The 1,024,324-nt window shown below is 40.2% G+C and overlaps 20 protein-coding genes, 6 long non-coding RNA genes and 5 pseudogenes across 34 annotated transcripts; 14 read left to right on the top strand and 17 right to left on the bottom strand.

The window, feature by feature from the left end:
- The first annotated feature begins 3,341 nt into the window (after positions 1 to 3,341).
- Positions 3,342 to 35,129, top strand: tnfrsf21 (tumor necrosis factor receptor superfamily, member 21). The gene is made up of 6 exons (XM_034162104.1): positions 3,342 to 3,700; positions 13,196 to 13,898; positions 14,400 to 14,981; positions 21,057 to 21,322; positions 32,064 to 32,313; positions 34,380 to 35,129. The coding sequence occupies exons 1-6, from the start codon at positions 3,683 to 3,685 to the stop codon at positions 34,607 to 34,609; spliced, it is 2,049 nt and encodes a 682-aa protein (XP_034017995.1). The 5' UTR covers positions 3,342 to 3,682; the 3' UTR covers positions 34,610 to 35,129.
- A 10,627-nt stretch (positions 35,130 to 45,756) lies between these two features.
- LOC117502798 (uncharacterized threonine-rich GPI-anchored glycoprotein PJ4664.02-like) lies at positions 45,757 to 87,611 on the top strand. Its single transcript, XM_034161908.1, has 58 exons — positions 45,757 to 45,763; positions 46,534 to 46,637; positions 46,752 to 46,803; positions 49,723 to 49,875; positions 52,661 to 52,804; positions 52,998 to 53,220; positions 53,265 to 53,306; positions 62,655 to 62,726; positions 64,131 to 64,202; positions 64,349 to 64,420; positions 65,018 to 65,089; positions 65,322 to 65,393; positions 66,365 to 66,436; positions 66,576 to 66,650; positions 66,802 to 66,873; positions 67,106 to 67,177; positions 67,342 to 67,389; positions 67,541 to 67,612; positions 67,845 to 67,916; positions 68,082 to 68,129; positions 68,281 to 68,352; positions 68,582 to 68,653; positions 70,716 to 70,787; positions 71,020 to 71,091; positions 71,324 to 71,395; positions 71,563 to 71,610; positions 71,762 to 71,833; positions 72,066 to 72,137; positions 72,302 to 72,349; positions 72,501 to 72,572; positions 72,804 to 72,875; positions 73,041 to 73,088; positions 73,240 to 73,311; positions 73,542 to 73,606; positions 73,846 to 73,917; positions 74,069 to 74,140; positions 74,373 to 74,444; positions 74,585 to 74,656; positions 74,808 to 74,879; positions 75,112 to 75,183; positions 75,333 to 75,404; positions 75,555 to 75,626; positions 75,839 to 75,910; positions 76,082 to 76,153; positions 76,567 to 76,620; positions 77,225 to 77,331; positions 77,425 to 77,483; positions 77,560 to 77,699; positions 77,812 to 78,024; positions 78,656 to 78,868; positions 78,955 to 79,098; positions 79,174 to 79,352; positions 80,093 to 80,257; positions 80,377 to 81,774; positions 84,957 to 84,998; positions 85,092 to 85,151; positions 85,304 to 85,370; positions 85,456 to 87,611. Exons 1-58 carry the CDS (start codon positions 45,757 to 45,759, stop codon positions 85,524 to 85,526), a joined length of 6,177 nt encoding a protein of 2,058 aa, XP_034017799.1. The 3' UTR covers positions 85,527 to 87,611.
- A 16,798-nt stretch (positions 87,612 to 104,409) lies between these two features.
- On the top strand, positions 104,410 to 132,680 carry LOC117502975 (adhesion G protein-coupled receptor F5-like). Of its 7 annotated transcripts, XM_034162118.1 has the most exons (39): positions 104,410 to 104,465; positions 106,284 to 106,344; positions 107,073 to 107,145; positions 108,579 to 108,682; positions 108,798 to 108,849; positions 110,624 to 110,767; positions 110,992 to 111,024; positions 111,117 to 111,260; positions 111,963 to 112,037; positions 112,841 to 112,900; positions 113,035 to 113,109; positions 113,233 to 113,295; positions 113,375 to 113,446; positions 113,601 to 113,654; positions 113,769 to 113,834; positions 114,498 to 114,572; positions 115,237 to 115,311; positions 115,975 to 116,049; positions 116,713 to 116,787; positions 117,449 to 117,523; positions 118,184 to 118,258; positions 118,572 to 118,646; positions 119,308 to 119,382; positions 119,527 to 119,580; positions 121,378 to 121,422; positions 123,080 to 123,186; positions 123,282 to 123,340; positions 123,418 to 123,554; positions 123,663 to 123,878; positions 124,404 to 124,616; positions 124,703 to 124,846; positions 124,922 to 125,100; positions 127,879 to 128,043; positions 128,655 to 130,052; positions 130,749 to 130,790; positions 130,884 to 130,943; positions 131,096 to 131,162; positions 131,459 to 131,479; positions 132,470 to 132,534. In XM_034162118.1, the coding sequence occupies exons 4-38, from the start codon at positions 108,581 to 108,583 to the stop codon at positions 131,467 to 131,469; spliced, it is 4,437 nt and encodes a 1,478-aa protein (XP_034018009.1). In that variant the 5' UTR covers positions 104,410 to 104,465; positions 106,284 to 106,344; positions 107,073 to 107,145; positions 108,579 to 108,580; the 3' UTR covers positions 131,470 to 131,479; positions 132,470 to 132,534. The 7 variants fall into 7 exon arrangements, with proteins under 7 accessions (XP_034018009.1, XP_034018007.1, XP_034018010.1 ...); XM_034162116.1 differs by lacking the exon at positions 131,459 to 131,479 and having other exon boundaries at positions 132,470 to 132,680; XM_034162119.1 differs by lacking the exons at positions 115,975 to 116,049; positions 131,459 to 131,479 and having other exon boundaries at positions 132,470 to 132,680.
- A 16,835-nt stretch (positions 132,681 to 149,515) lies between these two features.
- LOC117502797 lies at positions 149,516 to 152,431 on the bottom strand (annotated as a pseudogene).
- Positions 152,432 to 156,127: 3,696 nt separating this feature from the next.
- On the bottom strand, positions 156,128 to 156,930 carry LOC117502796 (annotated as a pseudogene).
- Positions 156,931 to 163,070: 6,140 nt separating this feature from the next.
- Positions 163,071 to 164,057, bottom strand: LOC117502795 (trace amine-associated receptor 1-like). The gene has a single exon (XM_034161907.1). The coding sequence runs from the start codon at positions 164,055 to 164,057 to the stop codon at positions 163,071 to 163,073; it is 987 nt and encodes a 328-aa protein (XP_034017798.1).
- Positions 164,058 to 168,829: 4,772 nt separating this feature from the next.
- Positions 168,830 to 169,816, bottom strand: LOC117502793 (trace amine-associated receptor 1-like). Its single transcript, XM_034161906.1, has one exon. It carries the CDS (start codon positions 169,814 to 169,816, stop codon positions 168,830 to 168,832), a length of 987 nt encoding a protein of 328 aa, XP_034017797.1.
- Positions 169,817 to 173,496: 3,680 nt separating this feature from the next.
- LOC117502792 (trace amine-associated receptor 1-like) lies at positions 173,497 to 174,483 on the bottom strand. Its single transcript, XM_034161905.1, has one exon. The coding sequence runs from the start codon at positions 174,481 to 174,483 to the stop codon at positions 173,497 to 173,499; it is 987 nt and encodes a 328-aa protein (XP_034017796.1).
- Positions 174,484 to 177,806: 3,323 nt separating this feature from the next.
- On the bottom strand, positions 177,807 to 178,793 carry LOC117502791 (trace amine-associated receptor 1-like). The gene has a single exon (XM_034161904.1). The coding sequence runs from the start codon at positions 178,791 to 178,793 to the stop codon at positions 177,807 to 177,809; it is 987 nt and encodes a 328-aa protein (XP_034017795.1).
- A 9,313-nt stretch (positions 178,794 to 188,106) lies between these two features.
- Positions 188,107 to 189,091, bottom strand: LOC117502790 (annotated as a pseudogene).
- A 3,868-nt stretch (positions 189,092 to 192,959) lies between these two features.
- Positions 192,960 to 193,739, bottom strand: LOC117503564 (trace amine-associated receptor 1-like). Its single transcript, XM_034162824.1, has one exon. It carries the CDS (start codon positions 193,737 to 193,739, stop codon positions 192,960 to 192,962), a length of 780 nt encoding a protein of 259 aa, XP_034018715.1.
- Positions 193,740 to 198,629: 4,890 nt separating this feature from the next.
- On the bottom strand, positions 198,630 to 201,608 carry LOC117502789 (trace amine-associated receptor 1-like). The gene is made up of 2 exons (XM_034161903.1): positions 201,587 to 201,608; positions 198,630 to 199,309 (listed from the first exon to the last, which is right to left on the bottom strand). Exons 1-2 carry the CDS (start codon positions 201,606 to 201,608, stop codon positions 198,630 to 198,632), a joined length of 702 nt encoding a protein of 233 aa, XP_034017794.1.
- Positions 201,609 to 201,765: 157 nt separating this feature from the next.
- On the bottom strand, positions 201,766 to 202,749 carry LOC117502788 (trace amine-associated receptor 1-like). Its single transcript, XM_034161902.1, has one exon. The coding sequence runs from the start codon at positions 202,747 to 202,749 to the stop codon at positions 201,766 to 201,768; it is 984 nt and encodes a 327-aa protein (XP_034017793.1).
- A 6,441-nt stretch (positions 202,750 to 209,190) lies between these two features.
- LOC117502787 (trace amine-associated receptor 1-like) lies at positions 209,191 to 210,168 on the bottom strand. The gene has a single exon (XM_034161901.1). The coding sequence runs from the start codon at positions 210,166 to 210,168 to the stop codon at positions 209,191 to 209,193; it is 978 nt and encodes a 325-aa protein (XP_034017792.1).
- Positions 210,169 to 223,540: 13,372 nt separating this feature from the next.
- Positions 223,541 to 225,149, top strand: LOC117503297. The gene is made up of 3 exons (XR_004558539.1): positions 223,541 to 223,840; positions 224,972 to 225,023; positions 225,118 to 225,149. It is a non-coding gene; the product is annotated as an uncharacterized LOC117503297 (long non-coding RNA).
- Positions 225,150 to 225,156: 7 nt separating this feature from the next.
- On the top strand, positions 225,157 to 231,505 carry LOC117502786. The gene is made up of 8 exons (XM_034161899.1): positions 225,157 to 225,252; positions 225,339 to 225,503; positions 227,390 to 227,481; positions 227,596 to 227,657; positions 229,847 to 229,968; positions 230,097 to 230,327; positions 230,986 to 231,219; positions 231,459 to 231,505. The coding sequence occupies exons 3-8, from the start codon at positions 227,413 to 227,415 to the stop codon at positions 231,503 to 231,505; spliced, it is 765 nt and encodes a 254-aa protein (XP_034017790.1). The 5' UTR covers positions 225,157 to 225,252; positions 225,339 to 225,503; positions 227,390 to 227,412.
- A 6,134-nt stretch (positions 231,506 to 237,639) lies between these two features.
- LOC117503296 lies at positions 237,640 to 240,890 on the bottom strand. Its single transcript, XR_004558538.1, has 2 exons — positions 240,861 to 240,890; positions 237,640 to 238,334 (listed from the first exon to the last, which is right to left on the bottom strand). It is a non-coding gene; the product is annotated as an uncharacterized LOC117503296 (long non-coding RNA).
- A 15,442-nt stretch (positions 240,891 to 256,332) lies between these two features.
- LOC117503475 (adhesion G protein-coupled receptor F5) lies at positions 256,333 to 265,945 on the top strand. Of its 2 annotated transcripts, XM_034162710.1 has the most exons (13): positions 256,333 to 256,632; positions 257,764 to 257,815; positions 257,910 to 258,044; positions 258,131 to 258,295; positions 260,172 to 260,263; positions 260,378 to 260,439; positions 262,624 to 262,745; positions 262,874 to 263,104; positions 263,761 to 263,994; positions 264,234 to 264,356; positions 264,440 to 264,620; positions 265,021 to 265,197; positions 265,299 to 265,945. In XM_034162710.1, the coding sequence occupies exons 1-11, from the start codon at positions 256,546 to 256,548 to the stop codon at positions 264,529 to 264,531; spliced, it is 1,395 nt and encodes a 464-aa protein (XP_034018601.1). In that variant the 5' UTR covers positions 256,333 to 256,545; the 3' UTR covers positions 264,532 to 264,620; positions 265,021 to 265,197; positions 265,299 to 265,945. The 2 variants fall into 2 exon arrangements, with proteins under 2 accessions (XP_034018601.1, XP_034018602.1); XM_034162711.1 differs by lacking the exons at positions 265,021 to 265,197; positions 265,299 to 265,945 and having other exon boundaries at positions 264,301 to 264,356; positions 264,440 to 264,513.
- Positions 265,946 to 283,678: 17,733 nt separating this feature from the next.
- Positions 283,679 to 292,095, top strand: adgrf3b (adhesion G protein-coupled receptor F3b). The gene is made up of 8 exons (XM_034161898.1): positions 283,679 to 283,904; positions 284,033 to 284,278; positions 287,009 to 287,205; positions 287,285 to 287,470; positions 288,743 to 290,044; positions 291,752 to 291,793; positions 291,914 to 291,943; positions 292,042 to 292,095. The coding sequence occupies exons 1-8, from the start codon at positions 283,679 to 283,681 to the stop codon at positions 292,093 to 292,095; spliced, it is 2,283 nt and encodes a 760-aa protein (XP_034017789.1).
- A 5,152-nt stretch (positions 292,096 to 297,247) lies between these two features.
- Positions 297,248 to 305,584, bottom strand: mep1a.2 (meprin A, alpha (PABA peptide hydrolase), tandem duplicate 2). The gene is made up of 15 exons (XM_034161714.1): positions 305,500 to 305,584; positions 303,403 to 303,517; positions 303,298 to 303,322; positions 303,161 to 303,214; positions 303,036 to 303,073; positions 302,880 to 302,955; positions 302,679 to 302,796; positions 301,597 to 301,772; positions 301,105 to 301,326; positions 300,866 to 301,012; positions 300,455 to 300,670; positions 299,895 to 300,341; positions 298,688 to 298,861; positions 297,865 to 298,066; positions 297,248 to 297,479 (listed from the first exon to the last, which is right to left on the bottom strand). The coding sequence occupies exons 2-15, from the start codon at positions 303,463 to 303,465 to the stop codon at positions 297,329 to 297,331; spliced, it is 2,109 nt and encodes a 702-aa protein (XP_034017605.1). The 5' UTR covers positions 303,466 to 303,517; positions 305,500 to 305,584; the 3' UTR covers positions 297,248 to 297,328.
- On the bottom strand, positions 305,333 to 309,150 carry LOC117502651 (annotated as a pseudogene).
- A 1,035-nt stretch (positions 309,151 to 310,185) lies between these two features.
- On the bottom strand, positions 310,186 to 319,858 carry LOC117502784 (meprin A subunit alpha-like). The gene is given in 17 exon segments (XM_034161897.1): positions 310,186 to 310,228; positions 310,331 to 310,375; positions 312,576 to 312,745; positions 312,822 to 312,995; positions 313,648 to 313,679; positions 313,681 to 314,107; positions 314,230 to 314,374; positions 314,720 to 314,865; positions 314,948 to 315,039; positions 315,041 to 315,104; positions 315,338 to 315,513; positions 315,713 to 315,830; positions 315,990 to 316,065; positions 317,456 to 317,496; positions 317,590 to 317,634; positions 317,823 to 317,877; positions 319,805 to 319,858. Coding segments are annotated over 15 exon segments (1,722 nt in total). The 3' UTR covers positions 310,186 to 310,228; positions 310,331 to 310,375; positions 312,576 to 312,668.
- On the bottom strand, positions 319,850 to 322,807 carry LOC117502654 (protein FAM177B). Its single transcript, XM_034161717.1, has 5 exons — positions 322,647 to 322,807; positions 322,378 to 322,524; positions 322,255 to 322,309; positions 322,083 to 322,171; positions 319,850 to 321,037 (listed from the first exon to the last, which is right to left on the bottom strand). Exons 1-5 carry the CDS (start codon positions 322,665 to 322,667, stop codon positions 320,840 to 320,842), a joined length of 510 nt encoding a protein of 169 aa, XP_034017608.1. The 5' UTR covers positions 322,668 to 322,807; the 3' UTR covers positions 319,850 to 320,839.
- Positions 322,808 to 325,137: 2,330 nt separating this feature from the next.
- Positions 325,138 to 334,826, bottom strand: brox (BRO1 domain and CAAX motif containing). Of its 2 annotated transcripts, none has more exons than XM_034161715.1 (13): positions 333,942 to 334,066; positions 332,563 to 332,669; positions 332,209 to 332,305; positions 331,340 to 331,435; positions 330,036 to 330,108; positions 329,477 to 329,582; positions 329,194 to 329,283; positions 328,578 to 328,663; positions 328,359 to 328,440; positions 328,015 to 328,165; positions 327,702 to 327,861; positions 327,534 to 327,620; positions 325,138 to 325,150 (listed from the first exon to the last, which is right to left on the bottom strand). In XM_034161715.1, the coding sequence occupies exons 1-12, from the start codon at positions 334,040 to 334,042 to the stop codon at positions 327,537 to 327,539; spliced, it is 1,233 nt and encodes a 410-aa protein (XP_034017606.1). In that variant the 5' UTR covers positions 334,043 to 334,066; the 3' UTR covers positions 325,138 to 325,150; positions 327,534 to 327,536. The 2 variants fall into 2 exon arrangements, with proteins under 2 accessions (XP_034017606.1, XP_034017607.1); XM_034161716.1 differs by lacking the exon at positions 325,138 to 325,150 and adding an exon at positions 334,757 to 334,826 and having other exon boundaries at positions 326,268 to 327,620.
- A 110,709-nt stretch (positions 334,827 to 445,535) lies between these two features.
- LOC117503284 lies at positions 445,536 to 456,502 on the top strand. Its single transcript, XR_004558535.1, has 3 exons — positions 445,536 to 445,563; positions 448,137 to 448,142; positions 456,295 to 456,502. It is a non-coding gene; the product is annotated as an uncharacterized LOC117503284 (long non-coding RNA).
- Positions 456,503 to 488,840: 32,338 nt separating this feature from the next.
- LOC117502970 lies at positions 488,841 to 495,828 on the top strand. The gene is made up of 2 exons (XR_004558444.1): positions 488,841 to 489,107; positions 495,555 to 495,828. It is a non-coding gene; the product is annotated as an uncharacterized LOC117502970 (long non-coding RNA).
- A 144-nt stretch (positions 495,829 to 495,972) lies between these two features.
- On the top strand, positions 495,973 to 502,985 carry LOC117502782 (annotated as a pseudogene).
- An 8,856-nt stretch (positions 502,986 to 511,841) lies between these two features.
- On the top strand, positions 511,842 to 971,841 carry LOC117502739 (neurexin-3b-like). Its single transcript, XM_034161843.1, is given in 28 exon segments — positions 511,842 to 511,969; positions 518,433 to 519,522; positions 530,701 to 530,718; positions 532,565 to 532,591; positions 534,439 to 534,450; positions 612,767 to 613,068; positions 615,040 to 615,063; positions 618,011 to 618,172; positions 635,081 to 635,327; positions 635,330 to 635,518; positions 639,073 to 639,330; positions 639,333 to 639,407; positions 639,410 to 639,454; positions 666,866 to 667,069; positions 670,040 to 670,066; positions 671,955 to 672,074; positions 672,673 to 672,785; positions 673,766 to 674,034; positions 674,670 to 674,860; positions 675,020 to 675,193; positions 676,168 to 676,194; positions 681,801 to 681,920; positions 826,303 to 826,484; positions 912,539 to 912,710; positions 927,126 to 927,215; positions 931,209 to 931,519; positions 953,030 to 953,108; positions 970,285 to 971,841. Coding segments are annotated over 27 exon segments (5,145 nt in total). The 5' UTR covers positions 511,842 to 511,969; positions 518,433 to 518,825; the 3' UTR covers positions 971,295 to 971,841.
- LOC117502740 lies at positions 570,665 to 594,907 on the top strand. The gene is made up of 3 exons (XR_004558394.1): positions 570,665 to 570,677; positions 584,829 to 584,832; positions 594,776 to 594,907. It is a non-coding gene; the product is annotated as an uncharacterized LOC117502740 (long non-coding RNA).
- Positions 971,842 to 997,452: 25,611 nt separating the features above from the next.
- LOC117503017 lies at positions 997,453 to 1,001,975 on the top strand. Its single transcript, XR_004558455.1, has 3 exons — positions 997,453 to 997,560; positions 1,000,499 to 1,000,663; positions 1,001,920 to 1,001,975. It is a non-coding gene; the product is annotated as an uncharacterized LOC117503017 (long non-coding RNA).
- Positions 1,001,976 to 1,004,484: 2,509 nt separating this feature from the next.
- LOC117502781 (adhesion G-protein coupled receptor F1-like) lies at positions 1,004,485 to 1,019,987 on the top strand. Its single transcript, XM_034161896.1, is given in 14 exon segments — positions 1,004,485 to 1,004,497; positions 1,006,160 to 1,006,266; positions 1,006,370 to 1,006,428; positions 1,006,506 to 1,006,642; positions 1,006,749 to 1,006,940; positions 1,009,067 to 1,009,090; positions 1,010,206 to 1,010,289; positions 1,010,292 to 1,010,414; positions 1,010,505 to 1,010,651; positions 1,010,732 to 1,010,910; positions 1,015,160 to 1,015,324; positions 1,015,416 to 1,016,813; positions 1,019,733 to 1,019,802; positions 1,019,884 to 1,019,987. Coding segments are annotated over 14 exon segments (2,769 nt in total). The 3' UTR covers positions 1,019,955 to 1,019,987.
- The last annotated feature ends 4,337 nt before the right edge of the window (positions 1,019,988 to 1,024,324 follow it).

The raw sequence follows: 1,024,324 nt of genomic DNA, 5'->3' as shown, positions 1-1,024,324 counted from the left end.
TTGGATGTGGGGGGAAGCCGGAGCACCTGGAGGGAACCCACGCAAACTCCACACAGGCGGGCCCCAGGTGGGAAGCCATCCCAAACCTTTCTTGCTGTCAGGCAGCATCGCTCTCCACTAATCCACCATGCTGCCCTCGTTTGGTCCATTATGGGTCATTGTTTAGAAGTTCTGAATATAAGGAAAAATCTCTGAACTTGGATAAAAGAAAAAACTTTGAATTCTAAGTGGACACCTGTGGCTGTTTATGACTAAACTCAAAATGGGGAAAATCCCTGGAGATTTTTTTTTAAACTTTTGCATTTGGAGTCCATACTGCACTGTTCATCTATGGAATTAACAGGTTGCCCATCTAGCCTCAGTGTACCGTGACAACACAAAAATTTGTGATCACTATGCCAGGGTGGTAACCATAACCAGGTAGGGATCAATGAAGTGTTACACAGGTCAAAATTGATAAAAGCTCCAGTTATATTGAAAGTATATTGCATTATTGGTCTGATGTACGTTATGTAACCACCCACTATCAATTGCACAATTAGTATATCGCCCACAAAACTGTCTCCACCCCAACGTGCAAACTTTTGGATTGCCCATGCCTTTTAGCACACGTCATCTTGGCCTTAGGTGTAGCCTGGTCTGGTTTATTGAAGGCCAGTTCAACTCCTACCCCACTGAACCACCTGCTCTGCAAACCCCTTGTCAATGGTCACTCTAACAGTTAAGACAGTTTTAGGCAATTCAGCTATCTAGTGTAACAACTTAGAAAATTTAGGCTTTGAAACCTTTCCAACATTTGTCTTATAGTTAGATTTTTACCTTGTTCTAGTCACTCTTCATCAACCATAGCAATGGGTTCTTTTAAATAGATTTATTGACAAAACACATTTAGTACAGTTTATGCGTTAAATATTGAGGATTTTTCTGTAATGAACACTTTTTGCCCATAGAGGTCACAATAACCAAAGTATACTTGTATCAACTTCAGCAAAGTTTTATCTGTGACATGACTCAGCAAATTCTGGATCAGTATCTAGATAAAATATGCCAGACAGAATTCTGAGTCTGTCAAACAAATGTATGTATGTATAGTTTGATTGTTTTAGAGGATTAACAAGCTTTTCATGGTTGAAGAAATGCAACAACTGTGTTCAGAGGCTTGCGTCTGTGTTGCTGACAGATATATTTTGTTAGTCAGAGTTTGCAGAAGGGAAGTGGAATCAGCTTCATTTGCAGATTCATAGCAGTTTGTACATTGCAGCAGATAACAGGATATTTACAGAGGAATCTTTCAAATGGTGGTACAAGCACCAAATTTGGCCACAAATACTCCTTTGACATTACTCTTTTGTAAAAGCAGACTATCCACTTGATTTTTTTAATAGGCATCCAAATAGGGGCCAATGAAGGATTATACAGGGGTTGAAAATTTACAAATGCTCAGTCATTGAAAAGTATACCACATTATCCATCTGATCATAAAGATTCCAAAATGTATAGTTTGGACTATCTGTGATGAATGTTATGAAGTTATGGTGTTATGAAGTAAAAACAGCAAGAATGGTGACAAAGGTCAATTTCAGTTTGTACAGGGGGCCAAAGTTAAAATTGCTCCAATTTTGGTAAAAAGTGGTATTGGTTGAGCTAATAGGATTAATAAATGGAATAGTTTTGACCATGTTGAATGTTTTCTGTCCAAAGTAAAGGTCAACAAAATGTTGATGTCCATTGGATTCGATGATGTGACATATGTTACCCTGTAACATAACTAAACATGAGACATGGTTCAAATGATTCATTTTAAAAACCCTATTGACCAATAATTTGCATCACTTTTTACCAAAACTGCAGAAACTTTAACTTTTGACCCTTGTATGAACTGAAATTGACCTTTGCCACTGTTTTTGTTGTTTTTACCTCATAACTTTAAAACATTCAGTCTAAGATAGTCCAAACTATACGTTTTTGGAATCTTTATGATCAGATGAATAATGTGGTATACTTTTCAATATGATTGGAACATTTGTAAATTTTGACCCTTGTGTAATTCTACATTGACCCCTACTTGGTCACCAATTGAAAAATCAAGTGGATAGTCTGCTTTTTCATGTCATGTGTATTTGTGCTGAATTTGGTGCTTGTACCACTATTTAAAAGCTTGTTTTTGCTTCACTATCAGGCACCAACTGTGATAACGGGACTGCCGCTGACCATGTGTCAGTCAGACAAACATGGCGAGTGGATCCAGCCAGTCATCTGTTGTAAGCAGCTGACCTGTCATCCATCCAGTTACTCTGCTGTGCACCATTTGGCCAGTCAGGCAACAGTCAGCAAGTACACACAGTCTGCGATCTGCTTATAGACTCAGACGTTACTGCAAATAGTTGCAGCCACCAAAAGACTGGAGCGCCATCTGTCCAGCACGTGGCGAAGAAATGAGGAAGACTCACAGATAAAGACATAAAACTGCATTTTGTGAATCAGTCAAAGATAAAATCCTCAACAATTTAACAAATGAGGTGATTCTGAAGATCTTTGCAAAGATGAACAGGTTGCTGGAAGGATTGTGTGTGTATAGAACAGGTGCACCGTACATGTCGGAGTCTTACAAATGAATTATTTTTAAGTCATACGCTGCAGCTGTATGTGTTCTTATTCATTTAAAGACTAAGATGTCATTATCTTAGTACATTTGGCATGAAAGGATCCTTTCGCAAAAATGCATTATAAATAGAAGGACTTATGTCACAGAAGTGGAAAAGGAAGCATTTCCGGTCTGAATTTTACTAGCAGCAAGGTGCGTTTCTACATACAAAACATAAAATAATTTGACTTTGTATGATTTGAAATCGCAGTCATATTTAACTGTAAACAGTGAAAAAAATCTTGCAGTCAGTTTATTAAAGTGAAAGAAACACAGTTGGTGACTTTATTATAATAAATTAAACAAATAAGGCATAGAAATAATGGATTTTACGACCCATAAACAGAACTGTTTATGTTACCAGCAATTTATTGTGCGGCGTTATAATCAGCTGCTTGTACTTTATTTCAGAATCTGAATTTTGTTTTTTAAACAGAGCTTTTTTTTTTTTAAGTAATTATTTTAAAATTCCATAGCACATTTTAAATGTGTGTTGTTGTTTAAAAAAATAATAATAAAGAATACGGAGAAATTTCAGTTTTAGAAGAATATAATGTTTTTTTTTATTATTTATTTTTTTTTTATTTGCTGCTCGAGCCTCTGTGATCCAGTGCGTAGTAACCTGCCTGCGACACGTGCGTGGCGTTTACCGGATTGTAATTGGCTGCGACGCTCGGAGTCCCGCCTCCTGCCCCTCTACGTCACCGCGTATCTGGCAGGAGGGCGCTGAAGCCGCACTGAGAGAAGCCCGGCGGAGTGAGGCGGCCATCCGATCCGATCCGAGTGTGTCCCGCATCCATCATCGCTATGGGAGTCAACACAGCGTCCTTTGTGAACCAGAGTCCGATCCAGGACTGTCAGGATGCGGTCCACCTGGAGACACAGACTATAAAAGAGTGCAGTTGAGACGGCACCAGAGCCCGGCTCGGCTCCTTCAGACTGCCTCAGGATGAGGAGGACAAACATCTAGAGATGACAAGTGCTCTTCATGTTCCAGACAACTCAACTCTCTTTTGAGTCTCTCCTAGATTTGGGAAGATGTTTGTGTCCTTGCTGGTGAGTACATTTACATTTTTTTTTTTTTTATTATTTTGAAGACTCTCCCAGCAGGTTCTCCATTTAAAGGCGCAGCACCTGTTTTTAACATCCAGCTTGTCCTGCATGGAGTGTGAAAAGTGCCAAAATGAGGACAAAAACAAAAATGGGCAGAGTGGCAACAACACTGCAAAGGTTAAGTTAAAGACAGCGGCTGGCCTGTTTTAAGCTTTTAACACTGATATTAACACGTGGGATGGGTTGAAGCAGACTTTACCCGAGCGCCCTCTGGTGGCCATTTTTGGCCGATGAAAACATCGCCGAGCTCAATACAAATACATGTAATATGGTCATTTTCCAAGGGGTCAGACTCATCAATAAAGTCAAATGCTTGGTGTATAAATCTCATGTTCCAGGCAGTGAGAGCCGTCAACTGGCTGATCGAAACAAATTAGTAAGGATGTCCTGATCAGGTTTTTTTGGCCCCGATGCAATTCCGAGTCATCTGATTTTGAGTATCTGCCGATACCGAGTCCCGATCCGATACTTAAAAAACCGATATGAACAATGAACAAATGCTAAATATATAATATTTTCATTTTAATCACCTTATTTTATTATTTATCACTTAAACAGTGCACTTCTCTTTGAGGTAGCTTGAACAATCAAGTAATAATCTACCAGACTTAAAAAATGTACAAATTTCTGTGTTATTTTATTTGTCTAAAAATAAATGTCTGAGGTTCCTTATGTTAAACAAGAAATTATCTAATCTGAAATAACAGGTGGTTTTAATTTACAGATGAAAGGTTTCTAAAGAACCATTTATTGATTTAGCTGTTTTAATTACAAGTTTTCTAAACGTTTTTAAAACGGTAATCAGAAATTTTGAGGTAACAAACAACAGCAACAAAAAAAACGTTTCCAAGGATTTTTCTTCAGAAAACTGCTCCTGTTTTGTACAGATCAGTGGTTTCTGCATCGATCCGTTTTGTACAGATCAGTGGTTTCTGCCACTAGTCTTCCATGTTTTGGCCCGACGCGTTGTTCCTATTGGACAGCGTGAAGCTACATCACAGCTCAGAGCGTCGAAAGTTGGATTGGGTTGAACTTATGTTTTTTCTTTTGTTCAATTAAAAAAAAAAGAAGAAGAAGAAATAAATAAAAGATTGGGTTGAACTTTGACCGCGTCAGCCTGCCTACAAGCGGCAATGCGCGCTCCCGTCAGAAGTGTCACTTCAGTTCGGCTTTTGATGCGACACTTCTGACGCCTCTAAAAAGCAACGCGTCTCATTAAAAATAATGCTTTTTAGACCGATTCTTGACACCTGTGACGCTTCCAACGCGTTAAAGGCCCATTAATCTGTAATAATGAGCTTGAAATAGCGCTGATCAAAATAATGAGGATAAAATCTATATTGGATTCCTGCTCGGGATGCAACGTCCAATTTCGATCAAGTCTGAAACCACATGATCGGGCCCGATTTCTGATCACGTGATCGGATCGGGACATCCCTACAAATTAGAGACAAAACACATTCAATGCACACTTAGCGAGTTTTCAGTGGGCGGCCAGTCACAGAAGTACGAATTCTCGCCTTCGGATTCGCCACTTCGCCGGAAGTACTGTGGCTCCGCAGCAACCCATACCAAAGGAAGGATGGAGAAGAAAAAGGCCACACAGTCTGTGTCCCTCATGCCACTTTGGCCAAGAGGCTGGAAATATGACCCGTTGACAGCATTTCACAGCGGTTTGCTTCCACACCTTAAAAAAAAAATCTTTTTGTTTTCTTGGGGTCACCGTAGCCGTATGAATCCACGTTGTGAGTTTTTTTTTTTTTTAACACTCGGTGCAACTCCACAATGGGGCTTAGATGGCCTTGAACCGGGAGGCAAATGTGTTTGATTTGTAGTTTGAATCTGTTGCTGTTGTGGCTCAAAAACCTGTCACTGCTGGTTTAAAAACTAGTTTCAAAACCAGTTAGTCAACAAAAAGATGATGTGACTAAAGCCACCATGTGGTGCATTCTGGAAAAGAGGAACACCAAAAACCACATAAGTGCTGATAAGGATTGTGTGTGAAGAATCTTCCCCACAGTGAAGAAACCTGTTAAAACAGTTTCCTACGTCAAAAACGCCCTCTGTAGGCACCAACATGTAAACCATATGCTTTAAAAACAGGAAAGCCCAATTTAAGTTTACCACAGACCGTAGCTGGGCAATATCACAAAAAATATGATCCCCCATCCTCCCATATTTGTCGTGATATATATAATACTGCCAATTTGAAGATATAATGACATAAGATATAATACACAGAGCACATTAAAGTCAATCCAGTCTGTATGCTTGATTTTAAAAAAGAATCTACCTTCAGTCAAAACTGCTCCCGAATGTTTTATTAATTTTTAAAAATTGAAGGAAAGACTTTATAAAAGCTTTTAAGATTGCTTATCAGTTGCATTTCGTGCAGCATTGCAGTAGTAAAACAAGAGCAATCTGAGATTTCTGAAGTTCGCCAATCCGGATCACCTCCAAAATTCAATGGAGTCTTCCATGCCCTAATATATGTCTGTGGTGCAAATTTGGTGAGAATCTGTGAAGTAGTATTGACATAATCCTTCAAAGCCTATATAAAGTGAAATCATGCAGTAGTTTTGACGTAATCCTGCTAACAGACAAATAAATAAATGTTGATGATTTTATTACATCCTTGGCAGATGTAACTGGGAAACTGAGTAATATTGATTGATAACGTTTTAATCATTATTATTTTTTTAATTTAAGGAATTTTTTTATTACTCCTGCTCCAGTAAGCGCAGCATTGCAACTTGTGCACCACATCACTCACAAAACATCAAATCAGCAAAAATATAATTGTGATAATGGTTTGTGATTGTTTAATTTTCATTTCCTGTGACTGGAAAACTGCATATGGACAAATGAGAGAACAATCGGGATGGAAAGGAACTCGACATGATCCATTCCTCTCATCTGTGTTGCGGAGGAGACAAATATCACTGCTTTGAGTGAGATGAAAAGTGTTTTGGCCCAGAAGCCTCAGCTGATTCATTGTGCAGATGGGCAGTGACCTGTAGCATGCAACCAAAGACACTTTTTAGAGTGAAGCCAAACCAAAAGACAGGCCACTTAAAGAACAAGGAGGAAGTGAAGACTGCTGGAGGGTGGGGCCTGGAAGACCACCACCAAAGACCAAAACCCTGCATCTGCTGACACCTGTGACATCAAGCGGGCTGCAAAGGATTCAAAAATGTCCAGTTACATTTGATCCACACCGCATGCAGAGGGCACAAACAGAATGTCTCAATCTTTCCAGGAATTGCACATGAAAATAATTTCTTCAAGTCACATGACCTGTGAATGTTTACTGCCTTTGTTCTGAATCACATGTGCTTCATTTGCATTCTAGAGGCGAAGTTCAGAGGGGAAGAAAAAAAAAATCAATGTTCTTGTCCACACTTTGGAGTTGCACAGTGTTGCAAGAGAGACGACTGGACGGGAATAAATACTGCAAAGGAATACAAATGTTTCTCGAGGGAACACAAAAAAGGCTTGTAGGAAAACAAACCCCCTGTGACCTGTGACGAGGTCAACAAGCTAATATACTGAAAGCCACCCGGTGTCTTAAACATGGACATTAATAACACATTTTCAGTGAAACGGTGCATTTCTGTGACTGTAGCTTGAAATTTGGATGATAGATTTGTCGTTTTGTGGAATTCCTAACCAGTCTGACCCCATTAAAGCATGCCGTATGGTTGGGACACTGACACGCTTCCTGATCTTTCCAGATGGAGTGTGAGACACAGCAGCAGGTGCTGCTGCACTGTTTACCAACGTGTGGGCCAACACGTGTGCACGTTTTTATGCACAGCTTCTGCCGCTGATTCATCCCTGAAAATATTGTCTTGATAAATCTGGATGTAAATTTTACAATGTGCAGTAAATAAAATGCTCAAAGCAGTTTTGGGATGCAAAAACCAATTTTGAGAAAATTGGTTTTAAAAAAAAGTTTTTAAATGCATCACAGCCAGTGTGAGAGATGGTTGGTTTCTTTTGGCTTGTCAAGTTGACAGCTATGTCCATATTGGATCTGCTGTGGTGACAACAAATGGAAAAACGGGGAGAAGCTGAAAAGCTGACTTGAAAATTGTTCAAGCATAAGATGGTGTTACCAAATGCAGCTTTGAGCTCCATGGCATCTGTGCGGTGACAGTAAAGGCACGAGTCATGCTTGTGGGAAACTTAAAACGCTGCAGTGACGTTAGAACCTGAAAGCTGTCAGAGTGGGTCATCATAGTGTTGAGGTCATGGGAGCATGACCCCTTGTTACTTGTTTGATTGCACTTCAACGGGGTAAAAATTTGAAACAAAAGCAGCATTTGTTGCGGTTTTCTGGCTGATAACGCAGCTGGGCGCAGCTTTACTTTTGCTTTTGAGCGGGTTGCCAGGTATGTGCTTTATAAGTCAGTTAGATAGGAGGAATGCAGGAGTAAGCTGTTGCATCCTGTTTTTGCGCTTTTCTGAATCATGGGGGGTTGTAACAGAACAGTGCTCTGTGCAATGGTGGTGTAACTTTTACAAAATATGAGAAACAGATTTATACAGGAATAAGCTGTTTATTAAATTTGAGCAATCAGCCAGCTGATGTCCCGCTGCTTTTCTTAACTCTGATTGGCAGTTGCCTTGTGCTTCCCAGCATCCCTTGTGGAGCTTGGGGAAAGCCTCCACATGGTCTTTGATGTCGCTACCAAATGTAGACCATGCTGTCACATCGATTGAATTTCTACCCCTCAGGAGTCAAAATCCTAAATTGTTTCCAAACTGTGCAAATTGTGATCCTATTGGCAATATTATATTATGAATCCCTTATTTAAATGCTAAGGACTATAGCAAGTCAATTTCATCTCAACTTCTTTTGATTTCTGTGTTGTACAATAACACCCAACAAATTATCTGTGCTGTTACGTTTCCACTAGCACGTGTGGGAGAAAAAGTGCAGACAGTCCGCCACTGATACTCAGATGCTTTAAAAAAAAAAAAGGAAGTGAAAATAGATCGAGGCTTGACTCATCTTGTAGCTGTTACTCATTCTCCTAAAAACATATTCGATGTGTCGCTGTCTGCAGGCGAGCTGGCTGCAGGGTGTGGCTCTAACTGCACAGGCCTGCAGTTTTCTGTTGGACAGGGAATCACCGAGTATTTATTCTTTTCACTCTGACAAGCAAACACATAAGGAATCCAGCCAGATGGGGGTTGAGGTGTGGCGGGTAGAAACGTGCTCTGCAGTGGTGCATTTGCTGTAAACAAGCGCGCTGTTCCCAGCCGATGACACCCTCCCAAATCTGCTCTGCTCCTTGTTTCACTCCGTCAGTGAGTCACGGCTGAAATCCCAGAAGACTGCACGATGACAATCACTATCAATCAATCAATCAATCAATTTTTTTATATAGCGCCAAATCACAACAAACAGTTGCCCCAAGGCGCTTTATATTGTAAGGCAAAGCCATACAATAATTATGTAAAACCCCAACGGTCAAAACGACCCCCTGTGAGCAAGCACTTGGCTACAGTGGGAAGGAAAAACTCCCTTTTAACAGGAAGAAACCTCCAGCAGAACCAGGCTCAGGGAGGGGCAGTCTTCTGCTGGTACTGGTTGGGGCTGAGGGAGAGAACCAGGAAAAAGACATGCTGTGGAGGGGAGCAGAGATCGATCACTAATGATTAAATGCAGAGTGGTGCATACAGAGCAAAAGGAGAAAGAAACAGTGCATCATGGGAACCCCCCAGCAGTCTACGTCTATAGCAGCATAACTAAGGGATGGTTCAGGGTCACCTGATCCAGCCCTAACTATAAGCTTTAGCAAAAAGGAAAGTTTTAAGCCTAATCTTAAAAGTAGAGAGGGTGTCTGTCTCCCTGATCTGAATTGGGAGCTGGTTCCACAGGAGAGGAGCCTGAAAGCTGAAGGCTCTGCCTCCCATTCTACTCTTACAAACCCTAGGAACTACAAGTAAGCCTGCAGTCTGAGAGCGAAGCGCTCTATTGGGGTGATATGGTACTACGAGGTCCCTAAGATAAGATGGGACCTGATTATTCAAAACCTTATAAGTAAGAAGAAGAATTTTAAATTATATTCTAGAATTAACAGGAAGCCAATGAAGAGAGGCCAATATGGGTGAGATATGCTCTCTCCTTCTAGTCCCCGTTAGTACTCTAGCTGCAGCATTTTGAATTAACTGAAGGCTTTTTAGGGAACTTTTAGGACAACCTGATAATAATGAGTTACAATAGTCCAGCCTAGAGGAAATAAATGCATGAATTAGTTTTTCAGCATCACTCTGAGACAAGACCTTTCTGATTTTAGAGATATTGCGTAAATGCAAAAAAGCAGTCCTACATATTTGTTTAATATGCGCTTTGAATGACATATCCTGATCAAAAAAATGACCGTAAAGTCATTAAAGCAGGATAGCTGTGCTGTGTGAGCACTTCAAAAACTACTTAAATAAACTAATCATTTATGATTAACATGATTTTTTATTTTATGATTATAACTAATAAGCAATTTTTTTTATTAACCTTGTATTTTTAAATATTGCACATACAGCAATATTTTCTGTCTGATTTTAACTATGCTGTGGTGCCATCTAGTGGCTTGAAATGGTGTAGACACTTGTCTGATTTAGTTTAGACCTCCTTTACATCATCATGGAGGAGGACCAGGTCACAGTGACACCTTAACGTGTGTCAAAATAACTTTCAAGAAGCAGAAGTTTAAATAAGACTACATTGGGGGGTGTCAACCTCAAGCATGTCTGTCTGAGAAGATGCCCCAGATGACACCCGTCGTGAATGGGGGCTGAGTCTTTGAGTTTCCCAGTGAATTGTGGCATTGTGAAGGATGTGACTGTGTTATGCTGTTCGTTGCTCTCGTGGACTGGGTGTTGTGTAGCGTTGTGGAGTCCTTGCCTTTGTTGACTAAGAAAGGTTTGCTAATCTTGACGTGGTGGACAGTGCTGTGATCTTGTGAGTCCAGGCAGTGTGCCTGATTATAACTGGGACTTCTTATTGTTCCCTTTACCTGGGATATACGTAATCTGTATAAAATTGGACGTGTGTAGATCGTCCTTCCCATAAATTGTTTTTGCTGTTGGCTTTCCAGCAGAATTGAGAGATGAGGTTGACAGAAAAGAAATCCTGAGTCATGTCTGACACGTTCCCGGTGGTTGTGGTTGGGAAGTGGAGGCAATCCATTAGACACTCAGGTTGAAATTTGGTTGGGGCAGGAAGAGTGGGTAAGTGAAATGACTTTTAAATTACATTTCTGAAAGATTAAATGTTCTACAAGGAGCAATGACGTTCGGAAGTATATGATGTCAAATAAATTGTACAAATTAGCTCCATTATCCGGAATCTAACCTGATATTGCTAAATTGTAGAGACCACTAATGTGGACCAGCCTGCTCAATAATTGGTATTGATCCACCCAGCAGACATTACCATCAAGATGGAAATGAGGAACATTAACAATTATCAAATTGTTTTTTACATTTATTCCTGTACTCATGCTCTCATGTTGAGACCATTAATGTTTTAATTCAATAAATGTTGCTGAAATATCACCATTACATAAAAATTGAGTGTTTTTTCACAAAGTAACTAATGGCCAATTTTGTTGGAAGTTGGTTCTGATATTTATGCTTCTACATGTAAATCAGTCTGTCTTTGGTGTACGACAAACAAAATCAATAAAATCTGGATTTTATTTTCTGACTTCTCCATTAGTTGTATTGAAATAATTCATTTCAGCTCTTGCAGTAATGGTCTTTGGCGTCAGCTATGACTTTATGGCCATATGGCTCATTTCTCTGTGCACGATCCAGCTTGTAGGTCACCCAGCGTTTGAGTGCCAGTAGAAGACCAAGGAGATGCCCATGCATCACCTGGCTGTGGTAGATGGGTGGTTACTGTGGAAAGGTGGAGATGGATCAGTTGTCTGCTTGGGTGGTTGCCATTCCAAACCAAAGGTGGTTCCATGGTGTGGTAGCTGTAGCAATGCCAACTCATGCTCCTAAACTTGACCTGGCTACCAAAATTTAGGTTTAATTCCTGGTCATGCTACCTGGATTCCTCGGACAAGACATTCTGCATTGTCGCAGTCCACCCAGCTGTAAATGGTTCCTGGCTTTGGCTGAGACTGTAAACTGCATCAGACTTGTCCCATCCAGAAGGAGCAGATTGTCATACACTTTGTGCAACAGAATCTAGGGATAAGCACCAGCATCAGTGGCTCTGATCGGTCTAATACTACCATAATGACTGAAAGGCAGTAAACATATGAACATTTCAAGATATAAGACGAATGTTGGGAATATCAAGGAATTCACTTTTTCAGAGTATCCTCACATCATTTCACAATGTTTTTGATGACGTCTTCACTTACACCACATAATACACGATTAGCTGATCAGTATAAGTTTTGGATCTTCTATCTAGTTCTGTTGGTTGCAGAGATATTCTGACAGATATGTTTTTCAGATGATATTTTTGATGGCCTTGACCTCTGACGGACCTGCTCCAAAGATTAAACTCAAGACACTCACGTAAGGAATAATTCTATGAGGTTTGCTAAAAATGTTCTCACCTGTTTTCCAGTTATTTTGTGGACAGATGTGTGTGTGTGTGTGCGTGCGCCCATCTGTTGGAATGTATATTCCAGCTATTGTCCAGAAAATTTCTTTCATATTTGGCTTGTTATTGGTCAGTAACTTTGTCATAACACTTTAAAGTTTTTATGGACATTTTGTGCCCCCTACTGAGTGTATAGGGACCAGATTTGTTCATTATGCTCGATGTGACATACCCTTGATTCTACTGAAGGCATTTCAAGTTCAGTCAACAGAGATATAAACACAAAATGCTTTAAAACCACTCTTAAAATATTCTGCTTTTATTTTTTTGTATTCCTGTTTTTCTTTCTTTTACCCCTCGGCTGAAAGCTGAAGGGCATTGATATCATCTTGTCATCTGTCTGTCTGTGTGTCTTTGTGTCCATTTGATGACATAAATGCATTATCCCTTGAACGGGCAGTTTAAAGTTTGTTATTTTGATGTCAGTAATGCATGTTGGAATGGAACAGAGGCCCTTTGAAGATTGGTCACAGTGAAATACTTTTTGTAGATGAAATGGGTCAACTTAAATGCCATATCTGCTGACCAGGTCAAGAGATGTTTATCATTTTGCTGTCAGTGCTGCATGTTGGGATGGACCAGAAGCCCATTGAAGATTGGTAACTTTGACTTACTTTTTATGAGAAAGTTGGCCAACTTGGTCATTAAGTACATAAACATATTATCACCTGAACAAGCTATGGGATGTTCTATGACTTATGTTCTCTGTGAACATAGGTCTTATTCATTCACTGTTTGTGTTGTGCTTCACATCAGCTGAGGGGTTCTAAGTGCTAAAGTGAGTTGTTTATGATTATTTTCAGGTCCTGTGTGCAGTTATGGCTGACATCTCAGCCCGCTTCTTAACCACTCTGACCCCACCTGACCAGCTCCTCCTCCTTTCTCCTCACCACTATCAACACACTGACCCCGACTCTGGCACCAAGTTGCTCTGCCACAAGTGTCCGGCTGGTACTTATGTGTCAGTCCACTGCTCCCAAACAGCTGTGAGGGAATGCAGCCCCTGCCCAAAGGGCACCTTCACACGAGGTGAGAATGGAGTGCAGCAATGTCATCGTTGTCGGGCTCCATGTCCTGTTGGCTTAATTGAGAAAACGCCCTGCACGTCCAGCCAGGACCGCATCTGTGTTTGTCCCCCTAAGAGTTTTATGTTGGGGAAGACAGACACCGAATGCAAGCCCCACTCACTCTGCCCTCCTGGCACCAGGGTGAAACATTGGGGCAGTGAAACAGAGGATGTCCTTTGCAAGCCCTGCATGAAGGGGACTTTCTCACCTGTGGAGTCAAATGCAATGAAGTGTCAAGCTCACAAGGACTGCCAAGCTCAGGGGTTGGTACTGCTCACAGCAGGCACCAGAGAAATGGACAACATCTGTGGACCTTCTTCTGTGGTTCCTTCCTCCTCATCTCTGTCTATTGCCAGTCCACAGAGTCTGACTCAGTCTGTGTTTGTGCAGGAGTCCAACACTTCTTCATCCTCATTACCGACTGGACCTGTACCTCAAGGTAACAACAAAACACCATCATCAGATATACTGAGGGCCACTGGATGGAATACACACAAAACACTAAAGAGATAACAATTTATATTGCAGTGGGGTGATTTATGAGGATATTTTGGAAAAAAAATGACATGGAATGTTGCAGCCTACCATGATAACTACAATGCCAATGTAAAATTAAAAACCTCAACAGTACTTCCAGAGAAGTCAACCACTCAAACAGTATGTCAAGTCAGCACAGGATAAGCTGTCCTTTTTACAGTTGTACAAGGAATTAGTCAGGTTGCTAGGAGACAGACTGACTGTCTATCTCGGTAAAGGTTATGTGTTGGACTAAGAGTCCAGCTTGTTTAGAGCCCTCAGTGACGTCTTCATGGTAGATTGGCACAGACGATGACTTTGTAAAGTGTGTGATGTTGATTGTATATGCTTGTACCGGCTTTTCTGTTTCTCTTCTTTTACTGATGAATATTCTCTTTTCCTGTCCTGTATCTCTTGTTTACAGTCACTCACAGCCGATCTGCAGGCATTCAGTTGAGGGAAAGCTCTGGCAAGAAAGGCCACTTTGTAGAAGGCCTCCTTCTTCTTCGAGCCACAATTCCAAACTCAGACAAAGGTGATCCTCTACAGATTTCGCCTCCACCAGCTCATAAACACACTGTAGACCAGGAGCACCAATGGGCACAACCAAGTTCCAACCCTGTACCCGGGTTGAATACGTGGCTGAAGGATGAGTTGAAGGCTGTGGAAGCTGTCAGGGTTGGGACAGGGAGAAAAACCACTGGGCAGACAAATGGTGGTGGCGATGCAATCTCTGGTTACTCCAGGACCCATCGCCGTGGGTCGCCACGGCCAAACACCCAAAAACACTTTGATATCAATGAGCACCTGCCCTGGATGATTGTGCTGCTGCTGTTGCTAATGCTGGTGGTGATTGTGGTGTGCAGTGTGAAGCGCAGCTCTCGGGTGCTGAAGAAGGGCCCCATGCAGGATCCGTGCAGCATTATGGAGAAGGCGATTCAGAAGAAACCATCCGTGCCGCCAACGCACGCCAAAGAGAAGTGGATCTACTACTCTAATGGACAAGGTGAGTCTATGAGTGGTAGTGTTGGCGTCTAGCGAACAGCTTCAACATGTCTGTATTACAAATTCCTTTTGAAGGTTTTTAGTGGAGTGACATGCAGTGTGAAGGAATTCAAAGTTTTCAGTGAAACACTTGAAAGGCTACTTGAACTTTAACAAAACATACATGCTCCTTCTTTGGTATTTAAAGGGATTATTTTCACGATCCACTGTATGTGAGCCATTTACAGGCTTGAAGATTCTTGACTTTTTTAATCACAGAAGCGCTACTTTAAGTCTTTATCAGCTCTGATGTCTGAGGAAACCTGATCTTTGTTGGAATTCTTGGACTACTTTGTGGACACTCATACACCAAATGTCATTGAACCCTGTCAGCTACTTTTTGAGTTATCTTGTCCACAAATAGACAGTCTATTTATAGTGATGGGAACCTCCTTTTGCCCTCTCCAGTTTTAAGTGTTGTCAGTATTACTCAAACATTACTGAAGTGATTTTTGTGAAACTTGCTGAAGAGGTTCAGTCTGGGGTGGCTTATCCATCCATGTAATTTTCGAAACCCGCCTATTTCATTTAAAGGTTACAAGGGGGGCTGGAACCTATCCCAGCAGTCATTGGGCAAGAGGCAGGTTACAACCTGGACAGCTTGTCGGTCTGTCACAGGGCTGAGAGAGAGGTCAATTTAAAGTCTCCAGTTGACCTAACCTGCATGTCTTTGGAAATGGGAGAAAACCGGAAGACCCAAGCCTAAGGGTTGGAACCAGTCCTCAGTCCTTCTTACTGTGAGCCATTTATTTCTTTATTTTAAACAAGCATTTATAGATGGAGTTCTGATGATCGTATGCCTCGGGGGCGGGGGTGTTGTATGCTTGGTCATGAGCGTTGTTCTAGTTGTTCACACTCTTGACTTCTTCACTCTCGCCTCTCTGTGTCACCTTCCCGTGCACTTGTCTTTTGTCTTATCTGTTGACACTGGAGTTATCAGTGAGAGTACACTGTGTCCCACGGCGGAGCACTTGATTTTGTTATGAAACATGGAAAACGACTGACGCCTCCTGCTATGACACTGGACTCCACACTTTGTGTACTGTGGCAAAGCTGAGCCACCCTCCTCGCTCTCTCTCTTTTCTCTCATGCCTTCCTCCATCAGTGAGTGACCACAGAAAACTGGAATAATCTGGTTTCAGCTGCATCAGGGTTGCTGCTTGGTTGGCATGGCACATTAGTGGGTCAGTCGGGTTTCTTTAGAGGATGGCAAAGAGATAGAGGGAGAAATGGTGGTGCAGGAGTTGTGTGTTTGCTGAGTCTGACCTTGACCTTGGGAGTGGTGTGTTCTCCAAGTTGTTATCTTGCAGCACTTAGTATCTTTAAAAGGAGATATGAAGTTGGAGAGATGAGCAAATTTTTGGGACCTTTTTTGAAGCCAGAAAGGGTAGAGAGTAGGTTTTGTCATAAATGACCCAATCAGTACATTAAAAAAAATCAACAATATTATTCTGAATGTTGAGCTTATTCCATCAGAACATCATTATTATTATTGTCCTTCTCGATGTTGAGCCACTGGCTATTTTTATATCTGACACTCACTCAGGAAAATCTTAGTGTTTGCTGATGTCTGTTCGACATTTATGTGTTTACACGATATGCGTGTGTTTTCTTCTATAAGTCAGTATCCGGGTGTTTGCATTTATGTTTGATGTATGCGCACGTGTAACTCGAAAAAGTCGTTTACGCCACAATTTCTTCTCTTGAACATAAAACATAACGGCTTCTTAATTCTTCCAAGGTGTGTAGTTGGCTCTCCATGAAAGTTGTTATACTTCTTTACTAGAACTGTTAAAACATTTGGGCAATAAAGGAAAAAAGGAAGGCAAACGTCAAAGAAAAGATCACACACATACAAAGCCTGGCATTTTCTCAGACCCCACCAGGAAGTTAAAGTTGGTACTCCTGCACAGCAGGGCTGAATGGGGCAAACAAGGGCCACTGGTCATGTTTTTGTTTAAAAAAAAAAAAAAAGTATCTGAAAAGCTTGTTTTTCTGAAGATTATTTGTTTGCTAGCAAGGTACTGTTGGCTAGTTAACGTCTAAATTAACGGTAGTTATTCTGGTTTATAGTTAGCCTACTTTTGTGATTTACACTTTTATTTTACATGGTGTAGATTTTTAATGGTTCTTCAGTTTATGGGTTCTTTAATAGATATCAGTAGATAGTATCTAAGTTTGGGGTTTTCATTAGAAAGCATGTATAATATGGATTTTGTCTTCCTATAGTAAGACAGCAGGATGAACTTTAGATAGAAACCTAAAACGTATTACATCAGCTTCTTTTTCTATAATAACAGTAATAATAATAATTTAGTTTTACAACGTCTACAGACTAGGTAGATGTATACTACAGTCTTCTCCTGTATGAATATTTAGGTTTTAGAAGCTAACTCCTATAATATTTTATAGTAACTATATTTTTTGTATATGTTGTTTATTACCCTGATTGTGTAAATATCACTTATATACATGCTGTCCATATTCTCGAGCAGCTTAGGTGGGTAGGGAGAGTTCCCATGGGATAAAAAAGCTTTTCAACCTACCATCCCTGGTTCTCAAGACCAGGCTCCTAAGTGGCTCTACTCTTCTTTTTTTTAGATATTTAGATATACTTCAGTATACACTAGTAGAGTTCTACCTTAGATTTGGAATGTATAATAGAAAATATACCTTACTGAATTTTCATGTGGTGAAGCAGAAAGAACCTTTACATAATAAGATGCCAATTTCCATGAGATGTTTTACTTTTATGTCACCTGTCTTCCAAAGACATGCAGGTTAGGTAAATTTGAAACTTTAAATTGACCGTAGGTGTGAATGTGCCCCTATGATGGACCGGCGTCCTGTCCAGGGTGTACCCCACCTCTCAACCAGTGATCACTGGGATAGGCTTGGTAGTGCTGTTTTTAGGAGGGATTATTTTGGAGACCTTTGCTGTTGTTGTTGTTTTCAAAGACACTTGGAAGCCAACAGTGTTGTAGTGGAATCCACCTCCCTCTAGTCCAAGACAGAGTCCGGGTCCTGCATCTCTGAGGCCAAGACAGAATCACAACTTGTGTGAGAGGTCAAGGCTGAGTATAATACAGAGTAAAATCTATTGTACTGGATGTTCCATAGACTCTCCATAGTTTCACGCTGGTAATTTCATGTTAGTACATGTTGACGTAGCATGTGTCTGTGTGTAGTACTGTGGTGATTAGAAAACAATGCATTTGAGCATTACTTGGATAGACCATCATATGTGTAAAGTTAATGTGACACACTTTCTTTGTTTAGCGGGAAGTAAACAGCTGGATGATGTCAAGACAAAGACATAACATAAAAAAGAGCCTTGAGGTCTCCACCACTCGAAGCCAGAAATGCTGTCAAAGTCACGAAGCTTTGTTGTCATAATGGGAATTCCAGATTTGATGTAAAAGGGCAACCAACAAAAGACAGACCTCAGATTTCAGAACACCTTTGAGTTCTCTAGGGCAATAACATTTTTGGCAATAATACCTACCTCATGAAAGTTTAAATTGTTCTACAGGCTGATATTCACAGTACTTAAAAAAAAAAAAAAAAAAAACCCTGGCAGGAGGGCTGGAAGGAAGCAAACCAACCAAATCCTATGGTATCATTTGGGGGGAAAGCAGTAATATAAAGTGCATGCACTCTGTAATTATAGGGCTTAAATGTGGAAAAAAAGGTGGTCTGTAAAGCAAACATCACGTAGAAGCAGGTGATCTAAATGAGGTAATGTGGAGATCATAGAGGAAAACAACATTCTACCTGCCTGCTATCCTTATTAAAACATCCACACCGTTAATAATGCCAAATTCCACATAGCAGCACAGCAGGGAGCCATGTGTTATAGAATATACTGCGCTCTGCAGTATCAGGGTGGGCTGCTCATGCTCAGCCTGCGTTTGATTGTGGAAGTTGTCTGGTTGGTGGAACGGCGCCTGTTTTCCTTGCATTTTCACTAATTCAGTGCTGTGTGTTTTCTATGTGGGATGAACGTAAGAAGAGTATGTGATGTGATTAACTCACAAGAACCGTACTTGTAATTGCTTTTATATACTCAACAAAAATATAAACGCAACACTTTTGGTTTTGCTCCCATTTTGTATGAGATGAACTCAAAGATCTAAAACTTTTTCCACATACACAATATCACCATTTCCCTCAAATATTGTTCACAAACCAGACGAAATCTGTGATAGTGAGCACTTCTCCTTTGCTGAGATAATCCATCCCACCTCACAGGTGTGCCATACCAAGATGCTGATTAGACACCATGATTAGTGCACAGGCGTGCCTTAGACTGCCCACAACAAAAGGCCACTCTGAAAGGTGCAGTTTTGTTTTATTGGGGGGGGATACCAGTCAGTATCTGGTGTGACCACCATTTGCCTCATGCAGTGCAACACATCTCCTTCGCATCATCCGTGAAGAGAACACCTCTCCAACGTGCCAAACGCCAGCGAATGTGAGCATTTGACCACTCAAGTTGGTTATGACGACGAACCGGAGTCAGGTCGAGATCCCGATGAGGACGACGAGCATGCAGATGAGCTTCCCTGAGACAGTTTCTGACAGTTTGTGCAGAAATTCTTTGGTTATGCAAACTGATTGTTCCAGCAGCTGTCCGAGTGGCTGGTCTCAGACGATCTTGGAGGTGAACATGCTGGATGTGGAGGTCCTGGGCTGGTGTGGTTACACGTGGTCTGCGGTTGTGAGGCTGGTTGGATGTACTGCCAAATTCTCTGAAACGCCTTTGGAGACGGCTTATGGTAGAGAAATGAACATTCAATACACAAGCAACAGCTCTGGTTGACATTCCTGCTGTCAGCATGCCAATTGCACGCTCCCTCAAATCTTGCGACATCTGTGGCATTGTGCTGTGTGATAAAACTGCACCTTTCAGAGTGGCCTTTTATTGTGGGCAGTCTAAGGCACGCCTGTGCACTAATCATGGTGTCTAATCAGCATCTTGATATGGCACACCTGTGAGGTGGGATGGATTATCTCAGCAAAGGAGAAGTGCTCACTATCACAGATTTCGTCTGGTTTGTGAACAATATTTGAGGGAAATGGTGATATTGTGTATGTGGAAAAAGTTTTAGATCTTTGAGTTCATCTCATACAAAATGGGAGCAAAACCAAAAGTGTTGCGTTTATATTTTTGTTGAGTGTATATACACAGCAACCTTTTTCACATTATAGTACACAGAATAATCAACTAAATAAGCTGCCTTCTGACACTTTAGCTATGTAAATATTAAGTACCTGTCATTAAACAGCCTGCACACAAATACACAAAGATAATCCTCCTCCTGGGAAAACACATCAACAAATGTGTAGTCACGCATACTGAGTCACCACATATATAGGTCATTTAAACACAGCAGTGTCAGGATTTCTGCAGAAGGAGGTGGATGAGAGGCGACGGTGTGTGAGCACAGATGATCACCACGTGAGGTCTGCTAAGTACCTCGAATAGTCACGTGCTACTTCATTGGCCTTCAGCTGGGTTGTTGGACTGACTGTGTGCACGTGTGTCCTTGATCTTGTGACTCCTTGACAGGGGCAGCACCAGGGATTTTTGGCCCCATGAAAAGAAATCTTACTGGGCCACCCCGCATATTATTTTGACTGAGGTGATGGTCTAATGGTTAAGTGTTGGGCTTGAGACCAGAAGATTCTTGATTCAAATTCCCAGCCTGACTGGAAAATCACTAAGGGCCCTTGGGCAATGTCCTTAATCCCCTAGTTGCTCCCTGTGCATAGTGAGTACCTTGTATGGCAGCACCCTCACATTGGGGTGAATATGAGGCATTATTGTAAAGCACTTTGAGCATCTGATGCAGATGGAAAAGCGCTATATAAATGCAGTCCATTTACCATTAGTCTGTATTATAGTGAATACTATAATGAAAACTATTAAACCTTTTATTAACTATCATATAATATTGCTTAAATTTTGTCTTTCTTTCACCACCTGGTTTAAGCTTAATTTTTAAAAAAAATTTATTTATTGCTGTGTTGTCAGGTGTGGATATCCTGAGGCTGGTGTCGGCCCAGATCGGCACCCAGTGGATTGACATCTATCAGTCACTGGCCAACATTACCGAGCGAGAAGTGGCTGCTTTCTCCAACGGCTACTCATCAGATCACGAACGGGCCTATGCTGCACTGCAGCACTGGACTATTCGGGATAAAGATGCCAATTTAGCCAAGCTGATCAACGCGCTACACAGACAGCGCCGCATCGATGTGGTGGAGAAGATCCGCTGTGTCATGGAGGACAGTCCACAGGTACTCTGGATGGAAGTAGACTGAGAACATGGGAGAGAATGAAGAGAGACGCTGTGGTTTTCGACTGATGCAAGAATGGAAGTGTGTGTGTGTGTGTGTGTGTATATATATATATGGGTGATTCTTAGACTACGGGTACTTATTATGTCCTTTGATCATATTGTATGAAAACCAGAAAAAAGGGGAAATTTCACACTTTTATAGTTATCTTTACAATGAAAGTGTGTTAAGAACTTTGTTCTAGTAGTCTGTGATGACTTTTTCACCTTTTTTCAGCATCATTATATGCAAATATTGCTGTTTTGTGCTTGTCCCGCACCCAGACTTTTGATCTTCAATGATAAAAATGAATGGTAAAGAAACGTTTTTTCTAATGTTTTAAAATATCTCTGAATAAAATATCAGTAAAATAATCAAAACATAATTGGGGTATTCAATGTCATACAACTGTTGTGATTTTTTTTAAACAAAATGTAGTTGTCCTACACTATTGCTGTAATTTCCACCACAACACTGTAATGTGCCTTTAAACAGTTTGTATGAAAGATTGTTTGGGTAGTTTCTATGGAGATAAACAGTGACATCAGAGCACATGTATATAGCGCTTTATATTGTAAGGCAATGGTGTGGTGGAAATTACATTTACAAGGCTAATAATAGTGCCCGTAGTTAAAGAATCACCCAAATATATATATATATATACATATATATATATAAAATACTCTCCTATCATTTTGACTTGTCTCAAGTGGCTTCATTCTGCTTGGAAAATATCTTTGTATCATTTTGTTTCATCATCGGCTCCGTCGTTATCTCTGGCACAAACTGTCACACAAACTGTTGTTCTCACGCTGTCACACTCGAGTCGTTTCTCTGAGGACACAATTGTGGAATTGTGTGAAAAAGGATGTTGGTGCTGCTGCTGATGATAACGTGATGATTTTGAGGAAGATTTGATGCCTCGCTCACTGGCTCAGCTTCCGTTGACCAGCTGCACAATTGTATTGATTGCTGAGAAATCTGTGAAGAGGAGCTGTGATTCTGTCACTGCCAGCAACGGCAGGTGCCCATAAATTATGATAATTACATGTATGATGTGAATACACCTCCTTGTATTTAAAGATCTTCTCACATGAAAACATGGGAGCTCCAGAGTAAATGATAACGGTATGGCCTGGATCCTTCAACTTGTGTCCAGCAGAGTGTGAGAACTTGATGATGCTCCAAACTGAAAGTTATGATTAGTGACTTTAGTTTACAAATGAATTTGTGCAGATGTCTGCTATTGCATTACACAGTGTCACAATGAACAACTCTTCATACTTTTGTTTTATGATGTGTTTAAATTGGTATGTTATTTTGACTCTATCAAACCTGCACACATTTGCAAGAGTGCAGCATTTGATGTATCGTTACACGCTTTGTCCCCTGTTTACAATGGGGTACACAGATCAAAGCAGTTTCAGTCTTTTGTTCATGGTAATGAGTCATTCAAGCCATCAGGAGAGGCGTCAGTCCCATCGTTAGGAGGGACAGCTACCCTGTCATTAGGAGGGTGCTAACTAGAACACAATAGGTGCTAATTAAAGCAATTGTTTAGTCACTAGCCAATAGCAGTCTGCCTCTCAGTAGGAGGCGTCTGGTTAGGTTTAAAACTCCAGCTTTTGTGGCTTCTGTTTGTTCTTCTCGACAAGGGTCAGACAGAAGTCAGACTACCAGAGCAAGAATTTTAGCTGAGGAAGCTTCTGCGATTTGAAGCAAAACGTCTTCGCGTCAAGCAACCCAGTCCAGTCAAAGATTCAAGCTTCTCTACTATGGAAACACCTGGACAACTGAGAGCCAACACAGAAACAAGACTACAATAACTCAGACTAATTTGAAACATCCCTCAATTCCCCAATAATCCCAAGATAAAAAGAAAAAAAACCCCTTAAAATTAGAACCCCATGAATATAAGCCTGTTGTGACAGTGAGTTGTTCATCACCTTTCACTTTCCTTGAAATTTGCTGTGTTTGTATCTTGTTTGTGCCCTTGAATGCGCTGTCCGAGGTCACTTCAGCACAATTGCCGTCTTGTTTTATTTTTATTTTTTTTACCATGCAGCCTCCTGAGTGTAGCGTCTGTGTGCTGCTGACAGTAATTTGGCCTTTCACCACTGTTTAATATAATAATAATCAGAAAATCTTCTTGTGATTGTTTTGCTCTTAGCTTGAATTGATACATTTTTTAGTGAGGGACGGGTCGTTATGGAGAATTCAGTGTTCCACAGAGAGCAGAGGATGTGGGTACAACACTTTACACAAGCTCGTTTTATCCTATGTATTATATGTAAAAATGTGCTTTATATGAAAATATTTTTATGAGGGACAGAAATGACAAAAAGGAAGATGCACATTGGACCGAATCTTATACCTAATGCGCCATGCACAAATGTCATTGTTGGTTGACAATGGACACGTTGTCATTTTCACACCAAACAAACTTGAGTGCAGTTTGCACGGTGCAATATTCAAATCCATGACAGAAGTGAGTTCATGAGTCTCGTGCACTCTGCGTCAACACACAGACATGCACATTAGTACGTCAAACTACAGTGAAACTGCATTTTAAGCAGGAATTCAAAATAAAAGGAAAAGCTAGGAGGAGGAAGTGTTGCAGAAGCGAGACGCTCACCTGCTTCTCCTCAGGGAGCCGTGGTGGAGAGCCTTCATTGAACACATTCTTTATTCACTGATGCAAAAGTGTGAAATAAGGGTGGTGGAGCTGTAACAAATGTCAGGTCAGTTGATGTGTGATTCCCAACAGGGCAGTGTGACTCACTTGTGGAAGGATGTCACGGTGTTTGATTGACAGTGAGGCATTGAACACAGTGAAAAATGCACAGTATCAGTGCATTCCCATCTGAACAGCAGAGCGTCAGCTATCTGAAGGATGTTTCTATTTTTATCTCAGTTGTCCAAGCGACGCTGACAGAAGAGTAACTGATGTGGTGCTGTTTACTTTCACGGTCTTTCCTGGTCCTGGCTGCTCTCCAGGGGGCACCTGTAGAATTGCACTTGTATATGACAGACAACTGGATCCAAAGTCTGTGTGATCACGACAACTGCAAGATTCTGATGTGCAACAGAGATGGAAGTGAAACATGATCCATGACAAAAACGCAAAACATGAGATCTCAAACACTGCGAGAGCCAGTTGTACCAAAAGATTAATTCATAAATCGTCTGCAAGAGTGAAGCATGAGAACTTCCTGCATTCACCACTATTCTTATATATACTGTTAAGTACTAAAATTTACAAGTGGTCCTGTAGTAGGAGTCATACAATCATCGATAGATTCATTGCTTTGAATAAGTTCTTTGTGCTCTTCTGTACTGATATGAAAGAGGGAAAAAAAAAGCTGATATTACTTGATGATTACAGCATATCAAAGAAATTGTCTTCTTACCAGAATGAAATCAAATACAGTTTGTCCGCAAACTGTTTTGGACCTTGATTCCGTTCAGTACCTTTCAGTCACAATGGGATGTTAAATCAAACCCACATTCAGTACGTTATAGAGGAAATGCAGTTTCCCAGAAACTTGTTCATTTGAATATATTTCAGAGTGAGTGTGTTTGGGAGAAATTATTCTTTACTGTGACCTTGAAGCCGTCCTACTGTTGAAAGTACCGTGACAATTGATTCTATGTCCTTCACGTTGCAGACTGTTGGGCCAAGATCTCATCTTATCTGCATCTTGGATAATCACTCATCAGCTCTGGGAGTAATTACAGCTGCATGAAAGTCTTTGCTTGAACATTTTTGGTCTAATTAATCAGAATGTCCCCAGTGTGCATGGCAGCCCCACGTGCCCTTCCTGCTGGAGCAGTCTCCTGTCTCTGCCAATGAGGCCAGCTGGCTGAAGGTTGTGAACGTTTACATCTCAGCTCCTAGTTTCAGTCAGACCTTATGGTCTGCTTTTTCTGCTGTCAACTGGGATCTTTTATTTCAAACTGGTTTTACCCAAAGGCACGTTTAGAGGTTGATTCTAAGATCCTTTTAAAGGACAGTTTGCGTCACCCTCTATGTCAGAAGGAGTTCAACCACCCCATGAAAGAAAGTGTCAGATGTTGATGCCAGTTCTAAGATTTTGCTTTGGTAATTTTCTCAAGCAAAATAAGGGCTTGAAAACTTGTTTAGAAGAAGTTCCAAAAACTGACTTGTATGTCTGCGTGCTAAAGTTGCAGTCTGATTTTGTCTACCCCAATTTGTATTTATTTATTTTGTCCACAAATGACAATTAAAATAAACCTGCAGATGCGTCTGTAGCTGTGTGAAGTTTGTCATGTTGCAATGGTTGGCATGTTTTCTGTGTCTGTGTGTCTTTGTGAGAGACAGAGTGCATTTGTTCCATATGTCATACACTGTGTCACACTGCAGGTCACTGACCCACACGTTACTGAATAGACAAATAAAACAAGAGAAAGAACAGTGCTCATGTTTGTGGGCGTTCTGCCCGAACCCATTCATCAGGTCCGATACTGTTCTGAGCTCAAATCCGTCATGACTCATTAACTAATTCCTCCGCTGGTACGTCCTCAGGAAGTTTGTGAAGCGAGTATTATTTTTGTGTTTTTTGCAAATAGACAGAGCTGATATTTTGTTCAGGGTCCCTGCTAATATGTAGCATTTGCTAATCGCATACTGTAATATCGCAACAAGGGTTTGAGTAAAGTCGCTTTCTGGGGAGTAGTGCAAGTCAATAAGTGATTACTCAGTGAACACAAGTCAACAGAAAATATTTGCTTTAAAGGAACCTACGATCTAACTTGATTACAAGCCATTGTCATGACTAGGCTTGCTAAATAGTTATTCAGCGAGAACTGTGTTTGACTTAAAACGATCAAACAGATGAAACATGGATGCTGAAGTTGGGTGGAATAATTACACCCTCCTTTGTAAAGTGCATTTATTAATTTTTTTCTGTAGTTGCTTCAAAGATCAGCAGGCAACACCATTTGTAAATTTGTGACTCAAATTTCACCAAGGATGAACCTCAGTACAGAGGTTACACAACTGAATATTTAATCTGTTTCAGCATTTTCAAACAAATCTAACCGTGGACTGTTGGGGAAAAAATAGTTTTCCCCATGTCTGGAGAGCAGGACGGCTCTGCTCAGGGTCATCCCCCTCCTTGTTGACATAACACTTTGTTTCTCCAATTTATAACTAAACATCTAATCATGGGTCTGACTAGCTAAATGCCATATTTCTAATATAATTTTATTTTGTTATGGCAGAGGTCCTTAAGACAGACCTCTGAGAATGGAAAGGCTGAAGGCTCTGGTGGTACACTGCATGCTGTATCGTTGTGGGACTTCTCCAAATGCATCTGTTTCTGCTTCAACCAAAAAATAAATCTCTCTGCATTGATATTTCTGATTGCTCCTTCACTGCTGTTCTCAATTTAAGCTGAATACCATCACAGAAATTCCACAACATGGACAATTTCTTGGAAATTAGTGGCTAATATATTATCATGTGCAAGGAGGACTGCATTTCTATCTAGCAAATGCTCACAGCGCTTTATGACCATGCTGCACATTTACTTCCCCAGTCAATACCAGCACCTATTTTTACAGCTGGGTGCAGTGAGACAGGGAAGATTGTCTTGTCTAAGGACACAAACAGGTAGCATTAGTGGGATTCAAACTTCGGTCTACATATTGACAGGTCGGCTTCTTATCATCTCAGCTACCTGCTGTTTTGACGAAGAAATGGGTTCTCACTCTTGCTTGCCTCTACTGGTGGCTGGCTCTCACTGCGGTATTGTATCACTTCCTGTTCCGGAGCACAGCGGTGTTTTGCTGTATCTGTTAGCTGTTTAATCTGCGCAGTTAGATTGATCTAGTTAACTAGATAACGATTTGTTTCACAGTGTAATCTTCACGTGGCTTAACTAAAGCACTCCCTCTGCTGAATCACCTCTATTTACACATTATTCACTTTGTGTGTTTTTAGGAATCTGCTAGCTTAGCGCAGCTACTAGCCCTTAGCCGATTTAGCATGGCGGCTTCTCCTGTCTCTCCTGCACGTTTCTGCTCTGGGTGTGAAATGTTTAGTTATTCCTCGGCCTCCTTTAGCAGTAATGGTACTTGTAATAAGTGTAGCTTATTCGTAGCTTTGGAGGCCAGGCTGGGCGAATTGGAGACTCGGCTCCGCACCGTGGAAAATTCTACAGCTAGCCAGGCCCCTGTAGTCGGTGCGGACCAAGGTAGCTTAGCTGCTGTTAGTTCCCTTCCAGCAGATCCCGAGCAGCCGGGAAAGCAGGCTGACTGGGTGACTGTGAGGAGGAAGCGTAGCCCTAAACAGAAGCCCCGTGTACACCGCCAACCCGTTCACATTTTTAACCGTTTTTCCCCACTCGGCGACACACCCACCAAGGATCAAACTCTGGTTATTAGCGACTCTGTTTTGAGAAATGTGAAGGTAGCGACACCAGCAACCATAGTCAGTTGTCTTCCAGGGGCCAGAGCAGGCGACATTGAAGGAAATTTGAAACTGCTGGCTAAGGCTAAGCGTAAATTTGGTAAGATTGTAATTCACGTCGGCAGTAATGACACCCGGTTACGCCAATCGGAGGTCACTAAAATTAACATTGAATCGGTGTGTAACTTTGCAAAAACAATGTCGGACTCTGTAGTTTTCTCTGGGCCCCTCCCCAGTCGGACCGGGAGTGACATGTTTAGCCGCATGTTCTCCTTGAATTGCTGGCTGTCTGAGTGGTGTCCAAAAAATGAGGTGGGCTTCATAGATAATTGGCAAAGCTTCTGGGGAAAACCTGGTCTTGTTAGGAGAGACGGCATCCATCCCACTTTGGATGGAGCAGCTCTCATTTCAGGAAATCTGGCCAATTTTCTTAAATCCTCCAAACCGTGACTATCCAGGGTTGGGACCAGGAAGCAGAGTTGTAATCTTACACACCTCTCTGCAGCTTCTCTCCCCCTGCCATCCCCTCATTACCCCATCGCCGTAGAGACGGTGCCTGCTCCCAGACCACCAATAACTAGCAAAAATCTATTTAAGCATAAAAATTCAAAAAGAAAAAATAATATAGCACCTTCAACTGCACCACAGACTAAAACAGTTAAATGTGGTCTATTAAACATACTTGGTTACAGCAGGATGAATATGTTAGTTTAAATAAGTCAACACCCCCGAGTCACACTAACTGCCAGAATGCTCGTAGCACGATACGAGGCAGAGGATTAGCAGCAATCTTCCATTCCAGCTTATTAATTAATCAAAAACCCAGACAGAGCTTTAATTAATTTGAAAGCTTGACTCTTAGTCTTGTCCATCCAAATTGGAAGTCCCAAAAACCAGTTTTATTTGTTATTATCTATCGTCCACTTGGTCGTTACTGTGAGTTTCTCTGTGAATTTTCAGACCTTTTGTCTGACTTAGTGCTTAGCTCAGATAAGATAATTATAGTGGGCGATTTTAACATCCACACAGATGCTGAGAATGACAGCCTTAACACTGCATTTAATCTATTATTAGACTCAATTGGCTTTGCTCAAAATGTAAATGAGTCCACCCACCACTTTAATCATATCTTAGATCTTGTTCTGACTTATGGTATGGAAATTGAAGACTTAACAGTATTCCCTGAAAACTCCCTTCTCTCTGATCATTTCTTAATAACATTTACATTTACTCTGATGGACTACCCAGCAGTGGGGAATAAGTTTCATTACACTAGACGTCTTTCAGAAAGCGCTGTAACTAGGTTTAAGGATATGATTCCTTCTTTATGTTCTCTACTGCCATATACCAACACAGTGCAGAGTAGCTACCTAAACTCTGTAAGTGAGATAGAGTATCTCGTCAATAGTTTTACATCCTCATTGAAGACAACTTTGGATGCTGTAGCTCCTCTGAAAAAGAGAGCTTTAAATCAGAAGTGCCTGATTCCGTGGTATAACTCACAAACTCGCAGCTTAAAGCAGATAACCCGTAAGTTGGAGAGGAAATGGCGTCTCACTAATTTAGAAGATCTTCACTTAGCCTGGAAAAAGAGTCTGTTGCTCTATAAAAAAGCCCTCTGTAAAGCTAGGACATCTTACTACTCATCACTAATTGAAGAAAATAAGAACAACCCCAGGTTTCTTTTCAACACTGTAGCCAGGCTGACAAAGAGTCAGAGCTCTATTGAGCCGAGTATTCCTTTAACTTGAACTAGTAATGACTTCATGACTTTCTTTGCTAATAAAATTTTAACTATTAGAGAAAAAATTACTCATAACCATCCCAAAGACGTATCGTTATCTTTGGCTGCTTTCAGTGATGCCGGTATTTGTTTAGACTCTTTCTCTCCGATTGTTCTGTCTGAGTTATTTTCATTAGTTACTTCCTCCAAACCATCAACGTCTATTAAACCCCATTCCTACCAGGCTGCTCAAGGAAGCCCTACCATTAATTAATGCTTCGATCTTAAATATGATCAATCTATCTTTATTAGTTGGCTATGTACCACAGGCTTTTAAGGTGGCAGTAATTAAACCATTACTTAAAAAGCCATCACTTGACACAGCTATCTTAGCTAATTATAGGCCAATCTCCAACCTTCCTTCTTTCTCAAAAATTCTTGAAAGGGTAGTTGTAAAACAGCTAACTGATCATCTGCAGAGGAATGGTCTATTTGAAGAGTTTCATTCAGGTTTTAGAATTCATCATAGTACAGAAACAGCATTAGTGAAGGTTACGAATGATCTTCTTATGGCCTCAGACAGTGGACTCATCTCTGTGCTTGTTTTGTTAGACCTCAGTCCTGCTTTTGATACTGTGGACCATAAAATTTTATTACAGAGATTAGAGCATGCCATAGGTATTAAAGGCACTGCGCTGCGGTGGTTTGAATCACATTTATCTAATAGATTACAATTTGTTCATGTAAATGGGGAATCTTCTTCACAGACTAAGGTTAATTATGGAGTTCCACAAGGTTCTGTGCTAGGACCAATTTTATTCACTTTATACATGTTTCCCTTAGGCAGTATTATTAGATGGCATTGCTTAAATTTTCATTGTTACGCAGATGATACCCAGCTTTATCTATCCATGAAGCCAGAGGACACACACCAATTAGCTAAACTGCAGGATTGTCTTACAGACATAAAGACATGGATGACCTCTAATTTCCTGCTTTTAAACCCAGATAAAACTGAAGTTATTGTACTTGGCCCCACAAATCTTAGAAACATGGTGTCTAACCAGATCCTTACTCTGGATGGCATTACCCTGACCTCTAATAATACTGTGAGAAATCTTGGAGTCATTTTTGATCAGGATATGTCATTCAGTGCGCATATTAAACAAATATGTAGGACTGCTTTTTTGCATTTGCGCAATATCTCTAAAATTAGAAAGGTCTTGTCTCAGAGTGATGCTGAAAAACTAATTCATGCATTTATTTTCTCTAGGCTGGACTATTGTAATTCATTATTCTCAGGTTGTCCTAAAAGTTCCCTGAAAAGCCTTCAGTTAATTCAAAATGCTGCAGCTAGAGTGCTGACAGGGACTAGAAGGAGAGAGCATATCTCACCCATATTGGCCTCTCTTCATTGGCTTCCTGTTAATTCTAGAATAGAATTTAAAATTCTTCTTCTTACTTATAAGGTTTTGAATAATCAGGTCCCATCTTATCTTAGGGACCTCATAGTACCATATCACCCCAATAGAGCGCTTCGCTCTCAGACTGCAGGCTTACTTGTAGTTCCTAGGGTTTGTAAGAGTAGAATGGGAGGCAGAGCCTTCAGCTTTCAGGCTCCTCTCCTGTGGAACCAGCTCCCAATTCAGATCAGGGAGACAGACACTCTCTCTACTTTTAAGATTAGGCTTAAAACTTTCCTTTTTGCTAAAGCTTATAGTTAGGGCTGGATCAGGTGACCCTGAACCATCCCTTAGTTATGCTGCTATAGACTTAGACTGCTGGGGGGTTCCCATGATGCACTGAGTGTTTCTTTCTCTTTTTGCTCTGTATGCACCACTCTGCATTTAATCATTAGTGATTGATCTCTGCTCCCCTCCACAGCATGTCTTTTTCCTGGTTCTCTCCCTCAGCCCCATCCAGTCCCAGCAGAAGACTGCCCCTCCCTGAGCCTGGTTCTGCTGGAGGTTTCTTCCTGTTAAAAGGGAGTTTTTCCTTCCCACTGTTGCCAAGTGCTTGCTCACAGGGGGTCGTTTTGACCGTTGGGGTTTTTCCGTAATTATTGTATGGCCTTGCCTTACAATATAAGGCGCCTTGGGGCAACTGTTTGTTGTGATTTGGTGCTATATAAATAAAATTGATTTGATTTAAAATTGGGTTCTTTTTTTATTACTGGAAGATCTCAGCCACGCTTTCCATTTCCAGTCACCACAGTGAATCTGTAACCTCTGTGCTGTGACCTTTAGGGTTGTCTTTGCTTAAATTGTGACAAAACAAGATGACCTTGTCAACAAACCAGTTCCTGCTGGTTCAAACCACGGGTCCATTGCTGCACCAATGAGAATGGGGAGCAAGGAAGGAGATGAAGATGAAGGAAGAACTTTGGGGACAAGAAGGGAAATGAAAAAAAAAAAAAACAAGCAAAGCTGACAAGATGAACAGCAACCTCATATCTTTTCCTTCCTCTTCAAACTTTGTGTCCTGTCCCTTTCAAATTCTATTCTTTTAATCCACCGTCCATCTGTCCACTTTCTTCTCTTGTGCAGTTCGACATCAACCAGCTGACGACCTCAGTGAATGTAAGCCAAAGCCTCAGTCCCACCCACAAATCGCTGGAGTCCCCGAGCACCGTCGGCGTCAGTGGTGGAGGTGCGGGTGGAACCGGTGGTGTGGAACCGTCACCAGTGGACCGCACCAGGGTCTTCTTTCCTGATGAATCAGAGCCACTTCTTCGCTGTGACTCCACCTCCAGTAAAGACTCAGCCCTCAGCAGGAATGGCTCGTTTATCACCAAAGGTGAGTGATAAACCACAGTAGGGGTCCAGTGCCTTGCCAAAGGGCATTTCAGCAGGTGACAGGCTCACTGACAGTATCAAGCATAACGTCTAATCTGGTTGTGAGCTTGAAAAGTACAGCCCAGAAACAAATGGCACTCTGCTGAAGAGACTGTAGATATTAACGATTTCTGATGAGGTTTAGTTGACACTAGCCAATAAATACAACTTTAATAAGTTAAAAAAACACACACGTTATGATTCTTGAATATTACATATACAGTGGTCCCTCGCTATAACGCTGTTCACCTTTCGCGGCCTCGCAGTTTTGCAGATTTTTTTAGTGCAATTTTGCATGCTTTTTTTTTTTTTTTTTTAACAGCGCATTGTGTTCTGCATCCTTATCAGGCGGGCCAGTCGTGGCACCGGTCGACATCACTGCGATTGCTCTCACTGCCTCCGATGCGCTTTCTGCAGGCTCAGTAAATGCAGCAGCGGGCCACTCACCTCCTCTCTGCTGTGCGGAACTGCACCAAATCTGGCAACAGTTCCAGAGACTACGCTCGCTGTTTTGATGCGGATGTTGACCGCATCCGTAGAGCTCCGTGGCCACCGAGAGAGGACTTGGATTCTTTGCAGGTCCTGCATCCGTACCCCCGGAGGCAGTGAGCAAAGGGACAGCACGTGCATTGTGTTCTGCGTGTGTCTGTTTATAATCTTCTCGCCCAAAAGAAAAAAGAGAGTGTTTACACAGGAGAGAAAAGTGAGAAAATGTTAATGCCTGTTTCAGAAACATGTATAAAGTGTGTATTGAAGGGTTTTACATTCTTAAAACATCTATAATAATTGCAAAAAATAGCGCTGACTACTTCGCAGATTTCGCTTATCGCGGCTTATTTTTAGAACGTAACTTCTGCGATAAACAAGGTAGCACTGTATTGGAAAATCTAAAATGAAAAAACTAGCAACTTTAGACTGAGACTTTAATATCATGAACAAAAAAATCAATTAAATTCAGTCAGTTTTGGAGAATTGGTTTAAAACACACACCAGATTTGAACCAAACTTTGTGAGGTTGGGTGTGACCAACAGAAATAGTTGCATTTTGTAGCAAACCTGTAAAGTGTTGCAGACAGAAAATGTAAAACTGACATTGGGGTGTTAATAAAACTGGCTTTCAGGAAACCTTATCAAAACCTTGGGCCTATCGTGGAATAGTATACAAATAATGAATGTTTTCCATTTCTTCAATGGAAGAGTATTTTCATGAGCTGAAAAGCTGGAATGCTCCATTTGTCGAAGCCTTGTTTTCAACTTACTCAAATATTATTTTCATTGCAAAAATGGAAAATTTTCATTATTTCTTTTGTATGACACCTAAATACATTTTTATCATGTTTTATTTAAATTTAGACAGGGGGAAAATACTGATCTGAAAAATTGTGATAGGAACTTGCCAAGTTCTTGATCTGACAGTACTTCCAAGGCTACTGGAGATGTTCCAGAGAACACTGCATAAGCTTCTAATGGGCTTATGGCGTATTGGAATTAGCTTCATCGTATCATTGCAAAAATGCACTCTGGTCACTTAATGGAGCAAAATTTAGTGAACCAAAATGCACTGAAAATTATGAAACTCACATTTTTCTATACAACAGGACAAAGAATCAGTGCCATATGGCACACAATCCACCAATCAAATGGCTATATCTACTTTAGTTTTTATATCAAATAGATTGACAGGGGATTCAGTTTTTTTTTTTTTTGTATAAATTGCACAGTAAGGTGTGTTCATACTTATTTCCACAGTGAAAAGTCACTGTAGAAATAACTCTGGAAACTCTTAATCATGTCAAGAATTTTAAGTTTGGAACCATATTTATTGAAAAAGATGAGAATGCTCAAACATGTGTTGTGACTACCCCCATGTGGTCATTCTGGGCAGTGCTTTAATTATTTTTTTTTGTACACATTTCTTTTAGGATCACTTGAAAATGTATTTATTTATTTTTCAGTTTTTTGGACTGTTTTGTTTTTTTTTTGCTTTGTTTTCTTAAATACTTAGCTGTTTGTTGGGATCCTCCACAGAAAAAAAAGACACGGTGCTCCGGCAAGTCCGCCTGGACCCGTGCGACCTGCAGCCCATCTTCGATGACATGCTCCACATCTTGAACCCAGAAGAGCTACTTGTCATCGAGGAGATCCCAGCTGCAGAGGACAAGTTGGACCAGCTGTTTGAGATCGCAGGAGTTAAGAGTCAGGAGGCCAGTCAGACTCTGCTGGACTCCGTCTACTGCCACCTCCCCGACCTGTTGTAGTCGACCACAGTCAGCTGGGCTGTCGACACAGGAAACACCACATCGAAGTAGAACGGAAGGAGACTTGGTGATGGTTTGGTTCTTAGGTTGATGTTGGAGCTGACAAAATCTCGTTTATTTTTACATGAATATTACTTATAGAAAAAAAGCAGAAACCTTACATCATCCTCTCAGTCTTTCAGAATATTTGAGTGCTTTTTGCCCTGGAATTTCCTCTTATGTTGTCTTGCTCATGCACATTGTTTGTCTCAGTATTCATCTTGAATAGGGGTCTCAGATTGGTGGCCTCGGGGCCATGTAAGACTGACAGAAAGTGACCAAACTTAATGTAAGAATAAAACAGTATTGCACTTACAACACTTATGCTATAACAAATAATATAGATAATGGAGAAAAATACTCATTAATAAAAGGTTGTTAGGCAGAAAGTTGCTAGACACTTGCTTCCCAAACAGAAGGTTGACCAGTAGAGGCTGCCTGTGCGTCACTTTCCAAGTACATCTGGAGCTGTGTCAGGAAGGGCAACTGGAGTAAAACTTGTCAAATCAATACTGGATTTATCAACCCTGAACAAAAGAGAAGCTGAGAGAGGTTTTTTGTGAGATAGGTGATATGAAAACACATACTGGCTTAACTTGCTTCTAACTTTGGTCTAATTGATTTGCAAAACTCATTTGTTCCACCTTTTAAAACTTCCAGATCATCCTGCATACAGCTCATTTGGTTTGAAAATGCGCCCGCTGGTGGATAGAACCTGGCTGTGTTCTGTCAAACTTATTCTCTGTGGTCTTAAACCTTCTGCTGTCAAACGTGACAGAGGGTCAAACCATGACTGCACCCCTCCCTCCCCATTTCGTCATAGCATCATAGTTGTAAATGCTTTGTCACACTATCAGGGGGCAGCAGTCGAATAAGTCTGGAGCTGCTGCTGTGCAGCCAGACATTTACATCTAACCAATCAGAAGTAGACAGGTTTCACCTTTATTACATTTTTTTAAATATACATAAGTTCTTAATTATCTATATTAAGAATAAATAGACAATAATGGTTTTCAAAAGTGTATGAAACATTAATGTAACTCACATCATCATTGTTGGAACCACTTTAGACAGGTTGGGATGGAAACAAGAACACATCCAAATAGTGGTAGATCAGCTCTGAAATTCAGCTAAATTGATGATTAAGGTTTTTTAAACAACTTTGCACAATTCTGTGAATCTGCTTAGAGCACGCCATCCTCAAAAGAGTGTGTGTGTGTGCGTGCCATTTACAGGCATGGTAAAAGGCTGACTTAATAAATTAATTAATTAATTTAGCATTATAACACTGCAGTAACCTAACCTTTTTTATTTTTTTGGGCAGGTGGGAGGTCAACACCTCCAAACTAGAGCATCATGTGAACAGCAGGGCTCAGTGTTAACTGTCAGTGCTTGAATCAAACCTGTTTCAACAAGGAACTTTCCATGCACCAGTTCCATCTCACCAGCCTTCATTCTTGATGCATTTTATAGCCTTGTGTCTATTAAGAGTGTTTCAGCACATTCTGCTCATTCAGGATGCATTCATTCATTTTCTGTATTTGCTTGTTCCATAAGTTTTTTTATGCAGATATATGCTGCTACTTTATAAATGTAGTTGATATTAAAATGTATTAATGATGCACAAGTTATTTTTGTATGAAAGGAGCAGATGTTCTTTTTTAATCCTCGTCACTTTTATCCTGAAATATTGATGACTAACACTTGTTTTTGTTGTAATGTTTTATACATTCAGTTTAAAAATTTTTTGTTGCAGTCTATTATTATTATTCAGGGTTTTTTTTTCTTAGTTGCACCAGCATATGTTGTATTTTCACAGGCATTGAAATGCATTTCCCCCTGTGTGATCTGACCATGTGGCTGGGATGGAAACGCTTAGTGCTCCATACTCTACTTGAAATCTGTAAACTTTTTTTATTCCCCTTTATTCTGACAAGAAGGAAATCATGTACGCTCTTCTAATTGCCTCCAAACTCAACATAGGGAAATGTGTCTCCAAAAAATATTCAGCAGACTTCACAGCAGTGACTGAATGAAGCTGTTTGTGATCAGAGCTTCTGTGGTGCTCTGTGTGAATGATATCACCACTGGGCCTGACAGAGGACACTTTAACCGCAGACGACTGAGAATTTGAAATATTCCAGACTGAACGGAGACTGTTGTGCACAGACATGATGATGAGGAGGAGGAGGAGGTGGAGAATGTGTGAGCTTTTCTAGGAGTCTGAAATGATAGAAAAGAGATGGCATGCACCTGTGTAACCACAATCATATATCCTCTTAAAAAATAAATTAAAGGTATATTAAAAAAAACAAAACATTTATTACGTTTTCTGTGACTTTTTGTGTTTTCTTCATCATTACAAGAGACTGATGTATTAGAAACTTACATTTTTGAAGATTAGCTGTTGTTGATTGGAGGAGGAATAACAGGAAGACAGTGGACGGGAAGGAGAGGAACAGTAGTAGCCAGTAAACCAGTAGCGGGCATTTCTGGTATTTATATCTGCAAATTGTTTTTATACTTTCAATTTTGATACTTCTTACTTTATGTGCTGCTATAATCCTGCTGGAACCTCAATTTCCCTGAGGGAGTCTTCCCAAGGGATTAATAAAGTTCTATCTAATCTAATATTAATCAGCTCACACAGCTGCTAATTGGACTTGTAAGTAACTTACAAGGGACCCAAAGCAACCTGGACGTAATGATGACTGTGTTTGTTGGAACCTGTGTGAAATCAAAAACATTTTAACTTCCTCATTGGTAACCGTGGCTCTGTTCTGTGTCCCACAGCGTTCAGGAGCAGTGGAACCTGTGCCAAAGCATCCCATAGAAACTAGTCCGTAATCACTCAGAACTGCTGTACAAAACCACTTGGGTGTAGTTTGACACAAACAGTTCTGTACACGAATTGTTCACACTCATTTATTCTGAGGATTTTGAGCTGTTGAAAAAAAAAACAACCAGTGGAGTATGTGGAGAGGTATCAAAACCATCACAGTCTATTCACAACCCAAAGTGCATGATCATAGGTGAGGATGGATGGGTAGATGGACTTGTGAATCGAAAAGTCTCGCATTCTGGCTCAGCTCTTTCTACACAACTCTGTGGTACCACATCTGCAGAACAGAGTGTGCACAGGTAGGTTGGAGATAATTTACCACCACATGTGAGCACAAGACTGAGATACTACAATTCTTAACTTGGGCCAATAACTCGTTGAATCAGAGGGGACAATCCTACCTTTTCCAACAGAGGACCATGGTTTCAGATTTGGAGATGCTGATCTTTATCCCAATCATTTCAAACCTACCCGTTGTACTTTGAATAATATGCATATTATCATGAACTTCTGGTATTTTTGAGTTTAAATTTTGCCCCACTGTTGAGTATGGGCCAATTTCTTTCTTTCATGTATCTACAAGACTTCATTTGTGTGGCCAGGATTGTTTTGGTCTCACAAACATCTTGTAGACTGCAAGGCTTCATTATGGTTGCTGCTTTCAATGCACATGATGGCATAAATCCATCAAAATGTACAATAAATATCTTAACACTGATGAAATGGCACAAATTTAATAATTTTGTGCCTTACTGCTTGAATGTTATTGCTGGTGTTTAAGGAATTATTTCCCTGGGAAACCTTTGTTTCTTTGTTCTGTAAAAAGGTCAAGACAAAGTAATTCTGAACCACTCCATTCTGTTCATTGTTGTGAATCTCACCCTTCTTTCAGCAAAGAACGTTGGCTCCAGTTACACCGAGATCACTGCACTATTTCTATAAGACTTTTGTGGTATGTGAGATCGCACACATAATTCTGATCATTGTTAATTCATGTGGGAGGCTTTATTTCACAGCAGCAGAGATGGTGAGCAGATGATGTAACCTGAACTCTGACAGCCACGGTGGAAGACGTGCAGCAGATAAGTGTAAGAATGTTGTTGATACAAGCAAGATTTAGTATAAATACAATGGAGAAGTCCCTTTCTTCAAAAAAGCCTTTAACCACATGAAATTTAATTTGTGGGGGGTATAATTTTGAATTCATTGTTTCATCTGTTCAACAGTCCGTTCTGGAGGTTTCCAGTCTTCATGCAAGCCAATTCGATTTACTTGAGTTGTGGCCATTGTCCTCCACAAGCAGCTACTTGGACACATAGGTAAGAGTTGTGTAAGCAGTGGAGACTAGTCTTCATCCAGAGGACATGGTTGACTTTACCTCAATTACTAAACCCTGACACACCATACATTATGTTCTGCAGCATGTATGCCCCAACTATCTAAAAAGCATAGAAATATTGCCTGAAGTTAATTTCAAATCCCTTCTCATTCGCAGAACAATATTTAACAGGTACAATGTTGTAATAAATCAAGACTGCAAATATGACAAAATATGTACATTTCCAGGTGGCATCTTGAAGAAATGGCTACCACTTTGAAAATTGACATGGCTAACAGGTTTTTTGTTGTTGCAAAAAGTAGACCAAGAAGTACCATTGTGCTAAATTTGGTGCTTGTATCACAAAATGAAAGATTCTCATGATAAATGCATTCATCTGCTACACTATAACTGTTACACACCCTTGTAACATAATGCTTTGAACCATGGAAGGGTTTATGCAGTAGGACAATACTGAGTCTGCCACCCAAATAGCACACAAAAGATAAGTATCAGTGGTGTGAAACTTGCAGTACAATTTTTTTTTTTTTTAATGTTGCTTCCTGGTTGTGTTGCTACTGCACCAGTGCACCAAAGCACCCCAGACTGACTGGTGAGACTGCAGAAAGAGAATACTGGATCCTGTTTAACTATTTTTTATATTACAGTCCCTTCATTGTTTTAGACTCTTAAGATCCCAGGCAACCTTGGAATCGACAACATTTGAAGCACATTAATACACTTAAGAGGTCATTTGAAATAATATTCCTTTTAGTTGCTCAGCTTAAATGTAAATGTTGCCATTGTGTCATGTACTGACACAACAAATAAAATAAAAAATTGATAGGTGTTGTTATGTTGGTGTGGTGGAACTGTGCCGCTTTGCAGACTTATATACATTTCAAGATGCCAAGATTATGTACATAATAGATTCCACCTGTTAATCTTTTACGAAAACTGAGGGAAAACCTTGTACTGTATTTCAGGAAGTTTTTCATTGTTTTTTTTTTGTTTGTGGGTGTGACTGAAACAGCCTACATACACACTGTGAGGTTTAGCAATGAAATCAGATTCCTGAAATGTAAAAGCAGCAGCAGGAGAGATGCAAGTTGAGCTCAGGTAAGGCCAGTTTACATTCCTGTGATAGAAGGTGTTTATATTGTGTTTAGTTTGGATTCAGTCACTGATGGCGCTGTTTGCTCAGTGTGTAGTTATTTGCCACTTCTGACCGAACCTGTATAATAAATTAAATCTTTGCAAATGTCTGGAAAAGACCAGAAATGATTAAAAAAGTAACAGCAAACTATTTTCTAGTAGTTGTTGCTCTATGGATCCTCTTTGTTCAAACCATCTGTGAAATGCATGCATGGACAGAAAAATGTAAAATAACCAAAAAAACACAAACAAACCAAAACTAAATAAATAAATAAATAAAAGAACACACGCACACAAAAACAAACAAAACAAAAATCTCCAACCTTAGTTAATTTGCAAATTTACTAATTTGATTTTAGAAAGAGACCTGCAACAGAGTGATGTGATATTTTACAAAAATTTGATAGATATGAGGTGTTTTTAGGATGACATATAAACTGTAATTATCTTGACACAGGTGGCGTCTTATCTTGGTGCTTCAGTTGCACCTATAATGATAAATTTTTATAGTTTTAATTTTGTTCTCCTGCATACTTTTTTGCTTTTTGGTAATGACTATGTAAATTTGCAAATATGGTAGATACAGAGGTCCCTGTCACTATGTGGACTTGTCTCTATAGAGACGTGTTGGGAGATCTGTGAATATGCTGAAATATTTTTATTTTCCTAATAAATTCCACTATAATTCATTGCAGTAAAGTTTACAGTTAGGCAAGTAATGAGAATTAAGATAAGATAAGATAAACTTTATGCAAGTGCAAGTAGAGGAAAATGTTCATCAAACAGCTTGTGTGAGATAAGCAACAATAATAATACTTGTAACAGTACAAGACATAAGAAATGAGGTAGAAATAGAAAATATAGACTCTGGCATGCATTTCTGTTGATGCTGAAATTGCCCACGTCTCTGTACAGACACTGATGGTCATATCTTCAATTAAATGTCAAGTAGCTACCGCTTAGTGTGTCACGGTACACAGAAGTCACGGTTTGGTTTTTGTTTGTGGTTAGACTTCATGGTTCGGTACGAGTTTGATTTGTACATACAGCAGCCTTTAATCTGAAAGCAGTTTAGAGCTGTTGTTGGATACCAACACCATGAGACAAAGTGTAAATGTAAACTTTTTTCATTAAGGGTCCCTTCACACATAGTGCAAAGTTTGGACGAAAACAGCGAAACAGTTGGAAGTTAGCGCACGAAACATCGCGCCAACAGGAAGGCATGCCCAACCCAAGTGTGAGAGTTTGTGCACGTGCCAGTGTCCGTTGAGCAGGAACAGTACCAGGTGCAGCACATGGCGCCGCCACTTATGTGGAAGAAATAAAAACCAGCTGGTACATGTGGAACCACATCATACCGCTCATGTGGAATAAATAAAAAAAAAAAAACAGCCAGTACCTGTGGGACCACATCGCGCCGCTTATGTGGAATAATAAAAAAAAGAAGAAGAAAAAACATCACCCGGGATGTGAACTTGCACCTTTCAAAACCTCTGATTCCCAATCAGAAACTTTACCACTGAACTACAGAGCTGTTCTTTGAAAGCTGCGGGAAGCTGCCTCATATCAGGAAGGACATGGAAATATTACAAAAAAAAAATTAAAATCCAACACCATATAAAACACCGCATTTATCAAGTGGGCAATACAAATATGATCCATTTGTTCCTCTGGTAATGACCCATGGTCACAGACATACAGTCATGAAATGACATGAATGAGAAGCAGTGTGCTCTGACATCCACATCTACTGTTAAGGTGCATCCAGTCGGCTGCGTGCGGGTTCTGCCCGACACGCGTCTTGTGGATGGCGCACCACAGCACAGACACCACATCATGTGGAACAGAGCTCATGTGGGTGGCGTGACGGTCAGATCGCCCACTGCGTGTTCTGATCTGATGGCCCGTTTCAACCTGGGAGGCTGCCAGTGTCCGCTTTGTTTATGCGCTCGCTCGCTGCAGCTTGTCACCACCACGCCAATATATGTTTTTATTTATGCCCACATAAATACAGCAATCAGACACACATGCCTCACAGTGTACAGTTGTTAGTCCATGACTGTCCAAACACAGTAGGTGTTGTGTAGCTGGAATGTGCAGAATGACAGATCACCACAGCCGCTTCTGTCATAGCCACACCTGTCTGTGAGTGGAGCGCACACACCCACGTGTCAGTGTGTGTTTGCAAAGCCACACTCGTGTGGAACTTAGACAAATTTTACAGCAGTACCACAGTGATTGTCTGCAGTGTGTTGTCCTGCCAAGAGTGTAACTGGCCACACATTTTCCAAGTGCCATGCGAGCGGTGTTAAATGTTCGTGTGTCACCTGGAATTTGGCCGGCACCTGCCACGAGAGGGTGCGATGGGTTTGCACAGCACACTCTTTGTCTTTCAGGCACTTGTGTGCACAAATAGTTGTAGCAACAGGTGTACGAGGTGTTGGCGACAGGGACGACATTACACGGTTTGCACACAATTCCTGCATCATGTGGACTAAGTGTGCACTTCCTGCAAACTTCGTCCTATGTGTGAAGGGGCCCTAAACGTTTACAAATTAGGTTACATCTCTTCATTTGCATTGGGACGAATTACTGTGCAGCACGTTCAATGTTTTGTTTTATGTCACGTGACATGTGGAACCAGACTCCCTTCAATATTTGGTCAATTTTAGGTTAGTTTTATTTTTGCATATATGACGACATCTCATAAAACCTCACTCTGTACAGATTTGAAATCTTAGTATGAAGTGTGGCTATTCGACGACCACCTCATCCGTGAAATTTTACACTAATTCAACAAAACGTCAACTTTTGTCATAAGTTGGTGCCATTTTCTGTTTCAACTTGAACCTTGAACGTGAACTGACTTCATACAGTACAGTGGCTGGGAAGTGCAAATCAAAATCACAACACGCAAAATAGTTTTACAAATGGCAGAACACTTTTACAAGTCCTGAAACAAATTTACAAACAAATTGGAAGTATCTATCTATCTATCTATCTATCTATCTATCTATCTATCTATCTATCTATCTATCTATCTATCTATCTATCTATCTATCTATCTATCTATCTATCTATCTATCTATCTATCTATCTATCTATCTATCTATCTATCTATCTATCTATCTATCTATCTATCTATCTATCTATCTATCTATCTATCTATCTATCTATCTATCTATCTATCTATCTATCTATCTATCTATCTATCTATCTATCTATCTATCTATCTATCTATCTATCTATCTATCTATCTATCTATCTATCTATCTATCTATCTATCTATCTATCTATCTATCTATCTATCTATCTATCTATCTATCTATCTATCTATCTATCTATCTATCTATCTATCTATCTATCTATCTATCTATCTATCTATCTATCTATCTATCTATCTATCTATCTATCTATCTATCTATCTATCTATCTATCTATCTATCTATCTATCTATCTATCTATCTATCTATCTATCTATCTATCTATCTATCTATCTATCTATCTATCTATCTATCTATCTATCTATCTATCTATCTATCTATCTATCTATCTATCTATCTATCTATCTATCTATCTATCTATCTATCTATCTATCTATCTATCTATCTATCTATCTATCTATCTATCTATCTATCTATCTATCTATCTATCTATCTATCTATCTATCTATCTATCTATCTATCTATCTATCTATCTATCTATCTATCTATCTATCTATCTATCTATCTATCTATCTATGTTTACTGTAAATCTGACAAAGTGGCAAAAAACAGAAATATAGCTATCTTGTATCTATTTTAAACTTGATATGGAAATAAAGTAGACATTCTAATGGATTTACACATATATTATTTGATGAAATGGAATATTCTGAGTTGAAAAATCTTTTGACAAGGTGTATGTAAAGTTATGTCCACAGTTGTTTGTAATGTTTGCTTTTGGTTGGCACAACACTCAGTTGCATTAATGTACCAGTGCTGGGTGCTTATATATATATATATATATATATATATATACATATACAGTACACTAATAAAATGATCCAGTGTCCACATCTGGATCCTATAATGGATTTGTCTGTTTGATAAGGTTGGACATCTCAGTAAGTATCACTGGCTGAAAACATACTGAGTCATCCTGCAAACAGACAAACAGCTCAGTGGTAGACATCAAAAATGACATGTCCTCAGAATTGGTAGATATTCAACATTACGGAAACATTTATGCATTTGTGCAGATGTGTGGACTGATTGCTGGTTGACTCAGGGCTAAATACTGGATGAGTCCAACAGACAGAGACCCCTACTTTTAAAAACTGGGTCGCTCCATGAGGACAAATGAAAGATTTCCTTTCCTTTAGTAAGCATTGCACCTTTTATGTATTGCTGCTCCACAATCAAACCACACTGAGTCATCTTCAAGTTTCTCATTTTGCTTTTATTCTCATTCTCTTCAGGTCTTGGTTCAGGCAGACTGAAAGATTTGCCGATGTGCCTTCCAGAAACAATGGAACTTGTTGAATGGCATCCAGCATTAAACAGGTGCTTTCCTGTCTATTACAGTTGAAGTTACTTGAGAGCAGTGACGTGCGGTGAGGTTGATGGCTGGTGAAGAGGCACTGACTTCATCACGATCAGATTTAAATATGAAGCCCACAGAGTAGCTTATTCACTGTTCGAATGGGAGCAGTTAAAGGGGTTATGTTTAAAATCTCATATCAGCATTCTTTACACATACAAACGGTAGCACACAAAAAACCTACCTTTAATAAAAAAAATGTTATTATGGTCTTACCTTTACTTATAAATGAAGTCCATGTACCGCTCCTTCTGAACAAAAGCATCAATCACTTGCTTGTGGAAGCTTTCCTTATCGTCCTTCAGTTTTAAAAGTTTCTCTGTCTCAGTGGAGATCACTGCCAGGGAAGAAAGTCATCCTTCATCAGTCCTGTTCCGACTGTATGTTTGGAGACTTTTCTGGCTTTGAATGTGAGTGGTCGACCACTCATCTGTATGAAATTCTTCAGGTCACAATATTCCATCTGAGTCCAGACATTGTCACAAGTTGAGAAAATAAGGCAGGGAAAGCAGAAAAGGCAGTTTCAGCCAAACTTTACATGTGTCCCTCTCCGTTTGAAAAGAGCGGCTCTTCTGCTGTCTGAAGCGAACTGTTCGGTCTTCCTAATTATTACCTCCTGCTTCGATTGAAAGTGCAGTTTAGAAAATTGTTTCAGTTTGGATATGTAATCCTCCATTCTAAAAGTAAAGTCTAAGCGAAAGGAAAAAATAAATGAACGGCTGCTCTCGCTGGTTGCTGTCACTTATTCTGCAGCTGAAGAGTTGCTGCAAGAAGAACCTCTGGGATCACTAGTGCCCCCTAACATGAGGCAGGAGAACTGTGTGCCTCACCGAGTGCCTTTTTGCAGCCGTTTTCTGATCGCTCAGCACACGAAACACGTTACACACACATAGCTGTTGACCAAAACACTGTACATTATGTACATCTGCTAAACTATGGAATTTAAGTTCATATAACCAAAGTGTTTGGCTATTTTAATAGCGACATACAGAGAGATAGCATGCCAGCAGTTAGCCCAATGAGTGTGCAATACACGGTGAGGCGCAGCACTTGTCTTCTCTGTATTTGAACGGCAAATGTGAAAATTCAGCAATTTTGAATAAAAATAATCTAAAACTGGTGAAGTTAAAAGGAAAATAACTTTATAGTGCAAATCACTGGATAAATACAACCATTTAATTTATTTTTCATTTTACATTTTTTCTTTCCGTGATGGCAGGTGAGGCAGGTGACCGCACATCACCGCTTGAGAGAAACCATTTGAGATTTGGCTAACTTTATTCTGCTTTTATTGGCACCTTTAAAAGTACTCAAGCATTCAGGTCCTGAGCCAACTGTGGAATCAAAGTTTCCCGTGACACATGTCTGTGAAAAAGTGGTAAGTGAGCAGCGTGGTTGGAATGAGGAACAGTCAGTGTGACTTTACAAAGAATCTTGTTTTTGTTCAAGAGATAGTTGACACATCACAATAAATATGAGAAGTTCTATGTTCTATTTATGTAATAACAGAAGTGCATTGTTACAGTGCATCTGGAAAGTATTCACAGCGCTTCAATTTTTCCACATTTTGTTATGTTACAGTCTTATTCCAAAATGGAGTAAATTCATTTTTTTTCTCTCAAAATTCTACTCACAACACCCCATAATAACAACATGAAATGTTTTTTTTTATTTTTGCAAGTTAATTACAAATAAAAAACTAACAAATCACATGTTCAGAAGTATCCTCACCCTTTGCGCAATACTTTGTTGATGCACCTTTCCCAGCAGTTACAATACTTTCTGGATGCACTGAAACAATGCATTATATTATGTAAAATTAAATAATAATAAAAAAATTCTCTTCTGACAACAACTGCATTTAACTGCTTGGCCACCACCCCTCCTTTACAGTATATAATAATAGAATAATAATAAAACTAATACATAAAAATAAATGATAACAATGGATATAAAGTGTCTGTCTCTCCCTGTGTGTGTTTGTTTTAGGAATGGCAATATTAAGGATTGGATCAGCTATTGTTGCTCTTCTGGTGATTCTCTGCATTTTGAAAATGGAAAAATTAATTGACTTTACACGTGAGGTTCTGCAGGTGGGTCCACTCGCCACAATCAGCCGAATATTTGAATGACTATTGTACGATGTGGTTGGCAACAATTTACATAAATCAAAGCAACCTCTTTTTGAATTGTCACCCTTTTTTAAGGCTCACCATGACAAAGAACTCTTTGGAACTCACGCCCGAGAAAAAAGGAGTGGTGAGTGAGAAGAATAAATTCTGTTTTTAATGAATTATAATTTGAGTGCACACAATACAAGATTTAGGGTTTTTGTTTTTATCTGGATGTGAAATGTGTGTTTGGTACATTTGGTACAGGTCAAATGAGTTATACTTTTTCAAACTGGAAATGTCATGAACCTACCATCCCTGGTTCTCAAGACCAGGCACCTAAGTGGTTCTACTTTTTTTTTTTTTTTAGATATTTAGATATACTTTAGCATACACTAGTAGAGTTCTACCTTAGATTTGGAATGTATAATAGAAGATATACCTTACTGAATTTTCATGAAGTCAGACTGTTTCTTCTTAATGTAATTATTACAGTGTGTGTGTGTGTGTGTGTGTGTGTGCAGCTGGATGAATTATGTCGTTGGTGTTATAATGAACCAGTCTAACTTTGAACCACTTGAGTAATTTCAGTTCATTTTGAATACCTCGTCTTCCCAGTCAACATAAGTCAATATGTTTGCAATTGAATACCGAGTTGAATTGTTTTTTTGATTTAGTACACACAAATAAACATTTCTTAGACAGTTCAATAAAAAATATTTTAATAGTGCCAAATCACAGCATAGGTCACTCCAAGGTGCTTCACAAAGGTACAGTCCTTACCCACCCCCTGACCAAACACACTGGCAACAGTGGTAAGGAAAAACTCCCTCATTTGGCACATGATTGTATGAACAAAACTCAAGCAGAACAGACTCAGAGGGGTGACCATCTGCTCTGGTGGTACTATCAATAACAAATTGACAAATAAAACAAAATACAACAAAGAACTGTCAAACATGGAAGACAGAGAAGATGCTGCTAAGCACCCTGTAACTCACAAAGATCAGTGGTCATATGAACCAATTGTCCAAACAATCAAGCAGTGAAGATCAAGGGCCTGTGGAGTAGAACAAAAACTGAATCATCAGTGAGTTCACAGTTTTGGTCCTTGGAACCTCAATGAGCTCCCAATCCCCAAGAGTCAGTCTCGGTCTCCCAGGCCCTGCCAATCTCCAATGAAGGTTTGGCCAGATCATCTCATCCTGGCAGTCTTTGGTTTTTGCACATCTCCTGGGCAGCCAGTGGTGGTTGTCAGAAGACTCAATTAGTTGGAACAAACAAACAATGCACAGCAACACCATTCCGAGACAGCGAAATTACAGACAGGATGCAAACATGTTTGCCGACAACATAATCCTATGTAGGGAGACCAGTAGGAACATAAATATGAGATGGAGGGGAAAAAGTAATTCAGTAATTCAGCCAACCAGCAGGCAAGAGAAGAGATAAATCTTTAATCTGTGTTTGAATGATTCCATGGAATCTGAGTGTTTTATCTCAGCAGGTAGATAATTCCACAGAGCAGTGCCAGGTACAAGGAAGCTCTGTGACCTGAAGCTTTCTCCTTCACTTAAAAGATTAGTTCTTCGAGATTTGTTCATAGATTTAACAGCATTCACAATCCTGATGTGGAAAATTTCATTCCTGACTTGAAGTTCCACTTGGAATTCGAACACAAAGACTATGACAGTCGCAAGTACATAAATTTAGAATACCCTGAATATTCTAAATTTCCAGAACACACTGAATACAGAACAAGAAAAGGATGCCAATTGGTTTGGAACAAACATAGCTGCATCCCCGAGGGAAAGTTTGACGCTCAGATTAAAACTCATCCTCATTCCATGACTTCAGGAAGTTCCATCGACTTTCACATGATCCGTGTCACCCAACCAAGAAATGAGCTTTACTGTCATGAACAAAAATAAAATGCAATGAAATGAAACACTGAAATGAAGTGTTGGGACACAAATAAATGCATACTGATTGGCAAATGCATACTCTGACTCTGAGCAAACCAAATTTCTTATTGTAGATTTTGAGAGGGTGATGCCCCAGCGCCTGTGACAGACTGGCGTCCTGTCCATAGTATACCCCGCCCCTCATGCTCTATGACTGCTGGGATAGGCTCCAGCCCCCCGCGACCCTTAATTGGAGTAAGCGGTTGAAGATGAGTGTGTGTGTGTGTGTGTGTGTGTGTGTGTGTGTGTGTGTGTGTGTGTGCCCTAGCGCTCTCTAGTGAACAGCCCCCCCCCACCTGCTGATAATAGATACTGTAGATATAATTTTCTCTCCAGAAGTATCACTTTACCGAAACTAAAGATGTTCAAACGTGTTTCAATAAGTTTTAAAATAAGGTATATTGATGGCTTTGGGGTTTGGGTGTTCCAGGAGGGACTTCTATATCGGTTCAGTTTACTTCAGTCTGCTCCTGCACAAATGGATTATTAACTTGGCAGTAAATGCATCATAGGTTAGAAAATCAATTAAACAAGTCAATAAAACAAAAACAAAAAGCATTATACAATTATAATTTGAGTGCACACAATAAAGATTTGTTTTTTTTAAATCTGGATATGAAATGTGTGTTTAGTACTTCTGGTACAGGTCCTGTATATGAAGCTGGGGAGCTTCAGTAGAAACTGTCCTCTGGTCTGCTTCAGCAATAAAAAACATGAAACACCACTCATATAAAAGGCAGGATCCCTTTTTGTTTGGAAAATGGAAAACAAACAAACAAAAAACCCCTTAACAGTAATAATGCTACATTATGTGAAAACAGAAAGCTCTGGTTCTGATTGTAGCTTAAAAAAGTCAACTTTTTGAAATGCCCACCTTAATTTTTCTTTATGTAAATCATTTCTGTTCATGTCATATAAAACTAGGTGTTTCTGCATTAAAACATTTATTCATTTTGATCAGCTTTTGAGTGTGCTGCTGTGCCCATGCCGCTGTTCCACACTCTCACTGAAAACAGGGGTCATCTTCTTATGTGCAGACATGTCTTCACAGATCGTGATGCTTAAAACAGGTTTTCTTTTTTTTTTCTTTTTTCCATCTGCAGTGTCCCATAATGTAATTGAATATGAAGTGGATGTTGAACTCATTGCAACAGATGTCCACACAGTGGAGGACTTCAGGAGGTCCCTGGACAGTGGGAATTTTCTTCTGACTCTTAATTCATCTGTCAACATCACAAACATTGAGATCACAACAGGTAAAACAAAAAAAAAATAAGAGCTACTCATCCGTGGGTGATATTGCCATTCAGCAGTGTTAATGGTAGTAATTTGTGCTATGATATAGGACTGCTACCTTTTCAAAAGTAAACATTTGGACCTTTTATCATATAGAATGATGCGTTTGGGGTGACACCATTTCCTGTAACAGTTTTTAAAAACATTGCCATGACCATTTAGTTGAAGAAATGTTGGAAGCATTTGCAGTTCTCATTTAATCTGATTTAAAATAAGGTTGTTGTTTCTTTTTCACTCATTAAATTAAAATCACTTCCAGGTGAGCCTTTGAAAACATTTTGTAATACATTCACCTGTAGTGGGTGTTGTCCTTCACAGGAATTTAGCACAAAGGAATGATTATATAATTTTCCACTTATCAACGTTAGCAATCAGAAGGAAGTGACACAGAATCTGTTTCAGAGCAGCCTTTCTTTGTGTCTTAAACAACAGCATTCTTATTATCCATATCATTTTATACTGTGTCCTTTCTTCTCTGAAGCAAAACAACCCAAAATCCTTTGATTCCTTAATTCTTCCACACACAGATGTATCCAAACACATTGAAACGGTGGCCCTGAAAGCGTTCTATAAGTATTTTTTGCATGGACAAATAACTGAATTTGTACCTTTCAGACTACAGAACTACATGAAACTTACTTACTTCAACTTTGATGAGAATGGAATTATACTTCACAATACGTTTAATTATTCTCTTTAATTCCATTGATGAATTTCTAGCAGCATGTCACCATTATTTTGTTCTATGATAATTTCTTCAACAACATTTTCAAAACAATACAAGCAAATGAAGCATTAATTGCTTAATGCCCAACTGCGTACAACAATTCTTGATTTGTGATAAAGCAAATGACATGAAATAAAAAATTAATCTGGTTAATTTGGAAACAAGACGGGGAGACAATTTCAACAAAATGTAACAGCATTGTTCTCTAAACTAAAGTTATTTTATTCACTTTATTAGTCACAAAAGGCAAAGAATATATTTTATCACTGTTTTTTGTGACATATTCAGTCTGATGTATGTCATATTGGAGAAACATTAACCCTCTGTTTCTCAAACACTGACAATCTTCATCTTTTACAGTGTGCTCTTTAAATGGTTCCAGCTTCCAGTGCAGATGTGAGGAGCAGTTTTCCTGGTCATATAACACTTGTATAACATTCGGAGCCTGTGACCAGATCACGAACAACACGTGTGGATGCATCAATAATATTCCACCTGATGGCCAATACTGCCAGCCAAAGAAAGGTGATAGAAACTTTTTTAATGCTTACTTTACACGTACAAGCAGAAATACCTGTTGGTTAGAACACCAAATGAAAAAAATAAAAATACATTGACCATTATATATTAGTCAGAGAATGAAATGTTCGAAAAGGACTGTAAATACTGGCCATGGATCCTGTCATTTGTTTATGGGAATCAATGGTTATTCTCATTTTTGCAAGTACTATTGTTCAATGCTCTGCTCAAGCTGAAGAAAAGAAAACAAATTAGATCAAAATACATGTAAAATGAAAGCATGTGGTGTCAGTTAAACATGAAGTTATTGTCTTTCAGATGTCGTCATCATCACGTTCACGAAAGCTGAGCTATCCTAACACATAAGGGCCGTGGCCGCTTTGAGTGACAGCTCCTAGCTGTTTTGTTGCTGCACTTTGGGTTTTTTGAGCATTTCATGACAAATATTTGTAATAATATGGCTTGTTGTGTGGTTAATTCACCAAGCAAATCATGAAACATACACACATATGCACACGTGTTCACTCACTGTCAGTAAAGTTAAATTTCACCTGCATCTTTTTTTAGTGCATTATAATGAAATCTTGCCGTATCTCTTCACTGTAGTTCTTCAAGTGTATGAAATAGTTGAAATTGAAATCAGTGTCAGTGACAGAACAGCGACACGACGACTGAGGGACGTCGTGGGAAACCTCAGCTTTCCCATTGAGCTCAACAACACAATCAACATCACAAATATTACGATCACCTTCATAAATAAGAAAACCGACTTTGGTTATCATGATACAAAAACTCATTATTTATTAAACATTTCATTCTTGGATATGAAACAGCCAAAGGATCACTATCAGCTTTCACGTGATATTGTTTATAAGTCTGGTCATCTGAATATGAATACATCAAAGTTGTGTAGTTAATGTTGGAGTGTATGATTGGATCTATATATGGGTTTAATGATATCCTTTTATTTTAACAGAGTCTCCAGTTCTTTGTGAATATGTGATTTGTGTTGAGGCCAACGCTACAGACACACAACAATTGACCAACACCCTAAAAAATACCACTTTCCCTGTCCACGTGGGACCACAAATAAATATCACAGATGCTGTTATGGCGACTGGCGAGAACAAATATTTTAATAATATTACACATCTTTCTTAAAATGAAAAAATATCTATTTTCAGCGACGATGGCACAAAGGTCCAGCTTTTCCTCTGCAATGTGTATTAATCTGACCAAACAAAATGCAGTTTTACCACCAATTTGTCATTTTAAATGCTGAAATTTCAAATATATTATGCAACCAGTATGTGTGTAAAATAACTAACATTATGTTCTCTGCTTTTCCATCTACTCTGTCAACATATTTCACAGCTTTTCCTCTAACGACACCCTCTCCACCAACAAGTAAGACTGACAGGATGCTTCTCAAAGGGCAACCTGGTAAACAGGGCAAACATTAAAAACACACAGATAAAGATTCTTTTGTTTCTTTGCAGCTCCTTTTCTTTTTGAATATCTGGTTTCGATTGAGTTGAACATCTCAAATGGAATTGATGGACTGAGGACCATTCTGATCAACACCAGTTACCCCATCACCATCAACAACCAAATACAAATCCATGAGATCAACATGTCAACGGGTAGGACTTGTTTGGAAGATTACCAGGATCTTAATCATCTCTCTGAAGAATGAACAGACACATTTCAAATACTCTAAGAAGTTACTTGTACTGCTGCTCTGCTTGAGTTTGTTCAAACCACTGCTGCCGCTGTCACAAAGTCAGTATGGATGTTATCTGAAAACCTGAAGACATTGTCTTGGTTTCTTATCAGTTTGTTCTCCAAGCGATGCTGGTTTCCAGTGTAGATGTGAAGATGGGTATCGTTGGTCATGTGATCAATGTCTCCTGTATGGTTCCTGTGACAACATCACTGATGACACATGTGGATGCATCGGTGCCTTTCCCACTGATGGAACATACTGCCAGGCTGCTGATCAGAACAGTAAGCACTTTGAAGTCTTCATCGTACCTGTCAGCAGACCGTGGTGGTTACTGTACCTTCACAGTGTCTGCTTGTTCTTCATTATTCAACTTACAGATTTTACGGCTTGTCTGGTTTCAACCGCTCCATCACCATCAAGTGAGTAACGAGGCTTGTGAGTGTGTCAAATGTAACACACGAAAATAAGTTTTTATATAGACAACAAAAAACAAAAATAAATAATATGGAGACCAGAAAACAAGGAGCAGAAAACAGATCAATACTGAATCATAATAGATGCATTGTGATGTGTATCATATTGTGGGGCTGGATCAGTTTGAGCTGAATCATAATGTTTTCCAGATTCAACCCCTGTTACAACATCAGATGTGAACATGACAACACCAGCAATAACTGCAACAACAAGTAAGTGCTGAACAAAAAACTGTTAACCTTGTTTATTGTAAAAACAAAAGCAATAATTGTTGATTACTGTATTGAAACAAACCACTTTTCTTTAGATCTTAATATTTAAAAAATGTAAATAGTCATTAATAACACATGATTAATATGTGATCTTGACAGTCATGACTGATGCAACATCACCCACAGCTGCACTGACAACTGCATTGACCTGTAAGTAAATGAGAGTAAGGGTAAAATTTGTTATTGTATGTCTGAAGAAGCTCAGTAATTCACCTTATCAATACTCATTGTATTTATGGAATCATTCCTGTTTTCACATTCAACCTTTGGAGACTTAACATCTGTTGCTACAACACTCACATCGACACCGACAACTGCACTTATCAGTAAGTGCTGAGAAATTAAATTAAATTGCTGTATGTTTGAAATAGTTGAATAATTCATCATAGTGTGCACACTATATATGTTGAATTATTGTATCTTTCAGACTCAACCAGCCTTCTGACACCAAACGTGAACATGACAACAGCTAAAACAACTCCAACAATAACTGAAATAACAAGTGAGTGATAAAGCGATCACTGCACTTACTACAATCTGCCTAACAATCCTGGCTGATTGACATAAAGAAGTTTCAACTAGATTCAAAGTTTGTTGCATGGATTTTAGACTTCCTTACACATGGGTCTTTTCAGATTCAACATCCATTGCTGCAACAGATTTGGACACTAAACAACCCACAACTATTCCACCAACTGTAATTATTACAAGTTAGTTTTTTTATGCTAAAGACCTGGCAAATACGATTCCCTGCTCTGGTTAAAATTGGTTTAAAATTTTGCTATATTTCAATTAAATTTTACTGTATCCAATGAAGTGTGCCATTTATTATACTCAGACAATACTTTCATTTCAGATTCAACATCTGTTTCTCCAACCAATGTGGACACTACATCTCCCTCAACTGACCTACCCACTGGAGTTACAAGTAAATTTTGATGATGATGAACTGGCAATTGAAATTGAAATTGATTTTAAATTTTAATATATTTCAGTTTAGTTTTGCTTTGTCCAGGGAAGTTTGCTCTTTATTATTTTATTCTATTTTATTTCATGCTATTTTATAGCACTGTGTTGTGTATTTTAGTACTATTTATTTATTGTAATTACTACATTTTAATTTTTAACTTGTTTTGAATTTGTACAGCACTTAGGTCAACCCCGGTTGTTTTAAATGTGCTCTATAGATAAAGTTTGAGTTGAGTTGAGTTTATTACACTCAGAATATACTGATAAATTTTTCATTTCAGATTCAACATCCATTCTGCCAACATTAGGCACAAGGCCTCCCACAAATGAGCTACCCACTTTAGTTCCAAGTAAGTTTTGATAACAAAGAACTGGAAAACCTGCTGCCTGCTGTAGTTAAAATTTGGTTGAAATTTGAATTAAATCAGATTTGCTTTGGAGCCACCCAGTTGAGTTTATCATTAATGTTGGTGGAAAAAAAATTAATAAAAATTGCTTTTCAGATACAACATCCTTTGCAACAACAGAACTGGACACATCACCTCTCACAACTGATCTGCCCACTGTAGTTATGAGTACGTATTTATGGTAAAGAATGGGCAAACACGATTCCCAGCTCTGGTTAAAACTGGTTTGAAATTTTACTGTATTTCAATTGAATTTTGCTCTGTCTAGTAAAATTTGCTGTTTATTACACTCAGAAAATACTGACTTTTTTAAAATTTCAGATTCAACATCTGTTTCTCCAACGGATCTGGCCACTGGAGTTACAAGTATGTTTTGATTCTGGAAACTGGAAAACCTGCTACCTGTGGTGGTTAAAAATAGTTTTAAATTGGAATGCAATCTATTTTAGTTTTCAGACACTCAGTGTAGTTTATCAATAATGTTAGTGGAAATTGTTTAATAAAATGTTATTTTCAGATACAACATCCATTACAACAGATTTGGACACAACACTTCCCACGTTTACACACACATATATATATATTTTTTATAAGCAAGTAGTGGCTAACATGATTCCCTGCATCCATTAAAATAGTTATTGTTTATTTCAGATTCAACATCGATGGCTACAACAGATTTGGGCCCTACATCTCCCACAACTGACTTACTCACTGGAGTTACAAGTAAATTTTGATGATTAAGAACTGGCAAATGAAAGTGATTTTAAATTTTCCTATATTTCAATTGAATTTTGCTGTATCCAGTGGAAGTGTGCCATTTATTATACTCAGACAATACTTTCATTTCAGATTCAACATCTGTTTCTTCAACCAATATGAACACTACATCTCCTTCAACTGACCTACCCACTGGAGTTACAAGTAAATCTTGATTATTAAGAACTGGCAAATGAAAGTGATTTTAAATTTTACTCTATTTCAATTGAATTTTGCTGTATCCAATGAAGTGTGCCATTTATTATACTCAGACAATACTTTCATTTCAGATTCAACAGCTGTTTCTTCAACCAATATGAACACTACATCTCCCTCAACTGACCTGCCCACTGGAGTTACAAGTAAATTTTGATGATGAACTGGCAATTGAAATTGAAATTGATTTTAAATTTTAATATATTTGAATTGAATTTTGCTTTGTCCAGGGAAGTTTGCTCTTTATTATTTTATTCTATTTTATTTTATGCTATTTTATAGCACTGTGTTGTGTATTTTAGTACTATTTATTTATTGTAATTCATACATTTTATTTTTTATGTTGTTTTGAATTTGTACAGCACTTTGGTCAACTCCGGTTGTTTTAAATGTGCTCTATAGATAAAGTTTGAGTTGAGTTGAGTTTATTACACTCAGAAAATACTAATAAATTTTTCATTTCAGATTCAACATCCATTCTGCCAACATTGGCCACAAAGCCTCCCACAACTGACCTACCCACTGGAGTTACAAGTAAATTTTGATGATTAAGAACTGGCAAATGAAATTGATTTTAAATTTTACTATATTTCAGTTTACCTTTGCTCTGTCCAGTGACGTTTGCCATTTATTACACCCAGAAAATACTGATAGATATTTCATTTCAGGTTCGACATCCATTGCAACAACAGAATTGGACACTACTCCCACAACTTATCTGGCCACCGGAGTTCCAAGTAAGTTTCGCAAATGAAAACCTAGAAAACTTGCTACCTGCTGTGGTTAAAATTCCGTTTAAATTTGATTGAAATAAAGTTTAGTTTTGAGCCATCCAGTAGAGTTTATCATTCATGTTGCTTCAGTCATTGGAGTTTACCATTAATTTATCTCAAGAAACACTGATAAATTGTTTATTTCAGATTCAACATCGATGGCTACAACAGATTTGGGCCCTACATCTCCCACAACTGACTTACTCACTGGAGTTACAAGTAAATTTTGATGATTAAGAACTGGCAAATGAAAGTGATTTTAAATTTTCCTATATTTCAATTGAATTTTGCTGTATCCAGTGGAAGTGTGCCATTTATTATACTCAGACAATACTTTCATTTCAGATTCAACATCTGTTTCTTCAACCAATATGAACACTACATCTCCTTCAACTGACCTACCCACTGGAGTTACAAGTAAATCTTGATTATTAAGAACTGGCAAATGAAATTGATTTTAAATTTTACTCTATTTCAATTGAATTTTGCTGTATCCAATGAAGTGTGCAATTTATTATACTCAGACAATACTTTCATTTCAGATTCAACATCTGTTTCTTCAACCAATATGAACACTACATCTCCCTCAACTGACCTACCCACTGGAGTTACAAGTAAATTTTGATGATGAACTGGCAATTGAAATTGAAATTGATTTTAAATTTTAATATATTTGAATTGAATTTTGCTTTGTCCAGGGAAGTTTGCTCTTTATTATTTTATTCTATTTTATTTTATGCTATTTTATAGCACTGTGTTGTGTATTTTAGTACTATTTATTTATTGTAATTCATACATTTTATTTTTTATGTTGTTTTGAATTTGTACAGCACTTTGGTCAACTCCGGTTGTTTTAAATGTGCTCTATAGATAAAGTTTGAGTTGAGTTGAGTTTATTACACTCAGAAAATACTAATAAATTTTTCATTTCAGATTCAACATCCATTCTGCCAACATTGGCCACAAAGCCTCCCACAACTGACCTACCCACTGGAGTTACAAGTAAATTTTGATGATTAAGAACTGGCAAATGAAATTGATTTTAAATTTTACTATATTTCAGTTTACCTTTGCTCTGTCCAGTGACGTTTGCCATTTATTACACCCAGAAAATACTGATAAATTTTTCATTTCAGGTTCGACATCCATTGCAACAACAGAATTGGACACTACTCCCACAACTTATCTGGCCACCGGAGTTCCAAGTAAGTTTCGCAAATGAAAACCTAGAAAACTTGCTACCTGCTGTGGTTAAAATTCCGTTTAAATTTGATTGAAATAAAGTTTAGTTTTGAGCCATCCAGTAGAGTTTATCATTCATGTTGCTTCAGTCATTGGAGTTTACCATTAATTTATCTCAAGAAACACTGATAAATTGTTTATTTCAGATTCAACATCGATGGCTACAACAGATTTGGGCCCTACATCTCCCACAACTGATCTGGCCACTGGAGGTACAAGTAAGTTTAATAATAAAAAAAAACTGGAAAAACTGCTACCTGCTGTGGTTAAAATTACATTGAAATTTGATTGAAATCAAGTTTAATTTTGAGCCATCCAGTAGAGTTTATCATTTATGTTGGTGTAAAAAATTTAATAAAAAGTGCTTTTCAGATACAACATCCATTGCAACAACAGAATTGGACACAATGCCTGTCATAACTGATCTACCCACTGTAGTTACAAGTAAGTTTTTATGGTAAAGAATTGGCAACATGATTCTCTGTTGTGGTTAAAACTGGTTTAGTTTATTTCAATTTAATTTTGCTCTGTCCAGTGAAGTTTACTTTTATTACACTCAATCAGATAGATAATTTTTTTTTCACTTTAGATTCAACATCCGTTACTCCAACTGATTTGGACACTACATCTCCCGCAACTGATCTGCCCACTGGAGTTACAAGTAAGTTTTGATAACAAAGAACTGGAAAACCTGCTGCCTGCAGTGGTTAAAATTAGTTTGAAATTTGAATGAAATCCGTTTTAATTTGGAGCCATCCAGTAGAGTTTATCATTAATGTTAGTGGAAACAAAAACCTGATAATATGTTCTTTTCAGATTCAACATCCATTGCAACAACAGATTTGGGTACAACACCTCTCACATTTGCAAGTCATTCTTTTTATAATAAAGTAGCTGCAAACATGATTTCCTGCTGTAAACATGATTCCCTGCTCAAATTTAAATTGGTTTAAAATGTTACAATATTTCAATTTCACATTACTTCAATCATTGGAGTTTACCATTAATTTTACTCAAGAAACACTAATAAATTGTTTATTTCAGATTCAACAACAGATTTGGATACAACACCTCTCACATTTACAAGTAATTTATTTTACAATAAAGTAGCTGCAAACATGATTCCCTGCTCAAGTTAAAATTGGTTTAAAATGTCACAATATTTCAATTTCACATTGCTTCAGTCATTGGAGTCTACCATTAATTTTACTCAAGAAATGCTGATAAATTGTTTTTTTCAGATTCAACATCGACATCAACAGATTTGGCTCCTACATCTCCCACAGCTGATCTGGCCACTGGAGTTACAAGTAAGTTTTGATAATAAAAAAAAACTGGAAAACCTGCCACCTGCTGTGGTTAAAATTATGTTGAAATTTGATTTAAATCAAGTTTAATTTTGAGGCATCCAGTAGAGTTTATCATTTATGTTAGTGTAAAAAATAAAAAAAAAGTGCTTTTCAGATACAACATCCATTCCAGCGACAGAATTGGACTCAACGCCTCTCACATCTGATCTACCCACTGTTGTTACGAGTAAGTTTTTATGGTAAAGAATTGGCAACACAATTCTCTGCAGTGGTTAAAATTGGTTTGAAAGTTTTACTATATTTCAGTTTAATTTTGCTCTGTCCAGTGAAGTTTACTTTTATTACACTCAATCAATACAGATACATTTTTTTTCACTTTAGATTCAACATCTGTTACTCCAACCGATTTGGATACTACATCTCCTGCAACTGATCTACCCACTGGAGTTACAAGTAAGTTTTGATAACAAAGAACTGGAAAACCTGCTGCCTGCAGTGGTTAAAATTAGTTTGAAATTTGAATGAATTTCATTTTAATTTGGAGCCATCTAGTAGAGTTTATCATTAATGTTAGTGGGAAAAAAAACCTGATAATATGTTCTTTTCAGATTCAACATCCATTGCAACAACAGATTTGGATACAACACCTCTCACATTTACAAGTAATTTATTTTCTAATAAAGTAACTGCAGACATGATTCCCTGCTCAAATTAAAATTGGTTTAAAATGTTACAATATTTCCAATTCTTGTTGCTTCATTCATTGGAGTTTACCATTAATTTATCTCAAGAAACACTGATAAATTGTTTATTTCAGATTCAACATCGATTGCTACAACAGATTTGGGCCCTACATCTCCCACAGCTCATCTGGCCACTGGCGTTACAAGTAAGCTTTAATAATAAAAAAAACTGGAAAAACTGCAACCTGCTGTGGTTAACATTAGTTTGGAATTTGAATGAATTCCATTTTAATTTGGAGCCATCCAGTAGAGTTTATCATTGTTAGTGGAAAAAAAAAACCTGATAATATTATGTTCTTTTCAGATTCATCCATTGCTACAACAGATTTGGATACAACACACCTCACATTTACAAGTAATTTCTTTTTATAATAAACTAGCTGCAAACATGATTCCCTGCTCAAATTAAAATTGGTTTAAAATGTTACAATAATTCAATTTTGTGTTGCTTCAGTCATTGGAGTTTACTATTAATTATCCTCAAGAAACACTGACTAATTCTTTATTTCAGATTCTACATCGATTGCTACATCAGATTTGGCCCCTACATCTCCCACAACTGATCTGGCCACTGGAGTAACAAGTAAGTTTGGATAAACTGGAAAATTGTTTAAAATTACATTGAAATTTGATTGAAATCAAGTTTAATTTTGAGCCATCCAGTAGAGTTTATCATTTATGTTAGTGGAAAAAAATTTAATAAAAAGTGCTTTTCAGATACAACATCCACTGCAACAACAGAATTGGACACAAGCCCTCTCACAACTGATCTACCCACTGGAGTTACAAGTAAGTTTTGAAAACAAAGAACTGGAAAACCTGGTGCCTGCAGTGGTTAAAATTAATTTGAAATTTGAATGAATTCCATTTTAATTTGGAGCCATCCAGTAGAGTTTATCATTAACGTTAGTGGGGAAAAAAAAAAACTGATATGTTCTTTTTGAGCCATCCAGTAGAGTTTATCATTTATGTTAGTGGAACAAAATTTAATAAAAAGTGCTTTTCAGATACAACATCCATTGCAACAACAGATTTGGATACAACACCTCTCACATTTGCAAGTAATTTCTTTTTATAATAAAGTAGCTGCAAACATGATTCCCTGCTCAAATTAAAATTGGTTTAAAATGTTACAATATTTCAATTTCATGTTGCTTCAGTCACTGGAGTTTACCATTAATTTTCCTCAAGAAACATTGATAAATTGTTTATTTCAGATTCAACATCGATTGCTACAACAGATTTGAACCCGACATCTCCCACAACTGATCTGGCCACTGGAGTTACAAGTAAGTTTTGATAATGAAGAACTGGAAAACCTGATACCTGTTGTGGTTAAAATTAGTTTGATATTTGAATGAAAACAATTTTGATTTTAAGCCTTTCAGTGGAGTTTATCAGTGATGTTAATGGAAAAATTTAATAAATTGTTCTTTTCAGATTCAACACCCATTGCAACAACAGAATTCGACACAACACCTCTCACAACTGATCAACCCACTGTAGTTACAAGTACGTTAAAAAATGGCAAACATGATTCCCTGCTCTGGTTAAAATTGGTTTGAAATGTTACTATTTTTCAATTTCATTTCAAGTGTGTTGTTTATTACCCTCAGACAATACTGATCATTTTCCATTTCAGATTCGACATCCGTTGCTCCAACAGATTTGAACACTACATCACCAACAACTGATCTATTCACTGGATTTACAAGTAATGTTTGATAATATAGAACTGGAAAACCTGCTATCCTGCTGTGATTATAATTAATTTAAAATTTCATCATCAATTTTCATTTGGAGCATCCAGTGGAGTTTATGAATAATGTTAATGGAAAAAAAGAATAAAATGTTCTTTTCAGATTCAACATCCAGTGCCACAGCAGATTTGGACACAACACTTCTCACAACTGGTCTACCCACTATAGTTACAAGTAAGATTTTATCATAAAGAATTGGCAAACATGATTCTCTTCTGTGGTTAAAAATGGTTTGAAATGTTATGGTATTTCAGTTTCATTTTGCTTCCTCCATTGGAGATTACTATTCATTTTCCTCAAAATACTGATAAATTGTTATTTTCAGATTCAACATCTATTCCCAGAACAGATTTGGACACGCCTCTCACAACTGTTCTACCCACTATAGTTACAAGTAAGATTTTATCATAAAGAATTGGCAAACATGATTCTCTTCTGTGGTTAAAAATGGTTTGAAATTTTATGGTATTTCAGTTTCATTTTGCTTCCTCCATTGGAGATTACCATTCATTTTCCTCAAAATACTGATAAATTGTTATTTTCAGATTCAACATCTATTCCCAGAACAGATTTGGACACGCCTCTCACAACTGTTCTACCCACTATAGTTACAAGTAAGATTTTATCATAAAGAATTGGCAAACATGATTCTCTTCTGTGGTTAAAATGGTTTGAAATTTTATGGTGTTTCAGTTTCATTTTGCTTCCTCCATTGGAAATTACCATTCATTTTCCTCAAACTACTTATATATTGTACTGTATTTATACTGTATGCTGTATTTTAGTTTATCATACATTTTACCGTTAATTTTCTATGAATAATGATGATAAATTGTTAATTTCAGATTCAACATCCATTCCAACACCAGATTTGGACACAACGCCTCTCACAACTGGTCTACCCACTGTAGTTACGAGTAAGTTTTCATAAGAAAGAAATGGCAAACATGACTCTCTGCTTGAGTTAACACTGTTTCGAAATTTTACTGTATTTCAGTTTATCATACATTTTACCGTTAATTTTTGATGAATAATGATGATAAATTGTTAATTTCAGATTCAACATCCATTCCCACAACAGATTTGGACACAACGCCTCTCACAACTGTTCTACCCACTATAGTTACAAGTAAGATTTTATCATAAAGAATTGGCAAACATGATTCTCTTCTATGATTAAAAATGGTTTGAAATTTTATGGTGTTTCAGTGTCATTTTGCTTCCTCCATTGGAAATTACCATTCATTTTCCTCAAACTACTGATATATTGTACTGTATTTATACTATATACTGTATTTTAGTTTATCATACATTTTACCGTTAATTTTGTATGAATAATGATGATAAATTGTTAATTTCAGATTCAACATCCATTCCAACACCAGATTTGGACACAACGCCTCTCACAACTGGTCTACCCGCTGTAGTTACAAGTAAGATTTTATCATAAAGAATTGGCAAACATGATTCTCTGCTTGAGTTAACACTGGTTCGAAATTTTACTGTATTTCAGTTTATCATACATTTTACCGTTAATTTTTGATGAATAATGATGATAAATTGTTTATCAGTTTCAACATCCATTCCCACAACAGATTTGGACACAACGCCTCTCACAACTGTTCTACCCACTATAGTTACAAGTAAGATTTTGTCATAAAGAATTGGCAAACATGATTCTCTTCTATGATTAAAAATGGTTTGAGATTTTATGGTATTTCAGTTTCATTTTGCTTCCTCCATTGGAGATTACTATTCATTTTCCTCAAAATACTGATAAATTGTTATTTTCAGATTCAACATCTATTCCCACAACAGATTTGGACACAACGCCTCTCACAACTGTTCTACCCACTATAGTTACAAGTAAGATTTTGTCATAAAGAATTGGCAAACATGATTCTCTTCTATGATTAAAAATGGTTTGAAATTTTATGGTGTTTCAGTTTCATTTTGCTTCCTCCATTGGAAATTACCATTCATTTTCCTCAAACTACTGATATATTGTACTGTATTTATACTGTATACTGTATTTTAGTTTATCATACATTTTACCGTTAATTTTCTATGAATAATGATGATAAATTGTTCATTTCAGATTCAACATCCATTCCAACAACAGATTTGGACACAACGCCTCTCACAACTGGTCTACCCGCTGTAGTTACAAGTAAGATTTTATCATAAAGAATTGGCAAAGATGATTCTCTTCTGTGGTTAAAATTGGTTTGAGATTTTATGGTATTTCAGTTTAATTTTGCTTCCTCCACTGGAGATTACTATTCATTTTCCTCAAAATACTGATAAATTGTTCTTTTCAGATTCAACATCCATTCCCACAACAGATTTGGACACAACGCCTCTCACAACTGGTCTATCCACTGTAGTTACGAGTAAGTTTTCATAAGAAAGAAATGGCAAACATGACTATGACTCTCTGCTTGAGTTAACACTGGTTCGAAATTTTACTGTATTTCAGTTTATCATACATTTTACCGTGAATTTTTGATGAATAATGATGATAAATTGTTAATTTCAGATTCAACATCCATTCCCACAACAGATTTGGACACAACGCCTCTCACAACTGGTCTACCCGCTGTAGTTACAAGTAAGATTTTATCATAAAGAATTGGCAAACATGATTCTCTTCTGTGGTTAAAAATGGTTTGAAATTTTATGGTATTTCAGTTTCATTTTGCTTCCTCCATTGGAGATTACTATTCATTTTCCTCAAAATACTGATAAATTGTTATTTTCAGATTCAACATCTATTCCCACAACAGATTTGGACACAATGCCTCTCACAACTGGTCTACCCACTGTAGTTACAAGTAAGATTTTATCATAAAGAATTGGCAAACATGATTCTCTTCTGTGGTTAAAAATGGTTTGAGATTTTATGGTATTTCAGTTTTATTTTGCTTCCTCCATTGGAGATTACTATTCATTTTCCTCAAAATACTGATAAATTGTTATTTTCAGATTCAACATCCATTCCAACACCAGATTTGGACACAACGCCTCTCACAACTGGTCTACCCACTGTAGTTACAAGTAAGATTTTATCATAAAGAATTGGCAAACATGATTCTCTTCTGTGGTTAAAAATGGTTTGAGATTTTATGGTATTTCAGTTTCATTTTGCTTCCTCCATTGGAGATTACTATTCATTTTCCTCAAAATACTGATAAATTGTTATTTTCAGATTCAACATCTATTCCCACAACAGATTTGGACACAACGCCTCTCACAACTGTTCTACCCACTATAGTTACAAGTAAGATTTTATCATAAAGAATTGGCAAACATGATTCTCTTCTATGATTAAAAATGGTTTGAAATTTTATGGTGTTTCAGTGTCATTTTGCTTCCTCCATTGGAAATTACCATTCATTTTCCTCAAACTACTGATATATTGTACTGTATTTATACTGTACACTGTATTTTAGTTTATCATACATTTTACCGTTAATTTTCTATGAATAATGATGATAAATTGTTCATTTCAGATTCAACATCCATTCCAACACCAGATTTGGACACAACGCCTCTCACAACTGGTCTACCCACTGTAGTTACGAGTAAGTTTTCATAAGAAAGAAATGGCAAACATGACTCTCTGCTTGAGTTAACACTGGTTCGAAATTTTACTGTATTTCAGTTTATCATACATTTTACCGTTAATTTTTGATGAATAATGATGATAAATTGTTAATATCAGTTTCAACATCCATTCCCACAACAGATTTGGACACAACACCTCTCACAACTGGTCTACCCACTATAGTTACAAGTAAGATTTTATCATAAAGAATTGGCAAAGATGATTCTCTTCTGTGGTTAAAAATGGTTTGAGATTTTGTGGTATTTCAGTTTCATTTTGCTTCCTCCATTGGAGATTACTATTCATTTTCCTCAAAATACTGATAAATTGTTCTTTTCAGATTCAACATCTATTCCCACAACAGATTTGGACACAACGCCTCTCACAACTGTTCTACCCACTATAGTTACAAGTAAGATTTTGTCATAAAGAATTGGCAAACATGATTCTCTTCTATGATTAAAAATGGTTTGAAATTTTATGGTGTTTCAGTTTCATTTTGCTTCCTCCATTGGAAATTACCATTCATTTTCCTCAAACTACTGATATATTGTACTGTGTTTATACTATATATTGTATTTTAGTTTATCATACATTTTACCGTTAATTTTCTATGAATAATGATGATAAATTGTTCATTTCAGATTCAACATCCATTCCAACACCAGATTTGGACACAACGCCTCTCACAACTGTTCTACCCACTATAGTTACAAGTAAGATTTTATCATAAGGAATTGGCAAACATGATTCTCTTCTATGATTAAAAATGGTTTGAAATTTTATGGTGTTTCAGTGTCATTTTGCTTCCTCCATTGGAAATTACCATTCATTTTCCTCAAACTACTGATATATTGTACTGTATTTATACTGTACACTGTATTTTAGTTTATCATACATTTTACCGTTAATTTTCTATGAATAATGATGATAAATTGTTCATTTCAGATTCAACATCCATTCCAACAACAGATTTGGACACAACGCCTCTCACAACTGGTCTACCCACTGTAGTTACGAGTAAGTTTCATAAGAAAGAAATGGCAAACATGACTCTCTGCTTGAGTTAACACTGGTTCGAAATTTTACTGTATTTCAGTTTATCATACATTTTACCGTTAATTTTTGATGAATAATGATGATAAATTGTTAATATCAGTTTCAACATCATCCATTCCCACAACAGATTTGGACACAACGCCTCTCACAACTGGTCTACCCGCTGTAGTTACAAGTAAGATTTTATCATAAAGAATTGGCAAAGATGATTCTCTTCTGTGGTTAAAAATGGTTTGAGATTTTGTGGTATTTCAGTTTCATTTTGCTTCCTCCATTGGAGATTACTATTCATTTTCCTCAAAATACTGATAAATTGTTCTTTTCAGATTCAACATCTATTCCCACAACAGATTTGGACACAACGCCTCTCACAACTGTTCTACCCACTATAGTTACAAGTAAGATTTTGTCATAAAGAATTGGCAAACATGATTCTCTTCTATGATTAAAAATGGTTTGAAATTTTATGGTGTTTCAGTTTCATTTTGCTTCCTCCATTGGAAATCACCATTCATTTTCCTCAAACTACTGATATATTGTACTGTATTTATACTATATACTGTATTTTAGTTTATCATACATTTTACCGTTAATTTTCTATGAATAATGATGATAAATTGTTCATTTCAGATTCAACATCCATTCCAACACCAGATTTGGACACAACGCCTCTCACAACTGGTCTACCCACTGTAGTTACGAGTAAGTTTTCATAAGAAAGAAATGGCAAACATGACTCTCTGCTTGAGTTAACACTGGTTCTAAATTTTACTGTATTTCAGTTTATCATACATTTTACCGTTAATTTTTGATGAATAATGATGATAAATTGTTAATATCAGTTTCAACATCCATTCCCACAACAGATTTGGACACAACGCCTCTCACAACTGGTCTACCCGCTGTAGTTACAAGTAAGATTTTATCATAAAGAATTGGCAAAGATGATTCTCTTCTGTGGTTAAAATTGGTTTGAGATTTTGTAGTATTTCAGTTTCATTTTGCTTCCTCCATTGGAGATTACTATTCATTTTCCTCAAAATACTGATAAATTGTTCTTTTCAGATTCAACATCTATTCCCACAACAGATTTGGACACAACGCCTCTCACAACTGTTCTACCCACTATAGTTACAAGTAAGATTTTGTCATAAAGAATTGGCAAACATGATTCTCTTCTATGATTAAAAATGGTTTGAAATTTTATGGTGTTTCAGTTTCATTTTGCTTCCTCCATTGGAAATTACCATTCATTTTCCTCAAACTACTGATATATTGTACTGTATTTATACTATATACTGTATTTTAGTTTATCATACATTTTACCGTTAATTTTCTATGAATAATGATGATAAATTGTTCATTTCAGATTCAACATCCATTCCAACACCAGATTTGGACACAACGCCTCTCACAACTGGTCTACCCACTGTAGTTACGAGTAAGTTTTCATAAGAAAGAAATGGCAAACATGACTCTCTGCTTGAGTTAACACTTGTTTGAAATTTTACTATATTTCAGTTTATCATACATTTTACCGTTAATTTTGTGATGAATAATGATGATAAATTGTTAATTTCAGTTTCAAAATCCATTCCCACAACAGATTTGGACACAACGCCTCTCACAACTGGTCTACCCGCTGTAGTTACAAGTAAGATTTTATCATAAAGAATTGGCAAACATGATTCTCTTCTGTGGTTAAAAATGGTTTGAGATTTTATGGTATTTCAGTTTCATTTTGCTTCCTCCATTGGAGATTACTATTCATTTTCCTCAAAATACTGATAAATTGTTCTTTTCAGATTCAACATCTATTCCCACAACAGATTTGGACACAACGCCTCTCACAACTGTTCTACCCACTATAGTTACAAGTAAGATTTTATCATAAAGAATTGGCAAACATGATTCTCTTCTATGATTAAAAATGGTTTGAAATTTTATGGTGTTTCAGTTTCATTTTGCTTCCTCCATTGGAAATTACCATTCATTTTCCTCAAACTACTGATATATTGTACTGTATTTATACTATATATTGTATTTTAGTTTATCATACATTTTACCGTTAATTTTCTATGAATAATGATAAATTGTTCATTTCAGATTCAACATCCATTCCAACACCAGATTTGGACACAACGCCTCTCACAACTGGTCTACCCACTGTAGTTACGAGTAAGTTTTCATAAGAAAGAAATGGCAAACATGACTCTCTGCTTGAGTTAACACTGGTTCGAAAGTTTACTGTATTTCAGTTTATCATACATTTTACCGTTAATTTTTGATGAATAATGATGATAAATTGTTAATATCAGTTTCAACATCCATTCCCACAACAGATTTGGACACAACGCCTCTCACAACTGGTCTACCCGCTGTAGTTACAAGTAAGATTTTATCATAAAGAATTGGCAAAGATGATTCTCTTCTGTTGTTAAAAATGGTTTGAGATTTTGTGGTATTTCAGTTTCATTTTGCTTCCTCCATTGGAGATTACTATTAATTTTCCTCAAAATACTGATAAATTGTTCTTTTCAGATTCAACATCTATTCCCACAACAGATTTGGACACAATGCCTCTCACAACTGGTCTACCCACTATAGTTACAAGTAAGATTTTATCATAAAGAATTGGCAAACATGATTCTCTTCTGTGGTTAAAAATGGTTTGAGATTTTATGGTATTTCAGTTTCATTTTGCTTCCTCCATTGGAGATTACTATTCATTTTCCTCAAAATACTGATAAATTGTTCTTTTCAGATTCAAAATCTATTCCCACAACAGATTTGGACACAATGCCTCTCACAACTGGTCTACCCGCTGTAGTTACAAGTAAGATTTTATCATAAAGAATGGGCAAACATGATTCTCTTCTGTGGTTAAAAATGGTTTGAGATTTTATGGTATTTCAGTTTCATTTTGCTTCCTCCATTGGAAATTACCATTCATTTTCCTCAAACTACTGATATATTGTACTGTATTTATACTATATACTGTATTTTAGTTTATCATACATTTTACCGTTAATTTTCTATGAATAATGATGATAAATTGTTCATTTCAGATTCAACATCCATTCCAACAACAGATTTGGACGCAACGCCTCTCACAACTGGTCTATCCACTGTAGTTACGAGTAAGTTTTCATAAGAAAGAAATGGCAAACATGACTCTCTGCTTGAGTTAACACTGGTTCGAAATTTTACTGTATTTCAGTTTATCATACATTTTACCGTTAATTTTTGATGAATAATGATGATAAATTGTTAATTTCAGTTTCAACATCCATTCCCACAACAGATTTGGACACAACGCCTCTCACAACTGGTCTACCCGCTGTAGTTACAAGTAAGATTTTATCATAAAGAATTGGCAAAGATGATTCTCTTCTGTTGTTAAAAATGGTTTGAGATTTTGTGGTATTTGTTTCATTTTGCTTCCTCCATTGGAGATTACTATTAATTTTCCTCAAAATACTGATAAATTGTTCTTTTCAGATTCAACATCTATTCCCACAACAGATTTGGACACAATGCCTCTCACAACTGGTCTACCCGCTGTAGTTACAAGTAAGATTTTATCATAAAGAATTGGCAAACATGATTCTCTTCTGTGGTTAAAAATGGTTTGAAATTTTATGGTGTTTCAGTGTCATTTTGCTTCCTCCATTGGAAATTACCATTCATTTTCCTCAAACTACTGATATATTGTACTGTATTTATACTGTACACTGTATTTTAGTTTATCATACATTTTACCGTTAATTTTCTATGAATAATGATGATAAATTGTTCATTTCAGATTCAACATCCATTCCAACACCAGATTTGGACGCAACGCCTCTCACAACTGGTCTATCCACTGTAGTTACGAGTAAGTTTTCATAAGAAAGAAATGGCAAACATGACTCTCTGCTTGAGTTAACACTGGTTCGAAATTTTACTGTATTTCAGTTTATCATACATTTTACCGTTAATTTTTGATGAATAATAATGATAAATTGTTAATATCAGTTTCAACATCCATTCCCACAACAGATTTGGACACAACACCTCTCACAACTGGTCTACCCACTATAGTTACAAGTAAGATTTTATCATAAAGAATTGGCAAAGATGATTCTCTTCTGTGGTTAAAAATGGTTTGAGATTTTGTGGTATTTCAGTTTCATTTTGCTTCCTCCATTGGAGATTACTATTCATTTTCCTCAAAATACTGATAAATTGTTCTTTTCAGATTCAACATCTATTCCCACAACAGATTTGGACACAACGCCTCTCACAACTGTTCTACCCACTATAGTTACAAGTAAGATTTTGTCATAAAGAATTGGCAAACATGATTCTCTTCTATGATTAAAAATGGTTTGAAATTTTATGGTGTTTCAGTTTCATTTTGCTTCCTCCATTGGAAATTACCATTCATTTTCCTCAAACTACTGATATATTGTACTGTATTTATACTATATATTGTATTTTAGTTTATCATACATTTTACCGTTAATTTTCTATGAATAATGATGATAAATTGTTCATTTCAGATTCAACATCCATTCCAACACCAGATTTGGACACAACGCCTCTCACAACTGTTCTACCCACTATAGTTACAAGTAAGATTTTATCATAAAGAATTGGCAAACATGATTCTCTTCTATGATTAAAAATGGTTTGAAATTTTATGGTGTTTCAGTGTCATTTTGCTTCCTCCATTGGAAATTACCATTCATTTTCCTCAAACTACTGATATATTGTACTGTATTTATACTGTACACTGTATTTTAGTTTATCATACATTTTACCGTTAATTTTCTATGAATAATGATGATAAATTGTTCATTTCAGATTCAACATCCATTCCAACACCAGATTTGGACACAACGCCTCTCACAACTGGTCTACCCACTGTAGTTACGAGTAAGTTTTCATAAGAAAGAAATGGCAAACATGACTCTCTGCTTGAGTTAACACTGGTTCGAAATTTTACTGTATTTCAGTTTATCATACATTTTACCGTTAATTTTTGATGAATAATGATGATAAATTGTTAATATCAGTTTCAACATCATCCATTCCCACAACAGATTTGGACACAACGCCTCTCACAACTGGTCTACCCGCTGTAGTTACAAGTAAGATTTTATCATAAAGAATTGGCAAAGATGATTCTCTTCTGTGGTTAAAAATGGTTTGAGATTTTGTGGTATTTCAGTTTCATTTTGCTTCCTCCATTGGAGATTACTATTCATTTTCCTCAAAATACTGATAAATTGTTCTTTTCAGATTCAACATCTATTCCCACAACAGATTTGGACACAACGCCTCTCACAACTGTTCTACCCACTATAGTTACAAGTAAGATTTTGTCATAAAGAATTGGCAAACATGATTCTCTTCTATGATTAAAAATGGTTTGAAATTTTATGGTGTTTCAGTTTCATTTTGCTTCCTCCATTGGAAATCACCATTCATTTTCCTCAAACTACTGATATATTGTACTGTATTTATACTATATACTGTATTTTAGTTTATCATACATTTTACCGTTAATTTTCTATGAATAATGATGATAAATTGTTCATTTCAGATTCAACATCCATTCCAACACCAGATTTGGACACAACGCCTCTCACAACTGGTCTACCCACTGTAGTTACGAGTAAGTTTTCATAAGAAAGAAATGGCAAACATGACTCTCTGCTTGAGTTAACACTGGTTCTAAATTTTACTGTATTTCAGTTTATCATACATTTTACCGTTAATTTTTGATGAATAATGATGATAAATTGTTAATATCAGTTTCAACATCCATTCCCACAACAGATTTGGACACAACGCCTCTCACAACTGGTCTACCCGCTGTAGTTACAAGTAAGATTTTATCATAAAGAATTGGCAAAGATGATTCTCTTCTGTGGTTAAAATTGGTTTGAGATTTTGTAGTATTTCAGTTTCATTTTGCTTCCTCCATTGGAGATTACTATTCATTTTCCTCAAAATACTGATAAATTGTTCTTTTCAGATTCAACATCTATTCCCACAACAGATTTGGACACAACGCCTCTCACAACTGTTCTACCCACTATAGTTACAAGTAAGATTTTGTCATAAAGAATTGGCAAACATGATTCTCTTCTATGATTAAAAATGGTTTGAAATTTATGGTGTTTCAGTTTCATTTTGCTTCCTCCATTGGAAATTACCATTCATTTTCCTCAAACTACTGATATATTGTACTGTATTTATACTATATACTGTATTTTAGTTTATCATACATTTTACCGTTAATTTTCTATGAATAATGATGATAAATTGTTCATTTCAGATTCAACATCCATTCCAACACCAGATTTGGACACAACGCCTCTCACAACTGGTCTACCCACTGTAGTTACGAGTAAGTTTTCATAAGAAAGAAATGGCAAACATGACTCTCTGCTTGAGTTAACACTTGTTTGAAATTTTACTATATTTCAGTTTATCATACATTTTACCGTTAATTTTGTGATGAATAATGATGATAAATTGTTAATTTCAGTTTCAAAATCCATTCCCACAACAGATTTGGACACAACGCCTCTCACAACTGGTCTACCCGCTGTAGTTACAAGTAAGATTTTATCATAAAGAATTGGCAAACATGATTCTCTTCTGTGGTTAAAAATGGTTTGAGATTTTATGGTATTTCAGTTTCATTTTGCTTCCTCCATTGGAGATTACTATTCATTTTCCTCAAAATACTGATAAATTGTTCTTTTCAGATTCAACATCTATTCCCACAACAGATTTGGACACAACGCCTCTCACAACTGTTCTACCCACTATAGTTACAAGTAAGATTTATCATAAAGAATTGGCAAACATGATTCTCTTCTATGATTAAAATGGTTTGAAATTTTATGGTGTTTCAGTGTCATTTTGCTTCCTCCATTGGAAATTACCATTCATTTTCCTCAAACTACTGATATATTGTACTGTATTTATACTGTATACTGTATTTTAGTTTATCATACATTTTACCGTTAATTTTCTATGAATAATGATGATAAATTGTTCATTTCAGATTCAACATCTATTCCAACAACAGATTTGGACACAACGCCTCTCACAACTGGTCTACCCACTATAGTTACAAGTAAGATTTTATCATAAAGAATTGGCAAACATGATTCTCTTCTATGATTAAAAATGGTTTGAAATTTTATGGTGTTTCAGTGTCATTTTGCTTCCTCCATTGGAAATTACCATTCATTTTCCTCAAACTACTGATATATTGTACTGTATTTATACTGTATACTGTATTTTAGTTTATCATACATTTTACCGTTAATTTTCTATGAATAATGATGATAAATTGTTCATTTCAGATTCAACATCTATTCCAACAACAGATTTGGACACAACGCCTCTCACAACTGGTCTACCCGCTGTAGTTACAAGTAAGATTTTATCATAAAGAATTGGCAAAGATGATTCTCTTCTGTGGTTAAAATTGGTTTGAGATTTTATGGTATTTCAGTTTAATTTTGCTTCCTCCACTGGAGATTACTATTCATTTTCCTCAAAATACTGATAAATTGTTATTTTCAGATTCAACATCTATTCCCACAACAGATTTGGACACAACGCCTCTCACAACTGTTCTACCCGCTATAGTTACAAGTAAGATTTTATCATAAAGAATTGGCAAACATGATTTTCTTCTGTGGTTAAAAATGGTTTGAAATTTTATGGTGTTTCAGTTTCATTTTGCTTCCTCCATTGGAAATCACCATTCATTTTCCTCAAACTACTGATATATTGTACTGTATTTATAATGTATACTGTATTTTAGTTTATCATACATTTTACCGTTAATTTTCTATGAATAATGATGATAAATTGTTCATTTCAGATTCAACATCCATTCCAACAACAGATTTGGACGCAACGCCTCTCACAACTGGTCTATCCACTGTAGTTACGAGTAAGTTTTCATAAGAAAGAAATGGCAAACACGACTCTCTGCTTGAGTTAACACTGGTTCGAAATTTTACTGTATTTCAGTTTATCATACATTTTACCGTGAATTTGTGATGAATAATGATGATAAATTGTTAATTTCAGATTCAACATCCATTCCCACAACAGATTTGGACACAACGCCTCTCACAACTGGTCTACCCGCTGTAGTTACAAGTAAGATTTTATCATAAAGAATTGGCAAAGATGATTCTCTTCTGTGGTTAAAATTGGTTTGAGATTTTATGGTATTTCAGTTTAATTTTGCTTCCTCCACTGGAGATTACTATTCATTTTCCTCAAAATACTGATAAATTGTTCTTTTCAGATTCAACATCTATTCCCACAACAGATTTGGACACAACGCCTCTCACAACTGTTCTACCCACTATAGTTACAAGTAAGATTTTGTCATAAAGAATTGGCAAACATGATTCTCTTCTATGATTAAAAATGGTTTGAAATTTTATGGTGTTTCAGTTTCATTTTGCTTCCTCCATTGGAAATTACCATTCATTTTCCTCAAACTACTGATATATTGTACTGTATTTATACTGTATACTGTATTTCAGTTTATCATACATTTTACCATTAATTTTCTATGAATAATGATGATAAATTGTTCATTTCAGATTCAACATCCATTCCAACAACAGATTTGGACACAACGCCTTCCACAACTGTTCTACCCCCTACAATCACGAGTAAGTGTTTATGATAAAGAAATGGCAAACATGATTCCCTGCTCTAAATGGTTTGAAATGTTAGTACATTTCAGGGTTCATTTGAGTACATCTACTGGAGCTTATCAATGACATTAATGTAAAAAAATGTAACAAAATGTATTTTTCAGATTCAACATCCATTGCTACAATGGTTGTGGGTACTACACCTCCAACAACTGTTCAACCCACTGTAGTTACAAGTAGGTTTTTATCATAAAGAACTAACAGCCATGATTCCCTGCTCTCATTGAAACTGTTCTGAAATTTTACTATTCATTTTCATTTTGCTCCATCCATTGATATTTATTGTTAGTTATCCTTGAACAATACTGATAAACTGTCTATTTCAGGTTTAACATCCATAGCGACAACAGATTTGTACAGTACATCTCCTTCATCTGGTCTACCCACTGTAGTTACAAGTATGTTTTTATAATAAAATACGGGAAAAGCTGTTCACATTAATTTAAATTTTAATGAAATCAGTTTTAATTTGGAAGAACTAGCAAACACAATTCCCTGCTTTAACTTAAACTGGTTTGAAATTTTTCTATGTTTCAGTTTCATTTTGCTCCATCCAGTGAATTTTACCATGTATGAAACTTGCACAATGCGACTAAATTGATCTTTTCAGATTCAACATCCATTACGACAACAGATTTGAACACAACACCTCTCACAACTGGTCTACCCACTACAGTTACTAGTAAGTGTTTATGAGTAAGTAAGTGTTTATATAGAGAAATGGCAAACATGATTCCCTGCTCTGATTCGAAGTGGTTTGAAATTTTATTACATTTCAATTTCATTTGAGTACAACTACTGGACCTTATCAATGGCATTAATGTAAAAAAAATTAACAAAATATCCTTTTCAGATTCAACACCCATTGCTACAACAGATGTGGGTACTACACCTCCAGCAACTGTTCAGCCCACTGTAGCTACAAGTAGGTTTTTATTATAAAAACCTGACAGACATGATTCCCTACTCTCATTAAAACTGTTTTGAAATTTTACGATATTTCAGTTTCATTTTGCTCCATCCATTGACGTTTACACAACACAACCCCTTCTGTCCTTCTGCATACTCTGAGTGCAAACACTGCATCTGTAGTGCTCTTTCTTGATGTGAAACCATATTGCTACTTGCTGATCTTCACATCTCTTCTAAGATCAGCTTCCACTACTCGTTCTTGTAATGTTATGCTATCGCTGATCAACTTTATTTCTTTGTCATGGCTCCAGAGTGATATGCAGCCCTTCAGATTCTCAAAAAAAAAAAAATCAGCACCAGTGCACTAAAATTCCACTCCATGGGTATCCACTAATTAATCAAGTGATTAATATGTGTTCTTTGTAGGCCCAGCAACTGTTCCTCCTCCAGATCTAACCACACCCACAGTTATTGTAACCAGTAAGTGTTTTTGGCATCTGTCATGGGAAAGTCACGTGTACAGTATATTATCTTCATATTGAAGATATGATATTGATATTGAAGATATATGCTACAATATTTGACTCAAATATGCAACATACCAAATTGACCAGTATGCCTGTTGTCGCAAATTTGCAACATACCATTATTATTATTATAACATTATAACATAAAGTCATTACCAAAATACCAAAATTGCTATTTATTTTTTGTGCAAAAGTGAAATTAATAATCTCAACATTATTTACCATCTACGTAAAGGCAAAAACACACACAAAACATTTTTTTATATACAGCTATATCAATTCAGGCGTTAAGGGGTTAAATTTGACACAGTAAACATAAACTTTACCTGAAAACATGGATTTCTGTCCATGTGGCTGACTTGTTTACTTTTAGATTCAAATATTCCACACAATGTTCTTTCTTGTGACAACTCTTAATCCTTCTTCAGCCACTCTGTCATATTATTATATTTTACAATATTACTCTGTGGATGTTCACTGTCAAAATAATTCTCACAAAAATAGAAAATTACAACCAAGTCCTCTGTAATTTATTTTCATTTTCATCTGTTAAATAGGATTCCAGCTGGAAATGTCAGTCACATTACATGAAACTTACACAGCAGAACTGGGTGACCCTACAAGTGCTGAATACAAGGCACTTACTTCAAAGATTGAGCCAGTGGTACGTACACTGATGAAAACATAATGAATGGTTTTGTTCATGACATCAATATTATAATGTCAGTATATCAATATATCATGATCTATTCCACAGTTAAATGATGTGTACAGTGGACTAACAGGATTCATCAAGTTGTTTGTACAGAAATACAGGTATAGGATTTTCTGCCGAAGGCAAAATTAGCAGAGATTTGACAGTAAGTTAACTTGGATTATTTTTATTTTCCAGCCCAGGAAGCATAATTGCTTCATTTGCCGTGGAGACAACAACAGTTAATTCTGGTCAAATTATTACAGCAAATGAAAAACTTGAAGAAGAAATAAAAGTTGTTGCTCCAGTCAATGGAAGCGTTTCTGCATTTTACAACAGTAAGTAATAAACAAACAAACAAACAAAAAAAACTCAAATCCGATCATCAGTTTTTTAAATTCTTCTTAAATTGACTCAAGTGTTTATTGCTCCTTTTAATTTTGTTTAAAGGTTCTGAGCCACTCAGCTTTCCAAGCATCACCTACACCGGCAGCAAACTAAAAGTGACATGTAGTCAACCTGACAACTTGGATGTGGGACAGTTGTCTGATTCTGTGTGGAAAATAAACGGAAACAAACTCAAAGATAATTCCAGGGTGGAAATAATTACATCTAATCGGGCATCGACACTAAACATCAACAACGTTATTCTCGCTGACAGCGGTAAGTCACCACATGCTTGATTATAAAACTAATAATATTAACTATCTGTGCACCTTAAAGCAGGCAATTTCACTGATTAGTTCATCTACCTGCGTGAAGATATGAAAGATATGGTGGGAGCTTTACTTTCTCAAGCCTGGATTTTCCACAGTTTTCCGTTACCCAGGTGTCACGACGCAGGTGAAGGATTTGATTTTTACACCGGTTTGGAAATCTTTTGTGATTAAATATCTCAATTAACAAATCGGTCCATATTTTAGACCACAGTTTTTGCCATTTTATGGCGCATTGTGTCCTCACAGCTTTTTGTTTGTGCTCCCGTCATGAAATGAGTCCTTTTCTTGACGTTTTTTTTTATTTTACTTTTTCTAACCCTCTCCCTTCTCCCTAACCGTAATCCTAATCCCCATAGCGCCCCCCCCCCCCCCCCGTCCCAAAATTAATTTGCTTTTCATGATCCCATGACTAAATGGGATGAGAGTGAGTTGCATGTGTCACACAGCAACACAGTAAACACTGTCTCAAGTAAAATTCAGCCAGACGAGGAGAACGTTTGTCAGTTAAGTTATTTAGAGGTCTGTTTCCCAAAATTCCACCAGCACTGTTTGATATTTATTTCTTTGTCTCACAGGGAGATATGAATGTACTCTGGTGGGAAAAGCATTGAATTTCTTACAACAAGGTGATCTTCAAAAAGGAGTGGCGATCAGACAAGCTCCAAATGTGCGAGTGCCGAGTCGAGTTAATGTTGGATGCATTGAAGGACCAAGAGAACCTCTCGTGTGCTGTGTTCAGTCCAACTACAGAGTCAAACTGTTTAGAGATGCAACGGTTTTAGACACAAGTTAGTCCAAATTGATGCTGTAAATGCCTGAGATACAGTTTTTTTTTCTTTTTGCAATGAATCTCAACATTATTAAATGTCTGCAGAGGTGGTTCCTGATAAAAGTGGAGACTATTGCATCCAGCATAATTACACCCTGAATAACTGCGACACACCTTTAAGTTTTGTATGCAGGGTTGATGACCCAAAAGGCTACGAAATAACAACAACAATTACAATTTTCAAAGGGGGTAAGATTAATGTTGCTAACAACGATTATCTCTGTCTTCTCTTTGTAACACTAATTGTAATTTTTAATTTTTCAGGTGCTGTATGTAAGGATACTGAGTATGGAATTGGACAAGCAGGTGACATCTCCACAATAGAATGTGACCCGGATCAGGAGGGAAGCAAGACCGCTGTCTGTGAGAGCAATGGGAAGTGGAAACTGAAGGAGGACACTTGTATCCTAATAGAAGTCAACGAGTTGTTGATTGAGTCACAGGTAGGCGACCTTCTACAGTTTGCAACTAATTCTTTATGAAAAATACAATTCACTACTGCAGAGCCTGCTCACTATTGTACTGTGCTCATCCAGGGAAGTTGGAGCAACTTTGGTTTTTGTGACGTGACAAATTTACAGCTGTTTGAATAAAACCAAAAGGGAGAGAGCAGCAAATATAGCCAGCTTCTCATGTACTATCCATGAGATGTGAACCACCTCCTGTCCTTACAGCACAGGGAAGTGCCACAATGATGTCACATTCTGGGGAATTCCCAGTGACATGTTCCTTTCATTGTGTTTGCCTGAGATCCTTAAAGTTTAGGTGATTTCTGCAACGGACGCAGAACGGACTCTGATGCAGGAACAGATCCACTGAGTGGCTCGATGACACCCCCCCCCACCGACGGTGGACTGGACGCCTGCATGGACTCTCGTCAATTGTTATACCTTTTTGGTAGAATCGTCTAAGCAGTGGGTCACCCGTTTGACTCTGGTCTGCTTGAGGTTTCTTTCTCAGTATCAGAGGGAGTTTTTCCTTACGACTGATGCCTGTGTTCTTGCACTAGGGGTTAGTAAGGTTAGACCTTACTTGTGTGAGGCGCCTTGAGGCAGCTTTGTTGTGATTTGGTGCTATATAAACTAAAAAAAAAAAAATAAATGGAAAAATAAAATGAATTGAGATTGGAAAATCGCAAGCATTTGTTGCACTTTTGTTTTCCTAATAACATCACTTCTTTCAGAATGTGGCTGAGAAAGAAGTACCAGAACTTGTTGAGAAACTAAATGCTGTTGTCCAGAACAACACAGCAGAAATTACAAATTCATCTGCAACCATCCTGGCTGTTGTTAACATTCTAAACAACATTGCCAGTGTTACAACTTCTGCAAACGAGACAGTCGTGCAGGTAAGTTCAGCCGTCCGCTGCAAATCCACTTTTGAGATGGATATATGTATTTTATCAGTGTATTTTTTTCCTGCAGAGATGTGAGATCATTTATGGCTCTGTTTTTTTTTTGTCTATAGAATATACTAGAAACAGTGGAAATCATCATTGGTGATGATGCAAGGGGGTCTTGGGACATTCTTAATGCAAATGAAACCCTGAATGCCAGCTCCACTTTGCTGGCTTCCTTGGAGAGACTGTCTGAAGTGCTGGTTGGAGAATTTACCATTCAAACTCAAAACATCCTCCTTAACAGAACCACCTTTGACAACTACTTCAGTGCAAACCTGAACTCCACTGTCACCATTGACATTCCAAACACAAATACCGTTGACATTTTTATCACCACCATTGTCTTTGCCACCTTGCGTAATGCCCTACCACCACGGAACGCTAGCTTCAATGTCAGCAGCTTCAGTGTTACCACCAACAAAACTCTCAATGACACCATCAACGCTGCTGTGATGCTTGTCTCAACAAATGCAACGATTCATAATGTCACCATGAGGTTTACCAAAGTGAACAACTCCCTGACGCAAAATGCACAGTGCGTCTTCTGGAACTTCAGACTTCTTGATGATCTTGGTGCATGGGACCATGAAGGATGCACATTTGTCTCTGACATAGACAATATCATAACATGCAACTGCAGCCATCTCACCTCCTTCTCAGTTCTGATGGGAACCGGCATCCCTGAGTCGCTCAGACTGATTTTGGATATCATCACTTATATTGGAGTGGGGATATCGTTGGCAAGCCTACTTATTTGTCTCATTATTGAAGGATATGTTTGGAAAACGGTGACCAGGAACAGCACTGCTTTCATGCGCCATGTTTCAATTGTTAATATTGCACTGGCGCTGTTGATTGCGGACATCTGCTTCATCATTGGCACTGCGATTGCTAAAAATCCTGGCGAAAACCCAGGAGAAGACTATCATACTCCAGTTGGACCATGTAGCACTGCGACATTTTTTATGCACTTCTTTTACCTTGCCCTGTTCTTTTGGATGCTTGTGTCAGCACTTCTCCTGCTTTACCGCACACTCCTGGTCTTCTCCCACATGTCCAAGAAAGCCATGTTGGCTGTCGGATTCAGCTTGGGCTACGGTTGCCCTTTAATTATAGCTGTTGTTACAGTTGCTGTCACTGCACCAGGAAACATGTACATCAGGAGGTCTGAGGCCTGTTGGCTCAACTGGCACGAGTCCATGGCCCTGTTGGCCTTTGTAGTTCCTGCCTTAGTCATAGTCTTAATCAACTTCATAATCCTAATCGTGGTTTTAATTAAAATGCTGAGAAGAGGTGCTGGAGATGCTTCCCAGCCAGGTGAAAAGAATGCACTGATAGTCATTCTTCGATGTGTGGCCTTTTTGGCTCCTTTGTTTGGACTGACTTGGGGTTTGGGAGTCGGAACCATGACGTCGCCAACAAATAAAGGAATCCATATTGCCTTTGCCTTCCTCAATTCACTGCAGGTACTTTCTTATTGAGAAATACACTGATTGAGCTGAAATGTACTGTTGCCATATACACTGAACAAAAATATAAATGCAGCACTTTTGTTTTTGCTCTCATTTGTCATTAGCTGAACTCACAGATCTAAAACATTTTCTATATACACAAAATACCTATTTCTCTCAAATATTGTTCACAAATCTGTCTAAATCTGTGTTAGTGAGCACTTCTCCTTTGCTGAGAGAATCCATCCCACCTCACAGGTGTGGCATATCAAGATGGTGATTAGACAGCATGATTATTGCATAGGTGTGCCTTAGGCTGGCCACAATAAAAGGCCCCTCTGAAATGTGCAGTTTTATCGCACAGCACAATGCCACAGTTGTCACCAGTTTTGAAGGAGCATGCAATTGGGCATGCTGACTGCTGGAATGTCCACCAGAGCGCTTGTCCGTGAATTGAATGTTCATTTCTCTACCATAAGCCGTCCAAAGGCGTGTCAGACAATTTGGCAGTATATCCAACTGGCCTCCACCAGCCTACGACCTCCACATCCAGCATGTTCATCTCCAAGATCATCTGAGACCAGCCACCTGGACAGCTGCTGCATCAACAGGTTTGCAGAACCAAAGAATTTTTGCAAAAACTGTCAGAAACCATCTCAGGGAATCTCGTCTGCATGCTTGTCATCCTCATCGGAGTCTCGACCTGACTGCGGTCCATCATCGTAACCAACTTGAGTGGGCAAATGCTCACATTCAATGGCGTCTGGCTGATGATCAACTATATGTGAAGGAGATGTGTTGCACTGTGTGAGGCAAATGGTGGTCACGCTAGATACTGGCTGGTTTTCTGACCCCCCCAGACCCCCCCAAAAAAGCAAAACTGCACATTTCAGAGTGGCCTTTTATTGTGGCCAGCCTAAGGCACACCTATGAGGTGGGATGATTATCTTGGCAAAAGAGAAGTGCTCATTAACACAGATTTAGGCAGATTTGTGAGCAATATTTGAAAGAAATAGGTATTTTGTGTATATAGAAAACATTTTAGATCTTTGAATTCAACTCATGAAAAATGGGAGTGAACACAAACGTGCGGCATTTAATATTTGTTCAGTGTATTTGGTTATGTGGTGTGTGCAGTTTTGGTGAACTCTGTAAAATAATACTGTTTCGGTTTTAATGATAACAGCATTCTTAAAAGTCTGGCCTGTTTATACAGATTTTGTGTTTGTTCATTTATCTTTAAAATGATAAGTTTTAATCTCAAAGTGAAAACAAATGTCAACATGAGCTACGTAATAATTTGGATCCAACACTGCTCCTTCAAAATACTTTTAAAATACTGCATTCAGTCCTATTCATTGATTGACATGAATTCCAAGGGACATGCACTCACTTAGAAATATTCATGTCCATCCTGACTTGTTTAATGTCTGTTGAATGGAAAGGTGTTGGTGTTATGTTAAAGGGTGAATATACTTTATCTCAAATTATTTTGTTTTTTTACACAACATTTGAGATATTTGATCTTGGGTGAGAGAGTTGGGGAGAGTTGGGAAGAGTTATTGTTATGTGTCGACGCGGGTTGAGGAGCGGACCTGCGTCTGACGGAACCCAGCGCTAAAATAACCAGAAAGCGGTTCCAATAACAAAACAATTTATTTTTTCCACCCTCTGGTGCATAACAAAGTGTATGAACAAAAGATGCGTCAGTCTGGTGGAGTGAAGGCTGGCACGCTCTCCAGCGCCTAAAAGGATCGAAGCCCGACGCTTCTGGACTCACTTTACCGCCAAAACCCCCCCAGGTGGACACGACAAACCGACTCTCTGCGAAGGATAGAAAAGGTGAGGTAAGTCAGCAGCTACAACCAATATCCTTCAAAAGGCACACACTATCAGCAACACATTCAGGTCTGTATTTAAGCTTTATGTAAATGAGCAGCTTCTCACAACAGGTGGAGGATTACCATTCCACACGCCACGGCAGTGAGAAGCGAGCTGCACAATTCTCATCACAATTCAAATCTACTGCGTAACAAAATACCAAGTTACTATCAACAATTAGTCAAACAATTAATCACCTCAGATGTGTGCTGACAGCATGTGTCCCTCACCCTTCCTTCCTTCACAGGCACGATGTGTCAAACCCAGGCGCGGTCCTCAGTGTCTCACAAACGAACATCACAAGGTCGAGTTCCCGGCAATTCTGCTTGAATCACACATGGATTAAATGCAGAACGCCATCTCATTATCTGCTTCAGCTGAAAGTCTTTAAGGTTGCCCTTGAGCACCATCCACAGGTGCTGCACATAATGTTGATGAGGGTGAAGGACTCTTCAGCCAGCACCTTCTCCACAGACAAATCAGTTTTCATACCACCTGGAGAGCAAAGAAAAGAAAAGAACAACAAAATGTCCAGCCACACCCCCCAACACACAACAAGTTATTGGCCTAAGTGAAGGAGTTCAAGTATCTCAGTCTTGTTCAAGAGTGGGGATATGTTGGAGTGTGGGATCGATACTGGAGCTGCCTCTGAGGTCCTGTACTGGACCGTCGTGTTGAAGAAAGAGCTGAGCCAGAAGACAAGACTCTCGATTTCTGTTTCTATCCTCACATATGATCATGTACTTGGGGTAATGATGGAAAGAACGAGGCCACAGATACAAACGGTGAAATTGAGATTCCTTTGTTGGGTATTTGGGCTTACACTCAGGGGTACGGTGAGAATGCTGAAGATGTCCCCTGGTTTTCTCACTCAAGAGGTTTTCCATGTACGTTTAACTGGAGGGAGGCCCGGGAAGACCCAGGATACGCTGGAGGGATTGTGTCTCCCAGCTGGATTGGGATCTCCCAGGAGGAGGTAGAGGACTTGGCTGAGGATAGGGAAATGTCGGACGAGCTGCTTGGTCTGCTGCCATTGTGGACCTGGATAAGCGGCAGAAAATGAATGAAAGAATGAATGCTTGAGAGATTTGATTTCACTTTGAAATTTAAGTGCATCATTTAAAAAAATGATTTTGCACAATGAGGCCAGACTTAAAAACAAAAAATTGTCATGATATGTAATTTTTCAAGGAGTGCCAAAAGTTTGAATGCAATTGTTTATTTATTATTTCATAGTTTTGTGTGTGTGTGTGTGTGTGTAAAACCAAACATTTTATTCTGTGTTGTATTTATTAAGCCATTTTTTCTCTCTTCAGGGTTTTTTTATTTTACTATTTGGAACAATTTTTGATTCAAAGGTATCTGCATATTAAACACATAACATTATTAAATATAACACAATGTTATGTGATCGTTGACTGACATTGATGTAAATTTAATTGGTTTTGTAGATCCGAGCTGTCCTTGCACGGACGTTACCAACATTAAGCACACGCTCCAATCCAACACAAGTAAAGACTGTTTTTATTTCATCCTCCAACCTATGACACGTTCCGTACTTACAACTTGGCACATTTGATTTGCACGATGCTGTGATATAATCTGGAAATGTAGCTGCACCAAATTAATTTAATATTTTTGAAATGATTGGTTTTTGTTCCAGAGTACAAGTGGTGGTGTTTCCTCTTCCAGTACACTAAACTTTATCTGGAGATTACCTGGAAGAAGAAGTAAGCAGATTTTTTTTACTTTACAGTCTTTTCTGCTGATTTCAATCAACTATTTTAATCAATAATGTACTTTTTGTCTTTTTAGATGTCTACCGTCTGTCACAAGCTGCAAACTCAAGCACTGCTGGTACATCGGAGTCTTTCATTAATGTCTGAGTCATCAACCAGCAGGCCAACTATTTTTAATGTGATTGTGAATCTTACTTTTGTTGCCAGTGAAGTAGAGAAAATGTATTTTTCCTCCTGATACTTGCTTTTCTGCTAAAGTGCAACATCTGGTGTCACTTTTTTTGAACACTTAACAAGTAAGGGCACTTCTCAAAGAATGAATACTGATCAAATAACACAACCTGCATGATTTAAGATGAAAAATTCACACAATTCTGACTCGATGCAGCAAATCTTCTGTTGTGCCCTACATACTGAGGAAAAAGAAACACATTTTAATCCATTGTAATATCACATAGAATGTTAGAACAGTCTTTGGTGGAAGTCACTGTCACGATAGGGATAAGTAAATCTCTGTGGTGTGGGCATCAGACAGGGACTGACTGGTGGCATTGGGGTGGAGGAGGAAGTGTTTTAGGTCAGTGACTGTAAGCAGTAGAGATGTGAGTTAGGACTAACATTTTTAAATCATGTGCAGGTTTCCAGCTGCTTCCTATTCGACACACAGCTCTTACTGATGAGCTGAATCTGAAAGAAAGCTTTGAAATCTGAGTCTTCCTGGCAGAACTTATGCCAGGTGCATTTCCTCTCATGCAACCGCCTTCATTGACTAAATGTTATTACTTTTTCAACTATTTAGCTGTTCAACTGTACTTTTATAGGCAACCAAGAAAGACAAGGAATGACTCAATTTTTGGGCAGGGTTGAAACCTGTTCATACAACGGCATTAAAAAGCTGATTAACAAATGTAAGAAACAAAACAAAAACACCACAATGGACCTTTAATTTCACAAAGACAACGTTACACCACCTTTGTGGCAGTTAGAACATTGTTTCAGTTACTTTGTCCCAAAACAGGAGCTGCTTACTGAAACCGGTGATTTCAATTTGATTTAATTTTATTAAATGTTATTTATTAGGGTCCAAGCACCAGTGAAGCTGAACGAAGGACCCTGTTTTTGTGCTGATTTTTTTCTTCTTCTAGGCACAAAAAAGTATTTGGGCAGCCTAAACTAGACGGAGCTGAAATGTGAATTTGACAGGGTTGGTAGATGTCAGGAAAAACTTGCCATATAAAAAAAATGGCTAGTGAAAAGCTCTAGGTGGCACTATAATTAATAAAAGCATGTTACCACCAATAACTTTTGATCCATGGGATCAACCATGGGAAAACTTTATGAGCTCGTTCTAACGGTGCACGCCATGCTCATTTGTGCTTGGAATTTTTTTCCGCAATATTGCAACATATGCAGGATTGGCCCGAATGAACTTGTTTCTGGATTTTTGACATAGCACATCCCGATTGGTGTCAAAATGTTCTTTAGGTTGTGAATCTCAATAACTGGGCCGGAAACCTTAAACTTTGTTGCTCTGTTTGCAAATGTCATGGCTTTGAGTTTGACCATGTATGATGCTCTTTATTTCATGATGCAATTTCTCAGTAATTGAATCACTGAACAGCATGAAATCAAGCAGGTGGAACTATGTCACTAGATGGCACTGTAAAGCACGTTTTCTTTGAATTTCAAAGGTACAAATTGCTCAAAATTTCATGTAGATTTTCCCTGAGTGTCCTACAAAGTGCTGTTTTACTGTTAGACCAAAAAGGATGATAAAGCACCTCTTAGAAAAAGTATTTCATATCTTTAAATTTATTTTAGAATAGCCAAAACAACTCAAAATGCGCTATCATTAATGGATGGACCAAATGCTGCCAAATTTGCCAGCTTCAATCAAAATACTGTTTATGGTGTGTAGAACACAGAGCAAATGGTCTGTATATAAAAAATGGCCAATGCATTTATTTGTACTGCAGAAGGCGTATATCCCCAACTACAATAATCCATAACTCCCCAAATTTTTTACCTGATTTTCCCACGGTTTGGTTTGTTAGAAACAGCAGAGATTCAGTTACATTACAGGATGATGTCGCACATTAAAAATGCGTACTTTCATGTGAAAGACTTTGTCTTATTCTCTTTAACAAAGACATATGCTGTGGCATATAGATAAATGTATAAATTAATTTTATAATTTAGTAAAGAAACAAGTTTGGATTGTTCAATTGAATTTATTTCTCTCTCTCTCTCTCTCTCTCTCTCTCTCTCTCTCTCTCTCTCTCTCACACTCACTCACTCACTCTCTCTCTCACACACACACACACACACACACACACACACACACACACACACACACACACACACACACACACACACACACACACACACACACACACACACACACACACACACGGACATCACTTTAATTTCCTTTGCTTCACTCACCAGGTTTTGGTACAAAGATGAACTTTTTTTCGAGGCCAGGAAAAGAAGGTTCCAGGTCATTCCAAGGTCTTAAACCACCTTGTTTGGCTTGCAACTGGGGCTGGAGAGCTAAAACCTTTAAATCTAATATATCAGTCACAACACTTTCCATTTAGAATCTACACAGTTTTTAATACTGCATAAATAGAGGAGGTGATCATGATAATAACAGGAATAGTATTATTATAGTATAAGTTTGAGGGGGATACTGAGGAAACATCACTTCCATGAATGTACAACAGCAAATCAGGACAAGTTGGGAAGACTTTGCAATGCCACGTCCGCAACACTTGGTATCTTCAACTCCAAAACATCTTTTTTAAGTATTGCGAGGAGGACTGGCAGTGTTACAAAGTGGTAAATGCTTTCGTGTTCCAACTTTGTTTGGAACGTGTTGCCAAGCTTAAATGCCAATCTTGGTGGTAGTAATAATAATGATAGTATTTAGCATTTATTTTTGTTTATTTGTGTAGCATTTTGTAACCACGTAGAGTGCTTTCCAAAATACAACAAAGACACTAAAACACCAAATGTACAAAACACAACACTGCAAAAAAAAAAAAAAAAAAAAAAAAAAAAAAAAAAAAAAAATAGTAGTAATAAAATGGAAATTTCATAAAAGTTGAATTTCAAACATTAAGGTAAAAATTACAAACAGCACTGATTGTAGGCAGCTGAGAGAAGGAAAGATCTGTTCTGGATGTTCAGTTCGTGGTTTGCATCTTTGTATTGGCCAAATTTATGTTGGATATCCATCAGCCAGATGTGGTCCATTTATCTGGACTTCGGACCGGCACTCAGAATGCTCCGTCATGTGCTCCCTTATTGACTGAAATGTTAAAAACTTACCATATTATTAGGAAGACGGTGACTTATCAGAGCTATTAATATTTAAGGATGTAATTGTGCCGTGTTCACTTTGACAGGAAAATTGATCTGTGTTGTGCACAAAGTTTACATAATTTATGAAAAGTAAGAAGAAGCCATTTGTGCTTTTTTCCCAGATTTCCAGCTGTGTGAATGTATAAATTCTAAAGTAGCCTTTTCCAGGTACCCTCCAAACATGTCTTCAGAAATTGTATGAAATGTTTTGATTGCTTTCTCGTACACATATTTCACACGTATATTGAAACATACGTTGCTATATTTCTGCTATGTTTAACATTTTGTCAAGCCTTAAACTAATATAAAATACTACACAAAGTAACAACTGCCTAATATCTTTCTGCATTCATGAAAACACATGTTCTTTAATAATGTGTTCAGAGGTTGATGTTCTGCAGTATTCAAACTTTACAAGATTCTGTTGGCTTTGGACAAAATTTCCTGCATTTCATTTGTAATTTATTTAATGTGTATCTTGTCTTTTCAGTTTTGTTTGAAAAACTAAAATTACTTCAGAACACTTTCTTTAATGTTCTGTAATAATGTGAGTGTAAAATAAAACATGGCTTTAATATCTATTGTTTAGTGCTAATATGTTTGATCAGTGATCACCTCAGATTATTAATGAACCAGAATAATGAATAAAACATAGTTTTATAAACCAGCTGTAGGAAACAAAGACTGTTTGGACAATAATTATTACCCTGCAGATGTTAAATGTTTTATGGGGAGTTTAAGTTTACATTCTACAAGCTGTCAGGAGTTACGTACTTGTTAACCTGTGATGTTTTATTTGGCCCAAAGTCTGTTTTTATTCGAAAAGGGGTCATTTTGGGAAATCCCGTCTTTGATTTGCTCTGTGAGTATATAATTATGGGAACAAATTGTTTTTATTTATGAACAGCAAAGCCCCAAGACTTGATCTATGAGGAACCCCGCATATGTTAATTCATATGTGTAGTTCGACACACAATCATTGCTAGGAGGAGTTAATTCAGTGTCCGGCTGAGCAAAAGAAAACCAACTAAGTTCTCAGTGTGTCACAGAGACTGTGGTAAATATAGAACAGTGATTCCACGATGTCAGCAAGTTTGTTCTTGGTAATGCAAAAGAGGGAAAAACAGAGAATAAGGAAGTCAAACATGAGTAATGTCAGGAAGCTGGGGCATTATGTGTGATGCTGAAGTGTAAGAATGAGCCCCAAAAAAGTGAAGACAGTCAGAGGAATGCTTGTTTAGTTCAGATGAAATAAAATGTTTTACTTTCTGGCCCTGCTGCTTCACTTTACAGGTAAGAGGTCAGAAATACATCAACTGGACTCAAACTGACCAACTTATTGATCACTTAGTTCTCATTAAAAATTCAAGTAAAAAAAAAAAAAGTAACATTTATTTTTTTGAGTCTGAGGATAAATATGTATTTTTATTCTACAAGATCATCTTATCATAAAGTTGGGACATGCCCAGCTCTCCACAAGTTCTCTTATACTCACTCGACTGGTAAGCACTGAAAGCCGAGATAGGCATGTCCAAACTTGTCCTCTAACACTCCGAAACAGAGGTGTTCCTTTGTCTCACTTCATCAGCGAATCGGTCGTGACGCGCGAAGCCTCCGCGTGGCTTTCCATGACAAAATCTCTCGTTAAAAGTGAAATCTGCCAGAAAATGGCTGATGTCCAGCTCTTGTGATAACCAGAGAAAGAGCACACGATGGTCTCGTATCCACAGAGCCATCAGCTTAGAAATGATCCAGTGGTTTGTGCCGCGACGTCGCAGCTCGGAGCGCGGCGCGTCCTTAAAGGGGTCCTTAAATATGTAGTTAAAGTCCTTATTCTCTGTGAAGCCTGTAAAACTTTCACAGAAAGACAGAAAACTTTTTCAAATGGTTTCCAGGTGCCAGTCTCTAACAGCTTCTGAAAAAATTCTGATGGAGAAAAAGTCCTTTTCATTCCGCCATTTCCAGACAATGAAACTCCGACGAGGGGGCGGGACCACTCCTTCCACAAGGCGTGCTCACAGGCTAATGACGTCACCGACAGGCGTGGAAAAACTCATGCATCCGCACGAGGGTTCAAGCATTTCTGACGTAAAAACATATGAATGAAATCCATATAGTTTAAAAAAAAAATAAAAAGGGCCGTTACTTTATGGACAGACCTCGTAGATCGAGAGCTTTGCCTTTTGGGTCAGCTCCCTTTTCGTCACAATAGCACGGTAGAACGAATGCAATACAGCCCCTGCAGCACCGATTCTCCGGCCAATCTCACGCTCCATCGTCCCCTCACTCGTGAACAAGACCCCGAGGTACTTGAACTCCTTCACTTGGGGCAAGGCCGTATTCCCTACCCGGAGTAGGCAATCCATCGGTTTCCTGCTGAGAACCATGGCCTCAGATTTAGAGGGGCTGATCCTCATCCCAGCCACTTCACACTCGGCTGCAAACCAATCCAGTGAGTCTTGGAGGTCACCGGCCAATGAAGCCAGCAGGACCACATCATCTGCAAAAAGCAGTGATGAGACCCAGAGCCCACCAAAAAGGGAAACCCTCCTCCCCCCGACTACGCCTCGATATCCTGTCCATGAATATCACAAACAGGTGCAGCCCTCGCGGAGGCCAACCTCTGACTTACTGCCGAGCACCCGAACACAGCTCTCGCTTTGAAGTAGCAGCTATAACAACAATACAACTAAGACATTCTTTCATGTTCATAATCATGGCAGAGCTACCAAAAACAAAACTGAAACAATGCTGTTGGAGGAAGAGAGAAGGAGAAAAACAGTGTGACAGAGTGAGAGGTCACTCAACCGCGGTCGGGCTTTCTTGAAATAGCAGAGCTGAAAGATAAAGTAGTGTGAAAAACAGCAAGACAGACCAGCATTCCTGCTGCTGGGGGAAGCATTAGCATGGAGCGCGGCGAGGGCCGGCACCATAGAGTTATATTATAGAAAGGTTTTCTATGGCCTTTTTATTATATAACGCCACGCCCGGCAGTGAATTTTTACAAGTTTACTGACATATGTACTCCAGAGCTGTAGAGGGAGCTCTGTAGAGAAGAATGGGACCAAAACACACAGACAAAATAGCAAAAAATTGACCAAACTTAGTTCTCCTTTAATACTGACCCTGCACTAAGATAATGATATACAGCCTGCCTTCTGGTTCCCTCCGGGGCCTCTGGGTGCATGTAGAACAGTGGTTCAACTATTTTCGACAGCAAAAATGTACTTTGACGATGCAAAAGAGGAAAAAGACAGAATAAGGAAGTCAAAAGTGACTAATAACAGGAAGCTGGTCCATTTTTTTCTGATACTGAAGTGTGAGAATCAGACAGGAAAAAGCTGAAGACAGTCAGAGGAACATTTGTTGAGTTCAGATGCATTAAAATGTTTTACTTTCTGATGCTGCTGCTTCATGTTACAGGTAAGAACTCAGAAATACATCAACTCAAAATGACCAACTTATTGATCACTAAGATGTGATGATGATGATTTTTTGACACGCTTTTGAGTTTTTAAAGATAACATGGAGCTGATGTATTTTAGTGCCACAAGTTTTTAAGACATCTTTTCATTCATTCGTTTTCTTAACATGTTCATCCCACTACAGGGTTTTAAAATGTTTTGCTTGACAAATAAGGAAATAGTAATTTGACACACTTGTTGTATTTAATGTTATATAAATAAATAAAATCTCCTTCTCACCCCCTGGGGAGGATGGTGTACATGTCCCTCAAGCTTGAGTTTGAGGGTTCTGCACAGTATCTTAGCTGTTTCTTGGACTGCACTCTTCTGGACACAGACCTCTGATGTTGTGTCCGGAATCTGCTGGAGACAGTATTTCAATTTGGGGATTACAGCTCCTAGTGTGGGCAGCACAGTGGATTAGTGGTTAGCACTGTTACTTCACAGCAAGAAGATCATGGGTTCGATTCCCACCTGTGGCCTTTCTGTGTGGAGTTTGCAAGTTCTCCCCGTGTTTGCGTGGGTTCTCTCCGGGTGCTCCGGCTTCGTCCCACATCCAAAGACATGCAGTTTAGGTGGATTGGAAACTTTAAATTGTCTGTAGGTGTGCATGCGGGTGTGAATGTGTTTGTTTGTCTTTATGTGGCCCTGTGACAGACTGGCGTCCTGTCCAGGGTGAACCCCAACTCACACCCTATGACTACTGGGATAGGCTCCAGCCCCCCGCCACCCTCAATTGAAGTAACCGGTTGAAGATGAGTGAGCGAGAGAGCTCCTAGTGCTGTTATTATTAGTAGTCCACCTATTTTGTGCTGCCAGCTGCACATGGAGTGCTGTTAGCTTCTTCAGCCAGTAGGTGTGGATCATATCAGGTCCTGGTGATGTCCAGGTCTACATCACTGAGACTCATTATTGGGTGTCTGCCTTTATGATGTTTACTGGTTGTTCTGGGAGGTGGCTGTGGTGTGTTCTTAGGTCCACCAGCCACTTGGCATTAGTGCTGTGTGATGCCTCTTTCTCCCAGATGTTATTTCAGTACTTCTCAGTTCTGGGTGGGTGTATATATATATATATATCATCTTACCATAAAACTGTTGAAATCCATCCAGTATTGATGGAGTGATCTTATAATTTCTCTCTTTTATCTCCACAGTTTGTGCTGAACGACGTTTTCCCCCCTTAACTGTCACAGATGGATGTGATGTTGTTTTGTCGTGTGGCTCTGTGCTCCTTGATGAGGATCAGTGTGAACGTACCACCTGGACGTTCAGTCATTCACACATTTTCGAATATCTGTATCAACATGGAAAAATTAATGTTCATGTTCCAAAATCTAAATCAGACAGACTGAGTGTTTCAGAGAATTGTTCTCTGGTTATAAAGAACATCACAGCTGATAATGCGGGTAGTTACTCCTGCCGAAAACACAACAAATTAGGACAAGAAGAAAATCAAACTGTTAGATATGATCTGTTTGTTGTAAACGGTGCGTAAACATCTAATTTAAATATCATTCTGTAACATGATCAAAATAATTGATTCTGAGGATTAATTTAACTCTCAGCTTGTTCACTTTTTCAGTGACCAAACATCAGGATGGTGACCAGGTGAAAGTGATCTGTTCACTCTGGACTTCTGGCATCTGTTCTCACTCAGTAAAGTGGCAGTGTGAGGGTAAAGACTTCAAAGAGAAAAACATCACACGATACAACAGTTCAGTCAGCGTGTCGATTCAGACGTCTGAGTCTAACTTCACATCAGACTATGAATTATGGAAGTGTTTGGTGACCAATGACTGTCGAGAACAGCAGACGTTTTCCTTCAGCTCTCGTTCCTCTTGTAAGAAGTCAGGTAAGAACACAAGCTCTTCAAAATCACTTCAACAAGAGAGAAATACTCATATTTACTGATATTTAATAAAAACCCAGATGGCTGTAATCACATGAACATTTTGGAATTAAAATTTCACAGCAAATCTAAAAGAAATTCATCAAAATTCACCAGAACCTGATGATCTGTGTGGACACACAAACAAAAACTTTCCCTCAGTATTCTAGGAAGTTGAGTTTAACATCAGTGATTTTTTACATGAAGGTATTTGTTTTTTGCTCCACCAAAGGATCAACTATTCCAAAAACAGATTGATTCAATTTGCAGTTATAACACAAAAACTCACACAAAAATACATTTATTTCAAATAATTGACATGTCCAGGTTAGGTTAAGGTCACTTAGTTAGTAGTTGTAGGAGTCTGGGTTACTGTAGGTCAGGTGTTAGTGCTGGTTGTCTGTTTTGTAAAAGGTTGGTGATTCGATCCCTGACTGCTGAGGCTCAGCTAAGGCTGAGGTCTGGTGGCCACTAAGGCGGAAGGTCTGTTGGCCTCTAAGGCAGAAGGTCTGGTGGCCACTAAGGCGGAATGTCTGGTGGCCACTAAGGCGGAAGATGTGGTGGCCACTAAGGCGGAAGGTCTGTTGGCCTCTAAGGCAGAAGGTCTGGTGGCCACTAAGGCTGAGGTCTGGTGGCCACTAAGGCGGAAGATGTGGTGGCCACTAAGGCGGAAGGTCTGTTGGCCTCTAAGGCGGAAGGTCTGTTGGCCTCTAAGGCAGAAGGTCTGGTGGCCACTAAGGCAGAAGGTCTGGAGGCCACTAAGGCTGAGGTCTGGTGGCCACTAAGGCGGAATGTCTGGTGGCCACTAAGGCGGAAGATGTGGTGGCCACTAAGGCGGAAGGTCTGTTGGCCTCTAAGGCAGAAGGTCTGGTGGCCACTAAGGCTGAGGTCTGGTGGCCGCTAAGGCGGAAGATGTGGTGGCCACTAAGGTGGAAGGTCTGTTGGCCTCTAAGGCGGAAGGTCTGTTGGCCTCTAAGGCAGAAGGTCTGGTGGCCACTAAGGCAGAAGGTCTGGAGGCCACTAAAGCTGAGGTCTGGTGGCCACTAAGGCGGAATGTCTGGTGGCCACTAAGGCGGAAGATGTGGTGGCCACTAAGGCGGAAGGTCTGTTGGCCTCTAAGGCAGAAGGTCTGGTGGCCACTAAGGCTGAGGTCTGGTGGCCACTAAGGCGGAAGATGTGGTGGCCACTAAGGCGGAAGGTCTGTTGGCCTCTAAGGCAGAAGGTCTGTTGGCCTCTAAGGCGGAAGGTCTGGTGGCCACTAAGACAGAAGGTCTGGAGGCCACTAAGGCTGAGGTCTGGTGGCCACTAAGGCAGGAGGTCTGGTGGCCACTAAGGCAGGAGGTCTGGTGGCCACTAAGGCTGAGGTCTGGTGGCCACTAAGGCAGAAGGTCTGGTGGCCGCTAAGGCGGAAGATGTGGTGGCCACTAAGGCATAAGGTCTGGTGACTGATAAAGCGTTCTGATATCTTGTGTGTGATGTTTGTAATTACATCATGGAAACATTAAACAGCAGGTTCTTTATTACTAAATAATTTATTTTTTTTGTTTGTTTTCAGGAGGAAAAGAAAAAGAAAAAGGAACAACTGATGGTGACTCGCCAAAAACACCAGGTTAAAGCAAAAAGGTTTCAGTGTCTTTAGAAGATTGGCTGGTTTCTTTTACTTTGAAAGTCTAGTTCTGGTGGCTAGTCATGTGTAGGTCCAGTGGCCACACAGGCCTAATTCTGGATTCGTACTGAAATTTAATGTTTGGGTAAATAACAGAAAATGTTTTTAAATCATGAAGTCAACTGCATGATTAAAATAAAACGTTTTACTCCATGATTCTGATCAGAACATTCAGGATTTAGATGTTGAGATATTTTCAGGTTTTCCTGAGTGGGGGTGGTACTTCATTGCAGCCATGTGTGTGACAGCGACTTTTGCTACGCTGATTCTGACTTTAGTCTTCTGCAGACGGAAAGGTGAACGTGTTCCGATTAAAAACAACTTCTTGTTTTTTTGTGGATTTTCATTGTAACTAATTGCAACTTGTTCTTATTTTTACAGGGAAACAAACACAAACAGCTGACCACACTGTGAGTGTCAAAACTTAAATAATTACAAAATGAATGCGTCATAGCCGGTGCATCTTAGTGTGAAAGGGGCAGGACAGGAAGTGACATCACACCTGTTGACATCGTTTATGCTGGAAATGTGATTATTTTGGGATGCAGTGAAAAATGGCTTCTTTTTGCACTTTTGGTGTGAGAAGTTGGAACTGTGCTACAGTTTAAAACGTTATTATGACTCAGTTTCATGAGACTGTGTTTGTCCAAGAACTGAAACCTGAATCGGATTCTGGTCCGGAATTTAAGTCTGTACATGGTAACACCACAACTCACACCACAGGATCAATGAGACTTCCTGTGATCTGCTCGAGTAGTGTGACGTCTTGCCATGTGTCAAAGAGAAAAGGGAAGTTGGGTGATGCAAGTGGACTTGACCAGAATAGAAGGTGTTTACATTACAGCTGTGATGAGTCTCACAAGGGTTTTCCAGGAAACCAGCTTCTTAATAAACTGGAACCATCATGACAGATATTTACGGCATAACCTGTCCAGACGTTCTACAACTGAACATCTGAACAGTTTTTGATGTTGTCTTCACTGTGCAGGATGAACCCAGTGATGGTGTTTCCTACACCTCCATCAGCTACAGCAAGAAGCCCAAGAACAAAGCCCAGGTCAGGTGTTTTTAGTTTGTTTACTGTGTAAATACAGTATCACAATCTACGGACGGGATTCCAACTTTTGTGCTGAGATCCCATGTACCTGGTCACCTTTGTCTGACATGCGGCGGGTTCGTTGTCACGAGAATCACGTCAGAGCTCAGGGAATTCTGGGATACCCTCAAAAACCATTTCATAGTTATTTTGATTTTACTTCATGCAAAACCCAAGTAAATGGTGATTTCAATTTGAAACACGCTTGCGCTTGACTTGCTGGAACCACTTCAGCCGCAAGGGATTGTGGGGAATGCTGAAAAACTCTATACTACTCTGTGATTTTTATTGTGGCATATTCATTTCCCAACATTGTGTGTTTTTTTACATTCAATAAGTGTTTCCTGTTTCATTGTTATTCGTTATCTTTAATTGGTGTGTTTTGTTGAGTTATATCATGTGCTGTTTTTGATTTGTTTCGTATTTTCAGGGTCATAAAGATGATGACAATGAAGCAGTGGCATACGCCGTTGTTAAAGCGCCGCCTTCTTCTGTTGGATCCTCTGCTGATCCGAGCCACCTGTACAACATGCTCAGCGAAACAAACTGAGGAAACGCCACGGCCGAGTTCCACTCAGCATCATCACCTTGATTTCGGTTTAAATAACTCTAATGGTTTATTTTATTTCCTGAGCAGACACGTCACCAGGATGATCTGGTGGAACTTGTTAAGCCTCATGTTCCAGCTCGTGCTTTGCGGCCTCAGGAGGCAGATTTACGCTGCGTTCCTCCAGATTTTTCTTATCGTGCTCCATATTACTTGGATAACTAGAGGTGTCTAGATTTGGGAGTAGTTTGAACAAAGGGTCAAGGTCATGGAAAACATGGTCTGAAAGACATCTATTTGTGTGTGTGTGTGTGTATATATGTATATGTATGTGTGTATATGTATGTATGTATGTGTATATATGTATATATATGTATATATATATATGTATGTATGTGTGTATATGTATGTATGTGTGTATATGTATGTATGTGTGTATATGTATGTATGTATGTGTATATATGTATATATGTATATATATATATGTATGTATGTGTGTATATGTATGTATGTATGTGTATATATGTATATATGTATATATATATATATGTATGTATGTGTATATGTGTATGTATGTGTATATGTATATGTATGTGTATATGTATATGTATATATGTATATGTATATATGTGTATATGTATACGTATATATATGTATGTATGTGTATATATATGTATGTGTATATGTGTGTATATGTATGTGTGTGTGTATATGTATGTGTGTGTGTATATGTATGTGTGTGTGTATATATATATGTATGTATGTGTATATGTATATATGTGTGTATGTGTATATGTATATGTATGTATATATATATGTATGTATATATGTATATGTATGTGTATATATGTATATGTATATGTGTGTATATGTATGTGTATATATGTGTGTATATATATATATATATATATATATATATATATATATATGTATGTGTATGTGTGTATATGTATGTGTATGTGTGTATATGTATGTGTATATGTATATATATGTATGTATGTGTGTATATGTATGTGTATGTGTGTATATATATATACGAGGTCTCTTAGAAAATAAACCGACCCTTTTATTTTTTTTTAACTATATGGATTTGAATGACATGCGATTACACCAATCATGCTTGAACCCTCGTGCGCATGCGTGAATTTTTTCCACGCGTGTCGGTGACGTCATTTCCCTGTGGGCAGGCCTTGAGTGAGATGTGGTCCCGCCCTCTCGGCTGAATTCCTTTGTTTCACACGCTGCTCGAGACGGCGCGCGTTGCTTTATCAAAATTTTTTCTGGACCTGTGAGGAATATCCGAGTGGACACTATTCGAGAAATTAAGCTGGTTTTCTGTGAAAAGTTTAACGGCTGATGAGAGATTATGGAGTGTTTCTGTCGATGTAAGGACTTCCCACGGAGCGGGACGTCCTGCAGCGCTTCCAGGCGCTGTCGTCGGCCTGTTTCGAGCTGAAAACATCCTAATTTAAGGCTTAATTCACCCAGGATATCGTGAGAGAACAGAGAAGATTCAGAAGAGGCCGGCATGAGGAATTTATGCGGACATTCCACTGTTTAAGGATATTTTTTTAATGAAAGACGTGCGCGCAAATTCGTCGAGTCGTTTCCGTGATGACTCGGCAAATCTGTGTGCGCCGCGACAGGAAAAACACCTCCGTGTTGAAAACCATTTGTAGAATTCAGGCGGCTTTTAATGGCTTTCAACAAGTGAGTAACTGAGAAATTGTTTAACAGCTTGGGCATGTTCCAACTTGCCCGTTAAGATTTCCAACACGGAGGTGTTTTTCCTGCCGCGACCCCCCGCGGTTGGGTCCGGCCCGACATGCGACTCTGCCCGCACGTTCTTTCATTACAAAATGACCGTTAACAATGGAATGTCCGAATAAACTCCTCATGCCGACTTCTTCTGAAAGTTCTCTGTTCTCTGACGACTTACTGCGTCAACAGAGCCTGAAATGTGAAAGTTTTCAACTTGAAACGGTGAGACGCTGCCGCCTCGAAGTGCAGATCGCCGTCAGGCGCCGTGGACCGTCCTTAAAGCGACACTACCAGACCAAAATATCTCATCAGCCGTTAAAATTTTTACCGAAAACCAGCTGAATTTATTGAATGGTGTCCACTCAGTTGTGCCTTACAGTTTTGAAAAAATTTTTATCAAACAAAGCAACAGTCTCTGAGCCATTCCTAAACAATGAAAAAAATCGACGAGCGGGTGGACGACTCCTCACTCAAAGACTGCCCACAGGCGAATGACGTAACCGACAGGCGTGAAAAAACTCTCGCATGCCCACGAGGGTTCAAGCATGTCTGATGTAATCACACGTGATTCAAATCCATATGGTTTTTGAAAAAATAATAAGGTCGGATACTTTTCTAATAGACCTCGTATATATATATATATATATATATATATATATATGTATATATATATATATATATATATATATATATATATATATATATATATATATATATGTATATGTATGTATATATATATATATATATATATATATATATATATATATATATATATATGTATGTATGTATGTATGTATACATGTATGTCTGAAGGGATGAATAAAAAAAATTAAGGAATAAAAAAGAAAATCACCCTCCCCACCCTTCCAGCTCAATCGTGGCTGCATTTGCTTTGTTGTACCAGCAGAGGGCAGACGTGAAACAAGTCTGATCTGCTGCTGCTGCATCAAAGCAAACATCTGCAGACACTCAAAAGAACACAGGTTTCGCCTTTTTCAAGTTTTTATTCTTCGTCACGTTTTTTCTGAAAGTCATACATACATAAAGTCTTTAAAACATGATCTAAATTAAAAATAAACACATAATGGTTTTCAAAACCAAATGAAACTTTAATATCAGTCAAATCAACATTGTCACAGCCACTTTTAGACGGGTTGGCATGGAAACAAGAACATCACCTTTGAAATTCAGCTAAATTAATATTAAGTTTAAACAGCTTTGCACAGATTGGCAGGCCACCCTAAAAACTGAGTGCGTGCTGTTCACAGTTACGGCAAAATGCTGTTTAAATAACTGAATTCATTTAACATTTAAACATTAATTTGCCTTACCAGCTTATTCCTATTAAGCGTCACAGGTTGCTGGAGCCAGTGCCAGTGGTCACTGGGTGAAAAGTGGGGTCCATCCTGGTCAGGCTGCCAGTTTATTGCAGGGTCACATTGACAAAGACATTCGGTCAATTAAAAATTTTCAATTCACCCAACTAACTTCATTTCTTCCCTCAAAATTCTACACAAAACATCCCACAATAACAACATGAAAAAAGTTTTTTGAAATACCAGGATGTCTCTGTACATTGCTGCATTCATTTTCCCCTCAATCCTAACTAGTCTCCCAGTTCCTGCTGCTGAAAAACATCCCCACAGCATGATGCTGCCACCACCATGCTTCACTGTAGGGATGGTACCTGGTTTCCTCCAAACATGATGCCTGGCATTCACACCAAAGAGTTCAATCTTTGTCTTATCAGACCAGAGAATTTTGTTTCTCATGGTCTGAGAGTCCTTCAGGTGCCTTTTGTCAAACTCCAGGTGGGCTGCCATGTGCCTTTTTACTTAGGAGTGGCTTCCAAGTGGCCACTCTACCATACAGGCCTGATTGGTGGATTGCTGCAGAGATGGTTGTCCTTCTGGAAAGTAATTAATTTATTAAGGTTAATAAATTTGCAAAAAAAAAAAACAAAAAACAACAACAACAACAACAAAAAACAAATAAAAAAAAACTTTTTCACATTGTCATTATGGGGTATTGTGTGTACAAGTTTGAGAGGAAAAAACAAAGAATTTCCTCCTGTTTGGAATAAGGCTGTAACAAGTGAAGTGCTGTGAATACTTTCCAGATCATTGTAAATAAAGCACAAAATGTTTTAAGAAGCTACGATTTGGTCTCTTTGGAAGATACTTGGGCACAGCTGGAATGACTTTGTCTCAAACAAGTGGCTACTTAGGGATCCTCAGAAGAGGAGTATCCATTACATTGTGTGGATGAGTCATCTTGGACATTTTAGCCCACTTGGTGTTTTTTCTCTGTGCATGATCCAGCACAGAGGTGTCTGAGTGTTGAGGTCCTCAGTGGTTGGAGAAAGCCCATGCTTCACCTGGCTGTGGCAAATCCATGGCTGATTTGAAGATGTGGGAATGGACCGGCTGTGTGTGTGGGTGTTTGCCATCTGTGGCCCAGGCAGTTCATATACAACCCCTGGCAAAAATTATGGAATCACCGGCCTCGGAGGATGTTCATTCAGTTGTTTAATTTTGTAGAAAAAAAGCAGATCACAGACATGACACAAAACTAAAGTCATTTCAAATGGCAACTTTCTGGATTTAAGAAACACTATAAGAAATCAAGAAAAAAAAGATTGCGGCAGTCAGTAACGGTTACTTTTTTAGACCAAGCAGAGGAACAAAATATGGAATCTGTTATGTGTGGGCCGCTGAAGAGGAGGTACTGCTGGCCCACCACCACCAGAGGGCGTCGCCACCTGGTGAGAGCAGCCAAGGTGACAGCTGTCACCCATTATGGGACACAGCTGTTTCAACTCAGCACCAGGGTATATCAGGAAGACGGCGTCTCCACCTCAGTGCCGAGATATCGTCTACGACTGAGGTAGTAATCTCCGCATGCACATTTAGTGTAAACTGACTAATCATTTGTAAAGCCTTTTCAGGAGTGTTGACTACTAGGAGCTTATTGCTTGGATAAGTACTCACCTTCCTGTTGTACATTGACAAGAGGTGGAGGCGGCTTCTCCCCTCTCCATTATCGGGTGCTCGCATCCCACCTGTGTGTGTGCTCTCTCCTGCCAGCAGTACCGGATCCGACGAGCGGAGGCAGTGGCCACCTGGGAATTCGGGACTTGGCGGTTCCAGCATCTCCAGGGTTCGGTGGCAGAGGAGATCTGGGTGGTTCCGGTTCTACTGAGACGGGCGTCTCCTACCTTCGAGCCTGCCCACACGACACCAGCGGATTCGGCCCCAAATTGTGATTGTTGTAATTATTGTGCTTGTTTCACAATAGTAAAACTTGTTATTTATCTTCCTCCATTGTCCGTTCATTGCGCCCCTGTTGTGGGTCCGTGTTCCTACACTTCCACAACAGGATCACTCAATTCTGAGGAAAAAATTATGGAATCACCCTGTAAATTTTCATCCCCAAAACTAACACCTGCATCAAATCAGATCTGCTCGTTAGTCTGCATCTAAAAAGGAGTGATCACACCTTGGAGAGCTGTTGCACCAAGTGGACTGACATGAATCATGGCTCCAACATGAGAGATGTCACTTGAAATAAAGGAGAGGATTATCAAACTCTTAAAAGAGGGTAAATCATCATGCAATGTTGCAAAAGATGTTGGTTGTTCACAGTCAGCTGTGTCTAAACTCTGGACCAAATACAAACAACACGAGAAGGTTGTTAAAGGCAAACATACTGGTAGACCAAGGAAGACATCAAAGCGTCAAGACAGAAAACTTAAAGCAATATGTCTCAAAAATCGAAAAATGCACAACAAAACAAATGAGGAACGAATGGGAGGAAACTGGAGTCAACGTCTGTGACCGAACTGTAAGAAACCGCCTAAAGGAAATGGGATTTACATACAGAAAAGCTAAACGAAAGCCATCATTAACACCTAAACAGAAAAAAACAAGGTTACAATGGACTAAGGAAAAGCAATCGTGGACTGTGGATGACTGGATGAAAGTCATATTCAGTGATGAATCTCGAATCTGCATTGGGCAAGGTGATGATGCTGGAACTTTTGTTTGGTGCCGTTCCAATGAGATTTATAAAGATGACTGCCTGAAGAGAACATGTAAATTTCCACAGTCATTGATGATATGGGGCTACATGTCAGGTAAAGGCACTGGGGAGATGGCTGTCATTACACCATCAATAAATGCACAAGTTTACATTGATATTTTGGACAATTGAAAGGATGTTTGAGGATGATGAAATCATTTTTCAAGATGATAAAGCATCTTGCCATAGAGCAAAAACTGCGAAAACATTCCTTGCAAAAAGACACATAGGGTCAATGTCATGGCACAGGGTCAATGTCAACGAGCAGATCTGATTTGATGCAGGTGTTAGTTTTGGGGATAAAAATTTACAGGGTGATTCCATAATTTTTTCCTCAGAATTGAATAATTCCATATTTTTTTCCTCTGCTTGGTCTAAAAAAGTAACCGTTACTGACTGCCATAATATTTTTTTCTTGATTTCTTATAGTGTTTCTTAAAGCCTGAAAGTTGCCATTTGAAATGACTTTAGTTTTGTGTCATGTCTGTGATCTGCTTTTTTTCTACAAAATTAAACAACTGAATGAACATCTTCCGAGGCCGGTGATTCCATAATTTTTGCCAGGGGTTGTACTGCTGGACTTGACTCAGTACAAGAATAACTATTTACAAGTGTGGTTTAACCTGCAGTGCAAGAAATATTTGATACTGCTTCCTGGTTGTAGTGCTGTATGGTGTGTGTGTGTGTGTGTGTGTGTGTGTGTGTGTGTGTGTGTGTGTGTGTGTGTGTGTGTGTGTGTCAAAGCAATGACAGACTTGATTGGTGCGATTATAAGCAGGTAATGTTGTAACCTGTTTCACTGCAGTCTATACTCCAGTCCTTTTTATTATTTACGAGGTTTTATTGGTGACTCTGGTATTTGAATCACATTAATAATACACTTGAAATGCCCTTTGAAATATTTTCCTTTTACTTCTAATTCTTGCATCAAAATGTTGTCATTGCCTCATGCATTGATACAACTGTGCAGCTCTGCAGAGTTGTAGTCATCTGCAGAGCTGAAGGTGTAAAAATGGGAATGTAATTGATTTCACCCGTTAATCTATTTAGAAAACTGAGCGACAGAGAAACTGTTCCCTTTCCTGTATTTCAGGAAGTTTATCTGCTGCTCAGTTTATTGTTTGTGGGTGTGACAACCTCGAACCCGTGTGACGTTAAGCAATGAAACGAGATTCCTGAAAGTAAAACACAGCAAGACAGACGCCAAAGAAGTGCTCTGGTAAGACCCGTCTACATTTGAGATAGAATTTGTGATAGAACCTGATCATATTGTGTTCATGTGGGACTGATGGGACTGTTTGCTGAGTGTGGAGTTGTTTATCACTTTAACTCAACTTGTACAATAAACCAAATCTTTGCAAATGACAATAGGACACCCAACTATTCTCTGATGGATGTTGCTGTGTGTATTCCCTTTGTTCAAACCATCTGTGAAATTATTGTACGGACTGAAAAATGGAAATGAGAAATAAATAAATATAATAGGTATATGTTGCTGACATGAACAAGCGAAGCTCTTTCAGACTTTTTTTGAGTAAATGTTTCAGGGGAGCATTAGCATGGCTAAAACCTTTCAGCCTCCCCCCCACAGACCCCCGCCTTTTTAAGCATTTTTCCTTATTTGCCTTTCACATGCCTGGAAGCTCCTCACCATCTACCCATGTCATTTAGGTCCTTCAGACTTTTTTCAGTAAAATGGTTCTTGGGAGCATGAACATGGCTAAAACCTTTCAGCTCCAGGGAGGGCTCTGTCCCCCCCATACCCCCTACCTTTTTAAGCTTTTTTCTTTTTTTGCCTTTCAGCTTCTGGAGGGTGCTCCACCCCACAGACCACCCTCTTAACCCCCTGCCACTTTAAGCATTTTTTAAAATGTAGAAATAAATTAATATTACGTTTTCAGCTAGTTGACAGTAGGGCTGTACAATATGGCCAAATTATCGTATCTCCATATTGTCATATCAGTATGATATACGATATGACTATGATTTGACACAAAATGCAGCAACAGTCAAAATTAAACATTTTTAAACAAAACAGTAATAATACCACAATCATTTTGCACTCATCATGAGATTCGGATGCAGTGCCCTCCAAAAGTATTGGAACACTTGGAATTTCCAACATTTTAATTTTGTTTATGCCATTTCAAGTTCAAGAAAAACAAAAAATAAAAAGACTAAAATTTTCTAAGATTATCTTCCTCAAACTCAAACTGAAAGAAAATGTCTCAAAAATACCTGTAAATAATAATCAGTTTTTTTTTGCCAGTTTTCACTGAATATGTCTTGGACTTTATTTGCATCAATTATGAATAAATGCAATTTAAGAAAATCTTCCTCTACACTACTTCATCAGGAAGCTGGATTTTATATTTTCAATTAATTTATATCAAGTTGTAGACATTTGCTTTCAGTTTGCACCAAGCTTGTGGAATCATATTCAAGAAGACTAGATGCTGTAATTGCTGCCAAAGGTACATCAACTAAATATTGAGCAAAGTACATGTGATTTCTTAGTTTTTTTTTTATTACTTTTAATAAATTCGCAAAAAACACACCTTTTATCATTATGTTATTATGGGGTGTTGTGAGTAGAATTTTGAAGGAAAAAATAATTTACTCCATTTTGGAATAAGGCTGTAACATAAAATGTGAAAAAAAGTGCTGTGAATACTTTCTGGATGCACTGTATTTTGGGATATAAATTATATGAAAAAAATTGTAGTATGTAATTTGAAGCTACGTGGACATAATTACACAGAACATTTAGTATATTTAAAAGTTTAAAATTCAGTCCAAAGTTTTGTCAGTCCAAGGTTTTTAGAATACAAGTCCTCATCATAATGCTGGTCATGCTTTTTCATTCAAACACTCTTCTTGTGAAGTGCCTTCAGCAACATGAGTCATCTGAGATGTGATGTATGCCAGCAGCATCAGAGCCAAAACAGTGCTGACATCAAACATGGAGAAGGGAGAACATGTTGACCTGACTGCTGTTCTCAAAACTCACATTTTCTTCCTCCTTTTGTCTTTTCAGCGATAATGAAACACTGAAACGTGTGCTGCGTGGACAGAAGGATGCATTACTATTTCGTATGGTAAGTGTGTGTGTGTGTGTGTGTGTGTGTGTGTGTGAGAGAGAGAGGTCCAAAGTAATATTTTTTTAAAGTGCAAAGGCATTTTAAGATGACACTGCACACATGACACATGAAGGCACTGCTGTTGTGTGTCCACAAAAGTGATTTATATTTTACTTGAGTGATGCTTCAGTTAAGTGGCTGTAATTACTCCTTTCTATGGTTTGAGTTTTTTTGCCTACCTTGTCCATGTGCCTCCTTGTGTACTCTGCATACAATTCTCTACAGAGGCATGCCACCAAATTTGTGAACACAATGATGCAAATTCCATGATTATCATTGTGGCCAATTTTAAATGGCATTTTAACATCCTTAATTGTACAACTTACTGTCATGATTTATTCTGCATACACACTTCCTGTTTTTTTGTTTGTTTGTTTTTTGAGCTGGTGGCTGTAATTATCAAAATTACACAAACAAACCTTTAGTGTGTGTGCACACTCTCACACATTAATGTACCAGTGCCAGGTGCTCATGTACTGTATATACAGTCATAAAATGTATGTAATGTATAAAATGAAGTGTATATAAAGTCATAAAATGATCCAGAGTGCACATCTGGATCCTTTTATGCATTTGTCTGTTTGATAAAGTTGATCATCTCAGTGCGTTTCAGTAGCACTTTTTATCGCTGCTGCACAATCAAACCACACTGAGGCATCTTCATGTTTCTCATTTTCTTGGTTCAGGCAGACTGAAAGATTTGTGGACGTGCCGTCCAGAAACAATGGAACTTGTTGACTGGCATCCAGCATTAAACAGGTGCCTCCCTGTCAATTACTTGAGAGAAACTGTTTGACATTTGGATGGTAACAACTATATTCTACTTGTATTGGCGCCTTTAAAAGTACTCAACCATTCAGGTCCTGAGCTAAAAGTGAAATCATCATTTGTCCTCAGACCTCTGTCACATGTCTGTGGAAAACTGGTAATTGAACAGTGTGACTGGAATGAGGTAGTTATAGGTAGACCAAGCTTGTGGCATCATATTCAAGAAGATTTGACGGTGAAATTGCTGCCAATGGTGTATCAACAAAGTATTGAGCAAATACTTGTGTACATGTGATTTCTTAGTTTTTAAATTTTTTTAATAAATTTGCAAAAAAATTCAAAAAGCCTTTTTTCATGTTGTCATTATGGGGTGTTGTGAGTAGAATTTTGGTGGTGGTGGGGGGAGGGGAATGAATTTACTCTACTTACTTAATTTTCAAGTCCAGACTTAAGATGCACTTATTTTCCCTTTCGTATGGCTAGCATACTGGCATAGTATGTTACTATGCTTCCTACTATTTTAAATCAGTTTATTAGTAAAGAGAGCGTGCTGCGGCCTCAACTTTATGTCAAGTCTGGGTCTTTTAATGAAGCTTAGGGTTACTGGCTGGTGATCACCTTTGTATTTCTTTTGCTTTTCTTGTTGCTTAATGCTGACAAATTATACTGTATTTGTGGTCTTTCTGATGCTTGATTCAGTTTTTTTTCTCTCTGTTAGAGGTGCAACTCCATGCAGAGATGGAGTGGTGTCGACTTCTGCAGCCTCCCTGTCCTGTTCACCAGCATAGACTCCCAAAATTTCCACAAATTTCCTGTATATTCGTATTGTAAATTGTGTCGGTAGCATGGCCCAAGCAGAGGGTCCCCCCCTTTGTGTCTGGTCTGCTTGAGGTTTTTTCTCAAATCATCAGAGGGAGTTTTTCTTACCACTGTCACCGGTGTGTTTGCTCTGGGGGTTGGTAAGGTTAGACCTTACTTGTGTGAAGCGCCTTGAGGCAACTGTGAATTGGTGCTATATAAATGAAAATAAATTAAATGAATTAATTTAATTAATTACTCCATTTTGGAAGAAGACTGTACTATAACAAAATGAGGCAAAAGTGAAGTATTGTGAATACTTTCTGGATGCACTACAATGTTCCATTCTTCAAGGTGTAGTTGACAAATCACAAGAAATTTGATTGGAGACATTCTGTGTACACAGTCATGATTCATGTACTTGCAGCACTGCATTCTACCTCTGCTTTACTGTGTTAATGATAATAATAATGAATACAAAAATTACATCAACAGCTTCATATCCTTTTTGTTGACATAATTTCACAGAATACTGAACAGATTTCAAAGCAGATAGATGAAAAAAAAAATCATTAATGGAGATCATTTCCTCTTTGCATTTCTTTTCTTTTGTGTGTGTGTTTTAGGAATGGCAATATTAAGGAATGGGTTGACTATCGTTGCTGTCCTGGTGATTTTTTACTTTTTGGAAAAAGAAAAATTCATTGACTTTACCTGTTTGGTTCCATGGGTGGGTCCACTCACCACAATCTCAATATTTGAATAACTATCATACAACAGTATGTGCTTGGTAACAGTCAGAATAAATCAAAGTAACCTCTTTTTGAATTGCACCCTTTTTTCAGGCTCACCATGACAACGAACACTTTGGAGCTCACACCAGGGAAAAAAGGAGTGGTGAGTGAGAAGAATTTTTTTTTTTAATGAATTATAATGTGAGTGGACACAATACAAGATTTAGTTTGTTTCTGGATATGAAACGTGTGTTTTGCTGCAAACTCAAAAAATGGTACGGGTCAATGTGCTACAAAACACAAAAACTGGAAACATCATGAAGTCAGTCTGTTTTTTTGTGTAATTACTGCAGTGTGCACATCGAATCTAACTCTGAACCAGTTGAGCAATTTCAGTTCAGTCTGACTGCAGCTTGTCTTTCCATTCAACATGAGTCGTGTCAACATGACGGCGTCTTCATGACTGAACACCAAACTGAATGCTTTGTTTTATGTAGTACACACTTTGAAAACGCTGGGAAATAAAGTCAGTCTGACGAACAAACAAAATCCATCTTCGATGGAAGTCTTTTCCTTTGTTCGAGATTTGTTCAAGGACAGATTTAGCAGCATACTTTATGTGCATTGTATATGCTAATATGGAAAATATTATTTCCTACATGATGTTTCACATCTTTAGCAATAAAATGTCAAATGATTTACAATGTAGACACCCAGGATGAGGCAGAAGGGAGTTCTACATCAGTTCAGCTAACTTCAGTTTGCTTCTCCACAAAAAATCATTAACCTGGCAGCAAATGCATGAAAGGGCAGAGAAATCAACAAACAAACAAACACGTCAACAAAAGAAACAAAAGTAACTGTTTCCTGTTGACGAAGCTGGAAAACTATGGTAGAAACTGTCCTCTGGTCTGCTTGAGCAACTAAAACAAACAAACAAACAAAAAAACGCATGATGCTCGACCAAATGTCTATGCTACTGGTGAAAACAATTATTCCCAAAATGTTTTTCTGTTACAATCCTGTTTGGAAAAGGGGAGGGGGGGGGAGATCCCAAACCAAACAAACAAACAACAGAACAATATCAGATTATATCAAAAAGTCAACTTTGTAATGTTACATCTTAATTTTTCTCTGTTACATCATGTAAATCATTGTATTTATCTCAGAGTATGAAACTGGGTGTTTCAGCACTAAAACAATTACCCTGTCTCCATCTTTCACCATCTTTAAAGATAATAATCATCATTATTATTTTGAAAGTGACTGTGTGCCCTGTGCAGATGTCCCTCAGTCTGTCTGCAACATATGCTAACATTTGATAGAAATGATACGTCAAGAACTATCTTTGCAGATTGTCTTCTTCTTTTGGCTGCTCCCATTAGGGAGCGCCACAGCAGATCAATCGTTTCCATCTCATCCTGTCCTCTGTATCTTCCTCTATCACACCAACCACCTGCATGTCCTCCCTCAGCACATTCATAAACCTCCTCTTTGGCCTCCCTCTTCCCCTCCTGCCTGGTGGCTCCATCCTCAACATCCTTCTCTGTGGACTCCGTGAGTCCCTCCTCTGCACACGTCCAAACCATCTCAACCTCACCTCTCTGACTTTGTCTCCAAACCGTCCCACCTGACTTCTTCATTTATCAGCTCCTCAAAATATTCCCTCCACCTTCTCAACGCACTCTCCTTACTTGTCAGCACATTGCCATCTGTATCCTTTATCACCCTAACCTGCTGCAAATTCTTTTCAGGTTTGTCTCTTTGCCTGGCCAATAGGTACACGTGGTGCTGTGTGTCAGTGCCAGAGTGGTTCTATAGTGTCATGGATGCAGAAAAACACAGCAACAGTGCATACTCCCAGACCACACTTGGAAATGTATTACTGATGTTGGACTTGATGAATAATCTGCAATTATGTCCTTTTATTTTAACAGAGTCTCCAGTTCTTTATGAATATGTGATTTGTGTTGAGGTCAACGCTGCAGACACACGACAACTGACCAACATTCTGGAATATACCACTTTCCCTGTTCACGTGGGAACACAAATAAATATCACAGATGCTCTTACAGTGACAGGTGAGAAAAAATATTTTCAGGATGTTTTACATCTTTCTTAAAAGAACGACTTCCTGAGTAAATATCTAATTTCCGTGACAGTGGCACTTGAGTCCAGTGTGACATAATCCAGCATTACATTGACAATGTATGTCAGTTTGTTCCTAACAAAATGCAACCAGTATGTGTGGAAAATAACAGAAAGTTCTTTTCTTGTCCATGTACTCTGTCAACATATTTCACAGCTTGTTCTGTAACACCAACCTCTCCACCAACAAGTAAGACTGACAGGATGCTTCTCAAAGGACAACCTGGTAAACAGGGCAAACATTAAAAACACACAGATAGAATTTCTTTTGTTTCTTTGCAGCTCCTTTTCTTTTTGAATATGTGGTTTCTATTGAATTGAACATCTCAAATGGAATTGATGGACTGAGGACCATTCTGATCAACATCAGTTACCCCATCACCATCAACAACCAAATAGAAATCCATGAGATCAACATTTTTACAGGTAGGACACATTTCAAATATTCTAAAAAGTTAACTGTACTGCTGTGTGCTTGAGTTTCTTCTAACCACTGCTGACAATGTTCTTACTCATTGAGTAAGGTTTACTGCTTACTCATGTATAGCATGTTGAAGTGACTTACGAAGCATCCGGAAAGTTTTCACAGCGCTTCACTTTTTCCACATTTTGTTATGTTACAGCCTTATTCCAAAATGGCAGGAATTCATTTTTTCTTAAAATGCTACACATAATACCCCATAATGACAATGTGAAAAGGTTTTTTTGGGGGATTTTTGTGAATTTATTAAAAATACAAAAACTAAGAAGACATATACGTAAGGATTCACAGCCTTTGCCATGAAGCTCAAAATTAAGCTCAGGCGCATCTTGTTTCCACTGATCATCCTTGAGACGTTTCTGCAGCTTAATTGGAGCCATCAGGGGTAAATCCAGTTGACTGGACATGAACAGGAATGGCACACACCTGTCTACATATAAGGTCCTACAATTGAAGGACCTTATATTGGACCCAATTTCTATTGCTACCCCCCCCCCCCCCCCCCCCCACAATAATGCTGACTATTTGACACTTATGTGTATAAGTGTTGAGAATTAAGGGGATGGGTAATATTCTTTCCAGTGTGTTTTACGTTATTCAATAATTCACCATATCATGCTCACTGTATTTGTGGACTTTTTTTCCAGATTTGACCCCTCTTACAACGTCAGATGTGACCAGAACAACAACTGAAACAACACCAACAATAACTGCAACAACAAGTAAGTGTCTCACAATAACTTAACTTTGCTTACTCTAAGTAAACACTAATTGTTGACCACTGTATTGAAGCAATACACTGAATGGCATGTGAATGGTGTGTGAGTCCAGAATGTTTTTAGAACCTTTGACCTCAACAGTTTTTAGAAAAGTAACTCATCCCTTTTATTTCCTGTTTATTATGTCATTTTTAAAGCTAATTTACGGTCTTAATGTATTTATAAGTTGTTTAGGTTGTTGTTGTCATCATATACACAGTATTATTATTATCAGTGTTGTTGTTGTTGTTATTATTAATATTTTATTTTATTATTACTTCTATTTTGTGCTTTGATTTTTAAATGGACCTCAATGGAAATAAGTGTTTTCACTTTCTTGTGTCATCGATGTTTTTTTTAAACTTATTTACAATTACATTATATACTTACATTGAACTTACAAAATAAAATCATGCACTCACGCTTTTAATATAAAGATGATTTACTGCCCCCTGCTGGAATGGGGTGTGAGTCCTGAATGTCGTTAGCAGTGTCCATTGCTCAGTGTCATTAACTAATATCTGTAGCTTTCCCAAAAGTATTCGTCCTATCAACATTCCGCTTTGAAGGGCGTTCATCCTTGACCCAAAATTCATAAGTGTAACAAATGGCAAATGCCAGCTCTGCCCAATTTTGGCGTGATGGAAGCCATACACAAGCATGCACACAGAGGCCACTTGGCTATTACAATATAGATGTCTGAAATGGCTCAATAATTCAGCTTATCCATGCTCACTATATTTGTGGAATGATTTTTTTTATACCAGATTCAACCCCTGTTACAACAACACATGTGAACACGACAACAACAATAACTGTAACAACAAGTAAGTTCCAAACAATAACCAAATAAGTTGAATAATAAGGAGATGGGTAACATTCTTTCTAGTATGTTTTTAAGTCAATTAATAATTCAACTTCTCATGCTCACTGTATTTGTGGAATGATGACAATTTTCCAGATTCGACCCCTCTTACAACATCAGATGTGCCCAGAAGAACAACTGAAAAAACATCAACAATAACTGCAGCAACAAGTAAGTGTCTAATAACCACTGAGGCCACTTGGATATTACAATATCGATGTCTGAAACGGCTCAATAATTCAGCTTATCCATGCTCACTATATTTGTAGAATGATTTTTTTTTTTTTTTACCAGATTCAACCCCTGTTGCAACAACACATGTTAACATGACAAATACAACAATAACTGTAACAAGAAGTAAGTTCCAAACAATAACCAAATATTCATACAACTAACTGTGCTCACTGTATTTGTGGAATGATGACACTTTTTTCAGATTCAACCCCTTTTACAACACCAGATGTGACCAGAACAACTGAAACAACACCAACAATATCTGCAATAACAAGTATGTGTCTCACAATAACTGTTAGCTTTGCTTCCTCTAACCAAGCAGTAATTGTTGACCATTGTACTGAAGCAATACACTTTACAGTAGTTATTCAGATTTTAATCAGTTAAATTGTGGGTTCTAACACATGATTATTTCATGATCTTGGCAGACATGACATCTGTTGCAGCATCACGTACAACTACACTGACAACTGCAGTTACCAGTAAGTGTTGAGAACTAAGGGTGATGGGGAACATTCACGATTGTATGTATGAAACAACTCAAAAATTCATCTTATCAATACTCATTGTATTTGTAAAATGGTTATATTTACCAGATACAACCACTGTTGCACCACCACATGTGAACATGACAACAACACCAACAATAACTGTAACAACAAGTAAGTGTCAAACAATAACTTTTGACTTTCTTTTTGTAATGGAACAGTCCACTTTACACAAGCTTTTTAGTATTTTGGAATCTTTTATAATTTTGTTTCAATTCTCACTAAAAACATATAATTAAGATACAGTATGATCTTTGCTTACTCAACATTTACTGCTGCACCACCCACAATATCACTGACGATTTCTTTGACACATAAGTTGAGAAATAAGGGGATGGGTAACATTCTTTCCAGTATATTTTTAAGTCATTCAATAATTCAACTTATCGTGCTCACTGTTTTTGTGGAATGATATCACTTTTCCAGATTAAACCCCTCTTACAACATCAGATGTGACCAAAACAACAGCTGAAACAACACCAAGAGTCACTGCATAAGTGTGAAACAATAGCTGTTGACTTCTTTTTAGTTTTTTTTTGGGAGTCTTTTATAAACTTATTTCAGTTCTCACTAAAAACATATAATTAAGATACAGTATGACCTTTGTCTACTCAGCCTGTATTGCTGCACCACCCACAATAACACTGATGATTTCTTTGACACATAAGTGTTGAGAAATGAGGGGATGGGTAACATTCTTTCCAATATGTTTTTAAGTCATTCAGTAATTCATCTTATCATGCTCACTGTATTTGTGAAATGGTGAAATTTTTCCAGATACAACCCCTCTTACACCATCAGATGTGACCAGAACAACAACTGAAACAACACCAACAATAACTGTAACAACAAGTAAGTGTCAAACAATAACTTTTGACTTTCTTTTTGTAATGGAACAGTCCACTTTACACAAGCTTTTTAGTATTTTGGAATCTTTTATAATTTTGTTTCAATTCTCACTAAAAACATATAATTAAGATACAGTATGATCTTTGCCTACTCAACATTTACTGCTGCACCACCCACAATATCACTGACGATTTCTTTGACACATAAGTTGAGAAATAAGGGGATGGGTAACATTCTTTCCAGTATATTTTTAAGTCATTCAGTAATTCAACTTATCATGCTCACTGTTTTTGTGGAATGATATCACTTTTCCAGATTAAACCCCTCTTACAACATCAGATGTGACCAAAACAACAGCTGAAACAACACCAACAGTCACTGCATAAGTGTGAAACAATAGCTGTTGACTTCTTTTTAGTTTTTTTTGGGGGAATCTTTTATAAACTTATTTCAGTTCTCACTAAAAACATATAATTAAGATACAGTATGACCTTTGTCTACTCAGCCTGTATTGCTGCACCACCCACAATAACACTGATGATTTCTTTGACACATAAGTGTTGAGAAATGAGGGGATGGGTAACATTCTTTCCAATATGTTTTTAAGTCATTCAGTAATTCATCTTATCATGCTCACTGTATTTGTGAAATGGTGAAATTTTTCCAGATACAACCCCTCTTACACCATCAGATGTGACCAGAACAACAACTGAAACAACACCAACAATAACTGTAACAACAAGTAAGTGTCAAACAATAACTTTTGACTTTCTTTTTGTAATGGAACAGTCCACTTTACACAAGCTTTTTAGTATTTTGGAATCTTTTATAATTTTGTTTCAATTCTCACTAAAAACATATAATTAAGATACAGTATGATCTTTGCTTACTCAACATTTACTGCTGCACCACCCACAATATCACTGACGATTTCTTTGACACATAAGTTGAGAAATAAGGGGATGGGTAACATTCTTTCCAGTATATTTTTAAGTCATTCAATAATTCAACTTATCGTGCTCACTGTTTTTGTGGAATGATATCACTTTTCCAGATTAAACCCCTCTTACAACATCAGATGTGACCAAAACAACAGCTGAAACAACACCAAGAGTCACTGCATAAGTGTGAAACAATAGCTGTTGACTTCTTTTTAGTTTTTTTTTGGGAGTCTTTTATAAACTTATTTCAGTTCTCACTAAAAACATATAATTAAGATACAGTATGACCTTTGTCTACTCAGCCTGTATTGCTGCACCACCCACAATAACACTGACGATTTCTTTGACACATAAGTGTTGAGAAATGAGGGGATGGGTAACATTCTTTCCAATATGTTTTTAAGTCATTCAGTAATTCATCTTATCATGCTCACTGTATTTGTGAAATGGTGAAATTTTTCCAGATACAACCCTTCTTACACCATCAGATGTGACCAGAACAACAACTGAAACAACACCAACAATAACTGTAACAACAAGTAAGTGTCAAACAATAACTTTTGACTTTCTTTTTGTAATGGAACAGTCCACTTTACACAAGCTTTTTAGTATTTTGGAATCTTTTATAATTTTGTTTCAATTCTCACTAAAAACATATAATTAAGATACAGTATGATCTTTGCCTACTCAACATTTACTGCTGCACCACCCACAATATCACTGACGATTTCTTTGACACATAAGTTGAGAAATAAGGGGATGGGTAACATTCTTTCCAGTATATTTTTAAGTCATTCAGTAATTCAACTTATCATGCTCACTGTTTTTGTGGAATGATATCACTTTTCCAGATTAAACCCCTCTTACAACATCAGATGTGACCAAAACAACAGCTGAAACAACACCAACAGTCACTGCATAAGTGTGAAACAATAGCTGTTGACTTCTTTTTAGTTTTTTGGGGGGAATCTTTTATAAACTTATTTCAGTTCTCACTAAAAACATATAATTAAGATACAGTATGACCTTTGTCTACTCAGCCTGTATTGCTGCACCACCCACAATAACACTGATGATTTCTTTGACACATAAGTGTTGAGAAATGAGGGGATGGGTAACATTCTTTCCAATATGTTTTTAAGTCATTCAGTAATTCATCTTATCATGCTCACTGTATTTGTGAAATGGTGAAATTTTTCCAGATACAACCCCTCTTACACCATCAGATGTGACCAGAACAACAACTGAAACAACACCAACAATAACTGTAACAACAAGTAAGTGTCAAACAATAACTTTTGACTTTCTTTTTGTAATGGAACAGTCCACTTTACACAAGCTTTTAGTATTTTGGAATCTTTTATAATTTTGTTTCAATTCTCACTAAAAACATATAATTAAGATACAGTATGATCTTTGCTTACTCAACATTTACTGCTGCACCACCCACAATATCACTGACGATTTCTTTGACACATAAGTTGAGAAATAAGGGGATGGGTAACATTCTTTCCAGTATATTTTTAAGTCATTCAATAATTCAACTTATCGTGCTCACTGTTTTTGTGGAATGATATCACTTTTCCAGATTAAACCCCTCTTACAACATCAGATGTGACCAAAACAACAGCTGAAACAACACCAAGAGTCACTGCATAAGTGTGAAACAATAGCTGTTGACTTCTTTTTAGTTTTTTTTGGGAGTCTTTTATAAACTTATTTCAGTTCTCACTAAAAACATATAATTAAGATACAGTATGACCTTTGTCTACTCAGCCTGTATTGCTGCACCACCCACAATAACACTGACGATTTCTTTGACACATAAGTGTTGAGAAATGAGGGGATGGGTAACATTCTTTCCAATATGTTTTTAAGTCATTCAGTAATTCATCTTATCATGCTCACTGTATTTGTGAAATGGTGAAATTTTTCCAGATACAACCCCTCTTACACCATCAGATGTGACCAGAACAACAACTGAAACAACACCAACAATAACTGTAACAACAAGTAAGTGTCAAACAATAACTTTGACTTTCTTTTTGTAATGGAACAGTCCACTTTACACAAGCTTTTTAGTATTTTGGAATCTTTTATAATTTTGTTTCAATTCTCACTAAAAACATATAATTAAGATACAGTATGATCTTTGCCTACTCAACATTTACTGCTGCACCACCCACAATATCACTGACGATTTCTTTGACACATAAGTTGAGAAATAAGGGGATGGGTAACATTCTTTCCAGTATATTTTTAAGTCATTCAGTAATTCAACTTATCATGCTCACTGTTTTTGTGGAATGATATCACTTTTCCAGATTAAACCCCTCTTACAACATCAGATGTGACCAAAACAACAGCTGAAACAACACCAACAGTCACTGCATAAGTGTGAAACAATAGCTGTTGACTTCTTTTTAGTTTTTTTGGGGAATCTTTATAAACTTATTTCAGTTCTCACTAAAAACATATAATTAAGATACAGTATGACCTTTGTCTACTCAGCCTGTATTGCTGCACCACCCACAATAACACTGATGATTTCTTTGACACATAAGTGTTGAGAAATGAGGGGATGGGTAACATTCTTTCCAATATGTTTTTAAGTCATTCAGTAATTCATCTTATCATGCTCACTGTATTTGTGAAATGGTGAAATTTTTCCAGATACAACCCCTCTTACACCATCAGATGTGACCAGAACAACAACTGAAACAACACCAACAATAACTGTAACAACAAGTAAGTGTCAAACAATAACTTTTGACTTTCTTTTTGTAATGGAACAGTCCACTTTACACAAGCTTTTTAGTATTTTGGAATATTTATAATTTTGTTTCAATTCTCACTAAAAACATATAATTAAGATACAGTATGACCTTTGTCTACTCAACCTGTATTGCTGCACCACCCACAATAACACTGATGATTTCTTTGACACATAAGTGTTGAGAAATGAGGGGATGGGTAACATTCTTTCCAATATGTTTTTAAGTCATTCAGTAATTCATCTTATCATGCTCACTGTATTTGTGAAATGGTGAAATTTTTCCAGATACAACCCCTCTTACACCATCAGATGTGACCAGAACAACAACTGAAGCAACACCAACAATAACTGTAACAACAAGTAAGTGTCAAACAATAACTTTTGACTTTCTTTTTGTAATGGAACAGTCCACTTTACACAAGCTTTTTAGTATTTTGGAATATTTATAATTTTGTTTCAATTCTCACTAAAAACATATAATTAAGATACAGTATGATCTTTGCCTACTCAACATTTACTGCTGCACCACCCACAATATCACTGACGATTTCTTTGACACATAAGTTGAGAAATAAGGGGATGGGTAACATTCTTTCCAGTATATTTTTAAGTCATTCAATAATTCAACTTATCATGCTCACTGTTTTTGTGGAATGATATCACTTTTCCAGATTAAACCCCTCTTACAACATCAGATGTGACCAAAACAACAGCTGAAACAACACCAACAGTCACTGCATAAGTGTCAAACAACAGCTGTTGACTTCTTTTTAGTTTTTTTTTGGGAATCTTTTATAAACTTATTTCAGTTCTCACTAAAAACATATAATTAAGATACAGTATGACCTTTGTCTACTCAGCCTGTATTGCTGCACCACCCACAATAACACTGATGATTTCTTTGACACATAAGTGTTGAGAAATGAGGGGATGGGTAACATTCTTTCCAATATGTTTTAAGTCATTCAGTAATTCATCTTATCATGCTCACTGTATTTGTGAAATGGTGAAATTTTTCCAGATGCAACCCCTCTTACACCATCAGATGTGACCAGAACAACAACTGAAACAACACCAACAATAACTGCAATAACAAGTAAGTGTCTAATAACCATTGTTTACCTTGGTTATTTTAAAGACTTAATCATTGATTATTGTATTGAAGGAAACCACTTTAGGTCTTCAAAGTTTAATCATTTAAATTATCAATAATAACACACAATTAATGTGATCTGGACAGAAAAGACCTCTGTTGCAACATCACGTACAACTACACGGACAACTGCACTTACCAGTAAGTGTTCAGATTCAGGGTTATGGGGAATATTACTGTACTCATTACTGTATGTCTGAAACAGCTTTGTGATTCACCTTATCCATGCTCACTGTATTTGTGGAATAAATAATTTTTTTCTTTTTACCAGATTCAGCCCCTATTGCAACACCACATGTGAACATGACAACAACACCAATATTAACTATTTACCATTGTCATTGTCATGCTTTGCGTCTTTTTAGTTTTTTGGGGGGGGGGGGTTAAGGGGATTTCTCCATTTGAGAAATAAAGCATATGGCTAACTAATTGCTGCATGTTTGAAATTGTTAAATACTTCAATACATTATTCTCACTACTTACAGTGCATGCAGAAAGTATTCACAGCTCTTCACATTTTCCGCTTTTTTTCTTACAACCATATATCACAATGAATGAAATTAATTAATTCTACACACTGTACCCCATAATAACAATGTGAGAAGTTTTTTCAGAATTTTGCAAATTTATTTAAAATAAAAAACTAATAAATCACATAGTATTCACAACCTTTGCCATGAAGCTCCAAAATGTAGCTTATGCATCCTGTTTCCACTGATCATCCTTGAGATGTTTCTACAACTTAATTGGAGTCCACCTGGGTTAAATTCAGTTGATTTGACATGATTTGAAAAGGCACACACCTATCTACATATAAGGGCCCACAGTTGACAATGCATGTCAGAGCACAAACCAAGTATGCAGTCAATGGAATTGTCTGTAGACCTCCAAGACAGGATTGTCTAGAGGCAGAAATCTGGGAAGGGTACAGAAACATTTCTGCTGTTTTGAAGGACCTAATGTTCAACTGTTTTTCCTCCAGATCTCAGCACTGTGTCACGCAGAACTACCCTTAAATCTATATTATGATAGCCAAGTGGCCTCTGTCTGCATGTATGTGTATGTGCGTGTGTATGAGTTCGATGGCGGATCACTGGTGATAGCTGACATTTGCTATTTGGTATGCTTATGTATTTTGGGTCAAGGATGAGCACTGCAAAAATGTAATGTTGATAAGACTAATATTTTTGGAGAAACTGTGGATAATATCATATATAGCAATAACAACACTGAACAATGGGTGCTGATAATTACATTCTAGACTCACATCCCATTCCAGCAGGGGGTGGTAAATCATCTATATCTTAAAAGTGAAGTGGCGTCTGTGTATGTTTGTGCATGACTTTATTTAGTAAGTTCAATATAAGTAAATCATATGATTGTAAATACATTAAAAATACACGGATGATACAAGAAAGTGAAAACACTTATTTCCATTGTGGTCTAATTAAAAATCAAATGACAAAATAGAAGTCATAATAAAATCGAATAATAATAATAATGATAATACTAATGATACTGTTGTTGATGATGACAATAATAGTAATAATAGTGTGTATATGATAACAAGAACCTAAACAATTTATAAATACATTGAGTCAGTAAATTAACTTAAAAAATTATGTAATTAACAGGAAATAAAATGGTTGAGTTCTTCCTCTAAAAACTGTTGTCTGGACTCACATCATTCCAACTCATTATAGAAACTTTGCACAATTTATCACTGCCCTTGAAAAATGGCAGCTACCTATTTTATAAACACTACCCAATCTAGAGCCCATGGATCCCCACGGGCAACATGCTAGTTTACCACTAGGTTTTTCAGAATTTGTGATGGGCAATTCATGTGAACAGTAATTCATCTTTATGTTAAAGATAATATCACTCAACTTCAATGATACACTGCTGCAAAATTATTCTTTTCATATTCACCACCAGCTACTGCAACACGTGCCAGCACAGTCACTGCAACAGTTGGAAGAGGTATGTCTCTAAAAAGCAACTTTTACACAACAAATTTTTTTTTTTTTTTTTGGTGGAGCTTCTTGTTTTCATTTTTTTCTTTTTCCAGATAACATGAGCAATTTCACAAACATGTCAGAACATCAATACAAAATCAACACAATAGTCGGGTTCTCAATAAATGTTGCCATTACTGCGATATTATTTGGAAAATTGGAGCAAGTCACATAATTCTTATGTGAATTACATATACTGGGCCTTTGGTAGGAGGCAGCATCCACATGACATAACTAGGTAGAAAATTTAGTCTTGTTTTTTTGATTTATGGGAGGAGTGACAAATAATTAATTAATCAATACTGGAATGAAAAAACAACAACAACAAATCAAACAAAATCAAATTGTTGTATCTCCTGATTGAATTTTGGCCAAAACAATTTCAAGAGTCTCTTCTGTCTTATAAACCAAAATAAAATACAAACCAATGTTAAAATACCCTCTGGCATATGAGCATGTCATCAATGAAAGTGTGTGTAGAAAGAATGTGACCTTTTGACCCCTTAGAATAGGCCCAGGTTAACCACCTTTGTACTTGTCCAAGGTCTGTGTCCTACGAATGCTCCCTGTGAATTTGAAGACTCTGGCAGTAATAGGACTGGAGTTATGCTGAGCACAGACAGATGGATGTACAGACGGTCTTTGCAATACCTGACAGCCATATTTTGGCCTTGGGTAATAAATGGATGGTTGTACCTTTAATTTTAACACAGTAAACACATGTATGTAAATAAATTTGTATGAAAAAAAAGATTGTGTTCATGTGGCTGACTAATTACCTGAGGCCAAAATTTGGCCATCAGGTATTGTGAAGATTTTCTGTCTGTCCTTGCTCAGCATAACTCCAGTCCTATTACTGCCAGGGTCTTCAAATTCACAGGGAACATTCTTGGGACATAGACCTTGGGCAAGTCCAAAGATCACTAACCTTGACCTATTCTAAGGAGTCAAAAGGTCACATTCTCTACACACACTCTTTCATTGATGACATGCTCATATGTCTGAGGATATTTTAGCATTGCGTTATATTTTTACTTTTGATTCAGATAGTCCACACGTTGCTCTTTCTGCCATTCTGTCATATTATTATATTTTAGAATGTAATTCTGTAGATTTCCACCTTCAAAATAATTTAGAAATTCTCAGAATGTAAGTTTGGTTTACACAGTATGTGAAAATAATACAGCTGATGTCACTCACTTTATTTCTTCACAAGTGTATTCAGGAATGTTTTCAGGGTTTAGCTTGTTTTTTTTCTGGAGGGTTTTATCTGTTCTTCCACTGACTCTTTAAAATTTGTCACACTAAAATAAGGATGGGTAGCATGGTGGCTTAGTGGTTAGAACTGTTGCCTCACAGCAAGGTCACAGGATCGATTCCCACCTATGTGGAGTTTGCATGTTCATTCCATGTTTGCGTGGGTTTCATCCGGGTGCTCCGGCTACCTCCCACATCCAAACACATGCAGGTTAGGTGGATTGGAAACTTTAAATTGTCTGTAGGTGTGCGAGTGGGTAAGTTTGGTTCACCTGTATTAGTCTGTCTCTGTCGATAGGTGACTGACAAAAAGAGAAACTTGCAGCCATATCTTTTGTAATTTTTCATCTTCATCTGTTAAACAGTATTCCAAGTGCAAGTGTCGGTCACATTAGACCTACAATACACAACAGAACTGAGTGACTCCACAAGTGCTGAATACATGGAACTTACATCAAAGATTGAGCCAGTGGTACGTACACTGATGAAAACAGAACTTCTGGTTTGAATGGTTGTTTGGTTCATGACCAGTATTATAGTGTCAATATATCATGATCTTTTCCACAGTTAAATGATGTGTACAGTGGACTAACAGGATTCATCAGTTCTTTTGTACAGAAATACAGGTATAGCATTTTCTGACAAAGGAAAAATCAGCAAGGATTTGACATTAAGTTAACTTGGATTATGTTTTATTTTCCAGCCCAGGAAGCGTAATTACTGCATTTGTTGTGGAAACAACAACAGTTATTTCTAGTCAAATTATTAGCGCAAATGAAAAACTTAAAGAAGAAATAAAGGTTGTTGCTCCAGTCATTGGAGTTTATGCATTTTACAAAAGTAAGTAATAAATTCTACCCAAACCCCATCGTCAGTTTTTTTTTATTAAATTAAATTCTTCTTAAATTGACTCAGTTGTTTATTGCTCCTTTTCCACTTTGTCCATAGGTTCTGAGCCATTCAGCCACTCTCCAAACATCACCTACACCGGAAACAAACTACAAGTGACATGCGGTCAACCTGACAACTTTGATGTGGGACAGCTGTCTGGTTCTGTGTGGATAATCAACGGAAAGAAATTGACAGATAATTCAAGGGTCACAATAATAACTTCTGACAGCGAATCGACACTAGAAATCAAAAACGTCATTCTCGCTGACAGCGGTAAGTCACAACAAGCTCATTTTAATGATCGTACTACTATTACTACTAATAAAAATGAGTAGATAGTTGTGAGCAAGCTCACAAAATGACACCAACCACTCTGCTTGAATTATACATATCAATGGTTGTAAATCTTTTGTTCTGAAATACCTGAATGAATGATTGGGGCAACCAAGATATAATTCCTCCTATCCTATATAGTCACCTACAAGCCATGGGGGGGTTTAACTATGATTATTGCCTTACATTTGTTCTCCACGAAAGATAGCAGCATTGTCAAACAGCTCTGTTGAGTGACCTCATGTCTTCATAAGCTCTTCGCAGGCGTACACTCTGTGACAGGAAAACTGGAACTCTTGGGAGGAACGTAGGAATGTGTAGCGCTGAGCGCTCTTTGCACTGGGTGGAATATTTCAGAGTAACATTCAGTCAGGCCGGAAGAACTTTGTGAAGTAAAAGTTATTCAGAGGTCTGTTTCCCAAAATTCCACCAGCACTGTTTGATATTTATTTCTTTGTCTCACAGGGAATTATGAATGTACTCTGGTGGGAAAAGCATTGGATTTCTTACAACAAGCAGATCTTCAAGAAGGAGTGGCGATCAGACAAGTTCCAAATGTGCGAGTGCCAAGTCGAGTTAATGTTGGATGCATTGAAGGACCAAGAGAACCTCTCATGTGCTGTGTTCAGTCCAACTACAGAGTCAAACTGTTTAGAGACGCAACGGTTTTAGACACAAGTTAGTCCAAATTGATGCTGTAAATGCCTGAGATACAATTTTTTTTTGTTTTTGCAATGAATCTCAACATTATTAAATGTCTGCAGAGGTGGTTCCCGATAAAAGTGGAGACTATTGCATCCAGCATAATTACACCCTGAATAACTGCGACACACCTTTAAGTTTTGTATGCAGGGTTGATGACCCAAAAGGCTACGAAATAACAACAACAATTACAATTTTCAAAGGGGGTAAGATTAATGTTGCTAACAACGATTATCTCTGTCTTCTCTTTGTAACACTAATTGTAATTTTTAATTTTTCAGGTGCTGTATGTAAGGATACTGAGTATGGAATTGGACAAGCAGGTGACATCTCCACAATAGAATGTAACCCGGATCAGAAGGGAAGCAAGACCGCTGTCTGTGAGAGCAATGGGAAGTGGAAACTGAAGGAGGACACTTGTATCCTAATAGAAGTCAACGAGTTGTTGATTGAGTCACAGGTAGGTGACCTTCTACAGTTTGCAACTAATTCTTTATGAAAAATACAATTCACTACTGCAGAGCCTGCTCACTATTGTACTGTGCTCATCCAGGGAAGTTGGAGCAACTTTGGTTTTTGTGACGTGACAAATTTACAGCTGTTTGAATAAAACCAAAAGGGAGAGAGCAGCAAATATAGCCAGCTTCTCATGTACTATCCATGAGATGTGACCCACCTCCTGTCCTTACAGCACAGGGAAGTGCCACAATGATGTCACATTCTGGGGAATTCCCAGTGACATGTTCCTTTCATTTCATTTACTTTCAAATACTGTTCACAAACCAGTCTAAATCTGTGATAGTGAGCACTTCTCCTTTGCTGAGATAATCCATCCCACCTCACAGGTGTGCCATATCAAGATGCTGATTAGACACCATGATTAGTGCACAGGTGTGCCTTAGACTGCCCACAATAAAAGGCCACTCTGAAAGGTGCAGTTTTGTTTTATTGGGGGGGGATACCAGTCAGTATCTGGTGTGACCACCATTTGCCTCATGCAGTGCAACACATCTCCTTCGCATCATCCGTGAAGAGAACACCTCTACAACATGCCAAAGGCCAGCGAATGTGAGCATTTGCCCACTCAAGTCGGTTACAACGACGAACTGGAGTCAGGTCAAGACCCCAATGAGGACGACGAGCATGCAGATGAGCTTCCCTGAGACGGTTTCTGACAGTTTGTGCAGAAATTCTTTGGTTATGCAAACCGATTGTTTGTTTCAGCAGCTGTCCGAGTGGCTGGTCTCAGACGATCTTGGAGGTGAACATGCTGGATGTGGAGGTCCTGGGCTGGTGTGGTTACATGTGGTCTGCAGTTGTGAGGCTGGTTGGATGTACTGCCAAATTCTCTGAAACGCCTTTGGAGACGGCTTATGGTAGAGAAATGAACATTCAATACACGAGCAACAGCTCTGGTTGACATTCCTGCTGTCAGCATGCCAATTGCACGCTCCCTCAAATCTTGCGACATCTGTGGCATTGTGCTGTGTGATAAAACTGCACCTTTCAGAGTGGCCTTTTATTGTGGGCAGTCTAAGGCACACCTGTGCACTAATCATGGTGTCTAATCAGCATCTTGATATGGCACACCTGTGAGGTGGGATGGATTATCTCAGCAAAGAAGAAGTGCTCACTATCACAGATTTATACTGGTTTGTGAACAATATTTGAGGGAAATGGTGATATTGTGTATGTGGAAAAGTTTTAGATCTTTGAGTTCATCTCATACAAAATGGGAGCAAAACCAAAAGTGTTGCATTTATATTTTTGTTGAGTATACATACAGCCCATCCAGATGTTTCTTATCATTCCTGGGAACCTAGACAACACTGTTCTCCCTCATTTCCACCAGCATGTTACATATGCAGCAAGAGGGAAGAATGCACTGGATCATTGTGAATGCATACACTGCAGACCCCTTGCCTCACATGGGCAGCTCTGACCACTTGAGTACCCTGCTGAAGCCTGCATACAGGCCCAAAGTGAAGCACGAGCCTCCAGTAGTGACGGACATGAGAATGTAGCTCCAGGAGGCTCTTCCATCTTTACAGGTCTGCTTTGAATGTCTACAATGAAGCATTTTCAAGGAGGTAGCATCATCTGGGGACTGTATAGACCAAGAGGAATATACAGAGACTGTGCTGGGTTTTATAAAAAAATGCATTGATTGGATGACTGTTGAGGCTTCATGATGACACATTCAGATCAGGTGATGCTGAAGCATATAATATAGCAAGGAACAATCTGAAAAGATCAATCAGAGCAGCTAAAACAGCATATGGGAAAAGTTGTCCTGTCATTTTACTGACACCAACGGCACCAGGTTCTTATGTCACAGATTGCAGACAGTAAGACATGTGAGATGGATAAAAGTATTTTTGTGTGTACAGTAAGACAGATGGCTTTTAACATGCAGTCACATGCCAGTCACCCTCTGCACACCGTTATCAGCAACCAGAGGAGCCTCTTCAGCCACAGACTGCTCCTTCCCAAGTGCAGGACCAACAGACTGAAAACCTCCTTTGTCCCTCAGGCCATCAGACTGTACAACTCCTCACTCAGGGGGAGGACGAGTAACCGGAAGACACGGGACGGGAAGGAGAGGAACAGTAGTAGCCAGTAACAAGCAGTATTTCTGGTATTTATATTTGTATTTACATTTTGCAAATTGTTTTCTACTTCTACTTTTGATATTCTGTGTGCTTCTTACCCTGTGTGCTGCTATATAATGCTGCTGGAATGTCAATTTCCCCAAGGGAGTCTTCCCAAGGGATTAATAAAGTTCTACAATCTACTGTGGTAAGTTCTTTCAGTTGATCCAATATGGATCTGCATGTTGATTTGGCACAAGTTTTACACTGGATGCCCTTCCCGACAAAACTCCACATTACATGGAGGATGGACAGGGGTGGTCTTAAATCGACAAGTGCACTAACCACTTGGCTATCATGTTTCTTTCTGTTTTAAAATATAAATTTGGGGGGGGAAAAAATCCTGTCATGGTTAAATACTCAATATCTTTTATTTCACAAATACAAGTATTAAAAAAAGATAAAACTTTATGTATATATTTAATTTCACTGTGGACAAATTTATTTGCTCTTTATTTGATTGACTTATTTCTTATGGCCAGACAAAAGAATGCATTCTGTTTGCCTCATTTATCTTGTCTCACCTCTTTGGAAAATCTCGAGCATTTGTTGCACTCTTGTTTTCCTAATAACATCGTTTCTTTCAGGATGCGGTTCAGAAAGATGTGCCAGAAATTGTGGCAAAACTAAATGCTGTTGTCCAGAGCAAATCAAGAGAAGTTACGAATTCATCTGCAACCATCATGGCTGTTGTTGACATTATCAAAAATGTTGCCAGTGTTGCAACTGCTGTCAACAAGACTGTCATGCAGGTAAATTCAGCCTTCAGTCCCTTATCCACTTTTGAGATGGATATACGAGGGTCTGCTGAAAACTTTTAAATCCCGGGTGACTATTTCAATAACCAGCAAGATGCTCACATGGATACGAGATCTGCTTAAAACATGGAATCTTTTCTGTTAGGCAGTGTCATTACTTTCTCATGTGGTCACCTTTTGTTTCTTCCATTTTTGGATCCCTTTGGTGAAAGAATTTTGTGTCTTCGCTCAGCACCAGTGATGCACAGCTGCTTGCACCTCTGCATCATTAGTGCAAAGTGTTCCTTAAGGAGTTCCATGAGGAATTCTGCAACCGCACATTGTTTCAAACACACACCATGTATTAATTACAAACCACTGTGTGCATGTTATATTGAAGACAAGTGCATGTCTCAAATTGTAGGCAAAAACCTTTTGGTGCTGAAATAGTCAATTCATAAAGGATTATTCTTGTACCAGATTAACTTTAATATCTTGCTTGTTTTTTAAATGATTGCACTGGAGACGAAACCTTTCAGTCGACCGCTGGATGTATTTTGTCAGTGTAGTTTTGTCCTGCAGTGTTCTGAGATAATTTATGGCTCTGACTGTCTTTTTGTCTACAGGATATACTACAAACAGTGGAAATCATCATTGGTGATGATGCAAGGGAGTCTTGGAACATTCTTAATGCAAATGAAACCCTGAATGCCAGCTCCACTTTGCTGGCTTCCTTGGAGAGACTGTCTAAAGTGCTGGTTGGAGAATTTACCATTCAAACTCAAAACATCCTCCTTAACAGAACCACCTTTGACAACTCCTTCAGTGCAAACCTGAACTCCACTGTCACCATTGACATTCCAAACACAAATACCGTTGACATTTTTATCACCACCATTGTCTTTGCCACCTTGCGTAATGCCCTACCACCACGGAACGCTAGCTTCAATGTCAGCAGCTTCAGTGTTACCACCAACAAAACTCTCAATGACACCATCAACGCTGCTGTGATGCTTGTCTCAACAAATGCAACGATTAATGATGTCACCATGAGCTTTACCAAAGTGAACAACTCCCTGAAGCAAAACGCACAGTGCGTCTTCTGGAACTTCAGACTTCTTGATGATCTTGGTGCATGGGACCATGAAGGATGCACATTTGTCTCTGACATAGACAATATCATAACATGCAACTGCAGCCATCTCACCTCCTTCTCAATTCTGATGGCAACCAGCATCCCTGAGTCGCTCAGACTGATTTTGGATATCATCACTTATATTGGAGTGGGGATATCGTTGGCAAGCCTACTTATTTGTCTCATTATTGAAGGATATGTTTGGAAAACGGTGACCAGGAACAGCACTGCTTTCATGCGCCATGTTTCAGTTGTTAATATTGCACTGGCGCTGTTGATTGCGGACATCTGCTTCATCATTGGTGCCGCGGTTGCTAAAAATCCTGGCGAAAACCCAGGAGAAGACTATCATACTCCAGTTGGACCATGTAGCTCTGCGACATTTTTTATGCACTTCTTTTACCTTGCCCTGTTCTTTTGGATGCTTGTGTCAGCACTTCTCCTGCTTTACCGCACACTCCTGGTCTTCTCCCACATGTCCAAGAAAGCCATGTTGGCTGTCGGATTCAGCTTGGGCTACGGTTGCCCTTTAATTATAGCTGTTGTTACAGTTGCCGTCACTGCACCAGGAAACATGTACATCAGGAGGTCTGAGGCCTGTTGGCTCAACTGGCACGAGTCCATGGCCCTGTTGGCCTTTGTAGTTCCTGCCTTAGTCATAGTCTTAATCAACTTCATAATCCTAATCGTGGTTTTAATTAAAATGCTGAGAAGAGGTGCTGGAGATGCTTCCCAGCCAGGTGAGAAGAATGCACTGATAGTCATTCTTCGATGTGTGGCCTTTTTGACTCCTTTGTTTGGACTGACTTGGGGTTTGGGAGTCGGAACCATGACGTCGCCAACAAATAAAGGAATCCATATTGCCTTTGCCTTCTTCAATTCACTGCAGGTACTTTCTTACTGAGAAAGCTGAAATGCTCTGTTGCAATATATTTGGTTATGTGGTGTGTGCAGTTTTATGTTAAAAAGTGTTGACACCCAAGGTAAAATAATAATGTATGTTTTTAAAAAATATCAGCATTTAAAAAGTCAAGCCTGTTTTTTTGGTTTATTCATTTTTAAAATGATAAGATTTCATCGCAAAGAGAAAACAAATGTCATGAGCTAAATAATTTTCACAAATACTGTGTAATACTGTATCCATTTCTGTTAATTGACATGAATACCAGGGAATAGTCAAGGACTTGAAAATTTTTATGTGTCTATCATGACTGGTCAAAAGTCAAATGAACGGTAAAGTGATTCCATAGTGTTTATAGGGTGCATGTACTCTTTGTTATCATTTAGTTTGTATTTTACATTTTTTATTTATTTGATAATGCTTTACAGTTTTGATTTCATTTTGAAATTAAGGCACATCATTTTTTTTTTTTAAAGATTTTTGTACAAAGAGGACAGTTTTTTTTCCATTATGATCAGATGATCAACAAAAATGATCATTTTAACAGGAGTATCCAAACTTTGGATACAAGTATTTACCACTTTATCACTGTGTGTGTAAAAACCAAACATTTTGTCCTGTGTTCTGTTTATTAAGACACAAACAGCAGAATTCACACTGGTGTTTTTGTTTTTCTTTCTTCAGGGGTTTTTTATTTTATTTTTTGGAACAATTTTTGATTCAAAGGTATCCGCATATTAAACACTTAACATTATTAAATACAACACAATGTTATGTGATCGTTGACTGACATTGATGTAAATTTAATTGTTTTTGTAGATCCGAGCTGTTCTTGCACGGACGTTACCAACATTAAGCTCACGCTCCAATCGAACACAAGTAAAGACTGTTTTTCATTTCATCCCCCAACCTGTGACACGTTACATACTTACAACCTGACACATTTGATTTGCAGGATTGTGTGTTATAATCTGGAAATCTAGCAGCAACAAATGAATGTAATATTTTGAAATTATTTGCTTCTGTTCCAGAGTACAAGTGGTGGTGCTTCCTCTTCCAGTGTGCTGAACTTTATAAGGAGAATACCTGGAAGAAGAAGTAAGTACACTGTAAAAAAAAAATTATTTTGTTTTCACAGAATAATTCTGGCAGCTGTGGTTGCCAGGGGAGTTTTGTAAAAATTACAATTGAATATGTGAATGGTTTTGGTTAAAATATGTGAATTTTACAGTTTAAACCTGTTGTAATTTACAAACAACAACAACAAAACCCCTCTAATTTTAATGGTCCTTTCCTGGTGAATTAGCATGCCCATGCAGTTATTAAACATTTTTTTTTCTGTAATATTTACACATGTAGTAAGTCCCTTCCGCTGCTCCCTTGTTTTCACTCAGGGTTGCCATAGCAGATCCAAGGTGAGTTGATTTGGCACAGGTTTTTTGCTGGATGCCCTTCCTGACAACAACTCCACATTACATGAAGAAATATGGCAGGGGTGGGGTTTGAACCGGGAACCTTCCGCACTGACACCAAGCACACTAACCACTTGGCCTGAGAGAACAGAATCAGGCCACTTTACAGAGATTTGACAAGAACGAACGTCTCTAGTTTAAATTCAAACACAAACATTATTTTTGCTGTAACATTACAATTACAATTACATAAACACAGATGAAATTTTGTTACTGTCATGTTTAAAAGTACCTACGACCTACTGACAAATACAGTCAAATCTATCTATCTATCTATCTATCTATCTATCTATCTATCTATCTATCTATCTATCTATCTATCTATCTATCTATCTATCTATCTATCTATCTATCTATCTATCTATCTATCTATCTATCTATCTATCTATCTATCTATCTATCTATCTATCTATCTATCTATCTATCTATCTATCTATCTATCTATCTATCTATCTATCTATCTATCTATCTATCTATCTATCTATCTATCTATCTATCTATCTATCTATCTTATTAATTAATATTGATTACAATGCAAAATAAATCCCTTCTTTATTTTTGCATGTTAATAATTTCAATGCAAATATATGGAACAGATAAGCTATTAATTGTCTATTTAGATGTGAAGTGATCACAGAATGGTTTAAATAGCCTTTGCTATTCTGGGTTTTCTGTGGTCAAACTACACTCATTTGTAAATTCTGCAAAAGTATATGATTATTTTAACGTATTTGTACGGTTAAATTCACAGTTCAGTTTTGTTCCACAGTTCACAAATTACTATTCCATTATTTTTCTTTTTACAGTTTTTTTATGTTGTGATTTTACAGGGTTTCCCTGTTAATATCAGACTTTTTTAAGTGTAGGATTTTTAATTTTGAGGCTTTTTTTTATTATTATTATTAAATCAAGAATGTGTTTTTTGTCTTTTAGATGTCGACCGTACGTCACGTCCTGCAGACCCGAGCAGTCCTGGTGCATCAGAGTCTTTCATTAATGCCTGAGTCACTGTCCAGCATGCCAAACAAACATTTCTAATGTGATTGTTTGTTTGTAACTCGCACTTTTGTTGTCAGTGAAGCAGAGAAAATGTATTTTTCGTCATGATCGAAGCCATACTCATGCACACAGAGGCCATTGGCTATTTTATATACGTATATATATATATATATATATATATATATATATATATATATATATATATATATATATATATAAAGCTAGATAGATATGAACCTTGAAATGATATTTTGCATTCATTTGTTTAGTTATTTTTAAAAAGATAAATAAAAAAAAATACAGACAAGACAGGCTTGAGTGTTTTTATGATAGTCATATTTTTCCACAATTCTTATCTTACTGTATTTACTCTTAAAATGCAAAATTTACAGTTCTTGCATTTAACACATATTGATAATATCTAATATGAATGAAATAGTCTTGACTGTGCTGAATGCTTTGTCTCCAGTAAAGGTCAAACAAGGTCAACGTCCATTGGATTCTGTGACATATGTTACCTTCAAACATTATAACTCAGCATGACAGATGGTGCAAACTATTTCCTTTTAAATCCTACTAACTCAACTAATAAGTTTAATCACTTTTTATCAGAATTGGAACAGTTTTAATTCTTGACCCCTGTACAAACTGAAATTGACCTTTATGTTTATTTTTTGCTGTTTTTAACCCATAAGTCCATGTCATTCAGTCATAGATAGTCCAAACTATACCTTTTTGAATTTTTTATGATCAGGCAAATAATGTGGTGTATTTTTCAATATGACTGTAGCATTTTTCAATTTTTATTTTGACAAATGGCTGCCATGGGTGACATTGACAATTCATAATGGCTTAGGAATACCTTTGGCTATATGTATATCAAATTCTACGCATTTATCAAAAAATGCACAATTGTTATGGAAATTTAAGATAAGCTGCACCACTAAACTGTACAAGGGAAGACAAATTATTATTATTATGATTTAAAAGAACAACAATGCATTTCTTAAATTAAGCTGTTTTAGGACGAGCCATTATTCTGGGATATGGTTTCACTGGCATGGTTACTTGTTTTCACGTCATATCTGGCAACATGGCGTCTTAATCAAGGCGCCCCACCACCTGCGGTGGGCGTGTCTTCAAGCGCAGTAAGAAAAATCATACATGTATCTTTTCATGTCACCGTGTCCTGATAACAATATTAATCATAATACTAATTGCAAAACTGACTGCAGATATTAAATATAACTAAATAAAATAATGAAAGCACAATTTGAATTACCTGCTCATTTCTGCAGGGTGACATGAAAGATTTTACTTTGGACACAAATACATTCCGTGGACTGTCTGGACAATCCTGGAAATATATTCCCTTTTAAACCTGAATGGTCCTCGTTTTATGTCAGGGGTGGGCAACCTGTTCCAGAAAGAGCCAAGAGGGTGCAGGTTTTCTTTGCAGCCACTGACTCCACCAGGTGATTTTACTGATTAATATCACTGATTAATATCACTTTGAGCAGATGGAATCAGTTAATCAGTGAAATCACCTGGTGGAGTCAGTGGCTGCAAAGAAAACCTGCACCCTCTTGGCTCTTTCTGGAATAGGTTGCCCACCCCTGTTTTATGTCCTTAGTAAATTCGGCTAATGGCTCCTTTTGTTTGCACCTTGTTGCATTTGGATTTGCAGAAGAAACATGAAAAAAAAGAATAATGCTCCTCTGGTTTTCCACCTCTGCAGAGGATTGGGAACTGTTGAAAAAACAAGAAGATTGACAGGTTGTCCTCAGATTTCAGACACCCTCCGGGACATGAAGACAAAGAGCTTCTGTTTGTGAGGTAAGACCTGGTGTGTTTTGTCAAATCACTGAGCACTGTTGTCAACATCTGAGTCTGGACTACTTAATTTTTACACATTTGTGCATGAGTTGTCCCTCCACTTGTAATTTGTGTGAAAGTGTTTCTTTTTATGGTTCATCTTCAGCTCTGATCCTGTGACAGCTTCTGTTCAGCCATATGTTTGTACTGTTTCCTCTCTGTGGGCCCTATCTTGCAGCCAGAGTAAAGCGGGCAATGCATTTCGTGTCCAGCCTGAGCAGTTGTCATTTCCATGCCCAATGTTCATGTGATGTTAAATTTTGGTGTCGTGTGGAAACGCAGAGCAGTTGACCCACGCACAACTCAATACCTTGTTTGAAGTCAAGTGTAGAGTTCTGCTGCTATCTCGATACTTCTTATTTGCAAACACTGACGGCACACACATGTGCATTGACATGGTTGACAAGAACGCATGTAAATTGATACCACGAAAGAGTGAACATATGGCATCTTTGAGTTCAGGAAGTCATTTGGTGGTCTCTGAATATGTTTGAAACATACAAGGTCTGTGAGAAAACTATCTGACCTTTTTATTTTTTTCAAAAACTGTATGGATTTGAATCATGTGCGCTTGTATCAGACAAGCTTGAACCTTTGTGCGCATGCGTGAGTTTTTTCACGCCTGTCGGTTGCGTCATTCGCCTGTGGGCAGGCTTTGAGTGAGCACTGGTCCACCCCCCTCGTCGGATTTTTATTGTTTAGGAATGGCAGAGCGACTTCCGCTTTGTTCCATGAAAATTTTTTCAGAAACTCTGCCAGACAGCCAGATGGAAACCATTTGGAAGATTCAGATGGCTTTCGGTGAAGATTCTATCGGTATCACACGGATTAAGTACCATTAAAACTGGATTAAAAACAGCCCACAGCGGCGGAGGGCGCACCATCGACAGGCTGAAACGAGCAGATCACTTCCAAATTTAAGGCTCTATTGATACAGGATGTCGTGTGACTAGCAGAGAAGTTTCAGAAGAGGTCGGGATCAGCACTTTATCGGCACATTGCACTGTTAAAGGAGATTTTGTAATGAAAGATGTGCGGACGGATTCGCGCGTCGGGACGCAGCCGCTCATGGCGCGGGACAAACAACACCTCCGTGTTGGAAACCATTCGTAAGATTCAGGCGGCTTTCGGTGGCTTTTCAGTCGAGTGAGTATCCGAGAAATTGTTTAACAGCTGGTCATGTTCCAACTTGTCCTGTGAGACCATCACCTCCCCTAGCCTGGTTAAATAAAAAAACAAAAAACAAAACAAACCTCAAGTCTGAAACCTCGTTTCACTAGTTGGAGTAAGAAAAAAAGATTTTGATTCATATGTGAAGTGTAGCTGCTTTATTCAGTGTTTGATCCAGTTTTACATTACAGCATTTCCTTACATTTTGGTAACACATCAACAGTCTTACATTAGTGTTACATTAAGGACATGACTCCCAACCTGGACTCTGTGCACCATTCAAAGGAGCACTAAAGACTAGATTTGTCCATGAACGAAAATTGTGCATCCACTGGATCATCAATAGTTTGTGTATAAGGCTTTTAAAAACCAATTGTATAATCTATGTCAGTGGTGTCCAAAGTGTTCCAGAAAGGGCTGAGAGGGTGCAGGTTTTCCTTGCAGCCACTGACTTCAGCAGCCACTGATGAACATCACTTCAAGCAGGTGGGATAAGTTCACAATGTGTATGGCTGTGATCACGGAGAAACTGGGGAGAGCTGCCATTTGCCACCTGGTACGCTTATGTATTTTGGGTCAAAGATGAATGCTACGAAAATGGAAAGTTGATAGGACTAATACTTTTGGAGAAATTAGTGATATTAGCTGGCAACAGTGAACAATGGACGTTGTGCTGCAATGCACCATGGGATTTTGGGGTTTTGGGGCTTTTAACATTATTGTGGTTCATATTAGTTTAACGGTGTTGTTAGTGTTATTGATTTATTGCATTTTTGTAGTTCAATTGGTTTAGTCAGTTCAATTAAGTGTCATGTTGCTGTTACCATGAGTGAGAACGGTAGTGCGTTTGTCTTCTGCCACCGTTTCTGTTTGTGGGTGTGTAAAAAGAGAAGCACCTGCTTGTGGTGGAATGCAGAAAAGACAAAAAGCTCTCCCTGCATGCATGCGAAGTGGTGTGTGTGTGTGTGTGTGTGTGTGTGTGTGTGTGTGTGTGTGTGTGTGTGTGTGTGCAAGGAGGTCTAAGGTTCTAAAAACATTCTGGACTCACACTGCATTCCAATTCAAAAATGGCAGCTAACTATTTAATAAACACTACCCAATGTAGAGCCTGTGGATCCACACAGGCAACATGCTAGTTTTATATTATTTTTCAATCTTCGATCAAAAATAGTAGGCTACATAGTAGTCTGTAATTATGTGACCTCTCAAGCTGTATACCCAGCACTGTTGATCAGTTTCTTCAGTTTCTACATTGAAAAAGTACCTCACCTTGGGTTGTCGTTTTTGATGTGTTTGGTGCCAGACATCACCACATCCACCAGACTATGGAGCTGCCTTGGATCCTGGATGGTGACCACCCAGGCAGACAACCAGTACATGTCAGTAAGGGGTGTAATGGGTCACAAAACCAACTTGTGGATCAGATCATAGTTTTTAGCAGTGAATCATCTAATTGCCTCTGCCAACAAAGTTGGGTGGAGGTTATGTTTTCACCACTGTGCGAACAGCCTGTAATCCACAATTTTTCAGATAGTTTTTTTTTTTTTTTTTTTTTTACAGAGGATTCATATCCTGATAGGCAAGGAGTGATTCAATTTTCAAGGTGAAAGTCAGGAAAAATTGGAAAAATCCCTATCCTTTAACATTGAACATTTTTTCAAAAATTCATAACTAAAATGAATAAATAAATGTTTTCCTATTTGAGATCCTTATGTAGGATAGTATCCTTTATCAATGAACAAAGTTAGATCTGAATATGATCCCGATTACACATTATGTGTCCATTTAAATTTCACTTTGAAGACTCCATTTAATGTATATTTTGCATTATATCTTAATCAAACATGCCCTAATCACTCTCATATTTGAAAGTGAGCTGCAGACTGACACTCACTATCACCTGACAAAGTCTGATCTGGATCTGATCCAGACTGTGGATTTTGTGGTCATTTGAATTAAATATTGAAAAGCCCACTTGGTGAACATTTTGCATTATATCTCAATCAAAAGTACCTCAATCACTCTCATTTTTCTGTATTTTCTGAATGGCGGTTCCAATTTTACTCTTGTCTGTCTTTCAGTTATCAGTCAGAAACCAAGTGTCAAAAAGGAACGACAAACTGTGCATAGCAGAGATAATATGTTCTGTGTTCTGTTCTGTGAAAATTATCTGAAAAATAATTCAGAAAATGAAAAAGTTGAACTCCCCCCCCCCCCCGCCAAAAAAAAACCTGACAACACCACAAAAAACTTTGTTTCAAGTGCATGAACTAAATACATCCTCCTGACATTTGATCACATCTAATTTAGTTATGAAAATCCACTTCGAACAGGACTTTGACCTTGAAAATTTACTCCAAGGTAAAAATTTGTGGAACTGGAAACTAGTGCTGGCGAAGGTTTGTGCTCTATGAATGTGATGCTCTAGTTTTTTTTTTTTTTTTTTTGGATTAGCAGAGAAAGTGAAATGCCAGACAAATATCACTTTGCTTTCCATTAAAAAAAAAAAACAGAGAAAGTGAAATGCCAGACAAATATCACTTTGCTTTCCATTAAAAAAAAAAAAAAAAGACCTTAAAAACAATGAAAACAAGCGGCTTTTGCCCATGACCTGGAATGTAAACAGGGTTGGAGGACTTAAGGCCGATTTTTCTTTTTGATGCCTCAATCTCACTGTCTTGGCCCCGGCGTTTTCTGGCCTCAAAGACTAATCTGACTTTGTTGATGCACCTTTGCCAGCAATTACATCAAGGACATTCACAGAGTTTTCCTGAAGCCACTTCTTTGATATCTTGGCTGTGTGCTGAGGGTCATTCTCTTGCTGAAAGATGAACCATCGCCCCAGTCTGAGGTCAAGAGCCCGCTGGAGCAGGTTTTTATCCAGGATGTCTCTGTGCATTGCTGCATTCATTTTTCCCTCAATCCTGACTAGTCTCACAGTTCCTGCTGCTGAAAAACATCCCCACAACATGATGCTGCCACCACCATGCTTCACTGTAGGGATGGTGCCTGGTTTCCTCCAGTGGTGGGCACAGTTCTGCTAATCTGCTAACCACCGATTAGTGAAGATAACTTTTTGATAGTGGATTAGCTTTTCAACTAACTTCAAAAACCATCAGCAGATCAATTAGCTTCTGCTAAATTTAGTTCTGCTAACTTTCAGTCCGCTAATGTTTTTAATGCTGGCATAGTTAGTAAAGGTGAACAATCAAAAATGTTTGTAATCCCTAAAATCAGACATGTTAGTTCCTGTCTGTTGCATGTTTTGTAGCTGTGAGGAGCTGAGCTCCAGTCTACCTAAGCAGAAGGGACCTGGCTTCCAGGCTGCTCCAAAAACAAACAAACAAACAAACAAACCAGAGTCATTTACCTTCAACATACAGTGCCCCAGACGTGTGGCAAAAGACATTAAAAGCAAAACAGTTTTTACTTATGGTTTTGATTAATAAACAAACTAATTCTAGACAGTTTCTCAAGATTAGGGGAGGTGATGGTCTAATAGTCAAGGCGATGGGCTTGAGACCAGAAGATCCTCGGTTCAAATCCCAGCCTGACTGGAAAATCACTAAGGGCACTTGGGCAAGGTCTTTAATCCCCTATTGCTCCCGGTGTGTAGTGAGTGCCTTTTATGGCAGCACCCTGACATCGGGGTGAATATGAGGCATTATTTGTAAAGCGCTTTGAGTGTCTGATGCAGATGGAAAAGCGCTATATAAATGCAGTCCATTTACCATTAATGTCAACTCATTTTTACAAAGTGAAAATATCACATATACCTTTTTAGTTTTAAAGTAATGTGCTAATTCTGAACATTTGAGCATTAAAAGAAACAGATGCCAAAAGGCGTTATGGGAAAATGAGCCTCCGCTCATCACTGGTTGGTTGGTTTATTTATTATATAAAACAACACACAAATTACTGTAATGTGTGTTAGTTTTTACAAATAAATTGATTTGTAAATATGCAATTTTTTCAGTTGTAAAAAAAAAAGCTTTTGCAAAACTTAAAATTCTGTTTAACTGTGATTCAGCGCAAAGCGACCGTGTGATCATTGGATGTGATTCACACTCCTATCCAGTCTATTCATTTTGACCCAAAGTGTTGACTCCGGTAACTCAGTAGTTACCGGAGTCAATGCTTAAAGTTAGCGTTTAGCTGTAACTTCTCTAAATTTTTTTCGTCGGTTTAGTGTTATAAAAGTTAACTTTTCAGTTAGAGGATTAGCTGTTATCAAAGCTATCTTTTTAGTTAGCTGTGCCCACTACTGGTTTCCTCCAAACATAGCGCCTGGCATTCACACCAAAGAGTTCAATCTTTTTCTCATCAGACAGGAGAATTTTGTTTCTCATGGTCTGAAAAGTTCTTCTGGTGCCTTTCGGCAAGCTCCAGGTGTGCTGCCATGTGACTTTTACTAAGGAGTGGCTTCTGTCTGGCCGATCTACCATACAGGCCTGATTGGTGGATTGCTGCAGAGATGGTTGTCCTTCTGGAAGGTTCTCCTTGCTCCACAGAAGAATGCTGGAGCTCTGACAGAGTGACCATTGGGTTCTTGGTCACCTCCCTGACTAAGGCACTTCTCTCCCAATGACTCAGTTTAAATGGGCGGCCAACTCTAGGAGGAGTCCTGGTGGATCAGAACTTCTTCCATTTATGGATGATGGAGGCCACTGTACTCATTGGGACCTTCAAAGCAACAGAAATGTTTCTGTACCCTTCCCCAGATTTGTGCCTGAAATGCACTGTCAACTGTGGGAACTTATATTTAGACAGGTGTGGGCTTTTCCAAATCATGTCTGTAGAAACATCTCAAGGATGATCAGTGAAAACAGGATGCACCTGAGCTCAACTTTCAGCTTCATGGCAGAGGCTGTTAATACAGTGCATCTGGAAAGTATTCAAGGCGCTTCACTTTTTCCACACTTTATGTTGCACCCTTATTCAAAAATGGATGAAATTCATTTTTCCTCAAAATTCTACACACCATGCCCCATAATGACAATGTAATTTATTATTATTTTTTTTTAGATTTTTGCAAATTTGTTTAAAAAAAAATTAGGAAATCACATGTACATAAGCATGCAATTAGAGTAGAGAGGCACCATGACATCACTGGGTGGTCTCTTTCTGGCTCAATATGTCTGAATACGCTCCCAAACAGCATTTCTGTGTAAATGTAACATGTTTTTTTATATATTATGCAAAAGCTACAGAAAAATAAATGCTATACATCAGTATGCACGCGCATCACATGTGGTCAATGGTAACTTTCGCTCTTTTCAAAAGCTCATGTATGTGCACATGCAAGCCCTCCTGCAGACGCCATTAAAAGGTAAATAAAATACTGTTTCTGATTGATTGAGTTCATTCTGCATCATCAATATAAACATAGAGGTGAATGTATCTACACGGATAACACAATAAAGCATAATTGCTTATTTCCATTGTGGTCCTTGTGAATTAACACGTGACGAAATAGAAAATAGAGGCGCTTGATTGAACATGTACAAATTGCAAATAAGACAATAGGATCTTGAAAAGTAATGCTAATAACAATAAAGGTATAATTTATATTTATATATAAATAACACAGCTAACTGAAACGTTAGCTTCGATCACCATCAATCTGCTAACTAAAAAGTTACTTTTATAACGCTAAACCGCTAAAACATTTTGTGGAAGTTACTGCTAACTGCTAACTTTTAGTAATGACTCGGTTGTGGCCACATTGGATTAAATGTTGGCTACTGATAGGCAAGTTTTGAGTTTAAGCACAGCAGGGCCTACTGGGCATTCCCAGGATCACAAACACAAAACGAAAGCACGAAAAATAAATAAATAAATAAATAAAACTCATGCACATCCCGATGCCGTGGACTTCCCATCATTTAATGATTAGCTTTAAAGACAGTGTACATGCAAATCTTTACTTTTTAAAAGTGAAAAGATACTTATTACTGTATTTTTATGTAAAGACAAAATGTATGTGGGTTTTCTTCAGTGGGAGACCTCAACGCGACTGGTGAGGTAAAATCTACACCTTTATTAATCTCTCATGTGTTTATCTTTTTATTGTATGTAGTTTTTTTTTTTTTTTTTAAGTAATATTATGCCTTGAAAAAAGGCCTCTGTGTACACACGCACATACACAGATGCCACTTGGCTTTTAATATATAGATGGCTTTACACTTTCATTCATGAAAGTTATTATCAAGAATCTAGGCCTGTAATTATGCTGTTTTACTTTTACATGTTATCTAAAATGTTATTTTACATGTAAACCCCCTCAATTTTATTCATATTTAGCATAAGGGTGCACTTGGATGATCAACCAACACCAGTCGATTACGTGACCTTGGGGTCATTTCAAGGTCACAGCAAGATATTCAAGATACTGTTATTACCACACTTGTTGGTGCGATATCTCAAGAACCAGGTGATCAATTTCATTCATATTTAGCATAAGGGTGTACTTGGCAGATCCCCCAACACTTTGTTTTACTGATTTGTGGGGGTGGGGGGGGGGTGGGGGGGGGTGTATGTCATCTCATAATGACTCTTGTTTTTATTGTGCCAAATCACAATTAAAAATTGTCAATAAAAATTTTCTATTCCCGCACCTGGAAACCTGCCTTCAACTTATGACATTATTTCTGGAGGTGCATGAATGAAATGGTTTAAACATACTCCTGGGCAGTTTGAATGTGAAATTTTTAATTACGACTTATACTAGAACATAGGAGATACATTATCCACTGGGAAAGGACATAAATAAATCTGACACCCATTCAGTGGTTTACATTTTAAAGATTTATTGAAGAATTGCGAAATGTTTGAAATACTTGAAAGCTCATCTTCTTAAGGGCCCTTTCACACATAGTGCGAATTTAGTCGAATTGCGCATAAAGTGCGCATGAAGCAGGAATCGCAAATTCATCGTCCTTTTCGATACTTCAAAGTTCTACAGGTTTGACGTGATGGTCAGTAAAGATCAGATAGTCATCATCACATTTGTGTTTCTTAATTCTTTTGTTTGAGATCTGAGACTTCCTGCACACCCTTCTGCTGAATTCACCTGCCACCGCTTCTTCTCTGAGCCCTCATGGTCGCACTCTTCCAAAATTGGATATACTTGCACACCTTTCTCATAGATTACTGTAAATAATGCCTATTTTCTGGGCGGCACAGTGGCTTAGTGGATTGCACTGTTGCCTAACAGCAAAGAGGTTGTGGGATCGCTTCCCAGCTAGTCTTTTCTGTGTGGAGTTTGCACGTTCTCCATGTGTTCACATGGGTTCCCTTCAGGTGCTTGGACTTCCTCCCACTTCCAAAGACATGCAGGTTCGGTGAATTGGTGACTCCGTACTGACCGTATGAGTGTGTGTGTGAATGTGTTTGTCCGTATGCGTGTCGCCCCGTAATGACGTGGCATCCTGCCCAGGGTGTACCCCACCTCACACCCTATGACAGCTGAGATATTTGACAAGATGTGAGGCTAGTAATATGCTAGTAAGTTGCCTTCTTTGAAGTATTCACCCCCCTCCCTCAAAAAAATCATGATTTTGAACTAAATTTTTAACATTATATGACACTTTGGTCAAATACAGTTGTAGTTATATATTATATATACGGTTTGGAATAGAATAATTTATAGAATTCATGGCTAGAAGAAAGCAAATAGTTAAATATGTGTTTGGCCACTAAAACTAAACTTTCAGTCTCGTGCACTTACATGATGCAACCTGCAGTGCGTCTGATTACAGGTGTGAAGGGTTGCTGAGTCCGTCGTCCCCGAGGTCCTCAGCAGACACACAGCTCCACTGCTCCTCATGATGCTGCATACGCAGTCGAACTATCACAGGCAATTACCTCATATGTTTATGCAAAATGTTCCCAAACAAAGTTGCAAATCAGAAAGAAAAACAATTAGCTCAGCAACAGTTACATTAGCTTGGTGACAGGGGAAATAATTCCCAAACACACTGACAGAGAATTAACTCATGCTTTGTTTTTCTCATGCAAGTATACTTTTGACTTTGATCAAACTTGCAGTGCTCACTGCTGTGAGCCTGTTGGCCTCCCCAGCACTCATACGGCCTAATGCTCTTCTCATTTTGGTCCTTCTTGTGGCCATATGTTTACATAAATTTAAATTTCAAATTTATTAATTTATATAGTGCCAGTTCACAATGCGATCATCTCAAGGCCCTTCACACAACATAATAAAAACAGAAAAAACTGAATTAAAAATTTAAAAACACAATAAAAAGACAAAACCATAAAAGAATACCAGAATAAAAACACATCATAACACTAATGATAAAACAAGGAAAACAAATGAGTCTTTAAATGTGACTTAAGTCTCCACAGTATCCGATTGCTGTATGTGTGCCGGGAGATCATTCCACAGAGCTGGGGCACGGTAGGAGAAAGCTCTGTGACCGGCAGACTTTTTATTCACCCTGGGAACACATAGAAGTCCTGCACCCTGAGAACGCAGGGCTTGAGCTGGTACATAGGGGCTTACCAGGTCAACCAGATAAGGAGATGCAAGTCCATGAACAATCTTATAAACTAACAACAGAACCTTAAAATCAGATCTGGCAGCGACTGGAAACCAATGCAGGGATGCCAAAATGGGCGTAATGTGGTTGAAGACCCCTAATCCTGGACTGCGGTAAACCAGAAAATAGAGCATTACAATAGTCCAATCTAAAAGAGACAAATGCATGAATCAAAGTCTCAGCATCAGCCATAGACGGGATAGGACGAATCTTCGCTATATTTCGCAAATGGAAGAAAGCAGTCCTTGTAATGTCTCTAATGTGGAGGTCAAAAGACAACATAGGATCAAAAAATACCCCAAGATTCCTCACTTTATCTGTATGATGTATAACACACAAACCTAAGCCAAACCAATGGACATGACTGAAGACTGATTCCAAGAACTTTTGACATAATATCAAAGACATGAAGCCAAAATCTACGTAGGACAAAGGAAGAACATGTGATTTAAATGGCAAGAAGAGCCATGACATCTATCACATTCATCTTCTAGCTCATGAAATATTTCAGAAAGTCTTGATTTAGAAAAATGAACATTATGTAGAACTTTAAATTAGATAAGTCAAAGCCCTGCACAAAAGGAAGTGGTTCTAATGCTGTCTATAGCTTTATCCCTGTCTGTATCATGGTGTCTGTAGCATGGTCCAAGCAGAGGGTTGCCCCTTTGAGTCTGGTCTGCTTGAGGTTTCTTCCTCAGAGGGAGTTTTTCCTTACCACTGCTGCTCTGGGAGTTAATAAGGTTAGACCTTACTTGTGTGATGCATCTTGAGGCAACTCAAGGTGCTTCTGTTTTGATTTGGCGCTATATACATGAAAAAAATCCCACAATGGATCCTTAATTTGCATACTCAGTTCCTTTTCCCATGTGATCTTAGTTTTACTGATCAAATCCGATTTAAAGGATGAGATGAGATTTCAAAATAGATCCTTTTTCATGTGGATCAAGGGAGATTGAATCCTTCCAGGACTGTTTAAGGGGTAACAGTGGAAAATTTGCAAAAGTTTTAGAAATGAAGCTATGGATTTGAAAATAGTGGAACAAATGTGTTGCAGGAAGTCTGTAAGTGGTGGACAAGTTGGCAAAGGGATCAAAAAACCATTCAGCAAATAAATCTTGACATTTCAAGCCTTTATCATACCAGAGGGAAAAAGGTTGTGTTCAAAAGTGAAGGGGAAAGAAATGATTGTTGTTAATTGGCGTTAAAAGAGAGACAGTGTCAAATTTGAATTGACATCTAAACTGATACCAAATCTTAAGAGTGTTCAGCACTACAGGATTGTCAGTGAAATGATACATTTTGATGGGCAAGGATGAATAAAGCAAAGCCAAAATCGAGGATGCCTTACAAGAAAATAGCTCCAGTTTACACCAAGACGTATAGGTGATCCAACCTCAAAAATCTTTAAATATGTGCAGCCTAATAATAGTGGAGAAAATTCAGAAGAGCAAAACCACCAGTCAAGTTTTCATTGTTCTAACATCAACTGTCCTGCCCATCGTTCTAACATCAACCTTATGGAAAATATCTGGTCTGCACTTAAAAGATGTGCCTGTGCTTGGAGACAAAATAACTAAATAACTAACTAACGAAATAAAAATTAACTGTACTCTGCCAATTTTATGAAAAAGAGTGGTGAAATGTCCAAACCAGACGTCGTCAGAACCTTGTTGATGGCTACCACGAGGCCTTTACAGTCGCTGCGTCACGTCTGGTGGAATCAGTTGCCTAGATGTCAGATGTGCCCCCCCCTCCACTTCTGCCTTTACATCTAGACTAAAAACCCGCTTTTATTCTGTGGCCTGTCCAGCCCCCTAATCTGTCCATTTCTTGTGCCATTCTGTGATTCATTTTGTTCCTTTCTGTTCTTTTCTTTCAGTATTATTATGTTTGTGATAATCCATTTTATGTTTTTACTTTACTTTTCTAAAATTTCTGTTCTGATGGCATACAGTCATTAAATAATTCCACATAGTTCAGTCCGTGAGGTTTGTGCTGTTAAAGACAGAATGGAATAAGGGAATATTTGGTTATCAACTATTAAAGAATGCTATACTTTGTAGTACATGTTGTAATATGTTTGTAGTAACTTGGGGTATAATTGTGTATAATACTATAACACACAACTTTAGATTGCTGTTGTGGTCAATTGGGCCTGATTTCCTTATTTCTGGAATGGGGACAACAATTGAGGCCAAAAAATCGTCAGTGGGAAGCCGTCTTTATTGTCCGGAAGATATGATACCAGTAGTTTGGTTTCAGCGTCTTTTCTATAACTTACTGAAATACCTGAAAAAGTATCTGTAAGTGTTTGTATTGATAAAAAGTATCCACTTATAATAATATAATATCATGAAAATTCTAATGATTCTCACCCATAAACATGTCATTTGCAAAGCCGTCTGAATCTTCCGAATGGTTTCCACCTGGCTGTCGCTCAGTTTCTGGCAAAAATTTGATGCGGCACTGCTCCAGTCGTTCCTGTCTTGTTCCTTGCAATGAAATCCGACAAGAGCACTACACATGACCTCACACAATGCTGCTTGCCAGCAAATGACGCAATCGACAGGCGTTGAAAAAATTCACAGCATGCGCACGAAGGCTCAAGGTTGGCTCACAGCAAGCAGGCTTGGTTCAAAACCATCAGGTTTTTGAAAAAAAATAAGGTCCAATACTTTTCTAACAGACCTCGTACACAAGATAAAGTTTTATACACAAGGGAAAGTGCATTACGTAGTTCTGTTATAATTATTGATACATTAAAGAGTAAAATGTTTCATTATTGCAGCTTGTGCACCAGAACAGTCTGGGATTGTGCCCATGAAGTCAACCATCGACCACATTTTAGACCTGCAAGTACTAGTAGAATGCAAATGTAAATAGCAGTGGTGTTTCTTCAAAGGCTGATTTTTGCAAAGTGTTTTCATTCAGTTGATTGGACTGCTCTCTGGGACATACTGAGAATTTGTGTATTTACTGGACATCACAGCTAGCCTATTCACTGTTACTGTGAGTGCTCTGTGGAGTATAGACAGAGACTGAGTTTTTCCCAGTTACAACAGATGTGTTCTGGCTCTTACACTGTTCAGTGTTTGCATAGACTGGATGCCAGGTAGGGTTGTGGAAACTAGAAACTTGGGTGCTTTTGTTGTCAAGAAAATGTTAACTGACCTTGACTTTGTGGATGATGCTGTGATCTTTGCAGAATCAGTGGATACGCTGATTGTTGCACTTGAGAAGCTCAGTGAGGAATCTGAGCATCTGGGTCTGAGATTGTCCTGGATCAAGACTACAGTCCATGTGTCAGCCATCAGACATGTATCTGTATGTGGTAAAACAGTTGAACTTTTAGAGACATTCAATTATCTCGGCAGTGACATACACATCTCTGGGTCATCTGACTTTGAGATGAAGAGACATCTGGGAAGAGGTTATGGAGTTGAGGTCTTTGGACAGAAGTGATTGGTGATGCCAATATCTTTGCAGGAGAATGAAGGTCCACGTCTTTAGGGTTCTTCTGCTTTATGTCTCACTGTGTGGTTGTCAGACTGTGATGCTAACCAGTGACCTAGGGTGATGACTAGATGCCTTTGGTAGAAGGTTTCTTTGGAGGATCCTTGAGTACTGCTGGAATATCTTTGTGGCAAATGAGCGGCTGCTTAGGAAGACTAAGATGAGGAGTAGCACTTGCATTGTGAGAGTGTCATTATCAACATTTTGGCGGTGTCATGGTTCTCTGTGCATACTCCAGGACACAAGTGCTGGTGAGGTCCCAGTAGCTGGAGAAGACCAAGGAGATGCCCATGCTTCACTTGACTATGATAGATAGATGAGCCCCTCCAGGAATAATATATATATATATATATATATATATATATATATATAGACACACACACCAGTACCCTCCAAAAGTATTGGAACACTTGGTATGTTACACATTTTTAATTTGTTTATGCCATTTCAAATACAAGAAATAGATGGTAAATGGACTGCTTTATATAGCGCTTTTCCATCTGCATCAGACGCTCAAAGCACTTTACAATAATGCCTCACATTCACCCCGATGTGAGGGTGCTGCCATACAAGGCGCGCACTACACACAGGGAGCAACTAGGGGATTAAGGACCTTGTCCAAGGGCCCCTTAGTGATTTTCTGGTCAGGCTGGGATTTGAACTGAGGATCCTCTGGTCTCAAGCCAACGTTTAACCTCTAGACCATCACCTCCCCTAAAATACATAATAAAAAAAAAATCTAAATTTATCTTCCTTAACCCCTTCTATGCCTGTATATCCCATCAATGGGGAAATGGGGAAATGGGAAATGAGGCGGGTGGTAAGGGGTTTTAAACTCAAGCTGCAGCAAATATCTACAACTTGCTATAAATTAAAAATATTGAAAGTAATGCATAAGTAATGGAATGCTTTGGTATACTGTAAATAATTGGTTTTATTGCCAGATTTCTTCAGAACAAGCCATGGGATGGATACATGAACGTTTCTATGTCACTGAATATGTCTTGAACTTTATTTAGATCAGTGATGAAGAAATAAAGCAGTATGGCACTCTATGGAAATCTGTGTGGAGTAGACAATTCTCAAAAAACTGAGTGACTGTGCAAGAAGAGAAGAGTGAGGAAAGCCACCAAGACAACCCAGAAGAAGTTACAGGCTTCTGTAGCTGTGAATGGAGAAACTGTGCACAGTGCAAGTTTTGCATTTGTATCCCCAGTTATATAGCTTCATGATGAAGTGGGACAGAGGAGGATTTTCTTAAAAAGAAGACCTGAAAGTTCAGCTACCATTTGCCAGAAGGTGCATCTGAGAAACAAGTCGGGATTTGATGTTTAGGTGAGAGAAAACCCTCCTCTATATCAACGTGTCACCCACCTTATATTACGTATTTACGTATTTTTATTTATTTATTATATTTTATATTGTTCAGTAGTAAATAAGGCTGTCAGATAAATGTTGAGTAAAAAGAACTATTGTCTCCAGATGTTTAAAGCTGACACAATACACATTTAAAATTCAGCACAATACTCCAGCAATTATACATGGTTACTGGCCCACACACACACACACACACACACACACACATGCAATACCTTCTTGTATTATTGTGGTATAAATAATTTCAAGAAGTTATCATCATATACTTAACAGTTTCACCGTAGTTACTATATAGTCCGGTCGAGTGAGCCTTGCAGGTAACTGGTCTATTTGTAAAAAAAGAAAAAAAAAAAAGTTGATGTCAAAACCTGCTATAGAAACGTAAGTGAAATTTAGAAATGTTGTAAAATACATATTTCAGAATTTAAAGACATTAATCTTCAGTGTTACATTGTGACATTCTAACATTTCACTTGTAGAATAATCAAATCAGTGTTGAATTGGTGAAATCACCCTGAAATATTTTTCCAGAAATTACTATCCTAAAAGCTGATCTGAACCAGCTGTAAAAGAAAGCATAAATAAACGGGTTGAGCATTGAATTTGATAAAGTAAGCCAGTTAAGTGTCTCAATCACGGGGACTGGTGTGGAGTCTTGAAATAACGGCAGAAAGACAATACAAAGAAAATAAGGCGTCAGACACAGAAGATAAACTCCCATAACGATGGCGAGAGTTTTGGTGGCCTTTCCTTCCATTTTACTGGCAGGAGCTCCAGACTTTGTGCTCTTATTATAGGTTGAATGTGGATGCTGCTTGCTTGTTTCTTTGCGACAACAAAAAATCTTGATGTAGATACAGAGCATAATGAATACTGGGATGTAAATGAGAAAACGGGCCCATCGTATTTGCCATCCACAACATCAACTGTACACCTTTCTTCACACATACCTTGGCTGAAGCCTCCAATGTGATGGCAATTCCAATTAAGACAGAAGCTCCCCCCAAGTCATAAGGATCATGACGGCAACAACCTTAACAATTGATTTTAGTTTGCTATTTCAGAGGCTGACACACTGCAAAATATCTGTCAATGGCAATACAACACAATTCAGAATAGAAGATTGCACAGAGTTTGCATCAAAGTGTCTCTTATTTTACAGATTACATTTGGGTCAAACAGACACGAGGTTACAGGAACATCATGCTGAAAGGAAAAACTAAAACTCCCACCAGCAGATCAGCCACAGCCAGAGAGAGGATTAGGTAGTTAGTCGGAGTGTGAAGCTGGTTGAAGTAAATCACAGAAGTCATTACAAGCAGGTTTCCACATATTGTGACCACAGCTAAAAAAGCAAGGAATATATATAATAACACACACACCGTTGAAGGGTTCTTTGTAATATGTATGCTGTGTTATCAGCTTCATAGCAAGGATGGATGTAATTAACATAAGTCTCATTGAAATTTAATTCTGGTTCCATATTTCTAAACAGCTGTAGTTTTATTTTATGATTTGTAATATTTAGAATTTTGTTTCAGCCTCAATGATTTTAAAATGATTTTAATTCAGTTTATCTTTTTTTTTTTGTTATAACTATATCACCTATCACATCAGCCAACACAAGTGTCTCTGTCCTTAATCACTGGCACTGCGGGAATCCGTTGGACCTGATACAACTTTTATCAGACTATCTCATTACCATATTTAACACATATTTGATTATCCAATCAGATGTGATGACGTAAATTCAGTTTCCATGACATACAAGAATAGGCTAAATAATAACTGTGTAGATGCACAGTTGTATTTGTTGCTGTTGTTGTTTTTTTTTGTAGTAATTATTATTATTATTATTATAAACACAGCATAAATCATTCTAATATATATGTTTTTAAGGCTGGCATTAGACAAAAATACAAAGCAGATAACTGACTTTTATGAATCATATTTTTAACACACAACCTGGTGATGAAAATCCTCCTTGAAATAACATATTCATTGTATTTAATTCTCTATCAAATAATATACAGCTATAGATTATTACAGTGGCTTTCATCTTTCACTGGAGGCCAGAAACTATCCAGAACCATAAATTTGACTCTAATCAGAACCATAATAGTCACAAAAGCATGCATTTATACATTTTGTTTAGGAAAAGAGCAATTTCCCTCACACCTCTATACATTATAATATCATTCCATTGGAGACAACGTCGTCAAACAGAATGCATGGGAGTGCATGTTGTTGTTCTCATCAGATTGATGTAAAATCAGAAGATTTTGACATCTACCGTGAACTGGAAAGACTTCTCCAACATGGCTAAAATCAAAGTTGGGGTAAAGTGGGCTTAAAGTAAATTTTTCCAAAGGGCCATCTACAGTACTATAATTGCAAGTAAACCTGGGATAGAAGTTGGTGAAGCCAGTGAACCGTTGTAACTGTGTTCTTGTTTCAGGAAATGCACTTGGCCAGATTTATCACAACATTTCCAGGGGATCATAAAACCATGGAAGGTGGGGGGGGGGGGGGGGGGGGGAAGACTGGTTAAATTCACATTTGTTAGCTTTCACAAAGAACTGAATGTCTCATGATCCAGTCACACCAGAGGGGAAAATAGGAAGGTGATAATATGGCTTGTTTTGTGGTGAAATGTATGTGATGGCAAGGATCATCTAAGATGTCCATGTTGCAGTATATATTCACACAGAGTGACATTCTTGTATTATTTATATATTATAATTTTTATTGCCCACACCAAAGTAAACTGTGATGAAAACCACTGCATAGTCCCCAAAAATATAATTTAATAAACACCCAAACCAAGGTCAACCTGTTGCTTAGCTGGTTGAGACTCAAAGATGGGACTTTGTGTTCAGGATCTGTAACCCTTTACTTGAAGGTATTGTCATATAGTGACTGACACAGTCATGATTGGTCATAAACAATTATGTCAATATCATAAATGTTTATGACTGTTGTCATTAAGTGTCATTCGGTCTTTTGTAATGACAAGTGACCAGTGTTGGAATACAACCGAAGACAAGAAAAGCCCAAAGACAAATTCTGGTTATGCCGCTTGATTAATATCAAATTTGTCATGATTCAAGACAACCCAAAAAATATCAATGTGTCTTTACAAAACCGAATGACACTTAATGACGGCAGTTCATAACCATTACTTACATTGACATAATCTTACAACACGAGACGTTCATGACAGTGTCATGTCACTATTATGACGATACCTTCAAGCAAAGTATAACCCAGGATTCTTTCATCACACAACAGACCCACCCACACCTCCACCTCTTTTATCGTTTACCGGGTTTGTTGTGACAAAGCCACAGTTGGCACTGTCACTGCTGCCAACATGGTGGCATCCAGCTATGGGCTTCATTGCTGGGTGTTCGGTGTCCATATAAAACCTATGTCACACAGGGTTTGTTCAGTATATGTACAGTTTATGATTCTGTTATCACGAACCATATCGTGGATTTGTCTGGATCATAATGGTAGAGCTGGCTGTTTGAGGGCTTTCCTGATCTTTTTCCATCTTCAACTCTTCTTGTGCCACTCTTGAATTTGGCTTGACCAGCATTTAATGTAGCATAAGACGGGCATCCTCCCCTAATGTCATTACCATTACCAAAATTGCACATAGTGAGTCAAAATTTCTTTAATATTTATTTCATCATTTGAAAGAAAAACAGGAAAGCAGAAACAAAGCACCACAACACCAGACTGAAAAGGAGCAGAAAGAAGAACACGTCTTATGATTTCTGCCTCTTTTAACAATACAATCTTTCAATATCCAGCATCATAATCAACATTATTTAACAGATTGCATTTCTTTAACTTGTCACATACCACTTGACCCATTTCATAATTATGACCATTAATATAGAGATTAACATCTCTGACAGGTTACATTTTAAACTTAAGACACTCCAAACATTATTAACAGAACCTTAACAGAACCTTTTTTTTTTTTTACTTTCTTGCAGCCCACTGACTTATTTCATAGTTTCATACTTACTTAATACATCTAATTTAATACGTTTTTTAAAATAATTTAAGCAACCTTAATTCTTTAATTTCTTTAAGATTGTTCCTAATTTGACACCATTTACTGCAATACTCCTTTCCTTTACTTGGTTCTAAATCTTGTTTTTTTTTAAAGACTTCTATTCCTTTTAATTTATAACTACTTACTCTTTTCTCAAACATATTTGAATGTTTGTTGGTAAAGTATTTTTATTAACTTGGTACATTGTTTATAATATTTTCAAATCAACTAAATCATGAAATTATTGTTTGTAATATTTTCAAATCGACTAAATCATGAAATTAAGTACCCTATACTTAATAAACAATGGATTAGATGGATCTCTAAAACCACTGTTACTAATCACTTTTAAAGCTCTTTTCTGCAAAATAAATAAAGGTTGTATATAGGTTGTATATGTTGATCCCCAGATTTCTACACAATAAGTTAACTATGGGACAATCAATGAATTGTACAATGTTAATAAACCATATTAATGACTATTTAATGAATATTTTACTTTATGCAAAACAGCAATGGCTTTTGCTATTTTTCCTTTTATGTAATTTATGTGTGACTTCCATGTAAGATCTACATCAGTCATGACTCCTAAAAATTTCATTTCTTTTACCCTTTGTATATCCATTCCATCTATTTGTAATGACACATTATTTTTTTTTCGCTCTATCATTAAACAATATAAAATTTGTCTTATTAATATTTAGTGACAATCTGTTTATATCAAACCAATGTTTAACTTTTTCCAACTCTGTGTTTATCACTTGTGCTACTTCCTGTGTATCTGATCCAGAGTAAACAGCTGTTGTATCATCAGCAAATAAAGTGCTGCCAAGCACATTGGATACATTCACAAAATCATTGATATACAATATAAACAGTTTGGGTCCAAGTACCGATCCTTATGGTACTCCATAAATAATGTTACACAATTCTGATTTGGTATTATTTATCTGAACAAACTGTTTTCTATTTTCTAAGTAGCTTTTTACCCACTGATGTGCAACACCTCTTATTCCATACTGTTGTAACTTGTGAAGCAATCTTGAGTGGTCTATAACATCAAAAGCCTTTTTCAGGTCGATAAAAACACTTACAAAATAATCCTTATTATCTATTGTTGTTGATATTTTCTCTATTAGTTCCATAATTGCCATAGCTGTCAAATGTTTTGTTCTAAATCCATACTGAGCATTATTTAAAATATGATGTTTCTCAATAAATTTATCCAATCTGGTCACAAAAACTTTTTCCATAATTTTAGAAAACTGTGGAAGCAATGATACTGGCCTGTAATTAGAAAATTATGTTTGTCTCCATTTTATATAATGGGACTACCTTAGCAATTTTCATTTCATCTGGAAAAATCCCAGTTGACAGAGACAGATTACAAATATAAGTAAATGGTTCAATAACAATTTCTATTATACTTTTTACAGTCATCATGTCTAAATCTTCATGGTCCAGTTGATTTCACGTATTCTCAAGAGAAATGATGGTTTCTCACAATGCAAAAGATGGAGAACTACATACTACTTTTTTTGGGGGGTAGGCTCGATAACGTTTCAATCACCCCAAAATCACCAAGTGGATATGAATTTATGGTATTGTAGATCCTATTATCATTGGTCCTCAAATTATGTAGTTTTTAAATGGGAACGATCCACAAGATATTATTTTATTTGGCATTTAATGCTTAGCACTTTATCATAAAATAGGATGATATAACATTTTTGTTACATCTTTACTTTATAGATTCTTAAATTATACCTCAGACTTTGCAGGATCCAGGATCATGTCATAAGTTATCTCAGAATATCAGAAAGTTATTTGTATATGTTATTTGTTCAGTATAATCTAGAGATTTGGTTTGAACTGTTGTTCCATTACTTAGAACAGCAAATTTTAGAAAAGAAAGATTAAAAAAATGTAGTATTTAGAAATCCGTCAGAACATCTTGTATAGTGTTGTATATGATGTCAAATCACAAATTTAAACAGTCACAGTTGCTTATGCAGACTTTGACAGTTTCACAGAACATACTACTAAATTATGTCATGTCATAACCTCATTGTAATGCAAAAATTTGTTGGTTTTATTATTACAGTTGTCAGTTGTTTGACATTGAAATCCTGAATGTGTGTAGTGTACATTTGATTAGTTTTATTAGGTTTATTTCACCAACATTGTTTCTTCTAAACTTGAAATGTCAATTGCAAATTAAAAATGAATAAATGTATTGGTTGGCCAGGACACAGATACAAATTCAATGGTTAATCAAGCGTTATTGCTGAGAAGTACTAATTACGTATTTTATAATATGTGTTGCTAAATGAAAACTACACAGTTTTGATTGTGAAAAGTGTGATATACGAGGGCTGTCATAAAGTATAGGTCTTTTTATGTTTTTCAATAACTATATGGATTTCATTCATATGTTTTTACGTCAGACATGCTGAACCCTCGTGCGCATGCGTGAGTTTTTCCACGCCTGTCGGTGACATCATTCGCCTGTGAGCACTCCTTGTGGGAGGAGTCGTCCAGCCCCTCGTTGGAATTCCTTTGTCTTAAAGCGACAGTATCACCTCAAAAATCTCTCATCAGCTGTTAAAATTTTCACCGAAAACCAGCTTAATTTTTCGAACCGTGTCCACTCGATGTGTCTCACAGGTTTAGAAAAAATTTTGATCAAACAAAGCGTCAGTCTCTCAGCAACTTCTCAGACAAAGGAATTCGACGAGGGGCTGGATGACTCCTCCACAAGGAGTGCTCAGAGGCGAATGACGTCACCGACAGGCGTGGAAAAAACGCACGCATTCGCACGAGGGTTTCAACCATGTCTGATGTAAAAACATATGAATTAAATCATATAGTTTTTGAAAAAATTAAAAGGACCTATACTTTATGACAGACCTCGTATTTATATATGGAGAAAAAATGTTCATCTTTATTTTGACACTCTTTCTTTACTTAAAATAGTTTTGAGTTGGAAAAGTCACTATGAAAATATTTTTTCCTGAAATAATAATTTTAAAAGCTGATCTGAACCAGCTGTAGAAAAACGCATAAATAAAAGGATTAAGCATTGAATTTGACAAAGTAAGCCAGTTCAGTGTTTCAATGACAGAAACTGATGTGAAGTCAGATATTAAAGGCTGAAAAATTATACAAACAAAGAAAGGAGCCCAGCACAAGATAAAACTCCCAGAACGATGGCGAGAGTTTTGGTTGCTTTTTCTCCATCTTACTGACTGTTGCTCTGGTCTTTGTGCTGTGGATGGTGTTTGCCTGTTTCTGTGCTACGAGGAAAATCTTCAGATAAATGCACAGCATGACGATCACAGGGATGTAAAAACGAAAAAATACACGCCAGAGTGGTCGATATAAGAGCATCTATTAAAACATCGATCTTGACATTCCCTTGATTGAATCCTGCAATTATCACACGAATTCCAATGAGAGCAGAAACACTCCAACTCACCAGGATCATCAGCACAATAACACGATTATTTATTTACTTCTGTAAGTGAGAGGATGACACACTGCATAATATCTGTCAACAGAGATGCAGCATAAGTTGAGAATAGAAGCAGTGCTCAGGGTCACATCAACGCTGCGTCGTGTCTGGCACAACATATCATCATGATACCAACACGAGGTTACTGTGACCACCATGCTGAAAGGAACACAACACAACCGACAAGCAGATCAGCCACAGCCAGAGAGAGGATCAGGTAGTTAGTTGGAGTGTGAAGCTGTTTGAAGTAAATAATGGAGATTATTACCAGAAAGTTCCCACATATTGTGACGACACATAACAACCCAAGGAACATGTATAATAATACACATCCTGTAAAAGGCTGACTTATAAATATGTAAGTTGCATTATTAGATTCATAACAGGGATGGATCTCATTGTAAACATAAGTGTCATTGACACTGAATTCAGCATCCATGTTTCTGGGATCCTGTTTGTTTTCCAGCACTGATCATTAACTGCAAACCTTAAAATACTTTGGCATCATTTCACAACTACCACAACATGAGTTCTCAGAATAAACAGTGCATGCATTCACATGTGCTTGATCATATGTCACACCATATATCTGAGCCGTCTATCAATCAGGCATCCTTGTCCACAGACGGCGGAAAACATTTGGACATGCTGGATATTTATATAACTGTATAGCAACTCCTCCCTCATTATCATGTGATATCAGTCGTCTGTTGTCCAATCAAATAGAGAAGTTCACATTTCTTTGTGCATGAGTCACAAAAAACAAAACCTTAGTCTGTCTTCAATGCACTTTTTAGAATGTAAACTCTTTTTTAAAGAATTATTAAACTTTTGGCTCAAAGATAATACAGACCACCATGGTGGCTTAGTGGTTAGCACTGTTGTCTCACAGCAAGAAGGTTATGGGATCGATACCCACCAGTGGCCATTCTTTGTAGAGTTTGCATGTTCTCCCCATGTTTGTATGGGTTCACTCCGGGTGCTCAGGCTTCCTCCCACATCCAAAGACATGCAGGTTTGGTGGATTGAAACCTTTAAAAAAAAATTGTCTGTAGGTGTGCATGCTGGTGTGAATGTGTTTTTCTATGTGTGGCCCTGTGACAGACTGGCACCCTGTCCAGGGTGTACCCCGCCTCATGCCCTATGATTGTTGGGATAGGCTCCAGCTCCCTCGTGACCCTTAATTGGAGTAAGTGGTTAAAGTTGAGTGAGAGTGATATGAATATAAGTGACACAATGTTGTGTAATGGTGCAATACTTAACAGACAGATGTCTCATGAGTCAATCAAGAATGCTAATAAACCTCAAAACTGAATGTTTAAGAAAGGAATACTTAGTTTTGGCTTTCTCAAGGGAGCACGTGTATGCACAATTATTAGGCAACTATTACTTTGATTGTATCTATGTTATAATAGCCAAGTGGCCTCTGTGTGCGTGTGTATGGGTTTAATTACACAGAAACCGGGGAGACCTGACATTTGCCATTTGGGATGCTCTTGTATTTTTCGTCAAGGATGAACGCTACGAAAACGGAAAGTTGATATGACAATCTTTTGGAGAATTAGCAATTTTACCTAACCAGTAAACAATGGATGTTGTGCTGCAATGCACCATGGGAGTTTGGCATTTTGGGGTTTTAAATGTTATTGTGGTGTTAGTGTTAGTATTATTGATTTATTGTGTTTTGTCGATTAATTGGTTTAGTCAATTAGTTAAGTGTCATGTTGCTGGCACCATAAGTGAGAAGTGTATTGCGTCTGATGTCCACCACCGTCTCTGTTTGTCTAAAATTAGAAACTCATGCTTGCGGCAGAATGTGTGAAAGACAAAAAAAGTCTATGTGAGTGCATGTGTGCATGTGTAACTTTGATCACGGAGAACCTAGGGAGAGCTTACATTTGATATGCTTATGTCTTTTGGGTCAAGGATGAATGCCACCAAAATGGAACATTGATAGGACTGTTTTTGGAGAAGCTACAGATATTAGCTAATGTTGTTAACGGCATTCTGGACTCACACCATTCCAGCAGGGGGCAGTAAATCATCTTTATATTAAAAACCTGCATGCCTGTTTTTATTTACTAAGTTCAATGTAACTACATAATATAATTGTAAATACTTTAATACATGGATGAAAGAAGAAAGTGAGAAATCTTATTTCCATTGTGGTCCATTTAAAAATCAAATGACAAAATAGAAGTAATAATGTTAATCAAATCAAATCAATTTTATTTATATAGCGCCAAAACACAACAACAGTTGCCCCAAGGCACTTTATATTGTAAGGCAAGGCCATACAATAATTACAGAAAAACCCCAACGGTCAAAACGACCCCCTGTGAGCAAGCACTTGGCGACAGTGGGAAGAAAAAACTCCCTTTTAACAGGAAGAAACCTCCAGCAGAACCAGGCTCAGGGAGGGGCAGTCTTCTGCTGGGACTGGTTGGGGCTGAGGGGAGAGAATCAGGAAAAAGACATGCTGTAGAAGAGAGCAGAGATCAATCACTAATGATTAAATGCAGAGTGGTGCATACAGAGCAAAAAGAGGAAGAAACACTCAGTGCATCATGGGAAACCCCCCAGCAGTCTAAGTCTATAGCAGCATAACTAAGGGATGGTTCAGGGTCACCTGATCCAACCCTAACTATAAGCTTTAGCAAAAAGGAAAGTTTTAAGCCTAATCTTAAAAGTAGAGAGGGTGTCTGTCTCCCTGATCCGAATTGGGAGCTGGTTCCACAGGAGAGGAGCCTGAGAGCTGAAGGCTCTGTCTCCCATTCTACTCTTAAAAACCCTAGGTAAGCCTGCAGTCTGAGAGTGAAGCGCTCTATTGGGGTGATATGGTACTATGAGGTCCCTAAGATAAGATGGGACCTGATTATTCAAAACCTTATAAGTAAGAAGAAGAATTTTAAATTCTATTCTAGAATTAACAGGAAGCCAATGAAGAGAGGCCAATATGGGTGAAATATGTTAATAATAATAATGACACTGACAATAATAATGATGATAATAATAATGTGTATCTGATAACAACAACCCAAACAATTAATAAATACACTATTAATTACCTCCGCCAAGGAGGTTATGTTTTCGGTCGCGTTTGTTTGTTTGTCTGTTTGTCAGCAGGATAACTCAAAACGTTTTGAACAGATTTTGATGAAATTTTGTGGATTGGTTGGAAATGACAAGAGGAACAAGTGATTAAATTTTATTGGTGATCCGGATCCCGATGCTAACACGTTAACATGTCTATGGCATTTTCAATGTTAAAAGTTAGCATTAAGCAGTTGTAGCTGTCATCATGTTCGGGTGCATTTGTTTACAAATTGGAATAGTTCTTACATTCATTTTTGTTTATATATTAATAATCTAATGATTATTATATACAATTTTAGAGAAAGAGACAAAAAGAAATAGATCATTGTGCCAAGGAGGGAATCTCTTTCGGGTCAGTGACCCTATGGCCATGTTTTGAGAAGTGTTTCATAAATGTTAAAAAAATTCAGTTTATTTGCGGTTTAGTTGAATAATAAATTTAATTTGTCTCTTATTGTTTTTGTCTATAAGCACATGCAATATCAATATCAGTGCTCAGATGACAGTAGCTTCTGGGAAAGGTGCAACTTGCAATAAACTGTGATGCCAAGCGCTAAGGATACATGCTATCCAGTCACAGCAGATGAAACTTTTTTTTACTACTGAGCAATCATCACTGTTAGACTTTTTTAGGTTCAGTGATTCCACGGTGTGTAGATGTTATGGCGTCAGTGACCCCATGGCCTTGGCGGAGGTTTGCACTCTCTGAGTGCTTCTAGTTATTGTCATTAAAAAAATTCCAAAATTAACAGGGAATAAAAGGGTTGAGTTCCTCTTCTAAAAATTGTTGAGGCCCAACATTCTAAAAACATTCTGTACTCACACGCCATTCCAACTCATTTTACAAGCTTTGCTTAATTTATAACCACTCTTGAAAAATGTCAGCTACCTATTTTATAAACACTACCAAATCTAGAGCCCATGGATCCCCACGGCAACGCGCTAGTATGTGTGTGTATATATATATATATATATATATATATATATATATATATATATATATATATATATATATATATAATAATAATATGTGTGTGTATGTATGTACGAGGGTAGGCTGAAAAGTTCTAAGGCTCACTATGATACAGTTAATGCATTAACTGCATTGCTACTATTGCTCCAAAACCTGGATATACCTTTCAGCATTGATGGTGCCATCACAGATGTGTAAGTTGCCCATGCTATGGTCACTGGATGTTGGATGGAACAATCTGGATGTTTTTTTCCTCTTTTGTCTGGAGGACACAACATGCACGATTTCCAAAAACAATTTGAAACATAGTCCACAGCACACTTTTCCACTTTGTATCTGTCTATTTCAAAAGAGCTCAGGCCCAGAGAATGTGGCGGCGTTTCTGGATTTTTGTTGATGCATTACTTTCACGTTGCATGGTAGAGTTTTAACTTGCACTTATAGATGTAGTGACGAACTGTGTTAACTGACAATGATTTTCTGAAGTGTTCCTGAGCCCACACGGTAAGATGCTTTACACAATGATGTCGGTTTTTAATGCAGTGCGGCCTGAGGGATCGAAGGTCACGGGCATCCAATGTTGGTTTTCGGCCTTGCCGCATATGTGTAAAAATTTCTCCAGATTCTCTGAATCTTCTGATTATATGATGGACTGTAGATGATGGAATCCCCAAATTCCTTGCAATTAAACATTGAGAAACATTGCTCTTAAACTGTTGGACTATTTTTTTCATGCAGTTGTTCACAAAGTGGTGATTCTCGCCCCATCTTTGCTTGTGAACGGCTGAGCCTTTTGGCAATGCTACTTTTATACCCAATCATGACACTCACAATTAGTGTCCTCAGTTCCCAAACGCTTATTGAGTGTTGTTAGAAGGAAAGATGATGTAACACAGTGGTAAACATACCACTGTCCCAGCTTTTTTGAAACGTGTTGCAGGCATCCATTTCAAAATGAGCAAATATTTTATTAGATATTTTATTAAATGTTTTATTTGCAAATATTAGATGACACCATTAAAGCAGGGCTGATCTGCAATGACGATGAGACATCCTATAGAGTGGATGTGGAACAGCTGATTGGCTGGTGTAGGTTCAATAATCCTCTTAATGTCAAAAAGACCAAAGAGTCTATTGTGGATTTCAGGTCTGTCTGAACATTCCACTCTGTAAATCAGTGGCTGTTCTTTGTAGAGGGATTACTTGGCCTCTAGATCAACAAGGATCTTTTATGGACACTTTTATATTTTGTGAGGATGCTTGAAAACGTCATCAGTGTCTCACTCCCCTCCATGGAGGTATTGCTTTGCCTAAAGGAGGCCTGCTGGGCTGTTCAATAGTTTTTCCCTCAGGCCATAAAACTGATTAACTCTCTGTAAGCTGCAGTCAAGCAGTTTCTTTTCGTCATTGTTGTTTATTAATTTATTTGTGTTTTAAAGTGTTTTAACTTAAGTATTTGATTGCACTTTATGAGCACATGAATTTGTCTACTCGCAGTGTATTTTAAATGTATTTTAATGCTAAGCACTCTGATAAAATAGGATAATTATCATTAATAATTTTTACTGCATGTTTGATTTTTGTTTTTTATTATACTGAAGATTTTTCAAAAACATTACCTCATGCTGTGCTCCAGGATTATGTCAAAAAGTTATCTCAGAATATCAGAAAATTGTTCATATAAGTTATTTGCTGATTACAGTCTAAGGATTCACTTTGAACTGTTCCATTACTTACAACAGAAAATTTTAGTTGAGAAAGGATTTAGAATAACTTTTAATTTAAATCTGGTTGCATAATCCTTTTAACATTTTTGACTACAGTGTTTGCTTTTTAAAATCAAACCTTGAAATTTATAGCATATGATTGATTAGTTTTCAGGTTCATTTCACCATATTGTTTCTTCTATATTTAGAAATGTTTAATGCATGTTTAAAAGAAATACAGGGTGAACACAAAAACACTCCTTGGTTTCAAATATTTATAATATCAAAAGTGACATGAATAATTTACAATTTTGAAGAAGAACAAGCTGCAAAAGAGAAAAAACTTGATGTAAATACTAAAATTCTAAAATTATTCATGTAACGTTTGATATTTTAAATATTTGAAACCAAGGAGTGTTTTTGTGTTTGCCCTGTCAATATGTGATGCTGTGGCCAGGACACAAGTACAAATTAATTTCTTTTCCCACTCTCCTGGTTAAATCAGGCATTATTGTTGAAAAGTACAGATTAATTATTTTAGAATATTGCCTGGGTTGCTGAAATCTCTGGAGACATTCTGTTGCTCTTCAAAAAAGTTAAATGAAATGAGAGTTTTGGTGTTAAATAGTGACAAAACTTTCATCTTTATTTTGATACTTTTTCTTCTCAATATTTCTTCATTTAAAACAGTTTTGAGTTGGAAAAATCACAGTGAAATATTTTTCCCGAAATCATAATTTTTAAAGCTGATCTGAACCAGCTGTAGAAAAACGCATAAATAAAAGGATTGAGCATTGAATTTGACAAAGCAAGCCAGTTCAGTGTTTCAATGACAGAAACCGGTGTGAATTCATGTGTTAAAGGCTGAAAAATCATACAAACAAAGTAAGGAGTCCAACACAAGATAAAAACTCCCAGAACGATGGCGAGAGTTTTGGTTGCTTTTTTCTCCATCTTACTGACTGTTGCTCCGGTCTTTGTGCCGTGGATGGTGTTTGCCTGTTTCTGTGCTACGAGGAAAATCTTCAGATAAATGCACAGCATGACGATCACAGGGATGTAAAATGAAAAAATACACGCCAGAGTGGTCGATATAAGAGCATCTATTAAACATCGATCTTCACATTTGCCTTGATTGAATCCTGCAATTATGATGCCGATTCCAATGAGAGCAGAAACACTCCAGCTCACCAGGATCATCAGCGCAATAACACGATTATGTATTTTACTTCTGTAAGTGAGAGGATGACACACTGCATAATATCTGTCAACAGAGATGCAGCATAAGTTGAGAATAGAAGCAGTGCTCAGGGTCACATCAACGCTGCCTCGTATTTTGCAGAACATATCATCATGATACCAACATGAGGTTACTGTGAACGCCATGCTGAAAGGAAACACAACAACACCGACATGCAAATCAGCCACAGCCAGAGAGAGGATCAGGTAGTTAGTTGGAGTGTGAAGCTGTTTGAAGTAAATGATGGAGATTATTACCAGAAAGTTCCCACATATTGTGACGACACATAACAACCCAAGGAACATGTATAATAATACACATCCTTTAAAAGGCTGACTTATAAATATGTAAGTTGCGTTATTAGATTCATAACAGGGATGGATCTCATTGTAAACATAAGTGTTATTGAAACTGAATTCAGCATCCATGTTTCTGGGATCCTGTTTGTTTTCCAGCACTGATCATTAACTGCAAACCGTAAAACTACTTTAGCATCATTTCACAACTACCATCATATGATCATATGTCACACCATATATCTGAGCCGTCTATCAATCAGGCGTCCTTGTCCACAGACGGCAGAAAACATTTGGACATGCTGGATATTTATATAACTGTATAGCAACTCCTCCCTCATTATCATGTGATGTCAGTCATCTGTTGTCCAATCAAATAGAGAAGTTCACATTTCTTTGTGCATGAGTCACAAAAAACAAAACCTCACTCTGTCTTCAATACACTTTTTAGAATGTATACTCTTTTTTAAAGAATTATTAAACTTTTGGCTCAAAGATAATACAGGCCACCATGGTGGCTTAGTGGTTAGCACTGTTGTCTCACAGCAAGAAGGTTATGGGATCAATTCCCACCAGTGGCCATTCTTTGTAGAGTTTGCATGTTCTCCCCGTGTTTGTATGGGTTCACTCCGGGTGCTCCGGCTTCCTCCCACATCCAAAGACATGCAGGTTAGGTGGATTGAAACTTTTAAAAAAAAATTGTCTGTAGGTGTGCATGCTGGTGTGAATGTGTTTTTCTATGTGTGGCCCTGTGACAGACTGGCACCCTGTCCAGGGTGTACCCCGCCTCACGCCCTATGATTGTTGGGATAGGCTCCAGCTCCCTCGTGACCCTTAATTGGAGTAAGCGGTTAAAGATGAGTGAGAGTGATATGAATATAAGCGAGACAATGTTGTGTAATGGTGCAATACTTAACAGACAGGTGTCTCATGAGTCAATCAAGAATGCTAATAAACCTCAAACCTGAATGTTTAAGAAAGGAAAACTTAATTTTGGCTTTCTCAAAGGAGCACGTGTATGCACAATTATTAGGTAACTATTGCGTGTGTTTGTAACTATGTTATAATAGCCAAGTGGCCTCTGTGTGTGTGTGTATGTGTTTGATTACGCAGAAACTGGGGAGACCTGACATTTACCGTTTGGGATGCTCTTGTATTTTTCGTCAAGGATGAACACTACAAAATCAGAAAGTCGATAGGACAAATGTTTTTGGAGAAATCAGCAATTTAGCTAACCAGTAACAATGGATGTTGTGCTGCAATGCACCATGGGAGTTTGGTGTTTCAGGGCTTTAAATGCTGTTGTGGTTCAATGCACCATGGGAGTTTGGTGTTTCAGGGTTTTAAATGCTGTTGTGGTTCATGTTAACAGTGTTGTTAGTGTTATTGATTTATTGTGTTTTGTTGATCAATTGGTTTAGTCAGTTTAGTTAAGTGTCATGTTGCTGGCACCATAAGTGAGAAGTGTATTGCGTTTGATGTCTTCCACCACTGTCTCTGTTTATGTCTAAAATTAGAAGCTCCTGCTTGCCGCCTGAGGAATCAAAGGTCACGGACATACAATGTTGGTTTTTCGGCCTTGCCACTTACATGTAAAAAGTTCTCCAGATTCTCTGAGTTTTCTGATTATATTATGGACTGTAGATGATGGAATCCCTAAATTCCTTGCAATTAAACGTTTTTTCATGCAGTTATTCACAAAGTGGTGATCCTCACCCCACCTTTGCTTGTGAACGGCTGAGCCTTTTGGGGATGCTCCTTTTATACCCAATCATGACACTGACAATTAGTGTCCTCAGTTCCCAAATGCTTATTGAGTGTTGTTAGAAGGAAAGGCGATGTAACAGAGTGTCCTAGCTTTTTTGAAATGTGTTGCAGGCATCCATTTCAAAATGAGCAAATATTTGCACAAAAACAATCATGTTTATCAGTTTGAACATAAATATCTTGTCTTTGTTGTGTATTCAACTGAATATAGGATGAAGAAGATTTGCAAATCTTTGTATTCTGTTTTTATTTACATCCGTCCACGTCCCAACTTCATTGGAATCGGGGTTGTGTGTGTCTATATATACGAGGGCTGTCCGTAAAGTATAGGTCCTTTTTATTTTTTTCAAAAACTATATGGATTTCATTCATATGTTTTTACGTCAGACATGCTTGAACCCTCGTGCGCATGCGTGAGTTTTTCCATGCCTGTCGGTGACGTCATTCGCCTGTGAGCACTCCTTGTGGGAGGAGTCGTCCAGCCCCTCGTCGGAATTCCTTTGTCTGAGAAGTTGCTGAGAGACTGGCGCTTTGTTTGATCAAAATTTTTTCTAAACCTGTGAGACACATCGAAGTGGACATGGTTCGAAAAATTAAGCTGGTTTTCAGTGAAAATTTTAACAGCTGATGAGAGATTTTGAGGTGATTCTGTCGCTTTAAGGACTTCCCACGGTGCGAGACGTCGCGCAGCGCTCTCAGGCAGCGTCATCAGCCTGTTTCAAGCTTAAAACCTCCACATTTCAGGCTCTATTGATCCAGGACGTCGTGAGAGAACAGACGTTTCAGAAGAAGTCGGTTTCAGCATTTTATCCGGATATTCCACTGTTAAAGGAGATTTTTTTAATGAAAGACATGCAGACGGGTCCGCGCGTCGGGACGCAGCCGACGCGGCGCGGCGGCACAGGAAAAACACCTCCGTGTTGATAACCATTTGTAAAATCCAGTTGGCTTTTGATGGCTTTCAGTGGAGTGAGTATATGAGAAATTGTTTATCAGCTGGAGATGTTCCAACTTGTCCTCAAGGCTTCCAACGGAGGTGTTTTTCCTGTGGCGGAGCGTCGCGGCGGCTGCGAGCCGACGCTGCAATCCGCCCGCACGTCTTTCATTAAAAAAATCTCCTTTAACAGTGGAATATCCGGATAAAATGCTGAAACCGACTTCTTCTGAAACTTCTCTGTTCTCTCACGACGTCCTGGATCAACAGAGCCTGAAATGTGGAGGTTTTCAGCTTGAAACAGGCTGATGACGCCGCCTGAGAGTGCTGCGCGACGTCTCGCACCGTGAAAAGTCCTTAAAGCGACAGAATCACCTCAAAATCTCTCATCAGCTGTTAAAATTTTCACTGAAGACCAGCTTAATTTTTCGAACCATGTCCACTTCGATGTGTCTCACAGGTTTAGAAAAAATTTTGATCAACAAAGCGCCAGTCTCTCAGCAACTTCTCAGACAAAGGAATTCCGACGAGGGGCTGGACGACTCCTCCCACAAGGAGTGCTCACAGGCGAATGACGTCACCGACAGGCGTGGAAAAACTCACGCATGCGCACGAGGGTTCAAGCATGTCTGACGTAAAAACATATGAATGAAATCCATATAGTTTTTGAAAAAAATAAAAAGGACCTATACTTTACGGACAGACCTCGTGTGTGTGTATATATATATAATATATATATATATATATAAATATATATATATATATATATATATATATATATATATATATATATATATATATATATATATATATATATATATATATATATATTCACCCCCACACGCACACCTGTGAACAATTCTAAAGTTTCTAGTCCACCTAACCTGCATGTCTTTGGATGTGAAATGAAGCCGGATCACGCAGAGGTAACCCATGCAAACATGGGGAGAACATGCAAACTCCATACAGAAAGGTCACAGGTGGGAATCAATCCCATGACCTTCTTGCTGTGAGACAGTAGTGCTAACCACTAATCCACTGTGCTGCCCCAACACAAACCAGCTCTTCAAATGTAGATGACACCATTAAAGCAGCATTGCTTTGCCTAAAGGAGGCCTGCTGGGCTGTTCAATAGTTTTTCCCTCAGGCCATAAAACTGATTAACTCTCTGTAAGCTGCAGTCAAGCAGTTTCTTTTCATCATTGTTGTTTATTAATTTATTTGTGTTTTAAAGTGTTTTAACTTAAGTATTTGATTGCACTTCATGAGCACATGAATTTGTCTACTTGCAGTGTATTTTAAATGTATTTTAATGCTAAGCACTCTGATAAAATAGGATAATTATCATTAACAATTTTTGCTGCATGTCTGATTTTTGTTTTTTATTATACCGAAGATTTTTCAAAAACATTACCTCATGCTGTGCTCCAGGATTATATCAAAAAGTTATTTCAGAATATCAGAAAATTGTTCATATAAGTTATTTGCTGATTACAGTCTAAGGATTCACTTGGAACTGTTCCATTACTTACAACAGAAAATTTTAGTTGAGAAAGGAGGATTTAGAATAACTTTTAATTTAAATCTGGTTGCATAATCCTTTTAACATTTTTGACTGCAGTGTTTGGTTTTTAAAGTCAAACCTTGAAATTTGTAGCATATGATTGATTAGTTTTCAGGTTCATTTCACCATATTGTTTCTTCTATATTTAGAAATGTTTAATGTATGTTTAAAAGATATACAGGGTGAACACAAAAACACTCCTTGGTTTCAAATATTTATAATATCAAAAGTGACATGAATAATTTACAATTTTGAAGAAGAACAATCTGCAAAAGAGAAAAAAACTTGAGTTTCTACAATTGTAGATACTAAAATTGTAAAATTATTCATGTAATGTTTGATATTTTAAATATTTGAAACCAAGGAGTGTTTTTGTGTTCGCCCTGTCAATATGTGATGCTGTGGCCAGGACACAAGTACAAATTAAATTAATTTCTTTTCCCACTCTCCTGGTTAAATCAGGCATTATTGTTGAAAAGTACAGATTAATTATTTTAGAATATTGCTTGGGTTGCTGAAATCTCTGGATACATTCTGTTGCTCTTCAAAAAAGTTAAATGAAAATGAGAGTTTTGGTGTTAAATAGTGACAAAATTTTCATCTTTATTTTGACACTCTTTGTATTCAAAAACTCTTCATTTAAAACAGTTTCGAGTTAGAAACATCACAGTGAAATATTTTTCCTGAAATGATAATTTTGAAAGCTGATCTGAACCAGCTGTAGAAAAACGCATAAATAAAAGGATTAAGCATTGAATTTGACAAAGCAAGCCAGTTCAGTGTTTCAATTACAGGAACTGGTGTGAATTCATGTGTTAAAGGATGAAAAATTATGCAGACAAAGAAAGGAGTCCAGCACAAGATAAAAACTCCCAGAACGATGGCAAGAGTTTTGGTTGCTTTTTTCTCCATCTTACTGACTGTTGCTCTGGTCTTTGTGCTGTGGATGGTGTTTGCCTGTTTCTGTGCTACGAGGAAAATCTTCAGATAAATGCACAGCATGACGATCACAGGGATGTAAAACGAAAAAATACACGCCAGAGTGGTCAATATAAGAGCATCTATTAAACATCGATCTTGACATTTGCCTTGATTGAATCCTGCAATTACGATGCCAATTCCAGTGAGAGCAGAAACACTCCAACTCACCAGGATCATCAGCACAATAACACGATTGTGTATTTTACTTCTGTAAGTGAGAGGATGACACACTGCATAATATCTGTCAACAGAGATGCAGCATAAGTTGAGAATAGAAGCAGTGCTCAGGGTCACATCAACGCTGCCTCGTATTGTGCAGAACATATCATCATGATACCAACATGAGGTTACTGTGAACGCTATGCTGAAAGGAAACACAACAACACCGACATGCAAATCAGCCACAGCCAGAGAGAGGATCAGGTAGTTAGTTGGAGTGTGAAGCTGTTTGAAGTAAACGATGGAGATTATTATCAGAAAGTTCCCACATATTGTGACGACACATAACAACCCAAGGAACATGTATAATAATACACATCCTGTAAAAAGCTGATTTATAAATATGTAAGTTGCATTATTAGATTCATAACAGGGATGGATCTCATTGTAAACATAAGTGTCATTGATACTGAATTCAGCATCCATGTTTCTGGGATCCTGTTTGTTTTCCAGCACTGATCATTAACTGCAAACCGTAAAACTACTTTAGCATCATTTCACAACTACCATCATATGATCATATGTCACACCATATATCTGAGCCGTCTATCAATCAGGCATCCTTGTCCACAGACGGCGGAAAACATTTGGACATGCTGGATATTTATATAACTATATATCAACTCCTCCCTCATTATCATGTGATGTCAGTCGTCTGTTGTCCAATCAAATAGAGAAGTTCACATTTCTTTGTGCATGAGTCACAAAAAACAAAACCTCAGTCTGTCTTCAATGCACTTTTTAGAATGTAAACTCTTTTTTAAAGAATTATTAAACTTTTGGCTCAAAGATAATACAGACCACCATGGTGGCTTAGTGGTTAGCACTGTTGTCTCACAGCAAGAAGGTTATGGGATCGATTCCCACCAGTGGCCTTTCAGTGTAGAGTTTGCATGTTCTCCCCGTGTTTGTATGGGTTCACTCCGGGTGCTCCGGCTTCCTCCCACATCCAAAGACATGCAGGTTAGGTGGATTGAAACTTTAAAAAAAAAATTGTCTGTAGGTGTGCATGCTGGTGTGAATGTGTTTTTCTATGTGTGGCCCTGTGACAGACTGGTGACCTGTCCAGGGTGTACCCCGCCTCACGCCCTATGATTGTTGGGATAGGCTCCAGCTCCCTCGTGACCCTTAATTGGAGTAAGCGGTTAAAGTTGAGTGATATGAATATAAGTGAGACAATGTTGTATAATGTGGAATACTTAACAGACAGGTGTCTCATGAGTCAATCAAGAATGCTAATAAACCTCAAACCTGAATGTTAAAGAAAGGAAAACATAGTTTAGGCTTTCTCAAAGGAGCACGTGTATGCCCAATTATTAGGCAACTATTGCATGTGTTTGTATCTATGTTATAATAGCCAAGTGGCCTCTGTGTGCGTGTGTATGTCTTTGGTCACGCAGAAACCGGGAGACCTGACATTTGCCGTTTGGGATGCTCTTGTATTTTTGGTCAAGGATGAACACTACAAATCAGAAAGTTGATAGGACAAATGTTTTTGGAGAAATCAGCAATTTTAGCTAACCAGTAAACAATGGATGTTGTGCTGCAATGCATCATGGGAGTTTGGTGTTTCGCAGATTTAAATGTTATTGTGGTTCATGTTAACAGTGTTGTTAGTGTTATTGATTTATTGTGTTTTGTTGATCAATTGGTTTAGTCAATTTAGTTAAGTGTCATGTTGCTGGCACCATAAGTGAGAAGTGTATTGCGTCTGATGTCCACCACCGTCTCCGTTTATGTCTAAAATTAGAAGCTCCTGCTTGCAGCAGAATGTGTGAAAGACTAAAAAGTGTCCGTGCTTGTGTGTGTGTGTGTGTGTGTGTGTGTGTGTGTGTGAAACTTTGGTCCCTGAGAACCTAGGGAGAGCTGAAGTTTGGTATACGAGGTCTGTTAGAAAAGTATCCTACCTTATTTTTTTTTCAAAAACCTAATGGATTTGAATAACGTGTGCTTGCATGAGCCAACCTTGAACCTTCCTGCGCATGTATGATTTTTTTTTCACGCCTGTCGGTTGCGTCATTTGCTGTGTGAGGCTTTGTGTGAGGATGGGTGTAGTCTCTCGTCGTTTTTTCTTTGCAAGGAAATGGCGGAATGACTGGAGCAGCGCGACTGCATCAAATATTGTCACAAACTGGGCAACAGCCAGGTGGAAACCATACAGATTATTCAGATGGCTTTCGGTGACGATCCTCTGGGCATCACACAGATTAAGGAGCGGTACAACTGGTTTAAAAACGCCCGCACAATGGTGGAGGGTGCCCCGTGCTCCGGGCGGCATCAACACGCTGAAATGACCAGATCATTTCCAAAGTGAACGCTGTGATGATGTGGGACCGTCGTGTGATTATCCGTGAAATTGCGAAGAGGTGGACATCAGCACTTTTTCAGCACATTCCACTGTGAAAGAAGATTTTGCCATGAAAAGAGTGGCAGCGAAATTCATCGGCATGAAGCTGATGGCGCAGCAACAGTGCCTCCGTGATGAAACCTCACAGGACATGCCCTGACATGTCCAGCTCGTCCACAATTTCTCGGATAGTCACATGACTGAAAAGCCACCGAAAGCCATCTGAATCTTCCGAGTGGTGCAAGAGCTGGGCATGTCCCAACAAAATGGACAAACGCATATATATATATATATTCACCCCCACACTCAACACCTGTGAACAATTATAAAGTTTCTAGTCCACCTAACCTGCATGTCTTTGGATGTGAGATGAAGCCGGATCACGCGGAGGTAACCCACGCAAACACGGGGAGAACATGCAAACTCCATACAGAAAGGCCACAGGTGGGAATCAATCCCATGACCTTCTTGCTGTGAGACAGTAGTGCTAACCACTAATCCACTGTGCTGCCCCAACACAAACCAGCTCCTCAAATGTAGATGACACCATTAAAGCAGGTCTGATCTGCAGTGACGATAAGACATCCTATAGAGTGGATGTGGAACAGCTGATTAGCTTGTATAGGTTCAACAATCCTCCTAAAGTCAAAAAGACCAACGAGTCAAAAGGAGGCCTGCTGGGCTGTTCAATAGTTTTTCCCTCAGGCCATAAAACTGATTAACTCTCTGTAGGCTGCAGTCAAGCAGTTTCTTTTCATCATTGTTGTTTATTAATTTATTTGTGTTTTAAAGTGTTTTAACTTAAGTATTTGATTGCACTTCATGAGCACATGAATTTGTCTACTTGCAGTGTATTTTAAATGTATTTTAATGCTAAGCACTCTGATAAAATAGGATAATTATCATAAACAATTTTTGCTGCATGTCTGATTTTTGTTTTTTATTATACCGAAGATTTTTCAAAAACATTACCTCATGCTGTGCTCCAGGATTATATCAAAAAGTTATTTCAGAATATCAGAAAATTGTTCATATAAGTTATTTGCTGATTACAGTCTAAGGATTCACTTGGAACTGTTCCATTACTTACAACAGAAAATTTTAGTTGAGAAAGGAGGATTTAGAATAACTTTTAATTTAAATCTGGTTGCATAATCCTTTTAACATTTTTGACTGCAGTGTTTGGTTTTTAAAGTCAAACCTTGAAATTTGTAGCATATGATTGATTAGTTTTCAGGTTCATTTCATCATATTGTTTCTTCTATATTTAGAAATGTTTAATGCATGTTTAAAAGATATACAGGGTGAACACAAAAACACTCCTTGGTTTCAAATATTTATAATATCAAAAGTGACATGAATAATTTACAATTTTGAAGAAGAACAATCTACAAAAGAGAAAAAAAACTTGAGTTTCTACAATTGTAGATACTAAAATTGTAAAATTATTCATGTAATGTTTGATATTTTAAATATTTGAAACCAAGGAGTGTTTTTGTGTTCGCCCTGTCAATATGTGATGCTGTGGCCAGGACACAAGTACAAATTAAATTAATTTCTTTTCCCACTCTCCTGGTTAAATCAGGCATTATTGTTGAAAAGTACCGATTAATTATTTTAGAATATTGCCTGGGTTGCTGAAATCTCTGGATACATTCTGTTGCTCTTCAAAAAAGTTAAATGAAAATGAGAGTTTTGGTGTTAAATAGTGACAAAATTTTCATCTTTATTTTGACACTTGTATTCAAAAACTCTTCATTTAAAACAGTTTCGAGTTAGAAACATCACAGTGAAATATTTTTCCTGAAATGATAATTTTGAAAGCTGATCTGAACCAGCTGTAGAAAAATGCATAAATAAAAGGATTAAGCATTGAATTTGACAAAGCAAGCCAGTTCAGTGTTTCAATTACAGGAACTGGTGTGAATTCATGTGTTAAAGGCTGAAAAATCATACAAACAAAGTAAGGAGTCCAACACAAGATAAAAACTCCCAGAACGATGGCGAGAGTTTTGGTTGCTTTTTTCTCCATCTTACTGACTGTTGCTCTGGTCTTTGTGCTGTGGATGGTGTTTGCCTGTTTCTGTGCTACGAGGAAAATCTTCAGATAAATGCACAGCATGATGATCACAGGGATGTAAAACGAAAAAATATATGCCAGAGTGGTCGATATAAGAGCATCTATTAAACATCGATCTTCACATTTGCCTTGATTGAATCCTGCAATTATGATGCCAATTCCAATGAGAGCAGAAACACTCCAACTCACCAGGATCATCAGCACAATAACACAATTGTGTATTTTACTTCTGTAAGTGAGAGGATGACACACTGCATAATATCTGTCAACAGAGATGCAGCATAAGTTGAGAATAGAAGCAGTGCTCAGGGTCACATCAAAGCTGCCTCGTATTTTGCAGAACATATCATCATGATACCAACACGAGGTTACCATGACCACCATGCTGAAAGGAAACACAACAACACCGACATGCAAATCGGCTACAGCCAGAGAGAGGATCAGGTAGTTAGTTGGAGTGTGAAGCTGTTTGAAGTAAATGATTGAGATTATTATCAGAAAGTTCCCACATATTGTGACGACACATAACAACCCAAGGAACATGTATAATAATACACATGCTGTAAAGGGATGATTTATAAATATGTAAGTTGCATTATTAGATTCGTAACAGGGATGGATCTCATTGTAAACATAACTGTTATTGATACTGAATTCTGCATCCATGTTTCTGGGATCCTGTTTGTTTTCCAGCACTGATCATTAACTGCAAACCTTAAAACTACTTTGGTATCATTTCATGACTAACACAACATGAGTTCTCAGAATAAACAGTGCATGCATTCACATGTGCTTGATCATATATCACCATATATCTGAGCCATCTATCAATCAGGCGTCCTTGTGCACAGACGGCGGAAAACATTTGGACATGCTGGATATTTATATAACTATATATCAACTCCCCTCTCATTATCATGTGATGTCAATCTTCTGTTGTCCAATCAAATGGAGTACTTCACATTTCTTTGTGCATGAGTCACAAAAACCAAATATCAGTCTGTCTTCAATCGACTTTACATACTTTTAACAATGTATATTTTTTTTTAAATCAAAGAATAATTACATTTTTAGCAGGTAGGTGTTAATATAAGCAAGACATTGTTGTATTAAGGCATCCTACTTAACAGGCAGGTGTCTCATCAGTCAATCAAGAATGTTAATAAACCTCATACCTGCATATTTAACAAAGAAAAATTGGTTTTGTTTTCTCAGGGGAGCACGTGTGTGCACCATTATTAGGCAACTATTAGTGTGGAGCACTGAAAAAAATAACTTTTCCCATGTGAGTTGTAGATGGTCTATCCAGACCATTTGATTGTAGTTGCTGGCAAGGGGGCTCCTCAGGGCTGCCTGCTCAGTCCATTGCTTTTCATTTATCTCACACGTCTGTGCTCCAAAGTCCAACACAATCCAGCTGATCGAATTTGTGGATGACACTGTTGTAGTGGGGCTGATCTGCAGTGATGATGAGACATCCTACAGAGAGGAAGTTTAACAGCTGGTAGGTTGGGGTAGGTTTGACAACCTATCTCTCAATGTCGAAAAGACCAAAGAGTCTGTTGTGGATTCAGATCAACGTCTGAGCATTTAGGGTCAAGGTAACTTTATTTTTACCGGAAGGCAGGTTTGGTTTACAGTTCCTCCACATGATAAAAACAGTGACAGAAGTGCTTCATCCTAAAAGACAGGGCCCAGTGCAAGTAAATAAACACAGCATAAGAATAAACAGATAAATACGAGCTATATTAAAAGAGCCATGCAATCAACATGCTAACCCATAAATACTTGCTCGGTTTTATTGGCTGCAGGAACAAAGCTGTCTTTATATCACCTGGTTTTGCAGACTGGCAGTTTGTGTCTGTGGCCTGATAGAAGAGGCTGAAATTCACCTTGTATTTGGTGGGAGCCATCCTTCAAAATAAAACCAGACATCCTCTGTGACTGTGTGGTATATAGGGACTCTGGGTTAGGATGTGGCTCACCAGTCAGCCAACTAGACCACCTCACAATTTGATTCAGAGAGCCTTTATTTTTTAGGGTGAGGTTCTGAATCAAGACAGCAAGCCCTAAAATAAAATAGATTCAATATAGGGGAGATGTACATCAGTGGCTCTTCTGTTAAGAGGGTTAGAAGGCAATAAATTAGTTGGCCTCTCGTGCAACAAAGATCATTAATGGGCACTCAACACCATGCACGTGGCTAAGAGAGCCTCCTCCAGAGGCACTTCGGGTCAGGATGAGGTATCCCTCATCCTGATCTCTTCCTATCAGGGAGGTGTGGACGGTATCCTGACGAGCTGCATTACATCTCGGTTCAGAAGCTGTAGCGTGTCCCACAGGAAGACTTTACAACTTGTTGTGAGGATGCCTGAAAAGGTCATCAGTGTCTCACTCCCCTCCATGGAGGGTATATACAGGGACAGATGCAGAAAGAAAGCCCTCTATGTCAAAGACATCTCCCACTGTTCTCACATTATGTTCCATCTTTTGCCATGTGGCAGGAGGTGTTGCTTTGCCGAAACAAGGCCTGCTGTGCTGTTCAATAGTTTCTTCCCTCAGGCTGTAGGACTGATTATGTTATGTGTCGACGCGGGTTGAGGAGCGGACCTGCGTCAGACGGAACCCAGCGCTACAAATAACCAGAAAAGCGGTTCCAAAAACAATATATTTATTACACCCACTGTGCATAAAAGGTGTAAAAACAAAAACAGCGTCCCTCTGGTGGAGTGACTGTTGGCACGCTCTCCAGCGCCCGCAAGGATCAAAGCCCGGCGCTCCTGGACTCACTACCACCGCCAAACACCCCCCAGGTGGACACGACAAACCGACTCTCTTTAATGTGTGCTGACAGCATGTGTCCTCACCCTTCCCTGCTTCACGGGCTCGATGTGTCAAACCCAGGCGCGGTCCTCAGCGTCTCACAAACGAACATCACAAGGTCGAGTTCCCGGCAGTTCTGCTTGAATCACACATGCCTTAAATGCAGAATGCCATCCAATTATCTGCTTCAGCTGAAAGTCTTTAAGGTTGCATGTGAGCACCAGTCACAGGTGCTACACATGATGTTGATGAGGGTGAGGATTCTTCAGCCAGCACCTTCTCCACAGACAAATCAGTTTCCATGCCACCTGAAGAGCAAAGAAAAGAAAAGAACACCAAAACATCCAGCCACACCCCCCAACACACAACAGATTAACTCTCTGTAGGCCGCAGTCAAGCAATTTATTTTCATCATTATTGTTTATTTATTTGGATTCATAAAGTATTTTAAGTTAAACATTTGATTGCACTTCATGAGCATATGAATTTGTCAACTCATTAAGTATTTTAAATGTATTTTATGCTTAGTGCCTTGTCATAAAATAGGATAATTATCATTATTTTTGCTGCATGTTTGCTTTATTTTTTTAAATTATACCCAGGATTTTGCAAAAAGATAACCCCATGCTGTACTTGAGGATCATGTTAGAAAGTTAACTTAGAATATGAGAAAATTGATAATGTAACATAATTTGCTCAATATGATCCCTGAGATTCTGTTTGAACTGTTGTTCCATTACTTAGAACAGAAAACTTTAGAAGAGAAAAGTGTACTTGGATTTCAAAAATGTAGTGATTAGAAATTTTTGAGAACATCTTGTATAGTATTGGTATATAATGTGAAACTGGATCAGAAATTCAAATGGTCACTATCCCCATGTGAACAGTGAGTTTCACACATAACATATTTCTAAATTCTAATGCAAGTTAAAAATAAATAAATGTTATCTTGGCCAGAACACAACTATGAATTAAATGAATTTCTTTTGCCACTCCCCTGGTTAAAACAGGCATTATTGTTGAGAAGTAAAAATGATGTATTTTAGAATATTGTTTGTGTTGCTAAATGAAAACTACACAGTTTTGATTTTGAAAAGTGTGATATATATACAGAGAGTAAATGTTCATCTTTATTTTGACACTCTTTGTAGTCAAAATTTCTTCATTTAAAACAGTTTTGAGTTGGAAAAATCACAGTGAAATATTTTTCCCGAAATGATCATTTTGAAAGCTGATCTGAACCAGCTGTAGAAAAACGCATAAATAAAAGGATTAAGCATTGAATTTGACAAAGTAAGCCAGTTCAGTGATTCAATTACAGAAACCGGTGTGAATTCATGTGTTAAAGGCTGAAAAATCATACAAACAAAGTAAGGAGTCCAACACAAGATAAAAACTCCCAGAACGATGGCGAGAGTTTTGGTTGCTTTTTTCTCCATCTTACTGACTGTTGCTCTGGTCTTTGTGCCGTGGATGGTGTTTGCCTGTTTCTGTGCTACGAGGAAAATCTTCAGATAAATGCACAGCATGACGATCACAGGGATGTAAAACGAAAAAATACACGCCAGAGTGGTCGATATAAGAGCATCTATTAAACATCGATCTTGACATTTGCCTTGATTGAATCCTGCAATTACGATGCTGATTCCAATGAGAGCAGAAACACTCCAACTCACCAGGATCATCAGCACAATAACATGATTATGTATTTTACTTCTGTAAGTGAGAGGATGACACACTGCATAATATCTGTCAACAGAGATGCAGCATAAGTTGAGAATAGAAGCAGTGCTCAGGGTCACATCAACGCTGCCTCGTATTTTGCAGAACATATCATCATGATACCAACATGAGGTTACTGTGAACGCCATGCTGAAAGGAAACACAACAACACCGACAAGCAGATCAGCCACAGCCAGAGAGAGGATCAGGTAGTTAGTTGGAGTGTGAAGCTGTTTGAAGTAAATAATGGAGATTATTACCAGAAAGTTCCCACATATTGTGACGACACATAACAACCCAAGGAACATGTATAATAATACACATCCTGTAAACGGCTGATTTATAAATATGTAAGTTGCATTATTAGATTCGTAACAGGGATGGATCTCATTGTAAACATAACTGTTATTGATACTGAATTCTGCATCCATGTTTCTGGGATCCTGTTTGTTTTCCAGCACTGATCATTAACTGCAAACCTTAAAACTACTTTAGCATCATTTCATGACTAACACAACATGAGTTCTCAGAATAAACAGTGCATGCATTCACATGTGCTTGATCATATGTCACACCATATATCTGAGCCGTCTATCAATCAGGCGTCCTTGTCCACAGACGGCGGAAAACATTTGGACATGCTGGTTATTTCTATAATTATATATCAACTCCTCCCTCATTATCATGTGATGTCAATCTTCTGTTGTCCAATCAAATGGAGTACTTCACATTTCTTTGTGCATGAGTCACAACAGGCAAAAGACTTCAGCTTGGTGTGTCTTCAAGCCAGTTTTTAAAATGTAAACATTTTTTAATGAATGATTTGAATTTTAGTATGAAGATTTAATATATAAGTGAGACAAGGAGTAAAGGTGAAATATTTAAACAGCAGGTGTCTCATTAAATGTCAGGTCCTGGTTCCTCTTCATAGTGTGCAAAATTGTCTTTAAATCCACTTTCACACATGGAGTTACTTATATTTATTGACGACAGTCACCCTTTGGCTAATTATAAGTTTTGTGTCACTCTGGTCACACATAAAATTATTATTATATGCAATTATTAGGTACCTTGTATGGCTGGGGATTAATTTTAATGTTGAATAACTACAGTGCTCTGTCAATCAAAAATGTTAATAAACCTCAAACCTGAATGTTTGACAAAGGTTAAACTATTTTTTGGTATCTCAGAGTGATTTCTTATGTGTGTGCACAATTATGATGCAACTAAATGAAAAACCACCTCATTTGTTTTTCATTTATTAAAGTATAGCAAGTAAAGAACTCAAAATTAACAAACCATTTGACATTTCAACAATGTTCAGTGTCCAGTAGAGCCACCCTTCATTTTAATAAGTGTCATGATTCATGGAGTCTGTCAGTTTCTTGATCTGTTGAACCACATGTGTGATGCTCATGTTTAAGAAGACCCCACAAGTTCTCTCTTGGGTTTAAGTCAGGTGAGAAAGGGGGTCTTGCAATTATTCTCTCATCTTTGTGACCTTTACTGGCTCGCCAAGCAGTGGAGTAGTTGTATGCATGTGATGGAGTGTCGTCCTACATGAAAATCATGGCCTAATGGATGATGCAGACTGCCTCGTACAGCAGTCGCCACATTCATTCAGACACAGCACATGCACTTCTTGATTTGCATATCGCTCGCGCTTGAAACCCATTCCCACGGCAGGCAAGATAAGGTCGTATTGTCAGCTGATCGTGTTCGCAGCATTCACATGGCATGTAGTACACAGGTCGGACACATCATGCCGTGGCATGATATGCTGCACGAAATCATCACCCATGTCGCATTGTGGCCGAATGACGCTCTTGAGGCAGCCTTCACACCATTGGCCAAAAGACAGCAAGTGCCATGCGACTGCCCATTCGACCCCTTCTTGACAGGTGTTGGCCAGAGTCCAGGTGCCATGCACGAACATCTAACACCTCTCACGGGGCACTTAGAAAAGGCAGGACTGTTCAAGCAGCTGGCACGAGAGTAGAGGGCAGGTGACCACATTCGAGCTGCGCTGTGCAAATGGCCCCACAATGTCTAAGTGCCCCACGAGTGTGTTGCCCCAATGCCCATGCAACACGTGGCATGCGAGTGTGTTGTGCCACCCCAACCATGAACCAACATTGTCAGGTGCTGCTGAGGTGGCTGGAGTGCAATCGCTGTCCAGTGCAGCGTGCATCTGGACGGCTGTAATGTCCAGATGGAACAGCTGACCGCTGTGTACTCGCAACTCAGCTAGAGGACATATGTTGTGCCATCAACAACATGAACATCACTCCACGCAATGCACATGTGTGGGCAGGCTCTCATGCACCCATGACATGCTGATAAGTATGTACAGACAAGACCACATGGGGACTGGCCAGCCACGTCTGAGCGCACATGACATGGCAAGGCGCCTCTCAGCTGATCGCCGGCCAGCGAGTCACTGACAACTTGAAATGATGGCTCAGTGCACGATGTGTTAAATTAAAAACACAGAGAACACAGCCAGGACAGGTATAGAAATAAATACTACAATAACTGCATACATAATTACATAACAAATACATAAAATAATCACAGAACACAGAAACCGAGAGTGACATTTTGTTCTGTGAGCTGATCTCAAACAGTAACAGCAGCAGCTGTTGGGATCTGTGGACACACATGTCACAGCTGGAGAACACGTACTCCAGCTGTGGTTACACTTCTGTTGCTGGGACTTGGGACGGTGATCAAGATGGCGCCTGCGTTTGGCTTCGCCGTCGCTGCTGTCCGCGTACCTGTTGTGTGTGTGTTGTTGATTGTCATCCTGCTGGTCTACGATGGTCTTGCTGCTCACTGTGTGTATGACCATCAGGCTCTGCTCAATATCCGAGCTTCTATGGAGAACTATGGGGCTTCATTCTCGTCTTCTTTTGGTGATGAGCTCTTTCGGTGGCCTCCGTTTGTGCCATTAGCCGGTGATGCTAGCGCCAGTCAGCGCTACAGGAGCTCCCGCGGACGCAGACGAAGGCGGGGAGAAGAGCCGGTGTGCAGGTGAGGCTGAGGCTGTTCTGGAAACGCGGAGTTGTGGGAAAATGTCTTCGATACCGTTTGATCAACTTGCTTTCTCCGGACGTGTGGATGTACGGCCCATCTCCCTCGCTGGATCATCACCGGCGGCCCTGCTGTCTCCGTCAGGTGTTTCCTGATTTTCCCGTGGCTGTGGTGGCCCCCCCGCTGGCTTGTGAAACCCGCAGGCGAAGTGGTTCGTCTCCGTGGGTCTTGTGTGCCTTCCCCCGGCAGTCTGCTGTGGAGAATCCAGCTGCAGCTCCTCTCAGGATGGCGCTGTTAAATGCACGCTCCTTTGCTAGCAAGACTTTCATTTTGAATGATTATATTCGCTCCAAGGACCTGGAATTTTTGTTTCTAACTGAAACCTGTCCCAAAAATTTCAGATTCTTCAGCTCGCCGAGTTTGTGTGGACGTGGTGGCGGACTTGCTGCGGTCTGTAGGACCAGCTTTGTGTGTCGACGTGTGAGTTCAGAATCGTTTCCATCTTTTGAATCACTGATTTTAAAAGTTGGGAGAACTAATCCTTTTTATTGTGTTTTAATATATCGTCCACCTGGTCAATGCACTTCCTTCCTCAAGGAGTTTAGTGACTTTTTATCTACAACTCTCAAGCTGTCCTGACTTTTAATTGTTGGTGATTTTAATTTCCATGTTGATGATGCTTCTGATAAATCTGCTGCTAAATTCATCAGTCTGATGGAATCTTTCAACTTGATCCAACACGTGTCTGGCCCCACACACAGCAAAGGTCATGTTTTAGATCTTGTTTTTACTCTGGGTCTTAATATTGAGTCTATTTATTCTGAGGATGTTTTTATTTCTGATCATGTTTGTATTCTTTTTAATTTGTCTCTTAATCTGGATTGTCCGTCTGCTCCTCCTGTGATCTGCTCTCTCATTTTTAATCATTTTACTGCAGATGTATTTTCTGCTGCTTTTAACCTTGATGAGTTGTTTAGTTCAGATGATGTTGATATTTTAGTTAATTCTTTTAATCATCATTGTCTCTCAATTTTGGACAGAGTGGCTCCTTTTAAAACCAGACACGGCCCTCTGAATAACTCCTCCCCCTGGATGAATGACAGTATTCGTAGTGTTAAGAGATCATGTGGGAAAGTGGAGCGGTTGTGGAAATCTACAAAGCTCCAGGTCCACCTCCTTCATTTAAAGGAGCTTTTAATCTCTTTTAATAATATGGTGAAAGATGTGAGGGCTGCTTATTTTTCCACTTTTATTTCTAATAGCCGACGGAATCCAAAAATTTTGTTTGACACAATCAGAGACATTGTTACACCTGCATCTCCTGCTGCTATCATTCAGTCAAATGAAGACTGTGACAATTTTTTGTCCTTTTTTATCAGCAAAATTCGTGATATCAGGGCAAATATTAATCCCTGTCTTTCTTCTTCTGTTCCCTATCTTACCCGGCCATCAGTTCTGGATAGTTTTAAACCTATATCACTGAAAGAGCTCACTGGTCTGGTGGACAGATTGAAACCTTCCTCCTGCCCACTTGATATCATCCCTACCTCCTTTTTTAAAAAGGTCTTCCATTCTATTGGCCCGGTTGTCTTATTGATAATAAATAGATCACTGCTTTCCGGCTATGTCCCTCAGTATTTTAAACAGGCAGTTATTCACCCTCTTTTAAAAAACCTAATGCTGATCCTTCACTCCTTCAAAATTTTAGACCAATTTCAAAGTTGCCTTTTATTTCCAAAGTCTTAGAGAAAGTGGTGGCCAAACAGCTTAATGAGGATTTAGCTGAACATAATATTCTTGATAAATTCCAGTCTGGGTTCCGCCACTTGCACTCTACAGAAACTGCCCTTCTCAGAGTTTCAAATGATATTTTAATGCGCAGAGATACAGGTGAATATTCTGTGCTTGTCCTTTTGGATCTCTCTGCAGCTTTTGACACGGTGGATCATGGAGTTGAGAGACTAAGGACTTGGATGGGTATTTCTGGGTCTGCTCTGGACTGTTTTTTGTCTTATCTTTCACACAGGACTTTCGCTGTTGCTGCTGGTAAAATTTATGTCCTCCTCTGCCATGCTATCCTGTGGTGTGCCTCAGGGTTCTGTTCTGGGACCTATATTGTTTGCTCTATACTTGCTCCCACTTGGTCATGTCTTGAGTAGTTTTAAAGATGTCTCCTACCACTGTTATGCGGATGACATCCAGCTGTACATCTCATTCACTCCTCAAACGGTCTCTAGGATATCTGCTCTTCAGAACTGTGTTGAGGTTATTGGTGACTGGATGGCGGCCAACTATTTGTCCTTAAATATAGCAAAGACTGAGGTCCTTGTTTGTGCCCCTGATGAGTTTGTTCCCACTGTGGTTGGGAATCTTGGTTCTCTGGCCCCTTTTGTTCGCTCACCAGTGAGGAACTTGGGTGTTACGTTCGATCATGCCCTCAATTTTGACGCGTATGTTACCCACCTGGCACAGTCTTGTTTTTTCCATTTGCGCAATATTGCCCGTCTGCGCAGCATTGTGTCTTGGGCGGGGATGGAGATGATCATTCATGCATTTGTGTCATCACGTTTGGATTACTGTAACTCTCTATTTTTTAGCCTTAGCAAGTCCTCTTTGGACCATTTACAAACGGTTCAGAATGCGGCTGCGAGGCTGCTGACAAGGTCATCAAAGAGGTCACATATAACCCCAATCCTCTCCTCCTTGCACTGGCTCCCCATCCATTTCAGACTTCAATTTAAAATTCTAGTACTGACTTTTAGAGCTCTGCATGGTCAAATGCCATCTTATATCACCGAGCTATTACATCCATATGTGACAAGTAGGTCTCTGAGGTCTTCGGACCTGGGCCTATTGGTTGTGCCTAGGACAAGACTGAAGACCAGGGGAGACTGTGCTTTCGAGGTGGTGGAACCTAAAATGTGGAATGCATTGCCTTTGGACCTATGCTCCGTGGACTCTGTTGAAACTGTCGGGTTTAGAATACTGTATCTTTGATAAGAGGAAGAGACAACCAGGCAATAAAACAAGTGAGAGATAGAATTCAATTTAAGCTCGCGAGGAGTGCAGTCAGGCTGTACACCAAAGCTACACTAAAGTCTGGCCTGCGCTCCCGCTCTTTTTATTTAGGACTTCCCTACATACATGGGCGGTACAGCTCCTGAGGGGAAGAGTGATAGCGCGTGAGCTGTTGCCGCAGAACTGCTGATTGCACAATACATTCAGGATGTTCAGAACCTTTTTAATCTTGGGCTCGATTAAGATGTGTTTAAGACATCTAACGATTAATCACACTTCTTCTGACAAAAGGACTGATGTATCACAATCACACTGTGGTTGGAACATTCAATTCTCTATTCTTTATCTCACTGCTCAGCTTTGGCTGCATCCTGCATGAGTCATCTTCACATGTCCTGAAAAAGAGCTTAGCGTGCACACAGAAATACCACAACTTGCAGAAACACGTCATGTCACATATCTTAAGTAACCTTCACCCATCACATCAGTACAATACACTTTATCAGAGCAGAGAGAACACAAAACATGCATGATAAAATAAAAGTGTATCCACAGAATAACGCCAACAGAAACATTTAAAGTGAAGCTAAAGACCCTTTTGTATAGGCTGGCTTTTACCTAGTTTTTATGATTTTATGTTTCTGCTGTTTTTAATTTCTCTGTTCTTATGTGAAGCACTTCGTGATTTCTATCTTGAAAGGTGCTATATAAATAAACCTTACTTACTTACTTACTGTGTTATGACGGCTATGACCTTACAACACCCCACCTCAAGGTGTGTGCATGTGCATGCTGTCCTCACGTGGAAATACATAAAAATATATCGCGTTTGCAACAGACAGCAGCAAATGCTCCAGTGCGCACAACATCAGGCAGCTGCCCCATGTGACAAGCTCCACGTGATCATGTGAACACTCAGCTGGCAATTGAATGTCAAGTCCACTATGTGAGTTATAGGCCATATGACGCGGCGTACTTTGGTGCACCGCTCACTGGACAAAGGCATACGTGGGGGCGGCTGGCAGTACTTGGGAAAAATGAGCGCAGACTGATAACGTTATCACAGATAAGACATGGAAGTGACGGGGGAAAAACAGTTTGTGTAAGCTCATTATTTTTTGCTTTTTACAGTGTGTTTGGGTCACCAATTAATTTAATTCTGACACAGATACAGTATCTTCTATTCTTTGAATCAACAGGTTGGATTTCAGTGAAATATTTTCAGAAATGCATATAATTGTACATGTATAAGTATTCCATAAAATAAAATGATGAATTATGGATGGCAAATATGTGAATGAAAGTCCTGATGCAATAACAAAAGCACATCACTTCAGACTTCACAATCAGTGTCTTTATTTTGTCATTTCACCTGGGAGTTGTGGGGTTTTGCAGGTCTTGGGTTTAAGCATAATTGTCATGTCATCCTTGGCCACCATGTGGGTGCACCCCTGCATATTTAATCATGAGGCCTATCACAAGGTGTTAGACAAGTATGGAGGCACATACAGTGGGGGAAGTAGTACTCAAATCTTTTAATTCAGTCAAAGTAGTAATGCTACCCTGTAGAAATACTCCATTACAATTAAAATTCCTGAATTGGAAATGTTGCTGAAATAACATACAATTTGTATCTGCATCAAAATCTACTTGAAGTTCCAAAAATAATAGTACTCTTTACACACAACATCTGATTTCAATATAATTTATCTTATGTGAATGGCTTTTAATGATTAATGCATTAACATATATTTATATACGTATTTAGTAAAGGTGTAATGGTACATGCATTTATATTGAACCATTTCAGTACGGGACATTCGGTTTGGGACACTGCTGTTCACAGGTAAGTTCATGTTGCATATGTTTACATTCAGTGTTGCCAACTTAGTGACTTTCTCGCTAAATCTGGCGGCTTTCCAAACCCTCTTGACGACTTATTTTCTCAAAAGCGACTAGCGACAAATCTAACTACTTTTCCTGGCGTAATGGAGACTTTGAGAAGTTATTTTATTTTAACAAGTGATGGCCAATTTTAATGGCAAAATAAATAAATAAACCAAGAATTAAGTTTATTTGTGGTTCTATATATTTTTAAGGTGGTTTTACTCAGTTTTTGCATCTCCTACAATGTTTTTGTTTTCAAAATTTTATTTTAGAAGTTATACAATATTAACAAACATTAAACGGACAGTTAATAGAAAGAGATAGAAAATAAAATAAATTGTACAAAAGTAAAGGGATTCTTTAACATTAATTGTCTTAAAAATCACTTATAAGAGTGTAACAGTATTGGACAAGTTAATTTTTCTGGTAAAAATATGTAGGTTGAATAAAATTGAACAGGGCTTCATGCTGGAACTGTTGTGCCACTCTTTACTTGTGAAAAGGTTTTGTTAAAAGCTGTTTACTAGGAATTTTTTTTAATAATATTTCATACATTTTTCGTTTATTTGAGAACATTTTATTTAACTTATTATCAGGCTGCACTTTGCAATTATTTTATTTTCCTTTTTGTATAATGTTACAATAAATGTTTGGTTTAAACAACAAGCAAATTTAGGTTTTGCATTTTGTTCCCATACCGTGCTGAAAATGAACCGAACCGTGACCTCAGAACCGAGGTACGTACCGAACCATGATTTTTGTGTATCGTTACACCCCTAGTATTTAGATATTTATAACATAACATTTATTGTTGCTGCTGGAAAAATTGGCGTACATTTTAACTTTAATGTACTCTGTCAGTCAAAAGTGTGGACACAAAGGGTTTCATTCAATTGATTACTGGACTGCTTTCTGTGATGAGAATTTGTGGGATCCCCAAGTATTTACTGGACATCACAGCCAGTTTATTCCCAGTTACTGTGAGTGCCATGGAGGCAGAGACGCTGAGTTTTTCCCAGTGAAAATTAACTTTTATCATGGATGTGTTCAGTACTTGCTTGGACTGGGCGTTGGATAGGGATGTGGGAGCCAACGGCTTCATATTCATTTGATTACATTTTGTATTGTTTATCATATTCTATAAACTAATCTGTAACGAAGATTGTCAGATAAATGCCGAGTAAAAAGAACAATTGCCTTGAGTTGATTAAAACAAGATAAAATAGAAATACTCTAGTACAAATTTAAACATATAAACATATGCACAATACTCGGGCAAATACACAGTTATTCACACACACACACACACACACACACACACACACACACACACACACACACACACACACACACACACACACACACACACACACACACACACTGTTTGAAGGGAAACCAGGCACCGCTCATCACACAGCCAGTACCATCCCTACAGTGTCTCAAAATGATTTTGCTCTATTTTGGAATAAGGCTGAGATGTGGAAAAAAGTGAAGCGCTGTGAATACTATCTGGCTGCAGTCAAGCAATTTATTTTCGTCATTGCTGTTTATTAATTTATTTGGATTTATAAAGTGTTTTAACTTAAGAACTTAATTGCACTTTATGACCACATGCTTCTGTTCACTTCTAGTGTATTTTAACAATTTATTTGAGTGTGAGAGTGTGTGTTTACTGGTCAGACAAACACCGTGTGATTTTTATGGACATGGCTGGATGTACAAATAAATGAACCTTGAACCTTTAAATCTCTGATAATTGTTGCAGCTTTATCACACACCTGCCAACAGGATGTATCAAACACTAAGTCAGAACAGTTTAAAGTTTGTAAAATCACCTCCAATTAGTTTCCCAGAAAGAATCATTCTTAGAGCTGATCTGAACCAGCTGTAAAAGAAAGCATAAATAAATGGATTGAGCGTTGAATTTGACAGCGCGAGCCAGTTCAGTGCTTCGATCATTGAACGTGGCACAGGAGCATAAATGAATGAACGAACAGTGGTGCAAAGAAAGAACGGAAGCCAGCACAATAGGAAAAACTCCCATCACAACAGCCAGAGTTTTTGTGGCCTTTCTCTCCATCTTTCTGACTGTTGCTCCAGACTTTGTGTTCTGGATGCTGCGTGCCTGTTTCAGTGCAACAAGAAAAATCTTCAGGTAGATACACAGCATGATGATCACCGGGAGATAAAATGATAAAATTAGTCCTATAATATTTGCAAGTATTAAATTAATCATACACGTTTCATCACATGTTTTCGTATTTAATCCTGAAGTGATGAATCCAATTCCAGTCAGGACAGAAAGTCCCCAGCTTACTGTGATCATAGTTGCCACAACATGATTATTAATTTTAGTCCTGTATGTCAGAGGCTGACACACTGCATGATATCTGTCAATAGAAATACAGCACAAGTGCAAAATTGAAGATGTGCACAGTGATATTTCAAAAATGCCTCGCACTTTGCAAAAAAAGTCTTTTTGAAACGCACATGGAGCTACTGAATATTCCATCGTTAGGGGAAAAACTAAAAGTCCCACCAATAGATCAGCCACAGCTAGAGAGAGGACGAGGAAGTTAGTCGGAGTGTGAAGCTGTTTGAAATAAATCACAGAGATTATTACAAGAAGGTTTCCACATATCGTGACAATGCACAATATACTCAAATAAACATGAAGTAATACACACAGAGCAGAAATGTCCTTCATCAGTACAAAATAGGCGTCTATTTGATAGCAGGGATGTATGTTAATCAAACCATGAGAACTGTTGCTGTGGAATTCCACATCCATGTTTGTATATTTCTCTAATTCTAATGGAAATCAGTGATGTTCCCAGTTATTTCCAGTTTCCTGATTGCAGTTTTAAAATGTTTTGTACACATCCACTACAATTTTTCCTGACTAAAATAATAGGGAAATGTTGCCTTACTCTGTATGCATTTCTATTTCCTAAATATTAAATCATTCATGTACCTGTACTCCCTGGTACTGTGTCATTTTCTCACTGTGCTGGAGTTATTTATCAATGTCTAGCTCATGATAAATGCATCAAATGTCTTTCATCCAATCACAGGTAAGACACTGGATCCAATGAGATGAAATATTGTTTATGCACAAAGTTAAGTCATGTCTGGGAGCATGCGCTGGTGCTGTGCTGGAACTGCCTTGGGTCCTGGATGGCGATCACCCAGGGAGATAATCGGCCCATTCCCACATCTCTAAAATAACTAACCATCTATCTGCTGCAGCCAGTGAAACATGGGCTTCCCCTTGGCCTTCTCCAGTTACTGGGGTCACCATGACTCTGGCACCTGCATGCTGGATCATGCAGGGACAAAAAGGACATGTGGCCAAAATGTCCAGCGACTCCATAAGTTCTTCCCAGGCAGCTCTCAATGTCAAGGGCTGAAGACCCAGAGAGATGTATGTCACTGTCGAGATCAGTAAATGTCTCTATAATTTCAACACTTTCTCCGAATACATACACTTCTCATGGCTGAGTCCAGGGAGTCATTAAAAGACTGAATCTTAGTCTTGATCCAGGACAATCTCAAACCCAGACACTCTGATTCCTCACACAGCTTCTCAAGTGCTGCAATCGGTGTATCCATTGATTCTGAAAAGCTCACAGCATTGTCCATGAAGTTAAGGTCAGTAAACCTTTCATCACCACCAAAACACCCAATAGTGGGGTGGCATAGCAAAACAATTGCTCATTTTATGGTAAAAGCATGGAATTTGGCACACACATCCTAAATTAACTAATTAACTAGGTTCGAGCATGTCGACTCCTGGGTGAATGTCTCGACCGAACCACATCTACGTGACACGCTGACGAGCAGTGCAGCCATCTGTATGGGGTCTAATAGCCATGGTAACTTGGTAACATGGCCTCCTGCACCTCTCCTGTGCCTTTCAGTCCGGCCGCACTAACAGCTGATTGATGCGGTGCGTATGGTTGGTACATCCACACACCACACTGTGTGTGTGTGTGTGTGTGTGTGTGTGTGTGTGTGTGTGTGTGTGTGTGTGTGGTCAGGACAGCTGATCGAACCTCTGCACATGTGTGAGGCTTGAACATGTGTGCTCAGCTGATCGCTTTCCTGCATGTACGCCGGTGCCAAACAGTTGGTTCTCTGGTGGATGAGAGTCTGCATTTCACCTGCACTCTGGATAGTTGACCTGGATTCGGGAGCTGCTGCACTCCAAATGTGTGCGAATCATTTGAGCTGGCTTCGACCTACATTCTGAGTATTCGTATGGCATTCGTACACGGCTATGCAGATGTCTGTCCCGTACAAATGCGGCTTGAATTCAGGCTGTTTTTCCGATTCGGCTCATTTGTGCTCTAGTGTGAACGGGCCCTAAAGAGGGTCAGATACCACAAACAGTGAGCGAGGCTGTAATATCAATATTCCCTAAAGAGGGCAAGGATAAGGGAGAGTGTGCCTCATACAGGCCAATATCAGTATTACATACAGATTAGAATAGAATAGAGCCTTTATTGTCATTGTACACATATACATGCATGCATACAGTGAAATTTGTCCTCTGTATTTAACTCATCGTAATTACAGTTAGACACAATCCAACAAGTAGGAGCAGTGGGCAGCCACAGTCTGGCACCCGGGGACCACCGTCAGATGTAAAGGCATGGCCTTGCTTAGGGGCAGAGAAAGGAGCAGACCCTAAATAAGCATGTTTTTTGATTGTGGGAGGAAACCGGAGTACTCGGAGGAAACCCACACAGACACGGGGAGAACATGCAAACTCCATGCACAATAGATGGGAAGCAATCCCACCACCTTCTTGCTGTGAGGCACCAGTGCTAACCTCTAAGCCACCATGCCACCTAGTGGTAAATGGACTACATTTATACAGCACTTTTCCATCTACATTAGAAACTCAAAGCACTTTACAATTATGCCTCGCATTCACCCATTCATACAAACACAAACACACACTGATGTCAGGGTGCTGCCATGCAAGGTGGGGATCCTCAGTTTGGGATTAAGGACCTTGCCCAAGGGCCTTTAGTGATTTTTCCAGTCTGGCTGGATTTTGATCAGAGGATCCTCTGGTCTGAAGCCCAAAGCTTAACCACAAGACCATCACCTCTCTAAATAAACTGTTTGTATCAATTATCGCCAAAAGAATGGAACATATTGCCTCTGAACAAGTGACTTAGACCAAACTGCGTTTGTCTGAGACAGGCAAGCACAGGATAACATCAGGTGTATGCTCCATGCAGTTGATTATGTGGTCTAAAAAAATATGAGTCCAACGCTGATCAGTCTAGACACAGAGAAGGCATTGGGCCAGTCTAAGGCACACCTGTGCAATAATCATGCTGTCTCATCAGCATCTTGATATGCCACACCTATGAGGTGAGATGGATTATCTCGGTAAAGGAGAAGTGCTCACTTACACAGATTTAGACAGATTTGTGAACAATATTTGATAGAAATATGTATTTTGTGTATATAGAAAATGTTTTAGACCTTTGGCATCAGCTCATGAAAAATGGGAGCAAACACAAAAATGTTTTTGTTCAGTGTATTTTGGGAATGCTCTCTAGAGTTGACCAGAGAAATGAGGACAATTTTTGGTATTGAAGTTCATTGTTTTCTCTCCATGTTCTTGGGCAAAATGCCAGATGGACTGAAATTTCAAGAAAAATACGAGTACCTTTTAGAAAATAATGTAGTCTGCAAGCAAGAAGGACATCACATGGGACTGGCTGCAGGTAAAATCCGCATTCAAAGGATGACTGGACTGTGGACAAATATATTGTATAGAAAAATTAACTTACACCTTGACATTAAGAATTAAACAATGCTTAAAAGACTGGGGAGAATGGAATTCATATCTTGCTATATGTAACATTTTTTTTTGTTTAGATACTTCTATTTTTGTACTGATGTACACTCCCGATTAACCATTCTTTACTCCCCCTTCTCTCTCCCCTTTTTGTTCCGAAAATGCAATTAAAAGAAAGTTTAAAAAAGAAAATATAAAATATATATTAAAAGGTATTTGTTTCAATTTGACCCCTTTAATAATCTATCTTATCTAATTGATGGATTTGGTCTGGGGTTTATATTTCACAAAACTCTGCCATCTACTCTGTACTGTTCAGTCAGAAAGATGACTAGAAATCTGTTCATTCCTGTTACTGAGTCTGACATGAGGCACAAGTCAGCTGACTACTTTACTTAGTTTAGTCAAATCATACCAGGAGGTACAATAATAAAATGTTGTATTTTGCAATAACACATGATTAAATAGTTATTGTTTCATCCTGCAGTTTTCACCAATGAACACAGAAACTCCAATCACACTGTGATCACATCACAACCACATGATGATTTCTTTTGCTGTGACACAGACAGACACACTGCATGTCTGATAACAGAAATGTAAGTTCAAATTGCTCAGTGAGCAATCAAACCTATTTTACTCTTTATAATCAAACATGAATGACAGCACATTTAAACATTTTTAAAATAATCCAAAGGCTGTGTACATCTTTTACAAATGTTTTTAAAAAGTACGTTATATAATTTACCATCATTTAATTACAGATATGTTAGTACATCAGTATGTCAGGACAGCTTTGTATTTGTCAAATTACCTTGAAACATTTTTCCTGAAATAATCAATTTAAAAGCTGATTTGAACCAGCTGTAAAAAAAAAAAAAAAAGCATAAATAAACGGATTGAGCATTGAATTTGACAGACTAACCCAGATCAGTGTTTCAGTAACAGGAAGTGGGACACGGACTTTCCTTGAAGCAAGAATAGAAATACAAAGAAAGTACGGAAGCCAGCACAATAGAAAAACTCCCATCACAACAGCCAGAGTTTTTGTGGCCTTTCTCTCCATCTTACTGACTGTTGCTCCAGACTTTGTGTTCTGGATGCTGTGTGCCTGTTTCTGTGCAACAAGAAAAATCTTCAGGTAGATACACAGCATGATGATCACCGGGAGATAAAGTGCTAAAACAAGGATCAGAAAGTTTGCCACTTTCTTATAAATTAAACATATTTCATCATCACATGTGTTTGATCCTGATACATTGCGAATCATTGATATTACTGTTGCAGCTCCCCAGATCACAAGGATCATAACGACAACCACACGATTATTAATTTTAGTTCTGTATGTCAGAGGCTGACACACTGCATAATATCTGTCAATAGAAATACAACACAAGTTCAGAATTGAAGATATGCACAGTAATGTATCAAAGAAATTTCGAACGTCACAAAATATGCTCCGTTGAAAAAGACACAAGGTTACAGTGAAAACCATATTTAAAGGAAAAACTAAAAGTCCCACCAGCAGATCAGCCACAGCTAGAGAGAGGACGAGGAAGTTAGAGTGTGAAGCTGTTTGAAATAAATCACAGAGATTATTACAAGAAGGTTTCCACATATTGTGACTGCAGCTATGAATCCAAGACAAATCTGTAATAACACACAGGAAGGAGAAGGATTGTATATCAGTGTGAACGAGGCATCTATTTTATAGCAGAGGTGTATGTCAATCAAATCATTAGTTTGATTTCTACTGAATCCCAGGTCCATGTTTGTAATTCACTCATACATATGCGTACTTACTGACAGTACGTGGTCTGTCTATAAATTAACGGTCCTTTTTATTTTTTTTAAAAACTATATGGATTTCATTCATATGTTTTTACGTCAGACATGCTTGAACCCTCGTGCGCATGCGTGAGTTTTTCCACGCCTGTCGGTGACGTCATTTGCCTGTGAGCACGCCTTGTGGAAGGAGTGGTCCCGCCCCCTCGTCGGATTTTCATTGTCTGGAAATGGCGGAATGAAAAGGACTTTTTTCCATCAGAATTTTTTCAGAAGCTGTTAGAGACTGGCACCTGGAAACCATTCGAAAAATTTATCTGGCTTTCAGTGAAAATTTTACGGGCTTCACAGAGAATAAGGACTTTAACTACAGCTTTAAGGACCCCTTTAAGGACGGTCGGTGCGCCGCGCTGCGAGCTGCAACAATGCGGCACAAACCACTGGATCATTTCTAAGCTGATGGCTCTGTGGATATGAGACCGTCGTGTGCTCTTTCTCTGGTTATCACAAGACCTGGACATCAGCCATTTTCCGGCAGATTTCACTTTTAACAAGAAATTTTGTCATGGAAAGCCGCGCGGAGGCTTCGCGCGTCACGACCGATTCGCTGATGAAGCGAGACAAAGGAACACCTCCGTTTCGGAGTGTTAGAGGACAAGTTGGGACATGTCCAGCTCTCCACAAGTTCTTTTATACTCACTCGACTGGTAAGCACTGAAAGCCGAGATAGACATGTCCGCTTTGTCAGGACTTTTAAACTGTCGGAAAATTTGAACGAATGGCGCAGAAAACCTCAATTCATCCATATTTCATTTTGCTGTTGTTCTTGACTGTTTTTTTTTAATCATTTGTTTAGTTTTTGGAACATTAACTTTTTAGATTGACTTCGTTTGACCAGCTGAATGTTTTCACACAGTACGGAAGCAGGTTTGTTAGCGCTGTTGTGGAGCAGACATGCAGCTCTTCCTCCGGTGCAGAGCTGGTGTGTGGTGTGGGGCTTCTGCCACTGCGTGTGCGAGTGCGGCTGCTATCATGCGGTGGTGCTGGCCATCCAGGAAGAATTTGTTTGCCTCCTCCACCAGCAAATGGCAGTCAGTGATCGTGGTGTTGTTCCAGGGCTGCAAGCACCTGAGGAGAAAGTTGCTGCACAAAAAGTCTGGCCAGAGCTGCAGCATTCTGTCGATGAACTCTAAGGACTTGCTGTCCTCCAGCCTGTGCAGACAGAAGAGCCTGGTGGCCCTTTCAGTCTGACAGTTCAAAAGTTCTGAGGAGGTGATCTTGATGGATGTGTATTTGTTAGCAGCAGGGAGGCTTTGCAGGAGTCTGATAAGCCTTGTATCCCTGGAGCTGAGGGCCGACATGACGTAATAAAGTTTTGTGTCATCTGTGTTGATCTCTCAGTGCGAACTGCGCCTTGGGTTGTGCAAACCAGGTGGCAGTTTACAGAAGCGTGACTTTGAGCATCAAATGTGGAAAAAAGTTCCAGCAGGAGTGGACATTCGTGTGTATTATTTTGGTGATTTAGCGTATGTGGTTAGTGTTTTTTTTTTTTTTTGTAAAAATGAGCCATCTTATGAATGTTGAGCAAGACCTTCAGTTTTTTTTTGTTTTTTTTTTGTAATTGTAGCACAGATCTCTTCAGGGGATCTGATCGTGTGCTTCTGTTTGCAGCTTCTCCAGGACTCAGGCGCTACAGAGCTCCATCCCAATGCCAAATCCTGGAACACAGATCAGGATGTAGACACACACTGCTCCAGCAGTGCCTCCAGGCACGTTTCGTTTAAAACGTGGAGATCAACATTAGCTTCGGGTTTTTTTGTTCCTCTTTCGTTCCTTTTGCACTCTTGATTCACAGGCTAAAGCTCATTCGTCTACCTTTTCTCGACGATTTGTGACTTTTTTACTTTTTCCTTCATTCAGGAATCGTTGTATGCTGTGTGGCCGGGCCATAAGGCACATTTAAAAACTGACATAACATGCAGTGACATCACAGAAAAGTTGTAGTTGAAACAACCAATTCAACATTATTTGCAACATGCAACAACAAGGTGTTGATGAAACTCCCAGAGAAATAGACAACATAGAGTTGGTGAATATGTTGATGCAGGTTCTTGGGAGATTTCCCAGAAGAATTATGTACACATACAATTATACTGGTACCATGTCTCACAAGACAAATGGCTGTGCCCTCAGCCTTCTGTGAATTTAGACGTAGAGCATTATGTGGCATCCAGTTTTTCTACTGACCCCAAACAAGCCTCTGAATTCATTGCATGACTGGACGTATCAAAACTGCATATCATCAGCATAATAGTGGAAAGTAATTCTTTCGCTACATAAGGCTCCTTGAGACTTGCACAAATTTGATTCGCTGGCATGCAAGCTTGCTTACCAATGAGTAAACCCATCGTAAACTGTTGTGAATTGTGTGTGAACTGTGTGCAGCTGCATGTTCAAAACTTCTGGCATGCATTAATCTTGTGGGCTAGTCGTAAACATTCCGCAACCTATTCGAAAACACTCTCTCTCAGTGCGTGTCATTATGTGCAGTGCATCTGAATGATTATGATGAGATATTACCGCTATAATAACATAATTTTACAGATACATTATCTAACTCATAAGAAGGAATGAAAATGTAACTGTTTTACCAATCCATTACAAGATATAATTATTATAATTAATTATCTTTGAGACAACATTCCAAATGCATTCTCCACTGCACGATACACACGAGACAACTTACAGCTGTAGATGATTTCTCTATGATTCTCGTAATGATGAGAGAATGGTTTCACCAGGCAAGTTCTGAGAACAAATGCGTCATCGGCTATGAAATGATTATTTTATACAGTGTAGCATCAAGCGGGAGAAAGCGGGACACATTGGCATGACGAGTTGCATGGCAATGTGGGGATCAAATTTGTACAAGTGTCTAGGTGCCTATATGATCTGTCCAAGAGGTGTCAACTGACTTGAGTGGGCAAAAGCTCACATTCACTGATGTCTGGCTGCTCATCAACTCGATGAAAAGGAGATGTGTTGTGCTGTATGAGGCAAATGGTGGTCACACCAGATATTGACTGGTTTTCTAGCCCCTAGATCTCCCCAATAAAGAAAAACTGCGCATTTCAGAGTGGCCTTTTATTGTGGCCAGCCTAAGGCACACGGAAGCAAACCAGAAGTGACATCGCTGCGACCGGGTCCTCATAGCAGATGAGGCTGATGGCCTGTGGGATTTCTTTTTATTTATTTATTTATTTTTTGCCATCACCCAAACCATCACCATTTCCAGGATTCCTCTGTAAATATTCTGTTATCTGCTGCAATAAAAAGCATGATATGATGTGACACAGTGAGGAATGTGGTCACTGGACACACTAACATTCTTGGAGGTGTATCTTACTTTGTAAACAGCATAAAGCATGCAAGCACAACAACATCCTAAAAGAAGCACCAAAGTGGCACGGTGACAAATCACTTCTTCCAGTCAGAACAATGAGAGTAAAATCAGGGTCAGAACACGATGTACTGTGGAGTTGGGCCTTTAACCTCGAGTTGAAGTGAGAAGCTTGGTATCAGGGCAACCACATGCACAAATAACCATGTGATCAGGTGTCCATCTACGTTGTTGGGAAGAATTAAGATTCTAATTGTGGATCAAGATTCTACATCAAAATTGTGATAATATTTGGCTGGATTGGCCACCTCGAGTCAGACTCACCGTCACGTCTGACTCTGAATGAGATGTACTTAATAAGAAAACCAGACATGTCTTCACATGTGTCCTCTGTCTTCATAAAGTACTACATTCCCTTTGGAAGACAGACACAGAACAAGAAGCACATGTTACTTTGGGCTCCTGGAATAAAAATGTGCTGTTGACATTTGATCTTCTTGACTTTTAAATATGTTAAAATTTACATTTCTTCACTGTTCCTCACACTTTACTGAGATAATTCTGCTCTTGTGGATTTTTTTTTTCTCCCAGATTTTTATCTACTCATTCCACTGATTGTCACTGATTTTCTGTAACTGCTTGGATTGATTTTCACACATTTGTCAGGTTTGCGGATCTTTGTAATATTATGCAGACATTTTGCACGTCTCATTTTTGCATCACAGAGTGAAGTAAAAAAAAAAAAAACAACAACAAAAAAAACGCCCAAAATAAGATTTATTTTCCTTATTTTACATTTTTACATTTGAACACAGTAACACTGTGTTACTGTAACTGTTGGAAGAAGTAATTCACACCATGAAGTGTCACAACATATAATTGCTTCACTTTTTACCATCAGGTTCACATTCACTTGTCTGCCTCATTTTTTTCCTCTCGCTTTTAATACCAGCAAGGTTTAGTTTGATGATTTTATGATGAAGGTGCTTTATAAATAAAGTTGGTATATTATAGTATGGTATCTTAAAGGCAACATTATATGTTTAATATTGTGTGTCAGAGGTCAACACATTAAATATTGTCAAACAGAAATAGTAAGTTCAATGAAAACATGTGTTTTATGTGAAATCAAACTTGAGTCATATTTCACCAACATGTTTTAATGGCAAAAGCATTTAAATATTCACAGTTTAATCTACAATCCACACACAGCAAGTACAATGATTTATGATGGAAAAAGGGAAAAGCAAGATCTTTCTTGTAGCATTTTACTGTGTCAGTGTAAATTTTCAGACATTTCATAAAGATTTGCTAAACAAAAAGTCAGGACAGCCTTGAGTTTGTAAAATTACCTTGAATTATTTTCCCAGAAATAATCATTTTAAAAGCTGTTCTGAACCAGCTGTAAAAGAAAGCATAAATAAATGGATTGATTGTTGAATTTGACATTGAGAGCCAGTTCAGTGTCTCAGTAAGAGAAAGTGGGACATGAACTTTTGTTGAAACAACAACAGAAACACAAAGAAAGTACGGAAGCCAACACAGTAAGAAAACTCCCATCACAACAGCCAGAGTTTTTGTGGCCTTTCTCTCCATCTTACTGACTGTTGCTCCAGACTTTGTGTTCTGGATGCTGCGTGCCTGTTTCAGTGCAACAAGAAAAATCTTCAGGTAGATACACAGCATGATGATCACCGGGAGATAAAATGTTAAAATAAATCCCATAAAGCTCCCCACATTTCTAGATATTTGACATATTTCATCATCACATGAGTTGCTTAATCTTGCCATGATGAGACTGACTGAAATGACTGTTGCAGCTCCCCAGATCACCAGGATCATAAACACAATCACACGATTATTCATTTTAGTTCTGTATGTCAGATGCTGACACACTGCATAATATCTGTCAATAGAAATACAGCATAAGATCAGAATAGAAAATGTACACAGCGATCTGTCAAAAGCACTTCGAACTATACAAAATGAACTAGGCGAGTTTGCTGGACAGTCAAGAACAGGGATACCATGGTCCTTAAACCAAGTACTGGTAGCTTTGGCAGCGTGTGCAGGTTCCAAGTCCTGTTGGAAAATGAAATCTGCATCTCCATAAAGTTGGTCAGCAGCAGGAAGCATGAAGTGCTCTACAACTTCCTGGTAGACAGCTGCATTGACCTTGGACCTCAGAAAACACAGTGGACCAACATCAGCAGATGACATGGCACACCAAACCATCACTGACTGTGGAAACTTTACACTGGACCTCAAGCAATGTGGATTCTGTGCCTCTCCTCTCTTCCTCCAGACTCTGGGACCTTGATTTCCAAAGGAAATCCAAAATTTACTTTCATCAGAGAACTTAACTTTGGACCACTCAGTAGCAGTCCAGTCCTTTTTATCTTTAGTCCAGGCAAGACGTCAAGTCAGCAGTCTTCACCATGATTGTGTAGCCTACAGAACTAGACTGAGAGACCAGTTAAAGGCCTTTGCAGGTGTTTTGAGTTAATTTGTTGATTAGAGTGTGACACCAGTTGTCTTCAATATTGAACCTTTTCACAATATTCTAATTTTCTGAGACACTGAATTTGGGGTTTTCATTAGCTGTCAGTTATAATCATCAAAATTAATAGAAATAAACACTTGAAATATATCAGTCTGTATGGAATGAATGTATACATTAAACAAGTTTCACTTCTTGAATGGAATTATTACAATAGATCAACTTTTTCCAAAATATTCTCATTATATGACCAGCACCTGTAGACTTTGAAAGATTGCGTCAAAACTGCTTCACAGATTCTAACCACATTTGCCCGACAGATACATATTCAGCCATGGAAGAATCCATTAAATTTTGTAGGTGATCCGGATTCAGTTTCTGGATCAAGTTTCACTTCATTTAGGCTTTGAAGGATTATGTCAAAACTACTTTATGGATTCTGACCAATTTTGCACCATAGATGGATATTGAGCCATGTAAGACTCCATTAATTATTGTAGGTGATCTGGATTCTGACTCAGGATTTCACTTTATAGGCTTTTAAGGATTATGTCAAAACTACTTCACAGATTCTCATCAAATCTGCAGCACAGATATTAGGGCATGGAAGACTCCACTACATTTTAGAGGTGATCTGGATTGGTGGACGTCAGAAATCTCAGATTGCTCTTGTTTTTAATAAATTTGCAAAAATCCAAAAAAACAAAAAAAAAAACAAACAAACAAACAACAACAAAAAAATAAAACCCCTTTTTCGCATTGTCATTTTGGGTGTTGTGTGTAGAATAAATTTTATTTTATTTTTTCCATTTTGGAATAAGGCTGTAACATAAGAAATTGTGGAAAAAGTGAAGCACTGTGAATACTTTCCAGGTGAACCGTACCTTGTTGGAACCTTCATCAGACAAATATGTGATGTAGTTTTAAATTTTGAAACCTGTGCATTTCTTCACCTCTACCTGGCTGCCTGTTGAAAATTCAGGTGGCAAGTGTCTAAGGAGTATTTGTGCTGAATTTGGTGCTTGTATCACCATTTCCAGGATCCCTTTGTCAATATTCTGTTATCTGCTGCACTAAAAAGCATGATATGATGTTCCACAGTGAGATTTTGGCAAACAACCTCCTTCCCTCAGTAAGAGCATTGAAGATGCGTCATGGCTGGGTCTTTCAGCATGACAATGACCCCAAACACAGCCAGGGCAACTAAGGAGAGGCTCCGTAAGAAGCATTTCAAGGTCCTGGAGAGGCCTGGCCAGTCTCCAGACCTGAACTCAATAGAAAATCTTTGGAGGGAGCTGAAACTCCAAACCTGAAAGATTTGGAGAAGATCTGTATAGATGAGTGGACCAAAATCCCTGCTGCAGTGTGTGAAAACCTGGTGAAAAACTACAGGAAACGTTTGAGCTCTGTAACTGCAAACGAAGGCTAATGTACCAAATATTAACATTGATTTTCACAGGTGTTCAAATACCTATTTGCAGCAGTAACATACAAATAGATTATTTAAAAAATCATACATTGTGATTTCTGGATTTTTTTTAGATTATGCCTCTCACAGTGGACATGCACCTAAGATGAAAATTTCAGACCCCTCCATGATTTCTAAGTGGGAGAACTTGCAAAATCGCAGGGTGTTCAAATACTTATTTTCCTCACTGTATCTTAAATGCAACATTATATATTTGATATTTTGTGTCAGAGGTCAACACATTAAATATTGTCAAACAGAAATAGTTCAGAGTTGTTCAATGAAAAAATGTTTTTTTATGCGAAATCAAACTTGAGTCATATTTCACCAACATGTTTTAATGACAAAAGCATTTAAATATTCTCAGTTTAATCTACAATTCACACAGCAAGTACAATTATTTATGATGGAAAAACGGAAAAGCAAGATATTTCTTGCAGCATTTTACTGTGTCAATGTCAATTTTCCATGAAGATTTGCTAAACCAAGAGTCAGGACAGCCTTGAGTTTGTAAAATTACCTTGAAAAATTTTTCCAGAAATAATCATTTTAAAAGCTGTTCTGAACCAGCTGTAAAAGAAAGCATAAATAAACGGATTGATTGTTGAATTTGACATTGAGAGCCAGTTCAGTGTCTCAGTAAGAGAAAGTGGGACATGAACTTTTTTTGAAACAATAACAGAAACACAAAGAAAGTACGGAAGCCAACACAGTAAGAAAACTCCCATCACAACAGCCAGAGTTTTTGTGGCCTTTCTCTCCATCTTACTGACTGTTGCTCCAGACTTTGTGTTCTGGATGCTGCGTGCCTGTTTCAGTGCAACAAGAAAAATCTTCAGGTAGATACACAGCATGATGATCACCGGGAGATAAAATGCTAAAATAAATCCCATAAAGTTCCCCACATTTCTATATATTTGACATATTTCATCATCACATGAGCTGCTTAATTTTGCCATAATGATACTGACTGAAATGACTGTTGCAGCCCCCCAGATCACCAGGATCATAACGGCAATCACACGATTATTCATTTTAGTTCTGTATGTCAGAGGCTGACACACTGCATAATATCTGTCAATAGAAATACAGCATAAGATCAGAATAGAAAATGTACACAGCGATCTGTCAAAAGCACTTCGAACTATACAAAATGAACTGTAGTGATATAGACATGAAGTTACAGTTAAAACCATATTTATAGGAAAAGCTAAAAGTCCCACCAGCAGATCAGCCACAGCTAGAGAGAGGACGAGGAAGTTAGTCGGAGTGTGAAGCTGTTTGAAGTAAATCACAGAGATTATTACAAGAAGATTTCCACATATTGTGACAGCAGCTATGAATCCAAGACAAATCTGTAATAACACACAGGAAGGAGAAGGATTGTATATCAGTGTGAACGAGGCATCTATTTTATAGCAGAGGTGTATGTCAATCAAATCATTAGTTTGATTTCTACTGAATCCCAGGTCCATGTTTGTAATTCACTCATACATATTTACTGACAGTATATCACAGTAGAAGGAACATTCAGGTTATTATCTTATATGGGCCTGACAGTCATTTTCTTTATATTCAGAGCAGAACTTTTCATTTTGCTTATTGCATTTTGTTCTGAATTCATTTGTGTACACAAGTGCTCTTGAATGTTTTTCTCTCTTGGGTTGAACATATTTATCCATCTCCACCTTATGACTAATTCATATCCTTGTCCTTCATCCAATCAAACATGGGAAACTGCAGCCAATGAAATACTGTAACAACACAAACATGTAACATCTACTGATTTGCATATGGTGTATTTTGCATGGAAAAAAAAATCAAGAAATAATCAAATATAATTAAAAACTATTGAGGATAATGAGGCTGACTTAATCACTGAGCAAAAGAAATTTGCAAAAGTTTCAACAATTAATACAGTGAGGAAAATAAGTATTTGAACACCCTGCAATTTTGCAAGTTCTCCCACTTAGATATCATGGAGGGGTCTGAAATTTTCATCTTAGGTGCATGTCCACTGTGAGAGACAATCTAAAAAAAAAAAAAAATAAAAATCCGGAAATCACAATGTATGTTTTTATATATATATATATATATATATATATATATATATATATATATATATATATATATATATATAATTTATTTGTATGTTACTGCTGCAAATAAGTATTTGAACACCTGTGAAAATCAATGTTAATATTTGGTACAGTAGCCTTTGTTTGCAGTTACAGAGGTACAGGTTTGCACACACTGCAGCAGGGATTTTGGTCCACTCTTCCATACAGATCTTCTCCAAATCTTTCAGGTTTGGAGTTTCAGCTCCCTCCAAAGATTTTCTATTGAGTTCAGGTCTGGAGACTGGCCAGGCCTCTCCAGGACCTTGAAATGCTTCTTAGGAAGCCCCTCCTTAGTTGCCCTGGCTGTGTGTTTGGGGTCATTGTCATGCTGAAGACCCAGCCATGACCCATCTTCAATGCTCTTACTGAGGGAAGGAGGTTGTTTGACACAATCTCGCAATACATGACCCCATCCATCCTCCCTTCAATACGGTGCAGTCGTCCTGTCCCTTTTGCAGAAGAGCACCCCCAGAGTATGATGTTTCCACCCCCATGCTTCATGGTTGGGATGGTTTTCTTGGGGTTGTTCTCATCCTCTAAACATGGTAAGTGGAGTTGATTCCAAAAAGCTCTATTCTGGTCTCATCTGACCACATGATCTTCTCCCATGCCTCCTCTGGATCATCCAGATGGTCACTGGTGAACTTCAAATGGGCCTGGACGTGTGCTGGCTTGAGCAGGGGGACTTTGCTGCCCTGCAGGATTTTAAACCATGACAGCATCATGTGTTACAAATGTAATCTTTATGACTGTGGTCCCAGCTCTCTTCAGGTCATTGACCAGCTCCTCCTGTGTAGTTCTGAGCTTTCTCAGAATCATTCTTACCCCACAAAGTGAGATCTTGCATGGAATCCCAGACAGAGGGAGATTGACAGTCATCGTGTGTTTCTTCCACTTTCTAATAAATAATCATAACAGATGCTGCTTGTCTGTTGTCCTGTAGTCCATCCCATCCTTGTGCAGGTCTACAGTTTTGTCCCTGGTGTCCTTAGACAGCTCTTTGGTCTTGGCTATGGTGGACAGGTTGGAGTGTGATTGATTGAATGTGTGAACAGGTGTCTTTTATACAGGTAACAAGTTCAAACAGGTGCAATTAATACAGGTAAAGAGTGCAGAATAAGAAGGCTTCTTAAAGAAAAATTAACAGGTCTGTGAGAGCCAGAATTCTTGCTGGTTGGTAGGTGTTCAAATACTTATTTGCAGCAGTAACATACAAATAAATTATTAAAAAATCATACATTTGTGATTTCCGGATTTTTTTTTTAATTTTTTTTTTTTTTAGATTATGTCTCTCACAGTGGACATGCACCTAAGATGAAAATTTCAGACCCCTCCATGATTTCTAAGTGGGAGAACTGGCAAAACCACCGGGTGTTCAAATACTTATTTTCCTCACTGTAGGCTTTGAAGGATTACTTTTGGCAGGATGACGTCAAAACTACTGCATGGAATCTCATCACATTTGCTCCACAGATACATATTCGGCCATGGAAGACTCCATTAAATTTTGGAGGTGATCTGGATCCAGATTCTAGGTCAAGTTTCACTTTATATATGCTTTGAAGGATTATGTCAAAACTACTTCATGGATTCTCACCAGGTTTGCACCACAGATCGATATCAAGGCATAAAATACTGAATTTTGGAGGTGATCTAGATCTGTAGTAGTTTTGAGTTAATCCTTTAAAGCCTATACAATGTGAAATGTTGATCCAGAATCTGGATCAACATTTCACTTTATATAACCTTAAAAGATTACGTCAAACTACTTCATGGATTGTCACCAAATTTGCACCACAGGTAGATGTTAGGGCATGGAAGACTTGACTGAATTTTAGAGGTGATCTGGATCCAGATTCTGGAACAACATTTCACATTGTATGGGCTTTGAAGGATTAACTCAAAATTACTTCAAGGATTCTGACCAAATTTGCACCACAGATACATATTAGGCCATGGAAGACTCTTGGAGGTGATCCAGATCCGGATCTAGATTCTGTATCAAGTTTCACTTTTTATAGGCTTTGAAGGATTACATGAAGACTATTTCATGGATTCTCACCAAATTTGCACCACAGATACATATTTGGCCATGGAAGACTCTTGGAGGTGATCCAGATCCGGATCTGGATTCTGTATCAAGTTTCACTTTTTATAGGCTTTTGAAGGATTACATGAAAACTACTTCATGGATTCTCACCAAATTTTCACTACAGATACATATTAAGGCAATGAAGACTCTACTGAATTTTGGAGCTGTTCCGGACCCGGATCCAGGTTCTGGATCAAGATTTCACATTACATAGGCTTTGAAAGATTACATCAAAACTACTTCACAAATTCCAACCAAATTTGCATGACAGATACATATTCGACCAAGGAAGACTCCATTAATTTTGGATGTTTTCCAGATTGCTGGATGTCAGAAATATCCACTTGCTCTTGTTTTTAATAAATTTGCAAAAATCTTATATATATATATATATATATATATATATATATATATATATATATATATATATATATATATATGTATATATATATGTCATTACAGGGTATTGTGTGTAGAATTTTGAGAAAAAAATATGAATTTTAGTCATTTTAGAATAAGACTGGAACATAACAAATTGTGGAAAAAGTGAAGTGCATTGAAAACATTCCAGTTAAACTGTACCTTGTTGGAATCTTCATCAGACAAATGACGTGGTGTAGTTTTCAATATGTTAGGAGCTTTTTTCAATTTTGAAACTTGTGCATTTCTTCAACTGACCCCTTCCTGGCCGCCTGTTGAAATTTCAAGTGGCCAATGTCTAAGTATTTGTGGTGAATTTGGTGCTTGTATCACCATTTCCAGGATTTCTTTGTAAATATTCTGTTGTCCTTCTGTTGCACTAAAAAGCATAATATGATGTTACACAGTGAGAACAATGCTCATTGGACACACTAACATTCTTGGAGGTGTAACTTACATGCATGGGCATACAGTAACACTGTGTTTCTGTATCTGCTGGAAGAAATAATTCACACCATGAAGTGTCACAACATATAATTGCTTCATCTTTTACCATCAGGTTCACATTTATTAATTCACATTTGCCTCCTATTAAATGCAACATTATATATTTAATAATGTGTGTCAGAGGTCGACGCATTAAACACATTATTATTTACAGCTGGAGCTCTGCTGTGTTTGTAACTGAGCTGGGCTTGAATCACCAGGTTGTGTTCTCCTGATGACGTAGCAACACTATGGCCTTGGGTGAGGGCTGAAATAAAGCACAGGCTTCAGACAGTTGTTGTTTATCCTTCACCCGCGTACTTATCATCGAATTATATTGTTCAGAATGTTTAAAAATATCAACATTTCATAATTTTTAGTGATTTATTTGTGCACATTTTTTGGTGACGCCTACACTTTAAACAAATGTATATATTTGAGCCTGTATGTATAATTCTGACACTGTGTGGATGAAAGAAGATCCAAAATTAATTCAAACTTGTTCACCCAATTCTTGCTTTTTTAGAGTCATTAATGATGGATGCTGTCCAATCATTCCATTCTGGCCAAAGAACACTTCACAGATGTCATCAGTAAGACTCTTTGGCTGTTCCCTCATTTTTCACTCAGGGTCGCCACAGCAGATCTGAGGTGGATCTGCATGTTGATTTGGCACAAGTTTTATGCTGGACGTCCTTTCTGATGCAACTCTATATTACGAGAAGAAATGATGTTCATACAAATGAGAAGTGTATGTCAGCATCTGACCACAACTGTGTGTGTACATTATTATTATTATTATTATTGTTATTTTATCTGCCTCTTTTTGTAGTTTGTATGTATCTATTAAGGATCTATGGTCAATAATTTCTGTTGCAGATTGTAAACAACCTCCCTGCCCAGCCTTTTCCTGGTCAGTGTGCCAACAAAGTTGATGAACTCTATTCCAGTCTCACTGTTCAAAGCACAATTTGCCAATCACAGCCACAAAAAAACCCTTCAGTTGTTGGAATGGCTTGATTGCTTTCCCCTCGTCTTCATTTTGCACAGTCAGTATCCATCCCCTGATTTTTCTCAAGAAAACTGGCTGTAAAAGTGATGATTTAGTTGTTATCCTTCAAGATATCCATATGGCCCTGTTGTTGGATTTTAGTTTTCGCTTTGAATTTAAAGGGCATCATTTCAGAAATTTTAAATGCAATGAAGGCTGAATTATTTTTTTAAATTGACATCATTACAAAATTCAAACATGTACCGTACATAAAAGCTCAAGGTTGCACAAACCTTTCTTTAACACTGCAAAAACAGATAAAGTTTGTTTGTTTGTTTGTGAACAGCCTGTAACCCACAATTTTTCCACATATCATTATGAAATGTTTTACTGAACATTGATATCCTGATAGGCAAGAACTGATTAAATTTTCAAGGTCAAAGGGCAAAGTCAGGAAAAATCCTGGAAAATTGGAAAAATCCCTATCTTTAACATTGAGCGAATTTTCAAAAATTTCTAACTGTCAAAAAAGACCAAATTTCTTTCATATTTGAGTGCATTAAGTAGGATGGTATTGACTGACAAAGTTTGATCTGGATCTGATCTGGATTACAGATTTTGTGGTGATGAAGTGGTGTAGAGGAGGATTTTATTAAAAAGAAAACCTGAAACTTCAGCAACAACTTGCCAGAAGGTACATCTGATATGTAAGCTTTGATTTGATGTTTTTTGAAAGAAAACCCTCCTCTGTCCCACTTCATCATGAAGCTGTATAACTGGGGATTCAAAATGCAAAACATGCACTGTGCACAATTTCTCCAATCACAGCCACAGAAGCTTGTAACTTCTTCTGGGTTGTCTGGGTGTCTTGGTGGCTTTCCTCACTCTTCTCCTTCTTGCACAGTCACTCAGTTTTTGAGAACTGTCAATTCCACACAGATTTAACATAGAGTGCCATATTGTTTGTATTTCTTCATAACTGATGTAAATAAAGTTCAAGACATATTTAGTGACTTGGAAATGTACATGTATCCATCCCCTGACTTGTCTGAAGAAAACTGGCAATGAAACTGGTTATTTACAGGTATTATACCAAAGGGGCTGATTACTTATGCAACCCATCATCTTGGCTTTTATATTTTTACTTAATGTATATAAACGTGTAGAGATTTACTTTCAGTTTGAGTCTGAGGAAGATAATTTTTGAATTTTTTATAATGAGAAGCCTGGTTTACTTTTTATATCTGAAATGCCATAAACAAATGAAAATGCGTGAAATACCAAGGGGCTGAATACTTTTGCAAGCCACTGTGTGTATATATATATAGTTTATATATATATATATATATATATATATATATATATCAGCCTTTCCATGCTGGGCACAAAAGATAGTAGAAAATTCTGTATAGACCCTGAGGCCCATTGGTGCTTATCTCCAAATTGCGTAGTGTGAATCCGACGAGAGTCTATGTCTCCACGTGGGATGCAGGTTATGTCCCAAATCGAGGCGGGTACCCATTTACAGGTGGTTAGACTGAGATGATGCAAGTTAAATATCTTTTCCATGACCCACACAGGTAGCACAAGTGGGATTTGAACCCAGGTCCACATATTAGCAGGCCAGTTTAGGATAGGAAAAATTGGAAATGGCACATTTTATAATAATTTAAAGCAAATTCCAGTGTTAATCCCCCCTTTTTGTTACAGTCAATGTGCATGTGAACAGCCTATGCTGGCAGCAGTCTGAATGAGCAGTGTGCACATTGTGGAAGAGCGGAACTCTATACGTTACTAGAATGCCACTTTAGGTCAGTTTCACATTTGCACAATCACTCTGAAATATTTTTCCAGAAAGGATTATTCTGAAAGCTGATCTGAACCAGCTGTAAAAGAAAGCATAAATAAACGGGTTGAGCGTTGAATTTGACAGCGTCAGCCAGTTAAGTGTTTCAATCACAGGAACTGGGACCGAATTCTGACTTACCTGATGAAAAGTGATACAAAGAAAAAAAGGAGTCCAGCATAAAAGAAAAACTCCCATCACAACAGCCAGAGTTTTTGTGGCCTTTCTCTCCATCTTACTGACTGTTGCTCCAGACTTTGTGTTCTGGATGCTGCGTGCCTGTTTCAGTGCAACAAGAAAAATCTTCAGGTAGATACACAGCATGATGATCACCGGGAGATAAAATGATAAAATTGGGCCAATTGTGTTTGCCATCAGCACATCAATTAAACACTTTTCCTCACACATTTCATTGTGTAAACCAGCTGTTATGACACTGATTCCAATGAGAGCAGAGAGTCCCCAGCACACCACCATCATAACCACAACAACGCCATTATTTATCTTCATTCTGTATGTCAGAGGCTGACACACTGCATGATATCTGTCAATAGAAATACAGCACAAGTTAAGGATAGAACATGTGCTAAGCGATATATCAAAACTGCCTCGCACTTTGCAAAATACGTCTTCGTTATGCAGACACAAGGTTACAGTGAAGACCATACTCAAAGGAAAAACTAAAACTCCAACTTGTAGATCGGCTGCAGCCAGAGAGACGATGAGGTAGTTAGTCGGAGTGTGAAGCTGTTTGAAATAAATAACAGCGATTATGACAAGAAGGTTTCCACAAACTGTGACAGCAGACAACAATGCAAGGAAAATCTGTAATAAAATGCAAATTGCAGAAGGGTTAGTGGTCCGTATGTAAGAGGCATTCATCACTTCATAACATGGATGTAGAGTGAAGCTGACATCAGTTTTGTTGTTTTGTTCCATACTTTTTTCCTTCTTCTTGCAGTTAGAATTCAAAAATTGAAAACATGAATTCTTTTGCAAGAATAAGGTATTATGTAGGCGAGTCACTTTCTGTGCAAAATGCAAATTGATGCAGTTGATTCATTTGGTCTTGGAGTCTGTTGTATTGAAATCCGTCACCCTGATGAGCTGTCTTGATGCTCTGGTGTTTGTCCTGCCCCCTTCCACTTTTTATGAAGCCGTATCTCATTAACATATGAATTCAGTTTCCTAGCCACCCATTTTTGAAAACAAAACAAAAAAACTACATCCTGTTTGCAGGAGATGGATTCATTGATTTATTAACTTGACATATTGCTTTTAAGAGATGGGGATGGACCGGTTGGTTGTCCTGGCAACCTAGGAGTCAAAGTGGTTGTGATTTGGGGTGAATGCGGTGCAACATTACCTCATGCTGCCTGACCTGACATAAACCCATACTTTTCATCATACTCTCAAATTCCCCGGCTCTCACATCCAGATCCACACTCCCGAGCTCTCACGTCCAGGTCCACACTCCCATGCTCTTGCGTCTAGATCAACACTCTCACGTCCAGATACACACTCCTGTGCTCTTGCGTCCAGATCCACACTCTCGCGCTCTCGCGTCCAGATCCACACTCTCGCACGCTTATGTTCAGATCCACACTCTCACGTCCAGATCAACACTCCCATGCTCTTATGTCTTGATTAACACTCTTGCGTCCAGATCCACACTCCTGTGCTCTCGTGTCCAGATCCACACTCCCTCGCTCTTGTGTCCAGATCCACACTCCCTCGCTCTTGCGTCCAGATCCACACTCCTGCGCTCTCGTGTCCAGATTCACACTCCTGCGCTCTCGTGTCCAGATTCACACTCCTGCGCTCTCGTGTCCAGATTCACACTCCCGCGCTCTCACGTCCAGATCCACACTCCCGCGCTCTCACGTCCAGATCCACAGTCCCACACCTGTCGCGTCCAGATCCACACTCCTGCACTCTCACATCTAGGTCAACACTCCTGCGCTCTCACGTCCAGATCTGTGCTCATATGCCCGTGCTTGCATGACCAAAGCTGCACGCACTTGCACACAGATTCTGACACACACTCATACACACACACGCAGCCTGTAGCCCCTGACATTTTGCAGAGTTAAGCAAGATTAAGCCATTTTCAGTACAGTTAGTAGATCTCTGAGGATTGATGTAGTCCTCTTAGCCACTGCTCTCAGTGCCAGTGGTCTCACTGAAATCACCCGTAGCGAGTGGATTGTTGTCATTGGGGCAGTCATCAATCACCATGTGAAACTGTGAATATAAAGTCTACCTCATTCATAAATTACTGACCACCATCAGAGCATAGACTGAGACAGCAGACAAGACACTACTTAACTCTGAGCCTCATCATATGCTAAACGCCAAATCATAGTACAGTCGCACCAAAGCACTACACAGAAGGAATGTTTATAGCTTTTCCTGTTGATGGGTGACATCTGACACCACTGGAAAGAGCCGGTCTGCCACCCTGCACTCCCTTACTATGTTGATCATGGTGGCAACCAAGCCAGAAGTGGGTATTTCCACCCCTTGAGATTTGGCCACTTCAAGGTCTTTGCTCCTCAAAATGCATACCAATGAAACATGGAGTTTTCCAAGCTGACTATAGCCTTTAAATTTGACATTCGTAACTTGATATGGATGCACATTCCTTAAATGTTCACCAGGTGTCGGTTTCACCATGTTCTGGTGTTCACCACGTCAGCACAGCATGTCGTGTGTTGGTTTTCATGTGGATTTTTTAGCAGTGCTGAAAACATGAGTGTTTCAGAAGATTCAAAATGAACTCTGAATATACCGTTGACTGACAATGGGAAGCAGAGAACTTAAAATGGAATATGTCCCGAGAGAACAACTATTCTGTGTTGTAGGAAGAGTTGAACTTGTTTTATTTATTTTTTTTATTTTTATGCACTCGTAAGTCACTCTGCACACTCAGATACAGTAGGTGGCAAGAGGCAGGTATTGTAGCCCAAATCTACCGGTTGACTAAAAGATGGATTCAGAAGTTTTCAAAGCAGTATTTCGAATTAAGCATCAATAATTTGTTGTAAAGACACAAATCACAGTTGCTATCTTAACGCTACTCATTAGGTAAGGGATATTCAAAACAAACACATATTCAAAACAAGGTTGCTTTTGGGATTGATCTGGGACATCAAAGTTCTAAGATGATCACATCTGCTGTTTTGGAGTTATCATCAACACAGGATGCCTGGGACAGACTCACTTCCTCACCCTGCGCTGTTAGCAGTGCAACAAATTGTTTTGGAAACATTGGAATCAGGAAGATGGACAAAAGGACTGAGTGAACTGGTATGAACACAGCAGGTTGTAATCCTCAATGAAGGGAATGAGACAAAAGGGCTACTGTGAAATCAACTGTATCTTCATTCCATTCAGGTCTGGGAGCATCCACCACTCCACAGAACTGCCATGGGTCCTGGATGGAACCACCCAGGCAGATGACCAGTCCATCTCCACCACCCAAAAGTAACCATTCATCTGCTGAAGCCAGATGAATCTTGGGTGACCCCCTTGGTCTTCACCAACAACTTGACTAACTCCTGTCATCAGAAATCATCACAAGTGAGTGGTGCTTTACAAACCAGTTGATTATAAATAAGGCAGAAAATGCCAAATGATTGGAGCAAAGCCAAGTCCTGAAAATGAACAAATTTTAGTCTTTGCAGTGTCTGATGACATGATGTCCTCAAGAATTTAGCTTTAGCTAGCATCAGGAGAATTGACAGGCGGTTCGGTGAGATGAGGTTGCAGCCCATTTGCTGCCTCTGCTTAAGGTTTCTTCCTCAGTATCATCAGAGGGAGTTTTTTTCTTTACCACTGTCGCCTGTGTGCTTGCTCAGGGGGTTGGTAAGGTTAGACCTTACTCATGTGAAGCACCTTGAGGCAGCTTTGTTATGATTTGGTGCTGTATAAATTAAATAAATTGAATTGAATTGAAATTGTAGGCTGACTCTATGGTGCCTTCTATGACATGAGCCACAGAAGTTCAATAGTAAAATTGTATTTGTTTTTCATTAAGCAATGATGTCACTGTATGACAGTAGTGAGACCAGCTATGTTGTATGGTTTAGAGACAGTGGCACTAACAAAAAGACAGGAGGCAGAGCTGGAGGTGGCAGAGCTGAAGATGTTGCGATTCTCTTTGGGAGTGACAAGAATGGACAAGATTAGGAATGAACATATCAGAGGGACAGCTCAGGTGGGGCGGTTTGGAGACAAAGTCAGATAGGCGAGATTGAGATGGTTTGGACATGTGCAGAGGAGGTACCCAGGGTATATAAGGAGAAGGATGCTGAGGATGGAGCCATCAGGCAGGAGGAGAAGAGGGAGGCCAAAGAGGAGGTTTATGGATGTGCTGAGAGAGGACATGCAGGTGGTTGGTGTGACAGAGGAAGATACAGAGGACAGGGTGAGATAAAAATGATTGATCTGCTGTGGCGACCCCTAACGGGAACAGCCGAAAGACAAAGAAGAAGAAGAAGAAGAATGATGTCACTGTATGTTTCAACCCTTAGGCAAGTTGAAAAAATAAATAGGTTGTTAGAGTTTTGTTTGCACTTCAGAGCTACTTAAAAACTGATACCTCCAAGGGCATTGCTAGCTTTGGTCAGGCTAAACATGAGCAAACAGTTGTAGTCTAGGCAGGCCGGCCACAGGTCATTCGATGTCTTCAACCAAGAGCTCACCAGGCACCAAAGTTGGGCCAGGTCCAAAATATCAGGTTGAATCGAGTCTATGAAGCTTTTTCTTTTCACTCCCACAGATCTTGGACAATGTATCTGTTTGTCTATTTTAATGCCATAATGGATCAAAGCAGACTTGCAATCAGATTAAAACACACCACATATATCCTTGCCTTTAATGTTTAATTGCCACGTGGATGCAAAAGATGGCATTCGGCAGTGGTGTAGAGCTTGGTGTAAAAAAAAAAAAAAAAAAAAAATCAGTCATTTTGTTTTCTTATGCTGCCCATAATGCTTAACAGGATGGTTTGTGGTTCTTGTCTAACATTCACAAGACTTTGACATACATACCTGATATCCTACATTCGTCCTATTAACGTTTCAAATCCCGCAAAACTTCGGAGATGTCGCCCCGCTGCGAGATCTCATTAACATTGAGAACTGCACTGAGATGCTCTGATCACGCTGCACTTTAACCGCTGCACACAGACAACACCATTAACATCGCAACATAAAACTATTTTTATATTGTGCCTAAAACTCTCATGAATATATTCTCTGGGTTTATAGACGTTGTTATTGCGTTTGTTTTATGTAAACATGCAAGAATCACAGGCTGCCTCTCCATTATTTTCAATGGGAGCTGCTGTGAGCTACAATCGCTTCCTGATCATGTCGTTCTGGGGGAAAGTGAAGTTTGCTCTTTAACATCTTGGTTATTGTTCTTTACAACACTGTTTGTCCTCTTTGTTCCAGACTAATATATATAATATGTCTGAAATTTGGTTGGCGTTTATTAAATTCCACGCAGATTAAACGTAGCAGACACAGATTATTTGTTATAATTGTTTTAGCAAGTTTTCAGGGTAACATGAATGCAGTCTCTTATTAATGTGACGAAAATATTCATTTACAATTGTCATCATGTGGATTCTCTGTTATTTGGCTGCAGCGACTCTCTGGCGCGCAAGGGATTATGGGATACGTCAATAGGGCGAATGTACTGTAATAGTGGGTGAGTCCTTACACAGATGTGAAAAGGTCAGTCATTGTTTGCATAGAACCCAATTTTCAAATCTTCAATATGTGGACACTCTTAGAAGAAAGTGAATTGATTCACATTATACATCAAAGTTAAATGTGTTTTTGAGGCCAGATAGTGAAGTGAACTCTTCAACTTCTTTCAGGGAAAGAAGTCGAAAGAGTTCAAAAAGTAAGTCACCTTTATTTTTAATGCAGTGTCAATGGAGGGCCACATCAGATCTTCTGGATCAGTGGAAACCCCCAGAGAAAATCAGTTTTTGTTACTGTATTTGTTATCTCACTTTTTATTTCATTTAATGTTTGTTTATTAAATTTGTCCTGATGACATCAGCAGCAGTTTCCAAAAGGTGTGGTTTTCATGAAAAGTTCAGATGCACATGCATGCTGGTTCACGTCTTCATAATTATGTCTTTGGAGATGGCGTGATGATAATGATGGCGTGATGCAACAGCCTTCAATTAGAGGTGTGAAAGGATGGTGCCTTGTTGTGTTCTCCGAAACACATAAACGCACGCACACACACTCTGAATGCAGCTTCTCACCTCTTCCTCGTGGGAATCACATTGAGTGGAGCAACACCAAGACTAATGGTCCAAAACAACGTGGAAGGCCGGTTAATGGCCTTAACGAGCACATAATGGACAGCAGTAAACAGAGAGTCCAGGAACAACGAACAAACAAACATCTGTGAATATCTCTCTGCAGTCTAGGGATTTCACCGTCTACCCAGAAGGCTCTTTAAGTGGGGAAAAATTAAGTATACAGTCTACAGCGTGCACGTCATGTGTTATTGTGTAAGGTGGTGACCAACATACACATTTGCAAAAAACAATTACTGACTGGTTTCAAGTGAGGCCTCAGTCTGAGCCCCTTAGATCCTGACTGTGCCAGCACAACACCCCACTATTATTATTCAATGTATTCACTATAAATCTTCTATTAAATATTATCTATGACTTCACATTCTGTTGAGGGACATGAAGTCTGGAGCCTGTTCCAGAAAACAGTGGATAAACGGCAGAATAAACCCAGTATATCAAAGACACCCATATACAGAAATATAACTGTTTCCTTTGTCATTTAAACAAACGGCCAACCTGGACTGGTTGACAAATCTGGAAAGAACCTCTAAAACAGCAGGACATGCAAATGTAGACATGGAAATGCCCCATGGCGCATCTGAATCGCCATCATTCTTACTTACAAATGATGCTGCATTTACATACATTGTGGGTACCCCTGTATTCTATGTACACATTTTAATATATATATATATATATATATATATATATATATATATATATATATATATATATATATATATATATATATATATATATATATATATATATATATATATATATATATATATAACAATTTTGTGGACATGTTGATGGCAGAAAAAATGTTGAAACAAACAGGAACGATCTCGCTCTAACTATTGTTTAAAAAGTTTTTCTCAAGTCAAGTCCCGGATGATGACTAGCCTGGGTTTAAATCCCCACCTGACTGGAAAATCACTAAGGGCCCTTGGGCAAGGTCTTTAATCCCCTATTGCTCCTGGTGTGTAGTGACTGCCTTGTATGGCAGCACCCTGACATCGGGGTGAATGTGAGGCATAATTGTAAAGCGCTTTGAGCATCTGATGCAGATGGAAAAGTGCTATATAAATGCAGTCCATTTACCATTTTAGCCAGGAAGACAGTCGGTTCACCCTCATCTAGTCAAAGTAACTATCAATCACCGAATACCTCAGTCTGGAGAACTCATGATGTCATTCTCGTCCCAGGTGTCTGTCAATCGCAAAGACTGAGGACCCAGAGATAGGATTGATGCTGCTGAGATAAGTGACCATCTCTACAAGTTCAACACTTTACCACACAAGTTTCTGACAAAATTTGAAAAGCAGTGTTACTTCTTAATATTTATCTGCAATGTCACAGAAGTCGGCCCTTTTTGTCTGATATACTGCACTAAAATAATTGGTGTTGTTAAAAGGTATTGGGAGAAATTCATACATGCAAAGTACAAATATAAATAATTACTGTGGCTAATGTATAAAATACACTTTTTTCCAGTATGATACTCTTAAAGTTTCAAAATAACAACTAGCAACAAAATAAATAAAACACATATCAATAAAGTGTGTAAAATAAAAAATAATTTTGCCGAACAATCCAAATATGCACTATAAATGAACATAGAACACAAGAACATGAATTATAAAAACAGAAAAATAAAGTCGAGAAAAATCTGAGTTAAAAAAAATTATTTCCCTGTGATGAAAGATTAAAAATTGGTTGCAGACTTCAAATTCCATTAATCCTTGAATTTATGCCATAAAAAGAGTTTTATTTGCCTTTTAAAAGCATCTTTGGATTGACTTGCCGTTTTGGAAGAAGAAAAAATTGCAGTTCCTTGACTGGCCACTTGAGGTTGGCTTGAAAATCGAGCAAATTTCCATTCAACTCAATGTTTAAAAAGTCCAACTTTAGAGTAGAAATAAAACATATTTACAGCCTGGTATGACAACATGACAACTTTTTTCTTACTTTTTTCTTACTTCTTTGTTAAAAGTAGACCCGCATTGAAATAAATGTGGTCAGATTTCAGAAAGAAATAGCTGATATGTAGTTATAAGACCCTTGTAAATGCAATAAAGTAAATCTGTAAGCCCAAATTTGTAATTCAGCGGAGAAATCTTCATTTAAAAATGACAAATTTGCAGCTAAAATTTAGCCCTCTGTGAAAACAGTTTGTACAGCCGTATCATTTCCATGACGTCAGGGACAAGACGACGTGCTCCCGCCTTCAGTCCGATCCCGCATTGAAATTGATTTTATCTGTTAGTAATGTTACTTATACACGTCCTGGTTTCAACATCCAAAAGTAAGTTGCAATGAATGTGAGATACAGATCTGTGTGCTCAGATCAGCAACGACATCGACAGCGGGCGCCGTTCTTCCTCTCCCGCTCTCTGCCTCCGCTACGCTCGCTGTTTTAATGCGAAGCGGCCGGTACACCTGTTGCTGCAAGGACAGACTTCTTGCGGCAAAATCCACAGCACCGCACGTCTCAGCAATCGGAGCCCCAGAGCTCCATGGACGCTGAGAGAGGTTTATATATTTTTAATGACTGGGATTCTTTGCGGGTCTCGCCTCCATATCCCGCGATGGTACCGGAGGCGAAAGACAGTAGATTTTCATTGTGACACCACTCAATCAAACGGGCGTATGAAAAAGTCCCCCAAAATAATTTTCAAGCACAAATCAAAGAAATGTGTACTCACCAAACGTGCCGCAAGACAATATGAAGTTTTACAAAAAGTAGATCCTTCCGTATAAGACAAGAAAAAGGTGCAGATGCAAACTGACATAAATCCACAAATTACAATTGGCGCAATGCATGCTGGGAGAGGGTCTTGTCCGTGACGGCTCGGCAGCGTCCATGATGAGAGAGACAATTTGCGGAGGGCTAAATGTTAGCTGTAAATTTGTCATTTTCAAATGAAGATTTCTCCGTTGAATGACAGATCTGGGCTTGCAGATTTACTTTACTACATTCAGAAGGATCTCGTGTAAATGTAAGTCAGTTTTTGTTCAAAAAATCTGACTGCATTTTTTTTTCAATGCAGGTCTCCTTTAACGATGTTTTAAGCCATAAATGTATGTATACTTTGGGGTGTGATTACTTTGAGTGTTCAAGGTCTCTGTAGAAAACCTCTGGGTGACACCATAAAGGCTTTGTCCAGTACAGACACAGTCTATGTCAAATACCTAATGGAAAGTATAAAGATAGAATTTATAACCTGCATTCTATTTGCACTTGGGGTCGCCACATCAAATCCATAGTGGATCTGCATGTTGAACTGGCACAGGTTTTAAGCTGGATGCCCCTCCAGATACAACTCCACATTATATCTTTATACTTTTTGGAAAAAGAAATTACCATACCATACCATGCTGAACAAGCATAGTCAAAGGTAAACTGACATTCAGTTTGTCCTGTGTGTACACTGTAATTAGTTCCTGCTTTAGGTGTAGGTAGAAAGGCCTGAAATAGAGCCATGTATTATCTGCGGTGGGAATGTTTTGTGCAGTTGGTTTCTTTCAGCTGTCATGGTTTGGTGTTCCTGATTTGGGTGTGCAGAGAAACAGCCTGTTTGACAGTGGTGGTTTGTTCTACACCACCCATATTTGATTTGTATAGTAAATTACATAATTACTGTGGGTGTTGAGTGAGTTATGTTTCACATGACTGTTTGGGTTGTTGCTATGAGTTGGCGATTGCTGAGGGATGAATGAGCAGTTGAAATGAAAAGCTTGTAAGGTGAAGAGATCTGTTTAAAAGGATCAGCAACATTTTTTTTCTGTTGTGTTTGTATGAACATTTTGTGCTTGAGCAGGCGTCTTTTTGATGATGCATTTAATATACTTCAGTAAAATCATGAATCAGAAGGAGGGTCTCGTTACCTGTTGATACATATTACGGAAGTCTTGGGATACGGGTTTGTTTAATGTGTTTGTGTGACAGTGATCAGCAGGAGTCGCTGTACATATTAGATTAGATAGAACTTTATAGCAGCACACAGGGTAAGAAGCACACAGTGTATCAAAAGTGAAAGTAAAAAAGAAAAACAGTTTGCAAATATGAATATAATACACAAATATAAATGCCAGACATACTGATCAATAAAGGTTTACTAGATACTACTGTTCCTCTTCTTCCTGTCCTCTGTCTTCCTGTTACTCGTCCTCTCCCTGAGAGAGGAGTGGTACAGTCTGATGGGCTGAAGCACAAAGGAGTTTTTCAGTAGGGTTCTCGCCTTCTGGTCAATATATTGAAGTCTAACCATTAGGATCACCTGTATTTGGACAATGCCACACCTTCGTGGAATATGTAGGAATTTGCATACCACAAAACTGCTCCGATTTACACTCGACTCCCCTGCAACTTATAGTCTCTCCCTTCTCTGTTTCACTCCACCATGAAGCTACCTGGTAGAAATAAAGACAGCTGGTGATGCAGCAGACAAAAGTTTCACTATGCACAGTTTCTGCCATCACAGCCACATGCCTATTATAGAGTTGTCTCGTGTTTTGGTGGCTTCCCTCACTAGTCTCCAAACCCCAACAGATTTATCACACTGTGATATACTGTTTGTGTTTCTTAATGTTTGATGGAAATTAAGCCCAAAACATACTCAGTGATGTGGATATGTTCATTTATCTGTTATGTTTTGTGTTAATAATATTCCTTATTCAATTTATTTATATAGTGTCAAACCGCAACAAAGCTACATCTAGGCACTTTACATGGGTAAAGTCTAACCTTACCAACACCCCTGGGCAAATACATGAGGACAGTGGGAAGGAAAAGCTCCCTCTGGTGTTTTTTCAGGAAGAAACCTCAAGCAGAGCAGACTCAGAGGGGTGACCCACTGCTTAGCCCATTCTGCCTATTAACAGATACAAGAAAAAGCAAACAGCAAAAAAATGAATAAGATGCAGACGGTCAATAATTACATCAACCCAACGAAGTCCAAGTCCTCAGATATGTCTGACGTCAATATTCTGCATGATCCTGGTTTTTATTGTCATTTGCATGGTGCAGCGAGCACCCCATCCATTTGTTCAGCATGTGGCTCCATATTACCGAAGCCAAGGCTCTGATCTCAGCCATAATTCCTCAAACACACACACACACACACACACACACACACACACACACACACACACACACACACACACACACACACACACACACACACACACACACACACACACATATATGTACAGTACCGGACGATCACCACTGTATTACAGAATTATAGAAAAAAAGATCTGCAAATTGAAAATTGTTAGTCTCTCTCTGTGTCTGTCTTTTTTAAGTCACAAGAAGGCAGAGAAAGGTAAATATAAACTATTTTAACAGATTTAAACTTTGTTCTTACACAGGCAATTACTTGCTTTCAGAGGCTAAAGGGCTCTTCTGTTACCTGGAAGTTGTTTTTTTTTTGTGGTTTTCAACATTTCTTATTTATATTTTTTGTAAAATTGAGATATTGCGCCGCTTTATAAGCTTTCTGTAGTTCTGTCTCTTTCGCCGTGTGTGTGTGTGTGTGTGTGTGAGGGAGAGAGAGAGAGATGTAGATCATATGTGGTAAATGCATAAATGTAGTTTTGAATTTTCATGAATTTTAAGCCCCTATCAACATGAGATGTGTGCATGTCGTGTTTATGGCACCCGTTGATGTGCTACATTCGCCACACACACACACACACACACACACACACACACACACACACACACACACACACACACACACACACACACACACACACACACAGTCGCCACGTGTGCGAGGTTTTCAGTGGCGTTTAAAGTGCCACATCATCTGCTTCTTCCTGGCCAGTGGTTTTATCACGTTTGTCTCGTTTTTCTTCTATTTTATCATGGATTTGGAGTTTCTGAACAACTTGGTGCTTTAACCAGCCTGTCACATAGACGGCACATGTATGACAAGTTTGTGGCATGTAATGGGAAACCACATGAAGAGTGGCGCTGACTGACCAGGATTTTGAACATGTCCAGAAGACTCAGAACACTCTGGCGAGTGTGTCATTGTGTGACATGTTTGTTGTGAGGAGTGACGTGTTTGTGGCAGACAGCAGCGAGTTGGGTGGTGAGTGCTACAGGCACCCCTAAACACCACACACATGCTTTCTGTTATTTATAGAGGTGCCAGTCAAAGTTGATGGACTCTGTAGCTCTTTAGTATTGACCAAAGAAAATAAGATACAGTAAAATCTTAAAATGTTGTTCATGCATAAAAAGATTAATCAAAGTTTCGTTTGATAAGAAATGTTTTTGATCTGTAAATGACAAATTCATGTGTAAACAACACATTAATGGCGCACTTGGCGACCTTCCCACTGTCACCAAGTGCTTGCTCACAGGGGGTCGTTTTGACCGTTGGGGTTTTTCTGTAATTATTGTATGGCTTTTGCCTTACAATATAAAGTTCCTTGGGGCAACTGTTTGTTGTGATTTGGTGCTATATAAATAAAATTGATTTGATTTGATTAATTAACTGCAATTAAAGTGTAATTTTAATTCTTGTTGTTTGTGTGTTGTTAATCCAGGGCAATGCTCATTAAATTAAAACACAACCGTCCACCAGACACAGATGCTCTGATAGTAGATAGTAGTAGATGCTCTGAAGTAACACACTATGCATTCTTAATCTCTGAATAAATTGGATAATTTTTTAAAAATTACACAAAGGCACGAATACATCACACTAAATATGTGACTGTCGGAGCGGCCCTTTATTCTCAGACTCAAGAAGCTCATCAGGAGAGTTGGCTCTGTCCTGGGGTTGAGCTGGAATCTGTGGTGGAGGTGTCAGAGAGGAGGATGCTGAGGAAACTGCTCAGCATCTTGGACAACACCTTCCACCTCCTGCATGCTACACTGATGTCCTATCAGAGCACCTTCAGCCATAGACTGAGACCACCAAGGTGCACCACAGAACACGACAGGAGGTCTTTCCTACCTGTGGCAATCAGACTGTGTAATTCCTCCCTCTTCTGCAGGATGAATACATAATGAACAGAGTTATTCAGTTATTCAGAGTTATGTGTGATATTGTAATAAATATCAAAATAAATAAATTAATAATTAATAATTAATTAATAAATTTGTTGTACTTATTCTCCAAAAACAAAAAACAAAACATTGTTTACTGTTTCTGTACTCATGCCAAATAATTTCCTTCGGGATAAATAAAGTGGATCTTATCGTATCTTGTCTCGTCTCATCTTCAGAACCAGTTGACCTATTTCATTCAAACTGAGCAAAATGGTGTACTTGGGTGATCCCCTGACACTTTATATTACTGATTTGTGGTGGCTGGGGGGATATGTCATCTCCCGATGACACTTGTTTTCATAGTGGTTGCTTTCGAACCTCAAATAACACAAGTTCATACAACACTGCTGACACAGCTTTCTATGAATTTAGCCACAAAAGATCTAGGTACATAAAGGGCTCCATCAGAGGGAAACAGACAGAGAGAGAAATAAACTGTTTTGTGTTTACTTGTGGCTACACTCCAAAACTCGAGACAGTCACAAATCCACACAACCCTGTGGTAAGGATTTAGTTTTGAAATTACATGTAGTTTGAAATGAGTTACATTTGTGACGCCTCAGCCACCGCTGCTTGTGTCAGACTTAATAAATAAACCCGCCCTGCAGGGCGCGGCACGCTGTTTACTGCACTTGGTAGAAGGCTACCGCTCAAATGTAACAAACCAAGTCATTTGGTTTGGCAGACTTGTCATGAATCACTAAAAGATATCATGTAATAACAATTACCCACAGTTAAGGAATAGCTTAAGATCAGCATCTGTTACCTGTCTTTTCTTTTCTTATCTTATCATACAGCAGTGACAACAAAATGGTGTCTTTTGTTTGTTTCCTCCTTGACGTAACAATGACGTACAATTACTGTACTCAGTTTTATCTTGCAGGAAACAACCAGTTTTTCCCAAGATGTTGCTGGCCTGGTTTTGTTCTTTGTTGTCTGGCAAGGAAGTCTTGAACTACAGAGAAATGATGTGCAGTTATCTATGACTTTAAAAAGGACTTTAAATCTTAAATGAACTCTATAATGTACATTTGAGAATGTAAGTTTTCCACTGATTGATTTTAATAAGCAGGAGCTGCTTTGTGTGTGTTGTATTTTTTGTATTTTTCTCCAGTTTTGATGGCATGATGGCAAGATGTGTAACAGTTCTTCTGACTTTATGCTACATTATGGACACAGTGGAACATGGTCTTTGTCTAAATATGGTCAAGGTAAGAGAATATAGATATTTTTATCATGATGTGTAGTTAGTAAAATAGAGGAAGTTGTTGCCATTCTGGAGTTGCTGTTCAAAACCATTTAATACTTTACACATATTGTAGCATAATTTGTGGCTTAGAAATTTGTGTTCTTGTCCAGGAGTATCCAAACATTGATATTTTATGTCCCGCCTCTCCATCTCGTTTCATTTCAACACTATAACCGTATTGAAAAATATTTGTAAAATTTGGTGCTGGAGACACATTTGTCATTTATTTCACCAAGCTTCATGTCTACATCTCTCACGCCATTAATGGGGCAAATATGGAGGTATATTTATGTAGGCAACTTTATGCCCAAATTTTAATAAATTCAGCTCCCGCTGAATTCCTTGAATCAAATTTGAGTGCACCCTATGACATCAATTGCCACCACACCAGATTTTTTTTAATCATGTTGGATTTTATGGACAAGTCTTAAAAAAAAATTCAAATTTTAGAGGCCATACATTTTGTCCAATATTACCAAAGATTGATGCAGTTGATATTCAGGCAAGGCCCTGTAATGCTATCTATATACTCGTAGCTGTTTGATTTTTTCAAAAAGTTAATCTGTCAGACTTTGGTTGCGACAACACCAAATAGGACGGTGCGGTCATATCTCCGTAATGCTTTGATGTATCGGAACCAAACTTGGCACATGACCTTGTGATCCCATTGTGAGGAAGCAGACAAAATTGGTATCATTTAACCCCAGAGGGGGTATTGTAGCAATCCCTCAGTGGTGAGGAACATTGTCTCTTGATCAATTCCTGGACGGGATATCGATACCCAGGGTTGACCCAGAGATCCCTGTGTGTGGGTTTGTTTAACATAAGAATGCATTGCATGCCAATAAACACATGGCCCTTGACAGATCTTTAGCCTGGTTCGATGGATAGGAAATCCCAGATGATCAGGGTCTGAGGACCTGCTGCAGCCTTCATCTGAGACACCATGAACTCTGAAGGGTGCCTTTGGATAAAAATGTCCAAAGTGTTGTGGTGCAAGTGGCTTTTAATGAGACAGTTAAACCAGTAATAAATGAAATTTGTTTTTGTGGATCGTGCAAAATTGAAAAGCTGAAACAACTTTTTTCCCCAGGAACTGGCTGTCACACGGGTGTCACCCATTCATGCAAGAGCAAAGAGAGAGAGTGAGTCACATTGTGTTTCCTGGAATCACCTGCAGGCTGCTGTGTGCCCGGTGTGCCCTCAGTGTGTTAACGTGTCTGCTTCATGTTTTCACAGCTGATTTTCTTTATACACTTGAAGCTGTGGTGTGTGTCACTGATGTGGGACAATTCCTTGCTTGGCTGAAAACTCTCGGTCCCCCTTTGTCACTCAATGAGTCTGCCACTCTTACCAACATTGACCACACCACAGGTATGGTTTATTCCTTGTTTACTGCTTAGGTTTAGGATTTAATGGCAGCAGTTTTGTTTAAATACTTCTGTTTCTTTGTTTCATAGTGTGTCCTCGAATTGGGAATGAATTCCTTTGCTTTTGTGAGGCGCAGTTTACTTGGTCACAAAGACAGTGCAGCAGCTCTACAAGGTGTGATGACAGCACTAAGGACCTGTGTAGATGCATCGTCAAGACTGACCCATTAGATAACCAGTTCTGCCAGCCACCAAGTATGCAAAAAAAAAAAAAAAGACTCTCCCTCATGATCGGATTCATCTGATTTTAATCACGTTCGAGTCTGTCTGGAAAATTCTTTGTTGATTTCTGGAAGGACTTAAATGCTCATGTAGAAATTTTTGTGCACATTTTGGTAAATCTGATGAGAATGAAGCTAAATTGTGTGGGCATTCTATAATTTTACAAGTTGGGTTGATGAATGATTTGCGGGTGATTTACTAAAAATAAAAGCACAAATGACTGTGGGTGGTAACATGATGCAGACAGCAGACAGTATTAATGACCATCAGCACAAAACGAAATTCACTCTGTGTTTAGGGCAAACTCATTAAATGGTCAATACATGTTACTAGTGCAGTGCCCGTATTTGCCCGTTTGCATACCAAACGGAAAATGTCACCTCTCCCCAGTTGTGATCGAAGTTACACACCCACAGATGTACACAGAGGCCACTTAGCTTTTAATATATAGATGATTTACCGCCTCCTGCTGGATTGGTGTGTGAGTCTGGAATTTAATTATCAATCTCCATTGTTTGCTATGGTTACCTAATATCTAATTTCCATTTTTGCAGTGTTCATCGTTCACCCTTAAATACATAAGCATACCAAACGGAAAATGTCAGCTCTCCCCAGTTTCTCTGTGATCGAAGCCATATATACGCATGCCCGCATGCATGCATAAATACATACAGAGGCCACTTGTTTTTTAATATATAGATTTTGCACATTTCAAATACACAGTCCTCACTGCGCAGTGCGCACCATTGGTACATCAGGTTACACATTTGTTTGTGGGTAGTATGGACTTTGCACATGTTTTGAGATACACACAACTCTTTAATAAATCAAGCTCTTAATCTGTATTCTCCAGCCCACCCAGCTGTAAATGGGTGCCAGCCTCGCCTGGGGGAGTAAGCTGTTCTATCTTGGGGACACTGTAGACTGTCATTGTAATGGTTAAGCAATCACAGTGCAGAGAACCATAATGGGTAAGGCGGTTAAAAACAGGGTTTCTTGTCTGCAGAGGTCAGATCAAAAATAGAACACAACAGGCTGTAGGTCAAGTCCCACAGATGATCAGTCCAATGAGAAACAGTATTTCCAAGAGAAGCAGACAAAAGATCCAAACGATAAGGAACAGAGTTCTCAAATCAAGCAATCAATCCGCAGTTGCAGGCAAGAATCAGGAAGACAGGATGGCAGCAAAGGTCTGTATCTGAAGGACTAAAACACTGAGGAAAAAGACACTGGACATATAACGCGAGAGAGCAGGATGAACTTTTACAATCTGGCAAGGAGGGAACATGGTGAAATAGGCAAGTAAATAGTCAAACATAGAAGTGTGGAAACAGGGAAGAAACAGGAAGTTACACAAAACAAACACAGAAGAAACATCAAAGTAAAAGTGCTAGATAATATTTGCAACAGGGGAGAATTTGACAGATGACACAGAGAATATGATTGACCCATTGATAGAATAACACAGAAAACAGAACTACACAGAAATCAAACCAAAACACCAAAAGTGTAATCTGTGACACTCATCAGCTTCACTTTCTTGAATTTGTGGATAAGTACTGGCACCAAGGGGTCTCAAGGCCTTATATCATGGATACATCAGATCAAATAAGCCTTCAGCATTTACTATTTATGTGGTTTGATTCAATGTCTGTGCTGTTATGTTTGACTCTGGCTTTGAAGTTTACCTGGTTTGTCATTGTTAGAATTGTATTTTTTAATTTGATTCTGGAATGGGATTACCTATAGTCTCATTGACAACATCATGTGTAATAATAAGACCATCAACAATAACAATGCTGACTGTTAGTATCTCATGTAATGTTTTTGTGCTAACGTTTATTTTTGATTTTTTGCAGTTGAAAGGAAAGAAGAGTTTACCATGGACATTACTTTTGATACATCTTTCAATAACCCAGATCATACAATGTTCAAAGAAATTTCCACCTCTGTGAGTCTTGATGTTCATCCTGTCTGTCGTTGGGTTTTTGTTACAATGTTGATGTGATAATTGAGATTGCTGTGAAATTAGATAACAAACAAATTATGTCATTGTGTCTAACAGATAAAAAATAATGCTGAGCGGTACTTCCCAACTCTAGTCGCAGCAGGGTTAACTGGCTTCCGGTGAGTCAAGTTTCATCCATTTGATTTTAAACCTCAAGCAACCAAGTGGGGTCATTTATGACCCTGGGCATATATTTTTGTGCACCATTTTTCTAACAAGTTTTCCATTTTTTACATTTGTTCATAGAATTTAGCAATTATTGGTCGATCTGTGTGGCAAGTATGATCTAGGCTTGGTGGTGGTGGTGGTGGTGGTGGTGGGGGGGGGGTAATTTATGGGAAGATCTATGAGATTTTTGACATTATAGCATCAGATGGTATTGTAATTTGCCATCTCTAATCATATTTTTCTGTTTTACTGGGAAGCCAACAGACCTAGAACACCAAGATTTACAGCTGCACAAGCACTGAGACTGATTCTTGAGGCCCAGAGTGAGGATGAAAATAGCTCAAGATTGCCACAAAGGATGACTGATGGGTTCACTGAGATTTGTGTTAAAGTATTACAGTATTTGCTAGTCACTGGTTCATGGTCATCACATGTTTTATTGACACAGTGCCATGTCATCTTATTTGCATGTGGAGTTGTAACAATGTTTTATGGTTCACTGGGTAAAATTTATTTAAATACTCAAAGAAGCAAAAAACAACAACAAAAAATTAACAATGTGACCTGGGTGCGGTGAGTTGTGTCCCTCTGGTGCTCCTCACTTTGAGGATTGAGAAAGCTTACACGGCTGAAAAAACTGTGAGGCACGCAAGAGATTTTAAAGTAAAAAAGCCTTTAATTCTTCAGGGTTGTTGAGATAATACCAGTAAAAACATATGAATATGTTCAACCTGAATTGAATAGTGAATTTATTTGAATTCAACACAACACATACCAAAGTATGTACATTAAAAAAAAAATTCATGGATAACACAATAAAGCGAAAACACTTATTTCCATTGTGGTTTCAGCCATTGCTGGGTAAATGATTAATTTGCTGTAATTTTAATTTATATGCACGGCATAAATAGTACCAAAAACGTTTCTGTGTACAAAATGAATACTTAGATAAATTAAAAACAACAACAACAACAACAAAAATGAAAACAAAAAGGCTGCTCCAGCAGATAAAAATGAGGCTAATCTGTGGTTTTGGCCTTTCAGTGTGAATACCTCATGAAAATGCTAAAATATTTTTGCTGGATATGCATGATTTTCATATATATATATATATATATATATATATATATATATAGTTTTTTTTCATATTCCAACACCTGCCACATCCACTATCGTACCAGTTTGCGCATACTGATTTTGACTTGTTGTTTGATTACTTGCATTCCAAATGAGTGAAGTTTGCAGAAGCTTGGAATTGTTAATCAAGTTAAAGATGCATGCATGAAAATCACACACCAATTTTCCCCCTGTGCTACAGTGTAGAGTTCGTACAGCAAAAATGTGGGTGGGTACTCGTAAGTGGTTTGACCATCCCAGCTGGCATTGTCTCAACCATAACTCACAACCAATAAATGCTACCATCATGTAGCTCACCAAAAACATCACATAATGAGGATGAAGTGATAAGACAGTGGTTAACTTTGATGCACCAGATCAATCCAACATGGGACTTTGTTTTTGCTATGTAATCTCCACATCTCTGCCAGATGCTGGATTGTTTGTGGAGAATGGATTCACAACTACAAACAGCTGTGGTTGAACTTGCATTTCATGAGGAGAAACATATCAATTACATGGCGTAATAGAGGATGAAATATACAACGCAATGGGAAAGTAAAATCAGAAATAAAAGAATGTATAATACTTGTGGCTGGGGAAAAAGTCAGAATCTTTCATCTGTACTGCAAATTAGCAACGGCAAACCTGATACACTGTTTATTTATGTATGTATGTTAGTGCTGTCAGGTGCTTACAAAATATTATCTAATTAATTGCAAGGTTTGCGATTAATCTAAATGAATTGCATTTAATCACGTATCTTTTTTTTTTTTTGAAATATCACCCCTCAGATGACAAAAACACATACACAGGCTCTCAGAAACACAAAAAAGTATTTAGAAAAACTTTAAGCAGTTTAGTTAATTTGGTAGTGTTGTGTGATGTAGCAATTTTCACTTTGCATATGGGGGAATACAGCTGTAATCCTGGGCCACTGAGAGAGTGCGATGTGAGTGTGTGTGTTATATCTCATTGTGATGAAATGCACTGATATTAAATTCTTCTTCTTTTTTCCTTGCAGTTCTGGGAGCACCATTGCTCAGTATTCAATCAATGCAACTTCTTTTTTAGCAGCAGACTTTGAAAATTTCAGAAGAGGGATTATAACAGATTTGGGAAGAAAATTCAACATGATAGTAGACAGTAAGAGAACAAATATTTGAATTGATATAAAGACAATTTGAAGTTTTAACTATAGTTGCCCTGTTGGGAAAATCAGGAATTATGAGTACGAAAGGTTTTCTGATCCTAATGTCACATTCCTTTTTCAGGTAGCGTACCTCTACAGTTTTCTTCTAATGTGACAATTGCTGAAGAAAAATTGAATGTGATATGTGGCCCTCCCCCAGAAGACCTAAAATTTATGTCAAACTGGACTTCAGAGTGGAGACATGATGGAGAGATAATAATCCCTTCAAGAAGAATAATCATTTCAGATGGAGATGGAAACTCACTTGTACAGTCAGTACTAACTGTGCTTGGACTTGTATCAAGTGACAGTGGTAAGAAACAAATGTTTCCTTGTATGTACAATACCAAAACAGCCTAGACCACCATTTTAAGCTGTGTTATTTTTGTTTAATAATGTTATTGCTGCAGAAAGTGTATTCACTGGAACAGAAAGGATTTCCTGTTTCTATTAGCTCTGATTTACTAGAAAGACAAATCACAAGAGATGTAGCCATAGCAAATGTGTTTTATATCAATGTCACATTGTTTGAGTTAGTTCATTCAAAAGTGCTGAAATTGCTGCTTGTTTACATCATATACATTTGTTTATGCTACTAATTCATTGGTACATTGTTTTGGATGACAGCATCAGCTGACTGAAAACATCAGTCATCCAGTTGTACTGCTTACTGGACCATCCACCACCACACAGACATCCCCTGATATAAGTCACAAATTCTTTGGATTGTTGTTTTAGATATGGTCTTGTTTTTCACTGATTAGTTCTCTGACTGGAGTTTTCTGTTGGTTGGATTCTTTTCGACATCCATCATAGAAGCCAAATTCATAGTTCGCTAAAGCTAAATCACTTTGCTGTTTGGTTCAAATGGCCACACACCCGACAAATGTTGCACTCTGTTCATATTTGTTTGCAGATGCTGACTTTACATTGTTTGAACCTCTGTACTAATAATAATCCTTTGCTTTTAGGACTGTATGAGTGCTTGTTGAAAGATGAGATTGTTTTCCTTCAAGTTTCTTCAAAAGCACTCATTGTTGAAGAAAAACCAGTGATCGAAGTAAATACAATCAGGAAAGCTGTCCATTGTGAGGTTGGACATGATATCGTTGTACCACTGGAATGCTCTGTTCAAAGCATATACAACATCGAGTTGGTGCGGACTGATGACTCCGTAGCAGATCCAAGCAATCCTGTGGAAACAGGTAAACTTGAAACAAACACGCACCAAAATAATATTTCATCAGAACAGCAAATGAGGCTATAGCTTTTGGAAGAACATAATTCCATCCAGCCGGTAGAGTTCCAGTGACTTGTAGAATCAATACCAACCTATTCTCATGGTACATGGCGGCCCAACACCTTGCTAAAAACTTTAATTTGTCACTTGTCTCTATGTTACTTTTCTCTGCTTATTTGACTGTTTGTTCTTTTCTGTGCTTAGGCGGCAGTGAAATTAAGTATGATTTTAAAATGGGTGTAAAAACCTGACGGCAATATTTATTGTAGGGTGTTAAACAATCCAGAATTTAAGATAGATATAAAGATCATCTTATCCACAGTTGGTAAGTACAGAACTACTCATTCCTGAAGATTTAATGCAAATTCTTTTACTTGTTGGTGGCCTGAAAATCTTCTTTATTCGCAGCTTTTGACTGTGTCAATGATTCAAAATTTGATAACGGATTTATCGGTGATGAGGGCGTGGGACAATGTGACCGTAATGAGGTTGAAATCTAATAGCAGAATGTTCTCGAGAAAGTGAATGGGAAGTTATACAAAATGGCTGTATTCTGCGGGAGATTCAGGACCTTCTCTTTCTGTCACAGGTAACTGCTGAAGGTTTGTTTGATGGCACATTGACTTGGATAGTTTTTTCACTTCTAATGACTCTAGTGATATTTGTGAATCGGTGAATCCAGTGGGTGGAATTGACTTTTTAAATCTATTAATAGATTTATTTTTACTTTGTCTACAGTATAATTAGATTTTTTTTTCTTAGTAATCTTACAGTGTGTTCAGAAGCAGCATTCTCTGTGTTGGCATTTTGCTGAGTACCTTTGAAATGAGCACAAATTCTTCACACAAAAAAACAGACATATTGTTCAAGGAAAGTATTGTGATACTGGCAACCATTACATATAAAAATAATCCAGCTCGAGTTACGTACCAGTGTAATGTCAGTACTGTGTGTAATTACTGTTTTGTGTTTTTCCTGTAAAACTTGTAGTTCTTGGATGAACAAACACTGCCAGAATTCTTGGAACACCTGAGAAATGTAACGGTCAGAGTCTCTGCGCAAGTGGTTAACTCTACTGCCAACATTAGGGCCATTGTTTTAATACTGAATAGGGTATCGAATGCATCAGTGGCATTTTCAATCGCATTAAATTGAACCTTAAGTGAGGTAGGTGGTAGAAGCACTTTGCCTGCATCTTAAATGGACCATCTTCCTTAAAAATGTCTCCTTGCTCATTCTGCTTATTATTATTTCTTCTTTTATTTCAGCACTTCCTGGTAACTGCTGGAATCTTAACAGTTGATGCTGCAAAGTCAAGCTGGGACATTCTCAATGCCAATTTTACCACAAACAGCTCATTCATATTTGAAATCCCCAGAAATGAAAGCAGCAGCTCATTATTATTGTTTTCTCTTGAGACCCTGACAGAGTCCCTGACCAATGAGACTTTGACATCTCCACAGACTCGATCATCTTAAACAGAACTACATTTACAGACTCTTTCACTGCTGATCTCAATTTTTCAGTGGAGATAAATATACCACAGTCAAAAAGAAACAACACAATCACCTTGATAACATTTGATTCAATGGATAACGTCCTCCCTGCAAGAAATGAAAACAACGCAACAGATAATGTCATCAATGGGAGAGTGGTACTCGTAAAGACCAGTGGCACCATCAGGAGTGTTTCCTTCACATTTGATACACTAAACAGCACCCTGTCGAGCCCTGAGTGTGTCTTCTGGAACTTCAGCCTCTTTAATGGTCTCGGCGGCTGGGATGGTCAGGGGTGCGAGTTGGTGTTCAGCGATAAAGAAACGGTGACCTGCAACTGCAGCCACCTGACCTCCTTCTCCATTCTGATGTCACCCTTCATACCAGAAGAGGTTGCAGAAGCCTTGTCTTATATTACATATATTGGAGTGAGCATATCCATCGCTGCCTTGATCATATGCATCATCATTGAAGCTGTCACGTGGAGAAAGATAAGAAGGAACAGCACATCCTACCTACGTCACATTACCATCATCAATATTGCAGTCTCGCTCTTGATTGCAAACATATGGTTTATTGTTGGGGCAGCAATATCGGAAACTGGCAACATACCAGCTTGCCATACTGCAACCTTTTTTATCCATCTTTTCTATCTGGCTCTGTTTTTCTGGATGTTCTCCTCAGCCCTGCTGCTGCTGTATCGCCTAACGCTTCCCTTTGGTGACATGTCTGACAGCGTCATGTTAGCCATTGGGTTCTCACTCGGCTATGGAGCACCAATCATCATCACTGTCATAACTATTGCAGTAACTGCACCTAGTAAAAAGTACACACACAAAAGTGGGACCTGCTGGCTCAACTGGAATGAATCCAAAGCTCTCCTGGCATTTGTGGTCCCTGCGCTGACGATTGTGGTGATAAACCTCTTCATCTTACTTGTGCTGCTGTACAAAATGTTGAAGCGTAGAGGAATGGGAGACTCTGCGCAAGAAGGAGATAGGACTGTGTTTTTCTTTACGATTCGTACTTTGGCTGTTCTCACACCTTTTTTTGGACTAACCTGGAGTCTTGGAGTTGGAACGATGGTCGATCCAAACAATATTGGAATCCATGTCTCATTCACAGTCTTCAGCTCACTGCAGGTACAAATAGAACACTTGCTATTGCTGGTCTACTCTATATTTGTAGTAGGTGGAAAGTATCGTGGCTGCACATCTGTCATATTAAAGGTCCATTGCGTAGCTCCTGAGGCTCAACTAATGAGTCATAAGGGGTGCAACGGAATCCAGATTTCATGTTTTGTGATTTAGCTTTATTTATTTATTCTCCTGGCAGTACTATGTCTACTACTAGCATGAAGTGGGTCTTAAAGGTGTTTCTACCTTGACTATATTTAGCATGATGCTTGTCACACTGTCGGACACAATGCATCCTGTTCATCTTTTGCTGACTTCGGACACAACGTTGTCATATGCTGCCATGCATCATCACGGTCTGGTCATGACATGCCCTGTTATTTTTTGACATGTTCAAAAATGATCTGCTATCTTGACGTGTCACACCATGATGTGTGTGTTCTTGGTGATATGGGAGCAAAATACTCAAACACAAAAACCCACCAACCAAGATGCTGCTATGTCATGTTCATCATGTTCATGTTAATCATTCATAGTCATTATCTGTATTTTGTAATGATGAAATACATAGAGAAATATACTGTATTTTATGATGGTTTTCCTCCACAACTCGCAGTCTGTGGCTGTGTTAATGCAATGCCTTGCTGTTGTCTATTCACATTGCAGTGTATTGTACTGGCATCATAGGTTATTGTGGTCTTTTGTATTGGCGTTGTGATATTTCGTGGTCGATACTTTGTCAGGTCTGAGGTTGTAGTGGTACCTTGTGCCACTGCTGTACTGTAGTATTGGTGTTGCAGTAGGTGTTGTGACTCCATGGTTGGGGGTCAATTTTCTGCCAATGGCCAAAGACAGATGGGAACTACAGTTTGTGGTAGTTTGTTTTTATAAATTTGTTTGTTAAGGTGGAAACCCTTTTGTTCTTTCTCTTTGAACCTCTTAAGCTCCTGTTGCTCTCCCTCCCAGCTAAATCAAATCAAATCAAATAAATTTCATTTATATAGCACCAAATCACAACAAACAGCTCCCCAAGGCGCTTTATATTGTAAGGCAAGGCCATACAATAATTACGGAAAAACCCCAACGGTCAAAACGACCCCTGTGAGCAAGCACTTGGCAACAGTGGGAAGGAAAAACTCCCTTTTAACAGGAAGAAACATCCAGCAGAACCAGGCTCAGGGAGGGGCAGTCTTCAGCTGGGACTGGTTGGGGCTGAGGGAGAGAACCAGGAAAAAGACATGCTGTGGAGGGGAGCAGAGATCAATCACTAATGATTAAATGCAGAGTGGTGCATACAGAGCAAAAAGAGAAGGAAACACTCAGTGCATCATGGGAACCCCCCAGCAGTCTAAGTCTATAGCAGCATAACTAAGGGATGGTTCAGGGTCACCTGATCCAGCCCTAACTATAAGCTTTAGCAAAAAGGAAAGTTTTAAGCCTAATCTTAAAAATAGAGAGGGTGTCTGTCTCCCTGATCTGAATTGGGCGCTGGTTCCACAGGAGAGGAGCCTGAAAGCTGAAGGCTCTGCCTCCCATTCTACTCTTACAAAACCCTAGGAACTCCAAGTACGCCTGCAGTCTGAGAGCGAAGTGCTCTATTGGGGTGATATGGTACTATGATGTCCCTAAGATAAGATGGGACCTGATTATTCAAAACCTTATAAGTAAGAGAAGGAATTTTAAATTCTATTCTAGAATAACAGGAAGCCAATGAAGAGAGGCCAATATGGGTGAGATATGCTCTCTCCTTCTAGTCCCCGTCACTACTCTAGCTGCAGCATTTTGAATTAACTGAAGGCTAAATGGTAATTAAGGTGATGTGCATTCTTTTTTACTTGATTCTGGACAACTGAAAGCATCCATGTGCAATATAAACACAAACACAAAATCCTCGTAAAATTTGTGTAGTAGAGAAAGACCCCCCGCTTCTGATTGAATAAAGCGGCTCAGGGTTAGTGCACGATGGAGCCATTCTAGGGCAGATGCACAGCACACACATATACACACACACACACACACACATACATACATACATACACACACATATTTGATGGATTCTGAAAAGTGACCATTTAAATTTTATGGACTACTCTGAACTTTGATGTTGTGCTCTTTGCTCCTTTTTTTAAGGGTTTGTTCATACTGGTGTTCGGAACGCTGTTGGACAAAACGGTATGTATAGTTTGTGTTCGTGTTAGAAAGGGGCAGTCTGTTATTCCATGTTTGCTACTCATAAAACATGCTGCTGTAAGTTTTAAGAATTTACCCCTTTTGATTCCCTGAAAATTGACATTTGTCCTCATTTTTTCTGTTTTTACCCCCATACATTCAGTCATAGATAGTCCAAACTATACCCTTTTGGGAATCATTGTGATCAGACAAATAATGTGGTGTACTTTACAATATGATTGGACAATTTTTCAATTTTGACCCCCGTATATTTCTTCATTGACTCCTACCTGGCTACAGCTACCACCCTGGGATGGCTATTTGTATGTAGGTCACAGTACACTTAGGCTGGACTGGAAGTGTTTTTAGTCCGCTGAAGTGGTACTGATTAGTTCAAAATTGTCTCCTGGCTTATGGACCAACCATCATGAAGCCTTGTTGCTAATTGCAGAGTCCTACTGGCCACGATGCCTACTGTTACCCGTGTAAAAATGTGGTGCACCTTCACTGTAAATACAGATTTGCACACAATTTAGCACTGAAACAGATGCTTAAGAAGTCCTGAGTAACTCTCCCTATAAGTATCTGAAAGAGGCACTGTTCAACCTCAGCTGTCATCCAAGAGAGACTTGGCTGTCTTAAAATCAATGTGCAATTAAAATAGTTGTGTTCGGAAAAAAGAACACTTCTTTCATTTTATAGTCAAAGTGTTAACTTTGGAAATGTTTTTCAGGTGCAGTCAGAACTTAGAATACACACACCACTTTCCATCAGTGGCACAAGGGTAAGAAGATTAATTATTTATAATGTTAATATTCATTTTTTTGGGGGGCAAAGGGGGGTTGGAAAATACATAAATACATTTTTTGTTGTTGAAATTTTAAAGTGGTGTTCTCCTTTCAGAGCACCAGTACTGGCCCCTCATCTTCGAGTGGACTGGACTTTTTCCGGAGACGAGGAAGAGGTATACCAGCAGGAAAAACAACATTCCGGACAGATGTCATCACTTTTTGTCACTGTTGTTCTACAGATACCTTATGTTGTTTTCTTCCTGTTCTGCTTTCAGATGGCTACAATATGGCATCGAGCACATCCAACACGTGACGTGGTCGCTACTGGCATCAAACACAACACACATTCAGGTTCACAAGACAGTAGCTGCCCTGTTCTCACCCGATCCAGGATTTCCCCAGCTGTTTTTGACTCACACCTCCTTTTTACCTTCAATTTTTGTTCAGCGCAGATTTTTGAAATATTCATCTTTCTTTCCTGTTAGAGATTTTTAATTTTATTTTTTGTTTTTTAAATTATGAGCCTAACATTTTAATTTACTTTAAGTAAGTGTGCATATTTTTTTTTTTTTTATTTATACAGTGGCTTTATCTTCATAGAGTCTTTCATGGAAGAGGAAGAACTCCGCCGACAGACAAAATATACCAGTCATAGAAATATGACACAAAATGTGAAAATAGAACACATTAACATGAAGTATGTTTAATATTCTTGCATTTGTTTCAAGCAAGTCATTTAGGGAAAAAAAAGTTTTCTAATGCAAATTAAACTAAAAAATGTGATTGTTTTATGTTTGCCAGGTGACCCCCCCCCCAGACCATGATGATGTGTGGTGACGTACCACAGTGTGGAGCCCCATGTCAGTTAGAACTCACCAGTTCTTGAAGTTGGCCCGACATCATGTTAAACATCATGAAAATGGAAACCCAAACTTTTACTGGAAAGTTATCTTTGCAGCAGGAACACAGCTTTCTGAGAAGATGTTTTTCATGCAATGCTGAGACCCAGTTGCAATCAGAATACATTTAAAAATTCTCTTTGGGCAGCCTTATTTGAGGTCATACCACTCCTCCCACAAAGTGGGTTACAATAAAAGGAAAAATACCAACTTCAAGCTGCTCCGTCTTCATTTATCTGCAGATTTAAAGCAGTTCCTGTCTGTTTTGCCATTTAAAATTCATCCTGCCATTTTCAAACAACAAAATATTCACAAATTAGATGCAAAATCGCCCGTTTTACAAATCAAATCAGACAAGTGCGGCAAGGCTCTTTCTTCGACACAACAGTGAAGTTGTTTACTCAGAGGTTGCATCACTATGATTTATTGACTGAGACAGAACAATCAGTCAAATGTAGCCCCAGAGATGAAAAGGAGATCCTTTCCTCTGAAGGAATTACATAAGGAAATGTTTCTTCCTTATGATATATACATTCTATGGATTTTAGCATAGAAATAAGTGGTAGCCACTAAGTGGACTCGTCTAATCCTCCCAGACACCCCATATTGTGTTGTCTTACTGTCAGAAAAATCCTGACTACAGCAAATGACCGTGAAGACACCCACTCCCATGTTTATCTTCATTTGTATTGTTAATATTTGTGTGCATGTGAAGGCTCACTGATATGAAATGCAATAGAAATGTCAGGTTGCTTGGCTTTTACTGTCATGTGTGACTTCCAGTTAGTTAAAATGTACAGAGTGCATTTCTTCAAACTTCACCATGCTGCACATTTCCCAAAGAACTGAATCCTTCATGTTCAGTATTTTTTTTCTGTGATGCATGCTTTGTCCAAATCAATGCTCAGTTTGAGCTTGTTGCACTTAATGTTCCTTAATTTGCTTCTTACAGTGTCTAAGCATGTTAGAAATATTTATTATGCTATATGTCTCTTATTATATACAATAAATGTACACTGCAAAACTCAATGAGTTAGCTGAACTCAAACAATTTGAGGAAACTTTGCCTTGCCTTAAATCATTTGAGTTTGCCAACTTAAATAAAATAATTTAAAAAAATTTGTTAAAGTTTTAGTAACTTAATTTATAGTTAATTAAACTTATGTAAATCTAGTTTATGTTTTTCAATAAAAAAGTGACAAACAAAATCTGCTTGAAGAATTTGTATTACATTTTGGATTAGATTTTTTTAATGCATTCTTTGGTTTACTTGTTGACTCTGCACTGTGTTGTTATGACGCTGCCCATTCGCTCCCCTCGGGACGCGAACTCACGATCTCCAGTATGGGAGTCAGATTCTCTAACCACAAGGCTAAAACCCAGGGTTCTGGCCTTGTGACCAGAGAATTCTTTTGAGCTGTTAGGAGTGAGGTTTACTAATGCCATATGCACAGCGACACCTGCTGACCTCCATTACATAAACTTAATTAAAATGAGTGAATGGGATGCACTGGAAATACATCACCAACACTTAAATGCCCCAAAACTTTAAATGTACTTAAAGAAACTGAGTTGTTATGACAACAATTCATTCTTGAGTTAGTTTAATTAATGGAAATGAGTGACTATAACTTTTTTCAAAGTTTGAGTTACATTAACTTAATTATTGTATTAAAATGGAGTGTTCAGTTTAACAGTGAACAGACAATGTTTTCAGAGTTAGCGGACTGTTAGGTCCAAAAATGCATTCCCTGCCTACTTTCAAAATTTCTCTAATTCTTGAATGATGCTTTTGCACAAAACACAGACATAAATGATTTTGCAAAACCTATTATCAGTCACAGTATATATATTTTTTCTTCTCAATTTTAACATTTTGCTTTTGCACAATACCTGCTTATGTAATCTACATCTCGGGTTAAGATGTTGCCACTTTAAAAATTTTCAAGTTTCACCCATTTTTGCACATCAGTGCCAAAACTGAAAAGAAAACAACAACAACAACAACAACAACAACAAAAAACTACTCCAGGACAGACTCGGTCATGAATGCAGTTCTGGTCAGAATTACTGGCACCCTCGTATTTTATGCATTTGAATATTTCATATTTATATATATATATATATATTTAATATTAAATATATATTTAATGTATAATAGAGCTCCTATTACCACTGGGACCACTTTGGACTTTACCTTCCACATCTGCTCCAGTTGCTCCTTCAGCTCTTGGTACTTCTCAGTTTTCTCATTCTCCTTTCTGATCTTGCTGTTGCAGAATTAAATACATAACAGGCCCAAAAAATTACTGTATTTACTGTAATTTTGTAGATATTAACATCCCATAATTCTTAGTGTTATTTCTTGTTCTTTGGAGATTCCCAATCATCCAAGTCATGGTATTCAAATAGTTTGACTGAGGTTAACTGGATTTGTGTAGTTTTTTGAAGCAGTTTTTCTCTTCATCCAGAAAAGCTTCATCAGTTGTCGATGGAGTTGTGAGACATTTAAATATGTGTCCTCTGTGGTGATGTCACGCTGATATGATGAAAGTCATTAAAGAGCTGTTAGTCACCAGAAGCCACTTGAGTTCAGACCTGAATTCAAGTGGCCTCTGGTGGGAAAAAAAAAAACCAACTTATTTTTGAACCTGTTTCTAACATCTTTTTAAAGGTGGGCATGGATGTTTTTCAAACGCCTTTTCAACCTATGACGTACTATTTGGGATCTGTCATTGACAAACAGGTCAGTCTGAGTTTGACAAAAATTAAATAAATAAACAAACAAACAAAAAAAGATATGAACACTTATCCATTTTTTTCTATTTCTCATTTGTGAAATTTCTCAGAACTTTAAAAAAAAAAACTTGGATGAGACCAACATTCAAATATTATAATTTAATAATTCTATTATAATGAAGAAAGGTTGCATTAAATGACAGCAGATTTGGTTCATGTCTCCTTGCACAAGACAAGATAATGTTGAAATGTTCACAACAAAATAAGAGCATTTCAGTTCAGCTGTACCCCCCCCCACCCACACACACACACACACACACACACACACACACACACACACACACACACACACACACACACACACACACACACACACCACACACACACACACACACACACACACACAGACACACCAAACAGTGGTTCAGTAACAATAGTCTGCCTGTGGATATTTTTGTCCTGTTTGTTTGTCCAGTGCTGCTGAATCATTTGCACAGTCTGATATGGTGCTGTGTGCCAGGCACAAATTTACAGCTCATAAAATATTCCCTGAGTTACTGCACCATTAGATTTTTTTTTCTCTTTTTTTCTTCAAAACATTTAATTGAATATACCTGACATGATTTAAACATCTTTAATTTTAATTTAATTAGCTTATAATGCACCAAATCACAGCAAAAGCCGTCTCAAGGTGCCTTACATAAAACAAGTCAACATAAAATTGAATAAATAATTAAAAATGAATAAAAAATTCAAATACATAAATTAAAAACAGAAGTAAAAGAATAAAACAAATAAAAATAAAAACTATCCGTAGTCTTCCAACTATCCATCCATCGAATGAGCTGGAAAAAGCATTTGGAGCCGTCTAAAAAGGTAATTGTCATGTTTACATTGTCATGGCTGGGTAAAACAGTTGCATGTTCTTTCCTTTTTGTGTGCAGCTGTAAAAGTATGTTTATGATAGATTTAACGTCTTGTTATAATCGTTGAGGTGACCTGCGCTCTGATGCGGTGTGCTGACGCAACCACTCGCTCCATTCACTTCTTCTTTACGCCACTCATGTTGGCGAGTCTTTACAACAGGAATTCCCTTCAAATTAAATGGGAGTGTTTTGTAGCCAAAAATTCAGAATATTATGGTTCAGAGTTCAGTGTACTGCAGTACAGCTTGTTAAAAATGAGAGGATTCCACAAATGAAAAAAAAAAAAATCATATATATATATTTCCCAGCTTGTGCACCGCAGGCTGATCTGTGCCTCCGTTGGCATTGTGTGGTGTGCAGCTGCAGAACCTGAACCTCAGCTATACCTGCAGATGTAATGTAATTAACCAGGGTTCTCGTGGCTTAAAATTCACTTGAATATCCTTTGATGTTAAGATCATTCCTTGAAGTGAAGGCAGCAAATCTGAATCCTTGTTGACCTCACAGTCTTTGAGACAGTGCACAGATTCAAACCATACCAAGACCTACATTAGCCTCATGTAGAACACAGAGAAAAATGCCGACATGTTTGATTAAAGTACATAATTCACACAGATGACTCCTGATCATACAGCATGGAAACACTGATTTAGTTTTACCGAGCTTGTTTTGTCACGCAAACAACTGCTCTGTGACCTGTTGAAGGAGAATGCTTTATTTGGTTGGCAAATTTGTTTTCTTGTCACCTGTCCAGTGGGCATGGAAACATGTCATTCAACAAATGGCCTCATCACACTGTCAAACCACCACCTGCGTCTCGTGCCCCCTCCGGTGAGGTGAACACACCCTGTGCAGCTGAAGCTGGTCTTCCTCACTGATATGCTCACAGACTTTGGACACAGTCTTTGATTGCAATGTCCACTTTCAAGGTAAGGAGTCCTCTCGGGTTTCTGTTTGCTAATTAAAGTCAGGCTGAAACAGTATTCAGTATTTATTTACACTTGATTTTGTTGTAGTACCATACAGAGGCAAAACTGCACATAGTTATTTTCAGAGTTTATTCTCATGAATTAGTTTTGTTTTTCAAAAAACAAATAATCTAATCTCAGAGTATATTTGCCAGTTTAAACAAATTTATTTGATAATCTCCAATAATTTCCAAGTTTTCCTCATCAATTTACATGTGTGAATTTATTAGAACTCCATCCATCCATCCATTTTCTTCCGCTTTATCCGGAATCGGGTCGCGGGGGCAGCAGCTCCAGCAAAGCCGCCCAGACCTCCCGATCCACACACACCTCCCCCAGCTCCTCTGGGACCTGGGGGAGCTGGGGGAGGTTTTTAGACCTGTTTTTAAAAAATATTTCCAACCTCCACTGAAAAGTGACCATACAATGGTCGACTGAAAAGTTCTGCCTCCAAAGTAATTATTTCAAAAACAAGCAAGATATTAAAGTGAAAGTGGTCTGACAATAACACTTTATTTCTTGACTACGGCTGCACCAAATGGTTTTACCTGCAGTTTCAGGCATGCACAGAATTGCCTTCCACGTAACACATGCACAACAGTTTATAAAAAAATTGCAACATACATGGGAATGCTTTTGAAACGATGTGCTGTGGACCTTCATTAGCGCATGAATATTTTCTGTGGTGATGCCAATGTGGATGTCTTTGGAACACAGCAACACTGTCAACGCCGACCGTGAACACTTTGAAATGGGTTCGTCCTGGAAAAGCTGCAGTTCTTCAGCAATGACGATGCTGAGAGAAGGCACCCGATTTCTTCACTGACGAGATGCGAAAACTTGTCCAGCGTTGGTGTAAATGTGTGGAAAGGGAAGGTGACTATATGACAAAGCAATGACACTGCCTGATGGAGAACATTCCAACCTGTAAGCAGCCATGTAATTCGTGTAATATCTTGCTTGTTACTGAAATAATCATGCAGGAGACAAAACCTTTCAGCCGACCCTTGTACATGACACACAGTCATGGCAATGTAGGTGTGACCTCAAACCACAAGAGGTCACTTATCTGGAAACCTTAAAGTAGATTTACACATATGGTTATTTTCCATACATATGAATGAGACGGTGTCCACATCTCTTTCTGTGGGTCATTTATAGAAGAGCTGGCAGGAGTTTTATGTGCTGCTGAGCCACTCGGTAGTAAGGTGTGAGACAACAAAACACATTTTCACTCCAATAAGGAAATAAGGTGGTTATCAACTGTTCTAAGTTAGCGTATCATTGACCATGTTGGTATATGCACCTACTGATGTGGAGAAGTGTGATGGCCACATTGTAAACCACTAATTCCAATTTGTTTTTACTGGTACTACAAATGCAAAGTTATGTAAATGAATTTGGCTACCATATCCAATACATTAACTTCCTCTTTTGTGATGGAGCAGTTCCTGATAAGTGCGTGAATGCATTATAATGGTATTGTACCCACGTTTCCAAAATGAAAAAGCATTGTAAATTGTATTCCTCTGCTTTGTAGAAGTCTCTGCATGTAACCTGTAAAATGCAGTGAGTGAATGCAGATATTTTCATAGACTACTAAATACAAGTGGACAGGAGAGTGAGTGTGATTAAAGTAGCCAACAGGTTGGGACTCCAGGCAGATTTGCCATCCAGAACCACAAAATTAGTATTTCCTGATGACTGATGCAAATATAGTGCAAGACATATTCAGTGACTTGGAAATGTTCATGATTCATCCCCTGACAACTTTGAAGCAAAAGTGCTAATTTGTGTATATATATATATATATATATAATATAAAAATCATCCTTACATTAAGTTTGTCCGATTACATATGGGCTCTAAAAATTAAGGAACTGTGCACACCAGTGGGCCTAATTCCTAAATGAATGTAATATTTTTGTAAAATGCTTTGAACTAAAGCTGAAAGTCTACATTGTGGTGGTGCACACATGCAAAATTACAAAAATAGTTGCAGCCCAGTTACTTATGGACCTGACTATATCCCCATTTTATTTCAGTTCCAAACTTGGTAATGATGTACTGTTGCTATTATAGCCTGCGTAAAACAGCACAGCAAAAACACATTCAGTGAAGATGCCCATTTTGTAGTCCATCTTCAGAAAATGATCATGTCACCACAGTAGACTCGTGCAAATAACTTCTGCCATTGCAGAATGACGGAACGAAGACTTTGTGAAGGTGGATTCTCTCAGCGCCACGAGTGTCTTTTCCTAGGAGCTTGTGAATTCTCCTTCACATCTTTCCTCACCCACATGACCACAAGTGTTTCAAAAAAGGACATAGGATGGGTCATTCTTTTGGCAACTTAAAATTCAGCCCCATATGGAGGAAGTGCTGTTTTAAGGCAGCTTTAGCACAAACTTGCTTTCTTTTGTTGTCTCAAGATGTTCATTTTTCATCATATTATTGGCAAAAATAGTTAAAAATAGCATGTGGTGCCAAGAGTCAAAATGACTCTTGGCACCACATAGTAATGGGACATCCTTCCTGTTTAAAAACTATGCGTTTTAAACATTTGATGAACATCTGTTCATGACATAACACAGAAGATACTGGAGTGTGTTTAATGCCAACACACTATCAAATGAAAAGCATGCTCTCATCTGCATATATGTGCACAACACATTATCTCACACACAAATCCTTCATGTTTCCAGCCTTTGAGTATTGATACATTAGTGAAGAGTACTGTGCATGTTTATGTTTGAGAATTAAAGATATAAGTTTTAATGAGCCATGTGCTGCTTTATCTGTTTGTCATTAGGTATAAAAATGCAGTCGTGGAAGCTTGCGCTTCTGTTTGTGCTTTGTGGAGCCTGGCTCAACCATCAGGTATTGATGTTGAATAGATTCAAGAAAAGGCTCCTGAACAATTTCAATTTACACATTGGTATTAAATTTCTCAAAATTTTATGTTGAAAAAAAAAAATATATAGAAAGAATTTTGTGCAGTTACTGAAAATTAAAAAGCCATTGTGGTGTCTGTGTAGTTGTGGAAACAATTTATTTTTATATACTTTGCTTCTTTATGCATACAGAATCAAAACTGAAGTTTGCAGAAAGAATATAATTTGTTTGGACTGAGTATTTTTGTGTCATTTTGTTAATTATGTTGTCTGTTTTTCTTTACCACTGCAGGCCTTCAGTCAAAGTGAGTCAATGATTCCATATAGTACCACAAAATTATGTATGTGTGTGCGTGCATGCAGTACATATAGAGCTATGCAGATACAGCAGGATTTTTGGTTTTTACTTTCCCATTTGAAATTGATGTATTTTGTACAGATTTCAAATTTTTTGGAAGCATCACTTAAAATGAGATCAAATCCAACTGGATCAGGCCAGGCTGGGGCGCATGCGTTGGTGCCACACAATAGAACAAACACTGGTCAGGCAACTGGCCCATGCCTTCCTCTCAAAAGTACCCATCAACCTGCTGCAGCCAGGTGAAATGTTGTTGTCGTTTTGACCTTTTCCGGTTGGTGGGGTACTTGGCACTGAGGCGCGTGGATCATACTGAGAGAAGCCCACTATGTGGATAGATGTTACAGCTGAGGTTCCCTCATATGCAAATGAGGTTCCTCATCTGTGGTTCTCAAACTAATTGTTCATTTCACACAAAATTATTCAAGCTGTACCCAACAAATTTTCTGAAGAGACCTCGTACCATAGTTACTCCATAACGCTTGTGGTCCAACCCGTTGTAGTTGTTTGCAGTCCCCAAGTTGTCGCCCTTCTTTCCACATTGCATTTAAAAAAAGTGAAATCTGTATTGTCATTTTGTAAATATTGGAAAGAAATCTAAGACATCTGCACCTATGTGACCAAGTTTTGATTTGTTTCATCAAAACTTTTTGTTCTTGCTGTATCTGCAGTTGAGTGGCAATGGGAAGCCTGAAATCCTGAGTGTGTAAAGGGTAGAACAATGTACATGTTTCATTAACATTTTCTTTGAATGTGCTTCATCCATCTTTAATTAACCTTCAAGATTCAGACGTGTCATACTCTGCTGAAGTGGTAGTGGAGAGCTTTAATACTTCATTAAGTGGACAACACATCCTGGAAGCTTTGACATTCCCTGATGGGATCCAAGTGAATAATACCAGCATCTCCCTCATAGCAGACCTGACAGCAGGTATTGTGATAGAAATTGTAACCTCAAGCCTCCAATCAGTAGCAATAGATAGATTTTATTGTCATTACAAGTGCAAAGAAATTATCTTCACACCCAATCACCTCAGACAAAAATACAGCAATTAATCCACAATTATTACTAGTTGAACGTAATAATGGCACACATCAGAATTAAAATGACCATACATATACATTTGATTGTTCATGTTGACTTTCAATCACCATGAAAGTCAACAACATGATTATGTATTCACACACACACACAACCACACACACACACACACACACCCACACACACACACACAAACCCACACACACACACACACACACACACACACACACAACACACAACACATCATTTGTTTATTTGCTTTTCATGACCCTCATGCACATTAGCATATGCAGAAGATATTTAGTCCTGTTTTCCGTCCATGTTTACATAATGTAACTCAGAGTTTGGATCTAATTTAAGACATATTTGGTGGAATAAACAGAGTAGTTTTGACCATGTTGATTGTTTTGTCCCCAAAATAAAGGTCAAAGTAGGGTGACGTCCACTGGATTCTATGACATGTGACATATGTTACCCTGTAACATGATCAGACATGGGGTCAAATACTTTGCATTGTATTTAAATACAAATACAAATACTTTAGATTTTTGATTTCCAAATACAAATACAAATACTTTGTACTTTTTCCAATACAAATACTTTATATTTCGAGTATTTCAAATACAAATACTTTCTATGAACTATAAACAACAAATCAACACAAAAACTGATAAACTGGTGACAATTTATTGTGAAAATAGCATGACCAAATACTATTGATAAGTAAAAGATTGAATGTTTTATCACAAATTCACTATTATAATATCACAGGCAATAATCAAACTATCACAATCTATATTCAACACGGTGTCACAGAGATTCCCAAGTTTGAAAAGTATTTGAAAAAGTATTTGTAAAAGTATTTGGAAATACTTGGGATTGGCGATGTATTTGAAATACAAATACTTTGAATTCAAAATCAGAAAATAGAAATGCAAATACTCCGAAAAATGTATTTAAGTATTTTCAAATACAAATACTTTTGTATTTGGCCCCATGTCTGAACATGATAACTAAGCATGACACATGGTGCAAACTATTCCTTTTTAAAACCTTATTAATTCAACCAATAATATGCACAACTTTTTTTTTTTTTTACCAGAATTGGAGCAACTTTAACTTTTAACACCTGTACAAACTGAAATTGACCTTCGTCACCATTCTTGTTGTTTTAACCGTATAACTCCAGAAAATTCCAGTCATCCATAGCACAAAATAAACCTGATTGGCATCTTTATGATCAGGCAAATAACATGGTTTACTTTCACTATATAACTGGAGCATTTTTAAATTTTCACCCCAGTGTAATTCTTCACTGACCCGTATCTGGCCACCTGTTGAAAGTTCAAGTGGCCCTTCCGCTTTTCAAAAGAGTAATGTCTCAGCCATATTTGTGGCAAATTTGGTTGTTGTATCACCATTTGAAAGATTCGTCTGTAAAATATTCTGGTATCTGCTGCACTAACTGGGGATCTTTAGAATCTCTCTTCTGAGGGACGGTTACTTCTGTATTAAACAGGAATATGAAGCCATAAATCACCTTTTAGGTTCATCACGAGTTGTTCGACCTCAAACAGTCTTGAGCCATTATGGATCAAACATGGTGGAAGGGTGCATGTCATCGAGATTATGGTGATTCATTTTTTTTTGGACAGAATTAATCAATATCAAGGCCACACAGAACCATATATATGATATCATGGAATCCCAAAGAATTATCAGTAGATAGTTTTTGTTTGAAAACTGAAACTGTTACTGCTTTCTCTTCTTGCTAGAATGCCTGCTTGAGAAAGATGATTCCATTGCAGCTGCTCATACGGCTTCGTTTGGAGCAATGACATTTGCTACAATTTCAACTGTTGTAGTGAACGACATGTTTCCAAAATGTGTCGTATTTTCCATCAATCTGCATCGCCAAAGTCTCAAGTACGCCACCTGTCCTGCACACTTGACATTCTCAAAGCACTTATAACATGAATTTACTTTCATAATTGAACAATTCTGAAATGAATGCATTTCTTGAACAAGATATTTGTAAACAATTATGACATCAATTTCTGCTTTTTAAGGGCACGATCATCTACTACCAATTTATTTTTATCAACCTAGGACACTGCATTCACCATTATTGAGTTTTTTTTAATAAATATTAGCATTATTTTATTTAGTTGATTGTTTATGGGAATTTCTAGCAAATATGCTTAATATTCCAATCAATACTGATAGTAACAACAATCTTTTTCATAAACAGTTGACATCACAGGAACAGTGATACTGGATACAAGCACATGGGATTCTGACAAAGCCCAAAAGGTACATACACATCTCTGTCATCTTTCACGTTTTCTGGCTGGATTTTCCTGAATAAGTCTGAAATAATTCAGGATTTTATTCTGTCTGTGGCACTGAAACTGGAAAGAGAAATAATCTCACTCTCTTTTTTTCCTCAGCTTCTCACTCACTTCCAAACACTGAACGGTTTTGGAGGTCTGAATATTACTAATTTGAGGTATGTTACTTTGCAAAGATGTTGATTGTTTGATGTTTGTTTTTTTCAAAAATGAATGAATCACATGTTTATGATAGAATGTTTGAATAGTAAAGTTTATTCAGAGTGTGGAAGATCAGTTCATGGTAAAAAAAAAAAAAAAAAAAACTCCCAACTACAGTTACAGAATCTCAATTAATAATAATAATAAATATGGAAATATTAAAATGCATAACGTAATTTATATTTTAAAAATAAAGTGTAAATATAAAAGTACCACAAATGAAGAATAGGGAAATAAATAAATGGTGTAAAACAAATAAGGAATGGCAAAACAATAAGCGTGATCATTTTTTGCTTGTTTTTGGGTTTTTTGCCCTTTATTTTTTATATTTTTCTCAAATGTTAGTGTTCATTGATTCCACCCAGCAGCAGACAGATAAATAAGCTGAAGAAAAAAGTCATAATTCTGATGATCTTTGTGTCATTTTAGCGCCTGGCACTGTTTTATCCTCTGACAAAATAACTTCTCATTTATATCAGTTATGTTTGTTTGCTTTCATGAAAATCCCAGTGTGTATTTTCAGCATATGTTCACATGTAGATTTGAGTAGTTTTAGAGATGTATTGCACTTTAACCAACGTCTCCTTTATGCAGGGAGAGCAACACCATTATTGACTTTGAGGCAGATGTCAGTGTCGTGTTTGAGACTTCTAAACTTCAGAATCTGTTGGATTCTCTGGAAGCTTCTATTGGAGGGAACGTTAAGGTCATCACTTCAGGTCAGATATTCATACAGCCATAAAAACACACATGGAACCCTTGAACAGTTTGGAAACAGGATTTAATTGTGGTTTTGTTTCTCACCTTTTCTGTTGCCTTCAATGCAAACTGGGTTCACTGTTTTGCATCTATGGTACTTTGACTTAAAGTGCTTTTCTTAGACAAATGGCTCCAATATGATAATGTCTCATTTTCTAGTGACCTTATGGAGGATTTTGAGGATATTTGAACAGCTTTCAAACTACTTTTAAAAGAGATATGAGTTCATTTTAAATAATTCTAACCCCATTTTCAGATACACTGAGTAAAATAAGTTGATTACTGATTATAAAAGCAACTTTGATTTATGAACTGTTGTTTGAACTTCATTTTCTGCCGCTTGTTCGGATCACTGTTCGGATGTCAGCAGACCAAGCAGTTCATCCCACAGTTCCTTATCCTTGACCAAGTCCTGTAGCTCTTCAGGGGCCTCCTTCCAATTGGATGTGCCTTTAAGACCTCCCTGGGGAGGTGACAAGGGGGCATCCTCACCACGTGCTCCAAACCATCTCAGGTGGCTTCTCTCATTGCAAAGAAGCAGCAGGTGTACTCAGAGTCCCCAGATACCCAACAAAGGAATTTTATTTTCACCTCTTGTATCCTAGTCCTTTTTCTTTCACTTGCTACTCAAAGTTCATGACCATAGGTGAGGGTAGGAGCAATAAATTGAGAGTCTCACCTTCTGGCTCAGCTCTTTGTTCACCACAATGGTCCAGTAAAGCGTCGGTAAAAGATCAGACACAGTCCTAGTCAGTCTATTGATCTTATGAATTAGTTTTTTTAAAAAGGTTTGTCAAATCATGAATTTAACAGGTTCATCAATGATGAAAGTTGTCTTTTACGGCCGTGATAATCCCGTCTGAATGTTAAATTTGTGTGTCTGTGGTGGCTTCCTCACACAGGAATGGTCAGCATTGATTCCCCAAATACAACGGTGTGCTACAACTCCATCGTCACACTGAAATGTGCATTTAAAGAGCCGTCAGACCACATTGCCTGGTACATGTACAAAGATTCCACCCGCTCTGTGCTCTGTGATGGCACCGTGGTGACGCTGCAAACCTGCCCCACAGAAACATACAAGTCCTGTCTTCAAGTCAAACTCAACAAGGTGACGGGCCGCTGGGCCAGTAAGTGCAATTAAATTTTTAAACATTCTAATCCAGTAACCCCTTGTTGGACAAATACTAATCTAATGAATCGAACTTTGGTGGAGGTTGGTGGGGATATTTTAAATCGTGTTCTCTTTTTTTCACAGGCACATATGAGTGTGGGTTCAGCAGTGGGTCAGTCACACACAGCCAGGACGCTGCTGAGTGTGTCACTGCTGCCTGATAAAATTGACATGATAGCCAATCCGCTAACAGTGAACTGCGCAGGGAAGCCCCAGAGTTCCGAGCAAGTGATGGTCAATACAATCATCCAAAATAGCACAGAGCTCTATGAAGTTCACTTCTACTACCAGGGAACTCTCCAGACACCTATTTCTCCAAAGCCCACAGGTGAGCCAACGCGATATCAGTCTTACTTATCCTCCAGTCTTGTTTAAGTGAGCTGTAACATGAAGCAGTCCCAGCGAAATGGATAATGCCAACATATTCAAATGTATAGTTTTCCATGAAAATGCATACAAAGTGCCTAAAAACACATTTGTGTTGCTTTTCATCAGTATTGTTTAAACTGAGGCCTCATGACCACAAAAAGCCGCGGCGTGCCATACGTCTCAGTAAACACAGTGCACGTCATGTTTCCCTTCATGTTGAATGAACTATTTGTATCTCAGTGCAAACTATATACTCAACAAAAATATAAACGCAACACTTTTGGTTTTGCTCCCATTTTGTATGAGATGAACTCAAAGATCTAAAACTTTTTCCACATACACAATATCACCATTTCCCTCAAATATTGTTCACAAACCAGTCTAAATCTGTGATAGTGAGCACTTCTCCTTTGCTGAGATAATCCATCCCACCTCACAGGTGTGCCATATCAAGATGCTGATTAGACACCATGATTAGTGCACAGGTGTGCCTTAGACTGCCCACAATAAAAGGCCACTCTGAAAGGTGCAGTTTTATCACACAGCACAATGCCACAGATGTCGCAAGATTTGAGGGAGCGTGCAATTGGCATGCTGACAGCAGGAATGTCAACCAGAGCTGTTGCTCATGTATTGAATGTTCATGTCTCTACCATAAGCCATCTCCAAAGTCGTTTCAGAGAATTTGGCAGTATATCCAACCAGCCTCACAACTGCAGACCACGTGTAACCACACCAGCCCAGGACCTCCACATCCAGCATGTTCACCTCCAAGATCGTCTGAGCCAGCCACTCGGACAACTGCTGAAACAATCGGTTTGCATAACCAAAGAATTTCTGCACAAACTGTCAGAAACCGTCTCAGGGAAGCTCATCTGCATGCTCGTCGTCCTCATCGGGGTCTCGACCTGACTCCAGTTCGTCGTCGTAACTGACTTGAGTGGGCAAATGCTCACATTCGCTGGCGTTTGGCACGTTGGAGAGGTGTTCTCTTCACGGATGATGCGAAGGAGATGTGTTGCACTGCATGAGGCAAATGGTGGTCACCCAAATCTGCTGTATCCCCCCAAGCTGAAGCACAAGGAGTTTTTCAGTAGGGTTCTCGCGCTGGTCAATATATGAAGTCTAACCATTAGGATCACCTGTATTTGGACAATGCCACACCTTCGTGGAATATGTAGGAATTTGCATACCACAAAACTGCTCCGATTTACACTCGACTCCCCTGCAACTTATAGTCTCTCCCTTCTCTGTTTCACTCCACCATGAAGCTACCTGGTAGAAATAAAGACAGCTGGTGATGCAGCAGACAAAAGTTTCACTATGCACAGTTTCTGCCATCACAGCCACATGCCTATTATAGAGTTGTCTCGTGTTTTGGTGGCTTCCCTCACTAGTCTCCAAACCCCAACAGATTTATCACACTGTGATATACTGTTTGTGTTTCTTAATGTTTGATGGAAATTAAGCCCAAAACATACTCAGTGATGTGGATATGTTCATTTATCTGTTATGTTTTGTGTTAATAATATTCCTTATTCAATTTATTTATATAGTGTCAAACCGCAACAAAGCTACATCTAGGCACTTTACATGGGTAAAGTCTAACCTTACCAACACCCCTGGGCAAATACATGAGGACAGTGGGAAGGAAAAGCTCCCTCTGGTGTTTTTTCAGGAAGAAACCTCAAGCAGACCAGACTCAGAGGGGTGACCCACTGCTTAGCCCATTCTGCCTATTAACAGATACAAGAAAAAGCAAACAGCAAAAAAATGAATAAGATGCAGACGGTCAATAATTACATCAACCCAACGAAGTCCAAGTCCTCAGATATGTCTGACGTCAATATTCTGCATGATCCTGGTTTTTATTGTCATTTGCATGGTGCAGCGAGCACCCCATCCATTTGTTCAGCATGTGGCTCCATATTACCGAAGCCAAGGCTCTGATCTCAGCCATAATTCCTCAAAACACACACACACACACCACACACACACACACCCACAACAACACACACACACACACCACACACACACACACACACACACACACACACATATATGTACAGTACCGGACGATCACCACTGTATTACAGAATTATAGAAAAAAAGATCTGCAAATTGAAAATTGTTAGTCTCTCTCTGTGTCTGTCTTTTTTAAGTCACAAGAAGGCAGAGAAAGGTAAAATAAACTATTTTAACAGATTTAAACTTTGTTCTTACACAGGCAATTACTTGCTTTCAGAGGCTAAAGGGCTCTTCTGTTACCTGGAAGTTGTTTTTTTTTTGTGGTTTTCAACATTTCTTATTTATTTTTTGTAAAATTGAGATATTGCGCCGCTTTATAAGCTTTCTGTAGTTCTGTCTCTTTCGCCGTGTGTGTGTGTGTGTGTGAGGGAGAGAGAGATGTAGATCATATGTGGTAAATGCATAAATGTAGTTTTGAATTTTCATGAATTTTAAGCCCCTATCAACATGAGATGTGTGCATGTCGTGTTATGGCACCCGTTGATGTGCTACATTCGCCACACACACACACACACACACCACACACACACACACCACACACACACACCACACACACACGCACACCACACACACACAGTCGCCACGTGTGCGAGGTTTTCAGTGGCGTTTAAAGTGCCACATCATCTGCTTCTTCCTGGCCAGTGGTTTTATCACGTTTGTCTCGTTTTTCTTCTATTTTATCATGGATTTGGAGTTTCTGAACAACTTGGTGCTTTAACCAGCCTGTCACATAGACGGCACATGTATGACAAGTTTGTGGCATGTAATGGGAAACCACATGAAGAGTGGCGCTGACTGACCAGGATTTTGAACATGTCCAGAAGACTCAGAACACTCTGGCGAGTGTGTCATTGTGTGACATGTTTGTTGTGAGGAGTGACGTGTTTGTGGCAGACAGCAGCGAGTTGGGTGGTGAGTGCTACAGGCACCCCTAAACACACACATGCTTTCTGTTATTTATAGAGGTGCCAGTCAAAGTTGATGGACTCTGTAGCTCTTTAGTATTGACCAAAGAAAATAAGATACAGTAAAATCTTAAAATGTTGTTCATGCATAAAAAGATTAATCAAAGTTTCGTTTGATAAGAAATGTTTTTGATCTGTAAATGACAAATTCATGTGTAAACAACACATTAATGGCGCACTTGGCGACCTTCCCACTGTCACCAAGTGCTTGCTCACAGGGGGTCGTTTTGACCGTTGGGGTTTTTCTGTAATTATTGTATGGCTTTTGCCTTACAATATAAAGTTCCTTGGGGCAACTGTTTGTTGTGATTTGGTGCTATATAAATAAAATTGATTTGATTTGATTAATTAACTGCAATTAAAGTGTAATTTTAATTCTTGTTGTTTGTGTGTTGTTAATCCAGGGCAATGCTCATTAAATTAAAACACAACCGTCCACCAGACACAGATGCTCTGATAGTAGATAGTAGTAGATGCTCTGAAAACACACTATGCATTCTTAATCTCTGAATAAATTGGATAATTTTTTAAAAATTACACAAAGGCACGAATACATCACACTAAATATGTGACTGTCGGAGCGGCCCTTTATTCTCAGACTCAAGAAGCTCATCAGGAGAGTTGGCTCTGTCCTGGGGTTGAGCTGGAATCTGTGGTGGAGGTGTCAGAGAGGAGGATGCTGAGGAAACTGCTCAGCATCTTGGACAACACCTTCCACCTCCTGCATGCTACACTGATGTCCTATCAGAGCACCTTCAGCCATAGACTGAGACCACCAAGGTGCACCACAGAACACGACAGGAGGTCTTTCCTACCTGTGGCAATCAGACTGTGTAATTCCTCCCTCTTCTGCAGGATGAATACATAAAACAGAGTTATTCAGTTATTCAGAGTTATGTGTGATATTGTAATAAATATCAAAATAAATTAATTAATAATAATTAATTAATAAATTTGTTGTACTTATTCTCCAAAAACAAAAAACAAAACATTGTTTACTGTTTCTGTACTCATGCCAAATAATTTCCTTCGGGATAAATAAAGTGGATCTTATCGTATCTTGTCTCGTCTCATCTTCAGAACCAGTTGACCTATTTCATTCAAACTGAGCAAAATGGTGTACTTGGGTGATCCCCTGACACTTTATATTACTGATTTGTGGTGGCTGGGGGGATATGTCATCTCCCGATGACACTTGTTTTCATAGTGGTTGCTTTCGAACCTCAAATAACACAAGTTCATACAACACTGCTGACACAGCTTTCTATGAATTTAGCCACAAAAGATCTAGGTACATAAAGGGCTCCATCAGAGGGAAACAGACAGAGAGAGAAATAAACTGTTTTGTGTTTACTTGTGGCTACACTCCAAAACTCGAGACAGTCACAAATCCACACAACCCTGTGGTAAGGATTTAGTTTTGAAATTACATGTAGTTTGAAATGAGTTACATTTGTGACGCCTCAGCCACCGCTGCTTGTGTCAGACTTAATAAATAAACCCGCCCTGCAGGGCGCGGCACGCTGTTTACTGCACTTGGTAGAAGGCTACCGCTCAAATGTAACAAACCAAGTCATTTGGTTTGGCAGACTTGTCATGAATCACTAAAAGATATCATGTAATAACAATTACCCACAGTTAAGGAATAGCTTAAGATCAGCATCTGTTACCTCTTTTCTTTTCTTATCTTATCATACAGCAGTGACAACAAAATGGTGTCTTTTGTTTGTTTCCTCCTTGACGTAACAATGACGTACAATTACTGTACTCAGTTTTATCTTGCAGGAAACAACCAGTTTTTCCCAAGATGTTGCTGGCCTGGTTTTGTTCTTTGTTGTCTGGCAAGGAAGTCTTGAACTACAGAGAAATGATGTGCAGTTATCTATGACTTTAAAAAGGACTTTAAATCTTAAATGAACTCTATAATGTACATTTGAGAATGTAAGTTTTCCACTGATTGATTTTAATAAGCAGGAGCTGCTTTGTGTGTGTTGTATTTTTTGTATTTTTCTCCAGTTTTGATGGCATGATGGCAAGATGTGTAACAGTTCTTCTGACTTTATGCTACATTATGGACACAGTGGAACATGGTCTTTGTCTAAATATGGTCAAGGTAAGAGAATATAGATATTTTTATCATGATGTGTAGTTAGTAAAATAGAGGAAGTTGTTGCCATTCTGGAGTTGCTGTTCAAAACCATTTAATACTTTACACATATTGTAGCATAATTTGTGGCTTAGAAATTTGTGTTCTTGTCCAGGAGTATCCAAACATTGATATTTTATGTCCCGCCTCTCCATCTCGTTTCATTTCAACACTATAACCGTATTGAAAAATATTTGTAAAATTTGGTGCTGGAGACACATTTGTCATTTATTTCACCAAGCTTCATGTCTACATCTCTCACGCCATTAATGGGGCAAATATGGAGGTATATTTATGTAGGCAACTTTATGCCCAAATTTTAATAAATTCAGCTCCCGCTGAATTCCTTGAATCAAATTTGAGTGCACCCTATGACATCAATTGCCACCACACCAGATTTTTTTTAATCATGTTGGATTTTATGGACAAGTCTTAAAAAAAAATTCAAATTTTAGAGGCCATACATTTTGTCCAATATTACCAAAGATTGATGCAGTTGATATTCAGGCAAGGCCCTGTAATGCTATCTATATACTCGTAGCTGTTTGATTTTTTCAAAAAGTTAATCTGTCAGACTTTGGTTGCGACAACACCAAATAGGACGGTGCGGTCATATCTCCGTAATGCTTTGATGTATCGGAACCAAACTTGGCACATGACCTTGTGATCCCATTGTGAGGAAGCAGACAAAATTGGTATCATTTAACCCCAGAGGGGGTATTGTAGCAATCCCTCAGTGGTGAGGAACATTGTCTCTTGATCAATTCCTGGACGGGATATCGATACCCAGGGTTGACCCAGAGATCCCTGTGTGTGGGTTTGTTTAACATAAGAATGCATTGCATGCCAATAAACACATGGCCCTTGACAGATCTTTAGCCTGGTTCGATGGATAGGAAATCCCAGATGATCAGGGTCTGAGGACCTGCTGCAGCCTTCATCTGAGACACCATGAACTCTGAAGGGTGCCTTTGGATAAAAATGTCCAAAGTGTTGTGGTGCAAGTGGCTTTTAATGAGACAGTTAAACCAGTAATAAATGAAATTTGTTTTTGTGGATCGTGCAAAATTGAAAAGCTGAAACAACTTTTTTCCCCAGGAACTGGCTGTCACACGGGTGTCACCCATTCATGCAAGAGCAAAGAGAGAGAGTGAGTCACATTGTGTTTCCTGGAATCACCTGCAGGCTGCTGTGTGCCCGGTGTGCCCTCAGTGTGTTAACGTGTCTGCTTCATGTTTTCACAGCTGATTTTCTTTATACACTTGAAGCTGTGGTGCGTGTCACTGATGTGGGACAATTCCTTGCTTGGCTGAAAACTCTCGGTCCCCCTTTGTCACTCAATGAGTCTGCCACTCTTACCAACATTGACCACACCACAGGTATGGTTTATTCCTTGTTTACTGCTTAGGTTTAGGATTTAATGGCAGCAGTTTTGTTTAAATACTTCTGTTTCTTTGTTTCATAGTGTGTCCTCGAATTGGGAATGAATTCCTTTGCTTTTGTGAGGCGCAGTTTACTTGGTCACAAAGACAGTGCAGCAGCTCTACAAGGTGTGATGACAGCACTAAGGACCTGTGTAGATGCATCGTCAAGACTGACCCATTAGATAACCAGTTCTGCCAGCCACCAAGTATGCAAAAAAAAAAAAAAGACTCTCCCTCATGATCGGATTCATCTGATTTTAATCACGTTCGAGTCTGTCTGGAAAATTCTTTGTTGATTTCTGGAAGGACTTAAATGCTCATGTAGAAATTTTTGTGCACATTTTGGTAAATCTGATGAGAATGAAGCTAAATTGTGTGGGCATTCTATAATTTTACAAGTTGGGTTGATGAATGATTTGCGGGTGATTTACTAAAAATAAAAGCACAAATGACTGTGGGTGGTAACATGATGCAGACAGCAGACAGTATTAATGACCATCAGCACAAAACGAAATTCACTCTGTGTTTAGGGCAAACTCATTAAATGGTCAATACATGTTACTAGTGCAGTGCCCGTATTTGCCCGTTTGCATACCAAACGGAAAATGTCACCTCTCCCCAGTTGTGATCGAAGTTACACACAGATGTACACAGAGGCCACTTAGCTTTTAATATATAGATGATTTACCGCCTCCTGCTGGATTGGTGTGTGAGTCTGGAATTTAATTATCAATCTCCATTGTTTGCTATGGTTACCTAATATCTAATTTCCATTTTTGCAGTGTTCATCGTTCACCTTAAATACATAAGCATACCAAACGGAAAATGTCAGCTCTCCCCAGTTTCTCTGTGATCGAAGCCATATATACGCATGCCCGCATGCATGCATAAATACATACAGAGGCCACTTGTTTTTTAATATATAGATTTTGCACATTTCAAATACACAGTCCTCACTGCGCAGTGCGCACCATTGGTACATCAGGTTACACATTTGTTTGTGGGTAGTATGGACTTTGCACATGTTTTGAGATACACACAACTCTTTAATAAATCAAGCTCTTAATCTGTCTCCAGCCCACCCAGCTGTAAATGGGTGCCAGCCTCGCCTGGGGGAGTAAGCTGTTCTATCTTGGGGACACTGTAGACTGTCATTGTAATGGTTAAGCAATCACAGTGCAGAGAACCATAATGGGTAAGGCGGTTAAAAACAGGGTTTCTTGTCTGCAGAGGTCAGATCAAAAATAGAACACAACAGGCTGTAGGTCAAGTCCCACAGATGATCAGTCCAATGAGAAACAGTATTTCCAAGAGAAGCAGACAAAAGATCCAAACGATAAGGAACAGAGTTCTCAAATCAAGCAATCAATCCGCAGTTGCAGGCAAGAATCAGGAAGACAGGATGGCAGCAAAGGTCTGTATCTGAAGGACTAAAACACTGAGGAAAAAGACACTGGACATATAACGCGAGAGAGCAGGATGAACTTTTACAATCTGGCAAGGAGGGAACATGGTGAAATAGGCAAGTAAATAGTCAAACATAGAAGTGTGGAAACAGGGAAGAAACAGGAAGTTACACAAAACAAACACAGAAGAAACATCAAAGTAAAGTGCTAGATAATATTTGCAACAGGGGAGAATTTGACAGATGACACAGAGAATATGATTGACCCATTGATAGAATAACACAGAAAACAGAACTACACAGAAATCAAACCAAAACACCAAAAGTGTAATCTGTGACACTCATCAGCTTCACTTTCTTGAATTTGTGGATAAGTACTGGCACCAAGGGGTCTCAAGGCCTTATATCATGGATACATCAGATCAAATAAGCCTTCAGCATTTACTATTTATGTGGTTTGATTCAATGTCTGTGCTGTTATGTTTGACTCTGGCTTTGAAGTTTACCTGGTTTGTCATTGTTAGAATTGTATTTTTTAATTTGATTCTGGAATGGGATTACCTATAGTCTCATTGACAACATCATGTGTAATAATAAGACCATCAACAATAACGATGCTGACTGTTAGTATCTCATGTAATGTTTTTGTGCTAACGTTTATTTTTGATTTTTTGCAGTTGAAAGGAAAGAAGAGTTTACCATGGACATTACTTTTGATACATCTTTCAATAACCCAGATCATACAATGTTCAAAGAAATTTCCACCTCTGTGAGTCTTGATGTTCATCCTGTCTGTCGTTGGGTTTTTGTTACAATGTTGATGTGATAATTGAGATTGCTGTGAAATTAGATAACAAACAAATTATGTCATTGTGTCTAACAGATAAAAAATAATGCTGAGCGGTACTTCCCAACTCTAGTCGCAGCAGGGTTAACTGGCTTCCGGTGAGTCAAGTTTCATCCATTTGATTTTAAACCTCAAGCAACCAAGTGGGGTCATTTATGACCCTGGGCATATATTTTTGTGCACCATTTTTCTAACAAGTTTTCCATTTTTTACATTTGTTCATAGAATTTAGCAATTATTGGTCGATCTGTGTGGCAAGTATGATCTAGGCTTGGTGGTGGTGGTGGTGGTGGTGGGGGGGGGGTAATTTATGGGAAGATCTATGAGATTTTTGACATTATAGCATCAGATGGTATTGTAATTTGCCATCTCTAATCATATTTTTCTGTTTTACTGGGAAGCCAACAGACCTAGAACACAAGATTTACAGCTGCACAAGCACTGAGACTGATTCTTGAGGCCCAGAGTGAGGATGAAAATAGCTCAAGATTGCCACAAAGGATGACTGATGGGGTTCACTGAGATTTGTGTTAAAGTATTACAGTATTTGCTAGTCACTGGTTCATGGTCATCACATGTTTTATTGACACAGTGCCATGTCATCTTATTTGCATGTGGAGTTGTAACAATGTTTTATGGTTCACTGGGTAAAATTTATTTAAATACTCAAAGAAGCAAAAAACAACAACAAAAAATTAACAATGTGACCTGGGTGCGGTGAGTTGTGTCCCTCTGGTGCTCCTCACTTTGAGGATTGAGAAAGCTTACACGGCTGAAAAAACTGTGAGGCACGCAAGAGATTTTAAAGTAAAAAAGCCTTTAATTCTTCAGGGTTGTTGAGATAATACCAGTAAAAACATATGAATATGTTCAACCTGAATTGAATAGTGAATTTATTTGAATTCAACACAACACATACCAAAGTATGTACATTAAAAAAAAAATTCATGGATAACACAATAAAGTGAAAACACTTATTTCCATTGTGGTTTCAGCCATTGCTGGGTAAATGATTAATTTGCTGTAATTTTAATTTATATGCACGGCATAAATAGTACCAAAAACGTTTCTGTGTACAAAATGAATACTTAGATAAATTAAAAACAACAACAACAACAACAACAAAAATGAAAACAAAAAGGCTGCTCCAGCAGATAAAAATGAGGCTAATCTGTGGTTTTGGCCTTTCAGTGTGAATACCTCATGAAAATGCTAAAATATTTTTGCTGGATATGCATGATTTTCATATATATATATATATATATATATATATATATATATATAGTTTTTTTTCATATTCCAACACCTGCCACATCCACTATCGTACCAGTTTGCGCATACTGATTTTGACTTGTTGTTTGATTACTTGCATTCCAAATGAGTGAAGTTTGCAGAAGCTTGGAATTGTTAATCAAGTTAAAGATGCATGCATGAAAATCACACACCAATTTTCCCCCTGTGCTACAGTGTAGAGTTCGTACAGCAAAAATGTGGGTGGGAACTCGTAAGTGGTTTGACCATCCCAGCTGGCATTGTCTCAACCATAATTCACAACCAATAAATGCTACCATCATGTCGCAAAAAACATCACATAATGAGGATGAAGTGATAAGACAGTGGTTAACTTTGATGCACCAGATCAATCCAACATGGGACTTTGTTTTTGCTATGTAATCTCCACATCTCTGCCAGATGCTGGATTGTTTGTGGAGAATGGATTCACAACTACAAACAGCTGTGGTTGAACTTGCATTTCATGAGGAGAAACATATCAATTACATGGCGTAATAGAGGATGAAATATACAACGCAATGGGAAAGTAAAATCAGAAATAAAAGAATGTATAATACTTGTGGCTGGGGAAAAAGTCAGAATCTTTCATCTGTACTGCAAATTAGCAACGGCAAACCTGATACACTGTTTATTTATGTATGTATGTTAGTGCTGTCAGGTGCTTACAAATATTATCTAATTAATTGCAAGGTTTGCGATTAATCTAAATGAATTGCATTTAATCACGTATCTTTTTTTTTTTTTGAAATATCACCCTCAGATGACAAAAACACATACACAGGCTCTCAGAAACACAAAAAAGTATTTAGAAAAACTTTAAGCAGTTTAGTTAATTTGGTAGTGTTGTGTGATGTAGCAATTTTCACTTTGCATATGGGGGAATACAGCTGTAATCCTGGGCCACTGAGAGAGTGCGATGTGAGTGTGTGTGTATATCTCATTGTGATGAAATGCACTGATATTAAATTCTTCTTCTTTTTTCCTTGCAGTTCTGGGAGCACCATTGCTCAGTATTCAATCAATGCAACTTCTTTTTTAGCAGCAGACTTTGAAAATTTCAGAAGAGGGATTATAACAGATTTGGGAAGAAAATTCAACATGATAGTAGACAGTAAGAGAACAAATATTTGAATTGATATAAAGACAATTTGAAGTTTTAACTATAGTTGCCCTGTTGGGAAAATCAGGAATTATGAGTACGAAAGGTTTTCTGATCCTAATGTCACATTCCTTTTTCAGGTAGCGTACCTCTACAGTTTTCTTCTAATGTGACAATTGCTGAAGAAAAATTGAATGTGATATGTGGCCCTCCCCCAGAAGACCTAAAATTTATGTCAAACTGGACTTCAGAGTGGAGACATGATGGAGAGATAATAATCCCTTCAAGAAGAATAATCATTTCAGATGGAGATGGAAACTCACTTGTACAGTCAGTACTAACTGTGCTTGGACTTGTATCAAGTGACAGTGGTAAGAAACAAATGTTTCCTTGTATGTACAATACCAAAACAGCCTAGACCACCATTTTAAGCTGTGTTATTTTTGTTTAATAATGTTATTGCTGCAGAAAGTGTATTCACTGGAACAGAAAGGATTTCCTGTTTCTATTAGCTCTGATTTACTAGAAAGACAAATCACAAGAGATGTAGCCATAGCAAATGTGTTTTATATCAATGTCACATTGTTTGAGTTAGTTCATTCAAAAGTGCTGAAATTGCTGCTTGTTTACATCATATACATTTGTTTATGCTACTAATTCATTGGTACATTGTTTTGGATGACAGCATCAGCTGACTGAAAACATCAGTCATCCAGTTGTACTGCTTACTGGACCATCCACCCACACAGACATCCCCTGATATAAGTCACAAATTCTTTGGATTGTTGTTTTAGATATGGTCTTGTTTTTCACTGATTAGTTCTCTGACTGGAGTTTTCTGTTGGTTGGATTCTTTTCGACATCCATCATAGAAGCCAAATTCATAGTTCGCTAAAGCTAAATCACTTTGCTGTTTGGTTCAAATGGCCACACACCCGACAAATGTTGCACTCTGTTCATATTTGTTTGCAGATGCTGACTTTACATTGTTTGAACCTCTGTACTAATAATAATCCTTTGCTTTTAGGACTGTATGAGTGCTTGTTGAAAGATGAGATTGTTTTCCTTCAAGTTTCTTCAAAAGCACTCATTGTTGAAGAAAAACCAGTGATCGAAGTAAATACAATCAGGAAAGCTGTCCATTGTGAGGTTGGACATGATATCGTTGTACCACTGGAATGCTCTGTTCAAAGCATATACAACATCGAGTTGGTGCGGACTGATGACTCCGTAGCAGATCCAAGCAATCCTGTGGAAACAGGTAAACTTGAAACAAACACGCACCAAAATAATATTTCATCAGAACAGCAAATGAGGCTATAGCTTTTGGAAGAACATAATTCCATCCAGCCGGTAGAGTTCCAGTGACTTGTAGAATCAATACCAACCTATTCTCATGGTACATGGCGGCCCAACACCTTGCTAAAAACTTTAATTTGTCACTTGTCTCTATGTTACTTTTCTCTGCTTATTTGACTGTTTGTTCTTTTCTGTGCTTAGGCGGCAGTGAAATTAAGTATGATTTTAAAAATGGGTGTAAAAACCTGACGGCAATATTTACTTGTAGGGTGTTAAACAATCCAGAATTTAAGATAGATATAAAGATCATCTTATCCACAGTTGGTAAGTACAGAACTACTCATTCCTGAAGATTTAATGCAAATTCTTTTACTTGTTGGTGGCCTGAAAATCTTCTTTATTCGCAGCTTTTGACTGTGTCAATGATTCAAAATTTGATAACGGATTTATCGGTGATGAGGGCGTGGGACAATGTGACCGTAATGAGGTTGAAATCTAATAGCAGAATGTTCTCGAGAAAGTGAATGGGAAGTTATACAAAATGGCTGTATTCTGCGGGAGATTCAGGACCTTCTCTTTCTGTCACAGGTAACTGCTGAAGGTTTGTTTGATGGCACATTGACTTGGATAGTTTTTTCACTTCTAATGACTCTAGTGATATTTGTGAATCGGTGAATCCAGTGGGTGGAATTGACTTTTTAAATCTATTAATAGATTTATTTTTACTTTGTCTACAGTATAATTAGATTTTTTTTTCTTAGTAATCTTACAGTGTGTTCAGAAGCAGCATTCTCTGTGTTGGCATTTTGCTGAGTACCTTTGAAATGAGCACAAATTCTTCACACAAAAAAACAGACATATTGTTCAAGGAAAGTATTGTGATACTGGCAACCATTACATATAAAATAATCCAGCTCGAGTTACGTACCAGTGTAATGTCAGTACTGTGTGTAATTACTGTTTTGTGTTTTTCCTGTAAAACTTGTAGTTCTTGGATGAACAAACACTGCCAGAATTCTTGGAACACCTGAGAAATGTAACGGTCAGAGTCTCTGCGCAAGTGGTTAACTCTACTGCCAACATTAGGGCCATTGTTTTAATACTGAATAGGGTATCGAATGCATCAGTGGCATTTTCAATCGCATTAAATTGAACCTTAAGTGAGGTAGGTGGTAGAAGCACTTTGCCTGCATCTTAAATGGACCATCTTCCTTAAAAATGTCTCCTTGCTCATTCTGCTTATTATTATTTCTTCTTTTATTTCAGCACTTCCTGGTAACTGCTGGAATCTTAACAGTTGATGCTGCAAAGTCAAGCTGGGACATTCTCAATGCCAATTTTACCACAAACAGCTCATTCATATTTGAAATCCCCAGAAATGAAAGCAGCAGCTCATTATTATTGTTTTCTCTTGAGACCCTGACAGAGTCCCTGACCAATGAGACTTTTGACATCTCCACAGACTCGATCATCTTAAACAGAACTACATTTACAGACTCTTTCACTGCTGATCTCAATTTTTCAGTGGAGATAAATATACCACAGTCAAAAAGAAACAACACAATCACCTTGATAACATTTGATTCAATGGATAACGTCCTCCCTGCAAGAAATGAAAACAACGCAACAGATAATGTCATCAATGGGAGAGTGGTACTCGTAAAGACCAGTGGCACCATCAGGAGTGTTTCCTTCACATTTGATACACTAAACAGCACCCTGTCGAGCCCTGAGTGTGTCTTCTGGAACTTCAGCCTCTTTAATGGTCTCGGCGGCTGGGATGGTCAGGGGTGCGAGTTGGTGTTCAGCGATAAAGAAACGGTGACCTGCAACTGCAGCCACCTGACCTCCTTCTCCATTCTGATGTCACCCTTCATACCAGAAGAGGTTGCAGAAGCCTTGTCTTATATTACATATATGGGAGTGAGCATATCCATCGCTGCCTTGTCATATGCATCATCATTGAAGCTGTCACGTGGAGAAGATAGAAGGAACAGCACATCCTACCTACGTCACATTACCATCATCAATATTGCAGTCTCGCTCTGATTGCAAACATATGGTTTATTGTTGGGGCAAGCAATATCGGAAACTGGCAACATACCCAGCTTGCCATACTGCAAACTTTTTTATCCATCTTTTCTATCTGGCTCTGTTTTTCTGGATGTTCTCCTCAGCCCTGCTGCTGCTGTATCGCCTAACGCTTCCCTTTGGTGACATGTCTGACAGCGTCATGTTAGCCATTGGGTTCTCACTCGGCTATGGAGCACCAATCATCATCACTGTCATAACTATTGCAGTAACTGCACCTAGTAAAAAGTACACACACAAAGTGGGACCTGCTGGCTCAACTGGAATGAATCCCAAGCTCTCCTGGCATTGTGGTCCCTGCGCTGACGATTGTGGTGATAAACCTCTTCATCTTACTTGTGCTGCTGTACAAAATGTTGAAGCGTAGAGGAATGGGAGACTCTGCGCAAGAAGGAGATAGGACTGTGTTTTTCTTACGATTCGTACTTTGGCTGTTCTCACACCTTTTTTGGACTAACCTGGAGTCTTGGAGTTGGAACGATGGTCGATCCAAACATATGGGAATCCATGTCTCATTCACAGTCTTCAGCTCACTGCAGGTACAAATAGAAACACTTGCTATTGCTGGTCTACTCTATATTTGTAGTAGGTGGAAAGTATCGTGGCTGCACATCTGTCATATTAAAGGTCCATTGCGTAGCTCCTGAGGCTCAACTAATGAGTCATAAGGGGTGCAACGGAATCCAGATTTCATGTTTTGTGATTTAGCTTTATTTATTTATTCTCCTGGCAGTACTATGTCTACTACTAGCATGAAGTGGGTCTTAAAGGTGTTTCTACCTTGACTATATTTAGCATGATGCTTGTCACACTGTCGGACACAATGCATCCTGTTCATCTTTTGCTGACTTCGGACACAACGTTGTCATATGCTGCCATGCATCATCACGGTCTGGTCATGACATGCCCTGTTATTTTTTGACATGTTCAAAAATGATCTGCTATCTTGACGTGTCACACCATGATGTGTGTGTTCTTGGTGATATGGGAGCAAAATACTCAAACACAAAAACCCACCAACCAAGATGCTGCTATGTCATGTTCATCATGTTCATGTTAATCATTCATAGTCATTATCTGTATTTTGTAATGATGAAAATACATAGAGAAATATACTGTATATTTTATGATGGTTTTCCTCCACAACTCGCAGTCTGTGGCTGTGTTAATGCAATGCCTTGCTGTTGTCTATTCACATTGCAGTGTATTGTACTGGCATCATAGGTTATTGTGGTCTTTTGTATTGGCGTTGTGATATTTCGTGGTCGATACTTTGTCAGGTCTGAGGTTGTAGTGGTACCTTGTGCCACTGCTGTACTGTAGTATTGGTGTTGCAGTAGGTGTTGTGACTCCATGGTTGGGGGTCAATTTTCTGCCAAATGGCCAAAGACAGATGGGAACTACAGTTTGTGGTAGTTTGTTTTTATAAATTTTGTTTGTTAAGGTGGAAACCCTTTTGTTCTTTCTCTTTGAACCTCTTAAGCTCACTGTTGCTCTCCCTCCCAGCTAAATCAAATCAAATCAAATAAATTTCATTTATATAGCACCAAATCACAACAAACAGCTCCCCCAAGGCGCTTTATATTGTAAGGCAAGGCCATACAATAATTACGGAAAAACCCCAACGGTCAAAACGACCCCCTGTGAGCAAGCACTTGGCAACAGTGGGAAGGAAAAACTCCCTTTTAACAGGAAGAAACATCCAGCAGAACCAGGCTCAGGGAGGGGCAGTCTTCAGCTGGGACTGGTTGGGGCTGAGGGAGAGAACCAGGAAAAAGACATGCTGTGGAGGGGAGCAGAGATCAATCACTAATGATTAAATGCAGAGTGGTGCATACAGAGCAAAAAGAGAAGGAAACACTCAGTGCATCATGGGAACCCCCCAGCAGTCTAAGTCTATAGCAGCATAACTAAGGGATGGTTCAGGGTCACCTGATCCAGCCCTAACTATAAGCTTTAGCAAAAAGGAAAGTTTTAAGCCTAATCTTAAAAATAGAGAGGGTGTCTGTCTCCCTGATCTGAATTGGGAGCTGGTTCCACAGGAGAGGAGCCTGAAAGCTGAAGGCTCTGCCTCCCATTCTACTCTTACAAACCCTAGGAACTACAAGTAAGCCTGCAGTCTGAGAGCGAAGTGCTCTATTGGGGTGATATGGTACTATGATGTCCCTAAGATAAGATGGGACCTGATTATTCAAAACCTTATAAGTAAGAAGAAGAATTTTAAATTCTATTCTAGAATTAACAGGAAGCCAATGAAGAGAGGCCAATATGGGTGAGATATGCTCTCTCCTTCTAGTCCCCGTCACTACTCTAGCTGCAGCATTTTGAATTAACTGAAGGCTAAATGGTAATTAAGGTGATGTGCATTCTTTTTTACTTGATTCTGGACAACTGAAAGCATCCATGTGCAATATAAACACAAACACAAAATCCTCGTAAAATTTGTGTAGTAGAGAAAAGACCCCCGCTTCTGATTGAATAAAGCGGCTCAGGGTTAGTGCACGATGGAGCCATTCTAGGGCAGATGCACAGCACACACATATACACACACACACACACACACATACATACATACATACACACACATATTTGATGGATTCTGAAAAGTGACCATTTAAATTTTATGGACTACTCTGAACTTTGATGTTGTGCTCTTTGCTCCTTTTTTTAAGGGTTTGTTCATACTGGTGTTCGGAACGCTGTTGGACAAAACGGTATGTATAGTTTGTGTTCGTGTTAGAAAGGGGCAGTCTGTTATTCCATGTTTGCTACTCATAAAACATGCTGCTGTAAGTTTTAAGAATTTACCCCTTTTGATTCCCTGAAAATTGACATTTGTCCTCATTTTTTCTGTTTTTACCCCCATACATTCAGTCATAGATAGTCCAAACTATACCCTTTTGGGAATCATTGTGATCAGACAAATAATGTGGTGTACTTTACAATATGATTTGGACAATTTTTCAATTTTGAACCCCCGTATATTTCTTCATTGACTCCTACCTGGCTACAGCTACCACCCTGGGATGGCTATTTGTATGTAGGTCACAGTACACTTAGGCTGGACTGGAAGTGTTTTTTAGTCCGCTGAAGTGGTACTGATTAGTTCAAAATTGTCTCCTGGCTTATGGACCAACCATCATGAAGCCTTGTTGCTAATTGCAGAGTCCTACTGGCCACGATGCCTACTGTTACCCGTGTAAAAATGTGGTGCACCTTCACTGTAAATACAGATTTGCACACAATTTAGCACTGAAACAGATGCTTAAGAAGTCCTGAGTAACTCTCCCTATAAGTATCTGAAAGAGGCACTGTTCAACCTCAGCTGTCATCCAAGAGAGACTTGGCTGTCTTAAAATCAATGTGCAATTAAAATAGTTGTGTTCGGAAAAAAGAACACTTCTTTCATTTTATAGTCAAAGTGTTAACTTTGGAAATGTTTTTCAGGTGCAGTCAGAACTTAGAATACACACACACCACTTTCCATCAGTGGCACAAGGGTAAGAAGATTAATTATTTATAATGTTAATATTCATTTTTTGGGGGGCAAAGGGGGGTTGGAAAATACATAAATACATTTTTTGTTGTTGAAATTTTAAAGTGGTGTTCTCCTTTCAGAGCACCAGTACTGGCCCCTCATCTTCGAGTGGACTGGACTTTTTCCGGAGACGAGGAAGAGGTATACCAGCAGGGAAAAACAACATTCCGGACAGATGTCATCACTTTTGTCACTGTTGTTCTACAGATACCTTTATGTTGTTTCTTCCTGTTCTGCTTTCAGATGGCTACAATATGGCATCGGCACATCCAACACGTGACGTGGTCGCTACTTGGCATCAAACACAACACACATTCAGGTTCACAAGACAGTAGCTGCCCTGTTCTCACCCGAGTCCAGGATTTCCCCAGCTGTTTTTGACTCCACCCTCCTTTTTACCTTCAAATTTTTGTTCAGCGCAGATTTTGAAATATTCATCTTTCTTTCCTGTTAGAGATTTTAATTTTATTTTTTGTTTTTTAAATTATGAGCCTAACATTTTAATTTACTTTAAGTAAGTGTGCATATTTTTTTTTTTTTATTTATACAGTGGCTTTATCTTCATAGAGTCTTCCATGGAAGAGGAAGAACTCCGCCGACAGACAAAATATACCAGTCATAGAAATATGACACAAAATGTGAAAATAGAACACATTAACATGAAGTATGTTTAATATTCTTGCATTTGTTTCAAGCAAGTCATTTAGGGAAAAAAAAAGTTTCTAATGCAATTAAACTAAAAAATGTGATTGTTTATGTTTGCCAGGTGACCCCCCCCCAGACCATGATGATGTGTGGTGACGTACCACAGTGTGGAGCCCCATGTCAGTTAGAACTCACCAGTTCTTGAAGTTGGCCCGACATCATGTTAAACATCATGAAAATGGAAACCCAAACTTTTACTGGAAAGTTATCTTTGCAGCAGGAACACAGCTTTCTGAGAAGATGTTTTTCATGCAATGCTGAGACCCAGTTGCAATCAGAATACATTTAAAAATTCTCTTTGGGCAGCCTTATTTGAGGTCATACCACTCCTCCCACAAAGTGGGTTACAATAAAAGGAAAAATACCAACTTCAAGCTGCTCCGTCTTCATTTATCTGCAGATTTAAAGCAGTTCCTGTCTGTTTTTGCCATTTAAAAATTCATCCTGCCATTTCAAACAACAAAATATTCACAAATTAGATGCAAAATCGCCCGTTTTACAAATCAAATCAGACAAGTGCGGCAAGGCTCTTTCTTCGACACAACAGTGAAGTTGTTTACTCAGAGGTTGCATCACTATGATTTATTGACTGAGACAGAACAATCAGTCAAATGTAGCCCCAGAGATGAAAAGGAGATCCTTTCCTCTGAAGGAATTACATAAGGAAATGTTTCTTCCTTATGATATATACATTCTATGGATTTTAGCATAGAAATAAGTGGTAGCCACTAAGTGGACTCGTCTAATCCTCCCAGACACCCCATATTGTGTTGTCTTACTGTCAGAAAAATCCTGACTACAGCAAATGACCGTGAAGACACCCACTCCCATGTTTATCTTCATTTGTATTGTTAATATTTGTGTGCATGTGAAGGCTCACTGATATGAAATGCAATAGAAATGTCAGGTTGCTTGGCTTTTACTGTCATGTGTGACTTCCAGTTAGTTAAAATGTACAGAGTGCATTTCTTCAAACTTCACCATGCTGCACATTTCCCAAGAACTGAATCCTTCATGTTCAGTATTTTTTTTCTGTGATGCATGCTTTGTCCAAATCATGCTCAGTTTGAGCTTGTTCACTTATGTTCCTTAATTTGCTTCTTACAGTGTCTAAGCATGTTAGAAATATTTATTATGCTATATGTCTCTTATTATATACAATAAATGTACACTGCAAAACTCAATGAGTTAGCTGAACTCAAACATTTGGAGGAAACTTTGCCTTGCCTTAAATCATTTGAGTTTGCCAACTTAAATAAAATAATTTAAAAAAATTTGTTAAAGTTTTAGTAACTTAATTTATAGTTAATTAAACTTATGTAAATCTAGTTTATGTTTTCAATAAAAAAGTGACAAACAAAATCTGCTTGAAGAATTTGTATTACATTTTGGATTAGATTTTTTTATGCATTCTTTGGTTACTTGTTGACTCTGCACTGTGTTGTTATGACGCTGCCCATTCGCATCCCCCTCGGGACGCGAACTCACGATCCTCCAGTATGGGAGTCAGATTCTCTAACCACAAGGCTAAAACCCAGGGTTCTGGCCTTGTGACCAGAGAATTCTTTTGAGCTGTTAGGAGTGAGGTTTACTAATGCCATATGCACAGCGACACCTGCTGACCTCCATTACAATAACTTAATTAAAATGAGTGAATGGGATGCACTGGAAATACATCACCAACACTTAAATGCCCCAAAACTTTAAATGTACTTAAAGAAACTGAGTTGTTATGACAACAATTCATTCTTGAGTTAGTTTAATTAATGGAAATGAGTGACTATAACTTTTTTCAAAGTTTGAGTTACATTAACTTAATTATTGTATTAAAATGGAGTGTTCAGTTTAACAGTGAACAGACAATGTTTTCAGAGTTAGCGGACTGTTAGGTCCAAAAAATGCATTCCCTGCCTACTTTCAAAATTTCTCTAATTCTTGAATGATGCTTTTGCACAAACACAGACATAAATGATTTTGCAAAACCTATTATCAGTCACAGTATATATATTTTTTCTTCTCAATTTTAACATTTTGCTTTTGCACAATACCTGCTTATGTAATCTACATCTCGGGTTAAGATGTTGCCACTTTAAAAATTTTCAAGTTTCACACCATTTTTGCACATCAGTGCCAAAACTGAAAAGAAAACAACAACAACAACAACAACAACAACAAAAAACTACTCCAGGACAGGACCTCGGTCATGAATGCAGTTCTGGTCAGAATTACTGGCACCCTCGTATTTTATGCATTTGAATATTTCATATTTATATATATATATATATATTTAATATTAAATATATATTTAATGTATAATAGAGCTCCTATTACCACTGGGACCACTTTGGACTTTACCTTCCACATCTGCTCCAGTTGCTCCTTCAGCTCTTGGTACTTCTCAGTTTTCTCATTCTCCTTTCTGATCTTGCTGTTGCAGAATTAAATACATAACAGGCCCAAAAATTACTGTATTTACTGTAATTTTGTAGATATTAACATCCCATAATTCTTAGTGTTATTTCTTGTTCTTTGGAGATTCCCAATCATCCAAGTCATGGTATTCAAATAGTTTGACTGAGGTTTAACTGGATTTGTGTAGTTTTTTGAAGCAGTTTTTTCTTCTCTTCATCCAGAAAAGCTTCATCAGTTGTCGATGGAGTTGTGAGACATTTAAATATTGTCCTCTGTGGTGATGTCACGCTGATATGATGAAGTCATTAAGAGCGGTTAGTCACCAGAAGCCACTTGAGTTCAGACCTGAATTCAAGTGGCCTCTGGTGGGAAAAAAAAAAACCAACTTATTTTTGAACCTGTTTCTAACATCTTTTTAAAGGTGGGCATGGATGTTTTCAAACGCCTTTTCAACCTATGACGTACTATTTGGGATCTGTCATTGACAAACAGGTCCGTCTGAGTTTGACAAAATTAAATAAATAAACAAACAAACAAAAAAAGATATGAACACTTATCCATTTTTTTCTATTTCTCATTTGGTGAAATTTCTCAGAACTTTAAAAAAAAAAACTTGGATGAGACCAACATTCAAATATTATAATTTATAATTCTATTATAATGAAGAAAGGTTGCATTAAATGACAGCAGATTGGTTCATGTCTCCTTGCACAAGACAAGATAATGTTGAAATGTTCACAACAAAATAAGAGCATTTCAGTTCAAGCTGTACCCCCCCCCACCCCACAACACACCACACACACCACACCACACACACACACACACACACACACACACACACACACACACACACACACACACACACACAACACACACACACACACACAGACACACCAAACAGTGGGTTCAGTAACAATAGTCTGCCTGTGGATATTTTTGTCCTGTTTGTTTGTCCAGTGCTGCTGAATCATTTGCACAGTCTGATATGGGGCTGTGTGCCAGGCACAATTTACAGCTCATAAAATATTCCCTGAGTTACTGCACCATTAGATTTTTTTTTCCTCTTTTTTTCTTCAAAACATTTAATTGAATATACCTGACATGATTTAAACATCTTTAATTTTAATTTAATTAGCTTATAATGCACCAAATCACAGCAAAAGCCGTCTCAAGGTGCCTTACATAAAACAAGTCAACATAAAATTGAATAAATAATTAAAAATGAATAAAAAATTCAAATACATAAATTAAAAAACAGAAGTAAAAGAATAAAACAAATAAAATAAAACTATCCGTAGTCTTCCAACTATCCATCCATCGAATGAGCTGGAAAAAAGCATTTGGAGCCGTCTAAAAAGGTAATTGTCATGTTTACATTGTCATGGCTTGGGTAAAACAGTTGCATGTTCTTTCCTTTTTGTGTGCAGCTGTAAAAGTATGTTTATGATAGATTTAACGTCTTGTTATAATCGTTGAGGTGACCTGCGCTCTGATGCGGTGTGCTGACGCAACCACTCGCTCCATTCACTTCTTCTTTACGCCACTCATGTTGGCGAGTCTTTACAACAGGAATTCCCTTCAAATTAAATGGGAGTGTTTTGTAGCCAAAAATTCAGAATATTATGGTCAGAGTTCAGTGTACTGCAGTACAGCTTGTTAAAAAATGGAGAGGATTCCACAAATGAAAAAAAAAAAAATCATATATATATATTTCCCAGCTTGTGCACCGCAGGCTGATCTGTGCCTCCGTTGGCATTGTGTGGTGTGCAGCTGCAGAACCTGAACCTCAGCTATACCTGCAGATGTAATGTAATTAACCAGGGTTCTCGTGGCTTAAAATTCACTTGAATATCCTTTGATGTTAAGATCATTCCTTGAAGTGAAGGCAGCAAATCTGAATCCTTGTTGACCTCACAGTCTTTGAGACAGTGCACAGATTCAAACCATACCAAGACCTACATTAGCCTCATGTAGAACACAGAGAAAAATGGCCGACATGTTTGATTAAAGTACATAATTCACACAGATGACTCCTGATCATACAGCATGGAAACACTGATTTAGTTTTACCGAGCTTGTTTTGTCACGCAAACAACTGCTCTGTGACCTGTTTGAAGGAGAATGCTTTATTTGGTTGGCAAATTTGTTTTCTTGGTCACCTGTCCAGTGGCATGGAAACATGTCATTCAAACAAATGGCCTCATCACACTGTCAAACCACCACTGCGTCTCGTGCCCCCTCCGGTTGAGGTGAACACACCCTGTGCAGCTGAAGCTGGTCTTCCTCACTGATATGCTCACAGACTTTGGACACAGTCTTTGATTGCAAGTACCACTTTCAAGGTAAGGAGTCCTCTCGGGTTTCTGTTTGCTAATTAAAGTCAGGCTGAAACAGTATTCAGTATTTATTTACACTTGATTTTGTTGTAGTACCATACAGAGGCAAAACTGCACATAGTTATTTTCAGAGTTTATTCTCATGAATTAGTTTTGTTTTTCAAAAAACAAATAATCTAATCTCAGAGTATATTTGCCAGGTTTAAAACAAATTTATTTGATAATCTCCAATAATTTCCAAGTTTTCCTCATCAATTTACATGTGTGAATTTATTAGAACTCCATCCATCCATCCATTTTCTTCCGCTTTATCCGGAATCGGGTCGCGGGGGCAGCAGCTCCAGCAAAGCCGCCCAGACCTCCCGATCCACACACACCTCCCCCAGCTCCTCTGGGACCTGGGGGAGCTGGGGGAGGTTTTTAGACCTGTTTTTAAAAAATATTTCCAACCTCCACTGAAAAGTGACCATACAATGGTCGACTGAAAAGTTCTGCCTCCAAAGTAATTATTTCAAAACAAGCAAGATATTAAAGTGAAAAGTGGTCTGACAATAACACTTTATTTCTTGACTACGGCTGCACCAAATGGTTTTACCTGCAGTTTCAGGCATGCACAGAATTGCCTTCCACGTAACACATGCACAACAGTTTATAAAAAAATTGCAACATACATGGGAATGCTTTTGAAACGATGTGCTGTGGACCTTCATTAGCGCATGAATATTTTCTGTGGTGATGCCAATGTGGATGTCTTTGGAACACAGCAACACTGTCAACGCCGACCGTGAACACTTTGAAATGGGTTCGTCCTGGAAAAGCTGCAGTTCTTCAGCAATGACGATGCTGAGAGAAGGCACCCGTTCTTCACTGACGAGATGCGAAAACTTCCAGCGTTGGTGTAAATGTGTGGAAAGGGAAGGTGACTATATGACAAAGCAATGACACTGCCTGATGGAGAACATTCCAACCTGTAAGAGCAGCCATGTAATTCGTGTAATATCTTGCTTGTTACTGAAATAATCATGCAGGAGACAAAACCTTTCAGCCGACCCTTGTACATGACACACAGTCATGGCAATGTAGGTGTGACCTCAAACCACAAGAGGTCACTTATCTGGAAACCTTAAAGTAGATTTACACATATGGTTATTTTCCATACATATGAATGAGACGGTGTCCACATCTCTTTCTGTGGGTCATTTATAGAAGAGCTGGCAGGAGTTTTATGTGCTGCTGAGCCACTCGGTAGTAAAGGTGTGAGACACAAAAACACATTTTCACTCCAATAAGGAAATAAGGTGGTTATCAACTGTTCTAAGTTAGCGTATCATTGACCATGTTGGTATATGCACCTACTGATGTGGAGAAGTGTGATGGCCACATTGTAAACCACTAAGTCCAATTTGTTTTTACTGGTACTAACAAATGCAAAGTTATTAAATGAATTTGGCTACCATATCCAATACATTAACTTCCTCTTTTGTGATGGAGCAGTTCCTGATAAGTGCGTGAATGCATTATAATGGTATTGTACCCACGTTTCCAAAATGAAAAAGCATTGTAAATTGTATTCCTCTGCTTTGTAGAAGTCTCTGCATGTAACCTGTAAAATGCAGTGAGTGAATGCAGATATTTTCATAGACTACTAAATACAAGTGGACAGGAGAGTGAGTGTGATTAAAGTAGCCACAGGTTGGGACTCCAGGCAGATTTGCCATCCAGAACCACAAAATTAGTATTCCTGATGACTGATGCAAATATAGTGCAAGACATATCAGTGACTTGGAAATGTTCATGATTCATCCCCTGACAACTTTGAAGCAAAAGTGCTAATTTGTGTATATATATATATATATATATATATATAAAAATCCATCCTTACATTAAGTTGTCCGATTACATATGGGCTCTAAAAATTAAGGAACTGTGCACACCAGTGGGGCCTAATTCCTAAATGAATGTAATATTTTTGTAAAATGCTTTGAACTAAGCTGAAAGTCTACATTGTGGTGGTGCACAACATGCAAAATTACAAAAATAGTTGCAGCCCAGTTACTTATGGACCTGACTATATCCCCATTTTATTTCAGTTCCAAACTTGGTAATGATGTACTGTTGCTATTATAGCCTGCGTAAAACAGCACAGCAAAAACACATTCAGTGAAGATGCCCATTTTGTAGTCCATCTTCAGAAAATGATCATGTCACCACAGTAGACTCGTGCAAATAACTTCTGCCATTGCAGAATGACGGAACGAAGACTTTGTGAAGGTGGATTCTCTCAGCGCCACGAGTGTCTTTTCCTAGGAGCTTGTGAATTCTCCTTCACATCTTTCTCACCCACAGTACCACAAAGTGTTTCAAAAAAGGACATAGGATGGGTCATTCTTTTGGCAACTTAAATTCAGCCCCATATGGAGGAAGTGCTGTTTTTAAGGCAGCTTTAGCACAAACTTGCTTTCTTTTGTTGTCTCAAGATGTTCATTTTTCATCATATTATTGGCAAAAATAGTTAAAAATAGCATGTGGTGCCAAGAGTCAAAATGACTCTTGGCACCACATAGTAATGGGAACATCCTTCCTGTTTAAAACTATGCGTTTTAAACATTTGATGAACATCTGTTCATGACATAACACAGAAGATACTGGAGTGTGTTTAATGCCAACACACTATCAAATGAAAAGCATGCTCTCATCTGCATATATGTGCACAACACATTATCTCACACACAAATCCTTCATGTTTCCAGCCTTTGAGTATTGATACATTAGTGAAGAGTACTGTGCATGTTTATGTTTGAGATTAAAGATATAAGTTTTAATGAGCCATGTGCTGCTTTATCTGTTTGTCATTAGGTATAAAAATGCAGTCGTGGAGCTTGCGCTTCTGTTTGTGCTTTGTGGAGCCTGGCTCAACCATCAGGTATTGATGTGTGAATAGATTCAAGAAAAGGCTCCTGAACAATTTCAATTTACCACATTGGTATTAAATTTCTCAAAATTTTATGTTGAAAAAAAAAAAATATATAGAAAGAATTTTGTGCAGTTTACTGAAAAATTAAAAAGCCATTGTGGTGTCTGTGTAGTTGTGGAAAACAATTTATTGTTATATCTTTGCTTCTTTATGCATACAGAATCAAAAACTGAAGTTTGCAGAAAGAATATAATTTGTTTGGACTGAGTATTTTTGTGTCATTTTGTTAATTATGTTGTCTGTTTTTTCTTTACCACTGCAGGCCTTCAGTCAAAGTGAGTCAATGATTCCATATAGTACCACAAAATTATGTATGTGTGTGCGTGCATGCAGTACATATAGAGCTATGCAGATACAGCAGGATTTTTGGTTTTTACTTTCCCATTTGAAATTGATGTATTTTGTACAGATTTCAAATTTTTGGAAGCATCACTTAAAATGAGATCAAATCCAACTGATCAGGCCAGCTGGGGCGCATGCGTTGGTGCCACACAATAGAACAAACACTGGTCAGGCAACTGGCCCATGCCTTCCTCTCAAAAGTACCCATCACCTGCTGCAGCCAGGTGAATGTTGTTGTCGTTTTGACCTTTTCCGGTTGGTGGGGTACTTGGCACTGAGGCGCGTGGATCATACTGAGAGAAGCCCACTATGTGGATAGATGTTACAGCTGAGGTTCCCTCATATGCAAATGAGGTTCCTCATCTGTGGTTCTCAAACTAATTGTTCATTTCACACAAAATTATTCAAGCTGTACCCAACAAATTTTCTGAAGAGACCTCGTACCATAGTTACTCCATAACGCTTGTGGTCCAACCCGTGTAGTTGTTGCAGTCCCCAAGTTGTCGCCCTTTCTTTCCACATTGCATTTAAAAAAAGTGAAATCTGTATTGTCATTTTGTAAATATTGGAAAGAAATCTAAGACATCTGCACCTATGTGACCAAGTTTTGATTTGTTTCATCAAAACTTTTTGTTCTTGCTGTATCTGCAGTTGAGTGGCAATGGGAAGCCTGAAATCCTGAGTGTGTAAAGGGTAGAACAATGTACATGTTTCATTAACATTTTCTTTGAATGTGCTCATCCATCTTTAAATTAACCTTCAAGATTCAGACGTGTCATACTCTGCTGAAGTGGTAGTGGAGAGCTTTATACTTCATTAAGTGGACAACACATCCTGGAAGCTTTGACATTCCCTGATGGGATCCAAGTGAATAATACCAGCATCTCCCTCATAGCAGACCTGACAGCAGGTATTGTGATAGAAATTGTAACCTCAAGCCTCCAATCAGTAGCAATAGATAGATTTTATTGTCATTACAAGTGCAAAGAATTATCTTCACACCCAATCACCTCAGACAAAAATACAGCAATTAATCCACAATTATTACTAGTTTGAACGTAATAATGGCACACATCAGAATTAAAATGACCATACATATACATTTGATTGTTCATGTTGACTTTCAATCACCATGAAAGTCAACAACATGATTATGTATTCACACACACACACACACAACACACACACACACACACCCACACACACACACACACACACACACACACACACACACACACACACACACACACACACAACACACAACACACAACACATCATTTGTTTATTTGCTTTTCATGACCCTCATGCACATTAGCATATGCAGAAGATATTTAGTCCTGTTTTCCGTCCATGTTTACATAATGTAACTCAGAGTTTGGATCTAATTTAAGACATATTTGGTGGAATAAACAGAGTAGTTTTGACCATGTTGATTGTTTTGTCCCCAAAATAAGGTCAAAGTAGGGTGACGTCCACTGGATTCTATGACATGGTGACATATGTTACCCTGTAACATGATCAGACATGGGGTTCAAATACTTGCATTGTATTTAAATACAAATACAAATACTTTAGATTTTTGATTTCCAAATACAAATACAAATACTTTGTACTTTTTCCAATACAAATACTTTATATTTCGAGGTATTTCAAATACAAATACTTTCTATGAACTATAAACAACAAATCAACACAAAAACTGATAACTGGTGACATTTATTGTGAAATAGCATGACCAAATACTATTGATAAGTAAAAGATTGAATGTTTTATCACAAATTCACTATTATAATATCACAGGCAATAATCAAACTATCACAATCTATATTCAACACGGTGTCACAGAGATTCCCAAGTTTGAAAAGTATTTGAAAAAGTATTGTAAAAGTATTTGGAAATACTTGGGATTGGCGATGTATTTGAAATACAAATACTTTGAATTCAAAATCAGAAAATAGAAATGCAAATACTCCGAAAAAATGTATTTAAGTATTTTCAAATACAAATACTTTTGTATTTGGCCCCATGTCTGAACATGATAACTAAGCATGACACATGGTGCAAACTATTCCTTTTTAAAACCTTATTAATTCAACCAATAATATGCACAACTTTTTTTTTTTTTTACCAGAATTGGAGCAACTTTAACTTTAACACCTGTACAAACTGAAATTGACCTTCGTCACCATTCTTGTTGTTTTAACCGTATAACTCCAGAAAATTCCAGTCATCCATAGCACAAAATAAACCTGATTGGCATCTTTATGATCAGGCAAATAACATGGTTTACTTTCACTATATAACTGGAGCATTTTTAAATTTTCACCCCAGTGTAATTCTTCACTGACCCGTATCTGGCCACCTGTTGAAAGTTCAAGTGGCCCTTCCGCTTTTCAAAAGAGTAATGTCTCAGCCATATTTGTGGCAAATTTGGTTGTTGTATCACCATTTGAAAGATTCGTCTGTAAAATATTCTGGTATCTGCTGCACTAACTGGGGATCTTTAGAATCTCTCTTCTGAGGGACGGTTACTTCTGTATTAAACAGGAATATGAAGCCATAAATCACCTTTTAGGTTCATCACGAGTTGTTCGACTCAAACAGTCTTGAGCCATTATGGATCAAACATGGTGGAAGGGTTGCATGTTCATCGAGATTATGGTGATTCATTTTTTTTTGGACAGAATTAATCAAATATCAAGGCCACACAGAACCATATATTATGATATCATGGAATCCCAAAGAATTATCAGTAGATAGTTTTTGTTTGAAAACTGAAACATGTTACTGCTTTCTCTTCTTGCTAGAATGCCTGCTTGAGAAAGATGATTCCAATTGCAGCTGCTCATACGGCTTCGTTTGGAGCAATGACATTTGCTACAATTTCAACTGTTGTAGTGAAACGACATGTTTCCAAAATGTGTCGTATTTTCCATCAATCTGCATCGCCAAAGTCTCAAGTACGCCACCTGTCCTGCACACTTGACATTCTCAAAGCACTTATAACATGAATTTTACTTTCATAATTGAACAATTCTGAAATGAATGCATTTCTTGAACAAGATATTTGTAAACAATTATGACATCAATTCTGCTTTTTAAGGGCACGATCATCTACTACCATTTATTTTTATCAACCTAGGACACTGCATTCACCATTATTGAGTTTTTTTTTAATAAATATTAGCATTATTTTATTTAGTTGATTGTTTATGGGAATTTCTAGCAAATATGCTTAATATTCCAATCAATACTGATAGTAACAACAATCTTTTTCATAAACAGTTGACATCACAGGAACAGTGATACTGGATACAAGCACATGGGATTCTGACAAAGCCCAAAAGGTACATACACATCTCTGTCATCTTTCACGTTTTCTGGCTGGATTTTCCTGAATAAGTCTGAAATAATTCAGGATTTTATTTCTGTCTGTGGCACTGAAACTGGAAAGAGAAATAATCTCACTCTCTTTTTTTCCTCAGCTTCTCACTCACTTCCAAACACTGAACGGTTTTGGAGGTCTGAATATTACTAATTTGAGGTATGTTACTTTGCAAAGATGTTGATTTGTTTGATGTTTGTTTTTTCAAAAATGAAATGAATCACATGTTTATGATAGAATGTTTGAATAGTAAAGTTTATTCAGAGTGTGGAAGATCAGTTCATGGTAAAAAAAAAAAAAAAAAAACTCCCAACTACAGTTACAGAATCTCAATTAATAATAATAATAAATATGGAAATATTAAAATGCATAACGTAATTTATATTTTAAAAATAAAGTGTAAATATAAAAGTACCACAAATGAAGAATAGGGAAATAATAAATGGTGTAAAACAAATAAGGAATGGCAAAACAATAAGCGTGATCATTTTTTGCTTGTTTTTTGGGTTTTTTGCCCTTTATTTTTTATATTTTTCTCAAATGTTAGTGTTCATTGATTCCACCCAGCAGCAGACAGATAAATAAGCTGAAGAAAAAAGTCATAATTCTGATGATCTTTGTGTCATTTTAGCGCCTGGCACTGTTTTATCCTCTGACAAAATAACTTCTCATTTATATCAGTTATGTTTGTTTGCTTTCATGAAAATCCCAGTGTGTATTTTCAGCATATGTTCACATGTAGATTTGAGTAGTTTTAGAGATGTATTGCACTTTAACCAACGTCTCCTTTATGCAGGGAGAGCAACACCATTATTGACTTTGAGGCAGATGTCAGTGTCGTGTTTGAGACTTCTAAACTTCAGAATCTGTTGGATTCTCTGGAAGCTTCTATTGGGAGGGAACGTTAAGGTCATCACTTCAGGTCAGATATTCATACAGCCATAAAACACACATGGAACCCTTGAACAGTTTGGAAACAGGATTTAATTGTGGTTTTGTTTCTCACCTTTTCTGTTGCCTTCAATGCAAACTGGGTTCACTGTTTTGCATCTATGGTACTTTGACTTAAAGTGCTTTTCTTAGACAAATGGCTCCAATATGATAATGTCTCATTTTCTAGTGACCTTATGGAGGATTTTGAGGATATTTGAACAGCTTTCAAACTACTTTTAAAAGAGATATGAGTTCATTTTAAATAATTCTAACCCCATTTTCAGATACACTGAGTAAAATAAGTTGATTACTGATTATAAAAGCAACTTTGATTTATGAACTGTTGTTTGAACTTCATTTTCTGCCGCTTGTTCGGATCACTGTTCGGATGTCAGCAGACCAAGCAGTTCATCCCACAGTTCCTTATCCTTGACCAAGTCCTGTAGCTCTTCAGGGGCCTCCTTCCAATTGGATGTGCCTTTAAGACCTCCCTGGGGAGGTGACAAGGGGGCATCCTCACCACGTGCTCCAAACCATCTCAGGTGGCTTCTCTCATTGCAAAGAAGCAGCAGGTGTACTCAGAGTCCCCAGATACCCAACAAAGGATTTTATTTTCACCTCTTGTATCCTAGTCCTTTTTCTTTCACTTGCTACTCAAAGTTCATGACCATAGGTGAGGGTAGGAGCAATAAATTGAGAGTCTCACCTTCTGGCTCAGCTCTTTGTTCACCACAATGGTCCAGTAAAGCGTCGGTAAAAGATCAGACACAGTCCTAGTCAGTCTATTGATCTTATGAATTAGTTTTTTTAAAAAGGTTTGTCAAATCATGAATTTAACAGGTTCATCAATGATGAAAGTGTCTTTTACGGCCGTGATAATCCCGTCTGAATGTTAAATTTGTGTGTCTGTGGTGGCTTCCTCACACAGGAATGGTCAGCATTGATTCCCCAAATACAACGGTGTGCTACAACTCCATCGTCACACTGAAATGTGCATTTAAAGAGCCGTCAGACCACATTGCCTGGTACATGTACAAAGATTCCACCCGCTCTGTGCTCTGTGATGGCACCGTGGTGACGCTGCAAACCTGCCCCACAGAAACATACAAGTCCTGTCTTCAAGTCAAACTCAACAAGGTGACGGGCCGCTGGGCCAGTAAGTGCAATTAAATTTTTAAACATTCTAATCCAGTAACCCCTTGTTGGACAAATACTAATCTAATGAATCGAACTTTGGTGGAGGTTGGTGGGGATATTTTAAATCGTGTTCTCTTTTTTTCACAGGCACATATGAGTGTGGGTTCAGCAGTGGGTCAGTCACACACACAGCCAGGACGCTGCTGAGTGTGTCACTGCTGCCTGATAAAATTGACATGATAGCCAATCCGCTAACAGTGAACTGCGCAGGGAAGCCCCAGAGTTCCGAGCAAGTGATGGTCAATACAATCATCCAAAATAGCACAGAGCTCTATGAAGTTCACTTCTACTACCAGGGAACTCTCCAGACACCTATTTCTCCAAAGCCCACAGGTGAGCCAACGCGATATCAGTCTTACTTATCCTCCAGTCTTGTTTAAGTGAGCTGTAACATGAAGCAGTCCCAGCGAAATGGATAATGCCAACATATTCAAATGTATAGTTTTCCATGAAAATGCATACAAAGTGCCTAAAAACACATTTGTGTTGCTTTTCATCAGTATTGTTTAAACTGAGGCCTCATGACCACAAAAAGCCGTGGCGTGCCATACGTCTCAGTAAACACAGTGCACGTCATGTTTCCCTTCATGTTGAATGAACTATTTGTATCTCAGTGCAAACTATATACTCAACAAAAATATAAACGCAACGCTTTTGGTTTTGCTCCCATTTGTATGAGATGAACTCAAAGATCTAAAACTTTTTCCACATACACAATATCACCATTTCCCTCAAATATTGTTCACAAAACCAGTCTAAATCTGTGATAGTGAGCACTTCTCCTTTGCTGAGATAATCCATCCCACCTCACAGGTGTGCCATATCAAGATGCTGATTAGACACCATGATTAGTGCACAGGTGTGCCTTAGACTGCCCACAATAAAAGGCCACTCTGAAAGGTGCAGTTTTATCACACAGCACAATGCCACAGATGTCGCAAGATTTGAGGGAGCGTGCAATTGGCATGCTGACAGCAGGAATGTCAACCAGAGCTGTTGCTCATGTATTGAATGTTCATGTCTCTACCATAAGCCATCTCCAAAGTCGTTTCAGAGAATTTGGCAGTATATCCAACCAGCCTCACAACTGCAGACCACGTGTAACCACACCAGCCCAGGACCTCCACATCCAGCATGTTCACCTCCAAGATCGTCTGAGACCAGCCACTCGGACAACTGCTGAAACAATCGGTTTGCATAACCAAAGAATTTCTGCACAAACTGTCAGAAACCGTCTCAGGGAAGCTCATCTGCATGCTCGTCGTCCTCATCGGGGTCTCGACCTGACTCCAGTTCGTCGTCGTAACTGACTTGAGTGGGCAAATGCTCACATTCGCTGGCGTTTGGCACGTTGGAGAGGTGTTCTCTTCACGGATGATGCGAAGGAGATGTGTTGCACTGCATGAGGCAAATGGTGGTCACACCAAATACTGACTGGTATCCCCCCCAATAAAACAAAACTGCACCTTTATGCAAAGTTGAGTCAATTTAACTTTCTTTTCTGTGTGAACTCAGTCTTACTGAGGAGAACAAGTCAGCTCAAATATCAGGCCTGATGTTGAGAAAACTTAAAAACCTTTCACAGCTCATTAAGTTACATTTTTCAGTTGACTTAACTTTTTATTTTTTTCAGTGTTTGACTATTTTTAGATGTTGTATCAGGGGAAAAAGGAAAAGGGAAGGGGAAAAATATTAGTCTTTCTAATATAACATGTGACAGCATGTAAACCAACCAGAAGAATGTTTAGAATTTTGTAGGAATCTTATTATTTGTCCCAGTGAAAATCCCACTAACTGTCCACTGGCCGCAATCTCATGGTGTGAAAATCAAGCGCACCTTTTCACATTGTGTACTTGATTTCCACAGGAGCGCACTTGCGTAGCGCACATTTAACTCATGTCAATCATCTCCTGACAAAAAAAAAAAAAAAAATTGTCTGCGCTGCATTCTGTGGTGTTGGAATAAAAGTACACAATATCGTGAAAAAGCCTACTCCACTACAATGGTCCAGCAAAGCATTTTATTTGGGAGATTTTTGGCACCAAACATCCTCCTGCCAAACTCTGACCATGCCACAGTCAGGCGTTACCGTCCGGTACTGATCATAATCACTGCACATAAACTTCAGAGGGATTTCAGGACGACTTACAATTATAATTCAATGAAGAGAATACCGTGTGTTTCAGATGACATATTGATAGTAGATGTTTTGATACTGAACCTGTTTGGGTTTGAATGTGGGACTTTTTTCAAGCAGCAGCCATCTGGTCTTACCACAATGATGTACCGCCTCTCAGTGTTTTACCCGTGCGTAGTTCCAGTGTTGTGTTGAATTTGTCCCACTGCTATATTTGTCACGTCCCTCTGCGAGATCTCACAAAGCTTTCAATGCTTCCAAATAGTTCTGAATGCTGCCAAATTCATCCTACTGAGTCCTCTACTGATCATGAAGCAAAGTAAAAGTTCTCCCTTTCCAAAGCAAACACTAAATTGTACTTACTTGAACAAGGAAAGGTAAACTCTGGTTCCTGTGTTCGAAGCGTTCTGTCGCCTCAAAGACCGTCAAATGAATCAAAATGACTGATCTGGCGACACTCTATGCACACACCGGCTTACATTCACCCCTGGATGTGGACTATACACAGTGGAATGGCTGTGTGTTACTGGCCGACCTCATTAATTTGAATTTGAGACCACTGGTTTGGACGTGTAGATTTCAAAATAAACACTTACTATTTTATACTGTGTGAGTGTTCCACAGGGGAAAGAGTTTGCAATAAGTGAAACTTTTATCTTCTTTTCAGGCACTGGAAGTTTTCTGAATTACTTGGTCATCATTCCCATTAGTTGCAAGCGCACGACAGAATCGCACGATGTCACAGTCTCTTTCAAAAACACAAAAAGTCAGACAACAAGTGCACAATTAATCATTCCAGTGATTTATGGTAAGTAAATATTTGGAAGAAATTTCACATCTGCTTAAAATAAAAAAATTACAACACCTTATTTTAAAATATTACTCTTTCTGTGTTATTAATTCATGATTCTCTGATTTTCACAAGATGATGAATTCTGCAGGAGTGAGGTTGCTAATGATGTGTTGTGGCCTGACACACCAGCTGGAGACACGGTGATCATTCGGAAGTGTGAAGCAGGTCGAGTTGGCTATAAGTCACGTACCTGTGATGGAACCACCTGGCAGCCAGTGTCCTCCCACTGTGTCACTGAATTTCTGAACACAGTTGTGTCTGCAGCAGAGGTGAGGGTGATGCTGTTTGGACATCAGTACTATTGTACATGGTGATGTCATTTTGACCATCTTCTGTTGGCATTTTCAGGACTTCAAGGAGGGACTCAATGCTACCCCAGAGATAGCTTTGTATATATTTCAAGGACTTCAACATGTTACTGAGGTGAATTCTGGTTCAGGTGAAGGATCTGCTGACCTGTCAGCCTCTATTGATGTCCTACGTACCATGTCCAGTGTGTCAGATGGCTTCCAGTTGTCGGAGGAAGTCTTACCTGTGAGTTCCTGTGATTATGATGTTTTTTGACTTTATTACTTCATGTACAATCTTGGTTTTATAGGTTGTGCTGGACATTTCCAAATGGCACAAATAATCATGCCATTTGTGCCACAAGAGCAATGCTATATTGCCAAAGATGGGACGCTAAAGGCACTATTTTATTTCTCCCCAAGACTAACATGACAATTTCAAAAACATTTGTACTGTAGAAAGCGTCCATGATGAAAATACTTTGGACCTTATCTTGATGTGTCCAAAGTATTAAGCATATATGTTAAGTACATTTGGGGTGTATCTAACTCCACTTCACTATTTGCATGGTGTGTCATTTCAGTGCAAAGTAGACCAGCTCTTATACCTTGCCAAATTTGGCACAGAGTTCCCCTATAGTACCTCCCCATCATGTCTTATCTGTACCTTCAGGCAAAGTAGGCATCTTGTTCGGCACAAATCAGTACAGCTCAGATAAGCTTGCTTCAAACTGTGTCAGTTTTGAGAATGTTCAAAATTTCTAGACCTTGGCATCCTGTTTTCACACTGAGCACAAAAGGAATTACTCAGACATATCAGAAGTTGAGGACTGTGTGTGTGTGTGTGTGTGTGTGTGTGCTTGCTTGCTCTGCCTTCCCTGAGCCAAGCCCAGGTGGGACCAAGGTGGCTGGGAGATCATTGAGCTACAAAAACAAATTCCCAACTTTGTCTGAGCGTTGTGCCTCCTCAAGAGGACAAAGCTCTAAAGGCGACTGAGCAGAAACTACTCCCAGCCAATCAGATGAAGTGTGGCAAGTTGAAGCTTCGGGTATTGTGGTGACAAACTCGGTCAAGAAGGCTCAAAGAAGATGTATTAAGTCTCTTAATGAATCTGGGATGTTTTTGGAGTACTGATCCAAAGGTATTCCATAAAACCGTAAATCACAGACTGTATCTGGCAGTAAAGTGGCCCCTCACAAAGTCATTTGGAACTTGATTTGACAGTGATGCCAGTCTCATGTACTGATTGGCTCTCATTTTTTCCTTCTCAGTGTTTTGGACTTTGTTCACATTATTTCTTTTGAGGTACAAATGAAGCAAGAGTGATTAAAAAATCTCAGTGAAAGTCAGGGACGAAGCCACTGTCATTTCTATTGCTGGTTAACCTGCTCTTCTTCCTGACCCACAGCACATATATTAGTGGTGGTAGTGATGTGAAGTACTGTATCCGATGTAGATCTGTATGGATCACCAGAGCAGCACCTCATATAAAACAAAAATTTCAATCTTCTGTTTCAGATGTTGGTTGGTGCATCAAGCAATATGTTGAATGACAACTGGAATAAGTTCAACATGTCTGTTAAAGAGGACAAGTCAGCAGATTACCTTCAGTCTGTTGAGAACCTGGTGAAGAACATCAAAGTCAACATGAGCAGGAATATCACTTCTCAAAACATAGAACTGAAAATATGCACAAATCTGGAATGTCATATATCTCTGTTTAATATGGATGTCAATGTGACCAAGATGTCTGGAACAGTCAAATCTTTTGCTGCAAAAAATCTAACAGATAAACTGAAAAACAACGTCCATGACACAGTGCCCACCGATCTCTTAATATCGACGACACTTCTGCATGCCAACAATACGTATATGGAAATCAAGATGGATTTCCCACTGAGCCAGCAACATATGTCCAAACATTTCTGCGTCTTCTGGAACACCACAGAGCGGATATGGTCAAGTGAAGGATGCAGGTTCCTAACTAGTCATGATAACAAAACCATATGCATATGCACCCACCTGACTTCATTCTCTGTCCTCATGTCTAAGAGTGAAATTGACCTTCCGTTCCTAGAGGAGATCACTTATGTGGGACTCGGGGTGTCCATATGCTGCCTTGTGCTGTTTCTCACTGTGGAGCATTTGGTGTGGTCAGCTGTAGTAAAGAGTAACCTCTCGCACTTCCGTCACACGGCTCTGGTGAACATCGCTGTGTGCCTCTTACTCGCCCACTGTTGTTTCTTGGCTTCTTCCGCTCCTGACAGTCTCAGTGACTCCTTGTGTCTTTCTTTGACCATATGCAAGCACTTCTTTTTCCTAGCTATGTTTGGGTGGATGTTTACTTTGAGTATTATGCTTGTACACCAACTCATCTTTGTTTTCAACCCACTGAGGAAGAGAGTCTTCATGTTCTTCTCCAGCATCCTCGGCTATGTTTGCCCATTCATAATTGTGGGAGTGAGCTACATGTATTACAACTATACATACACATCCTACCATGATCCTGCTTCTTGCTGGCTAAACTACAAGCGACTCATGGAGGGCTCCCTGCATGCTTTCCTCCTGCCCGTGGGAACTGTTGTATTGGCAAACCTCTTTTCCATGGTTGTAGTAATGTTCACCCTGTTGAAATCCTCAGTACCTGATGCCAGTAAGGCCAATGACAAGGAAACGGCAAAAAGTATCCTCAAAGTGGTGGTTTTTCTAACACCAGTCTTTGGTGTGACCTGGATTTTTGGTTTCTTCCAGCTGATTTTTGATACGACTCCCATGCATCCTTTTTTTGCCTACTGCTTCACCATCCTCAATGCCTTTCAGGTAAAAGCAGATAACACTGATACTGTACATTTCTGAAAACTGTAAACGCTACCTGATTAAAAAAAAGCTCAATGGTCAGAATTAAAAAAAAAAAAAAATATATATATATATATATATATATATATATATATATATATATATTTTCATGGTTTTGTAATGAGTGCAGAGTAGGTAGGTATTGCAATGGCATCAGGTTTCTATGACCGACATGCAGGCCTGTGTTCATTTTCTGATCATCCTACCTATCTGTGTCCTTGGACAAAATGTCACAGTCCACCCAGCTGTAAATGGACACTGTCCTTGGCTGGGGATGTAACCTGTGATGAACTGGTGTCCCGTCCGGGGTGAGTCCTAGACTCTTCTCTGGTTCATGCTAGGGTATCCAACGATAAGCACAACTAGGACTGACTTCTTTGTAATGAGTGATTCCAGCATCACAATGGTAACACTATATCAATAAGACGTGCATGAAGGAAAGCCATTCTGGTCCAATGTCACTGGGAGATGATTGAACCCTGGATGTTTCTTATTCAGTTTGTTCATTCCAGTATGTCATCATTCAGTGGTAATACTAAATCATTTTGTGGTGTGACAAATGATTGCTTTTTAAACATTTTATGAGACTAGTGCATCAGCAGGTGTCTGCAGATTTTCATTTAATTAGTGTAGAGTGTAAAGCTTTTCAAGTGAATACTGTTTTTTGGGATACGTTTTAGCTCCGGTACCGTTCAGTGTTTGCATGGACTGGGTGTTGGGTAGGGCTATGGAAACCAGTAGCTTAGGTGTCTTTGTTGGCATGGAAAGCATTGCAGACCTTGACATCAATGACGATGATGTGATCTTTGCACAATCAATGAGTAGGTGAATTGCTGCACTTGAGATGCTTAACCATCAAGTGTCCTTGCCATTTGTGGTTACAATGTCTAGGAAGTGTTTAAGGACTCATGAGGTCACTGGACAGAGGTGTTTGGAGAAAGTACATCCAAGTCTTTAGGGTCCAGGTGGTTCCTGTCTTACTGTAAATCTGTGATATCTGGATACCAATCAGTGACCAAAGGTGATGACTGAATGTCTTTGGTACAAGGTTTCTTTGGAGGTTCCTTGGGCACCACAAAGAGTACTTTGTGTCAAACGAATGGTTATTTATAGGGCGACTCAGCTGAGGTATATCACCTGCATCTTGAGGGAATTTCAACTACATCATTTTGGCCCTGCAGTGTGTTTATCTCGGCATGAGGGCAACAGTGACTGGAGATGTCCAAGGGGATGTCCACATTTTACTTGGCTGCAGCAGAAAGCTAGTTTTAAGAGGTGGGTATAGATGGTTGTCTGCCTGGGTGGTTGCTATCCAGGACCTGGTTCCATAGTGTGGTGGATGCAAAGAGGCACAGCACCAGTGTGTGCTCCTGGACTTGATCTGATGGTGGAAATTTCAATAAAGAAAAACATTCCAATAAACTAAAATAAAAGTCTGGGTTTCTTGGCAAATATTGATGCTGGCATGTGTCTTCTGTATGCGACGGTCAAGGGGTGTACAAGAGAAAGTTCACGCATGGCGGTGATTGTTACATTCCTTTGTGTAAATTGTCATCATGTTTGATATGAGAGAAATCAGGATAAAAAGCAAAATGGAATGAAATGCATGTTTAAAAAGACAGTTTTATGATGATATCTACTTCTTACATAGTATTTCTTGTTTCTTCTCAGGGCCTTTTCATTTTTCTAACAGGGTGTTTTGCAGAGCAAAAGGTAAATTTGTGATTTTTATTTGTGGATAACTTATTTCCTTGAATGAATGCCTATTAATTTTCCAGCCATCCATCAGAACAGGATTTCACTTTTTAACATTTAGCATGTTGTTCATAACAGGTTAGAGGGGAACTGCTAAAGCTCATCGCGGTGAGTTTACAAATGTGATAGACACCAGAACAATATTATTAAGTAATCAAAACATGGATCGTAATTTGGTTTGTGTCTCCGCTCTGTCATCATCAAAGCAGAAAAATGACGTGAAACAGGTCACATCCACCAAGTGTGAAAAAGACAAGTGAAGAGATACAGGTGAAGTTTTGTTGCTGCCATTCAATTTGTTAACTTTTATTTTCCTGTCTTTTGTTACATGATAAATGGCAACTTAAAAATTCCAGCCTACAGATGCAGTGTTTAATTAAAATTAAGTGGTGAGGAACAATGATTAAGTTTTACAGTGCTGTACCATAAAGGTTTCATAATTTTGTTGTTTTCACTTTATCAGAAATAAATGTTACATTTATATGCTCACAGAATAGGTTTAAAAAAAAGAGTTGCAGGTTTCGAGCCCAATTTGTTAATGAAAGTGAATCTGCACCAAAGTAAATGACCCATTCCCCACTGCATGCCTTAAAAAAATTGTAATATACATTTTTGCGTAATCATAGTTAAAACAAACAAGCAAGCAAACAAACAAATGGAGCAAAAAAAAAAAGAAACTTCAGAAATTTTTTTTTTGTATCTGTATTTGAAAATAAATCTTACTTGATAGAAGACCTACAACACTGTAAAACTTTGCTAAAATTTTGATTTCTGTTGTCTGCAGATGCACAAATGGGGTGGGGGGGGGGGGGAGAGTGAAACATCTGGTGCATGATCAAGGTAATTAGGACTCACACATTTTTATTTGTGTTGGATTCTTCATGTTTTGAAGATTTGGCCATCTTTTCATTGCAGAGTATGAAGGACCAAGACAACATCCATATTATCTGAGAGACGAGACGGCGCCACCAATGGACAGATTAACCACAGCTGACTGGATGCAATCAAATAGAATGTGCTGTATTTAGTAGAACTAGTACTAGCATGGAAACTGTAAATGCTTCATATCACAAGTTATGTAATTTAACAATAACTTATTTTTTGTAAGTTTGGTCGACAGATTCTGTGCACCTTTTGATGAAAAGCCGTAATAGACAATGTGTACTATGACCTAATATATTGTGAATAATTATATTAAAGTTAGAAGAGATCTTGCTGTTTCAAAATTGCAGAGGACATCACAGCAAACAATGTTTTGGTGTCTTGTTTATTCAAAAACCTCAGTAGCTAATGTGCTGATGCAGCTCTTTTTACATGTGCCCACCAGTGGGCAGGGGTTAGACCACTCCAGTCTGTAGCTAGGTCTGAACTCCTGAGTCAAGTTAGAATCTTATTCAAACGTTCAAACTGTTTACAGCTTTTAACCCTTAGTGGCTGATGGTTATTTCCTCAATTCTGCCACAATTTAAAAAATTCCCCTTTTAAAGCACTTTGTTTTAGTATAATGCCCATGTGTTGCACATCAAAATGTTGAGAACCATCTCAGTCTCCTGATTGGGAGAAATATGTCCAGAACCCTCTATATAAATTGGCTTTATTAATAGAAATATGATGAAAAGTTGAGCAGGACTCGGGAGAGCGTTATTTGGGCTCTCAAGGGTAAAAGTGATGTCCATGTGTGTAAAAAGTCGCTTTCCTTTTGTATTGAAGGAACTAACGTGAGTGGTGAAAGTAAAACAGCAGACGTCATCATGATGTTCCAAAAAGGCAGATATTAGCAAAAACAAAATTATGTCCATCTTCAGACACTGTCAGCTTGTGCTTTCTGTGAGATCAGAGATGCTAAATGCTGTTTATTTACTTTCATGAATAGTCACTATCAAATGACTAGTAATGCAGCTGAGCTTTCGAAAACTCATGATTGGCACAAGTGTGTGTGTGTGTGTGTGTGTGTGTGTGTGTGTGTGTGTGTGTGTGTGTGTGTGTGTGTGTGTGTGTGTGTGTGTGTGTGTGTGTGTGTGTGTGAAGAACAGGATCCGGCTTAATGTTTTTGAAATCATGTCTGATGTTCACACTTTTAACTTAACATATATCTGCTCATTTTCTAAACCCTTTTCCTCCAACGAAGGAGCCTATCCCAGCATTCATAGGGCGTGAGGCGGGGTATACCCCTGGACAAGACGCTAGTCTGTCTCAGGGCCACATATAGACAAACAAACACATTCACACCCTCACACACACCTACGGACAATTTGAAATTTACATTTCACTTACTGGATGTGGGAGGAAGCCAGAGCAGCTGGAGAGAACCCACACAAACACGGGGAGAACATGCAAACCCCACACAGAAAGGCCAAAGGTGGGAATTGATCCCATGACCCTTTTCCTGTGAGACAACAGTGCAAACCACTAAGCCACCCTACTGCCCTATATTATCTTTATAGTAATATCATGTTTTATAACTGGCAAGGTTGAGATGTTTCCTTTGTTCAGAACTTGTTACCAGGGACTGATTAATGGTGATATCAATGTCCATTGTTCACTGTTGTTATGTAATATCCCTAATTTCTCCAAAAATATTAGTCTTATCAACTTTTTGTTTTCACGATGTTCATCCTTGATCAAAAATACATAAGCATACCAGTAAGGTTTCAGCTGGTCACACTCCCCCATGTTGCATAACCCCATACTTCATCTTTCCGGAGACTCCGAAGGACACAGTCCCTCCTGAGAACGTTCACCCACACACTTACTCAACAATCTGGATACCTGGTACATGACTGGATTTGAACCAGCCACTGTGTCACTAGGCAAGGATACATTCCTATTACACCACCAACACCCTTCACATCAGGAGTGTCTCTCTGACTGCTTTTATCTTTTTCATTTTAGTTGTTGGATTAAAACATGACATAAAAACTGAGATTTGAACTGAAAGATTTTGGACACAGTGAGCCACAGAACACACAGAGCTGTCTCTGTTTCTTAACCCTTTTGAGTTTGGACTTTTTGTTGAACTAAAAACTATTCCCCTGTTGTTCTGAGAGTCAAACTTATGACACCAGAACCCCTGAGACACTTATCACACACTGCCACACATTCAGTGCCCAGACCACCACACTATGAGCCCTTCACAGGCAGAACTGCTCTCATAGCTCTTATATCCTTTCACTTGACACGTTGGTCTTAAAAAGATTTTGTGTCATGAACAAGACTTGAACCCACAACATCTTGATCACTAACCCAGCTTCTTTCACTTAGAACCACAGCTCCTACACACTTAAACTTACTTTTGTAGCTGTTATATCCTTTCACTTGATATACTGGACCTAAAAGTTTGACAACATGGACAAGATGTGAACCTACAACTTACCAATCTCTGGGCCTCTCACTCTGAGAGAACCACAAGCACCACACATTTGAACTTATTCTCATAGCACTTATATGTTTTCACTTGATATGTTGGTGTTAAAAAACCTTTTGTGGCATGCAAAAGATCTGATCCCACACTTTCTCAATTTCTTAGTCTGTTTCCTTTCACACTGATCCATAAGCCCAAGATGTTTGAGCTTATTTTCGTAGTGTTTTTATCTTTTCACTTGATATATTGGACCTAAAGATTTCATGCAGGACCTGAGTTATTTTCTAGAATGCTCAGCTACGTACACACATGAATGTGCTCTTCTTAAGGCTTTTCACCGTTCACTTTGGGGGCTGAATTTCAAAATTCACTGGCGCATAGGACTCGAGCCAATTAGTTCAACAACCACAAGCGCATGTACACTGACACACTAGTTCACACATTGAACTTTTCCTCTATGAGGCATTAGAACATTTTAATTTATATGTTGAACCTAAAAAAAAAAAAGACACAAGAACAGGATTTGAACCCATGACTTTGTCAATGTCAAACACATCTTAACACATTCCTCTCTGTAGACCTCAGCACATGTTGTGTTTGTCGGACTTCATAATTGTGAGATCAACAACCTTCTCACAGTGATCAAGCACATGGGACACATCAGTGTTTGAAAAGCTGCTTTTCTGTCAACTTACCACCACAAACCTTCTGTCTCAGTACTTTTCACTTGACATGTTGGAAAATTTGGTGGTATTGGGATTTGAATCCATGACTTCATGAACTCTACGCTGTCTCTTAAAACATTGTGCTACATGAGTGTGATGCCTGCTTGTGACTTGCGAACATATGCTCTATTTGTTGGACTTTGGCATGTGCACACAAAAACAACAACTGAGACTCAAGCTTATAACCCCCGGACAGTCTTCACACACAGGACACAGTGGGGGTTGAACAAACATTGTATCAGCAATAACATACTCGTACTCTCAGGAGCACTAACCACAAAGCATTGTCCACCTTCCTTTTCTGCTCAAAAACATCTCCCACTGCACTTTTAAGTTTTCCCGTCATCTGTCGGCCTTCAGAATTTGGTCGTATACACAAGACCTCAACCCACGACTCCACAATGTTCCATCGGTCTTCACACACTCAACCACAAGTGTGTTTTTAATCTTCAGGTTTCTAAACTTTCAGTTTGTTTCTTGGACTTATTAAAAAAAACAAAAACATCAATGGCAGATGTGAAATGAAGTTATTACTAAAGCTATCGGTGTGAACCCTTCACACCAGACCTGCTCCGGTGGGGCTTATATCTTTTTATTTGATACTTTGGTCTTAAAAAAACTTTGTGGCATGAACAAGATTTGAACCCACAACTTCTCAATCACTAACTCAACATCTCTCACATTGGACGACAGACCCCACACACTAAGACTTACTTTCGTAGCTCTTATATCCTTTCACTTGATTTTTTGAACAAAACTGAAAAGTGAGTGTGAAAAAGATGATGGGAAAAAGTTGGTGTGGTCACCTTGAACCAATTAAAAGAGACAATATTTAAGTGGACATTTTTTTACAATTCATAGGTCAGTGAGTTTCCACACTTCTATCTTCACAAACTTGCTTGTTTTGAAACACATCAATACACACAATTCAGCTTTAGACCAACCAGACTATCAGCTCATCTATGTTCAGCATCTGGAGGTGAATCCTCTGCTCCTTCAGACTCCATATTCTAAAGTATGACAGGTTTTTATAAAATATATTTGCCATTTTCTGTCCAGACATTATTTTGCAGCAGTTTGGTCCATTTATTGTCACCTCACAGTTCAGTAGCAAACAAACCTGGTTTAGTTTAATGATTCCTGTAAAAAATAATTTGCAATGAAAAATAAACAATACAAAGTCTCTTTTCTCCTCAGTATGAATTAAACTCAAATCATTATATTTATATTGCAGCAAATTACAACACGGGGCGGCCTCTAGCTGCTTCACATGGGTAACGTCTAACCTTAGCTTAGTTTGCCTCTAATTAAGAAATTTATGTTTGTTTGTCCTGACAGAAGCCCGAAGCTTCACATTGGTTGTGTTTTTTTGTCTGCAGAATGATCATGAGCAAGTTTGCAGCGTGATCAGCGAGATCTCCTGATGACGGTGAAGATGGCTGCGGTCAGAATCACCATGCCAGCTGCTCCACCAATCAGAACGCCCAAAATCCCGCCATCTATCTTCAGTTTGTCACATCTGTCGCCGATGTAGTAAGTAGTCTGGGTTGATGCACATCTGTAGATGAGCAGACAAAAACATTTTTATGAATCAAAATAAAAAAGCTTTCTGAGAAGACGTGCGCATAACTGGTGCTCAAGTGTGTGTGTGTGTGTGTGTGTGTGTGTGTGCTAAAAAAATGATGCGCAGCAGAAAACACAAAGGGAGGCACTTTTCCTGCAATCTGTGATTTCTGCTGCAAATCACTTTTTAGTGTGCGCACATACATGCACCTGTGCACCAGTTATGTGTACGCCTGAATTCTTGATGGAGAATTTTGGATTATTTTGAATAAACATGCTGATGCATTGTTTATTATATGTTATCCTGCAACCTTGAATCCAAGGTAATCTAAGGCTCTTCATTTTTTCAGCTGCATGTCCAAAGAAACAAACACACACACCTGCAGGTTGCTTTCCCTTCACTGTTCACACACACGCCGCCATTGAGACAAGGGTTGGGGTCACAGGGGTCATGTGGTGCAGCACGTGCTTCTCTGCGCTTTGGAGCCTCCACTCTCATGTCCGCCTGTCCAACTGGCTCCTCATCTGTGACGTCCTCGCTCGGTTTGATGGGCACTTCAGTGTTGATCAAGTAGGTCAGATCTGAAGAAATGAGTTTAAATAAAATAAATAAGTTTATGAGTTTGTTGTATTTAATTGACAGACACTTAAACAGGCAGCAAACAATGTGATCCTGTTGGCACGCCAGCATGATTACGGAAAAACCTTACAGAACAGAAGCAAGTACAAGGCACTCTGTGAGCGCACACCTCCACCAAGGCCACATATGTTCCAGATCAAATTCCAAATTATAAATCACTCCTTGTCTAGAATAATAGCCATCTGCTCACCAAATTTCATCAACATCCTCTCACAACCTTCGAGTTAAATGTCACTATTTCAAATATTCTTTTGAATATTTGAAAAAAATTTTAAATTTTTGAAGAAAATTTTAAAATTGTTAAAATGTTGGACCAATCCTGGAGAAAATCCTGGTATACTGTGGGTTGGAATTCCTGCATTCCCTTCTAAAATAATCATTATTAATTGTGCACAAAAATAAAATCAGTAATGTGATAAATAACATGTATTACAACATGCATTGAATTATATTTGTGACTGAACATATTACAGCATGGAAGAAGTGATCTGAGCATTACTGGAGTGTAAATGAAAAACAGAACTTTCTCACTTTCAGGTTTTTTTGTACTAAAGCCGTGTTACCGTTGAAGTCTGCGGTAACAATGAGGTCGCCGTTCTTCAGGAAGCTCCTCCTCTGCAACTGCTGGTGAGAAATGAAGTTTCGCCAGCCATAGTCGGGACTTCTGAAACACTGACACGCGTCATCCCATGATGCTCCTGAAGCAGCTGTTGGTTTGTTCCATGTGGAACTCGTGTCTAAATCATGCAGGCACGCACACACACATACACGGACATACACACACACAGTGTTAAACACAAAACATCAAAGTGGGAAGTAACGGATGGAGGGCCGACTGAATATTGGGGAGTTTTAATAATTTCTGGAAAAACAAATACGTCAGGGAAAGTAACCATCTATCTGATGTAGCCAGATGAAGCGTGAACGTCCACTTGGTCTTCTCCACCACAGAGCAACAACATGCTGGACCACCCACAGAGAAACACACCACATTGCCAAAACGTTGGTGCTGATGTTCCCTAATCACAATACAAGTGATACTCCCCGTCTGTGTTTCTCTAAATAACCACCCATTTGACATGAAGTCATTCCAGCGATACCCAAAGATTCTCCAAAGAGACCTAAAACCAAAAACATCCAAGCATCAGAACCTTAAAGACTTGGAACTTGATTGTCATCCAAAGGTATCAGCATTGTGAAGCACCACGGTCCAGGAACCTGACGAATCCATAAGGTCTTCACTGGAGTCTCGTGATCTGAAGGTTGAGGACCCAGAGACATGAATGTCACCACCGAGATAAGCAAACCTCTCTACAAGACTGAAACTTTCACTATACGCATTATCTTCTGATGCCTGAATCCAGTTCTGGATGTTAGTCTTGAGCCAAATCCCTGAAGTCTAGTTTGCTGGACTCTACAAACCAACACGCCACTGAGCCAGCGACAGTATTGGACAGTGTCGGAACCAGAATCAATCCCAAGCGCCAGAACATATTCCAGTACTCGAGAAGAGGCTGAAGGACACATTCTAATCTTTTTGTTGGATTGTTCATGAGGTCCACCACACATCACATGGATGGCTGGTGCCACTGTGATGGCCTCAGTGTTTGTTTACTGCTGTTTGCAACTGATGTTCTTCAAGGGACCTCCGGTGTGCACAGAGTGAGAAACTAAGTTTTACATTAAACTTTAAGTTTAATTATTTAGAATTGTAAAATTAATTTGGGATTTTTCCAACAGTCATCGGGAATGAGGGTAAACTGGACCCACCTGTGGTGAAGCTTCTTGTAGAGGACATCCTCAGTTTAGCGTCAGGATCCTGGTCCATGGCGACAATAGTCACCTGCCTGTTTTTCACCGGCCACTCCATCACACCGTCATTCTCCCCGCTGCAGAGATGAAAGCCCATCTCTACATAGCCCACATCATTGGCTAGTCTAACATTTGGGTAAATGCTGATCCCAAAGCTATACCCCTCTGAACTGTAGAAGCAGTCACTTCTAACCCGGGTGTTGACACCTGGGGTGCTGAGAAGACCCGTGAAGTTATGAATCTGCCACACAGCACTGGGACAAACTGTCTCACTGAGAGTGATGTCATCGATCAAGATGGCACCCGATGACGTGGATAAGCCTCTGATGCCCTGGAAGGAATATCTGAACTTTTGTGTTACTTTCAGATTCAGATAGATGATTTTCCAGGCATCGTCTCCTTCACCTGCAAATTAAAACCACAGCACAACTTTCATTCAACAAAACAGCCACATGCTGATGTCACGTTAACAATATTCTAGCGCAGCACAACGTTTGTGCACTTTGACATTTAATGACCTGTGATTGTGTGAATCTTCTTGAGGCTGCGGACGGTCCCGGTGCCATCGTCCATCCTGATCCAGATAACGAGTTTATCTCCGGCTGCTCCGGTCATCTTGTAGAAGAACTGAAGGCACTGCTCACCCCTTTTCGGGTACAGAATGCGCGACTCTAGCAAGGCGCTGTTTCCCGCCGCGCCCGCTGATGTGTCAAATTTCATAAAGTAGCCAGAATCTAGCGAGAAACAATTCACGAGTCACGACGCTCATCTGTGTTAACATCATTATCTCTACAGGTCAAGAAATTTTAACATCTAATTAACAGTTTACATTAAACTTGTTTTGTGAAACAAAGTGTGGTGACTAATGTTTATGTTTAAACCATATAATCCTAATTGGATTATATGGTATTGTTTTTGGAGTCTTGTACCTCTGCAGCGTCCGGCCAGAGTCTGGTCCATGTCAGTTGGGCTGCTGAGCATGTGGACCCAGTCTGCACCGTCATCTTCATTCTGGATCATCCCACAGATGTTGATCAGCTCAAAGGAACACTGGTCCAGCAGCGTGAGGCTGTTGGCTATAACAGCGAGCACATGTGAGACGGCATCACATCATGTGACTGCTCAGGTCCATCTGCTGACCCAAGTGCAGGTCTGACAGTAGACTCACCGCAGTTGTACATGCGGTTCACCCGGGTGATGTCAACGGCACTGAAGTCCAGCCGCTGGCCGATGATGTCGTTGAAATAGGGAATTGTGGTGGTGATGGTGGGGACGCTCTCGTTCTTGTTGAAGGACAGTGGTCTGTAGTGCATGATGGACTCGTAATCATACGGCGTGTTCAGATCAGTGATGAAGTCGTCCATATACTTGTTGAAGTTGTGCTCCATTCCTGTGAGGTGACAAGTCTCTTAGGCTTGGACACTTCGCTCAGTCGTCTATAACACGTTAACGTGACATTCTCCTTCAAATGCTATGGCCACATTCATTTATTAAACCCCAAACAGCTTCCAGACGCATTTTTGCTCAACGTAGCCTCATTTTTGACTGTACCTGAAAGTTCTGCACCTCTGTGGCAACAGCACAATCATGGTCTCAAACGAGTCAAAGTTTTACAGTTGCAATGAAGTGAGCATATAAAATTATTTAAATTATAACCCACCTTCTTCGATCTGGTCCCACCAGATCTTGACGTAGTCATCTCTGTCCGAGCGAGATTGTTCGTGGTAAAATCCCAGAGCGTGGAGGAGCTCGTGTTCTACAATGGCTTTGGTGTCGCATCGTGCTCCAATAGACACATTCTGACCCGTTTTATAATCTCCAACGGACGACCAGCATCTGAAACAGTGTGGAGGACAAATTAAGAGAATAGCATTATCACCACAAAAGTGCTCCAAAAGAACATTTTTTTCTTTACCATATTAAAATAATTTTAAACCTCTGAAACCCAAAATGTTTCTTGAAATGTTATTTTTTTGTTTTTGCTCCAATCACATTTTTAATCACAGTGGCCTCATTTTTCACTGCAGCTGCAAGTCCTGCACCTCTATGGAAGTGACACAATCATGGCTACAAGCAGGTTTAAATACAAAATGATTAAACTGTTGCACTGTTATGTCATGCAGGATAAAAGAAGGGGAAGAAAGCAAGTGGAATTTTTGACGAGCCAAAATAGCTATGCTGTACATGTACATAAACCTACCATCCCTGGTTCTCAAGACCAGGCACCTAGAGCTCTACCTTAGAATTGGTATGTATAATATATACTTTACTGAATTTTCACGTACCATTTTTTTTCTTTTCTACCGTGTCTCAAAGTAACTATTATTCCTCTCTGCTCCAGTATGCATTTCAGTCTAAGATTCTCTGAATTTTCATGTTCATTTCATCTCAGCTAAGTAATTAAATGCTTCAAAGTTACACTAAGGAATGCAAAATTTCATATTTTTAACACCATATGGATCTACTAAAGGGTTTATTTTGGCTATTTTTTTTTTTAATCAGATATATGAAATAGGTTTTTTTGTTTGTTTTGTTTTTAGTTTTAGATGGCGATATCTGTTTTTACAACTTCTGGCCATAATAAATGAGTCTTTAAAGTAAATGTAGCTTTCAAACCTTGTCAGCAGGATGAGGAGTTTTTAATCTTAAACAGTATCTTACCTGCCTGACAATCTTCTGCACTTTATTTCTTAACATCTTGACTTCATGTCTCTTGAGGTTGAGCAGTGGTGGAAGGTTTACCCTGATTGCTTTGTGAAGGAGATGTAGCTCTTCTCGCCCCCATAGGGTTTGAAGTCCACACAGCTTCTCAGTCGGTATTCTTCCAGCGCCTGGAGGATCACGCCTTTAGCATTCAGCTCTGCCGAAACACAATGTCGTCTGTAAATCAGTGCACGTTTTAAAGCACTTGACATGAAATGAGCTCTTTTGTGGACGCTGTACCCAAACTGTCTGTTAAAATGTACGGAATAGGAAACTTCCATCTTTTGGTTTCGTCAAGGATTGCATTTCTCGTGTGCTGCAACACACAGCAACCACATTAAAAATTTAACTTCAAAAAAGAAACAAACGGTAGGACACTGTGTGAAATACACTTACATCACCAGCAATATCACCCTCAAACAGGTGTGTTAACCCTAAAATATGAAAAAGACAAGTCAGCCAAAATGTAAGTTCACAGGCACACAGACTATATAACAACAATGCATTTAAACTCAAAATACCTTTATTGATGTCAAGTATGTCATCTCTCAGTTCATCTGCATCCACAGTGTCACCTGGATGATCCACAGTTTAATTTTATTACAAGAGAAAATGTTGTTGGCTTGTATTATGTGAAGAGTGAAATAAATGAACAAACCGTTAAGTATCAGGACACCGTTCACCTGTTACACAAAGACACACACAACTTTAAAAGCTTGACGCGTTTTAATCACGAGTGCGATTCCATTTGAAATGAAAATACCTTCAAGACAACAAGAAGTCCAATCGAAGCTAAAATCATCATCCAGCCGTCTCCACCAGCCATGTTGTCTTCCACTCAAACACTCTGGGCGTAAACCCGACCATAAAGACACCAGCTAGACAAGAACTTTGGTCAGCATTTATCAGTTAACTCACTCACGACTACTGGTGTGGAGGATATGAATACATGAATGGGTGACGGCTGCGCATCAACAACCTGATACACAATAAACCAAAAAAATGTGGGTGAGGAGGAAGCGTAGACTTCTGATCTTCTAAGTCAATAAAGAAACTCTAATTTTAAATCTTCCTTCATATTTGTCCATGAGCACTCAAGATCTCAGCTTTGTGCCTTAAAATTTTATTTATAAAAACATTACAGGTAAATGAAGAAAAAAAACTGATTCAGTTATGTGTGCGTGTGTGTGGGGGAGTTTAAGTCTAGGCTTAAAACACTTTAACCAAATGTGCTACTGTCTGTTGTCAGCAGGCAGATGGTTCAAAAGCACTGAAGAACGTATGACCTGCCAGCTTTTTCTTTACTCAAAGGAGGCACAAGCAGCCAGAAGTCTGAGAATGCTGGCCTGTGGCGGCACATACGGCTCAACCAGCTTGGCAAGGAAAGTCTGCTCACAACCATTCAGCATTTTGTATATTGGCAGGAGAAGCTTGAAAGCTATCCTCACATGAACAGGAAGCCAGTGAAGAGAGGCCATGACTGGAGTGGAAAAAGATCCGGTCAAAACTCAAGCAGCAACAGTTCTCGATCTTTTGAAGCACTCGTGTCAAAGAACTGTACAGCTCAGAAATCGATTTCTCAAGGACACAAAGGCATGAATCAGAGTCTGTGTCAAAACGAGAAAATAGGTGTAACCATAACAATGTTATGCCAGTGGGAGAAAAAAAAGTCATGTCTAGTCTTGTCTCTAATAAGGACATCAAAAGACACTGATTACTGGTTACGCCAAGATATTTAACTCTTTCACAGTGTTGAATCCTAAAACCACCCAGAGATGGTGTTAAGTGATCTTACAGACGTCTATGTCACGTCAGATAATCAGCTCAGTCTTCTCTGAACTGACAAATTAAGCAACTCAATGGACATCCAGCCAATGGTGTTGTTTTATTATAAAACTATGAATGTGGACAAGTTCCATTTCAAAACCATTTTTAGGCTTACAGAATCTTGGAACCCACTAATTACTGACTCTTGAATCAAAGGGACAGTTCAAGATTTGACCTTTGACCCCCCCCCCCAGACAAAGTTCAGGTCATGAAATGATTTAGAGGACATACAGCAGGACAGGGCTTAGCTCTCAGCTGGGGCCCAGGTTATGGCCTAAGATGGAATTTTTCTAAAGATAAAAGAAGGCCACAGGTTAAAGTGTGTTTTGTGGCTCCGCCCATCACCTTAACACTATGGTCACCAGGAGCATTTGCCCCCAGAGGCAGTAAAAATGAAATAAATGACAGTGAGATATATTCGACTCACTGATAAATATTTCAACACTTGTCCTGTAATAATAATAACAACCTCAGAGTTTTTCCTCTTTTTGGTGCCGTTGTTCCAGCAGCACAGCCGGACTTCAGTACGCCAGGAGTTTGGATAGTTCTTGATTCATGCAATTTAAAAAGGACATTACTACTGCACAACTGCATTTTAAAGTTTATTTAATGTTCCAATGTTGAACAAATCAAGTTCCTGTACTCATGCAATCACCTTTTTGGGAACACTGTAAACGGAATATGGTCACTTTTTGTGAAAAGGTGACCATGCTCCATGCTGGAACATTAAAGAGTTTTACTTTAAAAAAGAAAAGACCTGCATACTATACTGCAGCAGAACAAAATCTTCAAGATCTTTGAAACAGTTTTCACATGTTTATTAATCAGTAATACAGTCAATTTTAGTTCAATATTTAATTTTTCCATTTTGGATGTTATGAGTGGATCTCCAAGTTGTTGTCATCTTCACTGGTGTCTAATGTTGATCTTCTCATTCCAACCTCAAATTGTTGTCTCTGAATATTTTAAATAAGGGTTATGTTCACTTCATGTGTTGCGTTCAGTAAAAAAGTAATAAAGGCTTCAGGCTTACATATATTTCATCAAGGACAAAACTTCTCCCTGACGTCACTCGTTGATTTTACTGGAACCTCAGTTTTGATCAGATACGTGATATCTAGGGGTGGGGTGGGGGAACACAGTGTTTTGGCATCCAGCAATATTCAGCATATTTTCAAAAACAATGACTCATTCATGTTCAAACTCTCACTGAAGACCACTCACCCTCAAAGTCGACGAAGATAATGAGGTCATCATTCTTAAGGTAATTGTGGCGCCTGAGGTCAAAGTGCCGAATAAAGGCACCCAAGGTTTTTGATGGACCTATGAAACAACCGTAGGACTCCTCATACCATCCCACCTTGGAGGGTTTGTCCCAGACGAACATTCCATTTGACACTAGCAGAGAGAGAGAGAGAGAGAGAAAAAAAAAATTATGCCCTTGTTAAAAAAAAAAAAAAAAGCTGCACTCAGATGAATGGCTTGAGTGGTTCTCTGAAGGGACCAGCCTGAAAATTCAGTGTAAAAACCCATTTCATAGAATTTTTCAAAGGTGCACTGAACAAATAGTGACTTACTTGCAAAATCAGTTGTAAAGCTGCGAGCCTTTGACATCCTCAGCAAAATGTTCGGATCTTGATCCATCACAACCAAAGTGGCTTGTCTGTTTACTGCTGGCCATGTCAGCGCCATATCATTCTCCCCGCTGACCAGGTAGAAGTACACCCCAATGTATTCCCCAGTGTAGTCACTGTAACCTGACCGAGGCTTGAGGATGACAATGTGTCTGTAGCCTTCAGGACTGTAGAAAAAAGGACTATAGACAGCTGTGTTGAAATCAGCCGTCTCCAAGATCTTGGAGAAGTTCTGGATCTTCCACACAGCATTTGGGCAGCGAGTTTCTGTCAGGCTAATGTCATCAATGAAGATTCCACCAGCAGATGCAGAAGTGTTGCCACGCACACCTTGGAAAGCACAGTGACATTTCACCCCAACCTCCAAAGGGACGTGGGCGATTTTCCATGTGGGGTCTGAATCCCCTGAAAACAACAGTTTAGTATACATCAGAATTAATGCATCTTGTCCTGAGCACTGGTGAGGACTTAGAAAGAATGTCAAAAGCTTGCACTGACCATATACAATCAAGCGGCATAAAGAACGACGGACACTAGTATTTTGGCTTCCCATTACCAAAACACCCCACCAACCATTTTTATACAGCTGTATTTTAAGAAGTTAGACTTTAGCAGTATTACAAAATAGAAACAGTTAAGTCATATAAGCTTGGAAAGTCATGTAAACCTGCAAAATACATTCCTTCCAGTAACTAATCATAAAATTACTGGCTAGGTAGGTGCCTGAGGTACCAACTAAGATACGTTGTCCAAACTAGTTGTTTGCAAGAAAAATAAGGGCATAACAACGTTCATCAGATGTGTTATGCTGCCTCCTACATTCAGAAAGTATTCATAGCACTTCACTTTTTTTTTTACACTACACATTTTATGTTTGGAATAAGGCTTGCGACATAAGTGGAAAAATGGTAAGTGCTGTGAATACTTTGGACTATAACTGTTTTTGTAACAAAAACACGAAACCTTAAATAGCAGTTGTGAATATTGTGACAATAGATATTCATGTTCAACAATTACCACAACACCGACAAGTCAACATGGCTTAATGAAGCCTATTTAAAGGGTTTTGTACCATAAAATATGTGGATTTTCTTCATTTTCTGAACAGTGCCTGTGCCATCATCCATATTGACCCAGATGACGAGCCTATCTTTCAGACTTCCCGTCATCTTATAGAAGAACTGCAGACATTGAAATTTCCTCTTGGGGTAGAGGATTCGTGATTCCAGCAAAGCAGACTCCTGAGGACTCCCAGTCTTTGTGCTGAAGTGCATGAAGTAACCTGCATCTGAAGAAAGACAAAGAAGAAAAAAGGTCAACAATACAAGCGTCTACTTCTTCAACCATAACTTTCATCACATTTGACAAGGAAAAAAAAAACACTATTTTGAATCCTCATCCTGTGAATGATGTAATCTGAACTAAGAACACTAACTGATTTCTGGAGTAGATTCAGTTCTGACCTCTGCATTGTCCCAGCAAGGTGTGATCCTCTGAACCCACAGTACCCTTGGTATGGACCCAATCACCATCGTCACTGGCAGCCTGGATCATACCACAGATGCTGGAAAACTCAAAGGCACACTGATCCAGAAGTGTGAGAGGACCAGCTAAAGGAAACAAAGAATTAATGCACTGTATCCTGGTATCCTGCAACTAAAGTAGTGACAGTCATGGTTACATCACAACATTTGAATTATCTACAAACAGAAGTTGGAGCACTTTCAATTAAGTTTCACAACTACAAGTAACTGGATTTTCGGTCTGACTTGACAGGTCCACCAGGTTCCCAACTCATGGAACCTCGAGGTTCCCAATGGTGACTTGTTGTATGATGAAGTTGGGAACAAACAGGTACGTGAAGGTGGTGCAGGATGTGTATGAGGACAGTATTGCATCAAGGATAAGCTCTGAGCTCTTGCTTTTTTGCAGTGATGACTGACAGGTTGAGATCAGACAGCCATCTCCTTGGGCTATGATGTTTGCAGATGAAATTGTGATTTGCAGAGAAGGTTGAAGTATGCCTGGAGAGGTAAATAAATATTAACATGTGAAAGATTGAGTACATATGCATGAATAAGAGGGCACATGTTGGGGTGTTGAAGTTGATGTGGTAAGCGTAGAAGAGTTTCAATACTTGGGGTCAACTCTTCAATGTAATGGAGAGGTGAAGAAGAATGTAGGCAAGGTGGAGTTGACGGGGGAAGAGATGTGGCAGGACTGATTTGTAATATAAGGCCATGTTATTGTCACACGTGAGACAACATTATCAAACAAACAAAACAAAAAAGATTTTTACTTCCAACAGATACTTACAGCAGTTGTACATCCGGTTGAGTCTCACTGTGTCCATCTTGCTGAAGTCGAGGCCCTGACCAATGATGTTGAAAAACTCTGGAATTTTAGTAGTGATGGTGGGAATGGACTCATTTTTACTGAAGAAGGAGGGCTGGAATCATAGTCGTACGCCGTGTTTTGATCTGTGATGTAGTCCTCGTTATATTTTTTGAAGTTGCTCTTATATGCTGTGAGAAATGCTTTGTTAGTCACTCAGACAGACAGCATTAAAAAAAAGACCATCAACCTCTGCATTCAAATTCATAAAGATTCCTTAAATAATAGTCCCAAAGAGAAACCAAATTTTATGGAAGAGCTGCATCTGCGTACATAGTAGGACCTGATCCAGCCAGATGTTGACAGTCATCTCTGTCAGTGCAGGACTGTTCATGGAGAAAGCCCAGAACGTGAAGCAGTTCATGTTCTATCACAGCTTTGTCGTCGCAGTCCTGCCTCAATGACACAATCTCACCAGTCTGCCAATTTGGGAGAAACATCTATAACAAACCAGGTGGAGATGTTCAGTCCAAGGCGAACAAAGGAAAACATAAGTGGTTGAAAATGCATCAGAAAAGACTTGAAATCAGAATGACTCCAGAAGATGTGGGATGAATTTTCATCCATATATTAATATGAAATCAAGACGGTCTAAAGAGCCAATATGGTGATTTTAGGGTAGAACAGTGTTAGACTCTACAAGTGATCCAAAAATCATTCTTACAAAGCAGTTTTATAATTTAATGTCATACCCATCCCGCTTTTCAAATTTGATGTAGGACTTCTCTCCTTCGTAAGGCTTAAAATCGACACAGGACTTCAGTCGAAACATTTCAAAGGCCTGGTGGATGCAGCCCTTCGTGTTCAGATCTAACAAGTACAATGAACTGAAATGTAACAAAACCATTCAGGGAACTTCAGGAAAGACTGTCAAATAAACGTGAGGTGAAAAACCCCCAAACTATTATTGGATATACTTTCCCAGTAAGGTTTTACATGAATAACAGCTACAACACTGCATTCAGAATAATTTTGTATATTTAAAAACTAATTAATAATAATAAAAAAAGGTACCCAAATCATCACCAAGAATATAAGGAACGGGAAGCTTCCATCTGCATCGTTTGTTAATGACGCCATTCTTTGATTCCTGCAGCACAGAAAGTACTAGACCTGGACCAGTCTGCCTAATCAATACTTAGAATAATCACTATGCTTAAGCAATGACAACTTCACATTTGATCTGGATACATGCTTTGTTCAAGCACATTGGCAGTTCTTTTTATGATGCACCAACATGGGGGTTGTCAACCTGTTGGGTTGGCACCCTGCACGGCAACAAAGGACAATCTGTTCATTCCATGTACACACTGACAGTATATATGAGAAATGTTAACATGGAAATATGTTTTACAGACTGTTTTTTGAGAAACCTTTTATTTGTTTGACTGAAGGAAGAATATCTTTGGAAGACTGTGTGGAGGGAACCATTTTAAATTTTGGTGATTGTTTCCCAAACGTTTTCTTTGATCAATATCAGTAGGTTTCTGTCTTTATGATGTCATAGACCAAATAGATCTGGTTTCAACTGCATTTATCCTCCCATGCCCCCAAAACAAAAGAAAAATTTTCATGTTTGACAGATATCAGTTATTGGAGAGAAAAGTCAAATGTTTCTGCGATACAACAATGCTGCAAAAAAGGAAACAGACACCATCAACTGTGCACAAAATCAAAGCAAAATGTGTCTTACAGGCAATAAAATGTCCCCTTCTATCAGGTTGGCATCTGAGCCTGCATGAACACAAGCAACAAAATTAAATGCAATTGCTGCATTCCTGCATCGACGTAAACGTTATAGATGTTGGACGTTCACTCTGAAATGCTGTTGCTCACCCAAATTGAGGAGAGGATTTTTATCTTTGACATTCTTAGAAACCTCTGCAACACAAAAAAGACATTCTACTGAACACAATAGAAGACTAATAATGGTTTCCTTTATGGAACGGACATCGTTAAATGTACCGTGGCGATCAGAAGAAACGCATATCTGTGCAAAATAAATGCAAAACAATCAAGTGGTTAGAATATTCCAGCACATTGTGCCCACTGTCTGAGCGCATCAGTTCTTACTCATCACGGAATTACAAAAAGTCACTCACAACATATGAAGAAAACAGTCAGGAATCCAAACAGCAGCAGCACCACTTTGTGCAGCATCATGACAAGAAAATGTTCCAGCTTTGTAATGTGTACAGCAGCAAGAGGGGAAATTTAGTCTTTCATAAAGCAATAAAAGTAAGTGAGCGAGGGACTCTGACTCAGCCGGTACTGATTACCGAGCCGGTTTATGAACAGCTGGCTGAAGACAGAACACCTGAAAAAGAGGTATTGTGTTAGTGCAACACGCCTCTGCTGTATTTAAACATGTAATGTAATAAAGGTATACTTACTTCTTTGGTAAACCACAGAAAACCAAATATTCTCAGCAGACAAAGACACTGTAATCAGGCTACAGTGTGCCAAGATTACAAAGCTCACCAAGTACAAATGTCCTTCCGTGTTCCTCTCCACCATAAAGCTGTTACAGGCGATGCAACAAACAAAAGCTGCACAATACACAATTTCTCTGATCACAGCTGCAGAAGCCTCTAACTAACTCAAAAGTTGTCATGGGTGTCTTGATGGATTCAGTCATATAGTGCAGCAGATAACAGAATATTTAGAAAGGAATCCTTCAAATGGTGATACAAGCACCAAATTTGGCTAAAGTACACCTTAGATATTACTGTTTTGAAGAAAAAAAAACAGAAAAAAAAACGATGGGCCACTTGAATTTTCAATAGGTAGCCACGTAGGGGTCAATTGAAGAATTACATAGGGGTGAAAATATAAAAATGCTCCAGTCATTAAAATTTGTCTGATTGTAAAGATTCCAAAAGCGAAGTTTGGACTATCTATGACTGAATTCTATAGACTTATGGGGTAAAAACAACAAGAATGGTGACAAAGTTCAGTTTAAAGTTAGAGTTGCTCCAATTTTGTTCAAAGGTGATGCAAATTATTGGTTAATATGGTTTCAAAAAGGAATAGTTTGCACCATGTATCATGCTTAGTTATCACGTTACGGGGTAACATATGTCACATGTCATAGAATTCAATGGACGTCAACATTATTTGACCTTTACTTTAGAGACCAACCATTCAGCACAGTCAAAACTATTCCATTTATTAATCCAAGTAGCTCAATCAACAATTTGCACCATTTTTTACTAAAATTGGAGCAACTTTAACTTTTGACCCCTGTACAAACTGAAATTGACCTTTATCACCATTCTTAAGGTTTTTACCCCATAACTCCATAACATTCAGTCACATGGTCCAAACTATACCTTTTTGGAATCTTTATGATCAGGCAAATAATGTGGTATAGTTTTCAATATGATTGGAGCATTTTTATATTTTAACCCCTGTGTAATTCTTCAATTGACCCCTACGTGGCCGCCTATTGAAAATTCAAGTGGCCTGTAGGTTTTTTCAAAAGAGCAATGTCTAAGGAGAATTTGTGCTGGATTTGGTGCTTGTATCACCATGTGAAGCATTGTTTCAGTTATTTGCTGCACTAATAGCCTTGTTTAGTCTGTAAGGTCTACTCCAGACAGATTTATCACACAGACTGATGGCCAAAAAAACCTGCCCCTGGGACAGACAGGTTGATCACAACCATCCAGGGTGGCAAAGGATTTGCCATGGCATTTTGGTCCCCCATCTATGGGGACTTAAAATGTATGACAGCCATCAAACAGAAGTAGCTGTAACCAGGTGGTGGTGGGGTGTCAAAATTTTAAAGTGTTCCAATCATATTGAAAGATATACCACATTATTTGTCTGAAAAAGAATTGTTTGGACTATCCATGGCTTTTTTTTTTATGTCATTTCATAGCTCCTTGAGCCATTACTAATAAAAACAAAAATACATCACAAAGTAGAAGACATCACTGGTTTGGGTATTTACTGCTATAATTTGGAGAACACATTTAGACATTTTATATACAAACATGATCTTTAGGGGTCACGTACAAAGTTCTATTTCATAGTAACAATTGGCTGTATTTTGTCTGTTCACAGGTCGCCTGCTCACCTCAGTCACATCCTGTATGTTGTGCATCACATCGCCATGGCGACAGCAGGTGGTACAGCCATTTAAAGAAGATCAAAAGGTCTCATCTCCAGTTCATGAACCAAATCCTGGGTTGTTCTTTTGCACTGCTGCCTTCACTGGCACCTCTGTTTTGTTCAGCGGTGTCAAGTCTGTGAAAGCAGCAGAAGTACTTGTGACACCCATCGTTTCACATGAAGTGCCCCACCCACCCATTAAAACTCTCACCCTCAAAGTTGATGAATATAATGAGGTCATCATTCTTGAGGTAACTGCGCCGCCTCAGGTCAAAGTGCTTGATGAAGTTATTCCAACCCAGAGCCGACCCTCTGCAACAGTCACAGGACTCATCATACTTTCCCATCTTCGAAGGTTTGTCCCAAAACAGTTTTCCATCTGATGCTGAGGCAGAAAGAAACCATGTGAGTGGAGGCACCATGGAATCTGCACCACCATGACATTATAATGGATGGATTTAATTCAGGACTCTTGATGGGATGAATGTCAGGGTCGGCATCTGAGAATGGGGGACTAGTCTATTTGTCCTTAATTTTCCTCAGCTTGCTATTTTCATCTCAAATAAAAACTTTCAAGATTACCTTCTGAGATTTGTTCAGCCACCTGGTCAGATGACCTATAAATGACTTTTCACCACAAATCTGGTTTAGTTCACATCACCACCAACTGTGAGGCCAACATCATCAGTCTGCAGATGCTTACGGCTAGACCTCAGGTTGGGAGTATATTAGAAGAAATGTCGATGTTTATATTTTTTCCTGTAAGATATAAACAACTCTATGGGCACTGGGGTGTGAGGACAGTTTGTTTGAAACAAGAATTTTATTTGTGATGAAGAAAATGTGAATTCGGTTCACAGAGTAGACATATGGGACTGATATCCATCTTGATTGGAGATAATCTGGTGCTTGCACATTGGATATTAGGAAACAAGGTATTGCTGAAGAAATAACCGGTAAACAATTCAGTATCCGTGGAAACAGATGTAGAGTAACTTGTTTTGTAATGCAATTATTGATGAGAAATACACACTTACTCTTCCTCATATTAGTTGTGAAGCTGTGAGAACATCCTCAGCTTAATGTTGGGATCCTGGTCCATTACAATCATGGTGGCCTGTCTGTTTATTGCCTGCCACTCCATAACACCATCATTCTCCCCACTGGCCAAATGGAAGTACAACCCGGTATAGTTTCCTGTGTAGTCACTGTAGTGTGTCAGAGGTTTCAGGGTCACACCGTAGCCGTACCCTTCAGGACTGTAGAAACGTGGACTATTGATTTTTGTTTTACTGTCAGCTGTTTCCACCACTTTGGAGAAGTTCTGGACCCTCCACACAGCATTTGGGCAGTGCGTTTCAGTCAGACTGATGTCATCAATGAAGATTCCACCAGAAGATTCAGAGGGATCACCACTCACACCTTGGAAAGCATAGCGAAATTTCACCCCAATTGCCATTGGGATATGGGCAATCTTCCATGTAGGATCAGAATCCACTAGTGCACAAAAACATGAAGAACAAATTCTTCAGTAATATCTTTTTGGCTAGTGTACCAACATCTACTTAAACAACTCCACGCTGGCGTTCTATGTTCATGCAGACTGTATCGTTACTTACTATAAAAGGTCTGCAATTTCCTAATTTTCCGAACAGTGCCTGTGCCATCACCCATCCTGACCCATATGACAAGTCTGTCTTTGGGGCTTCTTGTCATCTTGTAGAAGAACTGCAGACATTGAAGTTTCCTTTTGGGGTAGAGAGTCTGTGATGCAAGCAGAGCAGATTCATGAGCGTTCCCAGACTTGGTGCTGAAGTAACCTGCATCTATGAAGTGAGGGAATGGCTGTTAGACAACCAGAGTGCTAAATAACATGGCCACGCTGGGCTTTCAGTGACTCCTTTGATTGCTCTTCTTGGCAGAATTAGTGTTGAATGAAATGTTTTTAAGCACAGGCCTATTAAAGCTGTTTATTCTAGATTCATTCAGCGGTGGGGTGGGGGTGTTTTCCAAACAATCATTGAGAGCCCAATATTTCCTTGACGGTCATGTCCATGATGATTGTATGTAAACATCTGACCATAAGTATCTTCATATCTAAACTCTGACCTCTGCAATTTCCCAACAGGGGTGATCCACTTGACCCACACTGCTCTTGGTATGAATCCAGTCAGCATCATCCGTGGATGCCTGGATCATCCCACAGATGCCAGGAAACTCAAATGCGCACTGATCCAGAAAAATTAGAGGATGAGCTAAAGAGAGGAATGGCAATGTGAAAGATAAACACCCGGTTGAGTTTAAGGATGTCCCATTTACTCAAGTCCAGGTACTGACCAATGATGTTGAAGAACTCTGAGATTTTGGTGGTGATGGTGGGATCTGTGGAATTACTGAAGGCAAAAGGATTGTAGTGCATGATGGACTCAGTCATATGGTGTATTTAAATCTGTGATGTGGTTATCCTTGTATATATTGAAGTTGCCCTCGTGCCCTGCAGAAAATGTTGAGTATTTTTTGTAGTTACTTTGCAAAGAACCAAAATTATTGGAGTAAGATTCAGCGCATGAACATTAAAACATTCAGTTATAAAGAAAACAGATTCTTTGATGCAATTAAAGCAGGCCAAGTCTCAGAGGCAGAGTGATATTGCATAACATCAAACATCTATTTAACAAAATCATCTCCAGGAAGAAGAACCTACTGACGAATTGTGGATTTACAAACCTTTTTTAACGTGTTCCAGCCAGATGGTTACATAGTCGTCCCTGTCTGTGCGGGAATGTTCATGGTAAAATCCCAGAGCATGAAGTAGCTCGTGTTCAATCACAGCTTTGGAGCCACATCTAGGACCCAGAGACAAAATCTGACCTGTCCGCTGGTTACCCACTTCGGAGAAACAGCTGCAAGAAACACAGTGGAAGGCAGAAATAGCGTCAAACATCTACAAGGACACTTGGAGAGCATGCTGTACCTCTGCAAAGGGGGAAAGCCATCCCTCTGTGCAACATAAGAGCATTTTAAGATTTCCTGGCTCCATCTCTTTTTGCATGCTCACCTCCAAAATGTAATAATTCTACTCAGAGTTAACCGGCATCATACCCATTTTCATTGACAAATTTGATGTAGGCCTCCTCTTCTTCGTAAGGCTTAAAGTCGATACAAGACTTGAGGTGAAACATTTCAAAAGCCTGATGGATGCAACCTTTAGCATTCAGTTCTGAAAAGTGAAAGGAACAATTGCAATGATGCGACTGTGCTTTAGGACACACAAACGCATACCGCCCCGTACCCCAAACATCTCACGTTCACCCTCTGCTTAAGATGAGACACACTGATAGAAAAGTAGACTCAGAAAAACAGCACAACTCAAACTCACCCAAGTCGTCACCCAAAATGTAAGGGATGGGAAGTATCCATTGGAAGGTTTGGTCAATCCGAGCATTCCTCTCAAGCTGTAGTTAAAAAAAAAAAAAAAGTGTTAAAGAGTATTTGGGGAGAAAGTTGACGACAGCTCAGAACAGTTCACATCATACATGTTCTCCTACACAAGTCACAGTACAATGTGATGTATATAACACACACACACAAACAGAGAAAACAGAGCAAAAGATGAAGCTGCTGAATGGAGAAAAGTGTGTGGAGTTGAGGATGTGTTTTGCCCAAAATCCACCCCAACCTGCACCTCTGGGGTGGGGGGTGGGGGGGGGGGTCAGGAAGTCCCAGTTGTGACCACTACAAAATACCTTGGTTTTCACCTGGACTCTGACCTCAGTGGAGACACCCACATCAAAGAGGTGATAAAGAAGACACGCAAACAGCTCCACTTTTGACTGTCTTGGCCTCCCCTGTGAGAACCTGGTCCCCATCTACACCACTGTGATCAGGCTGTGTCTGGAGCACGGCAGGCTCCATTTAGTGGGCTGTAACAAGCTCCTCAGTTGGACAGGCTGCAGAACAGGGCTCTCAAGCTCTGCTCCAGGGGCCATACATTAAGTCTGCAGCTTCCATCCCTCCAAAGTAGGAGGGAATAGGCATCTGTCCAACTAGTTAGAGAGATGTCAGACATTCAACATCCACTCCATGACCTTCTCCCACAGACCAGGGAGGATTTCAATTTATTTTCATTTATATAGCGCCAAATCACAGAGTTGCCTCAAAGTACTTCACACAGGTAAGGTCTAACCTTACCAACCCCCAGAGCAACAGTGGTAAGGAAAAACTCCCTCTGAGGAAGAAACCTCAAGCAACACAAGACTCAAAGGGGTGACCCTCTGCTTGGGCCATGATACAAACATAAATTCCAGAACAATATACAAGAAATGCTATTGGCACACAGGACAGGAGGATCGCCAACACGAATACAACTCCCATCACTGGATGGAGCTGCACCTTAAACAGAGAGAAAAAACAGAATCAGGCATCAGAAAGACAAAAAATACTTTTTGTAGAAGATCGTCTTTTGGAGGATGACGCACAAAGACAAAAATTAATGCTTCATTGTATGGTGCAGAGCTGGCAACACGACAACATGTCCCCATTTCTTCAGTGTCTTAAAAAAAAAAAGCATGTTTCTGTGACAGACTTCCTGCATTCCACACCCCTTCTTTCAGAGAGGACGTGTCCATCAGAACATGTGGGCGTATCAAAGAGTGCAGACTGACTTGATGGGTGTCTCCCAGAGTGTGCACGAGTCCATAAACGGCCTTTGTGAGTTGTGTGACATAAGTCAAAAAAGGAGCAGATAGAGATTTTGTACAGTGGACCCCCCCCCCCCTTTAATATATTCCCTTTTCTGTATTATTAGCCAAAATTATGTGTGAAAAACATGCAGAAATAACTCACAGACACGAGAATATCTCCATCCACAAGGTCGGCATCAACACCTGAAACAATTAAGTGCAGTGAAACCCACATTTCCTGAAAATGTAGTTGAGTATTTTAAGAAGTATTTTTCTTGTTGACATGTTGTAGCTCACCATAATTTAAGAGGGGCTCCTCATCCTCACCATTCTCATACACATCTGTAATGTGACACAACAACCACAGCTGATCATCTTTACACAAAAGTACCAAAATTATTTAAAGAGACAATTGACATACTGTACACATCAACACCAGCAGACATCTACAAAAAGCAAAAGTACATAAAACAAGGTTTTTGGATTTAATGTATTTTACACTTCTGGTGCTGCATAATTAAAATACTCACAGTGTGTGTAGGGAATGAGGCTGACACGACCACAAGCCCAGATAAAAGTACGAATCTGTCAATCATCCTGGCAAATATTATCAAGAAAACACTTCAACTTTGGTGCATGTTTACAAGGCAACATCTGCACAAGTAAGAAGACCCAAACCTGACACACCTGCTGTCCATTATCCTCCTGATCATGCTGCCTTCAAGAAAACTCAGAATTCAAACACTTCTGAGGGCCTACTTCAAACAATGTGAAGATACATGAAGTACATGAAGAATCATACATTCTGAAATCATGCAACCACAAAGGCAACTAAACACTGGGTTCCAATTCCACAAATTTTTACCTTGGAAAAATTTTTTAAGGTCAAAGTCCTGTTAGAAGTGGCTTTTCATAAGCTAAAGGAGGAGTATGGATTTACTTCATGCACTTGAATCAAAGTTTTTGTAGTGTTGTCAACTTTTTCGGTTTGTGAATACTTTTTCAGATACTTGTCACAGAATATTGATTATCTCTGCTATGCACAATTTGTCGTTGCTTTTTGGCATTTGGTTTCTGACGTATAACTGGAAAACAAACAGGCATAAAATTGGAACCTCCATCCAATTTTGGTGGTGTAAGTAAATCCATAACAGAAAAATGAGAGTGATTGAGGCACTTTTTATTGAGATCTAATGTAAAACATACACCAAATGGGCTTTTCAGTTAAATGTCCACAAACTCTACAATCTGGATCAGATGTGGATCAAACTTTGTTAGGCGATAGTGAGTGCCAGTCTGCACCTCACTTTCAAATATGAGAGTGACTGGGGCACATTTAATTAAGATATAATATAAAATATACATGAAATGGGGTTTTCAATGTTAAATTTTTGGCCACAAAATCTGTAATCCAGTTCAGATATCATCCAGATCAAACTTTGTCAATTGATAAAGGATGCCATCCTACATAAAGCATTCAAATTCAAAAATAATTCAAATGTCCAACATTTTTCCTGACTTTGACCTTTGACCTTGAAAGTGGAATCAGTTCTTGCCTATCAGGATATGAATCCTCTGTAAACATTTCATAACGATATATGAAAAATTGTGGGTTACAAGCTGTTCACAAACAGACACACAGTGGTGAAAACGTAACCTCCGCCCAACTTTGTTGGCGAAAGTTATTATGAATCAACGTCAATAATCAGCCAGTGGAGATAAATCATCTACTCAATAACCCCTTCATGTGTTTCTACCAGTAAGTGGATGTGTGAATTATTTTAGAAAACACATTAAAACACATTTTCAACACATAAAGTTGAAACTGAGTAAAAATAATGACACTGCTAAATGGTATCCTGTCTTGTTTACACCAGATCTATAATGTGACATATCGTGTGATTATTTATAACGGTTCATGGGGTGGCATCTGTTCTATCAAATTCACAAAATCATCCCATTTTATTAAATCAATATGCTGACAGACTATGTTTGAAAGCATCACATTAGCAGGCATGCATATGTGACATACGTCACAAAAAGCATAAACAACCCGTTTAATGTATTTTTCTAGGGGGCTGCATGCTCAGTTGTGATGCTTTTATAAATAGAACCTGAACCATATCGAACTAATGTGGAGTGAAAAAGTGTTCCAGCACTGCTGAAGATAAATTTTGATCAAATAAAAGTCAGCTTGCAGTCATCAATATTTCTTTAAAACGTTTTGTTTCTTTGTTACATCTCAGGATAACTAGTAAATTCTGCTTTTATCGAAAAGTAAATGACTGAGCCTTAATTTCCAAAGTGTTGTACAAGAACAAATATGAAAGAAATTTGATATTTGTTTGACACAAAAACAAATAAAAAGGAAAAAGAGAAACCAAAATAAAATAACATAAGCGGATGTTTTCTATGCATTAGATTTATTTGAGACCTGCAAGAATAAATATGAAAGCACTCGACAAGAATAGGATTCGAACCCACGCGTACAGAGCACAATGAATAAACAGACCATCGCTTTAGACCACTCAGCCACCTCATTAACACCATTTTTCCTTGATTCCATGTTGGCTTTCACGGTTTAATAATATTTGCAGAGTTTTTGTTTTTGTTTTGTGGCGTTATCTTTGCTAACATGAAAACGGAAACAAAGGAATTAAGGAATAATTTCTGTGTAAATGTGCAGAACCAACGTCATGAAATTTTTATGTCTACTTGTCGCCATCTAGTGGTTACTTTCCGACAACCGTGATATATTCATTTTCTCCAGAAAAGCCTCATTGACAAGAAGCAAACGTGCAAAAAAAGAGAGAACACTTTAAAGGGCCTTAAACCTGCTTAAAACGCTTTCAGTGTAAAAACAAACAAATTAAAAAACAAAAACAAAACTGGCTCAGGACACCCCCACCCGGAAATGACGTATATTTATGCTCACCTGACGTACTCATCGATTTCTATTTAATCTTTTAGTACCTATATTAAGTATCTCATTAAGCATGGCAGAAAAAAAATGAGCTTCTATTAAAAATGACAAGAACTTCGTCCTGTTTCAGGTCAAGAGGCCGGTTTGGGATTTTAGGGGGTTAGGCAACGTGTGACAGACTGAGATGTACACGTCACCACGTAAAATTGTATTTTTTTACGTTTGGCGAGGATCTCGTTCAAAGTCTACAAATAAACATTAGTCCACTGGAACCAAGGTTGACCTTACCTTCGATTTCTCGTATTTCCAAAAACAAACAAAACAGCAAAATATTTATTTTGTTCCCTCTCAAACAAACAAATCCAATCCCATCTGATTTTTTGTGATCGCTTCTCAAAGTGGAGTTGAATTTCAAGAAAACGTACCTAAAAAGCTGTTTACTGGTCACAATTCAGATGCACTCAAAAGGTTTCTTTCAGAGATGGAGCAGTTTAACTTGTGTTCTTGGCCTCTTCTGTGTCTGGAGTCCGCTCACTCATTTGTTACGTTTCAAACATTCATTTCCCCACAGCATTGCTTCCTGTTGTGTTCCTGAGGCCGTTAACTGACATGGAATGTTCTGGCCTACGGTTTATGGTCATCTTCATCTTGATAGCCTCTGTTGGGATGTCCTCCACCACTGTCCTCGTATTCCTCATGACTGCTCCCCTGAGGACTGGTGGGATTTCTCATTTCCTCCATGGCTCCATATTGCCTGGCATCCAATTTGGGGGAAAGATGCCTCCCTCCACCAAGCCCCTCTAAGGTTAGTCTCTTTGTTGTCTATCAGGAAAAAGAGAGACGCGCACATTATAATCCAACAAACCCAATAATCTCAGAGCATTATCATTTGAAATGTTTGAGATTTGAACAAGTAAGAAAACAAAGAATCACAGTGCTGGATTCCAACTTCATGGTTGATATTTAATCCATAAAAATGGGTTGGACCTCATGAGGCTCTTATAATCCATTGAAGAATGCAGAGATACTTCTTACTGGTTCGGAACAACAAATCAAATCCAGTCCAGGAGCATGCACCGGTGCTGCACATCACCGCATCCATGACCCCACAGAACTGCATTGGGTCCTGGATGGCAACCACCCAGCAGAGAACATCTCTACAAAAAGGGGCTGTCCACTACACAGTGGTCCAAACCTGAGGCGGCTCATGTGGGTGGGCACCTGGAATATCAAATCAATTATACAGCACCAAAACCCAAAATGGTTGACCCCAGGCGCAACACGAGTATGGATTCAACCTTACTCACCCCCTGAGCAAACACACTGACAGTACTGCCAAGGAAAATCTCCCTTAGGTGATTTTTGATGATAGGAAGAAACCTCAGGCGGCCCCAGGCTCATCTGGTTTTATCAATACTAACAATAATAAAATAAAAGCACAACAAGGACTTGGCAAACACACACAAAGAGAAACTCTGTAGCAAGGCAACTCTAGACAAATAGAGTCCGGTCATCACAACCGTCAATCGCTCAAAAGATAACCAAGAGGTGAAGAGCAGGATCTCTGTGATCTGGACAGCAAATGGCGAGCCAGTGTCTGAGACCATGCTGTCAGTCCCCCCCGCCAAAGAAAAGGGGTCACATAGGAGTCCCTTTGAACTTGTCCACTCACTGGTGTCCTCAGCACCACGTGGTCATAGTTTTGTTGATGCATGTAATACTGCTGTTTCACTTTTGCTTAAGTAACCACATATTTGGCACAAAGTCAGTACCCAAGGTTTCTCCACGGACACAACTACCAGCAGCTAGTACTTAACACTCAGAAAGTAGATCTAGATGGACTACATTGTTTGTTCCTGAAATTTACCTTCTGCTGCTGATGATCGATGACATATTGGTATTTGGGGGCATTCAGTCCCAGCAGACTGGCGCATCTCTTGCCGAGGAAATCACAAGCTTGAAGTGGAAACACAAGCTGATAGGTCTATTTTTTCTGGCTAAAAATACACCCATTGTTTACTTTGTGTCACATTACGTACTGAAGAGTGAAGCTCTCCAAACAAGAACGGCCACATTCTTCCATGATGGCTTGATCTAACGGGAACACAAGAAAGAATGAGACGACGTGTGACACCCAATACCAGTTTGCTCCAGAGTCCTACCCTTTCTTCTCTGAAGGCAGGTTCCTCTGCATCTTCCTCCTCCTCACTGTCTTCCTCCTCCATAGTTTCACCGTTGGAGAAGTAAATGATCCTGTTCTGTTTGGACTGGGACGGGCCTCTAAACTCTGTCTCCTGGATGTCCATTTCCTGACAGGTTAGACATTAACTTTCAGGTTCAAAGTGGCTGTACGTCACTGAGAACGTGGTAGATCTACTCGATCACAAACGGCTGGTTGTGCCTTTGTGTTGTCAGTGGTAACAGCACTTACTTCCTGATGGCTGTTCTTCATTCTTCAAGTTCTATATCTGCCTTAAGTCCTCCATTGCAAAGCTGTGGGTTGATTTTCAGCAAAAAGGTACACACATTCCAGGAGGGTGGAAGAAACCTTATCCAGGATCCATGACCTGAAACCTGAGACAACAGACACGGAAGTGCAACAGTCACTTTCACTTTGAGGCTGACTGCTGCAGACTGTGGAGGTTTACAAGCACCCGGCCCGGTCCAAGCAAACCAGGAAAAATCACATTTCACACTGACACCACTTCACTGTTTATGACAAGTATGAGCTTGCTGGAACAGATTTCTTAAATTACAGCCCAGCCTAGACTTAGACATAGTCCCCCCAGACCCCCCCAGGTCATGTGATCACCAATGTTTGTCAGATACCTCAAAAACATGAAAGGATTTCAAACAAAGACTTGACTGAAAGAAAATCAACTTTCAGATGCAGATTTAGAGACACTTAGTTCATATCTCTCTTTTAACAAAGTCTTTCATCTCCATCTCTCTTTGAGTGGCAGCAGCCTGACGCCCGTGTGAATGTGACGTATTACTGTGAAGATCTTTGCGCGTCTGCCTCACCTGGTAGCTTGTAGTTGCTTATCTGCAACTAAACACTGACTGCTGCTGATGTGAAATTTGTATGTGTGGTGCAAATTTGGTGAGAATCTTGACAACATCCTTTAAAGCCTATATAAAGTGAAACTTGATCCAGAATCTGGATCACCTCCAAAATTTAATGGAATTTTCCCACAACTAATACAACCCCAATTCCAATGAAGTTGGGATGTTTTGTAAAATGTAAATAAAAAAAAAAAAAAGAGAGAATACAATGATTTGCAAATCCTCTTCAAGTTATATTCAAATGAATACCCCACAAAGACAAGATATTTAATGTTCAAACTGATAAACCTTGGCCTAATATCTACCTGTGGCAAAAATTGTCAAAATCTGTGCAGTACTTTTGATGTAATCCTGCTAACAGCCAGCCAGCCAAATAAATAAATAAACACTGATGATTTTATTACGTCCTTGGCAGACGTAATACATTTGAACAGTTAAGACACTCAGAGAGAATCCTAATCCCCCCTTCCCTGCAATCAAGTTGTTGGTTCCTACTTCTTTACAGGATATAGAACTTCAAATAATAAGCCATAAAAGCACTAAAGACACAAATATGCCTCAAAGTCTCAAGCATGTTTTTTTTCCCTTTTAACTTTTTCATATTCACAGTCCTGCCAATTATTTTTCTCTCTCACAACAGTTGCCAAAAAGGAAATACACTCAACAAAAATATAAACACAACACTTTTGGTTTTGCTCCCATTTTGTATGAGATGAACTCAAAGATCTAAAACTTTTTCCACATACACAATATCACCATTTCCCTCAAATATTGTTCACAAACCAGTCTAAATCTGTGATAGTGAGCACTTCTCCTTTGCTGAGATAATCCATCCCACCTCACAGGTGTGCCATATCAAGATGCTGATTAGACACCATGATTAGTGCACAGGTGTGCCTTAGACTGCCCACAATAAAAGGCCACTCTGAAAGGTGCAGTTTTGTTTTTTTGGGGAGGATACCAGTCAGTATCTGGTGTGACCACCATTTGCCTCATGCAGTGCAACACATCTCCTTCGCATAGAGTTGATCAGGTTGTCAATTGTGGCCTGTGGAATGTTGGTCCACTCCTCTTCAATGGCTGTGCGAAGTTGCTGGACATTGGCAGGAACTGGTACACGCTGTCGTATACGCCGGTCCAGAGCATCCAAAATCATGCTCAATGGGTGACATGTCCGGTGAGTATGCCGGCCATGCAAGAACTGGGACATTTTCAGCTTCCAAGAATTGTGTACAGATCCTTGCAACATGGGGCTGTGCATTATCCTGCTGCAACATGAGGTGATGTTTTTGGATGTATGGCACAACAATGGGCCTCAGGATCTCTTCACGGTATCTCTGTGCATTCAAAATGCCATCAATAAAATGCACCTGTGTTCTTCGTCCATAACAGACGCCTGCCCATACCATAACCCCACCGCCACCATGGGCCACTCGATCCACAACACTGACATCAGAAAACCGCTCACCCACATGATGCCACACACGCTGTCTGCCATCTGCCCTGAACAGTGTGAACTGGGATTCATCAGTGAAGAGAACACCTCTCCAACGTGCCAAACGTCAGCGAATGTGAGCATTTGCCCACTCAAGTCGGTTATGACGAAGAACTGGAGTCAGGTCAAGACCCCGATGAGGACGACGAGCATGCAGATGAGCTTACCTGAGATGGTTTCTGACAGTTTGTGCAGAAATTCTTTGGTTATGCAAACCGATTGTTTTAGCAGCTGTCCGAGTGGCTGGTCTCAGACGATCTTGGAGGTGAACATGCTGGATGTGGAGGTCCTGGGCTGGTGTGGTTACACGTGGTCTGCGGTTGTGAAGCTGGTTGGATGTACTGCCAAATTCTCTGAAACGCCTTTGGAGACGGCTTATGGTAGAGAAATGAACATTCAATACACGAACAACAGCTCTGGTTGACATTCCTGCTGTCAGCAAGCCAATTGCACGCTCCCTCAAATCTTGCGACATCTGTGGCATTGTGCTGTGTGATAAAACTGCACCTTTCAGAGTGGCCTTTTATTGTGGGCAGTCTAAGGCACACCTGTGCACTAATCATGATGTCTAATCAGCATCTTGATATGGCACACCTGTGAGGTGGAATGGATTATCTCAGCAAAGAAGTGCTCACTATCACAGATTTAGACTGGTTTGTGAACAATATTTGAGGGAAATGGTGATATTGTGTATGTGGAAAAAGTTTTAGATCTTTGAGTTCATCTCACACAAAATGGGAGCAAATCCAAAAGTGTTGCGTTTATATTTTTGCTGAGTGTAAATGGGTATCAAGAGAGCACAAGCAGTGAGTTCTAAATGAAAAAGAAAAATAAGACACTTTTACCTAACCTACAATTGTACAACATTGTCCTTCACTCATTTTATGACTTCATACAACAAAAAACTGCTAACATTAAATTAAGAGACTTTTTTAAAACCGCAGAATTTACCATAAGACCAACAGTTTAAATAAACCAGTATGGCCATACCACTGAAGTGTTGATGATTTGAAAAAGTAAGTCAGTGTCATGTTTTTATGATTACGCTGAGCCTGAATGACTCCCGTATATTAATTTCTTAAACAAATTTTTTAAAATGAGGCAACCGTCAAAGGTAAGATGAGCCTTCAGCGGCTCGAGTGCAAACAATGATTGTATGATGATGATGTAAAATTCCCAAGTACCATCTCTGCACAAAATGTTTTCTGAAATCCATTTTCTATTTCTTAAGTTACACACACAGACAGAAAGGTAATTACACAACTGCTGACTTCCGGTTGGTTGACAAATGTTAAGAAGTTCTGCTCCACAGTTAACAGAATGCTTTCTGCCTGTTATACAAAAATAATAAAAGTCAAACCCTTACATTTCTGAATTTTGTAGATTTTTGCCGTTCTGTCCAACTTCCAACATACTTTGTGAAAATCAGCTCAGTTGTTCAACAATCTTACTAAAAATACGCCAACTTGCAAAAAGTATTGACAATTTACAGAAATACGAAACATAAAATACTAATGTTTAATGAATGATTAACTTTCATTTGAAATACATTTTACATGAAGAACATTACGTTGGGAATAATGATGAAGCTCCTATAAACATGTGACATGAGACATTGGTCTGATTGGTCTGCAACATTTCAGTCACCCGTCTGACTTTAAATCAAATCAGAATACAAGGGTGCAATTCCTGCACAATGGAGTATAAAGTGCAAAGTTGTTAATATATGATATAAACAAGACAGCAGAGTTAAGATTATCTTCTTCCCAAAAGCCAGAGTTCACTCATAGATTAGCAAAAGCCATTTATGACAGTTGTTTTTACATGCAAACGTGCAGTAAAATCATTAAACAGAAGTGAGTGTTGTGTGTGTGGAAAATGTTGTGCTGAAAGATAAGAAACATCGCCCAAAAGTCACCATACACTGATAAGTTTTTTTTTTTTTTATGTATAAATAAACTTGTGAATAATACATTAAGCAGGCTGACTGTCAGGGAAATCTTATAAAATTTCCCATAGAGATGGCATCACGTTAACGTGATTTAGTGTTATTCGGTAATTAAATGGATAGCAAAAGTAGAAAATGGCTACTTCAGCTACACAAACAACTACAACAGACACATCATGTGATTGTACAATACAGATATAATAAAATGCTACAACTAAAACAAACAAAATCAACAATAATCCATGCACTTTTGTTTAGCGGATGTCTAACGTTGATTTTTACCTGTTAATTATAATCAGGAGTGAAGCGATCTGGATCAAATCCCTAAATATGCATTCAAATTGTTGACTACCTTCGACTACTCTCACTACTGCAACACAAGGCCAATTTCTGAAACGGAACATCCGCTCAGTGTAAACAGATTTATCATTGTGGTAAAGATTGTTATTAAAAACAACAACAAAAAAATTCTGTCAGAGTCCAACAGTCAAATGCAGCACTATTAGAAGAGTTCCACCTTAAAATCTTTCCATAACACGTGGAATTACTTAATGTGAAGACATAATTTAAAGTAATACTTTACACCTTTAAAGTGTTGACTTTAACTCTGCAGTAAAGCACGATATATGTGAGCTCTTTAAAGGATATGGCCATACATTCTTATTATTTTTAAACTCTGGCTCTACTTTAGATAGTACAGGTTGTATCACCACCCACATACATTATACGAACACACGTCTCAGCTTAAATATTTCCTATGGAAATCAAATGGATGTTGTTTTGATAATCAGCGGGACTGAAGAATGGACAGTTTAGGAGATGGCACAGCCTGTGTCCTTCTGAGGCTTCAGATCTGGTTCCTTCATCAGCTTCACTTCCTGGTCCTTCGGTTTACCCTAAAGTCAAAGAACCAAACAAACTGGACCTGAGCACAAACACATAGTATAATCGCACTAAAGTGTCTTCGACTCGGGTACCTTGTCACTTTTGGCTCCTTTGGTGAGGTCAAAGGTGGCGTAAACTTCAGGAGTGCACTGGTCGCTGAGCGGCGGCAGCTCAAAGGAGACGGGCTCAGCCAGGCCGTAACTCGCCTTCAGCTCCAGCAGCGGAGCTTCAGCAGGAACCTTATGGAAGTATCTGAGGAGGACACCCAAAACGTAACAAGTGAGCTTTTGATCTTGTTCATTCACAGCTACAGCTATGTAAAGAGTTCAGCTTTGCTCCCAAACAACAACGGTGCAAATGAAAGGTGGCATGCAGACAGTGTCTGCGTGGACTCATGTGTCTCACATGAAGCCATTTTCTCTCTGGCACTTCTCCAGCGTGTTCTTAATCAGGGCGCCCAGCTTCAGGAAGAAGAGCTGTTCTGACGGTTTGGCCGTGGTGCCGGGGCCTTTGGTCTGACGATACTCTTTACACAGCTCCTCGGCGCGGGCGTAACCTAAACATTAACACAAGCCGCACATTAGTACTCAACCCTACCGCTCGCCAAAATAAAAAAAAGAAAAGTTCAATAAACATTTGCTGATTAAGACACACAGGTGAAGCTTAAACATGTCAACCAACACACACTGTGTCTACAAAACAACAACACTTTAGAGGTCAAAGACACACTGAGGATGATGTGTACGCACACTTTTCTGCTTCCTGGAGAGATCTTATAGCCTCGCCGCACTTATCGCTCGCCAGCAGCGTCTGGCCGTGATAGCAGTATGCCTGCAGCCACAATCAATAACAAAGAAGAGATGCATTATAAACAGCATCACAGGCCCGTGTGATTTTAATTCTGTGTCTGTGTGAAGGTGAGATACATTTCAGCTTTATGCAGCAAACGATTGGAGAAGTGTACTTACATATGCCATGTAAAAATGCTGCTTCAGCTGAAGATACTTCCTCCACTTGCTGCTGTACTCTGGGTCCAAAGTGTTCAATGTGTGGTCTGCATAAACACACATATCTTTAAAGCAACAGCGGCACACAGTGGCCACAAATAGTATTACATGATCAGGCAAAACATGGAGTCTATCATTTGATGTTTTTTTTTTTCCAAATTATAATTAGGAAATTAACAGCAGCAAAGAATTTGCAAGTCAAACAGTGATGTTTACATCCACAGCAATGAGGGCGTGGAACACTCCAGAGGCATACATGAACGATCTGAATACAGAATATGCAAATGCTTTTTTTCTATAAACTGTGATTTGTGAATGAGGACGACAAGGCATCGTGCAGTTAGCTTTAGCATTAGCTGTTGGTCACTGACTCAATATCATACAATTTTAAATGTGATTTCTTTGTCACAAGTCTGACTTTAAATACAACTTATAAATAAATAACTACATAAAATTACCACCTACGAATGCTCATTATTAAAGCCTGAATCTTTGTCCTGCTGATTTGACCGATATATAAACGTAATGACGGCGGCTGTCATTCAGATATTTTTTTTTAAAACCACACATCACTGACCTGCTTTTTGATAGAAGTTTGACGTCTCAAAAGACAAAGCAGCAATGATTGTCGCATTGTGCTTCAGCTCGATTGCGCGGGCAATCGTCACTACGGAAACACAAAAACACAGACAAGGTCAAAATCAGAAAAATACACAAATAACTAAAATGTCATGCTGATTATTCAGCTTTTCACATCAGCATCTATCTCACTCTGTTACAGCTCATTTGAGAAAACAGACTGATCTTTACACGTATGACTACTGAAAGATCGAATGCAGCATTCAGTAACGTGCAGCCACCTTCTTGTGCCTCCGCTTGGCACTGGATGATGTAAGTATCAGTCACTCTGGGCTCCAGGTCTCTGCCCTTTTCGGCAGGAGTAATGAGCCGAGGGATGTGGACCTCCTGCAGGAAACATGGCGGAGTGTGCATGTTAATGCATTCATCATTCATGTGTTCATTCCATTACACCTGAAAATATGGGCGTGGATAAATCGAGCCGAGGCTCGTGAGCAGCGTAAAGGCGCACACAATGTGCAGTCGTTAACGGCAACATGTTCGTCTGCAGGTAAACACTCAGGTCAATTCATTAAGACGAGACTCATTTTAACAGATCTGTGATGAGTCAGTGTGTACCATTTGGAAAGTTGTCATTAATGCATTTAAAGCTATTCAACTAGCATGATTTCTGACACAAGCTGTGTACCAAATTGTCGCTGCAAACACTTATGATGTGTGTACATATACGTCAGTGTTCACAGCCCGGCAGGGGGAGGGGGGTGAACCACAGCACCGACAATCTGTTCCTGCTGTACACAAGTAATTTTTGAAGATGATGTGTTTGTAGCTGCAGCTCACCTTGAGATTTTTAAATAAGCCTGCAGCAACCTTCAGGCTCCGGTGAACATCTTTTGCGTCCGGCTCTGTTATGCTAAAGGATGAGAAAACACAGACTTAAAGGATTCATAATGTTAAAGAAAAAAATCCTGATTATCTGATCATTACTGCTAATTATAGTGTACTTCTTCAAGTCACACAATTCTATGTGCACATGTAGAAATATCTCTGTTTCATGAGATAAATGTTGAAACAAATCAACATTTAGACTTGTGTGACACATGTAGGTCCATATCAGAGTTCCAGCTTGCTCTGTGCTATGCTCGGTGGAGGACAGCTGGAGGGTTGTATCTTGATGACCAACAGCGAACAGTCTAAAGTGCAAAGAGGGAGTGAATTTGGAACATGTCCAGGTCGACTCTACTATTCATACCGCATGTAATCTCACCAAAAAGTAAAGTGCAGGCGGCAAAGGGGTTATATTTGACCACTTCAATTCATCACAGGCGTGTTTTTGGTGTGAATTAAACCAATCAGATTGTTGTCTTTCACTGCCTTTAAGAAGCAGGTGAGCGAGTGAGAGGTTTTCTGATGAGTTAATGGATCTGTGCACGAGTGAAAAAATGTGAGCTGAAAGCAGCCAACACAGCGCCCTCTGGTGAACCACTGAAGCAGTATTTTTTCCCCCATTTATTTAATCGTTTTCCAATTCAGTTCCCTTGTGTAAATGCATGAACATACACACATCTGAACACTGCACATCAATACGAGAAATACAACATGCTCAACTGCAGACCAGGTTTTGTGTTGGTCTATGGTGCAAACACTGTCTGCTTCCTCACAATACCAATATATGTGCACTGCACCTGACCAAACCACATTTTAAGGCCAGCACATGCCTCAGTGCAGCTCATGACCTTGTGATGGAGGAAGCACCACAAATGCACCGATTATTCAAATAATGTGGACATGAGCAATGACACGAGAGCTGCGCTGTGTGCTGCTCTGCCCCCAGGTTTGGATGACATCACTCTTGCACCTCCTCCCATCAGAGAAGCAATACAGCAGGAACAGGATGTGAAAATCATCTCCCCTCAGTGTTTGTGACCTATAAAAGTCAGTATGTTTCTGGGACACCTGGTGAGCTACATCAGGTTACTGAAAAGGGGGAAGTATGACACCTGTAAACCAAGCCAATACATAAGTTTGTAGTAAAAAAAAAAAAAAAAAACATTTTTAGCCCAGCATCCAACCGTATAAGACCACAGAAGTAAGAATCTATATCAATGATAAGTGAATATAAAACAGAGAAAATAAACACATACTTTTCCTTTCCCGCTAATCTGGAGGCAAACTTTGTGTACCAGATGGCTACGTTAAAGGCCATAGAGACCAGTTCAAAGACTGCATCCTGCTGGGCGCTGAAAGAGAGACAAAGGGTTCAGAAAAAGTCAGCGTTTAAAAAACTAACAAATAAAACACCACAGTGAGAAATTATCACTTATCACATAAGACCATTTGGTGAAATTTTTCTTTTCGTCTTTAATATCTAAGTTCAGATTTACAAAAGCAGATATGTGATGATGCATTTAGGGCATTTTAACCAGTTGTTCCCAGATGACACCTATAATACAACATTTTGTTCTTTGTGAACCACAAAATTACATTTAGCGTTTTCAGATGCCTGTAAAAACTAATATGGACACATTTACATATATTGACTGCAGTTTTAGATTCAGCTAGCTTTGTCTGCACACTCACTTTCGACAGCACTCCATCATATATACCAGTCGTTGAGAGTTCTTTGTATCTGTATTGTATTTTTTTTTTGGGGGGGGGGGGGGGTAAAATTAATGAATGGTTCTTTTGTAAAATGTGGCTTCTTGGTGAACACTTCAAATGAGTGCTGCTTTCTCAACAAAAAAATAAATAAAACCATAAAAGCAGACATGGAAGAGCAATCTCTTCTCTTCTACAGACCTTCAAAACCTTCAGATCTAAACTGGAGTTTACACCTGCTTTCTGAAAATCAGGCACCTACAACAAAATCTGCCTCAGTTTATCCCAGAACCAGAAAATCTCAGTCATCAGATGGTATACCATCTTTAAGATATCAAATGTGTGTAGTACATTCCAAAGCTGATGTTTTTAAAATTTAAAAGAAAACCTGAGAATGGAAGTAGTCAGTTCATACCTCGGCGTGTTTCCTTGTAAGGTGTCAGTCCACTTGAAGTTCTGGATGAACCTCATCTTGTTCTCCTGTGTGGTTCCATCCAAGGGCACGATGAAGCCTATTGTATCGTGAATCAAGATTTTCAAACAGCAGCAGCTTTGTGAGTGGTAAATCAAAAACGACTTAAATGAATATCATGTTACAAGCTAAAAAAGAGGGCGAAACAAAGTAAGCAACAAATGAAATTCAGTGTGCCATGATTAACTGTACAAATGCACAAGACTGTGAGAATTAAATATTTATTTTTTTAAATAAACCTGAAGGAAATAAAAACAATAAGAAGTTAAAAAATAATTACTCAATTATTAATAATACCTTGTAACAGAGAAAAGTATGCATCTGTAGCATTTTTCATGACCTCAGGTTTACAGGTGATGTCTGTGAACATATCCAGCAGTCTAGCCCTGGTTGTCCTCAGGTCACTAAAACAAACAGCAATCAGATCTTCTTTCAGTATAGCTGAGGCAGTACACTATATTGTGTTGAGGTCACCATAATGTCAAAGGGGATTTTCATCATTCCATGATGAACATTTTCATGTTGGAAACACTATTTCATTTGTAGATTATGCATTAAGGATAATATTCACTACATTGATGATCAGAATATTAAAGGCAAATACTATTAATTTCCTATTAACTGTTGCAGAATTGTTTTGGTAGAAGGATAATAAAGCTCATTTCCACATCCTTGTCCAACTAGACTACAAATATTTACATATACCAGCTTCCACAGGTCCCCATAGATAGATGCTTCAAGAATGAAGAAAAGACAAAAAGTCTGAAAAGCCAAACAATTTCTAATCTAAAATGTTACCTGCCTGTGTCCTTGTACAAGACACATCATCTACATTGCCTTAGCCCATCCAGGTGTAAATGGGGACCTGTGTTGGCTGGGAAAGTACTGGCATCCTGTCCTTTACTTCCTCTTAAAGCTATCCTGTGCAGAATGAATTTTACTTACAATTTTTTAAATTCAGATTTTATGTCACCATAAAATAATAATAATAATAGTACAAACAAATTATAGCTGGAGGCCCATGTTAAATATTGTTGCCGAAAGTCCACAATTTTATGACTGTGTGTGTGGAAGCATCCCAACTATAAACACAATTCAAGCTGGAAATATTTGTTAAATTCATAACAGAAAAAAATAAGTCATGGCTTGATTGTTGTGTAAAACTCACCCATGGACTGGTCTGTGCACTGTAGTAATTAGAGCAAAAGATACCCTTCTCGGAAAGGTGCAGAGGCATTTCTTAGAGACTGGATTTTTATTTATTTCTTTTTAAAATTTACACCATCTGTTTCTACATTTAACTAATGTTTGGCTACAAACATTAATATCCATTTTAACACACATACTGGCATATTAACTTGCTGAAACAGCATGTAATATGACTCCTTTAAACAACTCATCCTTTTGTAGGTGTTGTGAGAAACATATGGAATGTACATTACAGCAATATAATTCTTCACTTATAGAACTATTAATAATGTTTTGGGAAGTGTAATTGATCAGTTTAAAACATTTTGAAATCACCAAAAGCCTTCAAATCATTCCTGCTATTCCCAATGATAAAAGGTTAGAAAACAAGCATTATTAAAACCAGAGCACACTTAGTCTGTCCGAACACAGTCAGAGTCCATCCTGATAACAGCGTTTTTAAGATATAATGGGGAGATAAGACTTACTTGCATATCTTATTGGCAGCAGGGCTCCCAGCCACTCCATAGAAATGAAAGGAAACAGGCGCAGTAGCCTTCAGGGGATTCCTGTGGAACCAATGTGTCATCCTGTGGCGTGGACGAGGACACACCTGAAGAATTTAAATCAATAAATTCACTAATAATCTAGTTTGGGATAATCTGACAACAGATCTGAAATGATTATTTAAAAACTGATAAACAGAAAACTAAACTGAGCAATAGAGTAATAACTCAAGTAATTTATGAAGACAAAAACGCCTAATTTTGACTTTTTTCCAGCTCATTTTTGTTGTATTTTCGAGGTAAAGTGGTTTAACCTCTTCAAACATGTTTTTAACTTATTTGTGCTGAATTAAATCAGACCTAAAATAACGTGATTCGACCTGTCGTTAATCTGACAGCATCAGAAGCACCTTGATTTTCTTGTTTCTTCTCATGTGTAATTCCATTAAACATTCTGGGTTTTGTTCTTTTGTTTATGTTTGTGCTAAGGCTAGCGCCTCTGCTAACATACCAAAAACAGTGTAACACATTAGTGCTGTTCATCCAGTAGCTAACTGTAACGTTGCCTTTACATTTTAACGACTTAATGTTGACATACCTATAAATTATATATCTGTGTTGTAAACAAAAGTCCATTACGTAAGCTGTGCTAACAGCTAGTACATGGTTGAACGTAAAATAATTAAATAAACCCGCATCTTAAAAACGATCAACAGGAACCACGTGAATAATAAACTAATGCGGGTCAAAATAAACATAATTAGTTGATATGAATATGAACGATGAAATTGTTTTACCGCTAAATATGTGAGATTTGATCCCTCTCTCGGAAAACCTGACACCCACAGCAAGTTACTTCCGGAAATACAGCAGGGGTGATACTGACCAATAGAAACGTTGCATTCAGGGTACGTCACAAGAAATAAATTAAAAAATAATAAAATAAAATAAATCAGAGCGCGTCGTGGTGTGAATTATTGATTCCAACTTAACTAAACTCAACCTTTATTTCTAAAGCACATTTAAAACGACAGCAGTGGATCAAAATGTTGTACATAATTAAAAAATGGGCACCAAGTTACCCCCAATTAAAAATAACAATAAAATTGCAACAGGCAATAAAATAAATAAAAGACAAAGTAAAATAAAGAGTAAAAAGTAGTAGGAAACTAGAAGCACTCAGAGAGTGCAAACCTCCGCCAAGGCCATGGGGTCACTGACGCCATAACATCTACACGCCGTGGAATCATTGAACCTACAAAAGTCTAACAATGATGTTCGCTCAGTAGTAAAAAAAGTTTCATCTGCTGTGACTGGATAGCATGTATCCTTAGAGCTTGGCATCAGTTTATTGCAACTTGCACCTTTCCCAGAAGCTACTGTCATCTGAGCACTGATATTGATATTGCATGTGCTTATAGACAAAAACAAATAAGAGACAAAATTCAATTTATTATTCAACTAAACTGCAAATATATGAATTTTTAACATTTATGAAACACTTCTCTAAACAAGATAGGGTCACTGACCCGAAAGAGATTCCCTCCTTGGCACAGTGATCTATTTCTTTTTGTCTCTTTCTCTAAAATTGTATATAATAATCATTAGATTATTAATATATAAACAAAAATAAATTTAAGAAATATTACAATTTGAAAACAAATGCACCCGAACGTGATGACAGCTGCAACTGCTTAATGCTAACTTTTAACATTGAAAATGCCATTGTGGTGTGTTTTTTTTGTTTGTTTGTTTGTTTTTTTGCTGGTTGTGACACTTAATTAAACTCACACTGGAATGAAAAAAAAAAAATCTAATTCTCTTCAACTTAAATGATCTAATCCCACAAAACATTATTTTCTATCTGATGACATTTACAGAAATGGCTCTTCAGCTTTTATTACACTGTTGTGTCTGTTGATCAAGAAAAAGGATGTGAGTGGAGCTCTTGAAACAGTCACAGCAGTGGGAGCGGTTACCGACGACGAGATCACGGGGACATGAGGTCAGTGAGGCCAAGGTCACTGGGACATAGGTCATTTGGGCTGAGGTCACTGGAGCAGAGGTCACAGGAACAGAGGGTCCCTGAGGCCAAGTTCAGTGCGGCAGACTGGGGTGACTGGGGCAGAGATTCTATGGCCGAGCTGAGGTCAGGGTCGTGCGGTGACAGTGACCTCCAGCTCTGGTTCTGTGGTGCTTCCTCCATCACAAGGTCATGGAAGCTTCCCCTCTGCCTGCAAAGCAGCGAAGTCCTTTTCCTCCACTGTATTTGCTTGTGTGCTGGAATCCTCCTAGATGGCAGTGTTGAGGCACACAGTGAACATCCAGCAAGCGTCCTGTTGGAGGTCATGCAGGTGCTCTGGGTGATTCAGGCTCAGTGATTGGTGCCAGTGCTGAGCAGCACAGTGTTTTCACATTGTGACATTCGGGATTAAGGCTGTGCTGATAACATCTGATGACTTCATTCTCTAATCAATTTCCAAGGCCTTCCTTTTTTTTGTTTCCACTGAAGGTTGTAACCTTCAGCGAGCTGCAATGAAGCTCAGTCCTGCTGACTCTTTTTATTGTGCACGGGGGCAGTTAAGCAGCTGTTGTTTCCAAACCCAGAGAAGGTGATAAGGATCCAGTTTTAATAGGTTCAGAATCAGGGTTATAACAAAAGACAGCCTGCTTTCACTGATACAGACACTGATGAGCTTTAAGAGTCACTGTCAGGAATTCATACTGACTTTATGGATCAGAGAGTAAATTGAACAAATTATTTTAACTTCAAATGTATCTCTTCTTCATGTGATATGCAAAAATGAAATTAATCCAGTATTTGAAGCTTTATATTTCTGTATAACTGCTTTGTCTTCTTTCCACTGCTCCCATTAGGGGGCGCCACAGCAGATGATCTGTCTCCATCTCCCTCTGTCCTCTTCATCTTCTTCTGTCTCACCAACCACCTGCATGTCCTCCCTCACTCCATGCTTAAATCTCCTTGGCCTCCCTCTTCTCATCCTGCCTGGTGGCTCCATCCACAGCATCCTTCTCCCTACATACCCTGGGTCCCTCCTCTGCACATGTCCACACAATCCCCAAACCTCCCTGCCTGTGCTGTCCCTCTGATGTCCTGGCTGTCCCCAAAGAAAATGTTAGTATCTTTATCAGATCCACTCTACCTGTACTCTCTCCATCGCCTCTTGACCACTTATCATTATTTGGGCTACTGGTGGTCTGTGATTGACCCCTAGTGGTCATTGAGTGTATTGGTAAACTATCTCATTTTAAATTAATATCAGATTTTTAATTAAAATGTTTCTCAGACTGTTTAAAAATGACTCCAAAGTCTAATGGATAGTAATATACTGTAGGACTGGAAAGCAGATCTATTCTTTTTGGATATTTAGGAAGTTAAGTGGAATGTGAGATTTCTCCTTGGTCTGAAAAAGTTTGAAAAAAAATGTTTTGGATAGTTGACCTAAGTATTTAAACTCTTCTACCTTCACCAACCCTACTTCTTGAAAAATCACTATTCCACCATCCTCCCACTTATTCACACACATGCTCTGTCTCATTCCTACTGACTTTCATTCCTCTTCTCTCCAGAGTGTATCACCACTTCTCCAGGCTCCAGTCTCTCTTAGATAATGAAAATTGGAAAAAGCGTTATAGTATTTTTTTTTTTGTGAACGCAGTCTTCATTTGGTGCTACTCTTATATTTAAAAGAAAATAACTGTGTAGCACTGAAGCATATTATGCCAAATATAAAAGTGGATTTGCCAGAACTGTCCACTTTTACACTTTTTATCATCTGTCCATATTCTGATATGACATGTATCAGGTTCAAGTTTCAGAGCGAACATACCAAACACGAAGGAAGTCCACTGAGCTCATGGTGAGATCTAGCTCCAGATAGATGCAAATAAAAAGACCCAGCAGTCTTATGCCACTAATACAGTACTTGGCAAATATTCTTGTTTTTTTTTTAATTTATTTTATTTCTACAGCAACCTTCATAAATAATGTACCAACAACCCACGGCAATCCCAACAATTTCTCATTCCCTTGACATTAAAATACTGCATTTAAACAACATTTAATTTATACATCAGGAGGCAGCATGGTGCAGCACTGTTCTCTCATAACAACAAAGCTAGAAGGTTGAGTGTTTAAAACCCACCTGTGCCACAATCCCCTCTTCCACCAGGACAGAGCATCCAGTGTAAATCAACATGTGGCTCCAAACTGGATCCACAGCGACCAACAGAAGCAGCCTAAAGAGTCATCCATTTGTTCAAAACCAAACATTGCAAAAAGGAAGTGGATCACATAAACAGATCAAATCAGTGTGCACATTAAGCTGGTAAAAGAAGGAACTGTATGATGGGACATGTGCAACTGTAACCTATAGCTACATAAATCTACTTGCACTCTTAATCCCTCAGAAAAACCTTCAGGATGTGCTTGATTTCTGTGTCCACTGACGACATTCCACTGACAGAGATAAAATGTTGACTGTCTCAATTTCCCTGCTTTGATGTTATCTAACAAAATCATCAGGAGAATCCATTTCTCCTTCTCCTCCCTCAACAGTTTCTTAAGCCCTAACGCTGCCAGAGAGGAAGCCAGGACAGACAGCCATTTTTCAGGTTTCACCGCTGCCTAGCCTGGTAAATAACAAATGATGTAATTGCGCACAAGAAACCATAACAATCGTGTGATAAACCAGGATACTTACTGCTGACACACAAATCATATGTCAGGCTGTTAAATCCTGAGATAAGTGCTTCAAACAGTCAAACGCACAAAGTGTCAATCAAAGAATAGAATAGAAACTTTATTGTCATTGCACATATATACATACATACAATGAAACTTGTCCTCTGCATTTAACCATCCTAATTATAGTTAGACACAATCTAACCACTGGGAGCAGTGTGCAGTCACAGTCCAGCACCCGGGGACAAACTCCAGATGTAGAGACGCTGCCTTGGTGAGGGGCAGAGAAAGGAGCAGACCCCAAATAAGCATGTTTTTGATTGTAGGAGGAAACCAGATTGCCCGGAGGAAACCCATGCAGACACAGGGAGAACATGCAAACTCCACACAGAAAGGCCAGGAATTGATCCCATGACCTTCTTGCTGTGAGGCATCAATGCTAACCACTAAGCCACCAAGCTGCCAAAGTGCCATGTTTTGGCACAGCAAATAGTAAAGTGAAGGAATTCAACAAAAATCCCATTGGAATATATTTACTAACTTGTTTTGATTGCAACAAATGTCAAACGTGTGCAGTTTATTTTACAAAAGGCACTGCAGAGCAAATGCAAGCCCATTGTCAGCTATGTTAGTTTACACAGCAATATGTAAGCTTATATATTAAAATATAAAAAATAAAAAATTACAATGAACTTTGAATGTCTCAATCCAAAATCATCATGGCTCTCGGAGATGGATTATGTAAGACACGCATGTCAAGGTTGCTAACAGCTGGGCAGAAGCTATTGCACTTATGCATAAAAATAAATCAATTAATCAATAAATAGATACCCAAAATGAATAAGATGGTTGAAGACAATCGATGTAACATTATACTACAGCAAGTATTGTAGCAATCAGGAATGCACTGCAGAAGCAGTACCACTCACAAGCAATTTTTGTTGAAAACGTTTTTCATGACATTGACCTTCTGACCCTAAAGTCAACAGGCATTAATACAAATGTGATATGAACATATCTTGAAAAAAAAAAAAACTGAGGAGATTAGCAACACAGACAATATGGCAACAACCCCTGTTAGCACTGGCAGACTAGACTAAGGGTTTTTTTAATGCTTTTAGTTTCACTGCTCCAGTTGTATATGTTGCAAAAAGGTTGCTGTCGATGTTTGCCCTCACCACGGTTGGACAGTGCTGCAGCTGGTGTGCAGCGGTTAGGCTGCTTTCTGACTGGCACAACCATTAGAGATTGTTACAGCTGTCTAAACCCTCCAACGATAATAGATTATCCACACGGGAAGCCGCTGTGGAGACAACAAAGTCTGCCCTCCTGGCAGGCAGACAGACAGATTGACAGGCAGACCACTTTCCAGAGAGCAGTAGACTCGGTCCAACTGTTTACTGCTGCTGTAACGGTGAGTGAAATCCAGCATAAATATGCACAGATGACAAACTAATGATGAGAAAATGAATGAATGACAGAAAAGAAGATCGGTTTCCTTATGTGTGTACTGCTGCTTTAAAAAAGACAGTCTGGCACATTCAATTTAGAGAATCTGCAGCTGTGTGCACGGCGGTCATGCAACAAATTCACACTGTGGATTAAGAGTGACATGGAAATTGTGAGTGCAAACAAAATGAATCTGTCCTCTGCTATAGGTAGAATTGGTTTTCTTAGAGCAGAAAATACATGAATTTATAGCCACAATTTTCAGTATAAAACAGTCATATTTTTAGTGAATAAATGTTTCAATAGGGCAGCAGTATATAGAAGAATATATATTAAAGACACAATGACATCCCAACATTATGACAAAAAGTAAATCGAAAATGTGCCACCACCTTCACCTGTACCAGGTTTAAACATAAAGATCTCACCCATCAAATGTCATATTCTCCAGAGTATAAGTCGTAGCTTTTAATACTCTGGTGTGACTTGTATAACGAGAACTCACACATTTCTTATGAATAATAATTGTTATAATGACAATTTATATCAGACTTCCCCAGGAATCAAAGCACTAAACAAAATAAACTCTAATAATAAAAGAATAAATGGTAATAATAAAAAGTACATGACAACAGTGCACAAAACCCCAAAATAAAGAGCTGATAATACAGAAAAACGGTATGACGTATACTCCAGAAAATACAGAAATTCGAATTTGCTAAATTAATCCATCTTTCTGCTGCCATGAAATCAAACCCTGTTTCTCTCATAAGTGATATCCTTAGTTACAGATTATGAAAACAAACAAACCACTATCTGCTTTATGCCCCAATCGAAGAAAACTCTTTTCCACCATATAGGGGTGTCTTTTTTTTCTTTACATACTCAAACTGGAGAATTTTTTTTCCACATTATATTGTCAATCTGTTATTCTCTCAGTTAAAAAAAGTTAGCTCATCAATTGAAGCTCACCTTCATCCTTTATTTTCACGTTTTCCCAGAAGCCCTGTGAGTTGCTGCATGTGCATTGGCCATACGGATGAGGTTTATTTGTATTGTATTGGCTGACTGTGGGGACTGGAGCATGTCGGAGTTTGGCTGAATTTACTTGTAAAGAATTTGCTAACATCATTAGCAGTATTATTAATTACTGATGATATGTAACTGTTTTTTCTCGTTTTTTTTTTTTTTTAATTTGTTTTCAGTCTGTCTCTCACAGTGTGCATGAAGAACAATATCTCCAGCAAAGCAGAAGTTTCAGCGGATGTGGGCGACTTTCGTCAGCAAAACAAAAGGATTGCCTCCGTTACAAAAGCAGCAGAAGAACAGAGATAAAAATCTTTCCCTACAGCTTTCGCCTTCAACAGGTCAACAATATTTATAACCAAACTTATTGCTTTGCTGCTGCTGAGGGAAGGTAGGGATATCACAAAACAAACTACTGTATACTCCTTCAGATCCAGAAAGTGTTAAGATGCACTGAAGCAACTCTGGAGGGTTTGTTATTTCGGAGTTTGTTTCCTTCTGGATCGAAGATAAGATGCCATCACTCTCAGGATTCCATTATGGCCCAGCACAATATACTGACTTTTTACATCAAACGGCACACAAAAGCAATGCCAAGGAAGCACTTTCCTCCCACCTTCACGAATGAGAATCTCATTCATCTTACTCTCTGTGCATTCATAAGGGCAGACGTGAGCCGAGCACAGAGCCATTAGCTGTCTGTAACGCTTCAACAATGGTCAGAGCCCAAACACAAAGTGAACATAAATCCTCTGTTCTCTAAGGATTTAATACAAGGCGTGTTGGGAATTGTTGTACATTCTGCACAATAAAAGTAAATGTATTTTCCAGAGTATGTCACATCTTTTTCTGTATTATCAGATCTAAAAAGTTGGGATGTTTCTGCTTGAAGAAAAGTTGAAGAAAATGTACATTATTGCTACTGCTAATGCAGTAAAATCAACCTAAAAGTGTTAATCAGTGTAAATTTAAGTTGACTGACTGCAGAAAAAAAGGTGTGAAAAATGTCATTGAGAACATCTGATTAAATAATAAATAGCCCACAATGCTATAGTGCAAATGCAAACATCAAAGTGACTCAGTTCAGGTCTTTTTACTCATCTGTTCTAAACTTAACATTTTTTCAGTGGTGGGCAAAGCTAATCTAAAAGTTAGTTTTACTAATTTCCTAACCAATTCACTAATTATATATAGTGGGCCAAGCGGTGGCCAAGCATTGGCCAAGTGGTTGTCAAGTGGTGGCCAAGTGGTTGTCAAGTGGTGGCCAAGAGGTGACCAAGTGGTTGTCAAGTGGTGGTGAAGTGGTGACCAAGTGGTGGCCAAGTGGTTGTCAAGTGGTGACCAAGTGGTTGTCAAGCGGTGGCCAAGGGGTGGCCAAGTGGTTGTCAAGTGGTGGCCAAGTGGTTGTCAAGCGGTGGCCAAGGGGTGGCCAAGTGGTGGCCAAGTGGTGGCCAAGTGGTTGTCAAGCGGTGGCCAAGTTGTTGTCAAGCGGTGGCCAAGGGGTGGCCAAGTGGTGGCCAAGTGGTTGTCAAGTGGTGGCCAAGTGGTTGTCAAGTGGTGGCCAAGTGGTTGTCAAGCGGTGGCCAAGGGGTGGCCAAGTGGTGGCCAAGTGGTGGCAAAGTGGTGAGTGCACTGGATTCCAAAACAGAAGTTTCCCCAGTTCAGCACTACCTGTGTCCATTCTCCTTGGAATACGGAGTTGTAGCAGGAAGAGCATCTGATGTTAAACTTGTGCCAAATCAACATGCAGATCTGTACAGGCTCTGCTGTGGTGACACTGAGTAAAACGGGAGGAAACAAAAGTGTTCACTACTTTGTACTATAGTTTTTCTTTTTACGTGGGTGAACTGTGCAGATTTTTTTTAAAGGCGGTATTGTGTGATGTTTCCCCCTGTTTTTACAGCTTCCTCCAGTCTGCTTAATTTCAAAGTTTACAACAAAGACGTGACATCATTAGCCGCGTAGCTGTTAGAGTTTGCATTGAGTAGTTTTCCTTTATTTAATTGCATCCCAAATGATGTGTCCTTTTTACATACATGATTAAATGCCCAAAATGTATTTAGAAAAGTCATTAATTACAAAGTGAGTCATGCCATTTTTATCAGAAACGGATGCTGTGATTTACTTCATGATATCAACAAAACTGGTCCCATTAATTACAATTAATTGTAATTTATGCAGTCTGACAGTTTTATTTTCCTGCGCTTCAGAAAGTGATCATCACTGCATTACACAGCCCAGCAGACTCACAAATCTCTGCGTTGTCCCGTCTCGCTCTCTCTCGTGTCTGAATAAGGCTTTGACAGTTGTTACATACACATGATTTATGTTTTCTTCAAAAGCCAATATTTGCAGTTATGGCTCCCTGTGTTAGTTCGGTGCCCGGCACTTGTATGCTGTTTTTTAAAAATGCCATCCGGCAGCCAGCAGGAAAATTATAGGAAGGAAAATGTGAATAGTCCATGTGTAGGAAGGATCTAAAACCAAATTATATGCAGTTGTAACATCCAAAAGGAAACTGAACAAAATTGCTTTGATTCCAGTTTCTTGGAGATCAGGTGTGGCTCAGCGCTCACTGACTTGAAGTACTTGATCTTGTCTCTGCCTCATGTCCACTAAGAAGGAACCAGGTACCAGGCTAAAACCCATTAAACCTGCACATAATTAGGGCCGAGTGGCTCTGATGTGATTTAACGCTGACCTACACTCATGGCGAGTGGAGCTGACGTGGTCAAAGTAATCTGATTTCTCACCGCCTTGTAGAAACAGGCAGTTTATTCCCATCTGCTTTCTGCAGAAATGGTCTGAACCAAACAGAATTATGACTGGTGCTGAAGAAGCTCTGATGTGATTTTACAGAGCCCTTTATCTTGGAGCCGTCATTCTTTCCCAGAAATGTGCCTCTATGTCACTAGTGAAGATTATCATCAAATTCTGTAACACACTTTGTCCCATCAATATTTGGACTCAGCTGTTCCAATTTGAAATGTAAAACTATTTTTGGATCAATTCTGATGCTATTGAAAGGCAAGAATTTAGGATTCTAGGTGTGGGGTGACCTCATGATAATCTCTTGTGCAGAGTAAGTGGGTGTGAAGACCATCAATGTGTGTGCAGTCTATGCTGGACCTTTTGAACATGAGACCTCACTATGCTGGATTATAGGACATCTTGTGTACATGTTGGAGGTACATCAGGGTTGGGGTGATACAATCAAGACACACTGACCCAGTCTACTTCTTTGGGACAACACTGCATGATGTGTAAATGTGTTGTCCTTTTTCTTTTGTCTCTTTAGAATGACCACAGCAGATGACCACCCCTCTGAGTCTGGTCTGCTTGAGATTTCTTCTTATAATCAAAAACTGCTGAGGGGGACTTTCCCCTGCCACCATCACCCATGTGCTTGTTTGTAGGTTGGGTAAGGTCGAGACCTTACGTGTGTTTGATGCTGCATGAATAAATTAAATTGAAGGGCAAAATTCAAATTCAAATTCAAATTTATTAATTTATATAGCGCCAATTCACGATAAAATCGTCTCAAGGCGCTTCACACAAAAAACAATTAAAAAATTTAAAACACAATAAAAAAAAGACCATAAAAGAAAATCACTTAGTAGAAGTCTAGAGTTCAAACCCCACCAGCATAACCTCCTTCCATTGACGACCCAATCCCGGATAAGCGGTTCAAGGTGACTGAGTGAGAATCAGGAGTATGCCAAGGGGTCAAGTGGTTGGCATGCTTGGTTTCAGTGAGGCAGCTTCCCGGTTCAAACCCCACCCCTGCCACATTTCTTCATGCAATGTGGGGTTGCACCAGGAAGGACATCTGGTGTAAAACCTGTGCCAAATCAACATACCTTGGATCTGCTTTGTTGACCCTGAGTGAAAAAAACAAGGGAGCAGCTGGAGGGACTTACTGAGTACTATGGCTCATGCAAATGTGCCACTGTGTAAAAAGTGGCATGACAAATTGATTCTTCCATGCATCCTCATTGTGGCACTAATACATCTTATTTTACAGCATCTTATATTAATTAGTCCATTAGGCTGCATGAATGCATTTATAATTAAACTACATTTTAAATCTTAGAGTTAAACAGGTAATCATCAATGAGGCATCCTTCCCACCTTTCTTCCTTACTTCCTCTCACTCTGTCTTTCTGGGACGAGGACCCGGTCTGCCTGTTGATCAGCAGAGATGCAGGTTATTAATGTGACACAGGGTAAAAGGACACATCAGAGTAGATCAGTCACCAGGACTGTGGCATCACACGAGAAGGATTTTAATAAAGCCAGTCGCTCTCTTTCCCTGCTTCTGTTAACCTCACGCACATTTGTACTCTTCATTTATCACTCATTTTATCAATGAGATCACAGGCACTCATGGGTTATTTTTTTCTTGTTCAGTCATGTGACTTCCCAGTTATTGCCAGCTGAGTAACAAACTCAGACAAATATTTGACGCAATGTTCAATGACTGATGGTGCAGCATCAAGAATTGTAACAAAACTGGAGTTATGTCTTCAAAGAAGAATGAAGAAAACATCCATTTTTATGTTGCTCTTTACTGCACCATTTAGTCATCATGAGCTATTTTAAATGCATTAAGTCAACTTTTATCACTGCCGGTTTTGAGATTCACGCAGCATGCACTCATGCATTAAAAAAGAAATATGTACATCACTTCCACATCATCAGAATGTGTCCAATATAATCATTTTCTTATATTTCTCATTAAAAACATAAGCAACAGCATAAATATCTATGTATATGTATTGCTTATTTATGTCATCATATTTAAATGAGCAGATATACAGAAATACTCAATGCACTGATCTTTGAAAGTGAGTGATTAGGCATGCATGTAATGGCATGAAAGAGAATTAATTTAACAGGCTATGTAGTGTTGCCTCTATCTTTGTATCACAAACTTCTTTTGATGTTATCTTACAAACCATGGTGAATACAAATTCGTCTCCGAACACACAAAATCTCACATGAAATCCTGAACATTTCCCCGTTTTTATGCTGCTCCAGTGAAATCACTCAAAAACACAGAACCATGTGGAGTGGCTGTGAACGCATCACCGTCTCTGGTAACGGGACACATATTAAAGTCTTTGGTTTTCTCCCTTGTTTTTTGTAGAGGAGTTAGTTCTTAAAGTTGAGATCCTCCTTGTCAGAAATAATTTATGTCAAAATTATAATGAAGTAAATACAGGAAGAAAAAGGTCAGGATAAAGAAGAGCTTTGCAGTTGCTTGAGTGAATAAAAAATGCAAACATCACAAACTGGGTCAGCAACCTGCCAGTTGCACATCTGATGAATGCATACACATGCATGCACGTGCATGCACACACATGGATTTGTATGCATGTAGAGTATGCATGTACACACAAATTGAGACACTCTGGAGGACTTTTTCTGCATGCATATTTGACAGCGTGCAGCAATCCTATTATGGCAATTTGCTTCTTCATTGTTGCACTGCAATCTTTAGCTGATACACAGTGAAAATCTCATAAAGCTTCGTTACTGCGAATCCGAGCTCACACTCGCACTTTGGCAGCAAAATACTGGAGAGAATTTCACTTAATTTAAACGTAATTCACGGCGATCTGTGGGTTCACCTGATTTTAACAAGGAGGTGATACGTATGGTGAGGTAATCCGTGCTAATCGTTTAGTTTGATCAGCATTTATGAAGTCTGACAGTGAATTTGTACTGATGCCAGATCAGTGAGATCAGATCAGATCATCTTGTAGCGTTATCCTCTGAGGCCATGAAAACAAACAGCATCCAGCTAACCATGCCAGATTAAAAAAAAAAACACGTTCAAAAAACAGACTGATGTATTTTGGAGGCAGTTGTAACAAAATCAAGCAGAATTCAAGGACTCACAGCTTTATCACTGCCAGTTTGACCTTTGACACCCTTCCTTACATGATAACTAATGAACATACATAGCGATCTGTCTCCTCCTCAACTGGCTCCTGGACAACAGGGAGCACTCGTCTTCTAAATATGAATCCTGCTGAGGATTCTTCCCTGGAAATCAGTGTAAAAACTGGTGCTCATGGTGCTCGTGCATGCTGATGCACAGCAGAAAACACATTTTCATGAGCACCGGTTATGTGCACACCTATCTGGAACTCCTTCAGAGTTGTCATAAGTGGCTTCCCTCATGTGCTTGTCTCTTGTATGGTCACTCAGTTTTTAACAGCTGCTTAGTCCAGACTTATCATACAGTACCAAACTGTCTACACATAACTGGGCCCAGCATACTCTTTATTTTTTATGTCATTTGCTGCTCTCCAATACCTTTGAACATTTTTTCAAAATATTGAATGATAGAAAATTGTTTAATTTGCATTAATTTTTGAGTTTATTTTAAAATTTGTTCTTAAGCCATAAGGATACCACTAATTCTGCCCAGGACTGTAAAGCCTGCATTTGGCTGCTTACTCGGTTCAACAGATAGTGGCACGATGCTAACCAGTTAGTGGTTTTACTAAATAATTTACATTTGCAAATTGTTTAGCTCCACACACACAACACACAAGTCACAGCAAATCACATTGTTACTGCATCACCCTCGAAAACTGTGTTGGCCATCTTTACCTTGACCACATGGACCTTAGATAGCCCCAGATTGTCTGAAGACTATTTCCACTCGCTCTATACCTGTCTGCTGTGATTCCACCATGAATGCCACTGGGGTTCCTGTATGAAGCTGTTTTGATGAGACAAATCGGTTCAAATTGCATGGGAGCATGCTGCTTTATATTGGCTGAAGCATCCTCCAAAAACCAGCAGACAGGTGTGGAAAACCGAGGTGACAGGTGTGGAAAATCCTGCAGACAGGTTTGGAAAACTCAGTAGTGGTTGGTTATTCATGGTCATTACATTGTCCACAGACTGTCTTTCTCCATTACATACAAACATCTTGGTTATACTTCTGTATTTTTGTTGCTTCAAGTGCGAAAATAATGAAAACACAGCTTATATGGAAAAAAGAGGAAGGAGAGACCCAACTAGGAAAGCTGAGAGAAACAGGCTCAGAGGAATAGAAAACTGTGTAACTGTTAAATTCTCCGAGCTGTGGTTTCTGGATTTGCTCTCTAGGCGCCAGTGTTGGTCAGTGCTCGTCTCTTCCAGTAACATTATGAAGTCCAGAGAAAGACAGAAGGTCTTCTGGCCTTTTGAGACAAAATAAACTGCAACCGTTGCAGCTGAAAGCGTTAATCCACGAGAAGATGCAGTTGTGCAAACAATGACTAGATTAGGTGAGACTTTGCACTCACTTTTTATGTTTATGTGTGTCTAGTTTGACTCCACAGAGCTGGTCAGTTAATATCTGCCTTGATTCAGTTTTTGGTCAAAATTGGAACATACTGAGTGAATCAGTGTTTATGGTCACATCTGTTTAGTTGAAATGCATAAAACAAACAGAGAGTCAACTTTGTTAATTACCAATCTGTGTGTTAAGTACTTGTCTTTACTGGTACATGAGGTGAGTAATTAATCAATTTACCTAATGTGTAGAAACAAATATTCTTTTATTACTTTTCCCGATGTCAAGCAGCTACAAAGTTTGCAGCAAACTTTGGCCTGTCCCCAAGGAAAACATCATACCACCTGATGATACTGATGGACAGCTTTTGTATTTTCCTCATCTTTGTTGTCCAGTTTTCATTGTTGCTGATACTCAAAATAAACTACCAGAAAAAAATAAAAATCAGTACTTGAGACTTGTATTAGTTCCAGCGTGAGTCCAAAACTTACATATTTCTGTCTTTCCAAAATCTGATGGAGTATGCAGTATTTTTTTCAGTGTTACCATACTTTAAAAAAAAAATCCCATTTTACTATAATGCTGATGTGTTACATATAAAAATATTCAGAACAATCTCAGCTTTTTGAATGTGAGACAGACATATTTGTCTAGAACACTGTGTAATATTAATAGACATGTGATGAAAAAGTTTTCCAAGATGCAGGAGAGTGTCATCAGAGCTCTAAGGGTTAACTGTGTGGATGACTTTCCTTCATCATGTCCATAATGTCATTATTAAGTCTAATCTTTTCGCAAGCTTCTCAAATTGAATCTATGTCTCAAACGAGGACAGCCTAGCAGTCACCTGCAATCAGGAATCTATCTGAGAAACTGCTTTATTCTTGATTTATAGAAATTAAGATTAAATGCACATTTTCTTATTCCATTCCCATATCTAGGACCACTATATACCCGCTTCAGATCACATCATTTTATGTTTACATTTGACTTGGGTTTTCAAACTTGTTTGTTCTTTTTGAATAAACGAGTCTATTCTTGATGGTTAGTCCCAGAAGATCTGTTCACTCCAGTCACAGACAGGTGTTCTGGCTCAAATATGGTTCCATGATGCTTTGCTTTCATGGGCATCACGGTCCCAGTTGTGTATTTATCGTTACATAAATGCTCTCTTGGACATTCTCCATTTTTTATACATTCACACAGGATGATACAGTTAACCAGCAATGAGTTTATTCCCTCATCGGCTTGTTATTGTTATGTGTCGGACGCAGCTCGGAGAACCGACCAGCGGTTGAAGGACCCAGTATGAAATAAGCAGAGCACGGTTCAAAGGCTAACTGAATTTAATACATAACAGTGATAATATAACAAAAAGGTGCGGCCTGGCGTGGTGCGCTCCCAGCAGCGCTAACGGTCCGGAGCCAGAAGCTGTTTCAGACCCAAGGACCCCGCCGACACCCCCCAGGTGGCCGCAACAACCGAGTCTGTGAAAGAAGGAACCATTATGTGAGTCCACACTCTACACACAGAACACTTAAAGGTGTACAAACAGCAAACACTTCCTGGCTTGATTACTGATCAGCTTCCCAACCTGCAGGCATGGAACATCCCGTTCACAAAACTCCACTGCAGTGGAAGCTGATACATGACTAACAAACAGCTCAATACAATAAGGTGTGAGGGACACCACATTTACTGACTGTATAACTGGTAGTCACAAAATCTAACGTACCTCAGGAAGTGTGCTGACGAGCGTGAGACCTCACCCCCTCCTCTTTCACAGACTGTGCATCAAACCTGGACGTTCTCAGCATCCGCTGTTGATGAGATGGCTCCCGAGACGACGATCTCACCCGTCTGGTCACAAGGTCGAGTCTCTGGCAAATACACACTGTGCACTCCAGTCTTAAATGCCAACATGTTCCAATCCATCCAGATGCACCACAGCTGTGAGTCCTGACGAGTCGCAGGTGATCAGGGTGAGGTCCTGACAGCCTCAGCAACACAGCCACTCAGTCCCAAACGCAAGCCACCTGGGAGGAAACCAAAAGACAAACAAACCGGCAGCCAGGCCCCCCCAGCCATATAACAGTTATAGGAGACAGATACAGAGATATGAATCAGATTCAGTGTGTCTCAGTTCTGCACTAGATGGCAGCACAGCTCAAAGGAGGGTTGTCAATCTTATGCATATAAACACATCCACAAAATTGCACACACAAAACAAAGCACATTTCAGAAGTGACAAGAAAGATGCCTGCAGGTGTTTGTGTGACTCCGAGCTCCGCTGAACTCCATCTGCTTAGCATGAGAAAGAGAAACAGAGAGATGATGCTGCACCTTTGTGTCTGAATTTTTGTGTATTTATTTATGCCTGTGCACGGTTTCATATGATTGCCAGAGAAAGCGAAGGGAGAGAAAGAACTGAGAGGGTGGGATGAGGAATGTAGAGTTTATTAATTCCTAAATCTGCGCAACATTACTTTGAAATTCAGAGGGAAACGCTGATGCAAGGCCGCAGTAAAGCGTGAGGTTAATTAAAATGCTCTCTGCAACCTCTTTTTTATGCATTGACTCAAATAAACATGAAAATAAACAAATAACAACAAGGAAAACCAACAAACCAATCATCCAATCAGAGCTCTTGCCTGATTAAACCCCATTTCATGCTGCGTTCATGTCTTCGAGCACGTGGCTTTTGGCGCTCGCTGCTTGACGTTGATCTGACCTTGAGAAGGGAGGCGCGATAAAGGCTGTACGAGCAGAAACAACAACACGCAGCATGGCTAATCACCAGAGCGCGCCGCTCGATGGAGAGTGCTGATAGCAAGCTGCAGCATCTCCACCAGAGGAGATATGCATCGCTCCAATTTCCAAACACAGCCCTCAAAACGAAGCGAAGGATTTGAAAGCGGCTTCAAGCAGCTGCCGTTCGGCCTCATTTTCTGCTCCGTTTGACGTTCAGTGCAGGTGGCACGGCGCGGTTCAAAAGGACTTGACAAACACGACATGCGATAATCTTCTGGAATCATACTTCATCGCTCTTTGGTTGCAAATGGCGTTTGCATGGATCTGCAGCAGAGGCGGCGTCCACAGGAGACCCACCAGAGGCCACGTGGCAGCAGATAAAGTTTACGTTGCTTGATAGTTTTTCATTCAGGCCTCTCCTGGCAGTGCTCTCGCTCAGGCTGCACACGACACAATTACTTTATTTAAAAAAATAAATACATTTGGAAAAATAGACACAAATGTTTATCTTTGGCCAATCCCAGATATATCTAAACAGTCACGTAAGGTCAAACATGCAGAAGTGGATTCAGAGCTGCGAGCTGGAGTTTGAAGAATTGACGAGCCGAATTAAAAATAGCAGTGTAGAGGAAAGAGCAGCGTGCGAGTGGGAGGTGTGGACTAGCCTGCAGTTGTAGTGGAGGTGGTCCGTGCTGGACGCTTCACTCACATCTTTCATCCATTACCTGATGAGAAGGCCACGTAGCCAGAGGAAAAATGTAAATGTGTTTTCTGGGAGGTCTAAATCCAGCGTGATAGTGGTGATGTGAGCGTAGAGTCGCAGTCGCTGTCTAAATCTCATCTTTTCAGGTACAAAATGTGTTTGTACAGCCCAGTAAATAATGGCGCGGAGCTCATTTTGCTGAGTACATGTGATTGAGTTTTTACAGAGAAAGACACTCATCTGAGACCTGGGACATGTGGGCGTGGCATCTCCTTCTCCCAGTTCCTGTTCTTGCTCGACTTTCATCAGCATTTGGCCTTGTCAGCAATGATCTATGGCCCAAGTGTGACTTTTGATTAAATGATCCCATCAGTAGGGGTTGTGACTACACACCCAGGTGAGAAAATCCACTTTACCCATATATTTAGCAAGAGAGGCTTATACAAAGTATGCAAAAGAGAATTTTCTTTTTTAAAATATTGTGACACATTATCGGGTAGCATATCAAATCCAAGGGTTCAACCAAGATGCTTCACAATCAGTGGGTGCAACCTCTAAAACTTGAGTCAAATACCTATTTTCTTTCTTTCGCTTGTTTTTTTTTTATTTTGTTTGGATTTTCTGAGGTAGAGTCAGAGGCTCCACATCGTGGAGTTAAACAACAAAAAGAAAATGGCTTCTGTAAGCTTTTTTTTTGTGATGAGTTCATGCTGTTTAGAAGCTGTGGCTCAGGTGTTGGAGAAAATGTCCAAAGAGGTTTTTAATTTCTACATACTCCTGCTTGTCACAGCGTTCTTGCAACATATCCTCAAGACATGTTTCATATGATACAAAAAGTTATGCAGGATAATTTGTGTATATTCCATTGAAGTTTTGTACAATGTGCATTTTGCTTTTAACATTCAAAAATGTGCATGTGCATTTTGGTTAAGGTTAGAGTTAGAGTTAGAATAACAACAATAAGAAGTAAAACACGACATCCTATTTTATTTTTGTGAGGTGACATCATCACCATCTCCCAGCGGAGAATACAAAGGAGATGCACGAATTCTGGCTCACAAATATATATGAATACGTACTAAAGTTTGTGCTTTACTTTTCCCTACATTTTACAATGAATTGTTTTAAGAGATTCAGCTGGTCTGTGAGCAAGAGGTTAAACACAGAGTTATTCGTCACCCCCAAAACTGGAGCGTTAAAATGACAAAAAACAAAAACAGGAAGCACCTCGTGATGAAATGATATGACTGTTATTTTCTTAAATATTTCAAATGAATTGCAACAAATGCTTTGAATGATTACAAAATGCTTCAATCTATCTATTTATTAAAATGCTAATATTCATTTAAGACAAAATAACCAACTTCATCCCAATATTTTTACATGAATTATTTTAGTTATCTAATCTTAAAAAGGTTTAATGGGCTTGCTCAAACCATTTCAGCTGCACTAACTAATCATGTTTTGTTGTCAGGTTTTTAATCATTTGTGGAACGTCTTCCTGAAATACACGGGGAATGTCCAGACCAGCTGTGATTTGTTGGTGCGGTGTTCGCCACTGTGCTTTTATCTTTATGAACGAAGGATCTCTGATGTGGTCTCCTCGCAGTTTTCAGCACTGTCCTTCTTCATCTGCCATTCTTCAGTTCTTCCTTGTCTCTCCTTTAATCCAACACTGAACTGCCCCACCACAGGGAGTCTATGTTCTGAAATGGACCTTGTTATCGTTATAGGTCTCAGCAAGGCTCGCTTGGAGAGAAGTGCACTGAAGCCATGTTTCAGAGCGGGTGATGCAATGGGGCCACTCCATTCTAACTGCTTCTGACAGGTGAAGGAGACGGGAGGCAGGAGGTGCAGCTGTGCTGTGGGTACCTGGTAGCAGATAAGCTGGCGTCGTCTCAGGAGGAAGAAGGGACACAGCTGTGATATTCAGGCTTGCTCACCCATGCAGAGATCACACTGAAGGTCTGTGCAACTCACACAGGAGAAAACTTTGTATTGATTGATTATTTCAAATGAGGTTGATCTTCTAACATTGAGGCTTTAAAGGTAGATAACGCCGGATGATGGGAGTGGAGAGCCAACGAAGGGGAGAGACCCAAATGGAACTGCCACTATCCTGTCTCTGCTTTGGTTTTATGAGGCTCTGTCTGAATTAGTGCTGGCTGTATGAAAGGAAATAATATGGTAATATGGATTTGTGAGGCCTTCCCACATAAAGATAGCTTAGGCTCTACGACGCCAGGCCCGGGCGAGGGAGACGATGGTGGATCACAGGGGGCGCATTATATCGTGCCAGCCTGAACTGTGACTTAGCCAAGCATGACAGAAAAATACAAGGCATGAAATTAGCTCCAGCTCCGCTCCTCTGTGAACCACCACCCCCCCATCAGTTACTCACGGCTGTATTTTTGCTGTAGATTTCATGACAAATGAATTACCAGAAGAATGCAGACTGGATTTATTTTGAGGGGTCAGAACTGCAGAATGCAAAGATATAACAATGTGCGACATAATGTGCTTCCATATGAAATGCAAGTTTCATTAATGGATGAGGGTCTTCAAATGAGTACACATATTTTTCAGGCTTACGAATGCTTCGTCGTGTCTCAGCCCACGGCACCTGCAGGACTCCTGCAGGCGGCTGTAGCACCCGTGCTGCACACCGGTGCTAGAAGTCATGATATTTTGGCTATGTGGCACATTCCCCTGGGTACGAATGAGCACACAGCCCTCATTATTGAGGACTTCGTGGCTGGTGAAGGCCAAGGACATGCTCACATTTCACCTGGCTACATCAGATTAATAGTTACTTTCAAGAACTGAGGGTAGACCAGTTGTCTGACTGGGTGGTCACCATCCAGGACCCAAGGCAGTTCTGTCATGTGGTGGGTGTGGCACCACTCTAAGGCTTATATATTTTGCTAACAGGCTGAATGTTAAGGCAAACTAACTCAAAAGAAGTAACGGTTTCTTACGTAGTTTCTTGCTGTCCAAAATGGATGCACACACACAATGCCTGTACAGTGTGGCTCCACATCTTGCTTGCCAAACCAGACCTGTGTCTGTCCCTGGAGATGTGGCACTGCTGTTGAAGTTGATGGGTAGTTCCAGCACCCTCTTCTGTTATGACAGACAAGAGTCACTAACAGTGGTCTCAAAAGATGGAAAAAGTTAACTTTCTTGATTTTTCACATGAATGCTCGCACAGAAAAATGTGAAAATACATTGTTGATTGACGTCTTACATGTCTGTCTGTCATCTGCAGGTTGACAGGTACTGCCAGGAATCAACATATTGTCATTTGAATATCTGGAATATTGAAAGCCAGTGACAGGTGATGGATAATCACTTTTCACTGGTTTGATTCCACAATATTTGCTCCTTGAGATTAAGGAATGAAGTTGTATCCATCTGTTTAAGGTTCCTGTGATATACGCTTGTCCTTGTTACTATTGCAAAACAAACCAACAAACAAAAAACTATGTCAACTCTATTACCTACTGGGAGAAAGAACTCACTCGTCATTGACTCAGTTGAACTGACTCCCACTGGATTGAAGTGTTTTTGGCTGCGCGAACAGTGTTTCAAGGTTATGGAAAGAGATGCAGTCAAACGTAATGGCAGCCTGTAATGAGTGTTTTCCTCAGGGATGGACGGTGACTTTGTGGATGACAGGTGATTCAAAGCCTCTGGGAGAGAGGATTCGCGATTCTCCAGGAACCTGGACTCATTTCGAGTGATACAGAGGATTCACTTTGTCTTGTCGACTCTTTGCTCCTCTTATTACCTCCATCAAGAAGGTTATGTTTTCAGCTACATTTGTTCTTCTTTGTCTTGTAACAGGATTACCCAAAACAGGCTTAGCTGAATGAGTCACATGTCGGCCCTGAGATCTTTTGGGTCAGTGGTTGTCCCGGGAAATCCCAGCGTGAAGTCGACTAGAGTTTACAAGTCCCCCTGGGTGGGACGCCAATCCATTGCAGGTTATTTCCCCAGTGGAGGCCGGTTGGTACCCAATTAGTGCTGGGTGGACTGGGACAATGCAGATGGACAGTCTTGTCCAAGGACACAGACAGGGACCCTGGAGCAAACGCCTTAATTAGACCCCAGTCTATATATTGGTCCTCCAGCTCCTGTCCCACTGACCCATCTACAAGAAGAAGAAGCCATTATCTCTGTATGCTGATTTTGATGAACCCTATCATTCATTCATTCATGTCCCAAGCCTTTTATCAACCCTTATGTAAAATTTGATAGTTATTCAACCTTGGCGGAGACATGTCCTCTCCAAATACCTCTTTTATTTTTGTCTTTATCTGTTTCTGTATCCAGCTTTTTCTATAAAGTCAAGGGATACACAGTTTGTCTTCATTATTCACTCTCTGTTGCCTGTTTGAATGTGTGTGCCTCATACTTTATAAATTGTCTCCTTTATTGTCACTGCATGAAATGCAACGAAACTAAACAGCAGTCTTGATGGCGCATTTGCATATAACAAGCAGCGATAAAGAATAAAAAGGAGTCCAAGCTGGAGTAATCTAAAAGACAAAATGTATGACTAAAATACAAAATATACATACATTACAACCTCTAAAACTATTTTTGCAGAATGACAGCAGATGGGTTCTGATTGAACCTTAAGGGGAAAAGGATAGATGAGAGAAAACCCAAATAATTTCTACATTCTCTCCAAGAATTTATTTTTCTTCAAACAAAAGCGGCAAATGACAAGTACCTACTTCATATTTAGCCTAGATATCACCACCATACCTCATGTTTTTGTGCTATAAAATGGACATGATTTCAGTCTTCTAGCAGCACAAGATTCATCAACAAAAGCAGCCATATTTGTTTTTGGTGTTTCCCACACAGTGAGTTGCTCCCTGCACTGGGAACAGTTGGTGCTATATTTCAATACATTATTATCTAGAAAAGCAGATGTAGACACAAACGTATGCTGTGAGGCTTCTTGTTTTGTTTTTCATTGTAACGTATCATGCTAATTTAAATCTAAATGTGTCACTGTGCTCATCTATATATTAAAAGCCAAGTGGCGTCTGTGTACGTGTGTAAATTTGATCACGGAGAAACTGGGGAGAACTGACATTTGCAGTTTGGTATGTTTATGTATTTTGGGTCAAAGATGAATGCTGTGAAAATGGAAAGTTGATAGGAGTAATATTTTTTGGAGAAATTAGGGATATTAGGTAACAACAGTGAAGAATGGACATTGATAACCAGACAAACTCCGAACAAAGGAAATATCTCAACCTTGCCAGTTGTAAAACTAAATGTGTCAAATAATAACTACAATTATTCACAAAATTTTCACCTTTTAATTTCCTGCACTTTCAGTTACAATCACTATAGAAACTTTGCATAATTTATCACCCTTTAAAAATGCCAGCAGCTACCTCTTTTATAAACACAACCCAATCTCGAACCCATGGATCGCCACAGGCAACGTGCTAGTAAGATATAACATGCTACAAAAACATAATCTGCTGAATTGCTTTGGCCCAGTGTAGCAGTCGGTCCAGTTGAAATGGAAACATAGGTATGGTAAATGTAAATATAGCTACTGTCACATTTATGTGCATGTGTTTATGTTAATATCTTTGCCCTTCCACCCCAGACGTGGATTCCTTTCAGACAAGTGTAAAATGATGATCTTCATTTTATCTTTGCGCAGATTTGATGGTGTGTTTTAAAGCTGTCTGTAGACATGGCTGCTGTCACTGCTGCTACTTTTTAATCCTACATTTCACACCAGACACAAGTGACACAGTGTCATAAACTCTGCATGAGGTATACACTGACATGAAACACTAAAAATACCCCAAGACTGTGTCACAAAACCCTTGGCCTTGAACACATGCCAGGAAAATAAAACATGCTTTGCCTGCCTCAAAAGAACCAGCTCAGACGTCATTTTCTACCTGCGACAAATTAAGTATGTTTCGGCTCCAACTAGAGTTAAGTACGAGTTTTTTGTCCAAAGCACTGGACTGTGAGATGTGGACTCTTCATCACAATCCATCCTCTATAACACTCGCGCACTGACTGCATTTACTTTCCCTCATTTGTGGCAAATGTCATTTGCAAAAAATGCAGAATGTTAGAGAAAGATGGGGGGGCAGAAAGAAAATGAGAAGCTCTCAAGTTTATTGGAAAAAATATTAACAACAATGGAAAGTCACTGTGCGTTTTAATTCTTCCCATGGTGGAAACTCTCAGCTCTGTGAGCACAGCTATTTATGACCCAAATAGGAGACATTTTAATAAATTAAAGACTCAAACATACTCAAGGTAACATAAATGTAGCCAGTCAGAGACATGGGTTCTGGCACCAGACTGATGCTGCCTTCATGGGTTGTCTGGAAAGGCCAGAGCCCTGCGGTCTGGCCTAAAATTTATATCACAGTAAAATTAGAAGTATGGATATTAATAATACATATCACAGTATATTTGTTTTTCTTAAATTTCAACACAGAATGCTGCGGGATGTGGAAGGCACTGGTATGGTACCTGTGTGGCGGCTATTACACTATTTAACTGTATTACCAGGATATATCTCCCATGACACACAGGTATTTTAGAATGCACTGTGTAAAACTGCAGTCAATTAAAAAAAAAAATAAAATACATTTTTCCCATTACAACCTTTTCTCAAACAACATAATGCAACAGTCATAATACAAAATTACAAAGTAAATACAGTAGTGTTCAGAATAATAGTAGTGCTATGTGACTAAAAAGATTAATCCAGGTTTTGAGTATATTTCTTATTGTTACATGGGAAACAAGGTACCAGCAGATTCAGTAGATTCTCACAAATCCAACAAGACCAAGCATTCATGATATGCACACTCTTAAGGCTATGAAATTGGGCTATTAGTAAAAAAAAAAAAAAAAAGTAGAAAAGGGGGTGTTCACAGTAATAGTAGCATCTGCTGTTGATGCTACAAACTCAAAACTATTATGTTCAAACTGCTTTTTTAGCAATCCTGTGAATCACTAAACTAGTATTTACTTGTATAACCACAGTTTTTCATGATTTCTTCACACCTGCAAGGCATTAATTTTGTTGGTTTGGAACCAAGATTTTGCTCGGTTACTAGTGTGCTTGGGGTCATTGTCTTGTTGAAACACCCATTTCAAGGGTATGTCCTCTTCAGTACAAGGCAACATGACCTCTCTTTTTTGACATATCCAAACTGACCCATGATACCTGGTATGCGATATATAGGCCCAACACCATAGTAGGAGAAACATGCCCATATCATGATGCTTGCACCACCATGCTTCACTGTCTTCCCTGTGAACTCTCATCAGTCCACAAAATATTCCTCCATTTCTCTTTAGGCCAGTTGATGTGTTCTTTGGCAAATTGTAACCTCTTCTGCACATGTCTTTTATTTAACAGAGGGACATTGCGGGGGATTCTTGCAAATAAATTAGCTTCACAGAGTCACTGTCACAGCACTTACAGGTAACTCCAGACTGTCTTTGATCATCCTGGAGCTGATCAATGGGTGAGCCTTTGCCATTCTGGTTATTCTTCTATCCATTTTGATGGTTGTTTTCCCTTTTCTTCCACGCGTCTCTGTTTTTTTTTGTCCATTTTAAAGCATTGGAGATCATTGTAGATGAACAGCCTATAATTTTTTGCACCTGCGTATAAGTTTTCCCCTCTCCAATCAACTTTTTAATCAAACTACGCTGTTCTTCTGAACAATGTCTTGAACGTCCCATTTTCCTCAGGCTTTCAAAGAGAAAAGCATGTTCAACAGGTGCTGGCTTCATCCTTACATAGGGGACACCTGATTCACACCTGTTTGTTCCACAAAATTGACAAACTCACTGACTGAATGCCACACTACTATTATTGTGAACACCCCCTTTTCTACTTTTTTTTTACTAATAGCCCAATTTCATAGCCTTAAGAGTGTGCATATCATGAATGCTTGGTCTTGTTGGATTTGTGAGAATCTACTGAATCTACTGGTACCTTGTTTCCCATGTAAGAATAAGAAATATACTCAAAACCTGGATTAATCTTTTTAGTCACATAGCACTACTATTATTCTGAACACTACTGTAGGTCTTCAAAGGGCGTTAGATAATAATGAGGCATTGAGTCCTTGAAGCTCATTGTTTATCTTTTTTTTTGGGGGGGGTATGCCAAATTCTTCTTTACTGGTTATCAGTTAAATCTAAAGTCATACCATAGAGCAAATTGAACTGATGCTCTTTCTTTACTGGTTGCAGCGTCCAGGTCTCGGATGAATGAGGAGTTCATCTCGCTTTTCATTCAACAAAACATCCTCCTTTGAAACAGAAACTTCAGCGATAAAATTGCATAGATAGATACAAATGGTCCTGATAAAAGATGTAGAAATCACAGAGTTATTCACACAAAATGGGATGCTTTTCCACTTTGTTTTGCCTGTGCAGCAACAGAAGATAACATCAAGTGGATTGATCAGATTTCATTATATGGAGGAAGGTCAAGACAGAGAAAGCTAAGATCAGAGCTGTTATCCACAAGTTTATCTGCAGTACCTCTACATCCAAATAAGAAAAATCCTCAAATAGCCTTACTGATGCAATAGTGTTTTGTACAAATAAACCATTTGAAGTTCTTCACAGAGTGCCCCAAAGCACAACGGCATTTAAAATCCAACATATCAGTGATCGACACTCGTTGATCCCTCCCCCAATGCTCACGGTAACAACCTTGGGGAGAGGCTACAAACAAAAAGTGGTACTGAAAAACACATTTGCTTCCTGTATAGCATGAAATTCTCACTTCATCTGATGCTTGGTTCTGTTTGATGTAAACAGAACTTTTTCATCCATTCCTGCAAAAAGCCTGTTGATCAATGCAGCCTTAATTTGAGAACATGGATTGTAATGGAGGCATAAGCGCTCATTGATTACAGCTCAGAGGCCAGTCGCGGTATGAATGGGGAGTCGATAGAAACATTACTCACAATGACAAAGGCATGCAGACCCCCTGTCAGCCACACGGCCATTCAAATGTCAAGAACATGCTTGTTTTGTGAAGCAGTTGGCTGAGTTTTTTTAATATTCTCTTGTGGGCCTTTTGTTTGTGCCAATTTATGCAGAAATTACCCAAAGTGAGAGGTAAAGAAATCTATAATATTTTTTTATTATTTATTTGTTGCATTTTGGTATGACTGAATCCCAAAGAATTCATTTGTGTGATTTTGTGTTAAACATGGAAGGTGTGGGTGTTGCACTCTGAGTGTCTGCAAACTGTACTGACCTGTTTTAGGAAATCATTATTCTTCAATAGGGCAAAATTTCACGAGAGGTTTTGTTTTTCTCAGCCAGCTAATAAGATAAATGCTGTCATTTTGGACACTATTCCAGACAATAGTTTTCGATTCTCTATTTTAAATACAAATGGAAATAATTAAACAATTTCCGCTGCTCCAAATACCATAAATTTATTGGAATGTTGTGTGTTCAAACTGAGATAACAGACTGTTTGGGTGGTAAAGAGCTCAATGAAACAATTAGTCAGTCATTAACCAAGTGACGTTTCGGAGTGGAAAGGCTGAGGAAATAACAATAAAATTATTTTTTATCAGTGAGCAGCACATTTCGCAACCACTCCCTCCACAGCTCGACATATGAAGGGTAATTAACTCTTAAATTGGATGTTATTGCACCTTGGTATTTCTCCCAAGTATTCAGTACTAGAGATTATCTTCTTTTTGTTGTTAGCCAATAATAATATGGGTCCCTGCAAGATTGTTTTGTGCGAAAATGTTTGCATTCTACATCCACGTTGATTGTTCCCAAAAACTCAGATCCTGACCTCTTCTCAGGACAGGGTCACAGTGGTCAGACCCCTTTAGAATTTTGTGGGAGCAATTTATGAAAAGATTCCCAGGACACCCCAGAGTAGATAACAACATGAAATTGAGAGAGGGCTTCTGCTCTGATCATGTATGATTTTCAGGTGCAACATTAATTGGCTAACTAATACATGCTTGTGGATAACTTTTTCCAACACAAGATCCACGAGCACTTTGGTCTACTTGGACAAGAAACTTTCTTCAGACAGTCAGCGCCCTCAGAAGCAGATATTATCACTCATATACATACTGTATTTCTAAACAGATGGGAGTCAGATTGTGCCAAATAGATATGATCAGCCAGCTAGAGGCCAATTTTTGCTCCTTCGCAGTCAAGCTATTAACTTTTCAACCTGCTGCCATCGTCAGGATGGAGCCCTGCAGCTTCACAGCATCACTGTGGCTTCTGTTTCTTTGAGCGTGCAACATGTTGCTGACTCCTCCATCACCATCATCCTCTTGTGAAGCATGAAGTAATGGCAGTGCTGCTGTCAAACTGCTCAGTCTGCTCTTGCATCCTGTTCTGACCGGTTTGCAGCGTGTAGTGGGTGAACACACCCCAGATTCCAGTGTGACACTTCACCCACAAACAAACAACAATCTTCCCACGCAGCATTTTCTATTTCCCTTTGGTTTGGCAGCTGTTAGATGGAGGTAGCTTCTGGAAAGAGGGGGCACGCAGGTGGAAGATTTGGCGGTGAAAGTTGATGTAGGAACACATGGAAATAATGTGTATGACACTGACGCCCAGGAGGGTGAGGAGGTGAACAGTTTTGTCACTTTTTTTTGGCTCTGGCAGGACAAATTTGGTGCCCAGAAGGAAAGAAAGAGGAAATGCGATGAGGTTAAGAACGTCATTCAGTTTATTCCTGCAGAGGGCTTATGCACAAGAGCAGGATGAATAAGAGATGTATGAGCTGAGGGCATAAATAGGAGTGTTACATCACGGAATTGTAAAAGACTGGGTTGGGTGGGGGTTTGTCTCCTCCAGGACTGAATTTAAAATCTCTCTCCTGAATACAAAAGCAAAACTCAGGGATCTTGTTATCCCACAAACCTCCACTGGCATCCTCAGGTCACACAATAATCTGCACTTCCAAGCCCCGAGGACTAAACGCGGGCCCACACGGGACGCTACTTCCGTGTGTGACTGGAGGCATCGGCACGCACTATGGGTGCTTTTAAATCAAGCCCCAAGAGCTTTTCTTTTTCAGTGAGATAAGTTATGTTCATTAGTCAGTAGCCTAACTGCCACTTCACAGCTTTCCTTTTCATTTGAATTCCTGCTGTGGTTTACGTGCTCTTTGGGGTTTGTGTTACCCAAGTGCATTATGAAATGCTTCATTATTAATTCAGTTTGTCTGTTGTTCAATAGTTCATGTTTTGCATGCATACATTTCCACTGTGCCAGTGGTGGGTGTGGGAAGGGCTGGGAGGAGCCAGTAGTCCAGGAACAACAAATGCGCTCCTCCCTGTGGCTCATTAAATGCAGAATTTCTCAAAATCAAGGCTTTGAACTGGTTCAAGAAATAAAAATGGAAAGCGCAAACAAATGATGCATCGTTGCAGACAAAAATGACATGATAGTTTGTATTTTTTAATGTTCCAGAACAGATATTGAAATGTAACTGAATTATAAATGAAATTATAATATTTTGTGCTCATGTTAACTTGGTGCTGAGGTCGACCACAGGTGCATTTTTGATTGGGAAAGCATGAGTGTGGCGTCAGACTCGGGGGTTGTACTGTAGACTCTCACCAGCTTCTCGCTGTGGTATCTGGCAACAAGCACCTGCACCAATCCACTGGACTACAACATACTTCTTCTTCTGCTGGGTATGAAGTCGACAGAAGATTGGACTTCTGTTGCACCCCCACCCCCCTCCGCCCGGTGAAATACGGGATAACTGCACACCTCACGCTGTTGGACTAATCAAATTCAAATCCAGTCCAGCACCGGAAAACGCACAAATTCCTTCCAAGTGTCGACAGGTTACTCTGATTATCTCGCCTTCACTGTCTGTCTTTCACTTTGTCTTCCTTCTGCTATCTTTTCGCTTCTCAGGAGAGCTCATTCTTCCAGGCTTATTTCCCATGAGCCTCTGCTGATTGTGTGATTGCAATCGCCCCACGCAGCTGCTATGGCGACAGGCACATTCCTGCTCCAAGTGCAAATTCAAGTCCACATTTGATGACATAAGCAGAACGAGGCATCTGTGTCTGTGTCTGTGCAGGGATGACTAATGCACGGATGTAACGGTGGATGCCAGCCGTAAGTGGACCTGGGTGTCAGGAACATATTGTTGTGTTTGCAGGGTGAAATACAGCGATTTACAGTGACGTTACGTGTCAGTTTGTCAGCGTGACTGGAGGTTTTATGACGAGTGTCTCTGCGTGCGTCTGTGCAGCTCGCACCAAACGTCTCCAAGAGGACGCCCTTGCTTGTCTCACTCCACTGTGTTTGAAGCAAACCACTCTGACAGGCTCCGAAAGATGTTTGATGGTGAAAAGGAAATTGGATGGTATTTTTGAGCTGAGTGATAAATGTCTGACAAAGCGGCAGAGTCAACATGTGAAAAATACAGATATATTTGGGTATATTATGACATCTTCTGCTGACTTTTTCCATTTATGAGCACTGGCAGCTAAAAGTGAAGAGCCTGCATGGAGAAATAACACCTGAAAAACTCAATTTTACAGAACGCGGCACATCTACCAGCAAACTGCTATTCTCAACGAATCATTTTGTGCCTAATTTTAATTAGCTTTTCATATTATTTGTATTTTTTTTAAGCAGCTAAAATCAACTCACAAATTCAGATAAATAAAATTCTACATACAGTATTTTCACACAGTTTCTCAATTTTAATTAATGAAATTCTAATAAAGAAATTGATTTTGGAAAAAATCAGATATCACCGAGTCAAATAAATGAATTCTCAGTGATTTACTGACACCAAAATTTATGGTTCATTGTGGCATCAACACTTTTGAGGTCACTTTATCCATATTGTGTCCGAACTGTTCTACGTAACGTGAATTTCTCCACTGTGAGATCAATAAAGTCTTATCTTATCTTATCTTATCTTAATAGTGATGGCCTTGAGGTTTAACTTTCAAGGCCACCCAAGGTCAAAGGTCATGTGACTAATAGAAAGGTGTTATATGATTTCATATTAGTGTTTAACACTAACCATAGTTATGACTTTAACCAATTCCCCTGAATATCCATCCTAAAATCCCCCATAAGTACTTGGTCCAGTTTTTGACTTTTAACCATTCTTTCTTTCTTTTTCTTTTTTTTTTAATTCAAAATAAATTATTTTGTCCATGTTTAACCTTCAGTCATTCTGCATGTTTGGTTCAAACTGGATTCAAAAAGTTTGTAGTAATTTAGTTTACACATGAACAGAGACAGGACAAAAAAATAATACCTCTACACACTGACCACGACACGGTGTGCAAAAAATCAGATGGGAAATTTCAGAAAAAGAGAAAAAATTCTGAATGAATAAGCATCCATAAAAATAATAATAATAAAAACTCTGATTACAATAAGCATGTACTACTAAGACTAAACAATCAAATTTGGTTGTAAATTATTTTACTTTTAATTATCAGCTTGTCTTCTGCTGCACTTTAATGTGAAGAAGAAGATAGCAGGAAAGTGATTTTCTCTTCTTCTTCTGTGTTTTCATATAGCATGCAAGTTTTATGCACATGCTACACATCTTCTTCGCTATTTTTGTAGGAGCCTCCACCTACAGGCCTGGCATATATTCTACTACAGTGTTTTGCGTTTTTTCAGTGGTTTCCTGCAGATATTTCTTGAAATGGTGCCGTGCTTATGAAGCACTTTCTGAAAACAACAAAGAAAAAGATTGTAGGGAAAGTTCTATTTCCATGTGGACAAGGTCTTAAATTCAGGGTTTTTTTTTTTAAATGCTATATTTCTTCACCCTTTTTCCTTCGTTATTTTATTGAATCTGAACTAGATAAATCTCAAATATAGAGTATATAAATTTTAGATCCAAATTCATGGCTTTAAATTTGAGAAATGATTTCACTACTGATCTTCTTGAAGCTGTTTTTCTTCCTCACTCATGCACCTGAGCAGTCTGGTGCCACCCAGTTGATATGAAGATGATATCTTTGGTCTGGCGTGACCTCGGCTGGGATTTGCAGCTTTTACTGATCTCGTGTGGATTCCACTTCAGCCTCCTCGTGTTTCCATCTCCTTTCATCTCTCTCTCGGACTCTGTCTTCACATGTGGCTTGCCCCCCCCACTGATGTTTTCTGTTTCACATTCACACTCCGTCTCTCACTTACTTTCACTTCACTGTTTTCATTTCCTTTACTCTCCTTTATCTCACTCCTCTTTCCATCTGATGATGCGTTCATTTTCCTGGTTCATACTTCATCTCTGTCTTACTTTCACTCTCCCACTCTTTAATTTCCTTCTTTGTTCTCTTGTTAATATCACTCTGCACTGCCTGCCCATACAGTCAGAAATGAAAATATGACAAGAATAACAACAATGAAATGATAAATACCGTGTCATAAAGACTTCCACAAGGCCTAAATGAGCTGGAATTACTGGCCTTTGTAATTGCATTCTGAGTTATGAGTCAGATAAGGGTGCGATTAACAGTTATTTTCATAACCGACTCAACTGTTAATTAACTGATTATTTGTTTGGCTAATAAGGCATTGGAAATGGGTGTGTCTGCTTTTATTTTCACATGCAAACTCTCTGACCTGCAGCAGACTCCGCCCATCACTGGAATAAAGCATTGTCTGTGTGGTTGAGCACGTTGGTGAGCACGTTGGTTTGATTCTGAAGCAGCTGGCTTTCACATCTGGCTGGGTTTGGGGCTGAGTCTTTCTGAATAGCAACCTGGTACGAACAGTATATAACTCAGGCAGAACTCTGACAACTTAGCTTGGCACTAGTAGGGAAAGGACGCTTTAACTCTTACTGATTTTGAACATGTTTAAAACCTCTTAATTAATTTGGTTTAACTCTTGCTCAATTTGGGATAGCTCAAGGTAAGTTCTGCCCAACTCTTCATCCAACTGTCACATTGTGCACGTAAAGAGTGGCTCAGAGCTCTGAGCTCCGAGCTATCCTGACCTATCCTGAGGTGAGTCGTCTGGAATTGAGTATGAGGTGACCAGAATTGACACCAAGTTTGCTCGGGGTGTAAACCAAGTTGGGCTGAGTTACCCCAACCTATCCCAAGTTAGTCAGGAGATTGTCTGAATACCCCCCAAAATTTGGAACAATAACCAATCTGAGTTTTATACATTTTTGGCCAACTTGAGCTGAGCTGTACCAAGTACTATGCAGAGTTCTGCTAGAGTGATATACAACTGATTTAATGAATAAATACTATTACAGTTTAAATTCAAATTATATTATCATTGTTTAAAAAAGTACCATAATTCAAATCAACTTTATTTATACAGCATCCTACAGTATGGATCGTATAGAACAGCAGTTTCCAACCATTTATCCCATTGAGCCCTCACTACAAAGGGGCGTGTTTAAGACAAAACAACTTAAATTATTTATTCTAAATGTCCTTTTAACTAGTTTTTTTTTTAAATTGCCCTTTAAATGTGTTAGTATGTTTTTATTAAAACATCGTAATTGTGACAACCTCAGAGCACACAAAACCCCTTTGACACCGCAGGTTAGGAATCAGGGTGTTAGAGTACAATGGAAAGAAAAGAGACAAAAAGGTTATCAAAATGTGCTGTGGGTTTTTTCCACCATTACTTTGGACTGATCCAGGATAAGAACCAGCACCAGTGGTTCTCAGGGCCTAGATAGGACTTACTTCTTCACACACCTGCAGAGCAGGTAGATTAGTGGATAGGAATGGGGTACCATGGACCTGGGTTTGGTTCGTGTTCATGCTTCCTTCATCTGTATCATCCCAGTCCACCCAGCTGTAAATGGGTACCAGCCTTGGCTGGGGAAGTTACTGCCAATGGACTGGTGGCGTGGGGGCTTCATGCTACAGACTCTGTATAAGCACCAATGGGCTGTGGGGCCTACATAGAACTTCTTCTTCACACACCTTAAACTATATGAATGGAAATTAAATTGTACTTAGTAGTTTATGAACTTAGTGCATGTCTCCTTTACTTGTATATGAAGCTTCAGTAGGTCCCACAAAATAATGCTGTCATTTATGACCTCGTATTTTGCATATTTGCAAGACTATTCTAAAAGATGTAATTCATATCAGAAAAAAAGTCATGTACTATAGAAACCCCACACTGATTTATTGCTGTAACCAGTACATTTCTCATGCTATCACAGGCAGCATGGTTTCTTCTTGGGGTTTCATCAAGTTTACTGGTGATTCAAAATGTACAGGAGCACTCAGTACAGCACATCCCTCTACCAAGGCTTAACAATACCATCAACCCTAGTAACCTCCTTGGTAGAGGTAATAAATGCTGTTTTCCACTCAGAAATCCTAATACACAAGTTTGCATACACTCTGTGGTGAACCATTGGAAGTTTATTCATTGAAGCTGCTCAGCTTGTTTGTAGGAACCACGTGGTATGAAATCAAATCATTGTATCCTTATTTTTTTAGGACACCTTGGAAGCACCCGTGGCACCACTTTAGCCATGCAACATTTACTGTGACCATCTATAAAACACAATGATGGGCTTATTGAAGTTCAATGTACAACACACTACTCTCTACTACTCACATTATCTTTGCTTAAGAATCAAAACCAAAGCCTCCTTGTCTTCCTCTCTCATCTTTGTTGGCAGCGATAATTTTTAAATGTAATTTGTCAGGAGCAAAATGGAGCATCCTCCTCTCTCATGATGTGATAACCTCACCCATAATAAAAATGCACTTATTCAAAATTGGCCAAGGTCACAGTGTGACACTTCAGCCGCTGCGTGATTCATTTAATGAGATGCTGTCAAAAAGAGAAGGCGGGTTTAGTGTACTTTGATGAACATGAAAGAAAGAAGAAGTGAGGAGCAGCATATGAGGTAATGGGAAAGGGGAGTAGTACCACTGATACACCTCACATTGAATAATAATGTGTTGTGGATGCAACCCGATTCCCACCAGACAGCACAGTATTGCTCAAACATTCCACATGAATAGTTCTACCATTAAGACTCAGGAGACTAGAAACTCAAATAATTATTCTATAGATATAATTTTTTACTAATGAAAGACAATCTTTGGGGCAGGGGAACTTGAACCCTGCCGTCGGATGATGGTGCCAGACAGGGACCAATTGGTGATGGTGGGGTGGAAGAGGCAAAGTTTTGGACAGGAACTGGAAGCAGCAGAGAGGAGAATCAGGATTGACATCTTAAATGGCTTTGACATTTCCTATTGGTTGTGGTTGATGATTAGAGATAAGGCTGTTACTAATTAGCATAAGTGAATGAAAGCTTGAAACCTGCACTATGCTACAATTCTCATTGAGTACAGTTATGCTGACCTTTGACACACAATTTTTTCTTGGTCAGCAGTCATCATGTTAGCTTGCATCTCAGGTAATACACTTTTATAAAATGTTGACACACTGGGGTGTGAACTGTTCCAAAAGCAGAGCGATGTAGTTTGCAGTCAGCTGTCCAATAGGTGTGGACAGCATAACATTTCTTTAGAGTGATTTATTTATTTTGGTTGTGCTCAGTCTAGCTAGTTAATACAATGGCTTGTCTAGCAAGCTGGGATAGTTAGGCTGCATGTTTCTGGCATGAAAACAAATGTTTTCACACAAACAGGTGTAACTGGGATTTGAGCCGCTAACCTTCCAGTTGGTAGACATAAGTACCCAGTCAGCAATTTTGCTGAATTTAAACTTTGAACTGTTGGATAGTACAATGGCCTCAATGGGTAAAACCATTTATATCATAAAGGTTTTTTTTAACCGGCCCACTTCATGAGACCACGTCAATAAAATCTATGTTGATTCAGAGAAAACAACAGATTAGGAAGGGCAATATGTGGTCCAGAAAACATTACAAATGGTTTCAAAAGGGCACAGTTTCTAGCAAGACTGCTGTCCCATAGCATTGTGTATTTGTCTTCTTGTTGTACTGGTGTACAACATATTTATTATAAAAAACACTCACTGCAGATATGTCCATCTCAGTGTGAGTGATTTAGTTGTGTCTTCTGACCTTTGCAACAGTAGATATTCCTCTGAGGGATAGAGAACAACACTTAATTAATGATCTTCTACTCAACACTGTTGTGTGTTGGGGGGTTTGGCTGGATGTTTTTGTGTTGTTTTCTTTTCTTTGCTCTCCAGGTGGTATGCAAACTGGTTTTTGTCTGTGGAGACGGTGCTGGCAGAAGAGTCCTTCACCCTCATCAGCATTATTAGCTGCACCTGTGGATGATGCTCACGTGTAAACTTAAAGACTTTCAGCTGAAGCAGATAATGAGATGGCGTTCTGCATTTAAGCCATGAGTGGTTCAAGCAGAATTGCCGGGAACTCAACCTTGTGACGTTCGTTTGTGAGACGCTGAGGACCGCGCCAGGGTTTGACACATCGTGCCTGTGAAGGAGGACGGGTGAGGGACACATGCTGTCAGCACACATCAGAGGTGATGATTGTCTGAATAAGTGTTAACAGTAATTTGGTATTTTGTTACGCAGTATATTTGAACATTGATGAGAATTGTGCAGCTCGCTTCTCACTGCGGTGGCGTACGGACTGATGATCCTCCACCTGTTGTGAGAAGCTGCTCATTTACATAAAGCTTAAATTCAGACCTGAATGTGTTGCTGATAGTGTGTGCCTTTGAAGGATATTTGTTGTAGCTGTTGACTTACCTCACCTTTTCCATCCTTCACAGAGTCAGTTTGTCGTATCCACCTGGGGGGTGTTCGGCGGTGAGTCTGGGTCCAGAAGCCTCGGGCTTCGATCCATTTGGGCGCTGGAGAGCGCGCCGTCCTTCACCTCGCCAGACAAACCGCACATTTATGTTGTACACAATTATTGCACAGAAGGGAAATAAATGTTTTGTTTTTGGAACCGCTTTCTGGTTATTTTAGTGCTGGGTTCAGTCAGACGCTGGTCGCGCTCCTCAACTCGCGTCTGCACATAACAGTAGTTCCCGGCCATTCCAAAATGGACCCAGCGGCAGAAGCGGTTCCTTTTGCTGAAAAAGTTCAAGAATACTTGGAGAAGATATGGGAGCAATTACGGCCTCTCGCAAATCAAATTAAACAAACAGATGCTCGCATTACAGAGCTTGCAGCACAAGCCATTCTGCTTCCTGCTGCTCCAGCTGCGGCACTATCGATACCGGTGCAGATAACTCCGTCACCCAAGGGGAGGCGGAGTGCGGCGGATTATTCCGTGGATTTCCGAATTTTTTCTGCTCAGTCCGGTTGGGATGCTGCAGCTTTGAGAGGAGTGTTTGTGGATGGTTTGAACGATTCATTAAAAGACGAGCTATCAGTCCGTGACGAACCAAAAGATTTAGATGAGCTGATATCTTTGGCTATTCGTCTAGATGATCGGATAAAGGCGCGTGGACGTGAGAGAGGGCGGACATCAGAGCGGGTCTTTTCGTCTCGGGGCTTTCCCTGACACAGATCAGGGCTGCCTCTTCTTCGCCCCACTGAGACTCCTCCGACGGGACCTCTGGCTCCTCTTGCGGATGAGCCCATGCAACTCGGACGAGCTGAAGCCGCCATATTGCCCCGGTCACATAAGCGTCAAGAAAGATAATGATGTATCTCCAGGTGTTCTTAGACAGGCATAATAATGGACACACACACACACACAAAAAAGAGGGGCAGATCTTTGGTTGTTTAGTTATTTGGGCTGTTTTTGTTTTCTTGTAAGGGGTTATAAATTGTTTGGGGATTTAGAGGCGGTTCTGGTGGAGTGAACGACTGGCAGTTCGGAGCTCGGCTGGACTCAGGTAATCATTATTTGAAGTTAGGTAATTTTTGCGTCTGCACATAACAAACACCCAGCAAACCCTAACATAACAACAACAAACACACCTCTGTCTCGAGGAAAGACTGAAACAAAGCTTTGTGATATTGTTTTATGGATCCTACATTGGTGTAGTGGTGTTGTGATTTTTGGTCAGCACTTCCAACCTGGATGTACATGTCTGAGATTTTGTGGCTTTGGATAAAGGGTGGAGGAAAATTTACAACAAGCAATGACAATTTCCAATTTATTTATTTATGTTTGTAAAAAACACAATATCTTGAGATGCTATGGTTGAGATTTTACTCTTGTTCATGTGCAGTTCATTTTAAAATGTTCTGTAATGGGATCATTCTCCTGTTATTCACTGGGCGTATCACACAGGGAAATGTGCCAGGAAATGAAGATGACGTTTACCATGAACCATGGATCCTGAGTACTTTACATTACAGGTACGACTTGTTTCTTACTAAGGTATTTTTGCATACTACCACTTGATCAATTGTGTTTGGTCTGTAACATCCACCCCAGTAGGTCCTGGAACACTAACAACACAACATCTGTGGTAGGAACCAGGTAAACTGTGACACTTGTTTCTTTCATCACTTTTTTTAATCAGATGTTTCTGATCCACTCTCTCTTTTGCAGTGCTTATTATGTGAGCTGTAACAGATGTATCAAAATGCTGCTTCACTTTAAAAGCTTTCCATCAGGAAGCCACTGAACATATTTTATAATAAAGCACCTACTGGAAATGTAGCCTTTTAGAAAGCTGACATCAGGCCTCTTCATCCTGGCTTCTTTCTATTCTACTACCTTTCATTGCCCAATAATTTCTCATAATGGCTACTTTCACTCTTCTGTGTGAAAAGATGAAACATGTTTCCGGGGTTTTCTGTCAGTGTTTTAAGCAAAATGGGAATCATATTGGTTTAATTTAATCAGCAACCAAAACAACCAGATACATAAAAAAAGTGAATAAGGTGAGTTGTGAATTACATAGCAACATTTTGTTTTGAGTTTACTTAAAGCACGTGTCTTTGTAAAGTTACAATAATTTTGTTTTAGTTCATTTCGTTAGACTTTTGTTTTGTTAGTCTTCTGCTGTTAATTAACCTCACACAATTTTGAGAAACCTGTTGACAAAATAAATTGAGTTAAACTCAGTTTTTCACATTTTTGAGTGTGAATAATTAGTAATCATCTTCTGTTCTAGGATGAATGTTGGGGTTCCCACTTTGAGCCTAACCAAAAGTCCATGTAGTTGTTTCATCTTCAGGGAAAGCTGATTCTGATGGTTTGTTTCATCCTGTTTTATGCACAGGTGATTGTGTTTGTGGACTACTTTTAAAACAACTACATAATAAATGGAGAGCGCCATGCCAACATGCTGAAATAACTACAAGATCCTACCAAGGCTAAAAACCTGAGAAATTTCTCAAACACTGACTTGTTTCATCAGGACAGTGACCCATCTCACAGATCATTTATTGCTGGAGCTTCGAACTCCGTCTTTTCTCAAACATGAAAATGTTATAAGCCTTTTCACAGTTTATGGCACCATTGTTGGGCAAGACGAATCCAAATACAGGGAACAATTATAGGTGAAAATGGACTGATGCTTTAATATGCAGGATAGAAAACAGGCATGTCAAGTCAGGTCTGGCAGCATACACTGGTGTCACACGTCAGTGTATCCACCACATAAAGAATTGCCTTGGGCAAACAACCGGTCCATCCCAACTTCTCTAAGGGCCCCTTCAAACATAACATGAAAGAAGGCAGAAACCGGAAGAAAGTCCGCAAATCAAACACGAAATGGGGAACCACGAAAGATTGCACTTGCTGTTGTGAGGGACGCATGGTCGCACAGGCGTGCACGACACACCAGCGATGGTTTTGAACACAGTGCGAGCAGCTGGAATGTGTTGCACCACATCGCGCCTCTGCTGTGGAGAAACAAAAAACACACACCACAAAAAACACCATATTTTATTGAATCCCTCTTATCGAGCGGACAATAAAAGTATAAACTGTTTGTCCCTTTGTAGACGAGCCATGGTCATAGATGTACAGTCATGAAATGATATGAATGAAGCAGTGGACTCTTATTATATCTTATTATGTCCAGCTGGGTATATAAATAATTAATACAATCACTGGACACTGACAGATGAGATATTGGTGTATAATTAGTGATCACTGGGCTGATATAAAAAATAAATAAAAGGGGACCCAATACAGAACCCTGCAGTTAAATAACCTTGGTTAAATAAAAAAAAGCCGCTCGAGGGATTCAAACCTGCAATTTCCAAAAGCTCTGATTAACAGACGGCAACTTTACCACTGCACTACAATCGCTGTCTTATAACAGGAGCATGAAATGTTTAAAATCAACAAGGAGATGTGGCTGTCCCCATGTGATCATGTCTGTACATACATATAAGCATTTTATGCAAGTGTGCTCCCCCTCGCACGCCACATGTGTAGGGGGAGTGGGTGGGGGGCGCAAAACACACATTTGCCACATGTGTTTTGGGGGGGAGCGGGAGGCGCAACACATGCGCACACGTGCAATACAAATGCATGCCACATGTGTGTTGCTTTTTGCAATGGCACACTCGTGGGGGCACTTAGACAAATTTCACATCCAGCTGGAAAGTGATTGTCTGCTCACTGTTTTTGTGCTGACAGTGCGAATGGCTTCACATTTTCTAAGTGGCCAATGAGTGGTGTTAGATGTTCATGTATGTCACTTGGAATTTGGCTGACACCTGTCGCGAGAGGGATCGAATGGGCTCTCACAGGGCACTCTCTGTCTTTCGGCTACTGGTGTGCATGAATAATTGTAGCAACTGGTGTACGAAGGCATTGGAGGCAGCTCTGATTTTTCACGAATGGCATTCAATTCCTCCTTCGTGCGTTAGTCGGCTTCAATTGTGTTATGTGTGAAGTGGCCCTAAAGCAGACATGAATCTGTCCTAGCCAGGTAAAAGGTGGGCATCCCTTTGGCCTGCGTGCTGGATCCTCTCCAGATAATCACAGCATGTCTACAAGTCTTCAGGATATCCTCAAAGAACACCCAGGGCAAGCGAGTCATATGCTTTGTGATGTAACAAAGCACTCCTGATATTAGCAGGCGTGACTGAATAAATCATCTGCAGGTGTGCAGATAGAAGAAACTGCAAAAACCACATCTAAACACCAGAGGGAGACAGACACACAGAGAGTGATTTCAAACAACAACAAAAACCCCATAAACAAACTGAGCGCCGAGTGAAGTCTCTCACACAGGCACAAAACAGATAAGAGCGGTGAAACCTGACAATCATATCCACCTTTCTGAAGAGCAGAAAGTAAAAGAAACTTTTTCATCACTGTGAGAAGTATGAAACATTTTAAATAATAACGAACAAACAAAAATGATATCCGTGCAGGCACAGACACCAAGCGCACATATTCACTTTGATTAGCTGAACCTCACCATCCTGGTCAGAGTTTACATCCCATTTGTCTGCTATTTCTTTGGAGGCATCCATAGTTAAATCTAATGAGCTTCTGTGAGATTTAACACTTTCTTCCAATAAGGTTGTACAAAATATATTGCCCCTAATCCCCCTCACACAGATCACTGACTCACAGCAAATGGCTAATAACTCTGCCAGCTGTGCCATTAAACACTGTCAGGAACTATGGTCTGGTGCCCATGAACTTCTGCCACATTTAAGTGCAAGTGCTGAGCAAAAGCACAGGCTCATATGCATGTTTTATGACTACAGGCACATGCCAACACAAACTACCTTTGTTCAGCAGTGATCTTCATTGTCATTGTCCAATGTTTATTTGGGATGGATTTCATCTAAACTAGTCCACATCTCTTTCTCTAGACTGGTAGTTCTTAACCTGGTCCTCAAGTACCAGCTGACCTACATATATATAGCCAGTCAAGTACTAACAGGCACTGAATGAGCTCATCAGCTTGTGGCAGAACAGGGAGAGATAGAAAATGTGTATGTTAGGTGGTAGGACTGGGTTAAGAACCACTGCTCTAGCCATATCTTCCAGCTATTCCAGGAGTATCAAAAGGTATTTCCAGGTCAAATGCAATATGCAAGATCTTCTGAGTAAACTGTTTCTGCTGTGGGTCTCTTCCTAGTCTGACATAGGCCCAAGGCCCACTGGTGCCAGTGCTTGTCTGCAGATTCAGTAGAGTCAACAAGCTCCATCAGTCTGATGTCAGTCTGATGCAAGTCACTTTGGCCGCCAGGGTCAGTACCCATTTACAGCTGGGTGGACTGAGAGAATGTGGATAAAGGGTCTTGTCCAAGGGCACTGGCAGGTTGCACAAGTAGGACTTTCTCCTGTTAATGGTGATATGGCTGAAACCAGGTGAAAATAGCACCTTTTCTGAGCTCCTCCCCTCTGGCAGTTCATTCTTCAGCTCCCAGAGGTGGTGGTCTGGTCACTGTCTTCAAGGAGAACTTTAAATGCAGACTACGTCTTGTGCTCTGTGGTGTTGTTTATCACCCACCAAAATTTAATAAGGATTTTATTCAGGAGTTCTCTGAGTTTTTGGCAGATTTTATCCCAAAATATGACAAACACTTGGTCTGTGGTGATTCTAATATTCATGTTTCTTGTCTGTCTAATCAGCTGGCTGATGATTTTAAAAGCCTTCTGACGTCTTTTGGACTAATGCAATCAGTGGATGGACCAACACATCATCTTGGACACACTTTGGACTTGATTATTTCTCATAGGCTCTCAGTTTCCCTTCATGACATATCAGGCACTGCTATTTCAGATCACTTCCCTGTTTTTTTTTTAATTTACTGCTCCTCCATCTGCTGGCAGGCCACTCGTTCCCGCCTCTCATCGCTGCTTGTCACCTTCTTGATGGTGGGGTAATTTGCTGCTGCCTTCATGGAATCTCAGTTTTACCCCATGAATGGACTGGTTTCTCCATTACGCCCAGAAAACATCATCTCTTCTTTCCACTCTACATACTCAGTGATTCTGGACTCTGTTGCCCCTTTTTCGCTGCAAATCCATTAAATCAAGATCCAACCCCTGGCTCAATGCCATGACCCGTGCCCTCAGGCAACACTGCAGACAGGTGGAAAAAGGACAAACTACAGGTGTCTCTGGGTATTCTCAGGGACAGTCTACATAACTACCAGAAAGCTGTGAAGGAGGCAAAGGCTCAATATCTTTTAGGTGCTGCAAAGAGAAATGGGCAAAAATTCCCAAAGATAGGTGCACCAAGCTTGTGGCATCATATTCAAGAAAACGTGCAGTTGTAGTTGCTGCCAAAGGTGCATCAACAAAGTACTGAGCAAAATTTCAAGAAATGTCATCATGGGGTGTTGGTAGTAGAATTTTGAGGGGAAGAAAATGAATTTACGCCATTTTGGAATAAAGCCGTAACATAAAATGTGGAAAAAGTGAAGCTGTGTGAATATTTTCCGGGTGCACTTTATGTTCCTGCAAATCCAGCTCAGAGAATTTAACCTTGTTAATGCTCTAATGATATCATCTCTGAGCATAATGAACTAATGTGTCAAGTGGATGTCGATGGTTATCGTTATAGCAATTTTAATAGCCATCATTATTCTGCTCTTCCCGTGTTTTCTTGCAGTGATTCAAAACCTGCTGACAGCAGCAGCAGCTGGTTGCCAGGCACAAACATGCGTCCTCATTATTTTACAATCAGGAATTTTTCACTGATTTCAGTCTCTCTGGGACCTAATGAAGAGAATATTATTAATAAAATGAGACAAAAGGTCTGTGAGCTGTAAGTTTGGTGTCCACTGGCGAAGAGCTGATGTGTTTTTGACACAGTGAAAGATGTGCAAGTTACTTTCATCCTTGACTTGATGAAAAGTTTCATTTTTGGACAATGTTTGCAAAGCTCTTTGCTTTATCAGATTCATAAAGTTGGTGGAACACACCATGCCTGTGGTGGATTTTTGGCTCCAAAACGTAATATGTTGAAAAAGCTACCCAATGACCTACGGTTGTCACAATTTATTAACAAAGAAACACCATATTAATAAAAGAGACATCTTTTTAAAACTTGTAGAAATATTTTAATTAATAGGAATATTTTTTTGAAAATATGCTTATCAGTGCTTCATGGCGTATGTCAATTATACAGAGTTTATTTTTACAGTTTGAAACAATACGATCAGGAATATACCTGAGAAGTATCCATAAATCTTCCTGGAGTACATAATGACGGAGCATGTGCAATAGATAAATAGTGATTTTAGATGAGATAAATGTGTATGAAATGACTGAATGAGAAATACAGGCTTGTAAACAACTGACATTTTAAGCAACAACTGGAAAATACTGAAACACTGTTGTGTCTTTCAGTTAAGTAAATAATTACTGGTTGAATTAGTACTGGAAAATGATCTTGACTCAGGTCATTATCTAGTTTCTGTTGATCAATTATCACTCTGTCAGTCAATTATCTAGCAGTAATTGAGAACCTAACAGAGCATGATGCAAACTAAATATAAAGCTAACTGTATCCAAAGCCAGCTAAACTATTACGCAAACAAAATACAAAGCTAACTGCAAAAATATAACTGCATACAAAGTTAAGAAAACTATAATGATAACAAACTATAAAACTAGTGTACAGAAAAGTAACAATGCTATGAAGCTAACGGAATATTAAACTATCAGAGACGCTAACGCTACACAACGCTAGCAAAATTATACAAAATAATAGAATCTAAATCTAACTGAGAAGTGACGGAATCTAAAATTGACAAAATATGAAGCTAATAGAATACAAAGCCAATAAACTGTAAAGCTATCAGAATATAAGGCTGAGATACAAAACTGAGAAGGTAACTGAGTAAAAAAATGACAGAATCAACCAAATAATATAAAGATAGCTGAATATAAAGATACGTGAAATTAACTCATGGATTCAGTTTGCAAAAACACCTTGTGATGGTAAAATTGTGGTGGCTTGTAAAGCAAAACTGGACATGAGGTGGTGGGTTCGTCCTTCCCACCAAGATCGTTTAAACAATAACTCAGAAATAATAAATTCGGACATTTTTATTATCCAGAAAACTGGAAGAACACATGGTGAGGATGAAATGGTTTACTTTGATGCACCAAATCAATCAAAAAGGCAACTTTAAAATAACATAGATGTGTCTGCCTCTTGCTGGATGATAGAAGGATTATGACAAATTAGGAACCACAAACTCATCCACTGGCACTCATCTTCATGTCAACAGCAGCTAACAAGTTAAGCGAACAACCACAAGGCAAAAATGTGTGTGAATTATACAACAGAATGGGAAAATAAAACCAAAATTCAGTAATGGATAGGATAGAATGTGCGCCTGGGGAAATTTTTTGTCTGCACTACAAATTAGTGACAGAAACGTTGGAACACTGTTCCAGAACATTTTGAAATCTGTGTTGCAGAATATTGCACCGATGTCCATATCAAAGGGAAGTCATCGCGTGTTGTGCTAAATGGAGCCTCATTACATCATCAACTGCTTTGAAGCAAATGTCTTGAAACGTTCCACTTGATTTTCACCCTCTGGTATTGAACTAATAGGAAACACAATAAACCACGAATGAACAGTCAGCGTGCAGTCTGGACTTGCTCTAGCACGGACGTTGCTTGGTCATTGATTGAATGTTGAATTTTTTTGATGTTTAGAAATAATTTAGTGATGAAAAATATCAAACTTGGATGTAGATAATTTTTCTGTAGGAATAGAAAAATGGCTTTTTTCGATTCTGGCAACGGAAAATGGGGCTTTGTAACATTAAATTTTTAGAATTTGCTAAGTAGAAAAGCGAGGTAATAATAGTCCTTCAGAGAAACACATAAGCAGTTATTCTGTGCGGGAGAAAGCCTGCGGATGTTTGCTTTGTAATTAAGGACAGCACAGCTCCTGCAGCTACAGCGCTCCATCCTCCTCCTCCTCCTCATCCTCCTCCTTCTCTCATCCTCTCCTCTTGTTGGCAGCAGCACTCAGTGTGATTTCTGCTCCTAATAAACACGTGCACACATGACGATACATGCACATATTCTCTGTGAAATCCCTTTAGCTGGCACGGGCCTTTACCACGCACAGTGGCGGCTATATATAGAAGTCATCATCGCTGCCCCTTCATCTCTTCCTTTTTTTTTCTGTATTAACTGCACCAGTGGTTTTCTTCTCCTAAAGTGCTTTCCAGCCGGATGGCCTATCCTGACTGCTGCCCTTGAAAAGGTCACACATGCTTCATCCTTCTCCATTTCTGGCTGCCTCCTGTGGAGAGCGGTGCAAAGGAGTTGTAGATGGCCCCTCCTGATTGAGAATGATTGTAAGCAGCGAGGCGTTGCACCCTGCTGGTAGTGATGATGCGACAAATTTACAGCATGTTAAAGACAGGGGGAGGAACCAGTCAGGAAGGAGAGAACACCGGAAAAGGCACTGTGATCCACAACCTGTTTTGACAAATTGATGTTGAGTAGAGCCAGAAATCCCTGGTGCAGCTGCCTCTCCATCAGCGGCCTCATTATACACTGAGTGACCTCATTATTTCCTGGAGAAACAGACGTTTCCCTGTACGATCCCCGGCCCTGATATGTCGAACCCCCAGGATCCCATTAAAGTGACATTTTGTTTGAAGACTACTCAGAGACACAAACGCCGCCCCGCTCGATTCATAGCTGTTAATGTACCAACTGATGTAAGCCGCTTGCAGTGGAGTTGTTAAAGTTAATGTTTTATTATGGGGTCTCTGATTTGCCATCTGGACGGCGTAGTCGCACAGAAATTAGCGCGGTTATTGCAGTACTGTTGCTTGAGCCTTGCTTTTAAAACAGCTTTTTGCACAAAGGTGTGTGAAGTGGATTCATTCATTCATTTTCTGCTGCTTATCTGGCTCTGGATGGTGGTGGCAGCAGACCAAGCAGCTCATCCCACACTTCCCTAAACCTTGGCCAAGTCCACTAATTCAACCCAGGGGATCCCGAGGCGTTCCCAACCCAGATGGGAACGTGTATTAACAATGGCAAATCACCGGAGAAGCTGAAGAGGAAGCTTTTTAATTTCCTTCCCAGTGGCCATATCTACTTGCTTTCTTTTAATGGTCATCCTTGCTGACAGAGTAATATTGGCAGTTTCCTCCGCCCCTCCTTTCTGTTGTTTATTTCTGGAAGGCGTTTGATTCAGTTCACAGCGGTGCCCTCTGGGGCATCCTGAAAATTCTCAGGATCCACAGCAACTTGCAGGATGTTGCTTGATAGAATTTTATCCTGCACTGCTGTAAGATGAAGATAAACTGATGCAATAGGGCAGATGCACTGTTTTTCCCTGTTGGAGGCATTTATTACCCCCTAAACACAGTCAGAAACTTGAGCCTGCAAAATGTGTTTCATGTAAACACGACAGGAAATGATTAATTCACCTAATAATGCAGCCAAAGCATCTTATAAAATCATTTGACAGCATTTGCAGTGAAAAGAGAGGAATCATATTTTTATATGATCAGGCAGTATTTGTTTTCTGTAAATGATGAGATAATGAAATGTTTGAGCACATTTTCAAATGTAGGAGAAAAGCCTCTGAACCTAACATATAGAGATGCTTAAAAGCTCTTCTTGGGATGCCTCTTAGAATCACACTGGTATTTTAGACATGATAACCCCCCATAGTTTTCTCCACCGTTCATCTGATTTTTGTTTCCCTTAATGTTTTCCATGTGGTCCTCTGAGGGCCACTCCAAACTCTGCAGGCTGATTTGTTTTTCTGGAAGAATCCCCTCTGCACACACAGCAGCAGTACGTTCTGTTTGATAGACAACATGGGTCTTAAGTAAATTCTATGTGAAAGCATCGGCCTTTCTGCGGAAGAGATGCTGTGTGGACTTTTGCATCCTGTCAGAGTTAGCTGCTCCACGTTAACATTTAAATTGCTGCCTCGCTGCAGGCGCTGAAATGAGCAGAAATGTCATTGTGTGATGACAAACAAACAATGCCGCTCTCTAATGAGATTTATCTTTATTGGACCAAACAAATAAATAAATAAATACAGCGGAAAGGCCCATTTGCATTTTATAGAAATGTGTGCTTGAAAACCTCGGGCGCTCGCAAAGATCTGTCGGTGCAATGCATGGAAATGTGACATCGCACCATGAATAAAAGTCATCCCCTCAAAGGCTACATGCTTCTTGCTCTTTATGAACGCTCTCTCTCTCTCTTTCTTGCTCATACACACACGCACACACAAGCCCAGCGGCCATTTGCTGTTTGAGCAGCATGTACCCATCAAATCCCACCTCCTCTCCCGTCTCTCCAACCTCTCTCTCTCTCCGAGCGTGTATCACAGGGCTGACAGACAGTGTTGGGGCTGAATGAGTCCCTCAGCTCTGGAGGTCTGGTCTAGTGAGTAATACCGATCTGTGTGCCATCACACTTTCTGCCTCTGCTTCTCAGAAAGCTATTTTACCTTTAAATGTTGTAAAACAATTAATTTTCCACCATGTGCCGATGTCTGACCTCATCATCACCAGTATGACAGAAGAATTGTTTCTTTAATAACCTGGACTATTGTGTAAAAATGTTCTTGTGTGTTTATTTCTCTCAAATGTTCTTCACAAAATTGTTAAAATCCCTGTTAGGAAGCACTTTTTCCATCCCCTGGGCAGGTGCAGCGTATCAAGATGCTGATTACAGAGCCTGGTGATTGCACAGGTGTGCGCTGGGCTGGTCGCAGTAAAAGGTCACTCTAAAATGTGCAGTTCTGTCACAATGTAATATACCACAAATGTCAAGTTTTGAGGGAGCGTGCAGTTGGCAGGCTGACTGCAGGAATGTCCATACGCCACCTCCAAGGTTGTTTCCAAGAATTTGTCAGTACAACCAACCGGCAGCTAAAGAGCATGTTTAGCCATCTCCTCTCTGGACACATCCAGCTTCCACACCTGAGAGATCATCTGAGAGCAGCTACCCACACAGGTGATGCAGCATAGAGTGAGATTATTGCATTGATATTTGTCCATTGATGCACAACCAGTGTCTGTGATACCAACAGATACATGAAACTTTAAGAGATCATGCAACTGTAGCCATCTGCTCATTCAGTTCCAAGTTTCATGGACTCTACTCTTCTGATTTGTTGTGCTCACAAACACTGGTGATCTAATTATTTCATTGGTGAAGGCAGCTGACAGGAGGTGTGAGTGTCCTCTTACAACCGTTGTTCCATCCAGAACTTGTCCTTGAGGAACACTCCAGTGCATCAGCTTAATTTCCTGTGTTTAATCTGCAAAAAGAAAAGCCTTTTCTGTTATTTATGTTGATGGCTGGCAGTCTCAGCTGAATCTGCTTTACTATTCATAGAGTTCAGACTGCGTCACCTCACCTCAAGGTTGTGATTTACATGCACAAACTACTATCATGCTTTCATTCCGTTTATGTGTGTGTGCATGCACCTTGATGTGCCGGACAAAGAGGCTGGATGCTTTATTTGTAGCAGCTCAGCTGGAACAGTTCCATGCTGATCCTTCACTTTTCTGGTGAAATAATCATGCTGTATTTATCACTCTATAATGTCCTGCACAAGGAATAGTTCTTCTGTGCCACACGGCTCAGGTTACTTTCAAAATAAAGTTCATCTTGAAGCTAAATCAAGGACCAAGCACCCAAGCACATGGTCTGACACTGGCAGTCTGTCAGTAGCATCTCGTACAAAATAACACTTTCAGAGCTTAAAGGGTTAATATAAAAAAAAGGTTGCTCTTTATCAGAATAAGTCATATTATATATTGAGAAATGGTAAATGGACTGCATTTATATAGCAGTTTTTCCATCTATACTAGACCCTCAAAGCGCTTTACAGTAATGCCTCACATTCACCCATTCGCCATGCAAGGTGCTCACGACACACTGGGCCCTTAGTGATTTTTTTCAGCCTGACAGGGATTTGAATCGATACGTTACATTACATAGACACTCTATTCAAATCTAACATCAACTCCAGATGACTAGAACCTACTCCTGTTCCCATGCCATCAGGGTCAGCAACAATAACTGTTTCTGCGCCACAGCAGCTGTCTCCCTATATAGTCTACCTGACAGAATTCACCACACTTCAGTCTGTCCTCACATCAATCCAGCCAACCCTCACTATGCTCCAGTCTGCCGACTCACTGCTTCCAGCACCAGCTTCAAAGTCTGCACCTCAACAATCAGAGTCCACAGACTCAACAATCAGAGTCCACAGACTCAACAATCAGAGTCCACATGCACAGGGTCTGCAGGTCCAGCATCTCCAGCCTCTGCATTCACTCAAACCACGCACTATAGCTTTTGCCTACCATCAAATCTCGACACTGACATGCTAAAAAGTCAATTTCTTTGACATCCTCTTCGCCATCTATTGCAGTAGTGCCATCCTTCCCAGAGTCAGCTGCAGCCACAGATCCTCATGCAGCAGAATCCACCCCGCAGTCTCAAGCCACAGAGTCTTTGCTGCAGCCTTCTGCTTACTGCACGCACCTTCATTTCCTTCTCCAGGGCCCGTGCACACTTCCTGTCACTGTGCTCCTGAGTGGAGGACAGCAGTAACCTCCTGTTGGTAGTCCAGCTGTCCTCTTGTACGTTCTTCTGAACTTTGGGTTGCATCACAGAAGTGTCGGCTCTGCATCGGCTTCCAGGCCTTCATCCAAACGTCCCAGTGTTTCCACAGCTGCCCTCTAGATGTTTCTTCCTTGTGTCCCGCCACCCTCCAGACACCTCTACCTTGCTGTAGTCCCCTGACCATCCTCCAGATTTCTCTGTTCAAGCATTGCTTACAGCCCCCTCTGCCCGCCCACTCTGGCTTCGGCTCTTTTCTCTGTTCTTTGATTTGACCCTGTTCATTCTCCTGTTTGTGGTCTCTCGCCTTGTGCTTGTGTTTCTCTGAGGGTCATCCAGTTGTGTGTGTGTGTGTGTTTTGTCTGACAGTGCCATTCCTATGTGTTTGTGTCTTTCCTCACGTTCCCCACGATCAGAGTTCTTCTTGTTTGTACGTGTTGTGTCCCTGGGTGCTTTGTGTTTGTACTGATTGTTGTTTCTCTGGTTATTTCCTGTTGCTATTCACCTGAGTACTGTTTTTGTTCTTCCTCTCCATTGTGCTGCCTCTGTTTGCTTTGTGTGTTTGTGGGCGTGCGCCTTGTCGTGTGTCTCTGTATCTACACCTGCTCCATGCTTTCATTTTTACAACTGCTTTATGTTGTCTTGTAATCATGTGCGCAATAATTAGCTGGTCCTGATTATCAGTCCTGTTGGTTTCTCAGGGTTTTTTTGTCCATGTTCTCCTCTCCCGTCAGGCCTGCTGTAGTAATAATATTTTGTTTTTTAAATGATTGCTCTCTTCTCTTGTAGTTCTCAGTAAAGTTTCTGTATATGTTGATTAATCAACACTGTAAATCACAATGTGATACACACTAAACCACACACACTTCCATTAAGTGGTATGTTGGATATCTAACCGTGAAATCATCCGCTGAATATGGAGTATTTCTGTTCAGGAAAAGAGATCCATTGATTGGTGTGTCTCTCTACATAAGCGTATTGATGGCTTACTCCAAAAGGATTGGTAGTAGATGTGCAGAGGGAGATGAATCACACACCATGGAAGAATCCGACCTGATTGAACCCCTCTGTAATACCTCCTTTGAATCCATTGTTTTCTCTTCTCTTAAGCATCACTGTATGTTGAAGTTCTTCGCTGTGCTGCCAGTGCACAAGGAAAGCTGACTTTAGTCATGGCTGGCTGGAAATATTAAACTAAATGCCATCAACAAGAGTCATGCCCACATCACACACAAACATACTGAAAGCATTGGTTTATTCTGAATTCCCAACAGATGTAGTAGTTGAAAGGAGAAGACACCAAGAACTCCATGTTGACAATCGATGGTGCAAGGTCTACAGGGCAAAATGTGGACATTTAGTCACATAATTAGTCATGGGTGTGTCATTTAGAGCAGGTAGCTCAGTGGGACAGGACACTGCACTGAAGCTTTGTGTGGTTATCTGACTTATTTAACTGGCAGATCACCAAACTGAAGACCTGTTAGGAATCAGCGCTACACCAACAGCTGGCTCAGTGGTGAACGTTGGTGCTTTGGACAGTGAGAGTTAAGTTGCATTTTATCCCAGGGCTTGACTTGACATTGTGAGCACACCTGCAAGAAGACACCTGGTTGTCACTGTCAAACGTCAGAACATGGAACGGTTTGTGACAAACACTTAAATGTATCACAAATGCCAAAGGTGCCTTATGTTAATCACCTTAACCCATGTTACCTATCTTACTGGCTTTAGCAGGCTTGGTAACTTCAAGATGAGTGGACTGCTTCAAGTTCCATTTGTCCCACTCAGGTCACGCTGGTGTTCTGCATCCTCCACCCCCTTACTCAGTTTACAGGTTGGCTGGGCGTTGGGAGAAATCAGGCACGGCCAAGGTGGCAACATCTAGAACCTCCCACTTCAGCTTCAAACCCACTCTTCAGAAACCTTATGGGCAATGTCACATGAAATTTGTCCATTATTTCATGGCTAGTTTATGCTTGGAATGTACATTTTCTTTCATGCTTTGGCAGACAGTATCAGCTTCATCATTGTGTTGTCTTCTGTGTTGGGTTTGATTCTTGGCTGAACTTTGAGGCACGGTGGTGCCACTCATTGGAGTAACACGCAATGGCAACATCTGTACTTCCTTAGCACTGGTTTTGTGCAGTGTAAGCAATTGAAAATAACGGGTTTTCGAGCGGCGCAGTATGCATCCTGTGGGAACTGGCCTTAATACTACCGCCTGGCGAGCCAGAACATGAGACCTTATAGTTTTCAATTTGAAATGAAACACAAGCGTAAACTAACGTCTCTGCATCAGCCACAGACAGAAAAGGCCACACTCTGACCTTATTCAAATTCAGTGGGAGGTTAAGTTTCTAATTTCTACAACTTGGCTGCCAAAACGTGTGAATACCCATGGCCCTCAACATCGTTTGATCAAGTGGATATGCACGACAAACGCGTCTACAGCCTGCATGTGGAAACTAATAAAAGTGAAATATCACATTATGAAGCTGTAACATCAGAATGTTTTATCAACAGGACATTGATATTGCAGAATCCTAAAACACTTTTATGTTTAAAATCTATATTTCGCCTACAATGTGGGCTTCACTTCCTATATATTTAATGTATTAGTGATGCTTCATGCAAGGGAGGGGAAAAAAAAGACAAAATGTTGTGCCCACAAGCAATGGATGTGACTCAGTTTTCATGTTGCACATTCCCAGTGGAACATTGGCTTATAAAGTGCTCCTCCATAAAATGTCTGCTGTTACGCTGCTCTGGCAGCCTCAAGGCAAACACTGTGGAGGTACTCTGATCTCCTCAGACACTTGTTTTCTTCCTGTGCAAGAAAAAAAGCCACATTATCCAACATAACTAATTATTTTTAGCTTCTACCTTCAGATTGAATGAGATATTCTCTGCAGCTGTCTGTCCAGTCAGTCCACATGTTTAAAACAGTGAGATTTTCAAGGACCCAGACTGTGATAACATGTGAAATACTGTCATTTCTCAAATGCTAAAATTCATCTCCAGCTGTGTAGCGTTTTGTCGCACTCCACAAGGCTGCACAGGGTCTTTTTTTTCCCGTGAGTCAAATATCTGTTGTGCTGTTTGTTTTGGAGTGGGTGTCTGTGTGAACACGCTTCAACGCCTCCTGTCAGAAACTTCTCACGGAGTTGGAACAGTGACATTTTTCAAAGCTATAATCAGTCACATTATGACAGAGAAATTACCACCTTTCTTCAAGACCAATCAGTCAGTTTCAGTGCCAATCAGCTCATCTGATGCATTGTGCAATACAACGCTTTGTTGTATTAGGTGTAAAAAGCCGACAAAAGCCTGACTTTTGGACATATACACACACTTGTTTCTATCAGCTCAAAGCGTTCTGCCTCACTCTGCTTTTGAATCTATTTTACATGCTTTCATGTCATCCCTGCTCAGTCCCTGATCAGTTGTCTCATGCAATCTTTACTTCAGAGGTTGCAGGAGTTTAAGAACATCTTGAGCCTCAAGACTCTTGACAAAAAACAACTGGAGATCTCCCAGGTCCCCTGTACTGCCTCTTTTCATGACGCAGTCAAGGCATAAATGCAAGGTCCTGACTTGCACGGCTCTGCAAACACTGAACAGCTGACCCTGTACTGTAAAGGAAGGCCTCACAGATCATCTTGTTGTAGTGGTGTCCAGTGTCTGGAACAACCATAGAACAATTTTAGACATTAGATCAGAGAACATGATGCAGTAAAATGTGCTTGTACTGACGGGCGTTCAGCTGATTTGTGTTTCTGTCTGAATGATCAGATCATCTCCAAAGTGTGCACAAACATTCATCATGGGAATTTCTTCAATGAGTTTGAGTTTGGTCTTGGAACATAGGTTGAGATGACATTGGTTTGAGAAATGTTTATGTGTAAACTCAAGATAATTGGGGTTCAATGTTAAAATTCACTTTTGTTCAAATGTCAAGGTTAAGGAATTTGATTTTCAACCTGATATGACTGAACAGTGGACAACACTTAGATGGATCCCACAATAGCCTTGGCAGTTTCTTTATGCACGATCCAGCACATATGCCAGAGTGTTGCAGGCCCCAGTGGCTGAGGAAGGCCAAGTTTTTCGAGATGTGGGGCTGGACTAGGTACCTGGGTAGTTGCCATCCAGGACCCAAGGTGGTTCCATGGTGCCATGTCATCCTCCCAGACTTGACTTGACCTGTTGTCTTGTGTGGATCTACAGAAAAAAAGTATTGTGAATAAATTTGAAAACTGACTGAGAATTGAAAACATCTTGTGGAGAAGATGTGCACAATGTGGTTTTACTGAGCACGGGGTGGTGGTGGTGACCTGTTTGATGTCCGATGTCCTATCAGGAACCTGTGTTTATTCTTAGTTTTACATTTTGGCACAAGTACCTGTTAAGCATTGATAATTTCAAAGTAATGGCATTTATGTTGGCGAATAGAAACCTTTTGCCATTTGAAGGGTTGACTCATGTAACACAAACTTTCCAGATTAAAATTTTATATAAGCAGATTCCAATTTCATGAAGTCACTCAGATGAGCTGTTTTTGTTGTATATTTACTGCGGCGGTTGCACATCATGCGTAGTTTTAAAATAACATTAAGATTACATTTTTGCTGCAGTTTACCCGTGCTTTCTTTCAGAGAAAGTCTTGTCTTGAAAACTTTCCTCCTGGCTGAAGTGTTCGCTCTCTAGTACAGTTTACTACCACAGAATATTTTCTCACTGCTGCCACCTACTGTTTTGGAGAATAACACAATAGAAAAGGCACTGCTGTAAGATTCTGTTCACTCTGTGTGCAGCACAAACGATGGTCTCAGGCCAAAGTCTCACAAAGGCTTAAACTCTGATGCCCACCATGAGAAGGTTCTATTGGAGAAGAAACATGAGATGACCTCCTGATGGTTTCCCTTTGTGGAGGAGCAGAGCAGGAGTGGGAGGGGTTGGAAGTGGAATTGTTGGAGTGGAATCTGGGAAATGCTTGCTGTCATTTCCTCTGTAATCTGACCAAACCAAAAGGGCAGATGCAAAGTGAAGGTGCCACAGTGCCAGACCCTTGTGGCGACAGTGCACCAGTGCTGCTCTGGTTATAGACTGGAAGAACAAGGAGGGGTGTAGAATTTTGGTGGAGGTAGAAGGCAACAAAAAAGGTAGAACAGAACCTGAAAAAAACAAGATTGAGGATTGTTACATTGAGGTGTTTAGTGGCAGAATGCAATCTGGAAATGGGTGAAAAACAACTTAAGAAAAATAAACAAGATTTGCTGTGGAACAAATGGGGTTAGTGAAAAATCAAAAACCCTGCTCAGAGTGATTTGTGTATTGTCAGGATTGTTTGTGCCTCCCACTGGTTAAAGTTGTTCAGGAAACCATCCGGTCGACAAAACAATTGTGTTGCAGTGTATAATTCAATCAGAATATCAGACATGGATTTGCCTTCTGGAGTCAATACCGCCATTACACCAAACCCGCTTCCATTTAGATCAACTCCAGGCTATTTGCTTCTGTCTGTGCTATTGATCTATGCAGGCTTAGCAGTGTGAGGATTTTTAACAGTGGTGGAAACACATCTGACGTATTTAAATCTTTGACAGTGAAGTCCTATTATAAAGTAGTTGGGGAGTAGCCTGGACTTGGTTTCTGCACCTGAACTCATCATTGTCCATTGATACGATGCTAAATAACAAATGCTACATCCATGTTTGTAATCTAATTTATCACAACCAACTGCAAAGTTTCCTCAAAGAAGCATCAAGTTCTCTTCTTTGAGTGAAACCAGCCAGTAGAACAGATGTCCAGAGACATTCAGAGTGAGACAGATTCAGTGTTCCTCTGCCTTTTGGTTCAAGGTCCTGATGTATTCAGTGACGTGAGCCAGATGGATTGGGATATTGATTCTGAGTTGCTTTTTTCCCTCCCCTTTTTGTTCATGTCTGTCACTTGGCTTGACCAACTTGTTTTTTTTTTTTTTTTTTTTTTTTCAGGACCAGAAATCTAGGAGACTGATTGAGAGTGAGGGGGGGGGATAAAATAATTCCAAATGTGTTCAGTGTCTTGGAGTCTCAGATCGGCTGCAGATTTGATTTTAAACAGTCACTTTTTTTTTCCCTGTGCCTCTGTCAGAGTTGCATTGGATCTGTTGGTGGTTTCCCCCATTATTCTCCATCTATGCACTTTTGGTGGTAAAAATTTATTAATTATAGTTTCAACCTATTGAGTCATTTAAAAAAAGCTTTTATCAATTTCCTTGTCATTCCCAATCAGTTTTCATGGGTGGGGCGACTAGGCTTTTATGCATTTTCAGCACAACCGAAGTAAATCTGTGCGATGTAAATCTGAGTTTGAATTTTTATGGTTGAATGTTTTTAGCATCAAAATCAGAGTTTATAGTTGAATTTCTAAGGTTGAATTTGTTTAGCATCAAAATATTCAGCCTCAAAAACTTCAGCCTAAAAAAAAAATTCAACCTCAAAAAAAATTTCAACCTCAAAAAAAGAAAAATTCAACCTCAAAAAAATAGAAAAGTAGGAAGACGCAATCGATCCGTCTCAATCATCCAGTGTCACAGATTTACTTCCATAAACATTGGATGACTGAGACAGGAATCAATTGCTTCTCCCTACTTTTCTATTTTCTGAGGTTGAACCTTTTTTTTAGGTTGAATTTTTTGAGGATGCAATTTCTTTGAGGTTGAATTTTTTTATTTTTTTTTAGCTTGAATTTTTTGGGGGGTTGAAGTTTTTGAGGCTGAATATTTTAATGCTAAACAAATTCAACCTTAAAAATTCAAATTCAAACTCTGATGGCACAGATTTACTTCCATATAACCATTGCTTTTTTTTTTTGAACGCAGTGCAGAATGTCTGTCACAAAAATCTGAGCTTTAAAATAAATTACAGTGCCCCTTTTCTTCAAAGGAAAAAAAATCATGGACCTTCCAAAATTCTTGTTCTTCTACTGTTGAGAGGGTGCAAACATTTCCTGACAAATCTCGTGACTCACACATTGTCATTCCTTCTGCAGAAAATGACAAAGGGTTTTCTGATGGCAGTCGAGCAGCTACCTTACCATCATCCAAAATGGACAAAATGAAAGAATATTTAAAGAGCAATTTCAACAAAGTTTTCTTTGCCAAATATCTTTTGTTATAGCGCACAATATTTATTTGCCTTCTTGAATGGATGTGGAGCTCAGCTGGGTGAGGCAGTAGCACCCGTACGTGGAACATGTTGGTGGTGTTTCCACTGTTACTTAAAAATGAAATAAAGGCATGCCTTAGACCACTTCATCCTCTCTACCACGGATACTTGTTTTTGCAAATTTCCAGCCATGTACTACTCAGACGCAGTTTGACATCGTGACGCCTGAGTTTGTGTGATGCAGAACTGCCAGAAAAACATGTATGCATTTGCACGAGGAATCAATAAGCTTGGAGATATGTGATTCTGATGAATTTGACAATTTGGAAATGGCTCTTATGTGGAAGAGGTTCTTGATTCCCATCCTTGATGAGTGATTGAACTGACCTCCGTGTTATTTTGTTTTCTGTCCTGGCTTGTTTTTGTTACTGTGTCTAAGATCTAGACTTTACTTGTATGTTAGTGCTGTATAAATACACTAAAGTGAATTAATAAATTGAGTTCAGTGTCATGGTGTCAGGGCATTTTGAGAGAGAGACTGATTCATAATAAAAATATATTTTTTAAAAACTTCTCTTGGATTCTTTTACTCGTCCTCCCTTGAGCTGTCTGCACATGCTGACAGTGTGGATGATTTGTGCCGTCATCCTGCCTTAAACCTTTACTGCCTCAGTGGACTCCCACCCAAAACTTTTTCCCCTCCTTTGCTTTACATCTTCATGTCGGTCCTACGCTGTCATTCAGTCTCAAATGGTTGCCATAATTTTCATTCCGTCTGGTCCAAGTGTCCTCCTTTTCCATATGGATTCATTAATGGGAGTGTAATAACTGGCTTTCATGCCCCTTTTGTGACGGCAGTGGTTGCACTTGTTAGGGTTTCTGTGAAGACAAGAAGTACCAATGAGGATGAAATGGCTGTGATGTCACCCATGACTTTCTGAAGAGATGCTTTATACCAGAGGTCTTCAATTCATTCCAGAAAGGGCAGAGACAGTGCAGGTTTTCATTGCAACCACCAACTCCACCAGGTGATTTCACCGATTAACTGATTCCATCTGCTCAAAGTGATGCTAATCAGTGAAATCACCTGGTGGAGTTGGTGGTTGCAATGAAAACCTGTACTCTTTCGATCCTTTCTGGAATGAATACCCCGGCTTTTTGCATTTAGGCTTAGAGGAGATTCCAAATATGCACAATGGAGTTGTAAGTTACCTGATCTTGTAGTTGTGTTGTTAGATATTCTGTCTGAGGTTAAATGCCAGACCCCCCCCCCACTATGCCACCAAATTTCCAGCTCCACCCATTCTCCCAGACACATGGATTAAATTTCTATTGCAAACTACTTTCCATTAAGGATCTGCATCCATTATAAGGTGCAAGATCATTTTCAGACTTCCAGAAATTATTAACTTGAGCTTTATCACCTAAGGTTTCTCATGACTAGTTGGCCGGGGATCATTGTGTCACCTTTTATGACTCGAGCATAAATTGTTGTTGAGGGAAATGGCAGATAGACACAACGTAACGGTCTCTGGACCTTGGCATTTACAGTGATTATCTCTATACCTCAATGCTGGATGCAAAGTTTCAGGCGCCCATGGTCTCTGCTGATTTTGATGTTATAATGCAGACAAACACAAACGTATGAATAGAAACACGTTTTCTTAATTCTTGACATCACCAACCATTCTCTAGATGTTTCCTTTCTGGGATCAAATTGTTACTGGTGTTGCCACACAGCAGTTATTTGGAGAAGTATTCGCTTGGTATACTGCAGAAAGTGAGACAATGGGGTAGAACAGGAGAGAAGTGATTAGCACAGAGAGAAAATATGAATTGGTTTGCAGCAGCACTTCTGATCATACGTATTAAGGAAGACAAACAGTCGGATAGATACTCAAGGGGAAAACCACAGCTTGCACTCTCTATCTGGAATGCGATTCCTTACTGGAAATGTTTACGAGTCATGTGTTTCTTCAGTTGGCCTGAGTGTTTGTGGCTGGATGATGGGACAAAACTAGTCTAAACGTTATATATCTGGGGCTGTAACTTCAGTCAGAAAGTAACATTACTCCACTGGTACAATTCAGTGAAAAAGAAAATTATTTTTATGGACTTGATATTCTGGGATGTTGATTCTGAATGTCTGTAGGTAAAACTCTGTGTATCAGTCTGTTTTACATTCCAACCTTGATCAGCTTCAGGAAGTGACTGAAAGAAAATTTTGAACACAAGCAGTCAAAATCTGAAGAATGGGACTGCGGAGAGGGAAACCTGAACCCTAAACTGCAACAATTGAATTACTTTTTTAAAATTTAGTGTCGTAGCCAACCTACAAAACACATAGCATGAGTATCCACTTCATATTCACTGGTAGGGAGGAGAGACTTTCAAACTTAACAGTTTTGTTAGTTTGTCATGATATTGATTGGACTTGTAGTTCAAGTCACTGCAGCATCCAAACACTTTAACTGTTCTATGAACATCACAAGTGTGTGCATCCATGAAAGATGTACACATACAGCGAATGGCCATTTTTTGTTGTTGTTTAGAAGTCCATACTGAGTGCAGTGTGTAGACTTTTGTTTTCTTGTACAGTGGTGACTGATTATACAAATAAGGTGTGTTATTTACATGTTCAATGTATCAATCATCAGTTTACTGTCAGAATGTCAACTTAGTTTATGTCTGGAGCTCTAGTGAACTCACGCACTAGTGTTGATCTTGTCAAGGACCCCAGCGCAGAGAACCATAAAAAAGGATGTTTTGAAGAAGTTTTATTGTTAACAAATTATTAGCTGAGCTACAGCAGCAACACAGGCAGGAAGATGGTCTGTTACACCGGATTGGTTCAGTCACAGACTAATGAGTCTAAAATGGCCCCACATTCTCTGACGAAAAACACAGATTAATCCACCGCCAGGGAGAATTTATCAGTAGCAACAGTCTTTCTAGGAGTCAAGCAGAAGAACTGTCCAAGACATAGAATTAATTCAATAACCAGGAATTCTCCTACCACAGAGTCCAAATGACAGAGCTGATAACATGGGATCAAACACTAACACTAAAAACAGCAGGCGATAACAAAAATCCAAAGCAATGGCAAAAGTTCGTAACACAGAGTCAAAAACCACAAACAAGGAATGCTAGAGAGCAGGGTGGATCCTAACACCATCTGGTGACTAGGAGGCATTCCAGTGGTGTTTAAAAAGAACATGAAGCAGTGAAACCCGGAAACAGTGCGCAGAAACATGAACGTGTGAATATTATCTGAAATAACATTAGATAAAAACAGGGAGACAAAACCTGACCCATGACACCACTATGCACAAACATCCATATTCTATTGTCGCAATGGAAATTAGTCAGTTAGTTCTAGATTTGTTTGTAGATTTATAGATTTGTTTACAGCGGCTTTCACGAATGTCAAACCTACACAGATGTGGGCAGAGAGGACAAAATGTACCAAAAAGAGAAACAGCAGCACATACCACAATTTTGTGACTTCTTTCATTCATGCTAGCTCACACTGTTCACCTGGAAAATAATTATAACTTTCCACATGATCATATTTGTAGTGGTTTTGCCCTTGCTGTAGTGATTTTGGCTCACCAGAGAAGTAGGATGCTATTGAGGCTGATAGGATTGCATTTTTTTTGGTTTTGTTTCATAGCAACTGTGTGTGTAAAGGCTGTCAACGGGATGTGATGCAATCACTTTGGAACACTATAAAGATTTGAACAATGACAATGAGCTGAAGTATCAAACTACTAAAGTATGTGGCTGACATGCTATACTATGGGCTAATATTCATGATCTTGCTTTCAGTTCTAATATGATGTGATGAGGTGTGCTATATGAATGGGTGAGTAGTTTTGCTTCACCCGCTGCACAGAACAATGTAGGTTCTGACCCAGATACTAATGGATCAGCTCCAGCGTTCCTTCAAAACAACCTGCCACCTTTAGCACTCCTGTATGTGTTTGTGTGAGATTAACACACATTCATACATTTCACAGCACCTTAAAACATACATCGCCTCAGCTGACTCTGTATTTACAGCCATTCTCAGCCCAGCTGTGTTTGCCGTATTAAATATTAAAAGTGAAAGTGTTTTCTTGGTCTTATAGATCTACTGCTAATGGCACGGTGCAAAAGTGAGATGATGCATTTTATGGCAGGAGCTGTTTCTCAGCGTGTCTTTGGAGGAAAATGCAGCATACTCAGTATTTCAGGGCATGCAGCTTTACCCCGAATTATCTCCGAGTTATCTCATTATACTTGGACGTGAAGGCTTTCTCAGCTTCGCAGCCATCTGTCTTTCTGCACACGTTTTTCATTGTGTATCGCTGAAAGAATTCACAGTGGTTCTTGGGAAGTATGATTAAATTTCATTCTGGACGAGGATATCCATATGTCCAACAGTATGTCACACTTTTGTCTGCAGTCAGCAATTTTCTGCCAACGGGTCTATTTAAACTCTGTTCCCACAGTTCCTCACTGTGAGTTTATGTGACTGTCAGTAAGCTTTGACCAAAGGAGATGAGCTTAGGTAGAAATGTAGGGCTGAAGTGGGTCAGCAATTGATCATCCACAACTTTAATTAGTAATTTTTTAAATAGACTCTTAACTTAATTGAAAACCAATCAGGCGATGATAAAAATGAGGCAACCACATTTTGCAAATAAATGTTGTCATTATGGGGTGTTGTGTGTAGAATTTTGAGGGGGAAAATTAATGTCATCCATTTTGGAATAAGGCTGTAACAACAAAATGTGGAAAAAGTGAAGGTTTCCAGATTCACTGTATGCAAATATTACAATTAATCCATGGTGCATATGCATGCTGAAACCGGGGTGGGGGCATGACACCAGAGTTATGATTAAATTTTATAAAGTAGCCTGATCATGGCTACAGCTGATGGTTACTTTTGAACCCCTGATTGTTGTTTTTACAATATTACTAATATCATAGACTACTTACTACTACTTCTAATAATAATAATATCACACTTCTTTAAATTACTGAGCAGATAAGTTGTGATTTTTTTTTTTCACATACTGCACAATACAATCACATTTTTAGAACGAAATTTACATTTTTATTCTGATACCTTTAGAAAAATTGTGAATTTACTGTTTACGGGTGATTCTTTAACTACGGGCACTATTGGCCTTGTAAATGTAATTTCCACCACACCATTGCCTTACAATATAAAGCGCCTTGGGGCAACTGTTTGTTGTGATTTGGCGCTATATACATGTGCTCTGATGTCACTGTTTATCTCCATAGAAACTACCCAAACAATCTTTCATACAAACTGTTTAAAGGGACATTAGTGTTGTGTTGGAAATTACGGCAATAGTGTAGGACAACTACATTTTGTTTAAAAAAAATCACAACAGTTGTATGACAATGAATACCCCAATTATGTTTTGATATTTTATTCAGAGATATTTTAAAACATTAGAAAAAATGTTTCTTTACCATTCATTTTATCATTGAAGATCAAAAGTCTGGGTGTGGGACAAGCACAAAACGGCAATATTTGCATATAATGATGCTGACAAAAGGTGAAAAAGTCATCATAGACTACTAGAACAAATTTCTTAACACACTTTCATTGTAAAGATAACTATAAAAGTGTGAAATTTCCCCTTCTTTCTGTTTTTCATACAATATGATCAAAGGACATAAGTGCCCGTAGTCTAAGAATCACCCTTACATTGTTCAATTATTTTGATTAAAAAAAAAATCACTTCACAGGAGACAGGTTTTGTTTCATTCCTCATCTCCTTTTTGTATCTTTATGTGGAGGCAATTTGTTTTCAGTTCCCCCTGTACATTACACCCAACACAATCACCATGTTTGAACGAGAAACGATCAAATATTCCCAATGCCGTCAAAATGCAGCTTTGATTGTAGTGTTGGGTATGAAATAGTGCCCATCTCATTGTGTCTGTATGACTTTTAATAGCTGATGGCTCATTATCTCACTGGAACGACTCGATGGCTCCTGTTATGGATCACTGTACTGCAGTTATGGTGGCAGAGAGTCTGGTATTGCAGATTACAATCTTGCCAGTGCCTGAAGTTACTCACTTGTGTCATCTCACACAATTGATACAACCAGTACCGAAGTGAGAGCAGGTACTAGAATATGAGTTTGACTTGAAGCAAACCTCCGGTCCTTTCAGACTTTGAACTGACAGATGAACCACGGTGAATCAGGAGAACTGACTTCAAAGATAAGATTTTTTTACAGATGGTTTTCTCATGCAGAATAGTGAAACGGGGATGTTGGCATTTTGTGAGAAGATGTTAAAGCTTTCCTGACTGTTGTTGATGTTCTGCACACTGCAGGGACAGTATTATTTCATCTCTTTCCCAATGGTCAGTCGCTTTCATATTGTGTGCACTCCATAGATAGCTTTGGAAATAAAGGTAAAGTTGATTTTAATATAATCATTGCAGACTGAGAAGCTGATTTTGTGTTCACTGGAGGCGTCCAGTCTCATTATGTTTTCTACTCAACTCATTTTGCTCAAACTCTTTCCAAAACCTGCACGATGATGATCTCATGATTCAGAGTTTGATCCCAACATCTCTGTACAAAAGGGTGTTTTGGGATTTTGGCATGCTGAAATCACATATGCAAATATAAAAATGGCTGATTGGTTGGTGTTTCCAAGATATTTAAAGAGTCAGGCCTTTGTTGTTTTTTTTTTTTTTTTTTTTTTTTTTTTTTTAAAGATTGAAGTCAAAAAGGAATTTTCTTTGGCACCTCAATTTTATTTATTGCTATGTAAATATGTGAGTCCTCATATGATGGGCAGCACGGTGGCTTAGCACCATTGTCTCACAATAAGACGGTCATGGGATCAATTCCCACCTGTTTGCGTGGTTTCCCACCAGGTGCTCCGGCTTCCTCCCAAATCTAAAGGCATGCATGTTAGGTGGATTTTAAACTTTAACTTGTCCATAGGTGTGTGTGTGTGTGTGTGTGTGTGTGTGTGTGTGTGTGTGTGTGTGTGTGTGTGTGTGTGTGTGTGTGTGTGTGTGTGTGTGCAGGTGTTTTTGTCTATATGTGACCCTGTGACAGACTGGCGTCCTGGGATAGGCTCCAGCCCCCCGTGACCCCTAATTGGAGTAAGAGGTTGCTGATTAAGCAGATGAGTGAGTGAGTGAGTGGGTGAGGCATAATATGAGCAAAATTTGTGTTGTCTGGGAAAAAAAAAAAATGTCAACTCTGACTCCTGATGGGTAGAAATTCAGAAATTGTTTGTCACTGAAACTTCAGTATTTGCCACATAATATTTCGCTTCTTGTGGTTAGGTCAAACTGGACTTTTGCACATGCTACTTTTTAGATGCCAGGAAATTAAAATATATCATAAAAATATTGTTATTCAAGATTATCTCAGCCCTAAAGGGTTGTATCACACAGGAATTTGAAATACATTCAAAATGAGCTGATTACAGCAGAGTCACAAACAATGCCTCGCTTTGTCTTTACAGAACTTGTTCCAGCTTCCCTTATGGTAAACTTTGCTACTCACATAGGCTCAGTGTGCTTGCTTTGTCGATCTCAAAGGTCTGGGTTTTCTTGACGCTCTTTCAGGCCTCTTTTACAGCCCCCCCTTTTCACCGCGCCTCTCTCTGATTCTTACTCGTTTTCTCCATTTTTGCTGGTGATGAGAACTGTTGTTTCTATAGGCTTTTTAAACACCCAGGAGGCCACTGCCTGGCTCTTGGCAGACGTTGATAAGGGATGATGGTGTACTTGCCAAGTCATACACATTATTTCAGGAATAAAGAGATCAATAGCATCTTTCAGCAAATCTTCCACTTTTCCAGACATCATTCATCTCACATTTATTGCCAGGCAGATTCAAGGAAATAGAGAAAAAAGCCAAACAAGGCAAGTTTTAAAGTGTGGTCACGCATAAAAGCAGTGTGAGAAATGTCTGCCTGTTTCCCGAAGTTCAGTGGTGGAACGGATATTTCAGAGTTGGCCTTTTCGAGTTATCCTTCTGCAATTAAATACAATGTATAATATACATCAGATATGTTACTGATTATGTTTATATGAAATTTAGAAAATCAGGTCTGTTTTAGAATTAAGTAGGCTATATCAGCAGGCTAAAACAGATGAGTTAAGTGCACCACTCTATTAGAAAAGTATCCGACCTTATTTTTTTCAAAAACCATATGGATTTGAATCACGTGTGATTACATCAGACATGCTTGAACCCTCGTGGGCATGCAAGAGTTTTTTCACGCCTGTCGGTTACGTCATTCGCCTGTGGGCAGTCTTTGAGTGAGGAGTGGCCCACCCTCTCGTCGATTTTTTTTTTCATTGTTTAGGAATGGCTCAGAGACTGCTGCTTTGTTTGATCAAAATTTTTTCAAAACTGTAAGGCACAACTGAGTGGACACCATTCAGCACAATTCAGCTGGTTTTCGGTAAAAATTTTAACGGCTGATGAGAGATTTTGGTCTGGTAGTGTCGCCGTAAGGACGGCCCACGGCGCCTGATGGCGATCTGCGCTTCGAGGCGGCAGCGTCTCACCGTTTCAAGCTGAAAACTTCCACATTTCAGGCTCTGTTGACCCAGTAAGTCGTCAGAGAACAGAGAACTTTCAGAAGTCGGCATGAGGAGTTTATTCGGACATTCCATTGTTAACGGACATTTTGTAATGAAAGAACGTGCGGGCAGAGTCGCATGTCGGGCCGGACTCGACCGCGGGGGGTCGCGACAGGAAAAACACCTCCGTTGGAAACCTTAACGGGCAAGTTGGAACATGCCCAAGCTGTTACTCACTTGTTGAAAGCCATCAAAAGCCGCCTGAATTTTACAAATGGCTTTCAACACGGAGGTGTTTTTCCTGTCGCGGCACACACAGATTCGCCGAATCGTCACGGAATTTGCGCACACGTCTTTCATTAAAAAATGTCCTTAAACAGTGGAATGTCCACATAAAGTCCTCATGCCGGCCTCTTCTGTATCTTCTCTGTTCTCTCACGACATCCTGGGTGAATTAAGCCTTAAATTAGGATGTTTTCAGGTCGAAACAGGCTGACAATGGTGCCTGGAAGCGCTGCGCAACGTCCCGCTCCATGGGAAGTCCTTACAGTGACAGAAACACCCCATAATCTCTCATCAGCCGTTAAACTTTTCACCGAAAACCAGCTTAATTTCTCGAATAGTGTCCACTTGGATATTCCTCACAGGTCCAGAAAAATGTTTGATAAAGCAACGCGCGCCGTCTCGAGCAGCGTGTGAAACAAAGAAATTCAGCCGAGAGGGCTGGATCACATCTCACTCAAGGCCTGCCCACAGGGAAATGACGTCACCGACACACGTGAAAAAACTCACGCATGCGCACGAGGGTTCAAGCATGATTGGTGTAATCGCACGTCATTCAAATCCATAAAAAAAAATAAAAGTGTCGGTTTCTTATCTAATAGACCTCGTCTTAGCACAGTGCATGGTGGCACACACAATTGGTACACTTATCACCCAAACAGAATATCCCTGATTCAAAGCCGCACATGTCCTATTCTCCTTGTACAGCTTGATTTGGGTTACAAAAGCCAAATCAACATGTGAGTCTGTTACAGAGGTAAATAAATTGTAGATAACCACAAAATGACTAGGCAAAATAAGTGATTTTATCTACCAAAACAGAAGAGTCAGAGTCCAAAAACTAGGGATATGTCCAAACAGTCTCAAGTGTATCATAGGTGTGGGCAAAACAGGTGGCAAGGCTGGGCGTGGCCAGCACAGGAGGTGTTTAAACAAACTGTCATGCAAGGAGTAAATGAATGAGCTGCTCCTTTAAACTGCACTGGAATAGATGGTTGATTTGAGGCATGAGAGGCAAGCATGCCCAGCCTAAGACTCAGAGACCCAGACATGCAGGGAGAGGGGAAGCACAGTAGAAGATACAAAATCTTAACAGAATTCCAAACTGAACCCCCTGTGCCCAGTGAAATCTAAGTGAAGTGTTTTACTTTATTTTTTGCTGAATTGTTTTGGCTACCACAGCTGCTTGCTGTAACTTCACAGTGGGACAGTACTGCAATGTTTTTACAGTAATAAACTGTTGTATGTTATGTAACAGTACCTTACCCTACTGTCTTCTGTAGCTGGCAGTTGGTGTAATGTAAATTTAAAAAAAGACATTGTCAGCGCGCAGTTACTTGTGGGCTCTGAAAATGGAGGGCCTATACATACTTTTCAAGTCTATATACTCTTAAAGTTTGTATTGTAGGCACATCTAAATTGCTTCATTGTGCATTATGCACTGGACAGTGAAACCCAAAAGGGTCTCACAAAGAATGCAAAAAAATAATAAAGATAATTAAAATTGAGTACAAGGTTATTTATGGTGTGTTGTGAACAGCAAATTGTATATATTAATGTAATTGTGTTTGTGCATGAACAGTTTGTGGAATTGACTTGTAGAATGTGTTTGCAAGAAGGTGCACACAATCTCACTGCACCTTGTTCCTTAAAATACCTGCACCCTAAAGAAAGTCACCTAATGACATTTAATAAACAGAATTATCATCATGGATACTCATTACTATATAAATGTGCTCCAGCCCCCCCTGAACATACACGGTTAACATTACTTTTAAAACAGTCCATTTACAAACATGTTTCGTTCTGCTTTTTTCAGTTCCTTGATGTGTCCTCCTTTATTTCAAATGTCACTTGTATTGGTGTAGAATAAATTTAATCTCTTGTTCTGTTCTGTCAAAGACTCTGTTTGATAAAACTGCAGCTGAATAGAGCAGCTTCATGCCCTTGAAAATGGCAATTAACCCCGAACTGCTTCAGTGGAGCTGCTCAGTGTCCACAGTGAGCTGTGACTGCATTGCAGCCGCACGGAGCAGAAACCAAATAAGTGTCGAGCATGATACCGGTGAAGATGGAGTCAGGGAAATGGGGAAATGGTCACAGGGAAGGTTTTGGGTTTGGAAAATAAATGAAAAGTGCGGGCTGCTCCCTTGCTGCTCTGTTCTTGACCTGAGGTTAAACCCCAAATGCTCAGCAGCTCGTAGTAAAAGTTTGGTGACTGTGCCTGATTTGAAAGTTAAAAACTGTATGAAGAGAGTCACTCCTGAATAATTAAAACTTGGTCAGAAATCTCTTTAAGGCATATCAATAACATACGGGATTCACTATCAAACATGTCTAGGATCTGTTTAAAATGAGGGACTCTAACTACAGCTTTAGAGGAACATTATTATTTGAGAAATTAAAGATCCAAACTACTGCAAAACTCATTGTGTTTCCGTTAGAGTTGTTAATATTTGGAATAATTGTCCTGATAATATTAAAATACTTGGTACATTAGTTGGCTTTAAAAGGCTTTACAAAAATAATATATTTACCTGTTAGTTTGAAGCAGGGGTAGGCAACCTGTTCCAGAAAGAGCCATGAGGGTGCAGGTTTTCTTTGCAGCCACTGACTCCACCAGGTGATTTCACTGATTAACTGATTCCATCTGCTCAAAGTGATATTAATCAGTAAAATCACCTGGTGGAGTCAGTGGCTGCAAAGAAAACCTGCACCCTCATGGCTCTTTCTGGAACAGGTTGCCTACCCCTGGTTTGAAGAATTAGGTTTACCAGTTTTGTCATTGTGCTTGGGATTGTGCACTATTGCTTGTTTGGTTGTGTTTTGAAATTTTAGTGATTGATTAAGTGACATTGTTCATGCACATTTCTTTTGCATTGGTCTTATGAGTATATATATTTATATATGTATACATTCTTTATTTTTTATGGTATAAGGGGAGGGTATTTAGAAACTTTGCTTCTGCCTTCACCCTTTTGTCCCCACAGGTTCTCTGTATTTTGTTTGTTTTGTGTTTTGTTATTGTCTTTAGTGTTGTTCATCAGTGTGCTGAATAAATAAATAAATTAATTCATTCATAATGCATTTATTTTAAACATTCAAAATTTTGTATTCTTAGACATCTTGGAGGAAAAAGACATCCTGTAAATCTGCCTTTTCTTATAATTTGAGGTGTACAGCAAACTTCTTTCCATTTTAATTGGTGTGATCAGTGAAAAATTAGACCGCTATGATCTTACAGCTTTTGTACATTTAAATCTGAACTAGTTATACAGAAAGTGACAGAGCCAGAGAGAATCTTTTGAAGATTGTCTTTCATATTGTGCATTAATAAGCCTACAGTGAGTGATATGTTGACAACTTCACAAAGATGAAACAACACCGTGCATTCAATAAGGGCACGGTCATACCAGTATTTTGGCTATAAATGTCTATAAACAGGGCAATTTGTCAAAATCTTATTAAGCTGCAAAATGTGCATGAATATCTCACACTGATTTCAGCTTCATGTAGGAATTTGCATTGGCACCTCATTACAAGCAAATACTAGTGTACTTTAAATTGGTAACTTTGAAAACTGCTGCTATCATGCAATACAGGCTAAAAAAAAAAATTCAGCCCAACCAATGTATAACGGTTACCAAAATACATGAATCTGGAGATATATTGCTATCCTGATATATTCCTTTCAAATGAAAATGTAACCATGAAACAAGTTGTATAAGTATCTCCAATGGCGTGCCAAGCCAGCTGGCTCATCAAGTTATCATGTTGCTGAATCAAAAATTACATTATTTACTTTATGAGCAAATAATACATTTTCCAATATGTATTTATTGGATAATGATGGGCTCCTAAATAATTCAGTGCAGTGATAGTTGTTTGTATTTGGCGAATAAACGGTCACAGATATGTATCAGATATATGACAACACAGTAACTGCAGCAGAAGCTCATTAAGTGAGTCCTACCCATTCCATCTGGCCTAATAAATAAAATTTGCATTGCAAATCACGAGTGTGATTGCAACGATACGCCAGTCCTACCTCTATTCTGAAATGCCTGTTTTTAATGTAAAGTTTTTGCAAGAGTGGAAAAGCACTGTCCAAAGCATATTTTCAGCATAGTATCAAGAAGTTTCAGCATATTTCCTGTTATATTACATCTTTCCCAAATGCCAAATATCTATACAAATGCACAGAAATTCAAACAGTAATATAGACTATGCTTTTACCGTGTGCATACAGAGCTGAGCATGATATGGTGATGGAATTAACAGCACAGATGCTGTTTGGCCTGAAATGTTGCTGTTATCAAAGCTCGTGTTAAAGGAAATGTGCAGAGTGTGGGTGGCTGCACACTGACACCACAATTAAACAGTCGTCACCATTTTCTCCTTTTAAATGTTCAGGGTACAAACAACAGCTGCAATGATGACAACATGGAAAAGATAACTAGGTGATGAGAAATGTGCCATCATGCAGGATTAAAATAAGAAATGTTCTCCACTCCACTTCCCAGTTCAAGTCAAAGCTGAACTTTAATGGATCCTTTCTTGTGATAAAATTGGTCATCACAGATTTGGGGAGCTACAGTAGGTAAAATTGGAAAAAGCATAAGAAACTAGGGCACCACACTCGTGGAGTGCAAACCTCTGTCACCAGTGGTTTCCAATTCCACAGATTTTTACCTGGAAAATCATTTTTACCTGTTAGAAGTGGCTTTTCATAAGCTGAAATATAATACAAACTTAGTCTATTCATTGAGAGTGCCAGTTTGCACCTCATTGTCACAAATGAGAGTGATTGAGGCACTTTTGATCGAGATATAATGCAAAATGTACATCAAATGGGTTTTTTCAACATTAAATTAAAATCCCCACAAAATCCACAATCCGGGTTAGATCTGTATCAAACTTTCAGGGGATAGTGAGTGCCAGCCTGCACCTCATTTTCAAATATGAGAGTGACTGGGGCATATTTGATTAAGATATAATGCAAAATAATCAATAAATGGGGTTTTCAATGTTAAATTTAAATGGCCACAAAAATCTGTAATCTGGATCGTATCCGGATCAAACCTTGTCAGCCAATAAAGGATACCATTGTACATAGCACTCCCAAATATGAAAGAAATTCAGTCTTTTTCAACAGTTATGATTTTTTTGAAAATTCATTCAATGTTAAAGGATATGGATTTTTCCTGACTTTGACCTATGACCTTGAAAATTGACCCAGTTCTTGCCTATCAGGATATGAATCCTCTGTACAAAAAAAAAAAAAAAAAAAAAAAATTCATAACGATATATGAAAAATTGTGAGTTCCAGGCTGTTCCCAAACAGACAGACAAACAAACAGGGGTGAAAACAGGAAGTAACAAATGAGTCAGCATCAAATTTAGATGCTTGATCATGTGACGATTGTTGTTCTGACCATGTTGTTTGGAGAATTAAGATGAAAATTCCTCTGTTTAATCAAAAAAGAAAAAAAATATATATATATCCACAATCTCTGGAAACAAAAAATCATGGGTTTGTCTTTCTCATCAGAGTGATCATTACATAATTAATTCATTTTTGCATAGACTGGCAGGAAACTGGAGGAGATTTATTACTGTAAGTGCATTTAAAATAAAAAACACCAGAAGACAGTATTGTTCTTTCATGGAGGTAATGATCCTTGTTCAAGTTCCAATTCCTTTAGTGCTTTTTTGGTCATTATTTATCTTTCCGGTTAAAGCATCCGTACCCTTGGATTTGCTTCTGTATTCCTCGCCTTTTAATTTACACGTTTCCAGATTAATAAAGAGGACAGCAAGAAATAGATTGATGCAGAGTGGAAGATAATAAGTAAAAGCTAGAAAATGAAGAAAATGGAGGCGGGTGGGTGGGTTGGGGGGGGGGGGGCAGAAGCACTTTCTATTCTCAATGAGCTTCTACAGCAGCATCAGCTTTCATCTCCAGCGCCTGGTGCTGATGGAGGATCAGGAAGATGTTGCTGGCTCCCCCATCGAGAACAGCACAGACATGAAATTGCTCTTTCAAAACACCCTGATCACGCATTAAAGCAAATTACTTCCCATCACACACAAAAAGAAATAATAAATAAAAGAAATCAGTGCACATTTTGTTTGAACTATGGTACGACAGTTTGTTCACAGCCCGAGCTGATTTGTACTATACAAATGAGATCCGGGGAATGAGCAATTATGAAGTAAAACTGCGTATGTGCAAATTTTAGGATGGGGTTCAAATAAAAGTTGTATTTAATAGATGCATCCCGTGCTTTTACATCGTGAGATGCCCTTCATGTAGTCATTAGGCTTGATCCATACTGCTAATTAACTTCCCCTGTGTGTGTCTTATCTTAAAGTGCCTGTGCACTGCACAGATGTGCAAGTATCGCCTTTTAAAAATCCAAGGCCTTGTAACCGAGTTCCCGAGTTCCCGTTAAAGCACTTCCTGTCTTTATTATGAATTTATTTATTTGGATGAGAGCAGTGAATATCAACAGCTATGACATTATCTTTTCAACTACCATTTCAGATGCTGGGAAATAAATAAATACAGAAGATTTTTTCCTCCTGTTATGATCATGTTTTCAATTTTTGATTATTTAAATCACAGCAAGAAGGTTGTAGAATCACTTCCCACCTGGTCCTTTCTGTGTGGAGTTTGCATGTTCTCCCCATGTTTGTGTGGGTTCTGTCCGGGTGTTCCAGCTTCCCCCCACATCCAAAGCCATGCCGGTTCCGTGAACTGGTGACTCTATATTGATCGTACGTGTGAAAGTGTCCGTCTATATGTGGACCTGCGGCAGACTGATGTCCTGTCCAGGGTGTACCTCGCCCTCACTCCCTTTGACTGCTGGGATAGGCTCCAGCCCCCCTGTGACCCTTGATTGGAGTAAGTGGGTATAGAAAGCCCTAATACATGACAGAAGAATTTCATTTCCACCTCTTGTATACACGACCCTATTCTTCCAGCCATAACCCAAAGTTCATGGTCACAGGTGAAGATATGAGCATAAATTGACTGGGAACTTGAAACTCTGGATCAGCGCTTTCTTCACCACAATGGTCTGGTACAGCATCTGTAAAATATCAAACTTATCCCCACTTGTGAACAAGACCTTGAGATACTTAAAGTCCACCGGGGGCAGTAACTCTTCCTTGATCCAGAGGGTACTGTTCACCCTTTTCTGACAGGACCATGGTCTAAGATTTGGAGGTGCTGATTCTCATCCCAGTCACTTCACACTCAACCTCAGACCTGCTCAGTGCACATCGGAGGTCACTCTGATGAAGCAAACAGAACCACATCATCTGCAAAAAGCAGAACTCTAACTCTGAACTCACCAAACTGGACACCCTCCGGTCCTTGACTGCACCTTCAAGTCCCAGCTATGAACATCACAAACAAGGCTTGATCACAAGGGGCAGTCCTGGTAGCGTCCAACACCCACCAGGAACAGGTCCAATGTTTATAGTTCAGTGAATCACAATTTTAGAAACTGTTACATTATACTGTAATATCAAAGCCACACAGACTGTGGACACGGTTGCATCAAAAGTCACCCGTATCCATGCTAATTGGGTGTTTGCACAGTGACCCCAGCTCCCCTGGAGGAGAACCGTGGGAGGAACTGAGGGAGGTATATTTCACAAAACCCAGTAAGTGTATAGGAAAAATGATTTCTTTGACATTCTGGCCCTTTTGTCAGACTGATGAAACTGTGCAAGCTCAGAACCTGTATGTGCAGAACAAAGTGCTGAATATACACTTTATTTTACAACTGACTCAAACAGTTCTGACACTTCAGACAGGTTCTCACTGCCTGCACACTCTGGAACTGCCCATCTCATAATATGTGCTCAAGATATTGCCGACATTTTGTTCCGTCCAAATATAAACTTTAACAGATGCTTTTCTTGGCACCTTGAAATGACAGTGTTTTCATTCTGCACAGTTACAGTAGGGTGTTTTTTTTTTGTTTGTTTCTTGCTTATTGGAATGTAATGAATGACAACAGGTGATTATCAGCTATTCTGTTTGTTAATGGACATCAGTTATGTTGACATTCGTAAGTATTTGGACAGTGATAATTTTTTTTTTTGTATTTTAGCTGCTGTATATACTAAAATTAGAGTTGAAATGAAACAATCAGCATGTATTCTACAGCTTGTCGTGTATGAGGTCACCTTAATTCAACGGTTTCACAAAACAACAAAATTACATTAATTTTTACACATGGGCCCTCCTTTTTCAGAGGTCACAAGTAATTGGACAAAGTACGTATAAGAATTATTGTTTATATTTTTCCAGCCAGTTTTCTTCAGCCAAGTCAGGATGGATAGATGAACATTTTAAAGTCATTAACTGTCTTCAACAATTTTTTTTACATCAGTCATTAAGAAATACAAACAGTGCACGCTGGTAAATCTGTCTGTAGTAGGCAGCTGTCAAAGTAGAAGAGTTATCATGGAAGTAGGAGATGAGTGAGAGAAGCCACCAAGACATAGGGTAGAGTGGCCAGACAGAAGCCACTCTGTAGTGAAAGGCACATGGCAGCCTTGACAAAAGGCACCTGAAAGGATCTCAGATCATGAGAAACAAAATTCTCTGTTCTGATGAGTCAAAGATTGAACTCTTTGGTGTGAATGCCAGACGTCATGTTTGGAGGAAACCAGGCACCATCCCTACAGTGTAGCATGGTGGTGGCAGCATCATGCTGTGGAGTGTAGAGTGTGCATGGTATGAATCAGCCCTCTCATGCCTTTAATTTTGAAGTGTTTTTGAATATACAGCATATTCCTGTGTATATCCGACTGTAATTCTGACTGTGCCCTTTTGAAGGTGCTTCTTGTTTTGAACAGTAGATATAGCAGATACAGCCGGATGCCCAGTTGTGTTCAGCATGGTGTCCTTTCCAGTAAACTAGAGTGTGACATAAAAGCCAACAAGATCAAGTTGGCTGGAGCCGTTTCCCTGTTGTGATTGGGTAATGGGCCTAATATCCCATGCAGTACTTATCCAACCTCCCAGATGGATGATGATGAGATGATGGAGGTCAGAGCCAGAGAGGCTCGCCTGGGGACTGAAGAGTTGAGGGGGGAAATCTCCACTATTAACAAAGTTCAGAGGTGAGAAATGGAAAATGGTACTTAAATGAAGTAGTACTGACTATAAATTTAAAACATGGGTGGAAAAAAAATCAAGATCAAGTTAATTAGTCTGTGCAATTAGTGTTACAATTAATCTTTCCCAACAGAGACTATAGAATATATCAGTAAATGAATGTATGCAGCATAAATTAGCCTAAAGATCAGTCATTGACTGTTCTGATGAATTTCATTCATGCATATTACTTTGAAAAATCAGCACTGTTTTAAGGGTTCTGTAGATAACATGAACCAGCTCAGGGTTCTTAGTGATGCAGTGTTCATGACTGAAAAAGTCTGAATGGATTCAGTATTTCAGTGACTGTAAAAATCCAAGGTACAGTGTTCCAGCTTTTGCATGAGATCTTGCAGCCCTTTTGACTAAAGAATGGGCTGATTTGTGGTCAGGCACCTGAACAGATAAGACCAAATATGAAGGAACGAGGATCCAAAACAGTAAATATGAAGTAAACAGATCTGAAGGCTCTGGATCCGTCAAACAAACTGCTTTTGTCAACATTGTGAGCCGGTCTTAACAATCCTCTGTTTAATGTTGAGATAGCCTCAGCTCTGTGCCCTGTGGTCTTTCTCGCTGATAAGTTTAGTTTGTGCATTTTATGTTTTATAGATGCAAAAAAAACAAAAAAAAAAACACTTTTTGAAGATGACTTGAAACAAATCAGCTCATCCAAACACCAAAGGCCAGACTGGTCTCTCCCATGTTGGCTCCACACTCTGTTGCAGGTTGAGGTCCATTGGGATGAGACTTGGATGCTTGTTCCCTTGATCCATCATATACCTCATTCTATATCTCTCCAACACATGCCTTTATTTAGGTTTTATTTATTTTTAGCACGTACAAGCACCATGAGCACCAGTTATGTGCATGCCTGCATATAATTTATCATTTGCGCTGTTGTTTTATCCCACAGTGTGATTAAGAGTTGGGCTACCAATATGTAGACCTGGGTTTAATTACCTGTCTGTGTACTTGGACAAGGCACTTCATCTGCATTGTCCCAGTCCATCCAGCTATAAATGGGTACTGACTTTGCTGGACTGGTGTTTCATCCATGAAGAGGAATCATACTACGGATCCATCGATGAGCACTGGCTCCAATGTGTGTGTCGGGGCCAATATGATTTTGATGCATGTGCTTTAAAAAAAAAAAGTCAGGGAAAATTTGGCCAAACAAATGTATTTCTTCTAATTAAAGGTTTTGTCTGTCCAGCAGTGCAAGAACAAGTTATTAAATTTTTGCTTGATAAAATGCCTGTAATAAACTAAAATAAATATAACGAGAAAATGGAACCACTTCAATTTTTCACATTTAATCCTAATTACACCAAGCTGACCTACACTGGCAGTCAGTGGTGTCAAAAATACACACATTTGTTACTTAAGTAGAAGTATAGATACTGCAGTTTAAAAACACTCTGGTAAAAGTTGAAGTATCAACTTGACCTCTTTACTCAAGTAAAAGTGAAAAAGTATGTGCTCCAAAACCTACTTAAAGTATAAAAGTATAAAGTAACCTTAAAAAAAAAAAAAAAAAAGGTAGATGCCACTATATGAATTGAAAGCTTAATTTAAAAACTGATTCGTTCTACATGTGGCCCAAAACCCAAAATTACCCCCCAACACCACCTGCATGAAAATGTTTCAATTCTAGAAGCTCTGAAATGCAATCTGGGACTATTCCAGACAATAAACTGCAGTGAGTGCAGCATCCATTTAGTGAGAAAAAAAAAACTTTCCTTATTCAGATTCATTCCAGTAGTATTCTGTTCTCACTAGAATGCAGCAGTTTTCTAGTTTGGCAGATAGTTCTGGAGGAAATCACTGAAGAAATTAACAAACTGAAAATATGGTTTGACCGAAACAAACTGTCATTAAACTTAAATAAAACAGGGATGAAATGGAGGTGTAAGAGTCACTAGGTGTTCACAGGAAACACTTATTTATTTCTGTATGTATGTTCATTGTTAGTTGCTTTTATATTTTATTTTCTGTTGTGTTTCTATTCAGGTTCTTTTTGTCTCTTTCTCTGAAATTGTATATAATAATTATCATTAGATTATTAATATATAAACAAAAATAAATTTAAGAAATATTACAATTTGAAAACAAATGCACCCGAACGTGAAGACAGCTGGAACTGCTTCATGCTAACTTTTAACATTGAAAATGCCATAGACATGCTAACGTGTTAGCGTCGCTCCCATTTTTAAGTTATAAAATACATCTATCAACTGTTTCAGAAGACCATAACAGGTCGGTTTAACATAGAAAAGGTAAATAATACTCACAGAAGTATGCTCTTTAGGGTTTTAGCGGGGGAAAATTAAGCAAAAGAAAGAAAGAATAAACGAAACAATAGGTTGAAGCATTGCTTCAATCTGCAAACCACTGCTTCGACTGGTTCAAACTCCATTCCTTTATCTTCATTGATCCATGTTTCTGATATAGCAATTATGTTAATTTTTTTTTAAATTGACTTAAATATTCTTTAATGTTGTTAAAGTTTGCATACAGACTTCTGCTGTTGAAATGGATTATTGATAATTTGTTATCCGTTTTAATGATCCGATTAAACTGTTCATCTGTATAATAGCAACAACTGTCATTAATATTTGAGAAGAAATTATTGTCCGGGTCTATATCGTGCTCCAAGTCCAGTACATTGTGGTCTGTGTATTTAAATGTTCTCAGTTCTAGTTTTCCATGATCAGCAATCCTTTGAGTTATATCCTTCTTGTCTCCAGATGTAGATGATGTAGTAGATGAATAGGTTCCTCTGGTCTGTGTCATGGTGTTGTGATGTGTTTGTGTCCTCATACCTTATTGGTCGTATTTGTCCAGTTCCTCGATGTTCCTGATTACCATAACCTTCGCTTGTTCTGATGTTCCATTCAGTTTAATAAATGTTTTGCAGTTGGATGTCCATGTCTGTTGAATTTTTCCCTGCTTTTTTAAGAGACAAGCTTTCCTGGCGATGTCTGCGTTTCTTTTGGTCAGATGTTCATTGATGAATACGTTTGTTCCTTTGAGTTTCCGTCCCTGTTTTAACAATGCCATTTTATGTTTTCTGTTGACAAACCTCATTATAACTGCTCACTTGTCTCCATCCTCTCTCCTGGGCAGGGGGTGGCACGCTTCAATGTTATTACAGTCCATTTGAATACCTTTAGATTGCAGGAAGTCAGCCACCTGTTGTTCCACAGAGCTGGCCTCCTGCTCACTGGCCTCCCCTCCGCTGTCTTCTGACACCGCCCGTGCGTAGGATCGAGGTTTAATATGAATTCCTGTAATAATAACGTCGTTCATCCTTGTGTACTGTTCCAACTCCGCAACACGGTTCTCCAGGTGCACCAGACGCCGGTCTTTCTCGGCATTCTGGATCCGGAGAGCCTTCACTTCTTCCTCCATAATGGATTTCTGCTACATTTTAACAACAGAGATTTCCTCAGACAAAAAGTCCAGGGACTTCTTAATATCGTCTCCCTCCTCCGCCGTCAGTGCCTTCTTCGGACCCATGGTCAGATAAATCCGCGCTGGCACCTCGGTAAAGCCGCGCCGGTGGATGTGCGCTGAAGCCAAGAGTAACGAGGCTGTTTGTTTTAAAAATGTAAGGAATAGAAAGTACAGATACTTGTGTGAAAATGTAATAAGTAGAAGTCGGAAGTAGGCAGAAAAATAAGTAATGGAGTAAAGTATAGATACCTAAAAAGTGTACTTAAGTACAGTAACGAAGTATTTGTACTTCGTTACTTGACACCTCTGCTGGCAGTACAGTAGATTTGTGTGACTGTCTGGATATGCACGCACATCTTCAATGAGTACCTGAAGCCAGTCGAAAACTGTCTAAATGCAGAAATGAGGATTGTTTTCTCTTTGATCTGATTCTATCTGTCACCCCCAGAAGGGTATTTCAGTACATTCATACAAATCTATGGTAGTGAAAAGTGATTTTTAGACAGAGAGCAGGTAAGAGAACAACAAAGATGTTTCTGCAGTACTGTGAAGAGAACCCGAAGGGTCATCACAAGCAAGCGTGTTAGCACTTGGAGAATTCTGGGGAGAAGGAATATGTGCATTTAGACGAGAGAAGAGATACTCAGTGGATGGGAGAAGATGAAAGTGGCATCTTTCTGTCCCTCGATTGACCCTGAGTTTGAAGAGGCAGCTGTCACCTGTCTGCTTTTTAAGTGTCAAAGCTAAGTGACGCTATAACTACTGAAGAGCCTGTGTGTAATGTGGTATTGATGCCAGAGGCCTTTGACAAAGATTCACTATTTCACCATTTGATGTCAGTTGGAATGAGAACTATATATTTTTTTTTTTAGAGGCTGATTACTGACAGTCTTAATATAGCATGAAGATGAATGAATGAATGAATTTATTCGGCACACACAGGTCCAGAACAACAAAATACTTGCAATGAAAGAGAAAAAAAATAGTCCAACAATGCACCTGTGTGCCTGAAAGGGTGTAGGCAGAAGCAAAAGCTTGTAAATGCCTACCCCTTTAACCAAAAATAAAAATTATACATATGTATATAAAATTATACATATACCCATCATAGCTAATACAAAGTATACATTGATCCATGAATTTGAATTTAAAAAAACAAACAAAAAACACAAACATGCAAGCTGCAGTGCAGAAAACAGAATCAATCAAATCGGAATCAAAAAACCTAATTTAACACGCCATAACAAGTAATCAAATAATTTTTATAGATCCTTTTAAAACCAATCAAACTACTGAGTGATTTTGTATTATCCAGGCAATTCTTCCAAATATTTATACCTTTAACAGAAATACAAGGACTTTTTACGGTAGTTCGAATCTTTGATTTATGAAATAATAATGTTGCTCGTAAATTATAACTGGAGTCCCTCATTCCAATCAGGTCCTGGACATGTTGTGGCAAAAGTCCATTTTTCACTTTGAAGATGATTGATTACATCATAATACAAATTAAGTCCCAAAATTTCAAAATATGCAAAAGGACAAACAAAGGATTGGTTGGCTCAGATAAGGTTTCTTACTAATCATTCTTATAGCTTTCTTTTGAAGTAAATATATAGGACATCCATGTGAAGATGTGATCACCAAAGTTACCATAGACCCCGTGCACACAATTGTTCAAGACAGTGTCAGCTTTAAACATATAGGTCTGGAAATGAGTGACACTGGAGCACATGAGTTCATGAGATGCACTCATTGGATGAGTCCAGTTCCTGGGCTGGTCTGCTGGAGTAGCAACTGTTTTAATCAGAAGAATCCAGTGGCTTTGCCTTTTGACATATCACAACGCCTCGAGTGTGTGATTTTGCCCGAGATCAGTGAGGGATGCATTCCTCGTCGCTGGCAGAGTTTTTGTGGTTCTCTCTGTGGAACTCTGTCGCATGATCTCTTGATCCAAAGCACTTTATCCTTCCCACAGGAGATGCTGCACAATGAAGCACGCACAAAACTACCTGTTTGAACCACTTTGCTTATTTCCAGACCAGTTATTTTGGGTGAATCACTCAACAAACAGGTACCTTATGTCTCCGGCATTGATAGTAGTGCATTGTGGGAAAAATTACAGCACATTTATGGAAATGTGAAGCACCTGCATGTGAGACCTGTTATACCACTCTTTCGGTCCTGCCCAGCTTCGTCTTACAACATTATCAATCAATATCAATTCTGGACATTTATACCGCAGTAGAGCAGAATGGTTATTATCTGTATTATGTAGCGTTAATGGCTAGCCGATATGCTAATGTGATTCCACCACAATTTTGATGTTTTTTTTAATTAACATTCTTAGTTCATGTGTATGAAAATGGTTCGAGACTGGATGGCAGAGCTAATTTATTTTTCAGAATTAAATTTAAAATACTGTTAAATATTTCTGCTTATGTGACCAGTTCCTGAGGCAGTTATAGAAAGCCCTTTGCAATAGTTGAGTTCAAGGGAGATTGCATGTTTGTGTGTGTGTGTATGTGCAGAAAAATACATTTCACCACTGAATTAAGGATGCATTGATGTTAATGCGTTCACAGCCGGACAGAAAACAGCAAAGAATATTTATGTATTTAATGAAAATGGGAAACTGTGAACACACAAACCAACTGGGAGTACAAACAAACACACGAGCAGTCCACACATGCACACATAATCTACTGTCTGTTCTACTATTTGCTGGAAAACAAAAAGAAAAAACTTTCACATGGTGAAAGTTAATTAGGTTGCTTTATTCGTCAAATTGTCTCAGCTTCTCTGCAGTTAATTGCTGATTTTGTTAGATAACTTTGATGGAATAAGTTGTGCAAGCACCATCTCTCAGTGTGCTGTGGTGTTGAAAATGCAATTACACAAAACGATGTATAAGAGGGAAAAGAAGTGATTTTGAAAATAGGCATTCATGAACAAAAAAAGAGGATGGCAACCCACTTGAAAAAACATGTTTTTATTTTTTTAATGCACAAAGAAAGATCACTATAATGAAGTCCATCATTCAAAACTTTATTTTTTGCATTCAAAATTATTTCCTGAAACCTTAAATTTTCAAATGTCCCAAAAAGTGCATTTTTTTTCATGAAACTTCAGCCAAGAAGTGCATTTAAATGCAAACCAATCATATTACAGGTTTAATTCATAAAATCTAAAGAGCAAAGGCAGACCACTGAGCTCACAGAGACCAGCTGAGGTCAGAAGATCAACTTGATGTCAGCGATCATCAAAAATCTAATAATAGAAGTACAGGCAGAAAATTGTCCTGGGGTAAGACACGACACCAAGTCTGTGAGCCGGACTGAATGTGCGCCATTGTGGCAGAGATCAACAGCATGACTAGATTGGGTTTGACTGAAACAATAAATCCTGAGGTGGTTGTTGGCAGGTGTGTGGAGCAGGTGTCTGTGAATAGTGGCAAACACGTCAAGACGCACAGCAAGTGAAGGTGCAGGAGACATGAGCAGATGTCAACAAAAAATCAGTTTGGAACAACTGACTGGATATGTGACACTGATTTGGACATGTCAGAGATTTATGTAAGCAAGTGCTTTGAATGTTTTGCCACAGTATCTGAAGAAGGAAAAAAGAAATGCAAAGGTTCAAAATGAACCCGTTATTTATCTATTTTTCTTTTAAGCTCTGGTAACATCTGTTTGGTCTCAATGAACAAAAGCCAAGAAAAGGGGCTGTCTTGATGTGAAATCACTCTTAAAGTGTATGCAATAATCAATTTTAGGTCTTGGCAAACAGGGTCCTTCCCTTTATAGTGCACGGGCTGAGCACATTTTCAGTACCACTTTAAGGGACTAAACAGCACTTACAGTCCAGCCTCAGTAGACCATGATGCTGCTCCAGTTTTGGTAAAAAGTTATCCAAAGCATTGTTTGAGCTATTGGGATTTTAAAACGGACTAGTTTGCACCATCTGTTATGCTTCATTGATAGAATCCAATGGATGTGGAGTTTTTCCTTCCCACTGTCGCCAAGTGCTTGCTCACAGGGGGTCGTTTTGACCGTTGGGGTTTTTCCATTATTATTGTATGGCTTTGCCTTACAATATAAAGCGCCTTGGGGCAACTGTTGTGATTTGGCGCTATATAAATAAAATTGATTTGATGTGGACCTTATTTGACCATTATCTTGGAGACCAAACATTCAACACAGTCAAATATTCCATTTATTACTCAAAAGTGCTAAATTATTTTTAGCATATTTTTTTTTCCCAAAATTGGAGCAACTTTAACTTTTGACCCCTGTACAAACTGAAATTGACATTTGTCACCATTTTTGCTGTTTTTACCCAGTGAATCCAAAACATTCAGTCATAGATAGGTCAAACTATACCTTTTTGGAAAGGTAGTTTCACTCAAGTTTTACCAGGAAGACTCAGGATTCAAGCTTTCATTCACATCTGCTAATCAGTAACAGCTGGATCTCTAATCAGAAGCAGCTGGTCCAGCATTTAGTCATCAACTGCAACCAAGGAAACGTCAAAGCTAAAGAATCCATTGGACTCACCTCTTTGCTGTTTACAGATACTGAGACTTTGCTTGCTCCACCTTGCCACTTCCTGTTGGCCCGTGGCACTGGCCTGGATTGCACTTCCGCGTTCTGCCATCTCCTGTTGGTCCAGGCTCGGGGCCAGAAAAAAAATATTAAGGGGGCGATGAGTTTATCACAGGGGGCAGGGTCATGCCCCCCCCCCCCCCAAAGAAAATGTAGCACCCGGAGCGGACGTGCCTCTGAGCGTGCGTAATGAATTGGGTGTGCTCCTCGAAAGCTCGTGTATTTAGGCTACACCGTTGTAAGAGACTGAGTAAGCGTAAAGAGTGACAGTATTTTTTTAATTATTATTTGAACATATAGACCCTCGGTCAAGTGATCTCATGCATACCACAAAACCAAACCAACAACTGATCTGAGAAACGACACAAGACTGTAGATTAACCCCACATACAGCCCTCCATCACAAGCGCAAACACAGCGCAATTGGGCATGACAGTCACAGAATGGGTCAAAGATAAACCTTTCATGTAGATACACAGTGGTCCCTCGTTTATCGCGGGAGTTACGTTCTAAAAATAGCCTGCAATAGGCGAAATCCGCGAAGTGGACAGCGTTATTTTTTTACAATTATTATAGACGTTTTAAGGCTGTAAAACCCCTCACTACACACTTTATACACTTTTCTCAAACAGGCATTAACATTTTCTCACTTTTCTCTCATGTGTAAACTCTCAAAGTTCAAACCGTAGTAGAAAAATAAGACCAACCTGTTTTCAGGCCCAAACATTTGTTTGAGAAATAAAAATAGAACGTTTTCCTGTAAATAATTATGATAGCCTTTATTACTAACGCATTTAACTTTAATGATCAACCTACGAGGTTGGACACATAAGAAATTATTAATAGTGACTGACCAGTATTTCATAATTCCTCTGATCACGCCTCTTTGTCGTGGTGCCGCGCCACTGTTGCGCCTTTTTCCACTCGCACCTCCCTGCAGGTGTCTTTTTCTGATTGAAGAACACAGTTATGGGTAGTTGTTGGTGCTCTTTTTTCTTCTGGGTGAGAAGATTCTTATAAACAGACACACAGAACACAATGCTCGTACTCTCCCTTTGCGGTGCCACAACAGGTGTCCCGTCATCTCGGCAGAACACCGGCCTGCTTGATGAGGACGCAGAGCACAATGCACTGCAAAAAAAAAAAAAAAAAATTGGACTAAAAAAAACAGCGAAACTGCGAGGTGCTATATTTTCCAGTATTTCTTTTTCTTTCTTTTTTATTTTTATTTTTGATAACTCTCACATCCGAGGGGGCGAGGTTGATGACGTGAGGGGGCGTTGCCCCCAAACGCCCCCTCGTGATGCCGGGTCCGTGTTGGTCCCTCCTTCACCTCTGCCTCCTTCTCTTCTCGCCTCTGCTTGGTTCCTGTATGCTGCCCTGGTCGCTGTCCTGCACTGCAACTTAATCCGCCCCAGCACCATCAGCTGTTGGCTGTCCCGCGCCATGGAGTAGGCTCCGTCCCTGCCTTCTTCTGACAGCAGGATTTGAGTTTCAGGTACCTCAATGCTACACGAAAAAAAAAAAAAAAAAATATATATATATATATATATGTATGTATGTATGTATGTATGTATGTATGTATGTATGTATGTATGTATGTATGTATGTATGTGTGTGTGTGTGTAAAGGTTTAACATTTTCTAGTATCCCGAGTCTATCTATCTCTATCTATCTATCTATGCTCTTGTGTATTTTCCTATGATTTTCTGTGCACATTCCTACCACATTTCACATTTAATAGTCGGAAATGTGTGTTTGTGTTTTGGTTAAGGCCAGAAAAATTTATGTCATATGTATGACTTCCAAACAAAATATGATATTTTTATATACCAATTTTTTTGTAGGTTTTACTCTGAATTTTTTGTGAGATTCGGCTGAGATGTGATGCGCGAATTTGAGCATGTTTGAATCTGCAGTTATAGAATACACACTGCAATACCACATTTCTGTCTAAACCTGAGGTGAAGCACATTGTTTGAAAGCAAAGACAGCTACCAGCAGTGTACATATGGAAGCTGTTGATACTGCAGTTTTTTGAACACTTCCAAAACTCTGCAGTAACCTTGCAGCTGTTGGAACTTCATTTAATGTAGGTAGTTATTGGCAACAAGCATATGTCTCCCAAATAAATAAAAGCTCTTTGTCATATGTGTGAAAAGGGCTTTTAAAAAAATAACTAAAAATATCATTTTTCATTTGTTTAACCTTGGAATGATTAGACTCATTCTGTCCTTGGTAGAGATTCTGATCCATGCCTGTACTTGTCTGAAAGTAGCAGTTAAGATCTGCAAAAGAGTCTGTGTGGTTGACCAAATCTAAAAAAAAAAAAAAAAAATCTGGTCATACTGTATTATTCCAGCTCCCTGTTCACATGAGGGTGGATTTTACTTTTATATATATATATATATTTCATAACCTACAAAACACTAAGTGATTGTGCACCACCCTATCTTACGGAACTAGTTGAGTCTTACGTGCTGTTGCATTCTCAAAGTGCTGGCTTTCTGTGCATTTGGAGGATAGGTGGTAGTCAAGCCTTTGCCAAGCTTGCTCTAGTATTGTGGAATAGTCAACATGTTGAAATTAGACACATTTGGTTGAGGTGTTTTTGTTTCAAGACTTAAACAACCTCAACATCATGACCTTTTCTCTTGGGCTTACGATGCTCTGTTTATTTGACATAGTGTAATGATGTCTGATTGAAATGTCAACTATTATTTTTGTCAGGATGTGAGATTTTGGTCATGTTGTTTGTCTTGTTTTCTGGTTTGTTTTGTTACTTTTTCTGTTCATTTGTTTTCTTGTATGTTTATTCTCTTGCTGGGTTTTCTCCAGTTTGGGTCTGTCTGTCCCTATCTCTCTTGTTTGTCTCCTGGTTCTTGGTGGTGGGCGTTTTACACTCTCTGGCCACTCCCTTGTTCTGGTGCTTTCCACACACACCTGTTCCTAATTTGCAGCTCATCACCTGGGTGTATTTAAGGTTCACTGTTTGCGCTCTTCGTCTTCTGCCTTCTCTCCAGCTCTTCCTACTGATTCCTCATCCTGCTTGCCGCTACGTGTGTATGACCACCTGCCTGTTTATCTGACCACCCCTAAGCCTGATGTTAGTTGTGCTTTTGCTGTTGTTGGACTGCCTTCTTGTGTACTGGACCCCGTTTGCTGTCTCAGTAAACCTGCATTTGTGTCCAGCCGTTTCTGACTACCAAGCCTGATAATTTTGTTTAATTATTTGTCCTGTGCTGCAAAGCACATTGAAATATATGATTTTAAAGTGCTTTATAAAGAGGTATTTTTGTTATTATCCTTAATTTCATATTGTTGCTGTTTTTCAGCCAAAATGTTGCCAGTGTGTCTCTTAGTCTTACGGTCCAGACTTCAGCGTGTGAAAGCAGAAGCCACAAAGAATTCTGTTTACCCGCCCAACATCCCCCTAAAGCTCTGTACATATTGATGCTAACAGATTATGCAAAGTATCTTTTTTTCCAAGTCTTTGAGCACAAAGGATATGGGAATGGAGATATTTGGCATTAAGAAAACTTTATTTTGCAGTATGTGGCTTCAGTTGGCACTTTGATGAACTATTGTTTTTTGTTTGATATTACACAACCATCTTCTTTTCAGTATAATGAGGATGTTGCAAACAATGCAGTGCAAAAAGGATTTAGTCAATTTTGTGCAAACATCACAGCCACCACCTTGCCCTCTTGTTAAGCTATGGCAGCAGAATTCTCACTCTCCATGCACTCTTATTGCTTGTTTGCCAACCCATGTGCCTCCCCAGTTTTATACGTGGATAAATATCTTTTTTTTTTTTTTATTTGATTTCAGCCATCAAACTAGATGGGGTAAGTTGAGGAGCAATGTCGTTATCTCTAACACTTAAAATTGGCAACAACGTTGTCACCAGCTCATAAATTATGACACCCCCCGCCCCCATGCTGGCCAAGATAACAGTAAAATTTGAAGGTAAAATTCATATTGTAGTGTAGAAATGATGCAAAATGTCTTGTCTTACAAGAAGCCAAATTCTGCATTTTTCTCAAAATTTAAACAACTCTGCTTTGACACAAACACCATCTGTCTAAAGTTTCATTATAGTTTCAGATTACTTTTTGAGATATCTTCTACATCAGACAAACAGACAGGGATGATTGTGTAACCTCTTCCATTCTCCATTAGTTGATTACAATTAAAGTAGCCAAGGTGTTTTCCGTATAATCAATCAAAAAGAAAAGATGATGGCTTTTGAACAGTGGCTTTTTGTGAGATACAAAATATGGCATCCATCATCCTGGTTCATGCTTTACATGAACTTGGTTGAGTCAAAAATGGTCATTTGGTATTTTTGCATTAGAGCATTATTGGTGACTAGTCACAATACACTGTGCACTATGCACTTGTCTCCTGGGACTTTGGGTTCTTAACAGGACAGAGGTGTTTTGACACTCATTCCACAGTGGCTTCAAAGCACTTGGGGGGAACCCCACACCAATCTAAGTTGGTTGATCAGAGTTGGTGTGCTCTGATTTATGATCTTGATCACCACAGATGGACTTTTTGTTTGCTCTTTTGTGACTCTTGTGTACCTTCCCATTATTATTATTATTTTTTATTGTCAGTTTCCCAAAAGCTGACTTATATTTGTTAACTCCTTTTTTTTTCTTTTTAACTCTTCTTTTTATCTTCTGTCATTTCAAGAAGAAGCTTTATGACATCACATTGATCACAACAGATGTCACAAAGCCCAAAAGACCCAAGCGAAAAATGCTTCCCAAAATTTTGTGGTGGTAAAACATTGTGCCATTTATGAAAGTGACTGTCAACAGTTTCTACCCAAACTTCATTAGATTTTTGTTGGTGTGCTTTACCTGGGTTGGCATTTTTTAACCAACAGTCCAGTACACCTCCTACCTGTTTATCAAAACAGCCACAGAGGCACAAAAGGCAAGCATCCAGAAGAGTATTTGGGCTGCCAATCATCCACACAGCCAGACAGGCAGCTTCCATTTATGTTCTGGGCTGTGAGCACTGATTGCTAGCTGCTGCTGTCTGTGTCAGGATTAGCCATTGTGGCTAGAGCACAGTGAATGGGCTCAGAGCCTTCCATGATGCTAAAAACTATCCTGTATGGAGCAAAGGGTAGGGATGTATTCACTGTGGACTGAATATGCACCAATATTTGTGCTGGAAATCATCCACCCAAGCCAAAAATAAAGAACAACAAAAAAACAAAAACAGTGCATGTGCAGAAAGTCAATTCACAATCAATGATCCAAGCATGCACACAGTAATGCACAACAAGCGAGAAAATACACAGTTTTGTCTTTCTTCCCCTTCCCTCTGTCCATCTACTGCTCCATCTCTGCTTTACCCAGAAAAGTGACAGGCCAGCAGCAGCGTTGGACTCGAGCCCCGTCAGAGTGGTCAGCAGTAACAGGATTAGCTGGGAGAGAGAGCGTGACAACGAGCCAGTTTGCTTCCATGGATTGTCATTACCAAAATACATTACATCTCCCAAAATGGATCTGCTGGAGCCACGCTGCTGTCGACTTAATTACTGCACCAGCACTTTGTGGCCGTAGCACAATTTAATAATTTCTTCCCCTTCTCACCCCACTCTTTCCACCCACTGGGCTGGAAGATGCTCAAAAACATGTCACAGTTCTTTAAACTCTTGTTCACCACTTCATTGTCCCATCTTGGCATGTGTGGGTGTTCACAATAAATCATCAAATTTTACTCATGCATTCTAGTAAAACTGCTGTGGCTGCAAGGTATGTGGCCTCATGAATCCTTCTACTGTGTGAAGCCATACATGAGACATAATCTTCTAATATCATACCTGCACAGATAGGCTGGAAATTGTTTAAATTCTAAAGAAATTTGCGTGTTTGTTGGAGGAATATGCAATCATTTCCTGTGCACTGATGGTGTGCTGCATGAGAGCTTGTGTTGGCTCAACAATGGGTTGCATTACTTCCATGGAGGCATGGGGTAGAGTTTTATTTTTTCATTACATTGCACACACAACCTGGACTGGATAGGAAGGTTAATGTACATGACAGAATCCTGTGAATGGAATACTGATTTCACTCTGCTCTTGTGTTGATGTCATAAAGACTCACAAAATGCTGCAGCTTCCTATCTCTGGACCCTCGATGCCCCTCCACACACACGTTGGCACAGCATCCCCAAAGGACTGACTGTCTGGAGTAAGCCCTGGGATCAATTGACTGGAATAGTGATTTCCTTTTACATCGTGTCTTTAAATATTACTTTGCATGGTAGACTGTAATAGTGACAAACTCTGAACCTTATAAATTATGTTAGGAAGTAGGGCATTGTTTTATTCATGCCAACGCTCCAGCTGGTTCTACCCCATCGTTTCAAAATAACTGTTTTGTGTTTTGAAGCCCAGTCAGCGCAACTGCAGACTTTTTTTTTTCCAGTCCATTAAACAAAAAAGACTCATTTACATACACGAGAAATTTACCAAAATTTAATGTGATGTTGGCTTAGTGGTTAGCACTGTTAACTCACACTAGGAAAGCTGTCGGATCACTTCCCATCTCATCCTTTCTATGTAAACGTGACATGAAATATTACAAAAACATCTGACCTCCTTTAAAAGATCCATATTCTGTAAATCCCAGGATTGTGGCAAATTACACTGAAATGATCCAAAGTTTCATACTGCACACTCGTTGGTCACATACTCAGGTGCTTATTTTTTCCCATTCATCATTTCCCATTACAAAGAGGATGAATTGTTTGAACATTTTTTGCTCCCAGTGTAGCTAAAAGTTTGCAATGTGTGAAACATGCACACAAAATATTGAGCGAAACCCACATCCACTTACACCTGCAGAGCCACAAAAATGCCCTTAGTGTGGCCATTTTTAAAGAGCTCTTCTCATTTTAGGACCATCAAGCCAAAATTCAGAGCAATCCTGCTGCTTTTTCACTGCACACAATGTTGCACTTTTCCTTGACTCGTGTCAAATCCAATTATGCCCCAGATCAAATCTTTTGACAAGCAAACTGTTGCACTGGCAGCAGCACACAGACCTCCTCCTGGTTGACTGCTTTCTACTCTTAACTTTTTCAGCAGCATCGCTCAAGGCCATATTACTTTGTCTATGAATTATGTATAGATTCATACTCTGGTGCAGTTTGTAAGCTTGAACTGTCAGCAGGATCTATGGCCACCAGTGATTGGTGAGTCTCCTTATTGGTTACATGGCATGACCAACTCCCATGGGGTGAGGTCATAAAGGCTCAAGCCCAGGTATATAGTATTACCAATAGATGTCAGCTGCAGTCCTCAGGGGGCTGTGGGAAAGGGGATATGGATGTTCGAACTACTGTCAGCTCAACAAAGAGCCAAAGCAAGGGATATAAAGGAGGTGCACCCTGAGAATGTTCACAAATAAGAGGAGAACATAAATGACAAAAATTATGGAGTAACACTGTTTTCAATACAGTCATGCAAGTGTGAATTAAAATTACAGACCTGTGCAGGAGAAACACCAGGGGGTGTACCTAATGCTGGCAACTGATGAATCATGCACATCTACACATGTGCACAGGTTCAGGGAAGCTGTCTGATAACATTAGCTTCATAGTGCTCAAATGGTGTTTGTGTAGAATGCATATTCTGTCACCGTGCAGGAGCTAAAAACATTATAGGTGTTGTACTGTGCAAAAACATTTGCAATCTGCTGTTTATGGTTAACTATTTGGGAAGATGGCCATCTTTGCTGAGAGAAAGAATGTTCTAAGATAAACCCAGATCAGGTGATGAGATCATTTGGAGGAAATATCAACTACGACACTGTAGCCACATGGACTCCATTTTCATAGCATGATCCACCAAGCAGGTCCTTCCACGCTGAGGACCTCAACTAGACCTCAATTTTTGATCAGGATATGTCATTCAAAGCGCATATTAAACAAATATGTAGGACTGCTTTTTTGCATTTACGCAATATCTCTAAAATCAGAAAGGTCTTGTCTCAGAGTGATGCTGAAAAACTAATTCATGCATTTATTTCCTCTAGGCTGGACTATTGTAATTCATTATTATCAGGTTGTCCTAAAAGTTCCCTAAAAAGCCTTCAGTTAATTCAAAATGCTGCAGCTAGAGTACTGACGGGGACTAGAAGGAGAGAGCATATCTCACCCATACTGGCCTCTCTTCATTGGCTTCCTGTTCATTCTAGAATAGAATTTAAAATTCTTCTTCTTACTTATAAGGTTTTGAATAATCAGGTCCCATCTTATCTTAGGGACCTCGTAGTACCATATCACCCCAATAGAGCGCTTCGCTCTCAGACTGCAGGCTTACTTGTAGTTCCTAGGGTTTGAATGGGTAGAATGGGAGTAGAATGGGAGGCAGAGCCTTCAGCTTTCAGGCTCCTCTCCTGTGGAACCAGCTCCCAATTCAGATCAGGGAGACAGACACCCTCTCTACTTTTAAGATTAGGCTTAAAACTTTCCTTTTTGCCAAAGCTTATAGTTAGGGCTGGATCAGGTGACCCTGAACCATCCCTTAGTTATGCTGCTATAGACGTAGACTGCTGGGGGGTTCCCATGATGCACTGTTTCTTTCTCTTTTTGCTCTGTATGCACCACTCTGCATTTAATCATTAGTGATCGATCTCTGCTCCCCTCCACAGCATGTCTTTTTCCTGGTTCTCTCCCTCAGCCCCAACCAGTCCCAGCAGAAGACTGCCCCTCCCTGAGCCTGGTTCTGCTGGAGGTTTCTTCCTGTTAAAAGGGAGTTTTTCCTTCCCACTGTAGCCAAGTGCTTGCTCACAGGGGGTCGTTTTGACCGTTGGGGTTTTACATAATTATTGTATGGCCTTGCCTTACAATATAAAGCGCCTTGGGGCAACTGTTTGTTGTGATTTGGCGCTATATAAAAAAATTGATTGATTGATTGATAGACAAGATGGGGTTACCGTCTTATCACCTGGTTGTGGCATAAGTCCTCCATGCTCTGTGAAACACACCCACAGGTTTCACCTGCAGTGTGAGACATGCCAACACATGTGCTTACCAGCAGCTAATTTGGCCTGTTTTCCACATAGTATTTGCTTTCTGTCTGCGGTTTGTTGCATCTGTGATATGTGCATGGATGTGTAAATTTTATTTGCGCCCTGGCATGCAGCTGGCACGCACAGTTTATGATGGGTTTACTCATTGGCATGCCAGATTGCGTGCCAGTGTGGGATTGAAATTCATGCAAATGTCAAGTTGGCTTTAAACTGGTAGCTGCTTCTGTATATGAGCAACAACCATACATTATACAGCACTTATGATCCCAGCGATACTCTTTCTACTCCAAAAACCATCTGTATATTTTTAAAATTTTAGTTCTGTAATTCTGCGCACACAATCCCAGATGTATTATTTGTCATACCTTCTGAAGCTCCTGGTACATTTTTCTGAGCACAGTCTGGCATGGAGGGACTAATGATGGATTTGTCCCGCGGTGTTTTCCAGTCAGATCCTATATCATTTTGGTGAGGTGGTGAATGTAGCAACATGCTGATGCTCATATACATAAATCATAACTGACCCTGAGCTCTCCAAGAATATTGAATTCTAGAATTTGTAATTCAAAGATTTGGGCTGTGGGTCCATTTCAGGAAGATCTGAGAGTGTGCTGATGCTACACATCTCCTGCAAAGACATCACCAAACACCTCTGTCCAGTGGCTTCAAAATAGACCTGATCTCAAAGTTTCTGCACAGTTTTATTTATTTCTTCTTGATAATAAAGAAAGTCTTCCAAACTGGACCCTTCTCACCGCTGTGTGATACTGAACAGTGAAATCTAATAAATAAAACTCAGACAGGCAAGCTTTAGTATTAAACAGCAGAAAAACAACTGAAAAACAAGCAGCCACCTCTCTTTCCCATAAGGTTGCACAGCAGGGCACATATGGTAAGGCAGCTTTATCTCATTCTAAGAGATGCATTTATCTGCTTTCGAAGTCTCCGTGGATGAGATAAATGATAGTACCTGTGGTCACAAGGGAAATTAAATAGATTATTTTCTTAGTGAGCTGCAGTCCAGATGGCAGAGCAGTTTTGACTTCCAATTGTGTTTTCAAGCAATCAATGTATAAGTGGTTGATTACAAGATAGATTTTTTTTTTTTTTTTTTTTGAGTCTCACTTCATTATAGGTCCAGATTCTGTATATGTTGATGCACAGAGTAAAATGAGAGTTTAAAAACCCTGAGGTTGTTCATATTCCTCCCTCAGTTTGTTTAGGGAGGCTCTTTTCTACGTGTTTCTATACGTGTTTGGATTATGGTACGAGTTACAGCATCAGACTTAACAGGTTCACAAGGCCAAACAGAAATATGTGAAAAAGCAAACGAGTGGCAAGAAGCCTTGAGAGAGTGATGTACAAACAAGGCCCGAAGGAGAACAGAGTGTGAAACTGCACACAAAGCTGATTCTTCACATTCAGAATCAATTGTGTATGTGTAAATTGCAATAAAGCAACTTTGAAATGTGAGAATGATCATGTGAGTGCAAATGCACAAAGTATATGAGTCTCATAGAGGAGAGGAAAGATGCCAAGAAACATATGCTTGACCATTTCTTTTGCTTGAGACAACTTAATTGGTTTTGATAGCTTTCAGGAAGCCAGCAACTACTGGTGGAAAGAATTTGGATGCTATCTTCATCTGCAGTGCATGGTCAAAAATGTGCACATGAGGTGTGTCCAAGTCCACTTTTTTATAGGGGTCTTATACCCTTTTCAGATTGTCATCTATCATCCATTTTAAGAGTTGTGTGTGCTTGAACGTGGTGCATTTATATGTAGATGCAGTTGCTGACAGAAGTGAGAGGTTTTCTGGTGAGGGTGAAGATTAGCTGGCAAAGCATCAATGCACATCACTTACCACACCACAGCTCCCTGAGGTGAAGCAGTTGAGTGCCATGTTTATGCAAAACCTCCTGCTCCTCCATATCTGTCCACCAGATTCATCTACATCCTATCAGGCACACACAGGGGATGTCTGCCATTGCTACTGAGCACAACAAAAATAATGGAATAATAGTTATTTCAGGGCAGACAGAATGTAATTAATTTGTTTGCTTGTTGACATGCTGGGATTTGTTTTTTGTGTTTCCATGGATGTTTGTTTCAGTGTTTGAGTCGCCTCAACCCACCTTCATCATTAATCCTCAGTGCGTCCTTTGAAGTTGAGTTACAGAGATCAGCTTCAAAGCTTCTTCGTTTACAACAAAATATGTGCTCTTTATGTGAGGAAAATATCAGTAAGCATCTGCATCTGAGATTATGATTTCATGTCCACTTTATTGAATGACTATACCGTAGCTGAGGCATTTGTAATTAGTTTTGCTGTGGAAAATCATTACTATTTGATTAGCTCAGCCCCAGTATTATACTTTGCATATTAATTAGATGTATGTGTGTGTGTGTGTGTGTGTGTGTGTGTGTGTGTGTGTGTGTGTGTGTGTTTTCATACAGATGTGTTTCTGCACATATTGGGCCTGATTTAGAAAGGTGTGTGTGTGGATAGAGGTGCAGGAAAAACCATAGCTCATGAAAAAAAGTGGATGCTGATTCACCCACAATGCAGCATGTTTCAAAAATGTGCAAAATAGCACATTGTTGTCTATTAAACACATTTGTCTATGAAGACACCCATAGCAAGTCTGAAGGAATTATAGGCTTCTGTGGCAAGGATTGGAGAAACAGCACAGTACAGTGGGGGTCATGCCTTTCACAACTAGGCCTTCAGAGCTCTCCTCCTGAAATTAAATGATGTATGTTATGAGGCAGCATCACAGACAGACATCACATATGTCCCAAATCACTATCATTATACTAAAAAACACAAGAAAACTCATAACAGTGAGCAAATTTTACTCATGCAACCACCAAACAAGCAAAAATTCCATAAACACAAATAACATAACCAGAATTCAACAGATTCCAGATGTTTCTGGACATAATTTTGTTGCTATAAATAAATGACAACAACAATAAATAATTTCTTGCTTTGTCAGTGAAATAGAAGTAAAAAAAACATTTTTGTTGACGTGTTTGTTTTGGGGTTGTGTGTGTGTGTATGTATGTATATATAATATGAGAAAGACTATCTGACTTCAGACCCTGTAATGGTGTGTGTATGTGCACAGCTCCATACATGATTTCCTTCCTCATTATTTCCATTGTAGGAGAGGAGCTCACCTGTCACTGTGACAGATTTCAAACCTGCTGGACAATATTGACAGCTTTCATACTACCAACCTACTTTCACTTGTGTCACTCAGTATCCCTGCTGAACATGACTGAGGGTGGACAAATTGGCTCATGCAGTGCAAAGTAACTTGGGCCTGACTTGAGGGGTAAAGACAAGTCCAAGACGTTTCGAGAGCAATGAAATATAACTGGCCTCTGACCAACTATGGTTCCGACGGTTATGAACCTCAGCTCTATAACGAATGAAAACGGGGCAGCAGCCATACAGTGAGATAGACAGGTGCTCCTTCCAGAGTGCCTCGTGTTGTGCTGCACCACCACCATGCTGTGAGAGCTGTCACTTCTCTGTCTTTCACTGTCAGAAGGGATTAAAAACAAGCAGTTGGGCAGATGGATGTCACGGCCAGCATCCTTATGAGTGTTGCAGTAGGCCAGTTGCAGATAATAAATGGTGTGCTGATCACACGGCGCTGTTGGATACCAATTAATCTTAATCAGACTCCAATCAAAGTGGGATATTGCCCCTACAACCAGTTCTTCAGTGTGTGTTCAGGTTATTCCACTGAATATCATATACTATGTTCCTTATATGTTTCCTCAATCCGTCACAGTGTGTCAGACACTTAACTTTGGTCCAGTACTGTATGTACCCTACTTAATAATCACTGGACAAACGTGTGCTATAACTGAAAGAGCATTTTTTTTTAACACAACAGCAAATATAGATGGCTTTCATAAAACTAAAAAGAATGGATGACGTGCATTATATGGACAAATAAACCACTCCAGAGTGTCACTGTTTGGTGTTGTTCATGTATTTCTGTTTCTTTAATATTTCACAAATTTAAACTCTTTAATAGTGAATATTAAAAAAATCCATGTGGAATTAGAATCCAGGCCATCTCGGTGGCCGAAATGTTGCTTTTGGTGCTGGTTTGATTTCCATCTTTGTGGGAGCTGCTGAGTAGAGATTTTATTTTTCCATCATTGTCATTTGTCACTATTGTGTTTGAGAGGACCACCTGCTGACCAGAGCGGTGGTGGAAAGACGTCCAGGGTGCGCTGCCAACTGGTATGTGTGTGTGTGTGTGGGGGGGGTCTGACAAATAACAGCATGTTATTTCAAAGACTTACAGCCGCTGTAATAAGCCGGAGCGTTGCTTCATCTTTCATAAGGTCAAAGTTAATAATTTGGGGCATTTTGGTGAGAGAGTGAGGCGGTGAAAGAGTGACTGATGGGGGGGACAGGAGGCATTGCCAGGTAGTGTAGGGTCACAGCGCTGACACTGATTAAAGAAAGCAGGAACTGCAAACCTGCTAACCACCCTCTCTTCACATGGATATGCATGTTGACATCGATGTTCTAAAAAGGATTCGCCCGAGGTAGCTGATGTCAGAAGGCCCTGTCGCTGTAATTCAGCTGTAATGACATGTACCGCGCAACAGTTTACACTCATTTACCACATACAGGTATGCCCCTAGTGTTAATAAGAATAATGTGTTTCAGTGGCTTTGTATAATAAGCCTTAAGCTAACAATATTTACAAAACAAAATTAGGCAAACATGGTACTGACAGCATGTCTGCTACCTCCGAGTAGCTCACACAGATGCTGTGTTTGCATATCTCTGTTGCAAAAGGATCAGTGGAGGTACTCCTGTGATGAAAATACAAATGAGGAAACCTATAGTTTGCACAGCGTTTAAATTGTTTAGCTGATTTCACCTCCTCTGTGAGCTCGAGTGATCGCTGCGTTGTAACATTTATTCACATTTCAATACTTCTCCATTTCTTTTTTGCATTAATGGTAAAATCAAAGAAAGTTGGACATGTTTATAAGGCGCATAACGGAACATAAACTTTGCATGGTTGGTGCAGTGTTAGGACCGTTAAACAAGTGACTAAATGAACATAAAAAAAATGTAAGAATCCAAATCATTTTCAAAGACATTTATGAAATGTAAATTAATGCTCTGTTTTGTTTTGTTTGTGTCGAGCAGACGGTAACGGTGTAATGTCCAAAGTGAACCTGAACTACACTACCCACAATGCTCGCTGCGCCGACTGGACAATCACATCTTACGCTTAATGCTGACATCATCAACAAGCAACAGCCAGTCTGCCTTAAACCATGGAAATAGAGACGGGAATGGACATCACGTGACGGCGGCCATTACTAAGGGTGGAGAGAGCGCCTTGAGCCAGTTAAACAGAAGCGAAATGAGGGGAAAAAGGCAGCCAGTGCTTCACCATCAACTGCACCAACTACAAAAACAAATTCTCCAATACTAAAATGAACTGTACAATAGCCTTAATGTAATTATGTAAAACAAGTGTCTATTATAAAGTCATTATGTCGCAATTTAATATCGATATACTGAGACTATAACTCAATGCCATAAGCTGTTTTCATTAAGCTGCGTTCACATGCATACAAATACGGAAACAAAAATGTTTATATATACTTGCAGTTGTTGTTTAATATGATATGAAAATTCAGTAAGGTATATCTTATATATTATATTCCAATTGTAAGGTGGAACTATGCTAGTATATAAAGGTATATTTAAATATCTATAAAGAAAGAGTAAAATAGGAGAGTAGAAAAGAGTAGAGCAGAGCCACTTAGGTGCCTGGTCTTGAGAACCAGGGATGGCTTTATATCTACTTGTAATAAAATACTAGCAAAAATCATATATATCTACTTGTAATAAAATACTAGCAAAAATCATATATATATATATATATATATGATTTTTGCTAGTATTTTATTACAAGTAGATATAAAGCCATCCCTGGTTGTTTTTGACTGCTAAACTTTGCTCACTTTACCAGCAAAAAAAAAAAAAAAAAAATGTTAGCGGACTGAAAGTTATCGGAAGATAATTGGTCCGATGTTGGTTTTAAAACTTATCTGAAAAGCTAATCTGCTAACAAAAACATTAGCGTTGATAGCTATTGGATTAGCTGAACAGTACCCACCACTGGCGATGGCTAACTGTGTTCTCATTTATAGCAGTTAAAAAAAGGCACTGGCACGCATAAACAAATAAAAAGTCATATGGGCATGGAGCCTAATATGTCACATAAGCGAGATTTGCCATTCGAATTCACCCCATAGAATTGCTTTCGTCTCTCCCTCAATCACAACAACATATTGCTGTTGTCTGTCGTTGCGTGCACAGAGCTGTCATTACCGAGCACTGGACCAATCAGCGGCACAGATACCACACAATTAACCTGTAAATTGCTTTCATTATGAGTAAGAACAGCGTGACAGCTTGAGAATGCATTACATTTTGCTCTCAAGGAGCAAAAGACGGCAGCTGTGATGAGAGCAGGAGGTTTAATATGGCCTTTTAATGAGTTTGTATGATGTTAAATCTGATCTTCTTTCTGTTGATTTTCACAAGTCTTTATTAGCTTTACAGAGAAATACAGAAAAAAGGAGCCTCATAGCATACATCCAGTGACACATGACACTTGTTACACTTCCTAGAAGGGTTCTAATCTGAATGGAAACCAATCGGACTGAATCATTATGATGAGTGAATTCACTGGTATTATCAACACGACTGTAATAAAAATAATCAGGAAGATACACACATTTAGTTGTATTGTCAATACCATTGAATTGGCTAATTTGATGTTGTTGTACAAATGTACAACAAAATTACTGACAGTTTCTCTCAATGGGTAGAAAATCAGAAAGACTGAACAAATTGAAAAAAAATAAAGATACTAGAAATCAGAAGAAACATGGAACACAGACGCACACACATATATAAACATCAGCACAAAACAATATATAACAAAAATATGGCGTGTGTGCAAATAGTACAAAGTGTTTTCAGTCTCCGAGGGCGGGGCGTTGGTGACACATCAGTCTTTTTCTGTAGTTTTTTCTTCCACCCCTTTTTCCCAGACTCGCGTGAATAAGAGTCTACAGGGTCTTGTGGTTCACATATATTACAGAACAACTCCTCCTTTTTGTTTCCAGGCAATGATTCCAGTTGTTTCACATTTTCTCAGGCTAGGACAATCCCCAGTCTATCAGTGATCCAAGATCATTACACAAGTGATGAGCAGACACAGAAAAGTATGCCTGTAGAGGACAACCTGATGGAGGTTTGACCTGGCTCATAGGCCATATTTTCATGTCTGACAGATTAATAAAGGATTGCACCACTCCTGTTATTCCAGCTGCAATTCTGATCAAATCCACCTATTTCATTCTGACTGACAAGTTTATATAAGGTCTTTGCAAATGTAGTTTCTGACACCCTTGAGCATACTGATGAAGCTTGACCATTTAAAAAAAAAAAAAAAAAATGTATGCCGATATTGTATCATATTCGTCCAAGTACTTATGGTCTGCAAAATTGGAGTTGCTAAATGGTTACTTTGAGATATTTGTTGACATGTACCGCACAAATGCCGTGTGTTATACATCATATGGATAAAGTGAGGAACCTTGGAGTAATTTTTGATCCTACGTTGTCCTTTGATCTCCACATTAGAGACATTACGAGGACTGCTTTCTTCCATTTGCGAAATATAGCGAAGATTCGTCCCATCCCGTCTATGGCTGATGCTGAGACTTTGATTCATGCATTTGTCTCTTCTAGATTGGACTATAGTAATGCTCTATTTTCTGGCTTACCACAGTCCAGGATTAGGGGTCTTCAACTGGTTCAAAATGCTGCTGCCAGACTTTGACACAAAGCAGAAAGTTTGACCACATTACACCCGTTTTGGCGTCCCTGCGCTGGCTTCCAGTTGTTGCAAGATAGGATTTTAAGGTTCTGTTATTAGTTTATAAAATTGTTCATGGACTTGCACCTCCCTATCTGACTGACCTGGTAAGCTCTTAGGTACCAGCTCGAGCCCTGCGTTCTCAGGGTGCAGGACTTCTATGTGTTCCCAGGGTGAATAAAAAGTCTGCCGGTCACAGAGCTTTCTCCTACCGTGCCCCAGCTCTGTGGAACGATCTCCCAGCACACATTTGGCAGTCGGATACTGCGGAGACTTTTAAGTCACGTTTAAAGACTCATTTGTTTTTCCTGTTTTATCATTAGCTTATGATGTGTTTTTATTCTTGTATTCTTTTATGGTCGTCTTTTTATTCATCATAGAAAAATAAATAAAGAAGCATCACTGTCACTTTCCAAATATTTATGAACCTGATTTTATGTTAAATAAATTTATTTAAAATGCAAGACAGGAGTAGAAATGGGGGGAAAAAAAACTGAAATAACTGCAGGAAAAAATGACAAACAGAAGTGTTGATGTCAGAATTATATGTGGAAATGTTTAATTTAGATGTTGTGCTGTACAACCAGATTGGCAAATGATCCAGTGGGCATCTGGCAAACAAAATGTAACACAGAGAAGCTTTTAGATAGTTTCTGGATAATTACAAGTACATATTTGGGGCTAGCAGATACAAATGCTGACATATGGGGAAATATCCCCTGTGGAATTGCATAAATTTAACCAGATTAATGGTGAAACAAGACAACAGCCCATTTGCATACTCTGACAAAAGTAAGACTTCCTACTTTTGTCACATGAATTTTTAGGTGTACTTCATAAATTAATTTTTACAGTCCATTTTATGCATTTTTGCTACACTGGGTTTTTTTATTGTGTAGATGGTGTCTGAGTAATAGAATTGTTATTTTTAATGTGTACTGTATCATCTGACTCGGTCTTATTTATAACAGGTGCTTTTACATATTTTGCTGTTTGCAAACATTTTGCAGTACATCTGTTCCCTAGGTAACCCTCCAGTGACTCCAAATGAGCCCAGAGATTGATATAATTTTATATAGTTTTCATTTATTTACTGTATATTTATTCCATTTATGTGCTGCAGCCCATTGAGAGTTGTTTCATTGAGCCTTTTGGCATTATGGAGAGACACAATGTTTTAAACTATGGTCCTTTTTTAACTTTCACACTGCTTGGTAGTCATCTTGGTAAACAATTGGTGATGGTTTAGTGGTTGTTTGGCATTAAATGTCTTTGCCGGCTGTTATGGTTGAGACTTTGTCTTTCCCTTTCCTTGGGTTTCTTGTTGTTTTCCCTCCCTGGTTTGTCATATTTGTCTCAGTCTGTCTCTGTGTTGCTGGACGTGAACTCTGGGTTCCCTTCTCCGGCCTGCCCATCTGATCCTCTGCAGCTGCTGAGTCTGCTCACCTGCAGACTATCTCCAGTCAAGCCACTGCACTATTTAACTGCAGCTCAGACATCCAGATGCCACCAGATCTTTCAGTCTCCATTGTGGAACAGACTATTGGCCTTATCACTGAGAAGATTTTGATGGTTTATATTTTTCTATTTATTTTCATTTATATAGCGCCAAATCACAACAGATTTGCCTCAAGGTGCTTCACACAGGTAAGGTCTAACATTACTAACCCCCAGAGCAACAGTGGTAAGGAAAAACTCCCTCTGAGGAAGAAACCTCAAGCAGACCAGACTCAAAGGGGTGACCCTCTGCTTGGGCCATGCTACAGACATAAATTACAGAAACAAGTCACAGAACAATTCACAGACGAATATACAAGAATTGCTGTTGGTGCACAGGACAGGAGGGTCGCCAACACAAACACAACTCCCATCTCTGGATGGAGCTGCACCTTAAACAGAGAAAAAACAGAATTAGGCATGAGAAAGACAAAAAATACTGTATAATTTGCCAGCATTAATCAACAAGAAAAACAGAAGAAATACTAAGGTGACTGCCGGCCGCTAGCCCTAAGCTTCACTAAAAGACCCAGAATTTTGGTAAAGTTGAGGCCGCGGCCCACTCCAATTACTAATAACATGAATTAAAAGAGTAAAAAGACATCTGTTACCCATTTTCTCTGTGCTTTCTGATTCTCCACACCTGATCCACTGGGACCCTAGTTGCCATCTGCCTTGCTTCAGTCTTCAGCTGCCTGTTTGAGTCACTCATATTCAACTCCTGTGCTGTTCCTGTCCTCCGCCGTCAGATCATTCCAGTCAAGCCTGCCTACAACTCACCAAAATAAATGGGGAAAAAAAAAATTCTCCATCTTCAGATTGTGTCTTCATTCTGGGCCCTATCTGTCAGTTCCTGTGTCAACCACAAGAAGTTATTGCAGAAGAAGGTCTGATAGGAAACAGTTTTCTCTTTATTAACAAAGCATAGCATGTTATTTCCCCTGGAAAGATGAAATATGAGTTTCATTTGTGATTTTGATATTTCATCAAATTATAATATTGCTTGAAGTAAAGACACATGGCAAAATTATGGTACAGTTTGAGATCTTTGAATTGCTGAAAACACAAGGAGCTGAATTATGGTGTCAGTACAATTATTATTTAATATCTGATGCAGAGTGGTTCTTTACAACATGATCAATATGTTGCATTTACACTGAGTATACAGTGTATAACTGGATTGAAATTTAGGCTTGGAAACCTTATAGGATTAAAAATTCATTAATCTAAAATAAAAACTAGTGCAGGATTACACTTCTAGTTTAGACATCATTTGTAGCTCACAAACATCACATTACTCGACACATAAAAAATGATTCTCATCTCAGTAAAATGTGCAAACTTTTGAAATGATTAACAAAAAACTGTTATCACATTGGTATGGATGCCTCTGGATCAGTGCATGTTGAATTTCACCACAGGTGTCAATCAAAAAGAATAATGTGGTCACATGGCTGGGAACACAGCCGCCGTAACAGCACTTATGAGCTCACTTTGTGTGTGGTTATTTTGGGAGGGCACACAGACACACACCACACTTACAAAGTGTTTGTGAGTGGATGATGTGCTGAAGCACCTCAGACTGTGCTGACAGGAGGGTTGTCGACCCAACCAACCCCCCCCCATCAGGCTGGGAGTGTAAGGAAGCTCACTCCACAGGACTTGAACACAATCTGCTTTCATAACCCACTTCAAAAGCCATCGGGCTCCACACCTCAGTCTCTATCCCCTCTCAGAACTCCTTTGCCACTTCTCACCCTTCTTGCCTTCTCTTGCCTTTTCCCTTCTTTCACGTAACCTTCTTTGACTGAGTCTTCACTCACGCTGTCAAGGGGGGCTGACATTACCAAACAAAACAAGAATAAAAAAAAATGAGCAAACATTCCAAGTAGATACCTACATTTTCCACAACACACATGAATGTACTGGTGATACCACGGAGTCAACATTTTGCTTCTCTGCTAAAATCATTTGGAAAAGAAAATACAGCATTTTAAATGTTCAACATATTTGCACACTCTGTGGCGCACTCTGTGGCACCTCAGCTTAAAATCCATTAAATACTTTCCTTCGTGCTTGAGAGTTAATTGGACCCATTTACATGGCAGTTGGTTGAGTGTCTGCTTGTCCTCAGTCAAGTGGAACATTGAGTCCTTGAGCTCTCGTCATCTCCTGCATCTTTTTGCAAAAACGTTCCATCCACACAAAGTACTGTCCATTATTTCACATGCAAAAAGGTTGTTGTAAGACTTGAGTCAGGAGGTTGCTGGTTTGAATCTTGGAAATATTTGGAAACATTTTGACAGGTACTGACAATATACTCTCGTGTGTTGTTTGCTGTGCAGTCCTTTTGAAAGATGCTTCCAAACCAGAGCACCTTTTCAAATATTCACTGTTGTACCAATGCTGTCAGTACAACAACAATTCATTAGTTATTTCAGCAATGATCTGCCACCACAAAAAAATGTTGCATTTGGCTCATCGCTGTTCTGTTGGGTGTGACTATATTTGACACTGCCATCAAATTACAGTTGTGAAATTTAGAATTTCACTAAACTTTACCAAAATAAGAGTGACAGCTATCATAAAGTGTGCAGTCACATTGCTTCAAGTCCTGCAGTTATGCTGATGACAAACAGTTTTATCAGTCAGATGTACTTTTGCTACATCTTGTCTAGTCAACATTCTACAATGGATTCATGGTAATGTATTGAAATTAAACAATGGTAAAACAAGTTTGTTCATTGTTGGTTTCCAGGATGGACGCTTTAAGTGCATAATATAAAACCCTCTATGCATGTAACAACGCAAGGAATTGTGCAAGATTGTCAACCATTTAATCTTGGTAATACATTAATCCGCAAAGTGAGAACAGGGCCATTGTGTCACGTCTGATAATGAATTTACATTTACTCATTTAGCAGATGCTTTTATACAAAGTGACTTGCAGAAGAAACAATCAAGCTCAAGTAAAGAAAAAATGCAAGCACCAACTACTAAGTACTGCATCTAATCAGAGAGGAGGATAAATATAGAAGTAAAGCTGGCAGTGAAGTAAGAGAGTAAGAAGGGTATTTTAGGATATTAGGGGAATGGAAAAGGAGGTACTCTCAGAAGAGATGGGCTTACAAGAGATTCTTAAAGACAACAGTATTTCCTTCTCTGAGAGCAACTGGCAGCTTGATCCACCATCGGGAAGTTATGATGGAGAATTTTCTGGACTGAGATTGCCTTGTGTGTAGGGGATGGTAATATCAGACAGTGTTCCAGGAAGGTAGAGGCCAAGACCACATATAAGCCTGAATTCAAGGAGTGTGGGTAAGGACAAAATAGTCACAGCCATGAATGACTTGAATTTGATCCAGTTTTATTTACTGGAGCTGTAAATCATGCATTGTATGTAAGTACATCCCCACCTGTCAAAAGTATTCATCAGTCTTACCACAGCCAGGTGAAGCAAGGGTGTCCTCTTGGTCTTCTCCAGCCACTGGGGTGCCCAAGTCTGAGTCACCTACATTGTGGATCAGTAATTCCGACCATGGCTGGAAATACCACTGCTAAAAAATGCACCATTGTAGTAGGTGCCAAAAATATCGGAACACCAATCCTTTTTGTCTGATGAGAATGTTTGATATTTGCTCAGACTGTTCCATTTTGCAATCTTAACATTGGTTAATGATCGGAACTGTGAAGGCAACGGGTGTTTTATTTATCCAGAAATGGCAAAATAATAATAATGATTAATAATAATAATCTTTATTGCACACACAGGTAAGCTGCTGTTGGGTTTTCACTTAAAGACTAAACACCTTCTTTGCAGTTTTGCACAATTTCAACACGTGGTGTTGAATCATATTTGCAACAAAGATTTTTTTAAAAATCAATCAATTCAATCAATCAATTTATTTATATAGCGCCAAATCACAACAGTTGCCCCAAGGCGCTTTATATTGTAAGGCAAGGCCATACAATAATTACGTAAAAAACCCCAACGGTCAAAACGACCCCCTGTGAGCAAGCACTTGGCGACAGTGGGAAGGAAAAACTCCCTTTTAACAGGAAGAAACCTCCAGCAGAACCAGGCTCAGGGAGGGGCAGTCTTCTGCTGGGACTGGTTGGGGCTGAGGGAGAGAACCAGGAAAAAGACATGCTGTGAAGGGGAGCAGAGATCGATCACTAATGATTAAATGCAGAGTGGTGCATACAGAGCAAGAAGAGAAAGAAACACTCAGTGCATCATGGGAACCCCCCAGCAGTCTACGTCTATAGCAGCATACCTAAGGGATGGTTCAGGGTCACCTGATCCAGCCCTAACTATAAGCTTTAGCAAAAAGGAAAGTTTTAAGCCTAATCTTAAAAGTAGAGAGGGTGTCTGTCTCCCTGATCTGAATTGGGAGCTGGTTCCACAGGAGAGGAGCCTGAAAGCTGAAGGCTCTGCCTCCCATTCTACTCTTACAAACCCTAGGAACTACAAGTAAGCCTGCAGTCTGAGAGCGAAGCGCTCTATTGGGGTGATATGGTACTATGATGTCCCTAAGATAAGATGGGACCTGATTATTCAAAACCTTATAAGTAAGAAGAAGAATTTTAAATTCTATTCTAGAATTAACAGGAAGCCAATGAAGAGAGGCCAATATGGGTGAGATATGCTCTCTCCTTCTAGTCCCTGTTAGTACTCTAGCTGCAGCATTTTGAATTAACTGAAGGCTTTTCAGGGAACTTTTAGGACAACCTGATAATAATGAATTACAATAGTCCAGCCTAGAGGAAATAAATGCATGAATTAGTTTTTCAGCATCACTCTGAGACAAGACCTTTCTAATTTTAGAGATATTGCGCAAATGCAAAAAAGCAGTCCTACATATTTGTTTAATATGCGCTTTGAATGACATATCCTGATCAAAAATGACTCCAAGATTTCTCACAGTATTACTAGAGGTCAGGGTAATGCCATCCAGAGTAAGGATCTGGTTAGACACCATGTTTCTAAGATTTGTGGGGCCAAGTACAATAACTTCAGTTTTATCTGAGTTTAAAATCAGGAAATTAGAGGTCATCCATGTCTTTATGTCTATAAGACAATCCTGCAGTTTAGCTAATTGGTGTGTGTCCTCTGGCTTCATGGATAGATAAAGCTGGGTATCATCTGTGTAACAATGAAAATTTAAGCAATGCCGTCTAATAATACTGCCTAAGGGAAACATGTATAAAGTGAACAAAATTGGTCCTAGCACAGAACCTTGTGGAACTCCATAATTAACCTTAGTCTGTGAAGAAGATTCCCCATTTACATGAACAAATTGTAATCTATTAGATAAATATGATTCAAACCACCGCAGCGCAGTGCCTTTAATACCTATGGCATGCTCTAATCTCTGTAATAAAATTTTATGGTCAACAGTATCAAAAGCAGCACTGAGGTCTAACAACAAGCACAGAGATGAGTCCACTGTCTGAGGCCATAAGAAGATAATTTGTAACCTTCACTAATGCTGTTTCTGTACTATGATGAATTCTAAAACCTGACTGAAACTCTTCAAATAGACCATTCCTCTGCAGATGATCAGTTAGCTGTTTTACAACTACCCTTTCAAGAATTTTTGAGAGAAAAGGAAGGTTGGAGATTGGCCTGTAATTAGCTAAGATAGCTGGGTCAAGTGATGGCTTTTTAAGTAATGGTTTAATTACTGCCACCTTAAAAGCCTGTGGTACATAGCCAACTAATAAAGATAGATTGATTATATTTAAGATCGAAGCATTAAATAATGGTAGGGCTTCCTTGAGCAGCCTGGTAGGAATGGGGTCTAATAGACATGTTGATGGTTTGGATGAAGTAACTAATGAAAATAACTCAGACAGAACAATCGGAGAGAAAGAGTCTAACCAAATACCGGCATCACTGAAGCAGCCAAAGATAACGATACGTCTTTGGGATGGTTATGAGTAATTTTTCTCTAATAGTTAAAATTTTATTAGCAAAGAAAGTCATGAAGTCATTACTAGTTAAAGTTAAAGGAATACTCGGCTCAATAGAGCTCTGACTCTTTGTCAGCCTGGCTACAGTGCTGAAAAGAAACCTGGGGTTGTTCTTATTTTCTTCAATTAGTGATGAGTAGTAAGATGTCCTAGCTTTACGGAGGGCTTTTTTATAGAGCAACAGACTCTTTTTCCAGGCTAAGAGAAGATCTTCTAAATCAGTGAGACGCCATTTCCTCTCCAACTTACAGGTTATCTGCTTTAAGCTGCGAGTTTGTGAGTTGTACCACGGAGTCAGGCACTTCTGATTTAAAGCTCTCTTTTTCAGAGGAGCTACAGCATCCAAAGTTGTCTTCAATGAGGATGTAAAACTATTGACGAGATACTCTATCTCACTTACAGAGTTTAGGTAGCTACTCTGCACTGTGTTGGTATATGGCATTAGAGAACATAAAGAAGGAATCATATCCTTAAACCTAGTTACAGCGCTTTCTGAAAGACTTCTAGTGTAATGAAACTTATTCCCCACTGCTGGGTAGTCCATCAGAGTAAATGTAAATGTTATTAAGAAGTGATCAGACAGAAGGGAGTTTTCAGGGAATACTGTTAAGTCTTCAGTTTCCATACCATAAGTCAGAACAAGATCTAAGATATGATTAAAGTGGTGGGTGGACTCATTTACATTTTGAGCAAAGCCAATTGAGTCTAATAATAGATTAAATGCAGTGTTGAGGCTGTCATTCTCAGCATCTGTGTGGATGTTAAAATCGCCCACTATAAGCACTAAGTCAGACAAAAGGTCTGAAAATTCACGGAGAAACTCACAGTAACGACCAGGTGGACGATAGATAATAACAAATAAAACTGGTTTTTGGGACTTCCAATTTGGATGGACAAGACTAAGAGTCAAGCTTTCAAATGAATTAAAGCTCTGTCTGGGTTTTTGATTAATTAATAAGCTGGAATGGAAGATTGCTGCTAATCCTCCGCCTCGGCCCATGCTACGAGCATTCTGGCAGTTAGTGTGACTCGGGGGTGTTGACTCATTTAAACTAACATATTCATCCTGCTGTAAAAAGATGAACAAAAATTGTGCAAAAATGCCTCAATGGTGAAATTTTAATTCCTTAATTGGCATTATTTTACTGCCTATGAATTTTTTATTTATTTGTTTTAATTTTCATGAATTGATTTTTTTTTCCCATTCCTCTCTATGAAAATGACTTCAATGAGGAGTCCTTTTGTATGCAACAATCAGTTTTGCATTATTGGTAACATCTGTAAGATTGATCTTCATTTATACACGGTAATGATTTCTTTACCAGCTGCTGTTTTAACATTTTAAATCATTTATAAACTCGATTTAAACACTAGATGAATTTGATGATTTTATCATGTTACAGAAACATTCGACCAGCTTTTACAAACATTTTAACTGCTTTTGTGATTATTTTTTTTTTTTTTGTAAATCGCATATTTGTACTTTTTTATGTATTAATCTATGAATGGAATTTGTAGAATTGGCTACAATTAAATTCCTGCTATGATTCTAAATAAAGAGAGACAGCTTTAATCTTATGAGATGTGTACTCGCATACTTTCTTTGACTTTAACACTTTTATCTATGAATTATAGCAAGTTTGTACAGTAAATTCTTTAATCTTAATACTTTTATATATGAATTGTAAAAAAAGTACTTGCAAGCAAGCCCCGATGAGAAGTGGGGAAGTTTCAGTACAACAGACAGTGTGGATCCAATAAACAGTCAGGACTCCAGCGACAGTGATCAGGTTGATAGCGGTTCACTGCATCCTGTCTGTGGAACCCGTAACATGTCTGCCAGTGTGAATCTAATAGACAGTCAGTACTCCAGTGACAGTGATCAGGTTGAGAGCGATTCACTGCAGTCCTTTTTTTCAGCCCGTGACAATTCTGACAGTGTGGATCGAATACAAAGTCAGTACTTCAGCGACAGTGATCATGTTGAGAACGATTCACTGCAGTCCTTCTTTTCAACCCGTGACAATTCTGACAGTGTGGATGGAATACATAGTCAGTACTTCAGCGACAGTGATCAGGTTGAGAGCGATTCACTGCAGTCTGTCTTTTCAACCCATGACAATTCTGACAGTGTGGATCGAAAGACAGTCAGTACTCCAGCGACAGTGATCAGGTTTATAGTGATGTTGCTGAAGATAAAAAAGAGATTTTCATGAATCTCCGTGAATATGAGGTGGACGATATGCAAAGACGAGGCAGTTCTGGTCACATATTTAAAGTGACTCACAGGGAGACAGGAAAACAATATGCCATCAAGTTTAAATCTTTTAAGTATACTCTGCAAGAGATTAGAATGTTGCACAGAGTTGAGGAGAGTGACAGACGTAAATATTTTTGCCTTGTGATGCATAATTACTGCACCTACAACAAGCCCTGCTGGATCATGCTTGACTGGCTGGACAAGTCTCTGTTGGACTTGCTGAAGGAGAAATCTCGTTTCAACTTGGACGAAATCCGGCAAATCTTGGTATATTTGCTGCAGAGCTTACAGATCATGAAACGTGTCAGTGTGATTCACAATGACATAAGAATGGAGCATGTTATGCTTGTGAATCATCCAGAGTATCCATTGAAGGTCTATTTAATTGGCTTTAGTTCTGCCATTATTACCACTTATAACAGTATAATGTGGCAATATTTTTGTTGTTGTGCCTGTAAGAAACGTCCGGATTCATTCAGGTCTCCAGAAGAAATTCTGGGCTTGAGAAAAACACACGCCATTGATATGTGGGCTTTAGGTATGATAACAGCTCACATGTTTCTGGGGTCAAAGGTTACTAGTGTCTTAGAAGAGTATGACCCAGGTAACCCACCAGAAGACCTTAAAAAATTTGGGAGATCCACCAGAGAGTTCTATACAAAATACCATATAGTCTGCAGGTTCAAGACTCAAAAACATCATGGAAATGAAACACATGATGTATGTTTTGAGAGTTGGCGTCAGATGAAAGAAATCTATCAGCCACGACTTGATCTAGACCGTAAAGACCTGAAAGCTTTTTTAGACCTGCTGAAGAAAATGCTCATGGTGGATCCTAAACAGAGGATAAGACCTTTCCAGGCTCTCCATCACACCTTTATGACCCAGCATTACGTGATGTCGAGTAGTGATTCAATTTATGAAGCAGAGACATCTGAGGAAGCATTCCGTTCTGATTCTTCTGTCTCTAATATTGTGGACACGAGACACTCTGGGAGTAGTTCAGAGAGGGATGTCACCAGAAACAGGCTAACCTCCAGTGGACATGACAGTGTTGGAGATGCAGGTGCATCTGGTGAAGTACTAGATTCTCATGTCAGTTGTGTTGTGGACCCAGATGAAGATGTTAATATACGTGCATCTGATGAAACATCAAGTCCTGATACGTCTGTCAGCAGTGTTGTGGACCCAGATCCAGATGTTGCCAGAGATTCCCTCACTCCTTATAGCAGAGAACTTTTAAAGAAGATCCAAAGGTTCTTTTCCAATGTGTGGAGAATGATCTCCAGTCCTTTAAAAACGATCCAGAATTTCTTATCCAGAGGGTTCAGGAACATTTTTTGCAGAAACCTCACTATGCCTACTAATAATGTTGGGATTTTGTACAAGGATGACTCAAACTCTGATGGATCCTCAGGCCATGGTCCCTCCAATGATGTGATACCAGGTTCCTGTAATGTCAGAGACCTTCTCCCAGAAGACAAAGGAATTGGAGTGAAAGTCAATCTTTTGAAGGTGACCCAGAATTTGTTCTCCAGTGCATTTAGGTTGTTCTTAAGCCCTTTCAAGAAGATCAGAAATGGCTTAATCAACAGACTGAGAGATGTATTTTGCTAATTGCTGTTGATGAAGTACTGTCCTCCTTGAGCTCGCGCCACCACAACCTGAGCAAAGATGAATGTTGGAGAAAGAATGGAGCAACATGATGGCAAAGCTCATATGCAGTCTGAAGATATACATCTTTCATTCCCAGTTCTGACTGACTGCATGTGAACTCCTGCAACACATTTGTGATAAAGGTGGACCTCAAGGCTTGGTTCACATGCATGTGTGTGTGTCATCTGCTCCACAAAATGATCTGCAGCTACTGTGCGAGTTGGACAGCGACAAGACGACAAATGAAGCTATTGTTGCTAAAACTGCAATAATGTCATTCTCTGCACAGTGCATTGACATTTTCAGTCATTTTTGAGTTAATCTGTTTTTGTTCAAAAAGCCTGTATTAAATTCTGAAGTAACTGCTAGCAGCTGCTCGTCTTCATTTTATAAGTATTTCTACAATATTCTTTTGTTTGTATGTTAAAACAACTATTATTTATCATATCCAAATTTTTCCAAAAATTACAAAACTTTGATGCCATTGAGTTACCAATAAATATAATAAATCAAAATGTTGTCAGCTTTTGTCTTTTCACATTATGAACAAATCTGGGGGTGGGACAATACAAATTAGAAACTTTATTTTTGAGTGGCATCAAAAATCAAGGGGTTCAAGGCAAGATGATCTTGCTAGCTCTTGATGAAGTCAATTTCAGCAAGTAATTTTTAAAACCATGAATTCAGTACAATTTAAATTAATTTAGTTCATATAGTGCCAAATCAGAACAAAGCTGCCTCAAGGCACTTCACTTGAGTAAGGTCTAACCTTAGCAATTATTGGCACCCTTTGATGAATTTACAGTAAGTTGTCACTTTTAAAGCCAGTTGTCTTTAGACAAGTCAGTTGATGGATACATAAACATTTTCCAGTTCACTGAGTATGTCTTGGACATCATTTACATCAGTCTTTAAGAAATACATCCACTAAAGTACTGTGTGGTAAATCTGTTTGGAGGAGGCAGTTCTCAGGAACTGAGTGTCTGAAACATCTGGCTGTCAAAGTGACAATTGACTGTAAATTCATCAAAGGGTGCCAGTAATTGTTTCCAGCATACATTTTATGTCATGAATTTTTGTTTCACTTCATGGAAACATTTTGTTTTGCTCTTGTTGGCAAATAACTCAAAATTTAAAAAAAAGATTAAACAAAACCAGTAATTCCAGTAATTCCGACCATGGCTGGAAATGCCACTGCGAAAAAATGCACTCCCGTAGTGGTTGCCAAAAGTATCTGGCAACCACTACGGGAGTGCATTTTTTGAATATCTCATATTTGCTCAAACTGTTCCATTTTGCACTGCCTGTGAATTTTTAATTTTTTTTAATTTTTTTTATATTTTCAGAAATTTATTTTTTTCCCCTCATTTCCATCTTTGAAAATGAAAATGACCACTGAACTGTAAATAAATGTGCATTTGCAGAAACTTCAATGAGTCCTTTTGCATGCAACAATCATTTTTTGCACTATTGGTGACATCTGTAAGTTCGATGTGAATAAAATCATGATTTTGTTGGACTTATTTTTTGGGATGTCATACTTATTTGAATTATGTGCACACTTACAGTAAGTCTCTCCTCCCAGTTTGATGGGCACGTCTGACTTGTAGTAAAACATTCCCTGATTCAAGTTGAACAGTGATATTCTGAAGCTGCTGTGCTGAAATCAATACCAGTACTGTTGTGGCCATTTTCAGACTAAAGTACATGATTCAAGATCAAATAAACTTGGGATCCAAGAGTTTTTTTTTCTCTATTTTAGACCGTACATTTACAAGTGTACAATCGAGAGCTTGGCTTTGTGGATCATCTTTTTCTTCACCATGAAGTGTCGGTAGGACCTAAGACGCAGGACTGAGCTGTCTTTTGAAGCTTGACTATCCAGGAGGAAGCCAAAAGTACACCCGTTGTTTCTTAGAAGAAGATGACCCAGCTAACTCACCAATAGATCTTCACATGCCGCTGCTTCTTCGATGCCCAGACACAGATAAATGGTGACCCCAAAAACGTGTGAGCTGAAGCCCACATATCAATGGTCTCTGTTCTTCTCAGGCCCTGCATCACTTCTGGAGACCTGAATGAATGTCTATTTTTGAACAAAACAAGTGCTACAGCAGTGGAAGGTACAGTACCCGCCAATGGTATCGGAACACTTGCTGTTTCACACCTTTTTAAGTTGTTTATGCCATTTCAATGACAAAAAAAAAAAAAAAATTCTACAATTATCTTCCTCAAACTCAAACTGAAAGCAAATCTGTACAACTTAATATTTTAATTAAAAATATAAACACCAAGGTGATGGGTGTAGTGTGCGCCGCCCGAAGAGGAGGTACTGCTGGCTCACCACCAGAGGGCGCCCTGCCTGTTGTCGGGTTTCAGGCACCAGAGGGCGTAGTCGCCTCACAGGAGCCGGGAGCTGCCAGTGTCAGAAATCAGCCATCATCATCACTCACCATAAAAGCCTGGGAGAATCATCAGAACCCTGCCGAGTTATCAGCTTACTACACAGGCAACCTACTCAGCCGTTTTGTGCCCTTCACACAATTATTGCTACTGATTTTTGCAGTCGTAACCTTTGTATACTCGAAGCTTGGAGCTGGGTTTGTGGAAGTTGGAGTGTTGGCATTTCCACTCCTCACTTCTCTTATCTTTAAGTATATTGTTGGTACTGCATGTTCTCAGTGTTCCTGTTTTCTGGGAGTGGTGGATTTTTTCCCTCATGAAGGAACTGTGATTTTTGCTGACTGTTGCTGGGTGTACACACACCCACCGTAACCTGTTTGTTTTTCCTGCCAGCAGTACCAGATCTGACAGCTGGGAGCAGTGGCCACCTGGGGACTCAGGATTTGGTGGCTCCGGTGTGTTGCAGGTCACCGTTGGCGGTGGAACCTTGTGGGTCCCAGCTCTTCTCTGGATAAGGCGTCTCCTATCCTCGGGCCTGCCCACACGTCATCTTCTTGTGGAACGTTTTGATTGACAGACTAAAGCAGTATTTGACCTGTAGTGCACATTTTGCAATATTAAATTGTATTCATTGGCATCTCTATTGTCCGTTCATTTACGCCCCCTGTGTCTTACACTTTCCCCACAGGATAACTCGGCCACACGTCATGGATTCCGAGGGGCACATACCATCCGTTGAACAATCAATGGATATGCAAGGTGCACAGGCTCCAGCAGGAGGCAGGTTGGGTGAGTTTCAGCAAATATTAACCACCCTCACTGCTCGGCTGGATTTGTTGACCGAGCAGAACATACTGCTCGATCGTAGTATGGAGGCTTTCACCGCTCAGGTGGAAGCACACGCACAGGGCGCAGCTGCTGCTCCTCCTCCTGCCGACCTGTTGCTGAACAGAGACCCTCCAGTGGTCGTTCAACAAACCCCCCCCCGTCCCCTGAAGCATACATTAGCCCCCCGGAGCCGTACAGAGGTTGTGTTGAGACGTGCGCGGACTTCTTAATGCAGTGCTCACTAGACTTCGCACAACGTCCCGTAATGTATGCGTCAGACTCCAGCCGGGTGGCTTATGTCTTTAATTTGCTTCGAGGTGAGGCACGCGCCTGGGCTACGGTGCTTTGGGAACAGAGTTCATGGCTTCTAACGACATACACTGGGTTTGTGAGGGAGTTAAGACAGGTGTTTGATCACCCGAATTGAGGCGAAACTGCTTCAAACGTGCTGCTGTCGATACGACAGGGGTGTCAGAGCGCCGCTGCGTCACGGCAGCGAGAGCCGGCTGGAATACGGTAGCGCTCCATGCCCCCTTTGTAAATGGACTGTCTCCGGTCCTTAAGGAGAACCTGGTGGCTAAGGACGAGCCGCGGGAATTAGACGAGCTTATCGACCTCGTTATACGGTTAGACAACCGATTAGAAGAACGTCGACGGGAGCGAGACGAAGGACGTGGCCGGGCACAAGCCGTCCCTCCCCCTTCCGGGTCCGAGTCAGCGCCGCCTTCCCCACGCTCCAAAGCCAGAGCGCGCCGTGTGACAACAGCTCTTCCTGCTGACGTTGCCATTGAAACGAGCAGGACCAAAATGAGATCAGTAAACAGACAAAGGAGGCTGGCCCGCGGAGAGCGTGTTATCTGCGGCTCGAGTGAGCATTTGCGGAAGAATTGCCCCAAGCAGTCAAAGCACCAACACTCGCCTTTAGAAACTGGGCTAAGGGTGGGTCACAACACACACGCGGGGAATGCACGAAAATCCGCACGAGTCCCAGTTATGATCCTCTGTGGGGATTTAACCCTTCATGCCCCAGCACTAATCGACACGGGGTCAGAGGGGAATCTGCTGGATAGCAGATGGACTAAGGAAGTAGGGCTCCCTTTACTTTTGAAGGTACGGGCACTAGATGGTACCCTTCTTCCATTAATCACACACCAGACACAGCCCTTAACACTGGTTATGTCTGGGAATCACAGGGAGGACATTGTGTTCTTTGTAACACCTTCTACCTCCAGAATCATTTTGGGTTATCCATGGATGAGTAAGCACAATCCCCGGATCAATTGGAAGACTGGGGTTGTGGCTCAATGGAGCGAAACCTGCCACCGGGAGTGTTTAAGATCCTCGGTCCCACCCGGTGCGACTGCTAAAGAGGAGGTCCGTATTCCCCCAATCTTGTGATGGTGCCGGCTGAGTACCATGATCTTGCTGATGTTTTCAGCAAAGATCTGGCACTCACGCTTCCCCCACACCAACCGTACGCTGAGTATCCGTGCAGTAGACTGTACAACCTCTCACGCCCTGAGCCAGAATCAATGGAGACCTACATCCGGGACTCTTTAGCTGCCGGGTTAATCCGGAACTCTTCCTCCCCGTTAAGTGCGGGTTTCTTTTTTGTGGGCAAGAAGGACGGCGGACTCCGTCCATGCATTGATTACAGAGGGCTGAACGAGATTACGGTTCGCAATCGATACCCGTTGCCTTTGTTGGATTCAGTGTTCACGCCCCTGCATGGAGCCAAAATGTTCACTAAACTGGATCTTAGAAATCACCTGGTTCGGATCCGGAAGGGAGATGAATGGAAGACGGCATTTAACACCCCGTTAGGTCACTATGAGTACCTAGTCATGCCATTTGGCCTCACTAACGCCCCCGCGACATTCCAAGCTTTGGTAAAGGACGTCTTGCGGGACTTCCTGCATCGGTTCGTCTTTGTATACCTGACCGATATCCTCATCTTCTCCCCGGATCCTGAGACTCATGTGAAGCATGTACGTCAGGTCCTGCAGCGGTTGTTGGAGAACCGTCTGTTTGTGAAGGCCGAGAAGTGCGAGTTCCACCGTACTTCTTTGTCCTTCCTGGGGTTCATTATCTCCTCCAACTCCGTCGCACCCGATCCGGCCAAGGTCACAGCGGTGAGAGATTGGCCCCGACCGGCAAGCCGTAGGAAGCGGTGGACCAAACAACAGACTGTACATCCCACCAGAAGCAAGAGCTGTGGTCCTGGACTTCTGTCACGGTTCCAAGCTCTCCTGCCATCCAGGGGTGCGAAGGGCCGTGGCAGTGGTCCGGCAGCCTTTCTGGTGGGCGTCACTAGAAACCGATGTCCGGGAGTATGTCTGGGCCTGCACCATCTGCGCCAGGGGAAAGGCTGTTCACCAGCAGGAAAAAGGACTCCTCCAGCCGTTGCCGGTGCCTCGACGCCCCTGGTCCCATATAGGCCTGGACTTCGTCACGGGTCTTTCTGCGTCCCAGGGTATGATGACCATCTTGTCAATAGTGGACCAGTTCTCCAAGGCGGCCCACTTCGTGGCCCTCCCGAAGCTCCCGACGGTCCAAGAGAATGCAGACCTCCTGGTCCACCACATCGTGCGTCTGCATGGTATCCCTACGAACGTCATCTCAGACCGTGGTCCCCAATTCTCCTCGCAAGTCTGGAGGAGTTTCTGTAGGGAACTGGGGGCCACCGTGAGCTTCTCATCCGGGTACCACCCCCAGACTAATGGACAAGCAGAGCGGGCTAATCAAGATCTGGAGCAGGCCCTAAGATGTTTGACCTCCGCGTACCCGACGGCCTGGAGTCAACATCTGGCCTGGATCGAGTACGCCCACAACAGCCAAATATCTTTGGCGACTGGCCTCTCCCCATTCGAGGTGTGTTTGGGGTACCAGCCCCCATTGTTTCCGGCTGTGGAGGGAGAGGTCGGGGTCCCCTCGGTCCAGGCCCACCTCAGAAGGTGCCGTCTGGTGTGGCGCACAGCCCGCTCTGCCCTTCTGAAAGCCTGGACGAGGGCGAAGAGCCATGCGGTCCGCCGATGTACCCCGGCCCCCGCATACCAGCCCGGGCAGGAGGTTTGGCTTTCTACCAAGAATATTGCTCTGGATACGGACTCACCAAAACTAATGGACAGGTACATCGGACCATACCCTATCATCAAGGTCATCAGTCCAGCCGCAGTGAAGCTGAAACTCCCAGCTTCACTGCAGATACACCCTATATTTCATGTGTCCAAGATCAAGCCATACCACACCTCAGACCTCTGCACCCACGGACCAGCGCCGCCTCCTGCCCGCATCATCGACGGCAAGCCTGCGTGGACAGTCCGCAGGCTCCTGGATGTTCGCCGGAGGGGTTGGGGTCTCCAATATCTGGTGGACTGGGAGGGTTACGGACCCGAAGAACGCTCCTTGATGAAGAGGAGCTTCATCCTGGATCCAGCCCTCCTGGCAGAGTTCTACCAGTGATAACCCGACAAGCCTGGTCGGGTGCCAGGAGGCGCCCTGTTGGGGGGGGGGGGGGGGGGGTCCTGTTGGGTGAGCCGCCCGAAGAGGAGGTACTGATATACACAGGTACACATATAATGGATTTAGATGGTCCAGCATATTTTGTCCGTTGTAATCGAAATCCACTATATGTGTAAAACAGACAAAATCCATTATATTTATGTAACAGATTAGAGCAGCCACGAGGTGCTGAACAATCTACGGGGAATCCCTAGATCCAATTAGGCTCATGTATTTCTTTGATTAAATGCCTGACCTTGAATTGGGACCTGTCTCATTTAATGGGCGGGTCAAATCTTTAAAAAAAATAAACGGCTGTCTTAAATAAGTGTTGGACATTATGTTCATTAAAAAGATTACATTTTGTCATATCACTCTTTTTTCTAAGTCCGCTGCAGAGTAGTACCTCAAAATCCTAAAGCCTCTCCGTCATTTAGCAGGTGCGTGGGTTCACAGCCACACAGAGGGTTCTGTTCTAAAGCAGTTTGGTTTGTCACACCCAGGGATATGTGGGAAACTTAACACCATATTACAGTGCAGGCAACAAGCAGCATTTTGGTAATAATCACCAGCCTTTAATTACTCCCTGCCTCATTTAGGCACCGGGTCTGAACACAGTTTGAAAAGAATAAACTGTCAGTCTTTTAATCACAGAAATACAGCACCCACTTTCCTCAAATCTGTGTCAGTGCTGTACTTAATTTCAAACCTCTGTTACTGGGCACATCCAGACTGCTCTGTCTGGTATATGTGAGGGGTTTTTTCTGAAAATGCATTGTGATCGGACAGGACGTTTTTTCTGATGTGAGCAAAAACATGTTATATACAGTGTTTATTACATGGAAAACCATAGAAAAGCATTGGGGCTTTTGCTTTTGTCTGGTGAGTGTGAATATACTGTTTATACAATGACGGTTTAGGTGAGTTTTACTATATATACAAGTTTCAAATCCATAGAGGCGGGAGTCTTCCACAGCCAACTGGACCCAACTTGCAGGCTGTGCAAAAGTGCCCCAGAGACAGTCCAGCACATCGTAGCAGGTTGCAAGACACAAGCAGGGACAGCATACAATGAAAGGCACAACCAAGCGTCAGGAATCATGTACAGGAACATGTGTGTCACATATGGATTAGGAGTCCCCAAGTGCCAATGCGAGACCCCACCAAAGGTGGGTGAGAACGACAGGGCCACGGTCCAGTCGGACTTTAATTTCCAGACAGACAAGTGTAGTACAACAACAAATAGTGACCTATCTTCATTTATACACACTAATGATTTCTTTACCAGCTGCTGTTTTAACATTTTAAATCATTTACGAACTCGATTTAAGCAGTAGATGAATTTGATAATTTTATCATGTTACAGAAACATTCTAACAGCTTTTACCAGCATTTTAACTGCTTTTCTGAATGTTTTTTAATCACATATTTGTGCTTTTTTATGTATTATTCTATGAATGGAATTTGTAGACATGGCTACATATAAATTACAATTCCTGCTACAATTCTAAATAAAGAGACATCATTAATCTTATGAGATGTGTACTCAAATACTTTCTTTGACTTTGATACTTTTATCTATGAATTATAGCAACTCTCTACAGTAAATTCTTTAATCTTAATACTTTTATGTATGAATTGTAAAAAGAGTACTTGCAAGGAAGCCCTGATGAGAAGTGGGGAAGTTTTTGTACAACTGACAGTGTGGATCGAATAAACAGTCAGGACTCCAGCAACAGTGATCAGGTTGATAGCGGTTCACTGCCGCCCGTCTGTGGAACCCGTAACATGTCTGACAGTGTGGATCCAATAAACAGTCAGGACTCCAGCAACAGTGATCAGGTTGATAGCGGTTCACTGCCGCCCGTCTGTGGAACCCGTAACATGTCTGACAGTGTGGATCTAATAAACAGTCAGGACTCCAGCGACAGTGATCAGGTTGAGAGCGATTCACTGCAGTCTGTCTGTTCAACCCGTGACAATTCTGACAGTGTGGATCAAAAACACAGTCAGTACTCCAGCGACAGTGATCAGGTTGAGAGCGATTCACTGCAGTCTGTCTGTTCAACCCGTGACAATTCTGACAGTGTGGATCGAAAACACAGTCAGTACTCCAGCGACAGTGATCAGGTTGAGAGCGATTCACTGCAGTCTTTTTCAACCCATGACAATTCTGACAGTGTGGATCGAAAAGACAGTCAGGTCTCCAGTGAAAGTGACCAGGTTTATAGTGATGTTGCTGAAGATAAAAAAGAGATTTTCATGAATCTCCGTGAATATGAGGTGGAGGACGATATGCAAAGACGAGGCAGTTCTGGTCACATATTTAAAGTGACTCACAGGGAGACAGGAAAACAATATGCCATCAAGTTTACATCTTTTCAGAAGGCTGTGCAAGAGATTACAATGTTGCACGAAGTCGAGATGTGTGATAAAAGTAAATATTTTTGTCTTGAGCTGTTTAATGCCTGCATCAAAAAGCCATGCTGGATCATGCTTGACTGGCTGGACAAGTCTCTGTTGGAATTGTTGACGGAGAAATCTCGTTTCAACTTGGATGAAATCCGGCAAATCTTGGTATATTTGCTGCAGATCTTACAGATCATGAAACATGTCAGTGTGATTCACAGTGACATAAGAATGGAGCATGTTATGATTGCGAATCATCCAGAGTATCCATTGAAGGTCTATTTAATTGGCTTTAGTTCTGCCATTATTACCATTGATGACTCTATACTGTGGCGATGTGCCTGTAAGAAACGTCCGGATTCATTCAGGTCTCCAGAAGAGATCCTGGGCTTGAGAAAAACACACGCCATTGATATGTGGGCTTTAGGTATGATAACAGCTCACATGTTTCTGGGGTCAAAGGTTACCAGTGTCTTAGAAGAGTATGACCCAGGTAACCCACCAGAAGACCTTAAAAAATTTGGGAGATCCACCAGAGAGTTCTATACAAAATACCATATAGTCTGCAGGTTCAAGACTCAAAAACATCATGGAAATGAAACACATGATGTATGTTTTGAGAGTTGGCGTCAGATGAAAGAAATCTATCAGCCACGACTTGATCTAGACCGTAAAGACCTGAAAGCTTTTTTAGACCTGCTGAAGAAAATGCTCATGGTGGATCCTAAACAGAGGATAAGACCTTTCCAGGCTCTCCATCACACCTTTATGACCCAGCATTACGTGATGTCGAGTAGTGATTCAATTTATGAAGCAGAGACATCAGAGGAAGCATTCCGTTCTGATTCTTCTGTCTCTAATATTGTGGACACGAGACACTGTCAGAGTAGTTCAGAGAGGGATTTCACCAGAAACAAGCTAACCTCCAATGGACATGACAGTGTTGGAGATACAGGTGCATCTGGTGAAGTACTAGATTCTCGTGTCAGTCGTGTTGTTGACCCAGATTCAGATGTTAATATATGTGCATCTGATGAAACATCAAGTCCTGATACGTCTGTCAGCAGTGTTGTGGACCCAGATCCAGATGTTGCCACAGATTCCCTCACTCCTTATAGCAGAGAACCTTTAAAGAAGATCCAAAGGTTCTTTTCCAATGTGTGGAGAATGATCTCCAGTCCTTTAAAAAAGATCCAGAATTTCTTATCCAGAGGGTTCAGGAACATTTTTTGCAGAAACCTCACTATGCCTACTGATAATGTCAGGATTTTGTACAAGGATGACTCAAACTCTGATGGATCTTCAGGCCATGGTCCCTCCAATGATGTGATACCAGTTTCCTGTAATGTCAGAGACCTTCTCCCAGAAGACAAGAGAGATGGAGCGAAAGTCAATCTTTTGAAGATGACCCAGAATTTGTTCTCCAGTGCATTTAGGTTGTTCTTAAGCCCTTTCAAGAAGATCAGAAATGGCTTAATCAACAGACTGAGAGATGTATTTTGCTGAACAACTAATTGGTATTGATGAAGTACTGTCCTCCTTGAGCTTGAGCCATCACAACCTGAGCAAAGATGAATGTTGGAGAAAGAATGGAGCAACATGATGGCAAAGCTCATATGCAGTCTGAAGATATACATCTTTCATTCCCAGTTCTGACTGACTGCATGTGAACTCCTGCAACACATTTATGATAAAGGTGGACCTCAAGGCTTGGTTCACATGCATGTGTGTGTCATCTGCTCCACAAAATGATCTGCAGCTACTGTGTGAGTTGGACAGCGACAAGACGACAAATGAAGCTATTGTTGCTAAAACTGCAATAATGTCATTCTCTGCACAGTGCATTGACATTTTCAGTCATTTTTGAGTTAATCTGTTTTCCTTCAAAAAGCCTGTATTAAATTCTGAAGTAACTGCTAGCAGCTGCTAGTCGGACCTTTTTATTTTTTTCAAAAACTATATGGATTTGAATCACGTGCGATTACATCAGCCAAGCTTGAACCCTCGTGCGCATGCGTGAGTTTTTTCACGCCTGTCGGTTGCGTCATTCGCCTGTGAGCAGGCTTTGAGTGAGCACTGGTCCACCCCTCCCGTCGGAATTCCTTTGTCTGAAAACTTGCTGAGAGACTGGCGCTTTGCTTTATCAAAATTTTTTCAGAAACTGTGAGGCAGATCCGAGTGGACACCATTCGAGAAATTCAGACGGTTTTCGGTGAAAATTTTAAGGGCTGATGAGAGATTATGGAGTGTTACTGTCACTTTAAGGACTGCCCACGGAGCCAGGCGGCACGCCGCGCCCCGAGCCACCGTCGTCAGCCTGTTTCGAGCTGAAAACTTCCAAATTTAAGCCTCTGTTGACCCAGGACGTCGTGAGAGAACACAGAAGTTTCAGAAGAAGTCGGGATCAGCAGTTTATCCGGACATTCCACTGTTAAAGGAGATTTTGTAATGAAAGACGTGCGGACGGATTCGCGCGTCGGCACCCAGCCGCTCATGGCGCGGCGCCACAGCAAAACACCTCCGTTGGAAGCCTTCCAGGACAAGTTTGAACATGCCCAGCTGTTAAACAATTTCTCGGATACTTACTCGACTGAAAGCCATCTAAATCTTACAAATGGTTATCAACATGGAGGTGTTTTCATGTGGCGCGGTGCGATGAGCGGCTGCGTCCAGACGCGCGACTCCATCCGCACGTCTTTCATTACAAAATCTCCTTTAACAGTGGAATGTCCGGATAAACTGCTGATCCCGACCTCTTCTGAAACTTCTGTGTTCTCTCACGACGTCCTGGGTCAACAGAGGCTTAAATTTGGAAGTTTTCAGCTCAAAACAGGCTAACAACGGCAGCTCGGGGCGCGGCGCGCCGTCCGGCTCCGTGGGCAGTCCTTAAAGCGACAGTAACACTCCATAATCTCTCATCAGCCCTTAAAAGTTTCACCGAAAACCGTCTGAATTTCTCGAATGGTGTCCACTCGGATCTGCCTCACAGTTTCTGAAAAAATTTTGATAAAGCAAAGCGCCAGTCTCTCAGCAAGTTTTCAGACAAAGGAATTCCGATGGGAGGGGTGGACCAGTGCTCACTCAAAGCCTGCTCACAGGCGAATGACGCAACCGACAGGCGTGAAAAAACTCACGCATGCGCACGAGGGTTCAAGCTTGTCTGATGTAATCGCACGTGATTCAAATCCATATAGTTTTTGAAAAAAATAAAAAGGTCCGTTTCTTTTCTCACAGACCTCGTATAATAATTGCTCAGTGAAATTCATCATCATCAAATTGCTTACTGTGATATGTACTGTTATTTAACTCCTGGCTGAGTTAAAGAAATGTTTTAAATGCATGAAGTTGTCTGTGATTTTGTATGGGTTTACAGAGTGGTCGGACTTGACCTGTGGAACTTATGACTGCAAGATTAGAGACTGATTTTAATATTTCCTATTGACTGACCCTAAAATCATAGATATTAAAACCTTGTTATAATACCATTCAGTCATAGGTGGTGCCCCCAGTATTCGAGGTAAAATTATCCGCAAGTGATAATTTCAATTATCTTAAAACACATATTATATTCTTTCCTGCTACATTATGAAGTCAATGATGACACAAGCCACAAATCAGAATACCAGAATTTTAGTGTCCAGATTTAAATCCGTGAATGCACACTCTTATGTTTGATGGAATGTGACAATATAGACACTTGAAAACAAATCTTTTAATATAATGAACACAGGAAGTACCCCTTCTTTGCAAGGTCATGATTGGGTACTAATGTAATCAAAGACCGTCAGAACCTGGGAGGCATGGTGACTGTGTAATGGACAAGAGAGCAGTGTGGATAGAGAGTTACACCTCCAGGCCACACTGATGGTCTGAAGCAGCAGATCTGAGAGTGATGTGGGAACAGCAGACTGTGTTGTAATAGCATCCTACATCTGTACTTTCTTAGAGTGCCCCTGCAGTGTATCTGATAGCAAACACCAGCCGATCAACTGATGTGTTCCTTTGGCTGCCTTTCCTTTCTTCAGGCTGCCACAATTAACTCAAACCACAATCCTGTTGGGAAAATAGTTTAAATCTATCGCAAACCAATACCCTATCGCTGCAGCTGGTTTCATACTCAGTGTTGGCAGCGTACAACATTGACAAATAGGTTTTATCAAGCAAAATACTGAGAATGATACGAGGATCAGCATAAAAACTGATTCAATTCATTTCAGGCAAACTTTGCAATTGGCTGCAATAGCTAAAAATTAACTATGAGTTGATTAATGTGCAGGAAAATAATCACCAAACTAATGAGCTTGGGGATTAGAGTGATGGCGTCCTATTTTTCCTCCCATTGCAAAGCAGCATGCAGTGCAAGTGACATTACTAGTTTCCAACAGAAGCAGGTGACACATTGTTTAAACAGAACTATTGGAACTTTGTAGGCGTGTTGGTTTTCACATAAGGTGTAGTCAGGTGCAGTGCTGGTGGATCTCATAATAACATGGCGGATTGCCTTGACAGAACCAGTATGGGAGTACCATTTCAAGCAGTGTTGTTCTGGACACTGGAACTAGGATCCAACAACTTGTAGTCCCTGACTTTTTGCAAAGTCAAGGTGCACTAAGCTATTTTCACTGTATTTCCAACAGTACAGTCATGATAAGTCCCCTTATAGATGCCCGAGAAGAGTAGTTTACTTCAATTTAATTTCTATTTGTAGCATATTAAAGAAACAGCATTTTTAGGACTCATACGCATATATATAATATCCAGTCACTTCAAAAAAGAACTGCGTTTAAGTTTTTTGTGTGTGCGTGTATTTCACTGAATGTTACTCTTTGACAGTCCAGCCTGGATGGAGTGGGGATTTAGTGGTTTTGATCCACAGTGTGAGTGGCCATCAGGCACATGGACAGGACAGAGGGTGTAACTGGCCCCAAACCCCCAACTAATCTACTCACAGAGTTATCTCTTGCTAAAGGAGCTTACAGAGCCACAGTCTCCCCCAGTGGGCACCCCAGATGTACGGTGCATTCCACACTCAACACTCGCAATTACATTTGCAACAACCAACACTGGTTTTATTTGACGGATATATCCATATGTGTTGGACAAAAACCTCAAAACACTGACTAAATAAGAGGCTATTATAAAAGGGAGATCAAAGTATTTCTAGGAAAAAAAACTCATCTTTCTGCAGGTGAAGAGTGTCAGGGGAAATCTATCGAGGTTCAGCTTATCCCCAATACATGTAATATCTCAAACTCTCACAGTCACCCACTCCTTTCTCTATATTTAATACATTGTAGACAGATCCTTAAATAAAGTTTTGTCCCATTTTGCATGCAGAGATGGTGGTAATGCTGTAATCTTGGGTAAGTTTGGGATGCACCATCTGAGCATTGATCCCAAACTGCAGTAATGGATTTGGGTGAATATAATCAAGGAATTTTGTGGGTTTTGTTACACTTTCAAAAGTAGTTTTTCCTGTCAGGCTGGATGGCACAAATCAACAAACACATTTGAAAATCTTCAAACCCTTGGACATGACCACTTAAATAAAACAGTTTTAATCTTATATTAATTCCCCTGAGTGCTCTGTGAAAATCAAGTTTCTATTTGTACATTGTTGAGGAACTGCTAATAGGATGCATAACGTCTCCCAGATTTTCATATAAAGACATCCTGCAGAAGCTAAAAAGAGTTCATTTTTCCTCTCAGAGTATGCCATGAATACAGGATGAAAAAGCCATATCTTCATACTTCAAACTCAAAGATGTTTCACTGCAGTTATTAATGACCCCTGACAGACCGGGAGAGTTAGAAATGTTGTCCAGATACATCATGATGAAAAAACTGAATAAATTTCATGACAGGATTTCTTAGAGAAATGAAATGATGGCAAACTGCAAAGTCACCAATGCAGAAGCCACTTCGTCCCTACCTACAGTATATTTCGAGAAAAGAAAAAGAATGTTTTTAAATATTCACAAAGCACATACGTGTGTGTGTGTGTGTGTGTGTGTATATATATATATATATATATATATATACATATAAAATCAGGCCGCTCAGTTCATAAACATTTCTTCCTCAGATCAGGCCCGTGGGGTGTTTCTCATCTTTGACCAGTTTTCAAACATTGCCTCAGGTTAAAAACTGGGGCATCAGAAAAATCCCACAAAATGACACAAATGATCAGTGAGCAGCTTGTTTTTCCGATCCATCCCCATCCTGTAGACATTTTGATTGCATAGGTATACATACAAGGTCAACGGGCATCAAGCTGCCTTCATTTCATCTTTCATAAAGCAGTAAGAAATGTTGGTATCCATGTTATTTTATTTTTTTTCCTCTCTCCTGGTTTAACCTTCCATGGCCTGCACACTGCCCCTGGTGGTCAGCTAGAACTTGGCACACACCCTTCTAATGGCTGGATCTAGGAACTCATAGAAAGCATGGATCTTTCTCTTAACTGATCAAGAATAATTGCAAATCCTGACCCTCCAACTCCTCCCTCATTGTCTCAAGTTGCATCAGGGTGTTGATTCCACAAAGATCACGGTATTGTCTGCAAAGTCAAGAGCATCAAACCCTTCCTCTCAGACAAAGACAACTAAGTTTCTCTATTCCACAACAATGCAACTTGCAGTACCTAAAGTTAAATTATGAAGATATCCCAAAGAGTACTCCCATTACCTGACATGAATGCTTTGTGAAACTCAACAAAGGCTTACAAAGATTCGCTGCAGAGATTCACAAAGTACTCAGAGAGCTTTGTTGCAATCAGTGGTTGATTTCTTGGGCATGAAGTTCAACCATAACTGGGGCTGACTCCAGTATCTTATCAAGGAAGTTATACTCAACAAAAATATAAACGCAACACTTTTGGTTTTGCTCCCATTTTGTTTGAGATGAACTCAAAGATCTAAAACTTTTTCCACATACACAATATCACCATTTCCCTCAAATATTGTTCACAAACCAGTCTAAATCTGTATTAGTGAGCACTTCTCCTTTGCTGAGATAATCCATCCCACCTCACAGGTGTGCCATACCAAGATGCTGATTAGACACCATGATTAGTGCACAGGTGTGCCTTAGACTGCCCACAATAAAAAGCCACTCTGAAAGGTGCAGTTTTATCACACAGTACAATGCCACAGATGTCGCAAGATTTGAGGGAGCGTGCAATTGGCATGCTGACAGCAGGAATGATAACCAGAGCTGTTGCTCGTGTATTGAATGTTCATGTCTCTACCATAAGCCGTCTCCAAAGGCGTTTCAGAGAATTTGGCAGTACATCCAACCAGCCTCACAACCGCAGACCACGTGTAACCACACCAGCCCAGGACCTCCACATCCAGCATGTTCACCTCCAAGATCGTCTGAGACCAGCCACTCGGACAGCTGCTGAAACAATCGGTTTGCATAACCAAAGAATTTCTGCACAAACTGTCAGAAACCATCTCAGGGAAGCTCATCTGCATGCTCGTCGTCCTCATCGGGGTCTCGTCCTGACTCCAGTTCGTTGTCGTAACCGACTTGTGGGCAAATGCTCACCTTCGTTGGCGTTTGGCACGTTGGAGAGGTGTTCTCTTCAACTCTATGCGAAGGAGATGTGTTGCACTGCATGAGGCAAATGGTGGTCACACCAGATACTGACTGGTATCCCCCCCCCCCCCAATAAAACAAAACTGCACCTTTCAGAGTGGCCTTTTATTGTGGGCAGTCTAAGGCACACCTGTGCACTAATCATGGTGTCTAATCAGCATCTTGATATGGCACACCTGTGAGGTGGGATGGATTATCTCAGCAAACGAGAAGTGCTCACTATCACAGATTTAGACTGGTTTGTGAACAATATTTGAGGGAAATGGTGATATTGTGTATGTGGAAAAAGTTTTAGATCTTTGAGTTCATCTCATACAAAATGGGAGCAAAACCAAAAGTGTTGTGTTTATATTTTTGTTGAGTGTACTTGCATGGGATATTTAGTAAATATTTGTTTTAAAAATATTTTCAAAATGTTTCACAGAAAAATCACCTTAAATATTTCTGAGAAAAATATTAAATATTTCGGTGTTCAGGACTTGAATGTGAAGGTGTCACAGTTTGAGTGGGATTAGTGCTGAATTCCCGTGTGTCACAGACAAGAAAAAAAAAGTGTATTTGCAGCTCATTCATCTATTTTCATTCATCTTTTTAAAATTTGAAATGCCAAAAATTGGTTATAACTTCAGTATGATATGTGCAAACTCTTCATACTCTTGCTGTGTACGTAAACTGCTATCCTCTTTGACTTCTCCACAGTTTTCACCCTAAAATTCAACCAGCAGGCCAAGCTGTTGATAACATCTCTGATGACATTTAAAAGCATAAGGAGATGAGAGCACGTGGGCGGTGGTTAATTTCAGCTTGAGCTGTTTTTGGCTGGTTTCTGGTTGTTTTTGCTGAGTCCTCACTCCCATCCTTTAGAGGTGAGAGCCAGCGAGTGTGTGCACATAAGAGAGAGCCAGGCGGGGGTGACTCAGTTATATAATGTCTGCTGTGGCTGCATGACACATTTGGTCACGCTCCGAATTGCTACTCCTCAGTCCGGCACCAATAGGTGTATTTGTCATCTTCAGTTTGTAAAATACGAAGTGGTAAGGCGGATGGTTTAGTCGGCAGCCCTGCCCATGGTGAGTCAGGGGGAATGCTATTGATTGTGCAGCTGTCAAGTTTAATTACATCTCTATCCAATCAATGCAAGGGGAGGTAGATGCCTAAGTGACATTTCTCCACTCTGATTACTCATGTCTCCTTTGTGGCTGAAATGTCCTTTGCTGTTGTTTGGTGCAGCCGTTTGCAGTCATTTACTCTCAGATGTTTTACCCAACGTGAGCATATGGTTTCATCTATTTGGGGATGCACAATGGCACCAGTGAGAGAAACACTCAAGGATATTCAAGTACTGCAAAAGATGCAGTTATGATGGAAAGCTAGGCCAAGTATTGTATGCACTTATTGACTCCCAATATACAGTCCAGCTTGGTGAATTCTTGCCTCTCTTGCTTGGATTTTGGTTTCAAGATAGTTTAGTTTAGTTCAAGGTTAGTTTAGTTTCAAAGACCTTCAGAAGGGCTCTGATCAGATGTAGATGTAAAAGGGCTTTTATCATGGCAGGCAGTAATTGGGAATACACATCAGTTACCGACTTCAGGGAACTGTATCAGTATGGGTTAGTCAAAGTCTGAGATCATAAAGCACTCTGAGTAAACAGGGCAGGTGTGTAGCACTAAAGAGCTTTTATTTTAGAGGAGAAACTGTCATGATCCAGCCCTGTTGGGCCCGGCTGTTATTATTTTGAACTCTTTATCCACGTTTGTGCTCTGAGCCTTTTGGATTTCTTAATCATGCCATGTATCATCGTCATGCTTCAGCTAGTCTTGTTTCTTGTTCTTGCCAGATTTTCATGTTCATGTTATCTTTGGTTTTGTTTGTCATTTAACTTTGTATTTGTTCACTCTTGGTCACTTAGTCTCTCTAATCTTAGTTTGATTCTGTTTACTTCATTTCTTGTATTATGCTTTGGTCACTGGTTCAGTTTTCTTTTAAGCATCTTGTATTCTTAGCTTAGTTCTGTTTATCACATTTTTGTATTATACTTTAGTCACAGGTATTGGTTATTTATCTTCAAGTGTTTCTTCTGATTATGTTCTGTTTGTTATTATTGCTCATCAGTTAGTTCTTTTTTATTTATTGCACTATTCTGTAGTCACCAGTTTTGTTTATCTGCTGTTCTCATTTCTATTTTCTCTTGTACTTTTATATTGGCTTTTTGCTTTCTGTTAATTAGTCAGTTCCTGTTAGTTTTGCTTCAGTATTGAGTTTCTGATCAGTTCTCATAGTTTTTTCTTTTGTACTTATTATATACTGGTTTGCTTTTAGTTCCCATGATGCTTGCTCTGTCCTGGTCCCCTAGTATCATATTCTGTTTTAGCTCTGTTCTCACGTAGTCCTCATTTGTTTGTGTTCACTCACTACACCAGCCATTGTGTCTTTGTCTCACTTTTTTTCTGTCTGCTTTGTATTTTCGTTCACTCCCACTCTTGCACTTGCTCACGTGTCTTTGTCTCTTTCATCACTTCACTCTGTCTTCCTGCCTTCACTCTCTTGCACTTGCCTTTGTCTTCTCTGGTCACGCCCCCTTCCAGAACCTTCACCGACACCTGTGTCTTGTTGCACTAATTACATCACCAGTTATATAAGCCCTCACAGTCTCACAGTTCCTCGCTCGATTGTTGAATGTATTTCACTCTCCAGCTCTCACATCCTGCCTTGTTTTCTTGTTGATCTGCCTGCCGGTATTTGACCTTGTTTTGCCTTTGACCATGTTTTTTTGTCTCTGCATCTGATTGCCACCACGCCGTGTATTTTGACCTCAGCCTGTTTATTCAACCAAGCCTCAGCCTTACGTCTGTCTGTACCTTTGCTTCACTGCTGGACCATCCGTGTACCGAATCTCTGCCTGTTACTATCATTAAACCTTATTCTAACTGCATCTGCTGTGAGTTCGCATTTGTGTCCACTCGATTTGTGCCACGCCCTGACAGAAACACTGTGAAAGGGTCATTCTATGCCGTATACTGACAAAATAGCATGTGTGTACAGATGATGAATAGGGAGAAACCGGAAAGACGGAGAGAGTCTTTGGACTGGTGTGACTTTACAACCTCTGAAATGGGAGGAGACAGTAAAATCAGATTTAAGTGCGTATACAATCCGAATCTGATTCCATGTTGCAGGTCTGAACAAGTAGAAGTTGCACGAAATCCAAATTGGTTTTGTTCTGAATGCTCACATCAAATTCCAGGCAAAACTCACAGGGGGAGTATTGTGTGGCGAGAGCTGCACTAAGAAATCGACACTCCCTCTGTCATGCACATTCACTGCTGCTTCACTTGTGCTCTGCTCAGGTTAGTTTTCACCCAGTGCCAATAAAATCTGTCATTACTTGCTCCAAAAAAGAAAACAAAATGTTCAATTTAACATGTTTACAGGGATGTGCTGTCAACTATCAGCCATTGCACAGCTGACAGAGCCCAAACTAACCCATAAATCATGAGGCGTGAGATATAAAGGTGACTGCTGTCACCTTCTGGGCACTGTGTCATTACTATAGCAGCCGGTGTGGATATGGCTAAATATGTAAGGCTTGCTGCATGGACACACAGATCAGATTTGATCACTTGATATTTATAATGTGAGCAGTCAATCAGTGACATCAGATTTAAATCAGATACGCAATAAATCTGATTTTAACTGGCAGTTCGAACAAAGCATTAGGTTGTTTAAGAATTCTTTGCACCATTGTGAGTGATCTAGTCAGTGGCCTATTAAATGCAACCATACGTTTAATAATACTTCACATTCTGAGCCAGTTTAAAAACGAAGAAACCCATTTCTGACTCTTGTAATGTTGCCATGCAATTGATAATCATTCTAAACTTGTACAAATCTGGAATTGACACGACACATATTATGACCCTCTTCTCCATTGTTGTTTGTTTACTACTGGCAACACACACATTGTAATGTAAGAGTGTCACGTATCAGTGTAGTGGTGGATCAAATTTAAGATTGGTTGACCACAGTGGAAATGCTGAGAATCCAAGCAATGCCTGGTGTACTGAGTTGGTCATTGTGGCCATGACTCCCAAATTTGTGGCACACCACACTGAAGAACGGACATCTCAGACTTTGATGTTTTCGCTTACACTCATGGCAACAATTTATTTATCCTGTGTGAATGTGGGAGGTATGCTTCTGACAAATAAGGGTGTATTCTCACATCAGTGGAAGCCTACAAGACTGCTTTGTGAGTGTCTGTAAAATGACACAACCAACCTGGACCTGAATCACAACCGTTATGTTAGCTATGCAGGGAGGACTATGTGGGCAGGAAGCCCAGTTCCCCCTCATGTATATAGATGGTGACAACTACCTTCTGCAACTACATCACAACAGAATATGAATATGTGCAAAAACTTGAACATTTGAAGAAAAGACGTTTTATGTCTGTTTACAGCAGCTGTCGTTTTCTCCTTTGGGTTTGCCATTGACCCTTCCTGTCTGCAAGCAGAGTGCACAGCGTAAGCCATGTTGAAAAACCATTAGGGAATGCATAAGCAGTAATTTTGCAGAAAAGAAGGAGAGCTTAATTTGTGTACGTCAACACCGTGCCCTAGGAGTAGCAAAATTTAAATCTACTGCCGTGAGCTAAAACAAATTTGCACTTCAGGATTCACAGTGACAGTATGTCTGTAATCTTGACTTTCACTGTTTACCCTATTAAATTTGAATGGCGTGTTAAATCAACTGCTCCTGTGAATAATAAAGGCCAGGACTGATGAAGTGGCTGCCGCTGAATTAAGCTGGCAGTAATTGAAGTTGTTGGTGGGCTTGAGTGAAGAACGAAAGCAGTAAGATGCACTACAGTCCATCAAGATTAATGGGATCTTATGGTGATTAGTTGTAGGTCAATAATGACCATCATTCTCTCTCTCTCTCTCTCTCTCTCTCTCTCTCTCTCTCTCTCTCTCTCTCTCTCTCTCTCTCTCTCTCTCTCTCTTTTTAACATGCAGTCTGTGTAAAGCTCACCTTTTTGTCTGCTGAAGATCGAGTTTTAGGTATAAAAAAGTCTTGAGATGTAATTAGTTCCTTGAATTCTTTATCTTTCCATTCCACTGTGACTCACTGCCTGACTTTTAATTCCCACAATATTTACAGTACATCCAGAAGGTATTCACAGCGCTTCACTTTTTCCACACTTTATGTTACAGCCTTATTCCAAAATGGGTGAAATTAATGTTTTTCCTCAAAATTCTACACATCTTTGCAAATTTATTAAAAAAAACCCTAAGAAGTCACATGGACGTAAGTATTCACAGCCTTTACCATGAAGCTAAAAATTGAGCTCAGGTGCATCCTGTTTTCGCTGATCATCTTTGAGATGTTTCTACAGCTTAATTGGAGTCCACCTGGGGTAAATTCAGTTGCCTGGACATGATTTTTAAAGACACACACCTGTCTATATATAAGGTCCCACAGCTGTCAGAGCACAAACCAAGCATGAAGTCAAAGGAACTGTCTGTAGACCTCTGCTGCTTTGAAGGTCCCAGTGAGCAACTATAAATGGAAGACGTTCTGATCCACCAGGACTCTTCCTAGAGCTGGCCACCTGTCTAAACTGAGTGACTGGGGGAGAAGGACCTTAGTCAGGGAGTGACCAAGAACCCGATGGTCACTCTTTCAGAGCTCGAACATTCCTCTGTGGATGAAGGAATGCAGAAGGACAACCATCTCTGCAGCAATCCACCCATCAGGCCTGTATGGTAGAGTGGCCAGATGGAAGCCAATCCTTAGTAAAAGGCACATGGCAGCACACCTGGAGTTTGACAAAAGGCACCTGAAGGACTCTCAGACCATGAGCAACAAAATTCTCTGGTCTGATGAGACAAAGATTGAACTCTTTGGTGTGAATGCCAGGGGTCATGTTTGGAGGAAACCAGTCACCATCCTTACAGTGAAGCATGGTGGTGGCAGCATTATGCTGTGGGGATGTTTTTCAGCAGCAGGAACTGGGAGACTAGTCAGGATTGAGGATTGAATGCAGCAATGTACAGAGACATCCTGGATGAAAACCTGTTCTAGAGTGCACTTGGCCTCAGACTAAGGCGACTGTTCGTCTTTCAGCAGGACAATGACCCTAAGCACACAGCCACGATATCAAAGCAGTGGCTTCAGGACAACTCTGTGGATGTCCTTGAGTGGCCCAGCCAGAGCCCAGACCTGAATCCAATTGAACATCTCTGACGAGATCTGAAAATGTCTGTGCACCGATGCTCCCCATCCAACCTGATGGAGCTTGAGAGGTGCTGCAACGAGGAATGGACCAAACTGCACCAAGGTGCACCAAGCTTGTGGCATCATATTCAAGAAGACTTGAGGCTGTAATTGCTGCCAAAGGTGCATCAACAAAGTATTGAGCAAAGAATGTGAATACTTAAATATATGTGATTTCTTAGTTTTTTATTTTTAAGAAATTTGCAAAAATTTCAAAAACTTTTTTATGTTGTCATTATGAGGTGTTGTGAGTAGAATTTTGAGAGAAAAAAAAATGCATTTACTCCATTTTGGAATAAGGCTGTAACATAAGAAAATGTGGAAAAAGTGAAGTGCTGTGAATACTTCCCGGATGCACTGTAAATTGCAACACAGCTGTTGGCATCCCAAGTGCTTTCATTACCTCTTCTGGCAATTTGCATTTGCAGTCCAGTTTTTCTCTCAGGATAATTTTGCAGTTAGCTGAAGCAATTTCTATGTGTACACAGCACAAACAGTTGTCCAGCAAGTATGAAAGAGAATCCTTGATGCAGTCTATGCTATTGTGCCAACCAGGTTTATATGAAAGATGGACGTGTTTTATCTGACTGTGGATCTGGGTGACAGGACTGCTGAGAATTGATAAACAGTCTTGTCAAAGATGATCAAACTGCAGCGGCTAATGATTATCACTCATTGAAATGTGACATACAGCAGAAAGTTCACGTACTATAATTGTGAAGGATGAAAAGGGCCTTGTTGAGGAGTTTGTAGCCGCTCGGTTGTGGCGACCTCATTTTTCTGTCCCTCTTTTCAATAAATGCCCTTCTAATGACCTCCTCTTCTCTCTTCTTTGTCTTCTCTTCCTTTGTAGTCAAAGCTCTCACACACCCCCACCCCCCAACAGGGATGTGAGAGAGAGCCTGTGTGTTCTGAGTGATGATCAGTGTGCCTTAGAGAGATTCTGACAGCCAATCATCTGTCTTCTGGCCGTGTCCTGCTTGGCTTCACCTTTCAGGAGGCTTCCATCTCTTATATTCCTGTTTGGGACACTGATGCATGTTGGAATTATTTACTCTGACATACTGAATAAAGTGTGTCTGATATATCGGGGTTGGGTTGTTTTCAGGCACCTGAGTCCTCAAACATGCAAAAAGTTCCTTCTGACTGAATTTATTTCATTTTTTTAAAAACCCTCCATTCAACGTGTCTTTCCCAGCTGCTGTGTAAAGAAGTAAGTTTCCCATTAGATATGTTCCCACAGTCAACTCTGTTAGTGTGGAGAAAATACATTAAGGGAGTTAATGTGATTTTGGCTGGGCAGATTAGAAATGTCTTTCATGGTCACATTCCAATATTAGTTCAGAGTTAAGCCTCAAAATGTGTTTCTTTTGTGCTTAACCTCATAATGTCAGGGGACCCATAGTTACTTCTGCAATGGATATTCTGCTTTGCTACTGAAGGTAGCTGGAAAAAAGGGGGTTTGATGGGGAATAACATGCAACACTGAGGAATGTGAGTGTGGAAATGGACATTAAATGGGTATTTTGAGCAGCATTTGCCTGCAGCGGCACAGAAATGGTCACACCTCCCACTCTTATGGCATCAGTCGAGCAGAAGCTGCAAACGTCGATGGACTCGCTGATGATCTGTCCCATCGCTGAGTCCCGAGTAGCAGCAGGAGCCAAATCCTCAGCGTAAACATAAGCAGTGATTGATCCTCATTCAACTTAAATGACCTCCGCGCTGCCGCTGCATCTCACAGAGGGAATTCAAATGCTTCTTTCACACTGCACTTTCTCCTAACTCAATCCAAGAGGGATTAAGAAACCAAATCAATTAGAAGCTGCAGCTAAGGCTAAGTCTGCTGGTATCACTCTCCTTCTCCCCAAGGCCGCGGTCACACAGAGGATTGGCAAAACTAATTTTATCTGCACTGTCTAGCGGAATTGATGAGACTGAAGCCTCGGTGGCGTCTGGTTCTGCTGAAGCCTGTGTGTTACTTTTATGCTTGTTAGCATGATTGAAAAGCTCAAAAGTCTTATTTGTGAAGTAGCTAAATGCTAATTAGCCATGTTAGTTCTGTTGAAAGTGAGGTCCAGTCGGAATTGTCCAACCAGCCAGTTTACATGGCATCAAATCAACTCCAAGCATTATTACATGACCATGGTATGTAACTCAGACCAGGCTCAGTGGACTGACCTTCTGCCATGTCCAAACTAAAATACAAGAGAAACAATAAACACACACACACATCACAGGAATATCAGAAGATTCAGCGACAGAAATTAGAGTTCCAAACGTAGCCATCTATTTACCACAGCCAGGTTACCCATTGGCTTTTTCCAGCTGCAAGGGTCCTGAGCACTGGAGCACCTGCACCCAACGTGGTGAAAATGTCATCGCTGATATCTCCTCACCAAGAAAGCAGAACACCTCATCCACGTCTTCCAAAGTGGCCGTTTGACGCAAAGCCTTTCCAGCAGTACCCAAGGATCTGCAGAAGACACCTAATACCAAGGACATCAGATGGTTACCAATTAGCATCCAAGACTCACAACCATACCTTAAAACGGCAAGCACCAGGACCTTAAAGACATGGCCCTTTGGTTCTCCTTCAAATGTATCGGCATCGCCAAGTGGCTCTTTTGGCGACCTCTTGACGAGCGGAATCAGACCGATATTACGTCTTTTTGACTGAAATAAGTCACATAAATGTCTGCAGATCTGATTCTCTGTGAAACAGTTATGTTGAATTGCCCTTCAATTAATTAAAATTTCCTCCAAATTTAATTGTCAAAACATTTGTCACCATTGATTTAAAATGCGCTTAATATAATTAATTGGAGCGACTTCTGCAACAAGCAGCCCTCAAATAGAGACCAGATCTGTCTCAAAAACAAATATCTTTTGTTAAGGTCTTATTGTATTAATTAAAAAACACCTTCACTGCTCAAATCTTTTTTTTTTTATTCATGACTTCTCTGCCCGTTCTTTTTCTCTTTGTTTTTCTCAGTGATTAAATCTGCGTCTGTATTCAGAACCTGTTCTTGACTCTTTTTACATTTTTCTCCCTCCCTCTCTCCCCCTCGCTGGGAAGAATACAGAAGTTCTGAGGGAAATGAAGTGAGCTCCAGAAGGAGGATGAGAGGAGGATGGATGTTGCCGAGTGAATCCTCCATTTCCCTATTTCAGTTTCTGTCTCGCTCTTGTTCTCGTCTGAGGGAATCAAAGGAGATCAGCTCCCTTACAGCCTGTCTTAGAGGGGCTTGACTACAGAGAGAAGGAAGACAGAGAGGGAGGAGACTCTGCTTATTGAAGGAGCTGAGAGAACATCATACAGCAAAGGGCACTCGCGAGTGCAAGATGCAGATGAAGCCCACAGTGACCCTTTTTGACTTGTTAATAGAAGTCTCTTAAAACAGTGATGAAAGGCCTTATTTCAACGATGAAAGGAGGTAATTTTGGAAACTCATTAGACAGCTCTCCTCAAGCCACACTGCAGTTTCATTGTATGTCATAAGGATACATATGTTTGCATACTTACCTCACACCAAACTGAAAGAGTACAGTTTATCCACCAGGGGGCAGATTAGATACTAGAAAAAAAGTCCTTTGCATGGAAAGGAGCCAGTTGACGTGGTTTGCACATCTGGTGAGGATGCTCCCTGGCCATCTCTCTATGAGGTCCTTCCACGTTTATCCAACTGGGAGGATGCTGGAGAAATTCTATTTCCCAGATGGCCTAGGAACACCTCTCAATCCCCCAAGAAGAGTTAGAAGGCTCAGTTAAGGATTGGGAAGTGTAGGATGAGCTGCCACTGCTACCTGGACCTGGATAAGCAGCAGACAATGAATGAATGAATGAGTGAATGAGTCAAGATTTGCTTATGCTAAACCCAAAATGGAGAGAGTGAGCACACAGAATGTAAGGTAATAGATGGTATATTTTACCAAACAATGCAGTCCAGTCCAAAAACAGGGAGCGGTCCAACAATCGCAGACAGGAACATGGAGTCAAGGAGCAGATGAGGAAATATGCTAGGATGCAAGGACACAGGAACCAAAACACAAGAACCAAAATAATCCAGCAACCTGAGGGAGAACAGTGATCAACCTAAACAGTGGCATGTAACGAGGAGACGAGAGATTGGTGTGGTTATTGTGATGTGGCAGTGGTGTGAGGAACACCAAGTGACAGGAACAGGCCTACAGACACTCAGACACAGACTGATGAACATAGTGACACATTAACCTCCACAGAACCCAGGGTGAATGTAAGTTAAACCCTAAATAAGATCGTCAAAGACCTCCACTCAGCTAAAACCCATGAATGTGGCAGCTCATTGAAAAGCAGCTACATCACATACTCCTTCACCTTACCTTTGTTCCAGTTGTGGAGGTATTTTCTCTTCTATGTACTTCCTGGTGTTTCTCCAGGATTTGCGCTGTCTACACACATACTGTGCACAACCCTCACAGTGTATTGTCAGTCACACCTACTAATATAAGCACAATACGCATGAGATCATATGCGGTTGTGATTGTTTGGCTCATTCAGGTTTCATAACTTGATATCGTACCTACATGATGCAGATACCAACATTTTCACCCAATTTTGTCCAAACCTGCAATTTGTGTCTCAGTAGTTAATGCTTTGTATTCTGAGCCACAACCATCCTTTTTGCTGATTTTTGAGTTTCCAGATCTCTCACTTGTAACCACTACAGCTGCTTTTTGGACTTTTTAATTTTATTTTACCTTCACCTCAGAGGAACTAGGTCACACTAAGTGGCGGAGGACCTCTTGATGGAAGTTTTTGTTTTTCTTTGGGTGTTTTGCATCAGTGGTTAGAATTGATTGTGTGCAATCTGTGTCATTTTAAAAGTCAAGATGAAGATTATCCTAACCTGTATTTTTATGTTGTTTTACCAAGGTTCCACTAGCTTATCAATTTGTGTAATCATAGTGGAGGGACAACAATGCATGAGAAATAATTACTAAAACCTTTCTATTCTTTCATTACCAGGGTGGTAGTACTGAAGCATGTTTTACATCTGATTGTTCCAAGTTGATGGCGCTCACGCTGGCACCTATCTGTCTCTCATTGATCTGTTTGTTTGTCCCCTCTTCCTACATTGCTTCTGTGTTTGCATGTTGATTTCTGCCTTTGCAGCTATTTTCCATGTCCATCTTTTCCTGCATCTGTCCAAATGAGTAATCAATAGTCTCTTCATTAGATAAATGTAAAGAGATGGGAGGAAGCTACATCAGGAAGCCAATCAGATAGCGTAAGTGGGAGGGAAGGACATTTCAGATCCAAATCAGCTGCTATGAATCACAAGGACACAACAAACTGGCTGCACTAAATTGCCCTTCAGCTTCATATGGAATTATTCTTGAAGTTTTGACCTTTATAAATAGCTGCCCACCTCAGTGCGATTTGCATGCACACATTTTTGCACGTATGTCCAAGCTCGCACACGTGTTCACCTACAACCACATAGAGATCCCACTGAGGTTGAGAGTGTGGAAAGTTGTAAAATGAATTCTAAATGTACTTGATTTGAAACCCAAATCCAACTGTTTACTTGGAATATGTGATGAATTATGTGTATTAGATTAGATTAGATAGAACTTTATTCATCCCTTGGGAAGACTCCCTCAGGGAAATTGAGGTTCTAGCAGCATTGTATAGCAGCACACAGGGTAAGAAGCACACAGAGCATCAAAAGTGAAAGTAAAAAACAATTTGTAAATATAAATACCAGACATACTGATCGCTACTGGTTTACTGGCTACAACTGTTCCTCTCCTTCCCGTCCTCTGTCTTCCTGTTACTCCTCCTCCCCCCAAGTGAGAAGTTGTACAGTCACCTGGGAATTTCAGTCCATTTTGAACCTGGGCTACATCCAAATGATGGTACTTGCATATTATATAATACACATAACCATACAGTCATATTAGCTACAAGTGACAGCAAGCTATAGAGGCAAATGGAGTGGACATTTTGCACCAGCAAGACATGACAGTTGCCAGCTAGGCGGGGCCAAAATAGACCTGAAGTCTATTTTATGCAAATGCTGTCAGACATGACAGAGCAACTGCCAATCAAAGGTAATAAGCAGCGTGATGTCCGCTTCTGGTTTCCTCCAAACATGATGCCTGCCATTTGCGCCAAACAATTTCATCTTTGTTTCCTCAGACCAGAGAATTTTCTTTCTCATGGTCTGAGAGTCCTTCAGGTGCCTTTTGGCAAACTCCAGGTGGGCTGTCATGTGCCTTTTACTGGAGTGTGCCTTCCATCTGGCCACTCTACCATACAAGCCTGATTGGTGGATTGCTGCAGAGATGGTTGTCCTTCTGGAAGGTTCTCCACTCGCCACAGAGGAACGCTGGAGCTCTGACAGAGTGACCATCAGGTTCTTGGTCACCTCCCTGACTAAGGCTGTTTTCTCCCATTTGGTCAGTTTAGATGGGTGGTCAGCTCTAGGAGGAGTCCTGGTGGATCCAAGCTTCTTCTATTTACAGATGATCAAGGCCACTGTGCTCATTGGGACCTCCAAAGCAGCAGAAATGTTTCTGTAGTTTTTCCGAGATTTTTGCCTAGAGACAATCTTGTCTCGGATGTCTACAGACAATTCCTGTGACTTCATGCTTGGTTTGTGCTCTGGCTGAACATGTTCCATTTATAGTTGATGGAGGCCACTGTGCTCATTAGGACCTTCAAAGCAGCAGAGGTCTACAGACAGTTCCTTTGACTTCATGTTTGGTTTGTGCTCTGACAGCTGTGGGACCTTATATGTAGACAGGTGTGTGCCTTTCCAAATCATGTCCAATCAACTGAATTTACCCCAAGTGGACTCAAATTAAACTGTCGAAACATCTAAAGGATGATCAGTGGAAACAGGATGCACCTGAGCTCAATTTTGAGCTTCATTCCAAAGGCTGTGAATACTTATGAACATGTGATTTATTAGGTTTTTTTATTTTATAAATAAATTTGTAAAAAATAAAAAAAGACATTTTTCATGTTGTCACTATGAGGTGTTGTGTGTAGAATTTTGAGGAAAAAAATAATCATTTTATCCATTTTTGAATAAGGCTGTAATATAGTAAAATGTGGAAAAAGTGAAGTGCTGTGAATACTTTCCAGATGCACCGTAGGTACATGAAAATGGCCATGGCATTCAAGGGGCTTTGAAATTGCACAAATACACATCAGGAGCCATTAAATATGTTAAAAATAGAAACTGTGCATCATCTGTCTCAACATTTGGGTCAAAAGACAGGTAAATTGGTGGTGGTATAGGATGTCAGAATTGTGTCCCTCCTACTCCTTTACTTCTTGTATGTAGTACAGTAACCAACCTGAAGAACATAAGTATTCAGATGCAGGGCTTTCTCTGCAATTAAATGCTAAGACGATGTCAGAGGTGTTACAGAAGATCTGTATCCCATTACATAGCATGTGAACCCGAACTGTCACCTGGGAATTTGTCCACCGGTCTGAAAACTGGCCGACTTCTCCACTTGGTCTTATTGCATTCTGTCACTTACTGACTTACTTCATCCAAATCGCTTCCATTTTCAGAGCAACTGCGTGGTTCCATATTCATAACCATTCCTGTGTGGATGTTCAATTCCATTCCGGGCCTATAGACAAATCACCTGCTTAGGCCCGGAATGCTCAGCCCGTACTCTGAGCATTGATTGATCTGTCTCCTATTCCCCGCTTGCAGCTTTATTTCAAATCTGAAAACAAACATTAGCACCCTGAACATTACCCTTCTCTCTTATAGTCTATCTCTTTCTTTCACTCTACATTATGCCTCTCTCTCTCTCTCTACACACACACACACACACACACACACACACACACACACACACACACACACACACACACACACACACACACACACACACACACACACACACACACACACACACACACACACACTCATTCACTCTCTTGCTATTGCATCTAAGTCATTTGTCAATGAAATGAGGGAATAATAGAAGTGCCTTCTCTGCTAGGTCGAAGTGACTGCTGTACCTTCCATTGCGGCCGGGATGTGAACGATTGCTTACAAACGAGAGGCAGTGTATATGAATGAACACATCCTGAGAGAAAGAGCGGAGCTACTTTTACTGGTAGCTACCTTTATTTGAGGACTGGTCACAATGGGACTTCTCAGGATTATAGTAGTTACACTTGGTGACACCACTTGGCATCAGCTAAGCAGTAGGTCAGGAAATGAAATACTCAGCAGTGTGGAAGCTTTACCACGGTGGGCAGTGCTCTTGATAGGTCTCTTGTTGGTGTTGGAGCCTAACATAGGTAGACTGGGTTAACATGATTGTCTGGGGTTATTAATCAACCACCCTGTCCATCAGTCTGTCCATCTTTGAGATTTGCAAGAACAATTCCTCTTAAACTGGTTGAAATATTTCATTTAAAAACCATATAGTTGTAACCCGCCATATCTTCATATGATGTGCCTGTAGGGAAATTATTCTTGTCGGACATCTTCAAGGCTGGATAATCAGAGTTTTCATGTTCAATTTATTTGTCAATTACATGTACAGAGGTGGGTGGCACAGTGACTTAGTTAACACTGTTGCCCTGCAGCAAGATGGTCGTGGGATTGCTTCCCACCCTTTCTGAGTAGATTTTACATGTTCTCCCTGTCGCTGTGTGGGTTCCCTCCGGGTGCTTCCTCCCACATCCAAAGACATACAGGTTAGGTGAACTGGAAACTTCAAATGTGTTCCTGCGACAGACTGGCATCCTCTCTAGGGTGTACCCAAAGTCACACCCTATGACTGCTGGCGTAGACCCCCCCACCCACCCAATGACCATTAATTGGATGTACAGAGGTTGTTAACTCAGGTATGTCATCATAAAATACATTATTACACAAATACGCTGATATATAATACATGAAATTGTATCGAAGGCTCCAGGGGCAAAAGATGCTCCAGCGATAGAAGCTAGAGCCCATAGGTTTTTGTCTTGTGGTTAGAGGGCCTGCCTCCCATCCCAGAGGCTGTGAGTTTGCGTCCAGATCGGGACGTAGCGACATTGATTAGTTTCATCACATGCACAGTCACAGGCCTCTGACCATTACGTCTATCTGCATTGGTGCTAGGCTGTGATATAATTTGGGAACCATTCAAAACAAAGAGGTTTGATAAGAAAGAGTCGGAGCCTGTGATTAGTTGCAGGTGTGCACTTGTCGTACCATCGAGGAGAGTTCTAATCAGGAAACACAAAGACAGATGCTCATTCTTACATCCAAAATTCAAAAGTCGGAGGTGAGACTGAGAAAACAACATCAGGTGTAGTCCACCGCAGGCGCCAAGCCAAACCATTACAGCGACCCATTTCCTCCTCGTGCCTTGGGGATGATATGGGTTCGATTTCTCTATCTTTCTGATGTCCCTTGGCCAAACCAGAGAGTCATTTCAAGGCTTTGATAAAACGCCTCATCCCTTCTTCCCGAGCACACACACCGGCTTTATCTTCCAAACGTGGCTCACTTCACTGAAATGTGTCTGTTCTGCTATTTTGTTGTACCTTGGATGGCATCAAAGCTTTTTTCCACTGTCCCCTTGAAATACAAATGCACTCTCTTGAAAGCATATGGCACTCGTGCTTGCATGATAGAAATTCAGAAATGTCCAGATGATTTATGTGCTGACTGACTTCGAGTCCAATTTTTTTAAGAGAACAAAAGAAAAAGTTGCTTCAACGTTGTGTTGCAGTTGTCTTTGATGAGCAGGCATTCTCTCAGCAAATGAAAGGAAATGTGTCATCTTTTTAAAATTCTCGAAGCTTTCATCACTTTGTCCCTCCTTTTGTTATTTTTGTTGCGCTTTCTGTCTGAAGTAGCTTGAGGGGCAGAGGGCTGCATTGTGTCTCTGTGTTTGTCTTTCTTTGTCCTTTTCTCTTCCTGTCAGTCTTGACTCAAAATCTCGACTCTGGTGTTTGTCTCTGCTTAAACTTGTAAAGCTGCTCTGCTCAAGCAAACACAGTGTTTCGTTGTGTTCATCTCCCAGCGATGGTAAGCAGTGTTCTTTTTACAAACTCAGCTCTTTCGGCTTTGTTCTTTGTTTGATGCCACTTCCAGGTCATTTTTTGCTCTTCAACTCTCAGTTCATTTGCAACAAGAGACAGTTCCACTTCCTGTCTTTTTATTTCCTGCTCTCTGTTAGAATTATACCATTATTCATGTGCCTACTGTAACATACAACAATTTAAAGTCATGCCCTAGTAGTAAATTGAAGTAAGCAGCTGTGGTTGTCAGACTAATTCTGTAAGAAATACAGTCGAATAATTCAGTAAGATTTCATTGGGCGTTTTCCTTTTTGTGTGAGTGAGTATAAGTCGCACCATTTTTCGGTATTATCTGCTCTTTGATTTAGTTTAATTTTTTGCATTGTTACTTTTATTTCTGGTTTTGTTCACGAGTGGGTGGGAAAGTTGGAGCATAACATCAATAGACGGATCGGGTCAATGTTTGATGCTTTATGGACATTACACTGGACCGTTGCAGTGAAATCAGAGCAGCGCTAGAAGACGAGACTCTCAATTTACCAGTTGATTTACACTCTTATCCTCACCTATGGTCATAAACTTTGGTAATGATGAAAAGAATAAACTCACAGATACAAGAGGCAGAATTGAGATTCTTCCATTGAGTATCTGGGCTTACACTCTGGGCCAAGATAAGAAGCTCAAATATCTGGGAGGGACTCAGTCGAGCCACTGCTTCTTCACATCAAGAGGAGCCAGCTGAGGTGGTTTGCACATCTGGTGAGGATGGCCCTTGTTCATCTCCTAGGGATGTTTTTCAGGCATGTCCAAATGGGAGGAGACCCCCAGGGAAGACCCAAGAGACACTGGAGGGAATATATTTCCCAGCTGTGTTGGAAACACCTCAGGTTCCCTGGGAAGAGTTAGAGTACTTGGAAGAGGATAGGGAAGTTTGGGATGAGCTGCTTGGTCTGCTGCAACTGCAACCTGGACCAGGATAAGAAGCAGAAATGAATGAATTAATTTATTATTAGAGCCTTCTATCAATAGTTATTATTATTATTATTATTATTATTATTATTATTATTATTATTATCACCATAATCATTAGTAATGAATGGATGATTGTTATGTATGTAAGTCACACTAGAGCACAAGTCACAAGACCTCCCAAACTAGTAAAAAACAAACAAACCCCTACAACTTATACTCTAGAAAATACAGTAAATCGTTCACAGACCAGTCTTTACCCCGGAATAAAAGAAGAAATAGAATTTAGTTGTAGACTGACATATAAAGATTATTATATAGGACATATATACTGCTGCAGCTTGTTTTAATAAAAAAAAAGTAACTCTATTGCAGAGGTTTTTCAAAGGCATGTTTTTCATTCAAGACATGATTCTTACAAGGTGACCGAAAAGGCAAATTACAAAATAGTGTAAAAGCCAGCTTATCTTATTTTCTCTTGACTACTGCACACATATGGGATGCGCTCTGCATTAGTATGCATGTGTGTGAGAAACAGAGAAGGTACGGTTGATCGGGAGTGCATCTGGCCCACATAAATTATTTGTATGATGGAACTGTACGCCAAACTATTTATGTGTCCGTTTCCACGCATTTGTCTGAGCGTGTGATCTCTCTTCACGTAACCATCTGGCCGGAGTCTGAAGCACTTAGGTATCACACAGTCGGCCCTGCCAGGTGTCACAGTGCCCAGGTGGCAGAAGAGTCTTGCCAAGACCTTTGCCCGTCTGGATTCTTGGCAGGAGACGCTACCTTTAAAGCAGTATTTCACTTTGATAGCATCATTTTATTTTCTCTTACAGTCACCTTGAGATCATTAAAGAAACAGTTACCAAGGTGTTCCATTTTAAATGTAAGCTTTCAAACATGCCAGACACCATGCACAACAGCATGACCAGGATATTATGGTCATGATATCTGCTGTTTTTCAGTTCCTGCTGTGGATTTGGTTTTGTTAATGTGCAGATAAAAACATACACAAATATCTAATGTCACAACTTCATAGTGAAATATGAACTCTGTAGCAAATGTTACAATGTACATGTATATTACAAACATTATTTACTAACATATGAAGTCAGTAAGTCTGTTTTCAAATCAGCTATAAATCACTACAAACCTACCAAGCTACTCAAAGTCACTGCTGCTTCCTGTTGACATTACCAGGGTTTAACTGATAGGAAAGACTACAGGGTTGTGCTCATCCTCTACACATGCACACCTGGAACTTTGATTACTGGCTTAGTGACTAGCATGGTTGCCCCACAGCAAGAAGGTTGTGGGTTCGCTTCACACCTGTGGCCTTTCTGTGTGGAATTTTCATGTTCTCCACGTGTTTGTGCAAGTTCCTTCTGTGTGCTCCAGCTTCCTCCCACTAGTAAAGACATGCAGGTTAGGTGAATTGTTAACTTTAAATTTTTGGAAATAGATTTTTGTGGTATTCCAGATGTATTATTGCAAATGTAACAAGTGCGGTGGAAATATTCCTAAGAGCTGATGTTACACAGGCTGTGAGGAGGGCAGCACTTCTGGTCCATGTTAGGATCAATAGAGTCATGAAGATATGCATGCTCAATAACTACATTGTGTTTTTTTAAATCACAGAGCACCAACCGGTAGCCATGGCTGGGCTAACGGTTAGGATTATCGCTATTAAAAACAAGACGCCACAGTAAAGTGCTTATGAATAAAACCACTCGGCAAATAGCACATATGTCATTCAGATGCAAGGTTTGAAACCTGCGTTTTTGGAAAGTGTGGGTTTTTCACCGAGAATGGTCATTGATGCAGTATTACAGAATGCACACCTCTCTGGCTATTCGGGCTCCAAGGCATGTGGTTAAAAACAAACAAACAAACAATAAATAAATAAATAAATAAAAATCATGTAGGAGCCCTGCAGTAAGTGTGCTGTCTGTCTCACTAACCCTTCCAATGTATGGATCCAGTCCAACAGCAGTTCATGTATCAGGATAATCATCTCTGTTCTGCACTTCTCTTAATTATTGAAACAGATTCTCACCACTGTGAGAGGGAAGTTTTGTGTCTTGCACTCTATATGTTGCTGCATATGCAGTATATGACCTTATATGTTGTTTATGCACAGTCGCTCACGGAGGGCATTGATGGCTACATTATCCTGACATTTACTATGAAATATCACCCTCTTATCGCCTTTACACATCACATTTTTCCCCCATAAGCCGGACCTATTGATCTAAATATTGCATCCATCCTGTTTAGCACCCGGAGCTGTGGACCCAGCAGAGAACAGCTCTGGAACAACGGGAGATAAATGAATGCCCATTAAAGAGTTTAGCTGGGCCTGTTTGAGAACCCAACCTGGTCAAATTAGATTCTAATAGATGTCCTTGACAGTATAATCACTGTGACCTGCTAACAGCCTCCTCAGCAACTGCCCAGCCAGCCAGGCACAGAGCCAGGCTTCTGGGGTTTGAGTAAAATAAATGCAATTAAAATCAATCAGCATCACTGTGTGTAAGTGTTAGTGTGGAAAACACATGACCTTCAGGGAAGGTGATAATCCATAATAAGGCTTTATTGGGACCCTCATCGATTGTTGATATCACAGTAACAGGTGGTGCTGGCTGGCAACAGGTGTGTTGAAATCTGTTATTCAGACTTTTAGTCAATGGAATGATCTTTCAGCATACACAGATGCAACACTGCTTACCCATAGTGTCCAATCAAATTAATTCCCGTGTACCAGGTGGTCTTTCGAATGATGCTGATATGCAAACTGAAACCTCCTCCTTTTTAACCATAACAATAACCCAAATGCCACCCCCCCACACACACACACACACTTCCTGTGTCACCCCAAATTTCATGACACCATCACAAACGTACTCAATTTTGTGGCGGTATATTGTGAACTACTATGTTCACAATACTGTCCGTGATGTCATCACGTTTTTGCTGTGTGATCAGGTTGGGTCAACAATATTATCTTGCTTGTGCCATTAATCCCGGACCCCTGATGTTTGCGTGGGCTCTGTCACTCTGGATGAGTGTCGTTTCCCAGCAGAATTCATGTTATTGTTGTCGTCTGGATTCCTTTGAAAGATTCCTCAAAGAGCAAAGCCATTTTCTCCAAATATAGCTTTGCATAGTCATTTTCTATAAATGATCAGTTACTCGAGACAAGAATTTTTGCTGAACTGTAGACGAGATGAAGTTTCAAAGGACTGTTTTAATTTCAAATTCCCACAGGATTTTCATTTCTTCAACTTTAATTTATTGCTATGCATATTGTATATTGCTCTGTACAGTACAGTAGCTTTGGATCTTTTCTGTCAAGCTTATTAGATTATTAAGTCCAGTGGTTTAATCTCTATTTGACATTATGCTACCTGGATGAATGAGATGGTGCTTCACAATGTGATCAACACCTGATATCTGTATGAAATCCAACCAGTTAATATGAATCCATATTGTTTTGAAAAGAAATCCACATGCATACCAGTTGATGTCCCCAGAGAAACATGATAGTTTGCAATGATACCACAATGGAAACAATCAGAGTAGATGCTGGATATATGCACATTGAGCACACACATACGGACAAAGGTGGGAGAGCATCTGTTTTCTTGATGACTACGTAAGCTTTGTTCAGACTGAAGGATAATGGGCGAGTAGCTTCTTAACTGTATATGTGTGGTAAGTAGAAGCTTAGCCCACTCCTTTGTTCAGGTCTCCAGTTAGTATCAAGCAGAGAGGAGTTAACACAGGATCAAACGCCCCTCCATACCTCCCACTATAAAGGCAAACAGCAGCGCCAGAAGACCACCAGTGCAGCAATGAAGCTCTACACACAAAAACCCAGACCATAAAGGATCACGGCTTTCTTTGTCAGTGAGTGAGTGTATTTACTTCTCTCTGTCAATATTTGCTGTGTAAATAAATGCCAGACCAATGTGAAAGCGGCGGAGAAACACAGGCACCGCAACTATGAAAGCCTATGCTTAACCACACAAAATTACATTTTAATGACCAACAAATGCATTTTGACTCATAATTACAGTGTGACAAGTCAAACTGCTAATTGAAAACATTTGTAGCCTCTGTTTCAGATGTCACCATCACCTTCAGCTGTAGGTAGTGATTAAATGAAAGTGATCAAGTGCACAAGCAGCCACAAAAGGTTTCTTTTCAGTGTAGTTGGACCTTAAAGATAAGGTGATGAGCTCAGGTGGAACAACTGCTACTGGCTACTCAGGTGTCAAAATTCAACTTCTTATCTGTGTCATGACATCTGAGTAACGGATCTTGTAGGGGATTGCCTGTTGGGGTGAAATATGGTGGGGACCAATGGTTTGTCACCCAATGTCTGTGAAGGTAGATGAAGGCTGATGGTCTGAGATTTCCCAGCCATTGCACCAGGCTAAGGATCTGCCAAAGACCGTGTGGTTGTTGGCATGAAACAACATTCTCACATTAAACAGGCATCTCTAGATCAACCCTGCATGTAGATGTTGGCATCAAGACTGAGTCTGTTCATTTGTCTCCACTTCCACCATCCTGCCTGTCAAGAAACAATCTTCCTCTCCACAGAGGTATTGCTACCTTTGCTTCCTTTGGAGGGTTTTTGGGAAGCAGATCCTGGAGTAGACCCAGAGAACATGAGACAGACCATAGCTCAGTGAGGAGGGCAGGTTTCCTTCAGCTGAATGGTCAAAGGGACCAAGTCCCGCTTACTGCTGGATAAATCTCCACCATGAATGACTGAAGACACATTCCTCAAGGAACAGTATTTGTCTATAATACTTTTCTTTTCCATGGTAGCATATACAACACAACGTAAATATTACAACAGTTGTTGTGACAGTTGGAAATTCATTTCATCATTACAGAACAAGTAGCAAAGGTGCTATTAAAATAAACCAGAGGCTTGTGTTGAATTCAGTTTGAAGATGTTATCAAAGGGTTATGATTCATTTAGTATGCCTCTTTGCATGGAAGAACGACGAATAGAAAACAATGCATGGCAGACACACCAAGGATGCTTCAGGCATTATTATCTTTGATTTCAGTCTTTTCTTTCAGCAGTAGTTCCTTGTATTTGTGGTGTGTACATGCATTACTGTCACAGTGTTTCTGATTTTCTCACACATCATATTTACATGGTGATTAATGTTTGCTCACTAACACTGCATTATGTTCTCTGGAGATGGATGTGTCTTTATGCTCTTTCTCTGATGTTTCTGTTTCCATGAAGCTGTTGATCTTTTCACTACTGTTCCGTTTTACTGAGCTCCTCAAACCTGGAGGATCCGTGGTTATTGCTGGAGTGATTTTGTGTCAAAGGAGCGGTTTGTTGAGACTTGGATGAGGAGTATCACTTTCACTGTGAAGGAATGTCAAGTATGACATTTTGATGTAGAGAAGACTCACACATCCAAAACACATAAAGGGCGTGCTGAATCAAGAAGAATTCTACCAAAAACAGAGAGATCTGCACCGCCACAGCGCTCCCATGCAAAAAGCTTTATTAATGAAAATGTGACATTTCGGGCAAACTGCACTTCCTTAGATGAGATGTCTGAGGAAGGGCAGACGCTCCTCAGACACCCTCAGACAGACTTCAGACGCCCCATCCTAGTCTGAGGAAGGGCAGTTTGCCCGAAACGTCACATTTTCATTAATAAAGCTTTTTGCATGGGAGCGCTGTGGCAGTGTGTATCTTTCTGTTTCTGGAAGTATGACATTTTGACCATTAGGCGTGTTTCTGTGTGCGCAAGCAGCACTCAGGCACCTCAGTGTTGAGGACCTCAGCTGCTGGAGCAGGTCACCGACCTCCAGATGATTTGACTTTGGGATGACTGTGGTCAAACACAAAATTACAGAAAAGATTTCTGAAATCACATGTTATACTATACAATACAGAAATGATTCTATAGATCACATAAAATAAGCACATTTTATCTGTTCCTCCAGGAACCTGATGTGAGTCAACTTGTTGATGCTTCATTGAACAAAAGCAGGTCTGTTACTTTCCTATCTTCTTGAAGAGCTGTCTTGTCCAAAAGATAGTCTTTTGATTTGCAAATTAGAAAGTTTGTTAGCACAGCCAATTTTCATTTGCATAATATTGCAATGATCAGGCCTATCCTCTCGATTATGGATGCAAAAATTTTGATTCACACCTTTGTGTCTTCCAGAAATGACTACTGTAATGTTTTATTTTCTGGATTGCCATATAAGATTATGAGACATCTACAGATGGTACAGCATACTGCTGCCAGAGTTTTGACAAAATCTAGGAGGTTCAATCACATCACACCTGTCCTGGTTTCCCTTCAGTGGCTCCCTGTGACTCGAAGGGCAGATTTCAAGGTTTTGTTGATGACTGATAAGGCTGTAAATGGACATGCACCCAATGATCTTTCTGGCCTTGATAAGCCTTATGTGTCTCCTTGTATCCTGCAGTCGCTGGATGTGGGCTTGTGTTGTGTCCCAAGGGGTAACATGAAGTCAGCAAATTTTCAAAAGGAAACTTCCATTAACTCTTTAAAACTAGCCTTAAACCTATTTATTTTCTATTGCCTATCATTACTGTTATGGATTTTAATCTTCTTTTAATTATTTTGTTTGCACTATGATTTTAATAGTTTTTACTCTGTGATATGGGGATCTTTGTTTAATGTTGTTCTGGAATTAGTTTCAGCAATTTGTTGATTTTTATCTTCATTTAAAGTGCTTTATAAATAAATGCATTATTATTATTTTGCATCCAACTACTCACCAGAACATCTCCTGATTGCAGTGGGTACAAAAAAAGAGTAAACAATTTTTTTTAGATACTGTACTTTATTACTGCATAGTAATATGTTGTACTTCTAGCCATGTGTGTTGTTGTTTGAGTACTTTATGCAATATCTGGTTGTATATGCTGCCTGTCTGTCTATACTGTATTTGTTGGGTTATTCATCTTGTATTCTTTTCTGTCCTCTGTAAAGACTGATTGGTGTTACATAACCACAGCAGTAATTATCATCATCGTCATCATCATTACCACTGTCATCAGCAGCAGCAGAATGCTCGCTATGTAAAAGTAAAGCTTTGTGTTGGGCTGTTGCATCTGTTCTCACGTGAAAACAAAAGCTCTTTCACATATATTAATTGGCAAACCAAGGATGACGAGCAGCGATGTTTTAGTGAAAAAAGTTTCTATTCTATATCATAGCTACATGCAGCAATGTCAGTATTAATTCAAATCTGAATTAGTTGCAAGGCCACTGCATATTATCACCACTACAGCGAGATGTACTCGGAGCAGTAAAGGATCAGAAAACAATTCTGCATGTGAATGTGTATGCAAAACACAATCTCCAGAAGGTACTAAGCCAAAGGTCAAACTAGTGACCTGCTTGCAGGGAAATTGAACGCTTCTTTGCACAAAAACACAAAGATTTCCAAGAATGCACGTATGTTGTGAAGATGGGGCTTGTTGCCAATTCCTGCTTATTGAGAGAAGTGAAGGATGTGCAGTAGATCCATAAGATTTTAGATGGAATAAAAAAATATACAACAGTGGGTCATGGGATAGAAATCCTCTGAAAATGAGGAATGTTAATAGAAATATTGTTTGTAAATTGTGGGGTTGAGAGTGGAGGCTCAGTTTACACTAAATGCTGAAAGCCTTTTAGTGCAGCTTCGAGCACCACTGATCTCTCTTCCCTGCCTGTTGTCCTCGTGTTATGTCTGACAGGACTTCAGCCCCTTGGACAGCACGCTGGAAGTTTGCATGTTGCATCACTCTTCACCCTCCACTTTTGGAATCATTCTTTCCTGAAATGCCAGAATCATCCTTCAGCAGCTCCACCTCAGTGCCCCCAGACTGCCAGCAGTCATTTTGAACCTCGTGTAGCCTGGCAGCCAAACCCACTCATGGAAAAAAAAAAAAAAAAAAAGAAAAGAAAAGAAAAGAAAGAGAGCTAGTGTGGATATGTTCATGCAGATTTATGAATAAAAGTCTGTAAATATGGTGCATCCTGTTCACAATCACATTTATAATTTGGGAAAAATTAAACACTGAGATGAAAACAGCACTTTCTTTAAATAATTTATATTATGTACGCATGGCCTTGATTGTTTTCATTTTTCATGCTTGTAAAAATGTGTCAATGCTAAGAGAAAGCTATCTAGCATGTGGACTTTACCTAGACTATGATATATTTAGGTTTCATATAAAACAAATAATGAATATTTATCGTTTACGCCATTTTTCATGTAATTTGACTTATTTACCATAAATTTTGGTACCATAAGTTTCCCTCCATTGAATGACTCCATAACCATTATAGAAATGCATACATGATATGAAGAAGTCATCTATAGCATGTGGACTTTCTATTAGGTCATGCAAATTAATTATTTTTATGATATCATTTTGGAATCTTTAAAGAGGCATATTTTTCTTCTTGCAAAATCCAAACAATTTATTGAAGAAAATGTACATTTGAGCTCCTTGTGCAACTGAAAATGCTATCTAATATGTGAATGCTTGCAAAGAGGTTAACACTGAGCTCAGACGTATGTTAACAGTGCACATGACCTTCACGGTAGCTGTGTGCATGTGCACCCTTACTCTGGGACCACCCACCATCTGCAGACAGAAAACCAGGCATGCTGCTTGCTCATCCAGCCCGCGGGCTGCCAGTTTGACACCACTGTCAAGAAGCGTTTTTAACAACTGGCATTTTTTCCACCTGTGCAGAGAGAATTTTTTGATAGGGCTGTGCAGAAGGTGGGTTCCAGCGTCTGGTCGGGTTGCCCGTCGGCGTCAGTTGCGCTGAGAGATGCGCGTTCACTGAGCGGGAGGAGGACCACTGCCATCCCTCCGCGCGCCTCACTCCTAAGAACCTCCCCATCAGCCACATCCATATCCCATCATCACACGCACACCGGCTCCTGCCTGGAATTCTTCCTGGGATTATTATTAGCGTTATTTTATTTCTGCGCCGCTCTGAACCGTCCGGGATCGTCTCTGCGCGCAAAGGTAGGAGCGCATTTCAAGCCGTCCTGGTGCGACAGTCATCCCTCTGCTTTTGAAGGGAATCTTCCTCCTGTGACATTTGGTTTTGTGTAGGGTCAACGTTGATTAGTTTAAAGGCTAAAGTGGATGTTTTGGGAAAAAATGTTGAAGGAAATAAGTGGAGAGAAGGTGAGATAGAAAGTTTCAGTTCACTGAACAGCTTCACAGTAAAACGTAAACGGCGCACGATCTGTGTTCGATTCTCAGCGAGGACCAAAATACAAATTAAAAAAAAAAAATCAATTCCGAATGAAATCTTTTTAATTGATTTAAAGCAAGGTGGCAAACCTTTGAAAAGCAGCCAGACTGCCACCGTGTGAACAAAAGCTGCACCGCAGGAAACGCGCACGTTTTCCACTGCGTGGAAATTCTTCTTGCTGCTTATTGAATCCATGTTGGTGTGCGTCTGTGTGGGACTGACAAGACTTTTAATTATCCTGCAGGGAACTGTGTTTTATGAATCTGTGGCTGTTTTTATCCTTAGGTTTTTGTCATGTTTGAGGCTGTTTTAAATCCCCACCAGTGGTGTTAAAGTGGAGGCGCGGGGGCTGGATGAGGCCAGGTGACAGCAAATCACAGTTTGTGTCATTTTAGAGATACAGTGTTATTTAAAAATTAAGTTTTTCTTTTTTTTAAGGCTGAGTCACAGTGGACAGTTTTAATAGTGCCTGAGTACTTGATGTTTGGTTTGGGGATGGTGATTAAAAAAAAAAAAAAAAGAAAAAAAAAAGAAAATGTAGTTCAGAATTATAGCAGAAAGTGACAGCTTGTGGTTGTATTTGAATATTTATTTAGGTGTGGGGGGGGCTCAAAAGGCTACCAGAGTATTTTGAGTCTGGTGGCCTGTCTAGGATCTACCCAGCTTCTCGCCCAATGACTTCTAGGAATGACCTTTAACTGGAATTAGCAAGGTCAGAAAATGGATGGATATTGCTTGTACAGAAAGACACATTAACCTACCTTCATTGTGGCCTGGCATACAATTATATTTGGGTGCAAGTCTTTGTGTGATTGGGGTAGTGGGGTTGGATACTACCCCCCCCCACCCCTTTTGAGCCTGTCATTATTATTATTATTATTATTATTATTATACCATATATATATATACCATATATATATACCATGTCAGCATGGAGTAATGATGTTACAAATGCATAGATGCATTATTTAGTAAACTCACTAAATTGTACAGCCCACATTTTTTCATCCTCCCATCACAAAATTATTAAAATTTTCGTGACAGTTTTTTTAAAACTCACTATTACTAACCCTACTCCTACCCCCAACCCAAACCATAACCACCCCTTACCCTCCGCTGCACTTTTAATTACGTGCATCATCAGCGGAATGAATTAGAATGAATTTGTGCTGCCATGATGAAAATTTTACACTTTTCGCGTCAATATGACAAACCAACAGATTAATGTATATTTTGTGCTGCTGAATCATGACAATCTGTGAGACTGGGTTGAAATTGTAACACTTTAACATGATGTATATTTACAGAAGAAAAAAATAAGCTCAACACAGTTTTAAAGACAGCCACATGCTACCTAGATAAGCTGGTATCTACCTCAGTCGTCAGCTCAGTCAATTCATCGATTTAAAGTATTGTGGTATACTATCCAGTCTTATCTGACTGCACACCATCAGCCCTATCTTGATGATGTATAGCTCACAGCCTAAAGTGCGTTGTGCAGGTGTTATCACTTTATTCACTGTCAGAGTAAAACGTTTGAGACCAGCTTTCTTCGAAAGCTTGGCGACATTCATTTCTCAAAGATCTGGCCATCTGTCTGGAGCCACCTGTGTGGCTACCAGACCTTTGTGTCCATGAGCAGCACATTCATCACAAAACCAAACCATCTGATTCTGATTTGTGTGGTTAAAGGATCGAGGGGTAGACTTACATGTGATCAATATTCCCAAGTAAACACAGACTCTCATTGTTAGGGACTAAAAAAAAACAAAAAACAACAAAACCCTACAATGATTATTTTTTACACAGTCATTTTTATTAAGTTCCTGCTGCTCCCAGAAGACCCAGTTCAGTTCCAGAACTACTCCTTTGTTAACCAGTGGCTGAAGCAGTCTGAACTCACTTAATGTTCTATGCCAGTTTGCTGAGACTTATGGTCGGACTAAATGTCTCCTGCAGGCTGAAGGTCATAATGGACAGGCAGCACTGGAGGGGGTGGTGGTCTCAAGTGTGCAGCGGGGAACAGACGATATTACAAAACATGTCGATGATCTGCAGGCGGAGAAGCTGTGTGCAGCGATGCATCATTCATGACCAGTCAGTGACGGCAGTCAGCGCAGGTCATTCCATAACAGTATCCCACACTGTTTAATAATGAAACGTGTGTGTCCGGAATAATATGTGTGGCCATTTATAAGTCTGTAAAGAAAATCAGCAAATCAAGAAGGGGTTATAGGGTGCCCAGTTCCATACGTGGAAATGAAATGGATTCATTCTTTCTGATAATTCATCAACTGCAACCTTATGAAGAGACAAGTGTTTGAGCTGGTGTTTGGAGTCTAGCACCCTGTGGTGGTAAAAGTTTTGTGAATTGTCTCTCATAACTGTCAGGTGTGGGAGCACATGTTGGTGATGCACTTTCCTCCTTCACCAAACTACAAAACCACCTGGTGTCCTAGATGGTAACCAGCCAGGCAGACAACCAGTCTATTCCAGCCTCTTGAAAGTATCCATATATCTGCCACAGCCAAGTGAAACGTGGGCGCCCCCTTGGCTCTCTCCAGCCACTGGGGTCTTCGACACAAACTCAATCCAGTGGTAATCAAGGCTCACTGATGTTTCCATTCAAGGGTCTGAGTCTGGTCTGCTTGAGGTTCTTCCTCAGTAACACCAGAGGGCATTTTCCTTACCACTGTCGCTTGTGAGCTTGCTCGGGGGGTTGGTAAGGTTAGACCTTACCCATGTGAAGCACCCTGAGGCAGCATTGTGATTTGGTGCTATATAAATAAAATAAAAATTCATTTAACTGAATGCAGACTGCAGGTAATGCATATATAATGTGCATAAAAAAAAACTGTGTTTTGGTCAAAATACACATTACAAACAACAATCACAATAATCACACACCAGCCTTAACAGGAAAGCAACAATTCAACTACACACACACACACACACACCCCTATGTGTGCACGTGTGTAACAGTGCAGAATTCACCACCACATAAAATGAACCGTTTTTATCTTACCACTAACAGGGCTGCAAGCAATATGTCTCTGTGTGGACTTGATCCTTCCACTCATTCCATTAATATGCTCTGGTCAGTGAAGAATCTTCACACAAAGCACCGGGGTTATTCCAACTGTCGTACTAGTCAATGTTCGTGTTTTGTGGTACTTGGTGTCTGTTGTGTGCAGTCCTTGTATGTGGATCCGTTTCCTCAGTAGAAAGTCTCTCATATGTGATTGCTTAATACCACACCACTGTGCACCCTGCTCACATCCAGGTTAAAGAGAATGACAGGTGGCATATTGAGTGGCTGATTTTTTGTGAGACCCACATCATGTCCTTGGTTAATTAGGTGACTTTCCCAGCCCCTGTGTGTGCAGCGCCTTAGTTTGTCCCTGATAGCAAATAGAACCCCAAAAAGCCCTTGCACTATTCTTTTGATAGGGAGTATTTAAAGCCAAGACCAGTGCATCAGGTTTAGTTGTTACTGAGCTCTGAGTTAATTTGTTATTTTGGTCATTACCATAGTCACACTTCAGTTTTTGACAGTCTTTGACAGTCCATGGGAAGTTGTGTCTTGCTCATAAATAGACACCAAATTGAGGTGGTATGACCATCAGTTCGTGATATTTGTGAGCTCAGTGACTTAGTCAGTAGGTTGTGCAACAGTAAAAGGTAAAGAATGTTCGTATGTTATTAGTTTTGCGTAACTAATTTTGTGAGGGTGTGCCCTTTACTACTTAGCAGACAGATAATATTGACAATTGACATTTTATGTTGCAAACACCACCTTGTCATGTTGTAACTATATTGTACCCCAAAGACACGTATGTATTATCAAAGAATATTTGCGTTTCAGGTTTAGTGTAGTTATTTTTATTTATATTTTTTTTGCAGTCGGTCAAAGAAGTCTCCACTCGTGCTTTAGTTAACTGAAAGACATGTTGACATTGTCAGCTTCCATCAAATTCATGGCTCCAGGGGACACCTAATACCTCAGTTAGGCTATACACACAATAAGTCATGTTAACTGAATAGAGGCCTGAGCCAATTTTAATAAAAGAGGGGAAGCTCAGGTTTCACAGCAGGTCAGGACTTTGCTTACTGAAAGTACACACGTGTGTGAAGCTGCTGCTCTGGATTGACGCAGCTGTGTTTAACCTTAATTTTGCACCGATCAGAGAAGCTATTCACCCTTTTGCTGTCTCACCAAACACAATGATCTATACACAAAACCCAGCGTTGTCAGGGACCCTCACAAGCACACACGCTGAGGCTCATGCACACCGGCGTGCACGCACAGTGCATTAGCATAGGTATCAGTTACTACAATTCAATAGCTCGCCTGCTGCAGCAAGATTAACTATTCAGGGCAGGTGGTTAAAGGGCCTATTGTGTTGCATGCTCCTGTGCTGCTGTCATGATTGGACGCTGCATTTGTCTGGGGGCAGCTTGCTGCCAAAACAATTGCAAGGGCAAAGGGCTGGAAGAGTACACACACATATAAGGTTTTGCCACGTGAATCATATCGTGCTCAACTGAGCAAATCTAAAATAGGCCTGGATGAGCACAGGTAGCAGATGAGGTTCATCATCGAGTTGTTATTCCATACCAATGTCATCTGGGTTTCGTGATGGACTTGGCGCAAACACTCATTGAAAGATGAAAAATGTGAATCATGGTGAAATTCAAATATGAGATGGCACCATCTGAATATCTTTGTGAATAGCAGTTTATGATTGTAATCCCCCAAAGACATGCAAATGGGAGAGAAGGTAGAAGCGGATAATTAGCCATATTTATCAGGATCCGAACAGGCCCACAGAGATAGGAGGTGAACATTTGAGGATAAACACGCATTCTGGCTCACCTTAATGGATTTTCAGTCATCACTGAATCCACAGCAGCAGCTGGGTGGATTTAATGTTTTGGGGTTTTTAGCACAAGGTTTGAATCAATGACTGATGCTGTGCAAGTTTAAATAATTATTTCAGTTGGTCAGAAATGTCATATTAGAGTGTATCTATAATACTGTGTCCAGCATCTGTTTGCTTTTGATACATGTGACCCAAAATACCTTTTTGGCTACTGATGTGCAAGAAGCTTTGTCTGAATCACAAGAGTGTTGAAGGTCAATGCTTTTGTTTTTCCTTGATGATGACATGCGTCATACTATAATTCTGTCAAGCCCAAAATTGTGTGTCTGTTTTATATGTTTGTCAGTTAGTCTTTCCAGCAAAAAAAACTCCAAAACCATATGTAATTAGACTATCATTTTTTTCAGGCATCATGTAAAATTACCTGAATTTGATGTACAGCAAGAATTTTCTTCGCAAAATTATAACTCTGAGTATGTTTTTGAGCTACATTATAAATCCCATTGCTCGCAACTGAGGCAGTTAGTCAGCTCATGCTAATGTTAGCCTGTTATACTAGCGGGTTTTCATGCAAATGTTGGCACATATTTATTTATTTTATTTTGCATGTATGTGTTTATAATATTGTGTGTGTATGTAAGCATGTATTTTTTTAAAGCACATTATAAATAATTCTAAATCACAATGGAAGTGCTGAGCTCATACTAATAGGTGCAATATTAGCTAACTCCAAGCTAGCACCAAATCAATTATACTAAATATCATATGAAGACTCCAAAATAAAGAATCATTGCTGCAACATAATGGCATTTTCCAGTTATGAGCTGCAACTGGATTAAAATATATAACTTTGAATAACCGTAGAACATATTTCTCTGTATTTTCCAGTAGTTGCTCAAAGGAAAGACTAATGATTCAATATATTACAGCAAAAGTTATTGGCTGTGATCATAATAAAGTGTATTTTAATCATCAACTCATATTTAATAATAATATGACTAAAGAAACCCGCTTAAATAGTTAACTATTGTACTTATAACTTCATTAATCTAACTTGATTAATTTATTAAAATATATATTTAAGTATTTTTATTTTGGGGAATTTTAGCTAGATTACAGTGGATTAGGTAGATTATAGTGGTTTGCGTTAGTCCCGTTCTTAATGTCACTAAAGCTTAAGGCCCGACTCCTGCCTTGACCTATCCTAATTAATTTGTCAGTTTTGAAGTATAAATTAAATTGTGTTAAATTTGTTCACACTGGAAATTTAAACTGAAAACTGATTTCTACCAAACAATGCTGATTCATGTTGTGTTTTTCCCTTCGTAGATCTGTTGAAGGTGTTTCTGAATCTGGCAGTTGAGCCATGGGGCAGGAAACTGGACTAACAGTGATGGTTGTGGCCTTCAATCCAGGAAGTCGCCTCAAGGAAAAATCACTAGACATCACTTTGAATCACTGACAATAGCACAAAGGAACACCTTCATCCTGGCACTTGCGCCTGCCCACGTTATGTGGAAACAGGGTATTTGGCATATCTATCTGATTAGGCTTGGCTGAGAAGATTAAACTTTGTGCACTATCAACATTGAGCCCCATCAAAAAAAAAAACTGTCTCTATGGAATATAACATTCAACAGCCATAATCAGATGTTATTATCACTTTGAGGATTTATCCCCTTTTCCGACCCTGTTTTTGTGCACCCTGTTATTTTTTTTACCATGAATACCAACAGCCTAGCTGGCCATGTCCTTGCTGCTAAGTGCTGTGCTGGGCCTGAGTGTCGGCTTGGAGTTTACTGGTTCTGAAGGTCAGTGGGCTCGCTACGTGCGCTGGGACGCCAGCTCCAGAAGTGACCTGACTTTTCAATTTAAGACATCACAATTCGAAGGCCTGCTGCTCTATTTTGACGACGGTGGATATTGTGACTTTCTGCTCTCACAGTATCTGGGGTAAACTGCAACTTCGCTTCAGCATCGACTGCGCCGAGACCACCATCACCTCTGACAAGCTGGTCAACGACAGCCGCTGGCACTTCGCTGCCATCAACAGGCACAATTTGAGGACAGTCTTGGCTGTGGATGGCCAGGCCAAGGCTGAAGAGGTGCGGCCCCAGCGACAGTTCATGAAGATTGTTAGTGACCTTTTCCTCGGAGGGCTCCCAAGGGACATCCGTGAAACTGCTATCACTGTGCCCTCTGTTCGCGAGCTGCCACCATTCAAGGGAATTATCACAGATCTCAGCTATGGGAGTAAGCCGCCCATGCTCATCGACAGTCAGAAAGTGCGTCTGGAGATGATTGGCCTTTGCACAGACAATCCCTGTGAGAATGGAGGGATCTGCTCCCTAGCAGATGGAGAAACATACTGTGACTGTCTAAAACTGGATATGTAGGTCGATACTGCACTGAAGGTAAGAGTGCAACTCCACAGATTTGACAAGTACTCATATTGATTCATTCTGTTGGCTTGGAAAAAAAAAAAACTCCAGTAGAGATAACTTTGGAATTGACGAGTAAAATTCAGGTGATTGAATCCTGAGTCTGAGGTATGAAAATAACGTGAAAAGAAATCATGTTTTTAAGCAAAAGGAGAACAAATTCAGAAAAAAAGTGATCAATTTGAGTTCTGAACTGAAAATGCCTTTTTTGTAACATTGTTTCTGATGATATCACACTAGGGAGTGTCCATCCTGTAGGAGGCGGTAGTGAGTGTGTTGAGTTGTTTTTTTTCCCCTTTATATTTGTGTTTTTTTCCCCTTTTCTTAAATGGTAGATGTACATGGACTGCATTTATGTAGCATTTTTTTCTATCTATATCAGAAGCTCAAAGCACTTTTCATTGATGCCTCACATTCACCTATTCATGCACGCACACACACACACACACACCACACCACACAACACACACCCCCACACACCACACCACACACACACACACACACACACACCACACACCAATAGCAGTGCAGATAATGGAAAAATGATGCATTCGGTGGTCCAAGCACCAAATTTGGCATGATAATTCTTATGGTATCACTACCATATCTGTTTGATTGGCCAATTAAAATTCAACATGGCTGCCATTTTCAAAGATGGCTGCCAAATTGATTGAAAAATCAGTTTTTGCACAGACAGGGCTAATTTGTCTGATTAAAATGATACTGATGTCAAATTCCATCTTGTTATATTTAGTTTAGTTGCTCTTTATGATATTTATTATGCTTTATTTTGCTTATGTGCCAAATTATAGTGAAAGTTATTACATTTATTGTTAACGGTTTCCACCCAGCACATTTTGAAAGTGTTCATCTGTTGAAACAACTGCATTAAAAGTAGTTTAGTGCTGATATATTGTGCTGTTACTCTTATTAACATCTGTAGTCAACATGGTCAGATGGGTATTTATGCCTCTCTAAGAGTGTCACATTGTTAATGGAACATGAAAAATGTGACATATATAAGATCAAACCAATTAAATAAGTACTTTTTGTGAGGAAAAAAAATTGGAATCCATTTGGTGGCCATCTTGAAATTAGACATCTTGGATTTCAGAGATGCTGTAAAACGGAACCATTGTGATAAAAGCATTTATGTGTAAAAAGAAATTTTCAGTTGGCCATTTTGGCAGCCATTTTCCAAGATGGCTGCCACCTTGGACTGTCAAATGGCCAGTCAACCACATTTGGTAAGTACTACTTTGTGAATCATCATGCCAAATTTGGTGCTTCTATCAGCATTTGCATGATTTTGCTGAAAAATTATGTTATCTGTTCCACTACAAAGAGTCTGCATCCGCTCAGAGTCCCTTGAGTGATGTCATCAGTTACAAATTGCTTTTCAGCAAATGGTTCAAATATCTGCATAAAATAGAAATTTCAGCTTTTTCTCCCCTTGCAAGATAGATTTTCTCTTCACAGCTCAGACATACAAATTCACAGGCAAGTAGCTCAGCCTGCAAGTTACCCTTTAAAATTATCTTTACATGAAGTGACATTAAATTTAATTTTCATTACTGCATTGTTATTCTGTAGACAGCTAATGTGATTTGTGCCGGCCCAAACCTCATTTGTGAAAGGCTGTGGATAATGTGCATTAACTCTAATGAGAGTTTACACATGAAGCAAGAGGAGCTTCATTCTCATGGTTTTCTGCTTAAAAATAGTAGACACATCATTGAAGCAGAGTGTTTTTGTGGGTTCCAGCTTCTTTTAGAAAGTCTCCATATTTCATGTGGGAGTCAACCTGGATGTGATGTGCTCAGCATTTCCCTTCAGTTATTACATTTGACGAGGGGCCGGTGGATGCCGTATGAGCTGATATGACTAAGCAGCAGAAATGTTTCTGTAGTTTTTCCGAGATTTTTGCCTAGAGACAATCTTGTCTCGGTGTCTACAGACAATTCCTGTGACTCATGCTTGGTTGTGCTTGCTGAACATGTTCCATTTATAGTTGATGGAGGCCACTGTGCTCATTAGGACCTTCAAGCAGCAGAGGTCTACAGACAGTTCCTTGACTTCATGTTTGGTTTGTGCTCTGACAGCTGTGGGACCTTATATGTAGACAGGTGTGTGCCTTTCCAAATCATGTCCAATCAACTGAATTTACCCCAAGTGGACTCAAATTAAACTGTCAAACATCTAAAGGATGATCAGTGGAAACAGGATGCACCTGAGCTCAATTTTGAGCTTCATTCCAAAGGCTGTGAATACTTATGAACATGTGATTTATTAGGTTTTTTTATTTTATAAATAAATTTGTAAAAAATAAAAAAAGACATTTTTCATGTTGTCATATGAGGTGTGTGTAGATTTTGAGGAAAAAAAATAATCATTTTATCCATTTTTGAATAAGGCTGTAATATAGTAAAATGTGGAAAAAGTGAAGTGCTGTGAATACTTTCCAGATGCACCGTAGGTACATGAAAATGGCCATGGCATTCAAGGGGCTTTGAAATTGCACAAATACACATCAGGAGCCATTAAATATGTTAAAAATAGAAATGTGCATCATCTGTCTCAACATTTGGGTCAAAAGACAGGTAAATTGGTGGTGGTATAGGATGTCAGAATTGTGTCCCTCCTACTCCTTTACTTCTTGTATGTAGTACAGTAACCAACCTGAAGAACATAAGCATTCAGATGCAGGGCTTTCTCTGCAATTAAATGCTAAGACGATGTCAGAGGTGTTACAGAAGATCTGTATCCCATTACATAGCATGTGAACCGAACTGTCACCTGGGAATTTGTCCACCGGTCTGAAAATGGCCGACTTCTCCACTTGGTCTTATTGCATTCTGTCACTTACTGACTTACTTCATCCAAATCGCTTCCATTTTCAGAGCAACTGCGTGGTTCCATATTCATAACCATTCCTGTGTGGATGTTCAATTCCATTCCGGGCCTATAGACAAATCACCTGCTTAGGCCCGGAATGCTCAGCCCGTACTCTGAGCATTGATTGTCTCCTATTCCCCGCTTGCAGCTTTATTTCAAATCTGAAAACAAACATTAGCACCCTGAACATTACCCTTCTCTCTTATAGTCTATCTCTTTCTTTCACTCTACATTATGCCTCTCTCTCTCTCTCTACACACACACACACACACACACACACACCACACAACACACACACACACACACCCACCACACACACACACACACACACACACACACACACACACACACACACACACTCATTCACTCTCTTGCTATTGCATCTAAGTCATTTGTCAATGAAATGAGGGAATAATAGAAGTGCCTTCTCTGCTAGGTCGAAGTGACTGCTGTACCTTCCATTGCGGCCGGGATGTGAACGATTGCTTACAAACGAGAGGCAGTGTATATGAATGAACACATCCTGAGAGAAGAGCGGAGCTACTTTTACTGGTAGCTACCTTTATTTGAGGACTGGTCACAATGGGACTTCTCAGGATTATAGTAGTTACACTTGGTGACACCACTTGGCATCAGCTAAGCAGTAGGTCAGGAAATGAAATACTCAGCAGTGTGGAAGCTTTACCACGGTGGGCAGTGCTCTTGATAGGTCTCTTGTTGGTGTTGGAGCCTACATAGGTAGACTGGGTTAACATGATTGTCTGGGGTTATTAATCAACACCCTGTCCATCAGTCTGTCCATCTTTGAGATTTGCAAGAACAATTCCTCTTAAACTGGTTGAAATATTTCATTTAAAAAACCATATAGTTGTAACCCGCCATATCTTCATATGATGTGCCTGTAGGGAAATTATTTTGTCGGACATCTTCAAGGCTGGATAATCAGAGTTTCATGTTCAATTATTTGTCAATTACATGTACAGAGGTGGGTGGCACAGTGACTTAGTTAACACTGTTGCCCTGCAGCAAGATGGTCGTGGGATTGCTTCCCACCCTTTCTGAGTAGATTTTACATGTTCTCCCTGTCGCTGTGTGGGTTCCTCCGGGTGCTTCCTCCCACATCCAAAGACATACAGGTTAGGTGAACTGGAAACTTCAAATGTGTTCCTGCGACAGACTGGCATCCTCTCTAGGGTGTACCCAAAGTCACACCCTATGACTGCTGGCGTAGACCCCCCCACCCACCCAATGACCATTAATTGGATGTACAGAGGTTGTTAACTCAGGTATGTCATCATAAAATACATTATTACACAAATACGCTGATATATAATACATGAAATTGTATCGAAGGCTCCAGGGGCAAAAGATGCTCCAGCGATAGAAGCTAGAGCCCATAGGTTTTTGTCTTGTGGTTAGAGGGCCTGCCTCCCATCCCAGAGGCTGTGAGTTGCGTCCAGATCGGGACGTAGCGACATTGATTAGTTTCATCACATGCACAGTCACAGGCCTCTGACCATTACGTCTATCTGCATTGGTGCTAGGCTGTGATATAATTTGGGAACCATTCAAAACAAAGAGGTTTGATAAGAAAGAGTCGGAGCCTGTGATTAGTTGCAGGTGTGCACTTGTCGTACCATCGAGGAGAGTTCTAATCAGGAAACACAAAGACAGATGCTCATTCTTACATCCAAAATTCAAAAGTCGGAGGTGGAGACTGAGAAAACAACATCAGGTGTAGTCCACCGCAGGCGCCAAGCCAAACCATTACAGCGACCCATTTCCTCCTCGTGCCTTGGGGATGATATGGGTTCGATTCTCTATCTTTCTGATGTCCCTTGGCCAAACCAGAGAGTCATTTCAAGGCTTTGATAAAACGCCTCATCCCTTCTTCCCGAGCACACACACGGCTTTATCTTCCAAACGTGGCTCACTTCACTGAAATGTGTCTGTTCTGCTATTTGTTGTACCTTGGATGGCATCAAAGCTTTTTTCCACTGTCCCCTTGAAATACAAATGCACTCTCTTGAAAGCATATGGCACTCGTGCTTGCATGATAGAAATTCAGAAATGTCCAGATGATTTATGTGCTGACTGACTTCGAGTCCAATTTTTTTAAGAGAACAAAAGAAAAAGTTGCTTCAACGTTGTGTTGCAGTTGTCTTTGATGAGCAGGCATTCTCTCAGCAAATGAAAGGAAATGTGTCATCTTTTTAAAATTCTCGAAGCTTTCATCACTTTGTCCCCCTTTTGTTATTTTTGTTGCGCTTTCTGTCTGAAGTAGCTTGAGGGGCAGAGGGCTGCGTTGTGTCTCTGTGTTTGTCTTTCTTTGTCCTTTTCTCTTCCTGTCAGTCTTGACTCAAAATCTCGACTCTGGTGTTTGTCTCTGCTTAAACTTGTAAAGCTGCTCTGCTCAAGCAAACACAGTGTTTCGTTGTGTCATCTCCCAGCGATGGTAAGCAGTGTCTTTTTTACAAATCAGCTCTTTCGGCTTTGTTCTTTGTTTGATGCCACTTCCAGGTCATTTTTTGCTCTTCAACTCTCAGTTCATTTGCAACAAGAGACAGTTCCACTTCCTGTCTTTTTATTTCCTGCTCTCTGTTAGAATTATACCATTATTCATGTGCCTACTGTAACATACAACAATTTAAAGTCATGCCCTAGTAGTAAATTGAAGTAAGCAGCTGTGGTTGTCAGACTAATTCTGTAAGAAATACAGTCGAATAATTCAGTAAGATTTCATTGGGCGTTTTCCTTTTTGTGTGAGTGAGTATAAGTCGCACCATTTTTCGGTATTATCTGCTCTTTGATTTAGTTTAATTTTTTGCATTGTTACTTTTATTTCTGGTTTTGTTCACGAGTGGGTGGGAAAGTTGGAGCATAACATCAATAGACGGATCGGGTCAATGTTTGATGCTTTATGGACATTACACTGGACCGTTGCAGTGAAATCAGAGCAGCGCTAGAAGACGAGACTCTCAATTTACCAGTTGATTTACACTCTTATCCTCACCTATGGTCATAAACTTTGGTAATGATGAAAAGAATAAACTCACAGATACAAGAGGCAGAATTGAGATTCTTCCATTGAGTATCTGGGCTTACACTCTGGGCCAAGATAAGAAGCTCAAATATCTGGGAGGGACTCAGTCGAGCCACTGCTTCTTCACATCAAGAGGAGCCAGCTGAGGTGGTTTGCACATCTGGTGAGGATGGCCCTGTTCATCTCCTAGGGATGTTTTCAGGCATGTCCAAATGGGAGGAGACCCCAGGGAAGACCCAAGAGACACTGGAGGGAATATATTTCCCAGCTGTGTTGGAAACACCTCAGGTTCCCTGGGAAGAGTTAGAGTACTTGGAAGAGGATAGGGAAGTTTGGGATGAGCTGCTTGGTCTGCTGCAACTGCAACCTGGACCAGGATAAGAAGCAGAAATGAATGAATTAATTTATTATTAGAGCCTTCTATCAATAGTTATTATTATTATTATTATTATTATTATTATTATTATTATCACCATAATTAGTAATGAATGGATGATTGTTATGTATGTAAGTCACACTAGAGCACAAGTCACAAGACCTCCCAAACTAGTAAAAAACAAACAAACCCCTACAACTTATACTCTAGAAAATACAGTAAATCGTTCACAGACCAGTCTTTACCCCGGAATAAAAGAAGAAATAGAATTTAGTTGTAGACTGACATATAAAGATATTATATAGGACATATATACTGCTGCAGCTTGTTTTAATAAAAAAAAAGTAACTCTATTGCAGAGGTTTTTCAAAGGCATGTTTTCATTCAAGACATGATTCTTACAAGGTGACCGAAAAGGCAAATTACAAAATAGTGTAAAAGCCAGCTTATCTTATTTTCTCTGACTACTGCACACATATGGATGCGCTCTGCATTAGTATGCATGTGTGAGAAACAGAGAAGGTACGGTTGATCGGGAGTGCATCTGGCCCACATAAATTATTGTTATGATGGAACTGTACGCCAAACTATTTATGTGTCCGTTTCCACGCATTTGTCTGAGCGTGTGATCTCTCTTCACGTAACCATCTGGCCGGAGTCTGAAGCACTTAGGTATCACACAGTCGGCCCTGCCAGGTGTCACAGTGCCCAGGTGGCAGAAGAGTCTTGCCAAGACCTTTGCCCGTCTGGATTCTTGGCAGGAGACGCTACCTTTAAAGCAGTATTTCACTTTGATAGCATCATTTTATTTTCTCTTACAGTCACCTTGAGATCATTAAAGAAACAGTTACCAAGGTGTTCCATTTTAAATGTAAGCTTTCAAACATGCCAGACACCATGCACAACAGCATGACCAGGATATTATGGTCATGATATCTGCTGTTTTTCAGTTCCTGCTGTGGATTTGGTTTTGTTAATGTGCAGATAAAAACATACAAATATCTAATGTCACAACTTCATAGTGAAATATGAACTCTGTAGCAAATGTTACAATGTACATGTATATTACAAACATTATTTACTAACATATGAAGTCAGTAAGTTTTTCAAATCAGCTATAAATCACTACAAACCTACCAAGCTACTCAAAGTCACTGCTGCTTCCTGTTGACATTACCAGGGTTTAACTGATAGGAAAGACTACAGGGTTGTGCTCATCTCTACACATGCACACCTGGAACTTGATTACTGGCTTAGTGACTAGCATGGTTGCCCCACAGCAAGAAGGTTGTGGGTTCGCTTCACACTGTGGCCTTTCTGTGTGGAATTTTCATGTTCTCCACGTGTTTGTGCAAGTTCCTTCTGTGTGCTCCAGCTTCCTCCCACTAGTAAAGACATGCAGGTTAGGTGAATTGTTAACTTTAAATTTTTGGAAATAGATTTTGTGGTATTCCAGATGTATTATTGCAAATGTAACAAGTGCGGTGGAAATATTCCTAAGAGCTGATGTTACACAGGCTGTGAGGAGGGCAGCACTTCTGGTCCATGTTAGGATCAATAGAGTCATGAAGATATGCATGCTCAATAACTACATTGTGTTTTTAAATCACAGAGCACCAACCGGTAGCCATGGGGGCTAACGGTTAGGATTATCGCTAAAAAACAAGACGCCACAGTAAAGTGCTTATGAATAAAACCACTCGGCAAATAGCACATATGTCATTCAGATGCAAGGTTTGAAACCTGCGTTTTTGGAAAGTGTGGGTTTTTCACCGAGAATGGTCATTGATGCAGTATTACAGAATGCACACCTCTCTGGCTATTCGGGCTCCAAGGCATGTGGTTAAAAACAAACAAACAAACAATAAATAAATAAATAAATAAATCATGTAGGAGCCCTGCAGTGTGCTGTCTGTCTCACTAACCCTTCCAATGTATGGATCCAGTCCAACAGCAGTTCATGTATCAGGATAATCATCTCTGTTCTGCACTTCTCTTAATTATTGAAACAGATTCTCACCACTGTGAGAGGGAAGTTTTGTGTCTTGCACTCTATATGTTGCTGCATATGCAGTATATGACCTTATATGTTGTTTATGCACAGTCGCTCACGGAGGGCATTGATGGCTACATTATCCTGACATTTACTATGAAATATCACCCTTATCGCCTTTACACATCACATTTTTCCCCCATAAGCCGGACCTATTGATCTAAATATTGCATCCATCTGTTTAGCACCCGGAGCTGTGGACCCAGCAGAGAACAGCTCTGGAACAACGGGAGATAAATGAATGCCCATTAAAGAGTTTAGCTGGGCCTGTTTGAGAACCCAACCTGGTCAAATTAGATTCTAATAGATGTCCTTGACAGTATAATCACTGTGACCTGCTAACAGCCTCCTCAGCAACTGCCCAGCCAGCCAGGCACAGAGCCAGGCTTCTGGGGTTTGAGTAAAATAAATGCAATTAAAATCAATCAGCATCACTGTGTGTAAGTGTTAGTGTGGAAAACACATGACCTTCAGGGAAGGTGATAATCCATAATAAGGCTTTATTGGGACCCTCATCGATTGTTGATATCACAGTAACAGGTGGTGCTGGCTGGCAACAGGTGTGTTGAAATGTTATTCAGACTTTTAGTCAATGGAATGATCTTTCAGCATACACAGATGCAACATGCTTACCCATAGTGTCCAATCAAATTAATTCCCGTGTACCAGGTGGTCTTTCGAATGATGCTGATATGCAAACTGAAACCTCCTCCTTTTTAACCATAACAATAACCCAAATGCCACCCCCCCACACACACACACACTTCCTGTGTCACCCCAAATTTCATGACACCATCACCAACGTACTCAATTTTGTGGCGGTATATTGTGAACTATATGTTCACAATACTGTCCGTGATGTCATCACGTTTTTGCTGTGTGATCAGGTTGGGTCAACAATATTATCTTGCTTGTGCCATTAATCCCGGACCCTGATGTTTGCGTGGGCTCTGTCACTCTGGATGAGTGTCGTTTCCCAGCAGAATTCATGTTATTGTTGTCGTCTGGATTCCTTTGAAAGATTCCTCAAAGAGCAAAGCCATTTTCTCCAAATATAGCTTTGCATAGTCATTTTCTATAAATGATCAGTTACTCGAGACAAGAATTTTTGCTGAACTGTAGACGAGATGAAGTTTCAAAGGACTGTTTTAATTTCAAATTCCCACAGGATTTTCATTTCTTCAACTTTAATTTATTGCTAGCATATTGTATATTGCTCTGTACAGTACAGTAGCTTTGGATCTTTTCTGTCAAGCTTATTAGATTATTAAGTCCAGTGGTTTAATCTCTATTTGACATTATGCTACCTGGATGAATGAGATGGTGCTTCACAATGTGATCAACACCTGATATCTGTATGAAATCCAACCAGTTAATATGAATCCATATTGTTTTGAAAAGAAATCCACATGCATACCAGTTGATGTCCCCAGAGAAACATGATAGTTTGCAATGATACCACAATGGAAACAATCAGAGTAGATGCTGGATATATGCCACCTTGAGCACACACATACGGACAAAGGTGGGAGAGCATCTGTTTTCTTGATGACTACGTAAGCTTTGTTCAGACTGAAGGATAATGGGCGAGTAGCTTTCTTAACTGTATATGTGTGGTAAGTAGAAGCTTAGCCCACTCCTTTGTTCAGGTCTCCAGTTAGTATCAAGCAGAGAGGAGTTAACACAGGAATCAAACGCCCCTCCATACCTCCCACTATAAAGGCAAACAGCAGCGCCAGAAGACCACAGTGCAGCATGAAGCTCTACACACAAAAACCCAGACCATAAAGGATCACGGCTTCTTTGTCAGTGAGTGAGTGTATTTACTTCTCTCTGTCAATATTTGCTGTGTAATAAATGCCGACCAATGTGAAAGCGGCGGAGAACACAGGCACCGCAACTATGAAGCCTATGCTTAACCACACAAAATTACATTTTAATGACCAACAAATGCATTTTGACTCATAATTACAGTGTGACAGTCAAACTGCTAATTGAAAACATTTGTAGCCTCCTGTTTCAGATGTCACCATCACCTTCAGCTGTAGGTAGTGATTAAATGAAAGTGATCAAGTGCACAAGCAGCCACAAAGGTTTCTTTTCAGTGTAGTTGGACCTTAAAGATAAGGTGATGAGCTCAGGTGGAACAACTGCTACTGGCTACTCAGGTGTCAAAATTCAACTTCTTATCTGTGTCATGACATCTGAGTAACGGATCTTGTAGGGGATTGCCTGTTGGGGTGAAATATGGTGGGGACCAATGGTTGTCACCAATGTCTGTGAAGGTAGATGAAGGCTGATGGTCTGAGATTCCCAGCCATTGCACCAGCTAAGGATCTGCCCAAAGACCGGGTGGTTGTTGGCATGAAACAACATTCTCACATTAACAGGCATCTTCTAGATCAACCCTGCATGTAGATGTTGGCATCAAGACTGAGTCTGTTCATTTGTCTCCACTTCCACCATCCTGCCTGTCAAGAAACAATCTTCCTCTCCACAGAGGTATTGCTACCTTTGCTTCCTTGGAGGGTTTTTGGGAAGCAGATCCTGGAGTAGACCAAGAGAACATGAGACAGACCATAGCTCAGTGAGGAGGCAGGTTTTCCTTCAGCTGAATGGTCAAAGGGACCAAGTCCCGCTTACTGCTGGATAAATCTCCACCATGAATGACTGAAGACACATTCCTCAAGGAACAGTATTTGTCTATAATACTTTTCTTTTCCATGGTAGCATATACAACACAACGTAAATATTACAACAGTTGTTGTGACAGTTGGAAATTCATTCATCATTACAGAACAAGTAGCAAAGGTGCTATTAAAATAAACCAGAGGCTTGTGTTGAATTCAGTTTGAAGATGTTATCAAAGGGTTATGATTCATTTAGTATGCCTCTTTGCATGGAAGAACGACGAATAGAAAACAATGCATGGCAGACCACCAAGGATGCTTCAGGCATTATTATCTTTGATTTCAGTCTTTTCTTTCAGCAGTAGTTCCTTGTATTTGTGGTGTGTACATGCATTACTGTCACAGTGTTTCTGATTTTCTCACACATCATATTTACATGGTGATAATGTTTGCTCACTAACACTGCATTATGTTCTCTGGAGATGGATGTGTCTTTATGCTCTTTCTCTGATGTTTCTGTTTCCATGAAGCGTTGATCTTTTCACTACTGTTCCGTTTACTGAGCTCCTCAAACCTGGAGGATCCGTGGTTATTGCTGGAGTGATTTGTGTCAAAGGAGCGGTTTGTTGAGACTTGGATGAGGAGTATCACTTTCACTGTGAAGGAATGTCAAGTATGACATTTGATGTAGAGAAGACTCACAACATCCAAACACATAAAGGGCGTGCTGAATCAAGAAGAATTCTACCAAAAACAGAGAGATCTGCACCGCCACAGCGCTCCCATGCAAAAAGCTTTATTAATGAAAATGTGACATTTCGGGCAAACTGCACTTCCTTAGATGAGATGTCTGAGGAAGGGCAGACGCTCCTCAGACAACCCTCAGACAGACTTCAGACGCCCCATCCTAGTCTGAGGAAGGGCAGTTTGCCCGAAACGTCACATTTTCATTAATAAGCTTTTGCATGGGAGCGCTGTGGCAGTGTGTATCTTCTGTTTCTGGAAGTATGACATTTTGACCATTAGGCGTGTTCTGTGTGCGCAAGCAGCACTCAGGCACCTCAGTGTTGAGGACCTCAGCTGCTGGAGCAGGTCACCGACCTCCAGATGATTTGACTTTGGGATGACTGTGGTCAAACACAAATTACAGAAAAGATTTCTGAAATCACATGTTATACTATACAATACAGAAATGATTCTATAGATCACATAAAATAAGCACATTTATCTGTTCCTCCAGGAACCTGATGTGAGTCAACTTGTTGATGCTTCATTGAACAAAAGCAGGTCTGTTACTTTCCTATCTTCTTGAAGAGCTGTCTTGTCCAAAGATAGTCTTTTGATTTGCAAATTAGAAAGTTTGTTAGCACAGCCAATTTTCATTTGCATAATATTGCAATGATCAGGCCTATCCTCTCGATTATGGATGCAAAAATTTTGATTCACACCTTTGTGTCTTCCAGAAATGACTACTGTAATGTTTTATTTCTGGATTGCCATAGAAGATTATGAGACATCTACAGATGGTACAGCATACTGCTGCCAGAGTTTTGACAAAATCTAGGAGGTTCAATCACATCACACCTGTCCTGGTTTCCCTTCAGTGGCTCCCTGTGACTCGAAGGGCAGATTTCAAGGTTTTGTTGATGACTGATAAGGCTGTAAATGGACATGCACCCAATGATCTTTCTGGCCTTGATAAGCCTTATGTGTCTCCTTGTATCCTGCAGTCGCTGGATGTGGGCTTGTGTTGTGTCCCAAGGGGTAACATGAAGTCAGCAAATTTTCAAAAGGAAACTTCCATTAACTCTTTAAAACTAGCCTTAAACCTATTTATTTTCTATTGCCTATCATTACTGTTATGGATTTTAATCTTCTTTTAATTATTTGTTTGCACTATGATTTTAATAGTTTTTACTCTGTGATATGGGGATCTTTGTTTAATGTTGTTCTGGAATTAGTTTCAGCAATTTGTTGATTTTTATCTTCATTTAAAGTGCTTTATAAATAAATGCATTATTATTATTTTGCATCCAACTACTCACCAGAACATCTCCTGATTGCAGTGGGTACAAAAAAAGAGTAAACAATTTTTTTTTAGATACTGTACTTTATTACTGCATAGTAAATATGTTGTACTTCTAGCCATGTGTGTTGTTGTTTGAGTACTTTATGCAATATCTGGTTGTATATGCTGCCTGTCTGTCTATACTGTATTTGTTGGGTTATTCATCTTGTATTCTTTTCTGTCCTCTGTAAAGACTGATTGGTGTTACATAACCACAGCAGTAATTATCATCATCGTCATCATCATTACCACTGTCATCAGCAGCAGCAGAATGCTCACTATGTAAAAGTAAAGCTTTGTGTTGGGCTGTTGCATCTGTTCTCAAGTGAAAACAAAAGCTCTTTCACATATATTAATTGGCAAACCAAGGATGACGAGCAGCGATGTTTTAGTGAAAAAAGTTTCTATTCTATATCAATAGCTACATGCAGCAATGTCAGTATTAATTCAAATCTGAATTAGTTGCAAGGCCACTGCATATTATCACCACTACAGCGAGATGTACTCGGAGCAGTAAAAGGATCAGAAAACAATTCTGCATGTGAATGTGTATGCAAAACACAATCTCCAGAAGGTACTAAGCCAAAGGTCAAACTAGTGACCTGCTTGCAGGGAAATTGAACGCTTCTTTGCACAAAAACACAAAGATTTCCAAGAATGCACGTATGTTGTGAAGATGGGGCTTGTTGCCAATTCCTGCTTATTGAGAGAAGTGAAGGATGTGCAGTAGATCCATAAGATTTTAGATGGAATAAAAAAATATACAACAGTGGGTCATGGGATAGAAATCCTCTGAAAATGAGGAATGTTAATAGAAATATTGTTTGTAAATTGTGGGGTTGAGAGTGGAGGCTCAGTTTACACTAAATGCTGAAAGCCTTTTAGTGCAGCTTCGAGCACCACTGATCTCTCTTCCCTGCCTGTTGTCCTCGTGTTATGTCTGACAGGACTTCAGCCCCTTGGACAGCACGCTGGAAGTTTGCATGTTGCATCACTCTTCACCCTCCACTTTTGGAATCATTCTTTCCTGAAATGCCAGAATCATCCTTCAGCAGCTCCACCTCAGTGCCCCCAGACTGCCAGCAGTCATTTTGAACCTCGTGTAGCCTGGCAGCCAAACCCACTCATGGAGCAAAAAAAAAAAAAAAAGAAAAGAAAAGAAAAGAAAGAGAGCTAGTGTGGATATGTTCATGCAGATTTATGAATAAAAAGTCTGTAAATATGGTGCATCCTGTTCACAATCACATTTATAATTTGGAAAAATTAAACACTGAGATGAAAACAGCACTTTCTTTAAATAATTTATATTATGTACGCATGGCCTTGATTGTTTTCATTTTTCATGCTTGTAAAAATGTGTCAATGCTAAGAGAAAGCTATCTAGCATGTGGACTTTACCTAGACTATGATATATTTAGGTTTCATATAAAACAAATAATGAATATTATCGTTTACCGCCATTTTTCATGTAATTTGACTTATTTACCATAAATTTTGGTACCATAAGTTTCCCTCCATTGAATGACTCCATAACCATTATAGAAATGCATACATGATATGAAGAAGTCATCTATAGCATGTGGACTTTCTATTAGGTCATGCAAATTAATTATTTTTATGATATCATTTTTGGAATCTTTAAAGAGGCATATTTTTCTTCTTGCAAAATCCAAACAATTTTATTGAAGAAAATGTACATTTGAGCTCCTTGTGCAACTGAAAATGCTATCTAATATGTGAATGCTTGCAAAGAGGTTAACACTGAGCTCAGACGTATGTTAACAGTGCACATGACCTTCACGGTAGCTGTGTGCATGTGCACCCTTACTCTGGGACCACCCACCATCTGCAGACAGAAAACCAGGCATGCTGCTTGCTCATCCAGCCCGCGGGCTGCCAGTTTGACACCACTGTCAAGAAGCGTTTTTACAACTGGCATTTTTTCCACCTGTGCAGAGGGAATTTTTTGATAGGGCTGTGCAGAAGGTGGGTTCCAGCGTCTGGTCGGGTTGCCCGTCGGCGTCAGTTGCGCTGAGAGATGCGCGTTCACTGAGCGGGAGGAGGACCACTGCCATCCCTCCGCGCGCCTCACTCCTAAGAACCTCCCCATCAGCCACATCCATATCCCATCATCACACGCACACCGGCTCCTGCCTGGAATTCTTCCTGGGATTATTATTAGCGTTATTTTATTTCTGCGCCGCTCTGAACCGTCCGGGATCGTCTCTGCGCGCAAAGGTAGGAGCGCATTTCAAGCCGTCCTGGTGCGACAGTCATCCCTCTGCTTTTGAAGGAATCTTCCTCCTGTGACATTTGGTTTTGTGTAGGGTCAAACGTTGATTAGTTTAAAGGCTAAAGTGGATGTTTTGGGAAAAAATGTTGAAGGAATAAGTGGAGAGAAGGTGAGATAGAAAGTTTCAGTTCACTGAACAGCTTCACAGTAAAACGTAAACGGCGCACGATCTGTGTTCGATTCTCAGCGAGGACCAAAATACAAATTAAAAAAAAAAAATCAATTCCGAAATGAAATCTTTTTAATTGATTTAAAGCAAGGTGGCAAACCTTTGAAAAGCAGCCAGACTGCCACCGTGTGAACAAAAGCTGCACCGCAGGAAACGCGCACGTTTTCCACTGCGTGGAAATTCTTCTTGCTGCTTATTGAATCCATGTTGGTGTGCGTCTGTGTGGGACTGACAAGACTTTTAATTATCCTGCAGGGAACTGTGTTTTATGAATCTGTGGCTGTTTTTATCCTTAGGTTTTTGTCATGTTTGAGGCTGTTTTAAATCCCCACCAGTGGTGTTAAAGTGGAGGCGCGGGGGCTGGATGAGGCCAGGTGACAGCAAATCACAGTTTGTGTCATTTTAGAGATACAGTGTTATTTAAAAATTAAGTTTTTCTTTTTTTTAAGGCTGAGTCACAGTGGACAGTTTTAATAGTGCCTGAGTACTTGATGTTTGGTTTTGGGGATGGTGATTAAAAAAAAAAAAAAAAAAAAAAAAGAAAATGTAGTTCAGAATTATAGCAGAAAGTGACAGCTTGTGGTTGTATTTGAATATTTATTTAGGTGGTGGGGGGGCTCAAAAGGCTACCAGAGTATTTTGAGTCTGGTGGCCTGTCTAGGATCTACCCAGCTTCTCGCCCAATGACTTCTAGGAATGACCTTTAACTGGAATTAGCAAGGTCAGAAAATGGATGGATATTGCTTGTACAGAAAGACACATTAACCTACCTTCATTGTGGCCTGGCATACAATTATATTTGGGTGCAAGTCTTTGTGTGATTGGGGTAGTGGGGTTGGATACTACCCCCCCCCACCCCTTTTGAGCCTGTCATTATTATTATTATTATTATTATTATTATACCATATATATATATACCATATATATATACCATGTCAGCATGGAGTAATGATGTTACAAATGCATAGATGCATTATTTAGTAAACTCACTAAATTGTACAGCCCACATTTTTCATCCTCCCATCACAAAATTATTAAAATTTTCGTGACAGTTTTTTAAAACTCACTATTACTAACCCTACTCCTACCCCCAACCCAAACCATAACCACCCCTTACCCTCCGCTGCACTTTTAATTACGTGCATCATCAGCGGAATGAATTAGAATTAATTTGTGCTGCCATGATGAAAATTTTACACTTTTCGCGTCAATATGACAAACCAACAGATTAATGTATATTTTGTGCTGCTGAATCATGACAATCTGTGAGACTGGGTTGAAATTGTAACACTTTAACATGATGTATATTTACAGAAGAAAAAAATAAGCTCAACACAGTTTTAAAGACAGCCACATGCTACCTAGATAAGCTGGTATCTACCTCAGTCGTCAGCTCAGTCAATTCATCGATTTAAAGTATTGTGGTAATACTATCCAGTCTTATCTGACTGCACACCATCAGCCCTATCTTGATGATGTATAGCTCACAGCCTAAAGTGCGTTGTGCAGGTGTTATCACTTTATTCACTGTCAGAGTAAAACGTTTGAGACCAGCTTTCTTCGAAAGCTTGGCGACATTCATTTCTCAAAGATCTGGCCATCTGTCTGGAGCCACCTGTGTGGCTACCAGACCTTTGTGTCCATGAGCAGCACATTCATCACAAAACCAAAACCATCTGATTCTGATTTGTGTGGTTAAAGGATCGAGGGGTAGACTTACATGTGATCAATATTCCCAAGTAAACACAGACTCTCATTGTTTAGGGACTAAAAAAAACAAAAAACAACAAAAACCCTACAATGATTATTTTTTACACAGTCATTTTTATTAAGTTCCTGCTGCTCCCAGAAGACCCAGTTCAGTTCCAGAACTACTCCTTTGTTAACCAGTGGCTGAAGCAGTCTGAACTCACTTAATGTTCTATGCCCAGTTTGCTGAGACTTATGTCGGACTAAATGTCTCCTGCAGGCTGAAGGTCATAATGGACAGGCAGCACTGGAGGGGGTGGGGGTCTCAAGTGTGCAGCGGGGAACAGACGATATTACAAAACATGTCGATGAATCTGCAGCGGAGAAGCTGTGTGCAGCGATGCATCATTCATGACCAGTCAGTGACGGCAGTCACGCAGGTCATTCCATACAGTATCCCACACTGTTTAATAATGAAACGTGTGTGTCCGGAATAATATGTGTGGCACATTTATAAGTCTGTAAAGAAAATCAGCAAATCAAGAAGGGGTTATAGGGTGCCCAGTTCCATACGTGGAAATGAAATGGATTCATTCTTTCTGATAATTCATCAACTGCAACCTTATGAAGAGACAAGTGTTTGAGCTGGTGTTTGGAGTCTAGCACCCTGTGGTGGTAAAAGTTTTGTGAATTGTCTCTCATAACTGTCAGGTGTGGGAGCACATGTTGGTGATGCACTTTTCCTCCTTCACCAAACTACAAAACCACCTGGTGTCCTAGATGGTAACCAGCCAGGCAGACAACCAGTCTATTCCAGCCTCTTGAAAGTATCCATATATCTGCCACAGCCAAGTGAAACGTGGGCGCCCCCTTGGCTCTCTCCAGCCACTGGGGTCTTCGACACAAACTCAATCCAGTGGTAATCAAGGCTCACTGATGTTTCCATTCAAGGGTCTGAGTCTGGTCTGCTTGAGGTTTCTTCCTCAGTAACACCAGAGGGCATTTTTCCTTACCACTGTCGCTTGTGAGCTTGCTCGGGGGGTTGGTAAGGTTAGACCTTACCCATGTGAAGCACCCTGAGGCAGCATTGTGATTTGGTGCTATATAAATAAAATAAAAATTCATTTAACTGAATGCAGACTGCAGGTAATGCATATATAATGTGCATAAAAAAAAACTGTGTTTTGGTCAAAATACACATTACAAACAACAATCACAATAATCACACACCAGCCTTAACAGGAAAGCAACAATTCAACTACACACACACACACACACACACCCCTATGTGTGCACGTGTGTAACAGTGCAGAATTCACCACCACATAAAATGAACCGTTTTTATCTTACCACTAACAGGGCTGCAAGCAATATGTCTCTGTGTGGACTTGATCCTTCCACTCATTCCATTAATATGCTCTGGTCAGTGAAGAATCTTCACACAAAGCACCGGGGGTTATTCCAACTGTCGTACTAGTCAATGTTCGTGTTTTGTGGTACTTGGTGTCTGTTGTGTGCAGTCCTTGTATGTGGATCCGTTTCCTCAGTAGAAAGTCTCTCATATGTGATTGCTTAATACCACACCACTGTGCACCCTGCTCACATCCAGGTTAAAGAGAATGACAGGTGGCATATTGAGTGGCTGATTTTTATGTGAGACCCACATCATGTCCTTGGTTAATTAGGTGACTTTCCCAGCCCCTGTGTGTGCAGCGCCTTAGTTTGTCCCTGATAGCAAATAGAACCCCAAAAAGCCCTTGCACTATTCATTTTGATAGGGAGTATTTAAAGCCAAGACCAGTGCATCAGGTTTAGTTGTTACTGAGCTCTGAGTTAATTTGTTATTTTGGTCATTACCATAGTCACACTTCAGTTTTTGACAGTCTTTGACAGTCCATGGGAAGTTGTGTCTTGCTCATAAATAGACACCAAATTGAGGTGGTATGACCATCAGTTCGTGATATTTGTGAGCTCAGTGACTTAGTCAGTAGGTTGTGCAACAGTAAAAGGTAAAGAATGTTCGTATGTTATTAGTTTTGCGTAACTAATTTTGTGAGGGTGTGCCCTTTACTACTTAGCAGACAGATAATATTGACAATTGACATTTTATGTTGCAAACACCACCTTGTCATGTTGTAACTATATTGTACCCCAAAGACACGTATGTATTATCAAAGAATATTTGCGTTTCAGGTTTAGTGTAGTTATTTTTATTTATTTATTTATTTTTGCAGTCGGTCAAAGAAGTCTCCACTCGTGCTTTAGTTAACTGAAAGACATGTTGACATTGTCAGCTTCCATCAAATTCATGGCTCCAGGGGACACCTAATACCTCAGTTAGGCTATACACACAATAAGTCATGTTAACTGAATAGAGGCCTGAGCCAATTTTAATAAAAGAGGGGAAGCTCAGGTTTCACAGCAGGTCAGGACTTTGCTTACTGAAAGTACACACGTGTGTGAAGCTGCTGCTCTGGATTGACGCAGCTGTGTTTAACCTTAATTTTGCACCGATCAGAGAAGCTATTCACCCTTTTGCTGTCTCACCAAACACAATGATCTATACACAAAACCCAGCGTTGTCAGGGACCCTCACAAGCACACACGCTGAGGCTCATGCACACCGGCGTGCACGCACAGTGCATTAGCATAGGTATCAGTTACTACAATTCAATAGCTCGCCTGCTGCAGCAAGATTAACTATTCAGGGCAGGTGGTTAAAGGGCCTATTGTGTTGCATGCTCCTGTGCTGCTGTCATGATTGGACGCTGCATTTGTCTGGTGGGCAGCTTGCTGCCAAAACAATTGCAAGGGCAAAGGGCTGGAAGAGTACACACACATATAAGGTTTTGCCACGTGAATCATATCGTGCTCAACTGAGCAAATCTAAAATAGGCCTGGATGAGCACAGGTAGCAGATGAGGTTCATCATCGAGTTGTTATTCCATACCAATGTCATCTGGGTTTCGTGATGGACTTGGCGCAAACACTCATTGAAAGATGAGAAAAATGTGAATCATGGTGAAATTCAAATATGAGATGGCACCATCTGAATATCTTTGTGAATAGCAGTTTATGATTGTAATCCCCCAAAGACATGCAAATGGGAGAGAAGGTAGAAGCGGATAATTAGCCATATTTATCAGGATCCGAACAGGCCCACAGAGATAGGAGGTGAACATTTGAGGATAAACACGCATTCTGGCTCACCTTAATGGATTTTCAGTCATCACTGAATCCACAGCAGCAGCTGGGTGGATTTAATGTTTTGGGGTTTTTAGCACAAGGTTTGAATCAATGACTGATGCTGTGCAAGTTTAAATAATTATTTCAGTTGGTCAGAAATGTCATATTAGAGTGTATCTATAATACTGTGTCCAGCATCTGTTTGCTTTTGATACATGTGACCCAAAATACCTTTTTGGCTACTGATGTGCAAGAAGCTTTGTCTGAATCACAAGAGTGTTGAAGGTCAATGCTTTTGTTTTTCCTTGATGATGACATGCGTCATACTATAATTCTGTCAAGCCCAAAATTGTGTGTCTGTTTTATATGTTTGTCAGTTAGTCTTTCCAGCAAAAAAAACTCCAAAACCATATGTAATTAGACTATCATTTTTTTTCAGGCATCATGTAAAATTACCTGAATTTGATGTACAGCAAGAATTTTCTTCGCAAAATTATAACTCTGAGTATGTTTTTGAGCTACATTATAAATCCCATTGCTCGCAACTGAGGCAGTTAGTCAGCTCATGCTAATGTTAGCCTGTTATACTAGCGGGTTTTCATGCAAATGTTGGCACATATTTATTTATTTTATTTTGCATGTATGTGTTTATAATATTGTGTGTGTATGTAAGCATGTATTTTTTTAAAGCACATTATAAATAATTCTAAATCACAATGGAAGTGCTGAGCTCATACTAATAGGTGCAATATTAGCTAACTCCAAGCTAGCACCAAATCAATTATACTAAATATCATATGAAGACTCCAAAATAAAGAATCATTGCTGCAACATAATGGCATTTTCCAGTTATGAGCTGCAACTGGATTAAATATATATAACTTTGAATAACCGTAGAACATATTTCTCTGTATTTTCCAGTAGTTGCTCAAAGGAAAGACTAATGATTCAATATATTACAGCAAAAGTTATTGGCTGTGATCATAATAAAGTGTATTTTAATCATCAACTCATATTTAATAAATAATATGACTAAAGAAACCCGCTTAAATAGTTAACTATTGTACTTATAACTTCATTAATCTAACTTGATTAATTTATTAAAATATATATTTTAAGTATTTTTATTTTGGGGAATTTTAGCTAGATTACAGTGGATTAGGTAGATTATAGTGGTTTGCGTTAGTCCCGTTCTTAATGTCACTAAAGCTTAAGGCCCGACTCCTGCCTTGACCTATCCTAATTAATTTGTCAGTTTTGAAGTATAAATTAAATTGTGTTAAATTTGTTCACACTGGAAATTTAAACTGAAAACTGATTTCTACCAAACAATGCTGATTCATGTTGTGTTTTTCCCTTCGTAGATCTGTTGAAGGTGTTTCTGAATCTGGCAGTTGAGCCATGGGGCAGGAAACTGGACTAACAGTGATGGTTGTGGCCTTCAATCCAGGAAGTCGCCTCAAGGAAAAATCACTAGACATCACTTTGAATCACTGACAATAGCACAAAGGAACACCTTCATCCTGGCACTTGCGCCTGCCCACGTTATGTGGAAACAGGGTATTTGGCATATCTATCTGATTAGGCTTGGCTGAGAAGATTAAACTTTGTGCACTATCAACATTGAGCCCCATCAAAAAAAAAAACTGTCTCTATGGAATATAACATTCAACAGCCATAATCAGATGTTATTATCACTTTGAGGATTTATCCCCTTTTCCGACCCTGTTTTTGTGCACCCTGTTATTTTTTTTACCATGAATACCAACAGCCTAGCTGGCCATGTCCTCTTGCTGCTAAGTGCTGTGCTGGGCCTGAGTGTCGGCTTGGAGTTTACTGGTTCTGAAGGTCAGTGGGCTCGCTACGTGCGCTGGGACGCCAGCTCCAGAAGTGACCTGACTTTTCAATTTAAGACATCACAATTCGAAGGCCTGCTGCTCTATTTTGACGACGGTGGATATTGTGACTTTCTGCTTCTCACAGTATCTGAGGGTAAACTGCAACTTCGCTTCAGCATCGACTGCGCCGAGACCACCATCACCTCTGACAAGCTGGTCAACGACAGCCGCTGGCACTTCGCTGCCATCAACAGGCACAATTTGAGGACAGTCTTGGCTGTGGATGGCCAGGCCAAGGCTGAAGAGGTGCGGCCCCAGCGACAGTTCATGAAGATTGTTAGTGACCTTTTCCTCGGAGGGCTCCCAAGGGACATCCGTGAAACTGCTATCACTGTGCCCTCTGTTCGCGAGCTGCCACCATTCAAGGGAATTATCACAGATCTCAGCTATGGGAGTAAGCCGCCCATGCTCATCGACAGTCAGAAAGTGCGTCTGGAGATGATTGGCCTTTGCACAGACAATCCCTGTGAGAATGGAGGGATCTGCTCCCTAGCAGATGGAGAAACATACTGTGACTGTTCTAAAACTGGATATGTAGGTCGATACTGCACTGAAGGTAAGAGTGCAACTCCACAGATTTGACAAGTACTCAATATTGATTCATTCTGTTGGCTTGGAAAAAAAAAAAACTCCAGTAGAGATAACTTTGGAATTGACGAGTAAAATTCAGGTGATTGAATCCTGAGTCTGAGGTATGAAAATAACGTGAAAAGAAATCATGTTTTTAAGCAAAAGGAGAACAAATTCAGAAAAAAAGTGATCAATTTGAGTTCTGAACTGAAAATGCCTTTTTTGTAACATTGTTTCTGATGATATCACACTAGGGAGTGTCCATCCTGTAGGAGGCGGTAGTGAGTGTGTTGAGTTGTTTTTTTTCCCCTTTATATTTGTGTATTTTTTTCCCCTTTTCTTAAATGGTAGATGTACATGGACTGCATTTATGTAGCATTTTTTTCTATCTATATCAGAAGCTCAAAGCACTTTTCATTGATGCCTCACATTCACCTATTCATGCACGCACACACACACACACACACACACACACACACACACACACACACACACACACACACACACACACACACACACACACACACACACACACACACCAATAGCAGTGCAGATAATGGAAAAATGATGCATTCGGTGGTCCAAGCACCAAATTTGGCATGATAATTCTTATGGTATCACTACCATATCTGTTTGATTGGCCAATTAAAAATTCAACATGGCTGCCATTTTCAAAGATGGCTGCCAAATTGATTGAAAAATCAGTTTTTGCACAGACAAGGGCTAATTTGTCTGATTAAAATGATACTGATGTCAAATTCCATCTTGTTATATTTAGTTTAGTTGCTCTTTATGATATTTATTATGCTTTATTTTGCTTATGTGCCAAATTATAGTGAAAGTTATTACATTTATTGTTAACGGTTTCCACCCAGCACATTTTGAAAGTGTTCATCTGTTGAAACAACTGCATTAAAAGTAGTTTAGTGCTGAATATATTGTGCTGTTACTCTTATTAACATCTGTAGTCAACATGGTCAGATGGGTATTTATGCCTCTCTAAGAGTGTCACATTGTTAATGGAACATGAAAAATGTGACATATATAAAGATCAAACCAATTAAATAAGTACTGACATTTTTGTGAGGAAAAAAAATTGGAATCCATTTGGTGGCCATCTTGAAATTAGACATCTTGGATTTCAGAGATGCTGTAAAACGGAACCATTGTGATAAAAGCATTTATGTGTAAAAAGAAATTTTCAGTTGGCCATTTTGGCAGCCATTTTCCAAGATGGCTGCCACCTTGGACTGTCAAATGGCCAGTCAACCACATTTGGTAAGTACTACTTTGTGAATCATCATGCCAAATTTGGTGCTTCTATCAGCATTTGCATGATTTTGCTGAAAAATTATGTTATCTGTTCCACTACAAAGAGTCTGCATCCGCTCAGAGTCCCTTGAGTGATGTCATCAGTTACAAATTGCTTTTCAGCAAATGGTTCAAATATCTGCATAAAATAGAAATTTCAGCTTTTTCTCCCCTTGCAAGATAGATTTTCTCTTCACAGCTCAGACATACAAATTCACAGGCAAGTAGCTCAGCTGCAAGTTACCCTTTAAAATTATCTTTACATGAAGTGACATTAAATTTAATTTTCATTACTGCATTGTTATTCTGTAGACAGCTAATGTGATTTGTGCCGGCCCAAACCTCATTTGTGAAAGGCTGTGGATAATGTGCATTAACTCTAATGAGAGTTTACACATGAAGCAAGAGGAGCTTCATTCTCATGGTTTTCTGCTTAAAAATAGTAGACACATCATTGAAGCAGAGTGTTTTTGTGGGTTCCAGCTTCTTTTAGAAAGTCTCCATATTTCATGTGGGAGTCAACCTGGATGTGATGTGCTCAGCATTTCCCTTCAGTTATTACATTTGACGAGGGGCCGGTGGATGCCGTATGAGCTGATATGACTAAAATTACAAATGCTCAATTCTCTTTTCTCCATTAAATGTATTCAGCTGTTGCGAGGTGGTGCAGAGACCTGAAGGTACACATTGTTTGAATGAGAACACACTTAATCTGTTTTTCCTCTGCTTCTTCTTCCAAGGTCATCACTTTTTTGGTGGGGGGGGGGGGGGGGGGTAATGAGATGCAGCACTTTGATGATATTATGTATTTTTCTCACCTCAACCTGGATATACAAACACACAAGTAGCCAGTGACAGTGAAGTCCAGGAAAGACTGCTATCGTTTTTTCTGTGTTTCATTTATTTGTTTATTTATTGATTTTGCTGATTGAGGGCTACATAATATGAAACTCTAAGGAGAGTGCTGCCTTTCAATGCCAAGAATAACATAATTTTCTCCTTTACAGTACTGCATCTCCAGTATATTTTACAACAACATCAACAACAATATATAATTGAAGTTTTCACTCCAGTCTTACATATTTGACTCTGTTTGTTTTTTTCCTTCATGTGTTTGAATTATGAAGGTTAACTTTGTGTGAACAGACCCATGTCAGCTTTCCTCCACTGCTTCTTCTTGACTGATGAAATTAATGAATATGAAAAATAAATAAGGGGAATGCTCACTGAATGCAAGCACAATGAAGGAATTTTAGCTTGTACATAAAGAATATTTGTTGCCTTGGGTTTTAATCTGTATGAATTTTTATCATTTCATAATATTTAAAAATGGTAAATGGACTGGATTTATATAGCGCTTTTCCATCTGCATCAGACACTCAAAGCGCTTTACAATAATGCCTCACATTCACCCCGATGTCAGGCTGCTGCCATACAAGGCGCTCACTATACACCGGGAGCAACTAGGGGATTAAGGACCTTGCCCAAGGGCCCTTAGTGATTTTTCCGGTCAGGCTGGGTTTGAACCGAGGATCCTCAGGTCTCAAGCCCAACGCGTATCCACTAGATCATCACCTCCCCTAAAAATTCAAGCTTCTTAATCTCTAAGTGAAAACAATTTCGAACATGTGATCAAATTGAATAGAAATGTACAACAAAATTGATGTGTACTGTATTTTCGGGAGTATTTGTTGCAGTTTTCTTTTTTTCTTTTTTTTTCTTTTTACTTTGGGAGTCCCTGCAACCTATAGTCCAGTGCGACTTGTATACAGAAAAACCATGCATGTTTGTTGTTAGTAATAATTATTATAATGGTTATTTAAATAGGACTTCACCAAGAATCAATGTACTAATAAAATAAATCTGTAATCATAACAGAAAATATCCCATAAAAAACAACAACAACAAAAAAAACTACACTACAATAATACACAGAAATCCCAAATTTAAGAGCTGATAATGCATAAAAACAGTGTGACTTATACTTGGGTGCAACCTATATATGGGGTTTTCCTCTAAAAGAGGCATTTTTTTCTTGCAAAGAGTGTGACATACTCTGAAAAATATGTTATATTGTTACTTAGTTGTTTTCAGATATCACAGCACAAGTCACAGTTTTGTCACAAAGACAGCCATTGTTCCAAAGATTTAAAAAAATTACACCTTATTTTGCACCATATTTGTTGAAGTTGACTGAATGACATTGGTAGAATCTGACGAGACCAAAAATTCAGTTTTTTGGAAACATCATCAAGCTACATGCCGCGTTTAGTATAAGACCTTTCCTGCATATCAACATCCCTGTGAAGTGTGGTGGTGGCAGCATCGTGCTGTGGGGATGCTTCTCTCCCCCAAAGGCTCTGGGACACTTAAGACAAAACACAGAAAAATCCTGAAGGAACATGTGGGGCCACAGTAACACTGACATTGATTATGCACAATAATATGCACACACCCGTTACCACATATGAAATGGAATTTATAATGGAAGAATGTGCAGTAAGCATGCATGTATCTCACACTACTTCAGGCCGGCATTCACAGGTAGTGATGTAATACATCAATAAATACATGTAACAGCACACACATATATATATATATCTCAAATCCCAAGCGTTTGCCTGCGGCGTTGTTGGGGACACCGTGCAGTGTGCTGGCTGCACATCAGACAAACTGGACTTTTCATTCCTGTGCGCTCATTGCTGCAGACGATGAAGGAGGTGGTGGTCTGTTGTCTGAGAGTGTTCTAAGCGTGACAGGGATATGATGTCCCTACGTTCATTCAAACAAGGCTTTAAGTGTGCAGCAGCACTTCAGCCATGGAAGCTAGAAGAGGGAACAATCTGGTCACATCTTCGCTCTCAAGCCAGAGAACGTGAACACACCTCAGGTTTGTCCAACTCCATGTTTGACTCAGGAAGCATTACATCAACTGTACCTCTAATCCACCTATTCCTTGTCTTTTATTAGTTTCCAGGCCATAAATGAAGGACGTAACGAGTGTGTTCATGTTAACGCCTCAGCTCTTCAAACGGCTGCTCTTTTCTACTTTTCCATTAACTGATGTAGCTGATTGTTGATTATGCCACTGAGACAGGGAACCATAATTAGGAGGATAATGAGAACAGAGATGGCTAATTTGCCCATAAAATGCCTGCACAAACACCGTTGTCAGTCCCGATTCTGTGCCAGCGAAGTTGTACTGGGTTTTTCTAAAAGTCCACAACTGCTGAAATGCAACACGTTTCAGCAACCGTGATGTTTGTGGCAATTTAAAGCAAATATACTTGAGGTACATCAGTAGTCTCAAATTCAGATTTACAAAGGGTAAATGAAAGCTCCTCATTCAGTTTTGTGTTTTTCTGAAGGGAAAAAAATAGCACAAAATCAGTTTCCACAAGGGATTCTGTCTAATGCAATTAGTGAAGTTCAACAAGACAGACATAACAATTTAAACAGTTTACTGCGGAGTTGGGGAGGGGTTTAAACTTGGGTCTTTGGGTATTTCTGCCATCATGAGGCAGTTTGATGTTAAAGTCCAAACTGTTTCGATTATTGTTAAATGAACGCAGAACTGTTTCAAGTTTGAATGACTTCTTCTCCATCAAGTTAAACAAATGGGTGATCGCTTGATTGTTGGATGTGATAATGTAATGGGGATCATATTATGTTTCTAGCTTTTGATTAAAATGCAAAATTAATTTTTTTTCTTCCCGTAATTGACAGGGTGTCATCAATTCCTCCTCCCATGTTGTTACCCGTGATTGATTTCATTGTGTGCGACAGTGGCGGAATAGAAAACAACAAGCCACAAGCAGTTTAAATGACAAAAGAAGGTGTTTGTAATTTCTGTGGAAGATTGTCTTCATCTTTGATAATTTAATTGTACCACAAAGATGAGAAAAAATATCACATCGCCTAAGTCCAGTAATAAACTATAAAGCGCGCCGTGGGTCATAATCTTGTGTGCTTGGTGCCTCTGCCACTGCTTCATGCCGTTTGGTTTGAGTTGAAGATGAAAGGTGTTTAGCACACCTGCCTTTGTGGGCGCACGGTTAATTACGCTGTTAATGAGCACTGAAAGCAATTTGTCAGACCTGTGAATATTTATACACTACATCATCAGGCTCAAGCATTGTATACACACACTTTAAGACACATTTGCATTTACAGACATGTACCTGTAATCGCACACATATTCATATGGAACAACAGGAGCTCGGATCTGCTTGTTAAAATGGGCAGATGGCTCACTGACTGTTTTTTTTTTTTTTCCACACATATTTTTATTGTACTCCACTTGGCTGGAAGGAAAAATTAAAGATAAAAAAAAATCAAGAATTCAGAGAGTTGAAGAATTAGCAAATGTGGTAATAACTGGATGTGCCAGTTAACAAGCGAGTGCTATAATAATGTAATTTTAATGCTTTATTTTCTGTTGGCAGTGATATTGCCTTCAAATGTTGAGAACGTTAAAGCATAAACATTAGGGGGTAATTAAAAAAATGTACATATCGCAATATTTTTGTTTTACAATATGAAAATTGATTTTTAACTCCAAAATAGATGTATTCAAATTAAATTACTTACAGACGAATTGGAAAGAATGTAGGACATGTTTATGAAGGCAGACATCATAATATGATGATTAATTTAATATTGTTCAGTCATGCTTTTTGACACTTTTTTATGCAGCCAGATACAGATACATTGATTATTTCAATGGCATTTTAATTAATTACCAAATGTACAGGATGATGTTCTTGAAGAAAATTAAAACACTTATGATATATAGTCTCTAGAATTGTATTATTCAACTTTTCACCATGGAATAGCATTGCAAAAAAGAAATCAAATTAAAAAATCATAGTATATCATAATGTCAAACTGCAATACCTGAACCGCATTTCTTTAGACTCGTCATCGGTATCGAATTGGCATCCAAGTACCACCCAAGTGACATGCATTGAGTGATTAAGTGTATCAGTCTAGCTCTAACAAACATCATATTCTGGGGTATTCAGAGTGTTGAATGTTGCACTTGAACATTTCTGAAATATTACTGGAATGTTCAAGAGAAACACTCCGGAATCTATGCTGGATTATAAAACTTACACTTTTGAGATAATGAAGTCTTCCTGAATACAATCGTCTCAAACCCTGAAGCCCCTGTGAAGCCTGCAGAGCAAAATAGCAATCGCTGAGCAAGGCAATCAGCTGCACGCTGGGAGCAACTCGGGTTTTAGTGTCTAGCTGAAGGATAGTAGCTGGGAAATGAACCAACAACCCTACAGTTAATGGACTGCACATTCTCCCACCTAATGATTGCTGTAAAAATGTTAATACAGTTCTCTTATTTAATTGAATCCTGCCTGTACGGTTGAAGAAAGTCTGTGCCGCTGTTCGTATTCCCACAGCGTGTCCATTTTGTATTTCTCGCATCATGGGAGAGCCAGGTTAGCCGACTGCTGAGGCATCGTTATTTCACTGCAGTGATCATCACGAGACAGTCCGTGCACTCGGCTCAGCTCCTGCAGCTCTTCTCCCAGCCATCCAACACGGCTATAGCGGCTTAGCACCATAAACACTTGACCATGAAGCACATGTTCAGCCTCTCGTCCCATGTGAATCAGGACGTCTCAGAGTGGCTATGTGTGCCAGGGCAATGAGCTGAAATTAGACACCACCTGCTCTCCACGTTGGCCATGAATTCTGCAGGATTTAATAAGTCCAGCTATATATTCCTGTGTGCTGATCATCCTTAATGATCAATTTGATATCGCCCCATTATTAGCTGTGCAAATATCAACATGTTTAACGGTAATGATCTGGATATTGTCCCTCATTGTCATTTGGTTCAATTAAATTAATGGGGGTGGCATTATGAAGTCTCTTGAATACCTCAAGGCTTTCCACTTAGGATGAGATCTGCATAAGGTCAAGGTTATTCAGAGCTACATGGGATTGTTTAATGAGATATGCAAAACTTTCCTTCTGTTCAGAATCCCCATATCCTGCATGTCTAATGAGAAATTAGTCATTTTGCATTAAAAAATTGAATGATTTGATGGAAGGCTTGTAATTGAAGGACAAGTTAAGCAAACTGTTCAGTAAGTGCTAAAATGGTGCCTTCAGGCTGAGATTAGGGATTAATAAACAGACACGCCCTAAAAAAATGACATTTACAATAATCTTACCATAAAAGTAGGTCGAGGGGGTGGGGTAGGAACGCGGCCGCACGGACTCGCCTGATTCCAGCGCAGGGGCATTTGTGTTTGGATTGAGTGTTGAAGCTGCTGGTAAAATAGGGCAGGAGATTACGCTCGGACCACATGTTCTCAACAGCACAGGGGCTTGTTGGACGCAGATTCTGAGTGTGTCAAATACACACTCCTGTGCACGTGCATGTGGATAGAAAGTCTGTGCATGTGCAAATGCCGTTTTAGACGCATATTTCAAGCTCTGAAATCTCCCGCTTCTGCAGAGCCAGAGCAGCGCCGCTGTTCATCAGCTGGACACTGTCCTCCAACCCCCCCGACCCCTTCACGCTTCATCCTCTTCCAGTGTCATCCTTCCTCACGTGGGAGGAGTGACAGGCTCGCGGCCATTTTGGACTCCTAAAGGAGATGGGAGGAAAATCTCACCTCAATTTCTCACGTCCTGTTTTCTCGGCAGCAACCTTGATGAAAACGTGTTTAAATCTGTGCTTCTGTGCTGTTTTTAAAAGGTATCTTAAAATAATATTTCACAAATAGTATCATCCCAAATGCTTAAAAAAAAAAAAAGACCTGAGTGCAACTACTTCTTCTTTTTCTTCACCATAAAAAAAGAAAAATCCTTATTGTTCAGTGTTGTGTTTTTAAGAAAGTACTGTGGTGACAAATGCTGGATTTCACAGAAAATTAAATAGTTCTAATGCAGAATAAAGACACAGTTTCGAGTCCAATGGAGCTTTCAACGTTTTCAAAGGACACCCTGTGATCACAGAGAATCATAAATGATGAAAATCAGCCAGAGCTCAGAAGCAGAAATCAAGGCACAGCACTGAGCCAAATTAAGGATCTGTATATTGTATTAGAGAAGACACTCATCGTGTCTGTGCTAAATTTCTCTAATGACTGCCTTTGTTACGCTTGAGGGATTCTGATCACGGAAAACTCTTTATTTATTCCAGGTACACTCTTAAGATTAAAATGACAGCTGTGGACGTGATAAAAATGCTTCATAAGAGCTCATAGTGCAGCACATGGGACAGAATTTAAACCCGCCATGTGTGACTCATCGTTAGGATCCGACGCATTCCCAGGTCCTACTTGCCCTTACCAAAAAATAGTACTGATAAGTATATAAAAAGTAAACTGGAAGTATACTTGAAACATACTTGCATCGTACTTTTGGGTAAGGGTGTTGCTTCTTCCTACAAACAATTTAAAGATTCCAGTCCACCTAACCTGCATGTCTTTAGATGTGGGAGGAAGCCGGAACACCCAGAGGGAACCCACGCAAACACAAACATGTAAACTCCACACAAAAAAGCCACAGGTGGGAATCAATCCCATGACCTGCTTGCTGTGAAGCAGCAGTGCTAACCACTAAGCTGCTGCCCAAGCTAGCAACTAATGTGTAATATTATGTCATATATACAGGCACATATGTATGTAACCTGCGTAGCGGGGGGCTCAAACTCCAACATCAGAGGCAGCCGGCATTCTGACCACTAGGCAAAAAAAAACAAAAAAACACCAAGGCCTCTAGCATCTGTTGCTAAAACTTTTTTTTTTTCTTGGTCAGAAAGTTAGCATTTTACTCTTGGCACTATCTGCTGTCCCCCATTTGAGAATAAGTAAGAATAAACTTGATTTCATCAGACATGTTAGCACAATTTTAAAGCTACCACAAGCCGCTATTAGACCTCATCATTTAGCTAAGTGCCAACTAACATGAGCTCAAGTGACTTGTCCAATTCATTTTCTAATTTATTAGCATGTTAGCTAAGTATAGCAAGTAGCTGAGTGGATAACAACTGACTGAACTCTGCTCATGCCACGTGTCTGTGTCCTTGGAAAAGTCACTTAGTTTGCATTGTCTCAATCTACCCAGCTGTAAATGGGTACTGCCTCAGCTGGGGAAGTAACCTGCGTTGGATTGGTGTCCCATCCAGGGGAGTTGTAGAGTCTCATCTGCTTCACTGTAAGAAATCCGAAGATACGCACAGGAAGTAACAGGCTTCATGGCCTACATTGTGTCAAAGTCCTTACTACTGCTAGCAACTGTGATTAATCAGTAATGTTATATATGATGCACTGCACGGGAGAAAGTAAGTGTACATTGAAACGTCACAGTGCTGAGAGACATAATCACAAATAATTCTGTTCATGTTGAAGTTTTGTTTAACATGAAGAGGTTTATTCAAATCATGTTGGCATGAATAATTAGGTGATTGGCAATATGGTCTTCAACCAATAATGCATCAAGTCATGGTACAACAGCTGGGTATGACAGCAATATTTGAACTGAAAATTACTGTTATGAATCTGCATAGACCATGAGGCCAATTTGGTGCCAGAGCCTGACAGTCTACAGATCCCCCTGGACAGGATGCCAGTCCAACACAGGTTAACTTCCCCAGCCAAGGCCAGTATCTATTTACATAAGGGTTTACTCAAACAATTCAGATTAAATGTCTTGTCCAAGAATAGAGGTAGCTACACCAGGAATCCAGGTCTACATAGTGACAGCCCAACTCCTAATCCCAATGAGCTAGCTGCTCTTACATAACCAAGATCAGTGTGGGCAAGACTGAGGGTCAGATCAGGACCAACCCATTTGATTTGGCAAAAAAAACAAAACAAAACAGAGAAGTCTGTTAAAACTACACCTATGGTTAATAATATGAAATCAGACATGTCTTCCATTGGACATATGACCTTTGAGCTTGGGTGACCGCAAAAGGCCAAACTCATAACTGTTCAACTCAACCAGCTTGGAGCCAGTTATGGATTAAACACGGTGGAAGGGTTTTGTGAAGTAGAATAAAGTGTTTACATTTTGGACAGAATTGTTGAAATGCTAGTGGCACATGGAACCAGATGTAAAGTGACCATATTTTAATCACAGAAAACCAATGAGATAACTCAAATAATACTTGAAGTTTACTCAAAGATTCTCAAAGATGAAAAACAATGAAAACCATCACTTTCTAAAAAACCCAGGATGGCCAGGACAGGATGTGAAAAACAAGACATGTCCTGGGAAAACAGGACGTTTGGTCACCCTAATACTACTGAAGTGCAGAGAATAACTGGCTTTAATCAGTGTGAGACACGTGAGGTTTGGTGTTTGTGTGACAGTGAGCATTCCTCTAAGAAACCACCAGCGCTGTGTTGAAGACGTTTAGCAAAAACAGAAATACCAATAATAATTTGGTGTGAAAGGGTCAAAGGGCAAGTGGAGGAGAAAGATATGGGTCGGAGGAGCATCCAGTGATCCACAAACCTCACAACAGCATAAATGCCTGTGATGGATTTATGCTTCTTTCATGTTTGTGAGGCACTCTGTGAGATTCAAGGTGCAGAATATTATGTGAATGGAACAATATTCTTAAATGTGAGTTACTGGCAAAGGTTCAAAATGTCAATCTGCTTCCCTGAAAGCTTGGGACAGATGAGTATTAAGTGTTTCTCTCCACAGGGTGGTGGGTATTTTGATCAGGCATGTCAAGGGGCAGCAGCCCTTACATGGCACCAACCTGTGTGGCTGTTTTTGCATGTTGGCAACTCATGCAAACAACTGGGGTGAGTCTCTAATCTGAAACGTCTTTTCTTTTGTCTCCTTCCTTCTGACAAACCTACAGCAGTCCAGAGAACACCAGGTGAGTCTCCTGAAGGATTAGACATCATTTCAGTTAAATTCATCATGCAGCTGAAACGACGGTTTCTGTTAAAGGGGACGTATTGTGCAGCTTTTCAGCATAGCTAATAATGCTTACCACATGAAAACACAACATTGGACCGCGGTACGCCTGAATATGAGGTTTAAAAAAATAAGTTGACACTCTTTTATGGTGTGGTCAAGCTATGATTTGTAACAGATTGAAATCATTTGTCTGGTGGTCAATATTATTTAATTTGTCGGGCTTTGATGGATGGATATCGTCACACTTCCTCATTCAGCAGAACGATTTTCCCAATTTCAAGACATATACGTGCACTGTGGGAAGCCGCATTTGAGCAGGATTCCTCATGGTCTGGACACAAATATAGCTACACTCATGCGGGCCAAACTAAAATATGAAATGGACGAAATGGAGCGAAATGGGGACTGATAATCACGAAATGGGGGTAAAATGTAATGAAATGGAGCAGATTGAACCAGACTGACTCCAAATAATTACTTTTATTTAATTGTTTAGCTTTTGTTTTTGTGAGATGCGCTCAGTACATGTAGTAGGGGCAGGTGCGCCATCTGGCATTCAAGAGATGAAATTTCAGTTAATGGGTCAGTCTGCTCCATTTCGCTACGTTTAACCTCCGTTTCGTTATCAGTCCCATTTTGCTTAAAAATAATGAAATAAAAGTAATTAATTGAATCATATTTAATCATATTTGGAGTCAGTCTGGGTCAGTCTGCGCCATGTTGTTACGTTTCGCCCCGTTTTGTTATTATCAGTCCCCATTTTGCTCCATTTCGCTTAAAAATAATTAAATAAAAGTAATTAATTGAATCATATTTAATCATATTTGGAGTCAGTCTGGGTCAGTCTGCTCCATGTTGTTACTTTTTACCCCCATTTCGTGATTATTAGGCTCCATTTCACTCCATTTTGCCACATTTCGTCCATGTCTTATTTTATTATAGCCGCACTCAGGCTACTCGGCTAGCTCGGGGGTCATGACGTCATACTTCTTCACTATGTTCCTGCACTGACCGTGTCCTTTTCCACTGTGGCAATGCTCAATGCTGAATCTATTTTGCAAATCTCAAGTATTCCCAACAGGGACCTGGATCATATCAGAATTTTAGTACTGTGCAAGAGTTTTGGAGGTACGGAAAGCCGTGGTCTGGATTCCAAATGTTTTACATATTGGGGTAGTAAACCCAGACCCTTGCTCAAAATTTAAGATGAGATCATTTGCAAAGTTCTCATGTAGCTGAGATCAGTTTAGAGCCTTATTCTGCCACCAGAAGCAATTCCAAAAATATGGAATATGTGCACACACGGAACCCAAACCTGCACGGTGAATGCATCCTGAGACATATGTCACGGATAAATAAAATGGGCCATTTCAAGCTCCCATTTTATTTATAGCAGGTTAATTTCTCCATCATGTGACAAAATGTTGCGTTCCACCATACTTAACTAGGAGGGCGGGGCCAGGTTTGCACCTTATGCTCCCTTTAAAAGAAAACCGTTGTGATTCCATTTGAAGATGACTGTTACATCATCCTGACTCAAGCATCATTTCAAAGAAACACTTGTGTATAAAACAAGCTGCAGAACCACTTTCTCTTCACATTCTGTGTTCCTGTATTTATGAGTCATTTGGAGTTTTAATGAAAAGCTTTTGCATTTCTCTGGGAAAGCTTTCCCTGCAGTGTGGTGGCCATGGTTTGCCGTCGTGCAAATCATGCATAATGGCAATACAGCTGAAGTATTGTTGTGTTGTTTTCAAACGTTTTCTCTGTCCCTGTCTGTCTGGTTGTCTTTTTTTTTCAAGGCCTCGCACACCTGAAGGCAGAGCAAGGTACTCTCTCTTTCCTTTGTTTTTATGTTCCACTCTCCGCCTGGCTTGGTTTTAGGTCGTAATTTTACGCCATGTGCCTGTGTGCCGCTGTTGTTTCACAGCAGTGGGTGGCGTGTGTGTGTGTGTGCGTGCGTGTGCCTGCACGGCAGCATGGCATGTTCTCATCTCAGCTTTGTGTCTCTTTCTTTCTTTATGCTTCTGTCTCTCTCACCCTTATTTCACCCAGGGTTCTGTGTATTACATAATTTTTTCGCTGTTCTCAGTTCCACAGCTAACGTGCAGTGACACACTCTGCTGTTCCCGCACGACCTCCATGGTGACAAGGGCATAGGGGAGAAGGAAAGGCAGGGAAGGAGGACAGTGCAGAAGGAAATCATTGGAATTTAGGTAGACAGGTTGGATGGAGAGAAGGGAAAATAGGGAACAAATAAAATCTTACACATATGGAGACAATGAGCTCTTTCTTCATGCAGCTCATTAGAGCCAAACAGTTACTTACGGGCACTGAGATGAGATGAACAACTTGTGCCAGCTGCAGCATTGTAGCCATGTGGATTGGTTCTTTGGGCGCAATCCCGCATGCAGGTGCAGCCCAATGAGTATAAGAATCATTCAGCTGATGATGCAAGCACCAAATTTGGTACATGTATTTCTAAGAAGTACTTTTCTTCAACAAAAGCTGTTAGCCACATGATGTTTTTTTTTTTTTTTAATTCTTGAAGGGTATAATATTGAAGTCACTGTTTCATCTGTTCAACAGTTCACTCTGGACATGTGTCAGTGCATGAAGATGCAAAGCAAACTCCATCACAGAGAATCTCTCTGTGTGTTCTACCCATACCTAGTTTAGTCCATAAGCCTACATGGTTTACTGAGGTGTGGCCATTGTTCTGCACAAGCAACTACTTGGACACATAAGTGTTAGGTAAGCAGTGAGGACTAGTCTTCATCCAGAGGACACGACTGACTTTAAAAGCAAAAGTACTACCCTCTACTACTAAACCCTGACACACCAAACACTGTCACATGTTCTGCAGCATGCATGTATACATTAAACATATACAATACATCTAAAAACCATGAAAATATTATCTGAAGATAATTTCAATTCATCCCCAGTCCACAATATAATATTTGACAGGTACTGCATTGAAATAAACCAAGACTGATTGAAAACTGAAGTGGCTAACAGCTTTATTTTTTTTGTAAAAAGTAGACCAAGAAGTACCACTGTGCCAAATTTGGTGCTTGTATCACAAAATCAAAGATTGTTATGATGTATGCATTTATCTGCTGCGCTGTTACTGTTGAAGTATATGGATAGACTGGTTGTCTACCTGGGTGGTTGCTATCCATGACGCAAGGCAGTTCCACAGAGCAGTGATTGTAGTGACGTGCTGCACAAGCGCATGCTTCCAGACTTGACCTGATGTGGAAATGTCTAATCGATTCATCATTTCACTTCAACTTTGTACTCTACCTGTTTTCTGGTCTCATTCCCACATGTTCTGAATTCTAACAGACATCTGAGGAGGACAGTAACTGCTAAATGTTTTCTTGCAATCGGCTTCATACGCACACAGTCTCGCAGACTGCACTGCTGTCCTGGTCAGTACAGTGAAAGCAAAAAAACAACATCTGTAGGAAGGTGCACATCAGTGATCGTGCTGCTCACGTGCACTCGTTGCATTGCTTGACATTTGCATGAGCCTAAACACTGTGCATGAACGTGTCTCATGGTACTGCAGGCGACCTCTTGTGTACTAATGTTTTGCTGTCTTTCTCTGGTGCTCTGCGCGGGATCTTGTCTCTTTTGTCTCTCTGGATCCGCTCTCCAAAAACTGTAGGTAGAAGCAAAGGTACAAACACCCCCCCCCCCCCCCCCCCCATTTTTTCCTCTTTCTCCTCTATTTTATTTTTTTTTTTTATTGCCAGAGTTGCATGCATGTTTGGAATGGAATTTGAACTTCTGCCTCTGGTTAATGATTCATTATATATATATATATATATGTGTGTGTGTGTGTGTGCGTGTGTGTGCTCGCCTGTGTGTCTGACAGTGAAAAAGAGAAAATGACAGGACTCACTGTGTTTTAGTTATTGTGTGCTGGCTCTTACTGTTGTGTGGAGGATGAGTGAGTGAGCTGACTGGATACAAAAAGGAATGTGCTTTCATTTATGGACAATAAATGCTTTTCACTGTATTTGTCACTCCGCTGTGAGATCCGATGCTTTACATTGATTTATTCAGGATCAGAAATACACAGTGTGGCGTAAGCTCTGGATGTTGAAGTGGGTTACTTTGCATGGACTGTTTTGTTGCTCAGTACTGAATCTAACAATTGTTGCGGCTTTGGTAACCTTGTAGAAAGTTGTGTTGGTCATTTTAGTGTTTTTTTAATTCATCTGTTCAATCAGCCTACATGTTTGAAACAAGCATTTTCTGTGTAATATGACTGGAACTGTGGAGTTGAAAACACTCAACATGCTTGTACACATCATTCTTTCCATGTTTGTATGCACTTTTTTATTTTCTATTTATCTGTAAGCTACTTTGCAGATTCCACTTCTTTGTTTTTATGTAGTCCATGGGGGTTTCCTGTGGGTGTTCCAGTTTCTTGTAACGGGCCTTTAGCATGCAAATCAGATGGACTGGGGACTGAAACTGGCCCATAGGTGTTAGTGTGACAAATTGTCTGTATTTTATGACCCTGCACAGAGCTTGTGACTTTTAAATGAAATGCATTAAGTGGGTCAAGGAAAGATGAAAGACAGTCTGAAAGTCGACTTAATCGTCAAATTGAGTGTTGCACTGTAGCAATAGTGTGAAGTATATTACTGTAAAGCACGCTGAGGATAAAAGTCAAAATAGGTTTGAATTTGGCTGAAAAATCTGCGGACTTGTCATGTGGGGTGCTTCTCTTGCCTATTGGTCATCTCACAAAGCTTTCAATGGTCCAAAACTCACCCGTGGAATTGATTTTTTTGTGTCTTTGTAAATCCCTAGACATCTGCCACGCCCACCTTCCGTATCCACCATGCATATACAAAAACATCCAGCCAACAACTAAGATAAAAGCACACCAGAGAAAATGAAAAGGACCATTCCACCAAGCCCCTAAAACATGATGGGCAACAAGATTCTGCAAAAATGGAAAAGTCCACAGTATTCATGATGTCTGTTCAGTCCCATTTTCATTTACACACATCCTGGAGGCTTGGATTGAAACCTTGTTTTTACACTGGTAAATCTTAGATCAATGGTCACCAGCCGTGCTCCTGGAGATCACCTGCCCTGCATGTTTTCCATGCGTACCTGCTGCAACGGTGTTTCTTACCTTTTGATTTGCTGAAAACACCTGACTTGGTTAATTAGCAGTGGATGGAGCAAGGAGAGTGAGAAAACCTTCATGGCAAATAATTTCCTTGCTCGAGGTTGGCGACCTCTGCCTTGGAGGGTCTTGGATGGTGTCTGTGGTAACCTAGGATGTTTGGTAATTATACTGTGGTCTTGTTTTAACCATGGCTGAATTTTTAACATTTTTATGAATGTCTTTGTTCCATTGCAAACTTTGACATACTTTGATCAGACCATGGATTTTCTTGGACTCCAAAAAGTTGCTGTACATGCCTTTTGCATTTATGGTTCTTTGCAGGCTGGTTCATCACAGTTATAGACTGTGAGCTTCCAGGGTGCATAGCCATGAAAGTGCGGCTTAATGGTGACGTTTCTGGAGTTCCACCTCACTCCCGATACACACATCTTAGAATTAAGACACATCGTAGATTCTGTGTTGTCCAGTACCCAACTAGAACCCGAAATAGGATTGAACTTCAAGTAAACCAACTTATTCCTTATTGGTTTAGTACACAGCTTGTTCCTGCTCTGTTTGAGTCATTGGAAACCCCAGGTTTCTCCAAGAAGCAAATGTTCCCCAAAGCTAGATTCAAACATGCAAAAATGACGTGCATAGTTAAATTCTAAAATCTATAGCCGTTATAATCTTAACAACCATTAGAGGTATGTAATGAGGTGATCTACAGCTTGCAATGTAACCTCTGCAGTGTTTGTTAACTTGCATTTTATGGAGAAAGACTAAAAAAGGTGAAAATGAGGATTTGTTTTACCGTAGGGCTGTGTTCTATTTGGTTTATGGCTTCATAATCGTGTGTGTGTATTGTAAAAGACATTGTGGTCACAAACCGCAGTGAGAGGAAACTGGAAAAGCAAAAGACGGGATGTTTTAACGACAAACTCGGGATTGGAAACAGAGGAGCATGCTGTGGATGTTAAGAGGCTTTGGGACTGAGTCAGAATTGTGAGACCAGCGTGGTCTCTAATGGGAATAATATAGAGCACTTTGTCATCACTGTACATAAATCTAGAGCTGAAGCTCTATGAACCTTGAGCCATCTCTCAAGAAAAGTTTGCTCCCTTGTGTTCAATGACGCCTCAGCTCAACAGTTTCTGGCACAATGATGCAGCTTCTTTATTGCACATCTTTGACAGTATAGTAGGAGTTTTTTTTAGCTGTGGCAGTGGACCAGGACTCTGCTCCAGTTAGGAGCATTGCTCCAGTTAGTAACACGCTTCAGTTGAAGCTGCAGATTGGTGCTGTTTATTATCCCAAACTAAATCCGTAGTGTTTTCATCCTGCCACCACACATGAAAAAAAAAAGCCCACAAAGGCACATGCTGGCAAAATAAAACTGCTTTAAAAATGAAATATTGCATGACGCTCATACTTTATTTTCATGATGGCAGTTTCTGAAAGTGGATTATTGCCCCACCAAGGAAGTTATAGTTTCATTGCCGCTTATTTGAGGGTTTATCTGATTGTCAGTTCACCCCAATAAAGTTAAGTCTTCCGACTTTGAGACCATCTCCTGACTATAAATTCAACAGTTAAAATACATCCATTATTGTTGAGATACAGTCAAGTGCATAAGTATTTGGACAATGACCAATTATCTAATTTGACTTCAGTTCACCACCACAACAGATCTGAAATCAAGCAGTCATTGTTGCAGTTGTGTTCTGATGGGACCCCAAATGCAGAGAATAAGCAGGGTGTGTTCCGTGTTCTTTAATCAAAGGCAGTTTCAGTCCAAAGTCATACACAGGTGATCAACGTTCCAAAAATCCGCAGGATAAACTCAGCCAGTGTAAGTTGGCAAGTGGAGATCAAATATGAACCCAAAGAAATACAAGGGCAAAGACAACTAACATACCAGGAACCTAGAAACAGGGTTTAAGTGGACTGGGTGGTGATTACAGTTGACAGCAGGTACACAGATGGCTGAATGAATTCAGGCATGAGAGCAAACGGGAACAAAGCAAACGAAACAACAACAGAGAAGACTGTCAAATTAAAACAGGATGTGGTGTGAAACTGACAGACCTATAGAATAAACCCAAAGCAGGACATTAAGAAATAAACTCAAACCTCAGTAAAACTTAGAAACAAGATTGAAACAGATACACATTTAAAGAATAAACCACACCTAAAAATACTAAAGGTTCACAAGGAAGAACCCAAATAACTTTTAGAACAGAGAACACAAACATAACCACAACTGGCTTTACTTTAAAATAAATGCAACACTGAGAACACATCACTGGATACTAAAAAATACCAGGGACAGACAGCGGGGACATGAACCACAGCAATCAGGATGTGCTTGTTGTGTAGACGTCAGCTTTCATTTGGTGGGTTTAAAAAAAACTATAGTGTTAACGATTTAGGAATGTGCTGACAAGTGAGGAGTGTGTGCTGAGAAGGTGGAGGGAATATTTTGCAGAGTTGATGAATAAAGAAAATGAGCGAGAGAAAAGGCTGGATGATGTGGTGAGAGTAAATCAGGAAGTACAAGAGATTAGCAAGGAAGAAGTGAGGGCTGCTATGAAGAGGATGAAGAGTGGAAAGGCAGTCGGTCCAGATGACATTCCAGTGGAGGCATGGAAATGTCTAGGAGAGATGGCAGTAGAGTTTCTAACCAGATTGTTTAATAAAATCTTGGAAAGTGAGAGCATGCCTGAGGAGTGGAGACAAAGTGTGCTGGTTCCTATTTTCAAGAACAAGGGTGATGTGCAGAGCTGCTAACTACAGAGGCATAAAGCTGATCAGCCACAGCATGAAGTTATGGGAAAGAGTAGTAGAAGCTAGGCTTAGAAAACAGGTGAAGATCTGTGAGCAGCAATATGGTTTCATGCCAAGAAAGAGCACTACAGATGCAATGTTTGCTCTGAGAATACTGTTGGAAAAGTACAGAGAAGGACAGAAAGAGTTACATTGTGTGTTTGTGGACTTAGAAAAAGCTTATGATAGGGTGCCAAGAGAAGAGTTGTGGTATTGTATGAGGAAGTCTGGAGTGGCAGAGAAGTATGTTAGGGTAGTGCAGGACATGTACAAGAATAGTGTGACAGCGGTGAGATTGCGCAGTCGGAATGACAGATTCATTCAAGGTGGAGGTGGGATTACACCAAGGATCAGCTCTGAGTCCTTTCTTGTTTGCAGTGGTGATGGTCAGGTTGACGGATGAGATCAGACAGGAGTCCCCATGGACTATGATGTTTGCAGATGACATTGTGATCTGTAGTGAGAGTAGAGAGCAAGTTGAGTCTAGTCTGGAGAAGTGGAGATATGCTTTGGAGAGAAGGGGAATGAAAGTCAGTAGAAGCAAGACTGAGTACATGTGTGTGAATGAGAGGGAGCCCAGTGGAATAGTGCAGTTACAAGGAGTAGAAGTGGTGAAAGTAGATGAGTTTAAATATTTGGGGTCAACTGTTCAAAGTAATGGAGAGTGTGGTAGAGAGGTGAAGAAGAGAGTGCAGGCAGGGTGGAGTGGGTGGAGAAAGGTGGCAGGAGTTATTTGTGACCGAAGAATATCAGCAAGGGTGAAGGGGAAAGTTTACAAAACAGTAGTGAGACCAGCTATGTTGTATGGTTTAGAGACAGTGGCACTAACAAAAAGACAGGAGGCAGAGCTGGAGGTGGCAGAGCTGAAGATGTTGAGATTCTCTTTGGGAGTGACAAGAATGGACAAGATTAGGAATGAACATATCAGAGGGACAGCTCAGGTGGGACGGTTTGGAGACAAAGTCAGAGAGGCGAGATTGAGATGGTTTGGACATGTGCAGAGGAGGGACCCAGGGTATATAGGGAGAAGGATGCTGAGGATGGAGCCACCAGGCAGGAGGAGAAGAGGGAGACCAAAGAGGAGGTTCATGGATGTGCTGAGAGAGGACATGCAGGTGGTTGGTGTGACAGAGGAAGATACAGAGGACAGGGTGAGATGGAAACGATTGATCTGCTGTGGCGACCCCTAACGGGAACAGCCGAAAGACAAAGAAGAAGAAGAAGTCGATTGAAAATATAAGGAGGTCATAAATAATTGGTCATTTGACTGACTGACAACCTGTTTCATGGCCAGGTGTAGACGGTTCTCTTGTTATGGCAAATTAAGTGCATAAGAGTATTGGAGTTGATTCAAAGTGTAGAATTTGCATTTGATAGCTTTTCTTGGAATTATCAATGTGAGGTCTAAAAAAATTGAGTGACCAAAATTATATAACCCAAAACAAACTGCCAAAGCATCCAAGTGATTCTCAATGTAAAAACAATAAATATTCATCAATGGACAAGTCGGTCACCTGAACTTATAGTAGAGCTGGGTTGGGCAATAGTCAACAGTGTGCCATGAAGGGCCAAGATATTGCAGATTTCCCGCTACGACCACCTCAGCAGATGGTTTTACCGATGAGCTCTTCCCTTCAACTTGGAGTCCTGAAAATCTGTGCAAACACAGGAAAAACTGTCAGTGTCCTAATACTTATATAACTAAATGTATCTTAGGCACGAGCTTTACCCTGAACATCTCCCACAAACCTTAACTGAACTCCATCTTTTAATTTTGAGATGTTTTACTCACAGTGATTGCATAACACAGGTCGGCAGTCTGCTCCACTGACTGCTGATCCACACGTGGCTTCATCTTCACAAACTGATTTTTCTTCAGGAGAACATCTCTATGAACTAAACTATTGCCTCTATCCTCACTTCACTGGTGCCACTTTTGCCAGAGGAGCTAACACAAGGAGGGGGTGAAATCATAGATGCAGATAAGTGATTTGAGAAGTGCCTGTACCTACTTTAGAACTCTAACACGACACTGCAGGCGAGTTCACTTTAGAGAGCACTTAGATTGCCTGGAGGGATGGTAAGAACACCAGGTTCAGCCCAGATCTAATCTGCCAACATCAAGGCTTGGGACTACAAACTTATTCTCCACTTCTGGAGTCACCCTGGATAATTATCCCCTCAAAGTCCTGCAGCAGAGTTCACACAGTAAAGGTTTTTGCTTTCTTCCTCTCTGCGAGTATAGATATTCTGTGTCTGGCTGTCACTCCTAATCTGACTCTGACTCCATCTCTCTTGGTCTTTCCCCTCCTTTAGTCCCACACTATTCATCTCTGTCTGCCTCAGTATTCCAGTTAGCCTCTCTTACTGTCTCCTCCCATCTCCCATTTTTTTTTTCATCATGTGCCTCCCATCACTCAAGCTCAAGTTAGGAATGCTGCACCCGCAGTCTCCAGTGGGCGGATGTACCGATCTCACAACTGGCTTTTTCATGATGGGAGTTGCGAGTAATACTTCATAAATATCATTGAGTTTGCGTTGAATAATTTACATCTGCCCACATTGTTTCACTATTTCCAGTTTGGTGCAGGCAGTTAGTTAATTTATCAAGTTCAGAGACAGATTGGTTTAAAATGGTTGTACACCAAAAATAAACTAATTTAACGGACTTGTACACCACTTTGAATATTTTTAAACTAGCACCATTAGATAGATTTCAACTGTGTTATATCAGAGTATATTTTGCTTAATTTTAATCGATCAATGCAAAAGCATTTTGACGCCCTGGCATGCAGCTGTCCCAGCTCTCCAAAACATGTTAAAGAAAATAAAATATTTCAAATGTGCTGTACTTTAAACAAAATTTGAATTACAACAAAGTAAGAAACAGACAGAGCAGATTGATTAAATATTCAATTCATGAGTAGCATAACAAATCACAACAAAAGTTGCCCCAAGGTGCTACACAAGAGCAGTGATGGTGTTAAGGAAAAAAAAAACTCTCAAGTGTTTTTTTATTATTATTTTTCTATTGTAGGAAGAAATCTCAGGAAGACTAGACTCATTGGGTGACCATCTGCTTTGTCAATATGAAAAAACATCACACAAAAGCACAGCAAATATGCAGTGACAAGAATGTTGCAGATCAGGAACCACATACAAATGTTGAGAAAAGCAGATGACTTTCAGCAGACACTCAGCCCAGGTAATGGATTTAATTTGGAATATATTACCTGCCTGTGAATGCTAAACATGCTATCCAAGGGGAAAACCGTTGCCACTCCATGCTTCTCACTGGAACCCGAGGTATGCAGCACTGGCTCAAGCAGTGACACTGATTTAGCTAAAGAGGAGGCTCAGCTTTTCTTATATGTTTGCAACTCATAAAAAATGGCCAGGCGGTAGCGTCATCTGATATAATTACTGTTTGCGTCCTTGTTGTGTCGCTCAGCCAGTGAGAATGGTTCAGATGCTAAACTCGGAGCCCCAGCTGGCACTTACTGGCTTTGGTGCACGTTGGTCTTACAGTTGATAAAGGATTATTAATGTCCAGACGCGCCTGAAATTGAGTTTAACTTTGCCTCTCCTCATTATTCAATCTGAAACAACACCAGAATCCTTGACGTGGATTTCAATGTTGTTAAAATTGAGGGCATTGGTCAAATTGATTTCAGGTCCGGCCGGCTGCTCCTGCAGCAGCACGAAAATACAAGCTGTGAATACAGACCTCCACTTCTGCTGATGGCAGTCCGGCTCTTTGTTTCTAAAGGGCCGTGATTGACTCGTGTAAAAATTTGATTCTGCCAGTTCTTGCTTTGTATCCACAGCACCTGAGCCTCATCTGCCATCTGTGACTGTTAGCAAGCGTCCAATTTTGGTCAAACCAGGTGAAAAGGTTTGGTCTGAGCTGGAAGAGAATCAGTCACATTATTGTCTTGAAGAGGATTTAATAATAATCATAAAAATGATTATGTTCATATTTAAAAATAATTTTGCAAACCTGTTTATGCTATAGAATTTTAAGAAACTTGTCAGAACTAGTTAGTACATTTCAAAAACATTTGGGAAAAAAGGGCGCAGATCCAGGACTTCCAAAATATAAACTTGCTTGTAAATACATTTGTTTTAATACTGCAAAAAAGCCTGTTTTATGATTGGAACAATTTTTTTTGTTGTTGTTTTATTTATTTATGTTTGAAGAAGAATAAGAAAGCTTGCTTCCAATGTTGGTCCTCATGGCACTATTATATTTTTGGAACACATCTGGAAAATGGGCAGAGTCATGAAATATAGAAATAATTGCTTGTAATAACTAAGCCAAGTTACTCAAATCAATTTTCATGACACTTTTTGGACATAAACTGTGAAAGAAACCACAACAATTTTGGGACAGACACAAAAAGGGGTGGAGCCAATAGATTGTATTGGGAATTATCATCAAATCTGTACCATTACTTAGAAAATGAAAGATTTGACAGTAATTTAATACGTTTATCACTTTAGTAATTTCTCACAGTAATCCTTTTTTATATATTTTTTTTTATTTACTCATTGGGGTTCCATTGTTCCATGTTATTTTCTGTTAAATTCTGCTGTTTTTCTCCTTCCGCTGATCGATTTCTGCTTGCGTGACTTCCCTGAAAGTTCTCAAAAATTCAATTCTCCCATTCACAGACGCCAACGCAGACCTGACGATTGATTCCTCATCCTTCCTTGTTTTTCATGTCATCCGTGCAATCTCTGTGCTCGCCTCCCTCTCTTGCTGACCTCTGGAATCATCCGAGCAAAACTGATTCCTGCTCTTTCAGAGATTATATGTGTGTCAGCGGTTACGCAACCGAGAGAGAGAGAGGGAGCGGCGGGAACGTCAACATGTAACAGGCATGTTGGTCCATCTTTACATGAGTGTCAGCTTATCTGAACAACACGGCTGCTGAAGCCACTTTGTGAACAAAGTATTATGAAATAATTCCACTGTTATCGTTGGCTGATACGTCTGCAGTGTGATTTGTTATTGAAGCTAAATCCTGACTTCTTTTATCAGATAAAACTGAAATCATTTTTTTTTTCTGATTCATAGTGATGAAAACTTAAACATCTGACAATTAAATAAATAAATAAATACAGACCAAACAAAAATAAGATGTCAAAATCCAGGAGTAAAGATTTCACATGGGGATTGTAGGAGACGTTTGGCTGATAATTCAGGAATGTTGATGAAGTGCCTGAGACCTTGCGTGTTGGCTTGTGCAGAGAACTGGGTTAAGTCATGGCTCCGAGGGCTGCATTGTGAAAATCGAAGCATGAGTGCAGAAAGGCTTAGGAATGTGTGTGTGTGTACATGTGTGTCTGTGCACGTATTTGTGTGCTATTGTGCAGACGGGTGACGTGTGTGGATGTGATGGCTGCAGCCATGCATGCATGTTCACACGACTTTGAAAGCAAACAAACATGGCAGCCGAGTGGTAAGAACCACAGCAGCCACTGTTGTACACGCTGGATCAGTCCTCAGGTTTACTGACATATTTAAAGGTCTTACTAGTTTGTGCAGAAGTGATATTTTTCTTCTTCTTCTTGTACCATTTGTAGCAGTCAGGTGGTGAAAGATAGGCGTCACACTGTCTTCATTAGACAAAGCTGAGGCGCCCAGTTGTTTACATCTCTTTGTGATGTTTCCCGGCACTTTTTTGGATTTAATTTAAGCTTCTGATTCCAATGTGAAAATCGGGTAAATTTCATGAAATTGTTGTTTATTTTTTATGGAATCCGACCATAGTCTTATACCGATCAAAGAAACACCCTTATATCTAACACACTTCCATCGCTCCATAACAACCGCACGGCCATGATAAACCCACAGACGCCCCCTAAAGGTCAGAAGGGTTATGGGATCAGCAGCTCCTTTCCATTTAAAGAGCATGAAATACTTTTTAAGATGCTGCACTTCAGTGTCTATGAGGTATTCCTGGCTGCAGACTTTAATGTCTGTTTTTTAAGACACCTGAGACGTGTTAAACATCACCCATGTGCCTGTGTTAATGAAATGCTTGTGAAGGCCTCCTGTTGTTAAAATGACAGTTGTAGATTGTAGAGATGTGTCGCCTTGGTGGAGATACACGCACTTATACAGATGCAGCTGCATCAGCAAGAGTGCTTTTGAAGTGCCTTCATTGCAGCTTTATTTTACCAGCGTCTCTCTCTCTCTTTGCTTTTGTCTGTCCATCCTTCTCTTATCTCTACATCTTTCTTTCCTGTCAGTGACACGGGAACCTTCTAAGCTTCCACGGCTATGAGTCAAACATCACTTAGCGCCGCTGTTGCCTGACAGGATGGCTGCTTGTTTCCCACTTTAAAGTTGTTTCTGCGTCTTCCCTTGCACTCGCTTTTCATGCGGTCCCTGTGCTGTGCGCCTTTTACAGCAGCCTGCTTGAACCGTTTAACACGGGGTAGTTACAAAAAGTGATGCCGTAGTTCAAGAATGACTAAGTTGTGAAGTGAAATTACTCGTGTCAGTACAAGAGTCGGGGCCATCCATCCATCAATTATTGGTATTCTTATTTTATGCACCACAGCTGCAGCCAATCCCATTTTACACTGGTCAAGAGGCGGGGCATGCTCAGGACAAGCTGCCAGTCTGGAAGAACATATGTGACTTATTATAATAATAATAATAGCAAGAGAGGACGTGACCAGCCTGGCCTTCCGAAAAGAAATGTTCCTTCTTTTTTTTTACATATAAACTTAAAGTGTCACTCTGGAATAATAATTTTGGTCAGTTTTGCAAACTTTCTTCCTGCAGCTTGGTTCAGTCTTGGTGACATCCTGCAGGAAGGAATTAAAGCTGCAGGCTGTTGAGAGGTGGATCTGTTGATGACTTAAATCTATCATGGACAGAGTTTTCATCAACCTGATTTAATCTTGGTCCACCCTACCCTCATTATTTATTCAGCAAACTTTCTGTGGAATTGTCCAATAAAGAACATGCAAACATAAAGTTTCAGTCATACTGGGGGTTCTGACCACTTTGCTACAGGTTTACAACAAAAATGTCGCAGCTGTGCGTACCACATTTGCTTGACTCCTTCTGGAAATAAATGGGTTTTCTAATATAGATGGGTGAAAATCAGTTGCAGAGGAAGACAGTATAAAAAATTGTGCCACATACTCGCAACCGTCCTACCACAATGTTGCCACTATCCTGTGTATGTTGCGCCACAGTGCCTCTTATATATTTATGTGACTGAAAGGTCTTTTTTTGACTGACTATATTGTTGAGGGAACTGTCAGTCATTGGCAGTCTTTTCTCTGATGACTGGGACTTTAGCAAAATGTACGTAATTTGCATCACAAAATCTTCAAAAGAAATACTTCATTAACACAAAAAAGAATAGTTCTGAACTGTTCTCAATAAATAACAAAGGAATAACAATGCACAATGAATATGTTGCATGGTTTATCCAAGTGATTTCCAAAATGCAGGTCACAGCCCCCTGATGGACTATGAAGGTACTGCAGGAAGACCATAAGGGGTCACTAAAAATAAATAGATAAAAAAGTGTTTGATTTTCAATTTTGGAATTAATTTTAAAATTACCCATATCGGTGACCCATCAATGATAAAATGTAATTTAAATTAATAGTAAATCCCTTTGGCTTCTCTCTTGTTTTCACTTGGGTGGATCTGCATGTTGATTTTTGGTGTACTGTATATATTCTTATAAATATAAATGAAAGCTGTTTATACATTATCATTTCTGTGAGAAGTTTTAGATTTAAACACCTGTTATGATTTTTTGTGTCATCAGACCAGAAGCATGAAATACCAATTCATGTTCTTAATTGACGATTTCAGTAGTTGTTATTTCACATATTGGAATTAGCCACTTATTTATCCAAATATTCCTGAGGTCACTTGCAAAGAGAGAGGCTATAAACAGAAATATTCAGGCAGTTAATTCACAAACACTCTAGTCAAGGTGTTCCTACTTCATTTGCAGCAGAGACATTTATAAGTGACCGTGCACATTAGTGAGAAATAATCAGCTGATATTTGTTCTAATCATTAACTTTTCAAATTTGACACCTAGGGTTCAAGCAGTTCATCCAAACCCCCCATTACTATGAGATATGTAGCAGGCAAATGTCCTTGCTCTGACTGAGCCATTATGCAGATATGTTAATTACGTCCTGCAATTGGGTTCTGCTTAGGGTGCTCTACACTGAGGGGAGATGATCAAGCGCTGATCATCTCCCAATGCTGCACTCGCTGCGTGCTACATGTCCGAATTTAATGCTGCTTAGCTTGGCAGAGAGACAGGAAGAAACACAAGCGTTACCGTGTGTCTGCTCATCTGATGGAGAAATTCCCAGCTTTGAGGACCTTGAAAATGACACTATGAATAGAAACAATGATATTATTTGGCAATGAGATGTTTTTATTGGTTTGTTTTCTGTCCAAATACGTAGAGACCTGATGGTATGTGTGTATTCTTGTATGTTTTCACCACCTGTTTTTCATGCAGGAATTTGTGAAATATAATTTTGTTTCCTGATCCTGATTTCATACCCCCAGTTCAGCTGAAGTTCAGTCCTGTTTTTTGAACTGCTTCTCTCCAATTCTGTACCTCAGTTAGTTTTTGGTGCCTTCTCCCACTGAACTACATGCTCCTAATCCACTCTAGTCCCAAATCTGACCTTCCCCAAACCCTAAAGTAAACAAACCATCATTTCAGTCTTAAACATTTTCTTTAAATACATGAGCAGCCGAGCAGATAATGGATTCAAATGTTCTTTTGGCTAAAATTCCAAAGCAGCACAGAGTACCTATTAACCCCATCACCTCAGCCCCTGACTGGAGGCCCTCCGACAGCCATTTGATAATGTTTTATCATCTCCTTCCTTTCAGCGGTGCGCAGACGTGTGTGTTGCTTACATTGATTGATCCTATTGATCTCTGCTGCCCCACACTTTCAGAGTCTGACAGATCTGCAGGAGGCAACAATTAGTCCTGTAATTGGCTGTTCACTTGCATGGAATTACGCCAAGCTCATCACACATGCTCTCTTTTGCTAAAATGCATTGGCAGCATTGGTGGAATTGCTCTAGGTTCTTCAGGTTTTGGTAGTAGGTGGTCCAAGTCTCAGATCTGTGCAGCAGGGTTGTCATTACTGCCAGCTCAGACTTTTTCACCACATGTGGCAATGCTGTCTCCATCACTTTTTAAGTGATCGTGATACAATCTAATAAAGGGATTTTGGTGGAACAAAATTCCAGGTAATAAAAACATTTCACTTGATCGTTACTGCGACCTTTACCTTTCTTTCCTAAAGTAAGTCCCTTCGGCTGCTCTCTTGTTTGCATCCGGGGTCACCACAGCAGATCCAAGGTGGACTTACATGTTGATTCTGGCACAGTTTTTATGCTGGATGCCCTTCCACCTTTCTTTCCTCCCATATTAAAATCATATAATTTAAGGTGCAGCTGTCGGTGTTGTTGCTGCCATTATTGTAAGAAATGAAAACACACACAATCTCTCAGGTTACCCATCAGTTAAGGACCCAAACGAGTTTGTGGCGTGATTTAAGCACAATAGTGACATTGCAGATGCACATGGTCAAAATAATAGGTAGCTGTTCTGATACCTGGAAGAAGCTGTGAGGAGAACCTCTGTACCTTCACCCAGTTGAAGTTGTTGAGGGAACAGATTCAGTTGCCCACTTTGGAATTCCAGCTGGTACGCTTGAGCGGTCAAATGTCCCATCTGTCCTGGGAAGACCTCTGTGTCATTCATGAGAAGGAGCAGGGGGACATTGCTACTTAATCTACACTGAATCAGCCTCCTAACGATGGACGACGAGGCTGCGGGCGTCCACTTTTTCTCAGGGGACCAATGTGTGAGTGTACTCATGCAGAGGTGATGGGTGTGTGTTCCTCCCCTCAGACCCTAACACACCCACTGGGTGAGATATTGGAGAATAACTGACCTTCTGCTGACTCAGGTTGTGAAGAGCTCACACCAGGCTGTGACACGTTTGTGTGCACAGACGTGTTAAGTTGTCACAGCATGATCATCTGTGTTCTTGAACATGTTTGTCAGGGAAATGTGAGTGAGAGACTGAATGCTTTTCTGAATTATAAACTATGTTTGCTTTTTAACAGATCAGCAGAAGAGGTGATTCCACAGTCAATGTCACAGCCTTCATGCATAATTGCTCCACTTTGTCATTGCCAAGAAGGACTCTGCAGGGCCACAGCTGATTGCTTCCCCCCTTCCTCCGTCTGCTTTTGTCTTTTCCTCTCCTTCAGTTTTTAGTCTCATTAGACTCATTAACTTATCCTGCAGAGGCAGATAAAGAGAGAACATGTGGAGTCGAAGGGGACAAAGTGAGCACTCTGAAGCAGTGGTCTCAAACTGGCAGCCCGAGGGCTACATGAGGCCCATGAGCCACACCATGACAGGCTGTGGGGTGGCTTATAATTTATTGCATATGATAAATTTTCCATTCATCTTTCAGCATGTCAGAACAGATTACTGGAGACTGGCGTGAAAATGCGTTTTTATCATTTCCATCGAATGTCTAACTGATGACACCTGCACGTCAGCACATGGGCAGGTGGGGGTGGGGGTGGGGGGGGGGGTCTGCCTTTAATCTGATTTGGATCAATATTGGTGGAATATAAAGTACAAAATAATTTGATTTTGAGAAAAAAAAGAGTTAAAAGTCGATTTCAAAATTTTGGCCCAGTGCTTATTTTTAGAGAATATTTAGATTGGCCATTTTCACGAATTGCTTACCTACACCTGTGCTTAAAATATAAAGTCATATATCACCTTTCTAATGAACCTCAAAGTCATAACTGTTTAATTCAAACAATTTGAAGCCAGTACGGATTAAACACTGTGGAAGGGTTTTGTGTTAATCAAGGATAAAGTGCCCAAATCTGGACAGCACTGGTCAAATGTCAATGCCACACAGAACCATATGTTGTGATATCATACGGTGCATTATGGTGAGCCCATGTTGAACATTGGAGATGCAGGTGTTTCATTCTCTATGTGCCCCTTCTAGATAAATGTGTGGTGATCTGTCCCTGTCTGTGTCTTTTGTCCTTGTGTTAGTTGTCTTTGTGGTCTGTAGCCTTGTCTTTGTAGTCTTATCTGTTGTTTTTTTGTATTTGCACACTTTCGCCTTTTTGAGGTCCACCTTAGTTGATAGACTTTTGTTCTTTGGTTTGTGGATTTTTTTTTTTTTTTTTTACCTTGTGGTTCCCGTTTTAGTTTGTTTGTTTTCTACTCACCACAGAGTTCCTTGAGGTTTGTGACACTTTGTCAGTTTCTATGTGTGTTTGTGGGCATTGTCTTTGTCACCCGGTCTCCCCCACAGCTGTTGCACATTTACAATCACAACACATGTTACTCCTCTGCTCATTTGTGTCACAATTCAGTACTGCACTGTTCCCTTTTGAGTTTGACAGATTATTCTTTGACACTTATGGTGAGTTTTCTATTCATGACATTTTTGTATTACTTGCCTTTTGTCTAACCCTGGTTGTTTGCTGCCTTCCCTTGCCTACGTTTTTTGTTTGAGTGTTACATTCATTCCTGTTGTTCTCATGTGGGCTCTTTCTGTTCGTGCGACTAGACTTCTATATCGATAAATAAATCGCCTATGTTTTCCCTTTGTATTCTGTGTGTTTTCTGTCTGTATTTTGGGTTCATTCTGTAACTGATCACACAACAAAAATGTTGTATTGGCCAATTTGAAGTACATTAATGACATCAGATGGAAGGGCTTTGCACTTTTCTGGAGAATATTCATGATGTGTATTAATACTTTCAAAGAATAATTACATTCTATATTTAATTCTGCTATTATTCAAGTCCGTCCCACTCTGGGAACCTTCCCTGTTGCCTTTGGGTAGTCTGACTTTGGTCTCAGCATTTGTATCACTTTTGTAGTAAACTGTGCATTAGATGATTATTGGACATGTTTACCTGTTGGCGCGTGTGCTTGTGGCCGAGTGATGCTGGTAAGAAGACACTAAGCAGGAGAAAGCCAATCTAAGGTGCAGAGAGGTCAGTCTGTTAGCCAGTGACTCACTGTCTGACATTTGTTAAAAATTCATAAGAAAGGACAGTTTAGAGGCCACTGTATCTTTCTGCAAGGCTTCACTGTAAGCCGGATCCAACCTGTTTTGCAAAGCTCATTAAATTCCCTTTCGTACTTTTAGAAGAGTTTTGCTAAGAAGACAACAAAACACACGTGAGGCAGCAGGTTGTAAATATACAGCTGCCTTTGATTGTGTTAGCTCACTTCAGAAGAATAAGTGGAGTCCTTCAGTGTTATTTTTCAGCCTTTACAAACTCTAAGGAGGTTGTGAAAATGCACATTTAAAATACACTCATTTCATTATTATTATTATTTTTTTCTTTCCATGGTCTCTTCTGAGTGCAGCATTAAATTTAATGGGCTTAAAATGTAGGTTTCCAGTCGTGGTTACGGTGTTGTGCACAGTCGTAGTACAGAAACCTCGTGAACAGACTCATCGTTATTCTCCACAGGAGGTACAGAAACGTTCATTACATGGACAATGTACAAACCTTCTGTGCCACCTATTTCACATTACGTTGTGAACGGAGGGTGTTTGTCATCTCCACTTCTGCAGCAGTAGCTGTAGTGAACGTAGCTCCAAAGTCTGCAGTTGTGTTTGCTTCAGCTTAATATTTAATAAATTTTTCATGAGAGATTTTTGCTTTATTGTCTTTTGGGTGCAAATGTAATAAAAGCATTCCAGAACAGCAGTTTTTCAGCCAACATCTGACATAAAACTTGGCTGAAGTTAGCTGGTGAGCATGAGCCCTTTCAGAGTAAAGACCTCCCACTGGCATCACCATGTCATGCTTTTATTCTCAAGAAGTATTCAGTAAATGGTCATTCTTGTGCATGGAAAATTTCAGACAAAAGATATTTCAGAATTGTTGCACACTTTTTTATGTCTATATGCTCCAAAATATAATTTTTGTTCCAGGTCAGGCTCAGTGTTCATACCAATATTCACGATCACTGATTTGGATTAATTCTGCTACAACCAGCAAAGGTGATGGAGCAAACATGGGACTGGACATCTGACTGGTTTTGTGTGTTTAAGAACGCTAACATCCATATTCTCGTATTAATGATGAAGTGGAGTCGAGGTGTTGGAGGTCGACTAGCCCCATCTACTTCATTGTACATCTTTCATATCGCTGAAACATTTGGGGTTCAGCCCATAAAGGACTGAGCCTAATGAGTAGTCTTCCTGTTTTTACGAGCATTGTTTTGTGTGTTCGTGTAGTGTATGGGTGTGTACGTGTAAGTTCTTGTGTGCGATTGTGTGTCTGTATGACCCACAGCTGAAAGGCCGTCAGTGAGTGAAGTTGGAGCGTCTCATGGTTAAATGATGGGCCCCTTTCGGGCACTCGGAGGGCTTTGAAACACTAAGTAATTGGTTTTTCTGGCAGAATGGGGCCGCGGCTGTAGCTTAGAGCCTGTGTGAACACAGTAGCTCAGGTCTTGTCAGGGACACAAGCCTGCTGGGTAGAGCCTCACCTAGTCAGGCACAGAATATGGAAATGTACAGGGCTCGCCCTGACTATTGAGAGATAAATTAAGAGAAAATCTCTCCCTTATTTATCATAATACACCTTTATTTTCTTTTTGAAGTTTACAATAGGCAAATCTGCAGTCCAGAATAAAAGCACTTCCTGAATGCTGCGTTCAGTCGTGGAATTGATGAAGCTAATTTTGTGTGCATGATCTTGCAGAGGAGGCGGTGCAGGAAGCATCATGTTGACTTCTTACGGGACTGTTGATCTAATCGTCATACACAACCACTTAATGTAAGAACCACAAATTGTTTAGCATTGACCGTTACGTGCAGAAAGTAAAGTACGAGAAATAAACTCAGCTAGTCCATATTAACCTGCTGAGGTCCATGGACTTGCTAGTGAGGCCTAATCAATGGGTTTTTATGTTTCTGGACCCTGAGGGTTAAAGCGGGTAGGCCACACCCTGGATCGAACCCTAGTCATTTACAGCTGAGTGGACTGGGATGATGCAGATCGTGTGTCTTTTCAGAGGAAGCAGAGAGGTAGCCTGAAGGGGAAACACCTAAAATCGAACCCTGATCTATAAATTAGTAGTGCATCTCCTGAGTTATGCCTACACCACAGAGCCCCCTGCTCAGTGGCACAGAACAGAATTTAATGGACTTTATAATTAAATTGATAATCGTCATCATTTTGGTCAGTGTTTATTTCTGTTGCCTCAAACCTCAGCAGTTCTGAGACCTTATGATGGGGTGCTGGCACCAATTCAGCAAAATCGTGGATGAGTGAAGTAAATATTTGGTATATATCTGTCTGAATCTGTGGTTTGCATTGAATTAATTTGAAATGAGTTAATTTTGACTTGTACGTTTTCCACCAAATTGGGGTGTGATGCCTGCGGTTGCATGTGTGTGTGCAGTGATAATGAGTGCCAAGAATGCAGTTTGTATTTTCAAGCGCTTGTGCATAAACGTACATGCGCACACTTTCACAATCACATTCAGTGTGCTAAACTGCATCATGTGTCATCTTGAAAACGATACGTCTCTGTCCTGTCCTGGTTGCCTTTTACTTTGATAAACCTAAACGTACCTCAGCTGATGTTTGTGTGTCTAAGTGCCCATGTGCACACGTGTGTGTGTCTGCGAGCTGCTTGTGTGAAGCTGCAGTGATGCTGGTAAGGTTGTCCCCAGGAGAAAACTTAACTTATAATGCCATGCATGCTATTCACTCTTCTGGGAGAGTATCAAGAGGTAATATCTGAGAGTTGATAGCTGAAGAAAAAATTTTTTGCTGCAATGGGAATGAATTTTAAGGCTGATATATGTATTTTTTTTTATATAATCATCTTTGTTTCTTTTCTCACCCCACATCTGTGCATTTGTATTCACTCATTCATCCCTTTCACTGCCAGTAATATTATCATCTCCATCAGTCTTGGAAATATCCTGCACATGGGCTGCATGAAGATCTTTCACTGTTTTTTGCACGTTGCTCAATGCCAGTGTTACTGGGACCAAATCAGCCTTTAGACGATACTGTAAACTCAGACTGTGTCAGGCACCGTCATCCCTGATCACTGTCAGCACACCTACTGCTGTCTGGCGGTTAGAATTTATATTCACATCCAGCAAAGTTTGGCAGCAAAATTCATGACATTTTAGAGCTGATATGCAAAAATGAGTTGTCTTTAATGACATGATGAATCTTATGAATAGAGCCAGTCAGTTCTTTTTAACATTTTTCTTCACACCCTGGCTGTCGTCTTTTCAATTCAGTAAACTAGACAGTTTTGTTTTCTATCCATCTTGTCACTTCTCATGCAGCTGTTGTTGTATGCTGCCCTGTTAATTGAATTCTTTAAATAAAAATCTACTTGCATTTTTGTCAGGGATCAGAAAACCTTGAAAGTCACTTTAATTTTCTGTCTTTTGAGGGACAGGTTCAGGGTTCGCAGGAGCTTCTGCAGGGAATATTAAAGCTGGTGAATGTTTTTGAAAAAATATATTATATATATATATATATATATATATATATATATATATATATATATATATATAATATTTATTTATTTATTTATTTATTTATTTTTGCCAGAGTCGAGGGGGAAATGAGACCACTGGCAATGTTTGACGCAGGGTTGTCAGATGTCATTTCAGCAGATGTCCATCAGATGTTGCCCCTGTAGAGCTTAAAGAGGAGGAGGAGCTTCTCCTCCTTCTTCTTATTTCAGCTACACCTGTGAGGGGTTACAACAAGTACATCATTAGTTTCCATCTCACCCTGCCCTCCGCATCTTACTGTGTGTGTGTCCTCCCTCACAGCATCTATAAACCTCCTCTTCTTCCTGGCAGCTTCATCCTCAGCATCCTTTTCCAGATATACCTCGCATCTCTTCTCAACACATACCTAAACCATTTCAATCTCATGGCTCTCCTGTTGTCTCCAAAGTGTCCTAATTGTGCAGTCCCTCCTGCTCATTCATAATCCTTTCTGTTTTTGCTGCTTCCAAGGACAATTCAAGCATCTTTAACTCTGCCGCGTCCAATTCCACCTGCAATTCTTCAGTCAAAAATCACACATCACTCTTCTACACCTACTGCACGCTCAGAGCCCATCCATGAGGCAATCCACTCTGCACCTTGAATCTGTCAGCCTCCCCAATCTCCATATATCAAGGATTTCAAAATCTCCAACCTTGCTCCTGTAGAGCACCTCCTTGGCATGTTTTCCAGCTCTTCTGACTCCACCCACAGCTAATTAACTCAGGTGTAGTCAGTCAATAAAGAGCTAGGAGTTCATAAGGTGTGAGTAGAGCAGGTTGACATTGAAAACATGCAGGGCAGGTGCTCTCCAGGAGCAGTGTTGGGACCCCAGGTGGATGTTCCTGGAAGACTTCCCAAGGGGAAAACTGAGTGGATCCTCATCAGATCCCCAAACTCCTTCAGCTGGCTCCATTACTCCAAGTCTCTCACACTATTCAGGCTTTTCACCCTGTCCTGAAGGGTAAACCCAGATAACGGATTCATTCCCGCCTCTTTTGTCCGCGACCTTCTTGAAATTAAGGAGGTAGTGGTGATCTATTGCTTAAGTGTTGGACTTCAGACCAAAGGATCCTCGATTCAAAACCCAGACAATCTGAAAAATCGCTAAGTGCCTTGAACGAGGTCATTAATCTTCTCTGTGCTCCCAGTGTGTGGGGAGTGCCTTGGATGGCAGCACCCTGATGTCTGTGTGAATGGGTGAATGCAAGGCATCAGTGTAAAGTGCTTTGAGCTTCTGATGTAAATGGAAAGTGCAACATGAATGCAGTCCATTTACCAATTATTTGTCATAGATTTGATCAACAGACAGGTGGGTCTAATAAGATAATAAGCTTACTCATAACACAACCTTACTGTTGACATTTTATCACTTTGTACTGAGGATGCATGGTGCTCTATAAAGTCCTCCATGAGCACATTTATGTTTCAGTGGAAGACTTTTTGGTTCCAACATTCTGAGTATGTTTTTTTTTATTACAGAAACCACTGTGGCCATTATACCGGTATGTCACAGTAACTCATTTAACATTCTTTCAGATGTCCTTTGAAAGCTGAATTGGCCTTCAGTGAACCATAGAAACAAGCAGTGGAAAAGCCCACCACCGTGTGGAAAAATGTCTTTTGAGCTCTGCAAGCTTCAGAACAGCTTGATGTTGCATTTGAATCCACATATCACACCTCTAGCATCTGAAAGTATAGATAGAACACTGAAACAGTCCAAGGCCATACGTAATGCAGACATTACAAAGCACAACTCTTCAGATTCCCTTAAAATTCCAGCCGGTCTGCGGCACAAGCTTTTCCCTTTGTGTGTCTTTTTAAAGTTCTGCATCTCGGATCAAACTGCAGATGCATTTTGTAAAATTACAAGTTCATTGTGCTAATACAGAAAAATAAAAGTCAACTATAAGTATGAAAATCTGAGTCTAAAGTACTGAGGTCATTTATCATGAAAAATACAAAATATTCTTTGTTTTCAGTTTTGAAAATATGAATACATTTTCTTTATTCTTTGTCTCTGACATTTGGATTTTGTTTTTCTTGGACCATTGGTTGGAAAAAGAAATCGTGAGCTCATAAAACATATGAATTTCATTTAACAGACAAATTGTCTCATCATGTCATCTACAGATTAACCGATAATAAAAACTCATGAGTTGCAGCTCCGTGGAGATGAATTAACAGAGGTTAGGCAATGTAATAAAACCGCAACATAGATTTAGAGTAAAATTAACCAATTTAGTAATCATGATATTTGTGTAATTATACACGCTGCAAACCAAATGAGTTGGGGGGGGGGGGGGGGGGGGGATAGGAATTGTTGTGTCTGCTTGTCTGTCCACAAACCTTGTAGGAAAACTCATTAACTGTTTGGTATATTTCCATGAAACTTGACACAGTAGTTCAAGACACCTTCAAAGGGAGATCACTAAACCTTTGTTTGTTAGTTTAAAAAAATGTGTCATATTTGTCAGTTACATGTCCAGAGGTTGACCCGTTTGTTAAATTTAGCTTTTTGTCGTAAAACATTTACCGCCACCATTATACAATTGACACACACACACACACACACACACACACACACACACACACACACACACACACACACACACACACACACACACACACACACACACACACACACATAGGGGTGTACCAAGGCACTGTGAATCATGATAATAATTGTATCATGACACCTGTATCAAATGATATTTTTTATAGGAGTATGATGATACTGTTAAAAGTCAACTGCTGCCGAGAAGAAATAATGATTTAGAAAATAAACTAATGGGAAACAATTTATACTTCAGAATGTTTTTTTGAAGTTAAAATGCTGAGAGTACTTCCTCCATAATTGGTGTGAACAGTGATTTCATTATGTATCGAATCACAATGGGAGTATCGTGATCTGTATCGTATTGTGGAACTCGTGTATTGTTACACCATGACACACAAACAACAAGTTTGTGAGTTTGCTGACAGGTCCCTTGTTAAACTCAACTTTTTGTTTAACTTTCTTTTCCAAATTGTTGATACAGATCAGGTGAGGAATTGTGTTTATTTCTATTTAATCCACCAATAATCTGCTTTTTTTTAACAAGTGCAGTGTGCATATTTTCATCTGTACAAAGGCGAGGTGTGTTTTTTGTTATTTGTTCTCCTCTATACCTCCATCTCTGCCCCCATTTTCGCTCCTCTGTTCTGTGCCTGGCTGTAATTGAGTCATTTTCTCCTTGTTTGAGCACCGTCTCCATGCAGGCAGCTGTATCAAGGTGACCTCCTGCCTATTGTTTAGTCCACCATGGGTTTTTTCTTTCTTTTCGGTTGCTTGCCAACATAATCACACCCCTTTCAAGCAAAGTAATGGGTCAGCTGTGGCAGTCGGACATCATTTCTGACCCTGAATACGTTGCTTCACAGTTGGAGATTTCACAGAAGAGGCGAGGCACTACAGCGATGAATGTAGTGATGTAATGCTGCAGTCAGCCCTTCCCTTTTGTTAAGTTGATCTCCTTCTGACTGCTCACTCGCTCTCAGTCTGGGCTGTTTTTCCTCAGAAACAGCTCAGAGGGGAATCTGGATCTGATTGTTGGATCCCGTCTCCTCTCGTATTTGTTTGGAGGAATAATCTCTGTTTTAAAGCGCTAATCCATCTGTCAATTCCTGTCTGTTAATTGTGGCATTATTGTCTCGCAGGTACCTGGACAGGCAGGGTAATTACATTGATTTTACTGTTATTTAAACTTTATTTACCTGCATGCCACTCAAAGCATTAGTCACAAAAAAATGTACACTTGCAATGAGATGGAGTGGATAGAAGTTTTTGAAGAGAGGGTGTCAAGCTCAAATTTCCAGAGATGTCCCGCCAGGTTGTGTCATTCTCAGGGGTACTTCAACAATCTTACACTTAGTAATAATGACAAAAACAGAGATTAGCATATTCTGAATGTATTTCTCCAGGAAAGCACAAAAATTGTGATGCTGTAAGGTTTTCAGTCTGGTATAATTCACAGCTGGGTGTGCTGGTGAAACATAATATAGACAAATATACAAAACCAAACCCAAAAGACACTACAAAGGAAAAATAAAAACACAGTATCTGGAGGGTGGCCAAAAATAGCTATGTGACTGGAAAGGCAAATGTTCAAATCCAAAGTCTTTGAAATTATATATATATATATATATATATATATATATATATATATATATATATATAAAGGTGTCCAAAATTGTCCAGTTACTGGCTTTCAAAGTATTACCAACTCAATGTATTTACCTTATGCAAATCACAAGATAGTTGCCCCAAGGCACTTCACAGGGCTAAGGTCTAACCTTACACACCCCCCGAGGAAGTATATTGGCAACAGTGGTGAGAAAAAAAGTCCCTGCAAGAATTAGTGTACGAAGAAACTAGGCTACCATAGAGCGATTTGCAAATCGTGGCTTGCCTGTTGCATTGTGGGTCTGGTGGACACCAAAGCCAAAATATGAATTAAAAATTAGCCACCTCTAAACCTCATCACCTCTTCTTTGACGCAGTTCCAATCGCTCTGCTAAATGTAACTTCTCAAGATGTCTTGCTAAGAAATCAAACAAGCCAAAAAGTGAATTATAATAATCACTTATACCTTCTTTGCAGAAGAAAATGTTTAGCATTTTTAATGGCTTCTCAAGATGGCTTTGGCCGTCCAAGTGCTAAATTCAGAGGACTGACTTTTCCAGTAATTGCTAATGCCTCGGGGCTGCTGTCATCATCCATCCCTCAACCTGTCAGTTTGAGACCTGTGTGTTTTAAGCCTTTGACAATGATGTCTTCTTGCCTGATGTATCAGTGTGCAGGAATCTTGTTGTCTTTCTGTTACATTTTGCTCTCATTTGGATGGACATCTGTAAAGTGGCGACTGTTTTCTCTGCGGACTGTCGTACGGCTGCAGATAAGAAAGAGCTGTAAGAGAGGCTACAAATCCTGGGAGATGTAGTCAATAGAGTGGCAGTATGATCTTTAAGAGCTTGAAGACCAAGCTGGGAAAACAACTGACGTGTCAAATGAGAGCTGGCACACAAGCCAGAGGTAAGGTGAGACATTTCGGTACCATAAACACAAGCAAGGTGTTATATAATGTTCTTTTCCTCTGCATTCCCATTACACTCAATAACTTGGCTCGGAGATGGTCAGTGCACCCTGCTTTTGTCATAGCTATTCAGAAATTATGCAAAACTGTTTTATAGTCAGTTTAATAGCTGCACTATTTGCATTTTTATTCTAAATTCAGCTCTGTTTAGGACCTAAATGCCTTTGTACAGTGAGAGGAACCCTTTATAATTTCACAAAATAATATAGTTTCTCACATCCTTCGCACACCGGGGTTGTTTAGAGCTCATGCATCAGTGGGAATGTCTCAACAGATATGACCTGCGCTTTGGAAATAAAACAAAAAACCCTGTATGTGAATAACTGTAAGCTGTGAGACACATTAAATTATTTTTCAAGAAACAATCTGGTATTGGCCAAGAAGACAGCCTGTAGCTCATGGCTAAAGTTTGTTTTGATCTGGAAAGTCATTCATAGCTTTAGGTTACCAGTCACAAAAACGAGTGTACACTATTAAACAGATTGTAGTTCTCCGTGGTCACTGTGTCCACCGGCCAATGTGTCACTCACACATGAGCAGTGGATGACAAGCTGTCATATGGCCTGTCGTGTGTCTGCCAAGAACTGGTGTGTGTTTTGATGCATGGACGCTAAACATAAAGGAGCCTGAATGCTAAACAATTATCAAGTTTTAAGCCCACACAAGCTTCTCACAGCAGAAAACAAAGGAGTCAAATTTTACAAATGTATGTTGATAACAGTGACACTCATCGGGCAGGTTTTAGACAGAATTAGCCTAAAAACAGCTCTTACACCTTAAGAGTTTGGTGCCACATTTTCTCAAGCAGAACCTCAGCATAGCTTGTGTCTTCGAGGAAGGTCAGCATGCTACTTGGAGCACATCAGCACAACTCTGGAAAACTCACTTAAATGTTGAAATTTTTTTTCAAAATTATTCTGACTCAGGGCAGGCTTGCTGCATTGTGGCATCGAGTTGTCATATCAATCACAGAAAGAATCCTTCAGAGATATCAGGAGTTGAAGACAGCATGTGTGCACAGCACCTTTTCCATGCCATGCTGAGCCCAGAATGGGCAGAGCTGAGGTGGCTGGGAATGCACCGAGCTCTGGAACAAACAAAAAAATGACTTTGTCTGTCTTTTGCAGAGTGGTGTGCCTGCTCAGCAGGACTTGGCACCAAACTTGGCCATATGGGGGCACCTGTGAATCAATCAGAGGAGGTGCAAAGAATTGTAACTTGTCAAGTTATGGTACAAAATGGCACCAATCTCAGACATAAAGAGAAGCTTTTTGAAACTATTATCCCCTGATTGACACATTACATCATTAGGGTGGAAACCAGTTATTTAATGTTTCTTTAGTCAACAGAAATTATTGATGTTTGATGTTCTGAAGTATGACAGTTTTCTTCTTTCCACTATTTTATGTTGTTAATCCAATATCTGCATCTTGGACTGCTGCAAAATAAATGTGGAAAATTCTTCACTTGGTCATTTTATTGACAAAACACTATTAATTGATTTATTGTTAAAAAAAAATGTTTTGTTACTTTCATTGTACATGAAAGGTGAAACACTCCCCATTGCAGATTTACAGTATTATAAAACAGAGTGAGGTAAACCCATGCCTACCCACTCAAAAACTCAGGCAACATTACCAGTTCTGAAGGTAATGAATTTAATGTTGTTTTGAAAGTAATGATAGCCACAGAATTTAAAGGGCTTTTAAAACATAAAGCTAAATCTGAAGAAGGTACTAAAAGAAACATTTTAAGCATTTTCCATGCAAAAAAATAAATGTGTTGTTTCGGTAATGAAAATATTAGTGCCCAAATCTCCAGTTTTTCAACTTTTATTGTTATGGCTTTTTTATTTTATTACTTTGTATATAGGATTTACTGTCTCTGTCCATCTGTCTGTCTGTTAATTTCTGCTTCTTGGGCGACCTCATTCCATAGATGATGTTTCTGGGTGTGTAAAAGACTTGATGAGGGCATAAAAATAATTTCTGTTTTATATGACTGGCTTCATATTTCAGAACAGATTTACCCAAGAGAGATTTTTTTAAGTATATATTTATAGGTAATATTGGTTTCTTGACAAATATTGGTTCTTGACATGCCCTTATCTTTCTTACATGATGCTGTTGGTCTTGTTATATGAAGCTGTACATATCTTGCAAGTTCAATTTCACTGTAAAAGGGAGGATTCTGTGCAAGGAATTCCATAGTTTTTCCTTTATATTTTTTGAGACACAAAAGGACAGGGACAGACAAGAACTATGGTTTGAGAGTGTAACTTTCCAGTTTTAAAAGAAAGTGGAAAACGAGATTATCATTTGGCTCAAAGCATCATCAGTCGCATGCTGATGTGTAGGTGAGTTCCCCTAAATGAGCGTTTGAACAAGCATGAGGTGTCTCGCGAGTGAAGCTGAGCCATGGGTGGCTGCCAGAGCTCCACTACCATCTTCAGGATGAGAGACACTCATCTCATTCCTGCACTCCTTCTCATTTTTCCAATTTCTTTTTTTTGGGGGGGGGGGGCTTGACTGATTTGGCTCATTAAGATGGAGAGAAGCAGAATTAATTATTGTCATTAAATGAAGCATGCTCCCCTCTCTGCAGCACTCTATAAGCACAGCACTGAAGTGTGGATGCAGAGAACAAGGACCGGAAAGGAGAGAAGTAGGAATGCCAAAGTGGAATAAGCAGAGCTGGAAGCTCAGTGATGTTGTAAATTTTGCAGGATGCATTACATATACATATGACATATCCACAAATGAGCACAATAAGATCTTTTTCCAGCGAGCTATATGATATTGGGCAATGCTGGCTGAGCCATTGAATTGACTGAGCTCAAGTACTTGGTTTGCTAGCTCTCTTTATGTCCAGGATAATGTTAACAAATACGTGAAGGGAATATATTCAAACTATCTGGTTGCTATTTTACAGCTGACTTCAAACTATATTGATCGCCCTCTATCTTGGAACAATTTATACTGAGGGAGAGTGGCAGTTTCTAAAAATTAAACTGTGTCCCAATGCTATCTGACATGCATAGCTGCAGTTATGGACAATGTTGGCGTCAGTCACCTCAGTGCTCACCAACAGGTTAATTCCATGTCAAGATTTTGCCAACCGACCAGCTTTTACTATACTTTACATACATCAGGTCACTGTGCTTAACGACTAGCATGCAACATTTTTTGACTTGTATTATTTATCATTTCTGAGGTATGGATGCTTAACAAGGAGGTTGTGTCCCAAATACGTAAATCAATGTTGTTAAATAACTACGAAGTTCTAGCAGCTATAACTTTGTAATTTTTCATGTTACTTGCTTGACATTTGCAGGTGTTATTCTACAGATTTAGATGTGTTGAACATCAAAAATGGTTGGATTGCAGTTGCATGTATGCCAAGTTATGGCTTGTTGAATACTATGAAAACATTATGTTGTACATGAGCCCATGATGGCTTTACATGGAAATGCATCAGATCTTTAAATGTTTTTCTTATATTCATAGCACTTGAACATGAATATTCCATACACAAATGTGAAAGTATCAAACACAGTTTGCATTGGTTTGGGGTGCAAATTCAAATGCATGAAGCAAGAATATGGAACTTTGCCACTTTTTAGCAGCTGAAACTCTTTTGTAACACCTCCATATCTCAGAAACTAATGAAAATAGAAGCCAAATGTTTTGCACACATTGTTTTGTCTGACCACATTATTTACATAAAGTATAAAACAAATCCACAATGGTCACTTGGGAAACCCATATGGTAGAGGTCTTCAACTCATTCCAGAAAGGGCCGAGAAGGTACAGGTTTTCTTTGCAGCCACCCATTCCACCAGGTGATTTCACTGATTAACTGATTCCATCTGCTCAAAGTGATGTTAATCACTGAAATCACCTGGTGGAGTGCGTGGTTGCAAAGAAAACCTGCACCCTCTCGGCCATTTCTGGAAGGAGTTGAAGACCTCTGCCATGTGGGATTGTCTCACATCATCTGCCAAAGTTCACTCGTACTGAACTCTGCAAAAAGAAAGTATTGCTTTAAAAACATGGATGAATCCATGCATTGCTGCAGATTGCAATGAAATGAAATAAAGTTTAAACATTTCCCACCAAAATGCATGTGTCACTGCGGCAGAAATACTGTAAGGGAAATATGTGGAATAAGAAATGAACAGCAATTTTGAATGAAGGCAATAATAGTTGAAGAGATGGAATGATGGAAAAGATAGAGGGAGGATCACACAGGAAAGAGATCTACAAAGAAATGCAGGAAATGGTGAATGACCAGAAAGCAGTTGTGAGTTAGAGAAATTAAAATGGAGGGATGAGGAAAACCAGCCCAAAGAGGTGGAGCTTCAGCAGGAGGATTTCAGCCTTTTTGGCTCAGCTGCATGTTAATACACTGGAGCATATTGTTCAGCTCAGGGAGCTGAACAAAAAAAAAATCCAGGTCAAGAGATAGGAATGGGGAAAGAACTGCAGGAGCAAGGGATGAAAAGAAAAGAGGTGAAAAAATACTGAAGAGGTCAGAGGTGGAAACGTGGGGAATATTATGACCTGCATAATGAGGAACATCCTGTTTTAAAATATCACCATCATATAACTTGGAGGTTTTGTTTGAGCAGGTTCTCTACTGCCACCGGTAGAAGATCATATGGATTTTCACAGCAGTGGTCTGCAGTAATGTGCACTGGACATGTGTGTGTATGTGTGTTGTGTGTGTTAGAGCTAATATTATCGACTTTTGAATGCGCGAGGGCCAAAGGCAAAGCCACTCAAGAACATCCCCTGCAATTCAAGTGACCTGCTTTCCTCACGCCGACTCTTTCCCATTACCCAGAGTGGCATTTCATTTAGCTTCCGTCATTTAGCTTTCCTTTTCCAGATGGGATAGGGACTCTTCTGTTGTTGACATCTCCCCCCTCTGTTTTTTTTTTTTTTTTTGTCACTCGCCCTCTTTGTGTTGCTTTATTTTTGTCTGCTTTGTTGTTGGCCGCCTTCTGGTTTAATTCAGCATCTGGTAAATTTGCTGCATTATGCACGTGTGTAGATATGTGGTTAAATTGCCGCCGACTGTGCACCTTGCAGCGAGCAACATTTCAGTTTGAGTTCTATCAAGTGTTGCAGTTCGCTGACAAACACCCCAAAGCAAAAAGCTCTGCCACCCCTGAAGTGTTTGTACTTCATGACCAACTGATGTTGACAGCCACAAAGCACATGTGACACAAGGTTTACCTTTTTATACGCTCTGTTCAGCACAAGCAAAATATGCATCAGTAATTCAATATAAATGCTAGTTTAGATGCATAAGCAGTGATAATAAGGAGACAAGATGGCTTTCGAGCCACCTATTGGCTGTAACATAACACTACACTGCTTCTTGGCTTATTTGCCATTGAAATGTTTCTTTTTTAAAAGCTGGCACAATACTATTAAAGAATAGAATTTTGGCTTCTTTTTGTTGAATTGTAATGTATAATTTAAGGGTTTTAATATAATTTAGGTAAAAATATATTAAAAAGTGGGCAGTATTCTCCCAAGGAGGAGCAGTTTAATGATTCAGTGTCTAACTCAAGCAGGCATTGGGAATCAAACCCACCTACGTGATACTTAATACCTGTAGCACATTTCAAAATGATTAACAATAACTATTATTCTTAATAATAAAAGCATAAATTATTCACCATTACCTTGACCAGTTGATTGGGTTCAGCATACAGAGGAAAACCATCAACAGTGTCTCTCTGGACAAGATATCTGAAAAAGTAACAAAGCATTTTTCAAGATTTTATGTGGAGATGATCCTTGGGTCAGAAAGAGTTGATGCTCTGGTCTGCTTGAGGTTTCTTCCTCAATATCATCAGAGGGAGTTTTTCCTTACCACTGTCACCTGTGTGCTTGCTCCAGGGGTTGGTAAGGTTAGACCTTACTTGTGTGAAGCGTCTTGATGCAACTTTGTTGCGATTTGGCGCTATATAAAATGTAATAAATTAAAAAAATTAAATTGATGCCACTCTGTCTATAACATATTTTTCTTTGGCATTGCCTGCTTGAACCTGCTTTATGATGTCACAAAGACTTGTAAATGTCTTTCTGACAGTTGGGCTTTGATGGGGGGGGTTGTGTTGTCTGAGTTCCCTCTCAGGATTCGTCAGGTGAATGCGGAAGACAAACACAGGTGTTCTCCACAATGAAGACATTTAGATTTAATGCCCTTGGTTTCTTCTGGAGATAGTGGAATACTAGCTGTGACTTATGGGCTCATGGGGTTTAACTAATCCAGACCAGACGTGAGCGAATGATGAGCAAAGCATTTTAAATGAATGGAGCTGTCTACACCTTGCAGCTCCTCCTTGGAGATTCCCAAAGCATTCCCAGGCAGGACGAGTTATGTAATCCCTTCAGCGTGGTCTACCTCGTGGTCTCCTTCCAGTTTGATGTGCCTGGAAAGCCTCCAAAGGGAGGCAACTGTGGGAGGGCTTTTAATCAAATGCCTGAACCAACTCTACTATTTTCAGTGTGAAGCATTTTGTAATTCTGAAGCCAATAATAGAAATAAGTAAGAAACCTTTATTGGTATGTTAACATTTTATTTATTTTTTTATCTGAAGACAAAATGTATAGTCAAACCCTGAAGCAGAAGTAAATCTAGTCTTCTCATCCCTCATTTGTAGTCGTCCCAGGCTGTATTCTCTGCAGCCAATACTTCTGCAAATCTCAGCTTTCAGGCCAAACTTCCTTCACACTTCAAACATCGACTCCGCATTGAACAGCAAAAGTCAATATTTTTTCAGACGCCCCTCTTTTCCCATATCTATCTTTCAGCTCCTCTGCCTTTTTATTTATTTAAAAGGAGTTTTACTTTGCCTTTTTTATAAATGTTATATGAGAACAAGTGCGCGCACAGTCACCACAGGTGTCCCCTGAACCAGCTGCAGGTAGAAATGCAGACGTACGGTACGAGGAGACGGAGGGCAACAGAAAAGGTGAGAGGAAAAAAAAGGAAAGAACAAAAGGATCGTGGGAGGTCACAGGGAGGTGAATGAAAGCAAAACATGAGAGTATACATCAAGGCAAAAGAAAGAAGCCATTGAGCTGGAGAGAAGAGTCACATTTATACATGCTTGTATATGTCGAGTCGAATGGTGCTAATAGGTGGAAACTATGAGAGAACAGTCACACCTTTAGATCATCCTGTGCAAACAACTCAGAAGTGTAAAGAACTGTAAAGCAAAGTGCAATTTGAAGTCAGCTCTTTATATCACAAGAGCATCTGTGAAAGAGCTGCGACTTCACATGTAGAGGTTTAGAAAGAAAACTAGATGCGTGGAAGTGGGAATGGAAAGGTTTAAGAATCTGCTCCCCACCGTGCAAAGATCACACTCTGTGAGATGCTTAGCATTCGGCACATGCCTCTTCTACCTATCAGTGCAACATCACGCCATCCTCACATACATGAACACCTAAAATAAACCGGGCCGCTGCAGGGTGGAACTTAATGGAGTGTGATCTGCTCTGACATCTCGGCATCGGGCCCCTCATCTGCATGCAGGCGGTACTCACCAGCATTCAGCGGCCCTTAATAGTAAGAAATCCAGACTGAGGAATTGGCACAGCTAATGTGACAGGCCTTTATGGATACTCTCATTCATGGAGGACGGGCGCCACGATTAATGATGTGAGGGAGTATTATTTCTTTCTGAGAGTGTACAAATCATATGTGTCACCTGTAGATCGCACTGTGTGATTTGACATATGAGGAAACAATACTCTTAATGAAGGTAATATATGTTTTTACTAATTTGGGACGTTCTGCACCTTATAATCCAGGGTGACTTGCATACCCAAAATAATAACTATTTTTATCCGGCTTCCCAGGAATCAAAGAAAAACAAACTTAAACTCTAACAATAAAACAATAAATAAAAAAGAACACCACTAAAATGCACAAAAATCCCAAGTTATACAGCTGATAAAAAAAAAAGAAAAAAAAAAGAAAACGGTACAACTTCAATGCCAGTGCCACTTATATATATTTTTGCCTCTTCAAGAGCCATTTTTTTGACAGGTGCCTTTTATACTCTGGAAAATATGGTCGTTCTTTTTGCACAAATGTAGTTTAACCTAGTTTCCTTGTGGTATCATGACTACAATGTTGTATGGCTGGGGGTGCCTGGCTGCCTTTTGTTTCTGTCTTCTGTTCTGTCTTTTGTTTTTCCTTCCAGGTGGCTTGCGTTCAGGACTGAGTGGCTGTGTGGCTGAGTTATTAGGACCTCACCCTGATCACCTGAGGCTGGTCATGTGCAGCTCGTCAGGACTCACAGCTGTGGTGCATCTATATGGATTGGAGCATGGTTGCATTTAAGTCTGGAGTACACAGTGTGTATTTGCCAGAGACTCGACCTTGTGACCAGACGGGTGAGATCATCGTCTCGAGAGCCATCTCATCATCATGGATGCAGAGACCGTACCAGGTTTTGATGCCATGGTCTGTGAAAGAGGAGGGGGTGAGGTCTCACGCTCGTCAGCACACTTCCTGAGGTACAGTAGGTTTTGTGACTAACATTAGTACAGTCAGTAAATGTGGTGTCCCTCACACCTTATTATATTGAGCTGTTATGTTAGTCGTTTAATCAGCTTCCACTGCAGTGAAGAATGTGAACTGGGTGTTCCATGCCTGCAGGGTGGGAAGCTGATTAGTGATTAAGCCAGGAAGTGTTTGCTGTTTATGTACACCTTTGAGTGGTCTCTCTGTGTGTGGAGTGTGGACTCACATGATGGTTTCTTCTTTCACAGACTCGGTTTGTTGCGGCCACCTGGTGGGTGTCGGCGGGGTCCTTGGGTCTGAACTGTTTCTGGCTCCGGACCATTTGTGCTGCTAGGAGCGCACCGTATCTCCACCTCGCAGACCGCGCACTCATTTGTTTGTATTGTAGCACATCACTGTTATGTTATTAAATTCAGTTATCCTTTGTACCGTGCTCTGCTTATTTCATACTGGGTCCTTCAAACGCTGGTCGGTACTCCGTCCTGCGTCCTACACATAACATACAATTTGGGATGATATGTTCACAGAACTTGTACTGTGTGGCCTGAGTCACACTTTCCTAATGTAGTCAGGTTTATTTCACTATTTTAACCCCACCCCAACATTAACCATAATTCTAATCATGCTCCTCTCCCCCCTCCCCCATGTCACTCCAAATTTGGTGATACCATCACGAAAATGTGACGAATTTCATGATGGTATCATGAACTAATAGATTAAATCACTTTTTGTGATGCCGTCAGGAACTGGCTGGGTTGGCATGTAATAGCATTGTGTGCTATACATTATTTTAACCAGTAGATGTCTGCCGTCTGTAAATACTTGTTAACTTAGGCTCCAAGAAATCAAGCTTTTGGTGAAGTAATTGGCTGGGAAGCCTCAACCCTTGAATGAGGCTTCATCTCACTATCATGATTTTTTTTCTCCTTGATCTTCATTACATATTTTTCATTCCTCTGAAGTATTTGCACAAAAGCCCATCTTTCCAGTGATCCTATGAGCATACACTCTATCGGTGTTTGCATATGTATGCTTTTCACCTTTGTCTCATATATTTCCAAAAGAAGTCGAACACAAAGCTGCACTGCAGGTTGGTGTAACCTGACTGACTATCTGATTTGGTAACCATAGTAGATGTCTTCCAAACAGCTTGTACAAGAAAATCAGATGAGTGTTGATACTGATCCCTTCCTTTCGAACATGATGTATGTTGTCCGGATTGTCAGATCATCTTCATTGTTCACCGACATTCGTCCGCATCTACTCATTTAAGTATAGTTGTTGGCATTTATTGCACGATTGCGGTATTATTGTAGTATTGTCACAGGTAGTAATCACGGTGCAGGGGTTTGCGAGTATTTGAAGTTGCACAACACACTGCGTTAGCTCCTAACACTGGTGCAGATTTGATAGATGAGATCAATGGTGTGAGTTTTACTCTCAGGCCCAGTTGCTCTGTTAAATTAATCTGTGTTTAATGACATATGAAACATTTTTCTGCAGGTGATCACTGTGTGAACAGTTAATGCTCAGTTTTGTTGCTGGTGATTGATTCAGTTCTGTCACCCTTTGTTCTGTTCAAGTAGAAAGAGTTTCCCAGCAAGTCTATCAGCTGTCATTAGTGTCATCATCATCATCTTCGTCATTATCATCTGCAGTCCCCTTTTAGTGCTTGTGACCCGAGGGATTATCTGTGACCTTGTAGCAACAGCCTCAGCCGATGCTGCAGGCTCCGGGTCTGGTTCCTAAGGAAGTCCTTCCACAACAGACCCGCTGCTTAATGAACTTCACCCAGATGCTGAGGGGAGCTGTAGCCTCCCTGTAGCCCACAGTCCCTCTCCAATCACAGCTTCTCCTCCCCGTCCTTCTTTTGTAGCTGTCATCCAGTGTGCCTCTGTCTGTCTGGACCGGTGCTGGATGTCACTTTGATTATAAATGGTTTTCATTCCTATATCCCCTCTTCTTCTCCCCTAACACAGTTTAACCCTCAGCTGTCCTGTTTCCTTTTCAAAGCATGCGTGTATCTGCATGTGCACTGAGCACGTCGTGGCTCACAACACGCTATAATGGCAGAGTTAATATTAAAGAGGTTTTGTACTGCTGTGCATCTGTAAAGAACAAAGCCATTTATCTTTCAAATTTTCCACATCACCACCAGCCAAACGTTCCACTTCCCCCGCAGCAAAAATAGCTGAGCTTCTCTTAGCACCCGTGAAGAGGGAGGGCTGCGAAGCATTTTTCCCACACGCTAAAGCACAAAATGGATATATCTCTTTTTAGCACACGAGACCCGGAAAAAAAAAACAAAAAAAAAACAAATAAACAGACACAGCAGCATAGATCGACCAAAAAGCAAAAAGGATGGTGACAAATGGCTCTTCTTAAAGCGGCAGAATTCTGTCATTCCTCTTAGCCTGGAGAGAGAAGATTTATTATTTTATTTAAATAAAACAGTCAAAATAAAGCACTCAAAATGTCTAGTGTGACAGGAATAACTGAGACACAGTGACAGCCTGCCATTTAAGAAAAGCCTTAATTTACTTGTGCATGTGCCTGCTTTGTCTTCACTGACACGTTTACTCAGGCCCACACGTAGTTGGACAGTGACACAGTTTTTCTAATTTTGCTTCTGTGCCATAATTGAGTTGAAATGAAACAGTTAAGGTGTGATTATAGTGAAGACCTTCAGCTTTAATTGCACTGGTTCAACAAAAAAAATCACATTATGGGAATTACAGCCATTTTTATGCACAGTCATTAATAATTGGACAAAGTAAATGTGTCATGGTTCATTCCTTTTCTGTCTCTTAGGGTTGATGCTCTTTCAGTTATTGCTTGCCTCTCTGTCTTCTTCCTGTTAGTTATACCTCATGCTCATATTTTGACATATGCTCCCTGTCACCTGGGCGTCTGGTTTCATGTGTACTCTGACTTCCTCATTGATTGTTTGACTCACTACATAACCATTCACAACCCATCACTCCATTGCCAGATTATCTTGCTCACAGGCCTGTTTTCTCACTTTGTTTCCTCGTGTTTGTTCCACAGATGCTGAACGTACACTGCCTCTATGTGTAGCCTGCCGTTTTTGCCTTCGTATGATTGCAAGATGTGTATTGTTTGTTTAACTGGAACACTCCCTTGCTGCTTCCCCCATGGACACTGTTGCTGGACGGACTGATTTCTTGTGTACCAAATCCTTGTCTGTGTCCTTCACCATCATCTGTTTCCACCTGGATATTGGTGTGAAGGACTTAAGATGACACATAATAGTTTGTAAATTATTCTTTGCTCCAGTTTCTCAATTGCGTTAATTATTTGTATGACTCAACAGATTCTGAAGTTAATTAATAACCTTATTGGCTGAATGTAAGACTTTGAGGTTAAAAATAATTATTTTGTTGTTTATTTTGAATGACTAGTGAATGAAAACAACATATATATATATATATATATATATATAGTTGACTATATTGATAACAAATACATTACTGACACAAAACATCAAGTTTTATCATTAATTTGTTTTGAAAAAAATTGCTTCCTTAGTTATTCAAGATTTAATCTTATGTTCTGAGGAACTTTTTGTTTGGATTGATACAGATCCATTGCTTTAAGCAAAACTCACTGAGGGCTCTGATGCAGCTTTGCAAAGGTGTGTGCTTTTCTGAGCGCCCCATAAATGTAACTAAGAAAATAAAACCTCCAAGATGCAGAATGTCACTCTTTCACATCATGACTGTGGCATATACTGTGCTGATTTTTCCTGTCGTGATGTTGAAAAGTCCTCAAACAGGCAGAGACATTGGTATTTGTGAGGACCAGCCTCACATGGTGCTAATTAATACCCTGTTGCTGTCTTGGTGTGCTGGATATGCTGCAGAGTGTATTGGCTGCGAGCCAGCAATGTCAAGTGTTGGTTTATTGAAAAAGCGAGTCCAAGCCTCTCTGTTATCAATAGGAGTTGGAGCAGGCTGTGCTCCTCCTCTTATCACACCTCCTCCTCCTTCTCCCCCTCTCTGGTGTTAAGTTTGTATTCCTGATTTGTGTTTATGTCAGTTTTTATGCTACTGTGTGACATGTGAGTACACACGTACACACGTGTGTTTGTGCACCCCCCCTTTTGCACATATCTGCATGTATATCCACAAATAGACCTGGATTGCATCACTGATTCTGTTCCAAGGGGTTAACATGGTGCTGCCAACCACAGATGGTGTTATCAACCACTGTGAGCTCCATGCAGCTTTGAGTTTGGGTGCATTGGAAATGTGTGAGTGAGCAGAGAGCAGCCACATGGAGAAGCACGGATGTTGCAAGTTCTTTGAGAACACAAAAGAAATATTTACTCTCCCAGTTTGTTTCTCCTCGCCTCCCTCTCGATTAACTCAGATTTATTTTGGTTTCGTCAGGAGCAGCTGGTTCTTTGGGCAGCGGGACGGGATGAGAGCATTTTACATAATTGACCAATGAGCCAGCGATGCTTCCTTGCTGGCAGGTCTTCAAAGAAAACCTAAAACCTTCCGTCTCTAGCACCACCTCATCAGCCAGCCCTCATCTCGCCTAGCTCTGCAGGCTTCATGTATACCACGCAGTAGACTTGGGGCATATGTGTGCACTTCCAATCAAAAAATGTGACAGACAGCATGCATCTTATCACCAATTCCCGAAATTCATTTGTAATTGAATAAATATCTGTGCAGTTTTTAGGGCTGTCACCCTGATGAACACATTGTCACTACAAATTGCACAAAATGCACATGTGCAAATTGCTCTAACTATTTATACTTCTTTGTCACCTATTTCCCAGTCAGAGCAGCTGATCTACACACAGTCACCACAAACATACACCTCACACATCACTGTTGTACGTTACTGTGTATGTTATATATTGCTACCTAGTGTTTACCACAAATGTACTACAAAAAGTATGCTAAAGCTGTATGTGCATCCATACTTCTGATAACTGTGGAGCTAAAATGTAGAGTTGTCCGTGGTGCTGAAGTGTTTTTTGTGGCCATTTTTCTCTGTGTCACTGGATTCCACTTCTGTAGCTGACCGTGGTGCTGAAAATATGCATCTGTCCTCTGCTGCATACTGTAGGGATTACCACAGGTCCATGGACAAATAATAAATATTTGTCCTTGGGCATTCTGATAAAAGCCCGTGGCTAGGATGTAGTGGTGTATTTTTAATAACACATTAGCCAGAATTCATAAACGTCCTTCTCTTGGTCACAGTGCACCTGGGTGTCTGCAATGGTGTTTTGTATAACACCTTCCTACATGCACGATGTTTCTTTCTTACAATTTAGTTTTTATTATAATTTCTCTGAGACACCAGAAGTGCTTCTATGTTTTCTTTTTTAGTTTCATATTTCACCTGCAAATTTTGACAGTTTGATAAAGGATCTTTTGCAAACCTTTGTCGGTGTTATAAGAATAAAATTTTAATTTCTGTGAGTGAAAAGGCAGGGGATTATTTTTCTCTCTTGGCTTCCAACAGGGATGATTTGTCAGCAACCTTGTTCACTAAACATTTTGTCTTGGCCATGTGCCATATGGACCTCTAGTAGAAAGTGTTGCTGGTGCTGGGAGAGCTCTGTCCTCGCTGCTGACACGCTGTTTTAAATGTGCCTGTTTTACATCATTTAGCATTTTTCTCTCGCTGTTCCAAATAACTCAGAGGATGCTGGCTTGTTGAAGCTGCAACTCTTTGGAAGGAGAGCATGTGAGATAGAGAATTTGTCAGATTGTGGTTTTCTGCTGTTTCAAGCAGCAGTTTGATTGTATGAAAACATTTATGAGTTGCACATGCTCTTCATAATCATTCACTAGGTTAAATAATCAGTCAGGTGTCTGAGAGATTCCGTTTCCCTTATCTGAATTCAGTACAGTATTTCCAGCTCAGGTGTGCTTGGATTCAGTGCGGAAGGTTCCTGGTCCAAACACCACCCCTGCCATTTCTCCATGTGATGTGAAGTTGCATGGGGGGGACCCTGACTGAAAACAAGGGAGCAGTTGAATGGACTTACTATTTCCAGCTCATGTCGGACTTCCCATTCTCAGCCAGCACATTTATATCTTCCCCCACTTTGTGTGTGTTTGTGTCTCTGTGTGTGTGTGTTTGTCTGAAAGTTAGTAATACATACCCTGCCTTTGCCCCTGTTGCCTTCTAATCCCCTCACAGCTTTCCTGCACAATCACCCTTTACAATTTATCTAGATGTACTCTCACTTGTCCTTTCTTGTAGAACCCTCTGTGCTTAATTTAAACTCTCTTCTGTCTGTTCCCTGTGTGTAGCAGTTTACTGTCTGGAGTAAGAGCAGGAGAGGGACTACGGGCCTTAAATTATTTCTGCTCTACATTGGCTCTGGATCCTCTAAAGCAGAGTGGGTGGACTGATTTTATGAGTGTGATGATGGTTTGACGTGGCATAATCCTCTTTCACTGATCTCCCTTGTCCATCTGCTCCATCTTCATCCCTCTTTGCTTCATCTTTCCATCCCAAAGTGCACGTATAATGCTGCACACACACATTTATATATATATATATGTGTAGAGGGAAAAAAATGCACTGCATGTAATATGCATATGAAAAGTGCTCGGTGGATTAGGTTTAGATGTCTGGTGCTGTCCTGTGGTGTCTCTGCAAAGTAATCGTAGGTCGAGAGATCACAGCTTTCAATCTATGAAGTTCACAAAATTTTGGTCCACAAAACCATCCAATCTGTTGCAGTAGAATTTGGGAATTAAACCACAGTGTTGCCATTAGACCATAGTTGGCTGTTACTTTATAACTGTTGCCGCCTCATTTTTTCTTTCCCACAGCTTGGCAGAGATTATATCTTCTTGCCTTTTGGGGATAATCCGATCTGTTGCTGAACAATACAAGCGGTCTCAGAAGAAGTGCGGTGGGAACATGTAATTAGTCTGACAAGTGGAACACTTGATTTTCTGTTGTGCTCCTGGTGGTGTGGCTGGCTGTGAGACTGTCGCGCGTTGTCCTCTTTCGCCCAGCTTCAGCTGGACCCCGGCTTTATCGCTGTCATTAGATGTGTTGGAAAAGGGAAACATAAGATGAGGGCAGTGTTGTGTCACAATAAAAGCCAAACGGTTGTCTTGTTTTTACCTCCACTAAGCCGTTTATGTTTATACCTGTTTCTGGTGTTTGGGGTGTTTGATTTTCACAAAAATGTGTTGAGCAAATTTCATAAAATGTGGTGGGATATTGCACAAAATAACCCTATATAATTTGGTGCATATACATTTTCACAACATATTTTGCTAGTTTAGTATGCACACTTCCACCCAGAGGCTCTTTGGGAATGTTATCTACAATTCATACTTTATTTCACCCTTTGGGTCAATTATGTTCTTTACTGAGTGGCTTTGCAATTATACCACAAATTGACCAAATTATTTAAAGAAAACCACATTTGCAATGACATGTGAACTGCTGAATGCCTTGCCAAGTGTGTCAATTAAGAATTTTGATTGTTAGTACCCTAATTTGCATATGTATGTATGTAAGTCAGCATATAGCTCAACATCTGTTTCAACACTGTGTGTGTGTGTGTGTGTATATATATACTTGTATATATATATATATATATATATATATATATATATATATACAAGTATATATATACACACACACACACACGTTTTCACAGACAAGTGGCAATGATATGTGCAGGCAAGCAAGAAATACGAGTGTCATGAACTCTCTTATGTAAGACGCACGGGAATGTTGCACTTTTATGTGGTGCTATGCACCCCTGGACCTTTTTTTGCTGGTCTAAGGTGCAATCTTTGCATCAAGCTACACCTCATTTTGAGGCCAACATGCTCACACAGCCACAAATGGCCTTGTTAGTTAGAGGACACAATACAAGCAATGGGCATAAAAAATGACATCTGCATCAGGTGGAAACTAGTTGGCTGTGTGCCATTCAGGGACATGTCCACATACTCTGTACACAGTCCTGGTGGGAAACGCAAACAAACCAACAAGTGTAAAAACAAAAATTGTCAGATATAAAAATGTTATTTTCTTTGAGGTTATTAATTTTGTAAAATATTAAGGGGTATTTATCTGTAGTAGATCTAAATATGTATGAGATGATGAATATTTTATATGTAGCTTCGTTTTGCTTTGCAAAGAATCTGAAATGTAGAAAAACACTAAAGTCTTCTCTGGTGTGTTTTTAACATTTGTCATTTTGAAGTTCAGATATATCACTCAGTTTCTCCGCTTTTTCACATGTTCAATCCTTTGCCAGTTTTCATTTTGTCTCATTTTTCATAGTCTTTTTTTCATGTGGCTTTTATCTTTCTTCTACTTTTCCCCGTCTTTCTGTTTTTAACTTCCCTTCTCTCCATTTTCACTCTACACTACCCCTCCTCTCCTCCTCTCCTCTGCTTGCCATAGCAGTGGGTGTACTAAGCAGGGATTAGGCATGATTGAAGTGCTGACGTGAGGGTTCTTCCGTCGGGGCCTTTTATCCTTTGCAGTCTTCCAGAGAGACCTCTCACTGCTGGCCTTCACTGCCACGCTGAGTCCGGCCTCTCCAAGGACTCTCTATGGAAATAGCCTCTCTTCATGCCTTCACGCCTTATCCCCAAAGCAGCCTCAGTGCCTTTTTCCTGATAGATGCGTGGCTTTACCCTGACAGAGCAGCTCTCTGATGACCAGGCTGCAGCGTGGGCTTTTAATTTTTATTCCTTTTTTTTTTTTAAAGGCACAATCGTTCATGCTCAAAGCCTGGATTCTCCCTGGTTCCCTCCTTGTTGGCTACTCAGACCGTCAGTCTGTCAAAGACTGCTGACATCCCTAAAAACAAAAATCCATTACTCCTGCAATACCCAACACTAATCACAAGCAGCATTGCCAGATTTTGTGAAAGTAACATTCTTGTCTGTAAAAACAAGCCTTAGTGACATATTGGCTTCCCTAACATATATCCAAATATGTAAACTTCTTAAATTGTTCTGTTTAAAGAACTTCTTATTGATTTGTAATGTTACACATCCCAACATATATACAGTAGTAGTCGTTGGGATAATAATAAGTGCATGTCTCCATCATCCCCCAACAGTCTCCTGTTTATATGTCTTTAATTGAGAAGATGTGCAGATGTGGTGCTGTTTTACCCACATAGACACATCATCATCAGTGGGAGAGAATAGAAAAATATTCATTGAAATATTCATGCACCTACATCAGGTTCAGAATCTAATCAAATGCACCCAAGGCAGACACATACTCCAAATTTCTCTGAACTCCATTCATGCATTCATAAAATATTCTGCTAATTCAATGAAAACAGAAAATGAGGTTGAAAACTTTGACTTTTTTGGATATTATTATTATTGATATTTTCCCTATTCTTGAATAAGTCCTTTAACTCTTGGGGAAAGGAGTCAGTTGAGGTGGCTCGGGCATCTCTTCTGGATGCCCCCTGGACGCCTCGCTGGAGAGGTGTTCCGGGCACGTCCCACTGGGAGGAGGCCCCGGGGAAGACCCAGGACACGCTGGAGGGACTACATCTCTCAGCTGGCTTGGGAACGCCTTGGGGTTCCCCCGGAGGAGCTGGGGGAGATGTGTGTAGATCGGGAGGTCTGGGCGGCTTTGCTTGAGCTGCTGCCCCCGCGACCCGACTCCGGATAAAGCGAAAGAAAATGGATGGATGGATGGATTTCAAGACGCTCCCAAGACTGGGAAATATAAACCCTTCCATGTGTTCTTGGACATGCTTGGGGCCTCCTCCTAGTTGGACCTGTCTGGAAGACCTCCCTAGGGAGACAACAAGTGGGGAATCCTTACCAGGTGTTTGAACCACTTCATTTGGCTCCTTTCGTGAAGAACCATTATCAGAGTCCAAATATCATCATCATCCTCAAAATTAATAACTGGCTAATTAAACTGAACATTTCTTCTTAAATTTAGCAACTGCATGATTTAATTATTTGTGTAAACATGCTTCTTTCAGGCTGTTGAATTTTATTAAAACCATTTCATTGACGGACTGATATGAATCACAGTAACAATGGAAAATGGATCACAATGATGAGGAAAAATGCTAAACTTGCCCACCAGCTTCCAAATGTAATGTGTCCAAGCAAATGCTTGATTAAATTCATAAGCAGCAACAGTGTGTGCCAGAAATGGCTTAAGAGTCACTCTAATGAGCTTTCAGTTCACTTCACCAGTTGACATTTCAGGGAGGTTCCCAGTTCATTGCCATTGTCACATTTAATGATCGAGCTTGAAGGGTCAGAATGTTTGTCTTTGAAGCGTTATGTGCCTGCAACACGCAGAGATGATGGCAGAAGGGCATACAAATTACAGAGCAAACAAATGTCAAGGAGTCTTGGAGGGTTTGGAGTGGAAGACTAGCTCCGCCAGTCGCTTCCCACGACCTGAATCTTCATTACATTCTCATTCGTCTCCCGTCCGCTGCTGCACTGGTGGTGATTAACACATAAAAGAGCAAGAGATGTGTGATATGGCGTTCACTCAGCATATCATGTGCTTTATCTTCCACACCACCACCTGACTAGATTCTGCAAGAGAGTTGGCCTTTGAAGTCAAGCAGTTGTGGAAAAAAAAGAAGAGGAAAAAGTCTCCTGTATGCAGAATGTGGTGTTGCCCTGAGGAGCTAATGTGAATATTCATGGACCCACTTGTTTTAAGTTTGTTGATTTAGGCAGTGTTTTATATTTTTTTCGTCTTTGCTTTTCATTCCTCTGCAGTGTTTTACACGGCTTCTATTTGCTCAAGAAAACGTAGCAATTACCTCTTTAGTCATAAAGAAGACCTTTAAGCGTCCTTGTCATTCTGTCCATGAACCGAGATTTAACACATAGATTTTGGCATTTTTTCCACAAACCATAATACATCTGAACTTTGATTTGCGGACATGAGCACAGATAGAACAGATGTTCATAACGCTTTGTGGCAGAGTTTCTAACAGAGAAAGGAATTTGAACCTTATTATAGCCTCACCACACTTTATTTTAACATTAAAGGGATGAATAATATAATCAGGCATGTTGGCGACTGAGCTGTTTCATAGACAACTGTGTGTTATTTATTGCTTCATTTAAAATAAGTGTCTAAAAGAGCTGAGGTACTGCTGGTATAGGGTCCAGCCCCTTGTGACCCTTAACTGGAGTAAGTAGGTATTAAAAATGGATGGATGGAAGATCTGAGGTTTGAGCCTGGCTGTCTTTTCCTGCACGGTCTAAAGTGCAGATGCATTTAGGATGCTTTCCACTTTGTTATTTCTGTGGCCCAGGGCATCAAGTGGCTATATTTTGTGTCTTACTTAGTCACGTGGTGTGTTTTTGGTGGGACAAGAATTAGAACAAAGAGTGTCTTCTGTCACTGAGTTTAAGACTTGTGCATGGTTTGCTAGTGAGACTGGTGACTCGGCAGGTGACAGAAGTGAGAGGTTTTCTGGTGAAGAAATTGTTCCCTGCTTGCAAACTCGAGGATGAAGACAACCTGTGTTGACATCTATATACGAGGTCTGTCCGTAAAGTATCGTACCTTTTTATTTTTTTCAAAAACTATATGGATTTCATTCATATGTTTTTACGTCAGACATGCTTGAACCCTCGTGCGCATGCGTGAGTTTTTCCACGCCTGTCGGTGACGTCATTCGTCTGTGAGCACGCCTTGTGGAAGGAGTGGTCCCGCCCCCTCGTCGGATTTTCATTGTCTGGAAATGGCGGAATGAAAAGGACTTTTTTTCCATCAGAATTTTTTCAGAAGCTGTTAGAGACTGGCACCTGGAAACCATTTGAAAAATTTATCTGGCTTTCAGTGAAAATTTTACGGGCTTCACAGAGAATAAGGACTTTAACTACAGGTTTAAGGACCCCTTTAAAGGACGGTCGGTGCGCCGCGCTGCGAGCTGCGACGTCGCGGCACAAACCACTGGATCATTTCTAAGCTGATGGCTCTGTGGATACGAGACCGTCCTGTGCTCTTTCTCTGGTTATCACAAGACCTGGACATCAGCCATTTTCCGGCAGATTTCACTTTTAACAAGAGATTTTGTCATGGAAAGCCGCGCGGAGGCTTCGCGCGTCACGACCGATTCGCTGATGAAGCGAGACAAAGGAACACCTCCGTTTCAGCGTGTTAGAGGACAAGTTGGGACATGTCCAGCTCTCCACAAGTTCTTTTATACTCACTCAACTGGTAAGCACTGAAAGCCGAGATAGACAGAGTTGCCACACCCTATTAGACAAGTGAGCAATTATTAAGCTGAGGACAAGTGATTTATTGAAGCAACAGTAGAAGGGTTTGGTGCGGCCAATTCAACTGTTTGACATCTTGTTAAAAAAAGAAAACGCACGAGTTCAGGGAAATTAATAACACAAATGTTCAAAGAAAATGTTATTCACAGTAGTTAGCCAGAACAAACTATTGACAGACAGACAAAAATGATCCAGAGTGATGGGCAGAGCATGAAGACATGGAAAACAGCAGTAATGCAGGTACCAGTGGCTGTAAATTAATGTAGTTGCCGTGTCAGGTGGTCATTATGTACAAAGGATTTAAAACCAAGTGTTCAGAATGAGAAAGGTAATTGTTTGTTCAGATTGTACAAACAAATGCTTCATTTGGTTTGATTCACCAGGTTTTCAACATGTCATCAATCATGCATGTCTGCGATCATGTGATATCCTGATATTGTGAGTGTCCAATTAAGTTTTTATTTATTCCATATAAATAAAATTTGATATGTTCAGTGCAGCTCGGAGAGAGTTTCCTGAAATTACAGATGGAGAGTAAAGCAGGAGAGTTCACTTCTTGAATTAATTGTATTTGCTACATAGGAACATCATGACGATGATCCAAATCCACGGGGAAGGTTTAGTTAAGTGTTCAGCTGGAAGAACCGCCCTGGCTCTATATTTATATGGATGTCTGTTAAATGCCTCATCTTGGACCACGTGTGCACTAATCACTGTATGTCGCTGACTTTAAAACGCCCTTTCCCTTCTCCTTTTCTCAAGGGGATGTATGGCATTTATTGGTATTTAACGGATCATAAATTGAAGCTGAAAGTTGCATAAAGGATGTCGGTGAATTTGCGCGTACGCTCACAAAAACAATCTGGTTGCACACAGATTTCCTCTAAACCTTCCATGTTGTATTTTTCACTGGTTGTGCTCGGCAGCCGCCTCGTATGAGGTCATTTATTATGAATCACAGGTCTAATAAGTTTTTTAAGAGTTGACGTGGCTTTCTGCCCTGAACGTCCTCCACTCTCAATTTTCCTCTTCACAGTTCCCCCTCACTACACTGGGGTGATGTCATTGTTGCCATAGTTCATACTGATGTCTGTCTGCAGTTAAATGATGTGTAATACTGTTGTGTGACAAAAAAAAAAAAACACTTTAGATTTAGAAGTTTAGATAATTTATCTTGTTTAAGGGTTATTTTCTTATTTTAAGTGCTTGACATGCTTATTTCTCGATTTAACAATCTTAATTCAAGACATCTTGTCAAGTAAAATTAACTGTCCATGCAGCAAGATCATTTTCCTCGAATTTAGTGTTTTTACCTTGTTTTTAGACACCCCCTTTTTTACATTGTAGTGATGGCGTCTGGTTTTTCCATCCTTTATAAGCTATCATTAAACAGTGTGCACATTAAGGCCAAGTAACCTCGAGCTGGCCACGCCCCCAGGAACACCTATCAAGTGACAAACGGCAGTTGCTTGTCGCCCTCATTTGTAGCTTGTGGTTGTGCGGTAACTTGTTTTGCAGGCTGGAGCAGCTCAAAGGTAACATAAAGCTGCTGCTGATACACACACACACTTAGTGAATGTGCTTAACAGTGCAATCATTTTAATGTGAAAACAGCAGGAGTTTACTGTCTAAGTGGAAAAAACAACAGTGGAAGTTGCTGCTGCACCAACGCAACTGCTGTTGAAACGGCACCTTATAAAGTTTTCCTTGTAAAAAAAAAAAAACTGTTGTAAACATTATCACGAGCCTTTGTCCGGGCATCTGTTTAAATTACTACGCGTCAAACACGTAGTTAAGCCGAATGTTGAAGCTGATATTTGTAGCCAGCTTGAGTTTGCTTCCTATGCAGAGCTGCAACTTCTTGATTAGTCAACCACATCAGATTAAATGTGTCACTATGAATAATTACAAATTAGCTGTGTGCTCATCGTGGCAATCCGGCAAATTTCTCTGAGTGCTCATTAATGTTTCAGACGAAGCGCACAGCATGGATGGAGCAGTCGACTAAACGCGAAAGAGCACGAGGACACACAAGTGTGCAATAACATCACTGAGCTCAGCTTCTTTAATGGTAATTTCAGGGAGACATAAACCTGGAAACATGTCCTCTGCGGTTTAGCAGCAGCTTTTTATTGTTCTGTCTCTTTGTTCCTCTGTTTGCATTTTATCTATGTCCTCCTCCTTGGCCAGTATACTCTGCGTAAATTATATTAGCTTCCTCTCAGTGGTTTTCCCACACACACAAAGTTTTGCCACACCATTAAATTTAAAGGAACACTTTTTAATCAGAGTGTAGCATCTAGTCAGTTCAACATCTGGGATATTGATCTGGTCAGTTATGGAGCAGAGGAGCATTGTTAATCAGTTTGAGCTGCTTTTTTCACTAGTTTTGCATTTGGCTGGGGTCAGTGTGACGACTGGTAGCATGGTACGGTACCTGAACCCTACAGAGGTTGCACTTGTAGTCCAACTCCTCCAGGATGGCACATCAATACTTGCCGTTGCCAGGTTTGCTGTGTCTCCCAGCACAGTCTTAAGAGCATGGAGGAGAAAACAGGAGACAGGCAGTTACTCTAGGAGAGCTGGAAAGGGCTGTAGGAGGTCCTTAACCCATTATATATACGTGTGTGTGTGTCCATCTTTTTGTGCAAATTGCAAAGTGAAAGTTGTCTTTCACAATCTATTTATACACTTTGATTAGACTTTAGAGAGCTCAGACGCCCCTGAGTGGCCGTGCTCCATCACCAGAGCAGTCTCCAGCCTGGGCCATCATGTGATAAGATCTCATCCTTATCTCGGGAGCAGACCTGCTTCTGGAAAAAAACAACACCAAACTAGCTTTCTGTAGTAATATAGTTCCATGTGGGACAGACTCACAGCTGCCTAACAGCAAGCAGACAAACATCAAAAATATGCTAATGACTGCAACTTTGTATATTTTGAACTAGTCTGTATGGATGATGGAGAGAGATGACAAAGCAGGAATATCAAAGGATAAAAAGTGAGCTCAAATCAATGTTTCCTACTGTGGGGGTGACTGATTTTCTCCAGAAGTGCTGTGAGTCTCCAGTAAGAGCGTGCACACTTTAGATACAGATTAGGTCGATTTGAAAGTAGAACGTTTTAACTCGCCAAATATGTTGATGTGCAAAACCATTTGACTTGGAAAAATAACTATTTGACTCGCAAAACTATTTGACCTACAAGCAAATGTTTTTTTTTTTTTTACTTAATGTAAAAGAAGAAATATTCACAATCTTTTAAAAAGTCTTCTTGCATTTTTTGCTTGGGTTTTGTTATTTTATTGTTTAGTTTTTAATTTAATTGCTTGAGTTAAAAAGACTCAAATTTCACTCTGTAAAAACACAGAAATTAATTGACCATGAAGCACCAACAACAGAGACAGAAACAAATGAGATGCAATTCTCTTATGCTGAAGAAAAACAGTGCTTAAACAGCTGGCTAGAGCAAGAACACCCTCTGGAGTTAGAGGTATCTGCACAGGCACAAACAACTGAGCAAATGCCTCGCAGCGCAAACACGGGCGCCGAAGCACTGCATGAGACACCCAGACCATACCACACCAACAGTCCACTACTACATGGACCCGAAAAACCCCTTGACTCTGGAACAGCACCATATGGGTGCACAAGAGTCAGATTCACCTGCACTCCAGTGATCAAAATGAATAATTATTGTTCTCACTGTCAAGCGATGGTACCGGAGGAGTGAAAGCTGATCACACTCAAAAAATGCTTATGCAGTGTCAATTGATTTACTTTTGACTCTGGTGTACTTGCTTCTCAAACCACAAATTGATTCATTGCAATGCCTCACTTTTTTTCTTCAAGTTATTCAAAGGCAATAACAATAACACAAGGTCGTTGTGCTGGTGTGAAGTACTTAGAGTAAACACGGTGACGCATAAAGTTTATTTTTCCACCGTTATGATGGAGCAGTAAGTCATGTATGTATCATTGTGTAAACCTTCCAACTGAAGATGCATTTTAATGTTGGAACTGTGTGTGAACTATTGAAGAACTGAACTCTGATGAACTCTACTGTCTGATCCATCCTCAGATGTTGAGAGCGATACTTTTGATTAGGCTCTCAGTTGTTTCTTCTTTGATTGTTCAGACAGTTTTCTTGCAGAAAACCACCTGAGCTACATAAATAAACTGAACTGAAAAAGGTTCAATTAATTTGTGTTTGAGGCTTCTGCTCTAAAATACTCAACAAAAATATAAACGCAACACTTTTTGTTTTGCTCCCATTTTGTATGAGATGCACTCAAAGATCTAAAACTTTTTCCACATACACAATATCACCATTTCCCTCAAATATTGTTCACAAACCAGTCGAAATCTGTGATAGTGAGCACTTCTCCTTTGCTGAGATAATCCATCCCACCTCACAGGTGTGCCATACCAAGATGCTGATTAGACACCATGATTAGTGCACAGGTGTGCCTTAGACTGTCCACAATAAAAGGCCACTCTGAAAGGTGCAGTTTTGTTTTATTGGGGGGGATACCAGTCAGTATCTGTTGTGACCACCATTTGCCTCATGCAGTGCAACACATCTCCTTCGCATCATCCGTGAAGAGAACATCTCTCCAACGTGCCAAACGCCAGCGAATGTGAGCATTTGCCCACTCAAGTTGGTTACGACGACGAACTGGAGTCAGGTCGAGACCCCGATGAGGACGACGAGCATGCAGATGAGCTTCCCTGAGACGGTTTCTGACAGTTTGTGCAGAAATTCTTTGGTTATGCAAACCAATTGTTTCAGCAGCTGTCCGAATGGCTGGTCTCAGACGATCTTGGAGGTGAACATGCTGGATGTGGAGGTCCTGGGCTGGTGTGGTTACACGTGGTCTGCGGTTGTGAGGCTGGTTGGATGTACTGCCAAATTCTCTGAAACGACTTTGGAGACGGCTTATGGTAGAGACATGAACATTCAATACATGAGCAACAGCTCTGGTTGACATTCTTGCTGTCAGCATGCCAATTGCACACTCCCTCAAATGTTGCGACATCTGTGGCATTGTGCTGTGTGATAAAACTGCACCTTTCAGAGTGGCCTTTTATTGTGGGCAGTCTAAGGCACACCTGTGCACTAATCATGGTGTCTAATCAGCATCTTGATATGGCACACCTGTGAGGTGGGATGGATTATCTCAGCAAAGGAGAAGTGCTCACTATCACAGATTTAGACTGGTTTGTGAACAATATTTGAGAGAAATGGTGATATTGTGTATGTGGAAAACGTTTTAGATCTTTGATTTCATCTCATACAAAATGGGAGCAAAACCAAAAGTGTTGCGTTTATATTTTTGTTGAGTAAGTACTGAATATGTTGAAAGTGTGGGCTTATTGCTCACACTTCATTTTGCCTGACATCAGCAGCCTCCTGTATAAAAGCCTCATTTACATGCGCACATTAGCAGCAGAGGCACCTTGGCTTAAACCTCATCATCCGTCTGGTGCAGCCTGTGGTGGATGACAATGGTCGCAGTCGTCACCAGCTCTGACTGGTCAGACACATTTGCAAAGACATTCACACTCACACAGGCTGCAGAAATAGACATTTGGAGTCATGGCTGCAGGCTGCTGTTCTCCACGCAACTGTACAGCCAGCTGTCATACAGGAATTGGCATTTATTAGTCTGCTCGACACGATTACCCGCACGGCCCACTGCACGTTTAACTTTTCTTCTCACAGAAAGGCATGCTTTCATTGTACTCTGATAACAATGAAATAAGTAAAATTAAGTGTTAACCCACTTCTGAAGATGTCTCTCAAGTAATTCTTAGCATTGTGTCAGAGAAACACCAAGTTTGGTCTTCAAATCAACGTGAAGAAGATGCAGTACCTGGATCAGCCTCCACCCGCCAAACATGGTCAGTCCAAAGTTTCCTGCTGTAAAACTGCATGGAAAGGTCCTGGAGAGCCCTAGCACCAACATCGATGATGAGATCCAGTGCCAACTCAAGTGTGCAGGAACTGCCTTTGACCAACTTTGCGCCCATAGTTACAACAACAGAGACCTTCGGCAGGAGATGGAAATCCTCCTCTACAAAGCTGCTGTCATGACAGGCCCGTCATACATATCTGAGAAATGGACCACCTACTGCTGCCACATGAAGACCCTCAAGTAATTCCACCGACCTGATTAGTATCCGCATCAGCTCCCTGGCTGAAGCCAAGCTCCAGAGTGTCACCTTCAAGAACTAGCTTTGGTGGGTCATGTTGTTAAGATGGATGCCAACCTTCCAAAGCAGATCGACTCCCAGATGAGCAAAGGAAAATGGTCCAGCAGAGTGAAGAAGAAACGCTTCAGGGACCTCCTGATGCACAACTGCAAGAGCTGCTCCATCAACTGGAAGACCTAGGAAGAACATGCGAGATACCTAGCCAGCTGGTGGGCAATGGTCCACATGATACAGCAGTTGTGTTTAACACCAAGTAGCAACATCGTTTAAATCACCAGTCCAATTGTACTAAACCTGTGTGCCCATTACTGTCACAGACCAGCAAAATTCTGGGGTAAAGTTTATTGTCGTGTAGTTGTTAGTATGTAAATGTACCTTTCATAAGCAGGTTCAGGACACACTCTACTTGTATTCACAACAAAAATGAACTGAAAACATCTATTAAACAAAATAATGGCAATCATGGAAGAAAAACAAAACTTCACCTGTTTGACTGCTTCACATCAGGGAGCTTTGGAGGACGCTGACCACTGGTATGCTCTGACGCAATGGTGCAGATCTATTCATGCCACAAAAAACTCTCCAGAAAGTCTGCTTTGAAATTAACAGTGTGTGTCGTGCATGCCAACTGTTACACGGAACGACAAATTATACTCTTATTGGTTTATTTTATGTTATGTTCAAAACACATTCATGACTTATTCAGAGGATAAATCCAACAATTTACACTCTGTGCCCTATGATCAGTTCATGTCCCACATGGTCTTGTGTAGACACAGAGAGGATTTCTGGCCTTCTTCAAGGTGTGTGTGTGCTGTTGTTTTTAAATTTGCTGATTTATTTTGTTTTGCACATGAATTTTAACTGTTTTCAAGTTTTTGCTAATTTCTGAAACATATTGATGTAATGTCCTGAGGACAAAACTCCATGAGGTGTTCACTTTCATGTTATCCAGCAAGCAGTGATTTTTTTTGGCAGTTCTTCCCCTTTTTTTTATTTTGAAGACTCTTTTGGGAGAAAACGTTGGGTGAAATAGAGTCAGTGCTGGGGGCAAAAGAGACAAGAATGATGTGTTCAGAGGTGCAACAACAACAACAAAAAATAGCATGTTTTCATTGTTCAATGAAGCAAAAAAGAAAGACAGTGATTTAGTGAGAGAGAGCCAAATGCTGTGCAGAGGAAGAATTGATGAGCGGAAATGTTGCATTTGGCACAAGTCAAAAGAGACTCAGAGATGTAACACCCAGAAAGAGGCAAATTTGTGAAACTCAACATCAGCTTGAGCTTTTGAGGAAAACGTGTCTTTACATCATTTGCTTTCAGATAATAATACTAAAATGTATCGATGCCTCACACACTTTCTGTTCATCTACGCCTGAATCCGTTTTTCCTCTATTTTCTCTTTCTATCTCACTCTTCCACACACTCGTCGCTCGAGTTTGGTGATTTATCCCCTCGTCTCCTGAGTGTCATTGAAGAGAGGTGTTTGGCTCTCCATCCAAATGAGCGTTGCAGAGATGGGGAGGTGATAATGTTATTGACTTCCACACTGCAGCCTGCCTTCTCGTGCTTCCTGGTCCTGAAGATGTGCCGTTTGTGTGCATCTATGTTCCACTGTTCTGACACTCATGGTGTATTTTCTGGAGGGAAGTCCCTTTATCTCTCCAATTCGGTCGTCCTTCTGAGTCTTTTTACCATCTTGTTGATCTTCTGTCCTACAAGTTAGTGGAATAACAACTGTGCTCCGGATGGTTGAATGAGATGTATTGAGGTTAACATTGATGCTCTTGCAGAAGGAGTTTCTTTACTTTTTTCAATATAGTGTCATCATTAGTCAACAAACCTGTTCCAGTGTGTGGATCTCTGCTGCACAGAAGATCATCACATTGGTGTCTTCATGGTTGGAAATGGAAGACACCAATGGGGCTCGGATGAGTTTGAGGCCACAGGGGCCACAGTAATCAGGATAAAACAGTGTCAGATCCCGCTTTATATAAGACCAGCTCTCCGTCTCTGGGGTCCGACCTTCGTGTCTCCGCGGGTATTACCCGGCGGGGCTGCACAAAGGCTGTTTAAGCTGGTGGCGAGGAGATTCGTCTAGCCGCTCACTGCCTCCATCCGGACGTCCACCCCACTGACGCTGATCTCGCACCCCGGTCGAATAGCCTCCTTCTGGAACCAGGATACGAGCCGGCCACGCCCGTTAACGGCAGCTCTCCTCTTATGGATCAGGGCTCTTGGAATGTTGCTAGATTTTAAATTTAGTGACTCGTACAGCGAGTCCCCAGGATGCGTTAATTTCGTTAAAAACCAGACTAACCTTTTAGAGCACTTTTTGATGTTATACACCCAAAAAACTTTAACTTTTACACCTTAAGAAGAATCAACAAATCCAATGTCCGAGCCTTAACACTTTAACTGCATGCTTGGAAATTTATTGCAGGTTTTGCAAGTGCTGACAACATAATCAATATCGGTTATGTGATGATAATTTCACAACAGTAATTCAAATATAATCAGAATAATGATTGGCAGAGATTTTTGTTTTTGATTCAATAATGCTATCTGATCTTACTCTGACTGGACTGGATTAACTTCTCATCAAATTTCCTAGGAGTGAGGGAAGGAGGTCTTTTGATGTTAAAATCCCCAGTTCGATGAACTTGGTCTCCTCTTCATCAGCTTTTAGTTGTTAGCTGACCACGATCCTTGTGATGTTGTAATCCTTCAGGAAATAAATCCACATAAGAGTTTATATCCTTCTTCAATCAACCAAAAGTTGATCTAATCCATTCTGGAAAGATGTGATGTTCCATGAGAGAGAAAACGATGAAACTTCCCCACTCAGACTTAAGGCCAGTGATTATTCTCCAATGCTCTGCTACTCCATGACTGGACGGCCTGAGTGGGAGTTGAAAACTCTCTCAAATAATCTCTTATGTCTCCAATCCTCTCGCTCCTCGATTCCAATTGCAGCTCACAAGATGGTCAAGTCTTGTGATCTCCTCGTAGCAGCGGAGAAGTGACAACAGCACCTCTCCCTGGAAGAATAACCCCGTTTCCTGTTGTTGTACAGTTTATATACGAAAATTCTTGCCGTTGCTGGGGTGATCTTAGTAACCATGGGGATGATGATGAGTCCAAACCTCCTCCCTTACCCCCTTCTTTTACTGGAAGCCATCTGGAGAACATTTCCTGGCTACCGGTAACTGATGTCCCGATTGTCAGTAAATCTGTTGCGCAAGTTTCCTGTTTTTCTGTTTAACACATCTTTTCCGAGAATTCATTCTTTCTAAATCATGTAATATTAATCACATTTAATCATATTCAATCATTTCATTTCAATTCTTTTTCACATAAAAACATTTCATATGATCATATACAACATTTTCATTAATTATTATTTATTTCATATCTTACTACTTCTTAATGTTCTAAACAGTTGTTTTTCTCCTCAGCCCTTCTGGCCTCGCTTGTGACATCATTAACTTCTTCTTTTTTCACCTCTGCACAAAAACAGCTTTTCTCATTTCCTCTTTTTAACAGCCAGAAAAACAACTCATATAATCATTCATTTCACTTATTTGTAAAACACATTCTTCTAATCAACTTTTACTTTTTATCACATTAATTATTCATTTAATCATTTTTATGTTAGAATCATTCTCAGATTTTACTTGTAATATATTAATACTTCATTTGATCATACTTTGTCATTTTAAAATCATATTAGACATATTCCATCGTCTTCACCACTGAGTTCATTCCGTGGGCCTCTCCATCTGCAATGGAAAAGTCCAGTATGACCTCAGTCACTCCAGGAAAGTACCAAACACTGTTCAGTTTATTCCAACAACGTGTGTATTAATCCAATGGCACGTGTTATATTCCAAGATGAAAACAAGCTGAAAGCAAGCTTAAAGTCATCTTTCTTGACAACAGGATAGAACGTTTGCCAGCTTTTCTGGGGTTTTACACTTTCATAGCCTCACATGGCTGCTTAAGCAACATGACCACTCTCCATCTTTGTTTCTGCTGCCAATGAAGATGCATCACCTCCTAAAATTATAGACATATCAGCATTCATTTCCATGTGTGTTAACCCTTTCAAATTCAGATAAAACATCACGTCAGGCCTGGGAAATGTGGGCTTTCTGTTGGCCTTCTCCAGCTACTGGGGTCCTCAACTCTCCGACACCTGCGTGCTGGATCATGCACAGGTCAGAGAAACAGGCCACATGGCCAAAGTGGTGATGCTGATGTTCCCTCACAGTGCAAGTGATTTTTAAATTTAACCAGGTTAGTCCCATTGAGATCAAGATTTCTTTTACAAGGGAGATCTGGACATTATAAAGTTTCCAATTCACTTAACATCTTTGGATATGGGAGGAAGCCGGAGCACCCAGAGGGAACCCACGCAAACATGAGGAGAACATGCAAACTCCACATAGGAAGGCTACAGGTGGGAATCAATCCCATGACCTTCTTGCTGTGAGGCAACAGTGCAAAACACTCATCCACCATGTTGCCCAAATGCCCAAGTGATACTTCTCACCTTAATCTTTTTTAGTAACCGCTTGTTGGATAAACAAGGATCCTTTGAAGACACCTAATACCAAAGGCATCCAATTGTCACTTTAGGCCACAGTCCAAGTCTCACAACCATGCAGGATGACAGGAAGTCCCCTTCAAATAAATTCAACAAATTCAGATAAACCAGAACAGGAATGTCTTCTTCCATTTACTAGAAAGCAGCTGGCATTTTGTTTTCCTTTTATTTTTATATCTAAGTATAATCCCAGGAATGCTGTGTGTGGTTTTCACATCTATGAAAACTCACCCAACATATAACCCACATGTTATGAACATAGAGATCACACAGCACAATTCTTTAAGAATCATTCGTTCCATTGCTACTACTATAAAATGATGTATATTATTTGCCAAATTTAGAAAAATAGTGATGAGGATGGAGAACATGGGTACTGCTGAGTTTTATTTAAATCTACGTGGTGTGTCCATAAAGTAACGGTCCTTTTTATTTTTTTAAAAAACTACATGGATTTCATTCATATGTTTTTACGTCAGACATGCTTGAACCCTCGTGCGCATGCGTGAGTTTTTCCACGCCTGTCGGTGACGTCATTCGCCTGTGAGCATGCCTTGTGGAAGGAGTGGTCCCGCCCCCTCGTCGGATTTTCATTGTCTGGAAATGGCGGAATGAAAAGGACTTTTTTTCCATCAGAATTTTTTCAGAAGCTGTTAGAGACTGGCACCTGGAAACCATTCGAAAAAGTTATCTGGCTTTTGGTGAAAATTTTACGGGCTTCACAGAGAATAAGGACTTTAACTATAGCTTTAAGGACCCCTTTAAGGACGCTCAGCGAGCCGCACTCTGAGCTGCGACGTCACGGCACAAACCACTGGATCATTTCTAAGCTGATGGCTCTGTGGATACGAGACCGTCGTGTGCTCTTTCTCTGGTTATCACAAGAGCTGGATATCAGCCATTTTCTGGCAGATCTTACTTTTAACAAGAGATTTTGTCATGGAAAGCCACGCGGAGGCTTCGCGCGTCATGACTGATTCGCTGATGAAGCGAGACAAAGGAACACCTCCGAGTACAAGTTCCTGACGAGGGGGCGGGACCACTCCTTCCACAAGGCGTGCTCACGGGCGAATGACGTCACCGACAGGCGTGGAAAAACTCACGCATGTGCACGAGGGTTCAAGCATGTCTGACGTAAAAACATATGAATGAAATCCATATAGTTTTAAAAAAAAAATAAAAAGGACCGTTACTTTATGGACGCACCACGTATTTAAAAAAAATCAAAAAACAAAATATAAAATATAAAAATGCAAAAAGGTGTCCTGTGCCAAAAAGCATATTAGATCACAGAGCCACCTTCCAAAACTGGTTGTGGGTCGTATGATGTGGTTTCAATACAGCAGAGCTCCCAAGTAGTGAAGAAGACGTGAACATTTATTTCAGCATTTAGGTGTTGAATATTGTGGGGAGTAAGGTTTTGACTACTTATATATCAAGTCAGAGTCCTCATTTATAGTCTGAGACTATAAAAAGGTAACTGTAACTTTATTGAAGCAATCAATCTGAATCCCCATAATTGTCCTGTGCGACACCCAGGGTGCACCAGCACTCACAGAACACTGCAGGCTGCCAGGGCTTTGCCACCAATATTTTTCCAAAATTCCAGGTGATGACTGTCCTGAACATCATACATGACTATGTGGCAGCTTTCTCTATTTCCAAAGATTTTGTTGCCAAATGGTGATACTTGGAAGTGATAAGAGCAGTTCATACTGGGTTTGTCATAGTACAAGAAAGAGGGAGAGGGTGCAAAAGAACTTATTCATGTATGTCGTTTCTTGTAAATACAACAAAGGTTGGATATGTTACTGCATGCATCTATTTTTGTTTCCAAGTTCACCAACTGAATGCAATTTTTGTAGGTTTCCAACTTGGGATTTCAGAGACTTGAACGCATTAATATGGAGCAGTTAGCAGATCTGGAATAACGGCTTTGACACCAAATGACACTAAAAGGAGAAACAGTGTAATCTTCTTGTATCTAATGTCTGACTTTTTTTTTCCTTTGGCCAGCTTTCATTTTTATTGCCAACATAGAACACATCAGTTAGTATCTGAGTATTATTTATTTATATTTATTTTTTGAAATCCTTAGTTCATATATGATTGTTATGCTTTGCAATCACATTTGGGAGTGTTTTGGTCAATCTACTGCAGTAGGCTCATGTGTTTAAAGAGTTTCAAACAAGCCAAACTTGAAAACAAAGATCTCCTCCGCTCTCTTAATCTCCATTAACATTTTTAAAGAGCACCAGTATAACAAAATGGAGCCATGAGCTGGAGAGAGCAGGATTCACATTCAAAACACAATAATGTAAAAAAGGTTTTCAGGCACATGGTGACCTGGCCTCCAGCATCACTTGCACACGCGTTTAAATTTTGGCGATTTTTGCTTCATCTCCCTATTTGTTCTTGGCATGAAGCAAGTTCACACGTTCATGGCTGCGCACCTGCTTGTACTGATGTGTACATGCACACACAGCGTCCACGCCTTGCTCATTTGCATGTGGCACATTTTTAATCAGCCCTGCAGTCAAAGGTTAAAAGAAGAGCGGCGAGCATGCACCATTGTTGCTCGTATCTCTCGAAGGAGCACACTGTTGCAAAAGCTCATGCACGTTCACAAGCATACACGTGCACTTGTGCTCTCACATGCGCAGAGGGGGAGTCACATACTGTTTTGGCTACAGGCTACAGCTGGTTCTATCTGGATTTAAAGTTACAGCTGCCTTTTTTTTCTCCGTTGTATTGTTTTGCTAAGCTGACTATTGAATGTTTTCCCCGAGTCGTCTGCAGCTTTATTCTCGAGCATCACTTTCTATCCAGAAAATAATTATTGTAATCTGTTTCTACATGCCGTTCAGCAAGACATCCCATCATGCATCAGCCCGTTTAACACTATGCAGCACTGACTGCTGTTAATCTTCGCTTTAACACAGCTGTACAAATGACTGGCTGCTGAGACGAGGTCATAGGTCACACCTGACTGGTGTACTTCATCATTAACCACTTTTGGCACCTTGCTTTCCTTCTGCCATCCAGATGATATTGGTTTTAAGGGCTCTTTTGCTGTGAGTCATGTTTATTTCATTGTCCCTTTTATGGCGCCGCTGTTCCCCTTTTAACCCCTCGCCTCCCTGCACGCAGCTAAATGTTCCAGCGGTACACAGAAGAGTAAGTTATAGAGGTGATAAATATTAGATGGCTTCAGATTCAACTAGGAATGCACGCTAATCTGTTTCAAGTGCAGCACTGGGATTTGGCCTCCCTCTTTACTATCTCTGGTTTGTCAAAGTTCTGCCATCGAACACTCGACATCATCAAACCCAAAAAGCATCACAGCATCGGTTGCCGGCTCCCTTCGATCCACTGTTCTGCTATTATTCTTTTTTTTTTCCTTGACTGCACAAATATTCTTCCACTTCTTCTGTTTGATGTTCTGCAGAACAAAAAAAAGATTCCCCTCATCCTCACAGTGGTAACTGCACATATGAATTTTATATGAGCTCTTATACCTCCTGTGTGATATTACAGATTTAGAAATACTTTCAGCAGGACTGATAACATACTGGGGGTGTTAACACTGTTAAGTACACTGTTAAACTCTGCAAACTGCAGTTAATTTTGCAGTTTTTAAATTAAATGCCAATTACTTTGAATGTGGCCATTCTGAGAAGCAATAAAAACCTTTTTTCCCCCCCCATTTCATCATCAGCAAATTAAACTAGAATGGCACTCGGCAGATGCATACCTTCGACAAGGCAAAAAAAAAAAAAAAAAAATCCTGTAATTTTGTCCTGGACCAGCATCTTTTAGTTTGTGAAAGATGCTGAAATGTGAACCATTTCTATGAATAAATTTTGAAAAAACAAAAACATCTTGTTGCTTTAAAAGAGAGTACAGAAATAAAAAAAAATAAAAAATAAGGGTTGTCTTGCTGTGTTAACCCAATTAAGATGGATACATTTTTACAGGAAAGATTCCAAAAAATTCCCACTTGTGTTGTTCAACCAATGTTCAGGAAAAGACCTTTTTTTCAAACACATTTGATCCTGGTGTATCACAACTGGAGGCCAAATCAAAATCCGTTGTATGTTCCAAGAGTCCATGTGCACGCAGAGTACATTCATGAACATGATTAATGCCTCCTGGCCCTCCCTCTTACTACATGTGCTTTTTCAAGAAAGGATGGATTTTAATGGAAACTATAGTACAAATATTGGTACATGGCTCCTTAGTGTGTTTTGATGATACTCAGATATTATGGTGCAAATATAACTTGCAAAAATGCCTTTTATCTGCTCCCATGGTCATTGTTCAGGAAAGTACAATTTGCAACCTTTCCCGTGAAAATGCCCATATAATCCAGAATCCACATCCAGATCCTGATCTGCAACAAACTTTTTTTTCTGTTCTGTGGAATTCGTAACTTCATCGCGTTTCATGATGATTTGCTCACTTTGAGTGCCATATTCTCCAGAGTATGTCACACCTTTTTTTTTCTGTATGTGGAACTCACATTCTTTACACAGGGGCAGGTTTAATAATGCATGTGCACATCATAGCATGTGCTGTTACTTAACAATTCCAAAATTAAGTAACACGGACAAATAAAGTTTCACTGGACAAAAGATTGGATGTTATTTGATGCAGTTGGGACAGCAGACGACATCAGATGGACACAGATGGAGAACAGTGGATTTATCCAGGGAGCTCTCAGCTTGTGGTGTATGCCATAAAGACTTTTAAATTCCAAAAATAAGCAAGTTGGACAAAGAAACGGGTGATGGATAACATATTGGAAATTATTTGATGCAGATGAACACAGATTGTTCATTCCCAGCATTGGAAACACGACAGTAAACATTTTAGTTTGATTTTTTTTTTTTTTTTAATCAGCTGTTTTAATTTGGGATTTTTGTGCATTAATGTTATGGACTATTAATTGTTGGAGTTTCTTTTGTTCAGTGCATTGATTCCTAGGAAAGGCCCTCTATAAATTAATAAATAAATTAATTTTTTTTTTTGTTTTGTTTTTGTTTAATCGTGGACACTGGAGTATAAGTCACGGAACCTCCCAAAGCGGCAAAATTCTGAGACTTATATTCCAGAAAATACGGTAGTTCCACTAACAAAAAGACCAACACTTTTTGAAAAGATGCTTTAACATCACAAAGTAAAAATGGGCTTCTCATTAGAGTAATTGTAATATTCAAAAAAGCCATGATGTCAGACAAACAGAAAGGTAATTTTAAGAATGCTACGTGCTCCGTGACTCCGCCCACAGACAGCATGTGAATCATCAGGCCGGAGTGGCGAGATGAGAGACAGTAGCCAGTGAGGCAGCACTACTCTGGATGATTGACATGCTGCAGGGATGGCCCCGCCTGCTCACAGCCCTGTTGCCTGGTCACAGACAAACACTGATGTACACACACACACACACACACACACACACACACACACACACACACACACACACACACACACACACACACACACACACCCACACACACACACTCATGAACAGTTACACAAAAGACAAACGTGCTTCTACAACAGGCTGCACATTCTCTGCAGCTTAAACCAATTAAATAATTTGGTTGGTAAGCAGAGGGGCACATTTGATGTTATCAAGCAAACAGACAAAACAAATTAGCCTCAAACCCACGCAGATCCAGAGTGATGCGAGTCCATCAAGAATGGTGGAGAATGTAAAACCTTCCACTGCTCTCTCCCGTCACTTCTCATTTCGGCTCAGAATGGCAGCTGTTGGGGTGATGCAATTGTTTGCATGCAGAAGGTGGTTTTGTTGTTGATGAAATAATACAGACTGCTGAGGATGACTCCATAATATTGTAATCCACGGTTTCTGGCATTTAAAAGGAAAACCACTCAGAAATTCATGAATGCTGTGCCCGCAGTGTGCAGCACCCTGATATATATTTGATGCTTTTTGAAAGTTAAAATGCACTCAAATAGATGAAGATCTGAACTGAAGACTCCATCAAACCATTAATACTGGAGCTGTAACGGATTGTTGGTTAAATGGTTTGGTGGATTCAGTGACCGGAAAACTCTGGTTTCACATCCAAGAAGGCCACAATCAGCAACATCCAAGTATCCAGTGCATCTTTGCAGCCTATGGTGATATTTGCAAAGCATTACATTGAGTAGATGGGGGCTACTCTCTGGGACATCCTGAAAATTCAAGCTGCTACACGTCAAAGCTAGCCGGGATGTGGGGATCACTGTGGGGAGTCTCTGACTTCTTCCCAGTAAATTCTGGCGTTCATCAAGGATGTGTTCTGGCCTCTACTGTGTTCAGTATGTGCATAAACTGGGTGTGAGGAAGAATTGTGGAGATTAGCAACATGGTCAACGATGAAAGGTTCACTGACCTTGACTTTGTGGGTAGATAAAAATTTGAACTGAATTTTGCTGTGATTTCCTGATTTATTGTGATCTTTGCAAAATCAGTGGATGCCCTAGACCAGGGGTGGCCAATGAGGACTGAGACACTGCAGGTTTTCCTTGTAACCAATCACCTGAGCAGGTGGGTTGCTGATAAGCTTCTCCCCTGAACATAAACACACGATTACCAATGAAATCACCTGCGGCGGTCATAGGTAGCAAGAAAACCTGCAGTGTCTCAGGTTTTCCCACCCCTGCCCTAGACTGTTGCTGGTTACGATCATGTTGGATCAAGATGAAGATCCAGGCTTTCATTGACTTCCTGGTCATGGGCATAAGAGCTGTATCTGTATGTGGTGAAAGTATCTAACTTGCAGACATCCTTTGTTTTGATGGTGATGTTCAAGTTCAACATTTTTAGCTGAGGTGGATACACTTCTGATTCCAGGAAGTCACTGAAAGCTTGGATGTTAGTCTTCATTCAGGACAAACACGAAATCTGACACTCAAACTTTAGCTTCTCAAAGTGCTACAATCATGGCAATCATGGATTCCACAAAGATCACATGATCATCTACAAAGTCGAGATCAGTTCACATTTTCTGTTCAACAAACTTCACCTTATCTACCAAACTCCACATGCTGCCTGTACATGTATATGTGTGGGTCTGCTATGGCATAGGAAATTAGCACAGTGACTTGAGTTGGCTGCCTGAACGAGCACGGGTTTTTGTTGTTGTTAATTTTAAAGGTGCTATCCTGGGCTCTGTCACATTCTGTTTGGCAACTTGTTGCTTGCACACAATCCCCACCCTTGAGCTCCACCTTTAGGGTCTCCGAGCAGCAGAGTGCACACTAATGGCAGGCCCAGTCACTGATTATATAATTATCTGCTGCCTTGGTAAATCAGATGCTAATTTCATGTAAATTAGAAGAGCAAATAAAAAGGGTTGTAGTTTCATGGATGTACGTATTCTTCCACGTACATATTTTGTATCTCAAATCAGAAATGATTTTTCTCACCAACTTGAAGTTAATGGAAACTGCAGTCAAAAACATATTGTACTGGTGTGGTGGAAATGTAAAAATTTTTCAGTAAAAAAAAAAAAAAAAAAAAAAAACTAGAACCAATAATAGTTTCCAATTCCACAAGCATTTTACCTTGGAAAAAATTTTCAAAAGTCCTGTTACAAGTGGATTTTCATAGCTAAATTAGATGTGATCAGTTGTCACCAGTATGTATTTAGTTCATGCACTCGAATCAAAGTTTTTTGTGGTGTTGTTATTTTATTTATTTATTTATTTTTTTACTTTTTCGGTATCTGTATTCTTTTACTGATACTTTTCACAGATTATTGGCTATCTCTGCTATGTACAATTTGTTATTGCTTTTTGACACTTGGTTTCTGACTGATAACTAGAAGACAGACAAAAAGGCATCAAACTGGAACCTCCATCCAATTTTGGTGGTGTAGGTAATACAGAAAAATGCGAGTGATTGAGGCACTTTTGACTGAGATATAATGCAAAATGTGCACCAAATGGGCTTTTCAATATTAAATTTAAATGTCCACAAAATCCATCATCTGGATCAGATCTGGATCAAATTTTGTCAGGTGATAGTGAGTGCCAGTCTGCACCTCACTTTCAAATATGAGACTGATTGGGGTGGGTTTGATTAAAATATAATGTAAAATATACAATAAATAGGGTTTTCAATATTAAATTTAACCCCTTAACGCCTGAATTTATATAGCTGTATATAAAAAAATGTTTTGTGTATGTTTTTACCTTTAAGTAGATGGTAAATAATGTTGAGATTATTAATTTCACTTTTGCACAAAAAATAAATAGTAATTTTGGTATTTTGGTAATAATTTATGTTATAATGTTATAATAATAATACTGGTATGTTGCAAATATGCGACAACAGGCATACTGGTCAATTTGGTATGTTGCATATTTGAGTCAAATATTGTAGCATATATGCGAAAATTGGCATTAAGGGGTTAAATGTCCACAAAATCCATAATCTGGATCAGATGTGGATCAAACCTTGTCAGGTGATAGTGAGTGTCAGTCTGCACCTCACTTTCAAATATGAGAATGATTGGGGTGGGTTTGATTAAAATATAATGTAAAATATACATTTAATTAAATGGGGTTTTCAATATTAAATTTAAATGGCCACAAAATCTGTAATCTGAATTAGATCTGGATCAAACTTTGTCAGCCAATAAAGGCTACCATCCTACATGATGATCCCAAATATTAAAGGAATTTGATTTTTTTTTTTTTTTTTTTTTGACAGTTATGAGTTTTTGAAAATGAATTAAATGTTAAAGATAGGGATTTTTCCAATTTTCCAAGATTATTCCTGGCTTTGACCTATGACCCTGAAAATTTAAGCAGTTTTTCAGAATATGAATCTTCAGTAAAAACTTCATAACAGTATAAGAAAAATTGTGGCCTCCAGGCTGTTCAGAAACAGACAAACAAACAAACGGGGGAAACATAACCTCTTCCACCTTCGTTGGCGGAGGTAAAATCACTTGTTTCTGCATTTCTTTCTGTAGCACCTCAATGATCAAAAGAGAGTGTGCAAACATGAGTCTGAGATCTGTGGCTGTGTGTGTGTGTTGTCAGATATCACATCTGCTGGTAATTGCCCTGTAGTTGATGATAGTCTCCGTGTCTCTTCCTCTGCAAACTCAGCCTCAGCGCCCACCTTCTCGCTCCAGTGTTTGCTCCACACAATTGCCTCAGTTGATGGGATTGGACCTCAGGCACCCGCCCCCATTCCTCAGGCCCCCTTCATCATTCACTCCCACCATTAACACCATCCCTCCCTTTATCACACCACACCTCATCATTCACTCTGTGGAAGCGCCATCATCCCCAGCTAAGACGGAGTTGTAAGTGACACAGCGCAACATGGTGAAGGTAAATAAGATGGACCATTGTCAGAACCCTGGGAGAGTGGGTCCTGCCATGTTCACCATTTGGAACCAGATTCTATGCAGTAGCTCAATGTAGCAGTGGACCCAAACTGTGTGTTGAGCAGAAATAAAAAGAATCAAATACGCCGCATGATGCAGTGTTATAAAATTCTGCAAAACCTAACACTGGAGACAAACAGGCATTTAGGGCAGTTTGTAGCCAATCAGGGCAACGGGAAAGTCGGGGGTTCACGATCCTCCATGCCCATTCTCTGTGTCCATCTGGAGTCTGAGCAAATCCTGCGTCAAATTAACACACGAATCCATGCCAGAGCTGCTGTGGGAACCCCGAGGAAACAGAAGAAACAAAAAGCATGAGAAGATTGCTAAATTGACCTCACCAGGTTGTGACTTGAATCTTCATGGGTGCCTCATTGGGTGAGTCGCACACAGCGCCATCATCTGGAAGGTTCCTGTTAGAGTTTTATGTTGAACAACAAAACATACTTTCGGATGTGCCACACACCAACTTTGCATGAAAATGACACAGAAGAAAAAACAAAATTTATGTTGCATTGTTACTGAGACAACCGAGCGGGAAGTTCTCTGTATGACTTTTTCTTGGTCATTGTACGTCTGATAACCTATGGATCTGCACGCCAAGTTTGATGCATGCAAATCCACAATGTGCACAAAATGAGATGTGGTGTGGCGTCAGCACTGGCCACCACGCCTGCCCTCTCTGTACGGCTGTGGCGTGTCTACCTCAATGACTCACTCGCTGACAGACTTGGATTGCAGCACTCGACGTGAGCTTTCTGAAGGAAAAAGAAAAGATGTCTGGGTTGGGTGGGTGTGTTTTGTTATCAGGTGCAGTAATAAGGTTTGTCAATGCCTGAATCACAAGCCGTAGAGAGCACTCTTCACTGCTGCTCTTGACACAAACTGTCACTTCGTTTCTCTTGAGAGTCATTTGGAAGTACCTCTTTCACTTCCTCTTTCCCTCCATCTGCCACTCGTTCTCCTGTTGTGTATCTCCCTCTCAAGCTCATGTCTTTTTACTTTTTTCCATGCTCTTGCTTCCTCTGTGTCACTTCTGTTTACGTTTGTCTCCCCCTTTGTCTTTCTCTTTGTCACCCTCCTTCCTTTGTCTCGTTCGCCATCGCTTCAAAAGCGTCATGGTGACAAGTCACTTCAGTGTCTTGGAAGTGTCATGCGGAGCACACACTCAGGACAGTTTGTGTATTGCCTTTGACGGGAACGTAAACCTTTTGCTTATGCACCTTTGTCGTGTAATTTTCACACAGTACATTGGTGTTGACTGACAACTTAAACATCACCGTGGTATATTTTCTATCCTGCCAAACCTGCCTCTAACATAAGTCAGTCTGACGGCGCTGCCTGCCTTTGAAGGGGGACATCAGCCCTGATGCTCCAAATTCATTTGACATGTGATGGCTTATCACCGAGCTTCAAGCTCCACAGCTGCTTGGTTAGCATTAGCTTCATGTTGAGAACTGGACTATCATGTTGTGCATGTTTGTCTGCACTGATTGCACTGTTACTTTGCAAATTGTGCACTTTTTTTTCATTTTCAAAAAGGGGGCATAAGAATTAGTGGATGGCACACTGTGTGAAAGAGGAGGGGGAAGCATGGCTTTTTTAAGAATGCAAACGTGAATGTCAGGCCCCCTTTTTGTAGGTAAGAATATTTTGAGTATATTTTATGAATATGTGATTTTTATGATCATCATCAGCGCTGCAAAATACAGCTGATGCATTCCAAGTCAAAAGCTGTTTGAAAACCACCAAAATGTCCACAAAACTACAGTATATAGCTATAGAAAATATTATTTAATAGCTAAATATTTTGTATAATATTTTAATAACCAAATGTAAGTGTGCAGGAGGCCTCATAAATTGGTGCTTGCATCACCTAAACTCCTCTTTTAAAAGCAAAGCAGTTTCAGTATGAGCTCCTGTTGTAGTATATCAAAGTTTCTCACTCTTCCTTCCACCCTGTGAAGGAAAGGTGTTTTGGCCACTATGAACTCATTTTTTCGCTTACTACCCACAAATCATGATCGCAGGTGAATGTTGAATTCTGAATGGACTGGTAAATTGGGAGTTTCGCCACTCACCTGTGCTTCTTGTTCATCACAACAATTTAAATCCACCTTAATGCTGCCACTGGCACTGTCCTACTGTCACTATTATGCTTTTATTTCCACCTTTTTTGTGTGAAAGCCACTTCAACTACTTCAGTCAAGGTAGTAAGTCAGTCCCAGACTGAATTGTACTCTTACCATGGTAGACGTATTTGTACATCCCTGTTGTTGCAGGAGCAGGTTGTTGGAGAAATCAGTCTGTGGTGGGATCTCCCAAGGCAAATAGGTCATAGACTAGAGGACAGAGAGTAATGACAGAAGTGTCAGTGTGGTACTGATACTATGTCCAGATTAGGTAGACCGAGGCTCCTTCCTGGAGTCGGGTTTGAGAAGTGCCAGGCAGCCGGGCTTCTCTCCAGTTGAGCTTAGCCCAAAACAACAACATGGAGCCACCATCATGTGGTGTCCACTATGTGCAAGAACGGACAAGAATTGTGTCAAGAGACTTAAGTGGCAGGTCAGAGCAGAGATCTTGGTTTGCTGATTCCTGGCAGCAGAAATCAAGTGTTTGTAAGTTCCCAACTGGGCAACTCTCTGAAGGGGCAGAGCACTGATCAGTAAGAGCAATGGTCTCCAATCTCTCTCTGCTCCACTTTATATGCAAAATTAGTGCAGGCGCTTTTTGGGTGTCAGCATAGATTGAGCACACTTCATCATGGGAAACTCTTCCTGTGAGTGCCACTACTCCGAGCAACGCAGGAAGTATTGTGGTGCAGTGAGTCATCCAGCTGTAAGGTTCCCACTCATTATTTTGTCTTGATAATCACAATGTCTGTAATCCCACCATTAAAACCTTCTGATTTACTGCCATGCACTGAGAAAGGGCTTTTGCCTCCCACAGTCACTGCAGACAGTTGGGCATCCTGTGGTGATCTTAAGGAGGCTGCAGGTTGTGGATAACCACAGAATGGTGACTGGGATCTGCAGGGTCATACTGGTGGGTGAGCGCCTGGCAGCGTGGCTGAGTACAGTGAGGGAAGTGGAAGTGGCTGAGAGATGGTAATGAAGGGGCTAATTGCTTCCAGTGGATTTTGAAATCGAACTCCAGCCCCCAGTGCCCAGATCTGGCAGCACACAAATGGAATATTGATGACTATGGCGAAAATAAGGGAAAATGACCCTGCTGTATGATCGATATGAAAGCCACAGATCTGTGCAGAACATGTCTCAACAGGCAATACATTTCCACTGTTTTCTATGGATCCGTATACACTTACAGAGGGTATTGAGGTGCACAAATATTACATTATATCAATTTGCTCCCTCTATTATTCACAGTAGCAACATTCTATCGAGTGTCTTTACAGGTCTATGTCAGATTTGTAATGGTATCTTTACATTTATTACAAATATGGATCATCAAACACTGGCATGAATTGGTAACCCTTACAGTCTAATTACCTGATGAATTAATAATGAGAAGAAAAAGGATGAGTGGAAGTATGTACCCTCCTATTTTTTGTTATTTGATTTCTTATTTAATTTGACAGAACCTTACTTCAGTATATATAACCATAAACTTCATAAGAAGTGAATTTTGCATTTGGATTGTTCTCACATTTGTCCATCTTATGAGCACATGTGGGGTCATGGCCCCAAAGTTGGAATATCCTATCTTACTACCTAGTACCTATTTGTATGACTTATTAACAGGACTATTGTAATTCATTATTATCAGGTTGTCCTAAAAGTTCCCCGAAAAGCCTTCAGTTAATTCAAAATGCTGCAGCTAGAGTACTGACAGGGACTAGAAGGAGAGAGCATATCTCACCCATATTGGCCTCTCTTCATTGGCTTCCTGTTAATTCTAGAATAGAATTTAAAATTCTTCTTCTTACTTATAAGGTTTTGAATAATCAGGTCCCATCTTATCTTAGGGACCTCATAGTACCATATCACCCCAATAGAGCACTTCGCTCTCAGACTGCAGGCTTACTTGTAGTTCCTAGGGTTTGTAAGAGTAGAATGGGAGGCAGAGCCTTCAGCTTTCAGGCTCCTCTCCTGTGGAACCAGCTCCCAATTCGGATCAGGGAGACAGACACCCTCTCTACTTTTAAGATCAGGCTTAAAACTTTCCTTTTTGCTAAAGCTTATAGTTAGGGCTGGATCAGGTGACCCTGAACATCCCTTAGTTATGCTGATATAGACTTAGACTGCTGGGGGGTTCCCATGATGCACTGAGTGTTTCTTTCTCTTTTTGCTCTGTATGCACCACTCTGCATTTAATCATTGATGATTGATCTCTGCTCTCTTCCACAGCATGTCTTTTTCCTGGTTCTCTCCCTCAGCCCCAACCAGTCCCAGCAGAAGACTGCCCTCCCTGAACCTGGTTCTGCTGGAGGTTTCTTCCTGTTAAAAGGGAGTTTTTCCTCTCCACTGTCGCCAAGTGCTTGCTCACAGGGGGTCGTTTTGACAGTAGGGGTTTTTCTGTAATTATTGTATGGCTTTGCCTTGCAATATGAAGTGCCTTGGGGCAACTGTTTGTTGTGATTTGGCGCTATATAAATGAAATTGATTTGATTTGATTTAACAGGCCCGGATCCAGACCGGTTTGGACCGATGCAGTTGCATCGGTCAAATTTTTTTACGCATCATCTGTCATCGGTAAAAAAAAAAAATAAAAAATCTTGAATAATCCCGAATAGTGCCGAACATGTCCCCGTGGTGAACACAGCTTTGGTTTGCATGTCAACCTATAGTCCGTAAATTATATGGATTTTTCAGAGTTTCAGAGTCATACGGACGTACAAATAAAGTCGGATATTCAGGGTTTGGTCTGCAGCGGTTCTGTAATCAGCTGTTTCTGCAGCGCGACTCCACTTTGAAGCCGTGAACCATTGAAGCAATGCTTTGATTCAATGGTTTGTGGCTCTTTGATTCGCTGCTCTTCAGAAGTGGTAAGTCCGCTTCTTAACCCCTCTCAAAGCCATTAAAATATTATGAGTCACTTTTGTGTGTATTAAACTCAATAACTGGGACTCTTATTGCAGTCAAGAAATGAGAATCATCCTCCGTTCTATTCACACAGCTCAAAACACTGCGCGGCTCTCTGCCGAGACAGAGTCCGGTCGGAATTAATAACTTCAAAACGAATTGCCGCTTTAAATAAAATGACACCTCTTACAAACGTAATGCAGACAAGAAACTACAATCGACTAAAATGTTTTTTTCCTCTCAAAATGAAACAGTGAAGCACAGCAGCTGTAAGCGCTCAGCTCAGATATATGGAAAGACGTTTATGCCAATAATGTCTGAAAGGAAATGCTTTTGACAAAAACTACAGATTTTGTTTATTCCTATTTATGTCCAGAGATCAAGGATCCACCATGTAGAGTGTATTATGTCCAAAGTTTAAGGATCCAGTGACCAATTTCATATTTATTTACTTTAAGACTCAATAAAATGTTCAATTTCAATTCAATTTCAATTTAATCGGCTTATAAAGTGCCAAATCACTACAAAATCTAAATATACTAAAACAAATACATCACAAATACATCACAATTGTACCCATATCACAATTGTGATATGGGTACAATTGTGATGTATTTGTTTTAGTATATTTAGTATATTTAGTCATGGACATGATGAATATTGTTACCTGCTGGACTGTTTCTAATTTTGTTTGGTAACAATGGAAAAAGTCTTCTGTGAACTATCTGTATCTCAATATATTATTATTAAGAATATATGCAGTCATATTTTTATTGAATTTATCAATTGAAAAAAAAATCATATATAGATTCAGGTATAATTGAAAGATTTTGGCAATAAATTTGATCCTGTTTACAGTCAATTTTTGTTATAGTGTTGTTTTTTTAGGACAGTATATTTATACAAATAAGAAGTGTTCACTATGGTACATGAAGTATAATAAATATAGTAAAAGACGTGTGACAGTGTATGTTGCACACGAATAAAAGAATGAAGATTATTGAATAACAAGACGCATACGATTTTTATTTTATCATTGGACAAAAATGCATCTGTCAGATTTTCACTCTGGATCCGGCCCTGTTATTATAGGTCATTAGTGACACTGCTGACACTGCAGGAAAGCTTGAACACTGGATGCTGTTCTTTTTTTTATTAGTAGTATCTTAAGAAATTGCTGTCTAAAACTTTTTTATTATTATTATTGTAGTTTACACTGAAACTCCATTGTCGTGAATTGCTAAGTGGTGTTTCAGAGCTTGTGCACAGTCACCAATGTGTGCACTTTGCCATTGTACCTTTTAGTCAGAATGTGGGCAGGAATCCCTCCAAAAGGCACCAGCTTGTCTTGAAATTTGACCAGTGATCCTCAGGCAGACACCCTAATTAGTATGTTGGATATGTGACGGGAGTTGCCATGCCAATAACCTTGGGTCATGTGAGAGAAGACATGATCAGGTATCAGGTATCTGGACTATATTTGAAGGAAACCTTGGACGTAGAGACACAGGGTCCCTTCCTTTGTCTGGTTCATTCCAATCAAAGAAAGTTTTCATATCTGCAGTGAGCGCCTCTTTGGAATATTCAAAATGAAATGTTACAGACACATTGTTTCTGCTTTTATTTCTGCCTGTTAGATATAAAAGAAAATCAAATGTTTTCCATTTGTAATCAGGTTTTCATGGAAATCAATGCACAGGGTCTGTCCAAATGTAATGTTCAGTAAAGCCTTGTGAAAGGCCTCTGTGATTGTACATATTCATATATGTAACAACATACATTTTTAGTTCTTTGCACACAAAGCAGAACTCCAAATCTGAATTCGGCACAAAAATCAAGCATGTAGGTGCTTTGATCCATGTAATTTTTATTAGCACTTTAGAAAATTGCTTCATCTCCACATGGTGAAGAAACCAACAAAACCACTGTCTACAAAAACAAATTTAGAAATAAGAATAATAAAAGCAATATGCTATATCTTTATAACAAATCTTTTATTTATTTATTTATTTGCTGCTAATGGTCAGTGCTCAATATGCACAATGTATATATTCAAATGGCAGCAGGGTGGCACTGTGGTTTGCACTCTAGCATCACCTCAAGAAGCTCTCAATTTTTTTTTCTTTCTTGCAGCACTTGGAAGCAAACTCACACAGAAAAGGTATTCACCTCAGTTTCTTTCTCCTTATAGATCTAATATTGTATCAGGAAGGTCATCATAAGGTAGATCCATATTGAATCAGCTGTGATGACCTCACAAAAAACAGGAGCTGCTTAAAGAAGGGAAAAAAGGAAACTGAGTCAATATTACTGTAGATGCTCCCCACCCATCATTTCCCACAAGTGCTTAGCCCCCCAAAAAAGCATTTATTTATCTTGTAATTGGCTGCTGTAATTTAATGGAGGTACCAGCCAAGTTGGGTTTGCACACATTATAGGGATGCTGGCCTGTTTGTTCATCGGGTTGGTAAATACTGCTTTGGGATTCAGCTTGACTGATTCTGCTACTGAGGAACAGGAAATTACAGTTTTTTTCTTTCTTTTTGCTTCTCCCTTTTTGCTCTTGGTCACCGCAGCATGGATTCGCATATTGATTTGGCAATACACTCCATGCCCCATGTCCCTTTAGTTTTTCCCCTTGATTCACTCAGGGTCACCACAGCAGCTCCAGGGTGGATCTGCATGCATATGCTGTTTCCTCCCAAATACTCCACTCTGAGAAATGGTCCATTTTGAGGCCAATACTCTCTTCTTCATCTTCTGACCTTGTCTCCAGACTATCCTACCTGTGTGGTCCCTCTGATATGTTAATTCCTAATCCTGTCCAACCTCGTCACTCCCAAGGAAAATTGCAGCATCTTCTGCTCTTCCACCTCCAGCTCTGTTTCTTGTCTTTTTGTTCATGCCATGCCCTCTAAGTCCTACAGCAATAGCTGGATTCATGACTGTCTTGTAAACTTTACCCTTCACTTTTGTAAATATGTTTGGACACACATCACTCCTGTTGCTTGTCTATATCCACGTCACCTTTCCTGCATGCTCTTCTTCACCTCTCTATCACACTCTCTGTTACTTTGACCAGTTGATCCAAGTATTTAAACTCATCTACAGTACCTTCACCCCTTCTACTACTTGCACCATCACTATTCCACAGTGCTCCTCCTCATCCACACACATGAGCTCTGTCTTGCTTCTACTCTCTTTTATTCCCCTTCTCTCCAGAGTGTATCACCACCTCTCCAACCCTGTCTCAACCTGCTCCCTATTCTCACTGCAGATCATATTGTCATCTGATCTCATCTGTCAACATGTCCATCACCACCACTGCAAACAAATTGGGCTCAGAGTCGATCCTTGAAGTAATCCCAGCTCCATTATGAACGCATCTGTCACACTGTCCTTGTACATATCTTGCACCACCTTCACATACATCTCTGTCACTCCATACTCCCTCATACAAAACCACAACTCTTCTCTTTGCACCCCGTCAAAAGCTTTCTCTAAATCCACAAACACACAATGCAACTCTTTCTGGCCTTCACTGTGCTCCTCCATCAGGATTTTCAGAGCAAATTTGCTTTCCCAGCATGAAACCACATTGCTGTTTGCAGCTCATCATCTCTTTTCTCAGCTCAGCTTCCACTGCTCTTTCCCATAGCTTCATAATGTGGCTGACCAACTTTATGCCTTGGTAGTTATTGCACCTCTGCATATGACATCACCAAATGGACAGAAAGTGCAATTACAGTGTAGCTTGTCACATTTTTTGAAGCTTGCATTTTTATGACATGAGTGTCTGTTCTAGGTTGGTTTAGTTTGATGAAAACGTCACATTGAGCATTGCTTTGAGATCAGTGGGGCTGATGTTTAGCACACGGTTCAGCCGTTAATGTCGTAGACAACATGTATTTAGCGCTGCCGCCTACACAACGTCTTAGATGCATGAAATCATGGAGAGGTGTTTTTTGGTTTTCCAATGTATATTTTACCGCCTCTCTGTGTCGTGCTGCACGCAGCTCTGTCAGTGATAACAATGGCTTCTATTTATTCCCTCAGCACATGTAATAGGGCTTTCAGAGGCCCTTTGTTGCTTCCTGTGCTGTTTCTTCTCGTCCCTGTGCTCAGCACAGACACGGTGCAATTTCTTCATGACCAGAATCTGCGCCCCATCATCCCACAGCCTTCCTCCACTTTCCTTTGTTTCTCTCAATATTCTCATTTCTCTCTTCTGTATCTTTCCACAGCATTGCTCCCTAATGTTTACATATAGCCGTACCAAAACAACAAACTGGAACGTTCGGGGCCCGCAGCCCTTCTGGTTTCACTTTCTGATTTTTATTGGTTTTCCAACTTCAACTCATGATTTGTCTTCAAGGAAACAGTAATAATAATAACAATAAAAACACAGGATTCAAATGAAATAAAAAATACATAATCTCATAGTTACCGTTACTAAGTGGCTCAGCGGGCAGTGCTTGCTGAAGGGTTTTTTTTAAGTTGCAGGGTTTTTTTAAGGTGCTGCCTTCAGTGTGATTTTGAGAGATGAATCATCCCATCTTGTCCTTGTGTCAATAATTAATAGCAAATCTGTCCTTGTCGCTCATCTTCAAGATCTAAAAAAAAAAAGTGTGAATTATTCCATCACTGATCAGAAGGTAACATAAATTGTGTGATCCAATTCTTCCTCATTCCTCGTTTTCTGTCCCATGCTAACTCACCTTACCGTCTGTGTCAATCTAAAAAAAAAGGAAAAAAGGAAAGGAAAAAAGAGAGTGGGCTTGGGAAGTCACTTCGCAACAGCAGAGTGATATAAAACCATAAAATCGGGGTAAGTTTGATTTATGTGTGCCATTAGCAGGGAATAGTGTTCCATCATAAGTAGTCTGTCTGTCTAGAGGCTGTGTGCGAAACCTAAACCCACGGTCATACAGATAGGATTTTACGATCCCAGCTGAATGATGGGATTATCATAGCTGTAATTATGGTGAGCTGTGTGTGTGTGTGTGTGTGTGTGTACACTCTTGACCTTCTATGCAACATTCAGTAGTTCATATTTTTATTCAGGCTGCACTGTGATTGATTGATACAGCAACAAATACTGAAGCTTTTTCAGGCAGGTAAATGTGGCAGCAAATGTGTTGAGTCCATTTAAAGGCGCTGTAACTGTCAGTGGATGCCACTGATGTTTTCCTGTAGGTTGCGTGGGCACATAAGAGCAAATTATGACACAGTTCATAATAGTTTATTGAAAGGCAATCCTTGAGCCAATGCTGAGCAATTCTGGTGTTTCATTTTATGTTACAATAATTACATATGTCTAGTGCTTTTACTGGAACAGATCCTTGTCCTTGTCTTGATCTGCATGAAATGTTTGTTATAAAACACCAACATAGCTTCTTGGAATTGATCAAAATGCTCAGTATTTATCAAAAATAAAGCAGCAGCAGTAGCGGTGATCGTCATAGTTGGTAATAGGAACAGCAACAATATTAATATCTAGAAAACACGTCCACAAACTGATCAACACAAATACGCTGTGGCTTTTTCCTCTTGTAAAGATAGATTAGTGTACAGGGTTTTGCAGAGATTGGGTCAGGTCTGGGAGCATGCACTGGTTTCGCAAGTTGCAGCATCTACCACACTGCAGAACTGCCCCAGATTCTGGTTGGCAAACACCCAAGCAGGCAACTGGTCCATCCCCACCTCCCAAAAGTAGCCATTTATCTGCTGTAGCCAGGTGATATGTGGCCATCCTCTTGTTGCATTTGAAGCAGCTGCACACTGGGTCACCCTCAAGGAGGTGGCCCACATGGCCAAAATGTCGTAGCTAATGTTCACTCACACTTGAGTATTTCTCTTCATTTTCCACAGTAACTGTTCATTTGAAGCAAAATCTTTCCAACAGTACCCAAGTAGCCTTTGAGAGCCTTCAAGAGCTCAATGGTTAACATCCAAATCTTCAACCATACAGTGAGACAGAAAGCACCAGGATCCTAAAGACATGGACACTGTAAAGGAGAATTAAGTATGAGCATGAGCACCAAACTCACATTTTGGTGGTCCAATCACTGCTTAACCCTCTCAGGTCCAAGGGCCTTTTCACAATTTTTTCCTTTCATCCAAGAATTCCCCCTTTAAGGTACTTTTGCACATCAACTGCTAAGGACAATCTCCACTTTCTGACTGTGAAACATATATTTGCCTAAAACACTGTTTAAAAGACATGATTTGGCTCTAACTTTGAAAATATGAACTGTGTTATTGGAAATTCTTTAAATCATTCATGAATTTATATTTTTGTTCATGTGGATGAACTGTTTTGGTGCCATAAATGGGTTCACCAAAGCCTGTGGCTCACCAAGTACTGTAATACATATGCAGTGCAGCAGTGCCATCTGCTAGGAACTACACAACAGAGATGTGGAACAATCCAAAACAGTATACCGTATTTGTAAAATATATCTCTTTCCTAATTGCTATATGCTTCTCTTAACATAGAATTCCCTTATGGATTAATAAAAACTATATGTGATGAAAACTGGTTTCATCACAACTGCTGCCTTTACAATAAAATTACTGTACCATTCCTGCAGAGAATGATCCCTCAACATGGTTTTCTTTGTCTCTAAACCAAAAAACAAAAGTGTTTTCAGGTCAACAAGACTGTTGTTTTAGAGTTAATGAGTCTTTTGGGTGAGGAGCTGAGTGGAGCATCTCACAGCAGGCAGGGAGAGGAGACAGAACATGTGACATTCTCCAGCCTTTAGGATTGGCTGTGAGTAAAAGCGCATCTAGATGAGAGATCCCTTTTATAGATGAGAATTTAGTTTCATTAAGTAGTCGAATTAAGTCTCGGATGTTCCGTCACTGATTTATGAACAGAAATGTGACAAAAACTACACTTAGATGTGCCGGTGCAGCCATCAACCTCAGATGGTTAATACAGGAAATAAAATGTGCTCATGAAGTTGACCTTAAATTTATTTGTTTCTAATCTTTTCATGTGAAAAATGGTTTATTCCTAAAAAGCCCTCTCATGAGGTTAAAAATTTATTTTTATGTCCCCTGACTTTGATCATTTCTTACTGCCAAACATGAAACTCTGTAATGTTGAGAAGTTTTTCCTGTTTTAAAATAATGTATCTTATTTTGTTTTGTCATTCCAGCGAGAGAGGAGAACGTGGCCACCTTCCGCGGTTCGGAGTACTTCTGCTACGACCTGTCGCAAAACCCCATCCAGAGCAGCAGCGATGAGATCACGCTCTCCTTCAAGACGTGGCAACGCAACGGCCTTCTCCTCCACACAGGCAAATCTGCAGACTACGTCAACCTGGCGCTAAAAGACGGAGCCGTGTCCCTCGTCATCAATCTGGGCTCCGGGGCCTTTGAGGCCATTGTGGAGCCGGTCAACGGAAAATTCAATGACAACTCCTGGCATGACATCAAAGTGACACGCAACCTGAGACAGGTAATCGGGGGTAACGGTTGTGGACGAGGTTGGATTCAGGTGGATTTTAGCTGCTTCCATGAGCTTTGAACGAAAGAAAGCCACCTTGTTCTGATTGGTTATCATTCCATCGCCACAGTTCAGAAACATTTCTGAGACAAATGTCACGATTTATGTTTTTCAGTTCTCTACATGATTACATCGAGTTCTTAAGTTCATTTCATTCTTATTTTTTGTTTCTTCTGGTGAATAAATGCTATTTAATAAGTAATGGGTCAAGCAGTTCTGCAGAATGGGAGTCTAGATAGCACAGTGCTAGATACTTTACTGCTTATTAAAGACCATATTGGCCATTTTTCATATTGCAGCCTAGTATATACAACCTGCATCTATAGTACTTGATTGGTAACCATATTCAAAACATACAACTGTAATTCTGTAACCATCCCCCAAAAATATTGTATCTTTTCTTTCACTACAGAATGTGAACGCACTGCCAGTAAAACCTCCCTAATCACACTTTTAATTACATTGCATCCATAAAATAACATGATTGTGAACAAAGACTTTGTGATTTAGGATTGCTGAGGATTGTTTTTGGTATCATGCATTTGATTTTTTTAACAACGTACTGGAATGAGCTGAAAGCAGTGGCAGTCTGGAAGGTCACAAAGAAAATAATTCACCGTTCTGGTTGTATGTTTTGCATGCGGTTGCCTTAAAGATGTGCAAATTGCATGTATTGGCCTCAAATATGTAAAAATGGTGAGTGTGGGTCTTCATCCTTCAGTGTAGACAGATGACAGATGATAGATTATTGTACTTTTCATTGCTACCTAAGTGCCACTTTTAAGTCAGAAGCTGTCACACTGTTTTTTTTTGGGGGGGTTTTTTTTTGTGCATTATTGAGTTTGACTGTAAAGTCTCAGCCAGTGAGTGCTTTGGCGCTCTCAGTGAGCTCTTTATATCTCAGATGATCCTAGTATTTAATCATGTTTTCCATCAGAGAGGTTACTTACTTCAACATTTAGGCTTTGCCGCAGGCAGCTTGTTAAAAGGGCAACTTGCAGGTTGAAATATCTTTAATAAATTGATATTTCTGGGCTATAGATTTTGCACAGAGAACTTTTTACCAGTAGAAATGGCAGAAAGTTGGAGAAATAGCCAATCTGAGCTGGTTGCATTTTCTCTAAATCTTATATTTCCATTTCTTTTTTGCTCTATAATGTTTGAAGCTTAAAAACAGTTTTCAGTAAAAAAAAAAACAAAAAAAAAAAACGTGTTGTGATTTAGGAGTTGTCATGATGAGAGAATACTACAAGTTCTGATGATGTACTATTTGGATTTGTACAGACTGTGTGGACATTTTGCACTTAATTTTCTCAGCCATTAGTGTGCAGCAGAACAAGTAAGTGCCGGTTTTCTGTTGCTCCCGGGTAGTTAGGTTGGACCTGCAGCTTTACTCCCAGCGAAAATCTGCACCATTTAGAGACGTAAAAGCCAAGAACAGGGACTGCTTGCCTACTTTCTTTCTACAGTTCTTTCTCCACTGTCATTTTCTGTCCTCTTTGAAAAGTACAATTTGTGAGATTAATGGTGAAAAAAAAAAAAAAAAACACTACAGGTTTTGTTTGGATTTGGTGCCATTTAGCTGTCCGTAGCAAATTTTCACTTGAAAGCTCTGCGTCTTGCAGTTGCTTTTCTACTTGTTGTCTTGTGGGCTTCTGATGTGGAAAATTTGTCTGCGGCGGCGCTTTGATTGTCTGAATCTGTGACAAAACATGCAGTGTTTATTCACTCCAGCACTAACTCATAATAAAAGTCATAATAAAAGTCATTTATTTTTTTTATTACTAACCATTATCTAACCAACTAATGTACTAACATCCTAATTCTTCATCATTTTGTTTTTTTGTTTTCTGACCATCCTTATTAACAACCTTTTTTGTTCACTATTCTTTTGATTTCCTTTCTTCCCCTTTTTCTGGAAAGCAATCAGGCATTGGACACGCTATGGTAAACAAACTACATTGTCTGGTAGATATCATTCTTATTGTCTTTTTTTTGGGTTTGCCGTGTGTTCCCTCCCCCCTCTCTTTTTTTTTATTTGTTCTCTTTGAGTTCCATCCTAGACACTCTTATCAAAAAATGAGGAGATGGGTTTGTATTACCAGGCAATTCTTTCTTCGCTTCTCAATTTCCTCCCTGACCTGCCAACAACCCCTTTCTTTTCCCCACGATCCCCCATCCTGTTTTAATTTTCACTTTGGCTTTTAATTTTTCTGTTTGGTTCTTCCACATTGCTGCAGATATGCAACAAGTAAAACAATAAATTTGACTTCCTTGCCTTTGTCAGGGCAACTTTTTAATTTTTTTTTTCCACACAAAAAAGTCCCCATTTTTTGTGAGGACTGTCGTCCAGAACTGACAGAAGCTTACCACAATTCAAGATCTCAACCTCGACATGAAACTGCCAAAAAATAAAAAATAAATAAAAAAATGGCAACCTTATACCTTCATTGCGGGAGCTCTGACAGTTGTTTCCAAGTCACTATGGCGCATGGCATGCCCACACTTCATTGAGTTTTCACCCCTGAAAGTCATATGACCTCGACCCTTTCACCAGAATAACCACTAACACTCTAATTCACTCACCCAGCTTCCACCCATCACTCACTCTGCTCACCCCACCACCCCTTCCCCACCTCCTGGGTGTTTTTGTAGCATGCTGGTGAAAGTGTTGTTTGTGTGTTGTAGATAACTTTCACCATAATACCTGGGCTCATATATCGAACAATTCTAAGAATATGCCTCCCGAGCTACGATCACAAGTAGACGTTAAACTGGAAACAGTGGTGTATTCACTGTTTCTAGTTTAAAATTATTATTATTAATTATTATAAAATTGTTCATGGACTGGCACCTCCCTACCTAGCTGACCTAATTAAACCTTACGTACCGGCCCGGGCTTTACGTTCTCAGGGTGCAGGACTACTTTATGTCCCTAAGGTGAATAAGAAGTCTGTAGGTCACAGAGCTTTCTCTTATCGTGCCCCTGTTCTGTGGAATGATCTCTCTGCATCAATAAAACAGTCAGATTCTGTGGAGATTTTCAAGTCCAGACTTAAAACGCACTTATTTTCCCTTTCATATGGCTAGCATACTGGTACAGTTTGTTTTTAATGCTTTTTACTCTTTTAATTCATTTATTAGTAATTGGAGCGGGCTGCAGCCTCAACTTTACCTAAATTCTGGGTCTTTTAGTGAAGTTTAGGGCTAGTGGCCGGTGATCACCTTAGTATTTCTCTGTTTTTCTTGTTGTTTAATGCTGGCAAATTATACAGTATTTTTTGTCTTTCTGTTGCCTGATTCTGTTTTTTCTCTCTGTTTAAAGTGCAGCTCCATCCAGAGATGGGAGTTGTATTCGTGTTGGCGATCCTCCTGTCCTGTGCGCCAATAGCATTTCTTGTATATTCGTCTATGAATTGTTCTGTAATTTATGTTTGTAGCAAGGCCCAAGCAGAGGATCACCCCTTTGAGTCTGGTCTGCTTCAGGTTTCTTCCTCAAAGGGAGTTTTTTCTTACCACTGTTGCTTTGGGGGTTGGTAAGGTTAGACCTTACCTGTGTGAAGCGCTTTGAGGCAACTCTGTTGTGATTTGGCGCTATATAAATGAAAATAAATTGAAATTGTATTTTGCAAATTCACCAAATTAAAGCCACCAAACTTTAAATTTCATGAGCTTCGCAGTCCTGTCTTGAAACTTAATGCGTACGTAAGGTTAATGACGCAACCACAACATGTATGATGAAAAATCAGAATGTTTTGGGCTTAACATTTCCACTGGCCCACTTTCCTCTACACAGTACACACTTTTTTGGAGGGAGGTGTCTGGTGTTTTTTAGGAAATGTCAGGTCTGGGGGAAATCTAGCCAACATGCCCCAAGAAGACAACAATAACAAAGCAAGCAGACAATTCCAAACTTACAAAAATGTCATTTTTATGATGCTTCTGTTTGATTGCATGAATACTCACATAGGTACGTGGAAGGGTAAAGATTTTCAACCCACTTTTTGAACATTGAGCCAGTGAAGGCTGGAGTATCATAGCCAGTAAATTTGATGTTATCACCCTCCTCGGCCTCCTTCTCAGTGCGGCCCGGTCACACTGGAAATGTAACTGTGACATCTGAGCCAAATCAGGTCAGCATCTGCTATTCTGAGATTGTGTTTGAATATGGGCTCCAGTCTTGATTGTGCATGGACACCCTGTGTGACTTGTTCAGGCTTTGGATGGCACCATTCATTCACTTACTCCCTTACATGTCCAAATAGTTGTTTAATTTGCCTTCTAACCGTGATGCCCTCGGTTTGCGCATTGTTGTGTTGTGAGAAGCCTCCCTTTGTTTTGCATGTGTGTGGATATAAATGTAGACCTCTGCGAGAGAACGTGAGGATGACACCGTGAGAACGAGTGCGACTGTAGGTGTGTGATCCGTATAAGTGTGTGTGTGTGTGTGTGTGTGTGTGTGTGTGTGTGTGTGTGTGTGCGTGTCTGCAGTTACCAGATAAATCCCGAAACCTAAGACAAGTGCAATCAATTTGTCCTTGGTTTGAACATTGTACTAACCCTCCCCTCAACTTGACGTTTCAGAACCAAACCTAGGATCCATTCTCTTACCCCATCAAAGATAAAGAAAATATGCCTCTGCTATATTTTCTTTACCTGTCCTGTGAAACCTATGGCAAAAATTCCATTAAAATCAAAACGCTGTCTGATCTGAAACAGTCGCTTCAAGGTGCAAAATTGTTCAGCAAAACAACAAAAGGTCAACTGAGAAAGAAAACGTTCAGATATTTCACTTTGAATGCAGACCAAGGAAAAAGGTGTGTTTTATTCACAGCAAGCATTCAAATCCCAGAGTGTAATGGCTTGGCTTTGGTTATGTGTTACCCATCAACAGGTAACTATCTCCGTTGATGGGATTCTCACTACTACTGGCTACACCCAGGAAGACTACACCATGCTGGGCTCTGATGATTTCTTCTACGTGGGAGGGAGCCCAAGCACAGCAGACCTGCCCGGATCTCCAGTTAGCAACAATTTTATGGGCTGCCTCCGAGAGGTAGGAACAACTCAAGTGAATGTAGATGGATAACAAGCGCATGACTTCTGATATCTGTTGGTTTGCATAAATGCCTGTGGGCATTGTCCTGACATGCAACACTTCTGTTGGAGTGCTTTTCATTTGTGGAACACCAACACCACCCCAATGAAAACTAACTTTCAAGCATGGGTTTGTTTTGCAAAGCAAGCTTATGTATCCACATCTCCAACAAATGCATCCAATTTTTCCAATCAGATCCTATCATAGATTTAGAGATTAAGGATCAGCATACTTCCCCTTGTCAAGGAAGGCAGAGATGGAGCGGAAAATAAAATTGCATTATCATTATTAGCTGCTGAGGTGGCAGAACAACTATCAGACTATCAATATTCCCTCAATCTCATTTGTGCCACTTGGTGCAGATTGTGTTTGAGAAAATGCTTGTGTCACATGTTGTTTGCAGCATTAGCTTGTGCGTGATGCTGAAATGCCTCCCAGTGGGCTGCAGTCTGAAAAAGATATTTGCCTGTGATAAAGCTGAAAAGCATTGTTGTTCTGGGACAGTTATAATGTATTCACTGGTTCTTTTACTGTGCGAGTCGAGCCAAAGAGATTAAGTGATCTGTTGTTCACATTTTGCCCACTATGACTTATTCTTCGGCCAGTTGAGATAATAAAGGGAACAGTGGGGCTATGTATTGATTTCCTCACTTTTGCACTCTCAGTAGAACTTTGCCTTAACTTTTTGTTTGCAGTAGCCGGGGTCGCAGGCGGCTCTGTAACTGTCAGAGTGAAGGCCTACTGAGTTACATGGTGCAATCTTCCTGCACTTTAGATGATTGCAGCAGAGGCAGGAACACTTCTGTCAAGGTTTGGCTGGTAGATGCAGTATTCTCAGCCATAATGGCTCAGTTGAAAGCAGCTTTGATGCTCTATCGGGAACCCATCTCATTTCAGCCAGGGCAAGCAGGCCTGGAAATTCTCGATGTCAAATGCAGACAAACAGGCCTGGGAGTGACTGCTGCTCCACTGCACAAGTCAGCACCAACTATTTCAGTCCAGAGCTGGAATAGAGACATATATCAATATAAATTTAAAAACCCCACAAATGTGTCCATGATGCTAACAGGTTTTTGCATAAATTAAAACATTTATAGGCTAAATGAGCCTCAGATTTTGTGTTGAAGTTAATATAGTTTCTTATCCATATTTCCATGAAAGTACTTTATTGTATGTCATGTGATATCTGGTATGATCGGTTTTGTTCATGTCTGTATACCTGTCAAAGAAGGTACCTAGATGTTTACTGCAGAGAATCAGAACTTCTTGTTGGCCTTTAAGATGTTTGGCCACCTATCCAAGGGACTCCTTCAGTTTTAAAAGGAAAGATGTGGTTGTACCTTCAGTCTGTAGCTTTGGGAGCGAAGGTCTCTACCGTAAAACAAACAACCTCAGTCACTTCAACAAAAGACGTCATTATAACCTGCTTTTCCTGAGAGTTGTTAAAGTTTATTTGTCTCCAGAGGATTATTGATTGTGCGCTCCTCAGTGGATGGGTGAAATATCCTTAATGTTCTTGGGGAGCAGGGAAAGCACCATGTTATAAGTGGCAGCATCGTGGATATCTCCCTGGTTCAGGGAAGGTTTTTTCCAATTTCACATTTATACCTCCTCAAACCAAGCTATCCTCTCTGTCTCAAACATGCACCTTGTTTTCCTTGAACGTGTGTCCTTTGTCTTTTGGATGAAGGTAAATGACACAGTCCTGATTTGAGAAGTTGGTCCTCTTGTTGTGGGCCATACGTTTGTGAGTTGGCTGTTTAGTTTCTCTGTTACAGTGTAGATGTCTTGGCACTCCTCACTGCACCCAACAGCACAAACAACATTAATTGTGATGTGGAGTCTGATCCTGAGGGTGCACAAGAATCTGACGCAGTGTCTTAATGGGTTTGGGAAAACTAGTATATGGTGTGTTTTCAAAGATTCCCTTGAGCTTCTCAGACACGTACAAGATAAAGAAAAAAAATCTTCTTATTGCTTTGCTTGATTTGAGTTGCAGTTAAAATAAGTAAAAGAAAAAAAAATCCACTTCTGAGTCCACATATTCACTAAGATTTAAGGAGTTCTTAGTCGAGATGAGATTGATTGTTGCACTAATGTTCATGGACATCAGCCTGTTAGTTTTTGAAATGACATGACATCTGTGTCTCTGAAACTAAAAATTAAAAAGATCCAAAGGTATAATTGGATCTTTCACTTTTTAAGACAGTCAGTCAAACAACTTTATGGAGATCAGCACCCCACTCCCCCCCACCCACCCACCGCCACCACTGTTTTTTTTTGTTTTTTGTTTTTTTTTGAGAAACTAATCAAAATGTCAACAAAATGCTTTCAGTTACTTTGTTGAAGGAACTAATACTTATTAGAAATACAGCAGATCCAGAATCCACATCCGGTTGCCAATCAACACCAAACTTTAATGAGTTTTTCTTTGATTTTAAACAGATTTTATACTAAATGTCATTCCTTCAGAATAATCTCCGCCTTGTCTGTGTGCTCCTTCTGATTTAAACAGATATTACTATTTATCCTTAGAATCAGTTGATAAATAAATTTAGCCACCACATTCCCAATCGCTTTCCCTGGATGAGCATTATACCAAAATACCTTGAAGACACTAATTGATACTTCTTTCAAAATAAAATAAATTGGAATTCTCAGCCTGTAACAAAGTGGCAATTGTGAAAGAGATGTATAAATATATTCCCACTGTTTTATTCTATCTTGTATGGATGATACCTGAAGAGGATATCGGTCAGGGTCATTGTATTTGCAGACCACACCCCTTTGAAAATAATCTCACTGAGATAAACTGGTCATAGAAGAATGTATAAAAAATAACATACCGTATTTTCCGGACTATAAGTCGCACCGGAGTATAAGTCGCACCAGCCACTTTATCCATTATAAAGAAAAATAAACCATAAATAAGTCGCACCGGAGTATAAGTCGCACCAGCCACTTTATCATTATAAAGAAAAATAAACCATAAATAAGTTGCACTGGACTATAAGTCCCATGGACATACAGGTATGTTAACTTAAGATGAAAAGTTCAGATGATAATATTGTGACGGCTAACGTTTTCAGATGCATATTTCACCAGTCGTAACTTACAATCTGCAGAGTATGATTTTCTTTTTGGTGGCATTTTTTCGGGCCTTCTCCGTTGTCTTGTTAAGTTATCAGTAATGTTGAAATTTTTATTTTTCTATGGTAGTCAGAAGTCGCAGGAACAGTCACACAAGCCTTGAGTGCCCTCTCGTGAGCTGCATTTTACCTACAGATATGTTTGTATTTTGCGGACCACATTGCGAGCCGAACCATGCAGCACCTACCTGCGCAGCTCATGACCACCCAGCGTTGTCGATCCAGCTCCTTCCAAGTGCAGACGCTAATCCTCCGCCGTCGCTCAGTGCTCCCATGCAGCTCTCAGCGTCAACTCTGCTCACACTGATATCCAAGGGTTGAAGCTGTTTTGTTAGCCGTCCCGGAATAAACACCATGTTCGTCTGCTTCAAACGCTATTCACAATCTTCGACGCCAGCTCCTTCCAAGTGCACACACTAATCCTCCGCCGTCGCTCACCCGGTGCTCCCACGCAGCTCTCAGCGTCAACTTAAACACTCTGCTCACACTGATATCCAGGGTCGAAGCTGTTTTGTTCGCCCATGCCGGAATAACAGCAAGCACCGTATTCGTCAGCTTCACACGCTGTGGGTGAGGTGAGGAATACGCCGTCCAACGTTCTGTCTCTGATTGGTTATCACGACCAGCGTGACCTGTAGGACGGCCGCCATACTACAGTGTCCATGATGCATTGCATTTCCTTTTCTGGTGGCCCATTTAAAAACATAGATCGACTCTGTCACGTAAATTGTTTTGTTACAGTAAATTAATTGAGATCCTACCGGTATATTTTTCATTTATAAGTCGCACCGGAGTATAGGTCGCACCCCCGGCCAAAACATGTAAAAAAGTGCGACTTATAGTCCCGGAAATACGGTAATACACGTGCAGAACAAAAATATTGCATTGCATGTGCAACTTTTTTTTTTTTTTTTTTGTGGAACATACTGTGTAGCATTGAATTTCAAGGAGAAGGCGGGGTAAATGCTCTTTATTGCAACCAGCAATAGATGGCGATGAAGAGAGTCTGGCTTCACTTTTCAGCAGATTGCTCCCATCTTCATTTGTAGTCTGTGGTCTGCAGGTGGGGACCAACTTATATACCAACCTATGGATTTCACATCATCACAACCATAAAATTAAAAGCACAAACCTTTGGCAAATCTTAGAAAATTAAATTTTTATCAAAGCAACACATTTAGAACTGATGTCCAAGCTATTCTGTTTCTATTTTCTCAGATGACTGTCAGACTGTATTTTTAATTTAGATCCGTGTCTTAAACAAACCCAGGTTTTTGCTGCAGTTGACAATGTAGATCCTCGTTTCAGCCATTTCTGTATGTGTGAAGAGTCCAGTCATATACGGTGAGGAAATCTGACACTCGGGTGGTTAATTAATCCTCCATGTTTTCATCCTTCGAAGAAACCAGTGTAAGTTTCTATCCTGGATCAGATAGCAGCCAAAGAGTCTTCCATCTATTTTTTATCATTTGTGCTTCAGTTGCATGAAATTTGGATCAGTAGAGGTTGTGTGCATCCTTTTTAAAATTGCTTCTCTTCTTCTGATAGAATTCTCCATACAGCGATATGTGAATTTGTTATCAGCTCCAAAATATGTGTAAAGCCCTTAAGGCAAGAGTGATTTCTGCTTCACCATTATTCTGTCCTTCAGGCATAGAACTGAGCCAACAGGCACTTCAATAACGGTGATTTTTGGTTTCTCTTTCTCCCTAGTTTCATCTCCTTAAATGTAAAAACTACACAAAAATCAGTTGTTTGAGAAAATGGCATGTTCAAAAAACTAACATCCTACAGATGATTAGGTTTTAAATGCTACTTTGGAGCACAATGCGTAACACGACAGCTCATTGTTCAACAGGTCACCTGCCGGCTTCACATGTTCCTGCATAAACCTGATCATTCCTGTCATATCAAAATGCTCTAGAAAAAGTTCATATTTGAATATTTGTCCAGTACTTCTTTTAGAGCTTCTTTTGTTATTAAGTATTTATTTCTTTCTTCATGTTTCTGGAGAACACATCTTGTCATCTATTTTTGATCAATGGCCCATTTACAGGCCAATGCTATGGTGGTCAACAGATGTAATTACAACTTCGCCACTGGGAGGTGACTTGGTTGCCTGTGGTAAAGTAATGGCAGGCACAAACCATTGCTTTCTGGAAGCTGTTTTTATCTTTTCAGGATAGAGAACCTGGGGAGGTGGAATGCAAGTTTTAAGGTTTTGCATAGCTGTTTATGTTGCAGCACCCGTGTCCTTCCATTTAATTCCAGTACCGTCTCGGAAAATGTTACTCAGCAGGAGTAGACCGTACAAAGGGAGCAGAACAGAGATGATTCATCACGTGGCTGGATGGTGGTGGTATCATGTGATCCTAAACTCTTCATCATGCGTTACCCCATTAAGCAGCTCCACGCCATCCTCTGCACAGGCGGACACAAAGCGATCACGACCGGTCTTGGCCTTTATTCAGTCGTGTGATCTCCTGCATTCCTTGAACTGAGCCCAGGTTCTAGTTGTGTGTTGTGTATTTCTGTGTACTGACTATTTATAAATGTAAACCTTCCTCCTCCATATGTATCTGTGCATCATCTCCTTGTCTCTGCATCTCTCTGACCTGCTGCAGGCCCCCACCACCTCTGCTTTACAGAATGTAATATCACCACCTGATGACAGGATGAGGTCAGTCAGGTTTAGCTCACTGGGCAAATCAGAGTGCATCAGCTTGTTCTGTCATGAAAAAAAATGGTGCATTTTTGTTTCTACCCAACTAGAAATTACAAAATGTAAAACTAATGAATCTTTCACGTCAAATGGTAAATGGACTGCATTTATATGGCACTTTTCCATCTGCATCAGACACTCAAAGTGCTTTACACATCAATGCCTCACATTCACCCCAGTGTCAGGCTGCTGCCATGCAAAGCGCCCACGACACACCAGGAGCAACTAGGTGATTAAGGACCTTGCCCAAGGGCCCTTAGTGATTTTCCTGTCAGACTGGGATTTGAACCAAGGATCCTATGATCTCAAGCCCAACACTTAAACACAAGACCATCACCTCCCCCAAACGTCACTTGCTGCACACCTCCCAAGTTTCTCTCACCACTGGGGGCAGCGCTACACACAATACAAAAAGTGCAGTGTAGAAGAAGTCCGGAGTGGCAACAGTTTTCACCCTGTTAGCGTGAAATGTACAAAAAGAAAGCAGTTACCTGCATTTTTGTGAAATTTGTCTTTTTTTTTTTTTTTGCTTTTCATGTAAACCTCAACCTTTTCCATTTTCTCCATACTTTTGTTTAAACCCGTTACTGAGCAACCATCTGGCTTCTTTCCTTTTGCAGCAGACAACACGTGGTCTTTATTTTCTCCTCTTGCCTGTAAATGAGTCACAGCTTTCTAATACCATAAAGAATATATACAGTTTTAATACATGGTATTTAATAAGTCTAAATGGTGGAAAGACCAGAGCACCGATTAGCTCTGGTGTTAACTGTACTGCTTTCGGTACGGAAGAAAATTTATACATTTCTATCCCCCGGTATGAAATATTGGGGATATAGCGATGACCATGTCCGTCTGACCATCTGTCCGTCCTGTTTTCATTTGTTACCATGATATCTCAAGGACCAGTTGACCATTTCATTCGTATTTAGAATGAGTGATCCCCGAACCAGTTGATTATGGTGACCTTAAGGTTAATTTCAAGGTCACAACAATATATTGTCATTGCCGTCTTTGTTAGTACGGTATCTCAAGAACCAGTTGACAGATTTCATTCATATTCAACATAAGGGTGTACTTGGGTGTTAGTGCAGTGTAGCAGGAAGTGGAGAAAAGGATCTAAGGTGAAGGTACAATAACTTGATTGTACAATAATATTGTCAAATTTGCTCCAAAATGTTCACGTGACGTGACGAAGCATGAATGAGAGATAGAAAAGCTGATGAATCAGATGATGTAATGCTTCATTTGTTCATTCCATTAAAAACAGATCCTGCCACGCTGTCCCTCCCTCATTTGCTCTCTGCTGCACTCCAAAGGCTACACGGGACGTCATCCATACACAACGCTCACACTCATCTCCTGCCCAGGCTCGTGATCGGTCAAGCAGGCGGCAGATCATCATGATGATCGAGGGTGCGTGGGCAGCTGGCCAACTCACTCGAGAGTCAACATTGTGTGACCCGTCTCCCTGCAACGGTCACGCCGTCCAACCTCTCCATGCGGCGTCACTGGCGCCGGCACTGGAGCTGTGTAGTAGCAGCTTGTCACACTGTGGGGGTGACTTTCATCAACCGCTACGCTTAAAAAGGAGGAGCCACATGAAAGAAGTAGCAGTTATAGAAGGAAGCAGTTAATAACAACTCGATCAAGCCAAGGATATTCAGGACTGAAAGTGGGAGGAATAAAGAACAGATCAGAGAGAGAAAGTAGGAGAAGGTGTGTGTGTGTGTGTGTGTGTGTGTGTGTGTGTGTGTGTGTGTGTGTGTGTGTGTGTGTGTGTGTGTGTGTGTGTGTGTGTGTGTGTGTGAGAGAGAGAGAGGTGTCAGCCTGTGTGTGAGATAAAGAGGGCCATGCTTAAAGTGAGTGCAGGTCAAGGGAATAATGAGCAAGTACAGAGAAGTGATGAAAGGGCAAGAGACCAATATTTGGCATTTGAAAAGATCATTGTCATCATTTCTGAGATTGTTAGCGGTGCTTGTTTTTCTCCTCCAATACAAATGCAAATGTCACGGCGTCGCTTTTATGTATTCACAGTTTGAGCATTCCAGCCAAACACTCGTCGATAGATCAACCATCATCAGTACGCATGCCAACCCCACCAGAACAGCTTGTTTTTAAGACTCTTATCATGTTTTTATTCATGCATTCATACATAAATGCTCTGAAATATAACTAGATAGTGTCACTTTGCAGTTATTTTGAAAAATGACATTTGAGAATCTGAATAATTTCAGCTGAATAAAGGTACCTGTACACTTGCACAAATTTAATCTGCTGTGCCATAGAGTAAACTCATTGTGAACCCGTTGTAAACTGTGCACAGCTGTGTGCAAGTGGGCAAAGAAATTTTTCAAATGTTCAAAATCTTTGGCACGCATTAATTTTGTGAACTACACAGTGCGCAACCTATTCAAAAACACTGCGAGTCAATGTGTCAGCGCAAGCGCATCACAGTGCAGCTCATCAGAACGATTATTACGAGATGTTAAATCTATAATAAACATAATTTTACAGATACTCATAAGAAGGAATGAAAATGCAACTGTTTTACCAAGCCATTACAATATAAATATTACAAATAGTTACGTTTGAGACAATTCCAAATGTGTTCTCCACATCATGAATCGCATGAGGACAGCTGCAGCTGTAGAAAATTTCTCTGTGATTCCGGGAGCGATTAGAGGTGGTTTCATCAGCCAAGTTCTGAGAGCAAATGATTAATCTGCTATGAAATAATAATTTTATATAATGCAGCATCCAGCGGCACAAAGTGTAGCAACCAGCAGAACTAAGCGGGTCACATTGGCATGACGAATTGCGCGGTAGTGCAGGGGTTAAATGCATGTAAGTGTCAAGGTGACTTCAAGTATAACGGTTGAAAAAATGCTTGGATCCCGGGTGTGCTGGTTTGGGTTAATGATTATGTAGAAATGCGTCTTTAAGCCTACAGACGTCATGTCTAACACCTACTGGATGGTCCGTGGATGCAGTATTGATGATGAATTAGGAGCAGGTGTGGGTGTCAGTAATACACACAGAACATTCCCTCACAAAATTGTACTTATTTTTGATTCTTTTCAAATCTGTTTTGTACTAAAAATCAAGCAACAGTCATAAGTCCACAAACTTACAAAATGATTTTGTATGAATGTCGCCAAGCAGGCACTTCTTCCTTCTCTTTCTCTCTCTCTCACTCAAAATAAGTGCGGTTTTGAAGTTACATGCAGCTTGAAATGAGTTCATTAGTCAGTTTTTCCATTTCAAAAGCTGGATTCTTGTGGCCACCAAGTCCTCGGCTGCATGTATTACAAAACAGATTTCCTGAAGGTATTTGAAATTCTGGATAATTATTCATAAGTCATTCATTAGTTATATCCAGTTCCACGATCTGCTCCACAATCATAACTGAAAGCTTAATAATGTTATTTTCACCATCTTTAAACAGGTCAAAATTGCCACAAAGGGCGATAATAAGTTCTTATGTTACCTTTCCCTTATTTGGACACCTTTTGTGGATCCGTTGGGTATTCTTTATGAGATATGAATGGAAATGACTTAATTACAAGGAACATTTTGTATCTCTGTGCTTCTCTTTACTCAACCGCGTCACCAGAACTGTAGCATACTTATTACACCATATTACATTCTGACTACACACAGGAAATTACACATATCCTGCTCTAAAGCTCATTTTCTCATCACTTTACTGACTTAATCTGACTTTTTCACTCAAGCATATCAAGATATTCCTGTAACAATGCTGTCTTGCTTCTCTGCCCTGTGACAGTTTCTCAGCAGAGGCAACCTCCTGAGCAAAAAATGAAATGTTAACCTATTTGAAGGTTTCATTTCCTGATTTTATTTTAAGTATCGTTTCATTATCATGTTCTTACTTCAGCATTAGGTCAGAATTACATTTTAAATTGGACTTCCCTGTCACTGTCACATCAGCCTGGTATATTTAAAGCCTTCAGATTTCACAAAACTGATCAAATTTACTTCCCCTGAATTCCAAGCATTATAATGTCAGTTTATTTATGTAACATGTTGCATTACTGCTCATTGTCTTTTCCTCATAATGCAGTCGTGCAGATGAACTACAGGAGGATACATATGTACATGCATGAGGTTTTGAGATACTTGTGACCTGACCCACTTACTTGATGCACATTCTCGGGGCACACACACTAAAAACCGTATGGTCTTGTTAATCACTTCAGAGGAGTTATTTGGTTACAAAAGCGGCATTTTTCAATTTAGAAGTGTTTATTTCTCACTAATGTTTACAAAATATATGGCAAGCATAGTAGATTTCTGTGGAAATAAGCTGTTTCAAAGCGTTTTCCGCCATCTTGGTATATTTTGTTCCAGCAAGCAACCCGCTGATGCCACACTGCCTTTCTTTACTCTGATTGGAAGTCGCCTTGTGCTTCCCAGCATTCCACATGATCTATGACGTTGCTACCAAATGTAGGTCATGGTGTCTGATTGCTTGAATTTCTACCCATTAGGGGTTGAAATTCTAAATTGTCTCCAGACGACACAAATTTTGATCATATTGGCAATATTATATTACGAATCCCTTATTTAAATGCTAAGGAATTAAATAAATTATTTTTATGACTTAAATCTTTAAAAAAAAATCCAAAGGCCATACAGCTTTAAATCTGTTGGTCACTGCAGTTGACCTCATATACCACATGGCTAATTGTGTTGGCTTTATGGTTTAACTCTGACATCATGCATTGCCACCATGCATCACAGCATTCATCACACCTCAGAACCGCCATGGGTCCAAGATGACAACCATTCAGGCAGGCGTCCAGAATTACCTGCTTATGAATCCAAAATGAATAGAAGCACAGCGTTTGTTTTGGTTCTGTTTCAGCCGCTGTGAACTGTGTCTGCTCATAAGAGACCAGAATCAGAGCCTCCGAGCTGTGGGGGTGACAAACTGCCGGAACGCACTAAGCGGCAGACAAACCGGTTGTTATTATGAGCTGTGAGGCAGCGGCATATGCACGGCAAGAATGAGAAAGTGACAGTTTCAGCGGAACGCCTCACTGCGTGTTTTATGTGGCGCTGCTGAAGGTGTACATCTTCATTCTATTTCCAGCACATTTGCCGTATTAAAGGGGAAATCTGGAATCCAAATGTGAAGAAACGTGTCGCACCACCACAAAAACATGGCTTTTCTGAAGGTTGCACCTCCAGCAATATTTTCGATTTGACTGTGAACAGGTTTTACACACAGTGGACCTCCAACTTGCTCACTATTTAATATTTGTAAATGAATTAGTGAAATATGTTGCCACCTTGAAAAAGAAAGTTTCTGTTTGGTGAAGAAATATATAATTTTGGGGGGGGGTTCAAACAATTTTTGAAGAAATTAGCTGCAATAGGCTTCTTGGGATGCACCAGAAGCCTACTGACTAATGATCAGAAGCCCCTACTTTTTCTCAGGAAAAAGGTCACCTTGGAAATGATGTGAATGTATCACCTGAACGCACCAAAATGTGTTTATCATTTTGTTGTCACTGTTGCATCTTAGGATGGACTTCAAGCATGGGGGAGAATGGTGACCTTCATCTGTTCTTTTTGGAGAAAATAGGTCCACTTGGCTGTGCATAGTCAGGTCCATAAGTACACCCTTTAGGCAACAGTACTAACCACTAAGACACCGTGCCGCCCAATGATTGACATACAGTAGTGTTCAGAATAATAGCAGTGCTATGTGACTAAAAAGATTAATCCAGGTTTTGAGTATATTTCTTATTGTTACATGGGAAACAAGGTACCAGTAGATTCATTAGATTCTTACAAATCCAACAAGACCAAGCATTCATGATATGCACACTCTTAAGGCTAGGAAATTGGGCTATTAGTAAAAAAAAAAAAAAGTAGAAAAGGGGGTGGTCACAATAATAGTAACATCTGCTGTTGACGCTACAAACTCAAAACTATTATGTTCAAACTACTTTTTTAGCAATCCTGTGAATCACTAAACTAGTATTTAGTTGTATAACCATGGTTTTTTATGATTTCTTCACATCTGCGAGGCATTCATTTTGTTGATTTGGAACCAAGATTTTGCTCATTTACTAGTGTGCTTGGGGTCATTGTCTTGTTGAAACACCCATTTCAAGGGCATGTCCTCTTCAGCATAAGGCAACATGACCTCTTCAAGTATTTTGACAAATCCAAACTGATCCATGATACCTGGTATGCGATATATAGGCCCAACACCATAGTAGGAGAAACATTCCCATATCATGATGCTTGCACCACCATGCTTCACTGTCTTCACTGTGAACTGTGGCTTGAATTCAGAGTTTGGGCGTCATCTCACAAACTGTCTGCGGCCCTTGGACCCAAAAAGAACAGTTTTACTCACATCAGTCCACAAAATATTCCTCCATTTCTCTTTAGGCCAGTTGATGTGTTCTTTGGCAAATTGTAACCTTTTCTGCACGTCTTTTATTTAACAGAGGGACTTTGCGGGGGATTCTTGCAAATAAATTAGCTTCACACAGGCGTCTTCTAACTGTCACAGCACTTACAGGTAACTCCAGACTGTCTTTGATCATCCTGGAGCTGATCAATGGGTGAGCCTTTGCCATTCTGGTTATTCTTCTATCCATTTTGATGGTTGTTTTCCGTTTTCTTCCACGCGTCTCTGTTTTTTTTTTGTCCATTTTAAAGCATTGGAGATCATTGTAGATGAACAGCCTATAATTTTTTTCACCTGCGTATAAGTTTTCCCCTCTCCAATCAACTTTTTAATCAAACTACGCTGTTCTTCTGAACAGTGTCTTGAACGTCCCATTTTCCTCAGGCTTTCAAAGAGAAAAGCATGTTCAACAGGTGCTGGCTTCATCCTTAAATAGGGGACACCTGATTCACACCTGTTTGTTCCACAAAACTGACAAACTCACTGACTGAATGCCACACTACTATTATTGTGAACACCCCCTTTTTACTTTTTTTTACTAAGAGACCAATTTCATAGCCTTAAGAGTGTGCATATCATGAATGCTTGGTCTTGTTGGATTTGTGAGAATCTACTGAATCTACTGGTACCTTGATTCCCATGGAACAATAAGAAATATACTCAAAACCTGGATTAATCTTTTTAGTCACATAGCACTACTATTATTCTGAACACTACTGTATTATTGCATAATACTGTGATTTCTTCTGGGGTATTACTGCTTTTATCTAAGTGAAGTGAGTATTCGTCCAGCCCTGACCCTGGCTGAGGTGTGTGCTCTCTAAGTCCTCTCTGGTTTTTGTTTGTGTGAGATGTGAGACACTTAGCTTTTTTAATCTTGCTGTTTTTCAACATTAGATAGATTGAGTGAGTTTGAGCAAATGGAGTTCTGTTGGACATCACTTCATGAGAGTGTCTTCATTAACACTGAGGCTAAATCAGCGGCTGACAGCAGCTGTGACCTGGGTACTGATCTCGAGTAGATTAAGGAGCAGATTGTGTGTCTGTGGACGTGCACTTATTTCCACCTACCGGCCATTCTCTCACCCCTCTTCTTGTTTGCAGCCGGACCCAATCAATACACCATCCTGGAGCAAAGATGGAGGATCTCAGCTTTATGGAGTTGTTACGGTCCCCTGTGCGTGCATTATGAATGGGTCTCATAAGGCTGTTGATAGTGTTGGAAAGCAGAGCCATAACAAAAGAAAAGAAGTAGTAGACACGGTCGTGGCAGTCAGTTCCTCTATCATTTCGATTACTTTATTGATCAGCCCACAGTGCAACAGACAAAATTATAATCCCAAAACAGACTGGAGGCTGGCTTGACTGTAAATTTAGCACATCTGAGAAAAACTCTGCAGCGGCTGGAGGGTTTATAAAGACTCTGCACTCTTACTCAACCTAAGACAAAAATGATTGAAGGCACAAGTGCTTTTGGATTAGTTTCGAGTTGACCTGATTTGGTTGTGATTAAAATGTTGACTAGTGATGATTAATAAGATTTGACAGAAATTAGACTGAAAACCACCTGTTTCAGACTTGAATCAGATCCACGTCTAATTCTGAAATAACTAGCAATTAATCTTGACCAATTTATTTTGAGAGAGAGAGAGATTAATAGTACAGGGAATAGTCAATCTTTTCATGTATATGGTTTTACTTGTCGGTCACATTAGCTACAAATGACGACGACAAGCAGTTAGTTGGCTTTGTCTTTTGATGGCCATTAATGGAATGTGCATGCTAAAATCCCCATATGATCTCTTGTAAATCACTTCAGAGATGTTACCTGGTTACAACAACAGTGTTTTTATATTTAGAAGTGCTTATTTCTTGCTAAACCTTACAAAATATGTGAGAAACATATTCGATTCACACAGAAATACCACCGTTTCAGGGCACATTCCACCATCTTGGATTATTTTGTTCAAGCGAACAATCAGCTGGCGTCACTCTGCCTAGTCACACGGATTGACAGTCATCGTGTCGTTTAGCATTTGCATGAAATAGACTTCTAGTATAGTTTGCTCCGCCAAAACTGGCCACTTACCGCCTCGAAACGCCCGCTCTGATTGGAAATGAATGGTAAGTCATTGCTTCACCTCTATTTCTTGCAGTGAGTGTCACTGTGGGGTTAAGCTACTCACATATCCCACAAAATGATGTCATTCTTGGAAGCTGTCATGTTTTTGTGCTTTATATCTGAAAACTGAATAACATTTCAGAATAAAAGTTTCTCCTGTGCCAAATACCAATTTTGCCTTCCTACCTTCTCTCTCTCTCTCTTCATGTAATACTCAGTTTGTTTTCTCTCCCAAGTGATGTCTAAAGCATATTGAGAGGAGAGTGCATGGCAAGATTTTTTTTTTTCCCAGAAAAACCACATGAAAAGCCCAGAGAGATGAAAGCAAAGTCATCCACAGTATCTCTGTGAAAATCAATGTCAAAATCCTCACTGTTTTATGTAAGACCACCATCTGCTGATTATCTTCATGAAGTATGTACAACCTGACAAATGCTTGCTTAAATCCAGTTCTGGCTGGTCCTTGTGAGACTGACATTTTTGAGACAGCAACATTGTTCTGGGTTTGAATCACTGGTCTGCTTTTCTTAAATCTAATGGTGAAACTTGTATAGTACTTAGAAAATATATATTTCCCTCAATAACAAACAATCCTGGAATTCTGTACTGGGATTAATATTATTTGGGTAATACCAATCAAACGTTTGGATGCACTTTCCCATTCAGCTGGATGGGAAAATGTGTCCAAACCTTTTACTCGTAGGATATAATTCGCTAAAACTTTTATTTGTTGACAGCTGTCATGTGATATGTGACTGACAGGTTTAAAAGCCAGTGAATTAGCTTTTGGAAAGTTTTAATGTCTAAAACATCCTCTTGCTCTTTGTGAAAGTTAAAAAGTAATACAGGATCCCATGTTGAGATGAGATGCATTTGCATTGGTCACGCATGCATAGATTTTTGAAAGCCAGATCCATTTCTAGGCCTTACAGCTTTTAATCTTCAGTCTGTCTCCTTTTTCCTGCATTTTCTTTCTCACACCATTTCCTTCCCTTCTGCTGCTTTTATTCCCACCAGCTCAGCTGTCTGTCACCACTTTCCCTCTTTTCTCTCTGTTGTCCCCCCTCTTTTCGGTGGTTCTCTGCGTTGGGGTCACTTGTGTTGATTTGCTGTCAAATCTTCCAGGATTATGTGTAATCCCACAGCAGCAAAATTTGTTTGCTGACAGCTGTGCTCCCTCCCAGGCTGTTGTTGTTTCCTCCACACGTTGCCCTATATACCAGAAAAAGCCTGTCTCACCCCACCCCTCCCACCCCCATCACCAACACCAATGCCAACATCAACCCACCCCAAGAAAAACCTTAATTTTCCACTTCAGTGAATTCCAGTTGACAATATTCTGCTTCCCTTTTCTCTTGTATTTTATTGTATTTGGCTGTTTCGGGGGGATGGCTCTGATTTCTGCTTTATGGATTAGAGGGCTGGGGCAAATTTTAATGTGAGAAAATGGGTACGATATTGTATGTATTCCCACAGGGAAGCAGATACTCCTGCAGGGTTCTCTTCAGTCTTCATGAGCACTGCTCATTTTGTACATTACCAGAGGATGACTCACTTCACACAGTCAGCAGGTGTTCAATCAAACTGAAATATAGTTGGGCATTTCTCCTTTTCATTGTGGATAAATTGAAGTTGAAACAGAAAATGACTGAAGAACAAATGGTGCCGTACCCACCGAGAAGATGTTATCGATCCAGCTGTTGTTGAATGTACAATTTGTAAAATTGAAGTGTAAATATTGCAGCTTCCCCATGTAGTACACTCACACAGAGTAGTGTTTTCGGGGCATTGTGCTCACCTGAGAGTCTTTTGTGGGCTAAGAGTTTTGTTAGATGCAGTCAGTGCTCTCCCCACCTGCCCTTAAACTAAAGTAAAATGTCAAATTACAAAAAAAAAAAAAAAAAAAAAATCAATCTAAAGTGGGCCCTAAGTGGGCTTGAGGATGTACACTCATTCAATCAATCTGAGTGTGCAAAGTAAAGGAACAACTATTATTATCCCATTAGTTATCTCCACTGAGGTGCCTTTGAGCAAGGCGTTATATTTTAAAATGCAGCTGCTCACACTGTGGTTGTACAGTTTGGACTTCCCCGTAAAATAACATATTCATACACTGGTAAATGTTGTATCATAGTGATGCACTTTGTCATGTTAAAAGAAACAGAAATTAGTACTATTGAAAGTAAGTTGAAAGCACAGTCCTTCACAGTGTTTCAAGAAAGAAAAAATAGTGATTCCCAATCCTACTTTCCACAACTGTGCCTTTGTGTCTTTTTTTTTTTTATATTGTTATTATTAAAAACAAACCCTGGGATTTGGAGGAGTTCTTTAAGATTATGTCTAACCTCAGCACCTGTTTAGATGCTGTATATTTATGAAGTACAAATGAAAACTATAAGCTGTTGTGTTGCTTCCCCAGGTGGTGTACAAGAACAATGATATCCGGCTAGAACTGTCCCGCCTTGCCCGCATCGTGGATCCCAAGATGAAACTGCAGGGGGATGTTGTATTCAAGTGTGAAAACGTTCCCACTCTTGACCCCATCAACTTTGAAACCCCAGACTCCCATCTGGCCTTGCCGAAATGGAACACCAAGCGTGTGGGCTCCATTTCCTTTGATTTCCGCACCTCAGAACCAAACGGCCTGATACTTTTCACCCACGGCAAGCCCCAGACCGGCGGGATGCAAAGGGCCAAAAGAACAACAAGGTGGATTTCTTTGCAGTGGAGCTGCTGGATGGAGGGTTGTACCTGCTGCTGGACATGGGCTCTGGTACTGTCAAGGTCAAAGCCACCCAGACAAAGGTTAATGACGGCGCCTGGCACCACGTAGACATTCAGAGAGATGGTCGCTCAGGTAAGAATGAACCAAAAGTAAATTTGATCGTAAGAAATGTAAAAAATGCAAATCTGACACCTGTCTGTGAGTGGGCAATATTTCATGCCCCCCCAACTCAAGACCTACTGCAGTTGCATGATGTACATGATTCTATCAACAATAATCCTAAATAGGTTATGCTTATTATCTTATGATTTTGTCCTTGTGATCTTCAAAATTAGGCCAATGTCACTCATCGTCAGCCTTGACCTAGACATTCAAGAAATGTATCCCTGCCTCAAATTTCGTAAACCTGCCTGAAATCTTCAGAATGTTATTGCCAGTACCCTACAGTGTTCATCACACACAGGCACTATTGTTGGCTGTGTGACCTTCAAAACTAGTTGAAGGCTTTTCCTGTAACTTCAGTGATGTATCCTTGCTCTTATTTGGTAACCTGACTTATTTCTTTGATAAGTTTTTGGGAGTACCCATTCTGGATATTTTGGCCCTATGACCCTCAAAATTAGGTCAAGTTCACTCATCACTCAACTTGCTCTAGACATTCATGGCATGCATTTTTGCTGCAAATCTGATGCACCTGTCTGAAACCCTCGGAAAGTTATTGAGGGTATAGTCTTCATCACACACAGATTCGAGTTTTGGCTCTGTCACCTTCAGTATTCAGCCAAGGTCACTCATCATCAAACTTGACCTGGACCTTCAAGGGATGCAACCCTGCTGCCAATTTGTTAAACCTGTATGAAATCTTTGAAAAGTTATGGAGAGTGCAGTATTTTGGATGCATGTACGGATGGACAGGACTTCTATGTTCCTGTGATGGGGACAACAAGCATGTGTGATGACACATACAAGGAAAAATAACAGCTCTCCAAAGTATTCCTCAGCAGAAAGTTGGTTTCTGCTATGAGTTGTTCAAGTAAAGTTGACCAGCTGGGTATTTTGGCGGCTGGGGTCTCGTTATGTCATTGTATTTGAGGTCAAGGATTCATGTATTGATTCATTTCAAATGAATAATTTAGGTTGCTCATTAGTGGTTGGTAGAATTCGGTGAGATGTCACACAGTATGAAGACGTGCATAAAGGAAAATAATTCTGGTCTTCAAAGGCGGATAATTGGACTCCTGTTGTTTGTTTGTTCTACATAAAGGTTGGAGATAGAATACTTAGTGCCGTGATGTGGCAGAGTGGGTGGGATCTCGTTTTGTGAGCTTGATCACACATGTCCAGTCGGAACAATCAGAATAAGTCCCACATCATTTCTTCATATGATATCACAGCACAGAATGATGCTGAGCTTATCAATAAATTCATATCTGCTGTGATTTATTTACCACCATAAAGCCATACGTCTTTCCAGATAGGTAGCGACTGCTTTTTCCCCTTGCTTACTTCCGCCGGTGTCTCCTGTGACCTCAGAACACGGCCAAATACACAAGAAGAATCAGCAGAAGATTATATTAGAGGAAAAAGGGTTATAAACTTCTGTTGCCTTGAGCTCCAAACCGAAACACAATCTCTGCATTACGCCGGATCCCCCAGAGAACTTTGGTGTGTTGTCTGTGCTGCAGCGTGTGTTATATATCAGGTTAGAGGAGCCATTTAGCCGCGTGTCAGAGTGCACTGCTTTGATTAATCACCGGCGCAGCCCCAGTGCGATAGCGGTGCAGAAAGTGGGATTTTCACCGAGGAAAAAGAGGAATGAGACATATATGGATACCAGGCTGAGGGATAGTAAGTAGAGTCATAATACACTTGTGGCTTGAGTTAAATGTTAATAGAAGTTGCAAGCGAATTAAATTCCTCGTCCTCAAGCCCGCGGGCGAACGCAAGGTGAATGTCACAGGATTGAAATGCGAGCGCTTGTGTTGCGCCATTTTCAGACACGTTAAAGCCGGTCGATCTGGGCAAATCTGAGCTTTTGATCTCTGTGCTGCTTTCACTTGATCCTGCCTTCTCAAAATGCGGTTAGAAAGGTGCACTTAACTGAAATATGAACAATCTCGCTCTCAGAGGACAGGAATGGATATGTTTGGCATGCACAGTTCATAATTTATGTATATAATGCATCTCAGGAAGCCATATGAAAGAACACAATTTACCCAGAGCCTCGTGGGGACACTCAGTCCAGATATCAACTGTACTTAGTCATTTGTTTTTTCTACTCTGCCATTGAACTGTGACTGATGAAAGCAAAGTTGAATACACAGGCTTTTCTGTTACAGCCACTTGGGTGTTTTGGTGGCTTCCCTCACTAGTCCTGTTCAGCACAGTTGCTCAGTTTCTGACTGTAGTCAGATTACTACCATCATTATTGTTTCTATCATTTACTGAACCATCGTTCTCCCTATATACCCTGGATCCCCCTCTGCGCATGTCCACATCCTGACATTTCATTGCTAATCCAATCCATCTGCATCACTCTCAAAGAAAATTGCAGAATCTTCACCTCTAATAAATTTCTGAATTGAGCGGAATAATTCATTAATTAGCACATAGTACTGAATGTGCATCAATAATAATCACGTTCACAAACAAACTGTAACTAGTGGTAACTGGTAAAAATACTTTTGAAAAAGAAGATACTTGGCGTCGGCTCATTAAAGCAGAACAGACGGCCACTTGAAGCCCTCGTGAGGAATATAATCAGAGGTAGTGCTAATGGTGTTTTGCTTTTTTGTGTGGAACAGCATTAATTTAAAATGTGCTGTTTGGGGCGTGTTGGTGTGCCGTGTCGGAAGAGTGCGTTTTGCAGTGCAGGGGTGTGAGAAAGAAGTTGACAATCTGCACGGTTTGCACCTCCATGTCACACAGACCAGCCTAGTCTGATATTTTCATCAACATCTTTTACAGCTTCCTTTGCAAAGTTTTTTTTTTTTTAGTGCGGTGTGCCTTGGTGGTACCAACATTTCTGATGTGTTGGAAGCAAAACTCTCTCCGTTTCTAAAGTGATTTTTTTTATCGTCAGAATGCTCAAAGTGTTTTACCAGCGTACCACTCACCCACTAGTGCAATTTAGGATTAAAAATCTTGCCCAAGGGCTCCTCAGTGGTGGTAATACAGGTGGGACAGGTGCTTCTTCACCCATATGTATTATATCCTCCTGGTGGATGGAGAGAACCTGTGATCTTTCAGTCAAAGGCTGCCTCTTCCGCTTTGTTGGGGCTTCTGATCAACAAAGTTTTTGGAGATTTTGAAAACTATACATTTTTAAAAAAGCTTATGAATTGAGGAATCTAAAAACCAATGCTATCATTTTTTTTCAAAGTTTGCTTTGGCTGCCATCTTGGATTTCCAAATTGCGGACCTTCAGAAACTAACTTTTCATTTTCTGACTTCTGGTTATTTGTGAGTCAACCCTTTATTACAATTTCCAAGAAGGATTGAATACAGTTTTTTAATAAACATTACCAAAGTATTTCCATTCTGGATTGGGGACAGTAAGGACTGATGATCTGATTTGGTGACTCCAAACCCAACAGCAGCATAGATTTTCTGAATATATTCTGCATTATGTGTGAATTTTGTGTGTGGGTCATGACAAAATGCTTCATTGTTCTTTTATGTCTTAGGCATCATCTCTGTAAACAGCCGCCGGACCCCTTTCACAGCTTCTGGGGAAAATGAGATCCTGGACCTGGAAGGTGATCTTTACCTGGGTGGTCTGCCTGACAACCGGATGGGCCTTGTGCTCCCCACCGAGCTCTGGACTGCTATGCTCAACTACGGTTATGTGGGCTGCATCCGGGATCTGTTCATTGATGGACGTAGCAAGGATGTCCGCCAGATAGCTCAGGCTCAGAATGTGACCGGCATAAAGTCATCTTGCAGTAGGTGGCGGGAAACAGGTGTGACAGCAACCCCTGCAAGAACAATGGAGCGTTGTAAGGAAGGTGGAATCGCTTCGTGTGGACTGTACCGGGACTGGCTTCTGGGATAGTACCTGTGAGAAAGGTAAGGTGTAGTTTCTGTCATTTTCTGTACATGCTGAATGCTTTTCATTCATTTCTTACAGTGGTGATTTTAAAGCCATGTTATTGAATTGTTCAAGGGTTTTCATTAAGAGGGTGCGGAAATTGTACAAGTGTCCACTGCCAAACACCTTGTTTAACACACAGTTGTTTTCTGGATTGGCAATTTAATTCGATTGTATATTCAGTGGGTGAGATTAGAATCTTGGGTAAAATTAAACCACAAATTCACAGATTCTCTTTTCCCATTGAACACGTTTAGTAGACTACATTATTTGCATTACGGAACTGCTGGTACCTTCTGTAGTATTGAAGGCATACATGTCAAACTTGAGGCCTGTAGGCCACATTGGCTCACGAGGTAATTGTATCTGCCCTCCAACATAATGTCTTCTGTCTGTCGCATCCATTATAAAGCACCCACACCAGTGATGCTACAAATCCCAGATTGCATTGCAATGGTTGGGGCATTGGCACGTCAAGTCAAGGTGTGCAAGTGCCGGTCCCATCCCCCCCGCTTTATTAACATATCGATGTTCTGAATTCTATGAGATGTCTTAAGAGAATTAAATTCATAATTCTGGATGAATAATTTGTCATAATAATCTGAAAAAACATGTTCATTTCACATCTGTTTTTTTTTTTATAAATATTGATGCCCGTTTGGCCTTCGGCTTGGACCCAGTTTTTAATTTGGGTCCCCCTCTGTGATTGCATTTGATATCTCTGATCTAATGGCAGGCTGTATCGAGGCAGCTCGTGATTGGGTACTGATGCAAATTCACATTTGAAAATTCACAGATTACTTGAGGTAAAATCAACAGATTGCAGAAGAATTGCATTAAATAATATAACATCTGTCCAGAAATTTCACATCATTCATTTAAAATAAAGTTCTTGTCTTGACAAAAATATGCTGTGTGTTGACAACTTTTGGAATGCTTTGTTTGATAAAGCAGATGTAGATTGTATGATGTCCTGAAAGTGTGAAAACAACGGTGATCTCGAACCTGTCAGTCACCAAACAGTGGCTTTTCCTTAAGAGGACAATGCTGTGAGGAAGTGCGACTTGGGACACTTTCTTCACAACATTTATGGTGGCTTTGCTGAAAGATTTAATAGGATTTGACTTTTCTGCCAAGTAGCTTTGGAAAACGGAAGCCATTTTTCGGGAGGAGGTTCTGAAGAGAAATGGAACTTCTTTGCTGGTGAAATGGGCTCTCCTCGTCTGGGTTTTAAGAGCTTGGATGCATTAACTTTTTATGAGACGGCAGAGATAGGGACACTCTAAGCTTTGGGAGTGTATGTTATCAGACTGTTGTTCAGATTGTTCCTCACTTTTTACAATTTTACAGAGATTTTCAAGGTTCAGTTGAGGGCTTTAAGTAGTTTCCTCAGAACTTGTGATGGGTAACGAACCATATTTTGTGGAGGAGTAACGAGGATCTACAGAGCTGAGTGTTGCTGGATATAATGTGGCTGTTGAAGGACAGATGCTAACTTAATGTGCTATTGATGATTAAAGAAAATATTCTTTAATCAAAGGAATATGCAAAGACTAAATTTAGGTATATAGTAAAACATATTCTGCTGGTATAATTCTTTCTACCTTGAAGAATTCAAATTACTTTGACCTCTATGGTATTGTTATGCTTAAAAAGAGAATGTAGCCCTTTTGGAAGAGTAGATAAAAGTTTAAAAATAGCAGGTGGAGATAAAGATTCAAACTGTGCAGTACATTTTATAATTTGTCTTGTATGAATACACTTGTCTGCCATAGAGGCTGAACTTGGAGCAGTAGCTGAGTTTGTGCGCCAGGGCTCTGTGATTGAGTTAACCTCATCTTACCCTGACTATTGTGTCCAATTTAATAGCGCTCTCATCTCATCTCATCTTGTATATGTACAAGAGAAAAAGACAGCTGTGAAAGCAGCAGCGTACTGACTGAGGAACACACAGGGAACCAGTGTGCCACATCGTCGTCAGCTGGATGAACATGCTGCTCGTCCCACAACTGTTAGACTTGTGACGAGGGTTAAGGGTGGGTTTTACTTCGTAGTTGCAGATGTTTGGGGACAGTTGTGGCCAATGAGGGCAGCTTTTGGGGACAGTTCACCCAGGCAGATTTGACCTGATTTCGCATCACTGAAGCATAAATCAAATTTTTCACTTTGGTTTGAGGCTATAATGTCAGAAAATGGGCAGTAACCTACAAACCCCTGTTGTCAAACACAATATTGGCTGTTGGTCATAAAAGTCAGGACATTTGAACACTTTGAAGAGTTACGATCAGAGATCTGAGGTACTTGCACCCATCTGGTTTTTGTCTGTTGAACTTTTATGTTGAATAGCACCATACTTCTTCATTGGTAGAGTCACATGGTTGCACATGGAAGTATATTTTTTGACTGATATGAGCCTTCCACCAACATATCGATAACGACGTTATTTTTGTTGGTATGAAAACTTTTATTTCCAGAATAAACAATGCAGAAAAAACATTTTTGCTGTTCAAAATGGTGTAATTTCATTGTGTGTAGGGCAGAGATGACAGTGCTGCCAAACATAGTTGGGACCCCTACACCCCTTGGTCATATTAGTTACAAGAGACAGCTGTTATTCATTTTCAATCGGAGGTGGACATTTTACAGCATCAAGACACAAGTGGTTGCAATTCTGCCAGCTAGGTGGGGCTAAAATAGACGAGATGTCTATATTAGGTTAATGCTACCATACCATACTAACTTTATTAATAAAGCACCTTAAAACATCCAGTGCTGACACAAAGTGCTGCATACTAAAAACACAAGACAAATTAAAATACAATAAAATGAAGATAAGAAGAACTACTAAAATGCAAATTTAGAGCCCAGTTTGTGTCAAAAGCCAAAGAAAAAAAATACGTTTTTAAACAAACTTTAAAAATGGCCAATGAGGGTGCCTCCCTAACACCCAGAGGCAAGCTGTTCCACAGTTTGGGAGCAACAACAGAGACAGCCCTGTCCCCTCTGAGTACTGAGAGATGCAACACGGCAACTCCCAATTCAAGTGAAGGCAGCATGATATACGTTGTTTGATTGTGGATTATATTCAGTTCATGTATAAACTGCAAAAAAAAAAAAAAACATGCCAAAATGTGATTTTTATGCTTTTCATCACATTAATAAGACACTGCATGCATGAGAACCTGAAAACTTGGAAACGCAAATCAAATTTTAGACATTTAATATATATTACTCTGGAACAAACTGGACAAACAGTGCTGTAAAGGACAATATTCAGTACATTAAAGAACAAACTTCACTGTCCCCCCAGAACGACATGAACAGGAAGTGATCGCAGTTCACAGCAAATCCCATTGAAAATAACAGAGAAACAACCTGAGCTTCTTGCATGTTTACATAAAACAAACACAATAACAACATCTAACAACCCAGATAATATATTCACGAGCGTTTTAGGCAGCCTTAGCAGAGAATCCCAATGCATTTCTCTATGTTAATGACATCTCGCAGCGCGGCGACCTCTTCGAAGTTTGCAAGATTTTGTGGGATTTGAAACCTCACTAGGGTGAATTGGCTTTTTTGTGCATCACGTATATTTGTATTTTGGTAAATTGATACTTTTTTTGACTCCCTAATATTGGTATCAGTCCATGCATATTGGTCAGGGTCTGTTGCAGCTCACTAGCTTCATCCTCTGTCCAGCCGTTCTTTAGCATTTGACACCACATTTCAGAGTATCATAGTGGCAGCAGGGTGAGCAGAGTGGGCTGGAGTTTCTCATGCCAGAAATGTCCTCCAGCTCTTCCTGGAGGTTCAGCTGTTGGGAGTTGTAATCCCTGTCGGTGCGCCCTGGGTCTGCCCTGCGGTCAGGGCCTGAAGCCTGAACTGCGCCAGCTAACTCCCACCAATGTGCAATGGTGCAGCACCTCAGTGCCCCATGGATGAGACTCATCTTGGCTGCTTCTGCCAATAATCTTGTGTGTCTGTTCATTTTTCCAGCAGAGGTGAGGGTCGGAGTCATACTAAACAATAACGAGCTTTGATTTGTTAGTCTTTTAATATATATCCTGTCTGGTGCTTTAATCCAGCAGTCCACTGTGTGGGAGGGGGAGTTGATTTATTTCCTTGAGCTGGACTGAGCAGTCCTCCTTCTGTTTTTATCTCAACCATCCAACCATCAGCTGCAATCTGCTCTAGTGCACGTGTGGTCTATGACAAAACCAGAATAACATCCTCTACAAATAACAGGATATGACGCCATCAGTCTTATTAACAAAATTCACTGCATAATTACTTAATTCCAATACTTGAGTTGCTCCTTTTACAGTTAACAGCAGAGACTCGTAGCTCTTTTCTGATGACATTTGATTGGAAAATGTGGATTAAAAAAGTAAAGAAGCACATGACAACGAAGCTGCTTTGTTTCAATGTACTTTCTTTTTTGTAGAATGTGCAACACTTGAAACAACATGGACTAGTAATTGTCATCCTGGTAGAAGAGGGTTTTTTCTTTCTCCTTCTCCTTGGTGCTTTTATGGGCCCCTGGAGCTCCCCAGTGACGGTATCAAAGAGCCGCTGAGATGTATTCACACATGGTGCTCGGTATTGATCTCAACCACACTGCACTGTACAACAGAGAAGACTGTGATGAGACGAGGAAAACGATACAGATCAATGCTCTCAGCGGTTGCAACAAAGGTTAGATATGTATATTCCAGAATGATTGGCCTTTGCGCTTTCTGCCAGAATGTAAATAAGCTCTTTTGTGCGTCTTTGTTCAAAACTCTTGGAGACCAGCCAACACACTGATATTATTTAATCCTGCCTATTTCATTTCCTTGTAACTTTGAACCACATTTCATTTGCATTATTGTTTTTAATCTAATATAAATACTTTGGAGTTGGGTCGGAAAGGCCACCCAGCTCGAAAATTGTGCCAGATTCAATTGTGGATCATAAAACTCAGAGTTCCTTACAGTCTTGGGTGAAATGGAGATGTGGTGGTGAGCAGTCGCTGCAGGTTTGACGTAAAACGTGTTTCTAGTTTTTTGTCAACTTTTGGCCCAATTCAAAACATTTATCATGAGAGTAGACAATGCACTCACATGCATTACTTTGATGAAGTTATTAACATTGTTGCATTACTTATTATGATTAAATGGGGCAAGTGCTGCATCTTCCAGACTAAAAAAAATGGCTCTTGAAGAGGGAAAAACCCATATATAAGTCACACTAGAGTATAAATCACACAATTTTTCTGTTATCTTTTTAATTTGGGATTTTTGTGCATCGTTGTGTACATTTTATTACTGGCATTTATTCTTTGATTTTGTTTAATGTTTTATTCCTGGGAAATCCCTACATAAATAGTCATTATAGATGTTTATTATTAATTAGGAATGTGTGATTTTTCAGTGTACAAGTCGCAAAGGCAACATAAAAATAGGGTAGTGATTCCAAAAGTAATCTTCCCTGGAATGTTGCTATTTCTGCTGAAATTAATGTTTTTTTGTCTACAGATTTCATAATTGGATCCTTCAGTTGTTACATTAGCAAAATGATGGTAGACGTCAGAAGCCTGTGTTTGTTCATTGGACACGATATGTCAAAAAGTAAGCCACACATGTCAGAAGCAAAAGTGGAGAATCAAGTTCAACTTTGACTCTAATTCAAACTGCTTCTGGTTTCTCTTTACAGATGATATTATTTTCAACACTTTATGATGTCATGAAGAGTTATTGTTACAGAGCACAAAGAAATTGTGTCTTCCCACCCTTCTCTTAGTTAGCAGAGGTAACTAGATGGTAAACTCAACTAAACTAGAGTGCAAACCTTGAGAGAGGAAGGCAGTAAGAACTCAAGACTTTTATCCCAATCAAATTTTATGCCACCAATAAAAGGTGAAATAAAAGGAAAACTCATCTCTCGATGTTAAATAAAATGAGGTGATCAAAGGAAATACACTAAGTTTGAATGACTGAAAAGAAAACCACTCTTCTTTGATGTAGAAATCTTTGCTCCACAGAATGTAAATGTGGACTGAGTTAGTGTGTGTGTGTGTGTGTGTGTGTGTGTGTGTGTGTGTGTGTGTGTGTGTGTGTGTGTGTGTGTGTGTGTGTGTGTGTGTGTGTGTGTGTGTGTGTGTGTGTGTGTGTGTGTATATAACACACACACACATGATCACACACCCTTTTTTGCTGATTGGCAGTGGACGGTATTCTCCAGTATCTCCTTTCCAAACTAATTGGTGTTGTCATTTTATTAATTTGGTTGCTCAAATTAGTAATCATCCTTCTTATGGTAGAGCAGCAAACACCTTCAGTGCATTTTGTAAGCCGGACTTTTTCATGCGGTAATCTGTTATCCTGCAGGACACACTCCATTGATGTCAGAATGAACACCGACAGTGTGAGTGGCGAAAGGGCCTGATGATACAGTTAGAGGTGAATTATGTGAATTAATAATTTAGCCAGAAAATTTGTATAACTTGCTGAAATAAGTTGACACGATGTGGATCTCAATCAGTAACGGTCTTAGGGGACAGATAATACAAAAGCTGAAGGTTTCTGTCTGAAAGCTGAATGTTTTATGGCCATGCAGCAGCAATTCATTCATTTTTCAAATGATTATATTATGGTGTCCTGAGAGAGACACATTATAGCAGGGGTGGGCATCGAGGGCCGAGACACTGCAGGTTTTCCATGTAACCAATCACCTCAGCAGGTGGGTTGCTGATGAGCTTCTGCTCTGAACATAAACACCTGGTTGTCAATGAAATCACCTGCTGAGGCGATTGGTTGCATGGAAAACCTGCAGTGTCTCGGCCCTTTATGGCACATGATTGCCCACCCCTGCATTATAGGAGCAAATGACTATTTTTCTCTCAATTAATCCATTGACTATTTCTCTGATGAATTCTTTAATCAAAACAATTAAGTAAATGTAAAAGTTAGAGAGAAAACTCAGTTTAATAATTTTCAAACATGCTCCTTGAAAGTTAAAACCTGAATTAAAAACGTCATGAATAAAGATTTTTACACTGTTTTATGTTTAAGGACCCCACTGCTGTGTTTAATTAATGGTCAAAAAGGTTTAAACAATCATGTGCACATTAAAAGTTCACTGCTTCAGACAGCAGATCAAACATTTTTCAACCATGTTTCCATAACTGTTATGTTCTATTTTCCTGTGAAAATCCCTCGAAAGCTACATACATCTATAAGAAAAGTGGTTAAACAGGTGTTGGAAGAAAAAAAACAGTAATTATTCATTTATAAATTAATCGATATTAGGTATTGTTTTTCTTTACGTTGTCATTGTTATTTATTTATTTATTTATTTATTTTTTGGCATGATTAAAAAATGCGTCAGTTAAAAATTTTAATGGTGACGCATTGTTAGCATCAACGTAATCAATGTTGTCAGTTAACTTTGTGTCATTACTTTCTGTGTGCTGAAGAAATTTCAATATCTGTGGCTTTTGGAGAAAAAAAAATCTCTCACCTGTGACATGTGAGATATTGAGGAAGCGGTGCTTTTCTACTAAACTGTGGTTTAGAGTTTTGAAATAAAAATATACTGAAGGTTTGGTTCTTCCCAGCGGTGACTTTGTCGACACCACTTAGCTCGAGCAGCAGCAACTCAGCTGAACACAGCGCGTCCGCTTCTCTTATCATTTCTCTCCATTGTCTTCTGTCCTAAATTTCTCATAAATCTTATTTTTAACCCATATATATATATATCATTTTAATCAACATGTGTGACTCTTATTGGGGTTTGCTTTGATATTTTAATTGTTAATCTGTGCTGTATAGAGCTTTGAAAACGTTAAAATATTTATTTTCTCCACATTGTCCTACAGAGAAAAGTGAGACGCTTTGGTTTCTGTGGACAGTCTGCAGTATTCGTCCATTTTTCTTTTTCTGAGTAAGGTTGCGTTTACGTGAGGGGTCGGGGAAGTGACATATTTCAGCTGAGTGAGCTTGTAACGTCACTGTGGAACCATGTCAGACAGAAAATTGGAGACTTTAAATTGACCGTAGGTGTGAGTGTGGATGTGTTTGTGTGTTGGCCTGTGACAGACTGACCGAGGTGATGGTCTCAGGTTTAAAGCAGTGGGCTTGTGACCAGAAGATCCTCTCTTCAAATACCTGTCAGACCTGAAAATCATTAAGGGCAAGGCGCTTAATCTTCAAGTTGCTCCCGATGTGCAGCTGAACACCTTGCATGGTAGCACCCTGACATCTGTGTGTACGAGAATATGAGGCGTCATTGTAAAGCGCTATGAGCTACTGCACTTACTAAGTGTGCCATGTTTAGTACCCAGGTAATTATGACGCTGTTCTTGTCTTATCTGTCTCAAATCTATATTTTACTTTTGCACCTCTGTGCCTCACCCTCTGTCAGGCATGTCTTCTTTAGCCCGGCCTATGAAACGTGGCAGCGGCTATGATCACAGGTCTGCTGTGGTAACACAAACAGATGTAGTATCACCATGGGAGCTGCCCTCTCAGCCTCTCTTCCTGCACACTTTATTTACACGGACAGGCTCACTGTTCAGCTTGAAAATCAGTGCACGCCGTTCGTTGTTCTGCGTGCTCATGATTTTGTTTTTGTGGCTCCACACTGTATATCTCCACATCCACTCGCACAATTTTCTGTTTTTTACTGTTGTTTCTGGGCACGCATGTGCACATTTCGACCGGCCAGCGAGGTGGTGCGCCAGCGGCCTTGCAGTTGTGTGATATGGGGCCCTGGCTCCGTTAGACCTTCCTTGTCTGGGTTGTGACCGGGAGCGTAGCCCTGCCAAACCCATCTGCCTGTGACGTGAATTCAAATGGGGCAGCAGGCTGGGTGCAGAACCAAACATGCACATATGGTGAAAAGAGAGAGAGGGCAGACGTAAAATGGCTATAAATGCAACACTGCAAATATTTTAACAAGCTTTAAATGATATTACTGGCCTAAGAAAAGCACCAGTTGAAATGCTAAATTCTTCATCATATTATTTTTATTCGGGTTGTTATTTTTATATCTTTAGCTGTGCTAGCTTTAATCCATTTCTACATTGTGAAAAGGATATTTTTATAATTCAGAGCTGATATGTGTAATTGCGCTGAATTAGGCGTTCAGGTTTCATTCGGTGTGTAAAGAGTGTTGCGGGTAAATGATTTTCTTCTTCAACAGCCTGCAGTCACAGAAGAAGAAGAAATTATTAAGTTCCTGTAATGATAATGTTTCAAGATGAGCTTTGTCCTATTTTTCCTTGTTGGAGGACAGCTGAAGGCTTTATTCCTATTTAATTGTTGCATTCAATTACAAGAAGTGGCTGCTCAAATATTATGTCTTGTGAAGAACTTTGCAAGACTTTTTTTCTTTTTCTCTGCACGTGTGCAGGTGTTCACGACCTGGCCCTCCACATGGAAATATGTCCACTGGGTGGCAGTGTTGACATTTAGTGCTTAAGAAATGACAGAAAAAGAAGTGCCAGTTTCGCTCCATTGGAGTGCTGGGGGTGTTGGCATTCCAGCAAGTCCTGCAAGACTTCCAGATGTGGTTGCTTCTGCTCCGCTGTTAGCAGCTTTGGAACGAGTTTCACTGACACCCTCTGCATGCCCAAATCCTCCGTTAAAATGGAATGTACCAAACCTGTGCTTATCCGCACGTTGCCCTCAACTTCTTGGATGGTGACACGAAGGTCATCCGTAATCAAAGTCTGTATTCTGTTAATTATTTGGTCATTTTGACTTGTGGATGGCCAACATCCACAAGTCAAACAACAACATGCCAACAACATGCTTTGCTCTCCACTGATATGCATCCATTTTTGAAGTAGTTATACTGCTTTTTTTCCCCACTATGCTCATGGCATCATTGCCAGAACCCTGCTGAATATTGTGATTGGATTCTGCTTGGATATCACCAAACTGTGGCAAAATTTGATGCAATAGCTTTGCTCACGTCGTTCCATCAAGTTATAGCAAATGAGAATCTGACGGGTGTTCAGTAGACGTGGTCATTCAAGGCGAACTGCGAGCTACTGATTTGCTCTGCAGGCGGGAAAAAATTCATGCATGCCAAGAAGGTTCCCTACACCTCCCCATCAAATGACAACTCACAGGCTTCATTTGTTTGCCTGGGAAAAAAATAAGGATGTTGCTCTCTTTTTTTGCATTTTTTTGTCTGCACTCATGGCAACGACTGCACGTCTGTCCTCCGGGGTGCAGGTGCTCTTGTCGCTGTCATTCCTGTTTTTTGAGAGGAGCATCTCAGTTGGGTGCAAACTCTAGAAAGTTGGGACATAAAATTAGCAAGTGAGAAAATGCATGAGGATCAGCACCTGTAAATGCAAAACCTCATTCCCTACCTGGAGTTGGCAATCAATGGGTTTCCTGCTGAGAACCATGGCCTCAGTAAAAGTGTTCAAGTACCTCGGGGTCTTGTTCATGAGTGAGGGGACAATGGAGCATGAGACTGGCCAGAGAATTGGCGCAGCAGGGGCGGTGTTGCATTCACTCTTCTGTACTGTTGTGACGAAAAGGAAGCTGAACCAAAAGGCGAAGCTCTCGATCTACTGGTCAATCTTCATTCCTACTCTTACCTATGGTCATGAGGGTTGGGACATGACCCAAAGAATTAGACTGCAGGCGGAAGCGGTCATAATGGGTTTCCTCAGGAGGGTGGCTGGTGTCTCCATTAGCGATAAGGTGAGATGCTCGGTCATTCATGGAGAGCTCGGATTAGAGGCTCCTTCGCATTGAGAGGAGCCACCTGAGATGGTTCAGACATCTGGTAAGGATGCCCCATGGGTGCCTCCCTAAGGAGGTGTTCCAGTCATGTCCATCTGGAAGGAGACCCTGGGGAAGACCCAGGTCCAGATGGAGAGATTATATCTCCACACTGGCCTGGGAACACCTTGGGATCCCCCAGTCAGAGGTAGTTAATGTGGCCCGGGAAAGTGATGTTTGGTGTCCCCTGCTGGAGCTGTTGCCCCTGCGATCCGTTTCCCAGATAAACAGGCTGAAGATGAGTGATGGGAAATGCACAGGATGGACAAATACAAAATCAGCGTATTTTACCAGTTGCGTGATATTGGTGTTAGGATTTGCTTCACACCTTCTTCCCATTCATACAGCCATCCATCTGGTCGTCACAGTTTATCTGGCACTGGGTCTCAGTTTGGAAGCCAAGCAGCATTAATTCAAGACCGCAGCATATTTGATGCCATCCGGTGATAGTCACCCCAGACTCACTGACTTGAGTCAGTCATCAGCAATTCAAGCTTCATGTTTGCACACTGTGAGTGCACATATTTGTGTGGGTTTGTGGCCGTGCATGGGAAGAAGCTTTTAGGAGCCTTTTAGGGTGTTGCTGACAGTTGTGTATTGCTGAGTGCTGTGCAGCTGATAAAGTAGCCCAGTTAATCAGGTAAATAGGCCTGTAATGAAGTGCGTTTGTCTGACGGTGTGCCAGCCGAGCATCGGCCAATCCCACTGAGACTCTCCTCTTTCGGTCTTTCTGCTGCATCTCCACAAACACAGGAAACACAGGCACATAGTCCAGAAATGCACACACCAATCCACTGGAGACAGATTGGATTTTGTCTAATGCATATTGCATTTTCCCTGACAAGATGCCACCGCCCACATACAGTAAGTGCTTGTATTTTCCCTGCTGTCGGTGCAGAAGAGCAGTGATGGCTCCAGGCCTGATCTGATCTGCTGATCAGAGGTGACATCACATGGTGCCAGGGTTCCAAAGAAGAAAAGGAAAGTTTCAACTTAACATGGTTCACTTCCTATCATCACTTCCAAAGGACATTTAGTTTAGGCATCATAAATGTTGTAAGATTCTTTATTAATTTAGTTTTGATCACTTTAATTACCCAGCCTGACAAATGTTGGGCAGTTTTAGGGAGAGAGACCCCATCTGTGTGTTTTTCCACAGTGGTGTTCGAGGAATTTGGTGCCATATTTCCACAGAGAACAAATAACTGCAGTTGGCTCACAGGCCGTCCAAACAGGGAAAATGCTCAACTCTCGCAAATTAGCAGAAGCATTTGGCCATTTTAGTTTTGTTTGAAGTCTTAATGAACAAATAATGCAAAGTTAACAAAAGTCCCTTTGTTTACGCATATAGGTGTTGGAAAGATTGAAAAGGTCATCCACTAGGGGGCAGATTTGTAATGTCTAGCTCTTGGGACATTTTTGTCACCTCAGATTTTTCTTTGTTGTTGTCATTCCAGCAGAGTATTTGTACTACTTCCACGGTTAAACTGCCTGCCAGTGTTCATTTTTAATTTAATCATTTACAAATTTAAGTTCATGAATAGAGTTCCCTTTTATAATGTATCTTTTACTTTTATCTTAAGGTAAAAATGGTCAAATGTATGTTTTCTTGGGACTACACCAATTGAAAACCTTGAAGTTGACATAAATTTTAAGAGGCAGTAAAGTATTCATTCATTCATTAATTTTCTATCACTTATCTGGATCTGGGTCACGGTGGCAGTAGACCAAGCAGCTCATTCCACAAGCTCATTCCAGCTCATTCCCTGTCCTCAGCCAAGCCCTGTAACTATTCCCAGGGGATACCAAGGCCTTCCCAAGCCATCTGGGAAATAAAATATCTCCCACATATCTTGGGTCTTCCCCAGGGCCACCTAGCAGTTGGATGTGCCTGGAAGACCTCTCAAACCCCCTCAGCTAGCTCCTTTGGATGTGAAGAAGCACTGACTCGACTCAGAGTCTGTCCTGAATAGTGGAGCTTCTCACCTTGTGCAGGAATGTAAGCCCAGATACCCAATGAAGGAATCTCATTTCAGCAGATTCTATCAACAAGTGTGGTCTTTCGGTCATGGCCTTTAAGTTCATGACCATAGGTGAGGATAGTATCAAAAACTGGTAAATTGAGAGTCTCATCTTCTGGCTCAGCTCCTTCTTTGTCACAACAGTATGGTACATCGTCCATAAAACCTCACATTCTGTCAATCACACAGTAAATTAATGGTGGCTATAAGCGGAATTTTAAGTGTTTTAATATGAAAGCAGCCTCCAGCTTGTGGAGTATTTGGTTCTTTGACATCAGAAGTCATTGGTAGCAGGACTGAGCATCAGCATGAAGATGCATGTCAAAATTCTCCATTCTTGAACTCTCCAGGAGCGATAAAGTCCAACTGAATTGACAAATTACAATAAGATGAAACAGAATCAAAGCTTTTTGCAGCCAAATCATTATTGCAGGTTGGGATTTCCAACTGAAAATGAATTGGATGTCGCTTTGGCGTTGACGCTTGTTTTTGTGTTGGGTTGGTGCTTGAGAGCTGGGACATGGTTGTCTGTAGAAAAGCTGCAAAAGTGAAGTATTAGTTCATGCTTGTGAGTCTCTTTCCAGGGTTGTGCTTACGTTTGGCAGGAGGATTCAAGCAGAATTAAAGCGGTCTAATGCTTGACAATTCCCTTATAAATAAAAGAACATCGCTTCACATTTGATAACTATTCAGCTGTCAGAAAACCTGCTGCTGAGCCACTTGCTGTTTGGCTACCAGCTCTGTTATCAGTGCACGAGATGGAATGAGAGGGACACGGTTCGAACACTGTCGTGAGGTTGACGTCCACCCAGATGTGATGGGGTGAGTAAGTCTGTTAGCCTATGACTGATCGTGATTAAGCATTTGTCTGTGAGAGAAAAAGGCTTCCTCCACCACTTCCTTGTACCAAACAACCACAATCGTGCTTCTGGTCTCTAGTCACAGGGCCTTTGAGTTTTTGTGTGCATATGTATAAAATAACCAAAGTAAAAGCAAAAGGGCCGCATATCTAACACTTTTCTACTTTCCTTTAACTCCATTTCACCTCTGTTTTCTTTTTGCCATCCCTTGGCTGCACTTCTTATTATAAACGAGTGATAAGCACCTTTGCCGAGACATTTATCTGAGCAGACGGTGAAAATGACACTTCAAGGTCTGACCTGGCAAACAGTCCAGCGCTCACACACGTACACAGGACAAAGTGGGAAACAGAGGCTGTAAAAGGTCATAGATGACCGAAGGAGGCTGCAAATACAAAAAGGATGGCGGCTTAGAGAAAGGAAGGGCATATTTAGAATGGAGAAAGATGAGAACGGAGAATTAACCAGAGAACAGTTTAACCTACAGGATACAGGAGATTTGACATGAAAGCTCACTTTTTGCAGTGTTGCATTTTTGGAGAGACTTCCTGTGCTTGCAGCTTAATATATTGTTAAATATGCATATTTTTGAATCAACCTTTGACCATTAAATCTGACTCATGTCAAAATATGCTATATTATTTTCAAAGGCCCACAGTTCCAGGTAAACAAAATCTTGTGTTATAAGCGGTAGGTGAGAGCAGGTGAGAGAGACAGCGCGTTTTGCACATCCGTGACATATGTCACGGCAATCTGCTCTCTCAGACAAGCAAATAGTGCCAGTATGGGCTCCTTGGGGCACACCCGCTCAGTCTGTGGATAAGTGGCAGTGCTCACGGGCAAAGCGAGCAGCAGCCTTAACATTTAAAACAATGGGCACACCTGTGGTATTAAAGTGTTTTTTTAAATGCATCATCTGATAGCTATGCTTACATGGAGCTATTAATCCATGAATAAGCCACCTGCTGACATCTGTCCGTGTTGAAAAGGTGTGAAATAAGTTTGCATATATCATTTTTTCCGGAGTTTAAGTTGAACCTGTTCAAAAATGCCTCTTGAAGAGGAAAAACCAAGTCACACCGGAGTATAGGTTGGAATTAAGTCACACTTTTTTGTTTAGGTTATTCTGTCTAATAAAACATTAACTTCTTGGCAGAGGTCACAAAAAAAACAAGAAAATGAAACATCACAGTTTACAAATGCTGGCAAAGATGTATTCAGTAAAACTATATTTGCTGTTTTGTGATGGCGGTTTGCTTTCATGTTTTTTTTTATTTTTTTATTCCAGCGTGTGATGAGCGTTTGCACAAAAATGTATTTAAGTAAAACTGTTGAGCTTGTGTGCGTCTGCATGTGTATGTTTGTGTGCTGTTTTGCAGCCTGGGGAACATGTTAAATTAATCCTATTTCATTTGAAGCTGAAACGCTCTTGCGTAGAAAAAGGCCGAGCCTGCATTTTACATTCTCCAGTCCAAACGGCGAGCGCACGTCCTCTGTTCACTCTTCATTTCAGCTTTGTACCGTTTACCTTTAATAATTGTCAGCTTGTCGCTGCTGAATAATCATCGGACTGAGAAGAATAATGACTTTGGTATCTTTTGCATAATCATGCGTTGTCTCTTTCGCTGCAGTACTGTGCTTTTTTCCTCTCCTTTTTTTTTTTTTTTTTGCACTCTGAAATGGATTCATGCTAATTTTACTATCTTCTTATTCTGTCCATTTTGCCGAGTCAGTAGTTTTGCAGAGAGAAGGTCCTCAGTGATTGGAGGTCATGTTCGCTGAATTTTAATTCTTGTTTATGCCGGCTGTAGCATTTTCTGTGTACACATATGGAAGAAATGCAGAGTGGGATTCTGTCCCCTCTGAGGAGATTTGAGGTGCTTTCAGTTAAAAAGCTACTCGCACATATTTTTCCTTCTGATTTTATACTGCTGAGCATTGAAAATGATAATGTGAGAAGATCATTTGTATTTCCCGGCAATAATAACAGAAAATCAGATAAAAGGCAGCTGATTTTACCCTGAAAATATTTAGGTTTGATAACATCGGTTTGTGTGCATAATTTGCCAAATTAGTTTTGGACCAGTCGTGCACCAACTCAATGTAGAGTGCACCTAGCGTGTGCAACATATCCAACAACCTTCCTAGCATTTTCTTTATCAGTGACTTATAAGTAATCTACTTGTATTCACGGAAAAGAGATTCCTCTGTCAGGTATCCGGGTGTACACTTCTGCACAGGGTGAGAAGCTCGACTATCTGGGAGGGACTCGGAGCAGAACCGCTGCTTCTTCACATTGAAAGGAGCCATTTGAGGTGGTTCGGGCATCTGGTGAGAATGCCCCCTGGTGCTCTCCCTAGGGAGGTCTTCCAGGCACGTCTAAGTGGGAAGAGGACCCACGGAAGACCCAAGACAAGCTGAAGAAATTACATCTTCCAGCTGGCTTGGAAATGCCTCTGGATCTGCTGGGAAGAGTTACAGGGACTTGGCCGAGGATATGGATGTGTGGTGCGAGCTGAACTGCTCCGCTGGTACCACAATCCAAATCAAGATAAGTGACAAAAAATGAATGAATGATTGACTTAGTGCACCAGCAGAGATACGTATGTCACTGGTGTTACTACATTGTTTTAGTTTAAGCTGAAGACGTCACATTGTTTAGAGTTCACAAGATGTGCAGTTGCTTGTCTGAAATTTAGAAACTTCTCAATATGTTCTCAGTACCTTCAGCAGCATCAAAATCTGGACCGCACCTTCATTGTTATCATAAAGGCTTTCAACAGGGTGTGGCACAAAGCTGTTTGGACTACCACTCATGAGGTTAACATCAGAGCGGACCTCATAAATGTTCATAAATCTTGTACAAGAAGACCCACCAGTATGTTCCTCTGCAGGGGCAACACTGGAAAACGGTTCAGGGCAACTGTTGGATTGAGGCAGGGTTGCTTGCTTTCTTTGACCCAATTTAGTGTTTTCCTTGACATCAGGATTGATGCACAAAGACCCTTTTAGTGCTGAGCAGACACTCACCAACCTGTGCTTTGTTGATGATAATGATGGTTTGAAAAACAAAGAAGTACCTTGTGGGACAGCTGAACAGAAGCTCAACAGCCTATGGAATGGAGACTGGTGAAGACAAGAGGAAGATCATGACCAACAGTCTTTGAATCTGTGATGGCTTGATGGCCACCTGCTTCAAATATCTGGGAATTATTGAAACTGATGAGTGATCCAAACAAGGGGTTGAATAGTGCAATCAGCAGCCAGAGGTACTAAATGGTAGAAAATACAGGAACATCACCAAAAAGCACAGGATAAGACTGCTGGTCATTTCAACCCTCCTAATCAGTCATGGATCATCACAGTCGGTCTACAAAGGAGACTCCAAGCCTTTGAGGTGAGACGCTATTGGGAAATCATGGTCAACCCATACAAAGACCATGTTACAAACATTTTGGGAACTCTGTGAACATATGACCAGGGGCATGGGGGGCATGCTTTTTCTGAACAAGTGACACAACTAGATAAATTTGTACCAGACCATGATTCAGCAAGATGTAGCATGTTTTCTCACCTTTTTAGCCAAAGACAGTTCAAATGTTCTGTTTCGTGTCATCATAACATCATAACATCACATTCAAGCTTGTACAGTACAAGTTCACATTAATAAAAAAAAAACTGATTATAAAATTTATTTTCTCTGTGATTACACTTTGTGGTAAATATGCATCAAATGGCAGCTAAACATTCAAAATTTTCTGGGTGGGGAGGCATGCCCCCAGGCTCCCCTCATGAAGTGCATTCACAAATCCACCCCCACCTTTAGAAAATCTTGGATGTGCCCCTGCATGACTGCCTCCTCTCCATGTGGAGATGTGGTGAGATCTGCTGGACTTGTGAAGCCCATCGAGAAATGACAGGAGACTGACATCAAGGAATGGATGGATGTAATTCTTCTCACCAACATAATGAAAGCAGCTGAGGACCAACCCAGATGGGCGTCACCCGTCAGGAAGTCATGGGAGGTGCCCCTAAGGTCTGCTCACTGTACACTGTTACAAGCATGAATTCAAACAACTCTTTTAACCTGAAGATGCACTTGAAGTGGGTCTTCCTTTCATCTGGCTCATAACACTCCAGATATTCATGCGGTGTGTGTGAAACCTGAACGGAAAACACGCGGGGAGGGTGCAGGTCATTGATACTTGCAGACAGACGGAGAAATTGATGCAGAAACTGTTGAGTAAATTGTTGAAAACGCCACAGCAGCAGAGGTAGACGGATTTGTTCGACAGTGTTTACCCGGGAGATGAACAGATCCGATTGCACTTTAAAACGATCTGTTCATTTCCATTTTTTTGCCGCTTGGAACATTATGCCATCGCTCCCTAATCCCCATTTGTAATTAAATGTGTGCTTAGGAGCTGCACTGGGTTATGTAAACCCTGACTCTCATTGTGGCCCACGATGCCGAACAGTGAAAGGACAGGAATGTACCGCATCCATCTTCCTCAGCGTTTCTCTGACTCTTAACACCATTCATCGCTAATTTCATTCCCTTTTTTCTCTCTCTCTTTCTTCTCTGTGATGCACGCTTGCATGCAAGCTCTTCCTTCTGTGTGGTTTTCTTATTCGCTCCCTCGTAGAGAGAACACACAGAGGAAATCAAGCATTCAGTGTTCGACCATCTGAGAAATTGACAAGCATCCAAACGCCTTGTGGCTGCAGGTTTCCAGAGGAGGCCAACTGATTATAACTATTTAAAAAAAAAGAGAGAGAAAAGGAAGAAAAAGAAACCTACTTTGAGATTTGAGACTGTTTAGGTGTAAAGTAGCTTCTGTCACACTGGTTCTTAAAATTAGCTTTGCTTTATTTTTTCTTTCCAAAAATTGAATCAACTGATTTTTGCCATCTCTGTTATGCCAAATCTCAAATCTCATTGCTGTTTTTCTTTTTCTTTAACTTATGTTTATTCCACTTTGTCTGTGTTTTTCATTTTCCACACCTTTGTGACTCTTCTTCATTTTTCTGCTCCCAACTTCTATTTTTGTCCTTCATCCCTCACATCTCCACCCTGTCACATTCTGAGGACAAAGCCTGCTCAGCTCAGATGTCTTGAACTTTGCTGCCCCCTCCTGGTGCTATATCACTGTTTGCATACGTCCCATTTGTTGGTGAAGGCTGAACTTAGTGTGTTTGTGTGTGCGGTAAAGAGAGTTGACTTGTGTTTCTTGCAGTCATGAATATTCAAAAGAACGACAGCAAGCCATTTTACACATTTTACTTCTGGTCACCAAATTTAAGACATGAGAGGTTTATTTTCAGCTTTTCTCCCCCTGAAGAGCCATAAAGTTGAATTAACACAGTCAGTGGTTTGTATGTTAACCGGGAGCTGCAGGATGCTGCACCAGATGTGCAGCTTCCATTTGTTCAGCGCATCAGACTTGTTTCTGGAAATGAGATCTGCAAAAGTTCCCTTAATGCCGGAGAGCAAGATGAGCTGGGATTCTGGGTTTGCCAGTTTTGCAGTTAAAAAGGTAACATGCTAAATGACTGTATTTATGCAGTATTTCTCTTTCATGCCATCTGTCTGTCTCCTTGGACAACATCTTCATCTGCATCATCTCAGTCTCCCCCTCCAGCTGTAAATATCTATCAGCTGTGGCTGTGGAAGGAACCTGTGATGGTCTCGCCTCCTGTGCCCAGTGGGAGTTGTAGACTCTTCTGCTTCACGCTACAATATCTGTGGATGAGCATTGGCCTGCTGCGCCTCAGGACCTGGACAAGACTTCATATGTCTTCATTTGTAACACAGAGCTCTTTTAATTTGCTGCTCGCCATTCTGGCACTGATGTTAAGTAAGACCATAAAATGGCCCCACACTGGTCTGCCTGGCGGCAATCCTTAAGACATCCTTTAAGACATTATATCAGCTGTGCAGCAAATATAACACGTGACTTATTTTTCCTTGTTGTGCCTTTGAACTCTCTTTGAAATTCAAAGTCCAGAGAGTAGACAGAAATGTAGTTTCACTAAACACACTTTGGGTCTTGCTTTAATGCTCTGAAGCACATAGTGCACGTGTATTTGAGAACGTGTCCAACTTCACTTTGGTGGAGGCACAGCATAATCTGAGAGCATAGTATGGCGGAGAGTGGGAAGAGTTTGTATTTCGTCAGTTTATCACTTGCATTCATTGGACATAATCAAATTCAAACGGTGGTGGATTAAAGTGAGAGGTTTTCTGGTGAGGAAATGGATCTGCACACCTCATTTTAAGACCAGCAAACACATGAGAGCACAGATGAGTGTCTGTAGACTTGCTGTTAAAGAATGTAGGTACTGCATGTGAAAATGGCACCAGCTTTAGGTGGAAAGTGGCACTTGAACTGTGCCATGTGTCACTTTAATCCATTGGTAAGATATCTTTGAGTCTTTGACTTCTCCATTTCTGTTTTTGTTCTTCTAATGAAACCTGACATGGTTTCTGCTACATTCTTGTTCCTGAGGATAACAACATTTACTGATTCTGCAGCATTTTTTTTTTTTTTTTGGTCATAATACACTAACAGGTTCATAATAAGGTTCTTGTACCAGAACGGATCTGGTTCTGCTGTGATGGAAAAGGTCTATATGGGTATCAACAGCCTTGTTTGACTTTCTGTCTTCTGTCGATACTGCTTAGCAAACTCTGATGACTGCTGCCTCTTGACTGTCTACACACCTGACTGAGTTAATGAGTCAATGAGGTGTGAGTAGAGCAGAGAGAAAGAGAGCATTACTCGAACTGTAACTGTCTGTTTTTTTTAATAATGTGCATGCATGTCATTGGTTTCGGGTTCATACTCATGGTCACGTTTGGTTTTGCTCTTGTCCTTTTCACCCACTAAGCAGGAGTTTGTCTCCCATAAATCTTCATTTACTCTCATTAATCATAAGTTCAACGTGCTCGAGGTCAAATCCAGGCGTTTGGCACTGACTAATCCATCTCAGAGTGGTGTCAGCTCGCAGAAACACTCTTGAGGAACACACGCTCTTGACTTTTACCAGCAGTGGGTGAAGCCAACGCTGTGGGAATGATGCAGAGTCGATACAACAACTACACAATCACAATCACACTCACAATCACAATTGTGACAGTCAAGGTCCGCGTTTCTTTCTCGATGGTAACAGACACTTGTCACTTACTCAAGGGGGAAAAAAGAGATTATAACCCCACACAGTTTCATGAGTGAGTGAGAGGAAAGAAAGCAGATTTCAGAGCTGAAACATGACTAAAGTGTGAGCGTTTGAGTGCGCTGAAGAGATTTGACGAGCGCACTACCCCGTGAGTTTCTCACTTAATAGGTTTCCTCCTCCTCCATCTTCTGCTTCAATCGCTAATTATGTAAAGTGCGAACTCACTGGAAAATGCACACACAAACACTCACAGACTGACAAGAAGCATCTTAATTACCATCCAAAAAAACATCCTTGCTGCTGCAGATATCACATCTGTAGAGCAGCACATGCTGGCGCTGCAGCTCTGAGCCGCGTTGTGTTAGTACAGTTGTTGAGCATGCACACAAAGGACACATGAACACTGTGTGTGAGTGAAGTGTAATCACCTGTGGCGTCGTGCCGTGGGCCGTTATTAGCTGAACACAGAGCATGAATGTCTATAATCACAGCTCTTATATGCACAGCCTGATGTTTGCATTGCTACAGATGCATAGCGGTAATTGCTTTGTCTGTCTGATGTTAATTCTTTGCAGCTGCTGTGTTGATGTATGAACTGTGCTCCAACTCCTCTAGTTTTTGATGATGGCTAACACATATACAGTACTGTACAAAAGTCTTGAGCACTGTAGTTTCTGTACGGGTTTTTTTTTTTCTTCTTCCTTCATTGAATTGCTATTAAAAGGCCAAATTTGAAAAAAAGAAAGATGAAATTATAGAACATTTTGTTCATTTGTTGTATCTTAAAGACAGTAACAGACCCCAAAATCATTAATCCCCCCCCACACACACGCACCCACAATCCCTTTTGAAGTTTATCCATATAGAGTCTTTCTACCAGAAGGACTCAGAAGGTGAGTTAAAGCTGATAATTTTAATGCAACAAGATACCGCACTAAATGTTAGGGTCTGTGGTGAATTACATTTGGCACTGGTCCCCATCATGGCTGAGAGTAGACTTGAGATGATCACAAATCCTGCAGATGAAAATGACAAGAAACAGAGCCTGGCATCAGGCAGAGGATGGGAGCCAACTCGTGGTGGTAGGGTGGAGGAGGGGATGTCTTGTTGATGATCTGTTAGCAGTGAGAGGTGAGTGAGAATGTTGATGTTTTAAGAAATGTGCATGGTTCCTGTTGGTTGAGAGCTGAGACAAAATGGAAAGACCTGCTTCTTTTTAGATTAAAGCCAGTGTTAATTAAATGATTCAGGGTAACTCCTTAAAAAAATCTGAGCCCTCTGGTAGAACTTACTGCATTTCTTTTTTTGTTTTAATGATATTTAATTTTTACTTTTTTTTTCTTTTCTTTTTTTTTCATTTAGAAGCTTTAAAGTGTTTTTAGATCTATGCTTTGCAATATATGCATTTCCTCTAGTTTTCAGCCTGCAAATTACTGAAAGGTGATGTTTTATGTTGAGGGGAAGGAGTTATCTTGTGTGGGCCATAAAATTATCTTGTATGCATGCAGCATTTAATTTGTGCATGATTACAATTTGTTCCAACACACACAAAAAAATATATTTGAAATCTCAAGTAATTATTCAACACAGTACATGTAGCATTTTGTTGTTTTTATTATGTCTTTTCTTCTTCTTTTTCTTCTTCTTGCCAAAGGTTTTTTTTTTTTACATTTCTGGATGAAAATAAGCAGCTGAAACATAAGTGTATAATGCTGGCTGAACACTTCTGTTAGTGGTCACAAACTAAAGGTTTGCAACTCTGGACCACTTTAAACTTGGGGGGGAAGATGACATACAAATGCCCACATACTCAGAGTCACCTCTGTTGATCTTTGGCTTCCCGGGTGTTACAGAGGAAATAAGAAGACAAAAACAGTAAAATTCAATGAATAATTTATCAGTTTGTTCAGGTACGTCTTCAGCATTTGCATAGTTTCCACATATTTATGGTTTTTAAATATATTCAGCAGAATATACTTTTTCATTGCAGACAGAATATTGCATGTTATTTCATAAGAAGCACGACTACATTTGAAGAATCTTCAACAGAGTTCAAATGTTAACTTCTCGTTTTGTTAAAACAGGTAAAACCAATTTCAGAAGGACTTTTTGTCTCTTTGTGTTTGACTTCAGAGTGAATGGCACAGTTGGATGCATTGAGTACTTTCTTTGCTCAGCCTTGTCTCTTTGTGTTTTCTGAATTCTGAGGTGCAGACTGACTCAGAACAAGTCTGTCTGGTGTGAGTTTTTTGCAGCTGCTGTGTTGATGTATGAACTGTGTTAAAACCTTATCTAATTTTCAACGATGATTAACATACACAGTAAATCCCGCCTAAACCGTCATCATATAAACTGGATATTTGCACTCACCAGACAAAAGCATAGGTCCCAATGCTTTTATATGGTTTTCCAAGTAATAAACACTGTATATAACAGATTTTTGTATAATGGATTTTCGCTCAGGTCAGACAAAACGTCTCATCTGATCACAATGCATTTTTATTAAAAACCCCTCGCATGTACCGGACAGAGCAGTCTGGACGTGCCCAATAACAGAGGTATGAAATGAAGTTCAGCACTGTCACTCACCGATTTAAGGAAAGTGAGTACTGTATTTCCTTGATTAAAAGACTGGGCATTTGTTTTTTCAAACTGTGCTCAGACCCGGTGCCTAAACAAGGCTGGTGATTATTAACAAAATGCTGGTGTTAAGTTTCACACATATCCCTGGGTGTGACGAACAAAACCGCTTTAGATCAGAGCCCTCTGCATGGCTGTGAACCCATGCACCTGCTAAATGGCAGACACCGCAAAGGGCTGTGATTTGTCACTTTTCCAGTTTCACTCTTTCCTCTCCCGTCATATTTCAAAAGCTTTTGCAGTATGCACGCTGATTACATGCGTTTGGCAGAAAAATCCACTAATATGATCAACTTTATAACACAGAGTCGGAAAAAGAAGCTCAAATGACCCGCAATTCGTGGAGGGAAATTACACGTACCATATTGTTGGTTTGGAGGTTGATGATTGTTTAAAGAAGTGGAGCTGATGGAGGGACAAATTAATCCAAGGTTTACAACTCTGGACCACTTTAAACTTGGGGGAGGGTGACTTAAAATGCCCACATACTCACAGGACACCTCTGTTGACCTTTGGCTTCCTGGGTTTTACAGAGGCAATAACAAGAAGACAAAAACTGAAAAAAATCAATTAATAATTTATCAGTTTGTTCAAGTAACTCTTCAGGATTTGGTTCCACGTATTTATGGTTTTTAAATATATTCAGCAGAATATACTTTTTCATTGCAGACAGAATATTGCGTGCTATTTCATAAGAAGCACGACTACATTTGAAGAAGCTTCAACAGAGTTCAAATGTCAATTTCTCGTTTGTTAAAACAGCTCAAACCAATTTCAGAAAGACTTTTTGTCCAGTTGCGTTTTGACTCCAGAGTGAATGGCACAGAATGATGTATTGAGTACTTTCTTTGCTCGTCCATGTGTCTTTGTGTTTTCTGAATTCTGAGGTGGAGACTGACTCAGACCAAGCCCCCCCCCCCCCCCCCCCCCCACACACACACACACACACACACATACTTCAGGCACAGGTCTGAGACCTGACTTGGCTCATAAATCAATACATGTCTCTGTCTGTCTCTGTCAATGAGACGATCCGTGTCTGACTGGTGTTAATGCTTGTGGTGGGGTGGGGTGGTGGTGGGGTGAGTCTAGCTGTGTGGATGGGAGTGAAGGAAACACAAAGAACAAGAGGGTCAGTGCAATTTTAAAAATGAGCACAGTGAGCCAAGGTTTCATTATCCTGCAGGCTGCTGTGCCCACTCAGTTGCCAACTTCTTCGTTTGTAGAATTTCCACATTTACATGAGCCTAACGCCACAACACTCAATGCTTTAATGCCTTTGTATTTGTCCTTTATGGAATATAATATTTGACATGATACACACCTGTAAGTTGTGCTCATCAGGAGAAATTCCGTCATTCCGGCAAACTTTCGTATCTTAAAACTCATGAACCATAAAACTCTCGAAATTTTAATTTTTCATACATAAATACTGGAAGGTCGAAGCTCTGCGTGCCAGAAACCATGCATTTCTGACATTTATAAATGCCTTTTTGGGCTGAATTTTGGGTTTTAAGTAGGAAACATACCAGAAGTCCTGAAATGTTCACATTCCCTGCCACATGGTGCCAAAAGCTGCTCAAATGTGCGAGAAGGTCTCGACTGAAGTTCACTTTTGGCAAAAATAAGATGGGTTGACAGCCCTTGTGCCCATTTGAAATATCCTTTTATATCATTGTGTGCAGAATGGTGTTTTGTGTCAAACGTTGCCACTACTGTGGCATAAAATGTCTATATCTTGACATTAAACAAACTGACACAGGTTTCAAAGTATGAATCCCACTGATATCATTTTTATTTAGGGGTAGGAAATGAGTTTTCATTTTTAATGGAGATATTCTATTATTTTTTGTAACCAAGTGATAAATTGGTCATGAGACAAAGATGCTAATTGGCAAAAAGGTTCAATGTCTTAACATAATCTATGAACATTCCTAATAATTTTCCACTGATGCATGGAACACCTACCTAGTTTGGCATCACTTGGATGGGAATCCACTTTGCAATAATAATAATAATAATAATAATAATAATAATAGTAGTAGTAGTAGTAACATGGGTGTGGAAATATTGCTATATTCCAACAAATTCCAAAAGTACTTCTAGTGTAGAGGTTTATGGCCTGTATATCACCTGTCATAACAATGAACCACAATAAATATGATTTACAAAGAATAAAACATTAAAAATAAGCTGTGGAAATTGACTGTATATTGTAACTCAGAAGTCCCCAATGAAGTGCATTTGATAAAGTTACACTGAAACTTCCACATTTCAAATCAGTCCGAGGATGCTTACAGGTCTTTAAAAACTGTAATCATATTTCTGCATCTTTTTGATTTAACAAATGGTCAAAATTTGCTACACAAAAATAAAATGCCATTTTGTTTCCACCCACTGGCAGAATGTCAGTTGTCACGATAATTGAGAATCATCTGGTCACTAATCATGGCAGCACAGGTTGTAAGTAAAAGGGCGGTGCAAGTGAGTTAGTAGCTTGCACATATAGTGGTGTGTCATCAGCATAACGACATACATTTATCAGTGATTAGAATGAAAGCCCAGAATGAAAGCTTGCAGAATTTTAAAATCAGCACAAACTGAAAACTGACCATTTGTTACCAGAACAAAGTGTCGACTGCAGAAATTTGAGCAAATCCAATCAAGACTTTTTATGCTCCTCCTCCCAGTTGAAAAAACATCAAGCTGAACTCTGTGAAATGCCACATTTCATTACTTACAGGTACAGACCCTCTCTGATAAAATGCTTCAAAACATCTGACCTAAAGTCTCAGTGTTCCTCAGATGCAGCCAAATGGTGGTGCATTTCTGAGGCCGCAGGGCTATTTTTTTTTCTTTTAAAAGCTAAGGTGTCAAAACAGGTATTTCATGGTTGGCTACCCTTTTTAATCTGTCTCTGTCCCCATGAGCTTTCCAGGCTGCTGACAGCCTTCCTATTTCTTTGCCACACTCACTCTTTTGAGCTGAGAAGAAAACAGAATGGACTCATCCAGCCCTGCAGCCATCAAACCTCGCCTCTCCGTCCTTATTCCTTTAAATACAAGGATACCCTGTGTGCATATATGTGCATAACCACGTCGCCTCTCCAAATAAGGCTTCATTGTTATTGGACAAATATTCTGCCATCCAGCACCCATGGAAGGAATTTGCCAGGGTGTGGAGGAAGAAGCGTGATCATTTAATTTTCTGCACAGTGAGCAGCCCGTACACACTGCAGCTTCTGCTCCATGTTGTTTGATAGATGGTAAATGCAACAGTAACTGGGCATGTGAGACTTGTACGTGTCCAGATAAAATATGGGCTATGCCTGCCCTCACACTCTAGCTTTAAACCGAGTTGTCTTCTTTTCACACTCTTGGATTGCTATGTGATATTTGTGTAAAAGTTTTAAATGCGTCTTAGGGTGGTCTCCCATTGACAATTTGTGATCTTCGGGTGTCTACGTTTTTGGTGCCAAAACATATTCCAGTACCCAATTGCAGCCTGACATCAGGTGTAAGGGGGAGTACAAGTAATGTAGAACGGTCTGAGTGATTGGGAAATGTGTGATGATGCAACTTTTTCCCAAAAAGGGAACAGTCAAGAGTGATATTTAGGGAAAGTAGGTGACCTTGGGACAATAGGGTCCAACATAGAGGAAACATTGTATGAGAAGAAGTCTTCTTCTGATTGTCTTCTGCAACATAAATCCCACAAAATCATGGAAACAATGCCTTGCCAGTCATCCATTCCACTTGTTTTCGCCGCACATGCATAGGCAAATTCAAAGTGTTTAAAAAATTGGTCGATGGGCGGAGCAATGCTAAAAGATGTTGTGAAGAAAAGCAAGGCATTAGGTCGTTTTGATATTTAAACTTTGCCTCTTCTCCTCCTTCTCTCAGAGTCATCAATCCTGTCCTTTGATGGAAGCATGTTCATGAAGGTCGTGTTGCCAAACGTCATGCACACTGAAGCTGAGGACGTTTCACTCCGCTTCAAGTCCCAGAGGGCGTTTGGTTTGCTCATGGCTGCCACATCCCACGAATCAGCAGATACGCTGAGGCTGGAGCTGGACAGTGGGCGGGTCAAACTAATGGTCAACCTAGGTATCGTATAAACCGTCCCCATTGGCTGAGTATAGAGGGAGACATCATTGGGTTTTCATTTTTCTCTTTCTTTCTGTCCAGACATGATGTCAGATCTAACGCTGACTAAAACACATCTGTAGTTTGTCTATGCAGTTGCATGTTTGGTTTTGACTTGCTTGCACTGTAAGTTTTTCCTGCATTGATTCTACGATGTCTCTGTAGATTTTTAAGATTTCTAACACAACAACAAAGACATCCATGCTCTGCAGCACATCTTTTGAACAGATCACAGATCATTTATTCATTTTCATTATTTTGTTTCTGTTAGGCATTCTACGAAGAAATCTGTTCTTCTCAGAGCTTAATCGACTGTTCAACTTATATGAATAGATGTCACAGTCCTCTGACACACCTTCATAGTTGCACCCGTTTGCCATCGATTCATTAGTACGTTTTAGTACTGCACTGAAATACATTCTTATTGTGTGGGTTTGTTTCTGTGATCTCTATCCTCATGATAGCGGGTTCATGTTTCTCTCTGTCCATGAGCAGTCCTTGGTCTAGCTGGCATCTCCCATGCCTTGTTCAAAGATGGCACTCACCCCTTCAAAGGCCCCGAGCCTGCGGCCCGTCTGGTAAACAGCCCGATGCCACAGCGCTCAGCACGCCTGCAGATGGTTGCACGAGTGGCACATTTAAGAGTCGTTTTCCAGGCCTGCACAGGTTGAACTGCAAGGGAAATCACTGTAGTCTGTCCTGTTAGACCAAAAAAAAAAAAAAAATTCATTTTTGCTTTTTACCTTTTTAAGGCTTATTCTGCTATCACACTACACTTATTGAAAAATCAGATTAATTTCAGTGTCGTTCACTGTGATCCATGTGACTCTGTTTGCTCACCGAATACCCAAAAACATCTTGCATCAAGTTTAACTTTTAGGTTTGACACATGAATATGTTTCAAACAGTCATAACACTAACTTTGAGATAATGGAATTAAATAACATAAAAAATGCTGACTATCATATTAGGTAGCTATTTCGCGTAACACAGCCCTACACATTCTATTCTAGTGACCTATTAGTGTTTCCTAATACAAATGTACCCATTTCAAGGAACTATAGTACTAATTTATGACAAAACAAACATGCTACCCCAATCAGGCTGCCGTGGCTATAGCTTCCTTCCCATAGCCTTAGCTTCCTGTAACTTTGTTAATGTAGACTACAATCCGGATCGTGATGTTCTTACATTATTAATGAATATTTATGAACGCAGTGTTGAGAATATTTGCATGAGTGGAAAGATGGAACATTCTGTTCAACTTGGGTTTTCATTCAACGTGGAGATGCAGAGTTGAATGAAATATTGTGTCAGCAATTGGAACCATTATTTGTTTTATATGACACTCTAAAAAAAAAATCTAAAAAACTAAAAAAATCAATAGATGTTTCTTGTAGGAATAGGAAGCTGGCAGCAGGTGGTAGAGTGGGCCTTGTGTTCAACCAGTAGTTGAGTCCCACTGAGCTTAGATGGAGCCATTGAGGACCTTAGCGATATGGGTGGAAACACACCTCTGCTCTTGTCAATTCAGCAAAAACAAGCTTCTATAGCCATGAAACACTGCAGCTACCGATTTTAGTTTTATAATTTTATTTGAATTAATAATTTAAAAAATTTGAAAAATAGTTCTTTCGAATTTAGTTAATTTAGTTTTCTTGTATCGTGGAAGCATTTTTATCCCCCTGGGATGAAATATGGGGCGATATAGCGATCAGCATGTCCATCCATCAACCACTTGACCAATTTCTAGCATAAGGGTGTACTTAGGTGATCCCGACATCACTGATTTGTGCGGCCGATGGGGGGATATGTCATCTCCTGATGAATCTTGTTACAAAAAGCTAATGGAGGCGTTCAATAGGACAAAATGTATGGGAAATAAATGCACGGTAAATAGTAATAAAATGCACAGTTTTTATGTCACTCATCCAATGTGACAAAATAATGATTGTCACGTGACATACAATCCACCAATCAAAAGACATGAATCCATTTAGGTATCATCTACATAAAATATATTGTTTTGCTGCATTGTATAGATGATGAGTTACCGCGGCGATACTGCAACAGATGGAGCAAAAGCCAATTATGAAGCATCTCGTCTTGCACATTCTGTCAGAACCCACATATAAAATTAGTACAGATTGGAGTTTGCCTGCAGTTACAACAAAAAATGGTAAAAACAGTGTCAACTCTGTAACTTCTATCTTCTTGTAAACAAATAATATTAGGATAAAGTTAAGAGAAAACATCCAAATTAGCAGCAAGGAGGTGGAACACATCACATGCACCCAATATTCTGAGCAAATCCATCCAAATCCAGTAGAATCTGCCCTCTGACGGGGATCTTTGGCCTCTGTAAGGTGCTGGTGCTGCGCGGCTCGAGGCTGTTTGCTCCCACTTTTCTGCTGCGGTTGACGGCACATGACCAGCCTGGTCACATGGATTTTAATCTGCACATCTCAACCCGCCATTCATAGATTTAAGGCTCTTTTTAAGACAAATTTCTCAAACAGCCACTTGCAGACATTTATTATACACAGATGTTTGATGTCACTTTATGTGGAAAGCCAAAAAAAAAAAAGATATGCAACGCTGTGACTGCAAGTGTTGGTTGAAAAATCGATGTGGCCATCGAATTTCACGTGGCCATTTTTGAGTAGCATCAGACCTATAATGGCAACACAGAATAAATCACAATCAATCGGGTTCAAACAAAGAAAACAGGACATTTTATGCTATTGGCTGCAGCATTACGCTGAAAGGAATTGGAATACCAATCATAACAACAGCCAGCCAGGCTAAAATGGCTGCCAGGGTGTCATGTGACCGTCCCCGGAAGGTGGCGTTTCTTGTTCTTGGATGTCTGCAGCTGTAACCTTGAAGGATGCGATTTCATCTGTCACTTATTCTCCCCTCCCCATCTAGACTGTGTCAGGATAAACTGTAACACCAGTAAGTCAACAGCTTTTCTTTCTTCAATGTTTGATTATTGCCTGTGTGATAGACGTAGGGCCCCAAATGTGCCAATGCACCCCACTGACGACAAGAGGTCTCAGATAAGACGGGGAAAGTAACGGCCAAACATTTGAGACATGCAAGTCTGATTTAAAGGGGTCATATTGTGCACAATTCCTAAAAGGTTCTTGCAGTTAAATATGCATCAGTTTCTGTAATGAATGAAGTCCACAGCTGGAGTCCTGCTTTCTCTGTGGGACATGCCCACAGACACGCCCACACAGGCTGTGCCATTCAAAAATACATTATTTCATCATCTGCCTGTCAAATGCAACAAAACAACTCCATATTTATCCTTGGATAAGACTAATGTCTACAGGGATATAGCGAGGTGCTGCATGTGAGCGTGCAGGGCGGCTTTCGAACCCGCTCGGTCTGAAAGCTCGCGGCTTCACAGTGACAGTGTGGTAGACGCTCCACATGAACATGCATGTGGAGTGTGTGTGTTTTTAGAGAGTGTCAAAGAAAGAGAGAGAGAGATGCCCTTTCTCCTTTCTGAGAGTAGGTGTGGCCAACAGTAGCTCCTTTCCATTTAAAGTGACAGGCACAGAAACATGTCTTCAGCAGGCAGAAACATCTTTTTAAGAAAACATCACTTCAGTGTGAATTTATTGGTGGTCCAAAAAAAAGTTCCTTTTTAAAATGAATGAAATACAGTATCACCCCTTTAAATGAGAACTTTTCCAAATTAATTCTTGCTATTCATTTTGAATATTTTCTTTATTTCTGTAGCTACTTTCAAACATTTGCACTTTTAGTGTTCAGACATTTTATTATTATTTTTTACCTATATTCTTGTCTCACATGCTTTTTTTTTTTGTCTGATTCATCATTAATTTGATCTTAATTTGACATATAATGTTCTGCTGTTACTCGTGAAAAGGACTCTGCTGAAGTGGCAGATCTACTCTCTTATTTATATTGATTATATTGATTACTGTCACTAATGTAGTAAAGATCCAGTGAGCAAACATTCAAAGGGAGATTAATTTTAGCCCCATTGAATTTAGGGTTTTACATCATGCTTTTGTAGCTGAGTTATTAAATTAAAATTAAATTATTTTGCTTTTTTTTTTGTTAAATCTTGTCATTCAGTCATATTTTACCACATGAAAAATTGCAGCACTGAAGTTACAAGTTGATTGTGTTAACTGGCTTAAATTAATAATAATTATAAAAATACATAAAATAAAGTGCATATTTTGATATGCACTTGATTCTGTTTGGATGTGAATGCAAAGCTCAAGCCATTTCATGCAAACATGAAGCGATGCTTCCCTCTAGTGGCTATTTATTAGAATATTTCATGTTGCAAAATCTGACCTTTTGCATTGTTTATGGGCAAATACTGCAGCATTGTCATTAAAAGTAGTTAAATATTAAAATCAGTAAACCAATTCAGTTCTGAGTGAGATTGTTCAAAATATGAGTCTGAAGAGTTTATGTATGATTTTGTTTTTGTTGTAGCACCTTGAAAAATGAGGTAACACTTTGAAATTCCTCTTCTTAATCACAAGTTCTGTCAGTCTGAGATGTTGAGTCCTTTCGTTAGTAACAGCAAATCCATCCATTCTGATTCTGATTTATTGTGTTATTTTCTCTTTTGTCAAATCCAAACCAGATTGTAAATGATGGATGTTTTAATCGGAGAAAACATTGGAAATCACCTATTGCCGAAATAGTTGCTTTTTTTTGTTTGTTTTTGTCATTCCAACATCACAAAGTCTTTCCAGTTTTACTTTTTTTTTTTTTTTTTTATGAAAATGAGGTTTTGGTTTGTGTTCGGGTGTTCCCTGTTCCTGGACTAATGACCCCTCCTCTCCAGGCAAAGGCCCCGAGGTTCTTTACGCCGGACAAAAGCTCAACGACAACGAGTGGCACTCGGTGCGTGTGATCCGCCGCGGTAAAAACTTCAAACTGACCGTGGATGATGACATGGCTGAAGGTATTTCTTTTGCTGTTTCATGATTCCTGATTTTAACACTTGACTGACTGGATGCTTGTTTGTGCCAGAAAACAAAGCTGAGAAATTCTCACAGAAAAACATATAAAACAAAGGTTTAACATCATCATCATGAGATGAAAAGTCAACATTTGGACTTTGTGTGTCAGATTCATGAAATTCTACATTGAAAATTTAATGTTCTGAGTTACCTTGTTGCAACATCGGGAGATTGACGTTGGAGCAACATTGATGTCATGTTGATCGATGTCAAAATGTAATGGGACCAAAAAACAAACAAAACTCCTGGACATAAATGTATGTGAATGCTACTTTTGAAACTGATTTATAACAGAAACAGTGAAACATAACAAATGTGTCAAATCTGAGTTTCATCTCACAATTTTGATGTTCTCATTTTTCATATTCCTTATTTATTATCCTTTTTCCTGGTGGAAAACAGAATTCTGTGGCCTGTGGAATCATCAACAGCATGGCATCATAAAATATTAGATTTCAGTGTGTGTGTGTGTGTGTGTGTCCCCGCCTTCTCTTTAACCCTTTTATCTTTTGTCGTCTTTTCTTTTCTTTTGCGCCTCAGGTCAGATGGTGGGTGATCACACCCGTCTGGAGTTCAAGAACGTGGAGACGGGCATCCTGACTGAGAGACGCTTTTTCTCCTCTGCTCCTTCCTCCTTCATAGGACACCTTCAGGTATCGCAGCACAGAGTGTGACACTGAGGATGGACCGGCACCAACCCCTTCCTTCCTTTCCTTGTTTTTTTTGTTTTTTTTTAAGTTAAAATCATTACATGAAACAGAGTTTCAACTTGATATCTGTTATTTCTTCACATATTTGTTTGTTTGTGAACGGCCTTTAACTCAATCAAAGGTCAAAGTCTGCAAAAATCTTGTGAAATTGGAAAAATCCCTATCCGTTCATATTGAAGGAATTTTCAAAAATTCATAAGTCTGTCAAAAAAGATCAAAATTCTTTCCTATTTGAGATCATTATGTCAGATGGTGTCTTTTGTAGCCTGATAAAGTTTGATCTGGATTGTGGATTTTGTGCCCATTTAAATTTAACATTGAAAACCCCATTTAATGTATATTTTATATTGCATCTTAATCAAACATGCCCCAATCACTCTCATATTTGAAAGTGAGGTGTAGACTGACACAAAGTTTGATCCAGATCTTATCCGGATTGTGGATTTTGTGGACATTTGAATTTAATATTGAAAAGCCCTTTTGATGTACATTTTGCATTATATCTCAATCAAAAGTGCCTCAATCACTCTCATGTGTATCACTGAGGTACAAACTGGGACCCTCAATAAATAGACTAAGTTTGATCCATATCTGATTCATATTGTGGATTTAGTGGATATTTGATTTTAACCTTGAACCACCCTTTTGATCAGAATGTTATATTATTTTTTAGCTTATGAAAATCCACTTCTGACAGGACTTTCACCATGAAAACTTTTTCCAAGGTAAAAAATTGTGGAATTGGAAACTAGTTTTGGCAGAGATTTATGAGCGTGATGCTGTAGTTTCTATTGTTAATGCTCATATCCCTGGTACACTGGGATGTATCATGAAGAGTCATTTAACATAAGTCAAACCAGAAGGTCTTCCGGTCTACTGCATGCACTAACTGTGATAATCTCCCAAATGAACTCCTCCTTCAGAGCCTAAAGTTCAACGGGATGCAGTACATTGACATGTGCAAGAATGGGGACATCGACTTCTGTGAGCTCAACGCCCGTTTTGGCATGCGCGTCATCATTGCTGACCCCGTCACCTTCAAGACCAAAGGAAGCTACCTGGGCTTGGCCACCTTGCAAGCTTACACCACCATGCACCTGTTCTTCCAGTTTAAAACCACCTCACCCGATGGTTTCATCATCTTCAACAGTGGAGACGGAAATGACTTTATTGCTGTGGAACTAGTGAAGGGGTGAGTGGGATGTTGCGTCACTGCCCAACTACCTATGGACCTGACTGTAGCTATATCAGAGTCAGCGCTGCTGCGTATCCCATAGACATGTCTGCCACCTGCTGGATGGTTACTGGATGGTTACTGGATGCAGAATTGATGATGAATTAGGAGCAGGTGTGGCTGTCAGTAACAGAGACAGACCATTTCTGCAGAGAAATGTAGTAAATCAGAGAAATAAACGGTCACTTTCTGATTGGTGAGCAGCAGCTACAGCCTAAAATTTAAATAACACGGCCATAAAGCCATACCAGTCAGCGGGAAAGGATTTTGTACGAGAAACAGTACAAAGATGGTGGTTGCATGATCTGCACGCAGTGAATGGGATGAGAGAGAGCTTACTTCCTGATTGGTTAGCGGTGACTATGTTTGAAGATTTTGTCTGATATTAGCTGAAACAGACACTTCTTCGTTCTCTCTCTGTCTCTCTCAACTCGTGTGGTTTTCTTGAAATGAGCTTCTTCTTTCTCAGTTTCTTGCTTTTGCAACACCTGGATCTGGTGGCAATCAAGTCCTCTCCAATTTGCGTTACAAAATCGGTTTCCTGCAGGTGTTTGAAATTTCTTTTCAAACACCTCTTTTCTTGTCTCTGCCAGGTTCATCCACTACGTGTTTGACCTGGGGAACGGGCCGAGCCTCCTGAAGGGGAACAGTGACAACCAGCTTAACGATAACCAGTGGCACAATGTCGTCATAACGCGAGACTCGTCCAACACGCACACACTGAAGGTGGATACAAAGTCAGTCACTCAGAATGTCAATGGAGCCAAAAACCTCGACCTGAAAGGTAAAACCCTCTCTGCCCTCCTTCTGCTGGAGCTGACACATCACGAATATCGAACTTGACCTTCATTAACATTTATCTATACTGTATTAAGATTCTTTTACATGAAAGCAGTGGTGAAACCATCAACAACAACAACGTGATGGTCATGTGTCCCTATAGGTGACTTGTTCATCGGTGGCCTTGCCCCCAACATGTACCAGAACCTTCCTAAGCTCGTGGTTTCCCGGGAGGGTTTCCAAGGCTGCTTGGCCTCAGTTGACCTGAACGGGCGCCTGCCGGACCTCATCAGTGATGCCCTGTTCCGCAGCGGGCAAATCGAACGCGGCTGTGAAGGTACATTACCGCCTGTACAATCACAAAAAAAAAAAAACACTTCTTAAGCCAAATACTTTCAATCCTTTTTTTTTTCTTTTTTTGCGTAATACATTAAATTAATCAGTTATTATATGTGATATAATAATTTTAAAAATATTCCTCACCATGTCATGTCTAATCTGAAAAATCTGATAAACAGTTTGTCAAATTTTACACATTTTAATTCCATTTAATGTTTTTGTTCCATTACCTTATAGCTGTTAAAAACCAGTTCAAACCCATCTAATATATGTTCGAATATATATTATATAATATATATTCTATTTTAAACAACTTAAAGTAAATTTTAATCTTTTCTGTGAAAGATTTTGTATCCAGTTAAAATCAGATTGTTTATATTTAATTTATAAATATATTTTTATAGATAATTCAAACAAATTATGTGGTCTGTATCAGTTTTAAACACATGCAACTTTCAAAACAAAATTTAAATAAGAATTTAATCTTTGATGTAGTATTTTAAAATACTAAAATATTTGATGGTCAAATATAACACACAGACATTTGATTAACACTGTAATTCCAACTCAAAGCTAAAAAGAACATATCAAAAAATGTAGTAGTAGTATTAATAATAACAATAATAACTATTTAACATTTATTAACATTTATTTTTGGAATTGAAGGCTAATGGAAACACAGATTTGTCTATCTATAATATTCTTCATTTATTTATTTGTTTTTTGGTAAAACCATCACCGTGTTTAAAAATCACAGACCTCCTGCAGTAGGCCACATGATTCCTGTGGAGGGCAGTAGAACATTAAGATGATTTTGTGTCGCAGCACAGCCTGTGTTGTGACTTTGAAGCCAAAAATCTCACTTAAGCATGATGATGTAGCGCTGGAAGTGACGACCCTTCACTAACACTTACTCTTGTTTTTTTTTCCACCCTGTTCTGTTCTGTTTACTTTCTGTCTGCGCTAACAAAGTTGGTTTCACCAAAGCCGACTTGCAAGGTAGAGGGTTAAACTCCTCCTCAAGGAGGCCTGCTTGCCTGAAAGTCTGCTGTGCACAATGCATCCCGCGTCTCACCATGGCGATAACATCTCCGCATGTTGCAGAGGCAACTCTGAAATCAAGGAGAGGGAAAAGGCGTCATGCACACATCAAACAGATGAATCTGATTATCAGCTGATGACAGCGGCGCTCTGTCGTCAGACTCTTCGATTAGAACAGACCAGGCGTCAGAAAACCGTCTTCCAATTACAGAGAATATAAGCACACAGGATGCCGAACAGGTGCGATATGTGGAGCTTGTATGAATATAAGCAGCTGGCTTATAGATGTTATATAAATAAGCTTGCTTGAGATGAATTCTGCTGCACCTGTAAAGCAGATGAGAAATTCCAACCAGCTCTGACAGACTGCAGCAGCTTCACCGAATATATGAAAAGACATAAAACATCAGGTCACGTTTATTCTTTCTCAGTAGTGCAGTCGTGGATAATGAACCATGTGACACAAACAAAAGTTGGATCATGATATGTTTGTAGTTTTTGAGTTACTGGGGGAAAAGCAAACCTCCTGAATCCCCTGTCTGGATTTGGATTTGGCTCTTCCAGTAATATCCACCAATGTATAGCACCGGATTAATTGGTTAATACTTTGAATTACCCTGATATCTAACTTGCTGAAAGAGGTTTTGAATAATACAGCCTGATCGTCTTGCACTTTACAATACTCAAGCTGTCCTCAGTCATTAATGACTTGCAGTTATACACAACCACCACCATGTGGTGGCACCAGCAGTGCAAGATGCCCGAAAACTCAGAGGGTCTCTGTTTTCAAAAGTTGTCACAATCTAATACACTGTCACTGCCACATAGTTCTTTGTCCAATGTGTAGTCATGACAATCAAATCAAATCAATTTTATTTATACAGCGCCAAATCACAACAACAGTTGCCGCAAGGCACTTAATGCCACGACACCATAGCTACACCGCCACAACCTCAGCAAGACTTGACAAAACATCAGCCAGGAACACCACAAACTGTGTTGACATCAATACCTAAGACTGTGGTTCCTATTACGACATGCCACAACGTTTAAAGATGTCGTGGACGCGGCTTGTGTCTTGGGAGAAAGCATGCACAAATGTGCTCTAAATATGGGGACCATTACATATTTTTTGTCTTGATGAAATATAGATAGAGATTGTGCACAATAAACTCTGATACAGCTGAAGAAGATGAACATCCACTGTTTCGTAATGTTAACCATGTCCTGGCAGTTTGTGAGCAGTTTCTGATGAGCTTCACATTACCTTTGTGACATGACTGTATCTTGCCATTTTGTGGCCATTTATTGTAGCAGATAAGTGTAAGAATCATTCAGTTGTTGATACAAAAGCACCAAATTTGGTATAAATACGTCCGAGAAGTCCGTTTCTTCAAAAAACCCATCAGCCACATGGAATTTTAATTTGTAATTGTTGAGGGGTATAATGTTGAAGGCATTGTTTCATCTGTTCAACAGTCCCTTCTGGAAGTGTCCAGTCTTCATGCACTGATACGGAGCAAAGCAAACTCCAACACAGAGAATCTCTCTGTGTTCTACCCTTACCGAGTTTAGCCTCCAAGCCAACGTGGTTTATTGGGGTATGGCCTTTTGCCATACACAAGCAACTACTTGGACCCATATATAAACAGTGAGGATTAGTGACCATCCAAAAGACACGGCTGACTTTAAAACCAAAAATATTACCTCTACTGCTAAACCCTGACGCCCCAAACACTGTCACACATTCTGTAACATAGTCTTTCTACAGGATGCATGTACACTTGTTGAAAACATATGCAATCTGTCTAAAAGCATGAAAATATTGCCTAAAGTTGATTTCAAATACCCCAATGTCTACACTACAATATTTAACAAGTAAATTATTGAAATAAACTAAGATTCTGCAAATATATGTGCTTATTTCTGGGTGCCATCTTGAAAAAAAAATGGCTGCTATCTTGCAAATTGAAGTGGCTAATGACTTTTTTTGCAAAAACTTGACCAAGAACTGCCATTGTGCCAAATATGGCATTGGTATTACAATAAAAAAAGACTCTTACGATGTATGCATTTATCTGCTGCACTATTACTCTTTTTCTGAGAATACTCATGACTGAGCAAGATACTGTCACAAAACTGCCAGAATGGCAACACGACACCAATAAATCATCACAACATGACATGAAAAATCAGTTTTTGAACATGACAAAAAAAAAAATGTCACGGCGAGCCGTGGAGCCTCCCAGGGACAATATACTGCAAACTGATGCCCGATATCAACAACATATCAGCAGAAATCGCCAAGTATTCAATCAGCCTATAGTTCGGTATGTGACATATTAAAACATTCTGAAACATTATTTCACTTTTCTTGACCTGGACAAATTGTTTTTTTTTTATATAGCACAAGTTAAGATAAAAGCTTTAATCTCTGTGAAATGTAAATCTGATCAAAGACATGAACCAGTGATCTATCTAAGATTTGGCATAAAGCAGGCTGTGTCCCATCATGCACTGAGGTTGTTCAGTCATTGGACACGGTTTTTCCTCTTGTGAGGTTATTGGTCACACCACAGTGAGCTGAGTCTGTCAGAGGAAGCGGGACAGAAATCTAAGCAGCGCGCACGATGCACTAATCGCAGCACATGGGTGGCTTGACTCAAACAAGTACATCATGAATCATTGAGTTTAAAGCCTCTGCTCACACCAACAGAGACACATTATTGTGTGCATACTGTACACAAATGTGTGCACAAAGGGAGAACATGTGGAAATGCGTGCACAGTGCTGATACACATGATGCATTATGCAGTAAATGCACTTTCAGATGCAATCTTGCTCTGTTCTCCAAATGTCTTCTTTTCACTTTGTCTTGCACAAGACAACTGCTGTTAAACGCAGTTTACTTGCATTTGTCTGCCATTTATTTGGACTGTTTTTTTCTTTATTTTGGTGTATTTAGTTCTCAGGAGAGTCTTGTCAAGGTTTTCCCCGGTGTCTCGCCACACTCCAGTGGGGATCGTCTATCTCGTTATCTATGCTGTGCACTTGTGCTGATCTGCATTCCCTCTCAGTAAAAGTATTCAAAAGTGAGCGCCATGTGTGGTGTAGAGGAACGGCAAACACACATCCAGTTTGACTTTGAATACCGTCCTCACCTCCGTCTCTGACTCAAGTGCAAACATGACGATCTGCATGTGTTCTAAAGACTCTTTGTCTCTTTTTCCTCCTCTTTTCTTCATAAATTCTGTCTGTCTAGTCGTGTGTCTCGTGTTTACCATGTATTCTGACACTGGAAAGGATCTTCAGAAAGAAAACTGTCATGGTTACCGCAGTTGAGTCTATAAATGTTTGGATATTGGAAAAAAAAAATGTTTTAGGAGTACATTGCAGCATGTTGAAGTTGAAAGCAAACCATGATAAAGAGCTCAAAGTGCAGACTTTGATCTTTAATTTGGGGGTATTTTTATTTAAATGGGGTGATTGGTGGATCCTCTTTTTAAGGTGGTAAAAGTAACATCAGCCATGATCATAACTGTCAACTGTTGCTGCTGTCAGACTGCAGCAGAAGTCTGAAACACATCACCGGATGCTGGTTGTCTCTCCTGGTGATGGTCAGCCAGGATTCCACAGCAGTTGTTTTCAGTCCATCTTTGTTCTTGGATCATTTTGCCTTCAGCAATCAGAACACACGGTGAGTTGGAGTCAGGTCCCATGATCAACTTGACAGTTGCTCAACACTCTGCTTCTCTACCTTAAGGTTGCTTTCACACATCTTTGTTTGCTCTGGGTCTTTGGAATTTTCAGTTGGTGCGAACCATATTATCAGGTGTGAAAACTGCCTTGTACCATGGATCCTGGACCAATGAAGGTGGTCTCGTTCCATATCAAACTGAACCACGGTCTGGTGTGTTTGCAGTGTGAAAACACTTGGGATAGTTTGGACTTTTAGACAAATTTCAGGAAGTTGATCCAGGTTCTCATCACCTGTTACGCAGCAGAAGAAGAAAAAAGCAGACAATACATTAATTAGTTTACCGACAAATCCACCTTGAATCTGTTGTGTTGACCCCCAGTGAAACAAGGGAGAAGCTGAAGGGACTTACTTATCTATATATCATTTTGCTTATGCAGACAGAAGGCTACTTTCAGGAGGATGGACCAGAGAGCTGTCTCTGTGGTTGCCAATGAGGACCTAAGGCAGTTCCATAGTGTGGTGGATGCAGTGATGCACAGTACCAGCACATACTTTTAGACCTGAACAAAGACCCAACCAATCCAATGGCTGTTGTTCTGGAATCTTTTAAAATTTTTAGCAAATTCTAATGTGGCTTTCTTGTTTGCAAGGGTGTTCTTGATCTGGCAGATTCAGCTTATTTAGTTATATAGCAACAAATCTCAACAAAGTTGCCCAAAGGCACATCAGATGGGTAACGTCTAACCTTACCAACCCATGCAAACTGCTGGAAAGTAATTTTTGTTGTTGTTTGTTTGTTTTTTGTTGTTTTGTTTTTGCAAGGACAGTTTTTGCAGTCCCTGATATTTGTTTATTTCGTCACAGTATTGACTTGCTTCACTGGCAGTGGTCATGTTCCGACTTGAAATTGACCAAAGATTCCAAATGCAACACTTTTAATCAGCCCTCACTGAGTTATCTAGTGACTTGTCAACCAACCCCTTGCCATGAAACAGCTAAGCAGCCATTTGTCCAGTTACTTGTCTTAAACCAAGTATTGTAAATGTTGCATAGCTCAACCAGTTTGGATGTGAATATCATCATATAAAGACTGAAAATTCGCACTTTGTTCTAATTTTCTTTCCTTGGTTTCAACTCCAACATGCTGTAGTTGACGGTTAAGTTTACAAAGACTCGTGAATAAGTTATCTGAATCTGTCCATCTATGCCTTGCTAATAAGTGTTAGTTACCAGTCCCGAGTCATGAGTCATTTGTCAGTTATTTCTTCTGTCTTGTCTTGCTTGTCAACAGAGGGAATGCAGCATTTCTACGTATAATGTGGATAAACGTTTTTAATAAATCTGTTGGAATGATCTAAATTGCATGCGTCCACCTGCACACAGTTAGGAAGAAGGCAATGAAGGCATGCTGACAGTGTCATCACAAGGTGTCTGATTACTAAACTGGCTCATGGTCATTTTGGAGACCTAGCAAGGAACATGTACCCCTGTTTTTTTTTTAATAGTTCCTGTATAGCTATTGGCGTCAATGGCCTATTGAAGTTGAAGGAGGCCAAGCCTCAAATGTCTTGCTGTAAGAGACGCGTGTTGTTGATCCGGAGAAAGCCTGGAGCCTCTGCTTCATATTACTAGGGTGATCAATGTGCCCAGCATGAAAGATGATTCCCCACAAACTATTTTAAGTGTCGGGCTTCCTGTGGTGGCACTGTTTGCTCCTTCTTCTTCCTGCCAGGTGTACATTCTCTTTATCTTTCGAGTGCATTTCTTCTGCATGGGTCCTGCACCATTAAAGCAATGACGCCTTAAACGTGCCGTTGTGATATCTGCATCCGTCTGTCCGTTTCTCTCCTCCTCACATGCACAGGTCCAAGTACCACCTGCCAGGAGGACTCGTGCACCAACATGGGTGTATGTATCCAGCAGTGGGAGAACTTCACCTGTGACTGCACCATGACCTCTTACACAGGGACTCACTGCAACGACCGTGAGTACTCCGGAGTTAAACATTTAGATGTCACCACCAGGCGCATGCAGTGGTTTAAAGATGGATGCCATTTCATGTGACTTACTGTGTGTTTGTGGTGCCTGATCTCTCCAGATTCTGGTCTGGATGCTGCCACACCAGACTTTGGTTACAGTGAAATCTAGTCTTGCTTGGGAGGGGAAAGCTAACACCACACTTATATCATGTTTGTGCTACCATCACATACTGTACTCCAGTCAACATAACAGACATCAGACACACCTTGTCATGTGTATTATAAGTTGATAAATGCAGGAGATCCAGGAAGGACATTTCCTCTGAACCTTAATTGGCTGGTGAAGATAACAGAAACTTCCTTGGAAATTAACATCCTTGATGGAAGGTACTGAGAGTCGTCACTGGCAATAGAATGATGGTGAAAGAGTTTTGAGAGTTTCTGCACGATTTCAGTAGGTACTGTTTTGTTTTGATACAGCTGGTTGACTTTGTGTCAGACAAATGGGTGCTTCAAGAGTCTAAGATGAGGAGTATCATTAGCATTGTGAGGGAACATCAGCTACGACATGTGGTGTGTTTCACTCAGTGTGGTCCTCACTGGTGAGGAGCTCTGTGGCTGGAGAAGGCCAAGAGGATGCCCACGTTTCACCTGGCTGCATCAGCTTTAAGGTTACATTTGAGATGTTGGGATGGACCAGTTTTCTGCTGGGGTGATTTCCATCCACGGCAGAGGATGTTTCCGTGGTGGGGTAGATGCAGCAGTGTGTGGCACCAGTACATGCTCCCAGAAGTATTCTGCAACATTTTCCAGTCTGTGGAAATGTCCTTTGTATGTCTCCCCAATCTGGCACTAGACCTTCCACTGGACTCGTAGCTAATTTGGATTCCAATATGTCCCACCTTCATCTGAGCATCCCCCTTCAGGTTTTGACTGTATTCTTCAACAGAAAGCATTCTGTCATCACTCCCCAATCTCCACACCTTGTGTTTGTGTGTGCGTTTGTGATCAAAGTGGATGCACCTATGGAGCCATGACATTCTCACAGCACCAATATCCTCAACTCAAGATCCTGAAGCTGTTTGACTCATGTGCTTATTAATCCATGTTGTGCTGAAAGCATCGTGTGATCTTTTCACAAAGCAAATGGGATGCATGGTAACTGTTAAAGTGGAAGGCTTTTGCAGGCAATTCGTCAACACAGGTTAGTTTGATGCCCTGAACGCTTTGGCTTTGGAGACAAATGATTGGCTGTTGATGTGTAAAATATCCACTTCTGCCTCCATCGCCGTATCATAAACACCACCGGAGTAGCTATCGTGCAAATTGAAATGTGCGTGTGTGCGCAATATGTGTGTGTGTGCAGCATTCTCTTATCCCCATGACGACAGGGGACTTCCCTTCAGTAATCACGGTTGGCGGTCTTTCATTTAGCGGCTAATAGTGAGGGCATACTGCTGCTGGGCCAGACTAATGAGGTGGTGGAGGCTGTTAGCAGATCTGCTCTCTGTGAACGCTGGCATCCCCTAATCATCCAGACCTTTCTCATGTTCCACCCTGCTGCTGGGTTCAGGTTTGTGTCGCTCATATCTGAAATTTCTTTGTTTTCTTGCTTCCTTGTTCTTCCAATCAACCTCATCGGAGGCAATACTTTCCACTCGGGGTGAGCAATCCACTCCCGCTCTGACTTCATGATGGGTCATCGGGTTTCTGCATTAATTATTAATGACAAACCTTCATTAATTCACCTTGCAGCGCCTCCTTGGATGACGTACAGGCAGGTTTCATTGATTTCATATTGATGCAGATGTATTTTATGTGGAAACTCTGGGTTTGGATCATAAATTATTTCACATGTTCAACACATCGCAGGTTTATAACTTAAGTTTGGTACATCCACCAACGTGATTAGAGGAAGAAACACAGAAACCAAAAACATGGAGTGACTTTAGAGTCTGGCGCAGAAATATGTATGTTTTTTATGGGGGGGGGGGGGGGGGGTCTTAATTGAGCTACATTATGTCCACAGTGGAAACACCCAGCAGTATCAAACAGTACCTGTGTTAAAGCAATTGTTTCTGTTTCATCTCAGTATAGTTACTTAAAAATAACAGAAGATCAGTTTCTTTTGGTTTTTCTTCACTATTCCAGATTTTCAGTGAGTCAGAGGTTTACATACACCAACACCATGATAGATATAAGATTCCATAAATTGATGGAATTCCTTGTAAAAGCTTCTTATACTTTGTAGAATTCAAGGATAATTTGGGAATATTTGGTTGTATTTAAAGGTGAAACTGAAAATCCTGTGGATTCTTGCTATTAAGATCAGGAAAAAGCTTCCAATCCACAATTTTGCTGTAATCGGTGTCCAAGGTATTGAGGAGCAGATTTGTCTCCTTTCTGTTTTGCTGTAACTGCCTGTCTTCAGGTTGTTCTGGCTCCCTCTGGAGGGGGTTCTTTGTCTCTGCCTCCCTCTGATGATGATGATGATGGTAATTTAGCCTCCAGAAAGCATGGCTTCCACAAGGGTTGTCACTCTTCTGCCCTTTAACCCTTGCACAAAATCCTCCTTTTACCTGGAGGTAGGTTCTCTGGACATGTGGCTGGTGGGTACCATGTCCATCTCTTTCCACAGCCTGGAAGTTATTCTGAAACAGTTTCCTTGCACCATGACTTTGGTTCTTTCTAGGCATGGAGTTTCCTCACTTGAACCTCAACTGCCCTTTTCTGGCCATACAACTTGAGACTAACAGCTAAATATCTGATAATTGGCATCAGATAGCAATGTGACATTGTACACATTTAAGAGAGTGCTCCTTCACCATGACCCGAAAGATGACAACTCAAAGGAAGCCACAAATCCAAAACTGACATTAAAAGGAACAAGGCCATCAGCAACTTGTCTCACTTTATATGTGACTTACAGTAGTGGCTTAATTGGGGATCAACAGCCTTTCTCTGTGGGTTAATGTCCATATCAGACCAGTCACACCTCAGAGACATGCATCCAACCACCAGCCCTGTGATATGAAACAGGCAAGGTCAAGTTTGAGGAAAATGTCCATCTACAGGTTTGGAAGCACGTACTGCGGGTACGCTTTGCTGCATCCACCTCTTGAATGAACTGCTCCAAGTCCACAGTGGGAGCAGACAAGGCGTAGCTGCGGTCCATCCAGTGGGTGTCCACTGGTCCATTTGCTGGGGTCGTCCACAACAAGGCGCATGTGTTTGGTTAAACAGGCCACATGACCTCATACGTCTCTCCATATAATCACTCATGTAGCACAATGTAGTTGTAGTGCTTCAGAAGGATTCTCCACTTGTCATCTCAGTCCAGCCTTACTACAACAGCTATGTGATGGTGACCTACTTTCCTGGAAGTCGCTCAAAGCAAATGACATTTCGAGAGCAATTTCTTAGTCATTACTCCACTCGTAATTGGGCTTTATTTTACAAAAAAAAAAAACATTTAGACCCTTTTTGACACTGGTTCACATCTGGGTTTTGTTTTTTGATGTTTCCACACAGCTGTCTAGCAAACAACAAAGGAGACTTACAAACACAGGCAGTGCAGTTTGGCAAATACTTCACCAGAATACATTTTGAATAGAAGCAACATCTGGACATTTTGAAGCCATCTGCATAAAATAAGACGTGTACATTCATGTTCTTGGAACATTTGGGCCTCCTAGCACCCTCAGCTATGAATATGAAGATCACAGTTTTCAACTCACTTCCGAGTCCAAGCTGTCACCACCAGGTGGCAGTAAATCTATAAGCAGGATTGGAGGCTGCTCCTCCATGCTGTGAGAAAATGAGATGCAGTCTCCCAAGCATGAAATCAGCTTTCCTCTTATTTTCCTCTACCGCTTTGCCTCTTATACGTCTCTTTCTCTCCCTCTCTCTCTCTTTAAATCCTGTACAAACACGCTGTATATCCAATTTCTATAGCTGTGGATCATAGAAAGAATATTGTGCAATCATCTAAACAATGCAAAATCCATTGTAGTACAATTCAGCGGTATCACCAACAGTATGATTGTTCCATTGAAATGGCGTGATAAAATGAAACGCGTGTGCAGTGCTTCTGCGCCTTCGTGCGTATATGTGACTGTCTTTTATTCAGCGATTGCAGCGCTGTGAGAGAGCGAGCTTCTAATTAACAATGTGGGAGTGGAGCTTCTCCCTGTGCATCTTGCGCTCTGCCTCTCTGATAGCTTGCAGCAAATATCAGTAATTGTCTGCTTCTGTCTCTATCCATTGTCCAAATGAAGAAACTTGAGCAAAATAAAGGGGATGTTTCTGCCAGTAAAGCCTTTCTCGGCGTCATCTGAGCAGATTGTTAGCGTAAAGCCCTTTCACCCTTTCTGCTCTCATCCACGGTTGCCAACATGGCTCCCGGTGTTGAGGAAGAAATTTAGCAGGCAAGAACTGTGTTTGCAGCTGCACTTTGTGTGTATGGAAGAAGTACATGAAGACTCTTTGCAGATTTTGCACCATGTCGGCTGGAGCCACCTTGACAGTCCTCATATATATGTTGTGCCCCAAATTGCTTACTGTCACATACTGGAGGAAGACCACGACCATAAGAATGACAATTTGTTGCTACTGCATTTCATGCAGCTATTGATAATGTTCTAACACCTGGGATGGCCATGAGAGAAGCTGTGAAGAAGGTTCAAATGTGAGTTGCATCACAGTTGCATCGGTTTTCTGCACTTTCAGACACACATTCATGTTGTAGTGCATGTATAGACTGTAAGTACACCTGGAGCTTGTGGTCTTGTTGTAGCTTTTATTGTTCTACAGCAATGGATGACCATCCGCTGTCAATAGGCCTTTTTGTTTTTGCACAACTAAAAGTCGTACATCTGATGGTGTAGGTGGCACCTATTGAGAGATGTGCAAGAAACCGCAGTTGTTGCAGTTGTCATTGCTAATTACAGCAAAAGTTTGGAAATGGGGCCCATAGTGTCTGCTTGCACTGTGTAGGAGATGGTGCACCTCATGCCTGCTTGAACTGGGTAGGAGATGGTCCCCCTCATGTCTGCTTGTGCCAGGTAGTCGATGGTGCTGCTAGTGTCTGCTTGCCCTGGGTAGGAGATGGTCCCCCTCATATCCGTTTGTACCAGGTAGGAGATGTGCCCCTTGTGTCTGAGAGAGGCAGTCTTGTTGAATGGGCGTTTTATTGCTTGTGTGTTATTTGAGAGCAAAGTTCTGTTTTGACTAGAAAGTTCAGTGTTTTTACTGATGAAAATGGCATTTTGAAAATGTGTGTGTGGAATTGAAAAGATGGTGAATGGGTTCAGAAAATGTCATAGCAATTGGGGGAAACAATAGCAAAAAAGTGGGGAGCTGGCTCTTTCTTTTTTAATATTTCTTTCGTGTTTTCTTCTGACTCACTGCTGTTGTCGTGCTCATCTTCCTCTCTCTGTCATCTCACATCCGTCTTCCTCTTCATCACATTATCCCCCTTCTTTCAGTTTTTTTCTCTACAAACTCTCTCTTTCAACTTCTATAAATACTGCAGACTTTATTTAAAACCAAGGGCACGGGAACTGTGGGCCAAGCAAGAAGAACAGCGGACGCTTCTCTTCCAGATCCAGAGCAATTACTCAGCTTACGTAATAGAATTATCTCTGCAAAGGTCGCCGCATTGTTCTACTGTCAGGAACACGGTAAACAAATACAAAGAAGCAGCAGAAGGTTGAGTGAGGAAGGTTGAAAACAGCCAACAGGTTACTATTCCTCAACCCGATACTGGTGTCAGCGTTTGGTTAGATGGATTTAATGGTTAATTCCTCATTGAGCCCTTGTCAGCTCATTTTAATTAATTAATTTTTTCTAAGTGTCCGGATGACTATAAGTCCTGCTTTAAGGACCCTGTTTCAGCCTGATTATTCAGCCCCGTCTGAAGGTTCTGGAATGATCTGGCAGGTTTGTTTTTGCTGTTCGCTCAAGAAATTTGGGTTTGAGATCACATGTCAGAACTTGCATACATCACTAGCAAACAATTCCATACCCTTTGTTTGTAAATGTCTGGTTTCACAATACGATGCACCACTGATAGGTTGGCTGAGATGTAGATGATCCACCGCATTACTTTTTGTTTATCGTGTCCAGCAAATATAAACAGCTCACAGCTGCAGTCCCACCAACCCCATGTGTCTTCACACTTCACTTTTCCCGTCGGAAGAAAAGTTGGGTTTTGTAGTCAACGGCATTCTGACTGTGCCGAGAATCAGAGATAATAATGACAGATCGACTGGTGTGTCTGCCCGACAGTAGTCAATAGGAAAAGCCACACAATGGTGCTATTCAGTGTGAATATGATGTGTGCAATAGATAACGGCTTTGCAATAAACAAGCTAATGAGAAAATATGCACGTGGCGCTGGCTGATATACAGTAAGTGGGATCCACTGAATGCCTTCCTGCAGACTGGAAGAGTTTTCATTGGTGTGTTGAATAATTTAAGAGTCTGTCTCTGTAAATGGGATTAAGTAGCTCTCCTGGTTTGGTCTGACAAACAGGTGTTGAGTTCAGGTTAGTGGGTTGTAACGTTCGCCAGGGGAACCATAGATTCAGCTGGGCACAGGTGTGTCGGTGGTGACATTGCATCATAATACATGGACACATTTTCAAGTCCGTGTCGGCAGTCATCATTACTATCAGCGGGGAAAGGTGGCAATAAAACCAAATGGACCACCGTAGCACATTGAAGGGGGAGACAAAGGGAGCTGAGGTCAGCTTGAAATCAAGTACAAATTTAGCTTTTTTTTCGCAGCACCACTAAATTATGCAACGAAACATCTGAGAGCAAAGCTGCAGCAGAATCCACATCTCCATACTCCACTTTAAAGTCCAGTTTGTTCCAAATATGACTGTGCATGCTAAATATGAGCAATATCCCCGTTTTCCAGTCAGCTGTGATTGAAGGAGTGGCCCTGTGAATCTTACCTGTGTGGGTTATGTTATAGTGTCTGATTGTGGGATGTGGCTTTACAAATGCAGCATTTGATTAAAATCAGCGTGGAATGTGAGCGGGATGTAGTTTGGTGTTTTCAGACGTGATCACTTGATTATAGGCTCTCTGATTGGTGCTGTCGCAACTGTCCCTGATGCCTCCACAGAGTAAAATCCAGAACGAGCAGTTCTGCCATTATCATATTTTTTTATTTTATTTTCTATTGTCTTGGTAAAATAAAATAATAAACATGGTTTTATTATGTTTGTGAGACTTGGACACTAACCAGTCTATCTGGATGTCTTTGGAGGATCCTTGAGCACCACTGGAATGACTTCGTATCAAGCGAGCAGTTTGACAATGTGGCTACGTGATCCGTTTCTCTATGTATGAGTCAGCATGCTGGTGCCTTAGTGTTGAGGACCCCGGTAGCTGGAGACGTCCAAGTGGATGCCCACGTTTCATCTGGCTGCAGCAAATAAGTGGCTATTTTAGAAATGTTGGAATGGACCAGATGTCTGCCTGGGTGGTTGCCATATAAGACCCATTGGTTGTTCCCTGGTATCGTGGATGCAGCGAAATGCAACACCAGCGAATGCTCCCAGACTTGACTTGACTTTGGGAAAACCTTGTAAATATGCTGTGGAGTAGGTAGTTTAGTGAAACAGCAGGTGGCCTACCAATATGTAGAGCAGGGTTCAATTTCTGGTCATGCTACCCTACTAGACTTCACCTGCATTGCCTCAGTCCACCAGCTATAAATGGGTACTGACCTTGGTTGTAAAAATAACCTGGGATGGACTCACATCCTGTCCGGGGGGAGTCGTAGTCTCTTATCCGGCCTATATAAGTAGGACTTACTTTTACTTCTCATAAATAGCCTTCTTCCAGTGTCTGAAAGCACATTATGGCTAAAATATCAGAATATTTGTCCATAACTGCTGCAGGTGGATCAGAAACCTCCCTAAAGGGGGTCACCCTGACAAGAGGAAGTTCTCAGGGTACAGTTTACTCCAAAGCACATTTTGGAATGATCACAGTCTTTGTTATGGGTGGTTTCGCTCAGAGGTCAACCTGACCAGTAAGTTTCCGTCACCAGTCTTTGGTATCACCACATTAGAATCTGCCATGAATGATGACGTTTCAGCTCGGTGCAGAACAACAAGAAGACAGAAATGATTTTATCACTCTCCTTTCCTGTTTGGTGATATCTGTATTAGAAGCAGAGCTGTGTGTCCGGACCTTTGGGGTTGAGCGGTGCTGCAATGCTATTGGCTGCTGAACAGGCTAATGATGCTTGGCCAGCACTGCATCATGTCACTGTGACAAGACTGGATGTCGCTTGTGTCAGTCGATGTGTCATCACCGCGCTCAGAGCCACAGTCTAATTGGATATATGGGGTGCTGTGGCGCCTAAATGCCGCAGGGCCGGAAGAAAGAGGATGTAGACAAGGAAATGTAGAACAGTGGTCTCTAACTCAAATTACCCAAGAGCCAGTGGCCAGAGTCTGTCCTCCAAGGGGAAGCCAGTTGAACATTTACCCACACACACAGACACACACACACACACACACACACACACACACACACACACACACACACACACACACACACACACACACACACACACACACACACACACACACACACACTTAACTACTCTACCGCTTGCATTTTTCTTAGATGTAAAGCAGAAACCCGGCGGTGCTGTGAGCTGCTCAGTCTAATACTCTGAATACATTTCCTCAGACTGAGATAAGACTTTAATTTTCCCGATAATGCATTAAAGAGCTGTGCAGGTGTGAACATTTTCTTTTCCCGCCTTCCTTTGAATAGAGCCCAAATTGTTTGTGGGGGACTGCTCCGTGTTGTGACACGATTGGTTTGGCTCATAGTGGCTTGTGATGGATTGAAACAATTGCTGCCGATTGCTTCAAGCTTTTGAAGGGAAATAATTAGATGGACCCCATTTAATAAAAAATGATAAAGCATGCTGGGAGCCATAATTGTCTTGCTCCTGCAAACAGTTCGAGACCTTTTGACTTAGAAAGATGAAGCCAGTGAGCAATTTCATACATGAATGTACAGTACGGACAGTTAGGTTCATATATATATTTAGCATTGACGAAGATCATTTATTACAGCGTGAAAGAGCTGAAACCAAACCATGAACATGAGTTCATTGATTCATTGTGGAGACGGACAGCTTTAAGAGACCCCAGTCAAATCAACCACATTGAAACTACTACACTTGTTGTATGGTCGGCCATTTTTAAAGGTCAGAATCAGGTCTTGGCATATGCATTGGTATTATGCATCGCTGCATACACCACACTGTGGAACCAACTTTGGTCCTGAACGGCACCCACTCAGAGACACAACCATTACATCCCCACTTCTCAAAAGCAATTGCAGACAGATGAAACATGGGTGTCCCCCGGCCTTTTCCCATTGCTGGGGTGCTGGATCATGCACAGGGAAACTCGCAATGTAGCCAAAATGTAGTTGTTGACGTTCCCTCACAATGCAAATGGTACTCATGATCTTAGTCTCCCACCCTAGCCATTAATTTGACCAAACGTCATTCCAGTGGTACTGTTGGGAAAGTGTCAGTACACGGACCCACAACAGGGGGCGCAAATGAACGGACAATGGAGAAAGTCAAATAACAAGGCTTTACTGTTGTGAACGTGCACAACGAATACAACCAATCACGAAATGGACAACAGTCAATTCACAAAAGTGTCGTGTGGGCAGGCTCGAAGATAGGAGACGCCTCTCCAAGGTAAGACCCGAACCACACGGCTTCCTCCGCCACAGGACCCCGGAAATACTGGAGCCGCCAAGTCCCGAACTCCCAGGTGGCCACTGCCTCCGCGTGTCGGACCTGGTACTGCTGGCGAGGAACAAAGAACAGTTAGATGGGGGCGCGTTTGCACCCAGGACTCCGAACAGCAGGGAAGTTACCTCCACCTCTCGTTGGAACAGTAATCCACAAGCTATACACTAATCCAAAAGGATACACTCCGTCAGCTTTGATACGTTACCTCGTAGGTAGAAACGATATCTCGGCAATGAGGTGGAGGTGCCGTCCTGCTGATATACCCCACAGATGATTGCCGTCAGCTGTCTCAGGTGATGGGTGACAGCTGTCACCGTAGCTGCTCACGTGAGGCGGCGGCGCCCTCTGGTGCCTGGAGCCCGCACTCCAGGCAGGGCGCCCTCTGGTGGTGGTGGGCCAGCAGTACCTCCTCTTCAGCGGCCCACACAACAGGTACCCAAGGATCCTCCAAAGAAACCAAGTGCCAGAGACATCCAGTTGTCACTTTAGGTCACTAGTTAGTGTCCAAGCCTCACAACCAGACAGGAAGACAGTAAGCATCAGGACCCTAAAGACTTCCTTCTTCTTCAAAGGTTATCGGCTTCACCAAACACCTTTGTGCAGTGACCCCATGAATCCAACAGCTCATCAGTTGGCATCTCTTGATCTCAAAGCCCAAGGAACTAGAGACACAACTGTCACTGTTGAGATATGTGAACGTCTTTGACCACATACAGGGACACCTCTAATGGCCAAATCCAGGAAGAGAAAAAAAACAACTGAACGATTGGCTGCTGGGATATTTCACTACATTTAAGGTTTTCTTTTTAACAATGGCTCTTGTATGCCACTCTTTTCTATACTCTGCCAAACTCTACATTTTCTAATGACACTTTTGACCAAACTGTCTTTTATTTGGCGAGTGATATGTAACACAATAAGTTCTTGACCTTTTATCTGCTGACTTGTCAGTGAACTCATGAGGACATCACACACCTGTAATTATATAGCATTATGTGATGTGGTTATTGTTCTTCAGGATTACTTTGTGGTTGATTTAACCTGGTTATAGAGAAGTGGTATAAAAGATAATCTTACAGTATGTCTGAGTTCTTGCACCTGCGATAAGATGTGAAAATTGTCAGGGTGTGAAACACAGCTCTTTTCTGACTTTTCAAACTGTTTTCACTAGATTAAAAAAGAGAGATTGTAAATGCAGCGTGAGAATGATTGAGCTGAGCAAATTACAGTTACGATGTGGGGCATCCATCTGTTTTTGGACAAGGCGCGTAACCTTGAGGCTGTCAGAGAGTTCTCAGCACCCACTCTGCCCCCACAGGCTGTATGCCCAACCACAGACACATCCATCAATGCATGTTCCGAGACACATTTCAGGAACACCGGCAACACATACAAATCACCCAATCAATACCCGGAACACCTCACCTGAACTTCAGCATTTTGAGCAGATCACAGTTTGAGCACATTTTCTTTCAAAGCCATAATATTATCAGATTTTTTTCTCCATCATGTTTGTCTTCAGGTGTTCCAGTCTTCTGCAGCTTTACAGCATGCCGTTTTTATCTGCCCCCCTCATACATTCAGGACTGCTGTTTTTTCCTGAGCTTACAAATTGGATATGGACCAATATCTTATTGTTTTTACAACAATGTCCTTGTCAAAGGACACACTGGGTTGTTTGTGTTGCGTTTGAGAAGGTGGGCGGGATGCACTCGGTTGTTTTTCTCGCGTTACACTCCGGTGGTAAATTTTTTATGCTGTGTTCGTGTAAACATTTGATGTTTGTTTGCTTACCTGGTCCAAACAATATGTGGAATCAATAGACAACTTCTCATCAGCTGCTCTCCTGGCAGCTCGGAATTGCTGCAGTGTGCCGGGCGGTTCTGAAAGGCCACGCAAATATAAGTAATTTGGCACTGGCAGCCAGCATTCCCACTTTGCACTCAATTGCACCAGCGAGTGCGTACAATCACCTCCTCCTTCCATTGCTCCACAACACCAATTTAGGTGTGCGTGGATCAAAAAGGAAGGTGAGCTAGCTCTTGTTCTTATTCTTTCAATCTATTGTTCTTGTTGCACTATTTTTTGTTTTTTTTTCTGTCTCGCTCCCTCTGCCTCTTGTTTGTGTCTGGCAACAGAGAGGTTGATGGGTAGTCATCGCGGGCAGGTATCTAAACCACTCAGAATCGACTGCAAACAGTAAAGACGTCCTCACTGCACGCTTGCAGGAGGGTGCTTCATCAGAAATAAGGAGCACGGGATTAACCAAACCCTGTTTGGGTTTGTCGCAAATCACGTCAGCATGCTGCAGTTCAGCAAGTGTCTGCAGGGATTGGATGGACATAAAGGAGCCTTCCATGTGTTGTCTTTTAACACACCTTTTAACACTCTTAACTTCCAAACATGGTCACTCTGCTCCTTTTCTAAAATTGGGTAATTGCTAGCATCCACTCATGCAATTAAGAGGGACAGCTTGGTAAGGACAAGTCTGTCTTTGCGTGGTGGTGGAATGAAGAAAAAAAACTGCACCGCTTGATAGCTTACGGCCATTCATTTTAACCATTAAGAGGCTCTTAGCAGAAATACCCCACGGTGCGCTTAGCGTCTGCCTGTACGTTCAGGATGTGCCGTTTACAGTCTACATACAGTTAAGCCATGGCTTTTTCATATGGTGAAAGAGTTTTAAAGACAATTACCTCTGACATTTTAGAGAACTAGCAGTCCGACTTCCCGCCATGTACAGAAACACACCTGACTTCATCTCAGGGGAAGCAATATACAAAGTCATACAAGGTTCTAACCACCTGCTTTCAGATATTAAAAGAGTTAAAAAGTGTTTAAAAATGGTGACTGCTGACTTTGACAGCAGAAGCCTCCATGTATTCTTATCAAAGATAGAAGTACTGTCTGTAGATAATCTGCCGCTCCCTAAAGCAGTAATCTTCTGTATCGCTGATAAATCTATTGTGTTATTCTGGATCGTGACATTCATGCTTCTTGACTGAGTAAGAAATAACAAATGCAGTAGGCAGACAAACTCCAGATATAAAGTTTTTTTTTTCTGACAGTTGTTATCGCATGTTTGTCTTGATGCTGTATTCACTGACTACATTTGTAATAATATTCCCTGAAAAGAGGTAAAGCCAAAGGCAGGCATCTTCTCATTTAAAAAAAAAAAAAAAAAAAAAAAAAATATATATATATATATATATATATATATATATATATATATATATATATATATATATGCCTTCAGAGAAGTAGAAAGGTTGCCTGTTTGTGTGGCTGTCATGTTGTTATGCAAAATGTTGGCATCATATATTTAATATATATATAAAATTTGAGGTCCTTGAATTATGTTGCATGACCTTTGAAAATGTTTATGCTTTAATGTCATCCAAATGAAGACTTTAGGTTAGAATGTCTTCACATATCTATTTGGTGATATTAAACAGTATTATATGGAAAACAAATGTCAATGAAGTTTCACATTTTAAAAAGAAGCCTTTTTTTAGGGTCAGGATCCTTTTCCTTAAAGGGTAAACAACCGCTACTAAAGTACAAAACACATTTGGAACCCCACTGTGAAAATGTGCTGAAAACTGAGATGATCATTAAAACGATATTAGAGAGTTTTTAAGAAAAAGGTGTCAGACTGAGGCTGACAAACAATGTAAAGAAGTGTTTGCTTGTTTGGTTAATGATTTTCCATATCAGCACGAAAGTTTAGACTACTACTGTTTTGAAAAGAAAGGACGTCCCTTTAGTACGGCGGTCGGCGGAGGTGAACGTAGTAGTAATGGCGTACTAGTGGAGGTGACATAGTGGGAGAGAAGCTCAAATCTTACCAGCGTTTTAGTATGAATGTTGAAAATTTTTAAGCACGTTGAAAATTTTTCTTGCACTACACCGAACATCAGCGTTGCCTGACTAACAAAGTCGGCTCCTGCAAAGTCTGGTGGACTTTGGTGCTGGTCGGCTTTAATCACTCCCCATTCGCGATCAGAGTGTGAACGCACCAATAAAGATAAGCTGTAGAGATATGGGTTTTTCCATTTTACGGAGATTAAAATAATACTGTCCTTTTTTGTTATTGGGGAATGATATCAGTGATAATAATAATGGATAATTATCTAGTCATCACTTTACAAACGTCAAACACACAGACTGCTGCATGTTCAGCTGCTGACGTCTGTGCAGACACAGTATTAACGATGACTTAAGGCTAAGAAAGTCCATAACCCTTGAACACATTGCTTGCTAATTGCCTCGTAATTATCCTCTCAGTCAACATTTCTGCTTCTGTCTCGGTTTCTTTCTGCATCTCTGTCCATCATGTCTCCCCCACTTTGGTACACACTCCTTTTTTTAAACTCCTTTTTCTCAGTCTCATTACTGGATGCCTACAATTATTTTGTCAGCAGCTTCCTACTTCAGCACTTAGCCCCCCGCAGATGGTACTCACAGGCTTCACAGTAGCGTGTACTTGTTCTTTGAGCTTGCAGCCAGAACTATCCAATTCACCACCTACTTCCACAGGAACCATCAATGGGCCGAGTTAGTCAACCTGTTATTAATACCGTGAGCCATGAGAGGTACACGCCCATCACTTTTTCCATCAAGCTTAAGCTGTACTTAGTTTGGGTTTGTTTGTGGTCCATCTATGATTGGGTAATACATATTTTCTTCTCACAGTCTAGATGAAGGGGCAGGACTAGAAGCTTGATTATGTCAGCTGTTCCATGAACTTTTGTGTTGTAAGTGTGCCGAATAATCATTTATGAATATGCACTGCAAAAACAAATATGTTAAGGAACTGACCAATTGGGTACCAACCTAATGTTACCCAAAGAACAAGTATAGTCACGTTTATTACATTATTTTCTTGCAAATAAGACCCAGCTGCTAAACAGCACAACTTGGTGGTTTGGTGAGCCATTGTCAAATCTGACCAAGGCTAGCAAGTTTACCAACTTCAGTGCCACCCTGCTAATAGTTGCTTGTAATAATGTACTTGTACTGTTCAGACTAATGTTTCACTTGGCGCCAAACTGTATTTTTGGAATAGATTATGCATAGCATTCTTAGTAAAGTGTATTTTGTAACTCAGTTAGCTGATGTGATATGTCAGATGCTGCAAAATGTGATGTTAGTGAAGCCCCACTTGGCACAGCACCTGATGGTTTCCTTTATTTGCCAGAACACAGGGTTTGGAAATATTTCAAAATGTGTCATGTGTCATATGTGATTCGAGTTTGCCATCAATAATTTTCCGTACTAATGAGAAGTTTTGGAATCATCCCCAGCCACGTGTTCTATCCATTCATTCCTTATGGTTTTATTTGCTACCGATGAGCACACGATATGTTTAGTGTTCAACAGATGGTAAACAAGATAAATGTAACTACAGGAGCAGAGCGTCACGCAGCAGAGGTCCACTGTTTGGGATTTTCCACACTCTATCCAGCAGGTGGCAGACATGTCTATCCCATATTACATAAGGAAAACTAAATCACATTGTTGATTGATCTGATTCATCAAAGATAACCACAAACTAATCAGTTTATCCTCCATTATGTGCTGTTTTAATTTGGGGAGTTAGTATTTGTTGTTTTGCATTATTGCTTACCCAAACCAGTTGGGATGGAATACAGGGTTGCTGTCCAACCTCTGTTTTTTCCAGTGCAGGGAAGTTTTTAGTAACAATGTTTTCCATAACTGAATAAAATACTTACTCAGAATACTCAAGTGACTATTTCAAATCTTTGTACGAACATGTGGAATACTGCAAGTTGCATAGTAATGAATTAAATTTTCAAAAGGTAAAACATTACAGTGACTGGCAACAGTTCAATATTTTGATCATATAACCCTCAAACACTTCATTTGATGCTATTGACGCAATGTTTTAACATCATGCCGCGTGTTGTTATTGATGCCTTATTGGGTGTTTTTTTTTTTTTTTTTTAATATTGTCAATGTACTGCTGCAGCCTTTGTAGTAATTTCATCTTAGGTTCTTGAGCTTTTGACCTACTCTTAATTTTACTCTTTGCTGTGGTGGAAAGAGAATATTCTATTCTGTCCCTGAAGCTTTTACTATTATTTGAATGGAAACTGTGTTGAGTGAAAAGCAATAGTAGTAAGTGTTTCATATACTCATTGTATAATTTTTTTTAAGTGGCTGATCTGAAACCGACCAGGCGACATACAACAAGAGATAAAAACCAGCTCTCAAAAGGTCATCCATTCCTGTTTTTTTTTTTTTTACAAATGCCTGGATGAATATGCAGTTCGGATTTCCTCAAGGTTTGGAGAAAAATACATAACAGTGTGATGACATCACAAGTTCTTACTCTTTTTTATGCAGCGATGCAAGATTTCATAGAAAAATGGTCTAACTGTAAAACACAGTCTGATGGATTTGGTCTTGAAGGTACCGTTTTCTAGCGGGTGGTGTTTGACTGCAGGTTGTTTTTTATGCTAAATTAAACAATCCATTTGCATCATGGGGCACGGCTAGCTAATATGGTACCTGTCGCATTTAACACATCATTTTGTTTCATCATCTCAAACACTGGCAGGAGGCTGATGACTTCTGATTACTCGCCAACAGCCAACACTGTGGTTCTTAAAAGTTTGGCACCGGCAATTTGCGCAGATTAATCAATCAACTATATTGCCTCCTAGTGGAAATCAGGATGAATAACTTTGATATGTGAAGAAAAGGCGAGTGTCTCGCATCATAGCTTTATAGGCATTAGTTAAGGACGGGCTACAATGGCGTGTTTGATTAAATGGCACATCCTTGTCTTTCTGGGTGACTTCACACTATGGTTTTTATTTCAGTTGACCCAAGGATGCAAGTGCTGTTCGTTTGATGACTTGTTGTGAAAAAACATTACCATGAGAGCTGTTCTCAATGTAAAAAGTAAAATAGTAAATGGACTGCATTTATATAGCGCTTTTCCCTCTGCATCAGATGCTCAAAGCAAATCAAATCAAATCAAATCAATTTTATTTATATAGCGCCAAATCACAACAAACAGTTGCCCCAAGGCGCTTTATATTGTAAGGCAAAAGCCATACAATAATTACGGAAAAACCCCAACGGTCAAAACGACCCCCTGTGAGCAAGCACTTGGCGACAGTGGGAAGGAAAAACTCCCTTTTAACAGGAAGAAACCTCCAGCAGAACCAGGCTCAGGGAGGGGCAGTCTTCTGCTGGGACTGGTTGGGGCTGAGGGAGAGAACCAGGAAAAAGACATGCTGTAGAAGAGAGCAGAGATCAATCACTAATGATTAAATGCAGTGTGGTGCATACAGAGCAAAGGGAGAAAGAAACACTCAGTGCATCATGGGAACCCCCCAGCAGTCTAACACTATAGCAGCATAACTAAGGGATGGTTCAGGGTCACCTAATCCAGCCCTAACTATAAGCTTTAGCAAAAAGGAAAGTTTTAAGTCTAATCTTAAAAGTAGAGAGGGTGTCTGTCTCCCTGATCCGAATTGGGAGCTGGTTCCACAGGAGAGGAGCCTGAAAGCTGAAGGCTCTGCCTCCCATTCTACTCTTACAAACCCTAGGAACTACAAAGCACTTTACAATAATGCCTCACATTCACCCCGATGTCACGGTGCTGCCATGCAAGGTGCCCACTACACACCGGGAGCAACTAGGGGATTAATGACCTTGCCCAAGGGCCCTTAGAGATTTTCTGGTCAGGCTGGGATTTGAACCGAGGATGCTCTGGTCTCAAGTCCAACGCTTAACGACTAGACCATCACCTCTCCCCTGTCTAGAAATCTAATTGAACCACAATGTATGTTCGGTTGTCATAGTAACTGGTGGAGTGCCACTGATGATGAGCGGCCTGCACATAAGACACGAGCCGTCATCTTATGTTTTGAGGTTAACACTTTTTTGCTGTCCATAACACACACACACAGACACACAAAGTGAACAAAGTAGGACACTGATGCCATTTAGATTAGTATCCCATGTGACCAGTGCTGACATAAATTTACAGGGTGACAAGGGACCCAATTACAGCAGAGGGTTGATCGTCCGTGGACTCGCTGTGTGTCACCCAGCAGAGAGGGAAATGTGTAATCATGTGTGTGTGTGTGTGTGTGTGTGTGTGTGTGTGTGTGTGTGTGTGTGTGTGTGTGTGTGTGTGTGTGTGTGTGTGTGTGTGTGTGTGTGTGTCTCACGGTGAGTCTGGGCATTTGGCTGAAAGTGTCTCTTCACGTCTGTGATGGAGATGTCAGGATAAACACGGACCTCATACATCACTGGAACAATAAATGTAAAGGGACTGCTGTCACTTTTGAGATTTCTGATCGAAGACCCAAAGTGAAACACAAACGTGCTGAAGTTCACCTGCAGCTCGCAGGGTCTCTGTAATGTTTGGACACAGAGCACAGCGTGTCTAATTAATTCATTACATGCAGATACGGCCTTCATGTGCTGGCAGTTAAAATGTTTACATTAAAATGTCAGATTTGTTCATTACTTCAAAGGCTTTGGGTTGAAATCCAATTTTTCATTTTAATAACAACCCACATCCAAATTGTTTATTTTCTTTAATATAAGGAAAATATCCCATTTTTTATCATTACGACAAAAACAAGTTCAGACTGATTGATGCACTGATGTTGATGAAGCCTGTCATTTTTGCAGACATTATCCCACAACAGACAATCAACAAGTGACATTCTGAATAAGGCTCCATCTCTCACGCTTAGTGGCAGCAGACTAATGAGCTCATTCCACACTTGCCCGTCCTTGTCCAAGCCCTCTAACCCTTCCTGGAGGATCCTGAGGCATTCCCAAGCGAGCTGGGAGATGTAATCCCTCCAGCATGTCCTTGGTTTTCTACAGGGCCTCCTCCCACTTGGATGCCCCTGGTAGGATGACCAGGCGGCATCCTCACCAGATGCCCAAACCACCTCAGCTGACTCCAGTCATTACTCAGATCTCATGACCATCATTGACGATAGAAGCATAAATTGACTGATAAATTGAGATTTCAATAGTCCAGTGCAGGGTCCACACCAATCCGTCGATACCCTTATCCTCACTTGTAAACAAGACCCTGAGATACTTGAACTAGTCCACTTGGGGCAGTAACTGCCCTGGTCCAGTGGGGTAATCCATCCTTTTCCATCAGAGGCCCTTTGTCGTCTCTGGATCTGTTGAAGTGAATGATCCATTCAGATATGGATGATGTAAATCGGGTCTCTCCAGCCCTGCTCCTGGAAGACACCTGTCCTGCATATTTTCCATGTCTACCTGCCCTAGTCACACCTAATGTTTCCCAGTTCTTGATTGGCTGAGCACAGCTGACTGAGTTAATTAGCTTTAGGTGCAGCAGACTGAGTTGTAAAATATGCCAGGCAGGTGCCCTCGAGGAGCAGGGTTGGAGAGACCTTAGCTTCAAAATTCCAGGTGTATATTTTGGAAAATTGTAGCTCATAACATAATTGGAATTTAAATTCTGTGTATTGACATAACAATCTGATGACAGCTATATGTTCTCATATATTGGGTTTACAATTCGTAAAAGTATGTTATTACAGTATTTTCCAGAGTTTTTTTTTTTTTTTTTTTTACTAGTTTATAATGTTTTGCAACTTATATGTGGGTTTTTTCCCCTGTCAAGAGCCATTTTTTGACAGGTGCGACTTTTTTTTTTCCATTGCCACTTATACTCTGGAAAATATGGTACAAGTTTATAAACTGAATTAATCTGAAGTGTGGTCTGTTACAGAAGTAACATGTCTCTAAAGACACTAGATGTGAACGTGTTTGAAAAACGTGTATTTGAGGGATAAAATGGTGAAATTAAAATGAATAAATGATTCATCACTCTCACACTGGCCGGACCCTGAACTTGTGTCTCAGTCTAGTTATACAACCCCTGGCAAAATTTATGGAATCACCGGCCTCGGAGGATGTTCATTCAGTTGTTTAATTTTGTAGAAAAAAAGCAGATCACAGACATGACACAAAACTAAAGGCATTTCAAATGGCAACTTTCTGGCTTTAAGAAACACTATAAGAAATCAAGAAAAAAGATTGTGGCAGTCAGTAACGGTTACTTTTTTAGACCAAGCAGAGGAAAAAAATATGGAATCACTCAATTCTGAGGAAAAAATTATGGAATCACCCTGTAAATTTTCATCCCCAAAACTAAGACCTGCATCATATCAGATCTGCTCGTTAGTCTGCATCTAAAAAGGAGTGAACACACCTTGCAGAGCTGTTGCACCAAGTGGACTGACATGAATCATGGCTCCAACACGAGAGATGTCAATTGAAACAAAGGAGAGGATTATCAAACTCTTAAAAGAGAGTAAATCATCACGCAATGTTGCAAAAGATGTTGGTTGTTCACAGTCAGCTGTGTCTAAACTCTGGACCAAATACAAACAACATGGGAAGGTTGTTAAAGGCAAACATACTGGTAGACCAAGGAAGACATCAAAGCGTCAAGACAGAAAACTTAAAGCAATATGGCTCAAAAATCGAAAAATGTACAACAAAACAAATGAGGAACGAATGGGAGGAAACTGGAGTCAACGTCTGTGACCGAACTGTAAGAAACCGCCTAAAGGAAATGGGATTTACATACAGAAAAGCTAAACGAAAGGCATCATTAACACCTAAACAGAAAAAAAACAAGGTTACAATGGGCTAAGGAAAAGCAATCGTGGACTGTGGATGACTGGATGAAAGTCATATTCAGTGATGAATCTCGAATCTGCATTGGGCAAGGTGATGATGCTGGAACTTTTGTTTGGTGCCTTTCCAATGAGATTTATAAAGATGACTGCCTGAAGAGAACATGTAAATTTCCACAGTCATTGATGATATGGGGCTGCATGTCAGGTAAAGGCACTGGGGAGATGGCTGTCATTACATCATCAATAAATGCACAAGTTTATGTTGATATTTTGGACAATTGAAAGGATGTTTGGGGATGATGAAATCATTTTTCAAGATGATAATGCATCTTGCCATAGAGCAAAAACTGCAAAAACATTCCTTGCAAAAAGACACGTGGGGTCAATGTCAATGAGCAGATCTGATTTGATGCAGGTGTTAATTTGGGGGATGAAAATTTACAGGGTGATTCCATAATTTTTTCCTCAGAATTGAGTGATTCCATATTTTTTCCTCTGCTTGGTCTAAAAAAGTAACCGTTACTGACTGCCACAATCTTTTTTTCTTGATTTCTTATAGTGTTTCTTAAAGCCAGAAAGTTGCCATTTGAAATGACTTTAGTTTTGTGTCATGTCTGTGATCTGCTTTTTTTCTACAAAATTAAACAACTGAATGAACATCCTCCAAGGCCGGTGATTCCATAATTTTTGCCAGGGGTTGTAGTTGTGATTGTGATCACCGTGGACATATTTATAAGGGTTCAAAAAAAAATAATAATCACTGTATGTAAAAAGCACGGCGGCAGTATAATGAGCAGTTTTCAAAAGTTGACATGATGGAGTGCAGAAAGCGCAAATAATGCATCACACACCAGACTTCTAATACCATCACTGAAAAAAGTAACGTCTCTTCAGCTGCAGGTCATCCCTCTGTGTGACGGTGATTTTAACCAAATGGAGGTTGATGGGTTGACCTGTAGGTCAGAAAAATGGGCATGTTATGAATTATGACTCACTACAGTGGCACAGTTGATTATAATCAGTCTCCCTCAGCTGCAACCCTTCGGCATTTCTGTGATTTAAATGCCAAGTTGCACTGCAAGCAAGCATTATCACACGTGTATTTATGCATGAACTTTTGTGTGTGTTTGTGTTTGCTTTCGCCCCTGATGTGTTTTTTTTTTTTTTTTTTTGGATTGCAGCAACGCCAAGCCCACACTCCGCTTGTTTTCCCAGCCTGGTTTACCCTCCCCTACACTCTTGCTTTGGCGAATCAAACCTCCATGTTGCTGAAACGTCTGCCACAATAAAAGTGTCTTCCATCGGTGGAATAATGCTTTTGAAAGGCCTTGCGTGCACATTAGAGACAGGCTTTGGGAACACACTGAGATGTCATACATTCTGTTCTGAGGCAGAATGGCTGAAAAGTGCCAGAAAATGCTTCCTTCCCCTTCCTGCCTTTTGCTGCAGCTGCATAGTGAGCTCTTTCACCTGAGCTGGGCTGCAGCTTTAAGGTCTTCTTAAACCTGAGGGCCACTGGACAGATTCTGTGCAAAATAAATAAATAAAATAAAATAAAATCTCTTGTTTGAAAGGTGTATTTTACAGGCGATTATGTCAAACTTATGTAGTAGAATACAGAATCCTAAACCAGCAAAATGTTCCAGGGTTGTTGTTGTTTAAATTCTCGTTTTTCAAACTTTATTCAATTTACATTTTACAATTTACCACAGGCTCAGTTAACAGCCAACATGATGCCCGGTGGCAAATAATCAGTCCATCAACACCACATTCAAAACCTCAGCACAGGGTTTGCAACTTAGAACATCAACGATAATATGAAGTTCATCCTTTGCTAACTGATGGAGAGGGGTGGCAGTTATGTAAATGGCCTCATCTCTGACTGGAGGACAGATTGGTCAAAATACGATGGACAGATTTTGTGACATTTGTTGATTATCTTGATCTGTCTTTGTTTTTTGTTTTTGTTTTTTTTTCACCTTAATTGAACTCATTTTAGTTATATATCATCAAATCGCAACATAAGTTGGCCCAAGTCACTTCACATGGACAAGGTCTAACCTGACCAACCCTCCCTGAGCAGGCAAAAAACAAGAAAAACTCCCTTTAGCATTTTTGAGGAAGAAACCTCAAGCAGACCAGAGTCAGGGGGTGACCCACTGCAATATTTGCAACAGTTGCAACATTTTTATAAAAGTAAAAAAAAAAAAAAAACAGAAGCAATGAAACAAAGTCTGTTATTGAGATAAAAACAGCTTATCCGTCCATCCAAATCAAATCAAATTTATTAATTTATATAGCGCCAAATCATGACAAGTCACTTCAAGGCGCTTCACAAGCATCATTTAAAAGGCAGAATAAAATGAGCTAAAGATTAAAAACACAAAAAAAATTAAAACATAAATAAGTAAAAGGAATAAAACAAATAAAATTAATAAAAGAAGACACACAATCATATAAAATACTAAAGATAAAACAGAGAAAACAGTGTGTCTTCATTCTAGACTTCAAAGTCTCCACAGAGTCTGACTGTTGGATCTGCGCAGGCAGATCATTCCACAGAACTGGGGCGCGGTGAGAAAAGGATCTGTAACCCGCTGATTTTTTTATTCATCCTAGGGACGCACAATAGGCCTGCACCCTGTGAACGCAGGGTCCGAGCCGGTACATAGGGCTCAACCAGGCCGGCCAGGTAGGGGGGTGCCAGTCCATGAACAGTTTTATAGGCCGATAATAACACTTTAAAATCCAATCTCAAAGAGACCGGAAGCCAGTGAAGGAACGCCAGAACCGGCGTAATGTGGTCAACCCTTCTGCTTCATGTCACAAGTCTGGCATCAGTATTTTGAAACATCCATCATTTTCTATACTCTCTTACTCAAATTAAAGGTTACAAGAGCACTGGAGCCTATCACAGCAATAGGGCGTGAGGCAGGGTACTCCCAGGACAGGATGCCAGTCTATCGTAGGGCATTGCTCTCTTTCATTTCTTTAAAATGGGATAAGGTTGCTACTGTTTTTGCCTTGTGATATCACAAAGAACTGATGTGCTTGGTTCAGTTGTAACTTCCCCTGTCTCAGTTAGCAGACGCTGCAACTTTTGAAACATTACAGTAGTTGTGGAATTTACCAAGAAGGTGGTTACCCGGTATCTAAGTGCACATCTTTTATAGTTTCATGTACAGAAGGAAAATTGTGTTCCAGATTCATGATAAGGACGTATATTCATTGGTGGGTCTTATCTAAGACTTCTGTGTACCAAATGAGTATTTTGCTGAACTGGTATGGATGGTACACTTTTGGCTGGTTTTGTTCCTCTCAGTGAGCGGTTGCCCCCCTTCATTATTCGGCATGCAGTGTTGTGTGTCAGTGAGGCTGGCCTCAGGCCTTTGCCAGTCCATTACGTCCTCACTGTTTTGTTCATGTGCTCATGACAGTGGGCCGTGTGTTCAGGCCTTACTGATTGTTTCTCCAACATGGAGAACCTCATTACAGCCCCCACACTGTCACAAGCATCTGTTTCCCTCTCTTCTCCTTTTGCGCCTGCTGCCATGCTCTGCGGTCAGCTCCAGGCATGTTGCACCAGACACGGAGCGATGACCACGAGAATAAGAAACGATTTGCAATGATATAAACAAACAGCACATTAACTAAGAATGTGACAAAGAACACAATCTCCACAGCAAAAGCAGTGCAGGAAAATTAGCTAGTCCAGTGAGACACAGACCTCCAGAATGAGTTCCGTTTGTGGTCCTTGTCATCACCTCCAGGCACCACCGGGAGACGCCGGACTTTTACAGAGATGTACTGCCAGCAGTGGTTGAGTCTGTGGAGGTACAAGAGGTCAGGTCTTAAAAGAAGAGGTCTGTGTGAGAGAGAGAAGGCATAATGACTGTCAGAATTAGCCCAGCTCACCCAGAGAAAAACAGCAGTGTGTGTTACTAATGATTTGTTGCAGTGAAGCCCAGAGAGTGGGGAAAAAACAGGAAAGGGCAGAGGAGGCAGAAAATAAAGAAGAGACTTTTCTCACAGCACAAATTGGAAACTTGGTTGTTTTCTTTGGTGTTTTGTATTAGTCATTAGATTTACATAGAAGTTTAGATGTTATTTAATAGTGTGCGGTCATATTGATATGATTTTTGATGTGAACAATAACATTTTCTGCCTTGTCTCTGATTGTGGTTAGGATTTTCACAAGCTGAATCTGTAGTCGTTGGAGCTGAGAGTCAACAGGGTTCATTATGGTGGCCACACAGCTGCACTGCTCTTCTATGCAGATGATGTACTGCTTATAGCTCAAGCAGTATGTGAGCTCCAGTGCCCACCTAGTTGTAGCAGCAGCTCAGAACTACTGCCCGACCAATATGGATTTTTGGGATCCGATATAGATGTGGTGGAGTAAAAAATTTACAAGACTGATATATTTGTGCCAATTTAAACAGAAAAAAATGGCAGTGACTCCTAACATTTTATTATCAAACACCTATGACAACTGAGGCTTGATCATTTGTGGTTTAAACATGAACATTGTTGTAAACAAGGTTGGGTAGGATTACTTTGAAAGAATACATGTGGATTACATGTATGTATGTACATACATTTGGATTACATTTCAAAGTAATCCTACCCAACCTTGGTTGTAAATAACAATAAATATAACCAACGACCAATCAAGGTCTGTCCCACTGCCTTCACTCAGATTGGAAGTCAGTATATCGCATTGTTTAGCTGATAAATGCCCTTTCTGATTGAAAATGAATGGCAGCTGGCTACTTTGCCTCTAGCTCTTGTAGCTAATGTGACCAAGGGATAATGGGGGTCCCAGCCATGCTTTACAGCATTGTAAACCATGTTGAATGATGTTGGCACACCCTCTGCTGGGCAAACTATGTAATGACACCATTTCCAACAGTCAACGTGTTTTTCTGAATTGTTTATTTGGTAAAATAAAAGTTTTCATATCATCAAAAATAATGCTGATACAAAAAGTTTGTGAAAGCTCATATTGGCCAACAGAATAATTGGCCAGATTTTAATCAGAAATAATGAATTCATAGGTACAAGCAGATGAAATGAGTTTCCTTGAAAGGTTGCATGGACTCGGCCTCACCTGGTGGGGGTTTGGACATGTGATTAGAACGTGCTCTGGATGCCGTGCTTTGGAGGTTTTCTTGGCAGGTGCAACTGAAGGGGAGACCACAGACCACAGAACATGATGAAGTAATTACTCACATAATCTGGTTTAGTAGCTCAGGATCCTTTGGACTTTGCAGTCATTGTGTTTGTGGAGGTGTTATAGTCTTGGATGCGTAGTTGAAAATGGATGAATAAGTTATATGTAACAGAACGGTGTGTTACATCATCAAACTGTGTGCTAAATCACATCCGGCGGCCACTGTGATCTTCACCACCGGTTTGTCACTATTATAAACTGTGAGCTTCTGGGATACATATCCATGAAAGTGACAAAATGATTTACCTGGAATTTATTACAGGTAAATTTCTTCAGAGGACAACAACAGACAAACTGGCTGAAAAACATGACCTCCGGGTAATAACCACATGCACATTATGTGTAGCCGTAACAGTTAATTGAATCTGTGTTGTGCGAAAGTGCACCCCGTACAAGATGAATAAAGGTCTTTATCATCCCTTACCAAGGTGTAGACAGAGCACCATAAAATATTGTGAGGTCACTTTCCACTAAAACAAACATGAACTTGAATTAAATCACGGCCTACTTTAAACATAAGCACGTGAAACCACATCGAGATAATTATTTAATAACCTTGAGGTGAGAACCATCCATTATCATATCTTCATCTGGATGTCAGTGTCTGTAGCCGCGGTGGCGTTGCTCTGTTTAGCTTGGTCTAATTCTTCAAGAGATGAAAAATGAAAGTGATTCTGCTTCCCTGGAGACCTACCCCCCACCCCCACTCCTCGCTCACATTTGTGAGGATACAAAAACCCTCCAGGTTTCACTTCCTTTTTTCAACATCCACTTCTATCCGCACGCAGTCGCAACCTCTAAAACAGAGACGGAATGAACTAAGGAGGGGATTGTGTTTGAAAAGCTTTTTATAGCTGTTTAAATGGGTGTTTATTCTAACAGCCGCTGTACAATAGCCAATTAGCACATGCTGCTGAAGCCAGTTCTGCAGGTGATAATTTTTCACACAGTACTGTATGCTATATTTTGTCCATAACTGTAAATACATTTTATTACCTTTATTTTCCATGTGCACGTGTGTGCATACACACACAAGTGTGTGTGTGTGTGTGTGTGTGTGTGTGTGTGTGTGTGTGTGTGTGTGTGTGTGTGTGTGTGTGTGTGTGTGTGTGTGTGTGTGGTTTTTGTGCATGCACACCTTAAATTCTATCTGCATGGCAGGAGATCAATATTTTATCACCTGTATATTATTAGATCTGTGCTATTAATAATTTGATGTGTGTTGCGGGTGATGCTGTTTGTCACAGTGGCATTGATTATTTCGTCCCAGGGCCTGAGCAGGATTGAATATGATAGCCACCATTAGCTACGATCATTAAGTGTAAGAAAGAGAATAAGAAAAATCACGCCTGCTGGTTTAATGAGCCTAATGTGTAACCGATCACAAGAGGTGCTGAGGTTGGACATTATAGCCGCTCGTGGCAAAACGTAGTCATCTCTGCAGTTAAAACAACCCAGAAATACATCAAACTGTGAAGACTAATGTGTGTGATTTCACATAAATCACAGTTTTATGCCTTATTTAACAAATGGGACCAGAAAAAATAGGTGTATATATCCAGTGCAAAGTGCGACGGGCCCTTCACTGTAAATCAGTTTTATAGTTGCCACGTCTCTGAATGTTGTCTGATCTTCCTGCTTAAGTGTGTATCAGCATAAAACTCTGCAGACAGATTTATGCGTTGGAATTGATTGCTGAATGGCGGCGGTTTGGCTTCTTTACAGCGAGGTTCTCTTGCCAACAGTGACGTCTTGGATCTTCTACAGTTTCTGTCACATGGATATAAAAAGCTGCACGAGGTTCAGAGCGGTAAGAGATTAGATTTGTAGTTCCGGTTCTATCCTAAAGTTTGGCTTTCCTCCTACAAACCCCACAAGTCAGTTAAAAATAGCCTTCATGGCGAAAGTACTTTTGCATTTTACCTTTCAGGTTAATGGGTTCTTTCTCACCTCTCTGTCAAGTTTGGAGCAAATTACCATAATTCAGATGGTGATAAGTGGGTGTCTGAAAGTCCACAGATTTGTCAGATATTTGCATACTGTTTTTAAGATGACAAATTAAACTGTAACTAGCACGTTGCCCGTGGGGATCCACAGGCTCTAGATTGGGTAGTATTTGTAAAATAGGTAGCTGACATTTTTCAAGGGTGGTAATAAATTATGCAAAATTTCTGAGTTGGAATGGGGTGTGAGTCCAGAATGTTTTCAGAACCTTAGACCTCGTAATTTTTAATATTAGTTCACAGTCAAATGTATTTATATATTGTTTAGGTTCTTGTTATCATATACACACTATTATTAATATATAATACACTGGCTGCTACAGACTGGTAGAACATCCATAGGAGTTTCCTGCAGATGTTCAACGACTGCAGCCTCCTCAGGAAGAACAGCCTGCTCTTTTCTAGCCAGGTAGTGTTCAGACCTGTTTTTCAAACCTGGCTCATTCTACACATATGTCCAAACTCAATCAAGTTCAAACCAAAAGAGACGTTTCTGGAAATGGCAGTGTGAGCGTGTGTGCCTGTGGATCTGGACGTGGGAGCGTGGGTGTGTGAGACACATGGGAGGGAATGCACTGGAGTTTTTTGGCAAGAGAAAAAAGGGTGTTTGCTGTCTTTGCCGTTGCAGCCACACTGAGCGCTGCCACATGAACATAGTAAGGAAGATTAATGATGAATTCTAGCCATCTTTGCATTCAGACCTTGGCGAATCCTGCTCATATCAAATAGACCACAATCAAATAGAAAACCAATCTGGCTTAAATCCAATTTGTGTGGTTCACAATGAGGAAAAAAAAAACCTATGTTTGTTTGCCAACCCCAGTCTGAATGGGGGTTTTTTTGTCGGGAGATTCCGATGATTATGTGGCATATTTTTCTGGGTAGGATACAGCCTGCAGGAGCCTCATTGATGAGACTCCGGCAACTGGAAAATCTTAAGGTACGCCCTGGAAGTGTGGCTGGATCAGTTGTCTGCCTGCATGTCTTATGGATGTCGGGGATTAGGATTGAATGCATGGGAGATTGGCAGCAGTGTATGCATGATGCAATTATTGTTCCAGCTGCCTGGTGCCCATGTAAAAACAAATCGAATGCACAGTAATTCTTGTGTTTTTCCACTCGAATTGCATCACAGTGTCCCCTTTTTTGGGGGGTACATCTTATTCACAATGCCGACCTTCTGCTGTATGTTCAGCGAGACTCTGCAGAGTCGGTTTGCTGTTTTTCTGCTTCATTTCTGCCCTCCTCGTCTGTGAATCATTGGTGTTGTTATATAAATGACTTTAAAAACATGTTGAGACACCATCAAGAGAAATTACATGCGATTCCTGGGTCACGCCTCATTTAATGGTTTGGCTGATTTTTGTTTGCACTCAGCAGTATTGCTATCGTTCAGATGTTCCATATCCCCAAGACACACGAGGCTGGCACGTGCTCTCTCTCTCTGTGTGTGTGTGTGTGTGTGTGTGTGTGTGTGTGTGTGTGTGTGTGTGTGTGTGTGTGTGTGTGTGTGTGTGTGTGTGTGTGTGTGTGTGTGTGTGTGTGTGTGTGTGTGTGTGTGTGTGTGAGGAGAGAAGGCCTTCATTTGTGCTTGCACAGCCATCAGAGCGAGGTATGCAAATCTCTATGCATGAGGTTTACTACAAAGGTTCAGTATCCAAAGGTTAAGTCTGTCCTTTGGCTTTGGGGTACTTTGATTAATATTACTGAATACCCCTGACCTCTTTACTGAGGAATAAATACTGATGTGAAGCTTTATTAAGAATGAATTTGGGAAAGCGGAAAGTTGCACCCTCTCGGGAATGTTATGGTGATATAAAAGTACCCAGTAAAACTGATGGAATGTCACAGTAAAATTTTAGTTTCTGAGCACAAAATCCAAATGATGACTTTGAAATGATGAAGTGTGAATCGTAACAAGTATGTTTAGGAACAATATGTACTTGTAATGTCATTATCCTTACAAATTCCACTCTTTTAGAGTTTTTAATATTGACAATATTTTAAATAGAATGTATTAGCTCATTAACCTCTGTATTGTATTGTGTCATAGCTGCTTGTATCCATCCATCCACTTTTTAAACTTACTTAAACTGGGGGGAGCTGGAGTTGATCCCAGCGCTCAGTTGGTGAGAGGTGGGGTTCACCTTGGACAGGCCGCCAGTTTGTCGCTTGGCCACATACGTATAGACAAACATATTCACTCACCAATTCATCAAACCTGCCTGTTTTTGGAAGTGGGAGGAACACAGAGGGAACCCACACGAACACAGAGAGAACATGCAAACTCCACACAGAATGGACCAGGTTGGAAGCAAAACGGGGACCTCATCACTATGAAGCAGCAGCTGCCCTACCTGCTAACAGGTTGCATTTTCAATATTTCGTATGGATTTTTTTACACTGTTTTTGCCAGTCCAGTCCCAGTGTACCAGTCCCATATATCTCCCCTTGAAGACATCACACCAGAATTATTTTCCTTCTTGCACACCTTCACCTGGTGTGTCTCTGATGTGTGAAGATTCATTGAAAATCCACCACCTAGTTTCGCAGGAGTTACTAGACATATTGGGTGATTCAAGGGCTGTAAAAGTCCACATATTCTCAAAATAGCAGCATATTAAAACCCAACATTTTAGTGCTCTGAAACATCAGAAGAAATACAATGAGCTGAATGTCAGTTTTTCCACCGAAGAAACAGCTTTCTATCAGCACTGTAACAGATGTTTAGCTTTGGTCAGGTTCTTCATCACAGATGTGTCACACAGTAAAGAGTCCATGCATTTAATAACGGTAGTCTGTTTAAAAAAAAAAGTGGTTTTGCCTGTTTGATATCTCTGATTTAATTTTTTAAAAAACAGGATTTCTCTCATAATACATGTTTGCCAAAAATAATTTGAGGACTCAGACACTTATTTGTGAACAATGTTTTAATATTACTGAGATTGCACAAAAGTGAATGTTAATGTCCTTTGCGACTGTTTTCCTATAAATTAAATATGATGCAACTTCAATATTCAAAAAAGACAACAACAAAAAAAAAGAAGAAGAAATGTCCTTTTTGTGCAGATCCAAACCTGTTCCAGGTCAGAGCAAAATTTTAGCATTCAAAATGAAAATCTGGGTTTTTTGAAGTAGTAGTAGTAGCAGTAGTAGTAGTAATCCTGCAAACAAAATGTGTGAAAATGTAACCTCTTGACTTCTTTTTGTTCTGAGACTTACCCAGAATTTATTGTCAGTGAAGACTCTGGCAGATGGATGAAACGGTGGAACAGATTGTTCTGTGATAACAGAGAGCACAGTGTGGCACAGGGAGTTTATGTAGTTACAGGAAAATACAAAATGTACAAATCCTCTCAGACAGTGCATAAAAGCATCAAGAGACTGAGTAATAAAGACATGGTGTTAATTTGCATTCGTCTCTTGCAGATTTTCAGGCATTTTTGCCTTCAGAAAGTGTTGTGCATATTGGAAAATCACCTTTGTTGCATTTTATTTTGTATTTTATATTAAACTCTGTTCTCGTGTTCTGATTCCTCTGTTAAATAGGTGATTTTAGTCTGCAAAGTTAAATACTGCTCAGGCTTTGATGTGAGTGTCTGATTGGCGCGAGTCTCAGTCAATCACACTCAGCTGGGGTGAGTTTTCAGATCCCTTCACCCCGGCACATATTGTGCACATTTTCAGCTATTTTCTTGCTTCTCTGAATGAGAAAGATTCAGGACGACGGGTCTTTATGAATTCCTTTTCAAACAGAGATGTTAAAATGGATCTTAATCTGGGTCTTCTTTCTTTTTTTTCCCACCATTTCAAGTCTCCAGAAGTTGCTTTTGACACTTGAGAGAAGCTTGATGAAGCTTTTTATTTGGCAATTTTGCTTTTAATTTTAGCTCAGTGTTCATCACTATCTTTTCAGCGTTCCCACATCACCAGCAGCACATTCCGCCTCGCTGGAATCTGTTGTGATATCAGATGAAACAGACGATTCCCTGTTTTCTTCTCATGTCCGCGTCGCTCTGGAAGACTCTTATCATCATGTAGCTTTTGTGGTGAAACTGTATCCGCTTCATTTGTGTGTGCGCGAGTGTGTGTGTGTGTTCATTATTCCGCTGCAGTGCAACGTTACACACCCGTGTAAACTCCAGCGGTGAAGATTGACAGCTGTGATAGATGATCGCACAGGGATGCGACTCAGAGAGGGGCCATAACGGGGGAAATGGTGTGTTTAATATGCAGAGATTTGGCAGTTTCAAAGTGCAGAGATGCGTTATTTTGCCATTTGCCATTTCGCTGCATAATAGAATGAATAGAATCTGTTCTGATCTCAGAGCTGCACTTTGATTTACATAATTTTAATGGATTGTCTACATTTGTGCAAAAATATGGGTAACCTGTGATGTTTGCTGCATGATCGTCATCCTAAGTTTATGTTGTGCACTCATAGACGGTATTATTGTCTGTCCGCTGTGTGCCAACTACACCTGCTTAGGGGACATCAAGAATAAAACTGTCTTCGTCAGTTTAACAACCTTCCAACAAGAGTAATCACCGTGCATTTTTGAACCTGCATATTTAGCCTTGGGGTTCAATACCTTGCTTCAGCATCATTTAGCCCTGGCCAGTTCCTGGGGATGTAGGCAAAGACGCACCTACATGGTGCCCATACCTAAGGGCCCATTGTGAATGGGCCCTTAGGTATGGGCCCTTAGATATGCAGTACATGTTAAGTGTCTGATGTAGCTGATTCTCAAAAATTTGTGTGAAACACCAGAGAAGTCTCTCGCCATTCACACTCTGTCACTCTGGTGTTTGCTGATGAAGAATGAAAATTTGATTCATGTCAACTAGTGCAGAGGTCCGCCCAACTCCACAGGAGCTGTCAGTCGAGCAACGATGATGTCTGCTGTGGTCAGTGGAGGCCGGCAGAGCCAAACGGAGCAGTAAGGGTTTGCTAGTGGAGGCCAGCTCTTGCCAGTGTTTTAGCATGAACGTTGAAGATTTTAAACATGTTCAAACATTTTCTGGGACCATGAAGAACTTGGCTCATATTGAGTCCTGTGAAGTCCGGTAGACCTCTGCGCTGGTCTACGTTAATCAACTTTTCCCTCTCTGTCAGCAAACGTGTGTGTGAATGCACCATAAGTATGCAAAAATAAACAACTAATTTTCTATATTTCTTAGTTCAAAAGCAGCAGGACATCATTTTTGTAGTACTTTTAAAGCTACTCTTTAAAGCTTCCCCAAGAAAGTCAAGGCGACATCACACGTCTGCCAGCAGCCAGCTTTCCTGCTGAGAGACAGTCTGACCTTAACAATTCTCCAGGGCAACATCATGCTTTATTCTTAACCTGCGTGGCCCCGTTTGCTCATCAGTAGAGAAACCTCCATTCTGGACTGTTATCAACCGTGTTGGGTACTTTAGATTAGAAGAGGGATCAGTCTTAAGTCTTGAATCACACAATGCAGAGCAGTGAAGCTGTCTTGAGATTTGTGAGACTTGAGACTTTCATCCCTTTATTTAATAATGTTGCCTTATGACATCACAAACACTGGGTCGACACAAAGTTGGAATTCCGATTATAACCTCATTAATACCCAGTAATGACAATAAACTAGATGATGATCAGCAGTTTTAAAACTTCCCTTTCTGTGTCTTTTGACATCCTATGGATTGTGGGTATTGCTTTTTTGCCTATTATATAGTATGCTAGTGGCAGAGCTGGTGGCCGAGCACTTAAGTGCACTTGCTTCCCATGCATAAGGTTCCTGGTTCAAATCCCACCCCTGTGCATCCATCCAGTCTGAAGTTGTGTCAGGAAGGGCATCCAGTTTGAACTGTTTGTCTTCATCAGTCCTTAAGTTCTCCAGCATAACAGAATTGTTTTTGCTGTCATGTCTGAACGCACAGTAATTAAATCACCCCTTAAAAATCAGCCAACTTGCTTGTTTTGGAACAGTTTGCTTTGACACCATGTTTGAACTGTACCTGGGTACAAATGAACTGTACTTGAGACCACCTTTTTAAGTGGACACGGGCATGGTTCGTTGAGCCATGTTCGAGTATGGCACGCTGTGTTCACACTACTGGACTTTGGGGTCAAATGTACTCTCATCCAGGCCCAAGTCCCTGGTGAGAAAACCCCTCAGGCTCCAAACCAGACAGGGAAATGTTTGTTGGCTCAGTGAAAGAACATTAGTTTTCTCGCTCCCTTTGCCAACAATCAGGTGCCCTTGAAAATGATCCGTAATGGTAATGTGCGGTTGAATGCTTTGTTTGGCAGCACCCTTACATTACCATGTGAGGGAGTGAATGTGAAATGATGAATGTGACATTATAGATTGAAATGTGCTTTATAAATACTGTAACCGAACTTGCCGCACTTTGTCATTTGTTTAAAAGTATATGTTTCTGTTTATGGACACAGCAATCCTGATGTAATTGTTCCCAAAGCCAGCATGTACTGATTGGCTGTGTATAATAATCTGTACTTACCTGCAAGGGGTGCGCAGAACTTCCACACTCCGTGGTTTGCAATCAGGAGAGCAAACCTGCAATTGTAACTTCTGACTTCTTCGCACTTTGGCGTGCACAGCCAGTTCTCTGTACGTTTGCGTGCTTGTGTGAGGGAATATAAGTGGCAGTTATTCCGGGCTGTGTCCCAGCCATTCACTGTTACAGCAGAGCGGCGTCTCAGCCATCTGATTTTGGGTAACACCTCAATCAGACCGCTCAGGCTCGCTCCTGCAGGTCCCATCGCCAGGGAGGTATGTGTGTCTGACCTCTACCTCATCCCCACTCCTTAGTATTGCAAACCTCTTGGCACCACATTGCCAATCCGGACTGCCATTCATCATTTCCATATTGCAGCCTTGATGAGAAAGGGTGTAATAATACATGTGTGAGGAGATAAAATCAGGGATGCGAGAATTGATATTCTCTAGGCTTGTCAGGCTCATTTAAGGAAGCCCTGTGTTTCGTTGTGTGGCCTCTGACACAGATGATTGGGTGGGCAGCTCTGCAGTTTTTCCTCATAATTACTTTTTGCTATGCTGCTCTTGTCCATTGTCAGCCTCAATAAAGCAGAGATCTGTGAAAGAGAGAGCGAGACAGAGAAAGAAGGAGATGTGGGCCATGGTGCTTGGCTTTTTTTTTTTCAATTCAAGACTGAAAATCAGAACCAAATACAATCCTCTTATCTCACTTTTTTCTTCTTCTAGAGAACTTTGCTTAACACTGAGCATTGGCGATATGTTCTCTGGCCTGATCTGCTAAAGGATTTGGTGAATTAATTACTCAAGTTCAAATTATTGAAGTAGCTCGGGGCATAGATGAAATGCATACCAAATTGAGTGACTTAAGTTTTGAGGCAGATTTGGTTGTGGATCAGGATCATTTTAATTGACTCAAGCTGAAAACTAACCACATTCCTGAACCCAGTAAATTATCACCATTAAAAATGGGTTAAATCCGAGTGAATGTAAACCCAGAAAAGTCTTGACTTTTACTCAGATGAAGTTTCCTCGGCCTTCCATGAAGATGATGATGATGATCATGATGATATTTAATATCTTGCCTTAACGTCAGGTCGGATACATGTGAATAATGGCAAAAGCTAGATTCAAAGCGATTTTTGAAGTTTTAAGTGCCATGATCCCAGCGAACATACACATGACTAATTTTTCACTGGTCCAGAAACCTGGACTTTTAGATTAGATTAGATTAAATTAGATAGAACTTTGATCTCTTGGGAAGAGTCTCTCAGGGAAACTGAGGTTCCAACAGCATTGTATAGCAGCACACAGAGTATCAAAAGTGAAAGTAAAACAAATGGACATAGTCATTCCACACAGTGGGCCTCATGTATCAACGTTGCGTACGGCGATATTTGAGCATATATGGGGTGTACGCCAAAACGGCTGCACTACTTGGCATTTATCAATGTGGTCGTTGGCGTACGCTGCGCTTAAAATATACACCAGGTCGAGAGGTGGCGTAAATTATACACCAAAATGAATCAGCGCTGGAATCCACATAGAAATGAAACTGATCAGCATGATAAACAGTGCCATTATACAAATCAATGCATATGTTACATAAATAACACTTTCCTGATTATACTACATAATAATCAATACAAATCCCGCTGTTGCGGGATTGTTATGGAGCACGATCCGTGGCTACAGCGCTGACAGGAAGGAAAGCGCTGCTCGCCTTTTTCTCCAGACGTCGAGCCTGGAGCCAGAGCAGCGCTGAGCTTAACTTTTTGTGGTGTGATCGTTTTAGACTATGAAATTGATCATTACAACTGTACTGATGTCATTCCCTTAATTCGCCCGTGCTGCAATCAGGTTTTGTCGTCTCCATTTGTTTGTCACAATACAATAAATAAAGAGGTACATTTTAAAAATAAAGAAATCTGACAAATTAGGCATGTCTTATTAATTGAGCGAGCAAATATCCACATGTCAAGAATTATTGACATGTGAAAAGAGAATACAGTGGTCCCTCGCTATAACGCAGCCTCGCAGTCCCGCGGAGTATTTAGTCCAATTTTGCATGCTATTCATTTTTTTTTACAGTGTTCTGTGTTCTGCGTGTCTGTTTATAAGAATCTTCTTGCCCAGAAGAAAAAAGAGCGCCAACAACTGCTCATAACTGTGTTTCTCACACGGAAACAGCACCTGCTGCAGCGAGGTGTGAGTGGAAAAGGCGTGGCGCCAGGACGCAGGCCCGATCTGTGGAATACTGGTCAGTCACTATTAATAATTTCTTATGTGTCCAACCTCGTTCGTTGATCGTTATAATTAAATTTGTTAGTTCTAAATGCCATCATAATTATTTATAGGAAAACATTCTATTTTTATTTCTCAAACAAATGTTTGGGCCTGAAAACAGTTTGGTTTTATTTTCCTACTAAGGTTTGAACTTTGAGAGTGTTTACACACGAAAGAAAAGTGAGAAAATGTTCATGCCTGATTGTGAAAGTGTATAATGTGGGTTTACAGGGGTTTTGCAGCTTTGAAACATCTATAATAATTGTAAAAAATAACGCTGACTACGTTGCAGTTTCGCGTATTACGGGCTATTTTTTAGAACGTAACTCCTGCGATAAACGAGGGACCACTGTAACACTTTATTGATTATATACTACAAAACAATTGATACGACGGCCACTTTCGGCGCTCTATTGGCACGCGTCGTGATGGTGGAGTTCTTTTTCATTGCCGTCTTCCTGGCTTCCATGTCATAAAACGAGGGTGTGTCTGAAGCGGAGTCTGAATATTTATGGGCGTGTTTATTATAATTACGGTCGTTTCCACCCGCCGCATTTATCAAGATCACGTCAGGCGTACGCCAGAAATGGGCAGGTGCGCACTGCTTGATACACGTCATGGCAACTTTGGTGTATTTCAAGTTTACACTGTAAATTTACGCCTCAAGTGCGCAACATTGATACATGAGGCCCAGTAAGAGTAGCTTGTTTTAAGACATCTGCTGAAAATGGCTTAGTTTTTGTTGTCACAAAAGTAAAATCATCAATTGTGGTGTTGGAGTTCCATTTGAAGACAAGCAGGTGTATCCATGGTATAAGAGTTGGACTGCCAATACTTAAAACAGACCAGGTTTTGATTCCAGGGTTGTGCTTCAGGCTATCATTTGACAAGACACCACCTTGCCTGGGAAAGTAGCTGGTGTGGAGCTGGCATTCCTTCCAGTGGGAGTTGTCAACTTTCATTGCATCACGCAACGGTATGGGGGGATAAGCACCAGCCCGATGGTCTTCATGGACTGTATAGCACAGTGAGGATGGTAACGGTGTGGAGCTGATCATAGGAGAGTACACAGAGATGCACCTACAGTAATGCATTGGTGTATATGCAGTACATGCCTTGGATATTTTTAGATGTTCATGCGTTTGCATCCTCACTTTCTGTGAAAAAACATCTCTGCACTTGCCCAACAATCAAGTAAAAAAACAACAAAACAGTAATTTGCCTGCTTTTGTTGAAAAGTGTCCCTTTCTCCACGCTTACATATTTTACTTCATTTTCAGCCGTTTTTCCCAACAGCAGAGTAAGAGCCAAAAAATATAGGCTAAGAAGCATATCTCTACGGCAGAGTAATTTTAATTGAGTGTGTTGAGCGATGAGCCTGCTTGGAGGTGCTTTAATTTGCAGGCATGGCTAAACAGATGTAGCAACATAAAGTAATGTAATGGATTTCCTCACCAGCCCCCGGCGTGAAGGCACATGAGTAAGCCTGGTTAAGTGATGGCAAATCAGGAGAATGAATGGGGAAAGAGGATTTTTGCACTAAAATACTTAAGTAGGATCCCATTTTTCCAGATGACTCACAGGCTCAGTTGGAAATTGCTGAAAATGTAAAAGCAAAAATGATTGGAGCCTCCATCAGGGACAACATATGTGTTTGTATATGTGTTCTGCTACAACCCCTGGCAATAATTATGGAATCACCGCGTTTACACCAGACTGAAACCCATATCAGACCTACGAAACCATGATGTGTTGTCAACTCTCACAAGCTTTGGCTGGTCTCCAGCTTGATCAGTTATTTGCATTTACACCAAGTGTGCTTTGCGACTAAATTGTGTGAGCGAAATATATGTTAGTATCCACAATCAGTGATGCAGGCCCATGCAAAGTCAACTGAGTGTCTATTCCAACCAATAGGATCAGGTTGGGACCTGTGAGCGTTAATTCGACTGATTATGAGACCTGTGTATTTTTAACCGGTCACATTACACAACTGTTGCGAGTGTTTTAAACAGTTCAATACACTCGCGCACCTGTTGGAGACCAATGGAGAGTGATGGCGACCAGGAGCGATCTTTGTTCTGACCATGGAGACCCCACTGTGACCAGCTTGCAACCCCGGTGAGAGTAACAGCGAGCAAAGGCCATTTTTTGATCGCACATCGGTCGTGGACTCTGTGTAAACGGGGTGTTACAGCTAAGTGGACTGGGACAATGTACAAGATGAGTTCTTTCTTGACACTTAGACAAGTAGCCTAATGTGCATCTGGAGTTGAATAGTTTCCTTGTCTAACCTCTATGTCACAGATCTATCTACTATTTGTCTGACAGTGGAATGTATATACGTATTTTTGTCCTTTGCGTTAACACAACCTGCTTCTGAAGTTGTTTTCCGTGTGCAATCCAGTTATGAAACGGCGTCACAGAAGGAAACGCTTGCAGTTTTCAGTCTGCAGAGTTCTGGTAAGGATTCACAAGCAGCCTGCAGCAGTCACACTGGTTTATTTGACAGCTGAGCGGTGAGACGCTTATTATGTTTGTGTGCAGAAAATCATGTAAATAAGAATGTCTAAGTAGTTGAAATATTGTTTTCTTTGTAAATGTCGGTTTTAAGATCCTGATTTTATACGTTTGTTAGCTGCATTCCAGCACTTGGCAAGCTTGCACATCGTGCTACATGTGAAGTTGTGAAAATTGCACGAGGTGTTGAGGTGTTTCTTATGCTGTTGCTGTGAGTGCATCTACTGTATGTGAGATCCTGTGCTTGTGAGCTCGGCGGTGGGCTAGATAAATCCAAGGTTAACTGTTGTCAAACCAGCCTTCAGGCCATGGCAGTGTAGTAGACACTAGAGCCGTGAAGTACTCCCTGAAGAGTGGCTGCTGAGCCCAGCTCCAGCTGTCGAGCGGCAGAGTCACACACCCACCTCACACTCCTGATCACACAGACATATGTCACACTCCGTGTCTGAGCCACATGTGGGGAACTGTGGCACAGATACAGTGGCATGCTTTCCCTCTGCCAGAAACACAGAGCCAGCCCGCGTGCATCCAGAGTGCAGGAGGCCATGTTGGTACAGTGATTTCCCAGCATGCAAAGAGACAAGTGTGAGGTAAGGTCAGCCGTTATTCTCTCTCTGTCAGCAAAAGATAGCTGGCAAGGTGATCGTGTGCATGTCTGTGCGCTGGCTCGCCACTGACAGATGGAGCCCAGGTGCCATTAGGCAGACAAACGATGACTTCATTAGGACGCGCCACTGGCAAATAATGAATGCCGCCCTCTCCAAGCAATATTTGGAATGTGATAAAAACTGAAAAAGAGGTGGGAACTGCCATGTAGTTGTTCCAAAGGCAGCTTTGTTTTCACTTGAAATCTGTGTTTTTGGCCACATTAATTAAAACATGTATCAAATGGAATCAGTCTCATTCTAAACATAGCTTGCTTTTATGTGTCATTACTGACATTGATAGTGTGTAAACAAGCAACAAGCAACTGCTTCTAATGTGAATTTTCATTGATCACACAATCAAAAGAGAATTTTGCCGCTGGTCTGTTTGGAGCATGTATAGACTGGGTGTCAGGTGGACTGGGTGCTTGGCCGGGCAGTGTGTGCATATATATATATATATATATATATATATATATATATGTATATATGTGTGTGTGTGTGTGTGTGTGTGTGTGTTTGTTTGTTTGTTTGCTCTAAGCTTCAGTATCTGACCTATATTAGCTTCCTGTAAACGTCTGCAGTATGACTTTAAATGTGTAGAGCGAAACTGACCATGACATTATTGTTCACGTTGTCAGAGCTGTGCACGTCCACACAGGTTTATTATGATCAGAAAAAGCAGGCCATTAATACATTGCACGTGACCTTAAGTGTTCACTTGAAGGAAAGAGAGGAGAGAAAACAGAGGGAGAGTGTTGGGGGTGGTGATGGTGGGGCGGGTGGGTGTAGGTCTGCTGTGCCAGAGGCCACAACGACTCTCGCTCTGCGCTCACATTCATGTGTCACCTCACCGTGTTTCAAATTAGGCTGTGCACGCTCCCTGAAGATGTCAGAACATATACTGCGATGGCCGGCTTGAATTTGCGAGGTGCACTGTGGCCATGTCAGAGAACAAGGAAAGGTTATTCCCAATCACTGACAAAAAATTTACATTTTAACATGAAGAATTAAACAAAAAAAAGATAAAAACAAGCATTTCTAAAACATTGTACCATCAAGGGATGAAAATGGATCCATGAGGACAATCAAGAATGTCTAGAAAATGTAATCACATCTTTGCATTAATGAGTCTGTAACTACTTAAAGGTTAAAAAGGGTTTTGACCACACCACCTCAGACATACAGTATCACTTCTTAATTTAATTCATTGTTTATTTAGACTGAAGCTTGATCATCTGAATGAAGTATATTCTATATACTAATTTTCACAAGTAATACTTATAAGTCTTTGTGACATCGTAAGGAAGGGTTTTGAGAAATGCCCTCTCAAAGCAAATATGGTCCTGTTTTCTTGAAATATTAAAATAATAAGCAAACAGGTTTCTGTGAGCACATTAACTGCACAGCAGGCATTAAATCTAAGTCACACTAAGGATTCAGGAAACATATGAGTAAGGGATATGAAATTTTGATATCTGTTTTATCCTGTATAAGTCCTTTTCTCATCCATTAAATGTCTTCCTTGTCAGCTAATGTCTGGTGAGTCCATCGGAAAGTTTTGTACATGCTCAAAACTTTGAGCAAACATCAGACAGAAAGCTTTGCCCAGTAGTTGCACATTTGTCTACCATTTTGTTCTGTGCTTGTGTGTCCACTTTCCCATGGACGTCTGGTAGATGTTAGTTTTATCCGTGCGTCTTCTGTCCATGTCTGGGTGATTGTCCACTCATTCCGTCCAAGCCCCAAATCTACCGGAGACCGACAGATTAGGCAATTTTTGCCACTGAACAAATGATCTCAATTGATTACTAATCAATTTACAACACTCATAATATCTCAGATATATTTGTAGATGTCAAGGTGGGTTTATGCTAAACTCCAGCACAATCTCATAATTTGTTGTTGTCTTGACAAATATATTATTTGTGGGGAATTTGTTAAATGAGAAGTAAGTAGTATCTGGTACATCATAATCTTTTCTTAATGGGGTGTTTTAGCATCCTCAGTAAGTAACTGCTATGAGTGATGAACACATTTCTCAGTGACTGGCCTCTGTTATTTCAGTAACAAATTATGTTTCAGTCGCACTTTTCCCTTGGAAATGCGGCTGTAATTTGACTTCATTAAATCTGTAATGTTGGGGGGGCACTCATAAAAGCAATACAGAGCTCGGTCTGCTTTGTGATTTCACCCTCCTGCTGCTTAAGAGAAATGTGCTCTTTGATGTGCTTGAAAGAGGCAAGATTTCACATTTTACTTGTCAATTTTTTCATTTGTCATCTCTCTCGCTTTAACAATTTGAAGCTAAAGTCATCTCGAGCTGCACTCCTTCACCACTGATAATTGTTTATTTCGCTGGCACTCCGTCAGCGCCGCTGTCTTTTCTCTCCCGCTGTTCCAACCTGGGAGTCAGGTGCTGGCGTTCTGCATTGCAGGCTCTGATGGGATTGGCGATGCATTATATTGGGAGCCAGATATCACGGTCGCCTGGCGGCAGTCACAGCCAAGCGCCCCGGGATAAAGAGAAAGCAAAGCCAGGGATGTGACAGTGTTGCCATGGTACCTAACACTTAACATCTATCTACCCATATACTTAGTGTGAACACCACAATAATCATTATCATCATCATTATCATCATCACAAAAAAAAGAAAACAGAAAATCAGCAGCCCACCAGCTGGAAAATCACAGTCCTCCTTCATCAAAGTCAGGCTAACCCCAGCTAGCTGACGCTGCAGCGGATTGTTTGCACACAGCAGTCACTCAGCGGTTTAATATGCTTTTTAACATCGATGGTGGCATTTGTTTCCTTTTGCTTTACAAAGAGTCATTACGGCGTGCTGACATGTTGATTGGGCCACACTGATGGCCACAGTTTGGTTTGGATGGACAGAAGCCAGCATCGTGGTGACAGGTCAGCACTGGTTTTTCTACACCTTATGAATATTTAGGACACACACACACACACAGAAATGCGCAATCATCTAAACACACATATTCTCACTTCAAGGTTAGACAGCAGACATCTGAGAACAGAAGCAGTGGTGCAGCATCGAAGTGACTTACTGCCAACCACAGTGTTTTCTGGAATTATTGCACACACCTCATTATTACTGACGACCACCACAGGTGTAATTAGTTTAGGTGGATATATGTGAGAAGCGCACAAATCAACTGCATTTTATGGATATTGATTTGATTAAAAATAAAACCAATTCAAAACAAACTCTGATGAATATATATTTCAAAACGACAACAACACTGTTTTCATGCTCTCATTTCATTCTGCATTGATTGGCCAAAGCAATGTGTTAGTCACAGCATGTCAGCTCTTATTATCACCAGATTTTATGAAGCATTACCATATTTTTTGTAAGTTTTTGGAATTTAAGAGTCGTTATGTTAAGTAACAGCACAGGCGGTGGTGCTGCAGTGAGTTGTTGTCCATTGTGGCTTTCACTTGCTTATTTTTGGAATTTAACAGTCCTTATGTACCTTATGTCCTTGCGTACCACATGCTGAGGACTTCCTGCATAAATCTGCTGTTTAGTTCTCCATGCTGCTGTGTGCCAGAAATCTATGTCCGTCTAAGAATTTTTTTTTTTTGTATAATCTGTGAAATCACATCCAATTTGTTGACCATTGTACATTTGGAATTTAGATACTGTTATGTTAGGCAACAGCACAGTCTGTGATGTGCACATGTGCTACACTGAGTTTTTGTCTGTCGTTAAACGTGTTGTCAGGGAAATACTGTGTTACAAAGTGAGTTCCACATCCAAAAGAAAGTGCAATTTATACTCTGGAAAATAAGGTAACTGTATTTTGAAAGAACACATGATGCAGGTGAACTCATCAATCACATCTTTCACTTTTAGCTTTTTCAAGCATTAACTTTGTGACACCATAAACATCTCTCCATATGCTTCATAAAAAATATAAAAAGCCTATGAAAACATTTTTTTTTTTTGTACTTGTTCCTTGTTTTTAGGTCAAACTGGATGTTGGTTTCCCTTCAGTTTTCCTCTTGTTTTATTTTCCTCCAGCTTTTTGTGGAGCGCAGCCACAGCAAAACCTACTTCAGCTCACATTGTGCTCTTTGTGACAATCAGAAGTCTTTCAGCCACTGAGATTACAAAGCTGAAGGTTGTCCTTGCTGAGCTATGTGCATGTGCATATGTGTGTGCATGTGCGTGTGTGTGCATGTGTGTGTGTGCAAATGTGGCTTTCCAAAAGAAGCACCCATGCAGCGTGTGGTCTGGCCAGGTGTTATGGGGTGACGGACGACCTATTTTCCAGCTGGCTGCTCTTGTTAGAAGTCTGCCAGGCACACAAATCGCAGGGATTGATTTTGTTCAACTGCGCTAAATAGGGCACTGTGATTACAGTGACTGCTTCAGCCCAACTTTAACAACTTTCAAAGTCTCATCTTCTCTATTTTGTTGTCTTTTCATTTCTTTATTTCTCCCTTTCCCCTTCTCCCTTTGAAATAAAATAAAATAATACAACTAATTTTCCTGTTTGGATAGAGTACCTTATTTGGGAAGACATTTTTGTGTTTATGACAAAAGTAGACCTGAAACAATTAATTTAATAATTTAATTTGTCCCTCAGTAGAAAATGAACAATCAACTGTGTTGATAATCAGTAGTCATAATTAAGTATGTTGACAAATCTTCACTGATTCCGGCTTCTGTTTGAATATGAAAATTTCAATTGTTGGTTTCACACATCTACATATTGGAAATATGTAGATACATGTATATGCAGGTAAATATGTTAAACATAATGAAAAGAAAAAACATAATGATATAATGAAAACATTGCTTTCGCATTTCTTTTATATCATTATGTTGTGACATGTATTATAAATGTCTTCAATAAAAAATACTCACTGCTCTAGAAAATATGCTCACAGTTGCAGAAAATACACCTGCTACTTTAGAAAATATACATGCTCCTGCATCAGATGCACATTCTACTGCAAAAAATACACCCAATACGTCAGAAAATCACAATTTCTGAAAATATACCTGCTTATGCAAAACTATACAAACTCATTACAGAAAGCACACCCTGCTTCTTCAGAAAATATACACACTCTGCTGCAAAAGATATACCCACAATTGCAGAAATTACATCCGCTACTGCAGAAAATATATTATTTCATTATTTCAGAAAATACACCCAAAATTGCAGATAATATACCCACTACTGCAGATGATACTATAATCATATTTCCAGAAGATATTTCCAGTTACTGCAGAAGGTATACACACAATTGAAAACACACCCATTACAACAGAAAGTACACCCACTATTGTAAAAGATATACCTGCCAAAGTATAAAATATACCCACTAGTGTAGACAATATACCCATTACTGCAGAGAATATGTTCACTGCTGCAGAAAATATACAATATATAATATAAAATATAGAATGTATACCTACTACACATTTACTACTGTAGGGAGTAGGTTTGGTATTGCAGAAAATATATCCACTGCTGCAATACACCCAATACTGCAAAAAAATACAGCCAGTATTGCAGAAAATGTATTTGCTGCAAAACACATGAATGCTTTTCTCATGGCCATCACACATGTACAAGAAAACCCAAACTTGTGTTTAGATATGTTCAACATATCATAAATAACTGCAAGTTGTTTCTCACAGGTAATCATCTACAACACGGTAAAACTGCAACAGTTGCAGGATTATCGCTGAGGTGTGGAAATGTTGAAAAAAATGTTTAAAAACCGCAAACCATCCACACACTGGTGGTACTTGTCAGTGCCACTCTATAGTAATAAAGACAAATGGTGGACAAAACCAACAGCATGCATGATAATAGGTTTCTAATCACAAGTACTTCCAAACTAGCACCGTGATGTGATGACACTGCAATCACGTGCATTGCATTTTTCATCAATTGCATTTTCTCACACATGCAAGAAAAGCATTAAAAAAACTAAAGACCCCCTGACACTTGCATGACTTTGATGCATGCAGTTACATGTACTGTGTCGTGCAGAAGAGTAAACGCATTGTACGATCTACTCGCCAACACTACGTGCAGCTCGTCAAGTCAAGTAAAGAAAAAGTGAACAGTGCAAGTGATCTCAGCGCAGCTCGTCTGAACGATTAGAACAAGATGTTAAATCTATTATGAACATACTTTTACAGCTGCACACAAGAAGGGATGAACATGCAACTGTTTTCCAAACCCATGACAATGTAAACATGACAAATAATTACCTTTTTACACAGCTCCAAATGCTTTCTCCAGCTCATTCAGCTCTTGCGTGCACATGCAAGAAAAGCGGCAGCTGGAGCGCTCGTCTTTGATTCTGGAAGCGATTAGAGGCGTTTTCAACAGCTAACTCAGACAGAAAATGATTAATCCGCTGCAAAATAATTATTTTATATATGCAGTATCCAGTGCACAGCACGTGGTAGCCAGTGGAACAAAGCATGGTGTCCAGCTGGGAACACAGCAGGTGGGATCGTCACGACGATGTGCGTGTAAGTGCGCGGATCTTAAGGTGAGCTTTTCTCTCATGCATGTGTTTGGAAAAATACATTTGAAGCATTGATTGAAACATGATTGTATATTGCTGCATTCAGTAGTGCATGAGACACTGTGACCAGCTCACGTCTTCAGTTTGTTAAACCCAGTGGAAGGATTTTGGTATGAGTGCAGTAAATCAAATCAAATCAATTTTATTTATATAGCGCCAAATCACAACAAACAGTTGCCCCAAGGTGCTTTATATTGTAGGGCAAAGCTATACAATAATTACGGAAAAACCCCAACGGTCAAAACGACCCCCTGTGAGCAAGCACTTGGCGACAGTGGGAAGGAAAAACTCCCTTTTAACAGGAAGAAACCTCCTCCATGTAAATGTACATGTGGATTTATGGATGCGGTTTCTGCTTTCGTGTGTCATATTAAAGTATCAAATTATTAAATTGTACCCTGCAGTACACACATACTGTATGTTTGTACAGTATGCATGTATGTGAGGTGACTTCAGAGAATCATGTTCAGATCATCGACTGCATACGGGTAACATGCTGAGTTCAAAGTCTGTTCATTTAATGGCGTCCACAGCAGATTTCACCAGCCTGTGAGCAGCATCTGTAGTCAAACGCCGCTCCCCACGGACAAATACACAGTTCTGTCTTTTGGCCGTTGAAGTCATGCAGTTTATTTTTGTTTGGGAGTAGACTTTGACATGACAAGAAGGCAGCAAATGAGCAGCCTAGAACAGAAGCTCACATGTTTTGAAGCCACAACATTAATTCTAGTGGATTGCTGACATAAAGGGAGATATTTTGTATTAACATGACAATCAGAAAAAGTATATTCACAATTTCATGGCATGAAACTCAATATGGGATCTGGTACTATGTGGGAAACATTATTATGTAGGCACCCTTAATCTGCCTTGACCCAGTTTTGCAAATACAAATGACATGTCAAAACAAAGGTTTCAACTTTTAAAGAGTGAAACGGATTTATATCTGAAGATTGAAGTGTCAAATCCAAGTGTGGGCTCTGCTTTTGTTGCAGTCTCATCTTTTGCATGTGCAGTCTTGTCAGACTTGATCATTTTGGACGGCTTTACAGGCAGCTTGCAGTATTTTACGCCCGTATCTCTACTGCAAAATCCCCGTTGATTCCAGACCAGATGAAAAGCTTCACTTGATGGGCCAGACAATGTGTGTCAAGCCTTTACCACTCACGTCTTGGCACCACAAAGCAGTGGGTCTTTTTTGCTGTAACACTGGTCTTCATTCTCTTGGCAGTTTGGACAGCTTCAATTCGTCTTGGAGGTCTGGTGAACCAGTGTCAAAAAATATGGGTTCTCCATGTCAACTCTAAAGGTGCGCTTGGCAGGTACTAGCCAGCGTATTATGCTTCCCCTTTAGTTACTCAGTATATATACAAAATTAACTCACTCACTCATGTGCTGTACCTCCATCCATGTATGTGGTTGGTAGTATGGTGTTTAGTGCGCTTGACTGCAAAACAGAAAGTCCCTGGTTCAAGACCACCCATGCCCATTCTCCATGTAATGTGGCGTTGTGTCAGGAAGGGAATCTGACTTAAACCTTGCTCCAAATCAACATGCAGGTCCATACTGGATCCACTGTGATGATCCTGAGCATAAAAGGGAGAAGCTGAAAGAAGTTTTATCCAAGGGCCAAGTCATGGAGGTGTCGGGTTAGGCATGATTCCCCTCTCTAGCCATTTTTTTCCAGCTTCTCCAGGGGACAGATGGGACATGAAATCCCAACAATCCCACCAACATGTTCTGCTTCTACACTGGCCCTAAATAATGAGGGGGGGGGGGGGGGTGTCCTAGGGGGCAGCATAATGAGATGCTCAAGCTGCCTCACATAACTGCCTCAATATAATAGCCTAAAGTCACCCTTTCTTTGCTGCTGGTTGTCCTCAAATCCACTTGATTTTGTTCTCACTCATGAATTCAACCATAGTGATACCAACCTTTGCCCCAACCTACAGTCAGAAATGTATTGCACCCAGTTTCTATGCCTTTCTTTACAAATGGTGAGCTCTGCCATCTCAGATGCTCATGTCCGTTGTAGCACCTGAGGCCTACTGGCGCCAGTGCTTATCTTCAGATTCCACAGCATTAAGTGGATGAGATTGTGTGACTCCCCCTGGATGAGAAGCCGGTTTGATGTAGATTACTTCACTGAGGCTGGTAACCATTTACAGCTGCGTAGACTGAGACAGTGTAGACTAAGCGTCTTGTCCACAGACAGTTACCATGAGTAAGATTTAAGCCCATGTTGGCAGATCAGCTCCTTATCCACACAGCTACCTGCTCTACCCTGCTCCTGTGTTGGGAGATAAACCAGTTCAGGTCCTGTTAAAACACCCAGCTGCCAGGCACTCACCAAGAAAGTTTCTGCTCAGGGTTAGCTCCTGGAATTGGGCCTGGTGTCCCTGTTTTTGGTAGTGTGACTGAAACATCTGTGGTGACAATTAGCAGTTTTGGAATCACTCTTGGTCTGACCCTCCTCTGAGAGCGGTGTGCCTGAGGAGACTGAACCAGAGGCCAATAACCCTGACAGCACAAATCTCAGTTTTGCAAGGAGAACTCACGTTTTTCGTCTGTGTTCGGTGCCGATTCTTGGTATTCCAGTCGTGACAGACATGCACAAAGCTGCCTGGAATCACACTTTGAACCTCATTAACTTAAAAGTTTGCACATTTTCTTCCTGTGCACTGTGGCCAACATCGCTTTTTCATCATCCCGAGCTTCACAACACACGGTAACTTCTAATATTTCCCCAACAGTATGACTGCGGCAAAGCTGTCACAAAACCTCTGATCATATCTATGTATTGTTTTTGTCAGATCAAAGCCTCCTGATACCAATATCGCATCTGGCAGCCATGCAGCCTCTCATTTCTGCATGTGACGACGTCACAATACAAGGCATTCCGTTCTCACACTCAAACAGCATGGATCTCCTCTGCCTTCTGCTTGAGCCCTGTTATTTAGCCTTCAAAGCCTGGCAGCGTTGGTGTAAAAATAACTGTTATCAATATGTCAGGGACATCTGTTTCTACATTTAAGCTGTTTTTTTCCCCCTCCTCCTCTGTTCTTACACTGCAGTTACGTTGCAAGTGCACAAGAACTCCTAATTAATCCAGAACACATAATTGCATTTTCAGTTCATCTGGATGCTCTCGCGACAGCAAGACAGTCTTGCATGCAGAATAAATTAATCCATCACATCCTAATAAACTGACTGACTTACTTTAACCTGAAAATGTTTGCACTGAAAAGCTTGAAGGGTGATCATTAGAGCGCAGTCCTCTGCCGAGGTCCAGAACGCCCAGTTATGCAATGTAAAATAAATCAGTCAAGTCTGGAGGCTTTTTTTTACTGGATTCAGGTCAGGACCAAACCTTATCAAACTTGGTAACGTTGGCTGTCTGCTTATTTACTCAATTCTCACCATACTCTATAAACTGGTCCAAATTAAACATTTAATCACTTTAACATTCTGAACATCCTAGTCTGGTGAGTGTAACAAAACCACAGGCTAAATAGAAGTATCTTGATGACCTACAGTGCACTTTTGGAAGTATATCAAAAAGGTGGTGTTCTGAAAAAAAATGCATGTAATTTTCTGCAAAAATATGAACAGTGCTCAGGTGCATGGATGAAAAATTATTTAACAAGCACAAAAACAATCAAAAATTTTCTCTATTATTAACTGTTGAATTTGAGGTTTTTTGTGTATTTTTTGCAGTGTGTGTTTTATTTTTAGCATTTATTTTTTCATTAGTAGAGTTTATTTTGTTTAGTGCTTTGATTCTTGTTAAAGTCTTATATAATAGTCATTATAATATTATTATTATTATTATTATTATTATTTTGTAGTAATTATTATTATTTATTTATTGTTGTTATTATTATTAATAATAATAATAATAATAACAACAACAATGAATGTGTATGTTTTCTGTAAATAAGTTGCACTGGAGTAGAAGTTACAGGATCTCACAAAATACTATTTATTTAATAGTACTTTTCTAAGGAAAATACAGTACTAAGAAACTGGATAGAACATGGACCAGGTCAACAGCTGTGCAGGTTTTGATTAACAGGAACAAGAAAACCAGCCAAACAAGTCTATCGTAGACAGAGAGACTCCTGGTCTGATACAGCATCAGTTTGCAGAGGGAGACTGAAGTATTTCACATTAGTACTAATGAGTTGAATGTACGTAGGTGAGTCAGATAACTTTATGTGGTTGCCAGGGAAACTGAGGAGGGAGTAGAGTGATGAGTTCATGGAGTGTGGGACACACCACACAGACAACACATGAGATTTTTCTTGAAAATACTATATTAAGAAAAAAACTTCACATGCTGTGACGTGGTGACATAAACATAGACCTCTCTGTGATATATATAGAAAACTGAAACGATTGTAAAAAATGGGAACATTAATGCACAAACTGGGCTGGTCCTCATTTAAGGGACAAAAATAAAAGATTTTCTTTGCAGATGAACATCAGCCTGTTGGTGTTAAAATGTTTAACTGTCATGCCGACCGCCCTGTCTTGTCTCTGTTCACTTAATCACCTTATATTTCTAAACATTGGCTCCATTATACTGTGACCTGTGTCCAACACGGCGGCTGCCTCTTCACACATCATATATATATATATAGGGAGACATGAAAAGTAGGAAGAAGAAGCTGAAGGAAGTGAGGGAGCAAAACAAGAAGGGGAAGACAGCGAAGCACTTTATCAGTGCAGCACAGCTTCGCTCCACCAGATTGGCCCCGTGTTTTTATGTGCAGAAAAAAGTACCTATCTTTTGGCTACAGCTCGCGCCCACAAGGGCTATGTCTGCCCGCCCCACGCGCTCGCTCACTCAGTACGGGGTTGAAGAGTTCACCCAGAGGATGGAGACTTGATTCCTATCCTGTAATATGGACCAATGGAGGCAGGGTGTCCATTAACAGTAGTGGTTTAGGGCACAAACGCTGGGCCTGACCGTGTCTCATTTTTTAGGCCAACATGGGCACATGGGCACAGTAATATATTGTTATTTTGAGGGTGTGGGTGTTGGTTGTACAAATAGCGTGTGTTGGTGAAAACTAGCAATGATGTTTGCGCGGGGCTCACGTTGCTTTGCACTGTAAGACAGAGCCTTAAATCTCAGCACAAGTGAAAAAAGGGGGAAATTTTAAAAAAGAAAATGACAAAAATGACACAGTTAAGAGAAAAAAAAGGAAATGAAAAATACCCATCTTTACATAACACTCTTACCAATATTTGTAAAAATAGCTTAATGGGTGACCGTACTCTCGTTTGAACCCTACGTTGTATCACGGGATTTAACCACTTATAGGGACCTCCATTTAATATACACACAACATAATGTCACATGGATAAGTGGTGTACGGTTTTGTTTTCAGCTGCAATCACCGAAGCAGTCACGAAAAGTATTTATTTATTTTTTTCAGTTCCCGGTGGGAGGAGGTGGGAGATGTCGTGTCAGTAAGTGTTAGCCTACACAGCTAACCAGAGTAGCTGCATTCTCTCGTCTGCAAAATCGCCTCGACACATTCATAAACAAATCGCAACACATGGCCACTTTCCCACCACATCATCACTTTTTCTTTGCATTTTCACTTTGTTTGCGTGTAATTTGCCCAAAACCCCATTGAAAATGCCCGGAAGTAGAGAAATTACATTATATGCATCATATTTTACCCCTTTAGCACCCACCTCCAAATGAGACGGCCCTGCCCTATTAGTTCTGAGTCAAAGTTACCGGTGATGAAATAACCTCTGAGTCAGATGTAGGAATATACTGTATGTGCATTTTTTTATGCATGGTTTAATTAGCTGCTAGAAGAGAGCATGGTTTGTTGCTGAAATTGAAAGAAAATGAGCTCTTATTCTCTGGTTGCCTCCAGCTATGCTTTGGCATCATTGTCCCCAAGTGCTCAGAGTCTAGAGTGAATGAGAAGCAAAAAGGAAGGCATGCATGGAGGAAATGCAAGCCGCGAGGGCAGCAAGCAACACAAATTAAACATTTTCTTTGAATAATAATATTTATGAATTATTTGTCAGGCTGCAGACAGGTGTGTAGAGGAGAAAATGAATCTATACTGTAGCTGCAGAGATGAAATCATCATGCTGATTATAATTATGGACCAAGTGTGTTTGCTGCTTGAAGTTATGAACACAAACGTAATACGCTGAAGCCTGTAGTTCCTCTATTCTCCGTTCTTCCCGTCCAGTTGACTGACGGATGGTTTTTAGTTAGTTTTGTGCTAATGTTTGCTCTGCAGCCTAATGGTGATTGCGCCCCTCTGCCCAGTCCTTTATATGTATCAGAGGACCGAGGCTCATCAATGATTGAGTACGCCTATGCACAGAAAGACGAGCGGCAAGCTGACAGGCGGGAAGGCTGGTTTGATTCTCAGCGAAGCCGTGTGTGTGGGTGGAACAGAAGCCATTTTCCAGCTGAAGAGACATTGGTTTAGTTTTTGACTGGGGAGACTGGGCAGAAAAGCCAGTTGAAGAATGCTGACTGTAAACAGAAAGTGCTTCTGAGCATCTATTCCAATCTCTTTTCCGTCTTATCACCGGCAAAACATTACAAGTCCCAAGGTGAGCCCCACATAGAGCATGTTAAATATTAATACAGCACCTCTCTTCAATACTGTTCAGGGAAAATTCTGCCAAAATTAGCTGTGTGATATAAGAATTCAAACTGACAATGAAGTCATTTCATAGAGGATGATGACAGGACATGGGTTCATTCCTCAACTGCAGGCCGTCAGATGGCAACCACCCAAGCAGACATCCTATACCTATATCTTAAAAGTAACCCTTTGTCTGTTGCAGCTGGGTGGAACATGGACATCCATTTGGACATCCATCTGGTTTTGCTCATTCATGCCCAGATCAATATCACAGCTGATATTCCCTGACCACACACGATATGACTCAACTGATTCTTCCTAAGTATTCATTTGACACATTCATTCCAGCAGTCCCCAAGGATTGTCCAAAGAGAACAAGTACCAGAGAAATCCAGTCAGCGCCTTAGGTCACTGGTTAATGTCCAAGTTTTACAGCCATATGGGTTGGACCTTTATTCTCCTGGGCCTGGTTTTATAAAACAATCTAATCTTTCAATCTACTAACCTTACTTGGTTCCACACTTCCATCAAGCCTTTTTGTGCACACAACGCTGCTATTCGTAACCGCAACGCCCGATGGCTTGTGTGAAAACTGTCACAAACACATTGTGACAGCTGTCTGCTGCAGAGGAAGCTTTCCTTTTGAAGGAATACAAGTGATGTAGGGGAGCTCTTGAGTGTTCCATGAAGTGGTGGCACATAATAGCCGCCATTTTTTGAGGTGATACACTGAAGTTTTGTCGACTAAAATAAGATTAGTCTCCTCTGTACCAGGCTAGAAACTTTAGTCGGGTAACTTGAAACTTTAGCAGACGAAGCGCTTTGCGCACCAACCAAGAAATTAGTCAGCTAAGTGAGTTTATTCGACTAAACAAGATTATACTGCTTTACGAAACCAGGCCCTGCATCTGATCTGGCATCAACCAACATATTTTCCAAAGACTTCATTACTCATAAGTTCTTTTCAGGCATCTCTTGATCTCAGTGGCAGAGGACCCAGTGAATGAATATCACTGGCAAAATAAATGTCTCTGTACATATTTCACACTTTCACTGAGTCTAGAAAGTCACCAAAAGCCTGGATCTTAGTCTCATGCTTGGATAACCGCAAACCCGAACAATCTGACTCAGCTTCTCAAGTGCATCAATCAGGTTTTGATTCACGGTACCCAGTTGTTTCTGAGCTATAGTTTTATGCTTGCAGTAAAATTACACACAGTATGTCACAAACTGTGGTTTATAGCATATATAATAAATAAAACATACATTGCTTAGGGCCCCTTCACACATAGTGCGAGGTTTGGTCAAATACGGCAAAACAGCATGAAACAGTTGGAATTAGCGCACCATGAAACATCGCGCCGACAGGTAGGCATGCACAATCCCGGTGCCAGAGTTCATGCAAGGAACAGTATGAGGTGCCCCACATCGTGCTGCTTATGTGGAATAAAAAAAAATACCACTCACGGGACGCAAACCCGCGCCTTCCAGAAGCTCTGATTGCCAGTCAGAAACTTTACCACTGAGCTATGGAGCTGTCCTTTGAAAGCTGCGGGAATCTGCCTCATATCAGGAAGGACATGGAAGTATTACAAAAAAAAATTTTAATCACACACCATATAAAAAACACGGCATTTATCAAGCGAGTAATACAAATATGATCCATCTGTTCCTCTGGTGATGACCCATGGTCACAGACATACAGTCATGAAATGACATGAATGAGAAGCAGTGCGCTCTGATCATGTCCACATCTACTGGTCCGCTGCATCCAGTCGCTCCACGCGCGTGTTCTGCCCAACACGCCAGATCCCCACAGCTGCTTCTGTCAGAAGCCACACCTCCTGTCAGTGGAGTGCACACACCTATGTGTCAGTGTGTGTTTGCAAAGTTACACTGGTGGGGGTACGACAGTGATTATCTGCAGTCTGTTGTCGTGCCAAGAGCGCGACTGGCCACACATTTTCTAAATGCCATGCGAGCGGTGTTAGATGTTTGTGCGTGTCACCTGGAATTTGGCCGACGCCTGCCATGAGAGGTTGCGATGGGTTTGCACAGTGCACACTCTGTCTTTCAGCCACTGGTGTGCACAAATAGTTGTAGCAACAGGTTTACAGGTGTTAGAGGCAGGTACTATTCTACACGTTTTGCATACAATTCCTGCTTTGTGCGCACTTCGACCAAACTTCACACTATGTGTGAAGGGGCTCTTAACTTGACACAAACATATTTAATGTCTGGGTTTTCATAATGAAGACAGCCATCACTTTGATAAATGAAGGTTTTATATTATACCATATTTACATATGACTTTATCGCAACAACAGCACTGAAAATCGGAACCTTAAATTATAGTCAGTAATGTGTCATATTCCCTGCAGGGTTTGTCAAATTTAGAGATAAACCTGACTGTGGCTGTCCAACAAGCAAGTCAGCTCACCGCAACTCATTTTATAAACTTCTGCTCCAGTGAAGCACAGACTGAAAAACAGATCAATATCATTTGTACTCAGTACTAAGACAATAGTAAGTGATACAAATGCACTCTTTTCACCTATTTCATTTATCATTGCTGGTGTCCACATGACAGTATTGTCATATTAGCAAGTCAGGTGCATCATCTGCAGTCAGGTCCATAAGCAGTTGGGCAATGAGACTTTTTTTTTGTTGTTGTAATTTTGACTGTACACCGCCATAGTGGAGCTGAAAAGAAACCATTAATATGTGCTTGCAGAGCAGCTTGAACTCCAAGGAGCGATTGTTTCCAAAAATATCTCATTAACCATAAAGGAATTACAGCCACTTTTATCCACATTTCCCCAGTTTTCAGAGGCCATACATAATTGGGCAAAATATCACAATTCTAAATTTGAGGATTACATCATCCGTTTTACAGCCAGTTCTTTCTTGTCAACTGAAACTGTGAAACTGGCTGTAAAAGTCATTATTAAATCCTTACATTTAGAATTATCTTATTTTCTGGAGTATAAGTTCGACCAGAGTATATGTCACACATTTTTTTCTGTCTGTGGAACTCACTTTGTTACACAATGTTTCCATGTGGGTGAGTTTTACAATGGACAGGGACTCAGTGTAGCACATGTGCACATCACAGCATGTAATGTTACTTGACATAAGGACTTTGAAATTCAAAAAAATGAGCAAGATGGACAAATAAATATGCATTGGACAACATATTGGATATTATTTCACACAGTTTGGGCAAACAAATCTTCACAAGCACATGGATTGTTGGCCCACAGCAACACAGAGAAGTAAATAGTGAATTCCTCAGCTTGTGGTGTGTAACATAAGGACATTTAAAATAATTTTTAAAAAAAGGATGGACATTATTATTTTTAAACCAGCTATTCAACATTGTATTTTTGTGCATTGATGTAGTGTACTTTTATTATTGATGTTAATTCTTTTATTAGAGTTTATTTCCTTTAGTGGTCTGGTCCCTGGGGAACCCTTATATGAATACTTACTATTATTAATGAAAACATATTTCTGTCAGTGTATAAAAGTGTATAAAAATGGCTGTAATTCGGACAAAATTGCAAATATTTTACCACTGTTCAAATATTTGTGGATTAGGCTGTAATGGTATGAAATTCCACTGTAAAACAAACTTAAACTGTTTTGAAATAGGTTGGTGTAATTTGCAGTCATTTGTAAGACAGCAGGATGCTAAAAATCTACTGCCTTAACATAATTTCTAACTTAATATTGACCTTCTATCTCGGTTGCTATAATGGCCCAATCCGCTAGTTTAGCTCGATAGCATGCAGCAGGCTTTAAAATGAATCTCTTCAGGTACTTTTTGAGCAAATAATGACTACTGCATTTGCTGTTATTTTATTAGCATGATGTTGATGATGTCCACCTGTCTGCATCAGTCTCAATCTGTATTGCCACACACTTTAATACAGTCTTTATGACCTCATCAAAGCAAAGCAGGCCACACTGAAGTGCTTCTGCGGTGAAGTGTTACTGGCTCTCCTCTCTTTGATGGGCCCGGTGTGGCCTTGCTGGGAAAGATCTGTGTGTCGATAGATGCAGATAACCCCATAATGAGAGACGGGAGAGGATGGATACAGTCATTGGTCTTAATGGAGCCTCATCTTTATTTATGTGACAAGACGGTAGGGTTTCCTAACAAAAGAGACACAGGAATAATGTCATCACTGTCAGTGTTACCCTCTCCTACGCAGGGTGCCATAACTCCTCCTGTCAGCCACACAAAGATGGGTAATGATGGAGACTCAGAGTGGTGTTTGAGGAGATTAAATATGCAGTGTGGGTGGTGGTTTTGTGTGTTAGAATCCACGTATCAGGAACCACTTTATTGGTCATTCTTATTGTTGTAATTATTATGATTAGCACCACAGAGGACAGGGTGAGATGGAAACAATTGATCTGCAGTGGCGACCCCTAACGGGAGCAGCCGAAAGAAGAAGTAGATGATTATGATTAGCAACGTACGAAGCCTTTATCATTCAGGTCACAGGCATGTAGATCATGCCAGTAATTGTCACGGAATTTAAATGTTTTCTGTCTATCGAGAGTAGGTACACATGTCAAGACATTGCTTTGTTCCTGTCCATATTCTAAACCAATCAAAGAATACAGCCTTTAAGACTTGTTTGCTATAAGTTAATAGGAATCAGGAACGGAAGTCATCAAAAACCAGATAAAGGTCTGATCTCCAAATCCGACCTACACTTGTCACAGGTAATCAGGTCTGGAAAAAATATACTAATACCTTGCATAACCACATCGACTACACTATGGAATTTCCTGGGATTTTGAATGGTAACTATCCAACCAGTCCATCCCCACCTCTATCACCATCTATCTGCTGCAGCCAGATGAAACGTAGGCATTCCCTTGGCCTTTTCCAGCCACTGGGATCCTTGATACTGAGGCACACAGCCAAATATTGGACCTGATGCTTCTGCACAATGCAAGTGATACACGTAGTCTGAGTCTAAATAAGCAACAAGTCATTTGAATGATTTATTTGAGTCATTCCAGTAGTCCCCAAGGATCCTGTGAAGAGACCTGGTACCAAAAACATCCAGTCATCACTTTAGATCACTGGTTAAGTCTCAAAACCATACTATAAGACACCACCAGGACTCTAAAGAGTTGCAACTTTGTTCTCCTGCAAAGATATGGGTATTGCCAACCACCTCTGTCCAGAGAGCTCGTGATTCCATGAGCTCTTTCCAGGTGTTACTTGATCTCAAATGCAGAGGACCCAGAGACATGAAGAGATAAACACTGTTGAGATAAACACTTCTGATGGCCAAGTCCAGGAAGCCACGGAAAGCCTGGATCTGGGTCTTAATCCAAGGAAATCACAAATGCAGACCCTCTGATTCCTCACTCAGCTTCTCGGATCATCCTGATGTAAATGGGCCAATAACGTAGCCATCTTTGTCAGCCCCAGCTGGGAGCATAGTCATTATTATTATTATTGTTAATAATAATATTACAAATTTTGTTTGCAGACACTCTGCATCTCCTCTATCACTGCTCTGTTCCACACCAGACACTGAAAATCGATAGGCGATCGGATATTCAGGGTGACAACCTCAGCAGTGGCACATTTCGTTTTTAATCTTCATCGGTGTGGCTCCTAAACCTCACGGCTCACAGGAGTGAAATAATGAAAACTGTGAACAGAGAAACAGAATCGTTAACTCCAAACCTCAGCTTTTGAGGGCTCTTTTTTCTTTGCACGCCATATTTTTTTTCTTCTTAATTCTTTACTTATGAATTTGCTCAAAGGGAACATCTCAGCCACCAGACACACATTATAAAGCTGCAGGGCTGATTGATGTTTCTCGAGCTTTTGCCGTTAAATACTTGACTGAGTATTTGATTTGTCTTTTCATACTCCTCTGTGGTTTTAAGGAATTAAATTGGTGGCATTAGGTTATAAAGTACAAGTGCGTTTAAAGATGAAATAACATTCAGCTGTATTCCAGCTGTGCTTGGCAGTATTACTACGTCGGATATTTCACGCGTGCTGTGTGCATATTGTGTTAGCTGTTTGTTTTGTCGTTCTTGTTGTGGTTTTCAACCCGTCACGTGTAGTCTTTCTGTGCTGACATGAAAAGCACAAGAAGGGGCGGCGGGGATGCACAGAGAGACCTCGCGAGTGAGTGAAGCAGGGAGTGAAGGTTCAAGGAGGCTGACCTCACTCGATGCGCTATTGATTTGCTCGTTTGGATTCACAGCAAGAGTCTGACACTGCAGCTTAACAACCGAAGGCTCCATCCTGAGTAGCAGATGTGAATAAGCTCAACTGCAATCACCTTATTTTCTCTGGCAGGTGACGGAGGGGAGGGAGAGAAATGAAAACAAATACATAAATAAAAGAATCAGTGTGGGGGAGTCGGATGTGGGGGGTCAGTGGGTCTGGATTCTGCATTGGCAGATTATTGCCGCTCCTGGTTGAAACATGTTGCTGTTACTTTGCTTAATGCTCATTTACTCCATGTCATGTTGTTGACTGTAGTCGTCTCTGTGGGTTCGCGTGCGATGCCCTTGCGTTGTTTTTAAATCCAGATTTGGCAGAGAAAAATCTGAGTTCAATCCATTTTTAAGGGGGGGGGATGTTTTGCTTGGGGTCAAACTATTTTGTACATATCAGACTGAAAAACAGCAATTCATTCATCAGTCAGTGGTATGAGACTCTTGACCTCACAAAGAAATGCAACCAGATGTGGCGAGATGTGCAGATTTCAACAACAGCACACAAAGATGTGTATTTTGTCCAAAAGGTGAAGTTGAGGAGGTTGTGTGGTGAAAAAATCACTGAGACAAAATACAGTTCTTGTGAGACATGTTGCCGAAATAAAGCCGGATTGGGGCTCCTGTGACTCAACCAGCCGAGTGGGCCGATGACTCCTCCGTGAGACCGACTATGAATAATATGAGTCAGCGTTACGCACACCCAGGGCTTGACTCAGGTTACACGCTCATTAAGTAGATATGTTTCTTGCATAATAAATCCTGCATGTGGTTTGATTCATTTGACATTCATCACTTTCTTTCTTTCACTCCTTTATCTCTTTTGCCTTTCTTGCATTTCCTTTAATTTCTGACTTTGTCTTTTTTCATTGTTTATTTTTCCAGCACACTGCCCCGACATCGAATATTACAAACTCATTTGCAAACACCTCCAGCCAGAGTCAGCCTACATGCAAATGAGGCAGATATCTCTGCAGCTTCTTTCTTTCTTTCTTTCTTCTCATTTTCTGTCTCTGTCTTTCTCATTTTCTTTCTTTCTCATTGTCTGTCTCTCATTTTATGTCTTTGCAGTTGCCAATATTGTAATAATGTCATCCATATCTGTTTATTGTAGGGTACAGTGCATCGGGAAAGTATTCACGGCGCTTCACTTTTTCCATATTTTCTTTTGTTACAATCTTATTTCTTATTCCAAAATAAAAAATATATTTTTTTCTGTTGTTATTATGGGGTATTGTGAGTACAATTTTGAGGGGGGGGGGGGAATTAATTTACTCCATTTTGGAATAAGGCTGTAACATAACAAAATGTAGAAAGAGTGCTATGAATACTTTCTGGAAGCACTGCTGGTCGGCCATTCCGGTAAGAAACAATTAGGTTTTCCTCAGTCAGACAGGCTCGTCTGGTAATCCACGAGAAATCACAAAGGTAAAACCTTAAAGGTTTGATGTTTCACTCAGCTTGTCAGGTGAAACAGTGGGGAGAAAAAAGGAAAAATAATAAATAGAAGAAAATTTGCAGGGAGCCAACTAACTGCCGGTGAGACTGCTGTGTTCCCTGCAGTTCTGCAGCCCGACTTTGAAGGAGGATAATTGTGGATTAACGTGGTCGGCAGACTTAAAGGCTATGACAGCATCTTTTGACTGAATGGGCGCAAAAAGTGCTTGAGGTAAAGTGTTTTTTTTTTTACGTATATTGCTGCTTATATCGGATATGTTTTTATATTAGCGTTATCTCCAGTTCACATTTCAGATTGTCAAAACAGACTCTTTTGAGATTCTGCACAGTATGTTGGCCAGATTCATCCCCGCATACAAAGCAATGAGTGAATGAGCGTCTGTACAGAGATCGAGTATGATCCATCGACATGGACCATCGAAGTCTTTGGAATTTAATTGAACATCTGTTCATGCACTCAAGGTCGAGTTGCTGGGAGCTAAACTAACTAACACTTAAGTATGTCAGTGTCGAGATTTTGGCCATGTGGCACATTTGTGCCAAGGGCTTAGCCATGGGGACACCCAGGTTTAACCCGGCTGTGGCACATAGATGCTTATTTTAGAGGTGTGGGAATGAACCTGTTGTCTGCCTGGGTGCCTCTGTGGTGTTGTGGATGTGCGAATGCTCCTTGACTTGTCTTGATACTTAACTATCACCACGAGTGGGTGCTTTAATCAGGTGGAATGAAATTATAATAAAATGATGATTATAAAAATCAAATTAAATACAATGAAATTTTCTATTTTAGGTGTTATATCAAACAAATAATGACTTTTTTTTCATTCATGCCATGGAAAGAATACTTGTTAAATGGAACATTACATCTTTCACCTCATGAAATATTCTTACCATTGCACTTATAAGCATTCATTATTTGTACGAGGGCTGTCAATAAAGTATAGGTCCTTTTTATTTTTTTCAAAAACTATATGGATTTCATTCATATGTTTTTACGTCAGACATGCTTGAACCCTCGTGCGCATGCGTGAGTTTTTCCACGCCTGTCGGTGACGTCATTCGCCTGTGAGCACTCCTTGTGGGAGGAGTCGTCCAGCCCCTCGTCGGAATTCCTTTGTCTGAGAAGTTGCTGAGAGACTGGCGCGTTGTTTGATCAAAATTTTTTCTAAACCTGTGAGACACATCGAAGTGGACATGGTTCGAAAAATTAAGCTGGTTTTCACTGAAAATTTTAAGGGCTGATGAGAGATTTTGAGGTGATTCTGTCGCTTTAAGGACTTCTCACGGTGCGAGACGTCGCTCAGCGCTCTCAGCCGCCGTCGTCAGCCTGTTCAAGCTGAAAACCTCCACATTTCAGGCTCTATTGATCCAGGACGTCGTGAGAGAACAGAGAAGTTTCAGAAGAAGTCGGTTTCAGCATTTTATCCGGATATTCCACTGTTAAAGGAGATTTTTTTAATGAAAGACGTGCGGACGGGTCCGCGCGTCGGCTCGCAGCCGCCGCAACGCTCCGCCACAGGAAAAACACCTCTGTTGGAAGCCTTAAGGACAAGTTGGAACATGTCCTGCTGTTAAACAATTTCTCATATTCTCATATACTCACTCCACTGAAAGCCATCAAAAGCCGTCCGCACGTCTTTCATTAAAAAAATCTCCTTTAACAGTGGAATATCCGGATAAAATGCTGAAACCGACTTCTTCTGAAACTTCTCTGTTCTCTCACGACGTCCTGGATCAATAGAGCCTGAAATGTGGAGGTTTTCAGCTTGAACAGGCTGACGACGGCGGCTGAGAGCACTGAGCGACGTCTCGCACCGTGAAAAGTCCTTAAAGCGACAGAATCACCTCAAAATCTCTCATCAGCCGTTAAAATTTTCACTGAAAACCAGCTTAATTTTTCGAACCATGTCCACTTCGATGTGTCTCACAGGTTTAGAAAAAATTTTGATCAAACAACGCGCCAGTCTCTCAGCAACTTCTCAGACAAAGGAATTCCGACGAGGGCTGGACGACTCCTCCCACAAGGAGTGCTCACAGGCGAATGACGTCACCGACAGGCGTGGAAAAACTCACGCATGCGCACGAGGGTTCAAGCATGTCTGACGTAAAAACATATGAATGAAATCCATATAGTTTTTGAAAAAAATTAAAAGGACCTATACTTTATTGACAGCCCTCGTATACTGATGGATATGAGACTGCAAACACCATACCTTTAACACATGCAGACTGTTATACTTCACGTCTGAGCTGGAATGGCCATGTGACTGTTCCTTAACGCTCTCATGTAGCACATAGCAGAACTTGACGAGAGGCTGTAATGGCGTATCACGCGTGGTCGTTTGTCACGCTTGCTGCACATGTGCAAACATCTGCATACCATCGCCGTCACTCCATTTATCCTCGCAACATTAAATCCATTTACCTCTTGCGTGCTGCGAGTCCAATTCAGGGGCCGAGTAATTAAATGCCATTCTCTTCCTCCATTAGAGAGATAATTAAGTAGGAAACTGGTGCTCGTCTCATTGCATTTTCATATGGAATTAAATGGGTGCAGGAATGGGCTAAAATAGATGCCATCTCAACTGAAAAATCTTCTGATTAGTGGAACCTTCTTCAAATTATTTGACACAGTCATTCAGTCTGAGCATTTCCCCGCCGCTTGTCTCTGATTTTTAACTAACGAGCTGAACAGGTGTGAATTAAATTGACTTTTCTTGACTTACTACATGTTGCGAGACTGCCAGGTTTTAATGTGCTTTTGTTTAAGCAAACAGCTTCAGTGGTGGTTTTAACGTCTGTTAGTTGATAAAAGACCATCTGTTCCATTGTAATCTTAATTTGACAGGAGCGCTTCATCGTCGGTCACACTCTGTGTTGCCTTCACAGGCGGCTGCTTAGGTTTCCATTTTCGGTACTGGTTGCCCTTCGATGGTGGAAAGTGTAAAAAATGCAAATGGTTTTGAGCAAAGTCTCACAATTGATGTGAATCCCAAATAAACCCTCTTATTTTAGCACAAGGGTGTTATTGCATTGAGGATGATGGGAGATTAGAAAATCGGTGAATGTCGTCTAAATATGCAGTGGAATCCTGTTAGCTTTCTAAAGAAGCATGAAAGTAGTGTTAGATGAGATGAGATTAAATGATATTGATTTCCAAGATAAATATTCTTTGAACATTCAAGCAGCACAACTTAGAAAAGTAAGGGTTGTAATCTTTTTCAGAGGTAACTTTAATATTTAGGTTATTGGGACAATTTATAGCTTGAAATTGCTTCTAAAAGCATTTGGTTTTATATGATTTTCTCTCTTGCCGACTTTAAGAATTTGTGTTCTTCTTTAAGTGAATGTTAAGCCTTTGATAAGTCTAGTGTTCAGTAGGGATCGAACCATGTTTGGGGTATAATGGATCATAAGACTTGCAGTTCAGCTTGAATAGCTGTTTTTTCGTCATGGATCGAATCATCATCAATTGATTTTCATTTTTAAAAGGAGCTCAAGCAGCAAAAGGAGAAAATCAGCAACTTTTGCCAAGTGTCCTGAATGAAAATGAGGTTTCCAGTGTAATATTTTAACATGAAGTACGTGTTACATTAAATTGCAATATGAATGGATCCAGTGCATTAAAAAAAAACTTGTCTTTGTCAAAATAAGGAAGAAAGAAGCACTCATGTAACCAATTTGTCCATTCCCATGTTGAAAATTGTCTTGAAAAATAACCCTTTAACAGTTAATTGCTATTAAATATTTTATTTGATATGTATGCTTTTTGTCTGTATTTCAAGATATAGGAAATAAAATTTGCATAAACCTTCATGTATAAAATTTTTGTGAAAATGGGGGAGATCGAATTTCAGATCCAGTTGATCCAGCCCTTTTTTGTTGGAACATCACAAGAGTTTGATTAGTATGTGAGAGAACGGGTATTTACTTGATCCATATCAATTATTTGATGTGGTTTTTGAGAGCGACTCTTCACAATCCTGCAGACAGTCGGCGCATATGAAAACACAACCTTGTCACAGGTCAAATGTCCACAGTTATAACAAAACCTTTGAGTTTTCCAAATGCCCTTGCAGGCTTTCAAAACTACATCTGAGGGTACATTTACACTGAAGACAGGCAACCTTTTTTCTCGTTTAAAAAGTTTAAAAAAGGAACATCCGGACGCAGCATGACCAAGGTGTGTCAGGGTATGAAAGTCAGTCTTTTAAAAGCTGAAAGCTGTAGTCAGCATCCACAATGCTGAGAGACATCAAGGCAGATGTTCCTGCTCAGGCATGACTGCCTTCACCAAAGTCCATCAGGGATTGCACTTAGGCTACGGGAGCTGGTGGAAAAGAAGCAGTCTTGGTTTATTTTAGTTACGCTCTGCTTCTCCATTAGATACAGCTGAAATATTAACTCTGCTTGCTTCTTCATTGTTTGTATTTACTACCAAGAATGTGTTTATCTTAGTTTTTGTGTTGACCAATAATAGCTTTTGTGTTTGTTGTATTGGTGTAAAACACCTTGATGCCATTTTTAAAAAATGTATTTCTTACTTTTCTATATATATTCATTGGCGGGTCATCCCTAAGATCTTATTAATCTCAGAAACACAACAGAAGCAGAACTCTATTTTGACTCTGTTTGCACATATACACTCAACAAAAATATAAATACAACACTTTTGGTTTTGCTCTCATTTTGTATGAGATGAACTCAAAGATCTAAAACTTTTTCCACATACACAATATCACCATTTCCCTCAAATATTGTTCACAAACCAGTCTAAATCTGTGATAGTGAGCACTTCTTCTTTGCTGAGATAATCCATCCCACCTGGCAGTGGGCAGTCTAAGGCACACCTGTGCACTAATCATGGTGTCTAATCAGCATCTTGGTATGGCACACCTGTGAGGTGGGATGGATTATCTCAGCAAAGAAGTGCTCACTATCACAGATTTAGACTGGTTTGTGAACAATATTTGAGGGAAATGGTGATATTGTGTATGTGGAAAAAGTTTTAGATCTTTGAGTTCATCTCATACAAAATGGGAGCAAAACCAAAAGTGTTGCGTTTATATTTTTGTTGAGTGTAAGTATATATTGTGCTGCTTGAAAGTTTGTGAACCCCTTGAGCTTTTACAAGTTTGAAATTTTTTAGGTCATCAAAAACACACACAAAAAATAGGCTTTTTATATTAAAATTTCTCAAATTATTCCCTTTAAATTCACTCTGAAAAGTAATCTCTGCATCACGAATTAAAAGAAATAAAAATCTAAAAGCCAGAATGTGTGTGAATAAGTAAGTGCACCCTTTAGTATAACACATATATAAGCCATCACTTTAACATCCAGACAAGTCGGGGGATGAACACATGAACATTTCCAATGACACTGATTATGTCTTGGACTTTATTTACACCAGTTATAAAGAAATACAAAGAGTAAGGTACTCTACAGTAAATCTGTGTGGAGCAGACAGTTCTCAAAAACAGAGTGACTGTGCAAGAAGGAAAAGAGTGAGGAAAGCCACCAAGACACCCAGACAACCCAGAAGAAGTTATAGGCTTCTGTGGCTGTGATTGGAGAAATTGTGCACAGTGCAAATTCTACGTTTTGTATCTCCAGTTACTCAGCTTCATGATGAAGTGGTATAGAGGAGGGTGCCATATTGTTTGTATTTCTTCATAACTGATGAAAATAAAGTTCAAGACATATTCAGTGACTTGGAAATGTTCATGTATCCATCTCCTGATTTGTCTGAAGAAAACTGGCAATTAAACTGATTATTTACAGGTATTATACCAAAGGGGCTGATTACCTATGCAACCCATCATCTTGGCTTTTATGTTTTTAATTCATTTATATCAAGTTGTAGAGATTTGTTTTCAGTTTGAGTCTAAGGAAGATAATTTTAGACATTTTTATACTGAGAAGCCTGATTTACTTTTTGCATTTGAAACACAAACAAATAAAAATGCATGAAATACCAAGGGGCTGAATACTTTTGCAAGCCACTGTGTGTGTGTGTGTGTGTGTGTGTGTGTGTGTGTGTGTGTGTGTGTGTGTGTGTGTGTGTGTGTGTGTGTGTGTATATATATATATATATATATATATATATATATATATATATATATATATATATATATATATACACGTATGTGTGTGTGTGTGTTTGCTGTAATTTTGAAAATATGTTGAATATTTCATCTTATTTGAAAAGTTACAGCTGGAGAAACTAATACGTGACAGAATTATCCATGCAAATTATTCCATGCAAAAAATAGCTACTGTGAGAAGAATTGAACTTATGATAATTAATTTTGCACCTTCTGCCTGGGGTGGGCAATTGTGTTTGTTCTCATATCTTGTTTATCTTCCTGTCAACAAAAGCAAGTGAACACATCTTTTTTATCTGTTCATATCACGTATCCAGTCACCTGCCTTTGGGGAAGCAACCTTGCTGCATGCCTTAAAGGCTACGATTAACAACGTGATGTCCTTATCTCTGTTTCAGATGTAAAATGTTATATATGTCCACATTTTTCAGGTGTGCAACACAGTGGGAGGAAAAGATAACATTTTGTAAATACTACTCATAATGAAAGCCAAAGCCCCTTACTTGCACAGGTCATATATTTGCCTTTTTTTTTTTTCATTTTAACTTTAGTACTGAGTACCAAGGAACTGCAACAGTGAAGTACAAAAATTTGTTTTAGTATTTCATATGTTCTTTATGGCTTTCAAGAAGATACAATAAAATGTCTTTTTCTCCCTGACTTTATTCAGCTATGTTTACTTTCTTTTTATGGTCTCATTTTGTAATAATAATAATAATAATGTTAGGACATATGGAAAATGCAAATAAATATTTTATGTGGTCAACTTCAGTTCATTTATTAATATACATTTATTCCTGCATTTCAGGCCTCCAACATATTAAAATAAATAAATTGGAGATGGGGGCAGTTTAGGGTTAGCAATGAGGTAAAAATATAGTTATTTCAAACCAGGTGATACCAACAGGAGATTGTGATCATAATTTGGTACAATGGTAGTATCAATGATAGGATGAGTCATTGCAGCACAAAGATGGTCAAAGGATCTTCAGTTTATCAAAAAATTGGTGAAAATTATTGAAATGTTTAAGAAAAATATTCTTTAAAGACTTGAAGGGATTTGCATATTTCTCCTTATAAACTACTTAATATAATTAAACAATTCAAAGAATCTGGAAGGAATATCAGTGCAAGCCTAAGCTGAATACCCATGATCTCTGATCACTCAGATGGCACTGCATTAGGAACCGTCAGTCATCAATAGCTGATATAGCCACATGGGCAAGGGATTACTTTGGGAAGCCTTCGCCAAGCACAGCAGTATGGAGTTACCTTCAGAAATACCACATCAAACTTTACAATGCAAAAAAAAAAAAATATTAACTTTGTTCATCCAGACTATTATCTGCAACAAGTCCAAAAGCCAGAGTATGTCATGGTAGTGGGTTGTTTCAGTACCCTATAAAAAAGTAATTTGCACATGCAGAAAGGTACATTGAGATTTTAGAGGAACATATGCTGCCTTCAAGATTACATTCTTTCCATGGACGCCCTTGAATTTTACAACAAGGCAATGCAGACTATGGCTGTGGAAGAAGAGGGTGCAGATACTGGACCGGCATGCCCACAGTCCTTATCTGTCCCCAATAAAGAATGTGTGTTTTAAAATGAAAAATCCAATGATGACCTCATACTGTTGGACACATTAAGACGTGTTTGCAGGAAGAATCAAACAAAATAACACCCGCAGCGCTTCATCACTTGTTGTCTTCAAGGCCAAAACTGTTATGTGCCGACGCGGGTTGAGGAGCGGACCTGCGTCTGACTGAACCCAGCGCTAAATAACCAGAAAGCGGTTCCAAATAACAAAACATTTATTACCCTTTCCGTGCAATAATTGTGTACAACATAATATATAGCTTGTCTGGCGGAGTGAAGGACGGTGCGCTCTCCAGCGCCCAAAGGGATCGAAGCCCGGCGCTTCTGGACTCAAACTCACCGCCAAACACCCCCCAGGTGGACACGACAAACTGACTCTGTGAAGGATAGAAGAGGTGAGATAAGTCAACAGCTACAACTAATATCCTTCAAAGGCACACGCTATCAGCAACACATTCAGGTCTGAGTTTAAGCTTTATGTAAATGAGCAGCTTCTCACAACAGGTGGAGGATCATCAGTCCGCATGCCACGGCCGTGAGAAGCGAGCTGCACAATTCTCATCAATGTTCAAATATACTGCGTAACAAAATACCAAATTACTATTAACACTTATTCAGACAATCAATCACCTCTGATGTGTGCTGACAGCATGTGTCCCTCACCCGTCCTCCTTCACAGGCACGATGTGTCAAACCCAGGCGCGGTCCTCAGCGTCTCACAAACGAACGTCACAAGGTCGAGTTCCCGGCAATTCTGCTTGAACCACTCATGGCTTAAATGCAGAACGCCATCTAATTATCTGCTTCAGCTGCAAGTCCTTAAGTCTGCACGTGAGCATCATCCACAGGTGCTGCGAGTCATTAGGCCTGCACGTGGACATCCTCCACAAGTGCAGCCAATAATGTTGATGAGGGTGAAGGATTCTTCTGCCAGCACCGTCTCCACAGACAAAAACCAGTTTGCATACCACCTGGAGAGCAAAGAAAAGAAAACAACACAAAAACATCCAGCCAAACCCCCCAACACACAACACAAAACAACCTGTTTTGAGAAAGAATGTTAACATTACAAAGTGATAAATGCTTTCACATCCCTTTTTTTGGAATGTTTTGTAGGCTTTATTAAAAAAATGAGGTGGGCTTCATAGATAATTGGCAAAGCTTCTGGGGAAAACCTCGTCTTGTTAGGAGAGACGGCATCCATCCCACTTTGGATGGAGCAGCTCTCTTTTCTAGAAATCTGGCCAATTTTCTTAAATCCTCCAAACCGTGACTATCCAGGGTTGGGACCAGGAAGCAGAGTTGTAGTCTTACACACCTCTCTGCAGCTTCTCTCCCCCTGCCATCCCCTCATTACCCCATCCCCGTAGAGACGGTGCCTGCTCCCAGACCACCAATAACCAGTAAAAATCTATTTAAGCATAAAAATTCAAAAAGAAAAAAATAATATAGCACCTTCAACTGCACCACAGACTAAAACAGCTAAATGTGGTCTATTAAACATTAGGTCTCTCTCTTCTAAGTCCCTGTTAGTAAATTATATAATAATTGATCAACATATTGATTTATTCTGCCTTACAGAAACCTGGTTACAGCAGGATGAATATGTTAGTTTAAATGAGTCCCGAGTAGTTTAAAACACCCCCAAGTCACACTAACTGCCAGAGCGCTCGTAGCACGGGCCGAGGCGGAGGATTAGCAGCAATCTTCCATTCCAGCTTATTAATTAATTAAAAACCCAGAGAGAGCTTTAATTCATTTGAAAGCTTGACTCTTAGTCTTGTCCATCCAAATTGGAAGTCCCAAAAACCAGTTTTATTTGTTATTATCTATCGTCCACCTGGTCGTTACTGTGAGTTTCTCTGTGAATTTTCAGACCTTTTGTCTGACTTAGTGCTTAGCTCAGATAAGATAATTATAGTGGGCGATTTTAACATCCACACAGATGCTGAGAATGACAGCCTCAACACTGCATTTAATCTATTATTAGACTCAATTGGCTTTGCTCAAAATGTAAATGAGTCCACCCACCACTTTAATCATATCTTAGATCTTGTTCTGACTTATGGTATGGAAATTGAAGACTTAACAGTATTCCCTGAAAACTCCCTTCTGTCTGATCATTTCTTAATAACATTTGCATTTACTCTGATGGACTACCCAGCAGTGGGGAATAAGTTTCATTACACTAGAAGTCTTTCAGAAAGCGCTGTAACTAGGTTTAAGGATATGATTCCTTCTTTATGTTCTCTAATGCCAGATACCAACACAGTGCAGAGTAGCTACCTAAACTCTGTAAGTGAGATAGAGTATCTCGTCAATAGTTCTACATCCTCATTGAAGACAACTTTGGATGCTGTAGCTCCTCTGAAAAAGAGAGCTTTAAATCAGAAGTGCCTGACTCCATGGTTTAACTCACAAACTCGCAGCTTAAAGCAGATAACCCGTAAGTTGGAGAGGAAATGGCGTCTCACTAATTTAGAAGATCTTCACTTAGCCTGGAAAAAGAGTCTGTTGCTCTATAAAAAGCCCTCCGTAAAGCTAGGACATCTTACTACTCATCACTAATTGAAGAAAATAAGAACAACCCCAGGTTTCTTTTCAGCACTGTAGCCAGGCTGACAAAGAGTCAGAGCTCTACTGAGCCGAGTATTCCTTTAACTTTAACTAGTAATGACTTCATGACTTTCTTTGCTAATAAAATTTTAACTATTAGAGAAAAAATTACTCATAACCATCCCAAAGACGTATCGTTATCTTTGGCTTTCAGTGATGCCTGTATTTGGTTAGACTCTTTCTCTCTGATTGTTCTGTCTGAGTTATTTTCATTAGTTCTTCCTACCAGGCTGCTCAAGGAAGCCCTACCATTAATTAATGCTTCGATCTTAAATATGATCAATCTATCTTTATTAGTTGGCTATGTACCACAGGCTTTTAAGGTGGCAGTAATTAAACCATTACTTAAAAAGCCATCACTTGACCCAGCTATCTTAGCTAATTATAGGCCAATCTCCAACCTTCCTTTTCTCTCAAAAATTCTTGAAAGGGTAGTTGTAAAACAGCTAACTGATCATCTGCAGAGGAATGGTCTATTTGAAGAGTTTCAGTCAGGTTTTAGAATTCATCATAGTACAGAAATAGCATTAGTGAAGGTTACAAATGATCTTCTTATGGCCTCAGACAGTGGACTCATCTCTGTGCTTGTTCTGTTAGACCTCAGTGCTGCTTTTGATACTGTTGACCATAAAATTTTATTACAGGGATTAGAGCATGCCATAGGTATTAAAGGCACTGCGCTGCGCTGGTTTGAATCATATTTATCTAATAGATTATTCATGTAAATGGGAAATCGTCTTCACAGACTAAGGTTAATTATGGAGTTCCACAAGGTTCTGTGCTAGGACCAATTTTGTTCACTTTATACATGTTTCCCTTAGGCAGTATTATTAGACGGCATTGCTTAAATTTTCATTGTTACACAGATGATACCCAGCTTTATCTATCCATGAAGCCAGAGGACACACACCAATTAGCTAAACTGCAGGATTGTCTTATAGACATAAAGACATGGATGACCTCTAATTTCCTGATTTTAAACTCAGATAAAACTGAAGTTATTGTACTTGGCCCCACAAATCTTAGAAACATGGTGTCTAACCAGATCCTTACTCTGGATGGCATTACCCTGACCTCTAGTAATACTGTGAGAAATCTTGGAGTCATTTTTGATCAGGATATGTCATTCAAAGCGCATATTAAACAAATATGTAGGACTGCTTTTTTGCATTTGCGCAATATCTCTAAAATTAGAAAGGTCTTGTCTCAGAGTGATGCTGAAAAACTAATTCATGCATTTATTTCCTCTAGGCTGGACTATTGTAATTCATTATTATCAGGTTGTCCTAAAAGTTCCCTGAAAAGCCTTCAGTTAATTCAAAATGCTGCAGCTAGAGTACTAACAGGGACTAGAAGGAGAGAGCATATCTCACCCATATTGGCCTCTCTTCATTGGCTTCCTGTTAATTCTAGAATAGAATTTTAAATTCTTCTTCTTACTTATAAGGTTTTGAATAATCAGGTCCCATCTTATCTTAGGGACCTCGTAGTACCATATCACCCCAATAGAGCGCTTCGCTCTCAGACTGCAGGCTTACTTGTAGTTCCTAGGGTTTGTAAGAGTAGAATGGGAGGCAGAGCCTTCAGCTTTCAGGCTCCTCTCCTGTGGAACCAGCTCCCAATTCAGATCAGGGAGACAGACACCCTCTCTACTTTTAAGATTAGGCTTAAAACTTTCCTTTTTGCTAAAGCTTATAGTTAGGGCTGGATCAGGTGACCCTGAACCATCCCTTAGTTATGCTGCTATAGACTTAGACTGCTGGGGGGTTCCCATGATGCACTGAGTATTTCTTTCTCTTTTTGCTTTGTATGCACCACTCTGCATTTAATCATTAGTGATTGATCTCTGCTCCCCTCCACAGCATGTCTTTTTCCTGGTTCTCTCCCTCAGCCCCAACCAGTCCCAGCAGAAGACTGCCCCTCCCTGAGCCTGGTTCTGCTGGAGGTTTCTTCCTGTTAAAAGGGAGTTTTTCCTTCCCACTGTTGCCAAGTGCTTGCTCACAGGGGGTCGTTTTGACCGTTGGGGTTTTTCCGTAATTATTGTATGGCCTTGCCTTATAATATAAGGCGCCTTGGGGCAACTGTTTGTTGTGATTTGGCGCTATATAAATAAAATTGATTTGATTTGATTTATAAATGCAGGAATGGATATTTACAAATTAAATTACGTTGACCAGGCATATCATGAAATATCTTGGATTCATACAGTCTGCAATGAGAAACAAGTCAAAGTAAATATGAGAATTACTGCATTTTAAAATTACTGCACCCTGACATCGGGGTGAATGTGAGGCATAATTGTAAAGCGCTTTGAGCGTCTGATGCAGATGGAAAAGCGCTATATAAATGCAGTCCATTTACCATTTACCATAAAAACTTGTATGCAACATCCTGCACAACAATGGAAAATGAATGTCAAGACAGTGCAAAAAAATTTATTCACTCATCATCACTGTTGATAGAACATCAAAGATAAAATAAGTCGTCAATCTTGTCTTAAAATCCTCTGTGGAACTCAACTGCCTAATAGAAAGACTGTTCCACAACAGCTGTGCACAAACAGACAAACCTCCAGATCCTCATATTTGTTATCTTACATTTGGACCACACAGCACACTGGCCCCCTGTGACCTTAAAACTCAGGATGGCATGTACGGTTGAATCACCTCTGGCATATATATGATGGTCCACAGCCAGTATATAGTATATAGTAGGTAAGTAAATCATGAGCTGGAAAACAAGTGAAGAGTCAAATTTTCATGAGGTCGAATTTCCAGGTTCCAATCAGAATACAAGCAGCCAGACTGATCGCTGTGAAGCCCTCTAGTGCTCTTGAAAGGGACTTCCAGAAAACAGTACAGTGCAGCAATCACAAAAGCATGGATCAAATCCTCCGCATCAGCCAGGGACAAAATTGTTCTTGCCATTGCCTTATTTCAGAAATGAAAAGGGGCAATTCTTGCCACCTCTCTGATGCGCGTTTCAAAAAAAGATAGTGATCAAAAAATCGCACTAATGCTCTAATACTATTAGACGCTGGTGCTGGTTAGAAAATTACATTTGGTAAAAACCACCCATCATAACAGGAAACCATTTGTTACCCGTCCGTGTCATTTCTGATTGAAGAAGAGAATTAAGGGTACTCAAACAACAAAGAGGCTTTTGTATGCAATGATGTGCAGACGGGCCTTCTCAGGGTGCCTCACCTCTGCTGTACAGCAGGCTTGAAATGCGATTAAAATAATATGTTGAAGGAAAATGATTCCAATGTTTGCATCAAACATGAAGAAACGCAAATTAATTTCAGAGAACAGAAGTCGGAAGCTGAAAATTCTTCTTGTTATGTGCCGTTGGTATATACTAGTGTACAACCAGATGTTTGAATGAATGAACACAGAATAACAACACAGACAATAACAAACTCATAAAAAGAACAACGGACAGTGAACCTGTGTGGCCGAAAAGGTGAAGGCAGAAGCAAAGCTTATAGATACCCTCCCCTTATACCTTAAAAAATAAAGAAAGTAAAGAGTGTTTACATATATAAATATATGTATACCAATTTGACTTTATACATAATTTGTATTGTGATATAACCAACGAAGTCCCAGAATTTTAAAATTTGCAAACAGCAAATAATGGATTTGTTGGCTCACGATATGACTTATACTGTCATATATATATGGAACAAGTAATGTATGATACAAAATGGCCAAAGAATGTTGGGAGAGGAAGTATTGTGCTTTATGCAGAATTGCAATGACTTTTGACATTTTAGATTTAACATAGTTAATATGAGTTTTCCAGCTTAATTTATCATCAATATAAACATCAGGAAATTTTGTATCTGTTATAATTTCAATTTCGATATCATGTAATCATAAATTTCTGCTTAAGTTCCTGGACTTATTACCAAATATGATACATTTATTTTTTACCAAAATGGAGCGATAATTTGTTTAAAATATACTGCAGTACCATACTGCCCACCATTCATTTATTCATTCATTCATTCATTTTCTATTCCCACTTACTCTAATTAAGGGGAATGGGGGGCTGGAGCCTATCCCAGCAATCACAGGGCTTGAGGCGGACAGGACACCCGTCATACTACTCACTACTATGAAATATTACAAGATGCTACATATTTGTATCTCTTTTCATAAATATTTATATGCATTTGTAAATGTGAGAATATAAAAGATTACAATTAAAATGTCTTTTTTGTTGAATTTTTCTGATGGACTGATTGATGTTAGTTGAGGACCGTATCCAGCCTCCAGTTGCCTTTACGCTGTTCCTTATGGCAATGCTCCCCCAAACTACAACCAATGAAGTCGCTGTGTGTCGTTCCACGTAGTCTCCGTGTCCCTTTTGTCTGTCATGGTGTCACTCGGCTTTCCTGAAAGTGACCGTTCACACATCCATATTCATCGAGGAGCGCACCCTGTTTGAACTATCAGTGTTTCCCACCATGCTTTGCCCAATCACCAGCCAACACTAATTGGAGTGGCACAGGTAGCCTAAGTTGAACAGAGAGCTGAAGTCAGCCTGGACTGCGGTGGAAGGGGCATGTGGTTGAATTTTATCACCTCAGTGCAGTATCTGCACACAGTCTCACCAGGGCAGGACGGCCAATATTCAGCTACCCTGGGGTAATTAAGAATGTCCCATGTTTAATTTACACCCTGCTGGTGAAGCATGATATCATTATTGGAATGCATTATAATTCAAGGTTATTGCAGGTCTGCTGTGTTTTAGAGCCGACGGTAGTAAGATAGGGAAAACCTATCAGAGTCGAGGATAAGGTGCAGTAATCTTCTGTGCATTGTGTCAAGATTCTCTCCTCTGGGATGTGACCCAAAACGTCGGCCCACCATGAGTTCCAGCGTGGTGACAGTTTTTGCAGTGACAGCAGTGCTGTGAACGTGCACCTGGCGGCGAGTTTCACATACCCGCTATGCGGTAGCGTCCCTTATGTGGGTCACGTTATGTGGGTTTTGATTCCGAAGTGAGTGTGTCGGCACATTAGCGGAGGAGTGAGGGCTTGGCAACCGCGTGGGGGCCATCAATGTCAGTTTGGGAAGTGAAGTGAGTCAGACGGTGATGAAAGGAGCTCAGGTACGAGCGTGTGGCTGTTTACCGTGTTTTATGTATGGAGCAGGGAGGGTTGCAGGTGATTTTCTTTTGTTTTACAAATTAGCTGCCAGTCAGGCTGCAGCTGGGCTGTGGGTGACATCTGTAGGCTGAGAGGCAGCTGCTCCTGATTCAAGAGAGTTGAAGCCACTCTGTTACTTTTGTCAAAAACCAGCAATGTTTTCAATGATTGAAGAGGCACAAGGGTTGGTTTTGAATAGTTGCTCAGTGTGACCCTCCAACAGACAGTGGTGCTGTTTTCAAACTACTCCGGTCTGAATTGTGGCTGACGTAAGCCAACAGGGTCCCAAACATAGTCATGGTGGTTTTTCAGAGAGGTCTTCACTTTTAATCCTGACTCTTTGTTTTTGTGTTGGTAAAATGTGTTCATTATTATGTCGTCCACGTTCAGTGTTCCTGTACTTTAAAACAATTTGTTCATTTGTTACATTTACCTGTGACAGGTCTTGATGTTGGAGGTGATGGTGTGGTCTTTGAGGAATCAGTGAACAACCTGAGAAGCTGAGTTTGGAATCTCAGTGTCTGGGTCTTCAGACATTTATGTGTATGTGGTGAAAGTATCAAACCTGTAGAGACATTCATGTCTCTGTCTCTCGGCCTCTGTGAGACATCTGGGAGGACCTTGTGGAATCATGATCACATCACCCCCATTCTCGCCTCTCTCCACTGGCTCCCTGTTCGTTTTAGAGTAAATTTTAAGATTTTATTGTTTGTTTTTAAGTCACTAAATAGCCTGGCACCTCAGTATATTACTGATCTTATACATATCTACGCTCCCACAAGAGCATTGAGAGCTGCTGATCAGCTCCGTCTTGTGCCAAAAAGCAGACAAAAGACCAAGGGGGGACCGTGCTTTTTCAGTGGTGGCTCCTAAGTTATGGAATGAGCTGCCCACTCAGATTAAAATGGCCCCCACCCTGGATACTTTTAAATTTTGTTTAAAAACTTATTTTTATTCCATGGCTTTTAATACTGCATGAGAGTTGTGTGGTCTTCTGACTCTGTTTTTATTGTATTTTTATCTTCTAGTGTTTTATCTTATCTGATATATTCTTTTTGTTTTTATATGTTTTTAATCTACTGTATTTTAACTTTATTTTAATTTTTATACTTTATCTGTTGTGCAGCACTTTGGTAACCTTGTTGTTTCTTAAAATGTGCTATACAAATAAAGGTGGATTGGATTGGATTGGATGATGTCACTGGACCGAAGTGTTTGGCAGTGCTGATACCTTTGTAGGAGAATGAAAGTCCAACTCCTTAGAGTCCTGGTGCTGTCTGACAAGACTAGATGTCTTTGGCACAAGGTGTCCTTAGAGGATCCCCAAGTACCACTGGAATGGATTTGTTTCAAATGAACGGTTACTTCGGGAGATTTAGAGAAGAAGAATCACTTGTGTAGTGAGAGAACATCACAGAAATGCCATGTGGTGTGTTTCTCTGGGCAAGATCCAGCACCCAGGTGCCTCAGTTTTGAAGACGACTGCAGACGGTCAAGGGAATGGCCACATTTCAAAAGGACTTTTGTCTGCATCAACAAAACTCAAGAATTCTTAGTGTGTGGAGTCAAAGCAGACATGATAGGAAATCAATCAGTCAGATTGTCATCTCTCTTCCCTTTTAATAGCCCTTTTAATCATCTCTTTTTTTTCCAATCCAAGTTTAATGTCAGGAAATGTGTGAAAACTGAATGTATTTGTCCACCTGATCTCAACACAGCCACAGTTGTTTGGAGGGAGAAAAATGGGAATAAATTACGGTACAAACCAGTTATTCAACTTTTGCTCATTTATTCATTAGTTACTACCATCATTAATGTGTCCAGTTTCATGGTCTTATGCAGTGTTGGACTTTTTCTGCATGCATAGTGCAAGTGTGGTGGTGTAGCGCCTTGCTCTGCATTGTGTTTTGTTTTTGACTCTTCCCACTCGCTCCTCTTGGGACGCGAAGTCAAGCTCTCCAGCATGGGAGGTGGACTCTCTAACCAGAAGGCCAAAACCCAGGGCTCTGACCTTGTGGCCAGAGAATCCTTTTAGCTGTTGGAGAGTGAGGTTTACTGACCAACTCCTGCTGGCCTCCATTACGCTGGGAACCTGCTAATGTAAAGCGAGTCTGAGTGTTGCACTCTTTAAATACAGTGCTAGGCAGTGCTGAATTTTTTTACCAGCTTTTTGGTGGTCTAAGGTGCAAATGCTTTCCGGTGATGGATCAGCACCCAGCACACGTGAGCAAAAGCGGAATCATAATCTAGAACATACAGCAATGCGGCGTAAAAACAACAACTACATTGAACTGAGAGTTGAAAGTAGCAATGTGAGTTATGTTGTGTTGTGTGCCACCTTGCACCAGGTCTAAGATCTGGCCCCTATTGTTAAAACTTTTACATTTCTTTTATGGTTGACTAAAATCAATAATTGTTTTAATTAATTGTTATTCACTTTGCAGATTTTTTTCTCTGTCAGCATGGCAATGATTTTAATAGATTTAATTCATATAGAGCCCAGACATGTTTTCCACACATTGTACAGCATTTCTGTGTCTGTGCATGTGCACGTGCACAGGCAGAGGACACTCAGGCGTGTTGGAGTGTGCAGATGAGCATATGCAGAGAACATGAACCTATTACCGTTGTGATGGTTGCTCATTCCTACACCATATCCCATAAGCAATCATCTCAGTCTCTCACCCACTCAGCCGTCACATATATCACACACACAAAACACAAAACCCCTGAGCATGGCCTCCCTCAACGTGGATGATCCATATTTCACATATTGCCTGTAAATCGTTTGCCAGAAGTATTTTGACGAAGCTGTGGAAATGGCAGGCGGCAGATTGGCTGGGTGCACGTGTCTCTTTTTTTTTTTTTTTTTTTTTTTACCCAGAATACAAACACGCGCCTGTGACACAAACTGCAAAATGCTCCGTATGGGCATTTACAGTGTCAGCTTTCAAGGTTGAAATGCTCTCTATTACCATTTCTTAGAAATCTATGAGCTGTGCACATTTATCAGTGCACCACTGTCTGTTCACTGGAACCACTTTGCCAGAGTGTTTTAAGACGGGGATTAAAATGATTAAAAATGACAAGAAATACAAAATACAGCAATCAGACTCCTATTATGCTATAAACAAGTGCCAAATCCACAATCCTGTAGTTCTTTAAATAGTAAGTATTATGTCTGGATACTGTTACTCGTTAATGTGGAGGATATTTTTTAATCCAAAGTCATTTCAGTAATACTTCAGAATTCCACTCATTTGTGTTCAGGAGCAGTTCACGTATCACAAACAAAACTTTAAAAGTGGTTAGAATCATTCAATAAGTCAATCATTTTGTAGTTCCTCCAGACCAACGCTCCATTGAGCTAATGTTATGGTAAAAGCATCTGTTGTTGTCCATCCAGCATCCATCTGTCATCCTTCCATAAGTCATAGAAAATATTTCTTCTGCTTCACTTCACTGTTTACAATTATTCCTTACGGAATTTTGAAATTTTTAATTTTTGTGAAATATTTTGTGGGAAATTTTGGGGGGGGATTATGGAATTTGTTTAAAAACAGTGAGATTCACACAGAATGCTTCCTCTCCTTCAGTATCTGATAGATTTTTGTTTTGATGGCTTTGTTTGATTCATTTGAGCACTGTTCACAATTCTTCCTTGCAGAATTTTGAAATATTATACATTATATATATATATATATATATATATATATATATATAGTTGAAAATTTTGTAGGGGAGAAATATGGAAACTTTTGTGAAGAAAGTGAAATTCACAAAAAATGCTTCTTCTCCTTCAGTATCTGATAACATTTGAATTATAATAGTTTTGTTTGACTTATCTAAGCACTGTTCACAATTCTTCTGGAATTTTGAAGTGATGACAATTTGGAGGGGGCAGGGGGTGAAAAAGGTGAAAATTTTTGTGAACACTGAAATTTACATGAAATGCTTCTCCTCTTTCGCTTGATGCATCTAAGCACTTCAAAATTCCTTCTTGCAATTTTCTTTTTTTTTTTTTTTTTTAGGGAAAATATAGATTTTTGGTGGGGAAAACAGTGAAACTGGCCCAAAATAGTGCATTTTCTTGAACAGCATGGTTGCTGAGAAAGAAATTCACTAAAATAAATCACCATTCAGGAACATTTTCACATTTTCATAAAAATTTTAGAAAATAACCTTTGCTATGAGCGCAGTGTTCTAGTTGCAATTGTTTTCATTTTACAGTTCACACTTGGTGATTACAAAGAGGTAAAATGACACTTTGTTATCTGTCTGAAGGGTGTTGGGTCGACTTCCCATCACAAATCAAGCCTCATGATGTCACCTCGTCACGTACTATCTGTGTGTTTCTGAGTGTTTGTGCAAAGTGTGAGACATCTGTGTTGATGAAGCCGCTCCTGTGTTTTCATGGGTTTTGTTCGGGAATCATTATTGCAGAGAAATGCCTGCCAGCATGTTAATTTGAGAACAATAATTCCGACTGTTTTGTGAAAGTATTACAGTTGAGCAAGCACAAGAACGAGATTAGAGGAAAGCTGATTTGTTCTTCTCTCCCTCAAATCTGGGATCGTGGGTAAATCATTGTGAACGATGCAATCCGTGCAACCCCACGGAGATCGTTTGTCTTGTGTTTGGGGGCGCTTTTATGCCTTTATTTCCAGAAAGGTACACTTAGAGCTTTGATGCACAAAAACTGGGATCGCAACTCTGTTTATTTTTTCCTTTTCCTTTTTGTCAAGATGTCAAATTAATTCTCATCGGCCATATTTTAAGTTTTTTTGTTTGTTTTTTGTGCCTTTGTGCAAGTGGGCCCCCATGTCCAATGCCGTGTCTGCTTCCTTCTTTGGATTAACCACATGGAAAGTCGAGCTGCAAGAAACTAAACAGTGTCATAGCTAACGTCACTTTCCCTCTCACCTATTCCTGCAAAGATTTGTGGGAGTTTTGTTTATTGTCTCATGCTGTGATCCTTGAGGGTGTAGTTCACACCAAGCAGGATTCTTTTTTCCGTGTCTGTTTTTCCTTGTGGCTAAACTTCTCTTTTACTGGCCCGGTTTGAGGATTCAACACTACAACAGCAGTTCAGCAGTGTTGGTGCTCAGCCTGTCATAACTGTTTTTGCTAGATGGTGTGTCTCATCCATCCATTTCAATCCCGGGTATTTCACGGGGAGAAGGGTGGAGGCGGGGGGGGGGGGGGGGGGGGGGGCTGGATCCTATCCCAGTGGTCATTGGGCGAGACATGGTGTTCACCCTGGACAGGCCAACACATACAGACAAGCAAATTCATTCGCACTCACACTCGCACTTTCGTCCAATTGAAAGTCACCATTTCACCTAACCTGTATGTCTTTGGATTTGGGAGGAAGCCGGCGCACCCGGAGGGAATGCCACATGCAAACTCCACACAGAAACGACCCGGTTGGAAGTCAACCTGGGATCCTCTAGCAGTGAGGCAGCAGTGCTAACCACTGAGCCACCGTGCCACCCAAAGATGATACACTGTCCCAAAAATAATTTTGATAAATGATATTAGCATCATTCCAAGACTGTTTTATGCAACTGATAATGCAGGTCCACACTTTCAAAGACTAATGAGCTTTGAATTTCTAAGAATACTCAAATTAAGTGGGATGTGGAAAAAGTATTAAAACATCCACAACAAATAAAATGGACTGTCGGGAATAAGAGTAAATCACGCTGTTTGAGTTCATGTCCATATACGACGGCTAAGACCAAACTTTGCTAAATTATAAATAACTTTTGAATGATATGAGATAGAAACCTACTTTTTTTTTTGCTGAAAAGTTAACTCTGCAGACTGTCAAGCCAGCCATCGGCCATCTTTGTACTCCTCATGGAAGATGTGTGATGACGTGCGCAATGTGAGTGTCCAATCGGAATTGGTTCACTGTCACATGGTTTTCCAAAATCCAATCGTAGGGCAGATTTACCTCATGTGAAAAGCCAAAGATTGTTTTCAGGAGTGATATGTTACTAGTTGGCCCATTTGAATAGCCTCCTGGGTGCTCCAATGAGTATATACTATTAGTACATACTCAGTGCGCCCTGCACCATTGTGCAGTGCACAGCGACCAGTGAAAGCAGCAGCACATGGAGAGCCTCTGATGACAATCTCACATGCTCAAACAAAGAGTGTGTAACTATCAGGATTGCTCCACTAGTTTGCATGTGAATGTTACTGGATAACTCTGTTGCTTTCTCTACGTAAAGCACTGTTTACCATATCGATGGACCACAAAACACATAGACCATTTTGTATATATTGTTCAAAATGTGCATGCGTGTTTATTGTTTGAACCTTTTTGTTGTACAGTCTTTCACACAAGACCTCAAATTACCTTTATAAAGTGCCAAAACAGTTGTTTATTATAGTTTGCTGTGTGTTTTGAATAAATGCGTGTGGAAAATTATTTTTTGCTTTATTTTTCTTTGCTTATTTTTGATTTTTATTACACTTATAAAACACAACAAAAACATATATATTCTGAAAGCACAGGTTGTCCTGAAAAAAAAAAGAGACATAAAACTTGATTGTGGGATGCAGGGAGAGCTGTTAACAGCAATAATAAAACCTTTATGCCATGCGAGTGAACTGTTCAAAAAATGCCCTCGGACCCCAGAGGGTTAATATAGTAATTATTGTGACACGCCTCATTGGCGTGCTTGTCAGCACAAGTTGAGTCTAACAGTGAAATTATTTCTCTAACAGCTCGGCTATTTAAGATCAACTGGATTAGTTTTCCACACTAAACAAATAAAATAATTGAAAATTAAAGTATATATATATATATATATATATATATATATATATATAGCTGCCTCCATTAGTGGAAATTGTGCTGATTAAAGATGCACATTTTGTGACATTTTGAGGTGAGATTTGTTCACTAAAGCCAGACTAAATGCTGTGTGTTTTGTTAAAATGTTAATTATTAAGGTAATATTTGTTTGGAATACAGAAATCACATTTTGCTGTCTCTGAGTTTGAAGGTATCTGAGCTCCACTGTAATCTGTGGTTAAGAACTCATTTATTTCTTTTTAAAGCACACTTAGTCTTGTAAACTACTTTCCGCTCCCTCCAAATAATTTTTTTTTAATGTTCTGGCACTGAACTGTTTTGCAATAAAGGTGTAATTCGGCGCTCATTTTTTGGTGATGAATAAAAGCCGAGAAGGAAGACGGGCTGTTCAGAGTAATTGTCTGTTATGTGGAATCGAGGTCTTAGGGGACCATCTTGGTCTCAGCAGGGAGCTCAGGGGAACATGGCTCATTCTGATCTTTTTCCATCACGCTGATTTTTGAGTGTTGTACAAAGCCATCAGTATCTATGAAATGACTTCACGTTTTTTCTCACAAACATCAGTCATTTTAAACTGATTTTCTTTTCTCTTTAAATTGGAGGGTGCGATGGAATGTTCTTATTTTTACCTCCTTCTGTCTAAGACAGTGAAATTAGCATAGGTTTATGCACTATTTTCAATTTGGATGTTTAAACTTTGCTTTTAACAACAAAATTCAGTTACTTTGTATTTATTTTTAAAGAATAGAATAGTATACAAACAGTGAATGTTTGAGTGCAATGGTAAGACTAATTAATGCAGTGAAAGATGGAACATTCCATCTTTCACTGCATGAATTATTCTTACCATTGCAGGAATGACTATTATTAACTATTTGTTTTATATAACACCTAACAATCCTGACAATGTAGTCCGTACCTGATGCCGTGTATTGACTTCTTCGTGTACAGACTGCTGTCTGCTTTCCTCTGTCCAGGGAAAAATCACAACAGAAATTTGTAGAGCTCTTAATCTGACAGTGCCTGTACTTCAGGTAGAGACGTCCCAGCGAATACTGCAAATGCCTCCAGGTGGCTTACGCCATAATCAATTTGTTTTTTTGTGTGTGTGTTACAAGAATGAGCACCATCAATGAAACAACCCCCACCATGTTTCTTTTTAAGCTAAGCATCTTTGCCGCTAGTGTGAGCGCTCACAGTGGTTGTGGTGTGCAATACCATAAAATGTATAGCATCAAAACTGCACTCTAAGTAGAACCAAAATTGCACAGTAAGTGGAACACAATGGCAAATGGTACGACTGATCCATATCACGTGAGATACAAACCAGCAATCAAATGACAAGGATCTATATAGGCGTTATATAAAATAGAATAGAATATCGTTTATTGTCATTGCAGATAATACAATGAAATTTAAAACGCATGACCTTATTTAGTGTATTAATTTTGTTGCACTTGATATACACTAAATATAAAAATATAGTCTAAATATCAAAGATATTAAACTCTAAAAGGAAGGGTAATAGAAAAATGAAAACACATAAATTACTTTCTTTAATAATTCATTTAAGTTATAAAGTAAATCTCAAATTGCTACACATACAATTAAAAAAAAACTCATAAAACATACATTAAAAGATACAATTAAAAAAAAGTTGCAGCCCCCATCAATTTGCTTTCTCGAACAGAAAAGTCTTCAGTTTTTTTAAATGCTCCACACGCTGTGGTGCCCTCAGGCTTTCTGGCAGGGCATTGTAGATCCGTGGAGCAGATGCTGTGAAGGCTCAATCTCCCACTGTGTGATGTCTGGCCTGTGTGGGGGGCAATAATAACAGCATAATATTATTTATTATATTTAATATATATTATAACATTATTAAGTCTCTATTAATAAAAGAAAGGTAACTGTTTCTTGCATATTTCAGTCCAAATAATACTCTGTTTTATCCACAGTGATCTCAAACTGTCATATTGTGGATTTTGGGGGGAAAATTTTATGAAAAGTATTCATTAGTTGAGAATTTGTTTGAATTAATTCCTGTAATACTGCAACATTTTTTAATCTTCCAAATCTCAAATATGTTCCACTCCATGATGTCACAAAGACCATGTTGTGATGTCAGTGTGACTGCAGATGTCTGGGTCTTCCTGCAGGACGACCCAGACGTCCTGCAGGAAGACCCAGACATCCTGCAGATTGTACAATTTATTTATTTATTTCCTTTTGTATTGCTTTCCATTTATAATTGTGTAGCCTTGTCTTTTGTTCATTCACTATTTGTTATTGTATTTGTTGAAATAAAGATTTGAAAAAAAAAAAAAAAAAGACGACCCAGACGTCCTGCTGCCACACAAACAGTTGGACTGTTTGGTCTTAGTAGTTCCCACCACCAACCAAAACTAAAGGGATGAAATTAATGTCTTAAAATGTAGTTGTTGTTATTTTTTTTAAGTTGGCTCATTAAACACATGATTACATTTTGGTGGCGCTCTGAATCAGATGCTTCTTTTTTTTTTTTCCCTCTGTATTGTCCATATTCTCTATGCCTCATGATGACCGGAAGCTCTGCTGTGGTGTTCAGGGTAGATCTGCTCTGACTGACGTTTCTGATAAATTTTCACGTGCCATCCCTTTTTTACATATTTTTTGTGCTCACCGTGTTTGTCATAATTCAGGACAAAGGTTAAATAATTGGAGCGCCATGAAAAGAAAACCTCAGTAGCACAGCTGGCGTGCACAGTAACACATGAGTCATTTGTGAAATCTTTTTGCACAACAGCTTCAAATGCTTCGTCCATCTGGTATAATTGACTGTTATGTTTATGGCTAATTGTAATATACTCGTCACCTTTGGGGATTTCTTAATTTGTTTGTCTGTTTTTAGTGTCTTTGTCGCTGTTTGGCTTGTTTTGGGCTCAGCCTGCATTGATGTCATCCAAGTGAGGCTTCGGGGTTCATTCATAAGTCATACGGGCGTTGTTGCATTTTTAATATTTCAAACGGCCACATTTCAATTGATGCTTGTCAGTTTTGATTTTATGATTCATTCATTATTGAGTGAGTTAGGCACTGGATGGATTACTGCACTTTAAACATGGGCATGGTTCTGTGTGCGCTAGTCCCTGGGAGGGGGGTGCGGGGGGGGGGGGGGGCAGGATGAAGATGCATGTGTGTAAATCACGATTGCAATTTAAATTTGACTGAAGACTCGTATAATTTTGTGAAAACCCTAAACTCTGTATGTGGACGTCTGATGTCTCGTCTCCGCTGATTAACAATCAGTCTTGATGATATCGATCTGTTCATGTCTCTGTCAAACCCTTTGGTCATGAACTACCGTCCAGAACACCATAAAAAGTCAGTACAGACATATATGTTCCTATAAATGAAATTACCAACATTTTCAAAAACAAATTGGTGGAATGCTAAATTTAAACATATGGTTCCATAACCAGTGGGGTTACTTTATTCTGGTTCACTGTAAAAATTTACTTGAAATCTTCTTGGGGTTGATAACTAACCACAGTCGCATGTTCCCTGTTAGATCATTTTATTTTAATTTTTTTAATTGGACTCTATTGTGGACAATTGTAGTTGTATTTTTTCCCCATTCAGCTTCTCAGAATGATTACAACACAGGTGAATGTGAAATTATTATTTAGTGTGTTTGTTACCACAGCAAGCAGATGTTTCCCAATAATATGCGTTTTAACAGTGATGAAAGGATAAAGGCAGCTGCCAAGAAGCCACCGTGCATTCTGCAGCGTGCAACTGACTGGGAGATGCAGGTGGACTTGAAAAGGAAACTGGTCTTTCTGCAAGATGTGGCAGCAACCTCATTTCATCCCAACATGGTATTGATATCCAGGAGCACAAAGACCATCTTAGTAGCAGAACTTAACCTTGCCTTGGGAAGACAGGCTGGCTATTCTATATCAACTGAAAAAACGCCAAGTACCAGGATTTGATCGACGAGGCTCTCACCAAAGGATGGCATGCAGCCATTTTTCCCATTGAGGTTTGCTGTTGAGGTTTCCCAGCAGCATCAATGCACCATTTCCTGCAGAAAACAGGCTTAGAGGCAAAACAGTTGAGGATAGCCATCAGGGAAGTTGCCCTGGCAGCTGGAATCAGCTCAGGATAGGAAGACCACCCATTTGGGAAGACCACCAAATGGATATTGTGTGACATATCTTAGTAGCTCCTGCAGTTTCTGCTCATAGCAAAGCATTTTAATGTTTACCTCAACCTAAAATTACATTTGTAAAAAAAAAAAAAGCTCTGTTGGTCCAGCTATGTTATGTACTATTGTGTTGATGTACACTAAGATTCAGCAGCTACAGTATTTATACCTTTAAGGATCCGATGACTGGTGTATCAAGGCAGATTTCCTAAGTAATCATGGATCTCATCCAGTGCCGTTGTACCTCTACTGGAGGCTCAGCTGACAAAATTCCATGAGCTAAAAATTCAGTTTTGTTGTAGTATGATGTTCTTATGTGCATCCCTGTGTGTACAAGCATAATATATATGCATCAAGAACCTGCTAATGTAAGGTGTGTCTGAATACTGCCCTGTGTAAAGTCCCTTTTACAGCATTTGCTGACAGAGAGTGAATAAGTTGCTTACCGTTGACCAGCACTGAGGTCCTCCAGGCTCTGCAGTTGTGCAACACTGATGCCAGCAAGAATTGAGCTATGTTACCGCTACGTCATCGCTGTTACAGCTGTGTTACCCTCCACTGGCCTCCGCTGTCCAACATCGGAGGTTTGCCTGGATGCACCACTTCATCTGGATCACTTAGGCATGAAGAAAAATGTAGAAACATGAAGGAACATGCCTTGATGATGCACCAATAGCAAGTGATGCAATTGCAGAGTTGCGTCAATTTTATATAGGCTACTTCACTTGACATCTCAAAAGTTCAAGCCACGATCAACTCCACCAATCTACGCTACTGCTCTGATGGGTTTGCTACAAATGCGCCCACCATCTGATGACAAATGTTGATCTGCATCCTCTATGGATGAGTGGACTGTCGCTAAATGTCGAGGTCCACAATTACAACGCCGTCTTCTCCTAGTCTGCATTGGAGACTATACATTTGGACCCCTGGGGTGTCTCACAGAGATTTTTGAGAATCTGCTACGTCAGCCAGCGTCAGTAACTTCACGTCATAGTGTGAATGAGCCCTAAAGAGCAGAAGACCTTTGCACTAGACGTTCGACCAGGTTTTGGTAGAGTACGAACCAACCACCTCACTGCAACAATGCACCGGCACTGCACCGGAACCTTAGCCCAACACGTTCACGGGTGCTGAGATGAGTGCACGAATTCCCACTGTTTAAGCCACGTGAGCACCGAGCATGAAAATGACAACAGCGTCTGCTGGAAATGAATAAAGACACAAGCACTGCGCCACACGCTGCTTTGTGCTAGGCGGAAGATACGGCCGAAAGTCTTTTTCTTCTCTTTGTGACTCTTCCCAAGTTTGGTTGTGACTGTCATATTTTAAATGAAAAAGGACGTGGCATGTGCTAGAACTGAAGTAGCTCGATGCCTCTGAGCTGGAAGCACAAAAGATTAACAGCGCCAGCGTTTGTGAACTGCGGTGTAGCAGATAAAACAAAAGCTCTCCAAATACACACACACACATGCAAACGTGCACATAGTTTGGTGAGGAGAAGTGAAGCTGACTTGAAAGGTGGCTTCAAATACTGTTTACTGTATTGCTGTCTATATTGTTGTCGCTGTCTTTTTTTTTTTATTCGCGACCGAGTGCATCATTCCTCTCCCGTGCCAGACTGTGATGCTGCAGACACTCGACAGCACTGCTTGTCCTGTGCCAATCCTCCTTTAAAGTCATCTACCTCAAACGAGCACAAGTTTGGAGCAGTTTGCACGTGGGCGATGTTGAAACATCACACTGCAGCAGTTATTTGCAACTGGATGGTGGGAACAAGTGGAACAAACCTGGAGAATTATGTTTTTTTACCTGCGACTGGTGGTGATTATAAATAAAGTCGTTTGATATTCGGCGCCAGTTTAGGGTGCCGTTTTTTAAACTGGTGGCCTGGGGGCCAAGATACAGTTTGGGAGTATTGCTGATACAGAGTCCAATCCAATATTTCTAAAGTTGTTACAACTCATACAACAGACGTTATGTGATCAAACCTCATCTTATCTGTTTATGCACAAAATATCTCAATAATTAAAAGATCTTTGGTTATTTGAAAATTTTATTAAATTCTAAGGGTGATTTCCTTTAGTTGTGACTCAGGAGGGGAGTTGTTTTTTTTTCTGCATTTTGTGTCCCAGAGCTTCAATGTTGTTCTGCGTTCTTGTCTGTGCCGGACAAGCAGAGCGGACGTCATGTGTCAAAGAGCGACGCCACAAAGAAATCAGAATGTAAAACACTAATTAGCCCTGATCCAGGCCAGGATTCATTATCCAGTCAGCACCAGACTCACAAGATTTGTGTTGGTTGACTAGTTTTAGAACAGTCTTTGGACACAGTGTTTCAGAGGTCGTGTGTGTGTGTGTGTGTGTGTGTGTGTGTGTGTGTGTGTGTGTGTGTGTGTGTGTGTGTGTGTGTGTGTGTGTGTGTGTGTGTGTGTGTGTGTGTGTGTGTGTGTGTGTGTGTGTGTGTGTGCAGCTTGTTTGCTTCTGAGTGAGTGTACTTATCCAAACGAAGAGCAGGAACCCAAGCTGCTCCGTGGTCATGGTCGCCCGTGCACCCTCTGTTTCTCAGCACCCCGGCGGGTCGTTAAAAGCTGAATTGCAGTTCAGCTGCTCCTTTGCACTGTAACGACGCTATAAAGAGACTAACTGCTTTCTGTTCCGTCCACGTTAACTGCAGCCACTGCAGAGAAAACCATCATCTGATCAATATGACGTGGGGCATTTTTTTCTTCTTTTTCTTCTTCTTCTTCTTATTGCATATGAATATGTGTGAATCACTGCATTTTTTTTCAAACTTTTTTTGGTGCACCATTAATTCTTTATTATTTGTGCCATCTCAATGATTTTGCTTAATTCTTTGGCACACTAAAAAAAATTTCGACATGAAGCTGATCAGACAGCACCCAGTAAAATCACTAGTGTTAAATTAACACTGCCAGTGTACATATGATCCCACTCTGATTAGAGCAGCACCATATTTACACTGGCAGTGTTAATTCAACACTGTCAGTGTTAGTTTGATTTTACTGTGCAGGACAAAACTGTATTAATTTCTTCACGTCCATCCAGTCCTATTGTCTGCCTGCTGTGTTGTAATTGGATTTAAATATTCTTGGGTTTGTTTCAGTTTGTGATTTCAGGTCTGGATAAGTTTGCTCCTGGTCCAAAAGTCTCATTCCATTTTAAATTGCTTCAGATACTTCACACACTTTCACAGACTGCATCCATAACACGAGGAAAGAAACTAATACAGAAATCGTACATTTGTGTGTGTGTGTGTGTGCGCGTGCTGAAATATATTCATAAGGTCTGCAAATCAAAACAACCCTCTGTATTTTAATAGTTTATGCTATAATGTTCCTGACATGGCTCATGGTTTCAATTAAACTCTCTTTTGGACTGTATCAGAACTGGATATTGCATTTTATCATGATACGTGTATTTACCAATTCAGTGATTCATATGTATCAGATCACCATTATTTCATATGTAAAATGTGAAAAGTAGATGCATATAAAATCTAATACTTTTTTAAATGCAAACAATGGTAAAATGTTCTGGTATCTAAACCTGCATGTCCAATAAAGATTTTCATGTACAGCAAATCTGACTGAAGTGCCAAATTACAGATTTCTGTTTGTCAACATTTTGTGTTCTCATAAGATCAGAATGCAGACAAAAAACACACAAACAGCTACCACGGGGTTTTTACAGCACAAAACGAAAGTTGTTCAAGTAAAAGCGCCAGTAAAATTGCTTTTAATTTCTATTTTACCCACTAACCCACCCCCTGACCCCATTTATATATTGTTTTATTTTATTTTATTTTTTAGTGGGCAAAATTAATGGGGTGAATTTTACCCACCAACCCACATGAAGTTGCCCATAAGGAAAATAAACCTGCGATGTATCTGAATTGTGGGATTACATGCACTGTCCATCTGGTTGTTGGCCACATCAGGTCTGTGAGTCTCCAGTTTAATGCCTCTGCTTTGGAAATGTATTTTTCTAAGCCAGAGAGAGAGAGAGAGATATATATCCTTCTTTAGAATATCCAAAGAACAGGGACTGTGAATCTTTTATTCTCTGTCATTTAATTTGGAGTACAGAGAGAGATTTCACCCTTTGTGAAATTACCTAACTCTGTTGCATAATGCATGGATTTTTTTTTTTTGTATTATTATTTTATTTATTTAAGATCACTGGATTTGCTCCAGTAGGCTTTCAGAACCATCAGAACACAGAAGCGGAGGCGCTCGCGTGCTGTTGCAGGGAAAATGACACCACGATACCCTGAACTGGGTTACCGAAAAAAATGTGACACGGGGGTAAAAAGTGGTTGCACTATTATTATACATCCTTTTCCATTTTTCCTCACTCTCTCCCGTGCTCGCTGCTCTTCCCGCTGCTGGCTCCGTCTCCCTCCCTCACATCTCCCTGTGACTAAAGGCAGCTCACTCCTCTGCAGTGGCTGCCTGCCTCCCTGATTTGCTCGCTGCTCAGGGAGGATTTGCATAGGCTGGCCCACTTGCTGCCTCTCTCCTCCCCTTCCTCCCTTCTGTCCCATCATCACCTGAACCCATCTCTCTCTCTTTTTCTCCTTCTATCTCTTGCTGCCCCTGCTTCCTTGCAGCGATTTGTCTTTTTTTTCTTCTTCCCCCTTCCTTCTTTTCTTTATCAGCCAGCACATCTTCTGGTTTCTCCTGTGGAAGTAATTCAGAGGTATCATTCATTTGGGGTGTACAGACTGAGGAGACAGCTGGGGAAAGAGGGAGGGGGAAAAAAACAAAGTCAAATATGGGATTCAAACTTAAAGGCGGCGTTTCAGCACGAGTGCGGATCTCGACACTGTGAGAGATTCTGTAGGCGAGAGACGATAGAGAGAAAGCTGACAGTTTGTCGGCGTCGGTCTGCGTGTGTGGAGCTCCTTGTCTGTCTTGTTCCCTCCCTCTGTCTCTCTCTCCTCCTCGGTCTGTATTATGTGGCTTGGCAGATCGGAGCTGTGCACAGCAGAAGGAAGTGGAGTGAGCGGGCAGAGGGCTGCTGCGCACGTTCTTCTCCTCCCATCACTCCCCCTGTGCCTGCAGGTGACCAACAGCGCGCAGGGACCCATTCCAGGTGTCGCTGCCAACGTGCGCCTCCACAATCCCTCCAGTTGCTCTGGCGTGCACGCTGACGTGCACGCCGCGTGTTCATCAAAGGAGCTGCCACGGGGTGATCCTGCCGAGAAGAGAAAGTAAAAACATATTGGATTCTGGTTCAAAGAGTCACGCAGAGCGGCGGGAGACCTGCTCGTGCTCGATGAGCGAAGTCCAGCAGATGAGCCAGAGCACCGCTTCGTTTCGAGGGAACTGCTCGACCCGGGAGCCCGTGTTGATTTTCTGTTCCTGTCATGGAGTTTGCAGCTGTATCTCGGCTTCTGGAAGGTCACTTTTTCTGAGATCGTTCCACATCTACGCCACTCTCTTTTAAATATCCAGCAGGGAGGGGGGGCAAGAGCCATGCTCCCCAAAGGAAAGCCCCAGGAGGGCCAGCTGTTCGGGTTGATGCTTGTGGTAATGGCATGGATGGTGCTGGGCTCTGCCAGGGGCTCCTCCTCCTCCTCCTCCTCCTCCTCCTCCTCCTCTTCAGATCTCCATCTCTTGTCTCCTACCCCTGGTGCCCCGGCATCCCCTGCCCTGCCACGGCCTGATCGCCCACAGGCCCCTCAGGGGCCAAACCACCACCAACCACCTGTGTCCATATACCGCTCCCCTGCTTCACTACGAGGCGGCCATGGTGAGTCCTGCCATCACCGCCACCTCCCGCTTCCTTCTCGCTCTCCTCTTTGTCCTTTCTCTCAGTTTATCATCATGATCGATCAGAGTGAGTCGGAGCTATCTCAGCCACCTCTCTTTCATTTTTGTCTCTAACTTGCACCCTCCCTCCCTCCATCTTTCTCTCTCTGCTGCCCCCCCACTCCCTTTCTGCTACAAAAGCTAACGACGGCTGACAGCAGCTCTGCATCATGGAGCTGTATGTCGTTTATGAGATTATAGGTTTAATTGTCAGTGAAAGACACTTAGAAAGGAAGCACCCGCAGCGACTCCATCATTTTTGTAAGTGATGATTGATGGTGAGGAATGTCTCTCCTCCGCCTTTGCAAGTGTGATGTTCTTCCCTACTTTTGGCACCTCAAGGTTTGGCAACACAGAGTAGGCTCTGACATCCTCCTTTTTGAAGTTACTGTACATCTACTATCAATCTAAAAAGCAGGTAAGCTTTTCTTTTTGAACTGCTGAACGTACACACCCAGGAGGAGGAATTCATCGCTTATTCAACAGTGTCTTCTGGGTTGAAGCTACTTTGTGCAGCTCAACACTTGTGCATTTTAAAGGATGCGGTTTTGCACAGCTTTGTCAGCATCTGCACAGCATCAGTGTGTCAGTGTATTTGCTCGTGTCTGTGACCCTGAATACTTAAACCATCTTCTGGCAAAATTAAATCCATTCGCTGTTCCACTGCAGTGAGTTTATAACTAAAGGAACTGAAGAAAATGTTTTAGTGCAAAGGATGTTTCTGCAACATAAAGGAACAGGCAAGTGGCTGAATTCAATCAAGCTTCTTTCCTTCTTTAGTCTGCGTCTGCAGCATTTGGGGCAATCCTGTCTTTGCCTTTGTGTCACACCACATCAGTCCATCCTGGAGGGGAGGATCGAATCTGTTTGAAAACTAAATTTGAGCCAGGTCTGGGCTTGCCTCCTTTTAACATATTGAGGGCTCATTTTTGGCACGTTGAGGGCTGTTGGAGCAGATGATCTTGACAGGCAGAGAGAGGATCTGCATTCCTAATATGGACTCTGCAAACCAAACAAACTACAGCGTCTGAGAAGGAACTGAGCAGCACTCATTTATTTAAAAGGTTTGGGGTGGATTCTGCCTTCTGCAAGGCCAAAAACGGGAAATGTGTAGTGAAAAACTGGAATACACTGTGAACACTCTCCTTGGAAAATGAATAAATCTTTGACAAGCTTCTGACTTGATATAATTTTAGATCTCAGCTCAGTGCTTCAGATCATTTGTCAGGATCCATATGGTTGATATAGGGTGAGTTCTCTGCTGATCTTGGGTCAGGGTCAGGACCAGGGCCTGCATGTGGGATTTGCTGACTGCTATCTTATAATGTACGGTGATAAAAAGTACTCACCCTTAGCAAGAACCAAGCATCTGTCCAATCTGCTGTCACAGATGAGGTTCTTTTGTTTATTTGTTTGTTTGTTTTTGTGTCACCTGTTGTGATTGATGCTGAGTGACAAAATAGCATCTATTCTGCACACCATTGTCATTTGGAGCAATTGAAAACAGACGCTGGCTCACAGAAAAAGCACTATACGGGGCCTCAGTTACCTACACGTGTCTGTAGCTTTACTTAGCACATCGGTGTCACGATCTATAACTAATAACAAGGTTCAGAACACTGTCAGCAGATTTAAAATGTGATTATTGCATGTTATAAACTCGGAATATCTTCTAATGCGGGATAAAATCAAATCAAATCAAATCAATTTTATTTATATAGCGCCAAATCACAACAAACAGTTGCCCCAAGGCACTTTATATTGTAAGGCAAGGCCATACAATAATTACGGAAAAACCCCAACGGTCAAAACGACCCCCTGTGAGCAAGCACTTGGCAACAGTGGGAAGGAAACACTCCCTTTTAACAGGAAGAAACATCCAGCAGAACCAGGCTCAGGGAGGGGCAGTCTTCTGCTGGGACTGGTTGGGGCTGAGGGAGAGAACCAGGAAAAAGACATGCTGTGGAGGGGAGCAGAGATCAATCACTAATGATTAAATGCAGAGTGGTGCATACAGAGCAAAAAGAGAAAGAAACACTCAGTGCATCATGGGAACCCCCCAGCAGTCTAAGTCTATAGCAGCATAACTAAGGGATGGTTCAGGGTCACCTGATCCAGCCCTAACTATAAGCTTTAGCAAAAAGGAAAGTTTTAAGCCTAATCTTAAAAGTAGAGAGGGATAAATAACTTGAGCACAGACAGAGTGCTGCTTTGTAAATGTCTGAAAACAAATGATATATTCTGACAGGTGTTCAGTTGATATTGCATCCTCACTAGCCATACTGTATGCTAACTAGCTTGCCCAGGATGTGCAAGCTAGTTAGCTTGGCTAGTTAACATGTAGCCAGCTTTGTAAATGTCTGAGAACAAATGATATAATCTGACAGGTAGTCAGGTGATATTGCATCCTCACTAGCCATATCACATGCTAACTAGCTTGCCCAGCATGTGCAAGCTAGTTAGCTTGGCTAGTTAGCATGTAGCCGGCTTTGTAAATGCCTGAAAACAAATGATATATTCTGACAGGTGTTCAGTTGATATTGCATCCTCACTAGCCATACTGTATGCTAACTAGCTTGCCCAGGATGTGCAAGCTAGTTAGCTTGGCTAGTTAACATGTAGCCAGCTTTGTAAATGTCTGAGAACAAATGATATAATCTGACAGGTAGTCAGGTGATATTGCATCCTCACTAGCCATACTGTATGCTATCTAGCTTGCCCAGGATGTGCAAGCTAGTTAGTCTGGCTAGTTAACATGTAGCCAGCTTTGTAAATGTCTGAGAACAAATTATATAATTTGACAGGTATTCAGGTGATATTGCATCCTCACTAGCCATATCGCATGCTAACTAGCCGAGCTAACTAGCTTGCCCAGCATGTGCAAGCTAGTTAGATTGGCTAGTTAGCATGTAGACAGCTTTGTAAATGTCTGAGAACAAATGATATATTCTGACAGGTGTTCAGTTGATATTGCATCCTCACTAGCCATAGTGTATGCTAACTAGCTTGCCCAGTAATTGCAAGCTACTTAGCTTGGCTAGTTAACATGTAGCCAGTTTTGTAAATGTCTGAGAACAAACGATATAATCTGACAGGTATTCAAGTGATATTGCATTCTCACTAGCCATATCACATGCTAACTAGGCAAGCTAACTAGCTTGCCCAGCATGTCCAAGCTGATTAGCTTGGTTAGTTAGCATGTAGCTGGCATTGTAAATGGCTTGAGAACAAACAATATATTCTGACAGATGTTCAGTTGATATTGCATCCACATCCACATCAGTGTTTTTATGTTCACCAGCATTAATAAAGCTACATGCCAAAACACAAATACATTGTTTATATATCATTTTGTTCTAATTATTACTGGTGTAAAGCAGAGAAAATGTCATTTTGTGCCTCTCTTTTGCCCAACTGTAAGAGTATATTTTAACATGCTTACTGAGGAGGTAATGGTCTAGTGGTTAAGCGTTGGGCTTCAGACCAGAGGATCCTCTGTTCAAACCCCAGTCTGGCCAGATATTCACTATGGACCCTTGTGCGAGGTTCTGAATCCCCATGTTGCTCCTGGTGTGTAGTGAGCACCTTGCATGGCAGCACCCTGACATCTGTGTGTGAATGGGTGAATGTGAGGCATCATTGTAAAGCAGGTTAAGCTTCTGATATAGATGGAAAAGTTCTATATAAATACAGTCCATTTCCCAATCATTTTACTGTGCCAGCGAGTTTACTTTCTGCTACATCAGTCGCAGTTTTCCCGCTGTATATCAGTTGTTCTGATCGCATTTTGTGTCGTTTTGCATGCAGATTGCTGCATCTTAAGTGCAGCGTGAGATAAGAACGAGGATAAAAATCAAGAGATTAGAAGCGTGTGTGTGCATGTATGTGTGTGCGTGCACGCCCACACTGTCCTGTTTACGATTCAGAAGCAGTAGAGTGACCCTGGACTCTGCGTGATTGTAATTACAGATTTGGAGGAAGCCTCAGCAGAAAATATGCACACGCACAACAGCAACGCGCTGATGCTCGTTTCTGTACTCATCAAAATCCGTGCGATCCTGATGTGTGTATTCACACACACCTTAGCAGACACACACTCCAGACGTTTGCCTTCCGCGTATGTAAACTCTTAATTAGAGGCATTGAGGAGGAATGATGTTGTTGGGGTAAAACGGGCCGATGTGTTCATAAATAAAGGAGTATGTTCAAGCTGCAGTTGGCGTGAATATAATAATTTATCTATCTGTTATATAATTTAATACAGTATTACCATAAAAACATCTTTCTCTCTTGTTGTTGTTACTTGTTTAAAAAAACACACACACACACACACAATAATATAATTCATATTCCCTTCAGCACCTTTGAGTCAAGCTGTAATGTTAACACTCAAGCTTCTCTATCAATTATTCAGCGTATGTTTAGGCAAAAAGATGCAACTGGAACTGGTAACTGCAGTGCAACGTGCCACCGTTTAGAGCAGCCGCGTTTCACACACGCTGTGTGTAACATTTAATGAAGCATAGTCAGAAACACTTTGTCATTCCCGTACAAGCATTTAAGCATTGAAAGTCATAAAAACAGTCATGTGAGGAAAAGCAAACAGGTTTTTTTTTTTTTCTTGTGGAACATATGGACCGTTGTGTTGCTATAAGCCGAGCAGACGTTCTAAAGCGAAGCAGCCAACTATGAATGAGAGTGTGAGAGAGATTTGACCTGCTTTGAAGCTTTACCCCGAGCACTTAAGGAGAATAGAGAGAATGTGCGCTGTTTGCGTCTGCGTGCGTTTGTGTGGCAGATGTTTGATGGCGGATCACCTTGAAGAGAGTGTCTTCAGGAAAACCGTCGTCGGGATGGAAGGGTTTTGGTGCTGCGATGGAAATCCTCTTAAATGGAACGATACAGACGTCATGAAATTCTACTTTGTTTGTTTGAAAATGATCAAAGAAAAGAGATCTTTGAATCCATGTGTTCACCTTTTTTAATTAAGCAGTGTTGCCAGGTCTTGCAAAGCAAATAAGCAACTACAGCCTCACAAAAGCCCAATATTATTATATTCTGTTACAGCCTTAATGATGATATTGACATGTTAAGCCCAAAAACCAAAACCTGTGACCCATGATTATTTTTTCCAAGTGATTAAAAATAAAAGAAGTCCAAAGTTATGCATTATATGTGGGAAAAGGGTTCAGCTCAAGCACGTGTAATAGATCAAAGTGTATTCAGAGTTCAGGGGTTGATGGTCAAGTGGTTAAAGCAGTGAGCTTGTGCAAAGAGGATCCTCTGTGCAAAGTGCCGTCAAACTAGAAAACCACTCAGGGCTCTTGAGCAACATCCTTAATCCCCAAGTTGCTCCTGGTGTGTAGCGAGTGCCTCACAAGGCTGCACCCTGACATCAGTGTGTGAGTGAATGGGTGAATGTGAGGCATCACTGTAAAGCACTTTGAGCTTCTGATTCAAATGGGAAAAAAATATATATACATAAATGTGGTCCATTTTGCATTTAATATTTCTATGTATACTTCAGGTGTGTCATGGAGAAGAAATGCACTTCTTAACCATAAGTTATAGATGAAAATCCATATTTTGTAGCCATCTGATAATAGCAACACATCACCAATACTACACAAATGCTTAAAGCTGTTATTTAACATGGAGTGTGCATTTTAATTGGAAATTAAATGTGACCTAAACTGGAACCTTGAGGGATGCCACAGTAAGGCAGCACCAGTCCCCTGTGTTGCGTTCACATGCTAAACATAAATGAATTCAGGCCTACAGGTATTTGCAGTGTAATTATTGTGAACTCTAGTGGCAGGTGACAGCAACAGGGATTAGGTTGGCAGTAATTTGCATAATAGCACTTTACAGTTTTCTGTAAGATTAGAAAAGTTCTGTGCCAGCTTGATTTATGCATTTGGTCATTATAGAATATAATTTTTATGTTATTACATCGTTTCTCTCCTTAATATCGTGAACAGGGTTCCCGCTTTACTGATTATATGACTAGCAGTCCATCTATGATCATCTTTGAGAATTAATTGTCACTTGCCTCATTATTGCAGCACCAAGTGAAAAAAGTTTACTTTTTCTTTTTACATCAACACTTCCTGCCTGTGTGTGTGCAGTGCCAAGAAAACAACAAAAAAGAAATCAGTTTTCCTCCTGCCGCACACTGTCAACATGTAACGCAGCATTAATGTTTCAATAAGAACACAGTGGCTCTTGGTGTCACATGCTGCACTTGGGTCAAGAAGAAGATCTGAGCGCGCGCCAATGTCTGATTGCATTAAAACGCCATTTACCACCCTGACAAGCGCCGTGTCAGGACTGAGGCACCGGCAAAAACCTGTTTGGAAGCGTTTACATAAATCATTCACACAGGAGACTTCAAGTCGGAGATTTTAGGAAAGAAGATTCTCAATTGCATTCCCTTTTCTTTCTTTTTTTTTTTTTTACAGTGTTAGTTGAACTGATTCAGTTAAGTCAGTTCATATGTTATTGCAGTTTACATTTTGTCTTTGTATGTTCTTCTTTTGTAACCACTGCTTTATTTTCTCAATTAAAAATATTGTTGGTTACAATCGTATGCCCCCCAAGTGGACAGTGTGAAGGAAGCATAAGTGTGTATTTTGGAGAGGGGATGGGTGTGTAGCTCATAGCGGTGGCGTGGCCTCATGCTGTGAAGGTTTGTGTTGTCACAGCTGAAGTTGTGAATCATAAAAAATGCGTTGTGCAGAGGCTGCAGGACGACTTGTCCGACATTCAACACCAACAGGAATTATTCCACTGAAGCAGGAGCAACGTGCACTTTTTAATTATTCCACCAAAGCTGGAACATTGTGCACTTTTTAATTATTCTACCAAAGCATGAGCAACGTGCACTTTTTGAATTATTCCATTGAAGAAGGAGCAACATGCACTTTTTGATTTATTCCATTGAGGAAGAACAACATGCAATTTTTTTTTTCATTTTTCCACTGAAGCAGGAACACTGTGCACTTTTTTGAATTATTCCACCGAAGCAGGAGCATCATGCACTTTTTGAATTATTCCATTGAAGCAGGAACGGCATGCAAATTTTAAAATTTTTCCACTGAAGCACGAATGCTGTGCACTTTTAATTTTTCCTCTGAAGCACGAGTGCTGTGCACTTTTTTAATTATTCCACTGAAACAGGAGCATCATGCACTTTTTGAATTATTCCATTGAAGCAGGAGCAACATGCACTTTTTGATTTATTCCATTGAGGAAGGAACAACATGCAATTTTTTTTTATTTTTCCAGTGAAGCAGGAATGCTGTGCACTTTTTTAATTATTCTGCTGAAGCAGGAGCATCATGCACTTTTTGAAGTGTTCCATCAAAGCATGAACGACATGCAAATTTTAAAATTTTTCCACTGAAGCACGAACACTGTGCGCTTTTTTAATTATTCCACTGAAGCAGGAGCATCATGCACTTTTTGAATTCTTCCATTTAGGAAGGAACAACATGCAATTTTTTAAAATTTTTCCAGTGAAGCAGGAACGCTGCACACTTTTTGAATTATTCCACTGAAGCAGGAGCATCATGCACTTTTTGAATTATTCCATTGAAGCAGGAATGGCATGCAAATTTTACAATTTTTCCACTGAAGCACGAACACTGTGCGCTTTTTTAATTATTCCACTGAAGCAGGAGCATCGTGCACTTTTTGAAATATTCCATTGAAGCAGGAACGATGTGCAAATTTTTAAAATTCTTCTACTGAAGCAGGAACGCTGTGCACTTTTTGAATTATTCTGCTGAAGCAGGAGCGGCGTGCACTTTTTGAATTATTTCACTGAAGCACGAGAGCCGTGCACTTTTTGAATTATTCCGCTGAAGCAGGAGCGCCGTGCACTTTTTGAATTATTCCGCTGAAGCAGGAGCACTGTGCACTTTTTGAATTTTTCCACTGTAGCAGGAGCACCGTGCACTTCTTGAATTATTCCACAGAAGCAGGACCGCCGTGCACTTTTTGAATTATTCTGCTGAAGCAGGAGCACCGTGCACTTTTTGAATTATTCCACTGAAGCAGGAGAGCCGTGCACTTTTTGAATTATTTCACTGAAGCACGAGAGCCGTGCACTTTTTGAATTACTCCGCTGAAGCAGGAGCGCCGTGCACTTTTTGAATTATTCCGCTGAAGCATGAGAGCCGTGCACTTTTTGAATTATTTCACTGAAGCACGAGAGCCGTGCACTTTTTGAATTATTCCACTGAAGCAGGAGCGCCGTGCACTTTTTGAATTATTCCACTGTAGCAGGAGCACCGTGCATTTCTTGAATTATTCCACAGAAGCAGAACCGCCATGCACTTTTTGAATTATTCTGCTGAAGCAGGAGCACTGTGCACTTTTTGAATTATTCCACAGAAGCAGGACCGCCGTGCACTTTTTGAATTATTCTGCTCAAGCAGGAGCACCGTGCACTTTTTGAATTATTCCGCTGAAGCAGGAGAGCCGTGCACTTTTTGAATTATTTCACTGAAGCACGAGAGCCGTGCACTTTTTGAATTATTCCACTGAAGCAGGAGAGCCGTGCACTTTTTGAATTATTTCACTGAAGCAGGAGAGCCGTGCACTTTTTGAATTATTTCACTGAAGCACGAGAGCCGTGCACTTTTTGAATTATTCCACTGTAGCAGGAGCACCGTGCATTTCTTGAATTATTCCACAGAAGCAGAACCGCCATGCACTTTTTGAATTATTCTGCTGAAGCAGGAGCACTGTGCACTTTTTGAATTATTCCACTGAAGCAGGAGAGCCGTGCACTTTTTGAATTATTCCGCCGAAGCAGGAGCCGTGCACTTTTTGAATTATTCCGCTGAAGCAGGAGCACTGTGCACTTTTTGAATTTTTCCACTGTAGCAGGAGCACCGTGCACTTCTTGAATTATTCCACAGAAGCAGGACCGCCGTGCACTTTTTGAATTATTCTGCTGAAGCAGGAGCACCGTGCACTTCTTGAATTATTCCACTGAAGCAGGAGAGTGTGCACTTTTTTAATTATTCCACTGAAGCAGGAGAGCCGTGCACGTTTTGAATTATTTCACTGAAGCACGAGAGCCGTGCACTTTTTGAATTATTCCGCTGAAGCAGGAGCACCGTGCACTTTTTGAATTATTCCACTGTAGCAGGAGCACTGTGCACTTTTTGAATTTTTCCACTGTAGCAGGAGCACTGTGCACTTCTTGAATTATTCCACAGAAGCAGGGCCGCCGTGCACTTTTTGAATTATTCTGCTGAAGCAGGAGCACCGTGCACTTTTTGAATTATTCCGCTGAAGCAGGAGAGCCGTGCACTTTTCTGGAGGAGGCGAGAGTGTGCACCCACTACAAAGTGTACTGGTCGCCTTAAATGATGTCGCTGCGGCTGTTCATGAAGATCGCTGCTTAATGAAATGACAAATGGAGCCAGGAACGAGGGGAAGATGGATGGAGACAAAAAAATCACGAGAAGCTGAATTGTCATTTAATAAAACCTTTCCTCATTCCTCTGACTTCCCTCCTCTTTGCTCCTCCTTGCTCATCTCCTGGCTTCCTTTCCTTTTCTTTCTGTCTCCTTGGTTTTTGCTCCGGACAGCAAATCGATAGGAAGAGCTGTTTTAGGGCCTTAATTATGTGGTTGCTTTGGGTTTTTGCCACCGCTGCCCCTCTTTCTGCCCTCACAGGCAGAGAGGCATTTCATCTTCCAGTCAACACGGCCATTTGTCAGCCTGCCTGAGAGGAGGGAAAGGAGGTCGAGGGAGAAACAAAGCAAAAGTTAAAAAACAAAGTTGGATGTGCTGATGAGGTGACAGGTGACGTTGTCTTCGTCCACAGTTGTCCCTCGTCTCTCCCTCACACGTACTCTCCTGACCTTTACCTCCACTTTATGCCGAGCTCAGCTCTCCGTCTGACTTTTTGCCTTCCCATCTCCTCCTCTCTCTGACTTCATAAACATCTTTTCTGCTGCTAGAAATATTTGCCTCGCTGTATTTTTTATTTTTTTATGAATATGCTTGCACTGCAAATTAACCAGAAAGCAAACTCATCTTCCAGAAACTCAGGACTTGTTTTTTTTTTCCCCTACTTGGCCACTTTTGCAGTGGATTATTAATTATATTTTTGCTCCCTATCTCTTGGTTCCAAGTGTCTCAATAATTATTTGTCATCTGAAAAGTGAACAGGAACTGAGCCAGTTTTACCCAAAATTTATGACATTCTCTCTCGCTCTCTCTCATATATATATATATATATATATATATATATATATATATATATATATATATATATATATATATATATATATATATACACACACACACACAACTGTAATCTATGCCTGTCAGGAGAAATTCCATCATTCTGTACATCTTTCTGGCAAACTTTTGTATCTTCAAACTCCATAAGCATAAAACTGTCAAAATTGAAATTTTTATACATTAATACTGGAAAGTCAAAAGCTCTGCATGGCAAAAAACAAACAAACAAACAAACAAACAAAAAATTAAAAGCATGCACTTCTTACATTTATAAATGCAACTATTTTTTTTAACTGAATTTTTAGTTTCAAGTAGGAATTTTGCTGGAACCCCTGAAATGCTCACATTGCCCTCTAGATGGTGCCACAAGCTGCTCAAACCTTTGGCAGAAATAAGAAAATTTGCCCCTTTTTTAGATTGTAAGCATTTACATTGATGAAGAAACTGGCTCAGAGATTATACAATTAAATGAAATCATCTAAATCAGAGACAATAAAAAAATTGTTTTGTAAGAAATCATGAGAAATTGTTTTTGTAAATAATTCCAACATTCCTCATCACCATTTCTCTCATCAGAATCTTGGTTTTGTTTTGTTTTTGTTTTTGTTTTTCTTAACATTTGCTGGATTACTCTGTTCCAGTCTGCACATTTATTTTCTTGTGAATAAACCAACTGCAACTTTGCAACTTTGTTCATTTTGTTTGATGCCCCCCCCCCCCCCCCCCCCCCGGTTGTTCTGTTTCATATGTTAACTTGGACATCTTTCCCTGTCATAATCTGTATAATAAATGACCTCTCGCACGCGTACCGCTGTAGGATTTTCCTTTTTGTGCTGATTTAGCAGTTCAGCAACTGATTTTTAATTCCCAAAGACATTATGAATCACTATTTGTAACATTGGCTATTTGCACATTTACCTTCAGACTGTTTGAAAGGTTTACTGGCTGTGATGAAGTTGTTTTTGCAGAGTTCTCTTTGAGGAAACTGAAGCCTTCATCCGTGGTAGTGTTATAGTTAACCTTAGTGCAGATTGTTCTAGATAAAACCTCAGATATCTGAAAGCACCGTGTCAAAGGTGACTTTATTGTTACTCAGCACTTCAGCACTTTGGGCTGTCGAGACAAACATGTTTTTTCTAGACTCACTTCCACCAACAGATAATTCATCCCCTGATAAATATGTTTACAGCCAAGCAAATATAATATCTGTAATCCCCTCCATCTTCGAGTGCGAGGACGGGGATAAACGTCTTTTGCTCTGCCAGCGTTCCCGTGCCGGATTTCTCTTTCGTTGTGGTTTGTGGTGTGAAAGTAGCAGAAAATGTGAATAAGCAAAAGCGAGATGAGAAGTTTTTTAGAAGGAGAGGGATGGAGGGAGTGGAGATCAGAAAGAAGTGGAACACTGGGAAAGCCTCTCCAGCCGACTATAGTCCAGGCTAAAGTAGCTAATGGGCTCGCCCAGACGCGCTGAGTGGATATTGAGTTGGGACTCCGTGTCCCTCAGCAAACAGACAGTCAGAGTTGGCTGAGAGGTTTGCTAGCCAGCCGGAAACATGAGATCATCCACAAATATGGACACACATCCGATCAGTGGGGGGGCAAGTCGGCTGGAACTCAATTTTCAAAGCGACTGGAGCACCTGTAGAGAGAATTGATTGGACAGGCTGACCCCACGTGTCGGCACATGCACATCCAGCATGTTGGAGGACCGACTGCAATTTAACCAAACCGAAACTGTGCGCAGTGTTTTTTAAAAAAGAGCCAGTAACATGTCCTTTTGACTGAATGTCAGCACTTCTTATTTTGATTTGCTGCACTCAGACATGCAAATACTGCTCTGTCACAACAATATCGTTACGATATCTATCTAGATGTATGGTCTACAATGCGATTCGATTTGGTGCAAGTCAATACAATTCTGTTGTTGGTGCAGGCAGCAAAATTCTGTGCAATTGCCATTGCTAATATTCAGATAAGTCCTTGTAGTCAAGTCATTTATGTTCTTCCACTTATATTTGGTGGCATAGACCAAGCAGCTCATCCCACACTTCCCTATTCTTGGCTAAGTCCTTCAACTCTTCATGGTGGGTTCCGCGGCATTCCCAAACCAGATGAGAGATATAATCCCGCAAGCATCTTTGGTCTTCCCTGGGGATCTCCTCCCAGTTGGACATTGTTGGAAGACTTCCCTCTGGAGATGACCCAGGGGTATCGTCACCAGATGTTTAGCTTGTTTTGTCTTTATTAATTTAAGAATTACAGCTATTTGTCTAGAGAGTGCCTCTACTTTCAGACCCTGAGAGTAATTAGACAAACTTTAAAAAAAAAATGGGTTTTTGATCAGACAAATCATCACTTTTAGTCAAGGGATGGATACATAAGCATTTCCATGTCACACAGCAGTCTTTAAGAAACACAAACAGTATGTTACTGTGTGGTAGCTCTGTCTGGAGGAGGCAGTTCTCAAAAACTGAGTGACTGCACAAGAAGGAGACTAGTGAGGGAAGCCACCAAGACATCCAGACAACACTAAAGGAGTTATAGGCTTCTCTGACTGTGATTAGAGGAACTGTACATTATGCAACTTTTGTCTGTTGCATCATCAATCACAGCTTCTTGGTCTAGTGGAACTAAGATCAGGTCTCCCATGTGCCTTCTGGTAAACTGTAGCTGAAATTTCACATCATTATTTTTTATAACTTACAAAAGTAATTCTGTCTTTGCAGCTTCCACATTCAAAGTTGTGTTTGATAATTCACTCCGTAACGACTTTATAATTTCAACAGTAGGTTCCACAGAGTGGTTCTGACTCCACCCGCGTTGCCCGTTCTTTGAGTGCGTCAATAAGGGTGTAAAAGTGTTAAGTTTGCAGGTTACAAAACAATCTGGCACCACACCATGCACGACATGTGCACTCTTTTGCACGCTCTGGAAAGCCCATATAACATTTTCACAGCAGTCAGGTTTTATCAGAGGTTAAAGGCTGTGTCTCTTTTTCATCTCACTCCTTGACCTCTTGGTTACTATAAAGCACACAGCCACTCTAGAACAACCGCAGACTAAACAACGTGTTTACAAAGCCACAAGTCGCGCTTTGTGCCAGGATGATTTTTGTCTTGCTGCAATCCTGAGAAATTAACATAAAAATATATATATATAATCAAGAAAGAGACTAATTCCTCACTGTAGTCTTACGCAAGTAGGTGAGACATTAAAGCGTGAAACAACCTGTGATTCATCCCGTTTTTACAGGGCACTTAGCAGATATAGATAATTCATATGGATTCCAAAAGCCCCCCAGGGCACCATATATGTAAACAAAATACGCCCCATATTTGTCAGACTGAAGAGTGCAAGGAGCAACTCAGCCTCGTTTGCAGGATGAAAGTGCAACCGCCCTGCCTGAGTAAGATTGATTAGATCCTCATTACTCCATGCATGCCTGCATCAATGAGTGGGAGTGGGTGTTTCCTTGATTTATCAAGTGCTCAAAAGCAGGCACAAGGATTAATCACGGGAACGATACCATGCAAGGCCATTATCTACATTCCCTTATCTGAAGATGCTGACGCAGGTCTGATACGGCTCAGGATGTATGTGTGCAAGCAGCTTTTTCTGCTCATGAGAGGCTGTTTGAAACAAAGATTATTTTACTTCACATATTGTGCATTTATATGCATGAGTGCAAACGTGTAGTTTTCCTCTTCAGCTGTGCTTCTTGAAGGGAACAGATTGAATTGAAGAAAGAATTTTGCCTTCGGGCGTGTGACAAGATTTTAAAGATGCATTATGTGCAAAACGCTGTAGAAGTTGAGGAAGTGAAACACTGAAATCTGTGACAGTCGTTGGATGGTATGACCATGAGCACACTCATTCATCCATGTGCCCATCCATGTGGTTGTCAATCCAATCTTGTTTATTACCTTTGTCAGGTATTGTTCAAGATGGTAGAACTACAAATAAATGTTTTCAGGTAAGTATTCCAACCCGGTGTCTTGATGCTCGACCTTGGTCTTGCAGTGCTTTTAGGCCTTTTTTCCTCCTGGTCTTTGTCTCAGTCGTGGATGCCTTGAGAGTGTGTGGCCCATTGAGAATTCAAAGCCTTAATTGCTCATTTCAAGAGAACTCGAGGCATTTTCAGGATATGTGGAATCTTGGTTTTTTGTCTCCCCTCCCAAGTAAAATTTAAACAAGTTTGATTGCTTTGTGTGAGAACGTTACTTTATAAAGCTTATATAAATTCTGTGTAAACATAATGGGCCTAGACAATAAAAACATGTATCATCAAACAATATGACCAATGAAAATTGCAAATATCTACAGTTAGTAACTTTGCAGAAATGCACTTCAATCATATTTAAACACAACGGATAAGACCACAAATTGAATTCAGTGCATTTATAATCACAGGCATTTTTGTCAATATTTCAAATACAATTTAGGTACCTAAGCAACCTGTACTATACACAATACTACTTATACTACAGTAATACTGTAAACAATTGCTGTTCCCGAAAATGCTTTCATAGTGTAACACATTTTGGATATAAAAGTCCATGTTCTTTCTCTTTTTTGTGTGTGTGTGAACATCCAGCTTTGTTGGATCCATTTAAACTTTTTGTCTTTGTTTTTGCCTTGGTCTTGAGGAGTCATAGCCTTGGTCTTGAGGAGTCAAAGCCTTGGTCTTGAGCAGTCAAAGCCTTGGTCTTGGGGAATCAAAGCCTTGGTCTTGAGGAGTTAAAGCCTTGCTCTTGAGGAGTCATAGCTTTGATTTTGATGAGTCAAAGCCTTGATTTTGATGAGTCAAAGCCTTGATTTTGAGGAGTCAAAACCTTGGCCTTGAGGATTTAATGCGTTGGTCTTGAGGAGTCAATGCCTTGGTCTTGAGGAGTCAATGCCTTGGCCTCGAAGATTTGGGCTTTGACCACAGCACTGCAACGATGATCCTGCAGTGTTGTCTCAATTTGAACATAAGGAAGGTTTGGGGAAAAGGATGCAGATCTTTGTCATCTTTTTCTTTTTCTTCATCTCTGAGCATCTCAAGAATCTTTCCACAGAACATCCACTAATGTGTTGCGTGTGTTTGTCTACATCCCTCTGTAATTGATTTTTGTCCTCTACAGCCTCCATAGCTGTTCTTATCAGAGCTCAGCACTCTTTGTCCGTCTGTCTGTCTGTCTATAAATAAAGCTACAGTGTATTTGCATAATTCAAGTTAAGAAGTTTATTTCATGTGATGCCCCCCCGATGGAGGCAGCTGACTCACATAAGAAGGACTTTGGCCTCACAATAAACAGAACACAGCACAGATTACGTCTTCGACTGTGTAAAACGGGTTTAGATGCTCTCACTCTGAGGTCCGCACCGGAGCGCTTGCTTTTTATCTCCACTTATTGTCTGTCCATCTTGTTGTTTTTTTGCTCCTTTATCTTGAGAATTATTCTCATATTTCATTCCAGCTTTTTCTCTCTCTCTCTCTCTCTCTCTCTCTCTGTCCGACTCTTTCCTCTCTACCTCCTTCCTTCTTCATCTCTCATGCCACCACGCGGGCTCGGGCTACATCAAGCTGCATTCGAGATGACGTCTGAGTGAATTAACGCGGCGCTGTTACCGTGCAGACATCTAGGACACACAGCAGAGAGACGGAGAGAGAAAGTCTCAGCTCCTGTTGGTTACATCTGACTGAACCCCAGCAGAACTTATCGTTCTGTCGTAGAGAAACGCAAAAAGGAGAAGATATTCACCACAGTGCACGTATCTGTGCCAGTCAGGCTCTATAGTCACAGTTTTCAAATGTCAAACGTGTGTGTTTATATGTTTAAAACTTGAAAAACCGTACGAGTGAATTAATGTTTCAGCTGACCTTCATGTTGGCGGTGTAAGAACGCCACGCTGCTTCGCTGACTTGGAGACCAACAGAATCCAACGCTCCGTTTTTTTTTTTTTATGCCATAGTCTGGAAACTCGCCTCCAGCACAAATGCTGATTGTGATGTGTGGCCCAGTGTGGAGACTCACAGAGGACATTTACATAAAAAAGAAACCAGAAGCTCCTGCATGTGTCAGGATTCCGAACTTTCCCGAAGGTGATGTTAGTTGAATCATGCCTGCCAGTGTCTGGAATGGACGTCACATGAGTTCCTACCATTTCAACAAGCCGATGTAGGTCACCAGGTGGATTAAAAACCCATATTAATGCATAGAGACAAAAGTCAAAGAGAAACGGGTCACATGGCCAAAATATCAAAGCTGGTGCTCGCTCCGGGAAACACCGGGAATATTTAAGTTTCATCTCTCCAGAAAACAAGCTGTTTTTCTGCCTGTCGCCTTAAATGTAAACAAGCTGTGTCTCAACATCACCTCCAGCAGATGTGTTCAGTGCAGCTGGAGTTCTGAGAGAGAGAGAGAGAGAGAGAGAGAGGTCGTACTGTAAAAGGTCCGTAAAGACTAATACGGGTCGTTTTATTTGCAAGATATTAGCGGCAAATTTTTGCAGATTCTTAAGCTGTGGAATTTATTCGGTCTAAAACTTCCACGGGCGACACAAGATTTTCTCCATCAGCTTTACCGGTTCTGATTCTGAAGATGAAAGTGGAACGTGGGTCACTGATGACTGAACAGAGGTGATTATTGGAGTCGGACTTGACCACTGAATGCAGAATCAATACTGAAGTGCTGCATTGATCCTGATGGTTTGTTGATGAAGTGAAGAGGATCATTGTGCAGATCGAGACGTGATGATTCCCCGAGCACTGGACTTTGTATTGAGAGGTTAAAATGATTGTCCTCTGGGCTTGTTTTTAAAGGTCACGCCCGTCTGCGCTCCAGCGCTGTGGCCACAATTACTGCGGCGTTAACCTGTTTGTGCTGATTTGTGAGGACTTCAAAGAAACAACCTCGACTATAAGAGCGCTCCTGAGAGTGCGAAGGCCAAAAACACCGAAAGTTGATAACCTTTCTAGCTTGCACTCAATCTTCTCACTCATTTTATGAGTAATCCTGCCACCAAGCCAACAAACAGAGAATAAAAGATAACCAAATCCATTAATGCATGATAAATTACAATCCGCCCGGATTTCCGGCAGCTGGTGTTTGGCAGGTCGGCTCAGGTCTGGTTTTGGATGACGTGGACTCGACTTGAGCTTGCAGGTGTGATGTTTTGGAGCACACTCTCTCCTGTCTCGTGCAACCCAGACTCACGGATTGTCGTGATTCAGCAGCATGAAATATACATTAATCTATGGGTTCGTCATATTGTCATGAAAAGTGCTAAATTTTCATCATGGGAGCACAAACTCATTCTAATGCATTCCATGATGGCTGCACGTAATGAAAAGTACAGCAGGGAGGTCGCAGTGGTTACCGCTTTGCGTACCTCTGGTAATGCCGAGAGCGATTCTCCCACCGTGCAGAACGCACAGCAGCACGGATCCACTTCAAAGCTTCTCCAATGAATTGCTCAAGCACGGCCAGTGTGGATCTAAGCTTACAAAAAAAAAAAAACACATGTTTACAGCACTGCAACTAATGATTATTTCATAACTGATTAAATTCTGTCTATAAAATGTCAAAAAATAGTAACCTCAGGTTTTCTTTGGACTCAATGAGGCACCTGTCTCTTAAAGTAAATAAAAAGGTGGCATTCTCACCTGGTTTATAGCTTACATGTCACCACATCCATCATACTATCTTTGGTCCTGGATGGCAACCACCCAGGTAGGCAACCAACCTGTCCACACCACTTGAAAGTAACCATCCCTCTGCCATAGCCAGGTGGAGTTTATCTTCTAAACATATAGTTTTAAATGGCAGAGGCCTTAACCCTCATGTCTGTGGTGAAGTGACACTGATTTTGGAAAATGAGTGCAAACAAATCGTGATGTCTCCTGTTTTTTAATTTGTTTATTTTCTCCTTCACTTGACGTGTGTGCAGTCTAACAGCCGGGGCGCAAAGGTAAATATTTACTCCGAAACCAAATAGAAAGCAGTGCAGGGAAGCTAAAACCCCGTAGCCCAGGGCCAATTGTTTTTCAAAGGGTTATGTTTTATGAGTGAAACATGGATGTTAACAATTTTACACTGAAAATGTGCAACAGCAAAAAGTAAAAGCAGACCTACTGCAGAGATCATAAAATAAATACATAATTATTGCTACAGATTTTCATTATCCATTAAATCATGCTGTGACTGATTCATCATATCATAATTCGGGTTTCCAAAAGGTTAAATTTGAATTATTTGCACTTGCAAATGCATTTTGAGCATTCTACAATCAAGAGTCAATAATTCAAAAACCCTTCACGTTATGACCACAATGTTTTACACACATATAACTACTACCCCAGATATGTGTATTCTACAATATGAAGATTATCCATTGAAACCCTCTTTAGTACAGCTCTTTGAAATTTTGTAATTTTTTGAGAGGATGGACAAACTGCCATTTTTGCGATGCTACGGAATGAAAAATTAGCTCTGTATCCCATTTTTGAAATTTACTACTGTAACTGGGGTGCCTAAATAGGGTGTATTCCAAATTTGAGCTTTATTTCTGCATTTCTACCTGAGATAATGACTTTTAAAAATGAAAGAAAGCTCAAAATGTGTTTGCGAGTGTACAATCAGATTGTGGGGACCCTGATTAAAAAAAAAAAATCTAAAAAAAACTACTTGGAATTAAGCAGAAATATTTTGCATGTGTTCATCAGACATATGTGGGTACTTCATGAGAATCTGAGTCGGTGACATGGGAAGATTTTGGAAAATCTAATGTTTTCACACAAAATGACCCAAAAGTTACTCAAAATTGGTGTTATGACCTTGAGCATCAACAGTGTCTTAATTGATCAAACGATAAATGATTTGAGAGGCATAGTGTGATTATTTTTTTGAAATAGTATTATTTTCTCTGATGGATGACCTGCCAAAAAGTAGGTCATAAACCGGTGTGTAACTTTGAGCTTTTTATTTATCAATTTTTTTATATAGCGCCAAATCACAACAAACAGTTGCCCCAAGGCGCTTTATATTGTAAGGCAAGGCCATACAATAATTATGTAAAACCCCAACGGTCAAAACGACCCCCTGTGAGCAAGCACTTGGCTACAGTGGGAAGGAAAAACTCCCTTTTAACAGGAAGAAACCTCCAGCAGAACCAGGCTCAGGGAGGGGCAGTCTTCTGCTGGGACTGGTTGGGGCTGAGGGAGAGAACCAGGAAAAAGACATGCTGTGGAGGGGAGCAGAGATCGATCACTAATGATTAAATGCAGAGTGGTGCATACAGAGCAAAAAGAGAAAGAAACAGTGCATCATGGGAACCCCCCAGCAGTCTAAGTCTATAGCAGCATAACTAAGGGATGGTTCAGGGTCACCTGATCCAGCCCTAACTATAAGCTTTAGCAAAAAGGAAAGTTTTAAGCCTAATCTTAAAAGTAGAGAGGGTGTCTGTCTCCCTGATCTGAATTGGGAGCTGGTTCCACAGGAGAGGAGCCTGAAAGCTGAAGGCTATGCCTCCCATTCTACTCTTACAAACCCTAGGAACTACAAGTAAGCCTGCAGTCTGAGAGCGAAGCACTCTATTGGGGTGATATGGTACTATGAGGTCCCTAAGATAAGATGGGACCTGATTATTCAAAACCTTATAAGTAAGAAGAAGAATTTTAAATTCTATTCTAGAATTAACAGGAAGCCAATGAAGAGAGGCCAATATGGGTGAAATATGCTCTCTCCTTCTAGTCCCCGTCAGTACTCTAGCTGCAGCATTTTGAATTAACTGAAGGCTTTTTAGGGAACTTTTAGGACAACCTGATAATAATGAATTACAATAGTCCAGCCTAGAGGAAATAAATGCATGAATTAGTTTTTCAGCATCACTCTGAGACAAGACCTTTCTGATTTTAGAGATATTGCATAAATGCAAAAAAGCAGTCCTACATACTTGTTTAATATGCGCTTTGAATGACATATCCTGATCAAAAATGACTCCAAGATTTCTCACAGTATTACTAGAGGTCAGGGTAATGCCATCCAGAGTAAGTATCTGGTTAGACACCATGTTTCTAAGATTTGTGGGGCCAAGTACAATAACTTCAGTTTTATCTGAGTTTAAAAGCAGGAAATTAGAGGTCATCCATGTCTTTATGTCTGTAAGACAATCCTGCAGTTTAGCTAATTGGTGTGTGTCCTCTGGCTTCATGGATAGATAAAGCTGGGTATCATCTGCGTAACAATGAAAATTTAAGCAATACCGTCTAATAATACTACCTAAGGGAAGCATGTATAAAGTGAATAAAATTGGTCCTAGCACAGAACCTTGTGGAACTCCATAATTAACTTTAGTCTGTGAAGAAGATTCCCCATTTACATGAACAAATTGTAATCTATTAGACAAATATGATTCAAACCACCGCAGCGCAGTGCCTTTAATACCTATGGCATGCTCTAATCTCTGTAATAAAATTTTATGGTCAACAGTATCAAAAGCAGCACTGAGGTCTAACAGAACAAGCACAGAGATGAATCCACTGTCTGAGGCCATAAGAAGATCATTTGTAACCTTCACTAATGCTGTTTCTGTACTATGATGAATTCTAAAACCTGACTGAAACTCTTCAAATAGACCATTCCTCTGCAGATGATCAGTTAGCTGTTTTACAACTACCCTTTCAAGACTTTTTGAGAGAAAAGGAAGGTTTTAGATTGGCCTATAATTAGCTAAGATAGCTGGGTCAAGTGATGGCTTTTTAAGTAATGGTTTAATTACTGCCACCTTAAAAGCCTGTGGTACATAGCCAACTAACAAAGATAGATTGATCATATTTAAGATCGAAGCATTAAATAATGGTAGGGCTTTGACATTGCTCTCTTTCCTGCAAATGTCAGCATTCTGAAAAGCATAGCTTTATATTTTTTTTTGTCCTGTTTTTATTTATTTATTTATTTATTGAGACTACAATTGTTCTGCAGAACTTTTGAGCTCATAAAGCATTCATCAGAAACATAAGAACAACCTTGAACTTCAATAGCATACTAAATTATTCAAGGATGTTTAACATGAGCCCTTTGAAAAACAGCTTGAATTAAAAAAAAAAAACAATATTTTGATGGTGATGTTCACAGAGAGGAAAAGTGTGAAATTTAAGTTTTTAAAACAATTTATTAAAATCTATTAATTCGATCATTTAAAGACGGTTTAATGTGAACACTTGACTAATATCTTGATTTTTATTTCTTCTCAAATGGTTTTGTGCTGATGAAGTTGATGAACCAACATAAAGATTAACAGATTAGCTGCTGCAAAACATTGCTGCAGAAAACTCAAATATGTGAGCACGGAGACAGATGCTGCTTCAATGTGCACGTTCAGCGAGTGCGTCTGTGTGCATCAGGCTTTCTACCGCATGCTGGAGGACACATCAAAGCCATACTATTTACCACAGTGCATTTGGTTTCAAACTGTGGCACGAGAAATCTTTTGGTCTGCAACTAGAGCTGTAGTCTGTTTGCAAAAAAAGAACCCACTGTCAATATATTCTTACATCTCAGAAGTGACAAAAGACAAATGCAATATTTTTTTTGGAATGGTGCAAGGCTCATAAAAGGCACCACTTCCAGCCATCAGGACATTCATTTTTCTTTGGCAGCGCTGGACAGTAATAAATGTTTGGATGAAATATGATCCAAAATAAAGATCAACAAGAAACAAGAACAGACAGTTTTCTGGCCAAACACGCCGGACCAAAATCTCAAACAGGCCATTTCACTCTAAACGCTCCGGCGCCCACGTTGAACTGCTCCTCATTTGTCATGGATATGAAGCAGACCAGTGACCGTTTACTGTCTGCAGTTGTCTAGTTAGAGCCCCATGAACAGCAACCAAAGAACCTATCGCTTTGCCCTTTTATCCTCCTGCAGCTCTCAAATGGAGTGGAGACATTCAATTTAAAGTCTAAGGTCTGGTAGAAAGGAACGATTTCCATTAACTCCGTCCCTGTGAAATAGCTGCAGAGGTAGAGCATCAAAGAACTTTAATTATATCGCCCTGCGCCGAGCGAGACAACGACAAAATAGAAACGAAATAATGATAGAGACGCCACCGAAAGAGAATGGAAAAAAGGAAGATTTGTGAAATGTATGGGTTATCTGCCATAATGTTGCCTATTTTGTTGCTGTTTTTCTTTTGAAGGACCCTCGAGGTTTTAAATTTCTTCCACGCTTTCATTATGTTGCGTTTGATTGGATTGCGGAGTCCTGCTGAGGTTGGGCATCACAACAAAAAAATGGGCAGATGATTTTATGTTGTTTTATTTTGATTTGAGCTTTGCTCAAGACATTATTTCACCCTTAATAGCAAATAAATGCCAGGGCTTCGACAAAGCTCATCTCAGTCCTCGACCAAAGAACACCGCGCTGCCTTAAAAATGAAGGCGTAGAAATTTCCTATGTTGGAGAGAGAGCTTCTCCTCTCCTGTTTAGTTGGCTGGTGAAGAGCAATAGTGTGGCAGACATTCAAAGAAAGTGGTGGAATAGAAGACGGTCTGTTGGGAGCGGGGCGGTAAAGGTCAGGTACGGGGAGATGGCTTGAGCACAAGGACATAATTGGCTAGGCAGAGAGCCAGTCAGTGGAAAGGGAACCGGAACCTGCTGAGGGAATCTTGGCCACCTGAGACAAATGTATAAAAAGTCTTGAGAAAGATTGTTTGACACTTTATCTGTCCCCTTTGTTTTGTTCCCGATTCTTTATATCTGCCACCTCTGGAGATCCATCCTGCAAACCTTTAGATTTTTCTCTTTGTGTTTCTCGTCACGTTCTAACCATCTCTATCTCCACCTACCAGTGTTCAAACTTTAGCAGCACTATTTCACTGTCGTCATCCAAACTTTAGCGCAGTTGGCTCTCTTCTTCCTTTCCATCTCAACCCTCTGTCTGTGTCTTTCTCTCTCATCCCTCCTCTTCCCTCAAGTGGCCACAGAAATCCACAAAGCCATCTCCAACAGAATACCAATGCTACGGAATGGTGCAGTAACTATCCTGCAGAACCTTAATCTGCAGCGTGTGTGTGAGAGCTTGGAGAAAACTCAAAAACAGTGACGTAAAGCGTTAATTAATCAGCTTGGAAGGTGTTTTTCATCCACAATTACGCAATTATACAATCACTTTCTCAGATGTACTTGGAGAAAAGTGTTGTCTCCTGTCCATCTGACTTGGCGCAGTTGACATTGACAGCTTTGCTTTTGATACAACAATAAACCCATCTCACCAGTTAACACCACCAACACTCCACAGATTCAGTAAGGTGCATAGTTACTGTGGGTATTACCGAGGAGCCTAGAGAACCAAAGGGTTGTCTCAACTTTGTCTGTGTCCTGTGAAAAAGTCAAACTTCTACTCAGGTCATTTTATACATGATGTGTTTCCAGTGTTATTCGACCGGAGCCCAGGTTTTATTTGTTTTCCTGTATGAAAATCCTTCTCTGTGTCACTCCACCAAAACTTCAGTTAGTCTTGGTGGCTTCCCTCACTCGTCTCCTTGCACAGTCACTCAGGTTTTGAGGACAGACAGATTTACCAAATGATAGCATGCTGTTTGTATTTTTTAATGTTTGATATTCAGCTAGTGAAGACATAGAAGTCCTGTATACACCCTGAACATCGTTGGGGCCATTGTTCATCTCCAGATTCCATGACATGAAGCGGATGAGAGTCTATGACTCCCTCTAGATAAGATAAATGGACTGCATTTATATAGCGCTTTTCCACCTGCGTCAGACACTCAAAGCGCACTCACATTCACACAAACACACTCACACACCGATGTCAGGGTGCTGCCATGCATGGCGCTCACTACACACCGGGAGCAACTTGGAGATTAAGGACCTTACCCAAGGGCCCGTAGTGATTTTCCGGTCAGGCGATCCTCTGGTCTCAAGCCCAACGTCTAACCAGTCAACCGTCACCTCCCCAAGGATGCCAGTCAGATACAGGTTACTTACCCAGCCAAGGCTTGAACACATTTGCTGGATAGACTGAGACAGTGCAGATTAAGTGTCTTGTTCAAGGGTATAAATGAAGTCCAAGACATATTCAGTGATGTGGAAATGTTAATGTGTCCATCTCTTGACTGTCTAAAGAATACCCACCCATCCATTTTTTATACCCGCTTACTCCAGTCAAGGGTCTTGGGGGGCTGGAGTCTATCCCAGCAGTAATAGGAGGTGAGGTAGGGTCCATCCTGGACAGGATGCCACTCCTCCACAGGGCTGTCTAAAAAATATGATCTTGATATTTAGCTTGTTCAATGATTTATGAGCTCTGCAAATGGAGGTACTGTGCAGAGGTGGGACGAAGTCACTGTCAAGTCATCAATCTGCAAGTCCTAAGTCAAGTCTCAAGTCAGCTTGCAAACATTTGGTGGTCATCATGACTTGAGATTTGCAGATTGATAACTTGAAAATGACTTGATGGTGACTTCGTCCCACCTCTGGTAATGTGTATACAAATGGATGAAATTCCTAAATGTGGTATTTTTGTTAAACCTGTTGAATAGAAGCTGAAAGTCGACACTACAAGAACATCTTGGTGTACAGAGGCAACAACTTTGTGTCCCTGTCCAAATACTTATGGACCTGAAAGTCAGTGATGGAATGAGTATGATGTCGGACAGTCCGTTGGTGCTTTTTGAGTATCAAATTCTCATTGATGAGTAGCACATTGCACAGTACTGCGTGTGTTGTTGACTGTTGTAGGCAGTTTTGAACCACATCCCACTAACCTTAGGGTACTTTTAGACCGAGTGTCCATTTTTTGAAATGATGCATGTTTGGGTTTTGACAAAAGGTGCATGAGTCCATTTCAGCGTGGTTGCAAGCTTTTATACCCAGGTACAGCAGTAGGCCTTGGCAGTCAGTGTTCATTTTATAGTACTCTGTCAGCCAGAGTGGTGCTTGCTCAGTTCTCATCATCTTTTTTAATGTCTCCTGGAGAAAAAATATGTAAAGCTGGACAGCAGTGCTGGCAAACCTCTCCGTGCCTGTTTGTCTTCTTGTGGGAGCTCTTTTTGCATCAGCGCAATGTTTTATCGATTTATCGGCAGCGAGAGAGTGATCCGTTTATCCCCGTCACAGAGAGAAATATGAATGTTTTTGGTCCGTTCAGCCTGGATAATCCTGGTATTAATCAAAACACAAAGGTGCCTGATGAAGCAATTGGAGCTGGAGGAGGATGGGGGAAAATACATCCACGTGACCCTTCAGCACAGAAGATGGGGACAGTGCCAGCACAGAGTGGACTTTATTATGTGTGGGTGACTGAGTGCGTGTGGGGGTTGATCCTCTGTGGTGCTGTGGTTGAGGATGAGTTAAGTGTAACATTTCCAGGAGTTGCATGTGAAATGTAATATGGCGTTTGCTTAATTAAAACCCTGACAGTGTTTTGGGTGGCAGCAGATTAGTGCTAAAAGATCCAATTAAAGTGTTTGGTAAGTGAGGAGCTCTGGAGCCTGTTGGGTTTCTTCTGTGATAAGTGAAATACTTTGCAGCTAAAGCTGATGCTGCTGATAGTTGATAATGAGAAGGACCTTTCAAGCTGCACAGAGGCTGCGGTTCCTCCTCGAACACGTTGCACATACATGTTGAGCTGACGGAAAGACTGAAGCTCCAAACTGCTGCCGAGGTCCTGATTTTGAACGAAGCCTGGCTGCACATCACGTTCCACAGAAAGATGCTGGAAAAACAAACTGAGATAAGACGGGAGAAGTGATTTGTTTGGAGTTTGTTTGATCCTCTAATCTTTCCTTTTTGGTTTTGTAAGCTCAGATAGCCGTTTGAATGTTTTATGAGGTTCTGAAGAGGTTGAGAAGACATCAACTTAATTGGATACAATACGAATATTTAACATGTAGCTAAATGGTTTGGTACCAATTAAGCTGACACAAATTTACTCCCCTTGAGAACTAAAACTTTATCCACAATTTCTACACAAAACACAGCTGGTTGGACCGAGCAGGACAGTTTGTCACACGAGGTCTGCGCCCAGAGCGTTCGTGTGTGAGAACGTTGTGTTGGCTAATGGAACGTGAAGCTTCATATACTCCCATTTCAGCTTCTTTTTTCTTCTTCTTCTTCTTTCAACCAGTTCATAAATACTTAATATCCAACCAGTGCCCATCTCACTCTTGCCATCCTTTGTTACCACACTGGCATCATGTGTCCCACCTCGCTAACTCGCACCACAGCACGCCGCCCTGACCATTAGCCAAGTAATCAGCGGACTGTAATGTAAATGTTTGCCCTGAGCTGTTTTGTAATAATCCGGAATGGTTCTGAGAGTATCTGGGTGAAAATTATTCTTACAGCCTCCATATGCAAAGCATACACCTGCACACATAAAGACGCTGAGCGCTCACGCGCTCCCTTTTCCTCAATGACGGGTTCATATTTTGCTCGACCTGCATAGGAACGCGTCACTCTGAAGAACATTTGTTTTGTACGCTGGCAGCATGCTTGTGGTGCAGCTGATGGAAAACAGTAGATGTTTAACTTGATTAAATTAAGGTGAAGTTTGACAGTTAAATGTTCATCCTGAGTTAGTTTGATGTTTTCGGTTTGTTTCGATGTTTGATGTCAAGGTAGATGTATGCGTGCTCCGTTACAGCAGAGATGTGCCTTCCGGCCTTTAAAATTCTATAATAGTTGCATCAGAGAGTAGGGCTTTTTTGTAAAAGAATATGTAATGCAAGATTTGAAATAATGAGTAGATTTCGGGCTGTGTCAGTGGCACAAATATTTTTGAGGTGTGTCAAAATTGTATTTGTGATTGTGCGAAGTGTGTATTTACTGTGTTTGTGCTGTAATTGGAACGTAAATTCACCTAATCCGAGTGGCGCCTGTAATTTATTTTAAATCAGAGTGTGCACGATGCTGTGGTCGTCAGGAAGGTGACACGAGTGAAAGATTTTCTGGTGAGGTAATGGTTTTGTCTCAAGCCACCAAGGCACCCTGAGGAGAAGCAAGTCAGCAGTCAGGCAAAGTCAATACAACAATTCAACAATTGTAATACTTCACTACATCTAATTATTGAACTTGTAACAATATGAAGACACAAAATCAAATACCTGAACTGTACACACTAAATATTGCTACATCTGTTTGTTGTTTGCCCCTTTGACCTGACTGCAGTTTCTTAACCAAATAGAATCTAACCTGCAGGCACTGTAAGTCCAGGCAGCCAACTTGTTCCTCCCTGTTGAGTCACATGACGTCCTTTCCACATCACATTTAAGAAAAGTGCCATTTACATATAATTTCTGTCAAATAAGATGATAAATTCTCTTCCTACGTCTTGGTGAAGCCATTCATTCCAACCATATATCACCATGTACTGCAAATATTTCTGCAGTCGTACACGCCTGGCTCGCATTTAAATCTCTCACCTGCACGCCTGTTGGCTCTGAAATCAGTAACTATTGAAGCAAACACGCTGCTTCATGTGATGCTTTCGGCATGCAGAGACTAATATTTCACGTTCTGTTCTGTCATGTGGGAGGACAACAGTTACAAAAAATTCAAACCAGCAGCAGTAACTCTGCAGTTATATGTCCCGTGCCAAGGCTGCAACAAGCATTAACCAGCTGGGGCACCATAATCATAAATGAACGCTTAATCAAGTGATGTTCAAGAGGAAATGTAATTAGAAATTGTTTTGTTTTGTTTTTTATTCCTGATACGGGAGAAAGATGAAATTTGCACGACACAAATGTCATGTGTCCTCAAACAAATAAAACACGCCAGGTGTACGATATATCTTCTCTCTCTTGCATTCAGCTCATCTGACCTGGGATCAGCCGCACCCCCGACTGAATCCCTACTACATGTCCGATGGAGATAAGGGTTAAAAGACACAATGGGAATGGGCCCAGACAGGTTGTTTTGTGGAGATAAGACCTGCTTTGATAAGAGGTGACATTGAATTGCGACCGCGAGTGCAAGCGGTATATTGTAGATGTTGAAGAACATGTTATTCGTGTTTCAAGCTGTGTTGGTGCGTTTTGCTTTGGTTTCCAGTGGGGATGAACGGTGGGCTGGAAAGAGCTGCAGTGTAGTTTTCCTGCCTGTTTTTCACGTTTTGCTCAAGTACTTACTGAAATGTTTGGTTGCAGATCGCAGTGTGTTGTTATTCTGCTCCTGTAGCCCAAAGTGTTCCTCAAGGTGAGCTGCGTCCTGCTATATGTACTGTTTGTATCATGTCTTCTGTCCCAGACAGGGACAGAAGACATGATACAAGACATGATACAAGACATGTTGTGATGCTCATCCTGGACTGTGGGATCTGCTGTTTTGGCTCTGTCGTATATAAAAAGCCGTTTGAGTCGTACTGTAAGTGTCACGTTCATACACAAAGCAACAGCATAAACACTGAGATATTTATGACTGTTCTTGAGTCACCTCTTCTGCTATTTATTCCTGCCCTGGCACAGTCAAACGTGTCCCAATCAGTATTCATATCCAGCGTCACAGTCAAACGAAGTCAGATCCTGATAGGTGATAGCTGTTGCTTTATTGGCTCACCGAGCGAATAGATGTCTTTCCTTTGATGAAACAAGCAGTCATGTCTAGACTATGCAGTCTGCTCTGTCACCTTGCCTTTTCTATTCAAACATGTTTAATCCGTGCATGTTGCCAAGCATCTATGCTCCATGCACACATGCGTCGGTTCAATCCTAAAGTCAGACAGGAACCTCATTAAGGTCCCCTTGAGTAAAGTCTGAAATTTCCAAGTTGTTGCCAGTGTGCAGTTGAGTGTGAGGCTGCCATACATCGCACTAGGGGACCTAGTGCACAAACAAGCATCTGCGGTGGTAAATGTCAAAGTAACACGCCAACTACACCCAACCAACAGGTTTCTGATATTAATCTGCAAATAATGTGCAGATAAATCTACTCAAAAGCACAGTTACAAAGCTTGGAAGACACCAGAATGGCCCATTACGAGTAAATGCATTGGCGAGCACTCCGTGTGTGTGTGTGTGTGTGTGTGTGTGTGTGTGTGTGTGTGTGTGTGTGTGTGTGTGTGTGTGTGTGTGTGTGTGTGTGTGTGTGTGTGTGTGTGTGTGTGTGTGTGTGTGAATGTGAGACGTCATTGTAAAGCATCTACATCTGATGGAAAAGTGCTATGGAAATGCTGACCATATATGCATCTATCTATCTAGACATAGACATGCTGTAGACAGATAGATAGATTGCATTGGATTGAGGGGGGGAGGGGTGTGGGTGGGTACCCAGTGCTTGGTGCCCATTTATTGTCCCTGAGCATAGAGGGGGTTGAATGCAAAAGTACATTTGAATAATGTGTTGTTTTTTTGGTCAAAGGTAGCCCAGGAGGCTGCTAGTTGTGGCTTTCTTTGTCTTTCTTGTGCATTTACTTATTGTTATGCACGCCATGTGTGAGGCTAGATGCGTGCAAGTCTGGGCTGAGGGATTGAAGCGAGGTGTGTACAAAGGTTTTTGCCAGTAGTTCCCATCCCTGCAGCCCACACTAGTGCAACAATTTCCCCATCCATTTGAGTCACACAGAGTGGAAGATTTCTTTTCCCTTTCATGAGCTGTTGAAACTCACTGTCGCTCGCCTTAAATTTCTCGTCAGTTCAGCTAAGTACAGCTTCAAAGGCAGCAAGTGGAGCCAGTCGGAATGGGTGGAGCTGAGGTATATGAAGGAAAGATCAAGAGAAGGAGAAGAGAGAGGTAATAGAAATATGTGGTAGCTCAGGTCTAGTTTTAGGCCTGCTGGCTAACTCGCGCACACAAACAAGTTCAGCCTTGGTGTCAGAAGTGGGGTTACTTGTCACATATGTCGTAATAAGATTAACATTAAAAGAGAATTATTACTTCTCTTTTCTCAATTTAAACTGATATCATTAATAGTAGTAGTAGTAGTAATAGTAATAGTTTTTATATGTTTTAAATGTAACACCACTTGATCCATGGTGAAACATGCGTCTCACTATATACTGTGTATATGGTTGAAATGACAAGAAAAAAAAACACTTGACTTGAATAGTATGAGTAGTGATAGTAGTAGTAGTATTTACCTTGTGTGAATTTGTAGTATTGGGGTACTCGGTCTCAGAGATGTGTCTGTATCCTCAACAGAAAGTCAATGACAAGGGTTAGAATTCTGAAGACCAGTCAAGGGTTAGAAAGTGTCCAATTTTTTTGTGTACCAATGATTGTCAAAACTACACCATTTACAAATAAGCAGAGGAACAGTTTCTTCACATTGTGGCAACTTGTGCTTGTTGGGACAGTTTGTGGCTGATTGGGAAGAATCAATACCTGTCAGTCTGAGGATGAAAGACTAGTGGGTTTCTTTTGGTATTGTGAGGAGGTGGTATAACTAGGTGTCTTGTTCACAAGTCATTATAAAAGTCTGGTTTGGGACATTTGGGAGATGTAGTCTGGACATCTCTAACTGAAGGCTTGTTTGGTTGTGTTGAATTCAGAGGAGACTCCAGGGTCAATCAAAACACACTTCAGGGACCATATATTCTTTCTTGACTGTGACTGTCTTGAGGTCCCCCAGGAGGAACTGTTGGATAGGCTTCAAGAGAGGGACATCTACCCTGCCCTACTTACCCTGCTGCCACTAGATTGGCAGTAGAAGATCTTCCACTTCTTTTTGTCATGAATCTTCAAAATCATGTCAAAAAGAAAAGGTGTCAGAAGCCAAGAACAATATGTTGAAAAAGTCTGCCAGAGTTGTTACAAGCAAAGGATCTGCAAGAAAACCTTCTTCAACACATCTGCAAACACATTTCCAATGTTGAGCACATCCACGTGCACACAGGAGCAGCTGCAGCAACAAAAACATGGGGAGCTTTTTGGCTTAGTCTTTAATTAGGCTGACACTAAGACACACAGAGGCCAGCATGTTCCATCCCGCTGCCCTCCAAAGTCCCCAGAGCCATCTCAACCTCACCCCAGGCAAATTCAGCTAAGCCTTGGTCGCTGATCAGCATACACATCCACACGCACACTGGCGCACAAACATATGCAGATGTGCACACACCCTTGTGCATGTTCTCTCTCCGTGTCTCTGTGTCTTTGTTGTGTCCTCAGTGAGACGAGCAGGTGTTTTGCTTCTCACCAATCACCAAATCCCAGATTCTGCTAATTAAATCTTTTATGAACGGCTTCTTCTTGTATTGATTGGAGACTTTTCTGATATATTTGCAACTGTCTCCCTTGTTCCCTCCCTTACCTTCCTATTCTCTAAGCCGTTCTCCCCTTATAATGCAGGATTGGAAATAGATAAGAGAGGAGGTGGTGCAGGACTGACCTCTTCATGGCTTTGTGGCTAAATCACTGAAAGGAGATGTATTGTGGCTCCAAATTTTCTCACATAGTCTGATTCACTGGCTTGTGGAGAGGTTTTGGGGAGGAGGAGGGGGGGTGTCTTTGGTGTCCAAGGGGCAGAACGACACCACGACTTAAGATAACTGGTCAGTGGTGGAGAGGAGTCTGGAAGAAAAGAATAGAAAGGCGAGAGAAGGTGAATTGAGGAGCAGGAGCATTAATTATAAGGTTGACACGTTCAATAGAGGACTGAAGTCAAACCACCTACCGAAGGGAATTGGAAAATAAAACTACAGAGTACCGTTCCAATGTCAGAGCCCAGCTGCAGCAACACTGACGGACTCAGGTTGAGAATGTGTAATAGCTGGCAGGGCACGGGCGTTGAACATGTACCCATGTGGTATTCTATATGATTATGCTTGTTAAATCCAAACCTCATGGTGCCAATACCACACACGTCTTTGTTGTGATGCTCATACAAATACTCATGGTGTTGGGTCATCCCCAATACTTATCCAATGGCACCGTGTCTCTCAGTCAGAGCTCTTCTATGTTGCTTCAGACTCCACGGTTATTCCCTTAGTAACCAAAGTTTATTGGGAAGTCAGTTAGTGAAGCACATGTTGGGATTGCTGGTGTTGTGGATCGATGCTCCTGGAGAAGCAGGAAAAAGAAAGAGAAAATTAATTGATGATTATCCACAAACTGTCAAAAATATTTTCTATCTTGGCATCTGTCCCTTTGGCTGTACACACGGTTCAACTTCCCCTTTGTGTTGCAAATGAGAACTGATCTCTCTATTCACCCAGTGCTGCGTCATCTCTTTAAACTGTGCGTGCTGAACATTAGCGGTAAATACTGCGTACGCTGAGAGGTGACCTTCAGTTCTCTTTGTTTTTTACTTCTTGAAGCCATGTTTTTGAAGCTTCAACCTCATTTGCACTTATGCAGGTTGTGTTCTATGGCTGCCTTCAGTATAAGATGCCTACGTTGTTAATTAAACTCAGAAAATGTTTTGTGCTTGTGGTAGTTTGATGTAACTTTTTGTTCAAGTACAGCTCACTGGATCCACAGAATCAAACCTCACATGCTGCAGCCAACAATGTAAATACTCGGTTGGGTGTTCAAGGGTGAGCTTGTCTCAGTACCGATATGCAAATATCGCATCAGTATCGGTACATCGGTATCAGGAAGATCATTTAAGAATGCACAAAAATCACTTTATTGTGGTTTGAATGATGGCAGTAAACTGACATCGATGTAAGTTGGTCATTAAACATCTGGACCCAGTTGGTGCACATCATGTGGATAAAATCTGGAAAATTCCAAACTGTGTGTAAGTATAAATCTCCATGTAAAATACACCCACAGCTATTCAGACTTACTCAACCCATTAACTTTCTTAACATTCTTGAATTCTTGGTGAATACCACCTCAAGTTTCACTTCTTGTGACGCATACCCAACTTCAGTGCGAAGTGTGACTCAAAGTCAGTTTATCAAGAAGTCTTGTGTCCGCAGCGTGAAATCACACCACAGGACCTCTGAGATGGTTATCAAGGCTCTCGGCTGTGCTTGGCAGGTGCAGCCCCTCGGGGAGTTAGATTCTGATTAACTTTGTGATGATTGACTGTTAAACGTGCACTGATTGCTTCCTTTAAAGAATGGTCATCTGGTGCATTGAACTTGTGGTCCTTGTGTCCCTTAACATTTGAAATATGTGTCGAACTGAAATAAGAACTACCTGTCAAAGGCAATCACTTCAGTAAGGTTACTATTAACGTCAGTTCTTTAGTGGCAGAAGAAAGGCTGCAGTGCATTGAAGGTTTCTTGGAGGAACTTGATTGAAATTCGAGAAAATACCGAAATGGGTGACTGCATGACTTTCATTCCACTGAATGATTTGCACGTGGGTGTATTTTTCGATTTACATGTGAGCAGAAAGTACTTAAGAGTTAATTAATGCAATGGTGTTTGATGGCGGTTGGCGTTAAGCAACGGCATGTTTCACTTTTCCAATGGAAAATTGTGGTTTCCAGTTTAAATCTGCTGGAATCACTTTACCAAATCATAAATATACATTGTGAAAAACTAAAAAAAATAGCTGCAACAAATTCTATCAATTTTTTTAAGTTGATCCAAAGTATAATTTTTTTCAGTGTAGCTAGAAGACAATGAAGCTGTGTTTCAATGGGAAGTCGGCAAGTTCAGACAAAAGGAAGACTGAGCAACCCATGGAAGGTTTGGAATGTTAGATGGCAAGAAAATATCGGCATTGTCAGCTTGATTGTTGTGGACAGGGTTCCTGGTCAGATATGGCATTTTTGATTTAGATATTTTTTGTTTGATGTTGTCGATATCGTCTTTACTTTTATATGCGGTACAGTGGATTATTTTTGTTATAAATCGATGTAAAACATTATAACATCTCATGTAAAAAATCAGTGAAACAGAAGGACTTTGATTTTCATATCAGAATGAATGAATGAAATGGCTTAAGATGAAGTAGATGCTTGTACCAATTAAAAAACAAAAAAAGAAACACACCAAAGCACCTGAGTTCTTGAAGTTTAGAGCTGTGATCACATACGTTATATTACAGAACCACACAAGCTGTTTAAATGTTTGAGGCTGTTACATGTTGTTGTGGTCCTGGCAATCATTTTATCAAACAAAAAAACAGAAAAGAAGACATTAAAAACACATTTTCATCCTGTCATTGGTTTCAGTTTATTGTAACACAACATTAACATCAACTCAGTGCGTGAAACCTTCTTACAATAGGTAGGAAAGTCGTCCCCTACAGGCGCTGAGGCCCATTGGTACTCTACTCGTGCTCACCACAGGATACTATCGTGTCGGCCTTTTTATGCTTCTATTCCTCCGTAACTCTGCAGTCATGCATTGCTTCGTGAAGGTTTCAAAGCTCTTCAATGGAGTTGGTGGGTGTTGCAATGCAATTTACTGCCAGAACAGCAGGGGTGCAACATTTTTCATTTAAAGTGAGATTCTGGAAATGATGTAGTTAGCAGACCGATCACAGCCCGTGTCAAATCAAACCAGGCACATGTGTGCCATAAACATTAATTTCTAAACAAAATCTGAACAACAGTAGCTCATAATTACAATTAAAAGAAAATATTTCCAAACAGCTCCCAATACAAGGTGGTTACTACCTACATATTTCAGTAGAAAAGGTTGACTTTGCCTCACATATCTGGAGAAGACCATTTCTTTGGATAAATATTTGAACCGGTTGATATCTGGACATTGCTTGAGTTCCTCAGGTAGATTATTCCATTTTTTAGGACCACAAATGGAGACACAAAAGCATTTCCTGGTCGCCCTAGCGCCAGCAATTTTAAAATGATACAAACCATAAGCACCATAAATTGAGCTTACGAGTCTATGACGCCCCCTGGACCAGTCACCAATCCATCATAGGTTCTTCAGCTGCTTGGGCTGGGACACAAGCAAATTAAGTGTCTTGTCCAAGGACACAGAAAGGTAGAGTGATCAGGAATCAGGTCCAGGTCTAACCCAGCTCCTTCCTCCCCTGTTGGCAGGTCAGACAGGTAATCCATCCAGAAGTACTGCGAGAAGTAATTAAATTTCACTGTCATCTGAACTGTAGTCAAGTTAGAAATCCATTTTGGATTTACGTTTGAATACCTCTAAACCTCTTCAAAGGGTCTAAAATCTACATGTTGGTGTTTCAAGCCTTAGCCAGTTCTTCCAGCATCAGTGTTAAATTCCATTTTGAGGTGTTTAGTGATATTTGAATCTTGTACCCGCATGTGCAAGCTAAACTCATTTCTTTCATTAAATCAGCATCTTGTTTCAAGAGTAGATAATTTAAAGAGACTGACATCCAAACCACAAGGGCGCTCTTTAAAAATGCATTTGCTGCGCGTGAGGGGAAATGATGTCAGATGCCTTAATTGACACGTCCCATGTCCTTATTTGCACTCGGGTGATTTGCATGAGTTTGCATGCCGTCTTGTTTTTTAGCACATATTGTCAATGGCTGCTTCTACTTTGACAAAATAATCCGCACTGTGATCCTTTGCTTTTTGTGCACAACACGTCTGAAAGCTAACACGCTGAGTTCCAGCTAGTTAACATCTTAGCTTGATCATTATTTCCACTTCCTGTTAAGGCAGAGACATGAATTTGTAATACAGTTTTTGTTTTTTAATAACTCAAAACTCATTGCACATTGAGGATGAGTAAATGTGCTCAGCCGGGGGTTGAGTCATCAAGGCCTTGGGTTTAGATCAGAGCCGAGGTTGGTGTGTTGTGTCAGTGCATGAGGGCCTTCGGTTATTGTGCAGAGAAGAGGGAGAGAGAGATGGAGAGACGGAGAGATGAGTTCTGGGCTCTCGGTGAAGCCTTGGCGAATGCCAACTGGCTGCTCTGTCCTCTGGGGAAGATTCAATTATAAATGATGCTTCCACTTGGAGCCATCTTGGAATCCTTTATTCTTTGGGAGATCTTCTTTACTTAATCCTCAGCAGGGTTCGGTGTGGCCTGCCTCTGATGTGATCCTCCTCACACACACACACACACACACACACACAAATATACACACACATCGCGCGTCATGCATTATGAATGATGGGGAAGGAGACACTCATGTCCTAATTTCGCTGAAAGCAGTGTGAACGCTGCGTCTGGAGCTGACAGAATGCTAATTTTTGGTGTTTAAAAAAAGGCAGCATGATTCAGATAAGAGCTTTCACACGCAATTATTCCTGTGCGATCTGTGTCGTCTCAGGCTGATTTCGTTAAACCTTTCCTGCCTGTTTTTATGCATCTGCTTCTGCCATCCCCAACATTTAACATCTTCACCTTCATTGCCTCCCCCCCTCTCTCTCCTCTATCAGGAAACTTTACCGGCAGCAGCGCGCGGCGCTAAAAGCAGCAGACGGGTCTCTTCTTTGTAGCTGAGAAGATCTCGCTGCACCCCTCCTGCCCTTCCTGCCAGCTTCTGAAATCCTCTTCAAACCCTGTCCTGCATCCTCATTTTCTCCCTACCGGGGAGAACAGGAGCTGACATCTTTAGAGAAGTGAGGGGGGAGAAAAAAATCGTTTCAAGCCCTATCTGTGTGTCCGCTCGCTGCTACAACACATAAGGCTGTGGGTGATGCAGCACGGGTGGGAGAGTGAGACTATCGGCGTTTCACAGTAATAAGGGGGGAGTTGTTGTGGCTTCTGTTTGTCAAATCTCTGACTGCTTGTGGATATTTTCACTTCTGTGGACTCGCATTAACAGTGTTGCACGAAGCGAGGATACATGACTGCTTTGCTAACGGGCGTCTCTGAAGGCAGCATCCTGTAGTGGAGACGGTTTGACATGTCTACGTAAAGAACCAAAGCTTCTCATGCTGCTGGGGAGGAGGGGGTGTGCTAAGTACATCTCAGGCTCGCATCTCCACCTCTTAACTCTCTCGCTCTCCATCTGCGTGTTTCTATTCACCGCCATCTTTCCCTTCGCCTCCTGCAGAAGTGAGTCTTCCTCTGCTATCTCATCTCCTCTTCCATCTTGTGCCATGTCTCCCCAGTTCTGCGTCAGCAGTTTATTACAGATGGCAAATCAAGCTGTTCGCTGCCGGAATATGTCAAGTTCGCCAACCACCAGTGAAGGGTGACAAAAAGATGAGGACTCTCTGATTGGACCGTAGGACTTGGTGAGGTGGTCAGGGTACCACCTGTATTTTTGAGCACTTTCCAGTCACACAATCTACATTTTACTCCCTGGCTCAGGAGAAGATGATTTGTTTATGATTTTTGGTTCGTTGTAGCAGGTTAGCTGGTCCCAGTAATAATATTCAAACACACAAGAAAGTGATGCATTTCCACAATTCTTTTCATGTTTGCAGATTCAAAGTTTTCTTTGGGATCAATAAAATAGGTCATTTCCAAAGTGTGCTGGCACGTTTTTGTGGCATCAATCGTTTCAAAATTATCCAGAGTGCTGGTGCCACCTTCTGCTATGACAGTCCGCTGAGTATCTCGTTGCCTTTGGCTTTATTTCACTCAAGAAATCTTGCAATCAAGAAGACATGACATTGGATAAAAATTCTGGCCTGTCCATGTGCCATATTTTCCAGACTATTTTTCACAGTTCCTTTACTAGTTGTGGAGGTCCTGCAACTTATATGCCCCCAAAAAAAACATAAAAATCAGGGCTTCCTTATTAATAATAATAATAATAATTAAAATTAGCATTTATGCTAATATGTCTTTCCCAGCCTATATTATTTTCACCAAAATTTAACTTCTCAAATGAATAAGCAGTCAAGACTTTGCTGCACATTTGAGTAGTGGTTTTTTGCCACCTAGTGGACGATGTGAGCATTTCAAGGCTTCTGTGCATTTCCTACTTGAAACCCAAAATTCAGTAAAAAAAAAGAAAAAAAAAAACATTTATAAATGTCAGAAACACTTGATTTTTCTTTTTTCTTTTTTTTTTTTTGTTTTGGCAGGCAGATCTTTGACCTCCCAGTATTCATGTATAAAAAATGTTTGATTCTGAGAGTTTGACGGTTCTTTAGTTTTAGGACAGGCAGCACAGTGGTTTAGTGGTTAGCACTGTTGCTTCACAGCGAGAAGGTCATGGGTTCAATTCCCACCCATGGCCTTTCTGTGTGGAGTTTGCATGTTCTCTCCGTGTTTGCGTGGGTTTCCTCCAGGTGCTCTGGTTTCCTCCCACATCCACAAACATGCATGTTAGGTGGATTGGAATCTTTAAATTGTCCATAGGTGTGCATGTGGGTGTGTCTGTGTTTGTTTGTTTGTGGCCCTATGACAGACCTGCGTACCCTGCCTCACGCTCTGTGACTGCTGGGATTGGTTCCAGCCCCCGCGACCCTTAATCAGACTAAGTGGTTGAAGATTAGTGTGACCCTTTAACTGCTAAAAGGACCGGGTGCAAGAGTGAAACAAAGAAAGGATTAGGACACAGAAGGTTTCGCAGTACAAATGGGCGGAAGGATAGATGGAAAGACAGAAGTTCCTCTTGACACGCACGGCTTACAGTTGTGAATAAATAAATATCAATAATAAAAAGTACACTAAAATAGTACACAAAAATCCCAAATTAAAGAGGTGAAAACAGAAAAAACTGTGACTGGTGCGAATTATACTCCAGAAAGCGTGGAATAAGCCAAAAAAAAAAAAATCAAAGCTGCAGTACCATTGTTCGCCATAAGGCTGTTAGTTGAGGATGTGAAACCCTGGAATGTGTCTTCGAAAGTTTTGAGTTTGAAAAATTACAGTTTATTGCAGATACACTGTAACAAGAGAGATATTTATCGGTTTATTAACGTAGACGAGGTCCAGATAGCAGACTATGAGCCTCTGACTTAGTTTACTCGGGGTGTCATAAGTTTGTTTTCTTGCTCTGAGAACATTTTCTCCCAAAAATTCTCTTTACATTTTTCCCCCTTCGGAAATAATTGTCTCACATATAAAAGCACAGTGTGTTGTCTCTGAGTTTTCCTGCTGCTCTTGATGTCTCTTTGTTTCCTTCATATGCTTTGTACATTAAAGCTTTCAGTAACTTTACACAAAAATGATGCACGAAGAAAAATTAATTAGCTCCAAAATGCAATTATATTTTAAACAACAGCATTGCCCTGAACAAATGTCAGTGATTTAACATTGTTTACATTAAATCACGTTCCTGTATGTGTCACATATATCATAATAGAGTTTTGGCTGCCTGCAAAAACATGCCACCTCTCAAATCTGCCATCCTGTCATTTCTGTCTCCTGTTCCCACTGTTTTTTCTCTCCGCTTCCATTAAGCCTAGTTTTTGGAGCGTGAATCCATATACTCCAGTAATGCTTCAGCTTATTATAGCAGGGAAACAGACAGCGTAAATCATTCAGGGCTGGTTGTTTTCTTTACATAGTCATTCTTCACAAACCGCTGGCCTTCATCAATCATGTTCTGCGTTCTGTGCAGTGTCAGGGACGTGACACCCGGCAAATATGTTCTACGATGGACGCAATATTGAAATGTGTATACACACGTATGCATACTAGAATGCCACTGGGGATGTGTACCTCTGCCAGTGAAGTTGTAATGAAGTGGGTTCTGAACCCACAGCAAGCTGAGGATCGTTAGACACCTTTACTGAGTGCAGCTTTCATCATTTGATATGTTCTAAATACTGACTGCAATGGTTCAAAGACATTATCAGACAAATATGGAGGATAACAAGGATCCTTCAATGTTTGTCTCTTCTTCATTTGTTAAAATCAGTTTCCCAAAGAAATCCAACAGCTCCACATTCAGTCCAACCTTTATGGAGGTTTCTTCTTTTTTTGACAGAGTGGTGTGATTAATTTGAGGGGTTTCCAACATTTTGTTGACCCACATTTATGTGCGACCATTTCAAAGTTAGTTTCTACGATGCATGCACACTCCCGCAGTTCTGTGCACATCTCAGTGATGACAAGGACATCTGTTCTTTGGTGTCAGATCAGTTGCACTGGAATATTCTGCTTGTCTCAGCTTAAAAAGCACCCCAACGTCACCATGAAAGGACAGGTGGGTTCATTTGCTCCAATCTGAATTTTTCTGGCTGGTCAAGAGGATTCATACGACCAACCTTCCATTATTTCTCCGTCTTTGTAAAAAATGTGGTCCTGTACATGAATACCATCGTGGTTTTCTGGACTCAAATTATCCACTAAGCGAATAGACTCCAGACCCACATTAACAACCAACCAGGCAGGCTCTCCAATCATCTGCTCCATGGCCTGTTTTAACTTCCTAGTTTCACTCCTGCTGTAAAACTCTGTCTGTATTCCTAGATAAGATGCCGGACGGTCTTCACCTTACTGGAGAAGACCATTTAGCATCTGCAAGCCACAGTGACCTGAGACAGAGAGCCAGTTATTGACTAAGCTAAACTAAAAGGCCTTGTCTTTACAAAATGGTGACAGGCACCTATTTAAAGATGTTAACTTGCCATAAAGGCTGATTGGTTTTCTGAGCTACTGTCAAAATCCAACCACTCGTCTGCATTGTGACACTTGGGAACGGGTCAAGTAGGTGACTACCTGCTGGTGTGAAATACGGTGGGGACCTTGTGTGCTCTGTAGCTGGTACAATAATCATGAGGACCCAACAGGAATCCTGAACATGAGACAACTAATGGGGCCTCTGGTGAAAGAAGAAGTCCTCAACGGTGGATCAGGTAGAGGAGGTGACAGCTTGTAACCCAGAGGCTGTGAAGGCGGACGAAGGCTCAGCAGGTCCTCAGACCCTGATTGTCTGGGGTTTCCCAGCCATCGGACCAGGCTTAGGACCTATCAAGGACTATGTTTTTATTGGTGTGCAACAACATTCCCACATTCAACAAACCCATGCACAGGCATCTCTAAATCCACTCTGATGTAGATTTTCACTGCTTCCACCATCCCAACTGGGAATCAATCAAGAGATGATCTTCCTCACCACTGAGGGACAAATTGCCACGACGACGGCACTTCCTCGAATCACTGGTGCCGATGTGGATGACAGTGTTCCTGTGACTGGTGTCATATTATTGCATGTCCTTGTGCAAATCCAATTAAACTATCTCAATTTTGGCACAATATTGAAATGTTCTTGAATTCTTCATCATTTCTGAGTCGTGGAAAAACACAGTGGTCATCTGTGGTGTACTTTTCACTAAAAGTGCTGCTAAAAGGACCAGGTGCAAGAGTGAGACAAGCGCCAGACAAAGAAAGGATTTGTCACTTGTGTCCCTCATACTGTCCCAGAGGGGAAAAAGCAACAGTTGAATGTCTGAATTATGAAATGATAAGAGATTGTAAAATTGAGATGAATCCTGGTGATTATACACCTCAGTATCTCCCAATTCGATTGCTCTGTCAGTAATTCTTTATTGTAGTTGTGTGAAGGACAGCAAGTCTAATAATCCCTTGTGTATGAAGCGCAGCAGGAAAAAAGCATTGTGATGGTGTGTTTTTCTTTTTTTGTGTGACTGCGATTGAGGAGGCAATTACATTTTGCATCTCACTTTCTCAAGATTTTTTTAAGGCTTCTCTTTCTTTTTCCTCATTCTCCGATGGCAGAATATTTGACCACATCAAACCATGTTTGTCTTCTTTTTTCCATCCCCTGGTGTGCCAGTGCTGCAGAAAGCCCAAGAGATAACAAGGGGAAAGACATAAAAGCACATAAACAACACGCACCAAGGAGAAAGGAAGGGAGAGGAAGTGTGCACGGGCAAGTTCACATTCATTTCTATGCTGAATGCACGGGGATTTTGTGTGCATGCAATGGCACACAAAGCCAATTTAGAGCATTTACCTGTTGTAGTTGTGTGAGTTGGATGTTAATAGGTATCTGGTTGTGCCAAACATACATGCACGCTTCCAGAAAAGCTGTTGACCGCTGCCTCCCTGCAGCCTCTGCGGTTGGACAGACACTATCATTTGTACTGTAGCTGTTCCACCAGCTGCGTCTAAACCGAGTGCTTTATGGCAACGTGGTGCAAAAACCTGCAACTAATTACCAGTTATAACAGACGTTCAACATTGCAGCTACTTGAATTTACTGTGGGTGCACATTCATAGACATAGCTGTTGCCTCGCTATAGGTAACATTAAATATGTTGTAAGTTGTGTCTTAAACATTGTGTGTCTGTGCTTGGAGAAACCTCATTGTTGGAATGTTTAGGCTCGAAATAGCCAAACGGCAGCCTAAGGTGCTTTGAATGGCCACTTGAGGCTGGCTCCAAAGGCAGGTCAATCGTCAAGGAAGCACATGTTAAAATGTCCAAATTTACAGCAGAAATAAACATTTCTACATTGTATTAGTCCTCGTCCATGACAGCCATACAGGGAGTGAATTTTTATATATTATGCGATAAAGTTCTGAATTATTAGTAGTGCGGTTACTGTGTGTGTCACCCAGTGCGCTGGAAACAAACACCCACACAGCTAGTGATGACCTCCTCTAACGGGTGGTCACTCGCTGCTGTGGACTCAACTATGTTTGTCCTTTCTGAGCATTTTATTACAAATATGTGAGATAATGTAGCTTTTGGTTATGGTTAATTCTACTAATGGGTCATCCAAAGAAGTCCGCGTTCCAGTATTTCCGTTGAGTGCAATTTTAATCTAACTCTGTTTTGGCATTAATTAGCGGGTATCTATGGCTTGATGGCATTAGCGACACTGATGTTGCCACAGTTGATCATCGTTTTTAATAGTCACACCAAAACCAACTGTTATGAGAACCACATTGCCAGTCTGTAAAAATATACGCTAATCGAACATCCAAACTGAAGGTTACCTAGCTTGTTAGCCTTAGCTGGCTTGATAACTTCGAGGTAGGTGGGTGTATTCGTGCGTCATTCTTTTGTCTCGCCCAGGTCATGCAGGTTTGTCCATCCTCCACCGCTTTTGCCCTTTTGTGGATTGGTCGGGTGTTATGTGGATCTAGAAATGCCCCGGGTTGAACTTCAACGCTACTCTTCAGAAAACTTGACTTGACTAGACTTTTGGACTCATGGCAGCCATGCCACTTCAGAGAGAGTGGGTGTGGCTAGCAGCGAGCCATTATTTCTGTTTAAAGCAGTCACAAAAATGACAGATCACAGTTTTCACAAACCAGTTTTTATGTATTTATTTACTTACTTGATACGGTGATGTTGGTTGTAAAGTGTTTCCAACACTTCCTGACATTTCAGTGTTGCTTCCTGAGACATGTTGCACACTCCCATGGTTCCATGCACATCTGAGCGCTGACAAGGATGACTGTTCTTTGGCATCAGCTCAGATCCACTGGAGTATTGGGTTGCCCCAGCTTGAAAGCACCTCAGCGGTAGAGCTGTAAAAGGACGAGTAGTTTTATTTGCTCCAACCTGAATTTTCCGGCTGGACAAGAGGATTAAAATGAGTGACCTTCCGTTATTCCTCAGTCCTTGTGAAAAATTGGTGCTCTTATTTATTTATTTTTTCATTTTTCCAGTTGAGTTGGGTCGCATGGGGCCTGAAGGACGGGACGTAGTTCTGTTCTGCAGACAGGTGTCCTGACCTTTCGTCTGCTCTCCCACACCTCAGGGGACCTCTTCGAAATAGAGGCCGAGGCTTTGACCTGGTCTCTCAGCTACAGTTTGTCACTAAACGGAGGCACAATGCAAATGCAATGAATCAGTGCACTGGAGAAAGATGCATTAGTCTGGTGCCTTCATACCACATCTAAACAGGATATACACATTTTAAAGGTGTTTTTTAGTGGCTTTGTGTTCATCTTGCAGCTTAAAATTAAATGAGAATGGCCATGTTATTGTTATTATTATTTCTACTGCTACTACTATTACCACTAAGCGTGCATGGAGAGATTTTGCACTTCTGTAAATTTTTCAAAATGACACATATTGCAGTGTTATACTGTTCAGGCAGAAGTCTAAGTGATTGTATCTTTTCTTGTAAAATATTTTTAAAATTGTTTTACATATTTCAACGCAAGGTTCCTGTTGTTGTCACTTATAACAAAATCTGCATTGCTGTGCTCAGTCCCATTGTTGCTATACTCAGTCACATTGTTGCTAGGTGAAGTCACAGTGTTGCTATGCTAATTCACAGTGTCGCTATGCTCAGTCACAATGTTGCTATGCTACGTCACAGTGTCATGATGCTCAGTCACATTGCTGCTATGCTCAGTCACAGTGTTACTATGCCAAGTCACACTATTGCTGTGCTCAGTCACATTCTTGCTATGCTCAGTCGCAGTGACACTATACTCAGTCACATTGTTGCTATGCTCAATCACAGTGTTACTATGCTCAGTCACATTGTTGCTATGCTAAGTCACAGTGTTGCTATGCTTAGTCACATTGCTGCTATGCTCAGTCACCGTGTTGTTTTGCTCAATCACAGTGTTGCTATGCTCAGTCACATTGTTGCTATGCTCAGTCACATTGTTGCTATGCTCAGTCACATTGCTGCTATGCTCAGTCACCGTGTTGCTTTGCTCAATCACAGCGTTGCTATGCTCAGTCACATTGTTGCTATACTTAGTCACAGTGTTGCTATGCTCAATCACAGTGTTGCTATGCTCAGTCACAGTGTTGCTATGCTTAGTCACAGTGTTGCTATGCTCAGTCACAGTGCCACTGTGCTCAGTCACATTGTTGCTATGCTCAGTCACATTGTTGCTATGCTCAGTCACATTGTTGCTATGCTCAGTCACAGTGCTGCTATGCTCAGTCACTATTGCTGTGCTCATTCACATTGTTGCTATCCTCAGTCACATTGTTGCTATGCTCAGTCACATTGTTGCTATGCTCAGTCTGTGTCACTATGCTCAGTCACAGTGTTGCTATGCTTAGTCACAGTGTTGCTATGCTCAGTCACCGTGTTGTTTTGCTCAATCACAGTGTTGCTATGCTCAGTCACATTGTTGCTATGCTCAGTCACATTGCTGCTATGCTCAGTCACCGTGTTGCTTTGCTCAATCACAGTGTTGCTATGCTCAGTCACATTGTTGCTATACTTAGTCACAGTGTTGCTATGCTCAATCACAGTGTTGCTATGCTCAGTCACAGTGTTGCTATGCTTAGTCACAGTGTTGCTATGCTCAGTCACAGTGCCACTGTGCTCAGTCACATTGTTGCTATGCTCAGTCACATTGTTGCTATGCTCAGTCAGTGTTGCTATGCTCAGTCACAGTGCTGCTATGCTCAGTCACTATTGCTGTGCTCATTCACATTGTTGCTATCCTCAGTCACATTGTTGCTATGCTCAGTCACATTGTTGCTATGCTCAGTCTGTGTCACTATGCTCAGTCACAGTGTTGCTATGCTTAGTCACAGTGTTGCTATGCTCAGTCACAGTGTTGCTATGCTCAGTCAGTGTCGCTATGCTCAGTCACATTGTCGCTATGCTCAGTCTGTGTCACTATGCTTAGTCACAGTGTTGCTATGCTCAGTCACAGTGTTGCTATGCTCAGTCAGTGTCGCTATGCTCAGTCACATTGTTGCTATGCTCAGTCTGTGTCACTATGCTTAGTCACAGTGTTGCTATGCTCAGTCACAGTGTTGCTATGCTCAGTCAGTGTCGCTATGCTCAGTCACATTGTCGCTATGCTCAGTCACATTGTCGCTATGCTCAGTCACAGTGTCGCTATGCTCAGTCACAGTGTTGCTATGCTCATTTACATTTTTGCTATGCTCAGTCACATTGTTGCTGTGTTCAGTCACATTGTTATTATTATTTATTTAATTCAGAACGGCCCCAATCAACAATGGCTTACCTCTTAAATCAGTGATGATCCATGTTGTACAGTTATATCATACGTTTTCTCTCTCTTTCCTATAAGTCATGACTAGATTTGATAATTCAGAGATGGAGATGAAAGTTCATTCTGATCCACAGTAATAACGTGCCACACAGTAAAGTGTAGATTTGTTTGATGATATTTTCCCTGCAGTTGGCTTTTCACTACAGCTTCATAGCTCTAAAAGACACAGGTTATAGGTTGAACGTTTTATTTTTAGTTGATCAGGGCAGTTGTTCCAGGTCAAGAATAAGATCAAATCAGCTATTTGTGGTGAAAATGTTGAATTTGTGGAGAGATTCATGACAATGACTTTCACAACTGTGGGTCATCAGCCTTTGAGGTTAAGGGACTCCTTGGTAGAGCTTATGGACTCATGATGTCCCTAGACAGAGGTGTCCAGCGATGCTGATACCTGAGCAAAAGAATAAAGGTTCAAGTCTTTAAAGAACGGTGGACCGGTTGTCTGCCTGGGAGACTGCTCTCCAGGACCCAGTGTGGTTCTGTGGTGTGGTAGATGTGTTGACACATTGCATCAGTGCATGCTCCCAGACCTGAACTGAGGGCAGCCCCACACGTTTATCAACATCAAGCTCTGTGGTTAAGAGACACGAACGCCAATGAAGACCACTGGATATCTTTGATACCAGGTGTCTCCAGGTGCTGCAGGAATCTCTTTGTGTCACATTAAATGTTACTTAAAGATACCTGGAGGAAATCAGTGGTATACCCACATAAACCCCAGACTGAGGCAGATGGATGGTTACTTTTAGGAGATATGGTTGGCTCACAGGTCAAACTTTTACACATCCACCTCAGCATTTGTATCATCATCACCATCGTCATCATCATCTTTAATTTTTGTCTCTTTATTCCTGAAAAACTTTCTTTGCCTTTAAAGGTCAATGCCTATATGTTAACAGCTTTATGCACAGTGCCTCTGTAAAACCAAACACCTTATAAAAGAGAATTCAGTCACTATGAAGGAAAGCGGTGAAAGCCTGAGGATTGCGTTGACTTTCTGTCACCAATGAAGCTCATTTTTAATTTTCCAGAAGGACTGTTGATTAGACATCGTCTTGGGGCTAAAGAAGATGTAAAGTGTTTCAGATGTGCCATTCTCATTTCACACTTTCATCTCATTAGTCTAAAATTGCTTTTATTCAATTAAGTCGGTCGTCCTTACGTGTACATTTGAGCTGTAAGGTTTGGTGGTCAAGAAATTGCTTTTTCTAGCTCGGCACTGATGTTATCCGTTCATGATCTTGATAGCCTGGCTGCTAGGATTCTACTACTGCTAACATCCCCGCAGCATCTTCTTATTCATTTCTCATCTTATCAGAAGGAAGCATTTTATAGTTTTGCAAGCAATAAAAGTAAGAGTGGACTTTCTCGTTGGGTAAAAAAAAGTCGGCCGTGCAGTCTGGTCGCAGCGGGGTGGTCAGGACGTGTGCTGCGTCTTGTCAATCTCAGGTTCTCTCTCTTCTCTGTACTTGTGTAGATGATCACCCACTTGTGTGACTGTATGTGAGAAGGCATAGTGTTGTCGGCATACTCGTGCAACATGATGTGCACTTGTGTCTCTATCAGCGTGTGTGTGTGTGTATATATGTGTTAGTTTGTGTGCTCTTCACGCCTGAACATTGTCTTCTTGAAACACTACGCAAATCTCCTCGATGTGATAATTGGCTCCCCGGGGTTCTTGTATCTTTGCTGCTTATCCTCGTCATCCCCTGCAGAAAAAAAGAAAGCGAGCACACGTTAGATGAGATGGGCGAAATTTGCTTGCTTGTCTGGGAAACTGATCCCAAGTCTGCCAGAACTCTTTTGACAAGGCGGAACTTTGAGTTGGGGAGACAGCGGGGCCAGATCCGGTGCAACCTGGCTGCAGGCTGCTGTCTGCCGCTGTGACGGCACGAACGCCTTGTTTTCAGCAGACACAATGCCACGGAGGAAATGTGCTGTTTGAAGCAGGTGATACATGACATGCGCATCAACCTCGGTTGTTCGGGACGTCATTGAACAATCGAGGGATTTTACTGTGTGATTTCGGCAACGAATGCACCGTCAAAGTGAGGCATCTGTGTTTAACCAGGCGTACGCGGTTATTAGTTACAAGGTACAGCAATTGTTGGAGGCTCAGGATGCTTCAGTAGGTTACATATTTTTCATGTCACACACACGACCTTCGTTGGTGGTTTGCATTGCTGACACCTGAGGTGTATTAAGGTGTGCAAAATGCAGATCTGTTTGTGTGTCTGAAGGCAAATTGCAACACTCATCTGGTCGACTGAGTCTCTCTCGCGTGCGCTGCCTCTCCCTCTTCCATATGTTCTCGCAGTCTCCAGGGTATTGCAGACCACAGAGCAGATTGTTGGCTGCTTCATAGGGGAAACAGCAAGACAGCTGGGCACCCATCATAAGGCCAAACAGATGTTCAGGTGACTCTGAGAGGAAGTGAACGTAAAAGATAGAGGCAGGGAGTGAGGTGGCTGGGGAGGGGAGGCGGGTGTGAGGAGGGAAAAAGGCAAGAGGAGAGAAGACTGAGATGGAAAAATTAAAACACAGATGCAAAAGTCTTCATAAGAATTTCCCCCGTCAGCCTTTGAGGTGGGCCAAATGCTTTCTAGTACCCTTAGGCTGCAGGAGCCTGCTTTGTCTCCCATACTGATTTCCCCAAAAGTCTATCCACTCTGGGCCATTTGATCTCTCTATTATCTTTGCCTAAACAGCTAAGAAGCTCAAGGATCAGTACTTTCATACTGAAGAACCTCATGGAATATTCAGATGGTGGAATCAGACCCTGCAACCATTCAAGAAACATGAGGTCCCCCCCCCCCCCCCCCCCCCAAAAAAAAGGAATTTTACGAGCATCTTTTACGGAACTGGAAGCCAAGATTGATCTTTTGGCTTCTCTCGTTTTGTTCGGAATCACCACAGCAAGTCTGATATGGATTTGTGTGTTGATTGGCACAATTTTTGTTTTGGATACTCTTCCTGATGCAGGTCCAGATGTGCTCATTGGTAGACAAGTGTATGAACCGCTTAGGCTAACGTGCTGCCCCCAAGCATCATCCAATCAAAAGCAATAAACTAGCACAGTGTTACGTATTGGCTGATGTAATAAGCTTTTATATTCTTCACTGCCACAGGTATCAAAACCCTGTTTTCTGCACCACGTGTATCAAATTAAACCTGAATAAGGGTCTTCAACTTTTTCCCATTCTCTCTCTTTTGTTGTGCAAGCTGTTGCTCTTTGGTTGCAGGTCTCAAATATAGACCATGACAATTTGAAGGCTTATGTGATTCTGACCATTCTGGAAGTTATTCCCTGGAAAGGGCCTATACCTCAAAGCTGGATAGGTCATAGGTGGCATCAGGGGAACTGCTGAATTCTCTCCAAGGGTGGCAGGGCTGAATAATATTTAAGAAAAAAAAAATAGAACTCAAAACCATTTCTTTGCAGGAGCGGGGAGGTTGGTGCATGCAGGGGTATTGTTTTCAGTGTTGTGAGTTCATCCATCCATTTGTGTGTGAACAAAATAAGTTTTGGTCTGATTTGACCCAAAGTTGGTGGAATATTTTCAAAAATATAGACAAAAATATATCACCATGAGAAGTCACAGGTCAAGGTTGTAATTTGGCCCTAGTTCTTATGTATGGGAATATTTTCAGTAAAATAGATATTTTGAGGAACTAAAAGATACCCCTTTGGTTACTATTAAACAGTAATATGAAGCCATATATCACCTTTCTGTTCATCACTTGAACTTTGATCTTGGGTTACCTTGAAAGGTCAGCTTCAGTGTCAGAACATTTTTAACTCAAACAGTTTCAAGTTAGTATGGATTAAACCCATTGGATTGTTGTGTTGTTGTAGCATCTCCCTATGTATGAAGGGCAAAATACCTTATTGCAATCATACACAGTGCACTGAAAAAGTATTCATCCCTTTGCGATTTTACACATTTTAATTTGTTTATGCCATGTCATACAGTAATTCAGGCTTCTCAGAATTAAAATGTATAAAATTGTCCTCCTTAAACTCAAATTCAAAGCAAATATCTACAACTTGATATCAACTAAATAAGAATATCAAAGCTGAGATGAGTTGCATAAGCGATGGTCTGCTTTGGTACAACACATGTAAATAACTAGTTTTATTGCCAGTTTTCACCAGACAAGTCAGGGGATGGATACATGTACATTTGCAAGTCACTAAATATGTCTTGGACTTAATTTGCATCAGTCTTTAATAAATGCAAACAGTATAGTACTGTATGGTAACTCTGTCTAGAGGCAGTTCTCAAAAACTGACAGTACAAGAAGGAGACGAGTGAGGGAAGCCACAAAGACATCCAGACAAAAGTTATAAGCTTCTGTGGCTGTGATTGCAGAAATTGTGCACAGTGCAAGTTTTGCATTTTTGAGTAACCACTCTTAGTTTCATCATGGAGTGAAGCAGAGAAGGATTTTTTTCTACAAAACACATCAAATCTACAGACCACAGAAATGTTTATTTCTATTTATGTCCAGAGATCTAGGATCCACCATGTACATCAAGGATTCAATGACCATGTACAGATTTTATTGATTTTTATTTATGCTTGAATCTCAGATGTACCTTCTGGCAAATTATAGCTGAACTTTCAAGTCTTATTTTTAAGAAATTCCTCCTCTATACCACTTTATCATGAGGCTGTACAAATGGTGATGCAAAATGTAAAACTTGAACTGTGCACATTTTTTCCAAGACATATTCAGTGACTTGGAAATGTACATGTATCCATCCCCTGACTTGTCTGAAGTAAACTGGCAATAAAACCAATGATTTATGTATGTTATAGCAAAGGGGCCCATTATGTAACCAATCATCTTAGCTTTTATATTTTTATTTAATTTATATCAAGTTGTAGAGATTTGCTTTAACTTTGAATGTAAGGGGGTTAATTTTAAAAGTTTTAATATCAAGAAGCCTGAATTACATTTTATATTTGAAATGACATAAACAAATTTAAATGTGTGGAATACCAAGGGACTGGATACTTTTTCAAGACACTGTTCGTGCAGAGCGTGCACTGAATTATTTATTAATTTACACTTGCACTCTTACTCTTTTTGCTTTTTACATAGTTTTACATCTGAAGTATTCTCATCAATTGCTGTTTTAAATAATACTTTGGTGGTTTTTTCCTTCAGTAGTTTCTGTTTATTTTGAAATCATGTCTCATGTTGTTGGCAGAATAAGAATTTCATTGTACCGTGTGACATTGTCTCTCTTCTATGTCACAGTAAAGTTTAATTCAATTCAAGGGTAAAGTGGTTCAGTTGGTTGGTTTGTTAATGTGTGTGTATATATATATATATATATATATATATATATATATATATATATATATATATATATATATATATATATATATATATCCCAATGGTTCTAGAATCTGATATCTGATTGAATCCCCTTTTTAGTTTCTGTTTTTCAACACCAAATCTATTTTTTCTTCCTATTCCAACAGCTGGCACGACCTACATCTTCGGTAAAGGAGGAGGCCTGATCACGTACACGTGGCCCAGTAACGAGAGGCCAAGCACACGGACGGACAGACTGGCTGTAGGCTTCAGCACAACTATCAAGGATGGCGTCCTGGTTCGCATTGACAGCGCCCCACGTCTGGGTGACTACATCATGCTCCACATTGTAAGTCCCCATGCTGAACATGAACTTTGAAGAAATATTCAGCCGACTCAGGGATTGGTCACAGGAAAAATTTGGAACACTTCTCAATTAATTTTACCATAATTCACCTCAACCCAGAGTTTTTCATGAGTTGCAAGATGAGGAACGTTTGCTCCATTAGTGAATATTCACGTGTCACAGGTCATCTTAATGCCACTGATAGTTGAGGTCACGTTTATACTTTTACGAACGCAAGCATAATCACTCAAAATGATGGCGACAAACAGATCTCTGAATCGTTCCTCAAGTTTAACACCTTGCTGTCTTAAGGCCACAGTCGTGCTGCAAATGAATTATACAAATGGTGCCAATCCATAAAAGTGAAAAAAAGGAGATTGCTCACTCTACTACTCTAAGTCCCCACCATCACCACCATCACCCCCGCTGCCCCCCACTTGAATTACCCTGCTTCTTCTTCACTACATTCAAACTGACTCTTGGCATGAATAATAAATGCAGCTCCCCATACATATGCACTGCATTCCCACATGTTGGAAAACACGATAGAAATGGGGGCTGTGAGTCGGAGTTCTTGGCCAGTCAAATTGCACATCCACACAGCATCTTAACAGCATCACTCTCTGACCTTGTGTTTGACTCATTTACATTTGTATTTCCATAATAATCAACAGTAGCTCCATGAATGCAGAGCATCAAATCACTGCGGTGCAGGTGTGGAGACGTGCTGCAAAAAAAAATACAAATCTGCCGATGAGGAGGAGGCGCTACAGTTGCAACACCAGATTGAAAGCAGTCTTGTTCTTAAAGAGCTCCCCTCATCTCCTGAGCTCTGGCCATGTGGTGCAGAAAAGCAACCATCTGCTCCACAGAGACCAGAGCCAACAACACACTGTTTCTGACTGCCTTTCACAGAATAAAGTGTACATGTGCGCGTTTATGTGGCAGAATGATAGAGATGTACAGTAGCGAGCGAGAACAGCACATTAAGGCAAGGTTCCCCCCCCACGTGCCAGACTGACTGAGTAATTGAAGGAAGGGAAATGGATGCATTTATAATTCTGCCTTTAGATATCACAGCGTATCTAACCAGGCAGAGCAGCTCTTCTGATTTGGCTGCTATAGTCGTTGGGCGGCGAATGTTTTCATCCCTTCAGCCTCATGGTGCTAATAAATTTATTAATAGAATAAGCAACTGGATATTTCATCAATTCACAGAAGTGGCTGAACTTTGTGCAGTTATTGACAGCTGGGTGCTGGTTAGAACATGCTGGATTTCATTTCATATTTACAACTGTTGTGCCCTTAAACTACAAACAAACTTTGCAAAAAAAAAAAAAAAAATCACTGTACGTAGCAATTTTTGAAATCAATTACAGTATTGTTTATCATGAACACAGTGGGAATTGGTGATCTTTACGCTGCAAGTTAACAGGAAGTGCCTAATTCAACCTTACACAAATGTCCAATTTGATTTGATAAACTTAACCCTTGTTTTAACTAAATGGTAAAAATGGTAAATTTATATAGCGCTTTTCCATCTGCATCAGATGCGCAAAGAGCTTTACAGTAATGTCTCACATTCACCCCCAATGTCAGGGTGCTGCCATATAAGGCATTCACTGCACACCAGAATTAAGCAACTAGGGGATTAAGTGGATATGAGTTGATCCTTTTACACCCCTATTCCACAGGATGCTGTTCTACTATGATTGCTCAAGATCCAAAAAGAAGTGGGAAAAACTGGTTGAAACAGCTTAATCCAGCTTGCTTCCTGACAGGCTGTCTTATAAAGTGCAGACCTGGTAACTGGTTGTCTTGTAGAGTGCAGACCTGGCAAGTGGCTGCCTTGTAGAGTGCAGACCTGGCAAGTGGCTGCCTTGTAGAGTGCAGACCTGGCAAGTGGCTGCCTTGTAAAGTGCAGACTTGGCAACTGGCTGACTTATAATGTGCAGACCTGGCAACCCATCTGAAAATGATAGAAAGAAGCTTGAGCTGTTCAACTCTGAACAAAATCCGCAACAAATGCTGCTTTAGGTTCAAATTTTTACCCCAATGGTGCGAGATCAAACAAGTTTCAAGGTGGTACCGATGATGCCTGTGACTACTATGTATACCAAGTTTGTTCAAGATTGGCAAAGATGGATCAAGACATTACTACGATGCTTCAAAGCGTGCCCCAATTTTGTATTTGGGATTAAACTGGAATAGCCCAGTTATTTACAATTAACATTTATTATTACAGATCTAGATGCCACTGTGGGGAAAGGTCTTGCATAAAGTCAGTATTTAGCTTCCCAGATTGTCTTAGAATGCAGGAAAAAGACTTTCGACTTTTAAAATTTTCAGCACACCCAAATAACGCCCCACCACCTGCAGGTGGAGCCGCCCCAATTACTGTGTAATACAAGGTTCTGCAGCTATTATTCAGCACACCACGACCCCAAACCCTGTTTGAACCTCATGTTCATGAGGAACGATGCAGATTTCACTTATCTGGCTGTTCAATCCGGTAAGATTCATGAAAGATTTCCAGATGTTTGTTCATCCAGTCTACATCTGCTTTGTAGCCTTGGGAGGGCAGTTGTGATGGTTTGCAGAAGATTGTGATGTGGTTGAGATGAAGATCAACACTTTCAAATGCCACACAATCGTACCTGATGGTCGTATTTGAAGTCGTTCCAACTTTGGCTCAGGACACTTCTTGGATTTCATCTTGTTGAAACGTTTTAATTAACTCAAATTTGTTGTCACCATTGTGATATTCCCAAAACATGCAGTAGGGATTATATCACATATCCCACCTGGCGTGGGAACACTTCAGAATCCCCTAGGAGCATCTGGGGGGCATAACTTCAGAAAATGATATCTGGCGTAATTTGATTTGTTAACCTGTTTCCTGATAAACCCGACCCCGGACAGGTTTAAGAAAACAGGTGGACAGCTCATCTTCCCAAAATGATTCCATAGTAACAGTAATAATAGAGATTTTCTCCAGTCTGGGCCTCTCAAAAGTGTCAGAGATAACAACACCTAATGAGACATCAGGTCCTCTGTGTCAGCAATTTGTGTTTAATGATTAACTGGGGGAAAAGGTCAAAGGTGTCACGCCTTTCAATTCTGAATATACATGGAACCAAAGGTCTGAACATGCCCACAGCTATTACCTTAGCCTTTGACATTATTAGCTTGCTACTTGAGAATCAGCTCACTAGCACAGAGATAGATGCAGTAAAATATCTTTACTGTGCACTTCTCATCTTATGCATTGTAGAGTAAATGTCTAGAACGTTACTATACTCAGCTTTAGCACATGTTCAGTTTGATTATGCAGCATCTTCCTGCAACCGCAGTCTGCGTAAAATGTGTAAATCTAAACTATGGGTGGCCCAGAACAAATTCCTGAGGTGGACCCACAATGGATATGTAGAACTAGACAGGATAGATCTTTTAAGTGTATATGATTGAGTAAACCAGCTGGATGTTAGTCATATATGGCTCACAATATGCTAAACTGTTAGGAAAGTGTAACACAAAGGTAAATTTTTCAAGTTACGTGTTTTTATTGCAAACTAGTTTGAAACTGTAGTACACATATATTTCTTTCATAAACCACAAAGCTCAAGATAACTCATTAACTATTAACTTTGAAAATGTCACTTTTCCATTATGGAAAAGTGAAATTAGTAAGAGTATGGACCCTTGTGGATGTTATTTTTGACAGACAATTCTCAGGTTGTTTTCAACTTGTTATAATTTCTTAATACGCGTATCTTTTATACAAATTGACAATGTATATTGGAGAATACATATTTCAAAGTAGAATGCCCATCTAAGTGTAAATGTTAGCTATAGTTTATGTGACTTTTAACCATCTATATCTCCCACTTGGTTTTGACAGACGGTGTAACATCTGCAAGGGTCATATTTAATTTAATTGTTTTGTGCTTAAAATTGACTCAAGGGCCTTTTATTTACTTTTAATGTTTAATTTCATGGGTTTTCTATTGACTAACGCACAATGCAATTGCCTTGAGGTTGGTTTGAAAAAGTATGACCTGGTTGAATAAGTGAGGTCCAATCGTGTTATAATATGTGATGAAAAAAAGTGGATTTTCCAAACATCTTTTCAATTTTTCTTTATTTTATGAGCAACGAAATACACTCAAATTATGCATACTATATATACATTAGTTACATTAGTGTTAACAATAACAAACATTTCTATTCAACAATCCATATTTAATAAACACATTCATGAAGTATAACGGTATGAATATAACGGTTTAGCATATTGTGAGCCATATACATATGTATGTGTGAAGAATTTACCATATCTAGGGATGTACACCAATACCATCTATGTACCTCAGAACACAGTGTTGTCTTGCCTTATGTTTGGGGTCTAGCTCAGAATAATTTCAGTTATCATGGTGCTAAAATCTGGGATGATATCCCCAGCTCAGTTACACGTCTTCCAAATTAATAAATCGTGAAACAGGATGTTGAACACTTTCTCGAGAATAGAAATTTGTTGCCAGATCAACATGATTATGTTATTATATTATAAGTGTAATGTTCACAGTACTTCACTTTTTCCACATTTTGTTATGTTACACCATTATTCCATAATGCATGAAATTCATTTTTCCCCTCAAAATTCCACACACAATACCCCATAATGACAATGTGAAAAAAAGGGGGTTTTTTTTTGTTGTTTTTTTTAGATTTTTGCAAGCTTATTAAAAATTTTTAAAAAAAACAAAGAAATCACATGTACATAAGTATATAAGCTCTTTCCGGATGGACTGTATGTCTATTTATGTTTATGATGCTGGTGCTATCTTCAATAGACATAAATCGAATCCAGTCAAATCAAGAGACAAACGGATCAACAATTGTCTGTATGTGTCTTACAACCTGCATTCAAATCCCTTTTGCTGCAGTTAGTCTGGAGGCTGTTCTCCATCATGATGTGTTTTCCATTGAAATATTTGACTTTTTTATGTGTGTATGTGTTTTTAAGAACTTCACTGCGGAAAGATGAATGTCATCATTTGACTTACACTCTGGATGTCTTATTGTTTGACAGAAAAAAATTTGATGAAGAATGCAGGCATTTAGAGGCCCAGGCTAATCTCTTCCCTCCCTCTCTCCCTCCATTTTTCTCGCTGTCTCTGGTGTTCTTCATTATCCCTTCTCTCCTCTCTGTGATTAGCTTACGGCTTGTTTGGCAATCATGAATTAAAATGCTGATTGTAGTGTTTACATTTTAACTGCTAAGAACAACTGCATGCTTGTTTTGAAATCTGAGGGGCAATTTAGATCATTTGCTGAGATGAGCGCAGGATTTTTTTTTTTCTGCCGGAACTTATGAGTTCATTTGATACGTGCACATGATGGAGACGAACATCATTCCACGATGACTTGAAACAGTCAAACCGCTGCGTGGTTCTAGATACGGAGAGTGCAGCATTGTCGCTAAAAGTCACAGTTTGAAAAAGCAATAACGATCATGGACATTTGTGATGTAGAGTTTTTGATGAGTCTAAACGTGCAGGAGGATGGAGGTTTTGATTGACACAAGACAAACATGAAGTATTTACACATACATACATTATACTGTATATTATGTTAAAGTAGGTCAGATAAATGAGGAATAGCATGTAATGTAAATCCCATGGCTTTATTTTATTACTTAAAAATAATCATTAATATTTTGGGGTAATTTAAAACTTTATTACAACATTTAAAAAAAATTTATTGATTTATTTTTAATGTTGTCTCATGCCCCACCTGCAGTACCTTCATTGATCACAAGGGGGCCCTCAATTTGGAAAGCAATCTAAATCTAAATCTGGGCTTTTGCTTTATTCCTGATTTGTATGTTTGATAGTTCTTCGTTATACTTTTTAGTTGATCTCTGTTACTGTTAGAATGGTCAAAGCAGTGGGTCGCCCCGCTGAGTCTGGTCTGCTTGAGGTTTCTTCCTCAAAACATGCAGGGGGGAGTTTTTCCTTACCACTGTCACCAACGTGTTTGCTCAGGAGGGTTGGTAAGGTTAGATCTTACCCTTATGAAGTGCCTTGGGGCAACTTATGTTGTGATTTGATATTATATAAATAAACTGAATTAAATTGAATTGTACTGAACAGGGGCAGCACGGTGGCTTAGTGGTTAGTACTGTTTCTCACAGCAAAAAGGTCATGGGATCGATTCCCACATGTGGCCTTTCCGTGTGGAGTTTGCATGTTCTCCCCAACTGGCGTCCTGTCCAGGGTGTACCCCACCTCACGCCCTATGACTTCTGGAATAGGCTCCAAACACCCCCCCCCCCCCCCCGCCCCCATGACCCTTAATTGGATGAAGCAGTTGAAGATGAGTGAGTGAGTGAACTAAACAGTGTGACTCCACTTGGCTGCCTGAAATTACTTTCTCGCAGACTCATTTCATTTTACTTGCCCCGATCATAAGAAAGGTCCGTACTTAAAGGAACAGAAGGTTTAGGCGTAACGTTACTGCAGTGATAAATGTGCTACTGATAGTGAATTTTATTAAATGCTGCATTCTGCTAACTGTCAGAAAAAATTGTGCAGATATTAAAAATCTGCAGCAGTTTCTTTTTGTGTGAAAATATAACCTTGTGACTGGGTTATTATCGGTTTGACTTGCCAATCTCTGAGAAAATCTAAATGTGTGTTCGACAGTGGAAAGGTATCCGGAATAATGCTGCATTAAAAGATAAGTGCTTGCTTCTACTGCAAAGGATTTCTTTCCACGAATACTGAAATTTGCTGATACACATTCTGTACCTGAATACCGCTATTATCTGAGAAGCCAGTGGTCTTTTATTTTTCTGTTTCTTCCCGTTTTTAGTGTTTAAATTGATACTCCAAAGTACACAGAGACAAGACAGAGGAAGAAGGTCCAGGATCAGAGTTGCTGCTTTAGTCCTTCTCGTGTAATTTACGCCGTTTTAACGTGAGGACAGCTGTAGCTTTGTTCATCGTAACGCCACCGAGCCACAATGAACTCGCATCTGTTGTAGGTGACGGTTTAAAGTCAGACACAAAGCGATGCTGCGTGTGCTCCATCAGGTTTCACATCTGGCAGCTCTTCTGCTTTCTAATTAAGAGAGAAAACGGCAACAAGACACCTGACAAGATAATGACTTTGTGACTATTGCAGGCGAGCGTCTCCCAACAGATAACTTTAAACTATGAGACACTTTATGCAACATTATTACAAACTCAATTTGCCAGAATTAAGATAAAGAGCATGATTTAAAAATAAAAATGTAACCAACAGGAATGTTTGTTACATTAACCTTCATGATTATATGAAGAGGTACTACAGTCTTTGTAAAGGCAGGATTGGAAATTTGTAATAAATGACGTGATTTTTGATGATCCATGTGTGAACATGATTTAGTGGTCTTAGTGGTCACCAAGCCGCTATGATTAGCAACAAGATTTAATAAATGGCATGCAAACAAAAGGTCTACTTTACGTTTTCCTGCCTGAAGAAGCCCCAAAGATGTCCTGCTGTCTCAACATTTCTATTTAAACTAACATATAAAACAATAGCTGCACCTTATTATGTTAAAACATGCCACCTTGGCCAAAAATAGGAGGTTCACTGGTAATGTCACAGCTGAATATGCAGTAGTTTTTTACAGAGTTGCTGATGGAGGTTTGGTGGGTCGACTAACTGGTTGAATGGGAACCATGTATTGATGCTATGTAGCACCAAAAAAGTTCCCATATGAGAGTGTTTCTCAAATATTTTCAGACCAAGGACCACTTGACCAATAATAATTTGCAGACCATTGTCCCAATCATCTTCCCTAACATGTCTTGGTCAACCAAGGAAAAGACATTTTACCTGGAGGCCTTTTTCACCAACAAATCATACCAATTGGAGCATAATTTTGAAAGAGCACGACTTTTATGCAAATCGACCAAGATAACTGAAACTTTGAGGAATGATCGTACAGTTTAAGTCTTTGTAGGATTTATTACAATTTTTATGGTTTCTGTTCTTTTTGGGGGGGGTCACCCTGTACATGTTATGATCTATTCAACTTTGGGTTGTTTTAAACAGTTTAGAAAAACCTTTAAGTTAGAACATTATATTGATTTAAAATGTGATATTTTACCAATATACTCATGGACCACTAGGGGTCACTCACCAGTGGTCCGTGGACCACTTTTTGAGAAAGGCTGCCCAATCATTATGACTTTGGCTCAAACATGTATGGTGGGCTTGAAAACTGATTTTCTGCATGAGCAGAAACTGTCTTACTTTTTTGGGTGAGAGTAAACGGTAACACTTTACTTGAAGGTATCGTCATAATAGTGACATGATACTGTCATAACTGTAACTTGGCACAGTCATGAAGGTGTCATAAACCTTATGTCAATGTCATAAACATTTATGACTGCTGTTGGCATACAACTGAAGACCAAAAAAAGACCGACGACAACTTCTGGTCATGTCACTTTGATTAAAGTCAGGTTGTTATAATCAAAACAACTCAAAAAATGTCAACTTGTCATTATAAAAACTGAATGAAACTTAATGACAGCAGTCATAAATGTTTATGACATTGACATAAAGGTTATGACACCTTCACGACTGTGTCATGTAACAGTTATGACAGTGTCATGTCTCTATTATGATGATACCTTCAAGTAAACTACCCCTGTAACCTGTAACTCTTAAACTAACCACAATCAGAACTAAAAAGGCAGTAAAACAATAAGAAGAGCAATACTTCTCATAAACAAACTTGATGCAGAGGGGTACTTTCCATGTCAGGCTAAAAAAAAAAAGATAAGTCACTATTTGATGGCATGCATTGAAAAACATGTTGGCATCACATAGAACTACATTGTATTTGTTGAATTTATTGAAGATTTGTTTGAATTTCTGCAATCACTGAGTAAAGATAATCTGTACTGGTAAATAGCATGTTACAACTGCACTGACATAAAACGGTCATTCTGGTCGCATACGCATTTGTGTTTATATTGTGGGAAAAAGGGCTTTTTTAAAGATGTGGTTTTGTTTTTCACACATTACTATCTTCTGATTTAACTATGTCCAACATGTTTTTCTATACCTCGGAGACTGAGTGTTTTACATGCATTAACAGCCCATCAGACTTTCACTTTTCTAAAGGAACTCTTGCACATGAAATTGCTTTGGCCACTTGAGATTTCCCATCATGCTAATTCATTAGGAGGAAAGGTGCTACTGTTGGATAATTGGAAACCTAAGTGCAGACAAGTGCAGACATTCAAACACAAGATGTGGAGATGAGTGTCTAAATAAGGATAAAGGTGTTACGTAGCCTACACGACTGTATTCTTCTCTTGTATTTAGTAGTATTGTATTTTTATGCACAGTGTCTCTTCCCAGCCATCAGATTTTTCTAACCGTGTCTATTTTTTCATCCTCCCTCCTCCCCTGGCTGTCGCTCCCCTTCACTCCTCCTCCCTCTGACAGACCTAATATAAGATGTTTGATGTGTACCTGTGTGCATCAGCGCGTATACAGCCAGGAATGTATTGCTTCTATCAAGTTACCCTACCTCGCCAGAGAAAGATAGATATTATCGTGGTTATGGCTCATGGCCTCTGATAACATTACAGCTTCTTATTTGACTTTGTATTTCCTTACCTCCCACATTTGAGTCTCCCTGTGGAAATAAAGAGCTGGAAAAATATACCTTGCAGCTGTTTTCACAACTTGTTGTATGCAGTACACGCAGTCAGCATTATTGCAAATTTGTTGATAAATAACCGTGGCTCTAAACAGTGGAGTTATTTATATCTTCACTGTTTTATGATTCTGATTTTCCAGCTGACACATCAGATTACATTATTTAAACTTCTGATTATTATTTAACTAAACAAAAAGGAAAAATATAGTCATTACAAGATTTTTGGCATTTCTGCAGATTCCTCATGATGGGGTTAATATATCTTGCCCCTTTATTACTGATGTATTGTCCCTGGCGGTCCGTATAATAACTTTTCACAGTGGGCTGGGTTTAACTGGAATATGAGCCACTAGATGGTGAGTTGGCCGGAGTGTGTGAGGTCAACCATTAATGCTTTTTGTTGTTGAAAAAAGTTAATCACAAAAGATTAGTCTTTGTTTTTAAGTGTGCAGATTGTCTTTGGTTTAAGCATAATACAAAACCAGAGTGCTTCATGATATTTATAGCATATGTTGTAAATATACCCTTAAAACTGGATTTTTCTGTTAGGTATATCATATTGTATACAGTCTTGAAGGAGTCATTTTCATTATCTTCACATTACTGAATCCTTGGATAAGCACCAAGCTGATGGGCCTCAGCACCTACATAGGATTTAATACTTCACTGTCAGTCAAAGTAGGTCACAATAAATAAACAATATTATTGTTCAAAGATGTATATTTGGATGCAGTGCAGGGCGTATTTGAAGATTATGTATTTGGGTGGCAGTTGGAAAATATTAATTTAATTTGTGAAAGTGGTTGAGTTTGTTTGCATAGTAGAAGCTTGTCAAAATGTGGAGTTGATTGAGGTGGGGGAAGTCCGATAGTCCTCCAGGGTTCACTATGCCCCACCCACTTTCAAACTGTCCAGTCAAATCAGCTCTGACATGATATCCAGTGAAAAGTCTGAAGACCTCACTCTAAGGCCCATTTATGCTCCATTTACGTGCAAAAAAATCTATCCATACATCTAAAGAGGCGCACACATACTTTTACGTGCCCTTTTCATTGATGCGGATATCACTGCGAAAATGTCTTGAAAGATTCTGACAACATCAAACATGGCTACGGCAGAGGAAGTCAAAATAATACTGTGTGCTCATTATATACAAGATCATATGTAAAACTGTAGTCTCTTGTTGCCATTGGTGATGGCCTTCTTTGTGTACTCTTGATTTTAGTTTGGTCTTCCCCCTTGAAATTTGGATACGCTGCCCCCAAAGGTGTGGAGCAGGTTGCTGAGTGCCAATCTGTAAACCTGGGTTTGAATCCCGCTCGTGAGGTGCTAGCTCGAGAGATGCTACCTCTCGGCAATCTTGGACAAGATGTTTAATGTGTATTGTCTCAGTCCACCCAGCTGTAAAAGGGTACTGACCTCAGCTAGGGAAGTAACCTGCGTCAGTCTGGTGTCCCGTCCAAGGGGAGTAGTCACTCATGCACTTGATGCTACGGAATCTGAAGATAAGCACTGGCGCCAACGGGCTTCAGGGTCTATATTGGACTCTCTCCATGATTTTTGGTGATATTGCTCGGTTTTGTCCATAACCACAAGTTTTCAGAAAATAGACACAAATCTGGTTGTTAAGCGCTGACGTAACGCATCACGTGATAAATCTGTTTCTGGGTCCAAAGACCTCCAAGTTTACAATTAAAGTTATGTCTGTTTGATCCTTTTAAGGATTTACAGTTTAAGTTTAGTTTGTGTTTACATTGTATGCAAACCTCTGTCCCTCCCTTCTTCACCTCCACCTCCGTTAACCGCATTCATCTGGTTCTATGGTCAGAACACTTAATAAAACTTTTTTTTTCTTTTACTTTACATATTTTATTATACACAGGTTAAATATACATTTTTTTTTGTTAATAAAAAATTATTTATTACAATAAACAGGACGTTAAAGTGCAAACTTCACTTTCCCCCCGAACGACATGAACAGGAAGCGATCGCAGCTCACAGCAACTCCCACTAAAAATAACGGAGAAACGACCTGAGCGTCTGACATTTTACATAAAACAAACGCAGTATCAATGTTTAAAAACCCATTTAATATATCCAGGAGAGTTTTATGTTGCGATGTTAATGCTGTTGTCTGTGTGCAGCGGTGTAAGTGCAGCCTGATCAGATTGTCTCAGTGCAGTTCTCAATGTTAATGACAGTGCGCCTTTTTTGTTTGGAGCTGGAAGTTGAAAATCACATGATGCGTTACATCACACTTAACAACCGGATCGGGGATGTTAACATTGTGCGTAAATGAGACCTTACACTTCGGCACACTGTACACGTGTGCATTTTTGTTGAGAAACGGTGCCTGGAGGTCATCAGATACCACCTGCAAAACAATTGAGATGTTTTTTTGTTTGTTTTTTGTTGGGGTTTTTTTTTTATCTCTGTTCACACTGCGGCACTTTACACATTATGGAGGAAAGACGCCGTTTATTTAGAAATATGTGGCGCACTAGTAATCCGGTATTGTTTCAGATGCTTGTCAGATGACAGAGAATAATCAAAGGAGGAGGCTGAGAATGCCGAGCCTGTGGTTATTAATAATTAACAGCTTTGGCAGGCACCTTCGCTTTGACTGAAGGCACCGAAAGAGAAGAGCAGATGCACATAAATGCACTTTACACTGAAAGCCTTTTTTGGGCCTTGGTGTTTTGCCATGCATGGGTAAACGCAAACAAGTAACACGAGTACGCTTCCTCTTCATGTCGCCATCTCTCACTCCCTCCTACACTTTGACCATGTACATAATAATGTGTGTTTATTGCAGCAGCGTTTCCAGAGTCGCGTGCTTTTCCAGCACTCCACAGCACGCCGACGCTGACACTCCAAACGAGGTGGGAGGGCTGTTCAGGGCTGTGTGCCTGTCAGTCACTTCTGTCAAGAAGAGGCACTTTATAATAGATGGCCCCTGACAAGCATGTACACGCATCACCTTCCCAACTCCAAGCAGAGCAGCAAGTCATAACCGATCAAGCTGGACAAACAGTGTAGCGATAATCCAACGTGCCCATGTGGTCTGTGGCCTTCGCCCCGGCCTCACTGATGTATATTTCATGGATTAAGATGAAAAATTTAATAAGAAACAACAAACGGCGCGCCTGTCGCTGCCTAGTTTGCACGCGTTCAGCCTCCCCTCTGGGGGCAGCTCGTGTTTTCACAGTTTCATGGTAGGACATGAATCCCATTCTCACGGTGACGAAGAGACAGAAGGAAGAGATGAAAGAGGGACAGTGGAGCATCTTGTACATCCCAAAGTAGAACAAATACAAGCTCTCGAGTGAAAAGGGGAATGAGAAGGGGCGGGGAGGAAAGGAGCTGGGGATAGAAAAGGAAAGCTGTGGGTAGTTTAGAATTCAGATCAGGATCAGAGACAAACATGGCTCAGATAGGTCTCGGCACACAAGCACGTTGGCTCAGAATTCCAAATTATGTGTTGCCTCTCTCTGGCTGTGACGCCACCTCCCTCCCTCCCTCCCGCTCCCTGCTACAAGCGTTTTCCCTCGTCACTTTCTCCTGCCTATCTTTTTGTTCTGTTGTATTGCCACAGCAATACTGTTGTTTCCATGTGGAAGGTTAGATTGTGTTGATCGCTGTCAGGTCAGATGTTTGAATTCAGCTGCACCTCCAACACAACTCCAGGGTCACATCACCATGAAAGTTCAGCTGGCTATAAGATGGACTGCACTTGCGCTTCTGTGTCCGTGGTTCTTCATGATGACTGTGCATGCAGACTGAGTAGCACCGTAGGCCAAAGTCATTCTGAAACTCAACCAGACACACAAGAAAAAGACAAACTGTGCAGAGTCTGTGTGTGTGTTGATGCAACTTCTCAGTTATCCAGGTAGGTAGGATTGGAACTGGACCCTGCTGGTCCCCAAGACCAATCCGGTCCACCATCCATCTAAGTGGCCTCCCCCAGTAGTCTGTGTGTATGTGTGACGGTGGATGATCTTATTTTGGAAGGGGTGCGATGAGGTGGATGACAGGAGCTTGATCATGACTTGAGATATGACAGATGATGTGCAAAGAGATGGTCTACCAGGAGACAGCTTGGACAGAAAGAAACAGAGTAAGATTAATAGTCAAAAGCTCTTACCAGTGTTCTGGAGAGACACCTCAGATGTTCTTCCTAGAATCTACTGGAGTCACAGTTTGAATGTTCCAGTGGTACTAGGTCCATGTTGCATTTCAAGTTCCACCTCTCTTACGGTTCTTCTTCTGAGATGTGTGTGGGTCAAGCCCAGTCTGATAACTGTTTGCTGACTGATCTAGATGAGCTAATCTTGAACAAGTAGTGGATAATTTACTAGCCTGCCAATATGTAAATCTGGGTTTGAATCCTGCTCATGCTACCTGCCTGTGTCCTTGAACAAGACACTTAATCTGCACCCCAGTCCACCTAACTGTAAATGGGTACCAGCCTTGGCTGGGGAAGTAACCTATGTCAGATTGGCATCACGTCCAGGCGACTTTGTAGAGTCTGACTTGCTTCACGCTGCAGAATCCAGAGATAAGAAACCAGCTTAAATAGGAATCAGGGCCAGATAGGACTTGGGACTGAGCTAGCAAGCACATAAGGCTTGTTCAGAGCATTTGCAAGCTAATGATGTGTGTTAATGACTAAATAACAGGTTGTCAATTATTAATGCTGAGCACGTAGCTCAGTGAGGTAGGAGTTGGATGTCCAACATGTAGACCTGTGTAAGATTCCCAGTCACGTCCACAGATAAGACACTTCATCTGTATTGTCTTAGTTCATCGAGCTGTAAATAGCTACCGACCTTGTCTGAAGAAGTAAAAAGTACTGATGTCACATCCAGGAAGTATTGCAAACTCTTATCTTCTTTGTTCTATAGATTCTGGAAAAAAGCACCAGTGGGCCTCAGACCCATATAGGACATACAGGACTTAAAATTGAGAGTCTAGATAAGTATAGACTAGATAATAGTCAAAAATGGCCAGTATGTACTGAGATGATGCACCCTAACCTAACCACACCCCTGTTTTGTTGCACCGAGTGGAGTTGAAACTTGTCACACCCCTCTTCAAAGTCAGGGGCGTCTCCCTCTTTCACACACACACTGTGTTGGTGATTGGAACACGGGTCAGACTGACTCAGCAGGCACATCTCAGAGTCAGCTGGAATCCAGAATGGACGTGTCCCAAGTTGATCTTGCAGAAGACGAGACTTTGAGGATATTTTGCACAAAACCCCAGTCAGAAACAGTTTTTACCCGTTTAATCTTGCACTTCTGATATTTTGGTATGATGACCTCCCTGAGCTGATTCACTGAGCTCCCCCTCCAGGAATGAGGATTTGTCAGGATGCAGAAATAAAATCCAAGTAAGACCAGCCCTTTAAACAGAGACATCTCATATCTTCATCCTCCCCTCAGCCAGCACTGGCGTCAATTTATAATTGTCCCGATTTGCCTTGTTCCAAGCGCTCTGATGTGGCGAGAGGAGACAGTGTGTGATGAGCACCTTAATGAAAGATCAGAGGGATTTGGTATTGATTGAGGTGCAGCCTGCACACAAACACATTCCCAAAATCCACCTGCCAGGTCCTCCTCGTCCTCACGTCCAGCCTCTGCTCTTCTCCAGTCTCTCACCTGAGCCATCGCGGACAAAATAGACATGAAGAGACAAACCGACAGACCTAAAACACAGAGATTCACATTTTAGCAACTTGACTCCTCTTTGGATTATTGAAAAGAGGGAGGGTGATGAATTGAAGGCCTTCTCAAGTGATAAACGTCAGCATTATAGTATAAATCTGGCGGGAAGAAGGAAATAGATTATGTGCCTTTAGTGTCGGAGACGGTGTGGCAGATTGGCTCACGCACAAACACAAACTTAAATATGTGTACATACGTATGTACACACCACAGATGTACTCAAAGAGAAATAAGCACTTGCAGATTCTTTCTTAAGCAACTTGAAGTTGTTATTTTTTTTGGGGGGGGGGGGGGGGGTTCCCCGTGAAGCTCCAACGCAGATGGAGTGAAAGTGTCAAACTTCATAAATGTGCATTTTCTGGACTACGAGTTTGCAACTGTACATAATCCTTTCAAAAAAGACAAAAAAAAGGACTGTGGAAATATGTAACATAAGGAGAAAAGATTTGCTCCTGGATGAGTGATTGTATGCACGGAATCACTGAAGGTTATATATCTTGGCGTTGTATTGATCAAATGTTGGAGGCAGGCAGTGGGGCAGATACCAAGGACATGACAGCTAAGTCTTCCATGTCCACACCTCTTGTTCTCCTCCTCCGCTGCCCTTAGCCATTTCCTCTGTCTCTCAACTGTGTGGAACAAAATAACATATTTTCTATTTTTAGTGTGAGCTCCTGTTCTGCAAAGAGCTCCTTCTGTGCTCGATCGCACAGACATACACCGTAGTTCCTGTCAGGTCAAAGCTGGCTCCAAAGAGACTGCAGCCCCCAACACAATCCCATCCAAGTCAGCCAACAGCTTTATGACCTTTTTGAATTCCGAAAAACATCTGACATGCAAGGGCACATGCACAGGCTGGGATGGTTAGACTTTTTTATTATTATTATTATTATTATTTGTACAAGTGGTATTTTTGTGTTAAAATCAAATGAAATAATCTCAACTACTACAAAAATGTAAACATTATTAATTCTCTTCCAAAATAAATGCATCTGCTGCAAATCTCATCCAAATATTTTTGCCAGCTAAGGAGGTTATGTTTTCACAAGTTTTCGTGGTGGGCGGGTGGGTCGGTTGTGTTGGAGGAGTGGAGCACGGGACACACAATCACACATACACAAAACACTGAATGTTGGTCAGAAGCTGTTAAGAAGATGAATAAATAGTACCAAAAATGCAGACAGCTCCACAGTGACTGGGTGAAATAATAAAGGATTATTTACCGACCGTCAGGTCTGTATGTTGGAAATATCAGACTGACATGTTGTCAGTACAGACTCCGAGCGAAAAACATGGAGGTCTGATATCCTTGTACAGACCAAGCGAGAGATGTTCATATTTGTTTATTATATGGCTATTATATATATCAACATGCAAAATTACAGTATCACCCAAATATGAAAGCTGCTGACAGCTCATAGTCCAACCTGTTCACTTCACCTCCATGAAGAACTTGATAATAAATGGTCCGGACTTTAGCTGTAAGCTTTCAATAGTGGGTTTTTTCAGATGCTCTTTAGATATTTATGGAGTATGTTCATGTCCCGACTTCATTTTTCTAATCGGATTTTTAGCTTCCTCATTTGTAATGAAAAGACGCATTCAGATATGATGGAAACCAAACAGTCCAAAGTGTATCAGGCATGGGCAGAGAGTCAGCAAGTCTGAAGGCTCAGCATGGGCAAAACAGGTGGTGAGGCTGTGTGCAGCTGGCACAAGCTGTATCAATGAACTAGCAAGGAGTGGATGAATGAGCCAGTCTTTTAAACTGCGCTGGAGTAGATGATTGATTGACCCACGAGACGCACAGAACATGCATAGGGAGGGGAAGCACAGCAGAGAATTCACATTCATGCATCAAGTCATCTACTTAAAATGTGCAAAATGGTGCCAGCTATCTCGCCATATAACATTATTTATTTTACAGAAACCTGTTGCATCGCAGCATAAACTGTTCCAAAAATACACCCAGCAATTAAAATATTTGAGTTTTGTGAAACTTATTTTCTCAACAGATTTTACAAAATAGTATTAGGTTAAGTAAAAGGAAAAATATTCAGTGCATCTCACTAAATAAATCTGAAAATTATTTGAACAAAGACTGATTTAAAGTGAATTGAAAACAGCATTTTAATATAAAATGCATAAACCAACTCAGTCACTGTTATTGAGTGTTGATGCATTTGTCTCATTTGTGTATTTATCTCTTTAACCCAGATAGCAACTGCACTAGCTAGCAGATGCTACAGTGGTTTGCCAAGCCCTCTAGCTAGACTATTTAGCATTTACAGTCTGAAAGCAAGTTAAAAAAGCAAGCTGCAGCTGTTTTAAAGCAGGTTTATTGGGCCCACTTGTGCTTAAATAATGTGTTCTGTTCATATGTGTTCATCAGCTAATGCTAAACTGTGTTGTGATGCTAACTTTGGGTGCAAAACACAGCACAGCTTTCCTGAGCTGTTTTATTAAGCATTCACATTAAAGTGTATGTTGTGAATCCCTTCAGTGACCACCCAAGAGCTAACACGATCACTGTGGAGTTGGTTGTGCAAGTTTAAGAAGCATTCGTAAGTCCGGTCGTGGTGTCTCTTGGATTTAAGCCAGCGGGTCTTGACAGAATGAGTCGGCACATAAGTAGCGGTTTGAGTGAAACCTGAGTCATTCTAACCTCTGGACTTTCCTCCTGCTGAGTTCTGGATTTCACAAGATGACTTTAAGTTGGTTTGAAAGCTAAAGAGCACATACTTAATTCATTTGTTCTCCTCACATGATCTTTAATTAATTCACATCATGTTGGATCATACCTGAATCCACAATGACAAGAAAGAAAAGTGATTTTGATTTTTTGTTTTTTTTTTTTGTGTTCGTGTTCACGTTACATAACCATAATAAAAATGTATGGTTTTATTGTTTAGACTCGTTATTTTCTGTAAAAATGAGCTATATTCACGTACATTGTTTATGGCCTCACCTATGCATGCGTTGGCAGTTTAAGTTTTCTTTGATGATGATTAATGTCATTTAGTGCTCAGAGAGGCGTGATGACTCATTACATGTGCCCGCGTGGAAACCCCTCTGAGGGGCGCTCTCCTCTAGTGTGCCAGCACTGCCACTCTGGGGACGGCATGAGTTGGATGACTCTCTAATTATACGATTCCCAATGACAAACGTCTTCCACAGTGCTGGCAGAGTTCGAGTCAAACCTGGTTTAGTTTGAGCTTCTTATTCCCGCAGACTTTGTAGTTAACACTGCTGTGGCGTTGCCGTGTGTGCGTCGACTGTCTGTCTTCAGGGTTGTGTTGCTTGAGCTCATCTGCCTGTTTTTGCGTGTTTGCAGTTTTTCTCAAAGCTTAATTAACCAATTTGTATGAAGCTTGTTGGAAATAGTGCAGAGGAACCTGTTAAATTTGGTGATGTTTAGATGCAGATGCTGGAGTTAATCGTGGGGGGTTAAACAGTTTAAGATAGGAGGCATAGCTTGGATGAAATGTTTTGAGCTTAAGTATGAAGGAGCAATACCAGATCTATTAATCTTGCCATGGCCTTAATTCAGCTCTTCTTACTTATTTATACTTTAATTTGGAGGTAGCGACTATTGAAAGAAAATGGACAAAACTGACGATTGTCATCAACTGGTGTTGTGTCTGAATTCCAAGAAGGAAACTCAAGTAAACCCAAACCAATGTGGTTCACACCTTTGGAGAGGTTGCTTCTGTGTTTGCAGTGGTGAAATGAAGGCCAAAAAAAAAAAATCCAAGACAGAGGACTGAAGCCTTGATTGATGACACACGGTCCAGGCAGCCCTGAGCATCCGTCAACTGCTTCCTCAAAGGAAAACAATGATTATTTTCAATAGATTGGGTTGCAACCTCAGTCTCACGATTTTCATGAGATGTTTTATTTTTAGTCGACTATTTCTAACACTAACCATACACTAACCGTGTCACCCTGCATTTCATGCTCCCAACCAATGGACGCGTCACGAAATGGCGTGAGACTGGCTTGGGAAATTTACAGAGGTTGTTTGCTTGCTACAGACAGAAAGATCAGTCTGAGAACACTGTTAGACAAATAAACATTTGTTCCAATCCCATTCATAGAAAGTCAAGGTTATAATGTAATAGAATGTGCGTGTAATAAAAGGTTGTGAGTACTTTCTGAAGGGTAACACAGTACATGGAGAGTAAAGTAGCTGCACATGGGTTTGGAAGCAAAATGTCAAGGAAACTTCACAGAAGGTCGGTTGTTTTGTCCACACAATACACCTTAGTCATTGCCATGGTTACTGTCTGTGACTTCAGAGTCACCCCCACCCCCCTTACTCTCATTTGATTCCATCAGGTTTCAATCTGTCCTAACCGATGGAAGAATTAGCTGGATGTCATTTTCAAGGTTGTAGCGATGTTTCTGAATAGCAGGATGAAACCTTCAATGCGGTGTAAAACCAAGGTGCTGCAGTACATCACTGACTGAAAAACTACCTGCAAAATAATAATAATAACAATAATAATAATAATAATTCCACAAGGATATTTTTCATGCATTCTATCTGCACATATATACAGATATATTGATGATAAAAATCGGAAAGTTCGTCTGCAACAGACTGTCCACAAAGCCAGTTTTGTGAAAATTTTATATACATATATATAGTGGTTTAGTGGTTTCATGTTTTGCAATGCCTTATCTGGCATTTATTTCACTGAATTAGCTGTCAACTACAGCAGAAAGGAATAATTGCGACATATCTCCTGCGTTTTTACGCTGTAACCTGTGTCAACATTTTTGCTGAATCGACAAGGAGGCCCATCTGTGCCTCGCATGGCTGATCCTGGTGGACCTCCCCTCTTGACAACTGTAACCTGTTCACAGCCCTGATTCAGTGGAGCGGACACTGACAAATGGCGAGGGAGCAGCATGGAGGAGAATGAGATAGAGGGCAGAGACAGTGACAGCAAGAGGGAGGGAATGTTGATGCAAGACAGCAAAAAGGCAAGGAGCCAAAGGAGAAGCTAAGAGATTGTTATGTCAAATATATGGCATATGCACTGAAAAAGCAAAACCAAGACAAATTTTTTAAAAATAGTGAATTTATTAGTTTTTATCAAAGTGTATTTATAATTCAATCAATATCTTAAATGGTAAATATCATTTGAGAAAATAAATACATTTTGGTCTAAGAAATTACACTAATTTATTTTTACAGCCAAAAAAAAAAAATGGCAATGGATATAACTAATTTTTTATGTGTTTTGTACTGGGGGTCTGTCCAGCTTGTAGCCCGCTACTCACACAGTCACATTAACTGGAATAAACAGGATTAGAAAATAGATGGATGGATGAATTTTACTTAGATATGTCAAATTCACAAGGTTTCCTGATATATGTGATATATTTACTTGTGTGGCTAGTTTGCTTGAAGGTCAGTGTGAACTTCTGGGAACTTTGGCGTGTGGATTTTCACAGATGTGTCAAAGGCCATGGAAGTAAGGGTTTGTTTTTTTTGGTTGGTTTTTTTTTTTGGTTGGTTTTTTGTAGTCTGAAAATGCAAACTTTTGTTATTTGTGGAGACACTTGAAAGAAACCATCAAAAATATATATATTCTGTATTTGTTCCAGATCAATGTAACCTTTTCCTCTGAAGCAAAACCTGAAATGATTCTTGGTCTCACACACCCACATGTCAGAACTGACAGCTCAACGTGCATGTGTTTGTCTCCACCTTTTCTTCAGAGACAGACTTCAGTCCTGAGCGAGTGTCACACTTTGATTTTTGTGTGTGTGTGTGTGTGTGTGGTGTGTGTGTGTGTGTGGTGGTGTGTGTGTGTGTGTGTGTGTGTGTGTGTGTGGTGTGTGTGTGTGTGTGTGTGTGTGTGTGTCTGCGTGTGTATTTGTGCAGCCACACAGTCTAACCTGGGACGGACCTTAAGAATCACTGTGACATTTAAAAACAACCTCCCCATGTCTTCTCAAGACAGACAATATATTTGTCACTTTCACTGGTTCACTTTTTCCTGCCCTTTGGAACACTCGATATAGTTATCCTCAAACAGAAAAATATCAAGATCTATGTCTGATAACACACCTATCTTTATCTGTTATCACCTTCTGACTCCTTCATTCACCTGCTTCATGGCAAAATGCACACAGAACTTACACCTTTCCAGCAATATCCACAATATTATTATTAATATTTTAATTATATCGCAATTTAACGCCAACAAAGTGCTTCACAAACCAAAAGCACAACTATCACTAGTTAATAATAATTCAAATAATTAATAAAAATGCCTAAAAACTGAATTAAAATACTAAAAATTAACAACGGTAGGCAGCTGGGCAATGGTGAAAGTTGTGTTTTCTGATCCAGATTTAAAAATGTCAAAAGAACTCGACTGCCTAATCTCAGCTGGTAGTTTGTTCCAAAGCCACAGGTGCAGAAAATGCAAAAGATCAACCACCTGCTGATTTTATTTTATTTGTTTCCTAACTTTACAAATGCACAGCAGGCCGGCCCCACTGTGCGCACCCGTACACATATGGCCGCATCAAATCAGACATATAGGACGTGGCACAGCCGTGCACAATCTTATAAATCAACAACAAAACTTTAAAGTCCACGCTCGTGTGAAGAGGTAGCCAGTGGAGAGATGCCAGCGCTGGAGTCATGAGATCAAACCTTCAAGTTTGGAGTCAGAATCCAAGCAGCTGCATTCTGGATCACAAAACAGATCCTCTCTGATTCATGCATTGATCATTTCTAATAGCACTGCTTGCTTTTATATATTTTATTTTATATTTGGTATTTTAATTTCATTAAGTGTGCTCTGATGAGGCAGATTTTACTGCATCTCTCGAGCCAGCTTTTTTCTGTGTAGGCTGTCAGTTGTCCAGGTGGTTTCCATAGTAGAGAAGCTTGAATTTTTGACTGGACTGGGTTGCTTGACGCGAGGACATTTCGCTTCAAATCGCAGAAGCTTCCTCAGCTAAAATTCTTGCTCTGGTGGTCTGACTTCTGTCTTGACTCTTGTAGAGAAGAATAATCAAGAAGTCACAAAAGCTGGACATTTAAACCTAACCAGACCCCTCCTACTGAGAGGTAGACTGCTATTGGCTGGTGACTAAACAATAGCTCTAATTAGCACCTATTGTGCTCTAGTTAGCACCCTCCTAATGACAGGGCAGCTGTCCCTCTCCTGATGGCTCCCTTGATGACTCTGCTGATGACGTGAATTACTCATTACCATGAACAAAAGACTGAAACTGCTTTGACCTGAGTACCCCATTGTAAACAGGGGATAAAGCGTGTCTCAGACCCCCTCCCCGGTTAAGGCTGGGTTTCAAACGTTTCACAAAGAATGCCTCCTTGACCCCTCTCTCAAACCATTTCTTCTCTCTGGCTAATATTTTAACTTCCTTGTCCTCAAACGTGTGGTTAGTGTCTTTAAGGTGGAGATGAACTGCAGACTGAGGTCCACTGGCACCCTGTCTGCGGTGCTGGTATAGCCTTTTGTGTAAAGGTTGCTTAGTCTCACCTATGTAGTGTTCGTTACAGTTTTCCTGACATCTGATAGAATACACTACATTGCTCTGTTTGTAACTAGGAATCCTGTCCTTAGGGTGAACTAATTTCTGTCTCAAGGTGTTAACCGGTTTAAAGTAAACTGGGATTTTGTGCTGTCTGAAGATCCTCTGTAGTTTTTCCCCTACTCCTGCTAAATAAGGGAGAGACACTCCTCTTCTTCTTGTCTCCGTCTCCTGTCTATATGGTCTCTTTGTTCTCTGGGACTTCTGCACTTTGTCCAGGGACCATCGTGGGTACCCACATACTGTGAGGGCTTTCTGGACAAGTTGTTGTTCTTTAGCCCTTCCCTCTGCAGTTGTGGGCACCTGTAGGGCTCTGTGTTGAAGCATCCTGATCACCCCGAGCTTGTGTTCAAGGGGGTGGTTTGAGCCAAAGAGCAGATATTGTTATTGATAATGGTTGTTTCTGGCATCCTTACGTGTGAACTTGATATTGGCATCCACTGAGTTGATGTGTGAACAGGAAGTTGAGGACTTTACAGAACACATCAACTCGGTGGACGCCAATATCAAGTTCACACGTGAGGATGCCAGAAACAACCATTTAGCCTTCTTGGACTGTGATGTTATGATTGGAGAGAACAGGCAGCTCCAGACAGAGGTTTACAGAAAACCCACTCACACTGACCAATATCTGCTCTTTGGCTCAAACCAAATTAGTTCACACTAAGGACAGGATTCCTAGTTGCAAACAGAGCAATGTAGTGTATTCTATCAGATGTCAGGAAAACTGTAACGAACACTACATAGGTGAGACTAAGCAACCTTTACACAAAAGACTATACCAGCACCGCAGAGAGGGCGCCAGTGGACCTCAGTCTGCAGTTCATCACCACCTTAAAGACACTAACCACACGCTTGAGGACAAGGAAGTTAAAATATTAGCCAGAGAGAAGAAATGGTTTGAGAGAGGGGTCAAGGAGGCATTCTTTGTGAAATGTTTGAAACCCAGCCTTAACCGGGGAGGTTGTCTGAGACACACTTTATCCCCTGTTAACAATGGGGTACTCAGGTCAAAGCAGTCTTTTGTTCATGGTAATAAGTCATTCACGTCATCAGCAGAGTCCTCAAGGGAGCCATCAGTAGAGGGACAGCTGCCCTGTCATTAGGAGGGTGCTAACTAGAGCACAATAGGTGCTAATTAGAGCTATTGTTTAGTCACCAGCCTATAGCAGTCTGCCTCTCGGTAGGAGGGGTCTGGTTAGGTTTAAAACTCCAGCTTTTGTGACTTCTTGATTATTCTTCTCTACAAGAGTCAAGACAGAAGTCAGACCACCAGAGCAAGAATTTTAGCTGAGGAAGCTTCTGCGATTTGAAGCGAAACATCCTCGCATCAAGCAACCCAGTCCAGTCGAAGATTCAAGCTTCTTTACTACAGCTTTTTTCTGTTTTTCACACCATTGCTGACTGTACCAAATAGTGTTGGTTCTTCTGCTTCCACTGTGTTGATCAAAACGTAAAATTCTGCATGCCAAAAAGTTCTTTTTAATTTATGTTCTTTGATTTCTCAACATTACTGGAGAGAAATTAGTGTCATTTTGTGCGGCTTTAAAGAGGATGATTGTGACTACAAATTTCAAGAACATCAAATCTCAATCTGACTTTCCCATGTGCTTTCTGCTAAACTGTAGCTGATATTTCACATTGCTGTGCGACTGATAATGGACTCAGATTTAAACTGTAATTTTTCAATTTTCAATTTATTTTCATTTATATAGCACCAAATCACAACAGAGTTGCCTCAAGGCGCTTCACACAAGGTCTAACCTTACTAACCCCCAGAGCAGCAGTGGTAAGGAAAAACTCCCTCTAAGAAAGAAACCTCAAGCAGACCAGACTCAAAGGGGTGACCCTCTGCTTGGGCCATGCTACAGACATAAATTACAGAACAATTCACAAAACAAATATACAGGAAATGCTGTTGGTGCACAGGACAGTAATTGCTAAATCATTTGGGTGATATGTTTGTTAATCCTCTCCTGAATTTCAATATATTTCATACATTTAAAGTGTTCTAGACAAATATATGCCTCACCTTCAGAAAGCTGGGATTGTTCTGACAATTTTGATATGCAACACGGAGTCATTACACTAAAAGACAGTATTTTAAAGAAGAATTTCTGAAGGTACAGTAAAAATTGAGGAATCTGATGGTAAATCCTCCGAATTAAAGCTAACAGTCTGCGCTACAAGTGCATTTTGATTGTTTCATTCAACTCCAGAGTGGTGATGTACAGGGACAAAATCTTAAAACAATGGTGCCACTGTCCAAATACTTATGAACCTGACTGTATCATCAGGTTGTGATAGATGGATAGGTACATTTTGAGAGGTGGGGATGGACTGGTCACAGTGTTGCTATGCTCATTTACATTTTTGCTATGCTCAGTCACATTGTTGCTGTGTTCAGTCACATTGTTATTATTATTTATTTAATTCAGAACGGCCCCAATCAACAATGGCTTACCTCTTAAATCAGTGATGATCCATGTTGTACAGTTATATCATACGTTTCTCTCTCTTTCCTATAAGTCATGACTAGATTTGATAATTCAGAGATGGAGATGAAAGTTCATTCTGATCCACAGTAATAACGTGCCACACAGTAAAGTGTAGATTTGTTTGATGATATTTTCCCTGCAGTTCTTTTCACTACAGCTTCATAGCTCTAAAAGACACAGGTTATAGGTTGAACGTTTTATTTTTAGTTGATCAGGGCAGTTGTTCCAGGTCAAGAATAAGATCAAATCAGCTATTTGTGGTGAAAATGTTGAATTTGTGGAGAGATTCATGACAATGACTTTCACAACTGTGGGTCATCAGCCTTTGAGGTTAAGGGACTCCTTGGTAGAGCTTATGGACTCATGATGTCCCTAGACAGAGGTGTCCAGCGATGCTGATACCTGAGCAAAAGAATAAAGGTTCAAGTCTTTAAAGAACGGTGGACCGGTTGTCTGCCTGGGAGACTGCTCTCCAGGACCCAGTGTGGTTCTGTGGTGTGGTAGATGTGTTGACACATTGCATCAGTGCATGCTCCCAGACCTGAACTGAGGGCAGCCCCACACGTTTATCAACATCAAGCTCTGTGGTTAAGAGACACGAACGCCAATGAAGACCACTGGATATCTTTGATACCAGGTGTCTCCAGGTGCTGCAGGAATCTCTTTGTGTCACATTAAATGTTACTTAAAGATACCTGGAGGAAATCAGTGGTATACCCACATAAACCCCAGACTGAGGCAGATGGATGGTTACTTTTAGGAGATATGGTTGGCTCACAGGTCAAACTTTTACACATCCACCTCAGCATTTGTATCATCATCACCATCGTCATCATCATCTTTAATTTTTGTCTCTTTATTCCTGAAAAACTTTCTTTGCCTTTAAAGGTCAATGCCTATATGTTAACAGCTTTATGCACAGTGCCTCTGTAAAACCAAACACCTTATAAAAGAGAATTCAGTCACTATGAAGGAAAGCGGTGAAAGCCTGAGGATTGCGTTGACTTTCTGTCACCAATGAAGCTCATTTTTAATTTTCCAGAAGGACTGTTGTTTAGACATCGTCTTGGGGCTAAAGAAGATGTAAAGTGTTTCAGATGTGCCATTCTCATTTCACACTTTCATCTCATTAGTCTAAAATTGCTTTTATTCAATTAAGTCGGTCGTCCTTACGTGTACATTTGAGCTGTAAGGTTTGGTGGTCAAGAAATTGCTTTTTCTAGCTCGGCACTGATGTTATCCGTTCATGATCTTGATAGCCTGGCTGCTAGGATTCTACTACTGCTAACATCCCCGCAGCATCTTCTTATTCATTTCTCATCTTATCAGAAGGAAGCATTTTATAGTTTTGCAAGCAATAAAAGTAAGAGTGGACTTTCTCGTTGGGTAAAAAAAAGTCGGCCGTGCAGTCTGGTCGCAGCGGGGTGGTCAGGACGTGTGCTGCGTCTTGTCAATCTCGGGTTCTCTCTCTTCTCTGTACTTGTGTAGATGATCACCCACTTGTGTGACTGTATGTGAGAAGGCATAGTGTTGTCGGCATACTCGTGCAACATGATGTGCACTGTGTCTCTATCAGCGTGTGTGTGTGATATATGTGTTAGTTTGTGTGCTCTTCACGCCTGAACATTGTCTTCTTGAAACACTACGCAAATCTCCTCGATGATAATTGGCTCCCCGGGGTTCTTGTATCTTTGCTGCTTATCCTCGTCATCCCCTGCAGAAAAAAAGAAAGCGAGCACACGTTAGATGAGATGGGCGAAATTTGCTTGCTTGTCTGGGAAACTGATCCCAAGTCTGCCAGAACTCTTTTGACAAGGCGGAACTTTGAGTTGGGGAGACAGCGGGGCCAGATCCGGTGCAACCTGGCTGCAGGCTGCTGTCTGCCGCTGTGACGGCACGAACGCCTTGTTTTCAGCAGACACAATGCCACGGAGGAAATGTGCTGTTTGAAGCAGGTGATACATGACATGCGCATCAACCTCGGTTGTTCGGGACGTCATTGAACAATCGAGGGATTTTACTGTGTGATTTCGGCAACGAATGCACCGTCAAAGTGAGGCATCTGTGTTTAACCAGGCGTACGCGGTTATTAGTTACAAGGTACAGCAATTGTTGGAGGCTCAGGATGCTTCAGTAGGTTACATATTTTTCATGTCACACACACGACCTTCGTTGGTGGTTTGCATTGCTGACACCTGAGGTGTATTAAGGTGTGCAAAATGCAGATCTGTTTGTGTGTCTGAAGGCAAATTGCAACACTCATCTGGTCGACTGAGTCTCTCTCGCGTGCGCTGCCTCTCCCTCTTCCATATGTTCTCGCAGTCTCCAGGGTATTGCAGACCACAGAGCAGATTGTTGGCTGCTTCATAGGGGAAACAGCAAGACAGCTGGGCACCCATCAAAGGCCAAACAGATGTTCAGGTGACTCTGAGAGGAAGTGAACGTAAAAGATAGAGGCAGGGAGTGAGGTGGCTGGGGAGGGAGGCGGGTGTGAGGAGGGAAAAAGGCAAGAGGAGAGAAGACTGAGATGGAAAAATTAAAACACAGATGCAAAAGTCTTCATAAGAATTTCCCCCGTCAGCCTTTGAGGTGGGCCAAATGCTTTCTAGTACCCTTAGGCTGCAGGAGCCTGCTTTGTCTCCCATACTGATTTCCCCAAAAGTCTATCCACTCTGGGCCATTTGATCTCTCTATTATCTTTGCCTAAACAGCTAAGAAGCTCAAGGATCAGTACTTTCATACTGAAGAACCTCATGGAATATTCAGATGGTGGAATCAGACCCTGCAACCATTCAAGAAACATGAGGTCCCCCCCCCCCCCCCCAAAAAAAGGAATTTTACGAGCATCTTTTACGGAACTGGAAGCCAAGATTGATCTTTTGGCTTCTCTCGTTTTGTTCGGAATCACCAGCAAGTCTGATATGGATTTGTGTGTTGATTGGCACAATTTTGTTTTGGATACTCTTCCTGATGCAGGTCCAGATGTGCTCATTGGTAGACAAGTGTATGAACCGCTTAGGCTAACGTGCTGCCCCCAAGCATCATCCAATCAAAAGCAATAAACTAGCACAGTGTTACGTATTGGCTGATGTAATAAGCTTTTATATTCTTCACTGCCACAGGTATCAAAACCCTGTTTTCTGCACCACGTGTATCAAATTAAACCTGAATAAGGGTCTTCAACTTTTTCCCATTCTCTCTCTTTTGTTGTGCAAGCTGTTGCTCTTTGGTTGCAGGTCTCAAATATAGACCATGACAATTTGAAGGCTTATGTGATTCTGACCATTCTGGAAGTTATTCCCTGGAAAGGGCCTATACCTCAAAGCTGGATAGGTCATAGGTGGCATCAGGGGAACTGCTGAATTCTCTCCAAGGGTGGCAGGGCTGAATAATATTTGAAAAAAAAAATAGAACTCAAAACCATTTCTTTGCAGGAGCGGGGAGGTTGGTGCATGCAGGGGTATTGTTTTCAGTGTTGTGAGTTCATCCATCCATTTGTGTGTGAACAAAATAAGTTTTGGTCTGATTTGACCCAAAGTTGGTGGAATATTTTCAAAATATAGACAAAAATATATCACCATGAGAAGTCACAGGTCAAGGTTGTAATTTGGCCCTAGTTCTTATGTATGGGAATATTTTCAGTAAAATAGATATTTTGAGGAACTAAAAGATACCCCTTTGGTTACTATTAAACAGTAATATGAAGCCATATATCACCTTTCTGTTCATCACTTGAACTTTGATCTTGGGTTACCTTGAAAGGTCAGCTTCAGTGTCAGAACATTTTTAACTCAAACAGTTTCAAGTTAGTATGGATTAAACCCATTGGATTGTTGTGTTGTTGTAGCATCTCCCTATGTATGAAGGGCAAAATACCTTATTGCAATCATACACAGTGCACTGAAAAAGTATTCATCCCTTTGCGATTTTACACATTTTAATTTGTTTATGCCATGTCATACAGTAATTCAGGCTTCTCAGAATTAAAATGTATAAAATTGTCCTCCTTAAACTCAAATTCAAAGCAAATATCTACAACTTGATATCAACTAAATAAGAATATCAAAGCTGAGATGAGTTGCATAAGCGATGGTCTGCTTTGGTACAACACATGTAAATAACTAGTTTTATTGCCAGTTTTCACCAGACAAGTCAGGGGATGGATACATGTACATTTGCAAGTCACTAAATATGTCTTGGACTTAATTTGCATCAGTCTTTAATAAATGCAAACAGTATAGTACTGTATGGTAACTCTGTCTAGAGGCAGTTCTCAAAAACTGACAGTACAAGAAGGAGACGAGTGAGGGAAGCCACAAAGACATCCAGACAAAAGTTATAAGCTTCTGTGGCTGTGATTGCAGAAATTGTGCACAGTGCAAGTTTTGCATTTTTGAGTAACCACTCTTAGTTTCATCATGGAGTGAAGCAGAGAAGGATTTTTTTCTACAAAACACATCAAATCTACAGACCACAGAAATGTTTATTTCTATTTATGTCCAGAGATCTAGGATCCACCATGTACATCAAGGATTCAATGACCATGTACAGATTTATTGATTTTTATTATGCTTGAATCTCAGATGTACCTTCTGGCAAATTATAGCTGAACTTTCAAGTCTTATTTTTAAGAAATTCCTCCTCTATACCACTTTCATGAGGCTGTACAAATGGTGATGCAAAATGTAAAACTTGAACTGTGCACATTTTTTCCAAGACATATTCAGTGACTTGGAAATGTACATGTATCCATCCCCTGACTTGTCTGAAGTAAACTGGCAATAAAACCAATGATTTATGTATGTTATAGCAAAGGGGCCCATTATGTAACCAATCATCTTAGCTTTTATATTTTTATTTAATTTATATCAAGTTGTAGAGATTTGCTTTAACTTTGAATGTAAGGGGGTTAATTTTAAAAGTTTTAATATCAAGAAGCCTGAATTACATTTTATTTGAAATGACATAAACAAATTTAAATGTGTGGAATACCAAGGGACTGGATACTTTTTCAAGACACTGTTCGTGCAGAGCGTGCACTGAATTATTTATTAATTTACACTTGCACTCTTACTCTTTTTGCTTTTTACATAGTTTTACATCTGAAGTATTCTCATCAATTGCTGTTTTAAATAATACTTTGGTGGTTTTTTCCTTCAGTAGTTTCTGTTTATTTTGAAATCATGTCTCATGTTGTTGGCAGAATAAGAATTTCATTGTACCGTGTGACATTGTCTCTCTTCTATGTCACAGTAAAGTTTAATTCAATTCAAGGGTAAAGTGGTTCAGTTGGTTGGTTTGTTAATGTGTGTGTATATATATATATATATATATATATATATATATATATATATATATATATATATATATATATATATATCCCAATGGTTCTAGAATCTGATATCTGATTGAATCCCCTTTTTAGTTTCTGTTTTTCAACACCAAATCTATTTTTTCTTCCTATTCCAACAGCTGGCACGACCTACATCTTCGGTAAAGGAGGAGGCCTGATCACGTACACGTGGCCCAGTAACGAGAGGCCAAGCACACGGACGGACAGACTGGCTGTAGGCTTCAGCACAACTATCAAGGATGGCGTCCTGGTTCGCATTGACAGCGCCCCACGTCTGGGTGACTACATCATGCTCCACATTGTAAGTCCCCATGCTGAACATGAACTTTGAAGAAATATTCAGCCGACTCAGGGATTGGTCACAGGAAAAATTTGGAACACTTCTCAATTAATTTTACCATAATTCACCTCAACCCAGAGTTTTTCATGAGTTGCAAGATGAGGAACGTTTGCTCCATTAGTGAATATTCACGTGTCACAGGTCATCTTAATGCCACTGATAGTTGAGGTCACGTTTATACTTTTACGAACGCAAGCATAATCACTCAAAATGATGGCGACAAACAGATCTCTGAATCGTTCCTCAAGTTTAACACCTTGCTGTCTTAAGGCCACAGTCGTGCTGCAAATGAATTATACAAATGGTGCCAATCCATAAAAGTGAAAAAAAGGAGATTGCTCACTCTACTACTCTAAGTCCCCACCATCACCACCATCACCCCCGCTGCCCCCCACTTGAATTACCCTGCTTCTTCTTCACTACATTCAAACTGACTCTTGGCATGAATAATAATGCAGCTCCCCATACATATGCACTGCATTCCCACATGTTGGAAAACACGATAGAAATGGGGGCTGTGAGTCGGAGTTCTTGGCCAGTCAAATTGCACATCCACACAGCATCTTAACAGCATCACTCTCTGACCTTGTGTTTGACTCATTTACATTTGTATTTCCATAATAATCAACAGTAGCTCCATGAATGCAGAGCATCAAATCACTGCGGTGCAGGTGTGGAGACGTGCTGCAAAAAAAAATACAAATCTGCCGATGAGGAGGAGGCGCTACAGTTGCAACACCAGATTGAAAGCAGTCTTGTTCTTAAAGAGCTCCCCTCATCTCCTGAGCTCTGGCCATGTGGTGCAGAAAAGCAACCATCTGCTCCACAGAGACCAGAGCCAACAACACACTGTTTCTGACTGCCTTTCACAGAATAAAGTGTACATGTGCGCGTTTATGTGGCAGAATGATAGAGATGTACAGTAGCGAGCAGAACAGCACATTAAGGCAAGGTTCCCCCCCCACGTGCCAGACTGACTGAGTAATTGAAGGAAGGGAAATGGATGCATTTATAATTCTGCCTTTAGATATCACAGCGTATCTAACCAGGCAGAGCAGCTCTTCTGATTTGGCTGCTATAGTCGTTGGGCGGCGAATGTTTTCATCCCTTCAGCCTCATGGTGCTAATAAATTTTAATAGAATAAGCAACTGGATATTTCATCAATTCACAGAAGTGGCTGAACTTTGTGCAGTTATTGACAGCTGGGTGCTGGTTAGAACATGCTGGATTTCATTTCATATTTACAACTGTTGTGCCCTTAAACTACAAACAAACTTTGCAAAAAAAAAAAAAAAATCACTGTACGTAGCAATTTTTGAAATCAATTACAGTATTGTTTATCATGAACACAGTGGGAATTGGTGATCTTTACGCTGCAAGTTAACAGGAAGTGCCTAATTCAACCTTACACAAATGTCCAATTTGATTTGATAAACTTAACCCTTGTTTTAACTAAATGGTAAAAATGGTAAATTTATATAGCGCTTTTCCATCTGCATCAGATGCGCAAAGAGCTTTACAGTAATGTCTCACATTCACCCCCAATGTCAGGGTGCTGCCATATAAGGCATTCACTGCACACCAGAATTAAGCAACTAGGGGATTAAGTGGATATGAGTTGATCCTTTTACACCCCTATTCCACAGGATGCTGTTCTACTATGATTGCTCAAGATCCAAAAAGAAGTGGGAAAAACTGGTTGAAACAGCTTAATCCAGCTTGCTTCCTGACAGGCTGTCTTATAAAGTGCAGACCTGGTAACTGGTTGTCTTGTAGAGTGCAGACCTGGCAAGTGGCTGCCTTGTAGAGTGCAGACCTGGCAAGTGGCTGCCTTGTAGAGTGCAGACCTGGCAAGTGGCTGCCTTGTAAAGTGCAGACTTGGCAACTGGCTGACTTATAATGTGCAGACCTGGCAACCCATCTGAAAATGATAGAAAGAAGCTTGAGCTGTTCAACTCTGAACAAATCCGCAACAAATGCTGCTTTAGGTTCAAATTTTTACCCCATGGTGCGAGATCAAACAAGTTTCAAGGTGGTACCGATGATGCCTGTGACTACTATGTATACCAAGTTTGTTCAAGATTGGCAAAGATGGATCAAGACATTACTACGATGCTTCAAAGCGTGCCCCAATTTTGTATTTGGGATTAAACTGGAATAGCCCAGTTATTACAATTAACATTTATTACAGATCTAGATGCCACTGTGGGGAAAGGTCTTGCATAAAGTCAGTATTTAGCTTCCCAGATTGTCTTAGAATGCAGGAAAAGACTTTCGACTTTTAAAATTTTCAGCACACCCAAATAACGCCCCACCACCTGCAGGTGGAGCCGCCCCAATTACTGTGTAATACAAGGTTCTGCAGCTATTATTCAGCACACCACGACCCCAAACCCTGTTTGAACCTCATGTTCATGAGGAACGATGCAGATTTCACTTATCTGGCTGTTCAATCCGGTAAGATTCATGAAAGATTTCCAGATGTTTGTTCATCCAGTCTACATCTGCTTTGTAGCCTTGGGAGGGCAGTTGTGATGGTTTGCAGAAGATTGTGATGTGGTTGAGATGAAGATCAACACTTTCAAATGCCACACAATCGTACCTGATGGTCGTATTTGAAGTCGTTCCAACTTGGCTCAGGACACTTCTTGGATTTCATCTTGTTGAAACGTTTTAATTAACTCAAATTTGTTGTCACCATTGTGATATTCCCAAAACATGCAGTAGGGATTATATCACATATCCCACCTGGCGTGGGAACACTTCAGAATCCCCTAGGAGCATCTGGGGGGCATAACTTCAGAAAATGATATCTGGCGTAATTTGATTTGTTAACCTGTTTCCTGAAACCCGACCCCGGACAGGTTTAAGAAAACAGGTGGACAGCTCATCTTCCCAAAATGATTCCATAGTAACAGTAATAATAGAGATTTTCTCCAGTCTGGGCCTCTCAAAAGTGTCAGAGATAACAACACCTAATGAGACATCAGGTCCTCTGTGTCAGCAATTTGTGTTTAATGATTAACTGGGGGAAAAGGTCAAAGGTGTCACGCCTTTCAATTCTGAATATACATGGAACCAAAGGTCTGAACATGCCCACAGCTATTACCTTAGCCTTTGACATTATTAGCTTGCTACTTGAGAATCAGCTCACTAGCACAGAGATAGATGCAGAAAATATCTTTACTGTGCACTTCTCATCTTATGCATTGTAGAGTAAATGTCTAGAACGTTACTATACTCAGCTTTAGCACATGTTCAGTTTGATTATGCAGCATCTTCCTGCAACCGCAGTCTGCGTAAAATGTGTAAATCTAAACTATGGTGGCCCAGAACAAATTCCTGAGGTGGACCCACAATGGATATGTAGAACTAGACAGGATAGATCTTTTAAGTATATGATTGAGTAAACCAGCTGGATGTTAGTCATATATGGCTCACAATATGCTAAACTGTTAGGAAAGTGTAACACAAAGGTAAATTTTCAAGTTACGTGTTTTATTGCAAACTAGTTGAAACTGTAGTACACATTATCTTTCATAAACCACAAAGCTCAAGATAACTATAACATTATTACTTTGAAAATGTCACTTTTCCATTATGGAAAAGTGAAATTAGTAAGGTATGGACCCTTGTGGATGTTATTTTGACAGACAATTCTCAGGTTGTTTTCAACTTGTTATAATTCTTAATAGTATTTTTATACAAATTGACAATGTATATTGGAGAATACTATTTCAAGTAGATGCCCATCTAAGTGTAATGTTAGTTTTTGGACTTTTAACCATCTATATCCCACTTGGTTTTGACCGACGGTGTAACATCTGCAAGGGTCATATTTAATTTAATTGTTTTGTGCTTAAAATTGACTCAAGGGCCTTTTATTTACTTTTAATGTTTAATTTCATGGGTTTTCTATTGACTAACGCACAATGCAATTGCCTTGAGGTTGGTTTGAAAAAGTATGACCTGGTTGAATAAGTGAGGTCCAATCGTGTTATAATATGTGATGAAAAAAAGTGGATTTTCCAAACATCTTTTCAATTTTTCTTTATTTTATGAGCAACGAAATACACTCAAATTGCATACTATATATACATTAGTTACATTAGTGTTAACAATAACAAACATTTCTATTCAACAATCCATATTTAATAAACACATTCATGAAGTATAACGGTATGAATATAACGGTTTAGCATATTGTGAGCCATATACATATGTATGTGTGAAGAATTTACCATATCTAGGGATGTACACCAATACCATCTATGTACCTCAGAACACAGTGTTGTCTTGCCTTATGTTTGGGGTCTAGCTCAGAATAATTTCAGTTATCATGGTGCTAAAATCTGGGATGATATCCCCAGCTCAGTTACACGTCTTCCAAATTAATAAATCGTGAAACAGGATGTTGAACACTTTCTCGAGAATAGAAATTTGTTGCCAGATCAACATGATTATGTTATTATATTATAAGTGTAATGTTCACAGTACTTCACTTTTTCCACATTTTGTTATGTTACACCATTATTCCATAATGCATGAAATTCATTTTTCCCTCAAAATTCCACACACAATACCCCATAATGACAATGTGAAAAAAAGGGGTTTTTTTTTTGTTGTTTTTTTAGATTTTTGCAAGCTTATTAAAAATTTTTAAAAAAACAAAGAAATCACATGTACATAAGTATATAAGCTCTTTCCGGATGGACTGTATGTCTATTTATGTTTATGATGCTGGTGCTATCTTCAATAGACATAAATCGAATCCAGTCAAATCAAGAGACAAACGGATCAACAATTGTCTGTATGTGTCTTACAACCTGCATTCAAATCCCTTTTGCTGCAGTTAGTCTGGAGGCTGTTCTCCATCATGATGTGTTTTCCATTGAAATATTTGACTTTTTTGTGTGTATGTGTTTTTAAGAACTTCACTGCGGAAAGATGAATGTCATCATTTGACTTACACTCTGGATGTCTTATTGTTTGACAGAAAAAAATTTGATGAAGAATGCAGGCATTTAGAGGCCCAGGCTAATCTCTTCCCTCCCTCTCTCCCTCCATTTTTCTCGCTGTCTCTGGTGTTCTTCATTATCCCTTCTCTCCTCTCTGTGATTAGCTTACGGCTTGTTTGGCAATCATGAATTAAAATGCTGATTGTAGTGTTTACATTTTAACTGCTAAGAACAACTGCATGCTTGTTTTGAAATCTGAGGGGCAATTTAGATCATTTGCTGAGATGAGCGCAGGATTTTTTTTTTCTGCCGGAACTTATGAGTTCATTTGATACGTGCACATGATGGAGACGAACATCATTCCACGATGACTTGAAACAGTCAAACCGCTGCGTGGTTCTAGATACGGAGAGTGCAGCATTGTCGCTAAAAGTCACAGTTTGAAAAGCAATAACGATCATGGACATTTGTGATGTAGAGTTTTTGATGAGTCTAAACGTGCAGGAGGATGGAGGTTTTGATTGACACAAGACAAACATGAAGTATTTACACATACATACATTATACTGTATATTATGTTAAAGTAGGTCAGATAAATGAGGAATAGCATGTAATGTAAATCCCATGGCTTTATTTTATTACTTAAAAATAATCATTAATATTTTGGGGTAATTTAAAACTTTATCAACATTTAAAAAAAATTTATGATTTATTTTTAATGTTGTCTCATGCCCCACCTGCAGTACCTTCATTGATCACAAGGGGGCCCTCAATTTGGAAAGCAATCTAAATCTAAATCTGGGCTTTTGCTTTATTCCTGATTTGTATGTTTGATAGTTCTTCGTTATACTTTTAGTTGATCTCTGTTACTGTTAGAATGGTCAAAGCAGTGGGTCGCCCCGCTGAGTCTGGTCTGCTTGAGGTTTCTTCCTCAAAACATGCAGGGGGGAGTTTTTCCTTACCACTGTCACCAACGTGTTTGCTCAGGAGGGTTGGTAAGGTTAGATCTTACCCTTATGAAGTGCCTTGGGGCAACTTATGTTGTGATTTGATATTATATAAATAAACTGAATTAAATTGAATTGTACTGAACAGGGGCAGCACGGTGGCTTAGTGGTTAGTACTGTTTCTCACAGCAAAAAGGTCATGGGATCGATTCCCACATGTGGCCTTTCCGTGTGGAGTTTGCATGTTCTCCCCAACTGGCGTCCTGTCCAGGGTGTACCCCACCTCACGCCCTATGACTTCTGGAATAGGCTCCAAACACCCCCCCCCCCCCCCCCCCCCATGACCCTTAATTGGATGAAGCAGTTGAAGATGAGTGAGTGAGTGAACTAAACAGTGTGACTCCACTTGGCTGCCTGAAATTACTTTCTCGCAGACTCATTTCATTTTACTTGCCCCGATCATAAGAAAGGTCCGTACTTAAAGGAACAGAAGGTTTAGGCGTAACGTTACTGCAGTGATAAATGTGCTACTGATAGTGAATTTTATTAAATGCTGCATTCTGCTAACTGTCAGAAAAAATTGTGCAGATATTAAAAATCTGCAGCAGTTTCTTTTTGTGTGAAAATATAACCTTGTGACTGGGTTATTATCGGTTTGACTTGCCAATCTCTGAGAAAATCTAAATGTGTGTTCGACAGTGGAAAGGTATCCGGAATAATGCTGCATTAAAAGATAAGTGCTTGCTTCTACTGCAAAGGATTTCTTTCCACGAATACTGAAATTTGCTGATACACATTCTGTACCTGAATACCGCTATTATCTGAGAAGCCAGTGGTCTTTTATTTTTCTGTTTCTTCCCGTTTTTAGTGTTTAAATTGATACTCCAAAGTACACAGAGACAAGACAGAGGAAGAAGGTCCAGGATCAGAGTTGCTGCTTTAGTCCTTCTCGTGTAATTTACGCCGTTTTAACGTGAGGACAGCTGTAGCTTTGTTCGTAACGCCACCGAGCCACAATGAACTCGCATCTGTTGTAGGTGACGGTTTAAAGTCAGACACAAAGCGATGCTGCGTGTGCTCCATCAGGTTTCACATCTGGCAGCTCTTCTGCTTTCTAATTAAGAGAGAAAACGGCAACAAGACACCTGACAAGATAATGACTTTGTGACTATTGCAGGCGAGCGTCTCCCAACAGATAACTTTAAACTATGAGACACTTTATGCAACATTATTACAAACTCAATTTGCCAGAATTAAGATAAAGAGCATGATTTAAAAATAAAAATGTAACCAACAGGAATGTTTGTTACATTAACCTTCATGATTATATGAAGAGGTACTACAGTCTTTGTAAAGGCAGGATTGGAAATTTGTAATAAATGACGTGATTTTTGATGATCCATGTGTGAACATGATTTAGTGGTCTTAGTGGTCACCAAGCCGCTATGATTAGCAACAAGATTTAATAAATGGCATGCAAACAAAAGGTCTACTTTACGTTTTCCTGCCTGAAGAAGCCCCAAAGATCCTGCTGTCTCAACATTTCTATTTAAACTAACATATAAACAATAGCTGCACCTTATTATGTTAAAACATGCCACCTTGGCCAAAAATAGGAGGTTCACTGGTAATGTCACAGCTGAATATGCAGTAGTTTTTTACAGAGTTGCTGATGGAGGTTTGGTGGGTCGACTAACTGGTTGAATGGGAACCATGTATTGATGCTATGTAGCACCAAAAAAGTTCCCATATGAGAGTGTTTCTCAAATATTTTCAGACCAAGGACCACTTGACCAATAATAATTTGCAGACCATTGTCCCAATCATCTTCCCTAACATGTCTTGGTCAACCAAGGAAAAGACATTTTACCTGGAGGCCTTTTTCACCAACAAATCATACCAATTGGAGCATAATTTTGAAAGAGCACGACTTTTATGCAAATCGACCAAGATAACTGAAACTTTGAGGAATGATCGTACAGTTTAAGTCTTTGTAGGATTTATTACAATTTTTATGGTTTCTGTTCTTTTTGGGGGGGGTCACCCTGTACATGTTATGATCTATTCAACTTTGGGTTTTTTAAACAGTTTAGAAAAACCTTTAAGTTAGAACATTATATTGATTTAAAATGTGATATTTTACCAATATACTCATGGACCACTAGGGGTCACTCACCAGTGGTCCGTGGACCACTTTTTGAGAAAGGCTGCCCAATCATTATGACTTTGGCTCAAACATGTATGGTGGGCTTGAAAACTGATTTTCTGCATGAGCAGAAACTGTCTTACTTTTTTGGGTGAGAGTAAACGGTAACACTTTACTTGAAGGTATCGTCATAATAGTGACATGATACTGTCATAACTGTAACTTGGCACAGTCATGAAGGTGTCATAAACCTTATGTCAATGTCATAAACATTTATGACTGCTGTTGGCATACAACTGAAGACCAAAAAAGACCGACGACAACTTCTGGTCATGTCACTTTGATTAAAGTCAGGTTGTTATAATCAAAACAACTCAAAAAATGTCAACTTGTCATTATAAAAACTGAATGAAACTTAATGACAGCAGTCATAAATGTTTATGACATTGACATAAAGGTTATGACACCTTCACGACTGTGTCATGTAACAGTTATGACAGTGTCATGTCTCTATTATGATGATACCTTCAAGTAAACTACCCCTGTAACCTGTAACTCTTAAACTAACCACAATCAGAACTAAAAAGGCAGTAAAACAATAAGAAGAGCAATACTTCTCATAAACAAACTTGATGCAGAGGGGTACTTTCCATGTCAGGCTAAAAAAAAAAAGATAAGTCACTATTTGATGGCATGCATTGAAAAACATGTTGGCATCACATAGAACTACATTGTATTTGTTGAATTTATTGAAGATTTTTGAATTTCTGCAATCACTGAGTAAAGATAATCTGTACTGGTAAATAGCATGTTACAACTGCACTGACATAAAACGGTCATTCTGGTCGCATACGCATTTGTGTTTATATTGTGGGAAAAAGGGCTTTTTTAAAGATGTGGTTTTGTTTTTCACACATTACTATCTTCTGATTTAACTATGTCCAACATGTTTTTCTATACCTCGGAGACTGAGTGTTTACATGCATTAACAGCCCATCAGACTTTCACTTTTCTAAAGGAACTCTTGCACATGAAATTGCTTTGGCCACTTGAGATTTCCCATCATGCTAATTCATTAGGAGGAAAGGTGCTACTGTTGGATAATTGGAAACCTAAGTGCAGACAAGTGCAGACATTCAAACACAAGATGTGGAGATGAGTGTCTAAATAAGGATAAAGGTGTTACGTAGCCTACACGACTGTATTCTTCTCTTGTATTTAGTAGTATTGTATTTTATGCACAGTGTTCTTCCCAGCCATCAGATTTTTCTAACCGTGTCTATTTTTTCATCCTCCCTCCTCCCCTGGCTGTCGCTCCCCTTCACTCCTCCTCCCTCTGACAGACCTAATATAAGATGTTTGATGTGTACCTGTGTGCATCAGCGCGTATACAGCCAGGAATGTATTGCTTCTATCAAGTTACCCTACCTCGCCAGAGAAAGATAGATATTATCGTGGTTATGGCTCATGGCCTCTGATAACATTACAGCTTCTTATTTGACTTTGTATTTCCTTACCTCCCACATTTGAGTCTCCCTGTGGAAATAAAGAGCTGGAAAATATACCTTGCAGCTGTTTTCACAACTTGTTGTATGCAGTACACGCAGTCAGCATTATTGCAAATTTGTTGATAAATAACCGTGGCTCTAAACAGTGGAGTTATTTATATCTTCACTGTTTTATGATTCTGATTTTCCAGCTGACACATCAGATTACATTATTTAAACTTCTGATTATTATTTAACTAAACAAAAAGGAAAAATATAGTCATTACAAGATTTTTGGCATTTCTGCAGATTCCTCATGATGGGGTTAATATATCTTGCCCCTTATTACTGATGTATTGTCCCTGGCGGTCCGTATAATAACTTTTCACAGTGGGCTGGGTTTAACTGGAATATGAGCCACTAGATGGTGAGTTGGCCGGAGTGTGTGAGGTCAACCATTAATGCTTTTTGTTGTTGAAAAAAGTTAATCACAAAAGATTAGTCTTTGTTTTTAAGTGTGCAGATTGTCTTTGGTTTAAGCATAATACAAAACCAGAGTGCTTCATGATATTTATAGCATATGTTGTAAATATACCCTTAAAACTGGATTTTTCTGTTAGGTATATCATATTGTATACAGTCTTGAAGGAGTCATTTTCATTATCTTCACATTACTGAATCCTTGGATAAGCACCAAGCTGATGGGCCTCAGCACCTACATAGGATTTAATACTTCACTGTCAGTCAAAGTAGGTCACAATAAATAAACAATATTATTGTTCAAAGATGTATATTTGGATGCAGTGCAGGGCGTATTTGAAGATTATGTATTTGGGTGGCAGTTGGAAAATATTAATTTAATTTGTGAAAGTGGTTGAGTTTGTTTGCATAGTAGAAGCTTGTCAAAATGTGGAGTTGATTGAGGTGGGGGAAGTCCGATAGTCCTCCAGGGTTCACTATGCCCCACCCACTTTCAAACTGTCCAGTCAAATCAGCTCTGACATGATATCCAGTGAAAAGTCTGAAGACCTCACTCTAAGGCCCATTTATGCTCCATTTACGTGCAAAAAAATCTATCCATACATCTAAAGAGGCGCACACATACTTTTACGTGCCCTTTTCATTGATGCGGATATCACTGCGAAAATGTCTTGAAAGATTCTGACAACATCAAACATGGCTACGGTAGAGGAAGTCAAAATAATACTGTGTGCTCATTATATACAAGATCATATGTAAAACTGTAGTCTCTTGTTGCCATTGGTGATGGCCTTCTTTGTGTACTCTTGATTTTAGTTTGGTCTTCCCCCTTGAAATTTGGATACGCTGCCCCCAAAGGTGTGGAGCAGGTTGCTGAGTGCCAATCTGTAAACCTGGGTTTGAATCCCGCTCGTGAGGTGCTAGCTCGAGAGATGCTACCTCTCGGCAATCTTGGACAAGATGTTTAATGTGTATTGTCTCAGTCCACCCAGCTGTAAAAGGGTACTGACCTCACTAGGGAAGTAACCTGCGTCAGTCTGGTGTCCTGTCCAAGGGGAGTAGTCACTCATGCACTTGATGCTACGGAATCTGAAGATAAGCACTGGCGCCAACGGGCTTCAGGGTCTATATTGGACTCTCTCCATGATTTTTGGTGATATTGCTCGGTTTTGTCCATAACCACAAGTTTTCAGAAAATAGACACAAATCTGGTTGTTAAGCGCTGACGTAACGCATCACGTGATAAATCTGTTTCTGGGTCCAAAGACCTCCAAGTTTACAATTAAAGTTATGTCTGTTTGATCCTTTTAAGGATTTACAGTTTAAGTTTAGTTTGTGTTTACATTGTATGCAAACCTCTGTCCCTCCCTTCTTCACCTCCACCTCCGTTAACCGCATTCATCTGGTTCTATGGTCAGAACACTTAATAAAACTTTTTTTTCTTTTACTTTACATATTTTATTATGCACAGGTTAAATATACATTTTTTTTTGTTAATAAAAAATTATTTATTACAATAAACAGGACGTTAAAGTGCAAACTTCACTTTCCCCCCGAACGACATGAACAGGAAGCGATCGCAGCTCGCAGCAACTCCCACTAAAAATAACGGAGAAACGACCTGAGCGTCTGACATTTTACATAAAACAAACGCAGTATCAATGTTTAAAAACCCATTTAATATATCCAGGAGAGTTTTATGTTGCGATGTTAATGCTGTTGTCTGTGTGCAGCGGTGTAAGTGCAGCCTGATCAGATTGTCTCAGTGCAGTTCTCAATGTTAATGACAGTGCGCCTTTTTTGTTTGGAGCTGGAAGTTGAAAATCACATGATGCGTTACATCACACTTAACAACCGGATCGGGGATGTTAACATTGTGCGTAAATGAGACCTTACACTTCGGCACACTGTACACGTGTGCATTTTTGTTGAGAAACGGTGCCTGGAGGTCATCAGATACCACCTGCAAAACAATTTGAGATGTTTTTTTGTTTGTTTTTTGTTGGGGTTTTTTTTTTATCTCTGTTCACACTGCGGCACTTTACACATTATGGAGGAAAGACGCCGTTTATTTAGAAATATGTGGCGCACTAGTAATCCGGTATTGTTTCAGATGCTTGTCAGATGACAGAGAATAATCAAAGGAGGAGGCTGAGAATGCCGAGCCTGTGGTTATTAATAATTAACAGCTTTGGCAGGCACCTTCGCTTTGACTGAAGGCACCGAAAGAGAAGAGCAGATGCACATAAATGCACTTTACACTGAAAGCCTTTTTTGGGCCTTGGTGTTTTGCCATGCATGGGTAAACGCAAACAAGTAACACGAGTACGCTTCCTCTTCATGTCGCCATCTCTCACTCCCTCCTACACTTTGACCATGTACATAATAATGTGTTTATTGCAGCAGCGTTTCCAGAGTCGCGTGCTTTTCCAGCACTCCACAGCACGCCGACGCTGACACTCCAAACGAGGTGGGAGGGCTGTTCAGGGCTGTGTGCCTGTCAGTCACTTCTGTCAAGAAGAGGCACTTTATAATAGATGGCCCCTGACAAGCATGTACACGCATCACCTCCCAACTCCAAGCAGAGCAGCAAGTCATAACCGATCAAGCTGGACAAACAGTGTAGCGATAATCCAACGTGCCCATGTGGTCTGTGGCCTTCGCCCCGGCCTCACTGATGTATATTCATGGATTAAGATGAAAAATTTAATAAGAAACAACAAACGGCGCGCCTGTCGCTGCCTAGTTTGCACGCGTTCAGCCTCCCCTCTGGGGCAGCTCGTGTTTTCACAGTTTCATGGTAGGACATGAATCCCATTCTCACGGTGACGAAGAGACAGAAGGAAGAGATGAAAGAGGGACAGTGGAGCATCTTGTACATCCCAAAGTAGAACAAATACAAGCTCTCGAGTGAAAAGGGGAATGAGAAGGGGCGGGGAGGAAAGGAGCTGGGGATAGAAAAGGAAAGCTGTGGGTAGTTTAGAATTCAGATCAGGATCAGAGACAAACATGGCTCAGATAGGTCTCGGCACACAAGCACGTTGGCTCAGAATTCCAAATTATGTGTTGCCTCTCTCTGGCTGTGACGCCACCTCCCTCCCTCCCTCCCGCTCCCTGCTACAAGCGTTTTCCCTCGTCACTTTCTCCTGCCTATCTTTTTGTTCTGTTGTATTGCCACAGCAATACTGTTGTTTCCATGTGGAAGGTTAGATTGTGTTGATCGCTGTCAGGTCAGATGTTTGAATTCAGCTGCACCTCCAACACAACTCCAGGGTCACATCACCATGAAAGTTCAGCTGGCTATAAGATGGACTGCACTTGCGCTTCTGTGTCCGTGGTTCTTCATGATGACTGTGCATGCAGACTGAGTAGCACCGTAGGCCAAAGTCATTCTGAAACTCAACCAGACACACAAGAAAAAGACAAACTGTGCAGAGTCTGTGTGTGTGTTGATGCAACTTCTCAGTTATCCAGGTAGGTAGGATTGGAACTGGACCCTGCTGGTCCCCAAGACCAATCCGGTCCACCATCCATCTAAGTGGCCTCCCCCAGTAGTCTGTGTGTATGTGTGACGGTGGATGATCTTATTTTGGAAGGGGTGCGATGAGGTGGATGACAGGAGCTTGATCATGACTTGAGATATGACAGATGATGTGCAAAGAGATGGTCTACCAGGAGACAGCTTGGACAGAAAGAAACAGAGTAAGATTAATAGTCAAAAGCTCTTACCAGTGTTCTGGAGAGACACCTCAGATGTTTTCCTAGAATCTACTGGAGTCACAGTTTGAATGTTCCAGTGGTACTAGGTCCATGTTGCATTTCAAGTTCCACCTCTCTTACGGTTCTTCTTCTGAGATGTGTGTGGGTCAAGCCCAGTCTGATAACTGTTTGCTGACTGATCTAGATGAGCTAATCTTGAACAAGTAGTGGATAATTTACTAGCCTGCCAATATGTAAATCTGGGTTTGAATCCTGCTCATGCTACCTGCCTGTGTCCTTGAACAAGACACTTAATCTGCACCCCAGTCCACCTAACTGTAAATGGGTACCAGCCTTGGCTGGGGAAGTAACCTATGTCAGATTGGCATCACGTCCAGGCGACTTTGTAGAGTCTGACTTGCTTCACGCTGCAGAATCCAGAGATAAGAAACCAGCTTAAATAGGAATCAGGGCCAGATAGGACTTGGGACTGAGCTAGCAAGCACATAAGGCTTGTTCAGAGCATTTGCAAGCTAATGATGTGTGTTAATGACTAAATAACAGGTTGTCAATTATTAATGCTGAGCACGTAGCTCAGTGAGGTAGGAGTTGGATGTCCAACATGTAGACCTGTGTAAGATTCCCAGTCACGTCCACAGATAAGACACTTCATCTGTATTGTCTTAGTTCATCGAGCTGTAAATAGCTACCGACCTTGTCTGAAGAAGTAAAAAGTACTGATGTCACATCCAGGAAGTATTGCAAACTCTTATCTTCTTTGTTCTATAGATTCTGGAAAAAAGCACCAGTGGGCCTCAGGACCCATATAGGACATACAGGACTTAAAAATTGAGAGTCTAGATAAGTATAGTCTAGATAATAGTCAAAAATGGCCAGTATGTACTGAGATGATGCACCCTAACCTAACCACACCCCTGTTTTGTTGCACCGAGTGGAGTTGAAACTTGTCACACCCCTCTTCAAAGTCAGGGGCGTCTCCCTCTTTCACACACACACTGTGTTGGTGATTGGAACACGGGTCAGACTGACTCAGCAGGCACATCTCAGAGTCAGCTGGAATCCAGAATGGACGTGTCCCAAGTTGATCTTGCAGAAGACGAGACTTTGAGGATATTTTGCACAAAACCCCAGTCAGAAACAGTTTTACCCGTTTAATCTTGCACTTCTGATATTTTTGGTATGATGACCTCCCTGAGCTGATTCACTGAGCTCCCCCTCCAGGAATGAGGATTTGTCAGGATGCAGAAATAAAATCCAAGTAAGACCAGCCCTTTAAACAGAGACATCTCATATCTTCATCCTCCCCTCAGCCAGCACTGGCGTCAATTTATAATTGTCCCGATTTGCCTTGTTCCAAGCGCTCTGATGTGGCGAGAGGAGACAGTGTGTGATGAGCACCTTAATGAAAGATCAGAGGGATTTGGTATTGATTGAGGTGCAGCCTGCACACAAACACATTCCCAAAATCCACCTGCCAGGTCCTCCTCGTCCTCACGTCCAGCCTCTGCTCTTCTCCAGTCTCTCACCTGAGCCATCGCGGACAAAATAGACATGAAGAGACAAACCGACAGACCTAAAACACAGAGATTCACATTTTAGCAACTTGACTCCTCTTTGGATTATTGAAAAGAGGGAGGGTGATGAATTGAAGGCCTTCTCAAGTGATAAACGTCAGCATTATAGTATAAATCTGGCGGGAAGAAGGAAAATAGATTATGTGCCTTTAGTGTCGGAGACGGTGTGGCAGATTGGCTCACGCACAAACACAAACTTAAATATGTGTACATACGTATGTACACACCACAGATGTACTCAAAGAGAAATAAGCACTTGCAGATTCTTTCTTAAGCAACTTGAAGTTGTTATTTTTTTTTTGGGGGGGGGGGGGGGTTCCCCGTGAAGCTCCAACGCAGATGGAGTGAAAGTGTCAAACTTCATAAATGTGCATTTTCTGGACTACGAGTTTGCAACTGTACATAATCCTTTCAAAAAAGACAAAAAAAGGACTGTGGAAATATGTAACATAAGGAGAAAAGATTTGCTCCTGGATGAGTGATTGTATGCACGGAATCACTGAAGGTTATATATCTTGGCGTTGTATTGATCAAATGTTGGAGGCAGGCAGTGGGGCAGATACCAAGGACATGACAGCTAAGTCTTCCATGTCCACACCTCTTGTTCTCCTCCTCCGCTGCCCTTAGCCATTTCCTCTGTCTCTCAACTGTGTGGAACAAAATAACATATTTTCTATTTTTAGTGTGAGCTCCTGTTCTGCAAAGAGCTCCTTCTGTGCTCGATCGCACAGACATACACCGTAGTTCCTGTCAGGTCAAAGCTGGCTCCAAAGAGACTGCAGCCCCCAACACAATCCCATCCAAGTCAGCCAACAGCTTTATGACCTTTTTGAATTCCGAAAAACATCTGACATGCAAGGGCACATGCACAGGCTGGGATGGTTAGACTTTTTTATTATTATTATTATTATTATTTGTACAAGTGGTATTTTTGTGTTAAAATCAAATGAAATAATCTCAACTACTACAAAAATGTAAACATTATTAATTCTCTTCCAAAAATAAATGCATCTGCTGCAAATCTCATCCAAAATATTTTTGCCAGCTAAGGAGGTTATGTTTTCACAAGTTTTCGTGGTGGGCGGGTGGGTCGGTTGTGTTGGAGGAGTGGAGCACGGGACACACAATCACACATACACAAAACACTGAATGTTGGTTCAGAAGCTGTTAAGAAGATGAATAAATAGTACCAAAAATGCAGACAGCTCCACAGTGACTGGGTGAAATAATAAAGGATTATTTACCGACCGTCAGGTCTGTATGTTGGAAATATCAGACTGACATGTTGTCAGTACAGACCGAGCGAAAAACATGGAGGTCTGATATCCTTGTACAGACCAAGCGAGAGATGTTCATAATTTGTTTATTATATGGCTATTATATATATCAACATGCAAAATTACAGTATCACCCAAATATGAAAGCTGCTGACAGCTCATAGTCCAACCTGTTCACTTCACCTCCATGAAGAACTTGATAATAATGGTCCGGACTTTAGCTGGTAAGCTTTCAATTAGTGGGTTTTTTCAGATGCTCTTTAGATATTTATGGAGTATGTTCATGTCCGACTTCATTTTTCTAATCGGATTTTTAGCTTCCTCATTTGTAATGAAAAGACGCATTCAGATATGATGGAAACCAAACAGTCCAAAGTGTATCAGGCATGGGCAGAGAGTCAGCAAGTCTGAAGGCTCAGCATGGGCAAAACAGGTGGTGAGGCTGTGTGCAGCTGGCACAAGCTGTAAGTCAATGAACTAGCAAGGAGTGGATGAATGAGCCAGTCTTTTAAACTGCGCTGGAGTAGATGATTGATTGACCCACGAGACGCACAGAACATGCATAGGGAGGGGAAGCACAGCAGAGAATTCACATTCATGCATCAAGTCATCTACTTAAAATGTGCAAAATGGTGCCAGCTATCTCGCCATATAACATTATTTATTTTACAGAAACCTGTTGCATCGCAGCATAAACTGTTCCAAAAATACACCCAGCAATTAAAATATTTGAGTTTTGTGAAACTTATTTTCTCAACAGATTTTACAAAATAGTATTAGGTTAAGTAAAAGGAAAAATATTCAGTGCATCTCACTAAATAAATCTGAAAATTATTTGAACAAAGACTGATTTAAAGTGAATTGAAAACAGCATTTTAATATAAAATGCATAAACCAACTCAGTCACTGTTATTGAGTGTTGATGCATTTGTCTCATTTGTGTATTTATCTCTTTAACCCAGATAGCAACTGCACTAGCTAGCAGATGCTACAGTGGTTTGCCAAGCCCTCTAGCTAGACTATTTAGCATTTACAGTCTGAAAGCAAGTTAAAAAAGCAAGCTGCAGCTGTTTTAAAGCAGGTTTATTGGGCCCACTTGTGCTTAAATAATGTGTTCTGTTCATATGTGTTCATCAGCTAATGCTAAACTGTGTTGTGATGCTAACTTTGGGTGCAAAACACAGCACAGCTTTCCTGAGCTGTTTTATTAAGCATTCACATTAAAGTGTATGTTGTGAATCCCTTCAGTGACCACCCAAGAGCTAACACGATCACTGTGGAGTTGGTTGTGCAAGTTTAAGAAGCATTCGTAAGTCCGGTCGTGGTGTCTCTTGGATTTAAGCCAGCGGGTCTTGACAGAATGAGTCGGCACATAAGTAGCGGTTTGAGTGAAACCTGAGTCATTCTAACCTCTGGACTTTCCTCCTGCTGAGTTCTGGATTTCACAAGATGACTTTAAGTTGGTTTGAAAGCTAAAGAGCACATACTTAATTCATTTGTTCTCCTCACATGATCTTTAATTAATTCACATCATGTTGGATCATACCTGAATCCACAATGACAAGAAAGAAAAGTGATTTTGATTTTTTTTTTTTTTTTTTTTTTTTTTCGTGTTCACGTTACATAACCATAATAAAAATGTATGGTTTTATTGTTTAGACTCGTTATTTTCTGTAAAAATGAGCTATATTCACGTACATTGTTTATGGCCTCACCTATGCATGCGTTGGCAGTTTAAGTTTTCTTTGATGATGATTAATGTCATTTAGTGCTCAGAGAGGCGTGATGACTCATTACATGTGCCCGCGTGGAAACCCCTCTGAGGGGCGCTCTCCTCTAGTGTGCCAGCACTGCCACTCTGGGGACGGCATGAGTTGGATGACTCTCTAATTATACGATTCCCAATGACAAACGTCTTCCACAGTGCTGGCAGAGTTCGAGTCAAACCTGGTTTAGTTTGAGCTTCTTATTCCCGCAGACTTTGTAGTTAACACTGCTGTGGCGTTGCCGTGTGTGCGTCGACTGTCTGTCTTCAGGGTTGTGTTGCTTGAGCTCATCTGCCTGTTTTTGCGTGTTTGCAGTTTTTCTCAAAGCTTAATTAACCAATTTGTATGAAGCTTGTTGGAAATAGTGCAGAGGAACCTGTTAAATTTGGTGATGTTTAGATGCAGATGCTGGAGTTAATCGTGGGGGGTTAAACAGTTTAAGATAGAGGCATAGCTTGGATGAAATGTTTTGAGCTTAAGTATGAAGGAGCAATACCAGATCTATTAAGCTTGCCATGGCCTTAATTCAGCTCTTCTTACTTATTTATACTTTAATTTGGAGGTAGCGACTATTGAAAGAAATGGACAAAACTGACGATTGTCATCAACTGGTGTTGTGTCTGAATTCCAAGAAGGAAACTCAAGTAAAACCAAACCAATGTGGTTCACACCTTTGGAGAGGTTGCTTCGGTGTTTGCAGTGGTGAAATGAAGGCCAAAAAAAAAAAAATCCAAGACAGAGGACTGAAGCCTTGATTGATGACACACGGTCCAGGCAGCCCTGAGCAATCCGTCAACTGCTTCCTCAAAGGAAAACAATGATTATTTTCAATAGATTGGGTTGCAACCTCAGTCTCACGATTTTCATGATGATGTTTTATTTTTTAGTCGACTATTTCTATAACACTACCTAACACTAACCGTGTCACCCTGCATTTCATGCTCCCAACCAATGGACGCGTCACGAAATGGCGTGAGACTGGCTTGGGAAATTTACAGAGGTTGTTTGCTTGCTACAGACCGAAAGATCAGTCTGAGAACACTGTTAGACAAAATAAACATTTGTTCCAATCCCATTCATAGAAAGTCAAGGTTATATGTACTAGAATGTGCGTGTAATAAAAGGTTGTGAGTACTTTCTGAAGGGTAACACAGTACATGGAGAGTAAAGTAGCTGCACATGGGTTTGGAAGCAAATGTCAAGGAAACTTCACAGAAGGTCGGTTTGTTTTGTCCACACAATACACCTTAGTCATTGCCATGGTTACTGTCTGTGACTTCAGAGTCACCCCCACCCCCCTTACTCTCATTTGATTCCATCAGGTTTCAATCTGTTCCTAAACACGATGGAAGAATTAGCTGGATGTCATTTTCAAGGTTGTAGCGATGTTTCTGAATAGCAGGATGAAACCTTCAATGCGGTGTAAACCAAAGGGTGCTGCAGTACTCACTGACTGAAAAACTACCTGCAAAAAATAATGAATAACAATATAATAATAATAATCCACAAGGATATTTTTCATGCATTCTATCTGCACATATATACAGATATATTGATGATAAAAATCGGAAAGTTCGTCTGCAACAGACTGTCCACAAAGCCAGTTTTGTGAAAATTTTATATACATATATATAGTGGTTTAGTGGTTTCATGTTTTGCAATGCCTTATCTGGCATTTATTTCACTGAATTAGCTGTCAACTACAGCAGAAAGGAATAATTGCGACATATCTCCTGCGTTTTTACGCTGTAACCTGTGTCAACATTTTTGCTGAATCGACAAGGAGGCCCATCTGTGCCTCGCATGGCTGATCCTGGTGGACCTCCCCTCTTGACAACTGTAACCTGTTCACAGCCCTGATTCAGTGGAGCGGACACTGACAAATGGCGAGGGAGCAGCATGGAGGAGAATGAGATAGAGGGCAGAGACAGTGACAGCAAGAGGGAGGGAATGTTGATGCAAGACAGCAAAAAGGCAAGGAGCCAAAGGAGAAGCTAAGAGATTGTTATGTCAAATATATGGCATATGCACTGAAAAAGCAAAACCAAGACAATTTTTTAAAAATAGTGAATTTATTAGTTTTATCAAGTGTATTTATAATTCAATCAATATCTTAATGGTAAATATCATTTGAGAAAATAAATACATTTTGGTCTAAGAAATTACACTAATTTATTTTTACAGCCAAAAAAAAAAAAATGGCAATGGATATAACTAATTTTTATGTGTTTTGTACTGGGGGTCTGTCCAGCTTGTAGCCCGCTACTCACACAGTCACATTAACTGGAATAAACAGGATTAGAAATAGATGGATTGATGAATTTTACTTAGATATGTCAAATTCACAAGGTTTCCTGATATATGTGATATATTTACTTGTTGGCTAGTTTGCTTGAAGGTCAGTGTGAACTTCTGGGAACTTTGGCGTGTGGATTTTCACAGATGTGTCAAAGGCCATGGAAGTAAGGGTTTGTTTTTTTGGTTGGTTTTTTTTTTTGGTTGGTTTTTGTAGTCTGAAAATGCAAAACTTTTGTTATTTGTGGAGACACTTGAAAGAAACCATCAAAAATATTATATTCTGTATTTGTTCCAGATCAATGTAACCTTTTCCCTCTGAAGCAAAACCTGAAATGATTCTTGGTCTCACACACCCACATGTCAGAAACTGACAGCTCAACGTGCATGTGTTTTGTCTCCACCTTTTCTTCAGAGACAGACTTCAGTCCTGAGCGAGTGTCACACTTTGATTTTTGTGTGTGGTGTGTGTGTGTGTGTGTGTGTGTGTGTGTGTGTGTGTGTGTGTGTGTGTGTAGTGTGTGTGTGTGGGTGTGTGTGTGTGTGTGTGTGTGTGTGTGTGTGTCTGCGTGTGTATTTGTGCAGCCACAACAGTCTAACCTGGGACGGACCTTAAGAATCACTGTGACATTTAAAAACAACCTCCCCATGTCTTCTCAAGACAGACAATATATTTGTCACTTTCACTGGTTCACTTTTTTCCTGCCCTTGGAACACTCGATATAGTTATCCTCAAACAGAAAAATATCAAGATCTATGTCTGATAACACACCTATCTTTATCTGTTATCACCTTCTGACTCCTTCATTCACCTGCTTCATGGCAAAATGCACACAGAACTTACACCTTTCCAGCAATATCCACAATATTATTATTAATATTTAATTATATCGCAATTTAACGCCAACAAAGTGCTTCACAAACCAAAAGCACAACTATCACTAGTTATAATAATTCAAATAATTAATAAAAATGCCTAAAAACTGAATTAAAATACTAAAAAATTAACAACGGTAGGCAGCTGGGCAATGGTGAAAGTTGTGTTTTCTGATCCAGATTTAAAAATGTCAAAAGAACTCGACTGCCTAATCTCAGCTGGTAGTTGGTTCCAAAGCCACAGGTGCAGAAAAATGCAAAAGATCAACCACCTGCTGATTTTATTTTATTTGTTCCTAACTTTACAAATGCACAGCAGGCCGGCCCCACGTGCGCACCCGTACACATATGGCCGCATCAAATCAGACATATAGGACGTGGCACAGCCGTGCACAATCTTATAAATCAACAACAAAACTTTAAAGTCCACGCTCGTGTGAAGAGGTAGCCAGTGGAGAGATGCCAGCGCGGGAGTCATGAGATCAAACCTTCAAGTTTGGAGTCAGAATCCAAGCAGCTGCATTCTGGATCACAAAACAGATCCTCTCTGATTCATGCATTGATCATTTCTAATAGCACTGCTTGCTTTTATATATTTTATTTTATATTTGGTATTTTAATTTCATTAAGTGTGCTCTGATGAGGCAGATTTTACTGCATCTCTCGAGCCAGCTTTTTTTCTGTGTAGGCTGTCAGTTGTCCAGGTGGTTTCCATAGTAGAGAAGCTTGAATTTTTGACTGGACTTGGGTTGCTTGACGCGAGGACATTTCGCTTCAAATCGCAGAAGCTTCCTCAGCTAAAATTCTTGCTCTGGTGGTCTGACTTCTGTCTTGACTCTTGTAGAGAAGAATAATCAAGAAGTCACAAAAGCTGGACATTTAAACCTAACCAGACCCCTCCTACTGAGAGGTAGACTGCTATTGGCTGTGACTAACAATAGCTCTAATTAGCACCTATTGTGCTCTAGTTAGCACCCTCCTAATGACAGGGCAGCTGTCCCTCTCCTGATGGGCTCCCTTGATGACTCTGCTGATGACGTGAATTACTCATTACCATGAACAAAAGACTGAAACTGCTTTGACCTGAGTACCCCATTGTAAACAGGGGATAAAGCGTGTCTCAGACCCCCTCCCCCGGTTAAGGCTGGGTTTCAAACGTTTCACAAAGAATGCCTCCTTGACCCCTCTCTCAAACCATTTCTTCTCTCTGGCTAATATTTAACTTCCTTGTCCTCAAACGTGTGGTTAGTGTCTTTAAGGTGGAGATGAACTGCAGACTGAGGTCCACTGGCACCCTGTCTGCGGTGCTGGTATAGCCTTTTGTGTAAAGGTTGCTTAGTCTCACCTATGTAGTGTTCGTTACAGTTTTCCTGACATCTGATAGAATACACTACATTGCTCTGTTTGTAACTAGGAATCCTGTCCTTAGGGTGAACTAATTTCTGTCTCAAGGTGTTAACCGGTTAAAGTAAACTGGGATTTTGTGCTGTCTGAAGATCCTCTGTAGTTTTTCCCCTACTCCTGCTAAATAAGGGAGAGGACACTCCTCTTCTTCTTGTCTCCGTCTCCTGTCTATATGGTCTCTTTGTTCTCTGGGACTTCTGCACTTTGTCCAGGGACCATCGTGGGTACCCACATACTGTGAGGGCTTTCTGGACAAGTTGTTGTTCTTTAGCCCTTCCCTCTGCAGTTGTGGGCACCTGTAGGGCTCTGTGTTGAAGCATCCTGATCACCCCGAGCTTGTGTTCAAGGGGGTGGTTTGAGCCAAAGAGCAGATATTGTTATTGATAATGGTTGTTTCTGGCATCCTTAACCGTGTGAACTTGATATTGGCATCCACTGAGTTGATGTGTGAACAGGAAGTTGAGGACTTTACAGAACCATCAACTCGGTGGACGCCAATATCAAGTTCACACGTGAGGATGCCAAAACAACCATTTAGCCTTCTTGGACTGTGATGTTATGATTGGAGAGAACAGGCAGCTCCAGACAGAGGGTTTACAGAAAACCCACTCACACTGACCAATAGCTGCTCTTTGGCTCAAACCAAATTAGTTCACACTAAGGACAGGATTCCTAGTTGCAAACAGAGCAATGTAGTGTATTCTATCAGATGTCAGGAAAACTGTAACGAACACTACATAGGTGAGACTAAGCAACCTTTACCACAAAAGACTATACCAGCACCGCAGAGAGGGCGCCAGTGGACCTCAGTCTGCAGTTCATCACCACCTTAAAGACACTAACCACACGCTTGAGGACAAGGAAGTTAAAATATTAGCCAGAGAGAAGAAATGGTTTGAGAGAGGGGTCAGAGGCATTCTTGTGAAATGTTTGAAACCCAGCCTTAACCGGGGAGGTTGTCTGAGACACACTTTATCCCCTGTTAACAATGGGGTACTCAGGTCAAAGCAGTCTTTTGTTCATGGTAATAAGTCATTCACGTCATCAGCAGAGTCCTCAAGGGAGCCATCAGTAGAGGGGACAGCTGCCCTGTCATTAGGAGGGTGCTAACTAGAGCACAATAGGTGCTAATTAGAGGCTATTGTTTAGTCACCAGCCTATAGCAGTCTGCCTCTCGGTAGGAGGGGTCTGGTTAGGTTTAAAACTCCAGCTTTTGTGACTTCTTGATTATTCTTCTCTACAGAGTCAAGACAGAAGTCAGACCACCAGAGCAAGAATTTTAGCTGAGGAAGCTTCTGCGATTTGAAGCGAAACATCCTCGCATCAAGCAACCCAGTCCAGTCGAAGATTCAAGCTTCTTTACTACAGCTTTTTTCTGTTTTTCACACCATTGCTGACTGTACCAAATAGTGTTGGTTCTTCTGCTTCCACTGTGTTGATCAAAACGTAAAATTCTGCATGCCAAAAAGTTCTTTTTAATTTATGTTCTTTGATTTCTCAACATTACTGGAGAGAAATTAGTGTCATTTTGTGCGGCTTTAAAGAGGATGATTGTGACTACAAATTTCAAGAACATCAAATCTCAATCTGACTTTCCCATGTGCTTTCTGCTAAACTGTAGCTGATATTTCACATTGCTGTGCGACTGATAATGGACTCAGATTTAAACTGTAATTTTTCAATTTTCAATTTATTTTCATTTATATAGCACCAAATCACAACAGAGTTGCCTCAAGGCGCTTCACACAAGGTCTAACCTTACTAACCCCCAGAGCAGCAGTGGTAAGGAAAAACTCCCTCTAAGAAAGAAACCTCAAGCAGACCAGACTCAAAGGGGTGACCCTCTGCTTGGGCCATGCTACAGACATAAATTACAGAACAATTCACAAAACAAATATACAGGAAATGCTGTTGGTGCACAGGACAGTAATTGCTAAATCATTTGGGTGATATGTTTGTTAATCCTCTCCTGAATTTCATATATATTTCATACATTTAAAGTGTTCTAGACAAATATATGCCTCACCTTCAGAAAGCTGGGATTGTTCTGACAATTTTGATATGCAACACGGAGTCATTACACTAAAAGACAGTATTTTAAAGAAGAATTTCTGAAGGTACAGTAAAAATTGAGGAATCTGATGGTAAATCCTCCGAATTAAAGCTAACAGTCTGCGCTACAAGTGCATTTTGATTGTTTCATTTCAACTCCAGAGTGGTGATGTACAGGGACAAAATCTTAAAACAATGGTGCCACTGTCCAAATACTTATGAACCTGACTGTATCATCAGGTTGTGATAGATGGATAGGTACATTTTGAGAGGTGGGGATGGACTGGTTGTCTGCCTGGGTGTTCCAGGGTGGTTCTGTAGCATGGTTTTTCAATCATGTACCCGGCGGTAGAATAAACAGGTTGAAACAGTCACAAAAAATGCTGTAAACGGCTTCAATTTCAAAAATGCTTTTTTTCCTCTGTATTGGGGTTTGAGGGTCCTGATTTCCAATGACTGCTTTGGTGTTCTGGAGGTTAAATGCACGTTAAGAACAAACATCATGTTGGTTGCGTTTATTAAGTTACACGACATGTCATTATCTCCTTGCTTGTGGGCTACATCCAGCCCTTAGCCTTTTGGGGCGGGGGGGGGGGGGGGTGTATTTCTTTCCCCACTCTGACATGCTTACAACATACACATCAGCCTGCATGCACAGTTTCCAACATGCAAGGCATAGAGATAATCAATCATTGGGAGACACTGATTAGCATTAATGGTGTTTCTCAGAATTACCCTGGCTTCTCCTTGCATTCCAATCGGCTGGATTTCATGGCTCCTCTCTGCAGGCAGCCCTGTTAATTGTGCGAGAGTCGAACCGCAATGAGTCCTATCTGCTCAGCCTTTGATACGCACTTATCTTTTTGCAGTTTCATATTATGGAAAAGAAAATTGCCTTTAAATTGACTGGTGCCTTATTACTTTTGGGCCAATTCATTTCTTGAAAAATAATGCCTTTCTGAAATAGTGGGTGAAAATAATTATGGGGAATAATTGACAGAATAGGACAAGCATGCAGGGACGATGGAAGTAAGCTTGAATATAGGCTTTTGTTGTTTTGTTTTGGGGGATTTGTTTTGCTAAATTTTTGTGAATATTTTATTTTTCTGACAGGCTTCATGGCTTTAACATGATGTAAAGACATCTTGTTATGTAGGGTAGACTGTGTTTGAGGCAAGCTTGTCCTGAAAGTGTCCAAAGCACCCAAGAAGTAGGGCATTTACCTCAGTGTTCCTGGAAGTGGGAGAGACAGACCGACCTAGATTTCTACCTTTTTTTTCAGCCTTTTAGACGTGGGCTATTCATGCTTTTATTTCTGTAGGACCCTCTGTGTGTCTCCTTTTTCTGGTCTTGAATTGTAGATATTTTTACCTCCGCAGAGGCGTTTAACTTTTCACTGAAATGGCTAATGGATGATGTGTTCATTAGCACATCTATTTAAACTTATTTAGGATGAACGATAAAATACTTTCTTTTAGTGTAATGACTCTGTGTTGCATATCAAAATTGTAAGAACAATCTCAAAGTGGAAGACTACATTTTTGTCCCATTTCCTTAAGTTTTTATTTTTTAAACTTGTCTTTTTTCAATATTTTGTTGAACTTCTCGAAATGTTCTGAGATGTCTACCTGCCTTTTTTACATATAGAGGTGGGACATTTTCTGGCATTGCATTCAGTTTCTCAAAACATTTTGGACTAGTCATCCACATGGCCACAATGTGGTAGATGACCTTCCCTCACCATCACTTGCATGATAAGGGAAGAGCAGCTACCATATTTTGGCTATGCGTTGCATTTGTCTGTGCATGATCCAGCATGTCCAGTGTGCACCTCAATGCCAAGGATGCCAGTGACTAAGTCCAAGGGTGTGCATGACTGAGCAGATGAAGCAGTTATCTGCTTGGATAGTTGCCATCTAGAACACAAGATGGTCCTGTCCTGTGGTGGCACCAATGCATACTCCCAGACCTGACCAGACCCCTGCAAAGTTTGGTGGACTCATTCATGCAACCAAGAGGAAGAACCTATTCAATTTTGGTGTTTATTGGAATCCGGGTATGAATTATGGATCTTTTTATTTTTAACGCTGCCATTTTAGGATTTTACTTATTTTCTCAAAAAAGTAATAATACAGCGATGTTAATCAAGTTTATGCCTTTTCCTAACATGGACAGTGTCAGTGGTCTTGTATGAAATACAAACTCTCAACAGATAAATATCCGCTCCGGTTTGGTGGTGGAGGAGGTCTACCCTCCCTCTCCAGGTGTGCTTCTCATTTTGTTTGTTCACTTTCTTTCTCCCACACGTCCTTGTTGCCTCCACCCCGTTTCAGCATCAAAAACCTCAAAACACAAAAGTAACTCTAAACTCTGGTTTCACATTCCGACAGCTGCTGCGGTAACTCGCGCTGGCTGGCAGCAGGTCTGATGATTCTGCTTATCTCCAAAAACCGTGGTCTGGCTCACTTCTGTGTTTGACTGAAAAGGAATATCGAACGTCATCGAAACCGATGGAGTTTTTTAACTTCAAGATGTTTTCAATCAGGCAGCAAAACTTGCCCATTTCATCTACATTTCTGTGAAGGTGGCGTGACTGTGGTTGATATAGCAGCACTTTCATGCACCAGATGATTGAAAATGCATAAACGTAAAACGAGACTTGGACTGCTGACTAGTATCAAGCTGACATGACAGCCACACACACAGAGACGGCATATGTTACCCAGTGTGGCTTCTGTGGCATCAGTGCAACAGAGATGAATGATTTTGATCATGCTGCTGCATGATAGATCCTGCGACAGACTGGTATCCTGTCCAGGGTGTACCACGGCTCACACCCTATGACTGCTGGGATAGGCTCCCAACATGCAGCATGCATGTTGCTTTGCTGCAACAGGGTTCAGAGTGACCCCTCAGGATCTCAGGATTATTGTGTGGCATAAACATGAGCCGTTGGTATGTAAATGTCAGGCTTTTTAACATTGTGACATTAAAACCGATGTCTATACTTTTCACATGCAAAGCATTGAAAACTGCATAAATATGAATCCATTCTTGTTTAAACCCACTGGTGACACTGTTTTTCATATTACTCAGTCATAGTGCCTGTGAGTTGAAACAGTTGCACTGCAAATGGTAAAAGTTTAAATGGCCATATTGGGTGTCTTCTCTGCGAGTGACGTGTCACCATGAACTGATATTTGGTCTATTCTATTTTTGGAGTATAAGTCACATCGTAGTATAAGTCACAGTTTTTTTTCTGTCTGTAGAACTCATTTTTTACACAGTATTTCCATAGGGTCGAGTTTAACAACAGACAGGAACTCTATAGCACATGTGCACACCACAGCATATGCTGTTACTTAACATAAGAGCTTTTAAATAAAAAAAAAGCAAAAATGGACAAATCAGTGTGCAAAATGGACTAATAAATGTGCAAAGGACAACATGATGGATGTTATTTGATGTGGTCTGAACAACAGAAAACACCAGATGTACCCAGTGTAGAAGAGAACAGTGGATTAGTGTGCCATAAGGACTTTTATATACCAAAATTAAGCAAAATGAACAAGTAAATGTGCGATGGACAATATATAGGATGTTATTTGATGCAGATAACCATGGATTGCTGAACCATAGTGGTGGAAACACTGCAATAAAAGCATGAGCGAGTTTCATTTTATTTTTTAATCATTTCTTTAATTTGGGAATTTTGTGTCTTGCTGTAGTCTACTTGTATTACTGGTGTTTCTTTTGTTCAGTGTGTTGAGCCTGGGAAACCCATATATAAGTAGTTGTTATTACCTCAGCCAAGGGGGTTATGTTTTCGGTCACGTTTGTTTGTTTGTCTGTCTGTCAGCAGGATAACTCAAAAACTTTTGAATGGATTTTGATGAAATTTTGTGCAGTGGTTGGAAATGAGGAACAAGTGATTACATTTTAGTGGTGATCCGGATCATGATCCGGATCCAGGAATTTTTTTAATGATTCTTCACCATTGCGGGATAGGGGGAATTTTGACATTCTAGTTTCTAACTCCACAAAAACAAGGCAGAAAGGCTTGAAAAAAATTAGGGTGTAACATAGTCAAATGTTCTATCAAACAACAAAGTTTGGTGATGATTGGATCCGGATTCTGGATCTGGTGATCCAGAATATGCAAAAATATAGGAAAAATAGAAAATGTGTCTGTGTGAGGTGACAAATGAAGCTAGAGATGCACAACTAACACCAAATTGTAGCGGACTCTGTACTGCTTCAGTAAGGTGTCATCAGATTTGATGTAGCTTAAAATGCTATGGAGCTAGATCCAGAAGAAAACCGCCATTACCAAAAAATCGTTTTTATACAATAACTTTTGAACTAATAAAGACATAAAAGTGATTCCAAGTTCCAGTGGTATGTTTTCATGGTCAAGGATGTCCAATATAAAGGAAAGAAAAGTGTATGTATCATAGTTTTGGTTGTAACACTGAATTGTTGAATAGATCACTGTGTCAAGGAGGGAATCTCTTTAGGGTCAGTGACCCTATGGCCTTGTTTAGAGAAGTGTTTCATAAATGTTAAAAAATTTATATATTTGCAGTTTAGTTGAATAATAAATTGAATTTTTTTTCTCTTATTTGTTTTTGTCTATAAGCACATGCAATATCAATATCAGTGCTCAGATGACAGTAGCTTCTGGGAAAGGTGCACGTTGCAATAAACTGTGATGCCAAGCGCTAATGATACATGCTATCCAGTCACAAATCAAATCAAATCAAATCAATTTTATTTATATAGCGCCAAATCACAACAAACAGTCGCCCCAAGGCGCTTTATATTGTAAGGCAAAAGCCATACAATAATTACAGAAAACCCCAACGGTCAAAACGACCCCCTATGAGCAAGCACGTGGCGAGAGTGGGAAGGAAAACTCCCTTTTAACAGGAAGAAACCTCCAGCAGAACCAGGCCGTGGGAGGGGCAGTCTTCTGCTGGGACTGGTTGGGGCTGAGGGGAGAGAATCAGGAAAAAGACATGCTGTGGAAGAGAGCAGAGATCAATCACCAATGATTAAAAGCAGAGTGGTGCATACAGAGCAAAAAGAGGTGAATAAAAAGAAACACTGGGTGCATCATGGGAAACCCCCCAGCAGTCTAAGTCTATAGCAGCATAACTAAGGGATGGTTCAGGGTCACCTGATCCAGCCCTAACTATAAGCTTTTTCAAAAAGTAAAGTTTTAAGCTTAATCTTAAAAGTAGAGAGGGTGTCTGTCTCCGTAATCCGAATTGGGAGCTGGTTCCACAGGAGAGGAGCCTGAAAGCTGAAGGCTCTGCCTCCCATTCTACTCTTACAAACCCTAGGAACTACAAGTAAGCCTGCAGTCTGAGAGTGAAGCGCTCTATTGGGGTGATATGGTACTATGAGGTCCCTAAGATAAGATGGGACCTGATTATTCAAAACCTTATAAGTAAGAAGAATTTTCTAGAATTAACAGGGAGCCAATGAAGAGAGGCCAATATGGGTAAAATATCTCTCTCTCTAGATAATAACAAATAAAACTGGTTTTTGGGACTTCCAATTTGGATGGACAAGACTAAGAATCAAGCTTTCAAATGAATTAAAGCTCTGTCTGGGTCTTTGATTAATTAATAAGCTGGAGTGGAAGATTGCTGCTAATCCTCCTCCTCGGCCCGTGCTACGAGCATTTTGACAGTTAGTGTGACTCGGGGGTGTTGACTCATTTAAACTAACATATTCATCCTGCTGTAACCAGGTTTCTGTAAGGCAGAATAAATCAATATGTTGATCAATTATTATATCATTTACTAACAGGGACTTAGAAGAGAGAGTCCTAATGTTTAATAAACCACATTTAACTGTTTTAGTCTGTGGTGCAGTTGAAGTTGCTATATTATTTTTTTCTTTTTGAATTTTTATGCTTAAATAGATTTTTACTGGTTGTTGGTGGTCTCAGAGCAGGCACCGTCTCTACGGGGATGGGGTAATGAGGGGATGGCAGGGGGAGAGAAGCTGCAGAGAGGTGTGTAAGACTACAACTCTGCTTCCTGGTCCCAACCCTGGATAGTCACGATTTGGGGGGTTTAATAAAATTGGCCAGATTTCTAGAGATGAGAGCTGCTCCATCCAAAGTGGGATGGATGCCGTCTCTCCTAACAAGACCAGGTTTTCCCCAGAAGCTTTGCCAATTATCTATGAAGCCCACCTCATTTTTTGGACACCACTCAGACAGCCAGCAATTCAGGGAGAATATGCGACTCAACATGTCACTCCCAGTCCAATTGGGGAGGGGCTCAGAGAAAACTACAGAGTCCGACATTGTTTTTGCAAAGTTACACACCGATTCAATATTAATTTTAGTGACCTCCGATTGGCGTAACCGGGTGTCATTACTGCCGACGTGAATTAAAATCTTACCAAATTTACGCTTAGCCTTAGCCAGCAGTTTCAAATTTCCTTCAATGTCGCCTGCTGTGGACCCCCGGAAGACTATGGTTGATGGTGTTGCTAACTTCACATTTCTCAAAACAGAGTCGCCAGTAACCAGAGTTTGATCCTCAGCTGGTGTGTCGCCGAGTGGGGAAAAACAGTTAGAGATGTGAACGGGTTGGTGGTGTACACGGGGCTTCTGTTTAGGACTATGCTTCTTCCTCACAGTCACCTAGCCGGCCTGCTTTCCCGACTGCTCGGGATCTGCTGGGGGAAAGCTAACGGCGGTTAAGTTACCTTGGTCCACACCAACTACAGGGGCCTGGCTAGCTGTAGGATTTTCCAAGGTGCGGAGCCGAGTCTCCAATTCGCCCAGCCTGGCCTCCAAAGCTACGAAAAAGATACATTTATTACAAGTACCATTACTGCTAAAGGAGGCCGAGGAATAACTAAACATTTCACACTCGGCGCAGAAAAGTGCGGGAGAGACAGGAGAAGCCGCCATGCTAAACCGGCTAAGGGCTAATAGCTGCACTAGCGGATTCCTAAAAACACACAAAGTGAAGAAAGTGAAAATAATTTAGAGGTGATTCAGCAGAGGGAGTGCTTTAGTTAAGGCACGTGAAGATTACACTGTGAAACAAATTGTTATCTAGATCATTCTAACTATGCAGATTAAACAGCTAACATATACAGCAAAACACCGCTGTGCTCCGGAACAGGAAGTGATACAATACCGCAGTGAGAGCCAACCACCAGTAGAGTCACAGCAGATGAAACTTTTTTTTACTACTGAGCAAACATCATTGTTAGACTTTTTTAGGTTCAATGATTCCACAGCGTGTAGATGTTATGGCGTCAGTGACCCCATGGCCTTGCCGGAGGTTTGCACTCTCTGATTCTGAAAATGCATTGTGATCAGACAGGACGTTTTGTCTGATGTGAGCAAAAATCTGTTATATACAGTGTTTATTACATGGAAAACCATAGAAAAGCATTGGGGCTTTTGCTTTTGTCTGGTGAGTGTGAATATACTGTTTATACGATGACGGTTTAGATGAGTTTTACTGTATATACAAGTTTCAAATCCATAGAGGCGGGAGTCTTCCACAGCCAACTGGACCCAACTTGCAGGCTGTGCAAAAGTGCCCCAGAGACAGTCCAGCACATCGTAGCAGGTTGCAAGATACAAGCAGGGACAGCATACAATGAGAGGCACAACCAAGCGTCAGGAATCATGTACAGGAACATCTGTGCCATATATGGATTAGGAGTCCCCAAGTCCCAATGCGAGACGCCACCAAAGGTGGGTGAGAACGACAGGGCCACGGTCCTGTCGGACTTCAATTTCCAGACAGACAAGTGTAGTACAACAACAAATAGTCAGTGTTGTATAAAGTACCGGAAAATCACACTTAAGTAAAAGTACAGATACCCATTAAAAAATGACTTTGGTAGAAGTTCAAGTAACTGATTGAAATGCTACTCAAGTAAAAGTCTTCAAGTATCTAGTATTTATTGTACTTAAGTATGACAAGTAATGTACAACTAAGTGTACTCAAGTATTGAAAGTAAAAATACAAGTAAATGTTAATAATCAATTTTTAAGTTTATCTGGGCTTGTAAATGACTGGTAGTATTAGTCTAAGTACTGAAAATTGTGCACATCACACAAAAACACTTCAGAAACAAGGTTTCAAAACCTAAACGAGAGTAGGCTACTCACTAGGTGTTCACAGGAAACAATTATTTATTTCTATACGTATTTATTTATTTATTTTCATTGTTACATGGTTTTATCTTTTCTGTTGTTTTGTTTCATTAGGTTCTTTTTGTCTCTTTCTCTAAAATAGTATTTTACATTATGTCTGTTATTATTGACTGTTATTGTCTATTATGTAGACTATTGTTGTTGCTATAATATATGAATAACAATAACTTTAAAAAATTGCAATTTGACTCTTTTACGACAACGAACGCTGAGCCATTAATTATACAGAAAACAAATCAACACAAACGTGCGAACAGCTTAATTCTAACTTTAACATTGAAAACACCATAGAAATGCTAACATGTTAGAATCTGTCCCGTTTTTACCTCCGCCAAGGAGATTATGTTTTCGGTCGTGTGTGTTTGTTTGTCTGTCTGTTTGTCAGCAGGATAACTCAAAAAGTTTTGAAAGGATTTTGATGAAATTTTGTGGAGTGGTTGGAAATGACAAGAGGAACAAGTGATTAAATTTTAGTAGTGATCCAGATCACGATCCGGATCCAGGAATTTTTTAAAGGATTCTTCACCACTGAATCTGATCAGATTTGATGTAGCTTAAAATGTTATGGAGCTAGATCCAGAAGAAAACCGCCATTACCGAAAAATCATTTTTATGCAATAACTTTTGAAATAATAAAGACATAAAAGTGATTCCAATTTCTAGTGGTATGTTTTCATGGTCAAGGATGTCAAATATAAAGGAAAGAAAAGTGTATGTATCATAGTTTTGCTCAGATGACAGTAGCTTCTGGGAAAGGTGCAAGTTGCAATAAGCTGTGATGCCAAGACTTTTTTACGTTCAATGATTCCACGGCGCGAAATCGTGAAATAGCGCCCCCTAGAAATTTTCAAAAAACCCTCCGCATTGGGGTTTTTTTCATCGTAGCCTCACGAAATTCGGTACACATATTTACCATGCTAGGACACACAAAAAAGTCTCTTACCGTCATGGTGAAATGTCGACAGGAAGTCGGCCATTTTGATTTTAACTTTCGATTTTGAGGTAATTTTTGCCATTTTTGGCCATTTCCACTACTTACATTTGAACGAACTTGTCCTAGGGATTTCATCCAATCGTCTTCAAATTTGGTCAATATCATCATGACACAATGGTGATCAAAAGTTATCAAAAGAATGTAATTAGGTCAAAAGGCGTGGCTGCTAGGGTTCGTCAAACTTTGGCGAGCTTTTCGGAGGGTGCCGTTTCACTTTGAACGGCTGTCACGCCCACATACGTCATCGTAGATCCTTCAAACTTGTTGGACATGAGGGCTCCGCCCTGAACATCTACATATAATAAGTTACCACCTTCGCCATAGCGCCCCAGTGGTGGTGGGAAATGTCCTATTTTTACTTTAAGAGGTCCTGATGTCACATAGTTAACCCAATCAAGTTAATTCCCCTTTTAAAACATGCAGAACAAGTTGGTGAACGTAGGAGATGAACGCCGTGACATTACGAGTAACGGCGTACGTGTGGCGTGCAGAATATTGACCATTCGCCATGAAATTTCGTTCTCCTTTTGACGTCTTTAGTTTTGCCATATCATCATGAAAATTGATACACAGGTCAAGCACAACAACCTCTTACAATTCATAGGGGCGTCGCCCATGGGTGGGGCAAAATGCCTCAATAGCGCCCCTTTGAAACTTTCAAAAACCCCTCCCCATAGGGGTTTTTTTGGAGTAGGGAGATGAAAATTGGTACACATGTATGACTTGCATAGACGTACAAAAAACTCTCTTGCACCATTGGTCTACTCCAAACAGGAAGTCAGCCATTTTGAATTTTCTTGTCATTTTGCCATGATTTCCACACGTTGTATTTGAACGAACTCCTCATAGGGATTATGTCCAATGCACTTGAAATTTGTTTCACAGCATCCAGAGATGATACTGACCAAAAGCTATCGAAAGCTTTTCTCTATGTCAAAGGGTGTAGCCACTATGGCACCGCCATTTTGACCCTTCGACATAGAACATCAAGTCATGATAACTCCTTCATGCTTTGCCTGACTGACTTGAAACTTCACATGTGTGATGACAGTTGGCCCCTGAACACACCTGCCCCCCTCTGTTTGTGCTCTGAGTGCCTCCTAGTGGATGAACCATCAACATGTCATAACTCCTTCATGCATTGTGTGATTTGCTTGAAATTTGAACTATGGGATGAGTGGTTGCTTCTGTACGCACATGCCTCCATCTGGTCACTAGGGGACGCGCTGGCCTGGGTAGGCGGTCGCGCAGAACGAGAGCCCGTATATGACTGCTTGCAGTCCTAGTTATTATTATTTATTATTATTCTCACTTTTGAAATAAAAATTTCAGCCTCTTCCCATGCTCAAAAACTCATCAAACTTTGCAAAGTCGTCCAGCCAGATCCGAAATTCGATATTTTGAGGGTCATGCACAAGGTCGCAGCGAAATTGCGAAATAACGCCCCCTAGAAATTTTCAAAAACCCCTCCACTTTGGGGTTTTTTCGTCGTAGCCTCGCAAAATTTGGTACACATATTTACCATGCCAGGACACACAAAAAAGTCTCTTACCGTCATGGTGAAATATTGACAGGAAGTCTGCCATTTTGATTTTAAGTTTCGATTTTGAGGTAATTTTTGCCGTTTTTGGCCATTTCCACTACTTATATTTGTACACAATTTCTAAACAATGCCTCAATAGCGCCTCCTTGAAACTTTCAAAAAACCCTCCCCATAGGGTTTTTTTTTTTTTTTTGGAGTACGGAGATGAAAATTGGTACAAATGTGTGACTTGCGTAGACGTACAAAAAAGTCTCTTGCACCATTGGTCTACTCCAAACAGGAAGTCGGCCATTTTGAATTTTCTTGTCATTTTGCCATTATTTCCACACGTTGTATTTGAACGAACTCCTCCTAGGGATTTTGGCCATTGCACTTCAAATTTCTTTTACAGCATCCAGAGATGATACTGACCAAAAGTTATCGAAAGCTTTACTGTATGTTGAAGGGTGTGGCCGCTATGGCGCCGCCATTTTGACCCTTCACCATGGAACATCAAGTCATGATAATGCCTTCATGCTTTGCCTGATTGACTTGAAACTTCACATGTATGATGACGGTTGGCCCCTGAACACACCCGGCCCCTCTGTGTGTACACTGAGCGCCCCCTAGTGGATGAACCATCAACATGTCATAACTCCTTGATGCATTGTGTGATTTGTTTAAAATTTTAACTGTGTGATGAGTGGTTGCCCCTGTATGCACATGCCCACATCTGGTCACAAGGGCACCCACTGGCCTGGGTAGGCGGTCGCGCGGAACGAGGGCCCATATATGACTGCTTGCAGTCCTAGTTATTATATTATTATTATTATTATTATTAATGAATGTATGCAGAGTCATAGGACCTTCAAGTCTCGTTTTTAAAAAAGAAAGAAAAGCAAAACACTGCGACTTGTGCTTTCAAAAATATGGTAAATTAATCAAAATCAAATGAAAATCAAAATAAATTGAATCTTCTCTTGTCAATCTTCTCTGCCAGTGACAGCAGACAGGTGTTTTTTTTTTGTTTTGTTTTTTGTGATCCTGGGACATCTGGTTTTATGGAGGCACGTTGGCGGGTGTAAGCAGCGCTCCTGCTAATTCTAGTGCTGAAATTAGCTTTGTGCATCTGCTATTTTCCATGCAAGCACCAATATGCACAAATATGTGTGGGTGTCATTCAGTGTGCCGGATTAGTGTGAGAATTTCTGCAGAAAAATCAATGTCTCGGAAACATATCTGTCTGCACAGCGTGCGCATCTACTGAAGCTGTGATTCTGTCGACAAGCTGCAAACTGAACACCTGATAGAAATACAATATACAAAAATATGTAAATAAATTTAAAAATCAGTTTAGAGATCAGTTGAAGAGTTTTATTGTGATTACAGCATTAACATGATAATGACACCAGCCTGTTAAAAAATAAAAAATAAAACTACATGCACACTTCTGAACATTTCTCAGAATAATGTGATATTGTGCAGCCTCTCTGATGTTTGTGAGAAAAGTGGCTTTTCATGTTTTATCCTTAAAATAAATGCTCATGATCTGACACGGCCTAATTATGGCAGAAAGTGTGCTGGAATTGATGAAATTATCTGTTGCTGTTTTTCAAAGGATATGATTGAAGGCTCCAATGGAAAAAAAAAATATGCAGACCATTTTTGCCTTTTTCAACACGATTTATCCAGTTTTCAGTATCACCGCTAATCTAAAAAAGCTGCTTTAATAGCTGTGGCTTTGTAATGTCATGCATTCATGTTTCATCACTTTGCACCATTCTCACAACATTTCCTAGATAAACTCGTTCTCCGGGGGTGGCAGCTGTTTTCGTCATTCCTGACTGCAAAAAAAAAACAAAACATCAAAACCAGAGGCTGCAATAAGAAAAACAACACACTTAGAGAAAGTGATTCAACACTGAATATATACGTAGACTTTAGGCTGTCAGACCAGGCAGGAAAATTCTCCAGACGCAGTCTGTTGTCGACCGTCTGCACCAAAGTGTAGACCATTCTGGCGGACTAGTTTTTAATCCAGTTTTTATTGTTGTTGTCTCATCTCCATCCATAGAATAGTGAGGAAAGACCAACATGGGCTTAGAAGGGGGATTTAAAAAGCTGTCCAAAAAAACAGAAGACTGACGCAGCTGTCAAAGTGTCAGAGACAGAAAGCTAGTACAGTTTTATGAGGCGTACCCTCTTTCTGTCTTAGTGTTGAACGCACAGGAGCTTTCACGTTTCTTTGGCAGGCTGTGTTATGAATTATGGAGCCGCTTCCTGCCACTTTCACGTGTTTGTGTTCCGCCTCATCCAGCACCTTGATAACTTGAACAAAATGTGTAGGATTTTCACCAAATTTGAACTGGACATCCCCAGTGAGTGTATCTTGGAGGAGTTTGAATTTGAGCATGATCAGGTTTTACCAAGTAGTAAAACATAAAACATAATAATACTAATAATAATCTACCCAAATTCTAATATGGTAACGTGGTTCGGTCGGCAACACGTGGTTGTTTTTATGTATTTTCAAATGCAGCATCAGAACAAATCGACAAAAGTGACCAAAATGAACATTAAGGTCTTTGAACATGATGGTGCAAATTTCCTGCAGTAGATTCCTAACACGAGTGTGTATTGTTTTTGCACTCATACAGTAGTCTTCAGAATAACAGTAGTGTTATGTGACTAAAAAGATTAATCCACGTTTTGAGTACATTTCTTACTGTTACATGGGAAACAAGGTACCAGTAGATTCAGTAGGTTCTCACAAATCCAAGACTCATGATATGCACACTCTTAAGGCTATGAAATTGGGCTATTAGTTAAAAAAAAAAGTAGAAAAAGGGGGTGTTCACAATAATAGTAGTGTGGCATTCAGTCAGTGAGTTTGTCAATTTTGTGGAACAAACAGGTGTGAATCAGGTGTCCCCTATTTAAGGATGAAGCCAGCACCTGTTGAACATGCTTTTCTCTTTGAAAGCCTGAGGAAAATGGGACGTTCAAGACATTGTTCAGAAGAACAGCATAGTTTGATTAAAAAGTTGATTGGAGAGGGGAAAACTTATACGCAGGTGCAAAAAATTATAGGCTGTTCATCTACAATGATCTCCAATGCTTTAAAATGGACAAAAAAACAGAAACGCGTGGAAGAAAACAGTAAACAACCATCAAAATGGATAGAAGAATAACCAGAATGGCAAAGGCTCACCCATTGATCAGCTCCAGGATCATCAAAGACAGTCTGGAGTTACCTGTAAGTGCTGTGACAGTTAGAAGACGCCTGTGTGAAGCTAATTTATTTGCAAGAATCCCCTGCAAAGTCCCTCTGTTAAATAAAAGACGTGCAGAAGAGGTTACAATTTGCCAAAGAACACATCAACTGGCCTAAAGAGAAATAGAGGAATATTTTGTGGACTGATGAGAGTAAAATTGTTCTTTTTGGGTCCAAGGGCCGCAGACAGTTTGTGAGATGACCCCCAAACTCTGAATTCAAGCCACAGTTCACAGTGAAGACAGTGAAGCATGGTGGTGCAAGCATCATGATATGGGCATGTTTCTCCTACTATGGTGTTGGGCCTATATATCACATACCAGGTATCATGGATCAGTTTGGATATGTCAAAATACTTGAAGAGGTCATGTTGCCTTATGCTGAAGAGGACATGCCCTTGAAATGGGTGTTTCAACAAGACAATGACCCCAAGCACACTAGTAAACAAGCAAAATATTGGTTCCAAATCAACAAAATGAATGCCTTGCAGATGTGAAGAAATCATGAAAAACTGTGGTTATACAAGTAAATACTAGTTTAGTGATTCACAGGATTGCTAAAAAAGCAGTTTGAACATAATAGTTTTGAGTTTGTAGGGTCAACAGCAGATGCTACTATTATTGTGAACACCCCCTTTTCTACTTTTTTTTTTACTAATAGCCCAATTTCATAGCCTTAAGAGTGTGCATATCATGAATGCTTGGTCTTGTTGGATTTGTGAGAATCTGCTGTGTCTACTGGTACCTTGTTTCCCATGTAACAATAAGAAATATACTCAAAACCTAGATTAATCTTTTTAGTCACATAGCACTACTATTATTCTGAACACTACTGTATATTTGTGTTTTTAAATCACATGACTGTATTTTCTTTTCTCTTCGCCCTCTACCTTTATCTTTGACACATCAGCAGCACGGTGGAACATGAAATCTTGATCTGGAACAAGTCGCCATTGGCCAGAGATCCCCGGCCTCTCTGTGTTTCAGTGCTGTCCTTGTTTTTCCTTACTTCACTTTAGCCTCCACAGTGGAGACCTGACATCTCAGGCAGAGGATCAGAACGCTGCCCGCTGTCAATGCCAGCCATTAGCATTAGCATTTTAACACCTGTCCCTGCACAGGTGGGCGTTAGCATTTTTAATTTTAATGTAGCATGCAGAGATCACATCAGACCTGTGTGTGGTTGTGTGCATGTGCATATTTGTGGTGGTTATATTCATCAGCCAATCTGTTTGTGGCGGTGCGCACAAGGGAGCGCACGGCCAGACTAGTACATTTATGCAAACAGATGGAGGAGAAGCTACATCTCTCTCTCTCTCTCTCTTTCTCTCTTTCTTTCTTGCTCTGTTAATGTCGAAGAACGTCTTTGTGGCTTCCAGACACGAGCGTGTCTCATCCCGTTTTATCCGAAAGCTGCTGCTCAGGTTTGCTTCACTGTAAAAAATCTGTATGTTTTGCTCCAGTAGTCACGATCAGTTTCATTAAGCGAAGCGATGCGCAGCGACCTGAAACGGACGTTGGCGAGTCTCTTTGATTTTGATCCTTTTCACCCTTTTTCCCCGCGTGGTTCTGCTTTGCATACCGGCCCAGACATGGTTGAGAGAGCGTGCAACACACAGAGGGCAGCTCTTCAAACAAACTGAAATTTTATGTGTCTATTCAAATTATTTCGCCCCGTGACGCCGCGAAGTAGCTGCAGAGGCGGCATGCGGCTGGGACTGAAAGGTTCCAGGATGGCAGAACAGGCCAAAAGGTCACAGATATGTGACTTTATCATTTCAAATTCTTCTTCTTCTTCTTGTATGTGATGTGCACTCTGAGCTGTATTTCATAAAACATAATGGCTTTGCTTTCTGCCAACACATACGTTGGAGAAACGAGGGGGTGGAGTGATTGTAGGACAAATTGTGTCCCTACTTGATTTATTATGCACTCGTTTCATTCTGGGGCCACCGAATAGAAAGTGCTTGAATTCAGCAGCACATTAAATTAAATATCTGCCGAACAGATTCTAATTTGATCACCAAGCTGTTTCAATTTCATTAGCCTAGTCCCTAATGGACTTTCACAGCATATTATTCCATCCAGCACAAATCCCATTCATTGGCACTTTTTTCTTCTTCTTCAATGAGCCCCCTGGTGCTGAGGGACCATGTGGCCTAACAGCCCCTGTGTGAGGTCACACAACGCCTTCTTTTCCTTAATGGACACTGAAGCAGGCCTGCAGTAAGTAGATTAAATCAAATCGCAATCTGCAGCGTGTAACTTACAAATTATGCACCGCATGTTCCAAACAGCTGTTGCACAACATCATTGCAAGTTGAATATTAATTTGATCGGGAAGCTGTGTGTGTGTGTGTGTGTGTGTGTGTGTGTGTGTGTGTGTGTGTGTGTGTGTGTGTGTGTGTGTGTGTGTGTGTGTGTGTGTGTGTGTGTGTGTGTGTGTGTGTGTGTGTGTGTGTGTGTGTTTGCGCCATGTATGTGTGAGGCCGTGCTGTGTTTGTGATGATGGTCCATGTTAGACTGATGGACAGGCAGGTCAGGCAGAGGAGAATACTTGGCTGAAGTTTTTACTGTGCATCTGTGCTTAGCAACCTTGTATTTATGCATTATGTATGATAATTACCTCCGCTGTGTGGTAATACAACCATAAACAGCCTGCTTTCATTGCTGTTGGCGAGCTATAATAACTGTGAAATAGGTGTTAAAGCTTCAAATGACCCGAATGCGTAAACTGATCAGAACATCAATCAAACTTACTTTGTCAAGTGAATTTTTTCTTTCCAACAATTACACAAATGTCAAAAACAGATTTGTTAGGTACACAAATGGAAAACAATAAAACCAACTAACAATGTCAAAGCATTAAAGAATAATAGTTGAAAGTATAGCAGATCCCCAAGTATAAAACCCAAAATTAAGTTGTGTTTTAAAACCGAGCTTGACTGTTTAATGCTTGGTGGCCGGTTATTCCATAACATCAATTCAGTTCAATTCAAATGATTTATTTAGTGCCAAATCACAACATAAGTCACCCCAAGGTGCTCCACAAGGGTTAGGAAGAGTGGTCAGAGAAAGCTGTGCGACCTGCTGACTTCTTTTTCACCTCAGGGACACACAGTAATCCTGCATCCTGAGAACGCAGAACACGGACCGGTACATAAGGTTTAATTACATCAGACAGAGGGCACAAGTCCATGAAGGATTTTGTATGTTAATAACAAAACCTTGAAATGTGACCTCATAGGAGCAGAAAGCCAATGAAAAGAACACAAAATCAGGATAATATGGTCAACTCTTCTGCTCCTAGTCAGAGTTCTAGCTGCAGCATTTTCAACCAAATACACATGAGAAGACTCTTATCCATCCATCCATTTGCTATTCCTGCTTTCTACAATTAAGGGTTATGGAGGAGCTGGAGCCTATCCCAATAGTTATAGGGCATGAGGCAGAGTACGTCCTGGACAGAACACCAATCTATGAAAACATTCTTAACTGTTTGGAAGTAAACTAGGTCTAGATGTTTACAACTTAAATTTTGAGATGATATTTGAGGCTGTAGCAAGTGTAACGAGTAAGAAAGGAGCATTAGGTGTGAATGTCAATCTAGCATAAAAAAAGATATGGACAAGTATCTAAGTATCAGCTACAACTGAAAAAGACAATGTAAAAGATAAGGCAGTGTCAAAGACTACTTCAAGGTTCTTAGCTGTCTTTCTGCTGGGAATGGAACTAGGTCAAGTCAATTTTTGGAGCATTGCCTCATCCACCACATGATGGAACTGGTTTAGGTCCCTTGGCCACCATAAAGACAGTTCTTTAGTCCATCCTTATTACGATATGTCTGCTGCATGTACTGTAAGTATTACGTGACCATCCCCTTTGCTTGGAATCCTCAATTCTAAGGTAATGGATCACAATTCTGTCACATATGTCTCTAAGGAATCACTCACTCATCTTCAGCCGCTTACTCCAGTTGATGCGAAATCAGAGTAATATCCAAGGATATAGCAGAGAAAGGCAACTCACTGTGGTGCCCTTGTTTAAAGCCCACAATCCCCAAGTTGCTCCCAGTGTGCAGTTGAGCACCTTGCATGGTGACAACCTTGTAGAATGGACTGAGCATCTGCAATGAATGGAAAATCACTTCAGAAAGGCAGACCAGTTATCATTTACAGCTAAGTATCATCAGCATAACAGTGAATATGGCAATAGAATCAGAATCCTTTTATTGTCATTTTACATTGTACGCAGTACAAAATATAACAAGATTTAAAAAAAAGTAGCAGCTCTCTTTTCAGTGCAGTGGTTGATGATAAATAAATGATAGAATTGAAATAAAATAGAATAGAATAATAAGAATAAAGGAAAGCAAAAAAACTGTACACAATATACAAATATGGCAACAGGACAGCCACAGAGTGAAAATAACAGAGGTCCAAGACCAGTACCTTGTGTCATTCCACATTTCATCTCAGAAAACTGAGATGTAACATTACTATAAATCACACATTATGAATTTTTGTAATTCCACTAGAAATCTTGAAGTTGCTCAAGCAGTAAACAGCATTCAGTACACAAAAATCTAAACTTGTACTCAGACATGGTTGTAAAATGTGATGCAACAAACTCAAGTTATTTCTGGGACTTCACTCAGACATGAAATCCAAACATGCCGTATGCAGTAAAGTATGGCAGTGATGATTAGAATCAGTGCAGTGTCAGTACCCCAAGTTCCAAAAGACTGTCAGTGATAGTACAGAGTTAGAGAGGCCTCTGCGGTAACACTGATAAATGTTTTCACCAGGCCGTTCGCCATTAGTGTCAGGGCAAGTTACAGCCACAAGAGCAGACAAACAGGAAATAGAGAAAGAGTGGCTGTAAATAATTGATAAGGCTGACCCTGTGCGATTCAAATTCTGCTGCAAAGGATCAAAGACCGAGGCTCACAGCTTGACATTGAGCTTTGGCGCAGGAGTCAAACCCATTACGTTCTCCGGCAATGCCGCTGCTTGTGTTGATATTAAAAATGCAGTGACTCTTCTCCTGCAGTCTGGGCTAACGCTAGCTGGCACTCCTGGGCATTAACCAACTGCCTAATGGACTCATTGGCATTATCCCGGCAATTTACCTACAGGAGCATGATGTAGAGCGAGGTGGATGCCATTTTGTCGCTGTCCATTCGATGAAGCCGTTCTTGATTCTCTCAGCTGTGAAATGTAGTCTGCGTTAGACCTCTGAGTTCTTTTAGGTCTGATCAATATTTCAGAGGCACCAGGCTTCTGTGCCTTGTATCCTCCCACATCGCCACTCGCAACAGCTCTGCAGCCAATTATGAATGTCTGAATGAACATTTGAGCAAATTAATGATTAATGGAATTTCACAGTTTTCAGAGATGTTTATTTGAATAGTGCATTAAGGCTGTTGCTGTACCACGACAGAAACCCTGAACCTCAGAGTCTCTGCTTGTGATGTGAGAAAGAAAAAAGAAAAACCATGTCTACTGTGTTTTACTTCATCTTTTCCAAAACCAGTCCTTGTCCGTCAGCAGCACACGCTTTTGCATCACTGCTCTGAGTGGCTGCACGAGGTTGTATAAACCTGCATTTTATTTATGGCATTTATCTTGCTTTCTGTTCTGTTCGTGGCTTATAAACTTTTATGCCACCTTCATAAAAGACCCAAACTCCATTTAGAGCTCAAACAGCACTTGCACTGGCCAGAATAGTTGGAAACAGAGGGAGTTGGAAAAATTGATCCACAGGTTGTTTTCAAACCCTGCAGAACAAAGGTCTTAAAGTAACGCCCCAAGGGCCAGACGTGGCCCAGAGGAGAATTCCATTTTCACAAACGTGCAGAGAATGTAAATTCCTATGGCACATACAAATCACAACATTATTGTGTTGAACCATAAAAATAGATCAGAGTGGCTACATGCAAAAGTATTTTTAATTGCATGAAATGACATTTTAGTCCAAGTGATGATATGAATCTGATTTACACTCAGAGGTGGATAAATTAGTGCAGACTGGGAAATTTTTTTAAAAGATTACTTTGAAAGAAGGTGGGCATTTTTATGAATTATTGTATTTGTACAAAACTCTCTGCTGCCATTGCACCTGGTCTGAAATAGATACCATAATATTTTTAGACCAGTCCAGCCACTTATTTTCCCTTTTGTATAGCTAGCATACTGGTGTAGTATGTTTCTATGCTTTTTACTCTTTTAATTCATTTTATTAGGAAATAAAACATGCCGTGACCTCAACTTTATCTAAATTCTGGGTCTTTTAGTGAAGCTTAGGGCTAGTGGCCGGTGATCACCTTCGCATTTCTTCTGTTTTTCTTGTTGCTTAATGCTGACAAATTACACTGTACTTGTTGTCTTTCTGATGCTTGATTCTGCTTTTTTTTCTTTTCTCTCTGTTTGAGGTGCAACAACATCTGGAGATGGGTGTGGTATCTGTTCTGGAAACCGTCCTGTGCACCAGCAACATTTCCTGTATGTTCGTTTTGTGAATTGTTTTGTAATTTATGTTTGTAGCATGGTCCAAGCAGAGGGTCACCCCTTTGAGTCTGGTCTGCTTGAGGTTTCTTCCTCAGAGGGAGTTTTTTCTTACCACTGCTGCTCTGGGGGTTGGTAAGGTTAGACCAGTGGTGTCCAAACTGTTCCAGAAAGGGCCGAGAGGGTGCAGGTTTTCTTTGCAGCCACTGACTTCAGCAGGTGATTTCAGTGATTAACATCACTTTGAGCAGGTGAGAAGAACTTATCAGTGAAATCACCTGCTGGAGTCAGTGGCTGCAAAGAAAACCTGCACCCTCTCGGCCCTTTCTGGAATAGTTTGGACACCACTGGGTTAGCCCTTACTTGTGTGAAGCACCTTGAGGCAACCTTGTTGTGATTTGGTGCTTATAGAAATGAAAATAAATTGAAATTGAAAGTGAAAATTGGAAAGGGGCAGAATAATAATTTCTTTAAAAATTATGAATTAGGATGGATTACTGAAACACATTTCGATAATAATATGATTCTAGCATAAATATGTATGTTGGTACCCATTTACAGCTTGTCTAAGGTTTCCTGGAGCACACACCTGGAACTAAAGCCTGGTCGATATATTGGTAGTCTAACTCCTCTCCCACTGATCCACTTGCTCTGCACGGTGCAACTTGTAGTACTTCGACAGAATAAGGCTGCTTTCCTCAAGTAACACAGTCTCAAGTATCATTACAAAAATAAAGAAACAGTGGATTTTTTTTTCTTCCCACTAAGGGTTCAAGTGGCACCTATAAGAGAACACGCTGACCCGCGGCCCCTGGGTAATCTGAGTTAGGAAAACTGCAGGCGTGTTAAAATTTTCTGTGAGTTCATCACATTTTCTGTCATTACGGAATTAAATTTCACCAAGCATGATACACAGCTTGAAAACTGCAACAAATACCCCCTGCCCTTGTGTAGCCTGGGGCTCACGCAGTTGTCAATACATTCTGAACATGTCGACGGAGTCGTACTAAAGCCAGTTTACACATATACAGTACATCTCCGCCACATCCTGCCCTTTAGCTCATTTCTGACTGCAGACTGTGACGCCCACAAGAACAGACAGCTGCAAATCACTGCTCCGTCTGTGAGTTATCTCTGTCAATTACTGACGATAAATGGCTTTGGCACAGTGAAGGCTGGGTGCATCAATCCACCGCACGGCTTCTCCACTCTATTGATTCTGCTTCCACTCCTTCCGTGTTCCACTTTTGATGGTCGCTGACCACAAAAGCTAAGTTGAGCGCTGATGCCAGATGAAAGGGTGGATATGTAACCTAAACTCCCAACAAGGGACTTGTCCACATTTTTGATATAAGATCTTCCTCCCTCCCAGCTGAGACTGAATATAGATCAACCAAAGCCATCACACTACAGCTACTCTGTGCCCGTACCAGATTTCAATCCTGCATTGATTGCAATGCAATACCTTTTTGTTGAGGGGCAAAAAACTCCCACTTTAATAACATTCTTTGACCTTAAACTGCCTTCATTCCATATTTTCTTAAAGACACCGGTTGGCACAGTTCAACCCTATAATGCACATAAATGTCTCCAGGGTTTTTTTTCCTTTCTATACCTTTTTTCAGCTTTTTCGCTCCTTAGCTTAGCTGAAGGTGCTACTTCAACCTGCCTAACCTCCATGAAATAGCTTTCAGATGTATGTATCTGTCTGGGCTGGTAGCGTAACAGAATGACCATTTGGTGAGATGGGTATAGGCTCTATTGTGAGCAGCTCTCCTTCTCTCACAGCAGCTGTCTGCTCGGGGTTCTGATGGCTGTCGGAGGGATCGTCCACCGCCGATTTGAGTGATTCTCTCTCTTTCACACTGCCTATGGTGCTGCATGTGCTGGAGGCATTGATCGGCCTTGAATTGGATTGCGGCGGTCCTGATTACTGATGTCAGTGTGTGGCGGGTCACGCGGGGCCGCTGGAGCTCCTCGTGCCAACTCTGGACCGGCTAACAGCAGATGGGTTGGGGTGGTGGGGGGAGTTGCTCAATGGAATTACATTCATCAGTCTCAGTTACACAGAGTGTGAACCCACATCCACACGTACAACACACTGAAGTCACACACAAACAGGCGCCTACATAACCCCATTCTGTTAGACAGGTTGCACATTATACCGGCAAACACGCACAACACCAACTTTGAGTGGGTACCTTTGTTTACTGTGACGGTCTAATTCGGAAGATACTTATTTCATAGCCTGAGATACATCAGTCCACAGCCACATATACAAAGCAAATGTTCCCAAAGAGTCCCCGACGTCTGCTATTGGCTCTACCAGTCGCATTTTGTGAAAACATTCCCACACTGCGAGAACTGATCACACTGATCCGTGTCCAACATGAGCTGAAATTAAAGCTTTGCATTTGCAGTGACCAAACTGTGCACCATTTTACCATCTGTCGAGCATTATGATTTTTTTTTTTTTTTTATGAAATGGCATGAATGTTAACAGCAGAGTTACAGATGACAGTCAGTTTCACACTTCTGTTGTAAAAGTTAATGGCTAGGTGTTAATCCAATTAGATTGGAGTCTCTCACCTTTGATCCTCAGGGACCGAGAGCACTACTCACTTTCCATTTCTACTCAATTTCAAAGAGAGAGAGAGAGAGAGAGCCAGAGCTAGGGCCACAAGGATTTGGGCAGTGACACAGTGACACAAGATGTGATTGAAGTACAGACTTCAGTTCAAAGTCCTAAACACTATGTAAGTCCTGTTGGACCTGAGGACTCTTGTTGCCGGTGCTTATCCAAGAGTTTACATCTCCCCCTGGCTCGTACACCAGTCTGAAACAAGTTACTTGCACATCCAAGCAGTGTACCCATTTACAGCTGGTTGGACTGGGACAATGTAGTGTCTCGTGCAGTGACTTAGACAAGTAACATGACCAGGAATCAAACTCAGGTCTACATATTGGTAGCCCAACTCCTTTTCCCACAGAGCTGCCTGCTCTACATAAGGGGTATTGTTATGACCTGGATGAAAATCCTTTGCACTCAATGATTGTCTGAAGTCTGGAACCAATGAACATTACCAAATACTGACTTTCCTCCCTTGAGATCTTTTGAAGAATGTTCCATTTATTTGCTTTGAGAAGTTCTTCAGTTGCTTTGATAGGATCCTTTGGGTCATTAACCATCTGTCAGAACTCATGAAACTCCTTCCATCAGCAGTCACATCCATTGATCTAGTTTCATTGACAGCCATGGCACAGCTTCCGCCATGTTTGACAAATGATGTGATATACTTTTACTTTGATCATGAACCGTACCTTACCTTGGTTTCATTTGTCCAAAGAATCATGTTTCAGAGCTTGGCAAGCTTTTCTGGCTATGTGTAATCTGGTCCTCCTGGACCAAAGTGAACACTGTGTGACCTTTGTGATGTAGTTCAAAGTTGTAGCAATCCCTCTGTGGCAAGGAAGATTGTCTCTTAGTCGATTCCTGGATGGGATGGTGGAATTCTACATTTGAGGTTGATCCAGAGACGCCTGCGTATGTGTTTGTTTCACATTAGGATGTTGTTGCACGCCGACAAACACACAGTACTTGAGAGACCCTTAGCCTGGTCCGATGGAACAGACTATTGGTGTCTGAGGACCTGCTGCAGGCTTCGTCCACCTTCACAGTCATTAGGTTACAAGCCATCATCTCCTCCACCTGATCCACCATTGAGGACTTCTTGTTTCACCAGAGCCCCGTTAGCCATCTTGTGTTCAGGGTTCCTGTTGGGCCTTCATTGCTACTATAACAGCCATGGGACACACACTATCCCCACCATATTTTATCCAAACAGGAGATCTACTTGATCCATTACCCAGGTGGACGAGGAGTTGGCACCCCAAAAGTAGTTCAAAGTACATCCCAGTCAAAACCTTGTCTCAATAATAACTCAACAGGTCCAGGTATCGCTGTTCTATCGGAAACACACGCTCTCTAGTCCATAATCTTGAACAAGTTCCTGCATGAGCGCTCCGTCACCCTGGTGACCTAGTTAAAAGTAGGTCACAGTTAAAACCTTCACGCTATAACTCATGCACATAATCTAAATTGAGCCACTTTAATTATATGTACATGCTTTCAAGCTTTTGTATATCAGCAGCACTTTAAACAGGCGAGGGACACAGACGTATTCCGCTTGTTTATGTCGATTATAGAGTAATATTTGGTCCGTGGATAACAGCCTTTCAGGCCATGATATGTGTATGTGTGTGTGTGTGTGTGTGTGTGTGTGTGTGTGTGTGTGTGTGTGTGTGTGTGTGTGTGTGTGTGTGTGTGTGTGTGTGTGTGTGTGTGTGTGTGTGTGTGTGCTGCCTCCAGCCAAAATCTGAATACATAGTGTGTGTGTGTGTGCGTTAGGCTATAAATGAGCTTTATCACATCATGCGACTAAATTACCGCTCTGTGGTGTAGTTTAATGCTGAGCGTGTTTGCTGTGAGCGTGACTGATTGAATGTTTGGACATCGCTTTGTGCAGTGAAGATATGGAAATGAAGATTCTTTAGCACAAGGTTACGACTCTGTGTGTGCATGTGTGTATGTGTGTGGGTGTGTGCAGGTGCATGAGAGTGAAAGTGATTCTCCTCACATCATTTGTTTACACCTGGAATAGTGGCCATCATCTTTTCCACTACGAGAACAATGGCCATTTTTGCGCTGGAGACAATGAAGTGCCTTCCCACCTTGCGAGAGACAAGCCAATAAAAAATGTAATTGGATCTGTCAATCAAGTGTTGCTGCAGCACGGGGGTGGGCGTGCAGGCAGGTGGGCGGCGGTGGACACGGGAAGAACTACTGGACAAAATACAGCAGAGGAGAGGAAGAAGGAAAGAGAGGGGAAGGTGTGCCATTTCAAGGTGGCACCATGCAGAGTTCCCTCTCTGCATGGTGCCCGGAGGCACTCTGCAACAGTTAGAAGTGTACAATAGGGGACTTTTTTGTTGTTGTTGTTGTTGTTGTTGTTGTTTGTTTGTCTCAGAGCCGGGGGGGGGGGGGGGGGGATCTGTCTTTGTTTGTAGGTATTAGTAAGTCGGTGATGTGGCTTTGATGCCACTACACAGGAGAGCGGCGGCTGCCAGAATCTCTGAAGGTCACAGTGGATGTATGCACGCTGATGTGTCCTCCTGCGCTTCGTATGCTCCCGACCCATCAAATATGTTGTTTGTTTTCTGACCAGGAAAAGGTCCTGTCATGAGTCAGGAGGTGCACGATGCTTTAGTAGTACTTTTCATGGTACACCACACACTGAACATCACGTTGTCACGTTAAATCATCAACATATTTCTGTGAGCTCTTACCTTGGTCTGTCTGAGTGCTTAAATTATATGTATTTACCGCCAGACATGCACTCATACGTGCCCGTGCATTTGTGCAGAGCTCTTTTTACCATATGCATATGCTTCTTTGTATTGCATGAAGTTTTAATGACAACTACTTAAATTAAAAGCCCATTTACAGACTCTCTGGCTGAGACATTAAGTGCGCATTCAGACTTTCTGCTCACCATGCGCCCGCTCTGAGATCTAACTTGGCTTTTAGAAGATTGGTTTCTCGTGTCTTGGTGACATTCTTTTTCCATTATTAGCAGAGCAGGAGATTGTTACCAAGGAGTGCGTAGACGCCGTTCACTGCATTATGGTCCAAAGTACACCATAATGCTGCGCTGTATCTCTTTTTACTGAATTAGACAAAGAATATTTCAGCTGTAAGTATCACGTCCTCACACTTCCCGGGCAGTTAAAGAACTGTTTGAAAAGTTTAGTACGCACAGTTGCTGTACAGTTTCAAGTAAGTCAATTCAATGCTTAACTTTGTCTTTCTGAGAGAATGTTTCCTTTGGGGGAGCTTGGTGCCTCAATAATAAGATGGTAATATGCATTCCATTGAAACAACATAAAACAAAAACGAGTCTCTAAAATAGAGAAATAAAAAGAAAACAGTCTACTGTCTCCCAAGATTTTCTAGGTGCTTTACTTGGTTACTTGCTAATGCCTCCATTTTGTGTTACAAAAACTTAGAGAATTTCTTGTCAACGCTGAGATATTGGAGTTTCATGTCCCCACAGTCTCCAATCTGGGATTTATCATCTCACAAGGCAGCCAGCCAAGGTCTTTGCTGTTGTTTCATAGCCAACCCCAACCACTTGAAAGCAGCTGCAACGGTTCCCCAATTTCTGACATCTTTTAAGGTCAACCGATCACCCTTGTAGAGCAGGTCTTGGTCAGGTAAAGTCTCAGTTTGCATCAGGATCAAACCTTACTCTGCTAGAGCCTAGCCTTAGTTTGTGGTTGAGGTTGATGTGCCTGATGGAGCAGTGGGTGCCATCCTGTCTACAACTACTACAAGGGGAACTACAGCATCTGGACCTGAGAGTTGCTGGTTGTCAAGATAGTGCCAGTGATTAGAGGGAGCCAAGCACCTCATTCCTAGTATGGACTAATCATAGGAAATGAAGAATACATCCATTCCTCAAAGAGAACGATCTGACAGCACCAATGGGGTTTATTCTTTAGCTTGTTTCAACTTATCCCGGCATACTCTTCTGGTTCCAGGAATCAAAAGCCAGGTGCCATTTCTCACCAGTTCCTGGGCGATTGAGACCCACCGCAAGCATCTGCACACATCATCTCCATGTTCCACTTGGTCATTATAGTCATCTGAGAGATTGAGAAGGTTGGAGCTACCTTCTCCAAGTAGCCTAGCTCCTGGCCACAGAGATACCTCATTCCCAAATGCATTTTCCTCAGTGATTCTCCAGTGGGGCCACTCCTCAAAATTCATCTTCCATCCTAGAGTGAAGAAGATGCTTGATGTCTTTGGAGAGTGCTATGCAAGAGAATGTCCCATCTGCTCCCAGCATACGTAATCCCTTCGGGCAGCAGTGAGTGTTCTCCACTCACTTCCTCATCACTGCTGATCATATATTTCCATTGATTTTGTTCATGGTTTGACACTTTTGGATGAGAACATGGTAATGCCATTATGACTTCTTTTCCAAGATGATCTCATTTGTTCCTGTGCACAAACAGGAATCAGCAAAGGACACAGCTGAAGTCTGGTTCCATGTATTTCATTGCATGGCATTCTGTCATCTTGAACAAGGGTCCCCAGTTTCCTTCTCCCAGTTGAATGGAGTTCTGTTCATCTTTGGCAGCCACAGTCAGTTCTAGGTTTCAGCCACAGACTACTGGACAGGCAGAAAGACTAAATCAGGTGATGGAGTCGGCCCTACAATAATTGGCCAACCAGAATCCTTCTACTTGGTACCAGCAATTGCTGTGGGTGGAATACGCACACAATTCCCTAACCTGTACTTCCATGAATTCTAGCCCAACTCCACCATTTCCCAATGAGGAAAAGCTGTAAAGTGTTGTGTGTGGGCCGCTGAAGAGGAGGTACTGCTGGCCCATCACCACCAGAGGGCGCCCTGCCTGGAGTGCGGGCTCCAGGCACCAGAGGGCGCCGCCGCCTGATGAGAGCAGCCAGGGTGACAGCTGTCACCCATTACTGGACACAGCTGACTTCACTCAGTACGGAGGTATATCAGCAGGACAGCGTCTCCACCTCAGTGCCGAGATATCACCTTGAGTTTAAGGTAATCACCTCTGCAACAGATACTGTATCTTTGTGACGATACTTTGTAAACTTTTCAGGACAGCGGAAGGCCAAGTGTTCGGATAAGTACTCACCTTTCCTGCTTCAGTGTGACAAGAGGTGGAGGCGGCTTTGCCCCTCTCATCTACTGGGTGCGGTCGCATCCCAACCTGTGTGTTTGTGTTCTTTCCCGCCAGCAGTACCGGATCCGACGAGCGGAGGCAGTGGCCACCTGGGAATTCGGGACTTGGCGGTTCCAGTACTTCTGGGTTTCGGTGGCAGAGGAGATCTGGGTGGTTCCGGTTCAACTAGGACGGACGTCTCCTACCTTCGGGCCTGCCCACAAGACACCAGCAGATTTCGGCTTACACCTCCAAATTGCTAATTGTTGTATCAGTTGTGCTATTTTCACAACAGTAAAACTTGTTCTTACTTTTCTCCATTGTCCGTTCATTGCGCCCCCTGTTGTGGGTCCGTGTACCTACACTTTCACAACATAAAGTGTCTCATCAGGATGGGCTTTTACCTGCTGATATCTTCAAACATTGGTGTGCTCTTGTTCAGCCTTCTTCTGCTCCTCCAGCCACTGTGCACTTACAACCATGCCAACACACGCTGGTGTTTTTGCTTGAAAAACACATTTTCTTTTTACATTGTCATTTTCATAACACAGCAAAAACAAATTCATTAATTCAGCCTGCAGATTGCACCTGTAGTTGTAGTTTGACCTTACTGAGTGTGTTTTTTAAGAAGAGCCCGGTTAAATTAAATAGAGCAGAGCAGCTTCATGTGTGTTTTCATTGGCGTTGTTGAAGTGCCAATGCCATTTGCCAGATCAACTGTGTGGCATCAACAAGGTCTTTATCGTAATTTTCAGCCATGTAGGGCAAGTGTCTCAATTGATCAATTAACAAAATGTGTCTGGCCCTGCAAGTCTTCCTAATTTTGGATTTGTTATGAGAAGCCGTCCCTCTGCTCCAGGTTTTGAAAGTAGGTAATTACACAGAGAGATTCCCTTTGGGGGATTAAAACAAATGACATAGAAAACGCAGCTCTTCCTGTCGACACTCATGCCCTGCCTCTGCTTTAAAACCTTTTGCTTGTAACACCTACATGCCCATGAATACTCAAGCAGCCACAATAAAACACACCGACAGCTCATGAAATTTAGAGGGTTTGAAGGGACTGACGGTGAGGGATCGGAATTTATGGATATGCTAAAACTGGTTTAGTATCAAAAGCTAAACCAAACATATGGTATTCATCCAGTTCGCAAGGACTACAGCAGAAAAGGTGTCCATCCTGTTTTGGTACGTCGAGCTGCAGGGAGCATTACTCATCATTACAATCTCTGCTGGCAGCCTATTTTCATCACATTACGTGGTATAATGAAGCGTAGCATGCTAGCGTCTTCAGGTTCTACAAGTAGTTCACTATTAACACCAACTGTGGGCATTCATCCAAGTCGCATTATTGAATGTTTTACACATAGATTATTGTGTAATTACTTAATTAGTGCACAACAATAGGTGGAATGTGCAAATTGGGCTAGCTTTGACAGGCAGCACAGATTTGAACTCATAAACGTGTTTACCAAGAATGTGTTTGCGTGGTCAATTATTCGTTGAGTTATGTAATTTTGTTGCCATTTGCATTCATGGACCTATAACTGAGTTATTTCTGCTCTTCTCACTGTTTTTTTGCAGGAGCAAGGCAAAGTAGGTGTGACTTTCAACATTGGGACAGTGGACATAAGTGTGAAGGAGACAAACACAGCGATAAATGATGGCAAATACCATTTGGTTCGATTCACCAGGAACGGTGGCAATGCAACTTTGCAGGTGGACAACTGGCCAGTCAACGAGCACTTCCCCTCAGGTATTGTTTCATTATGTCACTAGTTTGATCTGTTTTTTGTTCTGTTTTTTGTTGCAATAAATAATAATAGTGTTGAGTTTAGTTTTACTGCCACTGGATGTCACCTATTTCTTCAATTAAAGGGCAAAAAAATCCAATTAAGAATGAATTTTTGGCATCCAGACTGAAAAAATCTGAGAAAATTTCAGTTGTTTAAATGGTGTTTTTAATGAACAGTGTCAGTTGAAAGTTTGGACCCACTTTCCCATTCTCACAAACAAATTTTCTTACAAACAAATTGGAAGCAAGCAAGCTTGAAGCAAGTTTGAAGATGGAACATACCATTTCACGAGGGATCAGCTGAGTTCAATGGTACATTTCATCTTTCAAGCCATGAAAAATTATTACTCCTGCATGAATGGAAATGATTCATTATTTGTTTTGTATGACGCCTCACGTCTCCTTTCTTAAATCCAGTGAAAAATCGTGACAAGAACCTATTCAGTTCTTCATCAGACAGGGCTTCAACAGCTTCTCAAGATGTCCCCATGAACACCGCCACCGCTGGCTTTAGCTTCATTGTATCACGAAAGCATTTTTGCGAGACTATATGAGGGACTTGTGCAACAGTGCGTAATGGACAGGAGAAAATACACGGATTGTACCAAAAATGCACGCTAGTGATGTCACCCATACAGAGGAACAAATAATGATTGTCACTTGACATAGAATCCACCAATCAAATGACAATGATGTATTTTGGTGCCATATAAAAGCCGTTATTATAAAATCCTGGTCTGCTGGAGCATAAAGTGTTCCAAATGTTATTTGCACTCAGCTGTACAAACATTTTGTCATTTATAATCTAATTAGCGAGTGCAGTAGGTAGCTGGTTAGCTGGCCTAGCCTGGTTTCGCTGAGGCTTCCCAGGTGGTGTCGCCAGTTGTTATGTACCGTATTTTCTGCACCATAAGGCACACCAGCTTATAAGGCGTGCCCTCAATTAGCGGGTACTTAACCCTTACAAAAGGCGCACCGGATTATAAGGCGCAGCCTCAATTAGCGGGTACTTAACCCTTACAAAAGGCGCACGCTAAAACATATAGTCTACAAAAAAAAAAAAAGGTCACGGAAGCAAAACGGTGAGTTTATTTGAACTTTTTAACAACTTTGAACTACCGGTATTTAACAATATGGTACTCACATTATTTTTTGTTATGGTTCTGTCACAAATCCATCGAAGTCTTCATCTTCTGTGTGTGTGGCCACCTCGCTTTGTTTCTGCGGAAACTCCGTTTGGTCTTTTTAACTTGGCGCAGTTCATTTTCTTGTTTCCTCTCACAGCTGCTCTATTCCCATGAACAACCGCGTAACTGATAGCCTGCAGTTTGAATTGTGCCTCGTAAGCATGTCTCTTCGCTGGCGCCATTTTCGGGGTCCTTAGACAAACAAATGTTGTTTTGCAGGATACCTGTAGTATATGGTAACTACCGGAGGAGTGACGGAGGTAAGTGTACGTACCATGGACTCACGGACTCTTCTCTGATTGGTTTATCGCTGGCAACGTATGTACTCTGCGCTACCAGCGTACATACTTTACGTATTACGTAATGTTCTCCGATTGGTTTATCGCTGCCAGGGTACGTAGTCTACGCTGCTAGCGTACGTACTTTACATATTACGTCCTTGTGTCAGTGGGAAATGGTCTGATATTCTGACGGTCAAAGACAACGATGGTCGTTTTTATAGATTTTGGAATTCAGTGCGCACATAAGGCGCACGGCTGATTTTTGTGAAAATTTAAGGCTTTTAGGTACGCCTTATGGTGCGGAAAATACGGTAGTTAGCATGAAAACAATTGTGAGAAGCTCACTTCTAGGAAAATGCTGTTCATTGATTTATGGAATTATCTGTTAATGTGAGGCTGCTCCTTGGTTGGAGAATTTACAAAAAAAAATTGATTACTATTAGCTGTGTGTGTGTATGACAGTTAGCCTCATACCGACACACAATGACTAGGAATACATTCCCGAGTTTCTTGTCCCAGCTATCACACGAGACCAGGCCAGATCAGGTCTGGGAAATTGCGTTAATTCCACATGGTACTGGGGATTCTGCAAAGAGCCAGAGTGCCAAAGACATCTACTTGTCATTTAGGTCACTGGTTAGCGTCCAAGTCTCCCGACTATACAGTCAGACAGCCCACTGGACCATGTGGCTAAAATGTGTATTGTCAATGCCAAATGTGATCGCATCCTAAGAGACATGCAGAAACCGCCACCTGCTATAAGTCTCAAACACTCAACATTTATGTCATCATGCAAGACTCCACAGGCGAGGAACAGCCCAAGTAAGAGGGAATAACAACGCAACATCTGGGTAGTTCGTTTTTGGAAAGGGATTGAAAAGTACCAAAAGGCTTTTGGTCTGTCGTCAAGCAAAAAACAAAAAGAATAGAGCCAGAAAACCGAGGGTGGCCTGTTGGGCAGATGAAGCTGCTGCTTATATCTCTCATTCCCAGGTCAGTGCAAGCTGCACAGCAGTAGAATACAAATGGGGTCATCAAACCGAACTCCCTCCATTTGGAAGCACTACACTCCCTTCATTTGGAATAGAGATGTACTGCTCAGCTAGTTAGAAGAGCAAGTGAGAGAAAGTAAGACAGTAGGAAAAGGAAGTACGGTAAGGAAAAAAGATTCCCTCTCGTGCTTCTACTTAACAGTCCATTAAATTGAGTTGGTTCTCGTGGTCTGTGATATCTGTGTCTCTATGCCAGCCGACTCAGGAGAGGTCTTTGTTTTCAGGGTCCCCATTACCTACTCTTCAATTTCACTTAGTCACACACAATAGACACACAGGGATCCAACAGTGGCACAAAGTGGCAGTTGAGACAGGAATAAGTTGGGATGACAAAAGATAATGTGAACCTTCATTGATCTCCGAGGTGGAATTGGGTCGCGGCAGCGAGAGGTAGTCAAGCAGCAACAGATGCAGAGTAAATATGAAATATAGAAGATTAAATGGTCTTTGTGTTTCACAATAACGGACTTTCCGAAAAGCTCTGTCATACTATGAACGTAAACCAAAATAGGTCCAAGAATACAACATAAAATGTTTGTTTTTTCACCAAATGTGACCAAAAACATAAATAACAATGCTGATATGATCGCGGTCCAGCACACAGAAGCAGGAGTTGACCCCTTTCATTTCTCAGACCTATGTTTCAGCCGCCCTACAACTCCGGCTTCACAGAGGACATTTGGTCTGGTTCAACGCCAACGCAGGTGATGCTAATCTCTTCTGTCGCTAGCTTTTTTTAGCCATTGGCTGTCTTTTGCTTTCTTTTGACCAAATAAAGTTAGACATGTTTCATAACTGCATTACAGCTCCGGTAATACTGCAAAAACTCACACACTATGGCAAAAATTTGCACACGGTGTCTCTTTGGCTTCCTCATACTTCAGCTCTCACGTTCATTCTTTCATGGCCGAACAGAGGAACATAATGTAGTAGGTCATTTTTAATCACCGCTCCCTTTCACAATGATGGAACTCTTCACGGTTTGTGGACAGTTTTATTGGTCGGTATCTTTGTGTATTAATTGAATCACTCCTTCTCACCTTCATAAGGTGCTTTTCCATTACAGGGACTCATCTCATGTCAGAACTGGTACAGGATGTGTTGTGGTATTGTACATATTTGTGTCAGAGGACAAACGCATCATTTTTGAAGTGCTCTGGATGTTTTATAGTCTTTACCGCAAAGGACGTACTTCTTGGTGGAGTCGGCGCTACAGGAGTGAAGTTGGCAGCTTTAGTGCTTCTAATATGCAGTAATTGGTTTAACACAGGTGTTGTCAGAAAATAGGACATTGTTGGATACTGCAGCGTCCAACAGTGTCCACAGTCAGAAACTATTTCAACAAAAATTGAGACGACACATACTGATGTCAACGTGCACGCACTTGTTACATTTCAAAACCATGAAGAATCCTGCACAGGCTCAGATTTAGGACATGTTACGGAGAAAACAAACTACTATGTACTACAAATGTACTATTTATGATGGATTTTGGCTGAAATCAAAGGTGACAATAAAAATGGCTGATTGCCAACTGTTTCAAAAATATTTAAGTTTTTACATTTTATGTCAATATACTAGATTGTTTTGATAGTAGAGTTTTCATGATCAATCGTAAACATGTTTCTATAATATTTTACCTATTCTCTTTTTGTAATCATTTAAAAATGTGCAAAGGGTTATATATTAACCCTTAGTAGCACAGTAGTAACATAACAAAAATTAGAGCCAGTCAACAATTTCAAGCATAATTTCCATTCTCAGTGTTTGACTGAGTTTGACTGTGTTTATTACAGAAGCACCAGTGTTCTCTGCCACCAGAATTGGAAAAATGTGTGACTGAGCCCAAATTGCACTCAACCATTGTCTAAGAGATGATTAAAATAAGAATGAGACACCATGGAGGGTTCAGCAGCTCAGAGTTGTGATGAATTGTGATGCTACTTTTGTCGTCGTCGTTTCAATCCCTTGATAGTGAGGAAGACTGTCTCAAGGTAGATTCCTGGATGGGATGGTGGAATTCTACATCCAGGGTCAATCCAGAGACACCTATGCATGAGTTTGTTTAACGTAGGAATATTGTTGCACACGATCCTTGACAGATCTGTGGCCTGCTGCAATGGCTGAGACCGGTCTGGGCCTAGATGATCAGGGTCTAAGGCCCTGCTACAGCCTTCATCCACCTTCACAGCCTTTGGGTTACAAGCCATCACCTCATGGGCTGATCCGCTGTTGAGGATATCTTGTTTCATCAGATCCCCCTTAGCCGTCTCGTGTTCAGGATTCCTGTTGGGCCTTCATGGCTACTGTAGCAGCCACAGGGCAAGCAAGGTCCCCACCATATTTAACCCCAACAGGCAATCCCCTACTTGATCCATTACCCAGGTGTCACGACACAGGTGAGGGTTTGGATTTTGGCACCCGGTACTCTCTGTAGCTGAGTCTAGTGCCTTGAGTTCTGGTTGTTCAGTATAGTGTTTTAGCCTTGGATTCTTTCCAAATCATCCCATTGACATTTGTTTCCTTTCTTTCCTTTTCTGCCCACGTGCCATTGTCTTGGAATGCACTTCAGGTTGGAGAATCGAATGCATGGTAATTTCTTTTTCTTTTCTGCACAGGTAATTTGCAGGACACTTGGTGATAGTAATTCAGCAATGATTGATTTTTCTTCCCCCCCCTCCTCCCTCCTTGTAAAGGCGTTGTCATTTCATGAGTAATTACGTGTTAGGGTGCAGACTCATCGACTGCTTTTGTCACACTCCTGATGCTCAACCCGAAGGCAGCAGTCGCCACAGGGCTCTCAGGTCGTTCAATAAACAGTTAGCGGATCTGGGCATGCCCGCGCTCTCTCTGGTGGGGAATAAGCGAGGACAGAGGTGTAAGTGGTTTGCTTGTCAGTCAAAGCTGCTTGCAAATAGCCTGGAGGTGTGTAAATTGAGCGTCTTGATACTGGTGTTTGCAAAGTTATCCCAACAAAATACAGAAGCCTTAGGATCAGTTTGCAGTGGCAGCAGAATGTTTTTACACCCTGACGAGATTTTAATTATGAATTGCACAGCGGTAGAGGAGACATGGAGGATTTTATTTTATTTTTTTTTTTTTTTGCATTTAGACATCCTCTATAACATTTCTTGGGGACTTGTACCTTTCATATTTTCTAATCCTCCCTGCTTCACTTACACCCGTACCAGCAGTTGATTGGCTGAACACATCTGAACCAGCTAAATAGTTGTGGGTACAGCAGGGACAAATGGAAAATATGTCGGGCACTGATCCCTGAGGACCTTCTGAGAACCATTGCCCTGCATCTCTTGTGTAAAATCAGTAAGTATTGCACTTGCATTTTCCACAAAACCAAAACCAAGTTGGCTGTATAAAGAAATCTCCATTTCATCTTAAGTTGGAGGAAGATTGTGCAGGACTTGTGCACGACACAAACTCGATTATATGCAACCATATATCAGGCATCTGCAGCTTATGAGTGTTGAATGTGTGTTTTTGTTTGTATATTCATCCTGTAATTATTCCAATCCTTTCAACACTGCCCTTATTGTTTTGTCTTTGCAGTCCTTTTTATCCACATTTCTCATCCTTTTCCAGGCAATGTGCATCAGGGCTGCACATCTCTTCTGCAATTGTGTACTTTTGTGACACTCTGTTTTTTGAGAAGGTTCCAGTTTCTTTGTATAGCACTCTGATTCCATGCACATTTTGATTTTGCATCACGTTATCTTTTTGTATGCGTCTCTGAATGAACGCATTACCCGAGCGAGCCAGAAATTCTGCCCCACGTTTTGCCGGAGCTGCCTGAGGTTCCGGAGTTGTCTCAAATGAATGACCACTGGCCCAACTACACTCTTCCCGGACCTCAGGGAGAATGCGCGTGTTCCATCATTTGTGGCGGTCATAACAACAACAGCCTGGTGTGTATTTCAGCGCACAGAGATAGAGAAGCTTGTTCTGTGCACTGATACCCACAATGTTACTGCCTTCACACCTTGACAGATGCCAATATTTGAAACAAGTCTTTGTCTTGAAATGCAGCCATAAATAAATCTTAAATGGATTGTATTTCTGACACTTTGATTCACTCATTAACACGCCTGTGTCAGGAAGCTGCAGTACAAATCACTCAGCTGCAAACCGGAAGAAACCTAAGGATTAAGGGCCCTGTCCCACTGGTGTTTAGGAGGATTTGCGTATGGATTGCGCACAAAATTGGCCCATATTCGCCAAACATTTGCAATATCCGTGTCACATGCCTGTATGTGTCGGCCGTCATACGAACACGCCCGTGATCATCCGCAGAGGCACGCATGTCCGCAGCCAGGATTTTTGAGCTGTTCAAAAATCTGAATGCGGATGACATCCGCCTTACATACTCCATACATACTCAATTCATACACAATACATACTCACTCTTTGCGCTGTATATCTGCCGTTAACCGCTGATATCCGCAACTGACAAGGATTTGTGGCTTGGCAGTGGACTGGGACAGTGTCTAAAACAGATATATATCGTGCCCATCATGTCCACATCACAAACTAAAATAAGTTGTAGCGAATGCATACAAATTGGCCATGAACATGAACAATTTATTACATCTGCTTTGCAGCTGATTTGCGGACAATCTGTGAATGCATAACAAACACGTCACGTAAACCCAAAGCAGAAAGCGACATACCTGCCAGTCAGTGCCGGTCCGGCTGTGTAAATCCACAGAGAAGTAACTGCTGCAATCCAGGACTTTTATTTAACACCAACAAAAGGAAGAGTTGCTGTTTAGCCACAACTCACACTGAAGTCTGTTTTCTGTGACACTCTCAAAAAAAAACACCGTCTCACACCCCAAGCGGCTTCCCCCCTCCCGCTCCCCAAACTCATGAACAGTTAACCCTCGCATGACAACATGAACATTAACTCTGTGATCAACTTGTCCAAGTCCAGCACTTGCTCCAGAGGCTGTATTGTTGGTGTGAATAGTGATGCCGACGGCCCGAGTGAGCTTATTTTATGACCGCAATGCAGATGTCGTGCACGCGCAACACGTGCGTGATGCATTCATAATACACCCATAATACTGCTGTGATAATCTCAATGTGTCGGATCAGTTTCCTCACTACATGCGTTATATAACCGTGATTGTTCATCATATATTCGCTATATATTATTAATATATCCGTAATTCATACTGGGACATTTGTCATTTTTGGCCATTTTTGTTGCGGACGACAACAAATGCCCGTAATTTGTGTACTCAATTCATGTACAATTGATCCAAGAAGTCCACTTCTCTAATATCGAGGCTGCCACCTTTCCATTCTTATTTTATCCCACAGCAGACAGCTGGATTTGGAAGTGGATATTTTCCCACTTTTGTGTTTTCCACTTTGGTCTCAACAGTGAAGTGATTTGTTTTTGCACAGTTGTGGAAATTCTGAAATGTGTGTTTATCAGCATTAACCTTTCATGGCTGCGCATATAAAGGTCATTGCACTGCACAGTGTGAGACAAATTTGAACTTTCAGTGCAGTGTGACCCTCTGTGTCTTCACTGTCCCCACACACCACATACACAGTAATGGAGGAGACGTGTGTCGAACCAGTCTCTCCTTGATAAGTGAAGAAGTCTGCTCTCCTAATTTGTCCTTTTAATGCCATAAACCTCAGAGCAACCTGATAAATGATCAATTTACTCTCCGATTTTGTCTGACGTCTGAAAGATAATGGAAGGAGGATGGCGCGAATATGAGTAGAAATGCAGTATCAGGAGCATCATTGGACTAAATGACAAAAAATAGCTTCCTACCAGAGAGGAAAAAGCAGATATATAGACGGACAGATGCATAAAGAAGGAGAGAAGAGAAAGAGAATGGAGAGTGAGTGAAATATAGATAAATGTCACCAGAATTGTGGCTGCAGCTGAAGAGGACTGATGCAGCCAAGAAGAGCAAGGACGAGTGATTGTATTGCTGTGGAGAGACAGAGAAAGAGAATAGAAGGGTGGGAGTGCGGGGGGTGAAGCGGTGCAGGATGACTGGATGGATGGTGGGTTGAAGAGAGTGAGGAAAAAAAACTTGGCTCAATAGAAAATGTATGAATAGCTGGATAAGAGCAGAGGAAAGCCAGGTGTAGATTAGCAAGGAGGTGGGAGGTGTAGGATATTGATAACCGGCGGGAGGGGCTGCAACAGCCAGCACAGCACTGAGCTGGGAAATGATGATTTTTGGACACAACTGAGGTATATCAATTGTCCTCATCATCCCCAAATGGAGAGAAAGCCGCGAGGCTGTCACCGTTACCGTTTTCACAGTTTTGGTACACTCTCAGCACCGGGCCTATATGATGGAACCCCAGTGAGATTAGTCTGGCAGGAAAACAGAAGAAAATGAAGCAAGAAACCAACAGATGACTGTCACCGAGCCAGTGTTTGTGTTGACTGAATAGCTGCCACCGAAGGGGAAACATTTAGTCACTGTTTTTGCTGGGAGGGAAAATGGTGAATGCATGTATTATGGCAAAAAGGAGCTTACATGAAATGAACAGAGACACAAAAACAACCAAAAAACAAAGACGGTTTTAATATGTGAGGATGGCCTGTCTCAGGAAATGAGAGATCTGTATTGAGACCTTTTAAATATTAATGTGTGCTTGGTATAGAGTAGGAGACTCTGTGGGATTGGAGTTAGACTCCCAATATATAACTCGAGGATCAATTCCAGGCTGTCAGTGTCCTTGTACATCACCCTTCTTCTTTTGCATTGTCCCGGTCCACCCAGATATACATGGGTACCAGGCCTGGCTAACCTGTGATGGGCTGGCATCCTCCAAGGGGTGGGTGGGTGATTGGGGGGGAGGGGGTTGGTGTAGACTCCCATCTGCTTCAAACTGTGATACACATTCAGACTTCAGCTCAACACCAAAATGCTTCAATGTTCATGTTGTGTTTGTACATCTTAGACCAATAAAAGTTTATTTTGTTGGTGGAAAATATAGTCATGGAAACGTTTGAAACAAAAAGCAAGGTTGTTTTTTTGTTGTTGTTTTTTTCTGCTGTATACAGGGACCGGGGTTTCCTTTCTTTCCCGCGGCTTCTGGGGGTTGCCCCAGTTGTTGTGATCCAGTAGGTTCCGCCCACGGTTTTGGTTTTTCGTTATATTTCTCCCTTAGTTCATGTTTGTCCACGTTTCCTCGGGTTCTGGGTCAGCCCGCGCTCGGTTTGTTTTTACAGTTGTCTTTGTGAAGCTTCCGCCTTCTCATGCTGTCAGCTGAGGGCGGGTTATGTGACGGCTGTCATGCGAGAGCTCCGCGCCTCGCACATGTAGCGTTTATTTCCTCCTGTAAAACATTTTGAAGTTCCCTTATTGATTGTTTGAGTCATCACGATATTGTTATACTTTTCTTGGTTTTGTGCTCAGTTTATTTCTCCACCCAATCAGAATATTTTGTTATCTTTCAATACTGATTGATTTCTTTTTTGTCACGTGCCTCCTGTGTTTCCATTCGCACGTGTTGGTCATAGTTGTCATTAATTCTGTTTGTTATTTACGTGTCACTTGGATCAGGGCTGGTGCTGGTCGATTGTTTTTTGCCACACGTCTTGCCACAGAAGAAGCTCCTTTTGCCACACAGCTGATCATTTGCTATTCCGCAGGTTCCAACTTCACTGAAGGTCTGTTTTATAAAGGTGCTTTCCTCGCTGTCACGTTTTGACAGTTGTTTTATGTTATCACATTTTTAGTCTCTGTCTTTTGGAAAGCTTTTTGAGTTTTTGATTCTGCTGTGTTTTTTCACTTCACCTCTGTTAGTCAGAGAAGTATTTTTGGATTTTTTGGGACAGTTAAATATTCCTAGTTTTTTCACTTGTCTTCTGTAAATAAACACCTTGATTTGCACCGTACTCATCCTTGTTTTTGGCATCTGCATTCTGGGGTCCAGTTCCTAGTGTTCCAGGGTTCAAAACCATAACATGGAAAGATGAATGGATGATGGACAGATAGATCGAAAGATGAATGGATGATGGACAGATGGATGAATCTATAGATAGACAGATCTATATATGGATGGATGATGGATTTATGGATGATAGATAGATGGATAGATCTATAGATAGATAGATCTTTATATGGCTGGATGCATATATAGATGGAAAGATGAATGGATGATGGACAGATAGATCGAAAGATGAATGGATGATGGACAGATAGCTGAATCTATAGATAGATAGATCTATATATGGATGGATGATGGATATATGGATAGATCTATAGATAGATCTTTATATGGATGGATGCATATATAGATGGAAAGATGAATGGATGATGGACAGATAGATGAATCTATAGATCGATAGATCTATATATGGATGGATGATGGATAGATGGATGATAGATAGATGGATAGATCTATAGATAGATAGATCTTTATATGGCTGGATGCATATATAGATGGAAAGATGAATGGATGATGGACAGATAGATCGAAAGATGAATGGATGATGGACAGATAGCTGAATCTATAGATAGATAGATCTATATATGGATGGATGATGGATATATGGATAGATCTATAGATAGATCTTTATATGGATGGATGCATATATAGATGGAAAGATGAATGGATGATGGACAGATAGATGAATCTATAGATCGATAGATCTATATATGGACGGATGATGGATAGATGGATGATAGATAGATGGATAGATCTATAGATAGATAGATAAATCTTTATATGGATGGATGCATATATAGATGGAAAGATGAATGGATGATGACAGATAGATCAATCTATACAAGTAGATAGATAGATAGGGTAAGAGTGTGAGCTCCACATAGTGAGTGGTGAATGAAACACTTTCACATTATTTAATATTCAAGTATGTTGGTCTCTGTGCTGACAGAGCATAATATTACATTTGTTGTGCCATAACAGGCTCTCTGAAAGTGATGATGCATCATCGCAAAATACTGAAAGATTGATGAATGCTTGAGGAAGCACCGTATGTGTCAACTCCCAAACCTTGAGTGCAGTGGAGGAGGTGTGAGAGTCACCTTGAGAGACAGGATCTCAACTTGACAAACTGGAGAAATATTTCTCATTAGTTGGACAATTATCTTTTGGTGCATTCATTATGAGGGGTCTGTCACCTAATAAATCACTCCAGTACAACATCAAAACATACCCCAAGCACCAGCATTCACATTAAGGAGCACGTTATACCGCTTCTCCTTTAATTCAGCCCAGCTCAATCATAACACGATCCCACTTTGCAACATTTAGCAACACTATTCTTCATTCTACCATCTCAAATGTCTTCGCCGAGACACTGGATTTGCATGCAGTCATCATGCCTTCCTGTGTGGCTCTTGTCCAGCAGAGTGTAGCGATGTCCCCAAAAGCCGCTTGAGATCAAAGGAACGGGGAGGAATTCCTGCTTGTTGCTGATTAACCTGCTGGCACCCTGTATACATTGGATTCAAGGTCCTTTGCAACAGTTTTTACACGTTTTCCTCACCGGCTGGAAACAGGGAACTGTTTTGTTGTTTATTTTCCCTAAGAGATTACCTAGAAATCAGTGATAGTGAAATACCATTTGATGATAAATGATTTACTGATTGACATAAGCTTCCCATCATCTCTGGAACACTATCGGCTGTAGAATAAAGTCTTCCTTGATTACTCACAAATTATAGGCATCACGTCTGTGAGCATGGTTTCCCATTAGACATGGGTTTATATTAATGGGTCATGGAGGGAAAACAGCTTGGGAACTACCGCACTAATTTGTGCAAAAACCAGGATGAAGTCTTTCTTTCTGCCTCATGCACACACTATAAAAGATCAATCACCTGAGAGAATTCTTGCAGATAAACTAGATGCATTTTCCTGCCATTTTAGGACTGCTATAAATGATGTCGCGCAAGTGCACTTTTTCTTCCAAATACCTCCCCACTTGGGTCCAGAGTGACATCACCGGTGGCATTGGTGCTTTGTAGTCTTCTGTCATACTTCAAAGTGTTCAGAGAAGGAGCTGTACATCAGACAAAAAAACATTGCATCTGAGTGCATACACAATGAGAAATCCTCTCATACCGGGAATGAGGAACGTGCACGCCACATCCAAGGTCAACAAGCCTAGAGTTTTAGCACTGTTCTATTTCTTACAATAGAGGTACTTTTTGAAATGTTATTTCACTGCATGTGTGCAAGAACTTGATTTGTTGATTGTCTGTCACAAGATATGTAGGACTGGCAGGTTTCATCTAAAGCAGGGGTTCGTTAAAAGACTCATTAAAAGCCTGCTGACGAGTCTTTCATTGGATTCAGGTGTGTTGGAGCAGGGAGACAACTAAGAGTATCAGGAAGGTAGCTCTCGAGGACTGAACTTGAGCGCCCCTGATCTAAAGTCAGAATCCACTGGATCTCAGTCAATACCTTCATTCAATGTATATTGTAGAAACTTTATAGAAATGTCATTGTGATGATCCTACCCGCTGTGTTCCCAGCTGGACGCAGCGCTTTGTTCCACCAGCTGCCACGCGGTCTACACTGGACGTTGCATATATAAAATAATTATTTTGTAGTGGATTAATCATTTTCTCTACAAGTTAGCTGCTGAAAAGAGCTCTAATCACTTCCAGCCGGAGCCGTTTGCGCGTGTGTACTGAACAAGCTGGAGCTTTGGAGCTGTCTAAAAAGGTAATTATTTGTCATGGCTTTCTCACATTTTGTCATGGCTTGGTAAAACTGTTGCATGTTCTTTCCTTCTTGTGTGCAGTTGTAAAAGTATGTTTATGATAGATTTAACATCTCGTTATAATCATTCAGACGAGCTGCGCTCTGTTGCGACTTCTTCTTTACTCGACTTGACGAGCTGCACGTCATGTTGGTGAGCAGATCACGCCACATTGCGAGACATTCATGAGTGAAAGATTTTTTGAACATTTTGAAATTCTCTTTGCGCAGTCACATGTGCCAGCGCCCCTCTCACGATCGGTCTACACCCGTTAAAGATGAGTTTACTCTCCTGCACGACACAGGGCGTGCACGTGCGTGCATCAAAGTCATGCAAGTGTCAGGGGGCTTAAAATTAACAGTAAATAGAAACAAACAAACAAATCAATGAGTAGACACATTAACCTTTGGCCAAGGTAATAATGCAATAAGTATACTCTCGGCATTCCCAGTAATAGAAGTCTATTATCTGTAATCCCCATATACTGAGACCACGTGAGCCAAGATTGCAGAGCCTTTTACCCAAAATGTCTCCCATCATGTCTGTAATGATCTCATTTGTATGCATTGTCTTCCTGAAATCTGTGTCTGTGGGGCTTCCCACCCACTAGATTGGTGGTACTTCAAACCGCCACTTCCTCCACCGTCACCTCTTCTCCTGCAATCTCACGACACATCTCCATCTCTCCTAATAGCTACTAAACTGGATGATTCTTTGCCCTTTGAAATGTAAAAGGTGGTGTCCAGTGGGAGAATTAGTGCAGATAGATGACTTTAAGATTGCTTCAGTTAATGCATGAACTGATTAAATTCACTTTTGTCTTTATTATGTCATATAATGAATGTGATTGATTCAAACTAACAGACTCTTTGCAGGTTATTTGTCTTTTTCATAACTGCTATGGATGTGTGCTTTGAATTCCATGAATATTTTACATAAAGGTGTGGAGTGTGCTGTATAAAGTTTAAAACTTCAACTAAAAAAAAAAATCTCCATAATACTTTCATAAATATTTCTAACAAAAGATAAAACACTTTATAAACCAATGTATAAATGTGTGATGTCTGTTGCTGTTGCCAACTGTTTCAAGCTGTTTGTTAAATTCTCAAACTTTAAAGGCAACAGCGACATTGAGCGCTATCAAATGGCAAATAAGAAAATCCCGTTCAAATATACCCGGCCTGTAGAAGATTGGCTTCAGGAGAAAGGTAAATCTTTATCGAACTTCTCAAATGTTTCTTTGATTTCTGTCATTTCATCGGCTTGTTCCCTTCAACCTCTGAGAATGAATAACCATCCTTTAAACCCCGTAAAATGAGTAAAATTAACAGATTTTTGTTCTTTACCTTATTTTCTTATCATTTTTTAGTCCCCTACCCTCTTTATGTCATTGTCATTCTTTTAAATTTTGTTGAATCATGGTGTCCAGTTAAAGGGACTGGGTAAAAATTCATACAATCTCATAATTGTTGGAACATTAATTTTGAAGGACCATTCCAGCTATTGTAATGTTTGCTTCTAATATAATGTTTGTGTACTGTACATACATTACGGACAACAGTTTTCTAAAACATACAACTGGAAAGTTATAGTTATCAACAAGTTGTTTATATTATTCATTCATTCATTTTCTATACCCACTTCCAGTTTCAATTTATTTTCATTTATATAGCACCAAATCACAACAAAGTTTCCTCAAGGTGCTTCACACAAGTAAGGACTAACCTTACCAACCCCTTGAACAAGCACACAGGCGACAGTGGTAAGGGAAAAACTCCCTCTGATGATTTGAGGAAGAAACCTCAAGCAGACCAGACTCAGAGGGGTGACACTCTGCTTGGGCCATGCTACCAACACAATAGAAAATACAGGAAATTATACAGGAAATTTTGGCAGATTTTGTTAAGGGACATGGGGGACTGGAGCTGTTCACAGCAATCACTGGGCAAGAGAAAGAGCAGGACAGGGTGCCACTTTTCCATCTGAACCAGAACCTCAAAGCACTTTACATCCATGCCTCACCCACACACACCGATGTGAAGGTGCTGCCATGCAAGGTGGCCACTACACACTGGGAGCAAGGATGTCCCTTAGTGATTTTCCAGCCTGTCAAGGATTTGAACAGAGGATCCTCTGGTCTTAGGCCCGCCGCTTAACCACTAGACCTTCACTTCCTCAAAGTGGCAATGGTGCCAAAAGTGAGCCACTGTGGGCAATAGTGCAAATCACTAAGCCACGATGGTGCCATGGTTTTATTAGTGTACCAGAATTAACTGAACTCAGTGGGTCTGAACTGATCTTGGACCTGGGTGAGTTTGGTGTAATTTTGTGGCTTATCACAACTTGGTACATAGTCCTCCCTTCACGACGCTACCGGTACTGGTCTTATTTTTGCCCATATGAAAACTTTTATTTTACCAAATAATCAATGCAGAAAATGCTTTGGCTGTTGGAAATAATGTAATTGCGTAGACTGTCCAGTAAAGGGCAATGCAACAACATTGTTTACAATATTGTAAAGCATGGCTGGGTTCCCCATCACCCCTTGGTCATGTTAACTACAAGAGACAGAAGCAAAGTGACCAGCTGCCATTCAATTTCAATCACAGTGGGCTTTTAACAGCGACTGAAGACAAGCGTTTGCTTATGCTGCCAGGTAGGCAGCACCAAAATAGATGAGAAGTCTATTTTATGCAAGTATTTACACTGTAAAACATCAAGCCTCAGTTAAATTTTTGTCATAAAGGTCTGATCATTCATTTATGACACAGATATATCTACATACCATATTTTTTTACTCCCTAATATCAGTTTCACACTTAAAAACAACCATATCATTCAGACACTCCAAAAAACAAGGTTATTTTTGGTTATTATTTTGGTTATTTTATGGAGCTCAGTGGACTCTGAGCCACCTCAGCCCCGCCTGCACTCCTTCTTCAATACTACGTATTTCTGAGTGAATCTTTCTGTGTTTGGCAGTGAAAGTTACACTGAATGTGATGTGTCTGAGGCGACCGGGAGTCCGACTGAGCTAAAAAAAAAAAAAAAAAAAAAAGCACACACAAACCAAACCGAGTCAAGGTGCTGCTCAGATGGTGTAAAGGGTCCTTTACAAAAGACACGAAAGATGTTTTTTAGTTCAGTTGTTCCAGTTGTATGGTTTGGAAAGTGGTAACCAACAATGTCATGTATGCAAAAAAAAAAAAACGCACATACATTTAATCCAAACATCAGAATTGCCAGAATGGCCCTTTAAGTATAATGTCCTCTTATTCTTTTATACAAAATTTGTTTTTAGAAGTTGTTACCTATGCTATAACTGTAAGCTGATTGTTTTGAGAGATTTAGGCCCAGTTCCAATCCTCTTCCTTCACCTTACCACTACTATGAACGGAAAAGACAAAGTGGTAGGGCAAAGGAAAAGTATTTGGCTCAGATCCCCTACAATGTTTAAAATAATAATAACAATAATAATAACAACTATAATAAACAGTGGGTATGTCCCCAAGAAAACCTTTCCAAGTAGCAGGTGCTTCTCCCTGCTGTAATTTATCGGGTTGTAGTTCCACTCACTGCACGCTTGTTTGGCAATTCAGAACCAATTGGCGCCTTTTTGAGTGTCACACCGAGCCCGCCAAAGTGCACTCTGCCCACTTTAACTCCAAATTATCAAATCAACATCTTGTTCATGTTGTAACCTTTTCTTGGGGGTTTTGCGTGTGTGTGCATGCGTGCACACTGTATCCAACATAATATCATTATAAACTGCATTTTAAAGTTAATCACTCATAAACATCTTAGTTTCAGTTTAAGGTCCCTTTAACATTCGCTAAAACACAGACAGGCCTGGGCAAAAAAGTCCCATTACTGCTGCATGCATGAGTCCACGCGTGCTGTTTCATTTTGGCTTCTGTGATATGAGAGTCCTGTCCCTGTCATTCCATGCCCAGTGTATGATTGTTATTATTATGCATTAAAAGTGTGTCAGTGTTGTAAATAAAACAGGCTTGTAGTGCTGTCTCTAAATTGGACAAATGAGATTTTAATTATGATTCCCATATTGTGTGTACATTTCTTTCTTAATGCATGAGCCGTGTGTGCTTTGACAATGATATTTAGGCTTCTGCTAATGAAATCCAATGTGACATGTACCCAGTTTGTTTTGCTCATATTTAATCACAATATGCACATGCTTGTCTGGATATATGTTTGTCATTTTACCATGTAGCTTTCACCAGAAAATATTAAAAGATTAAAGTTCCCGTGGAATATCTTATCGCTTGTTTTTTCACACCTGCACATATATGTTCCCTTGTCAGAGTTATTTTTGGTTTTGCTTTTTTTTCTTGAATATCAGTCTATGACAGCTTTTCCGCTTTGAATAACAACATATAGTCATGAAATTATACAGAACGCTTGGGTCGCTGTAAACTAATTAACTGCTTTTATGATATATCATGTTGCATCAGCATTAGTTTTAATCATCAGCCTTTTAATGCAGTTGAAAACATTACATGAGAATGTAAAGTGTTGTTTTTGTACTGTTCCATCACTGCGTTAAAGAGCAACCTTTTACTCAGCTTAAATTTCTGAGCTGTAAGAATAAATAATGACATGTTTTCCAAAAAAGACACAGAAATACATACACAGAGGGGGGAAAAAGTCTGATCTGACCTATTTCTGACCCAGCACTTTTTAAACTGAAGCTCAAGACTTACTGATTTATTTAAACTGGGTTTTAATACATAGTGGTGCTGCGACATCTTTTGTTTTTATGTGCCTTTTTAACTCTATTGTATGATTGTTTTATTTTTGTGAATTTTTTATCTGTGATTGGACACCGTCTGGCTGCTGTAGAGGGTGATAGAACTAAATGATTGATTGATTGATTGATTGATTGATTGATTGATTGATTGATTGATTGATCTGAACAATCCACACAAAAAAACATCAAGTCTGAGCTGCTACACAATGATGCCCTATAGGGGGCAGTAGTGAGTATAAACAGTACATTTTTTGGGGGGTGGGAGAAACCTCAAGCAGACCAGACTCAGTGGGGTGACCAGCTGTATGACTGTACATTACGTTATTAATAATCTACTAGTTGCTCTTTAATGTCATGGAGCAGCGTTGTTTGGCGCGACTTTAACCCTGCATCATATTAACACTCCTTCCCCCTCGCCTCCCTCCTCCACCAGGCCGTCAGCTGACAATCTTCAACACTCAGGCCACCATCTCCATTGGGGGAAATGATGGGAAGCGGCCCTACCAGGGCCAGCTCTCCGGCCTCTACTACAACGGCCTCAAAGTTCTCAACATGGCTGCCGACGGCCACGCCAACATTAAGGTGAATGGCAGCGTGAGGCTGGTGGGTGATGTGCCTGCCAGCAGGGGTGCAGCACGCACCACCACCTCGGTGCCGCCAGAGATGTCGACAACCTTTATTGAGACCACAACCACCCTTTCTACGACTACAACCCGCAAGCAGCGCTCCCCACCCACCATTCAGGTAAGGTGGTACTTAATGTGAAAAGTACCAGGAAAAAAACAAACAAAAAATCAGGCGTGTATGTGTTCGCGGCCCAGAACAGGCACAACCTTCGGAGAAGAAAAGGTGTCTGTCACAGCTCCAGCTGTGATGAGCTGTTAGTGTTGTTTCTAAAAGGTTCCCAAACAGAACTTTGTTTTTTTTTTTTTATCCATTTTTGCTTTTCACTGATTCCTACCCATACTGTGATTGGTTACCTATTCATATGACTTATCACATGACTTGTTTTTTCCCACGCTTGAATGAGAAAACGGAACTGAGGGCTATATTGGCCCTCAGTTCCGTTGCGGTTGGTGCTTATCTCCAGATACTGTTGGTGAAGCAGATGGGTGTCTATGACTCCCTCTGGACGGGACACCAGTCCAATGCAGGTTACTTGCCCAGCCAAGGCTGCTACCCATGTACAGCTGGGTGGACTGGGACAATGCAAGAACACAGACTGGGAATGGGAATTATCATATCAAATGTTAGATACACTTTTATGGAGCACATGGGCACTATTATTTATTTGTTTTAAACTTGGTGTTTGAGCGTTCTTGTGATATTCTCTGAACCCACAGATGGCAGTAAAGAAAAAAGTGAAGCACAAATGACAGTAGTGGTTAAAGAGGCAATCGTGGTGGGGCAGTGGCAGGAAGGGCCTCAGTTGAAGCCCAAGCTTCTTGTCGGTCTGGATTTGCTTTTGGGAGGGCATCTGACATAAACTTTGTACCAAATTAAGATGCGGATCCATATTAGATTCTCTGTGGCAAACAGGAGCAACCAAGACAAAAAGAAGAGACAATAACAAGAAAGATTAGAAACTCTGGAGCCGAGAGAGCTCATTAAACTGAGTTTATTTTGTCAGAAAAACCAAATTAAACACCAGTAAAATGATAATGTTAGAGATAGAATGACTTTACTTCTCAACTGCACAAGCACGCCTGCAACAACTATGTTAATTATCCCCAAATGGGTGACAGAACCATATGGGAGCTATTACAAGTGTGTGTGTGTGCGTGTGTGTGTGTGTCCACGCAAGACTAGTTATCAGCAGACGCTCAGATTTCCTTCATAACTGTGATGTACCACATACGTATGTGCCCTGCCATGATTTGTATTATAAAATAACCACTTTAAAAGTGAACACACAGCCAATTTGTCATCATAAAATGTTTCTGATTTCTACTGGTTTTCTGAACATCATGACATTTGGTACCCCTTACTGGTTTGAGGCATCCAGTGTAAGAATAATGAGAACTGACACATTTCAATAAAACCACCAAAACAGAGTCATCTGTTCACTGAGATTATCTGAAAAAGGTTGGAAAGCAGTGGACATAAACTTCTAATCTGCACAGTTTGTGTTTCAGTGGTAGTGCTTTACTAAGTGGCAGAGACTTTACTTGATTTCTCATGGGAAATTTTCACAAACATAAATCATGATCACAAACTGAAAATCTGCATTTTCCTCCTCTGTTGTTTGTCCTCACACAATGTCACAAAACCTCTGTGTCGAATTACACAACAAAAGGTCCATGGTACACCCAAAAAAACTGAAACAATAGGTGGCATAAAAATTGTTGGTGCAAAATATTCTGTATTGTCAGTGATCAACTGCAAACAAAACCCTTCTTTTGTGAGGAATTTTGTGTTTGCACTTCTGTGCAAGCCATGGATCCACCCCCCACCCACCCTTTGATCAGTCAAGGTCAGGATCTAGCAAGAACCAAAGAGCCACTGTTTATTGAGGTGTGCAGTGTTGGCATCTCCACTACTCTCTTTTTTTCTACATCTCTGTTTGTGCCCATCTATATCTGTCACACTCGATCCAGACTAACAGAGGCCTTTCAATACGTCCCGAGTCCAAGCCAGTGAGTGTCACCGGCTTGCCAAGAAAGTAATCACGCTGAGCAGTCCTTTGACACCGAGAGGACAAATTGAACCATTCGTTGTTCATATTAAAGCAGTAACTCTCCCTCTGGGGTGAGACAGGATGGGGGTTAGACCACAGACAGAGACCACCATTCTCCTCAGCAGCACATTTTCATCTGTGCAGCGATGTCGGCCGTTCATGTCAGCGCTAACGCCCATGTGTCTCCATCACTGCAAGACATAAAGCCTCCAAATGCCATCTGATTTGGAGCGGACTTACAAAGTGGCCGTATCATTTTATGTGGTGTGTGAATGTCCAGTTGATATCCATTCTGTCAGTGTGTGGCATCAGTAATCTCCAGTGATGATGACCGAGCCGAGATTCATTGCACTACCCTCTCCAGCACCATCAACAAGGTCACATCCGATAAGGTAAAAAATGTGGGAACTCTGGGAAAATGTCATAGGATATTAATGTCAAAGGAAGTCAATAAAGTCCTGCACGGTATAAGAGAGCTTTTATGCGATACGTTCTCCTTTTCAAGGTGAAATGATGAAGTGATACCTCTTCTGTCGATATCCAGGATGCGGCTGTTTGTCTTGTGATGCACTTTGCTAACTTACAGATTCACTCCACTCTAAAATGTCCTGTTTCTGATGGTTACGTCTTCCGGCATGCTTATGTTTTACGACTCGTTAATGACAGACGACCACGGTTTGTCGTGAAACGCTTTCCTTACAATCTGATTTCCCCAAGTTAAATTTTATGCATCCCAAATTTTCAGCCAATCACAACTAAGCCCAAATGTAAACATACATTCATTTCCCCCCAAAACGTTTACACACAGTACCCCATAATGACAATGTGAAAAAAGTTTTTCTTTTTATCTGATTTGCAACTCCACACAAACTGTGGAGTTGCACGAAGGCTGTAACATAACAAAATGTGGAAAAAGTAAAGTGTTGTGAAAACTTTCTGGATGTGCAATGAAAATGTACTTGTAGTGACTTTTATCTAGACTGCTGTATTTATGCTGAGAATGATGTAAGGGCATTAGGTGGAGAAAATGTTTGTGTTGAACACAATAATGATGTCATACAACTAATAATCTTACTGTATATGTTAAGTAGTGTAACCCCAACAACACCGATTTGGGGGTGATAGGGTTAAAGGTCAAGATCACTGCAAAAGCTGTAAACACAAATTGCTTGTGAGCACCGCAACGTCTGCTGTAGTAATCCAGTGGATATGTATACTACATACAACAACTTTGTTGATTTTATAAAGTCAGAGGGCAAAGAAGGAAAGGTCACTGGAAGTTTTTTTTTATTTAAATGTAAAATATGTGAGTAAAGTCCCAGTGTTTACCATCAACTGAGGGTTTTGAACTTGTACAATGTAGAAAAATGATATTTATCCAGAAAAAAAATATTGCCCTCTTGTCAAGTTTGGGAAGATTGACTTGTCCAGGAAAGTAATTATTATTAGTTTTTTTTTATGCCCTATCAGTAAAAACTCAGTTTCGCGATTCAATATGGTAACAATTTTAACTTTGTTCTGAAGGTTAGAGCCTTAACACCAACTTTTGAACATCTGGCTTACCAGTCCAGTGTGTGTGTATATATATATATATATATATATAAATTTTGCAGAAGCAGATTTTGGGGATTTCTCAGTAGCTTATTCATTAGCTTTGGAGAAAAACCTTTAAATATTATTAGCAGATAGTTATTTGGTATACATTAAAATGGTGCTGGAGAGTCTACTTAATGTATCCAGAGAGTATTCACAACACTTCCCTTTTTTCCATATTTTATGTTACAGCCTTATATCTCCAAAAAAAGAAAAACTTTTTTCACATTGTCATTATGGGGTATTGTGTGTAGAATTTTGAGGGGAAAAACATTAATTTCATCCATTTTGCTTAGCGTAGACAGGTGGGGGATTGTTTTGAAGATTTCATTTCATTTCGAGACACTCGATAAATCAATTAGGCATGTATTTTGGGACTTTGTTATGAGACGACGCCAAGGAATTGCTGTTTTAATTAGCACAAAAAGTAAAGCGCTGTGAAAACTTTCCGGATGCACCGTAGAAATGAAAATGTACTTGTACTGACTTTTATCTAGACTGCTGTATTTATTCTGAGAATGATGTAAGGCACATTAGTTTGTTCCTCTGCCAGTTCCCACAGTGTCACACAATTTCATTTGCCAAGGCCTTTAATTTTACAGTTCCCTCGTTGGCTGTCGAATCCTATGGAAGCAAAAGTACGCAGTGGACCTGCACCAGGTTGGCTGATTTCTGCACCTCTCAGGGTGCTATCAGGGAGTTGGGGATAGTTTAGCTACCATGATATAGTGATATAGTGCAGCACTGAAAAAGTGCTGTGGTCATCCAACAGCACAAATGTTGCACTCGGCACACCTTGTGCACGTCTACACGCACATCAATTGCTAGTTTGTTTAGCTAATGCAGACTGTGATTTTTCTGAGGTGAGACGTGTCAAATACTTTGATGTCTCGGGATGAGCAGAATGAGCGGCAGGGGTGGGAGAACCGATCTCACGCTTAATTAATGACAGCTCCACAGAGACGCACCCGCTCCGCAGACGCGTTTCATTTTCATTGTCTCTGCCTCTCTTGTTCTCGGCCGCTCTGCAGGCGGCTGGGCGTCACCTGCTTAGCGTAGACAGGTGGGAGATTGTTTTGAAGATTTCATTTCGTTTCGAGACACTCGATTAATCAATTAGGCATGTACTTTGGGGCTTTGTTATGAGACGACGCCAAGGAATTGCTGTTTTAATTAGCACAAAAGCAGGTGAAAATCATATCTGCAAAATTCAGTGCATCCTGGTGGGAAAATGTACCACAGCATAAATAAAATTGGAAAAACCTAAAAGAAAACACAGTGGCCTTTAGCTACTCACGGCTAATCAGTCAAATATTTCAGTATGTCTACTTTTACGACTGAGGGACTTACAGTTTGCAGAGCTTCTTCAGGCTTCTTCAACCCTTTTGCCCAAAGTGAAGTCTGATGCAGACTGAAGAATGAGTTAGAAATTCACCGTAATGCGGCTTAAATGTGTCGGTGCCTCGTCATCTATGTGCCTTCATGAATATCAGAAGGGGTCTGAGACCTGGCATTAGATATGTCAACTTGCTGGCATCATCTGACGCTCACGCCCGCAGTCTTGCTCTCAAAGCCGGCGTATCTTCTGCTGTGAAGATTTAGCTCGAGTCATCTTTCTGTGTTTAGCAGTCAGAACATTTCTTTGATCGTGTGCCTCACAGAGGGATGACGAATGCTAAACATGTTAGCGTTAGCTGCCTGAACTCTGCTCATTCCCGCCCACAAATGCTAACATGATGGAAAGATAATGCTACCTGAACAGCGTTCTCTAACGTTCTCTATTCCATTATCTTGAATATTTAGTAACGGGGCATGCAGCAGAGCTCTGATCCTTGACTTTGAAGTATTTTAGTATATTACCACAAGCTCAACGAAGTGCATGTAGTACATGTATCAGCACAGTTGTACACTGTGCCCACATTTCAGTCGGGAGGACTCAGTTTTTTATTTTCTTGATTTTTGCTGACATCTACTTCAGAATTTAAAATCTAGTCTTTATTGGGATGGTTGGGAATGAGTTACTGCCTTGAGTCAAAGAGTATATTTTGGTCTTTTTTGAGAATGACAGAAATATTAATCGAAAAAGATTAACAGTTTTGGCCACTCAAAGAGTGGAGGTTGATTCAGAAGATGCAACTCTGTTTACCCCTTGATTTACATTCCAACCCTCACCTGTAGTTCCGAGCTTTGGGTTTGGGACTGGAAGAACGACATCAGTGATCCAAGCTGACAGCCGAAAGAATTTCAGAGTCAGTTACATTTCAACACAAGGAGTCAGTTGTGGTGTTATAGGTGTCAGATTTGGGAGGCTCCTGGGTGCTTGTGTTTGGTTGAGTGGCCTTCAACAACATGGAGGAAATCCAGAGGGTCAACCAAAAAAAAAAACAGAACCCGTAAAAATTTTAATAAATCCTGCAAAGGTCCAGGTTGGGGAAGATGATTGGAACAATTGTCTTCCCCAACATGTCTTGGTCAACCAAGGAAAATACATTTTGCCCGAAGGCCTGTTTCGCCAACAAGTCATACCATATGGAGCATAATTGTGATAGAACACAACTTGTATGCAAAGCAACCAAGATAACTGAAACTTTGGAGAATGATTGTACAAGGACTGAAGTTTAAGTCCCTTGTAGGATTTATTATTTTTTTTTAGGGGTTCTGTTTTTTGGGGGGGGCACCCTGTACTTGGGGATAGTTTCTCCTACAGTCTGATAAATCGAGGAGTCTGGTTTTTTGTGTTCAACTGTATTTTCAACATTTACAGAAACACAAATTGACTTTTAAGTCAACTTTGTCATTGAGACACTTTTGCCTTTTTACAAATTAACATCAAACAGGTAAAGACAAAAATAAAACACAATCCTATTGATTGCCAGGTAACCAGTAATGGAAAAGTCAGTCTTAGATTTCCCTTTGAAGGAACCAGAAATGTTTGGAAGCAGCCAACAGATTAGTTTCATAGACTGAGAAGGTTGAAATACAGTGAGCCTCACTAAATCTCAAGCAGGTACAGCTTGTTAGGTGGCTATTTAAGCCTTTCAGCTCGAGGAACTTCGGGTGAACCAGACAGTGTGGTTTTATGCTTGCAGGTTTCATCTGTAAAGCGGTTTAGGGAATACTCATTTATGCAAGGCCGTCTATCATGGGAGATCAGTGTCTTCATGTTCTCAATTAACTTGCGCTGCTAGCCTGAGATGTTTGGGAACAATTAGGATGGGAGGCTGCAATCTACTGTACCACAGGGAAAAACGGCTGAGGAAGAGGCCCTGAATGAATAATTTGTACGGTTGATGTGTTAAAGAAATTGCTTGTGTTCATCATCTTCAACTGGCCTGGGTCTCAGGAGGCCGTGAAATAAAAGGTAAATTGTTTGCAGTTTAACTGATCTTTTTTTCCTGCTGAAAAATAGGAAACAATATGTTGGAATGCTTAAACATGCATTTCAAAAAATGAGACTATGTGGTTCTTGAGTGCAGATCTCTGGACTGAGTACAGTATGTCAAGGAGATGATATATTCACTCAAGTGATCCACATGAATCCATTGCATTAAATTCAGTATTGATGAACACAGACAAGAAATTTTTTTGCCAATTCTGAATTGCAAGTAAGTTTGTACTGTTGATCCCAGTATGTTAGCTAGCTATTTTGTGGAAGCAAGTTCTGTAAATATTTTGCTCTACTAAAATGTAAACAGCCCTATCTTGACCATCTAAAATGCAGTCTAAATGTTCTAAATGGATCAACTCCACTCTACTGTTTGCACATTGCATAATCATCCACCAAAGCTCCCTGAGGTGAAGCATTAGAGTGCTTCCTGTTAAATCTCCTCTTTCTACTCTTACCACCTGCTGTCATCTGTTCTTTCTTAAGGTGCCCTGACACTTACATGACTTTGATCCGCGCACTTGCATGCACATCGTCATGATGATCTCACCCGATGCGTTCCCAGCTGGACGCCGTGTTTTGTTCCACTGGCTGACACGCATTGTGTGCTGGACACTGCATATATAAAATAATTATTTTGTAGCGGATTAATAATTTTCTGTCCGAGTTAGCTGTTGAAAATGTTCTAATCACTTCTGGAATCATAGAGTAGCACTCCAGCTGCTGCTTTTCTCGAGCGTGTACATGCTGAACGAGGTGGAGAAAGCATTTGGAGCCATCTAAAAAGGTAATTATTTGTCATGTTAGCATTGTAATGGCTTGGCAAAACATTTGCATGTCCTTTCCTTTTTATGTGCAGCTGTAAAAGTATGTTTATGAGAGATTTAACATCTCGTTATAATTGTTCAGATGAGCTGTGCTCTGATGCGGTGCGGTGACGCAATCACTCACACTGTTCACTTCTTCTTTACACAAATTGATGAGCTGCATGTAGTGTTGGCAAATAGATCGTGCAGTGTTCACTACCACTTCATGTTTGTTGCACGACATTTATGCATGAAAGATTTTTTTGAACATTTCAAAATTCTCTTTGCGCAATTGCATGCACCAGCGCGCCTCTCGCGTTCAGTCTACACACATTAAAGATGAGTTTACTCTCCTGCATGACACAGTGCATGCAAGTGCGTGCATGAAAGTCGTGTAAGTGTCAGGGGGCCTTTACTTTCACCATCGCCACTACCTCCTCAGGACATCCTATTAGGAGACTGCACAGTGATTACAAATCTGCCAGTGTGTGTGGCTCATTAAAATGGCATGTGCACACGTACATGTGCACATTTCTGTGCATGCACGAGCCAAATTAGGCACGCAGACACAGTCAGACTTCAGAAATCAGTCAGCATTTTGGCTCAAAATCTCGTGGCTGCACAAACACACAGTGTTTTGAATGTGTGACGGTGAACACTCTCCCCCTACCATCAACATGACAAACTAATTCCAGCTCTGTCAGGAATTATCTGTGTGCACTGTCGCTGGAGTGTGCATGCAACGTTCACTTTTGATTCTTTCTATGAATTTTTATGCCGTTTGGTGTCGTCTGTGCAGGAGAATATGTACACTGAGCTTTTTCCATTACACGCCTCTGTGTGAACGTGTTTGTAGATGTTTGCAGTTTCATGTCTGCAGATGTGCATCGTGTGTTTCTGTGTGCCAGTTTAGGGCAGTTTGTCACTCAGTGTGGGTCATCCAGCAGCTGTAACTCCAAGGGTTATGAACCACAGGGTTTTTGTGTAATGGATGTCCCCCCGTGCCTCTCGATGTATCTTATAGATTCTCCAGGAATGTGTGCGTGTGAACCTGCTGTCTTGTCACAGCGGGGTATTCACAAACCAAGCGGCAAGCAAACAACACACATTAATTATACACGACCAGAGTGCCGTTTGTTTTTGATCTGACCGGCAGGACATCAGCACATGCAGACTCACTTCGTGGTGTGTTGCCTCCAGAGATGGCTGACTGGTTATAGCACAGGACACGTGCCCGACTGAAATCACAAACGTACAGTACATCGAAAGGAGGAAAATGACACAAACCAGACGCAACACTGTCGAAAAATGCTGCTTCTCCTGATACAAAGATATTAAGACCATCCACCCTTGTGGGGAGTAGTGCAGGAACATGGCGTGATGTGGTGTTTTAATGATCACAGTGACAGATGTGTTTATAACCTCAGCAGAAAGGCTGTGTTCAGGGTCGTGCTTTGTCACATTTGGTTTTTTTTACTGGCAGAAGGTCAAGGCATTAACACAGGTTGGCACCCAGCTCTGCTTCAGGAAATGTTGTAGTCCTGCCAGCTTCTTCGGGAACCTGACCGTCCATGCACATCTTGATAGTTTGAATTTCCAAATATGAGGCCATGGATCTCTTCCAGAAACCGGTGGGTTGTTTCCTCCAGGAAGGAAGTTAAGGGTAGACTGAGTCTGTTTTAGTCTGTGGACTGTCATGGTGCAGGCAGAGCTGAGCCAGGAAATGGAAATAGGAAATGTCGATATAGCCATTCCACAACTTTTCTAAATAGAACCATCTGCATAAGTGTTAAGATGTTATATTAAACATTATACAGACTTGTACCGACTTTTGTTGCACTGAATTTCGACTTTATGACCTGTATTTTCAATACAGTCTTCTGAAAGAAATTTTGATTGTTTATGAGAGGAAATGCATGTCCACGTGGATGTAATGTAATCACTGAGAGGTAATACAGTTTTTGAATCATTTGACATTTTGCACAGGTGCATACTCTCTTTGTTATATAACCCATCGAGCCTGGTTTCCCACCGGAAGTAATAACGGCCGATGTGGCTGCAGAGGGGTATGTTAGGGCGAACAGCGGAAAATAACTATAGTATATACATGGAAAAACCATAATTCAATTGCTTCAGTTGGTGACACATATATGAACTGAGTTTGTCCAGTTTAATTTAGCAAGTTGGTGTAAATATTAAGTGAATTTGGATCAGAAGCTTGACTCACAGCACAGGAGTGAATTTCTTGATATAGCTCAACTGTGAATATGTAGTATTTGTAGAAAGCAGAATATACAAAGAGAATGAGAGACATCTTTGCATGGCTTTTTCTATGCCTTTGCATGTGCAAACATAAAATGCAGTGTGGCTAAGAGAGCACGTCGTATTTAATTAAATATGTGCCCCAGCCTTTGATGTTCCACAGTAATAATGTGTTATGTTCCATCACTAAGCTGAGCTAACACAGCCCAGTAATATTCCAACTCTGTGGTCACAGAGAGTTGGTATAACAAATGCTTTTGCACTGAACACCAGTGAGCGAATGTTAATCGTTCATGTGTAGCAGTTGCAGCTTGGCATCCTAATGTGTGTGTAGGTACAAAAACATACAGCGGTGAGGGCTCAGATATCAAGCACATTTCACATAACTTCTTTGCTGGCTCAACTTTAGCTTTCATATTTAAAATAAATAAATAAATAAATTAGCCTAAATTGAATGCATAATTTGGTTTGTGCTCATTTGCAGCGGATCCCACGTGGGACCCTTTGCTAATTTGGGAAACATAAATCGGCTTGCATTAGCCATTGCATAAAGCCTACATTGATACGGTATTACAGCCTTGAAGTCATAATAGTCTTTGACAGTGAAAAATGCAGCAATACTGAATTGGATTGAAAAGGGAGATCAAAACATTTTCCATGAGAAGAGACAACAAGGTTTAATTTTAGCTGTTTGTTTTTGACTTCACACCTTGTGAATTGAGGCAGTCGCCTTTCTAATTGAACATTTGGGGTTCTGTGTTGATAGAGGGTGCATAACACAGAACACAGGCAGATAAGGCCACATAAAACTAGTTTATAATCCTTGACATCAGGAAAAACGTGACGAGGGAGGACAGATTTATTATTATTATTATTATTATTGTTATTATTATTATTATTAGTAACAGAATAAATAATACAGTTAATTTTTGAAGTTGGGAAATGAAACTTTTCACTTAGAACTATGACAAAACAAGCCTGACAGCTCTGCAATAGTTTTTGATTAAAATCCACCAAAAATAGGGATGTCATCCAACTACTCCTCAAGGAGGTGGGCCGGACCAAGCGGGCAGAACTACAGAGGAGGAGAAGGAGGAGAAGAAGAAGCGGACAAGGAAAAACTCATGTTGCAACCGTTGTATTTAGCATCCAAGCTACCTCCGTTGTCCAACATACCACATGCATACTGCCTGTAAATATCATGCATGCACAGGCGCCTCGTGTGTGTGTGGGGGGGGGGCTCACCCAGTACCATGGCTTCAGTTTCTTGGAAGGAATCATCCTCGTGTGTGTGGCAGTTTCCGAGCCCCGCTTGTAAACTTCAGCCATCTTCGGCCAAAGCATACTCGCCACCTAGCGGACATGTAAGTTTTTGCACGAGCTTTACCACGTCAATGAAATTCACCAAAAAAAAAATAGATGTGGGCTGATTTCGGCATGCAGATGGGGATGATAAACTAATACTTTTTTAATGGGGCCTAATGGGGTATGTTCAAGTTCCTTTTTGCTAGCAAGACAGTGGGTTGGGTTTATTTGCCCACAGCATAAAATCAACCAATAAACAGTCAGGATGTGTTGGAATCTGGTGCATTGCTCTTCAGAGGATGAACAGAAGTGAGAGGGTTTCTGGCGATGGCACGTGAATGTGCTGCATCAGGAGGCGCAAAACGCACAATGCTGCAAGTGCATTAACATCTGTAGCATCCACCGCTGTGCATGAAGGTCATTCAGTGCAAATTCTGAGTCTGTTCTTACAAAACTGAGCCCCTTTCTGCAGGATTTCTCTTGGGCGCAGGCATCCCGCAGAGACATCAACAGCACTATGGATAAAGGTCTGCAATAACTGAGGCACAGTCACATGACAGAGCATCATTAACATGTCATCTTTACAAATGGGTATAAGCTCCACCTGCAATTTATGCACCGCAGCTGCACATCAGCACATGCCCTGCATTCATATCCTGCTGGCTTAGAGTTTCATTGCCCTCATTTCCACCTGTGGACTGTGTTCTTCACATGGAAGAATTACTTTGATAAAATATTTAGTTGGCGTTAACACAAGTTAAAGCCAACTAATCATGTTTTATGAGGTGTTCTCATCCTTCTCATTGTCATGTAGGTGATCACGTTGTTTCTGGGTTGCTCTGCCAGTGTCTTCTTGATGATATAGTGAGACTCTTTCCATCCCGATCCTCTCCTGGCTCTCCTCCTCCTAGTCCATAGTCTCATCTTCTCTCATCCCCTTCCTTGGTCACGGCTTTCAGCACCACTCACCGCTGTAGTCACAGGAAATTCCTCACTTCCTCTTTGAAGAGAGACCAACAAATGGCAACACGAGCCATAACTCAGACTTGTAATCGGTGCTCCAGTTTCACCTGAGGACAGTCTGGATCCGCATTGACAGAAGAAGAAATTTTCTCCCATGTTTTTTTTTTTTTTTCCCCGTGCCCACCCGTGACACCCCTTTAGTCTTTTTGGCCTTTGTAAGCGTGCATACATTTGTGTGCAAGTTTTCTTGTCACAGGCCTCCCCTGATGACCTTGTACACTGCAGCTGGGGGGTGATTAAGGATCGGGACCAAAGACTATTTCCTTTTCCATTGGAAGATGAATGACCCTGTTTGAAAGTGGCTGCCTATGGCCTCGGGGCAATTAGAGTTTGCTGTGAGCCAGCAACCCTCACTGCTCTGTGTACAAAGGCAGGTCCTTGAAAATAAGAGAAATACTTGACATATAACCTAGTTTGCTGAAACCGCCATGCCACTCTGATGGGGAACAAATTAAATACATCCCCCCTCCTGCTCCACCCCCCAATAGGTTTTCCACACTTTCCTCCATCTTCATCCTGACCTGTTTCCATGACGACATCCAACTGACTTCAGCCAAATGCAGTATGGCAGCAGAAGAAAATTTTTTTTTTTTTTTTAATTGAGGAACTCATTTAGCGTGTGCCTTGATTCTGGAGCCCATTTGGTGCTGTAAAAATGGTATTTCCAATCCCTTCTCCACCACAGCGCCTGAAGCGTTGATGTTAATAATAATATCAAACATCAGGATCGCATGTTCTATTTTAACCATAGTTGTCTGTTTCTGCTATGTCCATCCAGCATCCCTCCATCACCTGTTGTTTTTTTATTTACTGACACTACATCGTATCTGTCACAAAGCAGGGTGCATGAACAAAAAGACTTGTGGCAGCCTATTGATAGAGATATGGCCCAGTGTCATCGATTCTTCTTGTATTACAAGCTTCTCCATTGTCGGCCTGTCAGAACCCAGATCGTGCATGATAATGTGCACATCAGACAGTCATCAATAGCACGGCAAAGCTTCTGCCATGAAGATAGCTATCTTATTTTGATACCAGGGCCGGCGGATTGGGAGTTGATGAGAAAGAAGAGATGGGAGTCACTTTGACCTCTGATTTCTGTCAGTTTCTGGCCCATTTCTCAGACTGAAAAATGGACCACTGTATCTGTGTCTATTTAACACGCGTGCATAACTGCAGTATGTCTCCAAGGCGACCAAGACGACCTGAGACAATGAGGAGGAGCCTTGAATTATAGCTCTTTGATATGTTGTCACTTTGATCTCTGGACGTGTGAACACTTTGGACCGACATGGCAACTGACTGCCAGGATGAGGCATGCAAGAAAAATCAGTGAGTTTGGGGTTCCGTCCCATTTGTCTGGAAAAAACAGTGCTTCAGGCATTGGTCACTTTGGTGTTGTCCATCTACCAAATTGGGTTTGATAGTAGGGTCTTAATGTGGATCTATAATGTTTTGTCTTATCCCTAATTCTTAAAAAGCTTCCTTTCTCTGGGTTCCTTTCTCTTCACCCTCTGGTAATAAAAGCACATGAAGAACATTTGTTCTGACGCGACACCACTTGGTGTACTGTACTTAAGTGCGTGTGCTTGGATATACTTCGTCTCGCACTGTCTACGCTCATATTTCATTTCATGTTTGTAACCTTGGGGCCGTGGCTGCGTTTTAGCCTTTATACTGTTTATACTGACCCAAGGGAAAGTACAGACAGTGGCCAACTACATTATGTATTTTCTTCTTCTCCCTGGCGAGCAGAAGCTGTTGCTGCGGCCTGAATAAAATATATGAGAATAAATATGAGGTGTTCCTAAGTGCAAAGTTAAGCCCGGCTGTATTCGAAGGGATAGAGGTAAATATTGGTCAGCAGTCACAAAGTTATTGTAATTTTAGATCATCCAATACGTAACGTTTCGAAAGGGACCACTAGTCCAAAGCACATAATTACAAATTCTTGTTTCGGTTGAATAAGTGCACTACACTTTTGTAAAAAATGTGATATTGTAAATAAGCAATGATGGCTTGTTACACAGGTATTCTGAGGGGTTTTAAACATTCATATTACACCTACGTACAGTAGGTGTAATACAATCCTGCTTCTTGGACCCACGAGTGCTGCATATTTTCAATTTGCTCCTGATTTGCATGAACACTCAGGTGTGTTCAGCCATTCAGCAGCAGCAGAACACACCTGATTTGGTTCATGATGTGCGTCTAGAGCAGGGAGAAATGGAAAACGTGCAATATTTGGGGTCCCGAGGATGAAGTCACTGAATCACCAAGAATTCCTATTCCTAAGATCTGCCTATTTATTTTTTTTAGATTTCCTGAACAAAAGTAGCCCAGGGTGTTCAAATAACCTCTTCCACCTTGTTGTGGCTGGCGTGCCTGGCTGGCTTTTGTTTGTCTTTTGGTTTTCCTTCCAGGTGGTGCGCATTTGGGACTGAGTGGCTGTGTAGCTGAGTTACCAAGACCTCACCCTGATCACCTGAGGCTGATCAGGTGTGGCTCGTCAGGACTCACAGCTGTGGTGCATCTACACGGATTGGAACATGGTGGCATTTAAGTCTGGAGTACACAGTGTGTATTTGCCAGAGACTCGACCTTGTGACCAGACGGGTGAGATCGTCGTCTCTAGAGCCATCTCATCATCAGTGGATGCAGAGAACGTCCAGGTTTGATGCACGGTCTGTGAAAGAGGAGGGGGTGAGGTCTCACGCTCGTCAGCACACTTCCTGAGGTACGTTTGGTTTTGTGACTAACATTTATACAGTCAGTAAATGTGGTGTCCCTCACACCTTATTATATTGAGCTGTATGTTAGTCATTTAAATCAGCTTCCACTGCAGTGGAGTTTTGTGAACGGGGTGTTCTATGCCTGCAGGGTGGGAAGCTGATTTGCAATTAAGCCAGGAAGTGTTTGCTGTTTGTACACCTTTGAGTGGTCTCTCTGTGTGTTGAGTGTGGACTCACATAATGATTTCTTCTTTCACAGACTCGGTTTGTCGCGGCCACCTGGGGGGTGTCGGCAGGGTCCTTGGGTCCGAACAGTTTTCTGGCTCCGGACCGTTAGCGCTGCTGGGAGCGCACCGCAATCCACCACGCCAGACCGCGCACTCTTTTGTTGTTTTCGTATCACTTCACTGTTATGTTTGTTAAACTCTGTTATCCTTTGTACCGTGCTCTGCTTATTTTATACTGGATCCTTCAAACGCTGGTCGGTTCTCCGGGCTGCGTCCGACACATAACACACCTCATGGAAAGGTAATTAATGCAAAAAGCCAGGATTTTATATTTTTTCTTTTTCAAAAGAAGAAATAAATGACAGTAATGAATAAAACAGGGTTGCTGAGTTTGAAGTTTAGTGTTGATTATTGCTGCAGCCTCTTTGTTTGCTCTAAGGTCAGATCTGACGGGTGTTCTCGCGCTCCATTCAGCGGCTGGAGTAATTGCAGCTTCGTCCCTTAATGGTCTCCACATTGCTGCAGGCTGATTCATAGACGTCAGTCCAGAATTCTTGATGAAACGCCACAGAGGCTTTGTTGAGACGGATGAAGTCGAGACTCTCCGTTTTGTTTCAGCACCATCAGGTGTAAGGAAAACCGAACACTACGTGTATCGAGACTGGTCTTCGCGGGAGGCTGTCTGTCCTCATCGATCGCCAGTGTGATCGTTTTAGGTGATGTGCTGAAGTGGTCAGAGGTAAATGTTCTTTTAATGAAGTCTCTTTATTGATTTGGCCGTGGCGTTTGTTTGTGGGGGGTGAAATTTGAGCAGAATTTGGCGGCGGCGGAATCAGGATAATTAGCCGCAGTACGCACGGCCTGTGAGCTTTTTGTGTGCAAAAAAAAAAATAGTAGTGCATGGAAGTGGAAGGCACGCATACACAAGAAACCCAACCACCCAGACGCTTAAAAATGATGAGAACATTTGTTGAGAATAATTACCCCAGAAAAGAAATCACTTTGCTGCCAAAATATATCCCACTCTGTGTTATGGAGATTTAGACAGAGAATTGGATCTCCCCAGCTGTGAAATCACTTTTTGTAGTCCCGCTGGCCAACCGCATCATTACGCCGCACCTCGTTGTAGGCTCCCGTCACTGCACGCACATGCAGTCTATGCCTTTTCCACTCCATGTGCTCCCTTTGCATCTCGCCTTACACCATATGCTATAATCGCCAGCTCTGGTACGCCGAGAAAAGATTGTGAGACTTCATTGGTTCTCCATTAGGCCAAATGCAGAAAAATGGCAGGCGAAGACCCTTTATGAGAAGTACTTGAATCTGAGTTATTGTGACGAACAGAGGTGCATTGTGTGTTTTTGAAAACGAATCATTTGCGCACCTAGTGGATCTACAAATGTCAAACATCACACTTCAGAAGCTCTCTTAAATTTCTCCGAGTGGAAGCAGAGCGGCTGCGACGAGAGCTTCTCTAAACCTGCAGATGATTTTCAATCAGACAGAAAGTGCAGCACGTCCTCGTGCCATTTAAATGCAACCTTTACAGTACCTGAGCTGAAGTGAGCAGGCAGGCGGCCGCGCTTTTTAATGTGGAGACACTCAGAGTTGCTGCACTAGATGATTTTCTCCTCGCAGTACATCTGCAGCTGTTTGGTCCAGATGGCGCTGAGGTTCGAGGGATGTTTGCAGCTAAGCTTGGGGCTGCTGGAGCGGACCGACTGGCCCGCCACGCCTTCTTTATCTCGGTCACATGCTGATAATGGAATCCTCTGCAAGCTTTTGTGTAGGAGGAGCAATTCCTTTCCGCAAAGCCGTTCAAGTAATCGCAATTTAAATTCTACTCTCATAAATCGGTGAAAGTCACTGAGTCCATTAACTCATAATTATTACCTCTGCCATGGTCCCATCTCTCTGTGTTAGTTTGTTAACTGGATTATTCAAAGTCTAATGAACCAAGTGTCACAAAAATTTGTGAGAACGTTGGCTCTGATGTTAATTAGAAACCATTTCGTCACAAACGAGATCCACAGAAAGGTGCTGAGCCAGGAAACAGTTCTTTTTAATTGCAAGATGGGACATTTTAATACATCTGATTTTAATGATATTTGATTAAAAGGTTTAGTGGGTGGCTCTCCGTAAAGAGCATAGAGGGGAATTTTTAGAGTACTTTTGCTTCCCGCCTCTGTGGACACAGTGTTGGGGGGACAATAAGTTGCCATGTGTGTATCTGATGTAAGCATGATATCTCAACATCAACAACAGCGTCAGTAGAGGTTTGAAAGTAGATGTTTGGCTCCTGTGAACGAGATGTTGCAACACAAATTTTGCTATAACTTTTGGATCATTTTGGATGCTGATGGATCTTAAATGTTGCATTCTGGTAAAATCTCACATTATGTTCACATGGGGGCTGAATGTTTTGGAGATGGTGTTGTGTATTTTGGACCTAACAGCCCAGTCATGTTGATGATGAGCAAAGAACTTTGTTTTCTATTACATTCCATACTATAAAACAGTTAAATGTATCATATCTAATAAAGCATTATTTTAGTATTTACTACATACTGGCCTTGTGAGAATTCTGTACTTTTATGGGGGGGATAAGTGATTTCTCGTAGTGTTGGATTAGATTAGATTAGATAGAACTTTATTAATCCTGTGGGAAGACTCCCTCAGGGAAATTGAGGTTCCAGCAGCATTGTATAGCAACACACAGGGTAAGAAGCACACAGAGTATCAAAAGCAAAACTAAAAAATCAATTTGCAAGATGTAAATACAAATATAAATACCAGAAATAGGGCTCACTACTGGCTTACTGGCTACTACTGTTCCTCTCCTTCCCATCCCCTGTCTTCCTGTTACTCCTCCTCCTTCCAAGTGAAAAGTTGTACAGTCTGGTGGCCTGAGGGACAAAGGAGTTTTTCAGTCTGTTGGTCCTGCACTTGGGAAGGAGCAGTCTGTGGCTGAAGAGTCTCCTCTGTTTGTGCAATATCGCCAACAGGAACCTCTAGTGTGGACTCTGATGAGGTCCCTGTGGCATGAGCAGCGGTCAAATCTAACTACCCCTGTCACCGACAATGAATGACTGTCATTCTGTCTGTGCAAGATAGCTCCAAAAAAAAAAAAAAAAAAAAAATGCGGACAGACTCCAACTATCTTCTATATTCCAGTTGGATCAGGAGACAAAAACGCTTCTTTTATTTATTTATTAGACTTTTGGAGCACAGACTGAGTCATGTAAATCTGTTTTTCTACCCTGTGATATTGCAATTACTGAACTTCAGTCCAACCACTTTTCATCACATCTTTTTGCTTTTTGTATGTGTGTGTGTGTGTGTGTGTGTGTGTTACTGCTATTTCAACATATATGTAATTGTGTTAGGCACTGTGAAGGTGCTGCATTCAAAGCTTTGGAAATCGGTGCGCCGGTTGCTTTAGGCAGCAGCTTCAGAGAAATGCAGCCTGAATGGCCATGAGAAAGGCAACGTTTTCCGTTGGTTCTTGGTCATGGCGTGATGGTCTGTGTCTGAAATTGCTGGAACAGAGTTTGAAGTGGCTCAGCTTTTTCATCTCCATCTCTGTGTCCCTGCCTCCCACATCTGCCACTATGATAATAACAAGCAATAACCCTCTTTCAGCAATAACCACAACTTTTATGCTCGTAATGTGGCTTCAATAAATAATGCCATGTTTACCAAAGGCCCATATTTTACAGCGATTTAGCACCTCCCCTCCCCTCTTGCTTCATTTACACGTAATGCATTTTGCACAGACACATTAGCACATCGTGTCAAATGTACTGAACCTGCACACCATATCACACTTAATCATGTTGCACATTAGGAGTATGCTTTGAAATGTTGACGTGCAAGGCGTATGGTTGCATGAGCACGTGCATGCATGCATACGGCAGAGGTGGACGGCTACCTCTGCAACGGCGGCAGCTCCATGTTGAGTGCAGCAGCACAAGCATGGGGGCGCGTTTCATTAGTCTGTCAAACTCAATGATATTTAGAGCCCCACACGCTCGGCCAGGACTAGAAAACTCAATCAGCACTCTGATTTCATAACCCTGCTTGGTGACAGGGCTTATTTTATCACCTCGCTGATTCATTCTAATAAACACTGGCTGCCCACTGTTGAAATACATCCTCCCTCGCCGTCCTCCATGGGTCGACCCAATGGAACAAAAAGGGGTGGGTGGATGGATAAATCAGAACTGTGGGAACTGGAGGGTGCAGATAATCCATCGCTTGGTCCGTATGTAGCTAGCAAGTGTGCAGGCTCTGTGCCAGGCTCCCCTCCCTCCACACCCTTTAGCACAAATCAGACGGCGAGACGGCGTTGATCTGTGAGGGCTTGGTGGAGCCATTGATTGTGGACGACGGAGGAGGAGTGAGGCCATAAATAATCAGAGTCAGAGAGCGCAGGGTGAAGGAAAACAATTATCTGCTGAGGTGGAAAGCACATAAAGTGAAGAATGATAAACACCATGAAATATGATTGACTCCAAGTGATATATGGACACCGAAGGACAGGCAGAGAGGTCTGCGCACGCAGCGATATCCTTGAACGTGATGACTGTGTGCAGGTTTACAGTTTACAGCCAACCACCACAATCTCTCTTTTTGTCTCCATGAAGACCAGTAGGAACGAGGTAAAAGTTCTATTTGTTTGACAGAAATATTTCCAAAGTGCAAAACAAGGTTCTCCTCTATGTTTTGAAAGACGGCGTGAAATAACCTTTAAATTTCATGGTTATAAATTGTGTCAACCTTGAAGATTCGATTCACTGACTAGTATTTCAGACCGTGATTTTAATGAAGAAATATATGAAATGTTTAGATGCCAGTGCAGCTGGTCAACCAATTCAGCACAGGGAGCCACAAAAGAAGAGGGGGAAAAAAAAAGTGAATTAATTAGTTATTTGGGGAGCTCAGAAAAAGTGAAAATTATTTTTATTATTTTTACACAATTTAAATCATAAAATAATTGTCTTTGGCACCACAACATTCTAAGAAATAAAACATTGAATTTAATTAATGAAGTTAAGATAACTTTTTCCACATAACATTGTCAATTAAGTGCAAAACAATATTATAGTTGAAATTAATTAAATCAAATGAAACATTATTACTTAAATCCCTAAAATTAACAATTCCAGGTATATTGACAATAATAGTATTTATTACATTTACAACCCCTGTGTTTCATTTCTTAGAGTGTAGAACATCGTATTCAAATAAAGGCTTCCCAACCTTATCATCTTTTATGGAAAACATAAAAACATTAACATAAACATTAGAATGTAAAAATTGTGGCAACACGCCATGACATACTAAGAGTCAAACAACAACGCTTGTTACATTTGCTAGTGTCAGCTTCACGGAGCTGCAAAAACACATTAAACCTTCAATTGTGACTTAAATTGCCAAAAACTTCATACCTAAAATAGAAACAGAATGAGTGATGGACACAACTAAACATCAGCCACCAGAAATCCCACTGAGAAGAACCCCAGATAAAGTCTCGAAGGTTTTGCTGGATATCTGCTCGACCAGGTTCACCAAGCCTGCTTCTGGAAAGCACCTGCCCTGCATGTTTTGCAACTCCTCCTGCTTCACCCACTCTGAAATAACTGGATAAGGTGTGCTCAGTCAAAAAATAGACCAAGAAAACACTTGATTTGACTATTCAGTGACTGTTGGGGTATGTAGACAAGTGGACCCCGTGTGGGAGACACAAGTAAAACCACTCTCGCACATGTCTACCATAGCGGTTGTCTATACATTCATTAGTTACAGTTACGACTTATAATAAGTTTGTGTTTTTCAAAGCTTTATGAGTTGTATTTTTTTGTTGTTGTTGTAATTTGAAAGTGTGAGTTCCCAGTTTCCATTGAATGCACTTCGCCCTTGATACAGAACTTAAGTCTCTCATGGAGCAAATTCACAACATTTAGCAAGAAATCCCCCCAAAATAAAAACTTGATCAGGAATAAAATTTGCTGGAGTTCTGTGACATCACAGAAATAATCACGAGATGTCAACCCAAAGCAAATTTTGTCTTTTTTTGTTTGTTTTTGTTTGTTTTGTTTTTTAATCAAACAAGTATACGATGTAGGGCAGAGGATCCTGACTTCATTGACGTTTCCTTTGTTGAAGCTGAGACGAGGTTCACACCACTTCATTGTGTTTGTGTGTGTGTGTTTGTACTCCTTTGTGTGCCTCTTTCCCGCAGACGACAGATGACATTGTTTCGTCGGCGGAGTGCTCCAGCGACGACGAGGACCTGGAGGAGTGCGACTCCGGACACGCAGGTGGGATGGGTGTGTTGAGTTGTGCTTGCTCAGAATCTGTTTTCTCCTTATCTTTCTTTGATTTCCTACCGAGGAGCCTCTCCTCAGAGCATCATGTCCCATGGGAGCTTCAAGTGTAACTTCAAAAGCCACTCCCCTGCCCCCCCCCCCCCCCCAAAAAAAAGAAAACGCCACTATAGTTTATGCTAGTTTCAGTGTTTCTTAGCGTAGATATGTAAAGTATAAATCGCTCTGAGCACTTTGGAGATGATGAAAGCAGTAGCAGTTAAGTCTGTTGAGCTTCTTCACTGTAGGAAGTCGTGATTTTATCTTTAAATAATGACTAATAATGCATACGGCCTCTGTTATGCATAGATTGCTAACGGCCGCGCCCACCTGTAATGTGTAAAACAAGTTACACTTAGCTATGGGGCTACTGGCTGCAGACATGATGACGCGTTGATACTAATTTTGTTCTCCCAGCATTCGGTGGGGAGAAAAACTTTACTTATCAAAGTACAAAATTAGTATCAAGCCCCATGTCGTCCGCACTGATGCTTCAAAATGTATCTGTCATGTACATGGTTGATTTTCTCTTGCTGTGTGTGTGTGCGTCTTTTTTGACAGAGGATACATTTTGAGATTCTTTCGAGAGCAAAGATGCTTTCAGCATAGATACTGTGATATGTAGCAGACTAACTGCAACAGAGCCTCCTCCTCCTCCTCCTTCTCCTCCTGCTCCCTTCTCCTCCTCCTTCTCTTGTTTGTACCTCTGTTTTCTTCGTCGGAGGCTTGCCTTACCTGAAACATTCTAATAGAGAACAGATATCCTCGAATTTCTGTGCGCATCGTCTCTCTTCCTCCCTCCCTTGACACACACAAACACACACACACACACACACACACACACACACACACACACACACACACACACACACACATCACTTTGAGATTAAATAAAAGTGATTAGACATTTACCAGGAGCGTTGGAAAAATAAATACCTGTCGATTAAGACGCAGCGGTGGGTCGAGGCAATTTTGGGTTTGAAATATTTTGGCCGTTTGAAGATGCACCTGCAGGTCACGTTTGTCACATGTCCCAATAAAACGGGCAAAATTTCTCTCATCAGTATTAATTAAATTTCCTTGAGGTATTTGATTTGCAGTCAGGTAAATATTTATTGGGGCACTGACACGTTTTTGTCATTTTACTTCTGCACGCCACCACAGTAGAATTCTCAAAGTCGTTCATCTGTCAGCGCCCCCTGGTGATCATTTTTCACTCAGTGAAAACATTGCCAAACTCAGCACAAATACATACAATCTGGTCACTTTTCAAAGCCGTGAAATGAACCGTTATCCATTAAAGTGACTTTAATGATGACTCCAACTCCAGTAAATCTCATCATTCCGAACTGTTCTAGAACTTCATCTGGCCAACAAAACAAGCAAGACACAATACAAAACCCGCTGATTTCAACTGAAAAACATACAGTTCGATTGCGTTTTCACAACTAGCCAATCGCACGCATGCAGAAGTACAAATTCTCACCTAATTGTCACCTGAAATGATATATACCCAAATGTGAGAATAGAAAAAACAATATGTTCTTGAAGACTTTTAGATTTAATTAAAATAATTTAACAAAAATATCATGTTAACAATTTAGGAATTACAGCCATTTTTTATATACAGTACGTCCATTTTCAGAGTCCATAAATAATTCGACAAATTAGTATTATTGTTCATACAAATCATCACTTTTATAACCAGGTTCCTATCGGCAGTTCTGTAGATGGATACATGTACATTTTCAAGTCACTGAATATGTTTTGGACTTCATTTACTTCAATTAAATACACATATTTACAGCTGACAAAGTTACTGACAAAGTAACTTTGCGCCACTCTCAAAAAGTGGAGTGACAAGTTTCCACTTGTCACTCCACTGAAGGAGGCTAGTGAGGGAAGCCATCAAAATGCCATGTTTGGAGAAACTAGGCCTTTTGTTTACAGCATTATCAGTTATACAGCTTCATGGTGGAGTGGCACAAGGAAGGGTTTTCTTAAAAAGAATATGAGAAAATTCAGCTCTGTTTGCCAGGAGGCACATGGGAGACTTGAGCCCAGATTTAATCTGTTTTCTTACATGAAAAATCCTTCTCTGTTCCACTCCATAAAACTAGAACTGGTGATGCAGCAGGCGAAAGTTGCATGATATAGTTTCTCCAGTTACAGCCACAGAAGCCTTTCAGAGTTGTCACGAGTGCCTTGGTGGCTTCCCTCACGTTTCCTTCTTGTGCTGATTTACCACACAGTAGCATACTGTTTGATTTTCTTAAAGATTGATGGAAATGAAGTCCAAAACATATTCAGTGACTTGGAAATGTTCATGTAGCCATCCCCTGGCTTGTCTAATAAAGAAAACTGGCTGTAAAAGTGATGATTTGTATGAACAACAATCTTTATTATTACTTTGTCCAATCATGTATGGGGTCTGAAAATGGAGGAACCATGTGTACAAATGGCTGTAATTCCTAAATTGTTTGTGCAATGTTAAAATCCTTAAAGTAAAAGTCAAAAAGCACATTTTGATTGTTTCATTTCAACTCCACTGAGGTGGTGTCACTGTCCAAATATTTATGAACCTGCCTATAACAACCCCAAAGTGACCTTTCACTTTCTTATCTGTACTGATAGAATATTCTAATAATCAGGCATTTATTTATTTCCCTGAGAACTGAGGTCTTTGTGTACCATTTAAGAGATATTTCGTGTGTAATTTTACCGTTTTCCCCAGCAGCTCATTTACTTTGAAGGCGCAGTAACTTTTTTATTTTCTTGAAATCATGACAGTAATTTGAATTATTGTTCTTCCGGTGTGTTGGTGTGAGGAGAAAGACATTTTCTTGGTGCTTTCATGCAGTATTTAGGTTCAACTTCTTAATCTGCACGCGTCAGTCTCAAGTCTAGAGAATATTTCGAGTGGTCTCAACCAAAGTGCAGCAGAGTGTGGCGTCATAAAGGGAAGGCGGCGCCCTCTCCTCATATAGTGGCAACATATGCAGTCACACACAGCCATACACATCATACATCTCACCATGTTGACACAGAAATTCATGTCTTCATTTCTTGTCCCGCTTCCTGTCGTATGAACAGTTGCATGACGTGTTTGGTTTCTCTTTCTTTTGGGTTGTGTTTCCTTTGTGTTTCTCCTGTGATGCACATACAAACATCTCCTCTGTATCGACTGGGACCCACTTGCTGGGTCGCTTCAGATTTGAGCTTTTTATTTGATTTGATATGATTTGATTTGATTTGATTTATGGGGGTGGGTGGGTTGAAGGGAAGCTGGGGCTGGTTTATTTTGTGGTTTTGTTGTTGTCGTTGTTGTTGTCGTTGTTTTCCTTTGATTCTTTGGTGTCCTCATCATCCGTCGTCCATCCTTCAAGCAAGGACAGAGCCGCTCCTCCCGTTTTTGCCTCATCTTGTACCGCATGAACTTTGGTGGTTGGAAAATTCAAATTCCTCCTCATCATTGAGTTTGTGTTGGGTTTTTTTGTTTTGTTTTGTTTGTTTTTTGGTACCATGTGGCTTCTAAATAGACACCCCCCACCCCCGCCATTTTCAGTACGACATAGGGAAATGAATGGCAACAAAATCTTTTCTTGCCATCATCCTTTTTTTGGCCTTGTGCAGGCAACCCCATTCTGTCTCAAGAAAGTTGTGTGTGAAAGAATGACTCCCTGTATCCCCTCCCAGCGCCCCCGCCACGCCCCCTCCTATCTCCACCCACCCAATTACCTTCTTTCTTTTAGCCTTTCTGCATATACATGTCTGTTTGAATGCAGATGGCATAAAAAGACTTTTATTGCCACAAAGTATATCTGTTTTTCTATTCTATCTGTTGCTCCAAGTAGAAGGCATTTGTGGCATGCTTCCTGTACCGGACTGGATTGCAACTGGAACTAATCCTCTCCCCCAGTCCCCTGCTTCTGCACAGATATAATTGGCATCCATTTTGTGTTGTTCTTCTTCTTCTCCTCTTTCTTCTTCTTTTCTTCTTCTCCTCCTCCACCCATAAGTGTCAGGCTGACCCCAGCTGGCTGCTGCATGTTGGCGTGTCGTGGGGCTGCAGTGGCGGTCCTGCACCGCCGCCGCTGCTCTCCTCCTCTGTCGGAGGCGTCTCGTGCTGGTGCTTGTGCCCTCTGCATGTGTCAGCCCTCCGTCTGCCAAACAGCTTGTCTCGTCTGCTGCGTGTGGTCGTCTGGTGATTGTGTTTAAAAAAACAAAACAAAAAAAAAGTGTTAAACCTTTCCTTTACCTTTTATCCCACGCAAGTTCCACAAGAGAGCCAATCAGGTGTGTGCAGTGTTTTTGATGGTCCCTGCACATGTTTCCGGTACTGAGAGCGAGAATCGGTTTAATGCGCTGCAGCAAATAAAGACAAATTATGATTCAGTTTTGCAGAGATTAACACTCGTGCAGCCGATCCCACATACACACAGTGATTTTTTTTTTTTTTAATTATCATTAATACAATCTCAATATTTACAGGACGAGGATTGTCTGCATTCACTTTTAAGAAGAGAAAACTTTGCTACCAGAAATATTCATCACCTTGAAGTAAAGTAAATCATTTTTTGTGTGTGTTGTTGATGCATCAAAGGGCCTGTCCATCAAAACCACGTGATGCTCCCAGAGTTCAGAATGATGATAGTGCGAGGAAACACGTGAAGCAGCAAATATCGATGGATGACGATGTTTTCTGACACTTTTTTTCTTTGTCCTCCTGAGAGCTTAAAGGGATAAAATCAAGGACCCAGTGTGGAAACACCACCGTGCAAAAAAAACATATCGTATTTACTGTATTAAAAGGAGAACTGAGAGCATAAAGGCTACAACTTTACTAAAATCAAAGAGCCACTATGGAGACACCACAGTGCAAAAAGTGGAGAATTTACAATATATAAGAAAGAAAATAACAGGAGAATGCAGTTGCCAGTGTTGTAAAATAATTTGGTGGAAATATACGTTATTTTTACCAATACTGCAACAGAAAATTTAAAAAAAGGTCATTAATATGTTGAATCGTGAATAAATGTGTGGTTATTGCTGCATAGGTCATTTTACATTTGGGCATTTATGGTCATTACTGGGCTGGAAGTTACCATGCAAAGCCAGTGGTTGGAGCGCCATCAAGTGAGTTTCATGTCATGCGCGCTAGTCTTAGTCTCCACAGCCTGACTGACAAAACTGTGACAGTCAGATAAAAAAGTAGCCTACGTGTGTCATAGACGTTATGAGTAGTTAAAAGTGTTATGAATGATTTTTCTGCCAGTAGATGCTGCACTTCAGTATGTAAACAAAGCGTCCATTCCGTCGCCTCGTCAAGCCTCCTTCCTCCCCCCAACCCCTCCCTGCACCACACTGAGCAGAAGAAATGGCAGTTGGAGCCTTTTAACAGGTCCAACAGCTCTCAGTGTGGGAAAAGTCAGACACATGTGGATTCTAGTGAGATGGTCAGTTGTGATTTGTGTTGTTTCTTTATAAAGGAGGAGTAAGCATCTCACAGACTCATATGCACTAAATGTGTACACGTGGAAATCCCATGCACTAAATGTGCATGTACGACCAGAGTGAAAAAGGAAGAAAAGCTGAGAGCACAGAGGGAGTGTTGATTCATTCTCTGCACAGAGCGCCATTAAGGCACAAAATTGTTCCATCAAAAATAGTTGTTGGCTGCTATGTTAATGTTTAAAATCTCATTCATAGCACCTTCAAGCTTGCGCCATTACCCACTCCAACTTTGATAAAGTGAAGTACAGGTCAAACAGCTGTAGCATATTTATGGGTTTGCTCATTCTTTGGCCTTGGGTGGATCCGTGACACAAATTGCTAGCCATGGTGTAATGTTGTGTGACTTCTCCCGTTGCCATAGATTAAGAGCCCCAGATATGTGTCGGACCCGGAATGAAGTATGATAGCGATAGATCACCGAGTTTCCTCGCGGCATCAACCGCAGCTTCTGTCAAACCCCATCGGTCCAGCTGTCACTTTAACACAGGCTCCAGATCAGTTTAAAGGTTATCCAGCTGACACGTGTCCACAGAGTACAGAGCCTAATGGCTGTGCAGCAAATCGACCAACTGACACGGACGACTCACCTCGCTCGTTGGAGATACCAATTTAATACACCGGGCTGCGTCCAGTAACACGATGATGGATAAAGTGCTATCTGCCATGCGCCAAGGCTTAAGGACACTCCCCCAGCCGGAGGTGGTCCCTGCATCTTCACATCACTGTCGCCGTCCTAAACGTAACCTTTGACTTTGTAATGAGCACCCATCGCTGGAAAATTAGACTTCTCTTTGCGGGTGTGTGCACAGGCATGATAAGCTCATTAAATCGTTGGGTGAACTGCTTTGCTTTTTAAGGTGCTTGTGTCTAGAAAGCGCCGGCATTGCACAGAGCACCAGTATAATCCTCGGCATGTCCCTTTAAGTGTGTCCACACTGAGAACCTGTGTGTTGCTGGGAATCAGCTCCCTACCTGAAGTGGGTAGAGGTGAAAGAATCTGCTGCAGCCGGTTTGTGGACACAATGCTCACAGCCACAATGGGATTTTAAGGCCCCAAACCACTGACTCACCTGCAGTTTTCTGCATCAAAATCCCATTGACTCAATTCATCTACGGTTGGTTCTGGCACACCGGCTTCCTGCTTTTATGGTGTAGCGCTATCAAATCCATGACTTACCTCTGAGATTCATCGGCACTCGGAAGCCTCAGCAAATGCTGGACGGACACGGAGATCAGTCTAAGAGAGAAGGAAGAGAGGGAAGAAGGAGAGAAACTGCTGTTCAACGATTTCTGGGTCTGTAGTCGACAAGCTGCTGAGGTCGTCGGCCAATCAGTCATTTAATCATGACTCTATTCAACTATGTCGCCTTCAAAAGTCGGGACAGGTGTTGAGCAGATAGGTGTCGATGTTAAAGAGCCACTTCCAGGATAATGATGTGTCACTAAGTCCACTCTCTGGATTATGAAAATCATAATGTGAAGAGGAAACGTGTTTTAAAATAGAAAAATTCAGAGGAAAGTAGCCGATCTCAACCATGCTTTTCAGGGGAAATAAAGACTTATTTTCTTAGCGTTATGCCAAAAGAGGCTGAGCTACCAAAGTTCAATGTCCTGTCAGAAGCTTGAAGAGTTTGGACGTCTTTTACAGTGTCTGTGTGTCTGTCTGTCTCTCAACGAGAAACATGGAGAGAGACAAAGTCAGACAGAGACAACAACAACAATCAAAGACGACGGCTCAGAGACCTTTTATGATGTCATCAACCACAATGTAAAAAAATAACTCAAAACAGCCAGTTTTTTCAGAATTGCTGACTTTGAACATCTTTTATCCACATTATAATTTCCAAAGGCTTTAATAATAAATAAACGTCCTGCATGTTGTTCTTTAAGACTTGTCAGCAGAATATTGTTTTTAAAAGTACACAAATCTGCCAGCTTTCCTGCACAATAGAATCAGCTTCACGGCTGCAAAGACAGACGTCAAGAAACATTTATTAATCCACAGCTTTCGCTCCCTTTCGCTCCCCTACGCAAGAAGAAAAATACTGAAAGTGGCTGTGGGTTGAGCAGAGTGTGATATTATTTACCGCGGATGCAGAGGCTCAGAATAAAATCTTCATCTATCTCGACGAGTGCAGAAAACAATCTGGTTAAGCAAACCCATTAGAAATCACGGTGTTTGTCCGCTTGAAAACGCAGTAAGATGCATGACGCTCGTGCAAGAGCTTACACGGGATTAAACTGTTTACTAAATCATCAAGGTCCTCGGCGCTGACTTTAGCAGAGACCCTTACTGCCGCGGCCTCCTGGCCTGACAGTGCTGTTGATATAGTGCAAAGCTAATAGACACTGAAAGCTGTTAGTCAAGAAGGAAGTGGATGGATGCAAACACGGCCCAGACGGCAACAGTAGAGTGAGATAAATAAAGCTCCCGACGGATCAGCGCATGCTGGTGTTGTATTTATTTAACAAAGCAACGGTGATTATTGGAATACCACCATAGCAACGCAACATGGGTATGAATGAGAGGATCATGATGGAAATCTTCAGATATCGCCTGATTCTTGCGACGGCCGCAATCTTAAGGGGCACTGATAAACAGGAAATTTAAATTCTAATATGGATGATTTATAACTCCAAAGGGGCTCAGACAGCAAGCATATGTTTCACGGGAACAGATCCAGATCCTGATCTGAGTGTGCACAGAATAGTACTTGTTGGTTCTGTGTTATGGATCCATATCCCAGGGGTGCCGAAAAGGGGAGAAAAAGGAGAAGGATTGTAGGGCCCCATGAATGACAGGGGCCCAGGGAGGCCCCTAATACAACTAGGGGCCTCTCTGGGCCCCTAATTGTATTAGGGGCCCAGAAAGGCCCCTAATATAATGGTTTGTTATGGCTCCTAATATAATTGTATTAGGGGCCATAACAAACCATATAAAACCATAACATTACAGGCTTATCAAGCCTGAAGGTCAAACTGCCCGACTGTTTTCCTCCAGAGGAATTTTTTCGGCCTGGGGAACATTGGCTGTTTCTTATCTCAACTCACAAAGACAATAAACTGCTTTTCACAGGACTGAAGCATGCTCCATTCCCGCCCCCCACCCGCCTCCTATCCCCCATCAACACTCCCCTCTCCGGCGCTTGCTAATGTCACTCCTTTCCCCTTCGGCGGGGGCAATGCAGTTTTAGCTGCAGCTCCCGTTCTCCCCCCAAGCTGACGGCGGCATATCTCAGGGTTGCTGCGTGGACTTCACCCACTTGCCTCAATTCGGATAACGGACTTCTTCAAACTTAGTGCACATAATCAATGTCAAATGTGTATGTACTGTCTTTAATTCTGATGTGTGCCATTATTATGGTAAACAAGTAATAATTGTGGACTAATTGCTGTCTGAGGTAACTGGAGTGTAAAAATTGTAAAATTACATAAAAAAAACATTTTCAGCATTTAGAGGGTGCTTCATCTCCACAAGCTTGATCATCACACTAACCTCCAGGGAAATCGGAGTGGAAAACGTTTTGAGCAATCCTGCTTTGAACAGACAAACAAACAAACACTGGTAGGACACAAATGTAGTGTTTGCTTTCCAAGTCATTAATAACTCAGAGGCAGCAGACACACAGGTCCTAATGAAGCTGATGTTACAAGTACATAAGGAAGAAAACAAAACAAATGTGTCTGTCATATCTCCTAAAGTCACCAGGAGCAGAAAAAAACAAACTTGTGCCCTCTTGTGGAACTCCAACTGTGTGTTCATCTGTCAAGCGAAGGCTGTTGGTTATGCATACAACAAAAAAAAGTCTAAACATTGAAGAGAAGTAACGCATTAATTAGGGATATTGTCCCTTTGATTAATCAGCCAAAGCATAGCGACTTAATGTCACATAATGTTGGTTGTATATCACCCATGATGCACCTTGTTCTTCCATTTCCACAAGAAGATATCCCACAGCCCTTGGTGGCAGTGATCTTTTTACTGACCCTCCCACGTCCATGACCCACCCCGACCTAACCCTGGCTTGCTGTATTATTGTTGTATATTACTCTCCCTAAATGCAACTTACTTAAGCATGCATTAACCCAACTTCTGAAGGTCGAAATCCAAAGTCAAACCATGTCTGATTGACCTCTTTTCTGACGTACATCCAGACTGCACGCTCTGTCCTGTCTTTTAAGCTACTAACAACTCAGTAACTAATAATAAAGTGTTTATTATTAGTTCAACGAAGGTGGTGACATTTTGCCTACGAACTGTCCCTCCTCTCTTTGTGTGTCTCAGTGTGTGCTTTCTGGTTGTCCATCTTTGATACTGTGATGACAAATTGACCGTGTTTCTTTCTTTTTTCTTTTGCTTGCTGTTTTATTTTTGTCTTGTGTTACATATATGTTACGAAACATATATGCATATTTTCTATGTTTCTTTCTGGAAAAAAATGTTCAAATTTGAATTATCTGCCAATTTGCCAATAATCCACTCTTGCCAACTTTTTTCTGATGAATTTTATGTTCCCGACTGTGTGGAATTTCCTCTTTTCTCTATGACTTATTAATTAATTTGTCAGCTGGAGAAAGCGTTGACAATTGGGCTTCAAAAGCAAGCATTGGAATTTCAAAGTAAAAGCCTCATAGAGAAAAAAGAGAAGTCCCCGCCAAAGTAGACCCTCGGCACTATCTGTGAAAACTGCTCCAAAGTGTTTCTATGCTGATGATATTCTCCTGTTTTTTGAGAGCTCTTTGAATAATGAATGAGTCGATTAATTTGTGCATGGCAAAGAAGTTGCAGCTTAGGGTTTGTAAAACTGTCAGTGTTCAGAGTGCTGTTCTCTTTTGTAGATGGGCATGTATATGCTCATTGTTTGTATATCCCCATCCCTTCCTTACAGCCAAAAGCTCTAATGCCGCCCAACCACTTCGTGCCGCCTTTACATGGACATGGCAACTGATGTACACGTTCACCCCCATCTATGTCATTTCCTTCCTAGTCTGTTCATAGGTCCCAACCCGTTTCACGCTCCCTCCTCCTGAACCTGTTAGATTCTAAGATATGTACAGTGATCCATTTGTTCAGACCTTTTGAACAAGTTGAGCAAAAAATAAGAAAAGATAAAGAAAAGAAAAATCAGGCTGTAGATATTTATGGAGAGACTTTAAAGGAGCTTATTTATCAAAGCAAGAATTCTAGACATACAGTTTTCTTTTTTATACAAATGACTATTGAAAGAACAATATATATATATATATATATATATAACCTGAACAGAATGGTGAAGATTATTTTTCATGCCATGATGTGTGGATGTATGTGTTGTTGCCTCCCTGTACCATCCTGTCTAAAAAATAAATAAAATAAAACAAAACAGAAATATATACTAATTAATCAGAAATTGTTTTAAAAAAGAAACTAACCTAACGTGTCCAAAGGCATTCTTACACAACTTTCTTTTGTAAATTTTTGTTTTCTTCCTGCCAAAATCATGCGGGCAATTTGTTGATGTAAGTTGACAAAACTGATGGTATGCTTTCTTCCCTTTGAAAACTGTTTTTGTAGGCTTTTATGATTTTCCGAGCTGACTTTGGTTCATTTTTTCCTTCTTGTTTTGTTTTATTTTTATTTTTTTTAACTGTTTTTCTACTTACTAATCCCTTTCTGGGTAGCTGTGGCTTTACTTTGTGAATGTTTCTTTGACAACATTTGCTCTAACTGAACTGTTTTTTGCAATGCTTCAGTTGACTCATTTGTTTCCTTGTTTTTGATTTATTTATTGATTTATTTTGGTATTCTTTTCTTTATTGTTCCAAAAGGTTTGCATCTCTTTCTAGTGCCCTGTTTGTGAGCCTTTGCAATGTACATACAAGCTACTTTGGCAAGAGGATAAGCAGCTTCAACAGACATCTGAATGTGTCCGACTCTTCGGAGTCGGAAAAAATATCGGTTTTATCCGACAAACTGAATTGTGTTCAGGATGCATTTGTCATAAACAGGAGCATGAAGAAAAGTTTTAAAGCTGTCTCTCTGCACACCTTGACAGTATTAATAATAGTTACATTACACTTTAAAATGTGCCAGATTGTCTATCAAATGCAACCAATCAGCAGACATTCAGGTGTCACTGAACTGCCAGGTGACTTTATGCCATCGTGGTAACTGTAGGAGTCAAAAGGCACGAGGCTCGGGCAAGAAGGGGAGCCCACTAACACTGCAAACAGGAGGAAAGTGAAATCAACTCAATAATTCAAAACCTATATTGATTTATTTGCAGATGTTCAAAAACGTTCAGTGCTAGTGTCAAAGAGGTCAAGAGGACTTATCATATCAAATCAAATCAATTTTATTTATATAGCGCCAAATCACAACAAACAGTTGCCCCAAGGCACTTTATATTGTAAGGCAAGGCCATACAATAATTACGTAAAAACCCTAACGGTCAAAATGACCCCCTGTGAGCAAGCACTTGGCGACAGTGGGAAGGAAAAACTCCCTTTTAACAGGAAGAAACCTCCAGCAGAACCAGGCTCAGGGAGGGGCAGTCTTCTGCTGGGACTGGTTGGGGCTGAGGGAGAGAACCAGGAAAAAGACATGCTGTGGAGGGGAGCAGAGATCAATCACTAATGATTAAATGCAGAGTGGTGCATACAGAGCAAAAAGAGAAAGAAACACTCAGTGCATCATGGGAACCCCCCAGCAGTCTACGTCTATAGCAGCATAACTAAGGGATGGTTCAGGGTCACCTGATCCAGCCCTAACTATAAGCTTTAGCAAAAAGGAACGTTTTAAGCCTAATCTTAAAAGTAGAGAGGGTGTCTGTCTCCCTGATCTGAATTGGGAGCTGGTTCCACAGGAGAGGAGCCTGAAAGCTGAAGGCTCTGCCTCCCATTCTACTCTTACAAACCCTAGGAACTACAAGTAAGCCTGCAGTCTGAGAGCGAAGCGCTCTATTGGGGTGATATGGTACTATGAGGTCCCTAAGATAAGATGGGACCTGATTATTCAAAACCTTATAAGTAAGAAGAAGAATTTTAAATTCTATTCTAGAATTAACAGGAAGCAAATGAAGAGAGGCCAATATGGGTGAGATATGCTCTCTCCTTCTAGTCCCTGTTAGTACTCTAGCTGCAGCATTTTGAATTAACTGAAGGCTTTTCAGGGAACTTTTAGGACAACCTGATAATAATGAATTACAATAGTTCAGCCTAGAGGAAATAAATGCATGAATTAGTTTTTCAGCATCACTCTGAGACAAGACCTTTCTAATTTTAGAGATATTGCGCAAATGCAAAAAAGCAGTCCTACATATTTGTTTAATATGTGCATTGAATGACATATCCTGATCAAAAATAACTCCACGATTTCTCACAGTATTACTAGAGGTCAGAGTAATGCCATCCAGAGTAAGGATCTGGTTAGACACCATGTTTCTAAGATTTGTGGGGCCAAGTACAATAACTTCAGTTTTATCTGAGTTTAAAAGCAGGAAATTAGAGGTCATCCATGTCTTTATGTCTGTAAGACAATCCTGCAGTTTAGCTAATTGGTGTGTGTCCTCTGGCTTCATGGATAGATAAAGCTGGGTATCATCTGCGTAACAATGAAAATTTAAGCAATGGCGTCTAATAATACTGCCTAAGGGAAGCATGTATAAAGTGAATAAAATTGGTTCTAGCACAGAACCTTGTGGAACTCCATAATTAACCTTAGTCTGTGAAGAAGATTCCCCATTTACATGAACAAATTGTAATCTATTAGATAAATATGATTCAAACCACCGCAGTGCAGTGCCTTCAATACATATGGCATGCTCTAATCTCTGTAATAACATTTTATGGTCAACAGTATCAAAAGCAGCACTGAGGTCTAACAGAACAAGCACAGAGATGAGTCCACTGTCTGAGGCCATAAGAAGATAATTTGTAACCTTCACTAATGCTGTTTCTGTACTATGATGAATTCTAAAACCTGACTGAAACTCTTCAAATAGACCATTCCTCTGCAGATGATCAGTTAGCTGTTTTACAACTACCCTTTCAAGAATTTTTGAGAGAAAAGGAAGGTTGGAGATTGGCCTGTAATTAGCTAAGATAGCTGGGTCAAGTGATGGCTTTTTAAGTAATGGTTTAATTACTGCCACCTTAAAAGCCTGTGGTACATAGCCAACTAATAAAGATAGATTGATCATATTTAAGATCGAAGCATTAATTAATGGTAGGGCTTCCTTGAGCAGCCTGGTAGGAATGGGGTCTAATAGACATGTTGATGGTTTGGAGGAAGTAACTAATGAAAATAACTCAGACAGAACAATCGGAGAGAAAGAGTCTAACCAAATACCGGCATCACTGAAAGCAGCCAAAGATAACAATACGTCTTTGGGATGGTTATGAGTAATTTTTTCTCTAATAGTTAAAATTTTATTAGCAAAGAAAGTCATGAAGTCATTACTAGTTAAAGTTAAAGGAATACTCAGCTCAATAGAGCTCTGACTCTTTGTCAGCCTGGCTACAGTGCTGAAAAGAAACCTGGGGTTGTTCTTATTTTCTTCAATTAGTGATGAGTAGTAAGATGTCCTAGCTTTACGGAGGGCTTTTTTTATAGAGCAACAGACTCTTTTTCCAGGCTAAGAGAAGATCTTCTAAATTAGTGAGATGCCATTTCCTCTCCAACTTACAGGTTATCTGCTTTAAGCTGTGAGTTTGTGAGTTGTACCATGGAGTCAGGCACTTCTGATTTAAAGCTCTCTTTTTCAGAGGAGCTACAGCATCCAAAATTGTCTTCAATGAGGATGTAAAACTATTGACGAGATACTCTATCTCACTTACAGAGTTTAGGTAGCTACTCTGCACTGTGTTGGTATATGGCATTAGAGAACATAAAGAAGGAATCATATCCTTAAACCTAGTTACAGCGCTTTCTGAAAGACTTCTAGTGTAATGAAACTTATTCCCCACTGCTGGGTAGTCCATCAGAGTAAATGTAAATGTTATTAAGAAATGATCAGACAGAAGGGAGTTTTCAGGGAATACTGTTAAGTCTTCAATTTCCATTACCATAAGTCAGAACAAGATCTAAGATATGATTAAAGTGGTGGGTGGACTCATTTACATTTTGAGCAAAGCCAATTGAGTCTAATAATAGATTAAATGCAGTGTTGAGGCTGTCATTCTCAGCATCTGTGTGGATGTTAAAATCGCCCACTATAATTATCTTATCTGAGCTAAGCACTAAGTCAGACAAAAGGTCTGAAAATTCACAGAGAAACTCACAGTAACGACCAGGTGGACGATAGATAATAACAAATAAAACTGGTCTTTGGGACTTCCAATTTGGATGGACAACACTAAGAGTCAAGCTTTCAAATGAATTAAAGCTCTGTCTGGGTTTTTGATTAATTAATAAGCTGGAATGGAAGATTGCTGCTAATCCTCCGCCTCGGCCCGTGCTACGAGCGTTCTGGCAATTAGTGTGACTCGGGGGTGTTGACTCGTTTAAACTAACATATTCATCCTGCTGTAACCAGGTTTCTGTAAGGCAGAATAAATCAATATGTTGATCAATTATTATATCATTTACTAACAGGGACTTAGAAGAGAGAGAGCTAATGTTTAATAGACCACATTTAACTGTTTTAGTCTGTGGTGCTGTTGAAGGTGCTATATTATTTTTTTTCTTTTTGAATTTTTATGCTTAAATAGATTTTTGCTGGTTATTGGTGGTCTGGGAGCAGGCACCGTCTCTACGGGGATGGGGTAATGAGGGGATGGCAGGGGGAGAGAAGCTGCAGAGAGGTGTGTAAGACTACAACTCTGCTTCCTGGTCCCAACCCTGGATAGTCACGGTTTGGAGGATTTAAGAAAATTGGCCAGATTTCTAGAAATGAGAGCTGCTCCATCCAAAGTGGGATGGATGCCATCTCTCCTAACAAGACTAGGTTTTCCCCAGAAGCTTTGCCAATTATCTATGAAGCCCACCTCATTTTTAGGAGGTGGGCTTATATAGGAATAGTTTTAGGTTTAGGTTATAGTTATTGTTTTCTGCTGTTTTGGGGCTTTAGGATGCAGGTGTTGTTACTATTCTTTGGCTCATAGAGGTCAGCCGCATAAAACCCGCTTCCCCTTGCAGCCATATCTCATTTCAAAGTTAGTTAACTTCCTTTCAGGCTCAGTGGTTTTGCACATACATTGCAAAGAAAAGCTAAATACTTTCAGCTTTGGGGCAGTTCTTCAGCAGAGAATGAAACCTAAGAAATCAAATTCATGTTTCCATCTTCTATATTATAAAAATTATTGGTAATGCAGGCAGTAACATTGATACCTTTCATGTGAAACATTTTGAATTGTGACACTATAGATTCATGAAAATTAAAAATGATGTGCTTTTGCACAGAATATTTTGATCTAGTTTTGATTCCCTTGTTCAGCCCTACACTGCTCAGATTGCAATAAGGTGTATTATTATATGGTTGTGACGCTACGCGGGCTCTGATTGGCTGATTACCGGTCGGATATTTACCCATATCTGGACCGGTTTCCATAACCATCAGTCCACAAGGTGCATTTTCATTACAAACCACACAGTAAAATTACCAGTGTAAACTAACACTGACAGCATTAATTTAACACTGGTGATTTTACTGTGCAGGAAGCTAAAAACATGAATTAAAAAAAATGAAGTCGGACATAAACGTAGTCCATAAATATCTAAATAGCATCTGAAAAAACACACAGATTGAAATTTTACCAGCTAACAACCGGACCATCTGTTAGCAAGTTCTTCATGGAGGTGAAGCGAACAGGTCGGACTACAGGTCAGTTTGAACTGGGAACCTTCTGCACGGAAACCAAATGCACTAACCACTTGGCCACTACCCCTGCCACCAATGAAAAACAGTGTTCCAGACAAATATATGTCTTTCGTTCAGAAAGCTGAGATTGTTGTGAGCATTTTGATATGCAGCTCATTATACAACATAAAAATGTCTTAAAAGGGGAATTACTGAAGGTATAGCAAAATGACGTGGACATGCCGGTGAGTCTGTGGACCCCAGAGGGCAAAACCGTTAAATATTGAAAGAATAAACAGTTTTCAATGTCATATATTTAATTTAGCACACTGAATATACATTGCAAATTACAGACAGCATCAAGATATGTCAAAAACTCTGCTTATTTTAGCTGTAACCACTACAGAGCAGTGGAGGCTCCAAATACAACATAGCATTCTCCCCAGCCACCAAAAAAAAAAAAAAAAAAAAGCCATTTAAAGAAAATATTTATAGTTAATAATCACGATAGGACCCACATGTTTTCGGTGAAATGCATTTTGCATGGTGGTAAACACTGCCAGTGGGCTCACCCTTATGCATCCCTCAAAGCCTTTTGATGCAATGTAAACTTTATTTATGGCTGTTTTCTTTCTGTTTGGGTCTTGTTTGGTTCTGAGTTTCATTGGTTTTGCACTGGTCCAGTATTTTCTGTTCTTTCTGTTTCTTTGGTTAATTTTCTCCTTTCGTTAAGCTTTGCTTTTCCCTTTGTTATCGATTCTTTAGATGTTTAAGTGCTGCTTTCTGATGGAATAGTTTTGGCGCTCTTAGTCTTCTTTGTTTTTCTGTTTTCCTTTCAGGAGGGGAGCTAGTCATCCCTGTGCTAGTCGAGGATCCCATAGACATCCCTTCTGTATCCACCCGTTCTCCCTTCATCCCCCTTCCCCCAACCCTCCACCCTGTCCTCACCATTATTGAGACCACCAAAGAATCCTTGGCCATGGCCACTGAGGCGGGGGTACCTTGCTTGTCGGACCGAGGAAGCGATGATTGTGATGGTGGTGGGGATGATGGTGATGATGATGGTGATGATGATGATGATGATGATGATGATGATGATGGCATGGTGATTTCGGGGTTTGGCTCTGGCGAAGCTTTCGACTCTAGCCTGCCCCCGACTGACGATGAAGATTTTTACACCACCTTCTCCCTGGTAACAGATAAGATCTTGACCACATCGACCTATGAAGGTGGCTACAAAGCCCTCGCACCCAAGTGGGAGGCCAAGGACTTGAGGCCTAGCAAAGCCTCAGAGACAGGTAGGACTACATCCATCTCACCTCTGCCTGACCGCCGAGGCACACCACCGCCACCGGCGGCCCCCTCGGACACGCCACCCAAGCTCCCTGCTGGGAAAATGAACAACCGCGAGGTAAAACCCCCGCAACCAGACATAGTACTGCTGCCCTTGCCGACATCCTTTGATCTGGATGGCACCAAACAACGGGGCCCTTTCATCACCTCACCAATGCTACGCACGGTACCTGCGGCCTTGCCCACTGTGCCCAGTGTGGTGCGACGGGTGCCCCCGGGGGCCTCTGAGGTGATCCGGGAATCCAGCAGCACCACGGGTATGGTGGTGGGGATTGTGTCAGCCGCAGCCCTCTGCATACTCATCCTCCTCTATGCTATGTACAAGTACAGAAACAGGGACGAAGGTTCCTACCAAGTGGACGAGACACGCAACTACATCAGCAACTCGGCGCAAACCAATGGCGCTGTGGTGAAGGATAAGGCACCCAGCGGTAATGCCAAAGGCAGCGCCAGTAGCAAGAGACCGAAAGACAAAGACAAGGAATATTATGTATAGAAAGTCATGACCCAACACATAAAAGCAAACTTTTTGAACAAAGTTATAAACATTTTGACAGTACCATATTGGCAACTGTAACTTTAAAAGGAAGAATTCTCTTGAAAATTCTCCTGAGTCAAAGAAACATTTGCAAAGACTATGGCTTACGGAAGCACACTTACTATTGTAAGCATTAAGAGAAACATTGCAGTTCAGCTGTATAGGGGCTCACCGTGGAGCTTTTTCAGGAGTCCCTGTCAGAGACATTTGGCAGTGTGAATAACATCACTCCAACATCCACACAACCCCAAGTGACTTTCAGCGGAGTGTGATCCTCGGAGTTCAACCGATCTTGTCCATTGAAACCCTGTAAAATATGATCACTGTCATTTTGGCCATTCTGAGCATGCATGTGAGGTGTATGTGATGTGGTGCTGGCATCTGTGTAAGTGAGGGACCTCAAGAAACAATGATTGTCAGGGGGAACATGGAAGTCTCAACACAATTTTCATTCAATGTAGCTTTCAAGGATACGGTATGAGGTAAAATGTATGTGTATTTAAAATGTCTTTTTTAATTTATTCATTTATTTATTACTTTAAGTTTGTTTTTTGTTGTTTTTTTGTTGTTGTTGTTTGCTTTGTTTTTTGTTTTCTTTTTACATCAAACTAAGATTGACCAGACAGGGTGAGCAATGTATGTCAAAGATCTCCCTTCCTGTTGACTCGGCCAAGGATACAGACTGCTATGCATGGCATCCAAATTCAACATAGTGTTTGAGCACACAAAAAGGGGTTCCATCGGGCACAACGCTACACCGTTATTTCTTCATTTTACAAAATTTATCTCTTCAGTTGTAGTTTGGTTTTCTTTATTTCCTGAGATGCTGTGGCCACTGCCTTATCATTTCTGTCTGTTGTTGCAAACTTTAAGAAAAAAAAAATCTGGGCTAAAGACTTATTCCAATGTGAACAAGCGTGATTATATTTGTTGTCACAGATAACTGTGTCAAAAACAGCAGATGTGTTTACATATTTTATGACATCATAGCCGTTGTGTTTTAGAGGTGAATATTGTACAGCAAACTGGAGTGTTTTCTGTTGCGCCACCCCCCCCCCCCCCACCCAGATCCCCCCTCCCGTCTTGCATAGACCAGCTTTATTTATTTTTTTATTTTTATTTATGTTTTGCTGTAGCAACATGACAAAAAAAAAAAAAAAAAAAAACTTTATTTTTCCAGGAACAAAAACATGACACACAGAGAAACGTCTTGCTTAGATTAGAAGTGTATAATCTCTCTGGATGGTGTTTCTCAGTCGCATGAGTATTTGATCGCCAGAAGCTGTCAGTGAAATATAGAAAACGCCTTCCCAGTTCTTGTATTTGGGACTTCTCCTTATTCCCAAGTTGCTTTCATTTCATTTATTTTTTTATTGGAAATTTAAAACAAATATGAATAAAGATGGATTATGATGGATTTGGAGACCTATGTATTGATAGCACCTTTCTTACACATTCTATTTTTTTTTTTGTTTTTTGTTTTTTTCTTGTCTGTATTTCTGTTTTTAAACCGTGACATCAATTATCTCATTTGATCAACTTGTATTTATGTGTATTTTATTCTGTTTCTGTGTAGCTTAAGTTAATGTTCATTTTTATTATATTGTCTTCTGGCATTTTTTTTTTTTGTAGTAGTAGTAGTAGTATTTATTTTTATTTATTCATGTGATGCTGAACTGCTTTCTTTTGAGTTGTTTTCATAAAAACTGGTCAGTGTGTATGTTCACAAAATGTATTTTTTTTCTTTGTGTGTTGTTACTTGTTCTTTTCAACAAGTTAATTATTGTCTTACGCTCCTTTGACTCAAAACAATTCCCAGAAATAAAATGTTGTTCCCAAATGTTCTCATGTTAAAAAAAATGCAGGTGGCTTTCACTCATCTGTGTGCAAGAATGAATACCACACAACATGCACACACCTTTTTGGGAGGGGAGGGGGTGGTTCATGCAATTTCTATCACTTCAGTGGTTTCCTTTTCACAGTAAAAGTGGTGTCATTTCCATTCAGATGAAGTCTTGAGCACAGCAAGCCCAGACAGCATCATTTACCTATTGATGATTATGCAAATTCCCACTGTTCTTCGATGCAACACGGAGCAGAAAGAAGGGATGATTCGAGCAGGTCAGAGTCTTCACAGCACGTCAGGCTTTGGGTTTCTTTTGGAGTCAAATCTTTGTGAAAAGGTGTAGCCAAATGAGGTTCTCCACAAGCATATGGCCGGGTTATGAGGTACTCAATGGCTGCAGCACCTGCTCTCCCAGCTCGATTTTACGCTGCCCATATTTCGTGCAAATGGCCTTTCAAAGAGCTGGTCATTAACGTGCAATAGCCTATTGATGTTGGATATCAGAACGCTGCATGTGAGTATATCCGGCTCGCACGATGACTACATATTGACTCATTCATCGTGCCACAGGCGGTGGGAACAAGGAGGCCAGGGATTCATTACACCCAAGAGCTTTTTTATTTTTTTATTTTTTTTTTTTTTACTGGGATCCTTTTGTCCCCCCCCCCCCCCCCCCCCCCCCCCACCGCCACCAACACTTGTTCCACCAAAACATCTGCAAATTTGTTCTGCTTAAGTCAACACATTAAAAGTTAATGTATTAGAGAACAATATTCCCTGTCCCACAGAGCCGGTGACGGGTTCATTTGTGCGACGTTTAATCCGACGGGATCCCATGGCACTGGTGTCTAATGCCTTTTTATTTAAGGTAGCCTTTATTTCTGGAGAATGTAAAGCTGATGTGATTGTGAACTTGTTTGCTGTCCGTGATTAACTTTCTAAGCTGAGTGCCCTTTCTGGACTCACTCAACATTTATCAGGTCTTTAGTAAATGGAGCCGCACACAGAAGCTGGGGGGGGGGGGGGGGGTCATCCTGTGCATGAACCTTCAAAATGTCATTTCAGCAAATGTGCAAATGCAGACCTGTAATCTATGGATGATTCGCCAGGTCTGAGTGTATGCAAATCGAAGTATAATGGAATGACATACACGTTTTCATTTGTATAGCATTTAAATATGCGGTAAATGCAGTTGATTTCACTTTGTGTTTTGTTGTGACATGAATTTTTCATGATCCCTTGAGAAGCACATCAGCCATCAGGCCATGGAGACTAAAGCATGAAGCGGATGAGGCGCGGTATACCAGTCCATCACAAGTTGCTTCTCAAGCAAAATCTGGTACCCATCAACAGCTGCTTGGACTGAGGTGATGCAGATGAAGTACCTTGTCCAAGGACATAGACAGGCATCCCAAATTACATACCTAGACTCAAATGGCGGTCTGTATACTGGCTGCCCAACTGCTATTCCATATGGAGCCACCTGCTCTGCACCACGTCAGATGGTGCCAAAATTCCCTTTTGTTTTGTTGCCCAGTAGATGGCAGCATAAATCAAAATGAAATACCCTTAAAACATACCAGATCCATCTACATTCTGTTCCGTCTGACTTGTCAGTGGTGCTGAAACATTTCAAAAGTGTACAGACTGCATTTATATAACCCTTTTCCATCTGAATCAGAAGCTCAGAGCACTTTACATTGATGCCTCACATTCATCTATTCACTCACCAATGTCAGTGTGCTTCCAAGGCACTCAACTGCACATTGGGAGCAACAGGACTTTGCCCAAGGGTCCTTAGTGATTTTGAACCCAGAATGCTCTGGTCTAAAGTCCAACGTTTAACCACTAGGCCACCACCTCCCCTGTATCTATGCTCTGCTTCACTTCAAATATACCTGTTATAAGTTTATTTTTCACAGATGCCACTTCTGGAACAATTCCAAGTGGCCAGCTAGGGAAAGCTTCTCTCCTGCAGCCTTTCAGATTGGAGGAGAAACTATCGTGTTTTACTCCTGCTAACCTTCAGCGTATCTGTGAATGTAGCTACATGATAATTAGGATGAATGCAGTTTTAGCAATGAAAATGGCCACAAGTCTTTAATCAATGTTTTTAAGATGGACTGAACTTTCGGCTTTGGTTTTATGCTGCATAACAAAGTAGGAAATGACAACAATTACGATGATTAAAACAGACAAAAAAACAAAAACAAACAAACAAACAAAACAAAACCAAACATTGTGGAAGCGTAAAAATCAAGGAGAAATCAAGCAACTGGCAACACAACAACACTGTATTACCCTTCTGATATGCTCTTGGAGGGTCTGAAGATGCTTAAAGGATGGATCAAAAACATATCACCCAACATCACAGATCTGTGTCTGCTGCCTTTGATGCATAATGAACACATTTTAAATACTGGCGTGCCGGAGTGTGTGTGCAGCCTAGTGTCCACAAATATACAACAATTCTTATAAATGAGTAGAAATGAAAGCTGACTCTGAGTAACGTTTAAAATAGCTGTAATTCTGTGTTGGTTTTGAATAAGATTAATTTTTGGAGCTGAAGTTTTTGGAGTTGGCAAATTTGGTTCATTTGGCATCGTTAAAGTAGAAACTGTGCTGGCTCACAGTAAGTACTGTCTGACTCTGTTTATTGGTCAATAGAATAAATTTAGTTCATCGTCTGCCCCCCCCCCCCCAAAAAAAGTCACAGCTGACTCAGCTTGCAAGTTAATAAACTACTCCCACTAGGTGGCGCTGCAGGGAACAACTGATCTTGCAACACCTGCTTGACCTGAAATCCCAGTAACCACTTATATGTGGTAATAATAACCACCATTTATATTTTGATTTCCACCTGCCATGAAGCAGAAAGTCACACAATCTGTAAATATGAATTGTGGGTCAGTTTAATTTTTTCACAGTCTGTGAGCAAGACTTATTTTGTGACATACAGAAAAGAAAGGAAGCAAAATAACATCACAGCAAATAAAAATAAAAAAATCACAGCAGATAAATAAATGGTTGTGTGCAAAGGCCTTAAAACATGCAGCCTTCCTTAAATTTGTTTAAAGTAAAAAAATTACATTTTGAAAACTTATTCTGTTCCTCTTTTGGTGGAAGTTTCATGTTTTTTTGTCCGAGTGAATTTTCTTGTCCACAGATATTTGACCACGAAAGACTGAAATCGAGTGATTCATCTGGTGCACACACAATCTTTGGCAGCTCCGCGGGGTCGGCATCCTTTGAACTCGCGTTCAGCTCTCTCATGTAGCATGCTAATAACTTCACCTAAGCATTTTTTGAAGACATAGCATTTAAAACTGTTTAATAGTGAAGTGTCGAAGAGTAAGAACGGTTAAAAAAATGTCACTTCTTAAAAGCAAGTTAATGTGGAAATTTGTAGGAATTGTTTGGTGAATGTTGAACAGGATTTTGATGAGTCATCGCGGAGCGGTTCTGGTCCTGAGAGCAGCAGTGGACCAGAAAAACACACGAAAAACGGTATGTAAGAGTTTGTCTGTTGAGGTAGTGTCTGTATGTTGAACAGAAAATATTTGAGTTTGGTGGCAGTCGCCCCTTTTAATTAATTAATTTATTTTTGACAGTGGAATCAGTTACAGCCAGTGTTCCCACAGTTATTTTGAAAAGTTACTTTATTAGTTATCTTTTTGTTTGTTTTTGATAGTTACTTTATACAGTTACTTCATTAACAACTTAATACAGTTACTTTACGCGGACTAGAGTGCCTTGATTGGAGAGTTACGTCATCTCAGAACATGGCGCCATTTTGGTTCCAACTGCGCTGAAGGACTGAATGGACCTTTAATGTTTTCAACATTTTTTAAAAATTATTTAACCACATGCAGGTACAGGTACTATCAAAATAAATATAAAATAGTTAAGCTAACAAATTTACATAAATTTACAATTTATGATTTATTTAATTAAGGAAGTGGCTATTCGCACGGCTGCCATGTCCATAACTCTCATTTGACTATTCGCACGGCAAGACTCTGGTGGTAATACTTGGAACTACTTGTATAAACAAATGTAGCAGGATGAAGGTCCCGGGTCCTGATTGAAAAGATGTTCCCGCTAGCTTGGCTAATGGAGAATTCCCCTTTGGCTGACCTGGTAGAGGAATGGTCTTTAGTGCGAGCCGTTCGGGTTCGATCCCACCGCCGTCGTGGCCACACAAACATACTGCATTAAAAGAGAGTTATGGACACGGCCGCCGTTTGAATAGGGTCGACCTTTTGCCACCAGAGTCTTGCCATGTGACTAGAGAAATTAGAGTTATGGACACGGCTGAATAAAAAGAAAAAAGAAAAAAAAATCAAAAAATATTAAAGGAGTTATGACATCTTGAATGCAGTATGTTTGTTTATACAAGTAGTTCCAAGTTTTGCCACCACTCTTGTCGTGCAAATATACGTACCAAAGTCTTGCCGTGCGAATAGCCAAATGAGAGTTATGGACACGGCTGCTGTGCGAATAGCCACGGCCTTTAATTAATTTAAAGCCTGATTTATGCAGCTGCTGCTCTGTAAGTCCATGACATGCGTGACAGTTTTAAAGTTATTCATCTCTGGATTATGCTTTATTATGGACTAATTTGACCCTCAACAAGCTTTTCTTTCCGCAATCATCACCTCCAAATCAAAGGTAAGCTGTACATTTCCCTCTTTTACCAACTTTGTGCTGTAAATGTGCAGACTTTTTGGATCCATTTATGAGTGTGCACGTTATATAATATGATGGGAGATGAAGCATTAAAAGCAGAAAAGTGTCAAATCACAGCCTTTTTTTTGTGTCTGAGGATTTAATAGGTGCACGTCAGGCTGCGGCTTCGAGTCAGTCTGAGGGTGTGAAAAAAAAATTCCTCTTTGGCTGACCTGGTAGAGTTTTGGTCTTCAGTTCAAGCAGTCTGGTGTTCGAGCCCCACCGCTATCCTGGCCACAAAGATGGGTCCTCCGGTCACATATACGATGTTTATTACATGGAAAACAATACAAAATTTTGGGACCTTTTTGTCCCGTGACTGAGAATATCTGGTTTATACGACAACGGTTTAGGTGAGTTTTAGTATATGTGGGACTGAACAATAACTTTACCTTTCAAAGCTTTGATGATGAAGTTGGCTTCCATCCCACACGGCTGACTTTATAAGTGTTTTCAGCATCTCGGGCGCGCGGGGGCTGATGGGAAGGCATCAAGACAAACAAATGCACATGCTTGATGGCGGGCGCGTAATCAACGTAATATCACTCACTACTGCGTGCAGTAAATGGCATTTCTCATCAAAAGTAAGCATAATACATTTTCCCATTACATTGGACTGTGTTGTCTTGTAGTGTTTTATATATATATATATATATATATACACACACACACACAACAAAAATATAAACGCAACACTTTTGGTTTTGCTCCCATTTTGTATGAGATGAACTCAAAGATCTAAAACTTTTTCCACATACACAATATCACCATTTCCCTCAAATATTGTTCACAAACCAGTCTAAATCTGTGATAGTGAGCACTTCTCCTTTGCTGAGATAATCCATCCCACCTCACAGGTGTGCCATACCAAGATGCTGATTAGACACCATGATTAGTGCACAGGTGTGCCTTAGACTGTCCACAATAAAAGGCCACTCTGAAAGGTGCAGTTTTGTTTTATTGGGGGGGGGGGATACCAGTCAGTATCTGGTGTGACCACCATTTGCCTCATGCAGTGCAACACATCTCCTTCGCATAGAGTTGATCAGGTTGTCAATTGTGGCCTGTGGAATGTTGGTCCACTCCTCTTCAACGGCTGTGCAAAGTTGCTGGATATTGGCAGGAACTGGTACACGCTGTCGTATACGCCGGTCCAGAGCATCCCAAACATGCTCAATGGGTGACATGTCCGGTGAGTATGCCGGCCATGCAAGAACTGGGACATTTTCAGCTTCCAAGAATTGTGTACAGATCCTTGCAACATGGGGCCGTGCATTATCCTGCTGCAACATGAGGTGATGTTCTTGAATGTATGGCACAACAATGGGCCTCAGGATCTTGTCACGGTATCTCTGTGCATTCAAAATGCCATCAATAAAATGCACCTGTGTTCTTCGTCCATAACAGACGCCTGCCCATACCATAACCCCACCGCCACCATGGGCCACTCGATCCACAACATTGACATCAGAAAACCGCTCACCCACACGACGCCACACACGCTGTCTGCCATCTGCCCTGAACAGTGTGAACCGGGATTCATCCGTGAAGAGAACACCTCTCAACATGCCAAATGGCAGCGAATGTGAGCATTTGCCCACTCAAATTGGTTACGACGACGAACTGGAGTCAGGTCGAGACCCCGATGAGGACGTCGAGCATGCAGATGAGCTTCCCTGAGACAGTTTCTGACAGTTTGTGCAGAAATTCTTTGGTTATGCAAACCGATTGTCTCAGCAGCTGTCCGAGTGGCTGGTCTCAGACGATCTTGGAGGTGAACATGCTGGATGTGGAGGTCCTGGGCTGGTGTGGTTACACATGGTCTGCGGTTGTGAGGCTGGTTGGATGTACTGCCAAATTCTCTGAAACGCCTTTGGAGACGGCTTATGGTAGAGAAATGAACATTCAATACACGAGCAACAGCTCTGGTTGACATTCCTGCTGTCAGCATGCCAATTGCACGCTCCTTCAAATCTTGTGACATCTGTGGCATTGTGCTGTGTGATAAAACTGCACCTTTCAGAGTGGCCTTTTATTGTGGGCAGTCTAAGGCACACCTGTGCACTAATCATGGTGTCTAATCAGCATCTTGATATGGCACACCTGTGAGGTGGGATGGATTATCTCAGCAAAGGAGAAGTGCTCACTATCACAGATTTAGACTGGTTTGTGAACAATATTTGAGAGAAATGGTGATATTGTGTATGTGGAAAAAGTTTTAGATCTTTGAGTTCATCTCATACAAAATGGGAGCAAAACCAAAAGTGTTGCGTTTATACTTTTGTTGAGTGTGTGTGTGTATATATATATATATATATATATATATATACACACACACACACACACAATGTCCCACAAACCTGTGTTTAGAGTGAAGTCAGATATGTGTACTGGCTCAAGCACTGACAGCTGCGGACATGGCTTTTTGTCCCAATAGCTGCCGACCAGAAACGTGCATCGCGCATGTGTACTGGTGATGCCGAGCTCACTTATTTTTCTTCTGTTAGGATCTGAAGGGAATCTGTACATCTTGAAGCCCTTGTCTATTTGTGCATCCATATGCACAACAACCCATCATTTTCAGCAAATAAATAAAATAGCTGTATTTACATGCAGACACATTAAAAGCGGACGCTATTTTCAACCTAAGATGGTACATGAGTCACGTGATCGATTTTTGTTTTTTTGTTTCAACTCTGTCATGTTGCCACTCTAATCAAGGCACTCTAACGTGGACTTTACCTCAGCGCCCTCTGGTGGCCATTTTTGGGTAAGGGTTCTGTCATCCCCTGCGTGTTTGGAAGGATTCCCATCCAACTCGCTGGTTGAAATAATGAAAATGGTGTCACCGCTCATTATACAGGAGGAAAAGAAACGCAAACCAGCATGAAATGGTGATCACCAAAGGCATTAAAATGTAGGTTAATGTGTATAGATTGATTTTTTTTTTTCTTTTTTTTTTTCTCAGATCTTTGGACGAATCAGACCCAGGTTATGTGCCATCAATACGTCCATTCCAGAAGGTCCTTTAATTTCCCGATAACTGTGAGGAAATGACAAATCTCCATGTGACACCATGTTAGCACGTGGCCGGAATCACTCCATGCGTGCAGAGGACCCTGAAGTCATCCACAAGTCCATTCAAATTAAGTTCCCTTAATTTTTTTTCAGTGGCTATCTTTCCATCACCCCTTCCCCCATCGCCTGGCAACGTTGAAAGCTGCGCATGCTAAGTTACCGTAGTGAGTCTAACCATAGTTTAGTAATCATTCTTCAGTACTTACTTATACTTATTTACAGTTGTACACAAATTGACTAATTGGTTTGTCTTTGGGGAGAAAAAATCATGCAATGAGTCATGGGATTGTTTGGGCCTTGAAGGATATTCCTGGAAAGAAGATTGCACACATTGGCCACTTCACAAGCAGCCTTTGAAATGGGTCTGTGTCGTTGCGCCATGTATGATGTAAGCAGCCAAGGACTGGAGCCTTAGAATGCAGCCACTGAATTGGGACGCAGCCACTGTGTGAGAGACCATTGCAACTGAAGTCATGTGATCACAACTTCTGGCAATATTTCCGGTGCCAGAAAAATAGACAGATGGAAATTAAGTTATTAAAGAAATGAACTGCTGTTGTTGAAAGCATGGTAAATGCTTTTTTTCATATGTCCATCTATTTATGGATTGCACTTTGTGTAGAAGAATGCATCAAGTCACCTCTTGACGTCATGCTCCAATATCCCAAAATATTACAGAGCAAGATTCATAATTTGCATGAAAATAATGTTGTGCATAATGTATTTGTGTGAATAGCTGTTTTTATGTTCAGCATGTATTTGCTTAAGTAGTCAGTTAGTTGGACCCATATATGCCAAACCACAGGGGTGGTGCTACAACACATGAATTATTTTATGTCAAATTGTTTCTCTGTGAGGATGGATTGCTGAAGATTTTAGTGCTGCTGGAGATGGCACAGTTTGAACAGCGGCTGCAGCGATCAATGCCAATGGGCTGAAGTGGAAGCCAAGTAGGTTTGGGTTCTGATGCAGAAAAACATGAATGAATAAGATGACATTCAAATTTTCATGATTGTGTCAAAATGGTCTAACAGTATCACTCAAAGAAGAGACGCTGTTAAATACATCTTTGCTTGAGCCGTGATACTACTTGATTTTATTTACGTGTGTGTGTGTGTGTGTGTGTGTGTGTGTGTGTGTGTGTGTGTGTGTGTGTGTGTGTGTGTGTGTGTGTGTGTGTGTGTGTGTGTGTGTGTGTAGATGTGTCAAACATAGAGAAAGAAACGGAACGCAAGCCACAAATGAAAATGTAACGTCTGCTTCATATGTATAATTTCCTCAACATTTGACAGTGGATTAAGTGCTGGGGTAGTTGTTTTATACTCTGGGCATAACTTAATGTAGCTTGTTTATTGTGGTGTCATCTGCAGCCACACCTCATTACAGTTCTATACTTTTACTGTATTTTCTGGAGAATGTCAGTTTCAGCAACTATTTATAAAGGGATTTCCCATGAATCAACACACTAAATGAACTCAAATATTAAAAGGATAAAAGTACACTAGTGGCCTGTCAGGAATTTAATTTCAGCTAATGAAGTGGTTAATTCTGTTTTGGCAGGGGGTGGAGGTTGGTCATTTTATTTTATACGAATGTTTGTGTGTGTATACATAACATACACAGTGGGCGATCGATCCTTGTTCATCTGCATTAAATAACATCCATTGTTGTCCCACACACACTTATTTGTCCATCTTGCATATTTTTGGAGTTTTAAAGTTCTTTTGGCACACATCACAGCCTGAGGGCTTCCTGCAAAAATTCATTGTTCATATCTCTATCCATGTCCATCTGATCATGATCTTTTTTTTGCCCAAACTGCTTCCAATAGCATCCAATATGTTCTCAAACACATTTGTTTGTCTATCTTGCTTATTTTTGGATTTAAAAAGTCCTTATACTAATTATCGGCACAGGCTGTGATGCGCACATGTGCTACTGAGTTAAAATGCTGTGTTAAAAGGTGAGTTCCATATACGAATAGAAGTGCAACTGATACTGTGACATATACCTTGTAAAGTAATGGTTGCGTTGACCCTGCACTTTCTGCTGTTTGTACACACATGTTGACCGCATATTGAAGACCTGCAGCAACAGAACAACAGCTGTCCAGGTCCTGACTTGCCTTGGTTCTTGGGCTGACCCAGAGTGGACCTGTGAGGTATTTGAGACCATTCAACTATGATGTTACCCAAAATCTCCACATAATTGCATCTATATATGCAGTTATGTTAGTCATCACAACATATTCACATCTAAAAAATAAGTGTTTGTACTATAAGGAGGGCAGCAGCGAGCAATTTAGCTCTTTTTAGAGCTACTAGCAAAAATCATGAAGCAGAGAGCAGATGGAGGTATTGCAGCCATTAGTCACTTTCAGATTTACAACAGCAGACTTCCAGCAGAGGAAACGGATTCATTTTATATTCAGAGCCCATTTGCTTACACGGTTGTTGGCTGACAAAGTTTATTGATTGGCTTTTATGTATAGCAACTACTTTTCCTTTTAGTCAAATTAGTACAAGTAGATTACATCAATCCCGCCGATGTTGGCTCGATAATTCATATCTTAATTGACAGAAAAACAATTTACATTTGCTAATGGTGTTTCCAAATGGATTTGACTGCATTAGCTCTGCTCTATTTAGGGTCTCCATAATGTCAACATGGGAAATGCTCAGCTCCCCCTTGTGCATTTTAAAGGCTGACAACTGGCCTGTCAGGAATTTAATTTCAGCTAATGAAGTGGTTAATTCTGTTTTGGCAGGGGGTGGGGGATGGTCATTTTATTTTGTTCTTTGTTTTGTTCAAAGAAGCATGCACATCAAATGTTTGATACGAACTCTGCTTTGTTGCTATGAAACAGTATTCAGCAAACGTATCGGCTGTATGTAAGATGGAATGCAGGCCCTCGTTGACGTCTATTCAGGGATAATTGAACCATAAGTTTGCCAAGTGTACAGGACTCCATCCAGGAAATAGGTGTTATTCAAAACTAAAATGGTTCAGGTGTTAAAGTAATGTTTTGATTCCTATATGTGGCCATTTTATGCAAATGACACCTATTTTGAAATTTGTGTTGACCTTTTCTACTATTCCAGAGTTGTTCGAGGCACCATGTTATTGTGTCCCAGGAGCTAACAGGACATCGTAAATTTCGGTCCATGATACTGTGACCTAAACTTGATTTTTCTTTGCAACTCTAAAACAACACAAGATGTCAGCAGCTCAAGTTCTGGCTAGAACTATGATGTTTGATTGCGTCACTCCTGTTTGTTCTCCTTTCACTGGCTTCACGTGATGCTGTTGTTAGAAAGAACTCTATTGATCCCTTGGGAAGACTCCCTCAGGAAAATTGAGGTTCCAGCAGCATTGTATAGCAGCACACAGGGTAAGAAGCACACAGTATCAAAAGCTAAAGTAAAAAAGAAAAAGCTTGCAATATAAATATCAGACATACGGGTTTACTGCCTACTTCTGTGCCTCTCATTGTCTTCCTGTTACTGTTGTTATTGATGTGGATGTTTTTTCATTTGTTCTTTCTGCTTGTTGATTCATTTTAAGACACCGTGATATCACTGGCTGGTCTCTCCCTGGTTGCTAATTCAACAGGGCAGAATCCCCTCCAAAATTGCTGCGTTTTTGTGTAAATCTAACATTTCTCTCATATATTATGTAAAAGCTAGTGACACAAACACTTCAGAAACTGAAAACGCTGTTTTTGTAACCTGACAACGCCTAGAGTGATTTACAAGACATCTCGTGGACGTCAGCGTGCAGGCGCATCACACGTGGTCAAAGGTAACTTTCGAGTCTTTTCAAAAGCTCATGTATTAAGCACCTGGAATGGAATTTTTTTCTATTTGAATATTTTGTGTGCCGAATAAAAAACTTGTATTAACACATGCACACTCCTGCAGATGCTGTTAAAAGGTACATGCTCATACGGCCGAGGGTATTTTAGCATTGCGTTGTATTTTTAATTCATATTAGAAATATATGTGGTGTTTTTCTTAAAGAGCAAAGTAATACATTTGTTGTTTGTTTAAAATAAGTACAGTTCACAGCAAAATGTACTGTTGAAATTGTTTTTTTTTGTTGTTGTTGTTTTTATCACATTATTCATTCAGGATGACTGCAGATGACTCACGTTATGGTTCTCCTGTACAGATTGTGGGCCTGCAGCAAAGATTAGTGGAGATGCTGTATTCTTTTGTGGGCCGAAGCAAAGTAGCACTGTGAGGTCGACGATGATCAGTCATGACAGGTAAAATATGAGCTTGTGACCTCCAGCATTATGAAGGGCACCCATTTACACACAAAATGACTTAGTGATTGCATGCGCAGGTTTATTGCCGTTCATATTTCTCAGTGGGTGCATGCAGCAACGCATAAGCAGACCAGTCAGGTGTGTACATGCCCTTAATTCACTTTTGTGCATGAAGCACACCTCTTATTCTATTGCTCCATCACTCTGCAGCCAAAGCTTTCACTTAGCGCCTCGGCCCTAATTACCTGCCAAGATATGAATGCTCTAATCTGGATTCTAAATCTTCACTTCCACTGACAAAAGCTTTTACAGACTGTCACGGCTGCATGATAAACAGCAGGACCACTTTTTGGTTAGTGGACACAGTGCCACCTAGGGTCCGTTTGTGGTGGCTTGTGATGGTGTTGAAGATAACTGCTTATTGTTGCAGTCATGTCAGTGCATGTACACACACACACACATCATCTAATTAAGTGCTGCAGTATAGTGGGTTTTTCTTTGAAAAGGTTTTCTGTTGGGTGTAGCTGAAATGTGGTGAACTATTGAAGTCAGTTTACGGAGACGAGATGCACATCTACTGCTGCAGCCCGTAAACACACAGACACATTTTTTGCTGTATGTGTCAGTGAGTGATGCTGAAATCTGAGTGTGTTGTCTGATACCAAGGGAGGCCTCTTATCCAAGCTTGACAGCGTGATTGGATCCATTGAGAATCCCAATGAACCAATGAGTATCTCGGCAGCAGTTCAACTCCCCTGGGTTCCACAAAGCCTACAGGCTGGCTCAGGCCAGATGGAAACACAAGTGGGATGGGGCCAGCAAATGAAAACAGGCAAGTGAACTTCAAACTGTTTCAAATACTGTGAAGGTGACTGCGGCAAAAGCAGGGGTGTGTCTAACTCAGCTGTCAGTGATGATAGAAGATAATTATTGATAATGTCTAATGGGGATTGCGAATGCTGGATAGGAATTCTTGAAATCCTGAGACACACATGATAGGGATGCTTCTTCTTCCAGCTGCTCCTATTAGGGTTCGCCACAGCATCGCCATCTTACCCTGTCCTCTGTATCTTCGTGTCACATCAACAACTTGCATCTTTTCTTTGGCCTTCTTTTTCTCTTTCAAAATTCCAGAGACTTGTAAATGATACATAAGTGCCTCAACTCATGGTAAAAAAAAAAAAAAATCCTGTTATCTCATAGTAGTGAAAATCTGCATGAAGGCTTCATGTCAACAAGTCTCTTTGTGATTAGCATATGTGGTCCTTCATTCACTTTCTATGCTGGATATCCTTTCTGATGCAACTCTACACGGAGAATGAGTAGGGGTGGCCTTGAACCAGGAACCTTCCACTCTGGAAGCAAGTGTGCTACAGGCTTGGTCACAAATGGTTACAAATATAATGGAAAAGTCATTCTTATTTTCTATCACATCCTCTCCAGTTAGTCTGTCGAGGTTAAAGAGTGCCATCTGATTGGGTCCTAATCTACACTCGGTTATACATGTTTGCATATATTGTTTCCAGGACTGCTCCATGTCCTGTTTGACACTGTGGTTGACCATACACTGGTCACTGATACCACCTCTGACGGGAAAATTTCCTTGCCGTGCCATCATGGAACAGTCTGCTGATGTATACATATTAAGTGCTAAAATTTTTCTCTCATGCTGCTTCCTGGTTGTGGTGCTGTTTGTTGTGTGTGTCAAAGCAGCAGTGAACTTGATTTTTGAGATTACAGAAAAAGATAATGATAGATCAGTATTTTTATCACAGGGCAAAATATGGCCTTCTGGTATTGTGAAGACTTTACGCTCAGCCGTCTGTCTGTGCTCAGCATAAGTCCAGTCCTTTTTACTGCCAGGGTCTTCAAATTCACAGGCACCATTCTTGAGACACAGACCTTGGACAAGTTCAAGGATGGCTAACCTTGCCCTATTTTAAGAGGTCAAACGGTCACATTCTGGTTCCTATTTTTATGCTCATATGGCCGAGGGTATTTTAGCATTGTTATATTCTATTCGACAGTCATTTTATTGTTAGAGATTCTATAGGTGGCATTAGTATCTACATCTGAAACATGTCAATACACATGAAATGTCCTTTGAAATCATTTTACTTTGAATTTTTAAATCTGATTGTAATAAAAATTGAGGTTTTGTTGTAGCTGTGGTAGAACTATGCAGCTTTGCAAAATTAGACTCTTACAAACATAGCTGAAGATGCCAAGTATTTAAAGTCATTAACTCATTTTACCTGCTAAACTATGACGAAAACTGAGACACAAAAAAAAATGGTTCTTGTACTGTATGTGAGGAATCCCCCCCCCCCCTGTGGGTGTTACCTTCACAGCTGCCACTCTGTGTGACATTTAGCAAAGAAATGAATGCACAATGCAGTAGGAAAGACACCAGGAGCTCTGGTAAGACCCATTTACTCTTATGTGATAGCAGGTGCTTATTTTGTGTTTAGTTTGGACTAAGTCACTGGTGTAGTTGTTTGCTGAGTGTGTAGTTTGTTTTATTTTTTTAATGCCACTTCTTACTCAGCCTGCAAACCAACTTGTACAGACGGAACAATGTGTAAAAAAAAAAAAAAAAAAAAAAAAAAAAAAAAAAAAAAAAGCACAAACTTTTGACTGCAGAAATGGAACTGTATCAGAGAAATTGATATGTGGTACTGTACGGTGGTTTAGCAGATGTAACGTGCCTATGAGTCCTCTTTACGGATGGACTGTAAAGTGAAATAATCTGGATTCTGCTGGTGTCCACAAAATTGATTTTACCATATTGGTATTTTTTAATTTTGTTCTCCTTTAGTCTGTTAATCTCTTTGAACTATTAATGATCGATTTAATTGTCATATGCACTCTATATTAGAAGATAATATATCTGTTGCCCCAATCCTCTTTGAAATGCAGATTCAAACTGGCTACAATTTTTAATCTTAAAACTATGCACCTTTTGTTAGATTCACTTGGATGATGCAACACTCTGTCCCATTAATGTGCTAATGTATATACAGTACAGCAATAAGATTATCCAGAATCCATATCTGGATCCTGATCAACACCAGACTTTTCCTCTGTTTAAGGTTGACCATGTCAGTTAATTTCAGTGGCTGAAAGCATTTTAAGTCATTATGCAAACAGCAACAGATCAGTGGTGACAAAACCTTGGTCGATGTCAAAATTGTTGAATGTCCTCGGAATTTGAACCATTAGAGTTATGTTTGTGTGGACAGATTGGGAGTTGGCGCGGGGCTAAATGCTGGATTCATCCAACAGGCAGAAACTACTGCTTAAAGAGAAATGCATAAAGACAAATCAAAGATTTCCTGTTCTTTAAAATCCTTAAGCACTGCTATGTATCGCTGTTCCACAATCATACCACACTGAAGCATCTTCATGTTTGTCATTGTGCTTTTATTCTTTTTTTTTTTTTTTCCAGCTCAAGCAGACTGAAACATCTGCTGATGTGTCATCCAGAAACAATGGAACTTGTTGACTGGCATCTAGTGTTAAACAATTGCATCCCTGTCGATTGCAGTAAAAGTTACTTGAGAGAAACCATTTGAATTTCGAATGGTAACATTCTGTTTGTATTGGCACCTTGTAAAAGAAGTCAGCTATTTAGGTTATGAGCCAGAAGTGAAATCAGTGTTTCTCCTCAGACCCATGTCACATGTCTGTGAAAAGCTGGTAAGTAAGCAGTGTGGTTGGAATGAGGTAATACTTAAGCACCATTCACACTGCCATCGTCCTGACACAACATCAACATATTTTGGATGCAGTATATAATATGTATCACGTCTTGCGCATGTGGTGTTTATCCTTAACAATTCACAATCGATTTAGAATGTTCAAAAATTCCACCAACTTATTACATTACTTATTCAATTGACATTTTATATGAACTGCTGTACTAATGACAAATAGACCAGCTACAATGCACCCTGTAGGCAGCCTTCCCAGCCTGCCTGCCCTAAAAACTGTTTGTTATAAATTTAATTTCATGGATGGGATGTTCACCGAATAATGCCTATGATAATTTTTAATCTGTGCAGAGTGATGCTTTATGACATGTCTGAGTTTTTTGCCAGGTCAGGTTATGGTGTTTATCCTTATGTTGAACCTTGTTACCTATCACGCCTGCATCCGTGTCATCTGTCATTGTTCTGTGTGTCTCTGACATGTGAGGGGAGCGTGCCTCGTGTCTGTGTCCATGTTTGTTTCCATTGCTGTGCAGGTGTGTCTGTGTGAATGCGTGCAATCCTCTCTACGTCTCTTTGTTCTTCGGCCACATGTAGTAACCATGGTTACGCCTGACAGCTGTGTGTGACAATTCGTCTGTGGGCACTGCTCCTCGTGTTTTGGTTTTATTTGATCCGTTGATTTGCTCATGGTTATTTATAGGTGATCTTGTTAGACCTTGCAGTCCTTGCACCTATTGTTAATGATATGTCATGTTGTGATTTAGCTTTATTTTCCACTCACCTTGGGTTGTCCATTTCACTTTCTCAGGTTCATTTAATTTCCCCTCATGTCCCGGTCTTTGTTTGCTTTCTTGTCACACCTGTTGTCAATTAGTTCCCTTTGTTTTTAAGACACACCTGTCATGGTTCATTGCCGGTCAGTTATGTTTTGCTATGTTCCCTGTTTCAATCCTGGGGTCCAATCCTTGTGTAAGTGGTGCAGCCAAATCGACCAGCTAGAATGGACCCCGTAGGCAGCCTTTTCAACCTGCCTGCCCTAAAAACTGTTTGTGATAAAGTTAATTTGTTGTTTAATTGTGTGTTGACATAATAATAAGAAGAAAGAAGACTTCATACAGCAGAACTGGGACCTCATACAGACAAACCACTGGGTGTTAGACTCCTTCGTGGAACTGGAGATGTGCAGCACAGCCAGCAGATGAGCATCAGTGAGAGAGGACCTGTACCTGGAATTATTAAACTTAATCAAAATTCTGCATTCAGCAGACACCTCTCTCTTTTTGACATGAGCAGACATTTTTGAGGCACAATACACATTAATTGGAATAATCATTTCCAAGAACAAATGAAAAAAAAGGCTTCAAAATAAAAGCAATGTGGAAAAGGTGGATGAGTTATCCTGCACCTTATCCATCACCAAAAAGCCTGTGCACCAAGCGTGCATGAATGTGAAAACAAAGCATTCACACGAAAGCGAGTATAAAACCAAACTCTCCGGCGGTGGATCCATGGCCTTGCCCGCCGTCTCCGTTAGCTAGTTCCACATGCGTCATGCCAGGCTGTGTTTCATGCATTACGCAATTGCGCCGTTCCAGGCTGTGTGGCATGGGGCAATTGCTCCGTGCCAGGCTCTGCTATTACGCAGTTGCACCATGCCAGGCTGTGTGGCAGGGGCAGTTGCTCTGTGTCACGCTCTGCGATTATGCAATGGCGCCATGCCGGGCTGTGTGGTGTCCATTACGCAATGACGCTGTGGCATGGAGTGATCGCTCCCTGCGTCGCCACCTCTGGATGCTTCCTGTAATTTGGGCTGGGCCTGGAAGAAGAGGAGCCGTTCTGAGGCCATATCTCCAGTCGCCTGAGATGACAACTACAGCTCCTCTGTTGGTGCCTGCCTCAGGTTCTGTCCAGGAGGAACCTCCTAATGGCTTTAGGAGGTGGGGGCGGAGGTTGTTAATGGCTGTAATTTGTCTTGCAGGTCTGAGGACAACCCGCATCTGAGACGGAGCTCTGGGTGCTGTCCGGCAATCCACAGGTAGCAGAGGCCGACTCTCAGGTGTCGGCTGGCATGGAGATCCCAGGGGGCCATCCAAACGTGGCTGGCGCAGATTCCAAGCTGCCGTCCGGCCATCCATCTGCAGCTGGATAGAATGTCCAGGTGTCATCCAGCCATCTGCCCGTGACATGGTTGGCTCTCGTTGGGCTGTTTGGCTTTCTGCCCACAGCAGAGGTACATCCCATGTGACGTCCAGCCATCCACTCACTCCTGAGGCGCATTCCAAGGTGCCATCCGGCCATCTGCCCACGTAGGTCGAGTTTGCTGCGATGATGACTCCAGCCTGCCTCAGGGTCTGTCCAGCAGGAGGCTTCTGGCTTCTTGAGCGAGTCTCCTCATGGCTCCAGGGTGGGGGGGGAGGGTTGTTAATGGCTATATTTTGTCTTGCAGGCCTCAGCATGACCCCGCAGCTGAGGCGCAGCTCTGGGTGCCGTCTGGCGATTTCCCCCGTGACTGGGGCAGATTCCAACGTGCCGTCCGGCCATCCACCCACAACTCGGATGGTTCTTCTGGGGCTGTCCTGCAATCCACCTGCAGCTGGGGTGGATCTCCAGGTGCCATCTGGCCTCCCTCCCACGGCAGAGACGGATCTTCAAATGCTGTTTGGCTAGCCGCACGCGGATGGGGCAGATGCCAAGGTGCCGTCCCACTATCCACCCGCGAAGGTCCAGTCAACTACGACGAAGACTACAGCCCTTCTGCTGGTGCATGCCTTGAGGTCAGGATGAGCCCACAGCTGAGGCAGAGCTCCCAGGTTCCAGCAATCCACCCATAGCTGGGCAGATTCCAACGTGCCGTCCGGCCATCCACCTATGGCACTGTTGGATCTTGTTGGGCCATCCGCCCGCGGCACAGACATATGTCCACATGCCGTCCGGCCATCCTCCGGTGAGGTGGATTCCAAGGTTACTGTCTGGGCATCCATCGTCAAAGGGGAGGTCCAGTCAGCTGCAATGACAACTACTGCCTCTCCGCTGGTGCCGGCTCTGGGATGGGGGTGAGGTTGCTAATGGCTGTAGTTTTTCATGCAGGTCTGAGGAGGAGCCTGCGACTGAAACAGAGCTCAGGATGCTCTCCAGCAATCCACCTGCTTGCCGTCCGCCTGTGGCAGAGGCGAATTCCGTGGTGTTGTTCAGCCGTCCGCCCGTGGCTGGGGCAAATTCCAATGTGTTATCCAGCCATCCACCTATGGCTGAGGCAGATTCCAAAGTGCCATCCGGCCATCCACTTGCGTAGGTCCAGTTGGCTGCAACGATGACTATAGTCCCTCTGCTGGTGCCTGCCTTGGGTTCTGTCAAGGAGGAGGCTTCTGGCCTCTCGTACGAGCCTCTTAATGGCTCCAAGAGTTGGGGGGGTGGAGGTTGCTAATGGCTGTAATTTGTCTTGCAGGTGTGAGGTGGAGCTCTGGGTGCTGTCCAGCAATCCATCCACAGCGAAGGCGGCCTCCCAGGTGCCAGCTGGCGTAGAGATCCCAGGGGCCGTCCTCCCATCCACCCATGGCTGGGGCACATTCCAAGGTGGTGTGTGGCCTTCCGCCTGCAGCTGGAGCGACAAAAGAGAATCTCCAGGTGCTGTCTGGCCATCCGCACGCGGCACGGCTGGCTCCCGCCCATGGCTGAGGCGGATTCCAAGGTGCTGTCCGCCCACCTACATGTGGAGGGGAGGTCCAGTTGGCTGCAACAATGACTATTGCTCCTCCGCTGGTGCCTGCCTTGGGGTCTGTCCAGGAGGTGACTTGTGGCCTCTTGAATGAGCCTCCTCATGGCTCCAGGATTGGGGGGAGGTTGTTAAGGGCTGTAATTTGTCTTGCAGGTGAGAGGACAAGCCCTGCTCTGGGTGCCATCCAACAATCCACTTGCAGCGGAGGCGGACTCCCAGGTGCTGGCTGGCGTGAAGATCCCAGGGCCATTTTGCAGTCCGCCTGCGGCAGAGGTGGATTCCGTGGTGCCATATCGCCTTCTGTCCATGGCTGGGGCGGATTCCAAGGTGCCCTCTGGCCATCCACCTGCGGCAAGGATGGATCTCATGAGGCCGTCTGGAAATCCGTCTGTGGCCGAGGCAGATTCTGTTGTGCGTCCGGCCATCTACCCACGGCTGGAGTGGATTCCAAGGTGCCATATGGTCATCCGGCCGTGGAGGGGAGTTCCATTTGTGTGCAATGACGACTACAGCCCCTCTTCCAGTGCCTAACTCAGGGCCTATTCAGGAGGAGGCTTCTGGCATCTTGAATCAGTCTCGTCATGGTTCTGGGTTTGGGGGATTGTTGATGGCTGTTGCTTGTTTTGCAGGTCTGAGGATGAGCCTACTGCTGAGGTGAAGCTCTGAGTGCTGTCCTGCAATCTACCTGTGTCTGGGGCAGATTCCAAGGTGCCATGTGGCCGCAGCAGAGGCGGATACCACGGGTCATTCAGCAGACCACCCGGGGCTGGGACGGATCTCCAGGTGCCGCCCAGCCTTCCGCCTGCAGCAGAGGTGCATTTTGTGATGCTGTCTGGCCATCTGCCGGTGGCAGAGGTGGATCTTCACATTCTATCCTGGCCATCTGCCTGTGGCTGGGGCGGATCCCAAGGTGTCATCCGGCCATCCGCCTATGGCTGGGGCGGATTCCAAGGTGTTGTCCGGCCATCCGCGCGCGAGGTCCAGTCGTCTGGAACAATGACTATAGCCCCACCGCCAGTGCCTGCCTTGGGTTCCATCAAGGAGGAGGCTTCTGGCCTCTCGAATGAGCCTCCTAATGCCTCCAGGAGTGGGGGGGGTAGAAGTTGCTAATGGCTGTAATTTGCCTTGCATGTCTGAGGATGAGCTCGTGGCTGAGGCAGAGCTCTGGGTGCTGTCCGGCAATCCACTCACAGCCGAGGCGAACTCCCAGGTGCCAGCTGGTGTGGAGATTCCAGGGACCGTCCTGACGTCCACCCGTGGCTGGGGCAGATTCCAAGGTGGCGTCTGGCCATCTGCACGCACCACAGGTGGATCTTGTAGGGTCGCCCGGCCACACGCCCGTGGCTGTGGCGAATTCCAAGGTGCCATCTGTCCATCCGCATGTGGAGGAGAGGTCCAGTTGGCTGCAACCATGACTACTGTCCCTTTGCCGGTGCATACCTCAGGGCCTCTCCAGGCCTGCGGCCCGTTTGGAAATCCACGGGCCATCCAGCAGTCCACCTGCAGCTGAAGTGGATCTCTGCCTGCGGCACGGATGGATCTTGTGTGGCCATCCGGCCATTTACCCGCGGCGGGGGGGGAATTCCATGGGGTCGTCTGGTCAGATGCTGGTGTGGAAATCCAGGGGCCATCCGGCAGTCCATCTGGGACTCGGGTGGATTCCAAGGTGCTGTCTAGCCACGATGGGACGGATTCCATGGTGTTGTTCGACCATCCACCCATGGCATGGATGGTTCTCGCAGGGCCGTCCGGCAAGCCGTCCACGGCTGGGGCGGATCTCCAGGTGCTGTTTAGCCATCCTCCTGTGACTGTGGCAGATCTCCAAGGTGTCATATGGCAGTCGGCACATGACTGGAGCGGATCTCCAGGTGCCATCTGCCTGCAGCTGAGGCAGATCTCATGGTGCCATCTGCCTGCAGCTGAGGCAGATCTCATGGTGCCATCTGCCTGCAGTGATGACGGGTCACAGCATGCCGTCCAGATGGGCACCCGATGCTGCCACAGACTCTTGCTGAACAACTTGCCAACCTCCTAGTGTTGCCATGGATTCTTGCCAGCCTATGGGCTGGCTTTCCCCTGTTTTTGGACTCCAGCTGGTGCCTGCTTTGCGGTCTATCCAGGAGGATGCTTCTGGGCTCTCGAACGAGCCTCCTCATGGCTCCGGGATGTGGAGAGGTTATTAATGGCTGTAGTTTGTCTTGCAGGTCTGAGGACAAGCCTGCAGCTGATGCGGTGCTCTGGTTGCTGTCCAGCAAGCCACCCGCAATGGAGGCGAACTCACAGGTGCCATCTGGCCATGGCAGAGGTGGGTGCCGTTCAGCCTTCTGCCCGCAGCTGGGGCAGATTCCAAGGTGTCGTCTGGCCAGAGGTGGGATGAAGTCAGTCTCAAGTCATGAATCAGCAAGTCTCAAGTCATGAATCAGCAAGTCTCAAGTCAAGTAAAACCAAGTGTTTGCAAGCTGACTTGAGACTTGCAGATTGATGACTTGAGAATTACTTGACAGTGCCTTCGCCCCACCTCTGCGTCCGGCCATCCGACCGCGACACAGATGGATCTCAGGCCATCCGGCAGTCAGCTCACGGCTGGCGCGGATCTCCAGTTGCAGTCCGCCTGTAGCTGTGGCGGATCCCTGAGCGCTGTCTGGCAATCTGCCTGCGGCAGAGGTGGATCTCATATTGCACTCCGGCCATCTGCCTGTGGTTACGGTGGGTCACAGTGTCTTTGGGCCCCACCCTTACGATTTTGTTTTTTTCTTTTATTTGTTATGAGTTGGTTCATTCATGGTTGTTTTACATTTAAGTTGTTTTTCGTTGATCTTGTTAGACCTTGCAGTCCCTGCATCTTTTATTGTGATTTGTCATATGGCTTTATTTTCCACTCACCTCTGGTTGTCTGTTTCACATTCTCAGGTTCAGTTAATTTCTTATTTCTTGTTATTTCCGTTTGCTGTCTTGCCACACCTGTGTCATGGTTCAGTGCTGGTGTTGCAGGCCGCACGGTCCCCCCTAAAAATCGGTCCCCTTTTTCATACTGCACATGCGTCATTTCAGAGCGTTGGCAGCATTTAACAGATTATTGCCTCATTTCTGCTTTAGTCTTAAGAGGGTTTACTTTTTCATCTGATGGTTAATAGTCACATTATTCACTTTGATCGGTTTGGCTGTAGATTCTAACTCAGGGAGTCAAAGTTAATGCAAACGCGTTATCCATCCAATGTTCATGTGTTTTTAACATTTTAAGCATGATTCATGACCCATATACAACGCCAAATGACATGAAATTGTCTTTTTACCTGTAAGTGTGTGTCTTAGGAATGGCAGTATTAAAGAGTGGATTGATTGTCGTTGCTGTTCTGATGATTGTATTTTGGAAACTGAAAAATTCTTTGACATTTCAAGTGGGGTTCCATGGGTGGGTCCACTCACTACAATCAGCAGAATTTTTGGATTGGTATAGAACTGTATGGCTGACAGCAATTTAAATAAAATCAACACCCTTTTGAATTGTTGCCCTTTTTTAAAAAAAAGGCTGATCCTGAAGAACAACACTTTGGAGCTCACATCAGGGAAATAATGACTGGTGAGTGAGAAGAAAGAACTTTTTTGTTGTTTTTTTTTTTATGAATTATAACTTGAGTGGCTACAAGATTTTGTGTTTTTGTTTGTTTGCATGCTGGATATGAAATGTTTGCTGAAATATATGAAATGTATGTATGTTTTGCTGCAAATTCCAACATTTGGGAGAATAGGCAGTGTTTCTTACTTTTACTTTGAGGCCTTTTTCGTTGGAGATTGTTTCAGCCAGAGACGATTCATGTTTTGTATGGTTAACTTCCTTTTCATTTTTAAATATACTGCAGTCATTTCTGCATTTCAGGCCTAAAACACATTCCAAAAAAAAAAAAAAAAGCTGGAACATGAAAGCATTTACCACTTAGTAAAGCTGCCATTCCTTCTCGTTTTTAATTTTAATTTTCTGTGCATCCCAGCCGTTTCGGATTTGGGGTTGTAATCTATGCTGTAGATGTATTTTTCTCTCCAGAAATGTATCACCTTACCAACACTAAAGATTTTCTAACTTGTTTAATGTTTTATCCTGATGGCTTTGAAGTTTGTGTGACAAGTTTCCTTCAGTCTCCTTGTCCACAAAATACATCATTAACTTTGCAATAAATGTGTCATAGGGTAGAGAAAATCAATTAGAAAGTATTTCTTTCCTGCATATGAAGCTGGGAAATGTCAGTAGAAACTGTCCTCTGGTCTGCTTCAGCAATAAAAAAAAAAACCTACCAAGTTTCCATGCTATTGATTAAAACAATTATTCCCAAAATAACCCTGTTTGGATTATTGGAAAAAACAAAAACGCACAATAATACTACATTATGCTAAAGCTGAAAACTCTGGTTCTGATTAACTTAAGAAGTGAACTTATGTAATGTTGCAGCCTAATTTTTCTCTGTTGCATGGTGCAAAGTGTTTCTATTTATCGCCTATAAAAGTAGGTGTTTCCACACTAAAACTGAGTGTGTTGTTGTCTGGCTTTCACAGTCTTTAAAGATGAGTTAGCATGTGGGCCGGCTTTGTTTTGGTTGGAACATTTTCTTTCCTTTGACTGTGACTGTGCCGCCACTTTGTCACACTCTCATTGTAAACAGTGGAATGTCTTGTCTGTCTTGTCTATAAAGATTGTGATGGATGTTTTGTGTTTCCTCCCTCAGCAGAGATTTTCAGTGTAGTTGAATATGAAATGGAGATTGTAGCAAATGTGACACACTTCCTTATGGTGGAGGAATTCAGAAGATTACTGGAAAATAGGAGTTTACTCCTGAGTCTGAATTTATCTGTCAACATCACAGACATTGATATCACAACAGGTACTAAACAAACAAGCTTCCACTCATCTGGGGGTGACATTGTCATTAATCAGCAGTGTTAATGGCAGTAATTTGTCGTGTCTTTTTAAAAGTCAAGCGTTGGGTTAGAAAGAACCTTTATTATACAGACTGATGTTTGTAATGATACCCAAATTACTTTTTTTTTTACTTTAAAAACATCGCTATCATTTTGCTGAAGTGTTGGGAGCATCAAAAACGGGAAGCTCTGGTTCTGGATAGTTAACGATATTTCAACAGTGGCTATCAAGAGGAAAGTTTGTCTAAAATCCTGTATTTCGTCACCTAAAACTAAAGCAACTCAAATGACTGACTAAAATGACGCATTTAACTAGATTTAAACTAAGGCTGTTTGCTTTTTTTTTTTTTTTTCACAGATTTAAATTAAACTCACTTCCAGGTGGGCCTTAATGATAATTGTCTTCACCAACAAAGTTTTTTTTTTTCCCCCAATCAATCAAGTTTTATTTCTATAGCACTTTACAACAGTTTTCACTGAACCAAAGTGCTTTCCAATAGCACCAGCTAGAGATAAAATAAAAAGAAAAGTACGAAAAACAATAAAACACAATAAGAGCATCCAAAATAGAATAAAAATAGACAGTGTCAAAGCAATTATGTGCAAAAAGCTGCCCTGAACAAGTATGTTTTTAACTTAACTTTAAACAGAGGCAAGCTATTAATGGACCTCAGTTCAGGAGGTAATGCATTCCACAACTTAGGACCTGCTACTGCAAAAGAACGGTCACCCCATTGTTTGGACCTGGACCTGGGAACCTCAAGAAAGTTTTGGTCAGCAGACCGAAGTGCTCTGACAGGGTTGTGTGTTTTTAACAGGTCACATAAATAAGAAGGTGCAATGCCATTTACAGCTTTAAAAACAAACATTAACAGTTTAAAATCAACTCTAAAATGGACTGGAAGCCAGTGCAGGGAGTAAAGTACAGGAGTGATGTGGCTGTGCTTCCTGGTGTTGGTCAACAGGCGAGCAGCAGCATTCTGGACCAGTTGGAGTCGGTTTAGAGAGCCTTGAGTGATACCAACATAAAGTGCATTTTTTCACCTGTTTGTTTGCTTGTTTGTGAACAGCCTGGAACTGACAATTTTCTGTATATCGTTGCAAAAAGTTTTACAGAGTATTCATATCCTGAAATGTCAAGAACTGATTTAATTTACCAAGTCAAAGTTGGGAAAAATCTTAGAAAAATCCTTATCCTCCAACATTGAACAAATTTTCAAAAATTCACAACTCTCAGAAAAGATCAAATTACTTTCATATTTGAGAGCAGTATGTAGGATGGTATCCTTTATGGACTGACAGTTTAATCCAGATTACAGATTATAGTAATAATGAAGTAAATAAAAACTAATGTTCAGTCTGATACACTGCTTCCAGAAAGTATTCACAGCACTTCAGTTTTTCCATATTTTGTTACAGCCTTGTTCCAAAGTGGAGTAAATTTCATTTTTTCCTCAAAATTCTACTTGCAACACCCGATAATGACATGAATTTTTTTTTGCAAATTTATTAAAAATAAAAAAAGCTAGGAAATCACATGTATATAAGGATTAACACACTCTGCTCAATACTTTATTCATGCACCTTTTGGCAGCAATTACAGCCTCAAGTCTTCTTGAATATGATGCCACAAGCTTGGTGCACCTATCTTTGGGCAGTTTTGTCCATTCAGCATCAGTGCACAGCCATTTTCAGCTCTCTCCAGAGATGTACAATCGGATTCAGGTCCGGGCTCTGACTGGGTCACTCAAGGACATTCACAGAGTTGTCCTGAAGCCACTTCGTTGATATCTTGGCTGTGTGCTTAGGGTCATTGTCCTGCTGAAAGATCAGCCGCCATCCCAGTCTGAGGTCAAAAGCACTCTGAAGCAGGTTTTCATCCAGGATGTCCCTGTACATTGCTGCATTCATCTTTCCCTCAATCCTGACTAATCTAGTTCCTGCAGATGAAAAAAACATCACTACAGCATCATCCTGCCACCACCATGCTTCACTGTAGGGATGGTGCTTGGTTTCCTCCAAACATGATGCCTGGCATTCACACCAAAAAGTTCAATTTTGTTTGTCATGGTCCTTCAGGTGTCTTTTGTCAAACTTCAGGTGGGCTGCCATGTGCCTTTTACTAAGGAGTGGTTTCTGTCTGATTGGTGGATTGCTGCAGAGATGGTTGGAAGGTCTCCTCTTTCCACATAAGAATGCTGGAGCTCTGACAGAATGACCATCGGGTTCTTGGTCACCTTCCTGTCAAAGGCCCTTTTCCCCTGACCGCTCAGTTTAGATGGGCAGCCAGCTCAAGGAAGAGTCCTGGTGGGTCAGAACGTCTTCCATTTACAGATGATGGAGGCCACTGTGCTCACTGGGACTTTCAAAGCAGCAGAAATGTTTCTGTACCCTTCCCCACATTTGTGCCTCGAGACAATCTTGTCTCAGAGGTCTACAGACAATTCCTTTAACTTCATGTTTGGTTTGTGCGCTGACATGCACTTTCAACTGCGGGACCTTATATGTAGACAGAAATCATGCCCAATCAACTGAATTTACCCCAAGTGGACTCCTGTATAAACATCTCAAGGATGATGAGTGGAAACAGGATGCACCTGAGCTTCATTGTAAAGGCTGTGAATACTTATGTACATGCGTTTTCTTAGTTTTTGGGGTTTTTTTTAAATAAATTTGCAAAAATCTAAAAAAAAACTTTTCACATTGTCATTATGGGGTATTGTGTGTAGAATTTTAAGGGGGAAAAAATGAATTTCATCCATTTTGGAGTAAGGCTGTAACATAACTACGTGGAAAAAGGGAATTGCTGTGAATACTTCCCGGATGCACTGTATACACACATTGAAGAAACATGAAACCTGTTTCTTTAACACAACCACTGACAATCTTTGTCTTTTACAGTCTGCTCCTTAAATGGTTCCAGCTTCCAGTGCAGATGTGAGGAGCAGTTTTCTTGGTCGTATAACTCTTGTATAGCATATGGAGCCTGTGGTCAGATAACTAACAAAACGTGTGGATGCATCAATAATATTCCATCTGACGGCCAGTACTGCCAGCCAAAGGAAGGTGATATAAACTTTTGTAGTTCTTATTATATGCTTATACAAGCCTCACTGTTCTTTCAGCTGCTCCCCTTTTCAATTGGGGTCACTACATCAGATCTGAAATGGATCTGCATGTTGATTTGGCACAAATTTTATGCAGGATGTCCTTCCTTAAGCAACTCCACATTGGATGGAAAATGGGCAGGGGGCGGTCTTAAACTAGTAACCTTTTTCTTCTAAAGAAAAATACAATATCAGTGCATTATAATCAATCTTGCTTAATCTCGTCACCAACAGAAGCTGTTCAGCTGTATGAATGTACTGTTGAAGTTGGCAACACAATCATGATCACCTTCACTGCTGAGAAAACTGTCCTATTGTCTGCATACAAAAAAATTAGCAGTTATTTTAAATTTTATTCTTGTACATAAAACAGCCGAAGGGTTGCTCTTTGTTCACGATTCTTTGACGAAATTTTATTTGTCGGATTTAAGTTGAACAGTTGATGGATTTTTTTTTTTTTATTAAATGGGTTTTATGATGTTCTTCACGAATATGCGATTTATGTTGAGGTCAACACTACAGACACACAACAGCTGACAAACACCCTGAAAAGTAGCTCTTTCTCTGGAGTTGTAGTGTTGGCATCTGGAGGTGTGTTTGTATATATACACAGTAGTGATGATTATGAATTTTCTTGGCATGTAAATGCAGGGTAGGTGTGTTATTATTAATTAGGTGTGGATGTGCGGTAGCAGGGTGAAAATGTCAAACAAATAACTATGAACAAGTGAGTAAATGCAGCAATCTCCCTTTTAATAGCTTTAAATAATGGTAAAATTGTCACAAAAATACATGATCTTTGCAGCCTCAGCATCTAGATTCAGACTTGGTAATGCCCGAATGATAAAATTACAGACTATTTCAGTTACTCTTAAGTGTCGAGAAATAAGGGCATGTGTAACATTCTTTGTGGTATGTTTAAAGTTGTTCAATAATTAAGCTTACTGTGTTCACTGTATTTGTGGAATGATTACACTTTTACAGATTCAACCCCACCTACAACACCAGATGTGAACAAAACAGCTAAAACACCAGCAACTACAATAACAAGTAACTGTTAATCTTGTTGATTGTAAAGATGCAATAATTGTTGATTGCGATATTGAGGCAAACCACTTTACTTTAGTTATTCAGATGTTTAATACAATTAAGCTTAAATTCAATAATTAAGCTTACTGTGTTCACTGTATTTGTGGAATGATTACACTTTTACAGATTCAACCCCTCCTACAACACCAGATGTGAATAAAACAGCTGAAACAACACCAGCAACTAAAATAAGTAAGTGTCTTAATCTTGATTGTAAAGAAGCAATAATTGTTGATTGCTATGTTGAGGCAAACCACTTTACTTTAGTTATTCAGATGTTTAATACAATAATTAAGCTTACTGTGTTCACTGTATTTGTGGAATGATTACACTTTTCCAGATTCAACCCCTCCTACAACACCAGATGCGAACAAAACGACAGCTGAAACAACACCAGCAACTAAAATAACAAGTAACTGTTAATTTTGTTGATTGTAAAGATGCAATAATTGTTGATTGCTATGTTGAGGCAAACCACTTTACTTTAGTTATTCAGATGTTTAATACAATAATTAAGCTTAAATTCAATAATTAAGATTACTGTGTTCACTGTATTTGTGGAATGATTACACTTTTCCAGATTCAACCCCTCCTACAACACCAGATGTGAATAAAACAGCTGAAACAACACCAGCAACTAAAATAACAAGTGTCTGACAATCACTGTTAATCTTGTTGATTGTAAAGAAGCAATAATTGTTGATTGCTATGTTGAGGCAAACCACTTTAGTTATTCAGATGTTTAATACAATAATTAAGCTTACTGTTTTCACTGTATTTGTGGAATGATTACACTTTTCCAGATTCAACCCCAGATGTGAATAAAACAGTGGAAACAACACCAGCAACTAAAATAACTAACTAAAATAACAAGTAACTGTTAATCTTGTTGATTGTAAAGAAGCAATTGTTGATTGCGATATTGAGGCAAACCACTTTACTTTAGTTATTCAGATGTTTAATACAATAATTAAGTTTACTGTGTTCACTGTATTTGTGGAATGATTACACTTTTCCAGATTCAACCCCACCTACAACACCAGATGTGAACAAAACAGCTGAAACAACACCAGCAACTAAAATAACTGTTAATCTTGATTGTAAAGATGTAATAATTGTTGATTGCGATATTGAGGCAAACCACTTTACTTTAGTTATTCAGATGTTTAATACAATTAAGCTTAAATTCAATAATTAAGCTTACTGTGTTCACTGTATTTGTGGAATGATTACACTTTTACAGATTCAACCACTCCTACAACACCAGATGTGAATAAAACAGCTGAAACACCAGCAACTAAAATAACAAGTGTCTGACAATCACTGTTAATCTTGTTGATTGTAAAGAAGCAATTGTTGATTGCGATATTGAGGCAAACCACTTTAGTTATTCAGATGTTTAATACAATTAAGCTTAAATTCAATAATTAAGCTTACTGTGTTCACTGTATTTGTGGAATGATTACACTTTTCCAGATTCAACCCCTCCTACAACACCAGATGCGAACAAAACGACAGCTGAAACACCAGCAACTAAAATAACTGTTAACAGTCCCCATTGTATTTGTGGAATCATAATTTCCCGATTCAACCTCTGCTGCAACACCAATAATAACTATAGTAACAAGTAAGTGCCAGACAATGGCTGTTAACTTTGCTTTTTTTTATATATAAGGAAATAATTAATTTTTCAGTTTTTTGGGGGGGAATACTTTAAGGAGGAATTTTGTGAAACTGGGTACACGTTCGTTTTATAGGTTGCATGTTATCATTCAATTTGGGTCCATTTTTACCAGAGTTATGGTCCTTGATTAACAAATCTAGACCCTGTCAGTTTCATGAGTGGGTGTCTGCATTCTGAATTCAACTCTTCTTACACTTTTAGGAGGAATTTTGTGAAACTTGGTACATGTCCTTTTATAGGTTGCTAATCCGCATATCTTTCAACTTAAGGCCCTTCATAGAAAATTCCTTTTCATTTATATGTTTCAGTCCAGAGTCTGAATCAACAGGTTAACTTTGAAGAGTAAAATATTTATTCTTCTTGATTTATGAAAGAAATTCTTCACTGAAATCAGCTCATTTTACAGTTTTTGCTAGAAGTGCAAATAGGTGATGTGTGTTGACAAAACAAATGCTATCAGAGTGTACCAGGCACTTGCACCAAAACAGCATTAGCCAGTGGGGGGATATTGTGCTCTCTAAGCACTCTAGTTCTCCATGTGCTGAAGTTTACCAGCTATCAAAATGGAAAAATATTCATGAAATGTTTCCACTACACCTCCCACCAATGTTCTTCCCAGTGTAGTTATGAGCAAGTTTTTACAGTAAAGAACTGGCAAACCTGCGACCCGGCTTTGGTAAAAATTAGTTTGAAATTTTATTTAAATTAAAATTTTGTCTGTCAAGTACAGTTTACCAGTGATGTTAATGGATTTTTTATTTTATTTTAATGAAATGTTCTTTTCCGAGTGAACATCCATTGTTACAATGCATTTGGCCACAATGCCTTCCACAACTCAGTATAATAACAGTTACGTTTTTATAATAAAGGCAGCCATGATACCGTAATCTTTTAAAATTAGTTGAATGGATGATGATTCTCTGGTCTGGCTTACATTTTACAGTATTCCAGGGTCATTTTGCTCCTGTGAAGTGTTTTAATCATTATACTTGAAAAATATCAACAAAATGTTCTTTTCAGGTACAACATCCATTGTTCCAACAACGCTGGTTCCTAAAATTACTACAGCTGTTTCACCAGGTCTAGTTAAAATTAATTCATAGTATTTCTTTAATTTTCCTTGTGCTCAATTCATTGACTTTCACATTTACTATATTAATTTCTTTAAAAATATTAACAAAAATCTTTTCTTCAGGTGCAACAACCATTGCTCCAACAACTTCGGTCCCTACACTTACCACATCTGTTCCCAAAGGTCTGATTAAAATTTATTTGAAGTATTTCTTTCTTTTAATTTTCCTTGTGCTCAATCCATTCAAGTTCACATTTATTATATTCAAAAAAATATTGATATACAGTGAAACTTGCATATAATAGATGGAAGTGGACCAGTGAATTTTGTCTGTTATAATTGAAATCTGTTATGTATAAAACAGTCAAAATCTGCTACTGTAAAAATTTTGACCAATGTTTACTCAGAAAATTGTGGCAACAAAGTGAGACATAATATAATTGAATGGATTTCAAGTTCTACAATTTTGATTAAAAATTGAGTACATTAACTAGACCTAAACAAAAAAATTAAGTACATTAATAACAGCAACAGTTGAAATGTGTTGGATTTAGTAATAGCATGCCAAATGAGTTATATTGCCAAAAAAAAAAAAAAAAATCTTAGTAAATCCTAGTCAATTTCACAAGGAAAGCTGATTCATATTTACTAAGTATCTGAGCAAAAAATCATACGTATCTGGGGGAAATGGAGTCATATTTACTGATAATCTAGGTGAAATTGACTTATATTTCTTAATTATATGGGTGAAATCGATTTACATTTACTGCATATCCACGTAAGTTGTCAGTTTTTGACTAGTTTGGGAGGTCCTGCGACTTGTACTCTGGTGCGCTTATATACCAAAAAAAATCATTTGTTGACATTTGTTACTGATAAGCTGTACGGAATATTTATATTGGATTTGTCCAGAAATCAATGCACTGAACACAATAAACTATTAAAAAATTAAATAATAATGAAAAGTACACTGAAACAGTGCACAAAAATACCAAATTAAAGTGCTGATAATAGACAAAAGGTGTGGCAATTTAGTATTGTCATTTGATTTATTCAAGGAGGTGCTAAATCAGTGCCAGAATGAACAAACGGTGACAACATTGAACAAACTCTAATTATTGTAATTATTCATTTTGACCACACCAATTTCAGGATGTTCTGTGTTATAAACCAAAATAAGTAATGGGATGGGAATCATTTAATTGCTGACTTATTTTCACTTGATTGAAATATTCCACACATTGTTCTGTCTTGTGATGACTCTTTCTCCTTCTTCAGCCACTCTGTCATATGTTAGAATATTACTCTGACTTTCACCATGAAACTAATTTAAAAGTTAGCAGGTTTGCAAAGTATGTGAAAATAATACAAGTGATGTCACAGTTTATCTCTTCACAAGTGTATTCAGCAGTGTTTCAGGGTTCAGGTTGATCCCCCTGCAGGGTTTTCTTTGTTCTTCCACTGACTCTTTAAAATATATTTGTTGCACTAAAATAAAGTTGACTCTATAAATTTGTCTCATCTGTATTAGTCTCTCTGTCAGTAGCTCAGTTACAAAAAGAGAAACTTGCAGCCGTATCCTTTGTAATTTATTTTCATCTGATAAACAGGATTCCAATTGGAAATGTCAGTCACATTAAACAAGACTTACACAACAGGACTGGGTGACTCTACAAGTGCTGAATACAAGGAACTTACTTCAAAGATTGAGCCAGAGGTACGTACGCTGATGAAAACAGAACGTCTGGTTTGATTGGTTGTTGAAATTTTGTTCATGACATCATTATTATAACGTCAATATATCATGATCTATTCCGTAGTTAAATGACGGATACAGTAAACTAACAGGATTCATCAAGTCTTTCATACGGAAATACAGGTATAGCATTTTTGATTAAGGAAAATTCTGCAAGGATTTGACATTAAGTTAACTAGGATTAATGTTTTATTTTCCAGCCCAGGAAGCATAATTACTGCATTTGTTGTGGAAACAAGAGTTATTTCTGGTGAAATTATTAGCGCAAATGACAACCTTCCAAAAGAAATAAATGTTGTTGCTCCAGTCATTGGAATAGTTTCTGCATATTACAACAGTAAGTAGTAAACAAAAAATACCTCAAACCCCATCATTGTTTTTCTTTTTTTAATTCTTCTTAAATTGACTCAAATGTTTATTGCTCCTTTTCACTTTGTTCAAAGGTTCTGAGCCACTCAGCTTTCCAAGCATCACCTACACCGGCAGCAAACTAAACGTGACATGTAGTCAACCTCACAACTTAGATGTGGGACAGCTGTCTGATTCTGTGTGGAAAATAAATGGAAACAAAATCAAAGATAATTCCAGGATGAAAATAATTACATCTGGCAGGGCATCAACACTAAACATTGACTGTCATTTTTGTTGACAGTGGTAAGTTCATAATAATAATAATGACTACATGCCCGCAAGCAAGCTCACAAAATGACACCACCCATGCTGCCATACTAACTGCTTCAGCGTCTTACATATCAGTGGTCGTAACTCTTGTGATTACCTGAATTAACAGTTTGTACATGTAACTGACAAACTTGATGCACTAAAAAAAATGGCAAAAGTCCAATTATTTGCGCTTAAAGACATCACAGCAGAATTGTTTTCCTTCATGCATATCTTCATATGTTGTGCTCCCATTGTTCAAGTTTAATACAGTATGAGTAATTGAGTAAACAAAAAAGTCCAATGATCTGTGCTTTAAGATGTTGACCCAGAATGATTTTCCTTGATGCCCCTGTTCATGTGTTCATATGCCTACCATTATCAATCAATATCATGTGATGCATTCATTAAACACATAAATGTCCAGAAATCTCCCCTTGAAGATGTCGAACTGTAATCGTTTTCCTTCAATCACATCTTTATGTAGTGTGCTACCAATGTGTAAAATTCCATTGAATCCATCAAACGGTTTGTCTGTGTGCTGGATCATGCACAGAGAAATGTCACAGGTGTTAACCCCCAAAACATGAATTAACTGCAAATCATGAATTCTCCACCAACCGTTAATTGCAAAACGTGAATACTGAAAAATCAATCAATTCAATCAATTTTATTTATATAGCGCCAAATCACAACAAACAGTTGCCCCAAGGCGCTTTATATTGTAAGGCAAGGCCATACAATAATTACTTAAAAACCCCAACGGTCAAAACGACCCCCTGTGAGCAAGCACTTGGCGACAGTGGGAAGGAAAAACTCCCTTTTAACAGGAAGAAACCTCCAGCAGAACCAGGCTCAGGGAGGGGCAGTCTTCTGCTGGGACTGGTTGGGGCTGAGGGAGAGAACCAGGAAAAAGACATGCTGTGGAGGGGAGCAGAGATCAATCACTGATTAAATGCAGAGTGGTGCATACAGCAAAAAGAGAAAGAAACACTCAGTGCATCATGGGAACCCCCCAGCAGTCTAAGTCTATAGCAGCATAACCAAGGGATTGTTCAGGGTCACCTGATCCAGCCCTAACTATAAGCTTTAGCAAAAAGGAAAGTTTTAAGCCTAATCTTAAAAGTAGAGAGGGTGTCTGTCTCCCTGATCTGAATTGGGAGCTGGTTCCACAGGAGAGGAGCCTGAAAGCTGAAGGCTCTGCCTCCCATTCTACTCTTACAGACCCTAGGAACTACAAGTAAGCCTGCAGTCTGAGAGCAAAGCGCTCTATTGGGGTGATATGGTACTATGAGGTCCCTAAGATAAGATGGGACCTGATTATTCAAACCTTATAAGTAAGAAGAAGAATTTTAAATTCTATTCTAGAATTAACAGGAAGCCAATGAAGAGAGGCCAATATGGGTGAGATATGCTCTCTCCTTCTAGTCCCCATTAGTACTCTACCTGCAGCATTTTGAATTAACTGAAGGCTTTTCAGGGAACTTTTAGGACAACCTGATAATAATGAATTACAATAGTCCAGCCTAGAGGAAATAAATATCTCACAATGTACTAATTCACTAAAATTAATTTTGCACATTTTCCGAACGAATGCTGTTGTATAACCAGCAGGAGACCAGCAGGAGACTGATGTGCTCAGTGAATTTAGTGAGGCCACACCTGAATTTATTGAATATTTTTCTGGTATCTTGGTTTTGCACTTTGTAGATGGTCCCTACGCTTCCGTTTCTCCGCTGTCTGCTCATTCAGGTCAATGTTATTTTTCCAGCTCAGAGGATGGCTCATATGGATAAAAATAAGGTTGTAGCTCGTTGTCTACCTTCCTGAGGTTAGAAACTAGTGTTTGTTTTTCTACAATGTTTCTCTTAAGATTATTGAGCTGTTTACCAGAGGGGGAGGTTTCTGTCCTCTGAATTTGACACTTGTGTTACCGTTTGACAGGTGTCCCATCCCAGTCAAAGAAATAACGGTCCCTGTCCCAACGGGGCCGGACGCTTGACCCCAGAATTGAGAGCTGCTCCAATCACCTCCGGCTGTTGTGGCCCCTGTGCCAAAAATAAAACAATTTTTAAAAAAACAAAACAGTTTTGCGGTGAAGATATTCACATTTTGCAAGACCTGCGTTCACGTTTTCGGAGATGCTTTTTCATTATTCACGTTTTGCAATTAAGGGTTTGTAGATGATTCACGATTTGCAGTTGAGTCATGTTTTGGGGGTTAACATGTGGCCAAATGTCTTAGCTGGCATTTAGAGGCGCTGCAAGTAAGCTCCTTCAACTGAGTCTCCCTAGTTAAGCATTCATTTGAACACACAATGATTCCTCCAGTAGCTAAGGATTGTATGAAGAGACCAGTACAAAAGACTTGTCTTCTTTGGTCACTGGTTAGTGTCAAAGTCTCACAATCATACAATAAGACATGAAGCACCACTGCCTAAACTTTAACCTTTGGTACCTTTTGCTGAAGACTATCTTTGTCTTCTGGTACCTTTGTTCTCTAGCGAAGGTACCAGCATTACCAAATGGCTCTGTCAGTGACCTAACAACGTTATAAGCTATATCCAAGCATACGTCGCATTCAGTTGAATTGAATTTATATAGCGCTAAATCACAACACATACTGGTCCAAGGCGTTTCACAAGGGTGAGATCTACCCTTAGTTGCCCTCTGAGCAAACACATTTGCAACAGTGGAAAGGAAAAAACTCTAAGGCATTTTTTGATTATAGGACGAAATCGATCAGACTCAGAGTAGTGACCACCAGCTTTGGTCAGGCTACCAAAACCAAACAGTAAAACAGAGCACAACAAAGAATTTTAAAACATGCAAAGACAGAAATGATGCAGCTAAGTGACCAAATAAGTCACATTAACCACTTGTCCAAGCAATGAAATAGTAAATTTCATGGACCTGTGAAATGACCCCCGACCTGCACGGTCTTTCTGACCACATCTGGACACGCCTACTGGTCTTCAGACAGAGCAGTTATGTTTGGTGCAGGAACACCATAACTGGGTTGAAAGTTGGAATGTTGCTTGTGTAGTGCGAGCCGCTCTTTGCACTGTGGAATATTGAACACCATATGTCACACGCACCTCCACATCAACGCATAAAACACTGTCTCAGAGTAACATTCAGTCAAGCCAGGCGAACTTTGTCATTTAAGTTATTTAGAGGTCTGATTCCTAAAATTCCACCAGCACTATTTGATATTTATTTATTTTTTTTTATCTCACAGGGAGATATGAATGTACTCTGGTGGGAAAAGCACTGAATTTCTTACAACAAGGAGATCTTCAAGGAGTGGCGATCAGACAAGCTCCAAATGTCGAATGCCGAGTCGAGTTAATGTTGGATGCATCGAAGGACGAACAGAGCATCTCGTGTGCTGTGTTCAGTCCAACTTCAGAGTCAAACTGTTTGGAGAGACAGATGTTTTAGGCACAAGTTAGTCCAAATTGATGTTGTAAATACCTGAGAAGGCTTTTTTTTTTTTTTCTTTTTACAATGAATCTCAACATTATTAAATTTCTGCAGAGGTGATTCCTAATGAAATTGGAGACTATTGCATCCAGCATGATTACACCCTGAAAAACTGCAACACACCACAAAAGAGTTTTGTGTGCAGGGTTGATGACCCAAAAGGTTACGAAGTGACAACAACAATTGACATTTTCATAGGGGGTAAGATTAATCTTACTGAAGACATTATCTTTGTCTTCTGTTTTGTGTGACACTAATTTAACTTATCTATTTTTCTTTAGCTGCTGTATGTAATAACACTAAGTATGGAAGTGGACAAGTTGATAACATATCAATAATCGAATGTGATCCAGATTACATTGGAAGCAAAACCGCTGTCTGTGAGTGCAATAGGGAGTGGAAACTGAAGGAGGACACTTGCATCCTAATAGTAATCTACGAATTGTTGATTGAGTCACAGGTAGGCGACCTTCTACAGTTTGTAACTAATTCTTTATGATAAATACAATTCGCTACGGCAGAGCCTGCTCACTATTGTACGGTGCTCATCCAGGAAAGTTGGAGCAACTTTGGTTTTCGTGATGTGACAAATTTAATTTATGATATCAAGAGATTTCATAGTTTGATTGGGTGTGGCTCACTAATCATTCCTTGATGGATACCTCACACTTGATATGGTTGTCAAATACTGACGTTTTGTCAGAGTTCATGGAATTGGTACGGCTACGATGTCCTTCCCTCGTAAGGACCACAAATGCACCTTGAGGGAGGAAACCTTCTTACAAAGAAGCTAAAGCATTTAGACTCATCAGTCTTACATCACTACTTTTGAAAGGTTTGGAGAGACTAATTGATAGATATGTGAAGAGATGGTGTCCTTTCAAGGTCACCACTCAATGTAAGGCAACATGCATATCAAGCAGGGCTCTCCACAGAGACTGCCCCGCATGATCTTATGAGAATTGCGAGAACCCTATTTTGTCAACAGTATGGATTAGATTTTCTTGATATTCAGGGAGTATTTGAACTGTAAATTCTATCAAAGTGGCTCTGCAGTCCAAATGTGAACAGCACTGCCATCAGATGGATTGTTGCCATGCTTCAATGTAGGACAGCGACTTCACTTGGTGACAGTACAGTGAAGATGGCAGTGAAGCACCTCCTCTTTGCTGGTGACTTGTTGTGAACAACCTTCTCACTGAATTAAATAATCTCAGACTGTACACCCAAGGGTATGTAGACGATTTAGTTATCTTTATTGAGGGATTCTGTTTGAGAACTATTTCAGAACTCAGACAGAATGCTCCCAGGATAGTAGAGGAGTGGTGTGTGTCCAACAGCTTGTCTCTGAATACACACAAAATAGTTACAGTTCTCTTCACAAATTAGAGAACCACATTCGGTCTAGTTCTACCAAAATTGGGCGATATCGAGCGAAGACTATCTGACTCGGTTAAGTTCCTTGGTGTCTGTTTAGATAACAAACTTAACTGGAAGAGATGCATAAATGAGAAATGTCATAAGGCAATTCTCAGTTTACAGCAGTGCCATCGTATTGTCCGATAAAGATGGGGAGTTAGTCCCAATGTAATGAGTTAGAGCTACACTTTGGTGATAAGACCCATGCTAAGTTATGCTGGGATAGTCTGGTGGACCAGACTAGAGTTTGGAGCTGTGAGGGTTATGCTGACTCATGTTCAGAGTGGCATGCTTTTGTGTCACGAGTGCCCTCAGGAAAACACAGATAGCAGCTTTAGTAGTACTTCTGAATTTAGCCCCCATAGACCTCTACATTGTTGGAGAGGCAATCTCTGTCAGTAGGGTTGCACCAGTTGGGCAAGTGGTGAAGACCAGCAGATGCCTCTCACACCTTAATCAGGGAAGAATATCGGCAGATCTTCTGCTCATTACTAGGAAAAAGATATTCCTTTGTGACTAAATTCAGTACAGTGATAACAGGGAGAACCTCACCTGTAATCACTTGTTGTACAGACGGATCATTGATTAGGGGGAAAGCTGGAGTTGGCGTGTTAAATACAGCACAATGGCCTGACAGGAAAAGAGCTTTGCACTGGGCAGATGCACCACCGTCTTTCAGGCTGAGGTGTTTGCTGTTATTCAGTGTGTGGAGCTCCTGATTAACCTCAATTTTAGGAGTAAAATAGTTTTTATTTACTCAGTCAGGTGTGTGCATAAGAGCTGTTAAAGGGCCACACTTCTCATCAGCTCTGGTGTGGGAGTGTGTCCAGGCACTTAACACATTGGGAGACACTATGTAGTTGTAGTGTGGGTAACTGGTCATACAGGTATTCCAGTTAATGAGTAAATGGACTGACTCACAAACTAAATTCGTGGGTCCAGAGCCCGTTGTAGGGGTGACAACTGCTGTACAGAAGACCGTCCCCCCCAGAACTGGATCAGGAAGCAGCACCACAAACCATGGCAACGCTTGAGTGACTGTAGGCAGGCAAGACAGCTCGTGGAAGGACCAAACCTAAGGTTTTCTAAGGAGCTAGTTGGCCTGTCATTTTCAGTGGATGGGACTCTCACAGGTCACAACCTCTTGAACAGACATAGAACGGTAATGAGACTCCAACTGGTACATGTACAGCCTGTGGGGAGGAACCTGAGATGTTTCTCCATTTTTTTGGTCCAGTCTCCAGCATGGGGTTAGACTGAGGCAGAGGTTTTTGGGTTCCTTTATCTTGGAACCTTTGTGGCCTATGCTCTGTTATACTAATAGTGCACCCCCTCTATCCTATCCTAAACCGACCAAACCTAAACTGACCATTTGTCAGACAGTCCTCATCCTAACAAGGACAAGAGTAATCAATTAAGTATTTATACATGTACAGGAAGATGAAGAGCTATTTTAAAATATAAATATGAAAAAAATCCTGTCATGTTTTTAATGCATGACATCTGTTTATGATGCAAGATAAAAAAAAAAAAAGATAAAACTTGGAGATGCTGTTCTTCTGGCATTGCAAACAATAGGGTTGTGGAAACCAGAGACTTAGGTGCTTTTGTTGGTGTGGAAAGGTTTACTGAGCTTCACTTTGTGATTCTGTGGTCTTTATGAAATTGTATGATACTCTGATTGTACAACCCCTGACAAAAATTATGGAATCACCGGCCTCAGAGGATGTTCATTCAGTTGTTTAATTTTGTAGAAAAAAAGCAGATCACAGACATGACAAAAAACTAAAGTCATTTCAAATGACAACTTTATGGCTTTAAGAAACACTATAAGAAATCAGGAAAAAAAAAAATTGTGGTAGTCAGTAACGGTTACTTTTTTAGACCAAGCAGAGGGAAAAAAATATGGACTCACTCAATTCTAAGGAATAAGTTATGGAATCACCCTGTAAATTTTCATCCCCGAAACTAACACCTGCATCAAATCAGATCTGCTCGTTAGTCTGCATCTAAAAAGGAATGATCACACCTTGGAGAGCTGTTGCACGAAGTGGACTGACATGAATCATGGCTCCAATATGAGAGATGTCAATTGAAACAAAGGAGAGGATTATCAAACTCTTAAGAGGGTAAATCATCATGCAATGTTGCAAAAGATGTTGGTTGTTCACAGTCAGCTGTGTCTAAACTCTGGACCAAATCCAAACAACATGGGAAGGTTGTTAAAGGCAAACATACTGGTAGACTAAGGAAGACATCAAAGCGTCAAGACGGAAAACTTAAAGCAATATGTCTCAAAAATCGAAAATGCACAACAAAACAAATAAGGAACGAATGGGAGGAAACTGGAGTCAACGTCTGTGACCAAACTGTAATAAACCGCCTAAAGGAAATGGGATTTACATACAGAAAAGCTAAACGAAAGCCATCATTAACACCTAAACAGAAAAAAACAAGGTTACAATGGGCTAAGGAAAAGCAATCGTGGACTGTGGATGACTGGATGAAAGTCATATTCAGTGATGAATCTCGAATCTGCATTGGGCAAGGTGATGATGCTGGAACTCTTGTTTGGTGCCGTTCCAATGAAATTTCTAAAGACGACTGCCTGAAGAGAACATGTAAACTTCCACAGTCATTGATGATATGGGGCTGCATGTCAGGTAAAGGCACTGGGGAGATGGCTGTCATTACATCATCAATAAATGCACAAGTTTACGTTGATATTTTGGACACTTTTCTTATCCCATCAATTGAAAGGATGTTTGGGGATGATGACTTTAGTTTTGTGTCATGTCTGTGATCTGCTTTTTTTCTACAAAATTAAACAACTGAATGAACATCCTCCGAGGCCGGTGATTCCATAATTTTTGTCAGGGGTTGTAGCTGTTGAGAAGCTCAGTGAAGAATCTGAGTGTTTGAGATTGTCCTGAACCAAGACTAAGATCCAGGCTTATGGTGAGTTTCTGAACTCAGCCACCAGAATTGCACCTGTATGTGGTGAAAGTGTGAAACCTGTATCTCGGCAGAGGAACCAGATACATGAATGTCAATTTCTGTATCTGGTTCCTCTGCCTTTGAGGTCATGGGAGGCCTGAGAAGAGCTTACAGATTTGTGAGGTCGCTGGACAGAGGTGTTTGGCGTTGCCAATATCTTTGCAGGATAATGAAGGTCCAAGTCTTTAGGCTCCTATTACCACCTAGCTGACTGTATCGTCGTCAGACTTGGATGTTAAGTAGAGACCTAAGGCGATGACTGGATGTTTTAGGTATGATGTCATTTCTTTCAGGATTTGGTTGCATTAAGTGTACCAGTATTTGTGGCCAAGGTAAATGAAATTGTCCAGAACAACGCAGAAGCAATTACAAATTCATCTGCAACCATCCTGGCTGTTGTTAGAATTCTGAACAGTGTTGCCAGTGTTGCAACTACTGTCAACAAGACTGTCATGGAGGTAAGTTCAGCCTTCTGCTGCAAATCCAGTGCCCTGCAGTGTTCTGAGATAATTTATGGCTCTGGCTTTTTTTTTTTTTTTTTGTCTACAGGATATACTACAAACAGTGGAAATCATCATTGGTGATGATGCAAGGGAGTCTTGGGACATTCTTAATGCAAATGAAACCCTGAATGCCAGCTCCACTTTGCTGGCTTCTTTGGAGAGTCTGTCTGAAGTGCTGGTTGGAGAATTTACCATTCAAACTCAAAACATCCTCCTTAACAGAACCACCTTTGACAACTCCTTCAGTGCAAACCTGAACTCCACTGTCACCATTGACATTCCAAACACAAATACCGTTGACATTTTTATCACCACCATTGTCTTTGCCACCTTGCGTAATGCCCTACCACCACGGAACGCTAGCTTCAATGTCAGCAGCTTCAGTGTTACCACCAACAAAACTCTCAATGACACCATCAACGCTGCTGTGATGCTTGTCTCAACAAATGCAACGATTAATAATGTCACCATGAGGTTTACCAAAGTGAACAACTCCCTGAATCAAAACGCACAGTGCGTCTTCTGGAACTTCAGACTTCTTGATGATCTTGGTGCATGGGACCATGAAGGATGCACATTTGTCTCTGACATAGACAATATCATAACATGCAACTGCAGCCATCTCACCTCCTTCTCAATTCTGATGGCAACCAGCATCCCTGAGTCGCTCAGACTGATTTTGGATATCATCACTTATATTGGAGTGGGGATATCGTTGGCAAGCCTACTTATTTGTCTCATTATTGAAGGATATGTTTGGAAAACGGTGACCAGGAACAGCACTGCTTTCATGCGCCATGTTTCAGTTGTTAATATTGCACTGGCGCTGTTGATTGCGGACATCTGCTTCATCATTGGTGCCGCGGTTGCTAAAAATCCTGGCGAAAACCCAGGAGAAGACTATCATACTCCAGTTGGACCATGTAGCACTGCGACATTTTTTATGCACTTCTTTTACCTTGCCCTGTTCTTTTGGATGCTTGTGTCAGCACTTCTCCTGCTTTACCGCACACTCCTGGTCTTCTCCCACATGTCCAAGAAAGCCATGTTGGCTGTCGGATTCAGCTTGGGCTACGGTTGCCCTTTAATTATAGCTGTTGTTACAGTTGCCGTCACTGCACCAGGAAACATGTACATCAGGAGGTCTGAGGCCTGTTGGCTCAACTGGCACGAGTCCATGGCCCTGTTGGCCTTTGTAGTTCCTGCCTTAGTCATAGTCTTAATCAACTTCATAATCCTAATCGTGGTTTTAATTAAAATGCTGAGAAGAGGTGCTGGAGATGCTTCCCAGCCAGGTGAGAAGAATGCACTGATAGTCATTCTTCGATGTGTGGCCTTTTTGACTCCTTTGTTTGGACTGACTTGGGGTTTGGGAGTCGGAACCATGACGTCACCAACAAATAAAGGAATCCATATTGCCTTTGCCTTCCTCAATTCACTGCAGGTACTTTCTTACTGAGAAATACAGTGTTTGAGCTGAAATGTACAAAGATGTACCGTTGTATTCAAAATAACAGCGGTGTGAATAAAGCTCAGAATCCTTATAATAGCTTTTGTTTCCATACACCCAAATGCATTAGGAACACTCCACATTCTATTCCAAATCAAAACATGTAACTGTTGTATGTGCTGGTTGTAGTGTACTTTGATTAAAAAAAAGTTGATTGGAGAGGAGAAAATGTATAAAGAAGTGCAGAAAAAATGATAGGCTGCTCAACTAAAATGATCTGAAAGACTTTAAAATGGCAACAAAACCAGAAAGACGAGGAAGGAAACAGAAAACTGCCATTGAAATTGATTAAAGAATGGCAGAGACTCAGCCAATGATCAGCACCAGGATGATCAAAGGAGGTCTAAAGTTACCTGTGAGTACTGCAAACATTGGAAGATTGGAAGACACCTATGGTCCATCCAGAATGTATTCAGTGCTTCACTTTTTCCACCTTCTTCCAAAATGGAGTAAATTTCTTTTTCCCCTCAAATTTCTACACACAACACCCCATAATGACTTTTTTGTGCAAACTTTTTAAAACTAAAAACCTAAGGAATCACAGGAATATAAGTATTCACACCCTTTGCTCAAAACTTAGTTGATGCATTTTTGGCAACAATTACAGCTTCAAGTCTTCTTGAATAAGCTTGGCGCACCTATGGGCAGTTTTGCCCATTCCTCTTTGTAGCACCTCTCAAGCTCTATCAGGTTGGATGGGGAGCATCAGTGCACAGCCATTTTCAGCTCTCCATCTCAGATGTCCAATCGGATTCAGGTCTGGACTCTGGCTGGGCCACTCAAGGACATTCAGAGTTTTCCTGAAGTCACTCCTTTGATATCTTGGCTGTGTGCTTAGGGTCATCGTTTTGCTGAAAGATGAACCGTCACCCCAGTCGGAGGTCAGGAGAGCTCTGGAGCAGGTTTTCATCCAGGATGTCTCTGTACTTTGCTGCATTCATCTTTCCCTCAATCCTGACTAGTCTCTCAGTTCCTGCTGCTGAGAAACATCCCCACAGCATGATGCTGTCACCACCATGTTTCACTGTAGGGATGGTATTGGGTAGGTGCTGAGCAGTGCCTGGTTTGCTCCAAACAGAGTGACCATTGGGTTCTTGGTCACCTTCCTGATGAAGGCCCTTCTCTCACAATTGCTCAATTCAGATGGGCAGCCAGCTCTTGGAAGAGTCCTGGTGGATCCCAACTTCTTCCATTTATGGATGATGTGCTCATTGAAACCTTCAAAGCAGCAGAAATGTTTCTTTGCCCTTCCCCAGATTTGTGCCTTGAGACAATCCTGTCTTGGAGGTCTACAGACTATTCCTTTGACTTCATGCTTGGCTTGTGCTTTGACCGTCAACTGTGGCACCTTATATGTAGACAGGTGTGTGCCATTCCTATCCATGCCCAGTCAACTGAATTTACGCGAGGTGGACTCCAGTTAAGCTGGAGAAACATCTCAAGGATGATCAGTGGAAACAGGATGTGCCTGAGCTCAATTTTGAGCTTCATGCCAAAGGCTGTGAATATTTAAGTACACGTGATTTATTAGTTGTTTTAAAAAATAAATTAGCAAAAATCTTAAAAAAAAAAAAAAAAAAAAAGACTTGCTGAAGAGGTTACAATTTGACAAACACACTGACTGGCCTAAAGAGAAATGGTGCAACATTTTGTGGACTGATGAAAGCAAGATTGTTCTTTTTAGGTCTTGGGACCACAGACAACCCTCAACAGCTGTATTCAAACCAAACAGAATATTTGAAGAGCTTATGCTGAAGAGGAAATGGCCTTGAAATGACTTTCAACAAGACAATGTCCCGACACAGACCAGCAAGTGAGCAGTATCTTGGCTCCAAACCAACACGATCAAAGTTATGGAGTGGCCAGCCCAATCCCAGGACCTTAATCGAATAGAACGCTTGTGAAAAATGCTGCTTCTGAGGAAAAACCAAGAAATACAGAAGAGCTGTGAAATGTAGTCCAATGGTCTATGCTTGAATACCTGTTGACAGGTGTCAGAACTTGGTCAACTCCATGCAGTAGAGATGTGAAGTAGTTCTCAGAAACATCCATTATACAATTAAATATTAGTTCAGTAATTCACAGGAAAGATAAACATTCAAGCATTTTTACATATTACAGCGAGTGTTTGTAAAGAAAAATGCAGATACTGTTAAAATATGCTACATATTTTTGAACAGCCCAGTATTACTTTTTGTTCCTTTTTTTAAGTAATAACAAATTTGAATTTTTCTTTGTTTTGATTTAGAATAGAATGTCCAGTGTATCCAATGCATTTGTGTGTATGGAAATAAAAGGATTTTGAGCTTTCCTCACTTAAAACTATTTTGAACACTACCTTTTTTTTAAAAAAAAAGTAGGATTATTGTTTCCAGCTTTTTAAAAGGTTTGCCCTTTCCAGCTTCTTTTTTATTTATTTTTGATGGCTGCTTATTCATTTATCCCTAAATTGATGATATTTAATTTCAGAGCCAAAACAAATGTTGAACATGAGCTGAATCATTTTGAAGAGCAGAATTTGTTCACACTGGTGTTTTTATTTATTTGTTGTCTCCCCCACCCCAAGGTTTTTTTATTTTATTGTTTGGAACAATTTTGGATTCGAAGGTATCTGTCTTAAACACTTAATATTACTAAATCTAACACAAGGTTTATGCAATGCTCGACTGAAATTGATGTAAATTGAATTGTTTTTGTACACACGCTCCAATCCAACACAAGTAACGACTTTTTCTTTTCTTACGCCAACCGACGACATGTCGTACTTCAAATTTGGCACATTTTATTCAGATGATCTTGTGCTGGATCTAGCTGCACTGTATTCATATTTTTTTTAATGCGTTTCTGTTCCAGAGTACAAGTGGTAATGTTTCCTCCTCCAGTGGACTCAACTTTCTGAACAGGTTACCTGGAAGAAGAAGTAGTAAGTGGAGTTTTTACTTTACAGGCTTTCCTGCTTGTTTTAGTCCAGTGTTTTGGTCAAGAATGTACTTTGTCTTTTTAGATGTCTACCGTACGACACAAGCTGCAAACTCGAACAGTGCTGGTGCATCGGAGTCTTTCATCAACCCCTGAGTCACCATCCAGCACGCCAAACTGTATTAATGCCATTGTCTCTGCAGTGCATGTTATTTCAATATGTTACTAGTTATGAGGCGTCATGCACATGCAGGCGCCTGCCCACATGCTGTCAAGATTTTTTTTTTTTAACCAACTGTGTTGAATTTTCCACTCAAATAAATGACTTGGGTTTGTGGTGTAGGGATAGATGGTGCAGCATGCACCATCATACAGGGACCCATGAATTTGTCTGGACTCGTTTGTATTATCACAGTGAATCACACTTTAATGCACGATTATGTGCACTGTGCACAACACATCACAGCTGATTCATGACCTTATAGCCTTGAAGCAAACTTATCTCTAATGGCTTCCTATTTGGTGAAATAGTTAAGTGCAATATATTACAAAATGTTTTTTGTTTAATGGATAATAGGCTACATTTACAAGAATACTCAGTTCAAAGAATAACGTAATGTGTTGGGGATTCCAGAATTGAACATTCATGTCAGTTGTTGCTCTGGATTGGAGCTCAGTGTCAATGATACAGATTATTGTTTGGGTAAATAGGGTTTTGAGAAGGACTCGTTTGCACCATCTCTCATGCTTAGTTATGTTACGGGATAACAAGTTGTAGAATCCAATGGACTTTGACCTTTACTTTGGAGACCAAACATTTACCACAGTCAAAACTATTTCATTTATTAATCCTTTTATTTCAACCAAAAACTTGCATCATTTTTTTTTTTTTACTGAAGTTGGACTTTTTGACCCCTCTACAAACTGAAACTGACCTCTGACACCATTTTTGCTGTTTTATTTTAACCTCATAACTCAAGAACATTCAGTCACATAGTCCCAACTGCACTTTTTTAGAATCATTATCAGACATGTAGTATATTTTTTTTAATATGATTGGAGCATTTGACCTCTGTGTAATTCTTCATTGACCCCTAGCTGTCTACAGCTGCCACCATGCGATGGTTATACATTTTTGTCTAGGCCGATACACTGAGGATGGATTCTAAGTGTTGTTTCGTTGCCTTATGTAGTATCGATGCAGCAAAAATTAATGACTGGTTCATTCGGGGTTTTCACGTATCCCATAATCCCTTGCGCGCCAGAGAGTCGCTGCAGTCAAAACAGAATCCACATGACAATTATAAATGAATATTATACTACAAAAAATCATGTTTTTTTTTTATGCTTTTCATCACGTTAATAAGACTGCTGCATGATATCCTGAAAACTTGCTAAAACAATAACAAATAATCCATGTCTGTTACGTTTAATCTGCGTGGAATTTAATAAGCAAACTGAATTTCAGACATATTAGTCTGGAGCAGAGAGGACAGTGTTGTAAAGAACAATAATCAAGACGCTAAAGAGCAAACAAATGCAATAACAAAAACCCAGAGAATATATTCACGAGTGTTTTAGGCCCAATATAAAAAGTTACCTCCACCAAGGAGGTTATGTTTTCGGTCGCGTTTGTTTGTTTGTCTGTCTGAATGTCAGCAGGATAACTCAAAAAGTTTTGAACGGATTTTGATGAAATTTTGTAGAGTGGTAGGAAATGACAAGAGGAACAAATGATTAAATTTTAGTGGTGATCCGGATCACGATCCGGATCCAGGAATTTTTTTTAAAGGATCCACTCCACAAAAACGGCAGAAAGGCTTGCAAAACATTTGAGTGTAACATAGTCAAATGTTCTTTCAAACAGCAAAGTTTGGTGATGATCGGATCTGGATTCTGGATCTGGTGATCCAGAATATGCAAAAATATAGGAAAAATAGAAAATGTGTCAGTGTGAGGTGACAAATGAAGCTAGAGATGCACAACTAACACCACACTGTAGCTGAATACTGATTCAGTAAGGTGTCATCAGATTTGATGTAGCTTCAAATGTGGAGCTAGATCCAGAAGAAAACCGCCATTACCGAAAAATCGTTTTTATACAATAACTTCTCAACTAATAAAGACATAAAAGTGATTCCAAGTTCTAGTGGTATGTTTTCATGGTCAAGGATGTCAAATATAAAGGAAAGAAAAGTGTATGTATCATAGTTTTGGTTGTAACACTGAATTGTTGAATAGATCACTGTGCCAAGGAGGCAATCTCTATAGGGTCACTGACCCTATGGCCTTGTGTAGACAAGTGTTTCATAAATGTTTAAAAATTCATATATTTGCAGTTTAGTTGAATAATAATTTGAATTTTGTCTCTTGTTTTTGTCTATAAGCACATGCAATATCAGTGCTCAGATGACAGTAGCTTCTGGGAAAGGTGCAAGTTGCAATAAAATGTGATGCCAAGCGCTAAGGATACATGCTATCCAGTCACAGCAGATGAAACTTTTTTTTTTTTACTACTGAACAAACATCATTGTTAGAGATGTTACGGCGTCAGTGACCCCATGGCCTTGGCGGAGGTTTGCATGCTCTGAGTGCTTCTAGTTTTATGTTGCGATGTTGATGCTGTTGTCTGTGTGCAGCGGTTAAAATGCAGCGTGATCAGAGTGTCTCAATGCAGTTGTCAATCTTACTGAGATCTTGTAGCACGGTGACATCTCCGAGGTTTTGTGGGATTTGAAACCTGAAAAGCCTCAATAGACTAATTTCACACGTTAAACAAAATGTGTATTTCAAGGTGGTGTCCCCCCCCAAAAAAGTTGAAATGAAGCAGCTGCATCAGTCTCCAAACGGGAATTTGTGCAAGCAACTTTTAATTGAGCTCACACAGTTATGAAATTCTGACTTATGTTCCTAATGTGGCTTTGGTCTTTTTAATAATAAATAACATTTTTTGACACCCGCCCCCAGGTAAAAATAAATAAATAGACTGCCGGCTTTGCCTCACTCTGTTCTGTATATGAATAAGTAGTGGCAGAATTTTGCACACTGGTTAAGCAGCTTGTGTGAGGTGTGCCCGTTTTTAAAGGTGCATAATAGAGTTTTCAATGACACATAGTGGTGAGATTTCAGAATGCAACCGACCCAATACCCTAACCCTTCATGTCAATGGAATGAAAGCCAACTCGGGCTGAGTTTTAAACCAAATGGGGGTTTCTCCATTTCTCAAAAGCCATGGTTATGTTGATCCATGATCTCACTTGTGACCTGGTGGGCTTCAGTAGGTCCAAAAACATTATTTTGTTTATTTGTGTTGCGCTTCATTCAAAGATATGATTAAGTGAAGTAGGGTTTTGATTTTTTTTTTTTCCCCAAGATTGTGACAACTGACATCAACATGAAGAATGGAGTTCATGAAGTCATGGATTCAGATCCCAATATCACCAGATTTTGAAGTTGACCATGCCAAGTTCAAAGTGCGGGAGAGAAGGTAGTTGATCCCACATTTAAGAAGTCCAACAAACACAAAATAAGCTGAAGTCGACAGAGAGGGATATATAATGATGTGCTTTTGACATGACCAAGTCATGGGTTCAAATCCTGTTTCTTGATTCTTGTCTGATTTCTTTTTTTACGTTCAGCATATTAAATGTTATATGTCATACATTAAAAGGTCAGTGTACGTATGTTTGGAGTGTGCTTAACACCAGTGAATTTTAGCCCCAAAATGAAAATTGAAGAGCCTTAAGCATTCGTGTGTGTGTGTGTTCTAGAAAATGACTCAGGTCCTGCATGAAATCTTGAGGTCTAACCTACCAAGTGAAAAGATAAAAGCACTACGAAAAAGAGTTTTAATGTGTTGACCTTATGGCTCTGTGAAAGGAAAGTGACTCCAGATTGAGAAGGCATGAGTTCAAATCTTGTCCATGCTGCAAAATCTTTAAGCCCAACGTCTCAAGTGCGAGGATATAAGAACTAGGAGAGTAAGTTGACATGCAGGACCTGTGGCTCTCTGTGAGAGACGCTGGGTTAGTGATTGAGAAGTTGTGGGTTCAAATCTTGCTCATGCCACAAAATCTTTTTAAGTCCAATGTCTCAAGTGCGAGGATATAAGAACTAGGAGAGTAAGTTGACATGCAGGACCTGTGGCTCTCTGTGAGAGACGCTGGGTTAGTGATTGAGAAGTTGTGGGTTCAAATCTTGCTCATGCCACAAAATCTTTTTAAGTCCAATGTCTCAAGTGCGAGGATATAAGAACTAGGAGAGTAAGTTGACATGCAGGACCTGTGGCTCTCTGTGAGAGATGCTGGGTTAGTGATCGAGACGTTGTGGGTTCAAATCTTGCTCCTGCCACAAAATCTTTTTAAGTCCAATGTCTCAAGTGCGAGGATATAAGAACTAGGAGAGTAAGTTGACATGGAGGACCTGTGGCTCTCTGTGAGAGACGCTGGGTTAGTGATCGAGACGTTGTGGGTTCAAATCTTGCTCATGCCACAAAATCTTTTTAAGTCCAATGTCTCAAGTGCGAG

The sequence above is a fragment of the Thalassophryne amazonica genome, chromosome 21 (assembly GCF_902500255.1).
Source record: "Thalassophryne amazonica chromosome 21, fThaAma1.1, whole genome shotgun sequence".
NCBI lineage: Eukaryota > Metazoa > Chordata > Actinopteri > Batrachoidiformes > Batrachoididae > Thalassophryne > Thalassophryne amazonica.
This window is presented reverse-complemented; position numbering and strand designations above follow the sequence as displayed.

Bases quoted from the DNA above. Each gene is read 5' to 3' on its own strand.
- LOC117502786 (XM_034161899.1), top strand. From the start codon at position 227,413: ATGGACATTACTTTTGATACATCTTTCAATAACCCAGATCATACAATG. The intron at 229,969-230,096 runs GTAAGAGAACAA...TTCCTTTTTCAG, and splicing joins ATTCAACATGATAGTAGACA to GTAGCGTACCTCTACAGTTT. The intron at 230,328-230,985 runs GTAAGAAACAAA...CTTTGCTTTTAG, and splicing joins ACTTGTATCAAGTGACAGTG to GACTGTATGAGTGCTTGTTG.
- LOC117502791 (XM_034161904.1), bottom strand. From the start codon at position 178,793: ATGGATGCAGAATTCAGTATCAATAACAGTTATGTTTACAATGAGATC.
- LOC117502975 (XM_034162116.1), top strand. From the start codon at position 108,581: ATGGCAATATTAAGGAATGGGTTGACTATCGTTGCTGTCCTGGTGATT. The intron at 123,187-123,281 runs GTACGTACACTG...TCTTTTCCACAG, and splicing joins CATCAAAGATTGAGCCAGTG to TTAAATGATGTGTACAGTGG. The intron at 130,944-131,095 runs GTAAAGACTGTT...CTTCTGTTCCAG, and splicing joins CACGCTCCAATCGAACACAA to AGTACAAGTGGTGGTGCTTC.
- tnfrsf21 (XM_034162104.1), top strand. The intron at 13,899-14,399 runs GTAACAACAAAA...TCTTGTTTACAG, and splicing joins GACTGGACCTGTACCTCAAG to TCACTCACAGCCGATCTGCA. The intron at 32,314-34,379 runs GTGAGTGATAAA...GATCCTCCACAG, and splicing joins TGGCTCGTTTATCACCAAAG to AAAAAAAAGACACGGTGCTC.
- LOC117502798 (XM_034161908.1), top strand. The intron at 66,437-66,575 runs GTAAGTTTCATA...TGTTAATATCAG, and splicing joins TCTACCCACTGTAGTTACGA to TTTCAACATCATCCATTCCC. The intron at 79,353-80,092 runs GTAGGCGACCTT...CACTTCTTTCAG, and splicing joins AGTTGTTGATTGAGTCACAG to AATGTGGCTGAGAAAGAAGT.
- LOC117502788 (XM_034161902.1), bottom strand. From the start codon at position 202,749: ATGGACCTGGGATTCAGTAGAAATCAAACTAATGATTTGATTGACATA.
- LOC117502654 (XM_034161717.1), bottom strand. From the start codon at position 322,667: ATGAAGAACAGCCATCAGGAA. The intron at 322,310-322,377 runs GTAGGACTCTGG...TGTTCCCGTTAG, and splicing joins CTGCCTTCAGAGAAGAAAGG to ATCAAGCCATCATGGAAGAA. The intron at 322,172-322,254 runs GTACGTAATGTG...TTCCACTTCAAG, and splicing joins TTGGAGAGCTTCACTCTTCA to CTTGTGATTTCCTCGGCAAG.
- LOC117502793 (XM_034161906.1), bottom strand. From the start codon at position 169,816: ATGGATGCTGAATTCAGTATCAATGACACTTATGTTTACAATGAGATC.
- LOC117502795 (XM_034161907.1), bottom strand. From the start codon at position 164,057: ATGGATGCTGAATTCAGTTTCAATAACACTTATGTTTACAATGAGATC.
- LOC117502789 (XM_034161903.1), bottom strand. From the start codon at position 201,608: ATGTTGGTGAAATATGACTCAA. The intron at 199,310-201,586 runs GTTTGATTTCGC...TTGACTGTCCAG, and splicing joins GTTGGTGAAATATGACTCAA to CAAACTCGCCTAGTTCATTT.
- LOC117502787 (XM_034161901.1), bottom strand. From the start codon at position 210,168: ATGGAACAAAACAACAAAACTGATGTCAGCTTCACTCTACATCCATGT.
- LOC117502792 (XM_034161905.1), bottom strand. From the start codon at position 174,483: ATGGATGCAGAATTCAGTATCAATAACAGTTATGTTTACAATGAGATC.
- mep1a.2 (XM_034161714.1), bottom strand. From the start codon at position 303,465: ATGGCTGGTGGAGACGGCTGGATGATGATTTTAGCTTCGATTGGACTT. The intron at 302,956-303,035 runs GTAAGTGTATTT...TGTGTGTTGCAG, and splicing joins AGGGTGATATTGCTGGTGAT to CACACGAGAAATGCAATCCT. The intron at 300,671-300,865 runs GTACAAGACTCC...GTTTCTCGCTAG, and splicing joins TCTGGCCGGACGCTGCAGAG to ATTCTGGCTACTTTATGAAA.
- brox (XM_034161716.1), bottom strand. From the start codon at position 334,042: ATGACACATTGGTTCCACAGGAATCCCCTGAAGGCTACTGCGCCTGTT. The intron at 328,166-328,358 runs GTGCGTACACAT...GTTAATGTTTAG, and splicing joins TCTCCAGGAAGCAGAAAAGT to GTTACGCCCGCGCCGAGGAG. The intron at 327,621-327,701 runs GTACCCGAGTCG...CTTTGACTTTAG, and splicing joins AAGGAGCCAAAAGTGACAAG to GGTAAACCGAAGGACCAGGA.
- LOC117503564 (XM_034162824.1), bottom strand. From the start codon at position 193,739: ATGTGGAAACCTTCTTGTAATAATCTCTGTGATTTATTTCAAACAGCT.
- adgrf3b (XM_034161898.1), top strand. From the start codon at position 283,679: ATGGTCAGCATTGATTCCCCAAATACAACGGTGTGCTACAACTCCATC. The intron at 287,206-287,284 runs GTGAGGGTGATG...TGGCATTTTCAG, and splicing joins CAGTTGTGTCTGCAGCAGAG to GACTTCAAGGAGGGACTCAA. The intron at 290,045-291,751 runs GTAAAAGCAGAT...GTTTCTTCTCAG, and splicing joins CCATCCTCAATGCCTTTCAG to GGCCTTTTCATTTTTCTAAC.
- LOC117503475 (XM_034162710.1), top strand. From the start codon at position 256,546: ATGATGGCAAGATGTGTAACAGTTCTTCTGACTTTATGCTACATTATG. The intron at 256,633-257,763 runs GTAAGAGAATAT...TTTTTTCCCCAG, and splicing joins TTTGTCTAAATATGGTCAAG to GAACTGGCTGTCACACGGGT. The intron at 263,105-263,760 runs GTAAGAAACAAA...CTTTGCTTTTAG, and splicing joins ACTTGTATCAAGTGACAGTG to GACTGTATGAGTGCTTGTTG.